At 38.7% G+C, this 1,153,433-nt stretch overlaps 1 protein-coding gene and 2 long non-coding RNA genes across 17 annotated transcripts; 1 reads left to right on the forward strand and 2 right to left on the reverse strand.

Annotated features, from left to right (window-relative positions):
* The first annotated feature begins 219,682 nt into the window (after window positions 1-219,682).
* CDH18 (cadherin 18) lies at window positions 219,683-742,568 on the forward strand. 12 transcript variants are annotated; one of them, XM_048311338.1, is made up of 16 exons: window positions 219,683-220,046; window positions 245,989-246,124; window positions 337,164-337,261; window positions 435,293-435,378; window positions 540,524-540,610; window positions 573,052-573,532; window positions 608,034-608,328; window positions 614,773-614,892; window positions 676,227-676,394; window positions 687,760-687,947; window positions 691,022-691,275; window positions 706,076-706,212; window positions 718,457-718,578; window positions 724,486-724,603; window positions 736,124-736,375; window positions 737,574-742,568. In XM_048311338.1, exons 6-16 carry the CDS (start codon window positions 573,305-573,307, stop codon window positions 738,074-738,076), a joined length of 2,385 nt encoding a protein of 794 aa, XP_048167295.1. In that variant the 5' UTR covers window positions 219,683-220,046; window positions 245,989-246,124; window positions 337,164-337,261; window positions 435,293-435,378; window positions 540,524-540,610; window positions 573,052-573,304; the 3' UTR covers window positions 738,077-742,568. The 12 variants fall into 12 exon arrangements, with proteins under 12 accessions (XP_048167295.1, XP_048167383.1, XP_048167314.1 ...); XM_048311426.1 differs by having other exon boundaries at window positions 737,586-742,568; XM_048311357.1 differs by lacking the exon at window positions 245,989-246,124 and adding an exon at window positions 282,239-282,310.
* On the reverse strand, window positions 425,110-476,309 carry LOC125329451. 4 transcript variants are annotated; one of them, XR_007205156.1, is made up of 4 exons: window positions 475,025-476,309; window positions 473,187-473,375; window positions 468,457-468,518; window positions 425,110-425,649 (listed from the first exon to the last, which is right to left on the reverse strand). It is a non-coding gene; the product is annotated as an uncharacterized LOC125329451 (long non-coding RNA). The 4 variants fall into 4 exon arrangements; XR_007205150.1 differs by having other exon boundaries at window positions 468,457-468,621; XR_007205153.1 differs by lacking the exon at window positions 425,110-425,649 and adding an exon at window positions 456,082-456,749 and having other exon boundaries at window positions 468,457-468,621.
* An 85,066-nt stretch (window positions 742,569-827,634) lies between the features above and the next one.
* LOC125328548 lies at window positions 827,635-843,650 on the reverse strand. The gene is made up of 4 exons (XR_007204831.1): window positions 843,573-843,650; window positions 843,312-843,481; window positions 842,048-842,194; window positions 827,635-827,761 (listed from the first exon to the last, which is right to left on the reverse strand). It is a non-coding gene; the product is annotated as an uncharacterized LOC125328548 (long non-coding RNA).
* Between the last annotated feature and the right edge of the window lie 309,783 nt (window positions 843,651-1,153,433).

A 1,153,433-nucleotide genomic window follows, 5' to 3' on the forward strand; every position in this document is an offset into this window, starting at 1 on the left:
TTCAAAGAAATTAACTGTATATCATTCTCAGAAGCAATATATTTGGAGTACCCTGCCTTACACCATGTTTTCCTTAAATGCAATTTTAGTTAGACAAAAAATATTTTTTATAAGTCATTCCATTGAACTTGAAGTTGTTGTAAGTTTTGGTTACTGTATAAATCCTCAAGCAAACTACATTTACAAAAGTCTATCCTTAACTTCAATTGTTATCATGAACATGATAGGGGATTGGTAGAAAATTTCAAATCTATCTTAGACTTTAATTGCATTGCCTTCGAATGTCAAGCTAAACCCTAAACCAGCTGATTTGATTGTAGTATTGTGATGAACTTTCGCATTTTTAAGTCATTTAAAAACAACCCAGAGATATAATTCTTATAATTAAATCTTCCAGATGAGCATTCTTGCTGATTAAGGAGAAGGCCTGCCTGTCCAAACGGAAGGAGGTTTGGGAATATGAGCAAGTTCCTGTTCCAGAAGAAGCCTGACAGCAATATTTCTGCTATCAAACATACCATTTTCAAACTGGATCACAAGTCATTTGCAGCTTTCTCAGAATTTTTAATATCTATATTGTCAGCTGAAATGTTACCTGTATTGCATTAAACATCACTTTGTGAGGTAGCTACACCAGGGCAGTTAGCTCCTCCTTCAGATTTTTTTTTTTTTTTAATGATAAGCAGTAAGAATTAGAAGCCGTTGCCTTTGTCATTATAAGCATGAACATTTCCACCATTTTTCCAGATTTTAGTTTCAATAATATTGTCACATAGAGTAATAACTAGCAACTCCTATCTGGTATTTCCTTTCAAGATAGCAAAGCTCATTTTTCTTTTATTATCAGGAGGCCTTTCAAGCAACTTCTACTAATGTAACTTTTCTATTACACATGTATTATTTCTTCCTTCCTTTCTGCTCACGTTTCATCACACAGACAACTCCCAATACTGACAAAAATAATGCCTCATATAGGCTCAGGTTAAACTGGAATTTTTCTGGAATATTTCTATTCAATTCTATTCTAAGTGAAAAAAAATTGGACCAAACCACTACACTCTAATTGGGGTTTCTGCCCAGTTACAAACTGAACCCGCTACAGTTGGGACTCTCCAGCCTGGAGAAGAGACGTCTCCGGAGGGATCTTTTCACTGTACATAAATACCTGAAGGGAGGGCAGAAATGGGACAAAATCAGGCTATTTTCAGTGACAGGATCTGAGTCAGTGGGAATAAACTGAAACACAGGAGGTTCCTTATGAACATCAGGGGACACCTTGTTACTGTGAAGATGAGTGAACACTGGCACACTTTTCACTCAACCCAGGCAGGTAGTGGAGTCTCCATCCTTAAAGAGTGACGGGTCCATCCTTAAAGAGTGACGGGACTGTTCATCAAAAGATGTCTGGGCACGATCCTGGGTATCCAGGTCTATGTAACTCTGCTTGAGCAGAAAGGAGTTGGACCAGATAATCTCTTGAGTGCCCTTCCAAACACAACTATTCTACAATTTCACTTGGAGATACGAGATCAGTGAATTCTTCTGCCTAGATTTTGAGATCAAATATATTATTCCTAAGGGATTTAGCATTATAAGTGATTACTAATTGCCAGTGATTAGAAACTATCAGCTTATTAAAAAGCCTCACCAGTCAATAAACAAGTATTTAATTTTGTTCCAAATAGCTATCTGCTTTCACTAAATACTACCCTGAACTTTCTTCACTATTATAAATGAAATAATAGAAATAGTAACGAGGTCATTCTTTAGGCTTTCCACCAGCTTTGGTTGCATATAACAATAAAATAGATTCTTAAGTAGATGTTTACTTGGGTTTCTTCAGTGTAAAAGTGGACAGTTCATGGAGGCATCTTTATTTGGTCATATGTCTGACCAGATACCAGGTTATAAATTAGGTAAGCAAGAACATATATCCACAACAGACTTTGATTTTAGTCTTAAACTCCCCTTATTTTTACCTATTTACAACTTTACTATATGCTTATTAGACCCTAGGCACACTGGATTTCAGCCATTTGTACGAACTAACAGTTGTTCTGTCCTTTAGCTTAGCCTAGAACCTGTCTTCAGAAACAAAAGATATGGGGTGATTGCCCCACCACTTTCTGAACAATCCTTTCCAAAGCAAGACATTTTCTCACAGTTGACTCAGCTGCACAGGAGCAAATCCCAGAGCACAACAGCACGAAGCAGCAGGGCTTTACTCTCCCAGGAACTCACATACATTGGTTCAGGGACAGCAACACACAGAAGGACTTGTTGTGGGAATACTTATATTCAGGTTAGGCTAACTGGAACACTCTGATCCCGGTATTAATTAGCTCAGATGAGCCTTCCATGGAGATATTCCCTTTGTAGATGCTCACACCATCAATGCCTTCCAAGCACTTTTTATATTTCCTCTCTGGGTCTTATGGGTATTGGATGGTCGATGGTCACAAAACTAATTCTGACTGCTGAGAATGAAACATTACAGAACATAAAAATATGAATGAAATTGCATGAGGGAACAGAGTTTGAATGGAAAAAATAATGACAGAAATATTAGCTGTTCACGTCTGGCTACCAAGAAGGGCAGAATACCTGAACAGAGGAAGTAGAAAATTCGCTGCAAAGAATGGAGGGGCCAGGAAGCACCTGCCCAGAGCACTCAAAAAGATAACACAGGCATAGTAGAGAAAAAATTGCTTTCTGTCCTAAGATATTGCAAGAATATCCTAATGAAGCTGATACCAGAAAATGTCTGTTCCCTATGTAGTCTTTTAGGGTTGAAACCCTCTGTCTGTTCATTGAGCCATGTCAGGTGCTTTGAAGTACAAACCCACAGCATTGAAGTTATTAATTCAGTCTCATATCAGAGTTTTTCTCTTCCCTTAAAAAAAAAAAAAAAGGTGAAAAAGGCAACTGGTTCCATGAGTGATATTATGGACATTGCTTTTCTTTCAGAGGCATCTTATTTTGCTCTATAGTTTTGTTCTCCATTTATCACATCAGCTGGGGAGAGATAGGACTCTTGGAATTTACCTACAGAACATTGTGTCATATCGTATTGAGGTGGCCCTGACTGAAGGCCAGGTACCCTCCAAAGCTGCTCTATCACTCCCCTTGTCAGCTGAGCAGGGAATCAAAAATATAACAAAAAGTGCATGGGTCAAAATAGTCAGGAAGAGACCACGCAACAACTACTCTGATGGGCAAAACAGACTCAACTTGAGGAAATTAGTTTCACTTATGATCAACCAAATCAGAGTAGAGTAATGAGAAATAAACCCACATCTTAAAAACACCTTCTGCCCACTGCTCCATCCTTTCTGGGCTTAACTTCACTCCAGAATTCTCTACCTCCTCCCCCTGTAATGACACCGAGTGTCAGGGAATGGGGGCTGCAGTCAGTTGTACATACATTATTGTCTTGGCCTGTCCTTATTCCTCAGAGGGACACCTCCTCACGCTCTTCCCCTGCTCTGTCGTGGGGGCTCTCTGATGGGAGCTCTCCACGAACTTCTAGAGTGTGAGTGCTTCCCGTGGGCTGCAGTTCTTCACAAGCTGCTCCAGGGTGGATCCTTTCAGCGGGGTGCAGTTCTTCAGGAACAGGCTGCTCCAGAGTGGGATCCTCCCTCCACAAAGCCTCATGTCCTGCCAGGAGCTTGCTCCAGCATGGGCTTCCCATGGGATCACAGCCTACTCTGGGCATATCAGCCTGCTACATATAGTGTGGGGACCTCCATGGGCTGCAGGTGGATCTCTGCTCAACCATGGACCTCCATGAGTTGCAGGGGGACAGTTTTCCTCACCATGGGCTGCAGGGCCAACTCTGCTTTAGCACCTCCTCTCTCTGCTTCTTCACTGACCATGGTGTCTGCAGGACTGTTCCTCTCACTCCTCTCTCTCAGCTGCTGATGTGCAGTATATTTTTTTTTCCCTTCTTAAAACCTTTATCCCAGAGATGTTACCATTGTCTCTGATGGGCTTGGTTTTGCCCAGCAGAAGACCTGTCTTGGAGCCACCTGGCATGGACTCTGTGGGACACAGGGGAAGTTTCCAGCAGCTATTCACAGAAGTCACACCTGTAGTCCCCATCACTACTAAACCTGGCCAAGCAAACCCAATACACAGACCCATATGGCAGTCAGTTCAAGCACAATCTCCTATCATCATCTAATTTCCATGCAGGTCAAAACCTGTACTCTCTGCTCAACAAGAAATTTATTCAGTCATGTGGGCTTGGACTCTTCAGCCAGGAAGATGTGCTAAAGAAAAAATTCTCTACTAAATCTCACTGTACATAAAAGCTGTTGTTGTGGAAAATGAACTTGCTTGTGCTGGCCAAGAATATAGATTTTCCATTATATAAATTAAAATCTCTCACTGTCTGACACCAAATATTTTGTTGGTAGCTTGTGCTTACCTTTACCTTATCTGATAATTTATTCTGATAAAAACAGGTAATTGTCCACCTTTCATTTCAAGCTATAGAATGATGCTGTGTTTTCCATTCACATCTTGCTTGTAGACACCTTGTCAAAAAAAAACCAAAACAAAAATTTCAATCATGTCATATTTGATTTAAAGTACTATTTGTTTTCTGCTTGCTTACTCATCTACCATGTACTGTCCTTGATGACTTTGCAGATTTAGAGGTACTATGGCAGGATTCTTTGCAATTACAGAATAAGGTTTGTGACCTCTTTTATCAACATACTATGGAGTGAGATGCTGAAATGAGATAATACACTTCAATGAGAGTGGCAGAAGTTTAAGGAAACAACCATGAAAATGTTAATCTAAAACACGGATCCAGGCTTAGATTTCTTCTGTTTTAATTTACTGCTTCAAGCTAATTATTGTATCTTTCAGAACCTTCTCTAACCCCTATTAGAACACTATTTTGGAAACAAAAAGAAAGCAAACAACAAAACAGTGGTTATTTTGAAGACATGAACACATGCTTTAAAATTAGTCTCAGAAGTCTCAATTGCCTGGAATGACATCACTTTTGATTAGTGCATATGGTCAAGGGTGAGTCACTTTAAGCTTTATCATGAGCATTCCAGTGGCTAATAGAGAAATGAGACTAATTCTCCGTTTTGAAGGACAGATTTTACATACACAGCATCCAGATGCAGAAGCAGATTGCTATTTGATGAACACAGCTAGATTAGCTGGGAATGAGAACATAACCTGAATATGAGAAAAGCACTGCCATGGTTTCACACAGTAGTACTGAGTCTTTGAAACGTGCAGTCATTCTGAGCCTACTGAAAGATGAAGCTGCATTCTGTCACTGAAGAATGGGACTACCACAGTGAACAAACATATTACTGTTCTAAATAAATGAAGATGTGAAAAGGATAAAAGCCTTAGCACATTGCACTGTTTTATAGATTGTGCTTTGCTTCCTGAACATTATTAGCTTGGTACAACACAGAATCTGATCTCGACAGACCTTGGTTGCATTAATGGAGGCTTATACCTCTATTACTAATGGCAATAGAAACTCCTCAGGCAAAGTTCTGCATTACTGAAGCTAATGGAAATTTTGTCACTGTATTCAATTGGACCAGGATTGCACTGCCAGAGCTAAAGACAAAAATAAGAGGTCTTCCTCCAATCACAGTGGTTACAATGAATATCCTTGTTATGTATTTGGTATCAGAGCATTGATGAAGCCATTTTTCAAATTTCAAATTGTCAATGACTGCCAAAACTTTTACTTAAAAATATTTTAGAGATTCAGGGATTTTTCTTTTCAGGAAGGTATGCAAAAGAGTCAGAAAAACCAAGCATGTTGAGCAGTATCTTTTACTGCAGAATTCCAACTACCTTTTCAGGAAAGAATTCAAAGAACAGAAACAGCCTTAACTGCCCTTTTTATCAATGGTCTGGCATTGTTTAGCTCCTATAAAAATAAGTGTAAATGGAAAAAACAGAAAATGTGGCAGGAAGCTTGACTTGTTTTTCACTCCTCCGTAAAGCAAGACTGGATTCCTGGGAAAGAACTCTAGAGTACAAAAATGAGTTTAGAAATTTCAGACCTGGAAATACTGCCTGATGGTTCTCAAAGGCAAACACAGTTTCTTCCACCTGACCACAATTCAGCTGGCTATGGAATTTGTAAGGGATAAGCATTTTAAATCTGCAAATACATCTCCAATTTTTCCTTCTGCTGATTATTTCTCTAAGGAAAAAATGTGACCACTGTTGGAGTAAGCATTAAACCCAATGTTAATAGCATAATTTCAGTACTGTTCAGGATCCAGAGGCAGTTACTGATTTGAGTGTTATCACCAGCTGAGCAATCCTATTAAACTTTGCACCAAGATTTCTGCATAAAGTAATACCAACACAGTGGAGGGTACAATAAGAGAAGTTAAATCTGTAGAACACTCTTCTAGGCATAGTCAGAAAAAATTAACAGGGCTCAAAAATCCCAGCAAGAAAAGTGCACTTTAGCATCATATGCACTTTGTTCTGCTGTCCTTTGTGGATTTTGCTTTGGTGTCCACCCCGCTTTCCCAAGAGCTTTCATTAAAAAGGAAGGTCTCTACTTAACTAGAGATTTAAACATGTAGAGAAATATGAATGTTTTACTAACTCATATTTGATTTTTTTTTCACAAAGACTTGTTTAACAAGATGTTTAGTTTCATCAGTAGCGAACAAATCTCACACTTAAATCTTTCAAAGACTCCAGTCTCACACTCAAGTCTGAAGGAAAGTGAGTCATAAGAGCCCAAAAGTTAAAATGAAAACCTTTACCCAAAAATAAACTCCTGACCACTCTGCAGTAAATAGTGAGCAAATTGCAGGATACTTTCTACACTCAAGCAAATTAAAAATCTAAATGTGGTGTAGAGAGGAAGAGAAAGTATACTAATTGCTGTGTGGAAAATCCAATCATTTTATTCTCTCCTGTAATGTTAATCCTGGTGAGAAAGATGTATATATATTTCAAATTACAACTTCAGTCTAATGTATATTTATACAGATAGATTTTCTGTATTCCTTTTCTTGCTGTGCCACTCTCATGGGCTAACCCCAACAGGCTGCTGAGCTCCAACTCTGCTGCTCACTCATTCCCCCCCAGGAAGAGAATGGGAAGGATAATAGTGAAAAACTTGTAAGTTAAGATAAAAACAATTTTACAGGTAAAGCAAAAGCTGCACACAGAAGCAAAGCAAAATAAGGAATTTATCCGCTATTTCCTATTGGCTGGCAAGTGTCCGGTCATCTCCATGAAAACAGGGCTCCATCACGAGTAATGATTACTTGGGAAGACACATGCTGGAATTCTTTGAGTGTATCATCCTCCTCCTTTCCACCAGATTTTATTTCTGAGTGTGACATCATAGGATGTGGAATATCCCTTTGTTCCACTGAGGCCAGCTGTCTTGTTTGGGTCCTTTCCCAGCTTCTTGTGCACCCCCTACTCAGTGGTAGGGCACTGCGAGAAACTGAAAAGGCCTTGAAGTGTGTAAACCCTTTTCATAGCATTTACATTCCTATGTTAACAATATTGTTTTAGTCACAAATCCAAAACATGGAACTTTTACAGCTACTATGAAGTAAATTGAAGTAAATTAACTCTATTCCAGGCAAGCCCAGTAGAAGCCCCTGGGCTGTTACAGGGAATTTTAAAATTTCCACCAAATAATTCCAGTGTAGTTAAAAAGACTCTCAGTATTGACAGAGGAACCGTGTAAAAGGTTAAGAGATAGATCCTGACACTTTAATTGGTTAGTAATTCAATTCGCTTTCACTGTAGCCATTAGCAACCAGCATCCTTCAGGGTACTGTCAGCCTATCCCACTCCTACTGCTGTGGAATCACCTCTGGACAGCTCAGGGATGGAGGAGATCAACAGCAAACTAGCTCAGTCCTTTAGCCCAACTACATACAAAGTCACACTGCTGCCTCCCTGCCTGCATGCATGCAATTATTTGGTTCTTAATTCTCTGCTGACCATAATAGTGAGACTACTAAAGGAGAGGGCAATGTTCTGTTTGTTAGACCTGTAGGAAGAGCAGATACCGTTAATAGTCCCCTTCTCAGTGGCTGCAAACACTGCCTGCAAGGACACATAGAAAGGGGCTGTTTTCACTATTGTACTGTCTGGCAACTTTCGGCTCATTCTTTCTTTACGCAATGCTTTTTCCCCTCAAAAACAAAAGAATAAAAGAAACCTGGCCACACATTTAGGGGAAGAAGAGCACACTTCTAGGATTACTTCATTTAGGGAAATATAGTCATTGTTTTCTTGCATTTGATGCAATGCAGTTGGGAGGCAGTCTTCACCTTCATTTATAAGGTGAAATGAATATAATGTATATTCTGATCAGCAGTATTAACAAGTTCTTTGTGGAATAAACTAATCTATGATCTGAGAAATAAAAATGCAGCATGAAGGATAGGATGACAGCAGGGACTTTGAAGGACAGGCATAAAGAGCCAGAGCTGTAAATGACCCTCCAATGACTAATTACTAGTGACTAAAGGCATGCATCCTTGAGAGTTGGAGATGGTTTGGGGTGTAAAAATGGAACAAAGTGATAACCAAGGGAGGAAAGCAGTATTCATTCATTTATTCATTCATTCATTCAAATAGAATTGAATCAGCTTAACTAAAAAAGGGGGCTCTTGTTACCTGACCCGAGATTTAAACCACTATGATGCAAGACTTAAACCACTGGAGATTAGTGCAGGGTCTGTGGAGCTCTCCCTTGCAGCCCCACCACAGACACCCACTTCTGGGCAGGGATTGCTGCTCCTTCGCTCTGAGCTACCTATACCCATACCACAGCTTCCCCAAAGCAGGAAAAGCAATGACAGCCATTATGAAAAAGCACAGGACTGAATGAAATTCTCCACATGCACCGTTATGGGTTGAACACCGCATTTTAACCTAGGCTGGGTCTGAGATACTACAAAGTGACAATACTTTTCTCTTGTACTTCACAAATGCTCACTTCCCCAAAGCTCACTTCTCTTGTACTTTTTAACTAGTAATCCCTCTAAAAAAGATGGTTGGGGGACAGCACTTGTCTCTCAAAGCCATCGAGTGAAACATCAGTATTCAGATAGTTTCACACATACTTGTTAAGATTTCATAATATAAATAGTACTATGCAAAGAACTGCTTTTGGCTTAATTTACTGAAAGAGGTAGTCTGGTACCAAAGAGATATCATTTCATCCTGTGATACTTAGCACCAGGTCATTATTAAGCGAAAGGAGAAAAGTGGATTTCTTGAACCCTACAGCCTATGACAAGGATTACAAAATAAACAGAAGAAAAAGTAGAAACACCACCAGTGAAAACTCACGTGTATTCACACAAAGTTCTGTAAGTTTATTCCAGCTATGACTTTGTACAACACCTGGCAGCTCTCATGCTGTTACATAAACATAGTGAACAACAGAAGTGTGTGGGGAAAAAATAGAAATACAGTTTATTATCTTGAAATGTTGTGCAAAGCCTTGATAGCTGATTTCCTGGATTTCCCACACTCCTTCACAATTGTTTTTGCTCCTCCTTCCACATATATTTGAGCAGCCAATGCTTTCAGCCAGAGCTTTGACTAAGCACACAGGAAAGAAGTATATTTCTCAAGCTCACATCCCAGGAGTGTCAATATTTTTGACTTGACAGCTGCATTCAAATTGCCTCTCAATTTTTACTTCCACATGCCTATTAAAATATTATATCTATTTAAAAACTAGCTGTAGTTGTGGGTTACTTTGTTTTAGTGTTGCACAATTTTCCAGCTGAGCTTGCTCTGTATGAGACAGGAGTTTTAATAAAGTCTCTTTCACGAAAAGAACCTGAAGTTTTTAAAGACTTAGCAACCAAATCTTAAAAAAATACATAAAACACAATTACAATTATTAAACATAAAGTGTTTAAAATGTTATTTCACGAGGAAATATAAGAGAGAGTGGAATGAAAACACTGAACTAACAGATCAGATTCCTGCAGATTTTAACATTTATGAAAATAAGGGAGTACTTTAATACAGCAATGTGAGATATTCAAAGAAACATCCTCAGTGTATTCTTCAAGTACTCCTATAGCACTTTAATAGACTGACAAAACATGCAGTAGCCCATAAATGTGTTTTTATTTTTTTTTTTTGTACTTGTTTCCATGCTTGAGATATGATTTCAAAAGATAACTAGGAATTGAAATTAGGAAAATAAATCAGAAAAAGTCTAAAATTGTAGGAAAACCACAGTATTTCTGATGGAATTTCCTCCTACTTTTACTTCATTCCTTCTTTTCCTTGTTTTAAGATCATCAGTTTCCTCTCCTACATCTATTTTAAAGCATCTCTTCATAACTTGAAAGGACAAGTTAGTAAAACAAATTTAAAGAACAGAAAAGCAACTAAATAATTTTTTGGATTTACTATATCGCTCATGGGCATTTTGGCTGTTCTAATCTCTATTATTTTTGCTCGTTTCTGGTGTAGTACAAATATGCAACACCACAGTAAGTTGTAACATTGTGGCAAGTTCTGTAGCCAGGATATCCCTCATAACTTGCTCCAAATCTTATCCTACTGCAGTCTGTACAAAGAAAAATTGAGTTAAAAATAAGAAAAAAGTCTCCCTTTTTAACTATCCAGACCTGTACTACTGAAATATCTGTTTATAATATTTAAATCCAATTGTGCTCTGCAATTTGTAAATCTTATTATAGTTGGAGTTGCTTAAAGATACCTAATGATACTCAGAATTTGGGGGGTTTGGGATTCATGGCTTCCAAGGTGGTGGGTTTTTCAAGTGCGATCACTGTGTCCCTGTCATGATTTGCAAATCTTTACCACTCTGTCTTGAAGTCACACAACAGTTACATGAATCAAGTGAATTATCACAGCTACACACCTCCTGCAAGTAACCATTATAGAAAAGGATTGCCTCTTCCTGCTTTGTTTTCTTACTTCAAAGTCACCGCCTGTGGTTATTGTAGTTGCTGCAAGAGTAGAGGGGGGAAGATACACAATTCAACAGAGAAAAGTCATAGAAAAAGCATCTTAGATGACAAGTATCCAACTCTAAATTTGGGGTTGAAGACTCCTTTATTCAAGTGCAAGTAAACAAACAAACCCATACAGATGGGACTACAGTTCTTTTGTTAATAAGTTTCTGCTCTCACTTATTTGAGAAGCTATTTCCAGAATTCAATTCTAAGTGATCAAGTTACCATCACAGTTATTTCCTATGCAAAATATAAAAGTTAATAATTCCTCTATAAATAAATATTCATCACGAGAAATTACAGGTGTTAATTACAGCCCTGAAGTGGACAATCTATGAGCAACGACATGATTAGCAATTTCCAAAGCCAAGATAATTTCCTTATTATTGCAATCATTTACACGGTCTGGTTTGGGGTACTGCCATATGAATGCATTCCCATTCTAACAGGTTCACTGATACTACAACTTTAGGAGAGTAAATTCCTTGGTGAATAGAATTGTATTGGATATTGCGCATGTCTGCAGAGGAGTTTAATCTCCAAGTTTTTTTTTTGTTTGAATTTTTGGGTAAGCATTATATGTATAATTATGTAATGTTTTGGAATTTACCTATAAAAGTCTCATTCTTGCAGGATAAAAATCTCCTGTTGAAAATTGTTTTCCAAACTTTAGGTTATTGTTTACTAGCAATGGCTAATAAGGATACTTTAATCAACACCAAGAATTCAAACTGCAGACTTATAAAGATTAATTAAAATAGTAGGGGTACACAGCTCAGTGATCACATAATATGGATGTCTCACCAATGATGGTTCCAACTCCACATATTTTAGGTATTAATTCAGAATAACCTCATGGATGTTCAGAATAACTCAATATTAGCTTTAAACAGAACATCAAGTTTAAAAGCAAAGTGTAATATCTTCACCTATAAATGTCAGAATCTCAAGTAAAAGTTTATGTCCAATTTTATCAATTACTACATAGAGAATTTCTAGGATCTTTATTTGAAAGGTGCTAAGAAAACACGGGATTACTTTCAGAAGCAAGATGGAAGAATTATTAATGATTTGAGATAGTCAGTCTTTGGTAAGATAAAAATAAAAATCTGTTCATTTCAGTAAAGATGTTTTTCCAACCCAAATTTGCACAAGATTAATTTAATAGAGGACCAAATAACTGGACATAATGAGACATGGTGTTAGAAAGCTAGGGAGACATTACATAAAATCACATCAATTTCTTTTTGTTTTTACAGGTTACAGTAAATCCTTGGAACTATTTACCTGGAGTTTTGTGGATTCTCTGGTACTGCAAGCCCAAGACAGAATATGGTTCAGAAACACAGGCCCTACCTTCATGTTGCCACAGACCAGATAATCCACAAGCTCCCCAATGCTCTACCATTTTCTAGACTATTTAGACTATTTCCCTGCAAAATTTAAGCACTAAGTAATTTCAACTGGACAAGCAATCTTTTGAGGACATGTTTATTTATGATTTTCCTAATGCTTTTTGTCTCCAATACATGGCATTGTATTGGCTCATACTATTCCTAAACATGTTTAGGTGTTTGCTGAATCTTATGTATAATTTGTTTTAAAATGCAATGCTACCCTCTGAAGTGGCAAACTGGGTAGGTAATATTCACTTTAAGCCTTGGACTTTCTTCATCAGAAGTGCAATCAAAACATGGATTTTTATATTGTTCAGGATCTGTACAAGAAAGAAGTGAGGGTTTATTTTTCTCTTTAAGAGGAAGATTCAATATGGCAGTTAAGACATTGGTCTTTAAAATGTTTTTAGAAATATGATGATCTGGAAAAAAAAAAAAAAAGAAGCAGCAGTGAATTCTAAGCAGTGAATTTAGTACTGTCATATCCAAATCCTTCAGACCCCTTAAAACTAAAAAAGAAAGATCAAAATCTCTGAAATTAGCTTGCTTATAAAAGTTCTTGCATACTCGCCTGCTAAAATGTCTAAATTATATTTAAATTTTACAATGTTGGCCTTAATGCATTTTATTTTTACTAAATTTGGAGGTTTCCAGAGAAGTTCAATAACTCAAAATGATTTGAGAGAGAACCAGATCAAATTTCACATTTCTGATTATTTTTGTCTATGTTTTAGAAATCTGGATCTCGTTAAAAACAGCCACAGCATACTCTTTTCAGTTGGTCAGCTGAAAATAAATGTGATTAAATGAAATTATAGGTGGTAAAAGGGTCAGACTATGCTAGAAGAGCTGGATAACTCTGAGAACTTGTGTAATACAAATTATGGTTGAATGTAATATTCTTTCAGACTAACTCCAGACACTTTGTGCAGTGTAGGCCTAGAATATACTGGGTAAATATATTTTAGGTGGAGAGGACATATGCTGCCATATCTCAAAGGGGATATGGAAATAATCCTGAAAAGAGTTATTGAAAAGGAAAAGGAAATAATTTTAGAATGTGACTTGTTATATGCTCTTTCAAATGATGAGTGAGTGATCTGTATGATATCAAATGAAATAACTCCAAACACAGCACCTAGTAGCCCTAAGTTTAAGGTTCATCCCGAGCCTCATTACCCTTTTGTAAGAGGTGTAAAAATCCATTTTCCCTGTTTCAAGGTGGAGTGCCAAAAACTAATCCTAAAAAGGAAATTCTCATAAGACCACAGCTTACTCTGGTGTTTCATCTTCCAGAAACATGAGGAGCTGTGAGTGACATCTGTAACCGTCTAACATCTATTTAAAAAGATATAAGTCTGTTAGAACATACGTGAAATGCTAATTTATTAGAAAATTAATAGAAGTTGCTCTAGAGAGCTGTGGCCAGATATATCACTGATTTATTTGACTAAAAATCTACACTAAGTGTCTTTTTCTCTAGAATTAAAGACACACACTGAAGTTGAAAAAAAAATCAAAGAAATAAAAGAATGAGATTATGGTGGAAAGTAGCTGTCACCTACTTGAAAAGCAGAGACTAAAGAGAAAAACATAACAATAAAAAAGACATGTTAGAAAAAGTACAGCACATTTCTCTCCTCACCTTTGTAGATTTTAATCTGTTATTTGAATATTTATTCATTTTTGCTATAAAACAATATACAGCTTCTGCAAACATCTTGAACATGAAAGTACTCAACAGCAGCAACTTTTCAATAAACTAGATATCTTCACTGAAATAAAACACTGACAAATACTAAAGCCAAGACAGTTCTTATTATACCACTAGCTCCATGTAAAACCTAAAATTCTGATTTTATTCAGTGCAAGAATGTACGAACTCCAAATAGTAGAGGTAAAATTTACATGTCAATTGATACCCTCTAAAGTCAAGTCCTGTGAGATGTAAAGTGTTAATGTCAATATTTCTATTTACTTTTGCATCCTTTGAGAAATTTTAGGAGAAGGGTTAATATTCTGATGGTGAAATTTCTACTGCAACATAGAATTTATAGTTGCTAGGGGGTAGGACCATATGATCCAATGCAGTAACAGTAATGAATGATAAAACTTCTAAAAGTTTCTGAAAAAAAGATAGTTGTCTGATATTCAGATTTATTACTGCATTGGCAATTACTCTCATAAGTATTTACAAAAGTTTGCAACAAAAGAAAATCACACAGTCCCTGAATCAATATTTTATATTCACTGCAAAAGTCTGCAGAAGGAGCCGTGACGATCACTGGCAATTTGACTGTTTTAACCCTGCTGATTAAAGCATTTAGAACTGAGTTTTGCTGGCTCACCAACAAAAATGCAAAACTGTTTCTGATGGATCTCCTAAGCCCAAAGGGAACACTGGTAGCACTTTGGGCATAATTCTTTAACCCCTGTCCATGCACATGATAGGATTTCTTTGCATGACAGATTATGATTATTTACAAGGAATAAGAACTGAATCTACAACACTTAGATATTCCATATAGAGACTCCAGATCCAGATTTCTTACTCTAAACAGCACTAGAAGTAACACATTTCTGTAGATAGTGCAGGAACATAAATGAACAAAATACATATATGAGATATATTGTCCTCTAGGAAGTATGCATTTTTGCATCTGTGCCATAGAAAGAGCTTTCTTTTCTATGGCATGACTTAAGGCCATGAAGTTGATTAAAGTCTTGGAGTATCTATCACACAGGGAGAGGCTGAGAGATCTAAGACTGATTAGTATCTGAAAGAGAAAGTATCTCTATGTATTTATACACTGCAGAATGGAGAGAGACTGATTTGTCTCATTAGTACCCAGTGAAAGGACAAGAGGTAAGAGACACAAACTGAAATAACAGAGAACTGCATGTAAAAACAAAAGAATAAAAAGTAACACCTTTTGTCATTATGATGATCAACTACTGGAACAGGTTGCCCAGAGAATTTATGGCATGACCATCCTTAGAGATATTAAAAACCTAATCAGAAAAAGTTCAAGTGACTCTAGTTGACCCTGCCTTGGAGCAGGGGCAAGAATTAGATGAAGTGTCCTCCAGAGATTCCTGCATACCTCAGCTGTTTTCAGACTTTGAAAAATGTGTTTGAAGGTGCTTCCAGAGGAGCAACTCAAAAATGAAAAACAAACAAAATAAATTTAGTAGCAGATGGCTGGTATAATATCATACTTTTCTGTATTTTTTTGTCAAAAATACGTTTAGTACATTCCAAAATATGCTTTATAAATATTTCATAATACAATGCAGTATTACTTTTTTCATTGTAACTATGGTGTTGGGAGAAAGAGCTGGCTGGTTATAGCCACATTTTTGCGTAACTTCCCAAATTATGGAACCACCAACAACTATGTAAGAGTGCAGAAATACTGTACAGCAATGAAGAAACCAATGTTTGTTTTCTTTTGATAATCCAAAAAGCTATTTGAAAAGGTCTAGCCAGTTCAATGGGAGAAGAAAAGTAAGGCACAATGAAATTACATTTCTACTTTTGTTTGTACATGGAAAAAGTAAAAATGTCGCTTTGGCTAAGTTAAAAATGATTTCGCGTATTGTAAAAATGTTATCAAACCAGAAGAATAAAAAAAAGGTCAAGTTCATGACTGGATGCTTCACTGCATCTGTTTCCACATGGACTTGCCATTTTATTGAAAATATCAAGCACATAGATCAAGGTTCTATAGAAGTGAATTACTAGACCTGATAAGAAAAGAAAACATCTTAAAAAGTTTGAAGGTTGTTGCAGCACAGGTTGTTTCATTACCCATGAAAAAGGGCAAAAACATCCCAAGCTTTTTCCCCTCAAAAAGCATTATTGACAGCACTGAACAAAAAAGATGCCTTGAAAGCCACACAGGAATATAGATAAATACTCAGAAAAAACAATAATAAAATAGAACAGTGTCAAATACAACAGTTGTTTATAAATACCAACCCTTTGGCTTAGGATGTTTAATTAGTGTATTCAGATCTCATTAGATTTTGCTGCTTTGGCTTTTTTTCCCAGCAATATGGCCTGAAGTCAGTGCAAATTAAGTACTCTGAGTGCCCCATGAGATTGGGCTCATAATTATTTCTCACCTTAACATCATCTAGTTCAGCTCAAAACAACTAAACATGAGAAAGAGAAGAACATGTTTTAAACAGTCCCATTTGAATGCATTAAAAGCTGTTTATGGGAATGCCTAAAGTGTTAGGCATCTGGCTCACAAGTTTTCTATAACATATGCTCGCTACACACCATATCAGAAGCTCAATTTGAGATAAGGCAGGAAAAAGAAAATGTAGTTTGTCAAGGGGTTTTGCATATACCAAGACTCAGACTATGCAAATATTTAGGGAATATTAGGGAAAATAGAGTTGTTCTTCACCTGCATTTTTGTTTTGTTGGTTTTTGTTTTGTTTTTTGGGGTTTTTTTTTTGGGGGGGGAGTATTTTTTTCATTATATTATTAGTATTAGGATTAGTATGCATTAGCATTAGCATTAGTATTCATTAGTATAACTGCAAAAAGTTATCATACAGCACAGAATTTAGTAAAAGCTAAATGCATATGTGGGAAGTTCAAGTCAGGCATTTCTGCTTCCTAGATCACTAGATCTTGTAAGTAGTGCTTTGTGTATATCCTACCCTTTTGGTACTTGAATGATGTAACAGTATTTCTAATATTTCTAGTTGTGCATGTTCTGCTACAGCCACTATAAATTTAAACAGATTTTATATTCCTTTTTTCCTTCAAAAAGTATGTATATAATACAAAATGTTTGGTGTACTACCTAGATTGAACATGAATATAAGACATTAACCTTGTGTGTTGTAGAATGGAAGAAAATAAACTTTGAGTTTGCTTCATGAACAGAACCTCAAAAGACTATTCCACTCTGAGTTATTCTATATGGTAATGGACTGGGTTTTGTCTCTTGGGAATAAAAAGTCCAGAACAGCAAAAGGATGTTTATGTCCACTTAAACAAGATGCATGAACAACAGAAGGACACAAAGGTGAAGTTTAATTAATCTCTTAAATTGTCTCTAAAACAGATATATCTACATCAGATACTGTGCTTGGAAAAGAAGTAGAAGAAATGCACTGTATTAGATGCTGACATTTATTCTCTGCAAGGACACCCTAGTCAAATTGTTACCAATCATATGCTGCTGTCTGTGGCTGTTTTTCAAGATAACACAGATAGTCACGCTACTTCATCACACACATGCACAGACTGCACTTGAGATCCCCAAAAGAGCACGTAAAGTCTAGCAGCAAGATTTTCCCACCCCAACAGTTTTCCCAGTTGATGGAGGACACCATGATTTGCTAAATCTTAAATTGAAAACCTGAATAAAAATGTGCCAGCTATAACTATTTTACAGGAAGAGAATAAAGGGGGTTTTTTATACTTAGGTTTCTCATAATGGGGACAAAACCATGGAAAGAACCAAGTTCTTTCTCCAAGACCAGAATATAATTTAAGTTTCAGAAAATTTGTCAGGAGAATTACAGATACATCTCATGCCTGCTCAGTCACAGAAGTGTGCACTTTGATGACAGAAGTTTGCATTGCTTAAATATTTAAGGTAGGATAAAAAGGATCTAATACTGAGAGATTAAGATCCACTAAGTTCACCAGGAATTTAAGGAACAGCTTACAGGATCAACTCACCACATGAATTGCAAGTGTCAATGACAATGCTATTGGTCACCTTTACATCTTCTCCAGTTGAGATAGGTCACCACAGCAGAAGGATGCACTAATGCACAAGTTTAGGTGATTAATGGACACATTATTTCTCGCCCATACCATTTTAACAGCCCAGTACAAAGACTTAATGGTCACACAGTTTTGCTAAAGTTGCTGAGCTGGAAAGCTGCCAGCCTGGAGAGCTGCTGATAAACAATTAACAGAACCTTTATTTAATAAGCGCTACGAAATTAGAAAAAAAAAAAAAAAAAAACAAACCAACCACACGCCTTCACAGAACAAAGCTGTAAGCAAGCTTAGGCCATGAAGTTGAAAAGCTCTGTTGAAGAATTAGCAAAATCAAGGTCAGACCACTAACTAGGTTCTCCTCTGCATGCATATGGGCACACACAAGCACACACACAATGAAAAGAACGATGTTGCTTACTGAAAATAAGGAAGTGCTTCCCTGAGAGTCTCTTAAATTAGTGGGATGAAAAAAGCAGTGGATAGCATGCTGAAACCATTTTGAAAATACAAATAATGGCTTTGTTTACCACTGTATGTTATTTCTTCTGTATACCAGACTGCAGGAAAAAAATCACTGCTTTTTATTGCAGAAAACATAACAAGGTGAGGAAAGGAGAAAGAAAATTCTTCACCATTATTTTTTCTTTTCCTAAAGAAACAATGAAAAAAATCTTAAAAATCTTGCCTATCATTTAAGCTAGAAGTTTGCCAGCATGTCTTCTGAGGGAAACCCTAACACCCACCCCAAACTAACAGAAAACTCTCAATAAACAACACACAGTTTATCCAAACTTTACTGGTTTCTGACAAAATGTATGATACATTTCTTTTATTACAGAGACTAGTGTATGTACAGAAAATTACTTAGATTTCATTTTTACCTCTGTCAACATTAATCACTAACATCTCTGTATAAATCACTAATGGATTGTTATTAGCATCAAAATTTCTCAGGTTGATACATGCAAAGTTTTGTTAGAAATAAAAATACTTTTTTTGGATAGAAATAAAAATATGCAAAAATAAGTTACATGACCATATTAAAAAGCAATGTGAATGAGTAGATTAAGACTATCTAAAATATTTTAACTCAAACATTTTTCACAAAGTCTTTCTTGTACTGACAGCGCTGACAACTTAACCTTTACTTCAAAATATCACTCCAGAGTAAATGCTCTAACATTTTTATATATAACAAAGAAATGAACAAATTTTTGTTTAATTCAACAATAAATCAACATTAAAAATAAATCAGATAGATGGACCTTTCCATGACATATAACCCAAAATTATTGGAGACCACCAACACTATACCTAAGAATCAAGCAAAAAGAAAATAGGAATCTTCTTGTTTCACCTATAAAAGTCGGAGCTCATTATTTAAATTCAGTTTTTCTGTAAGCATCATCCTATGCTGAGTTAATAATGAACCTTAAGATTAACTACTAAACACAATCTTCCCTACGAAAAGATACAACATATATACAAATTATATGGCTAAATTAAGTATCACTGAAGTAAGGGGGAGAAAAACAAACCAGAGAAAACAAAAACCAAACAACAAAAATCAGGATAAATTAAAGAAGAATTTCAGTGGATTCATTTACACTGCTTTGAAGGAAAAGTTCTTAGTCCAGGCTGGAGGCCAAACTTATCATCCATTCACATCAGCACCTGGGCAGGAGAAAAGGCAGATCTGAATTTAATATGGTTCTAATGAAACATAGACACAAGCATAATCCCTATGGATGCACACCCTGCACTGGGCAACTTGGTAACCTGGGCCTCGTCCAGCACAGCCACCTACCTGGTAGCACTACTTGTACCTCATATGAGAAAGACAGGGTTGTGCAAGACCTTACAAGTACTAGGCCCTATATGGCTTGCTGTAAAAAAAGATGGGATTTCTGAGTGAGTCAGACTCAGCCTGGGTCAGGTCCTCAGCATAATTAACAAAAAAAAAAAAAAAAAAATTAGAAAATATCATTATATAAGCTAATATTCATTTATTCACCTCTGAATTTTAACAAATATCTTCAGTGATAAAAACAGGTTTTCTATATTTATAGACAAACAGCGCTCCATAAATACTCAATTTTGCTATTTAGCATATGTATCCCTAGTTCATATACAATACATATAGAAGTCTGGTAATCACTAGACTATTTTACAGTCAAAAATGTTCAGAGATGCAGTTATTAATCCATTAAAATGCAAATCACTAAACCCCTTTACACTTCATTCTTTACATCCTTCTAACATGTGAATAAAAGAACAAAAATTATTAGCTAATTCCAGGGCTAACTGGAGAATCAGATCATATTTAACGGCAATAAAAATATTTTTATTTACATTTCTCCATCACTAATTAATAGTAGGACATTACCAGTATCTTACAATAAGAGATTAATTCAGTAAGAGGCTGCCATTTTCAATATTTCATAATTAAATAAATTAAGATAGCTTTTGCTGTATGGCATCTGACGGGAATACTGGAGTTCCTTTATAGTGAAGGAATGTCAGATCCTCTGTAGGATACTTCAGATCCTCAAGCCAGAAAACTGCCTTATTCATCACCAGCAGCACAGGAAGCTCTGCTGCCTCCTTTAGGTGCCTACATGGGATAGAGAAGGTGTCAGATACCTTGAAAGTACCCAGCCTTAAATCTAACAAAGGGAAAGTGCCGAAGTTCAAAATGTCCTTTTAGATAAACTAAGGGATGTGCATTCCTAGGCTTCATTCAGCTGTCTCCTGAAAACAGGAACTGAAAACTTCCCTTCAAGTGTTTTGGAAAAAAAAAAAAAAGTTATGAAGCAATATAGACTATTTCACTAGAGTTTATAGAAGGTATTCCCTACCAGTTAGTTGGATTGGTGCAAAGGGGAATGATATTTCTCTGATGAAACAGGGAATACAGCCTCCAAAACATGTCAGCACTATGCTTCCTAGTGTGTTAGGTATTAATGCATTTGAAGATGATATATGATATTATAACCACTATGTTCTTTGATACACATCACAAGAGACTACCATGTAACAGAGCTGGTATCTTAAATCAATTTCATTTCAGTTTAAGTGAAACAATGTTTGACTTGAGAGAAAACTCTGGAAAGATTTCTTCTCCTGTTGTTTCTTTCCCTGATTTTTGAATTTAGTGAAACAAACTTAATTTGCAACAACCAAAGCCTGTAACATTAGACAGAAAGAAAGGAGAATAACCTACATTTTTAAATAGAAATATTTTTGTATTTGGTAATAGCATCAAAAAACATCCTATATTCACAGGAGCAAGGGATAAAGCTCTGAGTTGTTCTTTTAAAGAAATTTGCAATGTAATGACCTCAATTACAAGACAGAAATATCAGTGCAGCATAAAATATCTGCTAACAGTTATATTCTTCTTGTTAATCTCCTGCCTTAAATCAAATCTCTGTCTTCCAAGATACTACTGCTTTACAGTAAATACAAAATAAATGCAATAAATGGTCTAGTCTATGGCACTGTACTATAGGCTTCTAGGTTTTCTGGTGAGACAAAAAATAACATGAAGGTTGTTCTTTTTCACAATATGATAATCCATTTTAAGCAATAATTCAAATCAGAAAACTAACACTAATTTTCCAGGATGAATAGCTTTCACTGACATGAATAGTTATTTTTTAGTTGCATAGCAACTGGCACAATTACAATAATACTATTTGAAATAATATTATATAGAGTTAGTTTCTTCCTATCTTAGTTTAAAATAGACCCCATTCTTTTTTACTTCTTCAGTCTACGACTGAAAGAGGAAAACAGAAGAAAGAAATGCTGAAGCTCAAAGTGCTCAAGAAAACAAAGAATTTTAACAAATGTTTTTGGATCCATGTTGCTCATAGGTTTTTATTTTATGGAAATTTATATGTTTAGGCAGAAGAATAACTGATATGTTCCCATATCAGTTCACTTTCACCCGCTTCTGAGGCTTTAGTTTCAAGTTTGAGCTACACTTCATACAAATGAACCAAAACATGACATGGTTTGGAATTAAACCAAACATTCTCCATTTGTCCTAGAAAAGTAACTTCCCTCCTTCCTTATGATATCAAGCATATTTAATCATCTCGATATGTCAGGTTCTTAAAAGGCCAATAACAGTTCTGTGAAGAAAAGAAAAACAAAAATCACACCTATATTCCTTCATAGGAGTAAAATGATCACATAGTATATGCCATTTTCTCCACAGGGAACATGCTGCTGTGATGGATATGATCACAGAAGCAGAGAAGGTGGAGTGTGGCCTCCAGAGAATCCTTAGTTTTCCCTTCCACCCTCAGTGCAGACTTGCTTTACAGAATTGACTGCTAGTAGAAAGAAAAGACCAATTGATGAGCTGATTTCAGTCATTCCCACACTTGAGAAAACTTTCATGGCTTCCACTTCTAATTTTAACTCCTTTGATATGCTCTTCTCATGTAACTTGTCAACTGCACTGTCATTAGAAAATTATGTATTAGATACTATGGGATACAGGACTTGATGCACAGAAAAGAAGTCTCTCTTGGACTTCATGGAGCTGTATCTGTTGTAAGAGTCCAGTCATTACCACAAATTTTCAAGAACAATTTCATGACTTATAATATATGGAAGAACTCAAGATAAATGTTGCTGGTGGATCTATTTCCACTCTAGAGTTCTGTTGAAATTTTGGATGCTGAGGTTTACTGCTTCTTACATCCATTTAAACTTGAAAAGCATTTTGAGTGTTTAAAAGCTTGATTAATCATGAAATACATATTAATACCTATCAAAAGCTGAAAATTAAGGAAATAACAGCCAAAGTTTCCAGTGTACTACTTTAGTTAGTGCTCTCACTGTGCACTGAAATCACTAAAAATTAAATAATTGGAACATGGATTACCAGATATCACAGGCAAAGGTGTGTTGAAAGAACAAATTTCAAAACATAAAACTACAGAAAACCATGTTTCTTTTAGCAGCGTCTGAGCTGACACTTAAACAACCATCAGACACAATACAGCATTTAGAAATTTCCAAATGTGACTGGGTGTGATGAAACATTGCAATCAGTTTACAATGTAGGCTTCAAAAGATTTAGTACATATTCAAAAAAATGCTGCAAAGATTAACAACATTGATCAAACAAGAAAAGGAAAGCTATCGCTGGATTGGAGATTATTTCCTGTAAATCTAAGTATGTATGACAAAGATGCATTTGTCATGCATACCTAGATTTAGTGGAAACAATCTTGACATCATTTCAAAACAATCTTAATGGTATTGAAGAGCAGCATTATTTTGTCGGAAATGTACCATCTCCTTATTTTTCAATTCTCCAGTATGTAGTCATTAACAGCAAAGACTTTCACCTTCTTCATATCTTAGTTCCTCAATTAGTCATCAAAATTTCCTGCCCAATTTCCTTCCCATACTGACTCTTCCTTTTTATTAAACTAATTTTCTTTCCTGATATGAATGCTATGATGTAAATAATCCTACAGTATTTGCTTCCAAAAAAATTGAGTCAAATTTTCAGTATGGACTGCCTACCAGATGGCATGCATGAGTTTCTGAACATACACAATATATGAAATTGCTGTAGCTAAAAAAAAAATTCAAACATGAAAATCTTATCTTCCTGATGTTAAGAGAATCATTTGGATGCTTTTGGTTTGGTTTTGTTTAGTTGGTGTAGGGCTTTTTTTTATGATACAGGAATATACAAAATCATTCATACCTTAGAACAGCATAGTACTTTCACAACACATGAAGAAAAATTTTTTAAATTCCTCTTTGAAGAGTTTGGTTTAGGTATTGTATTTAATCTCCTAAAAAGAACCTCGTCTTAATGTTGTTAAAGTCACTAAGAGAGCTTTCAAAAATAAGATAAAAATTACAAAGATTATATTTAGAAAAAGTTAAGATAAAACTTCTTTTGGATTCCAGTAAGGTTTTCTGTACTGTCTCTCACAGTATCCCTCTGGACAAAATATTATAGTAAATGGGGTTACATCAGGTTGGCCACTAGTGGGGTTCCACAGGGCTCCATTTTAGGGCCAGCTCTCTACAATGCCTTAATCTGCAGCGGTCAGAGCACCAAGCCTGATGGAGTTCAAGAAGCATTTGGACAACGCTGTCAGGCACATGGTATGATTTTTGAGGTTGTCCTGTCCAGGGCCAGGAGTCGGACTCTATGATCTCTATGGATTCCTTTCAACTCAGAATATTCCATGATTCCATACTGGATTATGAGTTACATATGAGCTCTGTAACAAAAATTGATGAATAATTGATGAATTATTTTGAGCCAAATTCAAAGCTCGTGGCTCTGGAAATGTTGAGAAAGTTTGTCTCCCCTTTTCAATTGTTCTAATGTAGGTTTGTTTTAGCCTTGTGGACTTGCTCATAACAGCTTTCCATTTCATATTCACCATGCCACTTTGAAGAAAAGATCAACAAAACAACTAAACATATTTTTAGCTCCTCAGCATTCTGAACAACTATCTCTAATTTTTCATCCCTTTCTTTTTATATTACTGCATGGTAAGATAATATTTGTAGTGATAAACTATCCTTGAGTAGTGCTACTTTTGTGATTATAAAAAACTTCAGCATTTTATCACTAATAACAGGGATTTATTACTTCCAGTACTCCATGGGTGAAGCAATTCATATAACAACGCTAATGTCACTTCCCATTGTTTTAATTTAATCAGCTGTAAAATAGAAATAATAAATTATGTTGTCTTGCAGGTTATAAGATTACATATGTCCAGTGGTCCATGAAAAATTCTAAGCAATGTATTTGGTTCTTACTTTTCATTAACCATATACCACACTTATATTGTTAAATATTAATCCAGGAGACCAAGGCTCTATTTGGTTTCCTCTGCAAGAACCTAGTTATATCTATATCAAACTTAAACAGCTATAATTAATGCAAACACAACTTGAATGTTAAACAATTTCCTATTCCTTATTCTGAAAAGAATTTTTGATCCTGAATTTCATCAGGATTGTTAACTTGCTAGTTAGAGACAGCACGCTGCTTTGCTCTGCTTTCATCCTTTTCACAGCATTCCAAGAATAAATACCTGAGAGAAAGATGAGAAAGATAGAATGTTTGAATACTTGTAAACCAATGAACATCTAACATGTCAAACTTATTAACATTTTTGTCTTAGGACAAAAATGCTTTGCCATTCACCTCACAGTAGTCACTAAGGACATTTACTAAATCAGGAACCTGGCTAATACTATTTCTTATGACTACAAGAAGACAAAGAATCAAAAAAAAGGGAACATTTTTACGAGAGAAATGAAGATTAGGCAAACTTTATAAAGCATTAGCAAAATCATGTAAATATTACTTTTAATGTTCAGAGGAAGATGTCATATTCCAACAGCATCATCCACTTAAGAAAGACCTTTAATTTTCCTCTCTTCTTTTTTTGAGATAGTATCTACATTTCCATTCCAAGTTTAGCTACAGCACTTCACTCACCCATTCATCACATTTTACAGATGTTTTCACCCTGACAGTATTTCTCAGCAAGTCCTTCCACCAGCTTTTCTAACTTAGACATTTGATCTCTTCATTTAAAAACCCTTCTCCTCCCATATCTAGGACAATAGTCTTAGCTGTTTTTCCATGATAGAGACAACCACAGCACCAACATTATGATGACATAACAATGCAATCAGAAAAGGAGGGAATGGTTTTATTAAGCATATACTTGGATATCAGGAGTATGTTTACAGCAAGACTAGTTATCATGAGCCATTGCTGAACTACCTGAGATGGTCTTCCTTCCTCTATATCAATGACTATTTATTATAAATCTAACTTAAAACAATTAGCAGCTATTTCCTTTCCTTTGAAGGAAAAATCCAATGTGTACTGAGGGCTTGCTATCAGTTTGAATATTTGTTAGATGAGGCTACAAAGGCTAAGTCTATTTTCATGTCATCCAAATACAGTGAGTGAGACTTTTATCTGTAGAAATGCATGTTGAAAACCATTCCTGCACTACCAGGCTATTTAAAGAATTTTGGATTAAAGTTTGTTGCATCTTGCACTCAGAGTACTGCATCTACTTAAACTAAACAGTTGATCAGAATGTAGAAAAATACTTCTGAATTAAATGTGGTAACCAGTTTATTCCCAGTTTTTAGTTACAGAAAAATTTTATCCACATTGTAAAAGTCAAAAATTTTCTCTAATAAATGTATTTTTTAAATTTGCGTACAGTCAACTATACACTTCAAAGCTGCTTGATAACCTTGTTCAAATGAACTGTGAACAAAGAAATATCTCCAACAGAAGATTACCAAGTTATTTCAAGTGTATCACAAGAAAAAGACTGTATTCATTTTAATTCACTTTTATGTTCAGGTGACTTTGGTGTCATAATTATTTTGAATTAATTAAATCAGAGAAAAATATGGCCTAAAACTATGCACAGGTTCTTATTCAAGCCTCAAGAAAAGGCTTCTTCATGGTATCTCATATTTTCCCTATATGGTGTGAATATTTAAAGCTACCAAAAAAATACCCACACCAACAGCAGTAGAGTTTGGATTTTTTATTTAAAGGAAACTTCTTGATGCTCTGTGATGAAGTTATTAGTCTGACTGAATAATGAGGGAAGTCTGGTAAAGTTAGGTTTCTATCATATACAAGAACTCTATATTATTTCCTTGGATTTACATCGAATGAAAACAGCAGGAACTGACACATTATATACTGAATCCTTTTGCTCATAGACAAAGCCAAATGATTTTAAAAAGTTTAGTGTCATATTATACCTATAAGTACATTTCCTATAATTTTGTGAATGTCACTAGATCTTTTTATGTTAAATAAATAGCTGTTGTACTATGCTCTGACTACTCAGTGCATCAGTAGAAACTAAAATCCACCTTGGATTAAATAAATCTAACAAAGTTAAAAATCTTTTGATATTTATTATGAAGTCATATTTAGCCTTATGAAGCTCAGGATAAAAGGAACAAGATTTAGTGTATTCTTGAAAGTGAAATTAATATTTCAGGTTCATTGAAGAGCAGAGGGACTATATTAACATCCTTCATGATATAGACTACTGTGATAGGAACCTGTGGCTCTTTGCCAAATAGAACACTTTCTTTCACTTGTTTGGCTTTAAGAGCCACTTTAACATTTCTTATCATACCCATCAGTCTGAAGTGAACTGTTTATCTCTACAACTTAATTGCATTCTCATAGAATTTAAAACTGAACTGTGAATATCAAGAAGAAAGGTGGTTTGTATCTCTGAAGACATAAAAAAAAGAAGAAACTTTGAGTCTTCTTTCAACGACAACTTAATAAAATTTTTGGGTCCTGCAGGTTCTGTCAATTGCAGCAATTATCTAAGAAATGAACACTGCTTCTTCAAGTAAGATGTTAAGCTGTCCAGACTATGTAATAGTTGCTGAGGCACTTCAATTTTTCTGGTAAGATATTTGACAAATAAATTCACTGTGTTTATTCTTTTCATAATTTAGAAACAAATTATTTGGGATATACATTTTTCAAAGCAATAGAGTTCCACAAGGAGACACAGAATAACTGCCTAGATTTTCACATATTTCTGTGACTCTTTATTGCAGGTTCCCTCCTTGAGTGTTACAATTTATTTTTTTTAATAACCACTCTATGGGATATTTGAAAGCAAATTTGTACCATTCAGGAATGCATGTCCAACAAACAAACAAACAAAAACCAAACCCCACAAAACACTAGAATGAACAAAAAACCAAACAAAAAGTACCGACAATGTAGTTTGCCTGGCCCTAATATATTTTTGTCCCAGCTGTCAGTGATATAAATACCCTTCTGTAATAAGCTGTTAGGATCCATTTAACTACCAACAGGATGACTTACTAGAAAATAAATGAACCATACCTGAAGAGTCTTTTGAAACATTTCTAAATATCAAAGAAACTACAAAACAAAGCACTTCATCTTTGCCTTCCCTGATCTTTAGGACATGTAGCTCCCTGCTGGACCATAGCACAGTCCTGGCTCTGCAGTTATGGCTGGTCTCCTCCTGGTTACAGCTGCGCCTCTAACTGAGAAGCCATGGAAGATATTACCACACTAATAGTAATCATGCTGCAAACACCGAAATTAGTAAAAATATCTCCTGTAAACTCTTGGATTAGCTCATCAGACCACTGATGATATACTTTGACGTAATTCAGGTCCTTGTATCAGACGGAGACACACAGAAAGATTGGCCCAATCCCCAAACATTATATATTTCTAGATAAATCTGTCTTTCAGATATTAGAGTTCCCAGGTTTTCTTTTATTACTAATCTTTTTTGCCTCAGCCTCTGTCTCATGCACACCCAATGACCTTTCTTCATTTTCAGTTCTTGCTAAGCAGATCTTCCTCACAGCCTCTAAGTATCATATAAAAAGCTGGGTTATTTCCTTTACTCCAGAGACTACATCCTCCTTTTCAGTCTCCAACACTACTGAGCTCCAGATGGCATTTGCAAGGCATAAATTTCTGTCCTGTGAGTACAACTTAAAAATTGTCTTTATCATAGGCCCAGGCTTCCTGGGACAGATCCCTTAACTTTTTTTCTAAAGCACTGTTGGCTTTCAAGTTATTGAGGAACTTTCCCAGTTCTTCTATATCAAGGAAAACCATTTGTCCCTCAAAATACTGGAATAACTACTGCTCACCTCTAATAAATATAACTACAAGCCAAAAGATACATAGTTTTGTAACGATTTTTAATGACTATCTAGAGTCCTTTGAAAATTTCACATACAAAGATCAACTATATATATATATACACATATATATACTCATCCTTAGCTACTGTTTGTGAATCCCTTGAAAGTATTGTTGGGGTCCCTCCCCTGCCGTGTAGCCCTGGGAGAGGGGCCCTGAGGGCACAGACACGGGGTTTCCCTGTCCCTGCTCAGCCTCGTTCCCATTGGTTGGTTTGTGTTCCCTGCGCGGGCAGAAGGACCCTTGGTCCCGTGACTGGAACAGTTCCTGAGCAGAGCCCCGGCCATGCGGCTGGAGAAATAAACATCTCTGAAACAGCTATCAAGAATCTGTCTGTCCGTATATATTTCCTTTCCACGGGACTCCTGGTTTGATATATGCGTGTTGCAGTATCCCCACTGCAACAAATGGTGGAGATTTGAGAGCAGAACGATCCCCGATCCCTAAGCGACTGATTTGTGTGAGTAAACCCTGGAAACTTTGGATTCCTCTTCTTGGTTTTGCTTTGCTATTCCATATCTAAACTATGGAGGAACCGTGGGAAGACTCTTGGCTCTCAGAGCCGCATATGGACATTTATCTTAAACTTAAAATGATTCTTGAACAACGATTTGTAAATTTTAGCTTGATTCAAGCTCAAAAAGAACTGAAACACTTCCTGGCATGGTTGTTTAAGAACTTTTTCTATGTTTCTTGGGATTTAATTCTTACCAAGGGCTTTTGGAAAACCGTTTGGACACAGTTAATACTGGAGTCAAAATATATGCCGATGGAAGAATATTTTCGTATTATTTAGTTACCGAGACTGTTGAGCAATATCAGCTGTGTCCTGGCGAAGGGAAGCCTGGCGCAGGGACCGTGCGGCCCAGGCCACGTGCACCGAGCACTCTGCGAGCAGCAGCGAGGCAGTTCCCGTGTGCGGGCGGAGCCACGCGAGCCACAGTGTCGGTGGCGGAGCGAGGAGAGGCGGGACCCAGCGGTGCCCGCCCGGCCCCGCGCAGCGCGTGGTGGAGCGAGCCCCGTGAACGCCCGACCGAGAGGGGCGGCACGCGGGCGGTGGCGGGCGGCGGTGGCGGTGGAATGGAGCCGCGCCCAGCCGAAACGTGCGCTGGAGCAGGGCGCGGGGGGGTCGTCACTCGGGGGCCCGGCCGAGACGTGGGTGCAGCGCCCGGCAGCGGCAGCGAAGCTGCGACCAGAGGAGGCGACGCACGGAGAACTGAGCGGCACGGCCCGGCCTGGCCCGCGCAGCCCCGAACGCGACCCTGGGAAGAGCACGCAGGCACCAGCAGCCCCGACAATTCCAACATGGGAGCGACCGAAGGAGAGAGCAAAGACGCAGCGAGACAGAAAACAGCAGCCACTCGGAAAAAGGAAAAGATCATAGTAACTAAGACCTTAGGGATAGTGAAATGGTATAATGTTAAGCAAAATTATGGTTTTATAACAAGGTGTGACAACCAGCAAGACATATTCGTGCACAGAACTGCTATTAAAAAGAATAACCCTGGAAAATGCATCCCAAGCTCGGGAGATGGAGAGGTGGTGGAATTTAATATTGTACTAGGGAGAAAAGGGTTACAAGCATCGCAGGTCACTGGGCCTGATGGTGTTTCTGTGAAAGGCAGTATATATGCTAAAAATCGTAGTCATGTTAGACAATATCTCCATTGTAAGCCCCCCCTACAGTTTCCCTTTCCTAATCCCACCTTTCCCTTTTACCCTATGTCCTATTACCCCCAGTGTATTCCCAATCCGTTTTTTCATCCATGGTTTCCCTCACAAAACCATGCTTTTGCCAATTGTTTCCCCAAAAATCCCTTTCCAATGCCGAGTGGGGGATGAAAAGGGGGAGGGAAGAAGTTAAACCCTCTCCTGCCTCAGTTTCTCCACAAAGCATACTCAGAGAATTCTGTCTCCCTTCTGTCAGCCCTAAGATGTTCCAGAGAATCTGTTTGGACATTTAAAGACTCAGGAGGGTGGCTTGTTTTGTCTTGAAACTGTTCTTGTTATGTTTATCCAGTTGTTTTCATTCTCCTTTTATTAAAATAAAACGGGTGAGGTGTTGGGGTCCCTCCCCTGCCGTGTAGCCCTGGGAGAGGGGCCCTGAGGGCACAGACATGGGGTTTCCCTGTCCCTGCTCAGCCTCGTTCCCATTGGTTGGTTTGTGTTCCCTGCGCGGGCAGAAGGACCCTTGGTCCCGTGACTGGAACAGTTCCTCGGCAGAGCTCCGGCCATGCGGCTGGAGAAATAAACATCTCTCTGAAACAGCTATCAAGAATCTGTCTGTCTATATATATTTCCTTTCCACGGGACTCCTGGTTTGATATATGCGTGTTGCAGGATCCCCACTGCAACAAAGTATGCTGTGAAATACAGGATGAAAACCACTCATGTAGACTTCCAAGTAGTTGAACTTGACTTGTCCTGAATAGTGTGCACTGTATCTGGGATTCTGCTCCTGTATGGAACTTATATTTTGCAGGTTTTGAGAATACCGGAGGAAACGACACACCTTGGATTTCATTAATACAACTGTGTTTGCTAAGCGGCTTAATAAGCATATGCTGGATATAGTTACATTCCCATCAGGAAATGTAAAACACTATTTAAAACAGTGAAATTACCATAATTGAAAGAACACAGATGCTCTTTAATAATGTAGTAGATTGCACGCACCCTCAATGGAAATGCTCATTAATTCTATTTTAAGTGTGATTCACCTATATGTCAGACAATTATCATTGAAAGCGAGGTTAGCAGAAAGGTTACATATTCAGGTTTGATGACTCCATCACAGAATATGCAACATTTTCCCTTTGACAGCAATATGCCTATTCATTTACTTCTCCCACATCATGCAATTTATAAGCAGGGGTAAAAAAAGTCAGAAATACTAAATTCCTTTTTTCAAAAAAAAACCAAACAAAAAAAAACAATGGAAAAACACTTCTTAGGTCAGATTGACTTCAGAAACTTGTAATACTTAATACATTATCAGCTGTAATCCAAAGGAGAAGGCTATGATCTCCACAAATAGATTTTCAATATCCAAAACTGAGTTACATCAGCAGCAATAAGTAAGTGTTGCTAAATTGCTGCAAATTCGAGGAACATAAGAGCAGCATGCAGTGAGCAACACACAAGGATAGAACTACAATGAAGATTGTCGCCAAGATCATCTATGCTATTATGTACAGGTTTACTACACAACTCTTCAGTATTCAAGATTCTTTAACAGAGCCTAATGCAACATGGTGTAAGACCCTGTTTCATCATTGTTTAAGCAATTACTCAATTTCTGCCAGAGGCATAATTTGATTTGTGTTCCTTTTACCTTATATATGATTTCCATATCCATACTAAAAAAATGTTCAAGTAACTTCTTAGTTGTTGGCTTACAGAAATTTGTGAAAACTCCACAAGCAAACTTCTGAAGTCATTGGAAGGGGTAGTTCAAACTCATTCATTGCTCACTGACATGACCAAACATTTTTCAAATCCTAAATTGTTTTTTCTAACTTGATTTTGCTTTTCTATATTTTCTACTTCATGAAAGGAGTATCTTTAGCCTACTTACAACATGCAAATATGTGCAAAACACTTAACAAGCAGTAATTAATCAACTCACACACACATGCTATTTGTTGTACTCTATTAAATCGAATTAACTACAAACACAGAAAAAAGAGAATTTTTCTGAGGCTGTTTTGGCAATTTTTTTAAATTTTAAAATATACATTAAAATGTCTTTACATGTAGATATGCAGAACCCTGGATGTAACACATTCACAACTTACTTTGTGTCTCTAGCTAATGTATGCTTTGACAAAATGCCAAAGATGAATGGGATGTCTCCACACACCAAGGAGAGTAATATTCCTGCTTCTGTTATTTCAATAATTTCAAGTAGAGTATGTAATACCCTACTTATCAAACCTTGCCCTAAACACTCCTAGAGAAGCTGCTCAGGCTGCTTCAAAACAGCCTCCCACATTCCCACATTTATAAGGACATGTAGTGACAAGATCAAGGGGAATGGCTTAAACTGAGAGATTTGGATTAAACATTAAGAAGACAATATTTATTTTAAGGTTGGTTGGGCACTGATACAGATTGCCCAAAGCAGTTGTGGATGCTCCCTCCCTTAGATGTGTTGGATGGGGCCTGGTCTAGCAGCAAGTGTCCCAGCCCATGGCAGAGGCTTTGGAACTAAGTGATATTTAAGGTCCCTTCCAATCCAAACCATCCTATGATTCCCATATGTCAGTTCAACAAAGGTAGATTTATATGAGTTTATGCTTTTCTCTCTTAGACTGCTGTTCCTTGCTGGTGTCAAATGAAAGAGGATACCTCTTGAAGGTCAGAGGTTCAATCCTCCCCACAGATTACCTTCCCAGTGTCCTAATGAATCCAGGATAATCCAGAGATTATTCAGGAAATAAAAAACTTGTTTCATTGAGCTGTCACTATTCCTTATCCTCCCCTATAAAAGATACTGTCCTACAGAAACCTAACAAAAGAACCAAGCACATTGAGAATGGAGTAAGAATAAGCCTTTTGCATATCTCAGTCTAATACAGAGCTGTGGATCCAACCATCCAAAGCTTTGCTATAGAAACTTCATGATGTGTTACACTTAGTTTATGACAGTAAGTGCTCCCTTTAATTTTTCTTTTATAAAAGACTATTTTTATTCAAGTATTTCATTGCATCACAAGGCTAATGCTATACTTAAAAGGCATAAGCTATCCAGATTTAATAAATGTGAAAAGACAAAAACACAGCACACTTCCACCACATTACCCTTTCAGATAAAATTAAAAGCAAAATTCAAGATGAAGTTTGACATATTCAGAAGCTGTAACCTCATTGATTTCATGAATAACTGGAACTAGAACTTCAGAAAGTTGTTGGTAAGGGGTTTAATTTATTTTATTTTAATCTTTGCAGTAGTACACTAAAACCAAAAGAAGAATAAAACATAAATATCTTCTCTTTACATAGCAAAATCAAACAAGCAAGAAAATGGAATGGATTTATTTTATGTTTTCATGATCACGTTCAAGACAAGTATAATAACTTATAATGACTGAATATATCTGTGTCCTTTCTGTGTTTCGAAATTGCACAGAAGCAAAGTGAAGGGAAAAATAGGAAAAAAGAAAAAAAGGAAAAAATTAGTTCTATAGCAAAATAAAGATATTTGTTAAGATCTACTGAAGACAGGAGCTGCAGGAAAATGCAAAAAAAAACCCAGCAAAAAACAACCCCAATTCAAATCCCGAAACGCAACCATTAAAACCTGAAGAGCAGTTATATCAAAGAACAAAATCTTGCACAAAATCCCAAGACTTTTCCATTGGCTTCTAAAGGTGTATATAATGTCCGTGTTAAGATTGGAGAAACAGTAATGCTGTGCATGAAAAGATAATATTTATCCAAAGTACATCAATAAATAAAACACTTCAAAAGTATAAGGCATTATCATAAGTTTCAATTGAATGAAAGAGTTTAAATAAAAAGCAAATTCTAAAAAGATTGTGTCACTCTCATTCACGGTGTGAAAATACAGTATAGATTGACGTGACTGAAATGACTGTCTTTTTGATGCCTCCTAGTTTACTAAATATGTTATAAGATGCAATATGAAAAGTAAAAAGAGTGACTGAGCCAATTATCCTAGTATTCAGAAGGAAGAAATAGCTGTTTTCAGTTTCTTTCAGTTATCATTCATAGTCTAAGCACCTTTTGCCAAAGGAAAGAGGAACCAGAGAACATGTTATTACTCTAGGGAAAAGAAGTTATCTCTAGAGTTGCTCAAATACCATTGAGCATTAACAACCAGTTGTAGGTATATATTTAAATATATAGCTTTTTACAACACCATATCTAAAATACAAAAGGGTACAAAAGCCCAATAAACCCAAACCACAGGAAACCCTCCTCTGAAATAAAGAAATCTAAATTCTTGTAGCTTTTATTGTGCTTATCTGCTCAAGATAAAAAGCTAAAAATATTCAGAATGTTGGTAAATCTTTGTAGCCTGGAATGTCTTTCTAAGCCTCTTCCACTCCCTAAACAAAATAGTCAGAATCCATATGTAGAGTATGATAGCCAGCAATAATTCTCTTTCTGTAGCAGGAGGAAGAAAGGGGGTTTGGGAGAAACAACTACAGCAACAAAACAACAACAACAATGAAAAATATCCCCATTTCACAACAACTTTTTTCTTTAGCCTCACAGGTGAAATTACCCTTTCCCATCATCTGGATGTGCAAGTGGTGAGGGTCAAGGACAGATCAGTTCTTTAGCACTGCTTTGGTATATGGGACCTAGAAAGAATCAGACAATTTTAATTAAGAAACTAACACTCTTGTTTCTGAACACAATACTACTGGTGATTGAAAAACAATATATTAAATGCCCTCAAATAATCACATAACTGAAAAATTGCTAGTGATCAAAAAAATTATAGTCTTATATTAAAAAAAACAACCAAACCAAAAAATGCTTGGACTTTTTTCTAAAATGAAGTGCAGATCATATCTTGTAGTCTTGCATCTAATTACTATGCAGTCATTACTTCTAGCAAAATTAACAGAAATAGGAACAGTTATTTTAGCCTCAATCTTGCTTTTGTAAAGCAAATATAAAATGTATCAGAGGATATTAGGAAGAAGATGAAATATCTTTTGTTTTTCTTATTACATGCATTTTGGTATATTGGATTAATTTTAAATTTCCTGGTTTGTTAAAAATGCTATCACGTTTTTAATGTAGCTAATTTGCAAAACAGCCACACATGTGAAGGCCCAGCTGGGTTCTCAAAAAAAAAAATCCCAGAACACCAAAAAGTTGTTCTTTCAGAAAAAGCAGCTCTCCTTATGAAAAGGAATTTTGCAATAATATTGTGACCTTGTATATTCATTAAAATAACATTTCTCTATTTCTTGACAAAAAGTTTTTCTGTACAAGAAACATCAGAAGATTCAGCAGAGAAAAAGCCACAGGCTTAATATCTCATGGAAATATTAAACTGTGTCATAATTAAGACTCCTTAATAATGTTGGTAACTCGAAACATCATAATGTCAGTTTCAGATTTTTCTTTATAAATGCATTGCCTCCTTTTCCAGCAAAATTCCACTATGTCCAACAGGACTTTACCCCTTAAGACTTCTTGTCTCTCCTGGCCAAATTTTACTTTGTTTTTGCTGTAGGTGTCCTTTAATTTATACTGCCTGTACTGACCAACACTTCACTTCAGCATACCAGGTCCGGGTTCACAACAGTATTCCTTTCCTCAGTGAGCCTAAATTGTTAACTTGATGCATTTTTATATATTTCTAACATAACCTCATCTGTAGAAAGTTAAATAGTGTTACTGAGATGACAATGCTGATGTAACTGCAACTTCTGGTATGGCTGTGTACAGAGGAAAATATTTGAAATCCAGCCCTTGGGCTCAAACACTCCAACAGAGGTACCTGCAAGTCTGTTTGCCAAAACCATAAGGACCGTGAAAGTGTTGGAGAGCACAAGTGAAGGGAGCAATACACAACACTGACAGTATAATAATACTCCTTTCTACCAGCACAGCTGAAGAAAGAAGTCAAAAAGACCATCAGACATAAAAACCAACTTTGCTGGCTACCTCTGATCTTACCTGAAAATCTGTTCATCTCGCCTCCAAAGTGTAAGAAGGTAATTTTCACATAGACCCATCTTTTGTTATAAAATCCTCTTGGTGAGTGCCACACAAAACCACTCAAGTTCACTCAACGTATTTTGGCAGTAAAGGTCCATTTAAAAAAACAATCAAGGAAATAGTTAATTACATGCATCTGTGTGTTTTTCAGCATTACACTTCTGTTGAGACTGTTAAAAACAGCTCAGTTTCAGACCTCTATTTTCTACTGTTCCTGAAACTTACAGTTTCAGGCTGTTTCAAGAGGAAGGTTTACAACTCTCATCTCCTCAGCTATGGAATGACTAAATCTCAAGGTGGATGGGCAATCAAGTTCTTCGCATAAAACAGAAAGCTTACACATTTATGAAACACCAAGATCTTCTAAAAATAATGGTGAAGATAAATAAATGGATTGTGCAAGAACTCTGTGCCAATGGATTTCTAGCATGCCAGGGTATACACCGCAATATAGTGTAGGCCTCTCAGATACACAGTAGATAATAGAATAAATACATTTAAAGTGAGATTACTCATTTAACAATTCTCTATTATGTGTTCATTTTTCACATAGCAATTATCTGCAAATATAAAAAGGAGAATTACAGAAAAGTAAGTTTATATGACACTGCATGGAAAAAATGTTAATTCACTGCTCTAAATAAACCCATGATCTCTAAATAAATTTGCTTCTTCTGTTATATAGAGGAAAACTATTGCTACTGTTAATTCTTCTCTCCCTCCATGTATGGAAGAGAATACCACTGTAAATAAATGTCCTCTTCAATTTTAGAAAGACTGTCAAGAAAAGATGAGCTAAAATGTGAATTATAACAAAGTGATGACAAATTCAAATAGAAATAGCAAGGCATGATGAGTACTGTATTGTGTGAATTAGATGATTTGACAGTACTGAGAACCAAATGAAGTACAATTTTGCATAATCAGCAACATGAAAACTCAACACAGTTCTTTTTTCAGGCTATCTTCGAATAATTGCAGACAATCAGAAGCATTTCACTGTTATTAATTAAAAAATTCAGTTATGCCACTGTGTGTTAATGAGTCACTGTTATTTGACTACCAAACCCAATAGTTCCTTAACATCTTTTCAAATATGTAGGAAAAGAACACAGAAGGAGTCATCCTACTACAATAACAATTCCAAATTGTGTTCAGTGTCTCTTTCTGTGAATTTTTAAGAGTACTCATGGACGACAAATGCAAAGAAGGCTGTTGGAAAAGAAAGGTGCTTGTGACAGAGAGGCAAGAAAGCATACAAGGAATAAAATACTTAAACATGCCTATAGTTTAAGGCACATGCTTAGACCAGATTTTTCAGAATTTCTTCCAAAACCAAGTTAGGTACAGGCTATATGGGTATATGAGTTTCACTTAGTAAACAGATAAAAACATGCTATTAAAAGTTTTAGATCTACTATTAATATATACTGTAAATTGTGCAAAAGCTCTACAAACTGTTAATGTACGTGGTTAGTCTTTAAGTATTGATTCTCAAATTAATACAAATGATAATTAGTCAGTCTACTGATTCTGTTTTTTTCAAAGACTCTTTCTACCCTTCTTTATAAGGATCAGTTTCAAAGAAGAATTAGGTCAGGATCAAAGGAAATGCCAGTATGGGTGCTGTTGTGGTAGGAGGTAGATACAGACCACCCATCAGCATAAAATACCTTTTTCAAACAATTAAAGAAGATCTCTAAATCATAGAGACAGATTCTTAGGATGAATTTTCATCTTCCCGCAATCTATTGGAATGGCAACAGAGCTGGAGACAAGCAGCTGAGTTGGGGAGGTGTCAGGGATAATCCCTTGATACAAGCAATTAATAGGGCAAATGCACAATGGATCTGATATGCACTAACAGGGAGAGACTGATTTGGAACATAAAAATTCAGTGGCAGCTTTGGCTGTAGTGATCATGAAATGGAAAAGCTCAAGATCCCCCAGGGAAGGAAGTGAAGGTAGCAAGTAGCACGCTACAAATTCAGGGCTCTGGAAGTGAAGAATTTGGCTTAATCAAGAAATTTGTATGAGTGACCCAAAGAGAGGCAGCTTTGGAGGGGAAAGGAGCTTGTAAAAGCTGACAGGTCTTTAAGACCAATCTCTTAGTTCAGGAATCATCCCTCACAACAATCAGGAAAAGAAACAGACGCGCAGATCATTTTAACAAGGAACTTATGACTGTATTTCAAAGCAAAAACAGTCCACAGGTTGGGGAAGCAGGAACAAGCTACAGGGGAGAACTATAGTAAGTTTGACAAGCAAGGACAGTGTGAGGAAAGCCAAGGCTCACCTAGAGCTGGTACTCGCAAGTGATATCAAACAGAACTAGAGCTTCAAGTGCTCTATTAAAACAGGAAAAGCTGGGCAAGAGAAAACATGGCTGTATTATTCTATAGGGCATTCTCAGTTGGCTGAAGCGAGAGCAGACATGCAATAAGGTTGGACTACTTGCCTTTCTTGAAAAAGTAGCCTGTGTGCTGGTTACTGAGTAAATGGAGGTTGCTTCTTAAAAGCAGCACTTGACAGAAGCACACGGATCATGGCTGGTAAGGTGTGCACATAAGAGAAAAAATTTCACCTGAGGAAAGTGGAGTGGATTGCCCAGGGAGGCTGTGTAGTCTCTGTCCTTGGAGGTTTTCAAGACTCTATTGTATAAAGTCCTGAGCATCCTCGTATGTCCTTGTGGCAGGCCCAGCTTTGCATGGGAAGTCGGACTAGAGAACTCTTGAGTCCTTTCCAGCCTAAATTGTTCTGTAATTATATTATGGGAAGGAATAAGTTTGATGAAAATTTTAAAATACAACAGACAGAACATTGTGCAAATAAAACTATTTTCCTTATTTTAAAATTTTGTGTGCACACTGCTAGATGAAAAGGAGTTCTGGTCAACTCCAAGGCTGTGCAAAAAAATGAAAGCTGAAGATTCAGAGCTCTAAAGAGAAAATTTTCAAAGTAATTTCTTAACTTAAATGGGAGAAAATGAATAATTGCACATAATATTTAGAGTTGTGGTATACATTTTTTAAAGTTCAATAGATAAAATAAATAGCTTATGAACAACTTACATGAGATGAGCACAGTTGTTATAATAGATGTGTTTTCCAATCAGAGACTTTTGAATCAGACACCTAAACACCTACTTCCTCAAACAGATGCAATTTTTCTAATACTCAAGCTAAAAATCAATCAATGACTACAAGGCCTGACCTAGATAAATCACTCTTTTCTTCTCCCTGAAGGCATTGTACAACACACACACTATTATGGCAATTGAGAAATTTAATAGTATGGTAAACGCCACTAAGACCTTTCTATGCCTTCGGGGAAAGCTGTAAATATCAGCTTAAAAGGCAGTGATGGTGAGCTATTAAGATAATAATTATTATCTAAATAATTTTTACTAATAACACCAATTTGTAAAAGAATTGCTAGAATGTCAGTGATTAAACTCTCAGTGAAACTGGCAAGAATTCCTTGCATAATATTAGTGGCAAACTGTTCCAAAAGAATAGAAGAGAATGAAAAATAGGCAAAAGGATAAAATAAAGTACCACGAAATAAATAATTGATTAAATCTTACTGAAAACATTAATTCTACATATAAACACCACAGTAAGGTGGAAAAACATTTGTAATTGACAGACAATTAATCAGATGCAGAGTGACCCAAGTGTATATTGCTTATCTGGAATATACATACAAAAGCCAGGTAGTGGCTGTGGATGGTACAAGATATTGCTCTGTGGATTTGCCAAGGACAGGAAAGGATTGATGGAAGAAACACTACCCGAGGTGTCTGAAGCCTGTGTTTCCAGAAAAAACAACTTTCAAGTTTCAGCACCAGTTATTTATATGAATGGGCTCATTGTCTGTTTACAGGCAAAAATTTAACATTTAAATCAACATTTTCAAATCCTAAGAAAGGATTTTCTCTGTCAGGAGAGAAAAAGAACAAACAAGCTATCCTGGTTCATGATTTCTCTGCTCTGTTGTAACATGACAAGTAAGCTCACCTGGAACAGAGAGACCAGCAGCCGAAGTACAAATGAATAGGTAAATGTAAAGTGAAGCACGAGGGAAATGTGCATATGTAAGTGATGTACATATGAAATGATGAGCCCTGAGCTGACTAGGTGGGCACTGTGGGATTATCATAGCTCTGTAAAATCAGCAGCTCAGTGCTCAGTACTCAGTAGCAGTCAAAAATTCAAACAGAAATTATTAGGAAAGGCATAGAGAATGAAACAGAAATGTTATTGTGCTGCTTTTTAAGTCCTTCAAAGTAAGATCTGGTAAGACAGAAAAAGGTCCAGAGCATGTTGGTAAGAACATTCAGTGGCATTGGACTATTCCCACATGAAAAGCAACAGCCTGGCTTGGCATCTTCAAAAGACTCGTCTCTGCAAAAGAGAGATACAGATAACAGAGGACTATAAAATCAAATTGACATAGACACAGTAGACATGCAGAAATTGCACACTGTCTCTTTCAATATAAGAACTGGGGGCATAAAATGAAACTAGTATAAGCCAGTTTCATAACAAAGCAGGCAGTTTCTCAGGCAAAGCAAGAGTGCCACAAGATGTTGCGAATGCTGAGTTTACTGAGCCTCCGGGGTAAACTGTAACATTGCATGGAAGCAAAACACTCTGAAACCACATTTGGTTCAGAATGTCCTGTGAGACAAAACCAGCTCAAAATTGAAAATAGTTCAAATGAAGACCCTTTTATTTTTATACATTTGATCCATAAGCTCTGATGGGCATAGGTTAATAGGACAGATGAATCTTTGGTCTGACCCACAACAACCTTTTTTCTCTTATAATAATGCCCTTTTCTGAACTTTAGCTAATGCTCCTTTTTGCTCTTAAATTGTAGTCAAAAAAATCAACATTGACTATTCAAAGTTCATATTATATCTGCCATGTGAAAATTTCTTCTCTGTACCATTGCTTTAATGAAATGAAACAAGAAATCCCCCCACATCCACAGGAAAAAAATTACTGTTTTACTAGATACGCTTTCTAATGAGTGTGGGATTGACATAGTATACTTTTTGAACCTTTAATTTTTTCTTATTCAAACACAATGGATTCCTATTTTACTATATAATATGTATATAGACACTAAAGTTCCTTACCTGAAAGGGCTTGCCAGATAAAAGAAGTCATGGAACAGATGTGGGTAAGTATATAAGAGAAATGTCTATATGTATAGAGATAGAAAGCAGATAGATAACACAGGATCTAATGTATTACAAAGCAGATAATCTAATCAAGCTGAACCTAGTTCTATATGCAATTTCAAGCCATTGTGGCATAGTGTCCTTTTTTATTTTCTTTGCTTTCCCCGAGAGGTCCACAAGGTTCATCTATGAGGAATTTTATAAAAATTCATCTATCTATAGCTTTTTAAGGTTACTTCTTCATGACGATCACAGCAGGAGCTAATTTCCTTATCTGTGGCAAATAAATTTCCTCATGATAACAGTATGTTTCCTAAACCCATTCAATCCATGCTAAAGACAGTCAAATCCTGAACTTTTTTCCTATTTTTTCCTATGGCTATGCATGCCACGTAAAGTAATAATTGAATTTTAGTGGATTAATTCTCAGCAGGTTTCTCTGTATCTTGGCCCATAAAGGTTAGAGAGAAGAGTTTGATAATGCAGAGTGAGTCAGGACTTTTTAGTATAATAGGTGATCTGAAAAGAATTTATAGAGACCACACAAGCATTATTTTTACAGTTTTGTTTGCAGTTTTCTTAGTGCAGGGAGTGCTCAAACAGGCATTGTGGGTTTGGGATGAATGAGAATGACAGAATGGTTGGCAGTGGAAAGGTATATGGAATCTTACCTTAATTAAAGACCATTACTGATACACACAGTGGAAGGGGAAGTTTACTACCAAGAAGATAAACTAAATTGCACTATGGTTGACTGAGTTCAAACTGAATATCCATTTAGGGGTTCAGGTTAAAGGGATACCTACTTTTGCATGGGCATGGATAATCAGAGTATCAACAAAAATAGAAAAGAAGAGTTTGGGGAAATAGGGCATAAATATCTGTCACAAGGCATTTTTAAATAGCTCCTAACCAAAGTTTGACCTGCAAACATTTTTAGTTGGTTTTCCCATTTAAAAATTGCACCATTTGCCAAAAGCACTCACACACATTATGTTCCAACAGCTGCATGCAAACAGGAAGCCTGGCAGAGAAGAGAGACTGTACAGCTGCTTATGCTCAGAAGATGGCTGAGCTTGCATGATTTTTTCCTTCAGACACCAAGTATCCAGTCAGGAAAGAGCAGAATTGCCCTAAAATATGTTTAATATAGCATTACACCTTATCAGGCGTCAGGGCAACTAATTATGCTTTATTTCTAAAGGATAGTGTGCCTAGCAAATCCCATCAATAATGATAGGGTTTCTTAGTTAAAACTATTAATTCTTTTTCAGGTTTTGAAGTTTTTGCTACAAAATCATAAAATCCTGATAATACACAGTTCTGCCATTACAATCTGAGGGTGTGCAGATAAATATCTTTAACCTTGAAGAAAAAGAAGGAGAAACAAGGACAATTTTCCTTCCTGAAGATGTTTTATCTCCCTCAATGCTTAACACAAAAGTAAAAAATATAAAGATACTAAAGGGTTGACAGGGACTTTCTCAGAAGAAAATCATGAGAGTCCCTTTTTTTCCTACTACACTGCATGATGAAGTGCTATGAAGAACTACCTGAGAAAATTTAAGACATCCTTCCTCAGGTATCAAAGGTACTACAATAATATAGCCACGCTTGTGTGGAGATCTGCACAGTAATTCACTGTGTTTCTGGCATGGATGTATACAGCTGGTGACTGGAAGGAGTATCTGCTTTAGTAGGTCATTGATCCCACTAACCGATAGACAGTACTTCCCAATTGTTTGGAAAGAGAGAAGACACCCACTGATGTCCAATGACTTTTACAATTTTGTGAGATGTAGGAATTGCCTCATTTCATTGGTACATTACATTGACACATCTTTTCAAAGGCGTTCATAGTTCTCAGGGAATTGGTGCACAGAAACTTAAAGATAAGGGCCTTACCATGTTGTAAAAGAATTTCTTTAAAACCTCAAATGGAAAAACATGTTTCATTTGGTAGCATTCCACATGTAAAAGTCTCTTCCAAGCCAAACTATTGTGTGATTCTATGATGATGACACAGCATTTACCACATTCTTTTCCTGTTATATTTTTTTTGTTTGTTTGTTTTCATATCTGAGTACAAAACAAAGAGTCTTTATTAACAGCATCTAAGCAGATAATAAATTCTGGAGGCCTATCATATGTTAATTAACATATCACCTATTTAAGTCTACTAGGTCACTTTGATCCTAGTGAGCAAAAGAGAATCATTTTTTTAACTAAAAAAAGATTCATAAAATATAGAGTTTTATATAATCTAAGACAGTGTACCAATTTTAACCTCTTTTGTAGTGAGTATTCCATGTCAAATGGAAAGAAAAACTGCAATTTTGCTATTAAAATTAAAAAGAACAATAGAAACAAGGTAACACTGAAAAAGGGTTTGATTTGTTTTTTTTTTTTTCTGCTTACAGAGACAAAATAAAAATATCTAGGGAATTAAATACAGTGCAAGCAAAACAGTGGAGAAAAAATGCACAGGTAATCTTAATGAATCATGGAGTAGAGCAATGTACTTTGAGTGATCATCCAGTTCATACACTTCCCCAAGCCATGATCAGTGAGAAAAAGAACAGAAAATCACTTCAAAATTTCTGAAAACTGTCTTGATGAACTTGCATGAACAAATATGTTTTCTAAAAGACAAAGCTATCAAGGTTAATAATTCTGATAGAACAAACAGGAAAGTTGAAGAAGAAAAGTATGACAAAGATTTTTGTAAATGGTAGTTTTTCCCAGTGTCAGGAAATATTTTTGGCAGTGTCTGACTGGATATGAAATATCACTGAAATAGCATGTCAGAGCACTGGTAGGAAAGCTATTTCTTTTTTCTTTTCCCTGTGCTCTGTGCAGGTAGGAATATTTGATTTAATACATCATTTGCAAATTGCTGTGGGGATTCCAGAAAGCCAATTTGACTTTACAAAATTGATGAATGAGAAAAAAAAATACTGCTGGTTTTGTATCTGTTGCTTTTGGAAGCTGCACGCCTGGGACTTTGGCAAACTGGGCATTATTAATGATTCATTGTCACAGTGCTATAGTGAAAATGCTGAAGCTTCTTTTAACCCTCAAGGAACTTGTACATCAGAATGCATAAATTATTTACATTTTACTGTTTTTTTACTGGTCACCCTTAATAACAGCAAAAAAAGAAACACTACAAAATTAACTTTTTCAATCTTATAAAGCTTTTAAATGAAAATGTTAAAGCAGCAATACCTAAGGAAGAACACAATACATAGGATAAGGGAAACAAACAGGACTGCAGGGGTGGCATGATGTGCAGTTACTGCTGCATCAGGCATAAGAGAGCTGGTTTGCACAGCACTGTAGCCAGTGCTGATGTGAAAGGGGACACACTAGTCCACTTTGATTTTTAATGATTTTTTAAAGAGCTACATCAGATCTAAATTGAGAAGGAACTTATAATATCATCAAAGCTGTTACGTGCACAAGACCTGGAACCTAATCCATTTATATTTTGTTTGAACCGTAGTGATCATCTTTTAGCACACTAAATGAAAGAGACTTCCCCGAAAGAGTCAGTGAACTACAAAGTAATCATTCACTATTCAGTAAAGCAAAAATGATAGGCATCCTAAATCAAACAATATTACATAAAGGTTTGAAAAGTGTTACATAAAAGTTTCTATGTGCTAAAAATACAGAAAGAATTCTTTAAACCAGAGGAAGAAATATTATTTTGTATAGAGGAATGTGTAGTTTTATCACTTCATTATATAATTACTAATCTATATTCTACAGACAATAATCTGCAGAAATTAATGAAAATAATTAAATACAAGCTAAATATCTGATAGATGTCCATTCCTTCTACCATAAGTTGAATGGATAAACTTTAAATTTGTTAAAGCCATAGAGAAAGATACCAGTGGTGATCATCATGAAGTTGCTGTTGCTGTTTCCAGCTCAGAGAAAGCTGGTATGGACCTGCTGGGTGAAATGAGGCAGATATACATTATGAGGAAGATGCTCCTGAGACTGCTATTTCTCCCTCACACCAAGATGAAAAAGGAGTTTCCCTTTTACAAATCCATGTGGAAGTCTCTTGCAGGGACCTGAACAATCACTGTTATCAACTAGATTAACCAGAATAAAGAAAGGATTCCTTTCAGTAAGACATAGAGACTATTCCACAGCCTCCATAGAACAAAGTCAGATAACCTGAGGGTTAATATCATAACACTGTATCACCTCAGACACACCATACCTCAGTCCCAGCAGGCAGCTTCCAAGACTTACTTCAGTGACAAAAGGGAACAAGGCAACAAGGAGCTCATACATGAAAAAATGGGGTTCAGCCTCCACTGAAAACCTTATCAGATGAACCAGTCTTACTGCCCATAGAAGGACAGCACAGATGCCTCCTGCTCACACTGACCACACTTCCTTCCCTATCCCCATTAAATCTGCAGTTTTACTGGGGAAATATCTTTGAGTAAAAAAAACATTCTTCATCACTTACTGGTTAAAATGTATGCTTGCTTCTTCAACACATACATCTCTAATTGAAGAGATTGGTTCTTCTAAATTGTCTGTGTCCTGTACCTGTAAACCAACAATTATAACTCAATCTATCTTCTGAGAGAAAAATGGGAGTGTAGTATTGCCTAACCTTGTGCATTAAAGTCCAAAAACCAATCCTGATATAGAATTAGCTACTTTTGAATACCACTATTAAAACTTACCAAAATATCCATGAGAAATTAATAATTGTGTGAAATATGAAGAAAAACATTCAAATATCTGTTATGGAACTTAATACAACCCTAAGGATATATCAACAATAGTGTCAAAAGAAAATATCTCCACTACCCTTCAAAGGTCATGTCACTTTTATTTTAAATTTGGACACTATCTTGATTTAAAATAAAAGAAACTCTTACAGAGTTAATACATGCAAAGATATCCATCATGATATATATGCATTAGCAATAATGTTTACAATGACCTTGTGATCCTTGAAATCAACAAAAAATGAGTGAAAGAATATCACACATTCTTGCTGCATAAACACTTAACTGACAAACACATTTTAAAAAATTAAATAGGCAAATGTTCCACAGGTATCAGATATCAAAAAAAAAAGCCTCACTGTTCAATCTTGATTTATCCAAGACAACACTCTCCAGAGTGCTAGAAGGTGAGATCACTGGGAAAATACATGTCCTCACTCATATATATTTTACAAGCTTTGTGTTAAGTCACAGGGTAAAAGAAAACCAAACAGAACCCTGCAAGGCACAAAAGAACAGTGTCCTCGTTCATTTTGCTTCCACCACTATCAAACCTTTATCCAAAAACTGCCAAAAATCTCTCAAATAAGCAAGAATAAGTAGGCGCTGGGAATGTGTATTAGGTTTGAGTAGCCAGGTTTTGGTAGTAGGGGGGCGTCAGGGCTGGCTTCTCTTAGAAGCTGCCAGAAGCTTCCTACATTTCTGAGAGGGCCAATGCCAGCCAGCTCCAAGATGGACCTGGTGCTGGCCAAGACCACACCCATCAGTGAGGTGGTAGCAACTCTGGGATAAAGTATTTCGGAAAGGGGGAAAAATTGCACAACAGCATTTGCAGCTGGAGAGGGGAGACTGCAACCCTATGGGAAACCAAGGCTGGAGCAGGCTTCTGGAAAGACCTGTGGACCTGACGGGAGAGGAATTCCTGATGGAGCAGCTTTTCTGGTAGGACTTGTGACCATGCGGGTGAAGGAGAAGAGTATGAGGAGGAAAAATGGGACACACAACAGGTGGACTGGATAAAACACCCGTTTCCCATCCACCTGCACCACTATCTGGCAAGGACATAGAGAAAATCTGGAGTAAAGTTAAGCTTAGGAAGGTGGGGGGGAGGGGGGGGGGGGGAAGGTGTTTTAAGATTTGGGTTTATTTATCATTATCCTACTGTCATTTGATTTGCAATAAATTAAATTAATTTGTCTGAGTCAAGTCTGTTTTGCCCATGATGGTGATGAGATCTCTCCCTGTCTTTATCTCATTCCATGCGATTTTCGTCATATTTTCCTCCCTGTGACCAGTGAGGAGGGGAGAGAATAGAGCAGCTTGTTGGACATCTGAAATCCAGCCAAGGTCAACCCACCACAGAGTGAAACTTAAGTTCCAGTTTTAAGGACAGGCTAATATGACTGGAACAAATCCTTCATACAAATCCTAAATTTGTATTTCCAGGAACAAATGCTTGACGTGCATAAAAATTCAAGCAATATCTGTTATAGGCTAGTACCACACCAATTCCCAAAGCTCAGTAACTGAGAAAAAGGGGTATTCAGCTTCACAAGTCACCTCAACCAGGCATCAAGCACGCTTTCCACTTCAAAGGATGACAGCACCAAGAACTAAATTAACATGAAAGCACAATCCACCCCTGCGCATCCATTCACACATGCAATACCTTCCCCCAGACTTAGCAGCAGCAGCTCCCACCCCTGCCCAGCAGAGCAAATAACAAAACACCTTAATGCTCAGTAGACCTGACTGGCACCTGAAATGTCAACACAGAAGCTTCTGGGAAGAACAAATCTAAGAAAGCAATAAAACTGCTCCAGGACCCCACCACAATATTAGCACAGGAGCAGTCTACTTTGGCACAACCAAATGTGCAAAATTAAATCAAACCATATTCTGACTGGCCTATCTCAAAATAGGTGAGGACATAAACAGGCAGAAGATACTGGATAAATACCTCGTGCTCCTTTCTTAATGTAAATAAAAGTTTTTATATCTTAATACTGCATTATAGCTTTAATCACACCTATAATCAAAGGCTAAACAGGAGAGACAAGTGACAGTCTAGTTTCCACCCTTTGGGGAAATTGGATGGACTCATAGAATTTGCGTTTTTAGTATTTTCACTATCAATCAGGCTGGACATAAAAAATTTCACTTCCCAAGAAATTCTGCTCTTTCACCTTGGATCTTATACTGAACTGTAAAAGTAGATGTCACATGAAATTTACCAATAATCTGTTTCAGAAACAGTGTTTTATACGATTACATCTACTCCTGCTAATTAAATATTTTTCTTTGATTTATTCCACAGTACTTTAATCAAGTAGCAATAATTATTAAACTAAATGCCTGCAAAAATAATTTCACACTGTAACATTAAAATGCCTGTAGTATTTAACTTCTTTTTTTTATATTTCTGCCTTCTCAGTTCTGTTCTCTGCTGCACAAAAAAACACCAACAAACCAAAGAACCAAACAACCAAACAAAAATCTCCAAGCCAAAACAAACAAACAAAAAAAGCTCCTACCAAAAGCCCAACAGCTTTTAATACTTTTTAAATTTGTATATTGCTGGATAACTTACCCGTGGCACTAATGAGAGGCAAGAAAGGGAAGTGTATTAAAAATCTTTATTAAAAAAAACTCTTGAATTTAGACTTTCAGGGAAAAGGTTATTACTGCGTTACAACTCAATGTTTGCACTGATATTATTAATGAAAAAAGTGTTAAAAAGACTCTTCTCTGAACGTAATATTATAGATACGTACAACTCTGAATATGGCTTTAATAAAATAATTTGTGGTAATTTTAAATCATAGCCTTTAGAACAGAGAGCATGACTCATTAGTCAGAACAGCAATCACTACTTCTGCCACACTGTCATCTTAACAGAAATGAAAAACAGTCTCAAAATTCAGGATTTCACTTTACCTCAAACGTATTTTTTTAATAATTTTTGATTAGAAGAAATTCTTATTAAACTCTGAGGATAAAATACAGAAGCATTAATGATGGAGAAAGCAAAAAATATATTTTTAGACCTCTACCAGCAGAATTTACTAAACAAAACAGTATGTTTGAAGGAATAATTTTATTTAAATCTAAAAATTATTAAAATTATTACATTGTTCTGAATTACCAGTGCTTCATAATGACTTTCTAAACCATTGTGTAATTTAAAAGAGCCTCTTGTTTTAAAATGAAAAATGCTGTAATGTCTTAGAGTACATGTTAATTAGCAACCAGATTTTTCACATCAAAGGTAGCAACGACTGCATTTTGGAATGAACAGAGGAAAATAAGGATTTGGATTAAATAAATTAGCAAAACTTCTCTCTCTGGTAAATCCATACTTCCCTGACTCTTCCTTTTTATTTGGTTCCATTTGGGCTTTATTTCCTGCTTCCTTCTATATGCTGAACTTCAAAAGTTTGCAAACAAGGTTTATTTTATTCACTTTTCATCAGAGTTCGTCTTATTCACAGTTTTTTGCAATCTTACTGTGTTTGAGAAGGATTATCAAGAAAGACTTCAATACACACAAAATGGAAAATGCAGACCTCAGCACTTTTTTTTTTTTCCAAGAGAAGCCCAAATTGAAATATTTCACTACATTTACTAGGCAATTGAAATAGGTAATAACAATAGTTTCTGCTCTATATTTAAACTTATATTACCAGAACTGTTAAAGGATGCAAAATTCAGCCAGATAATTGCATAGGCTTTTCTGCATGTGTTCTTTGAAGGAGAAACTTGCAGAGGGGAAAAAAAAAATTGCTTGGCTACCTTGGAGTGTTCTAATAATTTGCAGAAGTTTATAATAAATAATTTGCAAAAGCAAACAATTTGCAAAGGTTTGTTCTCAATGCCCACTTCAAATCCTATTTAGAAAATTAACTGTACATTTCAAATAAGAGTTCAGTACTCAAAGCACTCTGAATAGCCAATGAGTTATATATGCTTAGCTTGTTTTAAAATCACTCAAAAACCACATTAGGGGAAAAATTGCAATTGTTTTGGTCTTGCCCCAAATCTTTGTATATTTTTAGGAGCCCCAATTTCCTGTGGCTACCAGTTCCGTTGCCAGACTAACTAATACAAGAAGAGCTGTTTTGTTTACTGTGAATGTGACCCCTATTAGTTTAAAATTATTATAGTTCTTGTATCAGAAGAGAGAGGGCATATGGAAACTCATACGGAAACTCAATAAACCTCTTGGTCATATCCTTTCTGAGACATAATTTTTCAAGACTGAAGAGTCTTGAAAAGAGTAGCCTAGTCTAGTCTAGCCTACTTATTACTCCTATGTAAACATTTTCTATATCTTTGATTACCACTAATGTACTTCCCTAAATTTTCTCATTTTGTATCATTCTTTTCCCTCAAGCTAAAGGAACACTGTACAAAGCATACATCCTTCAGAAAAGCATGCAATTATACAATGGCTTGATGATTTTATTTGCTGTGACCTCTATTGCCTTCCCAATAACCCCTAACAACTCTTTTGTGACTGCCAGTGATAAGCAAGTTAACATTTTTGAGGCTCACTCCTTTGTAATTTAAATCTACCATCTGGCTACAATGATTGTGAATCTATTTTAAATGGCATTTTAAGGTTTGTCCAACCCTTTTACCATCAGTATCACTTTAAATTTATCTACATTGAATTCCACATCATTAGCTGGTCACTGAAACTTGTAAGACTTTATGCAATTCATCACAGTTGGCCCTTGTCTCACAACCAAAGTTTCGTTTTAGACAGATTCACGAAAGTCTTCTGCAGCACACCACAGGCTGCAATGTACTTCACATAGCCTGGGGGATGTGGTGTTATTCACACAGTCCTTCAGCATCGAAAACACCACAGGTCTCCAGTCTCAAGTAGTTTAGAAAGCACCCATTAGCTTATAAAAAGTCTTCATGGGGTAAGCAGAGTGGAGAGAGTATTTAAAGGTTTTGATCTATATTCATTCAGGAAGGACCTCCAGAACTCAAGAAATAACATGATTTTCAGTCCCCTGCATGGTGCATAAACTGGATCAGACCTTATCTAACCATACTATTATTTGTAGCAGACTTTATTTTCACGTATGTAATATATTCTGTAGCTGCTGGTAATAAATTGCACATTAGGTGACTAGCAACACGATGAGTCATTGTATTTGTACTTGGGATTTTCATGGAATATTATATTGGACTAGCTATTCATTGACATTGTAGGGATGTTTTGCCTATCTTGTTTTCATGCAGTTTTCCTTTTTAAAACTGAGCAGGGATACAGTGATTTCTGATTGAATCTGCAGGGACATTGAATATAAACTCCTCATGCTTTTTTATTATGGAAAGGCCTTTATAACTGAGAATTTCAGGCCTGTTGCATCTTTGCTTAAGGATACAGAATTTCTATTATTTCATCCACAATAGATAAATCTTCACAGAACAATGGTCTCTTTCAGTGTGGCTGACTTTACAATGTTCACAAATTCATATAGAAGCTAATCAGCCTTCAACATCAAAAGCCCTAGTTCTTAAATAAAATTAAGTACATTTCTATTGTATAGGCCTTTTGTATAATAGAGGCATTTCCAGTCTCCAAAGAATCTGAATTCCTGCTTACACCCCTTCAAAAGCCAAGCACTGAAAAATATGCCTTTCCAAAACAACACTGAGTGCTATGAGAACTTAAGAGAATGGTACTACAGGTGTCCTGGTCGTCAAGTGCCTTCCTTAAAAGGTCATATTATGCTTCTACAATAAAACAATTTGTCGAATGAATTGTAGACAAGGGGGAAAGCCATGGGTGCCAACTGTCTTGACAGTAACAAGGCTTTCAACACTTCCACATTAAGGTCTGGATGGTTGAACTGCTAGATGCATAAATTAAAGGTGAATGATTAAATCAGAGGATCATGGTAATGGTTTTTACACTAACTGGAAGCTTGTAACAAGTGAAATTCTGCTTTGTACTGTACTGGGGACTGCACTGAATCCAAAGCATTTGATCAAAACTAAGAATAATTCATTCCAACTCACCAGGTCTGGGAAACCTGCTTTCTTAATGAATGCTCAAAATGAGGAAAGATAATACAAAAAGAAGAAACTTGCTTGGCAATTTAAGTAAGTGTTTTCATACCTCATTTTCTTAGTTCTTTTTCTCTTACCTTTTAATTATCTGAATTGCATTTACTTTTCTGTGATTGTAGATTTCGCTCCTGATGCTACCTATTATTTCCTGTTTCTCATTTGAGTCTCTCCTCACTCTATTGCTTTCCAGAAAAAAAAGGTATAATTTGAATCCTTCTTTAAAATTGAGATAAAATTTCAATGAAGTAGTTAGAAAAATAATCTCCTTGCAAAATGGTTAATATATGACATCTTGTACTAATATCATCCAGTTCAATCACTTTGAAAAAAACTACTTTGTTTTTTATTACTGGAACATTTGATTTGATTATAATTTTTTCATGGCAAGACTGTGTTCAGGTTTATTGATGATATAATTATCTTGTTGCTGATAAATAGTTGTATTGATAAAACTTAAATTGTGACAATCTTCTACTATAGAAATACTCAATTATCTCAGTACAGATATGGACAGAATGAGAGTTCTTTCTGCACAGTTTTATAATTTGCTGATTTGAAAAGATATGTTCTTCTGTAAATTTCTACTAGCTACATTCACATTTTAAAATGTAAATAGACATCATGAAAAAGAGAAATTTTTATATTTTCAGGGATTTTAAAACACAGTAGAATGCTTTACTGAAATCTTCAATTTATGGGTATTTTTCCATGGCACACTCTGAAAATACCTCTTGATTTTTACACTGTTTTAGTGACCAAGGACATGGCTGTACTTCACTTGTCAGTTTGATGCTGTCCAGTTGACAGGTTATCTGTCTTCTTTTCTGATAAAAGTGTTTGTAACAGAGTACCTCCAAGGTTTTCACTGAAGTCTATAAGGTAAGTAAAAACTCCAAGACTAGGAAAGCAGACCTTTGGGAATTATTTTACATCCTGTAGCATTTGTTTCCTGAACCTCCCCCCCCTTTCCCCAGCTGGTAAGTACATCTATATATAGTTGGCTATATTACGAATAAATCATGTACAGTTTTAGCTGCTACAAAGTAGGTAGTAATATGTAGCTACTGTACAAGGTCCCTATGTAATTTCAAGCTGTGGTAAAGTACACAATTCAGCAACACTCACCGTTTCACAATAAACCTGCACAGTATAGCAGAGATTATTTATCATCTCTTGTGTAATATAAGAGAAAATAAGTATTTTCAATAGTATTAGAAACACAACTTGTTATGCTTCTAACTTTTAGATGATCTGGATTGCATATTATTTTGAAAAAAGTTACAGAAAATGTAGAAGATTAAAAGAAAAGATTAAAATTATTCTACTGATGGACTCTAGATATGGTAGCATTACAGAATAAAATGCCATGGGTCACAAGAATACAAATAGAAACTCGTTTTCTCTCACTGAAATGCAGTGTCACAACACAGAAGTAAAATCAAGCATTTCTCATATTACATGCTCAAATCACATAATCTCCAATGTGAATGGGCTGAATATCACCTGCAGCTCTCTCACCAGTGCATCTTGAGTCTCCTGGGCTTGCTTGCTTTATAAAATATTGATTTGCCAATAGACAGCTGCAAACAGTTTTGGTGCAACCACTTCCAGAAGCATTCTTAGTGCAGATAGCCTAAAGACCCCTCTAACCTCCTAGCATGAATTTTCTTTCAGCTACAGCACCCTTGGGAGGCTGAGCAACTGGAGAAAAACTTGGATCACAACTGGCAGCAAATTGCAAACTATTGGGAATCACCCTTCCTATACCTCTAAGTTTTTGGAAGGCCCACCTCATAACTTACAACCACTTTTTGGTTTTGAGTCAGATTTTCATGTGACATTTTCTGTAAGAAAGTACAGAGTTTCTAGAACTGTGGACCTGTCCATTTTTTTATTTTGTTTTGTTTTATTCTCACTAAACGACATACACTTGCTGAGAAAAAGTCCTTTGTCCTTTTTCAGTAAGGTTTGGTAAATACAATAGTAGTTAAATGTGAAGTTTCATACCTATATGAAAAGTTCACTACATGATTTTTGATTAATTCTATTTCAATGAAAAACTGAAAACACTCCAGTTAGGATATTTTGCTAATATATTTTTTCAAAAAAAATCTATCCTGACTTTTTTTTAGGTTTGACATCATTTAAGTTTTTAAGGGCAAAAAAATGAAATGGATATTTGAAACAAGTTCAAGGTCTTATTTCAAGTAAAAAATTCACACTTTTTCCCCCAGATTTGGTCATGCACCATGAAAAACTTTTGGTTTTCATCTAGAAAACCCAATACTTCTTTCTCTTCCACTATATCCTAATCCACCCTTTGAATGAGAAAAACTTATTGCTGCATATCTTTACCTACATATGAAGGGTCTCAGGCTAACACTCCATATTTCAAGAAATAAGTACAAGTAAGCAAAAAATTTCTCCCTATTCTGTCATATTGTCAACAGCCATGCTATTAGCCAGCATTTCACAGCTGAAACAATTTGTCTCCTTCTTCTACAAATGCACACTTTGCTTACAATACATAACTTAAAAGTGATGCTGCTGGCTGTTGTGTTCATGAATAAAACGATCCAAAACACATATGCTGTTAACAGCAGTGAGTGATTATCTATTGTGTAGGAACACAAAAAAGTAATCAAACAAATAATTATAGAGGCCCTTGCAGAGTTTCTTAAAAATAAAGTCTGCATAAGTTTTGATGACATTTCTTAATCATATCCATTTCGTTACGTTGTGAACAATTAGACACACATTATGATGTAAAGAACAGATTCTATATAAAGAATTTCTGTTGCTGAAGACAGCATGGGAACTTTTTTAGGGTCTTGCTAGGAGTATTGCATTTATTTTTAAATTTATTTTTAAAATCAATTATAACAGACTGTTATACTTGCACACCCAGGTTGGGGAGTTTTTTCCACATTCCCCCAGATTTCCTGAAAAATTTTCTTTAGTTCTGTCTTTATAAATAAAAAAGTCAGCTAAATAAAAGTTGTTGTCGTGAAAGAGTATGCTAAATGATTTTTTTTTTCATTTTCACTGTCCTAGCAGATTAGAAATCCAAATCCAACTCAAACTTCAGCTGGAAGTTCTTTGTTCGGCTCAGTAATCACCACTCTCTGCTTAAATATAAAATATTATCTTTTTTAAATTTTGTAGACTTTTACTTAATATCAGTGGAAAAATTGCACAAAGTTTTCATGAATAAATGCAATTTAGAGTGTTCAGACTTTGAATGCAACTAGGCTTTGTTGATCAAATAGCCCAGAAAGCGCAATATCCCTACACTGTACTTAACAAGCTCAATCAATATATTTTTAGTTGCATATAATGTCATTCTATTTCTTTAACCATTAGAGGAAAAAAGGAGAGATCTAATATATGTCCGGATTAGTGATTAAATTTCTTCTGAAATAACCTTGATAAAAACCTTGCAGTGTTTGTATTTTTCTGAAATATCTTCTAACTCCCAAAGTAATTTTCTTCAAGAGACATTACGGAACTCTAGATTAGTCTTGCTGATTTTAGTCTTCATTTATTAAAATAGCACATACTGTTATTCAACAGCCAAACTTGTATAAATGTGTTCATATCTCTGCACCTGAGTAAGGATTTCTAATTTATAATATGGTTTTTCACATTGTTACCAAGTCAAAGACAGATTTAGCTCTATGGAAGTGATTGCCACTTTCAAACTGTTGCATATAAGCTATGGTTATCTTAAAGATAAGGAAGGAAGAAACAAGGAATTACAGAGGTTTTCTCCAGATCCCACAGAAAACTATGTCAGAGCACATAACACATTCAGTTCTCTTGTATCTCCATCTTGTATCCCAGCCTTACAACCAGGCTTCCTGTCACTGCTGCAGATAAAACTGTAAAGTTTTGAGAAGAAAAATTCTCTAAAGTCTGGAATATAGCCCTGCACAGCTAACAGCTAGAAACAAATACTCATATGCAAAATAAGTAAAGCTGGAGGGAGAACAGAGGGAGAATGGAAAAAAGGCAAGCCTAAGATTTCAATTTAGAAATGAACATTTTCAGAAACAAATATTCAGTCTGTAAAATCATGACAAACAAGGTTGAAAAACCTTAGTTTAATCAAGCGCTTTTCCACAAATGAAATTCAAACCAGAATGAATTGCTTCATCCTCAGAAGACACATAAAGCAGACGATCCCCTGGCCAGAGCATCACTTATAAAGCACATGGAGAAACTCCTGCTAACTCATAGGTCCTTAGAGAGAATGCTTTACTTGAGCCTTGCTGTACACATGAGACATCAAGCTTTGCTGTCCCCATGGTCAGATGCAGGGGGAAGCACACAGGTGCATGTAGGAAACATTCCATATCCTGCCCTGAATTCAGACTGAAATATTTGGCAAGGTCATGCCTAAAATATTCAGTTTCCCCTTCAAGTGATGCTGAGTTTTTGCTATGCTTCTCCTAAGGGCAATGCTGCATACTAATTTTCCCCACAAAAAATATTAAAAACTGTATACTTACAGGAAAGAAAGTAAAAATAAGTATATAGAGAAAATATGATATACACTCATGTTTGCACCAATAACACATATTAAGCTTACAGTCTGGTAACAGTTTTTTATAACACACTATTAACCAGATTTACTAACATTAAATATTTGAAACCAACAAAATACATTTCTGAACTCTTTTCCTAACTGCCTTTCTTTCATCTTGTTACTGAAAAACATGTAGGTCCCAGCTGTGTTTATATTTTCAAGGTTTAAAAATAAATTTTTTTAAATCAAGCTTTCATCAGACCCATGCTTAATCCCCAGCACTGCTGAACATGAACAAATAAATAAATGAGTTAAGAGGCACTCAATCACTATTTGAACACACTGACTATGCAAAACTGAGATGAAAAGTATCAACTTTTTTCTGTTAGGTTAAAACTTAAAATCTGAGAGGACCCTTATTTCCCTAAGAAATAAATTGTACTGAATGTACAGACAAGGGTACCAGCAATGAAGTGATAGAGGTTCTAAACTCAGTACTTCCAGGATATATCATTGACAATAACAAACACAACTTTGATGACAATTACATAAGTTATCCTAACAGGATAAATGCTAATGACTAGCTAATGACCAAATATCTGAAAATACTACAATTTATTACAGTTATAAAGTATATAATATTTTTTTTAAAAATCAAGCATAGATGATTAACTTGACCTTCAGATTAAGAGAATAAAATCATTCACTGAGAATATTCAAGAAGCTTCAAATTCTAATTGAAATTTTGCATTTTTTCTGTTTACTTATTTCCCCCAAGGGTTCTGAAATAAAACTGAATAGTTATAATTAAATTGCAACCCCTATTCATATAATTACTATTCAATGTACCATAGAGTAATATAGTGAATTGCAAGCATCCAACATGCCACAGCATAACTTAGAAAAAGCAGATTTAGAGGTGGGGGAAGCAGTAAAGTCAATTTCCTGGTTTGATAGAACTCAAAAAAGGATGATGTTATGTAAAACATTTTGAAGGTAATCACCAGTAAGTCTGAATCTTACAAAAGATGTCTCACAGGAATAATAAATGCAGGAATACTGTATACAGAGAATAGTATGACAGAAAAAAAGTAGCCATAAATGCCAAGCCTATGCTCATCAGGAAGGATATGCAAGTGCTGCTAAGGAAGAGGGTCCCAAAGTGTGAATCCTAGTTAGCCTTAAATCAGACATTTTTGATGAAGAAAACAGAATAGTATTCCATTGCATTGGAAAAACAGGGTTGAAATACTGCTTACTGAACCAATAGAAAAGCCAGGTTTCTTTAATCTGGAAGGGAAGAACTTGATCCTGAGGAACTCAAACCAAGAGAAATTCCTAGTAGAAATGTCTTTCATTCTCTTTGCTAGATCAACGTGGTAAACAGATTTTTGCTATTAAAAAGGGTTCCTTTCTAAGCAGGAAGAAGTACTGTCTAACCATAGGAAACATCAACATCCTGGCACTTGGAAGATGATCACTGAAATTCTAGTGAAGTATTTTGCTGGTGCCACAAATAAATGCACTTAATATTTTTCTGTTATGGATTTAGACACTGCTGTCTTGTCAGTGTTTAAGAAACTGAAAATCAGACCATTTCCATGCTTCAAAATACTTACTAGACTGATTTTCAACATCCATACATGTTGCCAGTGGATAGTTCCTATTCATTATCAATCATTATCAATAAGTATTCAAAACATCTATTCATTCCAAATGGATTTTAGAGCCAGAATGCATAATGGTCCTTTATGGGCTCTGATGTGAAGAGTGTGATTTCAGTGATATCCTCATCTATTGGTGTCAGGACGTTTTTCCATGGATCATTTATTGCAGTCGGCAATAGCTGATTTGTGCTGCTCAAGAGCTAGATTTGGGTGATGGATGATGTGGCCCACACACCAGTTCTAAAGAGTGGCTCTTTAGTTGAAAAATAAGGACACACTTTATTTGTCTGTTACTGCACTGTTGCAGTAACAGACAACAGTAGTACTAATTCTCATGAGTACTTGAAACTGCAATGTCTGGAGGAAAGGCAGGACACATGTCCCTGACCAGCCTGAGCTTCTGAGTACTACCAGCATACGATTGCCAAGACATCACAGTACAGACACCTTGGGCTACATATTCTAACAGTGCTGCCTGCCCAAGTATGGATGAATGGAAGATTAGCTTGTGACTGGAGGAGATTCCATGCAAGGACATATTTTCTGTACACTCTTTAGGTCTTTTCTTCCAGCGTATAGATTTATGCACAAATTCATTACTCTAAGGAGCAAACATTTAAATAGATAATGTCTACGTAGAACCAGATTTGAACATCAACTTCCTGCAGCAACGGGTGATGAGACAACACGCTGTCATGTGAACAAGAAACAAAAGGGTATTTTGTCAGTGCATGGTGGCTGGTGTACAGAGAGTAGGTGAGTCTGATCAAAATCCTTGCTGCTGTAGACTTCAGTAGTCCTTTAAGCACTTCTATCTGCTGAGCATGCTAGATGCCAGAGAACCCAGCATTCCTGTGGTCTTGTTCATGGAATTAACTGTTTGGAGAAAAAACACAAGACACATCCTTTACCAGTCAGTTACCGAGACACAGATCTGACAGTTAGGAATCAGAACCTTTACCAGGGTATCAATTTGTTCAGGCATTTTTCACATCATGCGGCAAAAATCTGCTACCAGGTTATATTTAGTGTCCCTGGTGGCCAGCCAGTCTCACAAAATGAGGAAAAGGTGGTCTCCACCTCTTCTCAGAATGGGCAGATCCCATTCTTACCAAATTGTTATCTGCAGGCTGACTGCCTTTTCCTCGGTATCTCACAGATTCTTATTTTTTCTTGAATCCTTGAGCTGCTAACTGTCACCATCTCAACAATTTCATTTCTGTCTTTGTTGTCCCTTTTATTGTCATACATGGCTTTAGCTCACGTCCTTTCTCATTTCTTAGCAACAGAGTTCATAATAAAATTGAATCAAGATCATACTACTGTGTTGTGCCAAATGAGGTCTGAAGTGACAGGCTGAAGGTTACAGTTTGCTGTCACTGCAGCTAGGAATGTCACTGAACACCTGCTCATTAAATACATTCGGTGCCATGTGAAAACCAAAGGCCAGAAGCAAGAATGGATAATGATCCTGGTCTATCATGAATCTAAGCCATTTACAGTACAAAGAGCTGGTAGAGACCTGGAAAAAAGCTTCAGGTTGAGAAATGGGAATCACACTTTTTTCTTGAACAAGAAGGTTATCCCCACCAAGTCAGTATCCTGCAACTGAATTTTTCAGAATGTGATTCAGGTTGCTCGAATCTGGAAGTGTTCTTTAATAAGTAACTAATATGAAGACTTACACTCAAAACTCTGTTAATAGACTGCTATTTGAAAAAAAAAAAAAAAAAGCCTATCCCCATATAACTTATGTAAAGTCAAAATTTAGTTATTATAAGTGAAATCCTAACTGATCAGTGAATTACAGAAGTCCAGATCTAATTACAGAAAAAGAAAAACTGAAAGAAAAGAATGCTACTCTATTAAATAATATCAATACAAATATTAGTAACATAGTTTTAACTACTCACATTTCCAAGTAGCTGCCTCTTTTTAATGTTATAGTCACTATTCTGCTCTCCAGCCAGGCCCTAAGCTTGATGTCTTCAGTCTGGACTGTTGGGGGTGAGGAGGAAAGTAAAGCAAAATCACAGTATTTCCTTCGTCCTTTTCTGAGAGGATAAGTTTTGCTTACCATGTTGGTGGTTTCCTCCTCCTCACTCTGGGTCTGTTTGGAGCAATTTTATGTATTTCCTGACACATTTTTACACCTTGTTTTCTTCACTGTCAGCAAGTCCATGTTGCATTGAAATATTCCAGTTCCTCCTTTTTTGTGTTCCCTACCCTCACAGCAGTTGGGACTGGGGGAAGCTTGGCTATGTGCAGAGAAAGTACTTGGGAAACTGTTTTTCTGGTCTGACCAGAAAATTCTGTCGCATTCTCAGTAAGTTGGAGTGGGTAGCCTGTGTGTGAACTCGAAAAATCACGGTGCCCTTGTGACGTGAGCTGTTTCTAGACGCTGCTCTTAACAGGAAGCTGTTTGTAAAAGATACAGTTTAGCCCAATGCACAGTTCTGATGAAAAAAACAATTCAAATAAAAAAATCTAATGTAGTGCTTCAATTCAGAGATATCTGTTGTACTAAATGACTAGAAAGGCAGAGTCTGCCCAAACTGGGAGGATAGATCAAACTGACAAGAAAAAAATATGATAGCAATAATTGCTATAAGTCTCCAGGGCTCAATAAGGAAACTGGTCAGAGATTTGGAACTGACTTATGAAGACAGAAGTTAAAACATTTATCATAGCAAATTTCATTTGGTTTGACAGTCAGAAGTAAATATGAAATGTGGAAATGTTAAGAGATGGAAAATAATATACTGTCTTCACTGTCCAGGAGTGTATGCAAAACAAGGAATTCAGCCTTTCTTAGATTTGGTGATAGGGACACACAGGTACATTTTTTTATAATACAACAAAGTTTATGAATCTTTGCATTTAATAATAATTGCAAATAATTGCAGCTTTAGTTGTATGAAATGCTGGACAAAGCATATTGTCTTCAGGCATTTCAAATGAGAAACTCAATTACAGGATGAGGTGCATTCCTTACATGTAACAAAGCTTTCATTGTACGATGGTGCACTACATCAAAATTGGGAAAAAATACATAAACATATAATTGTAGTAAAGGATTTACACAGAATTTATAAAACATTATTTACTGAATGAAAGGTTTACTTTGATTCATGACATGATTACTAAAGCAAATTTATTTGTGAATTAAATGCCTGTAAGTACTATGCTGACTAAAATTTCTTGCAAAAGTTTGGTAAAAAATCAATTTATATTAAAAAAAAAAAACCAAAAGAAAAAAACCCAGCCACATAAAAACTCACATTTGGAGAAATTTGGAGAAACTGACACTTACATGACATGATCATTTAAAAGGTAATCTAAAAGCAAGGCAAAATAAAAAAACATGACAGTAATAAACGGGCATGAGGATGTAAGAAATTAAAGAGGAGAGGGAAAAAGCGATCACTGGGAAAATTAATAAACAATGAGAAAAAATATGTGCTCTCCTCTATATATAAAAAAAACCCAAAAAAACCTATCACTGGGGAAACAGAGAAGGAAATACAGGCATAATTGAGACACAGTAGATGTAGGCTTTGGAACCAGCTTTTTTACCAGAAAACTAAAATGCCAAGGTGTTACAAAATAGATTTCAATAAACTATTTTAACAGTAAAAAAATAAGAAAGGATGGAAAGGTAAAAGTGGGGCAAATACTAAAATTAATCTAAGAGAGAATAACGCAAGAGCTGGTTCTGCAATGGAGAGAAAGCAGAATATTAAAGTGGAATATATATTTAGTGGGAATATTCTGGGAATGATCCATCCTTATACACTTATGCAAAATATGTAAATTTTGAGAACATAGCAGTGACATTGTCATAAGTAGTAGATACTTAGACTGAGCTATTAATGACCTTAGAACAAGGGCATGTGTGTGAATAAATTTGCCTATAACTCTATTAGTTCCCCTGTCAGGACACTACACCTGGAATATTGTGTTCAGTTTTGGTACCTGCTATGCAAAAGAGATGTGGGCAGGCTGGAGAGGGTCCAGAGAAGGGTAATAGAGATGATCAAAGGACTGGGAAGCCTGCCATATAAGGAAAGGTTGCAAGAACCTGATTTGTACAGCCTGGGAAAAAAAAGGTTTAGGAGAGCCTTTATTGCCATGTTCCAGTGTTTAAAGGGTGGCTACAGAGGAGATGGAGACTCCCCCTTTACAAGGAGTCACAGGTACAAGTTACTCCTGAGGTGACTCCTATTAGACAAAAAAAGGAAAATTTTTCACAATGAGACAATGAGCCATTGGAATAATCTTCCCAGGGAAGTGGTGGATTCCCCAGTGTAGAACATTTCTAAGATCGAGCTGGACAGGGTGCTGGGCCATCTTGTCTGGATCATGCTCTTGCCAAGAAAGGTTGGACCACATGATCCTTGAGGTTCCCTTCCAGCCTGGTATTCTATGATTCTAAGAAAATGCAGTCCTATTCACACTTAAACAAACAAACAAAAAAATCTACTTATATTTCTTGGCAGGTTAATTCATTACACTGGAAAATAATGTACACCAGTTAACATTTTAAAATGTCAAGCAGATCTGTTTAATTGCATTAGTACCTTTGCAGATAGGAATATATAATTTTGACCTTCTGAATGGTCATATTAACAGTTGAGACAAATCTACATATATCAAGTAATGTAGAATATTTCTTGTAAAGTTCAAAATACTTTGAATCAGTTCACGCAAGATTAGATAAGAACATGCAGAGGGCAGAAGGAAGATGGAGAACTGCATATTCAGCTAAATGTTGATTACCACAAATACATAGGTTTCAATCTGAGTTTGAAATCACAAAAAAGAGTATTTATCTGTTGTGTCAAAAATTTACATGCAAGCATAAACCCAAATATAAATTGAAACCAAAACTGTTACAAAGAGCTGTCTCATTACTCTGTGCGATCTGTTAAAATAATCCAAACACTTCACATTAGGTAACACTGAAATTGAACTGGTAGGTGTTTTAAGGATTGCTTTTTGCAAAATAAACAAATGACATCAGTGTGTACTCCTAATGCCTATATTTGCTCATAAAACTATACATATATGCACCTTGAAACTGCAACAAATATTATGTAATTTTTAGTGGGTTTATCCACCAAAGCATATTAACCAGATCAATGAAACCAGGTTTTAAAATATACCCTGTTCTAACACTGCTGTTAGAAAAATGTTTTTTTCCTTAAAATGTGTAAAATTGTTCATCTGGTTTGTGTTTCCATTTCTGAGTATTTTATTTTAACTGCAGCACATTTATTCTCGATAGCAGGTTAGAAGTAGGTAATAGTGACTTTGACTGTGCCTACAACTGCCTATACTGCCCACAAACTCAGTTAAAACCAGAATGATTCTGCACTTCCTGGAATCCACATTTCACTCCATTCTGTTTAAAAAACAATACATTCTTTAGCCATCTACAAAAGTGTGTAAAACAAACGTTTTATCCTCACTTTTTTATACAAAATAATGGCAATCCCAATTTGGCCAGCCCAAAGAAACCACATACTATTTTGTAATAGCATCTTAATTTAATCTTTTAGAAATACTTTTTGCACTGGAAAATTTCTATGCTCACATTATGTTTAAGAACACGTAGTGAAGAATTCAGATTTCGATTTTCCATACTAGGTAGACAAGTTATATAGTATTTCAAGTAGCATTTTTACCTCTCTTGCCTTTTCCTTGATTCCATCTACAGGATAAAAATTGCTTAGGGAACAAGCAGGTCTTCAATTTTATTTTGTATTTACATCATTCAATATGGACAACCAGATCTTACTATTTTCCATACTAATGCAGGACCAAGAGTACAATTGGAATTTTCTATATTATTGCTTATTGTTCTATCTAGACAACAATTTAAGGACTTTAATATTCACAACACATCCAATAAGCAAGAAGAGATTATTGTTCACACTTCACAGACGGCGTCTTATTGCACTTAGTTTAAAATACTTTATCTGAATGCCATAAAGACTGAATTCCAAATTTAAAAATGATAGATTTTTTTAGAATTATTGGTCATTCACAGGTCTCATTCTCAGTGGAAGATGTGGCTACTCCATACCTATGCTAATTAACCCCAGGTATTTTTGTGAAGAAAGGTTTTCAGTATATTCTTGGTCAAGGAGAAGAAGTCTGCTTAAATGAAGCAGGATGGAGTCCAAAACAAGGGAAGTAAATATTATGTCCCTATATCAAATCTGGATTTAAGCAACTTTTTTTAACATTCAGTGGAATTACTGATTTATTTAGTTTTAGGAAATAATTTAGATTGGAAGGGACCACTGGAAGCCATCTAATTTAATTCCTAGCTTGGTTGTCCATGGCCTTGTTCAGTCAGGTCCATCTCCATGGACAAACAGGCCAATTTTTCCTAACAACCTATTAAATACATTTGATTACCTTCATTGAAAGAATTCTCTCTATATCTAACAGGAATTTCCCTTGCTGCAACTTGTGTTTGCCGGTTCTTATTCCGTTACTCTGCACTTCAAAGAAGTGCACTCTGGACTGAGGTAGAACACTTCTAGGAAAATGTATATGATCCTCTGATGAACAGCAAAAAAGGGGATGACAATTCAAATAAGAAAGTCTGAAGCTGTTTTGCAGAAGAAATGAAGAGCAGATAACTGCTTTGTAACTTTTGTGTGAATTCTAGCATTGCCTGACTCATGATAAATTACAGGCAGAGATTTAGATTGCCTGAGATAGCAAAGTTCCAATTCAGTGGATTACATATCAAGAGACTACAAAAGACAAATATACAGTACCTAGATGAGACCAGATTTGCCCTTCCAATTTGTGAGACCAGGTAAACTAGAAGAATACAAGACCAGGAGCCAGAACCTCAACAGGAATGTGTCAGTAATCTAGACAGAATAGAGAATAAATAAAGTTGTCACTCACATTAACGTTATATTTATATCATGAAGGTGAAGAGACTTTAGTTATTAATTATTGTATTAGACAATGTTTTAACTGCATTACAGATATGATGACTAAGCTACAGTAACACAATTTCTAGAAGTTTACAAAACAATATAAATAGTAGTCCTTTAGGAGTCAATAGACATGAAGTACAGTATTATTTCAAAATGTTGTCAGAAATAACCACTTTGAGTTCCCATATGAGAACTTTATCTTGGGAATGCAAAGGTTCAATTCAATAAATTTGCTCTACACTAGAAGACAATTTCAGCAGGAAAATAACTTTTAGATAATTGCTATGCCAAATGATATGGAAGGGGACATTTAAAATTTTATCATTAAAGTTTATGAAAAAATTCTTTGTGTAATTACTATTTCCCAAACATGGAAATACCCTTTCATTAAAAAAAAAAAAAAAAAAGAAAAAAAGAAAAAAAGAAAAAAAAAGAAAAAGCATACTTCTGAAAAAAATATGTGGAAAATGAATACTGATTTACAAAGTGAACTATCATATGACACTATTAATACAAGAAGCTAACAACACATTCATATTGAGCTGGGTGAAACAAAATCTTGGAAGATGTAATCTCTGTGAAATTACTTTGACCTCCAATGCTCTTAGCTAATCTACATGAACAGATTAATTTTAGGAACATGTACTTAGTAATGGCAGAGCATAAAATCTAGCTTTATGACTGCAATACTAATCTCGAGTAACTAACTGCACACTTATGGTAGGTTGACCTTATCTGGAGACCAGGTGCCAACAAAGCAGCTCAATCACTCTCCCTTCTCAGCTGGACAGGGGAGAGAAAATAAAATGAAAAAGTCTCGCAACTTCAGATAAGGCAGTTTACTAAAGCATGACCAAAGAAAAAAACCCAAAGGTTTTATTTTTCACTTCCCACTAGGAAGTGATGTCCAGACGCTTCCTGGGAAGCACGGCTCCAGTACACATAGTATTTGCTCTGGAAGGCAAACATTGTAAATAATGAATGGCCCCTCTTCCTCTTCTTTTCCTTAGCTTTTTATATCTGAGTTGATGTCACATGGTATGGAATATGCATTTCATTAATTTGGGTCACCTGGCCTGGTTCTGTCCCCTGCCCACCTCCAGGCTACTAATGGGGGGTGGAATGTTGGAGAGACTGCTCTGATGGTGTCCTAGCTCTGCTCAGCAGCAACCAAAGCACTGGTGTGTTATCAACACCTTTTCAGCTACCAATGCAGAGCACAGCACTGTGAGGGCTGCTGTGGTGAAAATTAACTCTATTTCAGTCAGATCCAATGCAATTTTCTTAGTTGAGCGAAAAAAAGATACTCTCTCACTTGACCTTTAACCATGTCCTGAAGTACAAACAGAAGAACTCTAAAGATGGGAGAAAAGCTCCTGAAATTAATTTTCTTACAGTATGAAAGTGGTTATCTGGAAAACCTACAAAGGTGCTCAGAAGTGAGAATTTTTTCCTGGATTCCATGTAATTTCTTGGTTTCAGGATCTCAGGGTATAGGTGGGAACTCTTAAATGTTCTGAATCTCACACAGTATGAACAGTTATTCTGGACTATATGTCCTTATCCAAATTCTTAACAAACAAGCACATTTCTAGTGTTGCTTAAACTGGAAGAAAGGCTGTGTTCATTTAATTACAGAAAGTTCTGTGTAAAGAGAGTAATTAGATTTGCTAAGTGTTCCTTCTGGTAGAACCAGTAGCCATCTAATACACTGTGCCAGCAATATTTCTATTGGAAGTATGATTTTTGTACAAAAAGGTAACACTGTTGCTATCAGATACAGAGACTTCTATAAAAAAAGGAGAAGCAATGTTTCCAGAACAACATCACTGCGGATGTTTCTATAGATGAGATGGAAATGTTTTATTAAATGACATTGCTGCAACTTTTAAACCTTCCAATCAAAGCTATTCCTAAGATTATTCCAGTGTTTAACCCCTGGGGTATTATGAACACTACATTTCCTGATATTTTGTAGTCTAAGCTGTCTCATGAGGATTCTGATTGTAACTCAAGCAACCGCAGCATATGCAAAACTTGTAAGGGCAAGCATAGTTTTCAAGAAATTGGGAGTAGGTACTAATTTTACATTTTCTATATAGTGTTTAATAATGATTCCAACAACTTAGCATATCAAAGACCATAGTACAATTATATTATTTAACACAGTATCTAATAGACTACTCAAAAAATACTAATCACATGCTACAATTCCTGTTCTAAACGGGAGCATAAGTATTGTTTCAACTGAGTAGTTATCCAGTAAAGCAGAGCCAATGATACTGGTCATTGTGCTGACCTTATTTCATTGCATCTCTTGTTCAATCTACTGTCCATATTACCACAGCCTCTTAAAAACTATGGTTTACACTCATTTTTTTCCACAGAAAATATCCTTTCATTTTTAAAACTATTTACCATAATTACAGCATCGTAAATTTAATTTGGTCTCTGAATGCCATTAACATAATGTTTATTTTTACTACTGAATCACCAAAATATTAAATTAAGTATTTGGTAGTCCCAAACTGAACAGACCTCCCAATAGTTTCTCAAAAAGAGTGGCTATGGGAAATATTTCCTATTCCTACTATATATAAAGACTTTATTTTCATGAAAAATATCCAGCTTTTTAAATTGAAATCAAATATTTTTACAATTCATTTATAGAAGAATGATTGCAGAAACTGAATGATTATTTTATTCCAATTGTAAATATATATTAACTGTCATTTTGCACATTTAGGTTATTTCATTATTGGATATTAAGAACAGGGAAGTAAAGTATTAAGCAATTGTATTTACTTCCCTGGTCATCGTAGTTCTCTGCATGCATCTTTAACCTAATACTTTTATTTTTTTCTCTATTTCTTTACTTTAGAATTTTAAGGTTTATACTAAGTAATTTTTTCCATTTTCTTAAAGTCTTCTGTATTTATATATGCCGTTATGCGAGATTTCTTTTATTCTTGCAAGGTTCTAAAAATAATTTTCCAGGTTTTATCTTATTCAAATTGATCTGTCATTAAAATCAATGGTGTCAACTGTCACATCAATTGAAATATAGTTAACAGAAATCAGTCTTTTTTCCTTTTTTTTCTTTTTAAATATCACGAGTTTGATTCCACTTTTATCAATCAGGTCACTGTATCTTACAAACTCCCTTAAGCCTTTTAGATGTCACTCTGCTATTTTGTTTCCCTTCCAACATCTCTACATGTCACATTGGACAATTATATTAATTTGCCTGATCTTTTCCCATATTTCATGTAAAGCTGCAAAGCAACTACTTAATTAGTAAAAACCTAAGGAATTTTTGTTTGTTTCTTTCAAAGAGACTCGGAGTATCCTACACATCACTCTGAAATCCCCTCTGTTGATGTATCAGAAAGCCAAGTCTTGCCTAGGGCTGGTTCTGTGATCCCAGCAGTAGGACATGTAGGCCTTAGTATTCCCTTGATTTATAAGTTGCATGAATGATTTTATGGTGGTAACTCAACTCTGATAAGATCCTTTTTCCTGAAACTGAATCTCCTCACACTGCTGTATTACGTAAGTTCAGGTCTTCTTGAGCCTGCAGCATTCCAGTCTCCAACAAAATTAAGGTGTTTTGTATTTACCAGTAACTTCCTTAGTTCTATTAAGACCAACCAGCTATTAAGGAAGGCTCATTTCCTTCTCTGGATCATAAAGGAATCACTCTGTATAAGCTCATATGTAGTTTTCCTCAGCGTAAAATATAAGGAGCCATATATCATCAGGCATAAAATATCAGGATACAAGGGCAGGCTGCTTCTGGGAGGGACAAGGAGCTGAGCATAGCAAAGCAGGCAGAGGCAATTGTCACACTGACAATTTATGATCTTTCAGCTAATGAAAAACAAAGGCCTGAAGCAACTATCTCAATTTCTTTGCTTGCAAATTGCACTTCTGTGTAATGTTGGGTTTTAGAATATAATAAGGAAAGGAGGCAGAATTTTAGTTCACAGAAGGATGGAGTGATTAAAAATGTAAAACACAATACTTTCATGCAGAAGTAGGTTTAAAACTTTCCCTTCAACAACATCAACATTTTTTTTTTCTTATGGTGTAACCCATTCATGTTCTTTTTATACAAAATAAAATACTTTAAGTGAGATTCATATGCTGAATAAAGCCACTATTTTGTCTTATGTTTTAAGGTAAAAAGCACAGTTGAAGCTGTGCTGTTCACATATTAATGAACAGTACAGGTATTAATTATGTGGTCCGACTCCTTCTAGCACAATCTATGCTTGCATATATCCTCTTTTCCTCACTTGCATATCTAGTGTACTTCTACTGTCTTCAAAACATTAATATTCCATCTCAGACAATCTGTCTTTGAGCTGCTGCTTCATTTTGTTTGGGTTTTTTTACATTGTCCTGTTTTAATTTGTCTGAGCACAAGTCAAAAAAAACCCCTTTTAACAGACTCTCCCTGCTCCTGCATTCTGTCTAGAGGGGGCCTGGATGGCTGTGTGAACTAGAATTTTAGATCCAAGCCTCTATTTAAATCCTGTCTGCTCTTCCCTAGACTTATGCACATATGCATTGACACCACGGCAAAAGAAAACACACTGAATCAATCTACCAAATTCATTCATTGCATAGTCCTTATGCAGGCACCATGTACCTCCAAGTTCTTAGCAGAAAGTTCCATTAGAAGGGAAGCAAACTGTTAATCAAATACATTCTATCTTTCTCTGCAGTGTCCATGCCAGTCCTACATATTTGCATGCTACTCTTTTCCTCTGGTTAAGCAGTTTTCCTCTCTGACATTCCACTCTCTTACCCTTCACCAGTGATTTAATGATGGAGGTGTTCTCATAGTCTGATGCATTACTGGTATGATATGTCACAGTCTGGTGTGTTAACTAAACAAGTTTTTTAATTTCATTCTGCTGACACAAGCCAGAACATGGGGCAACAAGATCACTGGCTTTATCCAGTAGAATTTTTATTCTTACATACACATATACATATATGTACACACACTCATGTTCTGTGAACCTCAAGAGTTCAGGTCACAAAAATCCTTCATGCTATTTCACACCAAGATATTCTAGTGCCTTCTTTTATTAATACTTCCTTGTATTCTATGTAAATGTTTTACATAAACTAGGGCTTCATTCTTGCAGAGGACACTGAGGGAAGACCTTGTTGTCACAGCTTCCTTACGTAGGGAAGCAGAGGGGCAAGTGCTGTTGTCTCTGATGACTTGTGATAGAAATGTCATGAAGCTGTCAGGGAAGGTTTAGGTGGGATACTAGGAAGAAGTTCTTCATTCAAAGGGTGGTCAAGTACATTAAACAGGTTCCCCAGGGAAGTGTTCGCAGCACAAAACCTGACAGAATTCAAGTGTTTGGACAATGCTCTCAGGCACATGGTGTGATTTTTAGGGAGGTGCAGGGCCATGAGTTGGACTCAATTGTTGCGGTGAACCATGACCAACCCCAGGGTCAGCTGGATCAAATGGACCAAAAGATCCATTGGTTTGGTGCCTCCACAGCCCAAAAGCCTCACAGGCAGCACCCAAAAGGCTGTGAAAAATATCTGTGCCTTACCATTGGCCACTGCCCTCCCCTCCCCTTATTTCTCATATTTGGTTGTCTTTCCAGAGAGTTTTATGTTCTCAGGTTTGATTGGCCCCTTGTTACACCCCCCCACCTACTTCTTCTCCCATTTGCTACCCCACCTCTGCAGCACCCCCTAACTGAGGTGTTATTGGTTACCGTGTGTTTTCCACGCCCATTCTGTAGGGGTATAAAACCCCATGACAGCCCCATTTCTTTGGCTTCTCCATGGTTTTTCTTGTGTTTTTCAATAAACCCACTCACCCACAAAGAAGTCCCTCTGCTTTTTTCCTGCCTCCTTCACGCACCTTCGCCATTGGTGGTCAAGGTGAACCCGACCTGGAGCTTCACCTGCCCTCCTGCACCGTGATCGGCCTCCGTCCTCGCCTTCGAGACAGGCAGAAGATTGCCCAGTGCCCAGGACAGCGTGCTAGCTGGCAATGGCACCGCAGCACTCAATGATCCTTGTGGGTCCTTCCAAATCAGGATGTTATATGATTTGATGATTCTTACTCTTTTCATGACATTATCATATTAATGACCTAGACCTATGATGTGGTACACAAGAACCCAGATGCTTCCCTCCTTAGCAAACACCTCAAGGTCCCATTCTGCAGTCAATACTATTGTTATTCCTCTCGAAGTGCTATAATGCTCAGTTTTATGCCTCTTGTACTATCATAATCATTCAGGCTCCTTAGCTCTTCCTAGCTGATACTATAATATCCCTGCTTCCTTAAAACTTCTTACCCTTGTGCCTGCAGGTATCTTTAGTCCGCTTCTGCTTTTCCTACTGCAAAGATTTTAAACAGAAATTACACTCCCCAAGGAGTAATTTTTAAAAACACATTTAGTAAGAACTTTCCCCACTATTTTCCATTTAGATGCAAACCCTTGTTGTCTCATATAGCCAGTTCTTCAATCTGGGACTCATACAGCAATTAAGTATTAATTCCTCATTTAATCCAGTACTTTTCATTTGACATTATACCAGATGTTTTATAATTATGGGATTGCATCTCCTTAATATAGCTTGGACAAAACCAGAAGAAACAGTAGAAGAGGGAAATCTGACATGATATCTCTGGTATATTCAATTTGTACCCTTTTGTTATGATCCAGTTTTAAGGTTCTTAGAAATGCCTCTGCCCAAATTAAGGTGCAAACGAGACCATATGCCAGTGACAATAGTAAGGGTTTTATTTGATGGTAAATATGAGAAAGAGAGAGAGAGAGAGAGAGAGAAAGAAAGAAAGAAAAGAAAGAAAGAAAGAAAGAAAGAAAGAAAGAGAAAGAAAGAAAGAAAGAAAGAAAGAAAAAGAAAGAAGGAAAGAAAGAAAAAGAAAGAAAGAAAGAAAGAAAGAAAGAGAAAGAAAGAAAGAAAGAAAGAAAGAAAGAAAGAAAGAAAGAAAGAAAGAAAGAAAAAGAAAGAAAGAAAGAAAGAAAGAAAAAGAAAGAAAGAAAGAAAGAAAGAAGTAGAAAATAGGTGGGAGGGACAGAAAGAGTGACAGGGACAGAATAAGGAAAATATCACCACTCCGTGGATCCCAACGATGTTCATTGATCTTCTCCAGCTGCTCTCTCGGTGGTGAAGGTCCCCGAGAAGGCACAGAGTCCCATGGGTGTACATGCTCAGGCTGGGTGGGCATGTCCGGCCATGTCCCCCTGGGGTGGGGGTCAGTCTCTCACAGCAGACTCTGGGTCTGTTGCACCACGTGCAGCCCTGTGGGGCCAAGCCTCTCACGGGAATGTCCCGTGGATGTGCCCTGTGGGGCTGGGGGTTCCATAGCTGGGCCAGTTTCTGTAATCAGAGGATGGGTGTTTATTGCCTCTCACCAGAGGCTGCACCAGGCACCCAAAACCTCCCCCTCCCCCCTCGGCTGGGGGGAGTCTGTGTAAACCTGGCTTCTGTGAGCTGTGCTCTCCCCCCACCTCAAACTCAACCGGGGATAGTTGCAGCTGGTGGCTTTGGCCTTTTGTGGATGCAAACCTTTCCCTCAGCCTGAGATGACTGAACAATGCATTTCCCTTTATCTAATCAGCATTTTGACTTTCAGTCCAAAGTCCCAGTCTTCAGGGAGGCTTCTTTGGTTGTAGCTTCTTTATAATGAGCAAAACTTTATATCAATGTTTGAGGCATTAACTATTTTCAGTCTCTGACACCTCTCCTTCCATATCCTGTAAAATTTGAAGTTGAATTTATATGGTCCAGCCAATCCAGTAACATCCGAAGAGTACAGAATTGTGGTATAAAATCCATAATGCCCTGTCCTACTTCAATATGAATACATCCTTTATCTTACATTAAACACAAGATTTAAAAACACCTTAAAGCATTAATCCCCCTTTCTAATGGAAAAAAAAAAATCCATTTTAGTTGATCCAAGCTTTTAAAATAGTCCTTTGTATGAGTTTGGTTATCCTTTGATGCCTTGTCCCTTTTAGATCTTCTTAGTGTTGTGTAATTGACCAAAGGAAGTATAAAAGTGAGTCATTTCACTGACTGAAAAAATTTCTGCAGGTAATACAGTTCATTTTTTTTTCCCTCTTATCATTATTGTCAGTATTAATCTATGCCAGCAAAATGTGTAAGGTTCATTTTATTATTTTCACTTCAGAAGGCAGTGAAGAGATACTGAATATTCAGAATTTAACCTTTTATATAATGCATTTCGGCTTAATGCATCAACAAACAAAACTGATATTGATGCACTTAATCATTGCCTATTTTTACCTAGCTGTTAATGTATTAACTCAAATTGTTGAAAACACTTGTTGTTAATTCTTACAGTTAGAGTTCACTCTTTCCATCAAGAGGAGTTCCACAGTCACAAACAAATGCAAGAAAAATGGTGAAGTTCTATGTGGGTAAGTTTGAGCTGTAGGTAAACTGAAAAATCCAAATAAAAAGAATGCTAATCTCCTTAAACTCTTCATTTTACTTAGTGAAAGTTTAAACACACATAGTATGCCCAAAATACTTCCATCAGTTTTCTCTGGAAAAAAATGCACATCACTTGGTCCTTCACATTTCTGTAAAAACTATTAGTCCTGAAACAGAACACAGGGAAGGCAAATTGCCTTTTGGCCTCTATCTACTCTCCTTTGCAATCTGGACAGAATAAGGGCACAGGTTAGCTTCCAGTCTACTATCCCTGATGCTCAATACAAAGTAAATAATTTTCTGAATAAAAATTTATAGACCTCACAATAAAAATAATTTTATATACCTGACAATGTACAGACACTTAAGATTACAGAAATTTCTCTCTTTTTTTTCCTCCAAATTAAGTTACTATAGCTCTATCTTCTCTCAATCTACACATTTTTCACTTATTCTTCCTCTTGTCCCACAGGCCATACACCTAGATGAGCAACAAAATCCATAAATAACAATCTTGAAGACTGCTGTTCACTAAAGTTCAACTCAATTCCTTTAGCTGTATTTTCTGCACTTGACACAAACTACCTTCTCATAACACATTATGTTCTATGTGTATCTAATCTCTCAGAAAATATTTTTACTTCCTTTTTTTCCACTCTTTTAACTTGTTCTTGGATGCTGCAAACATAAATGGCTTTCAACTTTGAAAGAGTTTTATTCTATATTTGCTCCTTTACAGAACTTTGATGTATGTTACCTTGCAGTCTGTTCATAATACTTTCTGTGAGTATTTATGACAGCTTACACTAGGTTCAAAAATCATTATTTGAATAAATTTGTTCAGTAAAGCTACTTCCAGTGCTCACATTTGCAGAAGACAGCTTCATATGGCTAATTACAACACTCTAGATTCTTTCTTCTAGTAAACTTTTGACCAAAGACTGTATCCTAAACTTAATACTCATTCTTTTTATGGTTTAGATTAGGCCAAGTGATACTTTAATGATTCTTCTACAAAATATAGACTAAATTCTTCTCCCTCCCTGAGATTTATTTTTGAAAACTTTTCCAAAAACCCTTTCAGAGACTTTGACAAATTTCTCTTTGTAAACCCATGTTGGCAGCTGATGATCTCATTCCCAATTCTTTTTCAAACATCTGGTCTTAATATCACTGTGGATTATAAGCCTTCTCTGATATTGAAGTTCTCAGCCCATAATTAAAAAGAGAAAACTCTGGCATTTTAGCATTTTTTTGACAAATAGAACTTCCAGTAGGTTATGTTTAAAAAAAAAAAAAACAAAACAAATCAGAACACAATTGCTGTATGGTTCATTATATTAAAATCTTCAATAACTAAACTACATACTCAAAATGTTGCACACATTTTAATGCTAAAAATGCTGACATATTAATTAGAACATAAATGTCGGTGAGTGGGACCCATTCCCATGGGAGGATGAGGTGGAAGCCGTGAGTGATCCCAACTCACCAGCCAGGACACAATAGCACAACATCTGCAAGCTGTGGGCAGAGCAAGGTGCAGGTGACAGGCTGCACTGTCTGTCCCAGACAAATTGAAACACTCGGCTGGGTCCAGAGTCCCCCTAGTGAATCTAGTCAGGAGATGAGGCCAGAAACATCACTGGAAACATGACTGGAAACTACTCATCCAAGGACAGAACTTGAGAAAGCACACCTCCAGCATGGCTCTGACAAGGAAGGGCCATCTGGCCTGCCCTGAAATGAGGTTCTGGACCCACACGCAGGATGTGAAGGGTAGATCCAAGGGAGGCTACTCAGGAAGTTAATATGTCATGGTGTACTCTGGGTCCTAACACTTAACTAAGAGACTTTTTCGAGTTTCTGTATCTATTTTGGTATTGTGACCTAAATGTTCTACCATTCTGAGTTCAGTTAAGTATAAGATTTGCTTTAAGGAAAAGCTTATACATAATAAATCTTGGACATGAGAACCAAATTTTGAAAATATAAATGCAAAAGAAATAAAATATATACATGCAAGTACAAGGGTTTCTCTTGATCTCATTCACCAAAGTTTTCTGAACTGGAAGTTTTCATATAGCCTTCTAAAGCATTCTCTGCTACTGAAGTTCTTAGCCAACAGATGGAATATAATGACATTAATTTTTGTCATTTTCAAGCTGAGCGTTTGTAATCCCATTTCAACTGTCTTTACAACTTGAACACTTTTTTTTCTACTAGAAATCTCCTGTTTCATCTTACAATTATAGTTTCTCTTTTAGTTAATTTCTTTAAACTCATCAGAGAATTATCCAAAATTTTATTCAAATTATGCAACAATCGATCTGACTAATTTCGGTGGTCTTAGCTTTTCATTTTTTAAAATACATTAATCTTATAAATTTTGCATCACTTGAGACTTTGCATGCAGTCTAGAAAGCCATTATAATGGAAAAGTATTTGGGTTTTCTTGTTTGTTTTGTTGTTTCATTTTTTCCCCCCTCCCACGCCCTCCACCCCCTTCTCCTGAGAAAAAACAAAGGCATACTTTTATATAAAGGAAATAATTTGACAGAGTTTTAAAACTTAGCATTTTGAAAATATCTACAAGTGGTATTCATTTAATTTATGTGACTGTGGTTTTATTTTTAGAGCTGCTCATTTAAATTTTTTTCTGACATTTATCTGAATAAAAATTTCTCAATGGAAACAGTGTAGAAATTGTTTTGATTACCAACTCTTCAAATTGCTGTAGATAACAGGAGGCAAGGATTAGACTATCAAGTAGCCATGTATCTTTGTCTCTACACAGCTTCCAAGCCTGTGATGATCCTGTGTCATCATCTCTAGATATGTGTAGAAGTGAGTGACGCATCTGGATAGTATTTTTTTCTAAAGAGGTTGTCTAATATTAAGCATGTAGTTTCTGCATACCCTATGGCAGAAAACAGGGAGACTTCTATACTCAAGTACATGAAGGTACACTTGCTCTGTACTTTGGAAGGAGGGAAATTTTTACGTATAGCACCTTAATAGTGAGTTTAAGAAAGAAAGGGAGAATGAGAGTACATCTGGCATACTCACACCACCACCAGAGTTCTGTGACCAGCTAGGAATCTTTCTCTTGCTATCTTACACCTGTTCTCAACCTTGAATCATATTAGTCCAATAAAACATTGACTCATTAATTTAAATCAAAAAACTTTTTCTTTTCGATCAAATGTCACAAATATGAAGTCTTCTCTGATATCAGCATTCAAGGACTGCCATAGAGCATCTCTATCAAAACAGAAACAAAGAGACAAGGACAAATAAACTAAATTTCAAAGTGTATTATTTAGCCATTAATGATGTATCACTGTATGATTCAATTGCATCTCATCTAGAAACAATTATTTCTAATATTAACATTTTATAAAATGGTCCCATTTCTGCTGGTTTTTGTGGAGCTATGTTATCTTCCTAGGAAACTGACATTCATTTCATGACAAGAGTATGTAAAATAATACACTCCTCCATGACTGTTACAAGCACAAGCTTAGTAAAAATAATTAAAAACTTCATTTTCCGCTACACCGAATAACATGCACTCTCAACTCTTCATCTGCACATTAACTTCACAACATAAATACACAGTTAACGGAAATGAGCATTTAAAACTCTAAATCTGATAAATGCGACAAGGCCCTGTGATTTAAGCACAGCTGAAACTTAAAATTCTGCTAGGGAAGTTGTAGGAAAGTGCAAAGCCTCAAAAGACTTTAGAAATCATACGGTTCTCTCAAAAGGAATATTTGCAACATATTTCTCCTTTGTGGTCTTTTCTCAGGAATGATACATCAGTGAGAGAGTATGAGCTGGGAAGAACAACAAGATTTTGGCAGCAGAATGCCTTCATTAGTCACAAACATGCTCCTCATTTAGGACTGCTTGCCACCAAGGGGATCCTCATGAACATATGACAACACCTTAATTTCTTTATCACCTGGTGACCAAGCATACAGACAGTCTAACAGATGGATGTGTACAAAGACAAGCCAAAAACTCAGCACCCACATAAGGGTGAAGTATTTCATGTGGAGCCTGTATCCAGCTACATCAAATGCAGGCTTGTAATAAACTACAGACTCAAAATGTTTAGGATTATTATAGACTAAAATTAGTTTAATCCCCAACAGTTCTAATAATATAGAACTATAATTATTTAACATTCTCTATTCAATACATTCACACAACTTTCCAGTTGTTCATGAGAGCCTTCCGCAGATATGGAGACCTTCTCATTTGAAAAGAAATTTAAATGCAGAAAATCTAAGAGGCATAGGTCATTTTATACACATAGAAATACTGTGAAGCTAACAGATGTAGCAAAACTCTATGTAAGATCCTACAGGAGGGGAACATGAGTTTGTCTTAGCACAAAACAGTTTTATTCACTTACATTCATGCTCTCACACCACCATCAACCACCAAAACAGTTGAGTCCAAGTAGTCTGGCCTACGGAACCAAGACATTTATCCTGTGGTCTAGTAAATATTAAAAATTACGATAATAACATGTTACAAGAGCTATCCAGTTCTGCTTATCCAGGTACCATCAAAATCCAAACATTCTTGAAATTTTGTCCATCTGGTGATTGTACAACTAGACATCCCCCTTCTTTCTCCATTCATACCAATTTAACAAATTTCTCTTCTGTTACAAATGTCTACTTATAACATTGATGTGTGGTATTTTAGAATTATGGCGTGCTTAACAGGGTCCTAACTACCATGGCACGAAATTCACATTATTCTGACATTTTTATTGCTCGATCTCACTTAAGAACATAGATGATCCCAGAATTTTGTGTTCTGTACAGCTGATGGCCTGATCTGTTATTTCAGAATCACTAATAATTTCTAAATATTATTTTATTTTATGATGGATTTAGAATAGCCACAATTATAAAAAGCTCATGCTTATGACAGGCAGTTCTAAGCATTGTCATTAAAGGATTAAATGCAATTAGACTGTGATGTAGTACATTATGGGACCATAAAAATACACAATCAAAAGAGGCTAATAGTGCCAGTCAGATTATATAGACTGACATATAAATTAACAAACTCTGTGATCATTTGAGCTCAAAAGAGTATTTGGTGGTTATGCTGCTACACAGAATTTATGAAAATAAGTGACTTCACCTATGCCAAAACAAACTACATGTACATTATGAAACAAGGAGCGTACTGCAGCTAACCACGGTGTGAATAGTTTCTAAAGCCTTCTTGGATGCATCCTGCTACACATATAATTTTGAAGTCATAAAAATGAGAGGAAAAATAACCTCCCAACAGAAATAACAACATTAATTTTACTTCCATGAGCCAATGGCATTACTGACATGAAGATCAGCAGTGATGTAGCCTTTTAAGAAACCAGTGAAAACATATATGCATATTTCCTTTTTGAAGTTGTCAGAGAGATCTGTGCAACCAGTGTAGTTATATGACCACAAAAGGAGACAAGTACAAATGACTCAAAATTCCAAATCCTACAATTCTGTTCAGAGTCAATCCCTATACTTGGAACAGACGCAGTCTTCAGTGTCCTCCTAGCATTCATGCATTATGGCATTAGCTCCTTAAACTAGTAGAACAAGATTGCTGAGGATTTTTGCTTTAAACAATTTTTGTACAGAAATCAAAAAGGAAGTATTTTGAGGTATTAAAGGGTTAGACTAACTTCTGCATTTGTTAGTGGCATGAGCACTCATCTCCAGTAGGCTAAAGGATTCTGCTGCTTGAATAGCTTCTAATGAAACAAAAAGTTGTAAATCTCTTGCTGTAATACATGTTACTGTAGACATTTCAAGATGTTTGATTCCTCCCTAAATTCAGCAGGCTGAATGATGATGACACTACAGCTCAGGCAGGTAGTGCATTGCAGCAAATGTCAAAGCAGAAAAATGAACAGAGCTATTATATACAGTATTGTGGGAATGCAGCTTGGCTAGGACTCATTCTGTATTCTGTATGAACTACAGAAATGCACATATTATAATATACAAATTGCTCTGAATAGACCACTGGGTAAATGCAATTCATTAACACTGCCTTCAAGAGGGTTTATTATAAGCAGTTTATTTTAAAATAATAATTAAAAAACATCCATTAGGTTCTTGTTAACTTTTGACTATATTACTGTTGATAACCTTTACTTGTAACTAAGTATATCAGTTGTTTCCTTTACCATTTTCATTCTTTTGTAATTTAATTTAAAGCATGGTCACAAGGAATCCTAGAAATGTAGTATAGCTTGGTTCTTGATCTTTCCTGAGTATTTCACAAAATTGCAGAGCCAGAAAAATCCTAAATTCTGAAATAGTTTCAACAAAGCTTTCTGCCTAGGTGTATAAACAAGCCCTTCCAGGCTCTACATTTGCAACTGCTATAGTTTGTATCTCAGCAAGAACCATTAGCTTCTGCTTAGTACAGCATTAAATTGCAGATTATATGGAGCTTATATATTTCACCAGCCAGTTCACAGAGGTTCTTTCTGGGCAAAACAATTTTGAGTGATTATAAAAGGATATGTCCTCAACCTTTTTTTTTTGCATTGTACTCCTAGTTTAAATGTCATGAACAGATTTGTAGTTTCACTCTTCCCTCTTCCAAGACAATTATCTTCCTTCAACCTTTTTTTTTTTTTTTGAGTTATGAAAAGTTGCCCAATATAAGTTATGGAGTTGTCTAGAAAGCGTAAATCACCTACACTAAGCTGGTTTTGGGGACAAAACCTAGTTCACATTAACTTGAGCTACAAATGGGATGATTGAGATTCTGTGACCAACAGAATTCTTGCTTTAATGAACTCTAATCATGTAGAAGAGACATGAACTAGCCAGCAAGCTTCAATGAATGTCTGCAATTGTTTTGAAAAGATTTTCTCTGGTTTTCCACTGGGATATAATTAATTATCTTCTTAATAGCTGATGCAGTGCTGTGTTTTGGATTTAGTGTGAAAGCAATGTTGATAACAACTCATGTTTCAGTTGTTGCTGAGCCCTCCTTACCTTAAGTCAAGGACTTCTCAGTGTCTCAGGCTCTGCCAGCAAGCAGGTGCACCAGAAGCTGGGAGACAGCATGGCCAGGACAGCTGAACTGAACTGGCCAAAGGGATATTCCATACCACAGAACGTCATGCCCAGTATAAAAACTGGGGAGAGATGGCCAGAACCTGCTGATTTATGCTTGGGGATGGGCTGGGCATAGATCAGTGGTAGTGAGCAATTGTACTCTGCATTCCTTATTTTTTGAGGTTTATTTCTCTCTCTCTCTCAATTTCATTACAATTATTGTTATTTTTATTGTTTTAGTTATTATTATTAATACTATTTTCATTTTTTCATTTTTTTTGTTGTTATTATATTTTATGAAGTTTCAATTATTAAACTGAAAAGTAAATCTCAACCCATGAGATTTACTTTTTTCCTGCTATTTTCCTCCCCACCAGGGTGAGGGTAGGGAGAATTAGAGGCTGTATAATACTTAGTTGATGGCTGGGATTAAAACATGACATTTTCACAATAGAATATTGCAAAATCTATTAAAAAAAAAATCAAAAGCTTTCAAAACCATAATTAAAAGCTTATTCAAAACCTCACACATTTTAAAAATGCTAACATTTTCAAACTGAAATAGTTTCTTATTGTGTTAACAGGAAGTCATTCTTAACATGTTTAATAGGAGAAGATATTATTATGTAAATTTCTAATAACAAATAATGAAATATTGAGTTTCTAAAAGGCTACTTTAGAATGACAGAAACATGACCACAACTCTAATACTAATATTCTATTGGACAAAAACTAAAAGTGCCTATATATTACAAACATTGACCTACTTCAAATTTTTCAGAATAGGTCTTCAGTTATTTCAGTGTTCCATCACTCTCACACAGAAATCTCTGACAAAGATTATATAACTTTTTTTTAGGTTGCATATTTCCACAGGAGGAATGCTGCCCCCCATTCAATGTATTTGCTCTCTCCCTTACTAATACTGTCCCTGCCCAGCTCCGTGGGGTCCCACATGCACCCGCAGAGGCACAGGTGGGTTCAATACTATAGTCAGTAGCAAAGAGTAAAGAAGGGCATTTGCGTGCATTCCAGCAGGAGCATTTACTGCTGCTACACTGTCAAAGGTTGCAGAGGCAAATACAAACATGATCCCGAAACTCAGAGTTTTATCCGGTGCTGGGGTTCGTCCCCCCTGCCACATAACCCTAGGAGAGGGGCACGGGGTTCCCCTAGCCCCTGGTCAGCCTTGTTCCCCATTGGTTGTTTTGTTTTACCCTGCACGGGCAAGGACCCTCCGGTCCCGTGACTGTAACAGTTCCTCAGCAGAGCTCCAGCCATGCGGCTGGAGAAATAAACATCTCTGAAACATCTATCACGAATCGGTCCTTGTTTGATACATCGTGTTACAGAATCCCCGCTGTAACAAACGGTAGAGAATTGCAAGTAGAGAGATCCCCGATCGCTAAGGACAGAAAATTCGTGAGTAAAAACCACTCTAGATCTCTCTCTTCTCACCTTGGTTTGGGTATTCTCTCTGGACTATGGAAGAATTGTGGGAAATGCGGCTCTCTGAGCCACAGAAAAAAATGTATCTAGAATTTAAAGATCTGTGGATCCATTGTAATCAGTGAAGCTCTTCTGGAGCATTTGTATGGTCCCATTACCCCTAAAGCAGAGGATGGCCATAATCCCGTGGCTGACCGCGCGGCCGCCATCCCAGGAGCATGTGACTGCAGCCGTGCCAGCAGAGGTGCCTGTGCTGGATGCACCCGATCCCCTCGGGAGCGTGCACCTTATCACAGACCCTATCCCTGTCTCGGGGTCCCCGGCCACTCGATCTCAAGTGAGGGAGCGACACTGCAGGCGCCATAGGTTCCATGGGCCGTGTGCAGCAGAGAGGTGACCCCCACGAGCAGCCAGGAACCGGGGGTCGGCGTGGCAGGCCGCTCTGAGCACACGGCTCGGAGAGCCCTGCGGAGGGAGAAGCGGCGATTTCCATAGCGACACGAGAAGCCGCGCAGCACGGCGCCGAGCCGGAACGGGGCCGCTCTCAAAGCAGCGTGGAGTTTGCGGAGCGGAACCGCTCACAGGGTGCAGGGCCGGCAGCGATGGCAACGCGGGGCCACGCAGAGCCCAGATACGTGCCGGAGCAGCGCCGCTTGGAGGGCACGGAACAGCCGCAACGCAGGGGCCCAGCCGAGACATTGGAGTCGGCGAGGCGGCGGCCACGTGGAACCAGCAGCCACGACAAACACGCAAGCACGGGATAGGAGAAGTTGTAGCAACGAAAATCACAGGAACTGTGAAATGGTACAATGTCAAAAACAACTATGGATTTATAACACGAGATGATTCCGGGGAAGATTTATTCATCCATAGAACTGCCATTAAAAGGAATAACCCTAAAAATTACCTGCAAAGTGTAGGAGATGGGGAAGTTGTACAATTTGATATAGTGCAAGGAAAGAAGGGTTTACAAGCAGCAAACGTTGCTGGGCCTGGAGGTATTCCAGTCAAAGGCAGCCGTTATGCACAAAATTATAAACAATATCCATCGCAGCAGCTTCCCTACCCACAGCCTACTTTCCCCTCTTACCCTATACCCAATATGAACCCTTTCCTAAATTTACCCTATCCCCAGTTTATTCCTAATCTGTTTTTCACCCCATGGCTTCCCTATACAATTCCCTTTCCCTACGACTCCTCTCTGATGACGAGGGGGGGATGAAAAGGAGGAGGGAAGAAATTAAACCCTCTCCTGCCTCAGTTTCCCCACAAAGCATGCCCGGAGAGTTCTGTCTCCCTTCTGTCAGCCTTAAGATGTTCCAGAGAATCTGTTTGGACATTCAAAGACTCAGGAGGGTAGCTTGTTTTGTTTTGAAACTGTCCTTGTTTTCAGTGTTAAATTCCAAATCTCTTTTTGTTAAACAGGTGAAGTATTGGGGTTCCTCCCCCCTGCCACATAACCCTAGGAGAGGGGCACAGGGTTTCCCTAGCCCCTGGTCAGCCTCGTTCCCCATTGGTTGTTCTGTGTTTCCCTGCGCGGGCAAGGACCCTCGGGCCCCATGACTGTAACAGTTCCTCAGCAGAGCTCCAGCCATGTGGCTGGAGAAATAAACATCTCTGAAACATCTATCACGAATCGGTCCTTGTTTGATACATCGTGTTACAGAATCCCCACTGTAACAATCCGGGGGCAGGGAAAAGGCGGGACTAGGGAGCGGGGACCAATGGGGAAGCTCTGGGTGAGTGACGAGGGGTAGAGGCTGACAGCCAACTGGGGAATTCAAACTGGGATAGATTAACGTAACAGAACAATGCATCCTGGGAGAAGCCTTTTTGGTCACTCTAACATGATGTGGTTCTTGTGGTACTAGGGACTTGTCTTACTGAAAACTGTCTGTCCCTTGTAATGTATGTTCACCGGCCACCACACCTTACCCCCCATCGGCACTAACAGACTGTAATTTAATCACAGTACGGTGCTAAGAGAGATGAAAAATTCCCCTATAGCTTTGTTTCACCACAAAATTACAGTTATTCTAACAGAGAGAGGTTTGGTCATAAAACCACTTAAATGACAAAGGAAGAAAATGTGTTTTTCAGCTTTTTGCATTTCTTATAACACTGAGGAAGTAATTCATCTCTGCTGAAATAACCAAATTTAGCTATGTGTCACGATGTATGTGATATTCCATAAATGAAAGCAATGCAGAGAATAAAACCTCTAGATACTTACTTTTTAATACAATGTTCAATCTGTAGATTGCCCAAGAGATGAAGACTGCATTGCAATGTGAAGATGGATCCTTCTCCAGGACACCCAGAGGTCTAAGGAACATAAAAATCTAAATGAGGAAAGTTTGAATATAAATGCACAGAAATACGGACTAGAAAAGATTACAAGGAGATATTTGCCCCGTTAATGCTGTTCAATGCCAAAGTGGTGCATTAGGTGAAGCCGACTTCTGGGAAGCTGATGAGAAAATTGCACTGACACTAGGAATGAGAATCCCCACCATACTGATCTAAGGAAGGAGTTTCAATCAAAGTTACTTAAACATGCATACAGAAGTATATGACATCTGCAATCTTAAAATTTTTCATAGACCCTGCAGGTTTTTGTTTCAGTCCCTGGTAATTTTCAATGATGCCAAACTATATCCAAGCAATATGTAGGATGTTAGTGTTACTGCATGAAGTCTGCTTTCCAGTAGTTGAATAAGTCACTTTACAATGCTCACTTAGTCAGTTTTTTTGCCCATTGATGAAAAATATTCTGTAAATGTTTTTAGTTTCTCTGAGCAAGTACACAGTCATCACAGAATAGGCAGCAAAGTAAATTTTGGATATATGACAACAGTAAATTCAGAAATTCAGTTATTTTCAGATTAGGTAACTTTCAAGTACCGTTCAATAATACTGGATACAGGCAAATTAATATTTTTTGAAAACAAGATCACTATATCACGTTCAGTAAAACAGTGTTAGAGTCTCACCTGATAACTAGAAATGACTCATTATGTCAAACTGTTATTTCATTTGAATTACATGGTTTTAACTCCTCTTTGTCACTGAAACATCTGCCTTAGTAGATGTGAAGGTAGACATGGGTGGCAACAATAGTTTGTATGCAGCTTGCATTTGATCTAAATCTACCGGCCTCAGAAACACTTGCAGTGAGCATCTAATTTTTCAGTGTTCTCATTTATAAATTTTAAAGTTGCCAGTCATGACTTATGTTACATTTAAAATATGTTATTTTTGGCTTGCATTCATTTACAAAGATTAATACCTGAAATCTGCTATTTGCCAAAGGCAGCAAAGAAGGCAACATAAACTGAAACTATTCCTAGACTGTTTAAACAAAGCTCTCTCCTCTGAAGTAGTCTCATTTTCACAGTAACAGGAACCAATAGTCTTAGTCATGTCCCATTGCTACATATCAAGTTAGGCCTTTGAGGTATAATGAAACACACTCACACTGAAAATTAATATACTGTGAGGTGTCATTTTTAATGGAATGAATAAATAAATATAAAAACTTTAGTAAGAAAACTCCATTGCCATTCACATGATCTTGGTTCTTTTCCAAAAAAATTTTAAAATTTTTACCATTTCAGTAATATCCTGAAAAAGGAGTAGCTACAGAAAAGAACTTCAGATTTCTGTGACCTTTTTGGCATATCTTATTATATGTAATGGGGAAAAAAAAGTCAGCTGCTTTTCTGGTTTTATCTATCAAAACCTCAAAATTCCACTCTTCAAGACAGTTTTTAAGAAGAAAACAAATCAATAAATTAACATTACTCAGAAAAGGGACTGGATTCTAGCAGTAGTACAGTGAGACAGTGATTCAGTTCCCTTTTTTTGGAAACCTAAGATAGGCCACACTGAACAAACTATTACTGAGAAGATATTTCACCGTGACTTAACCTTTTCAAAGTATAATTTGATATAATTTAGTTTGTGCATTTCCACACCTTCTCTTTACTCAACTTTTTGACCTTACCTACACACCTCATTCCTTTTTTACTTTGGTTAAGCCTTCCATTTATTTTTTGGTTCTTCTAATTTCTTACTTCTTTTACGATATTGCAAAGAATCACTAATTCTATATTTGATCACTTGTTCAAACATTACCTTTCCTGTTTCCATCAGGTCTTTCCATTATTCTCTGTATTCAGCTAGTTTTAGTACTCCCCTATTTGACATTCCATTCATCCAGCTCTAACTCACTTGCACACACTATTGTGCCCAGGCATATAGGTGGTCTCATGATGTCAGAATTTGAGGCGCAATTAAATCAGTTCACATGGGAAATGCACATGGCAAAGAAACAGGACTGATTTACATTATTTTATATCACAACTGTCCCTTCTGATATTAATATTGTCAGATATAGAAAGACGTACTACAAATTCAGTACACACTCAGAAACTTATTTAATATATCAGTCACATCCTGTACAGCATATTTGCTTTCCCTTTATTTCTATGTGATCAGGCCACTTTATGATGGTTATTAACAAGTGCTATCTTACCAGTTCTTTTTATTTTTCTAGATTGCTCAGAGTTAAACTCCAACTTTTTAGCATGATATCGCTTTGCCTACAGAGAATAAGGCAGATTTGTGAAGGCAAATACGTCTCTGCTACAAGATATCTTGAGGTAGACTGCAGCATGAGCTACCTCTCTTCTGAGCCTTATGCAAACTCTTCAAGGACCTGATGCATTTAAAGAATGCAACCTATAAATCCTTTTGTAACATACCGAAATGGTAAGGCTACCTAGCTACTTGATATGCATATGTTTTTACAGCTGATGCTTCCCTTTTCTGAGAAGAAAACTGGCTGCAAGACTACAGAAAGAAGCCAGGGAGTAATAGAACATTCTCACACTGTGGGCACCAAAACAGAGTGATCCAAATTGGAAAAGAAAATAAAATGGTAAGACAAAAGAAGGAAAGTACTTTTTAGGCATTTGAAATGAGTGATTTTTCAGGCAGAACAGTGTGCTGGTGTGTGCCTTTCAGTAAGCGTGACAAATATTTACTCTTGTTAAAAAATGCGCCTGTGGTATTACATATTGACATTGATGAAGGAGAACGTCAATGGGTATTGATTGAGATGTGGACCCATACTACATGAAAACAGATAAGCTTGTTCACATGAAGTACAGTTTAAGGCTTGGAAATGTAACAACAACAGTTTTAAATAATCAGTGAATCAAGAAATGCAAAAGAGCATGCCCACATCCTACTCACACAAGAACAGGGCACAAAAGGAACTGGTCTGTGTGACAGGGAGCCCTCATTTGGCTAATTAGGCAATCAGAAATGCAGAGCATATCCAAGAGGGCACCTGCTTTGAAATTTAGACTTAGCCCTTATAAGAAGAGAGACCATGGAGTCATTATTTTGACAGTTTCCTCATCTGACAGATCTCCTCTTGTTCTTTTCCCAGAAGAACTCGTTTGAACCAGTAGATTGACATGGCAACAATGCAAAGTACCGGTCAAATTTGAAGAGTTATACCAACCTGTGTAAGGAATATGCGTTCTTTTCTCTGTAACCTATGTCTGTGTCTGGTTTTTGATCCGTGCAATGAAGCACTGTGGTGCTAAATGTGCCAAACTAGTGTATTCTGGATGATCAGATGCCTTGCTTTTTTTAGTTTTAATCGCAGGCACGCATTACTTACCTGTTTGTCATGGACAGCTTCCTTCACAATTCATTATCTCCTGTAACATCCAAATCACTGAAAGCCATATTTCACTGACTACTCAGAGCCTACTAATACGATGTCAAAAATATGACAATAACAACAATAAAATCAGAGTCTGCTCACTCCTCCACACCAATGTTTACATTTTTTTTTTTAAAGAACCAAACACACTAAAAAAGCAAAGAGCAAAGTAAAAGTCTGTAAAGTCTTAAAAATAGACCTTCTTTTACAAGTTAGAGATGCAATGCTTTTCATTCATATGAAATATGCTTCAGTGCAATACCTGATTTTCTGCAATGAACAGTCTATTTAATACTGTCACTTAAATGCAATGCCTCTTCAAACTTTCCTCCTTGAAACAACCTGGTTTCTATGTCATGGCATCCTGTAAGCCTCTAGCAGACTGAGTGTCTCACCTGAAGTGCAGTCTACTGCCAACTAAGAACACTCCTCCACTGTTGTTTTATAGGCCTCAAACAAAACTTTTTTGTGTATCCATTTTAAAATAATAATATGAGGAGTTTCAAGGATAAGATTTAAACTCTTGGAATCTCACGTGCTACACACAGTTCTAGCAAACTAGAACATTTGAAAATGTTTGTAGACAAGGAATTTTTGGCCTCAAAGTCAAAATACCAGGGAAGACACCATTGCCAGAGAAGAATAAAAAATCGGAAGATAAACCCTGTACATATTGAGGTTCCAGATCAGAGCAGAACTTCTGAGAAACTCTATGTACAAAAGTCTCTAAGTGTGGGACTACACAAAATCATAGAATCATAGAAAGGTTTTGGTTGGAAGGGAACTTAAGGATCAACAAGTTCCAAACCACTTGCCATGAGCAGGGACACCTTTCACAAGACCAGGTTGCTCGTAGACCCCCCAGCCTGACTTTGAACATTTCCAGGAATGGGGCATCCACAGTCTCTCTGGGCAACTTGTTCTACTGTCACCACCATCACAGGAAAGAATTTATTACTAATAAAGAACATAAACCTACTATCTTTCAGATTAAAGCCACTCCCCCTTGTCCTATCACTACATACTCTTGTAAAATGTTCCTCTCCACCTTTCTGGTACTCTCCCTTTAGGTGCCAGAAGGTTCTGTTAGGCCTACCCAGAGCCTTCTCTTCTCCAGGCTCTACAGCCTCAGCTCTCTCAGCCTGGCCTCAATAGGAAAGGTGCTTAAGCCCTTTGATCATCTTTGTGGCCCTCCTCTGGATGCACTCCAAAAGGTCCATGGCCATATATTTTGGCCCCCAGACCTGGATGCGGCACTCCAGGTCTCATAAGAGCAGAGTACAGGGGCAGAATCACCTTCATCGACCTGCTGGCCATGCTTCCTTTAATGCAGCCTACAATACAGTTGGCTCTCTGGGCTGCAAGTGAATATTGCCTGCTCATGTACAGCTTTTCATCCATGAGATTGCCCAAGTCCTTCTGCACAGGGCTGTTCTCAATCCATTTTCTGTTCAGGTGTCAGGTACAACAGAGTATCTGCCCCATGAGCTCCTTTATCACCTGTGCCAAGAAAAGGCTTACAAACACAAGGTTACTTCTGTTTTTCTGAAGAAGGTCTCATACATTACCTCCTAATCAGGTGATTTTACAGCCTTACACATTAGTCTACCTTTTAGTCCTGACCCACCAGCTCTTGTCTGGCTGATCACCAGTTCCCAGGCAGAGCCCCATGTATTCCAGCTTATCCCTCACACAAACAGCAACCAAAGTTGCTTCAGTTACTGTGAAAGCAGCTCACACATACATACATATATAAAATACAAATACATCTTCATTGTTCTTCAAAAAAATACAAAATTTTAATAAATTTATGCATTTAGACTTCAATAGGTAAAAAGGTTAGAGCATAACCCATTAATTGATACTTTTGCACTGAATATACTTCCATAATGAATCATTCCTGAAGTGAAATACCCAATAAAAAGTCTTTCACTGAATAAGAATGTTTATAAAAAAGAATAAATACAAGTAAAAGTCTCATTGTTCTAGCCAACAGTGAATATAATTCTAAAAATAATTTCAATTGCTTCCAAACTACTGCACAAATGGCTCTACACTGAGAGCCTTTATAATATCTGTAGCAGGTAGAACAACTATTGTTTCTGCACCACGAAACACTATTCAAAGCTAGTTTTCCTGCTTTGCTGGTTTTGACAAGCGGGCCATGAAAGAGATTTGCAAGACAATACACAAAATCAGGGAACTGAAGAGTTATTTCTGTATCCCTAATTACAAGGCACAGTTGGAGAGGCAAGGACTGACGATGCTTTTCTTCATAGAACTCAACTATCTATCAGCTGAAAAAAAAGCCTTATTATAGCAAAAGCCAGCTAGATAATTACAAGTACCTCCAACACTACTGAATAGTAAAATATCTCATGTATATTTTAAATGAAAAATATACTCAATTATACTATTACTTCTAGTAAATCTAGACAAGAAAACAAGGTTTAAATTTCAAATTAAAGGATTGATCTAAAGCACAAAACCACACTGAAACTGATATAATGTATGGGAACTTGGTGAGGTTCAATGAGCACCCCATGCATTGAAAGCAGTTTGGCACATATTTCTTAAAGGAAAAAAACCATCAGGTTTCTCAGTTGAACTGCCTTAACAGCCAAACATATTCCCATTGTGCTTGCTCATAACAGCATTATCATGAGGTTTTGTGTTTAGCTATTGCTCCAAGTAGGCCTGTGAACATCCCAGGAGATGGTACATTCTTCACGGATGTGGAGAGTAGACAGCTGTGAACTTCTTTCTATATACAAATGTCATTGCACAAGTCTGGGGAGCTGTATTGGAGCTGTGTTGGAGGAAACCTACTGACTATTTGTAAGCTCCATTTCTGTTCCCTAGTCCCTTGCCATGAATTTGGGAAAGGAGGTAGGCAGAGCGCAGCAATGTAAGTTTCAAAGCAAAGTTGTTGAACAAAAGTCAGAAAAATGGTACAGTAAAGTTTTAGAGTCAAACAGAGCAACAGAATTACAGTTATCTTAAAATGAGTGAAGGACTTCAACTTATAGTGAATGCACAGCTATGTTTTCATATTTGTGAGGAATAATAGTAGATACAGAGGATGACACTATTACGATATTCCCTACTGTAATCCAAGGTTAATGTACAATTTATACATGAACATCGCTTTTCCGAAGAGATACTGCTAAGTCATTATCAATAGAATTAAATGTTACGAACAATCTTCAGAAATAAATAAACTGATAAATAGTTTCTGGGAAAAAAAAAAAAAAAGAATTATTTTTTATGCTCATTTGGAAAGCTGATTCTATTGCCATTAATCATGAGATTTTTCCCACTGCATGGCTAACAGTGAACGGCAAAGGAGACAGAGACACTGCAAAGATGAGTGTGAACAGGTGGACCTAGATAAAGCTGAATCTCTCCCACTAGACTTGCATTCTTTATGAAAGGAAAAATTAAACTCTATATAAATATAATCTTTGGCTCTACACATTGTAAAAATTTTCTTGTACTTATTCCATTTCTTCTTTGATAGTGCCATGAGTTGTTGAAAAATAAACACAACGCTACAGGAAAGCAGAAAACTATTAATCCCATTTGAACACTTTGTAGCCTGTTTTTTAGAGTACTTAAAAACAAATCATGCTTTTTTCTTCACCAGAGTGGAGAAACCTATAGTAAAATTGTTTTAAGGAAAAAGGATCAAGGAGTTGATTCTGCTAAGCTCTTGCAAATGCAAGGAGGAAGGAGAGAAGAGCTAAAGAAAAAAAAGGCAAAAAAAGTCCTTTGTTACTTCAGTCTTGAAAAAATAGCAAAGCCCAAATTACTAGCTATTATGCAGGTTTTTATGAAAATTTTCCTGCCATATTCTTCAGACATGTAATATACTAGTTCCTTCTTTTTGCAGTAAGAAAGGTGATTAAGAGAGACATTAATGCTGTAGTACTCACCACAATAATCTGGAACAATTATTGCCCCTTTTTCATTTTGAAACTGCTACCTTCTGTCTCAATAGCATAAACCACAAAAGTTTTCTTATACTTTATTGGGAAGAGAAAACTAACGGGGTTCCCTCAGAACTTCTCAAGTTCTTCTCTATCCATAGAAAATAATGAATTGAAGTAGTTTTCAATTTGGTACAATTTTTTTGTTGTTTTATTTAATGCATAAAGTAGCAAGAGAATTAGTAACTTTCTGAAAGAGAAGGCAATCTTCCAACTGTGAACTCAGCCTGGGCTTTACTGTACCAGTTTTTGTTTCTATGAGAGTGAGACAGGATGTTTCCCATGCATGAAACAGGTGTGGGTATGTGAGGTGGGTTAACCTTGGCTGGATGTGAGGTGCACACCAAATCACTCAAAAACTCCTTCTCCTCAACTGAAAAGGGAAAATGTAATGAAAGACTTGTGGATCGAGACAAGAACAGGGAGAGATCACTCACCAGTAACGGAGTAACTGAGAGATCAGTTACTGTCATGGGCAAAACTGACTTGACTTGAGGAAATGAATTGAATTTATTAGCAATCAAATCAGAACAGGATAATAAAAATATAAATAGATCTTAAAACACCTTCCCCCCATTCCTGTCTTCTCAGGCTCAGCTGAATCTCTCAGACTCCTGAATCTCTCTACCTCCTTTTCCCAAGTGGTGCAAGGGGGCAGGGAATGGGGGCTGCAGTCATTTCATCACACATTGCCTTGTCCACCTCCCTCCCATGGGAGACAGTCTTCCATAAAATGCTCCAGTGTGGATCCCTTCCACCGGCTGCAGTCCTTCAGGAATAGAATGCTCCAGTGTGGGTCCCCCAGAGGGTCACAGGTCCTGCGGGAACACCTGTTACAGCATGGGCTCCTCTCCACTGGGTCACATGTCCTGACGTGAGCTTGGTGCAGCACAGGCTTTCCACAGGGTCACAGTCTCCTTCAGGTACATCCACCTGCTTCTGTGTGGAGTCCTTCACAGGCTACAGGTGGATCTCTGTTCCCTCATGGACCTCCATGGGCTGCAGGAACACAGCTGCCTCACCAGGGTATTCACTGTGTGCTGCAGGAGAGTCTCAGCTCTGGTGGCTGGAGCACCTCCTCCGCCTCCTTCTCCACTGATCTGGGTGTCTGCAGAGCTATTTCTCCCACATGTTCTCACTCCTTTCTTCCAGCTGCTGTTGTGCAGAATTTTTCTTTTCTTTCTTAAATCACAGAGGGTCTACCAGCATCACTGATGTACCAGGTCTGTCTTGTAGCCAGCACTGACTTTATTAGACAGGGGAAGCTTTTGGCATCTTCTCATCAAAGCTGGTAGCCATCCACTACCAAAATCTTGCCAGGCAAGCCCAGTGCAGTACAAACGATTATTGTGAAAAAGTTTGATCCTGAATGCCTTACCTTGCATCCAAAATACGTTGTCACTGTGGATTGGTTAGTACTTTGCCATTCTACAAGCTCTGGTAACTTATCATGTACCTGAACCCTCTAAGACTGAACAGGTTAATTCATGTTCATGTGCCTCTCCTTGTTTTATGAACAAGCATGAAAATGTAGAGACGATATCTCCATTCTCCTTTCAAACTATTTATGCATAACAAATATTTGAAGCAATAATATTAATTTTAAAGTACTAGCTTGATAAAAGTTACAGACCTTATAGAAAAGTTCAGCTTTAGTTCTTTGTAATTGAAGATAAACATCCAAAATGTATTTTCTTTTTGCTCCTTCAAATTTGGTTTGAAGAACCTCTACTTAAATATCCTGACTTAAGAGAAAATTGTGCCAAGCTATGCTGAGAAAACACAGGTTGTCCAACATTCATTGCTGCTAGCTTATGCACACTACAGCATCAATTCTACTCCATTGTAGTAGAATGTTAATGACAGCTGCTACAACCTGCAGAGATGTTGAAATTAAATGGCCCGTAGTAGGATTCAGACCCTCTAAAGGAGTCAATTGTACTGACAGAACTATTTCTTGCTTTAGAAAACTGATGTGCTATAGAAGTCTAACTAACAATGTCTTTTTTATTTGAGCTACATATTAAAAGTACTCCTTCTGTTGAGATTTACCTGCTGCAGAGAAGAAAGGTTTAAACTTCCTCTAATTTATTAAGGTACCATCCGTTGTACCAGCATTTTACATTTATTATTATAAGCATTATACAGCATTATACAGCATTATACAGTATTATACATTTATTTTCTATAATGACCAGTCTTGTGAAATAAGATTTTTTTTTTTTTTTGGCTACCCTGAAAATGCTGCTTGGAATCCATTTATTTAAAGATCCCACAGCACTCCCACAGCATTCTTCTGTTGAAGCCGCCTGCTCATACATTAGAGAGGTGTACCCTTCAATGGGTAAGAAATCTAGCTAGGTGGCCAGACCCAGTGAAGTGCTGGTGAATGGAGGTAAACTCATTTGTGGCCAGTCACAAGTGGTGTTACTTAGGGCTCAGTATTGGGGCCAGCCCTGTTTAATATCTTTATCAATGCTGTGAATGAGAGCATCAAGTGCACTCTCAGTAAGACAAACATGAACAGTTAGAAAAATACAAGTGTTTACAGCTATTTCAAAATTACCATGTTAATATTTACCTCCTGAAATAGCTGACAATAACCTTTTGGACACAACTGAAAGTGTGAGACTCTTTCATTTTATATATAAATACTCTTCGTAATAATTATCTTAAGTTGAATTAAAGTATAATTTAAATGTGCACAGAAGGACACTCACAAGCTGAATTACAGAAGAGAACACACATCAGTTAAGAATGCTACTTGAAATTATTCCCCTAAAATAATATGCACTGTGAAATGTTAACACTTGAGACTTTAGATTATTTTGCTTTTTTACTAAAAAAATAAAAGTAGGTATATTCACAAGTCTGGTAATGGCCTAAGGAAAGATTTTTTTCTCTTTCTCTCTGCTTTTTGAGCCCATAACAAAAGAACAAGATATGACAGAAAGACTGAAATCTGTGTGAAAGTAGACTACATAAAATAGCACAGAATAAAATGTGCAATTGCTTAACACAAAACCCTATTTCAGAAAATTTATTAAGACAACAACCAGAACTTTTTATTAGTCTCACTAAATGTCATTTATGACTGAAGAGCAAAGATACAGATGAAACCCTATTTTACCAGAGCAAGACAATGTCATCTATACAATTGTCATAGCTTAACCCCAGCCAGCAAACAAACCCCATGCAGCTGCTTGCTCACTCCCCACCAGCTGTGTGGGGGAAAGAATCAGAAGGATAAAGATGAGAAAATTCATGGGTTGAGATAAAGACACTTTAAAAAGTAAAGCAAAAGCCACATGCAAGCCTAGCAAAACAAGGGATTTATTCACCCTTTCCATGGGCAGACAGGTGTTCAACCATCTTCAGGAGAGCAGGGCCCCATCACAAGCAGCTGTGACTCAGGAAGGCAAACATCATTACTTTCGACATCCCCCACTTCCTTCCTCTCCTCCAGCTTTATATATTGAACATGACAGGTCTGGCATAATCCTTGGGTCAGTTGGGGCCAGCTGTCCTGCCCGTGTCCCCTCCCAGCTTCTTGTTCACACCAAACCTCCTCACTGGCAGGGCAGTACGAGAAGCAGGAAAGACCTTGACTCTGTGTAAGCCCTGCTCAGCAATAACAAAAACAAATCTTTATTATCAACCCTGTTTCCAGAAAAATTCAAAACATGTTCCCCTACTTGCAACTGTGAAGAAAACTAACTCCATCCCAGCCAAAAGCAGCACAACAATGTAATGTGTTATGCTAGCATTACCTACTTATATTTTGAAGGCATGAATTCATAGAATGGTTTGGCTTGGAAGGGACTTTATAGATCATCTATTTCCAATTCCCCAGCCTTGGGCAGGGATACCTTTCACTAGCCCAGGTTCCCCAGAGCCCCATCTGACTTAGCTGGGAAATTTCAGGGATGGCTCATCCACCACTTTTCTGGGCAGCACGTCAACTTCTACTGCTTTTGGTACAACGGATTATTTTAAAATACTTGGGTACAAGTAATTCATATGTAGCAGTCAGATCATAGAAATGCACTTTTTCCACTCAAGCCATTTCTCAAGGGGCAGATTGGGAAATTTAAAATAAATTTCAAAGGCTAATAAACTTTATTATATTTAAACATATTAACAGATATAATTTCAGAGAGCTCTGTAGAAATTAAAACACACAGTACTGTTAGAATATGAAGTTTAAACTTTCAACCATTATAAGGATCACTAACCTTCATCAAAGTAACTGTTCTTTGCAACTGTCTACATAACAAAGAGTAAGGAAACATAAGGACTCACTCTTTCAAAACACAAAGAGCTGTGAAAGAACAAAGAACAATGTTGAGCTTTCTCCCAACTCTCCTGTTGTCCAGCTTCTTATTTACACCGCATGACTTTTAGGAGCTTAATAAATATGTGTTACTGTGACAGATCAAGGAAGAGAGTAATTGTCTTACTGTAAAGGAATAGTAAAATATATTACCATTGTTTTCTTCTGTATTAAGATTTTTAAGAAAAAAGAAAAACACTGCAATTGCATCTCAAGAATTTCAACAACAATTATACGGACACAGATTTTATTTACATTTTCACATCTGTTATATCGAGGCCTTAATTCAAATTAAACAAATACAATGCAAATGCGGCACTAAGGAAACTTGAAGTAATTTGGTTAACTCATCTTTGTTCCTGGAAAGTATAAGCAGCTTCCTTAATCTATGACACACTTAAGACAAAATATATTGTTTCTCAGGGGGATTCTATATGAATCTTAATTATACAGTTCTCAAATTTTAAATGATAAAAGAAATTTGACAGAAGACTTTTCTGTGGCTGCTATTTTTGATCCATCTCTCAGAAGGAGCAAACCGCCATGAACATTCTTTAAGGAATCATTCTCTCAAGTTGCAAAGATGTATTTGAACATCAATAATAAAGCCAAGTCTGTCACTCTAGCTTAGAACAAAGCTTTTCAAACTTCAGAACTGCCACAGGGATGCACTTCTTTTGAGGAACAAATCCAAAGTGCGACTCAAGATTTTATGTCTCCTGTGGAACAGTGGTGCTTCCTTAGTGCTTCTTTGCCTTTTTTTCTCTCCTCCATCTTGCAGGGAGGATGTGCTTAAAAAGTTCAGTTTTTGTTTATTTCCGTGTCTCATTGGGAATAGGAAATCATGGACATTCTTTTTCTCTTCCCTTTCCCTCTCCACCAATTCAAGCTAACTCACATAGGCTTTTTCTGGGTTTGAAGAGATTTTTATTTTGACTCAGAAAAGCCTAACCAAGTAGAACTGATACCCTTGAGGGGAATGAAAGTTCTTTCATAAGTAAAGGCAACAGGTTATTTTATCTGTTTAAAGAGCAAGGTTGTGTAGAGATTAAGAGTAACAATGCCACAAGAATAAGCTGGAATGATGCACTTCCACCCAGGAAAAGAAACCACTGGGATCCAAAGGTAAATAATATCTTTATTTTTTCCAAAGAATTTCCAAACACTGGGATTAAAAGATGTTCTTTAGCTGCATGGCAAGCCACAGCATGCAATAGGAAAAAAAAATAGCAACATTGTGGGTGAATTTAATCCCTGACATTATTCTTTTGGCTTCAGTCATGTTACAGCAGAATAAATTCATCTGTCTCTTCAGCAATCACTAGTATCTCTAATGTAAATTCATTTTGACTTCTTTTTATGATTCATCTAGGAAATAAAGTCAGACAGGATTATTTTCATGTAAGATGTACAGTAATTTCACACTTAACCTGGATGGCAAGAATTACTGTAAATCAGACCATTTTTTTTTTTTTTTAATGAAAAATTATTTAGAAGGAAACACAGTAGAGTAAAGCTACTTTACAGGCTGCTTGCTCAGACATACTTTGCAGGCTGCATCTCACAGGTGCCAAATCCCACCCTTGACAACTATTCCACCAAATTCAGCAGAAGTTTTCTGGTACACATTAGTCAGAGACTTCATGTCTCTCTTCACTTGTTTCTCCACATTTTCTGCTACCTTCAATTGAAAGTAAGTGAAAAAGGACTATTTTGCCAGTCATTAATTTTGCAGTAAGAAGAAATTTCAGCTGCAAGTGATTAACAGAAGGAATGAGTTAGAGTTGAAATGCAACATTTTAATGTATAACAGTAGTTGTAAACATACATAATCACAAATATGAAACCAGTCCCAGTGTTTTCTACTGAGGCTTGAAAGTTACTAAAGAGTATGAAAGAAATCCTTTTGACAATTCTTCCCATTCACATTGTCCTAATCATGTAACTGTGACACATAAGCTCTCCATTTGTATGCAAAATAAATGCAGATGTATTCTTCACTGCTCATGCCCTCAACAGCAAAAAAACACCACACCACTTAACAAATCAAAATATACCCCAAGAAAAGAAGAAAAAAAGGAAGGAAGGAAGGAAGGAAGGAAGGAAGGAAGGGAAAAGAAAGAAAGAAAGAGAAAGAAAGAAAGAGAAAGAAAGAAAGAAAGAAAGAAAGAGAAAGAAAGAAAGAAAGAAAGAAAGAAAAAGAAAGAAAGAAAGAAAGAAAGAAAGAAAGAGAAAGAAAGAAAGAAAGAAAGAAAAAGAAAGAAAGAAAGAGAGAAAAGAAAATAGTTATCACATGTAGTTTCTTAAAATTAAAGCCTACCAATACTTTTGAAATTGAAGCTGAAATATTTTTGAAGGCCCTCCATCCTCAGTCTTTTAATAATCTCATAAATTACTGTATGTTCTCCAAACCCAGAGTGGTTGCCATTTGCTTAATTTCTTATTTCTGACACATATGAACAAGGAAGAGTAACTCAATAAAAGTGACAGAGGTACCCTAAATGTACACCAAGTGTCACACTTCTCAGGTTCCTTCTTTGGAGGTCTAGGTCCCTGGGAATGGATCAATTACATTTTCATCACATTGCAATTGATTTTCTTTCAACGTCTTTCTTTCAGATTTTATCCCTTTCTTGCTGCTGAACATTCTATCTCTGTACAAGCTTATGTTAGCCTGCAGACTTCTATTCAGGCTGTTCAGCACTTAGAGTTTCTTCTCCCTTTTCTTGTCCACAGTTGTAGCTCCTACAAGAGGATAAACTCCACCCAGGCCCTCATTCAGGTGCATCTAAGAGCACATGACACCCTTTTCCTTCAACAGCTCTGTGAATTGCCAGATTTGGAGCTTTTTCCTTTGAGGGCCTGGGAGATGACTGCCCAAATAAGGAGCTTCTCATAGGTAGACTCTGCTCAGAAGTGAGTGACAAGGAAAACAAGAAGGAGACATCTAGGGTTTTCATCTTGTAATAGCATAATTGGGATATTCATGCAGTTGCCACTGTGTAACCAGTAATGAGACAGCCCACGCTCTAAAGCATTCAAGCCTTAGTAGACTTAAATGATCCTCTACATTGAGTTTGCGTGGCAGGGTGTGGGCAGAAGCGGGGGCTGCAGAGGCAGCTTTTGTGATACATTTTATGTATCTGAATCCTTGGAGCTTCAAAGTCAGAGATCTCCTCTATCACAAAAATGGCAACACTTTCCAGGACTTCATTCTGCATTATTGCTGACTTTGTGGCTACAACCAACTTTTTAGTTTAAATTCATTTGGCAAACTGGAATACTGATGCACTTTGATTAATTTATTCAGGGAATAAAGAGTCCCTAAACAATCTGTCCTTACACTGTACAGTCATCAATCCAACTTGTAATCTCCTTAAGATGTCTCTCTAGTCAGCTATTCATACTTAATTCTCAGCAGATTCTGTTGACAGACACTCATCCTTGCTCATCAAGTTCATGAGCCCTTTTAATCTGCACATATGTTTAATATGAACTTTGAGACGTTTCATAGGCTTGGGTTTATTCATTATTGAAACATGGAGTTAACTGGGCAGATCTTCTCAAATGCACAGGAGACAAGAGGGATTACAATTGCAATACTGAGTATTACGCTTCTTGGTGATACAGTTGTTCTCTACTCTTCAACAGATAACAAAGAATCACATTTATTATGTGTGTTTTCTAAGATTCCTACAGTTTCTCCAGTTATAATTAACAGAGTAATTCACTGCATTTTACAGAAATTTTTACCTTCTGTACAGTGACATTTTCCTCTGTTACTAACATATTCAAAAGTGCTCTTCCTAAACCACTAATATCAGCTTGCAAAAAAATGACATCTTAAGATAATATGCCATGATGTTGCAAATTTGGGGACTTTAATAGTCCTCTGTCTTTACTTGAACCTACCCAAAATAGAAGAAACACACATGCTGTGAAAGGTGTTACTTCGAAGCACCTCTCTTTTAGAATCCATTCTTGAACATGTATTTTTTTTTTTTTTGCTTTGCACTTTCCCCATGAGGTAGCTCTCTCATGATAAATCTTGCAGCTAGAAGCTGGAAGAAGTTAAATACTATAGATCTATTTCCTATCATAAACTGTGAATTTTAAGGAGCCAAAAATAAAAACAGGCATAGTATTAAAACAAAAATATTAAGTTACCATCCTTTTCAATTAACTGCCTGTTCTAAGTCAGGATATGAGCATTAAATGCATTATGCCCTCAATTAAAAAGGATCATGATTAAATTTAGATTGTTAAAAAATTTTATTTGTATATTGTCTGCAAAGTAAGTTCTCCCAAACAGTAAAAATTCATTTCTCAAAATAAAAATATCAAAGACAAATGCTTGATGAGGCTGTTTGAAATCAAACTTGAACCACAGGAGTTAGGGATGAAAAGGTCAGCTGCCTTGTCTATTTTTAAATGTCTCAAGCAACAAGGATTCTCTATTATTCCTTAGGAGATAAGTACATTGTCATTCAAACCTTTTCTTATTAACTCTAACTGTAATCTTATTTTATAATCCTTTAATTATAAAACTTACAGTCAACAAGGCAATGCCATGCATGTATAACATCCTTCTAAAGACATTAAGGATCAATATTCCTTAATCCAGTGCCACCCCAGAGTGATTAATTATAACCATGTCTGTGTTCTGTCAAGAGCCCATGGTAGGTACACGTATTTATCCCATTTATAAACTAAGTAAACTTACCAGACTGATACAGAATGAAAGGCTTCATGCAAGTTTAAGACACATTTCCCACTGTGAGGTAATATCCCAGTGGAAAAGAAGAAAGGCTTTTCAGGATGGAAGCTCAACATTAGCCAAGTAAATTAAGCAACTGGCTCCTTCTGTAACAAAGATGAATCTGCATGCTTAAGAGAAACAATTTAAAATAACCATGCTGTCTCTTACAGTAGGACAGAAAAGATTAAACTTCAGAAGGAAACATTCTCTTGAAGTTCTGAAAGAATTCACAGGGGGACTGGTAGCATGAACCAACACGTTACATTAAACAAGAGTAATCTGAGCCAATCCTAGAAATCAGGAAAGTTAACTGAGGGCAAATTGCAAGCGTTGTTACTCAGGATATCTGGTAGAAACAGTCTGCTGGAGTGTAGCGGGTTTGGTTTGAAACTGGGCTGAAACACCAATTTAATGTAGTGGTTTGGTCCAAAATACTCATTACTGTTTATCTTGTGTGAGATGAGGATTAGGAGAAATGCAAAGCAGGCACCAAACTTGAATGAATATAAAGAAGTTTATTAACAGACCTAAAAGAAGAAGAAAAAAAAATTATACCACACCTTCAGAACTCTTCTCCTCCCCCCACCTTCCTCCCTTCTCCCACTGACAATGCAAAAAGACAACCCTTGAGATGTTCAGTCTGTTTACCACTTCCATAATAACCTTGTTCAGCCCATTTAGGAAGAGGAGTCTCTCTTGCTCATGCTATGAAAACATTATCACAACGAGACAGCCGCCCACTTCCAAATAACTTTGTTCAGTCCATTTAGGAAGAGGAGTCTCTCTGCTTGTATGTGAGTCCCTTCCCCCAACTTGCAGCTTTTCCCACAACTGCTTTCAAGGGTCCACTCTTGAAGGTTTTTGGGGTACAATTTTTAAGGTTGAGCCGTTCAGAAACAAAAGTTCTCTTCACCCATCTCTGGGAGCATTTAATCTCTAAGAACAGAGGCCCTTCTCCTTCCCTGGGAGCAAAGGGTCGTCTTCATCTTCATCTTTAGGACTATCTCTGGGAGCATCTCTAGGAACTGAGGTTATCTCCTTTCCCATTTGGAGCAAAAGTCCTCATCGCTTCCATCTCTCCCTGTCCAAACTTCTCATGAAATTACAGCTGTGTCAGAATCTGCCTATCTCAGCGTAGGTGCTTTTGCTTACAAACCGAACCTGCTACATGGAGAAAGACTGAGGCTTCCAAGTAAGCTGTCCGCAACAAATGGGAACTAAGGTTTAAGGTTTGCACACATGGTTCTTTTAAGAATCTGCTCAATAAAAGTAATGAGATATTTCTAATTTTCTTAATATCAGCTGACATATGAATGTGTTCCAAAAACAAGCTAAGATCAGGAATCTTCTCCAGTTAAGTGGAGATCATTGTCAAAATACAACTGATCAGAAGTACAATCAATAACAGACGTGAAAGAGTAGCATTAATCCCAGGCGGATGTCTCAGTTTACATGAGTCACAATAACAGTGGAGTATGACTATGAGAGGACTCCACATTAAAATTCTGTCGTACTCAAAATTTCCATGAGTCTGAGCAGTGCAAGTGGTAGGATGGAGGGGCAGTGAAATAAACTGTTCTGTCTAATATATTCAATTCAATAGTTTTATGAAACCTTTTAAGAAATCAGGTCACAACAAATTTTGAAAATGTCAAAATGTATTGACTTGTTCAATATTGTGGTCAGAGTCTTACTTATAAAAAATATCTTTCTTCAAACACAAACTAGTCAATCCACTTGACAAAGGCTGTGAAAGTCACCTGGGAACTGAGATGGTCACACTCTTTATATCATACTATTTATAGCATTTCAAGTGTCTGTACACATACTCTATGCTGTCATTTTAATATCAGTTTATAACAGTTCTTGTCAGACTATAAAATATTTGAGGAGCAGGAACCATCTTTGCTGATATCACAGAGCAGTGCAAACATATTCTCAGTGGGTTTCTTTAAGCACAAACATAGTACAAGCAATAGCATCAGCGGATTTTTACACTATTAGTAACTATTCAGACAAGCAATTCCCCACCTGAAACAAAACCAGTCATTCAGACTAAAAAAGAAAAAATTAAAATCATGAATCTGTGTTTGAAAGCTTAAGCTTTGGAAGATAAATTAAGCATTATTATTTCCCTATTCACATTTCTGTGAGCACTTTGAAAATATCACTTTCAGTTAGTAAATCCAAATTTTAAACACTTTCCCTTTCAGCCTTTCTTTCCTGAATCTTATATCTAGAAATTAATGACTAGTTCAATATATTGCTGTGGTCACAATGGTAAAGGTTAACATGCTCCCATTGCCTGAGTCAAGAGAATTTGAGAATAATCATTACACTCTTTTCCTCCTCTCTTGGCAACTGCTAAAGGCCACTCTTATAAAGTTGCATGAGGATTTGGCTTGATGCCATAAGTCCATTTGAAGATTCTGGTTTGTTGCTTTATCTAATTGGGAGATTAGGATGCATTATCAAAATTATTAACCCACAAAATCGTTGACATTTCAAAAATTAATCTTTGACTTTTAAAGTCAATATGAATTAAAGACTGGGGTTTCTTTGACTGCCAATATGCATATACAATCGAGTTGTAATAAGCTCAGTTTCTTCCTTAAGCAAGACAGGAATTTAAATAAAGATATTTTACTGGTTTCCTTTACCTGTATAAGTTGTCCATTCAAATTTCAACTTGATGTGTCTTATATATGTATGCCTAAATAAATACACTAAAGGACAGAAACCCTTATGAAGAGAATTAAAGAAGATAACGATCCTTCATCAGCTGAGAACTTAATGTGCCATTTTTAGTGCTGAGTTTTACATGTGCATGACAAAAGCTGCAGTTTATCAAATGGGAGCCTCAGAACTTTAGGGATGAGCCTGATTTCTCATTACTAATAGACATGGTGATGAAGACAGGTTTCAGCAAGCAAATGGACAAGTTAAAACATCATCAGCCAGCTTCCAGTCATGTTAAGACTTGGACACAGAATGCTACCGCTGGCTCTTCCCCCCCCATCTTTCAAACTGAACCATAGTCTTCTGATTGAGGAATCTGGATTGAGCAACAGAAAGACAGGGTCCTGGAATTCAGCTGGAATAAGACTGAGTTTTGACAGGCCAAGTTTTATTGCAGCAACCCTGGGTCTGTTACATGGTTCACACTTCTTCTCAGTTGACTTCAGGGATACCACTTTCCTCTCTTGGTCATATTTATTTTAACACTGTCAGTACCTTTTCTGACTCCTCTTCATACCAATGTTTGCCCAGTTGGAGTTGCATTCTGACAGCAAGACAAAAGCAAAGGTGTGTCGACTCTTTCCGCAGGTTTTCAATAAACCACAGGCACAAACAAACATTAAATCACATTGATGTTTTTAACACTCCTGTTTCTACACACATTCATTGCATTGTTGTACATGTAAGTGATCCTCATAATTCTCAGTTGAACAGGAACCCAACCAAAATATAGTCTAATGAATCAAATAACTGCTAGTAAAGTGATATAAATTACTACTTATAATTTACAATTTGTATGCAGTCAACAAGGAAAATTAATACTTATTTTTCAAATTTGATTAGATGCCTCGTATCTGTAATTAAAGGTAAGTGTTTCGGATTTTAAATTTATACTCTTGTTAATTTTAAGAATCATCTATCAAGGGGAATATAAGTTGGCCTGTGAACTTTGAATATTCTCCAGGGCTTTCACAGAGATAGGACATTTTGCTTGAGATTGTGGACCAGATCACCTCCTACATCCATCTGCTTCACAGTAAATGGACATGCATACTTAATTTGGGTGTTAAACCATAATAATTCTTTGTGAATTAAGCCCAGCATGCAGCTCATTCTCCCACAGTGGGATTGGAGAGAGGGGGAAGGATAGCAATGAGAAAACGTCTGGATTGACGCAAAGACACTTCAGTAGGGAAAGCAAAAACCATGCACAAACAAAGGAAAATGAGGTATTCATTCACCACTTCCCATTGGCAGGTAGGTGTTCAGCTATCCCAAGGAACACGAGGCTTCATCAAGCTTAGCAGTTACTTGGAAACACTAACACCAACACTCGGAATGTCCCCCCAGCTCCATGTACTGCCCATGATGTCATATAGTATGGAATATCCCTTAGGTCAGTTGGGGTCAGCTGTCCCAGCTGTGTCCCCTTCTAACTCCTTGCGCACCCACAGCCTACTTGCTGGTGGGTTGGGGGGAGAAGGAGGAAAGCACTTCAGCCATGCCTAAAACTTCCCTGTGTTATCAAAACTGCTTTGGTCACAAATCCAAAACACAGCACCACATGAGCTGCTATGAAAAACATTTACTCTTATCAGAGCCATAAACCAGCAGAGCATTTAAACAAGTTATTTTGCCTAGTATTTTTCAGCACTTGCAGCAGACCTAGGCTCTTTTTGAACAGTCTCTGGAACCTCGTCTGAGTACCTTTGGCATCTCATATCATGCCAGGTGTCTGTAACCAGACAATAAATAGGTTACAGGCACTTAATCACTACAGTTTATAGCACAGCACTCTATCCAGCTCACGTGTTTGATTCTTAAGAACAACTGAATACATGCATATCATAAGTGCTTAGGAAAATCAGCATGAGTCCTATCCTACAAATGGAACAGCCTTTTGCCAGAATGAAAGTGTAGCTTCGACAGTTTACTAGAAAAAATGGCATGCACTTTATTCCTTGGTTCAAAGAGTATTAACATTTTCGCAAGTGCTTTTAATTATGAAATTTTTGTAAACAATGACTTTAAAAATGTAATGCGAAATTTGCCCAGCTTGATGAAAGCAATTTTTAAAATCCCTTATAGCAGTCAACTTAGATTTTTAATTGTGTAGAAAGCTTATTTTCTACAGAGATAATTATACAGAGCTATTTTGACAAATACTAATAAGACCAAAAACCAACTTCAGATCTCCAACCAGATTTTTGCAGTATTCTGATGTAAGCTGCACCACTGCAAAGCTCTGAACAGAATTAGCAGCCTTACTCTTTCATGCTTAGCTCATCACATCTCTATAATTGGAAATTGATAGTGTCAATACAATTGCAATTAATGTCTATACTCATGTTAGAACAGAAAGCAATGGAGTTGTTTCAGGACAACACTGAAAGTCCAGACAAGCGAGCAGGAATCCTTAGTCATGCCAATGTTTCTGGAATTTAGTGTAACATCAATGTCGTTACTCTGAACTATATGGATGAAGCAACTGTTAAGATCCAATTATTAGGGTTCTTTAGAAATTTCTCTGCCCAAATTAAGGTGCAAATGAGACCACACTCCACTGACAATAGTATGGGTTTTATTTGATGGTAAATATGAGAGAGAGAGAGAGAGAGAAAGAAAGAAAGAAAGAGTAGAAAATAAGTGGCAGGGACAGAAAGAGTGACAGGGACAGAATAAGGAAAATATCACCACTCCGTGGATCCCAACAATGTTCCATTGATCCTCTCCAGCTGGTCTTCTTGGTGGTGATGGTCCCCCCGAAAAGAATATAATATAATATAATATAATATAATATAATATAATATACCCTCAAGCCAGGTAGCAATGTCCAGGCATGTCCCCTTGGGGAGGGGGGCAGTCTCTCACAGCAGACTCTGGATCTGTTGTGTCACGTGCAGTCCTGTGTTGCAAAGCCTCTGGGGAGCACTTTTTGGGGGGGTTATGACTCCCCCTCAGCTGTGTCTCACGAGAATGTCCCGTGGATGTGGCCTGTGGGGTTGGGGGTTCCACAGCTGGGCCGGTTTGTGTGACAGAGGATGGGTGCTCAGTGTCTCTGACCAGAGGTTACACCACGTATCTGAAACCTCCCCCTCCCCCCTCGGCTGGGGGGAGTCTGTGTGAACCTGGCTTGTGTGAGCTGTGCTCTCCCCTCACCCCAAACTCAGCCGGGGATAGTTGCAGCTGGTGGCTTTGGCCTTTTGTGGATGCAAACCTTTCCCTCAGCCTGAGATGACTGAACAATGCATTTCCCTTTATCTAATCAGCATTTTGACTTTCAGTCCAAAGTCCCACTCTTCAGGGAGGCTTCTTTGGTTGTAGCTTCTTTATAATGAGCAAAACTTTATATCAGTGTTTGAGGCATTAACTATTTTCAGTCTCTGACAGCAACACACTGAACACTATTTCAGACAGCTTTATGGTGTATTTATTCCTCAGGTAACAAGTCCAGGTTATCAAAACAGTGTTGATCAGCACAGCTTGGTTAACTGGAAATATTGACTGATGCAGTGAAAAACTAGAGCAGATGCCACTAAATCATTATCATTTAGTGACACACCATTTTATGTCAGAATGTATCTCTCTATGTGTAAGTGTACATACAGCTAAACTACAGATCAAAGCACAAATGTTCCATGAATAACATTCACAGCCATGATCATAACAGCTTGCCATGAAAAGTTACCTTAAGCTCAGTTCAGAATTTATGCAAATTTTGTTGAAATAACTGCCATGGAAACAAGTTTCAGAGTATAACAGAGAACAGCATTGGTCCCCGTGACAAGCCAACCTGCTTTCACCTTAACTGTTAACACCATCCAACCACACAGAGATGTCATTTAGAGCCCTGCCCTGGAGCACACCAACTGTGAACCAGAGTTTGATGTCATGCACAAACTTGATAAAGGTGCATTCTCTCGTCTTGTCCAGACTATTGATGAAAATATGGGATAGGATAGCCCTCAAGACAAAACTCAGAGGAATTCAACTTGCAACTGGCCTCCAGGTAGAGTACACACTGTTAACCCTGTTCCTTCAGATTCAACCATCCAGCCAGCACTCTACAAAGCTACTAATATCCCCGACTACACTGTAACATCCCTCTCTGAGTACAGAAATGCTCTGATGCTCTGGTAAGCAGGGTTAAAAGCTTTTGTAGTCCTGGAAGAAAATAGCCACCACTCCCTTATGTCCATAAACCCAGTTGCTAATGCTTAACTTGTAATAAAGGGCAGTCAGGTTAGCCAAGAATGATTTACCCTTGGTAAACTCATGCTGAATATTACCCACCACCTTCACATGGCCAGTATGAGTTTTATTCACACCATGGTATTCACAACAGGTGAAGTGTGGTTGATCAACCCCTACCAGGAGTTCCACCGACATTCGCACTCACCCTTTGAGTGCAACATCTGTCTGTCTTTTTGAGTCATCAAAGAGCTCTCCTGGCTTCCATGACCAGCCATAGATGATAGTAAACAGCCTCACGATGACACAAGTTCTCTCTGTGCCTTTCACATTAATAATTAACAGTCTCAGGCCCTCTGCAGTCTCTCTGCACACCAAAAACACAGCCTTTAAATCTATGGCAAGCAGTAAACTTCTGTGACAGCTTGTCTGCTCAGCAGCTAGATGCTTCTGTTCTCATCAAAAGGGGGTCTCCATCTTGGTGCCGATAGTCTATTAAGGTCCAATTGTCTCACAGATCCTCCTTAAAAGAGCTTGTTCCTCTGTATCGCTATTTTGGCACAGTATCCTTGTCTATAAGATCAGATCTGACATCAGAGGAGCCTTTGTCCTACTCCAGAAAATCAAAAGCTTCAAGCCTGTCTCATCTTGCAGGTCTCCATCCATGAGTCACTCACACATAGCCTCTCTATATATCTCTTTCTTTCTCTATGAAGAGACCTTCCCAATGAGGTAAGAACCACATTCTTACCTCTTCCCTCTGTAAAGTTTCTATGAAGTCCCAGTCAGCCCTGTTTTATTTCCTTTCTAATAGCACACAGCCTGCTCATCTGCCCCCTGTAATATTTCACAGAATCATAGAATCATTTAGGTTAGAAAATACTTCTAAGATCCTCCCACTCTCAATATTTCAGGTAGTAGTAGGGAGCAATAAGTTCTCCCCTGAGACTCCTTTGCTCCAGGGTAAACAACCCCAGCTCCATCTGCTGCTCTTGAAGACACTTACTCCCTAGACCCTTCACCAGCTCCACTGCTCTTCTCTGGAAACACTCCAGCACCTCAAAGTCTTTCTTGCTGAGGGGGACCCAGAACTGAACACAGGATTTGAGATACAGCCTCACCAGTGCCAAGTACAGGAGGACAATCACTGCTCTGGTCCTGCTGGCCACACTATTGCTGATACAGGACAGAATGCACTTGGCCTTCTTGGCCACCTGGATATGCTGGCTCATGTTCAGCTGGCTGTTGACCAGCACCTCTAGATCCTTTTATTGCTGGGGACCTTTCCAGCCACTTTTTCCCAAATGTGTAGCATTGCTTGGGGTTGTTGTGACCCAAGTGGGTGACAAATTTCCACCCAGCAATGCAGAACTTTTACCACCACTCATTTCCAGCAAGTGAAATCACTGTGTTCCACAGGCAGTCCTAGGTGCTCCAGATCCAGAGAAAGCCATCTCCTCATGACCTTCATCTGGGTCAGAGTCTCTGATATGCCCAGGTATCCTCCCGAGACAGGAGACCAAGCCGTGTGGACCATTGCCACCTGAACTCCCATGTAGCCTAGAGCAGCCCTCAGGTGCTGCTGCCTGTTGTCTCTGAGTGTTCATCCCAGCTAGGCTGAGACCCTTCTACCTACCATCCACCTGTAGGCCCCTTTTGCACAGCAACACAACAATCAGAAAACAGAGAAAAAATCAAAGACTTGACAATTATGAAGGAGAAAATATAAAAAAAGGGATAAAAATTTGGCAAGTCCAAGTCCTGGATTTGCACCTAGGACAGAGCAACACTGTACTCAATTACATTCTGGAAGAGGACTGTCTGGAGTGCAGCCCTCCAGAAAGGGATCTGGGCGTGCTGGTCATCAGCAGCTCAGTGTGAGTCAGCAGTGTGCCCTGTCAGTCCAGAAGGAACTTGCCATAAGATAAATCCACCACAGAGGGAACTTAAGCACATCTCTCTGCCCACCTCACATTAAGGGTTAAATAAAATCTGTGTTATTGACTCAGGTGTATGGTCTCATTTGCACCTTAATTCAGGCAAAGGCATCTCTCACTAATGTGATCATAGCACACAGGAAGCATCCTACCCTTTCCGAAACAATTGTCAGCCTTTCTTTCAGTCAGCACTTGGAGTGAGTTACAATTCAGTCGAGTTTCTGAATTCAAGTGTCTTTAGGTAACAGTTTACTGTTTGACCTACTTTCTTCAGAATAGTTCAGACAGACATCCTGCATTCACAGGAACATTTTCTGTCCACTACTGTCAAGATATTGAACATTGCCTAAGGTCTCAGTTGAACTCTGACCTTTCTAATTATTCATTCAAAAATGATGCATCAAAATCCATAGCAGAGGTCTACTAAGGCAGACCCACAGGAAATCAAAACCATTTTTCTCTGGAAGGATTTAATGAGAGTTCTCAGATGGAACTGTAGATGCCACCAGAATGCATGAAGCTTATGTGCCATTCATAACTGATATATAAATCCAGTTGGCTGAGGTAGAGTTAATTTTCTTCAAAGTAGATAGCATGGGGCTATGCTTTGGATTTTTCCTGGGAACAGGGTTGATATGCACATATTTTCAATATTTTTGAGCAGTGCTTGTACAGAATCTTCTCTGCTTCTCTCACTGCCCTGACAGTAAGGACACCAGGGGTGCACACGAAGTTGGGAGGGGACAAAGCTGGGACGCCTGAACCCAACTGACCCAAGGGATATTCGCCACTTTATGGTATCATGCTCAGCATATAAATTGGGGGAAGAAGAAGGAAAGAGGGACATTTAGTGATGGCTTTTGTCTCCCCAGGTCACTGTTACATGTGATGGAGCACTGAGAGCTTTCCTGGAGATGGCTGAACACCTCCATGCCCATGGGAAGTTGTAAAGGAGTTCCTTGTTTATCTTGTTTTGCTTTGTTTGCATGGTGGCTTTTGCTTTACTTATTAAACTGTCATTATCTCAACCCACAAGTTCTCCCAGTTTTAGCCTTTTGATGCTCTCCTGAATTCAGCTGAGGGGGAGTGAGCAAGTGACTGTGTCAGGCTTCATTGCCATCTGGGTTTAAAACACACTTTGTATCTGTGATCAACATGAAACACTCTTTCCTTTATCGCTGTAATCGATGTAATTATATAATTCTCTTTTTTCTCTGTAATTTGTGAGATTCTCTGTCTCTTTAAAGCTGTAAACTCTCAGGGTAAGGGAATTCTCCAAGTATTACTAGATAAAAATGACAGAATTTGCATCATTAGTTAAGACTTAGTCACTATCTTTATTGAAGCAATTATGCATGCACACCCACAGATACAAAGAATCAGTGCTTCATTGCCAAGAGTGGGATAGTCACAGACTTCAATTCAGCTACTTCAGAATAAAGTGCTCACTACACTAAAAATATTTCATATTAAAAATATTTACTCCAATTTCCATCTTATAATGTAAATGTACTAAGACATTCAGCTTGTTAACATTAGGTTGTCATTGAAAGTCGGTCTCACTAGCCGACACCATCTGTTTATGCCCAAATATTTTCCTTCCATTCAGGCTAGTTGAAAGTAACAGTAAAAACAGTCTGCTATGGGAAAGAAATGTGCTAAATATGCTGATACACATATTCATCAAGAAAAGCCATTTTTAATACTGCTTTACTCCACAGCCAAAAATTGAGCTGTTTCTTTTGAAATTCAATAGAGGAAAAAGTGAAAAATTCTTGTGAAGATCTGGAACAAAGCCAAAGGAAGAATTTCCATTTACTGACATATATAAGTGCTAAGACCCTGATTCCAATTACTTTAAAAGAAATCTTAGAGAAGGTAGAGAATAATTACTACAACAAGTAGTAAACACTTGTAGGATTCTTCTGTGTTAGCAACATTTATGTTTCAGACCTCATCTTCCATGAATTGCAAAGGAAGAGTTGCTTGGTTGAGCCATTTTTTTTTCTGTTTATCCAAATGGCCTTTTTCATCCTCTGTAATTCTTTAGAGAACTTAATATTGTCTTCCATTTAGAAATACTGTTCCAAGTGACCCCCATTCACTGTTCAGCTTTTGCCTTTGACCCCAACAATCTTCTGTTTTCTAGTCATGATTTTCATGAAGTAATAGACAAAAAAACAACCAGAAAGTTGTCTCCAGGAAGGCAAACTAGCTATGCTGGCATTTAAATCTACTTTTATTTGGCAAGGGAAACATTTATAAATGCTTCTTTAAAACTATTTACATTAAGACTCTTAATATATCACTGAGGGAAGGACCAGAATCTCCCTCTGGAACCATATAGACTCCAATAAAGTCTTTTCACTTGGCTTTGTTATCTGTATTGATTTCTGGTCTCAGTTGCATTCAGCACAGAAGACAAATAGCCTCAGTAACCAGCAGCTCTTTACATCAGTTGCCCTCTTACAAAGTCCCCTTTCCAGCTGGAACCAGGAAAATTCTTTCACCTGCAGGTTACACAGAGGAACCTACGCAGAGGTAGATAGTAGGAACAAATATAAAAATTTATAGCCTGCCTTGTCAAAAAACTGTGTGCTGTGACTAGGCAATGATTTGTGATTTATAGGCTAGTGGGTGATGCAATGTTCTCCTTAAACACTTTCCTCTTTCTTATGTATACTTGAGTTGGTGGCAATAAGGGAAGCTATGGTGAAATAATCTTTCCATGTTGCAGCACTGACCATTAGCTCACAGTTACATTCCATTAAACAAGGGGTTTTATACTTTTCTCCCATAAATTGATTTCTCTACCAGTTTTAGGCTCAGGACTTTCTACTAAGTTCAGGAAGAATATTTCCATTCAGTTTAATGAGCATTGGATTATTGCTCTTGTATGCACTAAATTTTTATTTCAGTGTTGAAAATGTTGACACTGAGGAAAAAAAAAATGAACTTTCAGTTTAAAATTAAAAGACCACCATTTGAATATCTCATCATACCCTGTTACATATGGCATTCTTTTAGCATCTGTAAATCACAAAGCCGTTTTCAGTAGTATGGTTTTGACATAAAATAATACCAAGTGAGAGAGTCAAATTAACTAACAACTCAAATAAACATACCTTGATTCAGGTGTATATTAACATGATAGTTGCAAAGGATAAGATCAAAAAATGGTAATGATTTTTATCATTAGACAAAAATATCTTGCATTCTCTCCCTAATTAAGGCTTTATTCATGGAAAGAAATAGTAGTTCTGTGTGACTGAAGATGACATTAGTCAATGCTGAAAATTTTTGAAGAAAACAAACCCAAGACATCAAGAACTTTGGAAAGAATTTTTCTCCTAAGGAAAAAAAAACCCAAACCCCAAACACATAAACACACATTTACATACATGCATGTTTTTAGCTGTATATACTTAAATGCATCTCAGCTGAACAGCTAGTGGGAACATGAAAACTAATACTGACTTTTTGTGCTGTTCATTTTCTAGTTTTCATACATATGAATAAACATCTGGAAGTGTTTCTAATGGGAGTTGGATCTGCTGATAGCAAAGGCTATGAAAAAAAAATATATGGCAGTTTCCCAATTTCCAGCTGATAAATAACTCTTTTTTAAAAAGGTTTCCAATGAGTTCCAAGAAACAAAGCTATCAAACAAAAAAATAAGCTGCAAAGTGACAGAACATAGAATATGTGACTGTTCTCAACAGTAGTATTTATTGACTGACTCACCAAATATGCAGCAACAATTTATCAAATGTTTTGGAGACCAGAATGACTTCTATGCTTTGTTTTAAAAACCAATTTTCTTCCCAGAAAAGCTATTTTTGGTGTGTCATTCTGAATTCCTGGATCACTGTTTGAAGATATTTTAAAACACACTTCTATGTTACCACAAAGTAGTGCAGCATTGTAGCCAAAAATAGATCTTGACATCTGCCATTTATAAACAGAGATTTATAGACAGAAATTTTTGTCCATAACATCATTAAAACCCCAAAGAAGAAGAGATACTAACCTGGCTTTGACCTAAGACGCTATTTAATAAGTAGTGCTGCATCACAAATGTGAGATCACATTTCGAGCTGTCCCATGAGACTCAGATGATCTGTTAAGGTCATTTTTAGACCAGAGGTAGAGTTAGAGATTGTGTCCATCACTTATGTCCTTGTTCTCCTAGACACATGAACATGAGACATTATACATCTTCTGGAGCTTTTAAGCAATTCAGGGTGTTCATTCTTACAGAACAGCATAATGAGGAGAAAATCCGTGGTTTTATACTTGAAGGACAATTAGTGATTCAATTTTTCCCAGGTATCCAGCTAGCCAATTTTTACAAGGCTGCACAAGGGGAAAGGCTTTCTTGCCCTAGGAAGTGATCATCTTGTGATATGAACCATGAACTTGCCTTTATTAAATTTGTGATGTTAGACATCAAGTCTATCCATCACAGGCTTATATACATACACATAAAAAGAGGTATATTCCCTCTTCTCCCTCCCCCAGCTGTCCATTTGTTTAAACATTCTTTGTTCTTTTCTGATGCATGAGAATATAAAGGATTTACCAAAGCCAATCACTATGAACTTAGTAATTCCATGTCTAAGTTAGTTGTTCTTGATTTTTTAATTTTGTGCTATCTAGTGACCCTAAATTTTACCTAAAGCTTTAGTTAAATAATTACTTCAATTTCACTGTTCTTTTTCATGTCACATTTTCAAACTGATATTTCTTAAAAGTGAGGCACTAATTAGGTACATTATAGAACAACTAAGTGTGTCTGGAAGAAAGAAACATATGCATAAAAATAACTATTTTGTGTTTTTTAAATGACCCTAGATAATTCTGTTTTCTCTGTAGAAGCACTAGAAATGCAGATATATTCCCAGGCAAAAAGTGTCTTAGATAGAAGTGGTATTAAAAAGTTGGGGACTTTAGAAAAGTTTTTGCAATAATAAAGACATAACCAGATATGTTATACAAATTTTCCAAAGCATGTAACAGTAAACTATTTCTGTTCCAACTCAAGCCGCTGACCATAGGAGCTAGGTTATGCCAAAACTGAGTGTTCCATAAAAAAACCAAAAAAACCCAAAAAAACCCGCAGATGGAGCCTCTTTTAAGAGGCATAGATTTTCTGTATAGAAGTACATTCTACACATTCATCTCTCAGTCTATTCAACACATAATCAGATTTCCTTTTTCATTCAGTCAAGGAAGGTTCATGAGAACAAATTTAAACAAGGTCATACTGTATGATACTGGAAAGCAGAAAAAGTTACAGGATCAGAATCTCAACTAAGTTTAAATGCCTTCTGAAATTTCAAGGTAAATGGGCCTTTATTACTTTGTATCAGCCAGTGATCTATAGCCTTATTTTTTATGTTTACCCATATCAACAGTAGTTCTTCCTTTTGTCTGAATCTTTAGAAGAATAAAGGGAAAGTCTGAGTCTTACAAGAGCAGATATTTGACATAATTGACAGCAATTTCTTCAGTTACTCCAAAGCATCCCACTGAAATATTTCAGTCATCATGTAATTTACACACTGAATTAGTCAGCAATCACTTCTGTAAGTAGGAACTTGTTCTGTATTCTCTGTGCTTTACCAAAGTTCAAAGTAAAGACAGAAATATGCAGTTATGGTGCACAGTGTGCAAGGCTGAAGTAATCAAAGGTAAGATTTACTTTATATCAATCTAGTCTTTCTAAGTTACTGAAGCTCTATCTGAAAGCTCCTGACAGCCTAAAAGAAATATAAAAGAACCAGGAGTCTAGCCCTTTCTTATGTTAGTGTCAGAAAAGAAAGAAAAAATTACAGTAGCAATCATATGTATTAAGTTATCAGTTAATAGTTTACAAGACAGTATGAAACTATTTTCTTCTATATAGAAAAAAAAGTACAGTATTTATACAGCACAAATTTCCACAAAAGGACAGGTTTTCCCTTCAAATAGGACAGACCTTAATGTGTAAGGTAAAGAGGTAGAAGCTTTTCTGCTTCAGCAAAATACAAGTATGCTGTGAGATGCAGAACCTGGGCCTGAATCTCTGGCAAAATAAAATTATAGAAATTTTAAGAGAAAACAAGTACTCAGCATCCATTTACATACAAGGATATGCACTGGAGAGTCACAAGCCAGACCTTTTCACTGTAGAAAAGCATGATTATCCTCAGCATGTTAGACTGTGTCTTTCATGGAGCCTGCACGGAGTGGCCAAGGGCACACAAAATATACTCCAGCAGAAACAAACATCAGAAGCTCATCTGGGCTTCTCTGCAGCAAAGACACTCTGAACTCAAATACAGCATGGCTAATAGCCAGCAGAGTGGAAAGAAAAACAGAACTCCTGCAGATCTCAGGGTTTCATTTCCTATCCCAGTATTTGGTTTCAACACAGACATTTCCAGCAATATCTTAAAAATATCTGATGAGGCTAGGGCCTGTAATAAAAAGTGCATAAGAAATTTAACTTGTGTCAGTGGAGGTTCACAAAATATCACCTGAGGATCTGGACTGAAGTGCTTCCAACCCCAAATCCTGTCAAAAATCTGTAACAGAACACACACTTTAACCTAGCTTTTAGTTCAAAACCTTTTGTGTAGGAAGTAAAATCATGCTTCCTAATTTATAAGCTGCAATTCAGTTTTTGCAAATAAAATAGCAACAAGTGCAGAGTGGTAGATGAGGCAATTTTTTATGTAAAATTGATTTGATATCATCTTTCTTAAGTAACTGGATCTTTGAATATTCAGCATATAAGTAATCAGTGCTCCTGTTAATTCTTCACATATAGGTCCTTTCGGTAGCAGAGCAGCAATGCACCATCTGTGTATAGCTTGGCACTAATTGCTGTTATAACAAACATTAAAGTTGATTATCCAGACTTATAAATTATAATAAATACAAGTAAAATTGAAGACAGCCTTTTCATGTCCCCTTCTTCCCACTACCTAATAAAACACAAAATGTTTAATACAAAATGAAATATTCTTTTTTAAACACAATGCTCACAAGCATATTGAAGAAACTCAGTGTGCCATTGGTCCATATAATCTCTCCTTGATTTTAGCCACTGATAATTACAGCATTTTAAGGACAATGGACTTTGTTCCATGCTATGAGGCAGAATATAATAAATCCTTTTAATAAATTAGAAATTTCAAAGGCATTTAAGAAAAACACCAACCAACAACCACAAGATTTTTGAGTTTCCAAGTGTAACACTATTTCTTTTCTAGGCTGATAAAAAAATAATGGCATTTTTTGTACCCTCAGGCTTTGCTTTAGCTAGTAAAGTATACCTGGCCAGGTCTTAACTTTGAGTGCTGATATATGATCATATATATTGCCGAACTGTTTGCCTGTGCCTTGACAAGGAACACACCAAATTAGTACCATCCCAGACAACACTTGTACAAAGACTGGGCAATGGCATGGGCCAGGGACTCTTGAAGGAGCCTACCTGGAGGAGATTATCTGTTTCTTTAAGGGAAGTGCATTAAACTCTGAGGACAACAGTATGATTTCCATGAAAAAGTAGTTGTTTAGAAAGACTCCTCAAAGCCACCACTACTCATAGTGGCTCGCTTGCAGCAAGATCAGCCTTAGTTAAGACAGGGAAACAGAAACTGAGCTGAAGGAGGAGGAGAGAATTCTTACTGCAAGTAGATCAAGCATAGCTTCTTCTTTCTTTTTATCTGCCTATATCAGATATTTGTATCTTCTGCCTGGTTATATATGCAACAATATTTTGAGTTAGGTTAATCCAAGTGTGATTTAAGATGCTTGGTTAACACCAATACATTTCTTCCTCAAAGGCATGCCAAATGTACAAACTAAGATATTGGAAAATTTTACCATCCCAAAGAGCTACAGCTTCCTATAATTCAATGCATCCAAAGGGTAGCCAAATTTAAGCTGAATGGGACAGGTGAAGAGGGGATGCCACCGGGGCTAAGGGAAGCAGGCACATCCCCAGTGTCCTTTGTAACATGGAAAGGTCTTTCCATGTGATAAGATATGAGGGCGCACATATGAACCCAAAGGAATGCAGCATGGAAAGGGTGCACACAAAAATGGTAGCATGTCACTTGCTGTCAGGAGCAGAAAATAAATTCTAGACAACTTCATTTACTAACGGAATTGTAGCCTCAGTAAAGTGGAAAACTATTGAAAAAGCTGGCTAAACAGGTATAACTATTGAATTATAAAGAGTATGAAGTCAGCCTCAAAATTAGAGACCCTAAATACTATTAAAATATTAGGTACTATGCTAGCCGATTTTTGGATTATATTATTTGGTCACTTTCATTAATATTCAACACATTTCATTTATCATTAGTGATATTCAAATATGGATAGAAATATTTAATACTAATGCCTGTGTGATAAATATTTTCCATTGACATTGTAAAACAGGGCTGAGAATTACTACAAATTTTGAGCAGAGCATAAGAAAACATGTATTTAAAAAGGGTGGACTTTCCTTTGCTAATGTCTGTAGACTGAAGCAATCCATTTTTATCTATGTCATCCTCTAGAAAAATGAGATACAATTTAACATCCTCAAATATTTCAACGGGATATTTTAAAAGGGTTATAAAGTCAAAAATAGTTATAGTATAAGGGAAAGATTTTCAGAGGCACAATGCGCACTAGAACACTTGTTACCCTCTGTGTACCTGCTCTACTTCTACTAATTTATCCTCCCAAGCCCATGAAGATCAGAGCTTATTTTTGTTATTTGGGTACTGCAGTTTGTGTCAATGACAGACCATGCAACAAATGCTTGATGGATTAATTCTCTAACACAGCATAAATACTTTTTTGTTTTAATAATGGTCTAGGTCAAGGACTGAAACTACAGGTGAGCCAAAGTCTGTTATTTCACAACACCTAGGCTATAAAATCTAAGCTACTTAACAAGCAAACTCATACTGGAAGACTGAGCCTTTGATCTACCAGGTTCTCAGAAAGAAAACAGCAAATGAGCATAAAGAGTGGGAGAAAAAAAATTCTTTATGATGTACCCTTAGAGTAAGTAAGGTAAACAGGGCCTCTATTCATTCATCCACTAAACAATCTCCCTGCATCTCTCAAGGACAGGAGTGCACATCACTGCTCTGTGGATACACAGCCAGGTTGCCAGAGAGCCATGATTCCCCAGGTGCCTGGAGAACGGAGTCTGTGGGAACATGTCATGGCTCTTTCTGGCCCTGCATGGAAACTTCCTTTCCTTCAGAAATCACTGGCTGTGACTGGGTCACTGTGGCATTGTCAGTAAGTATTACTATTCAGAAATCCTTTCCCCTGGGTATCTTCAACAAGACCTTTTCTTTGGTCCCAACAATTTTCTGCTTCATACTTTTGCACAGATTCACTCCACAAATGGAGCAGCTCTCGCGTTTTACTTATTAATATGTCATCACACTTCCAAGCTCATGCTCAGTTTATGAAGGAGTGTCAGGTGTAGTTTCCTCTGGTGTAAGGGTAAGGAGTTGCACTGAGATTGTGCTGTTGTTCACATCAGTTACTAATTCACAAAAATTTCCCAGAAAAATCTTGTCAGTATTGCCAATATTATCAGAAAAAAATAAAACAACTACCATGTTTCAGATTAGTATCCAAGTAGAATCAGTGTTTAAATTAGCTCACTCCTCAGTCTTTTCCTGTTACTATTTCCTGGAAGGTTACAGACAGTACTATTACACTTTCTAGCTTAATAATACGAAAGAACTGCACTCCCAAAACTCAAAACATGCTTTCTGCAGCTAAGAATAATATCATGTTGTTTCTTTCATATTTATGACCATGGGGTTTACCAGAGTGCACTTGAATTAACAGAAAATTTCATCCATTGTAAAATGTTACCAATAACATTGATTGTCTTGTAACTGACATAGCCCAAGTGTATAAATGAATTATGATTTCTGTATACTGCAACTCAACCATCAATGTCTGGTTTTGAAATCCCTGTGTCATATGGATTACTATTGTAATCACTTAATCTTTAGCTATATTTAGCTAAGAATTAAAGACAATAAAGGGTGTCTCATCTCTAGCCCATCTAGACAACTACCAATTCATTTCTATATTGTATCTTTTGATTAAGTTAAAAATAAAAGTGTTTGAACTAATTATTTATTTATACATATGTTAAAAATCAACAGTAAATTAAAATTGACAAAAATGTCAAACCACTTTAGACTACAAATAGGAGATAATGGATGATTTCAAGCTTCTGAAACAATACTTTCATGAGAACAGGATTGGATCTTACTGAAGAATGTGAAAAATACTGACTTTTTTTAAAGCAAGCTCTTGAGATAATAAAAGGTAATAGATCATAGACAAATGATTGAGAAATTATTCAACCTGTCACAGCATAAAGTTTCTTCAATGCAACATATTCACGAACTGCAGCAAGTCTTTCTGTTTTAATTAGAACTTGAATCACCTTGACCTTTCTTAGCACAGAGCAGAGTGCCCCTCTGAACCAACAGCATCATCTGCATCCTCATTCCATTTTAATCAGAGCTCAATTTGGATTTCTATGTCTCGGCAATCAGTGCATTGCAGAGCAAGGAAACTGCAGAAATAAATGAGATGTTGCCTTGTTCCAGCTGATTAAAACATGATTCAAGGTGACTTTTAGGTGACACTACAAGTTGTCAGAGCAGCAGTGTACTTTTCTTTATGATGGAAAAAAAATGTGTGAGGGATGTTTATTTCCCCTATCTGAGATAAGTGACAGAATTGAAATGAGAGCACTGGTGTGTCCATGAAAATACATCAGTGTTTAAAGAATCCTATTATTAGACGCAGTGGAAACTAGATCTTGGATAAGCCTCCCATACTGTGGGTAATTATCACAAGCCAGAATGCTAATTGCTTTCGATCTGCTCTGTGCCTCCAATGAGTCTTGTTGAGGGCTACTGGGGCTGTACCAGACACTAACACTTAATGAGACCAAGTTTATCAAAGTACACCATCAGCTATTACCAAGTGAGGAACAAGACAAATACACCTTAAAATAAAAAGAGGGGAAAAAAAAGAGAGATGAAACTATGGGACCACAAGAAGCATTAAACTAAAAACCACTTTCATTATAATTTATTTCATTAAAATTTTCTTTTTCATACGTAATTATGTCTTCATCACAGATAAAAGAGATAAAAGTATGCATGTTATGGCTTGGTTACTTAGAAAGGTGAATACTTGTTCTGTATTTTAAAAAGTTTGCTTGTTATTCTATTTACACAAGAGAAATTAAGAATTCATAAAGCATTTTTCCTTTCAGTTCTGACTATTATGCTTAAGAGTAATCAAAAATATGGTTTTTTTCATTTTCTTGTGAAAAGGGAACAAGAAAAATTAAATCAGAAACCATCTCCTGGATAATTTACCATGTCTTTGATGGTAGATTTCAGTTTACACTCCAGAAAATATATAGGATGGGCAATGAACGTTTTCCAGAAAGCCAACCCAATAAAAATTACTGTTCTGAAGAAAAGTGGGAACATTCCCACATTTCTCCATTTTACAATATTTATTATCATATAATTAGATGTTTTTCATGAGCTCAAGGAACTAGGTAAGCAATTTCCACAATAAGTATTCAAAGTATCATTAAAACATGGTAAGGTGCATTGACTGCTTTAAGGATATAATAGTGAAAGTCACCAAAGTTCTACTGAAAGACTTAAGGAAAGCATCAGTGCTTGTGATGTAATTATTTCTTCTTATCATCTCTAAATTAGAGATTAGAAAAAGAGGTGAAGCAAGGTATGCATCTCTAAAGCAGGGAAATGTGTCTTTGACCTTAGTTCTGCAAAACCCTGTCATTTCTCAGTGCTAACAGTTTCAAGTGCAGACACCAAAAGGGCAACACCAGAGAACACAAGTAAGACCAGTAAGTTAAAGACCTCAACAGCAGTGACACTGGTCGCAGCAGCTGTGAAGATGAAAGCAAACCTGACTAGAGCAAGTGAGATTACATCACAAAATTTGAATGTAGATGTCAGCATTTCTGCATGTGTGTGTGTTCTCTCACCTTAATAGAAAATACTTTGCCATTCTTGTTGCTATTTAAAACAGTAAGACAGACTATTGCAAAATAATGATTTTAAACCTACTCATCATACAATCTCTAAGCCCTGAGTTCACACAAGATGATGAAATCAAGCTAGCCTATTGCTAGTAGACTGCTTTGAGTCTACATCTCTCAGTACTTCAAAAGAAAAAAATTTTAGGAGTGTAATTCAAGAAAACAAATAAAAAAAATCACAGAACACAGATTTACATATAAGAAAGAAACATTAAGCTCTTCTTCTGGTTGAATTCTCTGTTTCTCTTGTAATCATAATAGTTATTACATGGTATTATAGTCCCTGACCTCTGCCTCTCATAATAGATGCAAACTTGATTCCTAATAAGGATTTTTAACATCTGAATCATCGCCTTACACTTACATTGCTCCATCTCTAGGGTAATCTCATCTTACCTCAGAAAAAGTGACCTACTTCGAAGATGAGGTCTAACAATTGGGTTATTCAGTGACAATACTGCTTTTCTTTTCTTTTGATTTTCCTGAGAATAGTCTCTTTGCCTTAAAACTGTCTTGCCCTCATTTTCTAACACTTTTTAGTCAAGTAAATTCTTGATTGCTTGTCTTAATATCCAGTATTATTGCAAATAAGATAAATATGCCTCAGCAGTGACTATAACATTATTCTCTGAATTCTTAGTACAATCAGTCAGCAAAAATACTTCATTTCATACATTGTTTGCCACTTCTATAGGAATTGCAGAAGATACTGTGAAAGAATTCTAAAGTGGAAGTTTTGAAGCAGCAGTGGATGCATGATGCATGTGCAAGATTACCTTCTACCAGTTCTTTCCACCTCTTGTCATTGTTATTCATACATGATGGGATTAAACTTTGGCAGGAAAACTACAGAAAAGCCACAGAAAGGAGAAAGAAAACATTCAGGCAGAAAAGATAGCTACATGGTAGATCTTTGTGCACTGTGTGGACCAACACTTATTCACGAGATCATGACAGTAATTGGGTAAAGCAGCATTTGAAAAATTAAAAAAGGAGAGGGGGGGAGGAGAGAAGAAAGGATAAAATAAGGCAAGCTCCCTCTAGCTGGTATAAACACTGCAATAAGGGTATGACTTTACCCACAGTATTATCCTCCTGCTGAGTCATTTTCTTTCCCCATTTTATTACTGTAGGAAATAGAAGGTAGCACTAGCATAGCTGAAAGATGACAGGGAGAACTCTAAAGGCAGGTAGCACACTGCAACAGGAATCTCAGAATCTTAGAAAGTCTCCACAAGGAATTAATCTCAATTTCGTGTGAGCTGTTTCTACTTTCTTACTCTCTAGATGTGCTGACCATGGTAACAGGCAGAGATGATGAATCTGCTCAAAATGGAAACCAGTCAAAAGAAAAAAGCAGGTTTTTTCCATCTGTCCTGTGTTCTTCTCCTATTTTCCAGGCAAAACTTTAAACCGAAGTGAGCCTCTCATTTGGGGTTGTTTGTTTGTTTGTGGGGGAGGGGTTTTTTTGTTTATTTTGTGGAGGGTTTTAATATTTTATATATATATATATATATAAAAGTGATATTTTTCAGGGAAAATTAAAATTCTGCTGAATTCTGAAGGCATATTTACTTTTATTAGACCCTTGTACACACTTGTCCTTGAGATGCTTATATTAGCACCTAACAATTATAGCAGGTTTTTGTTGGTTTGGGGTTTTGGGGGCTTGGGTTTTTTTAACATCTAGGCAATGTTTTGGGCATGCTATCCTTTTGGTAGTTATGGTAGCAGCTCTGGCTTGTGTTGTGCATTACTGTCCAAATGTTGCAGGTAGGCAGCTCAGCCCCACCTAGTTGCTCACTCACTGCCTCTCAGTGCGATGGGAAAGAGAATGGAAAAGGTAAAAGTGGGAAAACTCACAGCTTGAGATAAACATGGTTTAATAGGTAAAGCAACTTTAAGAATACACAGAAGGTTTTCCCAACTTTTCTCTTTTTAGTTATCTGCTAAATATGATATGTTATTATGATCCTTTGCTTAAGGAAACCAGTGATTTTAGAATCAGAGACTGAACTCTATTACTGTGACCAAATCTACAAGATTCAAGTTAAACTCTGCAGTAAGGGGCCACATAGCCCTCTTCAGTTATTACAGTTGTTCGGTTTATTTCAACAGAGCACCCAGGACTTTATATCCCTAACTAATATTGTGCAATTCTTTGTCCATGAATGCATAGCATCTCAAGTTACATATAAATACTTATTCTGCATTTAAAAAAAATATTTAAAAAGTGAGAAATTAAGAACTAATATTGACAACCATCAACAATGATCAAGGTTAAAAGATTAGAGAAGTGAAGGGCAAAGTAAGCTAGCATAACTTTGAACTTTATAGGTCATGAAATCTTTGCTGCTTTCAGAAATGATAACATTTTGAAATGGAAGATTGTATCTCTTTTTACACTTTGCTTTTTTAATTCTCTCCAGTGTCCAAGTTTACAAAGGTTAGATGCCAGTATAATCTAGAATAAGACCATCTGTGACTGATTTAGAAAGGTTACTGAGAGGGAAATCAGATGCATGAGAAGCCTCAGGGAACACAGCTGACTCCTATTGTTTTCTAATAATCTGATATTCCAACGAAAGACAAAATTACTGAATTCTTGCTTGGATTTCCAGACAACATATCAGGATACCTAAGCAGTCAAATAAAGAATATTTTACTACCTTCTTCCCTCTAGTATTGTAACAAATTGTTGTCAAAATCTGATGCTTGTCAGAGATGTTGTAAGCACTACCTGCATATCATAAGTAAAATCAAACAAATAATATGTGCATTTATTCTCCACAACCACAAAAAACCCTCACAAGTCCTGCTTAATAAAATAGATAGACTATTGCAGCAGAGAAGAAAGGCCAAACTTAACATTCATCACAGTACTTCTGCAATTTTCTACCCGTCTATCATCAGGTCACACCAATAATCAGGGTTAACTTGAGGAAAAGAAAATCTTATCCAGTCTGAAATGGCACAGTCTAGTCCTGTAAAGGGCTTTGAATATTAAAGGAAGAATTCTCACCAAGGTCCCTGAGTGACATCAAAGCAAGGTAAAAAGAACTTCAATCATCATAGTAACCCTACTTGTTAAAAGATGGGGATGCTGTGCTTTGTACAGCAGTAGTTTCCCAGTAATGTCTATTATTCAATAGGTATGAATCAAAGAAATCAAACTTAGTATATTTGGACTTCAGGAGTCTAATATTGTGTTATCCTAGGCAGGATTAGGAGAAAATTTTCAGATGAATAATTTCTTTGCCCAAAATGAAAGTCATCTGAACTGTTTCTGAACAGATGATTTATTCACAGAAGTAATACAGATGTAAAATGTCTTCAAATTATCCATTTCATTTGGGTCAAATCAGATTATCTATATGATTTAGAGAAAAGAAAATAAAGTTGGTTTTTTTTTTAATTTCAGCCACCAAAACAACCAACTATCTACACAAGCACAGTCTAAGATCTGTTAAGAACAGATAGCAAAAAACATTGTACAGTTCAGACTAGCAGCATGTAATGAATGAGCATATAGAAACAGGGAGGTTTTGATGTAGGGATCTTGTGTCAAATTGCTTCTTCTCTTCAAATACCATGATCTCCACCCTCCCCTCCATCTAGTTTCAGGGAGACTGCACATTCTAGCATGACTTTGTGAAAACTCAGATAAGATATACCTACACTTGGTCGAAGGCACAAACAGGAATGCCATCTGTACAGAAAGCCCAGGAAGTTGCACTCTTTTACCCTATCTCTTAATAGTTTTCTATGAAACAGGAACAATAAACAGGAAGAAAACTAACTTCAAGAAGAAGAAATACTGCCCACAATGAAGTGTTCTGCTCCTTCATGCAAGCTCTTGCAGAGAGATCACATGTAATTTTGAAACTCATAAAGTTTAAAAAGTGTTGTCTCTGCACCATCTTTTCTCCTCATAAGGAAAAACACGTTTTAGTAAAACTTTGAAATAGAGGAACCTTTAATGATAATTATTGAAATTGATATACCATAAGATGTGTTACCCTTAAATCTCAAGTATCAATTTGGCAGGAAAAAAAAGTGATGGTACTTCAGAAATCTAGATACATGTTAACTTCTTGATCTAAATTACCTTTTCATAACTTATACAAATTTTCATAATTACTTAGATCTACATTTGTATCTATTCTGGACATCTAAGAGTCTAGACTGGTTATGTCAAGCTCCTCTCATCAAGTTCCTCTTAAAACTGTACCAAAATGCTTCTTGCATTATGTCTGGCAAACAGTCCAGGAGAGAATGAAATCCCCAGACTTTTAATTCCTAATCTTTGAAAGTAAATTATTTATATTAGCCATTTTTAATTATTTTAGATAATACATGATTTTGAAAAAGGTGGGAACTTAGTGTTATTATCCTTTATTAGGTAAGGAACTTAGAAGAATTGAAATAAAGTTGCAGTCTATTTTCATGCAGTTTCTTTTATCAGACGAACCATATTTGGGTTTTCACTTTCTGTCTGCCATTTCAGCAACAAAAAGGAGTTTGGGACAAACCATTTTACTTACAGTTACTTTGGCATTTTATTTTTGCTCAGAGGAAGATAAACATCCTAAAGGATGAAGACATACCTCACTTGTCCTCCTGAAAGCTGAACTGCATCCACAGTTCCAAAACCAGAGAGAGAGAGCAATTAAAAGAGCAGGGAACTGAATCTCTGGTTTCTCTGACTCCTTCAAATATATTGTGAGTGGCTGTGCTGCTTGTGTTGAGAAATTCTTTGAATTTGAACACATTTTCTAACCAGGTTACTTGGTGAGACTAAATAAAACCCACAGTCACCTAATTGTTTCTCAGTTGGGCTTGAATTATATCAACATGTATCAGCTAGTAAGACAATTTGTTAAGCTGAATAATCATAGAGAGAGGTTGTAGCAAGTAGCAATCTTAACAGTAGTGCATGAAAAATGATCATAGTTTCCTTTAAATATACGAGGGCGAAAAGGAGCAATCACTTTGTTTTTTTAGAAAAACATTTTTAAAAAGAGTCTCATTTTTCAGTAATGTGTGTGATACAGAAGTCATTACAAGTTTCCAGATAGAACATGGTTAAATTGTACCATCTTAAGTGGGTCATAGAAAGCTTTTTTTGGGGTGAGGGTTTGGAATCCATCTCTTCTTGGATCTTTGCTGATGCAAAGAGACAGAAAAAAAATGATATAAAGAAGTATGATTCAGCCCAGTGTGCCGTTATAGGGAATTTACTTTTCTACTGAGACATAATTTTTTTTATTTTGTTCTGTACAGAATTCCTGAACATACTGCCAAAGTCTGGACCATGGTAAAACCAAGCTGGATGCAAGCCTGAATGCTATAGAAAGTTCAAATTTAAGAGAAGAAAGCTTAAGTTTTCCATCTAAAGGGCCTATGATTCTATATTCCAAATGCTAAAGAACTTTAAATAAAGATATAAAATTCCTGTACCGAAGCAATACATTTTCCCTGCAATAATATGAACTGTGAGCTGCTGACATCTTTCTCAACTTGCCTTTTTCTACAACTTTTGAAGCACCTTTCTTGTTTGCCATGTGAAAGTATGCTGATGCTAAAGGACTTGGTGATTAAATTTATCAGATTCTGGCGTATGATTTCAGAATTTCAGAGGCACAGGTCTTAATACATATTTCATTTTCTGCATTAAGCATGCCAATAAGAAACACAGTAGAGACCTTTTCCCCTTTAGTTTGTTTTTAAAAAGAGATAATGATTTTATTTGTTATGAACTGCCAAGTACAAATGTGAAATTTTGAGAGTCAAGTCAAAACATGTTTGAGCCCTTAAGATCCGTTGCCATTTATTCAGAATAAGGGTGTAGTTGAAGGGGAGAATACATGAAAAAAAAGAAAATAGCAAAAAAAAAAAAGAAAAGGCATGAATGAAAAGAACATTTACACTAAAAATATGTAATAAAGATACATGATATGCTGCACTTCAGGTGTTTTCTGGAATCACAGGCAGAAGAGAAGCAGTAACCACTAGGATCACCTATTTGAAACAAATAAAGACCAGAAGTATAAACTCACCAACTGTATCTTCCTAGAGACAGAAAATGTTGTTCCCAACAATACAGTGACTTGATAGGAGCTCGTGTCCTCACAGCCAAAAGATGTAGTGGTCACATATACATGTGTATACAAAGCATACATTACTGCTGTGTTTTCACTAGCTAAATATCACTTGGTTTACTTTTCCTCATCAATAACCAGCAAAGAGAAGTGACAAGGCTGATTAGCACACTGAAGGAAAGGAGTTTTACCTGATACCATATACTTGTGTTATACTGGCAACATTAATCTAGATATTGCCTACTACTAAGATAGGTTTTTTTTCATTAAAGTTTCAATTAATTTAATTTTATTTATTTTTTTTTGTGATGTAAACACATGAAGGACTGAAGATAAATAGAACTGAAGATAATTGCATCCATAAATCTAGCTTTTCAAGGCACCTGCAGGTTGGTAAAGGAGTCATTAGATGTATTTAACATGTATGTAAGGGAGACAGTAGAACAACTTAATCTAAGGGAATATGGTTAGGCTTTAATTTTAATTAGGCTTATTCTGCTTATTTTGAGAAGGGCTTATGCAGACCTTAATTATTCAGGTCCCTGCTTTAAATTTTTCAAGTAATTAAAAAGGTACCATGGCCTGAGATGAACACTACTTATTGTTTATCTTCTCACAGACTAAAAGAACAGCTTCAAGTAATGCAGTTATGTAAAAATGAGGATAAGAAATGACATTAATATGCAAAGCTATTAATTTTTTGATTTAGCTGTTCCACAGCTGCAAACAACCATGTGTTGGTGTGCTACGAAGCTGAAGAAACCTCTACAATTCATTGACAGTAATTTATTAAATAGTTCAGAAGACTATTTAGTAATGTTTCTTTTCTATTTAGGACTTATTTAGGCATGGTTAATGAACTTACTGACTTCCACTGACAGTTGATGATGATTACAAATAAAGTTGCAGAGACTGAATTAAATCTAAAGCTCCTCAGACATACTTAATAGTTGTGTGAAAGCCTTTATGTTGCTCCTATGTCATAATATGCATATTCATAAGAAAAATAAAAACATCCTATTATACAAAATGTTTGGGGTTTTTTTATTATTATTGTTTCTTTAAAGTAAAATTCAGTGAATTCATAAAAATGGATCGTATGTATAGAAGTAGTAGAGACAAGGATGTTTTTATATACAGGGGTTTTTTTAGTAATTATTCAAGTTATCTAAAATTAGAAACAATAGCAAATTGAATATAGATTTTGCTCTTAACCTTATCCACTTCATTTCTGACTAAAGTCAAAGTCTGAAATGTTCATTCTTCATTTAGATCTTGTCTTGTCTTAACCTCAGCTGGCAGCTCAGCCCCACATCGCTGCTCACTCACTCAGTCCTGGTGGCATGTGGATGTGAAACAGAAGGGTAACACTGAGAAAACTCATGGATGGAGATAAAGACAATTTGATAGGGAAAGTAAAAGCCAAGTGCACAAGTAAAGCAAAGCAAGAAATCCACTCACCACTTCCCATTGGCAGGCAGGCTTTCAGCAATCCACAGGAGAGCAGGGATCCATCACACATGAAACAATGACTTGGGAAATAAATGTCATCACTTCAAACTTCCCCCCTGTCATGAGCCGTCCCCGCAATGGTGAGAGCAACTCAGGCTTTTGTTAATAGATCCCCTGGGGTGGATTAGAGTGAAATGACACTGAATTATCAGTGTTTGTAAATACATATATATATGTCGGGATCATTTTAGAACTATTTGGTTGCAATGGAAACAGTTACGTAGCCTTTTGGTTATTTTTATCTATAGCAATATAGCAATATGAAGCATAAAAACATTACCTGAGAAAATGTATAAGGAAGAGAAAGAAAGGATAAGAGCAGAAAGATACACAATCACCACCCATAGATCTTCTGATGAGACTTGATTGTTGCAGCTTAGCTGCCCCTTGGTGAAAGTGGTGGTCTATTACCGCAGGCCTGGTTCCTACGGTATATCACCGTGTCCCGCAGCTATAGGGAGGAGGAGGAGGAGAAGATCCAGCAGGCAGGAATTGTGCACCAAGATTGATTTATTTAATTATTTTACAAACTCTTTTATAGACTTTTTTCTTCATAGTCTAATTGGACAAAGGACCAGCCACCCCTTGGGGGTGATTGGCTAAAATCCTAAAACATCCATTATCAAAATATTTTCTACTATACCATAAACAAGACTTTCCAAGGTTGCAGGTGGCTTGGTTGTTTACATTCCCTGCTACCTCTTCTGTGAGAGAGAAAAGTCTCTCACGGACTTAGAAAAATAACAAGAAGATCCTCACTAACAGCATTTTTGTACCTACAGTGGTCCATCAGGACTGGGGTAAGAAGCCCACTGAACACAAAGCCTGGCAAGTTAAACTACACTCAGGCTCAGGTGGGAACACCCTGGTACCCTCTCTGAGAGAGTGAAGGTGTCCTCTGGTGGAAGGTTTCAGAAATGAGTCTGGAGGTGCCTTGGGAGTCTTTGATGGTTTTTGACACCTTCTAAAACATGAGAGCTGCCTCTCATAGCAGCACAGTTGAGCCAGTTATGGCCCATCAGACCTTCCCGAGAGGTAGGAGGGAGGGAATTTTACAAGTGAGTTGTGTAAGGGAAGGCAATTAGCATGGCAAGAGCCACCATCTAGACTTGCAGGATTTGCCTCTCATCCCCCTCAAAGCCCAGCTTGTAGCCTCCAGGCAGTGTCAGTGCACCCCTTCAGTCTTTATGCAGACTGGCCATTACACACCCAAAAACTCACCTCCTCCCCCTGAGAGGTACAAACCTGGCCTCAGCAAAGCACCCTGGTGCCTCCACAAATGGGCAAATGTTTTGAGGTGTTAAACTTTGATAGCCCAGTTTCACACCCCCTTCCTCTTTCTTCCCTCAACCTCACATGCTGATCATGACTCCTTAAGGTATGGAAGATCCCGTTGGTCGGTTGGGATCACCTGTTCCAGCTATGTCCCTTCGCAAACTCTTGTGCTCCTCTGTCTCCTCACTGTGGGTGTTGTGAAGAGCAGAAAAGGCCTTGGTGCTATGTAAGCCCTGCTCAGCAACGACTAAAACACCCCTGGGTTATCAATGCTGTTTTGGCCATAAATCCAAAACATAGCACCATAGCAGCTGCTATGAAGAAAATTAGTTCTCATCCCAGCCAAAACCAGCAGACAACTTCACTACAAATGGAGTTTAATTACCATCCAGTCATGCAAATTTAAATGATTTTATAAAAATATATTGGCAGATAGGTACAAGCCATTTTAAAGGTGCTGAAGTGAAAGGTGAACCCGGGAAATTAAAAATGGATTATGCATTGTTCTAAAATTAATCCATCAGTATAAAACTTTTAGAAGTTTTTTTCCCAGCTATGCTACACTGGAAATAAAAAAAAGCTAAAAAGAAATGCTTAACATGAGTATTATGAAGAAAATATAAGTTATATTAAAAAAACCCAAACAATTAAAAAAATGAAGAAAAGAAAGCATGTAAAATATATGAGAAGGCCAACTCCAAAATGAACTGCACTAACTACACTGACAAATTCATGTTGTTCTCTAGGTACTGAATGTTTCTTAATAAGGTACATTAAACTGAAGTCCAAAACTAGAGCTAATAAAAACGAAGTTGATAAGTCCACATTAAGGAGAGGGACACTGGGTGAAGAGCACACACCAAAATACTTTAAAAAATGATTTTATTAAGTCAAACTAATTCATGCATACTCTTTTTTATATTATAATAGGCCATTGTCAAATGTGATATATTTTTAGTCTTCTACAAGGTCAGCAGCCTGCATTCTACTTATTGTAACTATTTCTTTGTGCTGCTTAACAATTTGCATCCAAAGAATTCAGCATCCATGTGGAGCTCTTATTATAGGACTTTTGAATACATTACCCTTCTCTGTTGTAATTACTCTTTTAATTGCCTGATCCTACTTCAGCAGAAAGAGGTGGTCAATTAATGCAGACGCACGTCTGTGCATTCTGTCTGTGCCTGCCGATAGCGTTCCTTTTGATACCGCATTTCATGAAAACAATCTTAGTGATTCCTTTTTCGGATTTACAGTGCCTTCATGAAAACACTTATGATTTTCAGTAGGAAGACTGCTTTATGTTTATTTTGGTAAAACTTGATATTTTCTCTTATTTTGCTTTTGTGACAGAAGTTAGTTTCTCCTTCCATTTGCCTTTTGCTTTTTCTCTAGTTCCCTGCACTTAATACACATTTGACATGCATTCTTTAGGCAGTTCTGGGTGCCTGAGACATTAAAATCAAGGACTGCACTGATCACATTCTGTGACCTGTGATGTGGACAAGTTATTTTCTTAGGAATGTTGTGTATCTGAACCAGTAAAAACTATCATTACTAAACACCAAGTGGTTGCATGGACTCAAACTCAGTCTGGAAGTAACCTATTTGAACAACATAACAGCAAAAGATCATCTGACAAAAGGGTATGGTCTCCACTGAAATGCACAGTTAAGGTGCGGGATAATAAAAAGCGTAACTAAATGCTACCCATTGAATTTGATGATCTGGCTTTCAGATCAGTAAAAATCTGCAGAAAGTGCTTGAAAGCAAACTGGGAAAAACTCTAAGACCAAGTTACCAATACTAGGTGACAAAGAAAGAGAAGTATTTAAATTGAAAAATGCAGTAGTACTTGTGTCTAACTTTTTTGTACAATTTTAATTTACTTATCAATTATGGGATTAAGGTATTAGTTTTCAGTCACCAATTTGCAGTGTGCTTAATGGTTTTATTCAAGGTCAAATGGAAAGAGGAATTCTCACCAAATGAAATGGTAACAGTATTTTTAAAAATAGAACTAATGCAGAAAAAGAAGAGACAAAACAGTTCATTAAAAGATTTCCACCGTGATGCTTGAAAACTCTGATAATCATTGAAACTAAGCAAAACAATGATACATTGGAATCCAAGGTTTCAGTACAAGAAGAATATGGCTTTGGCAACTACTTTAATATTATTAATTCAGATTATAGAAGAAATATAAAGAATTTGTTTTTTAACTTGTAAATAATGGCTGCTAAGAATGCAACAGACCCATTTTTCTCAAATGGAGAGCTAAACAGAGCCACAGAATTTGGAAAAATTCAAAATCTTGCCTTTCAGTCACATAATTCTGCTAGATTTTACAGTATTCTCTTTTTACTAAAAGGCTATTCACAAGAAAAAGAAAGGAACAAACTCACAAAAAGAACTTTTATGTCAACAGCATCAAGTTATTTCAGTCAAAAAAGGCAAGCAAATCAAGAATTTGAGTGGTTTGTAGGAAAACAGCTTTCTTTTAGTTGAAGACGAAAGAATATCTTCTGATTACCATTCATGAAGGTATAAGATTGGATGTGAGACTTCTTGTGGCAGGCATTTCAAGTATTTCTTAGCTCTCTGGAGTGGAAACAAGTCCCATCACCTTCAACTAGACATGGCCAAGGCCAGTTTAAATTCATGCTGACATTTGCAGATAGTCAACTGGCATACTTGCCTAACTGTGTTCTCCAAACACACATCAGACTCCACATTACCTGATTTTATACTGGAAACTGATAAAATGAACCATCAAGGAAGCTATATGAAATGCACAAGCAATGCCTCTATTTTCCTGTTCCATATTTTAGACAGTCTAAATGTACACACTACTGCAATACTGATGCAGCAAAGACAAAAATAAGAAATAAATATCGAGGTTGCATGACTTAAGGTATGCTTTGGTAGTGTGCCCATTTTGATCTAGTACATTATTTTTAGATATCATAAATAAATATGACCTGCCAGCCATTAAGCCTGACTTAGAGACTGTGACATATGGCTGTGATATATACACAGTCCCTTGGATACTTACAAAACCTGACAAAGGTCAAGGAGCCCTGTGCCTTCCCTATCTCATTTATATTTTATGATTCAACAGCAAGATGAAATCCTCTAGACAACGATTACTGAGTCACACAGTAGATGGATATGTTTCAGATTATGATTTATCAGGGTCAAAAAGTGGTGTAACTCACCAGATTTTGACATAATTTCCTTCCCAGATACTTAAATTATTAGGAAAGCATAAGGCAGCTTAGTTCAACTTCAGAAATCCCTAGTACTTGAAAAGATATCCACATCTTTTTTCCACAAGTGGTGATCATAGCACTAGTAATGTTATTATCAATTCTCTAGGTAGCACACAATTAATATGTTATAACATATCCATCATGTGCATATTTGTATTGGCATGACTAAGAGCTTTTTTCATTTTCTTTAGATTTCTCAGCCAAAGGCAAAGTTAGGTCCTGCTCCAGTTTTCATTCTATCTGTGCTAAAACTGAAATTCTATACCTGGAAAGAAAAAGTTATAAAAAGAAAGTACCATTGATAAATGTGAACTGAATTGTGAGGTATATTCTTTGTTGTCTTATAGAATCTCAAACACAAAAATAATGAGATCATCTCTAGCCTGGCACTTGGATCCTAAAGCTTATACAACCGCAGGACTTTATGAACTTCTACAGTCTCATCAAAATCAATAGCAGTATTCATGAGATGAAAGTCATTTGCATGCTTAGGTCTTCTCAAAGTCAATACTTTTATTATTTGGGTTCAGGCTCCAAGTTTTCAGTGACCAACTGTGTCAGTAGCTCACTGAAAGAGTAACAGAAAAATTATGCCTGTCATGCTGAGTTCAAGACAAAATACTTTCTTCTTTTCACCTTCACTTCCTCTTCTGTGTGCTTTGAATATGTCAACAGCCTGATACTACAAATCAGCATGCCAGTGGTTTATGAAAATTATTAAAGTATGTTTAAATCAGCATTCAACAAGTATAGATTTTTTCTATTATTGTAACATTGGTTTATGACTGTTGAAGTACAAAAATGTCACAGATTTTATATGTAAATCATGCAAAAGCACAAAAAATAATACAAATAAAGAGTCAGTGTGACGAAGACATCTAGAGTTCACATAACAGAGAGACAGACATCTAGAAACTCCAATTAAACAAGAGGTGAAGGATGCAAAATAGAGAACATCTGTTAATAGGACCAATAGTGACAGTGCACAGAAATCATCTAACCCTGATCTTTGCAGATCAGCAACAAGATGCTGCAACTGAGTAAAGCAAAACCAGAAATATCTCATTGACCCCTTGTTAGAGAGTCAGCACTAGCAAAGCCATTACAGAAGTACCAGTGAGATGGCCTATTTGGCTATTTTTTTTTTTTTTTACTTCCTACAGATGAAAAGAGGCTGTTCTTCTTACACATCTCTTCTGTAACAAGAACTTGATAGCCTACTGCTCTTGTCTTCTTCAGCTAGGAGTTTCAGATCAGAAGGAAGGAAGATAGGAAAGCCAGTCACTCTGCTTTTTTGAGAATTTAGTCTAGATGAGACCTTACTAGGTGTCAAATCCATCAGGTTGCTCACAGTTCCATCCATCCTGGCCTTGAACACTTCCACAGATGGGGCAACTTCTCTGGGAAACCTGTTCCAGTGCTTCACCACCATCACAGTGAATAATTTCCTCCCAATATCTAATCTAAACTTAACAGTCTTTCAGTTTAAATCCATTCCCCCTTGCCGTATCACTATGCGCCCCAGTCAAAAGTCCCTCTCCAGCTCTCTTGCAGACCCCTTTAGGTACTGTAAGGCTGCTATAAGGTCTCCTTTCTCTTCTCTATGTAGAACAACTCCAACTTGATCAGCCTATCTTCATAGGAGAGGTGCTCCAGACCTCTGATCAACTTAGTTTTCTCTCATCTGGATTTTCTCCAACAGGTTCATCTCCTCCTTATGTTGGCAGCCCCAGAGCTGGATGCAGGATTCCAGGTTGTCTCATGAGATCTAAAAAAAGGGGGAGAATAACCTCCTTCAACCTGCTGCTGCGTATACCTTGCTCACAATTTTATTAAATTACCCATTTAAAATTTTGACATTTTATCCTTAGAGACAAAGATAAATACAGCTATTAGAATATCACTACATTTTTAAAATTTACTTCCCTGACTTGAATGAATTCCATTTGTAGGTAAAAATCATGGGTATGCATATTTCTATGTTTAACGAAACTGGGGTAATATTATCGCTACTAAATTTCTTAAATTGTAAATAAGAAATAGCATAAAGTTCAACGAGCACATCTTCCCTCTCAGAAAACCCCAGAGGAATACACACAAGGACAATATGTGCAATATACTTACTATGAGCAAAATTGTAGATTCTGAAGTTCCCAAAGGTCATACAAGGGTCATACATCTAAGAATACTGTTACAGCTTTTTTGACCTCAGTTCTTTAGGAAGGGTGAATACCAAAATTAGTGTTGAAAGAGTAACCGAATGGAGTGAATCCAAAGCGTTTCAAAATATGAAATGAGATTATCATTTGCACATATAAAGATACAGAATAGCTTTAACTTATATTTTGATTCATGCTGTATAAACCTATTTTTCAGCTTTTATCAAATCCTGGTTTTCAATAGAGAACATTGTATATCTAAGCTCCAAAATCTTCAGATACACACTCTATTTAGCTACTTTTCACCATCTTACAGATGGTCTAAGTGATCTATTACAACATTTGCAAACATCATAAGTCAACTGAATTTTCTTTGGAAGGTTTTCTTTTTCTCTTTTTTTTTAATATATATTTTTTCTTTGCAGACATGTGCTACATTGCTTTTATCTCCATTTCTACTTCTCCAAACACCAGGAGCATTGTCAGGAAGTAAAAAGAAGAACACACAGCCTTTTGGGTTTGATAATATAAAGGCTCAGGGGAAGTACTGCCACAATGCTCCCAGCTGGCTCCAAACTGAAGGACCTTCTAACACTGCTTATATGCAGGGAATATGTATAAAATAGGCATGCTGAAGCGTAAGAAGTTGCAAGGGTAAAGAAGATTACACAGGAGGACGTGAGAGAGGAAAATCCTTCTGGAGGAGAAGGCTGCGGATGTTGGCTACATAGACTTAAGGAAAGCCTCTGATGCCATTTCCCACAGCATTCTGCTGGACAAGCTGGCTGCTCATGGCTTGGGTTAGCATGCTCATTGCTGAGTAAAAACCTGGCTAGATGGGCAGGCTCAAAGAGTGCTGGTGAAAAAGGTTGAATCCAGCTGGTGGTCGGTCACCAGTGGTGCTGCCTCAGGCTCAGTATTGGTTCCAGTCCTGTTTAACATCTTCATGAATGATCTGGACCAGGGGATCGAGTGTACCCTTGGTGAGTTTGCAGACAACACTAAGTTGGGCAAGACTGTTAAACTGCTGGAAGGTAGAAAGGCTCTACAGAGGGATCTGGACAGGCTGGAACAATGGGACAAGGCCAATGGTATGAAGTTCAGTAAGAAGTGCTGAGTCCTGCATTTCGGTCTCAACAACCCCATGCATCCAATTTTGGTTGTGTAGAAATTTTGAAGCTATACAGACTGCTCAGATATTCCAGTAGCTGGACTGAGTGCTTCAATATATAGCTGTCAGAAGCCAGTAGAGTTTTACTCTGTATTTTCAGTTCATACAGGTTTGTCATGAAATGTGGCTCCATTTCCAGTGTCTCTATGCACAACGCAGCCTTAAGTATTCTTTCTGCCATTTGCTCAAATTCCAGTAGCTGCTATTAATGCCTCTCTTGCATCCAAACCAAGTCATTTTCATGTCAAACAGATGGAGAAATAGTCTCTTAACATTTGCTAAATTTCACTGTACTGTGTATATTCACTTCAGCAATATAAGAAAAAAATTCATTTCAAAATTTCCTTTCCCCAAACATGACTGGGGACAACTGTAGTTTCTCCTTATTCTGAGAACATTAAAATTCAGCACAACTATGGAAAGACTGCATCCAATTTCAGTCCTGAAAATGAAGGAATTGTGCATTGGTCCCTCAATGGATGATTAAAAAAAAATTCATCACTGTTCCTATAGGAGACCCTTTATTTCTTGTTTTTCTCTCTCAAAAGTATTCCAAGCACCTCACCAGGAGTTCTAGACACAAGACACCTAGTGAATATAATACACAGCCACTTCTTCACACTTGGGAGACCAACAACAGTGTTTTGTTTAATTTCCACTAAAAGCAGTAACTATTGTTCCATGGCAAAAGGAAATATATAAATTGCAAAAGGAGTTGTCTTTGAGAAAAGCTGAAGTACTTCATTCTCCCAGATATGAACTAATTGTAGATCATGTGAAGGATATGGCTTTCTTTGGAAGGAAATACTTAGCCCAACTGTTTTCAGGACTGCATTACTGAACTACTTTTCCATAAACTATTAAAATCATGAGGTTGCCCAGTTTCATTGAGGCCTCATGTTCTTGTCTCTCTCCAGAAGTCAAGTATGGCAGAGGATACCAACTAACATAGCAGAACAACCAAGATTCTGGTGTTATTTGCCAAAGTTTTAACAGCAGTCCAGGTAAAAAAAAGATGTGCATCCCACAGCTTTGGCCAAAACCAAGTACTCACCTCAAAACCAGGCACAGTAGTAATAAAATGTCAGAGTAAAATCCATATTCCTACTTCTTGATGTACTTTGATCAAGTGTATGAAATTATACCTCCATCTCGTGGCTGGTTGAAGCAGCTATTGTGACCTGCTATTGTGACCTACTACTGACTGAAATAAAGGAAATGACCTTTAGATAAAGGTATAGAAAGCGACTTCTGATTTTGACAGCTTCCTCTTTGAGACACTCTTTTGTTTTTCTCTATGAGAGACAACTTTCTGGCTAAGAAAGGAAAAAATTAAAAGTACATAAAATTACCAGTTGTGTTCAAATTATTCAGAGGTTCATAGGCCAAATGTTCACAAGTCTTCCAAATGTTATGAAGGAGAAAACTCCATTCAAGGAATAGGAGAAATACAATGCAACTTTCCTGAAGGAATTGCAGCTAATCAGGCACAAGATAACCACAAATCAATAATCTCTGTGAAATAGAGTTGGTCAGTTCCAAGATTAAGAGATTTGGCAATGCCTTATATGAATAAAGCTGAGCAATAACTAAAACAATAGGCTCAGCTAAACTGATGCTGTTGCTAGATGTATGGGTAGATAGTTCTTGATATTTTTAGGAAAAAATAGTTCACTGCAGAAAGAGAGGAAACACTAAATCAACAGTTTAGAAAGAACTATAACCATGATTGAGAAGAGAATTAGCATATGCAGATACACTTGGCTTTCATTGGGTGGTGATAATATAACGCTTTCAACATCTCATGTCTTACTGGAATTATTTTATTTTAAGAATATAATTATAATTGGTCTCATAATTAACTGATGTGCTTTAGATCAATCTAAGCTTTTTTTTTTGTGTGGTACCTTTCTAAAAGTCTGTTCATAAAACAGCATTCGGTTTGGGAAGGACACTGAATAACCTAAAATTAAAACAAAACTAGTTATTTTAGTAGGTTGTATAGTAGGAAACTTTTTATTAATGAAGTGTCAAGGCCTCTGGCTATATACAGAAGACACTGAACATAAATGAATTTAAGTCTTGAAACAGAAAGGTGTTACTGTTATCCCCAGAGAACAGCGAAATCATGACATAATTCCAGGTCAGATGATATGGCTGAAGCAGAGCAGAGCTAAGCCCCCATTTAATGAATAGCTCATCTTTTGCAGTGTGGTTTGCAATAAAGAAATTACATGATTGGCTTTTTCACTCACCACCTCTCGAGGTGATAGGCTGAGCAGTAAGACACCCATTTTCAAATATTATTCTCACAAGACTGAAAACAATTCTACTCTTCTCACAACAACCTGCAGGTGCAGAAATGGCTCACATTCTCTCAAACTGTTGTCCATCCAGTTCTCATGAGAACAAAAGCTTTCACAGAGAAGCTGTGAGAAGCTGGATTTCTCTAACTGCTCTCTTATGAGAAAGAAAAGTTTCGCAGGAAAATTCCTCTGCTCCTGCCTTTTAGCATCCACAGAAAGGAGTATCCTTGTTAAACATTAACACGGGATAACTGTGGAAGAAATTGTGTTAAAACCAATCAAAAACTTCTCATACAGCAAAGACTTGATTGATAAGTGCAATTTAGCAGATCTGTGGTGAGAAAACATGTCATTCATTTGTGTTGGAACTTTTTACAATTACATGGCTGGGACAAGAAAAAAAATGTAACACATTAAACCTTTGGAAATTGGTACTGTGCATAAGCTGAAAGGCTTTTTCTTATGCCTACCTAAAAGCCTAGAATAACAAAAGCAATGGGATCTCAGCAAGACTGAGAAGTTGTATTTAGAGAAAAGAGGTGAAAAACCACTTACATGTAACATTCATCATTCTTAAACTGAAAACAAAGCAAATGACCAGCTTCTTTGAACTGATTGCAGGCTTGTTCTGTGTTTTGCCTACATGCATGTATAAAACATATATATTTTTGCAGCCAAAGCGAAAGGGGACTTAAGGAACCACTACAATATCAAGTGCATATATTCTTCAGAAATATAAAGCAGATAACCTCATGGGAAGCTTATCAAGCTGTGATAGGAATAGGCATTGCCAAGAGAACACAACTTGTTAAAATGTTGTCAGTAGTCTTGAAAATTAAAACATGTCAAATTGGGCACACAGTGCAATACAAAATAACTTGGTCTAATTCCATGTATATGACTACAAAAGTGAGACTAGAAGTATTTTTTTTTTTAATTTCTGAGGAGAAAAAAGGTATATAAAATTCATTAGAACTGAAAAATACGGTATTCAAGCAGGAACCACCAGCTGAATGATTATAGGATAAGGAACAATATTCTGGGATGCAGCTGTTCAGGAAAGAGAAGCCATGAATGATAGCAAGACATGAGACCAATTGAAGTCAATATTGCACCAGTGTTCTAACCAAGACAGATGCTACACTGGGAAACTAAACAGTACTGCATCTCATTAAATCCTCATGTATAATACTTTGAATGCTTTTGATATCTAAACTTTGAGTAAGATAAACCTATTTGAAAAGCATCAACAGAATCATGTTACCCAGAACTGCCACTGGAGAAAAGACTGAATGAAGTGGCCTTCTGCAGTGAAGACTGTGGTGGACGTGTGTAGTGGTTTGGTCCAAAATACTCATTACTGTTTATCTGCTGTGAGATAAGAATTAGGAGAAACGCAAAGCAGGCACCAAACTTGAAAGAATATAAAGAAGTTTATTAACAGACCTAAAAGAAGGAAAAAAAAAAAATTATACCTCACCTTCAGAACTCTCTTCCTCCCCCCACCTTCCTCCCTTCTCCCACTGACAATGTAAAAAGACAACCCTTCAGATGTTCAGTCTGTTTACCACTTCCATAATAACCTTGTTCAGTCCATTTAGAAAGAGAAGTCTCTTCTTTCTCATGCTATGAAAACATTATCAAAACGAGACAGCTGCCCACTTCCAAATATTGTTCAGTCCATTCAGGAAGAGGAGTCTCTCTGCCTGCGTGTGAGTCCCTTCCCCCGACTTGCAGCTTTTCCCACAACTGCTTTCGAGGGTCCACTCTTGAAGGTTTTTGGGGTACAATTTTAAGGTTGAGCCATTCAGAAACAAAAACAGAGGCCCTTCTCCTTCCCTGGGAGCAAAGGGTCCTCCTCATCTTCATCGGTAGGACTATCTCTGGGAGCATCTCTAGGGACTGAGGTTTTCTCCTTTCCCGTTTGGAGCAAAAGTCCTCATCTGGTCCATCTCTCCCTGTCCAAACTTCTCATGGAATTACAGCTGCATCAGCATCTGCCTATCTCAGCGCAGGTGCTTTTGCTTATGAGCTGAACACTCCACCCCCCATATCTTCATGAAATTACAACGGGATACTCTGATATATCATAGCTTCACAACAGAATTTCAGCTTTAAGCATCTCTTCTCTCTCTTCCCTCAGGTTTTCAGCTCTTCACAGCAATAAAAGGGTTAATCTCACCTCCACCTTGCAGCTGGAATTTTTCTTATCGCAGTGGAGGGGGGGGGAGCTGAGCCGCTCCGGCTGCACACGGCAAGGGAGTGGGGGGGGGTTCCACGGCTGGAACAGGTCCATCGGCTCCAGGATGGCCGTGGCCCGGCCCCGCCTGGCCCTAGCAGGGCCTGGGCTGGGCCCGCTGGCCTCCGCACGGGGCCCCGCAGCCACCTGTCCCAGCACCGGAAACGAGAGAGAGCTTGGAGGGGGAGTTTGCCTATTCTTAAATGTGGATCACAGAGGCGGTCACAACTTTAAGTGGCTTGAAGAGTTGTCCATATTCAAACTGGCCAGCTGATAGGTTCTATCAAGTCCCAGAGGAAGCTGTAAGCAGCCCTTATCAAGGACATCACTTCCAGGACTATGCTTGCTAACCTATGACAACGTGCAACAGACAACATGTTCACATTCAGATACATGCATGGCTGCTGAAGAGAGAAAAGGGACTATACACATTCAGAGTGCACTATGACAGGTCATATAGACCCGCATGTACTGGTACACAAAACCTCTTAACCAAAGTACTTCTAGAAATTGATAAACCATAGTTCAAATGGATTTTCATATCAGGTAACAACAGAACTTTGCTGAATGGTCTTGAAAGATACAAGTGGCTCGCTGACTGATTGGCATAGTCCACCTGAGTGTATCCATAACCATGTTCCAAAAACTCTATCTGCAATGACTAGTATTCCCAAATTAATTTTAGTTGTGCACCAGCTAGGATGCTTACTCACCTACCTAAAATTTCAGTAGGTCAGGGCATTAGTTCATCTTCTGAAAGGTTTTAAAACACTTGTAAGAAATAACAGAATTGACATGCCAAATTTAAAGTGTACCTTTCTCATTCCTGTTATTTTGATAGTCATCCTCAGGAAAATGATACATTGCAAATCAGAATTAAGAGAATCATCCCCCTGAAGACACAAAATATATTTACCTGGGATTTCTTTTAGACTTAATTCTGAAAAAAAGAAATGATATGGCAGAATACAGCAGAAGCTGTAGAAAAAAGATCACTCATCAACAATATTGATTCTGAGAAAAATGGTAGAAGAATTATATCAACTTCAGGGAAAGATAACCAAAGTTATTAGGACAGAACATTGTAAAGTGTATGAAATATATGAAATGAGCCCTAGGGTTTTCATTGAGACCAATCTAAAGAGAAGCCTGCCTAGTCATTTAAGGATAGACATGACAGTGTAACTCTTTCCTTTTCTTTTTTTAACAGGGGAATAATATTTCTAAAAGTCAAAATGTACTATAATTCTAGTCTTCATGCAGAAAAGAGAGGTAACCATTCTTCTAGCAGTCCCCAAATACAGCTTTTTTTATCTTCCCAGCAGTATACTATACTAGTTAAGAGAAGAGACATAGACTATAGTAAAGATCAATAAATGTGAGGGTGTTGAAAGATAAGAGGAATAGTGTAGCCCTGTAGCCCACAAAGGATGGCAATGCCACTGCCGTTAAGAGACCACAATCCTTTTGTCAGGCTCATGGCCCTCAGGTGGTGTCAGGACTCGCTTGGACTCATCTTTGCCTGTCTGTAGCCAAGTCTTTGCTTTTCTATCTAGAGCAGCAATTATCAAACCACTGCTGGATTAATTTACCCTTCTATACTTCTTGCTTTTTCTTGGCTTTATCAATTTTGTTGTGTCTATTGTTGCACATACAACTAACTATAGTTACAAGTGTTGGGGCAGCTCTGGTGGGCCATGGACTGGGGCTCCATCATGGCTCCCCAGCACTCATTTCTCACAGAACATTTGCACATTTAGTCATTTCACCACCAGCCAGGTGTTAAACCACACAGTTGCACCAAAACCTGGCCCTGAGCCCAGGCTGCAAAAGCTATGGAAGGTGGAAAGAAGAGGTCGTGCTCAGGGTGTGACAATAGCTTAATTAAGCTATATTTCCTTAAGGAATGAAATCTCTATCTATGACCCTAGAATCTAATGCAAGACAGATAAACACAGGAGGCTCGATGGCTGTTAACAAGCCATCAAAAGTCCTTCACCGCTCATTAAAGGAATGTAATCATGGGAGCTGGAAAAAAGAGTTTTCAGGGTAGCAAACCTCCCAAAAGTACTCAGCATCTATGTAAGTCACTCTGTACAAAGTATCTGGATGCAATGGGGAATTGTAAAATAAAAGAGAGTGTTAGTAAATAGATAAAAATTTCCACAAGCAGACAAAGGAGTGAGGAGGAAGGAACCATCGACCGTGCTTTGCTCCTGGTGAAGGAGTCTGGATGCTGATGCCTCACCTCTAATGATCATCTTTACACAGTTATAGGGAAAAAGAGAAGTACTTTTGTACTTCTGCCTCAGGATTCATATTACTATATTGTTAGAGGTTAGGATTTTCTCCTTTTTTTTCCCTTTTCTTTCTCTCAGGGAATTTTCTCCCATTTGTTGCCTAAGAGATGGGAACAACCAATACTTAAGAAACAAAAGAAGTGGCCAAGGTGGGGGGAAGGGGTGTAGCTGTCTGCACTGTCTTAGCTGGGGGGGTTTTCTCTTGGGAAGGGAAGAGATACGATGAGATTTTGGCTGGAGGGTGTGGGGCTGGGCTTGGCTCCTCTCCCTCTCTCAGGACTGGAGCAGGAGATGGTGCCATTGCTGCTGTGGGGAGAATTCTCTGCCGTGGCAGAATTCAGCCATTTTACTGCTTCTCCTACCGTGAGTGAGGCTTTGCTCGTAAGAGCGGCTGTTGAGCTGGGATCTTATTGAACACCCGATCTCACTGGAAAGGACCCTCACCATCTACTCGGGTGCCCCAGGGGAGAACCCGGGACCCTGAACCCTGACCCCCTCCCAGGGAGTGTCTCCCAGCTGCTTACGGGAGCCCAGCTGCCGCTGCACAGCCCCACTGTTTTTGCCACTGCTTTGGCTTTTTTGCTACACTTTAACCTGATATCCCATGTCCACCTGACTCCCCGCACCTCCTGCTATGGCTGCGGAATTCCTGCTACATTTTGTTTGCCACCCCGGCGTCTGCTTGCCTCTCCCATTCCAGCCACCACTCCGAGGTTCCTGCTACTGCCCATTTTGCCATCCAGAGGGGCACCAGGATTGGCTTCCCCCGGGGGTTTGTAACGGAAGCGCCTTTTCCATCTCTTTCTGCCGGCTGCATCGGCAATTGGTCAAGTGGAGGGAGACGGCTGGACTCACGCCACAGCAGCCCTGCAGCCACAGGGGAATCATTGCACCTGCCCTGCCGGGCCGGGAGCCACCAGCACCCCTGCTGGCTGTGGCCCTAACTACAGCAAAGGGGAAAGTGCCTGCGGCTGAGAGAAGGCTGCTACTGGGTTTCTGGTTCTGTTTGTTGCTGCTGCCGTTGTGGTTTGTTTGCCTTCTCATACATATATTGATACCAGTAAAGGACTGTTATTCCTTTTCTCAGATCTTTGCCTGAAAGCCCTGTTATTTCAAAGTTATAATTTGGAGGTAAGGGGGATCACATTTTCCATTCCAAGGGAGGTTCCCACCTTCCTCGGCAGACACCTGTCTTTCAAACCAAGACATATATACAGGCTTTTTTTTTTTTCTGAGAAAGATACAGAATCTAAGACTGTACAACATGTATATATATTGTGTAAAATAGAGTGGAAATCCACTAGTAGCTTGCTATTCTAATTTTCACTAAGTATTGTTCCCATTTCGGTCACATTTTACTACATTACTAATTTTCCCTCTTTGTAGTAATAGTTACTTCTGAGAAAAAATACCAGAAGGAGGTTGTTTAAAACCTAGATGAAAACACGACAATACTTTATCACATCTATTCTTCAAAAAAAATTTGGAGACAGGAGCTTCAGAGTTAGACTGAAGATTGAAATGATGTATCCTAAGTCTCTTCAGGCCTGTGATGGCATTCAGTAACTGAGAAATATCAACATTATGCTTACAATACTCTGTTGTGCCTCACAGTTTTGGTAGGTAGGTGAGGTACTTAGGTAAAACACTGGAGCTTTAAGAAAATTAGTCATGATTCCAAATGAAATACAACTGTACAAATATCAATTCCATTGATAATTTCACTTTGAACAGCTATCTGAACAGTTTGTTCTTATGTATCTTTCAAACTTAAATAATAAAAACTCTGCATAAGGTGCCTGAAATATTCCTTCTGAAAAATTATGCAATGACTCATAAATTAATCATTCTTTTTTTTCTTGACTTACATAGTCTAACCAATTCTTTCTCATTGAAACATGAAAATAGTGGAACTGGAACATCTCTCAGCTGTTACAATAAAGAATAGCTAATCAGAACTTAATATGTTGTCGTTAGCAAAGAGATGGAAAAAATGTAAATATTTGTTCAGTAAATCACTGCACTTGACATAATGAGACATTCAAGACATTGCAGCAAAGATAATTGTGCAAAAGCTGTTATTTTTTAATGTTTTGTCTAGTCTGCACTTCCCCCCCAAAAAAAGTGACTGTTTCTTTTCTTTAGTACTGTCACAAAGTGTTGTAAAATACCCCAAGACAAAACACTTAAGATCCCATGTTTAAGAGTTTCTTCACTGAAATGTAATATTTCTTAGTTACTATAGCATACACAAATGTTTTCAATAGTAAAACAAATTATTTCCTGAGAGCTGTGTTTGATATCATGCAAATCAGAAATGGAGTACATTATCAGAAGTACATGATCAAAAGAATATTTATATTGCAGTAAATTATTTACTTGACATAAGAATGATTGTTTCTCATGATTCATGTAACTGATGAAGAGTTCTTTACTTTCATCATCACTCTTGAAGTATAAGGCTCTAAAAAAAGTCTATCTGTTCGCACAATTTTTTCAGACAAAGCAGGTAAAAGCATTCTATATAAACTAAAGTTTGTATATAGTAAGTAGAGAAGTGAAGAATAAATTCAGTTGATGTAAAAATTATAAGGAGCTTGTGGAGACTAATACGATAGCTGCTTCTTGAAGAAAACCATAATATTTTCACCCTATACAGACATTGTAGTTTGCTTTTATTACATCTTACTGTTACTAAAAATTGCAGGTTTTAAAGGTATTAAATATTCAATGCATTTGTCTTAGAATAACATCCCCCTTAAAACTGTGTCTCTTTTTTCCTTTATTGAGACTAAAATCTTTACAAATCACGCAATTTATCAAATAGGCAAATCCTTTCTTAATTTCATTTCTTCAAAGTTCTTCCTTTTAAGAACAATGTTGTTTGTAATTTATATCAACTAAACCTCTGGTGTGTGTGACATCTCCTCAAGAAAGGAAAGGGGATCAGAATCTCACAGATTGGAAGGGACCTCCAGAAGTCATGTTGTCCAAGATATTGCTAAAAGCCAGGCCAGTCAGAGCAGGTGGCTCGGGGCCATGTTCTGTTGAATTCTAAATATCTCACAACCTCCTGAGGTACTTGTTCCTGTATTTGAACATCCTCATTGTAAAAAATTCCTTACATTGAGCAGCTGTAACCTTTTGCAACCTGTGTTTTTGGTATCTCATCCTTCTACTGTGAACATCTGCAGAGACTCTGACCCTGTATGCTACATGGCCTCCCAACAGGGAGTTGTAGTCAGACTTAAAATTTCCTCTCCACTTTCAGTTCTTGAAACTGGACAAGTCCATTCATCTCAGTCTCTAATTTCATGTCATGCTAAAGGCCACTAATCATATTCATGGCCCTCTTCTTGACCCACCCCAGAACACCACTGTACTTCTTGCACTGAGAAGTCCAAAATCAAACACATCACATCAGAAGGGGTGTCACAGGTGAGAGAGATGCTGAACTCCTCATGGCCATACTTTGCTGACTGTTTTGTGAGCAGGACTCAAGAAAAAGTGGGGCCAGAGTCTGCCTGTGCAGAGTAGTGGCAGAACTGCAGGCTCCAGAATTATTCAAATATCAGTCATTCAGCATGGAAGGTTGCCAGGATAAGATACCAAGACATGAGACACTGCTTTAATTGACTTCTACAGGGAACATCGGGTAAAAGATATCTATCCTGTTTTTGTGCATTTCAGTAAACCTGGACACCACCTGCCTCTACCTTCTTTCCCTGCTGTTTCACAATTCTCTTTCACCAAACTTTCACGCATAAATTCTGTATTCATTCAAAAATTAACTATCATTTTGGTCTAAGTTCCAAAAATTCACTATGTACCATTGACTTTGAATAAGTTAAACATTTTATCCTCCATGCATAGAGTATCTAAAAGGACCTGATCAGAGGGTATTAGACTCCAACACCGCCTTTCACTTGAACCTGTGGGTATATGCCAAGTACAATTGCTGTACCCCTCTACTGGCAAGTGATTCACAGGAGGAGCACTGTGTACATCATAAAGCTCAAATAGGTCACAGACTGTTGCCCAGGCCTTTTCCTGCTTCTGTTATTGCCTTGCATGATCTTTAGCTAACGATTTCTTTGCAGAGGTGGTTACTTGGGATCTGGTTTTGGAAACTTCTATTAGATGGCAGCAAGAGTGAGGCTGCACTTAAAGGCAAGATGAGGCATGAACCAAAACTGACAGCACAGGTAATGCCCTCACTACCAGGGCACCTGAGCAGGATAAGCAGCATCAGATGGCAATAGCAATACGTTCCAAACATGGTCCTGTGATCTTCAACCAAAGGCAAGGTCAACAAGTCAGGACTGAGGTTAATCCATGAAAGTTCAATGACCACTCAGGGAGATCTTGAGACAGGCCCAGACCCTGGCACAACCACAGCATAATTCAGGCCATGCCTGATTACCCTTACCTGAACTGAGACAGAGCTTTTAATGGAGTATTTTTTTTTAAAAAAAGAGACCAGTAATCCATCCTCTTAAAGTCTGATCGTTATCCATAAGCAGAAATCAAATGGATGGAGAGATAGGTTTTGCATGGTATGAATATTTATAAGAACATCTGCATTTGTATTGATACTTTCTGGTAATAAATTGTTGATATTATTTTTATTTTTATTTGTTCTCTTTTAACAGACTTGTGGATGTTTGTAAACACATTCTATAAATCCATTTTATGTCACAAGCTAAGTCCCCCACAGAAGATAGACAGCTAACCTTTGCTCAACATGGGGAATAAGATGCTAGAAAGTAGTGCTGTGGAAAGGGACCTGGGGGTCCTGGTTGATGGCAAGTTGAACATGAGTCAGCAGTGCCCTGGCAGCCAGGAGGGCCAGCCCTGTCCTGGGGTGCATCAGGCACAGCATCGCCAGCCAGGCAAGGGAGGGGATTGTCCCCCTCTGCTCTGCACTGAGGCGGCCTCACCTCGAGTGCTGGGGGTAGTCTTGGGTGCCACAATACAAAAAAGAGTTTAAACTATTAGAGAGTGTCCAAAGGAGGGCAATGAGGATGGTGAAGGGCCTTGAGGGGAAGCTGTATGAGGAGCAGCTGAGGTCACTGGGTCTGTTCAGCCTGGAGAAGAGCAGACTGAGGGGAGACCTCATTGCAGTCTGCAACTTCCTCATGAGGAGAAGAGGAGGGGCAGGCACTGATCTCTTCTCTGTGGTGACCAGTGACAGAACCTGAGGGAATGTCCTGAAGATGTGTCAGGGAAGGTTTAGGTTGAATATTAGAGAAAGGTTCTTCACCCAGAGGGTGGTTGGGCACTGGAACAGGCTCCCCAGGGAAGTGGTCACAGCACCAAGCCTGACAGAGCTCATGGAGCATTTAGACAATGCTTTTGAACGCATGATGTTACACTTGGGTTGTCCTGTGAAGGTCCAGAAACTGGACTCAATGATCCTTGTCGGTGCCTTCCCAGTCAGCATATTCTGTGATTCTGCGATAAAGCTGTCCATCTCCAGAACAGGACAATTCTTGTCATAGTAAGGCACATTGTATCTGGCCTTATTATCCTTGGGATTTCTCACAACCTAGTCCACCAAAAAATTAAACTGTACCACACAGTTTTTAGATATAATTAGTGACAGAATATTGAATTCATATCTAAGAGGACTTGTAATCAGCTAATAACAGTAACAGCATCTCTGTGAAGGGTGCTGAAAAGAGCCTCTCCTTGACCTGAGATTTCAGTTCTATAAAACATTTTTATGAAGACAGATCCTCAGTATTGAACAAAGCCCTGCTAAAATAGATGAGGCTCAGCCCTGCAATCCATGCAGAGCTCAAGTCTTTTCCTCTTGCCAGAGGGAACAAAAGCAGTCATACAAGATTGAGAAATTGCACACTGCTAGTGTTAGTAAATACAAAAGGTATCATCAGTCCTTTTTTATTTATAAATGGTAAACCTTTCATTTTCACATCTCTTTTTAACCTAACTTCTTTTTTTTTTTTTTTTTTTTTGTTGTTGTTGCTGAAGAAAAGTGGATGAAGAGGAAAATGTTTTCCTGTTAGCAGCCACAAGTCAAACTCAGCTTGAAAAACCATACCTTCTGCTTTACTAATGGGAATAAATTTTCAGCTCACAGGAGACGAATAACAACAGACAATACAACATCATATTAGGGAGCAAGCAATACAAGACAAGAGATGAAAGTAAAACACACAGCACCTACAAAAGTTTAGGTTTAGTAATAAACTTAGAACAAGTTGGAGCTTTGTAACTGAGCCAACACACCACAAAATCATGACACAGCTTGCAGAACTAGCGTCACCACTTATAATTGAAAAACAACCTTTTAAAAAATGTACATCTCCAGTCTTATCAGATGCAAAAAATTAATGGAATTGAAAATCACCCTGCTGTGACCTCATATGCTGTGTCCTGTCTTTTATCCTCACAGACCACTGGATTTCTCCATTCTTTCCATAGCCGGACTATGTCAAGACCCTACTCTTCAGAAGAATTTCTCTCCCACAACTAGTTATGTTATGGGCTATTGATCAGATCTTACAGCTGGCTCTGCACAAAACATATGCACAGTTAAAGCAGTCTGTCCTCATCAACTCACCCAACAATAGAGAGTTCTTTGTTCACACCTGCAAGCAAAACTTAAATACTAGGCCATGTTTGGCAGAGTATAACATTATGCAAAAGGGAAAGAGGGAGAAATCTTAGCCACAGTCTTCTAGCAGAATATAATATTGTAAGCTCTAAGGCATATTGTTTCTGCTTTCTAAGCTGCAGGTTAAAAGAAACATTTTGGTTGGCTTTTTTTAGCTAAAAATAACTTTATAAATTGAAGTTACTTTTAATAGGAAGTACAGACTAAATCTACAGCTAATAAAAGAGTCTTTGCAGCTTTTCCCTCAAATAAGTAATTTTAAATAGTAGTTTCTATTATTCTGTATTATCTCTAAAGAAAAACATGAAACAATATTGTCCCTAAGCATTGGGCAATCTAAGCAGACATGTTCATTATTTTAAGGCATGCTTTACAGAAACTGAGTAAGCCTGTTTTTCAGTAGTGAAAGTCATTTCTACTCAAAGTAGAACTTATTCTATCTAAGGAATTAATTTCACATGCCTATTTAAAATAAGGAATTTTTTTTTAAAGAAATAGATTTTGTAGTTACAATAATTGGGCAGTAACAGTAGCAATTAACATGTAGGATTGATAGTAAACTATCACAAAACAATGAGGGAATTAACCAAAAAAAAATGGCCAGGAAGTAACTACTGTCTCCTTGATGTATTTAACAGCCATTACAAATACAGGTTCACATCAGGAAATTTTGCATATTTTTTTATCTATCCCTTTCTTTCAGAAATTTTATATCTATAAATATATATGACACACATATCTTATTTCAGAGTAACTGCTGAATAATATTTTTTAAAAAAATAAGTAATTCTACAGATTAATGGAATGCATTAGAAAAAAACCATGAAAACCGAAGTAGGAACAGGGTGGGTTAGATGTTGGTTAATAGAACTGCTACCTTGGATTTCCAGAGGGCAGACTGTTTAGGAGACAATGTCCATTGAGAGGCCTTTCTGAAGAGCAAAGGAATCCAGAAAAGCTGGACATTCATCATGGAGGAAATATTAAAGTCACAGGAGCAGATGGTCTCCATGTGCTGAAAAACAAGCTGGCAGGGAAGAACAGAAAGCTTTGGCTGGAACTCAGCAACAAAAGAGAGTTTACAACTTTTGGAAGAAGGGGCAAACAAGGACTGCAAGAGCAACAAGGATGTTATGAAAGGATTCTTCTGACTTGCCTCGCATAGTTCACTTTAGGGGATTACTTGTGCCTTTTGTTATTTTGCCCTCTGATTTCCACTAGCCACTTCTAAGATAGCCAGTCTTGATAATCACTTATATAGCTATTAATTTCTAATCCCTAAGAAAGATCATTCCATTCCTTCCATGAACTAAAGCATAATAAAGAACATATAAGAAAGTATTAAGTTAGAATATCTGATATAAGTTTGGCTGAAAAGAATTTTGTGAGAATTTGTCTTATCACTTACAAGCTGGCACCAGTATATACTACTACACTCACACCCAAAGACAAAGTTTTCAGGGTATTATAAATATACAGATTGCAATACTAATATTAACAGGGAACACAGAAAAGAAAAAACAAACCCCAGTTAGATGTTATTGAACATAATCACTACAAACCAACTTTTTTAACATATGATTATTTCATTATTAAAATATATTTGAAACAGAACTTAAACTTTCACTCCCACATAATGAATGAAATGTTCTACACAGAAACTGCAATACATCTGTTTTGCCTCATCTTGATTCAGACAAGAATGTAACATTTTCCCCCACCACCCATTGTAAGACATAGTGTCAGACTGCATGGAGAAGAGTAAAAAAGTGGAAGACTGATGGTTTGCTAAATTTATCCATACTTCACACTATCCTCCTGCATACTTTCTGCACAAGAACATGCTCATGGGCGACTTAGAATCTCCTTTCAAGCACTGAAATGTTACATTTTGTGAATAGTCTAAATACCTCAAAAAAGTCTAAGAAGACTTTCCTCTCTCAGCACTAAGGAACATGCCAAAGAAGGTATCTTGAATAATTACTATGAATAAAAAGAGGGCAAGGGTAAATTGATGAAAAGTCTTAGGCTATATAGGAACATATCACTGGGAAAAAGAAGATAGTCCTGGGAGCTGGACTGGACTGGCTGTACAAAAAACCTGGGTATTAAAACATGCAGAAAGCAAAGGAAGTGTTTGATGAGACCAGAATAATGAGGATAGAAATTATATCAATTAAAAAGTTACATGAGAAATTTAAAGAAAAGTTTGTATGAAATGGGGGAGAAGGGAAACGTCAAATATGGTCAAACTAGCCTATGTGAATAAAAAAATAGACAAGAAGTTGGTGGAAGCAAAATGAGATATCCAAAGTCTGAAAGTTACTGAGGCAAGGAGGATGAGCCTGGGACAAGAACCACAGATGAAAAGAGACCAGATGGAAATCATCTGGAAAAAGAGCATGTCTGGGTAACATAGGAGGAATCTTACATTCATCAGAACACATTTTCTTTCTCATACATGAAGTAAAAAAAAAACCATAAACAAAAAACTCAACAAACTAAAAGTCTCTGTGACTTCACAAGCTCAAATGGCAGCAGTTTGCATAGTTAGTCCCTCGTTCCAGCAGTAGGGTTCCACATCATGGAGTTTTCAGGTAAGATAAAGAGAAAGACATTAGGAGGAAGAGAAGTTGAAAACCAAATGCTTTTTAAAGACTTTATTATAAAGGACAAAATTAGGATTCTAGCCTTAGTTCATTACTTTTTAAATGCAATCTATATTTATAACCACAAATGCAGACCCATGTGTCGTGTTTCAAACCCAGCTAGCAATCAAGCACCACAAAGCTGCTTGCTCACTCCTCTGATTCAATGAGGAAGGGAATTGGAGGAGAAAAAGTGCAAAAACTCGTGGATTGAGATAAAGATAGTGTAATAGGGAAAACAAAAGCCATACACACAAGTAAAGCAAGGGATTCATTCACTACTTCCCATAGGCAGGCAGGTATTCAGCTGTCATCTAAAACCAGGATTCCATCATGGGTAACAGTTACTTGAGAAGACAAATGCCATCATGCCAAATGACCCCCTATTCCTCTTTCTTCCTTCAGGTTTATAAGCTGAGTATGACTCCATACAGTATGGAATATCCTTTTGATCCTTTGGAATCAGGTGTCCCAGCTCTGTCCTCTCTTTCTGTGCACTCCCAGCCTCTACACTGGGAGGGCAATACAAGAAGCAGAAAAGGCTGTGGCTCTGTGTAAGCCCTGCTCAGCAGTAACAAAAATATCTCTATATTATAAATACTGGTTTTAGCACAAATTCAAAACATAGTCTAATATTAACTTCCATGAAGAATATTAACTGTACCCCAAAACCATCACGTTTTTTTCTTGATTTACTGTGAAAAGCATACCAGAAAGTGAAATCATTCACTTTGGCTGTCAGGTCCTTAGACTAAAGCATTTAGTATTTTCATTTTTGTTTCTCTTTCTAGGTATTTAGTCTAACCATTAGTCAACTTTCTTTCTGATTTACTGTCACAATTAGTTTGGAGGTAAGTGGATGAGTTAATCTGTGCCATTTTCCCCTTCCAACTGCTCCTGATGGCTCTCAATGCTCTCATTAAATTTGATGCTTAGTCAGCTGTTCACTATCTTCAGATGATTCTTCTTTGCATTCAATCCCCTTCACCCAGCAAGGTGGCAAAACATGGCACAAGTGCAGCTGATGTACAAATTGCTGATAGAGGCAGCTCCCTTCCTGAACATCCTAACTGTGACCATATGGTTTAACATTACTTGCTTGCTACCACAGAAGCTACATCTCGACTTCTCTTAGTAACAATAACAGCAGTTGCAGCTGCTTCTAATTTAACAGCCAAAGAAACTATTATGATAATTTAATAGGATACTCCCCATAACAGGAAAAAATGTTCAACTAGTAATACTTTTAGCAACTTCTAATTGAGTTAGAATTTATTTTTTATAAGAAAACTAGTGACAGTTCAAAGAACATCTCAGCTTATTAATGTCCTTTCAAGTTATAATTAGTATCTATGGATGCATGCTCTGTGTGAACTAGAACTTTGATCCATGGTGTAAAAAACAGTCTTCTTAACTGAGAAGTTGAATAGGAGCATACAGAGGGTATCTGTATTAAAAAGATCTTTACAACTGGAACAGTGGGGCTTCTTTGCCTTTTATCAGTGTTTAATCTCAGAAATCTGTTAGGGGGCTAACTGGGTGAAACACGATGCTTGTGATATACACTGTGAAAACAGGTTAATGATCTAGTGATTTTCTCAGCTTTAAAATTTATTTCCTCAGACAATAACTCAATGTATCATGAAGAGCACCCTAGACTGTCCAGTCTGATTCTCACAGTCATTAGTGTACTGTGGATCAAGGGGATGATTCAAAAAGAAGAATGCCTCAAACACTCACAGGCACTCACCTGGAGACAAACCTTCCCTGAAGGGGAAGGATGATTTTTCAAGTTTCTTTGGAGAGATGATAGCATATTAGGCATGCAGTATAGAGGTGGTGACTTCATACAGACCTGGGCTGGTGCACTCAGAGAAGGCTAACAGCCTTGACAGGATGCAGATTTCTCAGATTTATCTAAGTCCATGGAGTTTGTTTTAATATTTTATTGGGACTATTATTTTCAACAATACCTTCAGAATGCTATTTTTCCCAATTCTAATGTTAATTTATAATGACGCTTCTGTGCTCAGAAACTATATGCTTCTACAACAAAAAAAAGAAACATCAGCAAAATTTATGACTTTGTGACTGTAACCTGCTGCCAAAAAAACTAAAAAACCAAACCAAACAAACAAAAAAAACCTCACCACTGAAAACCAAAAGACCAAACCCCTTTTTTTTTTTCGTGGCTAGTTTCTGAAACATTTTGCGCAATGTATTAAAATAAAGACATCTTTCTTAAATTATTTTTTTAGAGAGATAGAAAGGAAATCAGATTCTAACACAAAATAGTCATATGAAATTAACTTCAAAATGACTATATTTCTATGGAGTCTTGGGAAATAGAATGCTGAAAAATTTGAGAAGGATATCATCACTTGACATCAGTGGAGCATATGAAACAAACACATGTCATAAAATAATGAAAAATCAAACCATATATGGAAAATCTTTATTGTTACCATTTAATGCACTGTGTAAAATCACTCAAATGTTATAGCAGTGAAAATGGGATAAGACTATGTCTGGAACAAAAGTAAGAATTGAAACTATAATACTCCTATCTTGTTTGAAAAATCAGAGGAGCTACTTTGGCTTCACAGTAGCTAATTTCAACAGACACATAACTTTTTCTCCTGTGTAACTTTTTGGTTCATACTCATGGAAAACAAAGAAGGGATTTAGCTATAAATAGTTTCCATGACCAGTAAAAATGGATTATTGTGCCCTTTTATGAGGGCTTGAGTCATCATTTTTTATCTCCTATGAGGAAAGAAAAAATTATATTCTGTATTTTCATAGCTGGTATATGGCTTTGCAGAACCATTTTTATTTCAACTGCTGTATATTTCTTTGAAAGAATTTTATTCTCAGAACTGACCATTATCTGTTCAGTTTGGTTTTGAGGTCAATCGGTTTTCCTAGATACAATGGATTTTCCCCTGGATGCCATCTAGTACAAGCTCCCTCCAATTCCAACCCAAGAAAGATTTTAATGTCTCCTAGGACAGGCTTTGCATTCAACTCTTTTAACAAGTCACATTAATGCAGAGAACAGTAGTAAGGTGAAAAATAAATATTTATGACTGAAATTCTACTATTTTTTCTGCCCCAAAATTTTGAGAAAAGTACATAAAAGATAGAAGCAATACTTGTTTCCAATCCTGTAGAAGAGAATAACATGGAGTGGAATGGAATGGAATGGAATGGAATGGAATAGAATAGAATAGAATAGAATAGAATAGAATAGAATAGAATAGAATAGAATAGAAGTAGAATGCCTCATGTGGAAGGGATCTAAAATGATCATTTAGTCCAATTACCTGATCATTTCAGGGCTGACCAAAAGCTAAAGCATGTTATAAAGGAGGTTATCCAAATGCCTGTTCAACACTGGCAGGCTTGGGGCATTGACCACCGCTCCAGTGTTTGACTACTTTCTTAGTAAAAAAATGTTTTCTAAGGTTCTGTCAAATCTTGCCTGGTGCACCTTTGAACCATTTCCACACATGCTGTTACTGGATATGAGGGAGAATGGATCAGCACATCCATCTCCATGTCCCAGCCTCAGTAAGATGTAGAGAGCAATAAGGCAACCCCTCAGCCTCCTTTTCTTCAAACTGCGTGAATCCAAAGTCCTCAGCTGCTCCCCACAGGACATTCCTTCCAGCCCTTTCAACAGCTTTGTTGCCCTCTTCCAGACACAGCCAAAAACCTTTACATCCACCTGAAATGTTGGAGCCAAGAACTACATACAGTACTCTAGATGTCTCCTCTCACATTTCCACACAACCCCAGCCTCCTCACCAGTGTGGCAGTATGGGAAAGAACAAAGACTTGCTGTTGTAGAAGCACTGTTAAGCAGTATCTAAAACCTCCCTGAATTATCAACACTGTTTCCAGCACAAGTCCAAAACATTGCCCCATACTAGCTGCTCTGAAGAAAACTAACTCTGTTGCAGACAAAACCAGCATACAACTTCATGAAATACATCTGTGTTTTGGCCTTGTCTGACATGTTTTCTAAGAAGAATTTACTTCCTTTCCTTTAGTGTTTCAGAAAAACAAAATCAAGGTAAGCAAAGATAGAACAAAACCAAAAAAATCATGATGAATAGCATTTCCTTTTCCCCAGTTTTCACCATGGCATTTAAATGCCTCCCCAACCTGCATTTCTTTTTCCTTTTGACCCCATCATAAAAATAAGATAAAGAAAAAAATAATCAGAAAACACAAAACCCAGAAACAAAGCAAAACTAAGGTAAAAAGATTCCATAAAGAAAGGAATCATCTGTTACACATGCATAGTTCACTCCGATCATTAGAACATGTCTTGCCTCCCAGTACTTGAATGACCTGATCAAGCATTTACATCCTCCATGAAGCTGTAAGAAAATAAGAATTCTGTGCCTCAGAAAGATCTTCTGAAAAGCACAATCACAGATTAAACAAGCAAACAAGGAAAAACTTATTTTCCCAATCTACTGCCCATTGGTAAAAGAGATCTTGGTTTTGGTGTTGGTTTCTTTTTTTTTTCTTCCCCCAACTCATATACAGTTATATGACTGACATATAGATAATAGGTTCTGCTCCACTGAATGTTACCCACATGAAAAGAGATATACAAGCAAATATAATGATTTTACACATGGGGACAGACAGACTTCAAATGCATTACCAGCTTCAACAGAAGCAAGACATTCTGTTACTAAAAGTATTTGGGGGATTTTTTTCTTTAAACAACTACTGCCTCTATTGTGACTACAATTCACTCTAAACTGCCTACAGCTACTGAGGAATATACTGTTATCTAAATGTTGTATTATGGTGAAGTTTCTTTCAAATTCTGATGCTCTTGGGTTTCACACTAGCCAGAAGGCAATTTCAGTGCAGAGCAGCAGATCACAATATGTGATTCTATTTCTAGATCTAATATCACCTGGAATTAAAGCCCACACCACACAGTTTCTCTCCAAGATTCTTAGCTGAAAGGTACCAAACCTTCTCATACGGAAAAATGATCCATGGAATATAGTTTGTATGCCTGTATTTGATCCAATGTCAAGCTAGTAACATTGATAAAATTCTCTGTTATTTCCAAAGACCCGTCTATTTCATGGAAAAGGTCTAGGTTTCCCTAATAGAAGCTTTTATGTGAATATGAACATTTTTAATGTCACCCCTAAATTCTAAATTACGGGTACCAGCTCTGACAAAAACACCTCTCTGTGGCCTCAGCAGGCAATTATTTCCACATCTAACTTTAAAGTCCTTCTGAGGTTTAGTATCAGTGTCAAAAGTGGCAATGTTAACCAAGACACTTATAACTAGACCACTTTGCTAAAATATAAGGTAGTCTGGGAAGAGTAAAATAATTATAGCTTGCTCTATAAGGGAATGCGACAGGTTTCATGCATCTGTTATTTCTCAAAGTGATGACGTGGAATAAGGCCTTGTTATATATGTTCTTTCTTCCATGCATCTCCATATTTTACTCTTTGCAAAGCAGGTGATGAAGATGAACTTGCTCTGTATACTGGCATATAGAACCTCTGCCCCCTACCCTTTGTTCATGCCTACCTTCATTCATCAGCTATTATATGGATATTATTTTTCCATGTCTACTGTTACTTTCTGACAGACTAAAAGATACTACTTTTAATACAGCCAGGACAATTGCTTTATTAGGAAGTGGTAATAGCCTTTAGAACAGTAAAATGACAGCGGTGTATTATCCAGGAGAAGCAATGCAGGCAGAGTGATTGGCCAAAACTAAAGATGTATGTCTTACTGCAATTATCAATAAGTAGTAAAATGAGGATCCTGTTAGAATATATGGTGTCTTTATGGATTACTCCAGGAAAAAACCCCTAACATTGTATGTACAAAAGCATACTAAAGCTAGAGGGAAGTCATTAAAGAACACCTACTTACTTAAATTTTGAGCTTTTTACTCAGAACTGGTATGGCTTTTTAAATACACAACATATTTAAAGCTTTTATTATTTATTCATGCTATAGGATGATCCTTCAGACTTTTCTTAGGATTCACAAAAGACTGATTGTTAAACAAGAAGCAATAACCTACTGATCTCTAAAGAGGGAGAGGATACACAGACTGTCACTAAACACATCAAAAGGAAGCTAAATCCACAAGCTAATTAAATAAGTCTTGACAGATAAACAGAGGCAGACTAAAATATATTTCAGAAGAATGTCTCTATGTAGTGCATTCATTACTTCGATGTATTTATTACCTGAGTAAATATAACATTCTTCAGACTCCATTCATCTTCTGCCTGACTAATGAAAGTGCATCCAACAAACTGAGTTAATTATCCTTGCTCCATACTAATCCCCAGGAAAGTATCTGAGGTTTTCATTCAGTGCCAGAGTACTGCAAAAACAGGGCTGTTAGAATAGCTGACATTGGATTGCTGTCAGAAATACTTTGACAAATCAAAGCATTAATCCTGCTTATTGCTTTTCACTGTCAGGCACCACATTTCACCTCTGGATGAAGTTTTGATCCATAGGTTTTTTAAAATCCATTAATTCAAATTTACTTAATGTGCAGTCATAAAGGTCTTCTGTCTGACCATTTGTTCTTTTAGTAGAAACTTTCTCTATTAGAGAAACTCTGGAACACAAGGTTGCCATTGCATCAAAGGCTTTGGGTCATGCCTCTGTCTTCTAAAAAAAAAGATTTTTTAAATTGTATTTTTCTTCAGAAGAGCTAAAACTTACATGTACTTAAAGGAGTCCAAAAGCTAGTCCTTCAAAGAAAATATAGTTTATCTTCGGAGTGGTGGTAATGTTACAAAAGTCTTCAGATTTAATATTACATTACTTCAAGACGAGTTACTGTGATTGACTTTCAGCACAGTTCCTATATTTTTTTCAGAAAAATGGGCACTTTGAAAGAGAAGGAAAAATCCTATACCTGCAGGTAGTTCTTTTTTGTTGGTGGTGGTACTTGTTTTCTGTTTGTCTACTTGCTTGTTTGTTTTCCTTTTTCATCACTCATTGACCATTTCCTTAAGACCACTTATTCCCATTTGTGAAAACTCTGAAACAGCACCTGGGCCATTCAGAGAAAAACTCCAATTTGTCAATTCTCCATTCCATGGCATAAATTCATAAACCTGATGTTTATTAGGAATACAAGTATATTCATTTATGCTGAGTACAGCTTCAGTACATGGTATGGAATGTAAACAGAAGACATGGAACGACTACAAATATAGCATATATTCAGAGATGAACATGAGTAAAGAAATATCTATAGATTCCAAGAAGCTTAAGGAAAAAAGCTTTGAAATGAAAAGTATAGAAGCACTCTTAAACTACTATATAAATTATACTATATTTGACAGAAGTTGAACTTTAAATCTGAGAAGAGTAGAATACAAGAGTAACCCAGTAGCAAACTGGGCATGAAAGCTAAAGCAGTGTTGCCAGGTTTGGAAACTACTGCAATTTAATGGCATTCCAGCAGAACCTCAACAGATCTAGGGAAGCCTGTTTGGGTGAGGAGTACCAGCAGAAGAAACAGAAACTGTACTCATAGTATGCAGCAGTAAGGCAGCACTTTCATTGCCAAGAAGCTGCTCTGAACATCATTCTGACTGAAATGTAATTCTTCATCCCACATACACTGTGGGTTTCATCCAGCTCCTTCTTAACTATTGATAGGTTGTTAGTTCCTTAGTGGGCATTTTGGAAGATTGATCACTGATTGCTTTGTACATATTACAGCAGAAAATGAAGGCTGGGTAGGATATATTTTTGATTTCAACCCTCTGCCTGAAGTTTTGTTCCTAGTTCTGTTAATATACTGGTGTATACTTTGGTGAATAAATTTTATCAAGTACCAATACAGCTTTTCTTAGATCACATATCCTACTGCTCTTCACTTACATTAATAATGCTACCCAAATTTACTCCAGCTTACTGCTTATAGTATGTATCGTACTATTTTCCCATTTACCTCTACTTTATTTTGTTGAAATGTCTCTATTATCTTTCCAGGTTGAGAATCATTCATACAGTTATATTGAGAAAACAAGAGAGGCAGCAGACATTCACAGATCTATAACCATGACATGCTGATGACATGGAGAAGCCATACAATGAGTGACTTAGTTAGTTCAGCAAACTATAGACTTGAATTAAAAAGTGTATAGTAACAGATTTTAGTCAAATAAATTAGGAAAGTGCTCATAAAGTACATGAAATACCTGATATTAGAATGAAATTATGGTTATTTCATCACCGGAAGAGCATGAAAAGTATCAAAATTTGCACAGGAATGTTTTTCAGTGAATGATACAATTACCGAATTCACACAGAAGAAAGAAAATAATAGGTAGAATGTTTAGTGTGTCATATCAAAGCCTGGAAAGAGAAATTCTTATCCCTCTTCCCAGATGCTTAAAACAAATTGCCTTAAATAAAATTCATTTGTATTGAAAAAATATTCCAAAGCAGTTTCAAAATGTGATATCATAAATGGTTTTGACTGCAAATTTCACACTTTCAGCCCATCAAGACACCTAAAAATGTCTCAATTTTGATATAGCCGGGATGAAATCTCTCCTACATACAGCAGCACAGGAAGGACAGAAAAAGTGCCCAAATGCAATTTTGTTGAAATATATGAGAAATCCTTCCTTATTCACTTTGATAAGGCCATGATTAAGAACAACATTCTGTCAGACCCAAAGGGGAAAAAATATCTGTAATACTGCTGTGATAAAGTATACTGCCACTGTTTCCCCACTAAATAAGTTGCAAACATAACTCTTCTTCTGTGATATGAAGTTGAAAATTAGCTTTCCTGTCAGTGCTACTAAATCAGAGCAGATTTGTAGCAAGCATAGAATGTCCAAAAACTTGATTAGTTCATTCACTATTAATTGAAAATACCAAAGGAAATGGCTTTCCAGTGACAGAACTCTAAATTTCCAAAGTCTTGAAATAACATCTGCAGTTCTACTGTATTGACAAGTTCTGCAAGTTCTGCAGTGCCCCCAGTTCAAAAAAATTTCAGATAGAGAGTTAGTTAATGGACATTTTGGAAGGCTTGCCACTGCTTTGTACATATTTTAGCAGAAAATGAAGGCACATGGAAAATAAGGAAGTGATTGGGGATAGTCAGTGTGACTTCACCATGGAAAAATCATGCCTGACAAATATGGTGACTTTCTACAATGGGATTAGAGCATTGGTGGATGAGAAGAGACAAACTGACTTCATGTATCTGGTCTCGTGCAAAACATTTGATGCTTGACATCCTTGTCCCTAAACTGAAGAGACATGGATTTGACAGATGGAACACATGGTAGATAAGGAATTGGCTGGATGGTCACCCTCAAAGATTTGCAGTCAATGGCTTGATGTCCAAGTAGAGACTAACGATGAGTGGAGTTCCTTGGGCACTGATACTGCACCATTTAACATCTTTGTCAGTGACATGGGCAGTGGGATTGGGTGCCCTCTCAGTAAATTTGCTGATGACACCAATCTGCGAGGTGCAGTCAACATGGGGGAAGGAAGGGATACAAAATCCAGAGGAAGCTTGACAGGCTTGAGAGATGGGCCTGTGAAAACCTCACAAAGTTCAACAAGGCCAAGTGTAAGGCTATGGACATGGATCATGACAATCCCAAGCACAAATATGGGCTGGGCAGAAAATGGATGGAGAGCAGCCCCAAGAAGGACTTTGGGATGTTCATGGATGAGAAACTCAACATGACCCAGCCACTTGCACTTCCAGCCCAGAGAGCCAACTGCATCCTGGGCTGCATCCAAAGCAGCATGGCCAGCAGGACAATGGAGGGGACTGTGCCCCTCTACTCTGTACTTGTGAGACCCCACCTGGAGTTCTGCATCCAGCTCTGGAGTCCCCAACATAGGAGGTACACGGACTTGTTGGACTGAGTCCAAAGGAGGGTGACAAAGATGATAAGCAGGCTGGAGCACCTCTCCTTTGAAGACACGCTGAGAGAGCTGGGGTTACTCAGCCTGGAGGAGAGAAGGTTCTGGGGAGACCTTATAGCACCTTCCAGTAACTGAAGAGAGACTACAAGAAAGCTGGAGAGAAACTTTGTAAAAAGGCATATAGTGATAGGACAAAGGGGAATGGCTTTAAACTGAAAGAGGGCAGATTTACATTAGATAACAGGAAGAAATTCTTCACTGTGAGGATGGTGAAGCACTGGAACAAGTAGCCTAGAGAAGCTGTGGATGCCCCATCCGTATAAATGTTCAAGGACAGGTTAGATGGTGCTTTGAGCAACTGGGTCTAGTGGAAGGAGTCCCTACCCATAGCAGGGGTGTTGAAACTAGACAATGTTTAAAGTCCCTTTCAACCCAAACCATATGATAGAGGACTTTCTTCAGGAGGAAACATAAATATATGACCAACATCTGCTCTTCAAGCATAGGAATATCACTGACAATTATGTGAGGTCCTTTAGCAAAAATGAATGACCTATTGAGAAAATGAAAAAGATTCAGAGAAAGTTGAAAATATGTTTAAAAAAGGCAAATTGGGAAATTTTTTCACTTGTTTACAGCACAACAATTCATTAGGAGAGTGCTTATTCTTCTGAAGCAGCTACCAGTTTGCTGGTAATGATTCCTAGATGAGTAGGAAGCAGACTGATTTCTACATTAAGAGAAAAAGTGATGCAATGGCAAAATGGTTTCTACAAAAGAACAATATTCACATGAGATAATAAAGCACTGTGTGATCAAAATAGAGCTGAAAGCATTTAAACCTGTTTAAACCATAATTAGCCTGTATTAAGATATCTTGTATTCTTTTTGAATGTCAGTCTTCCTGTATTATAAATTCAAACTGATGGAAGCAATGAAACCAAGTTTTTTCAGATGATATATATTAAAACATAATTGAAAATTAAACAAGAAGTTTTAATAGTGTTTCAGAAATATGCCCCTTTCCCATCTCCAACCCTACTCAACATGCTGTAAATTTTAAGGAGTTTTTTTAAGTCTTTTAGTTCTTATACAAAAATCTGGAAAAGCCTTTAATATTTTTCTGTCTTCTAACAGGCTAAATGTGATCCTTAATTATATATCATAGAATCATAGAAGCATAGAATGGCCTGCGTTGGAAGGGACCTTAAAAATCATCTACTTCCAAACCCCCTGACAAAGACAGAGAGCCTTCCACTAGACCCTGTTACTCAGAGCCCCATCCAGACTGGTCTTGAATGCCTCCAGGGATGAGGAGTCCACAACCTCTCTGGGCCCCCTGTTTCAGTGCATCACCACCATTACAGTAAAAAATAAATTCATAATATCTATTCTAACCTATTCTCCTTCATCTTAAACTTATTACCCCCTGTTCTATGACTACATGCCCTTGTGAAAAATTCCCTCTCCATTTTTCTTGTAGGCCCCCTTCAGGTACCGTAAAGTCACTTTGAAGCCTTTTCTTTTCCTGAACAACCCAGTGCTTTCAGCTGTCTTTATAGGAGAGGTGATGCAGCCCTAGGATAAACTTAGTGGCCTTTCTCTGGACTCGTTCCAACAGGTCCAAGTCTTTCTTGTGTTGACCCTACTTGATAATTTCATGTAAGCTCAAACTTGTTCTTAATCTTCTAGTATCTGCCTAAATCACTCTGAAGATCAAGGAGATGCAGCAAGTGCCTTTAGATAAACATAACTTTAACAGTACAGACATAGCTGGGATATCAGATGTCTTAATTAGGTTCTGAGACATGAATAAAAGCTGTCATGTGATGCTCAAAACAAATAAGGCATTTAAAAGGTCAAATTGAAAATATAAGCTTGAGAGTTATTTTCAATTCTCAACTCTTTATAGGGTGTTTGTTCATATTTTCTCTAGAATTATAAAATATATGGACCCAGATAAAAGAATTATAATTCATTCACAGGTGGCTCATAAAAAGGCACTCATCTCAACATATTCACTGACTAGTAGTTGAGCACCATCTCCCAGGTGCACTATTCAAGGGCACTATTATGTATTTGGGAATATTTTCAGAGCATTGTTGCTTTCCTTCCAAAGAGAAAACTGTTTTAGAATTCTCACTATGTAGCACTAACACATATTTAGCTTATTTTGAAAGAGCATGACCTCTAAAGAATGCAGTTATTCATCCTTATTATTACAATCTATTATGTTCCATCAGGTCATCACATGGGTATTTCATTTTGACGCCATGAATATGAACCAGGATTCATATTACTCTGAAATGTTTTCAGCACCATATATTCTATTTTATCAATTTAGCAATGACTACACTTCTGGAAGTAAAGTGTATTGTTTGTTTCACATAAAGCTTAAGGTCTCAAGCCAGCGATGCTCTAAGAGCTATTACCAATTCAATGGCAACAAATGAGAAACTCTCAACTGCGAATATGTAGGGATAAGCAAAGCTCAATTAAACTATAAAAGGGGACTAATTATATTTGAAGTGAATTTTGAAACAGAAAAAAAATCTTTAATTACAATATTAGATTATTATTTGCATTTTTTAGGCAAATATATATTTTGACTTCCAGAGGTTTTAATACAAGAGAGCCAAAAAAAAGGTCATTATTTTTATGAGTGTTTATTTCACAGAGCTGAACTGTAGCTCTAAGGAATGCTCAGCACTTGGCTGTTATGTCTGAGGGGCAGTTTGGGACACCTGGGATTATATTATCATTCTGAACCTCGTTGGTTTGCAATTTTTTCACTTGCTGGAAAGCTGGGAAAGGTACATACTATACTTAAAAGATCTTTAGCTTGGTAGAAATTATGGAAGTACTTTTGCAAATCTATTGAACATAATACCCACAACCAACTCACTTCCACTATTTTTAGTGCCTTCTTGAACTGAAGAATCTCTTAGAAATTTAAAATTCTATCAGCTATGTTATATATTGTGAAAGTAGTTTGCCTTCTTCCATTAATTCTACATGTTAATCTAATTTTCAGTAGTATTAATCTATTAACTGGTTTTGTAAGGCTAACTGCTTTACAGGGTTTCTCATCTGGTTTATATTTAACATGGAAGCACAGAGGTGTTTAGGTTCTACTTCAGGTATTATACAACTTGAATGCAAAGAGGAGAAGGGTTGGAGCCAGGAAAAACAGCCAAGTAGTTCCAATTCAGGCAAATTACTCAAGATGAAACAGTCCTGAGGTGATGTTGCTTTGAATTCGTTCTAATTAATTTTTTCTTTTCTTAATTTAAATATTTCCAAGTTTCTTTCCAGTCTTCCAAATAGTGGAAAATATCTAGTTTTTTTTCTCTTAGTGTTTCAAAACACTTTAGTGAGACTTTTCCATTCTGACAATATGGCATAAGTATGAACACTTCCAAATTCTTTTTACAACTGAATTCACAGTAAGTTAAATAGATGGGTACAAGACTAGCTATCACTTTTTTTTTTTCCAACTAAGGCAATTTTTTCCAACTAAGGGCAATACTAGACTTTAATTTGTCTTTCATTCATTTTACACCTGTAAAATAGCTGTAGCTTCTCAGAAAACAGGAGTATTTGAGGAAGCATTTTATGGTTTGACTTAATTAGGAAGCTGCTGCAAATACATAAAACAGTTACAAAACTGACAAATACAAAAGACAGCATATGGTGAAGACCATGGTGAGGCAGGTTATCCCCTGCAGCCCATGGAGGCTAATGGTGGAGCAGATATCCAACTGCAGCGCCTAGAGGACCCCATGTTGGAGCAGGTGGATGAAGGAGGCCATAGGAAGTCCACAATGAAGCAGATTCCTGACAGGACCTGTGGCTTGGTAGAGAGAGAGGATCTCACACTGCAGCAAGTTTGCTGTCAGGACTTGTGACCCCGTGAGGGACTCACACTGGATCAGTTCGTGAACTGCAATCAGTGGGAAGGAGCCCTCATTAGAGAAAGTCAGGTAGAAATGTCTCCCACAAGAGGGACCTCATGCTGGAGCACAAGAAGAGTATGAGGAAGAAGGAATGGATGAGACAGCACATAATGAATTAGCCACAACCTCCATTTCCCACACCCATGTGCCACCTGGGGGATAAGGGTAGAGAAGTCAGGAGTGAAGCTGAGCCCAGGAAGAAGGGAAGGATGGGAGGAAAGTATTTTAAGATTTGATTTTACTCATTATTGCTCTGCTTTGATTTGCTTGATATTAAACTAAATTCATTTCCCTGAGTTTGTTTTGCCCATGACAGTAATTGCTGAGTGATCTCTCCTTGTCCTTATCTCAACCAGTGAGCTTTCCCTTATATTTTCTCTCCCCTGTGGAATTTAGAAGGGGGATGATAGAGTGGCTTTGATGGGCACATGACATCCAACCAGCGTCAAACCATGACACTCCTTAGAAGATTTCTGTAGGGTAATGGTAGCTTAATTAGATCCCATAACAATTCGTGGTATTTGGGAGATCTCAATTACTACCATAGGTTCGTGAACAGTTAATCTTGTTTCTCCAGGTGAAATAGCTTTTAAAATAAATAAAATAATTTGCTCCAGAGGATTAAACATAATCATTCAAGGTGTTGAAAAGAGTGTATTAAATTAGTGATAAATATTTGTGTAACAGCCTGTTTCTATCCATCCTACAGTTTACAGATAGAGAATATACCAATGTATTGATAAATAACCAGTATGCACTCCCTTGCAGCTTTTTTTCCAGAGAGCAGTGCAAAGAGGTGACACTAAGCAGGGAACAAGGACAAATTTGTATGGAAGCTGAGAACAAACCTTAATTTCTTGTCAGATATATTTATCTTTCCATTAACATTTTTTTTTTTTTTTTTAATGTAGAGACAGATTATCTTGTAGTTTTTTGTCACTGCTATTTGGCTGTAGGCTTCAATTTAGCACTGCACCACTACTTCGTAGTAGCCCTCCAGCAGATGTAGCTGACCACAGAAACCAATCTCAACAAATCTAGCTGAAATAGTAGAGAAAAAGAGTAACTTCCAGACCAAGTGATCCCTGTCTCAAAGACTATAAATAACAGGCTAGCCTCAAGAGCCAAAGAAGAGTAACAAGGAGAAAATCAAAGCCAAATGAGCACCAAAATACTCTATTGCAACCAGTATGACACCTTTCCAAAATTGTTGCCCATGGACTATGGCAAATTAGGAAACACTGCTTATTCTGCTGTGAGAAGTAGGGGACATAAAACTTGTAGAGTATCTTATTATCTCCCAGCTGCTGTGATAGCTCGCTGGGATCACAGGAAACCTGTCAGTTGTCATAATTTACATTTAAGGGATCAGCCTAGAGATAGTCTATTCAGCTTATTCATTCAGCTCCTCCCTAATACCCTTATCATATGTATTACCTGATACTCCTCTGTAGCAAAGGTGATAGCTTGTCTGTTATATCCTCCGTGATGCTGGAACTGAAACATGTTGGTAACAAGATGCACAGTATTTTAGCAATGACATGCCTTGCTACCTTACATTCAAAATACAGACTTTCTCTAAAAATATTTTACTTTTGAAACAGTTCTTTTCCATATGCATATCAGGCAGTCAGCAAAAGCCATGGTATTGCTGCATTCAAACATTTCCTCATGTTGAAGGTTTCAATTCATTTGAAGAAATAGGCATCTGATTTTAATATTCCACAACACAAAAGATTTTTAAAAATCTATGAGTCAGTGGTGTGACTAAAAGTCAAACAAAATTTTTTCCCCATACCTCTTTCCCCAGTACATTATAAATAATTTCTTAATTTAAAGTGATGCCATGATGATTTTTCAGCTTTTCTTTTATACCCCTGTTATACCTTTTTACAACTTCTGCATTCTTAGTGGTTTTTAGCCTACATTCTTGGATTTGTTTGTCAAACTAGGAGACTAAACATTTCAGAAGCTTTGTAGTTAGGGATCAGTGTGCCCCAGACCCCAAGGTCCTCTCCAGAACACATTCCGTAAACTAAGATAGAACCATCCAGGGGAAGGCTCCTTGGGGAGGGGGGCTCACTCGAGCCTCTCACTGGGGAATCTTTGATAGATATGCTAATTAGTAAGACCTATGAGGTTATACTCAATCTATTGTGTGTGTGCATTGCAGTGTGCATTTTGGTGCATTCGATCTGGACGTAGTGCACCTAAAAATCCTGAAAATAAATACCAAGGTAAAATCCCTTTTTCCCTTCTAACCGTGTTTGAGTCTTGATTTTAAGACCAGGAAAAGGCATCAAAAGCACAAAAATAGAAAGAAGAAAGAATAATCCTGCAATTACAAGAAAATTACTGGCTTAACCTAGCAGGTTTGTTTAAACTTTATTGTATTCCTTTCTCACTCTCCCACATTTCATCTCAGAAAGGAGAGAGACCCTGTTCAAGCCTCAGAAACACAGATATGAATTGTAATAATCCTTTGTATATTGAAGATGCACAGCTTTGTATTCCATTTGGGTAAGCCAGTCTGTCACTTTTTTTCCTGATATTAATATCCAGTTAGCATTTCTTCTTGTATACTAAGACTATAAAGTCTCTGTCAGAGGGGAATACATGTAGTGGTATTTTGGGAGGGGAAAAAAAAAAAAGCAAAAAAAGCTCAGCTGAAGCACTGAACCTGAGAAAACCTTCATATATTGGCCCAGTTTTAATCCCAACAGATGACCTCTGAAAGCATTTTCCAATCCCTTTCATTCTATGAGCTATGATTTCATAATTCTGTTTTAGGATATTTAAAAAGTGACTCACATTCTTTCAGAGTTAACAATCCTGGAAAAGGAAGGAAAATTGAAAAGGTAAAGATAACATTCAGGTTTGGTTATGGGCAAATGATATGAATTAGTCACAAATGCATGTTTTAATCCTTAGCATTAAATGTGTCACAATTTATTTCACTGGAGTTCCTCAGATCTCACAGTGAGTGCACCACAGAAATATTAAATACACAGGAATAAACGCAAAAATATTTCTCTTCCTTTCTTCTACCCTATCACTGGATGTGTACTTGATGAGATGGAGACAAAAGGGCCAAATATAAATCTGTGATGATGGGAAGGATAACAAAGTTCATCATGGACATAACGCCCCAAAATAATGTTCCCAATAATATTTCCTCAGCAAGTGATATGCCTTACACACATATGATAAAAGAAAATATTTCATCTTTAATACTCTTTTCATTCACTTTCTCCTTTGCCAGTAAGCTCTTGCTTTTTGTCTGTTTGCCTCTGGGTTTTGACAGTGAATTAATCACCAGCTGTGACACAGTCATCTGCAGTCTGTGATGCAGACTCAGATGGCTTAATTTCCACCTGGGGATTTTTCCAGCAGTCTTCTACTGATTTAGTGCCTCTAAAAGTCTGGAGCAAGTCAATAGAAGGGCACTGCATCTGGAGTGGAATCTGGACCTCAGTACACTTCTGCTCAGAGATTTGATTTCTATTTGATTTCATTTGAAGCTGTGTTAACATCATTGCACCCACAGTTCCTATTAAGCAATTTCAAGAAACCTGAGCCCACCAGAAGCACAGCTCCTACTCTAAAGTATGCTTGCAGAGGAGGATTTTTCCAAGGCCAAACTTCCTCCAATATGCAGCAGAGTCTTTCTTCTACTTTCACTAGAAACAATTAAAACAGACACAAAGATGACTTTTTTTCCCCCATTTTCTGCTATTCCCCCTTGCCTGTGATAGGATGGAAAGTATATTTAATTGTATCTAAGAAGAAAGTTTGTCTTAGGTAAAAGTTCCATTATTTTCCAAATCTTTCAGCAGTTGATTTCCACTGGTTGAATTAGAACGCTCACATTCCTCTCAGCTCCAGAGTTCATTATAAAGTTGGTACTTCTTTTTGTGCAACATTTGTAAAGATTAAAAAAAACCCAAACCAAACCAAAAACAACAATAACAAAAAACCCCAAACCCCACAAACCAAATCCAAAAAATTGCAGAAAAAATTTATTGTACTGTGTATATTTTACTGTCTGTAGAATTCCACAAATAAATCCAGCTTCTGAATTTCCAGGGTCTAAACACCAGAACACAAAATACAGAGAGGCATTTGGGTGAGGCTGTGACTCATTTTCTTTTCTTAGCTGCCAGAGGATATCCAGAAGTTTTCTGGGAGCCCTGGAATACAGGTGCTTGGTCCCCTCTCTGTAACAGACACAACAGAGCTGTTTTTTTTGCTTCAGGCTTAAAAAGGAAACCTGAATACACAAAACAGATGCAGGCTGTTACTTGCACTAATTTCATTTGGCTTCCAGTTATGATTTCCAAGAATTAACTGGAAATATGATTACAGCCAAACCATAACCTAATGCCTTGAGTGGTTTCTCAGCTGCCTCTTTACATAAGGAGCAAAATGCATTTTTCCCCTTGCTCTTTATTGGTCTTGTCTACGTGGACCCATATCTTGTAAGTGTAAATATATCTGATTACAATGACACCAAGTACAAAATCAGAAGAACAATGGGACCACAGTTAATTTCTGGGGGACCACATTTTTTAATAATTTAATGGGACCACAGCACGCAGTTAATCTCCTGCATAAGTGTTTCTGGGATGTAGGTCTTAGACTGTAAACAGTTCAAGGCAAGAATGCTCTCTTGATAAGGTGCATATTTGCCTAAGGTAGAGGATTTGATTTAGACTAAGCATTGCTACTACCAGTCACTACTAACAATGAATCTTATATTCATAATTACATGGAACTCAAAACTGTGCAACTGTGTTTGGACAAATCTAATTTATTTGATAATCATCTCTGTTGGTATTATTAAGTAAGAGTTTTTTGCAAAGGTCAGGCAGGACATAAACTCATTTAAAACCCCTATTTACACTCATTTCCTTTATTTCCCCAAAGGCATGAATGAACTGCTTACAATTTTTAGCGTTTCATTTTGCCTGAATAATAGAGAACTCATGACAGAATGTTTTATTACTTTTAGAAGTGAACATGAGTCTAACATTCTTGCTATTTTTTTGAAACATATAAAGCTCTATTAAAGTGAAATACAAATTTTCATTCTTTGAGGTATGGACTGTATCAGCTAATTACTCCTTTCTAGTCAAAGTAAATTTTTAAGCATGACATAGGTTGTACTTCATTCATTTGGAACCTTGCAGCTTGTTTTCTACTGAAACAGAGAATAAGTGAGGCCTTTCTCCTCCACAGTCATTGTTCTGATGGTTAATTTGTGTTCATGCAGGAAAGTTATGTTCCTTGTTTCAAGTTTCTTGATCTAACCTGGATATTTCAGATTCTTAGTATGTGTTCTATGTACTACGTTGTTCCACATTTTAAGCTCTTTGTCTTTCTTTCTAAACAGAAGAAAGTTATTTCTCTTTTTGTCAAAACACATATTTTGGAAATTTTTTCATTAACTTTCACTTTTGCCTTTGACTAAATTATAATGGTGTAATTATTTTCTATGTATATATAGTATCTGTTAAAATTAAAGAAAACTGCCTTAAAACTTATGAAGACTAACAGATTTACAGTGAATGTAAAGCAACAGAATTTATGAGTTTGGTCAATATTTTAAAGACAGGAATATACCTTCTGTCTCAGGCTACATCAACTCCTTTGCACTTCTTACTTTTTTTTACATAATTTGATCAAAACAAGGTAGTGTTACCAGTGGTCAGAGAAATTACTCCTATTGTTTTCTTACAGTGTTCTGATTCCACATGCTTTAATCATTCATTGGTATCCACTAACTTTCTTTTCTTACCTTCCAGCAGTCTTAGTAAGTGGGCCTTTTTTTCTATTCTCTGAATCACTTGAATGTTTCTTTTCTGAGTCCTTTTTTTTCACACCTCTTCTGCCATTACCTTTTGTGTTCGTTTTTGTTCTTGCCCTGAGTTTTAACAGTTTGAGAGACACTTTATCATTTTTGCCCCATCTGTGATGAATGGAGTCCCTGATAAACATATCAATTTATTGATATAGAACAATATAGCCTTTCATTTTAAACCAGTGGTGCGCTTTATAGTTGACATGTACTCTCTGTGGAAACATTACCCCTGTCAGTTGTCTTCAGTTTCCCTTTCTAGTGCAGATAAAACAGTTTTCAATGTAAAGTTCTTTGAAAAGCAGTGGACTGCTGCTTTGACCTATGGATGCCCCGGAGACCCTAGACATTGGAAGACACAAACACCTACAAAGGATTTGTTTCAGTTTAAAATGGTATGAGAGAGTACTCTGTTCAGGCTTCATATTCCATCATCCCTGCTCATTTTTTGTCATTGCTGTCAGTTTAGGTATCCAACTTCATGGAGAACAGAGCTTAAGTAAAGCTCACGGTTTAGAAAGTTGTATGCTATTAGGAAGCTTTTGCCCTGTGTAGGTTAATGTGCCCTTAACCCCTCCCATGAAGAGCTCTGATTTGTATTTCTGCAGAAAAAGGCAAGGCAGAAAAATAGAGATGCAGCTATGCCCTCTTATGCAAAAATCAAAGCCTGCATCTATGGATTCTCACCCTGTTACAAGGGATGGCTCTTACTTTCTAGGTCAATTAGTCGTCTTCATTACATCTGCCCCTCTGTGATGCCTTCCCAATTCAGTACTGCTTTCCAAGGTAACCTATAGTTTTCTCTATTTCTTTACTGTTGGGAAGAAAGGGTTAAAACCAGAAGATTTGATGAGGAGGAGAGAATAGTTTTACTCATAGTGACCTTGCAGTTGGGAATGCTAAAAATATTGGTGTGGGAAAATTCCATTTATTATGCTCAATACTGTTCATCCTCTACCTATTTTGAGAGGTAGAACACCTGTATAGAGATATCACACTCTCACAGACATGCTTGAGCCTTCTGCTGGGAGAAAGAGATCACAGAATCACAGGCTTGTGCTAAACTGTGCATGCTTTTTGTTATATTGGGGCAGGAAGTGGACTTCCCTGCCCCAACCTCTAGGGTGAACTAAGCCTAATTGAGCCTGTGACCCCATGTGTCTCTGATGCCCAGTGTTGTTAGCGAGGTAATGGAATAAATCTACTCTTTGCATTTCAGCTGTGGCTTAGTGGTTGTCCCAGCTACCTGAATGTGTCAATTCACACACCTACTATACTATCTAGGCTGTGTATGTTTCAGAACTAATCTTCCTAGCTGTCTCTTTGGTTACATAATGGGAAACACTCGACTCCTTCATTGACATAATTGAAATCAAGTTTGACCTGGTCACTCATTTTGTTTGGGTAACAGTTATTTTCCCTGTATGTGTCCATCATACCTGCTTATTTTTTGTTGTTTCAAACAGAAAAAAAATGTTCCCAAAATACTGTTTGAAAAACCTCAGGAAATTACATATATACTCCCTAAATATTCAGGTATTTCAACATCTGTTTTGACCATTATTCAGGATTGAAAGACAAATACTGTCATTTTTATATGGGGAGGGAAAAGTGAATTTACACATTTGTAACAAAAATTATATTAACTATGTCAACAACTTGAAATTGGGATGTCCACTTGTGGTAGTTTGACGCTGGTTAGGTGCCAGCACCACGAAACCTATTTGCCTCTGCAGATAAGCAGAGAAGGGGAAATTGAAACTTCCTTTTCAAGAGGTGAAATAAGGATTGTTGAGGAAAAAACTTCAAGGCAAAACAGGTTTAAACTCAACAGCATAAAGAAAATTTATAACTAACAGAATTAAAAGTAAAAAGAATACGGAGAAACTAAGGCAAACGTTTAGAACACTTTTCTAGTTCCTCCCTCTTTCCATCAAACCACATGAGGGAAATAAACATGGGGTTTTGGCCAGTGTTTCACTTCTTAAGAGTCTTTCTTTATGTTTAAGGAAAAGCGTTTCTTCTGCCACGCTGTGGGATTCCTCCCACAGACGACAGTTCTCTGCGAACTTCTCCAGCGTGGCTTCAAACTTCACAAACAATAGTCTGCCCAAATCTGCTGCAGTGAAAAATCTCTCCCTCTAATCTTGCAGTCTTCCCACACTGCCATCATGGGTCATAATAGTCAAGGGGTTTTAGTCTTTTAAGGATGAGCTACTCTAGCTGAAAGCAAAGGCTCTCTTCTTCAATCTCTAAAAGCCTTTCACAGCATCTATGGCTCTGGAGTGAGCAGTTTCCCTTCACGGGCTGCGCATGGATTTCTGTACTCCCCCATGTACCTCGTCTCATGAATTACAGGGAAAAAAATCTGCTGTATTATAGTCCTCACCACGGCTTGCAGGGGAATTTCAGCTCCAGCACTAGGAGCGCCTCCTTTCTCTCCTCTCCTCCACCAACCGTGGTGCTGCCATGTTAACCTCCTCACCTCCCCTTTTCTCTGACTTGGAAGAAAGTTGGTATCTGTAAGTTTCCAGCTGAGAAGTTGATCTTGTTTGGGCTCTGCATCGGGGAAAGACTCGCCCTGTGTTTCGTTGTCGGCTGCGTGGTGTGTTTCCTCGGTGCGGGCCGAGCTGTGCCGGCTGCGCAGAAGGGCCTGCCAACCCCGCATGGGCCGCGGCGGCCTCAGATGAATCTCGGCTGCGCAGTCCCAATCTCTGTTGGGGGATGGTTTCCAGCCGCATGGCCACTCATGGCTCTGGGGTGGCTTTCTCCCGGCTGCCTGGCCCTGCACTGCCACACTGGGTGAGCCCAGGCCCGCTCCAGGACGGAGCCCAGGGACCCCCGCCCTTCTCCCCCCATCAGCGGGACAGCAGGAAAAGGAATTTTTTGCGGTCTCTTCTTTCTTAAATATGCCCATCCCAGAGGCGTTACCAGCTTGTTTAATTGGCCTAGCAAACTGCCTATCAAACCAAGTTTCCCTAAGCTGCTAAACTACCACACCACTTTAAATTAACATGCTGCTTTCAAATTATATTTAAAGTTGCAAATTTGAAATCAAATATCTAGTTCAAACTAGAAACTTCTATAACAGAAGACTTGTGGTCAACAGAAGCACAACTTCAGAATATCCCACAGAAAAGTGTAGTGTTTTAGTACAGAGGATGAAAACAACTGGAACATAATTGCATAATTTGGGAAGAATAATATTTTGATACACTTTTCTGATTATCAAAGCATTTCTTCAGCAATGTCATGGCTTCAATATGAAAAAAACTGGACTGTGTAAAGCATATTGTGTCTTGAATGAATGCTGTTGACCCCATGTATCAGCAGGGAATTCAAAGGAATTCAAGGTACTCAACAGAATCAGACCAGAATTTCATGATAACAAATAGGAAGAATTTACTTAACAGCCAAATGGCACCAATAACTCCAAACTACATTGCAAACCCCAAAGAACATTGCAAACCCTGTATGACATGGCAATGTCTTGTTCTACAGTGCTACTTAGGAAACGTATATATGTGATGCTTGTATAACTAAAGAATGTCAATGTAAAGAAATATTTTGTAAATCTATGGAATGATGATTCAGAGAAAAAAAAATAGGCAATTTATTTATTAAACTAGAAATCTTACCTGATTTAAGCATCTAATTTTCAAGAATTTGGGACACTGCAAATGAAAACCTTTTCATTAGCAGACATAACGGAGGGTATTTGGGCATCAGGTTACAATCTAAATGTTTTATGGAAATTCACAGTTTCTACTGTTCTCAGGCCTGCCAAAGTATCAGGATTAAATTACAGACCTAAAAATCTATCTATTAGTTTTGAAAATCTGAGAAATACCAACCATTCTAGAAGCAAAGTGCCAAAAAAAGTCTTATTCAGCCCTAAATAAAACAAACATCAGTTAACAACAGGATTACAGAAGTATGTTTGCCAGAGCATAACTCTGTTTAACAGCTTGCAGTAGTTGTTGTTCTACTTGGACTGATTCAACAAAACCAAAACCAAATGAAAACAAAACAAAAAAGAAACCCTGCAGAGTGTTGAAAGGCAATTGTATTACTTATATTTGTATATCTTTAGGGAAATAAAAATTTATATTCTAGTCAAAATGTCTTCTACATCAAGCCTGCAGCCAAATTCCACCTAAAATAACAATGTTACTAGACACTGTACTTAAAGAATCTACATGACTACCCAAGCCTGCTACCTTCTGAAAAGCTGTTGAAGATCTCTATGTTCCTCAAAATTTGCTAGCAGATGTATTATTATATAATGTGAGTCACTGAAAACTCATTGAGACTTGTATCACAACAGGTATATGGAGACATACCAGATGATATTAGAAAATCCAAGATGTATAGCTGAAAGTGAAAATGGAAAAAAAAAACCCAAAATAATGGAAGATAATCCACCAAGATTTCTGCATGCTACAGCAAATTTCATTATCAGATTGCCAATGGAAGGGATCAAGGGTAAAATTCTACACTGTGGAAGGCAGTCGTAGAAGGGTCTGAATCCACATTAAGCAGGAACATTCTCTAAAAACATGCCTCAAAGGTAATGAAGATGAACAAAAGTGTCATTTCAGTGTACCTAGTAGTAGGTAGGTGATATAATTGGTAATAAAATGGTCTTTCAAACCCTCATGGAAATAAGATGCAGTGATTAGGAAAAAAGTAAATGAAATTTGTAAATGTTCAAACAAGAATCTTGGGTAAATAAAACAGAGTTACTGATGCAGTGTATCAGCAAATAATAAATCACCAATCAGTCATCAGATCAAATAATAAAATCATAATTTAAACATAAATATGGAATAAAATATTGATTTTCAGATGGAAAAAAAACCCCAACAAATCAACAAAGTTAATAGTTTTAAATTAGAATGGGCCGTGAGTTTAAAAGGCAACCACAGCAAAACCATGAGTTGACCATCAATAAGACTGAGAACTGTGTAATGTTTTAAATCTCTATAATCTCAGATGAAAATAGAAATATAGAAATAGAAAATCTCAGATGAAATAGAAAATAGGGAAGAAATACTTAGAATAACATTATGGTCAAATATTAGACATGATTACCAACATTACCAGACAATAAAACGCAACAACAATATTGATGCTATTTTATTTATGCTAATTTTGGTAAACCATGAAGGTTCAAGAAAATGAAGGTCATGGAATACAATAGGTTTGTGTAAATGGAGCTGATTTGGAATGAACTAAAATTAACAGTAATTGACTTATACATAAAGTGTTTTTATTAATCTTATATTAAATGGAAGACTGTGAAACTAAGGGAAAACTCATAGGCTCACAAGCTCTAGTACAAAGTATCTCTCTCTCCCTAAAATAAGTTTTTCTACTGCTGTCAAAGGGAAAGAAATTCCAGGGACAAGGCTCCCAGTTAACTATATTCCTCACAGCCGCAAAATCAGGTTGCACAATGGTAGCAGAAAAAGTTCAGAGGGCAAATCTGTATTTAAGGGGTTAATCAATGGTCTCAACAGAGTCCAGTGTCATGATGAGTTAATGGCCTCAGAGACATGCAATCTTCCTCTCCTGTACTCAGAAAGTACCTTCTTCTCTTGTTTCTTGAAAGCACAAATTTAATTTAGAAACCATTTTAGCTGTACTGCTTCTTACACCCAAATTAGTGTATTTAGAACTAAATTGCACATCTTAGACGGTACTAGCCAGAGATTCTTGAAGTCTCTGTCTATACAATACCATCAAGACATTATTTTTTTCCACAAAAATCCCACAGGAAATAGATGTTTGACCTCTGAAAACTGGACTCATCCTAAGATCTGCAGAGTCCTTCAGTAAACCATACTGGTCAGAATCATTCTGGGAATTCCGAGGGCCCACTCACCTTCCACAAGCAGTCTGGTTCCCTCAAAAGTTGTGTTACTGTGAGACGACACAGAGCACTGGAACATCTTTCTTGGAATCATCCATGCAGGAACAACCACAAAAAACCCATCAAAACAAAAAAATACCAAACAAACAAAAAATCCACAACATTTTGGTTCAACCGATAGTTTTTCATAATGATACTAGAAGTATCTTCACCAAAATCATAAAGGAACAAACATGAAAGAGATGCTGTGCATACTAACTCTACCATGTAATACATTCAGACTTCAAAACAGAAAATGCATTTTTTATCTGGAGGCAAAAGAAGCACGTGTATTTATGCTTCACAGTCCGCCACCTGCTTCTGTACCGTGCAGATTTCAATTTAACTTTGAAATCACAAAACGTTACATATTGTCTGTTGGAAGATAAATTAACCCCATTCTTTCACTTCTCTGTAAGAAACCATCCCCTTAGTGGACAAAATATATTTAAGTATTTTTCCTCAACTGTGTATGTCATAAATGGCCATTCCTGTTAAGGAAATTCTGGGTCTCGTGGTATCCCTGAAAGGAGAGAAAAATACATAATTCCCTGCTGTGAAATTTATCTATTACAAGCAGAGAAATTTCTAGGATTCCTAGGGTATGGCACTTAAAGGAAGGGAGTCAGATGTCTCAAGTTCAGTCAAAGACACTTGTCCAGATATCTGGTAAAAGAGGAAAGTCTCAGAAGATCTGAGAGTTTCCATACAAGCACAGTCTTCTGCAGGCATAGTCTCCTGAGAGCAGCAGATGGCCAGGCTTGGCTAACACTCCTCCCAGGTGCCAGAGAAGGTTTAGATGGAATTTAGGAAGCCACTGACCTGACTGAAGAAAAACCCGGTAGTAAAGGATCACCCCACAAAGAATTCTACATTAAATCACATAACTCCCCTATAATCCGTCAAGTATTGATGAGTCATTATCATATGAGAGGAGTAAGAATCAGTCTTAGCAAGAGCAAACATCTTCCTATAGGCACAAGGAACCAATTCCAAAGACCTTAGGTGTAAAATATTACATATAAAACATACTTAAAAGTTTTGTATTTCATATTCATGAAACTTGTCTGTAAGAGAACAAGGTTTTCATTTTTGTGTGGATGCTGACCGAAGCATTGCACATATTTCTAAAATGCTGAAGAAGAAAAGAAAACAACATCTGCTTGATTTGGACCAAAAAGGAATTTGATTTTACAACTTACATCTACAATATACAGTTAGGTAAAAGTTACTTAATTATTTTTAACAAAATTTACTTAAAAATTATTTAGAGAAAAATTTAAATGATGAAATGTTCAGGAGATCTGTGCTCAAACACTGTTTTTTTACTGTGTGAACTTAGACAAATAATTTAAACTATATCCTCAACAGTTCAAAGATAGTGAAATGCATCTGATCTAGTATGTTCAACTGAAATTATTGCCTGAAGTATGCCTCCAGATAGGGCTAAAATTGTATATATGCCCTTATATAATTTGTCAGAATACAGTGTCTTTCCTCATTCTGAGATCTATGAAAAGCTCTCTCTTACATATTTAGACTGAAAATCTGTTTCTGGCCAGAGACTTTCCTTTGTCCTGATTATATGCATCTGATACAGGGAACATATAATTTGATTTGGGGCCACTACAAATAGCCACTACAAAAAATAACTAAAATTTATTTCTCTGCTTATACCTGTGTCTGTTGTGAAGGAGTGAAAATTGCCATTAATTTTTTATCCTTTAAAGTATATTTTGTCATCATGCTACTTTTATTGCCAAACATTTATAGCAAAATAAACATGAAGTAAAAGATAATTTTTACTTTCCTAGAAAGACTTTCATTTATATAGATTCAGAAAAGGCAGAATTGAACTTTTGTAATTTTCAGTTAGGCTGGTTAAAGTAAATATTCTTTCTGAAAGCAATTTGTTACAAATGTCTTTGAAATACCAAGCATTTGGAAAGATATTTGACTTCTAGTTTCTTCTACTGAGGGAAGCTCATGGTCTTAGTAGTAAATTACTTCCCTGTTGAGAAGAAGCCAGATGTTCAGAAATATTCTCTGTTGCTGGAGTTTTTAAGAAATATTTTAGCTATGTACCAGAATTAGCAAATTAGTATTCAGTAAGCCACTCTTCAAACACCAGTGGTATAAACCTATTTGCTTTAAAAATTATTCATATACAAGAGAGAGGTGGAAAGACATCAACTGATCCCTAGTGTTGTGGAAAAAAACCTTAGTTAGTTAGACTTTAATTAGCACTTAGCAGTCATTTATTGAATGTGGCCTCAAAGCCTAATCCATCAAACCGTAACTAGCATTATCACTGGTTTAAAAACTATGTATTAACAAAAAGTTTTACAAAAACTGTACAGAACAGCACCAGGGAACTGCAGAACTATGAGTTCCAAGTCTGTGAGCCAGGTCTGGTTCCCTTGGGGAATTGAGTTCTGTGAAGATGGCTGGAGTCTGACTTATTGTAAGTAAGCTGGGGGTTGGACTAATTCTTTTGATTCTTAGAAGTGTAAGATAATATCTTGAATTATCAGAAATTGTTTATGACAGTACAATTAACTACCTGCTAAAGTTCATAAAATAATTATGAAGATTACCTCTGAATTGTTTAAAATATTTCCATAATTCATAATTGGCATTCAAAGCCAATAACATCGAAATACTACTACTTTTGAAAGTAACTGCAATTACAGCATAAAATCATGCAATAGATACATAAAAAAGCTGGATTTTGCAGAGGAAAAACATGCTGTTCTGGACTACTAGGATCACTAGAAGTCATTAAAGAGAAGCATTACAGAAAAATATGCACTTATCAGAATTTTAGGAAAACAATTAGTATATTTGGAACAGAGGACAGAGATGAGTGTAAATTGTAGACAATGCAGAGATCTGTTGCACTCTTAGTAACTAGAAACTTACTAAGCATAATGTAATTAATATCACCTTGCCTTGGACATGAGCAATCAATGTGTGGTTGTATCCCAGAAAGTCAATTGTGTCTTCAACTGCATCAAAAGAAGTTGACCATGCATGACCAAAAGATGTGGGAGGTGATTCTGCCCCTCTACTGCATCCAGTGCTGCATCCAGGACTGGATCCCCCAGCACAAGTGCAGGAACCTGCTGGAGTGAGTTCAGAGGAAGGCCATGAAGATGATCACAGTGTTGGAGCACCTTTCCTCTGAGGAAAAGCTGAGAGAATTGGGATATTTTAGCCTGGAAAAGAGAATGCTCTGGGGAGACATTATAGCAGCTCCTGAATGAGGCCTACAAGAAAGATAGGAACTTTTTTAAAGGACATGTAGTGATAAAACAAGGGGTAATGTCTTTAAACTGAAAGGTGGTTGGTTTAGATAGGATATTAGGAAGAAATTCTATACTGTGAAGGTGGTGAGGCACGGGAACAGGTTACGCCAGAGAAGCTGTGGATGCCCCATCCCTAAGTGTCTGAGGCCAGGTTGGATGGAGCTCTGAGCAATCTGGTCTAGTGAAAGATGTCCCTGTCCATGGCAAGGCAGTTGCAACTGGATGATGTTTAAGGTCCCTTCCAAACCAAAACATTCCATGATTCCATGATTAAATAGTTAACTCCCAAAGCAGTTAACATAATCAAAACAGTGACATAATTACCTGGAATATAGTAATCTAAGAGGAAATCTGTTATCTCTTTTTTATGACTAAATTAGTAGTACTCTACAAGGATTATTTGGGTTTAGTGGAATTTTTTTTTTTTTTTTTTTTTTTTTATATAATGCAGGCAAGGCCCTGGAAAGCTGGAAAGATTCTGAAAGGCTAATACTAGAATACTTTATGGGCTGAGGAATGTGCTTGCCAGGCTGCATTAAGTCTTCCCTTCATACCTTTCTCCTGTGGTATTTTAACTTCATTGTACAGCAGAACATTGTGAATTCAGAAGGCTTTGTATTATTCTATGGGTTTAGCTGTTATGTTACTGGCAAGATGTGGCATGTATTATAACAAGATTTGAGGCCATGTAAGTAGCTATTTTCAAGGAAGTGATTCATTGTATATCAAGTTCAAGAAATAAGCCTCCAGCTTAGATCTTATTGATAAATGTTGATACAGTGCTTGCTCCTGATAGTTATCTTTTGTTGCTTTCCTCTGCCTATGAGTGTGATCTCTTTTTTCCTACACTTTTTCTTGTATTACCTACCAAATCCAAAATAATAATAATAAAAAATATCCACAAACATACTCTATTCATATTTGTATAAATCAGCTATTAAATGGTGCATGCTGGTAAAGCTGTGCTACAGCTAATAGAATACATAGGTTTAAGACATTTAAGTTATTAACTGTATCATTCTGTCCATACTTCTCTTTTTATACAACAGTGGATTTTGTTTTGTGAAGACCTATGACACATAAATCCATGAAGACCAACAGATAAGTGAGGTGTTTGAACTGGAAGTGCTGAGAACTGACATGTAGAATAGTTGTCATGTGAAAGATTGTACATACCTCACTGTACATTAGTTGTTATGTCAATCATCCTCAAAAATAACCACAAGATCTAAAAACATAACGCAAGAATACAAAAGACGCCTGCACAGCTCTTTGACAGATCACTGGGAGTGCATACTGTATTTTTTTAAAATTTTTAGAAAAAAAATTATGTGATAAATGTTTTCATGTCGCCAGTTTGTGCTGAGATATGCTTGAGATATACTATGTTGCCTCTGAAAACTCATTGCCTGTAAATCTTTGTCCACATAGTTCAGCAAATCTATTGAGAACATCTTTTCTGTTCTTTGCAAAATCTCCAGGAAGTGCTGCATACTATTGCTTTATAAGAAATGTGATCAGTTGATTTTTTTTTTTTTTTTTTTAACAAGAAACTGCATAGAGGTATTCCTAGCTGTCCAGTAAAAACTACCACTCTTTTAATCATGCATACATGACTCCCATTTTTCTTAAATAGAATTCAAGCATATGAACCAGATTAGGCATACTTTTAAAATATGGTATCTTTTTAATGTAGATTGCTCATGTTCAGTCACAACAGACTGAATTGCAGATATTAAGTATTGTACTTCCCTAACAGTACCACTGCCACCTCAAGCTTCAGGTTACAACCCTTACACATAACACCACAATGTATTGACATACCATGAAATGGGATTCAAGAATGGAATTCAAGATGATGGGGGGGGAGGGGGAACAAAACAAAACAAAAGAAGCACAACACTTCAAATGTCAACTTAGATTGGAGTTGGCCATAAATAAGTATCAAATATGATATAACATTTGTTAGCAGACTGTTAAGGAGAACATGATGAAGCCAAAATACTATTCCCTTGGAAATTCTTCTTTAACTTACAACTCTGCATTCAGGCACAGATTTCTGTAAAACTGAATACAAACAAATGCTGATTGCAACTCTGGTAGAATTAAAATGAATCCATTGTACATTAAATAACTGTGATGATAATGACACACTTAGTAGATAGTGACTTCTTCTGTGCCTGTCATTTACTCCAAATTGTTATTAAGCAGATGGAAACTTTATACTTGTGAATTAAGGAAAGTATATCTCAGAGCTTTTGATCAAAGCTAATTGAAAATGTGAAAATCTGTTGCACATGTGTGGCAGCTTTCTCCCTTTATAGCTGCTGACAGGCAAGATTGTTATTTGAAAGAATTTTTTTCTTCATGAGTTACAAGCAAAAAAGTGATATTATCTAGGGCAGAAATTCTGGTTGCAAAACCAGTTAAATTTGCTGTGGATTAATTCCTTCTCTGTGCCTAGGGCAAATCCAAAGTTCATAGAAACACAGAATGGCTTGAATTGGAAGGGACTTTGAAGATTATGTACTTCCAACAACTCTGCCATGGGCAGGGACACCTTTCAATAGTCCAGGTTGTTCAGAGGTCCATCCAACCTGGCCTTGAGCACTACCATGGTGGGGTATCCACAGCTTCTCTGGGCAACTTCTTGCAGTGCCTAATCACCCTCACAGTGAAGAATTGCTTCCTAATATCTCATCTAAACTGACCCTCTTTCAGTTTATAGTCATTTCCCCTTAATATATGACCACATACCTTTGGAAATAGTCTGTCTCCAGCTTTCTTGTAGGCCCCCTTCAGGTAATGGAGGACTGCTGCAAGGTCTCCTTGGAGCCTTCTCTTCTCCAGGCTGAACAACCCCAATTGTCTCAGCCTGTCCTCATAAGACAGGCGCTTCAGCCTTTTGATTATCTTTGTGGCCCTCCTCTGCATGCACTCTAACTGGTCCACATCCTTCCTTTGTTGGGACCACCAGAACTCAACGCAGTATTCCATGTGGGATCTCATGAGAGTGTAGTAGAGTAGGAAAATCACCTCCCTTACCCTCTTGGTCACGCTTCTTACGATGCAGCCCAGGATACAGTTGGTTATTTTACATATGTCTGAGAATAATTTACAGGAGGATCTGCTCCATTATCTTTCCAGGAACAGAGATGAGACTTACAGGCCTGTAGTTCCATGGGTCTTTCTCCTTCCCTTTTTTAAAAACTGGGGCTATGCTTTCCTGTTTCACAAGGTGGGAACTTCACCTGACTGCCACAGCTTCTCAAATATTATGGATAGTAGCTTAGCCATTTTCTCCACTAGTTCCCTCAGGACCTGTAGGTGCATGTCATGAGGTTCCATGGACTTGTGCACCTTCAGTTTCCTTAGATGGTCCTGAAACTGATCTTCTCCAACAGCAGGTGGTTCTTCATTCTCTCTGTCCCTGCCTTTGTCTTCTGGGACTTGGGTGGCATAGCTGGAGCATTTGTCGAGGAACACAGAGACAAAAAAGCTCTTGATTACCTCAGGTTTCTTCATGTCTCAGGTAATCAGGTCTTCTGCTTCCTTCAGGAGAGGGGCCATGTTTTCCTGGTCTTCTTTTTATCACCAATGTATCTATAGAAGTTTTTCATGTTGTTCTTGATGCCCCTGAACCGATTTAATTCTATCAGGGCTTCAGATTTCCTAACCAGATCCCTAGTTGTTTATACTCCTGCCAGGCTACCTGTCCTTGCTTTCATCCCCTGTTGGCTTTCTTTTTGTGAGTTTGTCTAGGAGCTCCTTACATATCCATGCAGGCCTCTTGGTGTTTCTGCTTGACTTCATCATGAGCTTGGAGGAGGTGGTCCTTAAATATTAAGCATCTTTCTTGTGCTCTTCTTCCCTCTGGAGTTCTCTAGCAAGCAGAGCCCTAAAGATGGCACAGTCTATGCTCCTAAGTCCAGCATAATGAGGTTGCTGTGAATCCTCCTTGCTGCCCTAAGGATCTTAGACAGCACCATTCCATGGTCACTGCAGCCCTGGCTGCCCTTGAGCTTCGCATTCCTGTCTTGGGGTGACTTTATGATGCGTATCCCATATTGCTGCCCTATGCCCAGAAATTAATTTTGTGCCTTTCTATGCCTTTAAACTGAGCCTGAGAGGGGGGAGGAAAAACTGAGCAAAACTTCTTCAAAGCAGTTTGCAGCTTGTTCAAGGTCACACAGAGATAGAGATGGTTCTCTGCGTCCAGTTGCAGCAGCAGAGCGAGAGTGAGGAAGCACCCTGCTTGCTTTCCAGCCAGCTTTTGGCCAGTTTTTCAACTCCTTTTCCTCCAGAGAGTTGAACTTTTGTTTTCCTGGGACTTTGTTTTTTTTTCCCTTTTTCTCTGCTGGACTGTTTCAACATCAGAATACATTGGGAGGACTTTCCACCGAGGCTTGGTGCTGGAGGGGGCCCCACCACGACCCAGCTCCAAGGAGGGGGAGAGAGAGATTACGGAAGGACTCTGAAATTTTCCCAGGTTTTCTCTCTACAGCGAGAGGTTTCATTATTTAGCATTAGTATTTTTTTTTCCCGTGTATTTGTTAAAGAAATAGTTTTTATCTCTGTTGCACTGACCACTGCTGTCCACTGCCCAGGCTAGCTCCAGCAGTGTGCGGCAGGAGTGGGGAGCAGCTGGAGGCACGGAGCTTTAAAGCTGCTCCTCTGAAGCCTCTGCTCTACCCAGGGGAGCACCGGCTCCAGGCACTGCAGAAGCCAGCAGCCCTCGAGGAAGGGAAAGATAAAAAGTAGGGGGGAGGCTTGCCACGGGAGGTAATTCAAGTTTACTGAAGGGGATCTGCAGTGTACAAGCAACAGTTGCAGTGCTGCTACACCTTATAAAGGGGGGTTGAAGAGGAGGAGTAACCCAAGTAGGGACCAACAAGCGGATTAGGAGGGAGGGACGCTGGAGGGAAGGACTCACATCTGGTCCAATGGTCTTGGTGGGTGGAGGGAGAGGGGTCACATGCCCCAATGGGGCTTCCAGGTTTAGGGGATTTCCAAGAGGGGAGGTATCTGAGGGGGCAGGGTCTCAGAGGATTGACAGGGACCATATAAGGGTAATTAGAGAGGGCTCGGGTGACAAATACAGAGCAGTCCAGAACTCCAGGAGGGGTTTGGGTGCGAGAACAAGGGGAGGGGATAACCATTTTTGGGAGCACCGGGGGAGAGGCTTGGATCTGGAGCAGACCAACCGGGAGTAGAAGTGGGGAAGGTAGGGACGAACCATTAGGGTACAAAGAACATACAAAAATACAATAAAAACATCACATCACCACATATCTCTTTCACCTTCCTTCGAGGAGAAAGTTTTTTTTCCTGAACCTGGTGGGGGCCAGGTGGTACCTGCCTTCTCTCAGAGGATATATTTCTAAATTTGGCCTCACCATTCTCTCCTTGTATTCCATCACCTCTTCTCATTGGGTTCTTTATCATGTGAAGAAGATAATTTATCCTCAACGCATTCCAGGAACCTCCAGGATTGCTTATGCCCTGCAGTGTTGCCCCTTCAACAGATCATTTGGTTGGCATAAGTCCCCCATGTGGGCCAGGGGGACCACATGTGGACATTAGGCTGCTCTTATCTCTCTATAGACGGCCTCATCCACTTAGCCATCCTGACACAGAGCCTGTAGTGCTTCCCCACCATGATGTCACCTGTCCCTACTCTTGCTTTAATCCTGACCCATAAGATCTAGGCTGGCTCCTCATGTACCTCCATGTGGAGCTCCATGCATTCTGGCTGGTTATTCACAGAGAGGGCAACATTACCTCCTCATCTTCCCAGCCTGTCCTTCCTAAAAAGCCAGTATTCTTCTAATTCCAACATTCCAGTAACAGGAGCCGCCCAACCATGTCTCTGTGATATCAATAAGATCATAGCCCTGTAGGCATGTGCAGGTCTCTAACTTGTTTTGCTTGTACCTCATGCTGCATGTGTTTGCATAGAGGTCTTGAGCTGAGACCCCAGTGAAGTGACTTACTGGGTGAAACAGCAAGAATTCCATTGTGTTGCAGACAAATATTAAGTGTTGGCCACTTGCTGTGAGAAATCAATGCCTGCAGGTAAATTTAAGAGAGGCTCCATATCAACCTTGACATGTTTGTGCTGTGTGTAGCTTTTAAGTTCTAGGAACAGGGCTGGTCAGGACAGCTAACAAATAAGGTACAGCATAGTCATCACAGAAACTCCACAATACACTATTGCATACAATAATGCTACCTAACACATCACTAATTCAACTTATAAATCACAAAGACTGGTCTTTGCAGGCATGAAATGTTTGCAGCATGATTAAATCAGAACTTCACTGAAGAGAAAAAAAAGATAAAAGGGAAATGAATAGACCAATACATAATTACTCATTCTGTAACGTACAACAGCAAAATTTACTTAACAGCTGTTTAAAAAATATTTAAATACTGCTGTGCTCTGTCCTGGATCTTGCCCAGCAGCAAAACCTTGCCATGCTGCTGGAAGAATGGCCACTTCTGCTCCACTACCTGCTCTGCCTAATCACCTAATCACCACTAATCACTAGCTGCTAATAGTGGTAACATTTGGGTTTTAGTAACAGTAAACAGCATAGAAAGCATAGTTCCCCACCATGTTTTGTTGGAGTTTTTTTAATGGCTCACCTCTTCTGCCCTCACAATCATAGAATCTATGGCTTTAGCCTGCTTTTTATACTAATACCTATGATCTGGGTACCTTTCAGCTCAGGCATGCTTAGATATATTTTCCCCAGTTTTGCATACTGTCTGAGCTAGATATTGTCCAGTACTTTATGGCAGATGTACTTTTTAAACAGAAATTTATGATGCACAATTACAAATGTTCAGTGTTAGCTGAGCAGGTTTAAGGCCTATACTCATGTTCACTTCCATGCTTATTTCTCAGCCAGGTTTGAAAAAATGTTCCTTTCCTTCTTAGCAGTCAAGGGATTAATTTTTAAAGACACCAACACCAGGCTTATGAATACCAAGCAAACATGCACTGTGAGTTTGCAGTGAGGATTCAAGTCAGTGGTGTTAATTATCGTGTGGTTACAGAGGACATGAAGATGCTAATAAGATCTGAAGTATATTTAGGTCCCTAGCCAGCTTCAATTGTTTGAGGGGAAAAAAACGAAAGGGAAAAGGAAAAGGAAAAGGAAAAGGAAAAGGAAAAGGAAAAGGAAAAGGAAAAGGAAAAGGAAGAGAAAAAGAAAAACAAAGAAGAAAAAGATAAAAGAAAAAGAAAAAAAAAAAAAGCAAAACCAGTAAAGATCTGGCTGTTTATTTAGGCCTGAAAGACTTTCGGAATTCTTGATTTCTTTGCGTCTTGGTTCCTCTTTTGCTCCTTATCACTGTAACTTATTTCTTAACACTGTGGATATTTTGAGAATTATTTCATTGTAGATACAAACATGCTGCTAGCAAGGATTTTCTTGCTATTTTCTAAGTCCATGAGAGACTTTTCTCTCTCACAGAAGAGGTAGCAGGGAATGTAAACAACCAAGCCACCTGCAACCTTGAAAAGTCTTGTTTATGGTATAGTAGAAAAATATTTTGACAATGGATGTTTTAGGATTTTAGCCAATCACCCCCAAGGGGTGGCTGGTCCTTTGTCCAATTAGACTATGAAGAAAAAAGTCTATAAAAGAGTTTGTAAAATAATTAAATATATCAATCTTGGTGCACAATTCCTGCCTGCTGGATCTTCTCTCCTCCTCGTCCTCCCTGTGGCTGCGGGACACGGTGATACACCGTAGGAACCAGGCCTGCGGTAATATTTGGTGCTGCCCGACGTGATCTGCACTCGCTGACGTGTCCTGCTGTTGTGAGCCAAGCCAAATTCCTGTAGAGGTACGCTGTTCCCCTTCCCCCCTGGCACCGGGAAGTCCGACAGGACTGAGAAATGGCAAACAGCGGCTCACCAACCGATGCTGTGGTACTGGTCTGGAAAGGTGTGTTTAGTATAACGCACACCTCTGTTCCTGAAAACTCGGTTCGGGAATTATTAGACTGGGCTACCTTAAAAGGGATTTCCATGGACAGAGATACTGCCCTGGACTTTGCCTTATGGCAGGAACTTGCCTGTGCTGTCTGACATGAGCTCCCGACTGGGGACCCAGCAGCATTAGAATTATACAAAACCTGGCATTCATTATTTATTCTGCTGACAGACCTTGACTGTGACAGCAGGGCTGGATCGCCTATCTCGGTGATGAGTGACGGAGGAATGTCTGAGGGGGGGACCCCGCTGACCGGGCTTCTGGGGCAAATGATGGTGGATTCGGAAGAACCTCCCCATCTCCACAGGCAGAGCCTGTGCCACCTCACCCTGCACAATTGCAGGACTTCGCGGCCCCCAGGGACCCCATGCCGGCAGAGGCGGGGGGGTTGGGGCAGTGGGAGGGCGCACAGCCTGTCTTACTGCTCAGCTCGGCAGCAGCCACGGCTTATCCAGGGCCGCAAATTAGCGGCTTAGCTACTTGGACCCCAAGAGTGGCTCCTAGCCCAGTTGCGTATGCACCTGGATCTAACTTCTTAGCCGGCATAGCGCCGGGCGAGACTGCACCGAGACTGCCTGGGTGTGGTCCGCTGCCCTCCTTGGCGCTGGACTGTTCTGCGCAGTCGCAGAACCGAGCCATCGACCTTTTAATACAGCATCTGCCCTGCTGACAGAGTTACCGAACATATCCCGAAGGGTGGAGGACCTGTTCAGCTTGCTACTGCAGCGGATGCCAGAGCCACCCTGCCGTGCGGGGCACGCCGAGCCCACGCCGCCAGCGCCGCCTGCAGGAGCCACGGCTCTGAACCTGGAAGCAGCAGCGGCTGTGGAGCGGTGGCCGGGGAGCATGGCGCCGAACGCTGCCGGGGAGCGCGAAACAGGAGGAGTGACAAGCGCAGCGCCGAGCGCGGCTGCGGAGCAAGGGCCAAGCGCGGTGCCGGGTGCGGCTGTAGCCCCAGAGACAGCAGCAGCAGCTTCAGTGCCGGCTCGGTCGGGACCGGCCGAGACGGCCTCCCGTAAAGAAGCTGCTGTTCAAACTGCAGCGCAGCCAGCTGCAGTCTGTGCTGTCTGTTCTTCCTCTAGCGAACTTAGCCAAAGTGCCCCTCTCCGTCCATTTCTGTTCGCTCCCAGCACCTCAGAGTTGCCTTTGCCTGATGATTCCTTGTCAGGAAGTGAGGCAGATGAGGTTCTGGCCCCAGGTCGTCAGGCGGCTGTAGCCACGCGGCAAAGAAAAAGGCTGCGCCGGTCTCGCCCCTGGACCTTTCAGGATTGCACAGTAACAGTGCGTCTGACCCACTACAGTCACTTCTTAGAGTCAGTTAAGATGCGAGCATTGGAGGAGGGTGACTGGAGGTTATTGGAAACCCTTGGAATGCCAAATAGAATTGAGGATTCTGGGTGTAACCGGGGAGCTGTTACACTCCATCCACAGGCTGTGCCAGAAGTTCAGGATGGTAGTGACTCCCCAAAAGGGGAGATCCATGCTTTCCCAGTGTATAAGGCTCTCCCAAATTCAGGCAAGCATGATAAGCATGAGGTGATTGCTTGGAAAGTTGCCCAAGACCTGCAATCCAAGGTGGCACAATATGGGCTAGGTTCTGCTGAGGTTATGCAGATAATAAGGGTGATAAATACAGATTTGCTTTCTCCATTTGATATCAGACACTTAGGTCAAATTCTATTTCAACCTGTACAATTTACAGTTTTTGAAACAACCTGGAGAAAGCTGGCCGACAAGACTGCATTAGCAAATTTGCAGCTCCCTGCTGCCAATCCTAGACAGACAGCAGGAATGGATGCTTTGATGGGGACTGGTCCCTTCTCTGATCCCAGTCTACAGGGTAACTTGTCCTCTAGCATCCTGCAGCAAGCACAACAGGTCGGCATGGCTGCCCTGTTGAAAACCATAGAGTTGTCAGCACCCAGAAAGTGATATACTGAAATAGTTCAAGGCAAATCAGAGTCATTCCTCTCCTTTGTAGAGAAAGTCGCTGCTTCTCTCGAGAAGCAGGTTGAGGATGACGGGTTAAGACAGATGTTAAGGCAGTTAGTGAGAGATAACGCAAATGAAGAGTGCAGAAAAATTATAGATGCCTTACCAGGGGATCCTGAGGTAACAGACATGGTCGAAGCCTGTGCTAAGGTGGGATCTGGGAACCAGAGAAGGTCTGCTTTGGCTGTGTTCCTGCAGCCTGTTCACGCATCTTCTGGTCATGAACCAAAGCAACCAAAACAGGTGAAGAAACGGAAGCGGCCTAAGCTGAGTCAAAAAGAGAACACAGCAATCCCCCAGTGCAAAAGGTGTGGCAGGCCAGGGCATTGCACGGGCTACTGTAGATCCCGGACTCATGCCGATGGTCAGCCTTTGTCGGGAAACTTCCGCCGGGGTGCAAGGAAGGGGAATTGCTCTCCGATGCAGTCGCTCCCCCAGAGAGTGGCACAGGTACAGGCACAGGCCTACCCAGCCACCCTAGAGACGGCACCCAGGGATCAGACGGCACCCACGGATCAGACGGGTTTGACGTCCACACCGCAGCCGCAGTCGTCTTAGACTCTAGCGGTATTTATAAGGTTCCCTTGGACGCATATGGACCCTTAGCCCAGGGATCCAGTGCGATGCTGGTGGGAAAACCTGATGTTGCCCATCAAGGAATCTTAGTGCACTCAGGAGTTACTGACGCTGACTTTAAAGGTCAGATTTGCGCTATGGTCTCCACGCAAAAACCCCCTGTAACTATTCCTGAGAAGACCTGCCTTGCTAAATTAGTGCCTTTTAAGTCTTGTGTCCCCAGGATAGAACAACAAACTCACGAAGATAGTGGCAATGGATCTACGGGACTTCCGCAGGCCTTCTGGACTGCAGACATCTCTGACCAAAGGCCACAGATGACATGTACCCTGATCCTGCCGAACACCCGTCCACCCTGGATTCAGCTTTGAGGTTTGATTGATACGGGTGCTGATGTAACTATCATCTCCTTCTCTGCATGGCCTCTCTCATGGCCTTTAGCCCCAGTGGGATTGGCCATCACAGGATTAGGAGGATCCACACAGAGCTATTTAAGTGAACAGCCTGTGGTGGTGAAGGATTCAGAGGGGCACACAGCTACAATTAGGCCTTATGTTGCTACCACTTCCCTAAACCTTTGGGGACGGGACGTGTTGGCAGCTTGGGGTGTACGGATTGGGACAAATTTTTAGCAGGGGTCACTGTGCGTAAGGGCGCACAGTATCCTACACTGCCTTCGTGGTGGTTCATTAACACACCAATCCGAGTCAGACTCTGCTCAGTTAGTTGAATTAAGAGCTGTTATCATGGCTTTTCAATGATTCTCACAGGAACCTTTGAATTTGGTTACTGAAGCCGACTAGCAAAAGCTTTGTATACAATTAATCACCTTACAGTACCACAAAATTCAAATAATCCTGTTATTCTGAATCATTTTCTCTCATTGCAGTCTGCAGGAGAGACACAACTGCCCCGGGCAAAAGTCTGGGTACGGAATTTACTCACTAACCAGTGGGAAGGCCCTCATGAGCTTATCGTTTGGGGTCATGGGTATGCTTGCGTTTCCACAGATACTGGGGTACGGTGGCTACCTTCAAAATGCGTTCGCCCTGACCTACGGCAGCAGAGGCAGAACAGGCAACCTCCAAATGATGACCAGAACGCCAACCATCCAAATGGCGACCAGAATGTAGATCATCAGCCTAATGACTCTTCGGATGATGACCAGGATGTCAACCATCAGGCAGATGGTCCTTCTACAAGCAGAGACTGGGGTGGTCCTTCCACAAGCAGAGACTGAACTTTAAAATTCTTGTTATGGAGTCAGGTAGTTAAAGCCTTAAGGACATATTTAGAATTAATAACTGATGTAGATTTCTATTTAGGATTAATAGTAGAGTTGTTATCTTATAAAACAAAAAGGGGGAATTGTAGATACAAACATGCTGCTAGCAAGGATTTTCTTGCTATTTTCTAAGTCCATGAGAGACTTTTCTCTCTCACAGAAGAGGTAGCAGGGAATGTAAACAACCAAGCCACCTGCAACCTTGGAAAGTCTTGTTTATGGTATAGTAGAAAAATATTTTGACAATGGATGTTTTAGGATTTTAGCCAATCACCCCCAAGGGGTGGCTGGTCCTTTGTCCAATTAGACTATGAAGAAAAAAGTCTATAAAAGAGTTTGTAAAATAATTAAATATATCAATCTTGGTGCACAATTCCTGCCTGCTGGATCTTCTCTCCTCCTCGTCCTCCCTGTGGCTGCGGGACACGGTGATACACCGTAGGACCCAGGCCTGCGGTAATATTTCATTAATGCTGCAAATAAATTGAAGTGTAATGAAAGGGGAGTAGTATAAATATCTAAAAGGATCAGAGACTAGTACAACCTCATTAACAAATCTTGTGCTTTAACTGGTAAAGCCTTGGCTGGTAGCCATTACTGCCACTGCTTTAAGTAATAAAATAATAGTATATGTCTTAAAAATCAGTTCTAGGTTACCAGGAGAAAGTAGTAGTGCCTTGAAATACTGCAGGGCAATCCTATTATGTGCATGATTGGTTTTGACAGTTTTTTCGGTTCAGAGAAAAGCCTGAAACTGTCTTCCTCTGCTAAACGTCTTTAGCATTAGGCACTATATGCAGTGAGTGTGCAAAGCTGAATTATGTGTCATGCTATTTTTTTTTTCTGTAAAAAATTCAAGCAGAGGAAGTGGACTTAGATATCTGGTAAGCAGTTGTCTTTAAAAAAAAATCTTTATTAAACTAGAGAAAATACATCTATTCACTGAAATACCTACTTTTTAAAAATTTTCTGTTGTTGAAATAATGTGAATGCTAAAAATCCCAAGATAATCTGTCTAAAGCAAAATGCATGATGAAACCAGAAATTCGTACGTACTAGTGCAGAACTAGCCTTCAATACTATTTGATATAGTTCCAATCTGGGTGCGAGCAGTGCAGTTCAGACCTATGTCTGATTTCACATATGAAGAACAATCTTTTGTGTATACACTTTCTACCAGTTTTGTTGCTCTTTCTATTTTTTTCTCTCAGAGAAGACCATGAACAGAACCCCAGTGTTTATTTTCACCCATTGCTGTCCTTTCAAAACTTTATCAAGAATTTGACTTGAATTTACTGAATATACATGTTGATCAAAAAAAGAGAAAGAAAGTCTGATTGAGTCAAGAAAACTTGTGGGGATGGTTTGAAGAGAGGTTAAATTTCTCATGGTAAAGTTGAAATGTATTTTGGAAATGTGAGAAAGGAATAATATATAAGTATTTCAATGTTCTTGGTATTAATTTAAAACATGCTGGATCCATTAGAAATATATATATATTTTACTCTCTTTAAAATCTATGACTGCTTTACTTTTATTATATGCAGACTGAGGAGGAGGAAGACATGACGACCACAAGGAATCAAGGACATATTACCTTGCTACAGAGAAACAAAGAAAACAAAGAATGTCTAATAAAAAAAAAAAAATTGTTGAATTACATTTTTATCAGGAAAAACAGCCATAATCTACAAATTGATACACTTTTCAGCTATTCCAGTTAGCCTATGTTTGCCCCGTGAAATATTGCAAGACACTCCAGACATAAGCCACAATGCAAAAAGTAAAAAACATAGACTCTGAGAAAGTAGAATTAAGAGGTTTTGAAAATGATAGCTGCTTGTCCTAATAAGAACACAATGTGAATGTTCATTTACCATTTATAGAAACTGAAACACCTGGCAAATGAAAAACAACTTGAGATATATACAAATAGTTACAGGCACTGAAATTATTTCTCAAAGTAAGGCAGTATGATGATCATCTTAAAGACTACAAAATTAACAGTTTGCCAAAAAGGATGAGGGTAAATCTGAGGAACAATAGGTATTGGCAGCTGAAGACAAATATATGATTTATGTATATGCAAACTTTATTTGGGAAGGGTATGTTATATGCCAGAATGTCATAAATGACAAAGCACAGAGGTCTAAATTTGCTGAGGGCATGCCATTTAATTGTAGGGAGTAAGACTACAAGGTACATTGTTTCAACACTGTGAGTCTATAGGGATTAATCTCAAAATCTGGTTTTGCATGTTTTTCCTTCTATAAAGCCATTATCAGAATGCTGGGAAAAAAAAAAAGAAAAGCAGATTCAGTCCTCTTTATAGTAAAACATAAAGCTTTAAGGAAAAAACATTTCCTTTTGCAGCTTCTCTGCAGTGTGATGAGCATTTTAAACAAGCACCAAAAAGCAAAAAGGGAAAAACATCCAGACACACATGAAATTAAGCCTTGGATGAGTAGTTTCAGATGTCATTATTAATGATGAGAAAAACAAAAAGAAGAAAAAAATAAGACTCAAGCCTGGAATCTGAAACATCCACTGAATGTAATTTATGTTTATCAAAATCCAAATTTACCATAAAGAGAATTTTGCTGACTAATTATTGGGAAAAAAACGTCCATGGACTCCGGCAGCGGGAGAAATTGCAGTCCAAGCCAATGTGGTTGATAAAAGCAAGCTCTGTTTATTAGCAATCCCGAGGCACTTATATAATATACCAGCTTGTTAACTCTTAAGTGGCTTAAAACTTATCAAAGCGCATTTCTACTTCTACATAATTGGACTTACATTGGCAAGCTTCTACAGTTATGATTAAAAGAATTCAGAGTTCAGCCTCCCTTCTCTCTCGGTTAGCACATCTTATCAGCACAGCTGCATCGCTTCAAAACTCCATTTTTGTTTCCGAGGCCTGTTTCTCACACAGGGATTTTTCTCATGCAGACAGTTTTTCTCACACAGGCCTTTTGCTTTCAGGCTCTTGCTTGTACAGTTCTTTTATTGATCCCATAATTCTATCAATGATCCATGTCCCTGATCCTCTAACTATATCCCAACAACTAATAGCACTAAGAAAGATATTTTCACATGCTTTTGGGATCCTACATTGAACTAAGAATATCTTTTAGCAATTTAATGAAAAACATTTTTTTATCCAAAAAAAATTAATGCAGGCACATTTTCTGTCTTCATTACAGAGGGAATTTGAATTATGACTTTTGGGTTACTAAAAAGAAATAAATATTATGTAAGCAATCTTTTTACAAATAAAAGAATTCCAATAAAAAAAAAATTCTAGTTTAGATTCTCTAGAACAACTTTGAAAATCTAAAAGGGAAAATATGTGTCAGTAGTTACAGATCAAATTTTCTCTTGTTTTTGGATAGCAATGACCCTACCATAGTGCCAATATATTGAAGCAAAAGTCTTACATGAAAAATGCAATAGAAAATACATAGATGAAGAAATTAACTGTCTTAACATTTCAGGAAAATCAGAATTGATTCTAGAGGGAACACAATTGTTGAAAGAATTATATTTATTTAGAAAGGTACTGACTTCAGCAGAAGTTGATTTGAAACAGAAATTAACATTCTGAGTACAAGGAAGATAAACAGGAGGTAGGTGAAAATGAAAGAAATTATCCAAATCAGGAAATTAATTAGAAAATGAGACATTAATGATTTCCCCTCTAGTAGATAATCAGCTGTTACAGTGACACCTGCAAGAATAAAGTATGATGGGAACTAAATTTAACAAACATGTCTTCCACATAGTCCTATTTCATATTTTGTTTGTGAGACATGCTCGTTATTTGATGCTTATGTGCATCTTTACTTAGTCCTACAGAAAATAAATATTTGCAGGAAGAGAAATCTGTGAATGTAATTAAAAATATGAAGCTTCTTAAATATCAAAAGGTACAGAGCAGGAAATTGATGTCAACCACTCTCGTTTTTTGTTATTTGCTCTTGACTCCACTGGAAGGGCAAGTGAAAAAAAAAAAAAAAAGAGTACAAATCCCAACTTGCACTGTATGTATCTTTGGGAAAATTAGTATAACTTGATATTGTTTAGAATGCATTTTACTTTTCTTTTAAATTTTTTCAGTGCTTCTTTTGCTTTTAATTTTACTTTGGTATTGAAGTAAGTTTTCTGTGTTTCAACACATCATCAGAGAATATAAAACAGTTACTCTAAAAAGCACAGCTGAATGTAAACCTTTTATTTACTTAGGCATCATACCGAACTAAAATACACAGCTATTTCATTTTAATAGTTGACATTTAACATGTACTTTATCAGGCTGCAGTCACCAGTGAGTGCCCAAGAGTAACCGCAAAATCAATTTCTTTTGATTAACTTTTAAAATAATTTTTGTACAACATTTCCAAGTAATGAAAGACATTGAAACTTTCATAGAGTTTTGAGGCTGAAGGCGCCTCCCTTTAGTGACTCAAGGACAACTGTACAGCCACTGTTTTGCAGGATTCCAAACCTGAAGGTTCTCCCACATCTCCTTACCTCAATAATGAGAGGTATCATTTGAGTCTTTCCCCTATACTTTCTTGCTGCTGGAAACATTAATACCAGCTGAGTACTTGAGGATACAAATAATCTGATAAGGTCCAGTAAAACCATGAATATGTCTAAAGTATTGTGTAAACCATTATTGTCTTCCATGCTTTATTTTGACTGGAAATAAGGTTATTAAATACCATAAACATGTACTTAAAATCCAATACCACACTGCATCTCTTACTGAAGGAATTTTCCTTGGGAATAGAATTTAAGAGTTTGCTCTGTCCAGGTCTGACTGCAAAAAGTCATTCATAGGAAAAGTAAAATGCATCAGGAAAACAGGAACAGAAAATGTCAGCAGTCACATCACAACACTGGTCAAGTAGGATAAATATCCTCCCATTATCAGCTTATTCAGGTCTTCAAACTACAGTTTAAACTGTTCATAGCACTGAATCACAGTCATTCTTCAACCTATTCCACTGCTGGGTCATCCTTAAAGTAATTAAAAAAAAAAAAAAATTAAGTGGAATTCCTTTTATTTTAATTTATGCCTAGCTATGCCTGCAGGATATCAGTGAGAAGAGCTGGACTTCCTGTTCCTTCCTCCCTTCATGTATTTATGTATCATACACACTGATATCCTGCTCCTTCCATACCCTATTTTTCTGCAGGCTGATCAGTTCCAGCTCTCTCAGCCTCTCTGAGTTTGACAGATGCTCCTGGCCCTTAATTTTTTATGCCCTATTATGGCTTTGCTCCAATATGTCCATATCTTGTGCTGGGGAGATGAGAACTGAACCCCGTATTCCAGACGTGTTTCAGAAGTGCTGAGTACTCTCTTCAGCCTCCTGGCAAAACCCTTCTAAAGGCTGCTCAGCACACTGCTGGCTGCCTTCAACATGGGGACAAAAATTCTTAGTTTATGTACAAGTAGAGACCCTCAGTTTTGTCATAGTCGTGTGTTCAAGACTTTTTCACGATGATGGTTGATAACAACAAAAAGAATTCTAATTCAACTACAATGAAATACTCTGGGAACTTGAACCCAAAGCATGATGCTACACTAGATGACCAGGTTTTTAATCTATTGTTGATGAAATTGAAGTCTTACAAACATTGATGTTTATAAGATGATGTCTTATAAACATCCATAAATGTTAGCCTTGCCCATCTCTCTCTTCTTTTAAATGTAAACTGTAATTTAATCCATTACAATTTTTGTAGAAGAGGCTATTGAGCAAAACCCACTGTATGCAATTTCAAAATATAGTCCTCAAATACAAAAGAATATTTTTTACTTTTTAGGATGTCTTCGTCTGTCCAAAAAATTACTATAGAGTCTCAGATTGTAACTAGAAAATGGATGATGATTTTTACTTTTTTCTCTCAGTTGAAAAAATGACTCATTTCTAATCCTATCTATGATGCTCATTTTGTCTGATACAGAGAGTTAAAAAAAAAGGTTTATATTTGTTAATTTTTTTTTCCTTCCAGATAGAATCTCCTACATTTTATAGTCATAAATTTGGCAGTACTATTAAGCTGAGTGATTTCTTTAAAACCTACTTAAAAGTTGTTTTTAATAATCACTCTTGTTATTGTGTTGATATCCTGATATTCATTAAAATTCACAAAATGTTCATTCAATTACCAGAAACAGAGAAACAGAGAGAAAAATTCGCGTCAAATTCATGCTATCCTCAAACACATGCTCACTGTTAAGCAGAAAAAGTTCACATTGAGAAAGAACTTAAGAGTAGTGGAAATCAAGACAATTAGAGAGGTAAGTAGTAAAAATTAAAATAGCGAAATACTACTGATATATACAAATTTTAATTTTCTATTTTCCTATTCTGATCTTGTAAATAAACCTGATAATAAACCTGATACTCTGAACTGGAAGTCTAAGAAAAGTAAATAATCTGCTTAGATTTGCATCACTACAGAAAATATTAAACTCAGATTTTTCGAGTTATAAACTAAAAAGACTATATAAATTAGACATGTTCCTGCTTTGATCTGTATTTTGTAACAAACCCCTCATAAGTTCCTTACAAGAAATGTAAATGACTACTTTTTTTGTTACTTTTCCTCCTAAAGCCATGTCTTTTTCAGCCATACCATATTTGATGAGTAGACTATCAACAATATTTAAATTCTGTTCCTCAAGAAGATGGAAAGAATAATCAGGATTTCTATCCATGTAACTAAATACCTTTGCTCTTATTCCTAAAAAATTTCAAAGACTAAGTGATCTGGCTATATCTGGTCATGCAGATGCCAAATTCCTGCATCTTTTTCTGATTAAAATGAAGATTTATGACAAATTTTAAAATTGTTTCACAGTTCAATAAAGCCCTCAAAAAAACAACAACATAAAACCCCCTTTAAAATCTATTAGTATACGTAAATTAGTCTTTTAGAGTGCATCTGATGTACACATTAATTGTTGTTTCAAAGACACTTTCTTTAAAGTGCATAGTACTGTGATTTTTGGGGGGTACTAATTTTAAATCAAGACAGCTAGGGAGGTAAGTAGTAAAAAATTTAAATAGTGAAATACTACTGATATATACAAATTTTAATTTTCTACTTTCCTATTCTGGTCTTGTAAATAAACCTGATAAATAGAAAACTAAATCTGCATGAATACTACAAGGTAACATAAAAAAGGAATTAATAATGATTTGAGAAAAAAACCAAGTGTGTCTTTTCACTTTATATCTTCTTGAAAGCCTATGTCTTTCCACTGTTCTGTCAGAAATTTGTATCACACAACAGATCAAGAGACTACACACAACCACTCAGCAGTTTTATCAGGAAAAAGGGGTTCCAGGGCCATTCTTTAATTCCAGTGCTTGGGAATCCAGACAAAAGCAAATAGGGAAAAAAAATGCTAAATAGTACTAATGACTTAGTATACTATGAAAATAATGCTTATAATCAAAGCAATGTTTTTTCATTTGACAGGAAAAGAGCTTTTAGTTGTGTCAATGGGTTCTGATCACATTTTGTCTCAGGAGGATGTACTAATTATGTATTTTACCACCATTCATTTGAGTGAGGAAAGAATTTATCTAAATTGCTATTTGTATTTCCGTCTCTGGCCTTCCAAATAACTTGCAATGGCATGTGATGTTGCTAGACATTCCTCTTTTGAACAGCTTCAAGGCAAAGGTTATATCTGCTGCATAAAACTTGCTGTCGTCTCTAGAGCACTCAGCAGTTTAGGCTTCACATGTGTTTATTTTTACAGGCTCTGTTGTTGCTGCACTCCTCTCTCTGCAGTGCAGCAGCTGTACCCTGGGGTACAGCCAGCTTTATACTACAGAACCTCTGCCCGGCTCCTTTTGAGGACAAATATGTTATAAATACTTAAAACTTGTGTTGCTCCCATTTTCTACTTCACATACCTTTTCTGCAACACTTGAATCAAAGAACGTGAGAAACTGTTTCAGTGCCTTTTTATGAAAATAGGTTACTGCTTCTCTCTTCAGCTGCACCGTTCTGTCAATCAACATCAATATATTTATCAATAAATTCTTGTGTCAGTACTGTCCCATCAAGAACAGGCATACTGTGAGAAATCTAATCCAACTGAAGTGAACCAAGAAAAGGATACGCTATATCTTGAAACTACGCAATATATTCAAAAGGCTTTGAAAATCCCTCAGTTTTGCTAAACTCCTGAAGCAAGTTCTGTGAGAGAGTATGAAGTGAAAGATGTTTCTTGTGTTCACAGTTACTAAAAGAATTAATTCAAAAGTAAAAATGTGCAAGTGCAACTGTAATTCAGAGAGAGATGATAAGTTCCACTGCCATATTAAAGCAAATTAAACTGCATAGTTCACACAAGCCTACATTTAATATTACCTCCAGAAGAGGTTGCATGGTGTTAATCAAATATGTAAGTCAGATTTTTATTAAATGGGTTTTGCTGTAAAATCTGTAAGAGACCTATAACTGACTTACTTTTTTGCTTACTGAAAAGAACATGATGAAGTACTGACTCCTGAATTTGTGGAGTCTATGATTTCTACAATTCAGTAATCTGGAGGGGTCCTATGTATAAGAGGATGCCTAGGAGATAGGTCATTGTCAGAGACTGAAATATTATACTTTATGACTTAAACATTTTCTTAAAGGACTTTTAAACTGTATTACAAAAGCTGAAGAGAACACTACCACAGCCTGAATGGGGCCCTGACTGAGGCCTGACACCGCTCACTGATAAAGATAAGATAAAGTAACAGCTCAGGGCTGGGGACATTCACAAAAGCACAGGCTTAACACCTCCAGGATGAGGACCACAGCCCCAGGGCTATCAGCTGCCAGGCTGGAACAGACCCTTGCACCAAGGCGTGGAGGGAGGAGAGGCTCTGGGTATCTGGGAAAAGCCGGTGGTCAGAGGTGCCGTGACTGCCCATCCTCCACCGTGCAGAGGAGCCCAGCTGAGGGGTCCTCACCAGGGGGGAGGAAGCTTATCCACAGCAGAAGGGGGTGACATGGCCCATCACAGGCGCCCCCCGCCAAGGGGTCCCCAGACCCTGCACCAGAACACCAGAGATGATGCAACACACACTCAGTGTTGCAAGGGACAGTGTCAAGCTGGCCCCTGCAAGAGAGACATGTGGGCGTTCCCACCTGGCCCAAAGTGTGTATTAATCCATGGGATTCTGTACTCTCCAGTGTGTGGTGTGGTAGCGTGGCCACAGCAGCGACGGGGGACCCTCACCACCAGCAGACCGGATGGAGGGGAGCAATGAGACGTTGTTGGGACCCTTGGATGGGTGATCTGCTTCCACTTAACCCCTGTCACCTCTCCCTGTTCCCCCACCCCCACGTACACTTCTTTTTCCATTTCTTTCTTTCTTTCTCTTTCCTTCTCTTTGCCTCTCTACTAATAAATAAAATACATCAATTTTTTTGGCATCAACATCTAACCTCATTTGGTTTTAATCTCATTTCTGGGAATATTTTGAACCTTCTAAATTCCTTCTGGTTAATGTTCAGAGACTTAGCTTGCTTTGTTTTTCTGAGTTTAAACCGGATCGCAACAGTCATGAAAGTGTGTTTTGCTTCTAAGAGTTAGTATTTAATAAGATGACCAGGAAAAGCTGGGCAACAAAAACTCATTTTAATGAAGATGTGATTGTTCAGGAAATGAAAACCTAATATGCTCCAGAACAGATAAATTAAATAAACCCACCCTGTTAGCTGACTTAGAATTCTGGATCTATGTATCTCACATCTTCTGGGCAGTTATGACAATTGATTCTTTATATGTTCCTGAGGAAGAAGTTGAATTTAGCACAGGATCATTAGAAACATAGAGCAGCCGTATAGCAACAAAATTGTAAATGTGTTTATATGGTAATTCTTACAAGCATTTACTTTGAACTGAGAATGTGGACTTTTTTCTTTTTTTTTTTTCCTCTTGGAAAAGTGAAGGGGTATTTCTTTATTCTCGTTTATACAGAAGGATGCTCTTTTCAAATATCAAGTACCTCTCCCTTTTCAGGCTGAAGTACATCAGCATTGCTCTAGTGTTCATCATTCTCTCAGAGAAGCCATTAGGAAAACTTCAACATGCTGAAGTTTTTCTTCAACAACAACAACCACAACTAAACCCATTCACATTCTTTTTCTTAAAAAACCTGTGAACATTTCTAACTCTCCAGTTGTGGATCCTGACACTACTGTTACTTTTGAGGATGTGTACAAATTCTACAGTGCCTGGTCCTTTGATAATTTAACTCCAGTGAGGAATGTCAGCAGCACTCTGCTTTCTATGTCTATTATTTTAAGAGACAATCCTTTATATCCTCAAGGTCTTTTCATTACGGACTCTCTGCTATTCCCTCTTCCTGTACAAAAAAATTGCCTGATAAAAATATGTGAACTATGCTCATCCAATAACTTCTCAAGAAACTTAAAAAACCTTAGTAAGTCTTACTATCCTAACCACACCTTAGAGATAGTCTTCAAAATTATTTTCAGTTTTCAGAGTATCTTTCCCTGCTGTGCTTTTCCACCTTTCTTTCTTTCCTCATACTGCTCGCACAGACATATATATTTTTTCAAGAATTCTTGTCAACATTGCCATGTCACACATTCTTCAGAAAAAAAGGATAGATTTCTATCACTACTTTTGCAACATTTGCCATTGAAACACATTAAAATGCATAAACTTTTTTCTACAAGAATAGAATGCTGAAGTGTGAGTTTATGCATTGCTACTGTCTCATCTCTGTCTCCTCTGAAAACTGGCACAATATTATTGCCGTATGTGTAAAGCACTGGGCAAACATTTAACAGGGCTCAATTCTAAGGCTGTTATTCTGATTCAATTTTAAGATGAATTCTCTACAGAATTATTATTTTTTTTCCTGAAAATACAGGAAATATTAAGTAGTTTCAAAGATATACTGATGCCGTGAAGATTTTTGCTTTTTCTTTTATACCCCTGTTATACCTTTTTACAGCTTCTGTATTCCTAGTGCTTTTTGCCTACATTCTTAGACTTGTTTGTTAAGCTAAGAGACTAAACATCTTAGAAGCTTCGTAGCTAGGGATCAGTGTGCCCCAGACCCCAAGGTCCTCTCCAGAACATATTCTGTAAACCAAGATAGAACCATCCAGGGGAAGGTTCCTTGGGGAGGGGTGGCTCACTTGAACCTCTCAGTGGGGAATCTTTGATAGATATGCTAATTAGAAAAGCCTATAATGTTATACCCAATGTTGGGGGGACACACACACACACACACGACACACGGAAGAAGAGAGACACAGAGACACAGGGAAAGACTCGGCGGGGTGCATCTCGATGCATATGACCTGGACGTGGACACCTAAGGATCCTTAAGAATAAATACCAAGGTAAAATCCCTTTTCCCCTTCTAACCGTGTATGCCTCTTGATTTTAAGACCAGGAAAAGGCATCAATACAACCACAGAAATAGTTCAATATTCTTACAAGTATGTCATTATTTCTATCCTTCCCAACTTTAACAACATGTGGTTCTTTCACATGACACTTGAAGCACCATCTGCCTAACTATAATCAAATGATTGTAAACTGTCATTAGTGTAATACTATACACAATTCTCATCATCTCAATAGCACAAACTTTCACTTTCTTTCTGATTATTTTTCCCTTTCATTGTATAAATTGAAGGCAGAGAATTCTTTCATTGTTCTGGAATTAACTGTTCTCTCCCTCCCTCTTCCTCACTCAGTCTCTTGTTCCAGTAAAGAACTCATATCTTTCTAATGTGTGAAGGTTATTTTAGATTAAAAAAAAAAAAAAAAAAAAAAATCTAACTTTAATTTCTAACAAGTTTTGATATTTTCAATAATCCTTGAAAAACAGTGTTCAAAGATAAAGTATTCTGGATTTTTTTAAGCGAAAATGAAAACACTTGGTTTTTTTTTCATCTCTGCTTATATGTTCAGACACTTTATACTTTTTTTACTTCCTTTGATTTCAGAAATAGGACTTTTTTTGTATTGTAGAGTGGGGAATATAAATCTTCTCATATGAAGTGCTTGCATATGTTTGAAAAATACAGACTTCAGTGGCATTGCATGGAGAGAACCTGGGAAAAAGCCTCCTGCTTGTTCTCTAAAATATACTGTACAGTAATTACAACACGATGGTAGGGCAGAGTAATGTTAATGTAATGTAATAAATAAATAAATAAACAACACTTGGGATGTTGTTGTATGCCTGCTTTATGTCATCAGCCATATGACATGTGTCTACAGTAAATGACCCAAAGCAGAAAGTAATTATTGCAGTAAAGGACAATAAGGAAGAGGAGTTTTGACTAGCCTAAACTGAGCTGCAAAAAAGCTGTTCTAGTGACACCAGCATAAAAATAGCTGTATGAACACTGGAGCATTAAAGCCAGTGAAAGGTTTTTAATGGTACAGAGATGCTATTTTTGTCAAAGGTATAGGGAGATAATATGGTATTATTCCCATAAATTGGGAATAATACCATAAATTTGGAATAATACCACAAATACTTGTGCTACCTCTTCATTTATGGTAAACAGCAACAGAATCCTTTCTCTAACAAGCTGTTTTCTGTAAGTTTAAATAGCAGAAATACTTCCAAAAATTATCTTGAACGATGCAGCTCTATTTCAAGAGATATACCCAAGAGAAACAATGGTGTATATTTTATAATATTAAAGTTTTCAATCCTGGTCTTCACAGGTTCTCAAGTAAATAGGAATTTTCCTAAAGAGATCAAAATGTTCCCATTTTTCCAATAATTCTCAGGATTCTGGAGGGAATTTTGCATCCAATACCTAGAAAATAAGAAGCTGTCTCATCTTGAAATCTAAGAAGAGAGCTGGGAGAAGGGCAAGAAATGCATGGTTTTTTTCTTTACAGTGAGACAAGAAAAAGGGAAATCATTAAGTTACCATTGGCAATAAAGAAAAGGGACTATTCTGTGCGACTGAGCATATATCAGACAAAGACATGCCCTTTCCCTCCCTAACAGACCAGGTTATCAGTCAGAGTGACTTAACAGCAATTTTTTATGGAGTCCTGCAGAATCACAATTTAGCAAAAGGAGATGCTCTTACAAGTGAACCTCATGCACTCCTTCCCCCATCCCCCCTGAAGCTTGCTAAGCCTTTTTTAGTGTTAAGACACTAACTGACTTTTTATCTCTAAACTTCAGGCAAAGTAGTAAATTCATGTTTTGCACTATATTCTGCTCAATGAATTCCAAATGACTGCATTGCCTCTTGCCCAGGGATCAGCTGCTTCACCCTAGAATAAAATGCACTTCAGCACTTTCAAATGCCTCTTTCCTACCAGTACCATCTCCATCAGAAGAGCCATGAAAAATAAACACAAGACACAATTGGCAGGCCAAGATTTTACCTTAACATCAATTATGTAAACTAAATGCCTACATGGGTAAATAAGGGGTCTCAACAAATCACAAATGTAAAAATAAACCATACAAGAGATGGAAGCAGAGATGTGAGTTAGGATGACCATAAAGACATTGTCAAAGCTTGCAGGGATGAGGTTAGGAGAGACAGTGCGGCTCAGGGACTAATAAAGGGGACAATATCATTTAAGATTCTTATTCATGACCTGGAAGATGATCAAGTCTTTGGATGATCCAAAACTTCAGGGAGCTGTTCATACATCATGGTTGTGCTGCCATTCAGATGGGCAATTCAGCCCCTGCAGCCATACATACTGGAGAATAATAGGCTGGAAATCAGCCTTGAAGAAAATGACATTGGGATCCTGGAAGACTACAAATTTAACATGTTCCAGTGATGTCTCCACTAGCAAGAAGGTCAATAACATTCAGAGCTGTATTACAGGAATATTTGAAACATAAAGATTTTAGTTATAGGCTAGCTGTGTTGAAATTAGTTAGAATAAGAAGGAATAATTAAAATAGTTAGGAGAGCTGGACCTGAAACAGTTTTCAAAATGTTAGTAATTGATTACTGAATAACTGATGATCTGTCATTTGTATGTTTGCTTAGCTGTGCTTAGAATGAGGAACAGAAACATTGATAAAGATGGTGTAGGGAACAAGGACAATTACCAATTTCCTCCCTCTGTGAGAACCTATCCAAAAGTCACACAAGAGATTTGGAGGTCACTAAAGTAACTAGGAGTTTTAAAGTTCAGAAATGAGAAAAAGGTCAAAACAAGGGAGATGAGCATACTTCATCTATCTGGGACCACTGACCTTCAAGATCACTGACTCAATTCAGAACACACACTGCGCATGCTTAATGACATTTAAGCTCATTTCCATACAAAGCGGAGAATGGGAGGTGTTAATGTTATGAATATGCATTTGTATTTTGGATATTCATAATTTTTGTAAATAAAAAGCTTTGTGTTTGCTTGTATTGGGGCCCTGCATCTTAGGGAGCTATCCCACGCAGTGCCTGGCACCAAATAAAACATGCACTTTCTAACTCTAAACTGTTAGAGAGTTTTTGTCCTTCTCAGTTGGATATTGATACTAGATCAATATTCATATTTTAATAGATCATATTGTCAGCAAGTCAAGTGGAGGTGACCATTCTGCTTTACTGGTGAGGTCACACTGAGAGTTCTGGGTCCATTCCTGGACTTCTCATTATGAAAAAAGACATGGACACACTGGAGCGTGTCTGGTAAGGGACCATAAAAATTATTAAAGGGCTGCAGAATCTGTCGTATGAGAGGCTGAAAGAGATGGGACTGCTCCTCCTGCGGAAGATGATCCTTGGAAGGCTGGGGAGTGAGAAGAAGGAAATAAGGAGATGACAATGTTATTGCTGTAATTTTCTTACTTGTTTTTCTGTTTTTCTCTTTTTGGGAATAAAACATAAAACCCAAACCAAACAAACCAAAGTAACAAAAAAAAAAAACAAACCTGCACCATGGACGGCACCTTAATACCTTTAAGGTGATGCTCATTAGGAAAACAGAAGAAACATTTTACCAATCTTCATGAAGGAAAATAAATAAAAAATAAAACTGAAACAACATGCCCTTTGAAACTGTAAGGAAAGCTGAAAATAAAATAAAAAAAATTTTTAAAAACCCAGAAAATTAAAAATAATCTCAGCAAACAAAGTATTTGTTTGCTACTGTCTCCAGTAAAATGATGAGGTAACACATACTGACAGTTCCAGAAGTGCACTTTCCCCTTCCACAAGATTAGCTTACTGGACTCAGGGTCAGCTTGCTGATTAAAGTTGTTGCAAAAAGCCAGAACAAACCTCAACGGGGGCTCACCTCTGGTTTTTTTTGAGGTGTTTTTAAGCTGATGTCTCTTTTCCTGGCTCCCACCTGAAGTATCTGTCACAGAGCAATTAGAAGGGTCTGATCTGCAGAGCAAGGTGAGCCAGGCACAGAGAACCCCCTCACAGCCAGCAGGGCAGTGACCTCACCGACATGGACACAGTCCACAGTGCCCAAGCAAGGAGAACGGTTCTGACATAATATGCAGCATCAGCAATCACTCAGTAAGATCACAGTAAGAAAAAGTCAAGATTGAAAACTAAGTCAAGCCTACAGGATAGGATCAGGGAGGTATAAAAGCATTGGAAGTGCCAGAGCAGGCACAGTACAGCTTAAGGAGGTCCTACAGGCAGGTCCCAAGCTAAGGTGGTGGAAGGGAACATCTGCTGAGGCTTTTTCCAGCTCTTCACAGCAGCTCTTTCTACTTGACAACCTGGAGGTCAGCTAAATTCCTAGAAGGAGGGAAGTGAACTCCAGGTCCTGACACATAACATAAGAATTCCCATTAATAGAATGATACTTCAGTCAAGGAAAGAACTCTCCTAGAAAATATATCATAACCTTCTGAGGGCGAAACAGACAGTTGAGCAGAATTTGGTGAGACAGACTCAAAATCAAATAAAAGCAAGTTCATTTGTTTTCTTTGTTTCTGAGGAAGAAATAGAAAAGTTCACATATTTTGCATTGGTCTTATTTTTTTATTTATTCCTTATTACTCATGTGGGTTAATTACTAGTCTGCCCTTCACTGCACAAGAGGAAGCATTTTTGTTTCTGATTACATCAAAATCTAAATCCATCATAACTGATTAGGGCTTAGGTCCTGAAGAGACTTCTAGGCAGCCTAGAAACTCTACTAAATTTCAATCAATTTTATTGATGGGCAGTTTTTAATCTTGTGCTGCATATTCCTGATTATGTAAAAATATATATTTTTGACAATAAATTTACATCATGACTAATTAAGATTGAAAATTAGTCTATTAATCAAAATCCTGTTAACCTTCTTCTCACTGCTATTAATTGTAATCCAGGTTCAATGACAGCAGTCACTGGATGTGGTTTAGAAATATTTGCAATATTACATTTGTAAGTTTCTCAGTATTAAGTACATTTTAAAAAAGTATTTGCAAATATATTGAAATAGATTGTCATCTCACCTGTTAGGTCATTTCTACTCTATTTGACAGGCAGTTCTATTTAAAAGACGACTGGGACGTTACATTTGTTTGGGGTTTTTTTCTGGTTTTTGATTTGGTTTGGGTTTTTTGTGGATTTTCATTTGTTTTAATTTTTGGGGTTTTTTGCCAGTAAACTTCCAAGGAAAACTTAAACTGCCTTAAATCAGAAAGATTATAAATATGACTCCAAGAAGTAATAAAGTGATTACTTGCAATGAAGCATGACTGACGATGAGTTTCTCCTGTATTTGGTTACAGCCTTCTCTGCTACATAGGACACATCATTTCCTGCAGTAGGAAATGCACTGGGACACTGGGTACATTATCTTTTGCTTCACTACAAATGTGGCATTCACATGTTAAACCCTGTCTTCAACATTAGTGTAACTCTGCCATCCATTAGCAATTCACAGTAATGTTTCCCTGGGCTTTCTCTGTGCAAGCTAGAGAAATAGGCTCAAAATCTATTTGAAAGAATTACATTGGTTTATAGTTTCTATTTAGGTCCCTGAATTTTTTCTGGGCGTACATCAGAAAAATCATATATCCTATTAAAATTGATGATATAATATGGAGCTCAATTCTGAGTCTTAGCTGTGTTTTATCAGCTTTTCTAGCTTTTGTGCCTGGAGCATTTTCTATTGTCTCCATTGTTCAGTAGAAAAATATTTGGATGTCGTAAGTTTAAATATTGGATGTAAGGAATCTCACAGGCTAAAGCTAAATCTTTTTGATGGGCCTGTTTGCCAGCATTTGAAACCCTATCAAAAAACTTGTAGGGTATCTGTTTTTTCAATGCACATGGGGAAAATTCTGCAGGCCTAATTCAATGACAAATTGCAAGAAATATTTCACAGAAGCATCAGGAGAGATATTATTTGTGCTATAACACTAATTACATTTTGCTCCTCATTGTGCAGTAGGCACATTTTCAACCTAAAATCATCATTTAGACTACTGTGTGTTGTAAGTATTGTTGTACTGTGCACAGCATCTCAAATACCATTACTGCTGTGCCACTAATAATAATAAAAGGTAAAGAAATTTAAAGCAACGTTTTCCTCCATATAGATTTTTTTCTGAAATTTAATCTTTATACATTACCCAGAAGAAAGAATGATATCCATTTTAAAAGCAGAAAAAGTTGAACACTGACAGCCACATAGTCTATAAATACATTGTTATTAAGAATTTGTTGTGAAAAGGTATGAAAATGTACATAATACACCACTCAAAACAAATTAATACTTCTTATCAAGCTCCAAATAACATGAATTCAATCACAATACATAAACCCTCTTGTACAACAAAACCTATAATAACGGAGAATTGAGTGTGTGCAGACAAACATCATCAATGGCTCAAGATGATGCAGGACACAGTCCAGTAGGGAATACTAATGCAGGAAAAGCAACTTTCAAAATTCCCAGCAAATTCAACATTTCTATTATTGCATTTCTCCTTTAAAGTTGTTCCCAGTTTGGTCCTTTTAAGACTTGCAAGACAATGTTACTTATCATAATGTCACTGAAGGTCCCTCCATCTTTTGATCCTTAATGAAAATGCACTTTACTTCCCACCAGAAGTTTATAATTTTCTGAGGCTGCTTGCACTATGCTTTGTGTTAGAAACAGATCTTTCACTATGTGTCTCTTGCACTGGGGAGCTGGTGTGGAAGACAATAAAAGCACATTTAATTTACCTATATTTTGAAGACTTCAGTATCAAGAACAATAACACTACAGAATATGGGCTGTGAGAAAAATTCTGCAACTGGCAGTCTCATCATATACTGTGGCTATTGCTAGAGGCAGGTCTCAGATTTTGTATCAAACTGCTGCTCCTCAGAACTGAGGTTTGTTGGACTTTTAAACCCCAGCTTTGTTTTAACTTGGTTAGCTACTGCACAATTTTTTTCCCCAGCTAATTTCTTTGACTTACCTTTTTACAGGACAACCTTAGTTTTATAGGCATAGTAGCCTCAAACAGTTATTTTGTTTAGACTTAGGTATTTATGACCATGTCATAATGCCATAAGATAGCTCAAGAGAGCCTAGAGGAGTGGACACCTAGCAGGCTCCAAAATACAGGCATGGGATGACAAGAGATGGGGCAAAGACTGACATGGAGAGAGAGCATTTAATTTTTTGCCCTTTAACAACATTCTGAACTTGAAAAAAAGTAACAAAAAACAGCTGTCATGTTGGGAACTGCAGTCAGTGGCTGAAGGTCATACTGGTGGATTAAATGTATCTTAGTCATGTATATAGTTACATATATAAATATATGTCACTTTCAGACTTCTCTATTATCAGTGTTTTAGGGAACAGAAACTACTTCCAATGAGAATTTGATCTCCATGCAAATATTTAATTTCTGAAGCTACAGGCCCTACAGCAACTGTGAATTTTCATGAAGATCCTTTTATTTTTAAGTACAGTAATTAGTTTTTCTGTGTTTTACTGAAAAGCTCAGAGAAATTTTACTGTACTGGGATTCAGGAATTTTACACAGGTGAATTCAGTAATTGCCTGTATTTTAAAATGTCTGAGAAAGTCTTGATCTAAGCTAACTCTACCAAACAAAGCTTAAGCAACATTCAGAAATTATAACAAACATTCCAAGAAGTAGCTTAGATGTGGCCATGATGTTCTGAGGAAGAAAAATATTTAGATGTTTGGATATGAGCTTTTCCATTTCAGCTGGCTTTGAGAATAGCACAGCCCATTTCATTCACTAACATCTGTGTGGCCCTTTGAAGGTTCTGAATTCTGTGAAAAAGACCAGTTCCTGTTTATATAGATCATAGACAGACATGAATTTAAAGCAGATCTGATAAATTCCAAGAAAAATGTTTATAAATTTGGAGTGGATGATCTTTGCACAAAGAAGACAAATATAGTCCTAGAAATGCCATATATTTAGTTTTGCAACACCTAGTGAATTATTTTTCTGACCTAGAAAACAATAGTATTATAAATATTAACAGTGATGACAATAAATAATTTCATTTATGTTGGTTTGCACTTCTATAACAATGTTCACCCTGAAGGTCACTAAAGCATTCAGATAGAAAATAAGGTATATTGTGATTTATGGACATGTATTCCATTATATCATGTTCGTATACATAATTTTCATGGCTAAAGTCAAAGTCTTTAACAAATGGATATTTACCTTCTCTTATTCTCTGGCATGTTTACCAAAACCGAACTGAGTATCTATAAAACTCAAATACTACCTTCTATATCTTGAAATAGAAAAAAAAATCTAATTAAAATGTAACATATTTTCCTATTTTCTGAAGAAAGTTGGAAGGGACCACAGTGGGTCATCTGATCCAACCTCCCTGCTCAGTCAGGGTCATTCTTAGAGCACATTGCACAGAATTGAATCCAGACAGTTCTTGAATATCTCCAGTGATGGAGATTCTCCAGCCTCTCTGGGCAATCTATTCCAGTGTTCAGTCATCCTCACAATAAAGTTTTTCCTCATGTTCAGGTGCAACTTCCTGTTCATGAGTTTCTGCCCCTTGTCTCTTGTCCTATTGCTTAGCACCACTGAGAAGTAATGACAAATACTATAAAGAACACAAGAAATGATGAATCATTATCTTATTTATCTCTCAGAGCTTGTACCCTGGCTTCTTTTCTAAGCATGCCCTTCCAGATCTGAAAGGGAAGTTTTCTAAGGAAATATAAAATTGACAAAATCTATCCTCGTATTCTTGTATTTACATTTGATAATTTAAAAAAAGTTTTATACACAGTTTTTTCCTCCATCTGTGGAAAAAGAATTTTCTTAAGGAAAACTAAATAATATTTTAGGTTTCTACATTGATTAGATGAACATGCACTGCTTAATTTCTAGCCAGTGAGTAGCCTGAGCATTTTAAGAATGTGGTAAGACTCGGCAGAACTTGAAACCTGAATGCCACACTCAGCAATAATACAATTATTAGAATCAGTGTTTAGGTGCAATGTAGAAAGCCCATTTAATTAATTCTTTCCTGGGAAAGGTGTAAAATATTGAATCCTGACTTTTTATTTTCATTGAGGGAGTCTATCAAAGGCACCTCTATGAATAGGCACATCTGCTATTCATTATTAGATGTTCACAAGATATACTCTCTCAGAACTGTATATTCCATATTCTGACTTTCCTTTGATCATTGGATACAGAAGAACTACCTTGATTATTTTTGGAAATATGGGATAGGACCACATGTATTTCCTGTTTGTTAATTAAATCTGAAATAGTGAAAAAAAAAATTTCTCATAGAGAATTACACTTAATAACATATAAAAACACAGTGCTTGCAAAGAGAAATGCTCTATGACAAAACTGCTTCTTAATTTTCCCCAAACCAAGCAAAATAATATGAAAAATAAATAGATGCCCAGAGCTTCTTAACAGAGTTTATACAGTATGCCTTTTAACAGACTATTTAACATTGTTTAAGCACAATGTTTCAAGTCTGAACACTGGCCTCTACATTAATCCCTTCAGTATTAAATATCTGTAGTAGATAACAACTTTTTTTTCATCTACTGAAAATAAATAAGTGCAGTTCTAAATCATCATGCTGTGATATGCTGTATCAATGCATTCTTGAAACAATTTATCATACTTCATTACAGACATGAAGGCCAAAGGGATATTTCCACATACATTCAATACAAACACAAGTTCCACAAAGGGTATGTAGAATATAAAGCTACCTTTAGACAACTGTGATAACATTTGTATTCTTAAAATACAATTAGTATTTCAGTAAATAGTTTTTTAATCATTAGTGTTTACATAAAAGTCCAGTTGCTGAGATTCACAGTCATCCTTTTTTTAAAAATGTGACCCTGACAATACTGCCTTTGCCTGAAAAGTGAAAACCAGACACTAAAATATCAAACTACACAATGCACAATGTTGTGATAGTGCCTCACATATAACTACTGTTTGGTTTGCATGGGGTAGATTAGATTAGATGCAGAAAGCAGTCAGGAAGAAAAATATCGGAAAGGTACTTGGGAAGTGAGCTCCTACTCCAATCAATGCAACAGTGCTCCTCCCATCTGTATTGGGAGCCCTGTGGAAAACACTGAATTCTACACTGTGGCTCTGGATAATCCATGCCTGCTCTGCTGGGCCCCAGGATTAGGGCTTGAGCAGCCCAAATGTTAGTGTGAGCAGCTGCTTTAAGGGAAGCATGTTGGCACATCCCACATCAGTCTGTACTATGCTGGTGGGTGTCACGATATTACAAAATGTCAGGAGATGGTATGTGGTTCTCTTTGTTATGCAAAATAAAGGGTACAACAGCATGGGAGGGAGAAAAGGACCTCTCCATGGATGGGATCCACACAGGGTGCTGTAGGAAAGTCTACCCTTGGTCTGTGCTTCTTGAAAGAAGGGTTGTTAAAATACAAGGGTTGCAAAGTGTACTCTCTATCTATAGTCCTCTTTATAATCTCCTATTTAAACAGCTACTTTATTACATATTGTGTTATTGCGCCTTTTCCACTGAGATCCGCAGAAACCTTTGCACTGCCCTACACCTCCCTGCTCCCATCCTCCCCTCAAGGGCAGAACGCTCTAATTACCCTTTTCCCATCATACAGGCCTCTAGAGACTTTCACGCTTTCACCACCAAATCTGCATTCATACAATTGTGTGACCATAATTCTACTGATCTTCACTTCTATTTTCTCATCTTAATCTTTTTCTCTATCCATGAAAATCACTTAGCTGATCCAGAGCACTCAAAACACTTGAGACATCTGTTAAATGTGTTTTGTAGGCTGCAATTAATGAGGTATTCCATACACATCTGGGAAATCAGAGATTGTTAGTTTATACTGTGATATTTCACATGAAGAATGGATGAGTTGAACTTGCTGTGAATACTGCGACTTCATTGTTTTTTTCTCCTAATTTTTTTTGTACGTGCATTGAAAGAGAATGAAGTGCATAAATCTGTTGTTATTTTCTGCCATCACATGACCTTACACATACTCTTGTGTAAACACTCAAAGTAAACAGAATTTTTTCCTGATAGCTCTGTTTCTCTGAATAGACTTAGAGGTACCTCTTATTGTTTATGAACGCCATATATTTCCTTCTTGTATTGCAAACTCCCGTTTAATAGCTGGTCTCTTTCTTCTTGCTGTCTTTTTCCTTCAGTCTTTGACTAGAATTTCCAGGATAGCAATTCAAGACACTTACACAAAATTGATGACTTAGTAGCACTAGCTTGTGTTTATCCAATAAGTCTGTATTGCTAGGTAGGCTGTATAAGGCAGAAACTATCTGACATGAGTCTGTAAATGTGTTTAGTGGGAGATTTTTTAGTGGCAGATAAAGGGATTGGAAAGGAGCACCCTTTTTGATCACTCTTAAGAGATTATACAAGAAATCACGAGTCAAGTAGAAATCCCTGTCAACCAGGTTGTCACAAAAAAATTTATTTAATTATCAGTATATTTACTTGCTTATGCTTATTCCAGACTCTGATGCTCATGAGACTACAGTGCTCATACTTCAGTAAAAGGTTTGACCTATGCTAGCTCTCTAAGGAGGCAATTTCAGCCACGGAATAAACAGCCAGACTGCAAGTTTCAGTTCTCAGGACAGGATCTCAGTCACAAGGTCTTAATAAATAAAATTGAGAGACCCTTAGATCGATGGATAGTCCAAACATTGAAGAGGTAGAAAATCAAAGCCCTCATTTTGTTTCTGGATTCAGATGAATTTCTGCAAGAATCATATATAAGGGAACCAGCAAGAATGGGACATTATGTTCTCAAGAAAACCATCAAATGCATTGCACTCATGAAGTTTTTTAGTTACAGTTGCTGTTTTGAATCAAGAACAGAAATACAAGAGTGTCAATATCCTGCCATGTAGAAACACCTGTGATTGATGCAACCTATCTTCTGGACTTTAGGAGGAGGCTAGGTACTTTCCCCAGTTTGCGTGAGTATGAGATTTGGTTCATAATTTTCATTTATAACCAGAATGAACAGGTCTCAAATCAATGTCCTTATGATTTAGTGTCCCTAAATTATAAAATAAAATTCTATTTTAAACGATGGAAAAAGAATGCCAGTCTGTTGCAGTAAAAATACTTACTTTGCACTATATCCTTCCTGAAATTTTTGTTTCTGTCTAGTAAAGGATAATCTATTTCTTGCATATGTGGGGAGCGCAGTGCAGGGTAAGATAAGGTGTGCTTGTAGCATACTGCAGATATTTGTTGCTATCAGTTAATTCTGGCCACTATTCTAGCTGTCCCATGTGAATCTGCTGAACAGACATTGTATCTTCACCTCCTGTATCTGAATCTACGATGTTTCGATACAAATTCTTAAAAAAAACCCCAAACAACAAAAAAACCCCCAAGCAAACACAGAAATAAACAAAAACCCCAACAAATAAAGAAACAAAACCCACATAACCTCCCACGAGACACACAAGGTGAAACACAGGCAGTGTAGGAAAGAAGTAAGTTCAAGCTGACAGGGGTTAGGAGCACAGCCTGTGAAGCACAATTCTCCTGATTCTTGGTTTATGCTTAATTTCCACAATTGCCATAAACAATTCCAAAACACACTACTGGATTTTTCAGAACACGAACCTGAGGCTTGGCATGAAGGTTCATTTCGAGACTGGGATGTGGGGGGAGTGTGTGTGTGTGTGTTTATTTTATTTTCTCTCTTTTTTAATATGCATTCTAAAACATGTAGAATTTAAAGTGTTCAGAATGTTACTGCAGTGCAATGTGCGTGTTTATATAACTATCATGAAAAACACAGAGAAGTATCGCTTTGAACCTGGGCTCTCTTAAACAATTTTTCTTCAACAGAGATAAAATAATGAAAAATACTTAGTTAAACTGCTAGCCAAACTCTTATTGTTTGTACCACTCCTGGAAAAGACCCTGGGGAGCAGCAGCGGAATCTGTGCTATTGATTGGCTGGTTAAAGAGAGGCCTATTAGACTGAGACAGGCTAGATTGATTATACAGCAGCAGAAGGAGCTCAGATTCAGAGCTGAGTGAACGTCAGGGTGAGAGAGAGGGAGAGCAAGTGAGAGAAAGCGCGCAATAGAGGGAGACTGTACCCACTATAGCATCAGTATGTGACAGCTGGTGCCTGATAACACTGATATTGAGCTCCTTCACTGGAGAACTTGCTGAGCTACCCTTTTTTTCATTTGCAAGACGATTCCAGCTCTAAGCCAGTGCAACTGATGGCAGACTGAATCTTGGAATAGTTCATTTTACTTACAATTATATCTCTCATGTTCTGCATCTCTGAAAAAAGGCTTATTACAGAAGACAAAAATTCGTCCTCTCCCCTTGCCTCACATAATATTGATGATATACAGAGTTTGATCTTCCAGGTAAGGAAATTATTATTTGCTTTTCTGAGCAGCTAAAAAAGGAATTATTCTTTTTGTATCTTTCATGTTAAATACAACCTTTGGCATTTGTTCTCAGAATGCGTTTTTTGCACTTGTATTTCTTTCACCCACAGATTATATGCATCAATTATTATGTACACCTGAAGGAAATTAACAGGACATGGTTTGTGCATTGCATTTATCATGCTTAACCCTTTAGATGAATGGAATGAAAAAACCAGAAAAGATTATTTCTAACTACTTGGATGATGTTTTAATGTGACTTGTCCCACACATGCTAAACAGTCTGAAGTAATAATGGCACACAAGCTCTCCCATATTATTAATTTATTAGTGTACCTATTGTGAAGCCAGGTAGAGAGAATATTTACCTGAAGGATTTCTCAGTGCTTGTCAGTAGTTTGAAATAGTATCAGTCTTTTGACTGCAAGCTTACCACTGCTGAGCAAATATGGTCAGCTGTAAATAATATATCATTAGACTGCCATTTTTTATAGATATAGTAGTAATTGCTAGCATTCTGCCTGCAAAGTGAAGATCAAGACTTATGACCTGAAATGTGAAACCTAGGATGTTCTGTTACACTGTGCTGCATGTTTGAAGCAGCCACCCCATGGACCGACTGCCTGTTTTGGTATGACATTGACACTACTGTCTCCTAACTGCAGAGCTTTACATAAAGTTTCTACATATTTCCTTCAGCTGTGTTGTAAGTGGTTTTGCTGTGATAGGTGATAGGTTGTGATAGATTGCTGTGGTCCTGAAGGAGATAAACTATATCTGAAATAACCTAGCTTTTGGATTTGAACTAAGGAATCAGGAAGTTGATTGACTGGGGGTTTACAGGCCATGGGAGCATAGTGCTAAGACAGCTCCTTCATTAGCAGCACATTCCTTCCAGCTGTGACAACATTCACCAACTTCCTCATCAGTTTGTGCACTCTGCTTCTTGCTCCAAACTGCAGAGTTTTTCCTATGCCAGCTACTGTGATTATTCCCTCTGGATGAAGTAGAGGCATCAATCTATTAATGCTAGCATTTAAGTAGATTTTGACCCAGTCAAGTACAGTGTTCCAATATTTTGGCCAGTTAAGAAACTGCCTATAGCAAGGTCTTGCTGCTAGAATGTGCACCTACATATAATCCAATTTATCCAATGACAAAAGAATCACAACTGCAGAAAAGCACATTCTTCTCTTCCTTTACCAAGAAATTTTTAATAAATTTCCATAAAACACCATACTTAAATACTTAATGACTTCTCAGAAACCTAAATGAGAAGTGGAGTTGTCAAAATGATTATTTATAATTTGTAAAAGACATAAAAATTGAGGAGCTTAGGTATATATACAGATTTTTTAAAAAACTAACAATAATTTTAAGGGGGTATCTAAGTGACCCCATGAATAAAATATGCAATGCTTAAGAGAAAGCTTCATCTTCTATAAAGTATCATATGAATAAGCACTGGCAAAACAGGAACTACACTAATGAGCCTAAGGCTCATTAAGGCTTACTTAAACTATAGCATCTGTGCTGTTTTAATACCTTATCTCTTCTCTATGAATAGTGTTTATGTTGTTTCTTATATACACAAATGTCAGCAATTTCAATGTTCCCTTCTGAAACTCTTTCCAGGTAGCCAGAAATTCTCTTGGGGGCACATTTTGCCACCATTGCTTTATTGAGTGGTATTTTACTACCTAAAATGGTGCCAAAGGTGAGCACTCCATACATTGACTATGGAGTTAGAGCGCAGAATCGGACCATAAATAATGGAAAGAAACCCTTTACATTTTAATTACCTGACTGAAAATTTTAACAGTAAGACAAAGACATGGGTTTTGAGGGCTAGATCTACCAAGCATAGACTGTATTTTATAAGGAGCTAAGATAATTGAATGTCTAATTCACTTTGTATTCTTACAAAGCTTAAGGCCTGCCTCAGTATATCTCATGTTCAGTTTGACTAGCAAAAAATATTCCTTTATGAATGCTCAAAAGATTTCCTGCAGCTCTTATTAATATCTCTCTTTTCTCTCTGAAAAGTCTTGTTCACTATACCCATGCTCTTTAAATATACCTTATAATTTTCTGATTAGGAAAAAAATCATGGTAGTTCTATGATTTCAAAGACAGCAGTATTGTTTCCTCCAATTAGTGTCTGTTACTAGTCAGGTTACATCCAAGCCATGAAACTCCAAATAACACTAAAAAGTGTTTATTTTTGCAATGGGAATATTTCATTTGAACCTTAATTTTATTTAAGTTCAAAAGAGAATCAGAAACCCAAACAATTAGTTAAGCTTACATTCATAAGATGTTTTTCTACTCATATATTATTAATTTCCACATTAAATATTGTAAGCATTTTCTTTTGTAAGATTCAGAAAAAAAAATAGATGAAAAAAACTCAAATCAGAAAGTGTTAAGAGTTTACACAGCACAAACTGTGCATTTTCTTTCAAGTCTTTGATGTTGTTTATGTTAATCTGGACTTTTTGCAACACTTTAAACTGATTCAGTTATGTCACCTTTTTCTCAAAAGATTAATTTGACCTTTTTGAAATTAATGTTGCATTTCTTTCCAGCTTGAACTTACAGAATGTGAAATTTATTTTTATTTTCCTAGCTAACTTAAAGCCATTAGGGGGCTCTTTACTCCTATGATATCACACAGCAAGCTGCAATAAAAAGATATAGCTAGTTACTAGACTTGTTACCAAAAAAAATTCTACTTGAATAATTTATTTTGGGTGTAGACCATTTTAATAATACAGAACAACTAAAAATCTCTCTATTTTTTTTTGTTTGTTGAAGATGGTCCTGTTTATTTTGGGTTTTGTTTTTTTTTTATTGCACATAATTAAAAACTTTTACTGTGAATTAATGGTTATGTCTAGAAGTTACTTTATGTGCCATAAAGGAGAAACAGGGAACATGTTCAGCAAAAACTTTGAAGTAATCCCTGGAATTACTAAATCTAATTAAGAGCCTGATTATGAAGCACCACTTCTGTCCAAGAAGCTAGAGCTTATTTATTCCAGTAACTATGAACAATGGTGCAACTACCACTAAAAAAAAAAATTCTGTTGAGTACTGTTACACTGTACTGAAAATAACTTAGAGTATCTAGAGGTGACATACTCTTCCCTTACACAGCTTGCTTTCAGAAGGGCTAAGTATGTGACCAGGATTTTTCAATCACTCCTTATTTCATGAAACAAGAAAGTTTCAATTCTGAAAACATTTACTCATATGAGCAGCTACACCATGGTTACTCTGAAGCAAATTCCAACACCTTTTTTCTGCCTATTACCCTTTAGTTTCTGTAAACTCATTGCAACACTGTATCTGAAAGCAGTTGTGAAGTTTGTACTATTTCTTGTGGGGTTGTGAACTTTGTATGGTTACTTATGGGATTCCTTGGAAAGAACTATAGAATAGTCTAATGCAGGCTAAGGAAAGGAATTTAATTTGTTTTAAAGCAAAGCAAAGAAGTTGTAAACACTGCAGTATCATGCTGAGGTGATGCCAGGAGAAACATGAGTATCAAAAGACAAGCAAATTAATTGTCCACCTGTTCCAGTTTTGAAGAATTTTTTTATTCCTGCCATACATGAAAGAAAAAAATCCCAAGTTGGTAAATTATTTTACCCACCCTGAACCAACTTGCTACTTTATATTGTTTAGCTTGGAGAGATTCCAATAGTACCGACTCCATTCAAGAAAAAAAAGAAAATAAAAAGGACTGACACACTTTGTGATACTTGACATTCACAACAAAGGAGTATAATCTAACCAAGTTGGAATAAAAAAAAAATCATCAAGATAAAAAATTATTTTATTTCCTGGTTTTACTACACATTTGAATAATCTCTCTATTTTTGCATCCTATTATATTATCGTATGACATATCAATGAAGAACTTTGTTCTGCTAAACAGCATCTATAAATTCCAAACAGGATCTCAAGACACTTTGTTTACTGCTCTGCACAGACAGGGGTCATGCAATATAATGAAATTGTCAAAAATATGGAATAAATCAAGTATTATTTCTGAGACAGATAATTGATGCTTCAAACTCAGAGAAGATGATCTTCATTAGCTATATTATTAGCACATTGCAAATTCAGCATCATACAAATTATCTTCCTGTTAGTAGAAGAGGGCTTTTTCATTGCTAAAAGGTGGCTAAAGTTAACTATGGCTTGCTTGCATTTCAAGTAATTAATTATGTACATGAACAGTCACCAAAGCTGAGATGGCATTAGTATTAGTAATTTATCAGGCACAGCACCACCCGCCAGTCAAAGAAGGGGATTTTCCTGCTCTGCTCTGCACTGGGGTGGTCTTACCTGGAGTCTTGTGTGCAGTTTTGGGTGCCACAATGTAAGAAAGGTATAAAGCCATTAGGGAGCATCCAAAGGAGGGTCACAAAGATGATGAAAGGTGGAAGGGAGGGCAGGGCATATGAGGAACAGCTGAGGTCACCTGGTCTGTTTAGCCTGGAAAAGAGGAGACTGAGGGGAAAGCTCATTGCAGTTACAACTTCCTTATGAAGGGAAGAGGAGGGGCAGACACTGATCTCTTCTCTGTGGTGACCAGTGACAGACCCTGAGGGAATGACATGAAGTTGTGTCAGGGGAGGTTTAGGTTGGATATTAGGAAAATATTCTTCATCCAGAGGATGGTCAGGCACTGGAACACATTCCCCATGAGAAGTGGTCACAGCACCAAGCCGGACAGAGTTCAAGAGTTTAGACAATGTTCTCAGGCACATGGTGTGATTCTTAGGCTGTCCTGTGCAGGGCCAGGAGTTGGAATTTGATGATCCTTTTGGTTTCCTTCCAACTCAGGATATTCTATGATACTATGACTTTATTTAAGGCCCAAGCAAATTGCAGGAAGAATGACAGGAAGTGTGTAGCAGAAGCAAAGAACAGAGACCACTTCTTGGTTGGAGTCAAGCGCCCTAGCAATAAGACTCTTTTCTTCTCTATAAAACAGTTTAATTCAATTGTATGCTCTGCTTCCTTGAAATCAATGAAATTTTATGTAAAAGATAAAAATTAAACCCATATAAGATTCTGGCACAAAGTTTCTGCAGAGCGTCACTCCAGAGGTAACTATAATTTACTGGCTGGTTAATTTATCCCTTATATAAACACACTATGCAAAGCACTTTGAAATACTTTTGAATAAAAACTGTTGTGTAAATGTAAAGTATTATTATGGCAAACAGAAGTCACTCAAAGTTGACAGAAGTCACTTCAGCTAATGAAAGTTGCAACAGTCTGGGGTGCTTTATTAAGCATGAATAAATAATTCATCTCTGATGAATGTTTAAAGGCTGAAAAAGCAGTTCTTCAGACATGTACTCAAATAAGAAATACTTAATTTCTTTTTCCTATTTCATGTTTTCTATAATATATGAGGGGAATAATTCAAATGACTAGATATTCGAAGCAGAGAGGTTTGCAAAAGCAATTAATATATGTACTGTTGAAATATTTTAAAGAGAAGTAATAACAATGTAATCTAAAATACACATCATAATACAATGAAAAGCAAAATCTGCTGGTTTTAAAATATTTTTTTTTTTATTTTTACTGGAAAAAATTACATAGCAAATGAAATTGCACTAAAACAGCAGCCCGCAGCTTCCTCAAATTTGCATAAAAACCTAAAAAAAAAAAAAAAAAAAATATATATATATACACACACACACATATGGTGTCATCCCTGCCGATGGCAGGAGTGTTGGAACTAGATGATCTTTAGGGTCACTTCCAACCCAAGCCATTCTATGATTTGACGCTATTATATATATGCATATATGTGTGCATATACCTATATTTGAGCTTATATTTTACTGTTTGTAAAGAAAAGAATATTTTACTGTCTGTAAAGAAGTATATACCCCTGTTCTGGAAAATTTGCAATTTTAAGTAACACAGCCATGTAGAACCCAAACATGTTCCCTGAGTTCCATAAAAAGAAAGGGTTTTTTGGTTGTGAAGCCACTTGAGGGTCCAAGTTAAAAGACAGGTGTCACCAAGAAATGCAGATCAGCAGAGCATTACATGCCACGATTCTAACAAAATACTATTTTCCCTGATATTGAAAACAGTTTGTTCACATAATCTGCTTTAATGCTGTGATGTGGTAGCAGCATGCAACTAGCTACCATTAAAACACACAGTACAGTTTTGAGAAAAGCTCTTTAAATTTTTAGCTTTGCTTGAATTTCAAAACTTAGAAGTGAGTCAAAAGTGTTGCTGCTTTGCAAAACACTGATTATGTTTGGCTCTGGAACAAGACATGGATAAATCCTGCTCTGATCAGTGACTATTAACAATGGTCTGTGGAGTATAAAGTGAGTGAACAAAGTTCTGCAGAGCAGTTGATAGTGAGAAGTAATTCATTGTCCTCTGGCAGATCTGTAACACTGAGAATTAATGTGCTTTCAGCAGAGACAAAGCTATGGTAACACCTTGACTATTTATACACCTTCTTTTTTCCCTCAGAACTTTTTGATTTGGGATATATGACTGAAATATTTTTTTCTTCCCTCCAGTTATCAGATATTGAACAGAAAAACAATACAAACCAACCAACCAATGAACTAAACAAACAAACAAAAAAAAAAAAAAACACCCACCAAAAAATATCCCACACCAAACCCCTGTCAAATTCACTTTTGGGCAAGTTGTTAAAGGTGAACAAAATTAAATGTCAAAAATTAGTAAATGATGATAAAATTTTTCCTTGAATATAGTGAAACATTGGTTTTGTTTCTAATACTATGTAATAATCAGAAGGTCGAAGCTCTTTGTGGCCCAGAATACTTATCAATGACAGTAGGAATGTTTTGCAGCATATGGAAATTATGTATACCAGAAAGGAAAAATACATGATATTCCTTTAAATACTATAAAGTTTAGTTCTAGTAGTCTGTTTTTCTTAGGGGTACATAGAATTCATCAACTTCTAAACACTACTGAATATAAATTATAGTATTTTGCTCTTCCTGGCTTCTTACAACTCATTAATAGTTCTTAATTCTATGCAACACAGCTGTACTGATATGTGTAAGGACAGTTCTGAGATTAATGTTGCAACTTTCAAGTGTAAATAAGAACAAAATCATCTGACAATTCCTGCTACTGGTGCATTTTATTGAATTGGATTAAATAATATAAACATATCCTTCATATTTATTTTTAGTTTAACTTATAACAGACTATATCTTCTTAATACTGTGTGTGGAACCAGAATTTGAACCTATCTTCTTAAATGAAATCATAATTAACTTCTGATGGGGAAATGTAGTTTCAAGTTTCCTGCCTTATTTTAAGACAGGAAATTCGAAGCATCTTCAGGTAAGCTTGGATAATATTCAAGGGACTCATTCTTGGATGTTTGTCCATTAATTCTAGGCACTGTCATACACCAGTATATATGTATAGAATCTAACTAGCAAAATTATGGCAATGTCATCAGTACGTGCTATTTATTAATTTATGCCAATAAAACAAATGTCAGTGCCTAGGATTACAGCTGTTTTGAGGTAGTTTATCACCAGCAAAGTTGGAGCAAAGTGTGAAAGTGTCTATCAAAAATGGAAAATCATCCCTGAATTGCATGACCAGGACCATGATCAAGCAGATGTGTCATGCAGACATTATTCTGAAGATCAGAGAGAACACTGGGAAAAGATATTTCTTTTGCAGTCTGTATCCATATATCATTTGATGCCACAACATCTCTAGGACCTTGGAGAAAGGCTTACAGCTCTTTTACCTGGCTAACTCTCAGATACATGGGATCAGGAAGACAACATGAGTGAAATGATGCAGATATACAATTAGTAATTCTTGTCACAATTTTTGTACTGTTTAAGAAAATCGTTCAAACTGGAGTTGTACCTTACTCTAAAGTGACACAGTTTAGTGACTTTGCTTTCAAGGGGAACAACTAAATAATTATACATGCCTGCTTCCAATGTGAGGTACAATCTCCTCCCCGCTCTAGGTCATATTTTCAATGTCTTGTCCTAGTGCAGCAAATGCAACATGGCCGGGACATATAAAACTTCTTAATAACTTTAAAGAATTAAATGAAATTATGTTACACAGAGAGAAAAATATGCATAAAATCTGTCCAACTATGATTACATATCAATCTAAATGAAAATCCTTTGTCTGATGATTCTATAATTCTCTTAGGTATCTAGATTTCTACCAATTATTTTTTGTTCATACATATATACAAGTATCTGAAACTCATTAACTTCTTCACCTGTTTTTATAACTAAGTGTTCCTGCCTAAAAATTTTGGAGAAGCCCTACTGCAAGAACTGTTGTCACTTTGTGTGGTTGATACACACTAGTGTGTTGGAGGAGTAAATGTCAAGATTTACAGGATGTCACAATTAACTCAACCACAAGGTTTTGTCATGCAAAACAGTTCAAACTACTTTCCTCGAGGAGAGGTATCTTTCTTTACTTCGTATAAACATTGGCATAAGAGTACACATACAGACATTTACCAAGAAATAAATTATATACTGTGAATCTCCATTCTGGTTTACCATCATGTATTTTCTTTGACTCTGTCATAGGTTAACATTCTTAAGAGGAATCAAAGAATACTTTAGCCATGAACATTTTCCAGACAGTGATTTGTAGACCAATCTTTCTATCTATGCATATCTGAGGAATATCATTACAGTCTTTCCTACTTCTATAACTATTCATCATCTTCACTTCCATAAGATACCTGCAGATGTTTTAGATTTGTGCTAAAATCCAGAGAGAGATGCTGTACAGTATGTGAAAATATTGCATGTAGCAAATGTGCATGTATGTGAAAGTAAAAAAAAAAAATCTACGTGACACTGACGGCATCAACTATTTCAGCCTGCATGGTATTTGGAGAGGTTATTTGTCCCTGATAATTTTGCCATTGATTTTACACAATTTTGCAAGTCTAGAACTTGTGCTGAAAAGTATTGTCATTTTCTTAGATGGCACAGTTTCAAGTGTTTTGTGCTGAAGATACCTATTTCAAAACTAAAACTTCTTTGCAAGTCTCCTGTGTCCAGGACCAGATATAATCTTTATTACTTCCTTTTCCTTTTCCTCTTCCTCTTCCTTTTCCTTTTTCTCTTCCTTTTCCTTTTCCTCTTCCTCTTCCTTTTCCTTTTTCTCTTCCTTTTCCTTTTCCTTTTCCTTTTCCTTTTGTTTTTCCCTTTCCCTTTCCCTTTTCTTTTTCTTTTTCCTTTTCCCTTTCCCTTTTCCTTTTCCCTTTCCTTTTCCCTTTCCTTTCCTTTCCTTTTCCCTTTCCTTTCCTTTCCTTTCCTTTCCTTTCCTTTCCTTTCCTTTCCTTTCCTTTCCTTTCCTTTCCTTTCCTTTCCTTTCCTTTCCTTTCCTTTCCTTTCCTTTCCTTTCCTTTCCTTTCCTTTCCTTTCCTTTCCTTTCCTTTCCTTTCCTTTCCTTTCCTTTCCTTTCCTTTCCTTTCCTTTCCTTTCCTTTCCTTTCCTTTCATTTCATTTTATTTATCAAAGTCTGCACCAAAGTCTGTACCACTTTTCTTGGGTTTTTCCTCCTTTTCAATGGCATTTTTTTTCTTTTTTTCTTTCTTGTTTTGGGAGAAGGTGGCGGGATAGAGTGGGCAGAGCAGGTAACAGGTAGTATCTTTTATTAAGAAAAGAACATAAGGTCAGCCATTGAAGTCTGTAGTAATTTGGAATTTCATCTTTTTGGGCGATAAGAATGTTGAAGAATTTGAGGGGTCTGGTTTTACTTGTTTGTGGAGTTTTTTTGGTCGGTGTTTTAGTTGTTGAATCTCTAGTCACTAAAGTTTTAAGTGTCTACACTTTAATTAGATAAATATCTCATGTGGACAGAATATACTGTTCTGCCTTTTGAAAGACCTTTACTTTATTAATGAATTTGTTTAATTTCCACACCCTTCAATAAATCATCTACTTGGATATGAAATTAAATATAATTAGGTCATCCTGTATGCATGCTTTCATTGTAGATGATGTCTGAACCACTCTGGATTTAGCTGCACTTTTGCACTTTCTCAATATGCGTCAACTAGGAAAATTCAACATAATATCAGGTGCCCTACTCTCAGAAATGATAATATGTATCTGGAAATACAGTATGTGAAGTCTTATGGACATTAAAGTATAATCTTTCAGGAATAAAAAAAACCCAACTAAATTCAAACTATAGCTAGCGATTGAACTGGGAGATTATGACAGTCTACTTACAAAATTTAAACTACCTTTTTAAAAAAACAGCAGTAAGCAAAACTATGACATATTTAACAAATAACGTTGTCTTGGTAGTATTATCTTGAACCTAAATAAGATATATGGCTGTTGTTTTACATGACACTTTCTAAAATCTCTCTTTCGTTATAGATACATATGTATGCACAACTCAGTTACTACATAATTTTCTTTTGAGATCTCAAACAATTGTTAGATCCACCACTCTTAGTTTGATTTCAGATAAAATGCAGAGTATGCTGGAAATTTCATCCCTATCTGACACTGTTGGGGCTGCCCGAGGCAGCACAGCGTCCAGCTGCAGACGTCCTTGCTGTCAGATGCAGCGTGCAGGGAAAGCTGGCTCCTTCGCAAGGAGCGAGCCCCAAACAAAGATGATGTAAAAGCATCAGCGGAGGCAAAGGACGAGAGAGAGGTCTTTGTATAGGTTCCAGCTGGTTTACTGCAGGTGGAGAGTCCAGGGACAAAGACCAGGGATAAAGGAGAACGCAGTATTTTATACGGGGGTGGAACAAAGGGAAACAACCAATGGGGATCGACTGAGGAGGAGGAGATAAGAGAGGAATATCCAATAGGGATAACTTAAGGGAGGGAATTACATGAGTAGATCAATGGGGGCATCAAAGAAGGAAGAACTTTCCAGAACTAATACATAAGCAACTAGGAAAAATACATAAACATGAACTTATACATAAAACTGGGTGGAGAACTCCTAAACCCATAAACTTAAAATATGTAAACTAAGAACCATTAGGAACATGGGAACTCGCCGTAACCAAGGGATAAGGATTAGACCTTGGTGTTCTGGAGGCTTGTCCACCAGTCCTCTGAATGTTCTGCGGCTGTGGCCACCACCACATGCACCACAACACCTATCCTCCAAAAAATAGCATGGATAATCAAAGTCATTGATTAAATAACTTAAGTATAAGTTGTTAATTCTCACAGGCAGTCTACTCTTGAAATCAGATCCTGAACATCATTTGCCTCCAATGTTCCAAGAATCAGGATGGTTATTTCCTCTGAGCTAGAAAACTCTTCTGGCATAAAGAAGCATATAAATTTTGGCTAATGTACCATATGTCAGATGATAAGTTGTCATAGTAATTTCCACAACTTTTAATTATTCTTATTTCATTATATTTTAAAGTATTGAAGCCAGCTGTAATTTAATTTTGTGATTTTGTACCACACTGTGGTGTTTGCAGAGACTTTTTATCCTCGTGAACACAAGTGCTGTTCCTTGTACCTAACACTGAGCAGTATTCACAATATTAGATGCAAAAAAATATATATTCTTAACAACGTTGAACAAGTTTTTAATAAATAATGAAAAAAATTCTCTCTATAAAGTTCCTTGTCTAGGGAAATGAAAAGCAAGATGTAAAGAAGGCCCTGATTTTTATTGTTGTTTGATCTTACAATTCTTTCTCAAACAATAAATCAATTCTTTAACACAAACTGTACACATAGGATTGTTAATCTTGACAAGGACCAAAGAAATATGCCACTTTTCAATCCGTGTTATATTTTCTGACAAATCTACATGTTATTCTTTTGCCTTAATGGACATTTCTGCCATCTTTCTCCCATTCTCTTCTCTGGAACAAAATAGTCCTAGAGGTGTTATGCTTTTAGAGAAAAGGAGTAAATATAATTCTTCTAGATATAATTCATAAAACTCAGGAAGACCCAAAATACTGTTGAAAGTGTTCTACATAGCATAAAACTTTCAGGATGTGAAATATTCTTTAATGTATCTATATCATCAGAGATTAATGATTTATGTCATACTACCAAGTATGGATTAAATCATACTTTAAAAGTATGATTTAATTAATTTAATTAAATGTGATTTAATTAAATATTATTAAAACCAACAAAACATTCAAGGTCTAAGTTTGAACTTTGGAATAATGTAGGGATAACTATGCTCGTCTTTTATCATGCAGCATTGGTTTCTCAGTGTAGTCTTACATTAAAAATTACTAAAACTCGAAGACTCGTTTTAAATTTCCTTTGAATATTGGTGATTTTGCCAATTACAGAATGAATGATTCAAGGGTAGTTTTAGAATTACCTAGATAATAGTCCCCTTAATGTATTGTGAGAATAAAAATATTAATCAAATTCAAATAAGTTTTCTAGGTGCCTTAATTTGAAATTTGCCTATTTTCCTATGCATTATCTAGCCTGAGAATTGCATTTGACATGCAAAGATGTAACCTCCATGGGAATTACAGCTACAATTGGTTTACAAGTAATCACACACAAACAAGTGCATATAGATATCTACAGTTATAGATATCAGCATATATAACTATATAACCACAAGTCAGAAGCTTCTGTTTGGAAATTGAAAAGTCCCAATGCTCCACGATTCTAAAAATTAAAATTTATCCACCAAGAAAACTGAAATGGAAACAAACTGGGCATCGGGATAAAACAGTTTTCTTGTCCAGCAGCAATATTTTGCTGTGAATGACCCCCTTACCTGCGTTTAGCATGTTGATTACTCAGTCCACTGAAGCTCAGGGTGCGGAGCAGAACCATCAGTCAATAAAGTAATTTATGATGATCACCCTTCTGGGCAAACTAGAGGATGAACTAGTCATTAATGTTTTCTTCTAGCTGAGGAAATCTGTTCCCCTGTTGATAAATATTCACCAAACAAACAAAATCCACCAGCCTCTCTAACATTTTCTTCTTACAGAGATGTGAGAGGCTGTAGTTGAAACTGATTGTGCTTGAATACAACTTAATAAGAAGAAGTATCTCTTTTTAACCTATGAGACTCTGATAGATGTGTTCATCAATAACATAATTGGTTTAATGATACAAGAAGCTGATGTTAGGGTGGCTTCAAGTTAGAGAAAACGACTTCCCTTAAATGTGTTGGATGCAATGCCACCATTCCACTGAAGCAGAGAGCAAAATATGGACATGTCTCACATTTCTACTGACTGTAGCTGAATGTCCCTTGCAGGAGTACAAAGGAAAGGTTGCTTTGTTTCAGCCCCCAGCCAAGGCTCCCTCTGTTGGGTGAGTAACACTCTGACACGGCTGAGGGCCAGGGCCAGGTCTGGGACTGGAGGCTGCGGCTGGAGGTCGAGGTGTTGCCTATAGAACCTTCTGGAAAATTGCTGCTAGTGTGGGAAGGAGCTACCTGTGCCACCCACAGGACAGCTGGGGGCCCAGGGAGTACAGCTGGGCAGAAGCCAGGGTGATGGAGGGCAGTCTTGTGCCCTCCTTGTGGTGTGGCTGTGGGAGCCATCTCCTGGCCCGTGGGGGAAGGGAGTGGCAAGGAGTGGGCTGTGGGGAGGCGGGGCAAGCCCTTCGAGTCACCTGTTTTGCTTTCTACTCTTTTGTGGGGCCCTCCCTTTAGCGGCCTGTGCTGTGGCCATGTACCTTCTTGTTTGTATATCACCTGCCTGGGTGCCGGAGTGGGGGGTTTGGTTTGCTGCTGGATTTGCTGTAGGGGGAGTATTTTGGTGGTCCTGGCTGCATTTGCTGAGGAGGCAGCCAGGCTTGGAGGGGCCAAGAGTGAGGTTTTTGCAGAATCAGGGAGTTAAACCTCAGGGAAACTCGCCTGAGAAACTGCAGCCAAGGCCTGCTTGTGGTGGATGAGGTGCTAATAACTAAGGCTAAATTATTTTAGACAAGAAGCAGTTTAGGAGAAAAGAGGAAGGGGTAGGGGCAGACCCTGGAGGTGGTGAATGCAGGAGTGCTAGAGGACCAGACTTGTAGTATAAGAGTTGTAGATGGCAGTACTATTTGCAAAATAGGACCATGTTGTGGATCCTTGGCTTGAGGGCTGTATTATATCTTAGACACTTCTAGACGATGGTAAGATAAGGAAGTAAGAAGTATTCAGCTCTGAAGACTGGGGTTGTGTGGGTTGTGTTTAGTTTCACTTTCCTCTTTTTACCAAAATACCAAATCATGTTGAATGACGCTCTCCTATGTTGCCGGTAAAGCAGTCTAATCTGAGTGTTTCAGACTTGGAGTGCTATTTGTTCAGTGTGCAAATCCAAATGAAGCAACATCAAGAGAGCCTCAGAGAGATGTGCAGCTGACGTGTGTTTCATGGGCTCGTGTGCTGAGTTAATTCAGCCAGGCTGCTGGCAGATGGAGAGAGTCTCTGGCCTTTGCCTTACTTCATCTTGCCATCCCATTGACAGTGGCCAGAGTAGCCCTTGAACAAGCTGTCATTCCTCATTGCTGCCAGACCTGTTACTGGCAAGTCCCATAGCACTTCGGTAACTATCCATGACCTTCTTATTTCAGAAGTCTTTGGTTTTCCAAAATTGTTTTTTTATTCAAGCTGTCAGTCTCTTACAAATATGTAGAAAAATCATGGGCAGTTCATGAAATGACAATGACTTTGTGGCATAGGCTCACATTCAGAGATTAATTTTTCCCCATCTCTCAAGTATAATATGTCATACTGATCACAAAAAATGTTATACTGTACCGGAGAAAGAGCTTTCCTGCAATTCCCAGGTTCAGGGGGAAGGATCCAGGAAGGTGGCTAATGAATTAATGAATTAATGAATTAACTGGTGCCATTTGAACTATTGTGAAAATACTGTCTACTAAATTGTATGATGGGAATGAAAACAACATTCTTTATATTCTCACTCCGTAAGTCTAGTGCCTATGACTCACATTTAAGTGATTAGTTAACTTCTGTATTTTATTCAAATGATTGCTTAATAATACCAAGTGACGTCAGCTAAACTGTGAAAACTGGAAAAACAAAGAAACCTATACTAGACATAAGCTTTCACTCATGGTACAAATTCTGCCCTTTTCTTTATCAAATGTTAAACTGAAAAAAAAAAAATAGCTAGGGATGGTTTTCAGTAGAATTTAAGATTATTTCAGTGGGAAAATACAGTTTTGTCATGTTTCCTTCTGACTGGAGGTTTATGGACTGGTGATGAAACCACTTAAAACATACACAAAATGTATTCCAGTTCTTGCTCTCTGTCTTTATTGAGTCATAAATATATGTAAGATTTAAAATCTCTACATTTTTTTCTGGCTCACTGAAGTTCTCCATCTTTTTTTCACAAAGGCCTCATAAAGCAATCTGTTAAAAAAAAAAAAAAGAATGTATCTGGCTTTTTGCGATGGGAGTGTGAAAGAAGATGTAGGTGGTTTCTAGAAAAAGTGCAATCTCTTTGCTCTGCTGCCTTTGAGATGTATGTTTTGCAGATTTCTACAAGTATACATGCAAATGGATAGCTTTCTATTATTGTTTTATTTTAGATTAGTAGAAAGCAGCATGATTTAGGTAAATCAAAGAAGATAAATTCCTTGCTTTGTTCTAAAGACAAAAAAATCCAAACCTAATCAAATAATACCCAAAACCAACAACCAGCTGAAATTTAAGAACTTGTGTCATCTCTTACCTTGGACCAAATGAAAAGTCCACTATCTGAAGATACTTCTTCTGTTCAACTTCTCATATCAAAGGGTCCATAACTTAAATATAAATTGTGACTCTCAGGTTTTTATTTCACAAGCAAGAGCAGAGCTTTTACTGCATTGTGGTGTTTACAGGCTGTCAAAATTTTTGCATGGATTTGGTATTTTTTCACTAACAAGTGCTATTATATACAGCCATTCACTGAATTAAAAAATCAAATCCTCTAGGTGGTTTCTGTGAGCCAAATGATAAAGAAATTTATTCTTAAGAGCATTTAATTTTCCTACTGGATTTTAATATAATAACCAAGCCCTCAAATGATGATTTTTAAAATTACTTTCTGAATTATTTCTAAATGGTGGTGAAAGACGTAGAGCTCTGCCATCAAAATTGCAAGTGGGGCATGGTCAGCGTTGGAGCTGTTACTTATGCATATTATGTCTTATTTTATACAGCTGTCTGTTGTTATAATTTTCTTCTGGCCTGAACTCTTGTCCATACATTTGGGTTGTCGTAGAATACTTTCTTTTTTTTTTTTCCAGCTAAATTGCAGCATATTTTGGTAAGACTACACCCCAGGTCTTGTTTTCCTTTCTTGGATACATGTGGCAGTCAACAAGAGAGAATTCTGAATTGCATGCCTAGAAATCTTTGTGGAAGATGAACAAAGGATTTCTTTGCAAGTTTGTAGGAGATATGAACATGTAGGAACAATAAGGAAGAGCAGTTGTTATATAGAAGAATTCCCTCTGTGAATCTGATTCTTTTATTTTTTTTTTAAATGCTCTTAAAATGTTCTGTCTGTGTTTGTGGAATAGTCTATTGTACATCCATCAGATAATAGCCTACAATTTCCTACAACTAATGGAGTTATTCTGATATAGTCCAAACTACAAGATGGTGCAGACCTAGTATTTAAATTCTAATCTATATTGGAGTATAATATAATTAATGAGTTATGCTACGTGAATTAGGGGATCCTGAGTAGATGCTGTCTTTTGAATTAGTATTTATATGGTAAGGTTTTAACATTTGCCATTTTGCATTGCAAAATTTCCCTTTATCAGAAAGGATTGAAAATTTGACAAATTAACATTGATTCTGAGGCAAAACTGCACTACCGTGTCACTGGTATCAGCATTAGTGTCATGTACAGTCACATTACTCCTTAGGCACAAACCTTGTCTGAATTGTAGGCAGAATACAAATATGGAAACATGTATTGATACTGAAACTATAACACTTATTACTATTAATTAAAATTAAGCCACTTTTCTAAGGTGAAGGATTATTCATCACATGACTATTTTATGTAAAGACTGAGTACCTTTCAAGTTTAATATTACAGTTTAAGTAAATATTGGGTGATGTGTACAGAAAGAATAGATGAAGTCCTCTGTTTGTTTGTTTGTTTGGGGTTTTTGTTTCTTTGCCATGCAAGAGGATCAGTCAAGTTAATCATGATGATCTCCTCTTTCCTGCTCTTGACTCACTAATTTTTCTGAGGAAATAATACTTACTCTCATGTCTCTATAGATCAGATCCTGTGATGGTTTTTTAATGCATTTTTTATGTTATTTCTCAGCCCCGTGTCAGTCAGGATTTTTCTTAAAGCAACATTGGATCAGATAAAATTTTCAAAGATATTTTAACACTGTTTAGCTGCTTGTATCAGTGTTTTATTGCCTGAAGAAAGGAACAAGATATATTATCAAGAAATGAAGTACACCTTTCAAAATCAGGAAGCTTGAGTGGGGATTCCAAATTGATAGGTAGCTTAGAGTATTTGTCAAATGTTGATTTCTTTTTTTTATCATGTCTGTTTTTCTGGGTAAGGAAAATAAACATAAGTGTCTACCCTGTGCATTTAACACCCCAAAATCTTGGGGTATAAGGTGTGAAGATAAATGTTCTAGCTTAGTAAAGCCTTAAAACACTTTTCTAGAATGTACAAGCGTTTGAATATTGCTGTAGGCAGCAAAAACACAACTGTTGCTCCTCAGCTCCCCTTGAGTTCTGTTTTCATAGAAGGTAGGTAATGCAATGTACTTGCAATATTATTATGTCATACCATTATCTTGAAGGTGGAGAGCAATTGAAGACATGTGCAAAGCCACCTTCACAGAATCACAGAATATTCTGAGTTGGAAGGATCTCACAAGGATCACTTAGTCCTTTCTGAAAGTAGACTTGCACTTGTTTGTGCTTTAAAGGAATTATTGGATGTAATGTGCAAAATTTTTATTCAGATTTTCTTCTAAATAATGAGAATATTTGAGAAATACTGTCTCTTTGTGTTTGAAGGGCTTCTTTTGGAAACTGTAATTTAAAAAGATACTTCTGTTCAGTTTAACATTAGCAGACATCAAGTATTTGACAGGAAAAAATATTTTTTTTTGCCATGGGAAAAAAGTATTTTGCCCAGAAAAAATATATTGAGCTGATTAGTCTTTCAGGAGTGTTTCAAATCTAGACAACTTCTGAGGATGGACCATAAAATAATTATCTCTGTCTTTGTACAACATGTATCATTGAAGTAGCTGGTTTAGATAGGATTTCAATAAGAAAAGTAGGGATTTCTGCTATTAAGCTAGACATTAATTTTGCCTGAATGTAGTGGTAAATTTAAGGTGATCATTAAGGGGCAGGCAGAAAAGTATATTTATAATTATGTAGAAGGAACACAGGAGCATGCCCTGTATTAATCTTTAGGGTGAAGAACATCAGTTGTGCCAGATGCCCTCGGTAGGCTCAGTAGGCTTTCTTTGAAGCACTTCTCCCTCTCAGGTGTGTTTTTGCCACCGGAAATGACAACACATGGAGGAAAACTTGCAAGATGCATTCGAGTGCAGCAGCCGATTCATAAGTGTGATGCTGTGTGTTTCATGCCTGATATTTTTTATGGTTGTGGACACTTGCACCATCAGAAGTAATTAAGAGCAAACAAAAGAGCTGTGCACAAAAAAAAAAGCTTTAAATTATCTGTACAGCTTTGTGCTGTAACTACTGTAAGTATATTTTAGGAATGTAACAGGTATGCTACAGCAACTGTTGCAAGGGAAAAGGTTTATTTTCAGGCTATGTTGTCAGCTCTCAACAAAATGAATCACACACGGTGGGTGAGTAAAGCCATCCTGTGTTTATGATCCCTGACTCATTCCACAGGTTTTATTTGCTTCCATTTCAAAGACATTTTACTACTTTTGTACAGCAAATTGTATCTATACCATAAAGTAACAGTTGCAGCTTTTACAAGTCTGGGATTACATATTCCCTGGACAGTTTTCTTTTCATAGGGACAAGCCTTGAGATATCAAAATTCTGGAAAAGCAGAAAATTGTTAGAGGAAAGTTGGGCCCAGGTGACAAAAGGAAATTGGAAGAAAAAAGAAGACATGAAAAATAAATAGAGTCCTATTACTGCAGAGGACCAGCTGCAATACTCCCATGTGTTTGTGAATCTTGACCTCCCTTGTTAAAGGTGGAATTTTTTCTAGGAAGAGCTTGATAAATGCTTCATGCACATGTACATGTGTGGAAAGGTGACTTGTGGTGTCAGGGCAATAGTGTGGAAAGGAACTAGCATGGCTAGGAGATGAGAATAAAAGGAAGGAGGTATGAAAAGTGCTGTAGACTTGTATCTTATAACCTGCTTCTTCAGCTTTCACTTGCAGACCCTGTGCAGTTACTTCCTCTCATTCTGCATATTAAGAAAGCAGAAGATAGACACTAATAAGAAATGTAACTCCCTGAAACCAAATAAAATTTCTTATTTGTGCTTAATTAACAAATTTGCTGAAACTAATTTCTTTGTTGCAAAATCAGTATTGTGGTGCTGGGGGTTCATTTTTCAGAGCAAGTCACTGTGAACACTGTGGTGCCTGGATGGTTAAAAGTGGCTAATGTGAATATCAATTAATAGTGTTCTAGTGGCAAGGAGTTAAAAAAAAAAATTATTGTTTACACTTCTGCCTTAATTAGCATATAAACATGAAAAAATACAAGATACTGTTTCAGTTTCTCTCAAAAATGTATCACTTAGAGCTTGACATAGATCTGATACAGGAGGATACCAAGAACAGAAAACTGGGAAATCCTCAGATGGCTTGTTTCCTTTGTTATGAGCTAGTCCTCCGGAGTTTCTGATCACATCTTAGCTGTCATATGGGCCTTGCTATCTCACCCTGTCCTGTGGTACCACAAGCAAGAATGCAAGAGATGCTCAGTCTAACAGAGTTAATGAACCATCACCGAATATTTTGGAATGCTCTGTAGCAAAGTAGAAGTCAAAAGAAAGATGCTGTAAAGGGCAGCTCTAGTAGCATGTAGCAGAGCTCAAACATAGCACGTCCCTGTCTTGGATAAAAATCTTAGATAATTGCAGCAAATTTGTGGTACAAATGAAAATTAAAAATGCTTAAAACAAGCTGTTAGATTTTGGGAGAGTATTTCTTCCTAATGATAAATCTGATGACAAGTCTAATCATAAACATTTGTGAGATTATTTAAAGTATACATATAAACAGGCAACAGTTTAATATTTCTTTTGCGATAGCATGCTCTTACATTGTCCTCATCTGGTCTCTAGCTAATGTAATCTAGAAAATGTTGGGAAAATGGTTTGGAAAAGCATTTAGAGCTCAACTTATTGATGTATTCTGTGTTGGAAAACCCACATCCCTGCCCTACCTTTGCAAATTTCCAATGGTACCATGTATGTTTAAGATCATTTCAAAGAAACAGTAAGCCTATTAAATTTTGAATCCTTTGAGAAAGAACATCCTTAATAATCAAAATATTTTGACACCTGTCACTTGAGCCTTGTCATGCAAACCTAAACCTTTGTTTTCTGGAATGTGTTTTGTGACACATGCAGTTACTGGAAAGTCTTTAGAAACCCACTGCAGAATTCTTTTTTTTGCAGGTTATATGATGTTTTGATGTCAGAGATGTCACTTCTAAATTTGAAATAAAGTGCAAAACAATTCCTTTAAGCTCATATTCACCTGTTGCTCAATAGACTGTTCAACTGACATAAACATTTCCATGTGGAAAATTTAAATGTACATTCTTAAATAATATCAAATTTCCTCTTACTGTGAAAGTGCTTCAGAATTGGAAACAGACATCATTGGCATCTGAAACGGCCTGCATTTAATCTGCCTTGAATTATATAGGTCCTTTCTTACCCTCTGTGTATGCTTTGCATATTAATTAGACTAAGATTTCAGGGATGTAGCAGAAATTCTGAATTTTTTGTTTGTTTTTCTTTACCCCATGCAGCTTCCCTTCCCCACTCCCCAGCTGAGATTGAAACAATATCAAAATGGATCAGTGTAACTCAGTGTTGAGGAAAAGATGATAAATCTTTTTTTTAAAGTTTAGAAAGAAAAAATTAATTATGGGAATTGAAATAACAATTAAGGAACTTGAAACAGCTAGAAATCTTCTCCTTTTAATTCTAAGTATTTAGTGACAAATTACCCATGGATGTAATGTGTTTGCACAATTGTAATCTCTCTTTGGACCTCATATAAACATTGCAAAAAGCTAATTATATTGAAGATGTCATAATTAATGCATGACTTTTGATACTAAGTGGTGTAAATCTTTATTGATTTATATGATAGCTTGAACTCCATAGAAACTATAGATCCAAGAAGTGTTTTGTCCTTTCTCTGTTTATAGTTGACCTTTTAGAAAGATCTAACAAAGAGGGCTGCAGTCATCTTAGTCTCACAGTGCCTTGAGCCAATTCAGGAATGACCTCCAAGTACTGGGAGAAAAAAGTGCTGTCCAGTGCTAAAAGGCTGCTAAACCATATTAAAGAAGTAGTGATGAGTGTCTGCTGCCATAATTCACTGTAGTTTACTTTCATAAAAGGCAAAAATTTTGGTCCTTTTTTTAACATCTAAACACTGGAGTTTTTACTTCATAGCTAGTTGTCAACAGAAGCACTAGTGCTAAAATTCACTTTGGAAAATTATTTTGAATCCTTCTTCAGCTACTTTCTTAAGGATGCTTAGTAAGAAAACAATAGTCAGACCAAGTTCATCTGCTAAGAAAGTATGCTGTAACTTAAGGAACATAAAGACAGACGGCTCTATCAAGAGAAGTGGAATTTGGGAGTGAAATATTTGTGACATTTTGAGAAGAAGAAAATTGTTCTAACTGGTATTGCAGTATCTCATTCTTCACTTAAAAACAGCAGTGCTGCTGATTCGTAGGCCTGACCTGAAATTCATTTGTTTATCTGAGACACAGGCACAATAGTGGACTGAGGACATGCTTCTAGGCAATGCCATTATCCAAACATATTTTCCTAGCTTATAAAATATATCTAGATTGTTATTTGGTTATTTAGCTCTGTACACTGGCTGGAAAAAAAACCAAACCAGAAACTAAACAATAAACACACCCCATAATTCCTGTACACACCCCCCCACACCCCTTTTCTGAAGGTGTTCACAGTACCATTCATGGAATGCAATTAACAATCATCTTTATGCATAAAAGAAAATAAATCTCCCTTTCTCCTGTTTTGTAAGTTCCACTCCATGCTGCATAAACTTTTAAAGTTGAAATTAGAAGGGAACATATTTTTAAAACTGCATGATAATTACAATATTTCATTATCTCTTTTTAAAATTATTTATACAAAGACCTTCTTACTACTTAGAATTATGCATAATTTTTTTTTTTTTTTTTAAATAAATTTTGTTTCTAGGAGATGATTGGCAGAGATGAGGAATTGTAAGTTTGGGGTGGTTTGTTTTTTTTTGCCATGCAAAGATAGCATGCATTTTATTCTTATTGTTATTCAGAAAACAGGATAGCAAGAGTAATGACAATTTAGTGTCTCTGTACAGTCAGTTCACCCCTGTCAAGGAGAATGTTGAGACTTCCATTTTTATTCTTCCTTGTCCTCTGCTGTTGATTGTAAGAATACTAAGGAAGTTAAAGAATGTGTTTGTCAACTAGAACATCTTTCTGTTATGACCTGGATATTCATCAGCAGTCTTACTTTAGAAGTATGGTATAATGATAAATTTGGGTGCTAGCTGGTCTAATCTGGCTGTCAACCAGCAACCTTGAGTTGAGATGCTCTTTTATCTTGTGAAACACACAGATTCATGAGACATTCACTCTTTAAGTAAAATCATCTATTTAGCTTTTCTTCCCCCATCACCAACAAGGTGTGATGGTGTTTTGAATTTAATTTATGCAGTAAACAAACAATGAAATTTGTTTCTGTCAGCACTTCCATCTTGGAAATAACAAAGCAAAAAAAAGAATGCGGTGCAGTGATTAATGATTGCGATTAACTCTCTACAGGTTATGACTTCATGCCCCAATGATTCTTCTGTCATTACTCTGGATAAGATGCTACATTAAACACATATGCCCTCATCCATATGGCTTGCTAAAAACCTAGAGGTTGACCTTTGTATTTTTTACAAATGCACTTTCAATGCTGAATGTGTAACTTGTGCATCCTAGGCTGCAGTAAGAGGGGTGTTGTCCCTGGGTTAAAGGGGGTGGTCTTTCCCCTCCCAGTCAGCACTGGTGAGGCTGCACCTGGAGTTCTTTGTTCACTTCAGTGCTCCTGAGAATAGCAAGGACATGAACAAATTGGGAAGAGTTGTGGGGAAGGGTCACAAGGTTGAGAAAAGGACTGGAGCATCTTGCCTACAAAGAAAGGTTGAGAGAGCTAGGACTGTTGAGGCTGAAGAAGAGAAGACTCCATGAGATCTCATCAATGTGCATAAAATACCTGAAGTGAGGCTACAAAGGCAGCAGAGATTGGTTCTCTCTTTAGTGGTGACCAGAGGCAATGTGCACAATATACAACACATAAGGTTTTTTCTGAACATCAGGAAATACTTTTTACTGTGAGGATGACTGAGAACAGGTTTCCCACAGAGGTTGTGTAGAGTCAATCACTGGACATATTCAAAGCTGCCTAGACATGATCCTGTGCAACCAGCTATTGGTGTCCCTGTCTGAGCAGAGTAGGGCTGTACCAGATGATCTCAGGAGGTCCCTTCAAACCTCAATCATCCAGAGGTTTCCCCATCCCCTTGTGCTACTTGGTGGGAGGGAAGAGGAGAAGTGGGAGAAAATGTGTTTTTGTTTTTCTTTTGTTTATCAGCATCCTACTTTATTTTTAGTTGCCAGTAAATTAAATTATTTTGCCTCAAGTTGCTTTGGTTTTGGTTGTGATGGTAATCAGTAAGTGATCTTTCTGTTTTTATTGTGAACCAATGAAATAAACCAAGCTTTTGGTTTTATTTTCTCCCTTCCTTTGTTGGGGTGGAAGAATAAGAGAGTAGCTGGGTTGGGCCTGGTGGTCTGCCAAAGTCAATCCACCACAGACATAAATAGAAATAAAACTTTTTAGCTTGATTATAGCTTATTACATTTCTAATTTTTAAAAATCAATTAGAGTGTATATTGACAGGAAAAACAGAACAGTGATTCACATACCAATTACCACTGAATGTGTCTAGAGAATGATTATGATTTTTTTTTTAATTAATCATGTTTTGGGACTAAAGAAGAAAAAATATCTTCCAAGTTCTGAAGTCTTTTGTGCACCCCTATATATGTTACAAATTTCCTTGGTGCTTCCTTAACAGGGAATTCATTAAAAGGATATCTGTTTAAGTTACTCTTACGTTCTGTTTAAGAAAGCTCGTTTTTCATATTCTTTTAGTCTTTAGCTATGAAAATTGAATAAATCACTTCTTTACTACAAGAAGTCATAGAATAGTTGAATGATTTGAGTGAGAATGGACCTGTAAAGAGCACTCAGTTCCAACTCCCTGCCATGAGCAGGGACACCCTCTGCTACACCAGTTTGCTCAAATCCCCATCCACCCTGGTCTTGAACACAATTTCTCTGGGCAACCCTCCCCGGGTTATCACCACCCTTCTCTTAAAAGATGTTCTTCCTCATGTCTAATATAAATTTATTAGGACTGCCCCTTTTGTACTGTCACTACAGTACACCTTGACAAAAGGTGTCTGTGTCTTTACCATAAGCCCCACTTATGTACTGAAAGGTCACGATAAGGTCTCCCTGAGGCCTTCTCTTCTCCAAACTGAACTTTTCCACCTCTCTCAGCCTTTCTTCATAGGAGAATTGCTCCAGCCAACAACCAAATACCTTTGTTTCTTTGGTCTAGAATTGTTCTGCCTGCAAGTAAATTTTATGTGCTAATTTAATTTACTTACACAATCAAATTATAGGGAAAATTTGTCCTTGTCCTTCTTCTCAATGTTATTACAATTATTACTTTTTTTTTTTTTAATTAATACCCTGTTTTTTTCTGCAGTTTTTTTTACAAAACAAAGAGAGCTTTTAATTATACAAATAATAATGATTTAGACACCTGGATAAAATTTGGGAAATAAAAAATTCACAATTCCTTAAAAAAGGTATTGTCTATTACAGCTACTGCTTCACAAAATTTGGATTTATGCTGAAGTAGACCCTTTCCTTGAAAAGTAAGCACTGATTTCTGCACTTCAAAAAGATGATTTCATGTACTTTTAATCAGATTATCAAACTCTTCAGGATACCCTGAACTACCCTTATTCCTAACATATTGCAGCTGTCATTTCTCAGAAGAAAACGGGATTTGGGAGTGGTAACTTTTTGGTACAGCCTTGTCTCTTGAGCTAAAGATGATGTTTTTGAAACTATATTTCTCTTCATGTAGTATTGATCAAGACTTTCAATATTTAAATGAATGGAATAAAGGCATTATCTAACTGTATAATTTTTATTGTAACTCCTACTTTTTTAATACACTCACTTATAGAAGACACTTTATAAAAACTGTTGTACAAGTGAATGCAGATTTAATCCTCCAGTAGAAATTTGTTTTTGAAATATGTCCTTAGAGCTTCAAAGCTTTCATTAATCAGCATTATTGTATGTAACATGCTTCAGAGGAACTGAAATTGATTTTTATAAGGAAGTGAAAACTTTTTGTGTTGTATTGACTTTTGTTATTTTTTCCTTTTCCTCTATAGTATGAGTTACTTCTCTTTCTCCTCCTACTGCCCCCCAGATATTTCATGTTAGTAAATTCTACTGCATCTTGCTAAGATTTTTCAAATACTTTTTGAGCAATTTTGGCTCCCCTTTCTTTTTTCTTCTTGGATGTTAGGAGCACCGTTCACTGTTTGCAGAGCCTTACATGGCAGAAAATGACTCAGGCTTTGTTACCCAGAAGAAAAAGAGGTTGTTGCCCATGCTGGCATTCTCAGAAAAAGATCAGGGAGCACTGATAAACTTTTGAAAAGGTAAAGTCTATATCTAAAATTCCATTTCTTCTCACTATCTGATGACCTGTCAATTTGACTAAGTCCAACAAGGTGTTGCATGCAAACCAGGGTGTTTCAAAGTGACATTCCAAAAGTTAACATCCAAGTTCAAGTTTAATTGCCCAAAGAAGCTGTCTGATTGCACAAGTCATCATCTTCTAGGGACTCTCAATAAAAATTAGACCACTTAGTTTCCTAATACAGGAGCCTGTAAATATATATCCATCCAAATGACTTTGGTTAAGTAGTGCCACTTACAGGGAATATCACCTAATTTGCTATGCAAGATTGACCTTTTTGACAATAATTTGTTAACATGAATTTGGCACAGGTTTACAGTGTTAAGTGATTAGACAATCAATACAACTTGATGTGTGGCATAATTAATGTGTGTGTCACATTGCTGTGAGGTTTATAATATAATCTGGACTGTGTTGGACCCTGGCTGGTTCTGTTTAATGCACTTGGTAGGTCACAATATAACATGCAGTGTCCCTGGAGTTCATCTGGACTACCTGAGTTAATAAAGACTGGGACAACTTACAGTAAATGCTATTGCTCTGGAAATAGTAAAACCAAATTAATTACTTTCTGAGGGGATAGTCTAGATATATTACAACTTGATCAATAGCTAATTTGGAGAAATCTTACTTGTCTGCAGTATATATGCAAGTTGATCAGACGATAGGTGCTATGAAAATGTTGCCATATTCCTTGTGAATGATGCTTACAAAGGATGTATCAAGTGACAACACATGCAAAAGTTCATGCACACAAACTCTGACATGAAGATTTACATATGAAACATTCACTTGCAAGTTCAACAAATTTTATCCGTAGCACAATAAATTAGGTTTTGAAAATATGGGGACATTGTTTATGTTGCACTGTAGGCAACTCCATGTACATAAACTAGAAATAACTTTATTCTAGTTACAGATAATTTTAAAGACTTGCAGGGATTTTTTTTCATATTTTTGAAGAAAGTATGGTTAAATATATGTATATTTTTTAATTGATATTATGCCAGTGAATGTTGTGGAAAAGTTGACATTGGAGCCTGAAAATCTGTAATTACAATTTAGATCATATTCAGTCAGTAGATACAGGACATGAGAAAGTTTGGACAAAATTAGATGGAAGTTGAAAGTGATCGTCCTAGGTTTTCTTGTCCCTGTAACTGAAGGTAGTTATAGAAGGTAATATATTCTGGAAATATGTTCTGGAAACTTCCCACATTTGTCAATTATGGTAGTCTTTCAGTGTTTCTAGAAGTTAGTAAGTTAGTCATGATAATGACTTCATTTGTGAAATCATCCCTTTGGTTTTTGGCTCTATTTTATAAGTACATAAAAAAGCCCATCGTATTTCTATTAGTATTTCAATCCACTCATCAAATATTCATTTATGTCTCTTATATTTAAATGATGTAATAATCTAGAAAGTGGATTGTAGGCAACATTATAATCCTGATATCTGGATGATGTGACTTTAACAAAGGAATTTTAGTTCTATCAAATTGTTGTGTTATCATTTAGTAGACATTTTTGACCTGCGTGCAGAGTGTTATTTGTCCCATGCTTGAAACTTAGTTTATTTTAGCAATTTCATATTACTATTTTATTCAACTTTGATTAAAAAGAATAGAAATCAGTAGAATGCAGTCCTTATAGTTCACCAAAGGAACCTTCCTAAAAGGAACTGTAGTCATAAGAAGGTTTGGAAAACAACTCTGTTTGTTTGTTTTTATTGCTGGGGATTTTTTAGTAGTCTTGAATCACTAAGCTTAAGTTAGGTAGTTCTTTTACTCAACAGCACTTCTCATGTAATAATAATCTGGAGATGAGGTTAGAAAGGACTTGAAAAGGTCAATGAAAACTGTTTTATTTATGTGCATCAGGCTTATGAGGAAAGAAGGCTCCAAGTGAGAGTTATAAGGTTTGCTTGCTCTGTGTGGACAATTGCCCTATGAATTATCCTTAGTGATCCTGTAAAAGGGATAGTAACATAAGCTCTTACCCCTGACAGAAATGTGAGAAATATCACTGGGAAGTTTGTGTTTGATGCTAAAAATATTGGGAGGAAAACCTTTTTCACCTCTGACTTAATAAGATTTGTGTGGTGAAGTAGATATACTCTAAATTTTTAATGTTTTGGGAGCTCAATATTTATTTTCTTTTCCTTGAAAGGAGGGGTATATGCATCACATTATTTGATAACTCAGGGCTAGCTGGCAGTGCCATCCTTGCAAGACATCCTGAGGTGAACTCCTGACATTTCTTAATGCTTCTTGAAAAAAAAGGCTGCTCTCTTTAAAGGAGAAGATTTTTGTCTGAAGTACCTTAAGCAAACAGCTAAAAAGTAGGGATAGCCACCCACTGTTTCTCAGCTTATTTTGATAGGACTGAGGAATGAGCTTTGCAGAAATCATGCAAAATATTGCCAAGCTGATCAAGATAGGTGTTATTTGTGGTGGTACTGTCATGCAATTAATAACTCATGGTGTTTAAGTTTGAATTGGTCTTACTTAACCTTTGAAGTCCAGCCTAACCTGAATCTTAAAAAAGGAGAACAAGTCCTCAAAATTAATGTAGTGTGTGTTTCTGTGTTTTAGCAGTTGTAGAATTTTGAATTTTTTTCCTTTGCTTTTTAAATAGGACTTAAGATTTTTAATTTAATTGAATATTGTTACTAACACAGGTATATGACTTTGGAGTTATTTTTCCCATGGGATCCCTCACAATGCTGTGTGTTAATAGCTAGAAATGTTTTGATGAATGCCACTGTTTTGACTTCTGCTGAGCAGTGCTGGCACAGCACCAGCACTGTCTCTTCACCAGTAGTCTGAGGGATGGACGAGATCTTGGGCAAGGACACGACCAGGTCACCTGATCCAGTTCGACTAGATATTCCATAGCATATGATGTCAGCTCAAATACAAAAGTTAAGAAAAAGGAGGAGGAAGTGGGGCATTCCCTATTTACAATATTTGCCTTCCAGATCAGCTGCTACACATTCTGAAGCCATGCTTCCTGGGAAGTGGACGAGCATTGCTTGCTGGTGAGAAATAGTGAAAAACTTTCCTTTTTGTCTTTTTTTCATACATGTTACCCTTGTTTAGTAAACTGCCTTTATCTTGATCCGCAAGAGGTTTTATCCATCTTATTTTCTCCCACCTCCCACCCAATGTCCTGCTGAGGATGTGAGAGATAGGGTGGCCTGCTGGGCATTTGGTGTCCAGTCAAGGTTAACATACCGCAGTTGCTATTTCACTTACCTGTTCTCTTGAAAGAGGAAAATTTGGGGAATTCTTCTAAAATTCTCAGGTTTTTCCTGTCCAAGATCTTTGGCGTTACTTTGATGAAGGCAAAAAATAAACTTGAAAGATCAGCTGCAGAGTCTAACAGACAATATGGTAGCACCAGTAAGCACACACGAATAAGCATATTATATATGTATAAAAATTTGAAATGCTTTGGAGGAAAATATTTGTTGTTTTGGGGTTTTTTAGTGTGAAACATGAATGTAATTATTAAAAAAAATTTTGAATTGTTTTTTGCATGGTTATAGAAGCTTATCTGTAGTAGGAAGGAACTTGTCATCCTGTAAATGTCGTGATTTGTCCTCTGTATGAGATGTCTGCATTTAGAAGAAAAGTTACCAGGTGACAGAGCAATACAGTGGGTGAATTTCAAGAATTTTGTCCTTTAACAATTCCCAGAGAAGACAGTTTGGTATGGGTTTGTTTGTGGTTTTTTTTCTTTTTTTTTTTTTTTAATTGCTAAAAAAGCCCCATGAAACTGTCACAAAGTAGGGCCTGTTTTGAAACATACCTTGTGGTAATTTTTGGATCAAGAATATGGATTGGAATCAAATGTAGCTGATTCCAAAAACTGAATTTCAAGAGTAAGTCAGTGGTTTTTTTGCACGTTCCAAGCATATGGAGGGATGGAGCAGACACACACCCAGTCGTGTGTCTGGGTCAATGCTGAAACAGTAGGAGTACCTTTATGCTTAAAATTAACCACAGACTTGAAATTATTCACTGAACATGGGATTCTCTGTGGAATTTCACTAATAATTATTTCTAAAAAGCACAGGTACTTCAACTTTCTGAACCACCTGTCAGCTAGATTAATAGCATCTTGGCAGCTGATTACAACCACCGGTATGTAGTGGCTACCAGATGAGCATTAATTTAGTTTTATATTAAGCATGCAAAACAAGTAGAGAAAATATAATCATTTATTATTATAATAGTTCTAAGTTATAACCAGCTGTATGATTTATGCTTCAATTAAACTATGCAGCTTGTACAAAGTCTTCTTCCTGTATTAATCATGCAAACTGGTTCATTATTTATGACTAAAAAAAGCAGATGAGCCAGGGTTTTCAGTGATGATTGGGAAAGGTTTCATATTTGTAACACCCCCCATATTAAGCGTGGCAGGAAAGATAAAGTATTTAATATGAAGAAAAAATTTGATAGTGTAGAATTTCCCAGTTTTGAATTGTAATACTATCAATCTGCTGTTACTCCGTAAAATGAATTTTAATGATACTATCACTTACACCCCTCAAAGCCTGTAGACTCCTCAAAGTCAGTGAAGGTAGTTTGATTTTTTTTTTTTGTTTGTTTTCAATTTTGGTTGTGTTTGATAAACTATTCACTAAGAAAGACACAGTGAATGTCAGTGGACATGACAGCAAAGAGAACTAGGGATAAAGCTATGGCTTTACTTTCCAAGTCCATTTGCATCTCTTAGGTGTGCTTGATTGAGCTGGTCTTGAGGAATGTGAACTGTGTGAATACCCTGGATACTTGGTGAGTGGCTGTTCGATAAAGTATTTCTCCTGCCTTGTGCCTCTTGAATTTATGTTAACTATAACAAAGCTTTCCCTGAAACCTGCATGTTTTGCCCAAAAAAAAAAAAAAAAAGAAAAAAAAGAAAAAAAACCAAACAAACAAAACCCAAAAAAAACCCCCATAAAACAACCAAACTTGAGGTTCACACTAGATTACTTAACATGGAATATATGGAGCAGATCGATCCAACCTACCTATTTTTTATAAAATTAAATAACTAAAAGTTTACAAGGTAAAGTATAAGAATGGAGATCACAAATGAGCATAGCCTTATTTCTTCATCTCCCCCATGCTGGTTTTTTTTCCTTCCCCTCCCTGATTCTATTTTTTTCTTCTTTTCCCACCTTCAACTTTCATTTTCTTCATCTCCCACTCTTCTGTCTGTCTGGGGTGTCTTAAGCCCAATCTAGTGATTTCTATTATGGTGAGAATAGTCTGTGAAATTGACTAAAAAGAATGAATTTTGTATGTTATCAAGCTGTAGTAATTTATTATAAAATAAATGTGACGTGTATTCAGAGTTATGACGTCAAAAATTCCTAATTTACTTGTTAGTATTGCAGCTAAGTGAACAAACTCTGTAACTGAAAGTTCTGGAGCTTTTTTTGTTAGTTAAAAGAGATTTTTTTCCCTATTACAAGTAATTGAATAAATGTAATTAGGGAAGTAAAAAGCCTTTAGTAAAAGACAGTAATCTTTTCTTTGTTTTTGCATCATCTAAATATCAATAAGTACTAAATTTGGTGGCAAATGTTATAGGATCCAATATTAAAATTAAATTGAAGTTTGACTTGATTATATTATAGGAGACCTTCCTAGGGGAGTTAAGAGATAGAGTAGTGTGAAAACACTAGATTACTTCTACAGAACATTAAGCAATTCAACATTTACACTGTGGAATTTTATTGCAGGAGTCTGGGTTAATTTGTGTTTTACCCAAAATCGAATTTACTTGGACAAGAAATACCAAAACTTATAGGTCACCTACACTTCTGGCATAAGGCAAGGGAGCAGGTTTTCCTATTGCTGAAAAGAGAAACACCAAACCCAGGAATGCCAGTTGACACAGTATAAAGGTGTCTAGAAAGCAAATAAGGAACTGAAGGCTATGATATTTGAACATGTACTAATGGGGTGACATAGAGTAGAGGAAATGCAATGCCCTGTACTCAGAAGAAAATGTGACACCACCTAAGGTTGTATGTATATAATTGTTTCCGTGACTTCCCAAGCCTGTTGTGAGATGTGAGCATGAAAGGTATAAAGTCTAAATAATTTTATATTAGTGTTGGTGAAAATCAATTGGCTTAGTCCATATGAGTAGAATTGTGAATTCACACTAAACTGTTTTATAAGGCATTCACTTAGGTAGACTTCTATGTAAGAAGATATTCTTAGCTCATGTGAAAATACAGATTTTTCATGTTTCAGGCCAGTGAAATGAAACATGCACTGCTTCAATACAAAGGCTCTAATGAATCTCAAATAAATGATTTAAATTCTGTAAGTACTAATTTGAATATGGGAAATATTAGAACAGGTATTTTCTTCAGTAGCATCTAAAATACAGCTGCTGTAACTGCTGTACATTATGTCCCAGAAAGAAATAGCAATCCCATTAGGAAACAGGAAAAAAAAAAAACTATGGAAAAGAAAAGAAAATCACAAGATTGCGTGCATTTTGTAAACAGTTGAACCATACCTGGACCTTATCTAGAGCATGAATAGCAATCTGTTTCTTTGAGCTCATCCATAATCAAGAAGCTGAGAAAGAAAAAGCTTAGAAGTCACTCAGGCAGGTAGGGGTAATAGCAAAAGAGTTTTTGATAAAATATTTAGGGAATTGCATGAAGATGTTGAATGTGAACATACCTAGAAATAAGTTGCTGTTTTCAAAAATTGCAGCAGTGCATATTTCTGCATTTAAAACATATATATCCAGTGAGACCCTTTTGATAATTTGTGTGTGTGTGTATGTATTTCTCTGATAAAATAATGTATTGTCTCAAAGTATAGGTGGAAATAGATTAAACAAATGTTTGGATTAATTAATTGCAAGTTCCTCATATATTGGGACCTGACGTGTTTTGGGATAGAACATGTGAAGAATAGGATCCTTGGCATTGAAGAAAGGAATATCTTGGTTTCTTTTTCTTTGTCTTTCCATTTGAAGTAGATAAAAGAAAACTTGTAAAGAATAATTCTTAAGAAAAATTCTTAATGAATGACTGTTTTAATATAGTGTTAAGTCTTATTTCTCCCTGTATAGCGTTATATTTTATTCATTCAATTTAACCATGAATAGAAATAATAAATTGCAATAATCTTAGGTAATAAAGGTAGTAAATCATAGTCTAAGTTAAAACAGGCAAAAAACCTGACCAAACAACACCAAAAAGAAAAACCACCCCAAAACCCAAGTAAACAGGAATTTTCTTTTGTCTTTCCTAGGTTTTATAACTTTTTTTTTAGTAGAATTTTTCTTTCTTGTTTGTTGCTGTTCATGTTTCTAATGTGTTTCCTTAAGTAGTCATTATTTGGCTAATGAAGTCAGTTAAATGTGTTTGGAGTTAGCAATAACTTTTTCCAAGCACTTTTTTTTAAATTCTGCGATCTATCGATGTGATCAAAGAGCTGGAAGAAACAGCGTATTGGTTTTCTGATGCATTTTCTTAGCACGGTATGCAGTTTCTGTTATCCTGTGATCAAAGACCACACAGTGAATGCCATAGTTATATGGCTGCCCCCTGAGGGGAGAAATAAAAAAAGAGTGCTTATAAATTAGGATTTTCATTGCAGCTTAGGGTTACTGACATTTGTGGTATTTGGACAGAGTAAAACTTGCCTAAGTAGGACCTGAATTGTGAAGGCATCTCTTAGGGAAAGAAGTCTTGTAAATTAAGAGCCTGTGACTTTATTTAACAAGCAAATTCAGGATCATCAGAGTATCTATTAAGAATATGTCAAATGACTTATGTAAGTTGCGTACCATGATCAATTGTTTTTCATGTATCAAATCTTAAAGGAAAAGGATGAAATGTGAAAACAATTAATTTAGACAATTCTCTATGAAGCACTAGGAAAGTCTTTTTTCTGCTGCAGACATGGAAGCTCTTGGCTAGTCATAGACTGCAAAATGACAGCACCTTTTCTCAAGATAAAGGGCTGTATTAAGAATGTATCCTCAAAATGTATCAACTCAGTCTTGCTGTCTGCATCTGGAATACCTGATGTGTTTTTAGAAAAGACAAGCTATTTTGAGCAAAGTAGCAAGTCACTTGTCGTTTGAACCAGGATCAATACCACTGTTTCTTTCCATTTTTTGGCAGCTTATGCTACATTTGAAGATTATCTGACATTTAATACAAGTTTTGAGTGCATTATCAAGATGTAAATATCTGCAATTGCATGAACATCTATTACATATATTTGTAATGTAGTTAATGTTAATTTTAATAATAAAATATTTAGTATTATGATTTCCAGTAGTCTTAAGTCTACAAAGTTACTAGGCCTAATCACTACATGTTGTTCAAGTGAGATGTTCCAGTCCCTTTGTCATCTGTGAACCTTCATTTGATTCTTTCCAGTTTGTACATGTCCTTGCTGTACTAGGGAGAACCTGGAGGTCCCTTCTAACCCAGAACAGTCTGTGATTCTGTGAAATGGACACAGCACTCCAGATGCAGCCTCACCAGTGCAGAGTAGAGGTGAAGGATCAACTTCCTCAGCCTAGGAGCAACATTCTTCCTACTGCAGCCCAGGATGCCACTGGCCTGCTTTGCCAAAAGGACATAGTGCTAGCTCTTGTTCAACTTGGATGTACAAAAGCACCTTCAGGTCCTTCTTTCTGCCAAGTTACTTTACATTTGGATGTCCCCCAGCTGATGCTGGTGTATAAGGTTCTTCTCCAGATGAATGTCTTGTTGAACTTTCTTTTGTTGGACTCAATTTGGTTCATGTCAGCCCAGTTCTCTAGCCTGTCCAGGTCCCTTTGGATAGCAACATGACCTCTGGCCTATCAGTCATGCCTCTCAGTTTTGTGTGATTACCAGCCACCCGGTAATTCATGTGACTATGAGTATTCCTTTGAATGCTGGGAATGCTATTAAGGAAATTTTGGACATTGTTGTGTGTAGATTATAAAGATTGCTTAAATAAAAAGCCTGGTTGCAGTTGAATTGACAGAATAGTTGTAATATGTGGCTGTCAGATTCAGGTTTCAAAATTTGTAATGCTTAGCTTCTAGTCTATTTTCCGGTTGGTCAGCTTGAGCGGATCTTGATGTGTTAATTTTAAGAACAGGGTTTTAAAATACCTTATAATGTGTCAGATTTGTAAACTATGTGCTTTACTAAATGGTTTTCTGTGCAACTTCAGTTTATTATCTTTCCCAAGAAAACCCATAATCTAATTCTGTATGTAAATGTTTAGTTGCTAAATTATACACTAAATGTATTAAAGTAAATGTATTATATATATATATTTTATTATTATATATATATATTTTATTATTATATATTTATTTATATTATATTTATTTTATATTATATTAATTTATTTTATATTATATATTAATTTATATTATATTTTTATATATATATATAAATTATATATATATATTATTTATTATTATATATATATTTTATTATTATATATATATATTTTAAATATAAAAGTAAATGTATTATAGCAGACAATGCCATCAGAGATGTCAGCTATGTCTGTGTCTCTTTTGTATCATCATTTTCTTTCTAAATCAAATTACGTCATCCAGCAGAGATGCCACCCTGAGCTAACTGATCTAGCAGGGGGCTTAGAACAAGATGATCTTTAAGATCCCTTCCAACCCGAGCCTTTCTATGATTCCACAATACTGTGAAATCTGCAAAGGTATTCAGTATAGATTAGTTCCTTTTACTTTTGAGTTTGTGTTGTAGAGTTGAGACGTGTTGCTCACAATTTATGTTCTCATAGGGACTACACTTTTTTTTTAAACTATATAACAGATCAATGTGTTAATATTCATCAGTAACTTCTAGTACACCCTCCATCTCCAAGGTGAAATCAGCCAGGTGAAACCATTTTGGTTTGAATATTCTTTGAATGGTAAAAACTGACTTAGGAAGGGGGAGAAGGGTGTCCTTTTCAGAACTACATGAAATCAGTTGTTCCTCGTTATATTGTGTATTATCACCTTGCTCAGAACCAGTAGGGAAGATGTCTTTTCATAGAAAATTGTGAATTAAGTTTGCCAGTGTAGTGCAACATTTCTGTAAACTACCAAATAATGGTTGCACAATGAAGTTTCTTTTGCTTTTGCTTCCAGTTATAAATCGTTCAGGCAGAGAAAATATTATGTTTATTCTACTCTTTCATGTATTTGTATTGTGAGAGGGCATGCTGTTTAATCATTAGCTTTCTTATGTTTGCATGGTATGATAGCCTGCTGTGTGGTGCTGCTTCCCTGGGCTTGATGCAGTCAGGGATGCATGCTTTGGGGGAAAAGCAGTTGTGAGAGCATAAAGGAAGTAACTTCACCCTCTGTAGAGCTGGCTGTAACTGGTTGATTCAGTGAAGAATTCTTTGTGGGAAAATATTTGGTCAAAAAAATGCATTTGAAAGTACAATTTTGTGGAGATGTGTTTTAACGTTAACACTTTGGGATGACGTTTATGATTAATATAATGACTATATCAGCTATTCTTTCAAATGTTAATTTTGTTACATTCCTACTCAGTTCTTCAATCCCAGGTAGGAGCTGGGTAACAGAAATTGTGAAGGACAAGTCACTCCAAGTGATAGCTTCCTGAAAAATTCTTCCTTTTGGGGCCTGCTTGATGTCGGTTTTCAAAGCAGTCTGATTTTTAGTAGGCTGTGCTGTGTATTCTCTGGATACTCAAATAATTTACTGGGTACCTGAACAATAGTTTATGTCCCACTGACCCAGTTGCCAAGGATTTTCACTCTGGGAGAGAAAAAAACTAATCAGGAGTCATTTGGAGCTAACATCCTCACCCAGCTGTGTTAAAGATGAAATGATTGCATTTATTTAAAAGTGGAAATGGAGAAGTTATATAAATATAAAACATTTCGGAATGACTGCTGTAGTTAACTATAAGTTTTGATTACATGGGGATAATTTTTTCATATCTTTAGATGAACTATCTTTGCTCAGTGAGAAGGGTAAGAAGGTAAATTGAACTTCAGTGCTGTTATAAAATAGAATTCAGCAATCTGGTTTATTTTTAGTTACTATGATTGGGCAGCATGTTATAGCATGTGGGAAGGGAAGTAAATATTATTTGTTTGTTTCCATCTACCTAATGAATATTTTTTAACTAAATGTCTTAATTAGCACATCCTTGACCTTAGACACCTTTTCGGCTACAATCTTTTTCAAGATTCAGTATGTAGTTTTATGTATTTATGTGTTGTTTTAATCAGATTCTACCACACTCCCTCATTTCTCATTTCATTAGCACATAGATACTTTCCTAAAAAATCTCAGAAAAATCGCCAGTGCATATTTGCTTTAATGTAGTTCTGCAAGCATGTTGTGAGCCCAGCCACTTGGGATCAAACAAGCTTGTATACACAAAAGATGTATCATCATGGGTACATCCTGTATTTATTTTTTTGTGACTTGACAGTGTTGGGAAACCTGTGAATACTGCTGCCAGAGACTGAAATATTATGGTTTATGACTTAAACATTTTCATGAAGGACTTATTGCAAAACTGTATTACAAAAGCATCAGAGAAGACTACCGCACCCTGAATGGGGCTCTGAGAGGCCCTGGACCACTCGCTGATGAAGATAAGATAAAGTAACTGGGGACATTCACAAGCACAAGCTTAACACCTCAGGAGTGGAGGCCACAGCCCCAGGGCTATCAACTGCCAGGCACGAACAGGCACCAAAGGGTGGGGAGAGGACAGGCTTTGGGTGCGTGTTGGAAAAACCTCTGGCGAGAGGCCCAGTGACTGCCCATCCTCCACTGCTCAGACCAGCTCAACTGAGGGGCCCCTTCACCCGGAGAGAAGCTGCATCCACATGAAAGACAGCAGAGGGGGTGTCATGGCCCATCAAAGGCCTCCCCAAAGGTGTCCCCAGATCCTGCACCAGAGATGATGCAACACACCCTCAGTGTTGCAAGGGACAGTGTCAAACTGACCCCCTGGAAGGGAGACGCATGAGCATTCCCACTTGGCCCAGAATGTATATTAATCCACGGGATTCTGTACTCTTCAGTGTGTGGCCGCGTGTGGCGGCGTGTGGTGGCATGGCATCGTGATGGGGACCCCTCACCACCAGAAGACCACATGAAGGGGAGCGATGAGATGTCCTTGGGACCCTCGGATGGGTGATATGTTCCCACCTAACCCCTGTCACATCTCCCTCTCCCCTCACGCCCCACCCCCCCCCCACACACTTCTTTCACTATTTCTTTCTTTCTTTTCTCGTTCTTTCTCTTTGCCTCTTTTACTATTAAATAAAACATACCAATTTTTTGGCACCAACATCTAACCTCGTTTGGTTTTAATCTCATTTCTGGGTATATTTTGGACCTTCAAAGTTCTTTCCAGTTTATACACAGAGGCTTAATTTTCTTTGCTCTTCTGGGTTTAAACTGGATCGCAACAACTGCCTTTAAGTTTCTCTTTGTAGTCTTCCCTCAAATGAACAAACAAAATCAAACAGAATGGGCAGGATGGATGAAACACACAGAGATCCTATTCTAAAAGAGTTTGTTGCTTGTTAATGTCTTTCCATTTCTGTGGATATGGGGAGATGTATCAGCTGGTGACTGCGTTATCATTTTCTCATCCATATAAATGAATACATAGCAAGAATTAAGAGAAATTTCCAAACCAATAGATTGGTTTCAAATCTTAGAACCATAGAATTGTTAAGGTTGGAAAAGACCTCTAAGATTATCAAGTCCTACAACACAGTCCAACAAGCACAGTCTTGTTCACCACTAAACCATATCCCCAGCTGCTATGTACACACATTTTTTGAACACTCCCAGGGAAGGCGATCCCAGAACCGGGCATGTTTTCTACTTTTTTGCCTGTTTATCAAAGATAAAGTTCATGGTGCAATGACTGTATATACCAACACGTACATTTTGCCAATGCTCCCAAGTGAAATTTTATAATCTGCTGCTTCTGATGCATATGATCTTGTAGCGAACTAAGTCACAAGTAATCCATAAGAAAACTTATTTTTCTGAAGTAGGGTAAATTATACACATTAAAGGCTGTTTGAATGCATGGAGTGAAGTGTAAAGAGCAAATCTGAAAAAGAAGCATCAATGGTAACAATGGAAGGAGGTGAACAGTGGGGAGTAGGAAAAAGAAAACACCAGTAGTGCATTATATATTTTGTTGTGTAAGTAGACATTATTTTACAGGCAGTTATAGCCTCCTATTTATTGAGAAGAGGCTTCTCCTGGGGTAATTACTGTCTAAGAAGGAGGTTTCATTCTAGTATTAATTCTGTAAATAAGGTGAAACTGCTGCATGCAGGAGCGAATGTTCTCATTTAGTATTCCTTTAAAGACTAGCATTCTTTCATCAATGATTCAGTTTTACAAATCATTATTATGCCGTAAATTATTAAGTTGCATAAATTATTCTTTGTATGTAATGTGTAAGTTTGAAGGCAAATAGAATTTTATACTTTTCTCTAGATGACAGAAGCCATTCTTCTCTTTTTATTCATTCATTTGCAGAGACTGCAATTCTTATTTTTTTAATTTGCTTTACATAACTGAATTAAGCTTTGACCTAAGAGTTATTTTGCCATGTGAAACTTACATCAATGAATAGCAGAACTTCTAGAAGAAACCATTTTCTGCATATTGGAGGGAAAAAGATATAGGTCATTAAATATGTATAGGTCCTTAAATATACATGTAAATACTAAAAAATCGTTGTGCTGGTAATGGTATTTGATAACCACCACTCCTAACACCCTCTCCACCCCTCCAACCAAAAACTCTTTTACACCCAACTGAAAACCCTTTAAAAACAGAACAGAACCCCAAACAAAGAAAATCCAACCTTCGGGCTGGGTTTAACCTGATACAGATAAATCACAGGTGGTACTGTTAATTGGGTTGGAGGCAGGAAGTATACAAATACAATTAACATTTTTACAAGAACCAAGGAAGCTTTTTTGCTGTTGAAACTTGTCAGCAAATACCTCAAGGACAATTTTTCAGTGTTAGAGTCTTTCTCACTCTTATCTCTGCTTTCTTACAGTGCTAGCTTATTTAATGCTTAATTTTAAGACTGTCTTTGGTTTCTAATATATCTGTGAGGTGTTTTCTGTGACTTAGCTGGCCAATGCTATCTTGGAGAACCAAGTAATCCACTTATTTGTTTCACTGTTATATTTTTAAGAGCATATTCATGGATATGCCAAAATGGAAAAAATTATCTCCTGCCCAGTCATTCTGCTCAAAGATGCTATTTTTGTCTTTACTGGTAGTAGTCATATTTCTGTCTGCTGGAACATCTTTCTCTCCTTAAGCAGCAGCAGACATAACATTTTACATATAGTTAGCTATCTTTTTTCAAAATGGTTGTGAAATATTTGCAAATTATATGACACTGGCAAACTTGCAGTCTTCTGAGCAAAATAATGCCTGTCATCTTTATAAGTTATGAAAAACTAATTTCTTCAATTAATTCGTCATATTTTTAGTCTTCTGCATAGTTCATTCCTCTACATCTCCATTTCCATAGTAAGTGCAGCAACAATATTAACTTGAAAAAGGAAAATTGTAAAAAACTTGACTTGCAAAAAAATTATTGCAGATGTTTGTGCATCCTTCAGTTTCCAGAGGCACTGTCTCATTATAGTTATTTTCATTGTAAGCAGCAGCAATACAATGAAAGAAGAGATGAAGGAAATGTAGTCCATATCATGCTGGAAGAGTCCACTATTTTTTATTATTGTACATAGCAAGAAAAGCAACAAAATGATAATTTTTTGTATCAATTTTTCATCATTTGAAATAAGACTGAATTATTTCCCCAGATTATTTTCCAGGAATTTGAATCCTTTGAAATCCAAGACCCTGCATTGAATAATTACAAACTGAGCAATTAGTTTACCATGTGAGGTGGGGCACAGCTCCAAAACTGAGGCCATTACTGGTATTTGGATCTTAGTTTCATTTTTGCTGGCAATGAGACCAGAAACCTGTTATAACAGTCCAGCACAAAACTGATGTCTCTTTAGGGACATTAAACAAAGGTTTAGTCCTAGAAAGAAAGAAAATTCTTCAAAGAAATGTTGCTTTAATTAGAAGTAGGCAGCAAGCATGAACTTCACCCCTGGTTTGTACCTGTTCATCTCTGAGTGATTTCCCTTCTTCCAACCCTTTTTCCCCATTGGCCACCTTCCTGTCTCTCCATAAGCAGGAAAATGGAAGACCCAGTATAATTATTATTTTTTTCCCATTAAATATCAAACACTATTCCTGTATAGAACTGTTTTGGAAGCCCTAGCAATCTCCTGCTAGTAAAAAAATAACTTTTTTTACACATGTTGTTCACTTTCAGAACTCCCCAGTAAATTGTCTGTGTACATCCTGTTAATATTTCTTATCAAATTAAAGAATAGTTGAGATATTTGGTATTCATTTTGGTCTCTAGGTAGTGTAATGCTTCCTTTATTTATTCCTGAAATATTCTGGAGGAATTCTGGATTTTTCTCATATGTGGTTTCATTATGCCATATAAAATTGTAGGAACTTAATGAAAACAAATTCACATTTACTTCAAGATAATGATGTTCCACATTGCAAGTACTGGAAGTATAATGCAGTATGCTGTTTTTGAAGCTCACTGAATATCCAGGAATCATCAGGAGATGTGGGGGTTTTGTTTGTTTGCTCTTTGTGGATTTGGTTTTTATTTACTAATCTGAAAACTTTGCATTGTGCCTTAATTGGAAATATGACCCATCCCTCTCTGCAGTCACAGGAGAACTCTACTTTTTTAACAGTACCTCAGACCCCACACCATCAGCTCTCCATTGGTCTGTCAGAATGGCAAAATGAATTTAGATGAGTTTATGATAAAATAACCCAAGGAGAAGGCCATTCCTTAGCCTGTAGGCTTCCCATTAGGCTGATGCTTATTTACTAAGGATAGTTTTATCAACTTATTCATCAAGGGAGGTAAATAGAGAAGGAAGTTTGGATTGCAAAACGACTGTTCTTGTTGGGCATGTGTTAAACTCTCATCTGACACTGCTTAATTTTTGACACTTGGAGTCCTCCCAATATAAAAATTATTTTGGTATAGATTGTGTACTCCAACACTGTTAACTTCACACATTTTTTTGAACTCTTGAAAAATTTAAGAATTGATAATGTAATGCCGGTTCAAAAGAAATTACTTACACAATTGGATTTGCAGTGCAAGTTTCTGCATAATAAAAAAAATTCTCTACTTCTTGGGGGCACTTCCTAAGTCACTATAATAGAAGGGAGAATATGACTCCTTGCATATGTAGATGTGTGCTTTAAGAATGTCTGTATTTTTAATGACCATAAAGGATAAAATCTCAAGTTCACTATAAAATAATTTTAATTGTACACAGTTCTAATAATGTGAACAAGAAAAATGTTCTGTAAAATTTGAAGCGTTAAAAATAAAAGTTTTATATGATGGGACACAAAAGGTCAAATGCAACATTACCCAGTGAAAACAATTCAGGAAAGACTTGTCAGCCCCTGCAGCATTAAAATATCATAATGTCCTCTAATGGGTTTGGAAACCATTAGTAGCCACTGATTCAGCACAGGGATTAGGGTTTGCTTGTTTTGTTGCAAGGTTTCACTAATGCTCTCAAGTATGAATTCTCTGAATAGAGGAAAAGGTTTAGACATATCAAGTCATCATTGTGTGACTTTTTTTCCCTGAATGTTTTCAAGTGAAGAGTCTGCCTAACTAGAAACAGATGAAGTATATAAATCTATTCTAAACCTGGAAGCTTTAGCTGAAGGGCAGAAGGTCTGTAAAGGATTTACTTTTAATTTTATCCACTCTAGAGGCATAGTTGAATATTTATGTGTACAGCTATGTGGTGACCACTGTGACTGTTTGTAAAAGTGAAGTTTTAACAGCAAATAATATACTCCAAAGTTCAAGGGAACAATCTTTTCCCTAGTATAGACTGTAAAAATCTGGTAGTATTTTAGATGGAAGGAACAATTACTATACCATATTTATGCAATAACGACATATAACTGTAAAACTTGTGCGCTACCTCACATTTCTTACCATAAAACTACTATCTCCAAAGTACACAGATTGTTCCAAATACAATTAGTAATTGTGACAATAAGACAGCTTTTTAAGATGTTTTGCAGCTAGAGAAAACTCTAGACAAAAAAACCCTCAGATTTCTAAAAGGCTTGTTCAACAACTTGGAAACGTGAAATTAACGAGCAACATGAGATCCCTTAACAGCCAATAGCTTTCCAGTTTATGAAACTCCCCTTCCAGTTGAAAAAATAAGTGATTGTATCTAAGTTGCTCAAGAAACACCCTAGTGTGGAAATTCTCTAGATTTGCAGATGATGTATATCTTACTTTGGTGTGTCCTACATTAAACTGTGTGAAAATGTGCTGGGCTAGGCCAAACAGTCCCCATCAAGGACACACTCACATATTTTTTGTGAGGTTGCATATTTGGACATATTAGGGCTCTCAGTGGTGATTTGAGGATGACTGCAACAAGTTTTGTGAAAGACATTTCATAAGACAGTTCTTTAAGAAAAGTAGTTTCACTTTCTGTATAAATAAGGTTATGTCCTGCCTTTTTTCTCTTTAAAGGGGGTTTTTGGAATGTCAGAATATAGAAATTTGTTTTGTAGTTAATCATATGAGTTATGCTTGGCAGTCCAAAGCTGGAGCAGCCTTTTCTTCCTCCTATCCCCTGCATTGTCTCTACAAGATTTCACAAATTAGATGAAAAAATTAAAGGGAATGATAAAAAATCAGCTTAGCTGCTTTAAATTAGTGACTCTGAAGATGTATTAGACTCATGATCTTCTGCCACTGCAGTGTGGCATTAGGCCTGTCAATATAACATTAAATCTTTGAGTAATTTAAACTAACAAGTTCTGGTGGTTTTATTTTGTTTGTTTTGTTTTTTTTTTTTTTTTTAACCAACAATAATTTTTTTTTTAATGTTTGAATGTTTTTTTTTTCTTTTGAATATCTGAGGTGTAATTAGATGAAAACTAGTTTTTCTTTTGTTTAAGAAAAATGTTGGAAAGACACTTGAAACTTAAATTTATGAGTTAAAACACAGAAATGTAAAAATTTATTTTCCATTTATGGTTTCTTTATTTTTTCTATAATTATTTATTTTTGAAATGAAAAATTTTTGTTACTTGATGTATAAAAAATGTGAAAAACTACTTGAAGTATAACTGATTTGGGAGAAGAATATCTTTTGATTAACTTCCACACCTGTTGGTCAGGGCTTCTGGATTTTCCCCCATCACTCAGATGATTTTGGATTTTGTATATATCAAATAATGGGATGGGAATAGCAAAATTCTCTGTTTCACAAGGGCATCAGTAGTGAGGGCCTCAGATGGAAGATGCTGTATGACTGCCACTCACTAAAGGGTTTGATGCATGTCCGGAGATGATTGTTTTTGAAGGTGTAGGTGTTTCCATAACCCAAAACAGTTTAGAAGGATCTTTATTAAGATAAATTATGAACTAGATTGGGATATGTTCCATTGTTTTACTGCAATAAGCCTGTCCTCTTTTTGTATTGTAGGTTGGTGAATAGTTCCCAAATGAATGTGGTACTTTTCAGCATGTTATGGTTACGAATGATTCAGTTTATCACTATGTTGTTTTCTGTTACAAGAGTTTGATAAATCCAACAAATTTGTTTTGTTTTGTTTTGTTTTGTTTTTTAAGCTAGTTGAGGCTTTCCTGGGCAGCAAAAGACCTATTTTTGTGCAGAGCTACAAATGTACAAAAAACGTGAGCTACAAAAGTGTAGGGTCATAGTTTATGAGATCCAATGGATTTAGATTTCTTGTTCTCAAATTTTATATGTGTTAAATTTTGTATGTGACTTTCAGGGGAAAAGCAGCCCTGTTAAACTCAAGGTAAATATTGCACTGAGATCAGCTGGGAGCTTTAATAGATAATGAGGCACTTGATCAGGTATCATGGTTTAACCCTAGACACCAACCAAGTGCCACACAGCTGCTCACTCACTCCTCCACGAGCAGGATCAGGGAGAGAATCAGAAGAGTATCTCAACCCACAGGTTCTTCCACTTCTATAGACAGTTTAATAAGTAAATCAAAAGCCATGGGCTACCATTTCCTATGGGCAGGCAGTGTTTAGCCATCTCCAGGGGAGCAGGACCCCATCATATGTAGCAGTCTTGGCAAGACAAAGGCCATCATTCCAAAAGTCCCCTGCTCCTCCTTCTTTTCCCCATCTTTACATACTCAGCACAACACCATGTGGTCTGAAATATCCCTTGGATCAGCTGGGGTCAGCTTTCCAGGCTGTGTCTCTCCCCCAGCTTGTGCTCCCCCAGTCTCCTCACTGGTGGGGTGCTGTGAAGGGCAGAAAAGGCCTTGGCTTTGTGTAAGCTCTGCTCAGAAATAACAAAAACATCTCTGTAGTATCAACATTGTGTTCAGCACAAATCCAAAACAGGACCCCATACAAGTTACTGTGAAGAAAATTAACCCAACCCCAGCCAAAACCAGCACATCAGGTGCTTTCCTAAGTTTGCTTTTTTTGGATAATTTTTTTTTTTTATTCACCTTGCTTTTTTTATGAACTGCTGGGGGTTTTTTTGGTTGGGTTTTTTTAATACCCAAATGAAAAGTTAGTTTTAAGGAAGACTGAAATCTGATATTGTAATACTGAAGCCCCTTTAGCAACTGTGTTCACCTTCCAGCATGCTGATGCCTTTTTCTACTGCCTGAAACAGATGAAAACAGCCTCTCAGTTTTGAACTTCTGTAAGTTTGTGAATCATTCATTCATTGCTGATTTTGGAAGTCATATCTGTAGTGACTTTTAAGTCACTATAAGTAGAAATAAAAAGGGATTCTTAAGGACAGTTTTACTTTAAAATAAACTCCAAATAAGAAATGTAGTTCATAGAAGGTTTTTGTTTAATGTCTTGCATTATTTTTGCATTTATCACAGTTAAATAATTAAAACAAGAAAATCTAAATTCTTGTTAAACTATTTTAGACTTTTTAAAATAATGTACTAGTTGAAGAATCTACAAGAACTCTCCGTGATGATACAGGAGGTGTAGGATTCTCTAATAGCTTGAAATAAGCCATGGGGGAAGGAAAGGAGAAACAGTGGTAAAGATGTGAGAGAAATGTATAAGAGGAGACAACAGCAGGAGGGCAGAGTAAATCATAACAGGAACAGAAGTAAATTTCTTACCACCTTATAAAAAATTAACTACATCAGAATTCTGTAACATTTTGCAGAACTGCTGAAACATGATGCTGGTTTTTTAACTATGAAGTGTGTCAGTGTTTTTGTTTGTTTCTTTAATATAGAATGTCAGCCATTTAAGTATATTTACAATATTATTCTAGTCATACTTACAATTGTACCATAATTGCACTTATGCAATTTATTGATCATTTTCCCATAAGCTAGTTTTGGAAAAAAATGAATTGTATGCAGAATTAAAAGTCCAACCTTCTCCCTCTTTTTACTGAGGATAAATGCAAAACAATATGACTGAGGCAGTAGTTGCATTTTTAAAAAATGATTAAATATTTAAATTTTTCCTTTACATATATATTTTAAAATATTCTGAGCAATAGATAGCTATCTATGAATGACTGTACTACAGTTATGCAGTTAGCTATTATTTAGGTAAAAAGTCAAAAGAAAGAAAAATGAGAAATCTGTCTTGCTCTGACTGACAAGAACAGGAGAGGCAGTATGAGAACTTAAAAGCTTTTACTATGATGTATGGAATTTTCTTTATTTCTGGAAAATATCAAAATTCTGCTGACTAGCTAGATCATGCATTTCACTTCTGAGCTGTGTCTTGTTTTACTTAGAATATTCACATTGTTCCTTTGCGTATTTGGGAAGCAGGTACTGAAATGTTGTAATGCACCTTTGGCATCAATTTTTCAGTAAGTAAAATTACTTCAGTATCTAATGCTGTATATGGGAACACAGATATCTAATTTTAAAGAAATTAAAGCACAAGCCCAATGGTAAATTAATCATGCTAAAATTAAAATTTAAGTACAGTGGTGAATTTTTATTACCTACATTTTGTCACTGGAAGAAATGGCTGTACTGTGAGTTTTATAGTGTCAGAGAAGGAGTTGGGAAACCAGATGAACAACTTTACCAGTGAGATTGGCCATAAATACATACCTGAAACGTTCTGTTTGTTTGCAATCATACCCCCAGGTGGTTTTGTTATTTTTCAAAATGTATTTATTGATTGTTTCTCCCTAATCTACTTTTGGACAAAATTAATCATATGCAGAATTGCAAATCAAATATTGTCTCTCTTTTTACTGAGCACAGATACAAATTGATATGACTGGCACAATAACTGCATTAAAAAAAAATTAATTTTTAAAATTTTCCCTTTGCATATGTATTTTAAAATATTCTGAACAATAGCTGTATATGAATGACTGTACACTATACAACAGTTGTAGAGTGCAACACACCTTTTAATATTGAAATCTGACAGTCTTTTGTTTTATTCCTTAGAAATAGTAATCACAATTTCTTTGGTTAGGAAAAGAACTTCAAGCTGTTTCTGCATGTCTGCATTCTCACCTAAATCTCAGCCCATTACTATGCAGTGTATGATACAGCATGGAAGCAATTTTCAAAGAGAAACGTACTTTGTTGTTGACAGCATCCAAAACTAGTTTTATCATCAGTCTGCTATTTGGAGCTACAGAGCCTACTTTTTATATGCATTTTTTATTGTAGCTATTGTACGTATGTATTGGAAATCTTAATTCTGCAAAAATTCAAACTGTTATAATTTCAAGGCACAGATCTTAATATTATTGTTTTAATCCTAGTAAATAACTACTGTTTACTGTGACTCATATCAAAGTCTATAAAATTAACCTTCTTATAACATAATTAATAATCATTGCATTGTTTCTTAATTACTTGAAAGTCATTGGGAATACTTAAAATATTTATGAACTCTAGGGATTATTTTTCCTATAAATATTGCAACTTCTGTCGTGATGCCATCCAAACTGACCTACCTCATTATTTAGTGGGATTTTTCAGTCATTGTTTATATATAATAGAAAAATTTGCCAGTTGTTTTTTAATAATTATATACAACTCTGTATGCAGATCTGTCAAAGTACAGGGTGTTTGTTTTATTTATGGAAGGTAAATTCTTAAGATCTTTTAAATAGCCTTTTACTTCACAATGATTTTTAGAAAAGAATGTTGGACAGTTAAGTACATATTTGGCAAATTTTTGTAAAATGTATAAATCATTATAGTTAAATATTGTTTTAGAAGGAGGAAGAAGAATAAAACAATGGATTCTTTATATATAACTTTGGCTTGAGTGACATAGAGATTCACACTAGCCACAATCTGAAAAAAGATTTTAGAGTTTTGATGGGACATGATTTAATAAGTTCCATAGGGCAATGAATTAGTACTAGTTTCTTCCACAGGATTATAATATACCATTGATTCCATGTAGTAATTTTCACCCTAAGATATTTAAATATTTATCTTGGGCACACTAATGCTTGTTACTGTACAATACATGTACATAATATCTAAGTATCATTTGAAAATTTATCACTTACTTTTGTTCTGTTGTATAAATTAAGCTAGTTCTTCGGGTGGGAGGTGACTATGCAGTTGAGACCTTATAATCTTTGGCCCCTGTTGTTGGCTTTGAGGAGATCTACACAGCTGAGGGAAGAAATCTTTTTTCTGGGCAATTATTTTCTGGGAAACAGAAGATACTGAGTGATTATTTATTTCTTTGTGAGAGGAAATTTGTGTACAGCTCCTATAAAGCATTTGATCAATAGAGGCTTGTAAATTCTGTGCAAGATTCTGCATAATGAAACTTAACACTTTGCTACAATTATCATCAGAGCTCACATCTAGATTTCCATCTCCATCTCTTTCTTCTGGGAGTCAAAGTTCTTCTAAGAAGAGGGGTTTTTTTTGTTTGTTTGTTTGTTTTTTAGATTTCCCCTCTTTCTGGACAGTAGAGGTAAGACATTTTGGTTGAGGAAAGCAGATACAGTATTAGGGAGGTACGGCTAGCCAATAGTACATTGTGATGGAGAGTGTGCACAGGTTGCAGAGGCAGAAGGGATCTGTGAAGCTGACCAGTCCAAGGCCAACTCTATGCCCTAGATTTTGGTAGCTCATGCAGGGTTTTGCTGAATGGCCAGGTGAATTAAGATTGAGAAGTTGAAGGTATTATTTACTTCAGGTTCTCTCTCTGTCCGTGAACATACCTGTTGAGTTTGATACAGTTCTGAGGGCTGACAGTCAGGGTAAGTGAAAGCCGTCTTAGGCTGTTCTGCTTCCACAGTGGCCCATGCTCATGGCAGGATTGGTACCATGCATCTGGCACTGTTAGAGAAACAAACTTTTCGTTTGAAAGAGAAGCTAAGGATAAACTGAAGAGCTACAGTTTGTCTGCTTCTTTCACACTGTTTTACATTAAAAATATACAAAAGAATTATTTAAGGGATCAGAGTATACTTGCTCTCTATTATGTGATAATGATGGTGCCATAGAAACCCTAGTGTGAGGATGAATATTTTTGAAAGAAAGGAATAAAACCTACAAATTCTTGACAATGCCTATTTTGTCTCAGCTAAAAATATTAGATATATATATTCTGGCATTCCTAAACTTTTGAAATCATTGTGCTGTTTCTCAAGTAGTCTGAAACATACAATATTGTTCTTATTGATGTCTTGCTAGTGGGCAGCTACTTGCAGAGTCTCTGCAGGTATGATGTGCTTTATATGTAGAAGTTCGTGAAGGTATGTAAATTTAAGAGGCTGACAAAGAGCATCTTTAAATTAAGACACCTTAAGATAAACTGCTACATTGGTGATTACCCAATTAGATAACTGGTTTCTAACTCTTGGAACCATAAAGACCTTAGAGGAGTAGTTCAGTAGGACATTTTCATTTACATAGATAAGCTATTTTTTTTGGCCTTTGCATTACTATTTAATAACTGAAGATAAAGGCCTTCAGAAGGCACTCTGAAATGCATTCTGTTTTCAAATTGTTTGTATTTTATTCTTACAGACAAAAACACGTAGAAAAAGGAAACGTGTAGTTAGCCTTTGAGTGAATTATTTACACTTGAAACCTCACAACAAAAACAGTGATCAATAGGGCCATAAATTAAGATGTTGGTTTAGTACCAGTGAGTATTTTACATAACTTTTCAAAGATCATTCGGGAGTTTGAGTTTAGCAGGGACATCTTCTTGTTTTAGTGAATAGCCAACACTGAATACATAATAAGTTTTGAGTGTTTTTCCCCATCTAAAGCTGTGAAGACCACATTCCTATGCAGTATTTTAAAAATAATTAGAGCATACATAACCAAAAACATTTACAGTCATAGAAGAACATAATCTTTTAGTAGTTCTTTTATAGAAATTATCCCAAGAACTGTGACTACAAAATCACTCTTACTGTTGTTTGCATTAGAAAATGACAGAGAAAATACTTTGTCTTGGGTATCAGAACACAATTATTGTTGGAACATATTTTCAGGTTCTAGCATGCTTTTAATAATAAAAAACAATCTAGTAGACTAAGTATATAATAATTCATAAAAAAAAAGATGCACTGTAGAACATTAGGAGGCTAATCTCTGTTCCATGTTTATTTAAGTTACTTTTTACTAGAAATTATCCTTATTTCTTTAATATTCAGTATTCAGTCTCACAGTGATTAGAATGGACAATTTCGAACCATAATTTCCAATCTTCCACATTGGAGAAACAAGTGAGCCTTTTTTACTCTGAAGACCGCTTTTTTCCTTAACAATTACCTGACAAATGGCCAGAGTGCTTTGGTGTGAGGGAGTATATTGGGAAGAGGAGAACTGAGCTGTTATCTTGGGAGACCCTTCTGTCCCCTATGTACGTGTAACAGGTGAATCTTTGTACTTAATCTTTTTCTGATTGCAGATTGGTTTTCACAGCCTTGGCATTTGGTGAGTCGTTCTCTGATGGCAAGCAGTTTCAATGACTTTTCAAACTGCATTTGGTTGAGCTGGGGCAGTCCTTGTATATTGAAGGGATTAGCAGCAAATCCAGTATTTGAACTTGTGATAGAGTGTTTTGTCCTATCAGCCACCTCCACAGGAGATGGGAGATTTTATTTCTTTGCTTGTGCATTTATGACTTTTTAGAACTGGGATAGGTAAGACTGAACTTTTTTAAAAAAACTTGCACTGAATCACTGGTTGTGTAAAGATGGTTGTCTTTGGATTATGCTATCATTTTCAGATAATCCTGTGCAAATTAACAGTAACAATACTTTTTAGCGAGTGCTGCTCAAAAAATTCTACCTCTGTCACATATAAATGAATCACAGAGTAAAAAGAACTCTCACCATAGCAAATATCATGTCCAGGTTAAAACTTTTCCCTTAGATGTGGGGGTAGAATATCTACATTGTTAAAACCTTTTTGAAGAATGGATCTGAATCCAGAATTTTTACCATTTGAATAATCATATGAACCTCTGTATAACAGGTTCTGAATTAATTTTAAAATGTCTTTTTAGATAGGAGGATTTAAGTCTGTGTTTGGAAGTTACAAGCTTCTGAAGATGGGACTGGTTTAGGACTCAGATCCATTTGCTTCATGCTTTATTAGCAATATGAAAGTAGCATCCCCACTTTCTTTGTACATTTGTTTGATTGTTTTTTGATTGCTGTTCTGAGGAATTTAACTCTTTTCATGCACCAAAAATCAAAATTAGCCAATTTTTTTCTTGATTTGTTTTTTTTAATCATGATGCATTTTTGGTATAAAAGATCGGTGTTAGATTTTCCAGAGGTGGTTTAAGTAGCCAGTGTCTGGGGATTTTTTCCTAATCTCTGAGGAACATCATCAAAGAGTTCTAATGTAAAGTGGCTTCTGACATGGGACATCACAGGAAGTCAAGAGAAGCAGCAAGAGCCTGAAGTATCCTGGAAGTTGCAGGGATGACAAAACATGACAGATTAGTAAAAATTAGTAATGTTTGATGTTTTGAGCTCAATTATACCATTTTGGGGAATTAAAGTCCCACTAGGAGTGGAGGGGTAGATTGGAAACAGTTAGTAAATAAGAATTTTATGCATCTAATCTGTATGTTGAAATGTTGAAAAATAAAACTGTTGAGGAGGACTAAGAAAATCTGCAGTGCTTTTGTTATCCAAGGTTGTATTCGTGCTACGTATTGCAGTCTACTCATTCAAGTAATTAAAACCCTGATAAAGCTATAATAACATCCTCACCCATACTTATATTTTTGTCTAAAAGAGCAAGGGAGATTTTTGTCCTCAGTAGCAGAAGTGGGTTTTATAGTTATGTAAGACTAGAAATAACAGTGCATGACACTTTAGAAATACTTCCAGAGAAAAGAGTGTTTTTTTCACGCTAAATCATTATTGAAATTGGATGTGGCCTAAATTTGGTATGGAAAATCATATAAATTCTGAGATGGCTGATGAATGCTATACACTAGCAAGATGTGCACATGATGGCAAAAAGGTGTACACTGACCACAGATCTCTGTTTTGGCATGCTAGGATGATATTATACTTGGAGCTCAACCTTTCTGCTAAAGCAATCACAGGCACAGCAGTTCATGACCACAGAATATGTGACAAGCTGGCTATTGCATATCTGGGTTTCACAGGTCTCATAGAGTAAGCATATGTTCTTTTTTTGCAATATCACTTTTAGTAACTTTCTGAAAAGTATTTTGTGAATTAGCTTGTTGTTTTTCTTCCAAGTGTGCAACAATGACACTGTACAGGCAGTATAGAGCATTTAAGCTCATAATATTTTATCTTATGTATGAAACAACTGAAAATAGCTTCTCTTTCCCCACAGAAAAGCAAAGAAGGAATGATATGTGGGGGTTTTTTATCTAGAATGTTGGTGGCACTTTTTCTATTCATAGAACTTTGTGTCTAACATTAGTATCTGTAAGGCAGACACTTGAAAATCGAACAGAATTTTTGTGTGCTGTAAATTTCCTTATTTTTGTGACCTTGCAATGTGATTATGTGGTAGCAGAATTCTTCGATAATAAACATGTGTGTAGTGCAGTGGAAATGATGCCTCAGCACTGCAGCAGAATTTAAAATGGGAGCATCCTGTGGTTTCCATGACAACCAGGGAGTGCCAGGCTGTTTGCGTTCTGGAAGGCAGTGGGTAGCAAGCACCTCAATACATGCCAGTATTTATTAAGACTGTTAGGATGGCAATTTCTGTCTACTGCATTGCAATGTATGCCTAATTTAAAGTTTCAGTCTTTTGCAGTATCAGCTGCTTTCAACTCCCATTCTCTCTAGTGGAAATGAAGATAACTGGCAACGGTTGACAGTGTGTCCTAACACCAGCAGCTCTGAGTGCATCTATTATTCTGTGAGGATGCATGATGCATAAGGGAAGGCAAAGAAAACTAGCTCTTCTGCTGAGGCTACAGTGGCTTTCTCTTTTATTTGTGTTTTGGCTTTTATTTTTTTTTTTGCTTATTTGGGGTTGTGGTTTTTTGGTAGTTTGTTTTGTGGGGTTTTTTTTAAGTAATAGGAGTGTTATATAAGTAACTTTTGACACTTCAGGAAGAAACACAGCTAAACCTGTACAGTTTAGCCAACATACCCAGGGGTTGCTCTCTGTAGGAGTTTCAATTTAATGAGCTTCAGAAGCATCATAAGATTTCCTTACATGATGAAAAGTTCAGCAGATTTGTATTTAGCTATTAGGACAGCATGAAGTTTCCTTTTGTGAAGGGCATGCTTGCCTTTGGTGATGAGGAATTTTCACTTTAAAATCAAATGAGTTTTCAAAATCCCTGTCTGTCATACACTTAGCAATGAAGAATTTTTACCAGCTTAGGAAAGGGATACATAATGAGATATCAGCTACATCTGATATATATACTGCCTGTTCATATATACTTGGAATTTGTGCCCATTGGCTTAATGGAAGCAGCTATCATATTTGCTTAGATTTATCTGATCTGAAAGATTGCTGGAGCTATGCCACAGCCCTTGACAGAGAAGCTATATTTTCTGTGCCTTGATGTCTCAGTAGCTTTGAGTACATGTTTTTTAGAGGAGGATTGGCTGATGTCCTTCCTGCTAGCTTGGAATGTGAGCAGAGAAAAACAAACATATCTTCCTAAGAGTCTGAGAAGACAGCTCTGTAGCCCTCCCTGAAGGGTCTAAAAGGGATGCTGGACTCGGCCTTTTCTTGGTTGTTGTTTTACTCAGTGGTCACTCAGACTTCTAGTCTAGAGCTTCTTTGGTTCTTTGAACCATTCCTCTGTCTCTAGAAATCCATGCTTCAGCTGTTTCTATACATATTTGTTTAAATTTATATGCATAAAAATCTTAGCAAAGTTATGTCTTTTTGCTGTTTAATTATCTTCATCAAAATATTTCTCTTTAATTTTGCCAAGTGGATTAAAATCTTACGTATCCAGTCAGATATTATGAGACATCTGTATTTTGAGGTTTAAAGAGATAAAAACAAGATTTAAAAGACTGAACTTTGTTTTAACGTCAGTGGGCTTTGAATCTGGCCCCTAGTGTCAGTCATTTTATGTTGACTCTAGAGCAAACTTACTTTTCATTAAAGACTGTATTATTTTTCTTGAGTGACTTTTTAAATATCTGTCCATCTTTTTAAATTCCTGTAATGTAAATAGGCTTTAGGTCTCATTGAAGTGCTGAGTATGAGAAGTCAGCAAATAAGTGAGAGTGTGACAGTAAAAGGTTAGATTCTACTAGAATCTTGATTACTACAACTAGAAGGTTGATTTATTCCGGAAATGTACTAGAAAAAAATCACACAGAGTGGATTTCTTATGGGGCAAACAAGAATTCCCATAATAATAATTTCTCTGTTTCCATGTGCTTTGAACCAGTGCTGATTCTCTGTGTATTATTTTTTCCACATCTCTAACTCTTTTATTTCAGTATCAGTGCATAGTAACCCATTAAAATCAATTGCTTGGTTACATATTTTGGTCATTGTTTTTCTGACAGAGTAACCTGTATTTTTAGTGCTCTTCTAATATAATGTATTAAATAAAATGCATTTGTATGAATTGTTTCAGAGTAGAATGAAAAACTCCATAGGCTTAAATCAGATCAGTTTATTCCAAAGGTCTTGATTCTGCATGTACATAGTAAGGTGACAACCTTTTACTTCACTTGGTTTTCCAAATTCCTAGAAACTGAACGTGCACATTTTAAATATAGGTCAAGATTCTCCCCCAGTACATTATGTACATATCAGTATATCCTCTTTTTCAGTAAAGCATTTAAGTGTCAGTTCTTATGCTGAATTGTACAAAGTACTGAAATTTTATAATTCATTATAATAGTTTTACCTACTGTATATAGATTTATTCTTGTCTCTTTTTCTAGGGAAAAATAATTACTTTCCTCTCCATACATCTCCATCAAGTAAAAAATAACCTCTCTGTTATCTTAAGACACCCTCTAGAACAAAGGTATCTTCATGATAAAATTTAGGATGAGATACTCATTAGTTGGCATCTTAGCAGACATTTTCAGGCAAGAAAACAAGCATGAAATGAATATGGGATTTGAACTTCATTGTCTTGATTTTGCTGACACTGAAGTTCGACATCAGAGTAGGAGAACTTTGGTCACATGGAGTTGATAGGATTATTTTGTTCAGGATATTATTTTGTTTAGGATAGGATTATTTGTTATTTATTTGCCATTCTTGAGCCAAGAAGGAAGCAGAAATGATCTGATGGAGTCAAAATGCAAAAGAATAATTTTGGCTTGTTCCTCGAAATGTAATAGTAGTGTAATCTGCAGGGTGTTGGGGGTTTTGTGTGTTTACTTTTGTTTCTTTGTTTACTTGTTTTTGTTTGGTTTTGCAGGTTTTGTTTGTTTGCTTGTTTTTTAAGTTTTTGAAGCCCATCAGTGGAAAAAGAAGAAGTTGTTGGTTGTGAGAAGCCATACCTGAGCCCTCTTAGGACTGCACGTCCTGTAAAGCTGACAATAAGCCCAAACCCTTAGCTGTCAGAAGGGTGCCTACCCTGGCTTCTCTCTCCCTTTTATTGAAGGACTTGTTACACTTTGTACTAACTGTCCTCTTTAAAATAGCTGCTGCCACTGTTTTTCTTTTGGACAACACAGAACACCTTTTCCTGTCTACTTTTTTTATTCCATGAAACTTCATTTATATATGCCTGGTGTTTGTATAAAACCTACTCATCATAATCAGCAGCTTTTCTTGCAAGATTTTGGGTGACAGTTTTAGTGGTTTACATGGCTGTCAAAGCCACGTACATGAGACTCAAGACTTGTTTTATTCTAACTTTTGTTGTAAATAAAACAAATTGCCTTTTTTTCTAGGAAGAAATAATCACAATGGAAGAGAATATAATTTTGTTCCAAAATGGGTTTTAATTAGATATTTTAAATCTTTTTTTCTTCTATTGGATTTTGCAGGGTCTCTGACTCTAGGTTTTATACCACAGACCAAGATAGATCATCATGAAGTAAATCTGGTTACTGATTCATCATGTCCCTTTTTATCTTCTTACCTTTTTTGTAGTTAACTTGTCCCATGGTACTGAAGATGTTACTTCTTATGCATTCAGAAGAAGCATTAAGAAAAATTGATATTTTTGAAACTGTGTAAAGAGAGAGTACTAATCCTTCTGAATTCTATCACCATTTGCATTCAGCTTTTATAACACTGAAAATTCTTGCTTTATCTATACATATATTTAGTGGATGACCTGCTCATATGGTGAGAATGTGAGCTTGCCTATCTTTATTTTCCTCCACTCTATTAGTGTGTGTCTGGAGTCATTCATATAATATTTTTGGAACATCTTTATGATATTAAATTGGCTCTATTGACTGTATGATCTTTTAGATATCAAATTGGCATTTTATGAATAAGCTATGTTTTGATAAGTAACTTAGTGTGAATCCTGCCAGTGGATGTGGAGAGCTGAGAGATCTATTAGCATTTTCCAGAGACAGTATTGTGACTAGTAGCATGGGTAGTGATTTGTTTTCTTATCAGATTCTTCACTTGGAGATACTTCAATTTAACCCTTTTCTAAACAAATTGAAAAGGAGTCCAGGAACTCAAGCAGGATAAATGTGTGGATCCTGTGTTGATCCATTTGTGCTTCTGCTGTGTGCATTCAGAGATTACTAACTTGTGGTAATCCCTCTAAGATAATATTTAGTATGGCGTCTGGTTACAAACGTGTTTTAGCTTAAAGATTAGCATCTCTAGAAGTTTGGAAGTTATTCCATTAAAGCCAAGTATACCTTATGGCAAGGGTAATAGGAAAATGAAGACATGAAAATACAATGCATTAATATGATGATAATGTGATATGGAATAATAATAATTTTTTCTTTGTGTCAAAGCTAATTGAAATTACTCCACATTCTGAATTTGGTAAATCCATTTTGTCAAACTTCTGCTTTTCAATAGAAACACACTTTCAAGCAGAATTTTATCATGACAATCCATCGTGTCAGTTGATTTGCAGTTTTTCTTGAATTAAGTAATATTGGCATTTTAAAATCAGGGCGGAGGGGGGGGAGGGGAAGAAGAAAAGGAAGGGAAAAAAGAAAAAAAATTGAAAATTTCTAGCAAAGCTATCCTTTATTTGAAAACTGGTAGGCAGGAACACTACTTGGTCTGAGAAGGACCTCTTCCATTGTGAGTGGTGTTGCTGCAGGACAGTTGGCCTATTGATCCTTTTCTGATAGCCCTGAAGGAGCCAGGTGAGGGGCATCTGCTTGTTGTGACACGGTTATTGAAGTTCCTCAGCCTGTTGCTGTTGCTTTGTGCTTCTTTGTGCTTACGGAGATCAGCTGCTCTCAAGCAACTTGGCAAAGCCTTCCGCAGTTGATACAATAACCATGGTGAACACAAAAACATGCACTAGCTTATGGTGTTGATTGCAGTTCGGTACACACTATAGTGCTGCTACCTCTTTCTGACACTTAGTCTTTATAGATATGGTGTACATGAGCCTAAACTAGGGGGGTTTTGATGTAGAAAGTGTATACACACACTTGAAACAGGCATCTGGTGGTGTTGAGTATTTCTCTATGAGGCAGTATCAGTGTGATGGCAAATATAAGCAGAGGCTAAACTCAACTTTTTTGTTTTATTTCCTGGAAGTACCACAGATGTTTGTTTATGGTAAGCTGTTTGCTATAAATTCTGCTGATATGAAGTTCACTTTAGATGTATTTGCACCACTATATTTCAAAACTGTTTGAGTTTAGGGAATGGTAAATACTTAGAAGACCGTTTGTTCTTTTTTTAAGATGTAGAAGCATCAACTTTTCATTCTTAACAAAGATTTTAAGACCAAAGTCTTAAATTAAGACCACAGTTCAGCATGTTAGGTTCAGTAACCTGAAGATATTGTGCATTTATTAAAGAGAATGCAAATGTGGTACTTCACTAGAAAAAATTATATGTAAGTTCTAGATTACTGATACACGTTCTATATGGTATCAGAGTACCAAAATTTTCCCATTTTGATAGACTGCATATTCTTATTGATTCTGTGAAAAAGAAACTACAGGTGTTGAATAACAGTGGCAATCATGAGTAGTGTAAAAGTGTAAAAGTCATAGACTAATATGCCAGTTTACTTTCCAGTAATTTTCTGTGGACTTTCAAATTATTGCTCTGCTTTTGATGTTCATTAGTCACTGGAAGTGAAAATGGCAAGGAAACCAATAGTGCATAATCTGGAACATTTTAAATATTTATGGATTTCTTAGCATGATTAGAAAATATAAGTGGTATTACTCTCTCAGATCTGAAGAGGTACATATTAACTACTACAATAATTGCCTTCTCAAGGACAATGATTTAGCACTGTTGGAAACGATGCTGAGACTACCGATTTCTTATATCTTCATTAATGTGCGATGAAAACTGCAGGTTAAAAAGAAAAAAAACCAACATTTTTTATTAAACTACTGTTGACACAGTTAATTGAATATTTAAGAGTTGTCGAATGATATTTAATAATGTTACTTTGAGTTTTCAACTGCCCCTGAACTTCACTTATTTTCATGTCACTAGTAGTGAAAAATATCAACTAAGAGTACATAAAACAGCTTTGATAGAAGTCCTTTTCCTCTAAAACTGAAATTTCATAAATAAATGTTGGTTCACTCTGCCTGAGTAAACGTACCATGTCCTTGGCTTGACATCAATCTGCAGAAATGCATTAAAATGCAAATTCATGTATTTCAGCCCTTGAGCTATTTCATTCCATCCCTAAAATAAATAATAATAATAATAAAAAAATCTTAATAGTCTACCAGGTATTAAAACCAATACTCAGTCATCTAAGAATAATCTGATTGAGCTTGTTTGATTTTCAAGTTTAACAGTGCTTAAAATATAATTTGTTTACTGTATATTTTAAAGCTCAAAACATGGTTTTATTTAAGTAAAGTTAATAGGAAAAAATAATTTAATCGTGGGCTTAAATTCAATTTTTAATAGGACAGGTCTTTCTTTTTTTTTTAATTTTATATTTTTATACCTGCACTTTTAAAATATGTGTCCATTCCTGCAAGTGAACTGACATGAAACTATGGCGAGTCTGCTAGACAAGGATATAGTTAGGATGTTTCTGTTTCATTCAGGAGTATTAAAGGTACAAGACTACAGATAACGTAGGTTCCAGAAATGTCTATCAGAATAAAATACATGACATCTGTGTTATCACAAGCTTAATATTACATATCCCTTTATGAGATTGCAAGCAAAAAGAGAATAGGCTAAGATGGAAAAAGTCACAGCTCTCAGAAAAGTGTACTGATTTCATTAAGTTTGGAAAAGATTAGGGGAAAAGATGATCCAGGAACGAGAACAGGCTGGTGGTTGTGTATAGGATTGACAAGTAGTGTACAGTTTGCTCCCGAAAAAATAATTTCGGTTAAATATATTTATATTTAAGTTGTTACTTAAATTTAATTGTAATAATTATGCAAAAGAGCTGTATGTCAAAGCAGACAACAGTTCAGTGAAAGGAGCAGACAAGAAATACTAAAGACAACATTTTGGAAAACACCTGTGAAAGTATGTCATGGAGCTGATGACAGGACTTCACCTTGAATACCATGTTAATGTCAAAACCTATTTTGAGATATAAAATGAGTGCACTTTGTAACAGAGATAAGTTGTAAGACGTGGAAAAGATCATCATGTGAAAGAATACCATGCACACAGGCACTCACTTGCTATGCTTAGCTTAGCAAAGAAAGAAGTAGACCAAAATGCATTTCCAGCTTGGCACAACTCATCATGGAGTTCTGTGGTATTGATACTATTGAGCCAAAGCTTTAGGAAAGGAACAAGTGAAGACATTTAACATCTGCATGTCCACTATCTATATTGACCACATTGGTTTGATTTCAATTGATCTTGGAAATTGAGCGATTTTGGATCTGTCTAGCAGAGTCCTGGGAGATTATGTGGAAATCCCAGGTAACTGACCAAAAAGCCAAGTACCATAATATGGAAGAGAACATGGAAAGCAAAGGAGGTGAAAGGCTGCATCTGGCTTTGTTGTCACTCCTGAGCTGGCAGAAAGGTAGGATGGAGTATGTTGCTTCCGATGGATAGAGAGTGTGCCCTGCAGAGGTACCCAGTAAACAGAAACCTGCCATGGTTAGTAGGGGTAGGGGTTCCCCAAGTGGTTACTATTAGCAGCAGCTGTGCTTCTATGCCATCATCCACCTTTACCATGGGAGGATAAAAATGGGTAAAAAAAGAAGGCATGGTTGAATATAGCTTCTTTGTTGGAATATTCCATACATCTATGATTAATTATAAAGATTACTTGAACTTAGTTTATGGACTTTTAATCTTTTTAAAAAATGCATATAGCACTGTGGATTACTATCTTAGATCCTGTGTTGTGTACCTTTCAGACGTAAGTCCCAGAGGAACCCAGTAATTTGTTATACACTGTGTTAATGTAGTAGAGAACTGAATCCAAAATAACATTTGAATTATTATAATGCATCAGAAAAAAATAATTAAATTTAATCATCAATGAGCATTTAGATGTGATTCACTCAGAAGGAAATCAGCCATTTCTTTTTAACTTGATCTGTTTATGCATTACAAATTTAAACCAATATGAGTAAAAGACCTGCGTACTACTAAATTGAGTTCCAATGTCTGAACTAGCCTATTCCATGCCCTCTCAGATTATTCCTATTTCTTCTTAAAATGAAAATATTTTTTTCTCTTAAGATAAAAATGCAGATAAGGTTTCTGATGTATTACCTCAAACTTTTAATTGGGTTCCAAGTTTTATGATTAAATCTACAAGTTGTGTGAACATTCATTTATTTTCAGTAGCCAACAATTAATGCTTTGAATATTCTTCATTTAAGGATTTTGTTTCCACATGTCAGTATACCTGCTATGTTTTTGTAAAACATGACTGCTTCTCCTAGAACAGATGTCATCTGTATTGTAAAATAACAGTGTTTTATGGGAAGCTTTTAAGCAAAACCACCGTAATTTAGTTTGCTTAATGTCAGACATGAGCCCACACTACAACAGAAGCGCTCTAAATGTCAAAACAAATCAATTTTGCAAATGTCAGACCGACATTAATGAAAGCTCAGCTCTTTCACTAAGGATACTCTCCTAATTCATAATAAGTACTACACTTTATACCATGGTCATTTATAACAGAATATGTGCATACATTTACCACTGCTGTTATGGATTTCATTTGACAGTTCAGATGTATACTTTAGAACCACATGTATTATAATGACAGAAGTTTCCAATAACAGAATAATCTAGGTGAGAAGGAACATCAAAAGTTTAGCTAGCCTGCTCAACTTTTTTTTTTTTACACTTGGAGCTCAGTGTCCTGGTGGAGTAACCTGAGGGACCCAAGGAAGATGTGGCATTGAAAACTGAGGCAAAGAAAGCAGTGAGTACCTCAGCCTTTTCCATGTTGTTACCCTCCTTCAGTAACAGGGCCACCTTTTTGGGATCTTCCTTTTATTCACGTCAGTATAATATGTATAAAAAAATGTATATTTATGTAGTTTATATTACATGGAAAGCTGGATATTTAGCAATTAACAACTTGACTTCTTTAAGCAAATGAGTCCTGTCATTGAAGTGAAAACTCTAAGTGCCTTGATGAATTAGGAAAGAGAACCAGTGCCATGTGACTCAGTAAACCAAATGCAACTAAATACCACAGCTGTTGTTTAGAATATCTGTGGCTCATCCTTCAAAAAGATTGTATTTGAAGAACTTTGAGAAAGCGAAGAAATTTTAGACCACCAACAAAATCCAAATTCTCCAACATAGATATAAAAAAATCACGACTTTTGCTGTTTAACCACTCATCTGCAGTAAACTACATGGAAGAAATTCCTGTTATATATGGTCAGAAAAGGAGTACCCATGTCACTTGTAAATGAAAGATGATTATACTCCTTGCAAGCAGAATACACGGTTGTGCTTAGGCATTGTCTATGTACATTTCCTCTTGGCCCATTGTCTGATACTGAATGAAAGATAATTACTTAGAGAAAGTGTACTGTGTATACACATAATATTTATACCATTTGGAGACCTCAGTAAAATTATTACGAGTGTATTCCCTTCACCCAAGCCGTTAGTAAATTTTCATCAACACAATAACAAAAAAATTCTGAAAGGTTTAGGTATGCTGTTTGGTGATTACACTTCTTTCCTATAATATATAATGAATAGCTCACTAACCTTACAGTTACCACATGAAAAATGACACTTATTTTTCATAGCAGTTTGTAGAAGAAGGCCACATGATGGTTTCCTAGAAGTAACTGTAGCATGCATGACAGTAATTTCAACATTATTATTGAATTGACTTCTCTTTTTTATTTAGTGACAGAGCCATATGTGGCCACATGGGCAAAATAAATTTGGTACTGAATGCCAGAAGGTTTTACTTTGTTATTCTAATCCATTTCTGGTTCCACACTGAGGGTATCTAGAGCATCAGGGCTCACTTGGTATTCAGACCATGCAGTCTGCAAAAATCACACTGCTGTGGGGGACTAAAGTGATGATAGCAGAATGGTCTCTGCTCTGTCTTTGACATAATTGTCTCTGTGTAGCCAGAAAGGTATCCACACTTGAGACAGAATTGCTAGTTGAAGTTTACTGGCCTTGAAATAAATGCTTTTATATTTCGTAAAACACTGCTCTTTCCATTTTGATTAAATACTAATCAGTACACTATTTGGGTTTTTTGTTGGGTTTTTGCTTGTTTTTATGTGTGGAGGAATTTTTTTTTCCCAAAAATCTCAAGCACAGTTTACACCCTTACTGTTACACAAAAATATGGAATATCCTCAAGCTTTTATTAGTGACCACTTGAAAAATTGAGTGTGACACCAAGGAAGTAGCTTTTCCTGGGTTAAAAAAAATTTGTAACCATACAATGCTGGCTCTAGTATATACTAAAGTGTTAAGGAAGTTTCCCTGTGACCATCCAGGAGCCACTCTGGCAGACACACTCACACCACCCCTTCCCAGCTGCACACCCCACACTCAGAGTCACACCAGGTCTCCTTAATGGCTCAACCACGGGTTTCCAATAGCAGAGCCTCAGACACCCAGATCCTTCAGATGATTTAATCTTGGTCCAATAACTAAATAGCAAAATAACAGCTTGATCTGGTGCTTGTGAGGAGGAACCCAGAACAAAGGAACCCCTGTGCTTTTATACTTTCACAGTCCAAGGGTGGGAAAGTCTTTGAGTCTTTGGGTCCTGCCATCTCTGAGTGTCCGGTGCCCTGGATAAGCCACAGGTCCTCGGGCCCTTTGTTATGCAAAGGGTCAGTGGCCTCTCGCTCTGAGCTCCCACCCAGAGCTCATCCTGCAGCTTCCACTGCAGCTGCACCCCAAGCTACCTGCACTGAAGGTATTCCTCAGCAAGAGGTCATGTGTGCTCCTCACAGAATTTTGTTTCTGTATAAAGCATATAGACTTCCTTTGGCTGAAGAAATTCTTATACATTTGATAGATGCACAGTGACACAAATTCAATGGGTTCTGCCAACTTACTGCAATGTTCTCATATTTCTGTGAGTGACAAAATCTGTTTTATTTTTATTAAAGTTCATATTTAAATGCAGTTTAGATACCTCAGCTTTTAGATATATAATGCATTTACAATATATTAACAAGTATGAATTTTAAATGTACACTTGTATCTTAATTAGTAACCAATAAATAACTTTTTAGCTTTTTGTTTAATAGCTAATACAAAGAGGAATTAAGAGCAGAAGCTACTTGAATACGTCCTATAGATCATTTATAGAACTTGAAAGCGTATATGCATGTGCCTTTTTGGTTTATGTTTGGTTTTTTTAAATTTTATTTTGAATGTAATGTATTTATCAGTTTTATAAATACAGAAATGCTGGCACATATGTTTAAAAATACTTGTAGTGCTTTGAAAACCTGAGACTGCAGATGGCTGAATATGTGAGTTTTAAGTGGTTTGGATATGAATTATAGTACATATGCAAAAGAACTTCAAAGCCACTGGAGACAATGACTGTAAAATAGAGAGTGAAATATAATATAAGAATGTAATTTACTTTCTGTAATACCAGTTAAAGATGAGAAGGGCCAGAAAACACAGAACATTCGATGAAGACATTGGGACTGGGAGTATAGAAAGATGCTTTAGATAAAGTAGGCTCTCAATAGCAAGAGCATTTTATTCATAACTTTTTTTTATTTCTAAATATTTAGAGTTTATTCCAAACCAGCTCAGATCTCCAAACACCATTCTTGTTCAATTTTATCAGCTGGAATATTTCTATCTGCACATTTGCACATATGGTTATTTAATCTCATATATTTTAATCAAAAAAATATTAAATAATTAGATAGAAGAAGGTACCTTTCTTAGTTGTAATAGTTGGCTGGAGAAAGAGAGAGAAAATTAGAAAAAATTCTTCCTCTCTTTTCCCCAGATTTATCCTGTGTAAGATATGTCATTTACATGTTTTTTGTCAAAGTGTGTGAAATAGTAAGCTGTGTCTGGAAATTAAGCAAGGTTCTCTTACAAATATGGTGGGGACATCAGAACTGAGTCTTCTTTACAGAGCATGATCTGCTGCATACTGTACTCATTTGAGCATAACATACCACCACTTGACAGGGTGCCTTGCCTGTGCTCTTTTCCTCCTTGCTGAGCCCAGTCATGTGCTACCTTGCTGAAACTTCACCTTGACATTTGCCAAAATGCTGTGTTTCAGGTCACTGTGCAGCTGTTCTCTTCCTCATGTACAGATATCCTCCCTTGCTGCCTGCAGCACCTACATACTGCTGGGCCTGAGCTGCTAATCTCCCCTTGCTGTTACAGGATTTGACTTCCTGTAGGGCCCTGCCAAGGTGCTGCATTTTCAAGGAGGTCTTCTCAGTCTGCTCTGGGAGTGGTGTGCCCAAGACATGGTGTTCAGGCTTGCAGCTGCTAGTTGCTTCACAATTTTAATTTCAGTTGTACTGCTTCTGTCCCTCTCTGTGAACTATACTGTATGTCTTTGGTACTGCCTTGTAATTGTTTTGTTGTCTCTCTGTGCTACAACACCCATCAAAAATAATACAGCACAACAGGCAGTCCTAAGCCTGCATACAGGTAACTGGCAAGATCAGTCCAACCTCATGTAAGTCTGTTTCACTTAGAAAAAATACAGGAAATAGAAGGTAACACTTTTATTTATTCTTGGGAGATACCCCTTGGAAAGATGTAGAGCAGAACTAAGTTGCTATACTGCCACATGAATTAGTATGGTGGCAGCAGGCCCCACTCATTTGTCGAACGTCCATGAAAATTTTGGATTACAAAGAGGCTCCAAGGGGCTGAGATTGGGCCAAAAAGCACTGTGCAAATGGAAATCCTGTGAAATTGAAAGTCAATGAAGAATGTTTACTTACAAGATCTGATGGGACTTCCTCCAACTCATAAATGTGGCAGTTATAGGGCACGTTACTATTTCTCTTATTGTATGCTTCACTGATTAAATGTTAATATTTTCAGAAGCTGGTCATTTGATATGATGAAAAGTATAACTCTGAGGATAATTTGTATCTTCCATTCTAAGATTTACTATAACCTCTGGCTTTGACTGAAACTTTTCTATATTATCTGATTAACTTTTCTCTTTAATGCTGCAAATTGCTAAGCAACGTTATTTTTCTTCTATTGTGCACTTTCATTTCAGCTTTCTGCACAGACAGCATCTGTGATTACTTACAGAAGAGCATAGTGTGGTTAAGTTTGTGTCAATAAAATGAGCAGATACCACTCTCTTGTGGTGTGTCCTGATGTGACTGCTCCTTCAGGTGAGCAAGCACTATTAGTAGTAAGGGTTTGTCTAGAAAAGGCCTGCTAGGGAAATATAATATGTAGGACATAGTGTGGATCATGTCTCAGGCCTCTTGAGAGAGGGGTTAGCATGGTGAGAAATGTCACAAAACTACAAATTGCATTGTTACAATTGTGGGCTATAAATCCACATAGAGCACAGTAACTTGTGAGGTGATTTGGAGTTCATGTAGGTCTGTTGGACTCAGTGCCGCAACATCTGCAATCACTTAATATCCTTCACCTAATAAATGTCTGCTGAAAAACAATTTATTTTTATTCCTGTACTGTTGGGGTCCCTCCCCTGCCATGGAGCCCTGGGAGATGGGCCCTGAGGGCACAGGCACGGGGTTTCCCTGCCCCTGGTCACCTTTGTTTCCCATTGGTTGGTTTGGGTTCCCTGATAACGCCAAGGACCCTCGGGACCCGTGACTGGGGCGTTCCTGAGCTGAGCCCCGGCCATGCGGCTGGAGAAATAAACATCCCTGAAACATCTACCACGAATCTGCCCATATATACTTCGTTTCCACGGGACTCCTGGTTTGAAATATACTTGTTGCAGTAATTCCCGCTGCGACAAACTGGTGGAGGAATGCGAGCAAGATACCGATCCCTGAGGAAGATTCGTGAGTAAAATAACCACTCTAGATCTATCTCTTCTCATCTTGGTTTGGATATTCTCTCTGGACTATGGAAGAATCGTGGGAAATGGGGCTGTCTGAGCCACAGAAAAAAGTGTATCTAGAAGTTAAAGGAATCCTTGAACAAAACAAGAAAGTATTGGAACCGGGAGATCTAGAACATTTTTTCATCTGGCTTTTCAAAAGGTTCTCCTATATTTCTCGAGACTTACTTTTTAATATCGAACCTCCTGTATCTTGTGAGGGGTGTTTCTGGGACGAGATCTGGGATAAAGTATGGGATCAAAGAGAAGCTTTCCGTGCATACCTTATAATCAGGGAAGCTCTTGAGCATTTGTATGGTCCCATTACCCCTAAAGCAGAGGATCATACTTATCCCGTGGCTGAGGCCGCGCGGCCGCCATCCCGGGAGCGCATGACTGCAGCCGTGCCGGCGGAGGTGCCTGCGCTGGATGTGCCCGGCCCCCTCGGGAGTGCGTTCCTTATCGCAGACCCCATCCCTGTCTCGGGGTCCCCTGCCACACGGCCGCGAGTGAGGGAGCGATGCCGCAGGCGCCGCGGGTGCCGTGGGCCACGAGCAGCCAGGAACCGGGCATCGGCGTGGCAGGCCGCTCTGAGCACATGGCTCGGAGAGCCCTGCGGAGGGGGAAGCGGCGGTTTCCACAGCGACATGAGAAGCCGCGCAGCGCAGCGCCGAGCCGGAACGGGGCCGCACTCAAAGCAGCGTGGAGTTTGCGGAGCGGAACCGCTCACAGGCCACGGGGCCAGCAGCGATGGCAACGCGGGGCCGCACAGAGCCCAGACACGCGCCGGAGCAGCGCCGCTCGGAGGGCAAGGAGCAGCTGCAACGCGGGGGCCCGGCCGAGACGTCGGAGCCGGCGAGGCGGCAGCCACGCGGGACCGGCACCCACGACGAACACGCAAGCATGTGATAGGAGCAGTTGTAGCCATGAAAGTTACAAGAACTGTGAAATGGTACAATGTAAAAAACAACTATGGATTTATAACACGAGATGATACAGGGGGAGATCTATTCATCCATAGAACTGCCATTAAAAGGAATAACCCTAAAAATTACCTGCAAAGTGCAGGAGATGGGGAGGTTGTGCAATTTGATATAGTGCAAGGAAAGAAGGGTTTACAAGCAGCAAATGTTACTGGGCCTGGAGGTATTCCAGTCAAAGGCAGCCGTTATGCACAAAATTATAAACAATATCCATCCCAGCAACTTCCCTACCCACAGCCCACTTCCCCCTTTTACCCTATACCCAATATGAACCCCTTCCTAAGTTTACCCTATCCCCAGTTTATTCCTAATCCGTTTTTCACCCCATGGCTTCCCTATACAATTCCATTTCCCTACAATTCCTCTCCGATGCCGAGAGGGGGATGAAAAGAGGGAGAGAAGAAATTAAACCCTCTCCTGCCTCAGTTTCCCCACAAACCATGCCCGGAGAGTTCTGTCTCCCTTCTGTCAGCCCTAAGATGTTCCAGAGAATCTGATTGGACATTTAAAGACTCAGGAGGGTGGCTTGTTTTGTCTTGTTCTTGTTATGTTTATCCAGTTGTTTTCATTCTCCTTTTATTAAAATAAAACGGGTGAGATGTTGGGGTCCCTCCCCTGCCATGGAGCCCTGGGAGATGGGCCCTGAGGGCACAGACATGGGGTTTCCCTGCCCCTGGTCACCTTTGTTTCCCATTGGTTGATTTGGGTTCCCTGATAACGCCTTGGGTCCCGTGACTGCGGAGTTCCTGAGCTGAGCCCCGGCCATGCGGCTGGAGAAATAAACATCTCTGAAACATCTACCACGAATCTGCCCATATATACTTCGTTTCCACGGGACTCCTGGTTTGAAATATGCTTGTTGCAGTAATCCCTGCTGCAACACTGTACTGAGTTATATTTCAGCATGTGTATACTTCATAAAACACACCAAAATGCTTCAAAGTCCTAGTCCCAAAATACAGAAGCATTACCAAAAAATTCTCACTAGCTAGAATAGGATGCCTTATTAGTTACCTCAAGATCTTGCAAAATATGATCCTGAAAACATCCTCAAATGCTGCTTAAGCCAGCACTTTTTAAAAGCACAACTTGGTCTCACGTAGCTTCAGGACATCTGACTGCAGAACTGTAATAAATTGTATTATTTCAAATGTCTTTGTTTTCCTGAAAAATTCAATGTGGGGACATGTTTTACTGTAGTGTCTCTCAACTTGGTGTACTTAGAGAAATTATACTGATTTGTTTCTTTACAACAAACTTTACTTTGTGCTCAAGCCTTCTACATTTCATTATAGATTGGAAGTTTAAACAGGAAAAGAAAATCTGCTGAAAAGATCTAGATCTCATTTCATCATTGTAAGCAGAAGAGACAGGGCATGCACTCAAACAAATAATATATTTTCTAATCCTGATTTTCATGAATAAACCAAGTGCTGTACTGTAAGACGTGTTGTTGGGTTTTTAAAAACCTAGATCATATTAGACAGTGAATTTTATACTTCATGACAGCAGGCCCTTTTTTCTTTTTCCAGGTGATAAAAGGAAAATTAAGGTTTGATTCCTTTAGTGCTTAGACATTCTAGACAATGCATTCTTTATTGTGCCAGCTACATAATAAGTGAATTTTTGTGTCACCTGTTTCATATCTCAGTGCAAATACAGAAGAAACAACTGTATTTGTAGTGGTGAGAAGTCACTGTTGTTTTATTATCCTGTACCGTTTCTGCAGTTGAAGGTAAGGAGGCAGTAATGCTACAACAGAAACAATGCCTTTGTAGATGGACACGGATGGGTTACATGGTTGGATTTGTCTCTCAGAATGTTGGAGGCTGAATGATAATGAAGTTGATGGAAATGGATCTTACATTGTCTTTTATTAATTTCTGGTTGATAAGCTATTCAGTAACTTACTCGGAATGATTTAACCATTTACAAACAAATCTCCTACCACCTCCCAAGCTAAAGGAAACAAACCCTTGAGATAAATGTGTAAAGGAAGAAGTACTTTTAGGAGAGGGGTGGGGAGGCTGTGTTTATTTTGCTTTGTAAGTTGGTTTGTTGGGGATTTTTCATTGGGCTTGGGGTTTTTTGGGTTTTTTTGGTTGGTTGTTTTTTCTTCTCAGTGTGACTATTAACTGAAGATGAATTCTGTGATCTGCAAAACCAATTGAACTTCTTTTGGCACATATTGGCTTCACTTCACCTCTATCCTGTGCTGTATCAACTCCAAAATCCCCCATGTGTCTTTTGATGTTCCCACAAGGGAAAAGACAAAAGACTGAGACTTTTGGGTAGCTAAGCATGTGCTTTATGATAGGCTGACTGTTAGCCGGATCCTAACTCATTAGCCAGACACTAAGAGTATAAAACAGTTGGTGTTTTCCTACCTTTCTTCAGTAAGGACAGTGATTTGTATCTCTCTTCAATATGTAACTACTAAGCATTTTTTCAAACAAATTCTCGGATTTGAATTATCTGCCCACCCTTAAAGTTGACTGAAGGATCAAAAACTATTGAGTAACTTTAAAACCCCGTATATTTAATTTACTTGAGAATCTAGACTAAGAGCAAGATAACATTCTCACACAGCTGCACAATAGAAATAACAGTCAGATTTTTTTCGTCTTTAATTACACCTGTCCTGTCACTGACAATAATTTTTCATGTCAGTAAAACAAGGTTTGACAAAGCAGTAAACTGCACCTTTCATTTGCATGTTAAGTGTGAAGCAGAAGTATTATGTTATACTCACATAAGTGAAACTCAGTCGATTCCTACAGATTTGCACTTTACTGATTCATATATCATTGCCTTTTTTTTTTTTTGTCAGAAAAACTTTGTCATACATAATCTTGCAGTGATATTTATAATGCAAGTCTGACTCTGTGAAGCTGACTTAGTCTGTTGAAGATAACATAAGGATATGGGGTTTGTCGGAATACATAGTTAATAGCTAATCAGTATAAGAGGCAAAGACAAGAGACAGAATAAGCAAAAAAATGAGATACCCAGACGCATAAACCAGAAGGGAGAGGAGATAACATTGAAAGTAACAAAGATCGTATCTCTAGTCACTGATCAAGGGACAACTGAAGGAATCACTTTGAGCTGAGCTTTGAAGAAGTTCAACCAGAACTTTGTAGTTGAGAAGAAACTAGGGACACCAGATAGTTATTGGGCCTCCTGAGAAGGAGTTTTTATGGGAATTTTGAGGATGTTTGTGGGGTTTCATAAAACCTCTAGGGATATTCTGAGGGCACTGCATGCATGTGGAGAACTATTACGGGATCTTTAGGAGAAGGTCCAAATGCAGGGAAAGGTAGGGACTGAGTTGGATCAGAGAGGAGCAAGCAAAGGGGAGGAGATGAGAGAAAAAGTGCAGCTGCATACAGGCTACTTATCAGTCTGCTTGTGGGGCCAAGTCCTGTGCCCGATTAGTGTAGTCTGTCCTCCCTTTCACTAATTTCTTCCTATCTATTTTCTATGTGACCTTGTTCGCCATTCTGCATCTAGCAGAGATAGGACCTGCTAAAAGATTTCAAGCCAGACTAGCCAGTGAAGAAGAGGGCAGGGTGGCATCTTCAAAGACCCAAGATCTGAACTGTGAATGGATAAGGTATGTAGAATCCTGACAGGCATATTTTATTAACTTATGCCATTCTAATATTCAGGGAGTCTATGAATATCAGTGTGCTTGTGAGATGAAAATATGTGTCCTGTTAAATAGGCTTTGATGCAAGTATTTACATTCATCTTGAATTTAAATATATTTGGAAGAATTAATTTTATCAGGTATTTCAATTCTTGAATAAAAAGAATAATTTACTCGAGGGTTTTGTACTTGCAATTCCCTTGTTTGCAGATGTTTGCTGGGTTTTGTAAAAGAGAAAAGATACGTATGTAGTTTTCCAAAACTGATGATAAAACTTTGTCAGCTTTATGAAATGCCAGAAAAAAAGACATCTATAATTTATGATATTTTATAACAATATAAATCCCTTAGAACACACAATGTTGAAAACACACATTGGAGTCTTGTCGATAACACTTGCTTAGCAGACATTCCTGTTGAGTTTTTGGGGTTGTTTTGCATTTTAATCCTAATTTTTCATTCAGTCTATGAAAGGTAATATTTGAGACTTATAACATTGTATCAGAGGTCATCGGTGTTAGTCACTAAAAATCAGTTCTGGGCAGCCAGGTTACACAGTGACACCATCGTGGCAACGAGGTCTGCTCTCAGGGGCTGACTGCAACAGCTTGATGTCAGATGACACGGCAGAGAAAGGAGCAGTGCTCATCCCAGCCCCTGGGAAAGGCACTCAGATTAAGCTTTCTGCTTGAAAAATGGTAATGAGAAATCAGATATTGTGTTCATAGGAGGGAAGAGGGAGTTTGTATGAGATAAACAGTAATGGGAATTTTGCTGACAAGATCAATCTTTTATTTCAAAGTTCAGCGCGGAGGAGTTTGGTGCCGCTTTTTTCCCCCTTGTTTCTGTTGTTATTAAAGAGTGAAACTGAAATTCCTGTCATATTTGTCTTCACTTTCCCATCCTTAGTGATCATTAATTTCATGGTAACGTGTGATGTCTTCCTTTTTGGGTTTTTTTTAAGCCTCATTATACTGTTAGTATGAGTACATCTTTTATGGTTTTGACTTGAATATTACTACATTTCCCATGTGCCATTTTTTTTTCCAGATGCCTCCAATAATAGAAACAAACTGGGCCATACACGAAACTGTTATACTTAGGGTTTTCTTATACGAAATGAAGGCAAACGAATAAAAAGGGCTGTTAGCCCTTCTTTTCCATTCTTCATACCACGTCTGATACCATTAGAATACAAACATTTGATGTGATCTCCCTTTCTGGAGGCATTCAAAACCCACCTGGGCACTCTTCTGTGTAATCTGCTATTAGTGACCCTGCCTTGGCAAGGGGGTTGGACTAGATAATCTCCAGGGATCATCCAAGTGAGAAGGGCTTTCAGATTCTGTAAAGCATTGCTTAAAATGCCATTTATTAGAGATAAAAACTATAAAGACAGAATACTGTCAATAATCCTATGTCCCTTCAGATGCTGGTAACCTTAACTTGTGCTGCCTTGAATGGGCTTCTCATCTGGAAATGGAATCACTGGTACTAACAGGCAGCTGTAAACAGGTTCCTCTGTTATCATCAGAGCTGAAGTTTTTATGGTGACCGTGGAATATGGCCTCAGTGCCAGGCTGTGCGTGTAGCACAGCATGAGCCAGGGAAGACTCAAATGGTGTCTTGATTACCACTCCTTGGTGTGCAGTGGTCTTCCAGCCACAGGCACTATGATGCTCAAAAAGATGCTCAGGGTGACTGTAGCTTTCCCACTAACCTAGAAGCTGTTGTCCTGGGGGAGCATGAAGGCACAATTAATGAAATAACAAAATGAGCTTTCTTCTCCTCCACACTTTCTAAATAAAGATAATTAAAACAGATTAAATATAAGATACTCTTGCTATAGGAGAACCTAGTGGTGGTTTCTTGAGTGCTATGCCAAATTATCTATTTTAGGCACTTTTTAAAAACTAGGAGGAGAATCTAAATTAATAGTGAAGTAGAATTGAGACAGTAGATGCTGATTTCATATCAAAACTTCAAAAGATACTTATGCTTGTTGACAGATAAGAGTATTTGTTCTTACAATTCACTGTTGCCTTATTGTGGCACTTCAGTAAAAAAAATTACAATTTCTGAACAGGAATGTGAGGTCAGAGTGATAGTATCTGCTTTTTTTTTTTCTTCATTCCTTACCTTCTCTGGGGACCCAACTAAGTCTATGCTGTGAGCTGAAGGGTCACAGCTTCTTAATTATACAATTAACTGACTTCTGCTGACTCAGTTCAAGAAGTCTATTACAAAGAGATGAATTCAGCAGGATTCCAAAGTTAAACTTTCATTGTATTAATATTATATTGACAATGTCCAGGTACCTTATAAGTGATCCTGACTTAAGAGCAACATGTAATGGGAATTCTCAAAGTTACAAGTTTTTTTGAATGAAAGGGAAAAGTCAACTTTTTGAAATACTTATGCAAATCTTTACAGTAATTCAGCATATATTGATGCCTTAGGTTTTAACTTTTTATATTTTTCAAATCCTGTACTGCCTAACATGTAACTCTGAAGTTTCTTGTGGCCTGTTAGCTGCTGTTCTCTCATGCTGGTTAGACACAACAAGCTCTCCAAGCTTCCCCTCAAGGACACCCAGATTGTCCTAGGCCCAAAATGTGTAAACGAAGAGGAGGGCAAACTTGGGGTAGTTACATCATTAACTGAAGTTCTAATTGGAGAATTTACCTTGGTATGCCAATGAACCGAACTTATAAAAGTGTGAAGAACTTGTGACTCGGGGTCCATCTTGGGTGTAGCCTTTGGCCTGCCCAGGGTGTACCTTTGAAGGCCCTTCAAATAAATACCTACCTTTGTTCCCTTATTCTTGTCTAGTCTCTGTTTTTAGGCGGCCACTTCAGACATCAGTATGAATTAAAAAAAAAAGTTCAGGCTGAAATAAAACCACTTTATGCAAAATATCAATCATAAAATTAAGCAATTACCTTCAAAGAGAAGGATTTTTTGTTTGTTTTGTTGTTTTGTTGGGTTTTTTTGGTTGGCTTTTTTGGCTTTTTAGTTTTTTATTTGTTGGAAGAGGAGGAAAATATAACAGAGGGCTTTTTTTTCCCAAAAAACAAATTTTAAAGTCAGTAACACTATATAAAAAAAAGCCTGATTCTTATAACTCAAAAATAGGTCTGCAAAACATAAGGTAGAAATAATGGAGCTTATATTTCTAGAAGTGGTGAGTACATAGGAAGAACAGAATAGACATTATGATGACTTTCAAAGGGTTGCAATGTAGCCCATTTTTTAATTTGTGCTCCTTTAAGCATCATTGATCCTTAAGGTTAGCAAATAGTTCCTAAATTTTTTTCACTAATTACAAGGGTGAAAATTACAAAAAGCAGCACATCTCTTCATAGTGAATTCAGTATCACAAGACAAAACCATGTACAGCATTACTGATATTGAACCTTGATGAAATGTTTTGACTTGAACAGAGTAAGTCTACAAAATTTTTCATGATAACAGAAAAGAACCCTTCTTAGGTAAGAAATCTGTGAAATCTAGTGCTGGTAGATAGTAGTAAATACAATTTTGATATCATTACTATGCAATGGAGGAGAATGCAAGGGATAGGCATTCATTCAACCTTCAGTCTGATAGCACATTTAAAACCTAAGTCCAAGAACACTTGAGATTTGGAGCAGAAATAAAGAAGATTTCTGTTGGAAATTTATGTTAATTTATTTTCCCTCAGGTAATATCACAGAATAGTTAACTGGTCCAGTTTTATGGACAGGAGAGTAAAAAAAATTGAAACTAAAGACAAGGCATTATTCTTTTTGCCTTCTATTCAAGTGTATGCCAGGTGTGAATTTAGTACTTGACATAAAATCCAAGCAGAGCTTGAAAAGTGGATTGCACTTCTGTCACCGTAACAGTCTGGTAGAGGGTTCTACTCTGAACTGCCTGGAGGGAGAGCTCTCTTCTCCTCTATGTTTTGTTCTATCTGATTTCCTTTTACTATGAAAAAGTTAACATTGATTTTCTTGTTGAAGACAAATTGCCATTCCCATCAACTCCAAAAGTAAATATCATAGTGTTTTGCCATATTTTATACTCAGTTTTAATACTGAGCTGGGAAAAAATCCAAATTTCCAAATAGTCTGGAAGCTGTAATAATGTTTTTGAGTTTTTGTTTGTTTCTTGGGAAAAAATGGGCAAATTTTTCTGTTGTGGGATAATTAATTTAGTTTAGATTTTTGTATTTTATAAATGAATAATCATAATGTACAGCTAGATCTAGAATGCAAACTATGTTAAAGAAGTACTTTCCATGTATATGCATGTCAGAGACTGAAATATTATGGTTTATGACTTAAACATTTTCTTGAAGGACTTTTAAAACTGTATTACAAAAGCTGAAGAGAACACTACCACAGCCTGGATGGGGCCCTGACTGAGGCCTGACACCGCTCACTGATGAAGAGAAGATAAAGTAACAACTCAGGGCTGGGGACATTCACAAAGCACAGGCTTAACACCTCCAAAGGTGGAGACCACAGCCCCAGGGCTATCAGCTGCTAGGCTGGAACAGACCCTCGCACCAAGGCGTGGAGGGAGGAGAGGCTCTGGGTATCTGGGAAAAGCCTGTGGTCAGAGGTGCCATGACTGCCCATCCTCCACTGTGCAGAGGAGCCCAGCTGAGGGGTCCTCACCGGGGGGGAGGAAGCTTATCCACAGCAGAAGGGGGTGACATGGCCCATCACAGGCGCCCCCCGCCAAGGGGTCCCCAGACCCTGCACCAGAGCACCAGAGATGATGCAACACACACTCAGTGTTGCAAGGGACAGTGTCAAGCTGGCCCCTGCAAGAGAGGCACGTGGGCGTTCCCACCTGGCCCACAGCGTGTATTAATCCATGGGATTCTGTACTCTTTGGTGTGTGGCGGTGTGGCCACGGTGGTGATGGGGGACCCTCACCACCAGCAGACCTGATGGAGGGGAGCAATGAGACGTCGTTGGGACCCTCGGATGGGTGATCTGCTTCCACTTAACCCCTGTCACCTCTCCCTGTTCCCCCACCCCCCACGCACACTTCTTTCTCTATTTCTTTCTTTCTTTCTTTTCTCATTCCTTCTCTTTGCCTCTCTACAATTAAATAAAATACATCCATTTTTTGACATCAACATTTAATCTCGCTTGGTTTTAATCTTGTTTCTGGGAACATTTTGAACCTTCTGAGTTCTTTCCGGTTTACACACAAAGCTTTCTTTGCTTTTCTGGGTTTAAACCGGATCGCTACAATGCAAAAACTCACTTCTGGAAAAAATTGCTGATGAGACTGGGTAAGTTTGGAATGGACCCCAGTGTGCCATCTGGTCCGACCTCCCTGCTCAAGCAGGGTCAACCCAGAACACATGGTGCAGGATTGCGTCCAGATGGTTCTTGAATATCTCCGGGGAGAGACAGTTCATGACCTCTTTGGGCAATCTGCTCCAGTACCTGCACAGTAAAGAAGTTCTTTCTCTTATTCCAGTGGAATCTCCTGTGTGTCAGTTTCTGTCTGTAGCTTCTTTTGCTATTGCTTGGCTGCACCAAGAAGAGCCTGACTCCATCCTCTTGACATCTCCCTTCAGTTTCTTGTAGTCATTGACATGCTCCTCCCTCTGTTGTCTCATCTCAAGGCTGAACAGGGCCAGCTCCCTCAGCCTTTCCTTGTACAAGAGATGTTCCAGTCCCTTAAACATCTTTGTCACCCTCCACCAGACCAATTACAGGAGCTCTATGTTTCTCTTGTACTGCGCTCATTGGGATGCATCATTCTTGAGTCTGGAAGAAGTGATCCCTGAATATCAACCAACTTTCTTGGATCCCTCTTCCCTGCAGGCCTTGTTCCCATGAGATTCTTTCAAGAAGATCCTTGAAGGGCTTACATTTAGGTGTCCTGAAACCCAGATTTATTATGGATATACAGTATATGCATATGGCTGTTTCTAAAAACCTCACAGATTTTTTCCTCCAGGGCAATGTTTGCCTCATAAAATTAAGTAGTACTAGTAGCTGCTGTTAAATGATCTAGTATTTTGTCTAATAAGACAGGAATATGCCTACTGAGAAATTTCTGTGCAGTAAAAAATGAAGGCACACTGAAATGCACTGTAGTCTTTGTTATACTTTCATTTCTTTGCCCTGAAAGATATCACATACTTTAAGAACAGATAAAATGCAACAAAAAATGATTGATTCTATATTGGAATAAAGAAGAAAATGCATACAACAATAATGAAAGGTCACATTTATCTAGAAAATCTCCCAAATGCTTAGACAGGTTGACAGGTGTCAGGTGACAGGTGTCAACTTCTGTCATTTTTTCATATTTTCAGGAAAATGTTAACAAGGTATTGTCTCTTTTCACTCTCATAAATTACAAGAGAAACTGAGGGATAGGCTTACATCTAAGAAACATGTAGGAAGGTGATTTTTCAAAAAAGTTATGATTATTGCACTTTTAAGAACTGCAAAATTTTAGCTGCCTTGCAACAGATTAGAGTCAACAAATCGTTGCAAACCAACCAACCAACAAATCAACCAAAAAATCTCTAAAACCTATGTGTGATAAGAACACCAAACAACTGAGTGCATGGGATTCAAAAAGTAGAAAATTCTGATTTGAAATCTACCTGTAAAATTTCAGTGTTAAATTTGAAACAAGTGGAATGGAAGTCAGCTGAAGGATCATTTGAGAAGAGTGAAACAGAAGCATTGTTACTTCCACTGCACTTTAATGAGGTAGTTGGTCATACACAATGTCAAAGTATCTTGACTTAAAACCAATCAGGGAGTCTTCAGGTGAAACAGGGAAAATATTTTAAACTTATTCAGTGGTTATTCAGTTGAATTGAAAAAAATATTTCTTAGTATTATACTATATTTTGCATCACCATTTAATTTGCTTTGCCATGTACCTTTGTATGTGAATTGTTAGCCTGAAACCACACAATTACATTGTAAGTAGTTGTACTTTGTGGCTTCTTCTAAGCTGTTAGTAAGACTATCGATTGTTTTTACATGAATCCGGCTTTTTATATGTTAACAGTGAAATCAAAATTGAGAAAGAAACTTTTCATAAAAATAGGAAAAATATGCCTCTTTTCACTAAGATTTATTTAATTAATTATTTTAACCAAGCAATAGTATATAGTTCAGAACGTAGAAAAATGCTATGGATCTGAGCCAAAGGCCACTGGAATCAGTAAGAGTATTTCTATTGACCCCAGCTGGCTTTCACTGTAACTTAATTAGGCTAATACATACTTTAAAATTTGGTCTTCTTGCAAGAGTAATTCTAACCTAGAGGTTTATTAAATGTCTAATAAAAGCTGTAATTTAGTTTTTGTGAAATCCATCACTAGTCCTGTTTTTAAAGAACAAGGAGTGTTTGCCAATTCTATCTCTCCCAACCCACATGAACCCTTTTTTAATTTCCACTATATGAAGCAGCTCCTTCTCAGAAATACCAGAAGAAAACCCCATCATTTCCATGCTCTGGATGAAGCTGAGAGTGAGGATTGTAAAACAGAGAAGCTGCAGTAGGAAAACAGGGGCCAGAAAACACTTGAGAATGTGGGTTAATAAATTGAGAATTTGTAATAGCATGATAGGGGCAGAACCACCACAGAATAGATCTTGTGGAAGTTATCTCCCTAGCTTTTTCACTGTTTCCCAGTACCTGGAGAGCATTTCAAACCAGACATAACTTCAGTGACCTTAAAAAACTATGGGATGAATTTGTTAAGTATTTGTTAAGCATTTTTGCCCAGTGTTGAGATTTACTGATCTGCAGTGATGACATACTATGTACCTTCTGAAAAATGAAGCCAAGACTGAAGTTTCAACATTGATTCTCAAGTAATCGCTTGTATCCCAGGGTCCTACTGGAAGTACCCTCAAGTAGAATGAGTTTGTGTATCAGAATCTTTTGGTTCATGATCTGAACAGTCTATCATCTCTTTCTCAGCAGTACTTGAAATGTTGCTTTCTTTTTGGTTCTGTATCAGCTTCTGATTTTGTGGGACTTGTTTTTGTGCAATACAAATAAATTGTTACTGAAGACTCTGTTTTTGACCTGGCTTTTCTTTCACTGAAGTCAAAAAGAAATTGTCACTAGCTTTAAACAATAAGTGTGTATCTGTTCCATGATTATATTTCCTGAGCATATACTTCATAGCTGAATGTTAAGCTGCTTCATATTAGGTATTTCTAACTCTGTCTTTCTACCAGTGCCTCTGGATTATTTTAGATTTGCTTTCTCAAAGTGATGTTGAATTGCTTCAAATATAATTTTTCAGAATGACGTCCTAGTCACAATCGGTAGTTCTAGTGAAAATACTTTTATATTAGTTGAAGAGAGTGCAATTACCTGCAAGTCATTTTGCATAAAGGATAAATGAAAAGTGTCTCTGACATGCTTGATGGAGGTTAGCAACCCTTTCAGATTTAATGAAATGTTGTGGATATTTTCATTCTTGATGGAATTTCCTTTACTTCTAATTAGAAGGCAACAGATGTTTAAATGAAGGTAATACAATTAAATTGGCTGTGGGTGAAATACGCATGCCATTGTTCCATGCTTGAAGGCTTGCACTGTGTATGCTTGGTAAAAGTACATGTGTCTAACCCATGGGCCAACTGGAATGAAGGGAATAAAGATTTGGGTTGTCTCGGAGGGCTGTGACTGTGTTAAGGCCTTTTCAAATTCATTAGGAGCATGGGATCAGATTGATAGTGACTACAGTTCATTGACACTTTAGGCTATCTTTAAATATTTATTCCTGTAGTGATGTGTCTCTAACAAAATACAGAGGAAGAGTGACCTGCTGATCATGCGGTTGTCTGGCATTTGGGGGTCAGTCCTCCATTCTCCTTGCATAGAATCTGTAGGAAATTGTATAAACCGCAATTTTCAAATTGTGAAATGTAGTTACTAGTACTGCAACATTTTAGATCACTTTTGCACAGACCTATTTATTGGTGTGAGATGCTCAAGTCCCAAAAAAGAAGAGGTCATGTAAATGGCTGAAATATGTAAGACCAGATAATCCTGATTAAATGGCAGAAATAAACTTGACAACAAACAGATTTGATCCCATTCAGTCTCTAGTTCATCCCTTTATACAGGGAATGAGTATCTTCCTTCAGCTTATTTTGTGGAACATATTGCTCTTATTAATTTTATTTAGCCTGTGGCTAACCAGAAAATTTAGCAAAGCTACTAATTTTGTCTTCTCCCTGCTCCCCTTTGACCCTGTCCTTCTCCTCTCACTTCTTGCCATCACTGATACAGTTCAACAAGGGAAAGTGAGAAATTCTGGACCAGGAAAGGGGTAACCAATGGGATGCACGAACAGATTGCGGAATGAGATGCTGCGAAGCAGCGTGAAGGAAAGGGACCTGGGGATCCTGATCAATGGCAAGTTGAACATGAGTCAGCAGTGCCCTGGCAGCCAGGAGGGCCAGCCCTGTCCTGGGGTGCATCAGGCACAGCATCACCAGCCAGGCAAGGTAGGGGATTGTCCTGCTCTACTCTGTGCTGGGGTGGGCTCACCTCGAGTCCTGTGTGCAGTTTTGGGTGACACAATGTGAGAAACACATTAAACTGTTAGAGAGTGTCCAAAGGAGGGCAGTGAGGATGGTGAAGGGCCTTGAGGGGAAGCTGTATGAGGAGCAGCTGAGGTCACTTGGTCTGTTCAGCCTGGAGGAGACTGAGGGGTGACCCCATTGCAGTCTACAACTTCCTTGTGAGGAGAAGAGGAGGGGCAGGCACTGATCTCTTCTCTGTGGTGCCAAGTGACAAGACCTGAGGGAATGGTCTGAATTTGTGTCAGGGGAGGTTTAGATTGGATATTAGGAAAGGGTTCTTCACCCAGGGGGTGTTTGGGCACTGGAACAGGTTCCCCGGGGAAGTGGTCACAGCATCAAGCTGGACAGAGCTCAAGAAGTGTTTGGCCAACACTCTCAGGCACACGGTGTGACTCTTGGAGTTGTCCTGTGCAGGGCTAGGAGTTGGACTCAATGGTCCTTGTGGTTTCCTTCCAACTCAGCATCTTCTGTGATTCTGTGTGTCTGTGCTGTCTTCCCATGTTTTAAACTGATCTAATGGGGAATAATTTTCTCTTTACACATTTGCATGACCAAAAAAAAGTTTGAAAGAATCCACTTTTAGTTTGTATGTGGAACTCAGCATGTCAGGTTATTATTAAATAAAAGGAAAATTAAAGTATACTAGAAATTTAAAGAAGAGGATAACGCCTGAATCCATGAGCAAAAATAATGAGATTATCAACTCTGTGTTCCTGAGATTAACCCAGACTTTATTCCCCAAACCACAGTAAATGAATAATTCCTGCTCAAATAGATATGTGCTGTTAATTATTGTGGCAGATAGTTCATTCCCAGGGTGGAGTTAAAAACAACATCTCCTATTCTCTAAAACTACTTAACTACTCTAACAGCAGCCAGTGGGAGCAACACTGTTCCTAATGAGCAGTGACATCAAGACTGGATGTTTGCTCTGAACATTGCACATGAGGTGAAATAAGCTGTGGGATAGGACAGGCACAGGAAGTTCTTTGCAGAACTTATAAGAAAGTATATAAATATGTATGTATATATCTGTGTGTGTATATATATATATATATAATATTTTTTCATTATTTCTACATTTCCTTAATGGTGTAGGGAGTAGGGGTTGGGGGAGGTGACATTACAAGTGATGATTCTATGAGCATTTTTTATCTGAAAAGCTGCTTCTATCAGTGGAGTCAAGCTGTCATATTTAACACAACTAGTCACACTGCAGTCACTTAAAATGTTTGCTCACACGTTAACTAATGGGGCAACAGTTGCAAGATGCACCTTCATCCTCTGAAGAAAACTGTTGGATTGAAGTAGGCTAGATTGGACCCAGTAGCCACCAGTGGCTTCTGGGGTAGATATTTATGATGGTCCTTAATCAGTCCTTTATTTCACCAAAGGTGTATAGAATCCTTTAGTCTTTATATGCATATGGAAGCTACCACCCTCCTGAATGTGGTCTGAGGTACTCAACCTATTGTTGGTACTGGGTGTGCTGTGGCCCTCTAGGGATTCAGGAGGTTCTCGGTGCCAGATTATTGTTATGTATTATGCATGATTATTGTTACAGAATCAACAGTTACAGATTCACAGAATATGCTCAGTTGGAAGGACCCCACAAGGATCATTGAGTCCAGCTTCTGGACTTGCACAGGGCAGCTCCAAGAGTCCCACCATGTTCCTGAGAGTGTTGTCCAAACTCTTCTTGAACTCTGTCAGGCTTGGTGTGCTGTGACCACTTCCCTGGGGAGGCTATTCCAGTGCCCAGCTGCCCTCTGGGTGAAGAACCTTTGCCTCATACCCAATCTAAACCTCCTCTGACACAACTTCAGGCCATCCTCCTGGGTCTTGTCACCCGGCACCACAGAGAAGAGATCAGTGCCTGCCCCTCCTCTTCTCCTCACAAGGAAGTTGTAGACTGCAGTGAGATCTCCACTCAGTCTCCTCTTCTCCAGGCTGAGCAGACCAAGTGACCTCAGCTGCTCCTCATACAGCTTCCCCTCAAGGCCCTTCACCATCCTCACTGCCCTCCTTTGGACACTCTCTAACAGTTTAATGTGTTTCTCACATTGTGTCACCCAAAACTGCACACAGGACTCGAGGTGAGGCTGCCCCAGCACAGAGCAGAGCAGGACAATCCCCTACCTTGCCTGGCTGGTGATGCTGTGCCTGATGCACCCCAGGACAGGGCTGGCCCTCCTGGCTGCCAGGGCACTGCTGACTCATGTTCAACTTGCCATTGATCAGGACCCCCAGGTCCCTTTCCTTCACACTGCTTTCCAGCTGCTACCCTGCAGAATTTATCAGTCACTGGTCAACTGCCTTTTCAGAATATATTTTTTCTAGGAAGGCTTTTCCATCCAGGTACCTAGGAACCCATTCATAGGAAATTCACACCATTGAAGCCTTTTGGCACCACCACTGCTTATCCTTATCAAAGTTCATTTTACAGTATTTTCACTTTACCTGACCACTGGCACTTCATTAGATCTGTAATCATGACATTTACTTGTAAGTTTTTATGCTACACTGTGACCATGATTATCATGATTAATAAAGCACTACATACAAATGTAATTAAACACAGTGAAAAGTGCACTAAGAGGGGCAAAATAAAATTCCCCTTTGGGTTCCATTCCTTAAAAGCACGAGCCTGATATCTCCCCATGAAACACTGATAATGGTAATATGTTTTCAAGTCTTTATGCAAGTGTTCTTTTATCCAGTATGTTCTCTTTTCTCTATTAATTTGCAGAATATTAGTACATGTACAATAGATTTCCAGTTCTTTTATACAAGTACTGATATTAAATATCATGGTATCATTGTCCTGTAACTTAGCACAGGGAAATTACTGGCCATTACTGACCATCATATCATACATATGATAATGATTATGAAAGCATCCTTGTGCCAGTCGCTTTTTTTCATATTGATGACTTGATCTTACTGAAAAGTCTCAGCTAAGCGAAACTGCTTTCAAAGTTATATTTGCTTTAAATGTCTTAGAAACCTTTTAGCAAACATTAACAGGTCATTTTGTTCCAAACTACACAACCAACGCATTTGCAAACAAAAAAATAACACCTTGTTTTGTTTTGTTTTTTTTAATAATAGAAGAAACATATTTTCAAATTAAACTGTATTTTACAAGAATTGTGTACTATATTCAGTTACTGTAGCTGCTTTGTATATTACAGAATGACCTAAAAACATTTTCCTTCAGAGGAAAAAGACTTGTCCAGTGTGGAAACAGATAGGGCCATATTCATCTTCTCTATCCTAAGGCCAGCAGTGGCTAATTTTTTCAGTCACTGGTGCCAAAATTACTTAAGGAACACTGTAATTTACTGCTTTTTGTACCAGTCTAAATCTATGTCACTGCCAAAGCAGATGCTACTATGGAGGGATCGCCATTGCTACTGCAGTCATTTATGAGGTGCTTAACTCAGAATTCGAACTACCCTATATTCATTACTGTAGTTTATTCCTTCCTGTGTTAATGGTTTTCAGGAGATTGCCTACCTTTTACTGTATAAAGATATCACTTCATTTAGTATGCAAGCAAATTTAAAAAAAATCATATGGAAACATCTCCAATTTGTTTACACATGTACTCTTACAAATTGAAAGTAAGATTTCTTTTTTCCACTGTGATTGCATGATCAAATAATTTGTTGGTAAAAATGTTTTATTGTATTACATTACACAGCATAAGCCAATTTTAACTCTAATTATGAAGAAAAGTTTAGCTGGTATTACCTCAGGCCAATGTTTTTCATTTTTATTGAGTAATGTCCTGAGAAAATGTATTTCATATGAGTTTGGTTAGTAGCTAATAAAGCTGAAAAGTTAATGTGTAGGTAGCCCTATCATGTGAACTTCTGACAATCAGAACAATTCTGAGAAAGTTCAATAGTACAGGAAAAATCAAAAAGAGTGTCTGTTTTGTTTTTTTCTTTCCTGGCAAAGGAGAAGACAGAGAAACCAACAATTTATCGATCAACAATTCCGGCATGGGGTCCCTCCCACAGGAGACAGTCCTTTATTATCTTTTCCAACATGGGTCCTTCCCATGAGCTGCAGTTCCCAAATTGCTCCAGCATGTCTCTTCCAAAGGGCACAGTCTTTCAGGAGCAGACTGCTTCTGCGTGGGTCCCCCTTAGAGAAGTCTTGCCAGCAAAGCTGCTTCAGCGTGAGGTCCTCTTTCCATTGGTCCACAGATCCTGCCAGGAGACTCTTCTAGCATTGGCTTCCCACAGGGTCACCGCCTCCTTTGGGCATCCACCTGCATCGGTGTGGAGTCCTCAAGGGTCTGTAGGTGGATCCCTGCTCCACTGTAGACCTCTATGGGCTGCAGGAAGGCAGCCTGCATCACCACAGTCTTCACCTCAAGCTTCAGGGGAATCTGCTCCAACACCTGGAGCACCTCCCCCTTTCATTCTCCACTGACCCTGGTGTCTGGAGAGTTGCTTCTCTCATGTTCTCATTCCTCTCTCCTCTGGCTGCAACTGCTTCTGCCCAGTAACTTCCTTCCATTTCTTAAATATGTTATTCTAGTACCACTGTCACTGATGAGCTCTGACGCCCCGTGGCAGGCCCATCCTGGAGCTGGCTAGCATTGGCTCTGCCAGACATGGGAGAAGCTCCTAGCTACCAGGTGCTGTCTCTGGGGCTGTGGTATGCTCCTGCCACAAACTTACATTCATTCCTTTCTCTTTCATAGTTCCTATCTACTAGTATTCACCTGGTTTTTTCCTTATTAGATTAACTCAATATGTTAGCTGTTTGTTAGCAAAGGATATTTTGTAGCATCATTTCAACTGTAGTTTTAATGGGCTACACAGATGTGGATGATTCACAAAGTTCAGTGTGAACTTGAACTGTATTTTTAGAGCAACATGCAATGCAGGGATGAAAAATATATATCAAAAAACAATATAGCCTCTGTGCAGACAGCTGATGGTCAGAAAAATAGTAATTTTTCCAAGAGCCTTGGGTTTGTTGGTTTTTTTTTTTTTTTTGTACTGCTTTGGATTTGAAGTATTCACAGTGTAGGGCTGAGGTACCTTAATAAATTATTGACTGTTTGCATCCAACTGAATTTTTTCCCAAGGTATTCTGAAGCTGTAGGCAACAGGAAAAACTAAAGAAACAGAATAAGAAACAGTGTATGTTCCAGATACGTGTTCTAAAATTAGAATGTGCCATGCACATTAACTTATTTTGGATTTTCTATTTTGTTTGTTTTGGATTTTTTGTTTTGTTTTGTTTGGGTTGTTTTTAAGCACAGTGAATATAGAAAAATTATTCAGCCTTTTCTCACAAATTATTTTCTCATTTCTAAATTGGAGTAATCTCACTGGGATTGCAATTCTCAGAGCTACTGTCACTCATTCAGAGAACAGACCTCCCATGTTGACTTATATCCAGACAAAAACCGCTTGAATTACAAAGTCAGTGTTCAAAATGAATTTTAGTCAAGGAATGATTGCAGAGAGAAGGCACTAATAAAAATCATGGCTGTAGATAGTTTTCTAGCAGATAAAAAAAATATTTGTTGCATAACATATAATTAATTAATTTAACCTCCTGTATTAACATGAATTTAATTATACTTTTTGGTCAATATGAGTAATAACTAGGTCTATTTTAAGGATCAAATAAGTTTCCACTCAGTGTAAGCCAGTTACTCTTGTTTGTCATGTTTGCTGAATTGAAACAAAAGCAAGCTGAATTAATATTTTCCATTCCTGATTTAGGAGTTTTATTGAAAGAAAACAGGATGAAGGGTTATGTTTGTATATTATCTGTGAGACTGGGAAGGAAGGGGTTTTGGTTTATGTTTGTTTCGGTTGGCTGGGGTTCTTTTCCTTTTGTTGATTTTTATTTAATTTTAGGATTTAAAATCCCAGTAAGTGGTGAAAACAAGTTTATTTTTTTTCCGTGGTGGACTTTAAACCCACACCCAACTCACCACCTCTAACTGAGATGCTGTAACTGCTTTTTCTGTCTTGGTCCCTTAGGACCAAGAAAAGGGGTTGCAATCAAACCTGCTCCTCACTGCCATCAGTCTGTAGAATCTAATATTTGTTCATCTCTCTCTCTGTATGTGACAGTGCACACAATCTGAGCTACAAAATGGTACAGTATTTCTTGTAGCATGTATTTATGTTTTTGCATCTGCAGACACACAAATACCTCTGTACTCTTCCCTTATGGTATAGAAAGATATAATGCCAACCAAGAAGAATTTCTACATGAAATCTTTTAATCTGATGGCCCTGAAATTACTTGTAATAAATTGGTTAGAGCATGCTAGTCTGAGATGTAAATTTGGTTCCCTTTAAGGAAATAAGAAAGTCTATCTGATTCATTAGTATTCGTCACAACTCACCAGTAGAGGACAGTGATGTTCACTACGAGTCCTCCTCAGGCTGAACAATGACACCAGACACCTGTTAGGCTTTTATTGTACGGTCTCCAAAACTCTAGCAGCCAGCCCACTGCTTTAGACTCACAAGGCATTGGCTAACAAGCCCTTAAAATGTATACAATACACTTCAATAAGTTCTTAATTCTCACAACACACAATCAAAGGTGCTCACAAACCAAAAACACTTCAAAACAGAGTATGGGGTAGAATATGATATCTATGTTTTTCCCAGGCAAAACAAGGGAAGAAAACAAAGAATGTCACCAGTCCATAGATTCCCGGTACTGCTGCATGGATGGTCCAGAGCTGAGGTTGGGAGACAAACAAAACAAAAGATAAAGAGAGAAGAAAGAGAGGAGAAAGAGGAGAAAGAGAGACAGAAAAAAAGAGAAAAAAGCAAGGGAGCCCAATCCACTCCCTTTTATAGTTAACCTGGTGCATTCCTCTTATGTTAAGTAGATTTTTCACACTATTTTGTTTGTGCACGTAGAGCCAACCTTTCTCCAGGAGCTGAGATGGGGGGTAAGGGGGAGCTGAGCATGAGTCTCAAGGTGGAACAGGAAGTTGGCTCAGAAAAGCCCTGCCCCACCTCTGTAGGATCCCTTCCTATAGCAATGCTCAGAACGTTTGAGATAAAACATGCCTAGGTCTGGTCCTCTAAGCAATGATGTGTAACTTCGTAGTAGTGAGCCACTGTTTAACAACTGGACAGTAACTAACAGTACTGGTACCTTGCATATGTTACCTTTTTTTTTCTTTTTTCTTTTTTCTTTTTTCTTTTTTCTTTTTTCTTTTTTCTTTTTTCTTTTCTTGCTTTCTTTTTTTCCTTTTTTTCCTTTATTTCTTTTTGTCTGTTCATTTTTTAAATTTTCTTTTAAACCGGCTTGTATCGTGAAAAAACAAAAACCAAAACGAAAAACCAATCTAAGCAAAAAATCACAACATTAAGGGCTTCTGGAAAAGGTTTTGGCGCTAGAAAGCTGATATTCTCCGTCTTCATCAAACCTCTCAGAATGACCTTAAAATGAACTGTGTTTAAGCTAAACACACTAAAATTAGTAATTGAGCTTGAATACTTTCTGTATTAAGAACCTTTGCAGTTCTGTAAACATGCAAGTATTGAAATGCACAATTGCTCAATGTGGTCAGTAATGAAAATACAATGCAGTCTTGTAAACATTACAGAGGTTGAATTCATTCCAAGTCATTGAAGACCTGAGATGCCGTTGATTTTCAACTTGGAAAAGCAGGCTAAGTGTGCTAACTGTTCTTTTTCTGGGATGCCTGTAAGGCTGCCTGACAAGATCCCCCACTTTTTGTGCTGCAGTGGTATTGTGTTCCCAGAGATCTAAAAAGAGAATGGGCAGCAAGCGCAGTTGTGAAATGATGTTTCAGTGGACCAGAACACTGTTTGCAAAGTGCCTGGATGATGGATTCAGGCATTGTTTTGGCTCACCAACATCTTCAGTGTCAAAAAGATAGGTAGGAATTGCTGATACAGAACAGAGCTAGTGCCTGGCTGCATTCACACTTGTCTGCTATCATTTGTGATTTAGTGAGACAGTGATTAGTACTTTTACAACACACCTACTGCATTTAGTACACCCGCAGGCTGAGTGAACATAATGCAATTCATATGAGACACTTTGCTAGAGGTTAGAACATATGACTGTTAAATGGCAATGGGTGATATTTATGCAAAGGTATTGATGGAATTTACTGTGACCTGTTTAAATTATAATAGGTGAGAAATCATTGTCTTGAAGTTATGTATGTTAAGAAGTAGGTCTTATAGTGTCTTGTAAGAATTGCAGTGCATCACTCTCTTTCACTCCTGTCTGAAGACATACTGTGTCACTTCTACAGGGTTTGAAGAATAAAAGGGAAAGCCAGATAGCTGGGAAGATGGGCAACAATATTTTTCACACATAAATTTATTGTAATTTATTTATTTTTATGTGCATAACAAGGTGTTTCCTGTGCCTTTTCAATATAGGCTTTTACTTTCTTAGCCTCTCATTAACAATGTTTTCTCTTTATTCTCACTCAGTGGAGTGGGTTCACGGTATATACATACTCACGGGTATTTATAAAACCAAAATGATGTTTGTTTCCTGCAGGTTCATATAGACAGGCACAACAGAACTTCAGGACATTTAAAGTCATCCTGATTGAAAAAAGTTAATACACAAATGTCACCAGTTCTGTCTGTAGACAGGAAACAGATGCATACACACATTATTCTTCCACTTCTCTCCATTCCCATTCATATTTTTTTAAATTCAATGTGAACATTGAAGCTTTGCAATGCACCATATGGGTCACATAAATTGAGCAGTCCCCAGAGAACAAGGCAGTTTAAATAAAGATGTATATGTAGAGAGGTTTTATGCTGTGTAGTGCAGCTAAGGCTAAGCAAACAGGAATAAACTAAAATACGGAATTATAGTATCTTTGATAGTTCTGGTTTGATAGTTCTGATTCTTAATTTGAAAATAAAAAGTAGAGCTTTTTGTATTTGAATAATAATACAATTTAGGAAAACTCATGCAGTATCTGCAAAGTGAGTAACTACAGTGACAATCTATCCCTATATCCATTCATGCACAATGACTTTCATTTTTGCGTATTTGGTGCACATCTATCCTAAACTTGCTATTTCACTCAACTTCCTGTTTAAATCAGCAAAGACTTGCATTTACTTCAGAGGAGTTGGATCAGGACCATGGTTAATTACTAACAGCACTCAACATACTATAATTTGACCTTAATATATTAATATAGATATGCAGATATGCACGTAAAGCTATTAGTGCTAGTTCTAGTTTAAATGGGCTATGGTACCTCAGGGGCACTGTAGAAATTTGCCAAAGAATCAAGAATGATTTTATTCAGGAGCTAAATCTCGAATTAATATTTAATGAGAAATTTAACCTTGTTCTTCCCTGTTACGTAACAGCTCTTAAGAGAACTTGCAATACAGCAGGAAACTAGGGAAAAATTTATATTTTTTACTCTTTTGAAAAGCTAGAAATCAGTTCAGTACATGGATTACAGCTCTATGTCCAGTAATTGATATGTCCCCATTAACAATAAAAACTTTTAAAAAATTCTTATACATGAAGCATGAAAGAAAATTCATTTTCCTCTTAAAATGGGAGACATGGTTGTTTTCATGTGTAAAAAAACCCCAAACCCTGCAAAACAAGCTCTGAAATTCACTGCTACCAGTAAAAGATACATTTCTCACATCCCCATAGACTAGAGGAACACTGGATTTAGATGACTAAATTTAAAAACCAGTTTGACACTGAATAGTTGGAAAATTGCATTTTCCCTTACATGTAAATGGTGTCCTCATAGTGGTGTCACAATGAGTTCTCTTATCTCTGCAGCTATTTGAAATTCCTAAACATATGTACACATTTATATTGGTAGTATGGCAACAATTCCCTTTACTCTGGAAAAGCACATGAAGCAGTGATATTTTGTTCTTATTTCTATCAAAAATTGAATTAATTATTTTTGAATTAGACATCAACAAAAAGTGAAGACATTGAGAAGACAACTGCAGTCATTCAGTCAATGGAGTATATCTCTGAATTAAAATAACATGCTGGTTTAAAGATGCCAGCTTTGCTGTGTGGCTGTACACTGCATATAGAGCTTTCTGTGTGATGCAGTGAAAGCAGAAGAGGATATTCCAGCCTGAGGTCAAGCTACTAAATAACAAAGAATGTGGTTGAAGAAGGTATATCTGTATGTTCTGCTCCCTGATGAAGACAACCTGAACACATACTCACACTGTCTTTGATGTGAAAGATGTAAAAGTGAGAAAGAAGTGCTTAATGTATGACTTCATTAGAATTATTTACGTATGTTGGGACTCGCATCTTTGTAAGCAACCTTTATTCATTTATTTAAAGTTTAAAGCTCGTACTTGATTTTTAGGGTTTTTGGATGCTGAGGTAAAACTGATAAAGACTAATCACCTTTATGGAACTGTATTCACTCCATGCACGGCAGTAGGGTAATTTAATGAAGAATGGAGAGGTTAATCTAGTCCTGACGAAGTCCTCTGCATAAAATCATAACTTTAGTGAAGAGATGTCATTCCATTGTGTCAGATTTCATTCTTCACAGAGCTTTGCATTTCTGGTTATTTCTAGAACCATAAGCTGAAATTATGCAGTTCTGATATGTTATAGGTTAGGCTGGAGATAAGACACTGGCCTCTTAGGAATGTGCAGCTACTTGTGGCATAAGCAACTTTGGTGATTTTAGTATGAAATATCCGACTTAAACTTATCTTGGCCTTAGCTTGGTGAGCTGTTTGCCATTCATTAGAGCCACAAAGTAGAAGCAGTGCTTGTATAGTAGCACGTTAGTGCTAATCTGTAATCTTTCTTCACCTGTTAGTGTGCAACAGCCATGTGACTGAGTTGGTGAGAAATTTTAAGGGAGAATATGTTGTTAGGGTGTTGTGGGTTGGGTTTGTAACCGGGCAGAAACACCAATTTAGTGTAGTGGTTTGGCCCAAAATACTTACTACTGTTTGTCTTCTGTGAGATAAGAATTAGGAGAAACGCAAAGCAGGCACCAAACTTGAAAGAATATAAAGAAGTTTATTAACAGATCTAAAAGAAGGAAAAAAAAATCATACCACACCTTCAGAACTCTCCTCCTCCCCCCACCTTCTTCCCTTCTCCCACTGACAATGTAAAAAGACAACCCTTCAGATGTTCAGTCTGTTTACCACTTCCATAATAACCTTGTTCAGTCCATTTAGAAAGAGAAGTCTCTTCTTTCTCATGCTATGAAAACATTATCACAATGAGACAGCTGCCCATTTCCAAATATTGTTCAGTCCATTCAGGAAGAGGAGTCTCTCTGCCTGCGTGTGAGTCCCTTCCCCCGACTTGCAGCTTTTCCCGCAACTGCTTTCGAGGGTCCACTCTTGAAGTTTTTTGGGGTACAATTTTAAGGTTGAGCCGTTCAGAAACAAAAAACAGAGGCCCTTCTCCTTCCCTGGGAGCAAAGGGTCTTCATCATCTTCATCTTTAGGACTATCTCTGGGAGCATCTCTAGGAAGTGAGGTTTTCTCCTTTCCCATTTGGAGCAAAAGTCCTCATCTGGTCCATCTCTAGGAAGTGAGGTTTTCTCCTTTCCCGTTTGGAGCAAAAGTCCTCATCTGGTCCATCTCTCCCTGTCCAAACTTCTCATGAAATTACAGCTGCGTCAGCATCTGCCTATCTCAGCGCAGGTGCTTTTGCTTACGAGTTGAACACTCCACCCCCCATATCTTCATGAAATTACAACGGGATGCTCTGATATATCATAGCTTCACAACAGAATTTCAGCTTTAAGCATCTCCTCTTTCTCCTCTGTCAGGTTTTCAGCTCTTCACAGCAATAAAAGGGTTAATCTCACCTCTGCCTTGCAGCTTTGCAGCTGGAATATTGAATTTTCCTTATCGAAGTGGAGAGGGGGGGGAGCTGAGCCGCTCCGGCTGCCCACGGCAAGGCAGTGGGGGGGGGGGGTAGGGGGGGGGTGTTCCATGGTTGGAACAGGTCCATCGACTTCAGGATGGCCGTGGCCCAGCCCGGCCTGGCCCAAGCAGGGCCTGTCCAGGCCCTCTGGCCCCTGCACGGGGCCCGCAGCCACCTGTGCCAGCACTGGAAACGAGAGAGAGCTTGGAGGGGGAGTTTGTCTATTCTTAAATGTGGATCACAGAGGTGATCACAACTTTAAGTGGCTTAGAGAATTGTCCATATTCAAACTGGCCAGCTGATAGGTTCTACCAGGTCCCAGAGGAAACTGGAAGCACTCCTCAGCAAGGACATCTCTTCCGGGACTATGCTTGCTAACCTATGACATAGGGTTAATAATGTTTTTAATTACTCTGGAAAGTTATACCAAAACTTACCCGGCTTTGCCATGAAGTCAACCCACCCCAAAATAAAAGTGTTTTATGCACTTAAATTTGTGTGACAGGTGCATGTTTTCTTGCACTTTGGAGAAATATGAAACAAATGTTATACAAATATTTGAAAAGAAAATATATTTTTTTCACTATTAAAAATGGTTATGAGTCCTCAGCACAAAATTTGTATTTTGCTCCTCAGATACTCTGGAATCCTAGAGTTGGAAAGTAGCCTAATTCTCAACATTTTTAGTGAAATATATGATTTTTTTTTTCTGTTTTCTTTGTTTTTTCAGTCTTAGCACTGAAAATTACACTTATTTTTAACTTTTGCATTGGAAAAGCATATTCAGTCATTTGCATTGTCTTGAGTGCTAGCTCAAGTGACATTTTCTTGTTTTGAAGGTTTGGATCTAAATGCAATGCATTTTCTTTGTAACTGCAGTAGGTTAACATTGGATGCACACCTCACCTAGGAAAACTGTTCCTTTACTCATGTGTCATTGCTTCTTTTTATAGGTTTTGCTCTGCTTTTTGTCTGCAATCCAAGAAAGGATTTCTGTCAGCATCTCAGCATGTATTTAAATGCCTTCATAACTGGCACTGCTATGTACTCTGTTTGCACAAGCATTTTCTGTACAATGATAACATACTTGGTGAGAATTTTACTTCAATCATAAGAATCCTGTGTGTTCTGTTTGCTTTACTAGATGCTTCTTGGAGGTTTTAGCTTTGAATGGATATCTAAATTTCAACTCAGTAAGTTCTTGTTTGTGGGAATTTTCTCTTAAAAATCTTGAATCTTAGGCTTTGCCTTAGTTTTCAATTAATGTATTCAGAAAGACCCTGAAAGTGTGCAGCACTTCTGACATCTCCGAGTCTATTTTGCTTCTCTAAATCAAGTAGAAAAAAAGTATTACGACCTTCCAGTTCCATCACTGTTTATTAATAAGTGAAATAATTCAAAAAATTCAAAACAATTTTCCATGAACAAAGACATTCTTAAATGAATGTCATTACTGACTTATCAGCTTGTTTTGCTGGAGGCATCAGTCTTCAGGGTGGTTCAGAATGTCCCTGAGAAAGGGAGAACCTAATGCGTTTTTTTTTATTTTCAGCGCTGGGTTATTCTAAATAGAGATGGCAACATTTTTTCAGAATGGGTGAAGAGAAACTAAATAGCTGGACTAAGAAGACCTTAACTGTGGGCTAGGTATAGTACATAGACATTGAAAATGTGGGGTTCAGTTTCAATTTAAGAATGCATGAATCAAACCATGTCTCATGTTACAGCATAGCTGAGTAGCAGAGACTATCTGGAACACAGCCACACAACTAAAGTGATCAATAATGGCAATTAACAACAAGTGGTTTATGACAATTTGAAATGTTGTTTCACTTTGTGGAAATGAAATTAAATTGATCTTGTTCTGCCTTTTACTTCACCTTGCCTAGTTTTAACTTTCTTGTAAATGGTTCACAGCAAGAGAGAATTGTCTCTAAGCTAACTTGTCCTCCCAATAATTTTATTACCTTATTTATTTTAGTGCTCCAACTGCTTTCATAAACTGTCAGTTATTTTCTACTCTATTTGGTGCTCCTTATTTATCCAGAGATTTACATGATATTTCTTTTCGGTCTCTACATATAATCTGATGGTTCAAATTTTTATGTTCACTACACCTGCAATTAAATGTGCCTTTCTTGTACCTTATATCTTATTTCAAATCTCTGCAAGAATTACTATGTCAGGTTTATCTACATGATACAGAATAAAAGAAAATAAATTGGAAAAAATATAGTAATTTAGATTAATTAATTATTCCAAGAAGAAACATAATTAAGGTCTTTGCAATGAAAATGCCCTGCAATATTTCAAACTTGACACTTCAGATTATGAACTCTTTAGCTCATCTCAATGCCAAGAGCAGTTAAGGAAATAGTCTTTCGGGCAGGCACAAGGCATTCCCAACAGGTCTCCTTGGCTCAAAGGCAGACCAGGAAAGCAGGCTGCAGGAAAAAAGAAGGAGACTCTTCACACTCTTAAGCTGTCACAGATTTTATTTTTTGTTTTTTTGTAAAACCAGGTGCTTTTAGGTTTCTTCTGAAGAACCTTATAGCATGCTTCTGATAGTATACAGGTAAATGGAGAGGCTGGGTACGGGAGGTACAACTGGTTTTCAGTTCAGCTGTTAATAAATTTAATGACACAATTGCTTTTTGGTTTTGCAAACTCAGTGAATGGAGTCTTGGATACATCTCTGAGATTTGTTTCATTTGATATTGCCCTAAGAGAATAGCTGTCCACTGGATATATCTTCAGTTTTTTTCCTAAAATAGTTTCTCATTATCATTATTATAGATTTCATGACAAGTTAGTCGTAGCTGACAAGTCACAGATTACAAAGATGAATTGCTGATAACTGTGGTATTGGGTTTTGTTGATGGGGAATATATTCAGATTTGGGAGCACTAGGGATCACTGTGAAATGTAGTCTCTTTTAAGAGATCTGTACAACACATAATCTGTAATTGCAGGAGTATTTCTGGTTTTCTTGCTTCTGCATATGGAAGACATCTCATTGTGTAAGGCGATCCAAAATTAGCTGGGCTCTGTTGTGTGTGTTTGTTCTTCACAGAAAGGGTGATAGGGCATTGGAATGGGCTGTGCAGGGAGATGGTGGAGTCACCGTCCCTGGAGATGTTTAAGAAAAGACTGGATGGGCTACTCAGTGCCATGGTCTGGCTGACAATGTGGTGTTAGTTCATAGGTTGGACTTGATGATCTCAAAGGTCATTTCCAACCTTGTTAATTCTGTGATGCTGTGAAAGAATAAGCTCTGCATTTTGCCTAATGTAAGTAGAATCAGTCTTCTGTAAGTATCAAGTTTAATAGGAAAGTAAGTTTATTTGATTTGGCAAGTTGTCCTGTGTTCTTCCCTGACATTTATGTGCTGCTTTTGTGTAGGGTTTAGGTTTGGGATGGGTTTTTTGCTTGGTTTGGTTTGGTTTTTTTAGTAATAACTCATTAACGATCTGTCAGGTCAAAGAGATTGCACAGGATTTTTGTGTTGCCAAAATTACTCCAGAAAGTGCTTGAAATGTTTTACTTTACATTGTTGGCTGATGATGCTCAACACTCTGTGGTTGTCAGTATATTATCAAATTTCAGCGTCATACAAGATTTTATAACAACCAGGACTTCAGTACTCAAGTTTCAAGTTTTTAAACTTTTTTGTGATGATTTAATATCAATATAGTGCACTCTTTGATATGCTTAACTTCAAATTATGTTATCAACAGACTTCTACAGTTATTTTTACTCCAGACTTTTTGGTTTTATTTCATGAAATAAATGCAGTCTTCTTTATTTTTTATTCTGTCCATATCCAACTTATAATTAAAATTAGTATTTTTAAACACTAATTGTGTCTTTTAATCTCTTCCAAGGTTTAGTATTCTCCTTTCTGCACTAATACTTTACCTAAACTTTAAAAATTTTAAAGGCTTGTAAATTTTTCCTTTTATTAAATTTTTAAATCAAGTCAGGTTTTATGGTGTTAAATCAGGAAGTCGACCTGGCAATTCAACTCATCTTCCATTCTTACATTTTCAGGGGAAAACACAGGATAAACTTGCTCATTCTGAACTTTTGAAATTTTCCATTGTATATTCAATTCTAAACTGTTGTTGTGATGCCATTATTCAAGTCTGCATTTAATCCAGTGATGATACCATGAGACATTCCTATTCTTTAATCTCTCCTGATGGTTTCTTCCTTTCTTCTCTGTTTTGTGAGTCAATCTACTCATTCACATTACTACTGAATGAACTCAATTGGGATTAAGTTATGGGAGTTAAGATGACAGTTTTCCCCTTCACTTAAAAGGCAGATTAGAGAAAACATTGCCTTATCAATTTTAGAGCAAATTTTGTGTCTGATTTATCATGTGTATCACACATAATTCCGCTACTTCAGCTTAAATGGTAGAGAACCATAGGCAGCACTCTAAAATTCATATTGAGACAGGAAAAAGAAATGCAGTCACACTGGTTAACATCAGTTTAAACTGATCAAATACTTGTGATAAAATGCATTGCAACAAATTATTTTCCCGATACTACAGATCTCTAGGTAGTACCTTTCATACCAAAGGATCCCAAAACTGTCACATAAAGGTGTTACTTTAGCAGAGGGAAAATATAATGATGTAATTTTTTAAACCACTAAATAATGTATAGTAATAAATAATAATTCAGGAGCTGATTATGATTTCATGTCTAATTAAAAGTTTAATAATTTTATTCCAGAGATGTTTTTAATCCAAACACTTGTATTGGTGTTGAGTATCTTACTGTAAGGTTACATGATGGTTACTTGAAAGAGAAGTGAACAGGCAATGCCTTCATAGCCCCTTACATAATAAGAATTTGCAGAGTTTGGACATAGACCTTTTACTATCCAGTTTAGAAACAGACACTTCATCTAAACTTAGACTTTGCTGTCACATTGGTACAACACTTGTAGAGACCACAGATGGTAAATATATAGGTTCCTCTCTGAAGAGTTTTATAGAACTACAGTATGGATTTTCAGCTGCACTGTATGAAGAATCCCAGGCAAGAACGACAAAGGTGTTTTTGAGGAGGAAGAGAAGTCTAAAGGGTGCTGGATGGTGGATGAGAGTTTCACATATTGGAAAGAAATCAGTCATCATAAAGACTTTAGCTGATGCAGTATTTCCTTTGTAAAGAATGAGAATTATTTTGTAAGTGGCTTCTTTATATTCACTCAAGGGAAAAAATTATATTAAATGCAGTACATGCATCCACTTTGTTTTTTTAACTGAATGAAAATGAAGTGGTTAACACTGAGAAGTGATGGCTTCCATGTGAGCATCCTGGCACTTGGGAAGGTTTCCAATGCAACTTCTATTCACTTGGCCTCCTGTACCAGACCTGAACTTCCCATTAGCAATGGTTATCGGGAGCACCATTTATAAAAAATGGTCTCCTTGGGCAAATAAAAGCTATGCAGTGAATAAACTGAAGACACTGAAGTGTTTCCTGGTGTGATATAATATGTAGGAAATGCAGCCACCATGTACATTAAAACCTATTGTATATAAAACCCTGTGTATGTAGGTCAATAAACTGCTTTTGCTTTCTTTTTCCTTTTTTGTTTGGGAACTAGGAACACAGACTTAATACATTTGATAAAGTTGTTATAGAGGCAGAAGCATTCAAAATGCCCCATATTTTAAAGTTCATGTTGATGCACGGAAGAGAATAAACAGTGCAATTTCAGGAGGATTGCTAGCCGGTTGCAAGCCTTGCAAGCCACAGCTTACGGCACCAGCAATCAGTTGGCTTCTCTACAGCTTCGTGCCAGAAAGGCCCAAGAGATTTTCCATTCTGATGTCTGTAGTGAAAAGTAGAAGCTAAGACAGTCTGAAAGGAGCACTGTGGGTGACACAGAATTTGATGCCTGCAGCATTCTCCCTAGGCTTTAAAAGAAGACATGCTGCACAGATGAAACCAGGTGAAGACCTCTGGGGACCTTGTGTGTGCTGATGAAGCTGCTGCCTCAGCAGCTGTGAAGCAGCTGCAGCTCTATATAAGGAAAGATCAGGCAGTAGATGTGCATGGTTACAGCACGAGCATGATCCTCCAGATCGCTCTGCAGTTGTAGAGATGCATTAGCATTTTTCTCTGTGAAAATGCAACGTATGTTTTCTGAAATATTTTAAAATAAATAGTATTAAAATTGATGCCACATTTGAATTTAATTTGTCTAATTGTACATGCAATTCAACGATGGTAGTTCCCACTGAAGACAGCTTGAGTTTCTAACGTGAGGACAGTATCAGTACTGTGGGACAATCTTCTTATCCCATTTTCTAATAATTTTCATAGCTACAGTTTAGTTTTTAAATTCTTTTGCTTATAATACTCTGTGCTGATATATTTGACTGCTTGCTACACAAAGGGGCTGTTTTCTGTGAATGTAGCAGTGAATTGATCATTTGCAAAGTAAGATAATGAGTAGTCATCGAAATCTTACCAAATAGACAAAGAAATATATAATTTAAAAAGGAAGTTTCAAGTTAACATAAAACTTTAAAAAATCCAGTTATAACTACAACTGACCTGAAACTCCTTAAGATAATTGTCATAGCCAGCATGGTAACAAATGAGGAAAAGCATGATGTCTCATTACTTTCAGTGCAGTTTAAATGAAATAGTGTTATTAAATGATAATTTGTAAAAATTTAGTTAGCTCTACATTATTGATTTTAATATAAAGGGTTTCTCTCTTAAAAGCATGCACTGTTTTATCATATATTCTTATAAAGATAGCACAAGCTAACCAAAGAAAAACCCTGGGTTTGTTTCCTTCTAAACCTGAGCCTTCAAAAGCAGAGAAGGGAGTCTGGGCTTGACCTGCTTTCCTTTCTCCTTACCAACAGCTTTGTTTTATGAAAAACAAGGTAACCAGACCCTTCTCCAGGACACCAGGGAGGAGATAATGTGGAAAATAGTAGTGAGGTTTCTTCTCTTTACATTTTATGGAAGTTCAGTGTAGAGTTACTCAGGTTGCTTTTTACTCTATGAGTAGTTAAACAATATTTAGTGTCATTTTAGTTTACTGAGTCTTTATATCTAATCAGTACTAGTTTTGATTTACCTAATCAGGTTTGCATCATGTGACCTGAACAGTATATGGATTCTCATTTAAGAAATGAGCCCTTCTCCTTTTTTCTTCTTTTACAGGACTGTAATCTTTCAGCTGCACTTACTAACAAAAGCAGTATTGCAAATACTCTTTTGTCTGAAGGTTAGCTTACCAAAGGTTACAGGACTTTTTTTTTTTTTCCCCAGTTATTAATATTTTATGGCAGCCTAATTAAAGATCAATAAACCTTCTCATTAACAGCATTTAATAGTGTAATAACAACAATGTGGAAAAGTATTGGTTTGTTGGGGTTTTTTTACCTCTGTAGTATAGAAAAATATATTACATACCAAACAATGTGATCCCTGAAAGTACAACATTCTCTTTTGACATGATTGTAGCATTGAAATCAGTGTTAAGAATCTCATTGAACTGAAAGAAAGGAGACCTTACTGCAGAAATCCATTTTCAACCCATAGTGCCAAAATGAAGTTTTTCCTTTCTTCATATGAGCCATTGACTGTATTAGCACTTCTTCATGTCTTGGTTTTGTTGGGTTTTCTTCCGTATGCCATTCTAATGAGTTGTTCTATCTAGCGTTTTAATGAATTCATGACAATTCTTTTTGGTGCTACAAGAACTTGTAAGAACTATAAAGCAAATGTTTGCAACTAGGTAACTGAAAATGAAGCCATATTTTTGTGTTCATGAAGCCATATTGTAGAGCAAACTTAACATTTTCTTGACACTGAGCAAGGATATATAATGGTAATTTTATTTTAAAGATATTTTTTCTTTTAGAATGATTGGTAATTGCTTAGTCAGCAAACACTATTTTATGTTAAAATATGGAGGGCAGCCAGTTTGTGTTTTTCAATTCACAGGCACTAAACTATTGTCCTTCCATGGTAAAACAAAGGAAAGATCATACTCTTTCCAATAGAAAGGAACCTCTAGTCTTCCATAGTCTTCAGCAGTTTAGTCACTTCAGCTTCACTATATGGGTGAATTATATAAGTAATTTATTCTCAAGGGACTCATGTCCACTCATATTACTTGCCTAATTTCTTATGGCCTGCTGGCATTACTATTAAAGTGAGCATTATATGAGCAAGGAGTGTTCACTCAGACTCTCATTACTACAATTTACTACTGGCAAAAACTGGGTTGCAGTTTATCCACCTGCCTACTGAAAACAGCTGCTGCTCCTGGGCACTTGTACAAAGCAGAATTTTCTAGTAACTATATCAAAATAATTTCCATTCTTTTTTGCATAGAAATATACAGTGATCATAACACCAAGAAAGGAGGAAAAACAGAGATAGGGGCAAAGAGAAAACCAATCTCTTGACTCTCTTCTGTAAATAAGCTGGTGTCACACTATTTAGTCAGTCTAGCACAAAACAGTTTAGCTATATAATGAAAAATGTTCTTGAGAACAGTGCTTTGCTTTATGAATAACACCAAGCCTCATCACATTTTTAGCTATTCCTTTTCTTCTGTATACAGTCCAATTCCTAAGATTCCTTTCTTTTTCTCTTAAGAGCTTTTCATAGGGAAAATTTTTGCTAGGCTTCATATTAAATGACAAAGTAATTATAATTAGTGTATTGTTCAGAACTAGGGGGTGGATGTTTGGTTTTGTTGTTGTTTTATTGTTTGTTGTTTGTTTAATAAGGAATCTAGATCTATGATCTTTCAGGACACAATTCTTGGTATTTTCTAAAACCTGAATATTTCCATGTACATGGAAATACATAGATTCAGGTGACGTAAAACATGCATAAATATATTTTGTAACTTATGTCATGAACATTTGTCAGCTACTAAAAGTCTTTATATTACAGTGTGAGAGATTGTGACCAAAAACTATAAAGTCCAGATCAACTAAGATTTTTAAGAAGGCTCTGCTGTACTTGTTCAGAGAATGTATTTGCTAGAAGATATATTGATTCTGCTTTCTGATACGAATTTGCATCTGAAACATTTTAAATAAGTTTGACGGGCAAATATTCACCGCATTCAACTTTTGTCTCTTTTGTCCTTGAGCAAGCGCTGCAGGTGTTTATTGCTGTTCCTTTCTAGTTGAGGTGAATATTGATTTTAGATATAAAATTAAGTACAATTTTTTGTAGCATACAGCTAAATAATATAGTAATGAAAATTAATCAGAGCCAGCTTTGCCATTACTCATAACTAACAATTTTATCAGGAACTTTTCATTGCCATATTAAAATAAAAGCATCATAATTGACCAAATGTTTGGTTTCCCCAAGTAATTTAAACCTGCAGTAGCAGAAGGTTTTGAATAGAACAGTGATGTAATGCTTATATAGTATCCCTTTTGAAGAGCTTTTATCAAGTTTGTTTAGGGTTGCGAGGGCATGCAAAATGGAGAAACAATTGTTGACAGGTGTCCCCAAGAAAACATACCTGTCATGTTACCAATCTAGGTACCTCTGTAGTCTGTGTAGTTTTGTGGATTAAGTGTCGTAATTCTCGAGACATTTCATACCTGGACAAAACCAAGAATGGTTCTGGCATATAGATAGTATGAAATGCAAGTAAACTCTTGGGGATATATGCCAGAAATGGAGATAGGATTTGCAGAGGAGTTGTAAGGCAGTTCTTCAGGTTTTTTATTTGTTCTGATGCAAGAATATAAAACTGAAGATAAAACAATGAAAGAAAATTGAAAGTCTGTCGTAGAAAGAAGACTAATATATTTTCCTGGTCATATAATTCTCCAGGTATGATATTCCAGTTCTCTTACAGTAACTCTTAAATATGTTGCTTGCACTTATCATTGAAACTGCATTTCATTAAAAAAGTCCTGATTTTTGAGACTGGGTTAATGAAAAATACAAGTCCCAATAGAAGTCCTTGAGGTAGTGTAGTAGGAATTTTTCTCTAACCTTAATTTTCACTGCTAACCCATTATTCTCCATTTACCAGTTTCTTACTGATTTTAAAATTCTTGCACTAGTACATATATTCTTCCATTTAAGGAGAAACTTCTAATACCATTTTATCACACTAATTACCAAAATCTAGATAGGTGAGATGAATTGTATTTTTTCCACTTAAAAAATTAATTGCCTTATCAAAGGAAGCTATCAGGATAAAAAACCCAGAATCTACTTTTGTTTTATTAGTGAAGTATTTCTTTCAGAATTCTGGAATGGGAAAAGGAGAACCTTGATAATTTTAGTATTCATTTCATCTTGCAAAGTTCCTGCTAGTTCCTCTTACTTATAGCAGTCTGCTTCATTAATTGCATTCAAACAGACCAGGTGCAATCTAGTTTTGGGAACACATAGATGGCTTTTAATTGGTACTCTGCTGCCATTATTGATGGGGCTCAAGTTTTTTCCCTGAATCTTTTTACTTGTATTTCAGCTGCAAAATTTATTGCTGTTTTTGAAAGTGCTTACATTAGACCTGTGGTTTCTGATGCCAGAGATAAGATTTTTTTCAAATTTGTTATGCAGTTAAGCTTTAGTTCATTTAGCATCTCTCTCCACAGGTACTTAATTGTTGCTTGAGATCACAGAAACACAGAATCATTAGAGTTGGAAGGCACCTCTGGAGATCATCTAGTCCAAACCCTCTGCTAAGGCAGGGTCACTTTGAGTAGGTGACACAGGAACACGTCCTGGTGGGTTTGGAATATCTCGAGAGAGGGAGACTCCACAACCTCTCTGGGCAATCTGGCAGTACTCTGCCACCCTCAGTGTAAAGAAGTTCCTCCTCAAGTTTAGGGGGAACTTTTTGTGTTTTAGTTTATGGTCATTACTCCTTGTCCTGTCACTGGGGACCACTGAAAAAGTCTGGAACCATCCTATTGACACCCACTTTTGACATATTTGTATGTGTTGATGAGATGTAAGAATGGTGGACTTAGAGACTGAGACTATGTTCTTTACAGTGTCCCTCACAATGTTAGTCCCTTCAAACTGTCAAGGCAGTTGTGGAATTATTTTCTATAATCAAGTCTTCCTTAGTGTTCTCTTCAAAGCCATTTATAAAAATTTTCCTATTGATTCAGTGACTTACAGGTAAATAAAATTTTAGCTGGTGTTTTCTGAGATGAAGGTGATGCCATGAAGATTTTTGCCTTTTCTTTTATACCCGTTGTACCTTTCTGCAACTTCTGTGTTCCTAGTGCCTTTTGCTTACATTCTTAGACTTGTTTGTCAAGCTAAGAGACTAAACATTTTAGAAGCTTCGTAGCTAGGGATCAGTGTGCCCCAGACCCCAAGGTCCTCTCCAGAACACATTCTGTAAACCAAGATAGAACCATCCAGGGGAAGGTTCCTTGGGGAGGGGGGCTCACTTGAGCCTCTCACTGGGGAATCTTTGATAGATATGCTAATTAGTAAAACCTATAATGTTATACCAGAACTTTTGGGGCGAGCATTTTGCAGGGTGCATCTCGATGCATATGACCTGGACGTGTACACCTAAGGATCCTTAAAATAAATACCAAGGTAAAATCCCTTTTCCCCTTCTAACCATGTATGACTCTTGATTTTAAGACCAGAAAAAGGCATCAGTTGCTGGCAACCATGAAGGGACCCTAAAGACCTTGAAAATCACAGTCTTGAGTTGGAACACATCTTGCTTTGCCCCTCTCTTTGCCGGCAAATTACAGAGGGGCCGGAGCAACAATCTAAGACTGTGACTAGGACTTTAGGACCCAGCACAGAAAGGCATCAAAGGAACTTTGTGATGTATTTCAAGAAATTCCATTTCCTGGGAAAGGTTAGTGTTAATTTACTGGGAAAATTTCAGGTAACTGTGTTGATTTTTAGTGTACCCATTAAAACTAAAAAATCAAGTCTAAAGCTATCCTAGTGAGCTTACTAGTGCTGGGCCTGATGCTTGGGCCCTACTTGCTTTGGCAAGATGACCTTCTGCAGCTGTCTCAGCCTCCAGAGTGCGTGGCTGCATTGGTGTGGGGCTGCACTGCTTCCTACACAATGCAGGAAGAAGACTTGGGGAGAATACTCAGTCATCCAAAGAAAAAGTGTCCCAGGGAGGGTTTCAAGAATTCAGCTACCAGTAAAACCGCCTCTTTTTCCTTCTGAAGTTGCTTTGATTAACTTGATTCTTCTGTCCATATGAACTGTTCCGAATTTCCTAATCAATGTTTCCACATGATCTCTTCTTATTTTATAGTAATTATTTATATTTGGTTTTCCTTTTCTTATTTATTATTCAATAACTACGCTGTAGTAACATTACCATTTCACCATGTTTTTTAATTGCTATTCTTGTTTTTCTCTTTCCTCTTTTTCTTCCCCTGAGTGTGTGTCTTGCACTAATATTTAAAGCATCTATATTATATTGTCTAAGTTGCTGGCATAAACATCTCGACATTATCTGCTTTTTCTCTTGAAAATATCTTTTTTCTTAGAGATTCACTTCAATAGTTTCCCTAAGTGTACCAGTGGCCTAAATCCCTCTTTTAGTACTAGCAATTTGCTCTTCACTGCTGACAGTTAATCCAGTTCTAGACCAGCATCTTTTCCCATTAAGCTTGTTAAACTTCCTTTCTTCTTCTAGTGATTAAAATTTGATATTCATATCATTTCAGATTCTGGCAAAATTTGTATCTGTATTTGTTGATTTAATGTTCTTACTACTTACACCTGTTTCAATCTTTGATGGAATTTGCATCTGGAAAAGTCCTCTTTTTGTGATTGCTTTCTGATTTTTTGATGAATTTTAGATATTCTCCTGTAGATGATATTTTGCTTCTTTATTATACTGTGTGCCTCAGGTTTATAGAAAGTACTAGAATTTCACCAAAGTTCACTTCTATTTTTTTAGCTTCTTCTTTAGGTAAGCATATTGATCTTTGATTTCAGAGGTGCACAGAATCACAAAATCATTAAGGTTGGAAAAGGCTGCCAAGATCATCAAATCCAACCTTTGACTGATCAGCACCTTGTCAACTAGACCAAAACACTAAGTGCCATGTCCAATCATTTCTTTAACACTCCCAGGGTGGTGACTCCACCACCTCCCTGGGCAGTTCATTCCAATGCTTAACAACCCTTTCCATGAAGAAATTCCTCCTGATTTCTAAGCTGGACCTCCGCTCCTGGTGCAACTTGAGTCTGTGTCCTCTCTTCCTGTCTCTAGTTGTGTGGGAGAAGAAGCTGACACCCACCTTGCAAGAGAGCAATTAGGTCCCCCCTGAACCTCCATTTTTCCAGGCTAAACAACCCCAGCTCCCTCCCTCACTCCTCATATCACTTACTCTCTAGACACATTAGTCACTTATGTAAAATACTTGCCTATTTTGTAGTTATGTTATCACAGTGTTACAAAATATTAATATACTGTTGTTGGTTGTATTATTTGACTGTGTTTATATTCCAGTTTAAAGCACCTTTTTTGCTTGCTTAATACACTTACAATTTATAGGATTATTTAATGGTCCTAGACTTTTTTTTAATATCTTTACACATTCCTAGTAGATAAGGTGCCCTTCTGCTCTCTGGATTTACTGTGCAGATTGTCCAATTGCTACCTTTTAAACAGGACCTACTTTTTTGGGAACTGCTGTGAATCTGTCAACATCTCCCTTCTGAGTCTGTGTAAATGATTGTAAGGGATGTTCTTTTACAGTATTCTTGACCTGTGTTGGAATCTCTTTTTTTTCCAACGTCTCTAGGATAATTTCTTCCTTTCTTCTCCTCAGTTCTCAGATTCTTATCTTAAATAACACTATGATAAAGTTATTATAATCATATCTGGTATGTAATCTCAGGTTCAATTCCTAAATAATATTCATCAGGTTTCCACCAAAAGAGAATGTATGTATTGTAGACATTCACAAAGTCTGTTCTAACTTTTGCCATTTCCTCCATTTTAAGGGCTGTTTTTTTCTGTCACTCAGTCTCCTTTCTCTTATAAGTCTTCTAAAAACAACAATAAAAACAAACAAAACAACAGTAACAACATATCCAGATATTCCAGCAAGCTTTCTGAGCACTACTGTTTTGACCTATTCTGATTGTCAAGTTGTCAAATGCTCTGCACCATTTCTTCACTATTTAAGATGTCAAGCAGACTGTATTGCCCACATAAAAGAATTATCTTGAAGGAGATTTAAAGGTAATGCATGTAGAAATCCATTAGAGTTTTTGCTTTAGTAAGTCTTTAACACTGAGGATTTGTAAGATGTCAGTAGATGCTTTGTAAGAAAAGTTAATGCTAGAGAGTTACTGAGAATTCCTTCTTATACCCTGCAGATAGAGCAGCTTATACTGGCCTGTTCAGATTTCAACTCTGAAAGAAAGAAAGGCCTATATAAATGAGATCTGAGTTCTAATGTTGACTTAATAGATGACTCACTTCTGAGACAGTAGAAACAAAAGCCTTAGCAAAGAATTAAATGTAGCTGTCAATAACTTCTCTTTTTTGTCTGTACTGACTTTTTCATAGTTTCACATAATACAGAATTGAAACCAGAAGCATTTGAAATGTTTTGTGATATTAGTCAGAAGGTGACACTTCTGCTTTGTATCAAATCTCCTAATATGAACTTATATTTAAACATAAAACTTCTGAATCATCTGCTGCTGAGTCCAAGTTCACCCCAGATCTAATGCTGAGCATGCTAACATCCTCTTTTGAGTCAGGCATCTACACAGAATCGTAGAGTTATTAAGGCTGGAAAAGACCCCTAAAATCATTGAGTCATATCATTAACCTGGCACTACTTTGTTCACCATTAAACCATCTCCCCAAGTGCCACATACACACATCTTTTGAACACTTCCAGGGATGGTGATTCCACTGCTTCCTGGGCAGCCTGTTCCTGCAAGGGCTTGCCCTGACCAACCTTTCAGTGAATAAATTTTTCCTAATATCTAACCTAAACCTCCCCTGGTGCAACTTGAGGCAATTTTCTCCAGATCCATCTGCAAAGCCTTCCTACCCTTGAGCAGATCAACACTTCTGCCCGACTTGGTGTCATCTGCAAACTGAGGGTGCACTCAATCTCCTTGTTCAGAGCATCAATAAAGATATTAAACCGGTCTGAGTACAGAGCCGTGGGGAACATCACCTGTGATCAAGCACCAGCTGGATGTAACTCCATTCACCACCTCTCTCTCCTCCCAGACATCCAGCCAGCTTTTTGCCCAGTGATGAGTGCACCTGGCCAAGCCACAAGTAGCCAGTTTCATAGAATCACAGAATGGGACAGGCTGGAAGGGACCACAGTGTGCCATGGGATACAACCTTCCTGCTCAAGCAGTGTGATCCTAGAGCACATTGCACGGGATTGTGCCCAGACAGTTCTTGAGGATCTCCAGTGAGGGAGACACCAGAACCTCTCTGTGCAATCTGCTCCTGTGTGCAGTCATCTGTACAATAAAGAAGCTTTTCTTCTTATTCCAGTGGAACTTCCTGTACATCAGTTTCTGCCTCTTGTCCTATTGCTTTGCCCCACTGAGCAGACCCTAGCTGTTAACGATCTGGTTTAAACCCAGAAAAGCAAAGCTAGCTAAGTCTCTGTGTGTAAACCGGAAAGAACTTAGAAGGTTCAAAATATTCCCAAATGAGACTAAAACCAAATGAGATTAAATGTTGATGCCAAAAAATGGATGTATTTTATTTAATAGTAAAAGAGGCAAAGAAGAGGGAAGAGAAAAGAAAGAGAGAAAGAAATGGAAAAATAAGTGTGCGTGGGGGGTGGGGGAACAGGGAGAGGTGACAGGGGTTAGGTGGAAGCAGATCACCCATCCGAGGGTCCCAATGACGTCTCGTTGCTCCCCTCCATCAGGTCTGCTGGTGGCGAGGGTCCCCCATCACCACCATGGCCACGCCGCCACACGCCACATGCCGCCATGCACTGCCACGTGCCACACCACCACACGCCAAAGAGTACAGAATTCCGTGGATTAATACACACTTTGGGCCAGGTGGGAACACCCACATGTCTCCCTTGCAGGGGCCAGCTTGACACTGTCCCTTGCAACACTGAGGGTCTGTTGCATCATCTCTGGTGCAGGGTCCACGGACCCCTTTGAGAGGGGCCCCTGTGATGGGCCATGTCACCCCCTTCTGCTGTGGATAAGCTTCCTCCTCTGGTGAGGACCCCTCAGCTGGGCTCCACTGCACAGTGGAGGATGGGCAGTCACTGCACCTCTGACCACAGGCTTTTCCAAGATACCCAAAGCCTCTTCTCCCCCCGCCCTTTGGTGCGAGGGGGTCTGTGTGAGCCTGGCAGCTGATAGCCCAGGGGCTGTGGTCTCCACCTTTGGAGGTGTTAAGCCTGTGCTTTGTGAATGTCCCCAGCCCTGAGTTGTTACTTTATCTTATATTCATCAGTGAGCAGTGTCAGGCCTCAGTCAGGGCCCCATCCAGGGTGCAGTAGTCTTCTCTGCAGCTTTTGTAATACAGTTTTAAAAGTCCTTCAAGAAAATATTTAATTCATAAATTATATTTCAGTCTCTGACACTAGCTCTGGCCTCTTGACACCCTTCCTTCAGACACTTACAGACGTGTGAGGTCCGCTCTCAGTTTTCTCTTTGTGAGGTTGAACAGGCGCAACACCCTCAGCCTTTCCTCATAACAGACATGTTCCAGTCTCTTAATCATCTTCACAGCCCCCTGCAGGACCTGCTCCAGGAGCCCCATGTCTGGCTGGTATTGAAGAGCCCAGAACAGGGCACAGCATTCCAGATGTGGCCTCACCAGGTCTGAGCAGAGGGGCAGGATCCACTCCCTTGACCTGCAGGCAATGCTATTCCTAATTCACCCCAGCATACCTCTGGCCTTCTTGGCCATAAGGACACACTGGTGGTTCATGGACAGTTTGCTGTCCATCAGGACTATCAGGTCCTTCTCCGCAGAGCTGCTCTGCAGCAGTTCATCCCCCAGCCTGTCCTGGTCCATGGGATTATTCTTCCCCAGGTGCAGGATCCTGAATTAGCTTTTGTTGAACTTCAGACAGTTCTTCTCTGTCCATATTTCAACTTGTCAAGGTCATTCTGAAGGGCTCCACAGGACCTTGGGGTATTGGCCATTCCTCCCAGATTTGTTTTGAGGGAGAATGCTGTGGGAGATAATTTCAAAGGCTTTACTAAAGTTCAAGTACACAACATGCTTCAGTTTAGGCATGTCTGTCTATGCTCTAGTGAATATGGAAGCATTTCCTTAAAATCACAGTGGTAATCACGTGAACTTACATGATCAAAACTTAAGAGTCCTGATTTCCACTTGCGCTTTGTCTAATACAAACAGGATAAAAGTTCTCCACATGAAAGTTACTGGCAATTTTCCCATCCAGTTTCATGGAATTCAGAATTCAGCCATAAAATTTCATTTAAAAAGGAAAAGGAATATATTTACAGCTTTATTATTATCCCTAATAAGGAAATACAGACAAAGAGACAATATGTGGTCTAGTATATGTGTGCATTTTATTTGCATTAATATCAATGAAATTTGGAGGTCATGTAGTCCAATGTGTTTCTCAAATCACTTGGTTGACAGCAGATGGCTGAGCCCATCAAAAAAAGGGGTCTTAAAAAATGTTGGGGGTGGAGACTGCACAGGCTCTGTGAAGTGGTAATGGCTTGTTATTTGACTAATGGCAATGACAGCACTGCATTACAGGGCCATGTGGTTAGAGGTGAAACTCACTAAGGCTAAATAAGCTTTACAGACTGAAATGTGCAATTGGAATTTGCTACATACTTTTTTTATGACCTTGGTTTATTAGCAATTTTTGAATATACCATATGCTGTTGTTTGATGAGGAATTTTGCAAAACAATGACAGTTGCTTTGCTTGTGAGAGGTAAGAGTTGAGGCAAGTTTTCTTTGAAAGTCTGGTAGGTGTTTTGAGAACAACAAAAAAAACCTATTGTGTGTTCCTTAGTATTAATCTCAGTTACTTTGAGAATAATGTTAAATAATCCTGGAATATGAGTTCTCTGTAATTAAGCTGTCTTCTCCAGATAAGTATTCCTTTAATATTAAGAACTCTAGAAGAAAAAATATCTTCAAATATGTAGCACTTCAAGGCAAATGAGGAGGGAGGAGCTACAAAGTCTACAGTTGCATACATCCTCTTGGGTCATCAGTTGTTTTGTGTATGCTACTGAATTCTGAAGTATCTAAGATAGTCCTACTGTATCCCATACTCTCTAAAGGTCAAGCACAGCTCACCCTAAAGCTGGAGATTTACATTCTTCACCAGGTTTGGGCAGGCAGAGTGGAGAGCTGGCAGTAGGACTCAGCATATTATTCAGTTGAGTAATCAAGGGGACATTAGTCTGGGAAAGCATACTTGCTGTGTTAATGTCCCTTAGTTGGTTTTTGATTGGTTTTGGGGTTGGTTTTTTTAGGTTTTTGCTGGGGTTTTGGTTTTTCTTCTATGATCTCAGAATGTTTTTCCCTTTGAGTATTTCACTGCCATTTTTTAATCTCCTCTAGAGAGTCTGTGACACTCTGTCTCCTAGAGTCATCCTCTAAAAGGCACAGCTATTTTTCTAGAGATTTCATTTCACTGCTCTTGGCATACTCAGGACTCATCTCAAATCTGGTTTGAAAACATCACAGCATAGCTGAGTGGGATTCAGCTGCCTTAATGTCATGTTAGATGTCTTATGATATTTACTCATGGCCAGAAGACCACTTCAAAAGGTCAACTATAGAATCTAGTTTTATATCTGACTGTCCCATTTGGATGTCATTAGGCACCTATATTTAGCCAGTCTCACCTACAACGTGTTCTGACTCTGATTGTCTGTCTAAAAGAAGTTGGTGGCTGACCACTAATGTGCATTTATCCTTTGAACCAAAACTCTAATTTCCAATGTACCAAGAACTTTTTTTCTGTTATGATACTTTTCAGTATTTATAGTGCATATTAGGCTTATTTAATATGCTATTGAGCAGAACACTTCCAAACCCAGAAAAAAAATGAACTCTTTCAGATCAGTCTAATTACCAGTCTAATACCAGGTAGTTAATTGCATATCACATCAAGAAGAAAGAATTGGTCGTGAATTCCCAAAAATAGTGTATAGGATTAAGAAAAACTCTTGGACAAATTTGGGATCTTAAGAAAACACACTAATAGAAGTAAATAAGTTAATACATCATAATCGCTGAATGTATGGTGTTCCACTCCCTGTGAATCCTGTAGCTTAGAGGAAACATGTTACAGTGGGGATACTGCAACATGTGTATCAGACAACGAGGCCCATGGAAAAGAAATATATGGACCGATTCTTGGTAGATATTTTCAGAGAGATGTTTATTTTCTCAGCCGCATGGCTGAGGATGCCGAGGAACTGCTCAATCACGGGACTCGAGGGTCCTTGCCCGCGCAGGGGAACACAAAACAACCAATGGGGAACGAGGTTGACCTCGGGGGCTAGGGAAACCCGGTGCCTCCCCCTCAGGGCCCCTCTCCCAGGACCACATGGCAAGGGGGGAGGAACCCCAACATTTCACCCATTTATTTTTAACAAAAAGAGATTTAAAACTTAACATTGAAAACAACTGGATAAACATGAGATAACAAGGACAGTTTCAAAACAAAACAAGCCATCCTCCTGAGTCTTTAAATATCCAAACAAATTCTCTGGAACATCTTAAGGTTGACAGAAGGGAGACAGGACTCTCTGAGCATGCTTTGTGGGGAAACTGAGGCAGGAGAGGTTTTCTTCTATATGTACCTGTTGGAACTCTAAACAAAAATAGTTAATTTCTTCCCTCCCCCTTTTCATCCCCGGCTTGGCATTGGAAAGGGATTTTTGGGGAAACAATTGCAAAAAGCATGGTTTTGTGAGGGAAACCGTGGGTGAAGAAATGGATTGGGAATACACTGGGGGTAATAGGATATAGAGTAAAAGGGAAAGGTGGGTTTAGGAAAGGGAGACTGTAAGGACTGTTTATAATGGAGATATTGTCTAACATGATTTTTAGCATATATACTGCCTTTCACAAAAACACCATCAGGCCCAGTGACCTCTGCTGCTTGTAACCCTTTTCTACCTTGCACAATTTTGAACTCTACTACTTCTCCATCTCCTAAGCTTGGGAGGTATTTTTCAGGGTTATTCTTTTTAATAGCAGTTCTGTGAACAAATATGTCTTCCTGGTTGTCACATCTTGTTATAAAACCATAATTTTGTTTAACGTTATACCATTTTACTATTCCTAAAACCTTAGCTACGATGATTTTTTCCCTTTTCCAAGTGGTTGCTGTTTTCTGTCGCGCTGCATTTTTGCTTTCTTTTTCTCTTTCGCTTGCTCCCATGTTGGAATTGCCAGGGCTGCTGGGGCCGTCAGAGCTGCTTGTGTCTGCACGCTCTTACCAGGGTCGCATTCGGGGCTGTGTGGGCTGGGCGAGGCCACGCCGCTCAGCTCCCCACGTGCCGCCGCCTCCTCTGGTCGCAGCTGCGCTGTCGCTGCCTGGTGCCGCACCCACGTCTCGGCCGGGCCCCGGATCGACGACCCCCCCACGCCCTGCTCCAGCGTGTGTTTCAGCTGGGTGCGGCTCCGCTCCGCAGCCATCGCCGCCAGCCGCCACCTGCGTGCTGCTCCTCTCACAGGGCTCGCTCTACCATGCACTGCACGGGGACAGGCGGGCATCGCTGGGTCGCGCCACTCCCGCCGTGCCTCACTGCACTGCCGACACTGCAGCTTGCGTCACTCTGCCCGTGCACAGGAACTGCCTCGCTGCTGCTCGCAGAGCGCTCGGTCCACATGGCCGAGGTCACACGGTCCCTGAGCCAGGCTTCCCTTTGCCAGGACACAGCTGACATTGTTCAACAGTCTCAGTAACTAAATAATACTCACGAAAATAGTCTTCCATCAGCATATATTTTGACTCAGAAGTTAACTGTGTCCAAACAGTGTCCCAAAAGTCTTTGGTAAGAATCAAGTCCCAAGAAACGTAGAAAAAGTTCTTAAATAACCATGAAAGGAAATGTTTCAGCTCTTTTTGAGCTTGAATTAAGCTAAAATTTACAAATCATTGTTCAAGAATCTTTTCAAGTTTAAGATAAGTGTCCATATGCGGCTCTGAGAGCCAAGAGTCTTTCCACAGTTCCTCCATAGTTTCAAGATGGAACAGCAAAATGAAAACAAGAAGAGAAATCCAGAGTTTACTCACAAATCAGTCGCTGTCCTTAGGGATCGGGGATCGCTTTGCTCGCAGTTCCCTACCATTTTTTACAGTGCGGATACTGCAACACATGTATCAGACAATGAGGCCTGTGGAAAAGAAATATATGGACTGATTCTTGACAGATGTTTCAGAGATGTTTATTTCTCCAGCCGCATGGCTGAGGATGCCGAGGAAACTGCCGCAATCATGGTACCCGAGGGTCCTTGCCCGCGCAGGGGAACACAAAACAACCAATGGGGAACGAGGTTGACCAGGGGCTAGGGAGACCCCGTGCCTCCCCCTCAGGGCCCCTCTTCCAGGACGACATGGCAAGGGGGGAGGAACCCCAACAGAAACAAGCTCTAAGCCAATTAATAATGACAACAGCAATTGATGATTAGTATGGCAATAATTATATTAATATCAATATTAATAATAATATTATTCATATATTATTTGCTTAAAATCACAGTGGCAATCACATGAATTTAATATATTATTAATAATAATATAATTACTTCTACATATCTCAGTGTTTCAACAGAGCCTTAATACTCATAGGATCAAGCTTACGAAGAACAACTCATCTGTCATTCTTAATAGAATTATAATTCATAAAGATACCAATAACAGTTCCTGTAAGATTAATCCTAGACAGAGATCAATTATCCCAGTGGAATATTAAAAGCAATATTAGGGGGGAGATCAGTGGAAGTAAGACAGAAAAAGTTAGCAAAGGTGAAAGCAGAGAATTTAGCAATGAAGAAATTTACATTCTGAAGAACAGAGTGTGGAAAAAACCCAGATAGGACTGTGAATCTTATAATACTTTAAAAGGAAAACCTCATCCAAACTGATACTTTTTCTGTTGTATGGAAGGATTACAGGCCCACGTGCAATTAAGCCATGTCACTGATGACACATTTCAGCTGTAACCAAGAATCAGGAGCCTTGTTCTGAGACAGATGACACCTTATTTATAAATGGCTTACACTGTAGAATGTAGGTTCTATTGGTTTTCTAGCTGTTACTATTCATAGATTCTCTGGGGTGACTACAGATCTCTGATACTTTACAGTTATATTACAAGGAGGCAAATGAAGGGCAGTAAAAATGATATTATTGTGGAGCCATTTCTGCAGCTTCCGGTGATACTTTGACCCAAGCACTTGTTCACAGACTTCAGGGTATATTTGAGAACTTGTTTGTCAGTAGCAAGGTTTCTTGACTTGAAAAATGATATCTTTGTGGGGCATAACAAAACACCTGCATGTGAAACTGAGGGTTAGGCTTGCCTGTGGTTTTCCTATTTCTTATAAATGATTCATGAGTATTTTAAAACAAGCAGTGCATTTTAATAAAGCTAACAAAGCTTCTTGGTAAAGGATGTTCATATATTTTACTGGTAGAATTTACAGTTCAGTGAGTAATTCTTTGTCTCACATGCTTTTTTAAAACTAACTGGTCTTCCATACAAGGCAGACTCTTTCAGTGCCTGAAAGAGTGTCTATAGATCTATAGAAATTAAAGCTTATCAAGTAAAAAAGAAATATTAAATTGATAAGTTTATTTCAGTTTATATATTGTATACCTAGACTCTGTTTATGGACTCACATTAACTAGGAATCTACATACATATCACTGGATATTCTGGGGGGGTGTTTACAGAAATAATGCAAAAATAATTTCTTAGTGATTTAATATATCTTTATTTAACTTTTTCTTGGTTGATTTATTAATTTTTATTAGTATCATATACTGTGAGATTAGTTAGGTGACAATAACTAAGAAAAGTGTTTCATGAGATTATATTGATAAAAGGCATATTTGAAAAGGGTTGGTAATGTCTATAAATGAAGAAAAATATTGTCTAAAACAGATTTGATTCTAAATTTGTGCAAAAACAGAACTAGGCTATTTTTGTTGTTTGAGTATTTTTAGTGGTTTCTGAACAGTTTCAGAATCAGTGCTTCTTTATTTCTCTAAGAGAGTAATTAACTTGATTTAACTCAAAAGGTTCTCAAATTAGTTCATTTTCCTATATTTGGCATGAGATATGGACTTATGTATTGCTCCCAAGCTACTTACAAACCTTGAAAATACCATTGCTGTACATTTAATTATTTCAATAAGTTCCAATTTTGAACAGCTGCATAAAAATAAAAATCCATTCATTACTGTAGTACAGACTCTATAGATTTGCCAGGATAAACATCTTAACATCTACATGTTCTACTGCAAAGGACACTCCAATGCTTATGCTGTTTTCTGCTTGCTTAAGTATCATGCAAAGAAAAACATTATTTTCTGACCATGTTCAATACTTTGTTTTTCTCTTTCAGTGAAAGCTGCTATATTATCAGGCTTCTGGTATCTTCAGTGGAGGCTTGCAAGACTGTTTGGTGGAAAACATATTTCTAAGGTCTTGGTTAGTCATCAAGTAAGTATCTTCTTGTGTTTTTTGTATAGTTGTCATTCACCTCCTATTAAGTGTTTGTGTTGTCTTAAGTAAATAACAAAAATTACTTCACCATTGTTTTGACTTTCCTTTCTATAAAAACTTTTTTTTTCCTAATGTCTGGTGCTCCTTTAAAGTCTATAACCATGTAAGTCAGTGTTTATAAGTATTTTAGCAAAAAAAGCCTCAAAAGAAACATTTTCTTAGTATTCCCTTTCAGCATCTATCAGAATGCTGTTCAGTGACCTCTATCAGTCCCACACTAAGAAGCGTAAGCAGAACTAAGAATTGATCAGGTCATCTAAATATGTTGCTCCATTATCCTGGTAAAGGTGGTCAAGAATGGTGCCTAGGAATCAATCACTAAATAGGTAGATCCAGTTAAATGATATGCAAACAGCTAGGTTCTATTATTGTCATCCCCCTGACTGTTTTTCTGATTGTATCATTTTTCTTACTTTATCACATACTTTGTTCTTCATACGATCTTAAATATTTTAAATTCCATTAGAGTAAGCCACTCATTTAAAGAAGTTTCTCGTGTCATCTTCTTATACTTGTTGTCTGGCATAATAATTTTTTCATACCTATTCTTTTGCTTTTTTTCTAAACCTAAAGAAGAAAAGTGGGTTGATGGGAAAGCATTTGAAATAGGAAAATTATAATAAAAAACCCAATCTGTAAAATGAAAAATGGGGGGAAGCTAGCTGTAACATTTAAATGATACTTACAATTTCTACTCAAATAACAGTCTTAACCTTTTAAAAATTATGCTGGTGGAGATTAGAGAATTGATGCATTGTTTGTGTCACTTCTCATCAAAATGTAGTGATTTTGATTTTTCTTTTTCCCACAGAATGCATAAATATTATTTTAATTTTCAGTTTTAAAAATGTCTTCAATGTGAGTGGAAATGTTTGAACTGGTCTCAAAAATATGCATTTGGATCTCTTTACAAAATATTCTATTCTTAAAAAAATCACGGTCCATGAAAACTAGCAATGCTTATTTATTTATTTGCTCTTTGGTGAAATAAAATTACAGTTTTAAAGGAACAAGTACCAAGATTATCTGGTTTAGAATTTGATAGCTCAGACTGAATGCATCATTCATTACTGTTTAACTTATAAAAAAGAGAGTGAGAATTATGTCCTCATTTTAGTGTTGTTTTACAAATTTAGCCTGACAAAAATAGGTCTTGATTGAACTGATTGAATTGTTAGGAGGGATGGTGAAATTCAAATGTTTAATTCAGTTGGTGCTCATAGAAGAAGACAATATCTAACCTAAAGTTGGGACACAAAATTAGGCTTAATCTCAGTGAAAAATATAAAATGTTTCAAGTATTAGAAACTTCAGAAATAATATTTAAGATTTTAATCAGCTGACCTGTCTAGCAAATTTGTACAGCTACTGTCATTCTGGATTAATTTGGGTTACTTGGGATTTTATATACCTCTAAGGCTCTAAGTGCAGTCTGAATGTATAGATTTAGAAGTTAAATATTTGTTCTTGTTTCAAAACAAGTTAATTAAATTTACAAGTGCAGAATTTTTATATCAGAGTGCACATCTGTGCCATTCTGAAGGTTACGCAAAATGCTGACTGACGTGTGCCTCATCTTCAAAAAGGGAATATATTCAGTCACACACCTGCTCATAGACTAAGAAATGTAATATAGATCATATTCATTTTTTCATATTACATCTCATAATTTGTTCATACTGCGTCTAAGTAACTGCAGAGTCAGTTATATATGACCAAGTTAGAGAAGAATATTTTGAGGATGGGAATGCTACAGGTGTCTTTTTCAATGCCATTGAATGTCATGAAGTTCTTTTACACTCTTTTAAATGTTGAATAATTTTGGTTTGTTTCTGTATTTTCTTTTATCACATTAACATAAAAGTGAAAAGTCTCTTATAGGGAACAAAGGCAGTGGTGGTTTTTTTTCTGGTGTGATAAAAAACCAAGAATGATTGATGTCAGTGAGTCATAGTTAAAGATGTTGCTGCTTGAGTGGTGTGACACTGGCATGATCTCATTGAGTAGGTTAAAGTGTAACACAGAGAGGTGGAATAAAGGAATTCAGTTATAAGGGACTCATCAGATGACACACTCCCAAATTCACTATCTCTGACTACGATTACAATGCTGTACATCTTCAAAGCCTTTGAAGAGCTTTAGCTGTGCAGTTCTCTTTCATGTCAGCAGGAGACAAGCTTTGCTGTGATAAGATTTAGCTGACTTCCTCTCACATACTGTTTTACTGAGCAAAACAGACCCTGATCACTTTTATTATGGCATGCTATGTATTCTGAAAGTATGTTTAGGCAAGTAGTAGATTAATTAAGTAATGAAGCATATAATAGGTAATCAGTAAGCTTACATACTGTCTTAGCAGTTTCATTTTCATCTATAAATTTCTTTCTCTATTTGAGTCCCTGAACACTTAACATAAGTTTTCAATATCTCCTTGATACTATTTTGTCCTTGGTCCATATTTTCTTTTCCTTTTACTTAGATGAATATAAGAAGATTTGGATTTGTGACCTTGAATTATTAGTTGTGAAAGCAACAAAACTGCTTCCATCTGAATTGGTGCTAAAATTTCTATTGATGTTATTAATTTTAGGACAGAATTCTACAGATCTGATACTCAGTGAACTAAAAGTAGGTTGCACATGTTCAGTAAATACCTGTCATAATGCTTTTAGGAAACAAATAAATAATCCATGTCTCACAAGTATTTGCTGTTTTTTAAAAAACATTCTTGCATTTAAATAAAAGATTATACTAAAATGTGAGAAAATAAAGCATCAACCACACTACAACTCAACTTGAAGTTCCAGAACTTAAAGATAAAGTAGCTGATGGCCACCATTCACTCATTTTAGTTCAAAGGCAAATGGGCCATGAATGAAATGAAGACAACTTTCTATGGTGTAGATTTCTAGTAACATCAGAAGAGTTGTTATGGTTATAAGAAATGTTATATCACCTCTGTTTGAAGGATCTCTGATGGCTAGGAAGGATGAGTTGGTCTGGAGACAGCTATCTTGGCTTTATGGTATTGATTCAGGATAGTATGAGATTCTCTAAGACATCTTGCCATGACCTGGTGTGTAGCCCAGCTGCTCTGTTGCATCCTGAAGAAATGTAAACAGTCTAAAAAGCAAGATGCATTTAAAAAAATGCAATGGCTGAATTGTGAATACATGGACGCACTCATAACACATGTTCTCAATTAAAATTTCCGCAGGAGTGTCATAGGATGTTGGATTAGGGACTGGTACCTAGTACATGGAAACAAATGCAGTGAAGATTCTTATGTCTAGAAATAAATATATATCTTTAAAAATGTAGTAGTTTCACAGAAACATAGTGAAGACTTAATTGAATGATACATGTAACAGTGATAGAAGACAATTAATTCCTACCCAGCCCGCACAACCAGTTAGCTTTAAAGGAATGCAGGCAGAGATTTTCTGATTTGCTTTTTTCTGACCATGGACTGCAAGATCCAGGCACAGTCCAAAACTCATCAGTTGATTTTGCAAAATATATTCAGCAAATGAAGTCATGAAGAAAAGTAGCTAGTAGAAATGTATTTAAGCTTTGAAGAAATATACCCACTAACCTCTTTTTCAGTCAGTTAAAAAAAAAAGAAGCTTAAACATAGTTTCAAATCACCGTTTGGACCCTATGCTTTACTTTTTGGATATCATCTCTTTCACAGAAGTAATGGGTAACAATTTTCATGCTTGGTGTCCATTAAACTTCACCATGTTCTTAAGAATCATAATGAGAAATAATTGAGTACAATTTTGGATTTTGACTCATGAGCATTTATAAAGAAACTGACTAAGATGCTAAATATTATCATTTACAAACCTATAGGTAAGAAAATGACAGAGTGAATTTTTCTTTTCACTAATATTAATATCCAACCAGCAAAAGATGTCTCTGCTCAAGTTAAGGTACAAATGAGACCATATGCCAAAGTCAACAACATGGATTTTATTTAACAGTAAATGTGAGATAGAAAGACAGAAAGGAGTAGAAAAGGGGAAAGGGAGAGGGAGAGGCAGAAGAACTGGCAGGGTGGTGGGAAGAGAAAGAGGGCAGAGGGAGAGCTGGAGAAGAGGCACAGAGGTGGGGAAAAGAGAGGTGGGGAGAGAGAGGTGAGAGGAATTCTCCTTCACCTTGGGGTTCTTGATGGTGAGGCAGGGGACTTGGTTCAATCTTCTCCTGGTGGGTTCTGTGCAGAAAGAGGTGCTGTTACGATCCGGTTTAAACCCAGAAAAGCAAAGCAAACTAAGTCTCTGTGCATAAACCGAAAAGAACTCAGAAAGTTCAAAATATCCCCAGAAATGAGATTAAAACCAAACGAGGTGCAACGGATTGTCGGAAAAGGGTCCGTGGACTCCGGCAAGGGGAGGAATTGCAGTCCAAACCAATATGGTTGATAAAAGCAAGCTCCGTTTATTAGCAATCCCGAGGCACTTATATAATATACCAGCTTGTTAACTCTTAAGTGGCTTAAAACTTATCAAAGCGCATTTCTACTTCTACATAATTGGACTTACATTGGCAAGCTTCTACAGTTATGTTATGATTAAAAGAATTCAGAGTTCAGCCTCCCTTCTCCCCCGGTCAGCACATCTTATCTGCACAGCTGCATTGCTTCAAAACTCCCTTTTTGTTTCCGAGGCCTGTTTCTCACACATAGATTTTTCTCATGCAGACAGTTTCTCACACTAACCTTTGCTTGCAGGCCTATTGCTTGTATAGTTCTTTTATTGATCCCATAATTCTATCAATGATCCATGCCCCTGATCCTCTAACCATTTCCCAACAACGGATGTATTTTATTTAATAGTAAAAGAGTCAAAGAGAAGGGAAGAGAAAAGAAAGAGAGAAAGAAAAGAAGTGTGCGTGGGGGGTGGGGGAACAGGGAGAGGTGACAGGGGTTAAGTGGAAGCATATCACCCATCCGAGGGTCCCAACGACGTCTCGTTGCTCCCCTCCATCTGGTCTGCTGGTGGTGAGGGTCTCCCTTCGCCGCTGTGGCCACGCCGCTACATGCTGCCACACCACACGCCACCACACGCCGAAGAGTGCAGAATTCCATGGATTAATAGACACTTCGGGCCAGGTGGGAACGTCCACGTGCCTCTCTTGCAGGGGCTAGCTGGACACACTGTCCCTTGCAACACTGAGTGTGTGTTGCATCATCTCTGGTGCTCTGGTGCAGGGTCTGGGGACCCCTTGGCGGGGGGCGCCTGTGATGGGCCATGTCACCCCCTTCTGCTGTGGATAAGCTTCCTCCCCCCTGGTGAGGACCCCTCAGCTGGGCTCCTCTGCACAGTGGAGGATGGGCAGTCACGGCACCTCTGACCACAGGCTTTTCCCAGATACCCAGAGCCTCTCCTCCCTCCACGCCTTGGTGCGAGGGTCTGTGCGAGCCTGGCAGCTGATAGCCCTGGGGCTGTGGTCCTCATCCTGGAGGTGTTAATCCTGTGCTTTTGTGAATGTCCCCAGCCCTGAGTTGTTACTTTATCTTATCTTCATCAGTGAGCGGTGTAAGGCCTCAGTCAGGGCCCCATTCAGGCTGTGGTAGTCTTCTCTGCAGCTTTTGTAACACAGTTTTAAAAGTCCTTTAAGAAAATGTTTAAGTCATAAAATATAATATTTCAGTCTCTGACAGGTGCTGGGTCCACAGAGTCCACCACTATCAAATCTTTTCACTATTCATAAATTTTAGCAAACAGAGAAAGTAATGCTTGTTGTCTACAAGTTACATAGTTTCCTCATTAACTAGCATTCTATCTCCTATTGGTTAAATGATTCCCTCATTTCTTATGCTAGTCAGTCCGCATGCTCAGTCCTTCTCTTCTTTTGAGTCGGTGGGTTTCTTGGATCAGTGGGCCATGAATCAATGGCTGCAATCTTCCCCTGCTGGAATTACCTTTGACCCAGCTGGAGCTGATTTCAGCACAGTTGCTGAGTTGGTTTTATTAGATTCTTTCTTATCTTGGGAGTTCTGCCAAGTGTCCTTGTGGCCCCTAAATTTTGCATTTTCTGCACCCATTATCAGTGACACGTCCTTCTTTCCAAGCTTTGTTAACCTCCCCCTAGGTCTGAGATCATTGAATTTATCTCTGAGTACCTGGACCACCATACTACCCTTATATAGTCCTAGTTCTGGATGTCCACAGAGGCATATTTCGGGGGGTGTCGTGGTCATTGGTGGTCACAGATGCCATCTGTCCCATAACCTGGGGGTATTTGTTTGACCAATGATATACATATTAGCAGTTTCTTCTTTTCACAGTCTGTCACAGTGGGGAGATTTTGCCCGGATCCCTTAAAGAGAATGTGCTAACCAGATCTCTACCAGGCTTCTGCCAGGCCTGGAATTAGGACTTTCCTATCGTGAATTTCTCCTTCTGTGGCCTTACCTTAACAGTGTTGAGACAGGTAACTCTGCTTTTAGCTCCTAAGAACTCCTGGTTAATAATTAAAAAAAAGTAAATATCATTTAATTTCTCCACCGTAAGGTACACACTTCAGCTGTTGCAACTTTTTCTTACCACTAAGGATGTGCTGTTTAGATTAGGGGTTGGTTTGTTCAGTTTTAGATTTTTGAATTAAACAGAAAAAAATAAAAGTTTTGTATTTAGGAGAACATTTTCATGCTTAGAGTTTAACTGTTCCTGTAAAATTCTAATGTGTAAGGAAAGTTAGGATTGTAAATTGCAATTATAAATACTATAGTATTCTCTAACCTTCAACAATATCATTCCTTCTTCCTTTAGGATGCATTGTGTTTAGGCTTAAACTCTGTTCTTCACTTGAGTGACCTCACCTTGAATAATATGTTCAGTTTATATTAAACTATTAGAAAACATCCAGTGGAGGGCAACGAGGATGGTGACGGGCCTTTAGGGGAAGCCCTGTGAGGAGTGGCTGAGGTCACTTGGGCCTTTCAGCCTGGAGAAGAGACTGAGGGGAGACCTCATTGCAGTCTGCAACTTCCTTTTGAGAGGAAGAGGAGAAGTCTTCACTCTGGTGACCAGTGGCAGGACCTGAGGGAATGGCCTGAATTTGAGCCAGGGGAGGTTTAGGTTGGATATTAGGAAAGGGTGCTTCAGCCAAAGGGTGTTTCCTGGCTCCTCAGGGAACTGGTCACAGCACCAAGCCTGACAGAGTTCGAGAAGTGTTTGGACAACACTCTCAGGCACATGGTGTGGCTCTTGCATCTGGTGCTGTGCAGGGTCAGGATTTGGACTCGATGATCCTTGTGGGTTCCTTCCAACTCAGCTTATTCTGTCATTCTGTGATATACAGTTCTAAATATATATAAAAGGAAAGTGATTTGAGGTATACATGTATGAGAACTAGAGAAGATTTTGGGTGCAATATGAATACAAACTGTGTGGATGATTAATATTCAGTGAGGCCAATGAAAATTTAATTCAACTAATTTAAGTAACAGAGCATCTCATTTTCTTTTGCACTCCCAGTATAAATGCTATTTTCATCTCCATGGTGGTTTGTATCAGCTAATTCCTGCATAACTACAGTTGCTGACAGGGAGTAAAACATTGTCTTTGCTCTTACAAGTACTCTTTGAAGCCTACAGAGCGACACCGGCACAGATTGTAAGTAATAATTGAAATTACTTTTCTGAAAGTAACTTATCTCATCCGAACACACCTTATATTTCTGTCTGCAGTAATTTTCAGTCGTGTGTCCCTTTCTGGATATACAAAGAAAGCCATAGTGAATAAGTACAGACTGCAGGATTCATTAAAAACTGTTTGAACACTATGCAGAGGATGTGCTGAAAAAACACACAGAATGAATATTGATTCGTAATGTGTGTTGGGAGTGGGAGAGTGATGTATTTCAGAAGAAGCTTACTTTTGATTATTTAAAACATTCCCTCTGTCTTTACTGAAAGAAATCTGACTGAACTATGTATTCCTACAGGAATGTGAAGAATACTGTACATTTATAAAAAATTGTGAGAAATGGATTAGCAGGAATCTGTGTGCTTATTAAAGAGTGATAATTCTATTTTCAATTAGAGGCCAGTGAGCAGGTTTCTAGGGTTTTCTGGGGAGTTGTTTTGTTTAGTTTGTATGTGAGGTTAAAAATTGAATCCTCCTGTTAGAATGTATAAGCAAGAGAAGAGGAATTACAGCAGTTGGAAAAAATAGAGGAGCAAAGTAGGTGAATAAGGAACAAAATCTGCTATTGTAGTTTTTTAAGTTTCTAAGGAATATCTGTCCCTTTTGATCTCACTTTCTCTAATGACATGAGAAATATTAAAAAAAAAAACCACAGAAAGATGAAATTCGATTTATTACCCCAAATGTAAGTCAGCGTATTTTTCATTACATCCTTGTTCTTTCATGCTTTCTCTGACCCTGTGAGTCTTTGTGTTCCAGGCAGAGTTTAACAGCATTTCAGGCAAAGAAGGGCCACTGTTTTCCCTCCTGGCACAAGGTGCGGCTGGTAATCCTGGCTGGGTTTTTTGGACAATCAGAAAGAACCCAACAAGAAGAATGACACTGAGCCAGGTTACTCTACCTGACTACTATTGAATGGGGACTATCCATCACCACCATCATATCATAATGGATTTTTTTTTCAATGTTTATTGCTTCTGAAGGAGTACTTAGCACAAGAAGTCACTGTAAAATTCTGTTGCTTCCTCAGGCTCTTCACGCCATTTTACATAACTAGATAATACAGATGAGTTGCACAGTAGTGATTAATGGGAGACAGCTGACTATTTGCAGATTTTGTTTGTTATTAATTATGTGCAGTCTTTATGATTAGATCATTATTTTAAACCAATTAAGTGTCCCTTGATGGACTCCTGAGTTGTATCTAGTTATAATAATTGCTGAAAATATTCTTGTGAGATTGTTACAGCTCACTGTGATATGTGCTTAACCTTGTCTAAACATTGTGAAAACAAAATAATTAATCATTAGTCATATAAATATACATATTAAAGATGTTATGCTTTATTACTTTTTCTTTCTTTTACTTTTACATCTCGAGTTCTTTTTACTCAGAATTTGAATTGAGACGCAGGAGAGCGAGTATTCTTGTTTGGACTTAGTTGTTTATTATATCTTACAGTAATACAGCTACACAGAGTGTGCTTCTATGTTGGAAGGGTGGAAAATGGCCATGAGTTTTACTTTTCCAAGCTTTTTAAAGTCTAAACTAGCCAATTATAAGATATGTTTTACTTACAATCCAATTACTAAATTTTCATGTTCTGCAGTGCAGAACTTTTGACCCAATGACATAACATTCAGGTTTGTGAAGAAGAAGGAGAAGGTAGAAGACATAAATCCACACCCAAAATCCTCCGTATTGTAACCTATTCTTACCTATATCTTCTAAACTTAATTTTCTACTTTTCTACGTATTTCACCCAGCGACATAACTTTTAATCACACAGCAACAACCTCAGTGTTATCACACAATTTAGGAAACTTTTCACAGGGTTTTGGATTGAATACAGTGTGTTTCTGAGGATCACTGCCTCTCAGCACTGAAAGACTGAAATTCTCAGAATCCAGGGTTCCAACAATGCTTCTTAAAGGTAAATTGGCACCATCCAATGTCTAAATACTGGATGCAGATTTGAAGAAATAATCTGACTTTTCTCTGTGGACAGTAATTGCAACCTGCATCTGGTGAAATCACTTTTCTGATTTAGAATAACAAGAACTCTGGTTCTTGAAAAGTTATGGGACAGAGAACAAATGGACAGAAGTTCCAGAATTATTTCATTATGTTGATATGCTTTTATTTAGAGATGTATGCCTCATACAAAATATTTTTTGGATGGGATGAGATTTACTAAGAGAGAGACTCACTCCAGGCTGCATGAACAAGCCTATGTGTATGAATAGTTCCTAAACAGAGTCCTCTTGGACAACTCATTGGATAAATGCTTTTCTTCAGAGTCCTGTTTCTCTGCAGAGACTGCCTTTTGAGCACAACATTCAGCTTTAAGTCTGTGACCTAATTTCAAACATAGTATGTTTTCATTAGCCTTCTATACTTAGTTTTTCCCCAATGGATGTTAGAATTGCTTTTCTTCCTGTGTTTTTAGTAGTATGCTTCAAGAGACGCTCTTAATGAGCAGTAAGTAGTGTGGCATCCTACACTGAAGGGGAAAGGAAAACCCAAGATTTGTAGATGCCCATAGCTGAAAAGCAGCAACAAAAATCAGAGCGCCCACAAATACTTACAAAGTTTTATTAATACATTATGCACACAACATGGAAATTGGTATGAGCTATTCCCTTTTCTTATAGTATAAACCCAAAGCAGTGGATTCTAAGTAAGGGGTAGAGTGAAAGAGAAGAGGGAAGGAAGGAAGGAAGGAAGGAAGGAAGGAAGGAAGGAAGGAAGGAAGGAAGGAAGGAAGGAAGGAAGGAAGGAAGGAAGGAAGGAAGGAAGGAAGGAAGGAAGGAAATGATAGCCTTTTGTTTTGTTTTCCATTTGCATGGATGTATTTCATTTCATAAGGTGCTTTGTGGGGTACAGTCATTTGGGAAATACAGACCTTCCGACAATCAGTAGGCCCATTTTGACTCCCAGAAGCAGAAATTGAATTAAATAATCTGTCACAGTATTAATATTAGTAATGCTTTCTTCTTCAGTGCTCTGAGAATTTAGTTTCTTGGCTTTTGAGTATAAAATGCAATAAAGTAGCAACAGTGTTGAAGGCAGTATGTATTTTTAGGCAATGAAAACGTTGCGTCGGCAGATAATGGTTGGAGAACCAATTCCCCCAATACCATTTCAGTAGGTTTATTTATGTTTCTTTCCTAGCCATCACTGCACATTTATAATTTGGTTTTGCCTCAGTTGTGTACTCCTTCATTTTCAAGAGTAATTTAACCTCTTTTTTATTCTTTTCAAAAAGAGAAGACTCAGTTTTCCCCACTCAAGTTAATCACAGTTATACTAATTTCAGTTCATTCTCTATTTTGTGTGGAAGATGTCAAGACAGAAGCAGTGGAAATAGTTCAGATTTGTCCTCATCATACTCATACAGAATCAAACTGTCCACAGCAATGAAAACAGGAATTTTGTACGTGAGGAAGAAAGGTACATTGCTCCAACATAAGCTCCTTTTTTTACCATATACTCACTGAAACAGCAACTTCCATTGATGTAACTTCACTGGTGAATTCAGACCTTGTTGTTTGTGAACACTGTAACCAAAAACTTCACAAGCAGATTCTTGCTCATTTTGTTTTCGATAGTTTTAGTTTACTCAGCTTATTTTGTGATCATGCGTTCTATGGTGTTTGGGAATCTGTTTGCTGATCTAATTACACAGATATCTAATTACACAGATATGAAGGAATTAAGAATAGCAAATTCATTTATGGAAACACTGATACTCGCCTGTGTTCTCTGAAGAACGTCCCGTATTTCTACAATAAAGTTTATGTTCTAATATTATTTTCTGCCATAGGATTTTACTTGCAGAGAGTGTCCTATCATATTGATACTTGCTTATTTTTATCTTTTCTCACCAGAAGTGGTTATTGTTATTCTCTACTGTGCCATTGCAACAAATCTTACTGGTAGCAGGACTTTTGGTTCTCATGACATGTTTTTCTGCTTTTCAGATATTGTTTTCTGAAACACCCTTTCTCATTGTGCTGGGGCATTTATGTCAGTTGTTTATAAGCAGAAAAAAAAGTGATTCTGGTAGAAGGGGAAAGCCTTGGCTTATTGTTCCTGTTTCTTGCCATGAATACTCTAAGGAAAAATTCCAATCCACTTGTGAATGGGAACAGTGCCCACATAGCAGATGGCTATGAGTGAAAGCATACAGAAGACCATGTCTGCACATCAAATACGTTTACTGAGGGCCAACTTCCCAGGCTAACATTTCATGTGTATGCAACTCTTGTGCCAGCAATTGGAAGGATATGCTACTATTAGTAATTTCCTAAAGAAATCTAACTTGGAGAAATTATAACATTTTTCTGCATAAAAATCTGCCTAAGAAGTCTTCCATGAAGAAAAAAGAAACATTTTATTTTTCATATGAGATTAATAACAATTTTTAAGTTCTCTTTTTAAAACTGTGCATGAAAATTTTAAATAAAACCAAAAAGAAGTAAATGAATTATCATTGAACAGAAGAAGAATTATTACATAAAAATAACACAGGTGTTTGTGCCCGAATTATCATAGCACTAATAGCTGAAAGTGAAATGCACTGGTTCCTCTGAGATTTTTTTTTTTCTGTTGAAAAACTATTTTATTATCAGATTCTACAAAGCTTATCTGTATCATTACATTACTGCAGAGGAACTTGCTCACATAGATACAATTGCTGAATGTCACCACTGCCTTGCTTCACTAAAGTCTGTTCCTCTGTTGCTTCTTATGGGACACACTTATCACTGTCATTTGTTTCATAATACCACTATGTCTATTGATAAAATCAGCGAACAAATCCAGGGTAATCTGTTCTAGATACTTGTCCTTGAACCGTGTTTTTCGTACCAGCTACACACGATTGTATGATTTGAAATAAATACAGATATTAAATCTACTTAGGATCTTGGTCAAGTGAAATAATCAATAGGTGGTCTTAAACATCTCCAGTACAAGAAAAATGATGGAAAGTGACTACAGTATTTAAATGAGTACAGAATATGGCTTTTAGGGTTTTGGGGTTTTTTAAAATTTTTATTTTAATGAGTAAACCAGTGTCCTTACACTTTAAACTACACAATAAGTACAGGGAGAATGATTAACTGAAAGTTAATATCAGGTTATCATTGCAGTCAAGGATATACTACTTGAATAGATGCTTTATTGAAAGCATTATTAAAATATTTTTAGCATTAGCACACATGTAATAGAAAGAAATATTTCCCTACAACTTGATTTTTTGCTAACCAGTTGTTCTGTATTTTAGAACCTTTTCAATTTGGATTGTGGCAATTTTTAAATATATACTTAAATATATTTATTATTTTTATTGGAAAGATTAGATATTGAAGCCTGTAAGCCTCTGTTTCATGGGTTAAAATCTGGAGGAAAAAAAAATGAAAATACAATGCTCATTTATTCTTTTGGGAAAAGGAGGTAGCGTCAGATACTTCCTTATATACTATTATCCACCTTCACTCTTCTTTATTCTGGTGAGAATGTAATCTTTTGGGAAAATGGGAATCTCATTGCTTCTTTCAGTCTTATATTCTTTCAAAAAACTCAGGTAGTAATACTGACAATCAAAACAAGTTTGGTACCTGCCAGGAGATTACTCTATTGTATAAATTATGGTAATCTTTGGGAAGCATTTTTTGAAAACCCCATTCAAATTACAGACTGGGTTTATTTTGAATTACAGAAAGATCTGCAAATATGTCACTGAGCAGAAAATTTAATTAAAGCTGTTTTTTGGGTCTGTAAAAAATACTCAGCAGGCATTGGTAGACTTCAGAAGCCAGGTCTCTTGGCATAAGGTACTACCATCTGAGTAAATATGATAAAATCTAAAACATAGATTACTTAGACCGCCTAAAGGAATGCATTACCTGCTTCAAGATAGGGCTTTCCATAACCTTAATTGAACCTCAATACTAAAAAACATGCTTTTTGTTTGAATTTTGCAGAAAAGTCCATGGCATCTTGAAAGGTAGGAGAGATGTGACTGCAGATACATAGAAATTCCATTTTAGGCAGGATACAGAACCTCTGACTTAATTTTCAAATTTATTCCCTTCTTCTCCTTGTAAGAACTGGTTCCATCCTCCTCTCTCCTACAGAAAACATTTGTTTTAAAAGGGTTTTGCCAATTACTTTTTTGTTGTTGTTAATCACTAGCATCTGATTACATTATACAATGTGTGGTCTGGACTACCACAGAATTATTTCACTTCAAGTAAAACTTTAGCAATTCAGCAAGCTATGTATATTACTTGTCTAATAAATTAGCCATATCTTCTTGTTTACTTTATTATATTTACTCACAAATCTTTGTCTAGGCGGTGAATTAAAAGATCACTGTTTAATATATTAAAGATATTAAGATTCGACATTAATAAAATGAACAATGCTTAGTACAACCATTATAGCCTAAAGCAATTTGAATAATTACATACCACTTTGTCTAGAGAAAACCATTTGTAGCAGCTCTTGCTTTTTCAAATGAAAGCAGAGTGAAAAATCCAAATGCTATGTTGATAAATGTTTTGTAAAACCTGCTGATTCCATTGCATATGTGTGGATAAGACACCTCAACAATGATATTCTCTTAACGTTATTTATAGCTGCAGCAAAAAGCAAATGGTAAGTGCACTCAAGTGCACAGAATGTTAAGTGTATAAAATGACAGCTTAAAAAGAGATCTATGTACTCAGAGGAGAAATAGCCTTTAGGGTGTTCACAGCAGGAAGAACCCCGGAGAGCAGATGAAAGCAGGTGTAGAAATGACAGACTATTTCTTCTTTCCATTGAAGATGTTGAGAATTTAGTTCAAGGGATTGTAGTTCCAATCTACTCATTTTTCACATTTCTTTCTTTGACTTTTTCTGTGATTAGAAAGGATTATAATAAAATATTTAATTTAAAGAAGATGCAGATTAGGTAACCTGACATGGTGACCTTGAAGATCTGACAAAAGCTTCAGAAGAAAATACCCAACAGAGGGGGGGAAAAAAAAGAACCAATTATAAACTGGGGGGAAAGGGGAATTCAAACCAGACAGAAACCCAGAATGTCTCTAAAAACACACTTAAACTAGAACATGGCATTTTGATGAAAGGTTAGTAAAATGTTAAAAATATATAGAAAACCCCACATTTTTATACCATGCTTACCATTGTATAAAATGGCAAAAAATAGTTATCACATTTATTTGCCTGAAGAAAACCAAGCTGAGTGACCCCAAGCTGTGTGGGAAATATGAGACGCCTGAGGAATAGGCTGCTATCCAGAGGGCACTGGTCAAGCCTGAGAAGTGGGCCCATGGAAATCTCATAAGGTTCAAGAAGTCCACGTACAAGGTGCTGCACGCAGGTCAGGGCAAACTGCACTGCTAATACAGGCTGGGGATGAATAGGTCGAGAGCAGCCCTGCGGACACGGGCTTGGAGTGGTTGGTTGGTGAGAAGCTGAACATGCATTGGCCATGTGCACTCTCAGCCCAGAGTGTCAGAGACTGAAATATTATAATTTATGAATTAAATATTTTCTTGAAGGACTTTTAAAACTGTATTACAAAAGCTGCAGAGAAGACTACTGCACCCTGAATGGGGCCCTGACTGAGGCCTTACACCGCTCACTGATGAAGATAAGATAAAGAAACAACTCAGGGCTGGAGACATTCAAAAAGCACAGGCTTAACACCTCCAAAGGTGGAGACCACAGCCCCAGGGCTATCAGCTGCCAGGCTCGCACAGACCCTCGAACCAAAGGATGAAGGGAGGAGAGGCTTTGGGTATCTTGGAAAAGCCTCTGGTCAGAGGTGCAGTGACTGCCCATCCTCCACTGTGCAGAGGAGCCCAGCTGAGGGGTCCTCACCAGGGGGGAGGAAGCTTATCCACAGCAGAAGGGGGTGACATGGCCCATCACAGGCGCCCCCCGCCAAGGGGTCCCCAGACCCTGCACCAGAACACCAGAGATGATGCAACACACACTCAGTGTTGCAAGGGACAGTGTCAAGCTGGCCCTTGCAAGAGAGGCACGTGGGCGTTCCCACCTGGCCCACAGCGTATATTAATCCATGGGATTCTGTACTCTTTGGTGTGTGGCAGCATGGCACGGCGTGTGGCAGTGCGGCCATGGAGGTGATGGAGGACCCTCACCACCAGCAGACCGGATGGAGGGGAGCAACGAGACGTCGTTGGGACCCTTGGATGGGTGATATGCTTCCACCTAACCCCTGTCACCTCTCCCTGTTCCCCCGCCCCCCACGCACACTTCTTTTTTCCATTTCTTTCTTTCTTTTCTCTTCCCTTCTCTTGGCCTCTCTACAATTAAATAAAATACATCCATTTTTTGGCATCAACATCTAACCTAGTTTGGTTTTAATCTCATTTCTGGGAATATTTTGAACCTTCTAAATTCTTTCCGGTTTATGCACAGAGACTTAGCTTGCTTTGCTTTTCTGGGTTTAAACCGGACAGTAACACAGAGAGCCAACAGTATCCTGGGCTGTAAAAAGTCAAGTGTGACTAGCAGGTCTATGGAGGAGATTGTTCTTCTCTACTCTGCCCTCATGAAACCACACCTGGACTACTGCAACCAGCTCTGGGGCCCCCAGCAGGTGGAAGATATGCATCAATTAGAATGGGTCCAGAGGAGGGCTACAAAAACATTAACAGGGGATGGGGGACCTCTCCTGTGAGGACAGGCTGAGAGAGCTGGGTTTGTTCAGCCTTGAGAAGAGAAAAGTTCAGGCAGACCTTGTTGCAGTCTTTCAGTACCTAAAGGGGTCTTATGAGGAAGACAGAGATGAACATTTTAGCAGAGCTGGCTGTGATAGAACAAGGATTAATTATTTTAAATTGAAAGAGATTAGATTCAGACTAGATGTAAGAAAGATATTTTTTATGATGAAGGTAGTGAAACACTGCAACAGGTTGTTCAGAAAGGCGGTAGATGCTCTGTCCTGGGAAACATTCAAGATCAACCTGATCTAGTTGAAGATGTCCTGATCATGGTAGGAGGGCTGCACTAGATGACTTTTAAAGCTCTCTTTCAGCCTAAACCATTACATAATTTTATTCTATGATAAAATCAATCTCTCATACTCCATCAGTTTCTTTAACCCCCTCACTTTAATCATGATGTGGCTTAGAAGTTGAGCTTTATCTAATCTACCACTTCAGCTGCTTGGATGTATTACACTAGTGGTAGTATTTTCTAGCTAGTGTCACAAGACTTACATCAGAGCTACTTTAGGGGAATAAAGAGAAGAAAACTTCTCAGAATGGTTCTATTCTAAATATTTAAATTTATTCAAAGTAAACTTAGACTCATTTATTGAATTTTTCTGAGTGCACATGTAAATTTTAACATGATAATTGAAACACCAGTATTTACAGTAGTGTGCCAACAGAAATTCTAGACATTTTCAGAGATACTTCAAAATCATCCTATCCCTTGTCTCACATTAGTGTTAATTTCAAAAATATGTGTTTAGATAATATTATGTGTGTATTTTTTTACTAAGTTCTCAAGTAATTGGAAAAAACACATGCATAAGAGAGCTGGTTTTCATGTTTTAGGAAAGACTGGTGCTTCTAGTTATGAAAGGAATACTTAACTTCTTTTCTTCTGCTGACTAATGAAAATTTTGTGGGGAATAACCCGATCTTGCTGCTGCATTATCATTTCAGAGCTTCTGGTGCAAATGTGTGATACTGCCTTGTATCTGCTGTAAGGAAAAACTCAAGTTATTGTCCAGTGAATGAATTGTTCTTCCAATAGTGTTTAATAATCACATTTTTTGAAGTGTCCCAGAGTCCCATCCGATCTCCTCTTGTGTGTTTACTGTAAATTGGAATTTTTGTTATAGTTGGCATGTCAGAGATTTCCTACATCAGTCTGTTCAACACTGGCTAAATCCCATTTCTGTCTGTTTTCAGCCACACCAGCAAATGTAATAAACTTGGTTGAAAAAGAGCTTGCATTTCCTAAGATTTCTCTCAATGTTTCTCTACACTGTACATTGTAATAGCAAACAGAGAATAATCACCCACACTGCAGGGATCATGTAACTCAGCAGCAGGAGGAGGATGTAATTTACTGTAAGGCAAGGAAAAAAAATTACCTGATGATTGCTGAGGTTATATCTTTCAAGTAAAACAGGAAGAAATGAACAGGGTTTGGTTGTTTTGGTTTTTTTTTTTTTTTTATAATTTTATATAATGCAGAAGAACAGAGAACTGTAAGAATAATTTGGTAGTGCCTAGTTAAGGACTGGACTCCATCTTAAGGGTCTTTTCCAACCTAAATAATTCTATAATTCTAGGAGATTGCTAAAAATATAATTTTGTGCTACAGTTTAATAAAATCTGTAAAACTCTAATGTTAAGCTTTGGATCTCTCTGCTTAGAAAGGTGATCTGATCTCAGTGTTCTATTTAGTATGCACCCAGAGAATAAGGCTGGTCAGTAAAAGAATCCTCAGCCAAGCTAGTGGAGCAAGAGTTGTCTCTATTTGTCATATGGCTTCTACAAGGGCTTAAAAGGCAGCATGCAGTGCTGTAGCAATTTCTTGGTTGGTATATTATTATTATTATTATTATTATTTCACTGCCAAAACATTGGAGGTTATGCATATGCAGATGGTCTTTATTGATTAGCCCAGTAATTTCTGTACTGCAGGCATCAGATCTTTGCCCTTGGGGAATTAGCAGCAAGTCATCTCCCTCCAGAAGTGACTTTGATCATGCTCAGCTTGGTTGTAGCTTGAAGTTTAGACACTGTTTTACAGGGATTCTGTATTACATATATATAGACAGAAGCATTATGGCTGAAGGCATGAGAAATATGTACTGATTTTGTTTACTACTGTCAGGTAGAAGTGTCAAGGCAAAACCTTAAAAATATAAGCAGTAACAGCTCTCAAGTCCAAATAAGAAGGAGGGGATTTGCGTTTTAGACTGTAAAAAGGGAAGGGCAAGAAGAATAAGGAGATGGACACCACTTACCGGTTTTAAAGACAGAAAGTAGGAAAATATGTTAGTAGTTATTGACTGGAAACAATGAAAAATTAAATGTGAATAGCTGTATAAACTGCCCAGTTACTTAAGCGCAGAACCTGGGAGGGAAGAGATAAAAGAATGATCACAATGGTAAGAGAAAGGGAAACAGAGAAACAACAAGCACGTAGCAAGAGAACAGACAGGTGAGCTTCAGGCAAATTACAGAAGTAGAACACAGGGCTAAAATATTCATACCTGAATAAGTAAAGGTACAGAATTATATAACAAAAGCTTTTTTTTTTTTTTCCTGAAGGTGAATGGTAGCAGAGCATAGTCAGACAACAAGTGCATGGGTTACCTTTGAAAAACAGGATATGGGACCAGGTTGCTTCCTGCATTCCAGGTGTTTTGGATAACAGAAAAACATGCCTTCACATTACCACTATATATATATATATATATATATATATATATATATATATGTGTGTGTGTGTGTGTGTGTGTATGTGTATTTATGCAAATGTATATACACATATATGCGCATTTTTACATGCATTTGAAGAGTTGGATATGGGTCCAAACCTGCTGTAAATTTTCATTCTTTAAATATATATGTTGGTACTTTAAAATTATACACATTTGTTAATTTGCCATGATTTTATTTCATTCATTTTCTTCTCTTCACTATGTCCTTACTTTGATTAAGTTTTTTAGAATAATGAGGGACACATTTTAGAATAATGAGGGTCATTTACAGTCAAGTTTAAATCATTCTTTTGAAGAAATTATGTGACGTAATGCTGAAACAAAGAGAAGTGCATCCTGGAAGAGCTCTTTTCAGTCTTAGATGTTTCTTCAATTCCAACATAATACTCTACTAGTTCTTACAGCCTTGTTTCCAACATTAAACTGGCAGAAATTTAGGCATATTTTTACTTTGTTTTTTTTAAGAAAATAAGCCAACACCCCTGGGAATACATGTGTAGTTCCTGTGATTTAATAGCTCTGAGATTTATATACTGTGCCTGATTGTGAATCTTTTACAGACAGACAGTTGCTCAAATGAGTAACACGTCTAATGTCAACAACTGTGCAATAGCTGTATGCTCGATGGAGTTCTGCTGTGTGGAAAGTATCTCCACTAATTTCTGTAGAACCCAAATAAAGTTCTTGTGTACTTGATCCATATAGAGGTGCTGACATTCCTAAACTTGTCAAGTTTTAGTTCTTCAGACAGATAGTTGTCCTGTGAGAGTTCCTTTTGTTTTGCATGCTAAGGAGAATCATAAAGGGAGCACAATGATCTTCATTCTTATTCATTAACAAATTATGTCAGAAAAGATTTTTGGGTCTAGTGCAATAATTATATTTTTTTCCTGCCTCTTGGCTTCCTATTGGAAGTTTATACAAAGAAATAATTCATACATGCAGATGTGTGTCATAACTTTCACATGTTGCATTATTTGTTTCCTGTGGCTTTTCTGTTGAATACATTGCCTTTTCAGACCTTTATACTCTCTGCCCAGTCTGTGTAAGGTCATAGTCTTCTTCTGCCTTTGCTGTTGTCTTACCTATCCTACCACTGGTATCCTTTGTTCTTGTCTTGTTTTTCCTAAGTTATTTTTTGCCTCTGTTTTTGAAGAATTCAGAGGGGACTGATAACCTTTTAATACAGATTCACCAACAACCTTTACCACTATATTGTTGGACCATAATTCAGTGTGGGGTTTTTTTCTCGTAGGAAAAATCTTTCAAATCTTGCATATAAAACACTACTTTTTCCCTGTGAAATAATTTATAAGGGATTATACGGTCTGCATAAAATTCTGTTTTGTCCACAAGAAAATGACTTTCGTGTCCTGTAGAGCAGTCAGGATGATTTCTGGCAATATTTCATTTCTCCTCTGTGACTTCTCACTGACTAGATGCAGTACACCATAAATGCATTCTCATCAGAGTTTGTTTATGCATAGCAGTGTTGGAAGTAATAATCACTTGGGCTTTCTAGCATATGAGTCAGTAAATACATAAACAGGTACAGATTTATGACTCTGCACTTCAGAGTATCACAGTGCTTGATGCATAGTGCAGTCAACTTTATCTGAATGTCACAGAGGATAGGGAATATATCTGTAATACCAAGGTCATTTTTGATGTAATTAATGGGTTGGAATTTCTTTTATAACACAGTTTCAAATAACTTGATTTCTCCTAATCAGGGTTATTGGCTATGGAATGGGTATCCTTGAAATATGTAAATTATCCTGTGAAATACAGGCATGCAGCTATTAAGTGTAGGCTGATGTCGTTTTACCAGTGTGAATATTTTAGTGGATAGCATTTCTCGTGGAGATATATTCACTCTTTAGCAGGTAACACAAATTTCAAAGTGTTTATTCACATTACGAGTGTTAGTGAAGCGTTTTTTGGTGCAGTTAATGGAGGAACTCTGCTCTCAGTGGATTAAATATTTCAGTCTGCAAAACTGCCAGGTCTCACTGTTCACAAAGTAACTATACTTTATCTCACCTTCACCAGTTTTGCTGAGCTCATATGAGGCACACATCATTATTTTGCAGTGCTTTGTTTTGTGCCAGAGAAATATGTCATGACTGTAACAGCTACAGTAGTAGACCAATACTTCTTTTCCTTTGCAAGTGGGAGTGATAAACTTAGATAATATTCCAGGAGCCTCATCTACATATCTATATTTTTTTATATGTAAAAGCAATCTTCTCAGTTGTGTCTTACTGAAGAAAAATAGTGGGAGAAAAATAGTGACTTATAGTGTTTCTGATCAGAAAGCAAACCTTGTTCTGTTTCACAGGTGGAGCTAAGACATTAGAAGAGATACCTTTAATAAGTAGGCATTATTTTTAGCATTGAATTTAAGCTGGCATGAAACTTACACAGCAACTGTGGCTATTTAACAAATGTGAAAGTGAATGGAAGATCCATTCTGGGACACTGTGTGCTACATTCTGCACGGTTCTATTAGTCACATAAGAAAAGCCTGATAACAGGCCTTGCTCTTCAGAATTTTACTTAGTGCTATTCTTTGTGATAAGTCTTTAGCTGCTCATGTGCCAGGTGAGTCCTTGAAAGCTATTTTAGTTATGAACTCTTACTATTCAATGTCTGGAAATGCTGTGGTAGTCTGAGCTTGCCTTGGAAATTTCAACAGAAATAAATCTTACTGAAAAAAAGATTAATTCTGTTTCATTTAAACCTTAAGCAAACCTTGGATTGTGTATATTTAATTAGATTTCATTGTTGTTGAATACATACAAGGGAAGCTTTAATGAATAACATAAGCATAGATTATCATCTCCTCTGGCCATCATGCTTGGATCTCCTGAGGAAAATTCCTTAATGATTTGTAATTTGCAAATTGTTGAACTTCCAGCATCTTTTTTTTTTCTTTTTTTTTTTAGCAAATTATTCAGGTCAATCTGTGAAGATGTATTACCACATCATTATTCTTCTATTCACTGGGTGTTCTGTCTGAACACAAGAAAAAGCTAATTTATTGTGAAGGTGACCAAGTACTGGCAAAGGTTGATCAGAGAGGTTGTAGATTCTCCATCCTTGGAAACAGCCAAAAGGCCACTGGACATGGTGCTTAGCAATCTTCTCTGAGTGAGTCAAATTGGGCAGAGAGTTGGACCAGATGACCTTCAGATGTTCCTTCCAGCCTAAACCATTCTGTGGTTCTGTAATACTGGAACTGTTTAAGAAAGATAATTGATTGTCATGTATTGATTACTTCAATTTCTCAGTAGAAAATGTTTATGTTGTCATCATCTCTACACAAGAAATTTCCTGATTCAGTTTTTGCAATCCCTAGTAGAACTGCCTTTCAAGAGCTTTATATAACTTAGCTATATTTGGCTACAAATTATTAGAAGAAATTATGTATGATGGCAGAGTTTGAATAGATTAACAACAAAATCTTTTCCGAAAGAATTTTTTGTCATATATTCCTTTGTTTTCTGCATTCTAAATAGTAAACAACAACCTTAGCAGAGACTGTCCTCTTCCAGCAGCCTGCTTGTTTGCAAACCATGCGTATTCAGGAGCTTTGTTATCACTCTCTCTACCATTCTTAAGCTGTAATGCAGACTAGAATTTAGTAGGGGGATTTGTACTCACTTTTATTTCCACAGGCACAGAAAGTATGAGTAGGACCGTAACTTCTGGTTCGGAGAGTGCAGCAGGTTACCAGAAGCAACATATCCCTGTATATGGCAGGCAGTTTGCAGTACAAGCAACTACAGAAACTTCCATTTTTATACTTTGACTGTCCTCAGTTTATCTCTGCACCATACCCAGCATTAGGATATATTGTGGCTTCTAGTCAGTCTTAACACAGGAAACATATAGAAAGAAGGATGTCTCTGTGTAAATTGGTTAGCAATATATGGGTGGTTCCAGGTGGGTGCTGCAGCATCAGAATGAGCTGTCTCCTGTGGAGGCATGAAAGGCACTGAAGAACATGCAATTTCTTGCCACTTTGCCAGAGAGCCTGAGCACTGATGCTGTATCTGAAATAATGAGGTTCAGCAGAAGTACTGTAAGAGCTTAGATTAGTTCCATTCTCCTTTTGATTGAAAAGATGTCTTGAATTTTGGACATGGCTAAGAAGAACTGGAAGATCAAATAATGCTTGATTAAGTTGAAAGGCTCCAAAGTCAATAGTCGTAATTTGTACAACAAATCATGATTTCACAGACAGATTTGTATTTAAATAAACAATAACAAATGAGGCACTTAACTTACGTAAGACTGTAAGTTCTCTGGCTGATTACAGCAGTAGTGCCTAGTCCTTCCTTCCTTGTTGGAGTATCACCTGGCCAATCAATTGCTCTAAGAATGTACCACTAGAATTAAACTTACTTGGGGGCAGAAGAAATCACAAGGTTGAGTATTAGGATATGTGGTCATTAATTTGGACCACTTATGATCATTACATTGATAGTTCCTGAGAACAGCAGTGACCATGAAGTTATAGATTAGACAAAGCCCAAAGATTGGCACATAATAGATACCAGCATTATTTTTAACTAGCAATCAAAAACTACAGCATGGGTCAGATTAAGAGGAATTTAATTTTCTGAAAATTTGGTTTAGGAAAATTGCAACATCTCACTTGGGTCTCCACTTTTTCTTCTTCTTCCTCCCTTGACTCTTTTTCCCTATTTTGCCATTACACATTTTTGCTGTCACTTACAGTTATCTGACTTTATTGTTTACCATTAAGACTCTTCAAAGTTGTTTTCTTGGGTATGTTGGCATGATATTGTATGTGAATTCTTTTAATATTTTCATGATTTTGATGATTTCCTAACTTTATTGTATTTATAATGAGTAACTAAAGTTAGTAGCTTCAATAAGCGGGTATTGATGTAGAAAAGAGCAAACCGTCTAACCACTTGAAAATTTTCAAGATTGCTCTGAATATTGACATAAAAACTAGTAAAAACCAGTTGAGTATGCAAAGAAAAAATTAGGGCAGTATACTACCAAACTTAAAAGAAGCAATGTAAATTCAATCAAAATTACATTAATTAGTAACAGCATGAGACTGCAATTGAATAAATTCCAGTAGACCAGATAATCAAATTTTAAGGGCTGAATTACATATGGAGCTTTTGCCGATTAGCTCCATGCATAATGATTTTTTCTTCCCAAAATAAGGACCTTCTTTTTTCTATCTTGGTACCACTGGACATTTTACCCTTATGTGATCCCTATATAGAATGATCCAGTGAGAGCTTAAAAGCTAAAGAGAAAAATTCAGGTAGCTTTCTGTTGATTGTAATCACAATTAAGTGGTTCATCCAGGTAAATAAAAAATATAAATTAGAAATGATGGTACATATTAATGGTTTATCCAAGGGAATAACTCAACATTTGAAGTCAATCACAACTTAATATAGAGCATATTTGGAATTTATCACTGGATGAGGAAGAAGACAGGATTCTTACAGTGTGATGAACCATTAGTTCAGGTATCGTGAATAACTCAGATACAGATTTTTTTTTAGCTGTTTTTACATCTGCTTGACACTCTTGTTCTCCATCGCGGCCCACAGCTAATGATGAAAGAACAGATGTTATCTCTTTTTCTGTGCACTCAGGTTTGTTTTGCTTTTTAGACAGGCCTAGTCCAAATGTAGACCTGTAGAGAGAAGTGAGCATTACAAACAGCAAAACTGTAGACACAAAACTGTGTCCTGTGTGTGTTTATGCATAATTTTTCTTTTTGGTTATTTTTTCTGGAAAGTGAGTTAATTGTGGTTTAGTGGGACTCCAAAATGTTTCCTGGATCTCGTCAGAAAGAGTTTACACAATATATTTTAGATAACAATATTTCTAGTAATTCTGGAATTCATCCATGAAATATTTAGATAGGTAAATATTGATTCTTCTTGACACTAAATGTTGTTCATGGACAAAAATTTCTGCACAGTGACACAGAATCAAGCCACTTGCAATAATGGATAAACACAATTATTTATCAGTTTATTTTTTACAGAACCCTTAGGAACATTTACATCTACAGCTGTGACTATAATAAATCTGATCTCATAATTAATCCCAAATCTATAAATAAATGAAAATAATTGCATTGTGACAGTATATTTGTGATCACCTGGGTGGTGTGGGGTTTTTCTTCATCTGATTGTTTATTTTTAAACCTATGTTTAATAATAGTAGATGGAGCATCCTGAGACATTGTTTATTTTTGTTACTTCCTATTGGGAAACTCAGTGATAATGTGTCAGCTCAGAGAACAGAGGTGTTAGATGCGTATTCTATGAGTGTGAGCAACTTCGTAATACTTTAAAATGCCTTTTTTTTTTTCTGAAAATTAGGAATGGAGAATAGTGCTGTCTTTCCCTGGTAAAACTGTGATTTCTTGTTCTTTATTCTTCAGAGAACAAAAGGTGCCTCTTGCTAGGCTCAGTTACTTTCAAAAACTTGAAAATAACTTTTAACTCCAGCAGTACATAAAGTGCCAATGTCTTAGAAAATCGTTGGGCACTTTATTTAAGCTAGCACTGCAACATTACCACTCTATCTGATCTCTTCCTGTTGATAACCCAGAGCATCACATGCTTCTCCCAGACAGCCACCCAGAGAAGTGCTTTACCTGGGATTTAGGGCTTTCAGATTTGGATTTTGAGACTGATTGCAAGCCTCACTGTTATGTCTGTACTGTTCATGGAGAGGCTAGGGTTCATCACATTCAATCTTTTGCAGTCTTTCAAGCATTTTCTGTTTTTATTCTACCTCCATTGTGTCTTGCCTAGGTCCACTGGTCAAGATCCAAAGAAAGAGACAGCACTGCTTTGTCCACTCATATTTCAGAGGATCAATCTTTGCAGCTGCACTCTCAAGCCTTGTCCTGTCACTACATGCTCCTGTTAGAAGTCCCTTTACAGCTTTTTTGTAGGCTCCCTTCAGGTATCGTAAGGCTGCAATTTGGTAACCCCAAAGCCTTCTCTTTTCCAGACTGAACAATCCCAATTCTTTCAGCCTATAGTTGTAGGAGAGGTGCTTCATCCCTCTTATCATCTTGGCGTCCCTCCTCTGGACTTGCCCCAACAAGTCGATGTCATTCCTGTGCTGAGGACTCCACAGCTGGATGCAGCACTGCAGGTGAGGTTTCACCAGAGAAGAGCAGAAGGGCAGAATCCCCTCCCTCACCCTGATGGTTGCTTTGGATGTAGCCCGGGACCTGTTTGACTCTCTGAGCTCGGAGTGCACATTGCTGGATCACATCCATCCTCTCATCCACCAGCACCCCCAGTCCTCCTCAATAGGGCTAGTCCCCATCTGCTCATCACCCAGCCAGGATTGATACTGGGAGGTTGCCCCAGCCCAGGTGCAGCACACTGCCCTTGGTCCTGTTAAGCCTGAGATTTCCATGTTCCCAGTTCTTGAACTTGTCAGCTTCCTCTGGGTGCCATCTTGTCCTTCAGGTGTGTCAACTGCACCACTCAGCTTGGTGTCAACAGCAAATTTGCTGAGGTTGCACCTGATCCCACTGATTTTTTCACTGATAAGGCTATTAAGTAACACTGGTCCCAATATGGGTCCCTGAGGAACACCAGTTGTTGCTGATGTCAACTGGGATTCTGAGCCATTGACTACTACCCTCTGGATGTGACTGTCCTACAAATTCCTTATCCACCAAACAGTCCAGCCATCAAACCCATCTCTTGCCAATCTAGAGAGAAGGATGTTGTTGGCTTTACAGAAGTCCAGGTAAATGACATCTGTAAACCTTCCCTTGTTCACTGAGATAGTCATTCCATCATAGGTGGCCACTAGGTTTTTCAGCAAGACTTGCACTTGATGAAGCTGTGCTGGCTGTCCTGAATCATCTTTCTGATCTCCATGTGCCTTAGCACACCTTCTAGGAGGATCTGTTCCATGATCTTCCCAGGCACAGAGGTGAGGCTGATGGGTCAGTAGTTCCCAGGGTCCTCCTTGCTATCCTTTCTAAAGATGGGTGTAAATCTTCCCTTTTTTTCAGTCACCTGGGACTTCACCTGGCTGCCATGACTTTTCAAATACCATGGAGCGTGTCTTGGCAGCTACATCAACCAATTTCATCAGGACTCTGAGATGCAGCTCATCACAGATTTATGTATGTTCAGGTTCCTCAGGAGGTCATGAACCTGATCTTTGCTTACAGTGGGAAGCAGTTTGCTCTTCTTGGGACAAACAGGATTTTCCTTGAATGACTCTACTTGTCCCCTTAATAGACAGTTCAATTAGTAAGAGTTCTAATTAGGTAGAATTCTGGACACAAATTTATTTTAACTTTCAATCCAATTGTAATATTTTAGGACTATTTGAAAATTAAGGGTGGGTGATTCAAATGCTGTACCTGCTTCTTCAGCCCTATCATCTACTATAAAAGCTGTCCCTAAAAAGCAATCTTCAAGAGTAGCTTCTGTTATTCTTTTTAATATGATACCTACTTGCTTTTACCCTTCCTTTGACAGTGAAAGAATTAAAAATGTTAAAGATGTTGACATTTAAAGGATCATAATTGGCATCTGATTTAATGTCCATTAACATGAATGAGACCTGTTACCTGAAATTATTCCCATTTACTCTGCAAACCTAGATAAATTACTATATGTATAAACTAAGCATGTTTAGATTTTTGGTGTTTCTTTATAATCCTAATCTGTATAGATAATATGTATATCAGACACTAAAAACAATGTGTGAATATTTCAGATGGTTGTCCACATTGTCTTCCCTCCCAATAAATAATTTTTTTTTTTAACGCGTATGAAATGATTCATACGCTTAATGAAAATTACTGGTACAAAATTTACCATTCTGGTTTCATAGGTGTATTTTGTAATTTTGGGTTGTTTTTTTTTGTACAGTTGAATCTCATTTTACCTCAATTTTCTAAAAATACTTATGAAATTGCAACAACACTGATTTTCAAACTTTTGTCTCCACTCTTGTGCCTTCCAGAATGAACTCATGACCCCATTGTGACAGACAAATGTAGCGAAGCCCTTTGGACTATTTACATGACTGCAGTCAGGGAATTCTTATGTTGATAAATGTTTTACACTAGTTCTGTCATGAGTCCAGATAAGCAAAGGTACGCAGCAAGAATGTAACTTCTCATTTTCAGTCAACCTGATGCCAGATCAGGCTGTCACCAATTTAATCAGCCAGCTGATTAGCCAACACAGAGCAACTACCTTGCCCCACCACTTGCTCAGGGGAGCAACAGCTAGGGGAGAAAGGACAGTCTGAAGGGAGCCAGAAAAACAGGTGTGAGGGATGAAGGAGCTGATCTGGGCAAGGGAAGGGGCTGTGGAGATATAGAACACAAATTTGTAGATAACTAAGCTTTATTAATTCATGAAATAACCTCTGTTTTCTTCTGAAGTACTTTGTTATAGAATATTCTGAGGTAATTAAAACCTTGGGGGTCTGATTTAGATTGAAGCAGTTATTATAAAGTAAGAGGTCTCGCAAGAAGAAAAAGCTATACGTTGAAGATGGGTTTTGAGTAGATTAAAAAATTAGGTAAATTAGTTTTTGTTTGTCCCTCTTGCATGATCTATACCTGCCAAGGATCCACATTTTCCTCTATTTTAAAATAATGGCTTAGATACCTATTCAGATTTTCAGACTAAACATATTTATGTAGCAAAAATATACTTGCCTATGAAAACCAGCAAAATGTTTCTCTGTGACAAGTAGATTTTTGCATGTTGGCTGTTTGTTTCAAATGAAAATGTATGCTTATCACTACAGTGCAAACCATGAAAATCAATATTGTTTTAAACAAATATATATACTAATATGTCTCATAACTTTCTCTGACTTCTCTCTTATTAAAAACTCTGCATTCTCATCCATTGTTACATTTTAGACTTTCTTGGGAAGAAGCTTGCAAGAAAAAAAGAGTGGAAGAGCAATAAAATGCTTTCATCTAATTCTGTGCAATACTAGGAAATGAAAAGGAAAGACTGTTGCTTTGTATAGAATAGATTTGAATATTAAGAATGCAAAAATATTTCTATATTTCAGATTCATTTTATTTCATCTAACTTCTATATTGCATTCTAGTTTCTCTGTAAAATATGGACAAATTATATTTAATGAACACTTCAACACTTAACTGTAGGGGTTTTTTTTAAAAAAAAGAAAAAAAGTATTATCCTAGTCTTATTTATGAAAAAGATTTTAATGAATACAGTGTAGAAAATGCCTCTTTGGAAAAAGATATAATGAAAATCCTTAATGAAAATGGCTTAACATATTCAGTGAGACAGAAGAGGAGCCAGACCAATATTGTTCAATCATCATCTTCTACTAATGGAAACCCAAAGAGAGAAATTTTGTGCTAGTCAGATAATGGCTCCTGTTATATAGTGCATCCACACAGAGTGAAAAAATAAGAATGCATAACAGGCTTTAGAAAGTTTTATTTTAATGATTCTGAACTGTGTGATTCAGACCTTAGATTTCCATTCTCCAACTTCCAAGCACTGACTCATGGGATATAAGGTATGAAGAGCATGTAGGATGTTGTCAAGGAACTGGCATTATATGCTCCTAGAATCTCTCTTACCACTCTGCTGAGCCAGGTGGGGAGTGTGTGTATGTGTACATGTATTCCAGAAAGGGAAGGAGTCCTGCCAACTACAACCATCTCAGTCATAGCTTACTGCTGTATCCTTTGCCTGCCAGAATGGAGTGATTGGTGGAGATGCATCAAATGGACCACCAGCACATGTCTTGGTGAGAATAATGGAATGGGAGAAGCACCTTTATGCTGAAAATTTCTGGGGAACACCTGTAGGTCTCAGCAAATGAAAAAAAGTGGATCTGATTTGCAAACAAGTATGAAGAAAATAATTTTCCCTGATTACACACAGTGGAACATTTCTAAAAATATCAGTGCTCATGTCTCAGTAACACAGTTATTATTTTAATTGCAACATTAATATTCTAATTATACTTTTTTTTTTTTTTTTGGTTTTACAGTCATCCTTAAAAGACTTCTACTCTACCCTATTCATAGATCAGAGCCTCAGTTTTTACTATAGCATTTTCTTTGCATGTGGTATTATTTCAAAACCCAGCCTAAAATATGATCTTTTATACTTAAAATTTCCTTAGAATTAGAGCTGAGTCAACTATCTTCCCTCATGTGTACCATATATCATATACAAGACAATCTTGTAAAAACGGAGGTTTAGCTACAGTTTCCTAACCATGACTCATCAGCCATTCCTATAAAGATACTTAGTCCTATTTGGTTTTCATTTATGGGATGCATGGAAAACAGTCTTGTTTGGGAAAAGTTGTGGGGGGAGAGTTTGTAGGTGATAGAAGAGAACATGATAGAATAGCTCGTGAAGGTGTACACTGGAATTACATTGGGTAGACTAATGTATAATTAAAGATACTAATGAAATTAAAATCTCCTGTGTCAACATAGACACATTTAAAGTTACCATGATTATTAAGGGACGTGTGTTTTTCTTAAGCTTCTTTTGGGTTTTTTGCCTTTTTTTAAACGGAAATAAAACCAAAGAGGCCTAGTATGTTTTTTATGAGGCCTATTGGATTTTTAAATATTACATTACTGTTGTCCTTGATAGTGTTACTTTTTCTAGCAAAGGAGACCATATAATTTCAAGGCCTTTGTGATATGTGTAGAGTCACTAAAAGTGGCTGAACGCTATCTGTTGAAAAATATCATAAACAAATAGTGCTATGTCCTTGATGTTAGCTTTTTCTCAAATATTCTTTCTTCAGAAATTTTTCCTTGAACAAGTTATATTGCTTCCATGTTAAAAGTGTATATTACACTGTGTGTGTGATATATAGCATAGGTATTCTACAGAAAGAACACACACTAGCATTTGGAATTTTACATGATGATTATGACATATTCAATGTAACGTAAGTATGGCAACCATGATGAAAGTGTGAACTGAATTTTTAGGTTGGGTGCCATCTGTTAAAGGATATATGATTCCAGTGGAAACCAGCTTTTCATCTAATCCACTTTCTCCTGGAAACTACTGAGAAACTACTGATTTTACTGTAGATTGTTTTGTTTTGGTTTTATTACCTTTTATATATTATTGAATTAAAAATATCAAACCTTATTATTTCAAAGTAACTAGATCCAGGTATAATTTATGGAAGTCTGTACTTTGACAAAAATGGCCTGAAATAAGTTTCTACAGCAGACAACCATGAAAATTCTTATCTTAGCAAAGATTAAGAAATGTTAGGTATGTACATGAGTGCCTATTTTTAATAACATAAAGGCTTTTCATATTCTGACCAAAGTACTGTGCAAAAAGGTGAGAAGGAAATGACATTTCTCAAATATTTATTTTCAGTATTTACCTTTCAATTGATCATGCTAGTCTGTATTCTCTTACAATAATTTAATTATGTATTGCAGAAGTATTTATCCAACCATACCAGGTAACAGCTTGAGAAAGTTCAGGTAGAAAAGTTCTGGCTAGTTATAATGATGAATAGCTGATTTTACAAAGTTAAAATATTCTGTGGAAATACATTGACTTCGTCAATGTATTTCTACAGTATCTTGGCTTAAGACCAGAAAATCCAGGTACTTAATAATGTAAAATAAAAACTAGGCTGAGAAGTCAGTCAGTTCTCACATATAGTAAGTTAAAGAGTTTGCAGAGCATCATCCTTCTTGATGTCTGAGATTTTTTGCAGTGTTAATGAGTTAAAATGTTTTGATACAGTGAAATTTAGGATCAAATTATTAAGGTTATGTTTTACAGCAGACACACCTTTTCATGAAATTTCTTATTCATGTCTTGTATTTTTTGTATCTGATATTTTCTATTCAAACACTTTAAGGAAGTTAGCACAATTACTGAGGGGAACAGAATGATTATCGACCTTGTAATATAATTTCTGAACTAAATGGACCTAAAGCAGAATATCTTTTTTTCCAAAGCTTGACCTTTGGCATATAGCCAAAGAAGGTAGTAATTGTAAGTATGTTTAGAGTTCATCAGATGCTACTTTTTAACATGAATTTTTTTTTCTTGTAGTTTTTACTTCTGTCAATATCTCAAAGTTCCAAGAGCTCAATATTCTGTGTCCAGAACTGTCTGTAAACAAATGCTTAGGGAAGAAATATATAAATAGGATAGGCCTATATGAAACTTTTTCTAATATTTTTTCAGCCTTAAGATGTTCTCAGATACCAGATGTGGTATCCATGTACCTTGTAACCATCAATGTATCTCTCTTCCATTTTGCCTGTTGAATCCATGTAAATTTTATGTATCTACAGCAACTTTTTTTTTTACATTTTTTTAAGCCATCTCCCTGAAGCATCTACTTTTATTTTTTGGAGTCTGGTTCTTACAAGCCTCATTTCATAAGCCTTCATTTTTGGAAGTCTGTGAATAATCAGTCATTATCTATCCTCTACATGCCATACATTTATTACATAGTATGACATATCTGTCTAAACTAATTCTTTCTGTGTAAAGTTTTATTTACTTTGATAATCCTTCTCATTTTTCTGTCTTGCTATACTACATTCTTTTTAAGATGGGGGACCACAACTGAACACCATCGTTTTACAAAATCCACAATTCCCATGAGTAAAGGAATCATATTTGTCTGGGTTTTTTTGTTGTTTTTCCCTTAAATCACCCTCACATTTCTTAATATTTGAGTAGAATTGTGAATTACTTTTAAAAAGAAAACTGGCTTTCCCCTGGAAAGTTTCCTATTAAAAACTTATGAATTTGGTCTTAAATTTTTATTGAGTAACTCAGTATCCATTATTTTATTTGTGAAGCTAGGATTGATTTTTTTTTTTTACTTGCATTTTAAATTTATCTTCATTCACTTTTGGTTCAACTGATAGTCATGGGGATTTGTACAGTCTTTCTACACTTTTCTGCAGTCAATTCTTGTCCTAATTATGTGGGTAACTTAGAGTCAACAGCAGACTTTCACACTTTGCTGTGAATTTTCTTTTCTGTCTCGCTTACTAATTTATGTAATTTAGTGACAGTTTATATTTTCATTATCATAGAACAATACATTTGGATATTTTTCTTAAATATTTATTGAAGAACAAGTGCTCAGTGTTCTTTTTAAGGTAAAATACATCCTGAACAGACCTTGCATTCTCAAATTCAGTCCTAAAATTACTGCCAAAAACACACGACAAACTCTAAGTGAAAAATTACATCCTTCTGCAATGAACTAATCTTTTTTTTCCCCGTGTTTTTCTCTATTAAATCTGTACTTGTGGGATTTGAACACCGTAGTATTGAATACTTAAAAATGTGTTGTTGAGCATGGATGTAGAACAGTAAAGATATAAAAATTACTTTTATTGTTGCAAGTGGCTATTCCTTGTTCCAGCCAAGGAAGACTGGTGTTTGTGATTCTGGTTATGTACCATGAAATTTGTAATTACTCTTCAGTTTTCAGTCACTGGTTTTATAGCATGTGATAACAATTCTTTGTTACATAATTTGTCTTCAATTGACATTTTTTCCTTCACATTCCAGTTGCAACTGTTGCACAGGGAAAAAAACGTGTAAATCTTATGAGAGTGCACCAGTCCTAGGGGAAAATATTTGACTTTTACAAGCATGCAATATACAGCTTCATCAAATTTTCTTTGCGGCACTTAAAATTGAATAATACGCTAATTAATCATACATTAATATTTATTATTTGGAAGCATGATTTTTAGCCATGTAACTTCTGTAGAATTTCTTGGTTGTCTCACGAACATGAAATTAATATGGAATGGTGGATAAGTCTTACTGGTTCTTGGTTTCCATGGGAAGGAAAAAATTTTTGCCCTCTCTTGTGCCATCTGCACAATGTAGGTGAACATGGTAATAATTGCTATAGAGATACTCCTATTTTTATGCAATAAATTTGAAAGCACTTGGATTCTTCAGCATTACATATGTATGTTTGTTTTGGTTTTTATCATCCCAAGTTGTTACATAAAACTTTAAGACAGTTCTGGCTTCTTTGGGTACTTCTGTTCATTGCAAAGTAAATACACATCTTAGTACTGCAGTTCTGACATCTCATTCAACTTTCAAGACTAAGCATGAGTCCCTCAACATGACATTTTCAAAATTTCAAATCCTAGGCCTGTTTTACTTCTATTTAAGATAAAAGGTCTTAGTTTCTGGCTGCCTGAAAGTATGAACTAATACTAGTTAAGAAAAAACACAATTCAAGAGGAAGAAGGTGCCTTTGTCTAAAATATCATATTTTAAATTAAAGCTGCCCTGTAATTTCTGAAAGCTTGCAGCTGTCAGTATTGAATGCTGAATCAAATTACAACTGCAATTAAAAAATAGCAAAAATAGTAGCAGGTTATCTGCAAGAAATACTTTTTCTTTGTTATAAAATCATGTCAGTTTTATGAAATCAATGTATCTGCTGAGGAGCTGCAAATGGATCATGCATGTCCTGCAAAGATAACTTCTAAAATCACTTTGAATCTTTCTGAAATGTTTCTCATTAATCAACCAGAATCAGTGAAGAGTTTCAGTCTAACTTTTTTAAAAATTCTATTCCGTGATAACTCTTTGGCAAACTTCTACATCGCTCCTGAAGTTTCCCATCCTGACATTTACCAGGCAAGTGTAAAAATAATAGCAATGAATAATCAGTAATAGCATCCTGGATACAGCAGAATTTTGACTACCTTTTAACTGCCTAAAAATAAATTGTCTTCTGTTAGTTTAGAAACTAGCTTAAATTTTAAGATAAACACAAGCTGCTACTAAAGGGGAATCTTCATTGCTCTCAACGTTTTTCTGCCTTCTTCCTGACCAGCACTGTACAGCTGAATGAGGGGACTGCCATTCCTGAATACTGATCCTTTATTTTGATAGTGGCTGGGGAAGGAGGTGGAAAAGAGAGTGGCTCAATAGCATCCTGAACTTAACTTGGTTCAGAGAAGTAGTGGCCTTTGAGGAGCTGTGTTTTTCTAAAACATCAACATGTCAATACCCAGTTGACAGTAAGTGCCCTAATTCTCATTCCAGATGTTCATGGGCTTTAGTTTCTGAACCTGCTGTAATTATTTTACTTTCTGAGATTTCTGAGACAAAATTGTCAAGTGCACAATTGGCTCCTGTATATCTAATACATGAAAAGAAATACATACAGTGGAGTAACTGTGTGCTTGAGATCTTTATAACACTGTGCATGATGGTCTTCTCTAGCAGATAGATTTTCGTGGTGCAGTAACAATTTTTAAGAATCCAAATTCTTTCAAGTACTTTATCATTGTTGCTGTTTATTTGATTTGAACTATTATATGATTTTGTTATTCAGACAGGATTTTTTGTTCTGCTGCCACAGTGTCCTCTGCAGTAGGGACTAAAAAAGGACTATTTTCTAAAGTAAGGACTAAAAAAACTAAAGATCTTGCTGGTCCAAATGATAGAGGGGAATAGTGAGATTGCCTCTAAGAGTCTCACACCCAACTGGCAGTTCTAAAAAAACTTCATGCAGTTTTCTTAATGAATAGGGCAGCTCTCCTGACAAGCCTGAGCCACTCTTCTTTGACATGAGGAGCACAAAGTTAAAATTTCCTGCTATTCCTAATAGGGCAGGACTCCTCATTCTTTTGTTTTCCAGAAAAATGAAAGACTGATTTTGAAACTGTGCCTTCATGTCCCTGTGGTATTCATTATATTGGAAGTCAGGAACTACCAGCCTTCAGCAGCCATTTCATTTTTCTTTTGTATTTAAGGAAATATTCTTATTTTATTTAATTTTTTATGGCTTGTTTTCTCCAAGCATCCTAGTTTTACAAGACTAATTACTGCAGGATTGGGATATATTTGGCTTCATGGACAATACTAGGCATTCCTCTTAGTCTTTGGAAATTTTTAAACTGTTTAGTGGGCCTTTTTTTTGCTTGTGCCTTCCTGAATACCCACACCACTAAGGGGTCACTCAATAAAGAAAAACAATGATATCTTTTCTGAGTCAGCTATTTTTTTTTATATTGCAACAACCTTACTTAGCATAAAACCACAACTCTATTGTAATAGTGATTTGAAGTTGCAAATAGTTTGCTAAAGAAAAAAAAAAAAACTTTATGCTTCTTAATTTACATTTTTAAACACTTTTTTGACCTTTTTCTTCCAAGTAATGAATCTGGTTAGATAATAGATGATAGTAGATGCTGTTATGATCCTCATTATTGTCCACAGTATAATAATAAAATCTTCCTTTGGCCAATCCAATTCCTTGTTTTAAATTGATTTCCAATACATTGGCTGTTGGATTGAAAGAACTAGCACATTTTATATTGTATGGAGTAAAACAGTTAGCTATGATTAAGGATCTACATAAGTATCTTCTGCCTTGGAGTTTTTTATTTCATTTCTTTTATGGTGAGAGGATTATGCATAATGATTTTAATAGTGTTCTGGAATGTTCTCTCAAACATTATTCTGAAAATGTCAAAGAAAACTCTATAAAAAATTAATTAAATGAAGATGTGAAAGCAGAGATGAGGCATGCAGTCAGTCCTTCCAAGTACAATTTCTTTGGTCTCAAGGGAGTCACCTGGGACTAATTCAGACATGTCTTTCTATACCAAAATAAGACTGTTTAACCTCATAAGCTTAATTTATTTGCAGCTTAAAATGCTGGTTTCTTCATATATTTAGTATAAATTTTAAAAAATATCTATACTCTTATAAAATGTCAAAAGAAGTGCTATCTTTACCTCACACTTTGTAAAAAGTCAAAACTTGGGGTCTGTAAAAGCACAAACTGCAAACGGAAACAATTTAGAATTTTGCATGATGAATCCACAGGAACACGTTGATCCACTGTGAAAGCAGATGACAGCTCAGGCTTGTGAAGTGTGTAGCTCTGAGATCATGTGTGATGCTGTAATGCGTCCTCTCCTCACTCAAGTGTACTCACTTAACTTAGCATGGTGACATGAAGAACTCCCTCTTCCAAAGTCTTGTGACATGGACAGGGCAGCGATGCAGGATTTTAAGCAAGAGAGAAGCAGTCACCAGGTACAGGGTGCTGCCTCCTCCTCTTTAGTGACTTGCATACAAGCACAATTCCAGCAGAGTGACAGACTGCAGTCAGGGGCCATAAACATGGTCAGGGGTCTGGAAGGATTGTACATTGATGTGCTCACTATTCATGTGTTCATTGATAAGAATTTATTGGAGGAATCTTTGAATTATGATAGACTTTCATTACTGATTCCTGATCGGTTAATACTGTTGGTTGTATGACACAGAACTACATATATATATAAACCCTTTCTTCATTTAAGCATCTCAGGCATTTTCTACAGTAATAATTACGCTTTTGAAGATTAAATGGCTGTGATTTCATTATTATTTTCAAGCTTCTACTGTAAAAAACTACAGGGTATAAAGAGAACAGAGAGAAATAATGTCTGAACTTTCACTTCAAGTTTTGGGCCTTTTTATATTGCCATAATATTTTAGTGCCTTGCATAGTATAATAACATACATTGAAGGTGTGATGTTAATGCTGTTTTGAATCACCTTTGGAATTAAGTGTGTGTAAATTGTCTTACTGAATAAAAATATCAATTTCTGTGCCTTTTTAAGAATTAATCTTTGGTTGCTGGATAAAAGAAACATGCTAAGAATATTCTACTAAAGGCATTTTTTGTTTTAAGTTTTAGTTGTTTTTAGATTAACCTTCTCAAATGTTATTGTGCAGTTGAGTTTTATGTTGACAATTTTTAACTTGTTTGTAGGAGCTGCAGAGAAAGGGAAAATTAATAGCTGGCAAATGGAGATTCAGTGAAGTCTGGAAAAAGAAAATTCAATAAGAAGGGGAAAATGGGTATATTTATCTTCAAATCAGTACCAATTAGTATATTCAAGAATTAAAATAATTTAAATAAGTACAAAACAAATATTAGGATACATGGAGTAGACCACTGGTGACATCATTCTAGACCATCTGCAGAACGAAAAACTGGCTATCCAGGTTTTGCTTTGTCTTGGCTTGAAAGACAGGTGTCTGCTAAGGAAGGCAGGAGCCTCCCTTGGAATGGCAGATGCAACCCCCCTTCCCTCCAAATTATTATAATTTTGAAATCAGGGGGCTTTCAGGCAAAGATAGGGGAAATAGGAATAACAGTTCTTTACTAATATATATATATATATAAACAAGGCAGGGAAAAAAAAAAGAAAAATTGATTTAAACTGACATAGTCAGATACGACCTGACCCTGTTAGTCAGGGTAGCAGTAGCAGTCCAATAAGGTGGTGGCTGTAGTCCTCCTGAAGTGAACGGATGTGGTTCTGTTGAAGCAGTGATCCTGCGTAGAAAGATCTGGTCTTCCTCAGAAGGTCCAGTGGTAGCTATGTAGCTCTTGTCCTCTGGAAAATCCAGTGGGAAAAAGGCTGCTTGTGGTCTTCAAAAGTCACAGTTTATATCCAGGATGGGATGCTTGGTTTCTCCCTCTGGGTGAAGCATCTCACAGTGTAATGATGAGTCATGAGATAAGGCACTGATGGGCCATTAACAGGACATAGTCTTGAGGGAGGAGGCAGGGAGCACTGCCCCAGCTGGTTTTAACAGCTCATGAAGATGGTGATAGAAGACATGCTTGTGGGCACACCTTACATTGTAACCTAGGACATGCTTCTATTTCCTAAAATGGCTTTTAAAATAGGGCTGAAAAACTATATTCACCGTCAAAGTTCCAATTTCTGGTGATAAAGAGAAGAAGCTTTCTGCACAGCAGAGGTGATGCTCCAGTAACTGGAGTATTGGTGGTTGTCTTGTTCAGGTTTTTTTGGTTAGTTGGTTGGGTGGGTTTTTTTTTGTTTTGGTGGGTTTTTGTTTTGCTTTTTTTAAACATGGTTTCAACCTTGTCTATATGAATCAAGGAGAAGCTAGAGTTTTCAAAGGCTTGGGGCTGCTTTTATGCTGAATATGCCCACAAATTTTGTTGTATTGAGCAGAAAGCAAGTTTCCTTTCTAAAATATGAGTACAGATATGTGCATGCACCTCATTTCCTCAACAGAAGAGATCAGAATAACAGAGAAAAGAAGTTGCTGTTCTTTTACTTTTATCTAGTAGGCCGCTGGTTAGGTTTAAAAATAAAGATTACTGACAGACACTGTTCCTTTAAACTAAATTAAAGACTACAATTTTTGATATTATGAGGTTTAGATGTGACGGAAAATAGTTCAGAGAAGACTGACAGTAGCTTTAAAAATATGTGGGTTTAAAAATGAAACATATTTAAAGCTACTGATATCAGGTGCATCTATGTTACTGCACCATACTGAGGTGAGAAAATACATAACATTATGGAGTAATTAAATACATAGTTTCTTTTTTTTTTTTCTCAGGGCAGGAAGGAAGCAATCAATGGGGTCTCACCTGCTATGAATGATTAAAGTCACCATGTTTTCTCCATATGGGAAAAAGCAGATGAACATTTACCTTCATCCCAGTAGCAACATGAAAAATTCATTTAAGCATTTTTGGTTAAATTTTAGCTAACAAAGGAAAGTATATCTTTTCAGAGTTTTAAATGCTGTAATTTAACACCACAAAAATAAAGATAAACTATATCTAAGAGTGGTATATGGCGTGCTCTTTTACTTAAATGATTTATTAAGACTGTTGTCATGTAGAACATAACATACTTTGGCCAAAACTGCTTTGTACTAGATTTTATGAACAGCTTGAAGTACTTAGTAGAGAAAATATATTTAGAAAATTATTCTAAATCAAGTAGGAAGGAAGGAAACAAAATGTGGGACATCAAGAAGGAAGAGTAAAAGAAGCATGGGGCAGGAGCGTCTTTGGGAGCAAGACATCATTTGCATCAATTTCAGATTTTGGTAGTTTAACACCATAACTATTGTGTGCCCTTCTTGTCTGTGTCTGAACAATCAAGTGGTGGAGTTGGAGCACTAAAATGTTAGAGCAGAGCCCTCACCAGAGTAGGGGGGAGAAAGAGAGAGGAGAAAGGTTATCAGAGTCACATTGTCCTACCTGAAAGAAAGATGAACATCTTTTACTTTCTGGAGATGAAGGAAAATCTGATGGGAAGAGGAAAGGAGGAGGAAAGGGGAAAAGTTTGTTCTCTTTTTGAACTTGAAAAAAGAGAGAATAATCTCTTTGCTGGAATAGGAACTATCTCCCACATCTGAAAGAGTAAGTTCTTTACTACTAAAACCTATCATACATTGTTGATACTTCTTCAGCATATTGCAGTACTAGAATAGTCATGGTGGGTAGGTTAATGCCACATTTATTTTCATGATTAAGTCCATGCCAACCATAGCTCTTCATGGTTAAATGATAAAATTCACTATTCATGATTTAATAGTGTGTATTCATGGTTGCACATGACAGCATTTTGTGAGTATTCGTAATCAGTTGGTTCATAGCAGAGATATTTGGAATTAGTAATGTTTAATTCATATGAGAAACACAAAAAATATCAAGAAATTTTATATATTGGTAGTCCAGAGTCTTATAGTCTTCTTCAGTTTGCCTACTCAAAGTAAAACTTTTTTGGTTTTTTTTACATTTTGCACAGTATCAATAATTCATGATTTTTCTTAATATTATGGAGCTTGAGGAGTTTTCTCTGACAATTGAAAAGTATGTTGTTGAGCATAATCTCAGATATAAATGACAAAATATCCTTCTCTATTCTTTTCTTCTGCTCCTAATCTAATGAATGTAGAATTTCCATAAGTTTTTATATGCCTGTCTCCTTTTGATACTCCAACATTAATATTATTTGAGGGAAGAAACACATTTGGTCTACAAACATCCGCTGTGGTAGAGGATGAAACTAAGGGCTTTTCATTTAGTGTGGCACTTTTTAAATTATCTGGACTAGGATTGTTTTTGGGAATTGTGAAAGTAACACAATCAGAATGTGGGTATGTTTAGCTGAGCATAAATAAGATAAGATAATGTAGAGCACTATGGTCTATGACAAGCATCATGCACTGAAGAGTCTTAATGATTTTCTACTTCATAGTTGACCTTTAAGATTTATTACTGCTGTGATATTTAAGTAGCAAACACTACTGAACATGCAGAATCAAATAAGAGTATTGAAGGAATTTAATAAAGTAAATAATTACCAAAATTAATGAAGTGCTTAGAGTAAAATATAACTTCATTTGGACATTTAATTCAGGAAGAAAAAGTAAATCTTCTTCTTGTAATGTTTTTCTAAGTAAAGTAATTACACTGTTGTATCACAAATGTACTACATTCATCATTTTGTTTTTCCTGCATGTTTTGTCCCTGTTGAAAACAATGATTATTTCCAGTGAAAAAGATGCTGCAATTCAGTTATTTTTCTGAGTAGGTTATGTTGTCTGCTCTATAACAGCAGACAATTTTAACTAACATGTTTTGTAATTCATTGAAAACTAGAAGAATTAATACAGAGGACAATAAATGTCATTCAGAGGTAGTCAGTTTACATGCAAAATATGAGTCAAGTATTGCAGCAGAAAAGTAATGAAAATCACGCAACTCTAATAAAATAATTAATATTCTATATAGCTGAATGTTCATTGGAAGTGTAATATGTTTTCTTTAAACCAATTAATTTGTGTTAACTGTCAGCCACACATACAACACAGAAGCATAGATCATATTAATATTAGCCTGTGTATTTTCTTTATGACTGCCCATTTAGATGATGAATTGTGTGCTTTTTCTTTAGGACTTTTATTCCTTTTATAAAAATTTTTAGCAGATAGCCAAGAATTGTGAGGGACCCATAAAGATGACAAGAAAATGCTACTATCTGCCAGAATTTTAACAGTTTGCTTCTAAATAAAGGACGTATAAATGCTAACTGTTTTTACTGTTGACATATGTGCTGTCTTCCAACACCTACCAATCATGGGAAAAGTCTTCCAAAATCTGTGATTTCAATTTCATCAGTTTGATAAAAGTTTACTGGTATCAAGTGATGAACGGTCACACATAGCCCCATTCTTCCTGGTCCTGCTTTCCAAAAGCACTTCATCCCCGTGTTTCTGGACCTATTTGACTCTGAGTTACAGGACATGTAAAGTCTCAAAGGCCTGTATCTCTTGGGACTTGCATCATACCCTGGGCTTTGTGTGATTCCCCAAAGCCTCCATTCCTTAGGGAAGGATGACTCTTCTTCCTTTTAGTAATTAGTCAGTAGACTGATTTTTTTTCCCACTGTGGAAATTAATCTGTGATTATTCATGAAATATATTTTTCTTTAAGGTGTTTTGCTTTGATTTTATTTGGATAAGAAAAAAACTTTACCCATTACAGCCTTCCTTTTAAATAAATAGCTTTCCTATTATCTTCTAAAGCTGCTTTTGAATTCAAATTCTGTTTATGTAGACAGCAGCCTAGTTGGATTTTTTAGCCCCTTTAGGTATGTGCATCTCAAAGAGGAGTATCAAAGCACTATTAATTTGTTGAACTTAAACTTATATTTCAGGTTATTACAGTCAGATTATAACCCAGCTCTGTGTGTTCCAATAGGAAAGAATCTAGTATTTCCATACAGTCTATGAGGTAGATTTGACCCATAATGCTCCATTGTTTAAAAAGCAATTACAGATTAAATTTATATTTACTTAGTAATAACATAATTAAAATGTACTCAACATAAAGCAATATGATCTTAAGTATATGTAGTTACCTAGAACTTCTGTCAAAAAGGTCATAGACTCATAGAGTTGGATGCAACCCATCAGGATCTTTGAGTTCAACTCTGGCCCTACACAGAACATCCTCAAGAGTCACGCTGTGTGCCTGAGAGAGTTGCCCAAACACCGCTAAAGCTCTATCAGACTTGGTGCTGTGACCACTTTCCTGGGGAGCCTGTTCAACCACCCCTGTGCAAAAAACCTTTTCCTGATATCCAGCTTAAACCTCCCCTGACTCAGCCTCATGCCACGATGAAGGAATAGCAGGTCTTGGGAAGATATTAGACTAAAAAATTTCCTGACTATGCAGAAAATGCAGCTGTGGAGAGGACAAAATTTAGCTTGGGGGTGGAGATTATCCATGTATTACCCAGTTCAGCTGTACTGGTTGACAATAATTTAATGGTTTTTTAGTGGCTGGACTTGAAGATTTTAGTGGTCTTTTCTGACCTTAACAATTCTCCGATTCTATAATTTGGCAGTCTTGGGTAAAACCTAAAGTAGCCTGCAATAAAGACATTGTAGATATTTTGCCCTGTTTCTTGTACATAAAGGTAGAAAACTCCTTTCACTAATGAAAATAGTGACAAGTTCTTTTTATTTATTTGCCATTCTTTATTTGCCAAGTGTTCAAATTATTTTACTTGATCTTTTGGTTGCTCTTACTCCATGTTGCACTTTGGTATGAGCCTGGACTTAGCACAGCATTGAATAACTTCTTTAAAGCAATATGAATTTTAGTAACATAAACAGACATAAATTTTAAAAAGTGCATAGATAATTGCACTTTCAGCTGTTCTGAAATGATTCTTAATAATACTTTCAAAAAATTTAAAAGTCTTACACTTCATTTTCCTATGGCAGCTGGCTTCTATTTGCATGCATTACTTGTTCAGTTGTTTATCTCATTTATGTATTTAAAGATAGCATTTAAATAAACATAAATTATTTTGTGGTTAGCCCACTTGTGCTTAAAAAAATAAAAATCAGGCCAAAAGTATCTGTAAATAATATGAGAAACTTAATAACTGAGTGGCCTTAAGTGCAATCTTCAGCAGACACACACTAAGGATTTAATTCAGCAAAGTTATTGGGTCACTTGTACACCATCAGAGAACATAAAACACACTCCAATGAAAGCACTATGGAATTTTGTTAGCAACTTAGGACCTGTAATAAAACAGCAAAAGTCATGGGTTTTACATGCTACAGAAAGAAAACAGCAAGGGCTGAAGACATCATGGATCAGGGCTTCCCCCGATGCACGAAGATCTTGCACTGCCAGAAGATTTGTTAAATGCAAGAGAAGGTAAAAATCATCCACACATTTCTACAAATTGCATCTGAAAGAGAAATTCCTTTCTAATATCCAGTTGTCAGAGTTGATCTTTACTTTAACTTTAGGAGGAAAGAAATGTGGGAACAAAACACTATTTGTTTGTTGTTAGCAATACCTTTAGGAGCTAAACTGACTCAATAGAGAGTAAGATTCATTCCAGATTAAAAAATGACAGCGATAGAAGCTGTGTATTCTTGTTTAATACAGGATATTTTTTACAACATTCAATTCAGCAATTGGATAATATTTCCCCCTTAAGTTTTTGGTAGCTGAATAGTACAATTTGAACCTCATTAAGTATCTTTGAAGAAATGATACAATGCTTGCCTATTTGTTTTCATTCTAATGATCAGATACAATTAACCTGAAATTCACATCTATGTTTATTTAGGCATATAGGTGGAGATAGAAAAATATAGAAACAGGCCTCAGATGGGGTTTTTTATGCTTTTGGCAGGAGATGGGAACTATTTGTGACCTTTTTTTACCACAATAGTAAGAATCCCTACTTAAAAGAGCTCTCAGGGATAATCCTAAAAGTACTTGGCAAGAAATTCTGTCTTTATTGAAAGCTATGTCAGAATTTTATTGCATATTTTTTGCATGAGAAGATCGTTGCTATCAGTGTGTGATGCAATTTTTTCTAGCATATATATTTCTCAAACCTAATGTCATTCCTTTGTGTATTCTGGGGGGAATCATTTAAATCATGGGTTAAAAAACCCTTGGAGCTGTTACACAGTACAAGTGGATTACTGACCAAGAATGTGTGAACTTGATTTCTTTTTTCTAAGTGGCAAATAGTATTTTTAAATATGATAGACAGTGAGTGTAATTCATAGGTGATTTTATTCTTGAATGCAATGTGACAGCCATTGCATTCACCTAAGAGATGATCATTTGACTTTTCTTATTTCTAATAATATTTCATGTGGAGTATTATGAAGACAGCAAGGATTACTATTGCTAATAGTTGAATTGCAGCCTTTTATGTTCAGTCTGCAAGGTCTCCATGCTAGGACTTGCAGGTTTGCTTTGCCTGTACTTGCTTCAGGCTTGCTGGAATATTGGTTTAACTATGTTAGATATTGTCTAGTAGTCAGATAACTGTACCTAATTTGGTCAGTTTTAACTTAGCCTTATATGATGTAACATCTACTGTTAAAAATCTAGTTAGATTTCTGTAGTTTATAAACAATAGTAACAAGCAGTTATTTCATGAAGAATATCTTTTCTATGACCTGTGAATAAAAATTCAGGATAGAGGAATACAGGTATGGAATTATGAGTGTCCAACACTGTGAAAATCTCACCAATGGGCCATTAGTGATCATTTAAGGAATGTAGCCTTAGAAAAAACTGATTTGGAAACTAGAGATGTAATGTTGAAAAATAATGTATGTGTAAATATGCTTTAAAGTGTACATTTGGATGTCATAGAGAAATGTGGGTCAGTGAAGAAATCAAGGTGTATAGAATGTTAGAAGTCATAAAGAAATAATTCCTAGAGGATACTAGAGTGAGGAGGAATAAGTTATTTGCATAATTCCATAAGGGCCAGGGGAAGAATGATCTTAATCTCAAAGACTAAGGGATAGAATGCAAGGAAGTATCTGTATATTATATCTGTGTCACTGTGTCATTATTTGGGGATCTTTTTATGTAACAGAAGTCTTTTCTTCATAATAATAATAAATCTGGGGTAGTCATCCTTGTCTGGCCAGAGTCTTAAGGTTTAAGTTCATCTGCTCTTAAATTCTTGCCTTGCATGGAAAGTGGGTTTCTTTGGCCCACATACACTGCAAAAGTCAGAGTGCAACAAATCTGTGCAGAATGCAGGAAAATTAGCCCATAAAATTTATATGAAACAGAGCATTATGCTTTAAACTGCTGAAAACAATTTAGAGATCATACAGCTGAACACAGTGAGAATGGTATTTAAAAACTACCAGTTGCTAAGAAAAAGTTGGAGGAACTGCATTTGTTCAGTGTAAAGCATAAAACCCTTTAAACTGAACATATTAAGGATGTTTTGAAATGTAGTTATGAAATGAGTATTTCCACTGTTGGTGTTTCTGGTTGCCTGTACATGTGCTTGTAGTCACAGCATGTTGGTGCACAGCAACCTACTGAGAACTGCTGGCGCAAAAGAAATAATGATCAGTAATCTCCATATTTACTGCTAACAGGACAAGAAAAAATGAACTAAAATTTCAAGGGAAAAAAATTATTTTGACATTAGGGAAAACTTTCAGTGTGATAATAATGAACATTCATTCACATTGTCTAGGAGCTGGCTGGAATCCTCTTCGCTGGAGATCAAAATCTACCCAGTAGGCTACTTGTCCTGAGTAGCATGGCAGCTGCTTAAATTCTCTTCTAGTTATATATTCTTTAGGTTTAACGAATGCATCTCTCTTGTCTCAGTTTCACTGAATTTTATGGTTGATTGCAAGTACTGTTAAGGGTTATATGGGTACTTTGCTTTTAAAAAGTGTTTTAAATGTTGGACTTTTTTTGTTGTCATTCAAGGTGTTGCTTTTACAGACAGTATCTAAGTCTCTTTGGAAAAGAAATCTAAAACTCAAGTCAGATGAGCATTTAGGTAACCAATAAAAATGTTTATTTTTCTTTATATCATTTGATGATAAATTTCTGGGGGCAGAGTTTCATATGCTTTAACATACAGTTTGCAGACCTGTAGAACTTCAAAAAATAAATTTTATCCTTTCCCCTATAAGCTTGTCTTGCAATAAGTCAACCTGAAAACACAGGTAATACTGCCTGAGACAGTAGTATTTTCAAAACAGTCCAGTGTTGATCTCTACTTACCTGAGAAAAAATGGATCGAAAATCTTTGTTTTTTCTTCTGTCTTCAGTGTGATTCTAAGTCATCCTGGTTCGTGCTGGTTCAGGAATTCAGAGTTTTCAGATGGTTCTGCAGACCACTCCTGAGTCCGGTAGTCTGTTCAAGGATTTCCTGTTGGTTCTTAAGCTTTTCAAAGAAGTTTATTACACAATTACATAATTCAACACCTATCAGGTGAAAAAACTTCAGAATCACGTAAAATACTACAATAATTATGCATGTTTGAGCATTTTGACTTCACTTTGTCCACTAATATTTCTCTCCATAACTTTTGTTGGCTTCTTAGTCAGTTTTTCCTCTTTCTACATCTGCCAGAATTATTTTTTTCTGCTGGCAAAAGTTCAACTGAACTTTATTTAATGTAGACGGTTTTGTTTCATTTCTATTGAACCCAAAGGTACTATGCAGCATAAATCATCTCTTATGTTCTGATCTGTTTAAATACAGTGGTTTTTTAAATTTAAGAGAAAAGAAATACAGCAGAGAAGCATAAAAAATTTACTAGTAGCATCCAGTGGTCTCATTCAATGACACAATAAAATTACAGGAGCAATATTCACATGGACAGAGTTAAGTTGTTCTGACACTTTAAAAAGGTTTCTTGGTTTTTTGTTTATTTTTTTTCATAAAAATGGTAGTGACTCATCATAGTGATTCATATTATCAGAGAGGTTTGTGCAGTTGCCAGACAGACATTATAGAGAAATACACATACAGTAAGTAGAATAGGTTGGTTCAACTCTGTGAGAAAGAAGTGGTCACTGACTTCCTGTTTTAATACACACTACCTGTGTATCACTAAATCCAGTTTATGCTTTGCTTCCTTTCTTGCTGTTTATGTGGTTTGAATAATTAAAGTATATAAGAACAAAATTGTGAACTAAAAGTTATCACTCATTCTTTTATAAAAAGTAAAAATATTTCTTTCATGGCTTTCATTTCTCACATAGCTGTCAGTGGCAGACAGATTTACATAGAGTTTGCACCAGAAGCATGTGTCAACTCACACACACAGTAGCTTTTTCGTCTTGTTCATGTTACCTTTTTTAAAAAAAATACTACTACACAGAAATATTAAAATTCATGTCACACTGTGTGCTTTTTAATTAAGACTGTGTTCTAAGTCAGGGATAAAGCAGTGTGCAATATAAAAAACAATAAAAAATATCTCTTTAGTCCTTAAAAGCTCTCACTTTTAATTATTTATCTGAACATTTGTTCCCCTTTGTAAGTATTAATGTGATTGCTGATTGTGTTACCTCTTGAGACTTGCTGTGGTGCAACCAAGATTCTTTGATACTGTGAATCTTCCATGTGTATTTCTGAAATGGCTAATCAGCTTCCTATGGGATGCGGATGGGGGAAGACTTTATCCAAAATAAAAGCTGATTATTCCTAGAACTTAGGGTCTAATTGTGATAAATACCAAGGACCTATTTCTACAAACGGGAGCACCAAGTTTAAATAAAATTGGTTTGGTAGAAAATAAGAAATGCATGTATATGGAAAAATATATAGAGAGAATATGACTGAATGTTTAAATTATATATTGCTTTTATTCTTGTTCTTGAATAAATTACAAAAAGACCGTTTCTTCAGAAATTCTGTAAGATTCCAATCAAAAATAAGACATTGATTGATCTCTGACATATTGACAATGCATCTGGCCCAGAGAGAAATATATTTTGTTAAAAAAAACCAAAACCCACATAAACTGAGACTACCACCATCCGTGAAAACCAACCACAGCACTAATTTAAATTTTTCTCTTTTTTTGAAAATTAAAACTTTAGTCATAATTCAGATTTTAGCCAAAAATACCAGTATGCAATGGAGAGATGGTAAATGAGAATCAGGTGAACAGAATAGAAAAAAATCCCCATTTACTAAATCTAAGTAAAATATGAATGAGTATTATAGAATTACACAGTAATTTTGTAAGGATGGCTGATTTTTTTTTTTTTTTTTTACTATAAAGAAGTTATCTCTCTAAAGAATTATAACAAGATAAATGAAGAAATTAAAAATAAAATATGTTTTTTGTACAGCTCTGCTTTCAGGGATTCTTACCTTCTTTACTTTTTAGATTTGTGTTCTGTTGCAATAGTCCACTGCTAGATATGGTTATTATTTCTGTCAGATGTGTATCTTTCAATCTGACTCTGAAATGTCAGGCAGATTAAAAAAAACCCTAAGTGTTCATTGGGATCTAAATTTGTATACATGCATTAGTTAATACTAAATATGTAGTGGTTGCAGATATATATCAAAAAAACTATGACTTTAAGAGAAAGATTAAAGATACTCCTTTTCATCACTAGACACATTCCTAACAATATCCCAGTTGGCTTTTTGTGAGTATTGAGACTGGTATATAATCATAAGAAAATGATGCTGTTCACATAGTGAACAAGAGGCAGTATGACTGGAAATGGTCAACTCCACACATTTCATTTCAATGTGTGATTGCAACGTGATAGAAGATAGTTGGTTGCAGTAGGTCAGTGACTGTATAAAAGTTGTAAAACTGTTAAAATTTTCCACGCCCTAAAATCAAATGCAGACCCAGCTTCATGTTTTTCAAACAGATCAGAATATCTGTGGTTATATAGAAGCAGCAGTAGACCGTACAAATTGGAGAAAGTGATTGGGACCACTAATTTATATAAACATATATTGGGAGTACTAAGGAAGATTTTCATGACCACATGAAATAAATATGAATGAATACTTGAAGCAACAAGACCCTTTGCAATCATTGCAGACTTCATGACTCCAGGCGTTATTTGGCAACAGACATTCAGATCCCGTTTAGGAGTAACTCAGATGATATGCCTGATTTCTGGAATGCTGTCTTGATACACAAGGTCCATGATAGAAGTGTCTTTACAGTCTCTCCTGTAGTTAAATCACTCTGTCATGAAGGTCATATTTTGCAAATACTACAGGGAGTCAGTAAAGACAGATGAACTTTCTTGCATTGTTATAGTCTCCATTGCTTCAGATTGTGGAATTACTCTACACTGCACTTTTTTTTTCCCCCTGTTTTTTCATTTATATGGACAAATATGTAATTAATTACTGGAAAAGTAATTTATTATCATAAAGACATCAGTACATACTTTCAAGCTGTATGGACTCAATATTGACAGATATTATATTTTTTTTTATTCAAGTCAAGTATTTGTCTTCATTTATTCAAAATTAATGGGTTTTGTGTTATTTTGCAATGATTTGTGGCTCCAGATAGTAATAACATTTGCACTTGAATTATGTATGTGTAATTTATTTTGTTCTAGCTTTCATATTTGGGCTTTCCCTTGGAAGACAAAGATTAGCTATATGTCTCTACTATTGATAAAAGTAATTTAATATTTTTTTCAAGTCTTAGTTTGATGGAGTTTGTTTTGGCAGAATTGAGAGTAAATTATACCATGTTCCAATTTTAAACATCTCCCAACACTGCCAGGTGCTAAATGAGTGCCTCTTTTCCAGGTGGTCATTAATTAGCAGGGGCTTGATTGTTAGTTTTAATATTGAGTCTGTTTTTCTTTTGAAATATTTATAATGCTGTTCTTGGATCTCATGTATCAGATCTGTCAATGTTACATTCTCGAGTGGCAATACTTTATGTCTGCTGGCTCTGGTATTTTCTGATAATTTCTTCACTTTTTGATTTTCAAGTGCTTCTGAGACAATGGGGTGAAACCAAGAAAAAATATCTCATTACATCAACCCACTGTGTTACTTTCAGTATACATTGCAAAATATAGCAATTACGAAACTCAAAGTGCTGTTTGAAATGTTTTACAAATTCTCTTTTGCTAAGCTAATTATTTTAGAACTTTTTTCTCTGGACATTTTATTTGGCCATTTCACAACTGAGTGTAGAAATTCTGGTTATTTGTTTAAATGTTTTGACTTAAAAATAAATGGGTAAGCCACTCCTCAGCAAGCAAGTGAGATTTTGTTTTCTTTTTTTTTCGAATTTAAGGAACTATAATTATTTTGTGAGCTTTTCTGATAATGGTGGGATCAGTGTCAAAGAAGGCATCATCAACATACCTCTTCCTTGTTAATTTTGTTTGTTTGGTTAGGTTTTTAAAGAGAGCAATATCTTAATTAATATTGACTCAGTATTATGCCAAAGCTTATTCAATCCTTTCTCAGAGCTGAGAAAAATGAACAAAATTCATTAATAATTAAAAAGTAATTACTTTTGGATGCAAATTAGTTTGTTTTGGTTTTTTTTTTAATATATATTTAGCTCTAATTCTAGTGGAAGGTTAACTTAATGCTGTCTCTTCCAAAAAAACCCCACCAAAACAAAACATATTTTTGCTGTTCAGTAAGATCTGTGAAGTGTAACAAGGATGAAAAAAAAAAAAAGCGACTGAAGACAACACTTTACTTTTATCCATCAGCTTATATTTGCTTACTTTCATCTTCCAGTATAAATGGTGATGGTTTTGAACTCAGTGGTTTGACCATCAACTGTGAAACTTCTAAGGGAATCCAAATGGATATCTATTCCTACAAATTACCTATTACTTGTTCAGACTTTTTACTCTTTCTGATCACATTTTGTCTGTGCCAAGCTTTAATGCAATTCTCAGTTGCAGTCTAATAATCATTGTTGGATGGTCCTTAGTCAAGTCCAAATATGCTTTGATGCTACGCAGACAAAGTTAACTTACAGATCTAAATTTATGCTATTAAACATTTTACCTTTAAGTTGGACTTGAATTTCATCGTTTCATTTATAAAACAACCACATTCATGAAGAGAAAAGTTTTTTAAGGCCCTGTTAGATCCAATTATGGAGGAACTGAAAGCAACTTTAGCTCTCTTCAAGAAATTTCTGACTGTAAATGTCAGGTTCTCAATATGAAAACATTTTAATTTATATTTTGTAGTTCAGGGTCTTTCTGTGACAAAATTTAAAAGACTATGGGAACAAAATACTATTTTCAAACTCTTCAGAAAGATGTGTTTCATAAATATAAAGCCTTTCACATTCCCCTAAATATGAATATACACAAAACCATCAGATATAACTAGGAGCAATAAACTAAACTATTGGTCACCAAGTTGGGATAACTCCTATTTCAAGTTAAATGTAGCGAGGATTTACAAAAGGCTGACTTCCCTTCTGATACCTAAAAGGAAATTCTAGAGATCCATGTCTCCATGTCAGCAGTGCACTTGATGCAATGTACCATAGGAAACAATTAGTGTGGAAAAAAGATTGCATATGTTATAAAATACATAGAGGTGGCTAAAGGTGAAGCAATATGCTATGCTTTAAGAAGAGCTGCTTCTCTAGAGCAAAGTTAATAGTATTGTTCCTTATTTAGGAGATCATTAATATTTTGTTTAATGACTGCCTCAAAAACAAGAAGTGTGAACACATGCTGATGCAGAATTTTCAGATATTTTGGATAGAAATGTGGTCTGAGATCGTTTGAAAAGTGATGACCCTGGAGTTTGAAAAAATTGCAGTGTAATGAATAAGGGGAAAAAAGTTCTGCTTTTTGAAATTAGAAACAATCACATTTTTAAAGAGTCAACTTTATCAGCAGAAAAGGTAGAGAAGCACAATGCTTACCTGCCTGTCCAAATTAGGTGTTATTATCTCTATATTGAGTAAAACAGCTATCAGATGAATAATTTTCTGCCTTTCCAGTTGAGTCTTATATTATCCAGCCTAGAAAAATGATGGCAAAGGGGCAAAATGTTTGCTCTCCTTTGATATTTTGAGTGTAACCAACTTTTCTTCATGTTATTTTCTCCCCCTGTTCTGTTGAGCAGGGGGAGTGAGAGAGTGGCTGGTCAAGTGTCTAGTAGCTAGCCAAGGTCAACCCATCACAGGATATCAATTTAGAAAAAAATATCTGATTGATTTTGATTCTAACTTTTGCAATACTTTGAAATATAATTAAATTCAGTAACATATATTGTATAAATCTAAGTATTCAGGAGAAACATAAATATTAGTATTACCGCAGTCCTGGTTCCTACGGTATATCACCGTGTCCCGCAGCCATAGGGAGGAGGAGGAGGAGAAGATCCAGCAGGCAGGAATTGTGCAGCAAGATTGATTTATTTAATTATTTTACAAAATCTTTTATAGACTTTTTTCTTCATAGTCTAATTGGACAAAGGACCAGCCACCCCTTGGGGGTGATTGGCTAAAATCCTAAAACATCCATATCAAAATATTTTCTACTATACCATAAACAAGACTTTCCAAGGTTGCAGGTGGCTTGGTTGTTTACATTCCCTGCTACCTCTTCTGTGAGAGAGAAAAGTCTCTCACGGACTTAGAAAAATAACAAGAAGATCCTCACTAACAGCATTTTTGTACCTACATGTTAGGTATTGTGATATCTTTAGTGGCCATCAAAGTTAGAATTTGGTCTCCTTCATCAAACAACTGAAGGAAGTACAACAAATTCTTTAGTTTTTTCCACTCCCTGCTACCTTTTTCTCTGAAAGCTCAGCCTCTTAAATCTTTATCAATACTAATGATGACACAGTACATTAAATCTTCCAGCCTTTTACAATGTATTTGTCTGGGAATAGAATATGACTTCAGAAGCTGCACTCTACTTTCTTTTTCTAAAGAAAGTAGAGTGAATAACCCATTGTAGGCCACTAGAAAGTCTGCTGAATGAAGAAGTGCTGCCCAGTTGTCCATAGGACAGCTGCCAATTTTTGATCTCTGCAGGCTTTTCTAATTCATCTGAATGATCTATGTAGCTTTGCAACTGAGGAAGAAAGTACATGGGAATTAGAAATGGCTTTTATATACATAAATAAAAAAAGACTGTTCACATAAGAAGGCAACAATTATGATCTCTGATAAGTCCTAACTTACACTCTTTGAGTAGAAATTAATTCACACTAACTTTCACAGAGGACAGAAGCTAATCCTAAACATGATAAGTATATGAGCTGTGACAAATGAGAATAGAGATACTACTCTCTGCTTTAAGTAAGCAGAAGGAATACAGTAATATTAATGGCCTGCTATGGGATTTTATTCCTGTTTTTTGAAAACACTTTAGTCAAAGGCTGAAAGAACTTTGTCAGCAAGATGTCCACATTGCTTGAGATGTATCACAACCTACCATTACACAAAAAGGACATGGAGCTGTTGGAGTGAGTCCAGAGGAGGGCCATGAAGAGGATCACACAACTGGAGCACCCCTCCTATGAGGGCAGGTTGAGAGAGTTGGGTCTGTTCAGCCCAGAGAAGAGAAGGCTCCAGGAAAACTTTACTGCAGCCTTCCAGTACCTATAGAAGCTCTACAAGAAAGTTGGAGAGGGACTTTTGACAAGGTCGTGTAGTGCTAGGACAAAGGACAATGTCTTTAAACTGAAATAGGGTAGATTTAAATTAGACATCAGGAATAGATTCTTTACTGTGAGGGTGGTGAGGCACTGGAACAGGTTACCCAGAGAAATTGTGGATACCCCATCCCTGGAAGTGTTCAATGCCAGCTTGGATGTGGCTCTGAGCAACCTGGTTTAGTGGAAATTGTCCCTGTCCATGGCAGGGGCATTGGAACTAGCTAATCTTTAAGGTTTCTTCCAACCCAAAATGTAGCCTAATTATATGATTAGCTTAAATACTCTTTAACTAATATTTTAACATGTGAAATCCCTTTTTTAAAACTCTATATTGCTTCAAAAGTGAATGTAAATATTGACTGTTACCAAGTAATCTGGTCTTATTACCTGATCATCTGTAACACAAACTTAGTTTTCTTAATGTGCCAGCTGTAGCACTCTACTGTATTCAAAGAGTTACTTTTCATACAAAGTCCTGTAGCAGACTTGCCCTGTAAACACCCAATGCACTACATCTATACAAGCATATCCCTAACAGGATAGTGTAATAAAACTGGTTTGGGGACATTTTTCACTTTAGAAAAATGTAAACAATTAAAAAAAAGGCCACATTTTCCTTTCGTATTCATCTTTCTCAATATTGTAGCAAGCAGCAAAAAATATCTCTTGCCATAATTTCAGGTCTGAAAGAGTTACGTTTTATTTAGCCCTCAGTTCTTATTTTTTAGAAGCAAGAATATTCTGAAAGAAGCTGGTCAAATCCTAGCTCACACAAAAGAATACAAAATCAAGAAAATATGGACATAAATGGGACAGGGCATAGTGAGGTGAGAATATCTGGCCTGTTGGTGTTTGGAAAGGAAGAAATAATTTGTATTGGACAAAACTGACATCTAAAAAAAGAGTTGTATCTGATGTATCTGGGAAATGATACAGAACTCTAAATACCTTCAATAAGTAGAGTGAACTGGGAAGAAGAAAAACTGAGAACTCATTAAGTAGATTTTTTTAAAATGAGAAAATCAGTATAAGACTTTATATATGAGAAGGTAGAAAAATGGAAGAGCTGAGTAATTTTTTTTGTTTTCCTCTATTAGTGAATTGAGGAACACTTTCTGATATTTTCCTTTCATCCCAGACCTAAGATCTGCTGAAGCAATACTTTTCTTTCTGGTATCTGAGATGGGTTATAAATTCTTCAATTCTGTTAGGTGTCTTTCATTTTTGAAAACAATACTTACTTCATCCATTTCACAAGTAAGGGAAAGGTGTATTGTTTATCAAATCTCTGAAGAGTGACAGTGAACACTGTAATTGTTGATTGAAACAGGTTTTCTGCATGTAATTATGTCTGAAGTAACTTCTTTTTAACAAAACATATAATTCACAGAGTGCAAAGAGGAAATAAAAAGGGAGAGAATGTTCTCATTTAACATTCCCAATAATAAACTATTTTTATATTTCAAATAAAATTGTGACAGTGGCCTCATGTTTTATTCTTTGTCTCTTAAAATGTGTGTTTTCCTCTGAGTGTCCTATTTTGCCTGAGAAGGACAAGGCATGCCAGAAAAAATTCTTTTGGAAAATTAATTCATATGTAACCAACAAATACTTTTCTACATAAGGACACTAAGCTCAGTGAATAGTGTGTTCATGAGTGGAATTTTAAATGTGGGTAGAAACTCAACTCTTCATAGCAGACCCCGGAATTTTCCAGGTGAAGGTCTTATGAGAGTTCTCTCTGAAATTTCTTTCAGTCTCAGCTGAATATGAATGCGGAAGGACATTACCCTGTATCACTGTTACGTGATCTGAATGTTTTCTGGGTTCTTTATGTGGGAGCGGTGCAAGCCATAGAATAGGACTGGGAAAAGAAGTTGCCTTGCTTTCAGTTTAAGATTTGGTGAAAGCATAAAAGAACGAGTGAGTTGAAGGACTGTCTCCAAAACTGGTGGCGATTGAGTCATGCTCTAAGCAGGGCACATTGCTTGTAAACTGAAAAAGCTTGGTTGTGATGTAAGGAAATAGGAATATTGGAGACAGTTTTTATAATTTTTTACCACTTCTGAAGGACTTTTGAATAAATGAGTATGAGCTGCTTTGCTCTTTTCCAAGAATTTCTTGCTGATGTTTAGATCACCTTGTGTCCTCGACTTCACACAGTGCTTACAAAGTAGCTTTAAAACCAAAGATTCCTTTGTATCATCAGAAACTTCAAGGAGAAGTGTTTTCAATCCTTAAAGGAAATGAAAAATTCATTTGAAGTGAATTTTCCAGTATATTTATTCCATGTAGAAGAATAGTAATTAGGATTGCTTTTTATGATCAGGCTTTTTATTTTATACTGCATGTTTTTCACAGATAAGTATTTGTGTGATGGAATACAAACAAACAATATACTTTATATTATCCTACAACATAAAAGATGTTTAGCACTGTGATCCTAAACTGAAGCTGAGTCTAAAACTTACTCATTTTTAGTTGGTTAAGCTTCATTTCCATGTGGACCATTCCTCGCTCATCTTCCGTTCCATCTGTTTTTCCTCTCTTTCACCTACTTTATCACCTAAAATGTAGCAATGAGAAACTTTGCTTTAAAAAAAAAGGAAAAAAAAAAAAACCCAACCCAAACCAAACCATAACAAAAGTGGAAAAGTGGATCAGTTAAGAAAACAACAGTTTCTTTAAGGCTTTTTCTGTGTTTTGTCCAGAAGAAGCCAGTATTGTGGAATCTAAGATGGCATTAGGTAATATAAAGAATTCTGTTGTGTCTTTAGTATTGAATACTGGTGAAAGCTACAGTTTTTTCTAAGAAATGTAAAAATGCAGAAAATATATCTTCTGCAAACACAAACCATATGACGGTGTGATTCATGGTCATAGATCCACAGATTGTTTGATTAAACTGGAGAAACAACTAGTTTTGTTTGCTGACATTTGCCTATGAGAGACATACCTTCTGGTGGTGCTGGATGTGAGAGAAATAGCTTTGTGTATTTCCAACAGAATGTTAGCACCTCTTTTAGTTACAAAAGATATGACAGATCTGCTGAAAAAGCGCATACTTTTGTTTCACATCACTGATGCTTCCTACAAATGTATCAAAATATTAGAGACTATTTTATGTTGAAATTCAGGTTAAAAGTTTCGAGACAGCAATGAAAGCACAGAGAGCATATGAATAAGATTTATGATGAAAGTATCAACCTGATATGTTTGACTTTGTGAGAAATTACTCTATACATAAATTACTAGAGAACTATAATGAATATTTGCTTACAGTGAATTGCTCAATTTCTATAATGCACAATAGAGGGAAGTACAAAAGAGATAATTCATCATTTGATCTTGAACATTGTGTCACCAAAGTTTTTAATCATTTTTCCCCACCTGCCAAAACAGTTACAAATTTGCAGGAGATACTTCATTTTGAAAGCACTGAATGCCACAAAATAATGAGACATGCCCCCACACAATGATTATACTTTGCAGATGAAGATACCTTCAACTATATTTCACATATTAGAAGTTATATTTATTCACTTAAAGGTACTTGCCCAGAAATGCAATGGAGTAATTGTCCTCTTTTTTTTTTTTTTTCCCTGACTTTTAAAATTAGGAAAATTTTACTTTTGTAGTAAATTACTGAATTAATAATAAATTACTAAATTATTTCAGAATTTCTGAAATAATAAATACTGTGTGTTTCATTAGAGGTTGTAGCCATGTTTCAGAAGGTTATGTATTACCAAATAAACCCTCCACAAAGCAACCCTCCTTTTTATACTTCATCGATAGGGTACTTTCCAAGAAATATAACACATTTCAAGTGAATGAAAATATTTCATCGGGAAGCATGTAAACTGGGCTGGGTGAGTCACTGTCACAGGTAATAACACCTCATAAATCTCTAAGTTGATATTTGTATGAGGACATTTGTGTGAGTTAAAGCAAAAAAAGCACTGCCAGTGTTTGTGTGGAGAGTGATAAATTCATGCATCACTGGTAGCTGGAAGAGATTAGAGCTGTAGAACTATGTGTGGCTGTTGGATGCATTATGGGCTCCTCCCTACCATTACCTTCTGAAACTATCCTGTATTATTAATTTTCACATAAAATCTTTCCTATACTGCACGTCTCACATCCCAGCTTTTATGGAAATTATGGAAATAATTGTTCGAACCGGCGTTACTACTGAGTGAGCTAGATGGTGTCTTATATGAAATGGGTTGTTGCTCTCTATTATTAGATTGAAGTTCTTATAAACAGAATAGAAAATGCCCCCTCTAAACCAGATTCTGCACATCTGACAGTGGTTTTTCCTTGCCCTAGTCTTCCACAGAGGTAAAGCATAATGATAGTTTTAAGAGAATTAATTCATTTTTGCTCTGTAACTGACAATTTGATGATCACAACAGAAAATCGAGGAATGAGAGTACAACGCAATATGATACAAAAAATATTGAAGAATATATTTTGTATTTTAAGAATTCTGCATCATATTATCAGTTTTTGTTCTTGTTTTGAAGTTTGTCAGATACAGAAACTTAAAAAGATCTAGCTTTTACTTCATGCCATATAAATTACCAAAATGGATGACTTTTTGAACATTGGATTGATATTTAGTGAATTTGAGGTTTACATGTGTTTAAAAGAGATAGATTTACCAAATATGTCTCTGTAGTTAATTTGTTTTGGAAAGATTTATTCCCTGCCCAGCAGTAATTTATCTAACTTAAAAGATGTACAGGGCACCTGATTAGTTGATCTTGTTTAATGGTAGAGGTTGCACTGGAAAGGACATAAATAGTTTGATAGATACAATTTTACACTCTCCAGCTTTTGAAGCACCCCTTTGTTTCTGGTGTGCAACTATGTAAAGTGTAGTGACTATCTGCCAGTACCGAGTACAAAAGGTGTGATTGCAGTTCCCCTTATAACTGGAAACAGGATTCTCAAATCTACTCTGAATGGTCACAGAATAGAGATTTTGAGAGATACTACCAGTTTATGGATGAAAATTCAGCCTGCTTTAATCCTGTTAGTACTTCTGTGGAAAATCTGTGAAAAGTCTAATTTTTTCCAGTTTCACCACTATGATATATAGCTTGATTTTCATGTCTCTTGTCCTTCTCTTTCAGTAAGTAATAGAGTGGTAGAAAAATTATAAAAAACTTATAAAAATGGAAGAAAGTTAATCTCTAGGTGTTTATCTTTGATGTTCAGTGCATACCTGACTGTCTTCTGGTGAAACAGCTCTACCACAACCTCTGCTTTCACTGCTGTGAGATTTGTCTGCTCTTCCAAAGTGCTTTCAGTATGTTGGCCTTATGGTGTCTCTAGATCAACTTCTCTATTTGCTCTTTCCCCCATTCTCCAGCTCTGCCCTGCCCTACTGTCTGCAGCTGGCCTTGGTTTTGCTCACTTGTGCAGTTAGCTGTTCTTGCTTTACGAAAGATTACTGTGTCTCTGTGGACCATGAATTGCTTGCACCAGGCATCCATAAATGCCATTATCCCAAGGAAAATTGTTCATGTATATGAACATTTGCAAATATTATCTTTACTATTTTTTCCGATATCTTTGCGAGTGTGCTATAATCTGAATTAATTTTCCACAGGTAAATTGAATAATGCATGTGGTTCACAATATTGAAATGCAATGTTGTTCCAGTATCGTCTTTGCATAACTGCATTTTATTAAATTTGACAAAAAAAAAGTTAAATTTTCACTTCTTTTGCTTAATAAAAGTAATTTCAGAAGAGTTTATTTTATTAGACTTCAAAGGATTTTACTCAGAGCTTCAAACAATTATAATTTAAAATATGAATATAAGCCTTTAAAATAATTTTGTGATGTTAGTATTTAAATACAATTATGAAAAGATTTTTTTGGCCACTCTTATAGTAGAGTAATAAAGAGAGCAGTATATTCACAGCAAACATGTCAAGCCTGATTAAAGTGATGATGAAGGTTTTGATAGACAGAAAAGCAATTTATTTTTTTTAATTAGAGGGTTGAAATTGGTGCCATAATTGTATATTGTTTTAACTGATTATTAACATTTTTACTGCCTTGTGAAAAATGATAATAATAGAGTTAAAAGGATTTTAAAGTGATTGCGAGGAGGACTACGAGAATGCCACCTTCAAATAAGAAGTACTGAAACATAAGTTCAGTTGATTTAACCTTCAGCTAAAATAAGAAGCTAACTCTAGATTTGATATTAAGTCCTGTGTAGAATACATAATCAAACTGAATACAGGGACAGAATTCCAATTTACATCATCTGTGTTCAGGTTCCTTTTTCTTTTCTATATATCAATAGAAAGAGAATGTGATATAGTCATCATTTATTTATAGATTAGTATTTCTGCAGTACAGATACTGCTGTTCAATTCAGTGCAATATTAAAGTCACTTGAAGCTTGGTTGATTGGGTGGGTTTTTTAAGTTTTTCAGATGAACGCTTGGATATTTAGAATTAAAATTTGTATTTTATTGCAAGAAGTCTTGTTTAAATTTTGTCTTCAAAAAACCCTAAAAATATTTTTTGTTTTAGATTATACCTAACTCTTGTGGGTTTGTTTGTTTGTTTGTTTTTTCTTTTTCTTCCTTTTTCCCTTTCTTCAGTAAGAAAATTTGGGGGCAAAAGGCAGATAAAATAAGTAGATGGGGAAAGGTATTTAAAATTATGAAAAAGAAGAGAGATAAAAATGGTTTTGTTGGACATAATTTTTTAGGTTTAGATGGAAATTATACACACACACACAACCAGTCAATAATTAAGGCAGGAATCTCAGAGACAGTTTCAAGTTTTGTATTCTGAGTCAGAGAGGATGAGGGTTAGAACCTGGAGTTTTTTCAACTTTTCATCAATTTCAGTTTTGATATTCTTGTTTTCATACTGTGTGCTCTTTCCATCAAAGTGTTCTTGCTTCTGGCCTTTTCATTTTGTACAGCATTATAATAATTATACTGAGTAATAATCAGGAAAAAGACGTAACTTTATGTTCCAGTGATTAAGAAATTCCCAGAGGTATGGAAATGCCTATTTAATTTGGCATACCAAAACAGGAAGGTTGTTTGAAATCAGAATCCCTTGGAGGACAGTTTACTGCCTCAACCCCTGTTATTTTCTGGAGTTGCTTCACTTTTGTGCTTATTACAAATATGAAGTTCAGAATCTCAATTTTTTTCTTTGTTTTGTGTCATATTTTCCCTTTTTTGAAACAAAAGTCTTAAATTTTAGAGCTACCTCAGGATATGGCTAAGGAGTGTACTAGATGTACTAATTGTTTCCTGTGGTCATGAACTGCTTTATGTTACAACATACTGTACTTTAAAAAGAAAAAAAACAAACCACCAAGCCCTGTAATATACCTACTTTGAGTGGTCTTTCTGTCTAGCAAAATTGCTCTTGGTACATGGAGAGTTTTCCATTGTGTAATGGAAACACATCTAAAATTATAATCTGAATTATTAGGAACCCTTCCTCCTCAATATTTTTGCCTTCACATAGTTTTCCTTAAAAGCAATTCTTCTCTGACTTGCACAGTATACCTGACAAAGACTATGAAAACAAAACAAAACAAAACAAAAAGTGTAGAAGTAATCTCTGCTTACCTGTGATTCTGCTGTCACTAGATATTGTGCTACACTTACCATCTCTGTTTCTACTACTGAATTCTTTTATTTATCCCCAGAGAACAAAGAACAATAAATTAACTACTTTCTAATCATGACTGAGACATGTGAATGAGGCCTTGGTGAAATAAAAGTCACTGGTAATAAACATCTCAAGTTTTTAAATATTTCCAGGGTTTTGGTTTTTTTTATGAGGAAACTTCAATAATGAGAACAAATATTTGAAATTCTTTTTACCTTAATCTACATTAAGTTACATCATTTTGCCTGCCCTCCAGTGCAGAAGAAAACAAGCATGTGAGGAGCATGAAAACCAGCTTCCAGCACAGCAGCCAAGGAAAAGAAAATGACTTATACTGCCAGAGGGAAGTGCTTGGATTGCTTGGTTCTTCACTGTGTGTGGAGAGCTAGCTTTTTTGCTTGAGTTTTGTTTTGTTTTGCTTTTGAGAAAAGTACTTGCACTTGAGAATAAACAAATTGTATGAATATAGCACCTGCTGCCAAGCTGACAATGGGTAGCAGATCTACAGGAAGAGCTCAGATAAGTAGAAAAAAATGAAATAAGGCTTTCTATTGAGATGTTTGTGTTTGCTTGGAATTCTATGCATGTCTGGTTTTGTTTCAGTTTCTAGGAGGCTTATTTTATGTAACAGAACTTCTGCCTGAGGATTCAAAGATCATAGAGTAATGAAACTTATAGATCATTTGTGATAGGAAGAAAAATCACTGAGTTCAGAGTCTCAAATTGCCTTGTTTTCCAAGCTGTGGGTGGAAAATAATAGCCATTTCTACTCTTTCTATATCACCAAAATGAAGAGATGAAAATCAGCTTCTGACAATATTGGGGAAAGCCAATTTAGTGTTTCAGCTCTGCAGTTCCTGTAGGATATTTCATTTTGCTGTTTTTGCAAACCCCCAGTCTTTCTGGAAAATTAAAAATAGTTTGATAGTTGTTGGTTTCAAGCTACAGAATTTAATTTTTTTATTTGAATTTTTGCTTTCTGCAATACATGATCAGCTACTAAAATTAGTTGTCTTCCAGGTATCAACCATTATATCACTGTCTTGCTGTTCTGACTCACCTGAACTGTTTCATGCTTTTTTTAGTTCATGTAGTTCAAAGTAGCTTTAAAGTGTTCTTTTCTTACCTGTTCACTCAGACCAGTAAAACATTTCATCTCTAAATGGAATTTACCATCAGAACAGAGATCAGAGATAGGGACAGTTGAAGTCATCATCATCAATATGCAGAATTAGCTGGGCACACAGAAAGGGTCTCTGCACTGAGTGGAACATGTCAGTAGTATGGAGGGCTATGATAATAATTAACTATTGCAAGGAAATTGGGATGCACCTGTAAGTGGCTCCAGTGCAGCCTCCTAAGTGTGGGTTCCTGTTGTACGACATGAGGACAGATTTAGCACAATGCTGGGTGTGGGATATGCCCAGCCACTGCCCTGGAGGGCCAATTTCGCAATCACCCAGCAGGACTCCCTGGAAAGGACTTTGAGTCATGGTGAGGAAAAGTAGACCCACAATCCTTTGGGAGACCCTATGCAGATCGTTCTGTAACCCATTGGTCTATCCCAGACCCTCTGTAACCCATTGGTCCCCTTGCTGATCCCCTGTATCCCTATAAAGAAGACCAGCTCACCTCTGTAGGAGAGAGCTCTCGTCCCTGGCCTTCCCTTCGCCGGAGGGAACCCACAATAAAGCTACCATGGCTGCGGAACCAGCCATATGGGTCCTCTCGTCTCTCTCTCTGGTCTGGTTTGGCCTAGAGGCAGCCCTGCAGAGCTGAGCTGAAATCACGAGCTGATAATCACTAAAGAGCTGACAGCTTCTGCAAGGGCTCCTCTGCCAGCAGCTGAGAGGAAGACACCGGGCCTCGGGAAGGCGATTCCTTTCGGGACCATCTCCCCGGACCGGTCACCTCTTCCTGGGTCACAGCCTCGGACCCCACCACCAGCTGTAATAGCTGGGGGCTGAGTGATCAGCCAAGGGCACCAGGGTACATGCTGTAGAGCTGTAAGAAGATAGCTGCTTGTATAACTAATTTCAGCTTCCTGTTCATAGTAACAGAACTTGAAGCTAAGGAAGGCCATGCAGAAGGCTGTTGCAGAGTGATGGTGTGTTGTGGTAGTATGCAGGATTACTTCTATAAAAGGAAGTGTTGCAAAATTCAAGGGTTCATGAAAATAATAGTATCATGTTTAAACATGTCAGTGTTCTTGAGTTAGTGTTGACACAGTTTGCTAGCTATTTAGACCCTCAAGCCCATAGAAGTACACTTTCAAAGCAACACAGATCCCTGAAGTTCTGAAATAATCCATATATAATCCAGGCTGAAGATATTCTTACTTTCTATAATGCACTTAGATTTAGAATAAAAGCTTGTATATTCTCTGAAATTTAATGAAAAATACCTAGAATATTCATAACTCCTATATACCATAGAAGCTATTTATGTATTTAATTGATTTGATTTGCTGGATTTGATTTGCTAGATTTTTGCTATCATCTATGTTTTCTACACCAGCCAAGCTAACTAAAGAAAAGAAGTCGGAAGGGAAAAAAGGCAACCTTTTTTGACATAAATATTGGTTTTTATCTGTGTTTGGAAAAAGCACTTACGCTTTTTAGGAACCACTGAAATAGCAATACTGGAGGTTGTTCCTTCAGGAGAAAAGCTTTCCATTCCATTTTGCAATTTCCTTTTTTTCTGACAGACTGTCAATACTGTGCATGACCTTTGCCTAGCAAACAAAGCTGTGTTTTAGTCAGAGCTAATTAATTGTATTTGATCAAATTGTCTCCTGGCCCTTTCTCATGATAAAATCCTGGATCTCCAGAGATACCTTCTTCAGCTTGAACTGTAGAAGTTTAGTGCTTTGTGACAGTGACTGACTTATTCCCAAGGATGATTTGTGGAGTAAGTGGTAGTGATAACAGACACTGTATTTTGAAAGTTTGCTGAAGACCTTTGTAGAAGCAAATCTTACTCATGTTCCTCATATGATTTAGCCAGCACTCATGTTCCTTTCTCTACGAAACAAAAAGAATGTGTTATGGAGATACAGATTTTTTTTTTTTTTAAGACGTATTAAATTTTTAAGTCAGCACAGTTCAGGGAGTTTGTGTTTACTAGCAATGAGATGGCAACAACTTTTAGTGTGCCTTTGTAATCAGTTTTATAAAATGTATTAGAGTTCTTGTTCCATTTTTCTGAATCGTGAGTCTCTTAAAAGAACTTTTCCCTTAGGAAATGTTCTTTCTCCAACAGGATGATTATCCTTGCCAACCTGTGAGGCTTTACTCTCTACAAGTAGGCCTGTGGTAATATTCTGTATGTGTTGCATGTTGTTTGGCATGTAATCAAGCTTTGGTATTTCCGTGTTGAAATAGGACAATTTTAAATGTAGGTGCTCAACCTTTGTGTGTAGCTCTTCACATTACTGAGGAGGAAGTTTTTATAACTGTTAATTATGTTTTTCTCCTTTAAAAAAAATTGTCAGTAATCTAGACATATTTTCCTCTCTCTGATCTATTTGTAACATGATCTATTAATTGTAGTGTATCTGAAGCAAAAGTCACAGCAATTAAACAGCACTGTGAAAATGCTTCATCTGAGCAAACAATATGTTCATGGTGCTTATACATTGTTCTCTGTGTTTTAGACTGTTAATTATATTAATTACTCAAAATGAGTTTGTGGTTGAAATCCTGTTTGTCAAATCTAATTTGATTTTAACTGCTAATTGCTCTGACAGTATAGACTGGTAACTGCAAATAATATTGCTATTTTCTCTCTATAATGGGATGTTTTAGCACCATCTTTGGATGTCTGTTTTAAAGTATATAAATTGAGTATTTCAGCAATAATATTATTTTTTCTGTTCTGATGACAAAATCTATGGGTTTAGACCAGAAACTTTGGCTACTTTAATAATGAGGACCCCTACTGATCACAGGACATCTGAGGCTGACAATTTTTATGGACTAATAATCCTATTTTTATAGTGTTGGATTAACTTTTTAATATTGTTGCTGAGCACTGAAAAGTGGTTTTCAGGAAAAAACCCAGCATATTCCTTGCGTGAATCATAGTTTGATTCTCTGTAAATGTGTCCCTCTCTGCAAAGTTAAAATATGGTTTTGGCATGTCTATCTTGTGTAATGAGCTTCCTTCAGAGATCTCTGAAACACTGGAGAGACACAAACTTATTAACCTGGGGAGGAACTAAACTGATTTATATCTACGTGTGGTGGTCTCCTATTTGAAAAGTTAAAAGTATATGAGGCTGTGATTTTGGTGAATAACATTTGTAAGAATGTGAGATGACATGACATAAGCACAGGAGTAGGAATACAACATAATATTTGTCAGACACTGCCAAACTAATATTACATGTAGGCAACCACCATATCTCTGGCAATGACAATTATCTAGTGATTATGGAAGAATATAAGAAAAGAACATGGACTACAGGATCTTCCTCATACATTGTTGTAGTGGTTTGGTCCAAAATACCCATTACTGTTTATCTGCTGTGAGATAAGAATTAGGAGAAATGCAAAACAGGCACCAAACTTGAAAGAATATAAAGAAGTTTATTAACAGACCTAAAAGAAGAAAAAAAAAATTATACCACCTTCAGAACTCTCCTCCTCCCCCCACCTTCCTCCCTTCTCCCACTGACAATGTAAAAAGACAACCCTTAAGATGTTCAGTCTGTTTACCACTTCCATAATAACCTTGTTCAGTCCATTTAGAAAGAGAAGTCTCTTCTTGCTCATGCTATGAAAACATTATCACAACGAGACAGCCGCCCACTTCCAAATATTGTTCAGTCCATTTAGGAAGAGGAGTCTCTCTGCCTGCGTGTGAGTCCTTTCCCCCGACTTGCAGCTTTTCCCGCAACTGCTTTCGAGGGTCCACTCTTGAAGTTTTTTGGGGTACAATTTTAAGGTTGAGCCGTTCAGAAACAAAAACAGAGGCCCTTCTCCTTCCCTGGGAGCAAAGGGTCTTCATCATCTTCATCGTTAGGACTATCTCTGGGAGCATCTCTAGGAACTGAGGTTTTCTCCTTTCCCATTTGGAGCAAAAGTCCTCATCTGGTTCATCTCTACGGACTGAGGTTTTCTCCTTTCCCGTTTGGAGCAAAAGTCCTCATCTGGTTCATCTCTCCCTGTCCAAACTTCTCATGAAATTACAGCTGCGTCAGCATCTGCCTATCTCAGCGCAGGTGCTTTTGCTCACGAGTTGAACACTCCACCCCCCATATCTTCATGAAATTACAACGGGATGCTCTGATATATCATAGCTTCACAACAGACTTTCAGCTTTAAGCATCTCCTCTCTCTCTTCCCTCAGGTTTTCAGCTCTTCACAGCAATAAAAAGGGTTAATCTCACCTCGGCCTTGCAGCTTTGCAGCTGGAATGTTGAATATTTCTTATCGCAGTGGAGAGGGGGGAGAGCCGAGCCGCTCCGGCTGCCCACGGCAAGGCAGTGGGGGGGTTCCACGGCTGGAACAGGTCCATCGGCTTCAGGATGGCCGTGGCCCGGCCCGGCCTGGCCCAAGCAGGGCCTGTCCGGGCCCGCTGGCCCCCACACGGGGCCTGCAGCCACCTGTGCCAGCGCCGGAAACGAGAGAGAGCTTGGAGGGGGAGTTTGCCTATTCTTAAATGTGGATCACAGAGGTGATCACAACTTTAAGTGGCTTAGAGAATTGTCCATATTCAAACTGGCCAGCTGATAGGTTCTTTCAGTTCCCAGAGGAAACTGTAAGCACCCCTTAGCAAGGACATCCCTTCCGGGACTATGCTTGCTAACCTATGACAATTGTCTTCTTCTACTAACTAACTTCTACTAACTTCTGTAGTTCATACAGTCTTAGGTTTCTATGAAAAAGATCCATCACATTAATAGTCACTTATAGTGTCGTCCTTATGAAGCTGAACACATCCGTACTTTTGGCCTCCTAAATGTCCTGTAGCAGTGAGACTTAAATTAGCAATCTTAGATTTAATCTGTTTCTTCTGGAGCAGCTTCATTGTTTCAGTGCCTTCATCTGGAGCTTGATAAATCCAGTATGAGACTGATCTGCTCTTCCAAGGTTCTCAAATACATTTTATAAATTCCAGGATTTGATATATATCATTTAGTGTATGTATTATAAAATATCACAAATATTTAGGATGATTACATATTTAACAAAATAGAGGTATAAACGAAATAAATTTTCTGAGCTTGAAAAATCATTAAAACAATAAAGGAATAGTTTTATAACAGGTGTAGAACTGAGGACCTTAGATCCTCTTAAAGTGCTGTTTCTAGTTCTTGACATAAATATGCATTCTATGAGCACCTTGGAAAATTTGTATATACTTTCTTTTGCTTTTAGATAAATATTTCTAAGGAAAGAAGATTTAATGAATATTAAAAAAAGGGAGGAAAATTGGTAGAGTATTACGTAACTTCCATGCTCTGTGGTTGGAAAGACATTACTGAATGAAAATGAATCCGATGGAAAGAAGGTCTTACATCTTAAAGTAAGCTTTGATAAACAGAGGTGCAAGAAATCTAGATGAAAGCGAATCCATCTATATTCTTTCATTCAAGGTTTCATACTGAAAAGAAAAAAAGAAAATAATTTTTTTTTGTCTTTTAATTAAGAACTTGTATAATTGCATTGCCTTAGCCACGAATAATTGTATGCTGTATACATGCTCTTGTAGGGAGTAAATAAGTTCAGAATATGTGCACACATCCCTAAGGTTCTGGCACATATATTTTAGGTTAAATTGACTCTGTTGATGATGTGGTTAGTTTTATTTCACAGTGAGTTTCACACGGCAGCAGGGAACCTACCCCAATTCTTGAGTTATCTGCTCTTATTGTGAACAGCAGAAATGCAGTTCAGCTTGTCCAGTGTGGTGCCTGGCTCTGCACAAGGGAACATTTTCATGGAACATCAATGTGTGCGTGTAACACTATCCTACTTGGAATTTGAAATGAAGCATATAAAATATCTCAGCTCTAGTACCTAGTCTTTCTGTTATAATTAGTGGGTTTTCTACCAAACACCTTTCTTGGATACTGAATCATAGTATATGAATAAAAAAGAGTTTGGAGAGTTTCTTATAGATTCAAACAAAGAAAGAATAAAAACTCATCTAGTCAGTTCAGGGAGGAATTTATCAAAAAAGTGTTTAGGAGCTCTTACGCCTGTGTTCATTTACTGCTCCCTGAGTGTTTCACAGATCAGCGCCGTGTTTTGTGTTCCTGGAATGCCTCATCAAAGTTTTTATTATATTTAATTGTGATTCTAGTTAGAGATTGCAACAATTGGAACAATTCCTGATTTTATTGCTTTTAGGACAGATTATCACATTTTTAAATGGAAAGCCACTTAAATGAGTGAGTGGTTCAAAGAAAGATAAAAGATTAATTCCAACACAGTATGTTTTTGGCGTGCTCCCAGTCAAGAAAAGATCTTTTTATATTAATATTCAATTTTAAATAACTTTCACACTGTAAGTAAAATATTCCGTCATATACAGCACATGATTGTTGTCATAAACAAAATATTTTGTCCACCTCTCATCAGGCTCTTTGGCATCCTATCAATTTAGCCTGAAAACCATCTTGGCTCAAGCTCAAAAGGATACTTAAGCTCAGTGAAATGTGAATTGTGATTTCATATCTTATGTATTGGCAGTGTATTGGATTGGAGTTCTTGTGGAATGTGAGTCAGTGTGTAGGAAAAAGGAGCTTCTTACAAACACAGCAGCACCACAACTGAGCTGTGCTTCACCTTCCATTTTCTTAAAACATCATAAATGTGCCATTCAATGGCTGCAATGCCCCTCTGTGGATGTCATTTTCATCAATTAGGTTTTATTTTTTCTGCCTTTCATGTGCTCTTTATCTTTTACTTTTTACTCCTGCAGTTATATTTTAACATAGAGAGTTTTTGATTGAATATTCTCCAAGAAAAACCCCCAGTAAAATTCTAATACTAAATTATCCTAAAATGAAAGCATTGTAAAGAAAAGAGCTTTCATCTGAACTAGCTCATATAAAGAGAATGGCTCTCCTCTGGAGCAGAGAAAATGTAATAAGCACTGTTGTTTTCCAGTACAGAAAACAACCCAAAGATGACTATTTCAATGGAGAATAAATGGAGAATAGTGGGAATATCGTTAGATATAAAAGTGTCTGCTACCAATGACACTTCAAGCAGGATAGGATATTTTAAAGATTAATTCCCAAAACTGCATGCGTTCCTTTTTAACTAACTCCATTAGGGCATTCAAACACACTCTTGAGGATTCAAAACAAGGAGTAAAACTAAAATTGTTATGGCATGCTGCAAAAAAAAAAAAAAAAAAAAAAAAAAAATGGAAGGTTTTTTCATGAATTTCACTGAAAACAACCTCTCCAAATAAGTAAAGTTCGCCCTTATTTTCTAAAAGCTGCATTTAGTTGTAGAAGTAACTGTTTTATACCAAACATGTAGGTAGTAAAGTACATATTTTAAATGCATCACAGATAATTTACCGCTAATGTGGTGGGTTTTTTTTTATTTTTAACATATATTTAGTGCTAAATTTATTGTTGTTTTCTACTAGAAATTGTCTTTCTGTGCCTAAAAAAAATTACTTGTTCCCTTTGCAAGAGTTACTGAGAAAGTCTAACTTTATAATACTAATAAAAATACTAACACATTAAAATGGCAAAAATAACTGCCATCTGTTCCAATCAATAATACAATCTCCCTTTATATAATATATACTCCAAAAGTAGAGAAAAAAGAAAATTTGGACTTGAGCATGCTCAATTGATCTTTTTACATTTCACACACACAGTAAAGGCAGAGGAAAAATCTAAACTTTAGAACCCAACTATTTAAATCAGTTAAAGGAATCTCTCAGGAAGGAAGAAAGTACCTCCATGAAAAAAAGAAATCATGTTACATTTAAATGGTGAAATAACGCAACCGGGGGCTTGTCAGCACAAGCCTCGGTGTGCCCTCGGGCAGAGGGGACGCAGCGTTGGCCTCCACAATGTCCTCACTGGACGGCTCAGTGGAATCAGCGTGGGATGGGTGCATGCGCTGGCTCCTCCTCAGAGGAAGCACGGCGGGCAGCCGGTGGAATAGGCTCGTGTTAGCCCGGAGGCAAAGAAGGCGGGAGGGGCTTCTGGTGTGAGTTCCAACAGGTTTATTTGCAGGAGGGATCAGGGACCAGCAAAAAGCGCCGGGGAGACGTGGGCTAGCTCCTTGATGGGGGGGTGGAGCAAGGCAGGGAAAGGGAAAACAACCAATGGGGTACAAGCAGAGGGGAGGATACAATTTTTCAGAACAAATGGGGAAGACAGGGAGGCAGGAGTCATACCAGGGAACCAATTAATAACTACAAAAGGGAGAACTTTCTGGAACAGGGGGAGGTAATTTAGGATTGGGAGCCACCCAGGGGGAGGTAACCTAGATCTCAGTGATCTCTTCTGGTGACTGACATTTGATGGTTTCAGCCCGAGAGCAGGCTCAGCCACCCCAACAGCGAAACATACTTCTGTTGGGATGGGGGGGAAAAATCAACATTGCAACCCAAACTGCTTCTAAATCTCATACCTACACGTGCATATAATATGATAAACTGCCTACTTCAATAGATGTGAAAGAGTCACAATTCTTCAGGTGCACTGATCACTTCTTTAGTTGCAGATTTAGTGAAGTTTCTGATGAGAGGCCAATCTCAAATGGAAAAAGAAGCATTATGGTGTACCAGTTTTCAAGATGTTTAGACAGAGTTTCATTGAGTAGAATATGTAAGAAAATATTAGTTGATTTTGACTTTGGAGTTTTGTAGGGTTTGTTTGTTTTAAATTCATAATAGGAAACCGAGTCTGATTTTCTGAGTTCATAGCAGTCAAATTCCTTATCATGTTATTATTTCAAGGGGCTGCACTGTTTTCTGCCCAAAGAGCAGTTTGCAGCAATTTCATTGTGTCCCTGTTCATATGGACCACAACCATTACAAATTCTATTTGAAGATGATAACCTTTAATACTGCCTTGCAAACCTAAAGCTCAGTGTTGGCTTGGTTTGATGGTTTTCTGTTCTTAGATACTTTTCCTCTTAAATTTTAAAAGTAGTGTTAGAGGATTTGAGATAAACACCTGCTTAACATCTGGGTTTCTCTCCATGTAGATAGGGACTGAGGGTGGAAAACCTGTATCCTCAGTAGGATCTTTCAATAATTGCTGTAAGTGAAGGATTAACTACTGACATGACACATCCATTGGCTTCAACTGCCTTTGTTAGTGCTCTCAAAGGGGTAACTTCCTGTAATTTGAACAGCCCAGTTCTCACATTAAAGTTCCTTACTCTGCAGCACTGGATTAATCTCTTGTGTTTTAGTAAAGAAGAGCTATTTCTAATAGTTAATCGTGTCTTCAGGCTGTAAAATTTTATGAACTTTTGTCCCTTGACACTGAAATTTGCCTGAAATATTCATAAGCGTTTTCATAATTTCATTTGAAGGAATGTGTTTGGTATTTTTGATATTAGATATTGCTGAGTTAGTTTGTGGTTTTTTTAATTAGTACAAAGAGACAGGAGTCTCCCCCCATGAAAAAATGATTACATTTATTGAGAAAAAATTGTCTTTTTTATAGTAGTCTGTGTTGGGTTGACCCTGAGTTGATGGACAGTCTTTAAGACCAATTACGCTTCTCACAATTTACATATTTAAACCGCACGGAAAGGCGGGACTGCCCCTTTTGGTCGGAGCTCGCCTGCTGGAAGGTGGGGGGGCTCCGAGCCTCCCGGCCCCGCTGGGCCGGGCCGGGCCGGGGCCACTGCCCCTTTCCCCCTTTCCCATCGCTGCGGCACGGACCCTGGGTCACTGCGGGGGACTGTCCCAGAGCCGCAGGCAGCTAAAACCAGCCATGGACTGCTCACAGCTAAACCCATCCAGCGCGGCTTCTGGGGACAGGCGGGTCCCTCTCCTCTCCATGCGGAGCCGGCGGAGCCAGCGGGAGCCGGCAGAGCCTCCTGTCTGCAGCCAGCACACTTCGTGCTGAACTGAAGAGGACACCACGCAGCCAGCAGCACAGAGGGAGCGAGGCTTTCCCCACCGTAAAGCCCGAACAAGAACACTCTTCAACATGGCGGCTTCAGAGTCAGAGAGAAAGAGAAGTGAGTCACGTGGGACGGAGCTGAGCATGGCGACAGGAGAAAAGAGGGCGGTGCCGCGATTCTGGCGCGCAGCTTAAAAGAAACCTTCTTGCATGCCGTGGTAAGAAACTGTAATACCACAAACTGTTTGTCTCTTTAATCCATTTGAAGAACATGGGGGGGGGGGGTGGAGAATCAACGTGTGCCTATGAAGTTTGTGAAGAGTGCCTATGCCAGGCTATATAGAAGTAGTAAGAGGCTGTTAGAGACTTGTGGCGAAGGAAAGCCTCTGTGTGCAGGCCAAAATAACTTATCCTTAAAAAGATGAATAACCCCATGTGATGGCCCATGTTCTGTAGTGTGAAAGAACTGTGAAATTCTTCATGGGAGAGATGTTCTACACATAGCAGACTGACTGTTTCCGGGCGGGTCTGCTATTGGTGGCAGTTTGGGAACCACGTGCAACTGAAGGAAAACCCTTTTTTCCTTAAGCATAAGAGAGACTTTTCAAGAACTGCAACACTGACTAACATCCCATGTTCTGTTATCCCTTGTGTGAGCTGGATAAAAGGAGAGAAGTGCTGGAAGGGGGGGGGGGGGGGGGGGAATTTACTTTAATTTTGTTTTGTTGTTTTTCTCTTTACTTTTAATTCTGTTAGTAATAAAGCTCTTTCATTGTACTGCAACTGTTTAAGGTTTGTGCCTGCTTTGCTTTTTCTCCTAATTCTTATCTCACAGAAGGAAAATAAGTAAATAATGAATATTTTGAATCAAAACCACTACATTTAATTGGTGTTTCTGCCCGGTTTCAAACTCAACCCGCTACATAGTCTTATTGTTTCTGAATGCAAAAAATAAGAAGAGATTTCATGCTTATACTCATTTGTGAGCTAAATTAAACAAGTTGTTCCAGATGTCAGATAAAAAGTTTGTTCAGTGAACTCTGATACTAGACTTTTTAAAATATAACAACAGATTAAATGAAAGTTGACTCTATGTAGTATATGTATGTTCATACTTACAGTATTTGAACTGCGGCCACATCATCTTTTTTCCCAGATTTTTAGTTTGCTTTGCATGTGTTTGGTTTCTGCTTTTGGGGTTTGGGTTTGTTTGTTTGTTTTTTTTTTTTTTGTGATCATGCCTGAAAATTGGTCTGTGTGGGATTTTATTTCTTTCCATGATGGAAAATAACTCACTCTTTGGGACTATGAAAATACGAAATGTTGCTTCCGCAAAGTCCTTGCAAATGCAGTGATGTCACTAAGAATTTCTTGCGTCTGTCAGGAAGGAGTCCTTGGCAGCACATTGCCCAGATGATTTCTGAACACAATGATGTTTGGATGCCCTTACCCCATTTTCAAGCTTTTGCTTCAGCTTTTATCATTCAGCTTACTAGCTGTATCCTTCCCCTATGGAAGCCAGTTTTGAAACAGAACCCTGACTTTCTCCACCTCCCAGTATAGCATATACTTAGTTCCCTAAGTGATTGGAGTAGCATAAGAACAAATATCCAGGAGTGACTGTATGATAAGACAGTAATGATCAACATTTTAGAAGTATTTAAATTAATTGCTTGTTTCAAGCTATAACAAATCAAATATGTCCTCAGCTTATCAGAAGGAAAGGTTCTTCATTAGAATAGCATTGATATAGGACAGTAATGTAAGACAAAAGGAGAAGTTATCAGATATAGATAAAGCATTTCAGTATTGTCATGTTACTAGTTAGTTTAATTATTTTTTTATCTCTGTAAGATGACAATTGAGCGCGAAGTGAAAATGTTAAGTATAAAATTCGTATCAATTTGTTGCATGCAAGTTTCAGATTAGCTTGCTTCAGTTCCCATCAGTTGGAGTCAGTCTTGTTGATTGCTTTAATATAATTTTTAATCTAACAAAAAGAATATTATTATTAATCCAGTTAAAATAATGCTAAAACTTGTGGATCAGTTCAGTATATTCAGTTAAAATGAGATAAATACAACATTTCCAAGAATCTACCTCTTTTTCTTATGTTCTCATTGCCCTTGCCCTGTCCTTTGGTTCCCCAAGGCTCACTCTGCAGGGCTGAAGAAGGACTGCAGACCAAGAAGACTCTTTGTGTGATTTTATCCAGGGGTGAAATTGAGGTTCATGAGCCCTAGGTGTCATGGATTGTTCTTTTGACCCCTTTCGAAGGTGGTTGCAATAGCTACATTTCTTTCATCCTTTCTGCAGATCTGTGTCCAGGGCTCTTATGGGCAGCCTCCATGAGGCTTAAAGCCTCGCCTTAAGCACACTCTGTAGCCAAGGCCAGTGGGAAGAGAGGGAAGGGATGCTGAGGAAAAGAGGGCTTCATTATTGGACTGACACAGGTAAACTGCCAATGGGTGAGGAACACACAGTGAGAACACTTCGCCAAAAGCGTGTGAAGTCAGTACTCATGTCTGAACTAGATGTGGCTTCAGGTGGATATGGGAATATATCAGCTTTATCAAGAACACTAATATGTTGTTTGTAGGTGTCCAAGTGGTTTACCTAGACAGTGAGTTACTTGAAGTGTACTTTTATGCTGAGATACTTGACATTAAGGAATATGGCTGCTGGCCAGAAATTGTCCATGTAGAATTCTGGAAGATTCTGTTTGTGACAGACTGGGAGATTTAAATCTATTTTTAAAGTTACCTTTAACTATCTTTAATTTTTTTTAACCCCGAAAAATTTTCTGCTGTCTTGACTCTGTAACACAACAAATATCTGGAAAGCAATCATTTTTCTCTTGGCCTTGATTTTGTTAAATTTCTTTAATTTTCCTGTATGAAAAGTCCCTGCAATTCCATTAGTATGTTACTAGCTTTTCTTGGCTCTTCTTTGAGTTCAAATGCATTGGACAGATTGACCAACACTTCACCCGAGACAAAACTCTGGTGAAAGGTCATCAGTGATTTGTAGAAAGACAGTGGACATTTTTACCTTTTTCTTTCTTTGCTGGTATACTCCATTCTTTTCTTAAGGTAAAGTGTCTTTGAATAAAATAAATTAAGTGCTGTCTAAAAAAATCTGCACGTAAGATGAAAACTGATTTTGAGCACAGTAGAAGAACATTGCTAATTGTCCAGTGAGAGTACTGTCGGGTTACACTCAGGTAGAATAATATGTTATTCCTTTATACACAGTGAAAATTACACATTTTTACTTATCTTCCAAATCATTACTTCGATGTGGCTTGAAATAATTCTAGATATTCAATAGGTTGTTGTTCAGTTCATATCAGAAGAAGAAAATGAAGAATGACCTTCATTGGAGTAGCTGGCTTCTGCTTAATGGTCTGAGTTTGTCTCTCTGCTTTTGTGTACTCAGCTCATTTCTGCAGAACTTCTGCTTGTGTATCAGGGCAAACAATGTGATTACTAATTTGATGCCCTGCTGATATGTAGTTCTGTTTTGTCATTAAAACCAACAGCTTTCCATATGTGAATCTCAAAAGAATAGATTTCAAGAGACAGTTTGTTGTGTATCAAAATAATGTGTATCCACTTGAGAGAAGATGAATCATTTCAGCAAATGATTTATTTTCCACAGTCAGACCACTATGTTACTTTAGACATACACTTAAATATTCAGAAGTGTTTGAGTAATTATGTCTGAAACTACAGACCTTTCCTTCTCTTTCAATAGTGGCATTTCTTCTGCAAAAAGAAATCAGGACCCTTTGAAATTCATGCCCCTCTATTCTGTGAGCATAATAAAGTTTAACTACAACATCTCTCTTTCTGTTAGTAGTCGCTTGCTTTTTGTAATTAGGTAAAAGAATGTAGTGCTTGTTACACTAGAAGCTTGTGTGGTACAACAGTGTTTATTTAAAAGAACTTCAGTGTCACTGCCTCCAGAAAATGAAGCAGCTGCAGTAAGCAAACAGCTATTTGAAGAGAAATGGGGACTAATCAATTTAACAGATTGCTTAGGGCATATTCAAAAAGTCTACAGGTGGTAAATTTAGAATTAATTAAAGCTTGAAATAATATCTAAATTCTTTGGAATTTCTCCTAATCAAATGATAGCTGCTCTAATCCTGTTGTGGTTCACAAGTTACTTTTAACAGCTTTAAAATTTCAATCGCTAAAACAGTTAGAAAAAGATCTTTAGGTGTGATAAACTGTCAAATGAGAGTCACTTGAAGATTGGGACAATATAAGTCACACTTATTTTTGCTATATAAATAAAATTTATTTCACACCTATTGTCTTAAGATATCTATGAATGTGTAAAACATATGTTATTAATTTACTTGGCAGGGAATTAATTTATATTCATAAAATGTGTTCTGTTGTGTTTATTTCTTAGTTTTATATTTTGTTTATGTTTTTAAGTTATTGTCTAGATTATTTCAAAGATTTTTTAGCAGCCATGTCTGTAATTCAAAATGCACCAGGTTTGAGGTTCAGAGAGTCACAAAACCTACAGATCCAGGGACACTAGGGCAAAAGCCTTCAGCCTTGGTGTCCCTGGAGCTGTAGGATTTGCAGATCTCTGAACTGTAAGGGCAGCTTGGATGCAGGACTGAGGTGCCTTTGAGGCTGAGTTCCTGTGGGTGGCCAAGATGAGAAAGGCTTGGAGGGAGCAGTGTTGGTACAGTGCCACGCTCCTTTTGGCATGCCTTCTGCAGCCCCTGTGTCCCATGTGATGGCAAAACAAGCTGCTACAACATCCCCTCCCTTTTATCCTACAGAGAGCATCAAAAAGTGCAGTTCAGGAGTGTTGCTGACTTTGGAGATGCCCTGGCTTCTGGGAGAATTCTGTATTAGCTTTCTGCTTGCTGGATGGGGGTTTGGATGTTTTTTAAAATAGCTGTTGGTATCTGTGATGAACAGGAAAGGATATACTGGTCTTCAACTTAGCCTGGAGATGTAGACTCCCAATATCTTTAAATTTATGTAAGAAATTAAAAAAGACAGTTCTATAATACAGTGTTTCTGAGGTTATACAATTATTATAAATGGAGAAAAATTAATGGCACTAAAGACATAAATTTGGGACCAAGTAACAGTGTCAAGCACATATTATTTCTTCAAACCTTGAGATTTTGACTGGAAGGGTAAGAATTTTCTTAGGTAAGTAAAGGCCATGTTAAACAATGCTTTGAATAGAAAATAGGTATTAAAAAATTGAAGTCATATTTCCAAAAAATTAGTTTGAGATTATATTTTTTTAAAAATAAATCCCTCTTAGGTATAAAGGATTTCAGTAAGCTACATGTGATTGTTTGTTAATTCATTAATTTCCTAAGAGGACAAATAAATTAGTAAAAACTAAAATTATCGGTTGATTTAACTCTGCAATAGCCAGTATTTTTTACATAAGACTGTATGGAGAACTTTTACGCATCTAAATCTTGTGTCTGAGGAGCTTTAGAGTAGCAATAATCAGCTGTGTGTACAAACTAGTTCTATTTTTAGTCAAGAAGCTGAAGAGCTGAAAACTGCCAGTGAAACCTGGTAATTGGAAGTTAAGAATAGATATATTTACCAAAACTTGTCTTTGTGGGGTTTTCCCTCTTTGTCTCAAAATTGGGACTAAAATGCAAAAATTAAGTATAAATTACTTACTTTCAACAAATGTTCTCCAGTGAAACATTACTAAATTTAAAATCGATCAGAACTGAGCAAAGCAACAGCAAGAAATGCAAAAGCAATTTTTGCTGTTATAGAGGGGAAAGGGAGAGTTTGATGATGCTCCATTTATTTCTTCACAAGTTTTTTGGGTTTTGTTTGTTATGTTTGGGGTTATTTAAATTGTGTTTTCTAGTGTAGAACATCTTTTATTAAAAAGTATCTTGCCCAGCACACTACTTTTCTGCCAAGTAATGATTCAAGGAAAGTAATCCATTAGTTCTGCTCTGACTCGGCCTTACAGGTAATCAGATGAATCATAGGTATTGATGAGAATGTTTTGCTTGTCTTTTCCAAAGGCCATGATGTTACTTCAGTTCCAATCATTCACTAACTGCAATGATTAATTTTTCCTTCACAAGGCTACAGAATGTAGAATGCAAGGGTCCTATCGAGGTCAATACCCTGGCTTCATTCACTTAATGATTGTTGTATTTTATGCTGATAAATTTCAGCCAAGCTTACAGGAACATGCACTCTTTACTGAAAAATTTAGAAACTGAGATTTAGGTGGTGTGTAATACAAAATAAAGAATCTAACTGTTGCAGCTGGTTAGACTATGATTCATCTGGAAGATAAAGTAAAACCATGCTCTGTACCAGTTTTTTTTTAGCTGTTGCTAATTCTATTGCCAGCTGTGTATTGTTTGTAGCATAACTGAGAGTGTGCTTTCCACACTTTGCTGTTATTTACCTAAGCCATAGATTTGAAGTTCAGTCTGCACTTGAATATGCACATGTATCACATCTTAGAAAATTGAGTACTTGTGTGGATAATAGGATGGTTTAATGGCATTCAATATCCTTATCATAGTTTATCTCTGGGGAAAACGCTACTCAAGTTTCTGGATTGGCTTCAAGATACAAGTGGGTTTTCTTTGTGGGCTTGTGTATGGTGGTTTTTTTTTTTTTTGATCTTTTGTCATTCTTAATAGCTGTGCTCTTTCTTTTACTTAATTTTTCCTTCACCATTGTGAATTGATTATTTATTTCAAGATTGTGAGATAATGGTGTATGAAATACTCCTCCCAACAGAAAAGATAAATATCTTTGACCAAGAAGCACCTGAAGTTTGATATTGAAATCTAAGAAGCTGATATAAGTGTGTTTGGAACTAGAAGAGAAAATTTCCTTAGCTGATAAAGTCAAGAATATCAAGACTGTTTGGCAAATTGGTTTTTTTTCTTATTATAGCATCAGAAGACTACCTAGGATGTTTTGTTTGTTTCAATTAATTGATTAATCAGTCTAGTGAGGTGAACAGCTATCTTTTGGAAGAGCTGTAAACTTAAAGGAGGAGAAAATAAGTCAGTATTTCACCTTCGGTCTAATGACAAGAAGTTGAAAACAGTTTAGAGAAATTTCCTTTTACAAGAAGACACCAAGAACAAAAAAAAGCAGAACTGCCTCATTTTTCCAGACTCGTATTGCTGTCATCACACAGAAATTAAATCTATGTTCTTAATATTTTCTGAAACAGGATGATTACTCAGTGGTTGTGAAGAGTAATTTTCATTATTGAGATAAACTTTTTAAGGAAATAAACCAGTACATTGAAAATTGCATGTAATTTTTTAAATATCTCAGTGGGATGTTATGTTCGCGGTCTACAAATTGTATTGATAATTAATTGGAATTTGTTTCATTACTATAAATTGAAATATTTGTATTGATCTCAAAAGTATTATTTTTTTAAATTTAGAAATAGAAGAAAAAGCAGATTGTTTTAAAGTTTCCAATATACCTTGAAAATGTATTTTTTGTATTTATAATGTTTTATTCTGATGTGCTGTTCAAGATATTTCTTCCTAGATTTCTATTTTAGTTCTGTCATAGTCTCATCCAATTCTTTAATTTCATTTTTATTGTAAGTTTGTGATGATAATTATTTTCTCCAGATAACATAGTATTAACTAGTATTAGATAAATTAACTAGTATTAACCTACTTTGTTTCTTTATTAATTTTTAATGAAAAACTTAAATTTCCAAATTCCATTTTTTAGATTTTATCCATTTTTCTACAAGGATTGATCAAATATAGAAAAAAAACCTTTTACTGCTAGAAAAGAAAATAAATAAAAAGTGATACATATTTATTATTGAAGAATTCAGACCAGGTAAACTTGCAGTCATTTAAGAGTGTGCACTTTATATTGGCTTAAAGAACAAAAATAATTTGGAAAGTATTCAAGTGAAAAAAAATCTTTTCAGTTACTCATTGATATATTTTTCTTACCCTGTACTTTAAATTATAAAATGAGAATGCTGTTCCAAAAAATTCATCTTACATTATTTGAAATAACTTATTTTGCTTCAGATGTTTATGATGGAATAAAATGTGGCTGAAGTCAGTGGTGGGGAAAAATAAATTTTAAACAGATGAGTTAAGAAGAATTGTGATGAGTTCTAGAGTAGAAAAGTACTTTTTTTTTTTTCTTTTAAACCTTTGTGATTTATTAGATTTTCTTTAAGCAACTCTTAGATCAGTACTTGGGATTTTTCAGATTTTTTTCTATTACTTAAGACACTGTACTAATTTATTATATTATGCACATGCTATTTCATTAAGAAGATACTGAATGATTAAAATTCAAGTGAGAAATTATGGAGTTTATTTTTTAAACTGATGCTAGAGTTCTGGCAAAAATTTTGGACTACCTATTGCATTCAGCCCCTATATATTCTATGGTTATGACCATATGGTCATATGGATGCAATCGTAGGCTTTGAATTTGCATTCTGTTTTCAAGGGTGTTAAAATTGTACTGACACCTCATATAGCTTACTTAAGCAAAAGGCATGCACATACGGCAAGCATGGTGTGAAGAACAATTTTGTAACTCGTTCTTATGCTCAGTGCTTTACCAAGCTCTGTCAATCAACACCATCTTGGCAGAGTGGCAGTACAGAATCTGCATAGCAATTATAGTCCATCAAGTGTGTATTGTCCTACAATTTGTAACAACTATTTTACTACGTCTACATAAAATTAATTCTTCATCTACATTTTCACTGCATACTTAAGTTGCTCTTGGCCTGTTTTCGTTTCTAATTGTGTTTTAGCAAGGCTGCCTGCTTCTATTTGCCAGTCCCTCCTGGATAGGTTTGCCAGTGTGTAGTGCAGGTGAAAGTAAGGAAGAAGTCTCAAGGGTCATTATGTTTGTATGTGGTTTGTGGGGAAACTGGTTAACGGGTTGAATGTGGGAGCAGCATTGCTGTTCCCTCGAGCGGAGGACAGACAGGACAGGACCTGAGCATCACACATTGTATTTGTAGCAGCTAATCAACGAGTGACAGTAGTTTTTCTAACCACCCTTTCAGTGCACAAATAGCTGCAGGCACAGTATGTGCAACCTTTTGTTTAGTAGGGATGTGGTAGGGATATTGGGAAGCTATGTCATTGTCCTAAAAATAAAAAAAAACCCCACAATTCGTAGGAAGAATGATTTAGATGTTTTTCTCTGTGAAACAACTTGTTCATGCTGTGTTTTTAGCAATGACTGCTAATGTACAGGTATCAAAAAGCCTCCTGTGCTTTCACTGGACAAACCATGTAATTTTTAAAGAAAACAGGCCTACAGAATTGGCATGCTATAGCACATTTTTATTTCCATCTTAAATAATGGGTAAGTGACCTACCTTTTCTTCTGAAAGACCTTTTAAGTATGCATGCAAAGCTTTTAGAATGAGATGTGTTTTGTAAAAAAAATCTAAAATGTACATAACAGAACATAATGCTAGGGACAGAAAGATTGAAGAAGGGGGGATCAGTACCTAATGAAAACCTCTACCAACATGTGTCATTTGGAGGCAGGGAAAGATATGTGATACTGGGGGAGGAAATTGTCTATGTATGGTTTGCCTCCCAAGACTGACTTCAGCTGCAGTTAAGACACATCTGAGAGAACATGCCTCAGCTATTCAGTTCTGGAACCTCGTCCTCCGCTGTGAGGCAATACAGAATACCAGAACTGCAGGGGTAACATTGTTCTGAAGTTTCTGCTTGTCAAAGCTAAAGCTTAAGCTTCCCAAGTTAAAAAGGTGCTCAGAGTCCAGCATGAGGAACAGGATGTTTACCTAAAAATCATTTTTGCTGGAAATGCTGGCTGTAGCTTTTATATTTGAAGGAAGGAAGTAAGCAAGTTGTCTGACCTGTTACAGATGTCTGTTTCTCTCTGCTGACCCTAAAGAGGGTCGAAATGACTAGCTGCTTGAGACTTTTTAAAGGTCTAAATTTTGTCAGATTAATCCATCTTCAATCTGTTCTGTTACTTCAGGGAAACTGAAGGTGTGTGTGTAAACATAATCCTTATCAGATTCTATTTTCCAAACCCTTTGAATGTGCTAATATAACAATGTTATGAGTAAATTCAGATGCTTAATAAGATGGTATTTAAAAATTGCCTTACTAGGATGAACACAGTACAAAATGTAGGTGTTATGACAGCAAGGAAATGAATCATTAAAGGAATCAGAAAAATTCACTCAAATTTATTTTTGGTTAAGACTTTTACAGATATTTTCCATTGTTTCAGTACCAGTAAGAACTTTTGACATTGACTCTAACAAGTCTTTATGGTGCTGAGATATGTGAACTTTCAGGGGGTACTGTAAGGTAGCCTGGGAGTTCTACAACCTTAGTAAAACCAGAATTAATCTAGACTTTGATCTTAGTATTTTTTAACACATGCACAATATTTTTGGAGTTTTCATGTACTTTTTGTTTACAGTCTCCAGTTGCAATTTTCTTTTTTGATAGTTTTCAGTGTCTTGGGGTAAGAGAAGGACTTATGTTACTGGTTTTCATATGGTGTTCACTATCTTTACAGTCCTTAAAATGAAAAGCATCCCCTTTACCATGAAGATGAAAGTTATGCTGTATTGCTGTACTCTTTCTCCATTATAAAAAATAAAACAGCAAAACAGTAGCAAGTTCTTGGCCTATAATTCTTGTATTCTTCCATAGAAAATGAAGTACTTCAGCAGGAACATCGTGCTTAATAACTAAGCTAATTTTTATTCCTACCTGCTGGGAGTATTCCAGGAGCACAACAGTAGAAAGACAGGAGATATCTTAATCATCAGTTCTAACAACTCAGACTGCTAATTAAAGCAAGATAACTAAATATGATGTCTCTCTACAGTCATCATACCTGCAGAATTATTTGGAATTATTGTGCTTGGAAGTTGTATGCTCTTATTTAAGAGACGACCAGCTTCCAGAGTGCAAAAGGATTTTAAGGAGACTATGCAAAAAATGGCATTTGGGACGTCTACAATGGCAAATAAATTTGGAAGTAGACAGAGAAGGTGTAAGTAGCTAACCTAAATATTAATTTAAATGTCTATTTGAAGACCTTTTTTTAATGGGAGAGTTCAAGTCAGCAGGTGGTGATGATAATTTTTTTGCCATAATTTTTCCCAAGTTTATATCATTTTTATTTTACATAAGATTTTTAGTAAAGGCAGCTGGTAAACCTATGCTACCTACAGAAATGAAAGAAGGCTAAGAGCACAACTGTTTCACTCAAAATTATCAGCATGTTGTCTGTGTAGTGTGGGAGTACATGTTATAAAATATGTGTGGATGTGAACAGTAAACAGAAAACAGTTTGTTTGGCTTATTTATGTTTATCATGTGATTTCAAGAGAGGAAATAGTAAAATGAAAAAATGTTCTCTCTGCTAGAAGTCAGTCACCAGCTGTATTCTGTGCTCCTCTCTTACACATATCCTTCACAAATCAGACTTAGTACCCTGGCTGAGGTGATAATTCATTGATCTACTGCTATATTGCATAACCCTGAGGAAGGGGTCACAAAACTGGCTCACAACTGATAATAATAATAATCTGGGTGACTTCAATGGTTGCAAAACTTAATATATAATTAAAAATACTCAATGAACACCAAAGGCTTGGTGGTTTATTTCCTCCTTACATTGTGCAGTTCTCATATTTTTGCAAAATGTGTGTAAAATGTCACAGTAATTGAGAAGTGTCAGTAGTTTGCTGGGTACAGAAAAATTCTTTATGCTTTGAAGTTCACTGAGTGCTGGTGCAGCACTTTGAAAAATTCCTTAATGACTGAGTAGCAGTTCTTGAACTACTGATTTGGGAGTCCCCTGCTAGCACACTAATGATTCAGACAGCAGCATTAAATCACTTGCTTTAGTTTAAGTACTTCTTGAATGTACATAAAGTCTCACTTTATTGGGAATTGAACTAACTACCTGCAGTCTGAAAAGCAATAAGTTGTGCACTTAAGCAAAGGTGAATTACTAATAAAGAGAGTTTTATCCCATATGCGCTTTTTGAAAGCTCTTGGTTGTTTGGGTAGAGGGATGGTACAGCGGTTGTTGAAGCTTCACGTGTTAGACCCTACCAGTCCTTGGAGGGATATTTTTAACAATTTTCAGAAAAAAAGTGACTCAGAAGTACCATGGTAAAGGCTTTCAGAAGACACAAGAGGCAACACTTCAACAGTATTTCGCAAATACATTAAATTTCCCTAAATTCTTCAGCAGCTGCACTCCCTTTTTTTGCTCTGACAGTGACTTTAGAATATAATAAGGATGGTACTACCAGTATAGAGTCTACTTTCTGCCTATATTGATTTCCTACATGTTTTACTTAAATATTATTGAAAGCCTTTTTGTACACATAGTTTTGTGAATTTGTCTCTCATGGATTACACTGCTGAGAAGACCATTTGATAAAAGCTTTATCTGTTTTAGATTTTATTATTCCAGACCTACAGGCAGAAGGTCAGTCAAAAATATCAGGAGCAGTTCATAGATGAGCTAGGATCTCCTGAGCAAACTCAAATACAAAAAGGAAGCATACAGAAGGTGGAAGCAGGGACAGATGATCTGGGAGGAATATAGAGGCAGCATTTAAGCCTGAAGAGATGCTGTTAGGAGGGACAAAGCCTGGATTGAACAGAATCTGTTCAGGGATATCAAAAGAATGAGAAGAATTTCTATGTGTACATAGGTGATAAAATGAAGAATAGGGAAAATGTGGGCCCACTGCTGAATGAGGCAGGGAACCTGGTGACACAGGACATGGAAAAAGCTGAGGTTCTGAATTCCTCTGAGCTTTAACTGGCAAAATCATTCTTCAGAAATGTTAGTTACTGAAGCCAAGGAAAAGCCTGGTGCGAGGAAAATGTACTTGTGGTGGAAGAGGACCAGGTCAGGGAATATTTAAACAAACTGGACGTACATAAGTCCATGGGCGGTGATGGGAGGTTGTGTTTGACCAAACTGATAACCTTACATGAGGAAATGACAGTCTTGGTAGATGAGTGTAGAACAATGGGTGGTCAGTAGGGCTACCTAGGTATCATCAAGGTTTTTGATGCTCTTTCCTGTAAGATCCTCATAGAGAAGCTGACACAGTATGGATTGGATGGACAGACATTGAGGTGGACTGTAAACTGGCTAAAGGCCCAGACTTGGTAACCTGTGGTATTAAGTCTAAGCTGGCAGTGTACCCTAGAGGTCAACATTGGGTCAGCCCTTCTTACCATCATCATTAATGATCTGGATGATGGGGCAGAGTGTAACCTCAGCTGGTTTGTTGATATTACAACACAGGGAGGAGTGCTTGACAGGCCGGAGGTTGTGATGACGTCCAGAGGAACCTGGACAGGCTGGACAAATGGTCTGACAGGAACTTCATGAAGTTCAACAAGGATAAGTGTGAGGTCATGCACAGGGGGAGGAATAAACCCAGGCAGTGTAGCGAGGCAGCATATGTGAGGGAGCTGGTTAGCTGGACAGCAGCTTGGAAGGAAAGGAACTGTGGGACCTGGTGGACACAAAGTGAAACATAAAGAAAGCTGATGGTGCCCTGGGCTGCTTTAGGAGTGTTGTTACAGATAAACTGTGTAATGTGTGTAACAGAGTTGGACAACCCAAACAAACAGAACAATATAAAGGACTGTGTGCATATAGATATAAAGCAATACAAAGCCAGCAGATGAAAGAATGCAGAGCTAACAGAGAAAGCTTATCTGGGGGAAGGGAACATGCAGAAGATTCTCTTGGTCACATAAGCATGGAATAATGGAATTTTTTCTTGGGAGTAAATGCAAAACTGTCTTAAAGATGAGTAAGATTGTTTTCTCAAAAACAAAAATTAAATAAGTGGGGGGGTGTTGGGGAAGATGAAACAGGAAAGCCTTATAAATATGATTGCCTGACAAAAGATTTTGGGAATATGAAAACTATAAGCGACATCGAAATGAAAGCCACCTTTGAATTACCAAGTCTTAGTTACTGAACAACTGGAAAACAATGGTATGGCCGACTGAAGGTAATCCCCTCTTGATTGAACAATACCCTCTGCTTGCAGGCAGGTCCAAGGGTCAGAGCAGACCCTACTAGCTCAGCAGAAGGGGTCCAAAGAGTAGTTTTTAGAAGTTAAGATGTAACACTCTATGGTAATATAAGAACTCTTATAGGCTGTATGTAAATGCGATAGGATTTGTATCTTGTATTAGATTGGTTAGTGACAATTAGAATATTCAGTACAGAAGATGATTTATTGTATTGTAACCAGGACTTCAGACACTCTTACTACACTCTCTCTCACTTCTTCACTCTCATTCCTCTCGCTCTCTCTCTCTCTTTACTTACCCGCTTACTCTCTTGCTCTCCTGGGCCTGCTCTGAGCTGAGTCTGGCAGCTCTGAGCAGTGCCCCTATACCCACGCCCTTTGCAATAAACCGCATGTTCCAAGATCTGACTTCAGAGATCTCTCGTCTCCGTCCGTCCCGACCGTCCGAGCCACCCAGCACCCACAGTGGGGGTTGGGTTTTTTTCATTTACATTGATTTAAATGACTTTGGTTTAATTGTTTATGTATATAGACATATCTTTTACTGTCGGTATAAAACTGGTAGCCTCCTAAAATTTAAATATTTCTTTTTATCTTTCTGACTTTTTAAAAATGTCTATAGTAGTATTGAGAGTGTTTTCTTGACAATCAATGTAATTTTATGGAAAAGAACTCAGAACAAAACCAGATTTTGTGTGTGCAGATGCTGATGTATGCTGTCCCAAAATGAAAAGAGAAAAGGTAGGCTAGAAGATGTAGAGTCTCAGTATCTTTTCCATTTCCTTGGTCAGCTGGAGGAATAACAGTGTACATTTGTCCAATAATATTAGCAGAAAGTGGAAAAGTCCTTCTTCCCAGATGTCTGTTTTCTTCAGTAAGTGCTATGTTGCAGGTTTATTGAAGGAGGCATTTGTAAACTTCAGAAATCTGAAACCATCCAAGACCATTCAGGTTTTACAAATAAACGTGCATCTTGTTTGCTATAAAGAAGAGAGAGAAAATTACAAGCAAAATAAGTAAAGCAAGTGAATTTTTACTTTCTTGCAGGAAATTTTGTCTTTTACTTGAATTTCTTTCAAATAGAAATTTCTTTCTTTCAAATATCTTTCTTTCAAAGATAAGAGCACTTCTCAATACAGGTGGGATGGGATGCTTATTATATAATACAAGAATCTCACTGGTTCTGATTCTCTTTCTCACTTTTTTAAGCATAATATGATGTCTCTAATGGAACACTGAATCACTTCAGGCTTGCAGGTTTTTTTCTCCTTTGAATATCTTAGATTAAAGGAGAACATTATTTTTAATCAATTTTCAGATTTGACCTAATAAACATTTAAGCCTTGAGTTTTTATCTGTCACAATAGGCAGTGATCCTTTGTTTGTTACATGTTTCTGGTTGTGGTATGCTGAAATTCTAAGAATAGTTCTTTAGTATCACCCTATGCAAGCCCCAGCAAGAGTCTGATCCACTCATGAGCCAAAAAAAGGGAATAAAAAGGGAAAAAGAAATCACATTTGATAAGTTAGAAAACTGAAGCAAAATCTGCCAAAACTACTCATGATCATACAGCAGTAAATGATTAATCAGGCTATTCATCCCTGAGTTTTCTCACCTCAAAATTTTGTTTCAGTTGAAAGAGAAGGTTTAATTTTTTCTTTACAGTTTTACTTACTGTATTTTTGAAATTTAAAGAGCTCACCTGAGGAAAACAAAACATTTTTCTAATGTTCTCCTAGTACAAGAACTGTTGTATTCCTATCTCTTTCCTTTTGCTCCTAAGACAGGCACAGGCTGCTCTGCTCTCCTGATATGCAGACAACTGCAGGCAGCCCCATACACTAAATAAAGCCTTCAGCTGTTGCAAGTTCAAAGTGCAAAGCTGTTTCCTTTCCTTCAAGTCACAGATTGTTTTCAACATAGACTCAATTTGTGGGAAATCAAAAATTGTTTTGTAACCTCACTGAACAGACTGAGACCTGATTACACTTTATGAAGACAAGATGTACGTCAGTGTGTAATTTAAAATATGCTGTGAGACCTTCTGTGAGCTCAGAAATTATCTTCTAAGTCATGGCTTAAAAAAGTGTTTGCTTCCTTTATCTTGGGATGTTTCTTTCTATGCAATGAACATCATCAGACTTCAAGCAGTCTGAAGGAAAAGTTTTTTCCTCTATACATCCAAGGAAAACTATATGCTATGACTCTTGATGGTTTGACAGGAAAAGAAGCTGATACCAGTTTTTGCTTTCACTATCATTCTCTCAAGAAAATTCATGATGCTGCTATGGTGAATCTAAAGCTGTTCCTCTGCTTTGTATTTTGTCATGTTTCCACTTAATACAATTGTATTCCACTTTCTTGTGTATTTCCTTTTTAGTAAGTCTGGTTTTCTCTTCATAATATTTAGTTGTGTCATTTTGGTACTATAAATTAAAATGTCACTCCAGACAGAAGTCTCAGACTGAATAGAAAGTAAGCAATGATTAGACTAATCTTGAATTTTAACAACAGAGTATATTTATACATTTGAGAAAATGTAATTTTGCTAATGTAAGCTCCACTGAATTTGATAAATTTTGTTTTGGGAAGCTGTGCAATGTTCTGATAATAGCAGTATTGAATGTTTGTACTCTTATCTGACTTTGCTATTAAGGACTTAAGGTATGTAAAAACTGATGTTGGTTATCTATACATATGTGAGTGAAATTCTATTTAACATAGTAAAATATGTTTTCTTTTTTCTCTTTTCCATCTCATTAAATGAAGAACTCTTGCCTTTAATGAATTGAGAGCAGTAGTTGAGTTGTACTGCATGTATGAGAACATTTGCCATTTACAATGAGCTGGAAACAAAATCACTAGAAACCATTTGGGGTTTTGTGCATTGAAAGGTTAATTGGTAAGACACAGCCATGATCTATTTCAGCCAGAGATTTAGATAACTAATTTAGTATGGCTTCTTTGTAAATTAGATGTAATACTTTAGTAAGTGAAGGGTCACTTTTTTCAATGGAATTCTAATGTGATCTCTAAATGCTGTTTCCCAGTTTATATATATGAGTAAGTACTAGGGCAAATGACCTTAGGACTGTTTTAGTAAATTTTGTCATCATTACAGATACCTGAACATTGTTGCCTATGCCATAATGCTTCCAGTTTTTCACTTCCAGGGGATATTTGGATAGACCATGAGGAATTGTTTTTGATAGTATGGACATCAGTGGTTAATTTCTTTTAAGCAAAGTGTTCAAGCGAAAATGGGATTTAAGCATAATTCATTCAGGTCTTGAAATCATATTAAATGATGAGCAAAGTAAAAAATAGACGTATTTAAATCTATAGGTGAATTTTTTAAATTCAATGTTTAGAATTAATGTGTAAACAGTAAAATACTGTTAAGCACTAAAAATTTTAGAAGTCGTTTAGAAGGAAAAACAATATTACAGTAATGTTTAATTCCTATTTTCATACAGTAATAGAATCATTCAGGTTGGAAAAGGTCTTTAAGATCATCAAGTCCAACCATTAACCCAGGAGTGTCAAATGCACCACTAAACCATGTCCCTGAGTATCACATCTACACATCTTTTAAATATCTCCAGGGACGGTGACTCAACCAGTCATTTGCATTTGCTTCTTTCACCCTTCAATTCCTTTCTCCTTTGCACACCTCTGAATATGAATTTGAGCCTATCTATGGGAACAAAACAGAAAAATCAATGCTGCTTCTCTCGCCACAAATAGACATGGTAGCAGAGACAAAATTCTGGCTGGAATTAGTTCTCCTTTCACTGAATAACTGGATTGCTCTTTAGTCAAGGAAGATTTTCTGATGGTGCACTGGTTCCAAATAATTCAGATCATATATTAATCTAATATAAAGAGAAACAATCACATCAAAAATTCGAAGAAAACAAGGCTATGTTCTTGACAAGAAAATAATGGGGTTCTAACAATTTAGCTGAAAAGAATATCCCAGAAAAATTATAGCACTTTTCTAAATAATTTCTATGAATCAATATGTATATAAGACTGTAGAGCCTTAAACATAATACATTAAAAATAGTATTTTTAATACTTTCAGGGTTTAATTTCAACTCAAAATATTTCTATTTTATTGATCCACTTGACTTCCACACAGGTTTTCTCTTGAACTGCTCTATACATGGTCTTCAAAAACCTCACACTCACATATCCACTCCAGTGATATAGTTGCATTTATATCCACCAACATTTTGGCCCTGATCTCATAGAGTTAAACTTAATTAGTGTAGTGGTAGAGTTAATTTCCATATTTTTTGAGTATTTCTATGAATGTTTACAGAAGTAGACACATGAGAAAAATATTTTATGAACGCCTTTTCTGAAGTGAATACAAAGATTAGGTATGGTGAAACAAGACTACTTTGCTTCATTTGTTTTCTTTGGTGAAGAGAAATCTGCTAAATGTTTAACGACTCATTAATAGATACAAGTAAAAAATCTGAATGCTATATTCCTTTTCAGTCAAGAAATAGAATTAATGTCAGTTTCCATCTCATTTTTTTCCATGCACATACAGATGTTAATGCCTTATAAATATCAAATGATAGGCAAGTGTGATTTTCCCTAATGAATGTATGTCCTTAATTATAAAATCTAAAATAAGAGGGAAATTAAAAAAATGCATCATAGGTTATTTAACTTGCAGGCAAGAGAGGTACCTTTCATCGGGAAAGATAAGTGTTAAGTAAGCCTATGTTTTATAGTTACTTATGCTCCATGGAACTAGAATTGTAAGAAATAATTGTAAATATGTTCTTAGATCAAAAGGGGTGATTAGCTTGCTATATTGAGCATTGGTGCAGTCTCGCCTTGAGTAATGTGTGCAGTTCTGGGCCCCACAATTTAGGAAAGTTTTGAAGGGCCTTGGATGCATTCAGAAGAGGTTAAAAAAGCTGGCAAAAGGGATGGAAGGAATGTCCTACAAGTAAAGAGCTTCTGAGGACTTTGGGCTTGTCCAGATTGGAGAAAAGAAGACTGAGTGGATCTTTCCAGTTTCCTGAGGTGGGAAGTAGTAGAGGGAGGTACTGATGTCTCCTCCCTGGGACTCGTGGGAACAGTTTCCAGGGGAGGTTTACACTGGACATTGGGAAATGTTTCTTAAACAGTAGTCAACCACAGAAACAAGCTTCCTAGAGAGGTAGTTGACGCCCCAAGCCTGACAGTGTTGAAGAGGCATTTGGGCAATGCCCTTGTTAGTATGCTTTAGCATTTGGTCAGCTATGAAGTGGTCAGGTAGTTGGACTTGATGATCATTGCTGGTTCCTTCCAACTGAAATATTCTGTTGTGTTTTTTCCTAATCTGTGTTCATTATTTATTTTATTGCCAAGTAAATTAGTGAAATAAAGTCAAGTTTAAAATGTGGCAGGTTTTTACCCTAGGTATATTTAAACATTTATTGTAGTACTACAGTGTCATTATAGTAGGAATTTAATTGAATATTTCAGCTGAATATATAATTGAATTGAATATATCAAGCAAAATTAAGTCCTGAAGGCATTACTGTTCGGGGTCTTGGATATCTGGTGCCTCATTGTACATCTGAGTGTAAAAAGGTGCTCATTAGGTTGGCTGAAAATATATTTCTAGAGTTCAGATTGAAATATTCTTTAAGTTCTTCTGGCAACATCAAGATACTCTTTGCTGTAAGTGGAAACAAATGGAAAGAGGTGGTTGCAGCCTCCCTGAACTTTGGAAATTGAAGGATTTTAAGTTGCCTCACACTCATTTGTGTCTAATTCATCTCTGTGTTTAATGAAAAGCAACTTATAAAGGAAAATAAGAGATGGAGAAATTTTGCTGATAACAGTAAAAACACAGATTTGAAGAACCTTGATCCTTGTTTTCACATGGAACACTCTAATACGAACTTTGCTCTCTCTAGCATTAATAAAAGAATAAATAGTTCAACTAGAAATCTATCTATTTAACAGATGTAAAGGAAAAATAATGTCAGAAACTAAGAAAAAGCATATATATAGTCAACCAGTGTGTATTTCACATCACTTCAGCTTAAAATCCTCTACAGATCTGTGAGGGTACTGTTTTGAACATAGGCTGTGGTTCAGGAGATTATCCTGTAAATGCATTTAGACTGATAAAGTAGGCCAAATATCTCTACCTGTCATTGTCTTGCTTAGCGAATGTCATTGAACAACAGGCATGTGAAGAGATTTTCATTCCTTTTTGTTATTTTGCCTTCTATTTAATGACATCAGACTGTTTTATTTTTAAGATGTTTGCCTTTTTTGGTTAATTTTGTTTTGTTTTCTTATATAGACATCTGAGTGATGCCAATGCCACCTTACAAACACAGCTCCTCTGTGTTGGTGCTTGAGGTCTTCTCTTTCCTTTACCAGGTGGTAATGAACTAAGTATTTGGGATCAAAATTATTTAGCTTCTTGCCTCCAGAAAGCTAATTTTGTTGTGGTTTTAGTTGTACCTTGAATTGTTTGAGAACAAGTAATTGATTATTGATTTTAGATTATAGGTAAGCAATGGCTGAAGACTCGAAATGTAAGCTGAAGACTTTAGTCATTGTCTCTGTTGTCTGCAAGTTTGTTTTTTCTGTAGGTAATGACATGCCAAGATGTTTATGAGTTTTGATCTCTTTAGGAGCACCAAGAGAAAACTGAGGTTTTAAAGCTGTCTTCTCTTTTCTAATTTTTGTTAGCTTGGGGAAATCCTTTTCATCTGTGTACTGCAATAGAAACAGGTAGTAGCTAACAGTTCACATTCACAATGTTTAATCAAACTGAGCTTTAATGAAAGAGTAGATGACAGTATTAGCTTGCGGCTAGTAAGATCTCACCAAATCAAGATAATAAAAAAGTAGATAATTGCACTCCCATAGTCTGATTAGCATTGCTATCTTCTGGATGTTTTGTTGTTTGGAGGGGCTTTTTTGTTTTGTAGACAGAAATTTATTATGAATTTATACAGTCTGTTTTTACTCATAGCATAGTTTCTATCTTAGATGCCATAACTTGACATTTCACATGACACAAGACATTGGAAAACTTGTAAAAGGAAGTATTTTCATTTTTGTTTTTATGAAACCTTTAAATGATGATTTACAAGAATACAGTCAGTACCACAATGACAGTTGAACTTATGTGTCTGTACTTCATAACACAACATAACTGACTCAGTTCTATATTTTTGTTGTTTTCTTTAAAAAAGAAAAAAAATCATTTTAGAGACAGATTGATCAGTTATTCTTTATTTTAACCTTGCACAAACTTGTGCACTCCAGCAATAAAATGACTGTAGAAAGGAAACCGAAAGCTGTCAGTTTGCAAGGGCAAAACCTTCCTGACAGTAAATATGGATCTTCAAACGTCAAGAGGGACTAGATTAAATCCAAGGGTTCCTTTCAATCTAGTGTCATTAAGAATAATTATATTTTTCTTTAAATGTTTGACTAATACAGATGCATGTGGTATTGAAGTTGTGTGTCTGAAAGCACAGTAGAGTAGAAAACATCAGTTTTCAAGGTTTTGAACAAATACATGAACACAAAGATGTTGACTTAGTGGGAGCCTTAAAAATACCCATACAGACAAACAACAACCAACCAAAATCAGGAGAAAATAAAATGGGAAAAAAAAATAGCAAATCGAAATAATTAGGCATTTTCTCAAGTCTCAGCAAACATCACAAAACCAATAAATCTGATGAAAAGATTCCAACTAATGTAACAATACAAAGATGTAAGGAATTCTGATACTAGAAACTACTTTTAAATGTGTGCTCTTGTTCCATGAAAAAACTATTTTGAATCATTTTACTTAATGTATTTAAATAATAAAAAGAAAGAAGTGTGAAGAGATCTACTTTGTTTCCATTTTTCACATAAATATTGATTAAAAGATACTTCCTTCAAGTGTTATTTTTTACCACTGTCACTCCATTATCTTGTTTTCAACATACCATGAAAATGTTCTAGCACTCAGATGAAAATAGACTTTGGATGAAGAGACATCAGTTAATCTTCAAACTTGCAAGTCTCGAAAATTGTTAACAAAATGATAAATAAGAAAAATTGCATGAGATTCCATTATATTGCCACCTGAAAAAGTAATACAAAACCTTCAAGTCATGGCCACTCTGACATAAAGATAGTTATAAATCAATATTTGTTTTAATGGTAGGAGTGTGATTATTTTAATTTTGCAAATCAGAAGTACACAGTTCCCTAGCTCTTAGAGAATCTTGAATGATAACATAACATATGCCATTTCTTGGGTATTATTGTGAATGCTGGATGCCTTGTTTTACCTTCTGTATCATGCATTGGCTTTCATATTTTCAAATGCATGTGTGTGTGATTATGTATTTTGCTTTTGAGAAATACTGAAGTAAAAGACGTAGAAGCAGCTATCGACAGAAATTAGTTCCCTGACTTCTTTCTGACTAACTACATTGCTGGCTTGTGGGTACAAATGAGGCTCTGATTAACCCTTTTTAGTTGTTTTTCATTTCTGTTTTGGCTTTGTAGCTTTTATTACTTTCATCTAAATACTTCATTATTTTCTTCCGCGTATACCACAATCATCTTCCAAAGTTGATTTCACCTAGATTTATTATATACATATTCCCTTCAACCAAGCTGTCTTCTGTGTAGTTTTTATTTAAAATAACTTCTAACTTGTTTTATTTAAAATAACTTGGTACAGATAAATGAAATAATTTGAAGAAAGGAGTAACTCGCAGGATGATTAAGATAAAGAGTATTTTAAACTGAAACCGAGAAGATCAGTAAAAAGGAAGCTAAAAATGTAAATGGCAATTTGTTTTTTATTAAACAGGTCTGTTTAGGTCTGTTGTTTTCTTTTAAGTTAATAATAAAGTTGTCACAGAATCACAGACTGGTTTCTTCTTAATGAAAAAAATATTTTTGTAATAGTATTGATTTTTTTTCTCAAGAGTGTGATAACCCATGGTTTCTATTTCTAACTTAAATATATCAAAAAGTGCTTAAAATTGGTAAACCTTTTCTGAGAAAACATAAGGCATTCTAACGATGATAGTGACTTCAGTAGTTTGATTTCTCTCGATAGCGTCTGCTGCTTCTTCACTGCTTATATACTCCATGTGCATTTCTAAAAATGTGTAATGAGTGTTAAGATGCACCTAGGGTCTATGCCTCCTGAATTTTACATGGTTATTGAAATAAAGTAAAAACATCATAACCTTGCCTGGTTTTTGGTTTTTTTTAAATTCTCCTCAGTAAATCAAAAATTATAATGGTATGCAGGAGTGGGAGGCATGGCAGTTAAATAGCTACTCTTGCTATGTTTTGCATAGAATCAGAATGTTAAACAGTGTGAAGGGACCTTAAAGATCATCAAGTCGCAACAACTCCCACTACACCAGGCTGCTCAAGGCCTTGTCCAACCAAACTTTGAACATTCCCAGTGTTGGGGCATCCACAACCTCCCTGGGAACCTGTTCCAGTGTCTCACCACTCTCACAGTAAAGAACTTCTTCCTAATATCTAACCTAAATTTCACTTCTTTCATTTTGTACCTGTTACCTCTTGTCCCATCACTACAGTTCCTGACAAAGAATCCCTCTCCAGCTTCCCTGTAGGGAAAGATACTGGAATGTTGCTGTGAGGTTTCCACATAATCTTCTCTTCTCCAGGATGAGCAGCCCCAACTTTCTCACCCTGTCTTCACAGGGGAGGTACTCCAGTCCTCTTATCAACTTGGTGGCCCTCTTCTAGACTTGATCCAACAATTCCATGTCCTTCATAAATTGGAAACACCAGAACTGCATGCAGTTCTGCAGGGGGTGTCTCACAAGAGCAGAGGAGGGGGTGAGAATCACCTCCTTCAATCTACTGGCCACACTCCTTTTGATGCAGCCTAGGATTCCATTGGCTTTCCGGGCTGTAAGCACAAATCTGACTGCCATGAATTTTCAAAAATTATGGATAATGGCTTAGCAACTTTGTTTGCCAGCTCCCTCAGGACCTGCAAGTTAATGTCATTGGGTCCCATGGACTTGTGAACATTGAGGTTCCTTTGTCTCAAACCTGACCCTCTCCTACAGTGGGCTTAGGGTTTCCATTCTCCCAGTCCCTGCATTTACCATTCTTGACATGGGTGGTGTGGCAAGAACACTTGCAGTTGAAGATACATAAAGAACAATTCTTTCTGATATTGTTCTTTCTCTAGAATCTGAATGAGTACATTTTTCTAGACTCCTGAAATTTTGTGGTAAATGATCTCAATACATTTTATTTTAGGAATTTGTGAAATCATAGTTACATACACATCTGTTGAAAATCTGCTAAGGATTGCCTGATAGGATATTTTTATATAGTGTCCTATTTATGAGCTTCCTTGCTGATTACATTTTAAAAGAATGTCTCCCTGCACAGATGACATTCAGTTCTCTAATTTGCTTTTAAAAAGGTAATCCTTTTTAGAGATTTATTTGCTTAAGATAATGAGGCAGGATTACAGCAGAATTAACTGCAATGCTATTAAGTGTTGGTTTTTTTTTCCCCTTGGATCTAGCCTTATGCTTTCAGTTTGAAAATAAGCTGAGATTTATTTTTCCTAGGCTACAAAACAAATTCAAGACCAGAAGACAAAAAGGCAGCTGAGGTAGCAATTCTCCAGAAGAATTAAGACACCAGTGTCTTTGAGGTATGTTTGTTTTGGAAATGTTGTTAATTATTTATTAATCTTGCTGCTATGTGTGAGAGTAATGGTGAGTGCTTTTGAACATTAGTGACTATTACTCATCTTCAGATGTAGTTCCTTTGAAAGGAAACTCCTTTTTTTTTTTTTTTTTTGATAAGTATGGGGAATTAGGTGTAAATATGCTTCTATTTTATCTGAAATTGTATTTCTGTCTAGAAATTTAGATATAGGCACCTGCAAAATAAAAAAAATCAGCAAGGTTCTATGTTCTTTCTGACTAAACAGTTACTGCTTTCTTTATGTGCTGTAGGTACTGAGAAAAATTTCCAAATAAGAATGTCCAGGAAAAAGCTGTAAAAAATTGTATGTGCAACACATATTACTATGTTTAAAATAGGTACAATAAATATTTCTATCAGATAGATGTTAAAGAGCATAGAAATAAATTATGAGTAACTCCATAAAGGAGACAATAGAAAGTCATCAGTAGGTAGAAACGGAAGATAAACTAAGGAATTCATCACTGCTTTTTCACAAGTCTAAAAATAGCCTATCTAACACTGTTCTTCAGTTACAAAATGTTTGAACTCAGTAAATTGGATTCTACTTTTGTAAATGTACCAGCAAAGCTTGCCGGGAACTAAGGAAATGGAGCTGATGCTAATTTCATTTTAGGTCTAGTTATCCCTTAGCATGTTCAGGACCTTAAACAGAGGAAATTATGGTCTTCATACATTCAAAAAGTGCTAGGGCCTGGAAAGGATTATTTCTATTACGTTTGGGAAATATATTTGTGTAGTTTAACTTTCCCGGAAGTCCTTCCTACCCTATTTTTCTCTTTCTTTCAACTGGATCTAGCCTTCTGCTTTCAGTTTGAAAATAAGCTGAGATTTATTTTTCCTAGGCTACAAAAAAAATTCAAACTTTCAAAGGATATTTTTTTTGTCTTAGATGAGATATTTTCTCACAACAGTAAAACCAAAATTCGTCTCTCTTTTATTACTTCAATCCACACCTGAAGTTTCCTTTTTGAAGAGGTATATTTCACCAACATAGACTGTTTTCTCTTCTACATTCCCATCAGATCTGTGTAATTTTGTTCACATTTGACCTGATAGAAGGAGCATGTAGAAGTTTGGCTAGTGACACAAACATCTCGTGGTTGTTAGGTACTGCAAGCCTATAGCGTGATGTACAGATTTTTTCCGAAAATAATTTTCTACTAAAAAAACAACCAGTAAACACAAACTCAGTTTCCTCCTCCCTCAAAGACTATATTTATTTCAGCTCTCTTTAAAAACCACATACCTGCTCAAGACTGTTGACCTCTAGGATTCTTTTCTTTTCCTTTGCTTTAGATGTTTAGATGTTCAATAACAGGTTTGAAGCCTTTGGAAATTAGAAGTTGAGTTCTGTACACTACCTTCGTATAATACCATTCACAGTGAATAGGTTCAGAATAATTTTTTGCCTCCTAGCATTTGTAACCACAAACACCTCTCTTTTACTGTCAGTCTTTTTCCCTGGAGAAACAATATTTGAAGTATTGTAATATATGACAAGAGAGAAATCAGCAAATATTCACATATTTAGCCTATTATTCTCTTATCTGTCAGCATACCTACATTTTGTATTGGAGAAAGGAATTTAAAGCTGTTGAACTTTTGATGAGACTCTACACATCTGCCAGTGACATCTGGGAAAAATGTTTTTGGATAAATGAAAAATCTCCTCGGCCTTTTCCTGACTCCCATTAAGATACATACTTGTTCCTCAGGGCACAATTTGTCTTGCAGATTGTATTTGATTCATAGTCTAAGGATAGAAGCTCATGGTATTCATGTTAAATACATGTAGCTTTCAGAAGCATGGTAAGGCAATATTTTTATATTGAGTCATGAGAAAAATGTGTAAAAAAAATAGATCTCACTTTACTGGTTCTTGATGAAACAAGACACCAAGTAAAATATTTAATAATTTTAAATCAGTATGCTTTAGCTTCAGATGTATTTGTGACATTGATATATTTTTGTCTAGTCTGATTCTTCAGTGTTCCCATGCAGTGCTTGTTTTTACATAATTTTTAAGCCTTCATAAAATCCTCACTTTCTCTCAGTTACGGAGAAATAATTGTGAAACAGTGGACAAAAAATAACATATTATGAGGAAAAACAAAAGAAGCAAAACATGTCTGCCCTTTCTCATTCCATCTACCAGATTATTTAATTTTACTCGGTTTAGTATTTCTGTCATTTTAGATGGTTTCAGATGGACAGGTTACCATCTGATTTCATATGGATTTCAAGTGGATTATTTAATCTGCAGTTCAACATTTCTGACACTTTAAAGAATGGTGTTATAGTCAGGTTACCAAAGCGACTTCAAATTACTTGATTATAGTAGTTTCCATAGTAAACATAGTCCTTGGTGGCAGAGAAGACTGTAACTTTCCAACTTTCCCATGTGAGAGACGTTATGTTGTATAATAATCAGAATAAGGCCGAGGTAGTTTTTGTAGCAAATAATTGGTAAATATATATATATATATATATATATATATATATATATATATATATATATAAAATCTTTCTCTGAGACTTCATATTGAAGTTTAAAAAATGAGTTTATGGTTATCTGAAGCTGTACTTTAAAATCTTCTCCTGGTGATGTAAGCCTTCTTGAGCAAGCAGTGCAAGGAACTACCAATAAAGTTCATGCTTGTGCTTTCGAAAGAATCTGCCTTACTGACTTAATAAACCTTAATGAAATAAGTAAATGGAAACTTGCAAAAGGCACAGAGGCTGTGTACCAGATGAGTGAAACTTCTGCTTGTAGCTTATGTATATATGTTATTTTGCTCCATGCCTAAGAGTCCAACTTAGATTTGTCTGTTCCAAACCCAGATATCTAATTTTGCTTCTCTGATTTAGAATGAAGTTACCTGATATTCCCAATGCTCTTATGCATATTTTGCCTTTTTATATGGTTATAAACATGTGTACAATTTTGCTAAGGTACTGAATGCATACTGTATGCTTTTGATGTAATTACCTTTTAAAATTACTATATGAAAATACATGGAGAAGCCTACATTTTCATGTCTGTGTGAAAGCCTAACTTGATAAATGCAAATGAAAGCTTCAGAGCTACCTTGTCACAGATGTGTATTTATGATGGGACTGAAGGAACTCAGCCTTCTTGCAAGTGTTGCTAAATGCTGGCCTTACTTTTCAAGATATAAACCAAGAAATTAATTGCCTAAAGTAGTGTACTCTGAGTTAACATTGGATTTTAGCCTACTGCAAGACTAATTGGTATTTTACTTCCCTGAAAATTCAGAAATATCACTGAATGTTTTGAGTGTTTTTTGAAATGGAGTTGAAAAACATTTTAAAGCAGGAAGTTGACTGAAGCTTGCAAAAAACTGCAAACTTAAATTTTGAATATGTGAGGTTTTCAAGGTTTTCCACTCTGAAAGTAATTTAAAAATTGATATCATGCTGGAAAAAATTTCTTTCTCCCTTCAAAATAATTTTTGGTTTCAAAATCAGTATAAACTGATCTGTATTATTCTTATGTTTAAAATGATTTGATTTCATTTGAGATAATGATGTAAAAGGCAGAGAAATTAATCATAAATTTATCACGCCATATGTCTTGAAAAAAGAAAAAATATTTTAAGACCTTTTCAGATTGCTTATGTGGGTCATAAAATTTTATTAACTTGATTGTGTAACAACCACAATATGAAGGTGTTCTTGAAAAAATCATGAAAATAGTAGATATTCATCCATCTCATCCAAATATGTCAGAAGGATTTCAAGACAGATTTCTAAACACTAGTTCAAAACTTAGTGAGAAGTCAATCATTACTATGACTAGTCTGAACTAGAAGCTAGTTTATTTGGAACTTGTCTGCAGTTTTCTTTTGTGCAACCATTCTTGTTTAAAAGTACAACACCTTGGTATTTTGTGAAATCAATCGCAGCTTCAAGTAGCCTTCAAGTAGTGTGCTCCTTCTTGGAGTCATAAAGAATATCATTGAATATTCATCAGATTGCTTCCCTTTGTAAATTCAGTGGCACGTCCACTCTAGGACTAAAGCAGCAAAAGTGCAGGTGAGGATCACATGTGAAATATAACAGCATGAGAAATTAGGAAGAAGGGGAAGATTTAATTGTATTCGTCGCTTCAGTTGAGGGAAGTAGCATAAGATTCCAACCTGAAATGGCCAGGATGCCAACCTTGCTGTGTAGAGGAGGTGTACCTTCATGCAGAGGCAGTGGGGTGCAGCCTCACCACACTGGGGCTGAAGCAGCTGCCAAGGACAGCCGGTGGTGATCCAGAGTCCTGTCCTGGCATTTGGCAATGGGGCACTGCTTTGGCTGGACTCTGCTGCAGAGGCTGTACCCTTGGAAGCAGCTTGAGGGTGAAAGGCAGGCTTGTTTCTCACCTGCAAAGCATGCCTTAGGTGTGATCTGATCAGCAGGGGTCAGTTTGTATACAGGAGTTTGATTCTAATTGGCTACTTCTGGCACCTGATAATCTGCTGTCTGTGTTTTCACAGCCTTTGGTTTTAAGAATTTATTATGATCTATTTTCTTTTATAATTTAATTTATTTAAAATTTATTTAAACAGATCCAAAAAGACACAGAAATTCAGACTTCTATTACCAGTTTTTTTTTTTCACTTGACCTATATAACTCAAAGTGGTTATTTGTTTTTAGCTGCTCCAGTGAAATTGCAGGAAGTGAAAAAAACTACAGATATGTTGGGGTTTTTTTTTGTCTTTCAGAACACATGGGAGCTGCTTAGCAAATGCCACTAACAGCACTTGAATTCTAGGAAATACAAATCCAAAAATGTCAGGTTTTACCCAAAATTTTACTATTTCTCTGTTCTAGTTTTATGGGTTTGCTAGCAACATGAACTGCACTGCAGCTAAATAGTGAAGTATAGCTCTTTCTATAAAATATGGATTAAGAAAGAATATCTCTTCCAATAGAAAGAGTAATTAGTTCTGTTTCTTACAGTGAAGTGAGTTTAATTCTAAAAGACATTGAAGTTGAAACAAAATAGTGTTTAAATTACCTGTAAGGTTGCCTGAAAAGGAATATGGGCTAGGTTTATTTTTTTGTAATACTCTAGGATTACAGTGTCCAGATTTGGCCCACGCTCCAGGGAATTTTTTCTATTTATTTTTAATGGATCAATTTTTGAACCCTGAAGCTGATCAGTCCCTGCTCTTGAGATAATGTTCCAGCCATCTATAGATAGCACACAATTAACTTGAGGCAAAAGAGGGAAAACCAGAAAGGAAATATATACTATACACAGAGCATCTCTCTGCGTTCTGTATTCTGTGTCAGTTTTAATGGGTCTGTAATTAGGTCACAGGACTGATTGATATCAGCACTTAGCTTTGTAGGTGACATCACCCTCTGCTTCATTACCTAATAGAGATTAAGATGTTGACACAGAAAATTCTGCTTCCTGGACTGGGAAAAGTAACTAATTAAACCAGTTGTAGACTTGACACTGTCTGAATTATTTACCAATACATCCACATATATTTATGTCCAAGTGGAGACTAATAGGAAGGAAGAACACAGAGTGCATGGGGAAACTGTGCAGGCATGCTTGCAGTTCATGTGTGTGAAGGAGTCCAATTTAAAGAAACAATTTTAGAACTAGTCTGGAACAGGACCCATTGTAAGTAAAATGATGGTGCATTTAAAATTTTTAGGCAGAAAAACTAAGTGAAAATACTGGCAAGACACTTTGAGATTAAGAAGACAGATTTTATAATGCATGGTCAAATGCACAGAGATCTTGTCATGAGAGCAGTGAGTATCCAAAGAGCGTGTGATTCAAAGAGATCATCAGAAAGAAAAAATGAGATGGGTGCCTTATATATATCTAAATAGAGAAAGCTCATAAATGCAGCAAAGGACACAGTTTAGAATGGTCCTTAATTTAAAAATATTTGCTGTGTTTCAAACTGAACATACAAGGATGTCTCTGTGTAAAACTGTAAAACACAGCAAGAACTTTTCACTCATGTTTATAAAATGTATTATGATTGAGGTGCTGTATGTTGCAGCTGAAAGAGGTGGTGCAATCATTAGTGCTTTTCATTATTTTGTTGCTAGGGAGTCTCTTCCTTTTTTCGATTTTTTTTTACTTTTGGGACATAGTACTTACTTAACATTGATATAAATTTATAGGATGAAATATTTAAAACATAATTTTTGAGATTTTAGGAATTTTGTCATTAAGAATGAAAACTCAAGGAAGTATATTTTTCTTAACATTGTGTCTTAAGATATATTTGTGCCTGAGAGAGACTGCTGGCTGGTATAAGATTACCTTTACTCTTAAGAGGACTACAAGGAATAAGGTTAGACAAGGCTGTAAGAACTCACACCAGACCATACCAGCAGGCTGCAGCATGAAAATAAATGCCTGACTGTGAGAATAGAAGAAAATAAATGTGTAAAATTTTGTGATAGATGAGACTTATGCATTAGTTGTTTCAGAGATTTCTATTACAATCGTGGGTAGGAACTTAGCTCATGTGTGCCACATATAAAAATTTGCTTATCTTACTGATATCCTCCAAGAGTCCTCAGACATACATCTGCAAAAAGTAAAAATTGACTGTTATATATTTATACGCTTTCAAATAAATTATGAAACACTGTGTAAATATTATTTTGATGCTGTTTCATACATATAGGCTTTCATCTCCTATTTGCCATTTATAACTTTGGAGTGTCATGAAATGCACTGCCAATTTAATGCCTGTGTTAGTTTTGAAGTTGTTTCTGTTGAGAGGTCTTAGTGTCATGTTTGATGTAGGAAATAGTAGGGATGCCCTATGAAATTCTTCTACAGCATTGCTCCTGAAAAAAGAAAATCAAATATGCTGATTTAGAAGCACTAAGAATAGGCTTAATCCAAGTCTGAAAGCTCTAATCCAAAATTATACAGAAGCTGTAATGAACAAGATGAATGGATTACTGGCACCTGATCTGACAGGGGAAGAAGCAGAAATTAGATACGATGCATAGCTCAAAGATTTAAAACAAGTACCTGCATCCATTTGGTTGTTAAGGCTAGAGTCATTGGAATAATTTTTTCCAAAGTGCCTTCTTTTGTGCTCAACCCTAAAATAAGACTGAAATCTTTGTTAGTCTGTGGGTCTGTAATAGATCTGAATGCATCAAATCTCATAAGCTGCCATTTTCATCAAGTAGAGGGAAAGTAGAAATTAACTTAAGTAAACACCCATAATTCAAAAAATAGTATTTTCTAAAATTGCTTGTGTTTCTGTGCAATATATGTCTCTAGAATTCACTGTTATAATTTAAAAAAAAGTAGTGGATAATAACAACCCTTGACAGGTCATGTTACTAGTCATTAACCAGGGGTTTTATCTCATTTGCTTCCAGAGTTAAAATTGTGAGCAGAAATTGAGTTGTGAGTGAGAACACAGCTGCTGCCAAAAATTTCCAGCCATACAGTAGTTTGAATGGATAAAAGAGAGATAAAATTGATACTTCATACAGTCTAATGAGATGAATATAAATATTTGGACATTTCTCTTTTATGCTGTCTGTGAAGACATATTCACATGAAGAGCTCGATAGGTGTCATCATTAGTTCTATTCTTGTGGCTTTCAGCAGTATGCCGGATCACTTAAAAAAACCAAACCAAACCAAAACAAACAAAACAACAATAAAAAAATCTACCAAGAACAAAACCACCTCACCATCCCCAAACACAAAACAAAACAAATGAAAAAAAGTAACTTTCATATTTTACATCAATTTTTTAAAATATGTGGACAGGAGATTTCTCATTCTCTCACCTTCCTCCACTCATGAAGCACATGTATCAGCTCAGAGAAAAATCATTAATCTTTGACAACTACAAGTAAATATCTGCTGGTCTGCTCACATAATCTTTTACTCTTCTGTTTTCAAACCTTTTATTCAGGACAACTTATACCAACAGTTCAGAAATAAATTAGGCGGTCAGTTACTTTTAGGTTTGCTGCAGTCTCGTACAGGTGTGTCTTTGTCTGTACATACTTGTCACTTTTTAAACCACTTTTTACAGCCGTTTCCAATGTTTTTTTAAAGGGATCTCAATGTTTTTTTCATCATTGCTGACTTTGGGCAGTATCAAGACAGCTCTCTGAAGAACAAGTCCCAACACAGAGTTTTAGTTTCTTAGAAACTCTTAGTTTTTCTAGATTCTCCTTGACTGACAGACAACTGCAATGGTTGTGACTATTTCTCCATATTGTTTTTTCTATTTTTTTTTCTTATAAGGGTTTATCTTGAGATAAATATGTGACCCTTCAGGCTTTGCTTCTATCAAGTTTCTGTGTTGCCCATAGGTTAATTTGTCTCTCCTTGATGCAATGAAGAATTTTAAGTTGAAAAACTTACATGCCAAAATTTTCACTGAATATTTTAATAACTTTTTGTAATTGAATTAAAACATGAACAGTTTGTTTTATATTTTGTGTGCATAGCTGCAGTGAGGAGCTTTTTATTTTCATTCATGTCAAACTTTTTCAGAATATGTGGAGGATTTTAGTTCTTCGTGATTTAGATCCTAAAATTCCTCAAGGCATCTGAATTAAGAGACTTTGTGCATCCCTGCAATATATTGCAACAGTGAAATAATTATTGATACCTAGAAAGTAGAAGACAACTGCATAAATTTTAGCCCCTCTTTTTAGTCTCACTGAATTCAACTGGACCTCATGTTTCAATATAAGCAAGTGGATACACGAAGGTAATTTTTTTCGAAATCAGGCTTATACATCATCCCAATTTGAAAAAGAAATGCATTATGCCTGAAGGGTTTAATATCCTGTTCTGCCATTGATAGACATGTATAATCCCTATTAAAAAGATTTATGCTGAACATTGGCAGCTGATATGATCCTGTAGTGTAAATCTGAATTGCTAAGTTTTACAATATATAATCATTCCTGGGATCTTTCCTAATGTGATGCAAAATTATTTTTTACTCTGAATTTTTACAGTAAATTAAAAAAATAAAATTAATGCAACTTATCAATGGGTAAAGCACACGTGTTTTATTTATTGTCCAAGATAATTTATACATCATCTTACAATTGTGACTGTTCTGGGGAAAAGGTTTGGGGAGACTGACTAGTCTTAATTTTCAAAAGTAATAAAGGAGTGAGTTTATAAAGCAAAAAGCACAGATAATGACAACACATTACTAGAGGTTTTAAAAATAGACATACAGGATTTATTAGAGAAACAGAAGGTCACTGGTGCAGATGAGGGTAGAATGTAAACCTTTTCAAGCAAGTGCCCACTCAAGGCTTTATATGCACATGACTTTGCTGTTGAAACATACCTAAACTCTTTCTGTAACCCAGCAAGCCTATGTTTTTAACACTATATAATTGACAGCTGACTGAACATTGCAGTTAAAGCATGTGAAAGCGGAAAAAAACCCATCCATCCCAGAAATCTTTCAGTAATGTATTAACTACTGTTTCCAAGTAACGTTGAACTAACACTTTTAAAGTGATGATATATTGCAGGTAAGTTTGTTTCCAGAGACTAATGGTTGAGAAAAAAGGGTCATTTACATCTCCTTTTGCTTTTGTTGTTTTGGTTTTTTTTTTCCTTTAGTTTGAGAACCTGCAGCTTGGTAGTATTCTAGGTACAACACAAAGTCCTTCCTAATCCCATTTCCCCACCCTGCAAATTGCAGAATGTTATTTGGTTTAGAAGGGATCAGAATTTGAAGGAAATTTGCGCAATATATTTGTTTATATTAAATTAGAAGTGCATGGAATGTTATGTGCATAAAAATCTTCTACTTGAGAAATACAGCAGATATCTTGTACTGAAACCTTTTTGTTAGTATTTGTGTGTTTCAGGAAGTTTTTCTTTATAAGGTCATTGAGTTTAGAATTTGACAGTGAGTGTGATGTTTCATTCAACGAGATTTGAATTTTCTTTGCGTAATAAGTCAGGAGTGACTGTTTCGGTCTTTGCTTTTTTTTTTATGTTTGAAGACTGGGATGCCTATAAATTGCAATCAGAAAATGGTACAGAATTAAATAAATACCTTAAAAAAGATAAAACAAATCAAATTAGTTAAAGCTCTTGTATTCAGCAGCATTGATTCATTCTGTCTCATCCGAGGAATTTTGCATTTCTTAAACTCTGTCTTTTGCTATATTTACTGCTAAGGCAAGAAAAAGAGAAAATGCATGTGTACTAAGTACAGCCTCTGAATGTTAAATCAGCTTAGTGAAATCAATTACTTCTTAAAAATTCTGTGTTATTCTCTTGCAGTGGAGTTTTTCTAATTAAAATATAAGGTCCAGGCTTCCATTTCATGGAGCAAATTAAAATTATCCTTCCACATGGTCTTCCTCAGGTGATCTGAAAATTCTCTGATGTGATACTTTTCAATTGCCTGTATAATTTACATTTTGTTACATTATATGATCAACGATCTATGGAACAAGAAATAACCTGGTCATAGTTGCATAGTCTGCCAAATACTAACAGCGTCGTTGTGTTTCTTCTTGATAGAGTGACTCTAGCAGTTCCAGAGGAAAAAGGTTTAAGCTTTGAACACTTATTGATCATCTTTGACGTCTACAGTTTTCAAGTGGTGCTAAGGTTAAATGAGAGTTCATTTATCCTCTATTTCACTTAGTAAGTGCTCTCATAATTAAATGCAGATCCATGTAATTTAGTGGTAGAAAGAGGAATTCATGAAGACTCCTGAGTAGGAAAAAGTGTTAACAGAACTGCAAAGGTTATAGAAATTTAGCCTTGGCTTAAGGTAAATTAAGCACAAACCACATTCCTGTAACATGAATGAGATTGCTTAAACTGTAACAGACAACAAAATTCAAAATTCATTTTCATCATCTGTGTACATCAATAGCAAAAGAAAACATGCATTTAATGAATCAATACAGTTCATATTGCTTTCATGCCCTGTGTAATGTATTTTCTTGTACTAGGTATAACAGTTAATATTATTGCAAACACTAATGAAACTCTCATGGACTTTAGATTATTGCAAATTTTATTTTTTGAAGGAAAACTCTTAAAGTGAACTAAATTAAAAGATAATAGCTCAGTATCTCTGAAAAAACTGGTAGCCTTTATTACTTCTAGTGCCAGATTTTGCATTTAATCTAAACTGTCACTTTAAGAAAGTTTTAAAAATCAAGGGGCCACCAAGCTTTACCCTCAACTTCAATAGAGCTGAAATTCAACACAAATTTTAGGGTAATATTTTGGGTAATATAGTGATACAATATTAAAGAAACATGGAGAGGCTGTTTATTATCGTAAAGTTAAAAATATTTTGGTTTTGGTGTAAACATTTGCTTAGATACAGTTGCCTGAAACATGATTTTCACTCAACCCTTGAAAATATTTTCTTACTATTCCCTTAGCATTTTTCTCATTATGGCATTCAAACATATTTTGATAAAGAATTAATTCCTAAAATATCTGATGCTTCTCCTGTAAGGTGAAAAAGAAAGTTGAAAATCTGTAATAGAATTCTTCTTGAACTGATGTAAACTTTCTTTGTCAGTAATGCCAGTCTAAATCTAGGATACTTTTTTATCCTCTTCTTACATCTCAATTATCTATCCCTTCAGTTACCGTTTTTTCTTGGTCATTTTCACATTGGTTCAAAAAAAAACCGCACTGAGTTAAATTTCATTTCTGTACTTGTTTGTTTTTTAAATTCTGCCAGATAATGAAAACTATTCCAAATCAAAGACAAGATATTTTCTTTCCTGACATTCCAAACTTTTCTCTGTTGTTTGGTCTGTAAGGCACCTTCCAGTTTGGATACATAACTCTCATTAGCAGGGTCCTTGTACTTTTTTTCAGATAATTAATGAGGAATTTAATTAAAACATGACCTAGCATTCATCCCAGCAGCATTCAACAGACACGTCCTTTTGACAAGATACATTGCTGTTTTCGCTGCTCCACATTTTAAATATTAGCCAGTTTTCAAAGCAGTGCTGAGCAGAGGTGGCAAATCCTATTATTAGGGACAAGTTATTGAATCCTAAAAATAATGAAAATTAAAAAGCTCTTCAGAAAGAAAATCCTACCTTTCTTTGAGCAATAGCCTTCTTAATAACTCAGGTTCAAAACAATGACATTTCATTTCTTGTATTAAGAAGAAAAGGAAGATTGAAGGCAAATATTAACTGACAAGCGCTTGTCATATTTTTCAAATAATTATGTTATCAAGGCCTAAATTTACAGCTCTTCAATCTGAAGAACATTATGTGGTAGCATTGCTGGAAAATTTTGTGTAGAAGAAGTGCTAAAACATTGTTTCACTAGTTTCACCAGGTCCTTTAGTAATGTAACTACACTGGATAATGTCAACCTACTGCTTCAGGAGTTGTTATTATGCAAGGAATTCTCTCCCTATAATTTTATTTTACATTTGCTTGTGCCCAAATCTCTTGAGTCACAATAAAACATAGTAAGGGTAAGGAGGAGAAAAAAGTGTAGTAGAAAGTATAGAGCCAGGTCAACTAAGGCAGGTTTGCCTAGGGCTGTGTCTACTCAGGTTCTGAATCTCTCCAAGGATATTGATATTTCCAGATCTGTAAGAGTATTTAATAAACTCCACAGTGAACCTTTTTTTATTTCTTAGGTTTAAATATATTTTATTGTAATTTAATTTGTGTCCATTGTCTGCTGGCCTGTCACTCACCACAGAGATGAGCCAGGCTCTGTCTTCTTCACTGCCCTCTTCACCAGTATTTAGGTGCATTGACCACTAGAGCCTCCATTTAACTACTGATGTGTATTATTCAAGGCACCCTTGATTGTCCACCTCTACAAAAGGGAGGGAGACACCAAAAAACCAAAAGTTTAATATGTGATTGTGCCCCTGTTGGAACAGCTGCTTTAGCACACTGGATAGCTCAAATGGTGATAATGCCTGTGTTCGGAAAATTTAACTAATCCTGAAATACTGGCATGAAAGATTCCATTAAACATTCAGAAACTTAGTGCATAAAATTGATCAGTGTGCTTATACTCTGATTTCTACACCTAAACATATATGTATATTAAAGCATGAGTTACCTCAGAACATGTCTGAGGAGATTATTTTTTAATCTTCTTCAGAAGCCATCTTCATCATATGTGGTGGATTTTTTCCTCTGTTACATGCTGGGAGACTTCAGGGAATTTTAAAATTGGCTTTCAGAGATCTTAATGAATGGCTGGACCTGTTGTAACATGTCTCATTAGAGCTGTACCTACTATGTGTTTCCAGAGCCAGCAGTCCCTTGTCTTAAGCAGAAATGATATAAATAAGGGTGATTTCAAGCATTTATATTTGGATAACAGACTGTTAATAAGCAGTCATTTGAATAAAAGATTGTAACATGCAGGAATGATAAAGTTCTCACTAACTACTGAGACACACTGCAGTAATAGGAAATACAATGCTAAATGTCAAGAAATGCTTCCCCAAAACAGGGGGTGCTATAGTGTGTGAAGCCCTATTAGTTGGGAAGTAGAACACGTGGACAGATAACCTGTTTCATAGCACATTTGAAGCTCTTCAAAATGTTTTCAGAACTTGAATTTTATGGTATATTAGAAGCCTGCATTAATAACTTTATCCACAAAAATCCACACAAAAAAAATCCTAAGTGAAGATGACAAAGTGACAAGAGCAAAACATTGGAACCCTTACAAAAATGTGAATGATAATGCTGCATGGATCCCATTTTAGAGGTGCACTTGAACATCAGCTAGAGCACTAATTTACTTTCCTTTAGTGAATAAAATTGTGTAATAGAAGAGTAGTTGAAATACATCACTGTGAAGAATATCTAGCTCTTTACATCTTTTGTTGCAGTCTTTATTTTGGAGCTTCTAGTCTCTTTCGTTCCAAAATAAAAGTTGAATTACATTTCTTTCTCCCTTAACACCTGTCTTAAGGTTTTGTGATTCACATTTCTGTCCTTCTGTTAAAAAATGCCTATTTAGAAGATACTCTTCTGGTATCACTCTTCAGGAAATGTGCTGTGATGAGTGATGCAGCTAGAATTAAGTTTGGATTCTCCACTCGTGGAGAAACAAATTTCATGAGATTATAGAAGCTGGACCAGTTTCATAGCTGGACAAGATAAAGATTAGGCAGTAAGACTAGAAATTCTTTGGGTTTAGTTAAATTATATTTATTTGTGACAAAAAAAATTTGTGTTCACAAGTGTATTTAGAAATGCTATCATTCTTCCCTCTTCATCTTGTTTCTAAAATAAGTAGGTCATTATCTTAATTATAAGGTCTAAACAGCAATTTCCTTATGAAATACAAAGTTAATGATAGTAACTACAATATAATCTCTCTATTTATATTCAGTGACATAACCCACCAGTCTGGGTTGAAGATATTTCAAGTCAACAGCAATGCTGGTCTCAGTGTTTATGTTTTCTATTTCCTCTGCCTTGAATATTTGAAATATATGATTGCCTAGAGTTATATTTCTTTTTTTTTTCCCCAGATGTTTTTCCAACAATCAGCATATTTGTTCTAATTGTATGAGTGTTTGTTCTGAGAACTAATTTGATCTCAAGTAGTTCACTTATGTGTGCAAAGCTGTGCCATCTTTGCACCACATGATATGTAGTGAATGGTAGATGAGGAGAATGGAAATAATGGCTCAGTTATGTTTTTCATCTGCAGTGTCTGAGCTTTATTGCATCTCATTAGAGTCTCCTTAAAATGCCAGTTCAAATGCACCATAGCAGTGGCTGATAACAGTGTTATCAAAACACAGATAAAAAGAAAAAAATAGGTTCACATACGTATTCTTAAGCATTTTGAAATATATTTATTTCATATTATAAAACTGGCTAATGGAAATAGGAGGAGTTTGCCATTTTCATAAACTCAAGTTGTCCTCCTCACCAAAGCATAGCGGACTACTTGAGGTGAGTGTTCTTTAGGAAGGCTGCAAGGGCCCAGTCATGTCTCTGCACCAGCAAAGCACTGCAGGTGCTACCAGTCTTTCCCTCTTGCACTCTAGAAATCACAGAGACTGATAATTCTTAAAGTGGGTCTTCCCAGTATCCGTTTGCCATGTTCACTTGGCTTTCACACACTTAGTCTTCACTGATAAGTAACATAGTGAGGAAGCTATATAGCTTACTACATATGTTACTTTGATAAAAAAAAAAATACATACTAGTTTATACTGGAGTTATGACAACAATTTGATCATTATTCCTGAGGGAAAATACTAAATGAAAGAGCAGCAAATTTGAGGGCTGAACTTTCATTCAAACCAGACTATGTCTGTTGACAATGGGTTTCTTAGAATTTTGTTTTGTTTTGTTTGAGGTCTTTGTTTCTTTGTTTCGGGTACCTCTATAGGTGAATTGTTACTGTCCGTACAGCTTTTCCCAACTCAAGCACAGTTCGTGTTCCACTGGTATTATAGCAATGATTATTGGGAACCATTTCTGAGAACAGAACTACCTAATATTGGTCCCTCTCTGTTCTGCTCTGTACTGGTGCTGCCTCCCCTTGAGTCCTGTGTTCAGTTTTGGGTGCCACAATACAAAAATGGCATTAAGCTATTAGGGAGGAGGACAACAAGGATGGTGAAGAGCTTGGAGGGGAAGCCAAACAAGGAGTGGCTGAGGTCACTTGGTCTGCTCAGCCTGGAGAAGACAAGACTGAGAGGAGACTTCATTGTGGTCTTCAACATCAAAGACGCAGAGGGGCAGGTACCGATCCCTTCACTCCTGTGACCAGTGACAGGACTCGAGGAAACAGCATGAAACTGAGTTGGAGGAGGTTTAGGTCAGATGTCAGGAAAAAGTTTTTCACCTGGAGATGGCTGGGCACTGGAACAGACTCCCCAGGAAAGTGGTCACAGCACCAAGCCTGACACAGTTCAAGCTGTTTTGGATAATGCTCTCAGGCACATGATGTGATTTCTGGGGTGTCCTGTGCAGGGCCAGGAGTTGGACTCGATCCTTGTGGATCCCTTCCAATTCACCAGATTCTATTATTCATTCAAAAAACATTAATTCTGGATGATGAGCTAAATTTAAAGGAGTTATGGGCTGATTTTATGTAAGATGGTGGCACATTTTAAGGAAGGGTAATGAAATGGGGCCAACTCATATAATGTGGTGCAGCAGAATCATTCCTGAGTCAACAGTACTAGTTCATGCAAGATTTTAATTCTTTCTTGGTGTTTTATGATCCATAAGAGGGGAAAAAAAAAATTGAAGAAACATATATGAGAACCTAGATTCCAGTTATATTGTAATTTTAGGAGTCCTCTCAATGGGTATTGTATCTGACAAAATATTGAAACAAAAAATGTTTTCCTTAGATGTGCAGTATTTATTACAAGTATGTGAGTTGCCCTCTTTGCTTCATATATTTACATTTCACAGGCTTCAGAATAGTTTTATGACTTGGTTTATGCACAACATTGGTAAATAATATAATGAGAAATGTTATCAGTAAATAATTAACCAAACCTAAAAGTTAAAGCTGAAGCTTATTAATCAGTCACACTAGGATATGATCCACTTCTCTATTTAGTGGCAGGTGAGATTACAGGCAATACTTTTCTCCTCTGAATCTAGTGGGTTTCAGTGTTATTATACCTTCTACTCTGAAATGTGTGGCTCATTGACAGCCTGCGCTGAAATCTGTTTTCACAATATCTGCAGTATTATTTTGTTAACCAAGCTCTTACCCATTGTGACTAAAAGATCACATTTCCATTACGTGGAAAAATTATTTTACCATTACCTCCTACTAACCTTCTGCCCAGACCTCACTTTTGAAAAATTTGTTTTTACCAGAGATGAGACCTAGAAAATGTGTAAAAGCATCTGTCTGCCTTAGGCGATAAACACAGTGGATGTATATAAGTAGTAAATTAGTTGGAAGTAAAGAATTTCTCTTGATAGTTCTCATACTTAAATTGTATTCTACCAATAATTTGCCAAATTAAGTCAAATTAAGACAAAGGATATAATCTATTAGCTGGTATAGCCTCATTTGCTTCTCTATTAGCACACTTTTTCAGCTTGCGTTGACTCTTCACATAGGATATATGAGATGGCATGAAGAGATACAGTAGCTAAAATTATAGAACTCAGATGTCACATCCTTATTTTTCAAAGGGTGCAGTTTGCCTAATCTTACCTTAGAATCATAGAATCATGGAATTGTTTAGATTGGAAAAGAGCTCTAAGATCAAGCCCAGCCATTAACCCAGCACTACCAAGTTCATCACTAGCTAGGTCCCTGAGTGCCACATCTATGTATCTTTGAAATACCTCCAGGGATGGTGACTACACCACTTCCCTGGGCAGCCTGTTCCAGTACTTGACAACCCTTTTGGGAAGAAATTTTTCCTAATGTCCAATCTACACGACCCTTGGTGAAACCTGAGCCTGTTTCATCTTGTCCTATCACTTGTTACTTTTGAGAAGAGACTGACATCCTTCTTATTACAAGTTATTTCCAATTGGCCTGAATTTTCAGGCCATCATCATATTTTAAAAGACATAAAGCTAAAGAAAAGTAAAGAAATAATCAGCAGTGTTTTGAAAACTCTTTTAAAATCAACTTTGAGATCCTAGACAAAGTTGATTTTTTGTGAATATTAGACTGACGTGTGAGTGATTTACCCAGGAATTTCTAACGCGTCATCCTTGGTAAAGCAAGTATATACAAATTCCTCTAAATGCAAAATTAATTTATACAGTCAGAATTCTTTACTACATGATATACAAACAAAAAAGAAATTAATACAATTGTAGAGGTAAAACCAGATTTTGGGCTTCCTAATAGTCTTTGTACATCCCTTTTAATAATTTGACTTACTTTAAGAGGATGGCTGTCACTGCAAATATCCCAGGTACGCAACCACCAGGTTGCATATGAGCTATGCAAATATTAGAAAGTCATGTTTTGAGGTCCTAGTAGCACTTGCATGCTTCTTAAAGCTTTAAATATAGTCTACTACTTATTATTGTTATGGGATCTTATTTTGTAGCTGATGCAGAAAACACTTTGTGTTATAATCACCACATGGAACTCTCACTTTCATGTGAGCTTGATTGAATACAGTCACTATATGCTTATGGAGCAGCAACTATTTTCTTTCTAATGTATGCCTGCTGTATGTCAAGTTAGTCATAACAGATAATCAGATAATTGAATTACTCTTACTTCTGCAGCTTCCAAGCAGTAGCATGCAAACTACACAAGCATATTTTAATAATGTATTTTAAATGCAATTAAGTATTGAACTTATAAACATAAAAAAAGTGTTTTGTAATATTGAGTGACTGTAAAATTTTGGTTCTTTGGTTTTTTTTTTTAATTCTATGTAAAGAAGCTAGAGTAAATTAGCTGTACTACATGCAGTACATCTAGAAAAATCTCTATTGTTTACCTACTTGGCTTTTGACCTGAAAGATTTATTTTTGCATTTTAACAACTCAATGACCTTTGTGGAAGTTGTTGGAATGTGATTTAAAAGCAAAATCAAACTTATAGGTGTGCTTTGGCTTTCTTAATGGATAAAATTTTTAGTGACCACTTTTTGATTTAGTCTATTGATATGCAAAGCAACTTTTAAAACTTCATCTTTTTAAAGCATAAACTTCATATGGACTTGGGAGCCTATTTCTGCATTTGAAAAATAAGAGGCACAGGTAGGATAGGGGTGTGGTAAAGTACTGAACAAGTTGTCCAAACCACTTTGGACCCTGAGATCCATGGCTTTCTGCCCAAATGGATTACCTCTGCTCGAAAACAAAGTCTCTAAGTTGTAACGTTTTTATATTATGACTTTATATGCATACATGATGTAAGTATACACAGAAGACACATGTATATATGTGTATGTGTATGTGTGTGCATGTACATGCATTTACATATGTAGAAATATATAGTGGATATGTCAATTGTAGTGATAGAAATTTAGAAAAACTGAGAACTAAGCTCAGGGGTCTTAAGTTTTCACCTAGAGACATTTTCTTTTATCATCTCCTCCATACAAAGCAATTTTATTTATCTCCAGCAAGGGCCCTCCCCCATTAACTGCAGCTGCTGTTCGTTTCAGTGTTACTCTACTTCACTACTTTTTGCCCTTGTGTCAATCTATGCCCAAAGAAGATTAAATTATTTGGTGTAATACTTGAAATCCAATCTCCGTGTCAGGGCTCTTCTGTAGTTCTGGGGCTTGGGACTTTCATCACCAGGATTGCTCCTAGGAGCTGAGTGGCATATTTAATATTTTGAAATTTGTTAGTATCACTTTGAACCTTTTGAGAGCTTACTCTCCTTAGTGAGACGCCAGTTTTCTTGTCTGAAAATTTTAGAATACCTTAAGGGTTGTGATTTGCAAGTAAAGTGGGAGCAGAAAATGAGTCTTGATTGCCTTAGTTTCATTGGTTTGGAAATGTATATATTAACCAGTGTATGGGAAATAGAGAGAAGACATAAAGGTTTCTATCCTTTATTCCTTAATCTCAGTACAGCTCCTTGATATGCAATGTGTCAAATTATATTTGGTCTTTGAATACAAATATTTCTAGCAGTTTCAGCACAGCAAGTTAAAAGTGTGACATGGAGTACTCTTGAGATTATGCCTGTGATAGACAGAGGGTTTTTTTCCTAATCTAAACATGATTCAATTCATAATTACCTTTAGGGTACATATCAACTCATGACATTCAATCTTGCCATTTGTCTAGTGTTTTATTCCCCAGAAATCTGCCTTTCAGATGATAGTTGTTTTTATTTGAAGTATGCAGCTGGATGATACAGTGTGTTTATCTACGATTACAGAAGTCTGTTTATGTTTTGAAACTTTTCTAATGTTTGTGTCAACTTACAAGAAGTTTAAGAAATATTGAAATTTTTAAATTATAGAAATAGGTGACATATTTACGTCCATTTTTAAAGTATATTCATTTTATCATTGTTGCTGAATTTCTTGTACAATATACAGCTGTGTCCTTCAGCTTGCTTTTCTGAACAAAGTTTGAGTTCATCAGCAGGAGTTAATAATTTTACAGATACAAAAAGCATTGAATTGTCAACGGTTAAGACAACTACCCAAATTATAGGCAGTACATGTCACCACACAATTTTAAATTTATGAAAGCACTCATCAAGAGCTGCTCTAGAGCTCTGGATTAATTATTCTGAATCCACATTAGTGTTTGTTAAACAGAGTTTTCTTTGTGGGCTTGTTTGTGGGGTTTGCGGTTTTTTGGCATTCAAATGAATGCAAATGTGAACCATTAATTAAAGTTCTTACTTGCTCATTTTTATATGATATATGAATGTTATAATACCAATTAAATATTACCAGTTGTCTACAGCAATAAGACTTTAGAGTAGTATCTATAAACCGAAAATAAAATTTTTTTGGCTATGTTTCTCCTTTAAATTATGGTCATCAATACTTTTTAAATTGTATGATAAGGAGTTACATAGGTACTCAGAGACAAAAAATAAATGGGGTTCCATCCTATAAAAATTAAAAGCTGTTAATTAAAACTGAATCTAAACCATTATGTAGGGAGGCTGCAGTCTAATAAATTATATGATTAAAATGTGTTTGTGAAGAACTGAATCTAACTTCCCTTTGGTGTTTTATTTGAAAACTGGCTTTCATTTTGCTTGCTTCAATGAAAGATATGATTTTAATGTGGCTTGCTGAACAACTTGAACAACTATTTTCAACAGTAAATTTCAAACTTTATCTATGGGACTTGGTATCTTTCTCAGGGGAAAATTAAAAATATCTGAATGTCCCCTGGGAAAAATAATATTTCTACTTTGACAAGCGAAAAGGTCCACAATACACAAGATGGCACTGTTTCACTTGTGAAAATGCCTATTTTTCACAAAAAACTGTGAAAATAACCTGATATGAGAGTGCAGAGGGTTTTATATTTATGTATAATTGCAGTGAAAACAAGAAGTTTGCATAGTTGGATAGGTTGTGGTTTTTTTTAATTATTGACCAGCCAAAATATATAGATGCAACACTGTGTAACTGTGGCAAGCGAAAATGCCTCCAAAGTTACTGTTGACAAAACTGAATGATTCAGAAACTGGAAACCAGATATGAACTGAAATTCTCTGTGACTTATTCTTCTGCTTCTAAGAATTCTGGAGAATTTGGAATTCATCTTTCAAATGGTTATCTTCCACTGAATCTTCTTTGATCTCCTCTGACATGCATAACGAGCATACCATCCCAGTTTCTGCATTCTTCTTTTGAGGTTAGCTTATAAAGAGCAAAAGGTATGTGCTAAATAAATAAGAATTTCATGTTGTGTAGAGGACTTAATTTTTTAATTGAGTCTTGAATTCTAATGTAGTTTTTAACTTGTCATTGGAAAAAAAAAGTCATAAAAGTATATAGACATATATGTAGGCATTTTTGATCTTAGGCAATACTCGCATGTTCAGTTTTTGTGAAAACCCAGTTACATCTATTAATGTCTGAAGCACAATATAGGAAGATAATTCTTAATATTTCTTAATCTTTCTCCAGGACTCATTAAATAAATTGACACTGTTTACTTATTATATTATTCTTCTCAGGGGAAGAGTAGAAAAACTGCAAATCTTCAACGAGGCTAGATGCAGTAGCTGAAATAACATTTCATCATTTCAGTCTCAGATGTCTAAATTTAAGTATATGTATACTGATGGGTTGGTAACCCTTGATCTTTTCTTAGAGAGGGAATTTTTTTGTTCTTAAGTAAATACCAGAATTCAGTTCTCTCTAATTTTAGATAATTTTTTCAAGGTAGACATCAGGTTACTTTTCACAGATTTAAGCTCCATTTAAAGACCTTCAGAAGTCAGTCAAGGAAGGCACCATTCTTACCATTCTTACCATTCTGTACATTTTTGTAAGGGTTAAAGAAAATCACTCTGAAATTTAAGAGGTTTACATATGTTCAATCTGAAATTACACCTGCTGTTTATTTGCAAAATGTCTGTGGGAATGTGTTTGAAGCAGGTCTGTCTTTAAGAACTGTCACTTTTTGCTTTGCATCACTGAGCAATTTCAACATTATTCCCCTCTAGAGAAGAATAAACTGGAAGATGTTCCCTGGAAGCACATGGCCCCATATTTTGTAGCTGTTATGTGGTACTTCATTACAGGATGAGATTAGAAGTAGATGCCATGAAAAATGTACGTTGTGGTTATAGGGTCCACAACACTGATAGCTTCCCTCTGTAGTCTGTTTCTATTCCACTTTCTAATGTCGCCAGTATTTGTAGCTGTTGCTACTGTACCCTCCAAGCAGGAGGGCTTAGAACTTAATTAAGAATGTAGCATGCAGTCTGTAAATGAAGCTGCAAACTCTCAAAAGCTGACTATTTCCTTTTTATAACGCTTGTGGGTTTCATTGGCCTGAATATCCACGTTGTTTCCTTGCCATAACCACTCTATTGCTAAATTGCTGTAGAAAATGGTTCTGATTTATAGACCTCAAAGTGCTTTATAATCACAATGTATGTGTAATTTGAGATAGTTTTATTCCTGTTTCCTGGATACAGGAATTTGGGCATGATAAGACATTGTGCTTTAAGCAACAAGACAGTGATGTAGTTTTGCAGAAGGACCACTTGTGGTAACGACATTTTTTAGACCTTGACTATCTCCTGATGATAAGGGACATTGTGCAAGTGCATCATAATAAATTGGTCAGGACCAAGTGTCTCTGGATTTGCCTATTTATTTAACCATTTCATATCAAAAACTAAAAGGCTTGTGTACTTCTTCATGTAAATGTCTTTGGAGTGATTAACTGTATTTTGATACTTCTGCTCAATAACAAATTAGTTGTAATCCTCAACTGTTGCAGTGGGGATACTGCAACATGCATATACCAAACCAGGCGTCCCGTGGAAAGGAAATATATATGGACAGACAGATTCTTGATAGCTGTTTCAGAGATGTTTATTTCTCCAGCCGCATGGCCGGAGCTCTGCCGAGGAACTGTTCCAGTCACGGGACCAAGGGTCCTTCTGCCCGCGCAGGGAACACAAACCAACCAATGGGAACGAGGCTGAGCAGGGGCAGGGAAACCCCGTATCTGTGCCCTCAGGGCCCCTCTCCCAGGGCTACACGGCGGGGGAGGGACCCCAACACTCAACTAGAAATGCATATGTCTGTCCTACAGTGAAAGTGACCCTCTTTTATGTAATCACTTAAAGAAGGTTTTAATCAAGAATAATAACAAGCAGCTCGCTTAGTCTTCTGCATTAAATAAAATAGCAACAAAATCTTCAACCATTTTTATGTAGAAACATTGTCTAGAGACTAATTTCGAACTAAAAAATTACATGTTCTATTCATTTTAATTTGCTTGCAAATATTGCTTTTATGTTGTTCTCTTCAAAGCATAATTGTGGTATAAATTTGCAACTAGGAAGTTTATACTGTAAGTGATAATTGTTCATTTGCTAGAAAATAAAAATGTATTTTAAGTTTTGTATTTTTAATTTCTACTGTTGCTAACACACAATTAAAATTTCAAGGTGCTCTTGGGTGAGGTTTTTTTTGTTGGTAGTGGTTGGGGTTTTTACCTCTTATTTTCCCAACTACAGTTTGGGCCACAGGGAATGGTCAACACTCCAATTTTACTCTGATTTTGCATGCAGTTGGGATTGGAGATATTTTCAAGAAACAAATCTCTGGAAAGTTTCTGTGTTCTGATTATCATTATACTGAGGAATGCAAATAGTGCTTGATAAATGTTTATAATCTAAAACCTTTTTTCTAAAAAAAATATTTTTTCCCCCTGAACTTCTTCGAAATTTTGCATAAAAAACAGGAATTCTAACTTACTTTTGATGCTGTTTTAAAGTGCATTATCAAGTAACAGAAAACAATTCTTCAATAAGTTGTAATGAGGTTGGAAGGATACCAGCAAGAGAAACAGTGTCTTAGCACTTGACATGTTTCAGACATCTAATGAATAGAGACATAAGAAACTGAAGCATTAGCTGCCTCAAAACCTCCAGTTAAGACTGGAATGTCTTTTAAGCGTTGTTAGTCACATCGCATTTTAATATTGTCAATTAGTGAGGAATATATATCCATTAATAAACTACCCATTGAGTGTAACAATGTTTTAACTTCATTTAAGTTACCCAGCAATTGATACTATATCAGAAATCAAAAGCAGCCTGTGCTGGGAATCATGCCTAAATATAAACAGTACAACAAAAACTTATTTCCAATGGGATTGTCTTTCTTTGTTTGGCTGGCTCTGATACTCCAAGGAAGACTCAGATCCACTCTCTGTGTTTAGTTCTGCTGAAGATGAAGAGTGCAGTGCACTCTCTGCTTTTACACTCATGGTTAACCAGTTAATAAGATAAAGATATGAGTTTTATTTCCTGATTCATCCTAAGATGAATTTTACATTTCTATTATTTTACTTTAGTGGAACATAGCATTTTCAAGGTGTAAGTTTAAATGCTATGTTTTCCCCATTTCTCTTAACAATTGTGATCATTTTATGTTGCTTTGAGCTGGAGTGGAGATGTTGAATTTTATGAGGTCCGTTGCAACCTGCATTTTTTATGATTATCTGTATCTAGTATTTGAAAATATTGTCCTGTTTTCCAGAGTGTTTAACTGGTTTATCTTGTAGCTTTTCCATTAATGTGTGATAAAGATACTATTTATGGTAATGACAGCATGACTGCACAAGTTATTTCTGACACTTACTGGTCAGCTTGACTTTGGAACGTTAAGTTCTCTTGCTGATCATTCACTGCTGCACTACACTGTCATTTTGATGTTTGAAGCTATGGAGACGAAAAATTGAAAGAACCTCTTAGGCTTTATAGTGCTATGACTAAGGTAAGGACTTAGAGAATTCAGAACTTTGCAGAACAAATCATGCTTTGATTCTCAACTTTTTCTTAGAGGTGGTATGGGAAAGATCTTGTAGAAACTACTCAACAATTCTAAAAATGAAAGGAAAGTATGGTTTTAAAGGCAGTAAAAATTTGGAGGTCAAAGAAAAAAAGAGTGGTTAAGAGGACTTTTGTTTCCACTCTCTTCTGCTTTTTCATAGAGCTGTTCAGATTGGAAAAGACCTTTAAGGTCACTGAGCACAGTTGTTAACTGAGCACGATCAAGTCCACCACTAAACCATGTCCCCAAGTGCATCATTTAAAAATCTTTCAAATACCTCCAGGGATGGTGACTCAACCATTTCCCTTGACAGCCTGTTCCGATGCCTGACAACCCTTTTGAAGAATTTTTTTTTTTCCTAATATCTAATCTAACCCTCCCCCAATGCAATTTGAGGATGTTTCCTCTTGTCCTATCACTTGCTACGTGGAAGAAGTGACCATCCCCCACCTGGCTACATCCTCCTTTTTGGTAGTTCCAGAGAGAGATAAGGTTTCCTCTTGAGCCTCCTTTTCTCCAGGCTAAACAACTCCAGTTCCCTCAGCAGCTCCTCATAACACCTGTGCTCTACACCCTTCATCAGATTTGCTGCCCTTCTCTGGACACACTCCAGCACCTCAATGTCCTTCTTGGAGTGGGAAGCCCAAAACTGGACACAGGACTTGAGGTGTGGCCTCACCAGTGCCAAGTACTGGGGACAATCACTTCCCTGGTCCTGCGGGCCACACTATTGCTGATACAGTCCAGGATGCCACTGGCCTTCTTGGCCACCTGAGCACATGCTGGACCATGTTCAGCTGTCTGTCGACCAGCACCCCCAGGTCCTTTTCCACTGGGTTGTTTTCCAGCTACCCTTCCCCTAGACTGTAGTGCTGCCTGGAGTTGTTGTGATCCAAGTACAGGATCCTAGCATGTGCCCTAGTTGAACCTCATACAATAAGCCTCAATCCATCAATTTAGCCTGTATAGAGCCTTCCTGTTCTCCAACATATTTACACTCCAGCTCAGCTTGGTGTCATCTGCAAATTGACTTGGGATGAACTCAATTCCCTTATCCAGATAATTGGTAAAGATATTAAAAAGACCTATCCCCTTACCCAAGCCCTGGGGAACACCTATTTTGACCAGCTGCCAACTGGACTTAACTACATTCACAACCACACTTCAGGCCCAGCCATCCAGTAAATTTTTTTCCCAGTGAAATGTATACCCATACAAGCCATGAGAAACCAGTTTCGCCAGAACATTGTAGGAAACAGTGTCAGAGGTTTTGCTTAAGTTCAGGCGAAAAACATCCGTGGTCTTTCCATCATCCACTAATCCAGTCACTTTGTCACAGAAAGACACCAGATTGGTCAAGCAGGACCTGCTTTTCATAAACTTGTGCTGGCTGGGCCTTATTCCCTGGTTGTCCTGCACATGCCATGTGATGACACTCTAGATGATCTCGCTCATAATCTTCCCTGGAACCGAGGTCAGGCTGACAGGCCTGTAGCTCTCCAGATCCTCCTTTGACCCTTCTTTTGACCCTTCTTATGCATGGGCATCACACTGGCCAATCTCCAGTCCACTGGAACCTCCCCATTTAGACAAGACTGATGGTATATGATGGGAAGTGGCTCAGCGAGTACTTCCGCCAGCTTCCTGAGTACCCTCGGGTGGATTCCACCCAGCCCTTTAGACTGAAACACACTGTATATGTCTAAGTGGTGTAGCTGATCATTTCCCCCTGGATTACGGAGGCTTCATTCTGCTCCCTGTTCCTGTCTTTTAGCTCAGGGGACTGGGTACTCCAAGAACAACTATTTTACATTTAAAACTGAGGGAAAGAAGGCAGACTTTTCCTCATCTTTTGTCATTACATTTCCCTCTGCATCTGTTAAAGAATGACGATTGTCCTTAACTGTCCTTTTGTTGCTGATGTATTTAAAGAATTTAGACATTTTTTTAAATTTTATTTAGGGCCTTTAGGCATCTATGTATTTAGTTTTATCCCTGCATAACCTCATGACATCCTTGTAGTTCTCCTCATTTTCCTGCTCCTTCTTCCAAAGCTCATATACTTCTATTTTCGGCCTGAGTTCCAGTCAAAGCTCTCTGTTCAAAGGTTCAGTTACCTGTGGTGGCTTCATTCAGAATTGTTGTTTGAGTTTTTTAAGCATGAAACTATTACATGACCTGAGAAATAGTAATCTGTTTTTTCAGGCACTTTTGACCATCTACATTTCTCTCATTCTCAGTTGAGATTCCAAAGAATTATTACTGAAATTCTGATTGAAGACCAATAAACTTACTAGAGTGTGATAGGATGGTAATGGATATCACTTAATTGAAACTTTTCAGCATATCAGGGTGATGTTCTTTTTTCAGTCCCCTAGAATACTCTTTATATCTGCAAAGGCAATAAATAGTAACTAGGTACCTAGTTGCTGTCTATGCTTTCAGAGATGTCCCTTACTATTACCACAAAATATGGTTCAAATAATAGTCTGGATGTTTTTAAATGCTAATTAAATCTTACCACATTTTTACAATCCCTGGCATACTAAGCATGCATGTTTATATAAAAAGCCCTATGGTATTTAGAACATCTGTGGAAACATAAGTAGACCGTAAAACATCATATCTTTCTAGAGTCTTAGATGTATTCCTTCATTAGTTGATAGAGACAGGGAATATGCTTCACTTCTGTCCTAAAATAATGTAAGCATCAAAGTGCATTCATTTTTCATATGATGTATCTCTTGCCTACTTACTCCATGTTCTTTTTTCTGCAGATATCAAAGTTTTACTATGTGCTATTGTCTGTTTTTCCCTAATCACAGCAGGAAGTTCACTGAGAGTCTGATTGCGCTGAGAAATTGCCCTGTGAAGTTGAAGACAGTCTTCTAAAGATTGATCCCAGCCTTCTGCTTTCAACAAAAGTACCCAGATAACCATACAGGGGTTTTAGAAGTATTTGTACAGAGTACAATGACACAAAGCTTCAACAATTTTATTCATATTTTCCCTTCTCCTACAATTTTACATACAAAAATTAGTGGGTTTTATTAAGAATTAAATTTGATTCATTCTATATCTTTACATAGACTATATTGTCTTTACTAGTTTTGGCTAAAGGTGACATTAAATACTTGCAATGAGGGAAAATAGGACATGAACAGTTTTCAAGTTTAGCAAATATTAATAGCATTTTCTTTCTTTTACTAGAATTCTATTCATCACAAAATTGGAAGGTAGAATATAGACATTCTTAAGCTATCCATAAACATGCTCACATATAAAAGTTCTAAGATGATATAATTCTTTGTAATTTCTATGCAGTTTGCACGAAAGCCTTTTAATGCACATTTGCACAAGGTCACTAATAACTTACAATTCCTTTTCATTTTGGATTTATGTAAAAATAACTTAAAATCTCTTTTGCAATTTCAAAGAGCTTAAAGATCGTATTTTGCTTTCATATACTGTCATCAATATTTTATGTAAAGTGAGGATGAAAAGCTCATTTTAACAAATCAAAGACTTCAAAAATAATGTATATTTTTCTTTCTTTTCCTGAAAGGTTTTTGGTTTTTTGGGTTTTTTTCACATGTAACAGTGAATAAGGATCTCAAAATCAAGAAAGGTCACATTAATGAGATGGGTAATAAGACTGTATTTACTGGAGGGACAGCTACCTCCATGTTGCTCCAATATGGGTTTTGGGGCTGGTCCACAGGAGTGGGGAATCTGGGAGTGAATCCTCACTGCTGGACAGGAAGGACCATCCAGCAGTCAGCAATCCAGAAAAAGGTGAGGTAGCAAGTCAGACCAGAAGTTAGTCTGGGAAATCCTAATGACAGTGAAGGAACAGCCAGGAGCAGGACTGGGAAGAGTTGTACCTCTGAGAAGTGCACCTGGCTCAGTCCTGGTCTAGATGTCCCCAGATCCAAGGGAATGGGTGCACGAATGAGGGTCGCTGGTGAGGCAGGTCTGGACAATTAAGGCCTCTTGGTGCCTTCAGGCACCTGCACTGATTGCAATGAAATATTTCAGTCCTCTGATGGAGAAAGGAGTTTTCACAGAGATCCCTACAGCAAGAGGATGATGGGGAAATGTAAACCAATCATACAAAACATGTTGTGTATTCAGCCATAGATTTACAAGTGAAATTTATCACAGGATGTGAACTGACACAGCTTTGTGAATCAGAAGACAGCAGTGAAGGCATGGATTGCTCCTGGCGTCAAACATTCAAGCATGCAGGATGCTGTTTTCTGACATACTCATATAATTTCATGGGAGAAAGACTGTCATTGCAGGAGACTGTATTTTACCAATAATTTCTTAGAAATTAGTTTTGTGATTTGGGCAGGAGAGGTGGAAGAAAATTGACAGTAATGGGCACTTCAGTCCTCTCAGATGGTGTTAGATACATGCTTATTGCGTCATGTAAGATACTTTTTTGTGAAAGATGGCTGGTGTGATCATATCCCCAAGGATTACTTATTAATCCTGTTACATCAATACAAGTTTAAAGAAATGCCATTGACAGTAGTTCTTCTGATCTCCTTTAGGGTGTTTTAAATTTCTTTGATAATCAGAATCACTACATTGATGGATATCAAATACTTGCCTTTAGAGCTCAGCAAGAACAGACTTAGGCTGGTACATCAGAAGTCAGTGCTCTTAGTTTTATTGAAATATTCAGAAAAATGTTATAAAATTTTGAACATATTTATTTTTATGCCATTAACTGTGTCAGATTACTAGCATGTATTTTTTTAATTATTCAGAAGGAACCAAAAGTCTGCAGGGGTTTGAGGCAATTTTGTTGGTAATTAGTTGATAAAAAGCCCTACTTTATTTTGATGTTTGTATATAAATATTTTGGACATCTTTAAGCATATTATTAAACTGTGATAGTGGTGGTAATAAACCTGTTTTCCGTGATTTTTTTAAACATGTGGGATTATAATTTAGTGTCTTTTGGCAATTTTATTTTTTAATTTTGTTTAAAACAAGTGCAGTTGAATCAGCACATCTGCTGTATAGTCAGTCATGTTGCTGAACTTGCTAGTATATTTTTGTTTCATTGTTTTTTTCTTTATATTGTGTTGTGCTGTATGTTGCTCTCTCCTTTCCCTCCCCATTCCCTCCTTTCCCTTCTTACCTTCACCCTCTCCTGCAGACTAAGGAGATTCAAGACAGATATGAATGCCTCCATTTCTACTATGCAGCTATTGGTGTTGTTTTCTTGGGACATAGAGCAAGGGAGATAGATTTTTCTATATCAGTTAACCTTATGTAAAAGAATACGGTCTGCTTCAGTTATATCTTCTAGACTATCTTTGAGCTTCATGGTTTCCCAGCTTATTTTCTTGAACACTACAATTCACTGCAGAACAAAGACGGGGGAAAAGAAAATATATACAGAAAGAAGGTTCAAATGTTCAGCTATCATTTATGGTGATGACATCCATCTCATGAGTACTATTTATGACACAGTTTGATTGTCATGGTTTCTATGGTTTCATAGAAATTTGCATGTTGCAACTCATGCAAGAAGTGTACTCTCTAAAACAGTGTCAAGGATTAGCTACAGAAATAATTCTTAACCTATGGTAGAGTCCTTGAGTTAATGCAGATTTGGAAATAGATTGTCCTTAGAAATATTACTGGGGAATAAGTTCCTGCTCTACTACTGGTTATTCTGTCTGGTCTACATTCATATTGCTGAGCCAAATGTTCCTTATGAAATTGCATTAAAGATTTAAATTATTGTCAAACGAGGCAATTACTGCACAAAAACATGTTCTATTGTTGCAATGAACATAAGTCATGTTTCAGAATTCTCACTTTTGTAATATATTGTAAATTGAAAAAGATACAGACAATCAATGTGCAGTACTCCTTCTAAGAAACAAAAATTTAGCTGTGTTCTCCTTAGGAAGATATTTTAAGCATTAGGACTTAGAGGAAAAACATGATGAAACAAATTCTTTCACCTTTCCTCATCTTTTTTTGTCAGAATAAAACACATTTATAGGTGTGACTTCTGCAGTAAAGCACCCTGTTTCAGTCCCTATGGTCAGGTTGCTAAGTTGTTAAGAATTTTGTAGACAAACTAAGTGGTAAAAAAGTATTAGAATCCTTCTAAGAAGATTTTTTTGTAACACTTTAAACTTTCTGTATTCTGCTAACCTTTGACAAATACCTGGCTTTAAAAAAAATAAAATCAGTTATTCTAACTGAGAAAAATAACAAACATGCCTATAGAAAACAGCATTACCATTTCTGAGTATTTGTGGAAGACCAAGAAAAGTATCCTGTGGAAAGAAGATTTGACACCTCTGTGTTTGTAGATGGAAGGAATTTGGAAGAATGCGTTTGGATCAGAATGGATCTTACACATTATCTTTGAATGCTTATTGAATCACTCCTAGGAGAAAAATTAGAAGGAGAAAATACTTTCTTTTAACAACTAGGATTACCTACTAACTCATCTGGGAGTTTTACCAAATCAATTTCTTCAATGGCATTTTAAATTTAGTAGTGGACAGGTATCTGTAATTTTAAAGTACTCCACTCTGTAATATAACAGCCTATGCTGTCCCACAAAACAAATACAGACAATTTTTCATTAAAAAGTCGCACATATATAAATAGGCAGATCAATTCTGTAAACTTATAAATATTTTCCATCTTATCACGGTCTACGAGAAAACCACTGGTGAATGAATAGTACTGTACAAGAATATATATCAACTTTGAAAGATAAGTAAATTGTATCTGTCTGAAAACAGAAATAGTATTCTAGGTTTGTATTTTAGAAGGACCTATCTTATCTTAAAGCAGTGGAGGAGAATATCGGTTCAGGGCATGGTGCTGCAGTGAAAAACAGAGTTATAACAGTCCATAATTTATCAGTCTGTATAATTGTCTTATCACTGAATGAAAGTAGAAAATTATTTAAATTAATGCAAATAGGAAACAAATCATGCAGATGTGCTCTCAACTTTGCAATGAAAAGTTTAAATTTTCTCTTTGACATAAAAATAAATAAAGCAATCTTTTCCTTTGCTCTGTCACATCTAAAATAATTCAAGCATTATGGAAAACTAACAATTAAAGAGTAATTCAATGCTGTGGCAAGCACTGCAGACAAGATGAGAAGGCTGGATTTTTGTGATTTGTCAGAGCAGTGCTCCTTTCACCCCAGAGCTTTGCCTTCTAAGGATGGGACCATGACAAGCTGGAAGTCCCTAAATGCTCTCCTGCACCACCTCTCTCCTAGTGATGGTAGGAGAAGATATTCAAAAGGGAAGAGGGGAAGGCAGGTGAACTCGGCCACTTGCTGTGGGCCAGTCTTCTCCCAGTATTAACACTTGTTGATTTCACCTGCCAGTTCTGTTGGACAGATCCTCTTCTGAGCGTGAAAATACAGCTTTCAATCAGGGCCTTCTGCAGCTCCACGTTTCAGTCATTCTGTGTCTGCTGTGTAGAGTGGTACATTCTTCCCTTTCTTTAAGCAATCTTCAACCAGTTTGTCAGGCACCATGTACTTTGGTTTTGTAAGGATGGGATAAATAAAAGCTGTGTGTTTGACTTTCCACTGTAAGAGTCAGTAAACCCTGGTTGTGCCCCTCTCAAGTCCTGGCAAGCTGAAGAGTCATAGCTTGTTCACTGTTTTCTTAAAAGGCAATTGCTTCATCTTATTTACTATGAAATTTTTTCTCCTTTGTATGTCATGTCAATCAGATAGTAGGGAAAATGAAGTATTGACATATCTAGCTTCATATAAAGCACTATAATACAAGATCTTCAAGCCAGTTGTACTTGTGTCTTGATACTCAGAGTACTTAAAATTTACTTAGCATGAAGTAATTAAACAGTAATATAGATAATTTTATGTTTTTAAGACTGTGATTATTTGAAATTAAATTACCAATCCAAAGATATGGCAGTCTGGTGATTAAAAATTAAAGAAATATACAACAAAATATGGCAAAATGAAATACTGAAAGCATGGAATTAACATGAAAGAGTTCTTAACACTTACTCTTTATGTCCCTCTTGGTACTTGAACGTTCTCTGGTGTACTTTCACAGTACTGGGATGTTGCTGAAAAAGAGTGGTTTATTATTCCCTTGTCTCATTCTTGTGTTGCTTTCCTCACTGTTGGCATTGATATTTCTCTGGCACCACAATGGGATGGTTTAAAAGTCTGAAGAGAAAACAGATTGAAACATATGACCCTTCCCCTGCCCTTCCCCACCCCTCTTTGTTCTTTTTTCCTTGATTATTTCTGAAGACTAGGTAACGGTGGTTCAGATAGTGTCTGTTGGGTGTTATGCAAAAACAGAGAGAGAACAGAATAGCAGAAACCACCCAACAGCAGCAGAAACAGCCCAAGGATAGGAGCTTCCTTGCCAGAAAAAAATTCCTCTATGTGATTATGGACTGTCAGGAAAGAACTCTACTAAATCTTGACCATGTATGTTAAGCTGCTAAATGACAGCTTAGAGTGATAATCAGTATATTTTATCTCAATTACAAAATTGCTGCTTTGAATTTATTTCAGTATTTTCTTAGATTGGAGCAGGCATTTAGTTTTCTGAGTTGAAAATTGATAGACTGTGGTGCTGCCTTAGAGCTCTGAGCATTGAAATGGCTCAATTCCTATTTGAAGTTCAGATTTCACTAGGCACAGCTTCATATTCTGGTATCTCTGAGGAGCATTCCATAGGTTTAATATGTGGAAACTTAAAAGCATATTTCACATCTAGTCCTTGATTTTGCAGTTGTGGCACTGCATCCAGAACACAGAATGCTGCTGTTTATTGGATCAATGTCTATTAAAATTCATTCCAGTATTATTGCTTTACTTGATGTTGAAATTCATTGCTGTATCTTAAAGGGTATACACCGATTTTTAATTTTTTTTTTATTATTCAGTTTTTTAAACATCAAAAATGTTTTTGTTGGGCTAAATAAACACATTAGCAAGAAAAATGTAAAGGAGAATTAATTGTGTAATATCTTCATTTTTAATTATGGAATTCGTATTACATAGAAGATAACCACTTCACACTCCAAAAATAGATGTTTTGAATTATTGTGCTTTTGAAATACATAACTGTCTGAATTTTGTAGTTTCTTGTAATTCTTTCTGACTCTTTTTATAGAAACACTGACTGACAGTGAAAATCTCATTAATTTATTTAAATGTGATTAAAACAGCTAAACTGGTCCACTGGATGGAGATTCAGTTACTCTGTAATTTTACCATGTAATGTGACAATTTTTTGTCTTCATTTAATACAGTTTTTCAGGTTGTCAGTGTACATCTAATGGTAATACCACAGGAAGTTCAGGGGATCATTTGTAGGAGACTACATTAATTGTTTTTGTTAATAATTACTTCAATTGCTGATGGCTAATTTTTCAGATTTTCGGCTATGTGACAATAGGGCGGACTAATTACTATTTTATCCCTCATAGAAATTGTGCAGTAAAGTACTATTTCTTGTTTGGAGGGCTTCTTGAGCAGATTTCTTAGGATAATGCTTGGCATTTCAAATTTCATTTTCTACAGATATCTGCCATGATTAATATAAAATTTAATGCTTTGTATTTCAAATTTCATTTTCTACAGATGTCTGCCACGATTAATACTAAATTTTCTTGTCTATGTTGTCTATAGTTAATGATGCAAAATTTTTCAATGTAATAGTAACATAAGATATGATATCTGGGAAATTGTACCATTCTTTCAAAGGCTATGATTGACTTAGTGCTCTGTTACATTCACAGAATTTTCAGAATAAAGTTTGCCCCACTCAACCATGGTTTTGCTGCCTTCAGTTGGTATCTTCTAAACGACTATAAGCATATGCTGCTTGATCCATCCTCTCATGTTCTTAATCAGTGTCTTTGTCATGGAAAACATCCACAAGAAAACTTTTGTTAGTCAACGTTATAAATAAATGGGAAGTTAATAGGAAGAATCAGATGGTCTGCAGGGAGAGGAGATTTACTAGGTCATCCTAATACACGCAGAAATGTTCCTTCTGGAGATGGAAAGATCTCTCTTTTGACACTACCTTAAAGTCATGCAGGGGACACTAATACATGTGACTTGCATAGGGCTTCAGTGAGTCGGTTTCTTGTTTTCTACTGTTTATTTGCACAAAGAGAAACTAAACATACATAACTTTCCTAGGTGAAGAATTACAGTTGCCTCAGCAATGCTATATAAATGGGTAGCAAAAGCAGTCCTGCAGATGGGCAGGGAGCTAGCAATAATTAAACCTTTCTGTTAAGCTTAAAATAATTAAAAGTTAAAAAAGTCATAGTCAAAGGAAACTGCCATGGTGTTTCCTTTTTCTCAGTGGTTTCAGCAGCATTGCTCTAGATGTTTGATTTAACAGAAGCAAGTGATTGCAAGTATCACTCAAGTTTGGCAGTGCAGGGCTGTGCATCTAAAGTGGAGAGGGCAGGCATGTGACCAACGTGGTAACAGATGGGCAGTAATAGTATCTATACTCATACATCTGCAATTACTAAAGAATCAGTAAATGTAGTTGAATTATGTTGTGCTGTATTGTGTTATGTGATGGACCTGATATCAGAGCACGGTGTGGTATGCTGGAGACAATCTCACTGAAGTAGTACTATTCGGGATATGTAAGGATAGCTGCTAGCAGTGAAATAAGCAAGACAACTGTGGTCTCCTCTGAAGTGGAGAAGAAAATCAGCAAGCATGATTTGCTTAATTAAGCTGGTAGAGAGGGTTCATTTTTAATTTGATACTCCCATTATTCTTGGAAGTAGACTGCTAATATTTAAACCGTGTTGTGAATAACTTTTTCAAACTGAAAAGTAACAAAAGTTACTCATGTTCAACAAGACGCTCTTAGTAGTAATGAATAATAGCATTTGCATTTCCATAATGATATCAGACAATTATCATGGTATTCCGGTTTGGCCAAATTTAGAAATATATCCTCTGAGGGAAGGTACAACCACCCCTCTCCCATCAGGTTCAGGAAAAATAAATTTTCCTTGAAGGAAAGTGAAAGAGATAAAACTATTTATTTACACAGGAAAGGAAAATAATGCTAAATAATAAAATCTTTCGCTGTGGAGGAAAAACCTGGAAAGTGTTAGAGTCTTCCCTTAGCTCTCCTTGGAGCTGGGGCTTGGCCCAGGGCCAGGCCCTCTGCGCTCAGTGGAAAGTCCTCCCAATGTGCTCTGCTGTTGAAGCAGTCCAGCAGAAAAGGGAGAAAATCCGAAATTCCAGGGAAGGAAAAAAAAGGTTCAACTCTCAGTCTTTCTCCGGAGAAAAAGAAACCAAACAACTGGCCAAAAATTGACTGGAAAGCAGCAAGCCGGGTGCTTCCTCGCTGGAAAAAAAAAACAAACTACTATCTCTGTGTGACCTTGAACAAGCTGCAAACTGCTTTGAAAAAGTTTTGCTCAGTTTTTCCTTCCCCCTCTCAGGCTCAGTTTAGAGGCATAGAAAGGCACAAAATTAATTTCTGGGCATAGGGCAGCAACATGGGATACACATCATAAAGTCACCTCAAGACACATGGTAACACTATGTCTGAAAAGATGGTTGAACTTGTTTGAACAAAACTGCAATAGGCTTTGTGTTTTGCAAACTGACAGGAGTGGAGGGGGTAGAAGGAAGGAACTTTGGAATAGGATGAACGAGCAAAAGAGAGATGCTAAGATGTGATTCCTGCTGCAGTCAGCTTCTCACAAAAAAAAATGCAGAATATGGGTAATCAGGAGCTTCATTAATAGCTACAGAGCCTGGATGCAAATTTTATGGGCTACAGTAGCCTCTAGCTCTAAGAGTAATTGTACTTTTGGATAGTCCATCACTTTACAGCTGTGATTCTAATTAAGCACTGTAAGAGCATTTGCCTGCATCTAGAGCATAAATGTGAAGATGGTGGTAGAGTTGTATGCCTAATGACATAAAAATGCTTATCACAAAAAAAAAAAAAATTTTCCACTCTTATTGAGATAGGACTGGGTCCAGTATAAATGTTATATTTTGTATGGCTATTTGTTTGTAGGAGCTATTACATGTACTTTGTTGGTCAGGTGTTATTTATTTGTCTATTGAAAATAAATTTCTTCAATTTGATCTACAGGATCAGAAAATATGATGCTATCCTCTGTAGAGAAATTAAACAGGATCTAAATAGTTACGATTTGCCTAAATAAAAAATCACTTCATATCAATACATTTTTTTGTTTATTTACTATTTATGCATGCATACTACATGTTAGCCAATTAAATATAACCTGGTGATATTGTTTTACTCTTTCTATATAATTGTCAATCTGTTATAAGGCTAAAATGCTTTCATCTTCAAGTGTGAAGGTTGTTAGGTTTTTCCAAAGTTCATTATATTTCTGGTTTTAACAACATAAAAAGAAATCCCATAACTCTGCTTTCCTCCTACCCTTGGAAGAAAGAAAAGCTCCCTCTCAGCAAAATGCCAGATAGTGTCTTGGTGTTTATAAGGGGGCAGGAGTGTAGGAGAAGAGAGTTGCATCTCTTTGGGGGAAAAAAAAAAAAAAAACCAAAAAATGGTAGTAGAGATTTTTTTTTAATATGATAACAATATGGTAAAAAAACTAAAATTTTGTTCTCATCATATTAAGAAGAACGAAACATTAAAGGCAGGGTTTTTGCAACAGGAGCAGAATATGTATCTCTTCTAAATGGCAAAGAAAGGTAATGTGGCTTCAGTCATAAAAACTACTCACCTTCAAGATTAATTTCTTCATCTGTGAAGTTGGGGGTGAGGGGCTGTCCTTAGAGGGATTTACAGAGCTTCAGAGGAGCAAGTAGATGTTACAAGGTACATTTTTTGCCCACTCTGTAGAACTGTCTCTGTCCAACTAATAAGTATGGTTAGAAGTGTTGCAGATGATGGAAGAAGGTCATATAGAAGCCTAAAGGAAGAAAGAAAGACATAGCCTCTGAAGGCACCTTCCTCAGCCCTCAGTCTTCCTTCCTCTGCTCTTTGTTCTTTCCACCTTTAAGACTTTTTCTTTAAAATGTGCTGAGGAACACTGAGCTCTGCAATCTACCAACTTTACACCAAATATTTTCACATTTATGTTTCCTCTTCACATACATTTTTCATATATAGAATAGTTTTATCTTGAAATGTGTATGGGATCCTCTTGTTCTTTAGAAAGAATGGTCTACGGGTGTGTGTATACCCTTTAAATCTAGAACTTGCACAAGAACCTTAAGACAATTTCAAACCAGCTGCCTGTTTTCACCATCTGTATTAAACATCAAAAATATATTTCTTTCTTTAAGACATTCGAAAATAGGTGAATGATCTGAGCTCATAATTTTGCTTTCTAACAGATGAGGTGGCAAAAGACCAACAGGAGGAAGATGGATTTCAGCAAGGGAAGGCAGTGTCAGCTCTCCTGGGTGTCCCCACTGAGTGAATTAGTGTTCCTCCCTCTTTTTCTCTTGCCAGGTGACCCCAGCATGCTGTCCTGGGATGACTGTATGATACTGTATTCCCTACTGTCTGCCCTGTGCCAGACATGAATCCTGTGCCTTCCTGTGTCTTTAAGCTGTTTCAGGAGAGGGGTGAGAGAAGCCAGGTGAATTCTTCAGAGCGGTTTTGTGTTCAAGGACACACACACTCCCCTGCACTCCTGGCTGCTACAGAGCCGAGGAAAACACCTTCCTGCTTTACCCAGTCTTTGGCTCTGTTTCTCAGGAGAGAGACAGAGAGCTAAATTCTTTGCTTTTTAGCTAGCCTGCTAGCTGAGGCGAGAAAATTTGGCCTTGGAACTTTGGCTTCTTCTTTTCTTCTGGTGTTCAGCAACACCAGAACATCACCGGGAGGCCCTACACCGTGGCCCAGAGGGGCCCATGCCACACCCCAGCTCTGGAGAGGGCAGAACCACACCTACAAAGAGCTCTGAATCTTCCTAGGTCTTCTTCACAGTGAGAGATTTTATTATTTTACATTTACATTATTCATTCTTTTTTCCGTGCCTGCGTGCACTTTGCTTGTTAAATAAATAGTTTTTTTCACTTCCTTCAAGGAATTTCTTTCTGAACCTGGTGGAGAAGGGGCTGCTGAAGTCTGCCTTCTATTAGAGGGGATGTTCATTTCAGACGTTTCCTCCAAATTTGTCTCAAACCAAGACACATGCCAAAGGTACAGGGAGTCCTCTCTGGGAAAGAAAGACTACCTACATGACAGCAAGACCAAAGTAATCTCAGAGAAGTTAAAACCAGCAATAAATATTTATCTTAATGTTCTTGCTAACAGTAAGAGCAGTACTTGTCTCCTGGAAGGGTTGTTTACATCAAAACGATTTGTGGCTCAGTGCATTGTACCATCTTCAGATTTTCTTGAATGCTGTCACTGTCAGTGTCAGTAGCGCTTAGTGTGAAACCTACAGCTTTGCAAGAGTTTTTCCTCTGAACTTTCCTTTTTTGACTTGGAGTAGCACTATCATTTGATTTTGAGAATTGGATAGAGTAAGGATTTGGGATAAATTCTGAACCTCATCCTTCAGCACATAGCCATTTACCAATAAGATAATCAATACAGGACACTCACAAAATGTTTGGGAGTTCTTGCCTCAAGTGCTTATGAGGTAGGACTGGTAAAACCTGGATCTTGTGTCCTGGGAATAAAACACACTTCAGTTTCCCCTTATAAAAGAACAGTTGAAGAATGGCTGTAAAAATTATCCTGTGGACAGCATTGAAGAGAAAAAGGAAGAAAATAATTAAAATTAACCTCTCCTTATAAAATAATGATGGCAAACTGAATCTGTTTAAGTTCTGACAGATTTCAGTGCTCAGAGAGACCATTTAATAAATTATGCATTTAATTCACTTAACACTGACAGTGATCCAGACATGCAGGAAGAAAAAGATCATTGCTTCTGGTTTGATTCAGACAGTCTGCATCTTAAGATGTATTTGATATTCACCTTAAAAAGCTAAAGTAGTCCTCTCTGGTATTTGGCACAGGTTAAATTTCATCTCTCCTCAGAGACAGCAGGAATGGCTCAATCCAGTGAAGAAGTTTCTGTGCAAGCAGAGACATCACATCTTGCACATACTGTTCTTTATTATTTGATATGTGTCTTCTGGCAGTGGTAATTCTGAGTATTAATTGTACCCAAGTGTACTGAGTGTGAGCTTCACAATGAATACATCAAGTGGGTTGTTTCTATTAACTTCAGGACTACAAAAATAGCAAGAATATAGCAAGAGGATGGAAAAATATTCTTGTAATTTTTCAGATTCAGATTCTTGAAAATTCTATTAAATTCTTTGAACTCTTACTAAGATCACATTCTTCAGGCATAGTTTATGGCTTTCAGTCACTTTAAGATAAAAAAATTGTGGGAAAGGAACAGAGAGTTAAGTTCTACGTTATAGATTTGCTGAAGTCTGCTGCTCTTTTGGGAAAGGATATGGCAGTTGTCTGGTGCTGATCTCAGGAGCGTTTAAGAGCAAACCTAGGTAATATGATATTAATTTATTCTTCATTTTCTCATGTTTGAGGTCTTGCAGGCTGATGTACCTTTACTGGACAAGAAAATTTAGGAAGGAGTTATAGGGATTTTAGCCTCCCGCTTCTACTTCTGAGCTAAACATTACCAGCCCATTTATTCCCAACACAGTTCAGCAGCCTTCTCTAAGTTCCTCAATCCCAAATGTTATACACAGCCTGTCTCCTCAGCTGCACCATAACTGTATCAACACAGAGGGATTGCATCTTCATCATGTGAAGGGGAGAATTTTGTGCTCAACATTTACATCACTGAGTGGCACAGAGCAGCATGCACTGGTATTTCATTTACTGAATCTTCAGTGCATATGGCAACTTGTCATCCTTGTATTTTAATACAATAAAATCATAAGGATTAAAAGTCACATCCTAATATAGTGGTATGAAATAACCTACATAACTATCAAGCACTCAATCACATTTTGTTTCTTTTTTCTTTTTTTCTTTTTTTTACTTCTCAAGTGAAAATCAAAAGTTATCATTCAGACAGAGCAAGGGAGGCTTAAGGTTAAATCAATTCTGGATACTACCTGAGGAACACTAAAGCCCTGGCTTTTCTTCATGAGGGGAAAAACATTTGCTTGCAGAATTCTGTTCCTTAGAAGAAGCCTGGATTTTTTGAAACACAGAGGACATTTACCAAACAGAACAGAAAGTTCATGCTTGAGACTGGCTATACTTTAAAGAAAACTTTAAGTCTAACCAAACACTTTTGCAGCCATCTGTCTTAGGAGGTGCTAAGCAGTCTGCTAAAAACCGGATGGCAACTCGTGGGCTTGCTGAGGGACTGATAGAACAATCTTTCCTTAGGTTTTGTTTTTGACCTTTGGGCTTTGCTTTCCTTCACTCCTCTGCCATCCAGTTCCATCCATATCAAATTGAACAGGCAAAGCTTCATAGGCTGAAGGAGTCTTGTAAAAATGCGGGCACATAGAGTACTCTAAGGACAGTAGATACCACATGGAAATAGGGATCATATGCATAACAGTGTGTTCGATGTGAGTGGGTATCTGACAAATCTGGAAATCTATCTGTAGTTAATCAGTTATGGTAGTGATATCCAGGAATGGAATCTCAGTTCCACTGGAGTCTGTGTCAGAAAAAAACAACTTAAATAACACTATAATTTTGGCTGTAATATGTTGGCACCCTCTTGCTTTCCTAAACTCTCTCATTTCCTGACCTCTTCAAATTCCTGATTTTCAGGATGTTAAGAATCTGTAGGAAGAAAATCATTTTTTCATGGCATAGTCCAGAACATAAGACTGGACTTGTCCCACGTGAACATAGAGGAGTATATGAGCTCAAGTCATTACATCAGAATTTCATCCTCCTTACAAAACATGCACTCCAGAGTCAAATGCAACTCCCTTCACTGAGCCTTGGCAGCCTAGCAGGAGAGGCTGTTAGCAAGTTTGAACTCTGTGTTTGGGATCAGGGAATTTATAGGCCTGCCAGCAGACTTCTCCAATTATCTAAAGTTTTCTTATATCTTTCCAGATGTGTGGATAATTGGGGTTATATGCTGAATTGTTTTATTTAATTGTGAGCTAGTACTGTTTAGTCGAGCTTCAGTGCTTGGATGGTCTTTGTCTTTAGCTTTTATTTTTTGATGTCTCCACCAGTGCAACATTTAGCCAGAACTTAGAGAGATTATACAGTTTCTGTGCCTACAAGTAGTATGAACATTGGTTTTTTTTTTTGATTAAATGATTGTCTAAAAGATTTTTCTGTTTGGATTTATTTCTATACTCATATTCACTCTGTGCTTTGATTTTGACTGTTTCCAAGGAAGTATCTGCTGAACTGTTAGAAAAATCTTGCTTATAATAAGAAAGTGAGAGTAACAATTGTAATGTGCTATCAAAGTCCTTTTCAAAGCCATTCCTTTGTCATTTTAGTAACTAACTGATCAAAACCAAAGAACCTATGCTCCATCCTTCAGCAGTTTTTTGACATAGAACACAATCCAAACCAATCCAGAGTAGTATAATCAAACACAGAACACACCAGTCTTTTTCCAAACTACTGTGTGCTTACTGCTATATTCGGAGTAGTTTTTGCTTTGAGATTACTTATTAAAACCTTTCCTCATTTTTTCCTACATTTCCAAGATAACAGCAGGAAGAATGTCCAGGAATTTGGGAGAAGGGAAGGAATAAGCTTACATTAAGAAACTTAGCAAGTTTGTAGTGCAGAGGTTCACATGTGAAATATGATGGATGCCCACTGGTATTATGAGAGCTCTGCAATGTGTGCAATATTGCAGTATTTGGATCCTTGTCCTTTTACAATATATTTCTCTTTAGCATGTTACAAAAAAATGAGAAAGTGGTAGCAGCCATATTTTTAAATGGGAATTGTAGAATTGGAAAGACTGTGTTACTTTGGTAAGAACTTAATCTTTCTCTTTTTCTTTCTCTTTTTTAATTTTTTTTTTTATTATTTTTTTTTATTTTTTTTTATTCTTAATCCCCGTGTCACTATCCAGCAAGATATCCCTATCTCTTTCTGCTTGGGTCAGAACAGTTTAGTAAAAGCATTCTGTAGACTTCATGGAAATTTCATCACGTCTTTTCTCTTTTCCACCTAAACAGGAAAGCTGGAATCATAGTGTTATTGCTTGTCTGAAGGTAGACACTGCAGTGATAGACAGTCCTTGTGCTGCCTAGCGAATCAGTCCTGCTAATAACTTCTCACTTGGCTACAAATATAAAAGTCAGCTACCATCAACAACCACCCTTAACTGTGCTGAGAGGTCCTTAGCCTGCCCTCTATTGCTTTTTCACATTAATAATAATAATAATAATAATAAACATTCAGCCACTAGATTGGTACAATGAAAACTACAGGGTTTAAAGAGCTTTAAAAAGTCATCTAGTATAGCTGTGTTTTCTGTTCTTGAATAGAAAAAAAAATGCTGGCACCAAAGAGGTATCAAAGGTACAGACATTTCAGATCATAAAAATTAAAGCTGAATCTACCAAAAGAAACCTCACAAGCTAGTGAACAGTTAATATTAGGAACTAACACCATTCTTCCAACTAATGGTAAGTCTTACCATATGGAATAAACTGAATAAAAACAATTAGCCTGAAAGTATCTATTCTTTACAGGACACAGAATATCAACATGACTCTGAAGCAAAAATGTGAGATATTATCAAGAAAATAAATTATGGGAAGAGACTAATAGGTCTTAAGAATTGCTGTAATAAAATAGAGCTGTAGCTAAAATCCAAATTCATACATATGTTTTTTCAAAGTTTGAGTTTCTCTGAGTCTGTATTCAGGAATATGTAAGCCAGCACTCTTCTTGAGATCTCTGGCATGTATCATCATTTCGATTTGGTTGCTTTATATTTTGCAGGCAGAAATAGGCCTATAGGAGTTGAATGGGGAGAAGAGAAACTCCGAGAGTTCAGTCTGTCACATTCAATTTTTGTAGTGTTTTTGTAGCTATAGGACAAATATCAATACTTCATTTCTTTCTGAATTGGTACATACAATTTTTATTAGGTGGAACTTAATTATAATTTTAAAATTACTGCATATCCTGCCTTTAAACGTAACTTGATTGACTGAAGACTGAATTGAATTCTACTTCAAAAAAATGACCGAACTCTTCACATTAAAAAGATTTTCTTTTCTGTTACAAGCATGGGGGGAAGACTTTTGACTTCAGTAAATTCCATTTCAGCTTCTTACATCTTGTGTCTTACTTCAGGAGCCTATTAAAGAAAAGCTCTGTATGCTGAATTCTGGATTGAAGTATATTTTACCTAAATGTAGCTTTTATACATATGGGTAATTGAATTTTGTAATTTCTACATGCAAAATGTCAACATATTTTGAAAACAAATGTAACATTCATAAAATTTATCCTAAATGTATATGCTAATGACATTGTTTTCTTGCCTACTTAAATTTGAATAAATCTGTGTTCTCAATTTCATATGATGGCTTTTTTAAAAATTTATACCATATATTCTTGGAACAGAAATATATTTGACTAGGATATTTTTATAGCAGCCTTCTTCAAACAGAAGAGGAACTGATTCCCACTTAGAAATGCTTATTCCATCTCTGTACTGACAGCTGGTCTTCTTCCCTGCCTTAAGGCCAGAATTAATTTTTGCCTTGCTACACTGACACTGGACAGACCCAGCAAAACCCAGAGTCTGCTCTGATTTTGTAATTGTTATATAGACTCTGTAGTCAGGTATAGACTATTCCCCGTGCTCATCCTTTTAGGCAGAAACGTATGTGAACAGAAGCACAGAGCCCTCTTTCCCATATGACTGAAGAGTTTCATCTGTAGTGAAGGAGGACATGAAATAACATCAGCTGAAATGAAAGGTATTCAAACAGGAACCCATGGGAAACTTGAGATGACACATCTTTCAAGAGTGTTTTGAATGATTTTAAACTGCTAGCATTATTTTTTGAACAAGATGAGTACTTAGAAGATGAGATAGTATAGGAAGAGATAATGCTTTGGGATCTGTACAGACTAGTTAGTCTGATGAAGATCCCAGGAAACCATTAAAGTGTCATAATACAGTTTAGGAAATACTGTATATCATCAATGCGAACCCACTTTAGTTGCATAAATTAAGTATTTATAAACAAGATATTCTGGTATCCGTGTCAAACATCTAATTGATACATGTGTTTGAGTTCATATAGCATACTCAAATTCTCTAAATTATCTGCTTTATCAGCAGTATTTTTATTCAAGAAAACTTGTTTTATGTATCATCTCATATTGGGCAAATCCAAAAATGAAATTGTAAAAATGTTTATTAAAGGAGTGACTTCAGGATGACCTGAGGGGAAAGAAAAATATCTACCTAGGAATCAACGCAACTTTATAATGTTTAGAAGAAGTCTGAGTAATTAAGGTTTGTCCATAATCTTGTGTTTGTAATTTCCAGGTTAAATAGATACTGGGAGAGCATGCAGGAGAAATATGTAGTGGTTATGTAGTAAATTATCAGAAAGGCAAGACACAGCTTGTAGAATGATCCTCTAATCTATCTCCTAATGAAAGTAGAGCAATTCAACAGAAGGAAATCTAATACTCCAAAATTAAGTTCTTTCATGATCCAGTTTTCTCTTATGATGGCACACCTTCTTCTGAAAATTGCTCTCTCTGGAAACTGCTAATGAATCATTACCGAAAATTGCCTCAAAAATAAGTTTCAATACCCTAATATGAAAAAGAAAAAAACTCTGAATTGGTCCTTGAATACACAGGAATGGGACCAAAGAAAAGAAAGGAGAAAGTGGCATTATTTCTGTGCACACATAGAAAGGCCACTATTAAAATATAATGTATATCTCAGTTCATTTTATTGCCAAAAAGATGTGAAGAGAGCTATGCAGTACTTCTAAAAAGAAGGTAAAAGAATTATCCAAGATGAGAAAAATAAGTCCCTTGAAATGAGAGTTGAAGAGTTCAATTTACTCCAGCATGATCTTTAGATATAGGAACAGTGTCAATAGACAAGATAGCTGAAAATTACAGGTTTTATCAGCCTTGGTGACAAAGTGTGACAGTGTGCTTGATTGAAAGTTGTCCAAAATTACCATTTTACTAACATATGCATTCTAGCTGTCAGGATAATTAACGAAACTGAATTAACAAAAGTAAGGAAACTAGAAAACACATTACTACTGTAAAGATGAAGTAGGTTTCAAAAGGAGAAAATTTAATCCTTTTATTGGTGTGTTTTGTTGGTTTGGGGGTTTGGGGGAAAGTTCTGGGTGGTTTTTTGTTTCTTTGTTTGTTTCTTGTATTATTCCTTTTTTTCCCCCTTAAAATACTTATCTCATTAGCTTTGTCCTACACTCACAGGCATGTAGTTTACAGCAGGTCAAAGAAGGAGATCTAATGATTCCTACTGGATTGTGAGAATGCAGGTCTACAGAGCAGCCATAGCGTGCTCAGAGTCTGCAAGTCAATGTGCACTTCCCTATCTGTTTGCACTAGTCATCATTTGTTTTTTTTTTCCTACTGTGTTTTCTTCACTGCCTTGGGCCCATGTGCTACAGCTTTTGCATTTTATAGTCATTACATCAGCATCACTAAAATACGGAATACTGATGACTTCTCTAATGCCCAAAATACTGTGTTCTTTTTAATTTTCTATTCTTTCTCCACTCTAAGGGCTTTTTGCTTGGTAAAGTATTTTAACCATCTGCTAGAAGATGGGGTAGCTTTCCTAAAGAACCAGTGCTGTCTTGCAGGTTTCCTTTCAGGTTGTGTGAACTTCAAAATACATGAATTGTTCAAGAGCTGGATGAGAGGGAATGTTTGTAATTAAATATTTTGTGAATAAGCAATCCCTTTTAAATCTTCTGTCCTAAATCTTGTTTTTCATTTGTATAGTATCTTTGTTTTATCATAGTGTAGTAGCCATAGAACTATATTTAAAATATCTGAAATTTTAAAAACTGGATACAAAAAGTATGAAAACAGTCATGGATTATATTGAAATATTAAAAGGTAATTGACGGCTTCAATTGTCAGTAGCAATCCTAAAAAGAGAGACTGGGAAATGTCTGCACCTTGAAATATAACTGAAACTTCAAGAACACGTCTCTTTCTCAGAAACTTTAACCAGAGTTTCTTAACATCAGGTCAGTAAGACAGAATACAGGGAATAATCTCACAATTAGGGTTTCACCTCTAACATTCAGGTTCAAACTTTTGCTTGACTTACTCGGACTTAAGTGAAGAGCCTTGTTTGTTTATGCCCTCCTTGCACTAACTAGTGCACTACTTGATAGATTTCCCCTGTAAAATAGCTTCTGTATTGGCATTTCACTTAGAGTATGGGAACAGATACATGGATTTGATTAAATTTTGGGTTTTCCTATTTTTAAGTGACCTGAGAAGAAAAAGAGAGGGCAGTGGCATTTTACAGGGAAACTGATGGGTAATTACAGCTGGAAATGGAGGAAGAAAAAAAAGAAAAGAATAAATACTGAGAAAAGAGCAGCGGTATACAAATGCGGTGAAAAGCTCAAGACTTGAGGAGTGTCAGAAAGAAGTAGCAGTTACCAGTTTCTGGTGGAATACTTTCTGAAGGTTTTGCCCCATGCTTTTGGGAGGGAGATAATATCAGAACAAGGAGGGGAATCAGGCACAGACCAAACACCACAGAGGCTGGGACTGTCCAAGATGAAAATAGCCTTAAAGTGCTAATGGCTGAAATTTGATAAACTGTTACAGCATGAAAACTGATTAGAGCAGCTCTGCTTTGTGACAAACAGAAATAACTGTAGATGAAAGGAACAGAATCCCAGAATCACAGGAGGGCTGAGATTTGCAGGGAACTCTGGAGGTCATCCAGTCCAAAACCCACTTGCTCAAGCAAGAACACCTAGATCCTGTTCTCCAAGACCATGTCCAGACAACTTTTGCATATTTGCAAGGATGGAGACACCACCATCTTTCTGGGCAACATTTGCCACTGTTTGGTCACTCTCACATCTGACAAATTGTTTCCTGATGTTCAGAGGGAACCTCCTGTATTTCAGTTTGTGACCATTGCCTCTGGTCCTGCCACCAGGCACCACTGGGCTCCCTACTCTTTGTACCCTCCCTCCAAGAATGTATATGTATATTGATGAGACAACCTTGGGCTCCAGTGCTTTGGAAGGATAGAAAATGGGATCTACTTACAAAAGTACAACTGCATCATCTTATTGATCACTGTCTCATTTCTCTGTTTCATCAGTTCCTATTGTGTCTAACTACCTGTGAATTGACATTCATTTTGATGAAGGAACTTCTTGTAAATTACTTTTCCTTCTCTGCTTTTTTTCCACCTCAGGTTTCTTTTTAAAACAATGAAGACAAATAAATGTATTTTCACCAAAGAATTTAAAGAAATACTTAAATCCCATTTATTTCAAGCAATGAGCTTTAGTTTTATACTCCAGAGATAAGAGATAATAAATATCCCAAACATCTGATTTATATAATTTCATCTGAAGAACATGGTAAACCACAGTATCAAAGGTCAAACTTCTCAGTTATTCAATTTAAATTAGAATGGTTTGTTATATTGTAAGCATTTTATCCTTCTTGTTGTATCTCTGTAAAGTGGGCAACAGATACTCAAGTCTGAGGGGTCAGTCAGGCTCAATAAAAATGGATGCAATAAAAAATGTTTGAGGAGGCTGAGATCCTTGTTTCTCTGGGTTTTTTAGAGAATGTTTTATATGGAATGACTTCATCTGTTTCTGTCTCTTCAGATTATCCCAAAAAAACCTTTCTTTCCTTCTTGTGAAACAAAGATATATCATTCTTACCTCATCAGTCAGTTATTTCCCTTGAAAATTTTTATTTAATGTGTTTTGAATTCATGGAAATTTTTCTGTGCCTTTCTGCTAGGTCATTTCGCAAAGACCAGTTGCCCTAAACCAATTTCAAAAGCATTTATGTCTGCATCAGCCTGCACTTAAAAAGAGCTCTCATTCTTGCTGGTTTGTCACTCATCTTGCAAGCAGTTGTGTGATGTACTACTTTGTGTAGAAATGCACAAGTAAATTTAGGTTTGTATTTACATCAAAGAAGATGCAGCTGAAGAAATACATCTTGCTATTGAAGTGCAATGTAATGAAGGCAGTAGCTCACTTTATGGTCCCCATCAATTCTCAAGAAAGCTCTGCACAGACCACAAAGAACTTGCTGTACATTGGCAGCAGAATGGGCCATTGTGTTTGGGGATTAAAGTTGTCAATTACATTCTCTTCCTCTTCAGTATAGCCAAGTTTAAAGAATCTTGGTATTCAGCAACAATTGTTTGAAGCAACAATTACAAAGAGGGAAAAGGGACAGAACCTTTTTCTTTTAACTTTTTAATCTACCTCTTCCTTTGAAAATGAAGAGCATAGGTAAGGAGCCCATAATATGAATTTTATTCCAACACAGCTCTTATAGCTAAAACTGGTCTTTTCTTGGTCTTCAAGGAGTAACATAATGTTGTAGCAACCTTACTCAGCCCAAAAAAAAAAAGGGTAAAAAATGTGCCAGTAAAGCAAATGCAGGTAAGAAATTATGTGAACTTCAAAGTGTGAGAACAAATGAAAGAAATATCCACAGGAAAAAAAAAACAAAAACAAAAACAAAAACAACACAGTAAGTATTTTTAAGTTTACATTTCCTGTAGTGAGAACAAAGGGAAAAAATGCAAACAGGAAAGAATGAAAAACAGCGATTTAGAAGAAAAATCAAATAATTTTACACAGACACTAAAAATAGGCAAAGAAGATATAGCATGAATAAAAATAATACCTGAAAGCTCTGAACCTAACTTCATTTAACACCTATTAAAAACATCAAAACTGAAAGATATAAATGAAATTCTAATACTAAGGGCATATGGAGTTCACTAAAATTCTGCAAGAGCTGGTGGCAGACAAAAAGGCTTAAAAACAAAGCTTTACTATTTCTGTCAAAAAGTAGCCTGTATAAGAAAGGCTAGGGAATTGAATGAGATAATTTTTCAAGGGAATGAAACACAAATATATCTCTGTTTCACCCCTAGAAGTAAGACAGACATAATGAAAAAAACCCTTAAATATTTTATATTGGATAAGATTCTTTGACAGCGATAGAGAGAAGTTACCTTGAATCATTTCAGTGAGTCACTTTTGTGAGTGCATCTCAATACCTTCATTTTAGCATGGTGTGGTCCCCAAGTATCCTTTTCTTGATTTGGCAGTCAGATGTATACACACATATCCTTTCAGCGCTATATTGTCTGACGGTTGTTTACTCCTAGAATATGCAGAACACTGTAATACTTTTCACACACATAAAATAAATCTCCATAGTAGGATTATTTTACCTCCAAATTGTATGCTGAATATGTGTTATTTTGTCTATCTTTAATCTGCTGACACATTTCCATTTTTCTATAGCAATCCAACTGCTAGATGACCACCAACTCTAATGTAAATTTGTAAATGACATGTGGAAACAACAGTGAAATTTGTTAACAGTAGCAGAATCTAATTCCCAATTCCCATTCCATTAATCTCTGTATTTTTAAGAGGTCCCACTAATGAGTTCTTTCTGTAATTAATCATGTTGACACAGTTCAAAGTAGATGATTTAAATCTTGGTTGAGAAGTAAAGAGCTGGCAAACTCTCCCTTATTGTCGATTCTGTGAAGTTAATGGTGAATTGAATGTGCTATGGGGTTCCTCAGTGTAATACCATACTGGACTTGATCTTGAGTTTGTAAAATATTTAACATAAATTATTTTAGTGTATCTCTAGTATTCACTGCAAAAAACCCCCTCCAGTTTGTTTCTGGATATTTTTCATTCAGCACTGTAGGAAAAACACAGATTCCGACAAAAACCTTTTTTTGTCACAAGTGATTCCTGATAAATATGAAGACTATTTTTTAAACTCATTAAGAAATAGTGGTATGTGTCTGAAAGTTGAAGCTTGTGATAACATTTGTAAAATCTAAACTATATAAAAGTGTAAGTTATATATATATATATAAAAGTATAAAAGTTCTAAAAGTGTACTATTGCAAGCAGATCAGCAGAAACATTTTAGAGGTCCTGCAAGCTCATGGAAAGTCATGCAATCATAGAAGCTGCTCACTCTAAAATAATTAGGCCATGCATATGAACCTTTTTAGAATCCAGGAGCTAATCTAGTATTATGATGACAAAAACTAAAATTGTATAAAGCACCAGTGTCCCCCTTGTGGTGTATGACAGCACTGAAATCAGTGGAATGTAAAGAAAGAAAATAAATACTCTGCAAAGTGATAAAAATAATGACCATGTGTTCCTTTGAAAAAATTTACATTGAAGCTCTCATTTGCCATTAAGCAATGGAGTACAGGAGATACCAAAAATACTGTGTCACATGAAAAGGGATTTCCTCAAACTCTCTGTGTTTGATAAAGACTGTCAGCATCCCAGGAAAGCCGAGATCCTTGTGCCCAACCAGTCTGCCAGCATCCAGTTATGGGGACCTTTCACTGAATACTCTTCTGGATAAGAGAGTGATTGGACTGACTTGTTCCAGGTCACATGCCAACAGAAAGACCCCCTCCCAGGTCTCCACATCTTTATTTGAGTATGCTACCTGCTGACAGCTACTGACAGCACCCATGAAGGACTCACACTAACAGTTTACGGAACACCCTTTATTAATAAGATTGTGACAGGTTAAGGTTCATGGATTGTCAGTGATAGTATCTGACTGCAAAAAGGTATTCAAAGCCAGACACTGACAAGCTCTAATCCCAAACACAAGCTGGCTTGAGATTACCATTCAGCGCACATTAGAGTGTGGTTCTTACCCTATAGGAGTCCCTATGGGGAAGAAGACAGGTTCAGCCCATGGACTGATCCCAAAAATTACAGTGGACTCTTCCCTAACTTTGTCCCATTCTTAACTTACTTTTAGACTATTTCTTCATGTCTAGGTGGAGCAGGAGTAATTCCAGTCATACATACCTTTGTCACTGATTGGTGTAAAATTCTAAGATATAGTCAATAAAATAGAGAACACTTCTCTGTGAGGGGTGGTGGTACCTTGGCAACAGGTAGCTTTGGGATGGATGTGTGCATCAGTACGGCATCTGTGATCTCACCATGGTTGCAGGTTCAAGACCAAGGCATCATTTTTCTCCCTTGGTTAACACCTGATAGGGGGCTTACCAGCTACAAGATACCTCCGAGGTCCCTCCATCGCAAGGATTTCAGCAAAGCCTCGCTGGAGTGTCTCCAATCTGTTCCACCCTCCATTTCATTTCCCTTAGCATGTCTTGTGTGGGGGAATTTGGGCATGATGACTACATCCCATCCAGGGATGAATTGCATTTCACCCTAAAATTTCTGTACTGTTATAATTCCTGTTAGAGTGTGAATATAACTTCTCAGTTTTCTTTGATTTTACCCTGAGTAATTTTCCCACATTCTGATACTCTGAGAAACCAAATGGTGGAAAAGGGGGAAAGAAGGAGAGGGTCATAATGAAGCTAAAGACACCAAATAAATAAGAATTCCATAATTGGAGGCTTTACACTCTGTTTTGCCTGCTTCCTTAACCAGAGGAGAGAAATAAACTGATTTCAGGGTTTATCTGAAGACTATCTCAAAAAGAAAAAGCAAAACTGTATTTTTTATGATCATGCATCTTTCATGTGGCAGCTATGACACATGGGGGAGAGTGTCTTTAATTTTGAGGATGTCATCTTTGACACTGACTAAACTTTATTATCCCAGCAGTTATATCCAACTTATCAGGCAAACCAGGAATGTAATCTCTGTAATCATTCCGGTTTTGTACTTTAAAACATTGTGATTGAAGAGCATTTTGATAGTTTTGTCTCTAGAGCCTCTCACTCAAAACATCAGTTCAACATGCTAGTCTTCAAGAAAATGTGCTAGCTGAAAAGACAGACTAGTGCTTAAAGCATATTGATACCTGCAACGTTATAAAGAGATTTTATCTACTTTAAGGTAAGACAGAAATGTCTTTCAATAAATGTTTTGGGTTTACCTAAGAACTGCATGGGAGGAAACTTCAATGTGTACAAAAATGGTAGTATCACAGAGGCACTAATAAGATTTGAATTTCTAAAAATAATCAGTCATGACTGGTTCTTGGTATTTCCTTGACATTATGAAATAGTATCTATTTTAAAAGTCAATTAACATTTTTTAGTCACAGTAGACTGACATGAGTCATCAATTTAACAGTCCTAAATTTTGACATATTATGCATCAATAAACATAATTTCTTGCTAATTTTTTTTCATAGTTAGGTCTATTCTATAATTTTTTTTGAAAAATCACAAGATCACATCAGCAGTGAAGACATAGGATACTGTTTTGATAAACTATGTAACATACAAGACATTCAAAACCAGAACTAATTTCAGTATACAGATGATTGACTTTCTTTCCATTGCAGAATACAACTAAGATTTGTCTTGCTTATAGCTAACAAGAAAACCTGCTTTTCAGGTATTACTGTGAATTTTTGTTGAAAAACATAATTTTTTTTAAAACTATTCCATGGGGGGTTTTATTCGCAGATTTTCCTGTCTATGTGTGATTATTATACAGTTATTACTTCACTTTAGCTGCATTTAAAATGTTTTAAATGCTTAAATGATGGTAGCTTTAATAATAAAATGGTTTCCTTATCCGTATCAGGCACTAGTGTTTGGTTTTATCTACAAAGTTTTTGCATTATATATCACTGGTTTTGTTTGAGGGAAAAGTGTAGAGAAAGAAATGAGATTTTTTGGAAAAAAAAAAAATCAAATTCCCTTTTCCTAACTCTTGTCAAAGTTCTACCAAGGCTTTTTAAGTTGACTGTAGACTTTTCAAATTCATCCATTTATATGAATGCTTCTCCCTGCTATCAGCAGTTTAAAGCAAACATATCTGTCAGTTCTGGAGCTCGCTTTTGCTGGTCTGAAAACCAGATGGTTTTGCCTTCTCCCTTCCACAGCTGTCCCCAGTGCTAGCTCACCCTTTAAAGATGCTAAGGGCTGCATGTTTCCCTGTGCTGTTGTACTGCTGAACTCACTTAGTAAATCTAACCCAGCAAGAGGTTTTTAAGAGTTTTTTCCATTGTAACAAATGAGGAGCAAACCCTACTCACGGGAAGTAGAAGTGTGACCAGATTAGAAAAAGAAAAAAAAAAAGAGAAGTAGAAGAAACTTTCTGTGTATCAATTATTGTCTTGTAAGTATAAGCCCCTGACATGGGCTACAGGTTGAAACATAGATTTAGAAGAAACATAAAGATTTTAGTTATAGGCTAGCTGTATTGAAATAAGTTAGAGTAAGAAGGAATTTGGGCCCAGCTAGAGTCAATTAAAATAGTTAAGAGAGCTAGACCTGAAATGGGTTTTAAGATGTTAGTAACTGATTACCAAACAACTGATGATCTGTCATTTGTATGTTTGTTTAGCTGTGCTTAGAATGAGGAACAGAAACATTGATAAGTGTAGGGAACAAGGACAATTACCAATTTCCTCCCTTGGTGGGAACTCGTTCAAAAGTCACGCAAGAGGAAACTTAGAGGTCACTAAAGTAATTAGGATTGTTAAAGTTCAGAAGGGCGAAAAGGTCAAAATGAGGAAGATGAGTAACTTCATCATTTTTTGGACCACTGACCCAATTCAAGACCACCGACTCAATTCAGAACACACACTACGCATGCTTAATGACATTTAAGCTCATTTCCATATGAAGCGGAGAATGGGAGGTGTTAATGTTATGAATATGAATTTGTATGTTGGATATTCATAATTTTTGTAAATAAAAACCTTTGTGTTTGCTTGTATCGGGGCCCTGCATCTTAGGGAGCTATCCCACACAGTGCCTGGCACCAAATAAAACATGCACTTTCTAACTCTAAACTGTTAGAGAGTTTTTGTCTGTCTCAGTTGGATATCGATATTAGATCGATATTCATATTTTGGTAAATCAGGTATTCAAGTGTCTTTCCCTTGTGTGTATCTATTCCTGGGCTAGCTTGTGGTGGTTGGTGTCATGCTTGCAGTGACAGTAGTTTCTCCGATTGCTGCGTGTCTTGCTGCCCTCAGGTGTGCAGTGCTCCTCGGGATCACATCAGTGCAGATGGGTGATGCACTTTGCACATCATCTGGCTTCCCCCTCTAGGCTTGGAAAAGGTTTTGGACAACCTTGAAAGACAGCTGCTCTCAAGCAGCATTCCTGCTTCTGAGTCCTTCTTCTTTCCCCTTAGTAATATGAGGACTTCAGAGAAATTCTACTCTTTCCAGGCAGAAAAGTCTAAATTGTCCCCTAATCAGCTTTGAAAATGTGTGTTCTGTAACAGGCTCTTTGCACTTAGGTTTCCATAAAATTAAGAGAAGCACTTTAATAACTAACATTAGATAAAGAGTGGTTTATCTTCCAGCTTTGGTGATACTGATGAACCTTTTTACAACAGCAGAAACAATGAAATTAAAAAATAATTATTAATTAAAATCTGTATTAAAGAACTTAGGTCTTGGACATGGAAATAACACCTTACATTTAATAATGTCTGTGTTGGAATTTAATAATGTCTGTTTATTATTACTGATATTGCATTGGGACAAAAAAAGAACAATGCTGGAGATCGATTTTTGCCTATTCATTTAGGTTATGGTGATGTACTGATTCCATTAAATGCAACTGATAAAAATATTTTTAGGTGTGGTATAATACACCATGAAGGTCAAAATCAAATTTATATTAAATGAAATTAATATTACCTAGTATGAGCTTAAAACATCTGAACATACAACAATCCACATACTGTAAGTGCTAAAATACAAGCAGTGAAATGTTATATGCATAAATTTATGCATAGTGTACAATGAGTTTTCATCTACAACAATGAAGCTCCACTTCCATTGAATCATTTAGAAGAATTAGAAAGGATCAGTGATCTATAGCCCTATATTAAAAAGGACTAGAAAGAAAGAGTAAATAAACTTTCAGCTTTGAAAAACTTGTTAAATATTTCTATCTTAAAATTCTTTAAGGAACAACTGGTTAACTCTTCCTTGTCAATCATAATTTTAAATAGTGTTACGGGCCTAGATCATGCTTTTCTGCTACACTAAAAACAATACTGTAAAACCAGTGGTTTTCTTACTGTGTAGTCTGTTCTTTGCATCCATATAGGTAAGTCCAGCTCTTTTAGTAGTAAATGGAAATTTCTGCAATTTTTCTTTTCTCATTACAGATCCTATAAATCTAAGAATTTGACTTGCTGGTCTTTAGCACAGCCAGCTGAGAATAGAATTTCTTACCATGTGAGAAATGAGACTGGCTGGTTCATTGGGTGACTGGCATGCAGAGCTATTAGAAGTGACTAACATGGAAAATAGTTTTGCTATTGTCAATATAGGAAAGGAAAAAGGAAGGACTGGTCTGTTTTTAAGATACCTAGCTTAGTTTTGCAGCTTCAAAGAAACCTCCAATGAAGTTTCATCTGCCAACTTGGCATAATGTCCTATTGTTCATGTTGTTGACTAAGATGCTAAATAGTGTCTAGATCAATACTGACTCATGATGCAAGTGGTTCTCAGAGTCTTACAGTCCAGACAGACTTCCACTACCTTAGGTTCCACCCAACCCATAAAGTCCTCAGTATGACTATGGGGATACTGTGAAAGAATGTGTCAAAAGCTTTACTCAGACTGAGGGAAGGTATTTGCCCTGCTGTCTTCATCCAGTTGTTTCATCACAGAAGACAAGTTGGTCAGGCAAGATTTCCTCTTGGTAAATCCATACTTGCCAGTCCAAATCAGATTGCTGTCCTGAAAAGCTTTTTGAGGACAACTTGCTCTATAAATTTGATTGGGATTCAAGTAAGGTTGACCAGCCTTGTGTTTCTGTGGATCTTCCTTCTTACTGTTTTTGGAAGATGGACGTGATTTGCCGTGTTTCAATTGCTGAAGAATTTCTCTGTTTGTTTAATAGATAGCCATTTACATTTACAGTCCAGACAACCAACTGTATCTTGAACTGCATCAAAAAAAAAGTGACAAGCAGGTTGAGGAAGGTCATTCTCCCTCTCTACTCTGCTCTTGTAGATCATGCCTGGAGTACTGTGTCCAGCTCTGGGGACCTCAGCATAAGGAGGACATGGGCCTGTTGGAGTGAGTCCAGAGGCAGGCAATAAAGATGATCAAAGGGCTGAAGCACCTCCCCTGTGAAAACAGGCTGAGAGTTGGTGTTGTTCAGGCAGGAGGTGTCTCTAGGGAGACTTTGTTGAAATCATCTGGTATCTAAAGAGACCTACAAATTATTACTAGGGCATGTAGTACTAAAATAAGGGGCAATGGCTTTCAGCTAAAAGAGGGTAGATTTAGATTAGATTTATGGTTCACTGGGAGCGTGGTGAGGCACTGGCATAGGTTTCTCAGAGAAGTTGTGGATGCCCACTGCCTGGAAGTGTTCAATTCCATCTTGGATGGGGCAACATGATCTAGCAGAAGGTGTGCCTGCCTATGGCAGAGGGGTTGAAACTAGATGACCTTAAAAGGTCCCTTCCAACACAAACCTTTCTGTTATTTTGTAGCAGGGAGTATCTCTCCAATAATGACAGTCACTCCACTCAACACTGCTGGATGCATCCTGTCCCATTTTGTATTTCACCTGTTTACCTACACACCTCTTACATGACTGAAAGAATGAGGCATTTTATCAGAATGATGGAACAGATTTTCTTAAAAACTCCTGAAAGCCAGTAAATTGAGTTACCAAATACAGAAGTCGTTAACCATTACAAAAGAAAAATACCAAGGGAAGTAGCTGATAATTCAGTCTTCAATTTCTTAGAGCAAAATTAGAACCTTCCTGGACTGTATGCATCAATCAAACCTTACTACCAGAGAAACTGAGTGGAGTCTTTTGTCTTGTCTTGCATGTGACTGTTTACTTAATGGATCCTTCTCGGCTAGAATCTACAGAATTGCCATTGCAATAATTTCCTCAAGGGAAGCTGTTGCAGTGACCGCTGCTGTCCACTGCCCAGGCTAACTCCAGCGGTGTGCAGCAGGAGTGGGGAGCAGCTGGAGGCATGGAGCTTTAAAGCTGCTCCTCTGAAGCCTCTGCTCTACCCAGGGGAGCACCGGCTCCAGGCACTGCAGCAGTCAGCAGCCCTAGAGGAAGGGAAAGATTAAAAAGTAGCGGGGAGGCTTGCCACGGAAGGCAATGCAACTTTATTGGAAGGTATCCACAGCAGACAAGCCCAGATCCGACCTGAGCAACAACTTATAAAGGGAGGCGTTACAACGGGGATGGCTTGACAGGAGACCAATAGGGATCTTTAGGGGAGGGATGTGGACAGGGACGGACATCCACATGGGCCAATAGTCTTGAGGGGTGGAGGGAAAGGGGTCACAGGCCCCAATGGGGCATCGAGGTTTAGGGGATTTCCAGAGGGGAGGTATCCAAGGGGGCAGGGTCTCAGGGGATTGACGGGGACCATATAAGGAAAAACTGGGTGATGGACACCGAACTTTCGGAGCCAACGGGAGGGGTTTGGGTGATTGATAGGGAAAGAGCCAGAACAAGGGGAGGATAACTATATTGAGAGCAGCGGGGGAGCGGCTCGGATCTCGGGCAAACCAACTGGGAATAGAAGTGGGGAAGGTACAGATGAACCATTGGGGTACAGAGAACATATGAAAATACAATAAAAACATCGCATCACCACAGGGAGACACTCTCCAGGAGCTTGGATTTAATGGTAGAAAGAATCCGAAGAAATAAAACAATGGCAACAGCTTATCTAATGTTATACCAAAACAGAAATGACAAATTCTACTTTTCGAAAAACTTTTTTCATTTTGGAATATATCGAATCAAAACCAAAGTATTTTAGCAAGCCTGTTTAAGGGAATAAGGCTTTATATGATGTGCCTTTCCTACACCTTTAGTGAACAGATGGGTAGTAATCCTTTATGCAAGCAGTTGGGGCACTAAAGAAAATGTTGTCATTTTTTCTCCTGCTAGCCATTTATCTATTTAATTCTTTGACAGAACAGAGGAAATGTAACTAAATGTTCTGTTTTAATTAAAATGAAAGTAAATTTATTAGTCGGGGAAACTCTGTGTTCTGTTTATGCTTGGGGAACAAAACAAACATACGTCTGCTTCATTGTTTGTCACCATCTAACACGAGGTTATTTCTTGTTGCTTATTTGGCCTATTAAACAGATCATACTAGTCATAAACTGAATTTTTCTTAATTCTAACTAATTATAGAGAGCACTAATAAGTAAATGGCAAAAGAAAAGCACATCCTGAGAAACATTCCAGTAGATGGTGGTTTTATTAACTAAATGGCAACCATGGCATTACCTACATGACAGCATGTAATTGGCTGGTGGAACTGCAGTATTTCTTTAAGTAGAAACAAATATAGTAAGAATTTGTTTCTTGACTCTCATTTCTATTTCTTTGGTTGTCTTATTGCCTGGCTAGAGGAATGCAACAGAGGGGCAGCAAGGAGGGGCTTTTACCTTGGTGATATCAAAGACTTATCTCTACTGGAATTTTTAAACCTTCAGTAAAATCTTATGATCTACCACTTGTCCTAAGTACACTGGAAGGGGATATACACACAAGGCTAGGCACTGCAGAATAGGAAGTATGCCATGCTTACGTATTAGCCTTTATGGGGGAGAACCCCCATCAGATACAGTGGTTAAGGATGCCGCTGTGGACAGCGCTATATGGCTTTTAACTTTGTTTGTCATTTGATGCTTCTAAATAAAAATGCTGTCCATCTAAGCTTTCAGAATTTGAAAGTGACCAAGAAGTTTATCCTTTGTTTCACTTCCCCTCAGTTTCTTCCCCTTCCAGAAACATACTCAGATGTGTCCTTTTTCCTACTCAAATTGGAAATTAGATTAATCCAGTTAAGAGAAACACTGGGATTAGACATTAACTGATTCTACAGCCCTGTACTAAAAACTGTTGTCCCACAAAGTGATGTAGAAGCTCTACTACAAAGCTCAGTAAATTTCAAAATTCAACTTTTGTCCTATGTTAGTGCTCAATATAATTACAAAATATGACTACTACAAATATAGGGCAAATTTTTCCCCTTGTGACAAAGAAGGCCAACAGAATCCTGGGTTGCATTAGAAAAGCATTACCAGCAGGTTAAGGGAAGTTGTCCATTGCCTCTGTCCTGGTGAGGCTTATCTGGAGTGCTGAGTCCCATTCTTAGCCCCCAGTACACGACACACGTACTAGAGCAAGTGCAGCAAACAGTGGTGTACCTTATTAATGGATCAGAACATCCACCATATCAGGTGAAGCAGAGAGCTGGTCCTGTTCGGCCTGGAGAGGAAAAAGCTCTGGGGAGGTCTTACCAAAATGTAAAAATACCTGATGAAGCAGGGGAGGTAAAGAGGAAACCAGACTCCTCTCAGTGGTGCCCATTGACTGGGCATGAAACTATGAGCATACATTTAAATATTTAAATATATTGTTGGTCCTGTACCTTTTTGGAAGGAGCTAAATAATATATGTACACATTTTCATACTGGAAGAAGTGCTAAAAAAGAATAACTGGAAAAACATACAGCTATAGTACAGGGAGTATAGGATACAGTACAGAAGGACTGCTAAGTTTCAGTGAAGAATCTGTATCAAGAATTTCCCAATTTTTCCTTCACATATCTTCAGCATGGTTCAGCATTATGGTTTCAATGGAAAGGATATTTTCACTTCAGTAGAAGTTGCAGCATCACCTTGTAACATTTTACATTTCCCCTTTTTTGATCTGCCATTAGCCTACTGAATGCTGAGTCTAAGAGAAGCAATTTCTTTATCTTAGTAAAGATAAAAAGTACATAATATGCCCCAGAAATAATATGCTTTTAGATAATATTATGAAAATCTATCTTTATATTGTCCCAGGAGCCTTTGCTTGTTAGTTTTTTACTACCTCTAAGCAAAAATTTATTAAAGCTCTTGTTACAGTGGGAAAGAAGGTTGTATCTCACTTCCAGCTGTAAGAACCAAACTCCACCATATGTAACGTTCATTATTTGAAATAGAACATATTTGTATCTGATGCTTTATATAGGATATCTGAATAGCCATTTGCAACAATTCAGAGAACCTTGACCTGTGAGGATTTAATACCAGTCTGTGTATGAAAAAAAGTTTATGTTTTGCCAACATTAATTTCAAAAACATCAGGATAATTTCATTGCAAGATCTAAACTTACAAAAATTCCACCCATTACACATGAGCATTACACAGTTACCAGAAAGTATCCCATTTTACACTGGTCACTTCATGACCTACAATTACACAGTTGTATTAGTTTCCTAGGAAACACCCCAATTAAGCAAGTTTCTTGATTGAAAGGGGTCTATTACAAATGCTAGTGTGAAATTCCACAGGATGGGCAGAAAGATCTACTAATGTCTAAGTCAATCACATCATTGCCTTCAACTGAGTCTTCCTTCTTGTCTGTTTTCATGCAGAGACTGCAAGATTGACACACCACACTACTCTTTTATGGCCCTTTATATTTTTTTCTATCTTTCCTGCATTCAGAGAGGGACTGATTAGCTCAGAGTTTTATGGTAACAGGTAGGAAAATGCCAGGTATTATGTTGTTTTCTCCAAGTCCTGTCAGTATATTTTACCTGCTGTTTCATGTAATACTAAAGGCAAGTGACTATATTATCACAAGATTTTTGTGACTGGCAACTGTTATTGGCATCATATATCTAGGAACAGCTGTTGTTGTTTTATTAGAAAATACTCCAGTGATGCTTAGTGTAGAAGGAGCCAAGGCAGTATCAGCAGCACCATTCTCTGCAATTAGTATAGTGTAGAATTTGCTAACATGTATTAAAAATTTACTTTTTGTAATCAACTATTTAAATTTTTTAGAGGAAATGTATGCCTTACAGAATATTCAGAGAGACCATACACAAAATGAACTGTCTTAATCCTATTCCCTCTGCATATTTGTGCATGTTACCAAATTAAAAATAAAAATATAGAAGCATGATATGAGAATCCTCCAGAGTTTTCATTAGGAACATGAACATGACTCAGTATGTTCATCTACTACACAAGTTAAAAATTTCTGTCCTACCACTATGTATCAGAAAATGAAAAATTTAACTGCTGTAATCTATTTTGGTATGGTTTTCTGTTAGCTATCTAGAGATAGAAAGGTAACAATATTGTAAATGCATTTGATGTCAAAATTATTTTTGCATTTTTATGTTTTACTACACTTAGATCCTTTTTTAAACAAAAATAGCAGTAGCATGGTGAGTCAATTATGTCCCATTGTGATGCATCATCAAACTATCATCAAACTATATACATTATTTTTATATTCAACTTGACATATGATGCTTCTAAACTCGAGGCCCAATTGTTAATTCCACTTATTGATATATTTTTAGATGATTGTTTCTAAAGAACTGTCATTAGCAAATCATACACAAACTTTTAAGAAAATTCACTCCTGCATAAATTAGTAGTTTTAAGAATATTTATTAATAACTCAGTAAATAAAAATGTTCATCTATTAAGATGAGAAACATAGCTTGGTAGGGAGTGTCAAATATGTTCTCCGATGTACAGCTGGGTCTGGTTCTTATGCACTGCAGCTGAGAACAAAAATAATGATTTGTGAATGTGAAATTGGTGGCACCAAATGGTAGAATCCTTTGTTTTCACTCCTTCAAATCTAGGAAAAAGGGAAGGGGTTTGTGAATTTTTGTAGACTGAGAAGTTGCTGCTGGAGGTAGAGCTAACTATGTTATTCCCTGATGTTTTTGAACAAGAACATGAAAATTCCCAGTGCAGTTGCTCTCAGCATGTGAGCAGAGGTTCTTGGCAGCGACTGAGCTAATATTCTTCAACTGCAGTTATTAGAGTGCACGTGTTTAAGAAAGAGTTGGACTTTAACTTGGCAACATCCTTATCCCAATGTGATCTTAGCCATCCCTAATCCATCTGTCTTGCCTACAGGAACTTTGTAATCTATAAATGACCTGGAATTTTCATTACTTTATGTATTAATGAACCACTTAGAGTTTTTTTAATTGGTTGAATGTTAGCTGGATGATTAGCTCTCTAGCAGTTACCTGCAAGACAATCAATGCATGTTTAGTATATTAAGCACCCACAAAGAGAAACTGATTTTGTGACCATGTTCTATAATTTATTAACTGGAACAACAGAAGAATAATTTTGTTTTAAATCTGTAGAAACTAGTTTATTTCTGGTACAGCTATACATGTCTTTCAAAACTCATCTATCTCCTTTTCAGTATTGCTTTTAAACATAGAAAGTCCACAAGTTAGAAGGGACAAAAAGACCCTCTTCTTTTCTTCTGGCCCTGTAATCATTGTCACAAGCTCTCAAGTCTAGGAAGGGAAATTACTGAACGCGACTGACAAAGTTCTGTATTTTGATATACTTCTAGAATTGTGTAAGTTTTCTGAATTCCTTAGGCAAGACCCATGCACACAATGGCTTCAAGGGTTATATCCAAATTTCCTTGGAATTCCTCTGGGAATCTGCTGCAGTCCCAGACAGTAACTTCATTTTGAGGTTCTTTTCGTCAGACTTTATTTCCCCATGACAAATTCAAATTCTTTTAGCATTCAAACTGATGAAAAGATTGACCTAACATCAGTAACATCAAATCTCAGTATTTAGTCTTAAAATGTAGGCTTAAAAGAAATGTCAGAGTTCATTGAGGCTAATTTTTTCAAACTGTCAGTTTTTCCTTGAAATGGTGTAATTTTGAATACTTAAGAAAACTTTGATCATTGCATATTAAATTAGTCTGCAATACTGGCTATAATCTCTTTACACAGATATTCTTTACTCCTGCCTGTGAGAAGACTCTAAAATATGTCAATACAAATGCATGTGCATGTATTTATTTTATAAATATATATATAGAGAAGAATTATATATAATATAATATAAATATATATAATATAAAGAATTGCAGATTTTCACCTTCTAAATGCCTTTCTGGAGCATCAAGACTTCCCTCTGCTTGTCAAACATCCTATTGCAGTAACAAATGAGTTGATGACTTATGCTCTGAGTAACTGGTGAATATTCATAATTCCATTTTATTAAATGGAAATTAGTGAGAAAAGAGCTTAAAAAGAAAATGTTTTGTTTTCAACTGTATCCCTGGGTTGTTACACCTAAGCAGCATTTCATCCAAGGGTAGGTAGGCTGAAAGGCAACCCTATATTTCATCTCTTCCATTTTATGCACTGAGGATTGTTTGACATGAATTTGTTTTCATGTGAAATTGTCTGGACTTTAAGAGAATGAAAGGAAACATGTATCTTTTCATTCCTTTTTTCCCTCATTTTTCCCCCTCCATGTTACTAATGCAACTACCTCCCTGGAAAGGGGATTAAATATTTGCTTCTGCCATAGTGCAGTAAAATAGTGAAAGCATCTGGATAAAAGCAGCCCATCCCCCAGATCATGAGATCTGAATCTGAAGCTATGCACAACCTAACAGAAGTTGCATGAGAGAGAACATTCTGAAGACTGTGTATTAAAACATTGATTCATGTGTTCTGCAGTTGCAAGCCAGAGGACGTAGAAAGAGCAAACTGAAATGGCTTCCATTTCATTCCCTCCAAGAGCTTACACCCCCCAAATTCAAACAACTAGCTGCTTCTTGCATTCAATTCCCTATCCTGCTAGCAAAATCATTTTTAATGTGTATTGCTGGGCAGCTCAGAGTGATTTTGTTTGAAAAGTTCTCAAAATCCAGCAGTCCAAGTGATCTCAGTGAGCAGTGTTGTTCTTTCCTTATAATCTGGTGTAACAGCTTCTCTTCTGGTTATGTTAAATTGTAGAACCACTCTTTTCAGCTCTCCTTTTCAAATCTAGATCATTTGTATATGGGGTACCTATCATTTGTACTTCAGATGCTGCTTCTGACCCATAATACATTATAAAAAATAGGCAGGAGCTTTCTTTTCTTTCATCTTGTCATTTCCTGCCGGAGCTTTGGGACTCAAGCACGCTCTGGTTTCATGGCTCACTCCAGGGTACATGTCCTGCTGGCTGGAAGCAAGGTTCCTTTGCACCAGCAGGGAATGTGCAAGGGCTTTCACTTGTATGTTAATTACATTTTTAATACGCTGCCTTAGCAGGTTGGATAAGCAGAGTCTGACACGGTTGCCCCATTCCTGAAACCCTGAATCAGGAGAATGCCATTAATCTTAATTCCGAATAAGGTGTGTTTGGAGTTAAAATGTTATACAAGGTCCAGATTTTTGAATTACTTTTGCATCACCCAGCCTGTCTTGATCCAGACCAGCCTGAAATGGCACAAATTATCCACCAACTTACAGTCACTGGTGTAGTGATATGAATATAGGGGTGTTAGAGGGCAGGAAATCTTTAAAGGAGTAGGGCTGATCTGGCAGGGGACAGGTTGTTAATGTGACACCTGTGCCCCACCAGGATTGGAAGGAGACGTTAAAGGGCATCATTCAGTCTGAATCTTACAGCCACCGCCGGACCATGTGGACGGCTGATGAACGAGCCGGGCAGTGGAATGTTTAGCAGGCTGTGACGACTTTGCACAGAAATAGGAAAATTTATCGCCGGCTTACCACAGCAGTGCCGTACTGCCCGCTTTCGGTGGCGCGCCCCTTCTGTGCACTCCCGCCCCGCTCGGCAGCCCAGCCCTCCCGGCCCCCGGCCCCCCTTCCCGGCACCGAATTTAGGGGCTCGCTGTCACCAAGCTGGAGCCGTCCTTCTTCTGCACCTCAAGCACCAAAAGGGGGGTTTCGCAGCCGCCGCGCAGTTGCCGGACAAGGATATTCCTGTGCCCGAACGCACCGGTTATATCGGTACGGGAGGACGGATGGATAGATGGATGGATGCATGGATCGGTATGTAGATGGATGAATCGCGCATCTGTCCGAGCGCCGGGGCTACCCCTGCTCTGCCATTGCGCGCAGGAGGCTGCGTGCGGCCCCGAGTGCTGGAGCCGGGGAAAACAAGGCGGGGAGGGGAGAAGGACGGGGGCGGGCGGACGGGCGCGGAGCGGGGCGGGGGCGGGCGGCGGCGCGGCCAATCGCCCGGGCTGCCGGCGCTGCAGGAGCGGCAGCGCGGGGCTCAGGGCTCCGAGGGATGCGGAGCCGGGGCCGGGTACCTCTCTGAGGACGGCGAGCAGCTGTGCCGCCAGCACCGCGAAAAGTCCCCATTTGCTTCTTATAAATTAAAGTGCCTTGTCACCAGTTAGGGCAAGTCAGCCAAGGTAAGGCTTAAATAAAATGACACTTTAATATGTGACAACATGGATATTTCTGGACAGCGGTGCCGCTAACACAGCCTTCTGAGTAGCGCAAAATATTTTGTGCAATAATGCTATCGTAGTGGGTGCACAACCTGTAATTTGTCTGTGTTAAAGTTGCCGCTTGCACGTAAGCCTTACCCTTGTGGTGCTGTAGAAACGTGTTTGCTTATCCGAGGCAGTTGCAAAGGGACCTGCAAAATACAGGCTTAGAAAGGCAGCGGCGCTCTGTGTATGTGTTTGTGTGTGACCGTGCTCGTAATACCTACAGTTCTGCTCCTTAACTTATGGGGATAATGTGCAGATGCGTTTTGATGGTGACGGCAGGCAGATTCTTCAGCTCGACTCGCCTATGTGAGCCTTTTTTTACCATAAAAACGCGTGCCATGTTGAACTATATGTGAAGAACATTAAGGTTGGTATTTGAATAGCAATTTCAGGGGTTTGGGTCGGTCCCGTCCCCCCCCCCCCCCCCCCTTGTTTGTAATATTATATGTGATAACTGAGGATTGAAATTGCAGCAACAGAAGACCTCCTGCAGATTTACCTTTAGCTGCTTGTTAAAGCTTATGCAGTCACCTAACTTTACTTTGTGTAAAGGGCACTGTAAATAATGCACAGGCAGAAATAAATCTTCTCTTGATTTCCTCCTAGCCCACCCCAATAGTACATTTCCTAATGAACAAAAACTGTTATGTGCCTTTAGTTCACACCACATTTTGACTGATTGAACTGTCAGTGGTCTGGAACTGGGTGCTTTGGCAAGCAAGGAGTTCCTCAGGATGACTGCCCTAGTGTGTATCTTTGAAAACAACATAGTCCTGAACCTGTGTGTGTATGTGTGTTTCTGTGAGAGTCTGTTTTGTGTACATGAGTGACAAGATACAAGGAGGACAGGGTACAGAAGCCAATGAAATGTGGCAAACATAGATGTCTGCATGTATTTCTCTGACTGGATTTCTGTAAAGCAGTATCAGCATTTCTTATATTTTAATGTAGTTTATCATTCAGATTAGGGTTTGGGATAAATTCAATTTCACGTGCATCAATGCCCCATTAGTTTTTCACAGTCAAAAGAAATACAATGGAAAATACAGGTAAAATTATGACTTCAGTTAACACAGGTGAAAAAATCACTTCAAGGTACAGAATTTATTTTTCATTCCGAGACACTAAGCATAGCTCCTTCATTTCCAAGTCTTTACTTCTATGCTGCAGTCAACCATACACAGTTGTGTGAAAACACTGAAGCCTTCCTTCTGCATAAATTATCTTTCTACTGAATAATAGTAAATGTTTGTTTTCAGGGCAAATATAAAATTAATTTAAAAGTTTGGCACATGCTTGGCATTTTGCCTAACTGTAAAGGTAAGAAGATTGATTTAGAGAAACAACCAAAAGGCTTCCCTAACCTACTTCACTGCCTTTAACAGAATATTTCATTTCATACTTTTGTGAAGAAGATATAGTATGGTATAGTTACCTAATGTAAATTAAGGTGTGGCTCTTTTTTTTTTTATGTATACCTATGGAAAAAGTGTAATACTCTTCTTTTGTAGTTAAAGTTACTAATCATCCTACTTAAAGACTACAATAAATAATTTTTTTCATTTCTCCTTAGAAAATGTCAATCAAACAGAAAACAAACAAACAATCCAACCAAAAACCCCACAAAACAAATCAAGGAAACAACCAAACCAACCCATTTACTATTACCTACTTTTTTAAAAAATGTCAGGAGAAGTAGTGTGTCAGGCAGCACTTTACTTTAAACAGGAGCAAATCCAGTGCACAAGCGTGGCTTAGGGGGCACTGTGCTGCTGACTGAACCATTTACAGATGAGATTCAAAACTAAATGCCTTCCACTTGCAGGTATTGAAGATCCTAGAAGACTTTCTAGGATAAGATTGCTGACTCTTCTATTAGGACAAAATACCAGTCAAAGTTTTTATACTTTGCACAGTTTAATTCCTCAAGTAGCTTAATTTGAGAGCATTGTTCTTCACTACCTACATTAAAAATGTTGTTTAGTGTTTTTGTCCTGCAATGCAGAGACTGTAACTCAGCCACTTCGTTGGTGCATGCTGTGCTAATTCATGGTAGTAGTTCTGGTGAGCATATGCAAAGTTATAAAACAACTGGGGATAAATGTCTTCAACATCCAAAATTAGTGTATGAGGGTGCATGTGTGCACGCCAGAGAAGCACAGTTGTTGCTGCACCAGTACTGACATTCCTGTGGTGCGTAAAATTTACATAATACCCTTCAGGGAATAATCTGTACTTAAAAGTGACTATATATATATTTTTTTTAATAATTTTGTCTCTGAACTCTTAAACATTTAAGATGTGAGCTCTAAACATTAAAGATATGAGGAATTGAACTATTAGTTCTCAATATGGTTGTTTGGAAGATTTCAACCTTTATCTCTGGCTGATAAATGAAATTTGAAAGGTATGAAAAATTCTGTTAACCATAGCTCCTGCTCATGGTTAAGAGCTGCAGTTCTGTTAATACAATTAGTGCTAAAAATTATCAGTCTTATCAGATTAATAAAACCAGCTAAATACCAGTGAGTCATCTGTTCCAAGTGGATGAACATGAGCTCCTGTTTGGACAGCTAACAGCTAGTTAGCCCTGGCAGACCTGTCCTGCAAAGGGGCCTAAGATAAACCAACCATCAAGACACCATGGGGCACAGTTTCTTTGTTTATAGGCAATGCAAAAAAGGGTGACCACTGACATGGCAGGCAGGGGATAAAATACATAGTAAAACCCACCCAACACCACAAAGGGACTGTATTTATAGAAGAGATTCTAACCATCTTCTCCTAGAGGGAAACGATACATGCGTGAAGGTCATAAGAAGAAACTCCATATGAAAACCCCAGCGTAGCCTACAAAGGTTTATATAATCCAGCATGTATATCTAACTAGCCTTAATTATAGTAGAAAACTTATTTTACATGGTCAATAGTGCTGTAGTTTAAATAGTATGTGTATAGTCTGGTGATAAATCAGGGTGAAGTGCTTACACTTCATCATATACTTGATGGGCAGTCTTGGAAACGTCCCTGAAGCGCTCTGTAACTTCATGTATGACATGAGCATTGCACAATAATAATAGAATGAATATTGCATGATACTGTTTAAAAGAAATGCTGAAGAACCTAATACTGAAGTGTTACTGTCCCCATTACTCTATTCTTCAGTTTTGAATTATACACAATTTTGCTATTCATTTCCAGCAAACGAAGCTACATGGAATTTGGAAATTCAAAGAATGGAAGTGTAATTTTTAAGAAGCTTCTGAACTGAGAGCTAAAAAAATCATGTATCATATAAGGGAGAACAAAGATTGGCAGGATAAGATTTTTTTTCTTCCCAGATCAGGTTTTATCAGAAAAACAGTTCATACTGAAATGTTTTAAAAGATGCTTTTAATAATGTACCATTACTTTTTTTCTTTTTTCTTTTTTTTTTTTCTGACTGGTTTTTATATTCACAAGAAGAATCAACAGGATTTAAAAGAAGCCAGTTTGGGATTTGAAAGGAGTAAATAAGACAAATCTCCTATTTAGGGGTTGTTTTTATGTGGAGGAAGTTGCTGTTTCAGGTTTGTTTTGTTTTTTTTTTTTTTTATAAATCATGTCTTTGTGGATTGAACATAACCAGAATAACATAGTCATGTAGCTTTATAAGTAATTGAAAAGCAACTTGGTAGCATTTGCACATCTGCAGTCCTTATATAATGAAAATACATTCAGCGGTTGCTTGAGGCCTGGAAGAAATGCAGTTTTGCTTTATGGCAATTGTCATTTTTATTTTTGTGGAATTAGTTCAAACTTGGGCAGAGTTAAAGCTGGGTTTATTATCACAGAATAGACAAAGCATTTTTTTACAATTACAGACTTTTCTCCCCACTCCTTATGAAATTGCTTGCTTCTTTTAAGCAAACCTTCTTGAAAAAGGGAATATATTTAGGTCACAGACATATTATTCCATTCTCACTTCACCTTACCTAGATTTCGATATAATTTATCCGGTGCTTACATGGACAAATTTCAAGGCTGTTTATGAAGTGTGGTGTAAAAATACCCAAGCTAGCTGAGGTATCAGCTGCATTTCTACCATAGGACTGTGGTGATCTGTGACACTTTTGTTCTTTGTAGTACTGCACAGACTAATGTAATATTGAACCCTGAAATTGCTCTGCAAAAGATATCAGCCACATTGTCTTGACTTAACAGATGGGATGAGTGAGGCAATAGGACCATCAGGCTTTTCCTTAGGAGAGTGTTGGATGGAGAAGTGGGAACTGCCATTTCCTCATTCAGGTCCTCTCTTAGATGGGGACAGTGAACTGGGCACTTGCAAATCAGATATCTTCAAGTTTTTCATGTACTTCAGTTGCTTGAACCGTTCTTGGAGAAATCTGTCTCTCCTTGGTAGTGATATAGAAGTACACACTTCAATATATGTGGTTAAATACTTCGTAGCGCGTCTTCTCCCTGTGCAGTATTCCTGTTGAAAACAACCAACTCTTTATTTGGTTGACTCCTGGTTTTGGCATTTCCAGGTGTATCATAGAATCATGAAATGGTTTGGATTGAAAGGGACCTTTAAAGAACATCTAATCCAACCTGCTCTGCTCTGCCACAGGCATAGTCATCTTTCACCAGACCAGGTTGCTCAAAGCCTTGAACACTGCCAGAGATGGGACATCCACACTTTCTATGGGCAGCCTGTTTCAGTATCTCCATCATGAACTGTATTGTTTTATAATTAATTGCCATTAAGCCCTCAGAGCACAGTTGTTGGTATATATATGGTATGCGTACACATACACACATATTCTTTGAGACGGTACAAAGAAATTAATAGTAACTTTTTTTAAAAAAAGTTACAATGTTTGGAACTCTTAAAAGCATGTAAAAATTACTAGTAACATTGTTTGGCACTAGACTTAGCAATTTTTTGACCAAAGTCATCTTATGTTCACAGATGGGAATGTGCATTTTCCTAATTATATTAAATTATTTATTTGAATTCTATGATCAGTCAACCAAATCAGTAATATATTGTTATAAAAGTTATACATTTGGATTTGAATACTGTCTACTTTACATCTTGCTCTTGCTGGGCGGTGGGAAAGCTGTGAAGGAAAATCTTTTGGTTCAAGAGATATGATTGCTTTCATTTTCAATTATTATACTTTGCCCAGAGAAAATAATCTTGTTTTGTCTTTTACTTGTGAACAAAATTTATATATTGGGCCATTGTTTGAAGGATGTTTTAGCATGTTACTTCATATTGGGGTGAAATTTCTCAGGCTTGTATTCGGTCAAACTTTCAGTCATGTTCTGCTGTTGATGATATGACAATAGATAGAATAAGTAATTTTTTAAAATAGCAGCATGAATACAATCTCTATAATTGCAGGGCAAGCATTTGAGGTATTCAGAGCCAGGTTTGAGACTGCCTCAGTGTATCCTGTCCTATGTGTAAGGTACAAGTGTTCCTTCAGTAGAGAACCTTCCTATAATTAGTGAAAAATTTAGTAGTTTAGCAATTGTCTCAGGCCAATAATGCTGCTATTAATTTTCAGGGTGTTGGAGTGCGTATGCATGTGTTTGTGCATATTTGAAGGAAAACAGTTGCTAAAAGGGAGCTAGTTCCTTTAGTTTGTTCAATAGCGAGAAAGATTTCAATTGACTGTAAAAAGGTATTTTTAACACTGATGTATTGTATTAGCACCTGGGAAGTGCTGACTGTTCTAAATGTAAAATCTTAGCTTTCAGGAGAGGTGAAATAAAACTAGGGCATATAAACAGCATTTTAGCATGTTAGCCATTAACTGCTCATGGCAACTGCCAGTGTTTAAAAATAAAAGGGAAACTCATTTCTGTCTGGATTACAGTCCTCAATCACTATTTCTTGTATGTTTTACATTTGGTCTTTCAATAAATAATAAGCTTCCTTACTGGAGTAATAAAATCAAGAGAAAAGTTACGCCTCATTTATTACATGCAATTTCCACACATTTTGCTGATGAAGAAAATTTGTTATATATTTGCTGTCCATTAAAGCATGAGTTCTTGCATTCATATTAGGGAATTTGAGCTCAGAGTTATTATCTTGACTACTCAGCCTAGAGAGATCTTAAATATTTTTCTATTTGTATGAGGGAAGGTATAAAATAATCAGTTCATTTAGCATTGTATGTTAAGTTGGGTTTTTGTATTTTTTTTTTTAAGTTATGAACCATCTAAGAAACTTCTTCTAGAAAACTGGTGAAGTATAATGATCATTCTTATATTCATTCATTTTCAATGAATGCACAACTAACACTTTGAATCCGGTGCAGCTTTGTACTAGGAACCCTTCTAAGTGGTTTTGGGAAATATCAAAACAACCAGCAAGCTAATATGTTTTCAAGTGGCAGTCAACATTTCTAGCTGGTTGAGCTTCTTTCAGTGTCAGGTAGACTGCCAGAGTATTCACAGTTACAGTTGATCCATACAAGGTCTAGCATTTCCTAAACTGGATTTATTTGTTATCTTGTGTATTCTCAGGGCAGCTATCCAAGGCATACAGTTCCTTGTGCATTAACACAGTGGGTGCACCAGAATTGTCCCAAGCAGCAGCAGATAGTTACTGATCCTGCAGCAGATGTGACCTGCTGCCACAAGTCTCTTCAAGCAGCAGGTACCTCTTCCCAGGTGTTTAGCAGGCACGTTATGGGCATGTAGACTGTGCACAGCTCTTAGATACGGAGTGGGTCCCCAGAGCTGACTGAGTGCTGTGGTTCATTCCCCAGCTTGCTGCTGGGACATAAATGCTTTGACTTGACAGTGCATGTCACTTGTGTGCTATAAATTGGACAGTAAGTTTCGAGGGCTTAGGAGGAATGATCATGTTACATGAATATTTTTCTGGAGGAGGCCTTTACATTTCTCAGATACTACTCAAACTGCATCCTTCTGATACCAACCATGTTTTAAACTATAATGGAAAAACATAATGTTGGAGACCTCTTGCTCTGTTAAGTAGGAGTTAGTAGATGGATATGTATTACCAGAGAATCGATCCTCGGAGAACATAGCGGAGCTTATGGAGAATGTATGCAAAAATTATTCAGCCAACATGTGGCTGCTTTTCTCTAGAACTTGGGGGTTTTATTTCCTGAGTTAATTTTCTGCTGGATTAGAGAGCTATGTCATTTTATAGGAAGGTTTGTCACATTCTAGATCTAAAGCAGAGAAAGTTGGGGAACCAACAGGGGGGATGAAGGGAAAGAAAACTAGGGCAGCATTTTTTTTATGATCTTTCTTTAGCCATTAGGCAGATGAATGGAAAAGATGACCAGAGGGATGTTCCTTTGTAAGGACCTTTGATATGTAGCCTAGATGAAAACCTATTCAGGAGGTTCATAAATACCTCTCAAGGAAAGCCAGAAGGAAGACAGTTGACTATGTAGCCTTGCATTGTGACTTGAAGGCTAATGAACTTGAGCTCTTTCAGACTAAATAGGTCAGGTGATGGCTGATTTCCTAAAGCTATTAATGCCTACTGTGCTACTGAAGCCAGTTTGGCTTATGTTACATTATGGTAATGTGTTTGCTATGCTATGTCATATCAATATACTTATAAGTTTTCTAATTCTGAACTGAGACAGGAGATGTCCCCATTTATGTTTGTTTGGGATTTTTTGGATATTTTTATAATGAAAAAGAGGTATAATATTCTTGAAATGCAGTGAGTTTCCTCCACAGGACCATGGTGTGATAATTTTACTCATTATATTATAATGAGCACTTGCTGTATTTATTGTGGAGCTTAATATATTTTAATTACTGTTGTGACTCCCCTGCAGAGCAAAACTTAAGCGTGTCTCCACATACATGGTTCACTTAAATGAATTTCTTACAAGTTTTGGCACTTGTGAGCACATACTTATTTGCAATATACAGCTGTAATTTTGCTTTTAAAAGCAGGGTATTTCTTAACTTTGCTGAAATCCCAAAACATGGATGCTTGTATATTTAGCATTCATATTTTATACCAGGTGAAAGATGAGTGGTTTCATTAAAACACTCTTGTATTAAAGGGCAGCTTGTAAATTTTTTGTTTGGGATTGTGGTGTATTCATTAAAATTATAGCTCATGAATTAATGTCATTTGGTACTCGACCCCCCCTCCAAATCTGCACCTTTTAGATTCAGGTTTATATTTTTTGAAAAATATTAGTCAATATTTAAGTAGGTTTATTGAATCTGCAAGCTAATTAGAGGAACTCTAATACAGAATTGGTTTTTGTCTTCTGAAGATTGTCAACATTCTGGCAACAACACTGTATTCAGAAAAATGAGAACAGGGAAAGGAATGTCATATGAATTGACTTGTAGGCAAGGTCTTTAGCCTGTCAGTCTATGTAGTCAATCTTTGTAAATTGCTGGTGATCTTACTGTGACACCAAAGATTTTTATAATGACATTTCTGCAATGTCCACATGCAGTGTTAGCCCTGAAGGAAACAGTTTGCTCCTCTCTGTGCTTTCATGATGTTGCCAGAAAAGTCAGATTCAAAATGAGGTAACTGCCAATTCAGAAAACCACTTCATATTTTTAAGTCTCAATGTTGATAAAACAGTATTTTTCAAACAAAGTTGTTTATCTTTTGCAAAACCTGAAGGCCAGCTTCATTTTCTTTTTCTAAAAACTGCAGTATTAGTAAATTCAAACTGATAGATAACTCTTTAATCAAATCATTCTGTTCTTTTCTGTACTCTTTCTCTACTGTGTCACTTTTATTTGAACATCTTTTACCACCACCAGAGACTTGCAAACAGGAATTTACTGAATTTATGAGTACACAGCAATTATTTATTTTCTGATAGAAGCAGTAGATAGGTAACCGACTCCCAGGCAGAATGTTATAATGCCTGACTACTCCAACATGGGGTCCTACGGAGTCCCTGAACACCAGACAGCTACCACTCAGGTAGGTAATTGTGAACCTCCATGGCATCTGCAGATGGGGCAATTGTTATTCCCTCTGAGTCCTTGCCTTGCCAGTTCCCCACTTTTTCCCTTACACCTTTACACTTTTTTATGACTTTTTCATTACTGCCAACTCTGTATTTTCACTCCTGTCTTTATGTTAGCTGTAGCTACATTAAAGGTCCAAGTTCTTTTGCTCCATTTTTGTAGAGTTCTGACATGAGAGAACATCATATTTGGAACAAAGTTGGACTTAGAATAATTGCAGAAACAAGGAACTTCCAATGGATAGTTTAAATAAAATTTGGCCTCATCCCTGCTATAACTGTGAATGTACACTGTCTGCAGGAAATGGTAGCTTATGGACTGCATGTAATTACTGGCCTGTGAAGCTCCTGTCTCCTATGTATCTCATGCCAGTAAAAGGATGTGCTGTGTACCTGATGTGCAATTCTGCTGACCAATTTTAGCAATTGATTAAAAAGGGCAGAAAGCAAAAGACAGAAGAGATGAAATAATGAATTCAATAAGGAAATAAAAGTATGTCATTTAAGAAAGAGATTGAAACCTTTTTTTTAGCATATGATACAAGAAAAGAAGGCATGACTAAACCTGTTTTTTGCTCCTCTTGAAGTATTGTTCCAGATTATTGTAGGAAAGGTGTCAATTAGAGTCAGCTCCTTTATGCCTTCTTATCTTTTTCTTTTCACAAGAAGATGTAGTTAGTTTTACAGGTTGCCACATAATGAAGTTGATTTTTTCCCCCTCAAGAAGCTATTTATGCAGTAGATATCTTACTCCTAAAGAGGATTACAGGCTTAGACCAAATAATCAGGGTTTGTAAATACTTTTTATGATATTATAAGCAAAATACTATCTATTGAAAATTATACCTATCTTCTGCTTAATTTTGGCTCACCAGGGCAAAATATATTTGCATATTGAGCTGGCTCTCAACCTTGAGATATACTGAGATCCTCAGCCAAGAGCCTCAGCTTTTTATTGACATTTCTACTTAACAGCACAGAAAGAACTTCTGCAATGGAGGTGGATTCTGTTGGTATTAACCTTCCCATCATAGAGCCCAAAGGGCTTCTGCACAGCTGCCATGATTATTGTAGCCTGGATAAAGTGCACCAAAAATTTGTATTCAGGAAGCAGGTCCTTGCAACAAGGTTGACATGAGGACTTATTCAAAAGCCTTCTTCAGATGTTTGTATCTCATTTTTGGATGTAGGATACAACTCTTGTCCTATCTGCAACAGCTGTAACAGTAGTGCTGGAATAAACTTTACAGATTTAGGAAACTGTTTCTCCATCCAGTTGCTACTGTCTGCTTTTTATGATAAGGAGGTTTCTTCTTGCTATAGGGACTAAATAAATTTTGCATGTCAAATCTTTACGTAAACTGGGGGAAAGAGCCCTACTAACCTGACTAACTTTTCAACATTTGAAATAGATTAATGTTTTTTCCACATAGTATTTCTTATAGCATAGCCCAGTTGAAATTCATCAGTTTGGTGTGGGGGTTTTTTGGGTGGTGTGTAGTTTTTTTCTTTGTTTGGTTTTTTTGCCTTCTCTCTGTACAATTTGCCTTAAAATGATGGGTCTTTTTATATGTGTTACATGTTACCATGCAGGTATTTCCTTTGTCTTTGACTCTGTTCCTTGTTGCATAAACACATCCATTAATTTTTATTTGGTTACTCTGCAAGTTGTAAATAGCTATAACAAATACACCATTCGCGGGTGTAACACCTCAAAAATATTGCTATTGAGTAGATTCCCAAAGGCCCTGTGAGACTGGTATCTTAACATTTATTCAGTCTGATCTTCTACAGTTTGCACTTTTTCAGTTCAAAAGACCACATAATTCTGTACTGCCTACAGGCATGAGAGATTGGTTTTTCTCACAAGCAAAATGAATAGGTATTTTCAGCTCCCTCCATTTTGTTTAAAGTTTGTCTTTGAAAGCTTAGGATGATGAATTTGAGATTTCCTTTCAGGCACATGCTTATTTCTTTCCATCACTTATATTTTAAGGTTATACTTTTCACTCCTTATTATTCAAGTGCAGTAGAGGTTTATTGAACTCTTCCTTGTCAGATAGTACAGACAGACTGCAGTACTTCTCCTTTTGAAGACCTTTTTACACCTAAAGTGGCTTGTGGTATCTTTGATGTTGCCTAATTGGAAACTCAGAAGTGAAAAAATAAATAACTGAATGAAGAGATGATCAGCAGACCTAAGGTTGTACATAATCTAATTTTGCTTTCAATCATTCTTTTATTCTTATTCCTTACAGTCAGGTAACCCTCTAATACTATTGCTTTATTTATTTCTATCATCCATTCCTCCATTTGAGTCTCTCAATTATTTGTCTCCCACACATCGAACAGAAGCTCCTGAATTTGCATTTGTCTTCATGGTCCCTCTGAATCCATCTCAAACCTTCTAACTGGCCTTCTTTTTAATGACTTGTCTTTCTTCAACAGTTATTTTTTCCTGTCTCATCTACTTCTCTCTCCTAGTTTAGGCTTAAGTTTCTTAGGACAGGAGTATCTCTCTTAAAATTCTCTAAAAATACACTTCACACAGACAGCTCAGCAGAAGTCTTGCATCTGATTTGGGATTACCCAGTGCAGTGATGCAGCCTGGCTGCCAACAGTCACATGTAAGAGCATGTGGGGATCTGGTGGGCCATGAATTATGGGTGAAAAGTCCCCTTACAGCAAGGAAGGCTTCCTGGTGGCCAGGCACAGAACCAGGGTTGGGGCACGGAAATCTCCTCTTCCATTGCAGTGGCACAGCTGTGCCAATTTTGCAGTGCTCCAAAACAAGAAGGAGGTCAACAAAATATAGTGATGAGTGGGAGGCATTGAGGTTCTGGAGGATGTATTGCCAGGAGACAAGAGAAAGGGCACTGTAGGGAGCTGGTTGCAGCAGTAGAGGAGTCACAGCCAGGCTCCCCTGGGAGGTGCACAGCAACAGAGCAGGGGACAGTGACCACAAGTGTCACGGAAGGAGACTCCTGTTGGATTTAAAGAGGTAGATTTTCACAGGGAACAAGGTTAAGCACTGGGATAAGTTGCTTAATGAGAGACCTCCAGCCCTAGAGGTTTTTAAAACTCATCTGGACATGGCCCAAAAGCAACCCAATAAAACTTAGAAGGTAGCGATGCCTTTGGGAGGAATCTGGACTTTCTGGATCTCCAAAAGTCCTTTCCACCTACATTTTTACTCTTATTGCTCACTCTGCAGTCCTATTTGCAGTAAGTGTTGACTTTATCATTTGCTATTTTTTAGAAATAGCAATCTGTAGAATTCTGTGGAGCTATCTGGCGATTTCACAGGGACAAATTAAGTTCTAAGTCTTCAGCACTATATTTTGCTGACTTGGGAATGTATTGCATCTATTAAGTGCTCATTTCTAGTCACTTTGGATGTGAACATCCACTTCAAACTTCAGTAATTGGAGAAAACAGGTTAGAGAGACAGAGCCATTTTTAAAGGATACTTTTTTATGTGCATTGATTACTAAATCAAGTACCCTTCTTCCAAAAAATATATAGTTTGAGCGAGATAAGAGTATTTGTGGAGAGGTAAGAGCATAAGTGAATGGAAATTTCAAGACTGGGAGCACAAGAAGGATAAGTAACTTGTTTGTCATAATGACAAGAGCAGAATTGATTTATAGGGTTTCACATCTTTAAGGCCAAAGCAAAAGATGAACCTTTGAAGGTGAAACAAAATATTTATGCCATTTTGTGGTAAGATACAGAAAAAAGAGTGATGACCAGGAGGACCAAAGACTTGTTTGGGACTAGAATACTATCTGAAGGAAAGAAGTTTAAGCTCATGAAAAAAATTGCTCAGAAGGACAACAGATCATTCTAGAAAATAATGATGACAGAAATATTCTTTGTGTGCTTAGAATATTTCCTTAGTTTCTAAGATAACCCTCTTGCTTAGTAGAGCAGAATTAAAGTCCTTCTTCTGATTTCTCTGAGTTTAGAATTAGTTTTTCCCCTCAAGCACCATGCCAGTACAATTAAGAGCGTTAATTTACAGCATGGCCTGGCAGAAGATACTAATCTGTAGTGCTTTTGTTAGTGTGTTGGGGCCTAGCTGGCATTAAGCATAAGGACGCATCAACCACCCTAAAGGACCAACTCTTTCTTCATTTCTGTATATGTTTAATAATTTCCTAATTTTCACTGCAGCTTTTGATAATGCTAAAGAAATGTTACATGTGTAGTGCATTGTGCAAGCTTTGGAGGAATCTCAAGCAACCTTATTATTATCTCTCCCCAGCATATGCTAAATAGTGTGGAGAAAATAGGTCTCTTGCAGATGGACACAAAAAACAATGCAGACATTGCATTAAGAAAAATACCGTCTTTGTAACTCTTTATGATCTTTTACAAAGAGAATAACACCATGTTATATGTTTTTCTGCTTTAGGTTCTGCAGGAGTGTGTTTTTGAAACAAAAATATTTTTTATTACTCTGCTAAGTTGATTTTATCCTTTAGTTTTAATGCATTAGATTTTTTTATCTTGAATGTGTGACCTATTAATGGGCAAGGTGCAGCTCAGTATCAGCTTAGTGAGAGTCCTCTCCGTTCTGATTTGCATGGACTACTGTATTTCATCTTCTCTCAAATACTATTGAATGTATTAGGTGGTACCTGATAGAACCATAATTGAGTTCAACTGCCAGTTCTGCCCAGCTACTTCAAAATAAATGTTTCTATTTCTTGGAAGCAGTACATATAGTATATAATTTTTGCTGTTGTAATGCCTCTTAGAAACACATAACTTCTTTTCTACTTTTTTGAATGAAAAAGGTAATTTAGACTTTTTTTTTTCATCCCAGCATAGAAATCAGAGTGTGTTCTATCCAGACAGAAATTATAAAAGTAAAGACTTCACTCTTGCCTTTTCTTTCTTTTCCATGGAAGTAGTGTGTCATCTTTTTGAATTTATTACAGACTGCTGACCATGGAGAAAGAAAACATGGCATCTCTCTGGTGTTAATTAATAACTGACTGTCTTTTATCAAACTTGAAGGGTTAAAAATACTGAGTTAACATCACAGTAACATTGCTTTGCAAGTGTCTTTGATATTCGCATCTAAAATTTATGGTCTCTTGTACAGAACCAGGACTACAAACAACTCCTAATCCAGTTTCTGGAAAGTTGCTATGTTAAATGAATATTTCTAATGCTATCTCAGTAAGATCTCCTTTTTCGTTTCTAGCTTTTTGACTTAACTCACTGTCAGCCAAAAAGAAAGCTAGTAACAACTGTGCGGTTCTAGAAGTGTGAAAAGATGTCTGGAAAACTAGCAAAATATGTCATAGATTTGATGATAAAAATATTTCTTTCTAGATTTCTTTTTTTGCTTTTTATCTTACTGTGATTGGACCCAAATGAAAGTTTTCTTCCTTGTAACATTGTATTTTTATCCCATGAGCAAGGGGGTAGTTATGCCTCAATATGAGATTAGGGTTTTTTTAAATAAATTTAGAGAACTGAGGAATGAACCCTGCTTAATGAACAGGTCTCCCAAAAATTAACTCTGAAGATAATGAGCCAGAAATTTTGCTGATTAATGCTGGATGTAACATTGGTGAAGTCAAAACAGCTGTACAGAATGTAACTTGGAAATAGCTTGTGAATATGTGCAGAGTCTCTCTCTTTTTTTTTTTAGTTCGTTCCAATACTTCCTAGTGTTACCTGAAATTCTGCATTATTGCTTTCAAAAGTCATTGTGTCTGTAGGTCACAGTGCAGTTGATATAATTTTCTTTGAGTCTAAAGATTTATTTATTTTTTCTCTTCAAAAAATTTCTAGTCAAATATTACCCTGGAAGTTATGAGGCATTTGTCATGGTTGCTTCCAATGCTGTTGTGGCAGCAATATGGTTAAATGTTCTTTGGCATGTCTTTCAGAAATGCAGGCTTACTTTGGAAGATAAAAGGGGTTATAAACCTAGGTGGACATATGCTTGCTTGTAAGTGTCTGTGTGGCTATCTGTGCTCATATGAAGGCTGATTTTTTGATAAACTATCACAAAAAAAAATGTGGAGAGACACGGGTGCTGCACTGTCTTTATCTCACCATATTATTGGTATTTTTAATAATTATAAGAATCCTTTAAATTACATTCACTAAATTTGTATGCATAGTTGGGTCTAGAGCTGACCCATGAAATAATGAAAAAGCTTTTGTAGCTAGATGTACCAGTCTAGTTATTAAAGGTAAGGGAAAAAAGGTTATGGCCTAAAAAAGTGCACTTTTGAGAGACTGTTAAACTTTAATTTCTTTTAACAGGAGGTACACGTAGCTGGTTGAAGCTGATAAAATCATAGGAGATTTCTTTTCTGGCTCAGATCTGTTTTATGCCTTAGTTAGCTATAGCAATGCTTATCTTTGTCCTCAGTTTACACTTTTTCAGAACACAAATATTTTACAACTACTGTAATCACAGAAATTTTATTGTACAGGTCAAGTTTAGTTTCCTACCAGAGATCTAAGAGATATCCTTTATAAAAGTGGTTACTGATCATACTTGTCTAGTGTTACGGACTTACTAAAAATCGTAAAGAGAGAAAGATCTAGGCATTGATCTCTACTTTCACGGATTCTTAACTTTATGTAGTGTGTCTAATTCTTTTCCAGTGGTGGAATAACTCAGTCTGTAATTCTGGACATCCAGATAAACCTCCAAAGAATCAGAATTGGGTAACCTGCTGGCGAGTAGGTGACAAAGGCTAAAAGAGCATCTAAGACTCAATGTTGTAGCTTCTTTCCTTACAATATATGTGACATAGTTGACATGAAATGGAAAGGTTCAGTTGTTAGATCTATAAAAATACCCACAAAGCATGACCAAGATAAAAGACACACAGAGTGGAAGGTCATATTTTCTTCTCAAATGGATGGTTCCTTGACTACAGGTGGTTTAGCAACTAAAACTTGTGAAAAAAATATGGGGTTTTTTTAATCTTTCTTTTTTTTTCCTCCAAGAGGGATCTTTTTGTTGCTATATCTTTAGAAGAAAGACTTTTCATTTCCTTTTCTATTATCACAAGTCCTGAAGTGGCTGATTATTATTGTAGGATAACCTTGTCTAACAGAGTGACATCTGAAGAGGTGAAACAATGCTTAAAGGAATGCCAAAGAGTGAAAAATGTCAAGATGTCAAGCATATCTTCTGGATAGGTTAGAAGCTATTTTCAAGAGTATATATTGAAAGGGAAAGAAATTAGGTCCGTTGGATCTAATTCCAAAATACAAATGCTAGTTTGGCTGTGAAAACTAGCAGTGCTCCACAGAGACAGGGTTTTGTCTGAGAAACACAACCAGCGATGTAACAAGAGCCTAAAGTAAGTCAGCTGTAGTTCAGATTTAGCCTTGTCATATAGAGGTTAATACTTTTTTCTTTTACAAGGATGATATTTATAATTAGTTTTATTGTTACTTGTTTTATTGTTTGTTCATTTTGTTGTGTTTTGGTTTTATTTGAAAAAGTAAAACCAAAAAAGAAGAAACTGGATCTGTCGAGTGTGTTGCCCTGGGTCAGGATTGCAGATTACCACAAGTAGGGACCTCTCCAGAGCTTTCAAAAGTAAAAGGCTTCATGCAGACTGCTGTCAGAATTTGCATGAAAACATTAGCAGGAGAAAAAAAATCTTCCAGTGATTGTTAAGAGGCTACCTAAATATGCACAAAACATGCAACAACTTGTGTGAGAATTCAGGATGCAGGAAGAAGCTTTTACATTTCTGTAGAAGCTTTGAACATTTAAACAAATATCCACTTCCATAGTCTTAATTTTTTGGTCAAAGTGGACAAGAAAAAAGGAATGTGAGTCACTATATTAGGACATAGGTTGTCTTGGGTACATTTATCTAGTCTTGTGAAATAGGATATTTTGAAGAAAAACAAATGTCTTGATTATGGTTAGCACTGAAGGAAATTCAAACTCCCCAAATTCTCTTAATGCTGTGTAAGGAGCAAAAAAGAGAAGTATGTCTCAAAATATGAAAGAAACTAATATTATTGAAATTTTTTCTTGGTTAGGTCATTAGTATATTATGCATTATACTGTGTCAGTAAGAGCAGCAAAGTAATCAAAAAAAGGAAAGGAGAAAAATGAGCCTTGGTGTATTCTCTCACTGCTGCATAAAAGTAATTTAATACATGGAAGAATTTTTTTGCAATATTTTAAATTCAGCGATTATCTCAGGGTTTGGTTGCAATATATTTCTGATTTATTTTTGTTTTATCATAAATACCCTATGTCAGAGGGAATAAAATTTTGGTATGACATTGTAGTATTTTAGCTAAAGTGTTAAGAGTAGGCCTTAGCACTTGCTCTGCAAGGCACTTCCAGGGAAAAAGTATGATTTACTTTCTCATAACTATGTTAAATACTTCTTGTGTTTAACAAAAGTAAAACTACAAAAAAATCCCCCAAAAGCCTCTTAATCGTTAAAAAAAAATTAAAAGGAATTAATATTTTATATTAGTGATAAATGATATGATTACACATTTCACTATTATAAGGTTAATTCTTCATTTAAATATCTCCTCCTTTATTTTGCTGGTTAGTCACACCACTGCATTAATAGAAATGTGTTAGAAAGAATCTAGAACTGGGATATGTAGCCCAACCATTTGATTACTTTTTTCAAAAGTTTTCAAGCCATATTTTTTAATAACTAACACCCACCACTGTTTTAAAAATTTAGAAAATTTCTCATTAGGATAATAAAGAAGGATAATTTAATACTAAATGTGTTAGATACATCTAAATAAGGGATTTACCTTTTATTATAGAATGCAACATTTTGATTTGCAAATCAGAGGTGCATTTAATGTCATAGCTATATTGTCAGTAGATCTTAACTTATGGGTTAATAAAGACTGATTTTGAATTATGTTGGCTGTGGACATTCTTACAGATTTTTTATTTCTACAGATTTTTTTCCATTTTATGAAAGGAAGGATAAAACTGCTGGAGATATATGTATATTTCAGATGACCCTGAGATACAGGAGGCAAGCACCTAGCTCAGCACTCTAAGCTGTTGGTGTCATGCAGCTGTGATGCAATTCAGTAGCATATGTCAGCACTTCCGTAATCTTCTGTGGTGTTTGTTCATTGTATGGTTTTACTCCATCACATAAATGAACAGAAATTGGAAAGAAAAGCAGCCAGCATTTATATAATTAAGTTATTCAGATGCTGATACATACTACTGTGAATTGTGATGGTTTATGATGTTTTCTACCTCTCTGCTTGAACGCAGGTCATAAATACGGTTCTTTTGAATTACATGATATATAGCTAAAGACAGACTTTTCAAAGTGCACCTTGGTTTCATTTTCCAAGTTATATCATGAGATGATTTACTAGTTGACATTTGGAAAGGACATTTGTCTATCTAAATTCAATCTGTTGCCTTCTAACCACTTATGTGGTCTGCTAGTACATTCTCAGCTAACTTGTAGAACACATTAACAGTTTCACAATTGACTATGTCTTGTCGAAAGTGCAATGATATATCTGAAACCTGTTTTTATTAAAAGTTACAAATAGTATGTTTTTGGGTTTAGATAAATGGCAAGGAAAAAAAAGTGTATTTTAATGTACCAGCTAAGATCAGAACTTTGTGCTTTGAGGCCAGTTTGTGCAAAATGATGCAGTCATATATCTAATGTTCAAAGTAATCTCTGTTAATCACTCTACCTTTTTTAATATGTTTTTGCTTCTGAAGCTCATTTTATTATGTCTTAAAACTTCTATTTTTTCAATAAAAATTGCATTCTTCTCATTGCCCAATTATATGTTGTCAGCAAGGTCTTTTACTTACTACTGATTAGGATAGCATAGATCTTCTCAGCCCCATTGATTGATGGTGATGAAGAACAATCTACTCTGTGTATATATGATCTATTTTCCATATATATAAAGCATATCTTTTTTTGGTAAATACCATATGGAAAGGTGTTGACACTTCATGTCATCCTTTATCTGTTTTTGTCACAAGATGGTGTCTGAGATGCAGTGTTTGTGTACACATAAAAGGACAGAAAATCAGCACATAACTTGCACTACTCTGATAATTCAGCAAGTGGCTTTTGTGCAAGTGTGGGTATAAGTGGTAACCTAAGTAAGTTGTCTGTTTTACTTGATTAATTCTTTTTCCCTACCAAAGAAGAAAACCTGGTCATGTTTGAAGTGGCTTTATAATAAAACTGCAGAAACATAAAACTTTAATTATAGATTCACATGCTTGAAAGCGTAGTTATGGCAATTATGTGGATTTTTTTTTATCCCTCCTGTCTAGTAAAACTGTAATTGAAAAACAAGGAGTATGTTCATGATCAGAAATGTCTGAGATGGTTAGATTTATCCAGTTCAACAGCAAAACATTTGTATAGAATCTTGAGTCAACTTCTGAACCTCTTGTCTTTTTTGACTGGTACCATAAAAAGAGTGTTAAATTATGTCAACAGCCACATGGAATTTCATATATGGAAATGTCAATTTACAGAGTCATATTTAGGCTAAAAAAAAGTTTGTTTAGTCACAAAATACCTCAGACATATCTAGCCGCAATTCTCACCATCTTCACTGTTCACCCACTTTATTTTAAATGTTGTTCTTTTTTTTGTATCACTTACTCTGACTGCCCAAACTATAGATCAGATTTTATAGTTACCTGATCAAAATGAAATCTAGGTCTTCTTCTAGAGAAGTAGGAGTAGAGCTGTAAGTGTGAGCCTGAAACTAGGAAATTATATAGGAAAAATTTTATGTCAAACTCTCAAATGTACAGATTCCTTGGGGCTGTAGGCTTTATTTTACCTCAGGGAATGTTTTCTGTCTCAAGGATCAGGTTTATCAGAATGGTTATTCCTTTTCTGTTAGTCTAGGATTGTATCCATCAATCTTAGTGCAACTGCTCTATGTCTAACAGGCTAATTATACCAAAAACACAAGCTAATTAATTGTCTGGAGCTCACAGTAAGGAGCTGTTGTTGAAGCTTTCTTTATCTGTGGTGCAGTTAAGTATTGTGCAGAAGTACACTTCTAAAACCTTGTCTGTGAGGCTTGAAAGACTTCTGACATGCCAACAAAGCTTAGAGAAATTTTACCCGGATTCTAATAGTACTGAAGAAATTTTAATACTATTCTCTTTTATTATACTGCATGTTCATAGTCATTGGATCATTATTGCTTAGAGATCTACAGAGATGTTCTCAAAAAATTAGAAAACTCAAACAATGTAAAAACTTTCATTCATATAGTTTTGTCTGTTTGTGTTCACAGGCAGATGGTAAACTGACCAAGACTTTTTTTTTTTTTTAATATATATATATTTCACCTTATGGCCATTAATATTTTCTTTTATACACTGTTTGCACTGTGATACAACCTACAGGCCCTTGTTAGTAAAATATGTGGAGAGGGGTAATCCACTGATGAAATTAAAATTAAAAAGTCTTTGTTGGAATTGCTGTGTCTCATAGTTCTTTTAAATGTAATTCCTAGTGTGGTGGTGTGTGTCTGTCTGGAAATACCTTTACATATATTTGATAGAACACCTTTTAAATTTAGGGAGTCAAAGAATCATGTGGGTTGGAAATGACCTCTTGAGATCATCTAGTCTGCTCCCCCAGCTCAAGCATGGTCAGCTACAGCATCTTGCCCAGGAACATGTCCAGTTGGATGGTGAATATTTCTGCAGAAGAAGACTATGACCTCACTGGACAGCCTGTGTTACTGCAGTAAAGATGTGTTTTCTTGTGTTCATTTTGAATTTCCTATTTTTCAGTTTATGCTTGTTGCCTCTTTCCCTGTCACTGGACAGCACTGAGAATAGTCTGTTTGCCTCTTATTCATCCTTTTCTTTCAGATATTTCTACTCCTTGGTAACATCCACTCAGACCATTTTTTCTGCTCTAAGTGCAACAGTTCCAGTTCTCTCATCCTTTTCTTATAGGAGAGATGCTCCAGTCCCTTCATCTTCTTCTTGGTCATTTGTTGAACTCTCTCCAATATGTCCATGTCTCTCTTGTACTGGGGAGCCCAGAACCGGACCCAGGACTCCAGGTGTGGTCACACCAGTGCTCAGTAGAGAGAAGGGATCATCTCCTTCAACATTACTGGCAACACAACCACATAGCTGTGACAGGGATGTGTTATTAGAGGGTTTTGTCTTTCCTTTTCCAGGGCTGCATTAAATATTACAAAGCTGGAAATGCCTGCCCACAGATGTCACCATGTTTTCAAAGTCAAGAAAAATCAATAGTTAGTAATTTGAACTCACTCAATAAGTTAAATTTTTCATGCTATGGAGTCCATAACTCAGTAAATATGTTTTAGTGGAGCTAAGAAAGAAGATAATTTCTTTTATGAAGCTGTGAAAGGCACCACTTAGAATTAATTAATGCAAAATTCTTACTAAAATTTTGCAGTCTAAGTAAGTTTATAGGTAATTCGATCTCACACTCTCCTAGTGCTGAGACTAATGAATGGCTTATATAGTCAATATTCATAAACACCCACATTATTGCTAATAAGATCTCTGAAAGTTTCCAACATATCCTTTGTAAAATGACTTGCGGAAAGCCATATAGTGGCTTCTTGATAATTTAATTTCTGTGTGCCACATTGCATCATTTTTTTAGTTTTTCTTTTGCTAGGAAGATAAAATGTAATTGAAAACTTAAAATTTTTTCATTTCCTCTTGTTAATGCTTTCATTTGTCCTTGATATTATTGTCATAATTACAGCATACAGATGAAATGAATCAAAATTATAATTCTTCTGGGTTTGAAAGAAAATTTCTGAGTGAGACCAAATCACCTGCATAGTTGTTGTGGAAAACAAATGTTTGCCAATGGAATCAGGAGTAACAGAAAATAAAATGTATTTGTCAGCATGATACATTAGGGTGCCATTCTTAAATTTTCATTTTACTCCTGTGCTACGTGAAAGGAAAGGAACAGGCTATGTTTTACTGATCTAGCAATAGAAGTGTCTCTGGAAGGGTTGGCCACTTCAGACAGACCTTACAGAATTTTGTAATACATAGAAGGGAGAATTAGCTGAGATGATGGTGAAAAATTGTTTGCTTTTTTGTTTTTATTTAATAGAAAATATTTCTTCGTTGTGTTGCCTCTGGTCACAGATGGTAAATGTGTAACTTCTGAGAGAAGGGCTTGAAAGGTCAAAGTGTCATTTATGTCCAAAAAGACCTTCAAAATCATTGAGTCCAACCATTACCCTAACACTGCCAAGTCCACCACCAAACCATCTCCCTGAATGTCACATCTACAGGTCTGTTTAATACCTCCAGGGATAATGAATCCACCACTTTCCTGGGCAGCCTGTTACAATGGCTTCACCCTTTCAGTGAAGAAATTTTTCCTACTATCCAGTCTAAACCACCCTGGTGCAACCTGAGCCAGTTTCCTCTTGTCCTATCATTGAGACGGGTGAGTTATGAAGAGACACTGAGTATGTATTGAATGATATGCAGAATCTATGCTACTATTTAGTACTGTGCTACATCTGATGAGCAGATCTTAGTGAAAGCACTTAATTTGCACCTTTTCAAAGTTGCTATTCTCCATTTGCTGTGTCTGCTATGCTTGGCAAAAGGGTTTTATGTTGTGTCCTGTGAGTCATCAGATTTAGGAAGGAAGAGATTTGCAAAAGATTTTTCACATGAAATATCCTGCTATTTGTCGCAGACTGGAGTTTGGTTTTGTTGGTGGGTTTTTTTTTTTGCCTGAAAAGCTGGTGATTGTGACAAATACTGCTGTGTGAAGAGTTGCACTACAGGCTCTCTGGCAGATGATGTTTGCAAATTATGTCAGTTTTCAGAGTTGCAAAATGAAAGTGTAAACTTAAAAACATTTACAGTGTGAGGAACATCCAATTTATTAACTGAGCTCTGCTGTAGTTTCTATTTCTGCAAGATTTTATATGTACAATGTTTATATATGTACAGCGTTTATTTCAAATATTTTCTCACTGAAAGTAGATAGAAAATATTGTTGAAATGGAATTTGAGAGGGAAGTTTAGTGGTTTTTCCAGATACTACTTGAAGTCAGTATTCCTGACAGCTAGTGCTACCTAAACCCCTACAGAATCTTGATATTCAACATATTTTTGAATTGAGAAATTTTGAAGGCTAGGCATATCCTGACACCTTTTAAAAACCTATTTTATTTTATAACACTGCTTTTTCTTTTCCATAGCTCATAAAAAGACTATTAGACTAAAGTTGTGTGTGTAAATCTGTATTGGGGTTATGCACCTGAACTGTTGGACTAACCATATAGCACAGTTACATCTTTCTTCCTCTTTTTCTTACTCTCTCAATGTTAACTTCTGTTAGGTATGCCAAGTCACTCAATTGTACATCTTTATATACACTTGAATTATGAGGAGCACCTTACATACTTAACCTTCCCTATTCCTTAATAACTTTTAAATTATGCCATTTATACTTTTATGATTTCTTTCTCAGTAAAAAAAAAAAAAAAGATGCTGTCGATAATACGGTGTCATGTATGTACAATATGTTTCTATTGGTGACTCCCAAGAAACAGAAAAATGGTAATCCCCTTATACTGTGTTCTTACTTTTTGTCCTGGAAATTAAAGAACAACAGAGTTTGTCTTAGTGTATTTTGATGAATTTTTTTGAGTCTTCACTTTGCAAGAGAGCCAACATTATTCAACCAATTAAATTGCCTGGAACGGAGAAACTTCTAATATCTAGTGGGTAGTTATAACTTGAAATAGTGTGTACTGATTGCTCAAATAACTGTATAAAATTTATGAGGTTTTTACTGGCTAATGAACAAAGTGAGGCAGATAGTATTATCAGTTGTTTAACTATTTTGCAGTATTGAAATACAATTTCAGACAAAGTTTCTTCTACCAGTGGAACCTGTTTCTTTGCAAGGACCTGAATGTATATTTCCTAAATGATCCCACTTCCAAATGTCACTTATTAGAAGCAGCTTGTGCATAATAAAGATCCTAATTAGGTCCTTTACTGGATAGGTAACAGACTGCTTTAGGTACCAGACATCCTTGGTGCTCATTGGGTATTGCAGTGCTTAGCAGTACTCTGATCATTTTGCACTTGTAATGATCAGACAGTAATTAGTTGTACACAGGAGGGTGTTTTGTCAGTAAAGGGAATGAATTCAAAAAACCTAACCTAAATTTTGATTCAGCCAATGTGGCTGAATGCTCCATATGTTCGAATTGTTACCTGAGTTGAGATAATTTAATACAGTTAGATTCCTTTTATGGCTTTTATTTTGAGCTTCTTCTGTAGGGAGGGCCCCCATACAAACAATGACACTCAAATGCAAGAGATACAGTCTGTATTTTAGTTAAAATTACTTTTTCTTGGCATATGGAGATGACTCCTAACAGACATGGAAAAGTCTCAAGAAATAAAACCTAACACACATGGTCTAATTCAGGTATGGTCTAACACCTAATCTAATAATACCTCCTGTCTGTATGTCTATCTGTTATCCTGTGCTCCTCCACTGCTAACAACTTTTTAAACCATTGGCCAGTTCTTGCCAAGTTTCACAGATGGCTAGAAGGCTCAAAGATGTGAAATATCCTATACATTTTACAAAAATAAGTGCTGCTTCTAGGAGAAAAGATTGCTCTGTGATAACACCTTCTACTAAATATCCCACAATCAGGAAAATACTTGACTTATTTTGATTTAGCTATATATTATGATATAGCTATGTAGTTGTGATCTTTCCAGGGCTGCTGTGAAACAAGGTGCTAATTGCATCACAAAGGACAGTCTTCAAAGTTGAGATGGCTGGGAATTAAAAAGGGCTTCAAATGATGAATTTTTTGCTATTCCTGCATATCTTATATGTTTGGGGTTTTTTTTTAATATACTAGTGAAAAATTGTGCAAGGAATTTTCTTTCTCACTCATTCCTGGACTATAAGCTCTTCAGTGTTATTGCAGAGTGCTTCCACAAAATGGTAAAGTTATTCCTCAATTATACAAGTACATATGGAAGCAGATTTTATTATTTCCTTTGCTGGATTTTGTTGAAAGTTCTGGAGTCCTATCATTGTAGTTTTACGTTTTAGTAGGGCCTAGGTATGGTTTTATATTTTTTCCTGGGAACCACTTCGGGCCAGATGGTAGCTGGACACAGGTGTAGCCTCTCCCTCAGGTAATCAATTGGAAAGGCCCGGAGACCTGGTGTGATTCTGGGTCCTTCACCAGCACTGGTGGTTTCTCTGTGAGCTTAGCTTGGGTTGAATTTGAGAAGTGGCGGAGTACTGGTGGGTCAGGCTCTGACGATGTGCCGTTTAGGAAGTTAATGACATAGAGAGCCTTACAGAGTCTTTCAACAGGAGACAAGATTTCTGTTTCTCTCCGTTGCTGATTGAGGACTCTCTTGAGGGTTTGGTGGGTCCTTTCCACGATGGATTGTCCTGTGGGATTGCCTGTGGGTATGCCTGTCTTGTGTTTTATTCCCCATTGGTTGAAGAAATCTTCAAACTTATGAGAGGTGTAGGCAGGCCCATTATCTGTTTTGATTTCTTCAGGAACTCCCAGGGTGGCGAAGGCAAGGAGAAAATGCTTGATGACGTGGATGGCATTTTCTCCTGCATGGGCTGACACAAACACTGCCCCAGAAAACGTGTCAACTGACACGTGCACGTGTATTGTGATTATTTTCTTTTCCTCTTACAGTATGTTTATACATTAGAAGTAGCTGTAGACAATGTAGCAACTTTTAGAAATGCAATTTGAATGAATTAGAAAATATCATCCAGAAGCTGAAGTAAAATATAGTTCGGAATGGCATACTGATAACTGGAATAAAATTTTAGATATGTAAAGGGTTTTGAACCTCTTAATATGAGAACACAGTAAGAAAATATGCTTTCAATGCAGAAAACAAATCTCAAAATTGAGCAAAAGTAGAACTACCTTAATCTTTGACTACCAGGAGAAGGGAGTGAATGTGGACATAGGAGAAGGAATCATTCAAAAGCATGGCAATTCATGGACTGTTAAAATAAGAACTTAAATACCTTATGGAAAATGTTAGGGAAACATTATTTTCATAATGTGAAACACCACTTTGCAGTCAAGTACCTATTTAAAACACATAATTTACAGAGTTATTACTGAAAAAAATCTTTTTTCTTAGATACAAACAAAAGGTCTTCTGCTGTTCAATAAAACAAATTATAAATACTCTGTCTTTATACAGTTAAGAGTTACTTAACAATGTCTTGATAGCATGCATAACATAGCACTATCACCAAAACATACTAATGGAAAACTTTGTCTGATAGTCACTTCCTAAGGACCAAATGTGGGTAACTCAGAAGACAGATTAGTTTAAGTAGTAGTTTCTTCAACACTGCAGAGATAGATGATTTTTAAGCAGAAGATGGGGAACTCTCCACACTATTCTGGTTCACAGAACCTGTCTGGTTCACAGACAGGCTGACAAGTCAAGAAAGACTCAGATACCAGAATCAAGCTCTGAAACTGTCTCATTTTGGATAGAGAATGAAAAATGAATAGATTTTGCATGAGTATGTGTAGGGAGTGGATATATATTTTTTTAATGCCTGAACACAACTATTGATGAAAATAGAAGAAACTCAGACTCCAAGAGCTGGAATTTTGTCCTATAAAAACCATTGAATTAGGATTATTTCAGTGTACAAATATTTGCAAAACATTAATCCAAATTTGTTCTTACAAAAAATATCAGTAAAGAGTATCAGACTTTGAAAAAATTTAAAGCACTGAAATTATAATGTAGAGTAAATAAGCTACTTTTTTTTGGAAAACATGACTTTAGGATCTAGTTAATTTTGATATTCTTAAAAACATCTTCCATCACTACTTTCACATATATGATCTTAACAAGATTAACACTACTATTTATTTATATATTTATTTATTTATTTATTTCTCTTTCTAACTAGGGTAGGAGTTTGAAAGTTTCCTGTTTAATGTAAATTTTAATGTTTATTCATTATCTTGTACTTAAATTATATAACCAGGACACACTCTCTAATGAAATTTTAAGTTTTTCAGTGAATGGGCAGTCGGTGTAGATTCTGTTGTAACTAGTTTCAATAAGCCAGCACTTGCTCTAAGCCAGAAGGTGAGCATGATGCTTATCCTGTGTGTAAATACCTGGAAGCTTTTCCATTTTGAATTTCACTGTACTTGATAGCAATTACTTTTTTCTTTAGTCATAAGTGGTTTGTTTTTGATGGAGCAGAAACCTTGAATAGAGAATGTCCTTGCGATCATGTATTTTATTTCTGTTTTGGGAATTGTTTTTCATTAGATTGTTAGAACGGTTTTCATTAGACTCTCCAACTAGACCTTTGCATAATGATATCACTTCAGTCTGAATAGAAATGGAACACCTGCCTGCTTTCTTTTCTAATCCTGAACTGTATGATTTGGTAAATAAAAAAAAAAAAAAAAAAAAATCATTGGTAAAACATTTTAACATCTGAGACTATTGCTTTAACAGCAGTTGTTGAACCATCCATTCTAATCAAATGTATCAACACTGGTTATTCAGGAGGTTTACATAAATAATTAAGATATTTTACCACATGAAAAGATCTTGCTTTCTACTCTTGTGAAATAACGCCCTTTTCAAAAGTATTCAGTCAAAAAAGTATCTGGAAAAAAAAAACAACCTAAGGTCTTAAGAGCACAACATTTTATCTACATGTGCCATTTTAGAAAAAAAGAAGTATAAAGTTTGCAAATCATATTTCACAGAATGAGGAAATATCCTGATTTGGAAGAGGCCATCAAGTCCAGCTCCTGACTCTAAACAGAAAGTATTCCTGGCAGCCTAAAACTTGAATCACATACCAGCTTTGCCCAATTGTTTCTTAAATACTTACAGGCCTGGGGCCATGACTGCTTCTCTTGGGGACTTTGTTCCAGTGCTTGACCACCATCTCAGTAAAGAACTTTTTCCTCATATCCAATCTGAACATTCCATGATGCAGCTTTAAGCTATTCTTTTGCATACCAGACACCAAAGAGAAGAGATCATCAAGTCCCTCTCTGTTCCCCCTCACAGGAGAGGGACGACGCATCCCTCAGTCTTCCCCTCTCTAAGGAGAGTACACCTAGTCTCTTAAGTCATACTCTCTAGGCCCTTCACCATCTTTTCTGCCCTCCTTTGAAGAAACTGATATTTTTATATCCTTTTGATACTGTGGAGCCCTGAACTGCACACAGTACTGAGGTGAGGTCATGCCAGCGCAGAGTAGAGCACAGCAATCCCTTCTTTCAGCTGGTCAGCTCTACCACGCTTAATGCTCCCCAGGACAGGGGTGATTTTTTGGCCACCAGTGACATTGTTGACTCAAGTCAATCTTACCATACCCCTTGTGCAAATACTGTTCATGCAGAGTATCTTTGTTTTTTTCCCAGAATAAAAACAGTGAAAACCCTCATCTTTTTCTTTGAGATAAATAGTTGGATAAAGACACTGCTGTTCATACAAAGTAATTTATGTAAATCCTGGACTGTTTCTTTTTCCTCATAATTTGAAAGTATTATAAAGCCCCGAGGTTCTTCTCCTTGCCATTATTAAAGAACTTACACATCTACTTGACTGGATTGAGCAGTAGCATTGATTCCTTTACAGGAAGTGAGAAATGGATGTTGGATTTGTACTTGCACGCTATGTTAAAGACAGATTAGTGAGAGCTACTTTGAAGTCTTAATGGATAAGAAAAAGGGGGTAAATAGAAACTTCTGATTCAGCAAGTGAATATGATAGGAGGACATATGTGAGTATTGGTCCTGTTTGATATTTGTTTCTGGGACATGACAATAATTAGTGTTCTGACAAATAAGTTTAAGAATAGTCCTGGATATGCTGTCTTTATTGTCCAGCAGAAGTAAATGAAACATATTGGAACAAGGAAATAGGCAAGATTTTGATCTGTCAGCCAGAAGCTCTAACCATGTGAAAAAAATAGCTTTTAGAATGATTGTGATTTATGACCAATTTTCTTACTAAGAAGAAAAAAAAAAAAAAAAAAACCGGAAAGGACTATGTAATGAATGTGCCACTTAATTTTCATAGCAACTAATAAAAACAAATGTTTACCTGCAGTATGTCTTAGTTAATTGCAACTCATGAGTTTTACTTGAAAGGTCAAATTCAACATTTTTCATTTAGTAAAAAAAAAAAAAGGTAGGAGAAATCCTGATATCCTAAATACTTGCTATGAACACTGCTTTCTATAAAATGCATACATATAAAAATAATTGTATTTTTTTTTGTGTTACAAAACAGATGTATTTCCTGAGTACTTCTTGTAATACTCTCAGGATTTTAGAAAGAGAAAATTATTCCTACTTCTATGAGTTATTGTCCTTGATTCTGGAGGTGAGAGAAAAGAAGATTCCAGAGAGAGTTTATGATACTAGTCCTATATTACATGAAATGTGGTACCAAACATAGAAAAATGAGGAGAATTAAGTACAAGGAGTGTTTTAGCTACATTTTTAAGATCATCAACTACTCTACCTTTACTTTTAACACTTCAACCAAATTTTGAAAAGTCTCTATCATCAATTTACTGTTGTTATACTGCATGATAGAGTAGCCAAGCTAACACTAAGGCAAAAATGTAATCTGTGTATCTTGTAGTGACAGTGGAAAATTTTAAGGGAAGGATATATATCAACATGGGGATATTTTTCCTGTGTGGATTTTTTTTTAATGTTATATATCACATCTTTTCATAAATATGAGGGGATAACTTATAGTTACCACTTTTACCACAGTCTCTCAGGCTTTTATAAATACTTCTCACCCACAAAGTCTGCAGTGAATAGCCAACATTTCATGTTCTCCAAAATTTCCTGAGGTTTACTCACTTTGTTTATTTTTTTGTTTTTTAAATATATACATTTATATGGAAAGAGTTGTGCTACCTCTGCATCTCTTTTCAAGTTTAAACAAAATTATTGTTTGGGCTATGCATTTAGTACTGTAAGTGAACTCTTCCTTGTGCAACACAATTTTATCCATAGCCGAGTTGATTATTTACTATGACTTTTAGTATATCATAGGAAGTGCATGGTTCTGTACAGGTATGTTTCCTTCCAAATCAAAATGGGGGAGTGGGAACAGCCGTAATGCCTTTAAAAATTATTATTTGAGAAAACGTGGAATATATCACAGCAGTAAAACTGATCTGCCTACTCAATAAATATACTAAATAATCTGTTCTATTTTGGAGAGTGGGTTTTTTCTGCAATTAACTGAGTATTTTGTACACATGCATTTTTCTTTCCTTCATCCTATTCATGAAACAACTCACGGTGACACTGACACACTCTATCTTCAGAGACATCACAGAATATTGTAATTCCATTCCTACAACATTGTGAAAGTTGATGCATTCATTTAAGCAGATCTAGAGCTGTACCTTGTGCCAGATCACACATTTCACAATGTCAGCCAAGAAGATAATTTACTAGGATGAATTTTGCATTCCAAGAATCAGTCTGAGAACATTTGCACTCCTTTAAGTATTCAATTTATGCCTTGTCACTGATCATGAAGACAGAAAACAGATACCTTAAGCTCTGGGCACTTATCCAGCTCAGCCACTTGCTCTGGAGCATGGAGCAGTGTGGTTTCTGGTAGGGTGCTCTGACTGCCATCAGAATCCCAAGCTGTAGGAGAGGGGCCTAACGTCAATGTTATAGTCACACATGGAAAAAGCAGGTGTTTTCTTGTAACCTGACAGAAAACTACAGCTGCATCATTGTCATATGGGAAGACAATTTTATCTCTTATCAGAACAGCAATATGATTAGAAAATTTCTTACAATGTTATATCCCAGCTCTGATAGGAAAAATATATTTTCTGACTTTATATATGTCAGTAAAATATTTGTTTCACATACTAACAACAAAGTAGGTAGTTAGTCTTTTTTTTTCTTTGGTTGTTCATCTTCTAATAATTTGCTTTGCAGCAATAACTTTTCCTACAGTGGAATATATGTTTCCCACCTTGTATTATTATATTGCTTTTGTTCTCTGACTTGAAATGGTCTAACAGAACACAACTATTTATTTTGAAAAATAATGCACTTTCTTATGTATTACTGAATAAATAAATATAACCTTGCTGCTAGTCTGTGACAAAAGGACTATTTGGTATTATAAAACTTTAATGAGGAAGAGGTTTCCAAGAATAAGATATTTGAAATATTATAGAAAATTAGATAATTTTTGTTATTTAATATTTCTGATTTCACCTTTTTATTAGCTTTTTTAAAGGTATACTTGGAATGTGTGGTACTAAAACCTTTGGGTTTGGGTTTTTTTTGGGGTTTTTTTTGTTTGTTTGTTTGTTTTTTGGGTTTTTTTTTGTTTTTTGTTTTTTTGTTTTTTTCCTGTTTTTGATGGTCAAAACTTGGGAAAATATTGTTTTAGAACAAAATGAAAACTTCTGAAAAATGTAGATTCAAGACATTGAAATAATAAAATGATTGATTTTTTTTGCTTAAAATATGACTGCTAAAATATATTTCCAAATATTTGGAAAAAAATAGTTGAAAATAAGAAGGTGATGTTGTAATGTACATGTATACAGCAACAATTTTCTACAGAATTTAAGCATTCTATAACAAAAACTTTCTGCCCTGATTCAGCCATGGGCTTAGTAGAAAACAGAAAAAAATTTGTGGCCTGGGACCCATTCTTTGTAGTAATTTTCTTTTGAATATGGTGGAAGTTATTTTTATCCTTGGCAAAATACATAAGGTTCTGCTCATGAATTTACTTTGGCAATCACCCTTCGTGGTTATTTAAGCTTCTGCTCCTCAATATCCTAAGTTATACAATGGACCAAAATTTATTTCATTACTAGGACAACAACCTTAAAAATTACCAGCTTATTTAAAAACTCTTCAGGTTGATGGTATTTGTGCCTGTTTGGGCAAATTTGGACATATATCCTCTGAGAGAAGGCAGGTTACAACCACCCCTACCCCACCAGGTTCGGGAAAAAATAAATTTTCCTTGAAGGAAAGTGAAAGAGATAAAAACTATTTAACAAACACACAGGAAAAGGACAACAATGCCAAATAATAATAAAACCTCTCGCTCTGCTGAGAGAAACTTGGGAAAATTTCAGAGTCCTTCTGTAGATCTCTCTCCCCCTCCTTGGAGCTGGGTCATGGTGGGCCCGCCTCCAGGGCCGAGGTCTTGGTGGAAAGTCCTCCCAATGTATTCTGATGTTGAAACAGTGAAGCAGAGAAAAAAAGGGAAAAAAAAATAAAATCCCAGGAAAACAAAAGTTCAACTCTCCATCTCCCGCCGGAGAAAAAGAAAGCCAAAAGCTGGCTGCAAAGCAAGGAGTGCTTCCTCCCACTCCTCTCACAAACAGAATGCAGAGAGGAGTCTGTATCTCTGTATCCTTGAAAAGTGAAAACAAACTGCAAACTGCTTTGAAAGTTTTGCTGGGGTTTTTTTTCTCTTCCCTCTCAGGCTCCGTTTAAAGGCACAGAAAGGCACAAAATTAATTTCTAGGCATAGAACAGCGACATGGGATACAGCATCATAAAGCCACCCCAAGACAGTATTCCATGTGAATGCTTAGTAATTAAAAAAAAACAAACCCAAAAAAAAACTAAGGTGAAAAATCAAAAATCTAGGCCAAATGAAAAGGAAACCAAAACCCCTTAATTTTACAGAGTTTCACAGGTGTGGAAACAAAAATTTTTATTCAGCCTCCACTTAATGCTAAAATATTATTTTATTATTAGAGAATATGACAGGGATCAACATACTGGAACGATAAACTGCCAGTGATATAACCATGTGCATTCCTCACCCTTTTTTTTTTGTCATTCTTTCTAAAAGACCATGGTCTTTAATTTTAGAATAGCGTTGATATTTAAGTGAAGAATAAGGCAGTTGAAAGGGTGAATTGAAGTTTAAATTGAAACAGTTTATTATCTTGGAAGGTAGGTACTTTTGGTGTTTTATGTAATAATGCTTTGAGCTTCTCTTCTGGATTTTGTGTCCTTATAATTCAGATTGAATAAGAAATATTTCAAGGCAGATAAAAGAGAAGGTACATTGCAATTAAAAAGTAATGAAATATTGTTACATAATGTGTGTGTTTATGTGTGTGTGCAAGAATACTATGTATGCTGCAGTTATGTTTTTAAGTTGCCTTCTTTGCAATTCAGGGAACCGCAAGAGTAAATATTATAGACTAACATTTGCCAAACACAGGACAGTTGAATTTAAATGTTGTCTTCAGCCAAGAACTGAAATACCATCTGCTCAGCTCAGTTTTATGCAAGTGCTCTGAAGCCATTAGAGTTAGCTTCGTTGAACATTTCCTCTTTTTTAAAATCACATATAGTGTGATAAAGCAGTTGCAGGACCTGTTGTAGAAGAAAACATCTAGGCAGGTTGCCTTTTTAGTGAATATGCAGAAAACATTTGGTTATAGAGGTGTTTGAGTTTTGCTTGTAAAATACCTCCTTTTCATCTCTCAACCAAGAGTAATTGCTAAAATTCCTGGGACCAATGGACATTCAGCCATCATTCCTGGCATCACAGGAGCAGTTTCCTTTAACCTAGAACCTTGAGGAACCATGTAACACATGGAGTTTTTTGCAGATAAGGAGTTTTAATCTTCTTTTCCCTCCCTCCCTTTCCTATCCCCTCCTCAGTCCACCTGGAAGTGTGAGGATGACAGAAAGAGAAAGCAGGGATTTTACCTGTGCAAATTCTCAAAAATTATTCCTTTTAGATCCATGAAATATGTATGACTTCAATGGCTATTTACACTTCTAATATATTTTCTGAATTTCACTGAAAAAAATTTCTTTCACCGTCACTGGCACAAAGTAAGGAGTCCTCCTTATCTGCATGCCTTTTTTCTCCAAGGAATCAAGGATTTTATGAACCAAATCACTTATTTTGTTCTGATGTGTGTTTTCTGCTCCATTTATTAAAAAGCTGTGAGCTATTTCTTCAGAATTTGTTTGAGGAAGGAAGAAAACAACAAAACTTGAAGGAAACAGGGATGTTAAGTTAATGTTATTGAAGTCAATCATACCAGTCAAACTGATTACAATGTGACAAGCATTTACTCCTGGTTTTCTCCACCAACTCATAAAATTCAAATTAATTCATTTTTTCTCTTTTTATAACATGTTTATTATAATATTCATAGAAAAAGTTCTTGAGTTCCTCGGAGCTACAGGGTATATAAAAAAAAAGATGAAGAAGATGCTTCCTAAATCATACCAATCTTAATGATTAGGCACACAAATGCCCTGTAAACTAATAGTCCCAAAAGGACTTTTTTCCCCTGTATTACAGCCATCAAAACCCCCAAACTGTCACCTCGGTGTCTCTGTGATCTCTTTTGGCAGCATCATCACAGGAATTTCATTTACCCTATTTTGATTTAATTGATTGTCCAGAGTGTGCAGTTGCACAACTCCATCTAAGAAACTTTGGAAATGATGGAGATATTCAAGAACTGTCTGGACAAAATCCTGTGCCATGTGCTCTAGCATAACCCTGCTCGAGCAGGGAGGTTGGACCAGATGACTGACTGTGGTCCCTTCAACCTGACCCAGTCTGTGATTCTCTGATATTGAGGTATGAAGAGGCTTATTGATGTTGTGTAGGAACCTGAGTGTCACAGACCCTTATTTATTACCATTTTTCCATTCTTCTTCTCTGTGCTGCCTTTTATGTGACTATAGAAAAACTGCTATGCATATTTGTAAACAGGGAAAGCTAAAGGATTAGTTGCTGCCTATGTGATTATCCCATTGTATTTTATATTTGGTAGCTAAAGAAGCAAAAATCAAATACCCCAAAACCTTCAGCACACAAAGTCATCAGAGATGTTTTTATAGGATGTGGTTAATATTGATCTTTTTGCCATAAAGACAGTGTCAGATACTGACTGATCCTATGCTTGAATTTGCTGATGTCATCTACTTTTCACAGGTGAAGGGTTTGTTTCAATGGCCTGAGAAGGAAGACCTTGTTCTACTGTACCTTGATGTATACTTGTATAAAAGGGATCCTGAGTTTTTTATTCTCTTAAAATATTAAGTCACAGGGGCAAAAAATAAAGTGAATTTGTAGTAATAATAAATAGTATTTCAAAGGCCATTTAATTTTCAAACCAGTGTGAAAACAGCTGGTATTGTGTTAACGGAGAGAAGAGAATATAGGAAAATCTTCCTTGCACTAAAGTATGAAATCTGTGCCTTAGTCTGTTCACACCACACTGTCTTTGCAGTAATAACTCCCACACACTCATAGAAAGGATCACTGCTGAAGCTGGTTAAGGCTCTGTGTTGCTCATTCAGCTTCCTGTAATGACTAACAAAGGACAGGTTTTAAACAAAGTGAGGTGGATCTCAGTGGAAGGAACCACTTTTGATCAGAGGTTCTGATTTTAAGACCCAGCTCTCTGAGGAGGAGGGAGGAACCCTGTCCTGAATCATCTGCTGTGAAAAGTGCAGCAGGGTTCACTGTGGATCAAACACAGTGCTGCAGTCCCAACTGAACCAGTTTATCAGAATTAACTGGAAAAAGTGTATCTTTTAATTCAATTACACGTTCCTGTAACTGAGCCCTCCAATTCAAATGCAGAGTGCCCATATATTTTCTGCTCTATCTGAATGGGAGAAATGGGAGAGAGACCACTGAGAATAGTACTCAAAAGCACAGAAAAGCTATTTATATGCAGGAATATAAATACAGTCTGAAGGCAAAACCTGATTAAAATTGATATAGAATATATCATGGATACATATAGATGGATTGAAAAGGGCGCATATTCAGATATAAATAAGTGGCTTATTAAAAAACGTGCGCTTTTTCCTTCTCTTGTGACCTTCTCCCAGTTCCATGTTTTTCACTATTATGTGTATATACAACGAGACAGGTGCTGTTGTATATAGAGATTTCAATTTTAATTTGATTCTATGTTCTCTGTTTTGTACAGCCAAATCTGAAGGACTCTTTCAGCCCATTCAAGTAATCGACATTAATTCAAACAAATAGTTATTTATAGCTATGTTTTGTAACTTTGGTGAATTAGTATTACACACACAAGACACTTTTCTTTGTCCAGATAAGCAAAAAACCCCCCTGTTTTCCCGCAGTAAGTAGCATCACTTTTGAGAATATTTCTCTAATAACCTCATTTCACAGCAGCTGTCACACAAATTAAAGTCATATATGCTGAATTCACGTAAGAAAAGCTGCAGAGAGCGGATGGGTTATCTGATGGTGGATATTTTTGTCTTGAACTCGGTGTTGAGAGCTAGATTTATTACATGAACAGATTCTTGTGTGCTGTTGTATTTTTGGGTGTTGTCCTGCAGTGTGATTATTTCCTTTGTTGTTATGCAGACTTAGACGTTAGAGAGATATCATGATGGCCAAATAAATATTTATTTCTTTTACAGGGTACAATCGAGGGAAAAAATAAAGTCCAAGCAAAAAAAAAAAATTGATTATTTACCTCTTGAAGGAATTTTCTTGTTTTACATATAACTTGTTTCTGGAATTGTGACAGCAGCAGATTGTGAAATTTGTTCTTAAAGAAACCTTGAACACTATTGTTCCTAAAATTTCCCTTAGTGGTGAGCCTTAAGAGCAATAGAAAATTTTCTTACTGATACAGCTGTGATTATGCCCAAGTCACTGTGGATCTTTTCTAAGTAGCGAAAGCACGATTAGCATTGCCCTTTATTTTTTGTGGAGTGTTCAAGTGAGTATATAAAAGAACTAAAATTAAAACTGGTATTTTTATATTTTCTTTTGATGCCTTTGTTAATATTTTATAAACCTTTTCAAAATAAAGCAAACCACAAAGAAGTGCATGGTAGCTTAGTGAATGAGAACTTGTATTCCTGTATAGGTACAGTAAATTATTAATTTTTATTTCTGTAATTTAGAGTGAGTCCAAAGAAGCAAACACACAGAGGGCTAATCCTACACAATTTGACCTCTCTGCATGGTTGGTGCACTTTGCAGCTCACATTTGAGGAGCTTCCTTATTATTTGAAAAAATTAATGTATTTCATCCAGTAATGTATATGTGAAATAATTTATATACTTCTCTGAGCTTGCTATTGCACACTACTTTCTACTGAACATATAAAGTCATGCACATTATGTTCATTATAAATAGATAGGATGATCTGTAGACTCTTAATAAAGTGACTGAGGTGATTTGCTTATGGCTATGCCTTTATCAACTACCGTAAAAAAGTGCATTGAAGAACATGCAAAATAGTTTTTCTTTTATTCTTGGTTACAGTTCCAGCTTTACTTAAGATAACTTGGAGTGATCCTTCTCTCCCTAGTTCACATTTTCCAGTGAATCAATCCAGCTTCCTCAGCTGTGATCTTCATGCTTCTTATCTGCTAACAGTTCCTTTGAAGGTGCTGTAGAATCTTAAGAACTCCATTAAGGAGGATCTTAATGGAGTTCATTTATACTGTATTTAGAATTCAGAGTAGACTTGTCTATTTTAAACACGTATTTTGGGTGCAATTAAAACTGTGTCCATGCTCACTATCTTTACTCCAGTTGCAAAGTCCAGTCCACAGACCAAATGTTTGTATGGCAGCAAACTGCAGGTCCATATGCATGGGGTCTTGGTTGTCCAAGGCAGAATATAAGCAAACAGCAAAGACTGAGACTGTGTTCCAGCCTGCACAGATGAATGAACAGCAAATTAAATATGGGGCAACCATGAGAAGAAAGGAGGAATTGGTGTGATTATTCACTTTGTAAAAACATTTTTTCTCTTTTCTGGCCTTTTTCCATTCTGTCACTCAGTTCCTCTTGCTTTTACTTTAAAAAGATCTTTTTTGGAAGAACCATTTGGCCTGTAGACTAGTCAGCTCCTCCTGAAAGTGTGTGAGAGAATAATATTCCATCAATGCTTTCTTCCCCTCTTATGTGTGCTTTCTTAGGCTGCAGTTTCTGGCACTGAAAAATTTATTTTAGAATTCCTGCTTAAATTTAAAAATAAATTGAAGAGGATTCTTTTTTTTGCATGTGAGAAAGATCTAAAACATTATTTCATTGTACCTCCAGACTCAGAAACCAAATTAAAATAGTCTTCTTTTTTTCTTTTCCCCAAAGCTGATCTCTAATAATTTTGTGCTCTGGGTTAGCTTGACTTCTGAATTACAGAAAATTTGAGGCATCAAAACAAAAGTCATCATCTTGATAACCCATATTTCTATGATAAAAGGCATCAATATTTTTTAGTTAATATGCAGAAGGGAATGGGAGAGAAGCTGGGAAAAAAAGTATCTATGTGTACTTCTCACAGGAGAATATCTGCACATGCAGTGTCTGAGACAGCATAGAGTGGGGATTTCATTACTGTTTATTTATTCCCTTGCTTTATACAAATCCAAAGCTGTCATCCCAGTTATGTATATACTGAAAAATATTTTATTTAAAAAAACCAGAACACCTAAACTAATCCTCCTTCATCTTTTTCATTTCTCTAGCTGACCATCTGCATGCCACTTGAGGGGAGTGAGTGAATAAAGGAAAATAAAGTGTTATAACAAATTTTAAAAAGCCAGTTGATTCAGGTAAGTGATGTACCTTGTAGGATTTAGCAAACTAGTTTAGGTGAAATGAATAGTTCTGATTTTAGTCATACACAGAAGCAGATACAGAAGTGTCACTTGTGAGTAGCCCTACCACACCTCTGAATAAAATGCTAGCTGTCACATCATATATGAAATAGGTTTAAAAGTTTTGGTGTTTTTACCCACTGAGAGACAAGAAAAAATATATGTGATTTCATGGTATTTAATCTGTGGATCAAAAAAAAAGGGAAAAAACCCAGCACCTGAGGTTGTTCTCCCCATAGAGTTGTAGGATTAAAATGAATTGTTTGAATTGCTAAAGTGCTTGGAAGCTAGAACAGTCTTTGAGATTCAGGCAAGTTAATTAGTGCAGGAATGGTTCTTTTCATGATGAATGAGCACTGTGACATTTTACATTAACAGTCACTGGAGTCATCTGGGCTAAGGAGTGTCTTGATTGCACAGAGGTTTGTCTTGGTGCAGTTACAAGCCAGCATAGAGCTGCCCCATGACATCAGTAATGGTCATGGGGCAGACCAGCCTCAGTTACATAGTGGAAGACATCTGCTACAAACTGCATGTCCAAATGGAGAGAGTAGATAAATTCTCTGAACAGCTTAAGGAAGACTCATGACTGGAAAAATCACGGAAAATCTTACCAAATTTGGTATCTGCTGGAAGGGCAACATAACATGACAGAGTGCAAGCAAACCAAGATATGTCTGATGTGAGTCAAAGACAATTTCTTGACACAATTAATCAATAGGCCAATTAGGGCGGATGTTCTGCAGACCTGTTATTCACAAAAAAGGGGAAGAACTGGCTAAAGATATTAAGGTCCCTGATGGCCTTAATTGCAGGGACCACAAGACTGTAAAGCTTAAAATTTTGAAAAAAAAAAAAAATGAACAAGTCAAGTGGAATCACATGGACTTGGGGAGAAACAACTTTGGCTTGTTCAGGAATCATCTTGGCAGGATCCCATAAGAGTCTGAACTGGAGAACAAAAGTGCCATGGGGAGCTGGTTGACTTTCAAGGACAATGTCATCAGTTAGAGTGGTCTATGCCAGTATGCAGAAAGCAGCCACACAGACATTGCAGAAGACCCACACTGGTGAACAGCAGAATCTTGACTGAATATAAGCAAAACCTGAATGTACGCAGAAGGTAGAAGCTGGGATGGGCTTCCTGGTTATTTCCTATGGAGGCATTGCCCAGGTGTGTAGAGGTGAGGTTAGGAAAGCAGTAGCTCAGTTGGATCAAGAACTATAAAAGAAACCAGGTTGACTTTTATGAGTACATTGGCAGCAAAAGGCGGCCTAGGGAAACTGGGCCCATTGCTCAGTGGGGCAGAGGATCTAATGACAAAGGACATGAAAAAGGTCAAGCTGACAGAAAGTTCATGAATTTCAACAAAGGTGAATGCTGAGTCTTTCATCTAGGTTGGAATAACTTACCATGCAGAAGTATGGGCTCCATGCCAGCAGGGTGGAAAACATCTTTGCAGAGAAGGTCATGAACAGGTCTTGGTAAAGGAAGCCAAGAAAAGAAAGCCAACTGCATTCTGCAGAATATTAGCAAGAAAGAAGCCAGTAGGCTGAGGGGAGTAAACCTCCCCCTCTATTAAACACTTGTGGGACTGCATCTGGAGTATTGCATGCATTTTGAGCACCCCATTTACATAAAAGACATTGATGTCTTGGACCAAGCTCAACAAGGAGCTACTGAGATAGTCGGGGGTGTATGTGATGAATGAGAGGTTAAGAGAGCTGGGTTTGTATAGTCCTAGGAAGATAAGCTGCAGGGCGGTCTTACTGCTCTCTTCAGCTACTAAATGACAGAGAAGATGGAGATGGATTCTTAATGGTGCATGACAATATAACAAAATACAATGGGTACAGTTGGTGCATGAGAAATTTTGGTCAGAAGAACATAAATATAATGAGAACAATCAAATGGTGGAATGGGATTCCCAGTGTGGTATATGTCTCCATGTTAAAGATATGCTAAACTTGACTGGACAATTACCTGAATAATCTGATCTCCTTGTCCTTACTTTGAACAGTGGTCCCATCCAGACTACATAATTCTACTGCTCTATAATCACTACTTAAAATAAGATAGATCATTAAAACCAAAACCAAACAAAGTGTCATGAGTGTAAAATAAATATTTAAAGTACCTAATTTTTAATCTTAAAATTTCTTTTATAGTTTGAATGTAAAATTTTGCCATCTTTCTGAGAAACTAGATAGAAAATGAAATGCAGCATTGTCAGTTTTTTTCTGGCACAAATAACAGAAGGTGTATGGAAAAGCTCTTGTTAGGAGCTTCTGAGTTTTCCCTTCTGATTTCCAGAAAAGAGTTGTATGCAGAAATGTCAAGATGAGCATTGAAGAGACTTCTGGCTTTATCTGAATTGAACTCTACTGTCAAAAAAAATCAACATTTGTTAATTATTTATAATGGGCTCACAAATAAGTGAAAGGAAAACCGATCATACAGTGCTGGGTTTGTGACCATACTTTGATTTTTCACAGTTGCTAAAAGATCAGCAGAGCTTTTTGTATGACAAATACTTTTGTTACATCCAAACATCACTCAGTGAAAACCATTTCCTTCATTCTTATTAAAAGAATTTATTACTTTATTGGAAGTAGACCCAGGACTTTAATATTACTTTATCATTTCACTGCACTATTTAAACAAAGAAATAACAAAAATATTCCTGGTTAACCTGAAATTGAATCTGCAGTAAGCATTCTTAGTCACTAATATTTCTAGCAGTAGAAATGTACTCTGCTCCTAGTAAAAATCTGAATATCTGAGGATATAAATAAATAAACTCCCAGTGGTAATTAAGGCTGACATGGATTTTAATGGAGGCATTGAGGTTTTTTGGTTGGTTTGGTTTGTTGTGGGTTTTTTTTAATCCATTGAACTGAGTAATGTACTCTCATCTGGACAAAATATTTCAATGCTGTTAATTTGCCAAGGATTCTGGGCTCTAAGGAAATACATAAATAAAACCCAGAGGTTTATTTCTCTCTGAAGAGTAAAACATGAATGTTTCTGTTTAACTGTAGTGATGATACTGTACTTAGTGTTCAGCCTTTCACAGTTATGTAAATAAAAATTTATTTTAATTTGCCTGAAGTACATGAGCAGATATACGTACTCACATTATGTCAGTAAAGGACTATAAACATTTTTTATGCCAATTAAAATAAAGAAGTATTTATAGAAATTTATTGATAATTTTTGATACTGAAGTAGTGGAGACATCAATTTTTGTATGTTGTTAACTGCAACTTCAACAGCATCTTGATAAACCTTAAAGGCTTGACTCTCAAAATTGTCAAAATTATAAACAAGGACATGTTGATAACTGTGGTGCTGTTTTCTACCTAGAGATGGACTGAGGGAGGAGACACTTCTGTGAGGTTTGTTGTAAGACTTTGCTGCAGGACAGAGGATCAGACTGTAGCTATAATTTTACTTCCCATTATCTGTCAGTTAAAAAATCTGTTCGGAAGACGTCCTATTCACAGATTTCTTTATAGTACAGCCTAAAATTACATATTTGAGCATATTCAGTTGACAGTTACATGAGAATAATGATATAGTTGAGAGGAAATATATACTTTGAAGCCAATGAAAGTTAGTTCCATGAGTGAATGGAAATTTTCTTAGAACATGCCCTCCGTGGGATGAATATAATTTAAACGTAGATGAAACAAGAAATAGTCTTATAATTATACATATTGAAGGGCTATTCAAACATTAACAGCATGCGATAATTATTTTTTAGTTTTATTCATATGTATTCTGCAATTTTCAGTTTGCAATATTTTGCTGAAAGCATTGCAGGCTAATGATTTTCAGGTGTGATAGCCAGGGTTTGGTGTACCTGAGAATCCTCTAATAACTTCTTACAAACTGGTTGTTTCACAGATACTAAACTTGATTGATTGACTCTACTACTTTGCAGTAATTATTGGGGGCAGGGTGGAGAGGAGGAGTTTGTCGATTGTTGGGGAGATCTTGAAATTGGCAGATGATTTTCCCATTGAGCTAGTCAGCTTCAGGCTGCATGAACCAGCGACCTCTCTGACTTTTGCAGAAAAGAATGTGAAAGTCTTTTCCTGAGCAATTTTAGTCACATATGCAAAAATCTGGCTGTACAATTCCAGGGCATTTGAGTTATACTGAGAGACGGGTATGTCCAGCTCTAACAGGGATGTTAGCTGGGGGAAAGGAATGGTTTTCTGGATCAGAGAGAATTACGTTTCTGGTAGAAACAGGGAATGTCTCTAGAATCTGCCCTGTGAGGGAAATTTAGATTGAAGTTTTTTTACTCTGTTGAGCTATAAGGCTAAACCTTGGGACTTGACATAGAATATATGATGATTTTCAGTGATCTTTATGGAGAAACCCACCCAGACTGCGAGAGAAGCTGGAGCAAGCGCTGTGTGTTTTATGTTTTTCAGGCTTGGGGGTAAACTGTTGGCGGAGTTAAAATACTCAGGAGAGAAATAACAGTCCCTGCACGTTAACTTAAAAATCAACTAAAGAATTGTGAATTGCTACATAATATAGAGATAAATTAATACAGTTTGCAGGGTAGGTTTTTTATTATTTTCCTTTTTTCCTTTTTTTTCTATTTTTTTTTATTTGTACCTTAATTATTAGGGGTACCTATGTAGATATCTCTCTTCTAAGCACCACAGCAGTTGTATTGGAAAAAGTAACTATTTTCTTTTTTTGCATATATTTTTTTCCAAACACATATTGTTACTGGCTATTCAAGTCTTTGGTCAACATTTTATCCCTTCTTCTTCATCACAAATTATGGATATAATATCTTAAGATTGTTATTTGGGAAACTGCTGGAGCAAAAGCAGTACTCTCATGTGCTTTTTCTGAGGGCCGTCACTGTGTTAGTATATACACTATGAGGGAGGGTAGGTTAACTTCCAAGGTGTGGATTCAAACCAATATCTCATTTGCATCCCAACTGCAACTCTAGGTTCAGCTAAAATGAAAACTCATTGCCAGGTTCCTCCAACTGACTTGCACAATGTTTAAATAGGAACAGGATGTGTCATGTCCATAGCAAAGGAAAGGGAAGCGATACAGTGAATATTTAAGGAATCTCATCTGTTGTTTGAAATGGCAGTTTCTTAACACAAAAATGAGAGCTTTTACATTTTCACATTAACAAGATTAGAATGGTGACAGTCATTGAAGAATACCATGTCAAGTCACTGAACCATCTTCCTTGAAGATCTTTACGTTTCATGTGATTTTAGGACCTCATGGAAAACGCTGGACAATTAATGAAAATTTCAGTTTGATGGAAAAAATGTACAATAGTATAAAATAACAAGGGAAAAAATAGAAAGCAGGACTAAGAGAACTTAACCTCTTTAATGACTAATTGTGTTTAGTTAACTGTGCCAGTTAACTACCCTTGTGAGTTAACTATCCTTGCAGATGTTCTTTTCTAGCAACCAGGAAAGCATTTTTTAGCTTCACCTTATATAATGTTATTTAGTTATTATCTAAGTAATCTTTATTAAAATAATCTTGAATTATTTTAGAGCTTGTCCCCTAATTTTTCAAGCCTGAATTGATACGAATAGTCCTTTCTTTCTACATTGCAAAATTTGTGAAAGTAGAATGTAAGAACTTTGAGATCATGAGTATATGGTTTGTGGATTTACACAAAGCAGGTCTTTTAAAACTTTTCACCATTGAAAAACCTTTTTAAAAAAGATTTTGCCTGCTATATAGACAAAAATGATCATATTTTATTTTTGTGTATCAGATCAATGTTTTTTCTAGAAAGACTTCTCCCAACAGAACAATTGTGCATTTGAGATTGAAAGAAGTTTAGAAAGCCAGATTTGACTATGTCCATTAATAAGTCTTTGCTTACCTTTTTCTGAATTCTTTGAAGTAAATCTTGTTTTAAAGAAAGTAGAGATTAGGGTGAAGGAATAGTATTTGCAACTGATTTAAACCTTTACAGCCATTTATAATTCTATTATTTACTCTAAAGCATCCAGATGTCAAACCAACGCAAAATCCATCACAGTTATACTTCTATAAAGCTAGACGTTTAAGCGCGTACCTGAAAATCTTACTGTGTCCCCGAGATTCCTCAAGGTCAGCAGCAGTCACCAGGAGATGCTCCTGCTTCCACTGGCCCTGTAGTATCAATTTTCTGTATCCATCCTCACTGCAGTCCCAGAGAAGTGGGAAGAAATCTGGGTCTGGGGGTTCTTGTTGGGCTGTTCCAGGATCCAGTTCATAGATTTTACACACACTTAGGTAAAGGCTAGTTTGTTATCCAGTTGTCTCTAATCAAACTCAACTAAAGCAAAGCTGAGGTAAAACTCAAGTCCTACCATCTGTCTGTAGCATTCAAAACAGTCTAGACCACACAGTTTAAAACATTTTTAGGCAAAAGTGAGAGGCATTGCAGTTATTCTTGCTGCACAAGCTTTGCATCAAATTATTTGTGCCTCACTCCTTGAGTTGACCTATATCTATGCTGTCAAAATGGCAGTCAGGCTTACACTGTTTCTACTTGTCTTAAACCTCAAATTACACTTGCTTAAACGGTTTTGTAAGGTAATTTACAAAGCCGACTTGGTGGCCTCTTACATTTCATTGCATATCAGTTAACATTGTATAACAACCTGTACTTTAAAACTGTGTGCTACAAAGATCTCTGTAGAATAACAGAGAATGGTAACATTTCCTTGGGACCAGATGTATTGCATGCTGAGATCACCCCTCCCTAGACATAATGTGAAAGTAAAACTAACAGGCACCCAGGAAACAGCAGCAAGTGTTCATAATGTATGAAAATGTGTAAAAAAGCTGATAAATTACCGGTTTGTGCTTCTTTATTGGCAGAACTGCTGAGAATTCCTGCCTGAACAGTTAGGATGTTTAATTCTGAAGAAATTATACAGAGGAATTGAAGAATTTTGTTTTTATTACTGTATAACTGTACTGTTAATATCAGAACTGTTCACCTATCCCTTTGTTGGTGCAACATTTTCTTGAAGCTCTAAAATCTGTGATATAGGGAAATCATTCAGTTCAGCCATATAGTCTGTTTTTCACTAAGAGTTTGCATCATCCGAGCTATATAGAAGACTTTACTTGTTGACAATTCCTTGAAACTCCCTGCTAGGCTGCACCTTTAGTTTACAATTTCTGTATCAAGAAAATGCATATGCTTGGTCCCTAGACTGAGCAGCACTGGGTCTTGAAGTGTAAAGCTAAGTCATGCCATTACATGAATCATTATATTCATTAGCATTCATTGCCAGAGGGATTTTGGTCACTTGAAAACTTTCAATACGTGACAAAAAACTCATAGAACATCAGAAACCTAGATTATTTGCCTGTGTTTGAATTCAAGCTTGATAACAGCTGACTGCACAAGAGACCATCTAACAGAGTGAGTTGCAATGCATGCTTCTGTGCACCTACCTTTGGGAATTGGGCATTATATATTTTTTCTGTGAATGATCTGATATTTGTGTGAACATATTCCTCCCCAGTTGAAGGACTTAGTGTTTTTTCTTGCTGAAATTCCTGACATTACTCTCTGCTCATTTCTCCTGCCTGTTGACATCCTACTGAGTGGCAGCACAACCATCTGGTTCATCTTCACTCCCCCCTACCCACCCCTGGTTTTATATCATCTGCAATCTGCAGAGGAGTGGACTCTGTCCCATTTTTCAGGTCATTTATGAAGGTGTAAATAGTACTGGCCCCACTACTGACACCTGGGGTATGACACTGGCCTCCAGCTGGACTTTGTCCTGCTTATCACAATCCTCTCTGCCTGGCCTATCAGCCAGTTTTCAATCCACCTCACTGCACTTACATAACCCATACTTCTTCAGCTTTGAAGACATTACAGGAGTAAAAAGCCTCCCTAATGAGGATGAGGTAATCAACACCCACTGCTCCTCCCTCAGCCACCAAGCTAGTCTCCTCATTATTGAAGGGAGCCAGGTTGATTAACCACAATTTCCACTTCATAAATCCATGCTGACTGCTCCTCATAATTTACTTGTCTTTCATGTTCCTGGAAATAGGTTCCAGTATTAGATGCTCCATCACCATCCCAGTGATGGAGGTGAGGTTGATCAAGCTGTAGTTTCCTGGATCTTTCTTCTTGTCCCTCTTGAAGACAGGAGTGATATTTGCTTTCTCCCAGTCCTCAAGAACCTCTTCTGATTGCCACACAATGACATCAGTCAGTTCCTACTGTACTTGTGGGTGCTTTCTGTCAGGCTTCATGGGTTTATGTATGTTCAGATTATTAAAATTTCTGTAATATGTTTCTCCTCCACTAAGAATGTCTTCCTTACTCCAGACTTTGACACTAGACCAAGGGGCCTGAAGACTAGACTGTGATTCCTGAAGACTAGTTTTCCAAAAAAGACTGAGGTGCAGAAGTCATTGAGTACCTCAAGTCAAAACACTTAATCAGAAATATGTTTGGTTTGAGTCATTTCATAGAGAGTTTTTGTAGATCACTGCCTGAATTTCTGTTAGAGTGTTGTAAATCACAAGTTTTCCAGGCCATGTGGGTGTTTTATCCATGGAATTGGAAGTCTGCTTAAGCCATGTGTTCTCGTCTCAGTGTCATAGCATAAGGCACCAAAGTGCCACTAGGTTTAAGGATTCCTGTGCTTCTGTACATGGAATGCAAAAACAGCCTGAAGGTTTGGGAGGTTGCAGTGCACTTTCCCTCAATGTCCTTTTTTCTCCCTTGCTTTGAGAATTCAGAAATACTGATGTCACATGGTAGCGAATTTTATTTGTTCTGTTTTCATGGTGACTAAACTACACTGAAAAGAGAGTTAAGTGACTTACTTGGCTTTTAAGTGACTTACTTATTTCCTGTACTTCTTGAAATGTAATGATTTTATGTTGTGTAAATATTTAGTAAATGTTGCTTATGCGTAAACCTCAGATAATAGCTAAAACCTGCTGCAAATTTGCCTAGTAAATAGATTCCCTGAAATGATTTATATTTATTCTTTTATACTTCAGATCTTCTTTCTTTTCTCCCAGCCAGTATAGGGAGAAAAATTGTCGCACTAAAAGTCTGATTTTGTTCTGCTCTTGCACATGCAATCCATTTGCTCAGTGGGATTCCAGCTAAGTATAGAAACAAGAACATCACACTGGGGGATGTGTGCACCTAAGAGAGACCTGAAAGCTTCCAGCCTTAAGCTTTTCTAATGGCAGATGATCTTAGTGATCTTATTCAGCTGTATCTCAAGCAAGAATTAGAGGAAAATAAAAAACTGGTCTTGCTCACTTCAAACTTATTTGATAATATCTGTCCTATTATTTTAAATTTTTTTCTGTATCTTGTATTTTCTTCGAGACATAGAAAGCAGTGTTGAACTTTACTTCTTTTCTTAATCTGCCAGGAGCTTTTTTATTGGCACAGTTGGAATATGAGTTAAAACATAACTCTTTGCTCTGCCCAGAGGTGTGTAGCAGACCACAAAATTTAGTGCTGTGTGTTCTGCTCCCTACACTGAGCTTTAGCCTGTTTCTCCAGTAAGCCCACTGCAATTACTGGAGCCACTCAAGGAATGAAGCCTCTCACAGTTCAAGTCAAGGCTTTGATTGCACCCTGTTTTATCTAGCATTTGGTCAAAAGATGTCCTAAATTGTTTCAGACATTTGCTTTTTTCCTTAATCATAAGTGAAAGGAATAAACATATACAGCATTTGTTCCTCCCTAGTAATAATTACTGTATAGTGGGAGAGGTGACTTAAGAAAAAAATTAAATAACCCTTTCAGAAACAACATTTCAGCAATTTAATTTGATTCCCAGAAGTTGTTTCCTAAAAGTTTCCTGTCAGTGACTGGCAGGACTGATGAATATATAAGCAGCAAGCACTGAAAGTACATCTGTTAGTTAAACTGTATTCCTTTCTCCTGTGCCCACATTTTATAAATATGTTAGATTTCCAGAGGGTCATTTAGGATCATTCTGTTAGCGGAGATTATAATTAAGAGTATTGTAACTGAATTTGTGATGCTACAATGTAATTTTCAACAGAACAATTGAGAAAATATTAAAAAATTATATAAAGTGGATGGATAGTTTTGACTGTACTCTTCATTAAGAATTACACAAATTGCAACATTATGAAGGACTTGTGTAGGAATACAGAGCATTTAGCATCTTCTAAGAGGCACCATACATGGATGTTTTCAAATAAAGCATTTGGTAGCTGAAATCACTTAATAAGCTTTTTATTTCTGCCCAAGAATAAAATTTGCACTGGTAAAGCTAAGCCATTTCTGGAGGATAAATTTCTAGTCTTGATTATAATATCAGTAAACTCTTATACAACAAAGAAAAGATGCAGGATGAGGAAGGCAAGCTGGAGAACAGACAGAAATAAGCAAAATTAGTGGGTTGTTCTAATAAGTAGACAGACTATGCTTGATGTTGCAATAGTGTCTAGTAGAAATTGTGGAGCCCATTTTCATACTGGAAAGAACAGATAAATCACTGACCTCAAGCTGAAAATCCTGCAGGAATTACCCTAATGTTTGTAACCAGAGTTATAAATTCATATCCCTTGCTGTCACTGTGAATAGGTGAATGCTTCTGTATTTGATTGAAATAAGCCTAGTTACAGTAACTGATGGAATGAGGCATGCTTTATTTTACTAGAGCTCTAGAACATAAATACATAATTTCTTTTAATTGTTACTATTTTTTCCAATATTAGATTGTTTTTTAAAAAATAATTTTCCAAATAAACCTTATTGTTGGGGTCTCCCCCCCTGCCATGGGGTCCTGGGAGAGGGGCCTTGGTGGGGAGGCACCAGGTTTCCCTGCCCCTGGTCAGCCTCGTTCCCCATTGGTTGTTTTGTGTTCCCCTGCACGGGCAAGGACCCTCCGGTCCCGTGATTGATGCAGTTCCTCGGCAGATCCTCAGCCATGTGGCTGGAGAAATAAACATCTCTGAAACAGCTATCAAGAATCGGTCCATATATTTCTTTCCACGGGCCTCGTTGTCTGATACATGTGTTGCAGTATCCCCACTGTAACAAATGGTGGGTCATGCGGGCAGAATGATCCCCAATCCCTAAGGACAGCGACTGATTTGTGAGTAAACTCTGGATTTCTATTCTTATTTTGTTTTGCTATTCCATCTCTAAACTATGGAGGAACTGTGGAAAGAGTCTTGGCTCTCAGAGCCGCATATGGACACTTATCTTAAAAAAAGATCTTGAAAAGATTCTTGAACAACGATTTGTAAATTTTAGCTTAATTCAAGCTCTAAAGGAACTGAAACACTTCCTTGCATGGTTGTTTAAGAACTTTTTCTACGTTTCTTGGGATTTGATTCTTACCACAGACTTTTGGAAGACTGTTTGGACACAGTTAATTTCTGAGTCAAAATATATGCCGATGGAAGAATATTTTTGTGAATATTATTTAATTACCGAGACTGTTGAGCAATGTCACCTGTGTCTTGGTGAAGTTAAGACTACTTCAGGGACCGTGCAACCCAGGCCACGTGGACTGACCGCTCTGCGAGCAGCAGCGAGGCAATTCCCGCACGCGGGCGGAGCGACGCAAGCTGCACCTTATAATATTTTGTACTGAAAACCTGAACAAAGAGCAGGTTATGCAGTTTAAAAATTGTTTACTAATGTTCATTCAAGCCCTCTTTCTGCAAATGATACACAACACTATTTGGAATACAGAAGGTGGCAGATATGTAGGTGGCTGAGGTCCAGCCACTGGAGATTAAGAGCTTGGCTCTGTTGCAGTGGGGATTGCTGTAACACGCATATATCAAACCAGGAGTCCCGTGGAAAGGAAATATATATGAACAGACAGATTCTTGGTAGCTGTTTCAGAGAGATGTTTATTTCTCCAGCTGCATGGCCGGGATCTGCCGAGGAACTGTTCCAGTCACAGGACCCGAGGGTCCTTTGCCCGCGCAGGGGAACACAAACCAACCAATGGGAACGAGGCTGAGCAGGGGCAGGGAAACCCCGTGTCTGTGCCCTCAGGGCCCCTCTCCCAGGGCTACACAGCGGGGGAGGAGACCCCGACATGGCTCTTTTGGGCAGATTGCTTAGCCCACTCTGTTCTCATCGTTTGGTGATAAAAAACAAGAAGAAAGTAACAAAATGCCAAAGAGTCTTTTCAGATTGCTCTTTTACAGTTTAACATTCAGACAATTTGTCTTGGCCTTCTAAATCAGTTGAGCTAATCTAATGTCTTACTGCTTCATATGATACTGATCTCTTTGACGACTCTTTTTTTTTTTTTTTTCCATTTCCTGAACCAGTTCCTTAGCTAAGTGTTTCCTTAAGGATAAACAGTGGCTTCCACAGTGATCATAGAATCATAAAATCATAGAATGGTTTGGGTTAGAAAGAATCTTTAACGGTCATCTAGTCCAACTTCCATGCAATGAGCAGGGGTATCTTCAATTAAATCAGGTTGCTCAGTCCCATCCAACCTGACCTCGAATGTTTCCAGGGATGGGGCATCCACAGCCTCTCTGGGCAACCTGTTCCAGCATTTTACCATGTCACTGTAAAAAGCTTCTTCCTTGCATCCAGTCTAAATCTACCTTCTTTCAGTTCAAAATCATGATCCCTTGTCCTATTTCAATAGGCCCTAGTGAAAGATTGTCACCACCTTTCTTATAACCACCTTATGTTATGTACAATAGAAGACAGGAGTCTTGCAGCAGCTCTCCTTTGTGCTTTTCCCTGTGAGCTAATGGCAAAAGCGGTTGCTAGCCCCATGGCCTTGCTTTGCCTCTTCTGCTTTTCTGTTGGTCAATTGCAGTTTCCTTCTCCTTTATCTCTCCAGGACGTCTAAAAAACTTGATAGGAAAGTGTTTTGCCCTTTCTATTCCTTGACATTTCTTCCCAGGTCTCTTCTGCAATTTTGTAGCAATAATATTTTTTCCTGAATTAGCCTTGGGAATCAGAGCATGAAATAACCCCAATAATATCCTGGTTTGTGCCCCTCCATTGTCTCCTGACTCCAACTCTGTGTTCATTCTGCAGGGCTTGAGCACACACAAAAATCCCAAGTAAAACAGCTGTACTGGCAGGTGTCATTCTGGAGATGAGAATGATGACATTAAATTGAAAGAGGTGAGGAAGGCAGATTAATTAAGCACTTGATTAAGTACTCTATCTTCCGAAAAGAGGCTTTTTTTTTTTTTTTTTACAGGATCTCTCATCTTTAGCTTCAGGTTTCCTGCAGTGCAAGAATATAAACGTGAGTAACAGAAATTTGAAAAAAATATTACTCTCAATGAAAAATAAGTAAAAAATTATTGTCTCGATAAAAATGTAATTGTAGACTTGCAAGGATATAAATTTAGTAGCAGCGCATCTGTGTTTCTGTCCTGCACAAAGTTACTCAAGTAGAATGGGCAGATATTGTTCAGATCTCATTTTATCTGAATGCTGCTTGCAAGTAGGTTTTACCCCAAGAAATTTGGTATGACTCCCTTTCCTGTTAGTAACACGGAAATAATAGCCATTTTCATTCCAGGAAGGTTACTCTTCAAAAATACATTCTTAATACATTTCCACCTATGCAGTACAGGGGCCGTCTCCTAGCAGTGTGTAAGGAATGAGTGCGTAGTGCAACAGGGCTCCTCATATTGTCTCTCAATATCGCCACCAGCTGCTGTGAATAGAAAACCATTTTGTATCTGGTGGTGCTCATTTAAAAGCTGTCTCTGGTCTTGACAAGGGGTATGAGAATGATGCTGACTTTTAGAAAGCAAACTGTTCCTATTTCATGTTTTAGTCATGATGAGTTTTGCACACTTTGTGAAACAGAATTGTGTTCAACACAGTGGCATCTCTAATATACATTGGTTTGAAAGGACTATTTAAACTTTAATTTTTTAAGGTGCTATCTGGTGTCTTGTAAATGAGGCTTACTGTAAATTGTAGGTGCTTCATCACACTAGTGTTATGGGAATAATTCCAGCACATTTTATTTGTGCTAGAATTGCAGTTATTAATAACTCTGTTGAATAGCCAATATTAGCACTGCTTTGCTTACTGATACCTTTGGGGAATGCTAAGCAATCAGCAGCTTTCGGGTACTTCAGAAAATATATTTCTTATAGTTACCTTTTTTTTTAATTGCATTTTCTCCAGTGGAAAAATGCATATAGTGGAAAATTTTATATTAAAAAATTAATACATTTCAAAAAAGCTTTTTCAAAAAAGCTTAATTCTGTATTGAATGATAAGCATTTGTGTTTGAAAATAAAAAAAAAAATTATACTAAGTTGGTGGTAGACAAACCTTGACTAATCTTTTAATACAGTAGACCAGTGGAGAAGGCATTAGAAAAATTTAATTCATTGTTGGACTATTGATGGTTCACAGTTTGGTAAAAAGACAAACAATTGAGCTGGTTTTATGTTTATTTTTATATTTTTAATATAATTGTTTCTGGTATTGTTTTTCCTTCTTTCTGTCTAAAGATGTTAATTCTATGCCCTACCGCACCACCCCTGCGAAGGGATTTCTTGTTCAGAAATTCTTGTTAGCTGTTATGAGCAAAAGTTTAAGTGTTAATACCACCACTAAACTGCTCTTTACTTTTCCTCGAATGGATTTTTTTAGTAAAATGCCCTCTCCCTCAGTTCCTTGAATTCTGACATGTGTGTGGGTTCTTTGTTTTTGTTTCCCAGCAGCTAAAGAGGCAGTAGGTTTAATTTGGCAAATCATTTGGAAAAAGAGGGGTGGAGAAGTGCCCTGTAAGCACTGAACAGTAAGTGCCAGTTTTACCTGCTATTTTAGCCACAGAAGTAAATAGGATATGCAGATGGATTGGCATGAAACTTTTATAATACTGAGAGCATACAAAAATGTGCGCACATAGAAGTATAACTGCTTTGAAATACTTCAAAGAAGGCCAAGAGATCTGCTTGGATGTAATTATGGATCAGGTCATGAGCAGTGTTGAGGTATACAATTTAAATTCTAGGAAGCCAAAACGAAAAAGTTAACAATAAGTGACATTCTAGTAAATTGATTCGGATACTAAGTAGTTTTAAATATTCAATATAGAAAGTCTCTAAAATTAGAAAACGCAGTTTGGATGTGTGCACACAACTCTACCCTTGGAAAGTTGGAACTAATTGAATTAAGACATGCCTGTCGACAGTACTTGCAGGCTATTAAAAACCCTGCCCTGTTTTATACTAAAAATGACTGTCAGCTTTGTTTGCGGCATGCTTGTCTGTTAATTCTAATGCTTTTTTGATTCACGTCAAATTAAAATTTCAATTTCAAAATGCAGGTGCTAACTGCTTTCAATTTCCGCAGCAGAAAATATCTCTGCATCAAAAAGCACTATATAATAATGAATCTTAGAAGGATAGATTTGGATGTGAGAAGCTGAGCTGCAACACTAAAGTACAAAGCTTGGCCTTAGAAGTGTTTAGACATATTTTAAGTGTCTTAAGCACTTAAGCTGTTGTTCGAGGACAGCCATACAAGAAAAATATTTAAACTCTGCACCTGATATACAATATCTTATAAACTTTATTACTTCAACAAATTAGTTTAAAATGAAATTTTTGTTTTCACGCAGTTGAAAATATTAAAGCAGCTGAGGCAGAAGTTCATAATATTAGGTTGTACTTTTGTTAGCTTAGGGAACATAAACATGACTTTAACATACTCTAGTGTCTTTTTTTTCATACACAAGTGCAGGGCAGGAGAATGCCATAAGATCTCCCCGACAGTGGAACAAGCTGCTCTCTGCATCTTTTTGAATACACAGAATATTGATCCTTTTAGAGCAGCAAGCAGCAGTGTAGGGAAGCAAAAGAACAGTGTCATGTTTTAGTGGAATAGAACTAAATAGAATTAGCTGGAAGGAGCATGGAGTATGATTTTTTAATGTGGATGTACCTCGGATGCAGATTAGACCCAGTCAAATCCATCTGCTTGTTCATTGCTAGTAGATGTATGGCTCTCAGCTATCTTTCTTCCCTCATTTTTGTACCATGTCTGATGTTCAATCATTTTCTTGGGAAGCTAGTTGCAGCACAATAGCCAGAGAAAGACTGACTCAGCCAAAAAGATGCAGGGTTTTCTGTCTGTTAACGGAGCTAGATTGAAGTGAGATGGCAGGAAATGAGAAGAAAACCAGAGGAACTGGACCAAAAATTTCAATAGTTTTGAAATGCTGGAGGAAGTAATCTGTGCCTAGCCATAACCTTCCTCTCTCCACAAAATACAGATTCAGTACTTCTGCCTCTGAGGGACTGCACACCTTCCTCTGCTGTCTCCTTGGGTTTTGGATGGAAGCTAACTTCAGCTCCTGAGTAATGAACACTGGTTTTCTAGAGAGGAAGGGAGGAACTGAATAAGTGAGAAAATTGATAAATTACACAAACTTGAAGGGTTGTGGAATTGTAATGGAACAATAGGTGGTTTGTTTTGTTTGGTTTTTAAATAAATATTACATATTGAAGGAATAACTGTGATATTATAGGACATCTGTTGTGGCTTATAGAAATATGGCTTGAGAAACTATCTGAAAACAAGTTGTCATGGGGAGGTAGATACAATACTGTGTTAGTAATCAATGTCGAGGCTATGTGGTAGACAGCAATCATTGAATTGCAAGTATCTTAGAAGTGAAACCAAATGCTTTGAGTAAGATGTTGGAGAGAAACATGAATATTGCAAGACTTATAATACCTTTACTTGAGTTTGGGACCAATAAATAGCTGATGATTTTATTTTCAGAAGCAACATTCTGATCTTAGGTTACTAGTAAAAATCTTGCCCTGTCTAGCAGGATCAGAACGGTTGCTACCTAAGGGTTTTTCTATGAACTTGGCACTAATTTTTCTCTTATTAAAGAATTTAATTGAAGAGATGGGACAAAGTACTTGTGTTATGGACCTGTAGGATGATTTCTCCTGTATTTCCCGAAAGGCTATTTTTCAGGACACAACTGCAACACATATGAGCGAGTTTGTCAGGGATAAAGACTGATTACTTTGACATTAGCTATTTGAGGCCTTGTCTGTGCATATGAGAAGGTTCATGACTACTGAGAGTGTTCAGTCAGTGATGAACAGTTGTTCTGATGCTCTGTAGTCATGCAAAGTGGGAGTATATTGATATCAGTAGTACATAGCTGTTACTGTGTTTGTTTAAGAAATACTGATAAATTAAAATGAGCTGGGTTTTTTGTATTTTGATGTTTTTCTGGTGGTTGATGTTATTCTGACACATAAATTTTTGATGCATAGGATTTTATCGTTGAGTGTTGAAATAGGAACACAACTCATAAATTGTTTGCTTTCAATCATTTATTTTGGTACATATCGAAGGATTCGTGTCTTGTAGGCTGTCTCTTCCTACTAGCGCATGTAGTCAGCTTCCCTGGAGTCCCATTTCCTTGCTCCCTGATGAAAATTCAGTGAAAAATGAATTAGAAAAAAGTGTGGTCTCTGGTGCGTTACTTTCATAATGCTATTGCTAAAAGCAACTGTAGTAGATGAAATGGAACTCCACTGTCTATAACTTCTTTATTCTAAAATACTGGTTATGAAGAAGTGTTTTGGTTTTTTTTATCTCTGCTATCAAGAGAAGATAGATGTGCAGTAGAAAGGGAATTTTAGAACTGCAGAGAGATTTTTTCCCTGTATTTAGAATGCTTGTGTTTATGTGTGTGTATGTAACCTAGTTGCATTAAAAAAATATTATTTTGATTTGTTACAGTCCACATAATAAAAATAGTGAAGGACAGAGGATGAAGGAGGGGAGAAAACCCCACTACAATCCATGAGATTATTATGTTTAGCTATATAATTGTGGTTTTTTGGCAAAATTTAGTTACTGACATTAGAGAATTGGCTTTCTTTCACGTGTATAAGGCAAGAGACTTGAAGGGTATAGCAAAAATTCATAGGATATTTTCTAGAAGAAATTATGGCTAGGTAGTGTTGTGGGCGAAGTATTATTGAGACATATCAATGCTTTGCATTTGTTTTTATCTATTAGCTAAAATAAATTAATCGTTGCTTTTGATAGTCCATGAAGATTGCATATGTGAATGATTTACTATTCAAGGTGTGTTAAGGGCATCTTACAGTGTACATATAGTATATATTTTTTCCTTTAATAATCTAATTTTAAATGGGAAAACTACATACCAAATACCCTTGTTCATGCATTAAAACCCTTGTTTCCTCATAGCAGGCCGTATTTCTCAGACATTTGTTTGAATACATGCTGAAATGACCAGGGTTGAACTCTGCCTCTTGATAACACATTGGTCTGGTTTTGACCTTTTTTTACAGAGGGACATCAGTGATTGGCAATATCCCTGGTATAGGGCAAATACACTGGGATGAGTTCCTAGAAAATTAGCTTACATGGGAGTGAGTGTACATGTAGTGTCTGAGCACAGTGCAGGCAGCCATTGGCACTTTAGCCCAAATGCCTGGTCATTCTGTGCAGCCCAAGTTCAGTCCTTTGCTGTCAGAGCTGGAGAGATGCTGTTCACAAAAAGTAATTGCTCTGATATGTATTTCCCATTTGCAGACAGAATAACTGGAAATATAAGTATCAAGAAATCATGTTGGAAGCATTTTGAGTTCCTGATTACGTTTTTCCCCTTATTTCTTTTTTGTCCTTTTTCTTTTTTATTATATATATATTATGTAATTCAACTGCACTTTCTATTTTTCTAAAGAAAATATAAATTCAGATTTTGAAATGTAAAATCTAAAAAATAACCACACAACACAGTTTTTATTAATTTGAAATGTGGAGTCCTAACTGATCAACATAATTGATTATGATTCAAAACATTTGTAGAAGGTAAGACTGCAGTTTGATGAATTTCAGTCCTTTCCCCATCATTTTCCAAGAGTAAAAGATCCATGATCTGATGCAGATTTTACAGCAGTAAGGAAGATTTAGGCCTCTTCTTCACAGAGAAATTGTTTGCACATGAGGCTAAGGCAACTCAGCAAATAGGAGACTAAGGGACTGCTCTGACAGGTTTGTCACAAAGCTGATCTTTAACCCCAAGTGATGGCTGATGGAATAAGAGCTTGTATAGCAACTGTGTTCCATCCCAAACCCCATCCTATTTCTCCTCATTGGAGAAACTGCAGTAAAATATTTTCTTGTTGGTTTTTTGTTGGGTTTTTTTCTGAGGTGACATCTCTCTTCAAGGAGCAGAACAAAGCTGCATTTTTTTCATAGTTATGAAACCACCTGCCACATACCATCATCATCATACAACTTGCTGTAACTTTAAAACTTGAATATTAGTTTTGTTTCTGAGAACTTTTTATTAGATTTTTAAACTTTACTAATCACTGTGGGTAGTTTTATCGCATTTTTTTTGATAATGATCTGTTTTATGCTGAAGATTGTTGGTTGTTGATAACTGCCTCCTTTTTATTCTCAAAGGCTGATGAGGTTTAGCTAGTAGTCTCACAAGCAGCACAATCTATATCTAGTAACAGTAGTTCTGTGCTAGACTATGTGGAAATTTATGCACCCTTAACAGTGAAATACTTATTTACTTTAATCAAAAGTAGGAGGTTACAAATGAAATTATAGGTACACAATTTTAGTTATTATTTGTCTTTATTGTTTTCATAGTATATATTCCAAGCCTCATTAAATAAAACAAAACAAAACCTGGAAGCTGTTGTACTTTAAAATTTCTTTTTCATTGTTCTATCACTCATTAAATTATTCTCTCTCTAGTAACTCAGTTGAATGACTACTTTCATAAGTAGAATAACTTATTACAACTTGTCCAAAGATAGTTTTCATATTTATTTAGGTATCAGTCTACCATTTTCATGACTTGCTTTAAAAAAACCTCTGAAAATAGGATAAGCACTGTTAAATGAGGTTCAAAATGAGACTGAGATATGAGTTTTAGAAATTCATCCTTGCTGTGAAATGCTTTCCCACTTAAAGTGAGAGTGCAATTTTGCTGGTCCTTCAGTTCTTTGGCGCTCTTTTAGTGATGCTCAATGAGTGCTAAACCTCATCCTGATCGCTTGCAGAAACAAAGCTAAACTCCAGAAAACACATAAGTTACAGTCCGAGGCTCTCTCTGGATGCAAAGAGTCGTTTTTATTTCTATTAAGCACACTGTGAATGATTTCTTGAAGATCTTCAACCCACAGTAGAGAGTCTAGTATAACATGCCATGCCTTTTATTTATGAATATCAAAATGATCTTACAAGGTTTCACTTGTCATTAACTATTACTGTGATAATGGAAGACAAACATATTTTGAAACTTGAATTCTGCATTCTTAAGTTTACCTGGTGCATTTGTAGATATAATATCATCTGTCTATAGAAGCTGTTCTTCTAGCACCATTAAAACACCAATTACATGATCTTTAAAAAGTTCCACTTTAAGCTTAGTTTTAGTCAGACAATCCAATTAATGTGAATGAGCTTTTCATTAATAGGCCTAAAGTTAAGTAAGTCTTTTTTTGTTTGCTCTATCAGAACATAAGAGATGATCCTACTGATTAACCTAGATTCTTCTTCCCCTTCTGTTTCTGAGGATTTTCTGGTGTTATGGCTTGAACATTAACTCTCAGTTTATCTACCTGTTTATCTGTTCCTGGGAAGTTGCTAGGATGAGAACGAAAGCTAAAATTTTCACAAGAATGCAAAAAATTTACTTATAGAAAGTCTGTGGCAATTCAGTGGGATTGGTGTACTTCACACATTTTGCTATTTAAGTCTTAAAACAAACTAGTATGTGAAGATTGTTCACTGTATGAAACTCAAATTAATCTTAAGACCATTAGTAAGGTTTGACTTTGGTTTAAATTAAAAATCACTATTCTAGAATAACAGAGTACTTTTCAAGGAAGAATTGAGGTGATTTATACCTAGACAAAAAGAATGGAGGAGTAACATAAAAGTTATAAAAATCTGCCTTGGCTGGAATGAAGAACAGGCTCTCTGCCTCAGAAAAGAAGCTTAGGAAAAACAGTAAAGAACAATCTGAAATAAAAGCATGGAAATATATATTTCTGCCCTGAAAAGGTGAGAATGAACATGGCTTTTTGTGTTTTAGTATTAGCACAAAACTAATTTCTTAAAAATTACTGTAATATACCAACATTCATTAATTAATACAATGAAATATTATGTGTTCAAAGGTACTGATACACGAATCAGAATTTAAAGAGTTTAATTTTTTTGTTGTTGTTTTGATGTCCTTTTGCATTCCTGAGAATAAAACTGGTGACAATATGCATCGATTTTGGAATAAAACAAGGTATCAAATAGTCTGAACAACACAAAAAAAGGTCACCATCTTCCTTATGTCAGTACTGACTTCCACTGGTAACTGGACTCTGTTATTTAACAAGTACACTGTTATTTTTATAGTTACTTTTACCTGTTTTGCAAATACCATGTTGTGTAATGCACAGTTTCTTGAGATAGAAAAATCATTCCACTCATCCTGTTTATGGATTTCCCTCCCCTTAAAGAGAGAAAAAAATATGCATATACATATGCAATGCAAATCAGCATGCGTACAAGAGAATTTTCACTTTCTGATAGAAAAAATGCAAGATTACATAACCACAGACTGGGTCAGGTTGGAAGGAACCACAGTGGGTCATCTGGTCCAGCCTCCCAGCTCAAGCAGGGTCATCCTAGAGCACATTGCATGGGATTGTGTCCAGATGGTTCTTAAATATCTCCATGGAGGGAGGGTCCACAGCCTCCACAGCAATCCATTCCAGTGCTCAGTCACCCACACAGTAAAGTTCTTCCTCATATTCAGATTATTAAGATTAAAGAAGTTTGAGTTCACTTGTTGAACTGAAATTTATTAATAGCGCCTATAAAGAGTTTTTAATGATTGGGTTTTTTGGTTGTGGAGTTTCATTTTTTTCTTTTCTTTTTTTTTGTTTCCATAATTTTGAGCAATGAAAATGGAAAACTGATCAAAAAGTAATCAATCAGGGAACATTTAGTTAGAAATTTAAACAGACCAGTGCAACTACTGAAAGATGGGAGCTTGTAGAAATTTAGCACACATTAGTACACACATACATATGCATATCTATGTGGAGACATCAGAGCAGCAAGGCTGTGTGGTTAACAGTGATTATAGTATGTTTGGCCAAAGTAATGTCACAAATCAAAGACTTAAGGTGATCTGAGTTAAAGTGTGATGTGAAAATCACTGCCCATAATTACCTTTTCCTTATTTGTCTTAGTTTTTCCACAAATACACCCAAGCTCAGTATATCTGGTAGCATTACCTAGGTAGTCTCAGCTTTGAAGAGTAGTACTCAGGTAGTCATCTTGGTGGTGTGGACCTTGCAAGACTCGACTCTATAAGAGAGCCCCCATATGTTTCTGGAATGATCTGCAGAATTCAGCTGCTTCTCTTGCAGGTCTCTGTGAAATTGAGCCATTCCTCATGGCTCTGTCTCTAACTTCTCTGTAGCCTGTTGTTTTGCCATATTTTGTGTTTTTTGAACACCTGTTCAGTTAGCCTAACCCAGGCAACAAATTTCTCTGCAGCTGAATAGTTGTGTGCAGCCTAGAAACACAAGAAATGTTTATTATACATTGTTAAAATTTCTGTAACACTAATATAATTCATAGAGTACATGATTTTAAGGGCTTTCAAGTACAGTGCTTAACTGCTAGCAAAGAACAAGAGGTTTGTCTTTAACTGCTTCTGAAGCCTCAGACATCTGCATTAGATCTCTGTTCCCTTTGTTTATTTTTTGCCAGTCAATGGGATGTTACTGCTCAGAGGAGCTCTGGCTATTCATTTTTGAGAAATAATTTTTTAGGACAAGCAGTACCTGTGGATTATACACAAGTGGGCTGTTGAAATTTCTTTCTATTTAAACTAAGTAATTGCTCATCAGTCTCATGTATTCATTTTGTTTCCTGGTTGGATGACCTGACCTTAATATATGGGAGGAATAACTCAAGAAATCAGTGAGATCTTTATTTGGCTAGCAAGTTCCTTGGGAAGAGAAATAGCACAGAAGAAAAGCCTCTGCTGCTTTGGGAATACAAAAGGACCTTTGTATGCCTTGCATATCTGTATTACCTTTGACTAGCTACATGGACCCCAGATATAAATGTAGATGTATTGCTCTCTGGTTGAAGAAAAGAGAAAGACATGAGTCAGATTAATGAATCATCTCTCTGTCTTTCACAGTTGTTCCTTTCACAGCAGGTAATGGCTAGCATGACTGTGTGTGCAATTATATTTACAGAAACGGTGGTTGGATTTTATCTGACTAATTGTGTTGTTACTGTGTTGTGCTTCTGACAGTCAGTCTCTATGCAAAGCATATGGGTATAGTTGCAGAAATATTTCTTCAGTCATTGGCTATGTCTTTTCATTTCTCTTAACGGATAGTTTCCATATCCCTGCTTATCATAGACAAAATAGTTTTGTATGCCAGCTGAGGATGGCACTGAATCCCTTAATCTTGTTTTAATGCCATGTTTACATTATCTGTCCATTGTAGCATTAATTGCCTGTGTACATGCAGTGCTGTTTGCAGATTAAGAATTTTTTCAGTCTTATTTGCAAACTTTTCAGATCCCCCCTTGTTCAAGAAATATCATGTTTCTTAATGCATTTACCTCTCATAAAATGTCTTTGGTCAACAGGGTGTTAGTGTTTAATAATTAGTGTGTAGTGTTTAATAATTTCCTGTATATATTTATAAATATAAGAATGTCTTCTAATAACAATCTTCAACATTTTTTCAAAAATCAAGGAGTCTTAAGTCATCTCTAAAATTAACTACTCGCATTTATTGTAAAAGGCACCATAGCAGAACACTGCTCATCTTGCATATCATCTAAACAAAGCATCAATTAGATACAGTTTTAAAAATCCTGCTATGATAATAAAACTTCGATTGCATAGTGGTTCCAATATATTTTCAGCATGACAGTGCAGGTGAGGATCCTGTGTATCCCATCTGTTTGTAGTCTGGCAGTGATAATCCCTCTTCTGATGGGAATTTCAAGGGCAGATAGGGTTTTGTTATGAAGCATTAATGGTTTGTATGTAAAAATTGAATGGTTTTGTATATAAAAAGGGCTAGAACCCTGCCCAATTTTTTTTTAAGTTTTATTGTTGTTGTTGATTTTAACAAAACCATTCTTCTTTGAATACTCTTTTTTAAAAAAATAGTTAGAGGGGTTGTTTTGTTTTTTTTTAATTTTAGTGTCACATTGGGAGTCAGTGTGCCTAGAATCCTTTATTTGGACTGTTCAGTATGAATCTCCCTGGCCATATAAGGTGCTGGATTAGTCACCTAGCTGTAATGTGGCTGGTTTTCACTCTTTGTGAGTGGTGCTTCAGTGGATGCTCTCCATTAAGAAATCCATTAAAGCTTGTGTTTAGTGATAAGCTTCGCACAGTACCAGAAGAAAGTACCCTGATCATGAGTGCACATGGATTTTTATAAATTCCTTGAACTATTAAATCTGCTATTTTAAGACCTTGGTACACAACAGTCTTGGCAGTCTATTTTATTTTTAAAAAAAAAGAATGATAAAGCAGATGCTAGCCCAGTAAATATTCAGGAGTTTCCCTTGCCATAAACAACACTAAAACCTTTTGAATGTTTTTTTCTGGTGACTATTTATCTTCTAAGCCTCTTCCTGCTTTTTACACTTTGTTCATCCTCATGGTACGGTTAGGTAGGATTCCAGTGGGGTTTTTTTTCCCAGTGAAACACATCTAGAGAAAACACATGACTAATCTCCTTTAATCCAGGCAGGGAGGTGTTTGGCCAGGACTGTTTGCACTGGTTCAGCATTTCTGTGCTCTTTTAATTGCAGGTGCTACTAGGCTGTCCTTACAACTTTCTTCATAATAAAATCTGAACTGCAGTTCATGCCTCCTCTGTAATGTGGCACCTCTTCTATTAATAACCATAGAATCACAAAGTATCTTGAGCTGGAAGGGACCCACAAGGATCATCAAAGTCCAACTCCTGGCCATCCCCAAGTCCAACAGGACATCCCCAAGTGTCACACCATGTGCCTGAGAGCATTGTCCAAATATTTTTGGAATTCTGACTTGATACAGTGACCACTTCTCTGGGGAGCCTGTTCCAGTGCCCAGCCACCCCTTAGGTGAAGATCCTTTTCCTAACATCCAACCTAAACCTCCCCTGACACAAATACATGTCATTTTCTCGGGTGACTGGTCAGCAGAGAGAAGAGATTAGTGTCTGCCCCTTTGCTTCCCCTTGTGAGGAAGTTGTAGACAGTGATGACAGTTCCAAAAGCTCTTATTCCTATGATGTCTATTTTCTTTTGTGACCCCAGCTTTAAATTATTCAACCTGTCCCAGCCAGCCAGGTAAGTTTTTAATGCTTATTAAGTTTACAGGCAGTCTAGACTCTGAATAGTGTAAGTATCTCTTATACTGGAGATAAAAGTAAAGAAAAAAGAAAATTAACTTTTATCTAGGACTTGAATCAATCCATTGCTGGTTAATTGCTAGGGCTGCAGCTAGGATTTTAAAGGAAAGTTTTGAAATTTTCTATTCCATCTTGACAAAATAGATCTGAAAAGAACAAAAAAAAAAAAGCCCTAGAAAACTTGTGTGTTCATGCTGAATGGAAAGTCATCTCTGGTCTTATAATCTTCCATTTTTCAGTCTCCAGATATTATTAACATAATATAATATTTTTATAAAGGAAAAGATCTGACAAAGCTTATGTGCTAGAAATAAAGAAGAGTCTATACTTGTGCTGTATTAAAGGTTTAGGTACAAACTGTCTAAAACCAAAAATATAATGCAAATATGAACAAACCCACTAAGTTTCAATTAGGCCTCTGAAAGCTATTGAAATAATTAAAAACTAATTACTTATTCAGCAGTTGTTAATCCAAAAAGATGACTAAGCTTTATTTTCTGAGATCTTTACAGAGCAAGAATTCATTGGTTTCTGTGACTTCACAGCTACTGAAATTTTATGGAGTTGAGTAACTAAAACAAGAAATATTAGTTTAGAAAAATATATCAATAGACCTTATGAAATATATAACTGAACATAAAAGGAATCTTTGGAAATAATATCTGCCTCAAATGGAAGAAGAATTGGAAAAAGAGACAGTTTTAGACTTTAAAAAATAGCCTGGATTGTGAACACTTTTGGAAGAAATCTTAGGTGCTACATCCTAGGTGCAACAACAATGGAGGCTTCTGACATTGTGTCTGTGGAGATCCAAGCCAGTAGGAGGAATGGAGTCTCATAAGTATGGATTATTTGATGTATTTATGTCAGTCAGGATAGTGTTGAATAATCCATCACACTTTACAATCTGAAATAATTTAAAATTACTTAATGCTAACTCTGCAGCTAAATGCTGCTGTTACCTTTGGAAGATCCAGTGGGAAGAGAAACTTTTTTTTTCCTGTGCAGTCACTGTTTTTTTTGCTATCTAACTACAACATTTGGGCATGTAGAACCCACATCTGTGATGCTAAATTGTTCTTCTGTTATGTAAGTTCCTTTTCAGAGGACCAGCTAGCTTGCTTACCCATGTGAAAGATTTGTCTGTTGTTTTGTTTTTGTTGTTTTAGAATGCCAAAAAAAGTGGGATTTCCTTTCTTTAAAAGTATTCCAGGATATGGCTGCTTTTTTTTGATTCTTCTTGAGCTTTTTTTATAACTGTTCCTTTCCTTGTAGGTAGATAGGAGATAAGGGGGGAGAAAAAACAAAAAAGGAGGGCATTTCTTTTCTTGATTTTCATTTAGGCAGTGTCAGCAAGAGTGATGAACTCATCTAAGTAATTAATTTTGTATAATGTGTTTCTCTGATTGTAAATTGAATCTGAGAATATCATAGCTTTTTGCACATACTGCATAACAACCTGTAATCATTAAGCCTCTACAGTTTTCCTTATACTGTTTTATATCTTTATATGGTATCTATTTTTTAATTTTTTGATATCGAATGTGTTAGCAGTTGGCTTGATCTGTGAATTATATGTGAGACTGTGGAAGTTAGAAGAAGAGCTTTTTGGGTATGGATATACCAGATTTATACTTCGTTGCTAATTTCATCATACCAATTCCCAGAAATCTATTTTTTTTGTAGAATTTTCTTCCATGATTTTTGTTTCCAATTCATATTTTATTTATTCAGCTGTCTTTCTCTTGAGCTGTATTAAATATATTTCTTACATTTCATAGACATTGTACTGGTGGATTTTTTACATCTTCTCTAACTGCTTCCGCTGTTTCCACTTGAACTTTCCAATCTGCTTCTCTGTCTTGATTTGTTTCCCAATGGCTTCTCAGTGTGTCTTTTGTATCTTTTTCTATTTTTTTCTCATTCTATTTATTTTTTTAAAACGTCTGATTGCTTGTTGGTTTTTGGATTCCTGTATCCACACCTTTCTTCCCCCAACAGAATTTCTGTTGCCTTATAAGAAAGAACAATCTTTATTTTTCATGGAGGTGCCTTTATTTTTTCACCTGTGGTTGTTTCTATTTATTTTATAGAAGGGGAGTTTATGTAGAACAATTTAGTAGGTAAAGTAACAGTTGGTACTAGATTACTATAGACACTTTTTAGGTTTTGGTGATTAGATGTGCTCTTTACCAAAAGGCTGTGTGTAAATGTACAAGAGTGGTGCAAGAAATAACACCCCTTGACACAGTACAGCCACAAGTAGAATTGCTGGCTTAAAGAGGTGAGGAGATGCTCTTTTCTCTCCATTTCTTTGGGAAACTGATCGAGTTCCAGAGTGATAAAGACTATGTTTCAGAATAGTAATATACCTACAAATAAATTTAGCAATAATTTAGGAGTTTGATAACTCATGCAATTATCTTACTAATTAAAGGAAATTTCCTTATGCTACTGAAGTAAAAAAAGAGTTCAGTTTCCTATTTCTAGAAAGTCTGTCAATATAGAACTCTAGTCAAAACATTTGTGGTTATTGGAATCACTATTAAATTATTTCAAGAGCATTTTCTTAATAATCTTTTTCTTAGTTTTCAGTCTCATACACATAGCTACAACTAAAAACAACAGAGGCAAGACAGCAACATGTAATACAGTTTTAAATGCATTCCAAGACAGTTTTGTCACTACTACTGTCAGATTGACTAGCCTATGTAGAAGACAGACAATTATATATTGGGTCTCTCTTACATAGGCTGCAAAGAACTGGTGCTTCAGTTTGTCCTGTAATTTCCCATAGCTCAACTGTACCAGTCTTGGGAAAGGAGAATAGAGATCAACTATAGATGAGCAGCTTTTCTTCATCTACCACTTTTTTTCTGCCAGTTACCTGAGGTCTTGAGGAATACTCTGTATTCTCTTGGCAATCTATCGAACTCTTATTCAAAGGATAGAACAAAAAATCACATCCCATTTTCCTTTCTGATACTAGTGCATTATTCTGCCTTTGGTGTCCAGGTAAATACACCACTGTTTCTACAGTGCTGAAAGATATAACATTGGCAATAAACGATAAATGCAGGCATGCAGAAAGTAAGATTTTTCTGGGTGATTATTTATATATAAACAATTATATTGATTTGAAACTGTTCAGATTTTGATAATCAAATAATTTTTTTTCTGATCAGAGGATATTTGCCGGGCAGAGGGCAGAGAGAAGTCATAAATATATGAGCAATGTAATTTATTGCAAGCTTCATAGCTAATTGTCACTCTGTCACTGTGGGACTGAAAACAGATGTGATAAAAGATAAGTTGAACTGTGCTGAATGTGCATTTGCAAAACTCGATCATTCAGAATAATTCAAATATGGGCCAATTTGATGGAAGATAGGGGACACTGAGATTCAGGACAAGTACCCACTACAAAGGATGCATCTCCTCATGGTGGTGAAGCATACATACACATTCTGTATCACTGTGCTCATGTTGGTTTCCTGGGAATTCATTATAGTGCCTTACACGAAGCTGTAACTACTCTGCTGTAATAATTTCCAGCAATGCTGGTGGAACATTCCCACCTCATCTTATTTAATTATTTATTTTAATTTTAACTCACTCTCACAGTCTCCTGAGCTACACAACTCATTTTCATGAAGGCTCCCGGGAGATGGCTATAACACAAGTCTACTCTGCAGTTTCATGCATCTTTATAACAAAAACCATAAATCAGGGCACTTACTCTGAACCTGCAGACAAGAGCAATGAGCAGGCACATCTCAGTATGTTAGCTTCAATTCAAGAGATTTCAGAAAGTTATTTTTTATTCTTCTGTTCAGAGTTCGCTTCTCTATTCTTTGTTTACTGTCTCTTCTGTGTTAACTATGTGAGATCCTTCCATCTGAACTTTCCCCTGTAGAAACACTCTTCTATCTTCAAGGTAGATTTGAAGTTGCTTTTGGAGTGGGTGGCAGATTTTTATTAAATGCTTATTCTAGACCTTTAGTAGGAGAGTGCTGAATAAGGACCTTTGTTTGAGCATTAATTAGGCTTTGGCTTTAAAGATGTTTACCAGAGGTGTAACATTTCCAAGAATCTTCACTTAAAACCCTTCCTCTTCTAATTGTTGAATTTGTCTTAGTGGAAATGATTCTCCAGGCTTCACGTACAATTCAGGAACAGTTCAAGGCAAGAACTTCTAAGCATGATTATAACAGGAGGTAGATGTCATGGTAATGTCTTTTCCCTGCTGTTGTCATTGTTACTATTATTATTATTATTATTATTATTATTATTACTACTAAGTATATTTGTTCAGAAAAAAGGATTTTAAAATGTTAATTTTGGGTTCAGGTGCTTAAAAGTAAATCTCTTAATTGAATTTAAAAAAATAGCGGTTTTACTAAATAAAAATGTATTGCCTCCTAGTTAATGTTAATGCTAAGATGAACAGATCTTTTATAAGATGAAGCCCTTCATATTTTGCTGTGCTTTTTGTCTTATTGGTTCCAATATATTTGAATATTATTTTTAATATTAGAATATAAATGTATATTATGCATAATATATACATACACACATATCTATATCTATATCTATATCGATCGATATCATCTATATCTATATCTATATCTCTATATCTATATCTCTATCATCTATATATCTATATCAATCTATATACACATAATATTAATATTTGCTCTCACTCATATGTGAGCCAGATTGTGGCATAACACAGTTTGCAGGTTCCATCTTGGTGGGTTACTTTTTTTTCCTATGGATGACTTCTGAAAGGGAAGCAAAGTTCTGGTTAGTAAATCTTGATTTGTTGGTATCTTCTGCTCTCATATATACTTTTTTATGAGGCAAGAATTTTCCATCACAACTATCCCCACAGTTTTTGGAAAAGAAAGTATAGAGGTAATAATTTCAAATACATTTTAAATGTGCCATTCTGAGAAATTTCATTGCACTTTATACACCATTTTTAAGTTATTACCTGCTGCTTGTGGTCTTACGAATGGCTCCCAGGCATTTCTCAGGATGGAAACAAAGGGAAGAAAAATAATACTTGAATGGATAAAACTAAAGCCTTAATATTTTTTGAAGTACCGCTTAATTTTAATGTACATCTAAAGTATAATGATGACTAATCTATTTAAATAGCTCATCTGTATATATAGAAATCTATGCAAGGAAACTGCATGCCTCAAGGTAAAAAAAATATTTCTAACAAGAATCAGCAAAGAATGCAGAAAGGCAAGGAAACTAAGAAAGAAGCATAATATACTCAGAAACCAATGTGAGACCCAGAAAGGCCGGATTGTGTCTCTGATCTAACTTAACTTCATACAACATTTAGCTGTTAAAAAAAAAATCCTATTAAATCACATTTGAACTTAAAGGAGATAATAATTCTTCATGTTGTATAAATCTGTTCTGAGGTGGAATGCCAGGATTTTAAGAGAATGGTGTATTGGACTTCATAGGGATTGAGGGGAGACTACAGTGCTGTGGAAACAAGAAGTAGGATAATGCTAAATGTCTACAATTTTCTTTCTTCTGTTGAAAATGCCATACAGAGTTTCTTTTTGAGCTCCTGCACAACTACAAGAGACTGAAGTTCTTCCTTTACTTCAGAAAACCCAATGTCCTGAACTGAGTACTTGTGCCGGTTTGAGTATTAGCAATGGAAAATATGTCCTTTCTGTCTATTTCTCAGGTGCAGTAGTCTTGAAGTATTCTTCCATTGTTCTGTGAGGAATTGTTCTCAGCTAAGAGGTTTGGGCTTCCATTATTATTATGGACTTGAGAGAAACATAAGTTAAAAAATATTGCAGCTAAAAGACAGATAATAAATTTTCTTCCACTGCAGGATTTTTTTCTCTGATTTCTAAATTCTTGTTCAGTTCTTCTTTATGGATTTCAAATTTCTTCTGCTGGGTTTCCATGAAACCTAGAAACAAAATTAGTTTAATTGTGTATCTGTTTATGTAGTTTGTAAAGGCTCTATGATACTCAAAGAAAATCAGTATTGGAAGATTCCAATTTTTGTAGATTCAGTTGCATGTTTTCAGACTCCTGATGGACTGACTGATATGGAGATGATCTTTGATATCTTTAGATAACTAAAGAAATGGTTATCTTAATGTAACTGTTTCTCTAAGGTTAAAGAAATATTTTACTCTCAAGATAGTTTGCTTTAAGCACTACATCAACTTCCACACATATTCACATTTTACTATTGTAGTATAAAAGGTTACATTTTCCTTTTTGTGACTGAGAAAATATTTTCACTGGGAATAGTACTGATATCTAAACAACATGAACTTTCTGTCAGTATGACATAATTTTATGAGGTCCTAGAATGATATTGCTTGGAATTTATGTAAAGCACAAGGTGTGAAAATGCACATTTTGACTGAAGCTTCCTGTCGGTATGCTCTAGTATTGACTCAGAATTCTCAAAGCCCATTTTGGAGGCATTTTCTCAAAGCCAATTATAAACTAGGTATTTTTCATCAAGCTGGACATCTGTGTGCTATATAGAACATCAAAAGCTCATGTGAAATGATTTAGCAATCACTAGCTAATGACACAGTAGTAGTGATTTTGTTCTACTGCCAGACCAGGCCAATGATTTGTAGGTAAAAGCCAAAGGAACTGTTCTGAATCGTCCGGGTTTTAACGACGTGTTTTCACAGCTTGTAGGAGCCATGCTAAGTCTTACGGTATTTTAACATAAACAATCAGGAAACACTTTTACAGGAAGGATTGAAAAGAAATTTTAGTTCCAATGACAGTTTTTGACTGACTGCTTAGTACAACTTTGAGTGTAATCTAAGGTCAGAAACCTGAAAATTGCTGGTTTTAGTGATGAGTAAGTGGCTTTCTTTTCTTTTCCTAATAGATAGAAAATGGTCAGCTGTGGAACTCTATTGTGAAGACCTCAGAAGAAATATCAGTTTTTCCAGTCATCTTTTCATAATGTAAATATAATTTGAGCTTTCCCAAATGGGCAGCTAAACCATGAACAAGCAGAAAAACCCAATTTGGACTGTATTTCTGAACCAGACTTCACCTTCTCTCCCAGGAATTTATTGAAGGATTACAGCTGAAAAAGACAAGAGGAAGAAGACCTTGAACAGGAAGCTTATCCTACAATGAGAATTACAAGTACATCTTGTATCTGCCCAGTCCTAGTTTGTCTCTGTTTCGTGCAGAGGTGTTATGGAGCTGCTCACCATGGCTCCATCAAGGTGACTAGAAATCAAACCAAACACATAGAAGGTGAAACAGAAGTGCATCATCGTCCAAAGCGTGGATGGGTGTGGAATCAGTTCTTTGTTTTAGAAGAACACATGGGACCAGATCCTCAATATGTAGGAAAGGTAAGGCCATTGTCTTCTTTTGGCTTTGGTTTGTTTTTTTCCATCCCTTGAAATGTGGCATTGATAAGAGGGAAACTATTTATCTCCTAGATGGCGCTTCGTCTTTTAAAGGACACCTCTTGGATTGCTACATGTATTTACAGTGAACTTGCTGCTTGCCTGCGTATACTGTGTTTATTATAAAAAAGATAAATAAAAGTATATAGAATAAAGATACAAAAATGTGGTAAACCAGTTTTTCTTCTGAGGTCAGCTAAACACCAAGTGAGTGCAGTTGATCCTGTTACGTTAGTTTCCATAACTCTAAATGCACCAGGTGACTGCTAATGGCTTTTCCAGACTATTTCAGAATTATATGCAGTTCTGCTTCAGGGAATATTACAAATGCAGGCAAGGTCCCTAGGGTGTTCATTCCACTCTGAGTGTAGAGTGGAAAAGGTCTCCTCCAAAAGGAAGTCCTCTGTGGTTTTTTCATATAAGGAGGCACAAGGTGTGTTACTTGTTAGAGTTCCTCAGAAGTTTGGGAGAACAAGCCCTGCATTTATGTTTTGATATATGGAGTGATCTTCAGATATAAAGTTCAGACTAATATAATTGAACAGAAACCTGGCCAGCTGAAGCCTGTTTCATCATGTGTAATGTTGTCTGTAGAGCTGGGGTTTTAACTTTGCATTAAATAACACAAAACTCTCCATATAGCTTTAATCCATGATATATGACAGAGGAAGTTTTTCTCTCCCTGAAGACTGTCTTGCCGCATTATGATAGAATTTTTTTATTAGATAATCTACATGAGTCTTAATTTCCTTAATGAAAACAGAAATACACAGAATATGAGGGCTAAAGAAAGATGATTAATGGGGAAGAGGGCATGGAAAAGGAATTATTTCATTTTAGTTTCCTGTGAAATTGGGAATTCTGAAAATTATATTGTAGAAAGATATGCAAGGAAACCAGTAGCTTCTGAAATCACAGATGTCTGGTAGTGAGGGCTTCCAAATTTGAACAGTATCTTTCGAACTAAAAATAGGAAGTGGAACAACTGTATTTAAGATACTGTTAACACAAAGGCTGAAAAAAATATTATGTTAAGCCTACCTTAGTAAAATACTAAGTATTTCAGAATGCTAAAAATTACTGAGATATGTGCAGGAAATGTAAACTGAGAAAGGACCTTTCTAAAAGGAGGTAGTGGTTTGCACTGAAAGAGAAGCTTTTAAAATGGGTTGGGGGAGGAGGAGATATGCCTTCAGACCCACTTTACATCAATTAACATTTTCATAAATGAGTTTGGAATAGAAAAAACATTTTTGCAAAAATCTTGTTGATATAAACCTATTCAAGAGAATCAAAACATTGTTGGGAAAGAGCTAGATACTATGAATATTATTTGGATAGAAATAAAGAGTAAACCTCAGAAATACAGAAAAATGTAATGAATTTCTATTATACACTAATGATTTGTTGTAAGTGACAGAGGAAGAGAAAGATCTGGTTACCAGATCTAATGTCATGCCTTAAAGAAGGTGAATATGATACTAAGCTGCAAAAGCTGAGATATAAAAAACGGGGATAAAGGCCACTGAAGCCATTGTGGAGAAAATTGTTAAACAGTTTCCTATTCTGCTTAGTTTTGGCCAAGAAAAGTGGATTTATATGTGAAGCTGTACAGAAAGAATTGAACATTATGGCTGGGATAGTAATGGAGAATAAAATATGTTTGTTTAATTTTTCCCACAAATTATAGAGGGGGGCACATAATATTCTATAAATACACCTCAGAATAAACCACAATGAAAAAAACTATTTAAGTTGATTGCAATATTATTTGAAAAAATAAGGTTTTGGTGATGATGAGTTAATTTAGAATTAACATTTAGTTAATTTAGAATGAAAACAAGGATAAGTCAGATTATGAAAGAGGCTACTAACAAGAGAGAAAACAAAACTGAAGAGGTTTCAAGGTACAGCATACTTGTCTTTATGAGAGCATTTATAGACATGATTGCATGCCAGAACAGAGGCCTGGATTCAGTGAGCTAAAGCATGGTCCCTTTCAATTTTATGTTCTTATGATACTATTATGTATTTCCTTTCATCCTCTGACCACTCTATTAATGCCACATTTACAGAGATCAATGAATAGAATTTCTTTCAATCCTTTATGGTCAAAATGTGACTGCATGCCTTGTTTGAGGACATTTCTCCCTCTGCACTTACCAATTTTTCTCCCCTTTTCCTCAAAGAATTCCCTCTGGTGCTCATGATTTTCTGCTCTGAGTACTTCACGACATTACTAAGCTTATCTTTGCAAAAGCTTTGTTGAACTTAAAAGCAACTGTACTCTATTTTCCATTTGTTGTGATGATTCTGATGACCTGATTTGAAGAAAAGATAAATTATATTAGCTCAGGCATATACTTTTAATTAAAAAAAAAGCAGGAAAGCCTGGGCGAGACTGTCATAATATTAGTAATTAGCAAAATATCAGTAGTGGCCATTAAACATGAAAAATAGACATTTTAGAAAAATAGATGTTTTACTAATGTTGCATTTAATCGTACACACCTCATCAAAGTCTCATTTTACATGCGCTTAATTTGACAAGTAATTTTCATTCAAAGCCCCTCAGTTATAAAGGAAGTCAGTGCCCTTTAATTCCAGGCTTCTGTTCGGTGGCAGCATGCTGTCAATTATGTCAATTATTAATTCTGTAGACTACTCTGCTTCACTGGTGAGAGTTTTGCCATTTGAGATCTGTCCTTTCACATTTTTCACACCCAATTTGGGAGTAACATCACAGAAAGCAGAGTCATTATGTACAATACTGTTACAATGATCACAGTCATTGTCATGGAAATGCACAGTGAGGACAAGAATAGGGTAGGCCTGCAATGAAAAAGGTAAGCTTTCTTATTCTTACTGTGAAATGACTCTCAAGAGGATGGATTAATTCACTGCCATCATCATACAGACAATGTTAGGACAACAAATTATCATTATATTTTAACATCAAGCATGCCCCCATTCCTCAATCATTATTTCTTTTCTCTAAGAAAATGTCATTTGGAGACTTGAAATCTTAAAATTAATTAAGACTTAAAAATAATCCCTATTAGCTATACTCACAAGGTTTTTCTAGGAACGTGGCAAGACACTGGTCCTGGAAAAATGGGCTTATGGTAGAAATGAAAAATAATCCTTTTATAGATATTAAGTATTATCTGTGGTTCTCGGATTATTGAACTGGTTCCCTGCTGTTGCACTTGGGGTAAGTCTTCAGTGTTTCAGGGTGTGTTTCACTGATGAAAGAACTAAAAAAAATAGTTTTGTATTTAAAAAGGTATCTTTAAAGTATTTAAAACCACAGTGACTTCTTTTACAAAATTTATCAATTATTTGGGGAGGGTTTCTGGAAAACTTCTGAATAATCAATGGTATCTGGCAATGATAGTTCAGAGAGACTATTCATCTGCAGGTGCAAGTATGTACGTGTGTATGTGTCTGTGTGGGTGTGTTTGCACTGCAGAATCTGCAACAATTTGAGTAAACAAGATTAAATATCCTTGTCTCAGATAAGTAACTTGAATGCACAGACCAAGCTTTCAGTTACATGAGACTTCCTGTATTTTGTGTGTCTCTGGTGTAAATTATTCTAATGAAATAACAGCCATGAGTGCAGAAAGGGGCAGGGTTAGTGAATGCACTATGATCTGGTGATGAATCGGTCACCTACTGCACCAGCTCAGAGGAATGAAGATTTCCTGAGGAAATCTAGAAAAATTGGGCTGTAGTACTGCAAGATTTTACATTTCTCAGTTGTTATGGCTGATATAATTTACATTTCTCTTGCATTCTCTGCATGCTTTTAGGTTAGATAACTCATGTCTCATCTTTTGGAAAAAATAGCAAATAAAGCATTTTAGGAAAAAAGTGAAACAGACTACATGTTTCAGTCCATAACATTCTTCATTTTGAGCCTTCACACCTCTGTCTCCAGAGGGTCTGCTCCTTCTTAAAAGGATATTTCTAAAAATCAATTGCACTGGAAGCAAGTCATAACTACACATTTAGTGTGTTTTTTACTTTAGAGAGAGAAGTAAATAAGCAGTGATAAAAGGAAGATCACTGTGGATTTGAGGCTCAGTGAGTCATGCTATTGACTGAATAACAGAGGAATATAATGCACAAGACTGACAGTTTCTCTGTGGACTCTTTGGATCTCTGAAATACCAAACCTATACCTCTTAATCCACTTCAGATGTCCTCTGAAGAGTAAATAGGAATGACTGTTCAAGTATTCAGATCTGTGTTGGTTTTCACCTGCATTTTTCTTCCCTAATTTGGGGAGTGTCCCTTTACTTAGTTCTTACATTTTTACCTGTAATGCAAAAACAGTTTCAGAATTATGTTGATGTAGGAGATAAGGAAGTATGGAGCAGCTGGAAATGAGTGTGAATACAGGAAAGGGAAGAAGAAAATAACAACCTTTTTTATGTCTTGAAATTATTGTACTTGAAATGAAAGTTAGCTTAGGAAGGTAATCCCAGGTGTTGTATTGGATTTACAAGATAGTAATTCTTTTAATTTATCATTTTATTCTTGAAAACATAAATATAGCATAACAGACTTACTTGAAATTATTTTTTCAAAGTAATATGTGACATATCATTGCAATAAGTTAGTTCTAATACAAGATAGTGAATCTAATCTTCCCTGATCATATCAAGAGAATTTTCCATCTCTGATTTAATGACAGCAAGGGGACATTATATATGTTTTAGAATAAGTGCCAAGGAAGAAACAAAAGTAGAGTTTAACAATTACAACACTTTTATTCAGTTATAGAGGTTTACATAAAATAAAGTATATCAGGTATTTCAGCATTTTTAATGCAAGCAAATAGTTAAAAATTTATTTTGATAAAAAAGGGGTTGTATTTTATAATAGAGAAAATTAAAAGGAACGTGTAGATGACATAGTCTAAATATTTTGCACATGATTTGTTAGCCATTTTCATGCCTCTGTAAGAAGGAAGACAAGTGGCATCAGCAACAAAAGCAACTTCTCAAATAACATGCATCTCACTTTCTATCTTTTAGGTTGCTAGTTTAACAAATAATGTATTTATATAAAATAATTTTTCTTCTATACCTAGGGAAAGTGTAGAAGCAATAAAAACATGAAGAATAAACCTGACATCAGTAGAGTACAACATTATATGGTCTTCTATCATGTCAGCCATCTCATTTTCTATGGTAATTTTTCCAAAAAGATAACTCAATGTTGTTGCCAGCCCAGAAGCTTCCCCAAATAAAAAATGCCTACTTGTTTTATCCTGAGTTTTCTTTGCACAGAAAACTTTGCTGCCTCCTACATTCATTCAACTTGGTTTCACATTAAAATGTTGAGGGCACACTACTTGAATTCTACAACTCATAAAATGCTGTGGACCTTTACACTTTTGGTTTTGGGTTTTAAGTGGAATCTCTAAATATTCAAAGGTTATTTGGGGGAAAATCAGATTCAAGGGAAGAGAGAGCTTTCGTCAGCCTGATTAGTCTGACGTCTTTCCAGTGTGTCCAGCTATATCTGAGGTTTCCTGAAGCATAGCACTGACAGGGGCATTTTGACTTGACAGACCAACCAAAGAAACAGAAAAGCATGAACATATTGAAGTTCAGTCCTAGTCCAAAGACACAGGATAAAGTGTCTACCTTGTTTAACTTAAGTTAACATGAAATTGCAGCAAGAAGAAACTGGCTCTTTTATGTCAAAGCAGCTACATTAAACCTAATATGTCAAAATAATAACTGTTTTTGTAAGGAAGCTTTATAGAGTCTGTCAGTTCTATATTGCAAAACATCAGTTCTCTATGTGGAGACTGTTATTTAAATTAATGGTTCAAAATAATTTTTGTCAAGGTGATCTAATCTACCCTGAAGTTAATATGGACTGAAGAACTCTGAACAAGACTTCTTTCTTTTTTTCTATTTTTTTAAAAATATATATTTTACCTCTTATCCTTTAATGAATTTGATGCACCAGCAGCCAAGTTCCGTGACTTTTACATTTCTTTTAACACTGAAAAACGACATTGATGAAACCAACATCTTTTAAGTGGAACTGCCATTCCTCTCTTAAATGGTTCAGCAGTAATTTTTTGGGAGGAAATACACCTTGTTCCTACCTAGCCCTGGCCCCTCGTTTTTTTTTTTTTTTTTTTTGGTCATGAATTGGTTTAACATATCTTAGCGCTGGCTCTGGGGCAGTGCCGGGGCTGCCCGGGCCGGCCCAGGCGGTGCCAGCGGCTGCAGCGGCCCCAGCGCAGGGCACGGCTGAGCCCCTCAGCCACGGGCGGGCGGGCGAGAGCCCCGGAAAAAGCCTGGCCAAGGGAGGGCAAAACGCTGCCCGGCAGCCAGGGCTGAGCGGGGGAACCGTGCGGGAAACAGCCCTGCGAGCCTGAGGGGACAGCGGGAGCGGGGACGGAGGCGGGAGAGACCCGGCAGGGATGGCCCTGGGCCAGGGAGAGAGGAGAGAGAAACTGCTATGGACTGACCGCAGACCCCCATTCCCCATCTGCCTGTGCCCCTTCGGGAGAAGAGAGAGACCAGTCAGGACTGAAGGTGAACTTGGGAATAAGTCAGATGGGGGGGAAATTGTTTTAATTTTTTTGTACTTTTTTCCTCAACATCGAACTCTATTTTAATTGCCAAGAAATTGAATTCAATTTCTTCCTGTTAAATGTATCATAGTAATTAGTCAGTGATCTCTCTGTTTTATCCCAGCCTATGAACTTTTCTTCAGCTCGTTTTCTCCTGAATGATTTTAAGAAAGAAGACTGAGAGAGGCAGTTGGGTGGGTGTTCAGAAGCCAGCCGAGACTGACCCACCACAAAGCTGGTGTGGTACAACATGCCTGCTCTGTAATTGCATCTTTAGCTGATGCTGAATGCATAGCCTCTTAGCCTCTGACAGTCTTTATATCAAAACGATGTAAAATGGCCATATAATTGGTGTCTGTTAAAAAAAAAACAAACAGAAAAACAAAAACAAAAACAACCCATAAAAAATAAGTGTTAAACCAATTACATACACCAGGTGCAGCAACAAGGAAACAAAGATAATTCTGCATATTTTTATATTAATAGTGAACTTAGTAACTTTGTTTTTTAAGGATATTTACCAGCTAATTGTAAATCAATAGGTAATGAAGCTGAAGAGATGCTGATAAACTCAAGTGTGAATTAGCACATCAGTTACTTTTCAAGTATCTTCTTGACCTTATTTTAAGAGAGGTGCTCATTCATGTTCATTGTTTGTGCAACTTTCAACACCCACATGCCTTGCTGTCTTTTAAACGATTTTGCTACATCATTTTGCTATTAAATATAGTTTATCAACCCATTCAAGATGATTTGTAAAATGAAATGTTATCTGGACTTTGCTTGTTTAAACAGTGACAGGAACACTTCTGTTCAGTGATTGAAACTGTAGGCTAAATAATTTCATTTACAGTATAAAAAGCTACAGAAGTTTAAAAAGGTGAAGTAAATTGAACATCATAATTAGGTCTTCTTTCATCTAGACAGATGTGACAAATGAAGCCATGCAGAACATGCTTTTATGGCCTGCTTTTCTAAGGTGAAGATGCTATAACAGAATAGAAATTTCAGGTCTAGTAGTTTATTAATTAATCTCAAAATATCTGAGAAGAAGGTGAATATGAGACTGCAATATTCCTAGACTCAGTGGAGGTAGCAAAGGGTTATTTGTATGGCATATTCTGTACAGCTGTAAAGGTAATTGCTCATATTTGTTGATTTTGAATGTGGTGCCTTCTCAATAATTGCCTCTTTGCCTTATAAGTTACACTGGCTACATGTTATCTTTCAAATCTCAAATAAAATTGATGTCTAATGCCTAATTGTATTTTTTTGTGTTCTAGAACACATGCACACTTTTTAAGGGAATAAAATGTGTGAGGCAATAAGAAGTGAAGCAGAACTAAGGTTTGAATCTAAAAATTCTCTATCATTTCTAATCATATAACACAGTCTATGAAACTAATTCATGGTGATGAATACTGAGATGAAATGCCTTTGTAAATATTTAATTTCTAAAATAAATTAGGGTTTTTACTTATTGTAGTGAAAAACTCCAGACTGTAAAACCATGAAAGCACTATTTCAGAATGCCTTTTTTTTTCTGCCTAGCTGTATTAGCTTTGGTTGGATCTTGGCAAGCAGTTAGTTCTCATTTAAATAGTTATTCCCACAAGTTTATAATCTGCAATTTAAGCATACTTTTAATAACAATGAAAAGAACGCAAACATCTTTGTTTGGAAAGAAAGTGCAGAGATGATATTTGCATTTGGATCGTGCACAATGGTTTACAGTCAAGAACCTAAGCAGTGGTAAATCTTTGCATCTGAGATTAGAGCAGAATAACTTTAAAGTCATCTTTGCATTCCTGTGATCTTGGGTCCATTTGCTAAAAAGTCTGTTCCTTCCAGAATTTTGATGAGGTTTTCTAAAAACAGGTTGCCTGTATGGAGATATTCAAGACAGGAGATAGAACTGTTGCAAAAATGTCTCTCTGCAAAAAGTTATTATTAAAGGGCTTGGGAATAAACTCACCAGAAGAGCTTTTTCTAACTCTCTTACTGAAGAACAGTGGTGTTGCTGCCCTATGTTTAAACATTTGTATCAAGTCTTCATTTTTTCTCTTACAATATTGTAAAATTTTCCATCAGATTACAAACAAACAAAAATTCCAGTCATCAGATTTAATAGTTTGTATTCATAAATCTACACTTTGTATTTAAGTCAGGCTTAGTGTATAATTAATTTGTGTGGCATGAGATCATTGCATGTCCTTGTCTGTTTTGTTGTCAGAGATGTATAACCCTAGCTGTTGCCAAAATGTGTTCATTTTATTGTTTTCCTGTGAATTATAATACTTAATACTTAAGCTACCAGTATAAAAATGACAGCTTTTTAAAGTCTCATATGAAAGACATACTAATAATTACAGTTCTACTGAAGAGATCTTTTCATAATATTCAAAGGGCTTACTTGAGACATTCTTGTGATACCGATAAAAGAGGTGCTATCCAACAAACAAACCCCCTGCTTTACATTAAGGAAGCCTGTTCAAGAAAGAGTCTCTGTATATGTTTGCAAAGCAAATAGAAATGTTTATAACTAATATAAATATAGTCCATTTTGAAATGCATAGTCTGTTTTTACTTTGAAATAAGTGTTTATTGCTATATATATACATATCTCACTACTTAGTATTAATTATAAATCTTAATTGTAAAAGTCAATAGTGGCCTAAAGAAGTATAATTTTTCGTTTGGAAGTGTTACAGAAGCAATGTTTTCACACTCTAGTTATATGAATACTTTCTATCTGAATACCTTGAGTGAAATCATGGCAACATAACTTTCAAAAAATCGAAGAGCATCTAACATCTGTATGGATGTTTCAGATGTAATATTAAAATTACAGAATGTCATCATTATCTTGGTGACTGAAATAACAAAGTTGATGATGATGTGTTGAGCATGTTCAGATAGATTCTTAGACATGAAAATTGCAGTAATGATGGGAGACTTCACTTACTCCCTGGAACACAGGTTGAATTCTACATTGAGCTTGAACCCTAATATGAAAAGTCTCTAAGTATAAAAAAATGCTGCCTCATAAGTTATCTAGTCATCAAATCTCGAAAAGAGGAACTAAAGCTAAACTTAAGTAACACCTGAAGCAAATGCAAAATACCTGACAGAAAGACGTGAAGGGCTAAAGGAAGTAGGAATGACCAAAAGATACAGCAGTAAGGGCAAATAAAGGTAGTCTTTAAAAAAAGTCTGTTTCCAAAATTAGAGGAATAGAAAGGACTGAGAAATCTTACATATTAATTGTGAAGCAAAATAACCCATTAAAGCAAGTTTGAAGAAAAACTGGCAATAAAAAGTACTTCTTCAGAACCATGAGGATGTGGAAGCCTACCAGAGGCTGCTGTGAGAAAATGCACTTCTGGAGCATAAAATGTGTAAAGAGAACAAAACAAGACTGTTGCAGGAAAGCTACAAGAATGCTTTTTAATCTCTTTACTGTGGGAGACCTTGAACAGTCATTTTATGAAGAATGCATCAAAGATGAAGTCTCAAACTGAGGCACTGTGGGAGAGACTATGAAACAAATCGATAAATGAACAGTAATTATCACACATACCTGTTGCTGTAATCCAGGAAGAAATACCTAACCAAATAACTTTGGTATATAAATATCTAAAACAACTTTGGTATCTGAGGACCAAAGTGTGCAGTTATAGCAATATAGTAAACAAGCAAAAAACAACCTCAAATGATCCCCAAAACTTGCATGTAGGAAAAAGCAATTTAAACTATTTGTGGGAAGCAGCGTGAATAACTAGGTGACAAGCTTCACTAATTATATGAAGATGATGGTAAGAAGAAAGAGGGAAAGACCAACTGTAATGAAGTCCAGCAGAAAGATATTCCAAGACTGACTGAAATTCAGTACAGATAAAGATAGAATGAGGCATAAGAGCAGCAACTGAGTAGTTCTAACTGAGTAGTTCTAACTGTGTAGACAGTTACCAGTCATTAAAAGGACTGTGAGGTTCTACGAGCCCTAAGATAAAACTCCATCAGCTAAGTGCTTAGAAACAATCCAATGAACAAACTGAATGTTAGAAATCATTGGGAAGAGAGAAAAAAACCACCAGTAACTCTGTAAAACCACAGTGCACCTGTATCTCAAATGCAAAGTATGGTTCTTATTTTCTTCTCTCTTTCCCCAGTGTTGCAAAATAAATATTTCAGAGAAGAACTACCAGGCTGATGTAACAAATAGAACAGTCTCTGTATGAGAAGTGACTAATTGGATTATTAGCCACATTATTTGATAAACTCCACATTTTCAATTAACAACTTCAGTTCTGGAATTTTAATATTCTTTTATAGCTGTTGTCTTTCTGCGTACAGGATTTTTTAATGGGAAAGGATGGCTTTGGAAGTAGTATGACAAACACCAGAGTAGATGAGGACTCTTCTGACTGAACAAAAAATAAAAAATGTGAGTTAGGTAATGGCCTAGACAGTTTTAAGTAATATGAACCAGGAGTGGTTTTTCACTTTCTTTCCCTTTCCTCCTATGAGCAGTAGAAGTCATAAAAAAAAGCCCCCAAAACCATAAAAATCCCAAACCAAACAAAAATAACCAACCAAAAAAAGGAAGGTTGACAACCGAAAAATAAAGAAAACAATGCTGGTTTTCATCTGTGAAATTGGTGAAACTGCTTAGTATAGCACTCTTTGATATTTAATGCCACATCAATGTTCCTAATTAGTCTCTCAATAATGAATTGAGGCAATTCAGCAGGTAAAAACTATGTCACATGGACAGAAAGGCCATACATTCAAGAAGCCAGAGCTGTATGTCCACAAATATAGATAGCTCAGATAAATGTTAACAAAAATTACTTTTGCCTATCACACACCTATGTCACAAGGGTCTTTTGTGAGACTAAACATTATTGCAAGATTGATTATGTCAGAGAATATCAGTGATGAATTCAGAATTTCCAGTCCATACTCCCTTCTTAGAAAACCTTTCCTCTACATGTCTATAAGAGCATTAGCAAGTCTTGTTTTACATTTTATTTGGATGAAATAATTTCTCCTTTTTCTATCTATATTGCATGAAAACATAGTGACATGATTCTTTCCAAGCAAAAGGAAGAGTTTTCATACCTAAAGAAAACTGATAATTTACTCATTCAAAGTTTGTTTTTATTTAAATCATTAATCACAAGGATCATGTAAAATACAAAAGTAGTTTCAAGGTAAAAGCTGAAATATACTCAGAATATGGTAGTATTTCTTATTTCTTAAGTGCTGTTTGTGGGGACAAAATATCCAACCCAAACCAAAAAAACCTTTCTATCTCATAAGTGGTTAGTGATACTCAGTGGCTCCAGTTTAGTGCACTGTTTAGGAATTAAATTATATCATTATCTTGTTCGATTTGTTTCTTTCCAGTTTTGACTTTAGGGTATAGATATCAGGTACTGTCAGAAAATCAGGTCCCACTGAGAAGCCTTTGTGTATGAACCCTAAACAAGTGACACCCAGAGTTCACTCCCTTCCATACACTTGTTCAAAATAAAAGCACTCCTAGGTGAAAATTCTTTAATTGCTCTTAGTTGTGCCACTTTCTCTTATAGAGCTATTAACTTTTACCTTGGACTATACTGTCTTTCATCTATGATGTATTATTTTCTCTTGGTGAATCAACTGCAGAAAATGATAGTTTTTATTAAAGTGACACCTCTGAATTCTCTCATGTATACTTCCCTAACTTCAATAGGGATATTGATAATTATTACAGTGGTTAATAAAATCACAGAATCACAGAATATGCTGAGCTGGGAGGGATCCACAAGGATCATTGAGTCCAGCTCCTGGCCGTGCACAGGAACACCCCAAGAGCCACACCATGTGCCTGAGAGCATTGTCCAAACACTTCTTGAGCTCTGTCAGGCTTGGTGCTGTGACCACTTCTCTGGGGAACCTGTTCCAATGCCCAACCATCCTCTGGGTGAGGAACCCTTTCCTAATATCCAACCTAAACCTCCCCTGACGCAATTTCAGGCCATTCCCTCAGGTCCTGCCAATGGTCACCACAGAGAAGAGATCAGTGCCTTCCCCTCCTCTTCCCCTCACGAGGAAGTTGCAGACTGCAATGAGGTCTCCCCTCAGTCTTCTCCAGGCTGAACAGACCCAGTGACCTCAGCTGCTCCTCATACGGCTTCCCCTCAAGCCCTTTCAATATCTTTGTAACCTCCTTTGGATTCTCCCCAAGAGCTTAATGCCTTTCTTACATTGCAGTACCCAAAACTGCCCCCAGCACTCGAGGTGAGGCTGCCCCAGTGCAGAGCGGAGTGAATCCCCTCCCTTGCCCGGCTGGTGATGCTGTGCCTGATGCCCCCCAGGACAGGGTTGACCCTCCTGGCTGCCAGGGCACTGCTGACTCATGTTCAACTTGCCACTGATCAGGACCACCAGGTGCCTTTCTGTGGTGCTGCTTTCCAGCCATCTCATTCTCCAGTCTGTTTGAACATCCAAGGTTGCCTCATTCCAGGTGCAGAAGGAATGCATATCACCTAATTAGGCAGCATATACAAATGTACTGGAGTGGAAATCAGATGGTTAGAGTAATGTTTCTTATTTTTTCACAAAAAAAAAGACATATCGTTAAGCAGAAAAGTTTTTCTCTGTCAGCCGTTTGTAATAAAGCAAGATTAAACAAGCCCTAGGTAGAAATGTGATACAAGTATCAAACCACACAGGCATCCTAGAGAGAATGTAGAAGTTTCCCTTCTGGCCCAGTAAATACTGAGTAGTAAATTAACTTAAAGTTTCTTGAAAATCAATAGAACCATTTCTGTGTCTATAATCAGTATCCTTCCCATGGCTCCCTCCCTCTCCACAAAAAGAAAAAATAAGCCTGAGAATTTAAAACTCACTGGTGTTCAGGAGCTGCCTTCATCAATGGAAATATATCTGTAGGTGCAATATTGGTTTATTAAATTGAATACATCTAAATTACAATACTCTTATTCCAAAAAAATTATCTGCAGTGTTTCAGTCTCTTGAATACCAAGTGCAGAAAAGGAATCTTCTCTGTGTGAGTGTTCCAGTTTGTCAGCCCTTCTGTTTTACCTTGAATAAACTTCATTTGAATGCTCCTAACTTCTCATGGTATTCCCCTCTGTTGAATTGTTGCCAGTTACTTTGCTTTCTAATACCTGCATCCCTCCCCCTTCATCAGTAATATTAAGGAAGTGGAGGCAAACTTTTTATAATCTGTTCATAATCTGCAGAAATGCTTTCTCCTCAGTCTTCACTCTTCAGCTGGATTCCATTCACCAACTGAAATTTTTCGCATTGAAGTTTCCACTTTCCAGTGATCTGTGATTGCGTTTCCTTCTTCTAATATTTGTTTGTGTTGTTCTACCTGTGACTCTAAAAGATCACCTTGTTCTAACTTCTTGTGGATCCTTTGGAGGCTAAAAGAGGATTCAATCTTCACACTACCTCAGCTCCATTGGCATTTTATGAAAGACCATGTAAATATGTGAGCATTATGTATGTGGGCACTAGAATCTGAATGAAAGCTATTCAATGCACCTTTCTTCAAACCTTTTCCATTCTGAAAAATACTAAATAGGAAGATAGTGTATGTTTCATGACTGTATATTACATTAATATATTACAGCTACATGAATTGCTAATGAGGAGCAAGCCAGGAAAAATGTGAATTTTGGTTTGTATTGCCTACAGTCTAGTGTCCAAAGATTCTCAAAGATCAATTAATTCACCTTCACAGCATGTTTCTGAATCTTAATTTTAAGATTAGTTCAGCATATATCAAGAAGCCCCTTATCCCCATTCCAGAATATATTAATTAAAAAAAAAAATATTAAAAATGTGTACACATGGAGTGGCAGTCAGTTTTCCTGGATTTTGTCACTACAACAGACAAATGCATTTTACATCAGACAGATGCAGACTTGCTACCAGTATCTACTCAAATATGTTTGAAGGCATAAACCAAGAACATAAAACAAGGCACTTTAACAAGCAGACTTTTACCCTGAAGTGTTCATCACTCCACTGAAGCCTATAATTAACCAGCAGTCATGCAGTGTAAAAGGGAGCTCTGCACCTCCCATTTCCTTGTTTTCTTCTTCTATGTTCAGATTTTGTGCAGAGAGAAATCTGTATCTCTATTGTCTTGCTAACAGAACATAAGTACTAAAGTATTGGAGATCTGCGCTTTCTAGAGAGTAGGTGTAGCATCTCCTATGATAATTAATAACATCTAATATAACATTAGCATATTATAGAAGTTTATGAGGTTAGACTTAGATTCTGAAAAACTCTAGCAAACCACACTTATGTGACTATAATCTGAATTTCATGGACTGGTTCTCAGCAGATGTAAATGGAAAATCATTGGATTTTTTTTCTCTACATTTTATGATTTTGCCACATCTGTAGGGAATTGTAATTGTGGATCCACATCGGTAGGGAAATGTAATTGTTTGTTGAAATCTCCATCCTAGCTGCTATTTCATGCGCCCTCTGAAGACATTCTGGCAGAAATCCTTTACAAATTTAGTGTGTGAAGCTCTCCAAGAGGGGAAAACATGAATTAGCTTTGTATAGGAAGATGTTTTAAGGAAGCATATGTGCTTATAAGGTGACATGTAGAAATTGGTTTCTGTCCTGTTAGTTACTGAATAATATCATGTATGGAGCTGAAGTGCATGGGAAATACAGAACAGAACTTACAGAAACAAGACAAAGTGCAAGTGTAGAAAGACCCAAGTGCCCACTATGCAGTGTCTGTAGAGATTAATCTCAAATCAACCAGATTTCAGGCATAAAATTACAGTGAAGTTGTTTGGTCAAGATATTTCATCACTTTTTTTGAAAGCCTTCTGATTTGGGTCAGTGTTTTAAGTTCTGTCCCTCTTGTAGAAACACAGATGGTTTTAGGCTTTATATTAGTTATATGAGATGTCTGAGTTTTCAAACAAATTAAAATGCTTATCCATGAGAATAAAATGGATGGCTCGTATTTAATGTCTGTGGAGAACAATTTTTGTAATTCCTGTGAAGTTGCCATATCTGCAGATCACTAAGATTTTTTTTTCCTTGTTTATTTTCAAGTTAAAACAAAAGAATTGTAAATCTGAGATATTAAAGTCCTGAAAAATTAAATTAAAATATTAAAGTTTTGGACTTCATCATAATCAGTATTTCTTTCTGAGAATTTTGCAGAACCCTGACTAACTTCAGAAAATTTCCTAAGCATTGAAGCAATGCTTTACGGTTTTTGTTAACATTCAGCTGACAGTCAGAAGCTAAATTTGGAATTGACTTTTGTTTGATAGGTCTTTGTTATGTGGCAGTTGCAGGATTCTGGATGAGGTAATAGATAAAAGAATCTGTATTATTCATACACTGAGTTTCAAAGAGTGTAGAGGAACAATTCTTACCCATCCTGCAGAGGTGGGATGCCCGGCAGAGCACACACTGAGAAGCTATGTGGCTGGATTAATTGTGCATGTGAGACATACAACAAATACAACTTGATTAATTAATTAAACAACATGTTTGATGATTAGGTGAGTTGCAAATGTCTTGATTTATGGCCTTTAATAGTGAACTTAGTTTCCTGACAAGGAGGGAAATTGAGAACTAAAGACATTTGTTCGTACATATTTATGAAACTCTACATAAGAGAGGAGAAATAAGCCACAGTTCAACTCTGAATTTAACTATATGACTGGAAAATTAGATGTGTATTTTAGGATGAGAGTTTTTCTTTTCCTGCTTAAACTAAATAGAAATGTGTAACATGAAGGCCAGATTTATATTCTGCATAAACGTCACTGTTCCTTTTTGTTTCCCATTCTATTAAAGGTGTCAGGAATATTTTTATGGGTCAGATTCTGACATGACACTTTTTATGTTGGATCTGAATATTATCTTTTGTAGAGATACTTTATTTTGTGCATTCATGTCTTTAAACTTTGGCTGCTTACTATTATTATTTCATCTTTTGTTTTCACCAGTGCTCATCATGTTGAAATAAGTTAAACTGCCTATTAATTTTTTTTTATTTTCCTCTGCTTTGAGGATTTAGATGGTATTCTGGGTGCAGGGTGGCAGTGAAGGGAGGAGGTGGAAAACCAGAGAGCACTGCTAAAGGGTACTGCTAAGTCTCTAAGCAGACTCTTAAGTCTCAGGCTGCCATGAGAAGAGGTGCGGGAAGTGCATTCTCTCATAGCTCAGGGCAGCCAGAATAACACCACATTGATCAATAGTGAGTCATTACACAAGACAAGTAGAAAGAACAAGGAAAAATTATGTGCAAAAGAACTTGATGAGATGGAGCTAACAGCCTGAACTGGAAGCATGAGGACTGTGAAAGGAGAGTAAGGCTTCAAATCAGTTTTGGCTTCACCATTTATTTACCATTAAGTTATCTACTGCAACTATGAACCGTAATGAACGATCCTAATTTAAATTATGCTGTCACCTCTCTGAGATCTTCAGATTGCCAGAACAATGGAAAGGATTGTTAATTAAATAAGTCAGTACTGTTACATTTTCAATAGTATCTATTAGTGAGTAGTCCTACTGACTGACATTATCTTTCACAGTGTTAACATTGCCTTTTTACAAAAAGTTAAAAGAATATAAAAGACTGGGTTTAGAGTATCTATCAGTGTAAAAATGTCCAAGAGCTTTTGATTTTTTACTTTCTATCCTGCCGTGTAGCTGCAAAGGCAAAAGAAGCTTTTGTCATGATTTGCTTAAAAATGAGAAAATATGGAACTCCTCTAAATGGGAGGATCACCAAGCACTTAGGGAAGTTTCACCAGTTTCTTGAAATGATGGGCAGGAGATAAAAGTACACATATAACCAATAAGTATGTAACTCTATGAGTTGAAAATACGTGATTTTATTTAAAAGTTCCTCCATAATTAAGCATCACCTCAGTAAAAGTCTTCTGGGGTTTTTTTTCCAGACGTGATGAATTTCTTTTAATGACCTTGTATTGTGCTTAAAGTGTGTGTGCAGAGTACAGCAGACTATTGCCTTGTTAGGTGTATACATATATATGGTTAAGAAGGGCAAGTAATTAACACATGATAAATGCTCTAACGCTAATGTTAGTGGTATGATCACACATTATTTTTGTATGTAAGCCCCTTATTCATATGGAACTAACCCTAAACATAAACATAAATAGCTATTTTAAGAAATATAAGAAAATGAATAAATCTGTTATTTGTCAAGCCTTACACCTCTTTAGAAATTTGAACTAGAAACAACCTGTCTTACAAAGTGCTTGGGGTTTTTTTCAGATTTTGTTTGGTTCAAGAAAATGTGTTATGGTAGTAATTCAGCATTCCTGTCTGCAAGATAAATTAAGTGCTGCTGATGTGTAAAGAAATAATGATTTCCTGAAAAAATTAGACCCTTTTCCTACCCTTTATAAATGCTACCTTTAAAAGTTAGAGTCTAATTTATTCATAGAATTGAACCTTTACCTTTCCGTAATCAAGGAAGGATAACAGATTAAAAGGAGATGATTTATACATGAAATAGACAAAATGCTTTCTAAAAATTAGAAAGCCACAGAATTTTAGGTCAGCAAGAAACATCAAAAGATCATTCGTTCCATAATGATAGCCTGCTATGGGCCAGCTATGACTAAACCTTTTCTAACAGAGTTTTTTCTACTCTGTCTCATTTAATCAGTACACTTTTGCATCATCTTGTTCATTTCTTTATTCATTTGTTTACTCATTTTCTCTCATGTTTTCATTTTTTAGTGTGTGTTTGAGGGGAGCTTTTTTTGGAGGTGGGGTTTTGTTGGGTTTTTTCTGTTTTTTTGTTTTATTTTGGGGTTTTTGTTTGGTGTTTTTTTGCTTTTTTTTTTTTTTTTTTTTTTGGTAGTTTTGGTTTGGTCTGGTTTTTTGTTTGTTTTGTCTGAGGCAATTGTCCATAAGCCAGAGTTACTTGTATATTAACTACTGAAACTACATGATCAAGTCGGGGATGTTTGAGGGGAATAAGCAGAATCATTGCAAACTAAAATGAAATCATATCCAGAGGTAATCACATGGAAACGCTTATCTATCTTAGCACGATTTTTAAGTGTATAGTTATTATTAGGACATCAAAACACATCCCAAGATTCCCTGGTGTGGTAGGATTCATGCTGGACATTCCAGGGCCCATCTGATTTTTCCTGGAGCCCCCGAGACAATGTGTCTTTTGCACAGACAGGTACCTCTCCCATGAAGAGACTCCTTGGAGAACTCCCATATACTAGTGTCAGAAAAAAGTTATTTTGAATATTTGTTTAGTAGGTAGTATTTCTGATAATCTAGTCCAGATACCTCACCAGCTAAGGTTTTGAAATATCACCTCTCTCCTCCCTTTACGTGCATCAGGGGAGCACAGCTGTGAAAACATTTGTTCCTCTACCATAAAGAATAATATTTTTATTGTTCTTGTTTTTATTATTATTAGAAAGGATTGTCCAGAATCGGTACTTTTCATGACCAGACTAGTCTGAAAAAAATCTTGCATTGCTTACTAAATAGATACTGGAACTGACATTGAAAGCCAGCTGAAAAATCTTTTGTTTGAGTATTCATATACAGTATGCTGTGCTTACTACTGGTCAGGAGTAAGTGGGAAAAAATCATATCCACTAGAAAGAAATTTGCTGATTTAATATCAAATAGTATTTTGTTTCTATTTCACAGGCCTTCATTTTTTCCCTGGGACAAGTTTTAAGATCATATGAAACTTGAAAAATAATTATTTATATGAGAAGGAAAAAAATTTAAAAATTCACAAAACAAAGCACAAGATGCATGTAGTGTAAGAAGTAAAACTACACAGACAGAGGTAAAGCAACAACCTTACTGCTGTAAGATATAAGTGGAATTAATCTGTAACTAGGTGTACTAATCCCAACTGTGGGCTATTAAACCACTTTCTGGATTTTTATCATTAATTAAATTATGCTTTCACAAGGCTTCCCTTGTCCTTGAGCATTTTCAGAATTTTGCAAGCAACTATTCCCTTCACATGCTAATTTGAATAACAGCATGATACTGAAAGCACCACTTCCAGAGAGGAAATAAATGGCAGGCAAACTCATACTTTACTGAATGTGTCCTTGGTGTCTTTCTGCAAAGATGTTATCACAGCCATATCATGTGCTTTAAGATGACTGCTGAAAGCTTTCTTCTTTATACTGGAAATTTATGTAGAATTGTGAAAAATGTCTTAACTCCCCATTTAAAAGAAAACTCAAAATATGATTGAAGTATTCTAAAATATTTGTATTTCTAAGCTGTCTTTCTCAACTTGACTAAGATTGTACATGTGCTGTGTATATAAATAGGTGTACACCTGTCCTCACAGAACTAAATGTGGATATTTTGGTGGGAAGGGGAAAGTAATTTTTAAATGGAAAACTCATTTTCTGCCTGCCCATGGAGCCTTTGGATGTGTTTAGGAAAGGCTGAAACACAGATGGCCCTATTTACTTTAATGAAAACTCCACATTGCCTACCTTAATTCTAAAACAAGCAGTTTTAGTTTCGGATTTCTTTGTGTTAGAAAATATATGTTTAATATATGTTTATAAAACTCTCTATTCACTGCAGAGTTTTGCACCCAATCATCCTTCCAAAATTCTCCATATCATTCAGCAAAAAATTTAAATGCCAAAATCTTATGTTTAAATTTTCATGTGTCCTTGACATTACAGTATATCAGTGCGTTCAATGTGAATGCTGCTGGAGATGGGATTGTAGGAACTGCAGTGCATGTGGAGCATGCAAACATGAGTGTTACAGGCTTGGATGCATAGGAGAACACTGGATGAAGAGGAAAAGTGAAGAGGCATGATGGCACTTTTTGAAAGATAGATGGATGTAAGATAGCCCAAGGAGAAGAATTTGATCAGATAAGGATGTGATATCCTGGGCTAAGGAGTGGGATTTCTCTCTTTGGAGTAAAGGTTCAATACAACAATCCACCCCCAGTTTATGAAATTAAAAAAAAAAAAAAAGTAATTCCACTCTGAAAAATCTGTCTGAAGTCTTAAGAAAGCTTCTCCCTTTGATCTCCTGTGCTACTGAGTACTCTTCAGCTTGCCTGAGAGCTCACTGCTCCTGCCCTGACCTTATTATTTACACAGCAGCTGAGCCTGAGCAAGCAATTAATAAAATAATAACCATTTAATGTTTTGAGAACCATCTTACCCTGCCATTCATGACCTATTGTGAATGAAAACTGTGGAGACTTGTACTACTTACTCCTAAGTTGTATTTTAGTTATGTGATGTTTGCAGATGTTGCTGAAAGCTGAGGGAGCATCATTTGTTGGCTCAACAGGCCTCATCTTCAGAATAGGATACATTACCTCCTTTTGTTTATTTTCATGCAATTTGAATCTAAACCTGGGTCTAAAGAGGAAACAACTCTTCTCCTGTATGTAAGCCAAAAGGACCTTTATCATTTAAACCACAGGATATTTGTATGGGTAATTTCTTAGTATGATTTTTTTTTAAAGTGCAACCATTAGATGATTAAATAAAAATAAACACATTTAAAATACAGTAATTTTCCACTTTTTTTCTAATTTTATGTATTGTAGAAAAAGTCAGGCATTAAATAATGAAAGAAAATGTAGTTTTGAAAAATTTCCTGCACAGTATGACAAGTCATAGAAGACATACACAATATTTTTAGTATAGCTTCTTTTGGAATTAGTTGTGAGCCAGATAGATAAAAAGTTGCTGTAAAGTAAAACTACTTCAATGCTAGTGCTACTAATCTCTAATGGAAATGATAAATTTCTGTTCTTCACAATGTAGATTTTTTTTTCCCTACAAGGTAGGTCAAGTCAGGAATTTATCCTTAGGAAAGACAAAATATACCTCATTGGCATTTACAGAGGAACAGTTTTGCTACAATCTTTCTTGTTTTACTGCTACCATCAGCATTGTTCTGATACTGAGTATTTATTCTGTAGTTTGCTCCCCTTGCACACACACGAAATTCTCCGAGATGTGAATTTGTGCCTGAACAAAAATTCTATTTATATTAATAAAGGAGATGGGAAGCAGGAGGCTTCCCTAGTTTTACCCAGGGTTTTCTTTAGTTGCCTTTAGAGAATATGATATTTACTACATTTCCAACATTTGTTTGGGTTTTCTTTAGTTCTAAGAGAGTAACACTGTTTGGGTCAGAAGGAACATATTTCCAGTTGATTACATGATGTTAAAATTATCTTTTGAGGGGAAAAAAAAGTTGACCTCTTGTCAAAATAAGATTTGTATTTCTGCTGCCTAACTAGTAGTCATGTTTTTTTCCCTGAATTCTTGTGTTGGGACCATACTGCACCACTGAACATAACAATCTGCTAGATTATTCCTTACATGGAATAAATAAGATTTTAGAAATATGAGTAATATTTACTCACTTTAGGATGACTAAGTGAGAACTTGTATTCAGTGGGTGTTTGAAGTACCAAGCAATATGTTTTTATTATTTTCATTTTTTCCTGAAAAAGAATAAATATTTTTGGACTTCACAGTATTAGGTTAGGAAAAAAAAAAGACATTGGGAGAACAGAATCCTACCCCTGGGTCTCCTGCTGGGCCATACAGGCACTTCCTCCTGGGCTTCTTAAATGTAAAGAAGACAGTCTATTATGGAAAATGTGTTAACGAATAAACTATGCATCCAAAGAATACTATATGTGCTCTGTATTGACACTCTTACTGCTGGCAAGAATGTCTTGTAATTTGTCTATTAATCATCATTTTAATGGCTTCCCAGAATGAACTAATTTTATATTTCTTTCCCTGTCATTTTACACATATTATTTTAAAGAATCATTTGTTCCTAATTGTTTCTTAGCAGCCAGTAGCTTTAGGGTTTGTAATCCTATTCTGCCTGAACATTTTTTGAGAAGGGAGAAGGTGTCAGAGCATCTCTGAATAGAAAAATCATTGAAATGTTCATGATAAATTACATCTATATTGATGTATCAGCATTCACGTAAGAAACACTGAGGAGAGGAATATATTGCCTTGAAGTGAGAATAGTATGCTTATGCCTTTTAATATAGTTGGATTACTGGTTCTGGAGAAAGACCAAATTTTAACAGGCTTCATCCCTTATTTTAGTAAGTGATAGCAGTGAAGGAAACACCTTGTCTGGGATTCTTTACATGTACAGAAAGAGAATATTGTTGCTACCTATTGGAATTGGATGATAGTGAACACAGCATAGTTCTTAATCAGAAACATAGATTTTGTGTTAAAAGTAACATGCAGATTATATTACTGTTCATTTTAGTAAATCAATAAGCCTCTGACTTGCTTTGTTGAAATGCTTTCTGTTAACCACTGTCAAAGTGTAACTGGAAGAAAGTAGTTCTCAGCTTGATCTTTCTTGTGTTAAATTCAAAATAATTCCATGGTTAGGATATATATTTATTCTACAGAAAAACGAAAACAAGTTCAAGCATGAAACTTGACGTTACAAGGGACAGCAAAGAACATAAATATTTTTCAATGATAAATTTAGAACTTTGAGAAGGCAAAAAATGGTGGTTGTCCATGTAAGGATGGAAATTATCTGTACTATGCTGAAAAGATGCCACGCAGCACTTGCAATTACATTGTCAGGTGGAAAGATTAGCAGAACATTACACATTACATCAGTCCTGTATAGGAGTGCTGTTTCAAAACACCAGTCAGTCATTAATAGTGATGTAAAACTGTTTTATAAACATTTTCAGAACTTGTGTCTTACTTGTCCAGAAGTTGTGCTGATGTGAATGTGAAAAATGAGGGGTTTCTTGCGTCGTAAAATCAAAAACTTGCAGTTGTGGCACTTCAGATTTTTATGGACTGAAGTGGGTCATGGTAAATCTAGAAAGACAAAAGGAGCAGTAGCACAGTACCCCTTTGAATAAACTGTGCTAATTGGTGAGAATTACCTGGTTAAAAAGCCTTGATCTCAGAAATTGTATTTATTCTTGAGAATGCTTGTGTGAAGTAAGGAAATACACACAAAAGATTCTTAAATTTCCCCAGTTTACATCCATAAGGGATACAGAAAATTTTTGTAACAGCCCATAAAAAGCATGATAAAGGTAAGGAAAGTTGTTTACGTTCCCACTCGCTGGCATTGATAGGTTTCTATTTCTTTATTCCTACTTGTGAAACTATAGTCATCTTTGTAAGAGTCAGGATCACTTTGTCACTTTGCTATTGCAGTCATTACATGACATATCTGTGGAGAGAGCTGGTGATAAGCTTCTGCTGTGAACATGAACCTTCTGACTTACACAACAAAGATGTTCAAAGTAGCAAAGCTGGCATTTTTCATTATCAATGGATTTTGAGACAGGTAATCTTTCAAATTTGTGGAAACATGCCCTCAACATGATGATGCGGAGTTTTTTCCTGTGTCATGTAGTACGTTTTGTTTCTAGCAAACAGGAAGAGTTCTACATTAGAGGAAGAAGGAAAGTGTCTGTAATCAGAAAAAAAGATCATACTCTCTTCTCAGAGAGATGCAGAAGAAGGGTGATCAGTTGTGAGACTTGTAATGGAAACTCTATACCGAAGCAGGTTTTTTACAAATACAAATTTCAACCCACAAGAAGAAAAGCTGTAGACCACATAAAAGAGATGAAATCACTATCCAGATGCAAAACCAGAACATGATTTTGAGTGTTTAATACTGCATAAGCAGTGAATAATCACTACCCCAATAAATTAATATTCTGATATTCAATGTTATGATAGCACTTCCTAATATTTCAAAAGTATATAACAAATAAGTCTTACCAAAAAAATGTGACAAAAAGAAAAAAAAAAACTTCTCAATAATGAAAACGTGCAATTCTTTTACCTGGAAAGTGCATTAATATGAGTTGATAGGGAGCTCATAAAAATATGGAGATTAAATCCTTTTTAAAGAATGATATATGCCACTCTTGATGACACGTGGTAGTGCATTCTTTTCAGTTTCTTCAGAATGAAACAACTTTTTCACCTGAAATAGAAGCCATTGGACAGTAGCTAACCTGTTTTATTTCCACAGTCTTAAAGATTTCCCAGCAAATTAGCTTCAAAGACATCAAAACCAAAAATGTGTGAAAGATTTTTGGAAGGATAGGATAAAAGGAAGCTGTTAAATTAATTATCTCTCCTTGATCTTTTCCACATAATATTTTTTTCCTAATCTAACTCTGTAATTGACTAAGTAATCAGGTCCCTGGCAAAAAATTTCCTCTAGCTGATTTTACATGGCTCAAAGATACTACATCAGAAAATCACACATTTATTTTTTACCTTCACAGTATTTCTTAGGAAGAGCAAAGTAAAAAGAAGTAATTTAGAATATCACATGAGTACACAGCAGAAGCAAAGTAAAAAGAAGTAATTTAGAATATCACATGAGTACACAGCAGAGTTGTTTTCCCAGAGCTTAAAAATTAATGTGCTGTCTTCAGATCTATCATAGAGCAAACAGTATTATCTGTAGCACTGCTGAACAAACAAGCAAACAAATAAATGGTACTTTAAAAAAGAGTTTGAGTACTATTACACTTAGAGCTATGTGGTGCAGCGAGCTATTTCTATCGCTCTCATTATCAGGAGAAGCTCTGTGCACAGAGATCACACATAATACAGAATTTGTTGATCAGAGCTTTAGAGAACTAATAGTTTTTTCACATTTTGAAAAATCTGAAATAATCCTTAGGTTGTCATTCCTGTTCAGTAAAAGATATGTATCTTTTATTTTTGGAAGATCCTGTTACAGGGAATGTGTTCTCTTCTTGCCTTCTGTACTAGAAATGGAAAGAAAAAGAAGAGTTTGATTTTCTCTTCATACACGTAAAAAAAAATAAAAATAACAGTTCAATGAGAGTAGCTTGACTGAACAAGCACCAGAAATGAAGGCCAAAAGCACAAAAGCACCTGTAGAAAGTCTGGAGAAACAGTGTGTGGAAACAGACTGTTTTTACACACACTTTTTCTCCATCGATGTCACAAATGTGCAATGTTTTTCAGTGAAGAGCAGCTTTTCACTGCATCAGTGAGTTTCCAAGCCCTGAACTCTTGGATCTCTTGGGTCTTTTCAGAAAATATATGCACTTACTGTTTTTCTGACTTTGACCTTTTCAACATCCCAAGCAAACATCCTTTCATATGAAAGCAGGCTTACTTGAGCAGGTAATGCAAGTTATGATATTGGTACCTAGGACTGCTTTTGACATATTTGAGGTGTAATTCATCTGTGACTGTGTAGCTGTATGGTGAGGTATTTACAGACAAAGCAGAATTTCAGTGGTCTAAGGAAATGAGAGGTTTGCAGGACCTGTGCCCAAGAGTAGTTCGTGAACTGAAAAGCTTTTATTTCCCATTTGTGCTTGTGCCCTTTTATAGGAATGGTGAGATTTTTAAAAGTGTTTTATGATGGCATATCACCTTTTTATTATGATTTAGTTACACAGTCAGAAGCAAAACCTTTTTCTTACAATGTTGATGATGTGTGGTCAGGGCTTATTTGAGTAACAGTGTATCATCAAGGCATTTGGATTCAGTCAAATTTATGGTCCTCCTGAACGGATCTAGGAATCTAAGTTATCACCATGATTACAGATTTATTGATTGTAAAGTGAGATTTGGTGACAGTAATTGTGAAGAGAAGCTAAAAACTGAAGCCCAAATATGAAAAAAACCTTAAAAACCTCTAAAACCCATATACTACATAAATCCTAGTTGCTGGGAAAAGAAAAAAAAAAAAAAAAAAGAATAATTTCTATGCCCATCACAGCATTTGGCCAAATAAAAGATGTCACAGTGACCGCTCTCTTCAGCCTGGCCAGCACCCGCGGTGTGTGGCAGGAGTGGGGAGCAGCCAAAGGCTCGAGGCTTTAAAGCTGCTCCTCCGGAGTTCAGCTCTGCCCAGGGGAGCTGAAGCGCCAGGTGCTGTGGCTGTCAGCAGCCCCGACGAGGGAGAGGATAGAAAGTAACGGGGAGGCTTGCCCTTGGATACAGTTTCAGGTTTTCTGCCCGAAGAGAGTCCAAGGCACACAAGCACAGATCAGATCTGTGCAACAACTTATAAAGGGAGGTGTTAAAACGCGGATGGCTTGACAGGGGACCAATAGGGGTCTTTGGGGGAGGGATATGGACAGGGATAGACATCCACGCGGACCAATAGTCTCGGGTGGAGGGAAAGGGATCACATGCCCCAATGGGGCGTCGAGGTTTAGGGGATTTCCAAGAGGGGAGGTATCGGAGGGGGCAGGGTCTCGGGGGATTATATGGATAAGGGTAATTAGGGAGGGCTTTGGTGACAGGCACAGAACAATCCAGAACTCCGGGAGGGGTTTGGGTGATTGATAGGGAAGGTGCCAGAACAAAGCGAGGGGATAACCATATTGGGAGCACCGGGGGAGCGGCTTGGATCTGGGACAGACCAACTGGGAATAGAAGTGGGGAAGGTACAGACGAGCCATTAGGATACAAAGAACATACAAAATACAATAAAAACTTTGCATCACCACAAAAAGATGTCTGAAACGAAAGCTTACTGCTGTGAAGAGAGTTCAGATGAAAAGTTCTCCAGAGTGTAATTATTTTTTTTCCATACAGAAGACACATAGTATGGACACATAGCACACTGAAAGAACAACTTGGAATTCTATTTTTCTTAAAAATATATCATGTTCTTTGGAAACAAAATGACGGTTTTATAAATAAATGTTTACTGTGTTGTTTTAGAATTACTTTTTTCTTTTTTTTTTTTTTTTTTTTCTTTTTCATTCCCTGGAGTGCTTCTGTATAGAAAGAAAATAGAAGCTAATGTTGACCACTTGTGGCTGCTTTAGTATACCTGATGTTGTTTCAGACGTGATTGCTCACTGCATACTTCTGCCATTATACTTCGTAATGGCTGCAGCAAAGGAGCAGGCTTTAGAGAAGCCGCCTGCAAACGGGAGCATCTTACAAGAACAGATGTTTGGGTGCTATAGTGTTACATTGTGAAGTTAATACTGTTTCATTTGTGTTTTTCCTGGATGATTGCAATCCAATTATTTTTCTTCTATCTCAGAAAACTCATTCAGCAGATGGGGAAATTGCAATTTTCTATTTTCTTCCTCTGGTTGACAAGGGTGTGGAATAACTTCTTGTCAATTTGTGGACACTGCTATGGATAGTACGGTTATCTCTTGGGCTAATGATTCCCTCTGAAAATTCCATCAAAATGTGTGACATTGCCCAGAGCAGTGTCTTTCATTAAAATATATATTATAGCTCAGACCAAGGGAAGCAAGTCTGCAGCAAATCTGATGATGTTTTTACTGCATAGACACAATGAACATTTCAGTAGTATCAGCTAGATTCTGCTTTTGCAGTGGGTACGATCCAGAAAAAATTTATATGCCATTTTTACTACTAATAATTTAATGTAACCTTTATTTTAAATGAAATGTTTTGTCTACATAAACATCAAAGGAAGTCAGTATGATTGCAGTTAATATTAGAGGGAAGATTAAAATATTTTTTAGTATTTTAGTGCTGTAACATTAATTTTTTATATATCTCTCTACATTTTGTTGTTTTTAGTGAGGCAATAAACAGTTCTGTGTGACAAAAGCAAAGTAGCTTAATACATTCCTCTATGTTTTGCTAAAGCTTATAGCTCATGTTTTTTGGACATAATTTTGTTATTCCTCTGGGTTGGGCACTCATTGGTAGACTTTGCTGCAGTAGTGTTGTGCTGGGCCCCTCTTGTCAAGATAAACTCGTTGACAATGACAACAGAATTAAGAAGGGGAGGTTCTGCTGCTTTCTTTGAAAGAATATGGTGCTCTCTGAACAGAACACAATATTTTCTTCAAGACATAATGGTAGTGTCATTAACATAATAGGTTTTGCTTTTGTATTTTGTGCATATTATTTTTATTGTTTACTATTTTTCAACAATAATTTTTAATTATCTGCAGTTATTTCAAAATACTTTAAGTGTTATGTACATAACCACTTCTACTCTGATTAAATTCATTAGGTTAGTGCAACAGTTCTTAATTTTTTCAGATCAGCCTTGGATTTGAATTTAGTACCTATAAGACAATCTCTTCACAATATTTTTTTTTCTGGAACAAGATATATCCAGATTCAAGAGTTTATTGGTAGTCAATTAAAAATACTGCAAAAATCATAAGTAGTCCACTTAAAAAGCCACCCATGCAGCACTCCAAGAATGCAGATTGTTCAACTAAAGCAAACAGGAGGAAGCAGTCACACAGTTAAATTACTGATAAACTCTTCTACTTTACAGTTGCCCCTCTTGTCCAGGCTTTTTTCTCTCCTGGTCATGCATGGTTTCGTGGTTGCCTCTTGTTTTCCTGAGACAAGTGCGGGGGAGCGTAGTGATCACTGTGAGTTGTTAACATTCCACATTCCCAGTAGAAGCAGGATGTTGGCTTTCTCAATTTTTGGATTGATTTTGTAGTACTTATTGGTGTGTTTTTTCCCATTGGGCCCCTTTCCTATTGTCCAGTGGTTTCTCCCTATTTGTGGTCAGTTGCTTGACAAGTAGGTATGTTTAAATGTTTGGATATATGAATTGGCTAAACGTCAGCTAAAGCAATGCAGATATATGAGGTTGATTGGTAGTGAATAAGGCCAGTAACTAAGCAGCAGCCACCTGGTATTTGGGGTTGTGATTAGGCTTTAGCCACTTGATCATTTTTCAGTTACAAACAGTAACAACACTGTAGTAGCTGGGCAATTAGCCTTCAATAGGTGCATTCATTTTATAGCAGTTAATATGCTAATGCTAGTGCATCAAAAAAAGTATTTAAAGATTCATAGTATCAAAATTAATATAAGGATATAAAGAAAACTCATTAACTGAAATACTTGCAAGTATCGGCAAATCATGCCTTTGATTAATGTAGCCCTTCTGCAGTTTCTGCAGAAACTCTAAAAGAAAATGAGCTTTTAAATGGACTGATGGAAGAAAAATGTTGAAGTCTTAGCTAAACAAGGACACCTTGGTTACTGTTCTGCAAAATCAGATATACACTGCTGATATGGGCTAGTTAAAGACTGAGGAAGCATCATAAATCTTCCTGGATGCAACTTGTTATTAAATATGTCAAGAGGTGTAGCCCACTGGGTTGACAAAGGGGATATTCCAGATATGCCCATTGGCTATTATTTTCAGCTTCTTCTTTCCCTAAAAAATTCAGCGAAATAAAGACAGGAATAATGACCAACAGGGGATGAAAACTGAATACTTTCTGGCAGCTTCGGGTTGTGGACAGATTCAGAATATTAAATAGATCTCTTCTTGTTGGAAGCATAACCAAACCAGCAGTAATGTTTGCAGAAGCCAGCAAGAATTGAATCTGCATTTCCACAGGGAATTCGAAAGCTGCACTGACTGCAGTCTGGGGAATTGGAGACATTGCTGTCAGGGATCAGCAGAGGGAGGAAGCTCCCTGGGGCTGGGACACTGGAGACTCCCCCAAGTGGGTCATTACTAGGCCCAGCCTGGAGAGGAAACCCAGGGTTACTGGGGCATCCCCAGCCCAGGCATCGAGCACCTCCTCGGAGATGGAGCCAGACTGAGGCTGGGCAGGGAAGGGCTGTGGGGAGCTGGAGACCAACTCTGCTGCAGCATCACTGGGGCAGGACTACGGCCCCTGGGGTGCTGTAATGAGGTCCTGAGACATGGGCAAGGGGGGAAGCCCTGCAAGGCTTGAGAGGAATAAGTGGTAAAGTGTAAGATGCACTAGTCTCTAGTGGATAACTAGGCAAAGTATTTGTTGGTCTGCAAGGGCATTTTTAAAGTAACGTTCAGGGTCTAATGTAAAATTGCTTAGGAAAACAAGTTGGAACAATTAAGCAAGGGGGAAAAAAGTGTCTTTAAGTAACAGTTAAACAGCCAGTATCACAAATCAATATATAATCATCAGGCTGTCATGGAAACTAAGATCTATTCAAAGACAATTTCAGTTATGTTTTCATAATCATAGTTAAAACCTCACACAGATATCAGAAAGCTGTGTTCTAATGCTTGGCATATTTCCCTTGCATCTCTTTTCAGTGCTCATTACTCATCTCAACATTATGAGTAATCATGTTTCAGTTTGGAGTGCATTTGTATTTCTCTTTAAATTCAAAGACGCAATGTTGTATCTTTCTGTCTCTGACTGACAGAGCAAAGGAAAAAGTAACACCAAATTTTTTGTTTATCTAAGATACTGATTCACAATGCTACAGTGTGTGACTGTCTCATCCTCTCACATATATGTGTTCTTACAGTAGTCATTGGCAGAGGTGATGGAATCGCACTGAAATGAAATGGCCACACTCCTCTAGGGATCTGCTTTGAGATGACTTCCCCAGGTCACACGAGTCAGGTCTGAACTGGTGAACAAAACATGGGTTGGTTTGCATTTGCATTGCTAGTGACATCCTTCTCTCTATCAGATTAATCTGAAAGAGAAATAGTTACAGCAGTCCCAAGCAGAGAGAAAGCTGACTATTGTCCAGCTAGATTTTGCTCCCTTGATGTCTTTTAGAAACTATTATAGGCAGTGCTGCAGAAATACACTGTCCTAAACACGAATTTGTAACCTAAGAGGTGAATTGCATTTATTCTAATTGGAAATGCTTTTGTGGAGTAAACCTCTTGTTGTGGAGATGATTTCACAGTACGGAGGGAAAAGAGAGAAGTGCGCCCTGCTCATGGACATAAATCTCTCATTAATCTAGTGAACACTGTCTTAAGTAGGACTTCCCAGAGGCTCTCAGCACAATACATATTGCAAATAAGCGTTTGATAGAAATCTTGATATTTTTCTGCTTGGACCAATTTGTACTGAGATGGAAGTATTAAAGAAGACAAACAATTCTTTAATCTTTACTTTGCAGAAAAACTGAAATATAAACAACTGACAAAGCAAATGCCATTTTGCTATGCAAAATCCTCCTATGTGAATTTAAAATTCAGCATTAGAAGTTAAAAGGCACAAATCAAAGTGTTATATTTCAAACAATATAAGAAATATCAGGAAGTAAGCAAGCAGGAACTTCTTTTAGGTTTTACTTGTTTTCAGTTGTTGCCTTACAACTGCAATTTAAAAGACCTAGTTGTTAATGGAAGGCTTTCAGTGATTATTAATATGGAGATAATTTTCTTCTGATGATATTCCTGCCTGTACTTTTCAGTTGAAGCTTATTAACATACCAGAATGTTTAGCAGGAATAACATATAATTTGTTGACCATGAAATCAGCTGAGTATCTTTTGTGTTTTGTAATTTTCTTACTTTTCTATGTAAAAACCCTCTGACTCAAAATAAATCTGTATTTTCTTCACTGATGACAAGTACAAATAGTTGTTTCTTCACCATAAAAAAATTAGCTAATGTTACTAATTTGCCAAATGGTCTATGCATTTCATGCCATCACAGTGAATTTGTGAGTGTGCCCTTCAGCAGAATGGTATTGGAATGGCATGTCTATGTTGATATTTGGGGTTTTGGAGAACCTTACTTCTCATATGTTATGGCAGTTCCTTATTCTGTGTATTTCTTACCTAGCAACATAACCAATTTTTTAATTGATTCATATGTTCGTAATTCCAGTTATGGATGCAGCGATTTTTGTTGGGATTTCTATTTGGTATACCTGAATATGCTTTTACATATCCACTTGTAGAGGTAAAAGGAGAGAAGTAGGATGGAAGGCCCTCTGATCTTTTGCAGTTCAGATTAGTTTTGAGCTCCTTATAGTATCACAGACTCATCAAATCTGCCATTTTGCTGTTAGCATTTGCAAGCACCAGCACTGAGGGCTCATTTTATCCCAAAAGACTCCTACAATTCTAATTGGTTTTGAAAAATTAGAGTACTAGTAAACCTATGCTAGAATAACAGAATACCCACTACACTTGTTTTTAGGAATAAATTACTTCAAAGAACATTTTGACTTTATAGGAAGTTTGGATTCCTGGAATTTTACATTGAGTGGATTATTCCTTTGTTAATAGAATACAGTGTAATTCTAAGGATAAGAAGCAATTAATTTTGCCAATGACTACTGTAAATGAAATGTGTAAGAATGTTCTGCTGTCCTACAAAGGCATGCCAAACAAACAGACCCTTTTGATGCTTCTTTATTCCATTAAGAAAAAAAAAAAAAGGATCCACAGTGGTGACCCAGTTAGTTTTGGTTACTCAGTCAGATTTCATGTGACTCAGATAAGTATATAGTACATTGACTGAATTTGTGCTGAAATTTATATGAGTTGAAAAACTTCAGTTTATTAGATTTCCCCTTTCCAAGCCCCCTACAGTACAAGATATAAATTAGGTGCAACGCCATAATTTCATTAATTTAGTAGACAAGATTAAAAAAAAAACAAACTGTCGTCAAGTGCCATATGCTTACTCCTTTTACAAATAATAAGGAAGATAGTTTTAAAGGCAAGACAAAGACCCAGAAAAACAAAGATGCATCTAGCTTGTGTTTTATGTAAAATAAAAGACGTTTTCTACCCTACAGGTCTTATTTTCTCTCTGTCCAACCCTCTATGGTTTTTGAACTGAGAATGAAAACAGGAAAGTAACACCTTGCATTCTATTAATTAAAAATAGTATCTGTCATTCTCTTTCTGCTTTGCTCAGATTCTGTATCAAAACTTAGTAATGACACACTGCAGATATTGAGAAATATCCAGAGCAGTAGGATAAGGATAAAAACAAGTGTCTTCTGATTACACAGTATAACTGCAAAATACCTGAGGCTGTTCATTTCTGCGTTACCATTTTGTTCTTATTGTGCTCCTCAATAAATGCATTCCATTCTCAAAATTGTTTCAAAGAAAAAAAACACCAAACCCACAAATCTTCTCAGTCTATACAAAACCCACCCTTTCTTATCAAGCAACACATGTTCATTTTTAATCTAAACAGGCAATTCTTTAAAGTCAGGTTAGAAACAGTGAGGCAGTGGGAAGCAATTTCATGTTATCTTTTAACACACCAATCTACTTACTGGCTTTTCCTTTTCCCCCATCCCCCAATAAATTAAATCTTTGTTGTACTCAAGGAGGGGTAAAATATATTTAATGTATATTTCATAGCACAAAGTGTTACGGACAATGAAAATGCTGAAATATCTGTCAAACTTCATCATTTAACTATAAATAATTTAAATAGAATCAAGTTAGATGGCCTTCTAGCTAAAAATAAACAAACAAAACCCAAAGAAAATGCCTGTGTTTTGTTGTTGGATAGAGTAATCCAGACAGGCATCTGCCACTGGCACACTGTGCAGTGTTCTTTCACAGTAAATTATGTTGTCCTTGGGGCCACAGAAGAAAATGTAGGTGGGACTGAATTGCCACCACTGCAGTGGACAATCCAGTGGACTACTTAGGACAGGGTTTCTAGCATGAGTGCTGTTAGATAACTACTAGAAAGACTAAAACCAGAACCAAATAATACAAAAACCATCCCAGTTACTAGAATATTCTTGACTTAGGGAAGTTTTCTACAATGGACGTAGAACCCAAGAAGTCCCAGCTTAAGAAATGAACTATGCTGGGTGGAAATGACCCTGAATAAAATGACTGGGTTGCCAGAAAGAGCATAGGAGGATTTACGGCAAGAGCTGGGAAAGGTGAAAAAAAGTAGAAGGGTGCTAACATTAATATCATAGTTTTTATATCTTGTGTGCAATAACCTTTAATGAAATTTGATAATTAATTTTATATTATTTTATGTGTTTTTATTCTACAGCTGCATTCCAATTCCGACAAAGGTGATGGATCAGTCAAATACATTCTTACTGGAGAAGGGGCAGGGACTATATTTATTATTGATGACACAACTGGAGACATCCATTCAACCAAAAGCTTAGATCGAGAGCAGAAGACGCACTATGTACTTCATGCCCAAGCTATTGATAGACGGACAAACAAGCCGCTCGAGCCCGAATCTGAATTCATTATCAAAGTGCAGGATATCAATGACAATGCACCAAAATTTACAGATGGACCGTACATTGTTACTGTGCCAGAGATGTCTGAAATGGGTAAGGAAAACAAACTGTGCAGTTCAACAATCTTTTAGCGAGTGCAAATGCCACATACTGATTGTCAAAGTCATAACACCATCACATCATTGAGTGTATGTTAAATATATTGGAGTTAAGAAGAGAAGAAGACATGAAATAGAACCTGTATGTTACTGATGACATTCATAGTAAGAAAACAGTACAGACACACACGCTAGTTGTAAGAGAAGAGTCACTCTTAATCTTGAATGTGTTAACGTACATTCTTCGGCAAATTGTACTTTCCATTCTAGAAACAAGATGTATTCATATATCCTCGTTCAACTGCACACTTTATGGTGTTCTCTTACGTCCACATGAGCATTCTGTACAATTTGCAGAATCACAAAGGAACAGTAGTTTCCTAGATTCTTTTAAAGAATTTTCTTTAAAGTGAACTGAAGTTCAAAAAAGTACCAATCTTTGTATTTCCCCGTTACATAGTTCAGATACTCTTATTCTTTGAGGTACTGTATTGTGCAATCAGTTTTCTTTGTTTAATACTTCTCTGGTGTTGAAATTAGTTTATAACTTTCCTCTAATAGACGAATTGCCAACAGAAACTTGTACAAGGAAAAAAGGGCAGTATTTCTGTGAGAAACACAATAACTCCAGGACTATGCAAGCAATACTTGTTTGTGTGAATTACTACAGTGAGTGCATAGAGCTTCCAGTAAGAATATTGTGGGTCTGTATGAAATGTCTTCAGCTGTCTCTGATCATTCACCATGGCACAAAGATTTACTGTTAGAGTTGCAGTTCATTTCAGTTTCATCTAAGCTTTTATCTCAATTATCTCCCATTACACCACAGGCTGTCTTAATGAGTAATTCATTTCCTTTACCAACTGTTTCCAAAAATGCATAGCTCCATCTTTCTCTTTCATTGGTTTCTTTTATCTTTAATGGAAACAATTTTAATTGATTATTTCCTTCACCTTTAGAAGCATTTTATTTTCTGCATAGGAGGAAAGATAGTGGAAAAGAGATCAATATTATCTTCAAAATCAAAAGTAGCTAATATAATATAATATAATAATATATAATATAATATAATATAATATATAATTATATTATATATTATTATATTATATTATATTATTAATATAATATTATTTTTTATTTGTATTCTATATATGAAATTTTTTTTCACCTTCTCAATATTGAGCATTCTTACATAAATGTTAGTAATAATTCTGCAGTAATCAGAATCTGGTGTTACTGTACAACTACATCATACATGTTACTGTTTTCGAAAGAATGATTTGAATAGTCTGGGATGGTATTTTGTGTTATAAAACAGAATGGATTATGGTAAACCAATGAAATTTTGCCAGTAAAATAGAAAATTGATGCATATGTTTTATAAATTAAATACTTTACTGGTTGTACTTGAGGGAAATCATTAAAATATCTATTCCACAAAGTTTTTGTGTTGTGTGAATAAAACAGAATTTTCATATTTTGTCATACAGGCATTCTATTGTAGGTGTACGTTATATTTTCGTTGCAAATTTATTATCTCTATTTTCTTTTTTCCTTGATTTGTTTGTATTTGTTGCATTCTGAAAGGACTTTTATAGTCTGCAATTTCAGGAAGACTAATTCTATTATTACTTCCACAGGATACACTCTTTGTGTCAAATGATGGAGATACCTCTGCCACTTTTATTAGTTCTATAATTAGCACTTTTTTTTTGACATTTAGCTGTGGAGTCTATGCATAATTGAACTTCTTGATATTATTCTACAAATTTCTAAGGAGGCTGCACTGTGAATATCTCTTCTGGTTTTTACACGATCATTTAAAGATCTTTCAAATTTACTGTCTCTCTGGAACAGTTCTCATGCTAAGTGGTGTTATTTTTGATCTCCATTATGCTGTTTAGTTTCAGCAGCAGTTCTTGTTTGCCTCCTCAAGATGTTAGTTGGTATTTTCCCCACAATTTGAACTTAATCTAGCTGTAAAAGCTGTAGAACCTTTATGGCTTTTCTTTTTTCTCAGGTCACTGACAAGTAAGTACAGGACAGTTTTAAATTTTTTTTTGGCAAATACTACATCACAGTTTTCATTGTGACACAAAATAAACATACTATTTATGCTTTATGTAGTATCCTGAAAGAGATGAAAGAAAATGTCTATTCCTTGCCTTCAATGAAACTTTTCCCTAAAATTTGGCTCAAGAACCAAGATTTATAGCTGAAATTATTTCTTCTGCAGCATAAAAAACCCAGTTGCATTGAGATCTCTGTGGTCTGTTTTAAGGTTTATGAAAGTCGTCTTTATGTAAATTAAAAGAAAATAAGAATATTTTTCAATCAGTAAAAGACTTCCATATGTGTTAATTGTCAGCTGCAAAATGAGTGAAACACTCCATGTTAACATTTTAGTGCTAAGGTAATTTAGAGGTGAGATTAGATGACCTCTCGAGGTCCCTTCCAATGCTAATCATTCTGTGATTCTCTGATAAGAAGAGTTTTCCCAATAAATTCTACTTAAGAAATTGATAGGCACAGTAGATTTTTCTGACTTCTTTTGAGAGTATTCCAATGGGAGTTAGTCATAATTTCAGATAATCTGGAAGACAATATTAATGTTGTTCATAAATATGATTTTTATTAGAAGTGCCTATTTTACTTCCTGTGTTGTGAAACTGAATCACATTTTGTTGAGTAATTAGTGTTTTAAGACAGCACTAAGAATTACTTTAGTTAGGCAGAAAATCCCTGTGTTTATTAAACTTCACCTTTTTATCACTCGTTTTAAGTTTTTTGTTCACTATTGATTCATTTGAGATTTGGTACTACAGCAAACTGTGGAAAGTCATGCATACAAATTTGCATTCTCAACACACGTTATTCATTGAACTGCCTCATTAAACATTAAAAATTTGTCTTCAGAGAGACAAATTGAAATATTCCCTTTCAGCTTTCCTTTGATATATAACTTCACAAAATATTTATTGCAAACTATTAAAAAAAAAAGAGAAAAAACAAACGGAGATATTTTGAAATAAAAATATAGTGTAGTGCCCCAACTGAATAATCCTTATTTTTTATACCAGAAAAAAGACAAAACTCACAGAGTGGTGTTCAGAGCATACAGATATGTTTTACAGCTCTTTATAAAGCATTAACTAAAAAAATAGTATTTCCATATTGTAATCTCTGAAATGTAGTGGGAAAGCATATGGAAAGGTAGTTGTACTCTGAATAAACAGAGACTCCAACTGGGAAAAAAAAGTCGTTTTTATTGCCTAACTGGAGTGACAAAATTCTTTTGTAGCAAAATCTTGAGGCTTTCTTGACAGGGGCTTTTGCAGTAAGATAGCAAAAAAGAATGGAAGGTATTGGTCTGATGTTCATATCTGTCCTGTGGTGTCCAGAGAAATTAGACCTCTGTCTTTTGTATTTGATTACTTTTTTTTTTTTTTTTTGGACTTGTTAACATTTAAAATATCAAGAGAGCTGTACTGTATAACTCTCCATCAGAATCCTTCATTACACCTAGCCCAACAACAAAAAATGATACTGCATTTAAATGATACAAATGTATCCAGAATTGTGATTTGTCTGTTGTGCAGACGAGTCTGAATGATGCTAACTTTGAAAGGAGTAGTTGGAAGGTAAAAGTACCCGCTTTGCCTTTTTTCTTGCAAGGCATTCTAACCTGCAGCTTTCACAAGCTGCCTTTTCTTGGTGCTCAACCAATCAGGCAAGAGTCGGACAAAAAGCTGCTGTGGGGATATCTTATAAAATGCGGAGTGTGCTTGTGTGAGATAGTGAAGAAGTAAAGCTTCTGAAGTGCTGCATTCCACTGAATGAGAGTTTGAGAGGTAGAGTGGGAGGTTGAGTTAAAATCTGTGATTCTAAGGGTTCTTTTAGGTAGAAAGAGAACACTTTGCCGCTATTCAATACTAAATTGCTATTATCAGGTATTTCTTGGGAGAGAGATACAGTTGTATTAGAAAATCACTGGGGCAAATTTTAAGATACAATGGCATTCCATTCATGCTAAAACGACCTGTCAGCTGCTTATGTGAGATGCTGCCTTTCACTGGTTCTGTTTCTTTTCTCTCACATCAATGAGTTATACAAGTGCTTAGATTCTTTTAAAATAAGGAGAGAGAAGAGAGTGTTCAAAGAAGGAGAGAACTATGAAATCTCAGAATTTCTGTTTCTTTCTTCTGAAATATGCCAAAATATGTTCATTGATTTCAAGACACCTTGATTTCCTAGAATTCTGGAGAGAAGTGCTAGTGGAAACCGACACTATTGGTAACTGTTTTCCTGGAAAAAGGAAAATCTGTAGATGAAATGGTAGAGAAGTTGTCCAGCATTTGGATAGTAAACTCTGGTAGGTGACTGACTATACCAATTGAATGGCTGTGTTTTTGTTTTATGCAACTATATAATAAAATAAAATCATTGTGCATCTATAACCTTTTAATCTTCAATGATCCCACAATGTTGAAACGGACAAGTTCCTCTCAAGCTAGAAATTATTTGCAAACTATGCTACAGAAATGTATAGTTACAGCATTTCAATGTCATAGAATAGCAGGGGGGGAAGTGCCTGTTCCTGGAAGTAGCCTCTTATTCTATGTTTAGGTAGCAAATAAATAGGGCTGAATTGATTCCTAGAACATTTTAAGAAAAAAACACAAACTTTAATTCACATTTGTTTACCTTTCCACATGAACACAAATACGGTAGTTTAGTTACTTTTAACATTAATGTCTGAATAATTATGAACATACAACTAGCTCCAGCTTGATTTTATTACAATATTCAGCTTCAAAATTATCCAGGTATCCTCATACTTACTTTGTTAATATATTTATCTATGAGACTGTATGCACTTGGGCTTTTCAGAGAGCAGAAGACACTATATTTAAGTATGCAGACATATTTGCATACAATTTTACAAAGTCTCCAGTAGAGATACAAACAGCAACTCTTGGTGTCCAAGTTAGTGTGGCACAAATGAATGAAGAGTTTCTCAAAAAGTGAAGAAACCAAATCTATGAAGGTTTGCATGCTTAGTTTGCTGGACCTGAAGTGAGACTCCATGACTTCAGATACTTCTAACTCAAGTGTACACTGAGGGTGTGCCCATTAAATATTTCTGTGCAATGGAAATTGATCTAAGAGGCTAAATAACTATAACTGAGGAACTGATGTCCATGCCATATGTATTTGGGAAATCTTATTTCAGATTAGCTCTGGCCCGGTCTCTGAGACTACGTGCCTATTAGCAGTCAGAATAAATCAGATGTGCTGCTAAAGCACATCTCCTGGTTTAGTTTCATCTGAAGAAATCTAGTTAGCATGCTCTGAAACTCTTCTATAAGGCAAATCAAAGTGTAAAAAGTGAAGGAGATCAAGGGCTTCAATTCAAAAACATACTTCTCATCTCCACTAAATGTGAAATTGAACACCCCAGAGTGGAGGCGATACCTCAGTGGTTAATTTAGATGAGAATCTGCTTTAACATGCAGAGTTATGTGAGAGCAGCCTGTTCTGTTTTGTTCTGTTCTGTTCTTATTATTCTGTTATTTTAATGATGGACTAAAGGAGCCTGTAGAAAGCTGTGTCTGCATAAGGATAAACAAATGTAATGAAGTCTGAGACTTTACTATCTTACAATCTTACTGATTTCTTATGGGAAGTGTTTGGCAGTGATAGCAAAGATTTATCATTAAATGTCTTTAAAAATACAGTAAAATGAAAAAATCACTTGTCTCCATCCTATCTGTGCAGTACTTATGCATTTTGTTTTCTCAAAAAGGTTGCTCATAATTTATCCCACCTAGTGATGTGTTAGAAACTGTGATTTTATTCTTCTAATGGTGTTTATTATTAGCATAAAAATAATTGTCTTTTGAACTCATCTTTCTATTTTTCATCCCCAACAAGGTTCTAGTAGTTATTTCGAGATCTTTGATGCCTTCCAATAGCTAGATTTCTTTTTATTCTTCAAGCAACTTTTTTTGATATGGGAGCATTTATACAAGTTATTTTGAATACTTCAGCATTCATTTGTATTGTGGATGAAGATAATCCTGAAGTCCATAAATTTGTGTTATTCAGAAATCAATATCCAACTTGGGTTCTATGTGTGTGAACATATGTAAATATGCATGCTATGTAGTTACTATTTATGTTTACATCCTGTGTAGTTTCTATTTAGGTTTGTATGTATGTAATTAATTAGCACATAAATATATAACGAAATTTCTTTTCCAAATTAGTGTAACAATTTTTTCTTAAAAAATGATATTATGATAATAGATGGAGAAAATGTTATTACTATCTCAATTTTAGAATGTGAGGAGTTTAGAGGTTTTTAAAATGTATTTGAAAATATTTATCAGAAAATTGTATTTGTTGCAAGTTAATGTTTCTTTTCCTGTGTATACAGGTACATCTGTCCTACAGGTGACAGCCACAGATGCAGATGACCCCACATATGGAAACAGTGCCAGAGTAGTGTATAGTATTCTTCAGGGACAGCCATATTTCTCTGTTGACCCCAAAACAGGTGGGTATTTTATATTTCTGTTGATATGATTTAGCTAATATGTTGCAGTTAATTAAGTCTGGTAGGTTAAATGCGATGTACACAATGCAGGTATGTAGATTTTTTTTCTTATTCCTTTTGTTGACTGCTTCTTGCTTTAGCACTCTGAAATTTATAAGTTGCTATGTTTTGCTGAGTACTAAAATGAGCCTGCTGTGTACAGAATTAATTCTGCATCATGTCATGATGTGAGCCATTCAGCCAAACTGGAATAGCACTCTTTCATCTTTTCAAGCCTCTGTTTAGGAAGTGACTCAAGTATGCCTAACACATTATGATTTTCAAGGCTTTGTTTTGCCTGAAGGATAGACTTGGGAGGATTATTGAATGTGTGCCTCAACACATATACCACAATAAACTGTTATAATTCATGTTTTTATAAAACTGCAGGATAGCCATTCAACTGAAAATTTCTTCTATGATTGGAGAAGTAGAATGAACTGAAATATTTATGCTTAAATTCCATGCATCACCCTTTTCTTTTTTTTCACAAAGTGTAAGTTATGTATAATGTACCCAAACTGTTTTATTTAAAGAGAGAAGAAATCTCTTTTGGGAATGAGAGGTGTTGCTAGTTTTGGATTTTTTGAAGAGAATTATTATGATAATGATATTAATATGATTATACATTTTTAGTGTGTATTTGAAGACCTCAATAATGAGTAAATATAATATAAGAAAGTGTATTTTTTTTATAAATTTTTTAACTGTTTCTCCCTTTCTATATCGAAGCTTTAATACTGAGGGGGAAAAATGAAACACACTGAACAGTATATCTTTCACTAGTTAATTGAAGGGAATAATAATGGCTTTTAAAATGTGCAGATGTGAATTCAGCATAGTGTAAACAGTTTTCATTTTAATATTTTTGCATTTAAGTTTCTTGGCTTGTGTCCACTGATCACTGTGGCACTTGGAGGTGTACCCTTGCTTCATTACAAGAGAAGTGTATCTGTGCCATCTCAGAGAGCTTTGAGGTCGGTGCTGCTTTGATTACGAGACTGAACTCCGTGGCCCTCAGAGGAGGGTCTCTCTCAAACTAAAATGTTCTATAAATTTGTGAGCTCATGTTAGAAATGCACAGAATGGAAAATCACTGCTACAGTCCTCACACTCCCCTTGCCCTTGTGATACTTAGAAATACAACGCTAGTTTGTATTTCTAAATCTGTTTAGCCACTCTGAAGCAATGGCCTGCATTTTTTATTTTTATAATGGTGTAGAACTTGCAGTCTGGAGCTGCTCTTCAGTCAGTGAAGAATCATAATGGATATTCTCTGTATCAAGTCTGCATCCCACATGAAATAGTATTGTTATAATGAAACAACAGATGGTAGTGTATTTTCACTCCTCAAGCCTTAGGCTTTGACAGCGATTTAATAACACTTTATGAACTTAAACTCTTTTTGATATTTCTCTAGAATATGAAAATTATTCTGATACCATAGTCTATGAAAATGGGAAAATGAGGTAAATAGGACAGGAGCAAAAACACAGGAGAAAGCTTTTTGTTTTTATATGTTGCTTTTTCAGAATTGTAGAATAACAGTTAATTTAATTTGGCATGATAAAAGGGGAAGAAGCAGAATATTGGAAAAGATGGGAAAGTCTTGAAGAATAAAATTTTTCACTATGAAATTTCACTTTGAATTTTTGGGGCTTAGGACTCATTTTTTAAAACACCACTCTTCTGAATTTGCAAGCATTTCTGCGACCTGCTTTTCCTAATACCTCAACTGTTCAATTCCAGCTTAACTATACTTTATCTGGAAGTCTTCTGAATTTACACTTACATGCACAAGCTTCCTTTACAACAAAGGAGGTCCAAAAGAGGGGAAAAGGGAAAGAGAAAAGTCCCAGCATTAATGACAGAATGTTGTTTATGAAGCCTAAGGATTTCATATCATGATCAGTAAAGGTTCTCGGAGCAATCAGAAGCAGATATCAATGAGTGTTAATACGCATCTTAAGAAGTCTGCTACTTCTAGCTTAGTACTGCCTATACTTGGTTTTAAATGACTTAATATCTGAAGACTTTAAAGTTATGGATTTTTAGAAGCTTAGGTTAGAATAGTTTAAATAAGATTGTAGTATAAGGCTATAGAATTTATACATTTAAAGAATAATAAGGGAACAGCCCCAAATTACAAACTCTGAAGTAGGAAAAAAGTGTGTTCTTGGCAGAACAGCTTTGTCAGCTTATCTGATAAAAGGCTCTTCTCCACTCACTCAAAGTGGGGCAGTGTTGGGGTCCTTCCCCCTGCCATGTGGTCCTGGGAGAGGGGCCCTGGGGGGGAGGCACCGGGTTTCCCTGCCCCTGGTCAGCCTCGTTCCCCATTGGTTGTTTTGTGTTCCCCTGCGCGAGCAAGGACCCTCCGGTCCTGTGATTGCCACAGTTTTCCTCGGCATCCTCAGCCATGCGGCTGGGAAAATAAACATCTCTCTGAAAACATCTATCAAGAATTGGTCCATATATTTCTTTCCACGGGCCTCGTTGTCTGATACACGTGTTGCAGTATCCCCACTGTAATAAATGGTGGGTAATGCAGGCAGAACAATCCCCGATCCCTAAGGACAGCGACTGATTTGTGAGTAAACTCTGGATTTCTATTCTTGTTTTTGTTTTGCTATTCCATATCTAAACTATGGAGGAACTGTGGGAAGACTCTTGGCTCTCAGAGCCGCATATGGACATCTGTCTTACACTTGAAAAGATTCTTGAACAACGATTTGTAAATTTTAGCTTAATTCAAGCTCAAAAGGAACTGAAACATTTCCTTGCATGGTTGTTTAAGAACTTTTTCTACATTTCTTGGGATTTGATTCTTACCACAGACTTTTGGAAGACTGTTTGGACACAGTTAATTTCTGAGTCAAAATATATGCCGATGGAAGAATATTTTTGTGAATATTATTTAATTACTGAGACTGTTGAACAATGTCAGCTGTGTCCTTGCCAAGTTAAAACTCCTTCAGGGACCGTGCGACCCAGGCCACGTGGACCGAGCGCTCTGCGAGCAGCAGCGAGGCAGTTCCCACACGCAAGCGGAGCGACGCGAGCTGCAGTGTTGGCAGCGGAGCAGGGCACGGTGGCGGCGGCGCGACCTGGCGGTGCCCACCTGGCCCAGCGCAGTGCGTGGCGGAGCGAGCCCCGTGAGAGCGGCGGTGTGCGGGCGGCAGCGGTGGCAGTGGCTGCGGAGCGGAGTCGCGCCCAGCTGAAACACACGCTGGAGCCGGGCGCGGGGGGTCATTGCTCGGAGGCCCGGCCGAGACGTGGGCGCGGCCCCAGGCAGCGGCAGCGCAGCTGCGACCAGAGGAGGCAGCGGCACGCGGGGAGCTGAGCAGCGTGGCCCAGCCCAGCCCAGCCCACGCAGCCCCGAATGCAACCCCGGGAAGAAGTTCAAAATTGTGCAAGGTAGAAAAGGGTTACAAGCAGCAGAGGTCACTGGGCCTGGTGGTGTTTTTGTGAAAGGCAATAGATATGCTAAAAATTCTAGTCATGTTAGACAATATCTCCATTATAAACAGTCCTTACGGTCTCCCTTTCCTAATCCCACCTTTCCCTTTTACCCTATATCCTATTACCCTTAGTGTATTCCCAATCCATTTCTTCACCCATGGATTTCCTCACAAAACCATGTTTTTGCCAATTGTTTCCCCAAAAATCCCTTTCCAATGTCAAGTGGGGGATGAAGCGGGGGAGGGAAGAAATTAACTATTGTTGTTTAGAGTTCCAACAGGTAAAAATAGAAGAAACCCTCTCCTGCCTCAGTTTGCTCAGCACCATTTCCTGGCCATGCCCTGTCCTCGATCAGCAGTCTGTTCTGTGTTTCCTTATGCTCCATTTCTAACTCCATTTCCCAAGTAAAAGGTCTCTCTCTTGCATGCATGTGTGCATGGAGATAAATTTAAGTACTAGCAGCTGGAGCAGGACCATGAGTCAAAAGGGTCTGTGTGTCTGTTGCCAGCAAACTGTGTGTGTATTACATGGGTGTCTATGCCAGTATGGGATCACTACAGGGTCTCAGGCTGGAATAGCCAGAAAGCTGGATGAGTGGCTTGGGCGATAGATATCCATTTGGCCAAAAGTCCAGACCAGAAAGCTCAGGAGTCAGCTGCAGGAGCCAAGATCAGTCTAGAGCAACTGTATGGTATGTGGTTTGAGAGCCCTGTTTGTAGCTGTGTGTCTCTGTGCATGAGGCAAGGGGAGACCAGGGCACCAGGAACCAGCAGGATGGCATTAGGAACTGAGGGCCCAAGGGGTCCAGGTACTGTTACTGGATGTATTCAGTGTGTAAGGCTGTGGGGGATCAGTAAGTGTGCTGGGTTGAGTAGGGGTGTGTGATTATGTCCAGGATTAAAAGGGGGTCTGTACCTGGAGCTGGAGAGGAGCTGAAGGCCCCAGAGTTTTATGTCCAGATGGCACCAAGTGAAAAGTCCAGGTGTTGGCTACTGGATAGACCAAGTGTGGCAAGTTACAGGAGCAATCCATGCTGAGTATGTGAGTACATTTCCAATTATAAATCATCCTTCCTCCTGGTCAGCTGGAAAAGAATGAGGTTGTTTGTGCTGTTTGTGTTTGAGTACTGAGTGGTTCTAGTTGTGTGTCACCCATTGTGTGTTGCATCTGTGTATGTGCCTTGTGGGAACACTGCTTGACCTCACACTGCTTCTAAATCGTGGATTAAAAATAAGGAGGTGCAGCAACCTCATCTCCATCAGGCTACCAACAATCTAGTTTATCAGTTGCTTGGCTCTAGGACTTGTGTTTTGCTTTGTTTTGTTTTCCCCTGGGTAAAAATTGTGAAGTCTCTGCATAGAAATTTGCTGCAACTATGTAATTTTGGCTGTGAATGTCAAAACTATTTTCCATGCATAACCTAAAGTTTTAAGACTTTCAAAATCCTTTGATTTTGAATGGCTTTCTAGGAATTGCTCTGTATTTGTGGTTATTATTTACTTTTGGTAATTAGCTGTGGAGTGTAATAATAATTAGTCATGTAATTAATAATTACTTGCAATAGCCACTACTGATTCCTATTTTTTTTCCTACCCAACTGCAGCAAAGCTCTCACTCAATTTATAAATATGTACTAATAATGCTGGAAAAAGAGAGGGAAGAAGTCAATGTCTAGATCTTAGGTATATTTGCAAAGATTATGCGGATAGGATTATATGTTTTCTTAAATCAGAATATTCAGGGAACCCCAGAAAGCATGAAATGCTTCTCTGTAAAAAGAAAATAAAACAAAAAGTGAGGTTATTAGTGAAAAATAGAGCAAATAATTTATTTAGATACTTAGTGTTAATAAGGATTATCCCTTCTCTTACTCCCACATTTTCATGTATACATCCCCCCACTGCTACCTGTCTTCAAACATTGAGCATCTTTTGAAATGCCCAAAGGTACATGAAATCTTTTCCTGGGAGTTTGAATTGCAAATTCAATATTCTGCCTTTCCCAAGCCATGAGGTCTTTTGATTCATAAACTTGATTTATGGTCTGTCCTTGCTTGTTCTTTGCTTACGTTGAGTGTGGCTCATCAAAGACCAACAGCTAACATTTGCCTGGTAACTCAGCACCAGGAGCTTTTTTTATTTTTCCTGAGGAAACCTCAAATTAGCCTATGTGCTTTTTTGTTGCAGCTATAGCAGCCCACTTCCTATTGCTACAGGCTTTGGGAATGAAAATGAAACCTGTAGTACAATTCTACTGCTTACATGGTAAATCCTGTCTGGGGTATGTTAGTTCCACACAGCTCTTCCCAGGTGCATCAGTCTTTCTGAACAGAATATACAAAGTGAAGAAATGTGTAGGGCATATATCCTTTCAAGGCAGCAGTTCTGCTGCAGCTGTTATAAAATAAGAGATAAAACCTCCATTCACTGCAGTTTTGAATTCAAGTGTAGACATTGACAGGACAGGAGACTCATTTGTCATTGAATTGAACGTGAAAAAACCTTAGATATTTGTATTTATAATGTTCTGTTGTTGCAGCAACAATATTACAAAGATCTTAGTCATGTATTGTTTGTTTTTTGTTTTACTTTAAGATACTAAATAATAAAGAAATAAGTATTTTCATTTATCAAAGAATGTCACTGCAAATTAGTCCATGCTAATAATGAAGTGTGAGAAGAGTGTCAGTCTCTTTCTGCTTTCTGTCTTCACAAAAATAGCTTCCAGAATCCCTACAAGAAATGACCTATTCACTGATTATCTTTGGTTCCTGACTGAGAGCACAATACAAATGATAAATAAACATAGTTAATGTCTGAATAGATACTTCCAAATGTAGAGATGAGCCTCATAAACCCCAGTTAACTACCCCGGGAGTTCGAGACTTTTGTCCATATCTGGAACTCTTCTTACACCTTTTTGGAAGTTCTTGGCCATAGTTCATATGGGAATGACAGATTTTGTAGCATTAAATAATTAGAGTGTAATTTTAAAGTTGCATGTGTATTGCTTTGCAAGACAAGAAAAATATATTGTTTATCAAGTTATTCACAAGTTTAATACTGCTAAATAAGCATGAATACTTAAAAATATAATTATGTAATGGAATCTATTAAAACAAAGTTCTTTTAGTAGTGAGATAATAATTGTTGGTTTAATGGATTAAGGCCTACCTCATCTCCTTATTATAGACAAGATAATTTATATTGATATAAAGACAAATTGAATAAACTTTCCAGTTCAAAAGAGAAGAGCACTCTTTTCATGCTTTAGTAGAACAGCCTGTCATGATATCCCAGATACGAATCTACTGTGCTAATTGAAATAATGATAAGGTATTCCATGACTCTATGTCCCTGAGTACACGGAAAATCATATCAGTTAAGAAAAAAATGTCAGAAATCAATTTCTGTCACTTTCTTGAACAAGAATTTTTACTTTTCCTATTAAGAGTTCTTACTTTTTTTAGTTGAAATATCTTTCTCAGTGACATCTGTTTAAAATGAGCATGTTTAGTTTACTAGGGTTGGTGATTCCCTGCTGAAATGCAGATTAGTTCATATTGGACTGCTAAGTGAGTATGAAAATTAAGTGTATTTAACTGTCTCATTGCTTCCTGCTCAGGGGCTCCAATATAATTTAAATGACCTTACAGGGCTATATTAAGTATCTTACATACATTGAATGCTTCTGCTCTGGAGGAATACCTTACAACAACCCCCAAAATCCACAACTAAGATGCCACAGCCAGTTCCCATGTTCCTGTACTAGTCTTAAAGTAAGCTTAACCTCGTCTATCACAGTTTTTGCACATGGGCTTTTAAACTGTTTTTGGCACTGTGTATGTAAAGGGCAATGAAGCTGGTGAAGGGTCTGGAACACAAGTCTTATGAGGAACTGCTGAGGGAGATGATGCTGTCCTGTCTGGAGAAAAGGAGGTTCAGAAGAAACCTTATTGCTTTTTACAACTACCTGAAAGGAGGTAGAAGATAGCAAGATGGAGGTCTGTCTCTTCTCACAAGTAACATGTCATAGGACAAGAAGTAATGTCCCCAAAGTGCCCAGGCAAGCTTTAAGTTGGATATTAGGAAATATTTAAGGGTTGTCAAGCATAAAATTTTGCTAATGACATGTTCTGTTTGAGCTAGATAAGGAAATATCCATGATGAAGCTCTGGAATTCCACATGTGATTGCATTGCAGAACACTTATTTATAGCTATTGGTGAAAACTCCAACTTAATTATATGTGATTGGTTTCTACTCAGTATCAAGAGGCGGTCATAGTGAAGAATCAGTTTGAAAGTTTAGTTATTTTAATAAGTGATACATCTTGCTAACAGTGTGTAGGATTAAAATAACTTTATTTTGTGCATGGGTACTGAAATTTTGTTGAAGTTCTAAGAGCTGTATTTCATACTGAGGTTTTTGTATGTTTGATTACCCTCAAGGAATTTCTGAAATGTTGTAACAGAAATTGCATCTCTAGTCTAGACCTTTTTCAATGTCTACTCTTCACTGACAAGAGAATCATTAGAAATTCAAACTCAAAATTTGAGTCTTACATTTTTTTTCTAATTCCACCAGGTACTGTACAGTGCACTCCTCCGTTCCTGAAGGAACAGAAATATGTGCTTCATCTAAAAATATTGTCATAAACACTTGTTTGAAAGTGTCATCTGTCAGTTCTCAGCTAAGAGTAAATATTGAATGTCCTTTGTTTTCAATTTTAAGTAAATATTGGATTTTCTACACCTACAGTTTTTACACTTTTAAGAAGCTTCTCTGAACAATGCACTTAATTCTCACAGTTTTCTGTTGTGTTCAAAATATTGATATATTCTTACAGTTTTCCCAAGAGTCATTCAAAGAATAACTCGGGGCATCAGAGAGATAGGCAGAACAATCTACTGTTTCTTTTAGATTTCTAAGGATTCCATTTTGGTACAGTTGTAGACTTTATGAGGGCATTGGCACAACTGAAAACCTTGTTGCTTAGACCTTGTTTTCCACTATCACAGTAACAATCAGAAAGTCCTTTGTTAATCAAAAGTGTGCAAAGAGGAGGGGCAAAATGTTCTGTGCAACCTAGCTTCATTTCTCTTATGGTGACAGATGTTTTCTGGTACATCATCCTTCCTATGTATCCTGATACAATTTCTGGCATCCACCTCCAGGAAACTTTGTCGTCTACCTGCTGGAGAAAGCTTTGCAGGGCAGAAGATGGATTGATCACTCATCAGGAACAGTGTCCTGGCACTGTATTTTCTTTGCTTGATATCTACCAACACTCTCTCTCCCAGAATCCATCATATAGTTAAAAAGGACAGGCATAGGAGGCAGACAAGGTGGGGAAAATTTTTTGCCTGATGTTCTAACCTTGTTTTTCTTCTTTGGTGAGATGGACTATGTGTTGGAGATTGATTTCAGAAGTAGGAAAGAAGCTTTTCTTTGGTTGTTCCTCTTTTGTTTGTTTCTGTGTTTGTTATTCTTTCACCAGCTGGTGGTATGAACATCTACTGTGGAAAATCTCTGCTGCTCTTCAGCAACAAGTTGTTCTAAAATAAAAAAAAAAAAAAGACAAAAAACCCCCATGTGTTTCTGTAGCCATTAATTGGCAATAGGCAAGTTCCCAGATTATAATATCATCTTGGCTTCCTAACCAGCACTACTGTACTGTGTTCCTTTTTTTAGTAGACATGTGTTTATTTATATATGTATATATTTTTAACCTTTCATCTGAAAATACACAAATATATTTTTACACTTAAAATGCAATGATATCTTATTCTGGGCTAAGCCCAGTAGACAGCTCAGTCACACACATTCACTTACTCACTCCCCACAAAATGGAATGGGGGAGAGAACAGGAGTGATACAAGTGAGATAAATACTTTTTAATAGAGAACGTAAAAGTCATGTACACAAGCAAGAGAAAGCAAGGAATTCATTCACCTCTTCCCATGGGCAGGCTGTTGTTCAGCCCTCCTCAGGAAAGCAGAGCTCCATCACACATTACAGTGACCTGGGACAGCAAATGCCACCACTCCAAGGGCCCTTTGTTTCTCCTTCTTCCCCCCACTTTATCGTTGATTGTGATTTCGTGTGATGTGGGATGTCCCTTGGGTCAGCTGTCCCAGCTGTGTCCCTTCCAAGCTTCTTGTACACCCCCAGCCTTCTCACCAGTGGAGTGGTGTGAGAAGCAGAAAAGTCCTTGTTGTTGTGTAAGCACTACTTGACAAGGCTAAAACATCCCTGTGTTATCAGCACTGTTTAGGTCACAAGTCCAAACAGCACCGTACGAGCTGCTGTGGAGAAAATGATCAATTCTAGCCAAGACCAGTACACAGGTGAAGCACTGTTCTTATTTGTGTAACTGGATTGAAAGTCTTGAACTGAAAGCGGTGAGACATACATGATCATGTAGGGTAGATTCTTTGGCCACATCCTTCACAGTCTTTCTCTTAGATATAAAATTGCTCTCTGCTCACCCTTTCAAGGTTTTGCTTTTACTTTCTATTGGACATAGGAAAAGGTTCCTAATCTTAGTGTTTATTAAGCTTGGCTTTTTGTACTTCTAGGCATTCACATCTTTTAAGAGGTAATGAGGACTGTAAGGAGTTTGCTCTATTTTCAAAGTCTAAAATACCATTCTATATCTATTAGAAAAGTTAAAGATCTTGATATGAGGAAAGCATTACATTGCAAGTGTGTGTAAAATGTCTGTTTTTCCAGAGTAGAACTACTTTTATAAACATGGGTTTATCTCTGTGTGAGATGTGTGAACTTTACTCAAGGGAAATATGAACCAATAATTTAAGTCCTCTGTTTTTAAGCCAGGAAGGCTAATTCATCCAAACAAAGTATGGAAATTACATGTGTGATAAAATGTGTTTAACTTTAGGGAAAGGGAATGAATAAGATTTCGCCCTAAAGCAAATAATACATTACTGTAATTTTTAGCTCAACTGGGATGAGAACTAGGACACTGACTCAGAAGATTAATGCACTAGACTATTTAAAGGCTCTGACCCAAAGGACTGGTCCACATGTTAACAGTACTGTTACAGATCAGTCTTTATTGTGAAATTAAATGGTGACTTTATTGTCTTTAATTCAGCTAACAGATGTCCTTTTTCTAGACAAGAGGTTAACAGATGTCCTTTTTCTAGACAAGAGGTTATTATTTACATCTCTAGTTCTAGAAGAAAAAATTACCAAGGCGTCGAAACAAATTCTCCACACACACCCCCTTAAAGTTTTGTCTAGGGAACTGAAATGAAGATTTAGAACATGGCATTAAGTTGAACTTCACAGGGGTACCCTAATTCATACTTATCTCTCCTTCTTGATCCACATTTCCGTTTTCCAGCTTAATTTTCACTTTCCCAAACTGTTGGGGTTCTTGCTGTGCTTGAGGATAATAATTTCAGAAATGCAGTTAAAGGTGACCAGGAAACTTTGCAATGGCAGTGAAAATGAGGCAAAGTGTCGAGGTTCTATTCCAGAAACTGTTATCCACCAGTTTGGTAATGCTAAAATGCCTGCTTATGGTTAGAGATACACTGGTTATATATATTTTTAAAGTGCCTGACTTGCAGTTCTGGTTTATGTTGTTTTGGATTTTTTTTTTTTTGGTACAGATATATTGTGTTAATAATGTTATTGCTTTAATAATAAGCTTCAGTAAGGTCACATTTTTACCTTTCATATTTTGAGGTTTATACTTAATTCACATTGGAGTGGATAAAACCAGTATTGGTAGACATATGAAAAGGAAATTATAAATACAGAACTGATTGAGGATACTGTTTTCTTTTATATATTTGTATTAATATTTTTATTTTAATTTTTATAAGACTCACAAATCCTGTGATTTAAAAACAAAACCTGTCTCAGAATTCATGAATAATTTACATTAGATCAATAAATATGCATGCATCTGGTTTCCCATCAGTCTTCATCTTTTAGAACAATACATTCATTTTCAGTTACAATCTGAATAAATGTGTCTGATAAAGTCTTGCCTTGTAATAAACCATACAGAACAAAAAAACTAGTATGATGACAATGATTTGCCAAAGATTATGTATAAAGAAAATGCTCCTCAAGTAATCTTACCTGGCAGAAATAATCCACCTGCAGTTGAGATGCCTCCTAAGAAAAGCTGAACAAAAACTTTACAAAATTAACACAAGCTCCGTATCTACTGGCCATCTACGTGAACAAACAAGCACAACCTGTATATGAACCAATTTTACACCATTTTTACAATGATAACAACCAAGATGACATTTGGGGAATGTTATAATTACTTTCAGAAAACACCAAGAAACTTGTGATCTATCCGGGAAATTCAACATTTGCCTGTTGCGTGACAGCATTTGTCTTCTCTTAATATTCAACTTTGCTGCCTTTGCACCATCAGTGCCTGTGCAGATGGGGAACACCAAACCTTGCAATAGGTTTAGTCCATTTCCCTAAGGTGGCATCCATCTTTTCTGAACTTGCTCCAGAGCGTGTTTCATTTGCTTGCCGACTTTGTCAAGCCCAGGAGCAGCAGCAGAAGCAGTACAAGTAGGCTTTCTCTGGTCTCTAAGACTGAAGATAGGCTCTGATCAAACACAGTAACCAGCAAATTTACCTCATACCTTTGTAACTGCCTCTATGAGTTGCCATCATATTTTTAAATTTAAAATTTAGGAGAGACTTCCTAGAGACTCTGTAACTGTATTTCCAGGAGAGGATTCTGTTTATTTCTATTTCTGTTTTTACTTACCTTTGCTTACATATACATTCTGTGAATTGATTTGTGAATGATAGTAAGAGTTAATTGTGTGGTTTGTTTTTATTCCAAGAGTTAGATTAGTCAGCATGTGTCAGCCCGAGGTGGTCTGTCCTTGTCCCCAGGTCCTTGCCCCCAAGGAGGTGCCAAGGCCTGGGTCTGGGGCTGCTCCAATGTCCCTGGCCTCCCTGTCCCTGGCTTGGGGTGAGACAGGCTGTGGCTGCCAGGCCCTGCCATCACCATCCTAGGACACCTTGGTACCTGGCCCCAGAAGCTGCCAGCCCCTCTGGTGCCCTGACAGTGTTTCAAGTGCTGTTGTCAACAAAGTTCGGTAAGGTGGATGTTTGTCTTCACATTTTAAAAACCATTTGCAAAACCCATCTCTCAGTCAAAAAAAACCCAAAGCTTTTCAAATTCACAGCCAGCACATACCTTATGCAATTTTAAAGCATTAGATAAAGCCCCTGAAAAGTGTCATGATAGAAGAGGAAGAAGCAGATTTGTGTTTACTACCCATTGCAGAATAGTTAAGCTCAGCCTGCAGTCTATAATTTAGGTCCCTAAGGAAGGCTTTTGTTTTCTTTTCACATAGTTTTGTCTTGTTTTTCTCATAGTACACTCTTCAGCATTAAAGCATGACATTTTTCATTATATTTATGATCATGATTCAATATTCAAGTATTCTAAAGTTGCTGATCTTCTTCCTATTTCCTTAACTGGCCCCTCTTTCCTTCCTATTTCCTTAGTTCTCAATATTTCTGTTACACAGTATTTCAGTAGTATGCTTATGATGTTTTCAAGGAACAGTTCAATTCCATCTGTAACACTAGGGAAGGTGCAAGAGTAGAAGCCTCCCCGGAATTTGGTAAAGCACTTTCAGTCCCAGAAGCAGATATAGCTATCATGGGAGCTGTCCTAAGGGAAGAGGGTAGATTAAATGAGATTTTGTTCTCTCTCAAAGTGTTCTTTCAAGAAATGCATTTTAGATCAATAGATTGCATCTAAATGTGTTCAAACAGAAAATACAACAATTCGCTATATATCTAACCACCATGTGAGAGACTTCACTTTACTTGAATCAAAGATGAAAATAAAATGAGGGACTTCAGAAGCTAAGGCTGTTTCTTCCTCAGAAATCTCTCTTATGATAAGGTTTTCTCTATTTTCTTTGTCTTCGAGGTGAAATGACAAGGGCTGGTAACACAATGTAGATCCTTTCCCTTGAATGAATTTTCCAAGTCTAGGCTTTAATCCAATTGTAATCAGTTCTGATTAAAAGTTACTTTCATAGTGAAATGAATTGAGCATCTGAAAAAATAACTGCATCAGTGAAGGAACATACAAGTGTGTTTACTTGTGTAATCTTTTGCATTTGCTTATTAGAGCACACTTCTGTGCTTTAGAGAGGAATCCTCCATTTTAAAAGTGGACATCTTTATGGTAAATATCTGGCTTACTTTACCCTTTTGAAGAGAATAAAATAAAAATACTGCTTTAAATTAGAAAAATCAAACAAAACTTATCCTGTTGTTTAACAGAATTTTGTACCCCTATATAATCATGGTTCTGGATTTTTTTCTTGTAATCCTCTGTTTTGGTAAGTAGATTAGATTTGGTTGAGGTGTGGGACTATCTCCAAGAGATTCTCAATGGTTCTGATGATATATATAAACTACAGCATTTTCTTATTAAAAAAAAAAAATGATGTAAAATACCGTATTTTTTTTTTTAAGTACTCAATTTTTTTTCTTCTAACCTCAAATTTATGTAGTGCAGTACATTCTCCAAGAGTTTCAAAATGCTCTGGTAAATCAGCAGTTGCAATGTATGCCGAGATATTAAAAATAATACAATGCATTACAAAGTGCAATAACATGTATCTTCAAATTATTTTTTGTAATAGCTGCCATGGAAAATGATTAATTATAAAGCTATAAATTGCTGATGTAAGAGCCTCATTTGTGAACTATCATGAAAGAGGGTAAAATACTTATTAGAAAACCATTTTTTTCTGATTGTGATAGATTACTGTTACACCATACTGTTGTTAAAAATTTTAATATATATTAAAGTACAAAACCCCTCCATTTCGTATTCAACATGCTGATTTATTTATTTTGAGACAAAATCTTCTTGTTCAGCTAATATCCCATTAATTCAGGAAACTAAGAATGAGTACAATGTAACATGAAGCACTTGTAGTAAAAATTAATTTGGCCTGAGTAGTAGTTTTTAAAATACTGTTTCTTGACATAGGTTTTGACGATTCATCACTATTGTAAATTCTGTATTTCTGCTTTTCTTGAGGTTGATCTTCTTTTTCACTGATAGTTTTTCCATGATAAAGATCTTGCAAGTGGATTTTTAATCTGGACTGCTGAAAAAATTATGCAAATGTACCTAAAATCAACATCTGATAATTTTAAAAATTTTTGGAACATCCATTTCTGGAGCTGCTTCCTTTCAGAGAAGAGCAGATGTAAAATGAAAATTTTAAAAAATGAAAATTTAAATATAGTTGATTAGTCTGTGACTTTTTGGCGTGAGGTGAAGAGGGGGTGATACATATTTACCATCCCTGTGCTTCTCTCTGGATGTATTGTTCTTTAAAGATATGAAGAGTTATTAACATCTTGTTTCTCATAGGAATGGCCTCCAGGTGTAGGAATTTGTTACTGGTTATATCTCAGATACACATTACCACCAAAAAAACCACTGAGATACATGGAACTATTTTCTTGACCAGCTAACCATACAAGAGGTGAAAGACTCGCAGATATATTTCATTTGAAAGTGGATTAATCTGGCTTCACAGGAATTTAGTCCACCTTTGAATAGAGACTCCCTGGCAAGACCTTAGGAACACCCTAACCTCCATAAACCTTTGTTGTGGGTTATCTACTGTATTCACCAAGCACTGCATTAGGTTCCTTGTCAAAATCTAATAAGATTTTTTTTCTTCTTGATTCATTTTCAATTAATAATATAAATAACAGCTGTTGCCAAATGACAGCTACAAAGTTGCTATATTTTTAATATTTTCTTCTTTTCATTTTGGAGATTCTTTCTTTCTGATGGGGGTCCTCAGGGTGAATCTCAAGGCCTCGAAATTAAAATGATTCATGTAGCTGCTGACACATACTCCTAGGCAGAAGCAGAATAACAAATCAAAACCAAAAGTCCTTTACATTTTCTCCTAAGTCAGCCATTTTACTTAAAAGATCCTAAATTATTAGTGAAAATTTCATTTTTAATAGGGCTGTACTGTGTGGAAAGAACATAAAAAGCAACAGGTAAAAAAAGTAGCAGTGCTTTTAAATTCATGTTAAGTTTTAGGATTTTTTTTAATCTACCTCACCTTTTCACTGCATTACTATCTATATTTTATCGATTGCTAAGAATTTTACGCCATTTATTTTATGAAAAATAACTTCTGCTTGTAGAGCATATGGGTGGAAATACTCATTGGTACAAATATGGAGAGGAAATTTTTTTTTTTATTACAGGATGTAGGTCTTAGAAGAATATCTGGAAACATGCTTTTTTCAGGACTTGCAGCTTTTGTGGTACCTTTAAAACCCAGCCAATGATGTTGGCCATGCTGCAAGCAACCTGTGGCTCAAAATAATATCAGAGTACCTGTCTCCCTAGTGCCATAATTATCTCAATTCACTTTATGTCGGGGGCCTTCTCCAGGGCTCACTCAATTTACATGTGCATAAGGACAGTCCAGCATATTCTAACCCATCAGTGTCCCCTGAACATCTGTGCTTCCTGTCCTCAGGAACAAGAAAGGTCTGAGAGCAGAGACTTGTGAAGGGAGAGCCCAGCCTTTGAACTGGTGTTCCCTGCAGCTGTGGGCTTCTGTGGACGTGCTCTGCTTGCAGACCCTGCCTGGTACATAGTGAACAGAAAAACAGAAGAAGGCTTTAATGGCATTTTCCTTTTTGACTAGTCGAAGTGGAAAGAGACAGGTCATGTTCAGATCATCAATTTAAAGGTCTTTCCCAACCTATATGAGTCTGTGTTAGCTTTTGCTTCTGCTGGCCAGTTTCTTATAACACAGACACTGAAAGGAAGGTCTGTCTGAGGATCACTGGTCCTCATATCCATGGTAAAAAGGGTCTCCTCTCTGGTGATATTCATCATAGTGCCTCTGCAAGACTGAAATGTCATCTGGTTCCATATGAAGTGCTTCTGATCTTCCAGCCCAAAATGTTTTCATATCAATTCAATTGTACAGCTATATATATATATATATAATGGTGTTACTATTCTGAGAGAATGGTTTAGTAGACCATGGTGTAATCCAAAATATAATATGATGGCATTGCAATCTGATTAAACTCTCTTCATTTCAAAGAGATTTTCTTTTGCTATTCAGTGAAATTTGTGTTAAGCTTCTGAAGTCTAACCTTTCAGCACAGAATCAGAAATTATTAAGACAAAAATGCAGGATGTAACTGTACTTTATAGTCTTTATGTGTGGCTTAGTTTTGTTTCAGTGTCTCCTTTCTGCCATTATAAATACCAACAAATAGAAAAAAGTCAAGTCTATTTGAGGAAAACGGTATTTCTAAAAGCCTTCATTTTTTTTTTTTTTATTTTCAATTACTTTTTAAATATCACATGATAACATATTTTAAGGGACATTACAGAGTGGTTTTTTATCCTTATAATTTTAGCTAAAAATAACTGTTTATTGCTGAGGATAATTTGAAAAACTATCTTGGAAGAAGGGGCGAAAAAATAATTTTTTTCTGAATCAAGATGGATTCTTTAATGGTGTGTTTAGTAGGTATAAGTTTTCAGCTATGAAATAATTAAGTGAAGTTTTTCTGATTCAACATCAAAGCTCTGATTTGCAAAAATTTCTGTTCAGATTGGCAGTCACAATGTTTTTTAGATAATTTAGTGTAAGACTTTAAGTGGAAGGGTTTCCTGTCTGGTGGAAAAGTGAGAAGGAAGAACTTTTTCTTCTCAGTCACCTGTTTCCCTGCCCAACAAAAAGCACCAAAACACCCTTGTGTATTAAAAAGCATATTTATCTTTGAAAACCAATTTATACTGAAAATCTTCAGACAAACTCATAGTTTGTCTTTTGAATATATTTCTTACATTACTTGTCAGTTTAGAGAATCCATTCCCATATATATTTTTGGTTTGTGTTTCATGATTCAGTAACTATTGATGAAGTAATACATAATGATCTAATTTTGCTATTCTTCTTGTTGGAAATGTGGGTGTAATACTGAGAACATAACATAAGAAGTAACATGTTTAAAGTTAGAAATTGCAAGTGGCAGGTGGTAGGTTAGACTGCTGTTAACTCTGAATTAATTATGTAAGGCACAGATTCTGCTAACTGGAAAAAAAGATCAGCTTTCAGATGTGTGGGGGTTTTGTACTGTATTCTGAAAGAGCTGATAGCAATACCTATAGTTGAGGTTAAGTAACAGTTCCACTATGAGGCATATAGTCTTTGAAACATTTTATTATTTGAGCTGAAATGGTCTATTATATAACTGTTATGTCTAGTGATTGTGTTACTTCAGCAAAAGCTCTATAGGCTTACTATTGAGTAGATCTACAAAAAAGGTTATTCTTGGAGGCCTTTATGGATAACATGACTGAGAAATTATAGTAGGTCAGCTCTAGAAATCAGAGAGAAATCTGAAAAATTGACAAACTCTACCCAGTATAAACTTGCTCAAGTTGTAAGATGCTCAAAAGAACTCTTCTGTCACTGTTAAAGAAAAAAAAAAACAAAACCAAAAACCAAACAGGAAAGACACTAGTTTATGATTACAGAATTATTTAGAATCATTTAGAATCATAGATTTCTTTAGGTTGAAAGAGATTTGTAAGAATGTCTAGTCCAACCATTAACATAACACTGCCAAGTCCACCACTAAACCATGTCCCTAGGTAACGCATCTACACATCTTTTGGTGACTCAACTACTTTCCTTAGCAGCCTGTTCCCAAGATTGGAAACCCTTTCCATAAAGAAATTTCCTAATATCCAACCTAAAAGCCCCCATGATGCAACCTGAAGCCGTTTCCTCTTGTTTGTCACTGGTTGCCTGGGAGAAGAGACCAAAACCCACCTGGCTTCAACCTCCTTTCAGATAGTTGCAGAGGGAAATAAAGTCTCCTCTCAGCCTCCTTTTCTCCAGGCTAAACAACCCCAGTTCCCTCAACTGCTCCTCATTATACCTCCAGACTCTTCACCAGCTTTGTTTTCCTCTGGACACGTTCTAGCACCTTAGTGTCTTTCTTGTAGTGAGGGACCCGGAACTGAACACAAGATTCAAGGTGCCAGGTACAGAGGAGCAATTGATGCCCTTGTCCTGCTGGCCACACTATTACTGACACAAGCTAGGATGCCCTTGGCATTTTTGGCCATCTGGGCACATGCTGGCTCGTGTTCAGCTCACTCAACTACATCACCCATCCTCATCCTGCAATGGGCAGATGTTATTTCTACACTGCTTGTCACCATTGATATATTTGAAAAAACTCTTCTTATTGCCCCCCATATTTGTGGCCAATTTCATCTCCAGCTGAGCTTTGGCTGCATAAATTTTCTCCCTACAGTGGCAAGCAGTATCTCTGTATTCCTCCCATGTCACTTGACGTTGTTTCCACTGGACATACACCTTCCTTTTCCATCTAATTTCCAAGAGAATATTCCTGTTAAGCCAAGCCTGCCTTCTGCCTCATCTGCTTGACTTCAGGCATTTGGGAATTGCCTGATCCTGTGCCCTTAGGAGGTGATGTTTAAAAAGTAACCAGCAGTGATGAACCCCAGCATCTGCAAAGATATTTTCTAGGGACTTTACTCACTAGTTCCCTGATCAGCCTGAAGTCAGTTCTCCTCATGTCCAGAGTTGAACTTTTGCTGGCACTTTTCCTCATGTCAACAAAGATTTTAAACTCATTCACTTCGTGGTCATTGTGGCCAAGATTGCCGCCAACCACCGCTTCATTCACAAGAGCCTCTCTTTTGACAAGCAGCAGGTTGAGAAGGGCATCTTTCCAAGTTGGCTCCCCTAGGACCTGTTCTGTAAAAGTTGTCCTCTAGGTTTTTTAAGAATCTTCTGGCCCGGGTTGCACCAGCTGTGTGATGCTCCCAGTTATTTCTGGCAAGTTGAAGTCCCACATAAGGACAAGGGCAGTTGACTTGGAAGGATCCTTTAGTTCCTCAAAGAATAATTTGTCAGTGTCATAGTCCCAGCTAGGAATTCTATAGTAGACTCCCACGATGACATTCACATTATTTGTTTGCTCCTTGATTCTTACCTAGAGGCTCTCAACTGTGCCATTCCCAACACTGAGCTCTGTACGTTCTATCTCTTCCATTACATACAACACTACCCCTCTGCTTCTTCTGCCCTATCTCTCCTAAAGAGCCTGTAACCATCCAACAAGGCACTCCAGTCGCTGGACTCATCTACCCAGATTTCACTCATGTCAGTGACATCAAATCTCTGGGACTGGGCCAAAGTTTTGAGCTCATCTTGTTTGTTCTTCATGCTGTGTGTGTTAGTATAAAAGTATTTCAGGTGTGGTATTTTGTAGACAACACCTTGTGAAGCAGATTGACAGATGCCATTAATGCTCATTTCCTCAAGATTTGGCACCCCGTCGCATTGCTCATCACCAGCAAGTCTGGTATTTTCCCCATCCCAAGCTCTGTCCATGAGCTCTGCTACTCTTGTGCTAGAACTCTTTTTCTCCTCTGAGAAAGGTACATGCCGTCAGCTGTCAGTAGACCAGTGTTGAATAGATCATCCCATGGTCAAAAACCCCCAAATTTTTCTGCCAACACCAGCCTCAGAGCCACATATTGACCTGATGGATTTGCCTATTCCTATCAATATTATTCCTTGTTGAAGGACACCTGCACTCCTGATTCTTCAATCAATTGTCCCAGGGCCCTGAAGTCTCTTTTGATTGCACTCGGACTACCATGTTATTTTGATGCTGCCAGCTTGAACAGCCAATAGCAGATAGTAATCAGAGGACCGTACTAGAGACTGAAGAGTTTTCTGGTGATGTCCCTTATCCAAGCCCCTGGGAAACAGCAGACTTCCCTGTGAGCTGGGTCCAGTCTGCATACCAGGCTGTCTGGTCCCCTTAGAAGGAAGTCTTTTATTACAACTACGTTTCTTTTAACAGAGTTGATTGTGATGCAAGTTACAGATGGTGCTTTAGGAGGGAGATGGTGCTTTAGGAGGCTCTCTGTCCCAGAAAGGACCTTCTCCCACCCCATTAGCTGTCTGGTATTTGCGTTACAGGGCCTCATACCTGTTGCAGAAGATGACAGTTCTACGTGTTAAGCTTTTGGAAGGAGAAGGAACCTTCCTCCTGGTATGCTCAGTGATCTGCTTCCAGCCTTCATCTTCAACCGATCCTAGATTAATTACATTTCAGGGTTCTAAGTCCATCTTCTTCTCTACTGCAATGGAGGTTCAAGGTTCCTGAGAATCTTAAGACTGTAGCATCTCTGTAAATACCCAGTCAATCAGTTGCTCGTTCACTGGAATACTACACAGCCTGTTCACTTCCTCCCATAGCTCCCTCACCTGGTGACACAGCCCTTCAGCCACAGCATGCCTGCAAAAGAACTGCTTGTCTGCCCCAGTCTCATGGAGAAGCATCAGGCACTCCTGACATTCTGTGACCTGGAGAGATACATCTGCCACCAGCAGGTCCGGCTGGCTGAAGGCCTCTGACACAGCAGGTTCAGTGACTCCCAATAGCTGCAGTGAAATGAAAACACCATAAGTGAAGAAGTTTAATCTAATGCACTACTAAGACTGGGGCTTGAAAGGGTCTTAAAGTGTTCTTCTCTACCAGATACTGAGTCTGTTTTATCTGCCTCTCCTGGCTTTTCCCCAGTGAGAAGCCGTTGTCATTGCATGCCAGTTAAGCAAGCTAAATTGTGCTTATGCTGAAATAGAAGCTGCTTTTTCTACAGTATCTTCATTTTGAAGGTATTTCTACTGTGTGCAAAATGGATATTTTTTGTCCCTAGTTAAACGGAAATAACAGTTTCCTGTTTTTATCTGAACTGGAGCTGTATATAGGCATTCAAAAAAGTTACTCTTTTATCCTCAGTGTTAGAAAGAATATTGCAAATATGAAGATATCCAGGATAATCTCACATAAAGATTTAAGATCCTTTATACTGTGACCTTAAAACTTCTAAAGATGTTTTGGTTTACAGAAGAAAATTTCCAGTACATATGAAAACTAAATGTTTGAATTCCTGCTATGTTGTAATATCTTGGATCCCAGTTTCAGCTAGCTTTCCTACTTCTATCTTCAGTCATTCTGTGCAATACAATATAATGTGATTATAAGACCTACCGTGAAACCTCTACCTGGAAATACTCTCTCAAATGAGATTGTGTGTTTACATTTATACTCAGCATGATAGAATAAATCAACAAATATATTAAAACAATAGCTCTGATTATCAGTGGTACACAATCATCGTTCATGACTTTCATAATCCAGACCTATTTGAACTGGTAAGTGTAGTCTTTTCTGTTCTGTTATTCCTTGTGTGTATTAGTTTCTGAGGCTCCAAGATAAAGCCCCGATCTTGTAAACAGTTGTATTCATGCTTAGCTTTAATATTAGCCTGTATTTAAATTGGCTAATGCCCTAATGTGTATGAAATGGATTAAGATAATGCAAATGTGTTTTTTAACTGTTTCAATCTGGAGTCTTACACATGTGAACTATACTTCATGCAGTCTTGATATCTTTCTAGCAAAAGGTGAAATATTTTTTGGTCATTAGACTTAGAAATTTCTTCCTTCTTCACGACTAATAGAAGATAAAAAACTATGCATGGGTTTTATAAAATAAAGAAGCATGCAAAAGCTCTTTCAAAGTATGGAATATCAGATATTGCCGGTAACAAGATGACCATATCTAAGAATAAAATGGTGTTTAGCAAATAGGAAGATAGGAAAAAAACAACTAAAAATTTTTGAGAAAGTTAGAAAGCTATTATTTTCAGGATTTCAAGAGCTAAAACTACCTTTAATGAGATGAAGAAAAATAAGAATCATATTGGGGATAGATATAAACTTTGTGTCTTTCAGGAATCTGCATTAAAAAAATGGGAATTTGTAGAAGCCATGAAACAAATTACTGTTTTAGTCTAGGCAAGACAAAATGAAATAATGAATGAAGATCTTAGCTGAAGTAGAATTGAAGTATTTCATTATAATGTCTTGAGCACCTTAGGACTGTATTTATATAAGCAATACCTTTCTTTGAAATTAATAATCTCTGTTTTTGAAACCATGTGCCCTCACAAAATTCTTCCCTATCAGAACTGGTGCAAAAGAAATATCTCACTGGTACCAAAAATGTTGTTCCTGTTTCTGGTTTTCCTCACTTAGAGACATAAAGTGGACTGTGAATCACAGTAAATGTTCTGGTATCTTATTTCCTGACATATTCTCTGATGTCAGGAAGCATATTTAATACGTAGCCAAAATCCAGATACCCCATTTTCGTTCTTAGCATGTGAGAGGACACTGTTGTGTTGATTGTGTAACACGGGTAGGCCCATGTAAGCATCCCTTACTTTATTGCAGACACTTACCTTATGCATTACTGTTGACAATCCCAGTACATTTTTTGTTAAACAAGTTATATAAGTGCTCCCCTTTTCTATAATTAATAATTCAAATGTTATATCTTCAGAATTGGTCTTAGTTGGACATGACATTCTTCTCTTTGGTAATGAACAATTGCATGCTTTTTTGCATCTTAGAAGGTCAGGAATGGTTCAGTATGGTTGAAACATACAAGAGATTATATAATTTATACCCAGGCAGTGATTTTGTCTGACATTTTAAGAACACACTGATTATTGATTTCTTGGAAAATGTGTTAGCATGACATCATTCTCACTTACTACTTGTTTTGTGGGCCTTTTTTGTGTCAAGTACAAAATGGTCTAATTATTTTTGCATTAAAAAGAGTTGACTTATTTCCATTTTCACATGGACAAATAAGAAAAAAGCTCACAATACTAATAAAGCCAATAGAGTCATGCTAATATATCCCAAGCATGATCTGACTATTCTGGTTTTACAATATTTGCTCTTAATTATTCATGGTACATATGCTCCAGTAAAACCTTGTGCCAGCCATCATCATAATTCGTATTTTATGTTAATAGGTGATTTCACTTTGTGACTCTTCTTAATGAGACTGGTGAATGACTGGTAGTCTTAAGAATCTAATGAGACCATTGGAAAACAATAGCTTTAATTTCTTTGTCAGGAACTTTAGTAATAGGACAAGGTGCAATTGGTACAAATTGAAAGAGGAGAAATTAAGCTTAGATACTAGGAAAAAAATTTGTTGCTGTAAGGATAGTGAGACACTGGAACAGGCTGCCCAGGGAGGTTGTCTCTGCCCCATCCGTGGCAGTGTTCAAAGCCCGGTTGGATAAGGCCTTGAGCAACCTGGTCTGGTGGGAGGTGTCCCTGCCCAGGCCAGGGGGATTGGGAACAGATGATATTTAAGATCCGTTCCCTTAATGCTGTGATTCTATGACTCAGAGGGGTTTTGTAGCTCAATATTAAGATACATATACCTTTAGCTTTTCATTTTGTTAATTCTTGTTTCACTGATGTAAAGATAATAAATGTTGTGCTTACACTTTTGCCAAATTATCTAATAGAGAGTACATTTGGAATTGATACCTCTAACATAATGAAAGTCTTCTGCTCTGCTATGGAGCAGTGATTTTAGCTGCTATCACTGCATGTTGATGGAACCTCCTTATTTTGGGATGTGCATCCCAGGGGGTAGGAGTGGGATGTCATACCGACAAAACTCTAGCTTATGTGTTAAATGCTAAGTATTACAGTTATGCAAGCTGGAGCTGAATCAATGCAGCTATGAAGGCATGATTTTGTGCTGTGATAGTTGTCGGCTTGACTGTTTTGTCAATAGCAATAAAATATTATTTGTTCTCTCTTTCATTAGCTACACTTTTGCCTAATTTTGAAAAATATCTTTTACAATTAATTCTAAAAGAATATGTTAAATACTTTTTACACTTGAATAGGTCATGTGTCTCTGTTTAGCTCCTCCAAATTATATCAACAGTGAGCATAACCATCAGTGAAACCACAGGACGTTGCAGTTGAGCCTTAAAATGATTGGTCCTTCCAATGTTGATAATTTAGCATTAAGGGAATTATTTGTTTATTTTATTTGATTGAAGGATTAGTTTGGAAAAGGATGGAAGAAATTAATGTCAAACTGATTTTTTTCAATAGCATTCCTCAATGGGAAGAAAAAAATTTTTTGTTCAGAGCCCATGACACTAAATATATAATTAGTTTTGGTGCATTCATGAAAAAGCTGAGAAATTGAGGACTGGAATTACAAAGCTGCCAATAGAAAGATGATTATTTCATTCTCCATTTTATCTAGTAGGCAATTATGTAGGAGATGGAATTTCATGTTCTCCTTTGCTTAGGATATTCAAGCCTATACTTTGCACACGAAGAATATCATTAAAATGGCTAGACTGTTATTGTTTAGCTGCACTTTCAGATTAAAAAATGGAAGTGGCAATGATTGTTTTTGCCAGAAAAGAAGGAAAATATTCTACAGTGCTATGTTATTGTTTTGATATCTTTAGAAAGAAATTTTTTAACTCCATTTTGAAATTATTTTATCTAAAAGTTTGTTTACTAAGTTTATTTGCTATTTAAATTGACTTACCAGTTTCACATACAGACTAGAACAGTTTTAACAGCAACAAATACTCCGTAATTGGTGACTGAAATATACCCATGAGATGGAAGTCCTAACTCAGATGCCCTTATTACTTTCTATTAATGAAATATTCTATATTGAAGGGTAAAGGTGGGGTTATTTTTATTTTGTTAATAAGCTCTTCTCTGAAAAGGACATTTGTGGCATTATAAGCAACTGTCCTGCTTCTAGAAACTTTTGTTATTATTACAGTGGGTATGTGCCATATTTTCTGTATCCAGAAAGAGTAGCCAAACATCTAATATTAATTAAATTGAGAATATTTCTATTTAAAATGAACTGTTTAATAGAAATGTTTTAAATTATTGAAATAACACTGAAATTAGTGGTCAGTTATTAATAATCTATTTGACACAACTGTAGTCAGACAGCAAGCTGGAAAACTTTTTTTTTTAATGCAAGTTTAAAAAAAAAGTATTGTGACAAGGAACTGTAAATGTATTTATTATTTTAAGGCCTTCTCAGAAAAAGATCTGGTCTTTATTTGGTGACTACATTTGCTTTGTATCCTTAATGGAATTGTTTCCCAATGAGTAACACCTGTAAAATTTCAGAGTACAGTTCCTTAAAAATATATCTCTAGAGAAAGCATTTCTTCTGAAAAGTTATACTCCTCAGGCATTTGTGGGAGTGGGGTCATGAAACCTGCTGAAGGAAAAATAGACTGGGCAGTCAAAGGAAGGAGAAAGGGGTGCAGACAAGTGTGGGAACAGTGATTGTTCATTTGTGGACACTGAAATTGTAAGGGATCAGCTGCATCAAATGAATGTTCACAAGTCCATGTGTCCATCGTAAGCCTTTTGATACTGTCCTTTACAGTATCCTTCTGGAGAAGTTGCCCAGTTGTGGGATGCATGAGTTCGCAGTGAGCTGAGAGAAGAATGGCCTGCAGGACAGAGCTCAGAGGGTTGTGGTGAATGGGGTTACATCTGGCTGGTGACTGGTCACCAATGATGTTCCTCAGGTGCAATTCTAGGGCCAGTCCTGTTCGATCTGTTTATCAGTGATCTGGAGGAAGGAGTTGAATGCACCTTTAGCCAGTTTTCTGATGATGCCAAAGTGAGAGGTGCTGTTGACACTCTTGAGGGGCAGGAGGCTTTACAGTGACATCTAGATAGATTGGTGCTTTTGCGTATGGTTAATGGGATGAATTTTGACAAGTCTATATGTCATATTCTGCATCTAGGATGGAGTAATGTTGGACACAGGTATAAACTGGGAGGGGATTTTCTGGAGAACAGTCCCACAGAAAGGGACCTGTAGGTGCTGGTCAGCAGCAGCTCAATGAGTCAGCAGTGTGTGCCCTGATGGTCCAGAGATTATTGATCCCACATACTGGGGTGCATCAGAAAGGACATCCCCAGCCAGTCAAAAGAGGTGATTATCCCACTGTATTCAGTGTTGGTGTGACCTCATCTTGAGTACTGAGTGAACTTCTGGGCCCCACCATTTAAGAGAAATGTGAAGGTCTTTCAGCGTGTCCAGAGAAATGCAACGAAGTTGGTGTAATAGCTGGAAGGAATGTCCTGTGAGGAGCAGCTGAGGAGTTTGAGCTGGTCTAGTTTGCAGAGGAGGAGGCTGAGGGGTGACCTCATTGCTCTCTACAGCTTCCCAAGGAGATGAAGGGGAGAGATAGGTGTTGAGCTCTTCTTCTTGGTAATTATTGGCAGGATGTGTGAGAATGGTACAAAACTGGGCAAGGAAAGGTTTAGACTGGGAGAGGTGGCCGATGCCCCAAGCCTGTCAGTATTGAAGAAACATTTAGATAATGACCTTAATAACATGTTTTAACTTGGTTGACCTTGAACTGTTCAAGCAGTTAGACTGGATGATCATTACAAGTCCCTTCCAACTGAAACAGTCTATTCTATTCTCTTGTATGCTCTATTCCTTCTGAATCTGAGAAAATGTTAAACTCCCTTGTCTATGTAAGTCCTACTGCGCTACAGGCCTTGCTAAAATGTCTGTCCTCACCCTTCTTTATAGGCCTCCTTCAAGTATTGAAAGGCCACAGTAAGGTGTCCCTGGAGCCTTCTCCAGGCTGAACACTCTCAGCCTGTCCTCACAGGAGAGGTGCTTCAGTCCTCTGATAGTTTTTGTGGTCTTCTTTTGAACCCACTCCAAAAGTTCCACAGCTGGATGCAGTACACCATAAAAAAGTCATAACCATCACAAATTAGTAAATTACTAGGAAATAAATCATCGTACACTAGTCTTTATTCTTTATAATACAGTCAAAAACTGATATATTAAATTTGCCGTATTTCTTAGCTTCTGTCATTAACCCATTTTCTGGACTGCAGAATGCAAGAAATCCTAAGATTTTGCTTCATTAAAGATGTGCTACTTCAAGTTATGAATTTAGTAGTCCCTAGAAACAAAGCATTTTTAAGAAAACATGGTTTTGAAATTTCAGTTCCCAATAATAGGATTGTACTGCACTAATTCATGTAAATAGAAAAATGCAGATAGAAGGAGAGAGTGCAATTTATTTATATTTTGAATTCAATATCCCTTCACACTCTGATTTTAACCTCCAGCCAAATTAATTTCTTTCTGATAAAACTTGTGCTGTTTTTTGCATTGATTATTGACAGAATGATGACTTAAATACATGTGAACTAAATAAGCAAATCCATTCAACAAAATTAATAACTGTTTGCTGTGTTTAAATCCTATATAATAAATCTGCTATGTTTATTGTTATTTTGTGCTGCATTTTTATTCTCAACTGCTTCTGTACCAGCATCTGCTGCTTCTGAAAAACAAAGTTCCTGGGTTATCATTTTACAAGTAGCAGCTACCCAAGGGAAACAGTTAGATTTAATCATCTCTACAGATTGTCCTCTGTTTCTAGTGTTCTAGTACTCTAGTGTTCTTTGTTTGCCCACTTGCAACATTTAAACCCTCAGTTATTGTCTCTTTGTCTGTATGTGTGCATTCCTTTATCTTGTAGCTTGTTAGTACTTTTTACATTATTATAAAACTTCACAAAGTTTTTGATTCCTGAGTGAATGTAATTGAAAGTCTATGTAAATCTTGCCTTTGACACAAGTTGCCATAATCTCTTAGAACTGATGTCTCAGACCTAAGCCTGTATGTTATTAGATATATTTTATTTGATTTTACTTGAACCATGAATACATGAATAATTCAGTCTTTACTGAGAAGATGCAAAATAGAAAAACGTATTTAACAAAGCAATCTTAAGTAATCAAGATATTATAAAACCCTTCTGGATTAGTGGTCCATCTAGCCCAGTATCCTGCCTCTGACAATGTCAGTAGGGATGACAGTGTCAGTAGAGTAACTTGGGCACCTTTTGCTCCTTTACTTTCCCAGCATCCAGAATAGTTGTATTAGGGTTGTAAGGGTTTGTCACCTTGCCTAGTCTTTACACTATCCTTTTATGAATCTATTGTCTGTAACTTTGGCCATTTCTGAACTTGCTAGTACTGTTCTGTGGTAACAAGTTCCAAAATTCACTACCTGAATTTTAAAGAAGTAATTTCTACCTCTTTCAAACCAGCCTCTCTTAGGAGTTTCATTTGTTGTCTTCAATTATAATGTTGTTAATTTGCTGAATAACAGTTTAGTGTTTATTTTATCTTACATTTTATTACCCAGAAGAACTTACTGTTATCTTCCGACTTTGAGATTTCAGTGAACACTCCTTTGTCTTTGATAGAAATACTGAATAATAGTACAATAAAAAAAGCAGACAAAATGATGTAACAATCCTGGTTTTCTTGCAGCAAAATGCATTAGCTTCCTCATTCATAAACCTTGAGTGTATCTTCCTGCAGTTCTCAGTCAACAGATCAAAGAATGTGAGCCTCTCTAGTTCCTCCTTGTAAAGTACTAAACAATCAAGCTACTGGCTCATTTCTGTTCCTGACTTAACTCTGCTTGGACTGCAAGTTGTGTGTTTTTATACTTGAAGGCCAGAACTTCTCAGCACTCAAGATGTGGACGCATTAGGATTTAATGAGTGGCACAATGTCATCCTCTCTTCTGTTCTTAATACACATCCAAATATATTGACCATTTCATTCTTTTCAATTGCCATTATTCCTGTGATCTAAAACTGCCAGCATTAACTGAAACCTTTGTTTTCCTTATTTTTAACCACCAGTATGCATAGACAAAGTTTAGGTAATTTTTCTCTAGTGTATTACTGGACCTTTCTCTACATTAAATCTCATCTTTCACCTTTCTGACCAGTTTTTTTTTTTTAAGCTTTTTACAGAATTTCTTGCAGGAGTTGGTATTCTGTGAACTTTTTAGTTTCTAATGCCAGCAGCTTGGCTCCATTACTATTAAAATATAGCCTGATGAGTCTGTCCAGGTTTTTCTTGTCTCAAAAGGTTCCCTGGTTCCTGTTTGCAAAATTCTTCCTCTCTACACTGCACTATCATCCGCATAGTGAGACCATAAGTCCCTACCTGCATCTCAGGTTTTATATAACCACATGGCAATTTTCCACAGAGACCCTGGACTTGAGTTTCCTTGCTGTGAAGCCATGAGCAATCCACCAGAGCATCCCTCTTGCAGTTTTCTACATCCCTGATAGGAACATGAAGTATGCTTACTGGGTCATCCCTTTTACATCCCAGCTCTCTTGACGTATTAGGTGTAGCATTTACACCTAGCATTACACCTACACAGTCAACTTGTAATCTCTCAGATGTCACAAGAATAATTACCTATGTATATAATAGTTAAATCTTTCCACTGGCACTATATGCCTCTTTTTATTTCTCTAAAGTGCTTCTCTATGGAGGGAACAACCTGCAAGAAAGAAAAGAAAATCAATTTCAGTGTCAGAGCAGGTCTTGACCACTGGGTTAATTTCTTTTTCTCAGCTAGGTGCCCTCAGTTGCTGAGACTCCTGTACTCTGTGGTAAGAATTTTGGTCCACTGCTGCTGTAAAAGAGAAATTGTTCTACCATATTCCTGCAAACCTCAGCTATTGACCTTCCAGGTTTTCTTAGCTGTTCCAGGGAGGTACAATAGCAACAGATGTTGAGTAACCATCGTTAGGATACTGGGTCTTTATATGATCCTCTTGCAAAAACTTACCAGTGGATTGAAGAAGCTGTGTAATGACCACTGAATACTGCTTAATACTGACAAACAGAGTGGGAAATGACAGAGAGAATGGACCCTGACAGAGTGATCTGGAACACTTGAGAAATTGACATAGGCTAAAATACCATTGAATGTAAATACTATTCAAATACATCTTTCTTTGTCTGAGCTAGTCAGCCTCAAATCCTTTCATGTTTTGGGGAAATAGGAATTTCTGTGAGTTCTCATTTCATTGAAACATCTAAAGAATCCTAGCACTATCTAGTTCCCTTAGTTTGATAGAAAATCTAGACAACCAGCTCAAGCGTAGTTATTGCAGGTACTTAAAGTTAAATCAGATGAGTGCACAAATGCCCAGCTAACACAGAGAGGAGAATTACAATAGGCTTTAGCATGCATTGGTCCATACTTTGTTTCGGTAACAGGTGTATTTTCATTTGATTGAAGTATAATATTTCTCACTTCAAAATTTGCTGAAGAAATTCAAACCCTATTCATAAAAAATACCTCAGAGATATACCTTGGAACAGCCCACAGTCTTTATCCTTTAACAGTCTTTAATGTGTTCTTTAAAAAAAAAAAATTACTTCCTTATAGATCACATTTTACTGGATCTCAAAGAATGAATGGATAACATGGATCTCCAGCCTGCTCTTTTTTAGCAAACAAAGCTCATAGTTTCTCTTTCTCCATGGCTTTTCTAGAACTTTACAGTTCATCTTTCTACACTTTTAGAAATTTTAATATGACCTAGATGATAACCAAATTAAATAATTTAATTCAAAAATTTAATAATTTGACTATGAGAACTGCTTGCCTCTTCCACATTTACTTGTTTTACACAGAAAAATGTATACTTTTGAAAGGCTTTAGAAAATGCCTATTAGCAATGCCAAAGGAAAAAATGTTTAAAAGCTTAAAATTGTTCTCTTTCACGCCTACATTGATGAATCCATGGAGCATTTAAATCCTCAGTAACATAAATCTTCCAGCATAGCTTACCTTTTTCCCTTTGAATCCATTTTTCCTTCTCTAATAGAAAGTTTTTCTTCTGAAATTGTTATTTTTATATGTTCATCTAGTTAAATATATCCTTCTGTGTCTTTGGAACTCGGTCTTGACACCTTTTATAGTTAGTTGAGGGAAATGGGTAATTCTGACATTTTCGCCCCATTGGAAAGTCTACAGCATCGCAAAAGCATGTAGTTCTCTTCATCAGTTGAGAAGATATTTCACTGGTTAGGAGATGGCATGATTACATATCTGAATGAGAACATAGAAGTTACCTCTTATCACACCTGTATAAATATCTTCCAAGATGCTACATTTTTGTAATAAAGTTCTAAGTTGAAATTTACTGTTTGAAAAAAAAAAAACCATAATCAGTACTGTGTATAATACAGAGGTTACAAAACATTAACAGTAGAAATTTAGAACATAATGGTGATTGAAGGATATATAGGGCACTGTTGACAGTGATACATAGTAACACTTTCCCTAACAAAATCTTTCATTAAATGACTGTAAGACACACTATAATAATCTTTCTACTTTGTTTGACCTTGGTGTATCCTCAGCTTGAGTCTTGTACTAGGTTCTTGGTACTCAAAAAATGAGGGAGTCTAGAAGGGTCCAGCAAGGCTAACAAGTATGATAATGACTTTGGGGAAAATTTGCTATAAAGACACATAGAGAGCCTTGTCCTTGTTTGCTAAGAAGGAATTGACTGGGAAAATAAATCACAAGAGTCCTCAAATATCCAACAAAGGACTGTAGCAAAAAGAAAATTGCTTTCTGTGTCTGTTGTATATGGGAGTGTTAATTAATGTGGATTGCCAGATTTCATATTATGACATTCTTTATTTAGATTAGCTATAAGGAAGGTTTAATTTTTTTTGCAATGAGGTTGGTAGAACACTGACACAGGTTGCACAGACAGGTGCTGGATGCCCCATTCCTGGAAGCATTCAAGGTTAGGTTGGACAGGATCTGAATGAAGACATCCCCATTCATTGCATGGGGCTTGGACTAGATGGCCTATAAAATGTCCCTTCCAATCCAAGCTGTTCTATGGTTCTATGAGTTTAAAATAGGCAAAAACCACAAACAAACAAACAAACACACAAACAAGAAAAGCAAAACAAAAATCAAATAAACAAAAATTCAAAGCCAACCCCTGCAACACCTTAGGTTTTACAGGAAAGAGAAAATCCTCTCAGCCAAACAGTACCCAAGTTATCTATGTTATTCAAAAGGGTTTGGAACCTTTAAGTTTCTATGATCAGGTCAAATAACCTCTGGTAAGAATACTTGATACGAGTTTCTTGAATTTTCACGTGGGAACATGGGACCTTACAGATGCGTGGTGGTGAGGGATGTGGTGTGAGGCTCCAACTGGGATGATTGAACTCCCTGTGTCAGGGCTGCTTCCAGCATGGAAGACAAACCTTCACCTGCTCTGTTAGTCCAAGGTGTCATGGTTTCACCCCAGCTGGCAACCAAGCAATGCTCAGCTGCTTCAAGACACAGCCCCATGTTAGCTACCATGATGAAAATTTAATGTGCCCCGGATTAAACCAGCACACAAGCTCAAAGTGATGCTAGTGAGGAAACTGCAGAACAAGCTACCTAGCTGAAGTTGTTTACTCTGGAGAAAAGAAAGCTATGGGGAGACCTTGTCACTCTCTACAGCTACCTGAAAGAAGGTTGTAGCAAGGTGTGAGTCAGTCTCTTCTTCCAAGTAACAAAAAATAGAACAAAAGGAAATGGCCTCAAGTTGCACAAGGGGAGATTTAGATTGGATATTAAGAAGAAATTCTTCACTGGAAGGGCCAGCAAGCATTAAAATACATACTCCGGATGTATTTTAAAAACATGTAGGTGTGGCACTTAGGGACATGGTTTAGTGGGGGACTTGGCAGTGTTGACTTCATGGTTGAACCTAATGTTCTTAGAGGTCTTTTCCAACCAAAATGATTCCGTGATTTTAGTACTTGCAGAATAAAGCAGTAGCAAAGAGGCATTCTGCTACAAATGTTTAAAACCCAATAGTTGCAATGCAGAAACTATGAAGAACTTTATGTATATATGTCTTGTACTGAAAGTGGCATGCTCTTTACAGAAGTATTTTCTACTGACATTTAGATAAAGTTTTTGAAATGTATCAATAAATATGACAGTAATGTCAGCATTAATAGGAAAAAAGAACAACATTAATGAACAAATTTGAGGACAACATATTAAAATTCTAAGAAAGTTACAGAGAACAGAATAGAAAGTACATAAGTAAATTAAATTAATTCAACAATACATTATTTGTTGTATGAACTTTACATAGCTTGATAGTAGGGGTGTTTTTTGCAATGATGAAGCAACACATGAAATGGCAGCATTAAAAATGAGAAAGAGGCTACTCACATGTGTAATGCCACAAAGTGTACCATAGTTTCTCCAGGCTTATCTGAGCTGTCATAAAGAATACAGGAAAAATTTAATTGGAATAAATATTTCAACTCCTCACAGTATAAGTGATGTCTCTATTCTGAGGGTTTTCTTGCAGAAGCCCAGTTTTGCTGTTGAACAGACTGAAGTCCACCAGCCTACAGTGTTACACGCCTTGCCATATACCAGTAAAAGCAGGATAGGAAGGGAAATTTAAGATATTTTATGTCTTTATTGATCGTATTTTTATTTCAATTCTATGGTATAGCCACGTAAATAATTTAATAGATAGCTTCTAAGAAAAGCTGGTGTATTCTGTCAATAGGCATTTTAAAAATAGTTCATAAATCTATGTTTGTTTCCGTTTTCTCAGTGATGCTTTGTGTTCACAGTAATAAAATAATTTTTCTGTCAGCATGGTGGAAAAATGAAAGATCCATCAAGTAGTTTTACACCCTGAGATTGTCAATTTGCTGATTATTTACTAGAGAACAAACCTTCACTGGCAAAAATAATAGGACCAGTAAGCTGTACTGTCCTCTTTAGCTAATCTATCCAAGATGTATGTATTTACCAGTAATAACAACACAAAAGTAAAAATCACAGTGTTTTAATACTGAGTTGTTTCTCCTTTACATCAAGGGAGATGATTTATTTAGATTTATTGTCTGATTTTCCAAGTGGACATCACTGCGTGTAAAGAATTCATTCCTGGCCGCGAATGTGTCAAGTAGCCAGTTCTCAAGAAGATGGAGCCTCATCTGACTAAGAAAAGTGTTTTCTTAAGATAAAGATTCCCACTGTGTCAGTTCATATCTTATCATAGCTTAGAAAACTAAAGGAAAAGAAATAAACAAATGGAAACAACAACAACAAAAATCAAACAATGAACAACAAACAAATTGTGGGGCATTAGGTCCCTGTAAACAAGAAGATCAGCGCAGCACAGTGTCTATCCAGGAAGCAGCCCGACATAAATGTACCTTGCAAGCTATTTGTACTAAGAATAAATTTACTGCCAACTGTTGATGTGGGTGGCATCCACTTCATAGTTAAGCAATCAATCACACAGACTTTTCATATCCCTTGTTTTTGCATACTTGCAGATGTTCACATAGAAAACACAAAGATGTAAGGATTTTAATCCTATTATAGTTTTTCACAGTTACCATTTCACACTTCCATACTTATGTAAAGGTTTATAAAGGGTACTTCTTAAAAATATCAAAAGGAAGGAAAAGAAGTATGTTGAGACTTGTGTGTATATATATATGTATGTAAAGAACAGATACAATGGCTCTAAATAGAATGGAATGTAATTACAGGATTTTCATGCAGGAGTGTTTGGGACTAAAATGAATGAACAGAGCTTGTGTATAAATTGAAATTCATTACTTGTTTTACTGATTCATTCAGATTAGTGAACATCATTTCTGACAGAATATAAAAAATCTTACCAAAAAAAAGGCATAGCAGTATTTCCCTCCTTGTTCCACTGCAGCAAACCCCCTTTGAATATATAAATATTCACTACTGCAGAAAAATCAAATCTATCCTTGGGGCTTGGGAATACTCTGTGTCATTCAGAAGAATCCTTTTCTGGCAGACACCTGAAGTTGTGTCAAAGCTCTTTTATCTAGGATGGTGGTCACAGTAATATGGGGCCTCTGGGATAGAAGAAAGGAGAATGAAGGGGGAATTATGGAGCTCCATAAACCATTGCTTATTTTTGAAGTATGCCAAAATTGGCACATTTACACTTCCTTTGGATACGGTCTTCTTTTTTCTCCCCTGTGACATTTTTCAAGACTAACATTTTCAGAATTTTTAAGTTGTTTTGGCTCTGCTGATATTCCATTACTGGGATAGTAATATACCGTGTTCCCCAGGGGGAAATACACCAAATGCAAAAATAACATACACAAAATTATTATACAAAGGTTTCTGAAATTTGCTGTCTTTTCTGTGTTTTTCTGTCTGCTAAATTTGTAGTTATTTGGGTGTCTTTTTGACCTGTATCAGGATGTTTAGTATATTTTTTGTATTAGAAATAATTTTATTGTTCATAGTTTAGATAATCCAAGTGAGGTAGTTGTCCTTTTAAAAATAGTCAGTCAAAGGTGGACTGGTTTACTTCCTTATATAACAATGAATTTAAACATATACAATGTGAGTGGATCATGTATAAAAGCTAACCCCAAGTGTGGCACTTAAGGACACAGGAGAAGAAAGGAATCCACATTCTATCTCTTGCCCTTCCTACCAAGATAAGGAATGGAGCAGTGGTATTTCTTTCCCTTTATTTAAGAGAGAGTGAAGACTGAAGAACATCATTCATGGAACCTGTCAATGACAATCTCATTAAGTGTTATTATATAGAAGTGACTGCAAGAAAATGGCTTCTGGCAAGAAGTAAAGATGTAGGCCTTGTTTGGAAGAAAGGAATGCAGAGAAGTCAGTGCTCAAATATTTCCTCTCTTGCACAATAGAATATTGGTCTTCACAGTGTAATTATGAAATCAGTGTCTTAGAGAAGTTAACATCCAAGGCAAGTTTATGTAAAAAGGCTTTGCAGCATTTTATATGCATCAGCAAAGCTACATTTGGTTCATGTAGCATTCAGTCAAGGACCTCCTACTGAAAATTAGCAGTTTTAAGCTCCAAATGTTCATTCAAGTTAACAAATGCTATCTTAGACAATTCAGCAAACTAAAATGGTAAATGAAAGCAGGTATTCTTTAAGATGGGCTGTACATTTGTTGTGAGGAGTTACAGCTAAAAATTATCTGCTTCAGTTCCATTCAGAAACAAGTGAGAAAGGAAAAGCCTTCCAACAAAATTGAAACTTAAATAGAGGAACAATCATATTCAAAATTTGGAGCTAAGGATTTAACACAAACCTCCACTGAGAGTCCAGTAAATTTTTTTTCCTGGCTTTTAGACAGTTTTCTTGCAAGACATAGTAACAATCTTCTTCTGCTTACTCTGGAAACAGCTATTTCCAAGTTACTAGAGGAAAGGGACAAGGGTTTATCCATAGAAAGTGGTTTGCACTGTGAAGCTTAGATACCCTCTCAGGTGAATTTTGGCAAAATGGTGTGAAAAAGGAATCGGACGTCTACTTGATTGCTATAGGATTGCTCACATCTGCAAAGCCAAAGCAAAAAAAAAACCAAAAACCAAAAACCAAAACAAAACAAAACAAAACAAAAAAACTAAAACAAAACAAAACGAACAAAAAAAAAAAAAACCAAAACAAACAAAAAAAAAAAAAAAAACCAAAAAAACCCACAAACCAGAGATACAGCATATGGTAATGAAATAGCTGTGAAGATTTGTTTACTTGAAGAACACTGTGTGGGTTGAGTTTTTCTTTAAATCCATTTAGATGCAAGGTCAATTCCACTGTTTAAATTATACAAAGCATAATGCATCTAGGGAAAGTTACTTTACATAGAAATTACACCTCGGTTAAATATTCCTTTGTGGGTTCCTGAACCAGAATTTCAATTACACCTTGGTTTGTCCTCGCATGCCATTCAACACCTTTTTGAAAGGCTTGCAGAAGAAAACCGACCTGTTTCCTTATGCTGTGAACATGTAAAGAAAGGGTCAATTTACCTACATTCTAATCCTAAATGGAAAAAATTACTTCCATTGAAATCTAGTGTAATTTGTTGCAGGCTGCCTGTTAGATAGCACTTTCTGAAGATGATAGAAGACATTAATTGATTTTGTAGTTCAGTGACACTAGGATAAGTGATTTTCTCAATCACACAGCTTGGCTTTGAGACTTGTTTTCATTTTTCTTCTTGATTTGAAAGGTTTTTATCAAATATGTGGGAGGCACTTGATGGGAGAAACATAGCATGCAACACATAATTAGTATGATGAATGTATCTGCTAATGTCTGTCTTTGGTTAACTTGCTGGATTTTAGAGTAAAGGCATTAGTGGCTTAGGAGGAAAAGTAGAGCATGGATGAGAGGGAAAAGAGTAAATAAAAATGTTCTTCAGTGCTAAGGGCTAGTTGGAAACTATCACTAAGATATTAGAAAACAAAAACAGGTTTTTTTCTAAGCAAATTTAGTGTCAGCATAGTTTAGCAACCAAATTGCTGATATCGCATATTATCAAAATGATGCTCATTAAGGATCCAATACCTGTTGAAGATGTTATGTATTCTGTAAAAAACCACCAAATTTTTCTTGTTCAAAAACTCAGTTCTAGTACCTTGTGGTCTAGTGGAGAATGAGTAAATTCATCAGTCTCTCATCAATCCCTTCTCACTTCTCCTTTTCTCTGACAAACATACAATAGCTACACTGTACAGAGCAGAGTTCTGTGACCTGATCTTGCTGGTTTAAAAGATCATCTTCTCTTGCTGTGTGTTTTGACCGTTATCCAATGCATATAATTTCTTCATCTCTGCCCCTAAAATGAATGAAAAAGAAAACATATTCTGCAGATACAGTTCTCATAGGTGGGGGGTGTGTGTGTGGCAGGGGAGGCGTGGGGTGGAGAACAGCACATTCATTTTCCTTCTCCAGATTCTAATAAATAACATGGGAGAATTGCTAATAACAGAAAAAGAAAAAAAAAATCTTGACAGTTTTGACTAAGTACACATATATCACCAAGGAAAGTTAAAATAAAGCCAAATGTTGCTGAAATTAGACTTATATAATGGAATAAACAAGATAAAATGGCTTTCAGAGCCTATTCCCTCCTACTTGAAACCTGTGCATGGTTAAATTTCCACAGACTGTATTTAATTTGATCAGAGAAAAGTCTTTTTTTTGCATTTGTAAAGCACGTCATGTCCAGTTCTGCAGTAAGCAGACCTTGAATTTTCATTTTGTTTCATTCTTTCCAGACTTACATAACTGTACGTCTGTGCACTTATGCTGAATGTATTCCTGATAGAGTCACTTTGAAGGGTGTTGCGCCAGCCCTGGTTTTAACTGTTCCTTGGACCTCTGGCTTTGAAGTGTGTTTGTTATCAGAGACAGTAACAGGATCTAGCTGCAAAGCTAAGTTCTGGTTACAAGTTAATATTTCTCCAATATTGCATGTTCCAATGCAACTTCTCTTGTATCCCACCTCTAGTAAGAAAAATATTTTGTACTGAAAACTTATCCCTAACTGGAGTTCTGGTGGATAAAAAGCTGGACATGAGCTGGCAACATGCCCTTGCAGCCCAAAAAGCTGTTCAGCAGGTGAAGGGAGTTGACAGTGCTCCTCTGCTCTGCTCTGGTGAGACTCCAGCTGCTGTACTGCATCCAGCCTTGGCATTCCCAGAACAGGAGGGATATGGGACTGTTAGGATGAGTCCAAAGGAGGACCATCAAGATGATCAGAAGACTGAAGCAACTCTCCTATGAAGAAGGCCGAGATAAGGCTGTTGAGCCTGGAAAAGAGAAGGCTCTAAGGTGACCTTATGGCAGCCTTCCAGTACTTAAACAAGGCTGAAAAGAAAGAGGGAGAGAAACTTCTTAGCAGAGATGATTGCAATGCAACAAGTGGCAATGATTTTAAACTGAAAGAGGGTAGATACAGGCTGGATATAAGGAAGAAATTTTGTACAATGAGAGTAGTGAAAAATTGGAAAAGGCTGCCCAGAGAAGTGGTGGATGTACTATTTCTGGAAACATTTACAGTCCGTTAGGACAGTGCTCTGCACAGCCTGATCTATTTTAAAATCTCCTGCTCATTGCAAAGAGGTTGGACTATAGGATTTTTAAAGATCCCTTCCAGCCCAAATGTTTCAATGTTTTAACTGTTTTAACAAACCATTTAAAAGCTAAGCAAAACTGGCACTCAAGACACTGCAGTGTCAGAGATGTCTAATTAAAAAATATTGTGGTTGGTAATGAAAATTATTATAATTTTTAGATGCGGAAGGGTGAGTGGAAGTGGAACTGATAGGAGTGACAAATCTAAGCAAATGTGTCAGCACAGATAAAATCACCTGTTGTTATACAGCAGGAGATTTAGCTATAATCTGTAAAGAGCAAGTTTATATAAGCATAGTTACTACTCAGGACACGACTCAAGAAGGAAGTATGACAGATTGTTAGGGCATATGCTATGAAAGGCTTTTAACAAAAAATAACTTGAACAATATAAAATTATCCTACCACATTCTAGGCAGTCAGGCATGATGATTGAACAGTTTTTCAAGGCAGAATGCTATATTCTGTACTAGCTATAAAACAACCTGTACAACTTCCAACAGGGACCTCTGGTAGGAAATTGAAATACTCAAGCATTTTAGTTACACACATCCATGTTCTTTAGTTACACAAATACATGTTTTTTCTCCACAGAGTCATCAAGACATAAAAATAATAATTTTGTGAAAGAAAAAAATCCCCTTTAAGCTTTTGGATATGTACAATTTTCCATCACATTTGACAAGGATTATGTTAGAAGATATGTATTTTTTTGAAAAGCCTTGATATCTGAAATTAAAACATTTCATATGGTTACAGAATCACAGAATTAAGTAGGTTTGAAAAAACCTTTGAGATGATTGAGTCCAACCTATGACATAACCATTACCTTGTCCACTAGACCATGGCACTAAGTGCCATATCCAGTCTTAAGCACCTCCAGGGAGAGTCATTCCACCACATCCCTGGGCAGACCATTCGAATGCCCAATCACTCTTTCTGTAAAGAAGTTGTTTTTCTTTGGGTTTTTTTAAGGTTTTTGAAATATTTTATTTTTATGTTCATAAGTGGGAATTCAATTTAAAAAAAGGACTTAAAAAACATCTTCAATATTAGTAATCTTCAGTCTTTTTTTTTTTTTCACGTAAAGAATCACAAAGCTGTTTTACTTTGATCCTGATTGTGAATGGGAAAATATTTTGCTGTTTCAAACTTTGACAGACATTGAAAAATATTTTTAAAATATACTTGATATATATCAGACAGAACATCAAGAGTCTTAGCCAGACACTTTTTTCCCATGTTTCTTCAATGTCCACAAAGGAATTCTTGTCAGTAACTGAAGTAGGGATAACTAAAGTTTTTGCAACTTCTGACATATCTAGCTAATGACATCATGCAAGCATACTTGCATAGCTGAGAACTAATATAAAGGTTTTATGAGAAAGGAAGACTGGAAGTCCTCCAAATCTGGGAGCAAAATTTTTTTTTGTTTTTTTTCTACTGAGCAGAAAATAACTAAATTGAATAGAAGGCAGCTCCATTTGTATTTTGCAATTATGGTTTAAGGAACAACTACCTTTCAGGTAGGTGGAGATAGAGATAAGGTCTCCTCCGAGACTCCTTTTCTCCAGGCTAACAACCTCATCTCCCTCAGCTGCTCCTCATATGACTCACTCACCAGACCCTTTGCCAGCTCCGTTGCCCTTCTCTGGACACGCTCCAGCACCTCAATGTCTTTCTTGCAGAGAGGGGCCCAGAACTGAACAGAGGATTTCAGGTGTGCCCTCATCAGTGCCAAGTACAGCGGTACAATCACTTCCTTGGTCCTGCTGGCCACACTATTGCTGGTACGGGCCAGGATACCATTGGCCTTCTTGGCCACCTGGGCACACGGTGGCTCATGTTCAGCCTTCTGTCAACCAGCGCCCCCAGGTCCTTTTCCCCCAGGCAGCAGAAACCATAGTATGAAACAAGGGACTAAAGGCTACAGTCATTAAAAACATTTTTTTTTTTCCTTTTTAACTTTTAGGGAAATGTTTTGGAAGTCATAAATTAAGGTTTCTGCCAAACATTTTCAACTGCTGTGATATCTCTTGCAAAATAATAATTAGGATGTTTTGCACATGCATTATGAAGTCTTCCAGAATGTGGAGGAATCTGTAATTCCTCCAGTGTTAAAGCAGCTTAAGTAGGTGTTCTCTCTGAGAAAGCTTCAGAGGAGTTATGCCTTTGGGGATTTCTTACTACTCATCATTTTGGAAATACACAAAGTTGAGTGCTGCTGCTTTGTTTCTTCATAAGTGTACATGTCAAGACATTTCACTTACTTTTCATGTTTTAAATCACTGCAGAGATGAATGGAGATAATGGCACAGAGACGTAATTGTGCATGAAAAAATGATTGTCATTTCTAATTGAGTTTCTTACCCTTTTATACGTGTAAAATAGCCATATGGTTTATACCTCTTGCATTAAGGGTATGGAAATGTAGCAGAAAATAAAATCCCTTGCATTTCAGTGGGTTCTGAGGGATCAGGGGGGCTGTGCACAGCAGAGCTTAGTTTCTGATCATAGCCAATCCAGCACTCTAAATCTCCTGGAGTTCAGTAAGATCTTTCACAGGCACAGATTCACAAATACTGCAGTTTTATCACTATAGGTGTGGTTCAATACAATAGGAACTTGTGCTATCACTGACTCACAAATAATTCTCTTTGCCAATCTGATGCCCTAGGTCTGTCCAAATTCAAAGAGAACTTACAGAATCCAGGTTCACAAATAGTGCAATTTATTGAAGCGACAGAATGGCTGGTTGAGGATTGCTGGTGATAGGTGCACTAACTACAGAGTTTTATATGTGTTGAGTCAGAAAATAAGCTCTATTAGCACTACATATATATATATATATATATGTATGTATGTGTGTGTGTGTATATACATATATATATATATATATATGTGTATGTATGTATGTGTATATATACGTAACAAGTACTCCCATGTCTGTTCCAATGCAGTTGGAGGGGCATAGCTCACCTAAAGTTATCCCTTTAGGAGAGGGGGAGAGATGGAGTCCATCAACTCATACTACTGAGACAGCAGAGATGTTATTTTTTCCCCCCTCTCTCTTTTTACCCCAAACTTCCTCTTTTATGTTATAATTATTGGCCCTTCCCAAAAGATGGAACAATCACATGCTGTAGGTAGGGTTTTGGTGACTGTGACTTACACATGTAAGACATGTTCTCTCTTCTCTTCATTTGCATTCTTAGGGGAGTGAATGTTAATATGCAAATAGGGCTTAATGAGGGTCTTGGTTACTTGCCTAGTTACTTTCAGTCAGAATTTACTGTTCATACAAAGGTAAACTAAGCACACTGGTCCTCCGCCATCTGCTGAGGCATCAGTAAAGGCTGTCTGACCTTCTCCAGAGTGTCTTTGTGAGCGTTCTTATCTCCTTGAAGAACCAGATTTACAAGTCCTGTTATGCCCAGTGAGGGAGAGTGAGTCTGGTGGCTGGTACAGACATGTGGATGCTCGTCCCTGCCTCACTGAGAGGCTGTGAGGCCTTCTCTCCACCCCAGACATCCTTCCAATATTAGGCCTGGTCCGAGCCTGGTGTGAGATCACCGACGGGCCCAGCTCAGGTTTTTCTCAAGAAGCCTCATCAGTTCTTCACTGACTTAAAGTGATTCCATAGCAAGTCTGACAATTTACCACAAAACCAGAGAAAACATATCATTTAGACTTGAAAACTGTGATGACTCCTCCTTCACTTCCTTTCATAATTCCTTCTGAGGTCAGTTTATTTAACCAGAATTTAGTTTCATTCTTTAGGCTTTGCAAATACTCTGTTGTTGTCAGGCAACATTATGCCAGTTGATCAGGAAAGATATATACTGAACACAGACATTGCATTGAAGTAGAGGATTGTAAGTGATGACTGGAAACCCATTTTCCTTCCAGTGTTTTCCCACTTGACAGGTTTGCAGCTGTGTGTACTTGTTTGAATTATTTCTGCATTACTATGAGCATCTCAGTCTTTTAAGTGGAGAATGCACCTAATGGTCTGGAAAATTATCTCAATGTTGCTCAAAAGCTGTTTGTGACACTGTAGTGTATGGTGCCATAAACTCTTGTCAGTTTACACCACCGTGAAAAGGGTGAAATATAGTTATAGATAGTGCACTGTAAAATAAGATATAAAAGTAGCTTTTCTTCTCATTAAATAATTTTTTAAAAAGAGGGTAATACTGTCCAATGGTAGTATGATTATGCATAGATTTTTTAGTAAGGTATTTTTCTTAAACTTGGTCACCGCTTATAATAATCTGTCTAAATCTCTGTTTAAATAAAAATGAAAATAAATTATTAAACAAACAACCCAAAAAAATATATTTATAGTCAATGATGTGTACTTTAACCCATCGGAATCTCACCGAATTTCAGTTTCAAGAAAAATACGACAAGAACCAATGAACCTGTCCTGTGACTAGACAGGTTAAGCCTAGTCATTAAGAAAAATTATAATGAGATTTTTAAAGCACTGGAATGCATTGCCTGTTAAGAAATGCCAATTTTCTTAAAAGATATCTTTAAAATATGTTAGATCAACATGTGCCAATAATGCTTCAAACACAGTTGATCCTTCCTTAGGAGAGGAAGTCCTGTTTCTCTGTGATTCTTTTGCTTTATACTTGGGCAGATGCATTTATAGCAGTAAGATTTAGTGCTTTAAGCTGATATCCTTGTAGATTGTATTCATGTAGAAATTGAAGATTAGTTCAGGCTGGTAAAAGTGTTGGAGAGGGAATGTTAGTGACTACATTTTCATTGCTGCTGGAGTGATTTTCATGGTGAAATGCTCATTTCTCATCTCAGAGGAAAAGTGAAACTAATTTTGTTTGGGTGTTTTTTCCAGAAAAATGTAACTGTTTCATTAAAAAATGTGAAATTCAAACTTTTCTATTTTTTTTATGTCTATAACATAACAGACAAAAATCATCCAAGAGCTATTGAAGTAACTAATGGGTATTCTCTCAAAATGCAAGATTAGCCAAGCCTGGAATGAAGATACTTGCTCCTGAGCCATCTTTGAATGAATGGGCTGGATGGATTTCTGGGAAAAGTAGGTGAAGAGCAAAACATAGAAATACTAGGAGACAGTAAATGCAGAGCTCACTCAGTGGAGGAAGGAGTCTCCTGTTTCTATCTGGTGCTTTCAGAAGTATATATTCACCTGTATTAGAAACCTACATATACAAACTTCAGTTGCTCTGTGAATTGTCAGTAAATTCTTTACTTTTAGGGTGCACCAAAATATGGAGCATCTAAAGACTCAATTTACAGTGGAAGACTTCTTTACTCCCTAAATGCACGACACTGGTTGTGTAGGTACTTATCATCTGTTTAGTACCTCAGTAGTAAGTCCAAACTGGGATATATTTCACTGGGAGCATCAGCTAGTTAGATTTCCTGTGTATAGGGAAAATGCACAGGATGGATAGAAACAGTGGTTAGAAATTGGTTGGGTTTTCTTTATTTTTTTAAGTTTTTAAGGTTTTTTTTAGTATAGTTTTACACTATTGTTTACAGTGTAATATTCTGATTTATGTAAATTTGAACATTGGAGGATAGATTGTCATATGATAAATGTACCCTTTCATAACCTCTGTTTCCCCAGTTCATGAGGAGGGAGGAAAGAGTTGAATGTACACACATGCACACACAAACATGGAAGGAGCATGGAATATCTTTCCTTTATTTTCTTTCCCTCTTCCTTTTTTATTTGAGTGCTTGTTGGATAAGTTATTGATAGCTCTTGTATTTCTATTCTCTAGCCAATATTCTTTTTGATCATAAAAGCGTATTGTAATAAACTCATTTTATTGTCCATAAATAGAAAAGTGGGAACATCACCATTCTGCAAACTAAGGTAGGTAGCCACAGAATTAAACAAACAAGAAAAAGTGGTCCTTTTAATAGTGCAGAGACACTCAGTTGTTGCTGTAGTGCAGTGTTTAAATAATCTTAATAAGAGTTCTTATGTGAAAAAAATCTGTACTAAAGTGTTTAGAATATTTCAGAGGACTTCCTTAAATGTGGTGTGTTCCTGAACAAGCTCATCTCAAGTGGCACTCAAGAATTGTTCAGTGTAAAGCTGAAGGACATTGAAAATTGGTGGAAATTCATAGGCATTTTCATAAGCACTCTTAGAACATCAGACAGCATAATTTTGTTTGTATTGCTCATTAAAATATATGCATAGTATATTGATGTATTTGTTTCTTGTCCATTTTGCACCATTAAAAAGAGACCATCCTTCCTCCAGAGGAAGTCTAGCCTTAATAATGAAGCACAAATACAAAAAAACATTTTGTAGGCTTCAGACTTCATAATTGCAGGGCTGGCAGTTTAAAAAAAAATTAAACACTTTTTGAAGTATGAGAGAAGGTTAAGTTCTGTGTATATTTTCTCACTGTTTACTCAATATGTCCCTTTGAATATACTGTTCACTAAGTTCAGTAAACAGATATATAATTACCAAGCTGTTCTTTGTGCCATTATAGAATGTGAATTTAATTCATAAATCCCAGGTGCTGACAATTCAGTCTTTTTATATGCCTTTGTAATAACAATAGTCTTAAAAAAAGAAAATAAAAAATTCCATTTTGACAGATTTATGAGAATTTATGGTATTTATGCAGGACTGTCAAACACACATGTCTTCAGTCCTTTCCTAGAAATAGCTTTCAAAAATGTCTCTAAAAACACTTGTGTGGAATTGGGATGACTTCAAAAAAGGTTCCCTATGTGCTGGATTTGTAAAACACTAATAAATAGTAAGTAAAATGCACAGACCTGCAGCCATAGATACTGTAAGGGAAGACCTTTTGTGTCTCTGGATGCTAAAGTACAACATTTTTGCTGAAATCAAAATGTAATGGTAATCTGTGTAGGAATTACATACTTACATTATGCAGCAGTCATACTCTGAGCAGCACCTTTCTAGAACTTGAAAATATGAAGGAACTATAGCTATGGGTCAAAGGGACTGTTCTGGAGCCAGCTAGCCTGGGCTGCTTTCTAATCATCCCTAAATATTTTCTGTGCATCATGATATGTATTGCACATTAAAATCAGACGGAGCTCTGGGTCAGAAGTGTGTGCACGAGGAGTCAGTTCATCTACTGGTTCTGTGAAGCACTGGGTTTGTGGCGGACATGCATTCATTTCCCAGGACATGGGAGTTCCTGTTCATGATTCTCACCTGGCACCGGTGGGGAAGATGAACCGACTGACAAATGATAGACCAACACTGGACTGTTTGGACTTCAGTCCTAAATGTCCTGCCATTTGGTCAATATCACTTATGCAGTCATAAATTTTCAATAGTTAATAAGCAGTAGTATTATCCAGGACATAATAAATGATCAAACCCTTCTTTCTCCCTAATGCAATCGCTGTCCCCTGCTTTACACAGAAAGACTGAATCCTTTTTATTCTTCTGCAAATCAGTTTTATAGATACAAGAAGCTAAGGGTGAAGACAATGACCTTTAATTTCATTGTCCAGGGTTAGGGATGATATCTGAGAGACAAGTGGGCACACTTAATTGCAGGCCATGTTTTTAAATGATTGTTTTAAGGCATTTGCAGTTGAAAATTGCACATTTTAGCTATATTATCGTTCTGTTATGTAAAGAAAATTGTTTTGCTAAGGCTTTAATTTTTTCAGAACTAAAAGTAGAAGATTTAATGCTTTGAGATGACTTTTAGAAACCTTTAATATCTTGCTCTTTAAAAAAGGAATTTGGTACAAGCAGAGCAATATAGCCTTGTCCTTTGCAAACTATGCATGTATAGGCCATTAAATTATCTTAAAATTCTGAGGATATGTGTGTCATTTTCCTTTGACAAATGAAATCTTTTAAAAAGGGTACTAAAAGTCTGATCTCCAATCTTTCTGAAATGATTCCTGTAACAAATTTCATAAAAACCACTAAGTGATATTGTATTACTGCTACAGATCACCATGTGAATGTTTTGTGAATGTCAAAATATATTTTTAAGGTTTAATTTTTTATCTCCTGACAATCAGAATACAACTTTTTGTTATGTCTTTGAAAGTCTTTAAAAGAATTTATTAGGACAGTATATCCTCTGAGTTCAAGCTGTAGATTTTCCCATGCGCAGGACAATGCTCATCACCAAGAAAGATTTTTGCCAGTGTAAGAGTTTCTAATCAAAATTAAGAAACAATTGTTAACACAAGTCGGAAACCCCTACTGATTCTAAAGCAGCTACTCTGTACCATTGCCACTTCATGGACAATTATATATTAGAAGTTTTCTTATAGAAACAGCAGAGCTACTCAATTACAGCAGAAAAATAGCCATGGCATTTGTGAAAATGTGAAATTCCTTAAAATACTCATGCTTCATTTTAATTTTCACTTTCCTGAGAGTTACCATAACTAATTGTTAGCAAAAAAATGTCCTAGATCCAGGAAATGTATAGTACTTTATAGTTATCTCTTGACTTAGATCTATTTATTTTTCAATATTTGATTTAATTTACAGTAGCTGAGTTTTAGGAAGTCAGAATTTTATTTCACACTCACACTGTTGGTTTACTTAAATCTTGTCTCATAAGATGCAGTTCTAAATTTCTCCATGAGAGTTTCATTCGTGGAAATATACCACTCACAAAGCTTCTTTCTTTAATTATTGAATGTTGTATACTGGAGCATCACTGTGACCCTGCAGCAGATAATGGGCTTCACTTTTATGCCAAACTTTCTTCAGTAAGACAAGATGGTAAAAGACTCTGGACTGTCTAAAATGTAGGACGGGAAGTAGAGGTAGAGAGATTTTAACTTAATTGCGTGTTCCTAAGAGGAAGCAAATGGCCCAACTAGGTATACTCTCTGCGCATCCTATTCCTGACCTCAAAACACTGATTCAAATACATATTTTGCTCTTCCTGTGATTTTATTAGCATTTTGGTATAAACAAAATGTAATTATTGTCCAGATTCTAAGGAGCTGTAAGAGCAACCTTGCTCATATAAGACACTCTTCCCTGATATGAGCTCCCATCACCAGTAACACCTGAAGAGTGAAAAACTCATCAACTAGATTACTAGATTGACAACTTAGTCCTAATCGTACTAAGAAGATTTTTGCCTAAAAATAACAGATAAGATTCTTTACTGGTGTCAATCAGCATAACTTCATTACCTTGATATGAAGTACCTGGATTTATACTGTATCAAGATTGACAATATGAGGTCCTGCTCATCCTCATCATGTATGTAAGAAGGTCTTATAGAGTGTGGACAAGAGAAGCACTTGACAGTTCCAAACATGGCAGGTGATAATAAGGGGAATATCTGCGCTAGAAAAACTCCTGTCCACCTTGTTTGGAACTCCCCATTCATCCTGCTTCCATGGATTTTCACATGTTCTTTCCTGGTACATGAGATAATTTGTTTTTAATTATGTATTAGATATGTAGGTACATGTAAATTTCTTTAGTTGTGCTGTTTCATATTACTTCAGGTCATTCTAGAGATTTAGAAAACAGAGCAACACATTCAAAAAAATGCTTGTTATCTGCTTGTTATAGTAGATTAAACTTAGAGGATAGACTTCCTATACAGACATATAAAGAAAACACCGGGTAAAAAAGTTTCTGTGCTTCATTTGATTTAAGAAGAATGCTGAAAAGAATTCTGAATGAAAATGTGTATACTTCTCTGAATTGTTGTTTCATTTTGTCATTATAATTAGAAACAGGATATTTTTTTATAGCCTGTAATGTGGTGTTCAGGAACAATTAGACCAAGAATAATAATTTAGCCTGACAATAGGTAGATAAACAAAGTGAGTGGTTGGATCTTAAATAAACAGCCTTCTTCCTTACAAACTTTCAAAACCATTCTTAGACCTCCTAAATGTTAGTAGAGTAGAGTAGGGAATTTTTTTGTCATTTATATACAAAAATTATGGTAATAGCATAATTTAAGGTCAGCCATGTTAAGGAAGACAGCTTTTCTTGTTGGTATCGAAAGTTTGTTTTCTAATGATTGATTTACAAGTATATTTTAATAAGTTTCAATGAATCTTCATGTCATTATTTAGAATATACACTTAGAACAATCACTGACACTTTGTACCAAACTGTAAATCAAGGTAGGCCTATTATCTTTTGTCTGTATTGTCCTACTGTGAATTTTCTATATGAAATGGAGAAATTAAAAGTAATTTCAGAAAATTTTATGGGCTTTAGAAAGGACAGACCAAGGGTATTGAGATCCACTTTTTTAAGTGATTCCAGGTCCACAGAAGGCAAGAATTTGCACAAGATAGAACCCCAGAGAAGGAAAAAACCCCTCTGACACTGCTATTGATCTGTTTTCTTGTGCTTTGTTTATTAAGCTTATTGATGACTGAGCAAGTAAGATGACTCTTAAGTTGGTAGGTTTTGTTATTTTCTCATAGAGAAAATTGAAACCTGAGGGTACAAAACAAAGACCTGTTGCATTTTTGAGCAATTTTAAATAAGAATGATAAGTAGGAAGAAGAAGAAAAGGAGAGAGAAGTTTTTTCCTTTCTTTTTTTTTTTTTTTTTTTACAGAATCCAGCATGGAAGTTTGTAATATATGGTGCTTGAAATTATGGTACTTGTGATTTGATTCATAAAGTTGTATAACTTCCCTCACTGTGGGTGACTAAGTTACAACTTTTCCAGGACAAAAAAAAATGTATGCAGTTACTCCTAAGAAAGTCTTGCTCCAGTAAGAGTTCTTAGGAGTCAGAGCTAGTATTTTCAAATTTGTGATTTGTCTAAATTCAGAATAATTTCAAATTCAGACAATGCTTGTTTCAAGTCAAGAGGTGTTCAATACTAATATGTACTGCAGCAGTTGAGCACTTCATTGAATAATGTATTCACTCAACTTAGAAAGACAAACAGTTGCATAAAATTGAGTCGTGTCATATTTTATGTTCTGTGTGACCTTACTGAGAAATTTCTTAATTTATTGTAGTGTTAGAGTGCCTCTTTTCAACAAGTTACACCAGTAATTCAGTAATCCAGTAATCATTTTCTTGATAGCAGTGTACTGCAACAAATGAACAACAAAGACTTCTGTTTTCAACCAACTGTAAGATTTATTGTGCTTCCAGGTAGAGATTTATCTTTTCTCTGAATAGATCAATATCTGACTTCCAGGTCAATAATTCCTGATTGAATCTCAACAGAAGTCAATAGCTACCTATTATGTCACCTAATACACAAAGATTTTGTGGATGTTTGGTCTAAGAAAGAAAACAACATTTGTGAACATGTATCAGATTCTTTATAATGGAATTCCTTTAAATTGTATTTATATATCACCATCATTTTTGTGTGCATCAGAAAATTTTGAAAATTGTGGTTCGCCTTAAGCTACCACAGACACATTTTCAGCGTTCAAAAGTATCTGTTATCTGCCATGGTTCCTAAGCCAGCCTTCGGTTTATCCAGAGTACCATTCTTAGATATTTTTTGTCTTGTGCAGATATTTTTTACTGTGCGAATAGATTAGGATTTTTATAGAACTACTGAGGTTTCAAAGAATTTATGATTTTTGTTCATTAATTTTACTCTTTCAGAAAACATTATGATAATATTTTTTTCCTAGAATTTTTCTTTCAAGGACTTGTCAGGAAATCAATTACTCATATTTTTAAGGTATTTGTTGTATCATCTATATATATATGTATTTACACTCTGATACACTAAATCTAGCACTAAAGCACTTTCCACAATTAAGAGGTTTTTTTGCTGATTGTATTCTGCTGGTTCTTGAATTTAATAGTTTTTCTTTAAACAGATATTAGCTTGCACGGCCACTGTCATAGCACATCAGGCAGAATTGTTTTCATTGTAATCTATGCACCTGGGATACATGGAGAAAATTGTTCACTTTCCATATTGACATGAGTCTCAGTGTACTTCATTCACACTTTGCAAATTAGCATACTGAAGTGCTCAGTAAGATTGCGCTCTAACTGACTTATGAAAGTTAAAATTATGCTATACTGCTATAAGGTCCTTAGCATGTTATAAAAGGGTCAATGAAGCATTGCAGTTCAGTAGAATGCTCATGGGTATGTAAGGAGGAAGTATCACAGGGAGAAAAGACCACAACCATGGTGTAAATGCTTGGTATGTTGGCTAAGTTTTCTCACTAATAGATAATCTGAGTTATATGTCTTGACCTTGTCAGTCAGTTGTAATTAAATTATTGAGGACATGAAAATTTGCCCAGATGTGGAATCTTTTCAAGACTGTATGTTGAATTCAGTTTTTTTATTACCTGGACACAATTTTAAACCTTTTATAAAGGGGTAACTTATGCCTAAGAGTCATTGTCTCTCTTCTTGACCTCTTATGAAGATGATCTACTTTGAAAAGAAACCAAAATATTATTCAGCATAATGGGAAACTATGTTAATTATCTCCAATTATTTAGATACATTATTATGTACTTATTAAAGATAAAAGGTTTAATTCACATAAAAGGCTAATTTACTAATAGTAGATGGTAAATATGAAGTAGTCTGTGGCTCCATCTTTATTTTCTTTCATTATAAAGAAGGTGCTAAGGAGCTTTTGATTATGACTGGAATATTAGCAACTTTAACCTTCAACTGCCTCTTCTTTTGTTGTTTTCATTCAAGCTATAGATTAAATATATTTTTGTGTGGGCCAGAACATGTGACATTGCAATAAGAAATGTTCAATATTAGTGGTCTATTCTATTTTAAGAGAGCAGGATTTCCAAGCCTGTCAATATAAGTAGTTAGGTTTCAGATAGTTTTAAGCTCTTTCTTGTCAAATGTGATTTCATTTGAGAAGGCTCACATACTTAATTCCCATCTGCTGTGTTCAGAGGTTACTGAATGCATCCCCTTTTTACTTAATTGTTTTGTTCGTCACGTGTCATTAGGTTGTTCCTCCTCAGCAAGGATTAAATACACCTATAAGAAGTTTATATCTGAAGAATTTGCACTTAATGGGTAATTTAATCTCGCACAGCATTCTTTGCCCTTGCCTCTATAGTGAGATCATTTGCTTGGTTCTTCTGCTTGCATATGTGACAAGTAAACTGTTATGGAGAAGCCCTCAATATCTAAGTGGCATTAAGTTGTATGTTAGTCACATGTATCTGTATCTAGGTGTGTTCCATAGCTATCTTGGCCTAACATTTTATTTCATTATACAACCAGCAGTCACTCATTACCGTCTTTGAGCAAACAATTATTCTGTTCCCCCTCCCTTGGGGTACAGATTCTTCTTCCCTTTTTTAATATATTTTTAATTGAATTCTAAAAAATATATTTTCAACAGAGCAGTAGCATCATTCTTTTGCAGGCTTTATCTGAGACACACGCCTACTGAATTAACAGGAGCACATCAGAGTATGAGCAGTGTATTGGTCAAGGTGGAGGATCTGACTGCTTATCCCTTTTTGCTCCTAGCCACATGTTTCTTCAGAACTATAGAAATGCCACTAATTTGAATTCCAATCCCAAAGAACTCATGAGTGTGTGCAAAAACACCAAGATGTCTTCTATCAAAATTGAATCATTTCATCATGCACAATTACGCAGAGAATTAATATATAGTGGCATGTTGCCAAGACACAGGAATGTTTTTGTTCTGTCATTAAGGCTTTCTTCTACTTCTCCATACCACATCTCCAACAATTTTGTGTGGAAAATGTGTGTTCAAAAATGGAAGAACCATTTTATGAGAGATCAAAATCACTCAGGTAAGAGATTTGCTTGAAAGAGTGCTTAACTATATTTTTATGTCTGAAAAATCATAGGAACTTACATGCAATTTTTACTTCAAAAGAAACTACTTGTACATTTTCAGGACTTAACATATTGATAAATAGTTTATGAGGAATTAACCCTTTTTTGAAGTATTTTCAGAATCTGTATATGAGTAAAAAGACAGAATTTCCACTTTTCTTCACCTTGAATTGTTGACTCTTTTAGGAACAGAATTAGATTAATGGGGAACTATAAATGTTGTCTAGTCCCAAGTCTAGGAAGGGTGGTAGATTCTCCCTGAATAAAGTAGATAAGCAAGTTTGCAGAATGTAAATGTGTATCATTTCTGAGAGGTCAAGTAAAAGAAATTTGCAACATGAGGCTGGCAAATTTAGGCAAAGAGTTAAAAAAGGAAAATAGAGGATCTAATTTAGCCAATTAAAGAAAGAATTTAGCCAATTAAAAAATCGGAATAGCAATAATGCCTTTCCATGTGTTTTTCTGGAAAATAGCCCACGCTTAACAAACCTGATTTCTTTTTTTTTATAAAATGGCATGTTATATTAAAAAAGGTAATTACCATGCTGTTACAATCCGGTTTAAACCCAGGAAAGCAAAGCAAGCTAAGTCTCTGAGCATAAACTGGAAAGAACCTGGAAGGTTCAAAATATCCCCAGAAATGAGATTAAAACCAAACGAGGCTAGATGTTGTTGCCAAAAAATGGATGTATTTTATTTGATAGTAAAAGAGGCAAAGAGAAGGGAAGAGAAAAGGAAGAGAGAAAGAAAAAGAAGTGTGTGTGGGGGTGGGGGAACAGGGAGAGGTGACAGGGGTTAAGTGGAAGCAGATCACCCATCTGAGGGTCCCAACGACGTCTCGTTGCTCCCCTCCATCCGGTCTGCTGGTGGTGAGGGTCCCCCGTCGCCGCTGTGGCCACGCCGCTACATGCTGCCACACCACATGCCGCCACACGCCGAAGAGTGCAGAATTCCGTGGACTAATACACACTTTGGGCCAGGTGGGAACGTCCATGTGCCTCTCTTGCAGGGGCTAGCTGGACACACTGTCCCTTGCAACACTGAGTGTGTGTTGCATCATCTCTGGTGCTCTGGTGCAGGGTCTGGGGACCCCTTGGCGGGGGGCCCCTGTGATGGGCCATGTCACCCCCTTCTGCTGTGGATAAGCTTCCTCCCCCCTGGTGAGGACCCCTCAGCTGGGCTCCTCTGCACGGTGGAGGATGGGCAGTCACGGCACCTCTGACCACCGGCTTTTCCCAGATACCCAGAGCCTCTCCTCCCTCCACGCCTTGGTTCGAGGGTCTGTGTGAGCCTGGCAGCTGATAGCCCTGGGGCTGTGGTCCTCATCTTGGAGGTGTTAAGCCTGTGCTCAGTGAATGTCCCCAGCCCTGAGTTGTTCCTTTATCTTATCTTTATCAGTGAGCGGTGTCAGGCTTCAGTCAGGGCCCCGTTCAGGGTGCGGGAGTCTTCTCTGCAGCTTCTGTAATACAGTTTTAAAAGTCCTTTAAGAAAATGTTTAAGTCATAAAATATAATATCTCAGTCTCTGACACATGCCACATGCAATTCTAGTTAAATAGATAGCAATTAGTAGCAGCAACAAAACACATATTAAATGGCTATGAACTGGCTACCTGGGAGGTAAGAAAAAGTTATCATCAAGACAGAATTGTCATGAAAGGAAGAGATTCCGACAGGGCTCTACAGATATCAGTGTGAGACCAGCTCTATTCAACCTCTTTCTGTGTGGATTAAAAGTAAACTCAAGAGTATCATTGGTAAAATTTTTGGATGACTATTTCTATAACAGATATCCCTTTGATTACAGCACTTGTATATTGCACATTAGAGTTTATTGTCTTCTTTCTGGGAAGTGTCATGGCAGCAAATTTTTAATTTAATTAATTTTATTGAGCTTTGCATTATGAAAACAGGGGGATGTGCTGTGATTACATTTGGTATCCATGCAATTGCCACATAAATTGGCATATTTTCCATGCGGTTAGTGAAGCTTTATTCAGATTCATTAATTTAGGAAGCATCAGCATAAGACATTTTTTCATTTTGTAATTTCAGTCTGTCACTCATTGAGATTTTAGAGAAGGCTGTATTTACTAACAGTAATTTAAATATATTTTTTTTCTCCTAGGGTATTCACTGTAGTACAACCAGTCTGGTTAATCTTCCCCTTCTTTTAATACAAAATAAATGCTATTCTAGCCTATTTCTTTAAAACATTTACTATTTTCCTTTTAAAATATACTTATTTTTTCAGTAATTTTTATTTTCTAGCAGTTATCTTTATATGTTGGATTCATGTATTTCATTTCAATGCTAATTTTCTTTAAGGAAGGATATACTGTATTTCAGTACTATAACCATGACCAGAGAAGATAATTGACCACTAATTGTCATTTCTATACTGCTATGCCTTTCATCCATGGACTATCTAGGGATGTCCTCCCTGTAAAGGAACAAAATGTTAGTTATATAAAGCAGATGTGATTCAAAGGCCTAGATTAAAAACATCCTTGTTATAGAAGTATTCAGAATGTGGAGTATGACCATAAGCTTTATATTTCAGATTTCTGTTTACAGTTATATTTTGAACTAAATAACAAATCCAAGTCTATTGAGAGTTCTAAATATGAACTTTATTTTGAGATTTTAAGGGAAAAAAAAAGTATCTGCTGACTTGTTCAGTCAATCTGTCTTAAAATGGAAAAATTGTGTTTCCCTTTAATAGTAGAATAATATTAGAATTTGAAATGTGTTTTAATATGTACAATGTGTTCAGAATATTCAGTTACAATAAAATAAGCTAAATTCATACCCCAGAACAAGCAGTGATAAAAATAGAGCTTTTATTCCAAAAGAAAGAATAATACTAATGAAATTCCCATGAGTTCAAATCCCTCAGTAAATTGTAAACCCCCACATTTAATTAGCTATTAAATAGATAATTTAAAATTACATTTCAGTCATTATTGGCTGTAAACATAGCAAGACATAAAAGAAACTAGAATATGGGGGATCTAATGTGACCTACTGGCCCTTTATCAAATCTCTAGTAACCACACTCATGATCCAACAACAGAATGGAAATTTTCCAATCAAAAAAATACTCATTTCTCCATGACAAACTAATTTGCCATTAAAGTTTTCTTGTTTTCTTTTTGTTTTCCCCACTAGATAGAAGACCTTTGAGCTCAAAATATTAAAATAGACCCTGTTTTTTCATGGGAAATTCAGACCATGCAGGAGTAGGCTGTAAAATAAAGATGACTAAAATTCTGCAGTGGTTACTGAATCTAAATGAGTTCTTACTTTGTGTAAATAATAAGATAAATTCTTTCAAGTGTACCAGACTAATAGGTAAGTACACAGTTATATATTTCAGTAAATGCATAGCTATGCACCTGGCTGTGGTAAACATTTTCTTAGTATTTGTCTGTACTTGAGTTAAAAAGTCTTTACAGTCTCAGTTACAGTAGATCCTTCTGTTGTAGCTTTTCTTTTATATAAGTTAAATGGTTCACAGAATGCTAAAAAAGACAACATAACACATTGTCAGATGCTGCAGAGCATAGACGTATCTTTAAGAAAACTTGGTAAAAAAAAAAAGGTATTGACTGCAATTCAGTAACAGGAATGAATTTAGAGAGCCTGAGTGGAGAGGGAAGTAAAACTCGCCAAAAATAAAGTTATTTTCAGGGCTTTTTTTCAAATCCAGAGTTGTTGGGAAAAGGAAAGAAAAGGAGCTATCCACAATAGTAGCTATATCAATCTTTCATCTCAGTGCTTATTTTTTTCTCAGTTTTATCTGATACTTTGAGGATAAATTCAGGACCATCATGAAGAAATTTCTTGATTGCAAAAAGTTGTGAAGAACTGTCAGTACAGAGAAAGAAGCTTATGTGGTTATGGGCAAGAGCAAGAAGAGCATAATCTAATTTAATAGCATTATGTAGTAAAATTACTTACAAGACATATTGTTTAGTTTTAGTTGGTCCTGTGAGTAGCAGGGGGTAGGACTTGATCCTTATTGCTCCTATTCGCATTAAGATATTCTATGGTTCTACAGTAATTCTGGTCTCATGAATTTGGAAATGTCGTTGGAGGAAAATGTCCTGGGTTTATTAGTCAATTAAAGATGAATCATCAGTGTCATGTATTCTGTATAAAAAATAAAAATATTGCAATTTTAAAAGGTGGTATTAAAGACTTAATTGGAAACGAAGTAGGTTTCTCATCATACATGGTCAAGAAAGATAAATTCAGATTGGAAACTGTGCTTTCCAAAACTGTAGAAACTGTCACACACACCCCAAAATAAAAACAAAACAAAACCAAAACAAACAAAAAACAAACAAAGCAAAGCAAAAACAAAACCAAAACAAAGAAAATACCAACCAACCAAACAAACAAGAAAACCCCCAAACCCTACGAAAATTGGTGTGCTTTAGAGATTAATAAACTTAGTGAAGAAGTTAGAAGAAAATGTGTGTTTTGGGAGAGCCTTTCATGTGGGAAAAAAACATCTCTCATAATTTTAAGATGGAAATAGGTATGACTGTTTGTGAGGCCAGAGGTCCAAAGCTGTGTGTTCTCAACTCTTTTCCAACAGATTTACCCTTCCATATGTTGTATTTGATTTTCGACACAGCAGTCAAACTTCTGTAAAAATTCTTTGCTTAATACCAGAAACAGGACGGGATGTACCTGTAATGACATCTACATCTTGCTTTTCTGATTTTCTTATTTTCCTTTCCTACCAAAGATGAATAAGTACCGAAGGCATAGCTGAAAAGTACTTGGTTAACAGGGTCAGAGAGTTTCCTAACAAATATGAGGCAAAATCAGGGCTGTGTTTAAATTTAAAAAAACCTGTGACAGCTTTCCTTTTCAGTATTTTTTTGTAACTGTTTTAGTCAGGGAAATATGTTTCTTAAGAGTAACTTCCTGTCTTCTTGTGGGATGTATAGGAACCTCTGTCAAGCATACCCAAGATACTCAGGGGCAATTCCTACTTTTAAAAGAACCTGCCAGAACATTTAATATTATCTTAGTGAAAAAGATGATTAAGTTCTCCTTACACCTTTTGGGATCATTAGTGAAACTTGAGATTATGCACTATTTTAGTGCTATACTGCATAACGGTGGAGCTGCTAGTGACAAGTGATGCCTTGATGGGGCTACCTGCAAACAGAGGCTAGACAAAATTAAGAGAATAAAACCAGTTATATTTATTGAAGGGCCTTCAAGGTACACTTTGGGCAGTCAAAGCCTCAGGGCTACACCCAAAATGGACTCCTGGGTCACAGATTTTCATACTTTTATAAGTTTGGTCTATTTGCATATCGGGGGTTAATCCTCCAATTACAATTTCAGGTAATGAAGTCATTTACCCCCAGTTTGCTCCCCCTTAATCCACTTTGTTTATGTATTTCGGGGCCTGGGACACTAAGGTGTCCTTGAAGTTCAGGCTTAGAGAGGATTTGTTTTGTCTGACCAGAATGGGAGAACAGTAGCTAACAGGCTATATGGAGTCTTAGAAGTATACACTAAAAAATTATGGAAAAGCTAAAACCCTAATGCATCACAAGGACAGAGTGTTAGGGTCCTCACAGTAGTTACATACCTCATATTGATGATATGACTTCAGGATGTATAAATGTATATGCAACCCAGGAAAGAGAGAGAACTAAATCTTCCCTTACCTCCTGCCTTCAGCCCATCAAAACCTTAAAACTAGTTTTCTTATTCTAAACTTTGCATACAAGGTTTTGAAATTAAGAACCTGCCCAGTTTCATTGTCTCTGTTTTCAAAAAAGAGGAATCTGCTGTAAGTGGGAGGGATTAAATGATTAGTCATGACTAGTCATCCACAAATCCTTATTAACTAGAAGCATTGATTCAGTATCATGCACCTTGAAGCAAACAAAGAGGAAAGTAATAATTCAGAGGAATTGTTTCAATTCAGAGTTTGTTTCAATTACTTTAAAAATGCAAGTGGCTAGTACTAGTGAGGATAGTATAGAAGACATGCTCTACTATGTAACATTTGGTCTGTTACAAATTGAAATGGAAGGTTCTTTTAAAAATCCCATGCTTCTTACATGCATATGCATAAGCATGATAAATTTGGTTTAAATGGAAAAACTAAAGCAATTCATTTGAAAAGTCAAAGCAGGACATTCTCAATTCTAATAATTTCACATATTCCTATTTATCTGTAAAATGAATTTTCAGAATACTAGTACCAGATTTTTGAGCCATAATTATTTCAGTGAAAATGCATATTTAAATTATACCAGTTCCTTTTATCTAAATGATTCTGTAAATTTCTGTTTCTAAATTTATATTTTGTGTAAATTGTGGATATTTTCAATATATCATGTTGCAATTTCTGAAAAAAGGTCTGTTTCAAACTATATAATTTTAAGGAAAAGAGCACTGATGAACTAAACCTGACTGGTATACTCTTTTTAGCCAGTTTGTCCAAAATCTACACTTCTGATGGAAAGTAACTTACAGTGCAAAACTGTGTTCAAATTATTCTAAAACATGGATACTTAAACAAAAAATATTCTTCGTGGATAAATTTCCTTATTTTTGTGTGATTTACTTTCAGAAGATAATAGAAACAGTGGTATAAGCTACATGAAAGTTATCATTTCCTATGTAATAATGTCTAAATGGTTTTATTGAAGAAATGCGAAGAAAGTAATTTTAAAATACAAGAAAAATAATGCTCTGGAAGCCACTTTTTACACCATCTGAAACTGTGGGAATCAAAAAGCTTGAGAATCATGCTGTACAGCCAGTTGTCCAGAAGAGCAAGGCTCTACTTCTTAAGATTCTTTGCATTAGTAACTATTGTATGATTAAAATTTACCCAGAAGCAACATCTCATCATGTTATGGTATATTTTCTTACTGGTTATAGCAATAACTCACTTTCAGAGTCCAACAGATGTTAAGCCAAAATTTTAGCTCTTTAAAAATGTAATGTTAATAAATTTGGCATTTTTTATATTTTCTTTATTTATTTCTGTGAAACTCACTACAGTCTATCAATGTCTTTTCTGTATTGATGTGCTCAAAACTGGAACCAGCACTCCAGACCTGGTGAGCAGAGGGGAAGGATCCCCACCCTCGACCTGCTGGCAATGAATTTCTTAATGCAACCGGGGAAGATGCTGGCCTTGTTTGCTGCATCGTTGGCTCATGTACAACTTGAGGACCACACCAGATTCTTTTCTTTACAGCTCTTTCCCAGATAGTCTGTCCACAACATGTACTGGTTTCCTGGCACTGCACTTGACATCTCTCTTTACTGAATTCCATGATTTTTCTGTCAGTCTGTGATCAAAGAAATTAGCAGGGCTGAATTTTACAGGTATCATCATAGGTGAAAAATGTCCCCTAACTGAAACTGTGCCCACAGAGTTGTCTGCCTCTATTTTTATTTTAATCTTTGCTTCTACATGTATAGGTAAATAATGTGAAAAAACTTGATGATGATGGATAAAAATTAATAGAATTTTAGGATCATTCAATTTTGGTTTTCTCTCTCTAGTATAGTAATAACAATAAAAGGTTTATCTTTTACTTTAAAGACAATTATTAATTTAGTCAAACTCATAAATCGATATGATTGACATGTACCAAACACAAAAATATCTTTTTTTTTTTAAATTTGTCAAATTGGAAAATCTAGCTTTTGGGTTAGTTTTAAGAGATATTTGATATACTAATTAAGAAATTACCTTTTGTTAATAAACAATTTTTGTTTATTCAGTGGGATAAGAGTTCCAATCCATTAGTTTTTCTGTTAAGTAGCGATTTAAAGAGCTGTATGAGAAAACACTGTTATTTTGGCAATGTACCTTTGGGTCAGGAATGTTATATAAGGTAGATTATTTATTTAATAATATAATAATTGATTTAATAAATATTGTTTTAATTTCTTCATATTATCAAGCAGGTTGATTGTCTAGCAGCATCTGGAGTTGTATTTTATATATATATATCTATGACACAAACAACTGAAAACGACTTAGCTCCACCTTCCCTTAGAAGAAAGGTTATGCCCAGCCTTTGCTCTTGCTTGAACAGGTTAATCCTGATCTTCTGTTTGTTTGTTTGTTTTCTTTCCTTCACAGGAGTCATCAGGACTGCCTTGCACAACATGGACAGGGAAGCCAGAGAGCATTATTCCGTTGTCATTCAAGCCAAAGATATGGCTGGGCAGGTCGGAGGGCTGTCAGGGTCAACAACTGTAAATATCACACTCACAGATGTCAACGACAATCCACCCAGGTTTCCTCAGAGTATGTACAATTTCAACATATAACTGATTTGAAAATCACGTTGATTTTCAGTGAAGTAAGAAGCGATCAGTGAAATCCAGTTGGCAGTCAAATTCACGGGGAATAGGGAGCTTGAAAGCATTTGGATTCACCAATATTTTTTAATTTTCCAGTATTTGCAGATAAAGCACAGAGATGGCATAGTTAAAATACTGAAACCAGTAAAGATTTCTTTCAGTTAACCGCTGAATAATGTCGAGGTGGATTACAAAGGTATACTGTTCTCATATGTGGGTTATTCTCCAGTATTTGTTAAATGCATATTTCAATAACTGTGTGATTTTGATCCCATGAGGGAATGATGATGTTCTTATGGTAGATAAAAGCAAAAGACAATGCATTAAAATATTTAATCCAACATGCCTTTGGCTGCTTCCATACGTATCTATCAAATTTTTTCTTCTTCTACACCCAACTAAACTTTTAAGATCGATTATTATACTCAGATGGTCAAAATCTAAGATGTTTCTCACTAATGTTGAGCAATGGTGGAATCTGAATTTATCACAGATAAATGAATTGTTGGTGTTGATTTCAAACAATATCATCACATGCTTATATGAAGAATAAATACCAGAATAGAATATCTTAATGTGACCGCTAATAGGAGGTTAATTTCTATCCAGCTCATTGGGTGTCCATTGATCTGACACAGCAGCTGGGATCTTGTAGGAATTCTGAATTCAGTCAACAATTTATTTAAAAACCTTATGGCACGTAAATGTATTTTCTCTGCATATTGGCTCAAGGCCAGCAAGAGTGTTGTAATCTGGTCTCAGACATTGCGTGAGTTGTTGTAGAACATAATGGACTGGTAGCTATAGGAACATCCACCAGGAAATGCATTAAGCTGTTTGAATGAGAAGATTTATAAACAATAGTAGAGATCACAAGGCTCCAGGGACAAACAAAGCTTCCTGGCAATACACGTTATATAAAATCTGGCCAAACAGTGAGTAGGCTTATTAAGAGTGTTGTAGAAATGAGTATTTGTTCTGTGCCTCAAAAAGACATGAAAACATAAAGCTTTTGAAACACATCCTTAAATAAAATATATTCGGTTTTATGTTTCACAAAATTTTCATTGCATTCATCATTCTATTTATAATACTTTTTAACTATTGGAAAGGCAAAAGGTAAGGCTTATCTTTAAATTAGAGCTAAATTAGAAAGAAAGTATGTCTTAAGTTTCCTGCAAACTCAATGGATGCAGGAATGGATCCCTACCTATCAGGTTTCAAAAATTGGCTTCTTTTATTTTGAATGGACAGGTTTAGATATAAAACTGACAAGCAGGAAGAAATGTACATTGGCATATGTATTTCTTCATCTGTGTTAATATTTTTTTGGAAATCAAAGAAATATAAAATATTCATGTTGTAATTTAAACATTTTAAGGGATTATAATAACATTGAAAATGACAAAACATTTCACATTTAATGAAAGCTTATTATTTAGGGCAAAACAAAATTGTATTTTAATATTTATTCTTTATATAAAGATATTATTTCTAAAACAGGTCTTGTAGAATGCAAACATTTGCTTTCTTTGCTTACAGAAGATTCCTATACCACAGCTATCACTGACATTGTTTCTTTACTCCTTCTCAAGAACTATATTTTAAACCCCTTGCAAAAGAGCAGTAGCTACATGTTAATAGAGAATGAAAATACAGTTGATTTAAAAAAGGCCGTTTTACCATCATGAGCTATATACATGAGTCTTGCACTAAAAGAAATAACTTCTTTGTTTATTTTACTTCTGTTTCCTTTGTGTGCCATGATTTTCCGTTAAATTTCTCTTCAATTTCCTTATTAGACGGAATGCTAAATGAGACTTACTGGGGCTTGTCACATTCAGAATTGAATTGAAGGGAAGTGCTAACCAAAACTGCCTATATCGAGTGTATAACCCTTGGGACAGGCTGAGCCTCAGCTAAACCACAGACTTTCTTTTGGTTAGTTTCCTTTTCTCCGTTACCATACTTGTGAGTTTTGAATCTGATTCTAAATGTATGAGTACCTTACTTGAGAACATGCTGGGAAGTACATCTTATTGATGCTGTTTTATTTGTTTTACTTATAAATATACTTTGTTGTATATATTTAAAAGATGGTACCTTTCTGGCTTTAGTAGATCAGTGTTCATTAGACATGCAAAATGCAGTAAGATGTGCAGGCTTTTTCCCCTTAAAGAAACACTTTAAACCCCTATTTAAAACAAACATAATGGTTGTAAATATATCTGCTAAAAAGGGTTTATTGTGTTTTATTCTTTACTCATTATAAATAGAGCTGACTTTCTTTCAAAGAAATTCCTAAAAGAGCTACAGTTTTCCAAGATATAAAAAAACCTAGGAGAAATAATATGAAATAGGACTGCCTAATTTTATCAGTCTGATTTCTGGTATAGGAAACACAGTTGAAAAATTCTGATTGCAAAACAGTAGTATGTCTCAGAAGTAGGAAAGGGGTTGTGAATTCAGCAGGAGAATAGCCTGAAACCTCAAATACTTTTTGCTTTTCAATTACTTCAGTGCATCTTGTATAATACTGATTTCTTTTTCTTCATCATCATAAATTTCCTTTCTTTTAAGAGACAAGTAATAAATGAACTAATGTAAGCTGACAGTGCTCTGCATGGGAAGAATTTTGCATCCCTCAGTTCTTGTTAGTTTTACCACTGATGGACCCATGTTCTTGATGGCTGAGGACCCTAATTTCATAGTCATAAATTTATTTCATAATTTGATAGAAGATATTCCATCTTCTGATGACACTGTTATCAGCCTTGAGTTACCTCAGAATGTGCTGTATACTTTTATTTCATTAATTCTCTCTGGTGTTGCTTAAGATGAATTCTCTGTGTTTTGCTTTGTTTAGTGTGAAGAAATTCTGGTAGCATCAAGATCATCACACTAGGCAGAGGTTTCCACTGGCATGCATCAGTTCTAATGACTACATCATTAGAACACCAAGTTCTAATGATTACATTCTGGCTAGTGTGTAGAATATATGTAGTTGCTGTGTCTAGACTCTAATTTGTAATATTTGTTTGATACATCTAGCTGATCTACTCACCTAGTTCTTCAGGATAAAGCAGAACTTAAATACAAGTCATGGCTTAAAACAATTTTTATAAAGCTTGGTTGTTGAGGCTTAGTAATTTTGTGGCAGTAAGAAAATGCAATGTGAAATTATTTATATGCATAATTAGTTTGGCCTCTCTTTTTACAATATCCTTATATGAAAAGTACACAGCCACGTTTAAATAGGAATGTTGCATGAAGATTCTCCTCTTAGTTCTGAAAAAGTAAACTCACATCCCAGAAGCAGACATTGACTCTGTTCAGTGCTAGTAAGGTGTCCACTGTCTGGCCTTGTTAATATAACTCATTAGCTAATTAAGTGCAAAAGTATCTGCTACCCATTTTCTTTTGAAATTCATACTCATTCATGTGGTCCTTTCTGAATCCCCAGTTCCATGTAGTACATCCAGTTGTCATGATTTCCATACATAACTGTCTGCACCCTATCACTCCCCACGGCCGTGTGCTGCAGACTGTCCTGTCCTACCTGGTGACTAGTCCAGAGCTATCTGCCTTCTCTTTTACCACTTGGCTCCTCCCAAATGTGATGAGAAAAGCAAAATTTTCTCTGATTTTTTTTTAGCAGGCCTTTGTCCTTTTTTCATCCAGTAATTGCGAAGAGGCTTGTAGAATCACGTGTTTTACGTCTCTGTCCTTGTGTTAGACTTGCCTGACATTGGACAAGGATTAAAAGTTACTGGAGACTGTTAAGTTAAAAGGATTACAGAAGTTTTGTGTCCTCAGGAAACTCAGATTTTAAATAAAACAAGATCAGGACATGATAACTGGTTTCTCTTAAGATTGCTGACATCTGATCAACTGTACCTTTTTAAATTAGATTTTTTGCATATCTAGTATAATCTAGATCCTGTTCATTGTGCCACTTATGGGCTTGAGAAGTGGGATCAGATGAACCTAATGTAGTTCAAGAAACCCAAGTGCAAGCTCTGCACCGAGGGCAGGGCAATCCCAGGCATGAATACAGACAGAGAACGCTCAAGAGAGACCTCATTGCAGTGTTTCAGTACTTAAAAAGGACTTACAGAAAAGACTGATAACAACTTTTTACATGGGCAGGTAATGATATCAGAAGGGGGAACATTTTAAACTGAAAGAGAGTAGGTTTAGACTAGATATCAGGAGGAAATTCTTTACTGGTAAGGCTGGTGAGGCACTGGCACAGGTTGCCCAGAGAAGCTTTAGATGTCCTATCCCTGGAAGTGTTCAAGGCCAGGTTGGATGGGGGTCTGGGCACCCTAGTGTAGTGAAAGGTATCCCTGCCCATGCTAGGGAAGCTAAAACCAGGATTGTCTTTAAGGTGCCTTCCAACCCAAGGCATTCTATGAGTCTATGATTCTACATGTTGATGAGTCTAGCAATGATCCAGTATCCAGGGAGTATTAGGAAGCATTTCATTCCAGAAATTATTCCACATTTAAAGGTTGCTTATTTTTTAAGATTTTTTTCATTATAATTAGACTAACATCTTTTTCAGATTTCTCACTTGTCACTTCCTATCTGTGTGACTATTACATTTTCACGTAAGAGTCGCACAATGTAATTCTAGTGCTAAAAAGTATTTTGCTTCTCACATATTCTTAAAGGTTGATATATGTTGAATTAACTGAGATTTTAAAGTGTGTGCTCAGGTTTCAAAGTCAGTGATCAGGTTTTGAAGTGGATGACCAGTGAGTGACACTTCCTTTGTGAGTACAGTTGGTGTTCAGTATACTGATTTTCTGCCTTTACAGAGAATTATCACAAGGCCCCTGACCTTTTTTTTTCTTTGAAAGTGGCTAAAGTGTCACATCAGAAACTGAATGAGGGGCAGGTATAAAGCTTCTCTTTCTGTGAGTTTTCAGAAACTTCCTCCTGTGCAGGAGGAAGTTCAACAGAAACTATGCAGCCAGAAGCAAAGGTAAGGGGGAAAAGCTGCTATTGCATGTTTGTATTACCTGGTGAAGATGTTAGTTTTAAATGTTAGAGAAGTATGTTGGAGCTTGATTCTCTAGAAGTATTTAGAATTACCTGCTTAGCAAGGCTACTGCACATGGACAACAAGCTGTTTTAGAGAGTGGTAAAAGAGACAAACCTTCCTGATCTGAGTGATTTTCTAAAATTTCTTTTGTACTGTATCTTCGTAATGTGCTAGAATCAATCATTCATCTATGGGATGCCTTGGACATATGAGAAACACATTACTTGAGAGATTTATGTTCATTAGATTAAAAAAAGAGTTAAAACATGAAATAAAAGTGTATGTACCTTTGGGTGTATGCTTCCATAGTCTGGAAAATGTTATCTAAAGTGATTTGTTTGCCTTTTTCCTTTTTTTTTTTTTTTTTTGAGAAGGATGGTATGTTCTAATATTTGCACAATATTTGAAGTTAAAGCTACCAAATTGTTTCACTGAAATATGACATGAGTTATTTAATGGCATTTGATTACATAGGAAATCTCGTGATGTTCTGTTTCCTAAGTAGAATAAGCGTGATTTCCGTAATCAGTTTTTACTGTAAAACTTAATTAACTAAATATAGTACTTTTCAAGAGTATTAGATATCTTTTCTTAAAATTCTCCTTCAATGAGAATTCATGACAATGAAATTTGGTGATAGAATTGTTTATGGAATTCAAATCTTACAGCGAAGTTTAATGGGGTAAAAATATATTTATGTCAAAGTCTGATTAAATATTTGTAATAAATATGTGGTCTACAAACTGAGTTTTAGCTCCAGCTATGTGCATCAAATTTACTCATAACATGGAGTCTTATTTCACTTTCTTGAGTATTGTCCATAAGGATTTTTGTGTACCAGATCCATTATTAATTATGTATATCAAAATAACTTTGAAACACTCTAGACAGAAAAAAACATGCAGGTTTTTTGGTTTGTTTGTTTGTTTTTCGATGGGTTTTTGAATGAGACCATAATGGTTTTGGGAATTAGGCAATGTTGTTTGGTTTTTTTTGTCTGAGTGGAGAATTGGGAGCAGGACCACTCCATTTTGAGGCGTGTTCTTTGGAAAGCCTTAATCTTCATGTCCTTTATGAAGCTAAACCCCAATGTGATCACAATCCTAGCTGTGCTAGTGCCAGGGAAAAGCAAATGAACAAACAAACAACAAAACAAACACAGTGCAAATGGAGTTTAACCCTTTTACAGGTGTTGCTATTGCTCTCTGCTTTACCCAAGCTGCCTGAGGTAGCCATGGTCCCCCTTTAAATGGCGTAAAATATGGGGAACACAGCACAGACTCTAGAGACTGCTACAGATCATGCCCAACAATTAAATTCCTCATTAGTGATTATTATGGAGTGCTTATGTTGCTTTACCCATGCCATTTGCATAGAAAATATGTGTTTGGGGCTTCAATACCTGCAGGAAAGTACTCAGTCTGAAAATCCAGGAAAGCCAGTTTTCTTTATGTTTCTTCCATTCATAGATATGAGTGGCATAAACATCACACTTTTTGCAAGAAGCCAGAGTACTTTTGCTCTCCAAGGTCGAAAGTTCAGTATTCTGGGGTCAGAAAGTTTTCAAGAACTTCTAGTTACTGTCTCTAAAGGCAAAGAGTCATGGAAAATAAACTCATCACTGATTAAAATTGTAACCATAATCATAACTCCTGTTTTACACTGAGATGTAAAAAGCAGGGACATGATGTACAAGTCTTGTTTCAGCCAAAGGAGCCTATTGTATCAAAAAAAGAATGTTTGTGGGTTTTTTTCTAAACTGACTCAAGATTGTTATGTTCTTCACACTTTCAAGGCAAGCAAAATTTTGAAGGATTTGAGTTTTGAAAGCTTTTTTATTGTCATATTTGCAAATAAGAAGTAACTTCACTTATAATTCAGATATGTTTAGAAAGTGCAATAGCATTGAGGTTTTTGGCAGGGAAGAAGAATAAGCCAAACATACCTCTTAAAAATTTCTTAGTTGAGTTTTATGAAAGAGATGTTGGCATCAAAAAGAATATTCAAATCAAAAATAGTAGCTATAAAATTGACTGAACTCCTGCAACCATAAAAGTTGCTGTATTCTTAATGATGATGGATTAAAATTGGATTGATTATATTAAAAATAAGCATAGTAAAGGAACATGTGACATATGTCCAAGACATACTGTGACAAATAGGCTTCTAAAAAGACTTCAGTCTCAAAAGAGAAATCCAGAATTATCTATTACATGTAATGAAAATAAGCAGCTCTATGAATGAAGAATATCTTTCTCAAAGAAAACCACCAAAGAAGATTGAGCATAGTCCACAGTGGAAGCTCCACTTGTTTTACCAAAGATGGCAGGCAGTAAAACATGAGACATACCTTCATAAATGGCAGGATCATAGGTTCATGTGGGACTTGAAAAAGTAATCTGACCCAAAGCCCTGCTTAAAGCAGGTTCAGTTAGATCAAGTTGCTAAGAGTCTCATCTTGCAGAGCCTTGAAAGGTCCTTTTCAGGTCCCTTTCTGCAAAACTGCTTTACAACTGGCTGGCCCCAGCATGTACTGATGAATGGCACTATTCCTCCCCTGGTGCCATCATTGAATGTCATGAGGTTTGTGTTAGAGCATTTCTCCAGCATGTCCAGGTCCCTTTGAGCAGCAGCCCTGCCCTCCAGCGTACTAAACGTTTTTTCCCCAAGTTGGTGTTCAGTATTGTCTCTTCTCTCTTCCACTGTTAAATAAGATAGTGTCTACTGTTCAAGAAGACATCATAACCTATAAGTAAGTCAAAATTATCAACGGAATAGAATAGATTAATAAATACAATCTTTTTAATATTATGCTTATTGATTTTCATTAAGTACAGTTATACTTCTTTTTTGAGAGGTTTAGACAGAAGTTAGTTTTCTGAGAGTAAGACACAGCACTGAAGGTTGCCTGGAGGCTAATTGAAATGAAAGTATTTTGCGCTAAAGAGAAATAAATTGTTTCTGTACTATAATGACAGATAAGCCATAAAGTTTATTGAAAGATGAAGATCATATGCATGAATTTGGAAAATGTTTCAATTAGCACAGATTAAAGTCCTGCAAGGTGGTATCCTATACAGTACATTATCTGTAAAAAAATATTAATTTTTTCATATCATGAGCAAAGTGAATGCATCTGAGAGAATGTGATAAAAGTTGATAACTGAATCAACCAAGATTCTCGATCTGTAAGAAACAGGCCAGCTTCTCTAGAAAAAATTAGACCATCCCCAAAAGATTTCTGCTTCACAACAGAAGTCTGCAGTGCAGGAAGCATAGGAGCAAACTGTTCAACATGGGCAGATTTGGTGGAAAAGTTTTGCTATAGACTGATGGTGCCTGATCCTCAGGGCTCCTATGTTCCCAGTCAATTGTTTTAGAGGGTTGAGACAGACTCATAGTTTGCAATACAGCATTGTAAATTTGCAGTATACACTTTCCATATTTTACAGTGTCCTATTAAACTTTCTTTATTCAATGCCCAAGGAAACATTCATAGAATCAAAATCACAGATTATGCTGAGTTTAAAGGGACCCAATGGAGAACACCCAAGGAGTCACAGCATGTACCTGCGAGCATTGTCTGAATCCATCTTGGACTCAGACAGGATCGGTGCTGTGACCTCTTCCCTGAGGAGTCTGTTCCAGTGCCCAATTGAGCCTTTAGTCAGTTCCTCTTACTAGCAATAAAGTTTCCAACAATTTAGCATTTAACATTTCCAGTTTCCACCAGTAGCTTAAATAAATGTCTATAATATATTTTACCTAACCTTCATGTTGCTGAATTTTATTTTCTTGTGTGTTTGATTTTTTTAGATAATGTTCTTTTGTATTTATCTATTTGACTCATGTCTCTATGAGATATTGTCAGGCTCTCTCTATGGAGCAGTGGTTAAATACTTGTTGGGAGACATTTCTGACCTTATAATCTAAGAGTTTTTATTTTTTCAACAGTTTTCTTTTCATTCTATCTGCTTTTTTTAAACATTTCTGTTCTACAGAAACTGACATAATTAATGAGTCATTTCAAATATTTGTTTTGCTTGAAGATTTAGTATTTAGGAGTCTTTGAAGCTGGTATCAGTAAAACAATTTTCTGAAACAGATGGCTAACACTTGGGGTGTGATTATAAAGCAGAGTGTAGTGTCATGTAGATAGATATATTTGAACAAGCTCAACTATTTGGAAGTTTCCAATTAGTTCACCCTATCATATGAGTTTATATACATCCAGCTCCTGAAGTAGCTTGATTATATAACATGATCTTAATGGCCTTAATCTTTTCTCTTTTGGAAGAGCAAAAATGTCAAAACCCCCCATATTTTGCATTTATTTTAACAATAAGTAAATTTCAAAATTAATTTCATCCCATTAATATAATTTTATGTATGAAATAAAGCAACCAGCATTGCTTAAGTGTCAGTTGACAGCATCTGTAAGCAAAAAACATTGCAGGGCATTTATTTGGAAATTTGTGTAGGTGGCTTTTACATGCATAAAAAGGATTGCATCAAAGTATTAACTATGAATTTTAATTGAATTAAGTAATTGTCCTGTTACATCGGTGTTGGTATTTTATCTTTTACATGATAATTTTTTCCTCTTGCTCTGCTGGAAATTTCTTATTTTCCTTAAGATTTCCAAAATGAATAATAACTTATTTTTCATTTTCATAGGAAACCTCTCTTTCCCTCTAGACAAACAAAGCTAAGTGCACTTGTCCATCCTTATCACACCACTAGTTGTTTAGTAGTACTATGTGTTAGTAATAAAAAATTAATTCAAAACTACAAAAATGTTTTGGAACTGTTATGCAAGAAATTTAAAAGATTTATAATGAAATCTTCTGTTTTCTAGCAGGTGTCTATAAAGGTAGCTATATTTTAGTCATGATATCTACTCCCTTTTCAATTGCAGCTTCTGTAGGTTGATAATTTCTTCATCCAACCAGTACGCGGTTTCAGCCACAATTCAGGTTCAATTTCTGGATTCAATTTAAATGTTGCCTTTCTCTTGCTACATGCTTACCAAGGGCTCTTCTGCAGTCAGGCTACCTGGATTAAACCCAACAAACCATAACAACATCTTAGCTTTCATATGTCCACTCTCAAACCTGCTGATCCACCATCCTGCCACTCAGTTTTGCACTATTGCACTCACTGTCACAGAATGCCTTCAAGGAACATAAACTTGGTAAAGTTTCAGAAGATGTGTAATAACAGAAGTTGTTTTGCTCTCTTTTCTGTGTTGGTAGTTGGACAGTGATGTAAACTCTGCAGACTGTTAGGGAGGCATTTGAATTGGGGTTGTTTAGGTGGAAAATGGGGATGTTGTTGATACGTGCACACCCTCTATTGGATGTGAATTATTCTTTTCAGTTCTGGTAGATTTCAGCATCCCTGCTGTGTTACAATGGTAGCATTACTGGAGAAAACTCTGGTTTTTTGGCCTAGTTTCATATGCAGATTGAGATTTATGTAATGAAATTGTGTCTGTTTGCCACTTTTATTTCCTTGTGGCACCTTCTTGTCCACCAGAAAACTTTGTAGCTTTTAGGAGCTATCATAAAAAATCATAGAGACAGTTAAGAAAATTATCTTTTACAAAAATATGTCACTTACTAATTATTAACCTAACAGGTTACAAAAACACTGAAAGGAGGTCATAGCTGTAAAGGAAGATTTTTCTGGGCACAAATGTGTAATAATTCATTGTACTCATTATGTTAGTTTCCGTTTACTGTGGATGGCAGTTAATTTTTTTTTTGCAAAGGGTAAAATATTAAGATTTATTAACTTTTTCCTTTAGAAAAAAATTATGTGTTGAAAATGTTGATGCAATGTTGCAAAAATGATTGGATTTTGGAAAAAAAGGTAACAGATTTTTCAATTCAAAAGTACTCACTTGACCATGCAATTAATTGTAAGTTGGTAAAATATATATATTTTGGTTATGGAGAATATAAACTTGTAAAAATACTGGTATGAAGTAATTTCTGTGTTATGTGATGTACAGCAATAGCTGTGAAAACTAAAATCCTACATTAGGTAATTTGGATTTTGAATAGGGAATGAAGGCATCCCAAGTAAAATACAATTCAGTTTTGAATTCTTTCAGGGATCTAAATAAATTCATAGGTTTATTTGTCACTTTTATATATGAAATACTCTTCCATTTACTCAGACATCTATCAAGCAGATAACTAGAAAATGACTAGAAAATGTCCAAGCTATTATGTTGGGCTTTTTCCCCCCTCAGAACACTATCAACTCTATGTTCCTGAGTCAGCTCAAGTTGGATCAGCAGTTGGCAAAATCAAAGCAAATGATGCAGACACTGGTTCAAATGCAGACATGAAGTACACAATTATAAATGGAGATGGCTCTGGGGTATTCTCCATATCTACTGACAAAGAAACAAGGGAAGGAATTCTCTCGCTGAAGAAGGTAAGCCATAGAAGATGTAAAATTTGGGTGAAAATTCTACTTTTGTTCCCAGACTACTTGAATCTTGACACAGAAAGTTTATCTCTGGCAATGAATGTGTAATTCAGTTAGCACAGACTGTTATTCTTTGATTGACTTTCCAGCTGGTATCTAAATCATCCAGTATTGTGCTAAAGACTTAAAATGTTACTGGTCAAACTATCACAGAGTTATCATTTATATGAATTACTTATACTTGCCCCAGTCAGTTGAGAGTTCTCATGTAGGTTTGTTGATATTGAATCTTGTAGATATCAATTATATATACCCATAGACCCTAAAAATTAAAAGTGAGTGTATATTCAAAATTGCTTATATGTATTCTGGTCTTGATTAATGGTTAGAGGAATGAAATCCTGAGAAAATGTGAAAAAGGAGAATAAATAAAAACTATCATAGAGCATGTAATTTTTTTTTTTTTTTGCTTCTGAATAGATATATATGTATTTAAGATATTAAAAGTAGTTTCTAACTCAATGAAATATTATTTTTATAATTCATAAGGATTTTAAAAGATCTCTTCCAATATCTTAAAAAGCTTTAACTCAGTGTCTTTTGTAATGGTTATGTAATACCCACCTTTTTCAACCAGATAAAAGTAAACTGTCTTTTCTGTACCGCTGAATTATTTTCTGATAGCCTTGTTGTAGCTAAACCATAATCTGTTATTTCTTCTTCAATATGAGCATTGTACTCTCACCATGGCTGCTGTTCATTAACTACAACATTTATGCATATTCAAAACATGAAGTAGAAAGGAAGAATTTGCAACATAATGAAATACACAATATCTGTTAAATCACATTTCTTACTGGTTTTGACAGACAAAGTAGCTTTAAAAATTTTTTCACTATGATTTAGAATATGACAAAAGCATATGTTGCCTGTTCTTGTACATAAATATGACAATGATTTAAGTCATTTTTACATCAGGACAAGAAGAGGTACATTTTGCTTAGGTAATGTTATATTCCAGTTGAGCAGAAATTCGGCACTTAAAGTTACATAAGTTTGTGTGAAATACCTCCATTATTTCCTAAGATAATGTATCCTTTTGTACAGTATAACAAAAAAGGCTTCTTGGTTTTTTTTTTGTTTGTTTTTCTCCCTTTTTTACTCAGATCTTGTATACAGTTTAGCAAGTATATTATATTCTGTGTACTGTGATTGTTTTTAATTTAGATTGGGTTTCAAGCTGAATTTTTTGATAGCCCACTCAAAACAGATAATCTAAACCAAGGACAAAATTGTTCTTAAGTTTTGTGTATCAGATGCCAGTGCCTTCTATAAATGTAGAATAAAATTATTTGTCCTCTAATACTTCTCTAGAAGCATTTACAGTAGAAAAAGTCATAAATAAATATATTATTTTGTCTAATTATCTGAAATCCTCATCAAGATATTAAAACCTCACTTATGTGAGATTCTGATGCAAAAATAATTTTTTTCAGTGCCTCAATTTAGTCTTTTCAACAGGTATGCAAAGGCTCTGAGTGTTAGACAGAATCTCTTCTTGTCTCATTCTGGGCTGACCCGAAATATCCAGTACTTTCATTATCTTTCCTCTTAACAAACCTGTGGAGCCATTCTTCAGTCTCAAAGATACTTTATTGTCTGATAAAATAGCTACATAAAAGAAAGAGTTTGTGTTACCACAGGACTTTGTGTCATTCCACATATGTTTTCTGAGTGATATTAACTTTCCTGTAGAAATTAATCCAGTCATTGTCAGTATAAACTCAGTTTTCCAAAAGACATCAAAGTTACAAGTTGCAGTCCTATTTTAAACCTGTTTACTCTTAGAATATACATGCTGCAGAGAAATGAAAATCACTATTCAATATTTCACTGCTCATTAAAAAAAAAACATAAATCAATGAACATCTGAGTTAGAATTTATTAAATTTATATTTCTTTGTGAATTAATTTAATTGAGTAGCATACTTAGCTCTCTTTTTATATACAGTAATAGATTTACCAAGCTATGGTACATTTCCATGCCTTTAAAATGTTTTATTTTTACATTCAGGAAAGGGAAGCAGAGAATGTAAGGTCCCAAAAGTCTTATACTGTTAGAGAATGAATTAATTGTCCTTAAGTACACAGAGGAGAAATCAAAAAATACATAAAGCATATATAAATTCTGACCAATTTTTCTTATATATCATCAGTTTAATTTATTGTAGATTTTATGTTCAAAACACACACTGACAGTGATGAATCATATATTGAGTTCCTCATATGTCTTGCCTATCGTACTACCTTTCCACCCTTTGAGGTGACAGGAGATGCCAGTTTAAACTTGGATGAAGAGTTTTTGTTAGACAGGCTGTCAGATCAACACAGAATGATACTGGTATCCGTGAAATTCCGCCATGTCATAATGTCAATAAAAATTTTGATTCTAAAAACCAAAAATCCATGCATATGCAACTTCTTTTAATGATATGACTGTGTTTTGAGACTGTTTGAAATGGACTACATCTGCAGCCTTTCCCTCATTCACTAGAAGGGTGATCTGGATGACTAGACATAAAAGTCCGTGTCTCTTACAGTAAATGAGAAGTTGTTTTTTTTCACTTGAGGATTTAAGAGATGCCAAAAAGAATTTTAATATCCCTGTTGCTGTCTATAAAACTTTTTTATTAAAAATGTGAAGTTAATTTAATTTAGGATATATCAGTCTCTACCTTTTTCAGGATTTAGGATTTATTGATTAAAACCAAAAGGTGAAAAAACCCAGACAGTTTACGTTATCATGAAAGCAGAATCTGAGGCTCATTCTAAACCTTGGGTTATTTTCAAAACTGGTACCTTTTCCAATACTCTGTTGTAGAGAAAAACTGAGTCCATCCTGCTTCATGTATATCCATCTACATACAAGGTGTGGCAGTGACTGCCAGAATATCAAAAATACCATCCCTTTCCTGTAACATGAAGAATGTTTAAGTTAAATGGAAAAGATGCTGTTAAGTTGCTACCAGGATAAACTGGAGAACAGAATGGCTCTGAGAATTTTTTTTTTCTGCCAACAGCCACTCAACTACGAAAAAAAGAAATCATATACACTTAATATAGAAGGAGCAAATACTCACCTTGATTTTCGCTTTTCACACCTGGGACCATTCAAAGATGTAACTATGCTGAAGATCATCGTTGGCGATGTGGACGAACCTCCGCTCTTCACTATGCCTTCCTATGTCATGGAAGTTTATGAAAATGCAAAGATTGGGACGCCTGTTGGCACAGTAACAGCACATGATCCTGATGCTGCAAACAGTTTAGTGAGGTATAGTAAATCCAAATTATATGGATTAATTTTTCAAACATGAGATTGGATTTCACAAGCTTAAAGTTTAATGAGATCTGGAATGTATGAAGAGTATTTATTTTACTACATAAAAGGAACATAGGTCAAAAGAGTGTCATGATCAGTCTGTATGGGTTAGATTTAGTGACATAACCTTCAGTCTTTCTTTGGTTTGTGCTATAATTATGTATGTAAAATTCCCATCACTGGTCTGAGCAAAGGTCTGATCTGCCAGCGGTATCCTGCCAGTAGTTGTGAATCTGTTAAGGATTATAGCACCATTTTTCCCTGTCTGTCAGTATTGCGCTGGCCCTCTGCACACTTGCTGCATTGTAGTTGTCCCAGGTGTTTGTGCAAGACAGCAACAGCTTTAGATATATCTTTCTTTTTGAGACAAGCAGGATCATTTTTGAAAAAGTTTGGTTCAGGATGAACCCAATATTTCATAACATGCTTCAGCTTTAGTGGAGTATCAAAAAAATCAAATAGTTGTAATAATGAATTTTGTGGAACAATACATGAACTTTATGTGTCAAAGGTAGTAGTAGATTTTAAAAGTTTCCAAAAAAATATACACGAAAACATTTTTGATGCTATTCCTTTTTATGACATAATGGTACAACGTTTGTAGAAATTTTATTATTATATCCTTGGAAAGCAATTTTTTCTTAAGATAATTGGGCTTATTTAGTCTCCTGACTGGGTTGAAATCTGCTGGGTATGTGTAATAGTCTTGGTAAGATTAAACAATTTTTTCAGAACAATGAAAATATCAGGGTTTTATGGTTCTTTTGTGCTAATAGTCTAAGATTCAAAATGTTTTGTGTCAGAGAATCAATATATGCAATTTCTTAGTGCAAGTTATTGCCTTTGAAAAGTTTCCATTATGGTATTTGTGCCTAAATTATAACATAAATAATAAAATTTTGCTAAAAATAACTGCCAAATGCTGATAGCTTTACTACTATAATTCTGAAGCTACTAACACAGTCAGACTGATTACCATCATGGAAGTTTGGAGTAGGAAGGGGAAGTGCAGATTTGATTAGTTGGTCCATAATTCAACTGTCTGTTGCCCATGACAGTTTTGTCTAGAAAGTGATAACTCTGGCAAAAGGGAAGCAGCAGCATTTTGTACAAAGGCTAGGAAGGCCAGAAGTAGATTTTCTGGGAGAAACAGGCAGTAATTTGGAAATAGAGGGATCAGAAGAAAAAATATTTCCAGATATTAAGCTTTTTGGATTTGTCCTGTTCTTTTCCAAACCTGAATTGAGGACAGAATATTATCTATCTATATTATTCACATGATTGAGGGAAAAAAGTGTCCTTACTTTTGTCTATCCTGTTTTCCCCTCCATTGACATATATTTTTGAGTTGTTCCTTCCATCTCTCTGTCTCAATGGGGAAAAATATATAGCATAATATAACATACCAAACCATGAAGATCTGAAGGGAGCCAGCTCTCAGTTACATGTTGGTGGGGTTTGGCAAGGGCAGTGTCAGCTCAGATATCCTTGGCATTATATTGTGCCCAGGTCCACCCTCTAGCCAGGCTTTTTCCGTCTTGGTGGAACTGACAGTAAATGTCATTTGTGAGGGTGTGGGCTTTTTATCAAGATGCTGATTCTGGCCTGAGCTAACACATTGCTGCGTGAGACTCTAGACAGGCACCAGGCTGGGTTGGTGCGCCCTCAAGTTTTCCTTGACCTTCCTCCTGCGGGAGCAGAAAGGTTGGTCTGAGAATGAACAGCTTTAATCCCCTTTCCCTTACCCCAGCTTCACACAGAAACACTGATGTGATGCAGAAGGGCTTTGTATTGTTTTGAGATCTGTCTACAGCTTGGGAAACTATGGGTTGGAAGAGGTGTGACCTGAGAAGCAGGACAGACTGTATGGGCTGAGCTGCTGCTCCACTTGGAAGCAGGGTCTTGCCCCACACTCCACTCACAGCAATGAGCAAAGGAGCGGCTCAGAGGCAGCTGTATTTCTCAGAAGCATCCATACAGGGCGCTTATGGCCTTCTGTGCTGCTTTGCAGGAAATGTCTCCACTGTTTGTCTGAAATCCTGGTGAGTCTGAAAGATAGTCTGAGGGTAATGAGATCACATCTCTTCTTTGTTTCCCCACAATTCCTAGTTCATTGAAAATGAAAATGTAACCAGGAAGATTCAATGTAACTTTCTTAGAAAGCAGAGATCACAATCTCCAGGGAAGATAGGTACAGACAGGACTTGCCCTGCTGATCTCTGTGCTGCAGGGGAGTTACAGAATAGCACTTCTTATCCAAATGGCTCAGATACATCTCCAAATACTGTGAGGCTACAGGACAAGATACAGAGCAGCGATTTGCTTATTAGTCTTTCCTAATCCACTTGTGCATCCTTTCCACTTTATGAGGACACTCGCTGATGTGTATGAGATTGATGAAGCATTTAGGCCCACATAGTTGAAACCATATCACTTTGCTGTTCAGCTGCTGAAAGAGATACAGTGCTGTGATTTGTTCACTGTCCAATTAAGTAACAGTTTATTTTGATGGCAGGAACAATTCTTGTATACAGAATAATCGTTGGAAGTGTAGTTAAGGTAATTAACAGTGCTGAAATCTTTTTCAGAAGTTACTTGAATTGAACACAAAAATAAATAGTAACAGCTATTGCTCTCAGTAGAGGGAGACAAAATGGGTTTTGTCCTTATTTCCTCACTGCGATTTCATCACAGTGATTTCATCTTGTTCCTGAGCTGAGCAGTCTTCAGAGGGCACTGACTTTTTGCCAGTGCTTGTACTAGTGTTTTAATCTTTAAACCCCTGCAAAGCAACCTCTGTAATAACTAATGTAGCTAATAGCAGTGGGGTCTTTTTATTCAGTACTTACCTGATTGGCAGTTTGGACTGTTCTAAGGGATTTTTCTTATTAAGCTGATGGATATTTTTTTTTTCTTTGAATAGATAGAAATGTATTTTCAGAGAAAATTTTTTGAGTTCTCTGTTTTAGAATAAGATTATTATTCTAATGAAATATGAAAAGCAAGATATAACAGGAAGCATAAGAAAGAAATATATTATGATGCCTTTTCCTGGTCTTAAAATCAAGAGTCAAACATGGTTAGACGGGAAAAAGGGATTTTACCTTGGTATTTATTTTAAGGATCCTTAGGTGCACACGTCCAGGTCATATGCATCGAGATGCACCCCACTGATAATATGCCCCAAAAGATCTGGTATAACATTATAGGTTTTACTAATTAGCATATCTATCAAAGATTCCCCAGTGAGAGGCTCAAGTGAGCCCCCCTTCCAAAGGAACCTTCCCCTGGATGGTTCTATCTTGGTTTACAGAATGTGTTCTGGAGAGGACCTTGGGGTCTGGGGCACACTGATCCCTAGCTACAAAGCTTCTAAAATGTTTAGTCTCTTATCTGAACAAACAAGTCCAAGAATGTAGGGGAAAAGCACTAAGAATACAGAAGTTGTAAAAAAGGTATAACAGGGGTATGAAAGAAAAGGCAAAAAATCGTCATGGCATCAATTACAACTTCATCATGTATTAATTTTAAATATAAAGAGTTTCTGAAGAGTTTGAAAATCACTTAGAAATTTACTTTAAGAATTGTTTTCTAAATCAACAGAAACCACCCTTATTTGTAATTCATTCACAGGTATTACTGCCTTGTTGGACCATTTATGAGAAACTAATCCCCTTTCATTGCTTTGTGTCAAGTATTCTGCTTCCATACTCATATTTTTTGTTGCTTGAAAAGGACAGGGTTAAGTCACATCTCATAATAATATCTGATGTGCAAGGGGGGTCTTGAAAGGTCTCTTCCCACACAATATGGAAGAAAGGATGACTATTAAATGCTCTAATTACAATTTTTTCTTAGTCTATGATTCATTTTAAATCTCTCTATATCTACTTAGAAATTATATTTTTTTTCCTGAAATCATACACAGAAGACTTTCATGGAGATTAGGGGTGAAAACAGCTTTTATTTAATTGGCAAGGCACTTATGTGCATTGAGAGCAGCCCTCGGCTGTTAGTGCTGCCTCAGGGCTGCAGCAGCACCTCTTAAAACCCTGACATCTTCCTGTAGGTGGTGATTCTTGGGTGGTAAGTCCACCAAGCTGCAGCACATACTCCAGATGATCCTTGGAGCTTTCCAACTGCATCTGGTCCGTTTCCAGTGGAATGCTTTTCAGAAACAATGCTGCAGCTGTTTCTCAAGCCACCTCCAAGTCAGTGATTCAGAAAAGAGCAAAGACTTAGTTTTAAGATCATGACACTTCTGTAACTCTGATGTAATAGTGAATGTAGTTCCATGGAATAGACCACTTCCCCCAGAATAACTTCCCAGTTTGATCATGTACTATGAAGGTCTGAAAGCCTTTATTAACATTATACTCTTGAAACAGTAGTGTTTGAGAAATAAGACATCCACTTGTAGAAATACTGTAACATCAGATCACTCCTCTGGGTGCTGCTTTGTCATTCAGCAAAACAGAAGGTAAACCACTGTTTTGAGCGCAAGTGATAGGACCTCTTCCCCCTCTAGTCATTTTTTTACACCCAGTTATTATGTTTAACATAGGTTGTTTGCATTCCTCAGAGGAATTGTTCTTTTGCTGGTATCTAACAGAAAACTTCTGGAGAACAGGGTAGGGGCCCTGATCAGGACTCTGCTTGTGACAGTAGTGTCAAATAATTAGAAAGATAAGTATCTTACCTTTTCAGAAGGTCTACAAGTGCTTGCTTATAAACAACTTTGTATTTTTTTGGTCCTTGGAAGATTGATTTGTTATATTAATACGTTGGAGTTCAAGTAAATTTTTTGTTGGACCTTAATCAGGCTGTAACATAACTTACTATAATGTATTTTAGTCACAAGGATTGATCAGCTATAGGAAACAGAAGTCAGAAAAAACACGTTTTGTTTTTGGTTTGGGTTTGATTTTTTTTTTAATTTTGTGTTAAAAGTTAATTTTAAAATCTTTTAAATTAATTTTTTCCTAGAAATTGACTGTTAATTTTGCACTAAGATGGTGAAGAATAAAAGTACAACCTCAGCTCTGATCCTGGCTTCTCACTTTTCTAATGGTCCAATGGTGTTGCCTTAAAATGGATGATATATCATAATGGTTATAATACAGGTATATACTAATGAGTAAAAAACTTAATTTTCAACACCAAACCTTGTACATCAAAGCTCTAATAAATAGAGTTCCCTTGTCCTACTTTGATTTAAATTGAAAAACTTCTCTTTCCTTCTTTCAGAAAGAATACTGAAAAATTAATGAATTACAAATGCATATGATTGAAACAATTAATGTGGTGTAGGAATTTTTTCTTCAATTCCTGCATTAGGTAGAGAAACTTATTTTAACTTTTGCTGCATTGATTGTAAAAGATAGTCCTCTTTTAGAGTCATCTGAAGGTAAATACTTTCTGTCATCAACCTTTAGAAAGTAATCTTAATTTTCAGTAAATGGTATTTTAAGGGGCATGCTCATATGTAGATGAAAGAACATACCCAGTAAGTTTTATGTATTCCTATTATTATTTCTCAAAGTCTTAAATACATAAAGTACTGTGAAAAATTCAGGTTTTAGACTTTTTTTCTGATGTAGTTTAAATTTGCTACAGGTTGAATAAAACCTCAACTTGTGATTCAGACTGAAGAGAGGTACAAGACAACAGCATGAGAGGATCAAAGGGAGGGGCTGAAAATTAGAATTATATTTTTAACTTTTTTTTTTCCTGTTCTCTGAGATCAGTTCAGTTTCTATGCCACTCATTCGTACTGTCAGCAGGGAGAAGGGATAAGACTGATCCCCTGCAGGAGTCCTTTCACCTAGTTATATTCATTTGTCTTGCTTGCCCTTTGAATGTTAGATAAGAGGAATAAAATCAGTTTGTTTCCTGCTATCCTATGCACAGTCAGCATGGCTTCACTAAGGGCGAGTCCTGCCTGACCAGTCTAGTGGCCTTGATGGAGAGACTGTATCAGTGGACAAGGGAAGGGTTACAGATGTCATTTATCTGGACTTCCATAAAGCCTTTGACACAGTCCCCCACAACATCATTTTCACTAAACTGGGAAGAGATGGATTGGATGAGTGGACTGTTGGACTGGAGTGACCTGATTGCAGCTTTCCAGTACCTGAAGGGAGCCTACAAGAAAGATGGAGACGGATTATTTTCAAGAGCATGTAGTGACAGGACAAGAGGGAATGGCTTCAGACTGAAAGAGAGTTGGTTTAGCTTAAATGTTAGCAAAAAGTTCTCTACTGTGAGGGTGGTAAGACACTGAAAAAGGTTTCCCAGAGAAGTTGTGGATGACACATAACCTGGAAATGTTTAAGGCTTGGTTGGATGGAGCTCTGAGCAATCTGGTCTAGTGGAAGGTCTGACTACCCATGTCAGGGAGTTTGGAACTGGATGATATCTAAGGTCCCTTAAAATCCTGGCTATGATTAAATGAGTCTATAACTCTTTGTTGGCTGTACATAGGGCAGCTTGCTGAGATCAGTGCCATCATGTAGAGCGACTCATATGCCCGTGGAGGAACATGTGAGATGTTCCAGATTCGGCTAGCCCTGTGGTTGTGGAGGCAAAGGCAGACATCTGTCTTCCTCAAAGGAGACCTCAAAGCACAACACTACCAAAATCCTCCAGTATTCTCTCTAAGACTGTCAGTAAATTGAGACAGAAAAAGAACACCCTATTTTGAATGGCTGGAGAGAGATGGGAATTTTTCTTCAATTTCTTCTCTAATTCTCCATCTGACTTCACAGGCAGAAAGTATTTTAAAAACTTTCTTTATGGTGTTGAGGTTGGAGGTCTGTTGCTGTTTTGCCCCCTGAGATGTCAAATTAGTTTTGATTCTTGTCAGACTATGTGTCCTATGTCTCCCAGTAACAAAAATGTCCATCTCATTGAGCAGGAACTGGTAAGATGTTCTGACAGCTCTTCTGACTAGGAAGAATCCAGCTCAAGATAGTGGTCAGAATCTCACATCGACCAGAACTGCCTTCATCCCTCCCTTAGAGCTGAGAGAGAAAACACTGACAGATCATCTTTTTGATCATGAAGCACTGATTTTTCCTGCCAGAACATCATCTTTATGGTTCTATCATTTCTACTGACTTCCAAATGCCTAAAGTATCAACATTCTTTTATGGTTCTAGAATAAGCTTTCATATCCGAACACCTCTAGACTGTAGTTATTTGATAGGGTCATTCAAGTCCAATAAATAGGCATAAATCCATCAATCTTGGTTTTGTTTGATTTAGTCTATAACATGTAGAGGAAAAAAAAGTATGTAAGTAGAGTACCATTCTTTAGCTGGTAGGTAGAAAAGTAGCTGTAGCTGTACAGAAGTAGCTGTAGCTGTAGCTAGCTTGTAGGGAAAAATAAAAGTGTTTCTCATGTAACACTTACTGCATTTTATTTCTTATAAGCATTGATATCTGAATGTTAATCTCTTTGAATAACAAGCAACTTAGATATAATAAGATAGATATAGTTCTGCCATCAACACATTTAACAGAAATGTGTTTGTACAGTCATAATCCTCTGAAGAAATTCATAAAGTCATGAAAAGAAGACAAACCTTTACCTTGCTTTGAATTCTGAATTATGCCTTGAAGGTTGTGGCCTGTTCTTAGCCTACATTTACTGATAGAATTAGCTAGAAAAATGATCACTGGTTAACACATGCAGACAGAAACTTCCAGCTAGAAATGATGAGTGTCTAGAAATGGCTTACTTCCTTCAAATGAACAGCGTTCCAGATGTTCTGTGTTCAAGGTGAGCAGTGTGCTAGCAAATCATAGAGGATGGGAATGAGAACAGGAGCAGGAAGCTGACTTCCACATAAAACTCAAATCAGTAGTGTCTGCCTCTCAGGGGCTTTTCTGGGAGACAGTGGTTCACTTCTGTCAACTCCCCCATGTCTCCTGGGATCTGCCAGCTCTCATCTCCAGGATTAGGAGATGGAAAGCTGCTACTCCTGCCGAGCTGAGATTTCAGTATGAGAGGTGAGCCAGGAGTCCTGTACAGAAACAAGGTACTGCTGATCAGCTGATGGATGTCAGCTGGCAGCCAGCACCAGCCATATGTCAGTGGGAACAGCGTATTGAATCAACTTCCTTTAAATGCTCTGAGAGGACAGTATTTTTCTCAAAGTTATGCTATGTCTGTTTGAAAAGAAAGCAAAGGAACAGTAAACAGAGGGATTACCTGCTCCAAGCTATCTTCAAATGTATTTAATTTTCACACCTGAAAAGCACAGTTGAAGGGTGTAGCTCTTTGTAGCAGTCTTTTGCCAAGGAGCTCTGGAATATCGAATGTCTCCTTAATGTACCAGACATGCTGCAGGGAGAAAATTGGTTACCTGCTGATTGGCATGACTTCTGACTCATACTTCACAATTGCTTTTCTCTCCTGGCTGAGTTCGTTTGAACTATTGGGAAATAGATTGGCCCTGGAATGGAGGTAGTGTAGTGCAAGACAGTCACAGCAACAGAATGTCACCCCACCACCTCGTTTAGCTTCAAGGGTTTCCTGCTTGTTCCCAGGCTCATGAGTGCTGCTGTCAGGAGGCAGAGAGAAGATAAAAGGCACCCACTCGAGTTATGTCCCAGCATGGACCATTTCTTCTTGTTGTCCAGCTGGTCAAACACAGAGACTGGCAGCTGGTCAGTTCTCTTACTCTTTGTCATGGTATACCTCCTCCTCTCACTCTATGCAGTTGCTTACTCTTCCTTTTCTAAGATATTTCATAAAATGAAATAAAAAATTTCTGTACTTTGAATCTGTATTTTTTGTATAAAGTTTCTTGCTTAAATCTTTAACTGAACAGGTTTCCTTATAAAGGCATTTGATTTCTAACTGATAAGTATTTTGAAGGTATAATTGGTTGGACAAGATTCTGTTCCCTTTCCATGGACTTTTTTTTAGTGATCCTTTGTAACCAGTTTCACTTGTTATTTCAGAACTGGCTATTTGCTTATGTCTCAAAACAAAAGTCCAAAGAAGTGCTGTGATCTTTGAATTCACATCTGACTGAAATCTGTCTTTGGAAGTTTATTATCAGTATGATAATATCGCCTTTGGGTCCGGTGGTGGACAACCCGGTGTGTTGCGACCTTCCTAGAGAAAGCGTCCTGCCAGGGAAAGGCTTTTCCAGAGGCTTTAGCAACTTCCCTGAGCCACAGGTGATTTCAGCAAGTGTAGCAACTTCTCAGCTACAAGTGATATCAGCTCTTGTGATTCAGCTCTTTGTGAAATCAACCAAGGCGAACTCAGGGATAGAGAGACAGGAGCCTCATTTGGCAGTTCCACAGAGCCAGCTTTTATTGTCCAGCAGCCTCTGTGAAGGAAAGGCCAGGGATGACAACTTCCCCCTCATCCGGGGTCGGAGCAGAGGTTATATGGGGAAGGCAGGGGGTGGGGTAGAAACCAGCTAGCAACAGGGTACAGGCTATTACCATAAAGAAGCAAGGCATGTTAGGAGTGGCTCTTTTGGTCACCATGACCTCGAGAATGGTTGCTTATATCTGGAGAGAGTCTTTTGGGCCTCAGGCCTCTCTCCAAGGGAGTGCAGAGGGCTCCTGTGCCAAGGGCTCACAGCCCTCCACAAGGTTTGTAACCAGGATAGAAATATGTAAGAGTTCATTTTTGTAGTTAACACATAGGGCAATAAATGAAAAATAATATAATGAAAAGTTAAAGATTTGGTTAAAAACAGAAAGAGACAACTTAAAATCTCAAAACTATTATAAAAGTTTTAACTCAAGGTTCTTCCTTAAAACACAGTATCTAGAGAGCCATACCAGAAGAGTAACAGCCTATGCCATTTGTCTATCCCGTGATAAACTGATGTTAATATTAAGACTGAATAATTTAGGTAGAGAGATTCTGAAAATGCTTATGCCTTTTAGGTTCAGAAGCCCTCCTAAAAGGCTTGGAGATCATTAATATTCCTAAGCTATTTTAGCACCTTTTAAAATTTTCTCAATTTTAAGCAGTCTTTGCATTATTAGAGTCTGACAGGTTTAATACTGAAAGCTGATTTATATATTCTATAGTGACCTTCTGCCCAAGGACCATCATTCATATATATTTCTCTTTATTTCCTAATTGATGCAAATGCTCTTAGTTTTCAGTAAAAATGGGGGGAATATCTGTCACCTCTGACCCACTGCTTCGCTAAAAGGCAGGAAGTGAGGAACAAAGTCAGAGGAGCCAGTGGCTTGCTTTGGTCAGAAGAAGGGATGAGGATATGGATGAAGCTGGAAATGCCCCTCCATTCACTGACACTGCCTTATAAAAAGGTGGCACATGTTGCATTTCCCAGCACTAGCAGGATTCAGTTTTGGTACTTAATTTCCTTTAGATTAACTTCAGATAGTATGACTAATAAGTTTTCTATATTCATAATCCTTTTTAATGAAGTTTCTCTCAGATTGGTTTCTGTTGCTGGTTTGAATGTAAACAGTTTATGGAGAGCTGTTTATCTAGGCATGTCTTGTTATTAAGTCTCTTTATTAACATGTGCCATGCAACTTAGATATGCTGATTTAATGTGTAGTGCTTATAAGTATGCTAACTCACATGGCATTGTCATGACTAAATGTCTATAAATAAATATCTCAAGTGGATATTGTAAATTAATTTTTGAATTAATGCATTCTAAGTGAGCAGAAACCGTCAACTGAGTTAAGGAGAAAAATCTCTTTTGAAATTACTCTTTGAAATTCAAAACTTGCACTATATCTTTTTGTGATCTAGAAAAAGCATCGAAAAGCAGACCAGTAGATGTGGAGTGAAGGGTAGGAGTGGAAGGGAATGACTGTGTCTGCTGCCACTATCATCCAAAGGAAAGTAATTTTTTTTAATAAGGTGAAGTAAATTTGGAAGTTTAAGTAAAGTACCATTACCTCTAGAATATTCTCTATTTACAGATATATCTGGTCTGTAGTCTCAACATGTAGATAAATGAGTGACTAGAATTTATAAAGGTCTCAATTGTTCAGCATTTTGTAAATACAGTGAAACTTGTTCTAAATGTCCTCTAACACGACAAAAATTAGTTGCTCTACCAAGAGAGTTCTTGTACAAAATATTTTTAAAGCACTAGAAGAACTAGCATTCCTAGGTTTTCTACTATGTGGGAATATCTTCTGTAACTTGTTTTACCGACACATTCATGAAGGTTGGGAAACAGAGCAGTGCAAATGGCTGCTTTAGATATGATGCACAAAACAATTTTAGGGAAGAATCTGGAGTAATGGAGGAGAACTGAATGTTTTCATAATGGGAAAGCCTAAGAAAGTACCGCTCTCTTATTTATTCATTGATGAAGAAAATAATTGTCAGTCTGTGAATATTTCAAAATATCTGTAACTGTATGCAAAAGTTAGCACATGAAAGGGAAGGGCTACTGCGGATAAATTAGAAAAAAATTTCATTATTCCAGTATCATTGGAAGTAAAAGTGTTAGTACAATAAGTTACCAAAGGATCACTTTTTTCTATTAATTATGCAGAAAATACAGTTGAAGTTATTAATCCAACCCTAAATTCCTCAAACAGAGTTTTGATCTTCTGTGGAACACTTTTAAATAACTGATTTAGGAAAAGGTATTCATATTTTTTTTAAAAAAATAGACCATTTTTTACAATATGTTTATAAAAATGAATCATTAGCTGATCACGATTCATCAGAAAATCAAACATCAGTTTTTCTACGCAAGCTTCATTCTTGGGACAGATTTTTTTTTTTTGTACTTTACTCAGAGGAAAAAGTAATGTTTTGTTATAAGTCACACACACACAGAAGCAGCTCTTTTTTTCTTATTGAAGCCCAACATGAAATTCTGTCTATTTTTAAGCTACTGTCTACAAATAATAAATTGCCCTATTTTTGTGGTTGTGTGGTCAGCGCAGTAGTGACTCACAGAATAGTCACTGTCCTTGATGTTGATAATAAGCAAACAGGTTCCAGAGTATTTAATGTTTGCAGGGACAAGACTCTTGTATTATAAATTGGTCTGGATTTGCAGTACATATTCCATAAGAACAGGTCAGGAAAAACCATTTGATTTCTTTTTTTCAGCAAATAATTCTTGTTGTCATCACAATATTCTTACAGTCAAGAAAAACAAAGCTATAATAGGACAGAATTAATTAAATTTTATCATAGCATAACTGATTGTAAGCTCTACCAGTACAATGTCTCCAAGAAAACTGAAGGACAATTATGCTTTCCATGCTTCCTCTCTTAACCTTCTGGTTTATCATGTAAAAGATGTTTGTGTATCTGTGTATGTATCTTGCCCAACACAATCAAACGTTCATTATTTCTGTGTTAATAATAGTATAATCAAAACATTCCAACTATTTTTCCTAGCTCAGTTTTCCTACACTGCCAAGCATGAGGTATAAGGCATGGGCATTTCACCACCTCAAGCATGCATCTTCTGGACAAAGTTCAGATGTCAACATGACTCTGTAGCAAATATGGTAACTTTATGGATTTTTAGAGGTTGATACTACTCTGTCTCCAAGCTTTTGTAAATACTAAAAGGTAATGCTATCTGTGGACACAGCAGATACAAGTTCTCCACTGAGACTGGCACAGTCTTAAAGAGGTGATTATAGCTTGGCCACATAAAATAATGCCAAGGGATAATTGTGTGGTCCATATTTGTTCTTTTTTGTGATGTCTCGACAGAGGATTCCAATATTCCTCAAAGCAATATAAATTTGTTTGGATGTCTGCACCATCCAGCATATCATGATCAGTGACTGATGAATGCTCATCAGGAGTTTTCTTTGAATTCTTCTCCTGAGTGTACCGAGCATGGAGAACCACACCAACTTTCAGAAGTGTGTCTGCAATGATTGCTGTGATCCAGCAATTATAAATTAACTAACTTTTTTGTTCTTTTTCTGTCAACATCACTTATTCTTTTGGTTTTTTTATTCAGTTACAGATACACTGAATTATGTCCTCTGAAAAAAAATTTCCTGACTTAAACTCTTAAAAAATTGCCCCATCCCCTGCATAATCAAGATCTTGTCAGTCCACTTGTTTGAAGAAACTTGAGCTGCCACCTTGTACATCCAAAGTGTCATTATTGGGTACATCCGGTGGATTTTGGAATGAGGTATTCTCAGCTGTTGGTAATTAATGAACCACACAATAAGTTGTGGCTTAGATGTGAAACAACAAGGAAAATTCTTATTCCAGAGAAACGTAAAATGTGTGGGAACTGAGGCCTACTGTCTCTCCAACAACTCCCACAGTCATATGGCAGGGTTTTCACTCTTCATGATGTTGAAAAGAAAGATGGAGAACAGGCAAAAAGAAAGATGTTCTAGACTACCTTTGGCTGCTTTGATTTTCAGTGACTGAACTATGGTCCTTTAGTTGCTGAAAATACTTGAAGCGTGGTAAGAAAATCTGGAGTTCCACAAGGCAAGATAGCATATTGTAAGGCAGATGTAAATACTTCTTGCAGGTGGGAGTGGTGGGTTCAGGTTCTCTCCAGTAAGGAAGATCGAACCTAAGTCACCAAATCCTATCTGGCTTTTCCACTGAGTGTCCAATCCTTTGACTAGTTAAGGTAACGCACTCAGATTGCTGCCTTCCCCTCTAAGTGCTTTCTTTCTTTTGCTTTTTCATATCATCTATGACATTCATATATCATTCAATTAAATGTCTATTTGCTTGTTTGCTTTTCCTTTCCACAACTAGTATAAATAAGTACATTGTGGGAGAAATAAAACTCATTTTTAATTATTTTGAGCATGGTAGCTTTTATGTGTGCCACTCTTTTTATTAGCTGGGAATTACATTTATAGTGATGTAAAAATAAGAGCAACTGGATGGGACAAATAACTCATTTTGACATTTTTATACCTTCCATATATTAAATATATATGGAATTTCACACAATGAAATCAGGGATGAAAAATTATCATGAAAATAATTATGGTACATAAAATAATATTTTTCCTTTTTTTGTTTTTCTTGAGTTAGTTAAGAAGGCTTGAAAGGGTTCTGTAAGTGCTTCATTTGTTAAAAGCCATTGTAAATTATTCCAGCTTTGAGAAAAAATATCTTGTCAATCTCTTCTTTTGTGTTCTTTCACTCTGCTTCCATTACCCACTTCAAGGCTTTTACTTTCCCTGCTGGGCAAAGCTCCCAGAAGCCAAGGGAGTAAAGCAGGGATGCTTAGCTCTGCTTCTAGGGCAGTGTCAATGGCTGCTCTGGGAACCAGACATTTCTGATATTCTGTAGTGGTTATGTTCCAAATGGCTTATGTGTCATCATGTCATCAGCTTCATGTCAGAGAGACATACTGAACAGGAACTGAGGCTGAGCACACTGGTTTGCAGTGACAGGCAAATAAGCAGAAAAATAGTATCTTAGTATCTGCTTTCTTTTCAGCTTTTCCATTTCATGATTTTTAGTCAAAATACATGTGTATCTAACTTTTGACAGGATTTTATACTGCTGTGCAAAATACAACCTGTTAGCAATTTATACCTTTGTGGCTCACAGTGGAAATATTGTTATGTTTGAAAAGAAATAAAACATTATGAAAGAAATTAAATACGGTGTTACTTTGGGTTTCTTCAAATTATAGATTTTTTTAGGTTGTTTTTAAAAATGTCTGTGATTTTAAAAGCTTGAAAGTAATATTCTTATATAGCTTTCTGTTATTTACTACAATGAATATATATTTATTGTTATATTTCTTCATAGATATTTCATTGATCATAACACAGAAGAAGATAGGTATTTCACCATTGATGCTAGTACTGGGACCATTAAGACTGCCAAGATCTTTGACAGAGAGGAGACACCTTGGTACAACATCACAGTGGCTGCTTCCGAGATAGGTAAATAATTTATTTGGCACATAGTGTGAAAAATAAAAATTAGAAAGGAAAATAATCACTTTCAGATTTTAAGAAAGACTACCTTAATATGTTATGTTCTTTTAAACACTAGTGGGTTTTTAGCTAGTCTGGATAAAGGAGAGTTTCCCACATCTGTGTGAATACTCTTAACTCCACAGAACAATTAAACAAAATGCCACATGCCTATGTGATTCCACCTGTGTAAATTTGCCACATTTCTCTGCATGGGGCAGAAGGCTGCCTATTTACCCAGCAACATTTCTAAGCATTCAGTGTCCTAAAATCAACAGCTTGTCCCATTTGAGTTTCATAGTTCATATGTCTTAGAAGTTAAGACTATATAGAACGGTCTAAGAAATTCATCTTTCCTTCTTGTATCTACTATCAATTTTACTATTTTAATGAATTAGATACTAAATTTATGGCCATGTTAATTTATAATCCATAGATTCCTTGCAGTTTCTGATTATGTCTCTGGCCTTTTAATAGGCAAATTGACAAATAAAGGTACAATAAATACTTACCTGTGCATTTGAAAGCCCTCTAATTTTGATGAATTTCCATTGCCTCAGATAAGCCCTGCAATGATCAAAAAACATCTGGCTGAGTAGTCTGAGACAAATATTTCTACTTGAGGCAAGGACAGTGTAAAGAACTTTTCAGTTAACCTTTTTATCACAGGGTCTTTATTTTTCCACAGTCAAAGTTTTAAATTTAAAAAACTCAACAAAGCAAATGACGAAAGAAAAAATCCCATCTTGGATCAATAGATCCAGTCCTCCTAAGCGCTATTCATGATACCATCTTTCAGTGGCAGTGATTTTGATCAAAACTGTGAAATACTTTTACGTATATTCGTTTTCCTTTTTTTTTTTGGTTTCTTTTTTTATGACAAAACACAGGTTTTACTGCTAACAGGTGCCACTGACATTGAGCCTGGTCTGCTTTCATCTGTTTCATCTCTAGGTTAAAATTTAATCTGTTCTGCCACTACATCACTAGCACACACTACTAAATAAACAGCATGAACATATTTCATACACATAACAAATTGTTTCTTATTATTGTACCTACATTCACAACTAAATTGACATTTTGAGCTAAGTACTTTTCTGTAGTAAATAATAGGATCTATAATTTTATGATTAGCTCTTTGAAAAAGTAAACACTATCACTCCTGTGTGCTTGACAGTGTTTTCACATATAGAATGTGCTATTTCAATGCATCATGAAATAAAATATAATTAAAGCCTAATCATAAGCGGGTGCATAGTGTTAATTCAAAAAAAGACTTAAAAGCTACATTGGGACACTGAAAAAAGGAGTAGCCATGAGTCCTTTTTTGGAATCCATTGAAATGTAGTTATTTTCCAGAAAGAAATCTCAATAGCATAAAACTTAAGCATAGCATTCTACACATTATTTGTTTCACATAATCAAAAGAGTTCTGGTACATTTATCATGGTGAGAAGAGCATGAAGAAGGAGGATTATGTTTATAACTAAAACAGAATGGAATGAATAATAAAAATTATACCCTTTTTTCCTTTTTTTTTTTTTTTGACACTGCTTAGAATTTTCTGTTTCAGGTGCAATTTGTTACAGGGAAACATAGATCTGATTTTTTTGTCCCTTGCACTGTCTTTGTTATGGTTAAAGCTGGGGGTTGGGAAAATAAGTAAATCTATAGTTTCCGTTGGAAAAACAATTCAGTTATGAAAAAAGGAAGAGAGTAGTGAAGATGACAGGCAGACTGACAGGCAGCCTAAATGACAGACAGCCTTTCCTTGTGTCTAGTTCCTCAACCATTACAACACTGTTGCTCTCTTCCAAATCCATTGTGAACTTAACAATTGAATTTATGGTGGAGCAAGGAGCATATGCTGTGTATGGCCAAAGCTCTTACTTTAAGTGCTATCTATCCCATACCTACAGTCTTTTATGACTTTTGATTTCAAGTTCAAGCAGAAGGTATTGCAGAACTAAGACAAAAGCTGAAATATAGGTCAAAGGCTATGACCAAAGAGTTATTTAGCTGTGGGAGTGGGATTCTTCAAATTTATCTGACAAACATAGAAGCTTCTGACACCATTTGCTTAGCCAAGAACACAGCAGAACCTGCAAGGCCCCTAAAGATTGTACTCCTTCAATAACAAGAGGTGCTCTGCAGGTATAAAGTATTGGTTATAGCTGGTTTCTTGAAGTGTTTTCCTCTCCTGACTTTGTGTTACATTTCCTGTTATTAAATGTCCCTGTGATAGAATTCAGTTTCTACCTATCATCCTTTTGGCCACTATTTGTAACCAGGGTTATTTTACCTAAATGGTACTTAGCATTATATTTCTACCCCCAAATATATGATATCTTCACGCTCCAGCCTTATTCTTTCTGAACCTTTCACAAGGCATTTACTTTCACTTTTCATCTCAATATGTGGTATATACACTCTGCATTGGTCAAATGTCCTCTCTGAAATCAGAGGAAGTCCTACCACTTTGCTCTGTGAGAATAATGCTGATGTAATAATCAGTGGGCTTTTCCTGTTTATGCTGTTACTTCTTAAAGCACACCATTACTATAAGAATGGATGATCAATCCTTTTCTTTCTTTAACATTCATTGCTCTTAAACAGCATCATACAATGAGGAGGAGTGGAATTTTTGTGTCCAGAAGCATCTACTTTGATTGTTTCAGTACTGGTGCTTCCTAAAGTTTCTTTGTGGTATTAGGGAATAAGATAATAAAATAATACTGTAGTTTATGTTCAAGAATCTACAGACTAAATCTGGGGCAGGGGGAAGGAATAGTAGTAGTAATAGTAGTAGTAATGTTGTAAAATACGGTTTACATAGAATTATTACCATTTAATTGACTCCTTAGAATTCTTTGAAAAAATTTACAAAAGTCTGTTTGAAAGAGGGAGAAGATAGAATTTGCTTGGGTCTAGTAAAGGTTTTTGAAAAGTCTTTGGCAAGAGTAATGAGAATAGGAAAATACAAAGCAAGTGCACAATGTTTTATAACAGATGAAAGACTGATTTAGAGGAAAGAAATACAGTCATAGTAATACAGAAAATACAGTCTGTTCCTTTGGAAGTGGAAAAAGTTAAGGATGAGCTATTTTAAGGAGTAGTGTAGAATCTGTCAATTAGAATTCATTCTAATGATAGCACTCAATGATAGGAAGTGATTAAAATTCCAAAATTACCTGTCTAGATGATAAGAATTAAGGAAGATTGAGAGAGATTAATGTAAGAGCAAGACACACAGAAGAGCAGTCTAGATAAATGAAGGGTGAAGTGGAATGAAAATTGTCTGAAAAGGCAGGTTCAAAGGGCTGTAACCAGCAGCCCAAAGTGCAGCTGGAGTCCAGTCAGTGGGAAGTACTCCCCGTGGTTGATACAGGATACAATGCTTTTTAATCTCTTCATTAATGGCCTGGTTGGTGGAACAGGGAGCACTCTCAGCCAGTTTGCAAACGACACAAAACTGGAGTAATGGCTGACACATCAGACTGTCATGTTGACAGCCAGAAGGATCTCAACAGGCTGAAGAAGTGGGTGAACAGGAAATCTTGTGAAGAGAGATTTAATAACAGGAAATGCAAAGTCTAGCACTTGGAGAGGAATAATCCTATGCACCAGTTCACATGGAGGACCAACTGAGAGGCGGGCAGCTTTTGAAAGAAGGATGTGGAACTCCTGGTGGATGAAAGCTGAACATGAGCCAGTGATGTACCCTTGTGGCAAAGGAGGCCAATGCCATTCTGCACTGTGTGGGAAAGCATGTGGTCAGCAGGCTGAGAGAGGTGATCTTCCCCCTCTATACAGCCCTGGTGAGGCCACACGAGGAATGCTGCCAGATCTGGGCTCCCCAGTACAAAATACTGGACTAAGTCCAATGCAGGAGCATGAAATCCTTAGGGACTGAAGTATCTCTCATATGAGGATAGGCTGAAAAGGCTGGGATTGTTCAGCCTGGAGATGTGAAGGCTTATAAGGAGCTTATCAGTGTGTTTAAATAACTGTTAGGGGGAGTGTAAAAGGTGACTAAAGATGACCAACATGAGGAAAGACTCATCTGAGTACTATCCAGGAGGCAATGTGTACAAATTGAAACACAGAAAATTCCATTTAAACCAAATAAGAAAAATGGTTTTACTGTGGGATTGATCAAAAATTGGGACAGGTCACATTGAGAGGTTGTGGATTCTCTTTCTTGTAGCTATTCAGAACTCAACTGGACATGGCCCAGACTAATGCACCCTAGTAGATCCAGCTTTGAGCAGAGAAGTTGGACTTGCAGATCTATGGAGTCACCTTCAAAATCAATGATTCTGTGATTTTTTTATACTGGGAACTGTGTTTTGAGTGTGGAGAAGAAAATGAAAGAAGAAAACAGAGAAAACCAGCTTCTAGATATGTTTTTCAGAGGATGTTAACATCAAAAGATTACTGGAGTTCATAAAATATTCAACATTTAGATGGATAATAACTGTACTTCTAATTAGAAATGTGACTTTTTGAAAGCAAGATAAGCACTTATATTTCAAAGATTTTAAAGGTACTTTCTACTGCGAAATTTCTGCATATTTCTCTTACCCAGCTGGTTATCATATCAGTGTGTAGAATGGATTGCTGGGTTAACTAGATAGATCCTCAACAGTTTGGCGATGGAGTTGTGGTGCTTCTGAGTGTCTCCAAAATGCTCTGCAATTGTTTGAAAATGGAAAATCAGGCAATTTTCCACTATTTGCTTAAAGGAAAACTTCAATATGATGGGTGCAAAAACTTGTGTTTGAAGGGTCAATACAGAGTTCCTAATTTGTAAAGCTGTGGCAAGGCTGTATAGAACAGGAGACTTGAAATAATGATGTTCCTGCCAGGTTCTGTCAGATCCCCCAGACTTAATGAAAACCTATAAAGAGACAGCAAAAAACCACCACATGATGGATACTGTATATACAGAGCTTTGATACTGTAACAGATTAGAAATCAAAATACTGAAGAGACATCATTATTCAGTTGACTTTACAGAAAAAAACCCCAGAAATCTCCAAGGTATTAGACAAAATCAGATATTGGAAAAAAAAACCCCAACCAAGCAAATATATTTGTCTTTGTTTATATGTCTTCTGTATTTTATTTGCTATGCATATTCCTTATATGAACTTCAGGGGAAAAAATACTGAAGTGTTGGGTTAGAGCAGTACTTCATTGAGAAAATATGCAATACCCTATGTGCTATGGAAAGGACACCTTGAAAATCCTGTCATTGCAAAAAACTACTCAAAGAAATAACTTTCAGACATGTTTTAATAGAGTGACAACAAACCCTGTTCAGAATTAAAATATGTGAAAAAGCAGGATAGCTCAAAAGAATAAAAGTTTGGAACATTTATTTTACAAGAATTACAATACAAAACATTAAAATGCCTTTTCTAATTATAACATGAGTAGTTTTTTAATGTGTCTTGGTAAAAACAATAACAGAAAGATACAGTTACATAATTCAGAGGAAAACAGGATTCACAGAGACAAATAATAATTTCCAGCAGTGAAATATAAAACCCCTTGAGACGTTGAAAAAAGAAAGTCCTATAATTACATCAAATAAAGAGATAAAGTGTATTGTTATAGTGAGGTGTGGTTATATCTGTTCTTTGGAATCACAGGGATATTGCTACTCATATTACTGTCATTAAACAGCAAGTTTTGAGAAGAATTTGACAGTTCTTTTTCACATTTTATGGTTGCAGAAAAGATATTATTAAGATTTTGGTAGAATATTAAAATATATTACTCCTGATAGCACTACATGAGGCTGTCATATGGAGAAGGATAACTGAAGCTAGAGGGGAGGTATAAAGTATACATAGTATTTCTGCTAATGCTATTAAGAGGCATGCTGATTTATTTTATAAAAAGTGAAATGAAAAGACAAAAATAAACAATTCATTTCCATTTATTTTGAAACACATGAAAGAAATATATGCATTGCCTGAAAGAAATAAGTCTTTAGAGGAATAGTATCCTGGCAGAGAGCATGAAAACAAAAGAACAAGATGTTGTGACAATTTATTTTCTCATTTTAAATTTTTCCACATAACCAAGAATAACTCTAATAGTTTGTGTCAAATAATTATTTTTTAAAAAATGTTTCCTTTACAATATCCTTAAGAAAGTAATCTAAATCAGAACAAAATGCTGTTGCAGTTTTATAATCTCCTAGCATTTTGTATCTGGTGGACAGCAGGATGATTGTTTAATACCAGTGAGTTTGCTGCTAGATTCATGTCTCAGTTTTTCTTTGAATTTTTTCTTACAATAAATAAAAAATGTCCTCATAGTGATTTTCAGTCTCAGTTTTTTCTTCAAATGTAATGATTTGTGTATCAATAGAGAATAGACTTAAACAATGAAATTCACTAATTTTTTTTTTAAATATCATTAGAAGGAAATATTTTTTTTGTATTGTTTTGCTATATCTATTATTATCTCTATAGGTACATTACAGTAACAGAAATAAAATTGTTATCATAAACCCTGCCTTCACTGAGGAAAAAATCATGTTCATTCTTCATCTTTGACCTCGCTTGCATTCTGCCTGCTAGCTCAGTTTCAGAAAGAGTTTTGGTATTGGTAACATTTACTTTATTTTTCCAAGAAACAGATTCTGACAATTTTTTTTCCCTAAATCTAAAACAGATTAAAGTAGATTGTAAAAACAAAACTACAGGATCTGAATTTTGAGACTCTATTGGTCATGGTGTAGTGATGACCTGGATATCTGGTATCTTTTTACTGGTGAGAGCTGGACGCAGTACTGGTACCCTGTCCAAACTTACCAATGATACACAGTTTACTTTAAGCCTTGGCAAGCTGCCTACTAATGCATCACAAAAATACGAATTTATAGCATCATAGAATCATTAAGGTTGGAAAAGATTTCTAGGATCATTGAATCCAACCATTTAGCCTGGAAAAAAGGAGGCTCAGGGAAGACATTATTGCTCTCTACCACCACCTGAGAGGAGGTTGCAGCAAGGTGGGGGTTGGCCTCTTCTACCTAGTACCAAGTGAGAGGACAAGAGGAAACAGTTTAAAGTTTTACCAGGGGACATTTTATCTTGATATTAGGAAAATTTTCTTCATTGACAGAGTGGTCAGGCACTGGAACAAGCTGCCCAGAGATGTGGTGGAATAACAGTTCCTGTAAGTGTTCAAAAATCATATGTAGCAGCATCTACTGTTCTTTTAAATGTACTTATCAATGCAATAAGGAAAGCCTACAAAAAAGGTATTTAAAAAATCCAACAGTTGTTGAAAGGCAGTAAGGTCTCCATCCTATTCAAGAAATGATGCTTCTAATTCCAATTTCAATGCTTATTCCCTATTTATATTGGTTTAGTCATTGGCTTCTAGGCATGCTGGATTTTCTTCTCCTGTTTCTTTGGGAAAAGCTATGATGAAGGTACTCCTACATTATAATCTGAAAATGGGGTAGGGTACAGCTCTTCTTAGCTCCCAAGGTGGGGCCCAGAGAAAGGATAGAACTTGGAATCATATGGCATTTTTTTCCCCATGGGAAGCTTTGTGACAGAAATTTCAAAAAGGGCATTTCCAGCCACAGAACTGGTATATTTTCTGGTGCCCTGTTCTAATCAGGCAGTCAACACCAACATTGTCTGTGAGAATTTTGCTTGCATTAAGGCAAGAGGGAGTTTCCAGCTTGAAAGCTCTAAATGTTTTTGGTCTAGTGCAATGCTATGATTATTACTATTGCTTCTATAGCTGCTGCTGCTATCACTGCTACTGTGATCCAAGAGAACTGAGCAGCACCTTCAGCTTTGTGTTCATCAGTGAAAAGTTAAATTTTGCTACAAGAAAAAAATAAAACATTAGCTATCCAAATTCAGATAACATTATTTAGAGATACCCACTTCCTTAGAAAAAAACAGACTGGAACATTACACATTCCTAGATCCTGCATAATTTTCTCCTTGCCAGAAAATTTAGTTTATCACATATACACCATCCTGAATTAAACCCAGTATTTTATGAATAGTGCCACTCTCATTTGCATATTGGACATTCTTTTGTCACTTTAGCTTTGTTTCAGTGGTATATTTTATTCTTCCTAGATCTATGTTTATTCTTCTAATATGTTAAAACTAATCTTTATTAGAGAAGTGTGATGAGTGCTTTGTACTTCTCTTTAAAAATAATGGTGTAGAGAGCTAGTTGAATTTCCTAAGTATTGGTTTGCATTCTAAGGTCTTGAAAAGATGTCAAAATGGGCATATACAGTAAAACAGTTATGAAAGAATCTACAGTTAGGTACCAGTCTAACTTAAAAAAAAAAGTTGAAAAAAACCAAGAAAATAAAACAAGAAAAAGCAAATAAACAAACCCACAAAAGATTGTTGATGTCAGGACTTCAATTCTGAAAGTCATGCAAGTAGAATTTATTTTCATAAAGCCTTTGGGAATTTTGTTATTGTGAAAAGGAAGTCTCAGACATCAGTAACTGCATTAAAAAATCTTTCTTCTTAAGTGCGGGTTTTAAAGTTTGCCCCCAGAAACTAGTCAAAGAGAAGACTCAAGGCTTCACATTGGCTGTTAATTGGGCCTTCTGTAAATTTATAGTGGACTTGCCAATAGAGGATCTGGTAATGAAATTGATTCACTTTACAGATGTTTAGTATTCTGGAAAAAGAGCTGTTTATTCTGGGAAAAGTCTCAAGCATAAGAAAGCAAGTCCCTAGCATAGGTGAATCAGAGCAATGTTTCTGCTTCCGTTACCCCTTAAAACAGAGCATTCACTTTGAAAAATCTGCTCTTGAGGCACAATGCTAATAGGACACAGAATATTTTGTAATGTGCAGGCCTGAAATGTATGTCAGCACTGATTATCTTAAAACTGGAAATCTGCCAAACTCCTGCAAGAAATTTGTCTAATTAAGAAAAATGTACAATTAAAAGTGCCAATTATTAGATTGGTTTGGAGATTGCAGGTGAATTGTATTCTTGAAAAAGATAGGAGTTTATGTTAGTTCTCAAAATCAAAACTTAAAAAAAGGAAAAACCTTGTATTTCCTTCAATTCCTTCACATTCTCTTCCCCCATTATAAACTGTTCTGTCGCCTTGCATGCAAATCTATGTTGTATGCACACTCTTCAAGACTGTTTTGGTAAGTGGTGTTAATACTGTACCTATTAGCATTTTTTAGTGAGTAGCCTGTCAGTATGGAAATTTTCCTGCAAATGTCAGTGATCCCATGAGGTACCTGCTTCCAGAGAGTTACTAATATTACTGTGTGCGTAAAGAGCACTTTCAAACTGATGAGGTATTTATAAATTCTTTGTACTGCAAAACAGCTGCAAAAGAAATAAAGGTAACTTTACTGAATCGCCATAAACCCTCTATGTAAAACTACTGCAAATCTAACTTACTCGAGTAAGAGTGCTCTGGGTAGTAGTGACAGGAGGCATACAAGAGGACACATTCAAGGTGGGGCAAAGAGGTCTGCAACACTGTACTGAAACAAAAGTATTTAACTCTTTTTGTCATGCACTGGACTAAAAAGTTTGATTTTTCCTTCCCCAGTAACTATTCCAAACATGCCAGGCCTACAGAGCAGTCCTTTATCTGTGGTATCCTCTGCCCTGTGCTCTCCCTGCTTTTTCGTTCCCTTCCTCTTAGATATATTATACCCCCTTATACCTTTGAAGATGACCCTGCTTTGAGCTGGAAACTGGACCAGTGACCTCCTTTCAACTAAGATTTTTCAGTGATCCTGTGATTATCTGATAATCACAACTTCTGTTGCCTTCTTGCTAAAGCTCTTCCAGGTTTTCTATAGTATTAAGATTTTCAAATTCTTCATTATCATTTATGAATCCCCTCCCAAATGGATTTATTTGTCATTAACTCTTTACAGTGATCTCTGCCTTCCAGCTCCTTGCTATGATTTATGTACTCTCTCTTCATGTGCATTGTCCTTGCTTTCATTTATACCACTTTCTAGTTCACATACCTCACAAATTATATTCAAGAACCTCCCCAACAAAGCCTTAAAACAGAAGTTTCTTTGAGCCATAGATATCATGTTCTGTAATTGTAATTAGAGGATTTTTGTAATTTAATTGTCTGATTATGTTGACAGAGGAAGTTACCTAAATGAGTTGCAAGCTATATTTAAGTGAGCAGTAAGAAATTTTAAATCTCTACTGCTTGTGGTGTTCTACACAATCTGTTGACCTACATCCAGGAAAGGAACAAACATCTTTTTGTATTAATACTCATACTGCAAGTGTTCTCCTGGAGAGAAGATTGCTTCCTTCAGAAATAACAGCAAAGGTAGATAATGGTTCCCTTCTCCCAAATTCTTAGTGGAAGTCAAGTGTCATTCTTCCTTACCTTCACTTCATATATCCCTAGCATTTTAACTTTCCTCAAAGTTTTCCACTAAAGGTGTGGAATAGAAATAGCAGTAGAAAGCCTCAGTCTTGCTTAAACACAGCTAAGATAGTCCAGTTTAGTCCCTTAGTTCACCTGTTACAAAGATATTCACAGGTTCAGCATAAAGCTGAAAATAACAACTGTCAGGGAAAATTTCAGCAAGAAAATGGAATTTTCAAGTCTATAAATGTCTTCTGAGAATGTTCTTTTAACTTCTAATGCTAATGGTAGTTGGGAATAGCATTCCTCTCTTAGTTAATTCTTCCTTTTCTCTTGACTTTTTTGTCTCCTTTCTATTCACATTTTATGGGGATGGTTGACTAAGTTCCAAAAGTGAATTAAAATCATCATCTGAACATATACATATTAGTTAAAAAGAAAATGTGAAAAATCTGAGGGAACTTCTAAGACCTGGATGCTTTGGCTAGTATCCCATGTGAAAACCAAGAAGGAGAGGTCTCTCCATTTGCTGAATTAAGTCCAACATTTTCAAATATTCTTTCATCATGAGTGTACATCACTGGTAGCTTTAAAGCCAAGTATGTGTCTAATCAATGTTTTCCAGAATTCTGAACAGAGATCATTAAAGGTGTGATGAGTATAAGGCATTTTAAAAATGACCCTTTTTAACAGAAACATGGTAAAGATTCATTACGAAAAAAATAACCATGGTGAATGAAGTTTGGACTACTAATGTTTCTCTCCTTTTTTTTTTTATTTTTCTTTTCTTCTCATGAACACACACAGGGACATGAACTTTTAAAATGTCAATCTGTAATACCCCGTTCTTCCATTTCATTGTATTTGAAACATTGACTTTAATGTCTTCTACTGATAGTCTCATTTAGTTGGTGAACATAAGATAAAGTTTGTCATCTAACTGATTGATACTGGTATGAACTCCAGAAGCCATATATTAGTTAATTATAAAAAGTTGAAATACATAATTCTCTCAACAAAATAAAATTACATTACTACTTAGAAGTAAGAACAAGAGTGTTATGGATCGAAAAGAATTGGTTTGGTTTTTTTTTTCATTTTATCATGGAAAGTGTATTCTTGTTGAAAGGATTCAATTTCTCTTGCATTTTTGAGACTGTAATCTTTCTGAGGGTGAGCTCTCATGAACGTACAGATCACAGCCTAAGGCATTGTTACTTAAACATTGTTTTCTTCCTGCAAAAGCCAGACTCACTTCTGCTAAACTTTCTTTTCTTCTCCTAAACCACACTCACTAATTACTATGTGAAATACCATAGTAACTTGTGAGAAACCTGAACTCAAGCTTGGGAAAGGTTTATATGTACTTATGCATTCATATTTTATTATTATAGTTGCATTTTATTTTCTAAACCCTTTAAGGAACTGTGAAAAAGAAAAATGCTTTAATATTTTTTTGTATTAGATTTAATTCAATATGCTAATGACACTTTAACATTCATTACCAAGCAATTAATCATTTCCTAGCATACAGTGTAACATGTAAGTCTAGCAGCTTCCTCCCACTTCATTTCCAGAATAACTTCTCTTTGATATAAGCGACTTGAGACTCACAAAATACTTCCCACTCTTTTTAATTGCTATTTTTTCAAAACAGTTAATGAACCACAACAAACATCTTTTAGTATGTTGTTACCTAAATTTCTGTAACTGCATCCAGTTTTCATCTAGTTATTGTGTTAATAAACCACTTTTAAATTGAGGATGACATTCAATATTGAGTATTTCAAAAGGCTTCATAACATCCTGTGTGTTTTGCAGACAATCCTAGGCTAGTGAGCCACGTTCCAGTTGGTGTTAGAATCCTGGATGTCAATGACAATCCTCCAGAGCTTGCCAGAGATTATGATATCATCGTCTGTGAAAACACAAAGCCTGGTCAGGTAACTCTCGCACTATATTTCTCCCAGTGATAACAATTACTTTTTTTAATGATACATATGTCAGAAGTTTGGAACATGTCATAATTCTTTCTGATTTCATGTTAGCATTTTGCATTTGATTGAAATTTTAATTGTATTAGACAGAAGCGAGAAAATTGTGGCATTTGTTCAATATCTCTTTCTTGCTGCTGCAAAAAAAATACTCAAACTATCTTCTGTAAAGACAGGTAAAATTTTAATCCTGCCAGATAAGGGATAGAATTTGACAAGCCACTATGCTGAACAAAGTGAATGAAGCAGATTTAACATCTCTCATATGAGTGCCACATAGTAGCAATGTTTCAAATGCAGCTCACTGAAATGGCTGGTGAGCATGGCTCACATCCTCGCTCTTTGCATGTTGGTTGCCCTGTCTATGCAGGGTCATTACATGAAAGATCTTGAATGGGTTTTTCACAACTATGAGCATGGGAAGGGCCAGAACTGAGACTGAATAGCTGAATCATATTCCAGCTGCTGCTCCTCTGATTGATGCACTTCATTGCAGTCCAGGGTTTGACAATTTTAACAAGTGCTTTTGCTTTTCTGCATAGATTGAGTTTTTACCCACACTATGCTTGTTTTTCATTATTGCACAGGTTGTATGTTTCAATTATGAGCTCATATCTTTCCTGAGGAATATATTACTAGTAATAACATTATTTTCATCAAATCCTTGAAAGCAGTGTACACAAATGCATAGTAATATATTTATATTTTAGAGCTGAGACTATAAAAATGCCATACTTCGTCTGACTGTAGCCTGATCAAAGTTGTCTTCACTCTAACAGTAGCCAAAAGCTGGCACCTAAAGGACAGTATAAGAACATGGCAAGTGTGTATGACAATTACCACAAATACTTCAGATTGTTTGCAGGTCATTTCCTGATCCAAATGTGGTTTGTGTATTTTCAATAATCCTTTAATAACCATCTCATATGAACCTGTCTAACTTTTCCTATAAAAAACATAAATTTTTGATATCTGCTACCTCATGCACCAAGGCATTTTGCAGTTCAATTGCATCCTTCAAGAAGACCTAACTATTTTTTTTTTTTTTAATCTTTCCATACTGTCTTCAATTTATATTTACCAGTTCTCTTGGGAGATAAAGACGGAGTGCAGCTGATCCCTATTTATTATCGCTGTGACATGCATAAAACTCTAGCACATTGTCCCTTAGCTGTATCTTATACAGAATGAGTCAGTCCTACTTAACTGGGGCAATCCATGATAAAGCCCTTCTAGACTTTTGATCATTCATCTTTTATTCCTTTAAACTTTCTCCAATCCCTCTCTATTCTCCTTGAGATAGAATCAAGATCAAGATGCAGGTATGCAGTGAAACTTGATATCTCTTATTAAATGATTATTAAAGTAAAAATAATGTTCTGAAAACCTCAAATAAAGGCAGATATAGAAGAATTAGAATTTTCTAAAAACTAATGTAAAAAAACCCTCTTTTAAGCATTAATTGCAATTGCTTTCAACTTTTTCTTATATTTTTAAATTACATAATTTAGCAATAAATGTTCATTTTATATAGCCAATAATAAAGTAAAGCAGGCAGTGAAGCTATCTCAGAAATGTTCTTTGCTTAAAATATCTCAGAAATGTTCCTTGTGGGTAGCTAATGTTTCACAGCAAAGTTTTAATTCTCCAGTTGTAGTCTTACAAATGATAATTTACAGGTGAGATCTTTAAGGGATACAATAGCATTGGCTCACTATTTGGGTCAGCCTTGTATTTTCCCCTGAGCTACTGTTGCAAGTCTGAATGACTCCTGACCGTGGCAATGCTGCAATTTAACACCCAAGATAAGTGCTACCATGAGGGACTCTACAAGCAGTGGTTTAACACCAAAGGCTGGACCAGCTTGATACTGTATTCTTCAACTAACGGGACTCCTGTACATATTTGCAATGAGATTTTTTTATTTGTATTTCACAACAAGGTTTTAGAAAAAATGTAACACTAAACAAAATCCAAAACAAAGCAAGAAAGTACGTGTCTTTTTCTCAGATGTTACCATCTAGTCTAAGGAAAGAAAAAAGTAAGATGGTGTTCAACAAATATTAGGGAGGGGCAAATAAACATTGCAGAACACCACAAGTGTTCTATATGCTAAAAAGTGTTCCTAACTAGGTGGTTCTGAATCACTAAAAAGACAGTATAACTTTGAGTTATCCATCATCCTGTGAGAATGTTTCATAATATTTATCTCTACAGAACAAATTCTGTACTGCTGGGGACATCTGCTTGACTTGGGCTTCCTGGTTGCACTGTCCTTAACATTAATTATTTCTTTCCTCAGCACATCTATTTTGAAATTATTATGTGTGAGATAAACTAACCAGTAGATTGCCATTGGAAGTCTTTTTGTTATTGCTTGTTTGTTATCAGAAGATCCTTCTATGGAGTGAAATCACAGTATCATCTAATTGCAGAGCCTTATCTCCTGCTTCTTTCTCCCTCCACTGCTCTACCTTTTGCATTAAAAAAAAAAAGAAAAAAAAGCTTCAAGTGCTTAATGCTTAAGCCTTAAGCTTAAATGACCAACCCTAAGGCATGTCAAAAAGAAAATGCTTGTGAGGAGACGATAATTTCCATGCTGAAGTGACAGCTTTAGTCACTTAGTAATCATATAGTTGAGAAGATAGACTAAGTATCTACAATAGATTCCAAGTGAAGCCTGGTTGATATTATACATTAAAGTAGATAAAGTAGCTGTGATTTGATCTTAGATGACATTCAGACTTGGAGGATACTGACTACTCGACATATACTGATTTTGTAAATGACTGCCAATTTTAGCCAATGTAGGAAAATGACATTTTGCCATCTTCCACAAAAGAAATCAATGTTAGCTGGCAAGGAATGCCTCTACTATGTGTTTGTCATGTGTATATTTGCTTGTTTATTGATTCAGTTCTAAAAAGATTCTGAGTAGAATTTAGCACCTGCTCTCTGTCCTCTTCAATTAGTTCTCCTCAGTTCTTGAAATTCTCTTTTCTCGTCATGTCTCACCTTTAAAAGAATAGCATGACCCTTCAGTTTCATCCTATCAGTGTTGTCAACTGGGCTTTACTGAAGCTGAGGTTATGTGTCTACATTTTTATTTTAATCAGGCTTTGCAAGGTACATTTTAATGTCTACTAATAGGCTATTAAGTACTTGGTCAATTAATTAGAAAAGGGTTAATAGTACATTTGGGTGTCAAGGTGACACATACTCTTGTTTCTCACCACTGAATGAATGTCTTAGAAATCTTTTCTGAAAGTGCGTGAACTTTCTGTTTAAAAACAGATCCCTGAAAATGCTTTGACCTGTCCTAGTAAACATACAATGTTTATTTTCTATGTGAAAAAACGTAACTTCTGTACCATGTGGTGCTATACTTTTTACATACATTCATGAGTTCAGGGAATACTTGAATTTCTGTGTGTGAAATCAGGGAATATAGACAGTATATTTTGAGTTATAAAGTTAGTCTTAAAACCAAATAATTTTTATACTAGTCATGTCACTGAGGCCTTGATCAAAGGTATTTTTGTTGCAAAATGGCATGCTCTTGAAGCAGCATTCTGTAAAATGTCACTGAATGTTTTATGTAGCACAGGGCAACAGGATGAAAATTTATCCACAAGGCTGTCAAATAAAAGCTGAAGCTGCACGGCAAATTGACTTATATTTCACTGAGAAACACCACTCAGGACTTACAAATAAATATTTAACAAAATAACATATTTTTCTTATCTGAAGTTTTTACAGATGTGTATGGTATTTAACAGTATTTTTAGTATTTGAATAATAACAGAAATTGATTCTTTTGAACATATTCTATCACCCTTTTCTTTGTCTTGCTGTGTCACATACCATTTCAACACTATGAATTAAACATATATAGCTAAGAAAATCTTATATTTCTGGTTTTACATGGTTGTTTCACTAACAGTTGTGCCACCTTTTCAAAATTCAGTGGTGAGAAATTAGCTTTTGCCAAAATTTTCAACCAATATTGCCATGACTTTGGTAAAAGTCATATGCATGATTATAGATATTTCAGATTGTTTCAGATTGACCTTACTCTGCTCCACTTCAGCAAAAAAGTATTAAGGCAAACTTGTAAAATATTCTTGGCAACCATCGTAAGTATTGATAATTGTCTCAGATGTGTATAGTCAGTGCAACATACTTTATTGTGTATAGTACGTGGAATAAGCATTATACCCTATTGAGACGTCATGGCTTAACCCCAGTTGGCAACTCTTCCCCACGCAGCCACTCGCTCACTCCCCCACCAGTGGGATGGGGAAGAGAATCAGGAAAGTAAAAGTGAGATAACTTGTGGGTTGAGATAATGACAGTCTAATAGTATTGCCAAAGCTGCACATGCAAGCAAAGAAAAGCAAGGAAAACACCACTTCTTACAGGCAGGCAGGTGTTCAGCCATCTCCAGGAGAGCAGGGCAACATCACATGTAGCAATGTTGACTTTGGAAGACAAACACCATCACTCCAAACATCCCCTCCTCCATTCTTCTTCCCCCGGCTTCATAAGTGTGCATGACATCATACAGTATGGAAAATTTTGGTCAATTGGGATCAGCTGTCCTGGCTGTGTCCCCTCACAACTTTCCCTGCACCCACACCCCCTCGCTGGCGGGGCGGTACACGAAACAGAAAAGACCTTGATGCTGTTCAAGCCCTGCTCAGCAATGACAGAAACATCTCTCTGTTACCAAAAACTTTTCCAGCACAAATCAAAACCACAGCCCCATACCAGCTACTGTGAAGAAAATTGACTCAACCCCAGCCCAAAGCAGAACATGGTTTAAAAATATATTTGTTTTTCTTCTCTTAGGTGAATGGAGGTAGAGAATTGTGTGGTGTCTTTCAGTTTTAAAACAGACCAAACCACCAGAGTCTGCACTGTTTCTGTTTCAGGTTCAGTCCAGACAGAGTATAGCTGAACACTGAACAGAAAAAATTCTTATGAAAAGAGCATTTTTCCTCCCCCTTTTATGCTTCCCTCAGGATATCTATCAGGTCTGCGCAGCAGTCTGTGTGGGCTTCACTGCCTATATCACAAGAACAACTTTTATTGGATTCCACTTTAGCACTTGAGTTTCAAGACTCAGCATGAAAATGAAAGCAGAGGTAGAAATACTGTTTGGTCCCACATTCCAACAGCCTAGATCAATTTTAGTTGAAAGTAAATTTAAAAAACCACCAGGGCTTTCGAAGGCAAAGGTCCTACCTTTCAAAAATACCTCTCTCATACATGGTTGCTACATCCAGTTCTGTTCCTTTTTGGGCAAACTAAATTAAAGCCAGGAGTGGCTGCTGTTCTTCCTGTTCTGTTCTCTGGCAGTCTAAAACTGATCCTTCACAGGAATTTTAAGCAGAAATATGGTAATATATACCTGCTATTTTAGTTAATTATTTTTCCTTACCAATATTGAAGTACATCTAATTATCAGGACAGCAAGCAGATGACACTTTACATAGACCATCCTGGTTCAGCTTGTCTATTGCCTCCATAAAAACAGACATTTAGCTAAAACACTAATTCAGGAACTCAGCAGGATGCAATGCAGATGGTGATAATCTCTATACCGGGTCCCGACTGTATCAAAACATCAGAAAGTATAGATACTTTAGATGCTTTTACCTGGCTCTGAAGTATTGTTCCTAAAATAATTCCTACTAGAGAAATAGAGTTAATGACCCAGTCATTTCATCTGTTGAATTCAGCAGCAGTCAAGTAGAAAATTAAAATAAGGTAAACTTGAGCATCCTGCTGAGGTCAGGTACTATATGGGTCAAGTTCAAATTTCAACACAGTCACTGTTAATTTTTATTTCAGGTAATTCAGACTATCACTGCTACTGACAAAGATAACTCTGCAAATGGTGCAAGATTCCATTTTTCTCTTGATGAAGGGCTTTCTTTGAATCCCAACTTTTCTCTAAGGAACAATGAAGGTAAATCAAATACATAAATCTCAAAGAAATGGGCTTCTGTTTTGTCTGGGATGTCTCAATTGAACAGAACAATTTCCATGCATTTCCTGATAGAAAGGGAAAACTGTAATATGTCATTGCTGAGCTGTTGGATAGCAAGGACATGTGTACACAGTATATTGTAAACTATGAATAATCAGATATTTCATTTTGGATTTATATTCCATTTTATTTTAGCATTTATAATTCATACATTCAGGAATGTTTTTGAAAAGTGGATTAATGAAAAATATGTAAATTTCACTTACTTTTAGGAGACTAGCACTGACTGGGTACTGTCAAGGTTATTGCCAATTATTGCTTAAAGGAGAAAAAAAACTAAGGGACATAAAAGTTGGAATTCATGCTTACTTTTACAGACGTGACACCAAGAGCAGGTCCTTCTTTGGTTCCTGGATGATAGTCTTTTGCTTCATGCCATCCCTAAGAAAGTGTGCCTGAACATTACAATCAGAAATTCATAACAGATAGGCCCAGAAGGAAAACATCTCTCAGAGTCTCCCAACCAAGTGTTTCTGAACATTTCTTGAGTGAAAGAACTGTCTAACCTTTCCAAAACCCAAACCTAAATCAGCCTTGCTCTTGGTCAAGTATTACCTTGTGGTCTCCATTTTGCAACCTGATGAAAATAAGAGTAAACATTAAATGTTTGTCTAAATTTTCTTCTTGAGGTTTTGTGTATGCACATGTTGTGGGGTTTTCTTTGTATGCCCGTGTAGAAGCATGTGGGATTTGCTTTATTTTACAGTTATATATTTGTAGTACTGCTGTGGAATGCATTCTGAGTAGTCTTCTGTAATGTATTAACTCCATCACTGGTATATTTGGTACATAAAGTGATATTGAAACAATTCTTTACAGACTTTTTTATCTGTTTGTAAAATCAATCAGGGAAGGAGATTGTATAATCTTCCTAAAGAATCTGTTCCAATGTTTAACTATACTTACAGCAGAAAAAAAATCATGCTATTTGCTTGGACTACATTAATGGATTTCATATTCTATTTCCGAAACAGATCAATAAATATATATCAATATTAATAAATAACCATAAAAATTGAACAGCTAATTCATATATTAAAAATATTCCCTAAGTGAGACTCCAGCACTTTCCCAGATTAATATATCATCCCACTCAGATTGTGATAGACCTTTATAGCAAAGGCCAGACTGTTGTTTCTGAAATGAAGGAGGTGTACCACTATGCATTTTTGTATTTTAGTCTACGCTTCCAACAAACTCATTTAGTATTGGACTGTGATCTCATGCGAAAGACCACAGGTCTCGCGATCTCTCTGGCTCTGTAGTTTCTGTGCCGGAGCACAAGGTGTAGCGATCTCTGAAAGGCGTCTCCAAAGCGAAGCCACTCAGCAGCATCAGCTACATAGACTCACACACGCCTGTGTGCACAAACACATGGATAGCTTCAGTAATATGATCAGCAGCAAAGAGGCAGAAAGGGTCTTTGCAGAGATGTCCAAAGGAGCTGTTTATTGCTTCTACACTGTGAAGGGTTTTAGAGGCAAAAGACTGAGAGCAGTGCAGGGTCTAGGTTTTAGTACAGGAGTGGAGGGAGCATCAGGGACCAATAGCGAAACTTTGGGGGAGTGTGAGGGGCAAAGGCCAATGGGGAGAACAGGGAAGGGAGAACCCTCTAAGACATGGAACATATAAGGTAACAAGGAGGTGGAGGGTCCATGGGCCAACCAGGGAAATAGAACTGGGGTAGATTACCATAACAGAACAAAGCATTCTGGGAGAGGCTTCTTTTCTCACCGTGACATAGGCAGAACTCCGTGGTACTAGGGACTGTCTTACCAATAACTCTCGCTGTCCTATGTAGCACAGGGTAACCAGTGACCAAACACAGGCATGTTTGTTTCAACACAAAATGGTTACATCGAGAAGTGTTTTTGAACAGCTCTACTAAAATTGTAGTTTGTGACAAAGTAGATTTTTTATGGTTTTGAACATATTTAAAGCTGGATCTGTATTATGTGTTCATTACTACGTAAGTTATTTAACTACACAGATTTATAAGAGGGCACAAACTTCTAACAAGCTTTTGATACAGCAATGTCATGCTTTGGATAGAAATACTCAGCTTTGGATAGAAGCACTTGCTGCTTTCTTGTGACTTCCCCAAGATCAATGAGCAGTGACTTAGCAATCAACAGCTGAAATCAGTGTTTGGATTATCCTAGATTGAATTTTATGGGGGGAAGTAGATGAAAGAACTGAAAAAGGTGTCTTTTAAGGTAAAAGCCTATTGTGCATTGTGTTTTTATTTCACCTAAGGAAGTACAAAAGTATGCACTTCTTGTAGCATCTTGCATAAAACTTCTCACACATACAGAGACTCAAGTAATGCAACTTCCAAACCGGCCATATAATTAACAAAATGACTGCTTAACTCAAATGATAACAAGAAATTTATCTTAAAAATAAATGCATAGTCATGATTTTGCTTGGTAAAAGACACTTTGAGTGTATTGCTTAAACACTGTCCTTTATTGGGACCTTTCCTTTGTGATACAATCTATACATAAAATATCAGTAAAATACCTACGAAGTACATGCACAATATGCAGTTACCTAGCACTTACAACTATCATATTTCTCATCTATTTCTATTCAGAAACAGATATTCTGTTGCTTTTTATTCTAGGAAATAGCTGAAAGAAGGCGGGCAGAAAAGGCTTTTCTTATGTCTGTGACAAGTTTACACTTTTGAAAACTCATGTTTTCAAGCATCAGGCATTAAAAATAATCTGAATGTTCTTAACAGAAGACAGCTGCTATTTTTACATCTGGATTTCTGAATTCTATAAAGGCTGGAAGTCTTGGAGGGTTTCATTTGTTTGTTTGTTATGTTTTTAAAGAAAAAACTGACAAAAATTGCCTAAACATAATTTGTGATAATGTTTTGCAGAATGATAAACCCAAGTTCTTGATGTCACATAGAAAATGGTAGTCAGTAGTAGCTGTATCTGTCTCTACAAAACTATATTCCTCTTGCAGTCACCTTCTAATCTAGTCATCCACTCCTTTTATTTCTTCAGGAAAAAGGTTTCATTTCATAAAAATATCAGTAGACATTTTCCTCCCTTGTTTTCATAACCAAAAACAACAGAGTTGTTTTCTTTGACCCCAAACAGACTTTTGCATGTATGTACCCCTACTCATTTATTATCAGTATGCTCCAGAGCAGTGCACTGGATGTTCAAATATTTATGCTTGTATCTATGCACTTTGACTGAAATCTAAGGCTTGTACAATCATACAATTCTGTAGTTTGTCCCTATCTACCTGTATAGATTGCAGCAATATATAATCCCAGTGTGTGTATGATTCAGGTCAATAATATTCTATGGCTTCAGCGAACTAAATAGGTATTAAAGCCTCAGTCCAGATGATAGATCTGACCAGTTAAACTTTTATCTCCTGGGCCTGAACTTGTGCATTTTCTAAATTAAAATCTCCACAATATTAAATCTCCATTTTTGGAATATTCACCCTCATAATGCAGAGTTTAAAACCTCCAGGGAAATGTAGGTCAGGAGAGAGTCACAGGGCTATACCAAATATACCATCCAGCAAAATGAAGAGTTCCTTGGATCACATTCTGGATTCCATTTGTGCTACAATATTCTTTCGAAAGGAAAGAAGAAAGGAAAATACAGAATATTATTCTTAAAGTGCAAGAGATTCTTTGTTGCTATTTGAGTTTCATTACACACTGAAAAGTACTATTCAGAGAGAGTAAAGACTTACAAGTATGAACAAGAGGACAGACAACAAAATGATGCAGTATCTGTGCTTATGTAAGCAAGGCAGAACAAGAGCTGTAATAGAATTTCTTTGTTGTACAAAGAAAATGCATTAAGTTGTAATAATTTTCTGCAGCTTTAGAGAGCAAACCCAGAGAAGATTTTTTGTTGTTGTTGTTTGGGAATTGTACTTATGAAGGGCTTTTGATGAAAATAGGGTTGTTTATAATTTATTCTGCCTAGAAAATTGTTACAATTTCTATTAAAACCTGAGAAGCCAAGTACTTTTTTGGCTGTGCTTTTATATTGTAGATCAGCTTCTACATAATACATTTTGTTGTTGACTGTGTTCTACTCACTTTCTTTTTTAGGATGTTGTCATAGATAATTTTGTAATCCTTTTTCTAATATCACAAAGTTACACTTTTTGCCTAATCAGAAATATTTGCTTTTGCATATCCCATTAAAAAATTCCCAGAGCAATATGGGGCTAAAAACATCTTCTGTTGGGAAATCAGAATAAAGATGACAGAAGTTCTTCACAAAAAGTCAGTTTCCATGTATTGAATTCTAGACTTGTACTGTTTTTTTCTTACCCTAAAAAATAATAATATTTATCCAGAAGGTTAAAGAATTTTGGATATATTTGTCAATTTCTTTTTAGTTTGATGGAAAATGAGTTTGAACATGTCATTATTATCATATTTCCAAGCATTAATATGTAGACACACTTCACTTTCAGAACTTACATAACATATTTCAGGAGATGAAAATAGATTGAAGTCTCAGAGAACAGTTCACTTAGAACATTTAAGAATTTTCTGCACTGTAAAGCACTGTTTTGCTGGGGCTATTTTTTATCACAAGATATACAGTCTACCATTGGATGCTTCAGTGGTATTGTAAATTTCCTGGACAAAAAGGGTTTATGCAGATAATGGACACATTCACCCAACACTGACAATAAGATCCGTGCATTCTCTTACTTCAGTAAATTGAGATTGCTGACTTCTGATAGCAAACTAAGTTTAGCTTACTTTCAATGAAGAGCAACTCCCTAGAGAATGCGTAGCTTTTGTTCTCCTTTTATTTCTTATGGACAAAGGTATCATATCACAATAGTATTTGCAATTTATTTCTCCCCTCTGCCCACTTATCTCAAAGATCTGGCCCTTTGATTATTATCCAGTGATGGAGAATATTCTGGAATTGGAATAAAGGTATGCCATTTTTCTGGCACTTAATTCTGGAGATTCCATTTTCTTAATTTTATGTCAGAAGATCCATTAACAGCTGCAGAAATGGAGATGTGGTTTTCTGTAAAATCTAGAGCAGAATGATTTCAATGTCATCTGTATAAAATGAAATTTAGAATGTGTTCGTCCACACATGCCTGTGATATATATTAACATTTTTCCCTGTGTCACAGATCAAAAAATAGTAAAAAAAAAAAAGATAAATTTTACTCATCATTGATGTTATCTAGAAAGAGAACAACCTCCATAGAGTAAGTGATCCCATCCCAATGGGAATTTCTTGCAGTGCCTTCTGTTTATCGCTCTGCCCTTCTCATTTCCTAACATATTGGACAATGTGTCTGTGAACTAACTTGAGGGCTTTCAAGTTGCAGATGAGCTTGCCTGATACCAGACCACGTATTAGTTGTTCTAGGACATCTGAAGTGGCATTTTAAAAGGTTGGATTGAAGCCCCACTTTACAACCCAACACAAGGGGTAAACAGCTGCATAGTTCTGCTTTCATTTACATCACGGTGTCATGCTTGTTCTAGTTATGTGCTACTGTGAGTTTCTGCTGACCTTCTGTGAAATATCATCCTGCAAAGAAGACAAGTTGTAACTCGAGAGAAATGATATCTGAGAAAGTGCATAATTAACTTCACACATGGTGACTGTAAGTACAGTCCACAGAAGTGTTGCTACTGTAAATGGATTGAATGTCTGAGTAGGTATTATCAAGAATCAACATACGGAAGTTAAAAAGGAATTCTACCATGAGTACAACAGACAGAAAACCAGGACCAACTACTGTAGAGGGAAGACATTTTCCTTCTTCAGGCCTCTGAACATCTTTGAAAGTTTTTTGATTTTGAAAAGTTGGCTCTAAGATTGATCATAGGTTAGTGTATAGTGTAGAGGTTCTTGCATTTCTTTTCTGGATTGCAACCTGTTGGTGATTCACAAACCAACCATAAAAAAATAACTATATTTCAGGCCAAAAATGTGTTCTATGTTACTTTTCATTTTTGCTACCCACTGAACTGGAAACTTGTAATAGCTTTTTGCCCATTGGCAATAGCTTTGAAGCCAGCAAAACAGAAAAAAATATTTACAAGAGTTATCAGTAAAGAAACGAAACAGAAATGCCTATCAATGTTGTCCACATAAACAGATTAACTGCTGCAACTCTAGAAATGTAAGAAATGCAAATCATTCCAATATATCTTCTTTGGGTTTAATTAGTTTATGACTTCTCAGAAAATTTATGGTAGTTGAACTGCTGATATGAGCAGAACTGAAAACTGAAACATGCCTTACGATATAAACAGGATTTTACTTTTTTTTTTTACTTCCATTTCTCTTGTCTCTGCTTTTAATGCATAATGGGTCAAAGGAATTCTCAAATTATGAATAATAAATGAGCATCTTCCAATGTGCTTCAGTAGTCACCTTCCATGGTGTTACCATTGTATCTCTGCTTCCTTGATTTTCCTATGCCCTCCTTTCTTTTCTTAGTTCAGAAGATCAATATAAAAAGGCAGAGATGATGGGAAAAAGACTGTGATAACAGCCTGGTATACAGTGTACAGTCTGGCTTAGTAAACTACCACATCTTCAGAGTGTGAAGAGTTGCTGCGTTACAGCCATGCAGCATTTCCCACGGTTAATGAGATGAATCTTAAGTTTTAGTTGACATATTTGCAAAGAACAGCAATTTTAGGAGTAATTTTAGATCATTAGAAAGTTTAGATCATTAAATGGAGCAATGTACAACACAAGGAATCAGATAAATATTTCTTTCTCTGTGTGGGAGTTGTTAATTTCCCTTAGCACTCAGTCCTTTAATCTCGAGTGAGTCCTGGTTCGTATCATACTCCTCTGGGGTGAAGTTCACCATTTAAATCTATTGAGATAAAAAGGTCTTTCCTTCGAGACCTAGAACAATGAGATCTGCAGTTCTCATCATCCTACTGCTATTGCTGCTATCCTATATGCTTGTCTTCCATGACTATTTGGTGTATCTGCTTTCAGATATCAAAGAAATTTCTCAATACATAACACCCTGGCTCACTTTCAAACTACTGCTGTTGATAGAACTTTTTTCCCCTTTCAATAAACTTTTCTAGGTCATCAGTGTCTGTTTTTAAACTTGGCTTCCTGTAGCTTTTACAGATTGTGAGATTTTTTTGTTCTGTGCAAAGCTCTTAAAAGTTGCTGTCTTTCTAGCTCTTCTCCCAACATGTTCCTATAATGGTGCTTGATAAGGAACAAAACCAAATAAAATCTGGAAGCTCAGAACACTAGAATAGTTGCCAGGATGCAGTCAATATTGCAGTTTGGCTAAACATTTTTCTATCTGTTCATTTTTTTGGCATACCTTTGCATATGATTGTCCTCAGAAACAGAGCTCTGACTAGAGCATCAGAGATGTAATGTCTGTATTGTGGCAATACGATTAGCTTTGATCCTGTGCTATCCTTGATTCTCAGGGATCTTTGGAAAACCAGACACAGTTTCTTTTTCTGAAAAAAAATTAGATATCTTATTTGTAAAATATTTTAAGAAATTTAATGAGAAAAAGATAGTATGTGAGAGTTCAGATACTTTCCAGTATTTTACTTATATGTGAACACAATGCACTAAGTTACCATATCTAAATCTGTGATAGACTTATAGTGAGAATTAACACCTCTGACAATATTGGGAACAGAAAATTTCCAAGCCAGTGTCTGAAAGATCATATTTTTATTTGTATTAAAATTTGTGAAATTTCATTGAGGGAAAAGCTTTACACTGCTTCTTTGAGAGTGCTTATCACTGGGTATGTTATTACAAAAACTCCTGTGTGTGTCATGTAACTGTTTCTATGAAATCTACTTACTAATCAAGAGAATACAAACAACACAATTCCACCAGGGCAATTATTTAAAATAAAAAATTTTGTACTGGTTCCCTATTTTCCTTTAATTGTGTCTTGTACTAATTTCATTGTATCTTATACTAATATTTAGTTGTATAATTTAACAGTGATGCCTTTTCCTGGTCTTAAAATCAAGACTCAAACACGGTTAGAAGGGAAAAAGGGATTTTAACTTTGTATTTATTTTAAGGATCCTTAGGTGCACACGTCCAGGTTGAATGCACTGAAATGCACACTGCAATGCCCACCCCCAAAAGATCAGGTATAACATTACAGGTCTTACTAATTAGCATATCTATCAAAGATTCCCCAGTGAGAGGCTCAAGTGAGCCCCCCTCCCCAAGGAACCTTCCCCTGGATGGTTCTATCTTGGTTTACAGAATGTGTTCTGGAGAGGACCTTGGGGTCTGGGACACACTGATCCCTAGCTACGAAGCTTCTAAAATGTTTAGTCTCTTAGCTGAACAAACAAGTCCAAGAATGTAGGGGAAAAGCACTAAGAATACAGAAGTTGTAGAAAGGTATAAAAGGGGTATAAAAGAAAAGGCAAAAAATCGTCATGGCATCAACAGTACAAGAAAAACAATTTAATATTGAATGAAGGAATACAACACTGATAGAAAAAAATGTCTATTTTCTTCAATTTGTATTTATTTTGTGCAGTATAAAAATATCAGTTCCTTCTTTGGCAAAACCTTCCTCCCATAGAAGCATGGTTTAATTATAGCTTTTTTCACATTTTTTCACTGTAACATCGACTTGTATAATTTGCCCATTTGTAATTTTTTTTCTCTTCTTTTTTCTCTTAGCTTTAATTTCTTTTTCCTCACAATTTTCCCCCATCTGTCCACAGTTACCCTCATAGCATACATTTTCACATCTCAATGTTCTTCCCTTTATGTCTTTACCAATACTCTCTCTGCTAAAATTCTATCATTACCACAAGATTTCTGATCATGAATCCTCCGTTCGTCTTCATTATATTCAGTCTCTGATGCTTTTGTTGTCAGCTAGCATTTTCATCGCTGCCTCTGGAGCTGTGCAGTTCATTCACTCTTTTTTAAATTTATGTCATAGGCAACATGCACAGCTCTTGGCCTTGTACCTCCTCTCGACTCTTTGTAGAACCCAATGGAACCCAGATTTCATTATCATGGGGTTTTTTCCCTTTTGAATTTACGGAATAATGTGAAAGTTATATTGCAGCTCAGCAGCATACTGTTATCATATTGCAAAAGGAATTTACATGCCACAGTGTGTCATGGTGCGTGCTTGAGGCTATTTAGGGATGCTTAAGGATCTGTAGACTGTTGGAATAATGCTGAGGCAGGCAACAAACCTGGTGCGCTCTTGTCCATACTGCCTGAGAAGGGTCGCTGGTGTATGCTAGTAACAGTGACTGTGCCTGGGTGTTATGTAAGAGTCCTAGTTGGCCCAGAACAACAAAATACAGAATATTTTGGGGGAAGGATGTATGTGTAACAAATAACTTTGTAAAGTACGTTATATCATTGACATTTTATAACCTTTATGGAAATATAATTTCCACAACATGATGTTCTTATGTTCTGTCACAATTTTTTAGATTAAAGAATTATCTGTTTGCCTCATTCTGATTCCATTAAGGTTCTGTAAACTGAATTAATATAAACAGCATAATAAGTGGCTGGTGTCATCAGTCATCAAAACATAAACTTGTAGAAGCAAACTTGACATAAACCAGTAGAAGCAGGACTCCAAGGCATACAGCAAATAAATAAATAAATATCTTCTATTGAGCCCACTCCAAGTGAAAAGAACAGCACTTAATGAGTTTATAACAAACTCACCATGCTGGATATTTCCAAAATGTGGGGGGGAGGGGGGGGAGTGTGGAGGTATGTGGAGGGATCTTGTGGGTGTTGCTCTTGTGAAGAAAGGACTCCAGTGCTTAGTTCTTGGCTTAGAAAAAAGGGTATCACTTCCCAGCTCATGTATGTATTTTTTGTGTGAAACCTGTTACCAAATATCTTGTGATATTATGCTGATGTGGGATAATATTACCAGTTTTTCTAAATATCACTGTCAGATGATATGCAAAACAGAATGTTGAGAAAAGTGGGTTAATGTTTTAAAATTTTGCACAGAACTTGGTAGAAAGTGTAGCATGAAGATCAGTCACCTGAAACAGGTCTTGAATCCAGTTTAAACAGAAACTTAACTCTTTCACTCAAATGTGCGTGCCTCAGTCCAATGGACTAATACATGACACACTGGCTATATTGTTGCACTAGATTTTCACAGAGTGACATGGATTTCATTTTTCCATAGATTATGATAAAGCCATTTAATGCTATAGCTACAGTGGTAAGGAAAAATAAGAAAATTTCTTGTTTGTTTGTTTGTAATAGAAAGAGAAACCTGGCAGATGTATTTTGTACTTATTACCCTTCTGTTGTTTGCTAAAAGATTCCAATCTCATAACCCCACAACTTGGAAACCATGTGACAAGGAATACAAGAAAGCTCTCTTCTTCTAACGTCTCTTTCCATTTATCAGTCTCCATCTCTCTCTCTCCATAACTCCTTGTGTCTCAAATTCTCACTGTCCCCAATTTCTTTTTTAATTTATCTTGGACTTTTATTCAGGGGCTAATACTTTTATAGTGGTGACAACAAACTGAAAATAAACTTTATACCTATGAATATTAACTGTAACTATATATTGCTGTAGCATTTCTACTCCTGCATTTTCTTCATGCCCCTTAATTTCTTGGATTTAAAGGTATGTGGGTGGCAACTTCCTACCCTCCTTAATGCCTACAAATGCTCTTGCAATGTGTGATTAATACACAGTGGATTTTCTTTGACTGTAAATTATGCCAGATGGACCTGTAGGGAACAGAAGGGTGACAAAGTCTTATGTCACTGTCTCCCCTTTTCATACTTATCTTTAAACTCTACTAGTTTAGAACATGTAATACTCACTCTTTTCCCTTCCTTCGCCTTCCCTCTTCCTCCAGACCTCTCCATAGCATGTGTCTTTGGTCACTGTCCTTTCAGATGCTTTCTGAAAGCTCACTTAAACTTTAAAAACTTTTGCAAACATTAAAGATGAAAGTCTTATTTTAGATTTACTAAAGAAATTTTAATATTCTTCTGAGATTCAAGAGGATTATGTGCTGTGCAAAAATTTAACAACAAATATCCTCATAATTCCAGGTGTTCAAATTGGCAAGGGTCCATATGCAACCAACAGCATAACATGGAATGAAAACACTTGCAAACTGGTCCCAAAATGTTTGTCCAAGTTCACTTAGATTCCAATAAAAATACAAGAGTTTTAAATAATCTTATTTACATAATCTTAGTTACTTTCCACCACCTCCTCTTTTTCCTCTCTTGGCCAGAAATGCTTCCTGAAAATTTTAATTCTAGACTGTCCATATTCACAGATTTGGACTGTCTACTTTTAAGATGTCCACGCTTCCATTTGATGGGAAACATGCAGTAAATAACTTTTTTTTTTCATTTTTTACTTCACTGAAAGTCTATTCTGGTTTTGATATTGTAGATAATACAGCCAGTATCCTGACAAGACGAAGGAGATACAGTCGAACCACTCAGGATATCTATTACCTCCCAGTTTTGATTTCTGATGGAGGAGTGCCCCCTCTCAGCAGCAGCAGTACCCTCACCATCCGGGTTTGCGCCTGCGAGAGAGATGGACGAGTGAGAACTTGCCATGCTGAAGCTTTCCTCTCCTCTGCTGGCTTGAGCACAGGAGCTTTAATCGCAATCCTGCTCTGTGTTGTCATTCTTCTTGGTAAGCCATTTGCAATATTAAATGATGCTATCCCTCCAATCCCTCTTGGAATTTGACAGGGCACAAGGTTTTTATATGGTATGCTTTTGAACTAGTGGTTGCCTGGTAGTCGGAGGAAATTAGAAGCACACAGCTGTGATTAGAGGGGAAAGGTTTAGCTAAAATTAATAGGGAAAAATGCTTTTAAAGTACATTCATGAATATCTGGAATCCAGTAGAATTTTTTCCAGAGGTTATCAAGTAATTAGCACTGCAGATCTTTTTTTCTGTAATTTGGAAAGATTTCAGAAAGCGACTGACTCTAATTCCATGTCTTGAACAGTGTGAAAAATGATAGAAAATAGATGGGCAAAGCTTTTTGAAATGCATTAAGCTGTAAGAAACACCATTAGCACTCTACAAAAGCCATTTCTTAATTACCTCTGTGGAATAAACTGATAGCAATGCACAACATAATCCACAGGGGCAAGGGACATAGGAGAATATAAGCAGACTCATAAGATTAATGCCATTGCAAGTGCATGTCCTCTTGACTTTTTTAGGTTATTTATTTTTCTGGGCCAATTTGAATGTTACCCATTAGTTAATATTATGGTTGGTTTTGGTTTTGGGATTTTTTTCCTGTCAGAGGCACAACTTGCTGCATACATGACTCTGTGCTATTCATGTGACTTGCTGCATTCTTATAGAGTGGCAAGAAATAATAGTACTTGCAATGTGACCAATAGGATATTTTGAGGATTTTTTTCCCAAAGATTACATTTTCTAAGAACTACTTTCCTTACAGCTTACTTCAGTATTTTCTTGTCAGAAGGCTGGTTTAAAATATATAGTTATACATTTAGCTTGCTATTTTGTATTTTATTACACAAAATTGAATATTCATAAGAAAAAATAAACCTTTTACATATTAATTCAATTTATATGCTAAACATTGGTTTTAATGAAGCACTGAAAGCCCTGGCCTATGCTTCTGAAAAATGCCAACTATAGTTACTCGTTTCTCATTTATCTGAAAGAATGTTATCTCCATTTATCTCCTTTATGAAATCCCTAATAAACTAAGTAGCAAATGATCCCAAATACCAGTACTGAAAATACCAGCCTGAAAATATTACACCACTGTATTTTGACTTAGTGTCTGCTATTTCTGTAGCATACTCAGATGTAAACTTTAAACCTACTCTAATATCTGCAGTTTTCTCTTTAGCAATTGTGGTCCTTTTCATCACCCTAAGACGTAGCAAGAAGGAGCCTTTGATCATTTCAGAAGAAGATGTCCGAGAAAATGTTGTGACATACGATGATGAGGGTGGTGGAGAGGAAGACACGGAAGCATTTGACATCACAGCACTGCGGAATCCTTCTGCTGCTGAAGAGCTAAAATACCGGAGGGATGTTCGTCCTGAAGTGAAGCCTCTGTCCAGGCATCATCCCTCCTCAAGCCTTGACAGTATAGATGTTCAGGAGTTCATTAAACAAAGACTGGCAGAGGCTGATCTGGACCCCAGTGTGCCCCCGTATGATTCCCTGCAGACATATGCCTATGAGGGTCATAGATCAGAAGCTGGGTCTATCAGCTCTCTGGATTCAGCAACGACACACTCTGACCAGGATTATAATTACCTTGGAGACTGGGGACCTGAGTTCAAGAAGCTAGCTGAACTCTATGGGGAAATAGAATCAGAAAGAACAACTTAGTTGTAATTCCCAGAACAGAGAAGTTCCTAAACAACTGGACAGATAATGACAGCAACAGTAACAAAAAAAGTGAATACAGTACTTGGAACTAAGTGTATGCAGTTACTGTAGAACAAGTGCCCTTTTCATATTTGAAACTGGGTTCTCCAATTGGAAGAAAGTCAAAATTTGAAAAATACAGAAAAAAGGATCTATTGTCCCTTGTATATTTTTTTTTAATTGCTCAATAAAGTCCCTGGTACCTTATCTGCAACAATACCTAAAGTAAAGGCAAGCAACAACATTTTTATTGCAATATGCATAACATCTCCAAGCTACAGTAAGTTTATGGTCATGTCTGTTTAAGAAGAGAGCTAACAGAGGATCAAATCTCTGGCAGATGGTTGTGATGTTGCATTTCTAGCTGTGCTCTAGGCCTTGTGATCCCAACGTGAAGTAGCCAACGGGGTTTACTATCAGTGTGAGAAGTGCTACCAGTCTGTTTCCTTTACATTTAAGAGGCCACACCTGTCCTCTTAAATAAATGGTCCTTTGATGATTTAATCTTATTGATTTAGCAGGTTGCATTGAGAAGCTGTCATTTCATTATGTCCTTCATAATCATGTCATCCATAACCAGCTAACAGATGGAGGGCATCATTATCTGTAGCTCAAACACAGCTCTAGCCCTTAACCCCAGACCTGCTCTGTTTCTGCATGCTAGAGGAACTGTGTTGTTTCCAGTGTTGTGCTTATTCTTTTTATCTTTTCAAAGGAACATCATTCATTTAAATGGAATAGGCCCAAAGTACCCTTTATGCAACGAAGCAGATGAAGCATAGGCTTTTTCAATAAAAACAACAATGGCAGCACCATTAAACTATGCAGTTGTTTGGTTCACTGCGCTTCACTTATGTTAAGAGCTGAAGCTTTTTAAATCTGTTGCTGGTCTGAGTCCAGAAGCTACAACAGTCCGTTTAAAACACAGTGTTCTTAATCATAATGTTTCTCTATTTCTGTGCGTGACTAAAAGCAAAATAGAGCTGCTGGTAAGACATTGGGATAGCGAAAATTGAAACAAGGAGAATAAGATGATGATGATGCATTTTTCTTTTAAGTTCAATCTACTCATATTTATTTCTCTTAGAGTAATTGCCACCTAAGCAGAAGAAGATGGTTTTTCCCTATTTCAAGCATCATGGAAACAGGAACATTTTAAGTCAGTGGAGGAAATATACCATTTCTGTGGTTCCTGTGGATTAAGTAAATTGATTTCTTACATTAGTAACTTTATAGCATTACAGAACTGATAGTTCTCCTTAACATTGCAGACTGCTTAACACCTAATCCAGCAATTTTTTTTTTTCTTTTTTTAGCATTGCAGCTGTAGGACTGCTAAACAATTCTGCTTAACATAGCAGCCTGCTTATCACCTCATCTAGCAGATTCTGATTTTTCCTTTGCTTTGTTTGAAACTTTAACCTTTTCTTTGTCTTTCTGGTGATAATACTGTGAGAGGACCAGGAACTCATAATATCCCATGAAAGATATATATAATGCTCACGAAAGCTATTAACAGTCCTCTGCTTCTAACTGTAACTCCACTTAGAGAAATGGACTTCTTCCAGTATGAATTAGAGACAAAAACTCTCAGAGTAGAAGCTGTGTACTTTTTTCTTACTGTCTGGTCTGGTGTGCAGAGGGATAAGGATTTGTATGCTGCACTAGATTCCTCCCTCTGCATTTTAGCTGCCACTTACATTCAGCTTAGTAAAGAAGAGTCTATATTTATTGCTGATCTACTGTGAGCCACACAGGTGAACTAGATAATTAAGCCTTCTTTTCTTTATTCTATTGTTGGGTGGCTCTTAGACATTTCTAATCAGTTTACTTTGAGGAGATTTTTTTTTTTTCCTTCCTGAGATGTTGTTGACTGCTTTTCGTTTAAACAACCTTCTGGAAAAAACAGCAAGCAATTTTGTAAGAAACTTTTTACACTCTAAAAAGTATTAGTTGCATTGTAGTTCCAGAATTGTTTTTTAGTACACTATTTTGTTTAAAATTTGTAATCTTCTTTCTTTCGGAATCTGAACCCACTGGAAAAATATAGTAGGGAAAACCCCCTGAACCCTAAGATATTCTGCTGATGACTTTAAAGTAGTTTAATAATTTGTGTTCATTTTCTTTTTTAAACTTTTTTATGAAATACAGAATCTTTTAGAAATGTATTTAAGGAAACGTTCTTACTGTAGAGTGAAGTTAAACAGATGCAGTAAGAGTTATGCACAAGCTGAGAATGGTTTATATATTGTCTTTTTTGGGAGGGTAGATCTAGGATATGTTTCAGTTTTGTCCCAAATAAAGCAACTAGTAGTGTGCAATTTTGTTAGGAGAAATTTTCTTTTTATTTAGGTCACACTTGCTTTATGCCAACATCTAAATTTTTATACTGTATGAGTAGAGTGGTAAAAAAAAAATGTTTCAGCATTACTACTACCATAATACTTTGTATCACAGCTGCATGAAAATTGCATTCATTGTTGTATTATAGTTTTGAGAACTAGGTATTAGTTATCTTTATGTCTATTCCCTCTGGCCCGACACCAAAGCAGGGGAAATCAATTGTATTTTGTGTTTTAAGCACTGTTCTTGCCATTTTTTTTTTTTATTTGTATCACAGAACGTTCAGGCTTAAAGGCAACAGAAGTGCAGTGACATAAGCAAGCAGTCACTCCTTATGCTAATGGTCTGTTTAAGTTAGTAATATCTCAGAGAAATAAGAATCCCCTTTTCACCATCCCTGGTGCTCCCTTTGCTGCTGTAGAGCACATGCATCATACCCCAGGAAACCTGAATCCTTTAAAACTCTGCAGGGTTATTGAAAGGCTGCTTCTGTGATGCTGTGGTGTGTCCTGATTGGTACATCCTATCCACAGTGATCGCCAAATGTGCTTCTCTATCATGATATGTCTGCATGCTTGCTATGCTTACTGTGTTTTATTCAAATATACATCACAGTGTCGTGTTGTTTGCATGACAAATACCAGAATATTAAATCTTCAGAGCCACAGAAGAAGTCCTCACAGTGCAGAAAAAACAGGTTTACAGATTTATTATCCTGATCTCACAATTTTTTCATTTGGGTCTTTATGTCCTAAAAAAAAATTTAAACTATATCTGAGAAATTCTATATTGACCTAGATTGAAGTGGAAGAAAATTAACACCGTATGCCATGCATGGAACAATCATTTCATAGCATTGCTGATTTAAACAAAGTATACATTCAGTGAAAGTATTGTGGGAAACTCTTTCCAAGTTTATGTTAAAGTCTGATTATATAGACTATGCTTAAAGCTTTCATGGATTTTTTGTGTACTCATATTCTCAAATATTTTCCTATTAGCCTAAATATTAATCCTGTTGCTGCTTAAGAACTGAATGATGAAAACTGCCAGTTTGATTTAAACTGGAAATACTGAGTAAAGTTAAATGGCACATGCGAAGTGATACTTCAGGGTTTTCTATTTCAGTTTGATTTCTACAACAACCATTCAACTAATAGTACATTTCCACCAAAATAATTAGTTGCATTCCTTCAAATACATCCTCTTTCTTGTAATGGCGAGGCCACTCAGTATGCTGTAATCTTGACAAGTCAAAATTGTCTGAAAAAATCGTCAGTATAAGAATTTTAAAATATGAAACTGTTTTTTTCAAACTAAAACCTGTCAAAAAGGTAGTTTAATGTAGTTTAAAGACAGGGAAGAGTTGAATTCAGATGGTGTTAGATTAAGATTCATACATTGAGAACAAATTAATTTGTTTATCAGTGTTACCTTTTATTGCATACACATAGAATACTGTAAAAGTTGAAAGTAAATTCACTCTTATGCACTTTATTTTTTTTGCATTCTTCTTAGAAAACCAAAATAACTGCAAACATTTTTGAGTTTTAATTCTAATTGATGCAGTTGTTTAAATTGTGAATATTGAAAGAAAATGTCTATGTGAAAGTATTCTTTCTGCTATTTAAAAGGAATTACAAAATTTCTGTGGTCTAAGAATTTTCAAAATCATCCTTTAGAAAATATAAGTATTGGACCGGTCTGGAATTAACCAAAATCATAAACTCACACAAGGGTAACAAAGGGAATATTCTAAATGCAAAGAAGGATATAAAATTATGCTGCCTAGCGTTACTTTGTGTATTATAAAGTGCTAAGACCTTGTACTTGCAGTACATATAAATGGCACAGTGCATTCTAAGGAACATTAGAAGTGTGTTGCAAGTTTTGGGCCATTGTTATTTTTCCAAAGTCTCCAAAAAATATATATATTTTTTTTAACAAAAGAGTAATGTACAGTATACCTCCTTATGCAAGTGTTACTGATAGAAATTGTTACATTTTCTTTTAATAAACAAAAGGGACAAAATCTTTTATTTGTATTTTTCAAATAAAATGTGCTCTTTGCTATGGTGATGGGTTATTGTATTCCTCACCACAACCAGAATGTGTTATTTTGTCTTCACTCCTATAGTCTATACTCACCAAGGAACCAGAACATCTAAAGGCTCTTTGTCTTTACAACTCATGTGTGACACAGTTGTATTAATGAGGCCAATGTCAGAAACTGTATGGGAACTTGAACTGGATCTGTAATTCCTGATATAGCCCCTTGGTTGTGCCACTATTTCAAAGACTCTCTCACATGATTATTACTCCAGATGGATAGGGATGGAGAGAGACACCATAAGATACTTTACAACAGACTGCAGTATAGCTGCTAAATGGTTCATTACTTTTACTTGTGGCAACTGTTCCTCTCCAGCCATCACTGTCCTGAAACTGAAATACAGTGTCATAGGATGAATACATTATCCACATGAGTGAATTGGGGAATTGCACATCTATGAATCCAGATTGGTGATAAAAGCCATGGTTATCATCCTAAGTTGACACAAGACAAAAACAGGCAAGGACATTTATAATGATCAAGCTCAGGCACAGGCAATGCAAGTGCAAAGGAATCACACATTCTTTCTCAAAGGAATTAAAAAGCTTTATCAACAAATTCTGTGTTAGAAAATAATGATACCATGGCTCACAACAAACTTGTTGCATGAAAGGCTGTCTTTCCCAGACTGAAATAAAAAAATAGTGCTAGGGTAGACAGGAAACAGAAGTAGAATTTTCTTGTTGAACCCTACTTACTCTATTGTCTATGGGCCAATTTAGATTGTGTACCACCATACTATGGAATTTTCACATGTGCCTCACCACAGATCCAGAAAAAAAATATTATGGTAAGATAATATTTGCAAGATAAATATTGTCAGCCTGAATCTGAATGCAAGTTCAGGGAGGTTTTGTGGTATTTGTTTTGGTCTTCAGTTGACATGTTAAACTTTCAAAAGAATTTTTAGAAATATTTTAGATAATATTTTCTATTTAAGATTGAATTTTCTTTTTCTTTTATTGTCTTAGCAAAGCTGGCTATCATCTTATATTATCCTGAAATTGATTTTTATTTTATTTGGAGTCCATACTACTTCTATATATGTGGCAAATATATTATTAGGTGCAGAGAGTCTTCAAAAGCTAGAACGTTTGGCTTGTGAGTTTAGCAGACTTTTTCTGTGGGCTTCATGATTCCATGTAACATTTTTGTGTCCTTGTAACTCCTCACAAGTCCATCAAGGAAGTCCCAAAGATCCAACAACAAACTTTCCACTCTAGCTGTCTCTTAATCTGGTTTGTTCTGGAAGTATGTGCAACACAGCATATTACAGCTGATAGGCAGTCAGCACCTGCAGAAACATACTCCAACAGAGATACCCTCAAAGCAAATATGGACATTGGGATTAGCACTCTTAGAGGATCATAGGGCACAGAGTCCTAGCCAAACCTGAATAAAATCAGAGTCCACAGGAACTTCCACCATGGTGGACCTTGTCATCATGCATGTTCACTGTGCAAATACCTGGTGAGCTCAATGGAAATCTCAGTAAAGGTACACGTAAATAAGTGAACTGCTCCAATATCAGAACTGCCACATCTTCTGCTAGAGTTCTGGGTGGGAATTAGTCTTAATACGTTTGTCAGTCTAACAGTGTGAACACAATTCTGACAGTTTTAACACAAAACTTTACCTACCACATTAACTGTCTTGAAACAAATTCAATTGCTCTCAACCTTATTCTTAAGACTATGTATTGTTTCTTTAAATCTGTATTAATATCCTTGGTTTAAGAGCAGTTCTTCCCTTTATCTTCTGGAATTGATCTGGGGACAAAGCACCAACAATTAAAATTCAGCCCTGTTTTGAAGTCTCGAGCACACACATCTCACAGACAGTTTCATTATTGGATTTGGGCTGGGCAGAAATCAAACACAGGTTGTGTATGAAAAGTAGAGCTCACTCTTACTAAGCAAACTATTTTTTTTCTGCTAGTGTAGGTCTATTCATTTAAAACTATGCTTGAAGTGAAAAAGTGTATGAAAGTACACACATACTGATTATGTCACAGAAACCACGTTTGGATTTCTCAAAAGATGTAAACACAGCTCATAATCTATTTAAAAACTATATTAACTATTTTAAAACTATATTAACTATTTTAAAATCAAACTTGCATTTTCCAGATAGTTTTAATGCTTTATGGTACATAAATTTTCATCTTAGAAATGCTAACATGGAGCAGAATAGTTAAGCGATCCAAATCTTTTTTATCTCTAGCAGCTCTATTAAAAAGGAGAAAACTTGAAAATATGTTTCTTTATGATATGAATTGGATTATCAACTCTGAAAAACAAGTTTCTTGCATATGATGTTGGTGACAATAAAAATAATTATGTTATTGTTCTTTCTTACTTGTTTTTAGCATAATTTTTAATGTAGGCTGCCAAAGTATGCCTTAAGTGTTGACTAAATGAATTATATAACTGCAATTTTCTGAAAGAAGGAAATGAAATGTAAAGTAAAACTCTCAAATCGTGTATGTGAAACAGAAGCTCAGACTCTTTAGGTGTATCAGAAACCATCACCTCATAAACATATTCTATTCCATGTAGTGCTATTTAAGAAAAAAAAGCCCTCTAATAATCACTTGATGTTGTGTCCTTTCCAAATGACCGTTTCATCTATCTTTATCAATAGGTTTTCTTACTTTTTCAGTAAGACTCACTACACTTTTTTGACAAACTTTCTTCTTTTGATTTCCTCAGAACATTAAGAAGTCACTTCTGTTGAATTTGACGGAAATTCTGTCAGAAGGACAGTTTTTTGACCAAGTCCGGGATAGAACTTCCCACCAAAATCTGCAAGGACTAATCAATAACTTACCGGTCAAAACACTTTATCATGGATGTGCAAGACTGACTTCAGAGCAGGATGTTAGATGGGGATCTCCCACTTCAGCTATTCCTTTATCATCATCCCACTAGAAGTTTCAATGAATTTCTACTATTTGTTTAATTCATATTTTGGGAAAACAACATTCTTGTTTTCTCTCAAGCTCTGTGTGGCTGAATGATCCTGAAAACATGAGTTATATATTTTTCACTTTGTACCCTGCTTTACTGTTCATCTTTTTTTTTTTTCCTACCCCCACAGGCCCCCTTTTGCATTGGATGCTTGAAGAACTGCAGTATAGTAGCTCAGGTTAAGAATATCAGGGGAACCTAGGAATAAAGCTGCATCTCTCTGAAAAAATGGAGATACTTTTCAGTGGTATCTGATGCCAAATGTACTAATCTTCATTTTTGGACCCTGGGGCAAACATTTAAATTGGACTTTATCACAGCTGAATTCCTTAACTTTTGTTTCCCTGCATGATATTACAAAATTCAAATCACCTTCTGTTTTAACTTAAAAAGTGGTTTTAAGCTGGTTTTAAGCATTTATATTTTCCAAGACCCTAGTGTCCAAGGTCACATAGAAAACGATATTATTTGCCTAAGTAATTACATAAAAGCCAAGATTTCTGATTTCAGTGTTACAAAGACTTATAAGAGAGGGAAGGGAATTATAGGAAGCATGAAGAGCAATGGAAGGGTAGTAGAGTAGACAACAAACACCACAGGACAGATGTGACTACACAGAAATTATCAGAAATATGTCACAAAAGAAAATACATAGTGATACAGGACAGATTTTTAAGTAAGGTATTACAATTGGTATTGCAAATTTTATGAAATAAAATTGCAATATTTTATGACTAGTCCCCTTCAAGTTAATAAAAACCTAAGTTATATGTGATATATAATGGGGATAGAGTAAGAAATCTGGAAAAAATACTGTGGAAAATGGACATAATTAAAAATGATTTATTTGTTTCTTATTGTGTTTCTTTATACTATTCAGGCCATGCTATTTTCTATTGCTGGTATTGCAAATAACCCACACTGCTGGATGTGTCATATACACACAGATTCCCACTGGTGCACCTAGGTTTTGGCTTGCTAATTTGACACGCATTTTGAAAGTATTTAGTTTGTTTTGCAGGAAGTTTTGCATTGTACTTTTCTAATGAAAAACTGCTACAACTTCCTCACTTCTGGAGCAAAATTTTAATTTTTCTGATAAAGATTATAGATTGCAAGAACAGTGACAAAAGCTACCCAGATTGCTTCTGGGTGACTTGATATATGACTTTCCGTTATTTACAACGGAAAATTTATGGATGAGCAAAAGTCCTTACACTTTTTTGAAATTGATAAAGGATAATGACACGATATACACAGGAAAGAGGAATAGCCATATGGGATCCAGTAATAATGGACATGAAACTGCAGTTCACTTAGTGATAAGAAAGCTCTTTGTATATGCAATTATATAGAATCGAGGTAAAATATTTTGTATACAACAACAGTACAGTAAAAGAAAACTTGTTCCTTGAGCTTAGTATACAAAAAGCAAAATTCTGTTCCATGAAAAAAAAAGATGATGCATCCATAAACAAAAATACTTTTCCTGTCTCTATCATTGATTCCCCATCTATCCTTCAGAAAATACCCTAATATATGCCTATTAGCAGGGAATTAATACTTTTTTCCAGTCTGGAATTAATCAGACCCCACTGTTCATATATGCTTTCTTGAAATCAATACTCTCCTTATATAAATGTACTCTAAACAGAAGATGCTAAAACAAAAGGTACTGAAGCTTCAACGTCATAATTTCTGCTAAAAACCTGGAACCTTCAATCTAAGTGATTTAGAATCTCAACTTCAGCTTTCAAAGTCCCTTTTTGTTAGATACTTCAAGAAACTGGGGCGAAAGTGTTGAAAAAGATCAAAATCTACACATTCTATTCTGCGAATATTCTCAGGAAGTGTCCAGGAACTTAGATAAACAGCAAAATCAAGTGAACACAGCGATTCCTAGGATATGCAAGCTAAAAGTAAACCTAGTTTATATAGAAGCCTAATCTTCTAGGTTTTCTTGAAAGTGTCAACAAGCCTTTGAATAAAGGTAATATGATTTAGTCCCTTGGATTTCCAGTAAGATTTTGATAAAGTCTTCCATCAAACTTATGATAGAAGGACATGATCTTAAAGACAGATTTAAGAACAGGAAGAAATATACAGGGCTAATTTGTAGGGCTTTTCAGTGTAAAGAGTACTATTAGGCATTATTTTAGGATTGGAATTGTTTGATAGAGCCAAAGATAATCTAGAAAAGCAAACTGTGACTACTTGCAAAGCAATCAATGGATCATTACTGCATGAACTGAAGTTGTGGTTGAAACTGAAAAAAATACAAGGTAATAGGCACAGGCAAGACCTACCCAAAATGCACCTGCACCATCAGCTCAGAATAAATTTATTACTCAGGGAGATTATTTTGAGTTGTTGTTTCTAACTAAATATCTGCTAGGTAGTGGCCAAAACCAACATAAACAAACCTGGTATTAAAATTTATTTGGTAATAAGAGAAAAAACAATTTAAATTGTCATTATGCTATTTCAAAAATTCAGAGTGATTCCACATTTCAACTACTTAGTAAAACAGTCTAGGCCCATTCAAAAAACAAGAGAAAGCACACTGAAATCAAGAAAATGGTTAATAGTTGTGAAATAGTATGCATATCAGGAGTTTTTAAAAGTTAGGACTCTTCAAAATGGAAAAGAAATGAGTGATGGGAATAATATCTAATAAGTCAAAAATTTCAAAATTACAACTGACATATGGAAAATAAACAGAAATCTACTATCATTATTTTTCACAATAGAAAATTAAAAAGAAAAAAATAAGAACTATAAAACAAGCTTTTAGTTATCAGATTTGAAATAAACAAAATTAGATTATTTTTCACATGGCATACAACCAAGTAGTAAAAGTGAACAGTCTTTTTTCCATGACAGATGTGGCTTTGGAAGTCACACAGCTGCAATTTTTTCTTAGCTACAGTGTTGTTGACCTGCACTATTTTCCTGGGTTTTTGCCTTCTGACAAAGGAAAAAAAAAAAAAATCGGGCTTCTGACAAAGAGGAGAGCTACTAAAAATGAGACCAAGTATCAATAGCATTAAAACTGGTTCCAGTGTTTCACGCCTTTTTGGAATACAAAGAAACCATCAACTAATTTCCAGCCCTTTAATTCTTACCTCCATCCTGTTCTGTATCTTTTAAATCTGCCAGTCACCCAGTTACAGATATAGTTCGTGAACCTTCTTCAGCTGACTTGCTTCATCCGTAGATAACGCCAGTCAGGAAAATGAACTCACAAGTTCATTTAAAGTCCAATGAATTACGAAATGGAAGTCAAGAACTGCTGGCCTCTACTCATCCTGTACTGTCCACAGGCTTCTATTATCCCATTCAAAATGCTCTGAAGTGAGTCATTACTTAATTAAATTACTGAGACCTGCGATGACAGAGAAACCACATAAAATATTCAGAGAATCAGTTTTAAAGACAAATAGAAATGTGAACCACTACGTTTCTCAACTATTAATCACATCACCTGTGACACTCAGGGAGTTCTTTCCTTTTATGTATGAGGCTGTAGCTGACAAAATACCTGTTGAGAAACTAACTCAGCTACATGTTTTATTCAGCATTAGGATAGCTCAAAGACAACTTTGAAAGCAATGATTCCAATTATATATGTTAAAACTTGAGACATTCGAAGCAAACCAAAGTAACCGTTTAAACCCATCCATTGCCAAAAGTGGTAATTTAGAAGAATACTTTGAACTATCACATCTTTTTCTCCAATGTGATAAATTAAAAGAAAGGAAATGCATATTTTAAGCATATGAACTTATAAATTTTACATTGTCCATGTAGTAAGCAAATAAATTATTCACATTATGCAGAAGGAAAAGAAACGTGTGGCCAAAACACATTTACTTCTTACCTGCAAATTAGTGATTGGTTTTATTATAATTACTCCTCTTCTTTCCAGTGCCTAAACTTTTAAAATAAATTACTCTTAGTTATATTCTCTGATAAATTTTATACTGTCTATGTAAAAATACACTGGTTTTTAGGAAAAAAAAAATGCTGCTTACTGAGAAAAAAATAGTCATGCATTTAATTTAACAAAAGACAATATAATCATATTGATTATAGTAAAATATATGTATGGGACTAGGACTATAAATTGCTCTATGGAGGTCTTTCTGTGTGTAAGCATATCAAGTAAATACATTAAAACTTAAAATTCTCACTTCCTCTTGCAGAATGAAGATTGCATTCTTTGCTTACTAAGAGTTTATTGCTAATACACAAAAATCCTGTGGGGTATTGATTGCTTTGCAGTGAGCTATTTCTTCCTTCCTTCTTGATAATCAGAACATTTTTTTTTCTTCTCTTTAAAATTCATCATTCCACCCAAGCTTGTATCTAGCTTGCAGCATTTTATTAGCTCTGTCAATGTCATTTGCAAATGTGACAGCTACCACCCATGGTTAACAGCTTATTTATTTATATAGAACTGCACGAATATGCTGGCCAAAATAATCATAAGATCCAGTTAGGTATGGGCATTTAATGTGCTTCTGCATAAAATTCAGGAGAAAATATTGATCATTTAAATAAACAACTGCCTATTTAATTTAGAATATTTTGAATATTCTAAGGTAACAGCCTTGTATTACAAAGTTCTGCTTACAGATCCAATTTTACTCAGTAGATCAGATCCCCTGCTTCCTCAGAGTCACACCACACATACATCCCCCTGATATACTGTTTCATTTTAAGCACGTTAAATATATGGTAAAATTACAAACTTGGTTTGAATAAAGAGTAAGAAGCAGCGTCCTAAAGAGAGAAGCAGAAAGTCATACCAGAGCAACAAATTTCATGCACTTGTGTGAAACTAGACAGATTTTATTCTTGTACTAAAATGTTTCAATGCATCATCTTTACTGTTGTGTTTATTTGGTAGAAGCAAAGGGTTTTTTCCATCAAACTAAAAAAAAAAGTCTTTCTGATTAGTGAGGTATACTAACTGACTTGGATATTCTTTTTTATTCATTTGGGATAACACTGGAGCTAGATTATTTCTGTATGATGTATTTATATTTATGTGTCTGTTTTTTAGGATAAACCACAAGACTGAAGGGACCATTTAGTTCTGGGATGGCTCCCCTGCTCTGCTGCTTCCATTTGAAATAAGCTCAAATGTGCTTTTTGTTCAAAGATGCTACCCTGATAGCCTTCCTGGGGGAAAATTGTTTTGCATTCCAAGATGTTGGGGACATAATAGGGTAGAAATGGCAGTGGGAGGTGTGGGCTTAAAGGGATTTAATTTTCTGTTTCAAAAAGCCTTACAGAGCATACAGAATATTATGTATGGGGAAAAGATGACTGACGTGTGAGATTCAACATCTTTTATTCAAAAAATTTCTATTTTAACCACTCTATATGAGACAAAATGTAGATAACTGTCTGTAAATCAAGGCTATGGTGTTAAAAGAGATAATGACAGGTTTTGTCCTTTGGTCCTGCAGCAGCACATTGGTAGGCTGACCTGCATCAGAATAGCATTTCTCCTGAAGCCTAAATTTTGTGCAGCTGGGCATGATGAGCTATCTTTTGTATATTGTTGGATGGAGTGAAACTGCTTCCCAGTAGGGATTTCTAAATGAATTTTTGCTATAAGTCACACATCCAACTGCAGTGTATTCACACTCTTGTCAGAGACGCCACACTAAGAGGTTTCTGTATGAAAAAGTCACAGAGTTCAGCACTTGAGAGTCATGGCTGTTGATGTCTTATCATGGAATATAGGCATGACAGAACAAGAAGCTCTGCTTTTCTGTACTCCTGGGAGCTGAAGCATTCATTTATGTTGTTTGGCACTTACACCTCTGTCTAGTAGGCGACTTGATTTCATTTGTTAGCCTCAAGACTAGGTGGACAAGGTCCAGACTTCCCTAATACAATTCCACTGGCTAGTTTTTTTTTTTGTTTGTAAGTAAATTTGATTTTAACTTAATGTATGATTTGGCTCTCTGGCATGGTGGAAATAAAAACAAATAGGAAATCTAGAGCAGAATAACATTTCCTGAACTTCTCTGTTTTTCTTATATTCCCCAGTTAGTGGAAAATAAAGCATTAGCAACTCAAATGCTTTCAAAAAGTTAATGATTAATTTTTGCTATCAAGTTTGGGCAGACAATTGTATAATGATTTATGTTAATGTGTTCTTGTGCATTTAACTTGCCAACAATGAGCTGGGGTCACCCCTGTCCCAGTGATGCTGCAACAGGGCTGGTCTCCATCCCTCCACAGCCCTCCACGCTTCCTGGCCATAGGCACCACTAAGCACTCACTCTCAGGCCCAAATCCTGGCTACTCCACCCAGGGGTCACCACTGCAGCCCACCCTTCCTGTCAAAGTCTGGACATCTGGACACAACACAGCCATGATTCATTCATGATTTTAATATGCCTGGCATTCCTTTTTGAGAGACTCCTATGTGATTTCCAAAAGACTTCTTCATCTCATCCCTATCTTGTCCAGTCTAACTTCTATAAAAGCCAGTAAGAACGCTACTGTCCTTTGGACAGCCCTTTGAATTAACTGTGCCTACAACCTGAATTCCATAAACTTAAGAATAGCCCCTCGGGTTTACTGGTCAGACAAGAAATGGCCTTGGATGATGCAACATTTACCCAGTGTACTGGGTCTGCATGGGCAGGTTTTGGTAGTGGGGGCCACAGTGGTGGCTTCTGTGAGAAGCTTCTAGAAGCTTCCTCCATGTCCAGCAGAGCCAATGCCAGCCAGTTCCAGGACAGACACACTTCTGGCCAAGGCTGGGCCAATTAGAAATGGTGGTAATATCCCCATAGTAACATATTAAAGAAGAAGAAAAAAAAAAAAAAATGGTGCAGTTGTAATTGCAGCTGGAGAAGACTGGGATCAGAACACGTAAGATGCAAGAACTCTGCCGACACCAAGATCAGTGGAGAAGGAGGGGGAGGAGGTGCTGCAGGTGCAGGAGCTGAGACTCCTCTGCAACCTGGGGTGCAGACCATATTGAAGAAGCTGTGCCCCTGCAGCCCATGGAGGAGCATGTGGATTCAGAGATTCACCTGCAGTCCATGGAAGAAACCCACACTGGAGCAGGGGGACTCCTGAGAGGAGACTGTGAACATGTGGGAGGTCTTTGCTGGAGCAGGCTATTGAGAGGGACCTGTGGACACATGGAGAGAGGAGCCCAGCGTGGAGCAGGTTTCCTGGTAGGACTTATGACCCCACGGTCCTGAAGCACCTGAAGGACTGTGCCTTAAGAACTGCATCCCATGGAAGTGTGACCCATATTGCAGAAGTTTGTAGAGAACTGTTGCCCATGAGATGGACTAATTGGAAAAGTTCATGGAGAACTTCCAGAACAGAAGGACTCCTCTACCTCAGCAGCAGCAGGAACAACATGCAATGAACTGACTGTAACCCCTATTCCCTGTCTCCCTGCATCGCTGGGGGGAGGAGCTCAAGCTGGGATGGAGGGAGGGGTGGGGAGAAGGTGTTTGACAGTCTTATTTTGCTTCTCATTATCCTGATTATTTCTAGTAATAATTTCAGTTAATATCTCTAATACAAGTTGGGTTTTTTCTGTGATGGTATTTGATGAGTGATCTTTCTCTGTCCTTATTTCAACTTATGAATCCTTCATTATATTTTCTTCCCCTTGTCCAGCTGCAGAGGGGAGTGATAGAGATGCTTTGGTGGGTGTCTGGCATCCACCACCTAGCTATTCTTATTTTGTTGTTTTTCATAGCTTGAGGGCAGCCGAGGTGATTTAATACATCTAGCTCAGAGAATATATTAGATGGTTTTCTGCTTGGCAGCAAAGCATAGTTACCACACAGGACTGCAGAAAGGAAAAGTCATTCTCTCCTTGCCATTAGATTTTGCCACTCCTATAAGCTTCAAACTGAATCTGAAATAGCACAAACAGAAACGTGATCAATTTCTCAGTGTGAATGAATATAGAGGAGCCTCTAAAACATAACATGATAAAAGCTATGACCCACAACAAAAACCCCCTCTGTATTGAAAAAATTCCCCCCAGTCTTTGTACAGTACTGCCACAGTATGTGCAGGAATAAATCATGAATATTGCATAATATATGTTCGGAGCATAGTACATGGTGTAATTCCTGAGTAAGTTGTTACTGTACATCACCACTTGTAATGGTGTTTGCCATAAGACAACATAAATTTTATTTCAGGCATAGGAAAAAATTCTATTTTCTTGAGCCTTTAAATCTAATTGCTTAGAGTATTCTATAAAATTCCATGTAGTTTTGTGCAGAGAACAAGACAACAAGAAATTCTTTCTTTAGTCTATTTTAAACATTGCTTCCTCTACCTCTCATTTTCCACAGCAGTGATCAAGGCTCAGAAAAGCTCTTGTAACACTTTTCAGATAGGTTCAGTCATTTTTGTTTCACTTGATGGAGATTACTATTCCCATGTGTTGTGTTAGCAAAGTAGTCATGCAACACATTTGAAGCTTGAATTAGAAGTCCATTTCTTCTCCCGAACAAGATTCATAAATAAAAAATATCTTCTCTGAATAAAATTCAGGTATTGCACTGAAGGGAGAAGGCTTTATATGTTAACACTGTCAAGACTCAACGACGCATAGTAAAATGGCTACATGAGTGATGAAACTCAGATTTCAAGCTTAATTCTCCAACTTTCATTTTAAAAGAATGCTCCAGTTTACTCAGTTTTCTTAGGATTTCCATCAGGATCAGTTCAATTTTATTATGCACATGTGCTAAATAAAAGCCTCGGATATATAGGTACCTTTCTGTACCTTAAATCATCACTCATAGGGTAGTCCCACTGCCCTAGAGGAGATGACTTTCAGAACATTATATCTGAGAGACAATGTTAGGTGACATCTAGATGCATCCATTTATCACTCACACACTTTTCCTCCCCCTGACTCTAAAGTTCATTCAGCAGGTTGTATCCTACTTCATCCTCGTACACCTAGCTGACTGTCAGTGATAAAGAAGTGAAAACTGTTACCAATCTTTGGGATCTCTTTAAAATGATCTGTTGAATGCTGTCAAATCACATTGGTCCCTTCAGCTGTCAAAGGAATGCAGTTGTCTAGACTATGGTCTTTCTAAGAGCTGGTGGTTCTGTTAGTTCCCTGAAAAAACACTGACAATTGTACACATTCAGTTCACATCAGTTCGGCATTTTAAGGAAGGTGTCCATACACTATTCAAAAGATGACTATAAGAAAAGTAGACTTGAAGACAAAAGTAGGTTAGAAAAATTGTCTTGGTTACACATATAGGCCTGTTAAAAAAAAAATAAAAATAACCTGCTATAGAAGTTCAGAACCTGCTTTATATTTCTTAGGCAATTTTCCTATCAAAAGTCAGACTTCATATTCTGGGAAATACAGCCACTTTCAGAAATTACAAATATGTCAAATGAAGCTTATGAAATAATTAGTTGTACAGATTTGCACAGATCAAATTGAGAAAGTCCTCTGTCCTGCTATATTCATCTTTGGTACTATTAACTGATTACATATCAGCTAGACACACGGAACACCCATGAAAAGTTACAGTTCCTTAAATATTTTTCTGTGCTGAAACAACAGTTGATTTCCTTGCTATTTTACTAATGTGTTTACCAAGAAGAGACACAGTGTTCTTGCTCATTATGTCAATAGAGCTGAAACTCTGTTTCTGTGCAGTTGATGGCCTCTCATGTATTTGAAAGTAGCTGAAAGCTTTAAAATCCCTTAGCTGGCTTGATTAGAGAGCAACCCTTTGTCTGTCATTGATTTCAGGATCTAGAGTTTATTAGCAGGTCACCAGGGTACTTTTTTCCCTTTGAATTGTTGGCCATTACCCAATTTAAACAACTAAATACTAAACTAAATCAGAACCAATGCTGTTCTCTTTTAAAAGATTTCAGCGTTTCTTTTTCTTTTGTATAGTTACAGAATTTTCATGTGTATACTGTGTATACTTCTTTAATGTATTTTACATGCTTATGTGATAATTCTAGAATTTTTATTTTTTTTTTTAATATAGGAATGCAAGTGAAAAATAAATGGTGACTCACTATAGATTTCAGCTAAAGGTTAATCCATTTTAAAGGCTTTTAATGAAAAAAAACCCCAAAACAACAAAACAAAACCAAACGAAAAAACAAACCAAAGGGAAAAAGCCAATCAATGTACTACTAAAGTAAAAGCTCAAAAAGTGATTTGCAGCATGCCATATCACTCCTTTCTGAAAACAGAACCAGAATGACAGGTTTTCTGTGTACTACTTACATGGAAAGAACATTCAGTGAATAAAGTGAAGAGGAAAAAGAAGGGTTACATTCTGCAGATTGGTGGCTGTAGCATGGCTGTGCATAAAGCATTGATTGAAGGCACTGGAAGCAGAGTGATGTGTAGAGCATCTAACAACTGTGTAAACAAGAGAATAAAGTGGATACTGTCCAACAGAGCTTGCAACACCTCCTGGTTTGGTGCAGTTTGCATACTTGGTAAGTGTACCTGCTATTCCATCATTATGGAGCTTGAAAATAGTGGATAGTACAATTGCTGTCCAATTTCCATATAAAAGCACTCAACCCATTATTTGTACTTTTGACTGTGATGTTCAGCTGCCTGTTCTCTGGACAGTTTCCTGATCATTTCTGCACTTGCTTGATTGAGGCTGCAATCAGGTTATGTTCCCCTAACAGTGCTCAGGAATGTCACATGAAAGAGCATCCCAGTCTCTACTTGTGTCTACACATGTGAAACATTTTCTTTATTTGAAAGTGTCAATGTGTTGTAGAAGGTGTAATATTGGATAGACAGAGAACTATCTTCACCAACTGGGTTTTGGATGATATGAATAAATTGCAGGATTATCTTCTTCCAAATTCTGCTGTGAATTGAACCTCAGCTGATTGATACATATTATTTTCAGTCTTTTTGTTTGATTGTTTCAGACAGGCAAAATCATAGAATTATAGGATGGTTTGGGTCGGAAGGGACCTTTAAAGGTCATCTAGTTCCAGCACTCTTCCAATGGGCAGGGACATCTTCCACTAGATCAGGTTGCTCAGAGCCCAGTCCAGCCTGCCCATGAACACTTCCAGGGATAAGGCATCTACCACATTTAGGGACAATGTATGCCTGTGTCTCCCCAGCCTCAATATCTAATTTAAATTGACTCTATTTCAGTTTAAAACCATTACCTCTTGTCCTATCACAACAAGCCCTGCTAAAATTTTGTCCCTGTGCTTCTTAAAAGACCACTTTCAGATCTGAAAGGCCACAATCTTTCTCATCCTCTCCAGGATGAGAAAGCCCAAATTATCCCAGCCTGTGCTCATAGGAAAAGTTTTCCATTCCTTTTATTATTTTTGTCACTCTCCTCTGGACCTGCTCCAACAGGTCCTAGTGCTGAGGACCCCAAGCTGGATGCAGTGTTCCAGGTGAGGTCATATGAGAATGGAGCAGAGGGGCAGAATCCCCTCCCTTGCCCTGCTGCCCACGCTGCTTTGGATGCAGCCCAGGACGCGTTTGGCTTTCTGGGCTGTGAGTGCACACGGCTGGGTCATGTCCAGCCTCTCACCCACCAGCACCCCCAAGGCCTTCTCAACAGGACTGTTCTGAATTTGTTCATCTCCCAGTTGAACTAGAACTATTTCTAGTTTTCTTAGATATTACATATTTTCCATTAGTTTCAAAATAGAAATTAATGTTTGGAACCCTTCATTATGGAAGAGCTTTTTCTCATAAGAGCAGTCAATGAATTTCCTAGTGAATTTTCTGGCAAATGAAGGGAACAAAGAGGTTACTGTAGGGAGAGATAAGATAGAACTGGGTTATGGGCTGTGGGACGTGCCTGCAGAAGCACATGGCAGCACAAAGGAGCACATGGCAGCACACAGAGGCTTGTCTCCACCGGACCCTGGGGTAAGAAGGTGTCACAGGGAAGACCCCTGCGGAGAGGAGCCTGCCGGGAGCTGACGGACGGGTGAACAGCGCTTGATCTCCCCATGGAAGGACATTTAGAAATTGGGTTGCTGATGTGTCAACATGGGATAGGTAGTGAGAATTACCATGTAAGGAAATACTGTGCCTTGAAAAATGCAATAAAACCATCTCATTTCTTTGAATAAACGATTCAGAGTCCCTACTAGTCTGGGTCTGTGTCTCACTCACTCACAAATGGCACCCAACACCAAAAACTAAAAAACAACTAACAGTTAGTCCAATAAAAACAACTCAACTAAAGTTTACAAAAAACTAAAAAAAACCCCAAAAACTAAAACAAAACTCAAAAACTAAAACAAAACTCATAACACCAATCAACATTTCAACAAAACAAAAAATAACCACAAAAACCATAAAAAATAGTATTTCCCCCCAAAAAATCACAAAAACGTTAAAACAAATTATACAAACACGCAACAAAAAAATTAGATCTACAAATTTAAACAAACTCTTATTCTGAACAAAAATCTATAATCCAACTTTAAATCTACCAGTATTTTTCATCCTCAAACATAAAACACTTTAAAAAACACATTATAAAATCAAATTACACACAACACACTAACAAAACTTTTATATCCGTTAAATACAATACACAAAACACTCATAACACGTACAACACCAAATAACCAAAAAAGAAAACCACTTATATCACCTCAACCAACCCCTTCTACACCACTAAACAAAACACAAAATGCTAATTATAAACAGCAAAACTATAAAAATCCCAAAACATAACCCCTAATCCCCCAATCCATTTAATCCTAAAAAACAATCACAGGTTACTTTGATTTTTGGTCCTAATGTGCATGTTACACTACAGAATTTTTTCCCAGTAGGTGTGATTATCCACTTTGTATGTTGTCTATAGTTATTTGAAGTTTATGAAAAAAACATCTCTCATTACGGCTCCCATCTTTCTTTCAAAATGGGTATTTTGAAGCTGGGCTTTTAATATAGTTTTTTAAAGAAATGCTTTGTTTTTTCTGTTAATTTTTCACTCTAGAGTAGTTGTATTTATTCTGAGGAACCTTTCAAAAAGTCTCCTTTTTTTATTCTGGACCTTCCTGCTAAAGGGTGTATATCTGAGCAGCTATAACCACCACCCCTGCAGCCTCTCTTCAGCTACCAAAATCTTGCAACATAAGATAAATACACTGATTCTTGTCTGTTGCTTTTGATGAGTAAGATGACAACAATAGTCTCTGTGCCTTTTTTTTTTTTTTTTTGGTTTAAAGCTTCTATCTCTAAATAGCAGAAAGCAATAATCTCATTTGATTTTATGACAATTCATGCAATATTGTCACTATTTTATGAATATGATTTTAATTTGGAATCAATAACGAAAAAAGTTTGTACAGTTACAGTTTTTCTATATTGTAATTCTGTTTATCTTTCCTATCATAGAGAAATATAGATTGTATTTTCCTCCACTCATTTCTGTAACTCATTTCAAAACATAATCTTTTTCATGTATTGAGGGAAATGTAACAAACTCAGTAATTGCTTTGACACATACCTTAAATTATGAGGTAAGAACTGTAATTTCAAAACATACTCCTATCTTTTTTTCCATTTGTTAAATGACCTGAGACAAGAAGGAAAATTAAGTACTTTATCAAAAAAGACTACATTTGTTTATAATTCCTCTGGTAAAAGAGCATTTGTCATACCTCCCTCTTCTCCCCCATCTTTTCATCCTGAACTACAATTCCATCATTTGCTTGACTGACTTTCTTGTACTTTGACCTTTGGTTTAGTCATGCAGTGTAAAAAGTATTAATCTGGCACATGCATTCAGGTGTGATCTGTTTGCCTATAGAGCCATGGCTTCTCTGCCTCTCATTTGTCTTAATAAAACAGCTAGAAGAATTAAGAAGCCCAGTCAGGTCACATCAGTTAATGGACTGCTCTTGTCACAGCCCAAAATTTTCTTGTTAGAGGAAGAAGGGAATAATTTCAATGTTAGAACTCTTCTGGACATTATCTATCTGCACACTTTCCCCCTCCCTTGCAGCTCTCCTGTCTAAACCACCACTGACTTTAATTAATATCCCCTCTTTCTTTCTTTGAGTCAGTGAGCCAGCAATAACCTATGATGTGTCATTTTCTGTTACACTATTTGTATGCTAGTATCTTGAGCATGGCATTAGATCCCATTCTGCAGCTGAAGATCTACTGTTTCTTGTTATAGACCATTGAAGGAAAGTCAAAGTGCTGCTTTTTAAATATTTTTTCTTAAATTTGCCATGTTTTGTTGAAGAAAACACCAATTAAATTACTAGATAATTTATTATTTATATTAGCACTGAATTCACAGTATAAAATGATAATAGACTTAGACCACTCTAACGACAGGATATGATCCCTAATTTCACTACAAAAAGATGAATTTCAGCTGAGTTTTTGTCATTAACTTAGTAGAATGGGAATATATTCTTTAATTTTATTAAGATTCAGATTAAAATCTAAGGTGTCTTGGAAAGAAACACGATTGAAATTGGGTGAGACATCTTTTCCAGCACTGCTCACTCTCCTTATAATTTAAATGGTGTCCTGTTTTTTTTTTTTTCCTGCATTATTTAAAGCCCATAGCCTGCTTCCAACCTTGCTTTCAGGAGGCAAAACTTTATATCCTTTATATCCCGTCCTGGTTTTGGCCCACATCAGCAGGAGAGGGCGTGGCTAAGATTGTAATGTTATTCAATAGAGAGGATGTTCAGAATGACGTAAAATCCTGGCTTCCTCAGAGACTTAATATGGGACAAAAAAAAATCTAAAAACTCAGTACTGAAAATCTTAACCATGGTTGATTTCAAGACAAATTATAAAAGCTTCTTTAGAATTCAAGAATTGATTAAAATTAAAAGCTGATATTTACTTGATATACTCAAGAGCTTTAGCAAATTAGTTGTCATATTGTAAGTCAAATTTAAATTTTGAGTTATTCATTCTATAACTCTCTGATTTATAAAGTCAAGAATTATTTTTGAAGCCTTTGCTGATTTCAGGTATATCCCTGGCATATGACTGGTTTTGTTTAGCTATTTCTATCGTTTCATGTTTAAAAAAGTATGAATGTGTCTATTCTACTAAAGGGTGCCTTTCCATATCAGGTTAAGCATCTGTGTAAAAGCATTATACAGTCATAAATCTATCCAAAATATTAGTGCTATTCTATTTCTCAGGATGAGGAAAGTAGTGTAAGTTCAGAAAAGTACCAGGCAAACTTCTGATTGATCCAGTCTCACCATCACTGCATAGCTGGCACTTTTGTTCACATCCAAAAGAACAAAAGACAACTGTGTAGCAACACAGTACCAAATTGTGTCTAACAGACCTCTTCCATAAAAGCAGTCAGACTTCTGGAAATTAGATTTTTATCTGAAGACAGAACTTTTCATGCAGGTAGGTAGAGAATTCTCATTTCACCTTTAATTCTGAAAAACTAATAGGCCACTTTCTTGCTAAATGCAAGAATTACAGGCTTGAGCAGTTAATCATGGATGAATAAATAATATAATTTTAAAAATTCATTTATATGTTTTACAGAATGTTCTTACATTTAACAAACTATAATGCATGGGTAACCAAACTACTTGTAGGACTGAACTAATATGTTTTGAGTTTACTTCTTGAAATACTATATGTGGCACAGCCTGAATAATTTGAAACTTACAAAAAGGTAGTGAAAACAAAAAATGCTTGTGATTGATAGCATTATAATAACTCATTAATCCTATCATCTTTTTTTGTTTTATGAAATTAACTGCCAAAGTATTTTTTTCTCTTTTTTTCTGCTGGTAATGATAGCCATCTGTTCATTTTCTGTTACAAAAAAAAAAAAAATCATCAAAACTCATGGAGTTCTTCTTTTCAACTTCTGTGATTACACATGTATCTTCATATTCGGAATTTATATTGAAGCAAACCCAGCTGAAACAACTGGACTCCATATCACTGCTCTATAAATCCTATTTATCATAATAATTTCTATTTTAGCCATCAACTAAGGAGAAACAAAATGATGTGCAAGTGATATTTTGCACAGTATTTTGCAAAACATTCATGAACAAATTAAACAGAAGCCTCAGTGGATGAGCAAACACCCAAAAAACCCCTTGCTAACTATTCTTTAAAGCAGACCCTTCACTGGAGTGGGAGGGTATGAGGGAACAGACATAGATAGCTCTCACTTCCCTCACAGCTAGACAATTAATTCACTTAACCTCCTGAGTGCCCAGCTGATCTTGAAAGGTTTTTTTGCATAAAGGAAATGTTTTCATTTGCAGAAAATAACTCTCATTCTTTATTTATTTTCCATCAACACCTTGCAGCTTCTGTATTCCTCCACCACGCCCCCCAGATCTGTGATGAGAAATTAGAGCTCCAGGTCACAAGAGAGAAACTGCCTACATCTTGGTGAGAATCCTGCCAGAGTAATTTAAGAATGTTATTAAAAAACAGTTGTTTATAAGATTTGTTGAAACATTTGATATCTACCTGATCCAAATTCTTCTTCAATGGGTGGCAGCCAGGATAATAAATACAGTGACATTGAAAGAACAGCAAACAGTCTTGAACATGGAGGTGCAAAATAATTGTTTAGAAACTTGGTGGGAAATATGATTTCAACAAAATGAAGGAGAATATTTAATATATAGAATTTTCTATAGCAATCAATTTGACTGCTGCATAATAATTAGAAACATTTTCTGCTCTGTTGCTTCAATAAACTGCACTATTCATGAACCTGGATTCTGTAAGCTCTCACTGAACTTGGCCAGACCTTTTGCATTGGATTGGTAAACTGCACGGTTCATGAATCAGTGATTGTGCAAGTTTTATTAAACTCAACCAGACTGGTAGTGCTGAATTGGCTAAAATCAGAAATTAAGCCCAGCCACATCCAATATTTATGATCCCTGAGAACCAGTTGTAAGGAAAGGAGGTATATTTTCTGCCCAATATCTATACCCTTATTGTAAAAGAAGGTAAAGCAAAATGAAGCAGAAATGTTTCCTATAAAATAAATTGAATAGAAAGAATATAAGTTTGGCATTGGGTTAAGTTAAAGAAGTCTGTAGAAATATTGATCATAATCATGTCTCTTTTCAGAAGATCTTTATAACCAATTCATAAAAATAACATATTTGGCATAATAAACATCATGTCAAAATCTGTGATCCCATAATTAAATACATAAGATGCAAGGGTAATACATAAAGCGACCACTGTTTTTGTATTTAATTTATATTTATTCTTAAAAGAGTAGGATTAGAAAAAAGAGACAAAGTAATTAAATAGCATGTTAATTATGCCTTTGGCCTTATCTGTAGAGGAATAAACAAAACATTGTACACAATTCCATCCAAAATTGTGACGGAACAAGCTGGAAAGAAAAAAAAACAAAACTGAAAAACCACCACACCTAGCTCTCCTACATCCCACTTTTCTGTCCCCTCAGGAACAAACATATATGTATGTATATATATACACATATATATATATACATATATATATATATGTAATATGTTATATTATATATAAAAAAACATATATATTTTGTGCTTGGGTTCAGATGTTACCTGACACAAAGCAGTACAGAGCATCCATAGAGGATGATCATTAGTCTTTAACTTCTTAAATATTACAATGAAATCAGTAGTATATTCCTTTAAAGAAGCTCCCTATATCTTACACCTAATCAAATAAAAGTTCACAAAGAGCTCAACATATTATGTAGATGAATAGGATATTTATACTCATGTATATTTATATATACATAATATATACTCTTGTCCTTCTGACATGCCCACATTTTGGTAAACTTCAGTTTCTAAACTGTCATTGATTAAGTTTTGCCCAAGTTATCTAAAAGACTTGTTTTAGGACTATCTACCATTACTATACAAACTATTTTTGTACAGTGATTTGCCATTCAAAACCAGACAACAAGATAGTTTTTAAAAATTGATCAACTGAACCATTCTTTTTGTTCAGATTTCAGCACAAAAGAAAAGATGTAAAAATAAATTTTAAAAGCATCCTTTGTAATGTGAGACGTTATTAAATCTCTGACACAGTCAGTGGAGACATTAATTTAAATTAATTTAAATGGAAAGTTGGTGGTAGTGATTGAGAGGATAAAGCAATATCAACAGATAAAAATAGCTGCAACAGTACCTCTGTTACATAAGGATGATGAAGACGCCTCTAGAAGGAAGAAAGGGGAGCTGATGAGCTGAACAGGAAAGATAAAGCAAGTCTTGTCTCCCTTGGACAAAGTATTCTCCCCTCCTGCTCCTCACCCTGCATTGTGGTCTACCAGCTAGCTTCCCTCTTTTCTTTTTGGACTACCACAGGCAGTTTGACATGTCTTTTGGACACATCTGTTGCTTCAGTTGTCACTGGCCATGGATTGGTCTGCTGTCCTCTATTTCCTCAAAATTAATGGTAAATAGTAAGCAGGGTTCTATAGTAAGACCAACTGTACCTGTGAGAGCTGCCATATATTCTATTTCTTATTTAACATTGCAAACTGAATCTTTTCCTAAGGAGCCAGAGAGGGGCACTGGCCTACCTCTGCAGGATATGCATCTGATCAAACCTGAAGTCTGTGTCAAGGATGGGAGCTGAGCAGTTGTACTCAGTTACAATTTAGTATTACACTTTTTTTTTCTAAATTCAAGAAGTTTGCACTGATTTCTAATGAATAAGTTATTCTGCAACATGAACACCATGCCATGTTTTCTATATGATGCTAAGTGCATTTATTTAAATATCATCAGCTCCAGTGAAACTGTATGTGTGGCATATATAGTGCATTGATTAGAGATGCTTCCCTGGAATAAGGCCAAATTAGTGATGGAAGTGCAAAACATGCCTCATAAGGTTGGTTTACAGACGATGTAGGTATTACATCTATGCCATAAATTATGTAAAGAGTTATCAGAAAATAAATGCACAGTACTTGCAAAAGTTTCTGAAGAGCTATAGAAAGTAGTGTTTTCCTGGAAATACATAAAATGTTCACTTGGCTATCCAAATCAAGTTGGAAATTGGTTGTTTTTTTCAAAAGTGAAGAACAAACAAGCCAGCTGAATAGATGGATATTTTAATGCAAATATGTAACCCCAGAAGCTCTCTTTAAAGTTGATATATGTGAATGTTTTGCTGATTTTTCTTCTTCATGATAATAAAGAGCTTTTCATGGTGTTTTCTAAAGCTGCAAATATCACATGTGAAATACATGCACATATATATGCATACGGGCTATACTGGCATGTCATTCTTTTCATTTCAAGAACTGAAAGTGAATACAAACATTGTAATTTTATACACAATGCAGCACACTTCTGAAGGGTTATAGTTCTTAGCTTGCCAGTCATCTGTTCTTTTCTAGGAATACACTTCTGGGTGAAATATATTAGCTTAAATACTTTGCCGTAGCCCAGAATTCATAATAAAATAGAAATAAATCCACCAATTTACATATATTCACCAGAGATTAGTGTTCTAATCTGTGACACCATGCCAATGTTGATACTATTAACTGGAGTAATGACCTGAACCTGTGGGCAACGAGAGTCTAGATATAGAACTGCAGACATTGCTGGCACCATTCCTTCCTTAAGAACTCATTTCAATGTAAAAATAAGTGAAAAGGCTTTGGTCGTAGTTCATCAATAGAAAAGGGGTTTTACCCTTCTGTAGTTCTCACTCTCACTACTGCTTCTTCATTACTCAAGCCTTTACAAATTCTCTGCCCCCAGTGTTTTTGCTCACTGATCTGCCCTGAATGCCTGGTGTTTCATGGCTTATTAGCAGTCTGTCATCTTGTATTTCACAAAACTGTTTTCCAAAAACCCAGGTAGATTTTGTCACATGAACTGTTTTTACCAAACTTGTTTGGATCGAGACCTCCATAAAAAGCACAAAGCAGTTAAGCAGCATCTTAAGATTTTTGAAATGTTTCATGTTCTTATTTTGTCTTCTACCTTTTCACTGCTTTTAGAATTAAAGATACAACCTTCAATATTTCAAAACAAAACAAAATAAAAAACAAACTAATCAGAAAAACCACCCTGTGGAAATTCCATATATTTTCAGATTTAAGAAATTTAACTAATTAGGAAATGCATATCTCAACAATGGCTGCTTTCTAAAAGACCCAGAAAGACAGAGAAAGAACATATTTAGAGAGCTCAAATTAAAATTATTCCAGAGCTGCAATATGTATAGATAAAGCCAAGGCATAGGCAAACTTTCCATTTAGTCCTTCCAATCTTTTCTTCTCTTGGAGAGAGATCTGTTTTTATGAAATTCTCAGATACCATTTTATGTCTACATTAGTCTCTAAGAAAGAATTCTGGATGAATACAGGCAAAAGAGATGAGCAAATGGTCTTAGCACTTTGGTTGTCACTATTAGTTTTCCTGAACCTGTTTGCTTACTATTAATTATGCATGCACTAGCAAGGATGTTAGGAATGTCAGACCTGCTTTGCTAAATTGGTAAGTAAAGTTGCAACAAACCCAACAGGATGAAAACATTGAATAAGGAAAAGGTTGTTATTTATAATAGATGGGCTTTCTTAAGTGATATTGATTTAGAAAAGGCTCATTTGACAAGAAATATCACTATGTTTTTAACAGGCATTAATCACCATGTGGCAGTGGCCTTTTAGAAAAAAAATGTTTATTTGATTATATTATTACTTAAGTCCAGATCATGATACAATATATCACATTCAAGTGAAATACTTGCAGAAACTTTCCAGAACACCAATGCTTCCTCTATAATGGTAATTCCTACCAAAGACTATGGGTAAATCTTGATTTCTTTAGACAGTTTCATGCACTTGTTTTTTATTTTTAGGACAGAATATCAAGTATTACTAGCAGAACACAAGCCCGAGTGAATTCAAATGAAATCTGTTCCCTGAAACGCTGTACTCTCATGGGAAGGTGACAAACATATTCAAGTAAAATTGAAGTCTGGAATGGTCTTGATTTGTCTTAAAGTTTATTGCACTAGATATGAAACAATTGGGTGGCTAAAGTCGACTAGAAAAATAAAATGGTGGTTGTTGTTAAACTACAGACCTTGTTCACTATTATTAATCTCTGCACTTATTCAAACTTGTTTTATTAAATGGCTTTATCTAGTGCTTAATTGTTTGAGTTAATGCTTATCAATAGCACATATTGGTATTGATATGCTATCAATATGCTATCAATCAGGTACTTCCCTGCACCATTTCTATCAAAGGTCCAGCAAGCAATTATAAGAAAAACATTTTTACAATAGAGAATTGCAGACAAAATGGAAAAGACACATATTGACAAATACCAACATAAAAAAAAAAAGAAAAAAATAGAAAAAATTTGAAGATGACCTGAAGAAGTTTCCACTGTAAACACTGAGTTAACAGACCATTATGGTTACCATTCACCTGCACTTGCCTAAGGGATCATGAAACCATTTGCGACCCAAGAGTAAGAAAGAAGTTCAGGTAATAGCGACATCTGTAAAGTACGCTACTAATAATTTAACGGAGTGGTTTATTTCCCCTTTTATTTTGGTTGAGCAATTTTGTTTACTCGTGTGCTGTGTGGATATAATTTTGCTGGAAAAATAATAATACTTTTCCAGCAAAGTTATAAAAAAGTAAGAATACTTCTGCCATATGTCAATATAAGCCATAGTAATGCCGCCAGTATCACTGGTAAATCCATGGGTCTGTTTATGAGATATGCTGTCTTTCTGCTCATTCCACACTTTTGAACATAAATCCAGGGAGCATGGAGGAAGCACCTAGTGTTTTGAAGGTTTGGAATACCTGAGAAGACTAGGATGAGGAAGAGGAGGTGAGACGCTTTCTCTAAGCTACCTGGCAGAATTGAACTCAACTCCCTTAACTGTCTGAACCTTCAGAAGTCAGATATGAATATGTCTTACATATTTTTATCTATGTATGCTAATATGTATCAACTGCATTCTGGTCTTACTGTTCTTACCTTGTTGAGAGAAAGATCCACGGTTTGACATTCCCCACAACCCAATATATCTGCAAAAGTGATGTTTTCCAGTTAAAGAAACATACAGTATCTGGGAATGTTCTCCTCTTTAGGATGTGGAGGCTGGTGGGCCTACGGACCAAAGAACAAAGGGACTCCATTGGTGGGACTATCCCTAAGTCCAGAGATCCTCCCCAGGTTAGGGTGACCGAAAAGGCTTCCCCCAGGATGCTTTGTTCCATTATGTTAGTGTACCCCAGTTCTGTTTCCCTGTTTGGCCTGTTGGCCTCCTTGCCCCTTCTTAACTAATATATCCCCACTCCAGAAGGTTCTCCACTCCCTGTTCCCAGTCGGCCCTTGCCCCATCACCACTCCCTCAGAGTTTCCCCATTGGCTCCCATTCCCTAGTACTGCCTGTGTACCGCCCCTGTGCCCTCAGCTCATTGGTCTCTGATGCTTTCTCTGCTCCTATATATAAAACTGGACCCTCCCCTGTTCCTTGTCTTCATCTTTGGATCCCTTCACATGCATGGCTGGAATAAACCTGCCCCAGGGAACCCCGTAGGGAGACCCTTCCTGCCTTCTTTGTCATCGGTTCATCCTTTGCTATGGTGTGGTGTGCGTACGTGTAGTGGCCTCGCCAAGCGGCTTCACAAGGAGATGCTTTTGGGAAGGTCACGGCACTTTACCATCAGCCCATGCTGCGACATTAGGATCTTTAATAATAAAAAATGTTATTAGGATTATAGCCTCCTTGAAGCTGGGTTTTTGTTGTTATTTAGCTTTTATCCTAAAAATCATCTCACCCAAGGTTTATGCACTGGTTCTAAGTCTATATAAACAGAGCTGGAGGATGACTGCTCATTCTGTTCTTTCTCCTTTCTCTGTTTTATTATTCTCTTTTATCAATTCTTTACTGTACTAGGACTCACCTGGATAAACTCTAGTCTCCCCTGCTTTCTCTAATTATTAAAATTGCTTCCATGTGTTGCTTCTTACATTATGCTTCCAAGCTTTTACTAACAGGCTAACTTCTTACAAACTGAAAAAATAGTCTTTTTTCAGATTGTTCTACTACACACTTGCATACACACAAGATGTATATATATGTGTATATACACACACATACATACATATTTGCAGAAAGTCACAAATGCTTCTAGACAAAGGTCACCCAAAATGATACATAGTCATAAGCTGTGCCTGGCAATGAAAAAATGAATGGGCAGCTTTGCTAATGATGAACACCAATGCAGATCAGAATTTAGTTTCATTTGTCACTGCTTTATCAGACTTACTTGAGCAGAGAAACTTCAGCTGAGAGATGACTGTGTCATCTAAGACAGTAACATTGTTCCAGCCTAATGTTTCTGCACTATAATTTAATGGGTTTGACTCACCTTTTTGCTGGCTTGCAATGGGGGTTTTATCTTGCCTTTCCTCCTGGACTGACTTTCTGCTAGACCACATCCTTTGGCTTGCAGGCATATTGGAAGTGAAAGCAATGAAATTCCCATCACTATCCATGTGCCCCTACTGCATACTTCTAATAGCCACACAAGCCTTAAGTTTTAAGTAAGCTGGCAGGATAAAAGAAAATGACATCCCTTGATTTCAGTCATAGGTTCACAGGTTCAAACATAGAAACCAACACAAAATTCTTAACAGCTACATCTGCATCATGTAACCACCTGCAAATTAATGCACTAATAGGAGCAGATCAAACAGGATAAAAGAAAAAATTATGCTTAAGGGAAAGTCTGACCCTAAAATACTTCTGTGTTTCAATTTTTCATGATTACTGGCTACAAAATTTTAACCTTTCTTTTCTTTTTAAAGACGTAAGGCTTCTAGGTACTAGATTTGGGAAACTAAATTTTTAAGGCATCATACCACATCTAAATTCAAAAAAAGTGTTGTGTTCCAATACTATGATGTGGTGAAGAAGGTCCAGAAAGATCAACTACTGCATACTCTCTAGAGCTGTAGCTGCAAACCCTTGTGTTTCTGTGTCCCAGAATTCAGTTGTACCTTTTACTATGCAACTCAGTTGCATCTCAGAAATTTGATGCATTATATAGATTTTTTGAGAAACTTTCCAAATAGAAAAATATTTACTACAATTTTCATCTTTTATTTCTGGCAGTTTCATTTGTTGTTTTCATCTGGTTTTTTGTCTGTGTGTTTCGTAGTGTTGTGTTACAACATTTCGTAATGTTGTGGGATCCTGCATTAAATATAAAAAACTACCTGTGTCATACCTGCATATCCCATTGCTTTTCCCAACAAAGGAAAAATTGATATTTTGTACAGAAAAAAATTGTCTGCCTTTTATAACAGCGTAAAACTCTTCCGTTTAGGAGACTCCCTAAAAACTCAAAGTGAAGATTGAAATAATGATAGGGGACAAAACTGCTATATTACTTTTTCTTAATTTTATTGAGTAAATGGCATTCATGCTTGTCATAGTCAGCAGACAAAACAAAAAGTAAGGATATAAGGAGCTATTTTAGCACAGTGACAGATATGAAATATGGAAAATATCAGCAATTATTGATTAAACTACATATTCCTTGTATGTAAAGTAATGAATACAGAGAATTCTAATAAACTATTTATATTTTAAAGAAATTCAGTATTCTTTCAGCATGTCTGTATAAATATATTGCAATACTAATGCAGAAGGTAAAAAAACCCATTTACTTTATAAGACCTGAGCACTGTTTCTAGGCAAAGGATTTAAAAATATTTAGGACAAATTAAGAAGCAACATGTAATTGACACGGCAGTCCAAGTCTCATTAAACAGCAACATGTAATTGACACAGAAGTCTGATCCTCATTTTCAAATGCCTCAGTAGCTGAGAGCACCTGAATATTCAGATTTGGCCTAGCTGGAATTGCAAATATTGGCCTGTGACATGTTTACGAATTAATCACTTGGACTATTCACCATTAGATATGCAGAGCATAAGAGAGTCATTTGAGCTGCATGTCATGTTCCAGGAGAGATATTATAGCACTTTAAAAATAGGAGAAATAAGTAATAGACCATACATTTTCTATGAGATTTCTGGTTTAGAGCATCATGATCTAGGTTCTGAATTCCTATAGACAAAACACAGATGCACACATGACAACATGTTTTTCAGAAATCAGCGAAAAGACACAAAAAGTTTCATTTCCTTTCTAAAAGATTAACAATACAATATTAACAATTTCAGAATGTATTTCTTGAAAATTACTTTTATGTGCAAGTTATACCTAGATTGTTTTTAGCCTTACCTGATGTTATCTAGAAAAACTAGATGAGAAATATGCCCAACAGTTATGCTTGACTAAACCCGTAGATTTTTGCAAGGAGAAAGACAAGATATAGTAAACAAAATTTAGGCTGACAGATCCAGTCAGTCTAAAAGATTGAAAATCTTAAATTTTAAAACCTTTTAATTTTTCTTTAAAATGCAAACTAGCAAACAAACAAAGCCCCCATATCTATCACTCACATCAAAAATTCAAACCTATTCTTTCCCTCATTATGCAACTTTTCAATGGACAAACTCTTGAAGTTGAGAGGGCAAACATGACTAACCTTTATGCATTACTAATGCACTACTGGAGGCACTCAGGCATTAAAATGATTGTCATGTGATAGGACTACATGTAGATCAATTGATCTGACCCACAAATACCCTGCACTATTGTAGTTTTCTTTACCTAGTCTTGATAATTGCAAAACACTTGCATCTAAGATAAACCATATCCACAATCTGTGGGAGAGATGGAATAATACTTTCTTGCAGTCAAACAAAACATGTTTAAGAAACAAGTAGGCTGACAAAGACCTTAATATTTGAAAGTGTTGTTTACATACTGGTTTGAAAGGCCAGACACTAGGAATGCTTGACAGAAGCTTCACTGTGTGTGGAGAGGATTGCAGAGATTCTGGGGGTAAAACACATTTGCCTGTGGAGCATTAAATGTGAGCAGAAGTGAAATTTTACAGGACCCAGAAAATTAAAATGCATTTTTCTCCTTTCTTCCCAGCTTTCTTTTCCTGTTCTTCCTGTTATTCCCAGCATCCCTGAGCTGTACTCGTTCATACTCTTTGGTTAGTACTAAAGGCAGTAGGAAAAAGGAAAAAAAAACCAAGCAAAAGACTTTCAGTATTTTGAAAGAAAACAATAAAAATAAGAGACCATCTAAATGGATAAGCAGGAAATGAGGATATATTGGAATTATATGATACCATAAAATCAATTATTCAGAAGAAACAAGAGATTGAGCCAAAAGCCTAGATAGAAAACAATGACAGCAACAGCAAGAAGAGGAGATGGGTAAAGGAATAAAAGTTCTTTACTGTGTCTGCATAATGATTTTTTCATGGCTTATGTGAAAACTTCCATACACCTTCTCATTTTCTGTATGAGACCACAGTATGACTGTAGTACATCAAGGAAGAAGGCAGCATTTCTCTGTCAATGCACAAAACAGTTCTTCAATAATTAAATATGCGTGACCTGAAGCTCATCGGGCATTTAGTCTTAAAAGTAACTGCAGCAATGATAGGTTAAATGTCTGTGGGTGAGTGAAGACCTCACAAAAAAAGGTTCAAGTGCAATTCTCCTTTGAAATTGGTTCTTTAGCTATTGACAGCAGGAATGCAGGGTTTGCTTCTAGTGCTTTTTTGCAACATATCTTGTGGAGGTAATAACACTGATAACCATTTGGTTACTCTTGGCCTAGCAGCATTGTGCAACCACCAGGTCATACTGCAGCAGCTGTTGGACAAAATTCCCCAAAATAACTCCCCTGCCACATTCTTAAACCTAGGAAGTCACTAATCAAAAATCAGAAAACACAGTTTTGAGGCTGAACTGCGGAGTTAAGATTACAGAAGATTTCACTTCATGCATTCCTTTAAAGCAGGAGGGAGTTTCATACCAGCTCACTTTAATCATTGTGAGATTGGAGCCTGGCATGCACAGATACTGTTGAAAGGCAGAGAGGCTCCCCTATGGAGTAATTTTAGATAGGAGCTGAAGTTATGTGTCCCAAATCATTCACTAGATGATGCTCTTTCTCTTATTTATACATAGGTCCTAGACAGACTAGCCACGAGGCATATTAATGGGTTGGGTTGTTATGTTTCCTGATGCCTTTATTTATGAAGTAGGATGAGCTACTGTTACAAAACAAGCAGAAAATATGTTAATACAAAGAAAAAGAGAGCAGGTTCACTGCACCACTGAATGAGCAGAGAAAACATTCTAACAAAAACCCAGTAAATATTCTTAATATTGCTAGAGTTTTTAATTGAAGTAAATGGATTTTTATGGTGGTGTTAATTTTTTTTGGTTTTTGATCAATTGATTTTGGTGAGTTATAGACAGAGGAGTCCAGGTATTTCTAAACAAGATATCTTGACGATAACTGGCCCTCAAGCCAACCCTCATGACCCAGGTGTATGTAATTTTTGATTCAAGGACTTGACCTTTTTTATATTAGATTCCACATACTAAATTCTTCTTTACTCAAGGACAACTGTACTCTGTGCTGCGTAGTAGTGTAGGTTTTCTTGTTTCCACTTACACACCTCCAGGTGTCTGAGTAATTGCAATTCAGGTTCTGGTTGCTACTATGAAGGAATCATGATCAGGCATAAGGAACAAGACAAGTCTGTGCTTGGCAGCCAAATAGAATTGAAGACTCTAGATTTTTAGGACTGTGTATATGACTGCCTTAGGGACATACAATATCTCAAACTATAAAGCAGCAAAAACTTACTTTCTAATACAACTGGATGGAGAGGAAAATTCAGGGCTCTGCCACACAACTTGGAGTCACATAAATGAAGAAATCTTTCCTCTGTGGCTCTAATGGTCTTTAGAATTATTTTATTTGGTACAGTTTGCTCAATGTGAAACCTCCAGAAGCAGCTGCATTATGGTTGGGAAGATGGGTAAAAATAATAATAATTTAAGAAACTTGATTGCTACCATTTACCTTTTCCTACAATTCACATTTGTTCTTTTTCTCAATCATTCTATGCTGACTTATACAGTCAGAAGAAAAGTCTGGCAAGGGCATAAGGGAGGAACCAACTATTTTCAAAGCAATCAAGCTTAAAAAAAATCAGCTTGATGAAATTTTGCATTTTATGTGTGTGTGAAATATTATTCTTTATATTTTTCTTTTCATCATGGTACATTATTTTATTCAGCCTCTAGATCCTGAAATTCTACCCTTCATGCAGCGGATTTCTTAGTCTGCATAGAAAATATTACGCAGTTCTGTTGTAACAGGAGCTTTCTTTCTCCAAAGAAATTGAATTATTATATATTCAGAAGATATTTAAAGATGGCAAAAGTTTAGGCTGCAAAGAAAAATCTTCAGTTTAATATGAATGTAGCTCTTTGCTCTGCTTGGATTTCACTTTATTGATCTTTCAGAATGTTCCTGTCAAATGGTACTTTTTACAGTCTGTAAGGAGCAGAGGTAGCCTTTCAGCAGATGTGTTGCAGGTCCTTCCTGAGCGGCTCAAAAAGGATTCCATTTGGTTGCAAAGACTCCAAATTGAAGTCTCCTAAGTGATTAGGGGTCTACTACCTGGGAGTGAGGAATAGAAAGCAGCGATGATGCATGAGTTTAATTGAGGGGAAGTAAAATTATTAAGACTTCATTTTTTTATATATTTTTTTTGCAACTGATAAAATATACAGCATGTTTTCTTGGGGGATTGGATCTCATTCTTGTCAGCTGCAGCAAATACAGTCTACCAGGGGAAAAAACAGGATTTGTTCTGCAGTCAAGGACTATATAGATCACTCACTTTCTCTGATTTCTCTGTTGAGTCTAAATCTTAATTTTCCAACTCATCTAGAAAAGACAGCTTACTATTTTGTGATTCCCACTGGAATTTGGAACCCCCAGGTAGCCTTTCTGCAATGGCTCTACTGTAAAAAAGTAGCTATGAGTAGGTGATGCCTTTTCTGTCTGCCATCTCTCATTAGATAAATAAGGGCATAGTTCAGGGAACTAAAAGTTTGTGAAAAAAGGCTTCTTGATATTAAAGTGCTTCTTATGCTAGATTCTTGCTCTTATACAGAACTAAATTAACCTCCTGGGACCATGACAAATCCGTTTTTCATCTGCAATTCCTGTTTTAACTTTATTGTGTTACATGATTTTGCTTGTAAAACATTTCCTCGAAAAAGCCACTAGGGGAAATATCGGATAACTCAATTCATCTTTTAAAGTGAAACTATACGATCAAAACTGTCCTTCTGCTACAAATAATTCTGACAAGCAATTAGTCAGAACTCCCAATTTTGTGTCTGTTTTATCTCAACATTAGTCTTCTGAATTCAAGAGAGATAGACTAATGGAAAAAAATTTAAATATGGTACAAGAAGGCAAAGAATCCATTTGTAATACTTTTGTAAGTTCTGAAAAGAGATATCTTCACTAAATACATGTGTCATGAAGTCTTGGCAGCTGATTTGTGAGTGAGAAGAAAAAGAGTAAGGATTTCTGCTTTAACTGAGGTGGATCACAGAGTAGTCAGAACTTGATGCTCTAGTGGGAACACATTAAAGCTGCCTTCTGTCTCAACTAGTCATTGCTTAAGAGATAATTGCTGAGACCTGAAATCAGTGACAAAACAACCACTGAAAATAATAATTTTCCTCTTCTATTTATTATCTTCAAAAGTGATCTTGGTAGCTGAAGACGACATGTCTGGAGCTCAAAGAAATCATGTATTTATATCAAACCTGTTTTTTGTTTTAAGTTGTAATCAAAAATTACAAGCAGAAATTCTGTGCATATGGTTTTTTAAACCAACTGTGCAGAATTTCTGATTGCTCTTTTATATTATTATACTGGTAGTAAATCTTTAAAAAGGCACCTTTTATTAGTGAATGTGCTTATACTACTAGTACTGTACATATAAAATGGTGCTATTCTCTTGGGTTTTGTCTTTTTGGTTTTGGTTGTTTTCTTCTTTTTTTAACCTTGTAAATCATACGATCAATGCAAAATCAAAAAAGGATGAAGTTTTGTCAAAAAAAAAGGTTATTTTTATACTTCTGCTGCTAAGGCTGGAAATCTGGGGATATCATGAGAAAAAAGTTGCAGAGGAAAGTAGGAAGAGCAAGGTTTTTTTAATGGAAGAGACTACTCATGTATATAATAATATTTCTCAGTTAATTTACTATGAAGGTCAATGGATTATTTTGATGTACAATGATATTAGCACTGAATACTTCAATACTGTCATGCATCACTCAATTAAATCTTCAATAACTGCAGAAAATCTTATTATTTTATCCTAATGAAAAATATTTTGGTGCATTGGAAAAATGTGGGTTTTGGTAATTTTTATTGGTAAAATATTAAGCAGTATATGAAACTTATTAACAAAAAGAAGTAGGGTCCCATTATATATATAAATATATACATGCCTGTACTTGCCGAACTTTGCAAATTACATGCTCATTCATTTATTCTTCATCTTAATCTGGAACAAGCAGAAGTATCTGGAAGAAAGCCTTCTCTGAAAGATAGGATGCTTTTTTTGCCTTGTAACAGTAAAGTTTTTCCTCCTTGGTTTCAAAGAGGAACAATTTCAGATGTACTTAAAGCAGAAAGGTGTTGGGGTCCCTTCCCCCCTGCCATGTAGTCCTGGGAGAGCGGCCCTGGAGGGGGAGACACGGGGTTTCCCGAGCCCCTGGTCAGCCTCATTCCCCATTGGTTGTTTTGTGTTCCCCTGCATGGGCAAGGACCCTCGAGTCCCGTGCTTGCCACATTTCTTGGGCAGAGCCCCAGCCATGTGGCTGGAGAAATAAACATCTCTCTGAAACGTCTATTAAGAGTCGGTCCACATATATATTTCTTTTCCACGGGCCTCATTTTTTGATATGCGTGTTACAGTATCCACACTGTAACAAATGGTGGGTCATGCGGGCAGAACGATCCCCAATCCCTAAGCGAATGATGTGTGAGTAAACTCTGGATTCCTCTTCTTGTTTTCATTTTGCTATTCCATCTCTAAACTATGGAGGAACCGTGGAAAGACTCTTGGCTCTCAGAGCCACATATGGACATTTATCTTAAACTTGAAAATATTCTTGAACAACGATTTGTAAATTTTAGCTGAATTCAAGCTCAGAAAGAACTAAAACACTTCCCGGCATGGCTGTTTAAGAACTTTTTCTATGTTTCTTGGGATTTAATTCTTACCAAAGACTTTTGGAAGACCGTTTGGACACAGTTAATACTGGAGTCAAAATATATGCCGATGGAAGAATATTTTCGTGAATATTATTTAATTACCGAGACTGTTGAGCAATGTCAGCTGTGTCTTGGCGAAGGGAAGCCTGGCTCAGGAACCGTGCGACCCAGGGCACGTGCACCGAGTGCTCTGCGAGCAGCAGCGAGGCAGTTCCCACACGCGGGCGGAGTGACGCGAGCTGCAGTGTTGGCAGTGGAGCGAGGTGCGGCAGGAGCGACATGACCTGGTGGTGCCCACCCGGCCCCGTGCAGCATGTGGTGGAGCAAGCCCCGTGAATGCCTGGCCGAGAGGGGCAGCGCACAGGCAGTGGCTGGTGGCAGTGGCAGTGGAGCGGAGCCGCACCCAGCCGAAGCGCACGCTGGAGCAGGGTGCGGGGGGGTCGTCACTTGGGGGCCCAGCCAAGACGTGGGTGCAGCACCTGGCAGCGGCAGCGGAGCTGAGAGCAGAGGCGGCAGAGCGTGGGCAGCTGAGCGGCGCGGCCCGGCCCGGCCCATGTGGCCCCGAACGCGACCCAGGGAAGAGCGCGCAGGCATGAGCAGTCCTGGCAGTTCCAGCACAGGAGTGAGCAAAAGAGAAAGCAAGAACTCAGCGCGACAGAAAACAGCAGCCACTTGGAAAAAGGAAAAAATCACCATAGCTAAGGTTTTAGGAATAATAAAATGGTATAATGTTAAACAAAATTATGGTTTTATAACAAGATGTGACAACCAGGAAGACATATTCGTGCATAGAACTGCTATTAAAAAGAATAACCCTGAAAAATGCATCCCAAGCTTGGGAGATGGAGAGGTAGTGGAACTCAAAATTGTTCAAGGTAGAAAAGGGTTACAAGCAGCGGAGGTCACTGGGCCTGATGGTGTTTTCTGTGAAAGGCAGTACATATGCTGCAAATTGTAGTCATGTTAGACAATATCTCCATTATAAGCCCCCTCTACAGTCTCCCTTTCCTAATCCCACCTTTCCCGTTTACCCTATATTTTATCACCCACAGTGTATTCCCAATCCATTTTTCACCCCATGGCTTCCCTATACAATTCCCTTTCTCTACAGCTCTCCGATGCCGAGTGAGGGATGAAAAGGGGGAGGGAAGAAATTAAACCCTCTCCTGCCTCAGTTTCCCCACAAAGCATGCTCAGAGAGTTCTGTCTCCCTTCTGTCAGCCTTAAGATGTTCCAGAGAATCTGTTTGGACATTGAAAGACTCAGGATGGTGGCTTATTTTGTTTTGAAACTGTTCTTGTTATGTTTATCCAGTTGTTTTCAATGTTAAGTTTTAAATCTCTTTTTGTTAAAAATAAACGGGTGAAATGTCGGGGTCCCTTCCCCCCTGCCGTGGGGTCCTGGGAGAGCAGCCCTGGGGGGGAGACACAGGGTTTCCCTAGCCCCTGGTCAGCCTCATTTCCCATTGGTTGGTTTGTGTTCCCCTGCGCAAGCAGGGACCCTCCGGTCCCATGACTGGAACAGTTCCTGGGCAGACCTCTGGCCATGCGGCTGGAGAAATAAACATCTCTCTGCAACATCTATCATGAATCGGTCCACATATATATTTCCTTTCCATGGGCCTCCTTGTTTGATATGCGTGTTACAGTATCCACACTGTAACAGAAGGGATGCTTCTCTCCTACGATGATTATGTTTCTTTGTAAGGGTGAATATCAGTGAAGAAAAATCATAAAGATGTCATCAGCTAGAAACAGACAAATTTGAAATATTTGGTCATAATGTTAAGATTGGGGGAAAATAAGAAAAAAGGCTATTATCATTACTATTATTAAGTAATTAATATCATTAATTTTCTTGTCTTTCAGTGCTTAGAGGCACAGGGATAACACTAGTAGGAACAGAAAAGATAGATGAATACAAGAATGAAAAATTTTATACCAAGCAGTTCAGACTAAGTAGTTAAACTACAATATCCTGTTGAAACACTATTTTTTAAAGGTTTTGATAAATATTTATGGTACACTTAAATCTATACAATATATTAAATGGTAGCTGGAGGCTCATTTTTGTGATGCAATTTAAACTGGAAAAAAAAAGAAAGTCTCATTCAAAACTCTAGTTTTGCTCAAAAGATTTGGTAACAACAGAGTAAATATGGGTTCGCGTATCCTCTCTATTTACTGGGTAGAGAGTAAAACCTCTAGAGCATGGATTAGCTATTCTTAAGTTAACATGTGGGCAGGCAACACAGTATTGGCACTACAAATGTAAGCTTGCTTATTCTTTTGTCAGTAGCTCTTTGTTCATTTGTCTAAAGGCACTGCCTTCCAAATACCCCTATGTTCCCTCATAAACTGCAAACTTAAACTAATTTTCTTCTCTCCACCTGAGGAATCAAGAGTTCAGAGATGTTCTGAGTGATCTTCTTGCTCTTTCTCTTTCCTGTTTTATCAATATTTTTCCTCATAATGTTTCTAAAACTCCTCATAGTTCAATTTCTAACTGCATGATATTTTGGCTGGTGAAATGAAGCTATTTCTAACACTGTAGGAACAGCTAAGATGCAATTAGGCTCCTTCTGTGTTGTTTTCCTGCGTAAATCTATACATTTTCTTATAATCTGAATTTTTAGAAGGGACTTAGATGCATTGACGCAATAAAAATAATAAGATGGAGTAGGAAAATGAATTAATGGTGTATGTATTGTACAGCATAGAATAGGTAAGAAGGCAAGAGTGAGAAAACTCTCTCAAATGTATTAAACTCAGAAAAGCAGAGAAATTCCAAAATTTCATATTTACTAAGCTATTTTGTGGTTTTTGGAAAGAATAACCTAAAAACAAAGATAAGCTGGGAATGTCTTCTAAATTTTAGAGCCTTTATATTGCAGCATAGTAGCAAAGCACCAATTTCAGATTAAGTTCCACTCATCACACTGCATCCTGAAGGACTAGTTGAGCTCTTTGACTGGAAACTCCTTAAAAGTCTCCACTTTGGTGTTCTCTGGCAGATAGGACCTTTGACAGATTTCCACAAGCAAGCAAACTGTTATGTTCTGATGTACTTTTGGTACCCATTAACTGCATGCAGGGCAAGTAGATTTTAATGGCTTTTCCAACTACTACTAACATTAAGCAGTCATTCCAATTATATAACATTCTCCAATTTTTTGCCAATCTTTTTAGGTATTTTTTTCCACCTGGCTGCAGCACTCATTCCTTCACCTCAAGAAACACAGTGTCCCAAATTACCACTACCAGGCCTGTTCCCAGATCATGTCTGGCCTATTGTGTGGACAACAGAAAAGGCTTATGCTGGAGCAAGCACAAATAAGAGATATGCACTTCTCATCTCTTGACACGGGGCTGTGCCAGGACCCAGGGATAAGAGCAAGGTTTTACATTCCAAGGGAAGTTCCTCTCTGTTTCTCCCTGTCTGACAGAAATTGCTTTCAGGAATGTGTGATTTCACCGTATATAATAATATTTTTAAAGAAATTTCCAAATGTTAATGAAAATACCCACACAGACCTTGTAAACTGACACTTTACCATCAGCAAGTGGGCAAGTATTCCTCCTGCTGCCTACCTATAGTGTCTACCTGTCTGCTTTCCTCTCTGCCATCGTTTGTCTCCCCTACTGGAAACTGAATCTCAGTGTAATCCTATTAGAGTCTTTTCTGTGTTATGTCTGGTATTTTGTTGCCACGTACCAAGAATATTACATTTCTTACTTATTTCTTCCCTTTGATTGTTTTACCATGGCCCTATCCTTGCTTGGACTGCTCTTTGTGCTTTGAAGTCTACTCACGAGAAAGGCATTAAGGACATGTCCAAATGTTGTATTACAAAAATGTCTGAACAAACTCTGTGTGAGTTTCAAAAGCCATATAGAGTGGCATTAAATCTAAGGCAATCTTGCTGAGAGGCAAGGTATGTTAGCCTGAGTGTCTTATCGTATTCAGAAGCTGAATGGGTTTTGTCCCATCTTTTTTAATGTGAGGAGAAAGAGTTCAAGTTGCCTGCAGTATATTGAACTGATTTTTACTCTACCCCCTGAAAGATGTAGTCATTGTTGATAACATTACATTTATCAACACTTCCATTCTCAAGCTGCACTGGCAGTTTTTCTTGATTTTATTTTATCTTTTTCTTTTTTTTTTTTTTGTCTAATCAAAAGCCTCTAGCAACTTTTGTCCTGAGATAGTTGCTATTCTCACTATGCCAAACGATCTGTCTGCATACAGTATTTGACAGTCTTAGTTTTTTTGTGGTTTTTACACATAATGTTGGTCTGATGATATCCTGTATGCCCCTTAAAGGTTTTGTCACAGGTTGAAGGAGCAGCTAGAATGTGCTGAACAACTTCAAGGGTGTCTAGCATTTTAGCCTTTATTGGACAGCTGAGTATAAATTTTATAATCCAAAAACACAGTTTCAATACAAAATGAAAGAAAATAATGCTTTAAACTCTTTATACCAAGACAGGATATGAAAGATCTTTCCCATGTTTATTTGAGTTGTGTACATACATTCCCAATCCACTGGTGCAGGGACTCTGCATCCTATATCTCCTGGGTAATTTCTCCATGCAAACAATCTAGTTTTAAGAGAAAACTTTTAGTGGACAGAGAACATATGATTGTCCTCTCTATCTCACATACAGCTATGCAGATTAAGTCTCCTAATTGAGTGCACTCTGACTACTTCAAGAGCTGAGTTGTGGGAAACATTTAACTAAACTAACCACTTCCTGTCTTATTTGGGAATTGCTGGGAAACCAATTTTGTAAATGGTGATTTGGCAGAACAGTTGTCTTCTCCTGTAGTCTCACAAAATAATTTACCTTGGTCTCTGTTCTAAATCCCACTCAAAGCAAGGTCAGCTTTAAAGTTGAGCAACCATTTAACAGCCACTTAGAAACTTCCTAGTGATAAAATGAGACTTCCCTTAATGTATACTCTTATGAAGTATTTCCATTTATTGAATCAATATCATAGGCTATTTTTTGAAAAGGTCAGGAATAGATGCCATACAAAGAGCTAAACCTTGTAAGAGTTATTCCAACCTTGTAGATTATTCCAACCCTAGAGACTAAACACAAGAATCATCAGCTACTCTGAGTTAACAGTATCTTTAAGACAATCCATAATATTTTTTAAGATTTTTTTTTCTATAAGCACTATTGAACTTTCCTACATATCATTCAATTTCAGTTCATTTCAGCACCCATTTAATTTAATTTCTGCTTGTTCAAACAACTGTGGGTTTTGACATGGTTTTAAATCACTAGCCCTGCCTGGGGAACCAGGTCCAGCATGCTGGGCTGGCTGTCATGGCAGGATGGGTCAGTGAGAGGAGAGCAGTGGATACTTTGACTACTTGTCTACCTTAACTTCATCAAGGCTTTTGATACTGTCTCCCATGACATCCTCATAGGTAAGGCTGGGAAATGACAGTTAGATGAATGAACAGTGAGGTGGATCAAGAACTAATGGAATGCAGAGCTCAGAGGGTCATGATCAGCAGGGTAGAATCCAGTTGGAGGTCCTTGTGGCCCGGACAATCAATGGTATCTTGGGCTGTATTGGGAAGAGTGTTACCAGCAGGTCAAGGGAGGTGATCCTGCCCCTCTCAACCCTGGAGGTGATCCTGCCCCTCCCACATCTGGAGTGCTGTGTCCAGTTCTGGGCTCCTCAATATTAGAAAGACAAGGAGCTTCTGGAGAGTGTCTGGTGAAGGGCCACAAAGATGATGAGGGATCTAAGTATTTCTCTGATGAGGAGGGACTGAGGGAGTGGGGCCTGCTTAGTCTACAGAAGAGAAGACTGAGAGCATATAAGTATAAATCTCAAAAGCACGTGCCAAGGGAATAGTGCCAGATCCTTTTCAGTGCCCAGTGACAGGAGAAGAAGTAATGGCCATAAACTAAAACACAAGAAGTTTTGCCTCAACATGAGGAAGAACTTCTTTACTTTGAGGGTACCAGAGCACTGGAACAGGCTGCCCAGGAAGATCGTGGAGTCTCCCTCTCTACAGACATGCAAAACCAACCTGAACACATTCTGTTGTAACCTGTCCTATGTGACTCTGCCTTGGCAGGGGGATTGGATTAGATGATTTCCAGAGGTCCCTTCCAACCCTAATTCTGTGATTCTGTCTTACTGATGATGTGCATGTCAATTCCCTGGTCATATTCATTCATTCTGCATTAAAATTGCAATTCTGCATGGAAAAAGGAAGTAGCAAAAAAAAAAATAAAATTTGTATGAACATTTCTTCGAGGAAAGCCTGCACTGGCTAAGTGTCTTCAGCATGAAAGGTGGATGTGGAGAATTTGTTAGATATAAAAAAGGCAACATCATAGAGAAGATCAGTAAGGAATACTTTATGAGCATATAAAAAAACCCCAAATCTGTAAAGTTTGTTTCCACACTAAGCAACTTAGTCTAAATTGGTTTGAAAAAGTACTAAACACATACATGGAGGGGAGATCAAGCAGTGACTTTTTCAAGTAAAACTCTAGGTGAAATTCAGACCTCTAGGGACCCCAAACTAGAAGTCAGGAAGATAAAGCAGGAGAAGGCTCTTTCCTTAACTAACTGTAGTTGTTCACTCTCACAGGTATAAAATTGGGTAAGATGCAAATTTTAGTCTGATCATGCAGAATTTTCATCTGTCACATACTATCTATTAAGGTGAGACCAAATAACTTGTCTTGCATAATACATACTCAACAAGCATAAAGTTAAAAAAAAACTGGGAAAACATACTTGTTTTCTTCTTTTATATTTTAGCACTTTCATTCTATGTTTACAGTGTCACTGACAAAAAGGATTGCAGTTAAACCAGCAGAGAAGTTATTTCAGATACAGCTAATAAACTATTTCCACTAATCAGAAATATTTGGTAAAATAATCCCAAATTTTATGTTGGAATGAAACTGGAGGATTTTAGTATTTTGTAAGAGTACATTCTGAATGAACTGTATAGCAGAGAGTAATATTTACTCAACAGTTTGCAATTATTAGTTGAAATAAAAGAACAAGTTCTTGTTGAATTTGGCTTTCTAAGCCCTCTTGAGGAAATACAGATTAGAACAGACATAACATATAAAAAATGAAATAATTCTTGAGATTTATGTCAGATGTTTATGGGAAATTGAGTGCAATTTTCATAATACTTTATAAGGAAATGAGATGAAAATAAATTCTAGCATTCTAAAAGTTCTTCACTGGTATTTGTAGCAATAATAATGTTTCCAATTAGAAGAATAAGTCTGATACATTTAGCCTGTTTTATTAGGAGGTCACGTGGAAGGGGAAATAAAAGTTGTAGGAAAGTCCACCCAACTGTTGTTTCTCCCCTCACTCATTTTTCCTGTGTAACCTTCTTCCCACATAAAATACCCACGCCCTTCGTCTTAAAGACGTGGTAATTTACTGATTTTTCCTCATGAGTGTGGTTCATCCATTTCAGAATACATTTATATTCCTGAACTTTACGGCCTTTGTTATAAGGCAAAAGTGGTTAAGGGACATTGAGATATAGTGACTGCATTTTAAATTTAAATGAGCTATATATTCCTGCTCTTGACTGCTTATTGGATGGAATGGGAAGCAGATCTTTTATGCACATGCAAAAGAGTATTGCCTAAAATATTAGTTGACCAAATAGCTTAGTGTTTCAAAAACCAGTTTTCTTATACTGCATCTGTAGAAGAGAGATGGCGGTGTGAAGCTCTTATTCCCCCATCTAATGTTTTTATTACGATCTGTCACTTAAGATTGTGTTTTGCAACATTTCTTTTGGGATGTAGTATTTTTTATAAAATGTTAAGTTCAATTGCTTCAGAAAATCTGTCTGCACACTCTCCTCTAATGAAAGCCTGAGAAGCTTTTGAAAAAAAACTAAGGATGTGAAATTGTGTCTAATGAAGAAAGAAATAAAGACATTTTCCTTAAAGAAATAAGGATAATTGCTGATATTCATGCAGAGAACTGCTTATAAGGAAAGAAAAATACAGAACCCAAGCAGAACATAAAAAGAAAATTAAAGAAATAAGGATTTAAATTGATTGCTTCTTCTACAGAGAATACTTGAATAATAGCAACATTCAAAGCAAGTTAGTCAAAGGAATGTTGGAAATACTTCTGTATTGGAATCGGAATTTTCAGTTCTAAGCTTACATCTTTTGTTTCAAAATCAGTTGAGGTTGTAGCTTTTCTTAGCTTGGTTTGGTTTGCTTTCTTTGCAACTTAGGGACAGAAGCTGTCAGAGCAATCATATTGTCTAGTCATATATATGTTTCTTAAAATGGTTGATGCAACATTTTTTTTAATTGCAACTTTTACTTCTTAGAGAGGATGAGAAGCTGGAGAAAAAGGACTGGAGTTGATTCATTTATATCAAATAGTAGCCAGATTATAAAGTCTTATGGTCAAATGAATGGGAGTTATAGTGTAAAGCAATATTCTCCATAAGGGTACCAGATTCTGTGTTTTGCATAGTAAGATATCTGGATGGCTTGGGCAAAAAACTGGCAGCTGAGATCTGGAATACTGACAATGAAGAACAGCCTAAACAGCTAACAACAGCTAGCTCTGAGCATTTGGTTGAAAAATTGTAAATTCCTTAATTTTTCTGTCTCTGAGGGTGTCTTGCAGATGAAATCTTGAGGATTTATACACTGCAAAATTTCTAGTTAAATTTGTAATTAAGTTAGAGAAACCTGACAACAGTGTCTATGTGTTCTATATTTTTATTGAACTGAAAATCAGTATTTTGCAACATAATAGAAATGAGGTACAGGAGACTCAATACATTTGCTTTTTTCTCTGAATGCCACAATAAGGAAATTAGATCTCAGATTGTTAGATATGAGGTTTAGTATTAATTTTATCTTAAAGTGTTGCCTGCTTGATCCATTTAACAGTGCAAAAAACTTTGATTCAGGGATTTGGAGGATTTGTTATTCCTTTGTTCAGCTCCAGGAAATCTTTAAATAAGACCTCAAAAGAAAATTTTAAAAAATGAAGCATTATATATTTTTAAAAATTCGATTTACTGGTAGGGAAATGTTTGAAGATTATTCTAGAAAGGTAATTTTTCTGCATCCCATTAGGTGCTTTGTCACTGCTAGATAGTGAAAGCTGCTAAGAAAGCAGGTGTAGAGACACTGTACCCCTTGCTTGAGACATGTGTTTATGAATATTTTTCTACCTCACAACAACTTTCATGCCAGGTATCAGAGATTTGAGATGGTGATTTTTACCCAAATTTGACACATGAACAAATTGAGTTAGAAATTCCTTTATCAAACTATATGCCTGGATACAAGAGTGTACCCTAATAGAGCTAAGCTCTCCCTATTCTGGAAATAATCTGTCCCAATTCACCACAGAATAACACTGGAACATAAGGCCATTTTGTGACACACAGTAGAGACTCTGTAGAAGAGAGATGTTGTAAGTGTAAGAAAATCCTTTGAACCATGAATTTAAATTGAGTCAGGCTTCTTTAGTCCTGCTATTCATAGAAATGCTTGTTTCTATAACCACTGGTGAATGTGCCAGCAAAAACATCCCAGCACACTGACCAAGGGATTCTTATCCATCAAGCCTGATAAGAGTCTGGCACATATCATTTCTTCCCTAGAGAAAAATTAAAAAGTCAGGAAGTTGAACTTTGACATGACACTTCCTTCAAATTTTGCATCTCTGTCTGAAGCAAATATATTAATGATGAGGAGACTCTATTAAGAGTCTATCTCATTAATGGACACCAGGCACTGAACTCTGAATGAATTTCTAAGCCTAATTAAAAAAATAAAAGGGCAGAGGTACTATGGGGTTATTTCTTTGTCCACCAGTTTGTGATTTACAAGATTCCTTAACACTTTCTCTTCCAGTAACTGAGCATCAACATTAGGCCAGATCCTATTTAAGAATAATTTGGCCAAATGTTATAATTAACAAACCACGCATTTTGTATGCTTGCAGAACAGAATCCAAGGCCCAGTAAAGATGTAACACTTTCTCTAAAACATCACATCTGCATTTCTTGCACCCATTTTATGGTAACAAAAACAAATTTACTGATTTACACTGAGGAAATACACAGTGAAAGTTATGGCAATAGTGCCTAGTCAAGCCTCCATGTTAGGATGTGTGCTGTCTTTTGCAGTATATATTATTTTAATTGATTGTGTCTTGCACTGCTTAAACAATTCTGTCTCTCTTGGGCTTTTGACTGAAAAAAAAGAGGTTGTTTTATACTCCAAATAGTGCTAATTGTCCAAAGTACTACTGGAATTTTCTGAAGAGATTTGAAAGGAGACCTGTAGAATGGAAGCTTTTCTTACAGTTGATCTTGTGCATGTAGACAACAGGGGTCCTGCTTTTGCACTCCTGTCTTTATGCTTTCATTTTTTTCACCAGTTTTGGAAATCAGGAACTCCCAGTGTTACATATCTGGCTTCAAACATAGAAAGAAAGGATGTGAACGATTTAGAACTAGATCTCATGTGAAACAACCAGTATCAGGGTGAACTTAGATTCAATAGTTTCAAGACTCAAAAACCTGTGGTTCCTGTTATATATATAACTCAAACACCAAATATAACTCAAAACACCAATAATTACTTTCAATTTCCAATATTGTAGGGGTATAAACATAAGTCTAAACTTGTATGAACCCTTCAAGAAAAGCAAAGTGTCAGAAACCATCAGTGTTTTAATTGAAACTTAACTTGATACACTTTTTTACATGCATAGGGAAATTATTATGAAAGAAATTGCTTTCTTTCATAACCCAAAATAATAAACCACCAAGAGCTCTTCTAATTGTGAATATGATGATAAAAATGAAAATTATATCAGCTGGGGTCCCAGAAAGATTCACAGGCTTTGGTCAATGCTGTTCTAAGAGCTTTGTTTAAGCTCTGGGAGTCTGCAGTGATTGTTCTGATTTTTCTAATATTTTGAAGTCTACTTATTACTTCAATAAAGAGGGAAAAGTAAAAGCATCATGCAGAGGAGCAGTGAGATACGGGAATTATATTTCTGATTTTAGATATTTAACTTGTATATCTAAACTAAAACCCTTTTTGCTGTAAACTCTTAACATAAGTAATGAAGTTAAACAGAAATGTACTCCTGTCTCTTTTCTGAGAAAGTCTGGAGTGTTTAAAAACCTAATTTAAGTATCTTATTTACGTAAAATTAAGCAGTTAAATCTGGGCTTTGGTACTGTTCTCTTACAGCTCTCCCCATCACCTCCTATGGCCAGGCATAATGAAAATTCACCCTGTTGCTGGTGGCCGACCTTCTGAGTTACCTGTACTGAAGCACAGAGTAGGGTTTTGAACATGAGGTGAAGTGCATCTTACTGTGAAAAGCTGTCAAAGACCTCTGCAGCACAGGAATCCAGACAGATCTGATCTGAGGCTCCCAGCAGTAACTGTCTGTATGCTTGATGATGAAAAGGCTCCTGGCTTCTTGTACCCCTCTGGAAAAGACTTGGATGGAAAGAGTCAAGATTTATGTTAAAAAAAAAAAAAAAAAAAAAAAGAAAAAAGCTATAACCAAAACCAAAACCAAATAAATTAATATAAAAATACAAACTGTATAAGAATACATTTATTCAAATGTGTAAAATGAATTGATGAGATGAGAGACACAAACTGTCTTTAAGGCATATAGATTTGTTAGTCAATGTGGTTATTGAAGACCTAAGTTCTGCCTCAGATCTTCTCAGATGACAGAGGTTACTTTCATTATTTTTGTGGGGTTGGTTTTTTTTTTTTTTGGTTTTTTTTTCTAGCATGAGAGATTGAAAATGACCTACTTCTGATTGATCAATAGATAAAAGACTCAAATGAAATGTGAGAGAACTTCAAAATACAATCTTCCCTCAGGGTCTTCATCATTTCCAACTAGGAGTCCTTGTTTTACAGATATTGTCTTTCTACTTCTAGGAGGGGAGAAAAAAGGAAAAAGAACAGCTTACTGTTGTCTATCAGTTTTTTTTATCAGGTCTGTGGAAAAAGCTTCTTAGAGCACAAAAGGATGATCCACAGTGAAAAAACAGGCCAGTGTTGCTGCAAACTGAACAGACAACTAATAGCTGGTGTTTTAGTGTGCAGAGGAGATACTTTGAGGGCGTTGTGAGAGCCCAGTGTCAAGTCTGGGGTGTGCTGCCCCAGTGATACTGCTGCTGTCAGCTATCACTGACCTCATGACTGCAACTTTGTTAGCACCGGGCTTTGCTCTAGAGAAGGCGCAGGAGTGGCTAATCCGTCGGCACCTCTTTGAAGTGCTGTGAAATAAGTGAGAACACTGAAACATAAACTAAAAGTTAACTGCATGATGTCAGAAGAAATTCGTCTCCCGGCATGAGCTGAATGGTACTCAGATTGTCTACTGAAATAATTTGGCACTATAAGGAGTCTTTATCTATTAAAATATTCAGGCAAAGAAAAATATTCTCACACAGGTCTTGAAAAACAGCTTTGGAAATGTGTAAACCAAAACACTTAAGTGTTTAATTCTTTAGGTACAGAAAGAAGTAAATTTTCACAATACACCTTCTTTCCAATCTCTGTGTACTGACGCTTCAAGAGTCTGAGCCCTGGGAAATTTTACTGAAGAGCCTATTGTTTTTACCAGTGGTCAGAGTGAAAAGAACAAAGCCAAGGACATAGTTTACATTCTGCATTTAAACAGCAGCTGATTAGGTGATAACAGCATTAATTACTCATTGGCAGGCAAACAGCCTAGGTAATCAGAAATGTATTTTCTGCAGTGAGATTTGTATTGTCATGAGAAAATAGGTGCCAGATACAGCATTTTAGAGAAGGAATCTGGACAAACTCGGGCTCCTCTCTCTCTAGGTGCAGCAGCACTACTGCCAGCTGGTAGATGGATTGCAGCACAGCAACATCGCTGAGCACTAGGCTTAGGCTGCACCCTCCTACTAGAGGAAATGGTATTATAGTGTAAGTACTAATAAAATATTTGCACAGAAAAATGATTAAATAATAGATGATACTTCCTAAAAAATAAAAAAAATATTATATTGAAGCTGCTATTTAACTATATATTCTTAAACTTTTTGGGGGGGGGCAAGAATATGGTTTTCTGTTTTCTTTTAAGTTTTTAAGATGTAGCTTGTGGCACTGTTACAGTTTGAAGATGAAGTTTTACAATGGAGCAAAACCAATCACCAAAGTAAAGTTATAGTTGAACACCACAAATATTTACTGGGAAATCCATGACCAATAATAATTAATATTATGAATTAGTTACATCCCAGATGTTATCTCTGGAGGCACACTCCACATTGTCACTGGGGTTTTTTTTGTTGTCATTTGATTGAATCCCTCTTTATTTGCATTTTCTTTAATCCCTCTTTTCTTTTATGTTAAAAAAGTTCCAATTATGATGAAGTCATAAAAATGTGTTCATTTAGAATCATAATCTGAAAATCAGATAATATATCATTATAAAGAGTATGTATAGTTAATTTTTCTTATATTTCAGTTACTACTTTCATAATTTTTATTCAAAATAAACCTAAGCACTCATTATAGCAAGGCTGTCAAGAAAATAGATAATGAAGAGTGTTCTGAAAGTTATCTAAAATGTTTATTTTTAGCAAGGACCTGTTGATTGCTTCTTCATTAAGATGGGTGTGGTTTGGTGAACCCACATATCTAGCACTTGACTTGGCCTCTTCTGAGAACAGTTCCAGAAGGTAGAGGAATTAGACTTACAATTTTCAGATTTTGAAAGAACTCATTCAAAAAGATGGGAGGGTACTCTAAATCTCAGGAGACTGAAGAAAATTCTAATATTTTATGATGCTGCTAGCACAAACTTGGTTTTTTATGGTGCCTTGCATGTGGTATTTCTCTTTTGTTTGGTGTGTTATTTAATTGCAGTTTTTGTTTCAGTTTGTCCTGCCAGAGGGAACTCCTCATTTATGTTTCATTGGTGTGTCCAGTTATTAGAATCATTGCATTAATGCCAGGGTCTTGTCACAAATTCAATTACAACAGCTGTTGCATACAAGCAATTAGACATCTGTGCAGCAGCTCCCTCATTGCTGTTGCCTATTATCATTCTGTTGCTGCAACTAGACTCATAATTTATATCTGTACTGTGCCTTCCGTGCATGGGATCTTGAACAATTAACTGCTCATAACCTCTTCCAAGGCAGGTAAAATGCCAATATATTCACCTTCCCTTGTGGAACAGCTGCCAGAGCACTTGGAGCCTGATTTGCCTGTAGAAGGACAAAGGACAGAAGGCAAATGGCCAAGACCAGTTGCACCAAACCTTGTTTTAAATTGAAAAGAACAGAGGGTCAAAGATAGCCACTCTGAAGCACATTTTTGCTAACCAAGAGGGCATAAAAATTAGTTGAGAGGAAGATGAAAGGACTGTTGGATTTGCTGTTGGAAAGCTGAACAGAATTGTATTACAAGTAAGTGATATATTCTTCCTTTCCCCGCAGGAATATGGTGACATAAAAAACCCCTTTGTACTGGTATTTTTATTCTGCACAAAAAAAAAAAAGAAAAAAAGAAAAAAAGGAAAAAAAGAAAAAAAGAAAAAAAAGAAAAAAAGAAAAAAAGAAAAAACGAAAAAAGAAAAAAAAAAAGAAAAACGAAAAAAAGAAATCACTGTTCATCATGGTTACACAGCCTTACTATATCCATATGGGGGTTTATTAGTGCAGATGTTTGTCTGAAAAGAAATCACGGGTAAGATTGGAGTAGCTCTTCTTAAAACTATTAAGCTATTTAGCTGAGAGTTGTTTAAGATAGAATGAGGGAAATGAAGCATTCTTTCTTATAAAATTCAAATTCGTCTAAGTGTTTTGGTGTATAATCCCCTGTCCCTCTCCAGTTTGTGCCATCAGTCACTGCAGGACGGGATGAACAGGTGTGTTACACAACCATACTGTGAATAATACTGAATTCCAGCAGTGTCGCTCTGGATCTAGACTTCACAAAGTGCAAAATGAGCATCCCATGACTCTCACCTCAAGGTGCAGTTCTATCAGCCAAGGGACATGACAGCAGCACCAAATAAAGAAATTCTTACCACTTCTCAGTCCTGACTCTGCACTAGAGTTTGCCTCCCCTCTATTCTTTCTTGGCAGAGGCCAAACAGATACCTAGGAAATGCTAATATTGTAGTGAGTATACCACAGCAATATTAACACTCCTCAATCCTTGGTTCTTCAGAGTTTGTTTTTTGACCAAGATCAATTCAGGTGTCTGGATTCAGTTATTTTAGCACAATGAGGGGCACTTTAAAGGTAAGCACAAGCAAGCAGGAGAAGCAAGGGAAACTCTTAAGGTGAATGTGCTGCCAAACCACGGTACTCCAGTTACATGTTATAAATTACTGTCAGACACCTTGTTTGTTTTGATAATGAACTTTGAGCAATGAATTGGATATTTGTCTTCTCTGACATACAAGGAGACTGCTGCAGAATAACATAATTAATTATTCCTCATGCACTTATGGTAGAGAAACAAGATGAGCATTTACACTAACATTTTCCTTTGAAGAGGAAGTGATTTTTATATTCTCGTCATTTAATCTTCTAAACATATCAGGAATATGTCCCTATTGAAGTTTATGTTTGTAGAAATATGTTAGAATTTTGAAGAATGTTTTCATACAGATTTCCAGAAATTGAATGTACCACAGCTCTGCATGTCCAGAAATAAAGATTTATTGCAACAAAGGATTTCACTTTTTTAAACACAGAGAGACCAATTAGTGGGAAGACCAACAGTAAAATGAGTTGAAAATAACTATTCTGTCTCCTCACTGAATTCTTGATAGGAAGGTCCTTTTAACTAATCATATATTCAGTTAATCAATTTATCTGAGTTTCAGCAAAATCATGCCCTTTGTCTGGTTCTACAACACTTTTTCACTCTGTCACTCTGAAATTTCCCTATTTATTTGTTCCATTATTCTTCAAAGTCTTTCTTTTGGTCTTACAGTTTCTTCTGCTGGTTTTCAGTTCCTGCCTGTACCCTGTATGTATAGAGAGTCGCCCAGTTGAGCAGTGTCAGGCATGCTCTGGAGGGGTATTACCCACCCTTGCCCTCTAGCGGGTTTTGGTGGATGTGGACGTTATCAGGCAAAACAAGAAAAACAGGAGTTCTTCTGCCCAGCCATGCTCTTTAATAGAAAAGTTTAACTGTGAGCAAATGAGATACCACTCATCACAGAGAACAACATTTGCAATTGGCTTTTGAAGGGAAATTAAGTGTGTAATTTACAAAACCTTACTTGTTCTGTGCACTTAGAACTGTGGCCATTCATTGAGATAGCTCTTTCTGTGGTGAATTTTGTTTTTGAGGAGTAGGAGGAAAATACATCTATCTTCCGTCGGATTTAAAACCGCAGTACAGTCTGATTGCAGCAATTTCAAATCTAAATATATGATTTCTATGGCAGCAGCCTGTGAAAGGTTCATTTTGTGAATAGTGTAATTATGTTTAACATACGAGATGCTTGTGCTGCTTAGTAGGCAATGTTTCAAAGTAAAGAAAGTTTAGACAAGAAGAAAAAATATCAGGAAACAAGACCTGTTTTAGAGCTTCTTCAATTTGTGTAGAGTTGATGTGAAGGAGCTTCGTCACCTCGTGTGATGGTTCATTACTTGATAAATGAGCCATAAATGTGCTCACTTGTACATCCAGCTCACGCTGCTCTCAAAATCACAGCAAGATTTTTTCTTGATGAGCCTCATGGGCAGTTATTTTATCTTCCTTGCCCTAACTCCAGTTCCATGCACTGTGGGATTTTTCTTGCTGCATGTTTTGTGATAAAAATGAGAGCCAGCTGGACGCAATAGCAATTCTGGCAACAGAGGTTGAGCACCAAGGTTCTCTTTTCCAAATATCCTGTTGTTTCTCTTGTTTTGGCCAAGTGGCTCCATTTATAACTATTACCAGAATTAGCCAGAATGGACAAAACACTATATTTGCTATGGAGTAGGTAACTTCAAATATGCAGTGCTTTGCATAGGAGCATGAAACCCCCTCAGTGCCAGGCTTGCTATGCTTTCCCTGCTGGATCTCCACTCTTCTAAGCATCATTTGCAGCAGGTTTTTTATCCATATTGGCAGATACCAACAGTTGCCAATAGTTGTCATGACAGGATAATACATACCAGCTGCTTCGGAAAGAAGTCTTCCAAAATGGAGCAACATGTCTACATATGCTGGTACCTAGAATGTGATATCTATACACTAATATCTAGGGGTGGTTTTTGCTTTTTTTGTTTTCTCCATTAGTTTGGTTTTTTGTTTGTTTGTTTGGAGTTTTTTTACAGTTACTGCAGATAAGGAAAGTAACTAATCAGTGCTTATGGGACAGTTTTTCAGACAATTTCAGAGTGTTGCGAGCAGGACAAAGACATTCTCCTTAAAACAGCAATGTCCACAGTGATGAACATTGAATGCCATGTGTTTCTGCAGCAAAAGTAACAGCCCTTGCAACTTTTCTTAATTCACACGATGTGGAATGTATATAGTAATATCTCGTGTCATTTTGTGAGAACTTCAAACTTTCCCCCCAAATCCAAGTGTAAGTGGATATAAATATTTTTAAGGGAAAATGTGTAAATATTTAACTGTAATTCAAAACTAGAGTAAACAAATATGAAACAACTGAAACATACACTTTCAGATCATATTCTGTTAGAAGCCCTTACTTGGAAAGTACCTGCCACATACCAGAAAGCAAAAATAGACCAAAGCTGTACTTTTTAGGAGGAATGGCATAATTTCATAGAAACAAAAGCAAAACTACATGATGTGGAATAACCTGCAAGACAATTTTCTGCCTGTAATTTCAAGAAAGGGATAATCACATTAAGTACCTAAAATCCATTTATACGTTTCAAAGTACATATCAAAATTAAACTAGTAGATGTATTCAATTATTTACAGATACTGAGCCTTAACTGAGTCCTCGTTATTGTTCATACCAGGGACTTTTACTGTTTCATTTTTTCATATTTTACTTCCCTTAGAAAATGCTTCAAATACCTGTGTTGTGAAAAATGGGATTTTTCTGTTTGTTTTTTTGTCATTTTTTTCTTTTCTCTCTGTGATCTACTAGGCTGACTAGGGGAGTCACAATCCCTCAATGGCTTCAACAGAATGTATTTCTTCTGGTATTGCATCACAGTGTGTCATACAGGTATGGACTTTGGATGAGTACAACAATCAGCCAACCAAATCTGAGTGAGACCAGATCAAGTGAACATGATTTCACATCATGAAAGAACACTTTAAAAAAAGTCCTGATAAAATGCTTCTCTAAATCTGTGTAGTGTGCAAAGAAGCATGGGATGGCAGGTAGGCAGCTGTCCAAGTGCCATTCTTCCATCTGTTGACAACCTTATACTAGGCTACCACTCACTGAAGAGGGAGTCCAGGATCGGCACTGTCTTGTCAGAGACTATTGGTGCAAGTCATTTCTATGTGTAGAAACTAAGCTTTGGGTAAACTGACTCCTGCAAGTCAAGCACAAGACCATCCAGAGCAAAGGAAAGAAGCATGTGAAAATTAGAAGGGGCTTTTTAAAATGGAATAAGAAACACTACTCTTTCCTTGTGTAGAAAAACCATCCTAACAGTAGCAGCTCTGCTTCCAAATTTTCAACCTGCAGTGGGATTTCCTAAGGAATAATTGCTTACTACCAAATTAAAAAGAAAAAAAACCAGAAACCTGATTAGAAGGTAGAGGACCATTTCCTTAGTCTGTTTAAGTTTTTGAAAGACCTATGATGCCTTCAGTGCTGAGATTGCATTTTCCTTCCATTTCTCTCTTTGCAACACTGAACAGAGAAATACTGTTCCTTGGGACTTAGTATCTCATACTCTACTTAGAAACCTTGAAAAATCATACAAACACGTTAATACATCATAATGTATTTTAACACAATTATAATTTGCAACTTAATGGGGGGGCAGAAAGTCAGGCACATCATTTAGAGACATTTATTTCTCATTTGTCAGTATTGCTGTAGATATTAATTAACCTTTTTATCATTCACTCTTAGCATACATAGTGAAGATGTTACAGTTTTGTTCTACTAATTTATTTATCTTTACAACAAATTTGGAAGGTAATATTTAGAACTTAAGTTTGACACTAAAATTACCCACAGGTCATATATCTCTGGGTGAGGGCTCACTTGTCTGTCACTCCCTAATGGGCCTCATCCATAAGCTTTCAAGCAAGTATTGGATTGTACTGCTTCACTACAGCTTCCCTTTCTGATACTCTTTTGTTTAGAGAGTTTATATTCTATTCTTTTCTCTTCCAGAATCTCAACTTTAATAAAAATCCCTAGTATTTTATATCAATTGGAAAAATGATTTATTTATGTTGCAATAATTACCTTGATGTGCAACAGTATTAGAAACATATTTTATCTCCCTAAAGACAGTGTCTCCTTCAATGTTTTCATGTCATCTAGTATTTTCTTCATCTAGACAAATACAGGAAAAAATCCCTGTTCCATGTCTTCAAGAATATTTCTTGAAAAACAATATTGAGTTAGCTATCTCACCCCCAAAAGACCTAAATATGCATGAAAGAAATAAATTATGTCTCCGTTAGGAAAAACACTCATCTGAGTCCTTGAGTAGCCCACATAGTGAATGATTTGTATAAGTTTGTGTGAGGCAGCTCATCTTTTCCCTTTTGTAGAGTTGTATTCACGGCACCTCGTATAGTACCTGTCCCATGTGTGTGACTAGATTGCCTACAGAACAGACCATGGGAGCTGTCCACATCCATCCTTGACTCTTCTCTGGCACTTGACTATATGCACTCTGCAAAGAAAGCACTGAGGACATCTAAAATTAGAGAGTTTACTGTATAGTGACAACACATCCTCTACAGAGTACTGGGGCTGCCATGGTGTGTTGGAAACAAATTAAGACAGAATTGTGAGCATGCTTTACTATCTCATTCAGTAAACATCTGATTTAGTTTGGGGTTTTGTCAAGGATTATCTTTTTCCTAGCTGTTATTTTTTTCTGCTTAGGCTGGCAGAATATTTATTTCCACAACCTTTAAAGAAATCTGCTCTGATATTGTTCTGAGGCAGTTAAACAATACTGAAAGCCTTACCTAAGCATGCTTAAAATATATCAGTGTAGGTTCATTTGTGAACAACAACAAGTAAATTGCACCAGTGTGAACTTACTAATGTAGACAAGGTTTGAATTCAGCACAGAAATATTCCTGATAGGGTTTCTAAGGAATTTTTGAGAATGTGACAAGTATGTGTCTAAGGCTGATGCTTATTAGAGAATTTTCCCTCACATTTTACACATTGATAGTCCAAACCAGTCCACTGAAGAGCTTTAAATTAAATCCTGTGGTCCATTATGTCATCTGAATATATCTCCTACCTTTTCATATAGACTGCCTCAAACATTAGTTTTGAGAACTAATTAAAACCAGTAAAAGTTATGTTTTGAGATTGGAGAAAGCTGAAAATGTTTTCATGAAAGGCAATCAAGCATTCTCTTATGTCCAGTCATATACTTATCTGTTACTTCATTGCAAGGATTTTCTTATTACAAGTTGTGGTGATGTCATCAGCTAAGGTGTTATTAAATATCTTTGGAGAAGGGTAGGGGCTCAAACCCTGTGGTACGAAATTAGAAAGTGGCCTTGATGTTTACTTTTTTTTGGTAACAAAACCTTAAGGAATTGAGGATCTTTATTCTATGTTCCTCCTTCAAAGTCACTAATTCCATCTTGCTCATATTACTGGTCCCCAGGCCTTTCTGGAAACATCTGCTTCTCCCATCTTGATAGCTGCAGTGTTTCTAACATGGAATAATAAACATGCTTCATTGCGGGTGCACAAAAAGAATAGGCGTTTGCCAGAATGAAGCTGCAGATGCAGCTTTAAACCTGCAATTGGCCACTGAACCAAAAATACCATTTAAAAAAAAAAATAGATGAATCTCCTCATGAAATATAATTAAATTAGCAGGGACTAAGGACATAACTTGGTGAAGCTTAAAAATTTCTGTGATTTTCTTGAATCAAGCTGTAACTTTTGTTTAATCAGAAAAATTGTCTGATACTTGTAGTACATGTTCATACCTGCTACGTCATATCCAGTAGACCACAAAGAGGAAAGTTTGCTCTCATCAGAGTAAAGAACTGAAACATGCAAAGGAAAATGTTGCATGTAAAGCATGAAAAAGCTATGCTGCTGTGTGCTGGAAAAATAACAAGGGATTTCAGTACTCTGAACATTTTTTTTTAATTTTTTTTTTCTTTTATTTTTGACGGTAGCATCTCGTAAAAGGTGGAATCCCACGCATCAGCTATACATTCTACTCCTTTCATGGATTATCATTTCACTCCCTTAAGAGGAAAAATGCTATATTTAAATCAAATATTCTTCACTCCTGAAGATTTCCATTTTAAGAGGTTAGCAGAGTTTTTTTTGAATCAGGTTTGGCTGATTCAAAAGTCAGTAATAACTTCTCGAAGCTACTGACATTTTAATTGTATAAGTGTTGCCACTTTCATTTCACACAATTTTATCATACTGAGACCCCATAGTAATGTCAATTATTTCTTCTTCCAATAAGTTTTCCAGTGTTGGGATTCTTCAGTAGTCACATATTGCAAGTTTGCCCAGAGGGTGGTTGAGCACTGGAACAGGTTCCCCAGAGAAGTGGTCACAGCACCAAGCCTGGCAGAGTTCAAGAAGTGTTTGGACAACGCTCTCAGGTACATGGTGTGGGATGGTCCTGTGCAGGGCCAGGATTTGGACTGATAATCCTTGAGGATCCTTTCCAGCTCATCATATTCTGTGATTCTGTGAAATATCAGGATGCATACCCTGATTTATGACAATGGCTTTGTACTTTTTTCTCTGTGGATGGTGAGAATACTTTGTTTCTGCTTTGTCAATTACTTATATTTTCTGTAAGCTTAGGCTGTGTCTGTTCTTATCCTCACTTTATGCTACAAGTTTTCAAACTTACAACTCCAAGATATTTTATGAGGAGCAGAACTGGTTAAGTGCAATTTCATGTGAATGTATTCCACAGGCTTTTTAGCTGTTTCTTAAACTGTTACTACTTTGTCTCCAATCTTGCCTTCTAGCACCTTAGCTTTTGTCCTTACCTCTTTTTCTCCATGAAAGCTTTTATGTTCCATATGCCAGGCAACACCGCTGAGCTGAAGTGGAACTTTTTTTCTTGTAGTAGGGGCAATAATCTTTCTACTCCTGTGCCTGTTTTCATGAGACTTGTTGGAACATAGTAACTGTGAGCTCTCTACCTCTGTGCCAAATGCGGTAGAAATTGGACCAGTGCTTCAAAATTATTAGGGAAAGTATTAGAAGATCATGTAATCTATATCTCACAGAAATAAAATGGGTTCTTTATGGAGAGAATGATCAGGACACGAAGAACAATAGTTCTCAGACTTTTATTTTGGTCATGCTAAAGAAAAAACAAATTGGTAATTATTGAAACTAAAAAATAGCTTTGTGAATGACATATTCTCTCGTGCTCTGGAAGGTTTGTTTGATTGTGCAACGTACATTCAAACCTCAGCTTCCAAGGGCTTTCTGTATAACAGCCCTGTTTTTCAGCATATCATCCACTGCCCTCAACCTGGATTTACCTTTGTATTTACCGAGATTGGATTCTTTTCCATCAGACCATTAATACAGATGGTAAAGAGTAACAGTCACAGTATCTACACCTGGTGAATACCAGCCATAATGATCTTAAAACATTTTGAGATCAATAGTTGAGCCAATTTTCCTCATAGCTCCACTCTCCACTTAGTATTATACCAATCTAGACATGGTGATTGATGTACAGTTCTGATACCTAAGTTTATTTAGCCTGGATACAAGCATAAATATAGAAATCTATGGTTTTGCTGAGCTATGGGACAAAGCTGCTGCTGCAATTGTGTAGCTATATCCTAGAGTATTTTTCCCTGTAGTAAGCTGAACCACTTCATATGGTATCTTTTCCAATCCAAGTGTGAGAATTTTCTTTTAGGCTCACAGATCATGGAGATGAATTGTTGCAGGTCTATGAGACCCATGGTGATTGGCTTGTGTTCCCACTGCAAAGTTAGCAGGTGATCAGCATAAATGAGTTTTGTCCTTCTGGGAAAGACCACGTGGCCTTCATCAGACCTGTAGAGCAATCTGCTTCTCCCTGAGGGTATGAAGCTGTAAGCACAATTCTCTGTGACAAAGCTGGCGGCATCTGTCTTTGAAGTAGAATGATTTCCTCTGTGCTTTTTATGACTAGAGTTGGAATAATGACATGATGCTACTTGTGGGGAGCCATAGATTATAAGCAAATAACTCTCATGAGTTATAGGCACTACCCTTTGCCTTGAACACTGTCAAAATGTTTTCCTGGAAAGACAGACAATACAATTTTTTTAAGTATCCTATCTCAAGAACAAGTATAAGTAAGACCTAACAGTTCCAATTAAAATACCTGTTTATAGTGATATAACAAGTCTTGCAAAAAAACATTTGTATTAAAATGAAAGTATGGAAGTTGAAGCAAGATTTTTGTTTGCATATGTAAAAATTAAAAAATAAATAATCTTTATAGTTCTTTTGGTAACATATACCACATATACTTTACTGTACCAATGTTTATATTGTAAGCTATTATTTATACTGAATTGAAAATATGAATTGGAATTATATACATTGAGTGTGTAACTTCTAGCAATCTTCCCCAGATCAAGTTGAACAGAAAAAAAGAGCACAATTTAATGTATATTTTTCATATTTGAAAAAAACATCGCTCTCTATGACTTCCTGAAATGAGACTGTAGTGAGGTGAGTGTCAGTTTCTTCCAAAAAACAAGCAATAGGACAAAAGCAAGCAGACTCAAATTGTGCCAGGGCAGGTTTAGGTAGGATACTAGGAAAAATTTAACCAAAAAGATTAATCTTTGGAATGGACTGTCCAGGAAAGTGGTTGAGCCACCAACCTTGAAGGTATTTAAAAGACAAGACTGTAGATGTATCAGTTAGGGCTGTGGCTTAGCAGTAGACTTGGCAGTGCTGGGTTAACATCAGTCTTGGTGCTCTTAGAAGTCTTTACCAAGCTAAATGATTCTATGAGTGTGTGACTGAAAGGTGTGACACATGAACAATTCCTTCGATACTAAAAGATACCACTTCATTAGCAAAATAACTGTCATGCAGGTATCCTCATACCAATCCTTAGAGAGACCTCCTTTCTATAAAGTCTGTTTTTCCTGTTAATTTTCATTTTGAAACAATTTCTTTTTTTTTTATCTCTGACAGAAACTTGATTAGTGGCCTCGAGATGACAAAGCTACACATATGTTCTGAATTGGAAGAAAAAAGTGCTTTTTCTTTTAATCTCTTCAGTGACATTCATTAGTGTAAGCAGCTTTTTGTGTCCTTTGTAAAGTTAATGGATTGATGTAAAGGAAATCCTTTACTTTGTTAAAATCCACTTCTCAGCACTATTTGTGAGGGAAAGACCTAACGCAGTACAGACTTTAAATGAAGGTCAGCATTAGATATTAGATATAAAGCTGAGAACAAAAAGATGAAGAAGAAATGATAAACTATACCAAAGGGTGAGATTTGTTATGGAAAGTTAAGCCACTGAAGGGAAGGAAAAAATAAGCAGATTTTTTAACTTTTAAGAAGAGAAAATTAAGAATGCTCTCAGTGAGTCCTAAGGCAAGCATTTATTTCATTAGTGCTGCATAAATAATTATATGCTCTTCCTCTATTCCTCATAAATCCTCCTAATATGATATATCCACTGAAATAAGAAAAGTACTGGACAAAAGTAGAATAGTGGTGTGGATTTCCACACCCACGTGAAGGACGTACTAGAGATAGAGGGAATTTTTTACCTCTTATGTCTAAAATCAGTGTAAAAGAATTATCTGAAATAAGAATATGAGATTCCTATATTTCGTGTTCTATACTTCTAATTTCCCTGGACAAAAACCTTTTATAATGGTGCCTGCTACTGCTGTTATTGTTCCTGACCTGTTGCTGTTGACCAGGATTTTCTTGGGGTTCTTTCTTCACCTCAATAATTTCTTCAATTTCCTTCATTTTGAAGCTACCAGATCTGAAAAATGTCTGTATGGGTACTGTAGGTGTGCACATGGAAGAGAACCTCTGCTTCTTAGAAGGAACCTCATGTGCGATTTATTCAATGTCACAAATTGTACAGAAGGAACAAAGGCAACCACAGGTTACTTACAGGTGTATGTATTTTTAAAAGGTTTTTAAAATTAGGTTGTACTCAATAGATAATATTCAGTGTATAATAAAAACACAGGATGATACAGTGGCTAATAATAAATGTAAAAGAAGAAAAACCTACAGAGAGAAACAAAGTCATAGCAAAATAATATACATGGAGATGCCTGCATAATTACAAGGATTTCAAAATTAGCTGTGTCCAAACCAATTATCAGCCAGACATACTATCAGAGTTGTGGCTACTTCTCTTTTATCTAGTATTCAAATATTTTGAGATGAAAATGAGAAAATATACTCTGTCACTAGCATAACTCTGACAGAATATAAAATATCAAAACTGGAAACTCAATAGAAAGTTTCAAGAAAGAACAATGGGCTGTACAATGTACTGCTTAACAATCAGAATGAGCCACTTGGCTAAAATTGAAAAAGATTAAACTATTCCTATTTTCTAGCAAAGATAATGGATTTTCTTGTTTCCCTTAGGAATAGGAAGTCAATTTTTCCTATTGTAGATTGAAATGTAAACCCTAGGGACCCCTAGAACTTAAAGGGAAAAGTAATTTTCCTTCTTTTTAGTATTTTTCCCCAGCCCACCTCTTTTGTACAGTTCTCATTATTTAAATATACCATATAGAGAAGATAGAATAGTAGCTATGTTTTATTAAAAAAATAAATCATGACAGAAAAGTACTGGTTACAAAGAACAATCAGCTGATTTTATGGAAGTTTTAGATAGTTAACTTGCAGAAGTGAAGGCAAATTTGTTGAAGTTTGTCTCTATTTTCACCTCTTCAGCACATAAACCACACTGAATGCTAATATTTAAGAAACTGCAGGCTAACGCTGCAGGGTCCAAAATAAAGATCATTTATCCACTTGGGTTTTCTTCTACCACTTGGACTTTCACTTAATTAAGTTTTAGAAAACTCTGCATGATTCCTGTCTCAAGGTACATTTATCTTGTAATCATGCACCTTTGGGAAAAAGCATTCATTTGCTCTGGTTTTTGTACTGCTGGATTTTAAATCAGTTTTTCCTTCTCAGCAGCAGTAATGAATCTTGTATACTAATTACAGCCTACGAACTGCTGAGTCCTGGTTCCTCTGAACTAGATTGAAATAATATTCTCTGATTCCACATAATGACAGAATGGTTGGGATTGAAAAGGACATCTGGACATCATCTAGTGTAAAGTCCCTGCTGAAGGAGGTTCACCCAGAAGAGGTTGCACAGGATCACATCCTGGCAGGTTTTGAGTTATCTCCAGCAAAGACTCCACAACCTCTTCAAGAAGCCTGTTCCAATGCTCTGTCACCTCACAAGTAAAGAAGTTTTTCCTCATATTCAGATGTGACTTTCTGTGTTTCAGTTTTTGCCCATTGCCCCTTGTCCTGTCACTGGGCACCACTGAAATGAGTCCCACCCCATCCTCTTGACACCTGCCTTAAGATATGTCTATGTGCTGTTAAAAGCCTCTCTTAATCTTTTCTTCTTGAGACTAGAACATATTTATAATCAGGGATTAACTCGTGCATCAGACCTTGGTGATCTAAGAATTTGGTATTCCACAGATAAACAGCTAGTGTATTATTCCACTGTTCCAATCTCAGAGGTCTGAAAACTAGACTGAGCAGTTCACAATGAGTTCATTGCTAAAGGTACAACATCCAAGAGCAGTGCTTGTTTTATCTACTCACACTTAGAATAAATTTATTTCAGATTGCAAATTTGTGTATCCGGTAACAGAACCTGCATGTAGTGAAGTGGCTCTGGCCTGAGCAAAGTACTTTAAAAGACAAATATGACCTTGGCTTTCCCACTGAATGCTTTTGAGTCTTTGGCATCCTCCAGAGCCTTTCAGGTTGAGGTGCCTTGGAAGATCATGGCACCTTTTCCAAAATAGACCTTCACCATATTTTCCTGCTTGCAGTAACACCTGCCCATCACTGAGCCCAATCCTGTTGATGCCACACAGAGTACTATATACAGGACACTGTGTGACTCATGCTGTTATGTCCCAGAATGCTACAGCAAAAGGCAGGCAAAAAGAGGCAGTTTTGACTGGGAAGGAACTTTAGAAAAATGCTTTCAATACTAAGCTGTGAGACCTCTTTTCTTAAGGGATTATTAGTCCCCATATGTTGGAGCTCATTTCCCTGGGATACAAAGACTTGACCCAACTAAACGGAAAGCAGAACAGACTGCCTCTCCCTTACGCTGTAAAAGCTCAGGTAAATGCATGTCACAGGGTCCATCCATTGTCTCTTTGGAATTTGATGGTGTTTGTTTGGATACTAGTAACAAAAATAAGCTCATGCAGTCTGGGAAATGCTTTTTAGGCAGAGAATGCAAGTTCTGTCTGTGCTTTCTGCTTGTTTGTATATATGTTAATTGTACATTTTCGTATCCAAAACCAGCATAGATAGTTGAGATGGTCTCTCTGATTGAAGGGGGTGTGGGGGTCATGGGGGCAAGGAGGAGGAAGTCATGCAGAGCAAGAGTTGTGAGCAGTGAGTGCTGAAGCATAAAATTACATCAGGCTGTATGCACATGTGCAGGCTGACCATCCAGGTATCACTGTGTGCTGCTCACTCGTGTTCGTGGTGGCAAGGCAGTAGTGGTTCAGGTTGCTCAGGCTGCAGGTTCCCCTAATAATAGAAGCTGAAGACAGGTTTCCCACTAATAAGCAATGAGCTCTGTTCTGTCAAGTGTAAGCTGACAACAGGAGATGCACTGTTTTGTTTATGCACTCCCTGCATGGCCAAAATGTGTTTCTGCTATCCTCTGGGCTTAAGAGCAGGATAATACAAGACTATAGCATAAAAAGGTACTGCGAAGATGTGAGACTGGAGAGTATCTCACCAGTATTTCAGTGGAGAGTTATGGTCTTGATGTTCAGAACAGTCAAAGAAAAAAGTTGCAGAGTAATGCTTCACCACTACCAACAAAAATAAGTTTTGCTTCTCTAGATCTGCATATCCTGACCCTGACTTGCTGACTCAGGTTCCTGGCTTGACCTCAAAGCTGCCCCATGGGGATGGACATGCCTGGTGATGTAGACTCTTGGATAAACCTGACTACTATTAGCAGACTGGTACTGTTCACCCTGTTCATATACTACGAGACTGCTGCACATCACTCAGTGAGGAATTGGTTCTATACCAACTCTATTCCTATATAAATTGTGCTTCTGCTCCCTACAATAATGACTCTGCAGTGGACAATCCTTGTGTGAAATGTGACTTTTCCACAGATTCACATTAATGTAATATCCACATGATATTTCAGCCAGTAGAATACATAGGTGGAGGAAAAAAAACAGTCAGAAGAATAATGATTTAAATGCGAGAAAAAGTGAAGACCTTCATGTCAGGCAAAATTTACTGTAAGAATATTCATTGTCTTGAGACCTCAGGAAGTCTCTGCCTACTGCTGTAACCATTTTCTGTCCTAATCAACTTGCCTATGCTTGGATCAATACTACTCCCTGAGGACAATGCAGTGAATTGACTAACTTTGTTAATGCCAGTCTCACTTTGCCAGCAGATTTCTCATTGGCTTAGGGAATGCATGTAGCAATAGTCGATGTGTGTGCTATTTCAATTATATTGGATACACTCCAGTGATATTTCCAAAATAAAAGCCTTAAGAAAGGCTATTTTGTCAAAAGTGTCACAGAAGGTAGACACATGCTGTCACGCAAATATCATGCAGGTTTTTTCATAAACATCAATGGAGTATTCACGCACTGGAAACATCAGGAATGCTGCTACTATTAAACTATGCCATATATCTCTAAGAAGTGCAAACAAATAATCTTCCATTGCATGCTAAAAATGGGAAAATTATAGAAACTATGTCAGTCTCTCTCAGAAGTAAATTAATTTTAACAAAAATAAAAGAGAACTTCAATCAACATCAAAATCACATACCTTCATGTGAATAATAACTGTTAAGATTATTATTGTAATTATTCAAATCTAAAGTGTCTGTGTAAATTAATAATTAATAACAAAGTATATTTACTAAGAAATTAAACACTCAGAGTCCATTTAAACAGAATACCAACTTAGCCTCTTCACCAGTAATGTCATGGACTGACTATAACAGAGGAAAATAAAGAGAAACTTAATTTTATCTCTAGTAGAAGGTTTAGCATTTCTCATTTTCTTTAATTTACAAGTTTATTAGGCAAATAGTTTGAGAAGGAATATTTTTCTGGACTAAAACAGCACAAACTAATGGCTCATTGATTCAGCACTAGGAATTTCTTTTACTAAATAGTTGTTGTCTACATATGAATATTTCTAACTTTTGGAGATGTTATCATTTCTAAAAGTTCACAGTACTTTTCTCTTTACAGGTAGGCCAGACGACTTGCTTAGTGCAATCCAGGAAGTGTGCAGAAAAGTCTTGCAACCTGTCATATTTTAATCGCTACATAATTTTATTTTGAGGGTGTGCAGCTATTTTATTTAATATATTGATGCAGACCCACTCGAGTCAGTAAGACTGTGTGTTGCATCTGCATTAGGGGTTCCTAATCTCTCTAGCCATTGCGAAGTCTAACTGATAAATAGTTCTTCTAAGTAATGTAGAATTAAAACTTTTAAGGGCTCTTCTTCCTACTGTTGAATGTGCTCTGCTGCAGATATTGTTTGTCCTCATCTCTCTTAAGTGTTATGGTAGCAACAAAATACATGAAAACACTATGGAACACTATGGCAGGTTCTTTTTTTCTTTCTACCTCTGTGGCACAGTTACCATTAATTTTTGAAAATGGTTAAAGAATATCAAGCATTTTATTGCAAATATTTGAGTATAATACATAGAACATAAGTACATATGAATTAGACAGTGTTGTCCTGACATCTATCTGCTATTGCTTTAAATTTTATGGCAAGTTGTCTGTGAAGCACCAAATTATGCACACAAAAAAATGTGCAAAAATAATGAAACCTTCGGGTGAAACAAGTCAGTTCTACTCTCAACAGAGAGAGAAATAAGAAAGCATAAGATGTGATGTCCTACCTCAATCCTGAGCTGCAGCTAAACTGTTACAAGGATAAGATCATAAAAAAAGACAGAAATTCAGATTCTGTCTCTGGAGGGAGAGACTCCACTTAATCGGGAAGCATATTAGTATGAAAGCTATTTAACTGAGAGATCTTTCAGGGGAACAGATTTAAACCTAATAATACTGACAGTAATGGTGATTTAATGTCAGAAGTTACTGCTTGGTAGGTTGTCTAGGGGCATGATAGTAAACATTACACCTCTTGGCAGTCTCATGTATGTTCTCACCTTCTTGCCAATTTATTAGCTCTGAAGCCTTCCTTTGAAAGCACATGCTATGGGAAGGGTTTGTGTTCCAGCTGCTGAGCTTGCAACCAGAAAATCAGCTTTTATCAGTATGTGTAGTCAGGCCAAACTCAACTGTATGAAAGCTTTAAAAAAAGATGAATAAAACAATACATTAGAGCAACACTTACTTGGTATTTCCTACACATGATTAAGATGCAAACTTTAAGAATTTTTTTTTTTTTTCTGAAAATATTGAGTATGTTTTCCATTTGTCAGCACTGGTAGTAGAATTTGCCAGGGCACTGGTAAATGCACACATCACTGACATGCATTATTAATAACAGAAATGTTTTGGCACTGAGCAGGCTTTAGTTCCATGCCAGCTGCTGAACATGTTTCAACACACTTTTATTTCACAGATGCCTTCCTTACTCTCCAGAGGCAAAGAACAAGCTATGTCTCTGTTCAAGTGCGTACTCTTGCCTGCTCTGCTAGTATGTTTATGTCCTGAGACTGTCCGGATGATCAGCTGTCCAAGCTTTGAGACTGAGCACAGGTCTGGGTACACCCTGTACGTACCTCCCCGGTCATGCAGGACACTGTGTTCAGAAACACATCCAATGGGTTTGCTAACTCAAAAAATGCCCTCCTGTACTGCGACTGCCCCTACACACACTGTTCAGGTGTAGCTCTGCAGATGGATCACAGTTACCAGGTGGGAGACTCCAGAACCCATTTTATCAATGTATAAACTCCTCAACCATTGGAGTCTCCCTGGCTTCTCGGAAAGTCATAGTACAACTTTCTTACTACTGTTAAAAGGGAACTGGAGTTGAAGAGTGTAAAAGGGGGTTATGGAGTTCTCCAATTCAGAAATTTCTAGAGAATGAAAACATTTCAGAATGGATGTAATAATTAACATCAATGTGGAATGATTCCAAGGTGTTCATTAAAATTGGCTAGTTCTGGTTCACTTTCAACTCGTTTACCAGCATAGGGCATGAAAAAGGGCAAAACAGTGGCGAATGAGTCTTTTGTTGTATAGCTTTGTTGGTTGACTGAATCCTTGGATGTTAGATTATTTAAATTTGATACCATTATATTTCAAAGTATTATTATTTTTCCTTAATAAATACTAAATGTGTATTTAATAATTTATTGTTATAATCTCTGCCTTTTATCAGTTGAGAAGTATCAAGTCACAGTAGTGTCTGTCGTTCTCAAACAGGCTATAGGTGGCTGCAAAAAAGGAAAATAATTGAATGGCTGAACAATAAATGTATATACAGAATATAAAATGTTCCATCCTGTTTCAGGAAATGCTGTTCTTTACCTCTTTGTTGGTCTGATTTTTTGTGATCCTGCTATATTTAGTTTCTCAATAAAAAGAAGACATAAGAGGAAGATGAGGTAAGAAAAATTAATGAACTTAAAACATGTCAGAAACTGAAAGATAACCCAGTTTTCATAGAGATAGGTAATTAACATGTCAACTATAGTATTTGTGACGTGAAATCTGAAGTATTCTTCAAAGGTTACAAATATATATTTTTCTTCAGTACTTATTATAATTATTTGATGTTGCCATTAATACAGCAAAATATGCTGGAATCCAATTACCTGCTTTTGAAGCAATTTGCATAGGGAATATGTTTTATAAAAATATTACTAGTTGAACAATTCATCTCACAGGTATATTTGAAGGCTGGGACACGGGTAGTAAACAAAGAAGGGAAGTTGTGTCTCACTATCCATCTCTAATCTATGAATAAAGATGTGTATCTCTTTAGTAATATGTGTACAGATCTACTAAAGAGAAGGTCACTATATATCTGAGTACATGCAGTTTTCATAAAGGTGTGTAAAACAGTTATTTGCTGAGATGTCAGATAACTCTATTCTCACAGTGAAATAATATTTCAAAACCATTGAATAAAATGGCAACTTTTTATTTTATTATTTTTATTTCCTTTTTTAACCAGCCTATTTCCATATGATATAGGGGTTTTTTTGTTCTCCCAGTTGCACACATTATTGTGTTTTCTGAAATTCTTGATATCTTTAAGGTGACCAAGTTCAAAGCAATCATCCTTATGTTAATTAGGGTTAGTAAAATATTCAGAAAATACTAAGAAATTTTTGAAAGTAATGTATTTTCCAAAATATGACCATGAATATTCTCTGAAAATGCAGTGCCTGCCATGAATGAAGTGTTGATATGCTTCTTTCATTTGCCAGTGTCAGGATTGTGCTGAGAGTCCGATGTTGCCATTTGTATTTGGTAAGCATACAGTTCCACTGAAGTGTCTGCTGTTGATATATGGAAAACACAGAGCTGTGTGACTACAGGCCATACCTAGAGAAAGGCTATGGGATCACACTGTCACATCAAACACACTAGGACTGTTTCATCATAGGACACACATTCTGTAGTCATATACACTTGTGAAAAGAGTGAGTGAAACTCCATCATTGTGTTATGACAGGTTGTTGCAATGAGCACACAAGTGTCACACACCTCAGTAAACCTGTGGAGGCTAGAACATCTAAATTTAAAAATTTTCTGGTCTGTAAAGCACTACTAGAAAAAAACCCTGTCTGGAGTGCAACAGAACCAGTTTTATACATCCTATAAGCCCCATAAAGTGTTCTGGAATCTTATACAATATTTATTTAGAAAAGATTCATCTTGCACAATGTTTATGATAGGAAAAGTTGTTTGGATTTTGACTTGAGACAGCCTGCTTATTTATGACAATGATGCTTCAAAAAATGGAGTAGATCTTAACACACTTTTTCACATGTTCAACTGGAATTACCAGTAATATTCTGTCAGTGTCATTATTGCAATTAAAATGCTGGTCTAACATTCAATGACTTCAAGGGTTTAACTCAGGTGCTGGCCATATTGTCAGCATTTAAAACCAGTAAATATCTAGCTATAAATGTTTATCCATCTGAAGCTTGTTAAATCTTGTGTAACAAAGTAAAATACATATTTTTAAATAGTTTGCAAAACCTCAAAACCCAGTTTCTATTGTTGTTTTCTTTAACACAAATGACAAATATATATGCAATTTTGTGATTTTTTTAGGGCTGTTTGCCTTAGTCAATCAATTAAATATTTTTTCAGTAAGATTCAAAAGGCAATGAGTATGCAACAGAATGCAACAGACATCACTCAATTTACATTGTACTTTGGTGGGTATGGAAATATTTGGCATACGTAGAAATTGAGTAGAAAGTGATTTAGAAAGCTTGAGCAGGAAAACGCAATTTAACAAAAGATAGACGAGTAGGTATATATTTACTCTGTTGATACATTGGCTAGAGAAACAAAACCATCTAATATACATAATGAGAGGTTTTAATGGATGAAATTAATTGCACTTCCTCATCGGTGTAAGCATGAGAAATATCAGATGATTTTAAGAGTTCTAACTCTAGAATGCTAGTACAGAAATTAAGGAGAAGGGCAACAAAAATGACACAAAGGTGGGAGGGAAAGATATATGACTAAATAAGATTTGCATATATTAATAAAATTTAAAAATGCAACAAACAAAAGCCTGGGAGCTAGAGATGGCAAGCAGCTAGGGGTGTAGCTCCTGTAGAACTTATCTACTGAAGGGATCAGTGGGGTGTTTGACATGTGGACAGGTCAGTGGTGTTATACTTTGAATGTGTAAAGTGCAGTAAAAAGGAAGAGTACTTTGGAAGACCATGTGCAAAGTGTCTCAGACAGGTCTCCAGGAACAAGTAGACATTTTTATTTTAAATTATCAGTCCCCATCTGTAACATGGGCATAGTAAATACCAACCCTTAATCTCACAGGGATATTGTGAAAATGTTTCATACCTGTGAAACAATTAAATACAGTGTAATGATTAGTTTTATACAAAACCCAGATGTAAATAAATATTTCTGAGTTTATAACGAGGTTGAAAACTGTGCAATAAATACAGTATAGAACAACAAAATGCACAAGAGCAAAACAAAATCTTGAACAGCTGTTCTCTAACTAACCATTATCCTTCCAGTGCACAGAACTGAACACAGGGGAACAGATCATTGCAATCATATAATTAAGACTGAATCAAGATGCATATCTAATAAGCCTCTAAGTTAAGAATATGTAGAACTTAAATGTTGTATTTCTTCCCCTCTGCGTCGTGAATGCTACAGCATGAACAATGTGTGTGCCATTTCCTAAGCTTTTCTGTAAAAACTCTCACTGGGAAAACAGCTTTCATTTTTTAACATTGCATTGATATTTAACAGGATACTAGCAATGCCATAGTCTTTGTCTCCATGCAGAATGTTTGTACTTGGCCTAATAAGGAACCTGATTACAAGAGTTTAGCTTTTATGGAGACCAGAACAAGAGCAGGACCAAAAGCAATGGTTTCACAGAATTTGATCAGAAGAAGAGCAAGGTTTGGTGTAGGGGATTTTCTGGACAGAACTATCCTCTGCTATACACAAATGCTTCTTCCATACCTCTTCAAGTATGATTCCAGTTTGTCCTAGGGGCTGGGAAAGGGTGCTAGAAACCCAAATGTGAGGGGTACATGTCCTTCCCTTGGCTTCTTCCACCAGCCAAGCAGGGTTGAGGCCAAACCCAGAGCCACAGGGATGTCCACTGGCTAGATCAGGAAGACCCTAACAAAGCCCTACCCAACAAATCCTTAACTCACTCCTGTAGTTGCTGAAGAATAGGCAGTACTGGATATTTAGAAAGAGTACAATAAAAGAGCTTATTAACGTGATCCTTCTTATTTTTTGCATTTCTTCCAGTCAGCTCCTCAGGAATTCCCTGAGCTAGAGAAAGCATGTTTTACGGAGAGATAATGTCCTCATGGAGCACCCCTGTCCCTCCTCGCACTTCAAACACATACTCATATCCAAACCTAATTTGTATTTCTCTGCTTCTTTCCTCTCTAATACTGCATTTGTTCTGCGTTAGCCTCCAAAGTTTTCCTCAACAGCACAGGAAAGATGGATGCCTGCTCTCAGATAAGCGTCCTGGAACCACCTTAAACTGTAGCACCCACTCACAATGACATTAAATATAAATAAACCCAGGCTCTGAGTTGAAGTAGGCCGAAGACTGAGAGGAAAACTGAAGTTTATAACTTCAAAAGTCCTTTTTTATGTATACTGAGGTTATGATTTTTAATGCAAAGAGATGTCAATAGAGTTTTCTCCACAAAAAAATTCAAAAAACTTACTTAATAAAAACCAAAAAATTCTTCTGATTTTCTTTAGCATTGTTCTCTAAAATAACTAAAAAAATCACAATAATAACAAAAAAAAAAAAAAAAATCAGCCTGTCAGACATACTCCCAAAAGATTAAGATTTGCTAGTCTTTCTACAAAATGTCTTTCAGCCTTTCTGACATGGTGATGAGGAGCAACAAATCTTGAGGTAAAAGATGCATTCTGAGGAAGCAAAGTCCTTGGGAGAAGTCCCTGATGAAGGTTGCAGATGCTTTAGGAATTTACATCACATGAACTGTAGTGCTTATGCATGTCTTTTGTACGGCAAATCCAGCTTAAGTGGGCTAAAGTGTGAGTCAAATACTTGAAGTTTTTCTAAATTTCCAGGTCTATTTACAAGGCAAGGTAAATTAAATGTAAGATGGGCTATTCTGGGATTGATCACTAAAACTTAAAAAAAAAAAAAAGTCTTTCAGGTCTGATTAAAAGAATAAACCTTTAATTAATGATAGACAGTTGTGAGGATTTATCCTGTATTATAGTGAGTGCATATTTCTCTATGAAAGATGCTTGAATTTCTAAGAAAACAACAAGAAGACAGTGCTCATGCAAGATTTACTTCTGTTCACTCTCCGACACAAATCAGATGTCACGCTTTTGCCTCTTTAATGGCACAATTAGCAGATGTATGAGCAGTCAGAGGAAGACCATCCTACAAAGGTGAAATAAAAAAATATAACCTGGATAATGTCTTCTCTGGAGACTTTGTAGCAATTTAGTAGCCTAAACAATCAAGAGTGATATAGAACAGAAATGACTAAATCAAAGTTATCCTGACTTTGAAAGGAATTTATAGTTTAGAGTTTGAATTGTATAGTTGGGTATTGTTGGAACTTTGCAAGTAAAGTTTTTATCTTCTTATTGAAAACTCTAGGGAAAATGCTTTATTGAAAGAAACCAATGATTTCTATGACCTAATTAAAAATCATAAATATTAAAGAAACAGAACTGACAAGTTTTTATAAAAGAACTAAACAAATAGCAAAAATAATGTAACAGTACAAAAATTGCTGTTGAGCTAATTTTACATTAAAAACCTGTCAGGAGCATGATAACTGGCCCAGATTTGCATAAACTATTTTAGCATGCAAATACATTGTGCATATGTTATTTTAAATGGAAGTGTCAACATTTTTCTGTTTTTTAAAACTTCTTTATTTTTACAGAAAGCACTTTACTTCTGTCTCCGACTTCTTTAATATTATGCTTTGTCTGATTTCCCAGGAATCTTCTTTGCTGCTTTACTCCAAATGAAAAGAAAACCAGCCAACCAACCAGAAATGTTATTTTCATGTTCCCAGCTACTTAAAAAAAAAATATTTGCAGGATACAATGTTTTAGGTTACATAGGAACTCATCTCTGTGTGTGTGAGAGAGCACCTATGTGTCTCTAAGGCTGAGAGCAGAGGGCCTCAGGTGTGGGACCAGGGGAGTCCCTGGCAGGTCTAGGTGAGTGTTTATGTGTGCCTGTGTGTGTACAAGCATCTATACCAGCAAGCAGAGTGGGACTTCTTATGCACAGGGCCAACACAGCTTGGGAGACTGGGGTCCAGGACCCAGGAACTCGACAGACTCAGAAAATCCAGCTGCTGGAGAGATCCTCCTTGTACATATGCATATAAATATATTTTCCCCAGTGAACTTTATTCTTGTTTAGACAGAGAGGAGAGCAGAATGAAACCGTTGCTTATATCTGTGCTCATGCAAGCCTTGCTATTAGTTGAACCTGGAGACGTGGAGATGCAGCAGCCTCACCTCTCTCATGCCTTGGATTGAGGCATGATTTATCTTCCTTGAAGACGACAATATTTCTCTCTCCCTCTTTGGTCAAATACAGTTTAAAAGTAAACCACTTGTGATGATGTGTGATATTTACATTAACAGATATCTTCCAGTTTTCCTTCTCTACCCACAGTCATATTGTATCAAAAATACAAGGAAAATATAGGAACTCGATGTTAAAAATTCACAGCAGTTTTGTCCTGCTTTACATACTCCTCTTTTGTCTGAATGTATTTTTTTCTAGATTCCTGGTTGAGGCAGTGGCCTCTTCTGTGTTTGTTTAAAGAAAGTGTGTTTCACTGGGCCTTAATTTACATTTTTACTCCAGTGGATTCGCCACAGAAAAAGTGATGAAAGCCTTTGTTATCTTATCTGCCCAACATAGTTAGTTCTCTGTCTCAAATGAAATTATGACTCTTCTTCTGGTATAGTGCTCTTCACAGAAACAGTGGTGACTTTTGTACAGGACTTCTGACTAGAGACTGCTTCTCTACTCTTCTACAATTTGTATAATGCCTGATCAGTAACAATATTTCCACTACTCCTAGTTTTGAAGCTAAAAAGTTCAGTTCATAAAAAGTTCCATTTGAAAAGTAAAAGCATCAGAATCAATGCTACCATTAATCACTCCCTATCAACAGCTTCCCTATGATGATGACACACTCCTGTATTCAGGTTTTCAAATCATGTGTGTGCTAATAGGTAAGAAGTCTTTGTGAGAGTTTTAGCTCTGGTATTGGCACACCTCAGGATGTGACTTATGCAGTGGCCGCTGCTGTTCTTGGTGCTCTTCAGGTTACAAAGAGCAAGAGGAGAAATGGAGAAGTATTATTTAAAATGCAACACTCAGTGAGGTAAAGTGCATATTTTTGGTTGGGCTAAGTTGTGATCACAGAATTAACTAGGTTGGAAAAGACCTTTGAGAGCATCAAGTCCAACCTATAATCTAACACCATCTTATCAACTAAACCATGGCACTGAGTGCCACATCCAGTCTTATTTTAAGCACCTCCATGGTCAGGGACTCCACCACCTCCCTGGGCAGCCCATTCCAGTGCTCAGTCACTCTTACTGTGAAGAATTTTTTCCTAATCTCCCGCCTAACCACTCCCCAGGTGCAGCTTAAATCTGTGTCCTCTTGTCCTGTCACTGGTTACCTGGGAGAAGAGACCAACCCTCACCTGGGCTACATCTTCCTTTCAGGTAGTTTTAGAGAGTGATAAGGTCTCCACCAAGCCTCCTTTTCTCCAGGCTAAGCAACCCCAGCTCCCTCAACCATTCTTCATAGAGCCTGTGTTCCAGACCCTTCACCAGCCTTGTTGCCCTTGTCTGGACTTGAGCATCTCAACATCCTTCCTAAACTGGGAAGCCCAGAACTGAACACCAAGTGATATTGATCTACTCGGTGTTTGTTTAACCTGCTTGTGAATACAAAACTACAGTATTGCATTATTTGTGCAAGTAATCCATCAGTTTGGTTGCGTGACCACCTTTGCAGATCTTTCCAATACTTTCTAAATCACACTAGCTAGTGCTGAAGACTAAGCAACAGATTGTCCCACATGCCCAAAAGTGAAATGATAAGGACTGAAAATCCAGGCAATTTTGTTTCTTTTGGGACAATAAAAATTTTGAAACAGCTCTCATGGGAAGAGGAAAATATACATTCTGAAAAGACTTCTGAGATCTGAGCTTTCAAAATAAACTAGAAGATGCTTATGTGTTCTTCTGAATGGTTTATAAGAATTATGGACTTTCAGAGAATTTTAATCTTCTGCAGATGGATGGAATACAAGAGAGTTCATTGGTCTCTCAAATTGAACATACATGTTGGATTCTAAAAAAATTTCCCTTGCCTTTGATAACTGGAAAAAATTGAATAATGCAGTTCATTATTTCAAGTAGTATGCAACAACGTCAGAAAACATTAAACAAATAATCTTGGTACAACGACCATCTTAAAAAGTACCCTAAAACTATAAGCTTTTCTGTGTTGTCATTTCAGTCACCTATAATTAGTAGTTTGGTAAACTACTCAGCTACAAATATAGTATACAAATAAAGTATACTATAAAGTATACTTTATAAAATATTAAAGAGATGATGATAGTAGCTCTTAGCAATAATAGTGGGGCTCACAAAAAAAAAAAAAAAAAAGGAAGCCAAACAGCTAGGGCACTTCCACTTTCTGGAAATGGACATAAATCTTTGGATCAATTGATGGAAAGAAGCAGACAGGCCAGTCCATGTGACTTGATAATTGTCTAACTGTCCTTCTTAAGTAGAGATTATGGGTGAGACAGACTTGCCAGTCATTTTTATTTAGATCAGGGAAAGGAAACAATAGTATTACCTCAGCAAAGACCGTTATTAACAAAAAGAGGCAGGCCCTTCTGATCAGTGGGTATCTAGCAAAAGCAGAGCAACATCTGGGAAGACAAGTATGACTGCCTTCTGTTGGCTGAAAAAGGGGGTTTAAGGCCTTTTTTCCTATTGTTTCACTGCATTTTTAAAATATCTTTCAACTCAAGAGACAAAAGCCCCAGTTGAAAAATTGCATCAATGCACAGCATAGTGTCCTTTCAAGTTGTCATATTTGTAGTCACGTGACTTTCTTTAATTTGCAAGAAGATATCTGAGAAATAAACTTTCACTACCACTTATCTTCTAGTAAATAAATTTTAAAAAAGTACTAAACTATTTTTGAAAAGACCTACTGTGGTCCCTTACAATCATTTCCTTTCTGAAAACACTAGAAGTTCTAATTCTTTTTCCAAATTTTCTCAGGCATGTTCTGAGCCCCAGCAGAGTTGGTTCAGCAATCAGGAACAGTGTCTGATATTTTGTCTGAATTGAGAGAGCCATCAAGGCTCTTGTAATGAAAGAATATTACCTTGCCAGAGGCTCAGTCGTTAATGTCCTGACAGATTTTGGGTGATCTGTGTTACTGGTTGACAAACTTTTGATATTACAGTGAGAAAAGTAAGTAGAGAGTATATCCTTTAGAAATATCTCACTCTGTCAGTACAGATACTTTGTAATCAATGCTGGATCACTTTTCAGGAGCCTGGCAAGCAACATGGAAAACTAGCATACTAGTATATGAATAACAAAGTAAATGTAATTGCATAAATCAATATATTATGTGTTTCTATAATTCTTCATCCATGGTTATGAATAAGGAGATGAGAGAAAAATGTTCCCCAAATATTGAAAAATCTTGCTCTAGATCAGATCAGTTCCGATCAACCATCTAATTTTGATTTCTCATGTAAGTTTTTTATTAGTGAATTATGAGTCATAACCTCAAATTCTGCTCTTCCATATGAAATACTACATGAAATCTCAGTTGTATTAGTAACAAATAGGGATAGTTACACTGTAGTCATTGGATTGCTTCAAACGGCTCAGTGTCTAGAGTACAGAAAATGAGGCAATAATTTTTCAGTAGCAGTGATTTCAAAAAAGGTGTTTAGCCATCAAAAATATTTCAAAGAGTGTCTCTTCATGAAATCAAGAAAAAACTTAGAATAGAATGAAACATATTACATGAAGAAAATGTATTCAAACTGCTGAGGACATATTTGAAGCCGTGTTATATTGAAGACATTTAAGTATGGACTAGATCTGGTGACTCTGTCATTTGTATTATATATAACTTAAATTCCACTGCATCCTGTGAAAAGAGAACTTCTACAACAATAAGTGTTGTCTTATTTTACCCCTTCTGAAACAAGAGGAAACCAGAGTGATCACTCTTCTGCTGTTTTCAAGGGCAAACAGCCATGTTTTCTTCCTTGCTGAATATAATTTGAGATTTAAAAAATGTAAAGACTACTCCCCATTATTCTACTCCCTACAGAGAATATTAGGGAGAGAAGCACAAGCCTTACTCATCCCCAGAAACTCTCAGAACAAAGTGTGCTGAACAAAGTTCTGCACTGAATAAGGTAGTGAAGAATAATTACAGATTCATACACCAGCTGGATACTTGTCTATGTAAAATGAATTGTGGAGTACAGTATTTGTTCAACTCAGCTCTTATACCACTGCTACTATCATGAGGAATATTCCAACAAAACATGTTATACACTGATGGCATTAACTTGAACGGTAGTACTTAAACTGTGTTAAAAGCATGCTAACAATTAGAAAGATACATTTATACACTGCTAGGTTCAACCATTTCAGAAGAAAGGAATTCTTTTCAGAAAAAAAAATCAAATTACTTTCTTTGCAAAGTGAAGTTGATTTACACTTGATCTTTAAGGCATTTCAGGCAGCATATTAGGAGAGCAAAAAGCAGTGGATGGTATTCAAAATTGTCAACATCCATTTTCAGGGTTCTACATTGGGCATTTCAGGAAGAATTATATGAAGACAGAATCACATTCTCAGGAACTAATATACTTTCAAGCAAATTACAATCAAGCCTCTTGTCAGGTTCATTATAAGCCTTTTTGTACCTTAGATTTATTAAACTCTTTTAACTCATACTGTGAAAATTATATGAGAAAAGGAAGAAAAAAAATAAGTCTGAGAGAATTCTATTACTGATCTGACAAACAAGTGAGTCAGTTTTTAGAAACAGATCTTGATCTGGATGTCTTGGCCTCCAGTAAAGGAGCTTCTATCTATTTCTTCATAGGAGTTAGAACTGATTTTTTTTTCTTGTGCTAAAGAGATAAAAGACAAAAATGTGTCATGATTTCTGTGTAATGAAAAGTGTTTTTAAAAGAAAATGGAATTGAAGTAACAGGGCATTGAGAATTCTGGACATGTTACTTGTCAGGTCTCCAACATTGCAAAGACTTAGGAAAAGTGATACCTTTTTCTTTTCCTGTTATCTGTTACTGCTGGGTGGCTTACGGTATTCTTATGGTATTTTAGGTTTCTTTTGTAAAGTCCTGCTACGTTATTCAGAACAGTACAAGTTTAACCCAGGGAAATACAAGCCAGTATCTTCAGCTAAGGCCAAACTGAATTCAGAATCTGTATAAAGCAGGTCATCTGGATTATCACATATTGATACTGTGTTGGAATTTATAAGGGAGGATGTCTATAGCTCCAACATCTCCTTTCTTCTTCTTCTCCTTCCTTGCTCAATAGATCACCAGTGATTATCAATGAGGTTGTAGAAATTACCTTTGTCTTCCACTGGCACATGCAACGTTATTTTATAAAGTTCATTTTGATCTAAAAACCCAAATAACAGCTACTGTTACAGAAAAGACCAAAGCATGTATGTCAATTCCTCATGTAGCATGGCAGTATCTGTATTTTCAGTAAGACTGTATAATTCTATCAGATGCCTATTCAGAATTCAAAATTGTCATGGCTTAACTGAAGAAAGTAATATTTCACTTATTTGAATTACTTTTTGATATTTGTTATATCTTTGGGTTGTTTTGGCGGGAGTTGCATTCACAAACAGGTGTGCATATATATATATATATGCATGTATATATGCATATGAAGTGAGTGGGGTGGGGTGTCTTACTGGTACTCCATAATTTGTTTTGTCTCACTAAATATTTTTGCAGGAACATATTATATGCTTAATCTAAACTATTGGAAGGGAACGTTTACAGTGTAGCTGGAGGAAGGATTTTTGATAAATGAATCTTACAGGAAACAAATATGATTACAAATGCACAGATTGATATCTGGGGTGATGTATATTTATGTACAGTTTTTAATATTAATTGAGAGGCTAAAAGCATAAATCTATTAATAAAAATGTTAATGAAAAGATTCAGAACACAGATCTGTGCAATGTAATACAACTTAAAGCATAGAAAAGAAATTAAAATCCTGGACTTCTTACTGCCTGGGAAAAGGGGATTTATTACCTATTTTCTATATATTAGCACAGAGCACTAATATGTTTGGGTTTTTTCTCACTTCTTTTATGCAAGCGGGGAACTAAGTCCTTATGTGGATGAGGGTAATATTTGAAATTTAAACTCTAGAGAATACAGTAACTGTGTACAGCTATATTCCATGTTTAAATCATTAATTTTAATAATTTGATTTCTGATCATTATTTGATCTGTGGTAATCCTAAAATATCCTTATCAGGACCTTAGGAATGAGGTTTCCAGTGTGCTAGGAAATGTGTATAGAAAAAATTTCTGACATGGGCAAAAAATGACTTAAGAGCAATACTCATTGTTAAATGAATACCACAGAATAACATAGGGAGTTTAATGAAGTAAATACGCAAGTTAAGTGGGGGGGTTATTAGACAAATGCTTTTTAAATCAATGGAGCATTACTACCATATTTTGCAGGTGTGACATGAGATGAATTTTAAGGCAGAACTAGCAGGGTTGTTGCCTTGTAATATTTATTTTGCACTCTTGAAGATCAGCAGTACCAGTGAGAAACATTTGAAGATACTTGATACATTGTAGCAAGTGGAATTTCACAGATCTGTTTTTTTAAAAAAAAAAAATATCCTGCATATGCATTTCAAGAAATACCACAGAAAGGTTAAATGTAAATACAAGGCTACAATATTTGAAGGATTTTAGATTTTAGTCCAGGTGTTAGTACAAGTCCAAAAAGACACAACAATATGTGTTCTCATTCACATGTGACTCAAGTGTTAACTGTATTTGCATAATCTGTAGAAATAAATTATTAATTTTAACACATAAGATCCTTTTTGCTCTTACCCGAAGTCTGGTATATTCATCTAGTAGTCTTCAAGATAAATACTTTTCTTTACCAAAAAATTGCATGTGTACTGGCTTATTATATTACTGCTTGCTGATAAGGTGCTTAATTTTGCGAAGGTGCTTTTGTGAGCTTTTGAATCTGCTGACATGATCCAGAAAGACCAAGTCAATACTGTCCCCTGCATCCTCTCTTGCTGATCATAAAGGACATAAAATGCAGTAAACTGCTATGGTAGTATTTTATCATGAGACTGAAATGCTATCATCTTCAGAAAGAAGTACAGATAGAAAGTAAGTAGTAACACACCTTTTTTTAAGCCTAAATTCATATGAGAATATCTCCAAAAATAAATACTGCAAAACTTTCAAGAATTTGACTCTCATAGATATGTGATGCAGCCGAATTTATGTTCATCATTTCCTTACATTGAAGCATAGGAATTAAACAGAGGAGAAATCATATGCATGATTCTTAGTGGTTTTCTTGGTAAAGCTTAGCTCTTCTGCATATTCTCAGCTTTCCCACAGGACAGATGAAGATTGAAGAAACAATCAGATAAACTAAAAACAAAGTTTTGCTTTCTCCTTAATAATTTCTGTATTTTTATCAGATATCAGAGTGTTTGCAAAGTTCAAGGGTTTGAGTTGCTGTCAGGATATCTTAACTTTACTATTTGAATAGCACAGAAAGAAATTTATAAGGAATATATTTCTAGTTCAGGGAAAATTTTCCTAAAAAATCTGATAAATTATTAGCTGAACTATGCCTACTAAAATTCTTACTATGTGATTTGTATTTAAAAATAAACTGCAGGTTTCTGGCATACAACTTATTTCTGACAGTGTTCTCTTTTCTTTCTAAAGCAGTGATAATCAAATTTTATTAACTATGCTTGCCACAAACTATAAATCTCATTTTGCTTATGTGTTGGATTTCTGCACATAACTGTATTAATTTAAATTTAAGCAGTTCTGTATTTATTTATTTATGTGTATGCTTTCAAAAAATAAAGATAAATTATGCTCTTCAATGACCTACAAATGCAGCATCCAGATCTATGTCTCTGGCAGGACTACTCTTAGAAAAAGAGAAGCAAAACTATAGTTAAATCAGGTAAATTTATCTTGGCACGACACTGGGCAAGTTCATAAACCTAGGTGACTATGATCTGTAAGCAGTCAATTTCACTTGACATTGAGAAAAACCACAAGAAGAAAAGTACAAACAGAAAAAAAAAAAAAAAGCCGACATAACTATAGCATTGACTGTCTTATTTTCAAGGTTATAGGAAGATCAAGATTTAAATTCCTATTCTGAACCTGTGGGTCACAAATCAAAAGGGAGGGCTCAAAGTTAGAGACTGAGGCTCTCCTTATCCCTACAGCTGCCTGCAGAAGAAAATACAGAGTTGCTGCTTTGATTGCACACCTCAAAGAGGAAAGGGAAAAGCATGCAGGAGTGAAAAGAAGCTGTGCTGACAAAGCAGTGAAAAAGGTGGTGAGAAGAAACTCCAGACTCCAGAAAGAAGTCTTTTTTCAGTGATCACATTTAAACATAAATGTTTCACAAGCAGTAGAGGGGAAGGTGGGTAAGGCAGCTGAAAATATAATTGTTGTCCCTGAGAGGGCTTCCAAGTTCTGTGCTGCCCAGTCATGCTGCCTCGTCCTGGCATCATCTCAGAATGACTTCATGGCTGCCCTCCAGCCATGCTTTGGTTGTCTTCTGGAAGTACAGTTGTCTGCATGGGTCAGTGTTCCCCCTGCCACAGTCATACTGGGGGATGACAAGGAGCTAAGGCAGGGTGTGGGGCTCTACACAGGTTTGGTTCATACACACAGCATATGTTCTCATGCATGAATTGTTTCTTTAACACACCAACTGCTTCAGTCAGCTTCAGCCAACAGGAAAGGAAAGCAACTAAGAGAGCAAGAGAACCGTAAAATCTGAATGAGGCCCCAGGAAAACAAAGCAATCCACAGTTGTAATTGTCAGATGTTCTCTCAGTCTGGAAGGGATCTTGTTGTTTTCTTAACCTAATTTGAAAGATCAGACTTTGCAACTCTGGAAACAATTGCTATAACAGAGCATCCTATCGAGTTGACTGTCCTCCATTAACTACTTTTAAGTGACTTACTGTGGCTGTAGTTAGTTAATAATTCTTTTTATTAATCTGATCTGTTTCCACCTAAATCTGGAAAACTTTCATGTATAAAACTTTACAAATGGCTTATCCCATTTTCTATGTTTTTATTTGCTTTTAGATTGCTATTTTTAAAAGAAAATGCTGTGAGTGAGAGTATAGATAAAGTAAATTTTCAAAGTCAGACATTGCAGTATAGTCAATTCCTTTTCCAGTCATGTCTCCTTAGTGATGACATAGAGAGCTCAGAATCATTATTAAATAGAGCATATATGTAAACGAATTGGTGTATCATAAACAGTAAAACTTGATATTATATAACATGGAGAGTTCATGTGTAAAATTCAGATTTAAATTTATGTAAACATATTTAGAGTTGCCCATGGGGAAGATTTTCATGTTATAATTTTTAAAAAAATTAGGATCTAAGTACCACGTCTCCTAAAAAACCCATTAATCGCAGAAACAGAATGTTCCTCAGAACACTCATGCTGCTTACTTCTTATTAAATATACATATTAAGGAAGAGGTTTTAATACTGTTATCTGTGAGCTTCAGAAAGTTGTTCTGAGTTATCTGGCAATATTTCTCACTTTTAAGTTCTGTGAAGAACAAGATTTGACATAAAACACCATGCAGCATGTGTTGTCAAACTGAGCTTTCTCAGGCAATTATTTTCTGAAACTAACAGGTTGAATGTTGAGGATTGTTCTAATGATGCTCACTGCTGTCAAGATATACAATAATAAATTTACAAATTTAAATTTCAATTAGAAGTGACTGCCAAAATTCCCCATGATCTAGTCCAGCATGGCTTTCTCTATGATTTTGCTTCATTTTTATTTTTGGGCTTCTCCAGTGAGGAGTTCTGCCATTCAAAACTGGCTAGAAGCAGTAGGTGAAATTCAAAACTCACTTTAAAATTAATAAAATATTGTTGAACCTTAGTATTATAAAAAACTCAGGAGAAAATATAATCAGGACTGAAAAGTGGTGTGATATTTGATAGTCAAAATTTGTCCAAATATTTCCTTTTTTTTCCCAATCAGGGTACCTCTGATACCTCCGAGATGCTTTATGGTCTTAAGTTTTTCAAATTTTACCTGAGAACATTTTAGAATAAAAGTCATTCTATCATTCAAAATGCTTTGCAAATAAGCTATTTCTAGTGTTTGTCATTTCAGGTGACAGAATTGATTTTAAGACAAATCTTTCTTTTGAAAAAGGGTAATAACCTGACATATTTCACAGTGTGCTCCAACACAGGCTAATATTTAGATAAAAGACAGGCTTTTTCTGCTCTTTTTTGCATATGCTTTTAAAAGTTCTGGTATGATAATAACTATGATTAACAGTAATGATAATTTATTTATTTTTGTATCAGGAATCTCTTCTGCTATTGTTACACTTTCATGTTCTGTCCAGTACCCAAAAGAAAAATATGAAATGTTTAGCTAGTACTGAATCAGTGTTAACACCACAGATTTGAATACCAAATTTAACCTATTGGGCCTTTAGAAGGGAGGTGGTGTTGCTATCATGATGACTGTGAAACTAGGAATATAAACAGAGAAAATGTCTGCATCCTGTGCCACGGTATAAAAAACAAAAACCTTGAATTATATATATATACTTGCATTTTAGAAACAGAATATACAAACAGATAAAGAGTTTTTGTACAGTTTATCTGAAGATTTTTTAAATAGATTTAATGTTTTTCTCTATGTTAAAGATGGTTTGAGCTAGAAAATCTAGAAGCAAGCATATTAGGAAAACAATCTAGAAGCATTGCACGGAGAATAATAGTCCAAAATGTACTTCATTATTTCTTTTGTATTCTTTCGTGCATTAGATTTTTCTCACTATTTTCATGGTTACCAATGTACAGGTTATAATGAGTACAGGAAGATCATTAATTTTACAGAATAACAAAGCTGCTGGTTTTTTATAATAATCCATCTGATTAAAAAATAGATTTCCAAAATACATGGGAAGCTGACACAAGACTGAAAGCTACAGTTACTTAGAGAAGTGAGGTACTCCTTCACTTTCAAATTATTCACTGAAATAAAGGGTTTCATTTCATATATTGGACACTAGTGTTCTTCCTTAAGGAAGGGGGGAAATTTTGGAGAAACCACAAAGAAATGTGTGAAACAAGTTGTCAAAACATTGCTTCAACATATGAAAAGCCCTTCTAATGTTCACTCAACATAGTCAAAAAAAAAAAAACAAAACAAAAAAACAAAAACCAAAAAACAAACCAGAAAACAATAAGGCATCTTTTGCATATTTCTTAATTTTCAATGTTTGCTTTGATAAATTTTCTTCATATCTATTCAGGATTTTTTAATGAAAAAATATGTCTGATAAATTCATGGAGGCAATAACTAATATTGACTGTATATACACGGCACAGTGCTGCAATAATATAACCTTTTAAAGAGTACAATAACTCCCCTAATGTTTAATCTTTGATGCCTCTTTACCATGAAGAGCTATACCTAGATAAGAAGGACCATTAATTTTAAACAGTTGCAACAGATATATTTGCCCTATTAAAAACCATCTTCAGCATTGTTATGAAGTTATAGCTAGAACGAGGGCCACTGTACAATTTTAGAGAAGACATCAGATTAAAATACAGATGATACTTTTAAGACAAGAATCTCTCTTTTATTAATGAAAAATATTTTTGATGTAGCAGAGTATGTTCCCTTTAGATTTTTTTTTAAGATAAAAATAATCATATACAGACATAGCTCTTGTAATGATAGAATTTGATGCCCAGAGGTATAAAATGCAGATTTTGTATTTCTTTTGTAGCTCAGATTACTGATATTATCAGGAATGAGTGTTGTAAATTTAGAAGTTATAGAAGAGTAAATACTGATTTAAGAGTTAAAGGAAAGATCTTGCAATGGATCAGAGTACAGAAAAATAAAGTTCTGTTTAAAGCATTCATTTCCTTCATAAAGAATGCAAGGTTGCTTTACATCCCTTTTTTACAAAGCAGACATTAATGTATGTATTTGATAGTGTACTTGAGGTCTATTAAAAAAATATGTGAATTCTTTAAAATACTGTGTGATTGCTGCATACTCTTTGTACACAGCAGACAAATGAGAAAAAGAAATTTATTTTCTGTTGGGCATACCCCCAGGAAAACAAATTTTAAATCACTAATATAAAGGATGAAAATTGCCTTAAAATCTGGAAAAGAAATTTTGCAGATCAAACGGTTGCCTGTATCAGTACCATGTCATATGTTGATTTTTTGTGTGTCAGAATGTGCTTTAACTAACAAGAAGTAAGGAATCTAAATTACTTAAGTGAATATATTTGAAGTCTATAATCTCTATTCACTATCTTGCTTTAGCTGTTGAATATTATAGGCAAAGAAAGGATGCAGAAAACTCAGATAAAATCCTATTAAAATGCAAATTACATGAATTTCTAGATAATGAAGTATGCATTAAGCTTGGAACACTAATGACCATAATAGTAAAAAGTATATGGCATATTTTATGTATCTCTACTTTGTGTTCAACTTAGATGAATGTACTGACATAATTATAGAGTTTTTATATTCTTTTTGCCGCAAAACTAATTGAGAGTTTTAGACTCCCATTTTCTTATGTGCATATTTGTTTTATTTTTCAGCTTATACAAACAAAATACTTCTGACCAACAAAAAGATTCTCAGATATCAGCAGCTACTTTTGGAGATTTTTGGGAATCCTAAAAAAAGACTTTTTTTTTACAGAGTCAAATGCAAATAACTCCATTTGCAATAGACACATAGTTTGACTCTGTATTTGACTCACGTTTCAAGTGATCACTGCTGTTACTTTTTTCAAAGAAAAAGGAGGCAACCATTAAGACACTAGGAAAACATTATTTCCTCTCTGTCAGCTTTTCTGAATTTTGTAATTTCTATGGTCTTTCAGCTGGTTTTGATCCTTAGTTAATCTGAACTCTCCTACCTCTAACCATTTCCTCAATAATGAGCTTGTTCTTTACAAAAGAGACTTTTCCTTTCATTTCAGTCCATTAGTAAAGTGTCAACCAAGGCAGAATTTCTCTTTGTTAAGGTGGCGAAATTTTTGAAATGGAAGTATAAAGCTACTCTCAGGATTGTATATTTAGAAACCTGCAAAATTCTTTTCATACAGCATTTTTGATGAATGTCACATGAATCACACTCAAAAGTCAATCAACTCATCATAAACTTAATGGATTTAACGGTGAAATATTTACTTATAATGAAATGACAGCCTTGTGTAGCCCTTACCTGTGAGGGCACCTTGTGAAATGCAAACTTGAAGGGCCAGTCACAGGGGTCTGTCACGGGTACGTGAGGTAAGATCATGGAGAAAACATTCTGATCATACCTGTTGTGGGATCATCTTGAGGCAGAGGAGGATCTGTCAAGAAGAACAAAGGTAGGAGAGCAGCATGAGAATTTAGTTGAACAAATGCCTTTTTTAACAAGCAGCTTGGGAGCTAGCATTAGTTGGAGCTGCCAATTCTTTTAAATTTTGTTGAATTACTTTTGGCAGAGTCCTACATTTCTCTAAGCAGTCATACTTAAAAAAACCCCCAAAAACAACAACTTTGAAGCATTAAGATTGGCTATGTCGTACTGATTTTCGTAAGTCACTAAAGCTACTTTGAAATATTTTGTGACTACTTTCTTCTTTTGTTGGACATAATTTATTATTTTAGCAATTACAGGAATAAAAAGGTACTTAACTATACCCTGCTCAGGATGATTCATAGATACAGCAGATTGCTACTGTCAATACTACATAGAGTCGTAGAATGGTTTGCGTTAGAAGGGACCTTTAAATCATGTATTCCCAACCTTCCTGTTATGGATAGGGACACCTTTCACTAGACCAAGTAGTTCAAAGACCCATCCAGCCTGGCCCTGAACCCTTCCAGGGACAGAGTATCCACAATATCTCTGGATAACGTGTTCCAGGACCTCAGCACCCTCACAATAAAGAATTTCTTCTTAGTATCTAATCTAAATAGAAAAATGGAATTGAAGACATTAACTTGCTTAGAAGGTAGGAAAGGTAGTTGTTTAGTAAATGGGAGAAGTTCTTGGCCAAAACTACCCTTTGAAAATAGAATTATGTAATTTAGTTAACTTGATGCTCAGAATTATGAGATTCTCAAGAGAGTAATTGTGAAGTAAAAATTCCAAATGATTAAAGAATTTTGTATATATTTTATATGGCCAGTAAGTACAACCTTAAAAGTGTTAAATAAATATTAAGACAACAAATATGGATGTAAACACTAGCTAGCCAGTGTTTTCTTTGCAGACAACTGAATCCATATATCAAACAATATCAATTTTCTAGTAACCTGCTACCTCATCTAACTCATCCTTTGCTGTAACTTAGAGCACCATGATGCAGAATTGGTCTCCTATGTCTGGTAAACTGATCTTTTTTAAACTGAATTAATGTTTTTTTTCTGTCAAATAATCTAGCTCTTGTTAACTAAAAATTATTTTGCTTGCCTTATCCTTAAATACTTAACCTATTCAGGTTTTAAGTTCACAAGTTCTGCATGAAAGATATTTAGACTTAAAAGCAGATCTAAATCATTGCATTGAACATGCTGTTGTTTTATGTAAAAGATCATTAAAGACTAATAATTAAATAATTCTTGACAAGCAGCAACTAACTCCTTAAGTCATTTACTCTGCTTTGTATCAAGCAACCAAAAAGAAATCAATGAATCAAACTTATTTTGCAATGTTAGGCAGAAACATTTGATTATATCTCCTTTTTTTCCGTATACATTTCAGTACAGTTGTTTAACAAAAAAGAAATCTAAACATAACATTTTAAAAGGGTGGGAGTACAGGGGTTTTTGTGTTATTCCAGCATCATTCCTGAAACGGAATCCATTGATGCAGCTATATACTTGTGACTTTACATTTTAGAAATAAGATTCTCCAGGTGAAACATGGAAACTAAAAGAAAAGAATAAAACCTGTAAGAAAACTTGTTAATGGCTATGCAAACAGAAACTTGGGTTACTGTGTTCTATTGCAAAAGTCCGGGGAAGTCTGTATAGAGGTTAGGTCTTTGAAACAAGATAATCATCCAGCACCTACTGTGAGCATCTGGCCTTTTCTAGATAAGGGGCATGGCTGGAGTTCCTCAGAAATTTGTCTCAACTACTTATAAATAGAAAAAGTTTCCATCCCCTAACAGGCTACATTATTATGTGCTGTGAGTATGTACTGAGCTACGGGGGAGACTGAAGGAGATTTGGAAGTTATTTGGTAGAAACCTGAAAGAAAAATTGACTTTAGGACAAAAATAGGATTGAGAAATTCAGAAAAAAAGTCTGAACTTTGTGTTACTGAGAAAACTGGGGCAGGGGCTCTCAGTGAGTCACTTGCTCCATCTGTCACATTGCTCCTACCTCCATCTTACATGTCTAACTTAATAGCAACCTCTCATATTTAATTGTGTTGATTTGTTTCTGGAAACGGGAGAATCAGAAACCATTTAGCCAAGGAGTGACGAGGGCAGATGTTTATGATGTCAACAGGGATAGCAAAATGTTAATTAGAAAATACTAATCAAGACTAAATCCAGTAAGAGGTATTTAATCCTCTGACTACTGTTTTCACAGCTTTCTCTATTAATCTTTATACCAGATGCACTAAAGGCTTAAATGTGAAAGGTGAAATACAGAACTGCAAGGAAAACCACATGAAAAAGACAAGCATTGACTTTAAACCTTTCTGGTCAGAAGTCCCCTAAACCACATAGCACAAAGATGAGCTGTCTGAATATCTTCAAAATATTCTCAAGGTTAGGAGTGCTGAGATTAAAGCTGGTAAAATGTTTCCTTTTTTTTTTACTATTTCTTTTAAATGGATTTCTGTTATTTTTTATTTACAAAGCTGATGAACTAGTTAAATAGTCCGTGAATCTTTTAATTAAACATTCCCTATGTGCTGCAAAATTAAATACAGCTTTCAAATATGCTTTTTTGGTCTTCATTATTAATTTAATTTTCAGTGATCCATTTTAATTGTATGATCTTTTATATGATTTCCACAGTAGCCAGGGAAATATGAAGTATTTCTGTGAATCTTAAACATCACTGTCCTGCTATTCTTACTATCACATTCAGATATTGAAAATATAAAGGGGAACAGAAGGCAATTAGGGACTCTCTCAGAAGAGAAGTTTGGCAATTTCTGGTGGTAGCAAGTCAAGATGTTGTCACTAGAGTCTATCTGGAATGAGCAGTGTTTGAGGTTCTGGAAGCTGATGATATTTTTGGTTGTGTTTCATCTTGTCCTCTGAACTTTTCTGACTGGTATCCAACTTCCTCCTTGTGTTCAATGGAAAAAAGACCATTCCAGGACAGATACTATAAAGGAACAGGGGTCTATTGGGGAAGGTGAGATGGATTTTCTTCAACATTAGAAAGAAAATGTGATTTTCATTTTTGAATTCATGTAGATACATATGAATACCATACACACACACACACACACACACATATATATATGGATACCTCCAAAGTTTGTGTGTCCAAACGTGGACTTGTAATCCTGTCTATTTTTATCCTCTCAGAGTCACTGAAACCACCCAATGTCCTTCTTAACCAATGGAGTTATATAATAATAAGCAATTCTATCCCTTCAATTCTTCTTACAGGGTTATAGCAATTTTTGGAATCAAATGCTTCAGACTCTTTGATTTGTAGAGAAGTTATAGGTCTACAAATGAAACCTTGCAGCAATTACACACTTAATATGAGCTTCATACTCCCAATAATCAGGTTTTCTTATGTGCATATAATTTGATATGTAAATAAAATTACATTATCTGTCTGTGCATAAATACACAAAAATATAGTTTCTACTGCAAGATATATAAATTTTACTTTTACTGCTTTTGATGTATTTTTGTCTTTTATAAGTCTAAATGTATTCAATCACTTCAATTTTATCTGATATAACATTACTATCATTTGAATTTTTAGGATTCATAACAGAGAGAATGTTCACAGATGTATGCACCTCACAAGAAGTATGCAGAAATGCAAAAGTCTAACCCAGTGATCACCATTGCGCTTACTGGATGAGATTCATGATTTTTTTTCATGACATTAAGACTTTGTTAAATCTAACCCTACGCATTAACAGTCAGGACTAGAAAATAATTTTGTTCTAAATTTCTTCCTGTTCTCTTGAATAAGTTAAGGAAAAATGTCTTTTTGAAATATCTGTGGAGTCTTGATCAAATTATTTTGGTGGGGTTAGTGAGTCAAAAAATTGAGATTGCTGATAAAATTCTCAATTGACAGTTGATGATTTCCATCGACATTGAGGTGGTTTTTGTTGTGTTTTTTTCTCTTTCTGTTCTGTGAATTACCTATATTTCCACTGATTCATAAACAAGAGTGAAAAGCACATTTTGATGTAAAGGTGATGAGTGCACATTAATGTGAAATATGATATTTAAAACATCTCATATCTTTTAATATCAAATTCATTTATTCTGTTGTAAGTAGAGATGAAATGAAGCATTGACATTTCAATCTGTGTGACGTTTGGACTTCTGATTTTAACTCTGACACATAGCTGAGAGCACAAAAAGGATTTGCATTGAGAAATTTGAATTTAACCTTCACCTAAAGTTCTGAGTATTTAGATTTACTGCCCTGGATTTTTGCTTTTTCTAGTTGTCAATGAGATAATATATTACTAACTAACATGTCAGTAAATCTGATGAGCAGATGTCATCACATCTTAGTCACTCTGAAATGAAAAAGTTTAAAAAAATTACACACTTATAATCCTAATCTAATTCCACTTTGTGTAAGTTACCCGGCTTTAACTCTTATCATGGTTTTCTTTCTTATCATGGTTTTCTTTCTTGTACATATGGGTTTTACTTCTGAAAAAAAACCATTACAGTAAATAGACCCAGCTATATTCCCAGCTAAGCTAATATTTGAAACCACGCTGTAGCTTTTATTGGATGGACACACGTGATCCACTGGAAATGGATTTCCTACTTCAAAACAGAAATTAATCATAATACTGTGGCTAATTTACAACCACATATATTCTATATACAAGTCCCAAAGATATATAAGAATTTCTGAAAAACAGCAGTCTCTTTCTTGCTATGTGAAAGCACAAAGGACTATGAAACCAGAAGACATCAAAAGAATCTTCTTGTATGCATTAGGGTTTTAAACTGGAACTGAAGCTAGAATATGAATGTTGTACCTCAAAGAGAAGGCATTATTTCATCACAGCATAATAAACCATACACTTTTTAATGTGTGAAACTTTTAGACTGGGAAGCTCATACAGTGGGCAATGCACTTCAGCATGACATATTTGTAAAGATGGGCTGAATTCATACCACATGCTTTGAGGCAGCTGTGAGTTCAAAATGATGCATCATTAATCATTACAGTGACTAAAGTGCTTCTGCTAATGTTGAAAGGATATGAATGTGTCCAAAGTTTGTTTTGTGCATATGTGACTATGAATGAAAATATAAATTGATCTTTTGATTTGGTTTCAGATGGTGCCTTTTTTTTCTGACTATGAGATCTTTGATATTTCTTCTGATTCCTGTTCATTCCAAATGAAAGGACTTTTGAAGATAAGATAGTGCTGGGAGGATTCAATTTTCTGGTTTACTTGTTTTTAGGGATAGTGTAGGAAATATTGGTTTGTTGTTTTTGTGGTGTTTATTTTTTTCTTTCTATTGTTGAACAAGCATCCCCTAGAGTTACTAAATTTTAGATGATTAGAAAGGAAGACTGTAGTCAACAGCTTATAACATTCTCTTGTTTTTATCTAATAGCATTTTACAGTAAAAAGTTTCTGTTGGCAAGTAGCTTGCTTGATATCCCTGCTGCCTTTCTCCTTGTTTACCACCATTGCCATTGCACACAATGTACATGTTCTATGAACATGCTGTCTACCAGCTGACTCATTACTGCACTCTCATAGAGTTTTTCATACAATCATTGGTGTAAATTAATGCAGGGTTTTTAGAATTGTCAAACAATCAGGCGGTGCTGGCTTACATTCACTCAGTTTGGAGGTTTGTAGCCATTGCTGTATCAGGTCCTGGTGCTATGAAGAAAGTCTCTGTTGTATTGTTGTCACCTTAAAAGCATGTGTATTTTGTCTCCATAGTGTTTAACTCCATGGGCATAGGTACCTTGGATTTGACAACTAGCAAAAGAATGTCAACATTCACACTGAACATTCACACTGAACACCACAGATTAACTGATCCATCTCCAGCAGATGAGAAGCAGGATTTGTGATAAGTCTGCCAATGCTGAACAATTTCACAAGGAAGAAACAAATCATCCCATATTGCAAGGCTATTCAAATGCTCTTCTTTCCCATAATAAGCCTGACAGTGAAGTTGGTACCCATGAAGATTTGCAGTTATGTATTTTCTCAAGGCTAGAACAGCACATCAGATTTCTCATTTTAAGTATTTTTTAGAGAAACAAATCTGTGCAAAGGTTTTGATGTAATGACTGTCATAGCTGTCTCTAAAAACAGAGGGGAAAAAAAACTCTTCAAGAATTGAAATCTATTTCGCTTGTTCATATGTCTACTTATGTACTTGTGCAAGGAAAACAAATTATGAGTTTAATGTCCATCAGTTAGGAAAAAAATAGTCAGTTCCATGTATTTTAATACATATGTGGAAGTAGACAGGGATGGGAAGAGGCGGTCTTTTTTAAGAAAGACTCTATGATGTCAGTTCTATTCTGCTTTTGCCATAAACTTGCTTCATTATATCTGAGGTATGGCTTTCAAAGCATTGTCTACCTGTCTCTGGGGTTTTGTGGGGATAAATGCATTAGTGTCTGAGTCATCAAGATGCTCTGATGGTAAGACACAAAATAACTTAAAATTAATAGGCTTTTTCTTCCTTCTTGTACACAAAGATTGTCTTTGTTTCCTACTGAATTAATCTGGTATTAATCAGTCCTATCTTTGCTTCTGTACATTGATCTGTGGGTTTTCTTTTCCTCTGTACAATCTCCTTGTAGGACTCCACAACACCAGCATGTCAGGTAAAATATTCCTGCCTGTGTTCTTATTGAATAATTTATACAATGTTGGCAATTCTAATGCTGTGTCAGATTCTCCATCATGTAAATAATTACACATGCACAGTGTGCCTGCAACCAGCCAAAAGAAAAAGTGAGTGTTTTAGTGAGATATAGGTGCATTATGAGGGAAAATCACTGTGGAAGTCAGTGCTTAGGTATTTTAAGCTTTCTTTAATGATAATATTTCTCAAAAATTAAGTCTGGGAAAATACCACCAACACCACCGTCTTTTCTTTATTGCAAGTTTTTCTTCTTAATGGCACGTGAAAATGGCCTTGATTTAAGACTACTGATTACAGATTAAGTAGGATTTATCTTCTTTATTTATGACAGCTGTAACAAGCTAACAGCCTGATGACCCTGTTCCAAAGAGAAGTGCAGATCATCATCTAACAGAAGAATTCTAAAAGAAAAAACCTGACAACAGTTTTGTTGGCTCATGTTTTTGTAACTATTCCATGAAATTGAAAGACAAACACCTTGGAATATATCAGGGAAATATCTGAATTGCCAACAGCATGACTGAGAAAGGAAAAATGATAGACATGAAAAACTGTAAAGAGTAATTTGAAAGGAGCTTGGACTTGGGGCTCTGAATTTTGGCTAGCTGCTTGCTTTAGAAGATAGTGAGTTACCTCTGAAGCACACTGATTTACCTCTGAAGCAGCACTGACTTCAAATGTTTGCTTTAACTTTTATCATGCTGCCTCTGTATGTTTCTTTCAGGTGATTAACATGGTGTTAACTGCTTCACAAACAGTTTAAAATAATTCCATTTTTAATGATAATACAACATAATGCCCACTTAAGTGCTTTCTTCTGGCAGCTCTACACTCTGCAACACAAGTTCTGTGGGTTGAATCATATTTTTCTAACCCTGGCAACATGGTACATGAGGCTTTTAAAGGGTCTTGTGTTTTAGAAAAAGCAGAATGAATTATTAAGTATGTCATTCCTACACAGACAATGTTGAGGAATACACACAGTGCAGGTAGCTTGGGGTGCAGCTGCAGTGGAGCTGCAGGTTGAGCTCTGGGTGGGAGCCCCAGGCAAGGGGCCATGAACTGCCAACCCAGGGACCTGTGGTCTGGCCAAGTGACCAGACGCTCAAAGACAGGCAGGAGCCAATAGCCCCCAGAATTTCCCAAGCTTAGATTGTAAGAGAATAAAAGCCCAGGAGTTCTTTTGTTCAGGGTCCCTCCTTGGAGTCATTCAGTTTGAGCTGTTATTTTGTTATTGGACCAAGATTAAATCATCTGAAGGATCTGGGTGTCTGAGGCTCTGCTATTGGAAACCCGTGGTTGAGCCATTAAGGAGACCTGGTGTGACTCTGAGTGTGGGGTGTGCAGCTGGGAAGGGGCCTCACACCCAGCTCAGGTGGTGTGAGTGTGTCTGCCAGAGTGGCTCCTGGATGGTCAGACAGGGAAGCTTCCCTTACACAAGAAGTAAGAACAATTGCTGATTTCCTTAACCAGGAAAATTCTACCTGCCTTGTTGGTAATGGTTCCATTTCCTCAGAGTACAGATACACTTCTGTGGATTGATCTTATGCTGACTTGGGGTTTTAAAAAACAGATGATAAAAATAAGGTAACATTCTCAGAAATTTGAAGATCCACTCCTTAACGAAAATACAACAAAGAAGTCTATGTCAATGTTGATATTACTTGTACCCATTCTTCCAATTCTCTTGCAAATTTGCAAAGCATATTCTGTTTCCAAATATGCACACTGCATTTCCAGTTATGTCTGATGAAATGAGTGGAGTATGGCCTCCTCACAGAAATTTTATGTAAGCAGTTACCCTGGGAGCTCTTAGTGTAAAACATAACCTAAATATTAATAAGGACAAATGTTCAGAACTCAGAACAGGTGTTAATGCATGCACCCTGCAGATAAAGCCAGTAGTAACTGCTAAGCTAAATCCTCTTAAATATCTCTGAAATGTTACCTCTTAGCTGTGATGTTTGACTGCTGAAGAAGATGCCAAGAATTTAGTGCTGTTTCTGTGACCACTGTTGACTTTTCTCAAAAAGAACAAGAAAATTATATTGGACTACTGCTAAATTGTACTGGAAAATAGTGATGAACTTTATAATATTAACAGTGGAGAAAAAAAACCCTTGACATTAATATTAACAGCAGTTAATATTTTAGTGTCAAGGTGATGCAAGGGCTGGGTGTTCCCTACAGGCTGGTAGCCACAAGGTGTCCCCTGGGCTGGCACTGCACGGGCCTTATCAGACCGGGCCTGTCCCATTGTCCCTAGTGAGGTCATCAATTCAGCTATAGAACTGATGGTACGAAACTGTAAAATCTGCATCATTTTGAGATACTACTGTGCTAAACTTTGAACTAAAAATCAATCTTTTTGAAGGCCTTTGTTATATTTACAATCTGGACCCAAGTACACTGAGGAGGATTTTCTAGTCACATAAAAAAATTACATTCTTTGGGGTTGAAATAAAAGCACTGAGTGCAAATTATGTAATTTACTGGTTAAAAAGCCTGTTTTTCTTTTTCCCTTGCATACTTCCAGGAAAATAGGAAATTTTTTCTGTATTGAAAGATGTAGTTTCTCGTAAACACTGATTACACCGATTTATGAGATGATTACAACTGGGAGAACCAGCTATTGATCAATCCTATGATCCTATTGTCTTTTTCAAGGGGAGGCAAGTTTCCACAACTAACTCTCACTCTCAGGATCTTTAGAATCTGGAAAAGCACACTGCATAAGGAGTAGGGCAGAGAAAGAAGAGTAGGGAAGGGTAGGGGGAGAAAGGAAGGGGAAGCTAAACTGTGTTGGTTATTTTTTTTTTTCCAAATCATTATATAGTGGGGCTTGACAGTATTACACCACAATTTAATATCAATCAAGTCCTAATTTTTATAAACTTAGTAGTTGTAGAAAACCAAATAGAGCACTGACAAGGCAATATGATGTTAAACTTGAATGCATTTGATGAATAATATTCAACAATATGAAATATTAATTGTACATTCTCCTGGACCTGTTAGCAAGACAAGCACTTTTAAACTTGACTTTGCATTTAATAAAGGCAGACAGAAAAATCTTGCCCTGATGTCCCTAATTAAACCTGAGCTCTCTACTCAGTTCATGCACTCCATTTTTTGTTCTGCATCCTGTATCCTGCTTGAAACCATGCACAAAAACAAAGTAATATTGTACACTGGAGGAAAAAGATCTTTTGGTATTCTTAACAAACTCAGAAATATCCACAGAGTGGGATGACATTTATTTCTAAAAACACACTAAGTGATTGAAGTAAATAAATCATCTTGAAGGTACAAGCAAAATTGCCAGTCAGTTTACCACTGGTTAAGTAGGCTGACATGACAGCAAGGTACAAAACGTTGTGAATACTAGTATTCACTAAAAATACTTATTGAAGTAGCTTTTCAAAGGACTCCTACAGATGCAGCAGAACATAAAAATCCTCCTGTTTAAATAGCTGCTGGTCATATGTGTTTTCTTCTCTTGCTTTGAGGCATTTACCAGGGAAAGTCTTAAACAGTTCCTGAATGAACACAGTTTTTATCTTGGTGCACCACGAGTGATGGATCTTTATTTACATTTCAAAATCTAGGAGAAAACTGTGATTATTCAGGGGCTGCTTCATGGTCTATTCAGACTTCTTTTTATGAACAGCCATAAGAGGTGAGAGGCAGTGGCCTGGGTGAGGCCAGGAAATGCCGTTTTCTCTTGGAACAGTAGGTGAAGCAGAACTTGCTGATGTAGATTTAGTGCTCAGTCAGTCAGTCATTCCTTCACACACAGGTGGACACTGCCATCTGGAGAGTTAGACTCTCAGAACATCTTTGTGACAGCAAGATAGAAGAAGGAGATGGAGGTTCTTTGTAAACCATAATTATCCACACATTACAAATGGTGTGAGAATTAAAGATTATCTTCTTCCACATAACTGATTGAATATCCTGTTAGGGTATCTGATGTTATAGTGTTGTTGCAAGTGCTCTCAGTTCAGTCTGCTGAACTTTCACAAAAGCTCTCCAAGACCTCTACTGAAATCGTTTCATTAACCAGAGGCATAATATGTGCAGTGCTTCTTTCTTACCTTCATCTTTCACTTAACAAGGAGCAATTATGTATATTCTTCTCAGCTTCCCTTAAGAATATAACAGCCTGTGAGATGTCTGTTCCAGTCTGTGCCTTTTACATCAGTAAAATGTTCATAACTAACACTTCCATTTCTAAAAAAATAAATAATGACAGTTTGTTTCTTTCTCCATTTTCATCCCTGTAATGAGACAGTTTTAGATGTGTCCCAGCTACTTTGTTCCTTTCTGGCTTGAAATATTCAGTTTTATATATACCATGTATCATTAATATTAGTTAAAGTAACTGAAGTAATGTCTTGGTAAACCTGTGTGCTATTATGCGTGCAGAACATATAAAGGACCTATGGTTTGAACATTTAGTACTTAATGTGTTGCCATGGATGTTTTGAAACGTGAAGATAATCTATTACAGAAAATGTAAACACCAAAGCAACTCCGATTACTTTCTTTTCATGCCTGCTTGTCTTTAAGGTGAAGCAGCAAGAGCGTGCTTTCAAAAGAAAGACTTCCATGACAACAAAAGAGAGTGAGGGAAAGAAGAGATAGCTGATTCACATGTGTCTTTTTAGCCAAGAGGCATCCTGAGATGCTTTTACTTCATTTGTTTATGCTACAAGAAAGCAAACAAACAAAAATTGAGGGTATTTTTTAACCACTATGCCCTGCTCTCCTGGAGATGGCTCAACACCTGCCTGCCCATTGGAAGGGGTGAATTAACTCCCTGTTTTGCTTTGCTTGCATGCATGGCTTTTGTTTTCCCTATGAAACTGTTTTTATATCGACCCATGAATTTTCGACCTTTCACCCTTCCAATCCTATCCCCACTGGAGGGGGAATGAGCAACTGACTGTGTGGTGCTTGGCAGCTGGCTGGGGTTAAACCACAACAACAAATCAGACTCCTGGTCAGGTAAAACATGCCAGAAATCCAGCTGGGCTGTTGCAAAACCTGATGGAACCTCCTGATCCCATCCTGTGGCTGTGCAAAGTGCAGAAGATGTCTCTGCCAGACTTTTGGTGTGGCTCTACTGGGTAGGAATACACTGAACACAGGGTTATATTGTATCAAGGCAATGAAAAGTAATAAAAGATAAATCACAGCAGATAAATCATAGCATTTGAACAGATACGTCTCTTGAACATTCATCACACTTCTAACAGGTGCTGTTAGTAGCACTGGAGATTGGTGGAGCTTCTTTATGCCATAGCTTCATCCCTTTCTATTCTCATCATGCTAGATAAAATCTGCACCTCAAATATGCTAATAGTAGAGAGAGCAAGTTTGGGGCTGGGCGGGAGGGAGGAAAGAAAAGGAAAATCTCTATCTTCACTCTGAAGCAATCCTATTCAGTAGAACAATTACAGTGCAACTGCCTAAACTGCTACTGTAAACACTATATTTTACCAAAAGAACCTCAGTAAATAAGTCTTAAATATAGTATAAGATACTTAAAGCTGTATGTATGCATATAACCCCATAAAAGTAAGTTCAACAGATGTTTAAATGGATCCTTATAATTCTATGATAATTTAAGTAAATCACAAGGCTGGCAACACTTTGTTCAACAAAGAGAGTGCTTACTGCAAAGAGAGAAATATAACTGTAACACACTTGTGTGTGTTTTTTTCATAACTAGGACACAGAATATTCTTGAATTATAGTTCCAGTGTTTTCTGTCAAGAATTTCAATCCTTGAATTCCTGTGGAAGTAGACATATAGGTGCACATACCAGTAGTGTATGAAAGCACAAAGTTTCTTACTTCGACTGACAGGACTAATGGAAACATGTAGAACTTTGGTGGTACCTGGAGACAAATATCAATATCATATTCAAAAATATTTGATCTATTTAGATATTCAGCCTATGGATATTGGTCTTTGATATATTACATATTATCTCCAAACTTTAAATTCTGAACTTTGGTGTTGCACTGTACCTTGTGTACACTGTATCAACATCCAGACCATCATTTTAATGCAACACACTGCTTGTAACTGCAAGTGATAGGCTAAAGGAGGGAAATCTAACAAACATATTTCAGTTTTCTTCCCTCTCTAATATACATCTGTGTATATGCTGAGTCAAGAACACACCTTTTTCATCTCTTATCTCAGTGAAGATAAGCTATACATCGGTTAAGGAAGGAAAATAAAACAACTCTTGCTGAAGTGCTGAACTTGCTTTTACTTTAAGCAGAGCTACTTCCCTGGTTGCCACAAACATAGAAAAGGTTTTTTAAACTACAGCAGGTTTTGTAATACAGGCACTCACTAGCTGTTCCTTCTTGCAGGTTTTCATCATCTCTGGCACTGTGATTTCTTGGTCATAAATGTGTCTTGCTAACCAAGATGCTGCAGGAAGTTGTGGAAAGATTGAAGATATAGTTGGTTGCAACATGTAAATGTATGTGTTGAGTAATAACTCATTAAAGAAAAGTGATGTTAAGAACAGAGAAAAAATTAAGTTTTTATAATTATTGGGTTTTCTTCTTAGTGGAAAATAATGGAAAACAAAAGCCACATCCTCATCTTTGGCTGAAATGTTCCCTTCCACATCCAATCAAGCACAGATATTTTCCTTGGCCCTCTTTTTGCTGCTGATGTATTTATAGCAACATGTTTTATTATCTCTCACAGCAGGGACCAGATTGAGTTGTAACTGAGCTTTTTGCCTTTCTAATTTTCTCTCTACGTGACCTAACCACAACCTTGTACTCTTTAAGAACAATAGGGCAACTTAAAACTAGTTTCTCCAGGAAATTATAATAAATAATCATATAAATATAATATACCTGATATAAAATTTTCAGATTTCTATAATTTTATAAGGCTGTTACTATATCTAGCAGTGGACAGGTGTAAGAACAGAATCAATAAGTTTCCAATAGGAAGGCATGTCATTTAAAGAAGTACTTGTGTAGGACCACTGAATCAAAATTCCTGATAAATCAGAATAACCACAAGGGATGGTTATGTTTACCATGGTTTTTTACCAAAATTATTTTAAAGATGTTAAGTAAGCATCAGCAAATAGATTAATAAATGCCAGTTGGTATTGCTGCTCTGGGATGTGATTTACCTAACTGTAGGCTATTTGTTGAGTATTAATTAAATTAACTAAAAACTTGCTGTAAGTTTAAGGCCCTAATAAGAAGTGAATTCGTTTATTTATTGCATTAACTTCCTGCAGGCAGACAATTATTTCCATGTCATCACAGTTTATTTCATCCTGTTATTTTGTGCATTAAGGAGCACTCTGCTGAATATTAAATATATGATGATATTCCCATCTATGTCATTTAGCAAATTGTTTCACTCAGCCCCACGGCTGTCAGTACATACCAACGTGTCTGAGAAAGAATACAAATCCAAATCTATTTATTTTGCCATATGTGATGCAGTATGTGATTTATACCCGAAAACAGTGCTAAGAAAGTGAAAGGTCCATCTACCTGGAGCTACAGCTACAAGGGGACTGTAGCCTCATTTCCCACTTCCCTGTAGGAGAAGTGCCTTTACTTGTCTCCGCCTCGTCACTTCCATTTTGCTTCAGCTCTCCAAGGTATGTTGCACAAAGGAGCACAGGAGCTAAAACTCTGCTTTGAGGCAGAAAGGAGGAGATTTCAGTGAAAAGGGAGGTTACAATAAAACTCATCAGCCAAGTTCTATGCACATGAAAGAAGAAACAGAAATACATATGCAGATATTTATTTACAACACAGTCTAGCAGTGGGAAGACAGGAAAGAAGAACACACTAATGGTTTCAAAAATGGCTTTCAAGACCCAGGTGCCAGCAAGGCCATGTTTTCCAACAAAAAAGCCTGAATTAAAGATGTAGTTGCTATGTGTCTCCTATTCTCCATTTTTTAAAGGAAACTTAATTCATGTTCATTTTAGATATGCACAACTCCCACTTGCTGAATATTTACATCTCATCTGAGGTCTGTGATGTTTTTTTGCTTTACAAGTGAGTATTCATGGAAGTGGTGTGGAAATGTTAGTGCAAAGGAAAATGGAGAGAACACCTGAAACAGTGAATCACTTTACTATATAGTGGCTGCACCTACAGTAGCACTACAGTTAGGACTGGGAGAAATAAATATTCTAGTTACCCCTGTGAACCATATGTTGGATACAATAATGAAATAGACTTCAAGAACATGGACTTATTTCCCATGTGGAAAAAATAAACTGGCAGATGAATAACAGGAATGCACCTGGTGCACTCCCACTTCTATGGGGCATTTTATCTGCAGGTCTAGGCTGGCCTGAGGTAGGTTTTAATCATTCAAAACATGGGCAATGTCAAGTCCTGAGTGCCAGTGCTCAGGTCACAGATGTACATCTACCCTTCCATGTTAGTACATAATGTAGACATAGTAAGAGTCACTTCGTGGAGGGTAAGATGTCAAGTCTCTTCCATATAATTACTCTTCCAGGAGGGTAAGATGTTAAGTTTCCATATAATTACTATGATTTACTAACACTGATGAATTCTTTTCAAGTCATATCTGGTTAAATTACAAAATGCATCAAATTAATAGTTCGCTCAACTCTGTTTTAAGGAAAGGAAAAGCTCTTCTCAGATTGTTTTTAAGTTCGGATTTAGTTCCTCTAATCTGCCAAGTTTTTGCAAATAAAATATGCCTCATCCAACTTAGCCAATGCTGCTCTATAGAAAAGCATTGGTTTTGTTCAAAGTAAATTATTCTTACCTTCAGACAAGGGATTTTTCTAGTAGAAGGTACTACATGATTAGATGGCTTAAATTCAAAGTAATGCTTTAGGTTCAGCTATTAGTCTAGGTAGGAAAGCTCAAAATGGATTTCTGTTTGAGTTCCAGATGACTTCCTGGTTTGATGAAGGGTCTCTTCTGTCAAAAACCCTAAAGAAAGGAAAGCAGTAGAGTGTCTTTGGCTCATGTAAGGAGGCAGCGCTCTCCACAAAAGCATAACAAAAACACCCAAACAACTCACCCTGCCAGTTTCTATTAAGTATTAGGTCCCTCCTTCAAGCAGGCTGTGGTGTCAGTAGCTTCCATGACTCAGTCAGGCTGTCACTTCTAAAGAGCAGCTGCAGCAGCCGAGGAAGCCTGTTGACTTCACATAATCCTGATGAGTCACACTGTGACACCCTCTGAACCTGATATGCAAAATCCTGCAGTCCTACATCGTAAGAGTTCATGCAAATCCTTTGCCAATTTTTATCTACATGAATTTGTAGACGGAGAGTTCTGCTTTGATTGGAATATGATAATTTGCTTACAGGCAAAACAATCCCCTAAACAACAGTGTTCTTTTTGTTCCATGTTTAAGCCTTACAAAGTTGAGATTTGCCAGTGGTTTTGATGATAATATAAAAATAGGATTGCATTTGATTCTTGGTTCTTTTAAAAGGTCACTGAGTCATGAACAATTCTGCATTGAACAGGAGTCATAACTGAGGTTTTCCATGATACATTGGAGCCCTAGTTAAAGTGATTGAGGTTTTGTACTGAAGCTTTGTTACAACTGGTTTGAAGCTCAGAGAAAGAACTACTCGATTTTTACTACTTTTTACGCCGGTGTTGAAAACAGTGTAGCTTTTACCTGAGAAGGAATTGGGAGTCAAATCAAGGCATTTGTTTAGTGTCTCTGTTTTGAAACCAGAGCCTGAAGCTCATGGTATTGCTAGAATCATTAATGATAACAGGTGGAAGTATGTTTATATATAACAGTGAGAGTATGTTTAATATTTCACTGCAAAGGGAGGAAAAATCTGAAAATGAAGTTTCTTACGGCTGGGTGAACTTCTAGGTGACCCTAGTCTCTAGAAAGAAAACTTTTGTATTTCTAAGCATGTATCAAAATGGTGCTATGAAACAGGAGGGAGTTTGTTGGCTTTCTTTAATGTATTCAGCAATACATAAGTCTCAGTACTTGAGCTATAGTATAAATCAGCAATGAAATATCTGACACCATTACGTATATTAAACAACATCTGATGGGCCTTTATTGGTAGTCATGCCCTTGCATGAAGTGGAATTTGAGGTCAAATTTGTTGTGCATACACAAGTTAAACCCTGACTTCTGGTCTGGTACTCCTGAAAGCATCTCAAACTCTTGCAAGACAAGGTGTGAGATGACTCAGGCTGGAAAGCAGAAAAAGGATGTGGGTAGCTGCAACTTTTGAAGGGGCTGGTATTGACTGTGTGAATACTTGTGTTTCAGAGCTTAGTCAAGCAGATGATCTTTAGCAGCTCGAGGGCTCTGCACTGGGACAACCTGCTGAATAAGAGCTTGTGCTATTTTCAGTTGGGAGGTGGCAACAAGGATGATTTTATGGCTAAATCTGGTGTGTACCACCCCAAGGGGAGGAACATGTCTGACTGGAACTTACTGTTTTAGATGAATAGTAGCCCACAAGATTATTAAGCAAAGGTAAATTCTCAGCCTAAGAACAAATGTGCGATGAAATCATATATACTTGCAAACAGATGGCTTTATGAAAGGTCTTTTGGGAAATACTAGAAACATCTGAAATAATTATACTTTAGATATGAATGCAATGAAATCTAAAGGTGTAGCTGAAGCATGTATAGGTATGTGGGATTTAATGTTAAGCTACATGCATGAAGGAATTTTAAAAATAGTTTTTAGCAGTAGGGGATTCCAAGTAATATGTCAAATCTGCCCAATGTCCTGCATAAACCCTCAGGAAGCTATGCTATACTCTAATATTCCTTTGTCTGACTTGTTCAGAAGACCCAAGATAGCTTTATTAAATTTAGCTGAGACAAATCTTTCTTTTTAAATGATGGCATAACCAGAGTGTGGTTTATTTTTTTTGTTATTATATTCAACTTTCTATAATTTGTATGCTCTAAATGATGAGAATTTGGTTTTTTTAAATTTCCTTAGCTTATTGCAAATAATGTAATAATAGGGCAAAGGCTTTCCTCTTCTTTCTTTTAAAAAGTACATGTCCAACTGCATTTCTTCATTTTGATCAAAGACGAATAATAATTAGTAATATCATTACCTTGACTATAGTGAAACATGCAATTATTCAGATCCTGGATCATGTCTGAATGCATGAAAACTTAAAAAAGCAGGCAGCAGAGTAATATAGATGACATGACATGTCAGGTTCAGGACAGAATTAATTTCCACCGTGATATTGAAGTAGAATGTTTTCTCTTTATCACAGAATTACTGCACTTAAATATATAGTGCTAATCAAATTAAATATCATGTAAGGTCAGGAATTATTTTATCTGTGTAAATTATAAAGTGATTAATTTTTATAGTCTATATTTCCAGTGCTTTTGCAGGGTAGTGATATTTGCCTTTTTTTGGCACGTAAATGAGCATATTTTAACTACAGAATTTTAGAAGTTCTACAGTATTATATTTCTCTCATTTAGTTTATGTAAGAATTGCCTGGACTGTTTGAGGATTTTGGTGACCAAATGCACTGATTCCTGGACTTGACAATGCTCTCAGTCTAGAGTAATGGCACCTGCTTTGCCTGTCGTCATTTTTTCTCCTTTTCCTCACTTCCCCTGGAAGCACATAAATAGATACACTAGCAAAATATAACCACGATTCATGTTTAGGCCCCATTTCTTTCTTTGTCATCCCCTTTGCATTGTGAAAGCACACAAAAAATGGACCTATAACTAAAGCAGGCTTTTTTCTGATTTGGCGTTATTCTTTTTTTTTTTTTTTAATAGGCTATAAGTGACTTCTTTGATATATCGGCTTAGAATTATTAAGGCTGGAAAAGACTACCAAGATCATCAAGTCCAGCCTTTGAGTGAACACCATCAGACCAACTAAATCATAGTTCTAAGTGGCAAGTCTACTTATGTCTTGAACACTTCCAGGGATGGTGCCTCCACCATCTCCCTCGGCAGCTCATTCCAATGCTCAACAACCCTTTCCATAAAAATAATTCTTCCAACCTGAACCAACCTGATCTCCAACCTGAACCTTCCCTGATGTAGCTTGAGGATATATACTCCTGTCCTGTTGCTAGTTGCCTGGACAATTGATCTTCACCCTGCTACAGCCTCCTTTCAGGTAATTGTAGAGAGTGGCCACCCTTGAGCCTCCTTTTTTCCAGGCTAAACAAGCCCACCTCTCTCAGCTGTTCCTCAGGTGACTTACTCTCTAGGTCCTTCACCAGCTTTGTTGCCCTTTTCTGTACATGCTGCAGCACTTTAGCGTCTTCCTTGAACCGAGAATCCCAAAACTTAACACTGGATCTGAGATGTCGCCTCACCAGTGCCATATACAGGGAAAATTATGTTCCTAGTCCTGCTGCCCACACTATTCCAGATACAGGCCATGATGCCATTGGCCTTCTTGGTCACCTGGGCACATGCTGGCTCATGTTCAGCCACTGTCAACCAGCACCCCCAGGTCCTTTTCCACTTGGTTGCTTCCCAGCCACTCTGTCCTCAGCCTGTAGCACTGCATGGAGGAGTTGTGACCCAAAGGCAGAGCCTGCCATCTCACCTTATTGAACAGCACACTGCTTTGTCCCATTGATCCAGCCTGTCCAGGTCCTTCAGCAGAGCCTTTGTGCTCTTCAGCAGATCAACGTTCCTGCCCAACTTAGTGTCATCTGTGAACTTACTGCAAGTGCACTCGACTCCCTTGTCCAGATCATCCATAAGTATATTGAACAGGACTGGGCCAAATGCAGAGACTTGGGGAACACCATCAGCGACTAGATGCCAACTAGATGGAATTTCTTTCACCACCACTGTGCCTGGCCACCCAGCCAGTTTTTACTCCCGTGAACAGTGCACCTGTCCAAACCACGGGCTGACAGCTTTTCCTGAGAATGCTGTGAGAGACAGTATTGAAGGTTTTCCTGAAGTCCAGGTAGGCAACATCCACAACCTTTCTCTCATCCATTACACTGGTCACATGGTCATAGAAAGAGATCAGGCTGGTCAAGCAGGACCCAACTTTCCTAAACCCGTGCTGGCTGGGCCTGATCCCTTGGTTGTCCTGTATGTGCTGCATGGCTGCACTCAAGATGATCTGTTATGTAACCTTCCCCAGCACTAAGGTCAAGCTGACAGATCTGTAGTTTCCCAGATCCTCCTTCTGGCCCTTCTTGTAGATGGGCATCACATTGACCAACCTACAGTCATCTGGGACCTCCCTGCTTAACCAGGACTATGATAAATAATGGAGAATGGCTTGATGAGCTCTTCTGATAGCTCCCTCAGTATCCTCAAGTGAATCCCATCCCATCCCATATACTTGTAAGTGGCACAGCAGGTCACTAACAACTTCCTCCTGGATTACAAGGGGTCTATTCTGCTCCCTATGTCTGTCTCCCAGCTCAGGGAGCTTGTTTTCCTGAGGATACCTGGTGTCTGTTGAAGACTGAGGCAAAGAAGTTATCAGGTAGCTCAGCCTTTTCCTCATCTTTGGCTGAAATGTTCCCTTCCACATCCAATCAAGTATGGATATTTTCCTTGGCCCTCTTTTTGCTGCTGATGTATTTATAGCAACATGTTTTATTATCTCTCACAGCAGGGACCAGATTGAGTTGTAACTGAGCTTTTGCCTTTCTAATTTTCTCTCTATATGACCTAACTACAACCTAGTACTCTTCCTGAAATGCCTGCTCCTTCTTCCAAAGATCATAAACTCTCTTTTTTCACCTGAGTTCTAGTGAAAGCTCACTTTTTAGCCAGGCTGGTCTTCTTTGCAGGCTCATCTTTCAGTACAGAGGGGTAGCCTGCTCCTGTGCCTTTAAGATTTCCTTCTTAAAATATGTTCATCCTTCCTGGACTCCTTCAATTTATAGGAACGTTTCTCAAGGGATTCTCTGAATCATTGTTCTGAACAAGCCAAAGTCGGACCTTCAGAAGCCCAAGACAGAGGTTTTGTTGACACCTTGCCTTACCTCACCAAGAACCAAAAACTCTAACATTTCATGGTCACTATGTGCAAGAAAGCCTCTGACCACCACATCTCCTACCAGCCCTTCTCTGTTTGCAAACAGCAGGTCTAGCCTTGAGAAAACTGACAATTTGTTTTCATTTCTCTTGTAATAGATGTCAGGTGTCTTTTATATTTTTTTTCATTAAAAAAACTTATTAATATATTTCTGAAATGCAGTAGTTCTGCTTTTGATCATCAATTTTTCAAATAACTCTCTGCATTTTATGAAATATCATTATGGTGCTCTGGATTGGTGTTGACCTCACTGCTTGTAACTTTCTGTATTTGTAAATGTGTTGAAATCAGAATAATTTTTGCCAATTATTTTTAGTGTACTGCAGAAATAAGCAATATAATGCTTGATTTTTGTCAAATGGTGTTTTGAGTTGGTTTTATTGCTGATCCAGTTTAGCTTGTTTAGTCTTTTATGAAAAAATGGTTTTGGTACACTTTGCTACCATTTAATCATTAAATGCAATTTAGATATGAACCTTAATAATTTAGTAGACAGGTTGCATTAGTTGTTCATTTGCTTTAATTATTTTAATTCATGTTTTCTTAGCAGATCAACAGCTGTGTTACTTCTTAATGAGGGTTACTGTGTGATTGCAGGACAGAAAATTGCCTCCCTCACTCTACTGGGAAAACAAGTACATTCTCATACTGGCAGAAATTTTCAGCAGCCCCACATCTCTCCCTCTCTCTCCAAATAAACATTGCATATGAAGAATTTTATTTATTTTATCAGTGTCATGGTTTAGGAATGGTGTTCCCCAAGTTAGTATTCCCACTGAAACATTCCAAACCATTATCTGCTTGCTCACTCTCCCCTTCTCCTCCTCCCTGTGAATGGATGGAGAGGAGAACTGGAGACACAAAAGAAAAAGATCATAGATTGATATAAGAAAAATTTACTGCATTAGAGTAAGTAATACTTAAGGTTAATACATAAGAGTAAGAGATAAGAAAATGAACATTAAGAGCAACAGTACGAGTGACAGAGGGTACAAGAAAGAGGCAAATGATTCCCATAGAAATCCCCAACAATATCCAACCACTCCCTCCACAACACTCTATTATCCAGAAGGGACGGCTTGCCCCCATCACCACAGAAGGAGGTGAGGAGGTATAGAATCACCTCAGGGTCCCTCCTGGCTACTGCAAAAATTAGCTCTGTCCTGCCTAGAACCAGGACAATTGTCCTACATTTATTTACTACAGACAACTTAAAGAATTAAAAATGAAAATCGGTATATATCTTTGTTTACAATTCAATGGAAGATTTCAACAGATAATTGAAATGCTGTTTAAGCATTTATTCTAGCTATGTAAGATATATTGGGTAGACGTGATTGGCCTACTGAAATCACCACTGATTTGTATACCATATGGAAGAGATACTAGATTTTCTTAATAAGTTTGAAATTGGATGTTTACCAAAACTTTAAAATTAAACTTTTGACCTCAAAACTTGACTAAAAAAGGCAAAATTAGATTGTCAAGAGAATTCTTGCAAAATGTTATAATTAGAAAATAAAGCATTTATCAATCTCTAGCCAAAATTAGAAAGCCATACAAGTGTTTTAAATTTACTTGGAAGATACCTGATAATGTTTTTACAGGCCAAGACAAACAAACCAAATATCTTGTAATGCCATTTTTATTTCAGTTTGAGGGAAAAAAATCTGAGCATCATCTTTGCTGAGATGCTTAGTGCGCTTAAGAGCCATTCTTAAAGACAGCAGTTACTTCTGCAGCTGAAGTGTTTTCAACCACCTTTAATGTTCATTAAGCTGCATTAGGTGGCCTCTAACAAATGTGACCTGCAGAATACTGTAATCAATGATATATCAGGACTCCATTCAAAGGGTTCCTCTATTGTTACACTTTTACACAAAACAAAGCGCAATGGTGCATTTGAAACCATTAATGCTCTACGACTGATAGCACTAGCACTAGTTTGTTTAAATTTAAAAAGACAAATTCAGACTGTAGATATCAGTATGAAAGCCTACTTACACTGGTACATTGTAATAATTCACTAAGTCTAAAACTGTGCTAATAATTCTCATTCTTCCCATACTTTAGTTAGAATACATGTGTGGTACTTTAGTAGAAAATACTTTCATACTTATGAGACAAATCCAGAATATGGTTTCTTTATTTAAAATGATAGCAGTTATAATTTCAATTGACTGGAGAAGAGCAGCTTTCTCATGTATATTCAGCCATTCACTGTTGGTTTACAGTAAACCAACAAACAAATCAGTGAACAAGGGGCTGCTACGGCAAAGTCATAACTGAAAGAAACAAGAAAACCCTTCCTCAAATTGGACTATTTTCCAGTGAAATGCTATATTGCAAAACAAAATGTCTGAAAGCCTTCTTTTAAGTGCTCGGTTTGCAAACTTAAAGTTTAAAAGAACGTTTATGCTTGAACCTGCTGCAAAGTAGCTGTTCAAACATGCAGGTTCAGAAGAGACAGAACAGGCCCAACTCTCCCAGCCTGCCCTCATAAATTAGATGCTCCAGTCCTTTAATTGTCTTTGTTATGTTCTGCTGGACCCACTCTAGGAGTTCCATGTCTCTTGCACTGAGGAATCCAGAACCACACACAGTACTCCAAACATGTCCTCACCAGGACTGAGTAGAGGCACTGGATCACCTTCCTCGACCTGCTGGAGATGTTTTTCCTAATGCATCCCAGGATACCTTTGGCCTTCTTGGCCACACTTCTGGCTCATGGTGCCCAGGTCCCTCTCTGCAGACCTGCTCTCCAGCAGGTTGACCTCCCAGCCTGTCCTGGTGCATGGGGATATTCCACAATAGGTGCAGGACCCTGCATTTGCCTTTGTTGAATTTCAGGTAATTCTTCTCTGCCCATCTCTCCAGCTTGTCAAAGTCCTTCTGAAGTTATGCAGCTGTTTTCCACTTTGCTTAAACATGTTATCCCAGAGGCACTATCACTGTGACTGATTGGCATAGTCTTGACCAGCACTGGGTCCATCTTAGAGAGGGCTGGCATTGGCTCTGTTGGACATGGAGGAAGCTTCTATCATCTTCTCACAGAAGTCACCCCTGCTGCCCCTGCCCCAGATGCCAAAACCTTGCCACACAAATCCACTACAATTATGAAAATATATTGAAGGAAAATATTGCTCAAATTATTGCTTGAGTGCTGAAAATGAGCATCAGATTCAGAGACTGGAGTATTCTTCCTCCTAAGAAGTTATAATTACTCCTTTTTTCAACATTAATTTTGTCTCTGGAGGTAAAATCAGCACTATTTTAAACAGAAACACAGTATTGGCTATTACAACTTGACTTTGTTTTTGGATTTAAAGGGACTGAACAATTTCTTTTTATTTCTGAGTCTTGGGCTAGTAACTAAGTGTATGAGTGACTAGGACAGATATTTTCTGAATATTTTAGAGCAATATATCCTGTTCTAGGCAACAAATAAGGTATTGAAACCTTGTTGTGTGACTGGGCTATGGGATTCTTAGACTGGAATGGATCTGTAGCTTGGCTGATTATTTTTAAGCTTTTTAGTTCAAAACATGCATGAATTCCCTGAAATAACTCCAGAGCCAGATGAAGACAGAGTATCTCTTTTCTACCCTTAACAAAGGATTTCTATTTAATTGGTACTGTATAGCACAGCCATTTTTTTCACTGCATGACAGTGTTTCAACATTTAAAGACAGTTCCCAACAATTGTAAAGGTATTTCAGGAGACTTTTTGATGGGTATTCCTGGTATTTCAGGACACATTTGGATGAATAGTTTGAATTATACAGCAGCAAGCAAGGATGACTGAAAAACTCCTATCTCAGATAATTGTTTTAGCTTTTTTAGTTGCTTCTTTCTTGGTTGAGGTTGAACAGTGTTGGGGCAAGTGAACCTGTACTCATAGGTTCTACTTCAGGCTTCTAACATGTTTGCTCCTTATCTTTCCTGGAAGCATGTGTTTCTGCTTACAACTTAAAATCACAACCTTTATACCCTGAATGACATTCTAACATGACTGCATAATGAATATCTCCACTGAAAATAGTTTGGCCACTGTAGTCTTTGCCTTCTCTCTAAAATAAAAATATTAGTCATTTTCCTCCTCTCATGCTCCTCTATGACTGGGGTAATAAAAAGGAGGCCTGTCAATTCTGAATGCAAACCTCCCCCATAACAGAGTTTTTAACCCATGTTACTATTCTTGTATAGTGAAAATTAAGTAAATTTGATTGGGTTTTTTTGTAGCACATAGAGACCCTAATTTTTTACTTTAAAGAATATTGATTTCTAATTTATTAACCGCTATATATGAAGTGGGCGCTTTGTTTCTCCTTTTAAGGTTAAAAAACAGATGGATTTTTAGAGGTGCTGCATGATTGCAGCTCCTACTGAAACTGAAAACAATTTTCATAATATCATGCTGGCACAGAAGCATATGTTATTAAGATCACAGAGTGGATGTTGCTGTTCAGAAATAACTTCTGTTGCCAAAGAGGGAAGAATTTGGAAAAGGGAAATGAAACTGTTATTTCTTTGTGGCTTATTGTGTGGCATCTCTTCCTAGCACAATAACAGTTCATAAAAAGGTGAAAAATTGCGGAGACATAGTTTGCTTTTCTAGCTTTCCTGAGCTTTATAACTGATATAATTGTATTTATCTTTTCTAGGCTAAATCACAAAAATTGAGTGACATATGCTTCACACAAACATTATTTTCATATTCTGCCCCCAACGGGAGGCACCCTACCTCACCCCCAAAAGCTCCCAGTTCAAATTACCCTCAGAAACTTGCATCATTAGAAATTCAGATATCTTCCCTGATTACTGTTTAAAGAAAACTAATCTCTTTACACAAATTTCTCTCTTTCTCTCTGAAAACAAGGGTGTGCCCTTCATCTATTTTTACTATCAATGCCAAAATCCAGGAATCTTCAATTCAGCATAAGATACCCATGTGGGCAGTAGGAGCTAATAGAAAGAGTGGACCTTTACTGTATAACCTGCTGTCAATATCTTGTCTGTGCCTGCTCTCCTTCATCCACCTCACTCTCTTTACTCTGTGGAGACAATAGCTGGGTAACCATCTGAAAGTGTATTTCCCTACTGGTTGCCCTGACCCTAAATGATGAAATGATACTCTCAAGGGTACAATTGCTTCAAATTTTTGATGTTATCACCAGCAGCTTTTTTGCAACATCTGTAAGATAATGAGATAGCCTTGAGAAGATACAAATATATATAATACTGCAAAGCACCCAGATGATGTAGGAGATGTAACTAGTCCAGTGGTGTTGAATGAAACACCAACTAAGTGAAGCCTCAGAACAGCTCTTACTAGGAGCAGAAGCTACAAAGAGAACACTGCTTCTGCAGTGGTTCTCCAGTCTCCCCTCTTATTTTGATAGACAAGGAGATTTGACTAATTTTTGGTCATTAGGGACAGTACCATAATTACTGTTTACATAGAGATTGTGCCTTTCTTTTACACTTTTATTTTTCCTCACCACATAATTTGCTAACTTTCACATTTTTTATCTTGGTATTCATGTTTCTTTTTCTTTCTTCTGTTATCCCAGCTTCTATTTTTTTCAATCAATTTTGTTTTAGCTTCAGTGGAAATAAACACAGTAGGAAGTAAATTCTCTGAGACAATTACCATCCTTTCTACTTGTGCAAAAAGCCTAGCACTTATTATGTTTTATGTAACTTAGCAAGACTGATTTTCTGGAAGTACAAGTGAAAGGTATGCTGAATTATATTAAGGAAGCAATGGCAACCCTACTTCTGGCACTATTACTGCATTGCATGACAAAAGTGAAAATATGCAGTTACACAGCTCTTCTTTCTCCTTTCCCTCTACTTCCTGCACCACCGAAAATGGAACTGACACTGCAAATAGTATTGTGAATATTATACTTATTTTCACCACTAGGACTACCTTCAGATATGAAATATTAATATCTCTTTAAAAATACAAGAAATCCTCAATGTTTTTGTAAATATGACTCCCTCTTCACTTCTAAATACATTAATTGAATAATAAAAGTACATCATATTTAGACAATGGTATTTAGCTAAGAACTGTGGATGAACAGTATCAAAAGGCTTCATAATCTACCCACCTGACAATCAATTATCAAGCTTACATCAAAAGAGCAAAACAGAATCTGAGTTTTGGAAATATTAATTACAAATGTAACTAACAACACTGAGGTATGCTCAGCTGTAAGAGATTGTAAAGATTGCTATTTTTCTAGGCTAATCCAAAAATAGTCCCTTCCTCTGAGATAAAATATATTAACACTAGTGTTGGTGTCATTCAAAAGAGTTGAAACTTCTGGAGCTTCAAACCAGTATTTTGAAATCTTCATACAAATGCTCTCAAAGTCAATAGACACTTTGCTATTTGCTTTAATGATGTGAAACCTGGGCACTAGTTTTTTGATACGACATGATTTCAGGTGATATAAAAAGCCTGAAAATTTCATGGACTTATAACTAACTTTATGGGACTAATATAATACACTGAACAGATGTTTTAGCATAGTAGATTCTACATTATCTTAATCTGTATTGCTTTCTGAATGTTGAATATAATGTGCATCTATATTTAAATGTGCTAAATAGCATCGTATAGTTTTAAGAATAACTTGAAAGTGTATATCTTGCTGGATACAAGCCATCTCAGCAATAACACCCTGTAGTTTCGCTCTCCACATGATCATACATTGTTCTATTTCTAACTTATTTTTCATAATCATCCTTCACATCTGTAAAAATAGATGTGGGTGATATCTTTATGAGGGCTGCTGTTACATTTCGTTGCAATGAAAGCTGTATAAGCAGTCTACTGTATAACTGCCCTAACAGAGAAAAAAGTCTAACTCTCTATAAGAATTCAGCTATGTGAATCACACTGCATTATTTGGTCCTCCATTGTAATAGACCAAAAAGCATAGTCCCTTTTATTGCTCTCATCTTCCAGACAATATAATTTAAGCAGTAAGCAGGAAACCTTAATGAAAAGAACTGATGCATATATTGACCCCTTACTTTTAAATAAAGTAAATAAAGATGTTTTTGTGTAACCTACAGAGTTTTCCACATCTTCAGGAAACTTGCTAGAGCCATGCAGAGGGAAGAATTGCATTTAGCCACCTTGGCCTCTAAGAAGACAGGAAGAACTACCAGGCTGAATAAATAATTCTCATTACTGCTGTTCTTGGATGTCCTCAGTCTTGAGGGACTTTGCAGATGCAATGCAACAGTTGTCTCTCCTCCCACTCTATGTAGGTTTCTCATGAGAAAATGAGGTTATGTTTCTATTTCTAGAAGTCTGTCTGTGAAATGTTTCCTTTTTTGAGACAGGACATCGTCAAGGATCTTTGGTACATGGTTTTCATAGAAAGTTATTTCAAACTTGAATGATAGATATTTTTATTGGGCTTATGTGGAAAGGTTTTAGTAGCAAGAGGCTGCAGAGGTGGATTCTGTGGCAAAAGAGAGCTGCCCCTGTGTTGTACAGAGGAGTTCCACCTGGCTCCAAAACAGACCTGCTGGTAGCAGAAGCTGAGCCCATCAGCAAGGCTTGTGGCACCTCTATCACAATATATAAATAAGGGTGAAAAACTCTGTGCAGCAATTGTGAGAGAGAGGAGTTTAGATACTCTTTCAGAGTCCATAATTTACTCTTGTTCCAGGAAGTGTGCAAACCCCTATGTTCCTTATTTGCCTAAGAAAATATGTTTCTGATGTTGAAATTTTTAATAAAACTTTTAGCTTTCTTCAAATCTGGTTTTACTTACAGGAATTGTGTGTTTTGGTACTTATGTAGCTATTTCCAACTGCTTTCTAATTGCCTATTATTTCTCCTGAGAATACCTTGAATTTCACTCATTTGGCTCAAGAGTTAGGAAGAAAATAATAGCTTGATAGAGACTGAAGTTTTTATTTAATCTTCTTGGAAGAGCAATGTTAAATTAAATTTATTGCTGTATAGACTGCACTTTACAAATTAAGACTGATGTTTGCACATGACTTTCTTTTCTCCATCTGGCATGCCTGCTTTCTGGAACATTTTCAGAAAATGCTGAGATTTCAAGAGTAAATTATAATTACCATGAACCTTCCTATCAACATGAAAAATATCCCTGCATAGCATGCATGTCATGAACCATTACCATAACAGTCTAAACCAGGCCCATGAAAATCAAATTTCTTGGGTTTGTGGCTTTTTTGATACCTTGGAATGTCTCCGTTGTAAAGTTTGGGATGGTCCAGCTAGTATATTTTCTTTGAGTGACATTTCCACAAGAATTTTACATTGTCATAATTTTCCTTGTACTACATCAATGTCACTAACTTCAGTGGGAGGAGATCTGTGTGCCAGGACATTGGGGGACACCCTTCCTCCCTTCCTCCCTTCTTCCCTTCCTCCCTTCCTCCCTTCCTCCTCCCTCCTTCCCTCCCTCTTTTTCTTTCATTATAAAACCTTCTTTTTTGAACATATGGAATTAAATGCTTTTCCACATTGATCATTTAGCATCATTAGCAAAGTTAAATACAAACCCAAGAAACCCCTGCTATAATGTAAAATAACTAACATCAAAAAGTAAAATAGGATTAGATTTAGGTTATGTTTTAGTGAGCATTTCAGCCTGAAGCCAGAAATCACTCCTTTTTTCAGTACACACTGCAAAGACAAGTGTGTGTGCCTTTATTTAGAATGGCCAACTATTCTCAAACAGCAACATGAATTTGAGTGCATAGATGGAACTGAAGATAAATATAAACAGAGGACCCCAAATTGAGCAATGCTTTCAAAAGTCATAAAAGCGATTTTAAAATCAATTTGGTATTTGATCAAACTCCACTTTAGGTTTTAGAAGATGGAATTGAAATGCTGAGACCACTTGATGAGATAAAATCCTTGTAACAAAAGCTCTGCAGTTTGAATGCTACACTACGTTTTACTTCAGAACACATAAAAATAAGTCATATGGCTCGGACATGCAGTCTGCGCACCACAGTGCTTCGGCTGAGTCTGCCAAATAATTTAGGATGATTAACTTTTTAAATTTCTCTAGTGGATTTTTTTTGTTTGATTTGTTTTGTATTTTGTATTTGAAGTGCTTTATTGCAGCTTTAGTTATTTAAATGTGGGTTTCAGGCTGCTATGAAAAATAGATGAACACACACCATTATTGCCATAGGAGCTTCCTTGGTAAGAGAAGTGTGACTGTGAATCCTAGATGTGGGTGCTGGTCCTGCTTTTGGCTGTTGAGAATTCTCACATCTTATACTAGTTTAAGTGGCACAGTTAATGAGATCCATAAAAATTCATTCTCCATCCTTTACATAAGTGGAGGATTCATGGCTGGTTAATAAAGGTTGCCCTGTTAATATCGACTGGAGGTGTAACTTCTGTGGGGCACTTAAGTCTTACTGTATATTTCCCTGTCCAGTTTCCATGTACATAGGGCAAAGACCACCCTGGTCCCAGATATTATTCAGCACTGTGCAGTTCTGTTTAAGAGTAAAACCATAGTGAAGATGGTGAGCAAACTACAGACAGAGCCACAGCAGAGCAGAATGTAACTTGCTTTGTCAAGAGGTAGGAAGAAATGTAGGGCCTGTTGAACCCAATGTCCCACTAACTGCTGGACCCATGGAAGAGGAAGGTGAGGTATGTACATTGTGGGGTGCATAAATTGCATTCTTTTTCTCTCTAGAAGAAGAGGAAAACAATGAGTTCATCTCTCCCTTCAGTAACTGCATCTCTACTCTCTGAGTAATGTTTATGAGCTCAGAATTCTATTTATATTTGAAATGGCTTTTCCAGTTGCCAAGTGTGGTTGAACTCTGATCAATTAATTAAACAAAGAGTAAGCATCAGGGGTAGGGTGATAGATGAATAAACTATGCAAATGCATAAGTTTAATTTCCTCAGAAAACCAAAGTAAAAGAATATCTACAGATATTTAAGAAGGATACTAACCAACTGTTTTAGTAGTAGGATGAGCATTTGTTCATGTTAAGAGAGTATGTGTGTCTGTAGAACAAACACCTTGACAAAGGCCATTAAATTTCTATGAATGTTATTCTGAACTAATATCATCCAGAGGACACAAAAAACATATACAAAAAAAGAAAAAAAGAGGAAAATCCCAGTGCTTGAACAAATGGCAAGGCACGTGGAAAGAGCCTTAAGGCTCTCACCTGAACATACACTGAATTTACTAATGACTGTTTTGGAGCAGTAGAACAACAGGATTAAATATTCAAAGCTTGAATTTTCAGAAAGAGAAATCACTAACTTCAGATGAAGTTATTGTGTACTGGGGAAATCAGACTCTATGAACATCCTTTACTTTTTTGTTTGCTAGAATGACATATTCTCATGTACAAAATAAATTACATGCAAATAGATCCCAAGAGACCTCTTCCATGTTTTAACAGCTTTCCTACATATCCAACATATGTAATAATAGTCACAATCTGACATCTTTAAAGATGTTCATGGATGTTAAATCAGAAAATTCATTGGAAATTGGAAAATAATTTTATGTTATCTTAATAGGCTGAAGTTTGGCAGGTTGACTGAAGTTCAGCTCTACCATTTACCTACTAGTAGGTAAATGTGATTCCTCATTGGACAATCAAGTTGTAAAAGGAGGCAGACCTGGCTTTCTGTTTCAGTCAAAGAGGCCATACAATTAGGATGAACTGTCTCATTTAAAAACCTAGCTTCATGCCTACCAGACTAAAAACTCCATTTGTTATGGCTTGTCTAGGGACACAGACAAGGGCCGAGAAGTGCCTTCTGTGGTTAGCAGTCTCCTGTTGCATAGTTACAAAATAATAGTGAAGACCACTGAATGTCTGTCCCCTGATGGCTAAACTGTGGCTCTTCCAGAGCAAGAAACAGAGAACTGCATATCCAAATGTGGTTGAGGGATGACAGAAACTATGCAGATTGACCTCAGACCAGGACACTAAGTTTCACTTCTGTATGGCAGAATAACTATGTCACTAGACAGATAAGAAAATAATTCTATGTCTTGTCTTGGATAGGCTTAAACACCTGGCATGGGTATTACTTCATTAGCAGTCCAGTGGGAATGCTGCTATCTACTGAATTTCTGTTTGGATGTTTCCTAAATGACTCTCATCTGAGTACTGAGTCAGACTGTTGTCACATATCTTTTCAGATCTGAACTCACACTTGAGGATACAAGTTTATCAGTTGTGGTTAAGGTGTTATTTCCATTTTAAGTGGAAATAGATCTTACATATATCTTATATGTCTTATATATAAAAATGCTTATATCTTATATATATGCTTATATCTTTCCAAGCCAGTTACTCTTGGAAGGAAATTCCTCAGACTAGTGCTCATTCCAGAGTACTCTGAAAAAAAAAGGACACTGGGAATATATTTTAGTCCATCCCTTAGAGAAATAGTAAAATCAATTTTGCACTAAGTTTTTGGCATTTTCTCGCATTCTGCCAGCTGAACATAAACCCAACACATTCTGGAGTTTCAAACCAAATTTCAAAAAATTCCAAGATTTTCCTTAAACTGTTCTGAAAGAAAAATGAATGTGCAAAATCTTATTTTTACTTCCAAATTTCTGAAAGCAAGTTATTCACCAAAAACTAGACACAGCAGACCAAATCCAGGTTTGAAAAAATTAATCATTTCCCAGATTTGAATAGGTATGTACTTCTCATGCACTACTTCTCTATCTATATAGATGCTCCCATATATTTCACTGTATATTCTGCACTCCATCCTGCCCCTATTTTTCTACACCTGCTTGTTCTGCATATGTCTCTCATGCTCCTTTCATGTTTTACTATCTCTCTTATTGCACTGTAAACTGACAATTATTTTACTTGCCAGCATGGTGATGGTACCTTTAAAACATCCAGAATATATTTTTTAACACTGAAAAATGTATATAGAGGAGTCACAGCTTCCTACTTCTTAGAAAGGTACTTTGAAAGGTACAGGCAGCACTTTAAAGTGTTCTGGGCAGGAGAAGCTCACAATTTTATCACAGACAGATACGATGGAGAAGTTCTTTGTTGGACTACAATGCTCCAGATTAGCTGGCATAAGGAAAGAAAAGGTGAGAGGAGCCAAAACATAACTTCTGCTAACATCTGGAAGGTAGAAGAGTACAGAAGCAAATTGGAGACCCAGAGGAGTATCAGTTTCCTTCCTGGGTTCTGTGTGTACACCCTTTTCCTTCATTATGACTAGACTTGTTGATACGCAATGGATGGAGAAAACTAGTCATAAAGGATGATAAAGAATTGATGTAGAGGGAGTTCCCAGAGGTCCCAGGAGAAAGCAGAGTGGGAGGCTATAGCTAATGAAAAGAAATAATCTGTTAAAAGTCCTGGGTTTAGTGGTTTAGTGGTAGTGTGCATGGGAGGAACCCTTGTTCGTTGTTTTCCCCATAAGGTACAAATGAAAGAAGTGATATCCTCAACTCATGAATGCTGGAAAATTTTCATCTGAAATACAGCAAGATTTATGCATGGACAATTAAAAAACCTAGAAAACAAATCCCACAGAGCCACTGGCTGCAAAATCAGAAAATATTTTCATGCTGTGAGATTTCAAAATGACTTGTTTAGGAATATTGTGACTTAGTTTCTTATCTCGCTACTTGGAGAAATGGGAAAATTATACTTGACTATGCTTGGACTCTCAAGCCTTCTGTAAACTGTTCACAGACTGAATGAAAATGTCAAGAAACTTTTCTTGACTGAAGAATTTTTTTACAATTCTAATGACAGAATCAGTCTTGAGAAGAACCTTATCTGATTGGTGTACAGACTGAGAAATCTTGATTACACTTGCCATGTTATCCATTTTATTTTTTTAATGTAAATTTCTGTTGTTGGGTGAAAAAGTGAAACAGACCTGTCCTTCCCATACTCAGTTGTAGTTCAGCATGGTCATACCTTCTTGGCTCTTGTTCCTCATTGTCTACTGTAGCAGCCATATGCACAAGAATGCATTTGCCATCTCCTAACAGGCACCAAATTTCATATTTTGGTAATAAGGCTGGCCCATAGAGGTTGTTTAGTTAGACTTTAAGAAACTAGATGCAAATAGATTTATTCCCCTGTGACTTGATTTTGTTCTTCCATTCCCACTGTCTGCCTCACCAACAAACCAAGAAAAGAAGCTTATTTTTCTTTCTCTTCAGGGAGACATGCCAGAAGTTGGAAGATTTTTTTTGTCAGCAAGCATGTAGTCCCTGTTCATTCTTATCATTATGAATAGTTTCTGTTCTCCTTTTTCTCAACTGTCACCTCTTCAATTTCTAGGAAAAAAATACCTCCTGAGAATTTTCATTGAAATATCTTATTTCCTATTTTTAAACTCATTTGTGACTTCTATTCTTATTCCTTGTCAACCTATATATATTGTTAAGAATAAGAAACAAAGTATACAGTTTTCTAATGGTTTTAAAAAATTGAAGTTTACATTGAAGGCATTTGTGAAGCCATGATTTATTCAACAAGGAAAACAGAAAAAAAATCTCTTTGTTTTGCTTTCAAAAGTCCTTAATTGGCACAAGTAAAAAGATGATTGAATATTATCCTATTACTACTGATGCACATGATTTATCCCCATGTGTCTTTAAAACCCAATGGAAAAAGCAGACATATTAATTTATTGCTTTCTTAAGTTCCTCATTATATTAATTGGAATTACTCCTACTAAAAAAAAGAGACTAAAACCCAAATAAGCAGACAATGAATAAACTAGCTCCAGCATACTTTTTTTCTGTGATTAGAACTGAAAAAGAAACACATACGTTGTCAATAAAATTTTACAGTATATTTTAGTCCACTCATTTTTGTGAAAGGCTAAGTTCTTTATAAGCAGGGAAGAATGAAGGTGTTCAGAACGCATGATGATTGGAAAATTACAGACTTTTCCTTTTTTTTATAAAATACCCTAAAATGCTGTACTCAGTCTAACAATATTGCATTCAGAATGAACATACTGAAGCTTCACTCCTTTTCTGCTGAAGGGAGGATATGAACATAAATATCATGATAGGGGCATAGATACATCAGTTTTAGAATTTGATTGCAAGTTCCACAGCAATTTGAATGGGACACTCTACTACAAGCTCTTCTTTAAAATTTGCATTCTCCTTTTTTATAATAGTTCTTTATTGTATATGATAGGATCAGCTATGTGTGGCACTAGGTACTTCCTTTTGAAGGAATGTAATTAGATTTTGGTTACCCCTTTGTGCCTCATCAGCTGCAGATGGGTTTGCAAGCTGAACAAGCTATTCTGGTGGATAACAATCTCTGACCTCCTTCTCTCTTCCTGAAGTGTTGAGATTCCCACTCAGCATGTGACAGAAAATATACTTTTCATATGAGTGAGTCCTGCTACCATAATATGTAGCAGGTCCACATATGTAATTTTTGTCCCTTGCTTTGTCTTTTACTGTCATTTGCATTTATTTCCCATCTTTTCCTTTTTAATTTAGCCTCCCTGAACATATGTAAAGGGTCACTCTTTTTTTACTAGACAGTGAAGTCAAGAAGGACACAGTTACAGTGGTGCAAAAGCAGGGAGTAGGTAGAGCAGCTATGTGTTTTTGAAGATAATTATGATGGCCTATACCCATAGGATCCAAAGGAACATTTGTCTGAAATTATGTTACTCTTATACAGTTGCCTCTTAGCGAGTATGTAGTGACCATGGTGGTGTAAAGATTGAGCAGAAAAATAATTTTATTTATATTTCCAATTCTTGCATTAGTTGCTATTTCCACATGTAGATAGCACTGTTTGTTGGAGAAAGAGTTGAGGAGATAAACCCAGAATGAACAGTTTGAAGTCTGGGAGATACTCATGGTGAATAGTCATAGTGAGAAAATTCTCTGAGCTAACCATTGATTTTGAAATATTTTTGACTGTTAAGCACCCTGTTCCTAAAATATAGGGAGCAGAACTAAAGTTTTTCTGGCTCTAGGTAACATTTAAGAAAGAGTTTCCTCTGTGGGACATATCGCTGATATTTGGGAAATGCCATAGCTAATTTTTTTTTTCTGATGGAAATATTTTTTATGTTTGAATTGTGGTAGTTACCATATAATAGATTTATTTAGTTATTTGAAGGTGACAGGACACAGTTGCACATCAAAAAGGTGTTAAAATATAATAGTACTGAAAATGGGAGAAGAGAAAGTTTGAGTACTGTCAAACTGGTTTAAAAACTGTGTTTTTATCAAAGTCTCTGTTTCCCCCTGACACTTTTTGAGGTATCATTTCTTGCTGTTAATTGCCAGAGAAAAGCATGCTGACAGTGTGAAGCTGTGGAAATTGTGGAACGTCTCTCTTTCTGCATTAATTGCTGCTTACAGATACATATACCACATATATTGTAGAGAGCTTTTTCTCTGTGTGTCACAGGGAAATTTCAATATGACATTAAAAATGGGCTTGTTTTTCTGTTTGTATTTTTGATCAAAACTATAAAATTCTCTCTTGCTTTGCTTACAGAGATGCATAGAAAAGATCCCCAATGTGTAGTCTATGTGAGACTAAAACTCCTTCAAACACATACTCTTGGGCATCTGTAGTAATGATAATAGACATTAAAGTCTATACTTGTGTCTAAAGGGTATTTACATGTGCTGCTTGAAGTAGTTAACTAAATCTCTGTACAATTTGCTTTTCTATGTACAAAAGTATTTTTTGAAAGATAACTACCCCAAGGTTACTTAGAAATTACTCTTACATGAGAGAATTTTGTTTTCTCTCTTGGTCTTTCTATGCTGTTAATAAACAGTGACACAAATGAGGTTAAAACTCTAATGGAAAGCTTAAGAAATTACTGTGATAACAGGCAAATATTAATTAAAAATAAAATAATGGTCCTCATCTCCTAGTTCTAAATATTATCTCCTGTTTTAAGGCCAGATTCCAATAAAGTTTTCAAGTTCATTATCTTTCCAACAATTGTCTTAAGGAAATAAATTGTTTAATTTTCTTCCCCATGTTTTCTGGACTATTGGTATATACACTTACTGAATTTGCTGTTAAGAATTTTGTATTGTTAGGAGAATTGCTAGAACCCACATGATGCAATATTCTCTGGGAAGTTTTTGTTAGTTATTTGGTGTCTTATATACATTCCTAGCTGCTTCCCTATATTCCAGTTTCCTGGATGATAGTTATTTTTTTCATCCACTTGGAAACTACTCTTCTTTTGTGGAAATGCTATGCAAATTAGGTTTCATATAATTCAAATTAATTTTGGAAGGGAGAGGACTAGTTAGAACACAAGTAAGTTCTAATAAAATTTGTTCTTAGATGAGAGTGTTCATGAAATATATTGATACCAATTACCTGCATTAATTGATAGCTGAATTCCAAAAAGTCGCAAAATATAGAAAGCATCCATCTAGCATTTATCTAAATGATCATCTTTTGTATAGAAATTGATTAGCCTGAATGGCTGAATGAGGTTAAATGATATTGTTTGGAACACAATACAAAACTGTATGTTTAAATGTACTTTTTGGATTTAAAAAAAAATTCAGGAGTCAAATTTTAGCAAACTCTTTATGTCTTGGAAAGAAGCTGAAAATTTATTTTCCTGTATTTTCCTGCTGCAGATACCATTTGTATCAGTCACAGCACCACTGGTTTTCAGATGAATTTATGGCAAACTGGTTTGTGACATGTTCCTTCCACTTACTCCTTTTCTCTTACATCCTACTCACATTCCAGTCCTGTGCTGGAAAATCAATTTATTCTATTATACTGGATTACAAACTTCCCTATGTACCAAATGCATCCTCAGTAGGAAAAACAAGTTCTCAAAATGAATATGAGGTTCCCGTTTGCCACATTAATATATCTCTTTCTAACATAATTAAATAAATACAAATAAGTAGTATACATGAATAATTAAAAGGCAAAATGTAATTTTTCATTTCAACTTAAAGCTAATTAAATGTCTTGCAGTCAGTGTTCTTAGAATGGCATAACACTGGAGGAAAAATTGTATTAATAATTCAGCAGTTACTTCTGTTATAAATTAATTAATTTGTTTTCTGTCTTTGTGCAATTGGTAAAAGCATCTAGAAACTACAGTCTAACAACATTCAGAGCTTAAATTTTTGTAATATCTTGTAAGATAGTTCATAGAAGAAGAATTTCTGTACTCTTTTAAATAAAAAAACCCTTTTATCTAGACAAAGGTAAAATAATTTATTCGCCCAAAATAAAAGATCAATCAAAATCTTGTGATATTAAAAAATAAATCTGTGCAAGCTTGTATGGCTGTGTTGAACTACCCATAATAAATTTATATGTGGGTGGAGCATGACGGATCAGTTTCTGGGATTTCAATTTTGGTTTAGGATTTAATTTGATTTTAGGATTTCAATCAGTACAGTGCCTAGGCAAGATCATGGGATTTAGCACCCAAGTCTATTGTTCCATGGAAAATCTCCCATTTACTTCACCAGTATATGCCTGTATCCATTAATATTTCCTATATATTCTAAGATTAATAATTTTTTACACTGGCATACATAGGCTCTGATCCTGAGTGATGTTACATGGTGTAGGTTCCTGATGCCTACACAAAGTCCATTAATCAAATGAGTGTTAGAAAAGAGGATTATTCATATGAAATTGACAGAAACTTTGTATACAGAGACAGTAAACAGAGTTCCCATGCTTTCAACAAGGTGAGCTGAGTTCATGTGGAAAAACTAAATAGCGGATAAAAATCTCTTGCTTAAAAATTCATATTCAATTTTATTCTGTTCATATTACTGTGATAAACACAGAATCATTTAAGAAGAAACTTGGAAACTTGCATATTATGTATATGTTATATTTAGAAACAAAGATCAACCATTTTGTGAGAAATCATCAAAGGACATGGTAACATGGTAAACTCTCAATGCAGGGTATGAAAGTTGACTTTCAGCTGTTTATAGTGACAATGCTAATCCTAGAAGCATTGAATGGTTTGGGTTGAAACGAACCTCAAAGATCATGTCATTCCAATCCCTCCACCATGGACAGGGACACCTTACACTAGACCAGGTTGTTCAAACACCCATCAAACCAGCCTTGAACACTTCTAGGCAGAAGGCTTTCTCTAGGCAACTGTATTGGTTTGGCATGGCCTTTTAGGTAGCAGGGGGGCCACAAAGATGGCTCCTGTGAGGAAGCTACTGGAAGCTTCCCACCATGTCTGGCAAAGTCAATGGTTGATGGCCCTGTAGATGGATATGCTGCTGGCCAAAACTGGGCCAAAGAGAGAGGTTGGTAATGCCTCTGTGATTATATATTTAAGAAGAAAATCAAACAAAGTCACAAGATTTTGGGATTCTAGTCAGAGAAGAGGAGGAGGTGAGATCATGTGAGGGAAAACAATATGGCGACACTAAGGTCAGTGAAGAAGGAGGGGGAGGAGGTGCTCCAGGCACCAGACCTGAGATTGACCTGCCAGCCACTACAGCAACCTCTTCTAATGTCTCACCACCGTCATAGTAAAGAATTTCTTCCTTATATCTAATCTAGACATGCCTTCTTTCAATTTGAAGCCACTACCCCTTTTCCTATCACTACATGTCCTTGTAAAAAGTCCTTCTCCATCTCTCTTGTAAGGTCCGCTTTAGGTACCGGAAAGCTGCTATAAGGTTCTTTGAGGAGCTCTCTTTTCTCCAGGCTGAACAGTGAACAGTGAACCCAATTCATTCAACGTGTCTTCAATAGAAGGAAGTGTTCCAGCTGTCTCATCACCTTGGTGGCCCTCCTCTGCATCTACTCCAACAGGTCCACATCTTTTCTGTGCTTGGCACTCCAGAGCTGGATGCAGCACTCTGGGTGGGGCTTCCTGAGAGTAGAGTAGAGTAGAGTAGAGTAGAGCAGAACAGGAGAATCACCTCCTCAGACCTGCTGGCCACTCCTCTTTTGGTGCAGCCCAGGATATGCCTGGCTTTCTGGACTGTGAATATGCACTGCCAGGTCATATTAAGCTTTTCATCTACCAACATACCCAAGCCCTTCTTCTCAGAGTCCTCCTCTATTCCCTTCCCAATCTGTATTTGTGCTTGGGATTGTCCAGACCCAAGTGCAGGACCCTACACTTGGATTTGTTGAACTTCATGAGGTTTGGACAGGCCTACCTCTCAAGGTGCTTCACTATCCAGTGCTCCTTTTCACTTGGAGCACTGGATAGTGAAGACTGAGGAGAAAAAGTCATTGAGTAAATCAGACTTCTCTATGTTGAGGGTAAACAAAAAACGTCTCCTATTTCTTTCTGGAGTGACCCCACATTTTCCCTGGTCTTTCTTTTATCACCAACTTACCTATTGAAACTTTTCTTGTTGACCTTAACATCTGGCCAGGTTTGATTCTTTCAGGGTTTACCTGATCCCTGGCTGTTCAGATAATCTCTCCCCATTCCTCCCAGGTGTAAGGACTTAAAAGATCACAGTTTTCTGTCTCAAATCACAGTTGCCTATCTCAAACCCTGTTACCACTGAAGAACTTCCACTGTGGAAAACTGTGTAAAGAAGCAACTGCTCATGTGTGACCAGTGAAGCCCTCGCCCCCTGCCGAATATGCGTCTAAGGATACCTGAAACTTGGACGGTAAACTAAGCCACTGTGATAAGATAAATGTGTACTATTACCCAAGTGTTTCCTCAAGACTGTGGTGAGGTAAACAAAGCTGGGAGAGAAGAATGTATTACTGATCATGGACACAAAGAATCCACAAGGGAAACCAACTCAACAACTGTGCTTGAATAATTTTAGGTAAAAGGTGACTATGTCAGGGGCAGATTGAGGCCCACTGACTCAAGAAACCCACTGAGTCAAAAGGACTAATTAGCATTAGAAGTGAGGGAATCTTTTAACCAATGGAATAAGTGTGTAGCCAATAAGTATTAATTCCTTTTTGGGCAAAAATATATAAATAGTGAAAAGTTTTGAATGACCTTGGGACTCCCAGCACCAAGAAGCCCAGGGTGAAAAAGGACCAACAGGAGGCCAGTGGATGCATGGGTGGTGGCTATCTTCTGCTTAATCTGTCTCTCTCTCTCCCCCTCTCCCTTTTCTATTTCTTTCTATCTTTCTACCTCACATTTTACTGTTAAATAAAATCCATACTATTGACTTTGGTATATGGTCTCATCTGCAACTTAATTCAGGTAGAGGCACCTCTCAGCAGTCAGATTTTACCAGGCTACCTGTCCTTGCTTTCATTCCCTGTAAGCTTCCTCTTTCTTTGGGTTTTTCCAGGAGTTCATACATGCAGGCCTCCTGGTGTTTTTGCCTGACTTCCTCTTTGCCAGGATGTACCATTTCTGAGATTGGAGGAGGTGACTCTTGAATATCAACTGGCTTTCTTGAGCCTCTCTTCCCTCCAGGGCTTTATTCCATGGTACTCTACCAAGGAAACTTCTGGAGAGGCCAAAGTCTGCTTTTCTGAAGTCCAGGGCAGTGAGTTTGCTGTGCAGCCTTCTCGCTGCCTTAAGAATCTTGGACACCACCATTTCATTGTCACTTCAGCCAAGGCTGCCCTAAAGCTTCACATTACTCATAAATTCCTCCTGGTCACTGAGGATAAACTCCAGCATAGCACCTCTCCTTGTAGGCTTCTCTATTACTTGGAAGTAAGTTGTCATCCATGCATTGCAGAAAACTGCTGAATCACTTGTGTCCTGCTGTGTTCTTCCTTCAACAGATATTGGTGTGGCTGAAATCCCACATGAATTCAGGGCTTATGAACATGAGGCTGCTCCTATCTCTCTATAGAGGGCCACATACACTCAGTGTTCCTGATTGGGCCGCCTACAGAAGACCCCCACTATAATGTCACATGTCCCTGCCCTCCCTTTAGTTCTGACCCGTTAACTCTGGTTCAGCTTCTCATCCATCCTCAGGCAGAGCTCCATGAACTCCCTCTATTCATTGACATAGAGAGCAACAAATCCTCCTCATCTTCTCTGCCTGACCTTCCTAGAGTCTGTATCCTTCTGTTTCAACACTCCAGCCATAGGAGGTATCCCACTATGTCTCAGCGATGCCAGTAGGATTGTAGGCCTGCAGGTGTGCACATGTTTCTAACTCCACTTGTTTAGTCCCGGACAGTCAATTTTGTTGTTTTTTTGGTTTATATATATTTTCCATAAATTCCTTTTATTTTGCAATGTACTTTTTGACAGTATTTATTTTACTTATAAGCACCCAGCATTAAGAGTGAGAGTAGTAACTCACCCAAATCCCTAAGGGTGAAGGAAGCATGGTATTCACAGTCTGGATTTTCACAGCCAGATGGCTATAAAAAACCCCTGATTTTGCACACCTGTATTTCAGTTTATTAACTGAGCCCTGTTCATAACAATATCAAACACAAATAGCTCCCCAAACAGCAGAACTAATGAAGCTTTTTTTCCTACGGATGTTCTTAAGGACAAAAGACACTTTGCAGTGTCATTGTTATTAGACCAGTCTTCCCAACCTTTGGGAAAACATACCTTCGTGTGGTCCCTATATAGACCCTAGTAACCACTGGTCACTTCCACATATCCAGCAATTTCAGTGCTGCCCCCCAGCTGTTTTCCTACTCTATGTCTTTCTTTGCATGGCTTGTCAAGTACGTGCCATGTCCTTGATGTAAAGCTACTTCCCAATTACCTGGCCTGGTAAATATATCCTGCCTGCCTACACACTGGCAGTCAAATGAATGAGGATTACAAATGACCTCACAATTTAGCTGTCCCCACATAGAAGCATTACAATTATGTCTCTTTTTGACACCAGTTTTCCTTCAGCTTGTAGAGAGGGATAACATTTTGTGGAGTTTTACCCCTTTTATTCTTCTCCTGTGAGGTACCAGGTTCAAACGTAGCAGGATAAATCTAGTAGACAAACTCATAATCTTTATGAATTTGTAACTTACTTTTCCTTAACAACATGATTTGCATTTTTAGATTCCTTGAACTTTATATCCTCCATTTAAAATTTTTTATATTGATCTGTCGCTGAAAAACACCTTCTTTTTTTTAACATTTTTTATTTCTTTGACTCACAGTTAGAAGCTATAGCATATTTAATTTCAAAGCCAAAGCAACTTAATTTTATCTTTAAAGGAAGACTAGGAGTTATTGACTCAAACCTCTTTATTCTGTTAGGTTTCTTGGTTTTGGTTTTGCTTTGATTTTGGTGGTTTGGGTTTGTATTTTTTTTTTTTTTTTAATTCAGTAACCCATTACTGATTTCCTTTAGTGTTTTGCACATAAAATCTGCCCTATTATGGAGGGTCAGTAAATAATTTATGTTCTATTTTTAATGTGATATCTATGTCTATGTGACTTTCTGTATTAGGAAGGTAATTTTTCATTTATTAAAAGGGACTGCTGTAGGAAAATCTATGAAAATATAGAGAATAAAAACAGTATATGTAATTCGTGAATCATTGGTGTATATGAATGTTGTTGTTATACTGAGAATTTGATTCTGAAATAGGGATTAATACACTTTAAATCTTTAAAAACCTTAATACACTTTAAATCTTTAAAATCTTTAAAAACCTTATAAATATACATTTCACTCTCTCAAGAGGATAAAAAACGCAGTTAAAGCAAACATATTTCACTCCAAAGATTTCCGTTAGAAGAGATTGGCAGAGGTGATATTGGCTTATCCAAAGGTCAATAATAATTTCTCAAAGCTACTGCCATTTTAATTTCATAAGTACTGTCAATTTTATCTTACACAATTTTGTCAAACAGATACCCCATAATAATTTCTTCTTCCAACAAGTTTTCCAGTGTTGGGATCCTTCAGTCATCATATGACCATGACCACACTCATGCCATGGACCATTTTGATAACTTCAAAACATAGAAACAACATATTTCCTTTATTTGGGAGCAGTACCTGGGATTGTTTAATTTCCTAGTATAGATACACCAATGTCCAGTCCGACTTTTCAGCTGCTGATCTCACCAACCAATTGTACATAAATTTTCAAAAGAACATATTTTCCATGATGTGCTCTACTTCCCTTCATACGGCTTAATATTTTCTTTAATCTGAAGAGAGCTTTGGTCAGTTACCCTTCATTAATAACTCAGTATAAATTAACCTAGCTAGAAAAGTATAAAAGAGATTTCTTAAAAACCATCCAGAAAATATTTTGATCCTTTTATCCCTTTCTGGGAGTTTTAGTGCTCTCAGAAATAAGTGACCTAGGCACACTTCTAAACTGGGGATAGGAAATCATAGATCAACATGGGTATATAAATTTTGCATTTAATTGTTGCTCTGATTCTACCATTTTTGGTTAGGTTTTCACCAGAGAACCCCATGAATGGGGTTTGGAGTATCTGCAGTATCAAATTGTTTTAATGCAACATTTTCAGCCTAGTTTCTTGAAGAAAGGAGATGCATGCAACCAAATTGTCTCTCCATCTGTATATTTGTAAATATCTCCTAATTGCTTTAGAATCTGTTGGTCATTTCAGCTAAACCTATCTGAGAGTAGAGTTGTCAAGGGTATTCTATTACTATTAATCCAGTAAAAATTGCTGAGTGAGTAGACATACATTAGTGGAGAAAAAGCAAATGTAAATTTGGCCTGTAATTCTTCCAGAATGAAATAAACAGCTACCTAATCAATAAACTGTGAACTCAGCTTTTTTCCCATTAAATGAAAAATGGAAAGGAATCTTGTGCAAGGGAGAAATGAAAGGACTTTAAGGACATGACAGGAAATAGGAGAAATGGAGAAATTATTAGAAAATACAAAACACTACCAAATAAAAATTTGAATTTAATTATCTCTGCTTTTCTTGAAACAACTCCCTTTATTAACCATGTCATTATAATAGCACCAGTGGATCAGAAAGCGGTAACAGCAAGAGAAAGGTGCTAATACAAAGTTCATTGTTTAATTGCCTTTAACTATAAGAGTGAGAAAGTTTTTCAAGTAGCTGGGGCTGCTGACAGGCAGTCTAGGTGCCATAGACAGCACAGAGCGATTTGTCTGAGGCAGATTTTTAAATGAAAAGCAGGAGATCCATCACTGAAGTATATCTGGAGAGTGGCATCTATGAGAAATAGTTGTTTTTCCTGATTGCCAGGAGGTCCAAACTCAGCAAAAAACCCCTGGTACCTGCTGCCGCGCCCAGAGACAAAATACAGAAATTAAGATACTTGGACTCCTTTCCCTCTGAGACAAGGCATTTTCAGGATGCCACGGCATTCAATATCCAATTTGAGGATGAAAAAATGCAGCCTGACACAGCAACCTTGAAAGATTGCTGACCCTCTATTGTAGCTTTTACTTTGGATGCAATCTAAATTAAAAGTTGCTTTTTCTCTTTTCTGAGAGAAAACTTTTCAGAAAGAACCATTCATTTCTTAATTTTATGTAAGAGCATAGAAAGTCTGGAGAGAAAAAGATAAGCTTATGAAATGGGCTTTTTTTTTGGTTGGGTTTTACTTTGGGGTTTTGGGGATTTTTTTGTCAGGCCACCATTCTAACAAAAATCTTTGAAATTTAATCTAAACCAGGCTTAGACTTTGACTCATCTTGAAACCTAGTCTACTACTTGATGCCATTAATTTTGCATAGTTATACTCAAGAAACTTAAATAACTGCCTGGCACCTTAGCTTTGAAACCTTGTGGTAAGTCAACTGAATAATAATTTTAAATATACTGCCCCTGAATGTGAGAGAGCTAAAGCAGATCGTTAAATGGATAGATAGACACAGAGAGACAGAGGGAGCTTTAGCTATCACCAAAATAGCTGGTGAAGAAGGGAAGCTGTGAAAGACTATGCCTCCCCTTAACAAATAAGCTCTATGGAAGAATACACATTGTTTCTACTTTCCCTGCCTTTAATATCTAAGAATAGAAAATATTCACAGGGATTTTAGCAGTGGACATGTGGCAAAGTAATGACACTTTTTATTTTTAGAGGTGTAGGTAAAATACAAAATGCTGTATTTATGTGGAAGATGCTCTCTTTGCAAGCAGGCATGCCAGTAATACATAAACATGTGTCAACATATATATATATATATATATATATATATATAGTAAACGTAGGCAGAATTTCCTTCCTCTGATCTGCATTGCAGATATCGGGAAATTGTGCTGCATATTCTATAGTCATTTTGCATACAGAGTAGCCTGACAAAATTTGCATTAGAATTCCACAATTGATATGATGAGTGTATTTTTTCCTAGATATCTAGAGTGACAGTTTTTTCGTGTATAGGAATCCTGGGGGTTTTATGCAGCTTATTTATTTATTCATGCATTTACTCTTTCATTCCTTAATTGTAACATTTATAGGACATGGGGTCTTTTTAGTTAAAACTCTCAGGATTTGATCATCAAAACAAACCTCATTCATTCTGATTCATCAAAAATGAAAAAAATTTTGCCATGTACTTCAATGATGATTTACTCTATATCTGAAAGAGTTTGCAGAATCATGACCTTAGATTCTAACACACCTTTTAGTCCATTACCACTTTTTGAAACTACAAGAAAAATTACAGAAGTGAGATTTTTGTTTCCTTGTGATGTTGTTGTTAATAGGGCATTATATTTTCATACAGAATTTAATTACATTACTGAGGATTAATAATCTTCTTTATCTACACAACAACAATTTAAATATCTAAATGAATGATTACACATTAGCATGTTCATTAACAAACAATGATATATAAATGCCAATTGATTACAGAGAAAGGTTATTGATTATTTAAACACAAACGATTTCAGTGAAATATTGATTGAACCCATGTGTATAGGTGTCCTGGGTTGCAGTGTATTCTATTACCATCCCCATCAGCTGTTGAAATCAGGTGGGGCAGTGTTTCCTTGCCTCCTCCCCCCAGACTATCTTTCTGTTAATTGCCCATCATTGTCCTGCCACATGACTCAGAGATAACTCCCTCCGGACTATCTTCTGTTAATGAGCCTAATCAACACTTTGCCTCATGACTCGTTACCCCATTGTGAGATGCTCCACCCAGAGGGAGGAACCAAGCATCCCATCGTGGATATAAGCTGAGGCTGAACACCAGAGACACTGGCTTCCCACTGGATTTCCAGAGGGCAGGAGCTACACAGCCACCATTGGACTTCCTGAGGAAGAGCAGACTGTTTTACTACAGGATCACTGCTTCAGAGGACTGCAGCCACCATTCTACCAGACTGCTACCACCACCCTGCCTAACAGGGTGTCAGGTTGTACCTTGACTCTGTCAGTTTGACAGTGTTTTCTTTTACCTTTTTTTTTCTTTTCCCCTTTTCTTTAATTTCCATTAAATTGTTATTCTGACTTGGTGCCTCCCACTGGTTTGTTTTCAAACTAGCACATAATTTGGCGCCCAACGTGAGGCAGCTCTGAGAGAAAGTCAGAATTACAATTTTGTGTTAACGGAAACCTATTCACCATGGTGCTCAGCTTGTCTACATGGGTACTGTATCTTGCTCTCTATATTTTTCCTCACATGGGGAACTACCTGCCTGTAGTATTACTCCTGTTAAAACCAGGGAATGGTATGAGAATTGCTTTAATGGTTTATTATGTCTACAGCATAATAACCTGTGAGGCGATGAATACCATTCGGAGTATATACTCAGTTTTGTTTGGCTGTCCTAGTCTGGGCTCTTATGTCTGGGATCTCCTCAACAATCACACCCAGCCCCTGGTGGGAGGAGTAGAGAGTGGTTTCTTCCAGCCTTTCAGGCCAGGCACAGCAGTTTTTGAAAATATTGAATTCCCTCTGGATGTCAAAGACGGCATAAACTTGCTGTCAGTTCTGCTTTGTCTTCTCTGTACAGCCTGCACCATGTTCACCATGCTTAGAATCAGAGCTATGGCACAGCATCCTCAGGATGAGGGAGGGAAAAAGAGCAGAACAACAAACACCATGCCTATGCAGACTGACACAGAGGAGAAAGGAACCAAATGCAAAGCAATAGCGTCCATGTCTACGCAGACTGTCACCGAGGAGAAAGAACCCAGATGCAAGACAACAGCGTCCATGTCTACGCAGACTGACACAGAGGAGAAAGAAACCAAATGCAAAACAACAGCGTCCATGTCCACGCAGACTGACACAGAGGAGAAAGAACCCAGACGCAAGACAACAGCGTCCATGTCCACGCAGACTGACACAGAGGAAAAGGGAACCAAAAGCACTGTCAGCGTCCCCATGCAAACCATCACTGAACCAGAACAGCCTAAACCAATTGCAGTTGCCCCCGTGCAGAAGAAGAAATCAAAAAGCAAATCAGTCCGCATAGTGACTGACGAGGATGCAGCAGGACCTTCGCACCCAGCAGAAGAGGCAGAGCCAGAGATCATCACTCGGTCGCTATCCCTGGGTGAGCTGCGTGACCTGCGGAGGGAATTCACCCGCCAGACAAACGAGTCTATCCTGACCTGGCTGCTCCGCATCTGGGACGCTGCAGCCAATGACACCATTCTGGACGGAAGTGAGGCCAGGCAACTGGGATCTCTGTCCCGGGATGTGGTCATTGACCAGGGGATCGGGAGAACCCAAGAAACCCTCAGCCTCTGGCGGCGACTGCTTACAAGTGTAAGGGACAGGTACCTTTGTAAAGAAGACCTCCAGGTGCACCAAGGAAAATGGAGCACAATGGAACAAGGTATCCGGTGCCTGAGGGAATTGGCTGTGCTGGAGATCATTTTCTCAGAAGATGAGAGATTTCCTAAGAGCCCAGATGGTGTCCAGTGCACGTCACAGATGTGGTTGAGGTTCGCACGCCTTGGACCAGAGATATACTCCCGTTATCTGGCAACGCTGCAATGGAGGGAAGGCGAGGACAGGGTGGGCGTCTTGGTGAACAAACTGAGGATTTACGAGGACACCGTCACAGCCCCGTTTCGCACCCATGTCTCATCCGTGGAAACAAGTCTTTTGGCTGAGCAAGTCCGGAGCTTGATTGAAGAAGGCCATCAGAAATTGAAAAAGGAACTTAAGGAAGAGATTTACCAGATCTCACCAGAACCAACAAGAGTCTCTGCCATTAGGAGCCGGCGACCCCCAACCAGGGAGAGAGGATACACTCCACGAGGTAACCTCTGGTTTTTCCTTCAGGAACATGGAGAAGACATGAGTAAGTGGGATGGAAAACCCACCTCCTCCTTAGCAGCTCGGGTACGTGAACTAAAAAGAGGGACAACTACCACAAGAAGCGCATCTAGAGTCAATATTGCTCCGGTCTCTCGCACACAGAACTCCAGACGGTACCGGAATGATAATATGACCGATCCTCTTGAAGGGACCTCAGGAACGTGTTCACCGGAAGGGAGCAACATGCAACATGACCAGGAATAGAGGGGCCCTGCCTCTAGCCAGGTAGAGGAAAGGGAGAATCGGGTCTTTTGGACTGTGTGGGTCCGATGGCCTGGCACATCTGACCCACAAAGATACACGGCTTTGGTTGACACCGGTGCTCAATGTACTCTGATGCCATCAAGGTATGTGGGAGCAGAACCCATTTCTATTTCTGGGGTGACAGGAGGATCCCAGCAGCTGACTGTACTGGAAGCTGAAGTGAGTTTAACTGGGAACGAGTGGCAGAAACACCCCATCGTGACTGGCCCGGAGGCCCCGTGCATTCTCGGCATAGACTATCTCAGAAATGGATATTTCAAGGACCCAAAAGGACATCGTTGGGCTTTTGGGATAGCTGCTGTGGAGACAGAAGATATCAGACAACTGAGTACATTGCCTGGCCTCTCAGACGACCCCTCTGCCGTGGGACTGCTAAGAGTTGCAGAACAACAGGTGCCAATCGCCACAGCAACAGTGCACCGCCGGCAATACCGCACCGACAGAGACTCTGTGGTTCCCATCCATGAGATGATTCGCAAACTGGAGAGCCAAGGGGTGGTCAGCAAGGTCCATTCACCTTTCAACAGCCCTATATGGCCAGTGCGTAAGTCCAGTGGAGAATGGAGGCTGACGGTGGACTACCGTGGCCTGAATGAGGTCACGCCACCATTGAGCGCCGCTGTGCCGGACATGTTGGAACTTCAGTACGAGCTGGAGTCCAAAGCAGCGAAGTGGTATGCCACCATTGACATTGCCAATGCCTTCTTCTCCATTCCTTTGGCAGCAGAATGCAGGCCCCAGTTTGCTTTTACCTGGAAGGGTGTGCAATACACCTGGAACCGACTGCCCCAGGGGTGGAAGCACAGTCCCACCATTTGCCACGGACTGATCCAGACTGCATTGGAAAAGGGTGAGGCTCCAGAACATCTGCAATACATCGATGACATCATCGTGTGGGGAAACACAGCAAAGGAAGTGTTTGAGAAAGGAGAGAAAATCATCCAGATTCTCCTGGAAGCTGGCTTTGCCATCAAAAGGAGCAAAGTCAAGGGACCTGCCCAAGAGATCCAGTTCCTGGGAGTAAAGTGGCAAGATGGACGACGTCAGATTCCCACCGAGGTCATCAATAAGATCACTGCGATGTCTCCACCGACCAGCAAGAAGGAAACACAAGCTTTCCTAGGCGCCATAGGTTTCTGGAGGATGCACATTCCCGAGTACAGCCAGATCGTGAGCCCTCTCTACCTGGTTACCCGCAAGAAGAATGATTTCCACTGGGGCCCCGAACAGCAGCAAGCCTTTGCCCAGATCAAGCAGGAAATCGCTCATGCGGTAGCCCTTGGCCCAGTCAGGACAGGACCAGAGGTGAAGAATGTGCTCTACTCTGCAGCCGGGAACAATGGTCTGTCCTGGAGCCTCTGGCAGAAGGTGCCTGGTGAGACTCGTGGCCGACCACTGGGATTCTGGAGCCGAAGCTACCGAGGGTCTGAAGCTAACTACACTCCCACAGAGAAGGAAATCTTGGCAGCCTATGAAGGAGTCCAAGCTGCCTCAGAGGTAATTGGCACTGAAGCACAGTTGCTTCTGGCACCCCGACTACCGGTGCTGGGTTGGATGTTCAAGGGAAAGGTTCCTTCCACGCATCATGCCACCGACACCACATGGAGCAAGTGGATCGCCCTCATCACACAGCGTGCCCGTATTGGAAACCCGAATCGCCCTGGGATTCTAGAAATTATAACAAACTGGCCTGAAGGTGAGACTTTTGGATTATCTTCTGAAGAAGAGGAAGAGCAAGTGACTCGTGCTGAGGAAGCCCCACCATATAATGAGCTACCGGAGACTGAAAGACGTTATGCCCTCTTCACTGATGGTTCCTGCCGAATTGTAGGCGCTAATCGAAAGTGGAAAGCTGCAGTATGGAGCCCCACACGACGAGTTGCACAAGCTACCGAGGGACAAGGTGGATCGAGTCAGGTTGCAGAGCTTAAAGCCGTCCAGCTGGCTTTGGATATTGCTGAACGAGAGAAGTGGCCGAGGCTCTATCTCTACACCGACTCATGGATGGTAGCTAATGCTCTGTGGGGATGGCTGGATCGCTGGAGAAAGGCCAACTGGCAGCGCAGAGGGAAGCCCATCTGGGCCGCTGAGATTTGGCAGGACATCGCCGCCCGAGTAAAGAAGCTGACCGTGAAGGTTCGACACGTGGATGCGCACGTACCCAAGAGTCGGGCTAATGAAGAGCATCGCAACAACGAGCAGGTAGACCGAGCTGCCAAGGTGAAAGTATCACAGGTGGATCTGGACTGGCAGCACAAGGGAGAATTATTCCTAGCTCGTTGGTCCCATGATGCCTCTGGTCATCAGGGGAGAGATGCAACATACCGATGGGCCCGTGACCGAGGGGTGGACCTTTCCATGGACAGCATCTCACAGGTCATCCACAGTTGTGAGACCTGTGCTGCAATCAAACAGGCCAAGCGGGTGAAGCCTCTGTGGTATGGTGGACGATGGTCAAAGTACAGGTATGGTGAAGCCTGGCAAGTTGACTACATCACCCTTCCCCAAACCCGCCAAGGCAAGCACTACGTGTTGACCATGGTTGAAGCAACCACTGGATGGCTGGAGACCTACCCTGTGCCTCATGCTACAGCCCGGAACACCATCCTGGGCCTGGAAAAGCAAGTCCTGTGGAGACATGGCACCCCTGATAGGATCGAGTCAGACAACGGGACTCATTTTAAGAACAGCCTCATCAACACCTGGGCCAGAGAACACGGTATCGAATGGATATATCATATTCCTTATCATGCACCAGCTGCTGGAAAAGTTGAACGCTGCAATGGACTACTTAAAACTACCCTAAAGGCACTTGGTGGGGGGACCTTCAAAAATTGGGAAGTGAACTTAGCGAAGGCCACCTGGATAGTCAATACCCGAGGGTCCATCAATCGAGCTGGTCCTGCCGAGTCTGAACCCTTGCACACAGTGGATGGAGATAGAGTCCCTGCGGTACACCTGAGAGGTATTTTAGGAAAGACTGTTTGGATTAATCCCACCTCAGGCAAAGACAAACCCATCCGTGGGATTGTCTTTGCTCAAGGACCTGGTTGCACTTGGTGGGTAATGCAGAAAGATGGGGAAACCCGTTGTGTACCACAAGGAGACCTAATCTTAGGTGAGAACAGTGTGTAGGTTTCACTGTGTACATATATATATGTATATATATATATATATATATATATATATATATATATATGTATGTGTGTTTTAGAGTTTAAGAAGGTATTGATTTGGGATAATGTAGATGGTAATAGAATAAGGGGTGGATAATGTCCTGGGTTGCAGTGTATTCTATTACCATCCCCATCAGCTGTTGAAATCAGGTGGGGCAGTGTTTCCTTGCCTCCTCCCCCCAGACTATCTTTCTGTTAATTGCCCATCATTGTCCTGCCACATGACTCAGAGATAACTCCCTCCGGACTATCTTCTGTTAATGAGCCTAATCAACACTTTGCCTCATGACTCGTTACCCCATTGTGAGATGCTCCACCCAGAGGGAGGAACCAAGCATCCCATCGTGGATATAAGCTGAGGCTGAACACCAGAGACACTGGCTTCCCACTGGATTTCCAGAGGGCAGGAGCTACACAGCCACCATTGGACTTCCTGAGGAAGAGCAGACTGTTTTACTACAGGATCACTGCTTCAGAGGACTGCAGCCACCATTCTACCAGACTGCTACCACCACCCTGCCTAACAGGGTGTCAGGTTGTACCTTGACTCTGTCAGTTTGACAGTGTTTTCTTTTACCTTTTTTTTTCTTTTCCCCTTTTCTTTAATTTCCATTAAATTGTTATTCTGACTTGGTGCCTCCCACTGGTTTGTTTTCAAACTAGCACAATAGGAAAAACTAATGATGTCTTTGTACCAATTATGACAAATCTTAGTGCAGGCAGAAGACTTGACACTTTTAATATTTTGACGTCTTCAAGAATCCTGAGGCAAATAATCCTTTTTCCTTCAAGGCAAACTGCAACACAATCTAGTGCAATGAGAAATGAAGGTCTCCATTTTAAGAGACCTTTAGGATATTGGTTTGAATCCTTATTGTCTTAGAGTCACTTCGGAATATCTAGAAAGCCACAACTTACAGTATAGAATGAATGCAGAAATGTCTGTATTCCACATCTCATAATAAATTTATTTTTATTTGTTTTGGTTTTTTTTAGTTCTTCAAAGAAAACATATTCTGTGAATCTATTATAAGAACTACTCTTCTGACATGGATATCAGTCATATACATGTGCATGAATAAACATATTAGAATTGCAACAGCCGTTGCCTGCCTGAAAATTGAAAAGAGACTTTTTGCTCTAACTGAAATATTTTGCATTATGTTATGGTTTGGTTTGTTGTTTTCTTTTTCTTCAATATAAATTTCTTAACTGTGTGCTGTGCCCTTTCCCTGTATTTTGTTTTAGCACTATGACAGGAATCTGTCAACTTCTGTTGCCCATACTTTGTATGTTTTTTGCTGCAAGAAGCTGCTCAGCATAAAGTTATTGTAGAAATTAATATTGAAGATTGACATAGCTGTCCTTCACATGATGTAAAAAAAAAAAATGCTGCCTTTAATATACAGTATCACAAGTACTTTTTTATGATGATAAAAGACAATAGAGAATATAGAGAAGATAAAATGTTTTTCTCCATAACAAGGGAATATTGTTCAAAGAGGTAAAACAATACAAAAAGTTTCTTCCATAAACTGTTGCTTAAGTCTTAGAGCCCACCTAAATGGGAGTATATATACATTTTAAAGAACAGAAATTAAATTCAAACTTTGCAGTCCTTCGCTTGATTTATGCTGATAATTGGAGTTTTCTTGATGAACTTTTTACAAAGTTTCTCTGCCCTTAATGAATTTTTCATTTTTCAGATTAGGCTACAAAGGCAGAAGACATTAGAAGTCAGTACTGGAATATTATAAATTATAATATAACGACAAAAATTACTTTTGAGATAGAATACGGGAAAACATGAGAAGTTTGGATTATTCGTTTGTTGAAGACTTGATGAAAATCATGAAGCATGGCCTGCAGGTCGAGGGAGGTGATTCTTCCCCTCTATTGCATTCCCCTGAAACTCTGCCTTGAGTGCTGCATCCAGTTATGGGGCCCTCAGCATAAAAAATACATGGATCTGCTTGAGCAGGTCCAGAAGAGGGCCATGAACATAAGCAAAGGCTGAAGTATGTCTCCTTTGAAGAAAGGCTAAAACTATTGGGGTAGTTCAGCCTGGCAAAGAGGGGGTTATGCCGGGCCATTATTGCATCCTTTTAGTAATTAAAAGGGGGCCTATAAAAAGAGGTGGGGAGGGATCCTTTATCAGAGAGTGTAGTGAAAGGATGAGGGGCAATAGTTTTCAACCAATAGATTTAGTTTAAATATAACCCTTTTCTGTGATGGTGCAGAGGCACTGGAACAGTTTTCTGGGAGAAGTTGTGTATACCCTATTCCTGGAAAAGTTCAGGGCCAGGTCAGATGGGACTTTGAGTAACCTGGTCTAGTTGAATATGTCCCAGCCCATGACACAGGGGTTGGAGACCAATGATGTTTAAGGTCCCTTCCAACCCAAGTCACTCTATGATTCTAGACATTATTGCTGATAAATCTGTTACCAAATAAATATTAGTAAACACAGTTTAATCCCTTTTTAATTGTGCTTAAGTTTTCCATGGTTGTTCAAAGAATAAACCATCTTGCCCATTGCCACAAGCCAACATCCAGCAATTCCTTCCCAACATCAAAGATGTACATCAACTTTTTTAGAATAATAGTTTAAGCTCCGGTTTTGATTTGTGACTTTTTCAGGTGGAGAGTCTCTGGGATCATCTGTAGTTGACCTGGCCTGGCCTGCAGCAAATTTAAACTAAGTGCAGGATTTTCTCCAATAAGGTGGATGTCAGTCAAATCTAACTAGGTTAGATACAAGACAGAGCACAGATGCAGCATGGCTGAGAAAAATATAATTTGTCTTCAGCTCAGGAGTGGAAAACAGCTGCTACTGCATTGGAATATCAGGTCATTTGACTTGCAAAAGTATGGGAACTGGAGCTTTTTGTAGATGTTCTTCCTAAATGTTCAAAAAAATGTCACAACCTACACTGTCTGCTGAATGGCATTTCTTTTGTCAGATGAATTCTGACGTCTCAGGTGGTAGGGAACACTCCTAACTAGCAAAGGACAGTAATCTTACATTTGGAAAAAGTACATTAAAGTACAAAAGTATATTGAAGAGAAGTGTAAAATAAAAAACAACATCAGCGGCTAATAGCAGACTGTAGTGGTCTAGGTAGTCTCATGGTGACATCCCTGATACGAGCCCATGGTGAGCAGAACACCTCTCCATAAATTGCAACAGGTCAGAAAATAGGTGCCTCTGTACCTCTCAGAAGAGAGTTGCCTGCTACTATTAGCTGTCACCTTTCCTTAGTTGCCCTGGTTGTTATTCGGGGAGAAGATTGGGCTGCCTTACTCAGCTCCAGTGGCTCTCCTGATGTGACAGGTCTTTCAATTTCAGTCTGCAGAGTGGTGAAGAGGTTCTTCCCTCCTGAAGATCCTTGCCATTATAAGTTACAATTCTACATTACTGGCCCCCCTCCTTTCCGTGTGTTTCAATGGAAGAGGTTTTGGCTCTTTGGCCATGGGCTGCATGTCCGCTGCAGACTGCACTTGGAACCAGATATACAACTCCTCCTCAGCCTCCTGGGTACTGCAGTCTTCTCACTGACTCCTGCAGCTCAGAGCCACTTGCAACAGGAGGTACCTCACTTGGGCGCACTCTTTGCAGGCAGGTCTGTTGCCTGTCCCAGGAGAAATGTCTTCACACTTCCTGTAGTCAAAGGTCCAAGCTACAGCTTCTCCCCTTCAGCAGCTCCCTCTGGGTGGAGTCATCAGCCACCAGGGTAGATGGTACAGACCCTCTAGTAGGAGAGGCAGCCTTGGCTCTAGGACAAGTGCTCATCATTCACTTTGGGGGTTGGGAGGATAAGTGCCCTTGGCCTGTGCAGATGATCACAGAATGGTGGCTGGTTGCAGGGTTATGAGGACTTCAAGTGGCTCCACTCAGCCAGTGGAATAACCCACTTTTGAAGAGGCACATTCCTGCACACCCTCTCGCACAAACTGCCACACCACACCACAGCTAACACACCATGGCTGGTTTGTCTGCCCTGGTCATGGTGCTCCTGGTTACTCACGCTCCCTGGGGCTGACCTTTGTTGGTGCGGGATGCAGCCACCTGGCCAGGCCTCCTCAGCCACTCTCATGCAAGATGCTGGCTCCTGGCAGGGCTCAGCAACCCCCGGACTTTCCCTGGAACACGAAACACAACCCAAAGGTTGTGATACTCTCCTTGTGGAATGCACCTGATTCAGAGCTGATCACCTTGGTGACCATGGAAAGCTTAGCCACAATTATAAAGGGAGTAGACTACATTTATTGGTAAAAAGTTGGTACAAATTTTAAAAATTGTTACAAATTTACCACTATCTGAATAATACTAGTCCAGAGCAGCAACCTTAATACATTTTCTCTGCAATTGTACACCTTTTCTGTGATATGTAATTTTTCCCAGGATAGCAGAATTCATGGTTTCTGAGTGAAATTCACCTCTGTTCATAGTCTGTCTCCCAGGTTTCTCTTGACTGAGACTATTCAATCCCTACCAAAGAACTTAACATCATTTACTCTTTGTTATACCAGGCTCTAGATTTCAAACCCTATACACAATACCTATAAACATCTCGACCAAGTTGATTTAGCGTTGAAGACACAATTCAACTATTTAAAACACCCAAAAATATTTCCAAAGCACCTAGGTCCATGAACACTGGGGTAAAAATAACTTGTTTTTCCCTTGACTCACAGCACAGAAACTTTCCAAGGAATTTTTGGAAACCTGTTTATCTTTGAGAGCTATGAGTATGTCTAACAAATGTAGTGGAAATGGACTGACTAGAAACTTAACAGTTGCAGTAGGTGAATAATACACACACACACACACACACATGCACATATACACTAGGGAACTCTTTCCTCCACATGAATTCAGTTTGACAGTCCTTGATTTCATTGTTAAAACATTAAAATATTAAAATTATTAAATTCCTGTCTACTTTATCAGTAGCTTATATACAGACAACACCTAGATTCTAAGACATCAGTTTTTCCTTCATCAGCATTTTTTCTTGTCAGAATTTGACTGCTTTTTATCTTTCACTGCTATATCAAATAATTTAGAAAATGTCACTTTTTTTCCTCATAATCCCAGTTTTGACAGAGCAGATTTTCTATCATGTTGGAGACAAGAACATAAAATTGCCTTTGCAGTCATTCCTTTGCATCTTTGAAATTAGATGCCACTGTTACTTTTATTCAGTTATGCTTTCAAATTTTGATTATGAAAATGCAAATATTATGAACTCAGTTGCACAGAAAAATCATCCAGAGTACCTCAAGTTCTCCTAAGAAAACATGGGTGACCACAGATTTTAAATCATTGCATATCCTAATTCATCATCTTGTTGTTTTTCCTTCGCTTGACTGTGACAGTTTCCCCAGCTGTTCTGACATTGGCCTTGCACGTCATGCTATTTACTATTGGCAACTCAAGCTGCCAGAAAGGTGCAAAGAATGGTGATGCCCATATCAAGTTTTTAGCAAATTCAACAGTACAAGTGCATTTAAGAGGCGTTCATTCAGGCACTGCAACAAACATCTAAGCCTTGTGGATTAAAGAGCAACATGCTAGGGATTAGCTAGCTACCATCAATATGTAAGGACTGCAATCTGTAAAGTCTTTTATGCATATAGTATTGCACAGCTGCGAATATAATTCCTATTTGTCTGATAGAAGTATTCTAGATAGAAGGTTGGAAATAATGTTTTAAAAAGTGGTACCATGGAGAGCTTTATGAATTTCACATATCATATTCACTATGCAGACCTATGACATTAACACAGTTTGTCATTTAGCTCAGTACAAGATTTATGCTTGTTTTTATTGTACAAGCTTGCAGTCATGTAGATCTAAATGGTTACACTACATGTCTTCTTCTTTTGTCTGGTTTGTTACTGTTAATGCACATGAAAGAATCCCTACAAAAGTCTGTAAGGCTTTGTTTTTATAAATTTCTTCATCACAGATTCTGAAGGCATTCTGAGACTCCATTGCTAGTAAAATCTATAAAACCTACTTGATAATGGGGCAAGTGTAAAAATTCTGGTAAGGGGATGATACATGTTTTGCCTTGATAAAAACACAATTTGATGAAAGCAAGACAGTGCACTTCCAGTTGCTCTCTGTGTTGAGAATAACCAAATAAATATGAAATATCACCTCTATTCTTGGTTACATTTTTATTTAAATAACAATTTTCTTTTATTAAAAATAAGAGTATCTACAGAGATGCAAAAGCAGTATTTCAAAACCTATTGTTTTATAAATACCTTTGCGTTGCGTAAAGCTTTCCTCATTGTAGGACAATTGGTGTGTGCAATAAAATGTTCTCTATTGATCTGTGTCATAGCCCATTGCTTGTTGCCTTGAGTATAGTGTATAAGCCAGCCAGAACACTATCTTTTTTCCCTGAGAAAGATAACAGCAGTGATCCAGACTTTCTATTGCAGCTTCCAAGATCAAATAAAATGTGGATAGTAGATGTCACCCACCATGTTTTAGGAGGAGATAGGAAATGCTTTTTAGCCATATATGCTTTCCGTGTCAGTTCTCATGATTTTAAAACTATTTTAGGCCAAATGTATGAGTCTTTTTTTTTTATTATTCAACATTGTACATGCATATTTCTGTTGTCATATATCTACAACCCATATACACAATTTTATTTATGACAATATATTTGCACCTAAAATCATTATATCCTCTTTGTAATTTAAATACATTTTTTGTCCCATACTTATGTGTGTTGGCACATGCAAAAATCTTAAAAATTTCATTTAACCGTGTTCAGAAATGCTGTGCAATATTTCTAGCTTTTTCATGCTTCACCATAGATTTACTCAAACTAAAACTATTTTTCACTTAGGATTTAGATATAGTACATCCACTGCAACAGAATGGGAAAGATAAAGCAAGCCAATAACACACTCACTATTTAAAATTTTATGAGAGAAATAAATACTTTTGTTAAAAACAATAAAGGAAATAGCTGAATTATTTGCATTTATGCCTTAAAGAATGTGTAACATTCTTTAAAAACAGTAGATACACTGCTGTCATGAAGACCATTTCATTTGTCAGCTTATAGAATTTGATTTAGTGGGCTAAGACACGCAGGTGGAATTTTACTGAGATGAACTCTGTGTGTCTCCATAAAAAGTCAAATTCCTGTTTATAAAAGAGACACAGAGGAATCGTAAGTAAATGCATATACAGCTAAAGCAGTAGTTTTGATTACAGTTCAGAGAAATAAGTTATGTTCCAGTAAAATTAGGGTCTTCTCAACATGCTTTAGTAGAAGAAAAATAGAATAACTTTAAGATTTGATGGCTGTAAAATAAATATTTCACATTACAATATTTAGTATGACACTCATCATTTGGATTATGTAAGATAGGACACAAAAAGGATAAAAAGAAAACAGAGGCTTTACTATTTGGTAAGTTTTACCAAAGTATTCTTGGTCATCTAGCTGCAGTATGCAAGCTTCAAAGAGACGTGAAAGGATATTTATTCATAAGACAATTTTAGACAGGTACACTGTACCTCAACAATTACGTAGATTAGATGACTTGCTCGTTGTCATTCAAAATATCTGCACATGAAAAGTAGCTCAGCAATCATATATTAGCAATCTCAAGTTGCCCTAAAATGCTAAAGATGGATGACTTTTTCAGACTGATGAGATTAGTAAGATTTTTGAAATAGAGTGACTTCATTGGAGTTTGTTTAGCTAGCAGCCTAGAAAGTGTCTGAGGATGGCAGCAATTTCATGAAGGTCAACTGAACACTTTTGAATTTGCCTAACTGGAACCCTAAAAGGCTTCATCCCAGCACTGCATTGTCAAGGTCCTGCAGGTAATGCTTTTAATCAGAATGTTTTTGCACATTTTTCTAAGTAATTTCTTTTCTTTTACCTTTCTGTTTACTTTTCATCTAGGGCTTGACATGACACTTAGAGCACACCATGCATAAACACTACAGAGGCTTGGTTAAATGCAATTCTTCCCTTTGCTCTGTGACAGAAATACCAAGCAGATTGACTATACTTTTCAATTAACTTGAAAGCCATTCTGTTGACACCACTCTGAGAGGCTTCTGTACTCCTCAGGCAAGAAAGTATGAGCAAAGCATAACAACATTTTTCCCAGTAGCTGCTGCTGAACTGCACATCTTAGAGTTTCAACAGAAACAGAAAAACCTTTTGCAAAGGCCAAAGCCTGTTCTTCATTTGCAGGCTGTACTGACATGATTCAGAATGAGAAATAAACGTAAGAATGTAATAACATTAAGTCTACTCTTACCTTATGTCAAGAAGTCAACTATGTTTTATATACAATATTTTCCTTATATTTATATGCATGTACTTTGGGAAGCTGCATTCAATTGAAGCATGAATATACATGATTTTTAAAAATATATACAAATTTTAATGCATTGTTTTCAGTTATGAACCTTTGAAACATGATGGTTTTGCAGAATAAAAGCATGAAAGATGCACGAATTCATATCAGTAGATATGTTTCCAGAAATGAGGAAATTTCTGTGGCATTTGTTACATATTTAGCATGTTTGGCAAACAGCATAGGACTCGTGCGTGTATCACTCTTTGCTGGTTAGTACTTGCTCTTATGGACTTCTCAAGGATGAATTAAGTTAAAGGGTCATGGCTAATGGTGATAGGTTTGCATTCTTGTTTATGATGAATTACGTTCCTATCACATAGGAATTACATTCCTATCAAAATTCAAGGATGCCAAGAAGACAGCCACCATATCCTGACATTTCCTTCTTATTGCATGGTCATTCAGACCCCCATTTAAAAAGGATTCAATAGACAATGTGCTTTAACCCCATCAGCCCAAAGCCAGACATATCAAACTGGCAGAAGCTGACAGTGTGACATTGGCTCCAGTATCATTCCACCAACAATGGGGAATTTGTGAATGCACGAGGCTGGAACTCTTTCCTCCTACTGGCAGCTCTGCATACTGAATATGAGCTATTTTGAATTTATTTTTTATATTGAATTTTACATCAGCATCTTGTACAAGGGGATGTCCCAAAGATCTGGTTAAGGTTAATGTTTTTGCCTCTACACTACAGACATTTTCTATGGTTTTTTCTGACAAATTGTATTTCTCTCATTGAACTCTTCAAAATGTCAGATTTAAATGGAATAAATAGCTGTTAAAAGAGTTAAAGTCATTAGTTACAAAGGCTTTGTTATTTTCATGCTGTATGACCTACATAGAGACAGGACCAAGAATGTAAAAGGTATGAATCTGAAATTTATTTAATTTTTTACGCTTAGTTTACTTTAAACTTACTTCATAACTAACATAATTATCTTTGAATATTTACTGATTACTTCAAATCTTGGTCAATGGGATTACAATAAATTTTACAAGTAAATAAACATCTCAGTTACATTATCTTCAAATTTCTGCTCTGAATGGAGATGGAACTACATAAAAAGGAGACCTGCTGCTTGCTCAGCAAAGGTACCAACAGTATCCTGCCTGTGTTGACTTCCCTGGTCTGTTTTCCTCCCTAAATAAACAGGCTGCTTTTAGGATGATAAAGCTTTCTTGGGTGCACTTGTAATGGGATAATGCAAATGTCAACCTCTTCTTGCATGAAAGGCTTTCAGTCACAACCTCCGGCAATCTCTGCAAGGGCTTTATAAGCAGTATGTTTCCCTACCTGCCCACCTTCTCTAACAGACTGCTGTCCATGTTAGCCAAAAAGTTAAAACATCCACCTGGAAAAGAAACAAATGACAATTCAGAGTATCAGCTTGCACTGGGACTCATTTCATATTACCTTAAGATATGGAACTGTGAGCTGTGGCAGCTGTGGAAACAGCCATGCCACCCACCCATCCTGCAGCTTGTGGTGCAATTGTGTAGGTGAAAGCTGGGATTAGCTAGCATGCGGCATGAATATTGCAGGAGTGTAAACCAGAACGCTTAAATTAATGATACCTATGTTTTGTTCAGCTGAATTAATTGCAGCTTATTCAGATCAGGTCATATTTTTCTGAAACAGTCCATTGAGTTCTAATTTTCTGATTTCAGCCTCTGTCCTAAAATTACACTCTTGGATCATTAAAGCCCAAGAAGCTCAACAAGCTCTCCAAATAATTGAACAAGATGAAATTCCCTTTGTGAAATTGAGAGCTACCTTTTTTTACTAATTAATTTGTTTCAGTAATAACGACAATTACAACAGGAACAAAATAGTCAAGAAAATGGCTGTGTGAAGGCAAACCTCCACGGTCACCAGATACCCTTTTCTCTTTACCTTTTTCAAAGTAGTTTGAATTTTGCTAAAATCAGAGTGCACAAAGCAGTGGGACTTCAATTTTCACAAAAAATAATAATACAGTCTTCTGAGCATTGGCGATCTTCCTCCCTTTAAGTCTTCTCCTTACTTATTCCAAGGTTTATAATCCAACTAATTGAGAATAAAATCAGGCCCTGGAAGGAAAAAAAGCATATAACTCTTATGTGGAACTATTCCTTATGTACACTTAAACATCAGGTCCTTAAGAAGACCAAGTAAATAAAGATTTATCAGGAATAATAGGCCAAGGTCTTCTGTTGTATAACATAGGTATTTATAGCATTTGAAAAAATTTCTGATTTTTACTAACAAGAACATACTAATTGTTTTACCAAAAGTGACAGGTCTCTGTCATTATTGGGAATATGCACACCTGCCAACAAAGGGGGAAATTACAGATGCTTTAGGAGATACTTTAAAACACTTGTCAATACATGACATAGTACAGAATACATTAAGAACTTGTTACTTCTAGCTTATAGTTTGAGGAGACATCATAATAATTTGATATTCAAGTACATAACTGCGAAAGCTGTGGACAAAATATGTGTTGGGGTTTTTTTGCAAACAAATAGAACTTTTTATTCCACAGGAACCTTACAGAAAAGAAAGATATTATATCCCTATGAGTATTACACAGACTTGTCTACCTAAAAAAAAAAAAAGAAAAACCCACTGACGAAAGTATTCTTACTACCATCTCAGAAACAGATCATGAATTCCGAAATAAATTAGTCAGAGAGGTATAAGAAATATTTTATTACCCTTGAATAATCAGGCAAGATATAGCTGTGGTGAAAATGCTTGTGAGGAGCTAATTGTCAAAGTGGAGTCCTCTTGGTTTGTTCTGTTTTTCTATAAGATAAATAGTTAAAGTATCAAGGCTGTGTATCTACAGATTTTTTTTCATTTACTCTTTGTAGATAGCAATGTGCTAAATACGTAGTTTATGGAGAATAGTTTACAAAGGTGTACCTGGGAGATGTGGATTTTTTTTTTTTTACAACAAAAAATGTTATAGAAACTGATAATAGATTTTCAACTGGAAGTGTCAGATTTGTTTCAGACAATGCATTTTATTATATTTTCTGGATACTTCAGGGAGCTAGAGAAGTATGTTTTTAGTGAAAAATGTATAGGAAAACAAAAGAACAACATTTCATTGAAAGAAAAAAGTAGAAAAAAACCCAAACCATGACTTGCTCTATGAAATGATTGTTTCTGTATATATTTTACTGTCATGTCTATTGGGTTCCCAGAATATTTTGGTATTATCAGAAATTATTCTTATCCTTAAAAATAAAATCAATAATAAACCATATACAATAGAGATTATTTGCAAATACATTTTCAATTTCAATTTTTCCTTCTATCTTCAACCTTGTCACTTTTTTTGTTTGTTTTTTTTTAATCCTATAGGAAACAAGAACATAGAAATAAATAGGCTACACATTTGAAGCATCTAGAAAGCTGCTCTCCAAGAAGAATCTGGATTTACAAGGTTCAGGACAACATCTTGTCCTGGTTCCAGCCAGGACAAGGTGAATATTTGAAGTAGCCAGAAGGGGCTATTCTATACCACCTCACATCACTGATAGGGCAAGGGGGAGAGAGTCTCTTCGGTCAGGTAAAGTGGCAGCAGTTTGCTCGTTACCTGTTGTGCATTACCAGTTTCCGCATGGGCGCCTTTCTGGTAAACACTTTTATTAACATTGTTGCCGTTACCCTTGGTGTCTTATCTCATTGCTGTTTCCAGTAAATTGTTCTCATCTTGATGCCATGAAGATTTTTTGCCTTTTCTTTTATACCCCTGTTATACCTTTTTTACAATTTCTGTATTCCTAGTGCTTTTTCCCTACATTCTTGGACTTGTTTGTCAAGCTAAGAGACTAAACATTTCAGAAGCTTCGTAGCCAGGGATCAGTGTGCCCCAGACCCCAAGGTCCTCTCCAGAACACATTCTGTAAACTAAGATAGAACCATCCAGGGGAAGGCTCCTTGGGGAGGGGGTCTCACTTGAGCCTCTCATTGGGGAATCTTTGATAGATATGCCAATTAGTAAGACCTGTAATGTTATACCAGATCTTTTGAGGGGTGTGCATTTCAGTGTATTCGACCTGGACGTAGTGCACCTAAGGATCCTTAAAATAAATACCAAGGTAAAATCCCTTTTCCCCTTCTAACCATGTTTGACTCTTGATTTTAAGACCAGGAAAAGGCATCAATCTCAACCTGTAACCTCTACCTTTCGTGCCTCCAGTTCTACTCTCCATCCCACCATGGGGGAAGAGAAAGGGTAGGGTGAGTGAGCGAGCAGCACGTGGTTTGGAGTGTTTCAATAAGAATGCTAAGTTGGGGAACAAGATTCCAAAACCACAACACATTGTAAGTTCTGACACACCAATTTTGGTACGCAAAATAAAACATGCGAAACCTCAGTATTTTTTTATAAAGACATTATGGAATTATTTTTACCTTTGCTTCCATGTTATGGAAAAAACCACAACTTTGTAACTATATGTCCTGAATATCTTCAGCATCTTTTAAAAACCTCAAAAATGGTTTCACTGTGCCTTAATTCATGCACATGGAACATTGCTTTTGTGCTCAAAACCAATTTTTCCAAAAACCAGTGGACAAAAAAATGGTATTCAAGATTCAAATCTTGAACTAAAATACACAGTGTTCATTTTAACACTCTTTACAGTTCAAGATTCAAATGATGAACAAGAGAAGAATCATCCTCTGGTGGCAATTTCAGGATGTTAGAGTCAGTTCAAGACATAGCAGTTACTATGCTGATTTTCACTTGCAGTAAGTTAAAATAGGGACAGAAAACACCTCCACCGCAGTAGTCTTTCCTCCCTCCTGAGCACAGGGTGTAGGCAGTGAAGGAAGATGCTTTTCTTGCCAGTTTCACTCCTGTTTGAAGAGACTGTACTAAGTCTTATTTTCCTAAGCTTTTTATTTAGCAACAATCTGTTTAATATCTCTTCTACTTTAAAGAGACTGTCCAGTAGATTTATGGGCAATTTGTTATGTAGACAGAAGGGAAAGAAATACATACTAGATAACTCCTCTTAATGCTACCTGGCTGCATTCCACACAGTAATAAAAAAGGTTTGGAAGCAGTTTGTGGTACTTGATCTCAGATCTAGAACACAGTATCTTTGCACTTACATTTATGAAGACATAGCCCAGGATGTGTGAATTTCTTGGCCTCTGAACTCCTTCAAGAAACGTTTTTAATTGACAAAATTTTTTGGGGAAAAAAAGGGTATCAAACAAAGTTATGGTGATTGGATTTTTTCTGATAATAAGAATTAGGTAGAGGAGAAATACTTCATGTGTCCAGTTGATTGCAGAGATAATGCATGAGCTCATTACTAGCCATAGAGACTCCTACAGAAAGCATGGATATGTACTGCAACTACGGAGGAACATTTTATGTAAATCATGCTTCAATTTCTGATTAGTTTTGCTCAAAATATATTGTTTTGAGGAAAACATTTTCATTTAGTTTTGGGAATAGGAAATGACTGTTTATCTACACAGGTGAAGAGTTTACCTGCTCTTTGTCTATGGAGTACACAGATGTGGGATACAGGTGAGGATGCAGGTTATATGTAATCTATGCTAAGAAAGACATATCTCCTCTATGCATAGATCTTTAAAATAGAGATATTTAGTTGTGCTTAAGTACCAGAAATAGTCCAGTTGCAATAGAACAGAACTTGATGAAGGCACTCACTTTTATTCTAGTAGCCTCATGCTGCATCACCCCAAATAACTTCTGACTTCATTTAGGCATGGTGTGATGAAAAGTGAAAGCATTTTGCTGTACCTCCTTGCACCTTTTTCTCTGTGAAACTATGAGAACATCCAGTTTTGGTTTTGTTTTTCTTAATATTTTTCAAAGGTTGAAAGTTGGCATGAGTTGTCTGCAGAGCTACATACAAATAACTGATCCATAAAATGCACAGAAATGTTGCAGGATCCCCATTCATATAGGAGGTGACAAGTCTGGAAAAGGCAATGAGCTGCATAGCTCTCTATTTTTTAAGTTTACTTCCACAATAAAGCTTGAAATTGAAATTGAATCATAAGGCTGTAAAAACTGAAAAAGCAATAAGTTTGCAATATTTTATCTCAAAAAATAATCACTAATTTAGTTAAGATAAACTTTTTGGTTCATAGTCATTGAAAGCATAAACTCATTGACATTCAGACATGGATTATACTTTTTAGACAGAAAATGTGGTCTGTAATGTAGCTCTATTGGCCTAATAAAATATTTTGCTTCAAATCATGCTGTAATTATGGTTTAAGGATGGTAACAATAATTGGGATTTCATTATAAAAAAAGAGCTGTAGTTGTTTTGTTCATAAAAAATTCAGGAATTAATCTTAATTGTCAGGGTCCCTCCCCCCCGCCATGTAGCCCTGGGAGAGGGGCCCTGAGGGGAGAGAGATGGGGTTTCCCTCGCCCCTGGTCAGCCTCATTCCCCATTGGTCATTTTGTGTTCTGCTGCGCTGGGAAGGACCCTCGGGTCCGGGGATTGTAAGAGTTCTTCGGCAGAGCCCAGCCATGCGGCTGGGGAAATAAACATCTCGGAAACATCTATCAAGAATCTGTCCATATCTATTTCTTTTCCACAGGACTCCTTGTTTGATACATCATGGTACAGTATCCCACTGCAACATAATGGTAGAGAATTGCTGGCAAGACACCGATCCCTAAGGACAGAAAATTTGTGAGTAAAAACCACTCTAGATCTCTCTCTTCTCACCTTGGTTTAGATATTCTCTCTGGACTATGGAAGAATCGTGGGAAATGTGGTTCTCTGAGCCACAGAAAGAAATGTATCTTGAAGTTAAAGGAATCCTTGAACAGCAAAACAAGAAAGTATTTGTTCCGGGAGATCTAGAACATTTTTTTAACTGGCTGTTCAAAAATTTCTTCTATATTTCTCGAGACTTACTTTTTGATATTAATCCTCCTGGAACTAGTCATGGGTGTTTTTGGTCTGAGATCTTGTGTGAGATGAAGGATCAAACAGAGCATACATTAGTGATTGAACCCCTCCATGGATGCCTTGTAATCACTGAAGCTCTTCAGGAGCATTTGTATGGTCCTATTACCCCTAGAGCAGAGAATGGCCATAATCCCATGGCCGAGACTGCGCAGCAGCCATCCCAGGAGTGTGTGACTGCAGCTGTGCCGGCGGAGGTGCCTGCGCTGGATGCGCCCGGCCCCCTCAGAAGTGCGCACCTTATTGCGGACCCCACCCCTGTCTCGGGGTCCCCGGCCACGCGACCGCGAGTGAGGGAGCGATGCCGCAGGCGCCGCGGGTGCCGTGGGCCACGAGCAGCCAGGAACTGGGGGTCGGCGCGGCAGCCCGCTCTGAGCACATGGCTCGGAGAGCCCCATAGAGCAAGAAGTGGCAGTTTCCATAGTGACACGAGAAGCCGCGCAGCGCCGAGCCGAAACGGGGCCGCACTCAAAGCAGCGTGGAGTTGGCGGAGCGGAACCGCTCACAGGGTGCAGGGCTGGCGGTGATGGCAACGTGGGGCCGTGCAGAGCCCAGACACGCGCCGGAGCAGCGCCGCTTGGAGGGCGCGGAGCAGCCGCAACGCGGGGGCCCGGCCGAGATGTCGGAGTTGGCGAGGTGGCGGCCACGCGGGACCGGCACCCACGACGAACACGCAAGCATGTGATAGGAGGAGTTGTAGCCACGAAAATCACAGGAACTGTGAAATGGTACAATGTAAAAAACAACTATGGATTTATAACACGAGATGATACAGGGGAAGATTTATTCATCCATAGAACTGCCGTTAAAAAGAATAACCCTAAAAATTACCTGCAAAGTGTAGGAGATGGGGAAGTTGTACAATTTGATATAGTGCAAGGAAAGAAGGGTTTACAAGCAGCGAATGTTACTGGGCCTGGGGGTATTCCAGTCAAAGGCAGCCGTTATGCACAAAATTATAAACAATATCCATCCCAGCAATTTCCCTACCCACAGCCTACTTTCCCCTTTTACCCTATACCCAATATGAGCCCTTTCCTAAGTTTACCCCATCCCCAGTTTATTCCTAATCCGTTTTTCACCCATGGCTTCCCTATACAATTCCCTTTCCCTAGAACTCCTCTCTGATGCCGAGGGGGGGATGAAAAGAGGGAGGGAAGAAATTAAACCCTCTCCTGCCTCAGTTTCCCCACAAGGCATGCTCAGAGAGTCATGTCTCCCTTCTGTCAGCCTTAAGATGTTCTGGAGAATTGGTTTGGACATTTAAAGACTCTGGAGGGTAGCTTGTTTTGTTTTGAAACTGTCCTGGTAGTTTTTAATGTTAAGTTTTACATCTCCTTTTATTAAAAATAAACGGGTGAAATGCTGGGGTCCCTCCCCCCCGCCATGTAGCCCTGGGAGAGGGGCCCTGAGGGGAGAGAGATGGGGTTTCCCTCACCCCTGGTCAGCCTCATTCCCCATTGGTCATTTTGTGTTCTGCTGCGCGGGGAAGGACCCTCGGGTCCGGGGATTGTAAGAGTTCCTCAACAGAGCCCTGGCCATGCAGCTGGGGAAATAAACATCTCTGAAACATCTATCAAAAATCTGTCCATATCTATTTCTTTTCCACAGGACTCCTTGTTTGATACATCATGGTACAGTATCCCCACTGCAACACTTAATCATTTTGGTCACATTTATTATCTTCAGTTGTTTCATTTGTTTCTTAGAGTAGATGACTATTTATTTGTAAATTATTTTTTTTTTTTACTCTTTGGGCTCTTTGTGGATTTTGGTTGAGGTTTTGGGGGGATTATTTTAGGTTTTTTAATAACACATATTTTTCTACTGCTTGACAAAATAGCGGCAATATTTAAATGTGAATTTTTTATTATATATTGTCCCAACAAGGAGCAGGCTGGGAGTGCACAAGAAGTTAGGAAGGGACACAGCTAGGACAGGTGACCCCAACTGACCAAAGGTACATTTCATACCCTATGTTCAACAATACAAAGCTGGGAGAATAAGAACAGGTGAGAGATGGCATTTGCCTTCTCAAGTAACTCTTATGTGCCGTTTCCGGGGGAGGCCTGAACACTTGCCTGTCTATGAGAAGTAGTGAATGAACCATATTTTGCTTTGCTAAAGTGCATGTTTGTTGTTTTTTCCTCTATAAATCACCTTTTTCTCAACTCATGGGTTTGTCTTACTTTTATACTTTTGATTCTCACCCCCACCTTAATATGACAAGAGTGAGCAAGCAGCTGGACAGGGTTAGAATACAACAATGTACTTGAACTATTTCAAGAATGTCTATTAGTTAAATGAGACTGACTGTGTTCTTGCTGCACAGTCCAGCATCTAAACTTTTCAGAGGACAAGTAAAATTCAGTACCTTTCCCCAGACAAACCAAAATAACAGGATAAAATAGGGATATCAACTAGACTAGTGACTCCATGGTGTCCAGGCTTAGATTTTGCTTTGGATGGAAGAGGCCATACGGTATCTACAAAAATGATTCAAAAGTGGCTTGTTTAGAAGTTTCTGGAGCAGAATGCACTCTTCTACAAAGAGCATATAATCAAAAAACCACACAGATGTTATAACACATGAAACCACAATGGAGAATCACAAAAAGAAGAGGTGACAAATCTTAAATACAAAGCAGATATATATGGGATTGTTGGGGTTTTAGTTTAGTCTTAGTTTTTTTCCTGTTAAAGGAATTTTCTCCCATATGCATGTTGCTAGGGGACAAATAGCTGTACTTAAGAAAGACAAAAAGGGGAGTGGGGCAGGCCTGGCTACTCCTTTGTCTACACCTGGGTGTGGGGTCAGTTCGCTCTGAGCGTCCGGAGAGAGAAGCTGCAGAGAAAGGAGCTGCTGCTTCTTTCTTTTTGGCCGTTCTTTCTTCCTGCTGGAAACAACGCCGGGACCTCAAAAGCCGCTTTCCCTGCCCTGCTGGAGACCAGGCTGTGGCTGCCCTGCCCCGCTGCTGCTTCGAGCTTTCGCTACGCTGTAGCCCTGCTCGCCCTGCCTGCCTGGGCCTCCGTGGGGTTCTCCCATCTGGATACATCTCGCCTGCCACCCGGGATTTGCGTCCGTCCCTGCCGTTCCAGCCTGCCGTTCCAGCCTGCTGTTCCTGAGAGCCCGGGATCAGCTGCCCAGGGGTTTGTGAAGCCTTTGTCCCATCCCTTCCCGGGATCCCAGGGCACCAGAGCCGCGGGTTTCCCGAGCTCGCCCCGGAGCGCCCCCTGCAGCCGCGGGGGAACCATCGCACCTGCCCTGCTCACCGGGAGCCGCCAGCGCCCCTGCCGGCTGCGAGCGGAACTGCACCCGAGGGGAAAGGGCCCGACAGCCGAGAAGGCTGGCACTGGGTTTGTGATTGCTGTTACTGCCATAGTTGTTGTTGTTTTGTTTGACTGGTTATATACATATATATATAGAGTAAAGAACTGTTATTCCTATTTCCCACATCTTCGCCTAAAGGCTCTTGATTTCAAAATATAATAACTTGGAGGGAAAAGGGGTTATATCTGCCACTTCAAGGGGGGCCTCTGCCTTCCTTAGCAGACACCTGTCTTTCAAAACCGAGACAGGGATATTTACATAAACAAAAAAGATATGCATCTTTTCAAAACCAGAAAAGCAAATGAGTACTTTCTGCTCCATTGAGCATATGTCAAACTGTGCATTGATGGAGAAGAATAACTGGGAAAATATTGATGTAATCTCCTGTGTATGACAGGTCAGTAAGCTGTCTTGTCTCTTCTCCTAACACTGTGTGCTGCATTTTTTGGTCTTTTGAGATTTGTACTGAAATGTAGTTTTTAAAACAAATTGTGAAGAAAATCCTGGGTGGATAGGGCAACTCAGCAGTATAATAGGTGCCTTCTTTGTTCTTTTTTTTTTTTTAATTTAATAATCATGGATTACATCTACTGTATGTGGAAAGAAAAAGTCCTTATTCACATCATCATCTAATTTTAACTTGAAAAGCTAACAGTTACCAAGTTTTCTCTCAGTAAAATTTTATAATGCTATTTTAGTGTCTCCTCAGGTATGCCTTCAGAAATTGATGTAAAAATTAAGTTTTGTATTTATATATATTTTGATTTTGGCATTTATCCAAAGCAAGTGAGCTATTTACAGTGAAGCCCACTATTGATGTGATACTAAACAGAAATATATGAAAAAAATAACATGAGGATCAAAAAAATCCTCCACCTACAGAACAATCAGCCGTCAGGAAGAGTTCTTCATTTGGAACAAATGTAAATCATCTCACTAGGTTAGAAGTGGAGGTAACAAATTTTGTCAACAAAAGTGCACTGGCTAAACTAGTAAGGAACTGGTGTCTGGGGTTGTCCACCTCTCATCATATCACATTCAATAAAGTAACATAGTATAGAGATATTAAATATTTCAAGTTCACAAAACTGCCATCAAATCTAAAGTATTTTCAGTATGATTCTACCTGGAGTACTCATGTTTCTGCTGTAAGGGACTACAGCACAGCTTGCTTCAGAAATAGCACTGTTTATCAGAAAAAGAGATTGAAACCCAAAAAAATGGCCACAGGTTTTCAAGAAAGTAACCTGTCACCAAGAAAATGGATTTGTGATGACTTTCAGACTTCCCTGATTGATGATGTAAGAAGAGCACAAATAACACTTGTTGCCTGAGCACCGTTGTGCGTCAGCCAAGAATAATTTTAGTCTGCTCTTGGACCTCTCTTGATGGTGTCTGTGGGCTACATCTCTTGAGAGGTGGGAACAGCTATCCCAACACAGAAGTGACTGACACTTTAAAGTACAGTGACATATTATTGACCAATTACTTAATGTATCCTTTCATAATCAACAAACAGAATTTTCATTAAAATTGTTCCATCATCAACTAAAAATAGCAAGGCAACATTTAAAGTAGTTTGTTTAAGTGCAGGTTCTTGCCATTCTTTAATGTTATGTCAAGACCTTCTCTGTTTTGTTTACCACAATTCTCTCCTGCCCTCACCTGTTGCTTCCTCTGTTCCCAGATGATAGCTCTTCCAGCCAAACAGAAAAATTATCTTGTCTGCCATGGGCAGTCAAGTCTGTCTTCACATTTTCTCCTGCTTGTTGCAGTTTTCAATGGATTTGGTCAAGTTTATGCTATTTCTGAGTTAGCTTAAATTCAAGTGCTGCCTCCTCATTTACAGAGTTGACATCATTCTTGCGACTAGTTTTCCAAAACCTAGAACCCAATCTGAACAACAGTGCTACCTGCTGGCTCTGCAAACATGTTTCAATTCAGAGTGCATTGAGAAACCTCACCAAAATCTAGGGTTTTACAGACAGCAATCAGAAGCTGGAAACACCTTACAAGGCTGGATCTTCAATACTGACAAACAGTAACTACAGGAATGATTGCAGCAAAACTTATTTCATTGTACTTGCATAAACCCAACAAATTATCCAGTCTATAAAAAAATTAAACAGCATGACATTTATACTTTCAGTTGGGAACCAAACCGAGCATTTAAATTTTTACATTTTTTCTAATTTTGCATTCCATTTTTTAAGCCTTCAGTTTCTATTATCCTTGTTTCTGCTTGTGTCATCACATTAAGTCTGGATTTCATGTTTATTTAGTAGCCATGACTCAGTTGTACCCAAGACTGCTGCACAGTAAGAAGCTGTAAAATGGTTGTACCTTTAAATGTGACATTTAGAGTAATGATACAAGAAAAACAGTTGTTGAAACTTCTCTGTATTATAGAAAGCCTTGTCAGATTAAAGAATTAAGACTCATTAAAGAAATTCGAAGCAGACAAAGAGTTTGATGCCTTCAGACAAATCTTTACAAGATAAATCTAAGCATCTTTGAACTGCAGAACATCACAGCAAGATGCAGGCCCCATAATGATACCAGAGATTCTACTCAGAAGCTTAGAAATTCTGGGTTTCATTCGTGATGTTTCCATCTGGTTTTGATATTATTTTTGGCCATTTAAATGATTTGCATAATTGCAATTATTGTGAAACAGGATAATACTGTGATTTGATACTAATAAAATGTCACTGAGTTAGTTTAATGATATATTGGAAAAGTCACATTTAGTATATTTTTCAAAGGCTGGATACATGTCACTATTTCTTTCTCAGTGTCTGCTCTTTGTTATGGAGCATCAAATGAGGATTTCATATAGCAGTCAGATCTCTTGAGAACCAAGTTTTTTAGATGTTTTCAGCAAATTGAAAGAACTCTACATCAAATAAAAATTGGATTCAATTTCACTTTTCATGTGATTGACGCTAGCACAAATAGAAAATATTTCATTTAATGACTGAATTAAATATCTGGCAAAATTAGATAAGGTTAATGATCAGTTTTAGCTTCATATTTAATGTGCCTCCCGATACTACTTTTCAGAGAAATTTATTGTGTGTTTACTGTGTATAGAGTAAGACATAAAACAAATTCATTAATAACATATAAGAAAAACAAGTTTTCTTTAGAGTGTTAAATATAGCTATATATAGACATAGCAAATGCAAGAATCTTTGAATGAAAGTGAGATCTCAAGTTTGTTTAAATAATGCATTATTACTTATTTGCTTAGGTCATAGTTATGGGTTCTTGTTTGCATTTTAACAAATGTGGTTGCCAATAGAGCAATAAATATTGAAAAGTTTATTCACAAAGTGCAACTAAATTATGTTTATTATGGATTTTTTAATTTCTCCCTGGAAATATGGTTTATAAAGCTGAAATATATATATTTTCAACAGACAGACTCATTTTATTTCTGTTTAGGTCACACAGCACATCTTTATATATTTTAATGAATTTCATAAACATTTTATAGATTTTTTTTGAAGTAAATGTGTTAAAATAATGCACAGCAGTTAACATAATTCACACTAATTTTTACAGACTTTCCTTTTCTTAGTTGTTTCTGAAGACATATTTATACTGTGATCATTTAACTATCATTAAAATAGCTTATATAAATTGTATATTCCAATAAAAAGATGTATTTACCAATGAGTTTTTCTTGTCTCCCCCCCTTTTTTTTTTTGGTGTGCATGTGAATATGCCCAGGTTCACAATTGCTGCTCACAGGAATCCAGGATTTTAGAGTCTTTATCTTCTTAAAAGTTTTTCCCTGACTCTGATACCATCAAATACATTTTAACTGGCTTGGCACTCTTAGAAATGGATTGTCATAAAATCTGTATGGGTACCCAGGAATTTATATAAAAATCTTCTCCTTCAAAATCTAATACCAGTATCTCAGTCTTCAGTTCACCCCTTCACATTAGCCTCACACTGCTGTGGACCTTTTGGATCATGTATATATTTGTAAATGTCTGATGCATCTGGATGTGGTAATGGGCAACTGCCTCTAGGTGTAAGGGGGGTTAGCTCAGATGAATTCCAGAGGTCCCCTCCAATCTCAACCAATCTCTGTGATTATGTGATAAAACTCCACTTGATAGGCAGTCTTAAAAGTGCCTCTTGATTTCACAGCTCTCTAACTTAATGAGTTGTGGTGTAACATTATAATTCACGGAGCCTTGAGATCAAAAGCAGCAGTGGAGAATTCCTAGTGCCTGTCTTCTCCTGTGGTTCTTCCACCAGAAGGGACATTGGTTCTATTAGGAATCAGTACACCTAAAAAGAAAAAAACACTCCAGCTGGGCTGGTTAAAAGCATCAGCAGTTTGGAAACTAAACAGAAATCCCTTTTGTCCTTTGTCTAGTATTCTTTTACCTCACTTTCACTCTCCTAATCGAGTTTACAAAAATGGAGTTCATTTATGGAATTATTTAAGAGCATGCATTTACTGCACTCTATATCTGGAACAAAACCCAGCCCAAAAAATAATTCCCCTTACATATAAAGAGACAATTATTGTAAACAAGCACCTATTAACTCCACAGAAATATGTGTCAAGCAGTCCAGCAAGATGAAGAAGGTAGTAACTCCAGGAAGCTTCGATTTATTGACAAAGTAAGACAAGAAGGATAAATGACGAAATGAAACATTCTGCAGAGTTTCAGTTGCCTAGAAATCACGTTTATTGCTTGGTTTTTGTAAATTAATTTATTTCATGAAGGTGGTTATGAATGCTAAAACAAGTGCTAAAAAATGGCCATAAAAGAACTAATGTTTGAAACTGTTAGTCTTCTCAGGCAGGTTATATTTTATATCACTTTATATTTTTTACAGTGCTCAGATATTTCAAGCTCCATGTTACAGGAGTTTTTAAATAAACATTTTCATATTAAAGGATATTTTATTTAATATAATAGTAATTAATAATATTTAATAATATTTAATAATATAATTTTTATATTAAATAAACAAAAAATATTTAGGGTGTTTTTTAGATTAAGATATGCATCAACCCAATACCTAGCAGCAAATGAAACATAAGAGACCTCTCCACAGAATTCTCTGTGCAATTCTCTGAGCAAGTATTGATCACTTTTAAATACTTCACTATATACAGACTATTTTCTTGCTACTATTTTTCTTAATATACCTATGAAATATTATTCTTAAGCATTATTTCTTCTGAGGAGTGTATTCACAGACGTGCAGTATATTATCTGGTGCTTATGCACCTGTGGTTCTTAATAGCACAGTATTTCTTTGTGTTTATGGAAAATATCTAACTTTGACTTGTGAATTTTGGAGCATTTGAACCAAGCTTTTGTCTCAGCTGTAGGATGTTGTGGACACTTTACATAAATTAAAAGCAAAGTGGCTTTAAACTTTCTGGAATGTAATCCTTCCCCCCAGCCTCATGCCCATTACGAGTTTTCTTACATTTTTCCTTGAAACGATACAGTAAATTAGTATTTTCAACTTTTCAACATAAATATAGCCTGTCAATTTGAAGGGAACACTATGCACCTATAAAGAATGCTCATTTTGGAGACTTCTAAAGATAACCAGATAGCACTTCAATCATCGAGAATTTTTCTGTATTGTCTTTGATTCCAAGGGAGTGCACATGTGAGTTCTAAAAGCTTTTCTGGGTGCTGATGTCAGTTTGCCTAGAACAAAATGTTATCTTGATGCACAGAATATAGAACCTCTTATAATTGTTAATTGTTAACCTAATATAGAACGTCTTATAATTGTTGAGGTATGTCGTACCTTTTACTGTAAATAAATAAAGTATATCACACAAAAGTCATGAAGAAAAGTGGAAGCAAGTTCCTTTGTGAGTAAATACAAAGGAAAGAAGAACCTCTGCACCAAATTCAAGATCACATCTGCAGATTTGTTCCGAGTCATGCATGTCTCATTACAGTGGAGCGAGAGATATCTGACACTTCATGATCGTTGCTGTATGAGCAACCCAGTTAGGCAGACTTATCATATGAAATACAAAATAAATCTGAGGAGGATTTTAAAAATATCTTATCTTGCTATAAGATAATTATTCTTTCCTGTTAGTTCTATTAAAAAATCCCAAGGACATAATAAAAACTAAACTAAACTAACTCTTTTTCCAAATATTTTTCATAAATATTATTAAATGGATACATGTTATCACAATATACCTTGCAAAATATTATTACTATTATTTGAAGGTCATAATTAGTCTCAAAATAGAGAAAACACACAAGGGCTGAATGTAAAAACTAATTTTCCAAAAACATTATACTCTATTTTCAGACCAGTGGTGAAAATAATTATACTTTCCTATCAAAAGTGTTAATGTAAAGAGCTTTCTCTACTCAAGCTATTTCCAAGACATTTTTAGAGTAATAATTATTATGGGTTTGTGGCATTTTACATTTTATCTACTACTCATCCATACCCAGTGCTTGACTCTTTATTTTAATCCAGGAACTAGATATCAAGAATCAGTGAACACCTCAGGTTTTGTATTTAATCAGTGCCAGCTGTCCAATTCCAGTTCACCACCTTCTCAGGTGACATAAATCTGAAGCACTCACTTCTATGAGGAAACAATAATCTACACCACTTTAAGAGATAGATGCCATTTACCATCCCTCTTCACATCTTCACAGTTCAACATTTATAGTGGAAATAAATAAGAGAAGATCCTTTGGAAGTCTTCCCCTGAAAATAAAAGGTTTTAAATATTCACAAAGGAGACATTGAGGAGTGTTAATTGGAGGTCATCAAGTAATATTTAGTCTTGTTCCAACTTAGAAATCATTTCCAAATCTAGCTCTTACAATTGGTAAAACTCAAATTAATTTTGTAAATTAATTTTTTAACATAGCCCTGAAAATATTTGTTATTTGGCTTTCATTATTTTCCAGAATTTGTTGATCAAAATTGTTTACAACAGAACTCAAGAATATAGATTTTTTTTTTTAAAGTATGGAATACTAACATGGAAATGTGATAATAAATGTGATAAATGTGAAAAGAAATATTTTATGTGAAATTTTTCTCAGGGAAAAAAAGTGTATTTCATTATGCCAGTGTAGTGCCTACCAAAGAAAACAAAAATCATCATAAACTGTACCAATTGGTGATCAAATATTGCAGGATCAGGGCAGAGCTCTCCTGTTCAGTAAATATTTCCAAACATATAGCCTCACTATGCTGATACCACCTGCTAAGTACGTATTGCTCTGTGATACAGGTCTCATGATAAGTCTGCTTTTTTTCAAATGCCTTATCTTGTAAACTGTACATGGTCATAAATTTTTTGTTATGGTAAAGTACAAAATAAAATAGAGAGTGATTCTAAAGAGACTGTATTAGCGGGAATCCTGTAACTGAACACAATAATGGCTTATACAAGCAGAACGATATCATGAAGAATTCCCATACAAGGTCACACAAATTCAGTCTCTGTTGCAAGTGACAAATCTAAGTTATTTGGAAAGGGAAGCTTCTTTCACAGTATTTTGTGTGGTGAGATTATCTTTAGAAAGACAGGATCTATGAAGAGTGAATAGCTCTTCAAATAGAATCCTGACAGCTTTCAGTCCTGATATTTTTTCTCCCAGTTCTTTAAATGATTTGTCAGTTCCTGGCTTTTGGCAGGTGGATGCTCATACACTCATCAGCTAGCCTGTGGCATCCCAGTTCTCCCTGCCTCTGTCAATAATCACTCCCAAACTTGGCAGATACTGTTGATTTCTCCTTTACTCCTTTACTGCTGATTTGCTTGCTTCAAAATAGCTGTTCGCATTTCTGTGTCTGGAACACACCAAATTTTCTTCAGCGCTCTTCTCTTGTAGCACAGGTATCCTCTCCCCTCATGTCATTCACTGCCAATGCCCCTCCTCTACTGTCTTGCTCTAATGAGCTATTTGGTTTCCTGATGTGTGATGACTGTTACTGTCATATTTTCCGTACTTACCAGTTGCCACTTCCAAAGATTCACATGAACATCAGAACTCACTTTGAAATATCTGTGTTTTGCTAGCTGCAGATGTGGATATGTACTGTCTGCCTAAATGGTTGGTGGTTTGCTGTAAAAATTTAATATCAGGCACTTTGTTCTATAAGTTAAAGATTGTAATGATCTTTGAAACATAGGTTTATGAATTTCAGAAAGGTTTGCAACTCTTAAGGCACATAACCGAAACAGATTTTATTAGGGATCTCTGTAGTTTAATAGCTTTTTAATTATTGTTTGCAGGCCGTTCTAAAGTTGGATATCTAATGTATCAAATGCTACATTTATTAATTGAATTTAGGACTGATGTGATGCTCACAAAAGCAGGTTGGGGAATCTAAACTCAGTGTGCAAAGTGGATGTTTTTCACTTTGAGAGAGATTGGAAAGGGGTCTACAGTCACAGAGTGATTTTTCTGGGCCTTATTAGGTTTTCTTTTACAGGTAATTTAGAAACATACTTTTTCCATAAGGCATAGTTATGAGCAAGAAGCAGTATTTCCTTGTCATCAAGTCAGAGAGCTATTTTCTAAATTATCTTTCAACTTCAACAAGGCACAGTAGGTCAGAGTTCTCCACATGCAAGCTGTTACTAGAAAGCAGAAGCATCTAGCTGGTGCAGCATTTGTTCCATGAGAAAAGTCAGACAAGAGGGCTGCAAATAGTGAAACAGAAAGAAAAGGACTCATTAGATACTGGGTGTTGCCCAGTTTATCTGTATTAGTGAATTTCTCTCTGTAATGAAATGCTCTTCTTAAAATGAATTCATTTGTATTTTAAGAGGGGAAAATTAAATAATTGATTACCCAAACGTTTAGAACAATTTTCTCCATTTTCTGTGTGGTATATGTGGTCAGTGTATTATTGTGGTCCCACTAAAATGAAAACTGGCCTACCTGTCATCAGGTAAATAGCTTGCTAAGTTAAATATCTTACTAATGGCTGTGTCTCAACCACTTCCCTGGGCAACTTGTTTCAATGCCTGACCACTCTTTAAGTGAAGAATTTTCTCCTAGTAGGCAAGCTAAATCGCACCTGGTGCAACTTGAGGATGTTTTCTCTAGGCCTTTTTCTTGTTGCTTGGGAGAAGAAACTGACCCCCTACTTCACTATATCCTCCTTTCAGGCAGTTGTAGAGAATGATAAGGTCTCCCTTGAGCTTCCTTTTTACCAGGCTAAACAACCCCAGCTCCCTCAGCAGCTCCTGATCAGACTTGTGCTCCAGACCCTTCCCCAGCTCCTTCTCTGAACTCATTCCAGTCCCTCAATGTCTTTCTCATAGTGAGGGACCCAAAAGTAAACACAGGACTCCAGATGTGACCTCACCAGTGCTGAGTACTGTTCTCATTTCTGTGTCTGGAACTGAGGGGGCAATCACACCCTGGTGCTGCTGGCCACACTATTGCTCATACAGGCCAAGATGCCATTGGCCTTCTTGGCCATCTAGGCACACACTGGCTCATGTTCAGCTGCTGCCGACCAGAACTTCAAGGTCCTTTTCTGTCTTAACCCATTGATCCAGTCTGTCCAGGTCCCTCTGCAGAGCCTTCCTACCCTCAAGCAGATCAACACTCCCAATCAACTTGATCTCATCTGCAAACTTAAAAAGGTTGCACTCAGTCCCCTCATCCAGATCATTAATGATGACTGCATTCAGCAAAAGATGTAACCAAACACTTCAGTTCAATAAATGAACATGTTCTTTTGAATTAAACAGGAAAAAAAAAAGGAAAAATGATAGCCTTATGCTCAGATTGCATTTAGGAGACCTGTTAAAGACAGTATTTGAGTTTGCAGGATTATATTTATCCTCAGAGTAAATCTGTAGCCTTTTTAGTTTTCATCCAAGACAAAAAATAGTTAGGTCTTAAGGCATGCCAGACTGGTGCCATTATTGAAGTGTTGAAAACTATGATAACACAAAAAACAAGACTTCAAGGTGAAAGGAAAACTGATTTGCCCTTGCTATTCTGTAAAACACCAGAGCTTTTTCACCAAGTCTGTATTTAGTAAGGAAAGACATATTTCAATCACTAAAAAAAGACCTAATAAGGGAAACCTGCTCTAGAAAATGTGATTTGTTTTCAGGGATTTGGTCATGTACCAGTGAGAAAATGCAGAGAGACCTATTTATTTACTGGAGAAAAATATTTCTGAAACAGTTTGGCCTCTGGATTACCTGAATGTGTCTTTTTCTTAATGGTCAGACAAGAACACTGGTAAGCTGACAGCTTAAAATATTATTTAAAAACTTACAGTAACAGGTCACAGCTACCTAATGACAATAAGGATAATTTTGAGGATAAAATATATAATCATATTTTACTGTGGGAATCAGAAGGCAGTGAAGGTGATAAACGGAAATAATTTATTTTAAAAAATCTATATTCCTGGGCTCATGAAAACTGTGAAATCAATTTCAGGTTAAATTGCTCTTAATTGTTTATATCTTCAAGACATATTGATACATTGTTTATACATTTTTTAATACATCTTTAACTTTCAGGTCCCTTTTAGTTCCAAATATATATTATAAAAAATTATTTTGCTTTGTATTTCTCAGTATTGTTATTTCTGTAGGAAAAGTACAGCTTCCACAGTAGTGTGAGCAGTAAGAGAAGTGTGTGTTACATACTCTGCTATGGCTGCATCCATGAGGGCTGCAAGCCAAACTTCATAATCCACGAGAAAGATGCCTTACATAGAGCATAGTGCTAGGAAGTATTGACTCATCTAAGCAGACCAGTTAGGGGCAGGTGTGAGCTTCTGCTTGCTTGAATGTGAATCAGCTATAGCCAAGAAGCCATTAAATCTGTCTGTTATATTGCCTAAACTAACATTGTTTTCCTCTAAAAAGACAAAGACATAAATAAATCATGCAGTCAAAAGTTGACTCCAATTTGAACTAAAAATACTATTTCAGAAAATATTAAATGCATAATTTCCTAAATTGGTTCAAAAACAACCATTATTTTGATTCAAGCAGAGTCAATATATTTTAAAACATGACTTTAATAAAACTATTCAAGTTCTATACAAAACAGCTTAAGCTATATCTATGTTCTTTCATTAGAAGGCAACAAAATGAACTGCGCTCACAGGAATCATCCTCTAAAAATCATTATCCTCTCTGCATTGTTTCCACAGCCCAGAATTTTTATCATGTGTTGAATTTCTGCTAGCATTTAATACTCATTATTTGAAAGTAAATATCTTGAACGGTTTCAGAAGTGATCCTAATGATATTCTTAGTCTTTAATGCAAGACCATGAATGAATGTTCTAGCCACTTTATTGTGAAGGGTAACCATATAAGAAATATGTCAAATTTCTAAAATGCATTGACAGATTGATTGATGAGACATGGTGAAACTGCTCAGGAGAACTGCAGACAATACAGTGTCATTACCTACTAATAAATCTACTGGAAATACCAAAGGAACTGCAAGCCAAGCCTGCAATATTAGCCTAGTCAATGCCCAGATTTCTACTTTTATTGATTTTTAGAAATGATCATCTGTTCCAGCTTGGGCCTGACTCTCAGCATGGGATTGAAACTGTTATCTGTGATAACCTTTTGCTGAAGAAAACAATGAACTGAAAAATGTCTCAGTCACCTTTAATCACCATTTACTCTTCAGTTCCTACACAGGAATGCATTAAGCCACAACAAGAGGTAGTTCAAGAACATCTTTGGCCATCAAAAAAGCTTGCTTTTGAAGTCGAACTCCAAAACATTTTATTTCTCAGCCTTTTATGAGATGCCATGTTTCTTTTTCTTTTTTTTTTAATGATTTGATCAATCTAAACTGTATTTTAATCAATATAATAGAAAACAGTTCTGTATGTTTTCTTCAAGCAGTCAAACAAGTTACTTAGTTCACCACCTCAAATTCGGGTGTTGCAATGTTTTAACCTGTACAGAATTCATCAAATGTCATACGACTTTTGATTTTGCAATGTTGCATTAAAAAGATTTGGGGTTTTGTTTGGTTTTTTTGTTTGGTTTTTTAAAACAAATATTTTGTTTTTAAAAACAAAATTTCTGTGTTTTTCTTTCTTTTTCTATTATTTTTATGCCTTATTATTGTCATGGTTTCACCCTAGCCAGCCTCTAAGCACCACATAACCGCTCGCTCACTTCCCTCAGCAGTAGGATCATGGAGAGAATCGGAAGGGTAAAAGTTAGAAAACTTGTAGGTCAAGATAAAGACAGTTTAATAGGGAAAGTAAATGCCAAACAAGATGTTAATTCACTCTTTCCCACGGGCAGTCACGTGTTCAGCCATGTCTGGGAAAGCAGGACCCCATCATGTGTTACGGTTCTCCGGGCAAACAAATGCCATCACTCCAAACATTCCCCCTTCCTCCTTCCTCCCCCTACTTTACATACTGAGTATGATGTCACATGATCTGGAATATCCCTTTAGTCAGTTTGGGTCATCTGTCCTGGCTGTGTCTCCTTCCAACCTCCCGTGCACCTCCAATGTCCTAGACATGTGTCTGTGTGGCAAGTGTGGGAAGCAGAAAAGGCCTTGGCTCTGTGTGAACCCTGCTCAACAACACAAACACCTCTGTATTAATCAACGCTGTCTTCATCACAAATCCAAAACTCAGGCCCACACCAGCCACTGTGAAAAAAATTAACTCTACCCTAGTCCAAACCAGCACATTTATTTATATTTATCCTACTGATTCTGCTGAAATAAACTGACTTATTTCACTGTAATCAGCCTTAAACTTTGCCAAGGTTCAGGGAGCAGGAGATCCATTCTGAAAATAGAGAATTTTAACAGCCTCTTGGCAATATTCTTCCGCCTGTGCTGTGCTGTTTTATCAGAAGGTTAGTGAAGAGGAGTTTGACCTGATATCTGCAAAGAAAAGATTGGGTTTAAATCAGTTAGAGTCAAGCAACACTTGTATTTCACTTTGTGTAGATTTTTCTCTTTGTTTTTGAGTTTGTTCTGAGTCCCACCTGGATACCTTTCACTTCCTAAAATGTCCTTTCCTAGATGTTTTCTTTTGTTGTAGAGCATGACAGGCTCACACACTAAAACCTTACTTAGTCATTTTCTACAAGCAAAACAGAACATATATTTGGCGAAAAACCTTATCTTTGTCCTAGAAATGAAGACAGAGAAATATCTCTCTGGAAAGTGTTTGGGGGCAAGGATAGAAACCCAAGGGCTAAAGTCCTTGCTGTGAAGTAGGTCTGGCAGACTGATTCCAAGGCTTCCCTATAATATCAATTTCAAATTTTCATCTTACTGAGTATTTGGATACAAAAGCATTTCCAACACAGTACAGCCTGTGATTTTCAGCACATGCCATAACCCAGGTAAAGTAGCCTCTCTTAGAGCTCACGACATGGAACTAATGGCTAGATAAGCTGTCTTCCCCAGTCTATCCTCTTCATCAACCCAAGAAGGATACTACTCTTTAAATGTGATAGCATGGGCTGGAATTTTGCCACATTTATGAGAAATATATAATTTTTATTTAGTTGGCAAATTAATTATGGCTTTAGATATTCACCCTTTTAATGCAGCACAGAGGAGAGCTGTGTATGTATTCCCATAATAAAACCTTGGTTTAAGGTTTTCTATCTCAGGCATTGAAATGTAATTTAGATGCAACCTGACATATGTGAATTTCATTTTGGGAAGAATGGTTTATATTGTTGTGACTATGGTGTGATTTGTTTCTTTTTCTAATTATTTATATGTTGGTTAAATGTTTCTTCCTCCTTTGCAACCACAGACACACACAAGAAATTGCCACATGCTATTTCATAAGAAATATAACCCTTTCAGTACAGAATACTACCTTCTGTTCTTCACAGAAAGAAATAAACTCCCTGGTTTAATGTATACTATAATTGTTTTTCCTTAGAATAAGGATTATTATTTTATTATAGATCATCAGATATAATTGGTGTATTCATTTTACAACCAAAAAAGGAATCAATTTCTGTGTCTTTTTGACAAATGGAAATGCTGTCAAGACGGTCTTTTCTATACAGTTGTGGTTGTTTGACCTTGGCTGGACACCAGGTGCCCATCAAGCTGCTCTATCACTTCCCTTCCCATCTGGACAGGGAAGACATGGAAAATGAGTTGAAGGCTGAGATAAAGCAGTTTACAAAAGTGAAAACAAAATTTCCATGAGCACAAACAAAGAGAAAAAATTTGGTTTATTCTCTTCCCAACATACAGATTTATACATTTTCATTAACTACTATTACCCATCCTTATACAGATAGATATTATTTAATATTTCATGGGCTTCCTCCACCTCACCAGATATTCAAAAACAGGCCATGACTTGCATTCCATCAGGATGGGTAGTCAGGACAGGAAAAGCAGCACACTAGAGGCCTGGGCACTGACACAGGCCCAGCTGGGGTCATCATCACACTCTTCTTGCTCCTTACAAAATTAATTCTTTGTTGATTTACTGTCATTCCTGCTACTTTACTTCATGACACTTGGAGGTGGGCTTGTGATCAAGGGGTGACCATGGAGGCCATCACGCAGGTTATCCATGAATGTGAAACATGCTGCAATTGAGAGAGCCATGCAAGTGAAATTTCCTTGAAATAGATGGTGGCAGCTGGGTTAGATAGAGCTTGGATAGATCAGCTTGGTGGGCAACTGGCATCCAGCTAAGGTCAAACCACCACACCAGCCAAGTCCCCTTTTTCCATTTTGAAATGGACAGGAGACACTGTTTGCTGTGCACGGAAGTGTTTCTTTGAATGAGTGAACAGCAAATTACAAACAATCAATAAATGTTGTACCATAATTCCTGATATGGATCATCATTAAATTCACAAGTAGTGAAACCAACCAGTCCTCAATCACAGTAATTAATTTTGACCCCTACTTGAAAAGGAAAACTTACTGAAAAAAAAAGAAAAAAAAGAGATTATGTATGAACAAAGAATAAGAAAATTATTACTCTGACAATAGAATATCCCCTACTGAAGCTGATCTTGGAACATCAGAACTGATCTTGAATGGCAGAATGACACATATATATGCATTTTTTTCATTATTTTTAAATCTTTCTTCCTATTTATTTTTCCAATGAAAAATTTGAAAGGTAGATTTTCTTGGAGAAAATAAAAAACAGAAGTACAAAACCCTCAAAAATGAAACAAAACCAAACTTACCAAAACCCAGCAGTCAAGTCTCATTTTTATTTTTGAAAATTGCAGTTGGGGTTCTTTTTGGTCAGCATTTTCATGATCCGACTTGCAACATGATTGTCACTGATGACAGGTGGTGTTTATTTATGAACACTAAGCATTCTGCAAAGTCCATGATTTTTCCGTGTGAAGTGGACTATGTTGACAAAAAAAGAATCCTCAAAGTTAGACACCCAGAAATTAAGTTTTTAAATTCTTAAAATGCAAAAACATGTCCTTCCTGTTAAACATGATCAAACTTCGCATTTTCTTTTAAAGCAACAAACATCTCTCACATGCCTGAATGTGGTACATTCAGGTAAGAATTTTGTGCCTGTATTGGTTTCAGCTAGGATAGAGTTTATTTTTTTCATAGTGGCTTGTGTGGGGCTGTGTTTTGGATTGGTACTGACAACAGTGATGATAACACATCGTAATGTATGATGGGGCCTTGCTTTCCTGGGGATGGCTGAGCACCTGCCTGCCCATGAGAAGTGATGAATGAATTCCTTGTTTTGCTTTGTCTGCATGTGCAACTTTTGCTTTCCCTATTAAACTGTGTTTATTTCAACACACAGCTTTTCTTTCTTTTACGCTTCCCTTTCTCTTCCCCCTCCCACTGTGGGGAGAGTGACCAAGTAGCTGTTGGGACTGAGCTGTCAGTCAGGGTTAAACATGAGAGTGGTACCCTGCCATTTCTATAGCTTTAAAAGTATTTTCAGTATAAACATTTTCTTTGGCAAATTTTAGTGCTACACATGATTTTCTAAAGAGTGAAAGAGTTACCAAAATAAATTTTTGTACATGCTCAGATAAATTAGACATGTTAAATATAAACCTGGCTAATTAAATAGTCTTTTGTTCACTTCTATATATATATTTATATATATATATATATATATTTGTACATTCAGCCTTTGAAATGTATCTCCTACAATACAATCCTCAGAGTAAACATCTAGAAAGCACAAAATGGCAAAGGGGGTGTAGGCATTACTGATATACCCATATGGATTTGGAAACAGCCAACATTATGTTGAGATAGATACATAGGTAGATAGATAGATAGATAGATAGATAGATAAAAATGCAGATAACTGCAAAATGCTAGTGCCAATATTTATATATTCTTGAACACAGATGAGGATAGGATATGTATAACTGTACCATGTGTGCATGAAATGTTTACTATGTCTATCACATATAATTTTAAACTTAATAGCGAAAGTTACATTAGCAGACAGCAACTGACAAATGTTTATCCTTCCTTTATGCTTTGCATTTCTTCTATCAAAGAACTCCTCTTGCTAGCAAGCAGGATATATAACATGCATACACAAAACCTATCAAAATAATAAAACAAAAATTTGGCTGTCAAAATAAAGCAGAACTGTTGTGGAACAGAAGGAGGGATCAGAAACAGTCGCTGTTTGTGTACCAGCTTGTGCTTCGCAAGCGCTCCTGCAATTCTCATCTTACAGCTCCTCAGAAAAAAAAAAAACAGAGCATCATAAACTTTTATAGTTACAAAGCAAGCACTTGAAAAGAGTGTAAGAGATACAACAATCTGCAGTACACCTGAACAGCAGTAGGAAAGTTAGTTTCACAAAAGCAATAGGTTAATTTATCTACTCAGTAGGTGCAATTTGAATGCTTGTAAGAGCTGTTAAATGTGGAAACTGATGCATATCAAGTGCAGCACTCTTTTGGTGTTCTAAGTGGACCAGGGAAATGCTCTCTGTGGTCTTACTCAAGCTTCACAGCCACTTACCAGCAGTAAACCCTGAAGAGCTATGTGAGACTGTGCCCTGAACGAGACACCTTTGCACAGTTTACAGTGGGCAGCTCCTGATTCTGCCTGTCATGTCACCAACTACTTTCATTTTGGTCAAAACTGAATGAACTTCTCATCCTATGGTCTTAACCATCAAGATAGAAAGAAAGATTTTAAACACTTTCCTAGTTATTCTAAAATGCTTTATTCATCAAGAAATACCATAATATCAAAGAAAATATAAGTTCAGTCTGCTAACTGTTGCTCACCCGTTGTGATGAACAGAAGGGACTCCTCATTACCTTATTGCCAGAATACAGACCTTTCTGCCACTAAGTGGCCTTCTTATATCTACTTAAGCAGCAACCTTTGCATAAAAAATTTAATAAATACTAAAAGATGAGAAAAAAAGCACCACCCACTGGCAAGATAAATTTGATAGGAACTTCTGTAAAATTTGTCTTGTAGAAGTCTGTAATGTGCTTCAAGAAGCAATCAAGTTACGTCCTAATCACAGGAAAAGGTACTGTTGCCATAATTACCTGCACTTATCAAATATATTATTTCTAAATTTGATGAGTGAGTTTCTTCAAGTATTTTTTTGACAGGTTCAGCTGTGGCCTGCAGTGGGGCCACCATAACCAACTGTGTCCAGCAAGGGTCAGCTCCAGCCTCTCCACACAGGGGCTGACCCTGCACGCCTCAGTGTTGCTGCTGCCTTGGGTACCTGTAAGTGGTACAATACTGCTTTCCCAAATTTGGTTATTTGTCAGCATTTGAGATGCTGGAATTCGTGCATTGCCAGAGCTCCTCTAACAGATTTTTTTGACTGAAACATGAGAGCACACCCAAAAAAGCTGAACCCACAATACTGACTGTTACTTGGTTTTTCATTCAGCTGTGTCTCTTTCTGGCCATGAGAGTAAGCAGATGCACTGAAATGTGAGAAAAATGTTCTTTACTATTGCTCTTGACTCATCCAGGAGGGTTGCTCAAAATTTTCTCCTCTCTCCTACTCTTCTCTTGTCCCTGTCTGAAGACAGATCTAATTTTGAGGAGATTTCTTAACCACATTTCTGGGCTCAGGGGTCTAGTGATGAGGATTAATATCTGAAGATGAATGTGAGAATCTAGTCCCTTATTTAATTAAATTGTGGTTGCTTAATTATCACAAACTATTCTGTATTTCTACTTGTTTTTTAAATGATGGTCTATAAATCATAGCTCAAAATATTTTGGTCTTCTGTAATTTATCACCCTTTGTATTTTTACTGAAGTGGAAAGATACTTACTCAATAGATGAACTGGCTATGCCTTTACTGATAATGACAGTCTCGGAAGAAAATTATCACTAGGAAACATAGAACAAGAAGGTTAATTAGCCTCATTATAATTATCACATTTCAATGTAGTTATAAAAAACATGTAGATTTATGTTACAGCAAGATTTCTTATGTTACAGTTCATTATCTTTTGATGGGCTACAAATTAGTATGAACAGGTTGGTAAAACTGCCCCAAGAAAAAAAAAATACAAATACAAAAATCCCCCAAAACACAAATATCGTAAGTTCTTATTCACCTTTTGATACACATTGCTAACTTCAAACATGAAAAATTTTATGTAAATATTAAAAAAATCTTTTAGAAATAAATCAAATCAGTCTGATAATAAAAATGTTTATTGAACCTTGTAGTAGACAATCTTTATTTTTTCTCCACAAACAGCATGTGGCTTATTGCATTTTATATGGGCTGGAATCCAATGGACAACACTATTTACTCAAAGCTACCATGAGCTACTCCCTGAATGAAAAACAAGTTAAATGACAGTACCTTCACTGACTTCTTGTTACTCAGAAGGGTCCCCAAGCAATCTGATTATGAAGATGATAATAATGCAATAGGATAACCTGAAATGTGATGGCCTGTGGTTATCTCATGTGATCAGACATGAAAAACAGAGGTTAATTTTCTTTCTCTTTTTTGGCAATTTCCTTGATTAAAATGACTGGAATTTTCTCTCCTTATCACTTTCAAGATGAACAGCCTTTGCGAACTGAAATGATCGGCGATCATAAATCACACGAGGAAAATGCTGTGAACTTTTCAGCCTCTGGACTTATACCTACGTAATTACTAAGTCACCAAATAATGCCAATGAAGGCTTTATTACAAAAAGGCAAATCACAGTGGATAACATGTAATAAATCCTTATAAAAGAGTTCTCAGGATGTCTTTGATTATTCTTTCCAAGGAAGATTAAACTTCACATACAGCCACTGGTATCTTTATATTTTTATGGAAAGGCTGGAGCAAATTGCTAACTGGAAAGAGGAGTTGAACAGTTCAACATAATGAGACTTTCTAACAGTAGCTCCAGGATGGATGGACAAGAGAGCTTGTGATTATGCTGATATATAACAGCAGCTCCAGACTTAGTGGTTGGTTACTTCAACTACTGTTGAAGAAGGAGGCAGGCAAGGAACTGCACAACTCTGAGCTTCTTATTTACACTCCAGCTTTGGGATAAATCTTAAGTTCTCTGCTAGATTATGTAAATAATGTCAGAAATAAATCTTTCTAAGTATTGGAGATGGGAGGATTTTAACCACTAACCACTCCACTGCTACCATTTCAGTGTTAGAATAAAATTAAAATTGGAGGCTCTCCTTCCTCCTACTTAGCAAAAGACAACTCAATCTAGAATGGTTCCCAAAATTACTTGTGATGCTTCTCTCAGTATAGAACAGCATCCATTCTGTGTCCACACACCATAGCCCGTATCTGTACCCTCACCTCTCTGCTCCAGATCTCTGGTTTGGAAAGCTGCTATCAGAGCCATTCATTCATTCACAGAGCTGGCTCCTGTCCAGCAGCAAGGATTTACCTTGTATATCAAAAATAATTCAGGACCCATACAGCAGTCTTGCAAGAAGGCCTCTTCTGCTCAAATTGTCCTTGAAACCAAATAACAGAAATAGACCCAGAGTTTTTGCTTTGAAAGATTCAGCCATTTGTGGTTCACATGCAGGCTACTTCTGAGACCTGAGATGGTCACAGATACCATGGTGATGATACTATGGCTTTCTTTCAGTGAAAAGTTTGGTTCAGAATTTTAGATTACAAGTATTACAAAGTATTTGAAGATCTGCCCCAGATATTTTCTTGTTCACTTCGTCATGTTTGAAGCATCATCTTGGCATGATTCCATCAGATCCAGCAGCAGTGAGTTAATAAACATTTTCTACTTACAAACATCTCAGCATACTGGTACCTGATTCTGTGCCACTATAGCATCTTCCTTTTCTTTTAAGGAAGCTTCTTAGGCTATGAGGAATGTTGTGAAATGGATGGAAGTCTCTGCTCAGGAAGACAGGGAAAGCACAGCTGACTGAGGACGGTTCCCACAAGCATGAGACTCTTGCACACACCACAGTGATGTCTGCTGTGGAAATGAATCAACTGGATGGGTTGGGGCCTGCAGGGTGAGATTCAGACATGCAGAACACCAAAGGCTGCACCCCAAAATGAGTGCGAACATTCTTGTACCTTTTCTATGGACAACAAAACCATCTGTGTTTCATCATTTTACACTGAGAAATGGAAACTGTATGGGAGATTTTAAAATTTATTTTGCCTACTAACAATGCTGCTTCTCTATCATATTGCTTTGTTATGATTATTAGACAGTAGAAGCAAATGAACACAAGAAAAATAAACTCTTTTTATGCATACGTATTTTGCAATGACCAGAAACAATGAAACATACAGAAAATGTCATATTGAATGAACAGCCATTTCAAGATATAACGATCTTGAAAGAAAAAAATATTAATAAGATGCCAGCATTCTTTATGGAAGCAAATATTCATTTTTGATGCTGTTAGTTGTTATCCTTCCCTTGATATAAAAAGCTTAATGATGCAGAGAAGTTTACACAAGCCTTTTGCAATAGTTTGTATTGGATCAATTGCCTAAATGTTGACACATATATGGAAACACATGGGTGAGGAAATAAATTACTTCAGGTTAGAGTTGCCACAACAGAAATCTAAGAGTTCATCCAATCTTTAACAAATGTAATGGAAAACATTTAGTTTTTTCTTTGTGCTTTACAATGTGTGTTAACTTTTGTTCCATTAAAAAGATTGTTTCTTTGGGTTGTTGTGTTGCTGTCATGGTTTAAGAATGGTACTACTCAATTTAGTCCCAAGGCTCTCCAAAGCCATGCAGTCACTCACTCACTCCCTCACTTCTCTTCTTTCCCACCCTCACCCACTCCCCACAGGTGGCCAGAGAGGAGAATTGGAGGCACAAAAGGCAAAGACCATGGGTTTATAAAAGCACAATTTACTGGAAACAGCAATGATGTAAGAAAATGAACAGTAACAGCAACAATACTAATAACAAAATGTATAAGAAAAGAAAAATTTTCACATGCAAAACCCATGACAATAAACCAATACTGGATGGCTCCTCTGCCATGTTTTCTCAACCAGAAGGAACCCTTTTCCCTGGAAGAGAGAGACCCCCTTTCCCCCACCTGTAACCATGACATGAGCTGGTATGGAATAGCTTCAGGGCCCTGGCCATGCCACCTCCGGGCCACTGCAAAATTAACCCTGTCCAGGTCAGAGCCAGGACAGATGTCCTGGTAGCTGCACATAGAGTGGGGTATAAGCATATGAAGGAACAAGAAATTGCATCTGAGAAAAAATGACAAATGTTTGTGCTGAGAAGCTTCTAGAGCATTGTCACGGGTTAGCAAGCATAGTCCTGGAAGTGATGTTCTTGCAAAGGGGTGCTTACAGCTTCCTCTGTGACCTGACAGAACCTATCAGCTGGCCAGGCTGAATATGGACAATTCTTTAAGCCACTTAAAGCTGTGACCACCTCTGTGATCCACTCTTAAGAACAGACAAACTCCCCCCCCCAGCTCTCTCTCGTTTCCGGCGCTGGGACAGGTGGCTGCGGGCCCCGTGGGGGGGCCAGTGGGCCCGGCCCAGGCCCTGCTTGGACCAGGCCAGGCTGGGCCACGGCCATCCTGGAGCTGATGGGTCCTGGTCCACCTACGGAACCCCCCCACAGTCTTGCTGTGGGCAGTCAGAGGGGCTCAGCTCCCCTTCCCCCTCCATGGTGGCCAAGATTCAGCTGAAGCTGCCCAATGCTGTCCAGCAGAGGTCAGGTGACCAACAGCGATAAGCCACATTCCAGCTGCAAGGCCAAGGTGAGATTAACCCTTTTAGTGCTGTGAAGAGCTGAAAACCTGAAGGAAGAGAAAGAGGAGATGCTTAAAGCTGAAATTCTGTTGTAAAGCTATGATGTATCAGAGTACCCGTTGTAATTTCATGAAGATATGGGGGGTGGAGCGTTCAACTTGTACTTGTGAGCAAAAGCACCTGTGCTGAGATAGGCAGATGCTGACGCAGCTGTAATTCCATGAGAAGTTTGGACAGGGAGAGATGGAAGCGATGAGGACTTTTGCTCCAAATGGGAAAGGAGAAAACCTCAGTTCCTAGAGATGCTCCCAGAGATAGTCCTAGAGATGAAGATGAGGAGGACCCTTTGATCCCAGGGAAGGAGAAGGGCCTCTGTTCTTAGAGATGAAATGCTCCCAGAGATGGGTGAAGAGAACTTTTATTTCTGAATGGCTCAACCTTAAAATCGCAACCCAGTAATTTCAAGACTGGACCCTCGAAAGCAGTTGTGGGAAAAGCTGCAAGTTGTGGAAGGGACTCACATGCGAGCAGAGAACCAACCTGGGCGGCTGTCTCGTTGTGATAATGTTTTCATAGCATGAGCAAGAGAGACTCCTCTTCCTAAATGGACTGAACAAGATTATTATGGAAGTGGTAAACAGACTGAACATCTCAAGGGTTGTCTTTTTACATTGTCAGTGGGAGAAGGGAGAAAGGTGGGGGGAGGAGAAGTGTTCTGAAGGTGTGGTCTGATTTTTTTCCCCTCTTTTAGGTCTGTTAATAAACTTCTTTATATTCTTTCAAGTTTGGTGCCTGCTTTACTTTCTCCTAATTCTTATCTCACAGAAGATAAACAGTAATGAGTATTTTGGACCAAACCACTATAAGCATGAGGGTAGGATATCCATGAAGATGTGATATTGAGAGTGTGAGAAACACAGCCAGCACTGACTTAGCACAGTAGAGAACAGGAAAAGTCTCAGTAGATCAAGGTAGCAAGGCATCAGAGGAAGCACAAAGAAAAATACTACCAGGGGATGAAGAAAGATGTATGTAATGTCTTCTGCAAACCAGAAAATCTCCAAAAGACTGCTGGCACACATGGGAATCTATAAAAAAGTAGTAGCAATGATGGAAACAGAGAGAGAAGAATGACCCTCCCTCACTGGGTCACTTTTTCCAGCTGTCTTTTATTCCATGAAAGAGATTCTGTCAGCAGGATGCAAAAAATTTAAAGCAGAGAATAATTATTTATTCACTAATATATGCAGTAGGTAGGTAGGATGACCATATCACTCTGCCAAGCATTAGCATAGTTGCTCTGAACATCTCCCCACTACATCTTGCATTCTGCTCTTCTGACTGGACTGTCAAGTAGTTTAATTTCATAGTCAATTTCCAGCCTCTTCTCAGCACTGGATCCTACTCCTTGTCTTAGATTTTCTAAAAATTCTAGATATTCTAAATATTACTAAATATCCACCAGCTCTCTTTTAAGAGCTGCCTGTTTTAGATGTCTTTTCCAATTTGTCTCATTAGGTACTTGCTGATTCTTCCCCTATTCCACACTTGACACTTTCTTGCTCCCACTGGTGATAAAGTGGCAGACTTCTGTGAAGGCAGGAAGAGAGGATGCGGACAGAGAGGAAACTGGCAGTTTTTTAAGAAACCATCTGGTAGTGCCCTACTCCTGACCATTCCTACTGTTGCTGGGGCTGTAGAGCTTTCTGAGGAGACCTTAGTCAGGCTCTGGAAAATAGTCCCTGAGCTAAAACATGGGAGATTTATGAGAATATATAAAATATCTAAGGCTGTTTGATGAGGGCTACATTTGCTGTAAAAACAGCTGCTGTTTACATTGCTTCTTCTGAAGAATGCAAATCCAGTCAATGTGATTAGATGCTATCATCTGCTATAAAAGAGTATCTGTGATACACTTCATGACAGAGGGCAGAAATTCTCTTGTCCAAACACAGACATCCAACTAACGTGCTCGAGGTTGCCTGAAAAATTCTCACAGGGCTCTGTTAAGACCCAATTATTAGGGTTCTTTAGAAATTCCTCTGCCCGAATTAAGGTGCAAATGAGACCATATGCCAGTCAATAGCACGGGTTTTATTTGATGGTAAATATGAGACAGAGAGAAAGAAAGAAAGAAGTAGAAAAATGGGGGGGGGGGGGGGAGGGGACAAAAAGGGAGTGACTGGGACAGAATAAGGAAAATATCACCACTCCATGGATCCCAACAATATTCCATTGATCCTCTCCAGCTGGTCTTCTTGGTGGTGAAGATCCCGCCCAAAAGCATAGAATCCGATGGGTTAATATACCCTCAAGCCAGGTAGCAATGTCCAGGCATGTCCCCTTGGGGAGGGGGGCAGTCTCTTACAGCAGACTCTGGATCTGTTGCGTCACGTGCAGTCCTGTGGTGCAAAGCCTCTGGGGAGCACTTTTTGGGGGGATTATGACTCCTCCTCAGCTGTGTCTCACAAGAATGTCCCGTGGATGTGGCCTGTGGGGTTGGGGGTTCCACAGCTGGGCCAGTTTGTGTAATCAGAGGATGGGTGCTCACTGTCTCTGACCAGAGGTTACACCACGTATCTGAAACCTCCCCCCTCGGCTGGGGGGAGTCTGTGTAAACCTGGCTTCTGTGAGCTGTGCTCTCCCCCCACCTCAAACTCAACCGGGGATAGTTGCAGCTGGTGGCTTTGGCCTTTTGTGGATGCAAACCTTTCCCTCAGCGTGAGATGATTGAACAATAGGTTTCCCTTTATGTAATCAGCATTTTGACTTGCAGTCCAAAGTCCAGTCTTCAGAGAAGCTTCTTTGGTTGTAGCTTCTTTATAATGAGCAAAACTTTATATCAACATTTGAGGGATGAACTATTTTCAGTCTCTGACAGGCTGGCAGACACAGCCAAGAGAAGACCCACATCCTTGTGGAGAACAAGCTGGTTGTACGCTAATGGTGCAGAGAATCTTAGCGGCACTATGTTTAGGCACTTGAGCTGGCTAAAATGCTTCCTAATGATCCCTTATCTGTGAACTACTTTTTGCAGTGTTGAGAAGAGTCTGCTGTAATCATTGAGGAATAAATTGTACTTTGTGTATTTTTGCTTTTATTGCATCTGTTATCTGTTTAGCTCTTTGCCTCTTGCAAGAAATGTTATCCAAAAATCTGTGTTCTGTAGTGATTCAGACTTTTCTATGCAATTTAAGTTTCCAAATTTTTTTTCTGTATTGATAAAATCTTTAAATAAATAAAAAATATCTATTCGTTTCTTTGCAAATCCTAGACAACATTTTATTTTTCTTTTAAAGAAACAGGTATCTCAAGGGATGAAACAAAGAACTTTTTGCAAACAGACCAGTTACAATCCAAACTGAGTATGTTAAAATGTAGTGCAACGAAATGTGACAGGAATAAGAATAGGGGAAATGCAATATGATGCAAAAGGAATAAAATAACCCAACAAGACTTAAGACAATCTTGCATGCAGCTTCATTAATTTCATAAATTTTCTGTAGTGACCCTGTTATTGATCATACAGGTATAGGTGTGTTGACTACATAAAATCATATTAGGGTTACAAATAGCAAGGAATTAGGACCTTAAAACTGTGTTTCCATGTAAGTTTCTACTTTAGTGTTAGCTTAAATAATGCTGTGTCCTCATGTATCAGGACAAGTACTGATATGAGGAAACAGTTTGGGGGTTTCATACAGTCGAAAAATATTGCTGCAAATAGAGGTGTTATTTTGCAGCTAGTCTAGTTACTTTTTGTCCAGTAGCACTCTGAGAATGGCTGCATAAACAAGTGTTCCCACATATTTTTCTTTTCTTAATGGACAAAACTCACAAACAATGACAAACAAGCAAACAAAAAAAAAAAAATCAACAAAAAAGACTAAACCAAAAAAACCCCCAAAAACAACAAAAACCAACCCCAAACAAACCACCACAAAAAAACACCTTTTGATGATTTCCCTGATTTCCCTTTAATGTACTGGAGGTTACAATGAGACTGGTTTGCTAAAAATCTGTAAAGTTTAATACCAATTATTTATGTATTTCATATGTTTGACCATATTGAATATGGGAATAAAAATTTATGTACGTTGATGACTGATCAATTATATAATCCAGTCTGATATTGTGAGATACAAGTAAATAAGTAGGCACAGCAGGAAGATTTGGTTACAACAAACATATTTGAAGAGGGGTAGCTTCACTTTTCCTTTTTTTCCCACTTGATTATATCTTTGCATTTCTTTTTACTCTATATCTTTTATGCTTGCTGGTTTTTTCTTGTATTAGTCTTCTTCCATTGTATCTTTGCAACTCAACCACCTGCATCTCTCTTTCATTCCCCTCACTGCTGACTTTCCACATGCTAAGCTTTTTGTGTATGACTTAGTTTTTCTAATATAAAAATTTCTGTCAAGATTATGAAAGAAAGAGCTCTGGTTTCAAGGGAAAAAAAGAGACAAGCAATACACCTCAGTTTAGTGCAGAGATTTCATTTGTTATCATCTTTATATGACTATTTTTCATATGTGAGATCAGATTAGCAGAAGATGGAGTTGGAAATATAGGCAGAGGAAAGCTACTCCTTGTGATAACTTCCCTTTTAAAAACATCACTATTTTAAAGCAGCTCTTTAAGCTATTAAGAAGCTGGAAAGTGAAGTTCTGGCCCTGTGAAATCTTCTGTTAACCTTCTCTTATTGAGGGCAAATAAAGGACATATTGCTGGATCTTTACCTACTACCCTGGCCTTATGGATGAGTTTCTTAAGAGAATTTGATTAGCTCTCACCATTGGAAACCTTTTGGTCCAACTAATGAGCAGCTTTAAGGATCCATGGTAATGACATAAATTATTTGAACTATTTTTAAATAGTGCTCCTGGGAATACTCTTCCCAGGCAACAATTATGTGCAGAGTTAGCAGTTGTACCAAATTGCAAGGGCAGTCTAAACTGTTAGCATATTTTCAGATTCCTATTTCATCCTGTGTAACTGAGGAAACTATTATTGATACTGTACTGCATGAATGGAATATGCAGGTAGAACAGGGAAACACTATAGGAGAGACAACTGCACTCACACCTGATAAGAATAGAATTCTCTTGATTCTCGTGAGCATTACTGTGTAGTTTAAGTACCTAGGTGGTTAGTTAAGGTTTTCCAAAGTTTGAAATCCATGCTTCTGCTTGTATAAAATTGCTTCATTTAAAAAACTGTATTTTAAAGAGAAAAATGTATTAAGCAGTGTCTTTCAGAGCATGTAACACTCTGTGGAAAATGCTATAGTCTGTCTGGGTTGTCTTTCCAAATTGTGTCTTATTGCATTACTCTGATTCAAGAAGTTTTATAGACAACAGAGGCAAAAATGCCCATGAATACTGATTTAAGTTTGGAAAATAAAATAAAATAAGATTACAATACATTCTGGATTATTTTTGAAAATTATCTGATATATTTTTTGCCAAGTATGTCTACCTTCCAAAAAAATTGTGTTTTAGTTTTCCTGTATTATGGTATGCAAGATACTTTAAAACATTTCTCCTCCTTGATGTTGTAAGAGGAAGAAAAAAATCTCTACTCTAGATTGTGGCTTAAAAGCTAAATGGCAGCACTTACACCAAAGCTCCACCTGGAAACCAGGAACCCACCTTAAAACAGACGAGGTTAAGACTTGAAGCACACATCAGTGAGAACAAGTGTGACTACACACCCCTAATATAATTTGTTACTTTATCACTGATTTCATTCATTAAACAATAACCTCAGTTTGGAATCCAAACTGCCATTTGTGACCTGCATCTCTCTTTTCTTAATTCCCTCATGCTTTAGTAAGTTAGAGAAGAGGTCTAGCCTATTATTCTATTTATGACACTTGTGAAGAATGAGCACCTTTTGGAAGAAAGAAAAACCTGGAAAACATCTAGTGATACTTCTCCGGTGTACTTTGCTGGTCTCTAGTGATTTATGGCTGAGACTGCCTGAATCTTATCCGCATTTTTGTGATCTAATAATCCTTTCTCTCCACACTCCCTGTTCTGTTTTTGTTGGTGATGGTGGTTATTTGTATTATGTGTGTGTGTATGGTTTGTTTCTATTTAATTTGTTTACCTTTTTTGATTACTTGGTTTTTTGGGTTTGGTTCACCTTTTGAACCTTCATACAATTTTAGCACTTTAAACATCTTTTTGCCTCACTGTGGCTACATATTATGTGAAGGGTACCTTGTTTGTTAGAAGCCTTCCCTCCCACGCTCCTTTGTTGTATCGGTCAATTGCAAGGATAATGAACACATGCTTAAAAAAAAAACTATTGCATTTTTCAGAACTCAGCATGAAGAATATACTGTGAAAACATCTATGTGCTGTGGGAGTAGATAATTGGATGACTGTGCAGGTTTGGGTTGGTTTTCTGACTGTGCTTTATCCGATTCCAAACAATTGGCATCAGCTTGGGTACAGGCACTGAGATGTCATGGTGTGAGTCTGTGCAGCACTTTTCTGGGACACAGGGGATCATCTGCAGCCTGGCATGCACAAAGATTTTCAACCTATATTAAAGCACTTTACCTGCTCTGGGGACTAACACAATACAAGAAGAATAGGAGCAGCCTTTGGGCAAAATAAAGGGCGATTTTAACTCTTAGTAGTAGCCTGTATTTCCATTTCCTCCAGAAAGAAAAACTTTTTCACCAGGAGTTGTTCTGTCTTTTCCTTTTTCTACCAACATGCCAACTAAGAAGATGAAATGCATTAATGCCTGTGTAGCATCATTTTATAAGTATCAAATGAAGCATGTTTTTATGAGAATATATATATGACTGTATGTTCACAGGTAGCTCTCTTCTCTGGTGTTTTTTGCCTTTAATGTTCTATTCTGAAAAACTTATAAAGACATGGGATTTCAAAGGAGTCTGACTTATGCTTCAAGTTTATATTTAGAGGTAGTGATACACGGGGTTAGGTCCTTTGGGATCCCATGGAGAGACAGAAGACAAGTATGGTCTCCCAGATGTATTCAAAGGGATCATAAATGACAGGTTAATTTTCCAAATATTGGATTTAGGCACTTTTTATCCCAAGATCCAGCTTCAAAAAGAGGTAAATGTGGTATAGGGAAAAATTCAGGGGTGTATAGAGAAGTCGTTTTTTCTATTTATCTATGAAAAATGCTTAAGGTGAGATCCTTGTATTCATGAAGTTATATGAAAGGGTTTTTTTAAGCACAGAATTTCCAGGTGATGAATACTAGGAGTATTTGAGGACAGAAAGTCCTAGAAATAGGTTGATTCATCCAAACAAATCATGAATGGATTATTACCAGCAAGCTAAAAGTATCACAGCTTATATGTACTGCAAATTCATTTAGAGGGAAAAAAAAAAAAGAAATAAAAAAAAGAGAAAAAATAAAGAAAAATAAAGAAAAAATAACAATCAGCATTTGTAACCTCACTATTAGTCAGGTAGCTTTCTTTACTCTCTTCATTTTTGGTGGTGCTGCTGATAATAATATTTAAGGGAAAAAAACCACCACTATTATTTAAAGAAACAATCAATTTGCTGTAGTCAGGGGACTTTTATTTTGAAGGATTTTCTCCTGCCTGTCAAAGAAATATCAAAATGGGCTGGATGTGTCTGCTGGCATGTCAGTGACAGTAGAGTGACAGTACAGACACCTGCAGCTTATCTGTATGAGCAAGAAAAGGCTACTGCAACAAAGTCTCCTGAGGAATTTCTGAAAGCAAGCTCTGTTCCAGAGGTTGGTACAGAGCCAGGGACAAATCCAGGTTAAAGAAATACAGAACAACAAGAAAAGTAGTCCTTGGCATACTACAGTAGATAATAATTGTGCAATAATACAGCATATCTGGAAAAAAATATAAATGCAAAATGCAACCTTCCAAGTTTAGATTTCTAAATAATGTCATAAACAACCAGCACAGAAAGAGGACAAGAGTACATCTTTCTGCCAGCTGGTGTATTTTTAGGTATGCTAACGGTGTGCTGTGGAGGTTGCCCAAGTGCACTGCACCCTGAGCAATAAACATTACGCAACTAAGCAAGAGAAGAGTTGAATGTGACTCCTCACATTGTTAGCAGTCAGCAGCCCTAGATACAGGCCAAAATTGCATTAAATAACACAGACCCTCTGCAAACATTATAAAAGAATAAGTAGGGGACTGTTGTGTAATGTGGTGATGGGTATGTTTTCTGGACCTAGTGCCAGCATTTGAAGGGCCGATGTGGGATTAAGCTATTTTTTCTGTAGTTTTCTTTTGAGTATTGAACCAGTCTATGTCAAAATTTAATTTGTGGAAATCCTATACCCATTATGAACCATTTGGACTTAATTATGGATGTTTATCGATCCCCTGGAATGCTTTTTTTTTTTTTTTCAAATAGCAAGAGTTGGAGTTAAGAAATAAACCTTTAAACAAAGGCCATATATGCTGGACTGAGTTCCATTCTGCTGCTTTTCCTATCTTCTAGTCTGGAGCAGCAAAATATTTCAGAACAGAGTTTGTCATGAAACAGTTGCTGAAAGGACATTTTCTCTGTCCAAATAACCTTGAGGTTTCAATTGGGGAATTTAATCTAAAGCACTTGTCCTTTTAGAGTAATAAAGGGTGTGTATGAAGTCTGTTTAGATCAGCAAACACTAACTGCGTACTCAAGCTTCTAATGCATGCACTAGATTACAAGCAATGGGTAGAAAGACATAACCTTGTCATGGGTCAGCTGTCAGCTTGGCTGCTTAGTGACGTGTGTACAGAGAGAGATGCCTGTGCTTGTGCAGGGGAGTTGCCATACTTGCCTTCTGCCTTGCATACATCTCACCTGTCCAGAGGGAATGCGTCCCACACTGCAACCTGAAAATTCAAAGCAGGAGAGATGAGTTCAGTGTAGCTCAAATGGGGAAATGAAAGTAGGATCAGACTGGTTCCTTTTAGTTATGCTGGGAGTTGCTTCTATTGAGGATTCGAAGCAAACCATTGGTGAGCTCCCCAGTGTGGTTGTGCAAAACATTCCTGTGGTTGTGGTTTTCACTGCCTTCACAGAGAAATGAAGGACAGACACAGGAGCTGATGAAGTGTCTGTGAAATCAGGTTAGGAAAGTAGGAATTACACTGGTAATTAAATCCAAAATTGAAAATCAGCTTCAATTTTTTTTTTTTTAATGTGAAAATAGACCCTGTGTTCACACACAACACTATGAGAGGGCAGAGAGGGCAATATCCAGAGAAGCTAAGTAGACAGTTCAATGTAGTTGAGTGGGTTTCAAAATAATTGTACAAAAATTGATTGAGCTGAATTGAAACTAATTGAAATCTGATTGAAATGGTAATAATTTTTGTTTTGCTTGTCTCCTTCATAGTTATATATGCAAGAATGTTCATGAACAGCGGTTTACAGTAAATGTTCAGACGTCACAATTCTGTAAGATTTTTACTTGTATGTACTCTTCCCCCTTCTCTTCTCATTTACACTATAAATCATCATCATTCTGACAACAGTACTCACAAGCTGGAATCAGAATTTTTTCTAATATCAGTAGTCATTTTCTTCCTCTGACTCCATGATTTTGTAGGCTATTATTTCATTCTTGTTTGCACAACCCATGATAATAAAGGAGGACTGAATTTGGGAGGAATGACATTCCTTCTCAACTTCTGAGAAATCCAGAACATTTTGCTGAGCATCAGAGGCTGGTATTTTTCAGTGAGACCCATCAGGTGACTTGAAGCCCATAGCCCATCCACAAGATATAAGCATCCACCTGGCTTCTGGTTTTCTGGACAAAATTGGAACAGTTGTTTGGAAAGCAGATTTTACACCAAAAGCCAAATCTGTTTCCTTGTGAATGGCTTGGCAATGAGCAAGATGCAGAGGTAACAGGAGTGGGCATCACAGGGCTGCAGACACACCTCCTCCCGAGCCTGCACAGCCCAGCACAGAGTCAAGGACTGCCTCTTCTTATGCAGGGGAGGGGAGTCCAAAATTGAGATTCATCTCTCCCTGCTGTTGAGGTTGGACCAGTTTGTAAAAACGGTAGTGAGATGCTTCACTGCAGTCATCCAGGCTTACTGTGCTGAACAAAATCACATCTTTTGGATAATACTTCAGCTCAGATGACTCAGAGATATTGTGAATGCTGAAAATATGGGACTACAATACAGCACATAATTCTGGTCAGCACACAGTACATTGTATTCCAAATAATGTTACCTAGTACACAATATCTCCGTCTATGTATATATGGAGAAAGATAGCTCAGGAAGCACAAGCTTTTTTGCTGCAAACATGGAATCACCTCTTCCACGTAAGCCCTGTCACTTCTTTAAGAAGTGATGAGCTGGTTTTGGATGCCTGTCCATTAAACGTACAAGGCAAACAGTTCATACCCTCATATTTGCAGAAGGAATTGTGCACATGTATATATAAACTAAATATGTCAATGTTTTCCTTAAATATAAATAGTTTTCTCACATGAAGTAGGATGACACCATATTTGCCTGAAATTAAGGTAGGGCCTTAACAAAGGGGCTTCTAAGACCTCATGAAGGTACTTAAGGATCAGATCTCAAGTGCTTATTTCCCAAATGCTTTGGTCATTGACAGTGTAGGTAAGATGTGAAATGCAACAAATCAGGTGAGTTCACAACAGCTCGGCATGTCTAAAGAGGAAGCAGACCTTTATGATTTTGACCCAGAAAAGAAAATTAGCATTTCTTAAGTTGTACCTTCTCCTTTGCAGTTAATAATTTCAAGCTCTCCAGAGACTCTCTGACTTCCTCCTAGATCTTCACATTGCATCCAGTCAAGGAAAAAAAGCTACCCATGAATGAACAGACATCATTAGCCAACACTGTTCACATATTAGCTTTTCTAAATATTTAAAATGTTAAATGCCCTCACTGTCCACATACATGTTAACAACTTCACAAATATGCCCATATCAAGTAAGTCAAATAAACTGAGATCCGTTTGCAAAAAGAAGACTACGTCCATATACTGGTGGAACAATTTGGAACAATTGCTTGATTAAGCAAACTGCATTCATCAATATTGTTAAATGAGTAATCCCTTTATATAGGTCTGACTCATCTGGGTTTATTTTGTTTGTTTGGGGTTTTTCTTATCTAGAAGCAAAATATAGTTTGCTTTCAAGACAAGATGAACCTTGCAGATTTAAGTCAAAGCAGTGGATCCTGCTGGTTTTGTAATATAATTGTAATAGCTTGTGTGAAACTTGAGAATTGGATCCCAGTATGGATGTGAATTAGAAACTACTCACCACAACCCATTTGAAACAAGCTTGCTACACTTTTCCCAATTGTCACTGTAAGTAACTTTTTTTAACACAGTAAACCTTGTACTAGCATGATGGCTGTATTTCCACTTTCCTACCTTGCCTAACCTCTCATTTAGAAGGGCAGTATATGCATTATTTTCCCGTTTTCTTTGCAGATTAGGGATATAAACATGATTATTTTCTTTTCAGATTAAGAAAATAATCAGAACTCATTGTAGCTAGCAGTGATAAGCCAAAGAGAAAAAAAGATAGATGATGTTTGGGGTTTTTTAAGCTACAATTATTAATCTTGGACTGATAGTATGCTTTTTGACATTTCCTTCACTGTCTACACACTATAATTTTCCTTCCTTCCTACAGCATTTTTTCCCTGCTTTTTTCTCTCCTTTCTCCTCCCATCACCATCTCCACTCCCATAATACAGAAAATATCTTCTACACTTAGCTTTTCAGGTTTATCATTTATCATTTTGTATAATAAGATTAGATTTCATAGTCTACAAAGGGTAAGCCTACAGGTATATACTGATAAAGAACAGTTCAACTAAAGAGAGTGTGTATTTTGGTCTCTTCCCTCCCAAGCAAACAAAATATATAATTTAGCCCCGTAAGAAAAATAGAATTTACTTATGCTTTTACAGCATACTGTAATATGTATATATGTATTTAGAATATATATATATTCTAGATAACAATCAAAATAATTAATTCTAAGTTTTCTTATATATTTAAATAATATGTCTTAAAATATCCTTGATAATTAAAAAAAAAGTAGCATTACAGTTCTTTAAGGGTTTTGTACATATGTCCTGGCCAGAGGTCCTAAGAAATAAATAATAAAGTTAATTCAAATCTTTATTGGTCATGTAATCCTAGTGAAGGCAACAGAGCTGGAATAACTAGAGAAACAGAACTTATTAAAAAACATTGTGGCTGAAATTTTTTAATATGGTGGCAAATAGAGACTAAGAAGGGCTAAGAAAATTCCCTTTTTGTCTGTCAGAGTAGCCTTTTTGAAAGTGATGCTTCCCATTGCAATCATCAAGACACCACCTGTTCATCTTACATGCCTTCAGCCTGCATGATGAGTAGTACAGCTGAAGTATAAAAAGATTACTATATCATGTTATATGGGTTAACTTTGTAGTTTGCATATAATAAAATTAACTTATTTTTTTTTCTATAAAAGCAAAGGTAAAGTTGCTATTTTGTGTGTCTCTCTGATTGTCCATCTCCTTCAAATCATTTATCTAAATGGACAAATATGAAGGAACATTGTCTCAAGCATTATGATTTAATTTAATTTATAGAAAAATTCCTGAATAGTCTTTCACAGAAAAGCCTGAACCAGTATACTCATGAAAAAAAGAACATGTAACTTACAGTCCTTTCAGAACCCTGATATCCCATTTCTTTCTAATTATGCAACACATCCATCAAGGTGTGTCTTCCTCCCTGTAACAAATGAGTCTCTTATACTGTCTGCTATGTACAGTAAAATTCTTTGAGTTCTTTGAAACACCAGATACTGAGACCATTTCAAAGCATGAAAACCTTATACTGTGTATGGGCTTACAATCTTAGATTACCTTAATAAATTAGTTTTTAATGTTATAAATCTACTGAAAATGTCAGATTATGTGTACCTGAGGTGAAAATTTAGTGTTGACCTACATAAGTACTAACTATAACCTTGTGTACCTTTTACATGTACATCATGCAATTTAAAGCAAATGAGTTGATGTAGATGAATACTCTTGTCAAAAATGCCAGAGCATAAGTGACTATGGACAACTTAATCATATTCCTTAATACTATTTAGAATATAATAAAATATTTCAGTTGGAATGGAATAATGATCATCTAGTCCAACTGTCTTACCACTTCATGGCTGTCCAAAAGTTAAAGCATGTAATTTAATCACTATGCGAATGCTTTTTCAACACTGGCAATCTTAGGGCATTCACCCCCTTTCTAAGAAACCTGCTCCAGGGTTTGACTACCCTCTCAGTAAAGAAATGCTTCATTTTAAAGAAATGTTATGTCCAGTCTAAGCCTCCCCTGGCACACTTTGAACCATAACCACATATCCTATCCCTGGATACCAGGGAGAAGAGCTCAGCACCTCCCTCTCCCCTCCCCCTCCTCAAGAAGTTGCAGAGAGCCAGGAGGTCATCCCTCAGCCTCCTTTTTTCCAAACTAGACAAGCCTGGAGTCCTTATCTGCTCTTCATAGGACATTCTTTCCAGCTTTTTTACCAGCCTTGTTGCTTTCCTCTGGACACATTCAAGGACCTTCATATCCTTCTTAAATTGTGGGGCCCAGACTTGCACACATTACTCAAGATGAGGACATACGAATGCTGAATAGAGAGGGATAATCAACTTTGTTGACCAGCAGGTTACACTGAGTTTGATGCATCTGGGTGCAGTTTTCCATCTTTTTCAGAACCTCTGGCAGATGTCGTTCAACTGAGAAAGAGATTGTATACTCTAGAAAGAAGTTTAGATAGAAGTTTAGGTGTTTGTGTTGTGGCTGTTATAATCAAAACATTTGTATTTCTTAAGAGTTGCATATCAGCACTGAAGAGTCTAGGCATGATTATGCCTTGTGGAGCTAAGATGTCAGGGTTCCTATAAATAATTCATGATGGGATCTTGTCTAAAAAATCTTGTCTTTTATTTCTAAAAATAGAATCCATTTCTTATCCCAAAAATTTAAATTTTATTTTGCAAATGCAACCAAATCACAGAGCATTCCCGTTGGTATTCAGTGACAGTAGACATGCTTTAACCACTGAAGTCTCTGCTGCTGGTTCAAGCAGAAGTAAGGAAATATTTTACAGCATTTGCATTTTTCTCAATTTTTCATTTCACCAGAATTCAACAACGTTCTCACGAAAGAAGTTGAGGTCAGCCAGTTTGCATGTCTTTTGCACAAATAGTTCCCAGACATAATCTTGTTTACAAATATCTTTTTATAAGTGTTAAAAATAGAGGCACATTTATCATTTCGGGGTACCTAAAACAAAGAGCAAGGATATGATTTTAACAGTGTTCTTAAAGGGGCTAGCTGGTGTTAAATTTTGGTATACATTGTAAATTTTGATGCGTGGCCAGAAACAATGCAAACTCTATGGATTCATTAAAAAGAATAAATTGGCACTAACAGAAGAAACAAATTGATTTCTGGCCTGCTGCCTGTGCCATTGAAATATGTTCGTTAATTATTGATAATATCGTTTGTGCTCCACTTCCACTTCTTGCCTGGCTGATGTAGAAGCTTTTTAACCTGTGGTTTTTGTTGGTTTTTTTCACAGACAACTTGAATATCTCATTTCCATATTATGTGGTTGACTTCCAGTGCTGTTCCTATGCCACTTGAAGTGCATCTTTCACTTTTATCTGTGTGAAAGCTGATGCTTTGGTAAACAGAACTTGTGAGGCTGACTATGCTGTCCTGTGTCTTGAGAGTCAATTCAAGAGCAGAGTAGTATATTTGCCCTTCATGTCTTCCAAACAGCACATGGGGAAGGGCAATCCAAGTGCTACTGAGGTACCCTGTGCTCCAAAGGGAATACCAGCTGTCTGAGCATACCTACCAGCTCAGTCACTGCCAAGCAGTTAGGATGCTGCCACACACCTTGAGACAGACTGCTCATACGCACCCTGGAAGAATTTTTGAAGACTTAATTGTAGCTCTTTTAGCAATTCCAAGGATTTCTAGTCTTGCACTGAGATTCCATCATGCTAGTAAATGATGTAGTTGGAAAATAAGTTAAGGCATCTGTCCTGAGGTTAATTCCTCCTGTAATAAACTTAAACTAATTTCGAGATTTCCACCGGGACAGATAAGAAGGTGTTTACGTCGCCACAACTCAACATTTAAAGCTTGAGTGAGATTAATCTCTTCCAGGCTGGCCATGTCAAAGTTTTAAATTCATTAAGAGCTTAAGTGTTGTTACTTTTATGTCTGAGTCAATACAAGGGGAAAAAAAAAAAAAAAGGCAGTCTGCTTTTATTTCTTTCATTAAATAGCCTGTGTATTTATATGTTATCTTTATTCATTTGTTATGTCCTGTACCAGAAAAATACTCATTTTGAATGTAACATGTTGCATTTCTGGGAGTGATATTTTACCATTTGATTCCCAGCTCATTCCTGTGATCAAGAGTGTTCAAGATATAGTGGGATTCTTCAGTGGAGATTAAGTACTGGAATACACCATTAGCGACTGACTGTGCCAACAGTGCCTCCAGACTTCTAGAGCAAACCCCTTGCAAGATAAAAGTTTTTACCTGGGTAGAGAGGAGTCCAACATGGTTCACAGACCCCTCTTCCCAAGCCGTTTTCTGTTAGTCTGGCAAAAATCACAGGGTTTTCAATACCAGAAACACTTTCCTTTCTCTCTAACAAAACAACATTACTAGCCTTCATGACTGAAGAAAAACCTTGAAAGTCTGGATTCAAAAAGAATGAACTTTTGAGAACACGTGATGAAGAAGCTAACAATTATTTTGAAAAGATTCATGTATAATTTGATGTGGTCACAATTCTTTTATAACTTATGAACGCATGCAATTAATTTATTGAATCACAGAACATCTCATTGGAAGATGCACATACAGGATCAAATTCCATCAGTTTCAAGACTAAAGGGAAATTGAAGGTAGGTAAGGTCTTGTCCTGCTCTAGACCAACCAAAAAGCCCACTGTTTTTAATGTGGCCTTGTCTTGGGAGCTAAGAAACATTGCATAAACATGGGCATATAGTATATGTGCTGGATAAAGTCTTCTTTCATGTTTAGTTTTGTACATAGGCATTCACATATTATATATGTTTCATGTTTATTTAAAATTTCAATAAATCCACTCAATACCAATTAATAGTGTCTATAAAAGATTTAACATTTTAACAACAAAATTCATGTTATTATAAAAATATAAAATTAGCAGCAACAATAATTAAAATCATGATAGCAGAGTAGTAATAAATGTACTGCAAGTACATATTGACATTAGAGTGATAGGATATTAGAGTGCCTCAGGATTTTTTTATTCTCTTTATTTTTTATTCTTTCTTCTCTCCATTTTGATAAATGGAAAGAAACCTCGGCTGCAAATATACTTTTCCTTCTGCTTTGTTTGTTTTTGGTTTTGGGGGTTTTTTTCTGTTTTTGTTATTTGCTTGAGTTTCAGAGTTTTTCGCATTTCTGAGAAAAGATTTTGGGGAAGATACTATGTTCTGTGCTTCTATGTATTCCTAAAAGTTGGGCTAATGGAGGTGGCTACTAGACTTAAACCAATGATATATATCTGAAAGATCACAGTCAACAGAGTAAAAGAAGTTGTTGAGTCATCTGACCTATTTTACACATTTCGTTTAGCATGAGATGAGCTTGCTCTACAAGTGTCTGTCTCTTCATGCTGTCAATAACAAAGCTTGAGATCATTAACTTGGATAAATGACTGAGAAACTGGCCATGTTTAAATAAGGGCATATTTAATCCTGTTGTAGAAATCTGACTGTTTTTGAGATTCTTGGCCTTATTGCCTCTGCACCTCAACAGTGATATTAGTTTAAGTGCTACTAAGAAAGATGGCAGTGTTCTTTAAGAGGGATGTATATAAGAAAACTAGATTCAAATTATACTGACTTTGAAACAGTTTTTGAGGTAATATATTATTTTAAAATTGTCTGTATATCCCTTTGAGATTTTTAAACGTATCGAAATGCATTGAATTATATATATTTTTTGTTAATATATACTGAAACACTGTGAACATATAGTCGATAAATTAGCAACTATATAGTTTCAGTTTAATAACAGAAATCAGTTATGTGCTTCATCTTCTTGAAGACAGGGAGAGATATTTCAATCTCTTCCCTTCTTATGCTTGTCAGTTAACAAGATTTCTTTTGTTATGATAATTGAATTGATGCTTGTGATATGTATAATTTACATTACTTTGGTTTTACTAACCAGTTCCTAATCCTTTCTCATTCTATTTTTTTGCAATTTAAGTAGCTACTGAATTATGTAAGACTTACCTAAATCAGTGCTTGCAAATTACTCTGGGAACTGGTCTCACTGTTTGGCAATTGATAAAATGTTTTTATCAGTTTCTATATCTCAGCCCCTCCTTTTCTCCAGCGACGACTTTCTATTCCTTCTTCCATATGTTCTCCTCAGGGGATGATTCTGCTCATGATATTTACTAATTTTTTGCTTAGTTATAAATATTCAGCACTTACAAACCACAATCAGCAGTTTCTCTCACTTTTTTGTTGTTTGCCTCTTTGTATAGATTTAGTTAATGCATTTCTGCTTTTTGCCCCTTCACACTGAGAGGTAAAAAACATTTCAAGGTTGAAGGTACTTGTGAAAACCCTACGGTATATTCATATTAGAGAAATAACATCTGCTTATCTCCTTTTTATATTGCTGAATATTTGAAGTTCAATGGAAATTATAGTGTTAATTATGCAGCATGAAGAAGCTCATCCTTAATTTTTGATTGTATCAGACGTCATTAACTAAAGAGCTTACAGGAATTTTGCCTGTTTCTTAGCCAAGCATTTAGTTTTCCCAGGAGACTGTTGCAGCTGTTTCCAAATGTAGGGCACTGGCTAGGCAGAGAATGACGAAGCTGATACCATTCCTCTACATTCATTCCCTGGAATTAAGTGGATTACAGATGTTGGAAATATATCTTCGTGTGCAGCAGTTACACTTCTGGGAACAGTGTAACAAAGCTGTTAGATACCCACAATATCTTCCTACTCTAAATGTTCACATTGAAATCAAGAAATCAGTTAAGTCAGTCTGTTGCAGTGGGGATCCTGCAACATGCATATACCAAACCAGGAGTCCCGTGGAAAGGAAATATATACGGACAGACAGATTCTTGCTAGCTGTTTCAGAGAGATGTTTATTTCTCCAGCCGCACGGCCGGGGCTCTGCTCAGGAACTGTCACAGTCACGGGACCAAGGGTCCTTCTGCCCGCGCAGGGAACACAAACCAACCAATGGGAACGAGGCTGAGCAGGGACAGCGAAACCCCGTGTCTGTGCCCTCAGGGCCCCTCTCCCAGGGCTACACGGCAGGGGAGGGACCCCAACACCTCACCCGTTTTATTTTAATAAAAGGAGAATGAAAACAACTGGATAAACATAACAAGAACAGTTTCAAAACAAAACAAGCCACCCTCCTGAGTCTTTAAATGTCCAAACAGATTCTCTGGAACATCTTAGGGCTGACAGAAGGGAGACAGAATTCTCTGAGCATGCTTTGTGGGGAAACTGAGGCAGGAGAGGGTTTAACTTCTTCCCTCCCCCTTTTCATCCCCCACTCGGCATTGGAAAGGGATTTTTGGGGAAACAATTGGCAAAAGCATGGTTTTGTGAGGGAAACCATGGATGAAAAAACGGATTGGGAATACACTGGGGGTAATAGGACATAGGGTAAAAGGGAAAGGTGGGATTAGGAAAGGGAAACTGTAGGGGGGGCTTACAATGGAGATACTGTCTAACATGACTACGATTTTTTGCATATATACTGCCTTTTACAGGAACACCATCAGGCCCAGTGACCTGCGATGCTTGTAACCCTTTTCTCCCTAGTACAATATTAAATTCCACCACCTCTCCATCTCCCAAGCTTGGGATGCATTTTTCAGGGTTATTCTTTTTAATAGCAGTTCTATGCACGAATATGTCTTGCTGGTTGTCACACCTTGTTATAAAACCATAATTTTGCTTAACATTATACCATTTTACTATCCCTAAGGTCTTAGTTGCTATGATCTTTTCCTTTTTCCGAGTGGCTGCTGTTTTCTGTCTCGCTGCGTCTTTGCTCTCTCTTTCGGTCGCTCCCGTGTTGGAATTCTCGGGGCTGCTGGTGCCTGCGCGCTCTTCCCGGGGTCGCGTTCAGTTCCCGCGCGCGGGCGGAGCCACGCGAGCTGCAGTGTCGGTGGCGGAGCGAGGCGCGGCGGGACCCGGCGGTGCCCGCCCGGTCCTGTGCAGCGCGTGGTGGAGCGAGCCCTGGGAACGCCCGACCGAGAGGGGCGGCACGCGGGGCTCGCTCCACCACGCGCTGCACAGGACCGGGCAGGCACTGCCAGGTCCCGCCGCTCCCGCCGCGCCTCGCTCCGCCACCGACACTGCGGCTCGCGTGGCTCCGCCCGCGCGCGGGAACTGCCTCGCTGCTGCTCTCAGAGCGCTCGGCGCACGTGGCCTGGGCCGCACGGTCCCTGAGGCACGCTTCCCTTCGCCAGGACACAGCCGACATTGCTCAACAGTCTCGGTAACTAAATAATATTCACGAAAATATTCTTCCATCGGCATATATTTTGACTCCAGTATTAACTGTGTCCAAACGGTTTTCCAAAAGCCCTTCGTAAGAATTAAATCCCAAGAAACATAGAAAAAGTTCTTAAACAACCATGCCAGGAAGTGTTTCAGTTCTTTTTGAGCTTGAATCAAGCTAAAATTTACAAATCGTTGTTCAAGAATCATTTTAAGTTTAAGATAAATGTCCATATGCGGCTCTGAGAGCCAAGAGTCTTCCCACGGTTCCTCCATAGTTTAGATATGGAATAGCAAAGCAAAACCAAGAAGAGGAATCCAAAGTTTCCAGGGTTTACTCACACAAATCAGTCGCTTAGGGATCGGGGATCGTTCTGCTCACAAATCTCCACCATTTGTTGCAGTGGGGATACTGCAACACGCATATATCAAACCAGGAGTCCCGTGGAAAGGAAATATATATGGACAGACAGATTCTTGCTAGATGTTTCAGAGATGTTTATTTCTCCAGCCGCATGGCCGGAGCTCTGCCGAGGAACTGTTCCAGTCACGGGACCAAGGGTCCTTCTGCCCGCGCAGGGAACACAAACCAACCAATGGGAACGAGGCTGAGCAGGGACAGGGAAGCCCCGTGTCTGTGCCCTCAGGGCCCCTCTCCCAGGGCTACACGGCAGGGGAGGGACCCCAACATCAGTCAATTTAATAAGATATTCAAATACCTGCAGGAAAAAAAATCCTGGTTACCTGTGTTGGTATGCGCTACACCTAAACTCAGGATTTTTTCTATGATTATGGAGTTAAAGTAACTATGGAGTTGCATCTGCTTTAAAAGACAACATTAACAAGTTTCTGCTACTGCAACTCTTTGTGAAATTCACAACTCTGTTTTTTAGATAAACCACTGACATCTTTTAACCACAGGCATCATTGAACCTGAGAAAATAAATTGGTACATGTATTGAGCTAGCCATGCTTGCAGAAGGGACAAGAGATCTAGGTGGACAAAACTCCAGGGCACTGTTAAGACTACATTGAGTTTTCATTCTACTAGCAGTACAGAATGCACTTCATAAGCCCTCTCGAGCTACACATCACTAGGTGTGTATAACACTGCACATTTATTTGTAGGATCAGAACCCTGGATCCCAGCATGTATAAATATAACCAACAGAAAGTCTTTTCTTAGAATGTAATAATCTCAGAAATAGGCACAGATGCATAGGTGAGCAACAAAAAAAGCTTTTATATCAGTTAGCAATGACTAATAACAGATCTCTGAAAACCTAGGAATATAGTAATTTTCAGATTTCTTATTGCTAATATGAAACATACTGTGGGTTTCATAGGTTGGCCCAAAGGTGCTTATAAAGTTCAGATAATCTAGGAATATCAGTAAAGATCCTGTAGGATACAAAATATGCATTCCACAAATGTTTGCTTAGTTTCTGGTTTATTCTGTTTCATTTTTTCATAGCATAATAATGCCTTGAAAGGCATTTGATAGATTTGCTAATATGAAGTAATATTTCAGTTAACCAATACATTAATCTCTCTAAACCAATTAGGATATTTCAAAAAAAAGAAAACAATTGGGTTGAAATCACACAGTTTATTTATTCTTGAAATTAAAACCAGGCAAACGAGCAAATGTTATTAAAAACTTTCAGACATGAGCTAATCAGTGTTTAACTGCCTGTAGATCAGCAGTGCAATCCACACTGCAATCTGTTACTGAACATGGTGCTATTAAAAAGAAGTCAGTTAAACATGAAATGTTACAGAGAGTTGCAATTATGAAAGTTAAATCAGAGTGATGTTATTCTAAAGAGTAATGTTTTAAATGGATATAATTCTAAGAGACTGCGTATTGCACAACAAATATCTGATCTGCAAAAGGCTGCAATGTAAACATTTAAACAAGTTTTTATGTCAACAATTGCACCCATGAGAACATATTTTCCCTCTCTTTTTGTTCCAAGGATGAACTCTGTGTGTACTGCTTGACATATAATCAGGAAGAAATTCCTGAGGCAAACTTTTCTGCAGCATGCGACTTTCCATTTCCCCTTGCCTGTTCACACAAACTTAATAAAAAATTAATGCCTTTCCTCCTCTTTCTGAGGTTTGTTTGCAACTAGCCAGCACACTTAAAAAATAGTAGAGAGAGCTATCAGATAGTAAACCAGAACAACATACAATCATGTAAACTTTATTTTCATTTGGTCTTTGTATCTAACTCCACATATAAAACATGGTTTATTTTCATTTAAAATATATTGAATGGCAATTTTTTTAAAGAAAACCCAATAAACTCAAGCCATCAGATTTTGCTTTATTCTCCAACTTATGATGAATGTTTTGTCAAATCATTCCTTAATTTTATACTTCAGCAGACTGAGAGAGCACAGTGATTTGAAAAATTTTCTTCATATGGCATATAGAAATGGCATATTGAAAACATTTTTTTTTTGCTTTTCAGTGGTGCTAGTTATTTATTGGTGCTAAGAGAATGGAGACATGGAACAAAGTAAACTTTATCCTCCTAGAAACCATAATGTATATTTCTTTTCTTCTGAATGAGCAGACTGATGATTTCAATGTATAATGGAAAATGCATAGGCATACTTAAGTTAGTTTTCAGCTACCTGACCTAGTGACTGCTCAGGATCCTAAGGATGTTTTTTCAGCTTGTGTTGAGTTCCTTGGTCTTTCAGGTAGTTTACTATTGTCACCTATACTAGATTACTGAAAGGCAGTTTGCAATTTGACAACAAAAGTTATCATCGTGCTATGACAGGGAGGTAGATTTACCCTACACCATGCTGTCCAGTGTACTGTGCATAGCTGCAATGACCAAGCTGTACACATGCAGCGGACAGTATTTGGACCTTGACAAAATAAAGTGGATTTTTTTTATGGCTTAGGCTTCCTCTCCCCCTTTTTTTTTTTTCCTCCTCTAAATTGACTATCATCACATGATGGGAACTTCTGCTGTTTGGTTACGTGGCAGACATGCAGCAAAATTACTTTAGGAGAGAGGTACTGTAATCCAAAAAACTGCTGCTCACCTTCTGATGAGAAGTGGGACAGTGTTTACATATGGCAGAACATCAGCAGGTTCTCTTTCAAGGTTGACTACAAATTCTGTTCATGTCGTGGGTTACCATAATAAAACAATAGATTAGAAAACTTGAAACACAGTGGGACCCTCTAACTTTGTGTTACAAAGTCCATCTTCTCATAAATGTCTTTCTTTCTGTGTTGTTTTACTGTTGTAACAGAAAGGCTTGCTTTTTTTCTAAAAATATTTTATGCTCACCATTTTGTTTTCTCTCGTCACACTGGATTCCCCCAACCACTTCCCTTGATATTATTGGCAGAGGAAGTAGGATAGGAGAAGGTAAGTGTTATGAGGGAAGTCTGAATCCTTTCTTACTGCATGAAAAAATTCTGCAGGAAAGCATCAGATTCTTCTGAAATACTAGATGCTTCCTATCTGATGCTGAATTATCTTCACAATATAATAGCTTCACCCTTTGAGACACTTAAATATTAAAGGATTGGAGTGTAGCATCCAGATGATTATTTTAATCCCCTGGGTCACAGGGAGACCAACTGCTTTGCTTCAGATATTAACAGGATCAAGGAAGAAACTGAAAGCTCAATTCCCAAACCCCAGCCTAATCCCCCAAACACTGAAATTTTCCATCTTCATGTGTAAGAGCATAGAATAAGTAGATTGCATCAATGGACAAAAAAGGACTGAAATACTCTTTGAGGATTCTGTAGGCTTATTCACATGTAGGCTCCTAGATGCCCAGGAGCCATTTCATGGGTATCTAACTCATGAATTCAGCAGGAATTAGGTGCAATGCAGGAGCAGTGTAAGAGCAAACAAAAATTAAACAAACTTACAAACAAATAAAATAAAACACAATTAAAAAACTTGAGACAAAAGGATACAAAGCCAAAATGGAGCTTTGTACTGAGCTAGACACTGTCTGTTTCTCTGATATCTGCACACAGAAACCAGAAATTTCTGCTATTCATATCATTTATATCCAAGTTAGTTTTGTAGGTACATTGCTGTAGGAACCCAAGTCCATCAGATTTAGCTGTTACACATATAAAAGACAATTACTCTATATTTTCAGGTTTTTAATTGCTTTAAAATTACCTCATAAAAATAAGTTAGTTTTCTGGGATATATCACCTTTTACATGCACAAACCTCTCTGAATCCTTAAACTATGCTATCTCTGACAGTCTTCAGATAAAGTTTTTAACTTACTCCTTTTTGATAGCTGTATTTGTCATAAATATTTTTTACTCTATTCTTTTAATTTTCAACAACTGACATTACAAGCAATTTTTATGTCATTCATGTCATTCTATTCCTTATATTCTAATTAACCCTCAGATGTATACAGATTGGCATTTGGATTCACATGGTGGCTGAATTTATTTGTTGATTAAATTTCAGCTGCTCACTCATTCAGAATTGCTTGCAGTTTTTCAGTCAAGTTTGGAGCCAAGTAATTGTGAAGAGGCTGCATGTTTATTATAGCACTCCAGACTAGCAGAAGAATTATTGTCTTATTATTGTTTTAACTCACTTAAAACAATAAAAGCACAGTCTGGACATCAGTCTGCTATTTGCTTCTTGAAAATACCTGTTGTTTCTATCAAACATGCTTAAGCATATCACTTAAGCTGCCTTCTCTGATTATTTATCCAAAATTGGCTTGCTGCTACGGCATGAATAAGTGAACAATCTCAGAAACTGTTTTACTTGAGGCAGATGGTAGTAGTATCAAAGCCCAGAAGACTACCAACTGCTGTCATGACTATACTCACCTCTGAGCCAAACAAGTATTTAGGAAGAGTTTGAAAGACGTGCATATTTAGTACAGTGTGAGGAAGAGAGTGAGAAAGTAGGTTATAGGAAACTCAAACTCATTGAATCCCTGGGCAGTAGGTTAACAGAGCTTTGGCTGAAAGTGTTAACTGCTTCCAATGAGGTATGCACGGCACTAATCCAATGAGAAAAGATAGAGAAACCAATTGTTATTCCCTTCCAGATGGGAAAAGACCAAACATTGGTTTTGTTACTCTGAAAATGGCTTTGAGGCAGATGAACATTTCGATTCTAAAGTATGAACGATGATGCTCAGTGAAATGATGCTATTTATAGAAAGACCTCCGTTTTGTTTGCTATAATTTTTTCATGTTTACATCAATTTTCATTAGGTTTTTCTCAGTTTTGCTCTGCACTTAATGAACTGGGGGGCAGAGGGGGAGAGTGGGGGGTGATGTTAAAGTGCCTAACACTAGAAAGCTTAAAAGTTTATACTCTCATATTCAGTGAAATAAACCTCTCAAGGGAAAGATTCACAGCACCTGATTTACACAGCGGTTGTGATCTACAAAAGAACCCCAGATTCACCTCTGTGTATGATCCTAAACTTCTAAAGAGAAATGTTTCATTGCTATTAAAGGCAAAAGTTGGAAGTATGCAGAAAACTCTCCCCTTGACCCTTTCCCCATGACACAATTGTTTGAATTCTATGGGGATAATAATCCTTAGTCCTTTTCTAGGACAGCAGCTGGGTCTCACTTTTTCAGATAAAAGAAACAGTGTTTGAGCAGAATTAAGTAAAAGATTAGTGTTTGAAATTTAAAACTGTGATAGGCCAGAAGATACATGGAGGATACTAATGGAGGTGTTGAAATTTAAAACTTATATATCACTTTCAGGCATAGTCCTGAACAAATCCAGATACACATTAAACAATAATAGTATTAATAATAATCCTCTAGAAGGCTAGATAGTAGACAGATGGAAAAGTAACTTGCCTTATGCTAAGACTAGTTGAATGAAGTGATCAGTTTGCAAATCTCTGTGCAAAAGGCTTCATAAGGTTTTTTGGGGATTTTTTTGGTGACATTTATTTGTGAATAATTTTGTAGCTAATCTTGAACCAGAATGGCTTAGTTGCATTTGTATTTTTTATTCCTGCTTCCTGGCAGCTGATCCGAATAGTCCTTCCATAAGCTAGTTTTCCAGACCCTTATTCTGTATTTCATTATTTTAATCTGTAATGCTCCAAATATCACGTCCCTGGATAGCTTTGATAAACAAACTTGTTTCCAGATTCCTTCACTTTCCTCTACTTTGAAAATAATAATTGATAACAATGAAAAAGAAAAATGGAAAACTGACAACTTCTACACATTCTGTAACCATCTGACCTCCATTTATTCTTCCTCCCCGTTACATATATTCTGCCATGACCACTCCAGCTTATTTTTTAGTGTCATTGGGAAAATAATAGTTCTCATCATTGTTCCTAGAGAAAAAGGGCTTTTGGAGAGAGGAAGAACTTTGTACTCGAATATTTGACAAAGGATTTTATATCAAAATTTCCAGAGGTAATAGGAAGGGGTGGACTTCCATACTCCTAGGATTGAACACTCATGACACATTGTCATTCCCTCTATTTACAAAGGCATTTCTCTTACCTTCTGTGGGATAGCAGAATAGTTGGTAACTAAATTGATAAGCACCTTATGCATAGTTCCACCCAGAATTGTCTTACCCCACACTTTTCCCCATTTCCCAGCATGCATGTTGCATGTTTCTTTCAATTAAAAATGTTCCTTTGTTAATGTTTTTGAAGTGATGGGATATGGTCGACTGAAAGTGTATTTGCTAGGCTATAAAAGGAGAAAGTATTGGCAGGCCCTAGGCAGCACAGTGATCATGTTGAGACACTTCTGCAGAAAACAGACTTCAGATCTCAGATGTATAAAATTATGTTCCTTTTAGAACAACCATTTTCAATCTACAGCTGCATTATTTTTGACAGTTTTTCATAAAGCAGAATAACCTTGCCATGTGAGATGGTCCTTGAACAGCTTTTAGAATCCAAGAGTAAAGTCTAAGTGCTGATGCATTCCTGGGTGCTGATACAATCATTCTCTTCATTTCCCAAGGAATAAGCCTTGCATCACAAACCCTTATCACAGGAAGTGTAGCAAGCTGTTTCAAAATCAAAGACATCATGCACAACCCAAATGGCATAGACTTGATAGCACTGGATTGCCTATTATAATCCATGGTTGAAATTAGTTCTCTCTCTGTTGTTTTGCACAAAGTATGAGTCCATTCCCATCAGCCATTACTCTGTCCACATATCCAGATCATATTTCACATCTTCTACTCATCCATCATCATCATCATCATCTGCTAAAAGTTCAGACGTTTTTCCAGTCGCCAACCCTATCTCAAGTATTTTCAGGATGTTTTCTCGTATGCAGACCTCAAGGGTTTCAAACTCTGTTTACAGTGTGGGGAAATTTCAAAAGTCGTATTGCCATGGTCCTTTGGGAAATGACAACGCTAACAGTTTGTTGTCTGGGCTGAATCCGTGTGCCCTTGGAACATGTATTTTATTTCTTGTAGCAGTGGTGGTATTAGAGTGCAGGGGAATTAACTGGTGGTTCTGGTTTCCAAAGCAGGCTTAGCCTCAGAAGTGAAGGCTGATCACCTGGAGGTGCTTCCCAGGGACATCTCACAGTGCAGTAGGATGGGCTTTCTACAAAGCAATGGGAAAGGACCAGTAGAGGGCATCCATGCTGGGCCATGGGAGCACTCAGTCAGTGCCTCAGGTTCCACAAATATTGTGTAAATATATTTACATGCCATTGATTGGTTCAGATGTCTTCTCTTTGGTTATGTACCAACATATATGCCCTCAGTGAATCCAGGAAAAGGGAAAGGAGCAAAAAAACCCTTTCCTGTCCTTTTCCTTTTAGTCTAAAATTGCACTTTATATTTTATAGTCTTTCTGTAGTCAAGGCTAGGTGAGTACTCCTAGCTTTCTGAGCTTTCTGCAAAAGTAGATTTAGAAAACTTGCAGAGTGCTCATATGTTCTTTTACTTTTTTAAAAAACATTGTGATTTCATACAAAGTTTATGGCAGATAGTAAAGATGATTATATAGCACTCTGATGAATATTGTTCTCCTAGATAAAATTCATATTTCATACACTGAGAACACAGGGACTATAAATTCATAATGATTACTGGTACTTCTGAAAGATATTGTGGTTGCAGAAAGCACTTTATTGTCTACTACTTTAGTGTTGGGAGACCTTCACCATTCTAGTAAAGTAAAACTAAAGTAATACAAAGCCTTCTCTTTAAACTGAAGTGCTTTCTGTTGAAATGTTCGTAAATAGCAGAACTAAAAAAAGATCACCATCAGCAAACACCATTTATTCAAGCCTTAATATTTCCTGATTCTTACATCCTTCTACTGTTGGAACAGTGATTACTCAAATCCTTCTTAATTCGGGTGAAGACTTTCTATTTTCAAGAATTATTTCAAAAGGAGTTTTTCATTGGATTCAAAGTGTTGCATTATTAAATTTTCTCTGGTTCTTCAAAAACATCTTCAGCAGTAGTTACATAAATTTGAGAACCTGAGCATGGTTAAATCAGTATTTTTGTTTAATGATTGTTTTGTTTACCGATTATTTTGGTTTTTTCTTTTAATAACAGTATATTCCTTAGTAGAGAATATTTTCCAAAATTAGTTACTCTCGCTTTTTCTTTTAATTAATACAATTTTTAAAGATTGGATTGAGTTTTCTATAAAAGTTTCCATGCTTTCTCTTTTGACCAAAGAACATCAAATGACCAAATGTGTCAATTTGCAATAATAGTGTAAAGATGGTGTCTTTGGTTATGTGTTCTGTTGTTAACTTGATGAAAGTTTGGAGATATATAAAAACAGTTATGCTGCAAGGATACCTGTAATTAGTCTTATTTTTCTCATCTTTATTTCACTTTTCTAATCCTACCACATACCTGAAGTTCCTCAAATTCAGTGAAAATATCATATTCTTATTTATGCACTTAAAGGTTATATTTCTGAGACATAATGTCTAAGGCTATAGCCCATATTTTTTTCCCTTATAGGAAACTATTTCCTGATAGCACAGCCTCCTTATTTTCCTTCCATCTTCTTGCTGATCCATGTGTCTTCTAGCATTACCTCTGCTATATGGATTCAATCATTCTTTTTCTCTCTTAAACAGAAATCCAGTCCTATATTAATGATGACACAAAGTGACAATTAGAGCATTAATCCTGGATGAATTTAGTATTATGTCTTCTGTAGTGCAGTGTGAGCTAGATATATGTACAACTCCATCTCCCACTCATGTATTTAAATAATTAAATTACAGCACACATACAAAACTAGGAAAGAAACCTCTACTTTAGTTACATCTGCAAGTAAGTTGGCAGATTACCCTTACATGACTTCAGGTTCCCAAGTTAGTAAGTAAAAGATTGAATCCTATATGAAAACAATATTTAATATTTATTTTTGCATGACAGTATCTGGTAGAAATATTGATTTTTCAAGAGAAGGGAAAGGGCACATAAGAAATCAAAAGGAGGATATTACTTCTAATTCAAATAATTGATATATGCAAAGGAATGTTTCTGTAAAAGTTGAGCTCTAGAGTTTAAATTTTCCTAACACTCTAAGTTTCATTTCCCCTGTGTAGTCTATAGAGCTCAAGTGAGTAGTGGACACTCAGAGCCTTTCTTAAAGAGGACAATATTGAATTTTCTATGAGATTAAAGAAAATTCAGATTTAAAAAACAAAGCAAAGCAAACAAGAAAAAGTAAGGCTGTACATTCTGATGATCTCAAATTGTCTCATAGCCTTAGAAAGGTTTGATTTACTTTTTTTTGTTGTTTGTTTGTTTTCAAACAGGATAAAAAGATTTTTGGCCCTCGAAAGTTTAACATGCAGAATTCAGTCCAAATGGTATGCATCAAGATTTCTGCCTAAACATCTTGTTTCACTATAAGCCGAAAATATCAGATCAGGTTCTTAACTGGGGTTCTTACATGTCTACTATCTTCAATGACACTTGGTAAAATCAACCTAAATTAAATTGGGGGGTGAATTTAAAATTGATTTGTTATCTGCACTGAATTTTTGTGTGGACACTAATTTGATTTATCAACTCCCTAACTTCTGAAATAAGGGGTTAACACTGTTAAACTAACCAGGTTTGCCATTCTGATTTACTTTCCTGAGTGTTCAGGGAAGAGAAGTGCTCATATAGAGAGGAGGAGCCGTTCCTGTACAGTATTTAAATTCTTCTGTGTCTTCAAAGCAAAAGATATTAAACACATGCCAGCATGTGTATCCTTTAAATGACTGAATTTTACTTCAGTTAAGAATGGCTGCAGACTGGGTAGATTTATTCTGTCCACAGCAATTTACCCATGAATTTTTATTCTTGTTGTAATGGTTTGGTCCAAAATACTCATTACTATTTATCTTCTGTGAGATAAGAATTAGGAGAAATGCAAAGCAGGCATCAAACTTGAAAGAATATAAAGAAGTTTATTAACAGACCTAAAAGAAGGAAAAAAAATCATACCACACCTTCAGAACACTTCTCCTCCCCCCCCCTCCTTTCTCCCTTCTCCCACTGACAATGTAGAAAGACAACCCTTGAGATGTTCAGTCTGGTTACCCACTTCCATAATAACCTTGTTCAGTCCATTTAGAAAGAGCAGTCTCTCTTGTCCATGCTATGAAAACATTATCACAACGAGACAGCCGCCCGGGTTGGTTCTCTGCTCGCATCATGTGAGAGTCCCTTCCCACGACTTGCAGCTTTTCCCACAACTGCTTTTGAGGGTCCACTCTTGAGCTACTGGGGTAAAATTTTAATGTTGAGCCATTCAGAAACAAAAGTTCTCTTCACCCATCTCTGGGAGCATTTCATCTCTAAGAACAGAGGCCCTTCTCCTTCCCTGGGATCAAAGGGTCCTCTTCATCTCTAGGACTACCTCTGGGACCATCTCTAAGAACTGAGGTCTTCTCCTTTTCCATTTGGAGCAAAAGTCCTCATCGCTTCCATCTCTCCCTGTTCAAACTTCTCATGAAATTACAGCTGCGTCAGCATCTGCCTATCTCAGCGCAGGTGCTTTTGCTCACAAGCACGAGTTGAACGCTCCACCCCCCCATCATGAAATTACAACGGGTACTCTGATACATCATAGCTTTACAACAGAATTTCAGCTTTAAGCATCTCCTCTTTCTCTTCCTTCAGGTTTTCAGCTCTTCACAGCACTAAAAGGGTTAATCTCACCTCAGCCTTGCAGCTGGAATTTCGCTTATTGCTGTTGGTCACATGATCTTTTGCTGGACAGCATTGGGCAGCTTCAGCTGAATCTTGGCCACACTGGAGAGGGGGAGCCGGGCGCTCCGGGTGCCCACAGCCCTGCTGTGGGGGGGTTCCGCGGGTGGAACAGGGCCCATCAGCTCCAGGATGGCCGTGGCCTGGCCCAGCCTGGCCCAAGCAGGGCCTGGGCTGGGCCCACTGGCCCCCGCACGGGGCTCGCAGCCACCTGTCCCAGCACCGGAAACGAGAGAGAGAGATGGGGGGGGGGGGTTTCTCTTCTTAAGTGTGGATCACAGAGGCGGTCACAACTTTAAGTGGCTTAAAGAATTGTCCATATTCAAACTGGCCATCTGATAGGTTCTGTTAGGTCACAGAGGAAGCTGTAAGCACCCCTTTGCAAGAACATCACTTCCGGGACTATGCTTGCTAACCCATGACACTCGTCTACCTGTTAATAAGTACATACCCATTCCTAGGGACTCCATCAGTCACGATTTGAATGCTATAGACTTAGGAAGACCAACAAAAGCAGAATAATTCTCATTTTTCAGGTAGAGATATTTAAGAATGAATTATTTAGTCAATAAAATATCTGAGAAATAAAAATCATATACTGGCATCACTCTCAACAAATATTAAAGTCAGTGCGCATCTTGAACCTCATTGGCAGCTAAACTTTGCTTTTTTTTTTTTTATGGGATAGTGAACAGGTTATATTACAAAATATTTTACCTTTGATCCCAAATGGAGAAAGGTATGACATTGTGCTTTTAATGGTATTTACTTCCAGAACACAAGCAAAATCTGGACCTTATTGGGTTTTTAAAGATAAAAATGTGGGAAGTTTCCAAACTTCAGCTGAGGTATATCTCTTTTTTGCAGGTCTTTGTAAAGCAAATCACTTATTAGCATGCCGTTTTGTCAGCTACAAAGCTGCCACCTGAAGTATTCTGTGACACGTGATGAAATTTATTTTCAAATTTTTTAACTGTGGTTCTGTTCTCCCCTTTTATTTTTTTCCACATACCATGTTCAGGCAAAGATAAGGTTCTGCTGTTTTGGTTTAGCAAATCTATTGGGGATTATCTCCTTAGTAACATGTTATTTTGTACCGCAGAGTTATAGAGAGAACTGCCATGCAGACAAAAAAAAATTGGGAGATCAAAAATCTCTTAGAGTTAACTGTTCTTTGATCAGGCCAAAATTTTAAATGTATTTCACTTGCAAAGGGAAATAATTTGTTAGGTTGTATTGAGACTGAAATCAAACGATGTGAAAATGGTTCATTCCTGCCAGCTGAGTCATTTCCTATCCCTTTCTTTCCTTCTCAGTCTCCTTCCTGTGGGTATTTGTGCTGTGACATAAGGTCAAGATGGGAAGACATTCCTTGTTTATTTGAGTAAACATGCAGTAAGATAATACTGTTGGGAATCCCCCTTTTTCTAACTATATCATTCCTCATTCTGCTGCTTATGTACTTTTGTGAATTTCTTTATCTGTCAGCAAAAATATCTGATGCTGAAAATATTGATGGTATGCTGCTGGTTACAGAAGCTGACATGCTTTAGCCATGTGAATCTGATGAGCTGCCTAATCAAAGGTATGTTTGAGGATTCTGAGCACATCTCTAAGCTGGATTTTTAGACTGCAGATGAAAACCCAGTTTATTTTACTGGAAAGGAGTATGCATGGGATATTATTTTCACATGATCTGGAATTTAACAAAGCTTCAGTCTGAACCTGAATTTCTGCTATGCCCACAGCATTTTTATTTGGTATCTTAAAATACTGAACTGCTAAGCCTTCTGTGCAGCTCTACAGAAGCCTTTTCTATGGCCACATCCACTGACAAAGGGCAATAGATCAAATCTTTTTGCACACCAAACACATAAGACAGAACTCTGTGTGATGGGGCACTATTCATACCCTTCTCCTCCCTATTTGTAGGCAGAAAACACACTGTAGCATCTCTGAAACTTTTCCCACACTTGCTTTTTAAGAATATTAGAAACCAGGGATGGATTCCTAAATGACATTTTCCCCCTTCTGGTTGAAATATGTATAATTTAAAAAGCCACAGAAAAGTATGTCAGCTTTGGAGAACTGAAGCACAGTCTGCAGGCATGGGATGCAATTGAGCAAAGACAAGTGAGGCACAAATAAATAATGAAACCTTACAGTTAACTTGATATGCAAGCTCATCTCTAGAGTATGCCCAATTTACTCAGATATTTCCAAGCCTAGGGCATATGCACACTGGCAACCTTGCAGTTGTAGTTTGAAGGGATCTGAGCACCTGGAGATTATGTGGTGTCAGGAGAGAAATCATGCTGAGTGTCGTTCCTGCCTCAATGAATTTTATAAATTAAAAATGTGTGCCTTGGGCTTACTCCTTTCAGACTGTAAAAAATAAACTTTCCAAGTTTGTTAATTTCAAGTTATTATTTTATATTCCTTTGGATGCATGTCTTCATTCTATCCCCTTGATTTCATAAAAAATACTTGGTATAGCCGTATTTTACCTAGTGATTATAATCATGACAGAATACTAGTTGCACTCAAGGTGCAATAGTAGCAATACAAAAATGAAAGACAGGGAAAATGGAATAGCTTTAAGGAATGTTAGTCTTTCTGGTATGCAAACGAACTTCACAAAAAATTGCCTGTTGCAAAATGTATGAGTTACTAACAGAAAAATATTGCTGAAGTTGATCCCCAATGGTAGAATCTTTTCTAAAATAGATTTGGTTATGCCGTGCAGTTACGTTACATACTTTAACACAAGCCAAGTGTAATTGTTTTGAAGAAGGCAAGAGGAAAGAAAGACTTTGCTCTTGGGACTTTCATTGAGCAAGATCTCAGAAAAAAAAAAAATCTTAAAAGTTAAGATCAAAAACTTCCAATGTTAATACATTATAAACAGCACCTTCATTCAGCATTTTTACATTCTTCCCCATGCACAAGATAGACACAGTCTTTTGCAATTCCTAGCATCCCCTCTGCAGTAAGGGATCTTCACTGTTTTTGCTCCTCTGTGACACAGAAAAAGTTTTCACTCTCAGTAGCTGTAATAGCAGGGTGAGGGAGGGGAGTTTGAGTAGTGGGTTGGTTGGTTGGTTGGTGCTGCCTTTTTCTTGTGACGTACAAATGTGGTTTTTTCCATTCTTGTGACGCATGTAGGAACGAGACCAAGTGTGTTACAGACACTGCACAAATCTCTTTATGGAAAAAGTAGATGCAACAGAGAGGAAGCATATATCACATTTTTTTTTATGCAGCACTTAAATTCTAAATTAAGTATTAACTCCACAACTGCACTGATGTGACTGATTCTGTTTGAGCATGGCAGCCTTATAGCTTGGGAAGGAAAGAACTAAGTAGCTTATAGAAAAGTTGATTTTCCACAAGAAAGACAATAAGCGATTGATGTCTGGTCATCTGGTAACTGTCATAGGCTACTGGAGATCAGCAGCCCTCCAGTGGCAGTGACTGCTGGATCACAGCATTCATTTATTCACAAGTAAGAAGAAGACAAATAGAAAAGCCCAGACTTCTCTTCAATAAACTTCATTTGGAAGTAAACAGAAATTTGTAGAGAAATCTTCCATGCTTTTAATTCTAGTGCTAATCTTTGAAGAATTTTTTTCAAATTTATGGGGAAGAAGGAATTGCTCAATAGACAATTTCAAGGTATATTTTTCAGCTTGTCTGATTTAGCTTGGACATGTGGTTGTTCAAGTTGTGATAATCCTGATATAGCTGCTTGATTTTATTTGTTGAAATTAGATATGATGGTTCAATGTTCTGCTTAGCAGTTGTACCAAGTCTTAAGTGGGGTACAATTATTTTAATATGGAACAAGCAATTAAGGAAAATAAGTTAAATATTTATTAATGTAACACACACTATACTAAATTGACAATACCACTAAGAGAGTTGCTAGTGCTGCAACTCTACAAAAGACAGACCACAGAATAAAAGTGGAAAAATATTTACAAGGTCTTCATCTGAAATATTCAAAAATTCATTTGAACAACTCAGTCTTCCTTGATTGGGTAACCAAAAAAAAAAAAAAATTGTCTAAATTCAGCAGTAATCCATTTGTATTTATTTTCTCCTTCTGAAAGAATTCAGCAGGATTTCACAATTCATAGACCTCAATTCATATGATCGTTAAATAGATTAAAATGAGAACACAAGAATCAAGAGAAAATAGAAAATTGAAATCATGTATGCGAAATCCATATTCATTCTACATGTTTACATTGTGCAAAGCAGGCAGTAATTCCCAATTTTGGAAAATGAATCTACTAATTAATGTTGCAGTGTATATAGTCACACAAAAACTTAGAAAGGGGTCATGTGATTCACATCAAGTGTTAAATCAGATGGTCTGTCATGATGGAAAGAGCCAAGAGACTACATTCACTGCTAGCTTATAAAAGGTAGTGGTAAAGGTGGGAAACCAGCTGAGCACCTGAAAGCATGATTCATTAGAAGTGAGTTGAGTTGCAATGAAGTCTACTAAATAATATTTATGTTCAAAACATCTTCTCTTGAAAAAAGAAGTCTTGTTGAGAAGTGAGATTTTTTTTTTATATTATATATATAGTCCATAATTAAACACTATATCTAAGCACTTCAGCCAGCCAGTATTTCAAGTCTGAATTGGTAGTGAAGGTATTTTTATTTATGGTCTAAAATATAATGACTGTTAAATCTAGTATGTTTTACTATTCTTTCTGTACTTCTATTATAATTTGATAATGCTACAATTGATCATTGCAAAGTCAACAACCTGAAAACTGGCACTGAAAATGAGAGAATTTTACTATTATTTGATGATCTCAAGGCCATGCAAATCTAACTTTTTTTACCATATGAAGATCTCTCAATGGCACTCTCCCCTCATCACAGTGAGCTTAAAGCTGTGTGCAATTATTAGAGTGGAAACATAAATTTCTCAGTAGGCAGTTTCCTTCAATGAACAATGCTTATCTTATGTCTACATTATTAAAGTGATCCACTTCTTTCCACTATGCAATAGGAGGGTTTTTTGTAACTTAAATAATTGTGTTGCTGTATAGCATACAAATATTTCTGCAAAGATTTTTTTTTTAATGTTCCAATTTGTCTATGTTTTATGAGTCAAGCACCATACCTGTTTATTGAAAACAGCGAAAACTGCCTGTAATGCAGATGAAAATAAAGTAAAAAAACATAATTCAAACTACTAGTACATGCTCTTTTCTGTAGATTCAGAAATGTCACCTATTTTGAAGACTTAGCTTTTGCATATGTACGCATTCATTTGCTTCCACAAAATGATGATGTCAAACATATCAGGAAGTGCTCATAATTTTTTCAATAGTTCAGGAAATTTATATAATCCTAGCAGGTTTTCCTCACTATTTTTCAATATTGATAAAACTATTTTAGCATCATAAAAATTACAAAGCTGTAATCCTTTTACTTATTAATACTTCAGATTTGAGATGAAAAGAACAAAGTTGTCACTTTATCATTAACATAAATGAGAGAAAATGTAGTCGGAAGATATTTGTTAAACATAGATTTGTTCTATTTTTCAATTATTTTATTAAATAAAAGGTACACAGCATCATACATTTAATAAACCTGAGTCAAATGGTGTTTATACTATAAGACTGTCTTCTCAGTCTTATGTTATAGAGAGGTTACAAATCCTCCATCAGTTCAACTGAGAAAATCCAGACTAAGTTTCTTCCTACCAGAACTACCTTGCTACTGTCTCATTATTCTCTCTACATATGACAGTTACACACAGATCTATTTTTTCATAGAAATGTACGGTCCATATAAATTTCATCTAAATGTACTGTAAAACTGATTTTTTTGCATGTACCATATGTCTAAGCAAATCCTGAAATACTGAAGTTGCTTCCAAGTATATTGTACAGGTGCTCTGGTTCTGTCTGGGGTAGAGTTAATTTCTTTCACAGTGGTGGCTGGTATGGGGCTGTGCTTTTGATTTGAACACAGCGATCATAATAGACATAGACTTGGTTTTTTTTATTGCTGGGCAGGGCTTACACAGAGCCAAGGCCTTTTTTGCTTTTCACACTGCCACGTTGGCAAGAAAGTTGAGGGTGCTTGGAAGGTTGGGAGCAGACATAGCCAGGACGGGTGACCCAAACTGACCAAAGAGATATTCCAGACCATATGACATCATGCTCCATATATAAATTGGAGGGAAGGAGGAAGAGGGGGAACATTTACACCGATGGCATTTGTCTTCCCAAGTAACTGCTACACCTGGTGGAGGCCTGCTCTCCCAGAGATGGCTGAACACCTGTCTGCCCATGGGAAGCAGTGAATCAATTCCTTGTTTTGCTTTTCCTGTGTGTGCAGCATTTACTTTCCCTATTAAACCATTTTCTATCTCAATCCATGAGTTTTCTACCTTTTACCCTGCCAATTCTCTCCCTGATCCCACTGGTGGGGGAGTGAGCGAGCAACTGTGTGGGGGCTTGGCAGCTGGCCGAGGTTAAACAACAACAGAGTCAGGCTCCTGGTCAGAGTAACCGTGCAGTAAATCCAACGGCACTGTTGCTGGTTCAGATGGCCAGAAAAAAATAAAATCAAGAAAAGCATAAAAAGTATGTAGGCCTTGTGTTACTGACATTTCTGGACAAGAAAAATAGGAAAAGTCCATGCAAGTTTTAACCTGCCTTATAGCTGAACCTTAGTCTATTTTGTCTGCTTCTATAGGTGTGCCCAAACAACAGTGCTTCCAAATAAAAAAAAAAAGACAGGGCTAGAAGGCACAGAATGTTTTGCTGTGGGGGAATCAAAGCATACCTAGCCATTTGTTCATCGTGAAAAAAAATACTACTCCTTTAGTAACTATTAAAACCTCAAAGTCCAACATTTTGTTGCAATGGAAAACAAAATTACACATTTAACATGACACAAAAGTTAACTGGAAAAAGCCCTTGGAAATCTTGTTAATTCCTTCTATTTCAGATCATTTTACATCAAGGACTCATGATTTCTTTCCAGTTTAATAAGGATTACTTTCCTATTAATTCAGGCCATTATGACTGTAGCACTTTTTCTAAGAGGCTTACATGAAAGCTATTTACAACTATATATTACATGTTTCAGAGGGTAATGTTACAAAGACTATAAAGAGAAAATGAAAAAATAAATTGATATGTTTTAATCTCTAAATGCAGTAAAAAGTCAACAAACTAAACAAGCAAAAAGCTAGTGAAAAGACCAAATGAGCTCCAATAGTTTCAATTGTTCTATTAATAATACTGAGGCCTTTATTTCACTAGTAATTTAAGATTAATTTTAAATCAAAGAATCAGATGGAACAACTCATGTTAGGGGTCTTCAATGAAAGCAGATAGTAAAGTTTTTTATGATTATTAATTGCCAAACTCTAGTCTAAACCAATCTCAAGTGAATATTATTTGATACATTATTCTATGTCCTCAGGCAAAGTGATATCAATTAGTACAATTTTAGATATTTGCAAGGTCTTCTGGATGTACATTTCAAAAAATCATAGAATCATTAAGGTTGGAAAAGATCACTACTAAACCATATCCCTGAGTGCCACATCCACAAGTTTTTTGAACACTTCCAGGGATAGTGATTCTACTACTTCCTAGGGAAGCTTGTTTCAACGCTTAACCATCCTTTCTGTGAAGCTTTGTCTCCTAATATTATTTTCTATTGTTGTGGAATCATTCTATGCACTCCCAAATGGATTTCTCATTTATTTCAGTTTTGTCATAATTTAAAAAAAAATAAATCCTCCAATGCAAAATAAACAAAATGTTATGATTTTTTCATCTAATCTCTATTTGTATGGTGAAAAGTTTCTGTTAAAACAGTACTGATGTAGCTGCATGAATTAACATTCTTCTCAAGTCTTATAAATGGAGAGTATAATTAGAATGCAATTTATGGTTGTTACTAGAAGATGCAAATATTTACTTAGTTCACTATTACTATTGAATCTGAAATCAAAAAGGGGAATGGCACACAACATAATCAGAATAAAAGAACATGTAAATAATAGGACTTGACTCAAATAAATAATTTGGTTTTTCCTCTTTGTATCTACCAGACATATGATTAATAAAACTAGTTATTTCCTTAGTACAGAAAGATCCTTTAGGGAAAAAGAAGTAGAAATATTTAGCTAAAATAAAAGACGCAACATGATATGGATGCCAATATCGATCTTATACAACTAGTTTAATAATTCTATGAAGAAATAATGTACACAACATTCCTAATTTATTTTTACAGATTAACATTGACACTCAGATTGGAAAAACGTTACTGACATACATAATAGATGCTAGATAAGCATTTAAAATAACTTGCAAAAGGGCACTGCTTCTTTAGTAGCCTTACTTGCAACGAAAAAGCTTAGCGAGATAGATTTTGATTTAATTTACCGTGGAAAGAGACAGAATAAATCTACTGAAGTCAGCATGGAATACCACTGTAAAACAACATCAAGCCAAGTGAGGACACTAAAACTAATGCTGTGGAAGAAAAGCACTGAAAAAAGGGATTAAATAGAACTCATCCTTACATTTTTTAAATACATAATAAATTTTTGTAATCATTTACATAAATCCTGAGACCATTTTGAGCTCCTTTCATGTGTTTAGTGTACCATTTTTTAAACTCTGGTCTTCTTCATTTCATACTATTTTAGCTCTGCCTATAATTATTTTGAAAAAAAATAAGATTTTCAGTTCCTTAAGTGTTCTAGTTTTTAACATTATTTTATTAATAAATTTAATTAAATTTCAAACATTTATATATTTTTTTTTCTTTTTTGCAATTGTAAATTGTAAATTGCCCTGTCTTTCACTGCTTTAATATGCAACTTTGGGTCATACCATAAACACTGTGACGTAATCTGACAGAGTTCATACATTTAAAATCTCTTCACTATTTTGATGTACAGGTCACTTGCCAAGACAACTTGGAGAAATCCAAAGAGATGCTTAAAATGGAACTGTTAAGCATTAGTACTATGAAAAGTACAAATTTAAAAGTTACGTTAATATAGTTCATCTAGTAGCTGCTGTGAATCATAATTTGTACTGTCAAAATTAAACAACTATACTTATTTAAAGTTCATTTTTCATGTAGAAATTTGCATGTGCTTCGAAGAAAACACTTCATCTTTAAAGGCTGAGTCATACTGATGCTAGTATATTTCAGAAATTACAGTTTATTTTCATACTTTGAGCAAATTTTAATATTGCTTACAGAAAAACAAAAAGTAATACAAGTCAGAGTAGACATAAATCTCCTAAATTCAACAAAGACCATTAATATCTCCATTGGAAAGCTGTGGAAGTCAGTGTAGTTGTTCTAGGCATGAAATTTGTTCTTCTGTGGTATACGAGTTTAATTACATAATAAAATTTGAAAAATCATTAAAAATCAAATGAGGGAGAAATTATGCCAAAGGGAAAAAAAGTCAAAAATGGACAGTGTGATATATTTTTTTATACCTATAACAGTGGAGCTGCCTTGTGGATAGGTATGTTGAGACACTGTATCCTTTTTCAACAATCTTTGATCACCTACTAGAAAGCAGGACAAAATATTGCAAGATAAAAGCAATTGTTATTTCTAAATTTCATTGAATTGGGCTCCTTGGAAACAATAGTGTGAGACATTAAATGAAGTAATTAAGAGATGGTTTCCTTTTGTTATGTAACAGTATTTAATATTGATGGAAATCCAGTTATGTCTTTCATTAGGAATAAAATGGAGCCGAGAACTTTTAGTATTCACAATGTCTACAGCAACTGGGAAATGCCATGACGTTCAGGTAACAGAGGCACTTGTCTTGCACTTACTTGTAGCTGTTTCCTGTGAAATTAGGAGTTGGTAGATTTTAAATATCAATGGTAAAAATCACTACACACAATTAATTTTACTTCACCTGTAGAATATTATTGATGCCCTAAGAAAATGTACAAATTAATTCATAATTTTATAAAATAATTTAAAAATCAAGTAATTTTTTTGATCTTTCAAACACTGCAATAAATCTGTTTACACAGATGAGGAGATTTAGTAAAAATTATTATTTCTATGAGAGGAAAGTTATAGCCTATCAAAATTTCCCTTTTGATTTACTTCTTTAGAACCCCAGTTCCACAATGATGAAATTGTTTCAGCTGCCTGAATCTTTTTTATTTATTTATTTTAATAGTATCAACAAAATGTCTCAATTTCATTGGATCAGTTTGTGGCATTAACATTAAAAAAGAATTCTATCAGGAGATATTCAAACATCTCTACATGTGAACTAGCAGTCAAAAAGATGAGGTTTCTAGGCCCTATGGAATGTGAGTTTCAAGAAATATGCCTCTGCAGGTCAAGGACAGGAGAAAGAATTTTTTATTCTGTGACAATAGAATTTGTCTTGAAGCTGTAGAATTTTCCTGAGGGAAAAAAGAAAATGCTGTGTTGTCTAAGGTTTGTATAAGTATAGAATCTCTTCACCCACTGAATTGACATTGAGCATTATTCACGTGAAAAACAGGTCAATAGATCAAGAAATCTTAGAACTTTAAGGTGTTCTAAGAGTGCCAGTTAGGAAAGGTCAAACAGGTAATAACATAGAGTGTCAGACATCAGCAGAAGTACCATGACCTTCTGGCAGCTTTTTTATGTTAAACGGCTTGGATGTTGTCTCAAAGAAACTGCTAATCGCTGTGGACTACATATATATTACTGCTGCAGACTACATTTGCTGCTGGTACACTCTGCTCTGTTAACATTTGCCAGTTACCAGGTATTCATGGATGAATGAACATAAATCATACTAAAAACCCAGTTTGAAATGGGCTTGTTTATTACAACAGTCATAATGAGATATTCCATACTTCAATATATCAAAATCTTCTTACTGGAAAAACTTCCACTGTTCAATGACAATTAACTAGCAAGTATTTAACAGAAGGCTGTCAGTTGCTTCTTCGGAAACACTAGGCAAAGAAGTTTTTGAATAGACACAGAAGGTGTGAGTGCTTCAACAAATTAAATGAGAAACAAGGTGAAATTCATCTAATCAGGGAAGGAACTTCTCCACATTACTTTATATAGTAAGTGGCAGAGTCCTCTTTCCTCTCCAGCAATGCCTTTGAGAGTAAGCGTGAGTCAAGACTTTGTTAAGTACAGGCCTTTTCTCTAGTGGCGGCAGGAATGCGTACCATGGAATGCATACCATAGGTATATCACAGTAATATTTTTTATCATTTACATATAGCAGCAAGACAAAAAACTCCTTATTCATGATATCCTTCCTTATCCATGTGAGAACTATAGATGATGTGCATCTTAGAAAAAGTAAGGAAGCTATTAACAGCCTCACAAGAATATATAGTATTCATTATTAAAACCTGGTGATCATGCCTTAACACTCCTAAAATATACCTTGGAAGAAAAGACACTAAAAGGTATTTTAGACATCTGTTTTTCCAGATTTGGAAAACAGTCTGAAGCACTGGTGCATTAAAATAGGTCTAGGACAATGAAGAAGTTGGAGAGAGATAGGAAAAAAAGAATACCTTCCACAGACTGGAAGCCAAAGCTTCTTGTCAGTGGAAGGGACCTGAAGGAGGAACAAGATTATTAGTATAGTACCAAAACGGTGTTAAAGATAGTATCTGTTCAGCTTCGATCTCATGACTTGAAAAAAAGACTCTCAGGAGTAGTGAGGAAGTCTTCCAATGATGGAAAATGGATGATATCACAAGAAGACTGTGGTAGCATCCAACACAGCTTAGAAAGAACAAGAACTAAGCATATAAAAGAACATATTTTCGTGGAACTAATATGATATACTGCCTATGTGCATTGCATAGTTACAACACAGAATCAGAATTAGATTAATGAATGTCCATCTATACCTTTCATCTTTTTAAAACCATGGGATCTTTGAATTAAGACTTCCTTAGAGTAAAGACCTCTGTTTTTTTGCTGTTGTTGTCTGTCAAATTCATGAGGAAACAGAACAAAATAATTAAATGCAAAATGTGTGGTCACTGTACTTGTACCTAAGCACTGTACAAAGTCAATGACTCATAAGTTTTCATACAGAGTTAGAAAAATAGCCTAAAATCATTCCTCTACGAAAAATATTTTATCTCAAATTTCTTTTGCTTGGATAGGCCTCCTGATTATTTTCCTGTTAACGTAGGACCTGAAAAAGAAATGCCTTAAATTTATACAAATCTGTTTGAACTCTCATATAATTCTGTCTTAGAATACAAGAAAATAAAGAAAGTCTTCTCTTTGTTAACTAATTTATCTTTTTGATTTCAATTGTGTCTAGTGTTGGCTGCACCAGCTTCATTTTCACCACACTGCACTGATAGACTGTACCTGAAAAGTAATTTATCTTCAAATTGATCAGTAGGAAAGAAAGAAAGGAGTGAAGAAAAATATATTCCCGTTTAAAAAAATTCTGTAGGGTGCAGGTCTGGGCACATTACACAGCTGGACATTTCAGACACTGACACCAATTTCATCTTGCTGAGAACTTTGCAATTTTATTTTCAGTTAACAAATAAACATGAGCAAAAGAAGCACACCTACATCCTTTGAAATGTCCTATATGAGAACACTAACTTCACTGAAACCCACAAAATCATAGATGCAACTATTACACTTCAAAAAAGGTACTGGGCAAACAAAACACATCAGTTGGATTTCCTGACTTTCATCTATTTGTTATGAGTTGTGAGACAACTCATACCACAGTTCAATAATCTGCAGTAGAAATAATCCCTGAAATCAGTTGCCACTATTACTGGAGATGGCACTGAGATATGGCAGTGCAGGTAGCTCTGGCTACTCTGTCCACCGAGGAGAACACCAAGAACACATGGTGGTGGTCAGAAGCCTGAGTTTAGCATCCCCCTTCCATTACAGCAAGAGCCCATAATCCTTCTGTTCTGTTATTTACATCTTTTCTTACAATTGGTTAATGCTTTCCCCTCCTTGTTTCATGTATGAGCTTGATACATATTCATTCCCCTTAATTAATATGTATATGTTCTAGAAGTTTCTGTGCTACTCAACATCCCATTGGTCCCTCCCCTAAGTCCCTCCTTTGTGTAATCCCCATTGGCCCCCTTTCCCTTGACTCCGCCTAGTACCCTGAACTCCATTGGCTGTAATTCCTTTCCCCACCTTTCCGGTCCCCAGTATAAAACCCCGGGTGACCCCCCCCCCCCCCCCCCCAGATCTCGGGCTTTTCTGCCCCTAGATCTTCACTTGTAATAAACCCCTCTTCATGGAACCCGTACAGAGAGTCTCTCCTGTTTCTTTGCCCCTGCAGACACCGCTCACACCTGAGCCTGGGGTGTGCTCCTCAGAGTGAGGGGCGAGCCATTTAAGGGACCGTGACCCACCTGTCAAGGGCTGTCACTCATGTGACACTGCACCTTCGTCTGAGCTATCCTGAGGCTCGGCATCGCATTGGTCCTTGATAATGGGAATGTTCTCTGACCCACAAGGTTAACTTTATTAATAGACCCACTTCTAGTTCAGTGACTCTGTGCTGAAAAAATACAGGCTGTTCACAAAGACAGTGAACAGAAAAGGTCTCCGTGTAGACCCCCATAGTATTCAACTTGCCAAAGATGTTGAGTATGACCGCTTAACCACTGCTCTGGGCCCAATTATCTACCCAGCTTTTTACTCTCCTAATTGTCTAGTTCTCCAGACTGCAACAGCTCTGCTAAAGGCAACATACATGTTGCAATAAACGATATATGATTTACCCTTAGTAAATCCATGCTGACTGTTCCCAGTCACTTTTCCCTTCTGCATGTGCCCTGAAATGACCTCCAAGAGGATTTGCTCCAAGATGTTCCCAAGAGCTGAACTGAGGCTGATCATCCCCAGATCATCCTTTTGGCCTTTATTTTGAAGATGTGGGCAACATTTGCCTTCCTTCACACATCGAATTCTGGATCTCCAGAACCTGTCAAAGATTATAGACAGCAGTCTTGCCAGGACATTAGTTCTCTCTGCAGCCATGCATGCATTTTTACCCACCCTGAGTTGCCTGTGGAAGCTGAGCATGTACTAGAAGCAAAACAGAAATTGAACAGCAGGAGATTGAATAGATAGAAGAGCAAAAGAACATTAGTACTACACAGGATTATATTATCAAACCCATTAGACTTACATGTCATATGATGGATTCATTTTCATATTTGTCATAAAAATCCTAGAAAAACTCAATGGGAAAATGATAGCAATGTGAGTCACAATTCTTTTTCATAACAAATCAGGCAAGTAGGTATGTTTGACATATGCTGCCTTCTAATTTCAGAACAAGCTGCCAGAGGCAAAAAATATATTAAACTAAAAATTAAACTTTCCTTCAGTCACCAGGGTATTAAATCACTCACTGGTATAGAAATCCTGTGTTCTTTAAAAAATAAATTTTCTTAGACAGTAGTAACATATGGCTTGTCCAAATAGTACCAATAGGTATGAAAAAGACCACATAATGGTTTGGGTTGGATGGGACCTTAAAGATCATCTAGTTCCACCACCCCTGTCATGGGCAGGGATACCTTCTGTTAGACCAGGTTGCTCACTGAACCATCCAAACCAGCCTTGAACAATTCAGTAATGAGGCATCCACAACTGCTCTGGGCAACTTGTTTCAGTGCTTTACCATCCTCACAGTGAAGCATTTCTTTCTAGTATCTAATCTAAGCCTAATTCCTTTCAGTTTGGAGCCATTCCCCCTTGGCCCATCACTACACGCCCTTGTCAAATGCCCCTCTTCAGCTTTCTTGTAGGCTCCCCTCAGGTACTGAAAGGCCTCCAAGGCTTCCCTTTTCCAGTCTGAACAATCCCAATTCTCTCAGCCTTTCCTTGTAGGAGAGATTTTCCATTCCTCTAATCATCTTGGTTTCCCTCCTCTGAACTCACTCCAACAGGTCAATATCCTTCCTGTGCTGGGGCCCCAGAGCTACATGCAGGACTGCAGGTGGGATCTCAACAGAGCGGAGTAGAGGAGCATGATCACCTCCCTGAACCTGCTGGCCACACTTCTTTTGATGGATCCCAGAACAAGGTTGTCTTTCTAGGCTGGAAGCTCTCATTGATGGCTCACATTCAGCCTCACATCTACCAGCACCCCCAAGTCCTTCTTCCAAGGGTTACTCTTGATCTGTTCATCCCTCATCCTGTGTTGATACTGGCGATTGCTCCAACCCAGGGGCAGTACATTGCACTTGGTCTTGTTAAACCTCATGAGATTCTCATGGGCCCATTTCTTGAGCTCATCCAGATCCTTCTGGATGGCATCTCATCTTTCAGGCTTGTCAACTGCACTGTTCAGCTTGGTGTCATTGTCAAATTTGCCAAGAGTGCACTCAATCCCTTCATCTATGTCATTAATGAAGATAAGAACTGAATCAGAATCCCAGATTCATTTATGTTGGAAAAGACCTCTGAGATCATCAAATCTAACCTATGACCTAATACCACCATGTCAATTAGACCATGACACTAGGTGCCACATCCAGTCTTTCCTTAAACACCTCAGGGACAGTGACTTCATCACTTCCATGGGCAGCCCATTCCAATGTCTAATCATCCCATCTGTGAAGAAATTTTTCCTAATGTCCAACCAAAGTTTCACTTGGCACAGCATCCTCTTGTTCTGTTGCTAGTTGTCTGGGAAAAGAGACTGACCCTCACCTGGCTACAACCTCCTGTCAGGGAGTTGTAGAGAGTGATAAGTTCTCCCCGGAACCTCCTTTTCTCCAGGCTAAACAACCTCAGCTCCCTCAGTCACTGCTCACAAGACTGGTGTTCCAGACCCTTCACCAGCTCTGTTGCCCTTCTCTGGACTTTGTCCAGCACCTCAATGCCTTTCCTGAACTGAGGGGCCCAGAACTGGACACAGGACTCAAGGTGCAGCCTCACCAGTGCTGAGTATAGAAGGAAAATCACTGCCCTGGTCCTGTTGGCAAAAATATTTCTGATACAAGCCAAGATTGCCATTGGCCTTCTTGGCCACCTGGGCACATGCTGACTCATGTTCAGCTGGCTGTCGACCAGCATCTCCAGGTCCTTTTCCGCTGGGCTATTTTCCAGCCATTCTTTCCCCAGTCTGTAGCATTGCATGGGCTCATGGCCAAAGTGCAGGACCTGGCACGTGACCTTGTTGAACCTCATGCCGTTGGCCCTGGCCTGCTGATGCAGCATGTCCAGATCCCACTGCAGAGCCTTCCTGCCCTCCAGCAAAGTGACACTCCCATCCAACTTGGTGTCCTAACAGTCCACCTATTGAATCCATTTCTCTGCAATTTAGAGAGAAGGATGTTGTGGGGGACCATGTCAAAGGCTTTACAGAAGTCCAGATAAATTACATCTGTAGCCCTTACCTTGTCCACTGAGGTAGTCACTCCATCCTAGAAGGCCACCAAGTTGGTCAGATGGGGCTTGCCCTGGGTGAAGCTGAGGCTGTCTCAAATCACCTCCATATCCTCCCTGTGCTTTAGCATGGGTTCTAGGAGGATCTGTTCCATGATCTTCCCAGGCACATAAGTGAAACTGTCAGGTCCCAGGTCTTCCCTCCTACCCTTTTTAAAAATGGGTACAAAGTTTCCATTTTTCCAGTCCCCTGGGACCTCACCTCCTGACCAGGACTTTTCAGATATTATGGAGAGTGGCTTGGCAACTACATCAACCAATTCCCTCAGGTCCCGAACTTACGTACTTTCAGGATCTTCAGGTGATCATGCACCTGATCTTTACTTACAGTGGGAAGTACCTTGCTCCCCCAACTCCCAGTCTGCTCTCCATGCACTGAAGAAGCACAGGAGGAAAAGTTGCCATTGAAGACTGAGGCAAAAAATTTTGTTGAGCACCTCAGCCATGTGATATTCAGATATTATTAGAACATATGTAATATTAACTGTTTGTGGTTTTTTCTCACTTCTTCTTTTTTCATTTTTCCTCTTCTTATAGAAAGAAACCAATGGGACAAATAATGAACCTGGATCATGCTGATCAATGCAGTCGATCATCATGGGTTGATGGACTACCAAATGACTTACCTTTTAAAGGAAAAAGATAAAAGTGCACATTACTAAAGTAGTTTACTTCCTTTGGAACTATATGATTGTATTTTCTTTCTTGCTAAGTCAAAGCTGCTGAAAACTATCACAATACAATCAAAGTTTCAGTCCTGACATGATAATGTTATCATGTTCTGCTACCCCTTGTAAATACAGACTAGCAGCAGTGCTTCAGCAAATTTACACCAGAGTTGCATTGAGTCAACTTGGAATTTGGTTCCTGACCTGCACTATTGACTCAGATCTCATGAGATCAATGAATCAATAAGATGGCCAACCTTTCCAACTTAAGGACTTGTCTAGCTGGGAGGCAGAAGATGGATACTCCCTACCTCAGAGACAGAAAGGAGACTCTCCAAGACACAGCTTGGATATAAGATGCTTATCTGGGTACAGAACTAGATTATAGAGTGACACCATCAAGTAAGTCTTACCAGCCATGTGGCCACATTTCATTTCTTTACTGAGGCAAGGATTTATCCAGCAGATTATCTTTTTTTGTAGCCTCACTATCAATCATGATTTAACAGCAGTTGCATCTGACCTACTTTTCCATCATCACACAAACCACTCTGATCACTACTTGTGAATAGTGGCTTAAAGTGTATGTTCATAGTGACATAAAGTGTATGTTCATCCTGCATTTCCTCTGTTTGCTGGGCTAAGCAGAATTGTTGCAAAGGTTAAGTACTGTACTCACCTTCCCTCATCTTAACAAAAAAAGAAAATCAAACAAACTTCGAACAGATTTTTCAGAGGAAAACATCACATTCCTTGTCATAGGCATAAAAGAATTTGTAAGCATGCTAAAAGTTATGCACCACAAGCATTCTTTGAGTGTTAAATCTAGAAGTTCTCCTGTGGCTTTCTGGTCCTCTGCCAAACATTCTTTCATTTCAGGGATGTCTCATACAGTGCAACAGGCAATGGTCTAAGCTTTGGGACTATGGAGTATATGCCAGATAAACCATACTACCCCAGGAGGAATTAATTCAATTTGCCTTCATTTGATTCTAATCACACATTCATCTGTTAGTTGTGGCACTGAGTACCTGCAGCTAACATTTTTAATTAACAGCACTGTTGTAGCTGCAACTAGGGGAATATCAAAAGTGCATTCACAATTCAGTTGAACTTTATACCCTTTTTTAATTTTATAGGACACACTATGCCACTCAATTTTTATAGTACATGAATGTTATTCTCTACGTTTGCATCTTCAGCTAGATAGAAAACAGAGCACTAATATAAAACTTATATACCACATAAGAATAGGGATATATTATATGAAGTTTACCAAGTTAAAATTCTGGATTCTGCACCTGGAATGGGGCAACCCTGGTTGTGTGTATAGACTAGAGAATGAGAGGCTGGAGACCAACCCCATGGGAAAGGACCTGGGGGTCCTGGTTGATGACAGGCTGAATGTGAGTCAGCAGTGCCCTGGCAGCCAGGACGACCAACCCTGTCCTGGGGTGCACCAGGCACAGCATCACCAGCCGGGCAAGGGAGGGGATTGTCCCACTCTGCTCTGCACTGGGGTGGCCTCACCTCAAGTGCTGGGGGCAATTTTGGATGCCATGATATAAGAAGATATTAAGCTCTAAGAGAACATCCCAAGCAGGGCTACGAAGATGGTGAAGGGCCTTGAGGGGAAGCCGTATGAGGAGCAGCTGAGGTCACTTTGTCTGATCAGCCTGGAGGAGACTGAGGGGAGACCTAATTGCAGTCTGCAACTTCCTCATGAGGGGAAGAGGAGGGGCAGGCACTGATCTCTTCACTCTTGTGACCAGTGACAGAACCCAAGGGAATGGCCTAAGGTTGTGTCAAGGGAGGCTTAGGTTGGATATAAGAAAAGGTTCTTCACCCAGAGGGTGGTTGAGCACTGGAACAGGTTCCCCAGGGAAGTGGTCACAACACCAAGCCAGACTGAGTTCAAGAAGTGTTTGGCCAACACTCTTAGGCACATGGGGTGATTCCTGGGGTGTTCCTGCAGAGGGCCAGGAGCTGGACTTGATCCTGATGGGTCCCTTCCAACTCAGCATATTCTATGATTTATGAATTTTTCCAAAACAAGATACACAAAGTAAACCTAAAATCTAAAGTTTTAGATATGCCACAATACAAACTTAGTTGCATCTGGCTACTCTGAAAAAAACAGTCTTGTAAAATTTTTTTGAATATGACATAAAATAATAACTTCATTCCAGAAACTTCTGTGTTTTCTCAGAAGACTACCCCTTCTGAAGTAATCATTATTCCTCCTTTTAAGTCTGTTCTTCAATTACTCACCTCAAATTCTGCAGCAAAGGATATCTGGGAAAAGTCAGAGCAAACCAGGAGGAGCTCAGAACAACACTTTCTTATAGAGGAAGAAAACATTGCTCTGTTTCTGCTCTACCCAGATCAATTTTCCTTTGTTATGTAACTGAAATAAGATTCTCACTGATAAAATGCTATGTGTATTCTTAATAAACAACTTCTTGTTATTGAAAATGGTAGGTTTCTATTTGTAATGTAATCAACTATGGGTGATTATATCTCAGGAGGAAATATTACTGCTTGCATATTTTATGTATAAATATCTGTTACCATGGATTCTGAATATTGTTTCAGAATAATTTTTTTGATTAATAAAGAAAAAAGTTCTAAAAGCTGTTGCTTTAAAATTCAATACCACTGCAGGCAAAACATTCCACTGTGATACTCCAATAAAAACCAGTAAGAGTTCATTTCTGACCTCTGAACAACAAAGAAACAATAATGTTTGTTAAGACAACAAGGTAAGGAAAAATATCAAGCAGTCTGGGAATTAAACTAGTGAAAAAAAAATTAGTGATTGAGGTCAGGAAGTCATAGGTCAGGAAGTCATCTTTGTCGTGTCATAAACACCTTTAATTTCAGTCTTTCAATTGCACTGACTTATTCAACTAGATTTTTCCCTGAGGCAAGAAAGGGCGTCCATGGAAATTCTGTGTGGATTCTTGGTCAAATACATCACTACCAGAAAATTAGTGTTTCTGACTCTGCAGTTGTGGAGCAGTTACCTTTGCTAAGGCTGCAGCTTGGTTAGTCTGAAATGCAGAGGCCCACCTGTAAATGGGATTAGTGTAAAGAACTGCACTCCAGCTGGGCTCTGGAACCTTTAGCAATCCCATCTGAAGTCACAGTTGCCTGGTCCTTGAGACTTCGTTGAGAACAACTGGAGTTTGGGGACAGGAAGTCCCAAAAGAGTTGTTCCGATACCAGATCCCAGAGGTCCTTAACACCATTGCACTGAGACATGACCCTTCTGGCAGAACTGCTGATATTTAAGTGTGCTACACTTTAAGGGACTAACAGCATTGCTCAATGGTTAACTGATGTGGTGACCCCCTCAGAAAATTACTTTTGTAATTTTGTATTGAATGTGGAGGCAGTCTAGTTCCACCAGAGGGGCTATTGCTAGAAGAACTTTTATCTCTCTTTATATGGCATACCCAAAATTACCCAGAAAGCTTGTAGCAGAGAAAGAAATTGTGACAAAGATACCTAAATAGTTGCTTAGAACTGTTACAGCGGAGATTCTGTAACACAATGCACCAAACCAGGAGTCCCATGGAGAGGAAATATATATGGACAGATTCTTGGTAGATGTTTCCGAGATGTTTATTTCTCCAGCCGCATGGCCGGGGCTCTGCCGAGGAACTCCCACAGTCACAGGACCGAGGGTCCTTGCCCGCGCAGGGAAACACAGAACAACCAATGGGGAACGAGGCTGACCAGGGGCAGGGAAACCCTGTGCCTCCCCTCAGGGCCCCTCTCCCAGGGCTACATGGCAGGGGGAAGGGACCCCAACATTGCACCCGTTTTATTTTAATAAAAGGAGAATGAAAACAACTGGATAAACATAACAAAAACAGTTTTAAAATAATACAAGCCACCCTCCTGAGCCTTTAAATGTCCAAACAGATTCTCTGGAACATCTTAAGGCTGACAGAAGGGAGACAGAACTCTCTGAGCGTGCTTTGTGGGGAAACTGAGGCAGGAGAGGGTTTAATTTCTTCCCTCCCTCTTTTCATCCCCCCCTCGGCATCAGAGAGGAGTCATAGGGAAAGGGAATTGTATAAGGAAGCCATGGGGTGAAAAACGGATTAGGGATAAACTGGGGATGGGGTAAATTTAGGAAAGGGTTCATATTGGGTATAGGGTAAAAGGGGAAAGTAGGTTGTGGGTAGGGAAGCTGCTGGGATGGATATTGTTTATAATTTTGTGCATAACGGCTGCCTTTGACTGGAATACCTCCAGGCCCAGTAACATTTGCTGCTTGTAAACCCTTCTTTCCTTGCACTATATCAAATTGTACAACTTCCCCATCTCCTACACTTTGCAGGTAATTTTTAGGGTTATTCTTTTTAACAGCAGTTCTATGGATGAATAAATCTTCCCCTGTATCATCTCGTGTTATAAATCCATAGTTGTTTTTTACATTGTACCATTTCACAGTTCCTGTGACTTTCGTTGCTACAACTTCTCCTATCACATGCTTGCGTGTTCGTCGTGGGTGCCGGTCCTGCGTAGCTGACATCTCGGCCAGGCCCCCGCGTTGTGGCTGCTCCGCGCCCTCCGAGCGGCGCTGCTCCGGCGCGTGTCTGGGCTCTGCGCGGCCCCGCGTCGCCATCACCGCCGGCCCCGCGCCCTGCGAATGGTTCTGCTCTGCCAACTCCACACTGCTTTGAGTGCGGCCCCGTTCCGGCTCGGCGCTGCGCTGCGCGGCTTCTTGTGTCGCTGTGGAAACCGCCGCTTCTTGCTCCACAGAGCTTTCTGAGCCGAGCCATGTGCTCAGAGCAGGCTGCCACGCTGACCCCCAGTTCCTGTCTGCTCGTGGCCCACGGCACCCGCGGCGCCTGCGGAATCGCTCCCTCACTCGCGGTCGCGTGGCAGGGAACCCCGAGACAGGGATGGGGTCTGTGATAAGGCGCGCGCTCCCGAGGGGGCCGGGCGCATCCAGTGCAGGCACCTCCACTGGCACGGCTGCAGTCACACACTCCTGGGATGGCTGCTGCGCAGTCTCGGCCACGGGATTAGTATGATCCTCTGCTTTAGGGGTAATGGGACCATACAAATGCTCCTCAAGAGCTTCACTGATTACAATTAGTCCACGGAGAGCTTCTGTCGCTAGTCCATGTTCTGTTTGATCCCTTATCTTATCCCAGATCTCGTCCCAAAACCACCCATGACTAGTTCCAGGAGGTTCAATATCAAAAAGTAAGTATCGAGAAATATAGAAGAAATTTTTGAAAAGCCAGTTAAAAAAATGTTCTAGATCTCCCGGAACAAACACTTTCTTGTTTTACTGTTCAAGGATGCCTTTAACTTCTAGATACAATTTTTTCTGTGGCTCAAGAGAACCACATTTCCCACGATTCTTCCATAGTCCAGAGAGAATATCCAAACGAAGGTGAAAAGAGAGAGATCTAGAGTGGTTTTTACTCACGAATTTTCTGTCCTTGGGGATCGGTGTCTTCTGAGCAATTCTCTACCGTTTGTTACAGAGGGGATTCTGTAACACAATGCACCAAATCAGGAGTCCTGTGGAAAGGAAATATATATAGACGGATTCTTGATAGATGTTTCCGAGATGTTTATTTCTCCAGCCGAATGGCCGGGGCTCTGCCGAGGAACTCCCACAGTCACAGGACCGAGGGTCCTTGCCCGCGCAGGGAAACACAGAACAACCAATGGGGAACGAGGCTGACCAGGGGCAGGGAAACCCTGTGCCTCCCCTCAGGGCCCCTCTCCCAGGGCTACATGGCAGGGGGAAGGGACCCCAACATAGTACCAACAAAATTTTCCTCTCTAAAAGGGTATGGTACTTTTCTGGGAAGAAAAAAACATTATTTTGTACCTTTCCCATGCATTTCTTCAAAGGCTTCTTAGGAAGTGACTGAACATGAAAATACGTGCTTCACTACAACCTCATGAACTTAACAGATCAAAATGACCTAATTTGTGTCTAGTGTGTAAACGCTGAAGTGTTTAAATATTGAAAAGGCATACTTTGCGATGCTAATTTAAATTCTATATTACTCAAATTTAAAATGCTATTTCAGCTTTTCCATGTTCTGATCAAAGTTGTTGTAAAAAAAATTTATTAATGGATATATGATAAATACACCCTAAATATAGTACTTCATCTTTTTCATTAGAAAATATTAATCTTCTTTTCTCTCTGTTGCTATGCTGTCCTTTTCCCTATCAATGAGGTTAAGGTGCCTTAAGACAGATGCAAGCATTGATGGGGCAATTTTAAGTATTCAAGGGACACTAGGAAAGGAACAGATTCATACAAGGATATTTCTCTGCCGTAAGTGCATAATTTATATAAACAATTATATTTCTGCAGCAGTTCTGCAACCTATGAAAAGGGAAAACTAGCTGCCTGTGCTTCTGGTCAACAGCACCCATTAAACAGTCCCATAAGAGAGTAAGCTCCTCGATTTCTCATCCTCATTTGTTGTCTTACTCTACTTACAGAAGAACCCTACAAAAGTTTTTCTCCTGGCATCTTTATCCCAATCTCTTCTATGCAGAAGATAAATACAGTAACAGTCAAATCCTATATGTTTGAAACGGAATCATAGATTCATAAAATTAAATATACGCTGAGTTGGAAGGGCCCATCAGGATCATCAAGTCCAGCTCCTGGCCCTATGCGGGACACCACAGGAATCACCCCATGTGCCTGAGACCATTGTCCAAACAATTCCTGAACTCAGTCTGGCTTGGTGCTGTGAACCACTTCCCTGGAGAACCTGTTCCAGTGCTCAACCACCCTCTGGGTGAAGAACCTTTTTCTAATATCCAACCTAAACCGCCCCTGATTTAGCTTCATGCTGTTTTGTCAAGTCCTATCATGGGTCACAAGAGTGAAGAGATCAGTGTCTGCCCCTCTGATTCCTTTTGTGAGGATGTTGAAGACCACAATGTGGTCTCCCCTCAGTCTCCTCTTCTCCAGGCTGAACCTCAAGTGACCACATCCAGTCATCATACGGCTTCCACTCTAGACCCTTCATCATCCTTGTTGCCCTCCTTTGGACACCGTCGAATAGCTTAATGTCTCTTTTATATTGTGGCACCCAAAACTGCCCCCAGCACTCGAGGTGAGGCTGCCCCAGTGCAGAGCAGAGCGGGACAATCCCCTTCCTTGCCCGGCTGGTGATGCTGTGCCTGGTGCACCCCATTACAGGGTTGGCCCTCCTGGCTGTCAGGGATATTATATATAATATAACTGATAATTATATTTGAAGTAATTTTGAAATTAGATCAAATGGAGTCTAATAATCTCAGTATGAAATGGTAAGGACACTTACTTGGTTTATATTAAACCTATGTCTATGATACCGTCATGGTTTAAAAAATGATACATTTCTACTTCTGATAGTTTTGAGTTGATTCGTTTTTTTACAGTTTTACTGTATAAATTAGATTTTTTCAGAAATGTATAAGTCAAATGGCAAACAAGATACCATTATAATATACTCAATGTGCTGCAAAATTTGGGGTTGGGGGTTCTATTCATTTAAAGTTTCTTTAGTTAAAAGAAAAAAAATCCATTCACAAAAGACAGTCCCGCAACCAGAAAAGAGACTATCATAAGCCTTCTTTATCTTCTAAGACTTCAACTAAATAATTCAAAATCCTCTGTATTTGAGGTTGCCTCCAAGAGCGATTCTTTTATATAATGTTGCCATTTGCTTAATCTAAAGCTTTTAAATATGATCTTGCATTGTCCTTGATTTCTATGATATGAGTCAGAACGATTATTTTTTTCCTAAAAGTAGTGTCAGTCGAGAACAGCTTTGACCTATCCCTGACTTCATTGAAGTGATCTCACTCATGTGTCTGTGGGCTGAAACAGAAAGGCAGGCTTATGGGAAAAGCTGCTTGCTATATGCAAAAATTATATGGCTGCTGTTGATTATCAAAGGCTCCTAAAAATGTGTGAGTCTAAAAATTGTGTTAAAAGGATGCTTCCATCAACCTGTGATTGCTACCATGGTTCCTAGTACCCATTTGCTGAGGCTGCTATTCATGTTTCTGGCATACGTCTCTTCATCTGAAGCCTTCTGGCATCCTTGTTTCCTCATCCTCATGCTCAGAGAGGTGGTAGAAATGGCTTATAACAGGAAGGATTTATCTGTAAGGGAAGGTATTTCAGAAACTCATCTGGGTGGCACGGAAATCATGAGAAGCTACAGGCACTTAAAAATTGGCAGGAAAAACAAAAAGAAAACAGCAGTATGGGAGAAAGACTAGCAGATAACACTGATCTTGAGATGACTCCAAGAGCTTGCCGGATTCCCAGGTTCATCAGAACTGCAGTACCTCTCTGGTGTACAGTGTACCAGCCAACATAGATGCTGTGGTGAGGGAAAACGCTACCAGGATACCTGCAGCGATATGTAAGGCCTGGATATCTTTATATTGTTGCTTCATGTGCCTGGTGTGAGCTCACAGACTTTGTACTGAAGAAGCTGTGACTGTCATTAATATGATCTTAAACTAAACAGCAGAATCCAAACCCAGTATTTTCTACGGCAGAAAAGCAGCTGAATCAGTAGATCAATTATTCAAAACAAGAGACTGTTGCTGCTTGAGAAAAAGATTACAGGTGGCTCACAGGCCAGTTGGAAAGATCCGCTGATGGAGGTGTGAAGCAGCAACATAATCCTAACTTTTCTTCTAGCCCCTAGTATATGACATAAGCTAATAAATATGTTTAAAAATAGATCAAGACACAGTAAGACACAAACCAGTAACTTAGCAAACTGTATAACAACTGAAGGCAGCATAAAATCAATTTAATTTTAATTATGATAGCAGGAAGCAAGGGAATAGAAAACCTCAGAGAATTCCAGACTGGTTGATTATCTATTTAACAGCTTAAAGAAATATCTATTAACAATATATATATATATATAAAATTATTGTATAACATTGTCGCTGTTATCCCCAGAGAACAGCGAAATCACAACATAATTCCAGGTCAGATGATATGGCTGAAGCAGAGCAGAGCTAAGCCCACATTTAATGAATAGCTCATCTTTTGCAGTGTGGTTTGCAATAAAGAAATTACATGATTGGCTTATTCACTCACCACCTCTCGAGGTGATAGGCTGAGCAGTAAGACACAAATTTCCAAATATTATTCTCACAAGACTGAAAACAATTCTACTCTTCTCACAACAGCCTGCACATGCAGAAATGGTTTACATTCTCTCAAACTGTTGTCCATCCAGTTCTCATGAGAACGAAAGCTTTCACAGAGAAGCTGTGAGAAGCTGGATTTCTCTAACTGCTCTCTTATGAGAAAGAAAAGTTTCGCAGGAAAATTCCTCTGCTCCTGCCTTTTAGCATCCACACAACAGTAGATCCGTTACAATAATTTTATATTTATGAAAACTGCCCCCAGCACTCGAGGTGAGGCCGCCCCAATGCAGAGCAGAGAGGGACAATCCTCTCCCTTGCCTGGCTGGTGATGCTGTGCCTGATGCCCCCCAGGACAGGGTTGGCCCTCCTGGCTGCCAGGGCACTCTGGGTTCCTACAGACCACCAGGTCCCTTTTTGCAGCATTCGCCAGACTCTCGTTTCCCAATCTGTCCATACATTCAAGGTTCCCTGTTCCAGTTGCAGAATCTGGCACTTACTCTTGTTAAACTTCATGTTGTTGGTGGTTGCTGAGCCCGCTAATTTGTCGAGGTCTCTGCAGGACTTCTCTGCCTCTGTGGGAATCAACAGCTCTTCCTAATTTATATTTCCAGCAAATTTTCTTAGTATTCATTTGAGCCCTGCATCCAAGTCATTTATGAAGATGTTCAAGAGTATAGGGTGTAAAATGGAGCCCCAGGGAACCCCAGTGATAAATGACTGCCAGACCTAACATAACCCCATTCACTATAACCCTTTATGTTTCACCCATGAGCCAGTTGTTTGCCCACCGCATGATGTGTTTTTACAGCTGTTCGCTGGACATTTTGTCCAGAAGGATCCTATGTGAGAGAAATTATCAAAAGCTTTGCTGAAATCCAAAAGGATTACATCTTTCTTCTTCCTATCTATCCACAGAGGTAGCAATCATCCAATTATGGTGATTGAGAGAACTCAATACTAGTACAATTGGCAATTTCCCAATTAGGCAACTCTCTTTAGACATCAGACTTCTTTTGAAAGAGGTATGAGCTGTTATCTTTTTAGAAAGTATACTTAATGAGCACTTAAAGGGACAATAACCAGAAAGGAAAATTAATCAGTCAATACAAGTTGCAAGTTAGCATATCTGTAGAAGATTTTTAACAGAATTTCCATCCCTAGTAGTAATGAAGGTGACATTTTTCACATCTTGTCTATTTAGGCTTGATCTTTACTGGGTTTCCTGTTGTTCCATGAAGTGCACTCAATGCTACCACATGTTCCTTTCACAACGTGAAATTCGACACTACCAGCATCCTGAAGATAAAAATTATACTTGAAAAAATAATAATGAAAAGTCTTAATGTTAATATATATATTTATAGTTTTTCTTTTCATCCTATGCATGATAGTTCTTAAAAGGATAATGCAGCAATTACTGGTTCTAGGATACTATAGTGAAAGTTAAGGAAATGTGAGAGTTTAACTGAGTCCAAATCATTGTTCCTCCTCTTTTCTATTGGATGACTGGGTTCTCTATGATACACCATAAACTATGAAGTAACATCCATTTCTTCTGTCTTTATTTGAATTAAAATGAAAACAGAGTAATGTCATATTTTGTGTCTGAACTACACTGGGAAAGTGCAAGAGATGAATAGTCAGTCTATCCTAAATAAGGAATAAAGTCCAAGAAGCAACAGACATCTCAGTTTTGTCTTTTCAAAGCAGTCACAGTAGCATGAGCAGATGCTTTGCTGAGTTTTCCTACAAAGAACAACTGAAATAGCAAGATTTCACTGTCTGTGCATTTCCTTTTCTCTGTAAGATGGGAATTGCTATTCTCTTTAAAACAAAATCAGTTCTCTTTATCACATGTGATGATATTATCACAAATATCTTATTAAATGCTGGGAACATCTATGCACATCGACACGAAGGCTGTGATTTTTAAGGAATTCCCTGGGAGACAGATTTCAAGGAAACCTTAGGAAACTCACTGTCTGAGGTGTTTTGCAAGTTCTGCTGACCTTCATGTAAGCTGTTAAACTACCTAGGTTCCCTACAGCCACAAAGGAATTATGCTCTGTTCTTTTAACAGAACTGGCAGCTTTCACTCCTGTAGGTACAAAAATGCTGTTAGTGAGGATCTTCTTGTTATTTTCTAAGTCCGTGAGAGATTTTTCTCTCTCACAGAAGAGGTAGCAGGGAATGCAAACAACCAAGCCACCTGCAACCTTGGAAAGTCTTGTTTATAGTATAGTAGAAAATATTTTGATAATGGATGTTTTAGGATTTTGGCCAATCACCCCCAAGGGGTGGCTGGTCCCTTGTCCAATTAGACTATGAAGAAAAAAGTCTATAAAAGGTTTGTAAAATAATTAAATAAATCAATCTTGCTGCACAATTCCTGCCTGCTGGATCTTCTCCTCCTCCTCCTCCCTATGGCTGCGGGACACGGTGATATACCGTAGGAACCAGGCCTGCAGTAATACACTCCCAATGTTAAGTACTTTCCAGTACAGATGAAAGCACACTATTAAAGACAATTCTTACACTTTTCCTTTTCTTAACACTTCAATAGCAGACTGAAAAAAAAATAGTGTTTTGGCTCACTGAAAAATATTTATTTTATATCATCACGGGCATTTGTCCTGGGTAGCCCCAAAAATGTGTATTGCATTCTATGTCTTTCCTGTGCTGACCTGCCCAAGATTACCACTGTCTCTTTCAGACCCGGGGGTCGGAAGCAGAACCAGGGTGTTTTACCCCAGGTGCATAGAGGTGGTTGGCTCAGGATCCCTTTAAAAGAGAGGGAACAGACATCTAGCAGGATCATCTGTTCTCCCCAGGGCTTCAGAGCAGAGGCTGCATTACATGCATGAATGCTGCATTAAAATAATATCAAAAGATATCACACCTTTCAACTGAGAATCATTGTCAAAAACATCGATTTCTCTATATATGGTTAATCTTTGTCTTAGCATGTGCTTTCTAAACACAATGGGAGTTCACATTACTTCAGAACAACCACCAGCTGCCCAGTCCAGTTCTATGCTTCAGTGTCAGTTTATCTCTACTCAATCATCATTGTTCTTTAGAAAATGAAATCAGTGGAACAGCCTTGGTAGGAAGAATTAAAAACAAGGGCTGAATTGTAATTAATTAATTCTTGTTAATCATTATATAATTAACTATAAAATGATTCAATGAAGATCAAAGATAAAAAAAGGTAATAATTAACATTTCTTCTAGTTCTGACAGGAGAACAGAAATTTATTCATTTATTTATTTTCATTAGCAGTATTTGCCTTCTTTTGCTTATAACTTATATGAGATATCAGCTTGAAAGAACTATGTAAAGTCTCACTCCATAGAGTGGGCTTTCCTTAGCTTGTTTTAAACTTCTAAGGTTTTGGAAAAAAGGAAAATAAAGAGAAAAAAAGGAAAACAAAAGAAAAAGAAAAAAGAAAAAGAAAAAAAGAAAAAGAAAAAGAAAAAGGAGAAGAAAAAGAAAGGAAGAAAAAGAAAAATGAATAAAAAGGGAAGAGGCAGAGGAATGAAAAAGAGGAAAAAATGAAAGCAAGAGGGAAAGGGAAAAAACCTTAAAAAGAAAAGAAAAATGTAGGTTTATCCAAAAGTAATCTAGAATTGTTTGCAGTAATACAAAATCAGAGCTTCAAATCCCTTAAACAATATTGTGTCAGCATGGGTTTTCAGTTCATTATTTTGATGTACTTTGATTTGCTCAGCCCAGAGACAGCTTAATATCCTTAATGTTTTTCCTACTGCACCTTGACATTGCTATTAACTTCTCTATTTGTCTGCTCTGTTTATAATCAGGAAGGTAGAGTGACTCAAATGAACTCTTCTTGCCTGTGATTTATACTGTTCAAATATTAGTTTCTTGGTAAGAAAACCACATTTACTTCATGTTAGATGATAGAGTTTTCCTCCTTGAAGCTTAATTATTTCTGTACATATTAATAGTATTTCTGGTTTTACTCCTTTTTATTACACAGTAGAAATTAAAACGGAAAGTAGTTCACCCCACATTAGACTTCAATATCAGCTTTGTTTCATGGAAAAAATCTTTCAGTGGATCCAGTTACAGCAGCTTGCTCACTAGTCTGTTGAAATACTCTAAAAAAGCAAGCTAAAGAACTTGGAAATTAGGTACCCCATGGAGTTTTAATAATTCTCGTGGCCTTATAAATATTGATAATTACAAAACTGTTCAGTAAATGCATCTCTGTTGCAAAACATACCATGGGGAGCACTGAAGGAGGTTTTCCCCATTAAAAAAGAGAAAAAAGAAAAAGGAAAAAAAAAGAATCCTACAGAGATTATGCTACCTTGCTGTGAAATCAAGAAATTTCACTGAATAGCTCATTGCTTCCTTCAGGGGGAAAAAAAAAAAAAAAAAAGCAGAAATGTGTCAGGCACAGCTGGGTATTGGATGATAAAGAAAATTAAAAGACAAATTATAGCTATATCTGTCTTTCAATGTGAAAATGAAACACAGATTTTCATGAAGAAATTTATCTGATCCCATCTATAATTGGGTGTCAATGACAGGAGTTACACCAGGTAACATTTTGATCCCCTACAGTCCCATTTCCAGCTTTGATGATGTATCCATGGAAGCTTTTGAACTTACATGATAAAACTAGAACTAAGACTCCTGAGAGAAGGCTCAACAGGGACAGTCTGGGCTGGTGGTGTTTTCGTGACCGTGGTAGAAGATATCTGAACCATTCTACTTGGACTTTCAAAACAAGTGAAGTTCAGTATTTGATTCTATACCAAAGGTCAATGCACAGATTCTGGCGCTGGGGCAGTGCCGGGGCTGCCCGGGCCGGGCCCAGGCGGTGCCAGCGGCTGCAGCGGCCCCAGCGCAGGGCACGGCTGAGCCCCTCAGCCACGGGCGGGCGGGCGAGAGCCCCGGAAAAAGCCTGGCCAAGGGAGGGCAAAACGCTGCCCGGCAGCCAGGGCTGAGCGGGGGAACCGTGCGGGAAACAGCCCTGCGAGCCTGAGGGGACAGCGGGAGCGGGGACGGAGATGTTCCGGCAGAGGTATTTCTGGGAGAGACACTGCTGATTTTGGAAAGATATTAATCATCTAATGGTCTGTAATCATCTAATCTAGTCTGTGAACCTTCTCAAATGAGTAACAAGGAAGTTCTAGGCATGCATAAGATTTCTGCAATTTCTGCAAGATACTATCAAGACTACTGAAGCAGAGTTTTTAGAAGGTGCTGATATTCACATAGCAAATATGACCCTTGGGGAAACTCTACAAGTTCATCTACACTTAAAACAAAAATATAATCAGGGGTTGCTACTTCTTGTGACAATTAAATGCATTGCTGTCACTGGAAGACAAAAGTAAATCAATGCAGAGTAACATGCATTTCACTCTCATGAAATATAGAATTTGCAAAATGGTTTCTCAAATGCATGTGTGATTAAATTTAAGCAATTTAAAAATATGTAAAGGTCATTTTACTACTAACATATCTTACTTGTTCTAACACATAGAATTCTATTTTTGCTTTAAGTATTGCTTAGTTCAATATCCTTTGCTATGAAAAAATAACTGTAGAAAGAATTAAAATGAGTGTTCAAAGGCCGTGAAGCATAGCAGCTGAACCCACTTTAAAGTCAGTGGTATGCTTTCCTTGGAGAACTGTACTTTCATTTCATGCATTTCTAAATGAAACACAGCTCCAAACTAGCTATTAGTTGAAATGTAAGTTCCATGATATTTATGAAAAATGACTTCACTAAAAACATTTATTGCAACACCAATTAAGTTGTATTTTTCTAGAGGAAGAATCATCTCAGTATCAAGAAAAAGTAATGTTGAGTTAAATCTACTAAGGAATTCTATATATTTAACCATGGTAATCTGCTATGAGTCTCTAAACAAAGACATTGCACAACTGTTTCTAAAAATAATTCTGGGCAAGGTAATGGGGGCCCCTGTGTTCCCCCAAAGTTTCTCAGGTTCTCCTTAATTCTGGATTCCCTCCACAGTCTCTTTCCTTGTAGTGGCCTTTAAATTTCTTTAGTTTCCCAAGTTATGGGGAGTGGGGGAGGAGGATTGAGAATATTTTGGTTGAGTCATTACGCACCAGCAGTCCAGTCTCTCACATGACTAGTGTTTTCAGCTTGTGCTGTTGGGTTCTCATGTGCTATTTCCATTGCCGGTACTGTCATCAAGTGATCAGGGTGTTTCTGGTCATGCTTAGACTTGAGGATCAGCAGGCTGTTTGTATAGCTCAGCTTCCTATTTTGTTGAATACACAAAAACTGTTCAAGGTTCATTCTGATATTTGGGAAAAGGTGCTGGTCACATTTTGTCTCTTCTGCTTAAGAAAATGTTGGTTAGAGCTCTGAGGTTTATGCTAACAGCTGTGCTAACTTGTCTCATGCAAGGGGTTACACAAATGCCCACCTTACCCTCCTTTCCCCAACTGGGTGTAGTCTTATTGTGTCCCAAAAAGTCCTGCTGAGCTGCGCCTAGAGTGGCCACAGGCCAGGAGATACAACAGCAATGAGGCAAGTCTTGAGGCAGTATAGGTGATCAGGGCAGTAGGTTGGAAAAGTAAGGCTCAGAATCACAGCCTAGCTCAGTTCAAGAGAAAGTCTGAGCTCTTGATTCCATACAGATCCCATGAGATGAGGGCAAGCCTTTTATTCTCACAGCTCTTTCCCAGAAGTCAGACTCAGAGTCCAACAGCTGCACCAGGTCAGAGCTAGCCTGAAGCACGGGTGGCTAAATTCACAGTAGAGAATGACTGCAGAGCCTGTTGGCACTCTCAGGGCCCTGCCACTAACTTTACTGGGGAAATAGCAAGAGAAAGTGTAGTCGATGGGAGAGAGTTTCCCAAATCTCACGCAGGAGAACAGAAACAGACATAGATATCCTGTATCCTGTACTGCCTGAAGTACTGTGATCCATGGTGAATCTGGTTCATACTTCAACATATGAGACCAAAAAAGTTTTAGGTATGAAGGAAACCGTATTTGGAGATGTAGTTAATATATAAAAATGATCACTCACTTCAGGAAACTTAATATATTAAAGGACAAATATTCAACATAAGATAGCAGAAAATAGTTTTCCAGAATTAGTGCTAAAGAAATTCCTATGATGATGCTGTTAAAAGCTCAGTAATGTTTTACAAATGTTTGTAGCACCTGTGGAAATACTGTTTTCTGAGAATGAAGTTGCATATAAAATAAAAATTCTATCTGATAACATGTTTTTACAAAGAAAATGGGTTTGATGCATATAAAGATGGAAGACATTTCCCATGTGGGATCAGCACTGAGAAGCATTTAGCACCCAGATGGGATCAGAATGGGAATATAAGCTTTAAACAAAAACGTATCGTTTTACATTTACCACTAGAACAAATCTTTTCTTATATGCTCAACAAGTCTTTCTTATATTCTCTATATGCATGAAGTTCTATAAGGCAATGGTAAGGATTCACTAGAACAATGCAGTAATTTTACCTTTAGAGAAATAATTTACTGTGATGATGTTATCTGGCTCCTTCCCTCACCTACACCATGGCTGAGGAATGAATCACTATAAAACTCAACATACTACCCAGTAATTCAGACTTAATATGTTGAGTGTAAGACTGAAGGTCAACAGCTATGGCAGTATATAGGCATAAATTATTACTCCGTAAATTCACATCTAAGAGAATCTTATTGTATGGTATAAGACTGGGACATGGAAATAAAAAGACCTTTATTGGCACAAACTAGAATGACCACATTTCTTATAAATTAATGGAGAATTCTGACCTTTTAAAACCTCTGTGAGAGCATAGTGAAGCATTTTTGGCTCTAAATTATGATGACGTGACTCTGGAAAAACTTCAGAGATACCCTGATGGAGTAGCAGAGTGCTCAGTATAAATTCTATATGCCAAGCAGTATCTGAAGAAAAATAAAGACCAGAAAATCAGATAAAATATTCAAAGCTGTCTGAAAATACTACTGCCTACCTACGAATTGGCATGTTTGCCTTTCTCTAGAGTATTCCAACAAAGTGAAAAGTAAAATGACATCTCATATTGTTATAAAAACAGTATGATTAAAACCCCTTGACTTGTGTAAAGTGATTCAATTAAATAGTTTCAATTCATTTTAATATTTCTTGTGTCTATATTGATAATATATATAATAGAATAATCTGTTGTAGTTTTATACCTATTTAAGGTTTTTGTGAGTGATGTGGCCTCTTCTTTTTTCTATTCCACTCCCTAGTATTTATATATCAATGGGACTTGATTGTATTCACTTTCATGTTTTTAGATGAACTGCGGTGAAAGCTGTTAGATAATCAAAAAACTTACGTACCAACTTACTTTTGCCAAGATTTACACTCCTTTTCTTTGAAGAAGGAGCAGAAAATTTGTAAGAAAAAGTTGTTCCTTGGCAACAGATGATGCTTCAGTATTGACTGACTACGTCTGTGCTGAAAATGGCTGAAAAGTGCAGCTGTCTGCTGCTTTAGTCTCCTAGACAAGGAGGAAACACTACATATGAGAAGGGACACAGGTACATTCAGTATTCATCTTTCCTTGGGCTTCTGAAGACAGTCTACAGCACTCACATTGGACCACTGTCTGAAAAACGAAGTCACCCAAGGCCTAAACTTCTGATATCAGACAGTGTTGTGTCTTTAGGCCTGGACTTGTTAGAGCCTTGCTTTACTTTTCTAATATTCCAACAGTAGCTTGATATGGAGACCTTCAAAAAGTGACAATTATCTGGAATTTTTCTTCTTCTAGCAATGAATCATCTGTCCAGTGGGCTAAGATGGCTACAAATGCACAACAGACAGAAGCATGAACCACTAGAAGAATCTTTGCCCCCTGGTAACTAAGAGACTAACTCCTAGAGCGGTATTCAGCTCTATATCCAGACACACAAGTTTAGGTACATGCAATATAAGTTTTAGCAGGCTAGCTACTTGCGACAGATGCAGATCTTGTCAACCATGGACTATGGGGAGTTCCCATATCTCACCCTAACTTAGATGTCTGTATTTGAATAGTTCTCTTTACTTCATTGACTGTGTAACTCTCTATTGCTGTTGGACTGCAGCAGGAGCTTAGACACATACAACTAGCTTGCACGCAGTTGTCTGCACTGCAGTCACATAAACACAGGTGATGGAATCTCGATCCCAGCCACCTTGTTTCAGTCAATATTGGCCACCACCTACCTACAAAAAAGACAAAATTAATTATCTCCCAGGCAGAGTAGTCTAGGGAGCGGAGCAGAGCAGATATTGAGCCACTCTATGTTTTAAATATGACAAGTTTTTTTCTCTTTTGTGTGGACCAGAATTGTTTCCTGAACACTTAGGTGGTATAGTTCTATTGACATAAGCAAGAGACTATTACACAGAAGAAGAACTGATAATTTATTTTCTATTCTGTAGCAATGCTTAAACTAAGAATTGTCCTGTACTTTCTGCTTTCTGAGATGCTTAAGCTGTTCCCTAAACAAGCAATATTGCCCCCAAAAAACTTGTATCAATGAAATCGAGCGTATTCTTTAAATATGAGAACACAAAATTATAGTTTAACTTGGTAACATTTACTGCAACTTTGCAATTCAGAAAATTATCTTAGTTGTTCTCTTTGAGGCAATGAAGGATCCATGTAGCTGCCTGACATATTTCTCATGGGACATATTTTGACTTTATTGTCTAAACAGATAAAAATATTATATCCCTCACCATTCACGTATGAGGTTTCAACAGGAGACTCAGTTAAGCAGTGCCATAGTTTAAAAAGCACGTTTCAAAAGTAGGACAATAGGACAGGAGATTTTGTTTTTTCATACACAGAGCATGGAATGTCTCTATTATATTTAATTTTTGACTTTTTGAATTTTTGGTTAGTGATATTAAACAGCACATAAATCTTTCCAGAGGTCCTGTCTGTATGTGCACAAGGGTTTGTGTGTAAATACCTGAACCTATCCCAATATTATATTGTGCAATTTTAACAGAAGAGTATGCATCTGCCCAGTAGCTGTTCTGGGATATTTAATTATCTGCTGTAACACAGATTTCCTCTACAGCTTTGGGCAAGACACTCATCTATATGCTTTTATGTGCTACTTGTAAAATGGAAATAATATTTCTTTTCTGCAGAGTAATTATGAGGCATCAAAACTGTGAGGCTTTCACACTGAGGATATTTTTTACATGTCTGATCTATAGCTACCTGACAGTTCCCAGTGTAGAATACACTTTAGAGGGAAGAAAAAAAAGATATGATGCACAGATACCTTTATATCTCATCTTTAGAGTGGTTAAGTTCATCCTCTCAACATTCATTTATGACAGATTTTTAATGTAATTTCTCAAGTTCAATAACATTTCAAAAAAAACCATAAACCCAGACTTTTGTCTGGGTTGTCATTAAGGTTAAGAATTTAAGTGCAACAATGCAGACTTTTATGGTGCAAAACCTTAATATCTCCAAGCATTGAAAGACTATGAGCAATTGGACTTTTGAAGGGGGCACAAGAGGAATGCTTTTAGAACAGGATTTCACAGCTATTTCCTCAATAACAAAATTATATGAAAATGTATTCCAGCTACTAGAATAGCACACAAGGATAGATTCAAATCTGCAAACACATTTCACATTCAGGACTGCAAATAGACATTAGCAGTCTATGCTAAAAGCCACTTAGGAATGAGGATAGAAAGATATGCTGTAAGAAAAGTAATTCCTGGTGAATATTCCTAGGCTGTTTCTTGTTGTCATACCAACACACACAGCTATCTTCTGAACTTCTGTACATCAAGCCACACAACTAATTTTTCCTTTCACATCATCTGAAGTTCCTTCTTCTTGCTCCTCATCCTGTCTCTGCCAGTGGCATCCCTGGCTTTTCTATGGTTCTGCCTTCCTTCTCTTTACTTCTAGCTCTTGCATTTATTATTCTATTCCCTTCCCACCTGCACACTTGTGATGAGTTTATTTTTTGATGCTTCTCCAATACATTCTGTTGACACAACTAAAAGCTAGACTGAACTTACACAGAGTTCAGCATGGAATCATTCGTAGCAATAGAGGAGAAGTTTTGCGCAGTCCTTGCATCCCTGAAGTGTTCAATTTCTCTGTAAATCTGGAGCTCCTGCTTAGAGAGAGCATGGCTTTGGTGAATTAATTTACCAAACTCTGAGAAATGTGATTGTCTATGTACTCACTTGATACTTAATTTATCTAAGCAATTGAAAATGATTTTTTATAATGAAAAATGTCAAACAGACTTTGAAACAGACATTATTTGCAACACTTTCTTCTAAGATAAAGCAGTATGCAATATGCCCTTTATAACTTTACTTTTGGGGAATTAAGTCCTATTTGGCAAGTGGAGATAGGATTTTCAGCTTGCTGAGTACTGAGTACACAGACCATAAGCATGTGTTGTTGAATGAAGTTCCCAGGACTGCATGTAGGCACAAAGCAGCCTGAAAACTGCTTCTGTTTTGAAAGAGAACCAAAAACAACCAGAAGATGCTACTGACAATAAGCATAAAAAGAATAGAATGTATGCATGAGTATTTGTCTACAGTTTTTGAATTTCTACCTATATTAACTTGATTTAGTTTTTAATTGTTGATCAAAAAGCAAAACCTTGAAATTTTTGCATGGAGAAATATTACCAAGTTTTTGATATTTCACCAAGAAAAAGTAATTCCAGATTCCAATATGACATTTTATAGTACATTTATATTGCCAAAAGACAGCTCTTCAGTTACTCAAAATTTATGAAAATCAGTCTGTTCATTAAAAATCTGTAAGCGACTCCTTGCAAAAACTTGTGGGAAATCCATCAGAAAGTCATTCTTTGTTTGGAAGATTGTCTCCAATAGATTTTGTTCACTTCCTCAAGAGTAATGAAGCTTTTTTCAGTTTGACATAGTGGTGTCATCACTCAGGTTCTAATAAAAAAATATTTTCACGGTACTCCATTCAATCAAGATAAACTACTCTTGTCCATGCTTCCATCACAAGCAATTGATTTCTCTTTATTCCAAACTTCCTTCTAATGACTTTCATTATATAAGGTGCAGAATAGATGTATCAGGCAGTCTGTTCACCAAGATTTTTTTTTCTTCTCTTTTTTAACTGCCAAACTGTCAATCCATTCATTTTCAGCTTTGAAGCTTTGCTTACAGAAGTTAATGCATCCCCTTATTCATCAGATTTACTTCTCACTCGCATATTAGCTTGGTCTGGCAGTTTTATGCCCCCTCTCCGTTCTTTCCTCCAGGTCCTTTTCTTCTGAGTTAAATCAGAGATTTCTGGTACCTGCAATTTTGGAAATTTTCTTTTCCAGTAATATTGTGTGAAGTTACTTGATTGAGTAAAATCTCCTCAGAGGTGTGTAGATGACCCACATAGTAGTAATGAAATCATATAATGTATATCAGAAGGCAGAATCTATCTCCCAATTTTGACCTAATTTTCACTTATTTAAGTGAAATTTAATTAATTTTCACTTAATATATAGTTCTGAGGCAAATATTAAGTGAGATAGTGCTAAGAACAGCTTTTGTACAGGATTCAGGAAATAAACTTTCAGAACACACATCTTACATGACATGAGGCAGCACATGCAGACATATCTATAACAGAAATTCAATTTCCTTCCAAAATTTTAACTTCAATTGCAAAATCCAAGTTACTGTACTGTTTTTTTCCCTGAACAAAACAATAATACCGTATGTGTTTAGGTAAATCGTATTTCTATAGGGGAGTCTTTTATAAGCATTTGCCAATGTATAAATGCACACTTGAAGTTTCAATATTTAGTACAAACGCTGATAAAAATATTTTACACAGAACTAATGTCTCTAGTACTTAAGGAATATTTTTGGCATAGGAAAGGAATCTGACACTCAAAGGCATCTGATGAATTTCTTTTTCATCTAAAGAGAAGGACTTTGCACATATGGAAAATATATTATTTAAAGGGCTAGAAGACAGAAGCTGGTCTGCAACAATCATTGTATTTGAAAATTTTAGCCTTGAAATTTGGCCTTGTACAGGAGGGTGAAATTGTTGGTGGATAACGGAAGAGTGACTGATATCATCTACCTGGACCTTGTGGATAGCATTTGACACTGTCCTGCATGACATCCATGTCTGTAAACTGGAGAGACATGGATTATCGACTTGGTGGATAAGGAATTGGCTGGATGGTCACATTTAAAGACTTGCAGTCAAATCTCAATGTCCAAGTGGAGAATAGTCATGAGTGGTGTTCCTCAGAGATCCGTATTGGAGCCAGAGTTCTTTAATATCTATGTTGCTGACATGGACAGTGGGATTGAGTGCACCCTCTGCAGATTTATTGACAATCCCAATCTGTTCATTGACATGCTGGAAGGAAGGAATGCCATCCAGAGAGACCTTGACAGGCTTCAGAGACAAGCCTGTGTGAACCTCATGAAGTTCAACAAGGCAAGTACAATGTCCTGCATGTGGGTCAGGACAATCCCAATCACAAATCCCAAACTGGGCAGAAAATGGATTGAGAGCAGTTCTGCAGAGAAAGACTTGAATGTGTGATTTGAAAAGAAGCTCAACATGACCAGGTAATGTAGGTTTTCAGACCAGAAAGCCAACCATATCATCAAAAGAAATCTGACTAACAGGTCAAAGGAAATGATTCTCCCTCTGTACACTCCATATGGAGTACTGTGTTCAGCTCTGGGGGCACCAGCATAAGAGGGACATGGATCTCATGGAATAACTCCAGAGGAAGGCCATGAAGATGATCAGAGGGCTATGAAGACAGACTGAGAGTGTTGCAGAAGTTCAGCTTGGAAAAGACAAGGCTCTGGAAAGACCTTAGAGCAGCCTTCCAGTACCTGAAAGGTGCCCAAAAGAAAGTTGGAGAGTTTTGACAAGGTTTTGACAAGGGCACATAGTGACAGAACAAGGGGGAATGCTTCAAACTGAAAGAGAATAGGCTTACATTAGATATAGTGAGGAAATATTTATGTAAGGATGTATGTAAGGATGGTGAAGTACTGGACTAGGTTGCCTAGAGAAGCTGTGGATGTCCCATCCTTGGAAGTGTTTAAGGCCAGTTTGGAGGGGTCATTGAACAACCTGTTCTAGTTGAAGGCGTCCCTGCCTACAGCAGTGGGGTTGGAACTAAATGGCCTTTAAGGTCGCTTCCAACACAAACCATTCTATGATTCTATGTTTCTATGATATTGAGCCATGACATCAGATTAGGAAATTCTGCTCAGTTTTGTTTTATGTCTATAAACATGAATGTGTTCTTTCTATGGTTTTAATCAGGGCCAAAGTCTGTCTTCTTTTGCCATACTGCAAAAAGGACATTTAATGTTAATCTTTATGGAACCACAGCATTAAATTCTTTTCAGGGCATTCCCTCATAAGATTGAATAAAGTTTTAAAACTATAAAAATGGATTCTCCTTGTAAGAAATCTAAGGATTTATAGTACAGCTGCTATGGTGTGCTAGGAAGAGTGAGTTCAATCCTAATTTGCAACAATAACAATGTCAAAATGATTATCAGGGGACCATTATTCTTCTACTTTTTCTGTCTGTTGTAGTCAGAGGTTACATTTTATTTGCTGCTCAGTAACTTCTTCAATCATTATTAGAAAAGATGATATTATAAACTATTAATTTTGACCAGCTGAAAGAGTTTCTTTTTAACAACTTCCAATTATTCTTTATTCCACTCTCTAGTTGTAGAAGATAATGTATTAATTTCCTTTTATCTCCAGTGATAGCAAGACTCTGTTTTACAGTGCTTAGCAGTTAGATTGAACCAAAGTAGTAAAAATGGTGGCGATTCATTAAATTGCTCAATTTATTTCTATGTGAACATATAATTTTTAGGAATAATATAGAGTCATAAAAGGATAGAATGGTTTGAGTTGAAAACAGCCTTTAAAGATCATCTAGTTCAACCATCTGCTATGGCCAGGAACATCATTCACTAGATCAAGTTGCCCAAACCCCATTCAGCCTGACTTTGAACACTTGCAGTGACACAGTATTCACAGGTTCTCTACTGTCTCAACAACAGTATTGTAAAACTATCTTCTTTATATGAAATCTGAATCTATTCTCAGTTTAAAGACTGTCTCTAATCATCTCCCTATCTTTCATGCATTTCAACATGTCTTCCAGAAAGATGTGTTCCATTATGTTATTGGGCATGGATGATTGGACAATGTTTCCCAGGGTCCTTCTCCTTTTTTTACCCTTTTTTACCCTTTTTTTTGTAGCAATACAGAGCAGCAAGGAGTCCCCAGGCAGGTGCAGAGGAGGAACTTTATTGACAAAAAACCCAGCTTTTTTATGCCGTTAGTCGGTTTTTAGTTTACATAGTTTTAAGGCACAACAAACCCAATTAACCAACCACCATACACCACGGTGTGGACATGAGGCATTTATGCAGCATGCCTCACTTCCTCTGTTCTAGCTGAGCCACTCTCCCACGGTCCCTTTCTACTTAGGCTAAGTAACAGGCCGGAGCCATGATTTTACCAGGCCTTCCCTTTACAAAGTTTACCTATCAGTCACTTTTTTTTACCCTTTTTTATCCTTTCTAGAAACAGATGTAATTATGCATATTTTCAAAATGGATGAAAACAAAGTTTAACTGACTGTAATACCCTAATTATCAACCCTAAATCTTTCGTACTCAATTTTGAAATGCATTTTTGGATGTCTAACTAGGGTAATACGTTTAGAAAACAAAACAAAAAAAATCAAATTAAGCATCTCCCTACAGAAAACCTTCAATGATCAACTTCTTCATTATGTCAACATAATTTAGTTATGCTTTGCATGCTTCTTCACCATCATGTAAGAAAGATGTGAACTATTAGATATGCTCTTTACGTCTCTGAGATTTCTTTCAAGAGCCATCATGTTTCTAAATGCAGTTTTGCTGCTTACTGTTAAAAGTTCCATCAACAGAATAGCATTTGTGCCATGGATCATATACTCTGCTTGAACTTTGAATGTAGAGTAGCTAGCATACTTGATGAATACTATTTTAAGTGCAAATGCTTGTCATAAAAAAATAATGCAACATGACCAGTGAAATACAAGAAAATCATTCCACTCTGCCCATATTTATACTATGATATATGGAAGTCAAAATCAGGAGTGAGCTGATCTTAGCAAATAAATTGATTGATATCCAAATATTTTAACACAATCTGTTTAAATAAAATAACCGTCCTTCATATTAACCAAAGCCAGTCAGTTATGCCTCAAAACACTGAGACATTCACTGTGTCCACCATCATCTACACTCTGCATTTTCAAACCAAAGTCTCATCACTGTTCCAGAGTAGGTCCGAGCATTTCAGCAGTTTGTTACTCATGATTTCTGCCAACCTAGACTACATTTGTGACCTGCTTTTGAGAACATTTCCTGTTGTTCTATTCAATTAGCTTACTTTCATCATGCTCTTGGCCAGCCTCTTCTAATGCAGACTGATTGTGCCCACAAACAACAGTAGACAGGGCAATGGTTGGGTCAGAATCTATTTTGCAGGACTCTGGGTTTATTCACACAGAATATTGGGCTTTCAGTTATGCCAAAAAAATCTAGATATGACACTTGTATTCTTCCCACACACATGCTACCTGAGTATATTTCTTAGGAATATCTTTGATATCAAAAGCCCCACTTGATAGTTTTTTAGGCACAGTTGAAGGGCCATCAGTTTCAGAAGAGTTCAGATTCAAGTTTTCATGTTATCTAGAAAATGGATTTAAGAGGGCAAACATTTGAAAATGTAAAGTCTACCCACTAAGCAACAGCTATATCCTGAAAAATTGTCAAGATGATGCGTGTGCGTCTGGCATGTAAATGTATCCAATAATAAATTAATAAAATTCTGAAAAGCATAGCTGGTAAAACATGGGGTAAAACATGCTACTTATCATCACAGTATACTAGTCATAAAGAAAGGAAAAACTGACAGATGAGTAAAATGCATACTACAACTAATTAACAATCATCTAGAATGCTTTGAAATTATTCATGTTAAATTCAACTCTTTTAATGACAGTAAAGAAGTTGGAAATGCAGATTGGCAGGTCGTCTAGGGGGTTGTCTTCTAGCTCTTTGATATTTTTAGAAACCAATGACTGACTATTTTCATAGTTTAAGTGGTAGTGAACACTACCAAGCATGGGTATTATATACTTATACCTTGTTTTCTTTGTCTGCCAAGGTTTTTTTCCTTTCTTGAACCCTTTTCTCTGTAAACAAACCCATATTGTGTTTTGATGTTCTAGTCATTGGTCAGATAAAGCAATAGTAGTGATGATTGCATGCAAAAGAACTGCATTTATAGTATATGGTTTAGGACTTCCTATTTTAAGTATTTTATTCCAACACAACTGGGGAAATTATATTGGAAAAGAAATCCCATGTCTTTTAGAGGTTTTGATGAATTACTGTGCAATTTCATGCAAGTCAACTGCTTTGTGCAATCTATACCAATCTTTTTGGCAGTTGAGGTCTTAATATTTCTACTTCCATTCAAGTGATGAGAAGCAAACAATTATTGTAGAACTCTGTGATAAACTGCATTGTCACATTCATTACAGTATTGCAACTGAACAAACATTCACAAATTATACTATGGTGAACAGGTAAAGAACCAATACATTTCTATCCTTTGTTACAATATCACAAATGGGAACACTACCTGCATTACTTCATAGCCAAATAACAAGCTATTAGAAAATGTGTGTTTAAAGACATGACCAAGGCAAAAGAATGTAATCAGGAATTATTAAACAGGCCTGATTTGCCCTTGTTCTGAGTCCTCCATACAGATAAGAAAAATTAATATAAAACAGGAACAGTGATCATAAAATATGCTGAGTTGGAAGGGATCCATCAGAATCATCAAAGTCCAACTCCAGGCTCTCTGCAGGACATCCTAAGAATAACACCATGTGCCTGAGAGTGTTGTCCAAACATTTCTTGAACTCTGAAAGGATTGGTGTTATGACCACTTTCTGGGGAAGCCTGTTCCAGTGCTTAACCACCCTCTGAGGAAAAAACCTTTTCCTAATATCCAACCTAAACCTTCCCTGACTCAGCTTCATATTGTTTCCTCAAGTCCTATCATGGGTCACAAGAGTGAAGAAATTGATACTTGCCCTTCTGTTTCCCCTCATGAGGATGTTGAAGATTGCAATGAGGTCTCTCCCTTCAGTCTCCTCCAGGCTGAACAGAACAAGTGACATCAACCACAACCCATACAACTTCCCCTCCAGGCCCTTTACCAGGTCTTGGCTGTCCTTTGGATGCTTTTTAAGAGCTTAATGTCATTTTTATATTGTGGCACCCGAAACCTCACACAGGACTCAAGGTGAGGCCGCCCCACTGCAGAGCAGAGCGGGATGTTCTCCTCCCTTGCCCGGCTGGTGATGCTGTGCCTGAATTACCCCAGGACACAGTTGGCTCTCCTGGCTGCCAAGGAACTGCTGGCTCATGTTCAACTTGCCATTGATCAGGACCCCCAGGTGCCTTTCCACAGCATTGATTTCCAGCATCTCATTCCCCAGTCTATACACAGCCAGGGTTGCCTCATTCCATGTGTGGAATCTGTCGCTTACCCTCATTTACCTTCATATGGTTGATGATTGCCCATCTCTCTAATTTGTCGAGGCCTCTCTGCAGGGCCTCTCTGCCCTCGAGGGAGCTGACAGCTCCTCCCAATTTAGTGTCATTGGCAAACTTGATTAGTGTTCTTTGGAGTCCTGCATCCAAGTCATTTATGAAGATGTTGAAGAGCACAGGGCTGAGGATGGAGCCCTGTGAAAACCCACTGGAGAATGGATGCCAGCTGATGTCATCCCATTCACTATTAGCCTTTGTGCCCAATCCACGATCCAGTTGCTTACCCATCACATGATGTGGTGTTTATCCAGCTGTGTGCTGGACATTTGGTCCAGAAGGATACTGTGAGAGACAGTATCAAAAGTTTTGCTGAAGTCCCAAAAGATTGCACCTACTGACTTTCTTACACCAGTTAGGTGGGGTTACCCTGTCAGAGAAGGAAATCAGGTTTGACAAACAGGACCTTTCCCCTCATGTATCTGTGCCTGCTGTGATCAATGACTGCATTGTCCTCCAGGTGTTTTTCAATACTTCCTAGAACAATCTTTTCCATGATTTTACTGAGCACTGAATTGAGACTGACAGACCTGTAGTTTCTGTGATTTTTCTTCTTTCCCTTCTTGAATATCGGGACAACAATCTCCATCTTCTAGTCAGCTGGGACCTCTCTAGATTCCCAAGACCGCCCAAAAATCATTGAGAGAGGCTTTGCAATGACATCAGCTAAGTCTTTGAGGCTTTTGGATGAATCCTATCAGGGCTCATAGATATGTAGGGATCGAGTTGGTGCAGCAGATCCTGTACAAATTCAGGATCATTTTCGTAGTCATGGGTCCTCCAGCTCAGGGCACTGAGATGTCCTTGGTCTGTCATCTGAGTTGACGAGAAGCAAAGAAAGCACTAGACGCCTCTGCCTTGTCCATGTCCCTATTTGTGAGGTGCACATCCTCTTCCTGTAATGGGCAGAAGTTTTTTCTACACTGCCTATTACAATTAATATATTTGAAAAAACTCTTTTTATTGCTCCCACATTTCTGGCCAGCTTCATCTCCAACCGAGCTTTGGTTGCACGAATTTTCGTCCTATGCTTTATCTCAGCAGCATATCTTATGCAGAACCCTGTGGGTTTGGTTTTTTTCCATGATAACCATTACAGCTGTGCATTGTTCTGCTCAGAAATACAAGATCTGCATGGAGATCAACCATTTTCAAAACTAAATGAAGTTAACTCGCTTTTTGAAAATAAAATGCAAACTTAATAGTACTGAAAACCAACATCAACACCAGCAAAATACTCCATATGTTCCTGAAGGTTTATTTAAACAGTTACCCGATCTCAAGACTGGCCATACCTTTTTGTGAAAGAGTATTAATAGAAACATTATATAATGAAGAAAGGAAAGCCTACATTTAATTCAAGTAATTCTTCATCTAATCCAGTGACAATTAAAGTCTTCTTGGCATTTAGGCCAAATAGCATCAAAAGCTAAGTATTTCATAACTTAAACAAAAAATTTTGGAGCTACCCAGTCATATTAGTATGTTAATATTTACACCATAAATAAAAATTGTAATTTCTTAGAATAAGAAAGATATTCTGTAGACAGATATTATGTATGAAAGTCTTCAGACAGTTTACAGGGTCTGTCATAGATCCCACGAATCTCTGACATTTTGTCAGTACAGCAATATACTTGAGCCAGGATTTCAAATCAGTCCCTGAGTAGTACAACCCACTGTGTCAGAGTAATTATTTTTAATGAGTTTAAGCATTTTGCATTGTGCTAGCTATTCCTTGTCATGCTATTGGATTATTAATGCAATAGGAGAGAGGCTATTAATCTTGGTAATAAAATGTTTGAATACAGAATGAACAAACTTATGTGTAGCAGAAACTATACAGAAGTTAATGGCCCAAATTTAGCACTGGCTTAATTCCACTCAAGTTGCTGGAAATAAGCCAGGTCTCAGTCTGAGTTAATGACTTTTGTACTATATTAGTGAATTTCTGTCATACCTCTTACTTGGTATAATTTATTGTATTTTAAACAATGAATGGCATTCCCTACTGAGTGCACTACTGGTTTTTGTCTCAGCTATTCATGTAAAAGTCATGGAGGTGAGACTGAAGTGCTTTTCATCCATGTACACGGTGACACAGCAAATACCTGGTGAGATATGGCAGTGCAGGTGGCTCCAGCCACTCTTTCTCCTGAGGAGAACTCAGACAACCTGCTCTAGTGGTTAGCAACCCAAGTTTAGCATGTAACTTCAGTCATGGTGAGAACCCATGTTTCCTTTGTTCTGCTGTTTGCATCCGATTAGTTAATGTTTTTCCCTCCTTGCTTTATGTATGTATGAGGTTGTGTATATTCATTTCCCAAGTTTAATATGCATCAGTTCTAGAAAGTTCTTTGTTCTTCGATGCCCCATTAGTTCCTTCCCTAAATCCCTCCTTTATGTTATTTCCATTGGTTCCCTTGCACTCAACCCTGCCTCCTGTCAAGTATCCCATTTGCTGTATCCCTTATCCCCACCTTTCCTATCCCCACTATAAAATCCCTGGACCCTTGTCAGATCCTAGGCTCTCCATCTCCTCCTCCCATTGCCTGCCCTCAATAAACCTTCAGCATAGAAATTACATGGAGAGTCCCCCCTCTCTCCCTTCTTTGCCTCTGCCTGCGTGCCTTCACACCCTGTTCAGAGCGGGCTCCCTCAGGTGAGGAGTGCACCCCCATCTGCCTGCGCTTCTGTGTGTGTCTGTGCCTGCCCTAGTACAGTCGGGTTGCGGCTCGACCTCCGGGCGCTCTTTGAGCTACCATGCAAAAACCTGACAGTGAGGTAGGAAAGGGTATTGTATTGAAGTATTAATTATGATGAACAGGAACAAATATTAACCAATAGTAACCATAGACTCTGTGAAAAACTAATTTGTTAATGAAGTTAAAAAAAACCCCACACAATTAAACCCTAGAGAAACAGAGCACAACTTTTAAGCACTTTATAAAGAATTATGGCCACTTTATAAAGAATTAATGATCACATGCACAACTTTACCTGTGGCAAATAGTGACACATTATGGGAGAAATTGGCATTAAATTAACAGTTAATAAATGGCTAAGGAGCAAAACTTCTGCATAATTACTTAATAAAAAACCATGAAAACATTTTAAGTGGGCTAAACACTTAGTGAACAGACACCTTTTTTGACAAGACCTGTCTAGATTCTATAGAGGGTAAAAGAGAGTTCCCTGTCAATAGAGGAAAAAAAAATACTATATATTTTTAACGAAATAATTTTCAATTTCTTTTCTGGACAACCTGTTCCAGTGGCTCACCACTTTCATGATTAAAAGATTTCTTCCTTATATTCTATATAAATCTACTCTCTTTCAATTTAAAACCATTTCCCCTTGTCTTGTCACTAGAAGTCCTGGCAAAAAGTCTTTATCTGTATTTCTTGTAATCCCCCTGTAAGTATTCAAGGACCACAATAAGGTCTTCCTGGAGTCTTCTCTTCTCCAGGCTGAACAACCCTAATTCTCTCAGCTTCTCTTCATAGGAGGGTTTCTCCAGCCCTCTGATCATTTCTATGTCCTTCCTTTAGAACTACTCTAACAGTTATATGTCTGTTTTGTTTTGAAGATCCCAGAGCTGGGCTTGTTACTCCAGGTGACATTTCATGAGGTGGAGTAAAGAGTGAGAATTGTCCTCCATGACCTGCTGGCTACGCTTCTTTTATGCAGCCCAGGATATGATGGCTTTCTGAGCTTCAAGTGCACTTTGCCGATTCATACATAATTTTTCATCTCCCAATATCCCCAAGTCCTTCCCTGTAGGGCTACTCTCAATCAGTTATTCACCCAGTCTGTATAGATATTGGGGATTGCCTGACCCAGGTTCAGGACCTTGAAATTGGCCTTGTTGAACTTCATGAGGTTTACATCAGCCCACTCCTCAAACCTGTCAAGATTCCTCTGGACAGCATCTTTTTACTCAAGTGAATTAATTGCACCATTCAACTTGTGTCACCTGCAAACTTGTTGAACGTGCACTCCATTTCACCATCTATGACACTGATGAAAATATTTAATAGTATTGATCCCAGTACACACCCCTGAGGGACACCATTCACTACTGGTTTGCATGCGGACATTGAGATGTTGACTGTAACATTTTGAAAAGGGCCATCCAGCCAATTTCTCAGCTAACAGTTCTTCAAAGCCAATTTAGAGGCAAGAATTTTTTGTGGGACCATAGGAGTGGCCTTACAGAAGTCCATGTGCCTGGCATTACTAGTTCCTCCCTTATTCAGGGATGCAGTAACTCCATTATTGAAGGCCATGATTACTCAGGCCTGATTTGCCCTTGGTGAAACCATCTTGGCTCTCTCTAATCACCTCCCTTTTCCATAGGTTTCAACATGTCTTCCAGGATGACCTGTTTCATGATGTTACTGGGTCAAAAGATGAGCCTTGCTGGTCAGTAGTTCCCAGGGTTCTCCTTATCATCCTTTTTGAAAATATGTGCAATATTCCATTTTCTTCAGTCATTGAGGTTACCCCCTGACTGCCATGACTTTTTAAAAGTCATTCAGCATGCTTCTATGCATCCTGGAGTTTTGCAAACACATATATTCGAAAGATGCTCATAGATGCTTTGAAGCAGAAAATGTGGGAACCATTGTTCTTCTACGTTGTCTGTAAAATGTTATCTTCAGTTATTCATATTATTTTTATTACCTCCATAGATAATAAAACTTGTGAAAAAAGTTTTTACATATGAAAAGAATTTACGTGTTGTGTGTTCTTTATTGGCATGTTCATAGGCAATGCCACCAAATATGCAGACACACTCATAAACAAAGCTACTTCTTTGCTTCGTAGAACAAAACAATTATGTTTGCAATAAATGCAGCCAATGACCCTTTACATTGTGAACAGGCAGCTCTGGTTTTTTCAGGGCTGTCAATCTAAATCATCTTATTAATCTTGCTTTGAAATATTCAATTACTTCACATCATTTCACCTGCTCTTTTAAATTCAATTTAATGGAATTTTTATGAACGTATTTTTTCTTTAAAAAAAAATGCTATTTTCTATTTATCTCTTCAATAAGAAATTACATGTAGGTTGAAAATGCATTTCAGGGAAGATGCAGCTTCCATCAGGCATCAGATAGGGTAATGTTAAATTACAGATAAAATTACAATACCAGGTTGCAGGTTTGCAGTCCATTACTATCTTTAATGTCATTTATAAAGACATTATCAAATGCATGAGGTTGGTCAGTCTCTTTAATAGGGCCTATTGCTCACTCCTTCAGCTTCATTTCAGGCAAATGATAAGCTACCCATTTTATTTTTATTTTATATAACCAGCTTCATTACTCAAGGGAACACCCTCCTGTGGCACTCTGAGTTCTCTTTGAACTGCAATATGTTACACAGCCATCAGCTTTTGCAGGAAAAGTGTGAGAGTTAATGCATTTTTTAAATAGAATTCCTGCCCAATACATATACTTGTCTGTACCATCTCTCTTCCATCCATCAGTGATTCTCTGAAGTGTGGCACAAATTATTTCCCAGCTTCTGCCTATGTTAAACATATTAGCAACTATAGCTCTCTTGGGAGATCCCTTTCACTGTATTTTATCTGGGTTCTTTTCTTTCCTTAAGAAAACACACCACTCTATGTTTGTGGCCATACAGCATCGTGCCATACATCACTATGTCTTCATCATCACACATCTTGGTAAAACAAGAAAAGGATTTATTCCAGAAGATTTAATGTCAAGGACTTAACTGCAAGACTAGATATAAAGGCTTATAAATATAATAAGAAGTGTAATCACATTTGAAAAAATAGTTATTGTGGTAGTCACCTTTTTTCTGGTGAGAAATTCAAAGATGTAATTCAGTAAGGGTTCATGGTGGGATGTGAAACCTTCCTTTGCTTATGAACTAAGACAGCAAGTTTGTTTCTCTCAACACTGGGTGGTCCTACTCATAAAACTATTCACACTTCCATTCAGATTCTCTCTCCAAAAAAGTTCTTAGTGCTACTCTTTAATCCACTTCTGGGTGCTATGATATAAAAATGACATTAGGCTCTTAAAGAGCATCCAAAGAAGGGCCAAGAGCATGGTGAAGGGTCTTGAGGGGAAGTTGTATGAGTAGTGGCTGAGGTCACTTGGTCTGTTCAGCCTGGAGGAGACTAAGGGGAGACCTCATTGCTGCCTTCAACATCCTCATGAGGGGAAGAGGAGGGGCAAGGACCAATCTTTTCACTCTTGTGACCCATGACAGGACTCAAAGAAACAATATGAAACTGAGTCAGGTGAGGTTTAGGTTGGATATTAGGAAAAGGTTTTTTCCCCAGGGAATGGTTGAGCACTGGAACAGGCTTCCCCAGAAAGAAGTCACAGCACCGATCCTTTCAGAGTACAAGAAACATCTGGACAGAACACTCAGGCACATGGTATGACTCTTGGTCCTGTGCAGGGCCAAGTGTTGGACTTTGATGATCCTCTTGGATCCCTTCCAACTCAGCATATTTTATGATTTTATGAAAATTAATTTTTCTGTCACTATTTCTAGATTCTTAGAATTATAGAATATTTAGGGGCTAGAATGGATCTTTAAGACCATCTAGTCCCAATCCCTGTTGCCATATGCAGGGGCACCTGCCACCAGACAAGGTTGCTCCAGGACTTATCCAGTGTGGCTTTTAACACTACCAGTGTTCAAAAATTTAGTTCAAGATTAACAGTTTCAGTTTTAACCATGCCCCCACATTGAACTGCCACTGCAATGTGTTTATAATGGATATTCCATAAGTTAACATTATCCAGATATTATCTGTTTCCTTTGGAGTATCAAAAGTTTTACAGAGAAAACACACATTACTGATGAGTTTCAAAACATATTAATTACCATATGGTTATCAATTAATGTTTTTTCTATTATTTCCATGTTACAATGCCTTTCTTAAAATACTAGGAAAACACACTACATTTAAAAGATATTTGAAGTCAAAATCTTTGGTTCAGAGCGTATGCTCTGAACTGCCCTGTTTCTGTATTTCAACTGAATCCAGTGGTCCTGACAAATTGCACACTTGTCTCATAGGCAAGAAGCTATACATCTGTTCACAAAAGAGATAAAAGGGAATGTTAGAATATTTTAAGTCTTGCCAATTCATCTGAGGTATTAGTGGAATCATCTTTAAAGAACAAGTGATCATACTAGCTTAGTATTGTTTAATCCCTGGAAAAGTCAGGATTTGGAAAAACTCACATTCAAGTCCTCTCACTAAAATCACTTGACAACATATATTTTTGGTCATTAATGACCTGGTTTGGTTTTAAAACAAATTCTAGATAACAAAATCACTTCAAAGCTACATGGCAAAAGTATGTATCCCAATACAAAACTGAAACCTATATTTAGAGATTTTTGTACTTATTTAAGCTCCTATTAATTATTCAGAAATTTAACAGAAATTCCCATAAACGTCAAAATAATTCTACCTTTCATGTATTATCAGTGTCTACAGTTCTCTGATAATACCTATTAAATAGCTAAATGCTGATGCCATTTGAAGAAACAGGTTCATTGTTCTTGATGCAATTGAAGTAAGAAGCATTTTGCAAGGTAATGTAGTTAACCTACATTACTACAGGTATTTACATCTTAAATGGAATTCAGGATACCAAGTTTCAAAAACTGAGCTTGTCTAACCAAAAAAATAACCATTTTTTAAACACTTCTATTTATAATCCATGTTTCTTGGGTTTTTTTGTTCTATACAGTGGATACTTTAAAATTATCTGCATGCTTCCTTCTTCAGTGAATATAATTTTTAAAGTTAGATAATGTTAGCACTTTCCAGTCTTACTTGCCCATAAAACTATCATAAACATATTAAAACATAGACATACAAAAATGGTCTAAAAATCAATGTCAAAGTAGTTTTCTGTTTAGTGCTAATGTTCTCCCATACACATAAAAGGAAGACTTAGCACTCCCAGAAGACTATGAACTCACTGCACTTCTCTGTAATGCAATATACACTCACATATAAGGTCCAGACAGTAAAAGCTGTCAAATTCCATTCATTACTTTAAAAGTTGTTGGCTTCCAGTCATTAACTTAACAATTATGTCAATTATTTTCTCTCAATTACTGCATCCAGCATTTCCTACTCAATTGAAAGGACAGAAAAAGCATAATTTCCTAACTATTGTGGCTTTTAACTAAGTGAGAAAATTTTAACATCATACAGTCTTTTGTTTCAGTGTGACACTTTTCCACTACAGACACAGTAGCCTCATCTTCTTTTTTCCTTAGTTTTGCCATTTATGTTTGTATGGTTCATACTTCTATTGGCATGAAAACCATCCTATATAAACTTTATTCAACTCCTGTCAAAATTAGTGGAAAGTCTGCCCTTGATCTGCAGAGGCTGACTCATACTATTGAGCTGGATATTCCTTCTAAAACAATCATACATTATCCAGTTTGTAGCAGTTTTGTACTATTTGTGGAATTATTACTATTTCTTATGTTTTTGCCATACCTTACTCACTGCTGTAGAAGGTAAGCCTGTAGAAGCTCCCCACAGAGTTCAGCTTCCTGATATTTATGTCTTATATTGGATAGTCCTTGCCTGTACAGTTGTCCTCAGAACAGATAAATTATTTCAGGCAGAAACAGGAATGAAAGTGACATTATGCTATTTGTGGTCATAGTTATATTTGGAGAACTACAGTGTCACAGAAAAATAATCATCCTAATCTTTGGCCTTGCCACTTTCCAACAAAACTTCTCATTAAAACAAATGTATTACTTGACAATTCTTTTCACACTATAGACTACAGACTGACATTTTTATGAAAAGGCACCACATAGATATGTCAGTATGTTCTCTGAAATTATTATAGTTAGTTAGTTCGGTATTACTTTTGTATTATTTCATTGAAGAGGAAAACAATTTGATAAGTTTCTTAACTGAAATTCACACAAAAGAACACTTTCAGTTAGAAACACGTGACGGGTATAAACTGACATTTCTCTTTTCCCTGTGAATACTAACAATATTTTCCTAACCAGAAAGCTGTATACTTCATGGAGTTAAAAAAAAAAAAAAAAAAAGCTGTTAAATTCAAAAATTTAAAAAGTGAAAGTTTTCAAGTGTTTTAATTATCAAGCTTGTAATATATGCAACTTTAAAGTCTACCATAATGCTTGTAAAGTTTTACTTTATAGTAAATATATTCTAAATGGTTTAATCTCTATCTGAAATAAGAATCGAACCTCTTCTGTGTTGGCAGATACTAGTGGTCTCCCTCTGGCTTATGAAATACTTGAATCAGAACTATAGGAAAAGTTAATGGGAAATTACTGGTTTTTCCAAAGAAATATTCAGGGCTGAAGCAGAGGTGATATGATTGAAACTTTCCAGGAAAAAAATTGTTATTTTTATTTTAGGTGGAAAGAAGTCTCATGCTTTATACAGTCATCTACAATGGCAATTTGAACTCTTATTTCTCCCAAGGTGTTTTCTTTCTAACAGTTAACTGGAAATGGACATTAAGTAAAAATGAAGGAAAAAATCCCTTCACACAAGTTCATACTACTGACAATAGCATTCTGACATAGATATAAATTATATTTAAGATGGTGTAATTGATATTCAGGAACAACTTCAGAAACTATCAAAGAAAATGGTGAATGCTAGATGACAAATTAAAGGGTGGATTCATTTATGTGGACCATGATTTAAATTAATTTAATATCAATGAAGATTGCAGTCCATTTAATTTGTGTAGTTCTTACTGATGAACTATCAAGGCAAGCAAGCTACTATATGAATTCTTGTCCTCTTTTAATACAGGCATAAAGAGATAATTGCAATAAATATAGCAGGAAGGCACATGACTTCAGATACCTTTAGTAAATAGACGATCAACAAAATCTCAGGCCTTCTGTTGTGTTGAGAATTACTATTTGTTCACACATCGTACAACCATACATCTCAACCATAATTTTCCCCAGGTGGTGGCCACGCTTTATGCCTGAATCACTTCCATCCAATTGGGCAAAATACACTACATGACATGGAACTTCTCTGATTGTCAAATGGAGACACACATCATTATCAGAAACCGTGTACTTTTCAGATCATTCATAGCATGATCTACAGGAAATAAAAAATATTTATTTTTCAGTTTAGACCAAAAAAGAAGAAGAAACTTCTAAAAGGGGGTGAGTTACGTGGCCCAAATAGATTCTTAGAATGGGTCACTATTGAATTAATTCAGTGTTCGTGTTTAGTTTTGTTCTGTTATGTTCATTGTTTGGTTTTGTTATGCTTATTGTTTGGTTTTGGTTAATTTTTTTCTAAATAAATTTACTGTATGTTTTTGAAATGTACAAATTGTTAGCTGGTCAGAAGTAAGTCTACAGAGTGGTGTCAACACGCCAGAAGTTATATTTTTGTTAAACCCTGTAAGTATTCATCTATAATAGATGTTCAGTCATATTCAGCACTGCTGTAGAAAAAGTGTTAGCACGTTAATGAAGAAATTAATTAAATTAATTTTTATTTATAGAAACATATATGTTTTGGTGGGTTTTGGTGTTCTTTCTTTCTTTCAAATGAACTATTATTGCCTGGTTTTTGGTGGGTTTGGGGGGGTTTTTGGTGGTTTGTTGTTTTTTTTTTTTGGTGACGGTTTTAATGGAACAGCTCAGCTCTCTGTGGGGTTTTTTTAGGAGAGAACATCTGTTGAAGAGAGCTGTCCATTCTGCAGAGGAACCATTCCATTTCTTTCGTGGGACTCCCAAGGTTTAGCTAGTCAGTTAAATTTGATGACACTAGAAGACACTACAAGTTGGAGTAATAAATTCTTTAATATTCTGATTGCTTTTCAAGTTTTAAAATTTATAGAAATAATCAGGAGATTTTCTACACCCAGGCAAATAAAGCCTTGAGAAACCTGGTTCAAGTTCACCAGCTTTTAGCAGCAGGTTGGATTATCTCTTAGCAGCAGATTGGACTCTCTTGCTTCAAGTTCCCTTTCAGTCCCTGCTTTTCAATGATTGGGTTCCAAATATTTAAAAGCTCATTCTTTCCTAACCCTGAAGATTTTAAACATTTTCCAGTAAATTATATTTTCTGGTAAATCCAAAATTTTAACTAAATTTCCTGAAGTCATGATTACTTTGTATAAAGAAAACAGTTAAAAAAGGGGGGGGAAAAAGTATGATTGAGTCCCACTTTACATTGACAGCATAATTTGATCTAATTTAGTTCAATTTAGAACAACAGTGTGGACATTCTGACATTATGCCTTGATCATGGAATGCCTTTAGCTTCTTCTCAAGGCACTTTCTCTGACCCTCCAGCACAGCCTAATGAGTAAGTTAAACACATGAACTGCTCTGGGTGCTCACACTGCAAAAGGTGTTCATTCAATAAAAAGCACTTGAAGTGATAGTTTTAATAGTTTGAGAGAAACTGTAAAAGATTTACTGCTCTTTTTACCCCTTTCGGCAGTAAAAAATTTGTGGTCATCACATTTGCATAAAGTTTGCTGCTTTTTGTTCTAACTAGTTTTGCTTCAAAAAGACCAGACATTTTCAAGTATTTATGTTTGTGAAGAGATGCATTCTGGGTTTAAATAGTGCAGCATATCTCACTGGCAGTCTAGAAAAAGAGGAAAGTATTCTATAATGAGCTTATGCACAGGAGGAAGCCAAAAAACCCATTAGGTTTCCTTATCAGATGACATGATCCAGAATACAGGCTGTTTCATGATTGATGGTCTGCATTCCAAAGGGAATGCTCTCAGTAACTCAGCAGGTGCTGAGTCCTTGGAAGGGTCAGAGAGCGAAGTCACTGTTAAGAGTTACAGCAGCAGGGTCTCGAGATACCACCAATGTGTTCAAAGCTATCTTCATCTGGTAAATGGGTGAGAGTAGCATAAGCCTGCGGCTCTGCCTACAGCCCCTAAGATTACAGAACATCTCATGATTTCTGCACTCCCTAAATGCTGCTGTGAAGCAACAGCTGCTCCTCTTGAGGGCAAGAAAAGAGTTTGTTTCTCTGAATGGCACAGATCCTGTTGAGCTCCGATTTCATTATTGTGGTGATCTGTGGCCCTTCACAGCTTGTGTCTGTGACTGGCAGAGGCTCCCAGGTATAAGATGGAAATCTTCTTTTACAGAAAAATGGGAAAAAGTGTTTTCTTTATATTACATTTCATAGTGAATCATATCCTTTTTCTCCTAAAAGAAAAGAGTAGTTACACAAAGAAAATGAAATTTTAGGTGCTTTTTTCATAGCTTTAATTGTCTACTGGCTTGATTTCGGTATGTAATATGAGCATACTTCATTAACTGAGCTTATTTTTTTTAATTCTCTCTATTGCACAAGACCAGGAAGCAATACAATTAGTCTTTTTTTACTGCAGTAAGCGGTGGCTTCTGGAGAGACTCTCTAGGTGATGCTCAAGTGCGCAGAACAGGTGACATGTATCTAACTTTCACCTTGTTTCTGAACAGTTTTATTGAAATATGTTGTTCTACAGTACAGTCCTCTTACACAAGTTTAAGGGGGAAGTGCTGTAAAAACTGAATCACAGAATCATACCTTAGTGCCTTTCTCTGTTTTCCTGGGTAGAGAGGAAAAAATTGTGGAGTTTTTTGTGGAGCACTGTTTAATTCCATATGACTCCCATCATGGCAGGGGGCATGGTTTCAGCAGAAAATGCCAAGTTCTAGAAGTGGAGCCAGTCTTAACCTCCATTGTGGGAAAAGATACTCTGTTCCTTTTAACACACATCAAGCTGTAAGTGCTGCTACCCTTGCTGAAGTCATGGAAGAAGGAGCAGCCACTGCTACTGCTGCTACTGGTGCTGTTACTGTGAAAAGTCACAGTGCCCCCCGGGACCAGAGCCACACCAGGGGGAAGGGAGCCCTTCTGCCATTGGCTGTTCCTTTGCTCATTGGGAATACATATAAAAAAAAAATTACTAAAATTTCATTTGGGAAGAAAGATGTGTACAAAACTCAGCTTCTCAGAGCACTTGAAACTAACTTGTCTTGCTGGAGATGTGTATGCCAACTAATTCTGTTGACAAAGAAGTCTGAAAAAAGGATTATACTATCTGTGAACATAGAAACCCTGTGGCTCCATTGAACAAAACAGTTCTATTTAATGTGAAAACTCTTTTTCTGACAGGAAATATAGATTATTTTCTTCAGGGGTATAACTGAAATGACACTTGGAGTACATTACTTTTAACAACTGATATCTTTTTCAGCACCTTTAGAGAACCTTCTCAATGTAAAAAAAATATAATTATTCCATCCTTTGAAACTGTAGCCTACGTATTTTTCTGGACATAGCAGTTCTTGCACCACCCTAAGCAAGTTACCTCAGTACAACATCTTGGATAATATAAGGCAAACTAAAGGTATAATATTGTGACTCATCACTATATGTAAACTCATACAGTTCATTTAGGTCTGAAGAAGAGGTCTTAGTGATACAGTCAGACATCCAGTATGACAATTTTAAAGAAAACTAAACAGGACTCCAAAACAATTATCATACTAGGAGATGAGCTCTTCAGGTGCTGTTTGTGATTGGTTCCACCTCACTTAAATTCTGGAAGATGCCATGGATGTGCTCAACAATTGTTTTCCTGCTCTGCTTTGTTTTCAGTGTAATGAAAGCAAAACCAGCCTGGATCACTAAGGGCAAAAGCTTGGAAATTCTGATTTCTCCTTGTAAAGAAGTTCATACATTTGTACGTTAGTGAAACCTATGCTAACTTACTCAGCTGTTCTCTACTACACATATGTTTTTGGATGGCCCCAAATTTTGCCCCCTATCATGCTAAGAGCATATTTTTCCTGCTGTTGAGAGGTGGGGGTTTTCTGTGAGTGTGTTTTGATGCTTATTTACTTTTCAGCTCCTTGGTGATTGTCTGCAAAACCAAATGTCACAACATAGACCTTTTAGGTTACCTTTAGCAGATCACTTTTCTTCCATTTCTTAAGGACTTCTGATACTACTTAAACCACTCAAAACCCCTTAGAATTTTTTTGGCAATTCAGAAATTTTTCAATTCCTAAGCAATAAGTGTTCTCCTAAAGATCTTCATCATTGCTCAAACCGCTTTTAACAGTGCTTTTACAAAGGTGTTCCAGCTCCCCTTTATATTTTCCTTTGTACATTTAGGTTCATTTTTTTCTCATTTTTATTCATTACTAACATAATTTGTAGAAAATTCCTTTGCTGTAGTCATATCATCATTTTTACTTCTAATTCATTTACTGTCAGGTCAGACAGACACTGCTTTTTGCATTGTCACAGGAGTTCCCTGTCATCTCTCATGGTTGTAACACTGTTGTCTCAAATCAAGACCTCAGTTTTGATTACAAAAGACTTTTGATGAAATTTCCTTTTTCAAGTGCTGCCCTGTAATTATTTTTAAATGATCATTTTTTTCTTTATGTGGGGAGTTTTTTGTTTAATTTTTTATGTTAACTTTCCTTTTTCCATTTTTGTATCAGCATCATCACTACTACCTGGGATTACTGGACATAATCTTGCATTTATCAGGCACTCCTAGATGCCTCTGACAGTCAGTTTCAACTGTGGCAAATATCTCTTTCCTCCTGAGTACTGTCCTTAATCATGTCATCCAAAATGCAATAAATTATCCGTAATTTTCTGCAGATCTTGAGCACTGCAAGAATTAACACATATATGATCAGTCTGTTTAACAACAAAGAAAGAACTGCTGCATTCTGAGAACATTGCTGTGTGGAAGACTGGTGATATAGCATAGTAACATTCAGCTATTCATTGTGTTATGAATATACATTCCTGTTTTGGCTAATACTGCAGTCCCCAAGGGTATCTGCAATCACAGCAGGGAAACTGCTTTAAGCATTTGGATTTTATATGTCTAAATGTTGTGCATAAAAAAAGGTCAGTTAACTCACCCTTTGTCATTCTTTCAGATACCAAGTTTAAATAGCAGTTCTCTGATTTGTTTATGAAACAACAAATGTACACACCCTATGACACACTTAAACAAGACTGGGTTATACCTCTGAGTAACTGAATTTCACAGCATATTTTGTTTGCATGTGTGGGTTTGTGATAGAACAGACTAAGAAAAACCCCAAACATTTGGAACACATAATCAAAATAAAATAGCACTTTATTTATTATGGCCTATAATTTTTTCATCTTCTACAAAACAGCTTGCATTCTGTTTCTAGCATTAACTACATAATTTCTAATAAAAGTAACACAAAATTCAGTCAGAACTACTGATTCATCCGCCAACCTGCCAAAGAGCAACAAAAGGTAAAATCATCAGATCTTTGAACTTAGTTTTCTTTCCTTCTTATTACTTATGATTAATTCAATGTCTAGAAAACAGTTTCACTATTACTGAAACATTTTCAGAATAGTTAAGTACAACAATATGATGTATGCCATATGTATGACTTGAGTCAAACACCATCTGAAAATTAACATAAATTGAAGTTAAGTTATGTTCATTTCTTGAAGATATTTTTCTTTATACACCTGTAGAAGGCCCTCCTTTTACCCTTCATGCCCCTTGCCAGATAGAACCCCAGATGGGCTTTGAATTTCTAAACCTATCCCTCAGACCTTGAGAGTGACTTTAAATTCCTTCTGGGTCACTAGGTGCTTCTTCCAGCTTCTCAACACTTCCCTTTTCATATGTGAGAGTTTTCAGGAGCTCTTTGCTCATTCCTGCAAGCCTGGTGTCACATTTCCTTGATTTTATTATGCTCAGGATGGACCATTCTTGAATTTAGAAGAGGTGATTCTTGAAAATCCACTGATTCTCCTGGACACTTCTTCTCTCTACAAATTTATACCATGAGATTCTCCAAAGAGGCCTAAATCTACTTGTACAAAGTTCAAGACTGTAATCCTGTTTTTTACCTTTGTTTTCCACTCCCACCTCCCTGCCCTATCCCAGGATTTTGAACTCCGCCATCTCATAAACACCACAGCCAAGGCTGCCCCAACCTCTTGATTTCCCACTAGAACTCTTTTTTTTTTAATATCAATTTCAGAAGAGCATCTTTTACCATCCGATCCTTAGTCAGGCTGTGCCAGGATGTTGACATTGATGTACCCACCTTAAGACTACCTGGTTTGGTCTCTCCACTAATCCTGAACTCTTAGGTGGCTCATCATCTAACCCAAGGTAGAGCTCCATGAATTCCTGCTTCTCTTTCCCAGAAGGGTGACTCCCCATTCTCACTTCTTGTGTTCTTTCTAAAAAATGTTATATCCATTCAGTGCAGCACTCTAGTTGTGTGATCTATCCCACCACACCTCTTTCACCTCAAAGAAACCATAGCATGCAGATCTCAAATTTCTCCCATGTGTTCCCCATGCCATATGCCTTTCTGTAGGGTACTTCAGAGAGGAAACCAATCATGTGACCATCTCCAACAGATTTCAACTCCTCCTCCAGACCAAAGACTTCTTAGAAAACCTGCTGCAGTGCTACCTTAACTGAAATTAATTTCATAGGTGCAACGATCTCACTGGTGACAGAGAAGCATCCGTAGGAAATCATAACACATTTGACCTGTTGAAGCAGCCCATCTCTACCTAAACACTTTTGGAAACAGGTTTGTTGTTGTTTTTCAGATGGTTGTTGGGTTTTTTTCCTAGAATAGGGCAGGATATCATCCCTGTGGATCTGTGAAAGACCATTGTGTGAGAAGGTTGGCCATATAGGTAGGAGTGTTTATGTTCAGCACTGTGAGAAAAAAATACTCTTTTTCCCTCTTAACCCTCTGTGAGAAAAAGGATGCAGGTTCATCAGGAGAATGTCTGGATTGATGTCCTTAGAGGAAAGGGGTCAATTTTAGCAAAAGGGATAGCAAAGAGGGAATATTTTTTCACATAAAGTTCTGAAAGGTGTTTTTAACCTCCAGAATTTTTCACAGTGGGCAAGAATTCACCCAGAACTATTTGAAATCTCTCAATATCAGACTTACTGAATGAAAAAAAAAGGAAACAAATTTATTTCTACAAATTAAAAATAAAATATATCAAAGCCAAATGAGATCTGAAATTCTAACAATTCAAAATAAGCTTTACTTCCTTAGAGTTTTTTTCAAGACTTCTTATTTATGTATGTTTTAATGAGACTAGTTTCAGTGAATTGGTCATTTCCTCAGAACATTTTTTCTTTTCTGACTTAATTCCATCTACCTTTTTTTCCTATTCATTGCTATTCTTTTTTGCACCTAATTTCCACATCCAAGTTCTAAAATACTTCCATTTATAGAAAATATTTATTCATTACTAAAAAGAATTAATTTGAGGAATATTTCATATGTTTTGTAGCACTTATTACTTTTTTTCCTGCCTTTATAATCCAATCATCTGCACGTCTTTGTCAAAAATTTTTCTTTTTTTTTGTGGGTAAAAATTGTGCAGATTTAAACCAATAGTTTATTATGCATTAGCAAAAGAAATAATAGACTTTGTAGTTTATTTTCTATCCAAACATAATTGGAATGCCTTACTGCAGTGCTGAAGAAATTCAGACTATAAAGTGCCACAGTTAAAGCTTGTTTATTTGACAAAACACCCCACATCTGAGACCTTCTTTTAAAACCCATATATTCTGAACGTGACAAAAAAGTTTTGACAAATTACTCTCCCATTCTATGACATATCTGCCGTCTTCTTGTCCTTGCTTCTTCTCTTTGTAGAGTTTGATGTTCTCTGGCATGCTTAGCATAAATTTCCAGTCATTAGGGGCAAAAGCTGATTATTTATGCTTACCTGCACTAGGGTTAGGGTTGAGAAAACCACAAAGCCAGGAGCTCCAGGGACAATCACCATGCGAAAGGCAGGCCAAGGTGAGCGCAGTACAGCCAAAACCTTGCTGCCCCCTCTTCTTTCTGCTTGGAACTCGCCACAGCCCAGTGCCCGATTTGTGGCTCAAACTAGGGTTAGGGTTAGGGTTACGCCTAGGGTTAGGCTTGAGAAAACCACAAAGCCAGGAGCTCCAGGGACAATCACCATGCGAAAGGCAGGCCAAGTTGTGTACGGTACAGCCAAAACCTTGCTGCCCCCTCTTCTTTCTGCTTGGAACTCGCCACAGCCCAATGCTCGATTTCTGACTCAAACTAGGCTTATGGTTATGGATACACCTAGATTTAGGCTTTAGAAAACCACAAAGCCAAGGCCACCAGGGATACTCACCATGCGAAAGGCAGGCCAAGTTGAGTACGGTACAGCCAAAACCTTGCCGCCTCCTCTTCTTTCTGCTTGGAACTCGCCACAGCCCACTGCGTGATTTCTGACGCACACTAGGCTTATGGTTATGGATACACCTAGAGTTAGGCTTGAGAAAACCACAAAGCCAGGAGCTCCAGGGACACTCACCATGCGAAAGGCAGGCCAAGGTGAGCGCAGTACAGCCAAAACCTTGCTGCCTCTTCTTCTTTCTGATTGGAACTCACCACAGCCCAATGCTCGATTCCTGGCTCAAACGACAGTTAGGGTTAGGGTTAGGGTTAGGGTTACGCCTAGGGTTAGGGTTGAGAAAACCACAAAGCCAGGAGCTCCAGGGGCACTCACCATGCAAAAGGCAGGCCAAGGTGAGCGCAGTACAGCCAAAACCTTGCTGCCTCTTCTTCCTTCTGATTGGAACTCGCCACAGCCCACTGCGTGATTTCTGGCTCAAACTAGGGTTAGGGTTAGGGTTACGCCTTGGGTTAGGGTTGAGAAAACCACAAAGCCAGGAGCTCCAGGGATACTCACCATGCGAAAGGCAGGCCAAGGTGAGCGCAGTACAGCCAAAACCTTGCTGCCTCTTCTTCCTTCAGATTGGAACTCGCCACAGCCCAATGCCCGATTTCTGGCTCAAACTAGGGTTAGGGTTAGGGTTACGCCTAGGGTTAGGGTTGAGAAAACCACAAAGCCAGGAGCTCCAGGGACAATCACCATGCGAAAGGCAGGCCAAGTTGTGTACGGTACAGCCAAAACCTTGCCGCCTCCTCTTCTTTCTGCTTGGAACTCGCCACAGCCCACTGCGTGATTTCTGACGCACACTAGGCTTATGGTTATGGATACACCTAGAGTTAGGCTTGAGAAAACCACAAAGCCAGGAGCTCCAGGGACACTCACCATGCGAAAGGCAGGCCAAGGTGAGCGCAGTACAGCCAAAACCTTGCTGCCTCTTCTTCCTTCAGACTGGAACTCGCCACAGCCCAATGCTCGATTCCTGGCTCAAACGACAGTTAGGGTTAGGGTTAGGGTTACGCCTAGGGTTAGGGTTGAGAAAACCACAAAGCCAGGAGCTCCAGGGACAATCACCATGCGAAAGGCAGGCCAAGGTGAGCGCAGTACAGCCAAAACCTTGCTGCCCCTTCTTCTTTCTGCTTGGAACTCGCCACAGCCCAATGCCCGATTTCTGGCTCAAACTAGGGTTAGGGTTAGGGTTACGCCTAGGGTTAGGGTTGAGAAAACCACAAAGCCAGGAGCTCCAGGGACAATCACCATGCGAAAGGCAGGCCAAGTTGAGTACGGTAAGGCCAAAACCTTGCCGCCTCCTCTTCTTTCTGCTTGGAACTCGCCACAGCCCACTGCGTGATTTCTGACGCACACTAGGCTTATGGTTATGGATACACCTAGAGTTAGGCTTGAGAAAACCACAAAGCCAGGAGCTCCAGGGACACTCACCATGCGAAAGGCAGGCCAAGGTGAGCGCAGTACAGCCAAAACCTTGCTGCCTCTTCTTCCTTCAGATTGGAACTCGCCACAGCCCAATGCCCGATTTCTGGCTCAAACTAGGGTTAGGGTTAGGGTTACGCCTAGGGTTAGTGTTGAGAAAACCACAAAGCCAGGAGCTCCAGGGACACTCACCATGCGAAAGGCAGGCCAAGGTGAGCGCAGTACAGCCAAAACCTTGCTGCCTCTTCTTCCTTCTGATTGGAACTCGCCACAGCCCAATGCTCGATTCCTGGCTCAAACGACAGTTAGGGTTAGGGTTAGGGTTACGCCTAGGGTTAGGCTTGAGAAAACCACAAAGCCAGGAGCTCCAGGGACACTCACCATGCGAAAGGCAGGCCAAGGTGAGCGCAGTACAGCCAAAACCTTGCTGCCCCCTCTTCTTTCTGCTTGGAACTCGCCACAGCCCAATGCCCGATTTCTGGCTCAAACTAGGGTTAGGGTTAGGGTTACGCCTAGGGTTAGGGCTGAGAAAACCACAAAGCCAGGAGCTCCAGGGACAATCACCATGCGAAAGGCAGGCCAAGTTGTGTACGGTACAGCCAAAACCTTGCCGCCTCCTCTTCTTTCTGCTTGGAACTCGCCACAGCCCACTGCGTGATTTCTGACGCACACTAGGCTTATGGTTATGGATACACCTAGAGTTAGGCTTGAGAAAACCACAAAGCCAGGAGCTCCAGGGACACTCACCATGCGAAAGGCAGGCCAAGGTGAGCGCAGTACAGCCAAAACCTTGCTGCCTCTTCTTCTTTCTGCTTGGAACTCGCCACAGCCCAATGCCCGATTTCTGGCTCAAACTAGGGTTAGGGTTAGGGTTACGCCTAGGGTTAGGGTTGAGAAAACCACAAAGCCAGGAGCTCCAGGGATACTCACCATGCGAAAGGCAGGCCAAGGTGAGCGCAGTACAGCCAAAACCTTGCTGCCTCTTCTTCCTTCAGATTGGAACTCGCCACAGCCCAATGCCTGATTTCTGGCTCAAACTAGGGTTAGGGTTAGGGTTACGCCTAGGGTTAGGGTTGAGAAAACCAGAAAGCCAGGAGCTCCAGGGACAATCACCATGCGAAAGGCAGGCCAAGGTGAGCGCAGTACAGCCAAAACCTTGCTGCCTCTTCTTCTTTCTGCTTGGAACTCGCCACAGCCCAATGCCCGATTTCTGGCTCAAACTAGGGTTAGGGTTAGGGTTACGCCTAGGGTTAGGGTTGAGAAAACCACAAAGCCAGGAGCTCCAGGGACAATCACCATGCGAAAGGCAGGCCAAGTTGTGTACGGTACAGCCAAAACCTTGCCGCCTCCTCTTCTTTCTGCTTGGAACTCGCCACAGCCCACTGCGTGATTTCTGACACACACTAGGCTTATGGTTATGGATACACCTAGAGTTAGGCTTGAGAAAACCACAAAGCCAGGAGCTCCAGGGACAATCACCATGCGAAAGGCAGGCCAAGGTGAGCGCAGTACAGCCAAAACCTTGCTGCCTCTTCTTCCTTCAGATTGGAACTCGCCACAGCCCAATGCCCGATTTCTGGCTCAAACTAGGGTTAGGGTTAGGGTTACGCCTAGGGTTAGGCTTGAGAAAACCACAAAGCCAGGAGCTCCAGGGACAATCACCATGCGAAAGGCAGGCCAAGTTTTGTACGGTACAGCCAAAACCTTGCTGCCCCCTCTTCTTTCTGCTTGGAACTCGCCACAGCCCAATGCCCGATTTCTGGCTCAAACTAGGGTTAGGGTTAGGGTTACGCCTATGGTTAGGGTTGAGAAAACCACAAAGCCAGGAGCTCCAGGGACAATCACCATGCGAAAGGCAGGCCAAGTTGTGTACGGTACAGCCAAAACCTTGCTGCCCCCTCTTCTTTCTGCTTGGAACTCGCCACAGCCCAATGCTCGATTTCTGACTCAAACTAGGCTTATGGTTATGGATACACCTAGATTTAGGCTTGAGAAAACCACAAAGCCAGGAGCTCCAGGGACAATCACCATGCAAAAGGCAGGCCAAGTTGAGTACGGTACAGCCAAAACCTTGCCGCCTCCTCTTCTTTCTGCTTGGAACTCGCCACAGCCCACTGCGTGATTTCTGACGCACACTAGGCTTATGGTTATGGATACACCTAGAGTTAGGCTTGAGAAAACCACAAAGCCAGGAGCTCCAGGGACACTCACCATGCGAAAGGCAGGCCAAGGTGAGCGCAGTACAGCCAAAACCTTGCTGCCTCTTCTTCTTTCTGATTGGAACTCACCACAGCCCAATGCTCGATTCCTGGCTCAAACGACAGTTAGGGTTAGGGTTAGGGTTAGGGTTACGCCTAGGGTTAGGCTTGAGAAAACCACAAAGCCAGGAGCTCCAGGGACACTCACCATGCAAAAGGCAGGCCAAGGTGAGCGCAGTACAGCCAAAATCTTGCTGCCTCTTCTTCCTTCAGATTGGAACTCGCCACAGCCCAATGCCCGATTTCTGGCTCAAACTAGGGTTAGGGTTAGGGTCACGCCTTGGGTTAGGCTTGAGAAAACCACAAAGCCAGGAGCTCCAGGGATACTCACCATGCGAAAGGCAGGCCAAGGTGAGCGCAGTACAGCCAAAACCTTGCTGCCTCTTCTTCCTTCAGATTGGAACTCGCCACAGCCCAATGCCCGATTTCTGGCTCAAACTAGGGTTAGGGTTAGGGTTACGCCTAGGGTTAGGGTTGAGAAAACCACAAAGCCAGGAGCTCCAGGGACAATCACCATGCTAAAGGCAGGCCAAGTTGTGTACGGTACAGCCAAAACCTTGCCGCCTCCTCTTCTTTCTGCTTGGAACTCGCCACAGCCCAATGCTCGATTTCTGACTCAAACTAGGCTTATGGTTATGGATACACCTAGATTTAGTCTTTAGAAAACCACAAAGCCAAGGCCACCAGGGATACTCACCATGCGAAAGGCAGGCCAAGTTGAGTATGGTACAGCCAAAACCTTGCTGCCTCTTCTTCCTTCTGATTGGAACTCGCCACAGCCCACTGCGTGATTTCTGACGCACACTAGGCTTATGGTTATAGATACACCTAGAGTTAGGCTTGAGAAAACCACAAAGCCAGGAGCTCCAGGGACACTCACCATGCGAAAGGCAGGCCAAGGTGAGCGCAGTACAGCCAAAACCTTGCTGCCTCTTCTTCCTTCAGACTGGAACTCGCCACAGCCCAATGCTCGATTCCTGGCTCAAACGACAGTTAGGGTTAGGGTTAGGGTTACGCCTAGAGTTAGGGTTGAGAAAACCACAAAGCCAGGAGCTCCAGGGACAATCACCATGCGAAAGGCAGGCCAAGGTGAGCGCAGTACAGCCAAAACCTTGCTGCCCCTTCTTCTTTCTGCTTGGAACTCGCCACAGCCCAATGCCCGATTTCTGGCTCAAACTAGGGTTAGGGTTAGGGTTACGCCTAGGGTTAGGGTTGAGAAAACCACAAAGCCAGGAGCTCCAGGGACAATCACCATGCTAAAGGCAGGCCAAGTTGTGTACGGTACAGCCAAAACCTTGCCGCCTCCTCTTCTTTCTGCTTGGAACTCGCCACAGCCCACTGCGTGATTTCTGACGCACACTAGGCTTATGGTTATGGATACACCTAGATTTAGGCTTTAGAAAACCACAAAGCCAAGGCCACCCGGGATACTCACCATGCGAAAGGCAGGCCAAGTTGAGTACGGTGCAGCCAAAACCTTGCCGCCTCCTCTTCTTTCTGCTTGGAACTCGCCACAGCCCACTGCGTGATTTCTGACGCACACTAGGCTTATGGTTATGGATACACCTAGAGTTAGGCTTGAGAAAACCACAAAGCCAGGAGCTCCAGGGACACTCACCATGTGAAAGGCAGGCCAAGGTGAGTGCAGTACAGCCAAAACCTTGCTGCCTCTTCTTCCTTCAGACTGGAACTCGCCACAGCCCAATGCTCGATTCCTGGCTCAAACGACAGTTAGGGTTAGGGTTAGGGTTACGCCTAGGGTTAGGGTTGAGAAAACCACAAAGCCAGGAGCTCCAGGGACAATCACCATGCGAAAGGCAGGCCAAGTTGTGTACGGTACAGCCAAAACCTTGCTGCCTCCTCTTCTTTCTGCTTGGAAGTCTCCACAGCCCACTGCGTGATTTCTGACGCACACTAGGCTTATGGTTATGGATACACCTAGAGTTAGGCTTGAGAAAACCACAAAGCCAGGAGCTCCAGGGACACTCACCATGCGAAAGGCAGGCCAAGGTGAGCGCAGTACAGCCAAAACCTTGCTGCCTCTTCTTCTTTCTGCTTGGAACTCGCCACAGCCCAATGCCCGATTTCTGGCTCAAACTAGGGTTAGGGTTAGGGTTACGCCTCGGGTTAGTGTTGAGAAAACCACAAAGCCAGGAGCTCCAGGGACAATCACCATGCGAAAGGCAGGCCAAGTTGTGTACGGTACAGCCAAAACCTTGCTGCCCCCTCTTCTCTCTGCTTGGAACTCGCCACAGCCCACTGCGTGATTTCTGACGCACACTAGGCTTATGGTTATGGATACACCTAGAGTTAGGCTTGAGAAAACCACAAAGCCAGGAGCTCCAGGGACACTCACCATGCGAAAGGCAGGCCAAGGTGAGCGCAGTACAGCCAAAACCTTGCTGCCTCTTCTTCCTTCTGATTGGAACTCGCCACAGCCCAATGCTCGATTCCTGGCTCAAACGACAGTTAGGGTTAGGGTTAGGGTTACGCCTAGGGTTAGGCTTGAGAAAACCACAAAGCCAGGAGCTCCAGGGACACTCACCATGCGAAAGGCAGGCCAAGGTGAGCGCAGTACAGCCAAAACCTTGCTGCCCCCTCTTCTTTCTGCTTGGAACTCGCCACAGCCCAATGCCCGATTTCTGGCTCAAACTAGGGTTAGGGTTAGGGTTACGCCTAGGGTTAGGGTTGAGAAAACCACAAAGCCAGGAGCTCCAGGGACAATCACCATGCAAAAGGCAGGCCAAGTTGTGTACGGTACAGCCAAAACCTTGCCGCCTCCTCTTCTTTCTGCTTGGAACTCGCCACAGCCCACTGCGTGATTTCTGACGCACACTAGGCTTATGGTTATGGATACACCTAGAGTTAGGCTTGAGAAAACCACAAAGCCAGGAGCTCCAGGGACACTCACCATGCGAAAGGCAGGCCAAGGTGAGCGCAGTACAGCCAAAACCTTGCTGCCTCTTCTTCTTTCTGCTTGGAACTCGCCACAGCCCAATGCCCGATTTCTGGCTCAAACTAGGGTTAGGGTTAGGGTTACGCCTAGGGTTAGGGTTGAGAAAACCACAAAGCCAGGAGCTCCAGGGACAATCACCATGCGAAAGGCAGGCCAAGTTGTGTACGGTACAGCCAAAACCTTGCTGCCTCCTCTTCTTTCTGCTTGGAACTCGCCACAGCCCACTGCGTGATTTCTGATGCACACTAGGCTTATGGTTATGGATACACTTAGAGTTAGGCTTGAGAAAACCACAAAGCCAGGAGCTCCAGGGACAATCACCATGCTAAAGGCAGGCCAAGTTGTGTACGGTACAGCCAAAACCTTGCCGCCTCCTCTTCTCTCTGCTTGGAACTCGCCACAGCCCACTGCGTGATTTCTGACGCACACTAGGCTTATGGTTATGGATACACCTAGAGTTAGGCTTGAGAAAACCACAAAGCCAGGAGCTCCAGGGACACTCACCATGCGAAAGGCAGGCCAAGGTGAGCGCAGTACAGCCAAAACCTTGCTGCCTCTTCTTCCTTCAGACTGGAACTCGCCACAGCCCAATGCTCGATTCCTGGCTCAAACGACAGTTAGGGTTAGGGTTAGGGTTACGCCTAGAGTTAGGGTTGAGAAAACCACAAAGCCAGGAGCTCCAGGGACAATCACCATGCGAAAGGCAGGCCAAGGTGAGCGCAGTACAGCCAAAACCTTGCTGCCCCTTCTTCTTTCTGCTTGGAACTCGCCACAGCCCAATGCCCGATTTCTGGCTCAAACTAGGGTTAGGGTTAGGGTTACGCCTAGGGCTAGGGTTGAGAAAACCACAAAGCCAGGAGCTCCAGGGACAATCACCATGCTAAAGGCAGGCCAAGTTGTGTACGGTACAGCCAAAACCTTGCCGCCTCCTCTTCTTTCTGCTTGGAACTCGCCACAGCCCACGGCGTGATTTCTGACGCACACTAGGCTTATGGTTATGGATACACCTAGATTTAGGCTTTAGAAAACCACAAAGCCAAGGCCACCCGGGATACTCACCATGCGAAAGGCAGGCCAAGTTGAGTACGGTGCAGCCAAAACCTTGCCGCCTCCTCTTCTTTCTGCTTGGAACTCGCCACAGCCCACTGCGTGATTTCTGACGCACACTAGGCTTATGGTTATGGATACACCTAGAGTTAGGCTTGAGAAAACCACAAAGCCAGGAGCTCCAGGGACACTCACCATGTGAAAGGCAGGCCAAGGTGAGTGCAGTACAGCCAAAACCTTGCTGCCTCTTCTTCCTTCAGACTGGAACTCGCCACAGCCCAATGCTCGATTCCTGGCTCAAACGACAGTTAGGGTTAGGGTTAGGGTTACGCCTAGGGTTAGGGTTGAGAAAACCACAAAGCCAGGAGCTCCAGGGACAATCACCATGCGAAAGGCAGGCCAAGTTGTGTACGGTACAGCCAAAACCTTGCTGCCTCCTCTTCTTTCTGCTTGGAAGTCTCCACAGCCCACTGCGTGATTTCTGACGCACACTAGGCTTATGGTTATGGATACACCTAGAGTTAGGCTTGAGAAAACCACAAAGCCAGGAGCTCCAGGGACACTCACCATGCGAAAGGCAGGCCAAGGTGAGCGCAGTACAGCCAAAACCTTGCTGCCTCTTCTTCTTTCTGCTTGGAACTCGCCACAGCCCAATGCCCGATTTCTGGCTCAAACTAGGGTTAGGGTTAGGGTTACGCCTCGGGTTAGTGTTGAGAAAACCACAAAGCCAGGAGCTCCAGGGACAATCACCATGCGAAAGGCAGGCCAAGTTGTGTACGGTACAGCCAAAACCTTGCTGCCCCCTCTTCTCTCTGCTTGGAACTCGCCACAGCCCACTGCGTGATTTCTGACGCACACTAGGCTTATGGTTATGGATACACCTAGAGTTAGGCTTGAGAAAACCACAAAGCCAGGAGCTCCAGGGACACTCACCATGCGAAAGGCAGGCCAAGGTGAGCGCAGTACAGCCAAAACCTTGCTGCCTCTTCTTCCTTCTGATTGGAACTCGCCACAGCCCAATGCTCGATTCCTGGCTCAAACGACAGTTAGGGTTAGGGTTAGGGTTACGCCTAGGGTTAGGCTTGAGAAAACCACAAAGCCAGGAGCTCCAGGGACACTCACCATGCGAAAGGCAGGCCAAGGTGAGCGCAGTACAGCCAAAACCTTGCTGCCCCCTCTTCTTTCTGCTTGGAACTCGCCACAGCCCAATGCCCGATTTCTGGCTCAAACTAGGGTTAGGGTTAGGGTTACGCCTAGGGTTAGGGTTGAGAAAACCACAAAGCCAGGAGCTCCAGGGACAATCACCATGCAAAAGGCAGGCCAAGTTGTGTACGGTACAGCCAAAACCTTGCCGCCTCCTCTTCTTTCTGCTTGGAACTCGCCACAGCCCACTGCGTGATTTCTGACGCACACTAGGCTTATGGTTATGGATACACCTAGAGTTAGGCTTGAGAAAACCACAAAGCCAGGAGCTCCAGGGACACTCACCATGCGAAAGGCAGGCCAAGGTGAGTGCAGTACAGCCAAAACCTTGCTGCCTCTTCTTCTTTCTGCTTGGAACTCGCCACAGCCCAATGCCCGATTTCTGGCTCAAACTAGGGTTAGGGTTAGGGTTACGCCTAGGGTTAGGCTTGAGAAAACCACAAAGCCAGGAGCTCCAGGGACAATCACCATGCGAAAGGCAGGCCAAGTTGTGTACGGTACAGCCAAAACCTTGCCGCCTCCTCTTCTTTCTGCTTGGAACTCGCCACAGCCCACTGCGTGATTTCTGATGCACACTAGGCTTATGGTTATGGATACACTTAGAGTTAGGCTTGAGAAAACCACAAAGCCAGGAGCTCCAGGGACAATCACCATGCTAAAGGCAGGCCAAGTTGTGTACGGTACAGCCAAAACCTTGCCGCCTCCTCTTCTCTCTGCTTGGAACTCGCCACAGCCCACTGCGTGATTTCTGACGCACACTAGGCTTATGGTTATGGATACACCTAGAGTTAGGCTTGAGAAAACCACAAAGCCAGGAGCTCCAGGGACAATCACCATGCGAAAGGCAGGCCAAGTTTTGTACGGTACAGCCAAAACCTTGCCGCCTCCTCTTCTTTCTGCTTGGAACTCGCCACAGCCCACTGCGTGAATTCTGACGCACACTAGGCTTATGGTTATGGATACACCTAGAGTTAGGCTTGAGAAAACCACAAAGCCAGGAGCTCCAGGGACACTCACCATGCGAAAGGCAGGCCAAGGTGAGCGCAGTACAGCCAAAACCTTGCTGCCTCTTCTTCTTTCTGCTTGGAACTCGCCACAGCCCAATGCCCGATTTCTGGCTCAAACTAGGGTTAGGGTTAGGGTTACGCCTTGGGTTAGAGTTGAGAAAACCACAAAGCCAGGAGCTCCAGGGATACTCACCATGCGAAAGGCAGGCCAAGGTGAGCGCAGTACAGCCAAAACCTTGCTGCCTCTTCTTCCTTCAGATTGGAACTCGCCACAGCCCAATGCCCGATTTCTGGCTCAAACTAGGGTTAGGGTTAGGGTTACGCCTAGGGTTAGGGTTGAGAAAACCACAAAGCCAGGAGCTCCAGGGACAATCACCATGCGAAAGGCAGGCCAAGGTGAGCGCAGTACAGCCAAAACCTTGCTGCCTCTTCTTCTTTCTGCTTGGAACTCGCCACAGCCCAATGCCCGATTTCTGGCTCAAACTAGGGTTAGGGTTAGGGTTACGCCTAGGGTTAGGGTTGAGAAAACCACAAAGCCAGGAGCTCCAGGGACAATCACCATGCGAAAGGCAGGCCAAGTTGTGTACGGTACAGCCAAAACCTTGCCGCCTCCTCTTCTTTCTGCTTGGAACTCGCCACAGCCCACTGCGTGATTTCTGACGCGCACTAGGCTTATGGTTATGGATACACCTAGAGTTAGGCTTGAGAAAACCACAAAGCCAGGAGCTCCAGGGACAATCACCATGCGAAAGGCAGGCCAAGGTGAGCGCAGTACAGCCAAAACCTTGCTGCCTCTTCTTCCTTCAGATTGGAACTCGCCACAGCCCAATGCCCGATTTCTGGCTCAAACTAGGGTTAGGGTTAGGGTTACGCCTAGGGTTAGTGTTGAGAAAACCACAAAGCCAGGAGCTCCAGGGACAATCACCATGCGAAAGGCAGGCCAAGTTTTGTACGGTACAGCCAAAACCTTGCTGCCCCCTCTTCTTTCTGCTTGGAACTCGCCACAGCCCAATGCCCGATTTCTGGCTCAAACGACAGTTAGGGTTAGGATTACGCCTAGGGTTAGGGTTGAGAAAACCACAAAGCCAGGAGCTCCAGGGACAATCACCATGCGAAAGGCAGGCCAAGTTGTGTACGGTACAGCCAAAACCTTGCTGCCCCCTCTTCTTTCTGCTTGGAACTCGCCACAGCCCAATGCCCGATTAATGGCTCAAACTAGGGTTAGGGTTAGGGTTACGCCTAGGGTTAGGCTTGAGAAAACCACAAAGCCAGGAGCTCCAGGGACAATCACCATGCGAAAGGCAGGCCAAGTTGTGTACGGTACAGCCAAAACCTTGCCGCCTCCTCTTCTTTCTGCTTGGAACTCGCCACAGCCCAATGCCCGATTTCTGGCTCAAACTAGGGTTAGGGTTAGGGTTACGCCTAGGGTTAGGGTTGAGAAAACCACAAAGCCAGGAGCTCCAGGGACAATCACCATGCAAAAGGCAGGCCAAGTTGTGTACGGTACAGCCAAAACCTTGCCGCCTCCTCTTCTTTCTGCTTGGAACTCGCCACAGCCCACTGCGTGATTTCTGACGCACACTAGGCTTATGGTTATGGATACACCTAGAGTTAGGCTTGAGAAAACCACAAAGCCAGGAGCTCCAGGGACACTCACCATGCGAAAGGCAGGCCAAGGTGAGCGCAGTACAGCCAAAACCTTGCTGCCTCTTCTTCTTTCTGCTTGGAACTCGCCACAGCCCAATGCCCGATTTCTGGCTCAAACTAGGGTTAGGGTTAGGGTTACGCCTAGGGTTAGGCTTGAGAAAACCACAAAGCCAGGAGCTCCAGGGACAATCACCATGCGAAAGGCAGGCCAAGTTGTGTACGGTACAGCCAAAACCTTGCCGCCTCCTCTTCTTTCTGCTTGGAACTCGCCACAGCCCACTGCGTGATTTCTGATGCACACTAGGCTTATGGTTATGGATACACTTAGAGTTAGGCTTGAGAAAACCACAAAGCCAGGAGCTCCAGGGACAATCACCATGCTAAAGGCAGGCCAAGTTGTGTACGGTACAGCCAAAACCTTGCCGCCTCCTCTTCTCTCTGCTTGGAACTCGCCACAGCCCACTGCGTGATTTCTGACGCACACTAGGCTTATGGTTATGGATACACCTAGAGTTAGGCTTGAGAAAACCACAAAGCCAGGAGCTCCAGGGACAATCACCATGCGAAAGGCAGGCCAAGTTTTGTACGGTACAGCCAAAACCTTGCCGCCTCCTCTTCTTTCTGCTTGGAACTCGCCACAGCCCACTGCGTGAATTCTGACGCACACTAGGCTTATGGTTATGGATACACCTAGAGTTAGGCTTGAGAAAACCACAAAGCCAGGAGCTCCAGGGACACTCACCATGCGAAAGGCAGGCCAAGGTGAGCGCAGTACAGCCAAAACCTTGCTGCCTCTTCTTCTTTCTGCTTGGAACTCGCCACAGCCCAATGCCCGATTTCTGGCTCAAACTAGGGTTAGGGTTAGGGTTACGCCTTGGGTTAGAGTTGAGAAAACCACAAAGCCAGGAGCTCCAGGGATACTCACCATGCGAAAGGCAGGCCAAGGTGAGCGCAGTATAGCCAAAACCTTGCTGCCTCTTCTTCCTTCTGATTGGAACTCGCCACAGCCCAATGCCCGATTTCTGGCTCAAACTAGGGTTAGGGTTAGGGTTACGCCTAGGGTTAGGGTTGAGAAAACCACAAAGCCAGGAGCTCCAGGGACAATCACCATGCGAAAGGCAGGCCAAGGTGAGCGCAGTACAGCCAAAACCTTGCTGCCTCTTCTTCTTTCTGCTTGGAACTCGCCACAGCCCAATGCCCGATTTCTGGCTCAAACTAGGGTTAGGGTTAGGGTTACGCCTAGGGTTAGGGTTGAGAAAACCACAAAGCCAGGAGCTCCAGGGACAATCACCATGCGAAAGGCAGGCCAAGTTGTGTACGGTACAGCCAAAACCTTGCCGCCTCCTCTTCTTTCTGCTTGGAACTCGCCACAGCCCACTGCGTGATTTCTGACGCGCACTAGGCTTATGGTTATGGATACACCTAGAGTTAGGCTTGAGAAAACCACAAAGCCAGGAGCTCCAGGGACAATCACCATGCGAAAGGCAGGCCAAGGTGAGCGCAGTACAGCCAAAACCTTGCTGCCTCTTCTTCCTTCAGATTGGAACTCGCCACAGCCCAATGCCCGATTTCTGGCTCAAACTAGGGTTAGGGTTAGGGTTACGCCTAGGGTTAGTGTTGAGAAAACCACAAAGCCAGGAGCTCCAGGGACAATCACCATGCGAAAGGCAGGCCAAGTTTTGTACGGTACAGCCAAAACCTTGCTGCCCCCTCTTCTTTCTGCTTGGAACTCGCCACAGCCCAATGCCCGATTTCTGGCTCAAACGACAGTTAGGGTTAGGATTACGCCTAGGGTTAGGGTTGAGAAAACCACAAAGCCAGGAGCTCCAGGGACAATCACCATGCGAAAGGCAGGCCAAGTTGTGTACGGTACAGCCAAAACCTTGCTGCCCCCTCTTCTTTCTGCTTGGAACTCGCCACAGCCCAATGCCCGATTTCTGGCTCAAACTAGGGTTAGGGTTAGGGTTACGCCTAGGGTTAGTGTTGAGAAAACCACAAAGCCAGGAGCTCCAGGGACAATCACCATGCGAAAGGCAGGCCAAGGTGAGCGCAGCACAGCCAAAACCTTGCTGCCTCTTCTTCCTTCAGATTGGAACTCGCCACAGCCCAATGCCCGATTTCTGGCTCAAACGACAGTTAGGGTTAGGGTTACGCCTAGGGTCAGTGTTGAGAAAACCACAAAGCCAGGAGCTCCAGGGACAATCACCATGCGAAAGGCAGGCCAAGTTGTGTACGGTACAGCCAAAACCTTGCTGCCCCCTCTTCTTTCTGCTTGGAACTCGCCACAGCCCAATGCCCGATTAATGGCTCAAACTAGGGTTAGGGTTAGGGTTACGCCTAGGGTTAGGCTTGAGAAAACCACAAAGCCAGGAGCTCCAGGGACAATCACCATGCGAAAGGCAGGCCAAGGTGAGCGCAGTACAGCCAAAACCTTGCTGCCCCCTCTTCTTTCTGCTTGGAACTCGCCACAGCCCAGTGCCCGATTTGTGGCTCAAACTAGGGTTAGGGTTAGGGTTACGCCTAGGGTTAGGCTTGAGAAAACCACAAAGCCAGGAGCTCCAGGGACAATCACCATGCGAAAGGCAGGCCAAGTTGTGTACGGTACAGCCAAAACCTTGCTGCCCCCTCTTCTTTCTGCTTGGAACTCGCCACAGCCCAATGCTCGATTTCTGACTCAAACTAGGCTTATGGTTATGGATACACCTAGATTTAGGCTTTAGAAAACCACAAAGCCAAGGCCACCAGGGATACTCACCATGCGAAAGGCAGGCCAAGTTGAGTACGGTACAGCCAAAACCTTGCCGCCTCCTCTTCTTTCTGCTTGGAACTCGCCACAGCCCACTGCGTGATTTCTGACGCACACTAGGCTTATGGTTATGGATACACCTAGAGTTAGGCTTGAGAAAACCACAAAGCCAGGAGCTCCAGGGACACTCACCATGCGAAAGGCAGGCCAAGGTGAGCGCAGTACAGCCAAAACCTTGCTGCCTCTTCTTCTTTCTGATTGGAACTCACCACAGCCCAATGCTCGATTCCTGGCTCAAACGACAGTTAGGGTTAGGGTTAGGGTTAGGGTTACGCCTAGGGTTAGGGTTGAGAAAACCACAAAGCCAGGAGCTCCAGGGGCACTCACCATGCAAAAGGCAGGCCAAGGTGAGCGCAGTACAGCCAAAACCTTGCTGCCTCTTCTTCCTTCTGATTGGAACTCGCCACAGCCCACTGCGTGATTTCTGGCTCAAACTAGGGTTAGGGTTAGGGTTACGCCTTGGGTTAGGGTTGAGAAAACCACAAAGCCAGGAGCTCCAGGGATACTCACCATGCGAAAGGCAGGCCAAGGTGAGCGCAGTACAGCCAAAACCTTGCTGCCTCTTCTTCCTTCAGATTGGAACTCGCCACAGCCCAATGCCCGATTTCTGGCTCAAACTAGGGTTAGGGTTAGGGTTACGCCTAGGGTTAGGGTTGAGAAAACCACAAAGCCAGGAGCTCCAGGGACAATCACCATGCGAAAGGCAGGCCAAGTTGTGTACGGTACAGCCAAAACCTTGCCGCCTCCTCTTCTTTCTGCTTGGAACTCGCCACAGCCCACTGCGTGATTTCTGACGCACACTAGGCTTATGGTTATGGATACACCTAGAGTTAGGCTTGAGAAAACCACAAAGCCAGGAGCTCCAGGGACACTCACCATGCGAAAGGCAGGCCAAGGTGAGCGCAGTACAGCCAAAACCTTGCTGCCTCTTCTTCCTTCAGACTGGAACTCGCCACAGCCCAATGCTCGATTCCTGGCTCAAACGACAGTTAGGGTTAGGGTTAGGGTTACGCCTAGGGTTAGGGTTGAGAAAACCACAAAGCCAGGAGCTCCAGGGACAATCACCATGCGAAAGGCAGGCCAAGGTGAGCGCAGTACAGCCAAAACCTTGCTGCCCCTTCTTCTTTCTGCTTGGAACTCGCCACAGCCCAATGCCCGATTTCTGGCTCAAACTAGGGTTAGGGTTAGGGTTACGCCTAGGGTTAGGGTTGAGAAAACCACAAAGCCAGGAGCTCCAGGGACAATCACCATGCGAAAGGCAGGCCAAGTTGAGTACGGTAAGGCCAAAACCTTGCCGCCTCCTCTTCTTTCTGCTTGGAACTCGCCACAGCCCACTGCGTGATTTCTGACGCACACTAGGCTTATGGTTATGGATACACCTAGAGTTAGGCTTGAGAAAACCACAAAGCCAGGAGCTCCAGGGACACTCACCATGCGAAAGGCAGGCCAAGGTGAGCGCAGTACAGCCAAAACCTTGCTGCCTCTTCTTCCTTCAGATTGGAACTCGCCACAGCCCAATGCCCGATTTCTGGCTCAAACTAGGGTTAGGGTTAGGGTTACGCCTAGGGTTAGTGTTGAGAAAACCACAAAGCCAGGAGCTCCAGGGACACTCACCATGCGAAAGGCAGGCCAAGGTGAGCGCAGTACAGCCAAAACCTTGCTGCCTCTTCTTCCTTCTGATTGGAACTCGCCACAGCCCAATGCTCGATTCCTGGCTCAAACGACAGTTAGGGTTAGGGTTAGGGTTACGCCTAGGGTTAGGCTTGAGAAAACCACAAAGCCAGGAGCTCCAGGGACACTCACCATGCGAAAGGCAGGCCAAGGTGAGCGCAGTACAGCCAAAACCTTGCTGCCCCCTCTTCTTTCTGCTTGGAACTCGCCACAGCCCAATGCCCGATTTCTGGCTCAAACTAGGGTTAGGGTTAGGGTTACGCCTAGGGTTAGGGCTGAGAAAACCACAAAGCCAGGAGCTCCAGGGACAATCACCATGCGAAAGGCAGGCCAAGTTGTGTACGGTACAGCCAAAACCTTGCCGCCTCCTCTTCTTTCTGCTTGGAACTCGCCACAGCCCACTGCGTGATTTCTGACGCACACTAGGCTTATGGTTATGGATACACCTAGAGTTAGGCTTGAGAAAACCACAAAGCCAGGAGCTCCAGGGACACTCACCATGCGAAAGGCAGGCCAAGGTGAGCGCAGTACAGCCAAAACCTTGCTGCCTCTTCTTCTTTCTGCTTGGAACTCGCCACAGCCCAATGCCCGATTTCTGGCTCAAACTAGGGTTAGGGTTAGGGTTACGCCTAGGGTTAGGGTTGAGAAAACCACAAAGCCAGGAGCTCCAGGGATACTCACCATGCGAAAGGCAGGCCAAGGTGAGCGCAGTACAGCCAAAACCTTGCTGCCTCTTCTTCCTTCAGATTGGAACTCGCCACAGCCCAATGCCTGATTTCTGGCTCAAACTAGGGTTAGGGTTAGGGTTACGCCTAGGGTTAGGGTTGAGAAAACCAGAAAGCCAGGAGCTCCAGGGACAATCACCATGCGAAAGGCAGGCCAAGGTGAGCGCAGTACAGCCAAAACCTTGCTGCCTCTTCTTCTTTCTGCTTGGAACTCGCCACAGCCCAATGCCCGATTTCTGGCTCAAACTAGGGTTAGGGTTAGGGTTACGCCTAGGGTTAGGGTTGAGAAAACCACAAAGCCAGGAGCTCCAGGGACAATCACCATGCGAAAGGCAGGCCAAGTTGTGTACGGTACAGCCAAAACCTTGCCGCCTCCTCTTCTTTCTGCTTGGAACTCGCCACAGCCCACTGCGTGATTTCTGACACACACTAGGCTTATGGTTATGGATACACCTAGAGTTAGGCTTGAGAAAACCACAAAGCCAGGAGCTCCAGGGACAATCACCATGCGAAAGGCAGGCCAAGGTGAGCGCAGTACAGCCAAAACCTTGCTGCCTCTTCTTCCTTCAGATTGGAACTCGCCACAGCCCAATGCCCGATTTCTGGCTCAAACTAGGGTTAGGGTTAGGGTTACGCCTAGGGTTAGGCTTGAGAAAACCACAAAGCCAGGAGCTCCAGGGACAATCACCATGCGAAAGGCAGGCCAAGTTTTGTACGGTACAGCCAAAACCTTGCTGCCCCCTCTTCTTTCTGCTTGGAACTCGCCACAGCCCAATGCCCGATTTCTGGCTCAAACTAGGGTTAGGGTTAGGGTTACGCCTATGGTTAGGGTTGAGAAAACCACAAAGCCAGGAGCTCCAGGGACAATCACCATGCGAAAGGCAGGCCAAGTTGTGTACGGTACAGCCAAAACCTTGCTGCCCCCTCTTCTTTCTGCTTGGAACTCGCCACAGCCCAATGCTCGATTTCTGACTCAAACTAGGCTTATGGTTATGGATACACCTAGATTTAGGCTTGAGAAAACCACAAAGCCAGGAGCTCCAGGGACAATCACCATGCAAAAGGCAGGCCAAGTTGAGTACGGTACAGCCAAAACCTTGCCGCCTCCTCTTCTTTCTGCTTGGAACTCGCCACAGCCCACTGCGTGATTTCTGACGCACACTAGGCTTATGGTTATGGATACACCTAGAGTTAGGCTTGAGAAAACCACAAAGCCAGGAGCTCCAGGGACACTCACCATGCGAAAGGCAGGCCAAGGTGAGCGCAGTACAGCCAAAACCTTGCTGCCTCTTCTTCTTTCTGATTGGAACTCACCACAGCCCAATGCTCGATTCCTGGCTCAAACGACAGTTAGGGTTAGGGTTAGGGTTAGGGTTACGCCTAGGGTTAGGCTTGAGAAAACCACAAAGCCAGGAGCTCCAGGGACACTCACCATGCAAAAGGCAGGCCAAGGTGAGCGCAGTACAGCCAAAATCTTGCTGCCTCTTCTTCCTTCAGATTGGAACTCGCCACAGCCCAATGCCCGATTTCTGGCTCAAACTAGGGTTAGGGTTAGGGTCACGCCTTGGGTTAGGCTTGAGAAAACCACAAAGCCAGGAGCTCCAGGGATACTCACCATGCGAAAGGCAGGCCAAGGTGAGCGCAGTACAGCCAAAACCTTGCTGCCTCTTCTTCCTTCAGATTGGAACTCGCCACAGCCCAATGCCCGATTTCTGGCTCAAACTAGGGTTAGGGTTAGGGTTACGCCTAGGGTTAGGGTTGAGAAAACCACAAAGCCAGGAGCTCCAGGGACAATCACCATGCTAAAGGCAGGCCAAGTTGTGTACGGTACAGCCAAAACCTTGCCGCCTCCTCTTCTTTCTGCTTGGAACTCGCCACAGCCCAATGCTCGATTTCTGACTCAAACTAGGCTTATGGTTATGGATACACCTAGATTTAGTCTTTAGAAAACCACAAAGCCAAGGCCACCAGGGATACTCACCATGCGAAAGGCAGGCCAAGTTGAGTATGGTACAGCCAAAACCTTGCTGCCTCTTCTTCCTTCTGATTGGAACTCGCCACAGCCCACTGCGTGATTTCTGACGCACACTAGGCTTATGGTTATAGATACACCTAGAGTTAGGCTTGAGAAAACCACAAAGCCAGGAGCTCCAGGGACACTCACCATGCGAAAGGCAGGCCAAGGTGAGCGCAGTACAGCCAAAACCTTGCTGCCTCTTCTTCCTTCAGACTGGAACTCGCCACAGCCCAATGCTCGATTCCTGGCTCAAACGACAGTTAGGGTTAGGGTTAGGGTTACGCCTAGAGTTAGGGTTGAGAAAACCACAAAGCCAGGAGCTCCAGGGACAATCACCATGCGAAAGGCAGGCCAAGGTGAGCGCAGTACAGCCAAAACCTTGCTGCCCCTTCTTCTTTCTGCTTGGAACTCGCCACAGCCCAATGCCCGATTTCTGGCTCAAACTAGGGTTAGGGTTAGGGTTACGCCTAGGGTTAGGGTTGAGAAAACCACAAAGCCAGGAGCTCCAGGGACAATCACCATGCTAAAGGCAGGCCAAGTTGTGTACGGTACAGCCAAAACCTTGCCGCCTCCTCTTCTTTCTGCTTGGAACTCGCCACAGCCCACTGCGTGATTTCTGACGCACACTAGGCTTATGGTTATGGATACACCTAGATTTAGGCTTTAGAAAACCACAAAGCCAAGGCCACCCGGGATACTCACCATGCGAAAGGCAGGCCAAGTTGAGTACGGTGCAGCCAAAACCTTGCCGCCTCCTCTTCTTTCTGCTTGGAACTCGCCACAGCCCACTGCGTGATTTCTGACGCACACTAGGCTTATGGTTATGGATACACCTAGAGTTAGGCTTGAGAAAACCACAAAGCCAGGAGCTCCAGGGACACTCACCATGTGAAAGGCAGGCCAAGGTGAGTGCAGTACAGCCAAAACCTTGCTGCCTCTTCTTCCTTCAGACTGGAACTCGCCACAGCCCAATGCTCGATTCCTGGCTCAAACGACAGTTAGGGTTAGGGTTAGGGTTACGCCTAGGGTTAGGGTTGAGAAAACCACAAAGCCAGGAGCTCCAGGGACAATCACCATGCGAAAGGCAGGCCAAGTTGTGTACGGTACAGCCAAAACCTTGCTGCCTCCTCTTCTTTCTGCTTGGAAGTCTCCACAGCCCACTGCGTGATTTCTGACGCACACTAGGCTTATGGTTATGGATACACCTAGAGTTAGGCTTGAGAAAACCACAAAGCCAGGAGCTCCAGGGACACTCACCATGCGAAAGGCAGGCCAAGGTGAGCGCAGTACAGCCAAAACCTTGCTGCCTCTTCTTCTTTCTGCTTGGAACTCGCCACAGCCCAATGCCCGATTTCTGGCTCAAACTAGGGTTAGGGTTAGGGTTACGCCTCGGGTTAGTGTTGAGAAAACCACAAAGCCAGGAGCTCCAGGGACAATCACCATGCGAAAGGCAGGCCAAGTTGTGTACGGTACAGCCAAAACCTTGCTGCCCCCTCTTCTCTCTGCTTGGAACTCGCCACAGCCCACTGCGTGATTTCTGACGCACACTAGGCTTATGGTTATGGATACACCTAGAGTTAGGCTTGAGAAAACCACAAAGCCAGGAGCTCCAGGGACACTCACCATGCGAAAGGCAGGCCAAGGTGAGCGCAGTACAGCCAAAACCTTGCTGCCTCTTCTTCCTTCTGATTGGAACTCGCCACAGCCCAATGCTCGATTCCTGGCTCAAACGACAGTTAGGGTTAGGGTTAGGGTTACGCCTAGGGTTAGGCTTGAGAAAACCACAAAGCCAGGAGCTCCAGGGACACTCACCATGCGAAAGGCAGGCCAAGGTGAGCGCAGTACAGCCAAAACCTTGCTGCCCCCTCTTCTTTCTGCTTGGAACTCGCCACAGCCCAATGCCCGATTTCTGGCTCAAACTAGGGTTAGGGTTAGGGTTACGCCTAGGGTTAGGGTTGAGAAAACCACAAAGCCAGGAGCTCCAGGGACAATCACCATGCAAAAGGCAGGCCAAGTTGTGTACGGTACAGCCAAAACCTTGCCGCCTCCTCTTCTTTCTGCTTGGAACTCGCCACAGCCCACTGCGTGATTTCTGACGCACACTAGGCTTATGGTTATGGATACACCTAGAGTTAGGCTTGAGAAAACCACAAAGCCAGGAGCTCCAGGGACACTCACCATGCGAAAGGCAGGCCAAGGTGAGCGCAGTACAGCCAAAACCTTGCTGCCTCTTCTTCTTTCTGCTTGGAACTCGCCACAGCCCAATGCCCGATTTCTGGCTCAAACTAGGGTTAGGGTTAGGGTTACGCCTAGGGTTAGGGTTGAGAAAACCACAAAGCCAGGAGCTCCAGGGACAATCACCATGCGAAAGGCAGGCCAAGTTGTGTACGGTACAGCCAAAACCTTGCTGCCTCCTCTTCTTTCTGCTTGGAACTCGCCACAGCCCACTGCGTGATTTCTGATGCACACTAGGCTTATGGTTATGGATACACTTAGAGTTAGGCTTGAGAAAACCACAAAGCCAGGAGCTCCAGGGACAATCACCATGCTAAAGGCAGGCCAAGTTGTGTACGGTACAGCCAAAACCTTGCCGCCTCCTCTTCTCTCTGCTTGGAACTCGCCACAGCCCACTGCGTGATTTCTGACGCACACTAGGCTTATGGTTATGGATACACCTAGAGTTAGGCTTGAGAAAACCACAAAGCCAGGAGCTCCAGGGACACTCACCATGCGAAAGGCAGGCCAAGGTGAGCGCAGTACAGCCAAAACCTTGCTGCCTCTTCTTCCTTCAGACTGGAACTCGCCACAGCCCAATGCTCGATTCCTGGCTCAAACGACAGTTAGGGTTAGGGTTAGGGTTACGCCTAGAGTTAGGGTTGAGAAAACCACAAAGCCAGGAGCTCCAGGGACAATCACCATGCGAAAGGCAGGCCAAGGTGAGCGCAGTACAGCCAAAACCTTGCTGCCCCTTCTTCTTTCTGCTTGGAACTCGCCACAGCCCAATGCCCGATTTCTGGCTCAAACTAGGGTTAGGGTTAGGGTTACGCCTAGGGCTAGGGTTGAGAAAACCACAAAGCCAGGAGCTCCAGGGACAATCACCATGCTAAAGGCAGGCCAAGTTGTGTACGGTACAGCCAAAACCTTGCCGCCTCCTCTTCTTTCTGCTTGGAACTCGCCACAGCCCACGGCGTGATTTCTGACGCACACTAGGCTTATGGTTATGGATACACCTAGATTTAGGCTTTAGAAAACCACAAAGCCAAGGCCACCCGGGATACTCACCATGCGAAAGGCAGGCCAAGTTGAGTACGGTGCAGCCAAAACCTTGCCGCCTCCTCTTCTTTCTGCTTGGAACTCGCCACAGCCCACTGCGTGATTTCTGACGCACACTAGGCTTATGGTTATGGATACACCTAGAGTTAGGCTTGAGAAAACCACAAAGCCAGGAGCTCCAGGGACACTCACCATGTGAAAGGCAGGCCAAGGTGAGTGCAGTACAGCCAAAACCTTGCTGCCTCTTCTTCCTTCAGACTGGAACTCGCCACAGCCCAATGCTCGATTCCTGGCTCAAACGACAGTTAGGGTTAGGGTTAGGGTTACGCCTAGGGTTAGGGTTGAGAAAACCACAAAGCCAGGAGCTCCAGGGACAATCACCATGCGAAAGGCAGGCCAAGTTGTGTACGGTACAGCCAAAACCTTGCTGCCTCCTCTTCTTTCTGCTTGGAAGTCTCCACAGCCCACTGCGTGATTTCTGACGCACACTAGGCTTATGGTTATGGATACACCTAGAGTTAGGCTTGAGAAAACCACAAAGCCAGGAGCTCCAGGGACACTCACCATGCGAAAGGCAGGCCAAGGTGAGCGCAGTACAGCCAAAACCTTGCTGCCTCTTCTTCTTTCTGCTTGGAACTCGCCACAGCCCAATGCCCGATTTCTGGCTCAAACTAGGGTTAGGGTTAGGGTTACGCCTCGGGTTAGTGTTGAGAAAACCACAAAGCCAGGAGCTCCAGGGACAATCACCATGCGAAAGGCAGGCCAAGTTGTGTACGGTACAGCCAAAACCTTGCTGCCCCCTCTTCTCTCTGCTTGGAACTCGCCACAGCCCACTGCGTGATTTCTGACGCACACTAGGCTTATGGTTATGGATACACCTAGAGTTAGGCTTGAGAAAACCACAAAGCCAGGAGCTCCAGGGACACTCACCATGCGAAAGGCAGGCCAAGGTGAGCGCAGTACAGCCAAAACCTTGCTGCCTCTTCTTCCTTCTGATTGGAACTCGCCACAGCCCAATGCTCGATTCCTGGCTCAAACGACAGTTAGGGTTAGGGTTAGGGTTACGCCTAGGGTTAGGCTTGAGAAAACCACAAAGCCAGGAGCTCCAGGGACACTCACCATGCGAAAGGCAGGCCAAGGTGAGCGCAGTACAGCCAAAACCTTGCTGCCCCCTCTTCTTTCTGCTTGGAACTCGCCACAGCCCAATGCCCGATTTCTGGCTCAAACTAGGGTTAGGGTTAGGGTTACGCCTAGGGTTAGGGTTGAGAAAACCACAAAGCCAGGAGCTCCAGGGACAATCACCATGCAAAAGGCAGGCCAAGTTGTGTACGGTACAGCCAAAACCTTGCCGCCTCCTCTTCTTTCTGCTTGGAACTCGCCACAGCCCACTGCGTGATTTCTGACGCACACTAGGCTTATGGTTATGGATACACCTAGAGTTAGGCTTGAGAAAACCACAAAGCCAGGAGCTCCAGGGACACTCACCATGCGAAAGGCAGGCCAAGGTGAGTGCAGTACAGCCAAAACCTTGCTGCCTCTTCTTCTTTCTGCTTGGAACTCGCCACAGCCCAATGCCCGATTTCTGGCTCAAACTAGGGTTAGGGTTAGGGTTACGCCTAGGGTTAGGCTTGAGAAAACCACAAAGCCAGGAGCTCCAGGGACAATCACCATGCGAAAGGCAGGCCAAGTTGTGTACGGTACAGCCAAAACCTTGCCGCCTCCTCTTCTTTCTGCTTGGAACTCGCCACAGCCCACTGCGTGATTTCTGATGCACACTAGGCTTATGGTTATGGATACACTTAGAGTTAGGCTTGAGAAAACCACAAAGCCAGGAGCTCCAGGGACAATCACCATGCTAAAGGCAGGCCAAGTTGTGTACGGTACAGCCAAAACCTTGCCGCCTCCTCTTCTCTCTGCTTGGAACTCGCCACAGCCCACTGCGTGATTTCTGACGCACACTAGGCTTATGGTTATGGATACACCTAGAGTTAGGCTTGAGAAAACCACAAAGCCAGGAGCTCCAGGGACAATCACCATGCGAAAGGCAGGCCAAGTTTTGTACGGTACAGCCAAAACCTTGCCGCCTCCTCTTCTTTCTGCTTGGAACTCGCCACAGCCCACTGCGTGAATTCTGACGCACACTAGGCTTATGGTTATGGATACACCTAGAGTTAGGCTTGAGAAAACCACAAAGCCAGGAGCTCCAGGGACACTCACCATGCGAAAGGCAGGCCAAGGTGAGCGCAGTACAGCCAAAACCTTGCTGCCTCTTCTTCTTTCTGCTTGGAACTCGCCACAGCCCAATGCCCGATTTCTGGCTCAAACTAGGGTTAGGGTTAGGGTTACGCCTTGGGTTAGAGTTGAGAAAACCACAAAGCCAGGAGCTCCAGGGATACTCACCATGCGAAAGGCAGGCCAAGGTGAGCGCAGTACAGCCAAAACCTTGCTGCCTCTTCTTCCTTCAGATTGGAACTCGCCACAGCCCAATGCCCGATTTCTGGCTCAAACTAGGGTTAGGGTTAGGGTTACGCCTAGGGTTAGGGTTGAGAAAACCACAAAGCCAGGAGCTCCAGGGACAATCACCATGCGAAAGGCAGGCCAAGGTGAGCGCAGTACAGCCAAAACCTTGCTGCCTCTTCTTCTTTCTGCTTGGAACTCGCCACAGCCCAATGCCCGATTTCTGGCTCAAACTAGGGTTAGGGTTAGGGTTACGCCTAGGGTTAGGGTTGAGAAAACCACAAAGCCAGGAGCTCCAGGGACAATCACCATGCGAAAGGCAGGCCAAGTTGTGTACGGTACAGCCAAAACCTTGCCGCCTCCTCTTCTTTCTGCTTGGAACTCGCCACAGCCCACTGCGTGATTTCTGACGCGCACTAGGCTTATGGTTATGGATACACCTAGAGTTAGGCTTGAGAAAACCACAAAGCCAGGAGCTCCAGGGACAATCACCATGCGAAAGGCAGGCCAAGGTGAGCGCAGTACAGCCAAAACCTTGCTGCCTCTTCTTCCTTCAGATTGGAACTCGCCACAGCCCAATGCCCGATTTCTGGCTCAAACTAGGGTTAGGGTTAGGGTTACGCCTAGGGTTAGTGTTGAGAAAACCACAAAGCCAGGAGCTCCAGGGACAATCACCATGCGAAAGGCAGGCCAAGTTTTGTACGGTACAGCCAAAACCTTGCTGCCCCCTCTTCTTTCTGCTTGGAACTCGCCACAGCCCAATGCCCGATTTCTGGCTCAAACGACAGTTAGGGTTAGGATTACGCCTAGGGTTAGGGTTGAGAAAACCACAAAGCCAGGAGCTCCAGGGACAATCACCATGCGAAAGGCAGGCCAAGTTGTGTACGGTACAGCCAAAACCTTGCTGCCCCCTCTTCTTTCTGCTTGGAACTCGCCACAGCCCAATGCCCGATTAATGGCTCAAACTAGGGTTAGGGTTAGGGTTACGCCTAGGGTTAGGCTTGAGAAAACCACAAAGCCAGGAGCTCCAGGGACAATCACCATGCGAAAGGCAGGCCAAGTTGTGTACGGTACAGCCAAAACCTTGCCGCCTCCTCTTCTTTCTGCTTGGAACTCGCCACAGCCCAATGCCCGATTTCTGGCTCAAACTAGGGTTAGGGTTAGGGTTACGCCTAGGGTTAGGGTTGAGAAAACCACAAAGCCAGGAGCTCCAGGGACAATCACCATGCAAAAGGCAGGCCAAGTTGTGTACGGTACAGCCAAAACCTTGCCGCCTCCTCTTCTTTCTGCTTGGAACTCGCCACAGCCCACTGCGTGATTTCTGACGCACACTAGGCTTATGGTTATGGATACACCTAGAGTTAGGCTTGAGAAAACCACAAAGCCAGGAGCTCCAGGGACACTCACCATGCGAAAGGCAGGCCAAGGTGAGCGCAGTACAGCCAAAACCTTGCTGCCTCTTCTTCTTTCTGCTTGGAACTCGCCACAGCCCAATGCCCGATTTCTGGCTCAAACTAGGGTTAGGGTTAGGGTTACGCCTAGGGTTAGGCTTGAGAAAACCACAAAGCCAGGAGCTCCAGGGACAATCACCATGCGAAAGGCAGGCCAAGTTGTGTACGGTACAGCCAAAACCTTGCCGCCTCCTCTTCTTTCTGCTTGGAACTCGCCACAGCCCACTGCGTGATTTCTGATGCACACTAGGCTTATGGTTATGGATACACTTAGAGTTAGGCTTGAGAAAACCACAAAGCCAGGAGCTCCAGGGACAATCACCATGCTAAAGGCAGGCCAAGTTGTGTACGGTACAGCCAAAACCTTGCCGCCTCCTCTTCTCTCTGCTTGGAACTCGCCACAGCCCACTGCGTGATTTCTGACGCACACTAGGCTTATGGTTATGGATACACCTAGAGTTAGGCTTGAGAAAACCACAAAGCCAGGAGCTCCAGGGACAATCACCATGCGAAAGGCAGGCCAAGTTTTGTACGGTACAGCCAAAACCTTGCCGCCTCCTCTTCTTTCTGCTTGGAACTCGCCACAGCCCACTGCGTGAATTCTGACGCACACTAGGCTTATGGTTATGGATACACCTAGAGTTAGGCTTGAGAAAACCACAAAGCCAGGAGCTCCAGGGACACTCACCATGCGAAAGGCAGGCCAAGGTGAGCGCAGTACAGCCAAAACCTTGCTGCCTCTTCTTCTTTCTGCTTGGAACTCGCCACAGCCCAATGCCCGATTTCTGGCTCAAACTAGGGTTAGGGTTAGGGTTACGCCTTGGGTTAGAGTTGAGAAAACCACAAAGCCAGGAGCTCCAGGGATACTCACCATGCGAAAGGCAGGCCAAGGTGAGCGCAGTACAGCCAAAACCTTGCTGCCTCTTCTTCCTTCTGATTGGAACTCGCCACAGCCCAATGCCCGATTTCTGGCTCAAACTAGGGTTAGGGTTAGGGTTACGCCTAGGGTTAGGGTTGAGAAAACCACAAAGCCAGGAGCTCCAGGGACAATCACCATGCGAAAGGCAGGCCAAGGTGAGCGCAGTACAGCCAAAACCTTGCTGCCTCTTCTTCTTTCTGCTTGGAACTCGCCACAGCCCAATGCCCGATTTCTGGCTCAAACTAGGGTTAGGGTTAGGGTTACGCCTAGGGTTAGGGTTGAGAAAACCACAAAGCCAGGAGCTCCAGGGACAATCACCATGCGAAAGGCAGGCCAAGTTGTGTACGGTACAGCCAAAACCTTGCCGCCTCCTCTTCTTTCTGCTTGGAACTCGCCACAGCCCACTGCGTGATTTCTGACGCGCACTAGGCTTATGGTTATGGATACACCTAGAGTTAGGCTTGAGAAAACCACAAAGCCAGGAGCTCCAGGGACAATCACCATGCGAAAGGCAGGCCAAGGTGAGCGCAGTACAGCCAAAACCTTGCTGCCTCTTCTTCCTTCAGATTGGAACTCGCCACAGCCCAATGCCCGATTTCTGGCTCAAACTAGGGTTAGGGTTAGGGTTACGCCTAGGGTTAGTGTTGAGAAAACCACAAAGCCAGGAGCTCCAGGGACAATCACCATGCGAAAGGCAGGCCAAGTTTTGTACGGTACAGCCAAAACCTTGCTGCCCCCTCTTCTTTCTGCTTGGAACTCGCCACAGCCCAATGCCCGATTTCTGGCTCAAACGACAGTTAGGGTTAGGATTACGCCTAGGGTTAGGGTTGAGAAAACCACAAAGCCAGGAGCTCCAGGGACAATCACCATGCGAAAGGCAGGCCAAGTTGTGTACGGTACAGCCAAAACCTTGCTGCCCCCTCTTCTTTCTGCTTGGAACTCGCCACAGCCCAATGCCCGATTTCTGGCTCAAACTAGGGTTAGGGTTAGGGTTACGCCTAGGGTTAGTGTTGAGAAAACCACAAAGCCAGGAGCTCCAGGGACAATCACCATGCGAAAGGCAGGCCAAGGTGAGCGCAGCACAGCCAAAACCTTGCTGCCTCTTCTTCCTTCAGATTGGAACTCGCCACAGCCCAATGCCCGATTTCTGGCTCAAACGACAGTTAGGGTTAGGGTTACGCCTAGGGTCAGTGTTGAGAAAACCACAAAGCCAGGAGCTCCAGGGACAATCACCATGCGAAAGGCAGGCCAAGTTGTGTACGGTACAGCCAAAACCTTGCTGCCCCCTCTTCTTTCTGCTTGGAACTCGCCACAGCCCAATGCCCGATTAATGGCTCAAACTAGGGTTAGGGTTAGGGTTACGCCTAGGGTTAGGCTTGAGAAAACCACAAAGCCAGGAGCTCCAGGGACAATCACCATGCGAAAGGCAGGCCAAGTTGTGTACGGTACAGCCAAAACCTTGCCGCCTCCTCTTCTTTCTGCTTGGAACTCGCCACAGCCCAATGCCCGATTTCTGGCTCAAACTAGGGTTAGGGTTAGGGTTACGCCTAGGGTTAGGGTTGAGAAAACCACAAAGCCAGGAGCTCCAGGGACAATCACCATGCAAAAGGCAGGCCAAGTTGTGTACGGTACAGCCAAAACCTTGCCGCCTCCTCTTCTTTCTGCTTGGAACTCGCCACAGCCCACTGCGTGATTTCTGACGCACACTAGGCTTATGGTTATGGATACACCTAGAGTTAGGCTTGAGAAAACCACAAAGCCAGGAGCTCCAGGGACACTCACCATGCGAAAGGCAGGCCAAGGTGAGCGCAGTACAGCCAAAACCTTGCTGCCTCTTCTTCTTTCTGCTTGGAACTCGCCACAGCCCAATGCCCGATTTCTGGCTCAAACTAGGGTTAGGGTTAGGGTTACGCCTAGGGTTAGGCTTGAGAAAACCACAAAGCCAGGAGCTCCAGGGACAATCACCATGCGAAAGGCAGGCCAAGTTGTGTACGGTACAGCCAAAACCTTGCCGCCTCCTCTTCTTTCTGCTTGGAACTCGCCACAGCCCACTGCGTGATTTCTGATGCACACTAGGCTTATGGTTATGGATACACTTAGAGTTAGGCTTGAGAAAACCACAAAGCCAGGAGCTCCAGGGACAATCACCATGCTAAAGGCAGGCCAAGTTGTGTACGGTACAGCCAAAACCTTGCCGCCTCCTCTTCTCTCTGCTTGGAACTCGCCACAGCCCACTGCGTGATTTCTGACGCACACTAGGCTTATGGTTATGGATACACCTAGAGTTAGGCTTGAGAAAACCACAAAGCCAGGAGCTCCAGGGACAATCACCATGCGAAAGGCAGGCCAAGTTTTGTACGGTACAGCCAAAACCTTGCCGCCTCCTCTTCTTTCTGCTTGGAACTCGCCACAGCCCACTGCGTGAATTCTGACGCACACTAGGCTTATGGTTATGGATACACCTAGAGTTAGGCTTGAGAAAACCACAAAGCCAGGAGCTCCAGGGACACTCACCATGCGAAAGGCAGGCCAAGGTGAGCGCAGTACAGCCAAAACCTTGCTGCCTCTTCTTCTTTCTGCTTGGAACTCGCCACAGCCCAATGCCCGATTTCTGGCTCAAACTAGGGTTAGGGTTAGGGTTACGCCTTGGGTTAGAGTTGAGAAAACCACAAAGCCAGGAGCTCCAGGGATACTCACCATGCGAAAGGCAGGCCAAGGTGAGCGCAGTACAGCCAAAACCTTGCTGCCTCTTCTTCCTTCTGATTGGAACTCGCCACAGCCCAATGCCCGATTTCTGGCTCAAACTAGGGTTAGGGTTAGGGTTACGCCTAGGGTTAGGGTTGAGAAAACCACAAAGCCAGGAGCTCCAGGGACAATCACCATGCGAAAGGCAGGCCAAGGTGAGCGCAGTACAGCCAAAACCTTGCTGCCTCTTCTTCTTTCTGCTTGGAACTCGCCACAGCCCAATGCCCGATTTCTGGCTCAAACTAGGGTTAGGGTTAGGGTTACGCCTAGGGTTAGGGTTGAGAAAACCACAAAGCCAGGAGCTCCAGGGACAATCACCATGCGAAAGGCAGGCCAAGTTGTGTACGGTACAGCCAAAACCTTGCCGCCTCCTCTTCTTTCTGCTTGGAACTCGCCACAGCCCACTGCGTGATTTCTGACGCGCACTAGGCTTATGGTTATGGATACACCTAGAGTTAGGCTTGAGAAAACCACAAAGCCAGGAGCTCCAGGGACAATCACCATGCGAAAGGCAGGCCAAGGTGAGCGCAGTACAGCCAAAACCTTGCTGCCTCTTCTTCCTTCAGATTGGAACTCGCCACAGCCCAATGCCCGATTTCTGGCTCAAACTAGGGTTAGGGTTAGGGTTACGCCTAGGGTTAGTGTTGAGAAAACCACAAAGCCAGGAGCTCCAGGGACAATCACCATGCGAAAGGCAGGCCAAGTTTTGTACGGTACAGCCAAAACCTTGCTGCCCCCTCTTCTTTCTGCTTGGAACTCGCCACAGCCCAATGCCCGATTTCTGGCTCAAACGACAGTTAGGGTTAGGATTACGCCTAGGGTTAGGGTTGAGAAAACCACAAAGCCAGGAGCTCCAGGGACAATCACCATGCGAAAGGCAGGCCAAGTTGAGTACGGTACAGCCAAAACCTTGCTGCCCCCTCTTCTTTCTGCTTGGAACTCGCCACAGCCCAATGCCCGATTTCTGGCTCAAACTAGGGTTAGGGTTAGGGTTACGCCTAGGGTTAGTGTTGAGAAAACCACAAAGCCAGGAGCTCCAGGGACAATCACCATGCGAAAGGCAGGCCAAGGTGAGCGCAGCACAGCCAAAACCTTGCTGCCTCTTCTTCCTTCAGATTGGAACTCGCCACAGCCCAATGCCCGATTTCTGGCTCAAACGACAGTTAGGGTTAGGGTTACGCCTAGGGTCAGTGTTGAGAAAACCACAAAGCCAGGAGCTCCAGGGACAATCACCATGCGAAAGGCAGGCCAAGTTGTGTACGGTACAGCCAAAACCTTGCTGCCCCCTCTTCTTTCTGCTTGGAACTCGCCACAGCCCAATGCCCGATTAATGGCTCAAACTAGGGTTAGGGTTAGGGTTACGCCTAGGGTTAGGCTTGAGAAAACCACAAAGCCAGGAGCTCCAGGGACAATCACCATGCGAAAGGCAGGCCAAGTTGTGTACGGTACAGCCAAAACCTTGCCGCCTCCTCTTCTTTCTGCTTGGAACTCGCCACAGCCCAATGCTCGATTTCTGACTCAAACTAGGCTTATGGTTATGGATACACCTAGATTTCGGCTTTAGAAAACCACAAAGCCAAGGCCACCAGGGATACTCACCATGCGAAAGGCAGGCCAAGTTGTGTACGGTACAGCCAAAACCTTGCCGCCTCCTCTTCTTTCTGCTTGGAACTCGCCACAGCCCACTGCGTGATTTCTGACGCACACTAGGCTTATGGTTATGGATACACCTAGAGTTAGGCTTGAGAAAACCACAAAGCCAGGAGCTCCAGGGACAATCACCATGCGAAAGGCAGGCCAAGTTGTGTACGGTACAGCCAAAACCTTGCTGCCCCCTCTTCTTTCTGCTTGGAACTCGCCACAGCCCAATGCCCGATTTCTGGCTCAAACTAGGGTTAGGGTTAGGGTTACGCCTAGGGTTAGGGTTGAGAAAACCACAAAGCCAGGAGCTCCAGGGACAATCACCATGCGAAAGGCAGGCCAAGTTGAGTACGGTACAGCCAAAACCTTGCCGCCTCCACTTCTTTCTGCTTGGAACTCGCCACAGCCCACTGCGTGATTTCTGACGCACACTAGGATTATGGTTATGGATACACCTAGAGTTAGGCTTGAGAAAACCACAAAGCCAGGAGCTCCAGGGACACTCACCATGCGAAAGGCAGGCCAAGGTGAGCGCAGTACAGCCAAAACCTTGCTGCCTCTTCTTCCTTCTGATTGGAACTCGCCACAGCCCAATGCCCAATTCCTGGCTCAAACGACAGTTAGGGTTAGGGTTAGGGTTAGGGTTACGCCTAGGGTTAGGGTTGAGAAAACCACAAAGCCAGGAGCTCCAGGGACACTCACCATGCGAAAGGCAGGCCAAGGTGAGCGCAGTACAGCCAAAATCTTGCTGCCTCTTCTTCCTTCTGATTGGAACTCGCCACAGCCCAATGCCCGATTTCTGGCTCAAACTAGGGTTAGGGTTAGGGTTACGCCTAGGGTTAGGCTTGAGAAAACCACAAAGCCAGGAGCTCCAGGGACAATCACCATGCGAAAGGCAGGCCAAGTTGTGTACGGTACAGCCAAAACCTTGCCGCCTCCTCTTCTTTCTGCTTGGAACTCGCCACAGCCCACTGCGTGATTTCTGATGCACACTAGGCTTATGGTTATGGATACACTTAGAGTTAGGCTTGAGAAAACCACAAAGCCAGGAGCTCCAGGGACAATCACCATGCTAAAGGCAGGCCAAGTTGTGTACGGTACAGCCAAAACCTTGCCGCCTCCTCTTCTCTCTGCTTGGAACTCGCCACAGCCCACTGCGTGATTTCTGACGCACACTAGGCTTATGGTTATGGATACACCTAGAGTTAGGCTTGAGAAAACCACAAAGCCAGGAGCTCCAGGGACAATCACCATGCGAAAGGCAGGCCAAGTTTTGTACGGTACAGCCAAAACCTTGCCGCCTCCTCTTCTTTCTGCTTGGAACTCGCCACAGCCCACTGCGTGAATTCTGACGCACACTAGGCTTATGGTTATGGATACACCTAGAGTTAGGCTTGAGAAAACCACAAAGCCAGGAGCTCCAGGGACACTCACCATGCGAAAGGCAGGCCAAGGTGAGCGCAGTACAGCCAAAACCTTGCTGCCTCTTCTTCTTTCTGCTTGGAACTCGCCACAGCCCAATGCCCGATTTCTGGCTCAAACTAGGGTTAGGGTTAGGGTTACGCCTTGGGTTAGAGTTGAGAAAACCACAAAGCCAGGAGCTCCAGGGATACTCACCATGCGAAAGGCAGGCCAAGGTGAGCGCAGTACAGCCAAAACCTTGCTGCCTCTTCTTCCTTCAGATTGGAACTCGCCACAGCCCAATGCCCGATTTCTGGCTCAAACTAGGGTTAGGGTTAGGGTTACGCCTAGGGTTAGGGTTGAGAAAACCACAAAGCCAGGAGCTCCAGGGACAATCACCATGCGAAAGGCAGGCCAAGGTGAGCGCAGTACAGCCAAAACCTTGCTGCCTCTTCTTCTTTCTGCTTGGAACTCGCCACAGCCCAATGCCCGATTTCTGGCTCAAACTAGGGTTAGGGTTAGGGTTACGCCTAGGGTTAGGCTTGAGAAAACCACAAAGCCAGGAGCTCCAGGGACAATCACCATGCGAAAGGCAGGCCAAGTTGTGTACGGTACAGCCAAAACCTTGCCGCCTCCTCTTCTTTCTGCTTGGAACTCGCCACAGCCCACTGCGTGATTTCTGACGCGCACTAGGCTTATGGTTATGGATACACCTAGAGTTAGGCTTGAGAAAACCACAAAGCCAGGAGCTCCAGGGACAATCACCATGCGAAAGGCAGGCCAAGGTGAGCGCAGTACAGCCAAAACCTTGCTGCCTCTTCTTCCTTCAGATTGGAACTCGCCACAGCCCAATGCCCGATTTCTGGCTCAAACTAGGGTTAGGGTTAGGGTTACGCCTAGGGTTAGTGTTGAGAAAACCACAAAGCCAGGAGCTCCAGGGACAATCACCATGCGAAAGGCAGGCCAAGTTGTGTACGGTACAGCCAAAACCTTGCTGCCCCCTCTTCTTTCTGCTTGGAACTCGCCACAGCCCAATGCCCGATTTCTGGCTCAAACGACAGTTAGGGTTAGGATTACGCCTAGGGTTAGGGTTGAGAAAACCACAAAGCCAGGAGCTCCAGGGACAATCACCATGCGAAAGGCAGGCCAAGTTGTGTACGGTACAGCCAAAACCTTGCTGCCCCCTCTTCTTTCTGCTTGGAACTCGCCACAGCCCAATGCCCGATTAATGGCTCAAACTAGGGTTAGGGTTAGGGTTACGCCTAGGGTTAGGCTTGAGAAAACCACAAAGCCAGGAGCTCCAGGGACAATCACCATGCGAAAGGCAGGCCAAGTTGTGTACGGTACAGCCAAAACCTTGCCGCCTCCTCTTCTTTCTGCTTGGAACTCGCCACAGCCCAATGCCCGATTTCTGGCTCAAACTAGGGTTAGGGTTAGGGTTACGCCTAGGGTTAGGGTTGAGAAAACCACAAAGCCAGGAGCTCCAGGGACAATCACCATGCAAAAGGCAGGCCAAGTTGTGTACGGTACAGCCAAAACCTTGCCGCCTCCTCTTCTTTCTGCTTGGAACTCGCCACAGCCCACTGCGTGATTTCTGACGCACACTAGGCTTATGGTTATGGATACACCTAGAGTTAGGCTTGAGAAAACCACAAAGCCAGGAGCTCCAGGGACACTCACCATGCGAAAGGCAGGCCAAGGTGAGCGCAGTACAGCCAAAACCTTGCTGCCTCTTCTTCTTTCTGCTTGGAACTCGCCACAGCCCAATGCCCGATTTCTGGCTCAAACTAGGGTTAGGGTTAGGGTTACGCCTAGGGTTAGGCTTGAGAAAACCACAAAGCCAGGAGCTCCAGGGACAATCACCATGCGAAAGGCAGGCCAAGTTGTGTACGGTACAGCCAAAACCTTGCCGCCTCCTCTTCTTTCTGCTTGGAACTCGCCACAGCCCACTGCGTGATTTCTGATGCACACTAGGCTTATGGTTATGGATACACTTAGAGTTAGGCTTGAGAAAACCACAAAGCCAGGAGCTCCAGGGACAATCACCATGCTAAAGGCAGGCCAAGTTGTGTACGGTACAGCCAAAACCTTGCCGCCTCCTCTTCTCTCTGCTTGGAACTCGCCACAGCCCACTGCGTGATTTCTGACGCACACTAGGCTTATGGTTATGGATACACCTAGAGTTAGGCTTGAGAAAACCACAAAGCCAGGAGCTCCAGGGACAATCACCATGCGAAAGGCAGGCCAAGTTTTGTACGGTACAGCCAAAACCTTGCCGCCTCCTCTTCTTTCTGCTTGGAACTCGCCACAGCCCACTGCGTGAATTCTGACGCACACTAGGCTTATGGTTATGGATACACCTAGAGTTAGGCTTGAGAAAACCACAAAGCCAGGAGCTCCAGGGACACTCACCATGCGAAAGGCAGGCCAAGGTGAGCGCAGTACAGCCAAAACCTTGCTGCCTCTTCTTCTTTCTGCTTGGAACTCGCCACAGCCCAATGCCCGATTTCTGGCTCAAACTAGGGTTAGGGTTAGGGTTACGCCTTGGGTTAGAGTTGAGAAAACCACAAAGCCAGGAGCTCCAGGGATACTCACCATGCGAAAGGCAGGCCAAGGTGAGCGCAGTACAGCCAAAACCTTGCTGCCTCTTCTTCCTTCTGATTGGAACTCGCCACAGCCCAATGCCCGATTTCTGGCTCAAACTAGGGTTAGGGTTAGGGTTACGCCTAGGGTTAGGGTTGAGAAAACCACAAAGCCAGGAGCTCCAGGGACAATCACCATGCGAAAGGCAGGCCAAGGTGAGCGCAGTACAGCCAAAACCTTGCTGCCTCTTCTTCTTTCTGCTTGGAACTCGCCACAGCCCAATGCCCGATTTCTGGCTCAAACTAGGGTTAGGGTTAGGGTTACGCCTAGGGTTAGGGTTGAGAAAACCACAAAGCCAGGAGCTCCAGGGACAATCACCATGCGAAAGGCAGGCCAAGTTGTGTACGGTACAGCCAAAACCTTGCCGCCTCCTCTTCTTTCTGCTTGGAACTCGCCACAGCCCACTGCGTGATTTCTGACGCGCACTAGGCTTATGGTTATGGATACACCTAGAGTTAGGCTTGAGAAAACCACAAAGCCAGGAGCTCCAGGGACAATCACCATGCGAAAGGCAGGCCAAGGTGAGCGCAGTACAGCCAAAACCTTGCTGCCTCTTCTTCCTTCAGATTGGAACTCGCCACAGCCCAATGCCCGATTTCTGGCTCAAACTAGGGTTAGGGTTAGGGTTACGCCTAGGGTTAGTGTTGAGAAAACCACAAAGCCAGGAGCTCCAGGGACAATCACCATGCGAAAGGCAGGCCAAGTTTTGTACGGTACAGCCAAAACCTTGCTGCCCCCTCTTCTTTCTGCTTGGAACTCGCCACAGCCCAATGCCCGATTTCTGGCTCAAACGACAGTTAGGGTTAGGATTACGCCTAGGGTTAGGGTTGAGAAAACCACAAAGCCAGGAGCTCCAGGGACAATCACCATGCGAAAGGCAGGCCAAGTTGTGTACGGTACAGCCAAAACCTTGCTGCCCCCTCTTCTTTCTGCTTGGAACTCGCCACAGCCCAATGCCCGATTTCTGGCTCAAACTAGGGTTAGGGTTAGGGTTACGCCTAGGGTTAGTGTTGAGAAAACCACAAAGCCAGGAGCTCCAGGGACAATCACCATGCGAAAGGCAGGCCAAGGTGAGCGCAGCACAGCCAAAACCTTGCTGCCTCTTCTTCCTTCAGATTGGAACTCGCCACAGCCCAATGCCCGATTTCTGGCTCAAACGACAGTTAGGGTTAGGGTTACGCCTAGGGTCAGTGTTGAGAAAACCACAAAGCCAGGAGCTCCAGGGACAATCACCATGCGAAAGGCAGGCCAAGTTGTGTACGGTACAGCCAAAACCTTGCTGCCCCCTCTTCTTTCTGCTTGGAACTCGCCACAGCCCAATGCCCGATTAATGGCTCAAACTAGGGTTAGGGTTAGGGTTACGCCTAGGGTTAGGCTTGAGAAAACCACAAAGCCAGGAGCTCCAGGGACAATCACCATGCGAAAGGCAGGCCAAGTTGTGTACGGTACAGCCAAAACCTTGCCGCCTCCTCTTCTTTCTGCTTGGAACTCGCCACAGCCCAATGCTCGATTTCTGACTCAAACTAGGCTTATGGTTATGGATACACCTAGATTTCGGCTTTAGAAAACCACAAAGCCAAGGCCACCAGGGATACTCACCATGCGAAAGGCAGGCCAAGTTGTGTACGGTACAGCCAAAACCTTGCCGCCTCCTCTTCTTTCTGCTTGGAACTCGCCACAGCCCACTGCGTGATTTCTGACGCACACTAGGCTTATGGTTATGGATACACCTAGAGTTAGGCTTGAGAAAACCACAAAGCCAGGAGCTCCAGGGACAATCACCATGCGAAAGGCAGGCCAAGTTGTGTACGGTACAGCCAAAACCTTGCTGCCCCCTCTTCTTTCTGCTTGGAACTCGCCACAGCCCAATGCCCGATTTCTGGCTCAAACTAGGGTTAGGGTTAGGGTTACGCCTATGGTTAGGGTTGAGAAAACCACAAAGCCAGGAGCTCCAGGGACAATCACCATGCGAAAGGCAGGCCAAGTTGAGTACGGTACAGCCAAAACCTTGCCGCCTCCACTTCTTTCTGCTTGGAACTCGCCACAGCCCACTGCGTGATTTCTGACGCACACTAGGATTATGGTTATGGATACACCTAGAGTTAGGCTTGAGAAAACCACAAAGCCAGGAGCTCCAGGGACACTCACCATGCGAAAGGCAGGCCAAGGTGAGCGCAGTACAGCCAAAACCTTGCTGCCTCTTCTTCCTTCTGATTGGAACTCGCCACAGCCCAATGCCCAATTCCTGGCTCAAACGACAGTTAGGGTTAGGGTTAGGGTTAGGGTTACGCCTAGGGTTAGGGTTGAGAAAACCACAAAGCCAGGAGCTCCAGGGACACTCACCATGCGAAAGGCAGGCCAAGGTGAGCGCAGTACAGCCAAAATCTTGCTGCCTCTTCTTCCTTCTGATTGGAACTCGCCACAGCCCAATGCCCGATTTCTGGCTCAAACTAGGGTTAGGGTTAGGGTTACGCCTAGGGTTAGGGTTGAGAAAACCACAAAGCCAGGAGCTCCAGGGACAATCACCATGCGAAAGGCAGGCCAAGTTGTGTACGGTACAGCCAAAACCTTGCCGCCTCCTCTTCTTTCTGCTTGGAACTCGCCACAGCCCACTGCGTGATTTCTGACGCACACTAGGCTTATGGTTATGGATACACCTAGATTTAGGCTTTAGAAAACCACAAAGCCAAGGCCACCCGGGATACTCACCATGCGAAAGGCAGGCCAAGTTGAGTACGGTACAGCCAAAACCTTGCCGCCTCCTCTTCTTTCTGCTTGGAACTCGCCACAGCCCACTGCGTGATTTCTGACGCACACTAGTCTTATGGTTATGGATACACCTAGAGTCAGGCTTGAGAAAACCACAAAGCCAGGAGCTCCAGGGACACTCACCATGCGAAAGGCAGGCCAAGGTGAGCGCAGTACAGCCAAAACCTTGCTGCCCCCTCTTCTTTCTGCTTGGAACTCGCCACAGCCCAATGCCCGATTTCTGGCTCAAACTAGGGTTAGGGTTAGGGTTACGCCTAGGGTTAGTGTTGAGAAAACCACAAAGCCAGGAGCTCCAGGGACAATCACCATGCGAAAGGCAGGCCAAGTTGTGTACGGTACAGCCAAAACCTTGCCGCCTCCTCTTCTCTCTGCTTGGAACTCGCCACAGCCCACTGCGTGATTTCTGACGCACACTAGGCTTATGGTTATGGATACACCTAGAGTTAGGCTTGAGAAAACCACAAAGCCAGGAGCTCCAGGGACACTCACCATGCGAAAGGCAGGCCAAGGTGAGCGCAGTACAGCCAAAACCTTGCTGCCTCTTCTTCCTTCTGATTGGAACTCGCCACAGCCCAATGCTCGATTCCTGGCTCAAACGACAGTTAGGGTTAGGGTTAGGGTTACGCCTAGGGTTAGGCTTGAGAAAACCACAAAGCCAGGAGCTCCAGGGACACTCACCATGCGAAAGGCAGGCCAAGGTGAGCGCAGTACAGCCAAAACCTTGCTGCCCCCTCTTCTTTCTGCTTGGAACTCGCCACAGCCCAATGCCCGATTTCTGGCTCAAACTAGGGTTAGGGTTAGGGTTACGCCTAGGGTTAGGGTTGAGAAAACCACAAAGCCAGGAGCTCCAGGGACAATCACCATGCGAAAGGCAGGCCAAGTTGTGTACGGTACAGCCAAAACCTTGCCGCCTCCTCTTCTTTCTGCTTGGAACTCGCCACAGCCCACTGCGTGATTTCTGATGCACACTAGGCTTATGGTTATGGATACACCTAGAGTTAGGCTTGAGAAAACCACAAAGCCAGGAGCTCCAGGGACAATCACCATGCGAAAGGCAGGCCAAGGTGAGCGCAGTACAGCCAAAACCTTGCTGCCTCTTCTTCCTTCAGATTGGAACTCGCCACAGCCCAATGCCCGATTTCTGGCTCAAACTAGGGTTAGGGTTAGGGTTACGCCTAGGGTTAGGCTTGAGAAAACCACAAAGCCAGGAGCTCCAGGGACAATCACCATGCGAAAGGCAGGCCAAGTTTTGTACGGTACAGCCAAAACCTTGCTGCCCCCTCTTCTTTCTGCTTGGAACTCGCCACAGCCCAATGCCCGATTTCTGGCTCAAACTAGGGTTAGGGTTAGGGTTACGCCTAGGGTTAGTGTTGAGAAAACCACAAAGCCAGGAGCTCCAGGGACAATCACCATGCGAAAGGCAGGCCAAGTTGTGTACGGTACAGCCAAAACCTTGCTGCCCCCTCTTCTTTCTGCTTGGAACTCGCCACAGCCCAATGCTCGATTTCTGACTCAAACTAGGCTTATGGTTATGGATACACCTAGATTTAGGCTTTAGAAAACCACAAAGCCAGGGCCACCAGGGATACTCACCATGCGAAAGGCAGGCCAAGTTGAGTACGGTACAGCCAAAACCTTGCCGCCTCCTCTTCTTTCTGCTTGGAACTCGCCACAGCCCACTGCGTGATTTCTGACGCACACTAGGCTTATGGTTATGGATACACCTAGAGTTAGGCTTGAGAAAACCACAAAGCCAGGAGCTCCAGGGACACTCACCATGCGAAAGGCAGGCCAAGGTGAGCGCAGTACAGCCAAAACCTTGCTGCCTCTTCTTCCTTCAGATTGGAACTCGCCACAGCCCAATGCCCGATTTCTGGCTCAAACTAGGGTTAGGGTTAGGGTTACGCCTAGGGTTAGGGTTGAGAAAACCACAAAGCCAGGAGCTCCAGGGACAATCACCATGCGAAAGGCAGGCCAAGGTGAGCGCAGTACAGCCAAAACCTTGCTGCCTCTTCTTCTTTCTGCTTGGAACTCGCCACAGCCCAATGCCCGATTTCTGGCTCAAACGACAGTTAGGGTTAGGGTTACGCCTAGGGTTAGGGTTGAGAAAACCACAAAGCCAGGAGCTCCAGGGACAATCACCATGCGAAAGGCAGGCCAAGTTGTGTACGGTACAGCCAAAACCTTGCCGCCTCCTCTTCTTTCTGCTTGGAACTCGCCACAGCCCACTGCGTGATTTCTGACGCACACTAGGCTTATGGTTATGGATACACCTAGAGTTAGGCTTGAGAAAACCACAAAGCCAGGAGCTCCAGGGACAATCACCATGCGAAAGGCAGGCCAAGGTGAGCGCAGTACAGCCAAAACCTTGCTGCCTCTTCTTCCTTCAGCTTGGAACTCGCCACAGCCCAATGCCCGATTTCTGGCTCAAACTAGGGTTAGGGTTAGGGTTACGCCTAGGGTTAGTGTTGAGAAAACCACAAAGCCAGGAGCTCCAGGGACAATCACCATGCGAAAGGCAGGCCAAGTTTTGTACGGTACAGCCAAAACCTTGCTGCCCCCTCTTCTTTCTGCTTGGAACTCGCCACAGCCCAATGCCCGATTTCTGGCTCAAACTAGGGTTAGGGTTAGGGTTACGCCTAGGGTTAGGGTTGAGAAAACCACAAAGCCAGGAGCTCCAGGGACAATCACCATGCGAAAGGCAGGCCAAGTTGAGTACGGTACAGCCAAAACCTTGCCGCCTCCTCTTCTTTCTGCTTGGAACTCGCCACAGCCCACTGCGTGATTTCTGACGCACACTAGGCTTATGGTTATGGATACACCTAGAGTTAGGCTTGAGAAAACCACAAAGCCAGGAGCTCCAGGGACACTCACCATGCGAAAGGCAGGCCAAGGTGAGCGCAGTACAGCCAAAACCTTGCTGCCTCTTCTTCTTTCTGATTGGAACTCACCACAGCCCAATGCTCGATTCCTGGCTCAAACGACAGTTAGGGTTAGGGTTAGGGTTAGGGTTACGCCTAGGGTTAGGGTTGAGAAAACCACAAAGCCAGGAGCTCCAGGGACACTCACCATGCAAAAGGCAGGCCAAGGTGAGCGCAGTACAGCCAAAACCTTGCTGCCTCTTCTTCCTTCAGATTGGAACTCGCCACAGCCCAATGCCCGATTTCTGGCTCAAACTAGGGTTAGGGTTAGGGTTACGCCTTGGGTTAGGGTTGAGAAAACCACAAAGCCAGGAGCTCCAGGGATACTCACCATGCGAAAGGCAGGCCAAGGTGAGCGCAGTACAGCCAAAACCTTGCTGCCTCTTCTTCCTTCAGATTGGAACTCGCCACAGCCCAATGCCCGATTTCTGGCTCAAACTAGGGTTAGGGTTAGGGTTACGCCTAGGGTTAGGGTTGAGAAAACCACAAAGCCAGGAGCTCCAGGGACAATCACCATGCTAAAGGCAGGCCAAGTTGTGTACGGTACAGCCAAAACCTTGCCGCCTCCTCTTCTTTCTGCTTGGAACTCGCCACAGCCCAATGCTCGATTTCTGACTCAAACTCGGCTTATGGTTATGGATACACCTAGAGTTAGGCTTGAGAAAACCACAAAGCCAGGAGCTCCAGGGACACTCACCATGCGAAAGGCAGGCCAAGGTGAGCGCAGTACAGCCAAAACCTTGCTGCCTCTTCTTCCTTCAGACTGGAACTCGCCACAGCCCAATGCTCGATTCCTGGCTCAAACGACAGTTAGGGTTAGGGTTAGGGTTACGCCTAGGGTTAGGGTTGAGAAAACCACAAAGCCAGGAGCTCCAGGGACAATCACCATGCGAAAGGCAGGCCAAGGTGAGCGCAGTACAGCCAAAACCTTGCTGCCCCTTCTTCTTTCTGCTTGGAACTCGCCACAGCCCAATGCCCGATTTCTGGCTCAAACTAGGGTTAGGGTTAGGGTTACGCCTAGGGTTAGGGTTGAGAAAACCACAAAGCCAGGAGCTCCAGGGACAATCACCATGCTAAAGGCAGGCCAAGTTGTGTACGGTACAGCCAAAACCTTGCCGCCTCCTCTTCTTTCTGCTTGGAACTCGCCACAGCCCACTGCGTGAATTCTGACGCACACTAGGCTTATGGTTATGGATACACCTAGATTTAGGCTTTAGAAAACCACAAAGCCAAGGCCACCCGGGGTACTCACCATGCGAAAGGCAGGCCAAGTTGAGTACGGTACAGCCAAAACCTTGCCGCCTCCTCTTCTTTCTGCTTGGAACTCGCCACAGCCCACTGCGTGATTTCTGACGCACACTAGTCTTATGGTTATGGATACACCTAGAGTTAGGCTTGAGAAAACCACAAAGCCAGGAGCTCCAGGGACACTCACCATGCGAAAGGCAGGCCAAGGTGAGCGCAGTACAGCCAAAACCTTGCTGCCTCTTCTTCCTTCTGATTGGAACTCGCCACAGCCCAATGCTCGATTCCTGGCTCAAACGACAGTTAGGGTTAGGGTTAGGGTTACGCCTAGGGTTAGGCTTGAGAAAACCACAAAGCCAGGAGCTCCAGGGACACTCACCATGCGAAAGGCAGGCCAAGGTGAGCGCAGTACAGCCAAAACCTTGCTGCCCCCTCTTCTTTCTGCTTGGAACTCGCCACAGCCCAATGCCCGATTTCTGGCTCAAACTAGGGTTAGGGTTAGGGTTACGCCTAGGGTTAGGGTTGAGAAAACCACAAAGCCAGGAGCTCCAGGGACAATCACCATGCGAAAGGCAGGCCAAGTTGTGTACGGTACAGCCAAAACCTTGCCGCCTCCTCTTCTTTCTGCTTGGAACTCGCCACAGCCCACTGCGTGATTTCTGACGCACACTAGGCTTATGGTTATGGATACACCTAGAGTTAGGCTTGAGAAAACCACAAAGCCAGGAGCTCCAGGGACACTCACCATGCGAAAGGCAGGCCAAGGTGAGCGCAGTACAGCCAAAACCTTGCTGCCTCTTCTTCTTTCTGCTTGGAACTCGCCACAGCCCAATGCCCGATTTCTGGCTCAAACTAGGGTTAGGGTTAGGGTTACGCCTAGGGTTAGGCTTGAGAAAACCACAAAGCCAGGAGCTCCAGGGATACTCACCATGCGAAAGGCAGGCCAAGGTGAGCGCAGTACAGCCAAAACCTTGCTGCCTCTTCTTCCTTCAGATTGGAACTCGCCACAGCCCAATGCCCGATTTCTGGCTCAAACTAGGGTTAGGGTTAGGGTTACGCCTAGGGTTAGGGTTGAGAAAACCACAAAGCCAGGAGCTCCAGGGACAATCACCATGCGAAAGGCAGGCCAAGTTGTGTACGGTACAGCCAAAACCTTGCCGCCTCCTCTTCTTTCTGCTTGGAACTCGCCACAGCCCACTGCGTGATTTCTGACGCACACTAGGCTTATGGTTATGGATACACCTAGAGTTAGGCTTGAGAAAACCACAAAGCCAGGAGCTCCAGGGACAATCACCATGCGAAAGGCAGGCCAAGGTGAGCGCAGTACAGCCAAAACCTTGCTGCCTCTTCTTCCTTCAGATTGGAACTCGCCACAGCCCAATGCCCGATTTCTGGCTCAAACTAGGGTTAGGGTTAGGGTTACGCCTAGGGTTAGGCTTGAGAAAACCACAAAGCCAGGAGCTCCAGGGACAATCACCATGCGAAAGGCAGGCCAAGTTTTGTACGGTACAGCCAAAACCTTGCTGCCCCCTCTTCTTTCTGCTTGGAACTCGCCACAGCCCAATGCCCGATTTCTGGCTCAAACGACAGTTAGGGTTAGGGTTACGCCTAGGGTTAGGCTTGAGAAAACCACAAAGCCAGGAGCTCCAGGGACAATCACCATGCGAAAGGCAGGCCAAGTTGTGTATGGTACAGCCAAAACCTTGCTGCCCCCTCTTCTTCCTTCAGATTGGAACTCGCACAGCCCAATGCCCGATTTCTGGCTCAAACTAGGGTTAGGGTTAGGGTTACGCCTAGGGTTAGTGTTGAGAAAACCACAAAGCCAGGAGCTCCAGGGACACTCACCATGCGAAAGGCAGGCCAAGGTGAGCGCAGTACAGCCAAAACCTTGCTGCCTCTTCTTCCTTCAGATTGGAACTCGCCACAGCCCAATGCCCGATTTCTGGCTCAAACGACAGTTAGGGTTAGGGTTACGCCTAGGGTTAGTGTTGAGAAAACCACAAAGCCAGGAGCTCCAGGGACAATCACCATGCGAAAGGCAGGCCAAGTTGTGTACGGTACAGCCAAAACCTTGCTGCCCCCTCTTCTTTCTACTTGGAACTCGCCACAGCCCAATGCCCGATTAATGGCTCAAACTAGGGTTAAGGTTAGGGTTACGCCTAGGGTTAGGCTTGAGAAAACCACAAAGCCAGGAGCTCCAGGGACAATCACCATGCGAAAGGCAGGCCAAGTTGAGTACGGTACAGCCAAAACCTTGCCGCCTCCTCTTCTTTCTGCTTGGAACTCGCCACAGCCCAATGCTCGATTTCTGACTCAAACTAGGCTTATGGTTATGGATACACCTAGAGTTAGGCTTGAGAAAACCACAAAGCCAAGGCCACCAGGGATACTCACCATGCGAAAGGCAGGCCAAGTTGAGTACGGTACAGCCAAAACCTTGCCGCCTCCTCTTCTTTCTGCTTGGAACTCGCCACAGCCCACTGCGTGATTTCTGATGCACACTAGGCTTATGGTTATGGATACACCTAGAGTTAGGCTTGAGAAAACCACAAAGCCAGGAGCTCCAGGGACAATCACCATGCGAAAGGCAGGCCAAGTTGTGTACGGTACAGCCAAAACCTTGCTGCCTCTTCTTCTTTCTGCTTGGAACTCGCCACAGCCCAATGCCCGATTTCTGGCTCAAACTAGGGTTAGGGTTAGGGTTACGCCTAGGGTTAGTGTTGAGAAAACCACAAAGCCAGGAGCTCCAGGGACAATCACCATGCGAAAGGCAGGCCAAGTTGTGTACGGTACAGCCAAAACCTTGCCGCCTCCTCTTCTCTCTGCTTGGAACTCGCCACAGCCCACTGCGTGATTTCTGACGCACACTAGGCTTATGGTTATGGATACACCTAGAGTTAGGCTTGAGAAAACCACAAAGCCAGGAGCTCCAGGGACAATCACCATGCGAAAGGCAGGCCAAGTTGTGTACGGTACAGCCAAAACCTTGCCGCCTCCTCTTCTTTCTGCTTGGAACTCGCCAAAGCCCACTGCGTGATTTCTGACGCACACTAGGCTTATGGTTATGGATACACCTAGAGTTAGGCTTGAGAAAACCACAAAGCCAGGAGCTCCAGGGACACTCACCATGCGAAAGGCAGGCCAAGGTGAGCGCAGTACAGCCAAAACCTTGCTGCCTCTTCTTCCTTCAGATTGGAACTCGCCACAGCCCAATGCCCGATTTCTGGCTCAAACTAGGGTTAGGGTTAGGGTTACGCCTAGGGTTAGGGTTGAGAAAACCACAAAGCCAGGAGCTCCAGGGACAATCACCATGCGAAAGGCAGGCCAAGGTGAGCGCAGTACAGCCAAAACCTTGCTGCCTCTTCTTCCTTCAGATTGGAACTCGCCACAGCCCAATGCCCGATTTCTGGCTCAAACGACAGTTAGGGTTAGGGTTACGCCTAGGGTTAGTGTTGAGAAAACCACAAAGCCAGGAGCTCCAGGGACAATCACCATGCGAAAGGCAGGCCAAGTTGTGTACGGTACAGCCAAAACCTTGCTGCCCCCTCTTCTTTCTGCTTGGAACTCGCCACAGCCCAATGCTCGATTTCTGACTCAAACTAGGCTTATGGTTATGGATACACCTAGATTTAGGCTTTAGAAAACCACAAAGCCAAGGCCACCAGGGATACTCACCATGCGAAAGGCAGGCCAAGTTGAGTACGGTACAGCCAAAACCTTGCCGCCTCCTCTTCTTTCTGTTGGAACTCGCCACAGCCCAATGCTCGATTAATGGCTCAAACTAGGGTTAGGGTTAGGGTTACGCCTAGGGTTAGGCTTGAGAAAACCACAAAGCCAGGAGCTCCAGGGACAATCACCATGCGAAAGGCAGGCCAAGTTGTGTACGGTACAGCCAAAACCTTGCCGCCTCCTCTTCTTTCTGCTTGGAACTCGCCACAGCCCAATGCTCGATTTCTGACTCAAACTAGGCTTATGGTTATGGATACACCTAGATTTAGGCTTTAGAAAACCACAAAGCCAAGGCCACCAGGGATACTCACCATGCGAAAGGCAGGCCAAGTTGAGTACGGTACAGCCAAAACCTTGCCGCCTCCTCTTCTTTCTGCTTGGAACTCTCCACAGCCCACTGCGTGATTTCTGACGCACACTAGGCTTATGGTTATGGATACACCTAGAGTTAGGCTTGAGAAAACCACAAAGCCAGGAGCTCCAGGGACAATCACCATGCGAAAGGCAGGCCAAGTTGTGTACGGTACAGCCAAAACCTTGCTGCCTCTTCTTCTTTCTGCTTGGAACTCACCACAGCCCAATGCCCGATTTCTGGCTCAAACTAGGGTTAGGGTTAGGGTTACGCCTAGGGTTAGTGTTGAGAAAACCACAAAGCCAGGAGCTCCAGGGACAATCACCATGCGAAAGGCAGGCCAAGTTTTGTACGGTACAGCCAAAACCTTGCCGCCTCCTCTTCTTTCTGCTTGGAACTCGCCACAGCCCACTGCGTGATTTCTGACGCACACTAGGCTTATGGTTATGGATACACCTAGAGTTAGGCTTGAGAAAACCACAAAGCCAGGAGCTCCAGGGACACTCACCATGCGAAAGGCAGGCCAAGGTGAGCGCAGTACAGCCAAAACCTTGCTGCCTCTTCTTCTTTCTGCTTGGAACTCGCCACAGCCCAATGCCCGATTTCTGGCTCAAACTAGGGTTAGGGTTAGGGTTACGCCTAGGGTTAGGCTTGAGAAAACCACAAAGCCAGGAGCTCCAGGGATACTCACCATGCGAAAGGCAGGCCAAGGTGAGCGCAGTACAGCCAAAACCTTGCTGCCTCTTCTTCCTTCAGATTGGAACTCGCCACAGCCCAATGCCCGATTTCTGGCTCAAACTAGGGTTAGGGTTAGGGTTACGCCTAGGGTTAGGGTTGAGAAAACCACAAAGCCAGGAGCTCCAGGGACAATCACCATGCGAAAGGCAGGCCAAGGTGAGCGCAGTACAGCCAAAACCTTGCTGCCTCTTCTTCTTTCTGATTGGAACTCGCCACAGCCCAATGCCCGATTTCTGGCTCAAACTAGGGTTAGGGTTAGGGTTACGCCTAGGGTTAGGGTTGAGAAAACCACAAAGCCAGGAGCTCCAGGGACAATCACCATGCGAAAGGCAGGCCAAGTTGTGTACGGTACAGCCAAAACCTTGCCGCCTCCTCTTCTTTCTGCTTGGAACTCGCCACAGCCCACTGCGTGATTTCTGACGCACACTAGGCTTATGGTTATGGATACACCTAGAGTTAGGCTTGAGAAAACCACAAAGCCAGGAGCTCCAGGGACAATCACCATGCGAAAGGCAGGCCAAGGTGAGCGCAGTACAGCCAAAACCTTGCTGCCTCTTCTTCCTTCAGATCGGAACTCGCCACAGCCCAATGCCCGATTTCTGGCTCAAACTAGGGTTAGGGTTAGGGTTACGCCTAGGGTTAGGCTTGAGAAAACCACAAAGCCAGGAGCTCCAGGGACAATCACCATGCGAAAGGCAGGCCAAGGTGAGCGCAGTACAGCCAAAACCTTGCTGCCTCTTCTTCCTTCAGATTGGAACTCGCCACAGCCCAATGCCCGATTTCTGGCTCAAACGACAGTTAGGGTTAGGGTTACGCCTAGGGTTAGTGTTGAGAAAACCACAAAGCCAGGAGCTCCAGGGACAATCACCATGCGAAAGGCAGGCCAAGTTGTGTACGGTACAGCCAAAACCTTGCTGCCCCCTCTTCTTTCTGCTTGGAACTCGCCACAGCCCAATGCCCGATTTCTGGCTCAAACTAGGGTTAGGGTTAGGGTTACGCCTAGGGTTAGGCTTGAGAAAACCACAAAGCCAGGAGCTCCAGGGACAATCACCATGCGAAAGGCAGGCCAAGTTGTGTACGGTACAGCCAAAACCTTGCCGCCTCCTCTTCTTTCTGCTTGGAACTCGCCACAGCCCAATGCTCGATTTCTGACTCAAACTAGGCTTATGGTTATGGATACACCTAGATTTAGGCTTTAGAAAACCACAAAGCCAAGGCCACCAGGGATACTCACCATGCGAAAGGCAGGCCAAGTTGAGTACGGTACAGCCAAAACCTTGCCGCCTCCTCTTCTTTCTGCTTGGAACTCTCCACAGCCCACTGCGTGATTTCTGACGCACACTAGGCTTATGGTTATGGATACACCTAGAGTTAGGCTTGAGAAAACCACAAAGCCAGGAGCTCCAGGGACAATCACCATGCGAAAGGCAGGCCAAGTTGTGTACGGTACAGCCAAAACCTTGCTGCCCCCTCTTCTTTCTGCTTGGAACTCGCCACAGCCCAATGCCCGATTTCTGGCTCAAACTAGGGTTAGGGTTAGGGTTACGCCTATGGTTAGGTTTGAGAAAACCACAAAGCCAGGAGCTCCAGGGACAATCACCATGCGAAAGGCAGGCCAAGTTGAGTACGGTACAGCCAAAACCTTGCCGCCTCCTCTTCTTTCTGCTTGGAACTCGCCACAGCCCACTGCGTGATTTCTGACGCACACTAGGCTTATGGTTATGGATACACCTAGAGTTAGGCTTGAGAAAACCACAAAGCCAGGAGCTCCAGGGACACTCACCATGCGAAAGGCAGGCCAAGGTGAGCGCAGTACAGCCAAAACCTTGCTGCCTCTTCTTCTTTCTGATTGGAACTCACCACAGCCCAATGCTCGATTCCTGGCTCAAACGACAGTTAGGGTTAGGGTTAGGGTTAGGGTTACGCCTAGGGTTAGGGTTGAGAAAACCACAAAGCCAGGAGCTCCAGGGACACTCACCATGCGAAAGGCAGGCCAAGGTGAGCGCAGTACAGCCAAAACCTTGCTGCCTCTTCTTCCTTCAGATCGGAACTCGCCACAGCCCAATGCCCGATTTCTGGCTCAAACTAGGGTTAGGGTTAGGGTTACGCCTAGGGTTAGGCTTGAGAAAACCACAAAGCCAGGAGCTCCAGGGACAATCACCATGCGAAAGGCAGGCCAAGGTGAGCGCAGTACAGCAAAAACCTTGCTGCCTCTTCTTCCTTCTGATTGGAACTCGCCACAGCCCAATGCTCGATTCCTGGCTCAAACGACAGTTAGGGTCAGGGTTAGGGTTACGCCTAGGGTTAGGGTTGAGAAAACCACAAAGCCAGGAGCTCCAGGGACAATTACCATGCGAAAGGCAGGCCAAGTTGTGTACGGTACAGCCAAAACCTTGCCGCCTCCTCTTCTTTCTGCTTGGAACTCGCCACAGCCCACTGCGTGATTTCTGACGCACACTAGGCTTATGGTTATGGATACACCTAGAGTTAGGCTTGAGAAAATCACAAAGCCAGGAGCTCCAGGGACACTCACCATGCGAAAGTCAGGCCAAGGTGAGCGCAGTACAGCAAAAACCTTGCTGCCTCTTCTTCCTTCAGATTGGAACTCGCCACAGCCCAATGCTCGATTCCTGGCTCAAACGACAGTTAGGGTTAGGGTTAGGGTTACGCCTAGGGTTAGGCTTGAGAAAACCACAAAGCCAGGAGCTCCAGGGATACTCACCATGCGAAAGGCAGGCCAAGGTGAGCGCAGTACAGCCAAAACCTTGCTGCCTCTTCTTCCTTCAGATTGGAACTCGCCACAGCCCAATGCCCGATTTCTGGCTCAAACGACAGTTAGGGTTAGGGTTACGCCTAGGGTTAGGGTTGAGAAAACCACAAAGCCAGGAGCTCCAGGGACAATCACCATGCGAAAGGCAGGCCAAGTTGTGTACGGTACAGCCAAAACCTTGCCGCCTCCTCTTCTTTCTGCTTGGAACTCGCCACAGCCCAATGCTCGATTTCTGACTCAAACTAGGCTTATGGTTATGGATACACCTAGATTTAGGCTTTAGAAAACCACAAAGCCAAGGCCACCAGGGATACTCACCATGCGAAAGGCAGGCCAAGTTGAGTACGGTACAGCCAAAACCTTGCCGCCTCCTCTTCTTTCTGCTTGGAACTCGCCACAGCCCACTGCGTGATTTCTGACGCACACTAGGCTTATGGTTATGGATACACCTAGAGTTAGGCTTGAGAAAACCACAAAGCCAGGAGCTCCAGGGACAATCACCATGCGAAAGGCAGGCCAAGGTGAGCGCAGTACAGCCAAAACCTTGCTGCCTCTTCTTCCTTCAGATTGGAACTCGCCACAGCCCAATGCCCGATTTCTGGCTCAAACTAGGGTTAGGGTTAGGGTTACGCCTATGGTTAGGGTTGAGAAAACCACAAAGCCAGGAGCTCCAGGGACAATCACCATGCGAAAGGCAGGCCAAGTTGTGTACGGTACAGCCAAAACCTTGCCGCCTCCTCTTCTCTCTGCTTGGAACTCGCCACAGCCCACTGCGTGATTTCTGACGCACACTAGGCTTATGGTTATGGATACACCTAGAGTTAGGCTTGAGAAAACCACAAAGCCAGGAGCTCCAGGGACACTCACCATGCGAAAGGCAGGCCAAGGTGAGCGCAGTACAGCCAAAACCTTGCTGCCTCTTCTTCTTTCTGCTTGGAACTCGCCACAGCCCAATGCCCGATTTCTGGCTCAAACGACAGTTAGGGTTAGGGTTACGCCTAGGGTTAGGCTTGAGAAAACCACAAAGCCAGGAGCTCCAGGGATACTCACCATGCGAAAGGCAGGCCAAGGTGAGCGCAGTACAGCCAAAACCTTGCTGCCTCTTCTTCCTTCAGATTGGAACTCGCCACAGCCCAATGCCCGATTTCTGGCTCAAACTAGGGTTAGGGTTAGGGTTACGCCTAGGGTTAGGCTTGAGAAAACCACAAAGCCAGGAGCTCCAGGGACAATCACCATGCGAAAGGCAGGCCAAGTTTTGTACGGTACAGCCAAAACCTTGCTGCCCCCTCTTCTTTCTGCTTGGAACTCGCCACAGCCCAATGCCCGATTTCTGGCTCAAACTAGGGTTAGGGTTAGGGTTACGCCTAGGGTTAGTGTTGAGAAAACCACAAAGCCAGGAGCTCCAGGGACAATCACCATGCGAAAGGCAGGCCAAGTTGTGTACGGTACAGCCAAAACCTTGCTGCCCCCTCTTCTTTCTGCTTGGAACTCGCCACAGCCCAATGCCCGATTTCTGGCTCAAACTAGGGTTAGGGTTAGGGTTACGCCTAGGGTTAGTGTTGAGAAAACCACAAAGCCAGGAGCTCCAGGGACACTCACCATGCGAAAGGCAGGCCAAGGTGAGCGCAGTACAGCCAAAACCTTGCTGCCTCTTCTTCCTTCAGATTGGAACTCGCCACAGCCCAATGCCCGATTTCTGGCTCAAACGACAGTTAGGGTTAGGGTTACGCCTAGGGTTAGTGTTGAGAAAACCACAAAGCCAGGAGCTCCAGGGACAATCACCATGCGAAAGGCAGGCCAAGTTGTGTACGGTACAGCCAAAACCTTGCTGCCCCCTCTTCTTTCTGCTTGGAACTCGCCACAGCCCAATGCCCGATTAATGGCTCAAACTAGGGTTAGGGTTAGGGTTACGCCTAGGGTTAGGCTTGAGAAAACCACAAAGCCAGGAGCTCCAGGGACAATCACCATGCGAAAGGCAGGCCAAGTTGTGTACGGTACAGCCAAAACCTTGCCGCCTCCTCTTCTTTCTGCTTGGAACTCGCCACAGCCCAATGCTCGATTTCTGACTCAAACTAGGCTTATGGTTATGGATACACCTAGATTTAGGCTTTAGAAAACCACAAAGCCAAGGCCACCAGGGATACTCACCATGCGAAAGGCAGGCCAAGTTGAGTACGGTACAGCCAAAACCTTGCTGCCCCCTCTTCTTTCTGCTTGGAACTCGCCACAGCCCAATGCCCGATTTCTGGCTCAAACTAGGGTTAGGGTTAGGGTTACGCCTAGGGTTAGTGTTGAGAAAACCACAAAGCCAGGAGCTCCAGGGACAATCACCATGCGAAAGGCAGGCCAAGTTGTGTACGGTACAGCCAAAACCTTGCTGCCCCCTCTTCTTTCTGCTTGGAACTCGCCACAGCCCAATGCCCGATTTCTGGCTCAAACTAGGGTTAGGGTTAGGGTTACGCCTAGGGTTAGTGTTGAGAAAACCACAAAGCCAGGAGCTCCAGGGACACTCACCATGCGAAAGGCAGGCCAAGGTGAGCGCAGTACAGCCAAAACCTTGCTGCCTCTTCTTCCTTCAGATTGGAACTCGCCACAGCCCAATGCCCGATTTCTGGCTCAAACGACAGTTAGGGTTAGGGTTACGCCTAGGGTTAGTGTTGAGAAAACCACAAAGCCAGGAGCTCCAGGGACAATCACCATGCGAAAGGCAGGCCAAGTTGTGTACGGTACAGCCAAAACCTTGCTGCCCCCTCTTCTTTCTGCTTGGAACTCGCCACAGCCCAATGCCCGATTAATGGCTCAAACTAGGGTTAGGGTTAGGGTTACGCCTAGGGTTAGGCTTGAGAAAACCACAAAGCCAGGAGCTCCAGGGACAATTACCATGCGAAAGGCAGGCCAAGTTGAGTACGGTACAGCCAAAACCTTGCCGCCTCCTCTTCTTTCTGCTTGGAACTCGCCACAGCCCACTGCGTGATTTCTGACACACACTAGGCTTATGGTTATGGATACACCTAGAGTTAGGGTTGAGAAAACCACAAAGCCAGGAGCTCCAGGGACACTCACCATGCGAAAGGCAGGCCAAGGTGAGCGCAGTACAGCCAAAACCTTGCTGCCTCTTCTTCTTTCTGATTGGAACTCACCACAGCCCAATGCTCGATTCCTGGCTCAAACGACAGTTAGGGTTAGGGTTAGGGTTACGCCTAGGGTTAGGGTTGAGAAAACCACAAAGCCAGGAGTTCCAGGGACACTCACCATGCGAAAGGCAGGCCAAGGTGAGCGCAGTACAGCCAAAATCTTGCTGCCTCTTCTTCCTTCAGATTGGAACTCGCCACAGCCCAATGCCCGATTTCTGGCTCAAATTAGGGTTAGGGTTAGGGTTACGCCTAGGGTTAGGGTTGAGAAAACCACAAAGCCAGGAGCTCCAGGGACAATCACCATGCGAAAGGCAGGCCAAGGTGAGCGCAGTACAGCCAAAACCTTGCTGCCTCTTCTTCCTTCAGATTGGAACTCGCCACAGCCCAATGCCCGATTTCTGGCTCAAACTAGGGTTAGGGTTAGGGTTACGCCAAGGGTTAGGGTTGAGAAAACCACAAAGCCAGGAGCTCCAGGGACAATCACCATGCGAAAGGCAGGCCAAGTTGTGTACGGTACAGCCAAAACCTTGCCGCCTCCTCTTCTTTCTGCTTGGAACTCGCCACAGCCCACTGCGTGATTTCTGACGCACACTAGGCTTATGGTTATGGATACACCTAGAGTTAGGCTTGAGAAAACCACAAAGCCAGGAGCTCCAGGGACACTCACCATGCGAAAGGCAGGCCAAGGTGAGCGCAGTACAGCCAAAACCTTGCTGCCTCTTCTTCTTTCTGATTGGAACTCGCCACAGCCCAATGCTCGATTCCTGGCTCAAACGACAGTTAGGGTTAGGGTTAGGGTTATGCCTAGGGTTAGGGTTGAGAAAACCACAAAGCCAGGAGCTCCAGGGACAATCACCATGCGAAAGGCAGGCCAAGGTGAGCGCAGTACAGCCAAAACCTTGCTGCCTCTTCTTCTTTCTGCTTGGAACTCGCCACAGCCCAATGCCCGATTTCTGGCTCAAACTAGGGTTAGGGTTAGGGTTACGCCTAGGGTTAGTGTTGAGAAAACCACAAAGCCAGGAGCTCCAGGGACAATCACCATGCGAAAGGCAGGCCAAGGTGAGCGCAGTACAGCCAAAACCTTGCTGCCTCTTCTTCCTTCAGATTGGAACTCGCCACAGCCCAATGCCCGATTTCTGGCTCAAACTAGGGTTAGGGTTAGGGTTACGCCTAGGGTTAGTGTTGAGAAAACCACAAAGCCAGGAGCTCCAGGGACAATCACCATGCGAAAGGCAGGCCAAGTTGTGTACGGTACAGCCAAAACCTTGCTGCCCCCTCTTCTTTCTGCTTGGAACTCGCCACAGCCCAATGCCCGATTAATGGCTCAAACTAGGGTTAGGGTTAGGGTTACGCCTAGGGTTAGGCTTGAGAAAACCACAAAGCCAGGAGCTCCAGGGACAATCACCATGCGAAAGGCAGGCCAAGTTGTGTACGGTACAGCCAAAACCTTGCCGCCTCCTCTTCTTTCTGCTTGGAACTCGCCACAGCCCAATGCTCGATTTCTGACTCAAACTAGGCTTATGGTTATGGATACACCTAGATTTAGGCTTTAGAAAACCACAAAGCCAAGGCCACCAGGGATACTCACCATGCGAAAGGCAGGCCAAGTTGAGTACAGTACAGCCAAAACCTTGCCGCCTCCTCTTCTTTCTGCTTGGAACTCGCCACAGCCCACTGCGTGATTTCTGACGCACACTAGGCTTATGGTTATGGATACACCTAGAGTTAGGCTTGAGAAAACCACAAAGCCAGGAGCTCCAGGGACAATCACCATGCGAAAGGCAGGCCAAGTTGTGTACGGTACAGCCAAAACCTTGCTGCCCCCTCTTCTTTCTGCTTGGAACTCGCCACAGCCCAATGCCCGATTTCTGGCTCAAACTAGGGTTAGGGTTAGGGTTACGCCTATGGTTAGGGTTGAGAAAACCACAAAGCCAGGAGCTCCAGGGACAATCACCATGCGAAAGGCAGGCCAAGTTGAGTACGGTACAGCCAAAACCTTGCCGCCTCCTCTTCTTTCTGCTTGGAACTCGCCACAGCCCACTGCGTGATTTCTGACGCATACTAGGATTATGGTTATGGATACACCTAGAGTTAGGCTTGAGAAAACCACAAAGCCAGGAGCTCCAGGGACACTCACCATGCGAAAGGCAGGCCAAGGTGAGCGCAGTACAGCCAAAACCTTGCTGCCTCTTCTTCTTTCTGATTGGAACTCACCACAGCCCAATGCTCGATTCCTGGCTCAAACGACAGTTAGGGTTAGGGTTAGGGTTAGGGTTACGCCTAGGGTTAGGGTTGAGAAAACCACAAAGCCAGGAGTTCCAGGGACACTCACCATGCGAAAGGCAGGCCAACGTGAGCGCAGTACAGCCAAAACCTTGCTGCCTCTTCTTCCTTCAGATTGGAACTCGCCACAGCCCAATGCCTGATTTCTGGCTCAAACTAGGGTTAGGGTTAGGGTTACGCCTAGGGTTAGGGTTGAGAAAACCACAAAGCCAGGAGCTCCAGGGACAATCACCATGCGAAAGGCAGGCCAAGGTGAGCGCAGTACAGCCAAAACCTTGCTGCCTCTTCTTCCTTCTGATTGGAACTCGCCACAGCCCAATGCCCAATTTCTGGCTCAAACTAGGGTTAGGGTTAGGGTTACGCCTATGGTTAGGGTTGAGAAAACCACAAAGCCAGGAGCTCCAGGGACAATCACCATGCGAAAGGCAGGCCAAGTTGTGTACGGTACAGCCAAAACCTTGCCGCCTCCTCTTCTTTCTGCTTGGAACTCGCCACAGCCCACTGCGTGATTTCTGACGCACACTAGGCTTATGGTTATGGATACACCTAGAGTTAGGCTTGAGAAAACCACAAAGCCAGGAGCTCCAGGGACACTCACCATGTGAAAGGCAGGCCAAGGTGAGTGCAGTACAGCCAAAACCTTGCTGCCTCTTCTTCTTTCTGATTGGAACTCGCCACAGCCCAATGCTCGATTCCTGGCTCAAACGACAGTTAGGGTTAGGGTTAGGGTTACGCCTAGGGTTAGGCTTGAGAAAACCACAAAGCCAGGAGCTCCAGGGACAATCACCATGCGAAAGGCAGGCCAAGTTGTGTACGGTACAGCCAAAACCTTGCCGCCTCCTCTTCTTTCTGCTTGGAACTCGCCACAGCCCACTGCGTGATTTCTGACGCACACTAGGCTTATGGTTATGGATACACCTAGAGTTAGGCTTGAGAAAACCACAAAGCCAGGAGCTCCAGGGACAATCACCATGCGAAAGGCAGGCCAAGGTGAGCGCAGTACAGCCAAAACCTTGCTGCCTCTTCTTCCTTCAGATTGGAACTCGCCACAGCCCAATGCCCGATTTCTGGCTCAAACTAGGGTTAGGGTTAGGGTTACGCCTAGGGTTAGTGTTGAGAAAACCACAAAGCCAGGAGCTCCAGGGACACTCACCATGCGAAAGGCAGGCCAAGGTGAGCGCAGTACAGCCAAAACCTTGCTGCCTCTTCTTCCTTCAGATTGGAACTCGCCACAGCCCAATGCCCGATTTCTGGCTCAAACGACAGTTAGGGTTAGGGTTACGCCTAGGGTTAGTGTTGAGAAAACCACAAAGCCAGGAGCTCCAGGGACAATCACCATGCGAAAGGCAGGCCAAGTTGTGTACGGTACAGCCAAAACCTTGCTGCCCCCTCTTCTTTCTGCTTGGAACTCGCCACAGCCCAATGCCCGATTTCTGGCTCAAACTAGGGTTAGGGTTAGGGTTACGCCTAGGGTTAGTGTTGAGAAAACCACAAAGCCAGGAGCTCCAGGGACACTCACCATGCGAAAGGCAGGCCAAGGTGAGCGCAGTACAGCCAAAACCTTGCTGCCTCTTCTTCCTTCAGATTGGAACTCGCCACAGCCCAATGCCCGATTTCTGGCTCAAACGACAGTTAGGGTTAGGGTTACGCCTAGGGTTAGTGTTGAGAAAACCACAAAGCCAGGAGCTCCAGGGACAATCACCATGCGAAAGGCAGGCCAAGTTGTGTACGGTACAGCCAAAACCTTGCTGCCCCCTCTTCTTTCTGCTTGGAACTCGCCACAGCCCAATGCCCGATTAATGGCTCAAACTAGGGTTAGGGTTAGGGTTACGCCTAGGGTTAGGCTTGAGAAAACCACAAAGCCAGGAGCTCCAGGGACAATTACCATGCGAAAGGCAGGCCAAGTTGAGTACGGTACAGCCAAAACCTTGCCGCCTCCTCTTCTTTCTGCTTGGAACTCGCCACAGCCCACTGCGTGATTTCTGACACACACTAGGCTTATGGTTATGGATACACCTAGAGTTAGGGTTGAGAAAACCACAAAGCCAGGAGCTCCAGGGACACTCACCATGCGAAAGGCAGGCCAAGGTGAGCGCAGTACAGCCAAAACCTTGCTGCCTCTTCTTCTTTCTGATTGGAACTCACCACAGCCCAATGCTCGATTCCTGGCTCAAACGACAGTTAGGGTTAGGGTTAGGGTTACGCCTAGGGTTAGGGTTGAGAAAACCACAAAGCCAGGAGTTCCAGGGACACTCACCATGCGAAAGGCAGGCCAAGGTGAGCGCAGTACAGCCAAAATCTTGCTGCCTCTTCTTCCTTCAGATTGGAACTCGCCACAGCCCAATGCCCGATTTCTGGCTCAAATTAGGGTTAGGGTTAGGGTTACGCCTAGGGTTAGGGTTGAGAAAACCACAAAGCCAGGAGCTCCAGGGACAATCACCATGCGAAAGGCAGGCCAAGGTGAGCGCAGTACAGCCAAAACCTTGCTGCCTCTTCTTCCTTCAGATTGGAACTCGCCACAGCCCAATGCCCGATTTCTGGCTCAAACTAGGGTTAGGGTTAGGGTTACGCCTAGGGTTAGGGTTGAGAAAACCACAAAGCCAGGAGCTCCAGGGACAATCACCATGCGAAAGGCAGGCCAAGTTGTGTACGGTACAGCCAAAACCTTGCCGCCTCCTCTTCTTTCTGCTTGGAACTCGCCACAGCCCACTGCGTGATTTCTGACGCACACTAGGCTTATGGTTATGGATACACCTAGAGTTAGGCTTGAGAAAACCACAAAGCCAGGAGCTCCAGGGACACTCACCATGCGAAAGGCAGGCCAAGGTGAGCGCAGTACAGCCAAAACCTTGCTGCCTCTTCTTCTTTCTGATTGGAACTCGCCACAGCCCAATGCTCGATTCCTGGCTCAAACGACAGTTAGGGTTAGGGTTAGGGTTATGCCTAGGGTTAGGGTTGAGAAAACCACAAAGCCAGGAGCTCCAGGGACAATCACCATGCGAAAGGCAGGCCAAGGTGAGCGCAGTACAGCCAAAACCTTGCTGCCTCTTCTTCTTTCTGCTTGGAACTCGCCACAGCCCAATGCCCGATTTCTGGCTCAAACTAGGGTTAGGGTTAGGGTTACGCCTAGGGTTAGTGTTGAGAAAACCACAAAGCCAGGAGCTCCAGGGACAATCACCATGCGAAAGGCAGGCCAAGGTGAGCGCAGTACAGCCAAAACCTTGCTGCCTCTTCTTCCTTCAGATTGGAACTCGCCACAGCCCAATGCCCGATTTCTGGCTCAAACGACAGTTAGGGTTAGGGTTACGCCTAGGGTTAGGGTTGAGAAAACCACAAAGCCAGGAGCTCCAGGGACAATCACCATGCGAAAGGCAGGCCAAGTTGTGTACGGTACAGCCAAAACCTTGCCGCCTCCTCTTCTTTCTGCTTGGAACTCGCCACAGCCCAATGCTCGATTTCTGACTCAAACTAGGCTTATGGTTATGGATACACCTAGATTTAGGCTTTAGAAAACCACAAAGCCAAGGCCACCAGGGATACTCACCATGCGAAAGGCAGGCCAAGTTGAGTACGGTACAGCCAAAACCTTGCCGCCTCCTCTTCTTTCTGCTTGGAACTCGCCACAGCCCACTGCGTGATTTCTGACGCACACTAGGCTTATGGTTATGGATACACCTAGAGTTAGGCTTGAGAAAACCACAAAGCCAGGAGCTCCAGGGACAATCACCATGCGAAAGGCAGGCCAAGGTGAGCGCAGTACAGCCAAAACCTTGCTGCCTCTTCTTCCTTCAGATTGGAACTCGCCACAGCCCAATGCCCGATTTCTGGCTCAAACTAGGGTTAGGGTTAGGGTTACGCCTAGGGTTAGGCTTGAGAAAACCACAAAGCCAGGAGCTCCAGGGACAATCACCATGCGAAAGGCAGGCCAAGTTGTGTACGGTACAGCCAAAACCTTGCCGCCTCCTCTTCTCTCTGCTTGGAACTCGCCACAGCCCACTGCGTGATTTCTGACGCACACTAGGCTTATGGTTATGGATACACCTAGAGTTAGGCTTGAGAAAACCACAAAGCCAGGAGCTCCAGGGACACTCACCATGCGAAAGGCAGGCCAAGGTGAGCGCAGTACAGCCAAAACCTTGCTGCCTCTTCTTCTTTCTGCTTGGAACTCGCCACAGCCCAATGCCCGATTTCTGGCTCAAACGACAGTTAGGGTTAGGGTTACGCCTAGGGTTAGGCTTGAGAAAACCACAAAGCCAGGAGCTCCAGGGATACTCACCATGCGAAAGGCAGGCCAAGGTGAGCGCAGTACAGCCAAAACCTTGCTGCCTCTTCTTCCTTCAGATTGGAACTCGCCACAGCCCAATGCCCGATTTCTGGCTCAAACTAGGGTTAGGGTTAGGGTTACGCCTAGGGTTAGGCTTGAGAAAACCACAAAGCCAGGAGCTCCAGGGACAATCACCATGCGAAAGGCAGGCCAAGTTTTGTACGGTACAGCCAAAACCTTGCTGCCCCCTCTTCTTTCTGCTTGGAACTCGCCACAGCCCAATGCCCGATTTCTGGCTCAAACTAGGGTTAGGGTTAGGGTTACGCCTAGGGTTAGTGTTGAGAAAACCACAAAGCCAGGAGCTCCAGGGACAATCACCATGCGAAAGGCAGGCCAAGTTGTGTACGGTACAGCCAAAACCTTGCTGCCCCCTCTTCTTTCTGCTTGGAACTCGCCACAGCCCAATGCCCGATTTCTGGCTCAAACTAGGGTTAGGGTTAGGGTTACGCCTAGGGTTAGTGTTGAGAAAACCACAAAGCCAGGAGCTCCAGGGACACTCACCATGCGAAAGGCAGGCCAAGGTGAGCGCAGTACAGCCAAAACCTTGCTGCCTCTTCTTCCTTCAGATTGGAACTCGCCACAGCCCAATGCCCGATTTCTGGCTCAAACGACAGTTAGGGTTAGGGTTACGCCTAGGGTTAGTGTTGAGAAAACCACAAAGCCAGGAGCTCCAGGGACAATCACCATGCGAAAGGCAGGCCAAGTTGTGTACGGTACAGCCAAAACCTTGCTGCCCCCTCTTCTTTCTGCTTGGAACTCGCCACAGCCCAATGCCCGATTAATGGCTCAAACTAGGGTTAGGGTTAGGGTTACGCCTAGGGTTAGGCTTGAGAAAACCACAAAGCCAGGAGCTCCAGGGACAATCACCATGCGAAAGGCAGGCCAAGTTGTGTACGGTACAGCCAAAACCTTGCCGCCTCCTCTTCTTTCTGCTTGGAACTCGCCACAGCCCAATGCTCGATTTCTGACTCAAACTAGGCTTATGGTTATGGATACACCTAGATTTAGGCTTTAGAAAACCACAAAGCCAAGGCCACCAGGGATACTCACCATGCGAAAGGCAGGCCAAGTTGAGTACGGTACAGCCAAAACCTTGCCGCCCCCTCTTCTTTCTGCTTGGAACTCGCCACAGCCCAATGCCCGATTTCTGGCTCAAACTAGGGTTAGGGTTAGGGTTACGCCTAGGGTTAGTGTTGAGAAAACCACAAAGCCAGGAGCTCCAGGGACAATCACCATGCGAAAGGCAGGCCAAGTTGTGTACGGTACAGCCAAAACCTTGCTGCCCCCTCTTCTTTCTGCTTGGAACTCGCCACAGCCCAATGCCCGATTTCTGGCTCAAACTAGGGTTAGGGTTAGGGTTACGCCTAGGGTTAGTGTTGAGAAAACCACAAAGCCAGGAGCTCCAGGGACACTCACCATGCGAAAGGCAGGCCAAGGTGAGCGCAGTACAGCCAAAACCTTGCTGCCTCTTCTTCCTTCAGATTGGAACTCGCCACAGCCCAATGCCCGATTTCTGGCTCAAACGACAGTTAGGGTTAGGGTTACGCCTAGGGTTAGTGTTGAGAAAACCACAAAGCCAGGAGCTCCAGGGACAATCACCATGCGAAAGGCAGGCCAAGTTGTGTACGGTACAGCCAAAACCTTGCTGCCCCCTCTTCTTTCTGCTTGGAACTCGCCACAGCCCAATGCCCGATTAATGGCTCAAACTAGGGTTAGGGTTAGGGTTACGCCTAGGGTTAGGCTTGAGAAAACCACAAAGCCAGGAGCTCCAGGGACAATTACCATGCGAAAGGCAGGCCAAGTTGAGTACGGTACAGCCAAAACCTTGCCGCCTCCTCTTCTTTCTGCTTGGAACTCGCCACAGCCCACTGCGTGATTTCTGACACACACTAGGCTTATGGTTATGGATACACCTAGAGTTAGGGTTGAGAAAACCACAAAGCCAGGAGCTCCAGGGACACTCACCATGCGAAAGGCAGGCCAAGGTGAGCGCAGTACAGCCAAAACCTTGCTGCCTCTTCTTCTTTCTGATTGGAACTCACCACAGCCCAATGCTCGATTCCTGGCTCAAACGACAGTTAGGGTTAGGGTTAGGGTTACGCCTAGGGTTAGGGTTGAGAAAACCACAAAGCCAGGAGTTCCAGGGACACTCACCAAGCGAAAGGCAGGCCAAGGTGAGCGCAGTACAGCCAAAATCTTGCTGCCTCTTCTTCCTTCAGATTGGAACTCGCCACAGCCCAATGCCCGATTTCTGGCTCAAATTAGGGTTAGGGTTAGGGTTACGCCTAGGGTTAGGGTTGAGAAAACCACAAAGCCAGGAGCTCCAGGGACAATCACCATGCGAAAGGCAGGCCAAGGTGAGCGCAGTACAGCCAAAACCTTGCTGCCTCTTCTTCCTTCAGATTGGAACTCGCCACAGCCCAATGCCCGATTTCTGGCTCAAACTAGGGTTAGGGTTAGGGTTACGCCTAGGGTTAGGGTTGAGAAAACCACAAAGCCAGGAGCTCCAGGGACAATCACCATGCGAAAGGCAGGCCAAGTTGTGTACGGTACAGCCAAAACCTTGCCGCCTCCTCTTCTTTCTGCTTGGAACTCGCCACAGCCCACTGCGTGATTTCTGACGCACACTAGGCTTATGGTTATGGATACACCTAGAGTTAGGCTTGAGAAAACCACAAAGCCAGGAGCTCCAGGGACACTCACCATGCGAAAGGCAGGCCAAGGTGAGCGCAGTACAGCCAAAACCTTGCTGCCTCTTCTTCTTTCTGATTGGAACTCGCCACAGCCCAATGCTCGATTCCTGGCTCAAACGACAGTTAGGGTTAGGGTTAGGGTTATGCCTAGGGTTAGGGTTGAGAAAACCACAAAGCCAGGAGCTCCAGGGACAATCACCATGCGAAAGGCAGGCCAAGGTGAGCGCAGTACAGCCAAAACCTTGCTGCCTCTTCTTCTTTCTGCTTGGAACTCGCCACAGCCCAATGCCCGATTTCTGGCTCAAACTAGGGTTAGGGTTAGGGTTACGCCTAGGGTTAGTGTTGAGAAAACCACAAAGCCAGGAGCTCCAGGGACAATCACCATGCGAAAGGCAGGCCAAGGTGAGCGCAGTACAGCCAAAACCTTGCTGCCTCTTCTTCCTTCAGATTGGAACTCGCCACAGCCCAATGCCCGATTTCTGGCTCAAACGACAGTTAGGGTTAGGGTTACGCCTAGGGTTAGTGTTGAGAAAACCACAAAGCCAGGAGCTCCAGGGACAATCACCATGCGAAAGGCAGGCCAAGTTGTGTACGGTACAGCCAAAACCTTGCTGCCCCCTCTTCTTTCTGCTTGGAACTCGCCACAGCCCAATGCCCGATTAATGGCTCAAACTAGGGTTAGGGTTAGGGTTACGCCTAGGGTTAGGCTTGAGAAAACCACAAAGCCAGGAGCTCCAGGGACAATCACCATGCGAAAGGCAGGCCAAGTTGTGTACGGTACAGCCAAAACCTTGCCGCCTCCTCTTCTTTCTGCTTGGAACTCGCCACAGCCCAATGCTCGATTTCTGACTCAAACTAGGCTTATGGTTATGGATACACCTAGATTTAGGCTTTAGAAAACCACAAAGCCAAGGCCACCAGGGATACTCACCATGCGAAAGGCAGGCCAAGTTGAGTACAGTACAGCCAAAACCTTGCCGCCTCCTCTTCTTTCTGCTTGGAACTCGCCACAGCCCACTGCGTGATTTCTGACGCACACTAGGCTTATGGTTATGGATACACCTAGAGTTAGGCTTGAGAAAACCACAAAGCCAGGAGCTCCAGGGACAATCACCATGCGAAAGGCAGGCCAAGTTGTGTACGGTACAGCCAAAACCTTGCTGCCCCCTCTTCTTTCTGCTTGGAACTCGCCACAGCCCAATGCCCGATTTCTGGCTCAAACTAGGGTTAGGGTTAGGGTTACGCCTATGGTTAGGGTTGAGAAAACCACAAAGCCAGGAGCTCCAGGGACAATCACCATGCGAAAGGCAGGCCAAGTTGAGTACGGTACAGCCAAAACCTTGCCGCCTCCTCTTCTTTCTGCTTGGAACTCGCCACAGCCCACTGCGTGATTTCTGACGCATACTAGGATTATGGTTATGGATACACCTAGAGTTAGGCTTGAGAAAACCACAAAGCCAGGAGCTCCAGGGACACTCACCATGCGAAAGGCAGGCCAAGGTGAGCGCAGTACAGCCAAAACCTTGCTGCCTCTTCTTCTTTCTGATTGGAACTCACCACAGCCCAATGCTCGATTCCTGGCTCAAACGACAGTTAGGGTTAGGGTTAGGGTTAGGGTTACGCCTAGGGTTAGGGTTGAGAAAACCACAAAGCCAGGAGTTCCAGGGACACTCACCATGCGAAAGGCAGGCCAACGTGAGCGCAGTACAGCCAAAACCTTGCTGCCTCTTCTTCCTTCAGATTGGAACTCGCCACAGCCCAATGCCTGATTTCTGGCTCAAACTAGGGTTAGGGTTAGGGTTACGCCTAGGGTTAGTGTTGAGAAAACCACAAAGCCAGGAGCTCCAGGGACAATCACCATGCGAAAGGCAGGCCAAGGTGAGCGCAGTACAGCCAAAACCTTGCTGCCTCTTCTTCCTTCAGATTGGAACTCGCCACAGCCCAATGCCCGATTTCTGGCTCAAACTAGGGTTAGGGTTAGGGTTACGCCTAGGGTTAGTGTTGAGAAAACCACAAAGCCAGGAGCTCCAGGGACAATCACCATGCGAAAGGCAGGCCAAGTTGTGTACGGTACAGCCAAAACCTTGCTGCCCCCTCTTCTTTCTGCTTGGAACTCGCCACAGCCCAATGCCCGATTAATGGCTCAAACTAGGGTTAGGGTTAGGGTTACGCCTAGGGTTAGGCTTGAGAAAACCACAAAGCCAGGAGCTCCAGGGACAATCACCATGCGAAAGGCAGGCCAAGTTGTGTACGGTACAGCCAAAACCTTGCCGCCTCCTCTTCTTTCTGCTTGGAACTCGCCACAGCCCAATGCTCGATTTCTGACTCAAACTAGGCTTATGGTTATGGATACACCTAGATTTAGGCTTTAGAAAACCACAAAGCCAAGGCCACCAGGGATACTCACCATGCGAAAGGCAGGCCAAGTTGAGTACAGTACAGCCAAAACCTTGCCGCCTCCTCTTCTTTCTGCTTGGAACTCGCCACAGCCCACTGCGTGATTTCTGACGCACACTAGGCTTATGGTTATGGATACACCTAGAGTTAGGCTTGAGAAAACCACAAAGCCAGGAGCTCCAGGGACAATCACCATGCGAAAGGCAGGCCAAGTTGTGTACGGTACAGCCAAAACCTTGCTGCCCCCTCTTCTTTCTGCTTGGAACTCGCCACAGCCCAATGCCCGATTTCTGGCTCAAACTAGGGTTAGGGTTAGGGTTACGCCTATGGTTAGGGTTGAGAAAACCACAAAGCCAGGAGCTCCAGGGACAATCACCATGCGAAAGGCAGGCCAAGTTGAGTACGGTACAGCCAAAACCTTGCCGCCTCCTCTTCTTTCTGCTTGGAACTCGCCACAGCCCACTGCGTGATTTCTGACGCATACTAGGATTATGGTTATGGATACACCTAGAGTTAGGCTTGAGAAAACCACAAAGCCAGGAGCTCCAGGGACACTCACCATGCGAAAGGCAGGCCAAGGTGAGCGCAGTACAGCCAAAACCTTGCTGCCTCTTCTTCTTTCTGATTGGAACTCACCACAGCCCAATGCTCGATTCCTGGCTCAAACGACAGTTAGGGTTAGGGTTAGGGTTAGGGTTACGCCTAGGGTTAGGGTTGAGAAAACCACAAAGCCAGGAGTTCCAGGGACACTCACCATGCGAAAGGCAGGCCAACGTGAGCGCAGTACAGCCAAAACCTTGCTGCCTCTTCTTCCTTCAGATTGGAACTCGCCACAGCCCAATGCCTGATTTCTGGCTCAAACTAGGGTTAGGGTTAGGGTTACGCCTAGGGTTAGGGTTGAGAAAACCACAAAGCCAGGAGCTCCAGGGACAATCACCATGCGAAAGGCAGGCCAAGGTGAGCGCAGTACAGCCAAAACCTTGCTGCCTCTTCTTCCTTCTGATTGGAACTCGCCACAGCCCAATGCCCAATTTCTGGCTCAAACTAGGGTTAGGGTTAGGGTTACGCCTATGGTTAGGGTTGAGAAAACCACAAAGCCAGGAGCTCCAGGGACAATCACCATGCGAAAGGCAGGCCAAGTTGTGTACGGTACAGCCAAAACCTTGCCGCCTCCTCTTCTTTCTGCTTGGAACTCGCCACAGCCCACTGCGTGATTTCTGACGCACACTAGGCTTATGGTTATGGATACACCTAGAGTTAGGCTTGAGAAAACCACAAAGCCAGGAGCTCCAGGGACACTCACCATGTGAAAGGCAGGCCAAGGTGAGTGCAGTACAGCCAAAACCTTGCTGCCTCTTCTTCTTTCTGATTGGAACTCGCCACAGCCCAATGCTCGATTCCTGGCTCAAACGACAGTTAGGGTTAGGGTTAGGGTTACGCCTAGGGTTAGGCTTGAGAAAACCACAAAGCCAGGAGCTCCAGGGACAATCACCATGCGAAAGGCAGGCCAAGTTGTGTACGGTACAGCCAAAACCTTGCCGCCTCCTCTTCTTTCTGCTTGGAACTCGCCACAGCCCACTGCGTGATTTCTGACGCACACTAGGCTTATGGTTATGGATACACCTAGAGTTAGGCTTGAGAAAACCACAAAGCCAGGAGCTCCAGGGACAATCACCATGCGAAAGGCAGGCCAAGGTGAGCGCAGTACAGCCAAAACCTTGCTGCCTCTTCTTCCTTCAGATTGGAACTCGCCACAGCCCAATGCCCGATTTCTGGCTCAAACTAGGGTTAGGGTTAGGGTTACGCCTAGGGTTAGTGTTGAGAAAACCACAAAGCCAGGAGCTCCAGGGACACTCACCATGCGAAAGGCAGGCCAAGGTGAGCGCAGTACAGCCAAAACCTTGCTGCCTCTTCTTCCTTCAGATTGGAACTCGCCACAGCCCAATGCCCGATTTCTGGCTCAAACGACAGTTAGGGTTAGGGTTACGCCTAGGGTTAGTGTTGAGAAAACCACAAAGCCAGGAGCTCCAGGGACAATCACCATGCGAAAGGCAGGCCAAGTTGTGTACGGTACAGCCAAAACCTTGCTGCCCCCTCTTCTTTCTGCTTGGAACTCGCCACAGCCCAATGCCCGATTTCTGGCTCAAACTAGGGTTAGGGTTAGGGTTACGCCTAGGGTTAGTGTTGAGAAAACCACAAAGCCAGGAGCTCCAGGGACACTCACCATGCGAAAGGCAGGCCAAGGTGAGCGCAGTACAGCCAAAACCTTGCTGCCTCTTCTTCCTTCAGATTGGAACTCGCCACAGCCCAATGCCCGATTTCTGGCTCAAACGACAGTTAGGGTTAGGGTTACGCCTAGGGTTAGTGTTGAGAAAACCACAAAGCCAGGAGCTCCAGGGACAATCACCATGCGAAAGGCAGGCCAAGTTGTGTACGGTACAGCCAAAACCTTGCTGCCCCCTCTTCTTTCTGCTTGGAACTCGCCACAGCCCAATGCCCGATTAATGGCTCAAACTAGGGTTAGGGTTAGGGTTACGCCTAGGGTTAGGCTTGAGAAAACCACAAAGCCAGGAGCTCCAGGGACAATTACCATGCGAAAGGCAGGCCAAGTTGAGTACGGTACAGCCAAAACCTTGCCGCCTCCTCTTCTTTCTGCTTGGAACTCGCCACAGCCCACTGCGTGATTTCTGACACACACTAGGCTTATGGTTATGGATACACCTAGAGTTAGGGTTGAGAAAACCACAAAGCCAGGAGCTCCAGGGACACTCACCATGCGAAAGGCAGGCCAAGGTGAGCGCAGTACAGCCAAAACCTTGCTGCCTCTTCTTCTTTCTGATTGGAACTCACCACAGCCCAATGCTCGATTCCTGGCTCAAACGACAGTTAGGGTTAGGGTTAGGGTTACGCCTAGGGTTAGGGTTGAGAAAACCACAAAGCCAGGAGTTCCAGGGACACTCACCATGCGAAAGGCAGGCCAACGTGAGCGCAGTACAGCCAAAACCTTGCTGCCTCTTCTTCCTTCAGATTGGAACTCGCCACAGCCCAATGCCTGATTTCTGGCTCAAACTAGGGTTAGGGTTAGGGTTACGCCTAGGGTTAGTGTTGAGAAAACCACAAAGCCAGGAGCTCCAGGGACAATCACCATGCGAAAGGCAGGCCAAGGTGAGCGCAGTACAGCCAAAACCTTGCTGCCTCTTCTTCCTTCAGATTGGAACTCGCCACAGCCCAATGCCCGATTTCTGGCTCAAACTAGGGTTAGGGTTAGGGTTACGCCTAGGGTTAGTGTTGAGAAAACCACAAAGCCAGGAGCTCCAGGGACAATCACCATGCGAAAGGCAGGCCAAGTTGTGTACGGTACAGCCAAAACCTTGCTGCCCCCTCTTCTTTCTGCTTGGAACTCGCCACAGCCCAATGCCCGATTAATGGCTCAAACTAGGGTTAGGGTTAGGGTTACGCCTAGGGTTAGGCTTGAGAAAACCACAAAGCCAGGAGCTCCAGGGACAATCACCATGCGAAAGGCAGGCCAAGTTGTGTACGGTACAGCCAAAACCTTGCCGCCTCCTCTTCTTTCTGCTTGGAACTCGCCACAGCCCAATGCTCGATTTCTGACTCAAACTAGGCTTATGGTTATGGATACACCTAGATTTAGGCTTTAGAAAACCACAAAGCCAAGGCCACCAGGGATACTCACCATGCGAAAGGCAGGCCAAGTTGAGTACAGTACAGCCAAAACCTTGCCGCCTCCTCTTCTTTCTGCTTGGAACTCGCCACAGCCCACTGCGTGATTTCTGACGCACACTAGGCTTATGGTTATGGATACACCTAGAGTTAGGCTTGAGAAAACCACAAAGCCAGGAGCTCCAGGGACAATCACCATGCGAAAGGCAGGCCAAGTTGTGTACGGTACAGCCAAAACCTTGCTGCCCCCTCTTCTTTCTGCTTGGAACTCGCCACAGCCCAATGCCCGATTTCTGGCTCAAACTAGGGTTAGGGTTAGGGTTACGCCTATGGTTAGGGTTGAGAAAACCACAAAGCCAGGAGCTCCAGGGACAATCACCATGCGAAAGGCAGGCCAAGTTGAGTACGGTACAGCCAAAACCTTGCCGCCTCCTCTTCTTTCTGCTTGGAACTCGCCACAGCCCACTGCGTGATTTCTGACGCATACTAGGATTATGGTTATGGATACACCTAGAGTTAGGCTTGAGAAAACCACAAAGCCAGGAGCTCCAGGGACACTCACCATGCGAAAGGCAGGCCAAGGTGAGCGCAGTACAGCCAAAACCTTGCTGCCTCTTCTTCTTTCTGATTGGAACTCACCACAGCCCAATGCTCGATTCCTGGCTCAAACGACAGTTAGGGTTAGGGTTAGGGTTAGGGTTACGCCTAGGGTTAGGGTTGAGAAAACCACAAAGCCAGGAGTTCCAGGGACACTCACCATGCGAAAGGCAGGCCAACGTGAGCGCAGTACAGCCAAAACCTTGCTGCCTCTTCTTCCTTCAGATTGGAACTCGCCACAGCCCAATGCCTGATTTCTGGCTCAAACTAGGGTTAGGGTTAGGGTTACGCCTAGGGTTAGGGTTGAGAAAACCACAAAGCCAGGAGCTCCAGGGACAATCACCATGCGAAAGGCAGGCCAAGGTGAGCGCAGTACAGCCAAAACCTTGCTGCCTCTTCTTCCTTCTGATTGGAACTCGCCACAGCCCAATGCCCAATTTCTGGCTCAAACTAGGGTTAGGGTTAGGGTTACGCCTATGGTTAGGGTTGAGAAAACCACAAAGCCAGGAGCTCCAGGGACAATCACCATGCGAAAGGCAGGCCAAGTTGTGTACGGTACAGCCAAAACCTTGCCGCCTCCTCTTCTTTCTGCTTGGAACTCGCCACAGCCCACTGCGTGATTTCTGACGCACACTAGGCTTATGGTTATGGATACACCTAGAGTTAGGCTTGAGAAAACCACAAAGCCAGGAGCTCCAGGGACACTCACCATGTGAAAGGCAGGCCAAGGTGAGTGCAGTACAGCCAAAACCTTGCTGCCTCTTCTTCTTTCTGATTGGAACTCGCCACAGCCCAATGCTCGATTCCTGGCTCAAACGACAGTTAGGGTTAGGGTTAGGGTTACGCCTAGGGTTAGGCTTGAGAAAACCACAAAGCCAGGAGCTCCAGGGACAATCACCATGCGAAAGGCAGGCCAAGTTGTGTACGGTACAGCCAAAACCTTGCCGCCTCCTCTTCTTTCTGCTTGGAACTCGCCACAGCCCACTGCGTGATTTCTGACGCACACTAGGCTTATGGTTATGGATACACCTAGAGTTAGGCTTGAGAAAACCACAAAGCCAGGAGCTCCAGGGACAATCACCATGCGAAAGGCAGGCCAAGGTGAGCGCAGTACAGCCAAAACCTTGCTGCCTCTTCTTCCTTCAGATTGGAACTCGCCACAGCCCAATGCCCGATTTCTGGCTCAAACTAGGGTTAGGGTTAGGGTTACGCCTAGGGTTAGTGTTGAGAAAACCACAAAGCCAGGAGCTCCAGGGACACTCACCATGCGAAAGGCAGGCCAAGGTGAGCGCAGTACAGCCAAAACCTTGCTGCCTCTTCTTCCTTCAGATTGGAACTCGCCACAGCCCAATGCCCGATTTCTGGCTCAAACGACAGTTAGGGTTAGGGTTACGCCTAGGGTTAGTGTTGAGAAAACCACAAAGCCAGGAGCTCCAGGGACAATCACCATGCGAAAGGCAGGCCAAGTTGTGTACGGTACAGCCAAAACCTTGCTGCCCCCTCTTCTTTCTGCTTGGAACTCGCCACAGCCCAATGCCCGATTTCTGGCTCAAACTAGGGTTAGGGTTAGGGTTACGCCTAGGGTTAGTGTTGAGAAAACCACAAAGCCAGGAGCTCCAGGGACACTCACCATGCGAAAGGCAGGCCAAGGTGAGCGCAGTACAGCCAAAACCTTGCTGCCTCTTCTTCCTTCAGATTGGAACTCGCCACAGCCCAATGCCCGATTTCTGGCTCAAACGACAGTTAGGGTTAGGGTTACGCCTAGGGTTAGTGTTGAGAAAACCACAAAGCCAGGAGCTCCAGGGACAATCACCATGCGAAAGGCAGGCCAAGTTGTGTACGGTACAGCCAAAACCTTGCTGCCCCCTCTTCTTTCTGCTTGGAACTCGCCACAGCCCAATGCCCGATTAATGGCTCAAACTAGGGTTAGGGTTAGGGTTACGCCTAGGGTTAGGCTTGAGAAAACCACAAAGCCAGGAGCTCCAGGGACAATTACCATGCGAAAGGCAGGCCAAGTTGAGTACGGTACAGCCAAAACCTTGCCGCCTCCTCTTCTTTCTGCTTGGAACTCGCCACAGCCCACTGCGTGATTTCTGACACACACTAGGCTTATGGTTATGGATACACCTAGAGTTAGGGTTGAGAAAACCACAAAGCCAGGAGCTCCAGGGACACTCACCATGCGAAAGGCAGGCCAAGGTGAGCGCAGTACAGCCAAAACCTTGCTGCCTCTTCTTCTTTCTGATTGGAACTCACCACAGCCCAATGCTCGATTCCTGGCTCAAACGACAGTTAGGGTTAGGGTTAGGGTTACGCCTAGGGTTAGGGTTGAGAAAACCACAAAGCCAGGAGTTCCAGGGACACTCACCATGCGAAAGGCAGGCCAAGGTGAGCGCAGTACAGCCAAAATCTTGCTGCCTCTTCTTCCTTCAGATTGGAACTCGCCACAGCCCAATGCCCGATTTCTGGCTCAAATTAGGGTTAGGGTTAGGGTTACGCCTAGGGTTAGGGTTGAGAAAACCACAAAGCCAGGAGCTCCAGGGACAATCACCATGCGAAAGGCAGGCCAAGGTGAGCGCAGTACAGCCAAAACCTTGCTGCCTCTTCTTCCTTCAGATTGGAACTCGCCACAGCCCAATGCCCGATTTCTGGCTCAAACTAGGGTTAGGGTTAGGGTTACGCCTAGGGTTAGGGTTGAGAAAACCACAAAGCCAGGAGCTCCAGGGACAATCACCATGCGAAAGGCAGGCCAAGTTGTGTACGGTACAGCCAAAACCTTGCCGCCTCCTCTTCTTTCTGCTTGGAACTCGCCACAGCCCACTGCGTGATTTCTGACGCACACTAGGCTTATGGTTATGGATACACCTAGAGTTAGGCTTGAGAAAACCACAAAGCCAGGAGCTCCAGGGACACTCACCATGCGAAAGGCAGGCCAAGGTGAGCGCAGTACAGCCAAAACCTTGCTGCCTCTTCTTCTTTCTGATTGGAACTCGCCACAGCCCAATGCTCGATTCCTGGCTCAAACGACAGTTAGGGTTAGGGTTAGGGTTATGCCTAGGGTTAGGGTTGAGAAAACCACAAAGCCAGGAGCTCCAGGGACAATCACCATGCGAAAGGCAGGCCAAGGTGAGCGCAGTACAGCCAAAACCTTGCTGCCTCTTCTTCTTTCTGCTTGGAACTCGCCACAGCCCAATGCCCGATTTCTGGCTCAAACTAGGGTTAGGGTTAGGGTTACGCCTAGGGTTAGTGTTGAGAAAACCACAAAGCCAGGAGCTCCAGGGACAATCACCATGCGAAAGGCAGGCCAAGGTGAGCGCAGTACAGCCAAAACCTTGCTGCCTCTTCTTCCTTCAGATTGGAACTCGCCACAGCCCAATGCCCGATTTCTGGCTCAAACGACAGTTAGGGTTAGGGTTACGCCTAGGGTTAGGGTTGAGAAAACCACAAAGCCAGGAGCTCCAGGGACAATCACCATGCGAAAGGCAGGCCAAGTTGTGTACGGTACAGCCAAAACCTTGCCGCCTCCTCTTCTTTCTGCTTGGAACTCGCCACAGCCCAATGCTCGATTTCTGACTCAAACTAGGCTTATGGTTATGGATACACCTAGATTTAGGCTTTAGAAAACCACAAAGCCAAGGCCACCAGGGATACTCACCATGCGAAAGGCAGGCCAAGTTGAGTACGGTACAGCCAAAACCTTGCCGCCTCCTCTTCTTTCTGCTTGGAACTCGCCACAGCCCACTGCGTGATTTCTGACGCACACTAGGCTTATGGTTATGGATACACCTAGAGTTAGGCTTGAGAAAACCACAAAGCCAGGAGCTCCAGGGACAATCACCATGCGAAAGGCAGGCCAAGGTGAGCGCAGTACAGCCAAAACCTTGCTGCCTCTTCTTCCTTCAGATTGGAACTCGCCACAGCCCAATGCCCGATTTCTGGCTCAAACTAGGGTTAGGGTTAGGGTTACGCCTAGGGTTAGGCTTGAGAAAACCACAAAGCCAGGAGCTCCAGGGACAATCACCATGCGAAAGGCAGGCCAAGTTGTGTACGGTACAGCCAAAACCTTGCCGCCTCCTCTTCTCTCTGCTTGGAACTCGCCACAGCCCACTGCGTGATTTCTGACGCACACTAGGCTTATGGTTATGGATACACCTAGAGTTAGGCTTGAGAAAACCACAAAGCCAGGAGCTCCAGGGACACTCACCATGCGAAAGGCAGGCCAAGGTGAGCGCAGTACAGCCAAAACCTTGCTGCCTCTTCTTCTTTCTGCTTGGAACTCGCCACAGCCCAATGCCCGATTTCTGGCTCAAACGACAGTTAGGGTTAGGGTTACGCCTAGGGTTAGGCTTGAGAAAACCACAAAGCCAGGAGCTCCAGGGATACTCACCATGCGAAAGGCAGGCCAAGGTGAGCGCAGTACAGCCAAAACCTTGCTGCCTCTTCTTCCTTCAGATTGGAACTCGCCACAGCCCAATGCCCGATTTCTGGCTCAAACTAGGGTTAGGGTTAGGGTTACGCCTAGGGTTAGGCTTGAGAAAACCACAAAGCCAGGAGCTCCAGGGACAATCACCATGCGAAAGGCAGGCCAAGTTTTGTACGGTACAGCCAAAACCTTGCTGCCCCCTCTTCTTTCTGCTTGGAACTCGCCACAGCCCAATGCCCGATTTCTGGCTCAAACTAGGGTTAGGGTTAGGGTTACGCCTAGGGTTAGTGTTGAGAAAACCACAAAGCCAGGAGCTCCAGGGACAATCACCATGCGAAAGGCAGGCCAAGTTGTGTACGGTACAGCCAAAACCTTGCTGCCCCCTCTTCTTTCTGCTTGGAACTCGCCACAGCCCAATGCCCGATTTCTGGCTCAAACTAGGGTTAGGGTTAGGGTTACGCCTAGGGTTAGTGTTGAGAAAACCACAAAGCCAGGAGCTCCAGGGACACTCACCATGCGAAAGGCAGGCCAAGGTGAGCGCAGTACAGCCAAAACCTTGCTGCCTCTTCTTCCTTCAGATTGGAACTCGCCACAGCCCAATGCCCGATTTCTGGCTCAAACGACAGTTAGGGTTAGGGTTACACCTAGGGTTAGTGTTGAGAAAACCACAAAGCCAGGAGCTCCAGGGACAATCACCATGCGAAAGGCAGGCCAAGTTGTGTACGGTACAGCCAAAACCTTGCTGCCCCCTCTTCTTTCTGCTTGGAACTCGCCACAGCCCAATGCCCGATTAATGGCTCAAACTAGGGTTAGGGTTAGGGTTACGCCTAGGGTTAGGCTTGAGAAAACCACAAAGCCAGGAGCTCCAGGGACAATCACCATGCGAAAGGCAGGCCAAGTTGTGTACGGTACAGCCAAAACCTTGCCGCCTCCTCTTCTTTCTGCTTGGAACTCGCCACAGCCCAATGCTCGATTTCTGACTCAAACTAGGCTTATGGTTATGGATACACCTAGATTTAGGCTTTAGAAAACCACAAAGCCAAGGCCACCAGGGATACTCACCATGCGAAAGGCAGGCCAAGTTGAGTACGGTACAGCCAAAACCTTGCTGCCCCCTCTTCTTTCTGCTTGGAACTCGCCACAGCCCAATGCCCGATTTCTGGCTCAAACTAGGGTTAGGGTTAGGGTTACGCCTAGGGTTAGTGTTGAGAAAACCACAAAGCCAGGAGCTCCAGGGACAATCACCATGCGAAAGGCAGGCCAAGTTGTGTACGGTACAGCCAAAACCTTGCTGCCCCCTCTTCTTTCTGCTTGGAACTCGCCACAGCCCAATGCCCGATTTCTGGCTCAAACTAGGGTTAGGGTTAGGGTTACGCCTAGGGTTAGTGTTGAGAAAACCACAAAGCCAGGAGCTCCAGGGACACTCACCATGCGAAAGGCAGGCCAAGGTGAGCGCAGTACAGCCAAAACCTTGCTGCCTCTTCTTCCTTCAGATTGGAACTCGCCACAGCCCAATGCCCGATTTCTGGCTCAAACGACAGTTAGGGTTAGGGTTACGCCTAGGGTTAGTGTTGAGAAAACCACAAAGCCAGGAGCTCCAGGGACAATCACCATGCGAAAGGCAGGCCAAGTTGTGTACGGTACAGCCAAAACCTTGCTGCCCCCTCTTCTTTCTGCTTGGAACTCGCCACAGCCCAATGCCCGATTAATGGCTCAAACTAGGGTTAGGGTTAGGGTTACGCCTAGGGTTAGGCTTGAGAAAACCACAAAGCCAGGAGCTCCAGGGACAATTACCATGCGAAAGGCAGGCCAAGTTGAGTACGGTACAGCCAAAACCTTGCCGCCTCCTCTTCTTTCTGCTTGGAACTCGCCACAGCCCACTGCGTGATTTCTGACACACACTAGGCTTATGGTTATGGATACACCTAGAGTTAGGGTTGAGAAAACCACAAAGCCAGGAGCTCCAGGGACACTCACCATGCGAAAGGCAGGCCAAGGTGAGCGCAGTACAGCCAAAACCTTGCTGCCTCTTCTTCTTTCTGATTGGAACTCACCACAGCCCAATGCTCGATTCCTGGCTCAAACGACAGTTAGGGTTAGGGTTAGGGTTACGCCTAGGGTTAGGGTTGAGAAAACCACAAAGCCAGGAGTTCCAGGGACACTCACCATGCGAAAGGCAGGCCAAGGTGAGCGCAGTACAGCCAAAATCTTGCTGCCTCTTCTTCCTTCAGATTGGAACTCGCCACAGCCCAATGCCCGATTTCTGGCTCAAATTAGGGTTAGGGTTAGGGTTACGCCTAGGGTTAGGGTTGAGAAAACCACAAAGCCAGGAGCTCCAGGGACAATCACCATGCGAAAGGCAGGCCAAGGTGAGCGCAGTACAGCCAAAACCTTGCTGCCTCTTCTTCCTTCAGATTGGAACTCGCCACAGCCCAATGCCCGATTTCTGGCTCAAACTAGGGTTAGGGTTAGGGTTACGCCTAGGGTTAGGGTTGAGAAAACCACAAAGCCAGGAGCTCCAGGGACAATCACCATGCGAAAGGCAGGCCAAGTTGTGTACGGTACAGCCAAAACCTTGCCGCCTCCTCTTCTTTCTGCTTGGAACTCGCCACAGCCCACTGCGTGATTTCTGACGCACACTAGGCTTATGGTTATGGATACACCTAGAGTTAGGCTTGAGAAAACCACAAAGCCAGGAGCTCCAGGGACACTCACCATGCGAAAGGCAGGCCAAGGTGAGCGCAGTACAGCCAAAACCTTGCTGCCTCTTCTTCTTTCTGATTGGAACTCGCCACAGCCCAATGCTCGATTCCTGGCTCAAACGACAGTTAGGGTTAGGGTTAGGGTTATGCCTAGGGTTAGGGTTGAGAAAACCACAAAGCCAGGAGCTCCAGGGACAATCACCATGCGAAAGGCAGGCCAAGGTGAGCGCAGTACAGCCAAAACCTTGCTGCCTCTTCTTCTTTCTGCTTGGAACTCGCCACAGCCCAATGCCCGATTTCTGGCTCAAACTAGGGTTAGGGTTAGGGTTACGCCTAGGGTTAGTGTTGAGAAAACCACAAAGCCAGGAGCTCCAGGGACAATCACCATGCGAAAGGCAGGCCAAGGTGAGCGCAGTACAGCCAAAACCTTGCTGCCTCTTCTTCCTTCAGATTGGAACTCGCCACAGCCCAATGCCCGATTTCTGGCTCAAACGACAGTTAGGGTTAGGGTTACGCCTAGGGTTAGTGTTGAGAAAACCACAAAGCCAGGAGCTCCAGGGACAATCACCATGCGAAAGGCAGGCCAAGTTGTGTACGGTACAGCCAAAACCTTGCTGCCCCCTCTTCTTTCTGCTTGGAACTCGCCACAGCCCAATGCCCGATTAATGGCTCAAACTAGGGTTAGGGTTAGGGTTACGCCTAGGGTTAGGCTTGAGAAAACCACAAAGCCAGGAGCTCCAGGGACAATCACCATGCGAAAGGCAGGCCAAGTTGTGTACGGTACAGCCAAAACCTTGCCGCCTCCTCTTCTTTCTGCTTGGAACTCGCCACAGCCCAATGCTCGATTTCTGACTCAAACTAGGCTTATGGTTATGGATACACCTAGATTTAGGCTTTAGAAAACCACAAAGCCAAGGCCACCAGGGATACTCACCATGCGAAAGGCAGGCCAAGTTGAGTACAGTACAGCCAAAACCTTGCCGCCTCCTCTTCTTTCTGCTTGGAACTCGCCACAGCCCACTGCGTGATTTCTGACGCACACTAGGCTTATGGTTATGGATACACCTAGAGTTAGGCTTGAGAAAACCACAAAGCCAGGAGCTCCAGGGACAATCACCATGCGAAAGGCAGGCCAAGTTGTGTACGGTACAGCCAAAACCTTGCTGCCCCCTCTTCTTTCTGCTTGGAACTCGCCACAGCCCAATGCCCGATTTCTGGCTCAAACTAGGGTTAGGGTTAGGGTTACGCCTATGGTTAGGGTTGAGAAAACCACAAAGCCAGGAGCTCCAGGGACAATCACCATGCGAAAGGCAGGCCAAGTTGAGTACGGTACAGCCAAAACCTTGCCGCCTCCTCTTCTTTCTGCTTGGAACTCGCCACAGCCCACTGCGTGATTTCTGACGCATACTAGGATTATGGTTATGGATACACCTAGAGTTAGGCTTGAGAAAACCACAAAGCCAGGAGCTCCAGGGACACTCACCATGCGAAAGGCAGGCCAAGGTGAGCGCAGTACAGCCAAAACCTTGCTGCCTCTTCTTCTTTCTGATTGGAACTCACCACAGCCCAATGCTCGATTCCTGGCTCAAACGACAGTTAGGGTTAGGGTTAGGGTTAGGGTTACGCCTAGGGTTAGGGTTGAGAAAACCACAAAGCCAGGAGTTCCAGGGACACTCACCATGCGAAAGGCAGGCCAACGTGAGCGCAGTACAGCCAAAACCTTGCTGCCTCTTCTTCCTTCAGATTGGAACTCGCCACAGCCCAATGCCTGATTTCTGGCTCAAACTAGGGTTAGGGTTAGGGTTACGCCTAGGGTTAGGGTTGAGAAAACCACAAAGCCAGGAGCTCCAGGGACAATCACCATGCGAAAGGCAGGCCAAGGTGAGCGCAGTACAGCCAAAACCTTGCTGCCTCTTCTTCCTTCTGATTGGAACTCGCCACAGCCCAATGCCCGATTTCTGGCTCAAACTAGGGTTAGGGTTAGGGTTACGCCTATGGTTAGGGTTGAGAAAACCACAAAGCCAGGAGCTCCAGGGACAATCACCATGCGAAAGGCAGGCCAAGTTGTGTACGGTACAGCCAAAACCTTGCCGCCTCCTCTTCTTTCTGCTTGGAACTCGCCACAGCCCACTGCGTGATTTCTGACGCACACTAGGCTTATGGTTATGGATACACCTAGAGTTAGGCTTGAGAAAACCACAAAGCCAGGAGCTCCAGGGACACTCACCATGTGAAAGGCAGGCCAAGGTGAGCGCAGTACAGCCAAAACCTTGCTGCCTCTTCTTCTTTCTGATTGGAACTCGCCACAGCCCAATGCTCGATTCCTGGCTCAAACGACAGTTAGGGTTAGGGTTAGGGTTACGCCTAGGGTTAGGCTTGAGAAAACCACAAAGCCAGGAGCTCCAGGGACAATCACCATGCGAAAGGCAGGCCAAGTTGTGTACGGTACAGCCAAAACCTTGCCGCCTCCTCTTCTTTCTGCTTGGAACTCGCCACAGCCCACTGCGTGATTTCTGACGCACACTAGGCTTATGGTTATGGATACACCTAGAGTTAGGCTTGAGAAAACCACAAAGCCAGGAGCTCCAGGGACAATCACCATGCGAAAGGCAGGCCAAGGTGAGCGCAGTACAGCCAAAACCTTGCTGCCTCTTCTTCCTTCAGATTGGAACTCGCCACAGCCCAATGCCCGATTTCTGGCTCAAACTAGGGTTAGGGTTAGGGTTACGCCTAGGGTTAGTGTTGAGAAAACCACAAAGCCAGGAGCTCCAGGGACACTCACCATGCGAAAGGCAGGCCAAGGTGAGCGCAGTACAGCCAAAACCTTGCTGCCTCTTCTTCCTTCAGATTGGAACTCGCCACAGCCCAATGCCCGATTTCTGGCTCAAACGACAGTTAGGGTTAGGGTTACGCCTAGGGTTAGTGTTGAGAAAACCACAAAGCCAGGAGCTCCAGGGACAATCACCATGCGAAAGGCAGGCCAAGTTGTGTACGGTACAGCCAAAACCTTGCTGCCCCCTCTTCTTTCTGCTTGGAACTCGCCACAGCCCAATGCCCGATTTCTGGCTCAAACTAGGGTTAGGGTTAGGGTTACGCCTAGGGTTAGTGTTGAGAAAACCACAAAGCCAGGAGCTCCAGGGACACTCACCATGCGAAAGGCAGGCCAAGGTGAGCGCAGTACAGCCAAAACCTTGCTGCCTCTTCTTCCTTCAGATTGGAACTCGCCACAGCCCAATGCCCGATTTCTGGCTCAAACGACAGTTAGGGTTAGGGTTACGCCTAGGGTTAGTGTTGAGAAAACCACAAAGCCAGGAGCTCCAGGGACAATCACCATGCGAAAGGCAGGCCAAGTTGTGTACGGTACAGCCAAAACCTTGCTGCCCCCTCTTCTTTCTGCTTGGAACTCGCCACAGCCCAATGCCCGATTAATGGCTCAAACTAGGGTTAGGGTTAGGGTTACGCCTAGGGTTAGGCTTGAGAAAACCACAAAGCCAGGAGCTCCAGGGACAATTACCATGCGAAAGGCAGGCCAAGTTGAGTACGGTACAGCCAAAACCTTGCCGCCTCCTCTTCTTTCTGCTTGGAACTCGCCACAGCCCACTGCGTGATTTCTGACACACACTAGGCTTATGGTTATGGATACACCTAGAGTTAGGGTTGAGAAAACCACAAAGCCAGGAGCTCCAGGGACACTCACCATGCGAAAGGCAGGCCAAGGTGAGCGCAGTACAGCCAAAACCTTGCTGCCTCTTCTTCTTTCTGATTGGAACTCGCCACAGCCCAATGCTCGATTCCTGGCTCAAACGACAGTTAGGGTTAGGGTTAGGGTTACGCCTAGGGTTAGGGTTGAGAAAACCACAAAGCCAGGAGTTCCAGGGACAATCACCATGCGAAAGGCAGGCCAAGGTGAGCGCAGTACAGCCAAAACCTTGCTGCCTCTTCTTCCTTCAGATTGGAACTCGCCACAGCCCAATGCCCGATTTCTGGCTCAAATTAGGGTTAGGGTTAGGGTTACGCCTAGGGTTAGTGTTGAGAAAACCACAAAGCCAGGAGCTCCAGGGACAATCACCATGCGAAAGGCAGGCCAAGTTGTGTACGGTACAGCCAAAACCTTGCTGCCCCCTCTTCTTTCTGCTTGGAACTCGCCACAGCCCAATGCCCGATTAATGGCTCAAACTAGGGTTAGGGTTAGGGTTACGCCTAGGGTTAGGCTTGAGAAAACCACAAAGCCAGGAGCTCCAGGGACAATTACCATGCGAAAGGCAGGCCAAGTTGAGTACGGTACAGCCAAAACCTTGCCGCCTCCTCTTCTTTCTGCTTGGAACTCGCCACAGCCCACTGCGTGATTTCTGACACACACTAGGCTTATGGTTATGGATACACCTAGAGTTAGGGTTGAGAAAACCACAAAGCCAGGAGCTCCAGGGACACTCACCATGCGAAAGGCAGGCCAAGGTGAGCGCAGTACAGCCAAAACCTTGCTGCCTCTTCTTCTTTCTGATTGGAACTCACCACAGCCCAATGCTCGATTCCTGGCTCAAACGACAGTTAGGGTTAGGGTTAGGGTTACGCCTAGGGTTAGGGTTGAGAAAACCACAAAGCCAGGAGTTCCAGGGACAATCACCATGCGAAAGGCAGGCCAAGGTGAGCGCAGTACAGCCAAAATCTTGCTGCCTCTTCTTCCTTCAGATTGGAACTCGCCACAGCCCAATGCCCGATTTCTGGCTCAAACTAGGGTTAGGGTTAGGGTTACGCCTAGGGTTAGGGTTGAGAAAACCACAAAGCCAGGAGCTCCAGGGACAATCACCATGCGAAAGGCAGGCCAAGTTGTGTACGGTACAGCCAAAACCTTGCCGCCTCCTCTTCTTTCTGCTTGGAACTCGCCACAGCCCACTGCGTGATTTCTGACGCACACTAGGCTTATGGTTATGGATACACCTAGAGTTAGGGTTGAGAAAACCACAAAGCCAGGAGCTCCAGGGACAATCACCATGCGAAAGGCAGGCCAAGGTGAGCGCAGTACAGCCAAAACCTTGCTGCCTCTTCTTCCTTCAGATTGGAACTCGCCACAGCCCAATGCCCGATTTCTGGCTCAAACTAGGGTTAGGGTTAGGGTTACGCCTAGGGTTAGGGTTGAGAAAACCACAAAGCCAGGAGCTCCAGGGACAATCACCATGCGAAAGGCAGGCCAAGTTGTGTACGGTACAGCCAAAACCTTGCCGCCTCCTCTTCTTTCTGCTTGGAACTCGCCACAGCCCACTGCGTGATTTCTGACGCACACTAGGCTTATGGTTATGGATACACCTAGAGTTAGGCTTGAGAAAACCACAAAGCCAGGAGCTCCAGGGACACTCACCATGCGAAAGGCAGGCCAAGGTGAGCGCAGTACAGCCAAAACCTTGCTGCCTCTTCTTCTTTCTGATTGGAACTCGCCACAGCCCAATGCTCGATTCCTGGCTCAAACGACAGTTAGGGTTAGGGTTAGGGTTATGCCTAGGGTTAGGGTTGAGAAAACCACAAAGCCAGGAGCTCCAGGGACAATCACCATGCGAAAGGCAGGCCAAGGTGAGCGCAGTACAGCCAAAACCTTGCTGCCTCTTCTTCTTTCTGCTTGGAACTCGCCACAGCCCAATGCCCGATTTCTGGCTCAAACTAGGGTTAGGGTTAGGGTTACGCCTAGGGTTAGTGTTGAGAAAACCACAAAGCCAGGAGCTCCAGGGACAATCACCATGCGAAAGGCAGGCCAAGGTGAGCGCAGTACAGCCAAAACCTTGCTGCCTCTTCTTCCTTCAGATTGGAACTCGCCACAGCCCAATGCCCGATTTCTGGCTCAAACGACAGTTAGGGTTAGGGTTACGCCTAGGGTTAGTGTTGAGAAAACCACAAAGCCAGGAGCTCCAGGGACAATCACCATGCGAAAGGCAGGCCAAGTTGTGTACGGTACAGCCAAAACCTTGCTGCCCCCTCTTCTTTCTGCTTGGAACTCGCCACAGCCCAATGCCCGATTAATGGCTCAAACTAGGGTTAGGGTTAGGGTTACGCCTAGGGTTAGGCTTGAGAAAACCACAAAGCCAGGAGCTCCAGGGACAATCACCATGCGAAAGGCAGGCCAAGTTGTGTACGGTACAGCCAAAACCTTGCCGCCTCCTCTTCTTTCTGCTTGGAACTCGCCACAGCCCAATGCTCGATTTCTGACTCAAACTAGGCTTATGGTTATGGATACACCTAGATTTAGGCTTTAGAAAACCACAAAGCCAAGGCCACCAGGGATACTCACCATGCGAAAGGCAGGCCAAGTTGAGTACAGTACAGCCAAAACCTTGCCGCCTCCTCTTCTTTCTGCTTGGAACTCGCCACAGCCCACTGCGTGATTTCTGACGCACACTAGGCTTATGGTTATGGATACACCTAGAGTTAGGCTTGAGAAAACCACAAAGCCAGGAGCTCCAGGGACAATCACCATGCGAAAGGCAGGCCAAGTTGTGTACGGTACAGCCAAAACCTTGCTGCCCCTTCTTCTTTCTGCTTGGAACTCGCCACAGCCCAATGCCCGATTTCTGGCTCAAACTAGGGTTAGGGTTAGGGTTACGCCTATGGTTAGGGTTGAGAAAACCACAAAGCCAGGAGCTCCAGGGACAATCACCATGCGAAAGGCAGGCCAAGTTGAGTACGGTACAGCCAAAACCTTGCCGCCTCCTCTTCTTTCTGCTTGGAACTCGCCACAGCCCACTGCGTGATTTCTGACGCATACTAGGATTATGGTTATGGATACACCTAGAGTTAGGCTTGAGAAAACCACAAAGCCAGGAGCTCCAGGGACACTCACCATGCGAAAGGCAGGCCAAGGTGAGCGCAGTACAGCCAAAACCTTGCTGCCTCTTCTTCTTTCTGATTGGAACTCACCACAGCCCAATGCTCGATTCCTGGCTCAAACGACAGTTAGGGTTAGGGTTAGGGTTAGGGTTACGCCTAGGGTTAGGGTTGAGAAAACCACAAAGCCAGGAGTTCCAGGGACACTCACCATGCGAAAGGCAGGCCAAGGTGAGCGCAGTACAGCCAAAACCTTGCTGCCTCTTCTTCCTTCAGATTGGAACTCGCCACAGCCCAATGCCTGATTTCTGGCTCAAACTAGGGTTAGGGTTAGGGTTACGCCTAGGGTTAGGGTTGAGAAAACCACAAAGCCAGGAGCTCCAGGGACAATCACCATGCGAAAGGCAGGCCAAGGTGAGCGCAGTACAGCCAAAACCTTGCTGCCTCTTCTTCCTTCTGATTGGAACTCGCCACAGCCCAATGCCCAATTTCTGGCTCAAACTAGGGTTAGGGTTAGGGTTACGCCTATGGTTAGGGTTGAGAAAACCACAAAGCCAGGAGCTCCAGGGACAATCACCATGCGAAAGGCAGGCCAAGTTGTGTACGGTACAGCCAAAACCTTGCCGCCTCCTCTTCTTTCTGCTTGGAACTCGCCACAGCCCACTGCGTGATTTCTGACGCACACTAGGCTTATGGTTATGGATACACCTAGAGTTAGGCTTGAGAAAACCACAAAGCCAGGAGCTCCAGGGACACTCACCATGTGAAAGGCAGGCCAAGGTGAGTGCAGTACAGCCAAAACCTTGCTGCCTCTTCTTCTTTCTGATTGGAACTCGCCACAGCCCAATGCTCGATTCCTGGCTCAAACGACAGTTAGGGTTAGGGTTAGGGTTACGCCTAGGGTTAGGCTTGAGAAAACCACAAAGCCAGGAGCTCCAGGGACAATCACCATGCGAAAGGCAGGCCAAGTTGTGTACGGTACAGCCAAAACCTTGCCGCCTCCTCTTCTTTCTGCTTGGAACTCGCCACAGCCCACTGCGTGATTTCTGACGCACACTAGGCTTATGGTTATGGATACACCTAGAGTTAGGCTTGAGAAAACCACAAAGCCAGGAGCTCCAGGGACAATCACCATGCGAAAGGCAGGCCAAGGTGAGCGCAGTACAGCCAAAACCTTGCTGCCTCTTCTTCCTTCAGATTGGAACTCGCCACAGCCCAATGCCCGATTTCTGGCTCAAACTAGGGTTAGGGTTAGGGTTACGCCTAGGGTTAGTGTTGAGAAAACCACAAAGCCAGGAGCTCCAGGGACACTCACCATGCGAAAGGCAGGCCAAGGTGAGCGCAGTACAGCCAAAACCTTGCTGCCTCTTCTTCCTTCAGATTGGAACTCGCCACAGCCCAATGCCCGATTTCTGGCTCAAACGACAGTTAGGGTTAGGGTTACGCCTAGGGTTAGTGTTGAGAAAACCACAAAGCCAGGAGCTCCAGGGACAATCACCATGCGAAAGGCAGGCCAAGTTGTGTACGGTACAGCCAAAACCTTGCTGCCCCCTCTTCTTTCTGCTTGGAACTCGCCACAGCCCAATGCCCGATTTCTGGCTCAAACTAGGGTTAGGGTTAGGGTTACGCCTAGGGTTAGTGTTGAGAAAACCACAAAGCCAGGAGCTCCAGGGACACTCACCATGCGAAAGGCAGGCCAAGGTGAGCGCAGTACAGCCAAAACCTTGCTGCCTCTTCTTCCTTCAGATTGGAACTCGCCACAGCCCAATGCCCGATTTCTGGCTCAAACGACAGTTAGGGTTAGGGTTACGCCTAGGGTTAGTGTTGAGAAAACCACAAAGCCAGGAGCTCCAGGGACAATCACCATGCGAAAGGCAGGCCAAGTTGTGTACGGTACAGCCAAAACCTTGCTGCCCCCTCTTCTTTCTGCTTGGAACTCGCCACAGCCCAATGCCCGATTAATGGCTCAAACTAGGGTTAGGGTTAGGGTTACGCCTAGGGTTAGGCTTGAGAAAACCACAAAGCCAGGAGCTCCAGGGACAATTACCATGCGAAAGGCAGGCCAAGTTGAGTACGGTACAGCCAAAACCTTGCCGCCTCCTCTTCTTTCTGCTTGGAACTCGCCACAGCCCACTGCGTGATTTCTGACACACACTAGGCTTATGGTTATGGATACACCTAGAGTTAGGGTTGAGAAAACCACAAAGCCAGGAGCTCCAGGGACACTCACCATGCGAAAGGCAGGCCAAGGTGAGCGCAGTACAGCCAAAACCTTGCTGCCTCTTCTTCTTTCTGATTGGAACTCACCACAGCCCAATGCTCGATTCCTGGCTCAAACGACAGTTAGGGTTAGGGTTAGGGTTACGCCTAGGGTTAGGGTTGAGAAAACCACAAAGCCAGGAGTTCCAGGGACACTCACCATGCGAAAGGCAGGCCAAGGTGAGCGCAGTACAGCCAAAATCTTGCTGCCTCTTCTTCCTTCAGATTGGAACTCGCCACAGCCCAATGCCCGATTTCTGGCTCAAATTAGGGTTAGGGTTAGGGTTACGCCTAGGGTTAGGGTTGAGAAAACCACAAAGCCAGGAGCTCCAGGGACACTCACCATGCGAAAGGCAGGCCAAGGTGAGCGCAGTACAGCCAAAACCTTGCTGCCTCTTCTTCCTTCAGATTGGAACTCGCCACAGCCCAATGCCCGATTTCTGGCTCAAACTAGGGTTAGGGTTAGGGTTACGCCTAGGGTTAGGGTTGAGAAAACCACAAAGCCAGGAGCTCCAGGGACAATCACCATGCGAAAGGCAGGCCAAGTTGTGTACGGTACAGCCAAAACCTTGCCGCCTCCTCTTCTTTCTGCTTGGAACTCGCCACAGCCCACTGCGTGATTTCTGACGCACACTAGGCTTATGGTTATGGATACACCTAGAGTTAGGCTTGAGAAAACCACAAAGCCAGGAGCTCCAGGGACACTCACCATGCGAAAGGCAGGCCAAGGTGAGCGCAGTACAGCCAAAACCTTGCTGCCTCTTCTTCTTTCTGATTGGAACTCGCCACAGCCCAATGCTCGATTCCTGGCTCAAACGACAGTTAGGGTTAGGGTTAGGGTTATGCCTAGGGTTAGGGTTGAGAAAACCACAAAGCCAGGAGCTCCAGGGACAATCACCATGCGAAAGGCAGGCCAAGGTGAGCGCAGTACAGCCAAAACCTTGCTGCCTCTTCTTCTTTCTGCTTGGAACTCGCCACAGCCCAATGCCCGATTTCTGGCTCAAACTAGGGTTAGGGTTAGGGTTACGCCTAGGGTTAGTGTTGAGAAAACCACAAAGCCAGGAGCTCCAGGGACAATCACCATGCGAAAGGCAGGCCAAGGTGAGCGCAGTACAGCCAAAACCTTGCTGCCTCTTCTTCCTTCAGATTGGAACTCGCCACAGCCCAATGCCCGATTTCTGGCTCAAACGACAGTTAGGGTTAGGGTTACGCCTAGGGTTAGTGTTGAGAAAACCACAAAGCCAGGAGCTCCAGGGACAATCACCATGCGAAAGGCAGGCCAAGTTGTGTACGGTACAGCCAAAACCTTGCTGCCCCCTCTTCTTTCTGCTTGGAACTCGCCACAGCCCAATGCCCGATTAATGGCTCAAACTAGGGTTAGGGTTAGGGTTACGCCTAGGGTTAGGCTTGAGAAAACCACAAAGCCAGGAGCTCCAGGGACAATCACCATGCGAAAGGCAGGCCAAGTTGTGTACGGTACAGCCAAAACCTTGCCGCCTCCTCTTCTTTCTGCTTGGAACTCGCCACAGCCCAATGCTCGATTTCTGACTCAAACTAGGCTTATGGTTATGGATACACCTAGATTTAGGCTTTAGAAAACCACAAAGCCAAGGCCACCAGGGATACTCACCATGCGAAAGGCAGGCCAAGTTGAGTACAGTACAGCCAAAACCTTGCCGCCTCCTCTTCTTTCTGCTTGGAACTCGCCACAGCCCACTGCGTGATTTCTGACGCACACTAGGCTTATGGTTATGGATACACCTAGAGTTAGGCTTGAGAAAACCACAAAGCCAGGAGCTCCAGGGACAATCACCATGCGAAAGGCAGGCCAAGTTGTGTACGGTACAGCCAAAACCTTGCTGCCCCCTCTTCTTTCTGCTTGGAACTCGCCACAGCCCAATGCCCGATTTCTGGCTCAAACTAGGGTTAGGGTTAGGGTTACGCCTATGGTTAGGGTTGAGAAAACCACAAAGCCAGGAGCTCCAGGGACAATCACCATGCGAAAGGCAGGCCAAGTTGAGTACGGTACAGCCAAAACCTTGCCGCCTCCTCTTCTTTCTGCTTGGAACTCGCCACAGCCCACTGCGTGATTTCTGACGCATACTAGGATTATGGTTATGGATACACCTTGAGTTAGGCTTGAGAAAACCACAAAGCCAGGAGCTCCAGGGACACTCACCATGCGAAAGGCAGGCCAAGGTGAGCGCAGTACAGCCAAAACCTTGCTGCCTCTTCTTCTTTCTGATTGGAACTCACCACAGCCCAATGCTCGATTCCTGGCTCAAACGACAGTTAGGGTTAGGGTTAGGGTTAGGGTTACGCCTAGGGTTAGGGTTGAGAAAACCACAAAGCCAGGAGCTCCAGGGACACTCACCATGCGAAAGGCAGGCCAAGGTGAGCGCAGTACAGCCAAAACCTTGCTGCCTCTTCTTCCTTCAGATTGGAACTCGCCACAGCCCAATGCCTGATTTCTGGCTCAAACTAGGGTTAGGGTTAGGGTTACGCCTAGGGTTAGGGTTGAGAAAACCACAAAGCCAGGAGCTCCAGGGACAATCACCATGCGAAAGGCAGGCCAAGGTGAGCGCAGTACAGCCAAAACCTTGCTGCCTCTTCTTCCTTCAGATTGGAACTCGCCACAGCCCAATGCCCAATTTCTGGCTCAAACTAGGGTTAGGGTTAGGGTTACGCCTATGGTTAGGGTTGAGAAAACCACAAAGCCAGGAGCTCCAGGGACAATCACCATGCGAAAGGCAGGCCAAGTTGTGTACGGTACAGCCAAAACCTTGCCGCCTCCTCTTCTTTCTGCTTGGAACTCGCCACAGCCCACTGCGTGATTTCTGACGCACACTAGGCTTATGGTTATGGATACACCTAGAGTTAGGCTTGAGAAAACCACAAAGCCAGGAGCTCCAGGGACACTCACCATGTGAAAGGCAGGCCAAGGTGAGTGCAGTACAGCCAAAACCTTGCTGCCTCTTCTTCTTTCTGATTGGAACTCGCCACAGCCCAATGCTCGATTCCTGGCTCAAACGACAGTTAGGGTTAGGGTTAGGGTTACGCCTAGGGTTAGGCTTGAGAAAACCACAAAGCCAGGAGCTCCAGGGACAATCACCATGCGAAAGGCAGGCCAAGTTGTGTACGGTACAGCCAAAACCTTGCCGCCTCCTCTTCTTTCTGCTTGGAACTCGCCACAGCCCACTGCGTGATTTCTGACGCACACTAGGCTTATGGTTATGGATACACCTAGAGTTAGGCTTGAGAAAACCACAAAGCCAGGAGCTCCAGGGACAATCACCATGCGAAAGGCAGGCCAAGGTGAGCGCAGTACAGCCAAAACCTTGCTGCCTCTTCTTCCTTCAGATTGGAACTCGCCACAGCCCAATGCCCGATTTCTGGCTCAAACTAGGGTTAGGGTTAGGGTTACGCCTAGGGTTAGTGTTGAGAAAACCACAAAGCCAGGAGCTCCAGGGACACTCACCATGCGAAAGGCAGGCCAAGGTGAGCGCAGTACAGCCAAAACCTTGCTGCCTCTTCTTCCTTCAGATTGGAACTCGCCACAGCCCAATGCCCGATTTCTGGCTCAAACGACAGTTAGGGTTAGGGTTACGCCTAGGGTTAGTGTTGAGAAAACCACAAAGCCAGGAGCTCCAGGGACAATCACCATGCGAAAGGCAGGCCAAGTTGTGTACGGTACAGCCAAAACCTTGCTGCCCCCTCTTCTTTCTGCTTGGAACTCGCCACAGCCCAATGCCCGATTTCTGGCTCAAACTAGGGTTAGGGTTAGGGTTACGCCTAGGGTTAGGCTTGAGAAAACCACAAAGCCAGGAGCTCCAGGGACAATCACCATGCGAAAGGCAGGCCAAGTTGTGTACGGTACAGCCAAAACCTTGCCGCCTCCTCTTCTTTCTGCTTGGAACTCGCCACAGCCCAATGCTCGATTTCTGACTCAAACTAGGCTTATGGTTATGGATACACCTAGATTTAGGCTTTAGAAAACCACAAAGCCAAGGCCACCAGGGATACTCACCATGTGAAAGGCAGGCCAAGTTGAGTACGGTACAGCCAAAACCTTGCCGCCTCCTCTTCTTTCTGCTTGGAACTCTCCACAGCCCACTGCGTGATTTCTGACGCACACTAGGCTTATGGTTATGGATACACCTAGAGTTAGGCTTGAGAAAACCACAAAGCCAGGAGCTCCAGGGACAATCACCATGCGAAAGGCAGGCCAAGTTGTGTACGGTACAGCCAAAACCTTGCTGCCCCCTCTTCTTTCTGCTTGGAACTCGCCACAGCCCAATGCCCGATTTCTGGCTCAAACTAGGGTTAGGGTTAGGGTTACGCCTATGGTTAGGTTTGAGAAAACCACAAAGCCAGGAGCTCCAGGGACAATCACCATGCGAAAGGCAGGCCAAGTTGAGTACGGTACCGCCAAAACCTTGCCGCCTCCTCTTCTTTCTGCTTGGAACTCGCCACAGCCCACTGCGTGATTTCTGACGCACACTAGGCTTATGGTTATGGATACACCTAGAGTTAGGCTTGAGAAAACCACAAAGCCAGGAGCTCCAGGGACACTCACCATGCGAAAGGCAGGCCAAGGTGAGCGCAGTACAGCCAAAACCTTGCTGCCTCTTCTTCTTTCTGATTGGAACTCGCCACAGCCCAATGCTCGATTCCTGGCTCAAACGACAGTTAGGGTTAGGGTTAGGGTTAGGGTTACGCCTAGGGTTAGGGTTGAGAAAACCACAAAGCCAGGAGCTCCAGGGACACTCACCATGCGAAAGGCAGGCCAAGGTGAGCGCAGTACAGCCAAAATCTTGCTGCCTCTTCTTCCTTCTGATTGGAACTCGCCACAGCCCAATGCCCGATTTCTGGCTCAAACTAAGGTTAGGGTTAGGGTTACGCCTAGGGTTAGGCTTGAGAAAACCACAAAGCCAGGAGCTCCAGGGACAATCACCATGCGAAAGGCAGGCCAAGTTGTGTACGGTACAGCCAAAACCTTGCTGCCTCTTCTTCTTTCTGATTGGAACTCGCCACAGCCCAATGCTCGATTCCTGGCTCAAACGACAGTTAGGGTTAGGGTTAGGGTTACGCCTAGGGTTAGGGTTGAGAAAACCACAAAGCCAGGAGCTCCAGGGACAATCACCATGCGAAAGGCAGGCCAAGGTGAGCGCAGTACAGCCAAAACCTTGCTGCCTCTTCTTCTTTCTGCTTGGAACTCGCCACAGCCCAATGCCCGATTTCTGGCTCAAACTAGGGTTAGGGTTAGGGTTACGCCTAGGGTTAGTGTTGAGAAAACCACAAAGCCAGGAGCTCCAGGGACACTCACCATGCGAAAGGCAGGCCAAGGTGAGCGCAGTACAGCCAAAACCTTGCTGCCTCTTCTTCCTTCAGATTGGAACTCGCCACAGCCCAATGCCCGATTTCTGGCTCAAACGACAGTTAGGGTTAGGGTTACGCCTAGGGTTAGTGTTGAGAAAACCACAAAGCCAGGAGCTCCAGGGACAATCACCATGCGAAAGGCAGGCCAAGTTGTGTACGGTACAGCCAAAACCTTGCTGCCCCCTCTTCTTTCTGCTTGGAACTCGCCACAGCCCAATGCCCGATTTCTGGCTCAAACTAGGGTTAGGGTTAGGGTTACGCCTAGGGTTAGTGTTGAGAAAACCACAAAGCCAGGAGCTCCAGGGACACTCACCATGCGAAAGGCAGGCCAAGGTGAGCGCAGTACAGCCAAAACCTTGCTGCCTCTTCTTCCTTCAGATTGGAACTCGCCACAGCCCAATGCCCGATTTCTGGCTCAAACGACAGTTAGGGTTAGGGTTACGCCTAGGGTTAGTGTTGAGAAAACCACAAAGCCAGGAGCTCCAGGGACAATCACCATGCGAAAGGCAGGCCAAGTTGTGTACGGTACAGCCAAAACCTTGCTGCCCCCTCTTCTTTCTGCTTGGAACTCGCCACAGCCCAATGCCCGATTAATGGCTCAAACTAGGGTTAGGGTTAGGGTTACGCCTAGGGTTAGGCTTGAGAAAACCACAAAGCCAGGAGCTCCAGGGACAATTACCATGCGAAAGGCAGGCCAAGTTGAGTACGGTACAGCCAAAACCTTGCCGCCTCCTCTTCTTTCTGCTTGGAACTCGCCACAGCCCACTGCGTGATTTCTGACACACACTAGGCTTATGGTTATGGATACACCTAGAGTTAGGGTTGAGAAAACCACAAAGCCAGGAGCTCCAGGGACACTCACCATGCGAAAGGCAGGCCAAGGTGAGCGCAGTACAGCCAAAACCTTGCTGCCTCTTCTTCTTTCTGATTGGAACTCGCCACAGCCCAATGCTCGATTCCTGGCTCAAACGACAGTTAGGGTTAGGGTTAGGGTTACGCCTAGGGTTAGGGTTGAGAAAACCACAAAGCCAGGAGTTCCAGGGACAATCACCATGCGAAAGGCAGGCCAAGGTGAGCGCAGTACAGCCAAAACCTTGCTGCCTCTTCTTCCTTCAGATTGGAACTCGCCACAGCCCAATGCCCGATTTCTGGCTCAAATTAGGGTTAGGGTTAGGGTTACGCCTAGGGTTAGTGTTGAGAAAACCACAAAGCCAGGAGCTCCAGGGACAATCACCATGCGAAAGGCAGGCCAAGTTGTGTACGGTACAGCCAAAACCTTGCTGCCCCCTCTTCTTTCTGCTTGGAACTCGCCACAGCCCAATGCCCGATTAATGGCTCAAACTAGGGTTAGGGTTAGGGTTACGCCTAGGGTTAGGCTTGAGAAAACCACAAAGCCAGGAGCTCCAGGGACAATTACCATGCGAAAGGCAGGCCAAGTTGAGTACGGTACAGCCAAAACCTTGCCGCCTCCTCTTCTTTCTGCTTGGAACTCGCCACAGCCCACTGCGTGATTTCTGACACACACTAGGCTTATGGTTATGGATACACCTAGAGTTAGGGTTGAGAAAACCACAAAGCCAGGAGCTCCAGGGACACTCACCATGCGAAAGGCAGGCCAAGGTGAGCGCAGTACAGCCAAAACCTTGCTGCCTCTTCTTCTTTCTGATTGGAACTCACCACAGCCCAATGCTCGATTCCTGGCTCAAACGACAGTTAGGGTTAGGGTTAGGGTTACGCCTAGGGTTAGGGTTGAGAAAACCACAAAGCCAGGAGTTCCAGGGACAATCACCATGCGAAAGGCAGGCCAAGGTGAGCGCAGTACAGCCAAAATCTTGCTGCCTCTTCTTCCTTCAGATTGGAACTCGCCACAGCCCAATGCCCGATTTCTGGCTCAAACTAGGGTTAGGGTTAGGGTTACGCCTAGGGTTAGGGTTGAGAAAACCACAAAGCCAGGAGCTCCAGGGACAATCACCATGCGAAAGGCAGGCCAAGTTGTGTACGGTACAGCCAAAACCTTGCCGCCTCCTCTTCTTTCTGCTTGGAACTCGCCACAGCCCACTGCGTGATTTCTGACGCACACTAGGCTTATGGTTATGGATACACCTAGAGTTAGGGTTGAGAAAACCACAAAGCCAGGAGCTCCAGGGACAATCACCATGCGAAAGGCAGGCCAAGGTGAGCGCAGTACAGCCAAAACCTTGCTGCCTCTTCTTCCTTCAGATTGGAACTCGCCACAGCCCAATGCCCGATTTCTGGCTCAAACTAGGGTTAGGGTTAGGGTTACGCCTAGGGTTAGGGTTGAGAAAACCACAAAGCCAGGAGCTCCAGGGACAATCACCATGCGAAAGGCAGGCCAAGTTGTGTACGGTACAGCCAAAACCTTGCCGCCTCCTCTTCTTTCTGCTTGGAACTCGCCACAGCCCACTGCGTGATTTCTGACGCACACTAGGCTTATGGTTATGGATACACCTAGAGTTAGGCTTGAGAAAACCACAAAGCCAGGAGCTCCAGGGACACTCACCATGCGAAAGGCAGGCCAAGGTGAGCGCAGTACAGCCAAAACCTTGCTGCCTCTTCTTCTTTCTGATTGGAACTCGCCACAGCCCAATGCTCGATTCCTGGCTCAAACGACAGTTAGGGTTAGGGTTAGGGTTATGCCTAGGGTTAGGGTTGAGAAAACCACAAAGCCAGGAGCTCCAGGGACAATCACCATGCGAAAGGCAGGCCAAGGTGAGCGCAGTACAGCCAAAACCTTGCTGCCTCTTCTTCTTTCTGCTTGGAACTCGCCACAGCCCAATGCCCGATTTCTGGCTCAAACTAGGGTTAGGGTTAGGGTTACGCCTAGGGTTAGTGTTGAGAAAACCACAAAGCCAGGAGCTCCAGGGACAATCACCATGCGAAAGGCAGGCCAAGTTGAGTGCAGTACAGCCAAAACCTTGCTGCCTCTTCTTCCTTCAGATTGGAACTCGCCACAGCCCAATGCCCGATTTCTGGCTCAAACGACAGTTAGGGTTAGGGTTACGCCTAGGGTTAGTGTTGAGAAAACCACAAAGCCAGGAGCTCCAGGGACAATCACCATGCGAAAGGCAGGCCAAGTTGTGTACGGTACAGCCAAAACCTTGCTGCCCCCTCTTCTTTCTGCTTGGAACTCGCCACAGCCCAATGCCCGATTAATGGCTCAAACTAGGGTTAGGGTTAGGGTTACGCCTAGGGTTAGGCTTGAGAAAACCACAAAGCCAGGAGCTCCAGGGACAATCACCATGCGAAAGGCAGGCCAAGTTGTGTACGGTACAGCCAAAACCTTGCCGCCTCCTCTTCTTTCTGCTTGGAACTCGCCACAGCCCAATGCTCGATTTCTGACTCAAACTAGGCTTATGGTTATGGATACACCTAGATTTAGGCTTTAGAAAACCACAAAGCCAAGGCCACCAGGGATACTCACCATGCGAAAGGCAGGCCAAGTTGAGTACAGTACAGCCAAAACCTTGCCGCCTCCTCTTCTTTCTGCTTGGAACTCGCCACAGCCCACTGCGTGATTTCTGACGCACACTAGGCTTATGGTTATGGATACACCTAGAGTTAGGCTTGAGAAAACCACAAAGCCAGGAGCTCCAGGGACAATCACCATGCGAAAGGCAGGCCAAGTTGTGTACGGTACAGCCAAAACCTTGCTGCCCCTTCTTCTTTCTGCTTGGAACTCGCCACAGCCCAATGCCCGATTTCTGGCTCAAACTAGGGTTAGGGTTAGGGTTACGCCTATGGTTAGGGTTGAGAAAACCACAAAGCCAGGAGCTCCAGGGACAATCACCATGCGAAAGGCAGGCCAAGTTGAGTACGGTACAGCCAAAACCTTGCCGCCTCCTCTTCTTTCTGCTTGGAACTCGCCACAGCCCACTGCGTGATTTCTGACGCATACTAGGATTATGGTTATGGATACACCTAGAGTTAGGCTTGAGAAAACCACAAAGCCAGGAGCTCCAGGGACACTCACCATGCGAAAGGCAGGCCAAGGTGAGCGCAGTACAGCCAAAACCTTGCTGCCTCTTCTTCTTTCTGATTGGAACTCACCACAGCCCAATGCTCGATTCCTGGCTCAAACGACAGTTAGGGTTAGGGTTAGGGTTAGGGTTACGCCTAGGGTTAGGGTTGAGAAAACCACAAAGCCAGGAGTTCCAGGGACACTCACCATGCGAAAGGCAGGCCAACGTGAGCGCAGTACAGCCAAAACCTTGCTGCCTCTTCTTCCTTCAGATTGGAACTCGCCACAGCCCAATGCCTGATTTCTGGCTCAAACTAGGGTTAGGGTTAGGGTTACGCCTAGGGTTAGGGTTGAGAAAACCACAAAGCCAGGAGCTCCAGGGACAATCACCATGCGAAAGGCAGGCCAAGGTGAGCGCAGTACAGCCAAAACCTTGCTGCCTCTTCTTCCTTCTGATTGGAACTCGCCACAGCCCAATGCCCAATTTCTGGCTCAAACTAGGGTTAGGGTTAGGGTTACGCCTATGGTTAGGGTTGAGAAAACCACAAAGCCAGGAGCTCCAGGGACAATCACCATGCGAAAGGCAGGCCAAGTTGTGTACGGTACAGCCAAAACCTTGCCGCCTCCTCTTCTTTCTGCTTGGAACTCGCCACAGCCCACTGCGTGATTTCTGACGCACACTAGGCTTATGGTTATGGATACACCTAGAGTTAGGCTTGAGAAAACCACAAAGCCAGGAGCTCCAGGGACACTCACCATGTGAAAGGCAGGCCAAGGTGAGTGCAGTACAGCCAAAACCTTGCTGCCTCTTCTTCTTTCTGATTGGAACTCGCCACAGCCCAATGCTCGATTCCTGGCTCAAACGACAGTTAGGGTTAGGGTTAGGGTTACGCCTAGGGTTAGGCTTGAGAAAACCACAAAGCCAGGAGCTCCAGGGACAATCACCATGCGAAAGGCAGGCCAAGTTGTGTACGGTACAGCCAAAACCTTGCCGCCTCCTCTTCTTTCTGCTTGGAACTCGCCACAGCCCACTGCGTGATTTCTGACGCACACTAGGCTTATGGTTATGGATACACCTAGAGTTAGGCTTGAGAAAACCACAAAGCCAGGAGCTCCAGGGACAATCACCATGCGAAAGGCAGGCCAAGGTGAGCGCAGTACAGCCAAAACCTTGCTGCCTCTTCTTCCTTCAGATTGGAACTCGCCACAGCCCAATGCCCGATTTCTGGCTCAAACTAGGGTTAGGGTTAGGGTTACGCCTAGGGTTAGTGTTGAGAAAACCACAAAGCCAGGAGCTCCAGGGACACTCACCATGCGAAAGGCAGGCCAAGGTGAGCGCAGTACAGCCAAAACCTTGCTGCCTCTTCTTCCTTCAGATTGGAACTCGCCACAGCCCAATGCCCGATTTCTGGCTCAAACGACAGTTAGGGTTAGGGTTACGCCTAGGGTTAGTGTTGAGAAAACCACAAAGCCAGGAGCTCCAGGGACAATCACCATGCGAAAGGCAGGCCAAGTTGTGTACGGTACAGCCAAAACCTTGCTGCCCCCTCTTCTTTCTGCTTGGAACTCGCCACAGCCCAATGCCCGATTTCTGGCTCAAACTAGGGTTAGGGTTAGGGTTACGCCTAGGGTTAGTGTTGAGAAAACCACAAAGCCAGGAGCTCCAGGGACACTCACCATGCGAAAGGCAGGCCAAGGTGAGCGCAGTACAGCCAAAACCTTGCTGCCTCTTCTTCCTTCAGATTGGAACTCGCCACAGCCCAATGCCCGATTTCTGGCTCAAACGACAGTTAGGGTTAGGGTTACGCCTAGGGTTAGTGTTGAGAAAACCACAAAGCCAGGAGCTCCAGGGACAATCACCATGCGAAAGGCAGGCCAAGTTGTGTACGGTACAGCCAAAACCTTGCTGCCCCCTCTTCTTTCTGCTTGGAACTCGCCACAGCCCAATGCCCGATTAATGGCTCAAACTAGGGTTAGGGTTAGGGTTACGCCTAGGGTTAGGCTTGAGAAAACCACAAAGCCAGGAGCTCCAGGGACAATTACCATGCGAAAGGCAGGCCAAGTTGAGTACGGTACAGCCAAAACCTTGCCGCCTCCTCTTCTTTCTGCTTGGAACTCGCCACAGCCCACTGCGTGATTTCTGACACACACTAGGCTTATGGTTATGGATACACCTAGAGTTAGGGTTGAGAAAACCACAAAGCCAGGAGCTCCAGGGACACTCACCATGCGAAAGGCAGGCCAAGGTGAGCGCAGTACAGCCAAAACCTTGCTGCCTCTTCTTCTTTCTGATTGGAACTCACCACAGCCCAATGCTCGATTCCTGGCTCAAACGACAGTTAGGGTTAGGGTTAGGGTTACGCCTAGGGTTAGGGTTGAGAAAACCACAAAGCCAGGAGTTCCAGGGACACTCACCATGCGAAAGGCAGGCCAAGGTGAGCGCAGTACAGCCAAAATCTTGCTGCCTCTTCTTCCTTCAGATTGGAACTCGCCACAGCCCAATGCCCGATTTCTGGCTCAAATTAGGGTTAGGGTTAGGGTTACGCCTAGGGTTAGGGTTGAGAAAACCACAAAGCCAGGAGCTCCAGGGACAATCACCATGCGAAAGGCAGGCCAAGGTGAGCGCAGTACAGCCAAAACCTTGCTGCCTCTTCTTCCTTCAGATTGGAACTCGCCACAGCCCAATGCCCGATTTCTGGCTCAAACTAGGGTTAGGGTTAGGGTTACGCCTAGGGTTAGGGTTGAGAAAACCACAAAGCCAGGAGCTCCAGGGACAATCACCATGCGAAAGGCAGGCCAAGTTGTGTACGGTACAGCCAAAACCTTGCCGCCTCCTCTTCTTTCTGCTTGGAACTCGCCACAGCCCACTGCGTGATTTCTGACGCACACTAGGCTTATGGTTATGGATACACCTAGAGTTAGGCTTGAGAAAACCACAAAGCCAGGAGCTCCAGGGACACTCACCATGCGAAAGGCAGGCCAAGGTGAGCGCAGTACAGCCAAAACCTTGCTGCCTCTTCTTCTTTCTGATTGGAACTCGCCACAGCCCAATGCCCGATTAATGGCTCAAACTAGGGTTAGGGTTAGGGTTATGCCTAGGGTTAGGGTTGAGAAAACCACAAAGCCAGGAGCTCCAGGGACAATCACCATGCGAAAGGCAGGCCAAGGTGAGCGCAGTACAGCCAAAACCTTGCTGCCTCTTCTTCTTTCTGCTTGGAACTCGCCACAGCCCAATGCCCGATTTCTGGCTCAAACTAGGGTTAGGGTTAGGGTTACGCCTAGGGTTAGTGTTGAGAAAACCACAAAGCCAGGAGCTCCAGGGACAATCACCATGCGAAAGGCAGGCCAAGGTGAGCGCAGTACAGCCAAAACCTTGCTGCCTCTTCTTCCTTCAGATTGGAACTCGCCACAGCCCAATGCCCGATTTCTGGCTCAAACGACAGTTAGGGTTAGGGTTACGCCTAGGGTTAGTGTTGAGAAAACCACAAAGCCAGGAGCTCCAGGGACAATCACCATGCGAAAGGCAGGCCAAGTTGTGTACGGTACAGCCAAAACCTTGCTGCCCCCTCTTCTTTCTGCTTGGAACTCGCCACAGCCCAATGCCCGATTAATGGCTCAAACTAGGGTTAGGGTTAGGGTTACGCCTAGGGTTAGGCTTGAGAAAACCACAAAGCCAGGAGCTCCAGGGACAATCACCATGCGAAAGGCAGGCCAAGTTGTGTACGGTACAGCCAAAACCTTGCCGCCTCCTCTTCTTTCTGCTTGGAACTCGCCACAGCCCAATGCTCGATTTCTGACTCAAACTAGGCTTATGGTTATGGATACACCTAGATTTAGGCTTTAGAAAACCACAAAGCCAAGGCCACCAGGGATACTCACCATGCGAAAGGCAGGCCAAGTTGAGTACAGTACAGCCAAAACCTTGCCGCCTCCTCTTCTTTCTGCTTGGAACTCGCCACAGCCCACTGCGTGATTTCTGACGCACACTAGGCTTATGGTTATGGATACACCTAGAGTTAGGCTTGAGAAAACCACAAAGCCAGGAGCTCCAGGGACAATCACCATGCGAAAGGCAGGCCAAGTTGTGTACGGTACAGCCAAAACCTTGCTGCCCCCTCTTCTTTCTGCTTGGAACTCGCCACAGCCCAATGCCCGATTTCTGGCTCAAACTAGGGTTAGGGTTAGGGTTACGCCTATGGTTAGGGTTGAGAAAACCACAAAGCCAGGAGCTCCAGGGACAATCACCATGCGAAAGGCAGGCCAAGTTGAGTACGGTACAGCCAAAACCTTGCCGCCTCCTCTTCTTTCTGCTTGGAACTCGCCACAGCCCACTGCGTGATTTCTGACGCATACTAGGATTATGGTTATGGATACACCTAGAGTTAGGCTTGAGAAAACCACAAAGCCAGGAGCTCCAGGGACACTCACCATGCGAAAGGCAGGCCAAGGTGAGCGCAGTACAGCCAAAACCTTGCTGCCTCTTCTTCTTTCTGATTGGAACTCACCACAGCCCAATGCTCGATTCCTGGCTCAAACGACAGTTAGGGTTAGGGTTAGGGTTAGGGTTACGCCTAGGGTTAGGGTTGAGAAAACCACAAAGCCAGGAGTTCCAGGGACACTCACCATGCGAAAGGCAGGCCAAGGTGAGCGCAGTACAGCCAAAACCTTGCTGCCTCTTCTTCCTTCAGATTGGAACTCGCCACAGCCCAATGCCTGATTTCTGGCTCAAACTAGGGTTAGGGTTAGGGTTACGCCTAGGGTTAGGGTTGAGAAAACCACAAAGCCAGGAGCTCCAGGGACAATCACCATGCGAAAGGCAGGCCAAGGTGAGCGCAGTACAGCCAAAACCTTGCTGCCTCTTCTTCCTTCAGATTGGAACTCGCCACAGCCCAATGCCCAATTTCTGGCTCAAACTAGGGTTAGGGTTAGGGTTACGCCTATGGTTAGGGTTGAGAAAACCACAAAGCCAGGAGCTCCAGGGACAATCACCATGCGAAAGGCAGGCCAAGTTGTGTACGGTACAGCCAAAACCTTGCCGCCTCCTCTTCTTTCTGCTTGGAACTCGCCACAGCCCACTGCGTGATTTCTGACGCACACTAGGCTTATGGTTATGGATACACCTAGAGTTAGGCTTGAGAAAACCACAAAGCCAGGAGCTCCAGGGACACTCACCATGTGAAAGGCAGGCCAAGGTGAGTGCAGTACAGCCAAAACCTTGCTGCCTCTTCTTCTTTCTGATTGGAACTCGCCACAGCCCAATGCTCGATTCCTGGCTCAAACGACAGTTAGGGTTAGGGTTAGGGTTACGCCTAGGGTTAGGCTTGAGAAAACCACAAAGCCAGGAGCTCCAGGGACAATCACCATGCGAAAGGCAGGCCAAGTTGTGTACGGTACAGCCAAAACCTTGCCGCCTCCTCTTCTTTCTGCTTGGAACTCGCCACAGCCCACTGCGTGATTTCTGACGCACACTAGGCTTATGGTTATGGATACACCTAGAGTTAGGCTTGAGAAAACCACAAAGCCAGGAGCTCCAGGGACAATCACCATGCGAAAGGCAGGCCAAGGTGAGCGCAGTACAGCCAAAACCTTGCTGCCTCTTCTTCCTTCAGATTGGAACTCGCCACAGCCCAATGCCCGATTTCTGGCTCAAACTAGGGTTAGGGTTAGGGTTACGCCTAGGGTTAGTGTTGAGAAAACCACAAAGCCAGGAGCTCCAGGGACACTCACCATGCGAAAGGCAGGCCAAGGTGAGCGCAGTACAGCCAAAACCTTGCTGCCTCTTCTTCCTTCAGATTGGAACTCGCCACAGCCCAATGCCCGATTTCTGGCTCAAACGACAGTTAGGGTTAGGGTTACGCCTAGGGTTAGTGTTGAGAAAACCACAAAGCCAGGAGCTCCAGGGACAATCACCATGCGAAAGGCAGGCCAAGTTGTGTACGGTACAGCCAAAACCTTGCTGCCCCCTCTTCTTTCTGCTTGGAACTCGCCACAGCCCAATGCCCGATTTCTGGCTCAAACTAGGGTTAGGGTTAGGGTTACGCCTAGGGTTAGGCTTGAGAAAACCACAAAGCCAGGAGCTCCAGGGACAATCACCATGCGAAAGGCAGGCCAAGTTGTGTACGGTACAGCCAAAACCTTGCCGCCTCCTCTTCTTTCTGCTTGGAACTCGCCACAGCCCAATGCTCGATTTCTGACTCAAACTAGGCTTATGGTTATGGATACACCTAGATTTAGGCTTTAGAAAACCACAAAGCCAAGGCCACCAGGGATACTCACCATGTGAAAGGCAGGCCAAGTTGAGTACGGTACAGCCAAAACCTTGCCGCCTCCTCTTCTTTCTGCTTGGAACTCTCCACAGCCCACTGCGTGATTTCTGACGCACACTAGGCTTATGGTTATGGATACACCTAGAGTTAGGCTTGAGAAAACCACAAAGCCAGGAGCTCCAGGGACAATCACCATGCGAAAGGCAGGCCAAGTTGTGTACGGTACAGCCAAAACCTTGCTGCCCCCTCTTCTTTCTGCTTGGAACTCGCCACAGCCCAATGCCCGATTTCTGGCTCAAACTAGGGTTAGGGTTAGGGTTACGCCTATGGTTAGGTTTGAGAAAACCACAAAGCCAGGAGCTCCAGGGACAATCACCATGCGAAAGGCAGGCCAAGTTGAGTACGGTACCGCCAAAACCTTGCCGCCTCCTCTTCTTTCTGCTTGGAACTCGCCACAGCCCACTGCGTGATTTCTGACGCACACTAGGCTTATGGTTATGGATACACCTAGAGTTAGGCTTGAGAAAACCACAAAGCCAGGAGCTCCAGGGACACTCACCATGCGAAAGGCAGGCCAAGGTGAGCGCAGTACAGCCAAAACCTTGCTGCCTCTTCTTCTTTCTGATTGGAACTCGCCACAGCCCAATGCTCGATTCCTGGCTCAAACGACAGTTAGGGTTAGGGTTAGGGTTAGGGTTACGCCTAGGGTTAGGGTTGAGAAAACCACAAAGCCAGGAGCTCCAGGGACACTCACCATGCGAAAGGCAGGCCAAGGTGAGCGCAGTACAGCCAAAATCTTGCTGCCTCTTCTTCCTTCTGATTGGAACTCGCCACAGCCCAATGCCCGATTTCTGGCTCAAACTAAGGTTAGGGTTAGGGTTACGCCTAGGGTTAGGCTTGAGAAAACCACAAAGCCAGGAGCTCCAGGGACAATCACCATGCGAAAGGCAGGCCAAGTTGTGTACGGTACAGCCAAAACCTTGCTGCCTCTTCTTCTTTCTGATTGGAACTCGCCACAGCCCAATGCTCGATTCCTGGCTCAAACGACAGTTAGGGTTAGGGTTAGGGTTACGCCTAGGGTTAGGGTTGAGAAAACCACAAAGCCAGGAGCTCCAGGGACAATCACCATGCGAAAGGCAGGCCAAGGTGAGCGCAGTACAGCCAAAACCTTGCTGCCTCTTCTTCTTTCTGCTTGGAACTCGCCACAGCCCAATGCCCGATTTCTGGCTCAAACTAGGGTTAGGGTTAGGGTTACGCCTAGGGTTAGTGTTGAGAAAACCACAAAGCCAGGAGCTCCAGGGACAATCACCATGCGAAAGGCAGGCCAAGGTGAGCGCAGTACAGCCAAAACCTTGCTGCCTCTTCTTCCTTCAGATCGGAACTCGCCACAGCCCAATGCCCGATTTCTGGCTCAAACTAGGGTTAGGGTTAGGGTTACGCCTAGGGTTAGGCTTGAGAAAACCACAAAGCCAGGAGCTCCAGGGACAATCACCATGCGAAAGGCAGGCCAAGGTGAGCGCAGTACAGCAAAAACCTTGCTGCCTCTTCTTCCTTCTGATTGGAACTCGCCACAGCCCAATGCTCGATTCCTGGCTCAAACGACAGTTAGGGTTAGGGTTAGGGTTACGCCTAGGGTTAGGGTTGAGAAAACCACAAAGCCAGGAGCTCCAGGGACAATCACCATGCGAAAGGCAGGCCAAGTTGTGTACGGTACAGCCAAAACCTTGCCGCCTCCTCTTCTCTCTGCTTGGAACTCGCCACAGCCCACTGCGTGATTTCTGACGCACACTAGGCTTATGGTTATGGATACACCTAGAGTTAGGCTTGAGAAAACCACAAAGCCAGGAGCTCCAGGGACACTCACCATGCGAAAGGCAGGCCAAGGTGAGCGCAGTACAGCCAAAACCTTGCTGCCTCTTCTTCTTTCTGCTTGGAACTCGCCACAGCCCAATGCCCGATTTCTGGCTCAAACGACAGTTAGGGTTAGGGTTACGCCTAGGGTTAGGCTTGAGAAAACCACAAAGCCAGGAGCTCCAGGGATACTCACCATGCGAAAGGCAGGCCAAGGTGAGCGCAGTACAGCCAAAACCTTGCTGCCTCTTCTTCCTTCAGATTGGAACTCGCCACAGCCCAATGCCCGATTTCTGGCTCAAACTAGGGTTAGGGTTAGGGTTACGCCTAGGGTTAGGCTTGAGAAAACCACAAAGCCAGGAGCTCCAGGGACAATCACCATGCGAAAGGCAGGCCAAGGTGAGCGCAGTACAGCCAAAACCTTGCTGCCTCTTCTTCCTTCAGATTGGAACTCGCCACAGCCCAATGCCCGATTTCTGGCTCAAACTAGGGTTAGGGTTAGGGTTACGCCTAGGGTTAGGCTTGAGAAAACCACAAAGCCAGGAGCTCCAGGGACAATCACCATGCGAAAGGCAGGCCAAGTTGTGTACGGTAGAGCCAAAACCTTGCCGCCTCCTCTTCTTTCTGCTTGGAACTCGCCACAGCCCACTGCGTGATTTCTGACGCACACTAGGCTTATGGTTATGGATACACCTAGAGTTAGGCTTGAGAAAACCACAAAGCCAGGAGCTCCAGGGACACTCACCATGCGAAAGGCAGGCCAAGGTGAGCGCAGTACAGCCAAAACCTTGCTGCCTCTTCTTCCTTCAGATTGGAACTCGCCACAGCCCAATGCCCGATTTCTGGCTCAAACTAGGGTTAGGGTTAGGGTTACGCCTAGGGTTAGGCTTGAGAAAACCACAAAGCCAGGAGCTCCAGGGACAATCACCATGCGAAAGGCAGGCCAAGTTTTGTACGGTACAGCCAAAACCTTGCTGCCCCCTCTTCTTTCTGCTTGGAACTCGCCACAGCCCAATGCCCGATTTCTGGCTCAAACTAGGGTTAGGGTTAGGGTTACGCCTAGGGTTAGTGTTGAGAAAACCACAAAACCAGGAGCTCCAGGGACAATCACCATGCGAAAGGCAGGCCAAGTTGAGTACGGTACAGCCAAAACCTTGCTGCCCCCTCTTCTTTCTGCTTGGAACTCGCCACAGCCCAATGCCCGATTTCTGGCTCAAACTAGGGTTAGGGTTAGGGTTACGCCTAGGGTTAGTGTTGAGAAAACCACAAAGCCAGGAGCTCCAGGGACACTCACCATGCGAAAGGCAGGCCAAGGTGAGCGCAGTACAGCCAAAACCTTGCTGCCTCTTCTTCCTTCAGATTGGAACTCGCCACAGCCCAATGCCCGATTTCTGGCTCAAACGACAGTTAGGGTTAGGGTTACGCCTAGGGTTAGGGTTGAGAAAACCACAAAGCCAGGAGCTCCAGGGACAATCACCATGCGAAAGGCAGGCCAAGTTGTGTACGGTACAGCCAAAACCTTGCTGCCCCCTCTTCTTTCTGCTTGGAACTCGCCACAGCCCAATGCCCGATTTCTGGCTCAAACTAGGGTTAGGGTTAGGGTTACGCCTAGGGTTAGGCTTGAGAAAACCACAAAGCCAGGAGCTCCAGGGACAATCACCATGCGAAAGGCAGGCCAAGTTGTGTACGGTACAGCCAAAACCTTGCCGCCTCCTCTTCTTTCTGCTTGGAACTCGCCACAGCCCACTGCTCGATTTCTGACTCAAACTAGGCTTATGGTTATGGATACACCTAGAGTTAGGCTTGAGAAAACCACAAAGCCAGGAGCTCCAGGGACAATCACCATGCGAAAGGCAGGCCAAGTTGTGTACGGTACAGCCAAAACCTTGCTGCCCCCTCTTCTTTCTGCTTGGAACTCGCCACAGCCCAATGCCCGATTTCTGGCTCAAACTAGGGTTAGGGTTAGGGTTACGCCTATGGTTAGGGTTGAGAAAACCACAAAGCCAGGAGCTCCAGGGACAATCACCATGCGAAAGGCAGGCCAAGTTGAGTACGGTACAGCCAAAACCTTGCCGCCTCCTCTTCTTTCTGCTTGGAACTCGCCACAGCCCACTGCGTGATTTCTGACGCATACTAGGATTATGGTTATGGATACACCTAGAGTTAGGCTTGAGAAAACCACAAAGCCAGGAGCTCCAGGGACACTCACCATGCGAAAGGCAGGCCAAGGTGAGCGCAGTACAGCCAAAACCTTGCTGCCTCTTCTTCTTTCTGATTGGAACTCACCACAGCCCAATGCTCGATTCCTGGCTCAAACGACAGTTAGGGTTAGGGTTAGGGTTAGGGTTACGCCTAGGGTTAGGGTTGAGAAAACCACAAAGCCAGGAGTTCCAGGGACACTCACCATGCGAAAGGCAGGCCAACGTGAGCGCAGTACAGCCAAAACCTTGCTGCCTCTTCTTCCTTCAGATTGGAACTCGCCACAGCCCAATGCCTGATTTCTGGCTCAAACTAGGGTTAGGGTTAGGGTTACGCCTAGGGTTAGGGTTGAGAAAACCACAAAGCCAGGAGCTCCAGGGACAATCACCATGCGAAAGGCAGGCCAACGTGAGCGCAGTACAGCCAAAACCTTGCTGCCTCTTCTTCCTTCTGATTGGAACTCGCCACAGCCCAATGCCCAATTTCTGGCTCAAACTAGGGTTAGGGTTAGGGTTACGCCTATGGTTAGGGTTGAGAAAACCACAAAGCCAGGAGCTCCAGGGACAATCACCATGCGAAAGGCAGGCCAAGTTGTGTACGGTACAGCCAAAACCTTGCCGCCTCCTCTTCTTTCTGCTTGGAACTCGCCACAGCCCACTGCGTGATTTCTGACGCACACTAGGCTTATGGTTATGGATACACCTAGAGTTAGGCTTGAGAAAACCACAAAGCCAGGAGCTCCAGGGACACTCACCATGTGAAAGGCAGGCCAAGGTGAGTGCAGTACAGCCAAAACCTTGCTGCCTCTTCTTCTTTCTGATTGGAACTCGCCACAGCCCAATGCTCGATTCCTGGCTCAAACGACAGTTAGGGTTAGGGTTAGGGTTACGCCTAGGGTTAGGCTTGAGAAAACCACAAAGCCAGGAGCTCCAGGGACAATCACCATGCGAAAGGCAGGCCAAGTTGTGTACGGTACAGCCAAAACCTTGCCGCCTCCTCTTCTTTCTGCTTGGAACTCGCCACAGCCCACTGCGTGATTTCTGACGCACACTAGGCTTATGGTTATGGATACACCTAGAGTTAGGCTTGAGAAAACCACAAAGCCAGGAGCTCCAGGGACAATCACCATGCGAAAGGCAGGCCAAGGTGAGCGCAGTACAGCCAAAACCTTGCTGCCTCTTCTTCCTTCAGATTGGAACTCGCCACAGCCCAATGCCCGATTTCTGGCTCAAACTAGGGTTAGGGTTAGGGTTACGCCTAGGGTTAGTGTTGAGAAAACCACAAAGCCAGGAGCTCCAGGGACACTCACCATGCGAAAGGCAGGCCAAGGTGAGCGCAGTACAGCCAAAACCTTGCTGCCTCTTCTTCCTTCAGATTGGAACTCGCCACAGCCCAATGCCCGATTTCTGGCTCAAACGACAGTTAGGGTTAGGGTTACGCCTAGGGTTAGTGTTGAGAAAACCACAAAGCCAGGAGCTCCAGGGACAATCACCATGCGAAAGGCAGGCCAAGTTGTGTACGGTACAGCCAAAACCTTGCTGCCCCCTCTTCTTTCTGCTTGGAACTCGCCACAGCCCAATGCCCGATTTCTGGCTCAAACTAGGGTTAGGGTTAGGGTTACGCCTAGGGTTAGGCTTGAGAAAACCACAAAGCCAGGAGCTCCAGGGACAATCACCATGCGAAAGGCAGGCCAAGTTGTGTACGGTACAGCCAAAACCTTGCCGCCTCCTCTTCTTTCTGCTTGGAACTCGCCACAGCCCAATGCTCGATTTCTGACTCAAACTAGGCTTATGGTTATGGATACACCTAGATTTAGGCTTTAGAAAACCACAAAGCCAAGGCCACCAGGGATACTCACCATGCGAAAGGCAGGCCAAGTTGAGTACGGTACAGCCAAAACCTTGCCGCCTCCTCTTCTTTCTGCTTGGAACTCTCCACAGCCCACTGCGTGATTTCTGACGCACACTAGGCTTATGGTTATGGATACACCTAGAGTTAGGCTTGAGAAAACCACAAAGCCAGGAGCTCCAGGGACAATCACCATGCGAAAGGCAGGCCAAGTTGTGTACGGTACAGCCAAAACCTTGCTGCCCCCTCTTCTTTCTGCTTGGAACTCGCCACAGCCCAATGCCCGATTTCTGGCTCAAACTAGGGTTAGGGTTAGGGTTACGCCTATGGTTAGGTTTGAGAAAACCACAAAGCCAGGAGCTCCAGGGACAATCACCATGCGAAAGGCAGGCCAAGTTGAGTACGGTACCGCCAAAACCTTGCCGCCTCCTCTTCTTTCTGCTTGGAACTCGCCACAGCCCACTGCGTGATTTCTGACGCACACTAGGCTTATGGTTATGGATACACCTAGAGTTAGGCTTGAGAAAACCACAAAGCCAGGAGCTCCAGGGACACTCACCATGCGAAAGGCAGGCCAAGGTGAGCGCAGTACAGCCAAAACCTTGCTGCCTCTTCTTCTTTCTGATTGGAACTCGCCACAGCCCAATGCTCGATTCCTGGCTCAAACGACAGTTAGGGTTAGGGTTAGGGTTAGGGTTACGCCTAGGGTTAGGGTTGAGAAAACCACAAAGCCAGGAGCTCCAGGGACACTCACCATGCGAAAGGCAGGCCAAGGTGAGCGCAGTACAGCCAAAATCTTGCTGCCTCTTCTTCCTTCTGATTGGAACTCGCCACAGCCCAATGCCCGATTTCTGGCTCAAACTAAGGTTAGGGTTAGGGTTACGCCTAGGGTTAGGGTTGAGAAAACCACAAAGCCAGGAGCTCCAGGGACAATCACCATGCGAAAGGCAGGCCAAGTTGTGTACGGTACAGCCAAAACCTTGCTGCCTCTTCTTCTTTCTGATTGGAACTCGCCACAGCCCAATGCTCGATTCCTGGCTCAAACGACAGTTAGGGTTAGGGTTAGGGTTACGCCTAGGGTTAGGGTTGAGAAAACCACAAAGCCAGGAGCTCCAGGGACAATCACCATGCGAAAGGCAGGCCAAGGTGAGCGCAGTACAGCCAAAACCTTGCTGCCTCTTCTTCTTTCTGCTTGGAACTCGCCACAGCCCAATGCCCGATTTCTGGCTCAAACTAGGGTTAGGGTTAGGGTTACGCCTAGGGTTAGTGTTGAGAAAACCACAAAGCCAGGAGCTCCAGGGACAATCACCATGCGAAAGGCAGGCCAAGGTGAGCGCAGTACAGCCAAAACCTTGCTGCCTCTTCTTCCTTCAGATCGGAACTCGCCACAGCCCAATGCCCGATTTCTGGCTCAAACTAGGGTTAGGGTTAGGGTTACGCCTAGGGTTAGGCTTGAGAAAACCACAAAGCCAGGAGCTCCAGGGACAATCACCATGCGAAAGGCAGGCCAAGGTGAGCGCAGTACAGCAAAAACCTTGCTGCCTCTTCTTCCTTCTGATTGGAACTCGCCACAGCCCAATGCTCGATTCCTGGCTCAAACGACAGTTAGGGTTAGGGTTAGGGTTACGCCTAGGGTTAGGGTTGAGAAAACCACAAAGCCAGGAGCTCCAGGGACAATCACCATGCGAAAGGCAGGCCAAGTTGTGTACGGTACAGCCAAAACCTTGCCGCCTCCTCTTCTCTCTGCTTGGAACTCGCCACAGCCCACTGCGTGATTTCTGACGCACACTAGGCTTATGGTTATGGATACACCTAGAGTTAGGCTTGAGAAAACCACAAAGCCAGGAGCTCCAGGGACACTCACCATGCGAAAGGCAGGCCAAGGTGAGCGCAGTACAGCCAAAACCTTGCTGCCTCTTCTTCTTTCTGCTTGGAACTCGCCACAGCCCAATGCCCGATTTCTGGCTCAAACGACAGTTAGGGTTAGGGTTACGCCTAGGGTTAGGCTTGAGAAAACCACAAAGCCAGGAGCTCCAGGGATACTCACCATGCGAAAGGCAGGCCAAGGTGAGCGCAGTACAGCCAAAACCTTGCTGCCTCTTCTTCCTTCAGATTGGAACTCGCCACAGCCCAATGCCCGATTTCTGGCTCAAACTAGGGTTAGGGTTAGGGTTACGCCTAGGGTTAGGCTTGAGAAAACCACAAAGCCAGGAGCTCCAGGGACAATCACCATGCGAAAGGCAGGCCAAGGTGAGCGCAGTACAGCCAAAACCTTGCTGCCTCTTCTTCCTTCAGATTGGAACTCGCCACAGCCCAATGCCCGATTTCTGGCTCAAACTAGGGTTAGGGTTAGGGTTACGCCTAGGGTTAGGCTTGAGAAAACCACAAAGCCAGGAGCTCCAGGGACAATCACCATGCGAAAGGCAGGCCAAGTTGTGTACGGTAGAGCCAAAACCTTGCCGCCTCCTCTTCTTTCTGCTTGGAACTCGCCACAGCCCACTGCGTGATTTCTGACGCACACTAGGCTTATGGTTATGGATACACCTAGAGTTAGGCTTGAGAAAACCACAAAGCCAGGAGCTCCAGGGACACTCACCATGCGAAAGGCAGGCCAAGGTGAGCGCAGTACAGCCAAAACCTTGCTGCCTCTTCTTCCTTCAGATTGGAACTCGCCACAGCCCAATGCCCGATTTCTGGCTCAAACTAGGGTTAGGGTTAGGGTTACGCCTAGGGTTAGGCTTGAGAAAACCACAAAGCCAGGAGCTCCAGGGACAATCACCATGCGAAAGGCAGGCCAAGTTTTGTACGGTACAGCCAAAACCTTGCTGCCCCCTCTTCTTTCTGCTTGGAACTCGCCACAGCCCAATGCCCGATTTCTGGCTCAAACTAGGGTTAGGGTTAGGGTTACGCCTAGGGTTAGTGTTGAGAAAACCACAAAACCAGGAGCTCCAGGGACAATCACCATGCGAAAGGCAGGCCAAGTTGTGTACGGTACAGCCAAAACCTTGCTGCCCCCTCTTCTTTCTGCTTGGAACTCGCCACAGCCCAATGCCCGATTTCTGGCTCAAACTAGGGTTAGGGTTAGGGTTACGCCTAGGGTTAGTGTTGAGAAAACCACAAAGCCAGGAGCTCCAGGGACACTCACCATGCGAAAGGCAGGCCAAGGTGAGCGCAGTACAGCCAAAACCTTGCTGCCTCTTCTTCCTTCAGATTGGAACTCGCCACAGCCCAATGCCCGATTTCTGGCTCAAACGACAGTTAGGGTTAGGGTTACGCCTAGGGTTAGGGTTGAGAAAACCACAAAGCCAGGAGCTCCAGGGACAATCACCATGCGAAAGGCAGGCCAAGTTGTGTACGGTACAGCCAAAACCTTGCTGCCCCCTCTTCTTTCTGCTTGGAACTCGCCACAGCCCAATGCCCGATTTCTGGCTCAAACTAGGGTTAGGGTTAGGGTTACGCCTAGGGTTAGGCTTGAGAAAACCACAAAGCCAGGAGCTCCAGGGACAATCACCATGCGAAAGGCAGGCCAAGTTGTGTACGGTACAGCCAAAACCTTGCCGCCTCCTCTTCTTTCTGCTTGGAACTCGCCACAGCCCACTGCTCGATTTCTGACTCAAACTAGGCTTATGGTTATGGATACACCTAGAGTTAGGCTTGAGAAAACCACAAAGCCAGGAGCTCCAGGGACAATCACCATGCGAAAGGCAGGCCAAGTTGTGTACGGTACAGCCAAAACCTTGCTGCCCCCTCTTCTTTCTGCTTGGAACTCGCCACAGCCCAATGCCCGATTTCTGGCTCAAACTAGGGTTAGGGTTAGGGTTACGCCTATGGTTAGGGTTGAGAAAACCACAAAGCCAGGAGCTCCAGGGACAATCACCATGCGAAAGGCAGGCCAAGTTGAGTACGGTACAGCCAAAACCTTGCCGCCTCCTCTTCTTTCTGCTTGGAACTCGCCACAGCCCACTGCGTGATTTCTGACGCATACTAGGATTATGGTTATGGATACACCTAGAGTTAGGCTTGAGAAAACCACAAAGCCAGGAGCTCCAGGGACACTCACCATGCGAAAGGCAGGCCAAGGTGAGCGCAGTACAGCCAAAACCTTGCTGCCTCTTCTTCTTTCTGATTGGAACTCACCACAGCCCAATGCTCGATTCCTGGCTCAAACGACAGTTAGGGTTAGGGTTAGGGTTAGGGTTACGCCTAGGGTTAGGGTTGAGAAAACCACAAAGCCAGGAGTTCCAGGGACACTCACCATGCGAAAGGCAGGCCAACGTGAGCGCAGTACAGCCAAAACCTTGCTGCCTCTTCTTCCTTCAGATTGGAACTCGCCACAGCCCAATGCCTGATTTCTGGCTCAAACTAGGGTTAGGGTTAGGGTTACGCCTAGGGTTAGGGTTGAGAAAACCACAAAGCCAGGAGCTCCAGGGACAATCACCATGCGAAAGGCAGGCCAACGTGAGCGCAGTACAGCCAAAACCTTGCTGCCTCTTCTTCCTTCTGATTGGAACTCGCCACAGCCCAATGCCCAATTTCTGGCTCAAACTAGGGTTAGGGTTAGGGTTACGCCTATGGTTAGGGTTGAGAAAACCACAAAGCCAGGAGCTCCAGGGACAATCACCATGCGAAAGGCAGGCCAAGTTGTGTACGGTACAGCCAAAACCTTGCCGCCTCCTCTTCTTTCTGCTTGGAACTCGCCACAGCCCACTGCGTGATTTCTGACGCACACTAGGCTTATGGTTATGGATACACCTAGAGTTAGGCTTGAGAAAACCACAAAGCCAGGAGCTCCAGGGACACTCACCATGTGAAAGGCAGGCCAAGGTGAGTGCAGTACAGCCAAAACCTTGCTGCCTCTTCTTCTTTCTGATTGGAACTCGCCACAGCCCAATGCTCGATTCCTGGCTCAAACGACAGTTAGGGTTAGGGTTAGGGTTACGCCTAGGGTTAGGCTTGAGAAAACCACAAAGCCAGGAGCTCCAGGGACAATCACCATGCGAAAGGCAGGCCAAGTTGTGTACGGTACAGCCAAAACCTTGCCGCCTCCTCTTCTTTCTGCTTGGAACTCGCCACAGCCCACTGCGTGATTTCTGACGCACACTAGGCTTATGGTTATGGATACACCTAGAGTTAGGCTTGAGAAAACCACAAAGCCAGGAGCTCCAGGGACAATCACCATGCGAAAGGCAGGCCAAGGTGAGCGCAGTACAGCCAAAACCTTGCTGCCTCTTCTTCCTTCAGATTGGAACTCGCCACAGCCCAATGCCCGATTTCTGGCTCAAACTAGGGTTAGGGTTAGGGTTACGCCTAGGGTTAGTGTTGAGAAAACCACAAAGCCAGGAGCTCCAGGGACACTCACCATGCGAAAGGCAGGCCAAGGTGAGCGCAGTACAGCCAAAACCTTGCTGCCTCTTCTTCCTTCAGATTGGAACTCGCCACAGCCCAATGCCCGATTTCTGGCTCAAACGACAGTTAGGGTTAGGGTTACGCCTAGGGTTAGTGTTGAGAAAACCACAAAGCCAGGAGCTCCAGGGACAATCACCATGCGAAAGGCAGGCCAAGTTGTGTACGGTACAGCCAAAACCTTGCTGCCCCCTCTTCTTTCTGCTTGGAACTCGCCACAGCCCAATGCCCGATTTCTGGCTCAAACTAGGGTTAGGGTTAGGGTTACGCCTAGGGTTAGGCTTGAGAAAACCACAAAGCCAGGAGCTCCAGGGACAATCACCATGCGAAAGGCAGGCCAAGTTGTGTACGGTACAGCCAAAACCTTGCCGCCTCCTCTTCTTTCTGCTTGGAACTCGCCACAGCCCAATGCTCGATTTCTGACTCAAACTAGGCTTATGGTTATGGATACACCTAGATTTAGGCTTTAGAAAACCACAAAGCCAAGGCCACCAGGGATACTCACCATGCGAAAGGCAGGCCAAGTTGAGTACGGTACAGCCAAAACCTTGCCGCCTCCTCTTCTTTCTGCTTGGAACTCTCCACAGCCCACTGCGTGATTTCTGACGCACACTAGGCTTATGGTTATGGATACACCTAGAGTTAGGCTTGAGAAAACCACAAAGCCAGGAGCTCCAGGGACAATCACCATGCGAAAGGCAGGCCAAGTTGTGTACGGTACAGCCAAAACCTTGCTGCCCCCTCTTCTTTCTGCTTGGAACTCGCCACAGCCCAATGCCCGATTTCTGGCTCAAACTAGGGTTAGGGTTAGGGTTACGCCTATGGTTAGGTTTGAGAAAACCACAAAGCCAGGAGCTCCAGGGACAATCACCATGCGAAAGGCAGGCCAAGTTGAGTACGGTACCGCCAAAACCTTGCCGCCTCCTCTTCTTTCTGCTTGGAACTCGCCACAGCCCACTGCGTGATTTCTGACGCACACTAGGCTTATGGTTATGGATACACCTAGAGTTAGGCTTGAGAAAACCACAAAGCCAGGAGCTCCAGGGACACTCACCATGCGAAAGGCAGGCCAAGGTGAGCGCAGTACAGCCAAAACCTTGCTGCCTCTTCTTCTTTCTGATTGGAACTCGCCACAGCCCAATGCTCGATTCCTGGCTCAAACGACAGTTAGGGTTAGGGTTAGGGTTAGGGTTACGCCTAGGGTTAGGGTTGAGAAAACCACAAAGCCAGGAGCTCCAGGGACACTCACCATGCGAAAGGCAGGCCAAGGTGAGCGCAGTACAGCCAAAATCTTGCTGCCTCTTCTTCCTTCTGATTGGAACTCGCCACAGCCCAATGCCCGATTTCTGGCTCAAACTAAGGTTAGGGTTAGGGTTACGCCTAGGGTTAGGGTTGAGAAAACCACAAAGCCAGGAGCTCCAGGGACAATCACCATGCGAAAGGCAGGCCAAGTTGTGTACGGTACAGCCAAAACCTTGCTGCCTCTTCTTCTTTCTGATTGGAACTCGCCACAGCCCAATGCTCGATTCCTGGCTCAAACGACAGTTAGGGTTAGGGTTAGGGTTACGCCTAGGGTTAGGGTTGAGAAAACCACAAAGCCAGGAGCTCCAGGGACAATCACCATGCGAAAGGCAGGCCAAGGTGAGCGCAGTACAGCCAAAACCTTGCTGCCTCTTCTTCTTTCTGCTTGGAACTCGCCACAGCCCAATGCCCGATTTCTGGCTCAAACTAGGGTTAGGGTTAGGGTTACGCCTAGGGTTAGTGTTGAGAAAACCACAAAGCCAGGAGCTCCAGGGACAATCACCATGCGAAAGGCAGGCCAAGGTGAGCGCAGTACAGCCAAAACCTTGCTGCCTCTTCTTCCTTCAGATCGGAACTCGCCACAGCCCAATGCCCGATTTCTGGCTCAAACTAGGGTTAGGGTTAGGGTTACGCCTAGGGTTAGGCTTGAGAAAACCACAAAGCCAGGAGCTCCAGGGACAATCACCATGCGAAAGGCAGGCCAAGGTGAGCGCAGTACAGCAAAAACCTTGCTGCCTCTTCTTCCTTCTGATTGGAACTCGCCACAGCCCAATGCTCGATTCCTGGCTCAAACGACAGTTAGGGTTAGGGTTAGGGTTACGCCTAGGGTTAGGGTTGAGAAAACCACAAAGCCAGGAGCTCCAGGGACAATCACCATGCGAAAGGCAGGCCAAGTTGTGTACGGTACAGCCAAAACCTTGCCGCCTCCTCTTCTCTCTGCTTGGAACTCGCCACAGCCCACTGCGTGATTTCTGACGCACACTAGGCTTATGGTTATGGATACACCTAGAGTTAGGCTTGAGAAAACCACAAAGCCAGGAGCTCCAGGGACACTCACCATGCGAAAGGCAGGCCAAGGTGAGCGCAGTACAGCCAAAACCTTGCTGCCTCTTCTTCTTTCTGCTTGGAACTCGCCACAGCCCAATGCCCGATTTCTGGCTCAAACGACAGTTAGGGTTAGGGTTACGCCTAGGGTTAGGCTTGAGAAAACCACAAAGCCAGGAGCTCCAGGGATACTCACCATGCGAAAGGCAGGCCAAGGTGAGCGCAGTACAGCCAAAACCTTGCTGCCTCTTCTTCCTTCAGATTGGAACTCGCCACAGCCCAATGCCCGATTTCTGGCTCAAACTAGGGTTAGGGTTAGGGTTACGCCTAGGGTTAGGCTTGAGAAAACCACAAAGCCAGGAGCTCCAGGGACAATCACCATGCGAAAGGCAGGCCAAGGTGAGCGCAGTACAGCCAAAACCTTGCTGCCTCTTCTTCCTTCAGATTGGAACTCGCCACAGCCCAATGCCCGATTTCTGGCTCAAACTAGGGTTAGGGTTAGGGTTACGCCTAGGGTTAGGCTTGAGAAAACCACAAAGCCAGGAGCTCCAGGGACAATCACCATGCGAAAGGCAGGCCAAGTTGTGTACGGTAGAGCCAAAACCTTGCCGCCTCCTCTTCTTTCTGCTTGGAACTCGCCACAGCCCACTGCGTGATTTCTGACGCACACTAGGCTTATGGTTATGGATACACCTAGAGTTAGGCTTGAGAAAACCACAAAGCCAGGAGCTCCAGGGACACTCACCATGCGAAAGGCAGGCCAAGGTGAGCGCAGTACAGCCAAAACCTTGCTGCCTCTTCTTCCTTCAGATTGGAACTCGCCACAGCCCAATGCCCGATTTCTGGCTCAAACTAGGGTTAGGGTTAGGGTTACGCCTAGGGTTAGGCTTGAGAAAACCACAAAGCCAGGAGCTCCAGGGACAATCACCATGCGAAAGGCAGGCCAAGTTTTGTACGGTACAGCCAAAACCTTGCTGCCCCCTCTTCTTTCTGCTTGGAACTCGCCACAGCCCAATGCCCGATTTCTGGCTCAAACTAGGGTTAGGGTTAGGGTTACGCCTAGGGTTAGTGTTGAGAAAACCACAAAACCAGGAGCTCCAGGGACAATCACCATGCGAAAGGCAGGCCAAGTTGTGTACGGTACAGCCAAAACCTTGCTGCCCCCTCTTCTTTCTGCTTGGAACTCGCCACAGCCCAATGCCCGATTTCTGGCTCAAACTAGGGTTAGGGTTAGGGTTACGCCTAGGGTTAGTGTTGAGAAAACCACAAAGCCAGGAGCTCCAGGGACACTCACCATGCGAAAGGCAGGCCAAGGTGAGCGCAGTACAGCCAAAACCTTGCTGCCTCTTCTTCCTTCAGATTGGAACTCGCCACAGCCCAATGCCCGATTTCTGGCTCAAACGACAGTTAGGGTTAGGGTTACGCCTAGGGTTAGTGTTGAGAAAACCACAAAGCCAGGAGCTCCAGGGACAATCACCATGCGAAAGGCAGGCCAAGTTGTGTACGGTACAGCCAAAACCTTGCTGCCCCCTCTTCTTTCTGCTTGGAACTCGCCACAGCCCAATGCCCGATTAATGGCTCAAACTAGGGTTAGGGTTAGGGTTACGCCTAGGGTTAGGCTTGAGAAAACCACAAAGCCAGGAGCTCCAGGGACAATCACCATGCGAAAGGCAGGCCAAGTTGTGTACGGTACAGCCAAAACCTTGCCGCCTCCTCTTCTTTCTGCTTGGAACTCGCCACAGCCCAATGCTCGATTTCTGACTCAAACTAGGCTTATGGTTATGGATACACCTAGATTTAGGCTTTAGAAAACCACAAAGCCAAGGCCACCAGGGATACTCACCATGCGAAAGGCAGGCCAAGTTGAGTACGGTACAGCCAAAACCTTGCCGCCTCCTCTTCTTTCTGCTTGGAACTCGCCACAGCCCACTGCGTGATTTCTGACGCACACTAGGATTATGGTTATGGATACACCTAGAGTTAGGCTTGAGAAAACCACAAAGCCAGGAGTTCCAGGGACACTCATCATGCGAAAGGCAGGCCAAGGTGAGCGCAGTACAGCCAAAATCTTGCTGCCTCTTCTTCCTTCAGATTGGAACTCGCCACAGCCCAATGCCCGATTTCTGGCTCAAATTAGGGTTAGGGTTAGGGTTACGCCTAGGGTTAGGGTTGAGAAAACCACAAAGCCAGGAGCTCCAGGGACAATCACCATGCGAAAGGCAGGCCAAGGTGAGCGCAGTACAGCCAAAACCTTGCTGCCTCTTCTTCCTTCAGATTGGAACTCGCCACAGCCCAATGCCCGATTTCTGGCTCAAACTAGGGTTAGGGTTAGGGTTACGCCTATGGTTAGGGTTGAGAAAACCACAAAGCCAGGAGCTCCAGGGACAATCACCATGCGAAAGGCAGGCCAAGTTGTGTACGGTACAGCCAAAACCTTGCCGCCTCCTCTTCTTTCTGCTTGGAACTCGCCACAGCCCACTGCGTGATTTCTGACGCACACTAGGCTTATGGTTATGGATACACCTAGAGTTAGGCTTGAGAAAACCACAAAGCCAGGAGCTCCAGGGACACTCACCATGCGAAAGGCAGGCCAAGGTGAGCGCAGTACAGCCAAAACCTTGCTGCCTCTTCTTCTTTCTGATTGGAACTCGCCACAGCCCAATGCTCGATTCCTGGCTCAAACGACAGTTAGGGTTAGGGTTAGGGTTACGCCTAGGGTTAGGCTTGAGAAAACCACAAAGCCAGGAGCTCCAGGGACAATCACCATGCGAAAGGCAGGCCAAGTTGAGTACGGTACAGCCAAAACCTTGCCGCCTCCTCTTCTTTCTGCTTGGAACTCGCCACAGCCCACTGCGTGATTTCTGACGCACACTAGGCTTATGGTTATGGATACACCTAGAGTTAGGCTTGAGAAAACCACAAAGCCAGGAGCTCCAGGGACACTCACCATGCGAAAGGCAGGCCAAGGTGAGCGCAGTACAGCCAAAACCTTGCTGCCTCTTCTTCTTTCTGATTGGAACTCACCACAGCCCAATGCTCGATTCCTGGCTCAAACGACAGTTAGGGTTAGGGTTAGGGTTAGGGTTACGCCTAGGGTTAGGGTTGAGAAAACCACAAAGCCAGGAGCTCCAGGGACAATCACCATGCGAAAGGCAGGCCAAGTTGTGTACGGTACAGCCAAAACCTTGCTGCCTCTTCTTCTTTCTGATTGGAACTCGCCACAGCCCAATGCTCGATTCCTGGCTCAAACGACAGTTAGGGTTAGGGTTAGGGTTACGCCTAGGGTTAGGGTTGAGAAAACCACAAAGCCAGGAGCTCCAGGGACAATCACCATGCGAAAGGCAGGCCAAGGTGAGCGCAGTACAGCCAAAACCTTGCTGCCTCTTCTTCTTTCTGCTTGGAACTCGCCACAGCCCAATGCCCGATTTCTGGCTCAAACTAGGGTTAGGGTTAGGGTTACGCCTAGGGTTAGTGTTGAGAAAACCACAAAGCCAGGAGCTCCAGGGACAATCACCATGCGAAAGGCAGGCCAAGGTGAGCGCAGTACAGCCAAAACCTTGCTGCCTCTTCTTCCTTCAGATTGGAACTCGCCACAGCCCAATGCCCGATTTCTGGCTCAAACTAGGGTTAGGGTTAGGGTTACGCCTAGGGTTAGGCTTGAGAAAACCACAAAGCCAGGAGCTCCAGGGACAATCACCATGCGAAAGGCAGGCCAAGGTGAGCGCAGTACAGCCAAAACCTTGCTGCCTCTTCTTCCTTCTGATTGGAACTCGCCACAGCCCAATGCTCGATTCCTGGCTCAAACGACAGTTAGGGTTAGGGTTAGGGTTACGCCTAGGGTTAGGGTTGAGAAAACCACAAAGCCAGGAGCTCCAGGGACAATCACCATGCGAAAGGCAGGCCAAGTTGTGTACGGTACAGCCAAAACCTTGCCGCCTCCTCTTCTCTCTGCTTGGAACTCGCCACAGCCCACTGCGTGATTTCTGACGCACACTAGGCTTATGGTTATGGATACACCTAGAGTTAGGCTTGAGAAAACCACAAAGCCAGGAGCTCCAGGGACACTCACCATGTGAAAGGCAGGCCAAGGTGAGCGCAGTACAGCCAAAACCTTGCTGCCTCTTCTTCTTTCTGCTTGGAACTCGCCACAGCCCAATGCCCGATTTCTGGCTCAAACGACAGTTAGGGTTAGGGTTACGCCTAGGGTTAGGCTTGAGAAAACCACAAAGCCAGGAGCTCCAGGGATACTCACCATGTGAAAGGCAGGCCAAGGTGAGCGCAGTACAGCCAAAATCTTGCTGCCTCTTCTTCCTTCAGATTGGAACTCGCCACAGCCCAATGCCCGATTTCTGGCTCAAACTAGGGTTAGGGTTAGGGTTACGCCTAGGGTTAGGCTTGAGAAAACCACAAAGCCAGGAGCTCCAGGGACAATCACCATGCGAAAGGCAGGCCAAGGTGAGCGCAGTACAGCCAAAACCTTGCTGCCTCTTCTTCCTTCAGATCGGAACTCGCCACAGCCCAATGCCCGATTTCTGGCTCAAACTAGGGTTAGGGTTAGGGTTACGCCTAGGGTTAGGGTTGAGAAAACCACAAAGCCAGGAGCTCCAGGGACAATCACCATGCGAAAGGCAGGCCAAGTTGTGTACGGTAGAGCCAAAACCTTGCCGCCTCCTCTTCTTTCTGCTTGGAACTCGCCACAGCCCACTGCGTGATTTCTGACGCACACTAGGCTTATGGTTATGGATACACCTAGAGTTAGGCTTGAGAAAACCACAAAGCCAGGAGCTCCAGGGACACTCACCATGCGAAAGGCAGGCCAAGGTGAGCGCAGTACAGCCAAAACCTTGCTGCCTCTTCTTCCTTCAGATTGGAACTCGCCACAGCCCAATGCCCGATTTCTGGCTCAAACTAGGGTTAGGGTTAGGGTTACGCCTAGGGTTAGGCTTGAGAAAACCACAAAGCCAGGAGCTCCAGGGACAATCACCATGCGAAAGGCAGGCCAAGTTGTGTACGGTACAGCCAAAACCTTGCTGCCCCCTCTTCTTTCTGCTTGGAACTCGCCACAGCCCAATGCCCGATTTCTGGCTCAAACTAGGGTTAGGGTTAGGGTTACGCCTAGGGTTAGTGTTGAGAAAACCACAAAACCAGGAGCTCCAGGGACAATCACCATGCGAAAGGCAGGCCAAGTTGTGTACGGTACAGCCAAAACCTTGCTGCCCCCTCTTCTTTCTGCTTGGAACTCGCCACAGCCCAATGCCCGATTTCTGGCTCAAACTAGGGTTAGGGTTAGGGTTACGCCTAGGGTTAGTGTTGAGAAAACCACAAAGCCAGGAGCTCCAGGGACACTCACCATGCGAAAGGCAGGCCAAGGTGAGCGCAGTACAGCCAAAACCTTGCTGCCTCTTCTTCCTTCAGATTGGAACTCGCCACAGCCCAATGCCCGATTTCTGGCTCAAACGACAGTTAGGGTTAGGGTTACGCCTAGGGTTAGTGTTGAGAAAACCACAAAGCCAGGAGCTCCAGGGACAATCACCATGCGAAAGGCAGGCCAAGTTGTGTACGGTACAGCCAAAACCTTGCTGCCCCCTCTTCTTTCTGCTTGGAACTCGCCACAGCCCAATGCCCGATTAATGGCTCAAACTAGGGTTAGGGTTAGGGTTACGCCTAGGGTTAGGCTTGAGAAAACCACAAAGCCAGGAGCTCCAGGGACAATCACCATGCGAAAGGCAGGCCAAGTTGTGTACGGTACAGCCAAAACCTTGCCGCCTCCTCTTCTTTCTGCTTGGAACTCGCCACAGCCCAATGCTCGATTTCTGACTCAAACTAGGCTTATGGTTATGGATACACCTAGATTTAGGCTTTAGAAAACCACAAAGCCAAGGCCACCAGGGATACTCACCATGCGAAAGGCAGGCCAAGTTGAGTACGGTACAGCCAAAACCTTGCCGCCTCCTCTTCTTTCTGCTTGGAACTCGCCACAGCCCACTGCGTGATTTCTGACGCACACTAGGCTTATGGTTATGGATACACCTAGAGTTAGGCTTGAGAAAACCACAAAGCCAGGAGCTCCAGGGACACTCACCATGCGAAAGGCAGGCCAAGGTGAGCGCAGTACAGCCAAAACCTTGCTGCCTCTTCTTCTTTCTGATTGGAACTCACCACAGCCCAATGCTCGATTCCTGGCTCAAACGACAGTTAGGGTTAGGGTTAGGGTTAGGGTTACGCCTAGGGTTAGGGTTGAGAAAACCACAAAGCCAGGAGTTCCAGGGACACTCATCATGCGAAAGGCAGGCCAAGGTGAGCGCAGTACAGCCAAAATCTTGCTGCCTCTTCTTCCTTCAGATTGGAACTCGCCACAGCCCAATGCCCGATTTCTGGCTCAAATTAGGGTTAGGGTTAGGGTTACGCCTAGGGTTAGGCTTGAGAAAACCACAAAGCCAGGAGCTCCAGGGACAATCACCATGCGAAAGGCAGGCCAAGGTGAGCGCAGTACAGCCAAAACCTTGCTGCCTCTTCTTCCTTCAGATTGGAACTCGCCACAGCCCAATGCCCGATTTCTGGCTCAAACTAGGGTTAGGGTTAGGGTTACGCCTATGGTTAGGGTTGAGAAAACCACAAAGCCAGGAGCTCCAGGGACAATCACCATGCGAAAGGCAGGCCAAGTTGTGTACGGTACAGCCAAAACCTTGCCGCCTCCTCTTCTTTCTGCTTGGAACTCGCCACAGCCCACTGCGTGATTTCTGACGCACACCAGGCTTATGGTTATGGATACACCTAGAGTTAGGCTTGAGAAAACCACAAAGCCAGGAGCTCCAGGGACACTCACCATGCGAAAGGCAGGCCAAGGTGAGCGCAGTACAGCCAAAACCTTGCCGCCCCCTCTTCTTTCTGATTGGAACTCGCCACAGCCCAATGCTCGATTCCTGGCTCAAACGACAGTTAGGGTTAGGGTTAGGGTTACGCCTAGGGTTAGGCTTGAGAAAACCACAAAGCCAGGAGCTCCAGGGACAATCACCATGCGAAAGGCAGGCCAAGGTGAGCGCAGTACAGCCAAAACCTTGCTGCCTCTTCTTCTTTCTGCTTGGAACTCGCCACAGCCCAATGCCCGATTTCTGGCTCAAACTAGGGTTAGGGTTAGGGTTACGCCTAGGGTTAGTGTTGAGAAAACCACAAAGCCAGGAGCTCCAGGGACAATCACCATGCGAAAGGCAGGCCAAGGTGAGCGCAGTACAGCCAAAACCTTGCTGCCTCTTCTTCCTTCAGATCGGAACTCGCCACAGCCCAATGCCCGATTTCTGGCTCAAACGACAGTTAGGGTTAGGGTTACGCCTAGGGTTAGTGTTGAGAAAACCACAAAGCCAGGAGCTCCAGGGACAATCACCATGCGAAAGGCAGGCCAAGTTGTGTACGGTACAGCCAAAACCTTGCTGCCCCCTCTTCTTTCTGCTTGGAACTCGCCACAGCCCAATGCCCGATTAATGGCTCAAACTAGGGTTAGGGTTAGGGTTACGCCTAGGGTTAGGCTTGAGAAAACCACAAAGCCAGGAGCTCCAGGGACAATCACCATGCGAAAGGCAGGCCAAGTTGTGTACGGTACAGCCAAAACCTTGCCGCCTCCTCTTCTTTCTGCTTGGAACTCGCCACAGCCCAATGCTCGATTTCTGCCTCAAACTAGGCTTATGGTTATGGATACACCTAGATTTAGGCTTGAGAAAACCACAAAGCCAAGGCCACCAGGGATACTCACCATGCGAAAGGCAGGCCAAGTTGAGTACAGTACAGTTAAAACCTTGCCGCCTCCTCTTCTTTCTGCTTGGAACTCGCCACAGCCCAATGCCCGATTTCTGGCTCAAACTAGGGTTAGGGTTAGGGTTACGCCTAGGGTTAGGGTTGAGAAAACCACAAAGCCAGGAGTTCCAGGGACACTCACCATGCGAAAGGCAGGCCAAGGTGAGCGCAGTACAGCCAAAATCTTGCTGCCTCTTCTTCCTTCAGATTGGAACTCGCCACAGCCCAATGCTCGATTCCTGGCTCAAACGACAGTTAGGGTTAGGGTTAGGGTTACGCCTAGGGTTAGGGTTGAGAAAACCACAAAGCCAGGAGCTCCAGGGACAATCACCATGCGAAAGGCAGGCCAAGGTGAGCGCAGTACAGCCAAAACCTTGCTGCCTCTTCTTCCTTCTGATTGGAACTCGCCACAGCCCAATGCCCAATTTCTGACTCAAACTAGGGTTAGGGTTAGGGTTACGCCTAGGGTTAGGGTTGAGAAAACCACAAAGCCAGGAGCTCCAGGGACAATCACCATGCGAAAGGCAGGCCAAGTTGTGTACGGTACAGCCAAAACCTTGCCGCCTCCTCTTCTTTCTGCTTGGAACTCGCCACAGCCCACTGCGTGATTTCTGACGCACACTAGGCTTATGGTTATGGATACACCTAGAGTTAGGCTTGAGAAAACCACAAAGCCAGGAGCTCCAGGGACACTCACCATGCGAAAGGCAGGCCAAGGTGAGCGCAGTACAGCCAAAACCTTGCTGCCTCTTCTTCTTTCTGATTGGAACTCGCCACAGCCCAATGCTCGATTCCTGGCTCAAACGACAGTTAGGGTTAGGGTTAGGGTTACGCCTAGGGTTAGGGTTGAGAAAACCACAAAGCCAGGAGCTCCAGGGACAATCACCATGCGAAAGGCAGGCCAAGGTGAGCGCAGTACAGCCAAAACCTTGCTGCCTCTTCTTCTTTCTGCTTGGAACTCGCCACAGCCCAATGCCCGATTTCTGGCTCAAACTAGGGTTAGGGTTAGGGTTACGCCTACGGTTAGTGTTGAGAAAACCACAAAGCCAGGAGCTCCAGGGACAATCACCATGCGAAAGGCAGGCCAAGTTGTGTACGGTACAGCCAAAACCTTGCTGCCCCCTCTTCTTTCTGCACGGAACTCGCCACAGCCCAATGCCCGATTAATGGCTCAAACTAGGGTTAGGGTTAGGGTTACGCCTAGGGTTAGTGTTGAGAAAACCACAAAGCCAGGAGCTCCAGGGACAATCACCATGCGAAAGGCAGGCCAAGTTGAGTACGGTACAGCCAAAACCTTGCCGCCTCCTCTTCTTTCTGCTTGGAACTCGCCACAGCCCAATGCCCGATTTCTGGCTCAAACTAGGGTTAGGGTTAGGGTTACGCCTAGAGTTAGGCTTGAGAAAACCACAAAGCCAGGAGCTCCAGGGACACTCACCATGCGAAAGGCAGGCCAAGGTGAGCGCAGTACAGCCAAAACCTTGCTGCCTCTTCTTCTTTCTGATTGGAACTCACCACAGCCCAATGCTCGATTCCTGGCTCAAACGACAGTTAGGGTTAGGGTTAGGGTTAGGGTTACGCCTAGGGTTAGGGTTGAGAAAACCACAAAGCCAGGAGTTCCAGGGACAATCACCATGCGAAAGGCAGGCCAAGGTGAGCGCAGTACAGCCAAAATCTTGCTGCCTCTTCTTCCTTCAGATTGGAACTCGCCACAGCCCAATGCCCGATTTCTGGCTCAAATTAGGGTTAGGGTTAGGGTTACGCCTAGGGTTAGGGTTGAGAAAACCACAAAGCCAGGAGCTCCAGGGACAATCACCGTGCGAAAGGCAGGCCAAGGTGAGCGCAGTACAGCCAAAACCTTGCTGCCTCTTCTTCCTTCAGATTGGAACTCGCCACAGCCCAATGCCCGATTTCTGGCTCAAACTAGGGTTAGGGTTAGGGTTACGCCTAGGGTTAGGCTTGAGAAAACCACAAAGCCAGGAGCTCCAGGGACAATCACCATGCGAAAGGCAGGCCAAGTTGTGTACGGTACAGCCAAAACCTTGCCGCCTCCTCTTCTTTCTGCTTGGAACTCGCCACAGCCCACTGCGTGATTTCTGACGCACACTAGGCTTATGGTTATGGATACACCTAGAGTTAGGCTTGAGAAAACCACAAAGCCAGGAGCTCCAGGGACACTCACCATGCGAAAGGCAGGCCAAGGTGAGCGCAGTACAGCCAAAACCTTGCTGCCTCTTCTTCTTTCTGATTGGAACTCGCCACAGCCCAATGCTCGATTCCTGGCTCAAACGACAGTTAGGGTTAGGGTTAGGGTTACGCCTAGGGTTAGGGTTGAGAAAACCACAAAGCCAGGAGCTCCAGGGACAATCACCATGCGAAAGGCAGGCCAAGGTGAGCGCAGTACAGCCAAAACCTTGCCGCCTCTTCTTCTTTCTGCTTGGAACTCGCCACAGCCCAATGCCCGATTTCTGGCTCAAACTAGGGTTAGGGTTAGGGTTACGCCTAGGGTTAGTGTTGAGAAAACCACAAAGCCAGGAGCTCCAGGGACAATCACCATGCGAAAGGCAGGCCAAGGTGAGCGCAGTACAGCCAAAACCTTGCTGCCTCTTCTTCCTTCAGATTGGAACTCGCCACAGCCCAATGCCCGATTTCTGACTCAAACTAGGGTTAGGGTTAGGGTTACGCCTAGGGTTAGTGTTGAGAAAACCACAAAGCCAGGAGTTCCAGGGACAATCACCATGCGAAAGGCAGGCCAAGTTGTGTACGGTACAGCCAAAACCTTGCTGCCCCCTCTTCTTTCTGCTTGGAACTCGCCACAGCCCAATGCCCGATTAATGGCTCAAACTAGGGTTAGGGTTAGGGTTACGCCTAGGGTTAGGGTTGAGAAAACCACAAAGCCAGGAGCTCCAGGGACAATCACCATGCGAAAGGCAGGCCAAGTTGTGTACGGTACAGCCAAAACCTTGCCGCCTCCTCTTCTTTCTGCTTGGAACTCGCCACAGCCCACTGCGTGATTTCTGACGCATACTAGGATTATGGTTATGGATACACCTAGAGTTAGGCTTGAGAAAACCACAAAGCCAGGAGCTCCAGGGACACTCACCATGCGAAAGGCAGGCCAAGGTGAGCGCAGTACAGCCAAAATCTTGCTGCCTCTTCTTCCTTCAGATTGGAACTCGCCACAGCCCAATGCCCGATTTCTGGCTCAAACTAGGGTTAGGGTTAGGGTTACGCCTAGGGTTAGGGTTGAGAAAACCACAAAGCCAGGAGCTCCAGGGACAATCACCATGCGAAAGGCAGGCCAAGGTGAGCGCAGTACAGCCAAAACCTTGCTGCCCCCTCTTCTTTCTGCTTGGAACTCGCCACAGCCCAATGCCCGATTTCTGGCTCAAACTAGGGTTAGGGTTAGGGTTACGCCTAGTGTTAGGGTTGAGAAAACCACAAAGCCAGGAGCTCCAGGGACAATCACCATGCGAAAGGCAGGCCAAGTTGTGTACGGTACAGCCAAAACCTTGCCGCCTCCTCTTCTTTCTGCTTGGAACTCGCCACAGCCCACTGCGTGATTTCTGACGCACACTAGGCTTATGGTTATGGATACACCTAGAGTTAGGCTTGAGAAAACCACAAAGCCAGGAGCTCCAGGGACACTCACCATGCGAAAGGCAGGCCAAGGTGAGCGCAGTACAGCCAAAACCTTGCTGCCTCTTCTTCTTTCTGATTGGAACTCACCACAGCCCAATGCTCGATTCCTGGCTCAAACGACAGTTAGGGTTAGGGTTAGGGTTACGCCTAGGGTTAGGCTTGAGAAAACCACAAAGCCAGGAGCTCCAGGGACAATCACCATGCGAAAGGCAGGCCAAGTTGTGTACGGTACAGCCAAAACCTTGCTGCCCCCTCTTCTTTCTGCTTGGAACTCGCCACAGCCCAATGCCCGATTTCTGGCTCAAACTAGGGTTAGGGTTAGGGTTACGCCTATGGTTAGGTTTGAGAAAACCACAAAGCCAGGAGCTCCAGGGACAATCACCATGCGAAAGGCAGGCCAAGTTGAGTACGGTACAGCCAAAACCTTGCCGCCTCCTCTTCTTTCTGCTTGGAACTCGCCACAGCCCACTGCGTGATTTCTGACGCACACTAGGCTTATGGTTATGGATACACCTAGAGTTAGGCTTGAGAAAACCACAAAGCCAGGAGCTCCAGGGACACTCACCATGCGAAAGGCAGGCCAAGGTGAGCGCAGTACAGCCAAAACCTTGCTGCCTCTTCTTCTTTCTGATTGGAACTCACCACAGCCCAATGCTCGATTCCTGGCTCAAACGACAGTTAGGGTTAGGGTTAGGGTTAGGGTTACGCCTAGGGTTAGGGTTGAGAAAACCACAAAGCCAGGAGCTCCAGGGACACTCACCATGCGAAAGGCAGGCCAAGGTGAGCGCAGTACAGCCAAAATCTTGCTGCCTCTTCTTCCTTCTGATTGGAACTCGCCACAGCCCAATGCCCGATTTCTGGCTCAAACTAAGGTTAGGGTTAGGGTTACGCCTAGGGTTAGGGTTGAGAAAACCACAAAGCCAGGAGCTCCAGGGACAATCACCATGCGAAAGGCAGGCCAAGTTGTGTACGGTACAGCCAAAACCTTGCTGCCTCTTCTTCTTTCTGATTGGAACTCGCCACAGCCCAATGCTCGATTCCTGGCTCAAACGACAGTTAGGGTTAGGGTTAGGGTTACGCCTAGGGTTAGGGTTGAGAAAACCACAAAGCCAGGAGCTCCAGGGACAATCACCATGCGAAAGGCAGGCCAAGGTGAGCGCAGTACAGCCAAAACCTTGCTGCCTCTTCTTCTTTCTGCTTGGAACTCGCCACAGCCCAATGCCCGATTTCTGGCTCAAACTAGGGTTAGGGTTAGGGTTACGCCTAGGGTTAGTGTTGAGAAAACCACAAAGCCAGGAGCTCCAGGGACAATCACCATGCGAAAGGCAGGCCAAGGTGAGCGCAGTACAGCCAAAACCTTGCTGCCTCTTCTTCCTTCAGATCGGAACTCGCCACAGCCCAATGCCCGATTAATGGCTCAAACTAGGGTTAGGGTTAGGGTTACGCCTAGGGTTAGGCTTGAGAAAACCACAAAGCCAGGAGCTCCAGGGACAATCACCATGCGAAAGGCAGGCCAAGGTGAGCGCAGTACAGCAAAAACCTTGCTGCCTCTTCTTCCTTCTGATTGGAACTCGCCACAGCCCAATGCTCGATTCCTGGCTCAAACGACAGTTAGGGTTAGGGTTAGGGTTACGCCTAGGGTTAGGGTTGAGAAAACCACAAAGCCAGGAGCTCCAGGGACAATCACCATGCGAAAGGCAGGCCAAGTTGTGTACGGTACAGCCAAAACCTTGCCGCCTCCTCTTCTCTCTGCTTGGAACTCGCCACAGCCCACTGCGTGATTTCTGACGCACACTAGGCTTATGGTTATGGATACACCTAGAGTTAGGCTTGAGAAAACCACAAAGCCAGGAGCTCCAGGGACACTCACCATGCGAAAGGCAGGCCAAGGTGAGCGCAGTACAGCCAAAACCTTGCTGCCTCTTCTTCTTTCTGCTTGGAACTCGCCACAGCCCAATGCCCGATTTCTGGCTCAAACGACAGTTAGGGTTAGGGTTACGCCTAGGGTTAGGCTTGAGAAAACCACAAAGCCAGGAGCTCCAGGGATACTCACCATGCGAAAGGCAGGCCAAGGTGAGCGCAGTACAGCCAAAACCTTGCTGCCTCTTCTTCCTTCAGATTGGAACTCGCCACAGCCCAATGCCCGATTTCTGGCTCAAACGACAGTTAGGGTTAGGGTTACGCCTAGGGTTAGGCTTGAGAAAACCACAAAGCCAGGAGCTCCAGGGACAATCACCATGCGAAAGGCAGGCCAAGGTGAGCGCAGTACAGCCAAAACCTTGCTGCCTCTTCTTCCTTCAGATTGGAACTCGCCACAGCCCAATGCCCGATTTCTGGCTCAAACTAGGGTTAGGGTTAGGGTTACGCCTAGGGTTAGTGTTGAGAAAACCACAAAACCAGGAGCTCCAGGGACAATCACCATGCGAAAGGCAGGCCAAGTTGTGTACGGTACAGCCAAAACCTTGCTGCCCCCTCTTCTTTCTGCTTGGAACTCGCCACAGCCCAATGCCCGATTTCTGGCTCAAACTAGGGTTAGGGTTAGGGTTACGCCTAGGGTTAGTGTTGAGAAAACCACAAAGCCAGGAGCTCCAGGGACAATCACCATGCGAAAGGCAGGCCAAGGTGAGCGCAGTACAGCCAAAACCTTGCTGCCTCTTCTTCCTTCAGATTGGAACTCGCCACAGCCCAATGCCCGATTTCTGGCTCAAACGACAGTTAGGGTTAGGGTTACGCCTAGGGTTAGTGTTGAGAAAACCACAAAGCCAGGAGCTCCAGGGACAATCACCATGCGAAAGGCAGGCCAAGTTGTGTACGGTACAGCCAAAACCTTGCTGCCCCCTCTTCTTTCTGCTTGGAACTCGCCACAGCCCAATGCCCGATTAATGGCTCAAACTAGGGTTAGGGTTAGGGTTACGCCTAGGGTTAGGCTTGAGAAAACCACAAAGCCAGGAGCTCCAGGGACAATCACCATGCGAAAGGCAGGCCAAGTTGTGTACGGTACAGCCAAAACCTTGCCGCCTCCTCTTCTTTCTGCTTGGAACTCGCCACAGCCCAATGCTCGATTTCTGACTCAAACTAGGCTTATGGTTATGGATACACCTAGATTTAGGCTTTAGAAAACCACAAAGCCAAGGCCACCAGGGATACTCACCATGCGAAAGGCAGGCCAAGTTGAGTACGGTACAGCCAAAACCTTGCCGCCTCCTCTTCTTTCTGCTTGGAACTCGCCACAGCCCACTGCGTGATTTCTGACGCACACTAGGCTTATGGTTATGGATACACCTAGAGTTAGGCTTGAGAAAACCACAAAGCCAGGAGCTCCAGGGACACTCACCATGCGAAAGGCAGGCCAAGGTGAGCGCAGTACAGCCAAAACCTTGCTGCCTCTTCTTCTTTCTGATTGGAACGCATCACAGCCCAATGCTCGATTCCTGGCTCAAACGACAGTTAGGGTTAGGGTTAGGGTTAGGGTTACGCCTAGGGTTAGGGTTGAGAAAACCACAAAGCCAGGAGTTCCAGGGACACTCATCATGCGAAAGGCAGGCCAAGGTGAGCGCAGTACAGCCAAAATCTTGCTGCCTCTTCTTCCTTCAGATTGGAACTCGCCACAGCCCAATGCCCGATTTCTGGCTCAAATTAGGGTTAGGGTTAGGGTTACGCCTAGGGTTAGGCTTGAGAAAACCACAAAGCCAGGAGCTCCAGGGACAATCACCATGCGAAAGGCAGGCCAAGGTGAGCGCAGTACAGCCAAAACCTTGCTGCCTCTTCTTCCTTCAGATTGGAACTCGCCACAGCCCAATGCCCGATTTCTGGCTCAAACTAGGGTTAGGGTTAGGGTTACGCCTATGGTTAGGGTTGAGAAAACCACAAAGCCAGGAGCTCCAGGGACAATCACCATGCGAAAGGCAGGCCAAGTTGTGTACGGTACAGCCAAAACCTTGCCGCCTCCTCTTCTTTCTGCTTGGAACTCGCCACAGCCCACTGCGTGATTTCTGACGCACACTAGGCTTATGGTTATGGATACATCTAGAGTTAGGCTTGAGAAAACCACAAAGCCAGGAGCTCCAGGGACACTCACCATGCGAAAGGCAGGCCAAGGTGAGCGCAGTACAGCCAAAGCCTTGCCGCCTCTTCTTCTTTCTGATTGGAACTCGCCACAGCCCAATGCTCGATTCCTGGCTCAAACGACAGTTAGGGTTAGGGTTAGGGTTACGCCTAGGGTTAGGCTTGAGAAAACCACAAAGCCAGGAGCTCCAGGGACAATCACCATGCGAAAGGCAGGCCAAGGTGAGCGCAGTACAGCCAAAACCTTGCTGCCTCTTCTTCTTTCTGCTTGGAACTCGCCACAGCCCAATGCCCGATTTCTGGCTCAAACTAGGGTTAGGGTTAGGGTTACGCCTAGGGTTAGTGTTGAGAAAACCACAAAGCCAGGAGCTCCAGGGACAATCACCATGCGAAAGGCAGGCCAAGTTGTGTACGGTACAGCCAAAACCTTGCTGCCCCCTCTTCTTTCTGCTTGGAACTCGCCACAGCCCAATGCCCGATTAATGGCTCAAACTAGGGTTAGGGTTAGGGTTACGCCTAGGGTTAGGCTTGAGAAAACCACAAAGCCAGGAGCTCCAGGGACAATCACCATGCGAAAGGCAGGCCAAGTTGTGTACGGTACAGCCAAAACCTTGCCGCCTCCTCTTCTTTCTGCTTGGAACTCGCCACAGCCCAATGCTCGATTTCTGCCTCAAACTAGGCTTATGGTTATGGATACACCTAGATTTAGGCTTTAGAAAACCACAAAGCCAAGGCCACCAGGGTTACTCACCATGCGAAAGGCAGGCCAAGTTGAGTACAGTACAGCCAAAACCTTGCCGCCTCCTCTTCTTTCTGCTTGGAACTCGCCACAGCCCAATGCCCGATTTCTGGCTCAAACTAGGGTTAGGGTTAGGGTTACGCCTAGGGTTAGGCTTGAGAAAACCACAAAGCCAGGAGCTCCAGGGACAATCACCATGCGAAAGGCAGGCCAAGGTGAGCGCAGTACAGCCAAAACCTTGCTGCCTCTTCTTCCTTCAGATCGGAACTCGCCACAGCCCAATGCCCGATTTCTGGCTCAAACTAGGGTTAGGGTTAGGGTTACGCCTAGGGTTAGTGTTGAGAAAACCACAAAGCCAGGAGCTCCAGGGACAATCACCATGCGAAAGGCAGGCCAAGTTGTGTACGGTACAGCCAAAACCTTGCTGCCCCCTCTTCTTTCTGCTTGGAACTCGCCACAGCCCAATGCCCGATTAATGGCTCAAACTAGGGTTAGGGTTAGGGTTACGCCTAGGGTTAGGCTTGAGAAAACCACAAAGCCAGGAGCTCCAGGGACAATCACCATGCGAAAGGCAGGCCAAGTTGTGTACGGTACAGCCAAAACCTTGCCGCCTCCTCTTCTTTCTGCTTGGAACTCGCCACAGCCCAATGCTCGATTTCTGCCTCAAACTAGGCTTATGGTTATGGATACACCTAGATTTAGGCTTTAGAAAACCACAAAGCCAAGGCCACCAGGGTTACTCACCATGCGAAAGGCAGGCCAAGTTGAGTACAGTACAGCCAAAACCTTGCCGCCTCCTCTTCTTTCTGCTTGGAACTCGCCACAGCCCAATGCCCGATTTCTGGCTCAAACTAGGGTTAGGGTTAGGGTTACGCCTAGGGTTAGGGTTGAGAAAACCACAAAGCCAGGAGTTCCAGGGACACTCACCATGCGAAAGGCAGGCCAAGGTGAGCGCAGTACAGCCAAAATCTTGCTGCCTCTTCTTCCTTCAGATTGGAACTCGCCACAGCCCAATGCTCGATTCCTGGCTCAAACGACAGTTAGGGTTAGGGTTAGGGTTACGCCTAGGGTTAGGGTTGAGAAAACCACAAAGCCAGGAGCTCCAGGGACAATCACCATGCGAAAGGCAGGCCAAGGTGAGCGCAGTACAGCCAAAACCTTGCTGCCTCTTCTTCCTTCAGATTGGAACTCGCCACAGCCCAATGCCCAATTTCTGACTCAAACTAGGGTTAGGGTTAGGGTTACGCCTAGGGTTAGGGTTGAGAAAACCACAAAGCCAGGAGCTCCAGGGACAATCACCATGCGAAAGGCAGGCCAAGTTGTGTACGGTACAGCCAAAACCTTGCCGCCTCCTCTTCTTTCTGCTTGGAACTCGCCACAGCCCACTGCGTGATTTCTGACGCACACTAGGCTTATGGTTATGGATACACCTAGAGTTAGGCTTGAGAAAACCACAAAGCCAGGAGCTCCAGGGACACTCACCATGCGAAAGGCAGGCCAAGGTGAGCGCAGTACAGCCAAAACCTTGCTGCCTCTTCTTCTTTCTGATTGGAACTCGCCACAGCCCAATGCTCGATTCCTGGCTCAAACGACAGTTAGGGTTAGGGTTAGGGTTACGCCTAGGGTTAGGGTTGAGAAAACCACAAAGCCAGGAGCTCCAGGGACAATCACCATGCGAAAGGCAGGCCAAGGTGAGCGCAGTACAGCCAAAACCTTGCTGCCTCTTCTTCTTTCTGCTTGGAACTCGCCACAGCCCAATGCCCGATTTCTGGCTCAAACTAGGGTTAGGGTTAGGGTTACGCCTAGGGTTAGTGTTGAGAAAACCACAAAGCCAGGAGCTCCAGGGACACTCACCATGCGAAAGGCAGGCCAAGGTGAGCGCAGTACAGCCAAAACCTTGCTGCCTCTTCTTCCTTCATATTGGAACTCGCCACAGCCCAATGCCCGATTTCTGGCTCAAACTAGGGTTAGGGTTAGGGTTACGCCTACGGTTAGTGTTGAGAAAACCACAAAGCCAGGAGCTCCAGGGACAATCACCATGCGAAAGGCAGGCCAAGTTGTGTACGGTACAGCCAAAACCTTGCTGCCCCCTCTTCTTTCTGCTTGGAACTCGCCACAGCCCAATGCCCGATTAATGGCTCAAACTAGGGTTAGGGTTAGGGTTACGCCTAGGGTTAGGGTTGAGAAAACCACAAAGCCAGGAGCTCCAGGGACAATCACCATGCGAAAGGCAGGCCAAGTTGAGTACGGTACAGCCAAAACCTTGCCGCCTCCTCTTCTTTCTGCTTGGAACTCGCCACAGCCCACTGCGTGATTTCTGACGCACACTAGGATTATGGTTATGGATACACCTAGAGTTAGGCTTGAGAAAACCACAAAGCCAGGAGCTCCAGGGACACTCACCATGCGAAAGTCAGGCCAAGGTGAGCGCAGTACAGCCAAAACCTTGCTGCCTCTTCTTCTTTCTGATTGGAACTCACCACAGCCCAATGCTCGATTCCTGGCTCAAACGACAGTTAGGGTTAGGGTTAGGGTTAGGGTTACGCCTAGGGTTAGGGTTGAGAAAACCACAAAGCCAGGAGTTCCAGGGACAATCACCATGCGAAAGGCAGGCCAAGGTGAGCGCAGTACAGCCAAAACCTTGCCGCCTCTTCTTCTTTCTGATTGGAACTCGCCACAGCCCAATGCTCGATTCCTGGCTCAAACGACAGTTAGGGTTAGGGTTAGGGTTACGCCTAGGGTTAGGCTTGAGAAAACCACAAAGCCAGGAGCTCCAGGGACAATCACCATGCGAAAGGCAGGCCAAGGTGAGCGCAGTACAGCCAAAACCTTGCTGCCTCTTCTTCCTTCAGATTGGAACTCGCCACAGCCCAATGCCCGATTTCTGGCTCAAACTAGGGTTAGGGTTAGGGTTACGCCTATGGTTAGGGTTGAGAAAACCACAAAGCCAGGAGCTCCAGGGACAATCACCATGCGAAAGGCAGGCCAAGTTGTGTACGGTACAGCCAAAACCTTGCCGCCTCCTCTTCTTTCTGCTTGGAACTCGCCACAGCCCACTGCGTGATTTCTGACGCACACTAGGCTTATGGTTATGGATACACCTAGAGTTAGGCTTGAGAAAACCACAAAGCCAGGAGCTCCAGGGACACTCACCATGCGAAAGGCAGGCCAAGGTGAGCGCAGTACAGCCAAAACCTTGCTGCCTCTTCTTCTTTCTGATTGGAACTCGCCACAGCCCAATGCTCGATTCCTGGCTCAAACGACAGTTAGGGTTAGGGTTAGGGTTACGCCTAGGGTTAGGGTTGAGAAAACCACAAAGCCAGGAGCTCCAGGGACAATCACCATGCGAAAGGCAGGCCAAGGTGAGCGCAGTACAGCCAAAACCTTGCCGCCTCCTCTTCTTTCTGCTTGGAACTCGCCACAGCCCAATGCCCGATTTCTGGCTCAAACTAGGGTTAGGGTTAGGGTTACGCCTAGGGTTAGTGTTGAGAAAACCACAAAGCCAGGAGCTCCAGGGACAATCACCATGCGAAAGGCAGGCCAAGGTGAGCGCAGTACAGCCAAAACCTTGCTGCCTCTTCTTCCTTCAGATTGGAACTCGCCACAGCCCAATGCCCGATTTCTGACTCAAACTAGGGTTAGGGTTAGGGTTACGCCTAGGGTTAGTGTTGAGAAAACCACAAAGCCAGGAGCTCCAGGGACAATCACCATGCGAAAGGCAGGCCAAGTTGTGTACGGTACAGCCAAAACCTTGCTGCCCCCTCTTCTTTCTGCTTGGAACTCGCCACAGCCCAATGCCCGATTAATGGCTCAAACTAGGGTTAGGGTTAGGGTTACGCCTAGGGTTAGTGTTGAGAAAACCACAAAGCCAGGAGCTCCAGGGACACTCATCATGCGAAAGGCAGGCCAAGTTGTGTACGGTACAGCCAAAACCTTGCCGCCTCCTCTTCTTTCTGCTTGGAACTCGCCACAGCCCAATGCTCGATTTCTGACTCAAACTAGGCTTATGGTTATGGATACACCTAGATTTAGGCTTTAGAAAACCACAAAGCCAAGGCCACCAGGGATACTCACCATGCGAAAGGCAGGCCAAGTTGAGTACAGTACAGCCAAAACCTTGCCGCCTCCTCTTCTTTCTGCTTGGAACTCGCCGCAGCCCACTGCGTGATTTCTGACGCACACTAGGCTTATGGTTATGGATACACCTAGAGTTAGGCTTGAGAAAACCACAAAGCCAGGAGCTCCAGGGACAATCACCATGCGAAAGGCAGGCCAAGTTGTGTACGGTACAGCCAAAACCTTGCCGCCTCCTCTTCTTTCTGCTTGGAACTCGCCACAGCCCAATGCTCGATTTCTGACTCAAACTAGGCTTATGGTTATGGATACACCTAGATTTAGGCTTTAGAAAACCACAAAGCCAAGGCCACCAGGGATACTCACCATGCGAAAGGCAGGCCAAGTTGAGTACAGTACAGCCAAAACCTTGCCGCCTCCTCTTCTTTCTGCTTGGAACTCGCCGCAGCCCACTGCGTGATTTCTGACGCACACTAGGCTTATGGTTATGGATACACCTAGAGTTAGGCTTGAGAAAACCACAAAGCCAGGAGCTCCAGGGACAATCACCATGCGAAAGGCAGGCCAAGTTGTGTACGGTACAGCCAAAACCTTGCTGCCCCCTCTTCTTTCTGCTTGGAACTCGCCACAGCCCAATGCCCGATTTCTGGCTCAAACTAGGGTTAGGGTTAGGGTTACGCCTATGGTTAGGGTTGAGAAAACCACAAAGCCAGGAGCTCCAGGGACAATCACCATGCGAAAGGCAGGCCAAGTTGAGTACGGTACAGCCAAAACCTTGCCGCCTCCTCTTCTTTCTGCTTGGAACTCGCCACAGCCCACTGCGTGATTTCTGACGCATACTAGGATTATGGTTATGGATACACCTAGAGTTAGGCTTGAGAAAACCACAAAGCCAGGAGCTCCAGGGACACTCACCATGCGAAAGGCAGGCCAAGGTGAGCGCAGTACAGCCAAAATCTTGCTGCCTCTTCTTCCTTCAGATTGGAACTCGCCACAGCCCAATGCCCGATTTCTGGCTCAAACTAGGGTTAGGGTTAGGGTTACGCCTAGGGTTAGGGTTGAGAAAACCACAAAGCCAGGAGCTCCAGGGACAATCACCATGCGAAAGGCAGGCCAAGGTGAGCGCAGTACAGCCAAAACCTTGCTGCCCCCTCTTCTTTCTGCTTGGAACTCGCCACAGCCCAATGCCCGATTTCTGGCTCAAACTAGGGTTAGGGTTAGGGTTACGCCTAGTGTTAGGGTTGAGAAAACCACAAAGCCAGGAGCTCCAGGGACAATCACCATGCGAAAGGCAGGCCAAGTTGTGTACGGTACAGCCAAAACCTTGCCGCCTCCTCTTCTTTCTGCTTGGAACTCGCCACAGCCCACTGCGTGATTTCTGACGCACACTAGGCTTATGGTTATGGATACACCTAGAGTTAGGCTTGAGAAAACCACAAAGCCAGGAGCTCCAGGGACACTCACCATGCAAAAGGCAGGCCAAGGTGAGCGCAGTACAGCCAAAACCTTGCTGCCTCTTCTTCTTTCTGATTGGAACTCACCACAGCCCAATGCTCGATTCCTGGCTCAAACGACAGTTAGGGTTAGGGTTAGGGTTACGCCTAGGGTTAGGCTTGAGAAAACCACAAAGCCAGGAGCTCCAGGGACAATCACCATGCGAAAGGCAGGCCAAGTTGTGTACGGTACAGCCAAAACCTTGCTGCCCCCTCTTCTTTCTGCTTGGAACTCGCCACAGCCCAATGCCCGATTTCTGGCTCAAACTAGGGTTAGGGTTAGGGTTACGCCTATGGTTAGGTTTGAGAAAACCACAAAGCCAGGAGCTCCAGGGACAATCACCATGCGAAAGGCAGGCCAAGTTGAGTACGGTACAGCCAAAACCTTGCCGCCTCCTCTTCTTTCTGCTTGGAACTCGCCACAGCCCACTGCGTGATTTCTGACGCACACTAGGCTTATGGTTATGGATACACCTAGAGTTAGGCTTGAGAAAACCACAAAGCCAGGAGCTCCAGGGACACTCACCATGCGAAAGGCAGGCCAAGGTGAGCGCAGTACAGCCAAAACCTTGCTGCCTCTTCTTCTTTCTGATTGGAACTCACCACAGCCCAATGCTCGATTCCTGGCTCAAACGACAGTTAGGGTTAGGGTTAGGGTTAGGGTTACGCCTAGGGTTAGGGTTGAGAAAACCACAAAGCCAGGAGCTCCAGGGACACTCACCATGCGAAAGGAAGGCCAAGGTGAGCGCAGTACAGCCAAAACCTTGCTGCCTCTTCTTCCTTCTGATTGGAACTCGCCACAGCCCAATGCCCGATTTCTGGCTCAAACTAAGGTTAGGGTTAGGGTTACGCCTAGGGTTAGGGTTGAGAAAACCACAAAGCCAGGAGCTCCAGGGACAATCACCATGCGAAAGGCAGGCCAAGTTGTGTACGGTACAGCCAAAACCTTGCTGCCTCTTCTTCTTTCTGATTGGAACTCGCCACAGCCCAATGCTCGATTCCTGGCTCAAACGACAGTTAGGGTTAGGGTTAGGGTTACGCCTAGGGTTAGGGTTGAGAAAACCACAAAGCCAGGAGCTCCAGGGACAATCACCATGCGAAAGGCAGGCCAAGGTGAGCGCAGTACAGCCAAAACCTTGCTGCCTCTTCTTCTTTCTGCTTGGAACTCGCCACAGCCCAATGCCCGATTTCTGGCTCAAACTAGGGTTAGGGTTAGGGTTACGCCTAGGGTTAGTTTTGAGAAAACCACAAAGCCAGGAGCTCCAGGGACAATCACCATGCGAAAGGCAGGCCAAGGTGAGCGCAGTACAGCCAAAACCTTGCTGCCTCTTCTTCCTTCAGATTGGAACTCGCCACAGCCCAATGCCCGATTTCTGGCTCAAACTAGGGTTAGGGTTAGGGTTACGCCTAGGGTTAGGCTTGAGAAAACCACAAAGCCAGGAGCTCCAGGGACAATCACCATGCGAAAGGCAGGCCAAGGTGAGCGCAGTACAGCAAAAACCTTGCTGCCTCTTCTTCCTTCTGATTGGAACTCGCCACAGCCCAATGCTCGATTCCTGGCTCAAACGACAGTTAGGGTTAGGGTTAGGGTTACGCCTAGGGTTAGGGTTGAGAAAACCACAAAGCCAGGAGCTCCAGGGACAATCACCATGCGAAAGGCAGGCCAAGTTGTGTACGGTACAGCCAAAACCTTGCCGCCTCCTCTTCTCTCTGCTTGGAACTCGCCACAGCCCACTGCGTGATTTCTGACGCACACTAGGCTTATGGTTATGGATACACCTAGAGTTAGGCTTGAGAAAACCACAAAGCCAGGAGCTCCAGGGACACTCACCATGCGAAAGGCAGGCCAAGGTGAGCGCAGTACAG

The sequence above is a fragment of the Corvus hawaiiensis genome, chromosome 1 (assembly GCF_020740725.1).
Source record: "Corvus hawaiiensis isolate bCorHaw1 chromosome 1, bCorHaw1.pri.cur, whole genome shotgun sequence".
NCBI classification, from domain to species: Eukaryota; Metazoa; Chordata; class Aves; order Passeriformes; family Corvidae; genus Corvus; species Corvus hawaiiensis.

Coding starts and splice junctions, on each gene's coding strand:
- CDH18 (XM_048311338.1), top strand. CDS start 573,305: ATGAGAATTACAAGTACATCTTGTATCTGCCCAGTCCTAGTTTGTCTC. Junction 608,329..614,772: donor GCCAGAGATGTCTGAAATGG/GTAAGGAAAACA, acceptor CTGTGTATACAG/GTACATCTGTCCTACAGGTG. Junction 736,376..737,573: donor CTGTGTTGTCATTCTTCTTG/GTAAGCCATTTG, acceptor TAATATCTGCAG/TTTTCTCTTTAGCAATTGTG.